General features: G+C 40.6%; 17 protein-coding genes and 4 long non-coding RNA genes across 64 annotated transcripts; 11 read left to right on the forward strand and 10 right to left on the reverse strand.

Moving 5' to 3' along the window:
- Window positions 1-24,461: 24,461 nt before the first annotated feature.
- TOM1L1 (target of myb1 like 1 membrane trafficking protein) lies at window positions 24,462-452,967 on the forward strand. 7 transcript variants are annotated; one of them, XM_013178890.3, is made up of 17 exons: window positions 24,462-24,566; window positions 108,596-108,838; window positions 109,212-109,361; window positions 223,676-223,863; window positions 383,308-383,461; window positions 436,874-437,023; window positions 437,477-437,596; window positions 439,414-439,521; window positions 440,123-440,239; window positions 443,362-443,495; window positions 446,699-446,759; window positions 448,070-448,190; window positions 449,047-449,143; window positions 449,646-449,706; window positions 450,525-450,612; window positions 450,885-450,957; window positions 451,719-452,967. In XM_013178890.3, the coding sequence occupies exons 5-17, from the start codon at window positions 383,405-383,407 to the stop codon at window positions 451,783-451,785; spliced, it is 1,254 nt and encodes a 417-aa protein (XP_013034344.1). In that variant the 5' UTR covers window positions 24,462-24,566; window positions 108,596-108,838; window positions 109,212-109,361; window positions 223,676-223,863; window positions 383,308-383,404; the 3' UTR covers window positions 451,786-452,967. The 7 variants fall into 7 exon arrangements, with proteins under 7 accessions (XP_013034344.1, XP_013034341.1, XP_047920408.1 ...); XM_048064452.2 differs by lacking the exons at window positions 24,462-24,566; window positions 108,596-108,838; window positions 109,212-109,361; window positions 223,676-223,863 and adding exons at window positions 428,912-428,996; window positions 431,220-431,298 and having other exon boundaries at window positions 383,335-383,461; XM_048064449.2 differs by lacking the exons at window positions 24,462-24,566; window positions 108,596-108,838; window positions 109,212-109,361; window positions 223,676-223,863; window positions 383,308-383,461 and adding exons at window positions 427,867-428,815; window positions 428,912-428,996; window positions 431,220-431,298.
- Window positions 198,426-203,784, reverse strand: LOC136786661 (uncharacterized). Of its 2 annotated transcripts, none has more exons than XR_010825929.1 (3): window positions 203,630-203,784; window positions 201,019-201,131; window positions 198,426-198,796 (listed from the first exon to the last, which is right to left on the reverse strand). It is a non-coding gene; the product is annotated as an uncharacterized lncRNA (long non-coding RNA). The 2 variants fall into 2 exon arrangements; XR_010825928.1 differs by having other exon boundaries at window positions 198,427-199,092.
- Window positions 203,810-206,036, forward strand: KIF2B (kinesin family member 2B). Its single transcript, XM_013178881.3, has one exon. It carries the CDS (start codon window positions 203,902-203,904, stop codon window positions 205,897-205,899), a length of 1,998 nt encoding a protein of 665 aa, XP_013034335.1. The 5' UTR covers window positions 203,810-203,901; the 3' UTR covers window positions 205,900-206,036.
- A 2,202-nt stretch (window positions 452,968-455,169) lies between the features above and the next one.
- COX11 (cytochrome c oxidase copper chaperone COX11) lies at window positions 455,170-457,260 on the reverse strand. The gene is made up of 4 exons (XM_048064458.2): window positions 456,915-457,260; window positions 456,671-456,826; window positions 455,936-456,061; window positions 455,170-455,481 (listed from the first exon to the last, which is right to left on the reverse strand). Exons 1-4 carry the CDS (start codon window positions 457,218-457,220, stop codon window positions 455,299-455,301), a joined length of 771 nt encoding a protein of 256 aa, XP_047920415.1. The 5' UTR covers window positions 457,221-457,260; the 3' UTR covers window positions 455,170-455,298.
- An 88-nt stretch (window positions 457,261-457,348) lies between these two features.
- On the forward strand, window positions 457,349-531,470 carry STXBP4 (syntaxin binding protein 4). 5 transcript variants are annotated; one of them, XM_066980260.1, is made up of 23 exons: window positions 457,349-457,516; window positions 458,745-458,857; window positions 466,381-466,454; window positions 466,643-466,738; window positions 467,286-467,355; window positions 468,223-468,297; window positions 471,662-471,747; window positions 472,401-472,530; window positions 473,096-473,228; window positions 476,440-476,546; window positions 476,950-477,133; window positions 477,578-477,656; window positions 480,405-480,499; window positions 480,990-481,086; window positions 482,880-482,992; window positions 483,681-483,767; window positions 484,865-484,930; window positions 491,287-491,463; window positions 493,680-493,796; window positions 494,431-494,480; window positions 495,100-495,233; window positions 513,334-513,391; window positions 527,462-531,470. In XM_066980260.1, the coding sequence occupies exons 2-23, from the start codon at window positions 458,820-458,822 to the stop codon at window positions 527,571-527,573; spliced, it is 2,178 nt and encodes a 725-aa protein (XP_066836361.1). In that variant the 5' UTR covers window positions 457,349-457,516; window positions 458,745-458,819; the 3' UTR covers window positions 527,574-531,470. The 5 variants fall into 5 exon arrangements, with proteins under 5 accessions (XP_066836361.1, XP_047920400.2, XP_047920399.2 ...); XM_048064442.2 differs by lacking the exons at window positions 457,349-457,516; window positions 458,745-458,857 and adding exons at window positions 460,177-463,186; window positions 516,495-516,610 and having other exon boundaries at window positions 527,462-527,574; XM_048064443.2 differs by lacking the exons at window positions 457,349-457,516; window positions 458,745-458,857; window positions 527,462-531,470 and adding exons at window positions 460,176-463,186; window positions 516,495-516,616 and having other exon boundaries at window positions 495,100-495,237.
- Window positions 475,985-548,076, reverse strand: LOC106034716 (uncharacterized). 6 transcript variants are annotated; one of them, XR_007163487.2, is made up of 9 exons: window positions 546,379-548,076; window positions 542,059-542,162; window positions 512,757-512,957; window positions 511,870-512,008; window positions 509,682-509,876; window positions 505,271-505,336; window positions 489,270-489,635; window positions 488,383-488,578; window positions 475,985-476,504 (listed from the first exon to the last, which is right to left on the reverse strand). It is a non-coding gene; the product is annotated as an uncharacterized lncRNA (long non-coding RNA). The 6 variants fall into 6 exon arrangements; XR_010825930.1 differs by lacking the exon at window positions 542,059-542,162 and having other exon boundaries at window positions 489,270-489,505; XR_010825931.1 differs by lacking the exons at window positions 509,682-509,876; window positions 542,059-542,162 and having other exon boundaries at window positions 489,270-489,505.
- Window positions 548,077-548,140: 64 nt separating this feature from the next.
- On the forward strand, window positions 548,141-583,970 carry HLF (HLF transcription factor, PAR bZIP family member). Of its 4 annotated transcripts, none has more exons than XR_010825927.1 (4): window positions 548,141-548,464; window positions 549,495-549,830; window positions 555,254-559,644; window positions 560,485-560,695. XR_010825927.1 is itself a non-coding variant. In XM_066980262.1 (4 exons), the coding sequence occupies exons 1-4, from the start codon at window positions 548,359-548,361 to the stop codon at window positions 579,937-579,939; spliced, it is 882 nt and encodes a 293-aa protein (XP_066836363.1). In that variant the 5' UTR covers window positions 548,155-548,358; the 3' UTR covers window positions 579,940-583,970. The 4 variants fall into 4 exon arrangements, 3 of the variants coding, with proteins under 3 accessions (XP_066836365.1, XP_066836363.1, XP_066836364.1); XM_066980262.1 differs by lacking the exons at window positions 555,254-559,644; window positions 560,485-560,695 and adding exons at window positions 576,364-576,584; window positions 579,721-583,970 and having other exon boundaries at window positions 548,155-548,464; XM_066980263.1 differs by lacking the exons at window positions 555,254-559,644; window positions 560,485-560,695 and adding exons at window positions 576,364-576,584; window positions 579,724-583,970 and having other exon boundaries at window positions 548,161-548,464.
- A 10,216-nt stretch (window positions 583,971-594,186) lies between these two features.
- Window positions 594,187-636,467, reverse strand: MMD (monocyte to macrophage differentiation associated). Of its 2 annotated transcripts, none has more exons than XM_066980261.1 (7): window positions 636,412-636,467; window positions 606,235-606,316; window positions 599,678-599,838; window positions 598,763-598,837; window positions 598,272-598,373; window positions 597,392-597,461; window positions 594,187-596,475 (listed from the first exon to the last, which is right to left on the reverse strand). In XM_066980261.1, exons 1-7 carry the CDS (start codon window positions 636,450-636,452, stop codon window positions 596,275-596,277), a joined length of 732 nt encoding a protein of 243 aa, XP_066836362.1. In that variant the 5' UTR covers window positions 636,453-636,467; the 3' UTR covers window positions 594,187-596,274. The 2 variants fall into 2 exon arrangements, with proteins under 2 accessions (XP_066836362.1, XP_047920247.2); XM_048064290.2 differs by lacking the exon at window positions 636,412-636,467 and adding an exon at window positions 612,356-612,696.
- Window positions 636,468-636,503: 36 nt separating this feature from the next.
- SMIM36 (small integral membrane protein 36) lies at window positions 636,504-638,025 on the reverse strand. Its single transcript, XM_066980265.1, has one exon. The coding sequence runs from the start codon at window positions 636,831-636,833 to the stop codon at window positions 636,504-636,506; it is 330 nt and encodes a 109-aa protein (XP_066836366.1). The 5' UTR covers window positions 636,834-638,025.
- A 46,495-nt stretch (window positions 638,026-684,520) lies between these two features.
- Window positions 684,521-696,156, reverse strand: TMEM100 (transmembrane protein 100). 7 transcript variants are annotated; one of them, XM_013179130.3, is made up of 4 exons: window positions 695,941-696,156; window positions 693,403-693,511; window positions 693,138-693,322; window positions 688,119-689,403 (listed from the first exon to the last, which is right to left on the reverse strand). In XM_013179130.3, the coding sequence occupies exon 4, from the start codon at window positions 689,339-689,341 to the stop codon at window positions 688,937-688,939; it is 405 nt and encodes a 134-aa protein (XP_013034584.1). In that variant the 5' UTR covers window positions 689,342-689,403; window positions 693,138-693,322; window positions 693,403-693,511; window positions 695,941-696,156; the 3' UTR covers window positions 688,119-688,936. The 7 variants fall into 7 exon arrangements, with proteins under 7 accessions (XP_013034583.1, XP_013034584.1, XP_013034582.1 ...); XM_013179128.3 differs by lacking the exon at window positions 695,941-696,156 and adding an exon at window positions 694,056-694,751; XM_013179129.3 differs by lacking the exon at window positions 695,941-696,156 and adding an exon at window positions 684,521-687,325 and having other exon boundaries at window positions 688,899-689,403; window positions 693,138-694,751.
- A 9,005-nt stretch (window positions 696,157-705,161) lies between these two features.
- Window positions 705,162-715,574, forward strand: PCTP (phosphatidylcholine transfer protein). 4 transcript variants are annotated; one of them, XM_048064292.2, is made up of 7 exons: window positions 705,502-705,641; window positions 706,714-706,907; window positions 708,840-708,957; window positions 712,552-712,631; window positions 712,967-713,138; window positions 713,817-713,884; window positions 714,331-715,574. In XM_048064292.2, exons 3-7 carry the CDS (start codon window positions 708,915-708,917, stop codon window positions 714,394-714,396), a joined length of 429 nt encoding a protein of 142 aa, XP_047920249.1. In that variant the 5' UTR covers window positions 705,502-705,641; window positions 706,714-706,907; window positions 708,840-708,914; the 3' UTR covers window positions 714,397-715,574. The 4 variants fall into 4 exon arrangements, with proteins under 4 accessions (XP_047920251.1, XP_047920249.1, XP_047920250.1 ...); XM_048064293.2 differs by having other exon boundaries at window positions 706,714-706,902; XM_048064294.2 differs by lacking the exon at window positions 706,714-706,907 and having other exon boundaries at window positions 705,162-705,641.
- A 30,048-nt stretch (window positions 715,575-745,622) lies between these two features.
- On the forward strand, window positions 745,623-754,666 carry LOC125182824 (uncharacterized). 2 transcript variants are annotated; one of them, XR_010825828.1, is made up of 3 exons: window positions 745,623-746,155; window positions 751,820-751,886; window positions 752,820-754,666. It is a non-coding gene; the product is annotated as an uncharacterized lncRNA (long non-coding RNA). The 2 variants fall into 2 exon arrangements; XR_007163440.2 differs by having other exon boundaries at window positions 745,623-745,947.
- A 15,583-nt stretch (window positions 754,667-770,249) lies between these two features.
- On the forward strand, window positions 770,250-873,362 carry ANKFN1 (ankyrin repeat and fibronectin type III domain containing 1). 2 transcript variants are annotated; one of them, XM_048064245.2, is made up of 19 exons: window positions 770,250-771,930; window positions 813,343-813,477; window positions 818,691-818,892; window positions 824,751-824,961; window positions 829,209-829,403; window positions 830,884-830,997; window positions 841,463-841,560; window positions 843,066-843,156; window positions 845,115-845,222; window positions 851,332-851,431; window positions 852,606-852,738; window positions 853,334-853,450; window positions 857,184-857,399; window positions 859,529-859,695; window positions 861,095-861,245; window positions 863,027-863,195; window positions 866,651-866,817; window positions 869,887-870,103; window positions 872,267-873,362. In XM_048064245.2, the coding sequence occupies exons 3-19, from the start codon at window positions 818,707-818,709 to the stop codon at window positions 873,061-873,063; spliced, it is 3,237 nt and encodes a 1,078-aa protein (XP_047920202.1). In that variant the 5' UTR covers window positions 770,250-771,930; window positions 813,343-813,477; window positions 818,691-818,706; the 3' UTR covers window positions 873,064-873,362. The 2 variants fall into 2 exon arrangements, with proteins under 2 accessions (XP_047920202.1, XP_066836198.1); XM_066980097.1 differs by lacking the exon at window positions 770,250-771,930 and adding an exon at window positions 808,715-809,096.
- A 10,241-nt stretch (window positions 873,363-883,603) lies between these two features.
- NOG (noggin) lies at window positions 883,604-903,230 on the forward strand. 3 transcript variants are annotated; one of them, XR_001206305.3, is made up of 4 exons: window positions 883,604-883,670; window positions 883,819-883,941; window positions 891,842-891,959; window positions 898,015-898,369. XR_001206305.3 is itself a non-coding variant. In XM_048064271.2 (4 exons), exon 4 carries the CDS (start codon window positions 901,938-901,940, stop codon window positions 902,607-902,609), a length of 672 nt encoding a protein of 223 aa, XP_047920228.1. In that variant the 5' UTR covers window positions 883,604-883,670; window positions 883,819-883,941; window positions 891,842-891,959; window positions 901,475-901,937; the 3' UTR covers window positions 902,610-903,230. The 3 variants fall into 3 exon arrangements, 1 of the variants encoding a protein (XP_047920228.1); XR_001206304.3 differs by lacking the exon at window positions 898,015-898,369 and adding an exon at window positions 893,839-896,508; XM_048064271.2 differs by lacking the exon at window positions 898,015-898,369 and adding an exon at window positions 901,475-903,230.
- On the reverse strand, window positions 898,775-901,135 carry LOC125182822 (uncharacterized). The gene is made up of 2 exons (XR_010825850.1): window positions 900,623-901,135; window positions 898,775-900,264 (listed from the first exon to the last, which is right to left on the reverse strand). It is a non-coding gene; the product is annotated as an uncharacterized lncRNA (long non-coding RNA).
- Window positions 903,231-973,662: 70,432 nt separating the features above from the next.
- Window positions 973,663-979,702, reverse strand: C19H17orf67 (chromosome 19 C17orf67 homolog). Its single transcript, XM_013179147.3, has 4 exons — window positions 979,535-979,702; window positions 978,742-978,842; window positions 975,766-975,905; window positions 973,663-974,193 (listed from the first exon to the last, which is right to left on the reverse strand). Exons 1-3 carry the CDS (start codon window positions 979,587-979,589, stop codon window positions 975,789-975,791), a joined length of 273 nt encoding a protein of 90 aa, XP_013034601.1. The 5' UTR covers window positions 979,590-979,702; the 3' UTR covers window positions 973,663-974,193; window positions 975,766-975,788.
- A 1,766-nt stretch (window positions 979,703-981,468) lies between these two features.
- On the forward strand, window positions 981,469-998,035 carry DGKE (diacylglycerol kinase epsilon). The gene is made up of 11 exons (XM_013178946.3): window positions 981,469-982,446; window positions 984,100-984,259; window positions 984,589-984,708; window positions 985,627-985,770; window positions 987,717-987,874; window positions 988,149-988,200; window positions 988,366-988,479; window positions 988,871-988,942; window positions 989,463-989,590; window positions 990,442-990,553; window positions 990,867-998,035. The coding sequence occupies exons 1-11, from the start codon at window positions 981,983-981,985 to the stop codon at window positions 991,056-991,058; spliced, it is 1,716 nt and encodes a 571-aa protein (XP_013034400.2). The 5' UTR covers window positions 981,469-981,982; the 3' UTR covers window positions 991,059-998,035.
- Window positions 998,036-998,214: 179 nt separating this feature from the next.
- Window positions 998,215-1,014,780, forward strand: LOC106034684 (meteorin-like protein). Of its 6 annotated transcripts, none has more exons than XM_013178950.3 (5): window positions 998,215-999,311; window positions 999,523-999,909; window positions 1,001,221-1,001,630; window positions 1,003,101-1,003,160; window positions 1,005,662-1,014,780. In XM_013178950.3, the coding sequence occupies exons 3-5, from the start codon at window positions 1,001,297-1,001,299 to the stop codon at window positions 1,005,976-1,005,978; spliced, it is 711 nt and encodes a 236-aa protein (XP_013034404.3). In that variant the 5' UTR covers window positions 998,215-999,311; window positions 999,523-999,909; window positions 1,001,221-1,001,296; the 3' UTR covers window positions 1,005,979-1,014,780. The 6 variants fall into 6 exon arrangements, with proteins under 6 accessions (XP_013034404.3, XP_047920222.2, XP_047920223.2 ...); XM_048064265.2 differs by having other exon boundaries at window positions 999,523-999,615; XM_066980121.1 differs by lacking the exons at window positions 998,215-999,311; window positions 999,523-999,909 and adding an exon at window positions 999,952-1,000,341 and having other exon boundaries at window positions 1,001,221-1,001,437; window positions 1,001,522-1,001,630.
- On the reverse strand, window positions 1,012,857-1,023,946 carry TRIM25 (tripartite motif containing 25). Of its 5 annotated transcripts, none has more exons than XM_066980107.1 (10): window positions 1,023,215-1,023,946; window positions 1,022,194-1,022,289; window positions 1,021,028-1,021,261; window positions 1,020,331-1,020,487; window positions 1,019,274-1,019,378; window positions 1,018,784-1,018,867; window positions 1,018,273-1,018,338; window positions 1,017,614-1,017,640; window positions 1,017,112-1,017,225; window positions 1,012,857-1,016,445 (listed from the first exon to the last, which is right to left on the reverse strand). In XM_066980107.1, the coding sequence occupies exons 1-10, from the start codon at window positions 1,023,854-1,023,856 to the stop codon at window positions 1,015,913-1,015,915; spliced, it is 2,058 nt and encodes a 685-aa protein (XP_066836208.1). In that variant the 5' UTR covers window positions 1,023,857-1,023,946; the 3' UTR covers window positions 1,012,857-1,015,912. The 5 variants fall into 5 exon arrangements, with proteins under 5 accessions (XP_066836208.1, XP_047920210.2, XP_066836210.1 ...); XM_048064253.2 differs by having other exon boundaries at window positions 1,017,112-1,017,240; window positions 1,023,215-1,023,945; XM_066980109.1 differs by lacking the exon at window positions 1,017,614-1,017,640.
- A 688-nt stretch (window positions 1,023,947-1,024,634) lies between these two features.
- Window positions 1,024,635-1,043,890, forward strand: SCPEP1 (serine carboxypeptidase 1). 2 transcript variants are annotated; one of them, XM_066980118.1, is made up of 13 exons: window positions 1,024,635-1,024,733; window positions 1,034,001-1,034,146; window positions 1,035,055-1,035,144; window positions 1,036,049-1,036,204; window positions 1,036,678-1,036,752; window positions 1,036,954-1,037,026; window positions 1,037,971-1,038,008; window positions 1,038,183-1,038,311; window positions 1,039,795-1,039,879; window positions 1,040,674-1,040,787; window positions 1,041,443-1,041,580; window positions 1,043,158-1,043,321; window positions 1,043,445-1,043,890. In XM_066980118.1, exons 2-13 carry the CDS (start codon window positions 1,034,072-1,034,074, stop codon window positions 1,043,508-1,043,510), a joined length of 1,203 nt encoding a protein of 400 aa, XP_066836219.1. In that variant the 5' UTR covers window positions 1,024,635-1,024,733; window positions 1,034,001-1,034,071; the 3' UTR covers window positions 1,043,511-1,043,890. The 2 variants fall into 2 exon arrangements, with proteins under 2 accessions (XP_066836219.1, XP_047920217.2); XM_048064260.2 differs by lacking the exon at window positions 1,024,635-1,024,733 and adding an exon at window positions 1,033,144-1,033,284.
- COIL (coilin) lies at window positions 1,026,154-1,033,139 on the reverse strand. Its single transcript, XM_048064257.2, has 7 exons — window positions 1,032,856-1,033,139; window positions 1,031,458-1,032,652; window positions 1,031,015-1,031,101; window positions 1,029,487-1,029,534; window positions 1,028,821-1,028,896; window positions 1,027,814-1,027,902; window positions 1,026,154-1,027,319 (listed from the first exon to the last, which is right to left on the reverse strand). The coding sequence occupies exons 1-7, from the start codon at window positions 1,033,107-1,033,109 to the stop codon at window positions 1,027,230-1,027,232; spliced, it is 1,839 nt and encodes a 612-aa protein (XP_047920214.2). The 5' UTR covers window positions 1,033,110-1,033,139; the 3' UTR covers window positions 1,026,154-1,027,229.
- Window positions 1,043,891-1,048,596: the final 4,706 nt, after the last annotated feature.

Genomic DNA, 1,048,596 nt, shown 5'->3' on the forward strand with positions numbered 1-1,048,596 from the left:
AATATCCTGGCACTGAACCTACACTTCATTCAGGAATCTGTTTGCTCAGAGGCAGGCAAGGACCATGGGTTACCTCTCGCTCTCTCTCCTGCTCCAGCCTTGTGTGAGGTGCAGCCAACTGGTCTGTGTCTGCCAAGTCACTTCTGTGCTGCTCGGCGAGGCTGGGTCACTGGCAAAGAAAGCACTTCGGTGTTGTCACTCTCAAGAAATTAAAGTTAAGCAAGGCACTTAGGAGCACTTAGGAGGGAGCAGTCAAAACGATGATGAATAGCAAGTAACAGGAGGAGGCAGAAAGAAATGGGAGAGGTTTAGTTTTTCGATTCATTTCTACAGGAAAGCGAAGAACTGTTTTCCTAACAACCTTCACTTAGATGAATGTGTCTGTGTCCCTGCCTATCAATTTCACCTCAAAAAAAAAGAAAGCCTAGAGTTTACTTAAAGCTAAAGAAATACATTAAAAAAAAAAAAAAACCCACAAAATTACATAAATAGAATAATTTGAACTCAAGAAAGGATGTTTTATCTTTGGGGACTGCATATTCAGCTCTCCACGTGCTGCTGAGCTTCTGAGAAGAATGGCTGGCTGGCTAGCTGTGTGGACGACTACAACCTCCTTTTCGGTAGAGTCACAGATTATGGAAATTTGCTGACCTTAACTGAAAGCTTTTATCCTTGTGATTGCTCTTTGAACATCTGGATTCTTTCTTGGCATTTTTTAAACCATTGATCAGCATTAGCATTTCAGAACCTGAAACACGTAATTTCCCCCTTGAATCTGTGTCTATCTGTGAACATCATGCCTGGATGACTTGAGGCTTGCCAATTCAGTTTTACAGCAGGTTTAATTTAACTGAAAGAAGGTCAATACAATCAATCTGCCTCAAACTAATTTTATTTTTTTATTTTTCTCAGCAGGAGGTATAAATGAATGAGGGGAGGGAAGACTGGGAAGATTAATTCTCTGTGAAAGGTTGCATAATTTGCTACCCAACTCTGCTAATGAGACTATCGTTGTTATCATTTTTATGGTATTTACTACATCGGTTCTTTATGAACAGTGAAATAGTACGGTTTCAGGTTAGTTTTTAATAGTCATTGTTATTACATTTTGGGGAAAATAGTTATTTGCATAATACTGTAGTTCTTTATTCCTTGTCTGTGTCTTCCACATTTGCCATGTCTTGCATAACTAATATTCCTGGCATGTGAGATTGACCTACATTTGCTAAAAATATTACCTTGATATATGTTTTAGAATAATTTATGTTTGCAAAGTATTTACTGTTTAGGAGATGTAAATAGAGAAAATTGCCCCTCTTTGCACAGTCTCTAAAAGAGATGTATAGTTCTTAGAAAAACAGTGTAATGTAGCTTTTAATGGTCCCAATAGACTTAAACTGTGAATATTTTATTTTTTAAACTTTTTGTGAATGTGTGAATTTGTTAAAGACTTCAGCAGTGACCTAACTCTGTTCCCTCTGAAGTCAATGGAAAATAGTAGTTGATTTCAGCAGAAGCAGAGCAGAGCGAGGCCAACAATAGGTAATTATGAAAATCATACCCTAGTGGGAGTAGTCTTAAGTTAAATATTGCAAAGCACCTAAGTGACTTAGGACCTTAAGTTCCATTGATTTTCATTAAGGGTAAATATCTTATCTGGAATTCTGCATGCCTCTAGCATAAGGCTTGAAACTGCATTTCATTATTTTAGGATTAGGTCGCCTTTCAGATGAGTTTATGAAAATGATTTGAGGAAAACTCATTTTTTCTCTGTTCAGTTTTCAGGTTCAGTGTGTGGCCCATCTAGGAAGTGGGTCATACATGCATACATCCTCACGATTTAGAGATTCACACTCAGTTCAACGACACTTAGGCAAGTGCCCAATACGAATAAGGGCATCAGGATAATTGGTATTGCTACTTTTCACAATGCCATAATTTGGAAGTAGAAGGCAAAGTGGGGTGTAAAAGGTGATAAAAATAAATTTGTGCATCAGCTGGAACTGCAGCCTCAAATCTTCTAATCTTTCAGGCTGTAACCTGCAATTTCTTCCAATTCAAAATTCACAGTGAAGTCACTGGGTCTATTTCAGTTCTTGAGCAACTCCACTGACTGTCATTATCGATGCTTATATCCAAACTGACATCTGAGCTACCAGTTCTGATTGGCATGAAGCCCTTTTACATGGCCTGAGTGGTTAAAGAGCAATGGAGTTAGGACACACAACATTTATGTCTTTATTCGGATCTCTGAAAAGGAAGAAGAATGGGAATCAGATGTGAATAAGAATCAGCACCGTTCTGATCTCAGTATGGCCAGTTTCAGGATTGTGTTCACATAGCTGCTACTGTAGATTTTATCTTCTGCTTCAGTTTTTTAGCATCAGACTTAAAGATCTCGTGGTTTTCTCTGTGACCTTGTTACCTCCAGGATCTCTGTATTAAATTTGCAGAACCACTTTTCCTAAGTTTCTCTAAATATTACAGATTTGGGCTCTGTTCTGATTTCATTGTCTTACCCACGTTTGCTTCCACTTTTCAGTCCTCTGCATCATGCTCTGTATGTTCCAGTTATTAACATTCAAAGTGCATATGGGTTAGGGGGTAGGGGTGTCACCATCACTCGTGGGGCATCCACCTGTCAGCTCTGTGAATCTCAGGTTGCTTCTACACCAAGTTTTTTTTTTTTTAATCTAAGAAAGTTTGGAATGGAATATGTCTGCAGTTTTTCTTTTTAGAAGGCTCAGTTCCTCCTTAAATAAGATGTGTGTTTGTGTAATGTTTTGGTTTTTTTTTTTTGGTCTCAGGCAGAGATCCTGTGGACATTAGTTCATTGCATAATATTCTTGTAAAGTAAATAAAATCTAATCCTCAATTTACAGATAGGAAAACGTGGGAAGAAGCTAAGGCTTTCTAAGATAATGTTGGAAATTTGCAAGCATTTAGGATTTGAACCCTGCTACTTGAATTCTCATCAGATCATATTGCTTCCTTAATTATAATTCTAGTTAATCATAGATCTCTAGTTTATCAGCCCAGCAGGACTAAATTAAAGAGAACCGTAAGTGCCTGTGGCTTTCCAGCAGTACCTACCTTTAATATATTATATTCATGGAAGGCTTCAGAGATGTATTTGTTATCACTAAGGCTGTGTAGTTAGGAACTTTATAATGTTACCTTATGTTAATGTGATTAATAATTAACATCTTTTTGTTAATTAAACATTGCAAATATATTTAGGCAGCTAAAGGACTTTTTCTAGGGATGCTAAGTAAAACATCCCTTGATGCTGGTTAGGAAGACATAACTAGCTGAAGACATTACTTAGAGGCTAGGTAAAGCCCATTATGAATGGAGCCGTGTTGTGTCATCCCCCCCAGTACATTGATTTATTTCATGTTTGGTTGTGAACTTCTCTTGAGCAAGATTTCCTGTGTGATTTCCTAGCTCCTTGCAGCCAATGGCAAAACTTCCTCTGCCTTCGAAAGCATGAGGAGGGGAATGTCTTTGAGGATGTGATTAATAAGCATTGATAAACTGCTGCCAGAAAAATTAATGTTACTTAATGTTAAGTTACCTCTATTGCCTGGCACCCGTGAATCCACACAAGACAGAGCCACTGGCCTGGCCCTGCAAGCAGTGCTTGAGTTACAAGGGAACAGACTCTTGTTCCTAGATGATATATTAATAAAAGATGTTGTGACCTGGAATTGAAAATCTTGGTACCAGGCATTTAAATTATGGCTTCAGATTATGCAAAATACTTGGATATAGCAATGACCACATTTTTATACCTATGTTCACAAAGAATCAATCAAGTAACTGTAGCACTGTAAGGTTAGGATCCAACCTATCAAATGAATCAGTCAAGTTAATCGTGCCGTGCTGTACACACCACCCTCCTCTTGCCAAGCTTAATCCTTTCCTAATCATGCCTCTGAAGAACTAAAACAATCGAGATATCTTGAGGTAGAGCATTATTTCATGCACTTTTAATGGTAAATTTCACTCAATTCCCATTTAGCGCTGAAAGAAGAGTGGAAATAGCTCCCCTCTGCCTTTTTACTGGGAAGAGATTATGTCAGACATGAGGAGAAATTTGGTTGGCAAAGTTACTCTGCTGTTCTTTATTTTTTATTTATTTTTAGATTAGCTATTTTAATACCAAATTGTCAATATTCCTTTAACTTTGTGACTTGCAAATACAAGAAAGTTCTTACTAAAAGGAAGATCAAAACCACAGCTAAAGCCTTCCCAGTTGATCAAAATTCTTGGCATAATGTTTAAAGCCCCTTGACAAAGCTAGAGGAAAACTAGCTTTGTTTTTCCTTTGTTGAAACACCATCACAATTTTCCTTGAGTCTTAAGGTGATCACATCAACTCGAGCTCTGTGATGCCATGATATGTTAAAAGAAAACTGGTTTCTTCTTGGAGAAGAGCACAGTTTTGATTGACAATACAATGTTTATAATAATTTTTCCTAGAAAGTAGACTTGTAATAGGCTTTTCTTTCATCCAATGAAGAGAGATACAGGAAAATATTCCAGCTACAGAAGTCTGTAGGCTGACTTCAGCAGTTTATAAAAAATATTTTATTCTGTGATATTTTAGGAATCTCTACATATTCCCAATGCAGCATCTTTTTTTCTTCCAGAGCTGTACCATTTGTACAAACAATTTGTAAACAGGGAAATAGCAAAATTGATCAAATAAATTATTCACAAAGGAATTATTCACTCAGCTCAAGTATTTCTTTTAAACAAAACTAAAAGCTGTCAGCTCATATGTCTTGTTATAACAATTGGAACAGTGTTTTATTTAAAAGAGCTCTTTATGACAAAATAGAAAAAAGGAAAACAATCTATATGACAGAACTGCAGAGCACCCTGTTTTCCAGCTGGTTTGGGGTATCAACTTTTAAATTACATAAAATACAAAGCACAATACAAAAAAAGTATCCCATTAAGGGGATTCAAATTTTATTGTCCTTTCTGTGCATCTTGACTATAAATTCACATAAAATTTTGAGAAGCAACTACGTGAGTTAGAAAAATATGTTTCTTTGAGATGCGGTCTCCTTAAATAGTGGTTCATTCAAGAAATATTCCCTCATAGGCTAGGCAATAATCCTGCAGTTGAAAAGAAATAAGTAAAATGTCTTTCTAACTGTAACAGATTTTATCTATAGTTCTATAATCTATTGAAAAAGATTTAAACCAGTCCTTACTTAAAAGCTTTTTACAGAAATGTCTTTCAAAATTCCAAAAATCTTTGAATAACTTGTTGTAGATTTATTTGTTTTACCAGTTCTCCCAAACTTGTTTGTATGATGACTACCTTTGTCTAGTTTGCCTTTGAACTTGGAAGCAAAGTCAAAGCTTCTTACTTGCCCTGTAAACTTCTAGTAGATGGTGATTACTGGTAAAAGGTTTATTTAATTAAGCGTTTAATTACTTTATATCATTCCTAGGAATTAGCCTATCTTGTTTTTTTTTAGAACACAATTATGAACCATACCTGGACTTATGCAAAATGAGTTATTACCTGAAAATGAAAATATGAGGAGCAAAGCACATCAGAGACACATTGAAAATTCCTTTATACGTTCTGTCCCAGAGGCAGATAAAACTAGGTTTTCTCCTGCATGGATTTTTTGACCTCTTTTTGGCTAACAGTAAGTGCTTAGCTGTTATTGGACCATAGAGGGGAAAATACTGAAGTAATTTACTGGCTTGTCATTTTGCCTGAGGGTTACTCCAGCGTATTCACTCAATAACCTGTTTTGTTTATTACCTCTACCATATTCTGAAGCATTTTTCCCTCTTTCACCATTACTTGCACATCAAATTTTTATGTGAGGTGGAATATTGGAGCAAGCTACAGTCTGTGAAGACAGGCTTTGCAGTATATTGTGAATAAATTACTGGTATCGTTCATGAATACTCATACAAACATGAAAGAAGTAAATGTATTATAAAAGTAGAGGAAATGTACGTGTAATAATGCTGAAGATGTAGGTTAATATAGTGTTTCAATAAATTTATTGACTTAGCAGCCATGCATATGTTAAAAGAAAAAAAAATCTTAAATCAGAATTTTAGTACCACCCAGCCTACTGATATCATCACGCGAAGTCAAGCATTTACACCTCTAAAGAACCTCTGATATATGTGTGGTATTGGCATGTAAAACAGGATTACGTGTATTTGCTGATTTTCTCATTTTGTTTTTAAACAATTTAGTAAATAATTGCTCAGCAAATAATAGTCACCCCCCGCCCCTCTCAGCATATTAAGCATTAAGAATTTTAAAGGAACGATTGTAGGTTTTTTTGGTTTGAGGGAGTAATCTGAGGAAATTAAATTTCTTTACCTACTTCTGTATTGGTAAATGCTTAACTAAAGAATTTTATAGAAGACTGGGTGGATAATATGTTGAACTAACTTGGGATATACATATATATGTTTAATCTTCCTTTCCCTACCAGCTTTCAATATGTAAGATCAAGATAAAATATTTTTGTACAAAGCAAAGGCACAACGTAGGTGAAGATCCCTATAGTGCTACGCAGTGTTTTTACTCAAAAAAAGTTTTAAGCTAAGAGCTTTTTTTTTTAAAAAATAAATTTAATGAAAAATTTAAAAACAACTAGAAAATCTAATCAATAAGAAGTTTTAATAAAAATTATATATTAACAACTAAATAGTCCTTTGATTTTAATGGTGTGTAAAATGAAAATATAATAATGTCAGACAATTTTTATGATCTCTCATTTCTTCTAAATTGTAGTACATCTGATCATGGAATTATGACTCCTTGATTATGGAGTTATGATTAGTCTATTAGCTATTATATGAACTTAGCTATTGTAACATGATGCACAGCCTTCAAATGATAAAGCTCAATTCCATTCCTTTCTTGAAATGCTTAGGCATTGCACCTGCTACGTAGTGACTCACATTCACTTGATCTGTTGTCACAATGATGGGTGGGCTTTGTGTGTTGAAACTTGTTTGTTAACAATATGGGAAGAGATAAAACCTTTTGATGGAGGAGAAACATTAGGTTTTATTAATTCTGCCGAGTTCTAATGCGTCAGATGCTCAGGGTGAACCAAGAGGAAGATTGAGTTGCAAACAGTTGATAGCATGAGTATATTACTACATTTTGGTGGCTGATTCAAGCTTTGTCATTCCAGTTGTCTAAGTTTGTCTTTTTTTTTTTTTTTTTAGTTTGCTCCTTCTTGTTTGGAAAGACTCAACAGATGCATGTCTAGATCCTGTTACTGTTTGCGTTCACATATGCCTTTATTGAATAGCTAGTCACATCAGAGTGTCAAACAGAATTCCAAAGAACTGGTTTCTGCTTTTATGGAAAAATAGGTACTATCAAAGTTGGAGTTTTAAGTTGTTTTACTCAATAGTTTTATTGTGCAGACTTTTAAATCTTTATTATTCTTTTCATTTTAACTTTACTGTAGTATAGCTATGTCTTCCTGATAACCTTATCTTCATTACAATGGGCCTATGGGAATGTATCACCAAGATAAAAATTAGCTGCTTCAGTAAGTTTAGAGAACTCAGATATATTTCTACTGAGATGTAATTGACAGTGAGAGAGCAACACATGTATAGAAAAAACTGATGCAATTATTATTTTGCAGTTGGGGCCCTCACTTTCTTTCTTGGTTTTGCATAAATATGTTAATTATACTTAACCTGACACATGGATCAGAAATGAATTCTTTATAGGTGGGGCAATCAGTCTGCTTTTCTGCACAGCTCAACAAGTAACTGTTTTGGCATGTATACTGGGTGTCCTGACACAAAAAAATACCCACTTTCTTTTTCCCAGTTATTCTTCTTCATATATACAATAGTCATAGTTTTTTATTTAGCTTACTGTCTAGCTGAATTCAGTGAAAACAGTACATGTTCAGAGTATGGTATTCTGTGATCAGTTCCTGCAAAATGCCTATTGATTTGAGGGTCATAGAGTTAACTTAAAATTAGGTTGCCTAAAGCAATTAATTTGTCAATATTTTAATAATTATCTACATTAATATTTGTCTAGCAGTTCTAGCTATGATTAATTAGAGACTTAGGATTAAGTCATTTCTGCCTTCATTTCTTTGTGGAGAGCTTGGCCCAGCAAGATCAGATGGGGCAGAACACGGCCTGGTCCTGGAGCTGGTGTGTTAGCAAATTCTGAGGACTCTTCAGTTGCAGGTTTATGTTTGAATTAGGGCCACACTGTTTCCGTGGAAGTTGAAAAGCTTTGCCAATACTTAGAAAAGCTGCAGATGAGGCCTTTAAGTGGATTAAAAATCGTTAGTTATGGAAATGAATTTATTAACAGGAAATATTTTAGGTCAGATACATAAAACTTGGAGCAGCAGATGAAAAGTGTATGTTAGTTTAGTGATTCTCTATAGAAAAGTTATTCTAAATGTAAAAAAGAACCTGTAGGGGTTGCTGAGCCCTGCCACATTACAGGGAGGCCTCATGGCGGCCTGCATCTCCCTCAGAGGGGAGAGGAAGGGCGGGCGCTGAGCTCTGCTCTCTGGGGACAGTGACAGGGCCAGAGGGAATGGCAAGGAGCTGGGATAGGGGAGGGCCAGGGTGGGTGTTAGGGAAAGGTTCTGCACCCAGGGGTGGTCGGGCACTGGGACAGGCCGCCCAGGGCCGTGGTCACGGCACTGTGCCTGCTGGAGATCAAGAAGTTTGGACAATGCTGTCAGACGTGTTGTCTGCTGTCTGGGGGATGCTTTGTGGAGCCAGGAGTTGAACTCGATGACCTTGTGTGCTCCTTCCAACTTAGGATATTCTATGTTTGTACATTATTGATCGGACAGAAGCATGACAGCACTTCAGGGGTCTGGCCCAAGCACGTGCCTTGGATCAATGCCACTTGGAACAGAGCTTAAAAAAATGGAGAATTGCCTGTCTGAGTGCGGGGCGGCCACTAAAGCAGAGGTGAGGTGAGGAGTTAACAGCAGGTCATGGAATGTGTTAGCAGGCATAGTAACTGTAAGTAAACATCAAATGAGCTGCTCATGATCTACTGCCAACATAGCTAATTTGTTTTTCCAGAGGCAGAGTGGAGGACATTTGCAGCCTGTGTAAAGCTGCGTCTCTTGTCAGGATGAGGCATGGTGCATGGTTTGCTCCACTATCTTTAGTGATAGAACGATGTTTTAAAATCACTGGCAGGATTTTTAAATACAAAAGGGCAAGATAGATAAAGCTCCAAAAGAGGATGATATCTGTTAAGTGTGCAGTAAAAGTGGGATAGAGTAATAGAAAGTAATGAGTCTTGGCAGGCATCTTTCTGTTTGTAACAGCCGAATCAAGGCCTACACCGATGGAATCCTTGCATGGCAAAGCAGAAATGTGGGGGTTCCATGAACGAGGAAGTATTTCCTGATCAAATGTACTTTTCACTTTGAAATAGGTAAAACTATTTTTTGTTTGCTGTACTCCGTAGCCTTATAATTCATTAGCAGCTCTTCAGGCTTCAGTTCAACTGAGCAATTAAATCTGGTTTGGACACAGCAAAGTCCTTAAGAATTAGAGACTCTGCATGCAATTTCTGGCTAAAAGTTAGTGGGATTTTATGTATTTTTTGAGATGTTTTATTTCACTCATCAGTGTTGGATCCTTCTATTCTGAAAGAGTATCTTTGGACTTTTGTAATTGGGCATATCCCTACATCCAGGAATATTAGAGAATTTTAAAGCATGGCTGAATGAAAAGTATATAGTTTGCATCTACTCTGTTTTAAAAGGAAGGAAATGATTTTCAGAAAGATACTTGGAGAGATTTTGTTTTGACAATCCTAAATAGTTTTATGAGTACAGAGACATTTCTGCAACAATATAATTAAAAACATATATATTTCTTCAGAAAAAATAGCTTTGGACCTTTGTTACTTTTAACACCTCTTGTTACTTTTGCTTCAGTGTCACGGAAAGATATGGTATTTGATTATGCTGTCTCTCTCTTACTTCCAGATGTTGTTTTCTGTATTCTGTGTTTTCTACCCTCCTTTAAAACTTCTGGAAGGCTGTATTTTTTCTATCAGGAGAACTGTTTCTTGATAGCAAAAGTGGACATTCATATAGCTCTGCTGTGCTGTCTGTGTTAAAACGCAAAACTTCTGGCTTTCCTTTCTACGTGCTTAACTTGTCCATAACTGGGAATGACCTTCTGCAATTTCTTGAGTACCACAGGTTAATTTGACTGAAATATCATCCTTTACAGGAAAATCAGATTTTCATAGTTAGTCTCTTCCCTGTGCCCTGGAGAGAGAGCACTAAAAACCAGTAAAGATGATTTCTATGTAGAAAGTATGAATTTCTCTGTGCTTCAAAATCCATCTTAATCATACACATTACTGCCTGAGTGTATCCACCTGAAACAGGGGCCTATCTGCCACTAACTTCCCTTGTTTTAGGAAACAGAACTGAGTGGGATTCATTCTAGGGGTGTATGGGTGTCACACGTGCTGAAAAGATGCTAGTGATAAAAAAGTTTATAGTGTTTTGAATTCATTTCTGAAACTGTCCATTCAAACACATTGTTGGAATATAGGTGCATACAACTGAATATATGAATAATTCCTTCATCTGAGATTCATAGTTTTCCTTTTTTTTTTGACTTACTGTAATGCATCATACCTAATTAAAGGGCACAGGGCTATTATTTTATCTGTACACAAAAAATAGACAGAAACATGATTAGTGAAATGTTCAGTTTTATGGACTTCTCTGCAGGATGTGTTCCCTAAGCTGATCACGAAAGCATTCACAGATGCAAGATGTAACTACTATATCTAAGCCTCCTGCTAATGGATCTTAAATTTTTCTATAGCACCCATCACTGTTATGTATAAACCCTTAATCTAGATTTCTTAAGAACAGCATATTGAGTTTGATGACTGCTAAGTTCCTGAAGGGAGACGTTTAATGTCTTTTGTACCATACCTACTTTACTACATTAAAATGTTTAATTATATAGAAATATTGCTTTTGGTTGTTCTGATCTTAATGACTCACATCTGTGGAGGCAGATGATACCTGGGAAAATAAAGCTGGCACACAAAGGGGCCAATTTCCTGCAGCAAGAAAAGAGCTTCTCATATCTGATTGTAAAGAGCAGGTTAACTACTTGCTGCTTCTGCTGTGAGGGACTTTCATTCTTACACTTAACAGAAGCCCAGGATTAGAAGAAATATTATTTACAAAGCTTTTTTTTTTTTCCTGTTAATAGAAATCGCTCTGATGTCTAGACTGATTTGTCTTATGCGCTAAAAGAAAAATTAATCGAGCAAAAGGTGTCCATAGAGGTAAAAGAAAGCCTGGCTGAAGTGTATAAGGGATGGTGTAGGTAGAATACAATGGAAAAGGAATCATGTGGATGTAGAGTGTTCCTTGTAGCTTTATGCACCTCTATGGCACAGGGTTTTATTTTTATTTTTTAATGGGATCTATATAGTTCTTTAAGTTTTCTTCCTTTGTGGGTTACCCACAGACACACTGAAGTGCTCAGTTGTGATCACTGCGTTATTAGCAAATGCAGCCATGTCAAGGAATTGCTTGTGGTCACATACTTTATCCTTTATGGTTTTTAGAGGGTTTGGTGTCTTTCCAAACCACAGAGGTTTCATGGTGCCAAACTACAGCAATGCTGAGGAGTCCAGGCTCCCCTGTTTTTCACAGTTAATCTAGGTTAGAGGTAGACCCAGTGCCTTGAAAGTTTTGTAAGCATCTTCATTTTCTTTAAATTCAGATGTATCTTTAGCACGTTAATGGTATCAGATTGAGAACTTCTAGAGACCCAGAGTTCTACTTCCTCTTGAGATATATACGTATCTGTGTATACACACGTGTATATGTATGTGTGTATATATACATAGATATATAGGTATATTCATATATAGGCCTGAAGGGGCAAAAATTGCAGGTGGTAAGTAGGCTGTATTTGAAGGAGAGAGGCTGGTCCTATCTGCCTTCGCAAAACTGGTAAACCAGCTTGGAGAGGTTCCCAAACTGAAATGATACAGTCAGGCCTGTATTTTCAGCCTTGCCTTTAAAAAAGGAGTATCCAAGGAGTAGATCCTACTGCTAGGGAGCTCCAGGAGAGCTTTAACACTGAATTTTGGATCATGAATTGGGCCTGAAGTAAAACATAAGCATGTGCACCTCTATTTCGAGAGATTGCAATCTTGGTGGCCAGTCCTCTTCTGAAAGCCATGGGCTTTATAGGCAGCACATCCCAAATCCTGCTTTACTTTGCTGACTTTTTTTCTTTTCGTTGTGTGGCAGATAACTGAATATCTATTACTAGGGTGAGTGTGGGTGTACCTGTAGAGAGTTAGTGACCTGCAGTCAGTATTCATTCAGGATTATTTGCAGGAATTACTGTTCTCTGATTGTATTTTCTCCAATTTTCAAGATGTTTTTACCTGTGTGATCTTCTAGCCTATTAGAGAACTTGGGAGAAAAAAATAGTTGTAACAAAAATAGAAGTTTCCTCAGTCGGTTGATCTCTTCCACTTGCTATATTGGTGCTTCGTTGTTTGATCGGCCACCTGATATTCCATGCTCCTGTTAAACTTGTCAGAGTCTGTTATTACTAAGGGTCAACTAAATAATCCATGAAGATTAGACAGTTGCTGATGTTGATCTTCACTTGTTCGTATATATGCCTTGCAATAAGAGTTTACAGGCAACGCTTACAGTTCTGTTGGCTGTTCTTTTTTCAAAGTTGCCTCTGCATAGAAATGTAGGCTGAATGGAAAATGCTTTCTCTAATGGAGGTTTTTCTAAATCACCTTTTATTTTTGCAGTTGCGCATATCAGTGTTAAGCAATATAAATGCCTGCTGCTTGTGTAACCGGAGAATTTTCATTTTCTAGAACTTACACAAAGAAAATAGCTGAAAAAGCTGCAAAACAAATGAAAATCAATGTTCCAACCTTTGTTCTGACCTAAGGAGATTTTTAAATTGTGCATAAGTTTTCATATGATTTTGGTACTTTGAAGGAAGCAATGTTTTAAAAGATACAAACATATTCTGACATCATTCATATTTCAGTTCCTTTGTAAAAATAATTGTGTGGCTTTTCACTTTGCAAATGAGTTTTGCTTCAAACAGCTGAAAAATAAGCTTCTGCTACCTCAGAAGCTCCTACAGCTTTCTTCATGGTCTTGAATCAGAAATGGGGCGTGTTGCTTTTATGATATTAGGCCTTCTATTAGCAGGGGAAAATACTATAAGAAGTATATAATGTTACAAAGAAGACACTGCAGGTTTTATGAAATCACTTCTAGTTTCTTCCAAACATAGATAACCATTGACAGAATTATTTGGTAGGGTCTTGTTTATCATTGTGCTCTTCATGCAGTTACCAATCAGAAACAAAGTCCTAGATACTTGCCATGAGCCTTGAACATGATTTGGGCTTGTTGCTACTGCCCTTAAGAAGCCCAGACTTCCACTAGCTCTGGTAAGAACTCCTAGGGAGAGCGTGGGGTCCTGGGGTGTCTGCGTATCCCCGTGCACTGCCACCCCTGGTGGCACAGCTCTGGTTTCATTGATGCCTTAGATACTCGATGAAGCTGTCATAAGTGAGCAAGCTGGCTTCTCCCTCCCTTCCTCTCTCAAAATTTCTGATGAACTGTTCTATGCTGACCCTGAAGAGACCTGAAGCGTATTTGAAAGGAGTACTCCAAGTGTGATCAGTGAATACAATCCTGTCTTTCAATGTCCTTATGAATACTATAGGATAAAAGGAAGTGTGGGTTTTTTCTTTCCCTTTTCTTTCCATAACAGCAATTCTTTGACTTGAGGAAGTGAAGCTCAAACTTATTTTATGCATTGCTTTCATCATCTGTGTAGCACCAGTTATTTTAAATGTGCTGGATTTACATCTCATGTAAATGCATAAAAATAGGAGACTATATCCAAAGCTCGATAGAAATTCCATTTCTTACAAATCAAACTATATAATTTTTCAAAAGGGTTAGACACAAAGTGATAGTGACATTCTTATCTTAGTAATTTAACAAGCTATTCTTTCCCCACCCTCTCTGTCATGGTGGCCACCTCATTGACAATCAGGGTGTGATTACGCTGGGAGTAGGACCACGGGCACGAGACTTCTCCAGCAAGAGGAGCATTATTCGAGAGGATTTAAAGCATCTGAATGGCTGCAGATTGGCCTAGAAAGGGGAATAAACTTTTTTTTTTTTTTTTGGCTTAGGACCTATTCTAAGCCCCAAATTGGATACGGACCCCCCCCCACACACACACACTTCTCTATTTAAGATACATGCTCACGATAATCATATGCTCCCTTCGGTGCCAAGTACCAGTCATTGTTCTTAGTGGCCTTTGGATCAGGCCCTAAACCCCACGGCAAAGGAATTGCCATTTGACCGTTCATACCAAAGGAATAATTCCAGCTCATTAGTATTATTTTATTCAGTCAGAATCGCTGATATGTACCAGATGCTTTGCACCACTCTGCAGACACAAAGCAAATATAAACCTGGTGAGGTTGGGTTTATGGCTGCAGCCTGTTGGCAGGATAATAGAACCCAGCCAAAGCATGCAGGTAGATGTGACCTGCTGTTAATTGAGATAGCAGTAATCAAAGATGTTTATGCTTATTCTTCTCATGGGGATGTAATGTCCAACTAATAGTTTTTGGGAAACATTGTGCAAAAATGGTGAAAAGATAGTTGAAATCTTGTATAGTGCCTATTGAATTTGAGTTAATTGTGGCAAGATTATACCTTGAATTGATGCATGCAGAAGCAGTGATGGAAATGCAGATCTGGTCAAATGCCACCACCCCAACTCCCAGTTACAACTGACAGCCAGTTCTTCAAACACTTGCTTTTCTGCCTAGGGCTTTACATGTGACAGACAGACTTTCTATGTCCAGCCTGAGACATACTTTTGTTTTAGCCTTAAATTTCCAAAGACAGCATACTTTCTTCCATGAGGCTTCCTCAGGTGTTGGTATTGGTCCCCTAGTTTCTTGCAAACTTCCTGGTGGGTTGCTGAGTTCTGGGACATATTTATCCTTTCTATTGGGAGCTAAAACAAGACTGCATAAAAGTTCTTCAAAACTTGATGCAGCAAATCTAATTTGTAATCCAGGAATGGGGCTATACCTGCAAGCAGTGCAGATGTCTCACCTGGAGTGTGGATATGTAGAAAAACTTTTCAGAGGTTTAAAACTGTCATTTCTCACTATCTATCTTTCGGCTATTGCATTTTTCATCCTGTGATCATTCATGGGTGAAATACTAAGCTTCTCTCTAGATCAAATAGTTATATATATATCGTCCATAAAATAAGAGACAATATTGTTCTGCTGACTGCAGTCTTGAATGCACAGAAATCTGTGCTAATTCTGAGGATTCGGGAGTCCTAGTGTGGAAGTTGATTCTCTAGAAATCAAAATAAGAGCTTACTTGAAGGAAGAACTTGTTCTTGCTGAGAGAGAAATCAGTTCTTGGTTTTGGCCTACTATATTGAGAGGCAGGATAACAGCATGAAGTAGGAAAGGTATGCTATCCAGGTATGATGTATTACAGATGGTAAGGCTTCGGAAGATTTCTTTCTCACTTTCAAAACTTGTCTGTCTTTGTTTTGGCCCACTCTCATGTTAGTAAGCATATTGACTAACACAGTGGGTGTCTACCAAGAGAAATCAGGTAGCTTAATTTTCTGGTGTCTGTGGTTAGAAGTTAAAAGCATATTTTTCAGCCCCCTGGAAGTCATTTTGTAATGTGATATTGAAGGAACACAAGATCTACAGGTATTCCTGCAACTAATTTTGGCAGAGAAATAGTACAGAGGAAGCAAGCTGTCCTTAAAGCACATCATACTAGGTTGAAAATGCAGGAGTCAAAAAAGATAAAAGAACTCTGAATATGGGTAAAATCCCAGTGGGTGTTGAGATAGGAACTCTTTGGGGACTGAGTTAAGTTATTCATCTCCATCTACTGTTCCACAGAAGATACTAACCTCATGCAGATTTTTGTGTTATTAATATTTGTAATAACTTCCCTCATCCAGAAGAAACATTTAGCAAGAAGCATAATTCTGTGCACCTTTCTCAAACAATGTTCCCATTAATTTAATGTGGAATATGGAGTTAAATCTTCATGTTGTTTCAGAAATGCTGTCTTTTGAGGTACCTCTGCCTCCAGTTGACCCCCACTTGTGCAAAATAAAATGCGAACCAAGAGGGACTGAACACCTAAACGGGATGTGTAAAATAGCAAAAGGCTCTTTCTTTGAAAAGAATTCTTCCTACAATTCTGTCAGTTTTTCTCACTATAGAAATGGATTTTCAAGACACAGGCAAGGAAAACTCAAGTTGTATGGAAAGAGGTTTCTTCGTGATTCAGGTTCTGATTCAGATGACCTTTGAAAGCAAAGAATGGTCTATGTTGAAATCTGGCATCTTAGGCAGAGGGAGGAGAACTTCTTAGTCACTTGATACTACAAGAATATTTCATGTGGTTTAGAATAACACTGTAACGTTGGTACCTTTCTAATGGTTGGAGGACCTGTCTTACACTTCACATGGAATAGTATGTGAGCACCACCACTCTGCAGACTTAAATATAGTTACATTTCATAGAGAAAACTGAGTTCTGGCTTGGGAAAAAGGAAACGTTTCTTCTGAATGCAGTTCCTACAGCAGCCTGGATCCTGAGTTTTTCTTCCTGGTAATGTCTGTACAGCTGGGAAAGGTCACTTATGATGTGAAGCCTGTCTCTGAAATCATGCACATAGTTTAAAAATTCTGCCACTTGTGACTTAACTGGGAGTTGCATACCATCTGGGGGGAGAAAGAAGCAAATACCATCCTTTTGAGCAGAACATGTCCTTTTCATATTAGGTTCTATAATACATTGAAAGGTTTAGATTTTAGACTAGTAGTCTTGCAAGGAATAATAAACCATCCAAAAGAGACAAACCATTCCAATTTAGGAAAAATATGATGTGTTAAAAGTAATTCTATTAAAAGGTGCTCAATCTGCTTTATTGTAAGTTTCATTTCATTATTGTTTAAACCTTCATATATAGGTTTATATATATTTTCTCTCCCAATTTTCACAGAAACAGATGGTATATGTCTGACAATCGATCTGTCCTGAAGTGGCAGAGTAAAACACTTTTATTATAGCAAAAATTATTTAGAAAACTCCTGAGCTCACCCTTTTGTGTACAAAATTGACTTTTGGTGCAAAGCAAGTTTTATTGCTGCTTAAACTAGTATTGATCAAACTATCAAAGATTGTGTTATGGTTTGAGTGGTTGTTCTCAGAGTACCTACAAGAATGATTTTTTCTATCTGAATTCTGCAATCAATCCTGATCCTGTTGAATATCTTTTTTTTTTTTTTAAACTAATTTTAAACATGGTTACTTCTCTGACCTTTTACAAGATAAAAGGATAATTTGAAGTAGTGTTGCCCTTTTTTAATTTCCTCTTCTGAAAATAATTAATTTAAATGTTAGAAGCCTTTCTGCACACCTTCAGGGCAGCTTTAATTTTGGAACTAAAAGGGCCGCTTAAGACTCCAGTTATTAGAGACGTCCTTAACAGTAGTTAAGTCTTTACTTAATTTTAGTAAAAGGCTCTTTGTAAAATCTAGATGTAGACAAACTTTGGGCCCTAAATAAGTGCATTGGTTTTGATTATAGCACTTTGGCCTCTTGCCGCCTTAAGCAAAGAACTGGAACCTCATCCAGTCTCAGCTGTGCCACAAAAAAACAAACAAACAAACAAAAAACAAACAAACAAACAAAAAAAAAAACAAAAAAAAAAACAGCAACAAAAAACACAAAGCTCCAACACAAAAAGCTGTTGCACACAGCTTCTCTATCCTTCTCTATGTTAAGCTGTTTTGTAGGCTTTCAACTCCAGCACGTGTATCCTCTTCCTTTCTGCATAAATATAGTGGCAGAAACACTTTGGCATTAAAGACAATAAGTAGTGGAACAGTTTGTGACCACAGAGAAGCTAAGAGTTTGTCGCTTGGTTGTGATTAGCATCAGCAGGTTAGCAAAATGGCTCCAGGGCTCTGGGTGGAAGCATTTATTGCTAACAGAAGAGATTCCAAATTATTTATTCCTGTCAAGGAATGCTTTCTGTGAGAAGACAGATCGATTGTAGCGGAAGTATCATTGTCAGTTTATGATCAATTAGACTCACAATCTAGCATGACAGAAGTAAATGAGGAAAATACATAATGTATAGATCTATATTCTGGCTGAAAACCTGGAAGCAGCTTACATATTCTTCTAGTACAATGGAAATGATTAAATCATTACATGTGAGAAACTAAAGCTCTGGCTTTTTTTGGGAGAGAATCTCACTGTTTAGATGTATATGTGGTTTTAGAAGAGACTTAGCTTTTAGGCCTGAATCTCGGAGGTCAGCCCCATCAAGGTTCATTTTCTCCCAAAAAAGTGGGTCGGGGAAGGAGAGAGGTATTAATTACAGTTAAAATCTCCGGAGAGCTTTCTCCAAAGCTAGATATACCAAGGTAAGAAAAAGGTGAACTGAAAATGGCCTGATTTCTACTATTTCAGATAGTGCTGTTGACTTTTTTAATATAAATATCGTCAGGCATCTTGAAAAAGCAAGGACTTAAACCCACTCAAAGCATTGCCTTCAAAAGCTGTGCTTTTCAAGACCATGTCTAGAGGAATGCTGACGACTGGTGCATGTGGGGAAGCGCCTGTTGCACTGTGGTGACATGCGAGCACCAGTTGCATAGTGCTCCAAAAAATGGGAATCCTGTGAGATGGACCCTTACTGTGCTCTGCTTACTTCAGGAAATGCCTGAGACTCAGTGGTGAACCCTGAGCTCTTCCATTTATTTTCAAAAATGCTTCTTAGGTTTGGTAAAATTTTATGATGCAAGAACTGTAGATAATTACTGTATAAATATTGGCATAAATTAACCAGTGCAATTTTAGCACTTGATTAATGGAGTGAGTAAAGTTACCGAGATGTATTAATGTTTGCAGATGTAGACCTTGAAATAGGAAATGAAATCTATATTATCCAAATAAAATTAGCAGGAGAGTTCACACTAGAATTGTGTAAAAGCAGAGGGGAGCTCATGTAGCCTGCGTGAGAAATCTCTTTTATCCCTCAAAGCAAATGCAGACAGCCTTTTCTCACATATAAAGGGTTAAGAGGGAATTATGCCACCCAGTGCCAGATAGAGATCTGCCCCAGAATTTTAGTCCAAGGAACAAATAATTGACCTAAAACCCCATGCTCATTGCTAAGGGGAAATGTCTGTGGTTAATGTACTAGGTACTACTTTCCCCTCACATAAAACTTGATGCAAAAGTAGTGGCAGAAGGGCCTGTGGTAGCTGGCTGTGTGTTGTTCTGCGCAGAGGGTTTGTTCCACTAAATTGACATTCAAATGACCTGAAAATCAACTTCTTTTGCCTGTGTCTTTTCCCAGATAGATCTGTAAACTCCAGATTTAGTAAGGAAAATATGCAAATATTTGTTGAGGGGAACAAATCTGCTGTTTATTTTCTGTACTAAATTGAATTTGCTGAAGATTTAACAGAGCAGAGCAGCACCTGCTAGTCTAATATTACATTAATATCAGTCGTGCAGAGTGGGGCCCTGCTTAATGACTAGGTTGCTGTTTGCCTGTGCTCGGTAATTGAGATGCAAGAGTTTTACTCTGTGCTTTGCTACGGGAGCACTGTGTTTTGTTAATCACTACCTCATTATGGTTGGATTGCTATTCAATAATCTGTTTGATAGAGGGTGTGACTGACGAACGAAAGAAGAAGGTTAGTCTGGTAACACATTTGCTCCTGACTTGTGGCTTTTGCAAAATCAACACAAAGAGCAGATATTAACCTCTGCTCTGAGGTGAAAGAATTATACTTCTGCTCTGCTGTTAAATTGGCCTGTGATAATATCAATACAGGGTTATGGTAAGCAGCAAAGCATTTCTGTTGTGTTTTGAAATTGAACTGAAGTTATTTTTTAAATTGGGGACTGAAACACTGAGGATCCCCAACAATGCTTTTTTTTTTTTTATTATTATTTCCCTTTTGAAACGGATGAAAAAGAAAAGTTATTTCCAAAACCAAAATGCTAGTTAGTACAGTAAGGAAGAGGTTGTATTTAAGAAACTCTCAGGGGCACTGGTTTCTGCTCCTGTTTTGTAGTGTTCCATTGCAAATTTCCTTTAGTTTTCCGTTAGTGAGAAGAGGTATTTTTTTCCTCAGTTATGGCATCAGTTGTTATAACTGTTGTAGGACAAGGAATATTTTTTCATTGGTCAGTGGAAATACAGTTATGACTGATTTCAATTTTAACCTCCGGATTGTAATGGTTAGACATTAACACATGATAAGACAAGACATAAGAAAGTACCCATCAGCAAAGAAATTAAGATGCAAGCTTTTTGGTCCAGTGGTATTATAGAGAAGAAAACTATGCTAAATATTGGAAATAAAATGCAATTTCCCATTTGGTTTCAACTGATTTCTCATAATTTACGTCCAGGTGATGGTGTTTCCGAAAGTCGTTGGTATCAGTGCTACAGACAGAAGGGACAGTGTGAGTGTAGAGATGGTGTGATGAGGACATTAATAAATTCTGCACAGGGAGGTTTGAAAAACAAAATAAAATGACTGAATAGAACCTTCAGGTTCCCAGGTGACTCCTTCATGGCAAGGAGGAAGTTTGGCAAAGAGTTCAGAAAGTTGGCAGGATTTTCTGAGAAGCAAGTTCAAGATGATGCAGTTCTGGTGAAATGTACAAAACCACCAGAACACACAGGTATTGCCATTATTAAATGGGAAATGTTCTTCTTTTTCTCTGGTAGTATTTCTCCTCAATTGGTCCTTTTTTTTTTTTTTTTTTTTCCTGTTGTGAAGAAAGTGTTTAATTTTCTGAGAAGGACTTCCTTGAAATGAGAACTCAATGCACTGCCAGGTATTTTCTCGGCAGGATCCACAATCGTCTAATAAAGAGTGGAGAACCTCTTGCAGTAATTTGGTGGGCTGAGATAGAAAGCATCTGATCTTATGGGGCTACTTACTCCAACATGGGCTCTAATTCTGTTTGGAAGAGCACCTGTTAATGCTGAAATGATTGTCTGGTTAGATTTCTGTAGGGCTCATCAGTGGTTTTTCTGATGCCAGCTCTGTTCAGTGCTGTGGCATGTGACAGTACAAGGATTGTGCCTGATTACAGGGAGGCTATTGAATGTTACGAGGTTTCAATCAATTCTTTTAAGCTTTGTACACAATTGTTAGATAGCGATAGGTACCTCCTGTTCCAGTGAATGCGGTCATCTAAGTAAGCTGTAAGGCGTTTCAGAGGGAAGCTAATTGATCTCATTTTAAGTACTGTAGTTTCTTGCCTGATAGCTCCCTTGTTCATCAGAAGGTTCAGACACAATGAGAGCTGTCCCATTTCTTCCTATGGTGCAGTAGGGATAGAATTTACTGCTTTGAACTCATTGTCTCTGTCAGTCAATATTAGAAATGATTAAAGATTGAAATGATCTCTTCTTGTACAAAAATAAATCCAAAGTAAAACACTGAAGTCACGTTAACCCAGCCAGTCAGTTCTATAGCAGAACTTAACGGTGTTTTTTTCAAGTTTATGAATGCTCTAACTTTTATGCTATACATACATATAAGTTTTAGTAAAATAAAAAAAGGAAAAGAAAAAAAAAGTAATTTTTGTTCAGCACTCCTTGCAGTAACAGTTTTCCCTCAGGTCAACTAATTCAAATTATACTCCATTCAGTTTTTCTTTACAAGCATATGGCATAGGTGAGAGATGGGCTAGGTATTCACTCATCAGCAATGCTAGCTTGGTCTGTTGAATCTCTAAAGGGTTATTCTGTTGCCCGACATAATGACCACCTTAAGATGCTCTTTTTTCAAGACATCTGTAAAACTACTGTAATGTAATAAAAATAATAATAAAAAAGGAGGGGTGAGACCACTTCACACCTAGAAAACAAGGCCATCCCCAAAGTAATCCCATCTTGCTAATTCTTTAATTTAATTCTTCTATCCAGAAGTACCTTTCTGAATACCAGTAAAAAACGGTTTTAAAGGATTTTAAAGATTTTAAAGGCATTTAAAGATTTGTCTTGAGGTTTCTCTGTGTATTTCACTAAAGCTGAGAGAAGACTAGGTTTTATGGTAGAAATCATTGGTCTTAAAACATTTTGGTTCAGTTCCTGTTGCCTTCATTAAATTGTTATAAATCAACATTTCAAAATAACTGTCTACAAATAACTAGATTTTTAGAAATAGTTGATGTCTTAATGTAGATATGTCATAATTTTCAAAAGTTCTTAGGCACAAAACTTTCACTAACTTCCATGCAGATTGTGGCATTAAATAATTCTGTTTTAATGAAATGTTAAGTTCTTAAAGGCTTTAAAAAGTGTTATCTCAAGTTCTAAAGCAGTTTTGGAAACCAATAATTAAGCAGTTTGTCAACAAAACTCCCAAAGGAACTTTCCCCTTTAGCTTTTATTACAATTTAAGTCTCAGGCGCTTCTAAGCTTCTGTTTAATTAGCCTCAGACCTGTACATTTAAAAACAATGAAACAATTTATTCTCATGTCCTGGCGAAAGGCTGTGTCAGCAATTTTGGATTTCTTCCCACTAAGATACAACCACTGGGGCCTTAAAGTTGGTGATTCAAGTATAGGGAAATAAACAATAACCCCCAAACCCTCAAGACACACTAGAGTAAATTTCAGTTTTTAATTACTATTGTGCTAATGGAGACTGTGATACAATAAAGAAATGTTTCCAAAGGCTGATTAAACGACTAAAGCTGAATTTCTGAAATGTCAGTTAACAGCAAGAAGTGAATGTCTTGTCGTCCTTGTAAGCACGTGTAGAAGTGTGTGTTTTATTCCGGCTGGATGGTCCAACCCAACTCCATAGAAAGGAAATTCCAGTTTTGCAGGGATGTAGAATCCGTATCTGAGAGAGAGAGAGTTTGATAGCATGCAATAAATGATAAATCGGACTGTTCCCATGAGAAAGGTTTGGCTGCCTTGCTGGGAGCAGCAAGTCGTGGAAATTCAGGAGGCCCAAATCTCCTTGTTCTTGATGCTGGCAGTACAGAGGAGCGCAGAGGATTCTTGGTCGGCTGCGCAGGGGCTGTTCCTCAACAGGAGCCGCTGCCCTGGCAGATCAGCACACAGAGATTGGCAAACAGTGGCAGAGAAGGGTAGTGGAGGAAGAACAATCCAAACTGTTTACAGATAATGGGAATAATTTATTTTCTTTACAGTCTGTTTAAATTTTCATTAAACTTGAGTCCTTTCTCTCAGGTCTAGATTACTGTGTACTTACAGTCAGCTCTGCCACCAGGAAGGAATCTCATTTCTATGGAAATTAAAACCAGGTCTTCAATCCAGGATTAAAGCAGAAATATATCTTTGTTTCAAAGACCGCTACAGTAAATTGTCTTTATTTAAAGCTGTATTTCCAACCTGTTATGTTAATTACATTTTTGGTGATGACACTATGAAAGTGAATTGTATAGTCAAAAAAGATTCCTCTAATGTATTTGATTCACTATCACAATTTACTCTTGGGTAATAAAAATTAATTCCTGCTATCTTCTTCCCCCCCTCCTTTGATTACCATTTTGCCTTTTTTTTTTTTTTTGTCAATATGCCTGAGTTTTTTCTTTATATCCTGTCTGTAAAATAATTTGAGAGCAATGCATGTATGCTTATTTTGCTCATTTGGAAATTATTCAATTATTTATTCTCAACCTGACATGAACCTGGGGGAGAGAGCTTGGAAAAAAAAGAACCTGTAAATCCAACTATTTTCACTAAACTTTATATTTGAGGAAGAAGGAAAGCTTAAACACTTAAGAAGAATAAAAAAGTGCCCTTTATTGCTGCCCATAGAGTACCAGGATAAAGAGTTTGTGTTTTTTTCCTTATTCTAGTCTTGGTTTGAAAATATGATCTGTTTAAAAGCACAAGTATGTTACCCCCACCTGAGACCAATCCTGGATAAAGGTCACCAATATATTCCAAAACAATTGTACCCCAGTGGTGTGATTGCCCTCAAAACCTGTGCTGCTGGATAACCGAGTCCCCAGCCGCTAGCAATGGTATTAATGTTCCCCGGGGGAGGCTGCTGATTGCAGCGGTATTGCTGGTGCCTGTGTATCGTGGAGCCGCAGGTGATGGACATAATGCAAAGCTTAAGTATGGCAGGTGTTGAACAGTCTTTGCCTGTTACCAGTAGCTTCAGGCTTGAGAAGTTGCACATACTGTTCTAGTGCTTCGACAGATTATAAAGAGTATATATGTGTAAATATTTACATAGATCAGAAGAAAAAGCAGCAGGGAAAGCAGAAGCTGAGGCTTCCTCAGTGCTTTTCAAGAGGCATTTCTTTCCTCACTGGAGCAAACATCAGAACCCCAAAGAAAACTCTAGGAGTGGGTGAGCAAGAGAGTGCTTATCTCATCAGGGCTACCAGGTAAATACAGTACCTGTTGGGGGTGAGGGGAGGGAGGAAGGGTGATTTACTTAACTAACAGCAGAAAAATACACAAAACAGAACCACAGTCTGTTAAAGGCCTCGCAGTTCTGATCTTCAGAAGCTTCCCAGGTGTGCACTGCTGTGATTTTTGCTAAGTTGTCAGGTCTTAACCTGAAGATGATGCTGGTTGCAATGGTTGCCTTAAAGTGGGCTTTGACAAAATCTTTTCAGAAGAGCAAAGCAGTTTGTTATTCTAATATCTGAAGTCTCCAGATGAGCAGCACTTGTAAATAATAGTAATGGAATATGGCATTTTTAAAAAGCCCGTTTGGAACTGGCTTTGTAGTCTGTGCTGCCTGCTCTGTAGTCTGGGGGTGAGCGTGTCTGTGGAGGAGGGCCACTTCCCTCTATGTACTGGCAGTGTGAAGGATCATGTATCGGTATTCACCACTTCCCATCCTTTGTGATCACTTACTGTTCTCCAGGGTTGTAGTGATCAGAAGAGTCTTAAAAACTTTGTGGGAGAGGGGTTAGGCAGGAGAAAGGTTGAAGGAAGAGGTGGGGCAGTATTGGTCTGCGTGCAGCCATGTGAGCAGGTGTATTTTGGAGCTTGGATATCTCTTCAAGGCCTTTATTTTTCTTGCATTTTGGATTCTACAAAGTAGATTGTGCTGATTTTGCCTCACCCTTGTACTGCAGTACAAGTGCAGGAGTAAAGGTGACGAGATCTAGCTGCCAGGGCTTTAATAACTTACAGCATTGCTATCTTAGAAAGTGGCCTTTCCACGCCTAATTGCTACAAATAACTTATTCTTAAAGCCACTCTAGTGGGGTTTTATTTACAATGTTTTGTTATAGGAGAAAGACAAATGATTCCTGACCAGCTTTATACCTGTGACTTCCTCCATAAATTTATTGTCATGTTTAATTGGTCTTGTTGAAACAATTAAAATGAAAGAAAAATATGCTGATTAGGTGGAAAAGTCCAGTAGGGAAATTGACTTGGTGTTCTGTTAGGGATAAAAATAAACTGTATAAATCATACCTGATATGTTGAGAACTTGAGGAATATTTCAGTTTGGAGCCATTGTTACTCCTCATCAAGTCTGACAGTTGGGGCGTCTCCACTAATTCTCCTTGAGCATGATTGACTCTCTCACCGACTTCAAGAAATTTGAATCGATGCTGGCTTGCAAATAGATAGGTCTCCTATTTAACTGTCTGTCAATGGGGGAGCTTTTTCTTTCTCATCTCTACCATCATTAAACACATGATTATAGTATATGTATGTGTCTTGTCTTTCTACAGCCTGACACCTAAAATGTATGCTGTGTGACAATATAATTTACTTTATTATCGGAAGTATCAGCCATTCCTTAATTTCTAAAAGAGTAGTTTAGGCAACATGTTTGCTTTTGAACCTATACTGTACCTATAATATTTACTTACGATGTTTCTAAACATGGCAATTCTGATTATTAAGTGGTGGTAACAGCATTGTGCCATCTTTTGGCTGCTTGCTTACCGATAACGACCCAACTTCATAGAATTGTCTCTCAGACCAGAAATCAGAATTTGTACCGAGCCCTCCTATGAACCTATTCCTCTGGTTTCTCTGTCAGGCCAGGAACCTCCCCCTGCTTCTTCCCTTCTCCATGAGGTTTTTTGTCCATTTGGAGTTTCAAGGTGTCTCTCAGCTGTCTCCTTGTATAAGGACGGAGGGTTTTTCCTGCCAGTAGGAAAACCTGTTAATACAGACACTCATTCTGATGTTGCATACATGGAAAGGTAACCCCAACCTTTGGTTGCTCAAGGTTTGAGTCTCTCAGGCTTGGCCACAACTTCTGTATTATCCTGATTCACTGTTTCTGAGAAGAGGGTTTCCTTAACTTGTCAATTTTTATCTTGATTCACCTTGCCCCCAAACAGTAGACAAGTTTAATGGTAAACAAAGAATAGATTAAACGAGACTGGAGGTCAGGGTTTTCAGGGCAAGGTTGGAAACGAAAGGTCACAAGTAAACCCAACGTAAAACACAGTCCTGGTTTATCGTTGACAATATTTCTTCCAGCCTGCTCCTGTATCTCTCATCTAGAATTCTGTGCCATAGCCTCTTCGCAAACAGCGAGCTCCCAGGTTCACAGAGGCGTTTTACTTTTCAGAGGACTGAATACCTCTTCTCCTAAAGCAGCCCCGCTTGCATTTCACTGCAATTGGGAGTGCATACAAATGTAAAAGCCCTGGGTGGCTCTGTGAAGCAAGGTGTGTTGGGTACCCTAATGTAATCCCCCCCCTTGCCTTGGTTCATCTCTCTGTCATTCCTACCAGAATAATCACACACCGCACACAAACACTGCTGGATTTGCTCCTAGGCCCATGTTTCCATAGGCCTCTCTTCCTACCCAGCTTTGTGCTAGCTGTTCGTTATCTTCTCCCCAGGCCTGTTGAGAGGAGCGTTGCATTCGTATTAAATGTTAATATTGTTAAATTCATAATTACATGTACAGCCTGTGAAGCTCATGATCTTATCTTAAAGCTAAATAGCTTTCAAAAGAGTTGTTATACTAAATATTTGTCATTATGGTTTGTTCCTCTGTTAGTGAGTTGCTTTAGTTTGAACATGTTTAGGAGTAGGATTTTTTTCCTGCTTTCCTTTGCATTCCTGTGTTGTCTTACACTTCTCATGTCCCCAAAACACTAATCCTGAAATGTATTTTTAGGAAAAATACTGCTAAAAATAGGAAAATTCAAGAGAAAAGGCTGTGAAGGAAGAAGCTCAGCTGAAGCAGCTACTGATGCTGACTTGATGCAGCATTAGAACTGCACGTGACATAGTGACTGCATAAGACAGTGACCTGAAAGGTATCTAACGACACACACACACAAAGCTGGATCTTTTAAATTCTACAAAAACTAAATGCAGAAGAGCTCACTTAGTTGTGCTTACAGGTATTCTAAATAATTCCTTCAGAAGATTTTGTTACCTTTACTTTGAGGAAAAAACAGCAAGCAGTAAGATCAGTGTTTATAAAAGAAGGAAGCCTCTGAATTTTCTTCTTCTCTTTGATTTTTAAATATACACAAGTGGTCTAGACAACTTTATTATCCATTTGATGACCTTTCAGTCAAAACAAAAACTGAACAGGCTTGAAATGTAAGTATTGCATTTTGTTCTCTTCTTTTGAATCTTTGTCTTCCTAGGCACCCACAGAATCATCTTTATTCTAACAGTTAAGTTTCCCTAGGAACCTGTAGGGGTTTTACACAGGGATTTTTCTTCACCATCTTTACTGCTCTACAGGAACCATTTCTGTGCAGAAACGGGCCAGATAATGCTCAGAGCAGACTATTCCCGTGTGCCAAGGAAATGCAGAGGCGACCAATACATACGCTGTAGGCTGAAGCAGGCACAAAAGCAATTGGGAAATGAAGAGCAGTGAAGCCACATGCAGGGTGGCTCTGCACCTTGGTTTTATTTCGAATTTACTCTGTGACATTACCTCCTTGGGTGCAGCCCACAATGGGAAGCAAATTTACCCCGTTGTCCTTCTTCCCATTTACCCCTGCCGTTTGGGATGGAGGGACAGAAAGGGAAGGCGGGACCAAACCTGCATTGACCTACGATGATTTGGAACAATGTCCTAATACAGTATGGCACGGAGGTGGAGAGACTTGGACTATTCACCAGCTGATTAATGACATCTCAGAGGAGTACTGCTTACTCTAGCCTTTCTTGCAACATTGCTTTTCTGAAACCTGTTGCTTAAAATCCTGTAGCAATGGAATTTGCAGGCTGCTGCTGTCACAAAGCATCTTCACATCAGATATTTCTAACTCCCTTTGGGGCTTAAGTCCATGATACTATAGGCAACATCTCTGCCTACTGTAGAGGACCAAAAAAAAAGGTTTAATTATTGGCAATTCTCTGCTTTTGCCCTACTAAATCACATAGCTTGGGACACTGGAAACTGACTGGCTGGCAGAACAGAACTCAATCTCTGGTAATTTGCCTGTCTTATGGGTACTCTGACCTCCCCACACACTTACCCCGTTTACTTTTTAAATGACCAATTTAATCAGGCACATGTACAATACAGAAATGGGTGTGTGAATATCTAAATATATGAGAGAGAGAACTTCAGATGTTTTATCTTTCATTAGTTAATAACAGCAGTAATGACCTCAGCAGCACAGGATGTCTTTTGCAAAATTAATAACCACATGAGGGTTAATGGCCCAAGGCGATGAACTCTCTCAGACAATCATTAATCTACCTTGATGATTATTGCTTCATTACTGAACACTGAAACCTCCTTGGTGTACCAGTGAATGCCTAATTTCTGCCCTCCCTACTGATGTTCATAATGTGCCCTCTTATCTTTCTTCTGGGTATGCAGGAGAACAGGACTAAAGCTCCGAGATGCAAATGAAGGTAACCAGCAGGAGAGGTACGAAACTCATTTGAATATAGGCTTGGAGAACACGTCTCCCAGATGATTATCTGTTTTCTACCTACATATTAAAAAGAGCTTTGAGGGCTATTTTTTGTTTATGGTTTTAAGTAGCTGTAGTCTGAGAAGCAATACCATGGCTCATGAAGCAAAGGCTTTCTGAGAAGGTTACGTATATAGGCTGTTTAATTGGTTGGTCTGTGTATTTAGATAGTACCTATTAGTACAGAGTCCTTGTTTTTCTCCCTAGGAGTAGCATCCTGCAGCTCAGAGCTGCAAACATATCCCTTTCATTGCTGCTATTGATCTGAATTTAACCCTGTAAACTAGACATGGAGAAATGGAAGCTGAGACATCCTAGAGAAAACAGGCTATTTAACACAACCAGGCCCTGCCACAAACAAATTTTTATGGCAACTTAGTCTTCTGTTTTGAATAGTCTAGTTTTTTGGAGCAAGGCCAGTATCTATAGAAGGAAAGAGATCTGAAAGCACATCATCTTGCTGGCTGTGTAATATAGAAACTTGCACAATCCCACATCTAGCCTTTTTTCCTCCTTGTCAGCCTATGACAGCTGTGAACATTAACCTTCAGAACCTGTTTTTTCCTTTTTTTTCCCCCCTGCTTTATCATCTCTGCTGCCAGGATTAGTTTTAGTTGGACAGTGATTAATAAAGAGAGGGTGCTGCATAACCAGCTCAGATTTGGATAGGTAATTAGGACCTCTGGCTACTAGCTCCAAGTTAGGAGCAGCTGCAGTTCACTTGGATTTTGTAGCTGCACAGCCCTGTTGCAGAGTGGATAAATCCAGAATATATATTTGAAATTTCTCTGTGTTAGTGGGCTAAAAAACATAGCAACTGTTTACACTTCTCTTGCTTTGTTTTTTGTTTGCCTTTGTAAAACACGGGAAGCATAGACAAGCATTATTGATGCAAAGAAACTGTAATTACCAACAATTATGATTGAAGATGGTTTATTGGCGGTGGGAGAGCTCTGTAAAACTCTTCAGGAACATTCTGATACTCCACAAGTGTAGCCTGCTGACATTATGGGAGTTTAACAAAACACTGAGGCGTCTGTATCTGAGACATAACCTGAGCACTGGGAAATTGCCATTTTGAGAATTCATAACCTCAGTCTGCAAGGTGTCTTTCCTGCATTTTCTGATAGATGGAGGCAATACAAACCTTCTTAACCAAGGCTTCATCCACTCAGCCTGTCCAAGCTTTAAAGGTGATTTCCTAATAATATGCAGGAAAAGTGAAGCGCACCAGGAGCAATAGTAATGACAGCAGTTAGCGCCCACTCCGTTCTGCACATGGCTTCGTAGTTTTGGCTGTTCTTGTGCTCCCCTTTTATTAGGTAGATCTATGTACGTTGGCATCTTGGACCTCCATTAACTCATTCTTCTGTATTCCCTTGATCATAAGCCTAATGTGTGGTCAACAGCAAATTTGATGGGAGATTTTCTTTGCCCTACTCTCTAGTGAGTACTCAGTGTGTATCTAGTGATTACAAAATCTCATTCCATTACACTACTAATTTACAGGGAATTAAATCATAAACAAGGTGATTACTGAATGTTATTTATGGCCCATGTAATTATATAGCTGTCAAAGCAATGGATGCAGTTGAATTGGTTGCTGTTTTTTTTTGGTTTTTTTTTTTGTTTTTTTTCAAAAGCCTTGGTCTGCACTTTTTTCCTGGTCTACTGATTTTATTAATTGTCCACAGTTGAAAATACTTTTTTTACACTGCAAGATCACCAGCCTTTACTCTAAGAATGTAGCTGTAGCTGGTTATAATTAGCTGCAGAGCTGATGAGAAATTTTACCTATTGGGCGTGAAACCCCTTCAAGTAATGAAAAATAGTTTACTTTTTTGCGTACTGGTCGATGAAGAAAAGAACTTCAATTCCCTGAAAAATAGCTGGGACGCAACAGTAGTAAATAATGAAAGAATTGCTTGTCATAACTGTTGCTTTTATAAAAGATACCTTGTCTACAAGCTGGTAGGACGTATGGTCATATATAATGCAAGGAGTAAATCAGAATGAAAAAACTGAACATTTGCTTTTGATAAGATTATTGACAGCATATGCATAATTTTATGATGGATTAAGCCACAAATCTGTAGAGACCTACATGGAATTGCTTTTCCACAAGCATTCAACCGGTGGAGAAAGGTGATAATACAATGGCATCTCCTCTGTTTGGAAACCACAAGTACACTTTGGAAATGATGGTAAATAAATTATATTAACTAGTATAATCCACAAATAAAGAATGAAACAGCATTGCACATAGGTCTGTTAAATAAACAACTAAACATATGTAGTGTGTGTATATATATACATATATATATAGTTAAGAGTCAGAAGTCTTGTCCAAGTATTATTTGATAAGAATGTTAGGAATAAGATACAGAGAAATTACTGTGTCATTGCTGGGTTACCTTTATACCCTTCATCAGACTACATCGATAGTTTTAATTTTCTGAAAAGAATTTTAAAGGAAAAAACCACATTTCCTTTAAGAATCTCTAGAAAAGCCTTGATTTATCTTTCTTATATATATATGTATATGTGTATATATATATATATATTTCCATTTTACGTATGCCAGGGATATGGTTGGTACAGTTTTGTATTTGCTTTTCTTCTAAGAAGGAAAAATACCCTATTTGATCATTGTGTTCATGGATGCAGACACTGTTTCGGTGTTTTCAGTTTTCAGTCTAGCATAGACTTGTGTCTCCTGCTGAAGGGTGTTGAATTTTGTGCAGCAGTGCTACTCAGTGCACTAGTTCCTGTCGTCCATCTATGCAAGTGTAAGTAAGTCTTGCTCTGGGGGCAAAAAGTTCATCTTGGTTCTATTAGCACTTTCCTCTGAAATTTTCCTCTAAAATTGTTGTAACACGTCAATAACTCAAGGCTGCTTTAACTGGAGGCTAACTGTCAGTGATTGTATCATATGTCATACGTCATGGGGGGAAACAGGAGCATTTGTCACCTATTCACAAGAAGCTTGTGGCAGTGCCTTATAATTTTTTTGTTCACCTGGTGCTTAACTTATTATGACTGTGTTGAATCAATTTTGTCTGCCATGCCTGAGAAAGTATCAAAAAATAAAATCAAGATTTGACAAAAAAAATACTGATCAGTAATATCTCCGCGTGAAAACACACACACACACACAGATTTCTCTACATCCGTAAACTGTTACTAAAACTAAACCTTTTACAGTTGGGTAGCACCACGTGGAGCTCAGTCCTGTCCCACAAAAGAAGCCTGAGTCTTCAGGAGTTTGCAAACACAGAGTGAACTGTATGAGTATTGCTTTTATATATATAGAAATACAAACGTGTGTGTGTATATATATATATATATATAAGGCATAGGTAGGCACTGAAGCCTCTCTAGAGCTTGCAGTTTGTTTACAGCACGTGTCAGTGTTTAGGCTAAATGCCCTTAATTCAGCTATCAAAGCTGACATACAGTGTCTATTTATTAACGTCCCACCTTTGACCTTCCGTCCTACCTGCTTAGAGGACATTAAACACTGACTTAAGGAAATGTTTTGGTGTGGAGTTTTTAAATTAGGTTCTGAAGCAATCAACCTTTTAAGTAAACATTCTCCAGTGTACTTAGCTTCTCTGACTTCCTCCTGCAGGAGAGAGCTCACACTCTGATTCTCATCTGTTATTCCCCTTCTTACGCTCTTTTCCTAACATTAATACTAGCTTGCTAGCAATTGAAGTTTTATTCAGAAAGGCCTTTTGATGTGTGGCTATATTTGATGAGAAAGATGGCAGAAGGTTAAACAAAACAGACTTGTCTGCGTAGCGTGTTCTGCCAGACAGCTGCAGTATAAAGGAGCAATGTGTTGAACGCTTTGTGGTTGGAGATGTATTTGCAGCGTCATTTGAATGCCAATGTCCAAATCTTAGACCATCAGCTGTGCCTTTCACCTTGTGGCATGGTGTATGCTCCGGTATTCAGCAGTGATGTTTGAGGGTCATCCATCACAGAACATGTATTTGAGTACCCAGACATGGAAGAAATGTGTAAAGTGGAGCTAGTTGGTGTTAACATCAAATCTCTTTCTTAAATAGCTGGTATGAACTGGGAAGATTAAATGACTCCTTTTGGTGTAATTCCTTTGCCAGTAGTCTAACACACCTGGCCACAGACTGTTGTCACCTCTCAGTCTGCAGCCTGTTACACAAGATTTCTTCCTTTGTATTTATTTCAATATGACTGTCTACCTTTCAAAATATTTCAGATTCAAATCTGCTAATCAAGAAATCAGTCCTCTTGACTGAATAAAGAAGACGTGAGTCAGAATGAAAGACAGTAGCTGTTAATGTTAGAGAAAGGAAAGTTGACCCTTCACGACTGTTTTTCTAGAACATAAATAAATAATAAGTAAATAATAAGTAAATAAACTTTACATTCAATGATAGGTCTGAAATCTTCTGGCTAATCAAGGCACATGATAAGAGGCCAAACGTGAGCATTCTCTAACGTCACAAGAGAGTGGAGCTGGATAGCAAAAGTCTCCATTCTAGGCTGGAACTGTGCAGTTTGCAATTAAAGCAAAGCTCTAACTCACCTTGGTGGGGGGGGAAAAAAAAAAGGGAAAGGGTTATAACACAGAAAGAGTCACTGCTTTATAATCTACTCATGGAAAGCTGATAGCCTGCAAGTAGCCTACAGCATGAAGGTCGTGGCTGTAAAAGGGAGTTAAATTAAGAATCCACAGTTTTCAGGTTAGCAGTGCAGGTTGTATTTTCTTATGTGAGCAGGTTATGAAAGGCTTGTCTGAAACTGGTGAGTGGGGCCAAACTTAGATCAAGAACTTGAGTGGAGGTATTACCTGATTTCAGTGTTCTTGTAAAAGATATGTGCCTTCTCCCCAGCAATGTGAGTTGGGATAGCTGTATGTGGTGATTGCTGTTAACAAGCAATGTCTGCTAATTGTCCCCACACAGTATGGAACGCGTAATTTTCTCCCAGTCTAGACGTATCAAAGGATCTTCTGGATTGATCATTTAGTGGAAGAGAAGTGAAGGAGTGTAGTCCTAGGAAGACGGTTGGAGATCTTGGTTTTCCGTATATTTTTATTACAGCAGAAGACGATAAAGAGATGTTTCAAATTATCTTCAATTTATCTCAAAAGAAGCAAGTGACATGTCAGTGTAATAATACAAAATATCATTGTGCACCAGCAGTCTGGTCCAATTACCATGTTATATATCATGATGGATTTTGTGTTAGTGAAGCCTCAGTAGCACAGTGATATGACACAGGGAAAATGTCTGGAGAAAAACACCTATTAAAATAATTAAAAAATTGCTTGGGTTACGTACGTAAGAATGGAAGCAATCACCAAATAACCAGAAGGAAAGGAAAATATGATCCACAGTCTGTTAAAGTTGTTGGAACAGCTCTTGGAGGCTGCAATATCCAACCTCAAGTTCATAGTACGCTGTGTACGGATCACTTTTCTTCCGAGCTATGTTTTTTGGTACGTTTGTGCAGACAGACTTTTGTGTATCTGTTTTATTATTTTTCAGGATTCTTATTGATTCTGGATTTCAGGATTATTTATTGATTCTGCTAACAAAATCAGATGTTCTCTAGTGCAACAGTAAAATTGTGTACATGATGTTCCCCAGTGAATAAAAATCTCACGCTATCATACAGGAGAAAAATCAATCATATATGCCTATTTTCCTTCAATGAAGGCCAAATTATTAGTATGAAAAATGACTGAGATGGTCTGTATGTTGCAGGACTTCAGGCTGGGAGGTCTTTTTGGCTTTAAAATGTACCCTTTATTTAAAGAAAAAGTCTCTGCCAGAAAATGTGAAATTACATGAAGTAGTCTGTAGCTCTAGAGTGGGATTGCAAGTTGTCGGCTGGCTGTGCCACATTGACAAAAGCACTGAGAAAGGGGGAGGCTCCTTTTGCCTGTGGGTTTTGTGGGGATTTTTTTCTTGTTTGGTTATCGATTCAAGGCTATTATCTTGGATGATGATATCTGGAGTTTCTGTGCTCGAATATCTAAAAGGCCCATTTAAATTACTTTGGGAAAATTACTAAGACAATTATGGGATTGTAATATAAAGTACCATAATTACACTTTTAATGCTTCTCATCGATTGTTGAGGTTTGTACTTTGCAGTAGCATGAAACAGTGAAACTATGTTTTCTTTGCCCACCCAGAAAGTTAATGTTTTAATAGCACTTCTACAATGACAGCTTTTCACAACTTGGTGAGTAGGAGCTTGTGAGATGAGAGATGTGTGCTATATATATGAATGTGCACACACTTACTCATCCTGCTTTGAAAGCCATGCGTCAGTATCTTGTCTTTCAGGTTCTTCCTCCGTCTTTAAGTGGTCCAAAGGGGCAGGTGTGTTCACGTCCGTGCGTCGGGATGGAGCAAAGCTCCCCAGGTGGGGAAGGGTGAGGTGATGCGGTGGTGGCGCTCATGCTTTGCGTGCCTAGAAGAGAGCATGTTCTCTATGAAGGCACCAGGACGTGAAGAGGGGACAGGCTCTTTTTTTAAGCAATATTTGATCAGGGTTTCAAAATACCAGCCCTATCAGCTTTTTGTGGTGTAGTCGAAAGGCAGCTTCTGGATAGCCTTTTAGAAACCAACAAGAGGAGATTCAAAGAAGCTGCTTCCAGTTATTTCCAGGGTAATGTGTAAAGTTAAACTCTACAAAGAATGAAGGAAAAAAGTGACACTGTCTTTTTCTGTTTTAGTTTTCCAGCCTGGGAATAATGAAGTATCTCTTGCTTCTTTTCCAAAGACTTTTGTTATAGTGATAAAGGACAACAGCAATGTTCAATCACTGCAATAATTCCTTAGCATTCCTGTGCTTTCAGTGGCTATTAATGCTGTGTACCTGTATCATCCCCTGTCTGCCACCTCAGAACTTGTGATTCCAGGACAGTCTGTGCCTCCAAGGCGGATACCATGAGGTATGGCCTTGCCTTCCAGTGCCACGTATAGGAATCTCATTCCCCCTGTTCCTGGGCTCCAGGCACTGTTCACTTAACTCGTTGCTCTCCCTCAGATCTCTGCTTGAAACTTCTCTGTGTGCTGGTACCTCCAGCTGCTGGGTGATGACCAGGGCTGGCGCACAGATGCCGTCTCCTCAGTGGTTCCCTTTCTGCTGCCATCTTCTCTACAGTTGGATAGGGGACGGGGTGAATTTTAACACTGTTTACAGCAATTTGCCTGATGGAAGTTCTTACACAGAAGTATGTCTTGGCCTTGCGGTTAGTTTACAATCATTTATATGTATGAAATTACGGGAATATGAGAAATACTCTATCAGGTCCCACATGACAGGCTTTAACAGAGCCTGAAGATTTGCATTCGCAGGCCTTGCCTTCCCTTTATGAACTGAGTTATTCCCTCCCATCTGCCGCCAGGCCTCAGGAGGCTCCTCCGACGTCTGGATTAAGCTCTGCCATAACAATATTGATTGGAGCGTGTTAACGGTCAAGGAAGCAAAGCTGTCCTGTTCTCTAAATGCTGTATCATTATGCTATCAGAATCTTACCTTTTAAACTGTTGCGGTGTACAGTGGATTTGTCCTTCACTCGCACAGTGCACACGCATGGTCCTTTCTTCTTCCGAGGGTCGGCTGCCAGATGCACTTTCCTCCGTGTGCACGTTCACCTCTCCTGTGGAGCAAGCTATGAGCGTGCTGCCATCTCATGGCAGGCCACCGTTCAATTAGACAGCGCAGGACAAATTGGGATTATTATCATGCAAATGTGACCTGCCCAAATCTATGTAAATAAAAAATAAAAAGAATTCCGCCTGTGTTTTTAAACTGAGAACATTCTCTGATTTCCATGTAGTGGATAATGAGACCTTAAGTGGCAGAGAAGGTGTGGCTGAATCCACTGTGTATCCTTCTACATGTACAATTTTTGTGCCTTTAGAAAAATAAAGGACCTTGACTACACAGTATTAATATTAAAGATGTCTGGGATAATGCAGCAAATCCCACTGAACGTTACTATCAGTGCAATTCTCTCCTCAGAAAAACATCTTCCTTTACTTTCAGCAGCAGGTATTGGTATACATAGTAGAGCAAAACATAATTAAATCTATTAAGGTGACTTGTTGCAGAACACGAATGTCTGAATATTGATGGAAAAAGAAAACATTTTGTCTTTCTCTTCTGAGGGTAGATAACACCGTCTTTCAATTCTTATTTAAGAATTCTCATTCTGTGAGGCTGTTCAAACATCTGACATTTCTGTGTTCAGCTGGGATTTCTATTCTGCACCCAGCTCTGTGGTATCTGGCTGCTATCATGATGGATGTTGCGCTGCTTGAAATTGTTGTCCCGTAGAGTCTTCAGTTACCATCAAGGGTATTTTGGCACAGGGCCCTAGGGGAAAAACATGATTTCATTGTGGTTTGCTTTTGAGGTCTTTATTTTAAGGCAGTGGTTTGGCCACATGGTGTTGATGTACGCTGCTCAGAGGACCTGAAATCTGGGATGTCACCCAGAAGGACCACCTACATCAGTGTCCTGCTTCCAATAGCAGCCGTGGGTGGTCGAGCTGAACTGGCAGGTGCACATGTGCTCGTGACACAGTTCACGGGATTCCCCAAAAGATCTCTGTATTTTAGACAAAAATCCCAGTGCAGGTATTTGTTGCAAAGGCCAGGCTGTAGTTGTTCTGCTGGCTCCTGCAGCAGCTGGGAGAAGTGGTGGCACTTCTCTCCTCTGCAGTCAAGCACTCCTATCTGAGGATCCCTAATGACATGGACTGTCCTCAAGTAAAGCACCCCTAGGGAGTATCTACCAGCTTCTTGTGTTTTCAGGGAGCGAGACCCTGTCACCCATGCAGGATCTCTTTCCAGTTCTTTCGTGTTATATTTTGTGGACTTTGATCCTGTCTGTTGGTCCTCTTTCTCATTTACTGCCGACCAGAATTATTTTGTTTCTCACGTTTTCAGTGGGCTCCTTTTTAGGGCTAGCTTTTAGGTTGATTTGGAGAACTATAAGGAAGAGTGGGTGTATGCCGACACCTAGGACCAACTTAAAGGTCAGTCCTGAGCACTAACTTGGCTTGTCTGTGGTGGGTGTCAGTTAACTAGAGGAAGGAAGAAGGGCTGACTGGTATTTCACAGTGAATAAATTTGTGCTGTATACTGCACATCTGAGCTTCCAATTAAGAAGAGTTAATGGATGGAGCTTTGCAATACATAAAGTTACATAAATTGACAACTGAAAAACTTCCTTAACCTTCTTGCAATTTAATCCTAATGCACCAGCAAGCTTGTGTTTCTGAGGCAGAAAATCATTTTTGCTATAGTCTTCCAGTCAAACATTTTACCCTTCTTATCAATGTAAACCCAGCTTTTGATACATTTGCAGGTAAGAATATATTTTCTGGGAAGTTGCTTCCCCGTTCCCCAGCAGAGTTTGTAGCTGTGTATTAATACTTGCAGCTCTGGGCTGAACTACTCAGATTTGCACCTACCATTCATCTTGCGAGCACAGAATTGCTGGGCTCTTTCGTACTGCACTTTTGTCTGTGGATTTAGTGCTATCTGGCAAAGCGAGTACGTAGGAGCAGCACCACTTTACTCATATTATATTGACAGCTGAGGACCTGGTGTGCTCTTTCTGATGACTGTTGTGGATGAGAAGCTATTCTGGTGTTGAGTTCCTCTGCAACCTCTAGAACTATGTAACTGTTTGTTGCTTCATCCCTAAAATAAGGAAATACGATGTTTGTTTTTTTTCCCCTATGATAGGAGTGGGAAGTTTTCCTAACTTCAGCTGATGAAATACAAGGATTACATTACTATGTCCATTCAGTGAAAAAATTGGAAGAACATGTAGTCTTATGATTGACACATCTGTGAAGTTTCTTCTGGGTTATTTCAAGGGGTAAAGCAAGAGAAGATACAATTCAGTATAATTATCTCTTCCCATCCATCTCCATGCTCTGGGAATGTCTCTGGGTTGATGCAGGTGTTTTACACCCAGCAAATAGAAAAGCATGGCACTCCCCAGAGAGCTTCCTAAGCTGCATGCTCATGTTGGGCTCTAAAAGAATGCTGGCATTCTCAGATCGCGTTACAGAATCCAGTGTGTGAAATAAGTTTTAAACTCCTCTGGACTTTGACAACTTATATCTAAAAGGCATATTTATTTATTTTTTTACCTAAAGACCAACTCTGTCAAAATCCAAGCCTGACACCTGCTATTAAAAGGCTAGTGGGAACTAGGTTTTATTTCCTTTATTTAAAAGAAATCCAACCAGTCAATTGGATTACAACCAGTGATAGTACCCAAAGCAAAGGGCAAACAGTGCTGCCTACACCTAAGCCTTGCCACGGGTGCTCTTGCTAATGCCAAGTGGGGTGAGATTTCTCCTAGTGTGCGTGCAGTACCAGGAAAAGGAAAAATACAGCTCTGAAAATCTGCATATTAGTCCTGTGTATCAGGCCTCCACACTGATACCTTCATTACTGTTTTTTTGTTTGTTTGTTTCCTTTCAAAATTGTCTATAAGTAACTCTTCTGATGATGGCCAAACTTAGAGAAGACAACTATTCAAAATAAGAGTAAAGTTTTAAGTGACAAAATTGAGAGTTGCAAAACGATAGAGTAAGCTGAACAGTTTTTTTTAGGATGTTCTTGGCTTATTTAGGAGCCTGGTGACATGCTGCCTGCCCGTCTGGGAGTGAGTGATACAGTTTTTCTCCTTGAATGCACGTTCCCCTTTTGCAAAGCACAGCATTCTTTCTTCCGTCCGTGCTCCTGTTCTTATTGTCAGTCTGGCATGTGCTGCCATTTAGGGCTTAATGTAATAAATAGGTCTCGTCCTCCCCTTTCTCAGGAAGAACCTTAGTTTTAAGGCTGTGTTCATCTTTTGGCATTTACCTGTCCTCTGCACATTCCAGTATTGTATGAAACACATGTATGGTATTTTTGTGTGTGCATGTTACTGGATTCACCATCTTTCAATCACTCTTAGCTCTTCTAAGAGGTCATACTGGAATTGTATTACACAGGGTGGACTCGGTGTAGACAGTGATTCTTCTGAACTGCTTTTCCTTACCACAAGCCTTCTTTTATCAATTTTAGGGGGGTCATGCTGTCACACCCATTCAAATAGAAATATTCCGGCAACTTTACTCTACTTAGTCTCTTTGTGCTTCTGTAACAATAAAAATTATGAGAGGTTATTCATTGTAGCTGATGAGAGGAGAAAGCATTGTGGAAGGCGGTTGTCATTCCCCCAGGATGATGCCATATGAATAAAAGATTTAGGTGCATTTCCATGTAATAATACATTGCCTTTTTCATTAAACATTCAGTTCTGCTTCTGATATACTGAATGGAGATGTTGGCATTTCCCAGTCCAGCTTGAGGGCTGAAGAACAGGAGTTCTTAATGGCTTATTGTCAAAGCAGCTGCCTCTGCTGCATCTAATGCTCCTCAGGCCATGGCCTGCCGTCGTAATTGTGGATCAGACACCAAAGATTAGCGACTCTAGCAGATTCATGGACTTTATTGCTTCATGATTATTGCAGAGATTCACCAGGCGCTAGGAAGACGTCAATCCTTTTAATAGATGTCAGTACTTTATCCGAATCTCTCCTTTGCCCAGCTGAACAAGCAGACCAAGTTAGTAGTTAGTGTTTTTTTAGTTTATTTTTTTTTCTGCTAAGACATTTTGGGTCTATATTACCCTGCATGTGGATCATAGTGTCTTCAGGACACCTCCAAAATCGTCTTTTAACAACTGACGCCAGAAACATTCCAGCTGACAGCACTGGTACAGCAGCAGTTGTACAGTGCACACCACGGCTGGGACTCACAGCAGACCCTTCATTGTTCCGCTGCACCTAACGCTCTTAGGCTGGTTCGTACGTAATGAGCTAGCTCCTAACTGTTCATCTTGTCTAAAGTATATAATTTTTAGTCTGCATTTTCTTAAAAGTGAGTTTAAGAATTATAGGGAAGTAGAGGTGATCAACACCCCTGAAAGTCAGAAACCATTTTTCTATGAAAACTTGTGGTATAACATTAAAAAAAAAAAAAAAGAGAAATGTAAAACAGACATAACTTCTCTTAACTTCTGTGTAGCATTTGTTTTAAAGGGACACACCTTGTCCTGTTAGAACCTGAGCCTTTTAAGAGTTCTGAACCTAACACAGCACTTGAAAGAATTGGATAAATGGTGTCATTGTTACATCCTGAAACTTTCAGGATTCATTGTATGAGAGAGACTATACCGAAACAAACAGAATACAATTCAGTTTGTTCTTTTCCACTGTAAGGGAACTGTTTTATCCTGCTTAGAAAATGGATGTGTTATAAAATTAGTAAACCAAATGCAGGACAAGATAAGGGGTATAAGATGTTGTATAGTTGTGAAAGCCCAGGAAATTGTTTTAAACATTGTTTTTATCCCCAAGACTGATTCGTAGCAACGCTTTCTAGCAATGTGTGTTTTATTTTGTAAACAATTGTTCTGATCTTCACTGATGTTAAGTATGGGGAAGCCTTTTCTGTATTATTCATTTCTGGAAGTAAGGTACATGATGTGAACGAAGCTGTCAAAAGATATTACTTCATTCAGAAATGCCCAAGTTGTTTCACATGGCATAGCAATATGTTGGAAAACCATAAATGTGCAAATCTCTCTTGCACCATATGGTTACGTATGGTACAGTACAGAGACTGACCTGATAGTATTCAGTGGCTGGACTCCTACTGATTTCGTTGCAATAGGGATTTCTACTGAGATGTTAATCCAAAGCCCCTATGTTCTTCTTTTTCGTATCTTGCTTCTTCTGACCCTAGCTGGGTCTTTTATGACGTTTGGAGAGCTGGCTTGTATATGCACCACAGCAGAAGATTTTGAACTGCATTGTGGTCGAAAATCAATTTCCCTAAATTAAGGAAGGAAATAGATTAAGAAATGATCAGAATTTTAAAAATAGTCTCCTATGAAGTATTTGGTTAAAGTCTTGTGAAACCACAAAACATAGGCTGAGATGTCCTTCTCTCATTTTCTTCCCTCAATAAAGCAAGTTACACTTCTGGTGCTATCACACGCAGACAGTTGGGAGGTGTTGGGTCAGACCATCGCTCGGTCCCAGGATGGAGAGCGAGAAGGCTGCAGAACATCTTTTAGGTATGCTGACATCAGGGCAAATGATGTCTTCATTATTTTTCAAGAGTTGTGGATTATAATTCTTTCAAGTTAATAAACTGAAATTTGTATATTTATGTCAGGCTAATGGCATCAGGGAAGACTTTAATATCATTTGCCAGATGTACCCAGATAGTTCCACTGACTTCAGCAGTATCAGCTGGGTGAGGAGAATGTGTGGCATATCACCTCTAATCTCACCCATCTCTTTCCTGCCAATTTTTAGAGGGGAAACAAGATTGCCTGAGGCCAGATTGCAGCTAATGTAACGGGAGAGACCGGGAGGTGTTAATAATTCACCCACACATGGCAATATTCGGGTTCAGTCCTGACCCCCTGCACTGTCTATCACAGGAACTATTCCTTTCCTGGAGCTCTGTGCAGTAAGAGGGGCTCATTGTGGATGCTCTTAGGAACCTGCCTCTTGACATCGATGGGCTGTCTACTTCTGTTAATGCCTCCTTCTTGTATATGTCAGAGTTCACTCTTGCCATCCTTACATTTTCAACCTCATCTCTCCAAGTTCTTTTTGTTCAATCTACTGAAGGGAATAGCAAATCCATCTTCCTTGCTCTCCTTGTTGAACGGTTTAGTTATCTTCCTCGAGAGAGAACTTCATTTGTGGTGGTCCGGTGAACAAAGTTGAGGATGCTAATTAAATTATCTGTGTGGCTTTAGTTTGGGTAGGATAGTTAAATGGGTAAATCTGCACAATCTCAATGAAAACTTAGTACCCAATTTACCCTAAATTTTTTTTGGTCACTGTAAGTATCCAGCTTTTCTGCTTAGCCATCATTACAGTGAGCTTCCTCAGTTTCTTTCAGTATTTGCCTGGAAAACTCTAACAAGTCATTTCTGTTGAAGGCTTCTAAGTCTTCATCAGACTTAAATCAGGTCCTTCTGATTTCATCCACTTTTTCCTGTAAGCCTGATGAGCTGGCAGTGTTTCTTCTGTTCCTTCTCCTTTAAAGGAAAAAATGCTGAGAAATACATATTGGGAATCAGTTATTCATCAACTTTTGCTGATGATGCAGATTACCAATTGCCTACAATTAGTCCTGAATTTTCTCTTTCCCCTGACACTACTGTCCTGTAAATTTTCATAATAAATTCTGAATAAACACTGCTAAAATCCCCCTGATAATAAGCAGGATTAATAGCAGCAAAGCCCAAATTACTGTTGTGTGCTTTATAAATTAACACAAAGGTGAAAGATATCAGAAAACCACTTATTTGTACACTGGGGCTGATTCTCCACTGCTTTACAACTAATCTTGCCATTAATACTTGTACAGTGTTACAATGTAAAGTTAAATGGTATATTCCAGTGCTACAGCTTGTACTTAATTAATATCGGGACCCCATTGTGTTGGATGCTGTACAAACGCTTCATAGGGAAGCATGAGTTTACCATTTGAATAAGAAGACCTGAACTTGTAAGCAGAGACACAAAAAAGACTCAATTGAAGCCATGTGTCGGATCAGTAACAAAGCTGGGGGGAAAGTCGAGTCTTGACTGATTGCTGCAATGGCTATGGGGGCTCCAGGCAGAAAACCTGAGCCAACTTTGTCCTTTTGGAAGAGTTGTCTATAGCTGTGTTGAATAGGAAGGCTTAAAATGTCTCTAGTAAGGAGAGCTTCTACCAAGCTCTCTGTTTTTAGAGGATTCTTTCACAGGTGTATCCAGTCGAACAGTACTCTGTCAATCTTCAGTCAGTTGCTTCCATACCATCTTAACAGGGGCCTCAAAGGCATTCATTTCCCTGAGAAGTTGTTGCGGTAAGGCTTTAGTCAGAACAATTAAGTGCTCTCATTCCATCCAGAAAATAACTTAGAAAAATGGTGTGTTGTATTTTTATTTATTTTAATGAATGGAATGTTATCTAAATACTATTTTTTTTATTATCTTTTTTTTTCTATTAGGCCTAGTGGTCAGAAACTTTTCAATTGCATACTGAAGAATAATAGTGTACTTCTCTCAATTCACAGCTTGGCTTTACAAACAAACAAAAATCTAAACAGGTTCCACCAAATCAAACGCTTTGAGCAATAATTTCCCACTACAAATAGCTTATATGACATGCTGGAAGGAAATAAGATGATACAGGAAAAAAATAATTTCCCAATCTAATTTATTTTGTGAATTCTTTTCTTGGCAGTTTTAAAGGCGCCACAGGTCATATTTTCAGCTGATAGCAACTGATGCATTGCTAATTGAATGGGGAGGTGCCACATTAAGAAACCCAAACTTCTGATTTTTAACTCCTTGTACCCATCTTAACGAAAACGTGTGGGCAGCTGCATCCCAAGTGTGCCCATAAAAGATCCCTCTGTTTTCTTCCTGGGAACAAAATCCATGTGGACTTTTCTGAGTTTTCTTTGAGTTAGTAAAGCAAAACTTGTCTACTCTTTCAAAGCACTGTGGAGTCTCTCTCATACATGCTATTTTATTTTGCTGTTTATGAATAACAATCTTTAATAATAACATGAATTCACAATCCATATGAAGTATTCTCTGGGGTCTCAGTGTTTCAGTCTGAATTCTGCTTGTCTGAAAAAGTTATCCTAGTTACTGTTGTAATTTTGTGTGGGTTGGTGAAAAGAATTTGGTCTGCTGACAGTTTTGGGGTTCTTTTTCAATTGTGCTCTGGGGTAGCCATTTTAGAAATGATGAACATTTTTCTGTAGTCCTTTTGTTGTAGGTAATGGAACCATCACTACTGATTGTGAAGGAAGCAGGTCAGCTGATACTGAGCATTTTGTAATGTCCCTCTGTGGCTTACCCTGAAGTATGGTATTTCACTCTCCTTGGCTATGGCAGCTTGCTCTTATGACATTTATGTGCTGTGTCAGGGTACCCTGCAATCACTAATACCTCTAAAGAAGGTTCTGTGTGAAACACCTGTGGTGTCCTTCCTTTCTTTTTTCTTTGTACATAACAAAGGTACAGGAATGATTTTTTTTCCCCTATGTAGTTACACTGATGCCTTCCCACTGCCATTTCCTTTGAAGGAAAGCTAGCAGATCATTGCAAAAATGAAAATTACTTAAAAATATCTGAAGATGATGTCTCCTTACTCAGATAAATACCATCACATAGTTCTTACCCCAAATGTGAAGAGACGGTGGTGTTTGGCCATTCTTATCTTTGACCAAGTGTAACGTGTTTGACCTGAATATAACTATTGAATGAATGGACTGAGTAAGCAGGAGTGCTAGTCACACTTGAAGTAAAATCTTAATTATATTTAGTGTCTCTGCAAGCGTATGTTTTCTGAAATTAAAGTCTTGTTGCTAGTTCAGGATAGCTTCTCCATATATTAAAGGAAGCATCACATTCTGTGACCTCTGTGTTGATGCCTGTTGATTTGCCTACACAATATCAGCACAAAGGACGGGCTGTTTCAAAGCAGAATGTGAAGTTACACGTGCCACTAAGACCAGTGTCTCCTACTGAAACATGACTCTAAGGGCTTGTAAATACTGGGATTTGTTCCTGGCTTGCTTTTCCGAAGTATGAAGTCTTACATTCCTCTTTGAAGACTCATTCTCCATGAAGTGCTTTTCTTCTAGTGAGACTGTATAATTCATTTTTGAAAGTGGTTAGGATTAAACTAGAGAGAGGCAGTCATGTTCCAGCATAAAAGTTTCCTACCTGGAGCACTTTTAAGTTCACACACCTGGCTTTGTTCCAGAACAACTTTTATGTGTAGACAAGACTATATTTCCCTGCAAGACGTTTCCAATCAACTCTGGCCTGTGGGCTCTCTCTGGGAGGCAGAGTTGCATGCAGAGAACTTGCTGGATTGGGTCCGTTATGTCAAGCTTCCTTCCTCTCACCTTTCAGAGTAATTCTGAAAACTCACGTATTGTACAGAGCATGCTGGCTGCAAAGACCATCCCACGCTGTGTGCTTTCTCTCTTTGTAATCTGCTTCACTGTATTGAAACAGCTTGCATCCTCCGATTACAAACCCTCTAGGGTAGGGACATTTTTGTTACTTGTTTTGCTCAGCTCGCCTACTATAGTGTTCCTTGTTCATCTCTTTTGGAGCACAGTGTATGCTACACCAAAATAATATTATGTTAAAAGAAGTTGAGGTTTTGAACACATAAATGATAAGCTTTGAGTTTCTCATTTTCATAAATTTTAACTATTTTATTCTGTATATTATATGGCAAGACACACTACGCAATGAGAAGGACTCTGCTCATGGCTCTTCTATGAGTTCAGAACGAGAGTATCTGATATTGCATTGGGCTGTGCTGACATACTGAATCAACGCTGACGTGGCCTCTGCTACTTCAGGCAGTGTAATGGTTACACTACACAACATCTTGGGAGACAGATTTAAGCCTTATGCTCTCTGTTGAAAAGGAAATACAGTTACCTGGTGTGTACTGCCATACGCTGTTGCTTGTATGGGTAGCTGGCATAAGAAGGTAAGGTACAAGGTTTTTATTGCCCTGCCATAGCTTGGGTCATCCCTTTGCCTATAGGATATGTGCTGCCACTCTGCTTCACAATTAAGTGACTAGTGTAGCTTTTTTAATGTGTATTGTCTTTGTTTTTATGCTAAGGTTCTGCATCATGACTGTAGAAATAGTGTGGATCTTCTGGTTTTTAAAAAGCCCTATAACACGCGGAATGTTTTTCTGCACAGGAAATATTCTTAGATCTGATTTTGTGCCCTTTGATGCATATCTATCTATGAATTTATGCTGAGGACTTCACTCCTTTTATAGTCTTATGGGACACTTTGGCACAAATGATTGGCTTTAGTTTCAGCTGGAGTCAGGATTTTTTCTATTCTTGTGTATGCAAAACAAAGCTAGTATGGTTTACATACATGAATATTTTCAAATATTTGAATCTCCTAACTTCTGAAATATTGTTATTTCTGTAAATGCATACACAATGACCTGAAATACTTTCCTGCTCTATAGAAGGTAACAAGATGTAATTTGTATAGCTGAACTCAGAATACTTCTCCTATTGTCCATTCAGCTAAAAATGTGAATTGCTTTTCCATTTGTCCCCTTTCTCATTCTTTTTTATTTCTTGAATAAACTATTTTTATTATCTTTTTAAGCTTTTTATCTAATTCTATTCACTGGCTTTATTGTGCCCATTGCACAGTCTTTTTATGATGGTTCTCCCTCTTTTTAAAGTCTTATATTAATGCAGCACATATGTATATTCTTTCATTTCATTTCACTGTGTTGCATTTTTTTCTTGCTGTCCCTTTTTTCTCATCTCCAACTCATTGTGATAAGTACCATTTTTGCATTCTGTTTGTGATTCTTGGTCTTTACAAAAGGCAAAGATGCTCATTTGACATCACAAAGAAAATGTCAGTGTTTAAACATCAAGGGCTTCATTTTGTAAAGGTTGAGAGTGCGCACAGTCTCCAGCAGTTCCACACTGAAATATAGGTGCTCACTTCTGCAAAATTGGTTTTATTGCCTTACTTTTTAGCTGATAATAAACTGATAATGAATGCAGGACATTGCTGAATAAACATATTAATCATTTAGTGGCTGTACAAGACTTCAAAACGTGAAAGTATCAAACGAAACGCAGAGATAAAACTGGGCATCCTTTGGGGGCTAAGTCTGCCCTGTGTCAAGTACTAGCTCCGTTTAAATACACGTAAATGTCACCATTGCTTTTCAAATGAATGGATGTAAGCTGTGGACACCATTAGCATGAGAGTTAAGGTTTCTAGAACTAGCAATATTTTCTTCTGCCAATACATGTAAAGAAGAAAACCCTTCAAATGAGGGGAATGCCATGTCTGTTGTTTGAGAACGCCTTTGGTGTTAGGTAGATGGTGACTGCCTGGCACTGAACGTAAGGCTGCTGAGCCCTCAGGGTGGGCTTTGATTAAGACCCAATCATGTAATCTATTGACTGGAGTAATAATGACCTAGTCAGAGACTTCAATAATGCAGTCACAATCCTTTGTAAGGATTATTTTTCTTACCATGTCCATGTTACCTGCTTTGCCCTTTTTTTTTTTTTTTTTTTAAATCTTGAATTTCTGACATTGTGCCAGCAAAACAATTCAGCATGTGCTGGACTTCAAGCATGTCGTTAGTGGGATGGGATGTGAGGGTGCCCTTACCAGCACTGGATACAAGAGCAGCTTGTTAGCTCTAATACAGTCATTTCCAGCGTTGCTTTGCGGTATGTGAGCTAGGACAAGGCCAAGACTCTTGTAAATGTGAATAACAATAGACATCGGCAGATGTTTGGGAGTTACAGAGAATGGAGAGCTAGGATATTGTTATTAAAATATTTCTCCAGCTTTATTCTTGCTGAAATTTTCTATGTCTAAGATGAGTATTTACTGTGCAATCTTTGCTGTTGAGCTCTGCCAAAACCTCTCGTTCTCCTACTCGTCAGTGCTTGTGTTTTCCTCCCAGACCTCTGCTTTTCTGGAGAAGAGAGATCAGCTGGCTCAGTAATAACATATCTGATGCATGTTCTGCCCCAGCCTTGTAGGTCACACTCAGGTTGTGCTCCCAGGCTGATGGGTTTTGCTCACCATCGAATAAAATAAAGTTTCTTTATTTCTGAAAAGCCAAACAGTTACTGTAAACCTTTCAACAAGGGCCTCTTTTTTTTTTTTTCTTTTTTTCCTTAAGTGATACCTGGGTTAATAAAGGATTTGTGCATTTCTAAATTTGAAAACGCATTAGCAATTGTTAGGGGTTTGTTTGTTTTTCAGGTCAGATTCCCTCACTGTCATCCACTTTATTAATTCTGCATACTGCATTCCTTCCAGGTTTATTCTAAAATGCTGTATCGTTTACTCAGGTAAATTAAGTGGTCATAGAAACTTTGCTAAGTATTAGGTCTTTTCTTACCATTTGGCAGTATATTTTTGATTTTTAAATAACAGTTTCTTTTTTCTCTTGTGCTCTATGTTTTTTTCTAATAGATCTGCTTGAAGTAGTTGTAATGATATGAATAGGTAGTTCTTCATACTGAGCCATGTGGAGAAGTATAACAGGCCCTCAGTTTGAGACTGCATAAAAGTAGCATCCAGAGTCAGGTAGCAGGGAAAAGAAGCATTTTGCAAGCACATTGAGTTTGTCAAATTATTTTCCTTTGGTGCTTTGAGCTGTTGTTCCTATTCTCTACAGTTATTAAAATAATGATTCATATATATATATATATATATATTTGCTATTGATAGAAAAGAAATCCTGTAACTATTTGAGCAAACAGGATTAGGTGAAGATTTAAATAGCCATCTTTCACGGCTTTTTGATTTCCAGTCTTCTTGTTTCAACAGGTGTTCCATCTGTTAAGCTCTGCTTCAGGAAAGCACTTAAGCACATACTTAAATCAGTCAATACAAGGAAGACCCATAAGCCTGGATTTAACTAGGTGCATATTTCTGAATCAAGGCATTAAGCTGCTTGCTCAATATGCAGAAAAATTCATCATTTTAATCACAGTGATTGTGTGCTTCCTTATCAACATGAAGTGCCATATACAAATATTAACTACTGAACTAGCTTGAGTACAATGGGAAGTATGTTTTCTTCATGGAAAACAACAACTCGGGATGTAAGTATAGCCAGATATTTTGTGATGATAAGAGAAAGAAATACCACTTAGGTTTTAGCCTTACTTTCATTGACTTTTGCTCAATAATATAGGATTAAATGCATGCTGTGTTTGGACCAGTTTGTGACTGGAATTAATACGTGTGATGACTTGGAAATCAATTAGATTTACTTGCCCAACCAGCACGTTTGTCTCTTCTTGCCTTGTTTTCCCCATTTGTTAAATACCACTTCTTCCTCTCCATGGAAATAGTTGCAGAAAGCGTAATTTCCCATAACGTTACTTGTCATTAACGTAATTTTCTGATGTGTTTAAGTCTTCAAAGGGAATGAATGATAGACTCTCCAAGATTTAAAATATTTCAATGGTAAGTGAACAGAATGTAAATAGTGGGCAAACATTGCTGTATATTACTATATTTTTCTTTTAAGCATACTACACGTGAATATACACAAAGCAGTCTTGCTGCACGGCATTTCAAGATGTAATGTATTTTCTTTCTGTGGACCTTCAGTTCTACCATTATCGATCAAAGTCCATGTGTGCTCTTATAAAAAAGAAAATGTCTTTCTACTGTGGGCTCAAATGAGAGCATACAGTGTCTCTCTTGCTTCAGAGTTCCCCAGAAAACAATGAAATGTGCAGCTCAGTGGCGTATACTAATACAGGAGTAGTGCAGTGATAGCATTTTGCTGTCGCAGTAGTAACTTCCATCAGGTAAGTTTTCATTAGCAGCATCAACCAGCACACATTACTGTTCCCACGTTGAGTGCACGCTAATATATCAGGTAGAGAAAATAAATTTGGTAATCCAGGTTAAGACATGGATCTCACTTTTACCTTTGAAAATATTTCCCCTAACGTACAGTGTTGCCAGCGAAAGGTGGGCACCCAGGCTGCTGTTTTATGTCTTCGAAAATCCTCGTTAGACCTTTGCGGTCTTGATACTGTTAGCATTTAACACCTTGGTGTGTCCTACTTGCATAGCCCCGTATGAACTATTAATGGAAAACAAGTTATTCTGCTGTATTTGTCTGATTTTCCTTTAACAAAGAATTTTTGCTTCATTGGAATCAGAAGCGATCTTTAGGAAAGCCTTTCCATTACAGGTTACTTCACTGTTCACTTGAGCCTCTGGCTATAAACAATTACTAAAAGAGAGAATAGTACAAGAGTTGTTCTTTTCATATGATGACTTTTTTGTAATAATATTCTTTATTATGTGTATTTAGGTTTTTTTATTGTAATGATTTTAAATTTCTAGATAAAATCAGTATGTGTTGTTTACGGACTTTGTCCTTTGAATGCAGCTGTAGGCAATGATAACTAAGGAATAAATAATCTGTGGAGTCAGTGGAAGGTACACTTCTTACCTTGCTAAACTGTTTTGGATGCACATGTGGCTAATCGATGGACTGAATCTGTGCCATGTCTGCATGTTGTTTTCTAGCTGTTGCTGTGAGCTAGTGGAGAACAGGCAAGCTCTGTGTTGAGGAATCATCCAGAACTTGCCTAGGATCTGTAAGAGGGACGGTGTGCTTGATTCATCAGATTGCCATTCACTTTATGTTAGTACTCATTACGTGGTGCTGCCAACCCTTCCACTCTGCCAGCTGTGTTTAGTGCAGAATGATGTTCAGTGCTGTTCATATAACACTGCGAAATGGCCATCAGTATATCATAGGGAGAAGGAGGAAGCTGCATTTAACCGCAGTTTGAAATTTATTCCCTTAAGAATGTTGATACAGAAAAGCTCACTAAATAACAAAAAAACCTTAACAGCCAGACTTGCAAAAGCTGCCTCAAATTCAGTTTCTGGTAATGAGCTACATGCAGGAGCGTGCTCACAGCGATAATAAACCAATTTGCCAAATTTGGGAGAATTTGGGGCCTGTTTTCAAGAGTGTTTAAGTGTGTGACTCTTCGGTGCTGTCCAGGAATCCTGATTCAGGGCAGGCTTTTATCATCCCTTGGAAGTTTAGAAGAAAAGAAATCTTAGAAAAAATATTTGTCTGTAAAGGTAATTAACTCAGTGGAAGAATATGAAGCCCACTAAGTTACTCTTTTCCTACCAGTATTGGTCTGACTACTCTGTGCTCCTTCCTTCTTATTTCTTCTTATAAATTAATTTTAGATCTGGTATCACCTCTGACCACTACAATTAGTTGGAGGAAGAGAAAGTACGGAAGAACAGGGGAGAAAGAAGGGAGGAAATGTTGTTCTTACAGAATAAAACTCACTTTCTGAAAATACCACCATTTTTTGTTTTTTCCAAAGCAAATGATTAATCAAAAGTGAAATAAAGGAGACCTCAAATTTGTGATTCTGCCATTGGGTAAAGCAAGCAAAACCCATGTAGTTGTTGGTGCTCTGGCTTGCAGCACCCTGGGTGTGTTTAGAGCCACAAGCAGCCTGTGAAAGTTGCGTGCGGTTTTGATGTTCCAGCAGGATTGGTGGGCACAGGGAGCTGCTGTACGCAGGGTTGTGGCTGTGACAACCCATAAATTTTAGATAGCAATTTTGCCTGGCCATCCTGCAGGGTTCCTGCACCACAGCTCCACCTGCCCGAGGCTGGGACTCCTTGGGATGTCCTTGTCTGCTCTGGGTTGTGAATCACTCCGAGCAGCTCCTTGCTCCTTCAGTCTCTGAGGTGTGCCATGTCTGCTGTCGTCGGGGAAAGATTTAGCTGTGCAGCTTAGAGAATCAGGAATTTTGGCTGTTCAGTCTAATGAGCAAGAGTATTATGTTCCTGTAATGTTCCTCGCCACAACTGTTCCCAAAATGAAAACAAATGTGTTGTTTCCGGATGTATTTTACCAATTTTTATAGCATGGAAAACAAGGGAGAAAGAAGCAGCTTAAAATGGCTTTGTTTGATTTCTATTTAAACAATCAAAATAATTAACTTAAGAAATTACTGGGTGTTTTAAGATGGCCAGATTGTTTATATTTGAAAGCCCTTTCTGGAAAGATGGCTTATTCGCTAAAGACTGATCTTTTAAATGCCTCCTTGTAAAACATATTTTACCATGACACCTTATAAATATTAGAACAATGGGCTTTGCAGAACAAACAGATCCAAAACCACAGAAATACACAACAATGATTCATTTCTTATATCAGTCATTCAATACATTATTAACTTCCCTGTGAGCAGGAGGTGCATTACAATCTTTATGCCCTAAGAGCAGAAGTCAAAATATTCCCAGAGCAGCAGAGAGAAATGTATTTTACAGATACTGGTATTGCATCTATTTGCAAGGTGTCTAAATGCAGAAATCTGAATGCATCTATATTCAAATCTAGAATTAAACCCAACAGTACACTCTATTAAGTTTTCCTGTGAGGTTCCTTTCAGCTCCTGTTACAAATTACCAGCCTTATTGGGAATTTGTAGTGCAAGCAGAAGAGAAGTCTGCACAGAGCTCCACTGGCCTGGAACGTCAGGGCAGTAAGATTTTTATTTTTCATTCCACAAAGGAGAAATTGTTTCTAATAATCTAACATATAGTCAACTCCTTTTATTTTTACTTTTTAAATTAAGCATGGAGCATGAGAAAAATCTGTGTTGCAGTTTAATGACACAATTCACTCCTTGTACTTCTATAGGATTAATTAGCATCTAAACAATTTTTTTTTCTTGTTACAGCTCTAAGCTCGGCTTATGCAGAACCAATTATATCTCTGCATTTTGGTCTGTTAGAAGCTCGTGGCACAGCAGTTGTTCTGAGGAGGTCAGCAGTGGTAATAAGTTGTTCTTAGGACTTTGTCCACTATTTGCATTTTGACAGTTAGCGTGCACTCTATTTATGCTGACAGGTCCTCTTAGCATCCACAGGTATTAAGCCATCTGTGTCCTTGTCCTTCCTGCACTTCTTTGGCAGAGATCTGACGCTTACAGGGACCTGCGTAGTACAAGCACTGTTACTTGTGTTAGTGCAAAGTAAGTCTAAAATGCATGTAGCAGAGTTCAAATCAGGTAACGTTCTTGTTCTGTATCAGTGGAAAGTGTATGGAAAGTCAGGGAACACTTAGGGCTACTCGCCGTACTGGTCCGAATCAAACTCAATTCTGTAATGTGCAGAGAGCATTTTTCAATGGTGCTGGTTGATGTTAGTATGCAATAGAAATCAACCAGAGGGTAAATATTGATGGGGCTCTGGTTTCCAAATCCTGACATTGGAATACCTGTTTCCTCTTTGCTCTTCCTCTCTGAAAATATCCAAGAGCAGAATTCACAATAAGAGCTAGGCTGGGGTAAGACTATACGCTACAATCCTTTCTGACCCATAGATCTCTAAGATGTAGTGTGGCTTCTGGTTCTTATGCAAGTATAAACCATAGCAGTGTCACTAATCGATTTAGAAGTTACATCGGAGATTAGAGGAATTACCACTTCTAATGGCAATTTCAAGAAATCCCCAGGTTTGTGTGAAATTGATACTGGGTGAGGCGATCATCCTGTGGGTAGGGAACTAAGAGGATGTCCTTTAGAGCCAGTTCACTGGAACGGCCTGGGTGAAGAAATGATTTTATTTAGGGTAAGGATGTTGATGGCATTAGGCAATTAGCTTTCTTGCTAAAATCCATATATTTTTAAATTAAAAATTCCATTTGAAGTGATCATCAATAGTTATGCTAGATGGGAATTTTTCCACTCTATAGTTATAAGTTGCCACAGTTTCTTGCCAGATACCCTGGTTAATTACAGACAAGTTAATTACTCCCCAGTCATGATTTACTGTGGCTACTGGCTGCTATTTCCACTTGATTGCTACCACATCTCAGAATGACAATGAAAAATTATGCTCCAAATTAGATGTGAAAGGAAAGAGAAATCCAGTTTAAAATGCAAAACTGAAAGAGCAGCAAACCTTGGTAAACTCACTTCAGCATAGAAAGGCTGGAGAAAATCATTCATTTTTTTCCTCTGCCATTGTTGTGGATGCTTGAAACTACACTAATTACCAAACCCATGAATTCAGAATAGCACATTCATATTTGTCCACCCCCTGACCCTGTGTGTCTGGTATTGAGCTACTGCATCTTGTCATAAATTATGAATTCTCTGAAACAGGGTCTGCATTTGTATCAATTCTTACAATGCAGAGCAGGTCAGCTTGATCCCCAGGTTTGGCACCTGCAGTTACAAACTGCTGCATCATATCACAGTGGCATCTGTAACTAGAAGTGATAGAAAAATATTGTAACTCAGATCCCTTCTCTTGTATGCTCTGATTGTCTGTTGCTGATTAGATATTATCATGGTGTAATATTTGTGTGTCAGCTGGAGGCATTTTCATGGTGATTTTTGCCCATCCTTATTGGGACAGCTTTCTGCTTTTGCATCACGTGCAGTGAACTGAAGGTGGGCACTATCCAAACTGCCCATGTCTGGTGGCAAGTCAGCCTCACCTAGAGGCTCTTCCACCACAGCCGTGAGCCCAGTTTTAGATCCACCCTTTCTTTGAGAGCAGACAAAAATGCTTTCAGATAAAAGGAGATGGAAGGGAAGGCAGAGAAAGGAGAAGAGAAGGAATAGAGATCTCGTGTGAGCAAAGAGAGAGGGATGCCTGGGACCCCACTACTGGGGTCGGGGGGAGAATGGGGAACAGAGCCCCTTGCTCTGATGGAAGGAGCTCTTGGCGCTGGGAGGAAAGTTTGTGGTTACAATGTCATGAAAAGGATGGGTGAGCAAAGATGAGAGGGAAGTAATGGAGATCAGCAAAGAACTAGTGTGTACTCTGTGTCTTGACCTGTGGTGGCTACCAGTGTGTTTGTGCCTCTGGCCTGCAGCATTTGCTCAAAGTCTGGCTGTGCTCCAGGTTTTGTACGATTTGGTGAGATCTTGCTCGTTCTGGTCTCTCCCTGTTTGCATGCTGCTGACTTGAGCACTTTCCCTTGTTTTCTCAATGTGAAGGATCAGAGTTAGAATCAATTTATGCTAGAGTAAAAATTTGTCAAGTGTGGGCAGACACAAAGGGTTTTGCTTTGTCATCAAAATTTTGCAATTCCGAGAGAATTTGACCACTGAGACTTTTTGGACACCAGCCTGTTTGATCTGTTCTCTCTTCACTGGGTTTCTTGAGAATTATTTTGAAAACATATTAATGAGAATGTCAGCTCCAGCCATCACTAATGGTTAAAACGACAAATATGTGTCACAAAAAGGCTGAAAACTTGCTTTACCTTGAGATTCCCAAGGACATTTATGTACACGTTTCCTCTCCTAAAACAGACTCTGAGTTTCCTGTTCCAAGCCTGTTCTTGCTGCACCCAAGCATTCATGGAGAAAATGTTTGTACAGTGCTTGCAGCAACTTGGGTACATTGTGTATGAGGAAGAGAAGTTGGTTCTCATTAATTAATCCAACAGTAAAGGCAATTAGTGAAGTGCATCTTGTTAGGTATCTGCTAAGATCCTACTTAATGGCTCATTACTTGTAAGCAAGCAGTCTGGTAACATTTCTAGGAGTATGTATAATAGTGTGAGATATATGGAGAAGCATAAGGAGGAGCAAGCAGTGCTGTTACTAATTTTCATTTTCTCTTTACTTCTCATAATGATGGAAAAATGAATTAATTCTGGTATGAAACTGTATTGAATCTGTCCTATCCCACTCCTTCAGCCCAGCAAGCACAGCAGTTCTTTTTACTTTGTTCGGTTAAATACGTAGGATACCAGGTTTCCAGGAGCCTTGTCTGATTGCCTAACATTCTTCACTCCCCCAGATTTATTCCTTGCTCCTTTAGTTACTTCATACTCCTTAAAGAGAGATGGAGGCCTGTGAATGAGAACTGCAGTGATGTCCTAAACCTGTCTCTCACTGCCTTGGAGAAGCAGCGTAAGCCGTGTGGGTGATGGCTTGTGGGGTTTGTTAGCAGTGAGGAAGAGACGGTTTGCATTGCCATGCAGGCACAAGCAGGTCATTTAATCTGTACAGTGTCTGACTACTGGTGATCGTTTCCTTGTTTGTTCAGGCAGGGTTGAGTAGGCAAAAGAGACTGTCTTGTTTGGTGGTTATTGCTGGCTAATGACACAACAGGGATCTTGCAGTTATTAAAACCCTGTGTTTCCCTTTATCACAGTCTGCCTTAATGCTTTTCTGTGCAGGCAGTCAGCTACTCCATTATTTTTTGCTCCATTAGATTTTGTTGTGGTGGTTTGCAAATAACTGGCTGCTGGATAGACAGATCCTTCTAAGCAGTGGCTCTTCCCTCGTGGCAAAAGTGAAGCACAGGTCCCTCCCTGAACGAGCCTGTGTCCCCGTACCTGCAATGCCAACCTGCAGGGACAGGACACCGCAAAGCCAGCTAACGGCTGGAATTTCAAGTGTTCTTGAGATCCAGGTATTAAGAGATGGAGCTCAGTCGACTGCCCTGGTGTCTGAGCAGTCATTATCCCGAGGAGCCCCACAAGCAGGTTGCACTATTTACTACCGTTACCGCCAAATAACACAGTGCTCTGTCTTGCTTTAAGAAGGGTAGTGATGCTTTAAAATGAATGGCTGCTAACAGGAGTAATCCTATAATCAGGATAATGTTTTATACACAAGTCTATTTTTGTACAATGCCACTACAGTAAATGAGCCTATTCTGATACCATTGAACAAGTACTACAATTTTCCAGGTGGGCAACTTTGATTAGACATTGGTCTTTTTCTTTGTGAACCTGAGGTTCTGCTAAACAACATACTGTGCTAAATTAGTTAGCACATTGAGTTTAAAATAAGATAATTCCTCTTTATAAATACTTGTCTTTCCACTGTATGCCCAGAAAGACTTTTTTTTTTTGTCTAGCAGTGTGGGGTTATGAATACTTAAATACCTAAGTACTCTGTCACAGCACTGCCTTCTCCAGCAGTATAAAATTGAGCACATAACAAGTTTTTAAAATTTATCTTGACTGTAAACATGCATGGTTAGCATCACTTTTTCACCTATTTTATTGAATTTAAGTCGTTGGTTTTGGAGCAAAACCAGCTCAAAGGTGCAATTTTATATTTTGATCTGAAAGCCATGAGATCTGTGGTTTCCAGTGCTGTTTGCCATGGCTGTGGAGGTGGTGGGGAGAGGTGGGCTGCTGCCATGACCTTTTCTGGAGCAGGCAGCTTCCTTCCCCTGGGAGAAACCAGTCCTCTGGGAAGGAGGAGCATGCACCTGCACCTGCACCCAGCATGTCTGCAGACTTGGCCAAGCTGACACAGGGCTTTAAATTCAAGATCAGTCACTTGCATTTGGCTCAGGTGTCTTTGGGGAGCCACAGCTTTTAAAATAACAGTGGAAAGTGGGGGGTCTGGACTCTGTGTTGAAGAAGGGAGGGTGGCTGCTCAGCAGAGTCAGGGACATCGAAGTCATAGGCATAAAGTTACGTATTCTTAGTTAAGGTTTGAAAATGGATTTCCATTTTCTTCATCAGCCATGATCTTGTTATTTAATATAATGGCTTTCAGTAACAAGTGCTGGAGATTAAGAATTAACAGAGCCATGCTCGGCACAGCCCAGCTGAGCAGCAGTCAGACGCAGTGACAGCCGATTTGAGCAGCTGGAGCTGCCCGCGCTGAGCATCGCCTGCATGGTGGCAGCGTCTGAGCCCCAGCAACGTCAGTTCTGCATTGAAAATGTTTAACAGGACAGTGTGCTTTCTGGACTTCATGGGGCTGTGGGAATCCAGATCTCCTCCTCTGGGCTCGCTCAGTGTGTCAGCATTACACCTTCATATGCGTGTAGGAAACATGCACGAATGTGCACTATCCATTTTAATTACAGATAGACTCCAACTCGGATTCATTGTCTTAGTTCCCTTCAAGACATTTTTCTGCACTTTCTTTGTGCTTTATGAGTATCATTTTCATGGTTCACTCTGTAAGATTTTGCTTCCCAAATTAACATCTGAATTTGACATTTTCTTGATAATAAATAGGTAGTGTTATGATGAAAGTACCCAGGAAGGCTGCATTACATTCTCTAGCAATTTATTTTAAAGACATGTGAAGTGTGTCCTTCTTTCCAGGCAGAGCTGATGCTATTCCATATAGCATATCTCAGTGCTTTTAAATCCTCAGGGAAATTATCTTTTAAATTACTTAAGGGGAAAAAAAATAAAAAGGCAGCATGCCTTGACACCAAGGATTAACTGCTCCTACATAAGTTAATTTGGTTTAAAGATGTGATACTTTCTGGATATTGATTTGGATATTTTAGTTCTATAACTCATAAATTATAGGCAAGCTTAGTACATTATGAAGATACTTGGCTGGATATTAAAATTTTAGAAGTACTCATGAAATAATTGGTAAAGTCATAATTGCTCTGATATTCGTGAGTTTTTAAAAAATGTAAAAACAGGGAGTAATACAGGAGAAGTGGGAAATAAATCCAGTCCTACAAAGACCAGCATCATTCATTAAAGCAAACAAATAAATCCCACGTTTGGGACACACCATCTGTGTCTTTGTTGTCTCTCTCTTTTGTACAAGTTATGCTGAGTCTTCTACAACTGATTCCAAAGAGACGTGGGAATATATGGCAAGTGGAACGTTTGCCTGTGGAATATTCAGCTGGGAGAAAGTAATATAAAAAGCTTGCATCTCTTGCACAATCATTATCAGTAATCCTTGACACATTTTTTTCATTAAAGAGATTTTTTTTTTAATTCATCTGGAGATTTAAATTAGTGCTCAGTGAAAAGAATGAATATTTTCAACAGATAAATAGGGTTTGAGAACCAATAAGACATTGGCAAGGTGTTTGTAGAGTAAACTATTTAATGGAAATGGTCTTAATAGTAATATTAGGTAGGTAATGACAAAGGAAAACTGAATCACCACCATCTCCAAATCCTTACACGACCCGAAAAAAAAGACCAACCAAATCAACCACCACCAAAAAAAAAAAAAAATTTTTTTTTTATAATATATATGTAAAGAGTAACTGGGCTTTTGTAAAATATGAATCCCCGAACCCTGGAAGTGATGGCATTTGGCATCTCTTAGTGGCCAGTCATGGGTGCCACTATTGCAGCTGTGGATTTGTGCCATCGTAATTTTCTCGCACTGCTGAGGCGTCCTGGCTGTTGGGATGTTCCACCTAAATCAGACAAGGCCAGGGGACGAAGGCTGTGCAGCCTGGCTGGGGAAGGGCTGGCGGGGTTTTTCTTCTGCAGAGGCTGCTGCTGGTAGGCAGAGAAGAGCCAGAGCTGAGACGCGCTGCCCAGGCAGGGGGTGCCTTCCAGCAGCGCCTCCAGGACGGGGCTGGGAGGTGGAAGGGAGCCCCAGAGACGTGTACCTATTATTTTCTACCTTTGCAGTGATTCTGCTGCTTTTGCAGTCCCTGTGGAAATGAAGTTCAGCTAATTAACAGTAATGAACACCATGCTGTGAGCAATGTTGCAAATAAATGAAGGTTTATAGAACAGAATCGAAGACAAAGTCATGTTTTTCAGCACTACCAGAGCCTGCTGATCTGAGATCTTCCATCGCTTCTAGCCTGGCTGTAGTCGCCATCACTTCCTCTTGCTTTATCTTTGTCCCTTGCAGTAATAATTCCTCTGTACTGAATTGTAGTCTGTTTATTTAGCGGGGATCCTTTGATCACGTTTGATTTCCTTCGTGCTTCAAGATAGAGATTATGGTGTGCTTCTGCGGAGATTCACACTTCAGACTACTTCTCTACTTTCTTTTTAATTGTCATGTGCATAAATTACTGCTGATCTTCTTTCATTTGTAGATTTTTGCCCTGGAGTTATGTAGTCTCCTACTGACGTTTCTTGTTGCTTGGTTTTGAAACACCTGTCACTTTGTGAGGATTTATTTCAATGTGTCTCAGGTTTTCTTTTGGCTTCCCTATGGAATTAATGCAACTTTCTTTTTAATGAGAACAATTATTTCTCTGTCTCCATGTCATTATATTTCATCCGCTGAAATGAATGTGTCATTAGAATTCCCTTCAAATAAGTCATAAGGGCTTCCCATATATTCTAGGTGATATACAGATTATGAATTAATAGAATAGTGCTAATTAATTTCTTCTTTCTATTTTTCTCCTTTAATTCCACAGTATTACGTGAGTAATTGTCAGAGATTCAGGATCGTTTCTAGATTCAATGACTTTATTTCTGTCACTTTAAAATAAGCACAAATTACAAGATGTTAATGATGACATAAGTTGATCGTACTCTGGAGTCTGCCGTTTGATGAAGTTTCTAAGAGGAAATTTAATGCAACAAATACTCAAATCTGTAGCATACAAAATTACTAATTGTTCTCAATTTTTAAGTAGACTGACATTTTTTTTTCTGTTTCTCTTTTCAAGTGGAACTGGTCCATATAGTCTATTACAAACATGTAAAAGAGAAACAAAAAGTTAGTAGTAAAAATGAATATAAGCTCCTTACATGGACATCATCTCTCCAGCACAGCGTGTCCTGCACTGCAGTACTTTAAGCGGTGCCCTGAATACAAATCATTGAGAATCTGAAGCCTTTTTTCAGATGTGGGTTTACTGGAGAGTGAAGGGGGGAACCTGGAGGCACTTGAGCATCTTAGCGGCAACCTCTTCTCAGATGAGTCTGTGGAGTGGCGATCTGGGCTGTTTTCTTCTGGGAGGGAGATAGGAAGATAAAATAATGGGGGACGTTAGCCAAGTTAGGCAATGCCCGATTGAACAGTACACGCTAAGCTGATGAATGTGGACTATTTTTCTCTGTAGAATCAAATCTAATAGAATTCCAATATTTTAATTAAATTAGGTAAAATTCATATCCCCCTTGCAGCATAATGATTAAGGCACAGCATCAAATCACATTGATCTGAGACTAGAAATGATACCTTTCACCTTAATTTTATGCTTACCTTTTTCCCAGTTATTAGTCAGGATTCTCAAAAAAATTTGATACAATTTATTTGAGAAAGATAAAATACAACAACATTTATCAAAATATATCAATATCAATATATCTTGTTCATTTTCTCCCTTTCTTTCTTCCCTTTTAGCAGCTTAATTGAAACAATATTTGTGTAACTTGTCATCTGATTGTCTCATGGGCTTTCTGAGTTCCCACCCTGTCTGAGGACCCAATATCCTTTTCCATATGATCAGAGCAGGCACACATCATCATTCCCTTTCTGTCTGCTGCGTGGTCAAATAATTTGAAACATTTTCCTCTTGAAAATTCTATTGTCATATTCTATTCTTTTCTTATTAAAATAATTATGAACCTCTACTATAATGGATTTTTTTTCCACTTAGGCTTGTTTAAATAAGTGCCTAGCAGTCTACTTTCAAAGGATCTTTTGTTTCCTCATTCAAGGTGTACTGGAGTGTTCCCTGAAATAGCTCAATTAGTTTTCATTCTTTTTTCTTTTCTTTCCTGCAGCCCTATCCATTCACTTTTGTAGTTTCTTGATCTCTCTTCAATAATTACATCTTCATCTCCCCAACTTTTCTTTTTTATCAAACAACCTTGAATCAGTGTGATAGTGCTATGAAACTGAGTTGGTTTCCCATTTTTGTCTACTCCCATTTTTGCACATTCTGTATTAATTTTCTTTCAAGAGAGCTAGTATGACACTGCTTTCCAGAATGCTTTGCGATAACTTTTTTTCCCCTCAAATTTGAGGATTTTGTTACTTCTATTCAGGTTGAGAAGGAAGATGTCGTTCAGAATACTATCGTCCATGTTAGAATACCCAGTAGCCCATTTTAGACCATTTGTCTTAAAAACACGGCTTTTGAAGTCAGCCTCTGGCTCAGTAAGATAGTGTGTTCATGTGGGTCAGAAGAACTGGGGTACTAATAATGTGGTTCTGGTACATAATCTGGTTCTATAGCATTTCCTACCCTTTTCTCTTACTGAAAGCACCAGGAGAACGCCCCATTTCTGGTGTCATGGTTATCCTTTTACTGTACCAATAAATGCTTTAGACCTCAAAGCCTTTTGATTAAAACGTACCAGAAGGGACCACTTCTGCAAACAGAAATCTGGCTTTGAGACAGGATTAAAAAAAGTACAAAAATGAAACCAAAACCAAACCAGAAAAATGCTGGTTCTACTTGTCATGTAGCAATTTCCTCCATGAAAAATGGCAAGTGGCTGGATCCTACACGCCAGCTCTGCAGGAACGTCACACTTGTATGCTAACGGCTCTTTGGTAAGCTGTGACAGCTGTGAAGCTAAGAACGATAGTGAAAAGCTACCTAATACAGAGGAAGGGGATACGAGTCTCAAGACCAGCCTCATCATGATAGTCCTATATCTTGCCAATTAATAGAAGGTACAGTGAGTGAAAATAGCACAATTGAGAACACAGCAGGGAAAGCAAGTGCTATTAAACCCTCTAAAGCTACCAGAGGAAATACATTAGTTCTTTAATCAGCAGAAATGGTAATTTAACAATGTAAGAAGAGGCAAAAGAATCTATTATTTAAAAAAACAGAAATTCTAATGCAAGTGTGAATCATAGAATGCCATATTAGACTCCATTCCTCATTAGGCGCAATGTGGACAAGGTTGCCCCTCTCCAGCTGTAGGCTCTGGGCTCGTGCTGTTGGAGCAGTCAGGAGGACATCAGTCAGAGAGCTGGATGCACTGAGTGCTGGATCCAAATCTTGAAGGATGAATTATTGGGGCTGCACAAAGGCATTGTATACAGGACGCTTTCTGACCTATAATGTAAATAATGCAAATCTCTATTCAAACATAATTTTTTCCTCCTTGATGATGTTGCATTTTGTTACAATTATATATAACTTGCAATTGAGCAATATTAGGATTTTATTGTGTATTGGAAACATATAAAATTCAGGGATTTGTAAGAATCCCAAAGACCACAAAGCAACATGGTAATGCAAAGTAAGTATCCATCAATGAACATAAAAATGACTTCTAGTAAAAAACAAACAAAAAAAAACCTGGTAGTAGTTTCAGGTAATGTAAACAAGCCACAGCTATCCAGGTTGGCAATTTAGTCCTCTGATAACTTCTTTTACTTTTGATTGCTGGTTTGCAAAATGTCTGTCATCAGGTGTATAGAAAAGATAGGAAATCTAGCAGGTTCCTTCGTCATGCTGTTTGCTGAAAGAGAAATGCTGTTCCTCCAGACTCCCCTTAATTTCTGTGATACCTGGGAAACTACAGGTAATTTTGCAGGCTCATGTGGATATGCACCAAAAAGTCTTACTGTCCTGGCCAAATCCAATGCAGCTATCAGAATAAAACCTAAATTAATTTTGAAGGACTTTTATAGGTCTTGATGGCTGGTGGATCAAGTATGTTATGATTCTTGGGCTGTCATCTTGTTTTTGTTACTTATTGTTGTCTATCTATATAGTTGAGATTTTATCCATCAGGAAAACAAACAAAAAAATAAAATAAAATAAAACTAAAAACCACATACGTAACCACTTGTCTTCCAGTTCTTAACATTTCTTAAATAATGATTTCTGCTTTCAAAAGAGAGGGAAGATTGAAGGGAAGCGCATGCAAAATCTCTGACGTTAAATTCAAGGACCCCCTTAATAGCATCGTGTACTGGGGTCACCGAATTTCCCAAGCAGAATTGTGGGAAGGAGGAGTTGAATGTTGTAACTACGATGCTGTGAGAGCATGAAGCAGTTAACGCTCCTACTGTATTAATGGCTTTCCCCCCCCCTTGTATAAGAGAATGCAAAATTCAAAAGTAATAGAAAAGCAATATAAATGTGTTACAGTGACACCGATGATAACACTGCCTGTAAAATTTAAATATTCTCTGAATGGATGTAAATTAACAGCTCTTGGAGCTGTGCCTTGTAAAACTCACTCATATGTGACTTAATTTTATTACATTCCTGTTGCACATACAGAGCTGAAATTACACATGTGAAGAACATTTGTAGTGGAAAAAATGAATTACTGTGTGTGTTTAACAGTTAAGATGTAGTGGTTAAACAATATAATTATGATAATTGTGGTGTTAGAAAGCTGTGAATCCATTACCACCCCTGCTTTGCATTTTTTTTGAGCACTTCTCCATGAAAGCCATCAGCAGCAGAAAGATTGTCTGGGAGAGGATGCCAGGAGCAGAGAAAGGGGAAGGGAAGATGTACTAGATATTGATTAGATGTGTTTCTCATTAATGTAAGCACACTTACATGGAGGCGTGCCATATTCTCAGACTGCAAATTTAACAAGCGAGGCAGGTAAAGAGATAGTTAACCTAACGATGAGTGGGACTAGTTCTTTAGCAAGGGCAGGGATCCTTGTAATGAATAATTATCTAAGGACAGTCTCTTGTACCTGATTTAATTAGGATATGACCTGTCCTGTTCGTTGAGAAACTGTTTGGCTATCTGTTCCTAAGTAGGACTGTGTGACCCAAAAGCATACGACTAGTATTTGCAGTGGTTTAGGAATAATTCTGCTCCTGAAGATCTAGCTACCCTTGACCAAAATGCTACTGAAAGAGATGTATAATTGTCAAATGGTGGTTTTCTTTGAAAGTATAGAATATACAAAATAAAGGAGCTTAACATTTTGGAAGCCAGAGCTGCCCAAAATATGGAGGTTTAATTATAAGTTCATTTAATTTGAATGGCTTTTTGATTTCACTTTCTGCACCAAAAATTTTGTCAAACTTAGTGACTGAATATTTTGCTCTGCAGAAACATCCAGAAAGCTTTTACTTGAGATGAAACACTTGATAGAAACTCAAATGTATTCACAGTAGGATTAAATTTCCAAAATGTAGTGAATACTGCTTCTCTCAAGGAGTAACGCCAACAGGGAAGGGTAATAATTTTCTCTATTTTTTGTGTATGTGTGTGCATGTGAAGCAGGTGTTAAAAGCTATATTGCAAGCACACAGTTTTAATCCTTTCCAGTCGTGTACTGTCAGATATAAATCTCTGCCAGGAGGAAGGTGGTGCAGAGTCAGGCCCCTTGGGAGCATGGCTCCTGACTGCGTGGTCGGACAGTGATGCAGGAATGCCCGGAGGGATGGCTCTGCAGGCCACGGGATCGCTAAGGGTCTTAGTTCTTCAAAAGGAGGTAACTTTCTTTCCTCTCACTGCTCTCCACTGGCAGCTCAAATCTTTCTGTAGTGTTTTAATTCCAAAATGGTGAAATTGGCTTTGTGGAGATTATTCCCATCATCATATTATCTGCGTCCAAAGCACAGCGAAGTCGAGGACAGCCTTTCATTCTCAGCAAAGTACAGTGTGTGTACTGTTATCTCTTTGGGGAATCCGGAGAACCTTACCATGGCCCATCTTCTGAGACAGGGGGAGATGTTTTTTTCTTTCTCTCTCTTTCATGGTATAGTTTCTCATATAATAGCCATAATCTTTATTGCTTTGTGGTGTATAGTGCTTGCCATCAAGATTGATTAAATGCCTCGGCTTCAGTGTGCCTCCCATAAATGGCTATAAGGATTGATTAAATGCTTCAGTTTCAATATTTAATCAAATATTTGCTCACCAGCTGTCTATTGCTGTATACTACAAAATCATGAGATTATTCCTTAAATAATATGCAATAAACCAAATAATTCATAAATCAGGTACAGTATGGTGTATCTCTATAGCTTATTTCCTTTTAACCAAGGAAGAAGAGAATGGGCAATGTTGACTGCCCATGACAATTTTGCATCGTAATTTTTAAAAGTAGCACTGCATAAAAACTGTTTTCTTTTTCCTAACATTAGTGTGAGAGAGAATTTGTTGTCATGTCTCTACCAGTTAAAATCAGAGATGTGTTAGATTAAACCCACTGAAGGTTTCATGTTCACCAAGGATTTTTTAATTTATTTTTTTTTAAGACATTACTTGTTTTGCTGTGAACCCGTCAGAAAAAGACTAATGGGATCACTAAACCACTGGAGCTTGTTGACTTACTGAAGGCATACTAAAAAGCCAACTTTCCTGTTAATCGAACTAGCTTCTGAAAGTAAAGGTATGGCCATGGTGAGGTTAGAGAAATGAGTAGTTTGACAAGTGTGTTAAATCGTGAACAAACCCTGCCCATGGAATGGAGCCAAAATAGGGTGCTAAGCAGTGTGAACACCCTGGTGGTTTTCTGCACTGAATACTGTGAGTTTCTGTTAATCAAGCTGCTAAAGCTCTTGCTAAACTTTCCATCTTTTCCTTGGTAAAACCAGGCCACTTGACATTAGTAAATCTATGAACCATTAAGGCTGTTCAGTACAGTCCGTGGGACTAAGTATGCTACTTGTGTAGACATGGTCCTCACTTTCTATCTCTCTTGAGTCCGTCTGAGCAGTTGTCACTGTTTTATTTCTCGGTATTCTTTCTTCTTTGTGAAGAAAGGCAGGAGGACAGATGCCCTGTTAACCTCTATGCAACTGATTACATGGGGCTCCTTAAGGGTGGATATTGTCCATGTGTGAGGATTTGGGAACTCAGCACAGGGTCTGAACAAGGGGTTTAATCTAACTATCTGCCTAGGTGCCTGCTTTGGCACAGGGTGCCTTTGCCATACAAGTACCGCTTTGTCCCACTGCTAAAGGGAGCCTGGACATCAGGGCGGGTGTGTGTTGGGGCCGTTTGACTCTCACCTGCAGTATCTTTAAGGGAAATGGAGTTGGCTGGAAAGCAAATACTCATCTCATAAAAAATTTTTGTAATGTAAAAGTGAAAAATGCACATTCCTTTGTGAATTTTTGCACATCCTTAAGAGTAAACGTGTTTTGTTTTGTATTGCTTTGCTTTGCTTTTGTCTTGTTTTCCCAGTCATTTGAGAATCTTATTATGGTTTGGTTGAAAAGCAAGACACTGAAGTAGCATCGGGAAATATTTGAACTCCTCTGTGACGTGATAAAAAAAAAATTAGTAGAAGTAACATTTTCCTGCAATTTAAAGAGAAAACTTCAGAAGGTTTGATTTTTTTAATGGGAAGTTGATAAGACACATTAACTGTACGTGCTGATAAATCAGAGGTTACTTTGGTCTTCTGGTTATCTCTAAGCAAAGCTCCAAAGTCTTTATTTGTACTGAAGCACATTCCTACTTCCCTCAACATGTCACTGCTTTAGGGAGGTTGTAGGAAGGTTATTTTCATTGTACTCATGTTATTTACTTATAAATAACAAAACAAGTTGAAAAAAAATACTACAATAACTGTTTATAGTGCTAACAAAATTTGGAACAAAAATATCAAACAGAACAATTTAGATGAGATAATACAAGTTTTCTGAATTAAAAGAGAAAAAAATGAACTAGATTATTTATAAAGGTACTTTTTTTTTTTAATCATGTCACTGCTGGGAAATAAGACTCCATTTATTTTTACACGAATTACTATCTGTTGTTGATGTTATCACATGAATAAATAGCTAAGTATTCATTCTTTATGTAGACTCCACTGTGCTACAAATGAATTCATAGCTTGTAATTTACGTTTTATTTAAGTATCTGTATTAAGGTGGTTGAGCATCAAAATATATTCAGCAAATCCTCCCGGCTAATTGCTAAACAGGAATAACTAATTGTAGTTTATTTGAACGTGGTTAGGCTAGGCGCAGAACCATGATTTCTGAATAACTGGGGAAAAATTGCCAGCCATCATCATGGTCCTTGTAGGTCAGGGTGGCCTGCTGTACATTGTCCAGGATCAGGTGATACCGGTGTGAGTGGAAAACAACAGCATCTCCTCAGGTTCCTACTGGCCTGAGCTGCTGTTGAGGCTCCATCCAAGAATCATTCATCAACCGGAGTCATGAGCTCCACTGGGGATTTGGTCCTGCAGCACTTTATTAGCCTCTCACTGTATTTTAGCATTATCAATTGCCAAAAAGCATTCTGTTTTGCAGCGAGGTCACTTTCGAAGGAGAGGGAATTGAAAAATGAGGATTACTTTTGATGGTCATTCAAAGAGGGGTAGATGTCTGTAGATGGGTGTTTGTGGTGATACAGTAAAGGCTATGTAGGTAGCAGATAATATCTGAAAATGGCAACGGAGTGATAAGTAAATGAATACAAGGAAAACTGTAAGCGAACAAGGAAACAACGGTATGAATTGCTTAGTGCTAAATTAGCAGATCACTGGACTCATAATCAGGGATTAAATCCTAAATATGGGTGTACTTTGTAAGATTTGGAGGATCTGTGTATAAATTGTAGGAGCAGGATTTGGTGTGACTTGCACTTTCAAACAGGAATTAGAATATCCTAGCAAGACACCAGGGACCGAAGATGTAAATGACAGAACAGTTCAAATACCTTGGTATTTGTGTAGATCTAATCTCAACTAATAACAGTACTCCATTTAGGGAATTGCTAAATTCAAACAAAACTCATCCTGATTAACTGATGTTCTGTTGTAGTGGAGATGAGACAAAGACCAGAGGAAAAAAAAGAGTATATCAGCCTTAAAAAAAAAAAAGAAGTAGCTGACAAATACTCTGAAAGATGTTGCTTTCAGGGAGAGGTGCAGCTCACTGTGCTTCCTCCAGTGGGAACGGGAGCTGAGGCAGGATGCTGGCAGGCAGTGAGAGACAGCAAGGACTGACCAAGGGTGGTCATTAGAGTTTTACGAACAAAAAGGGCACAGAATAAAATAGCTTAGCTTAAACCATATGCCAAATCAGCGGTGAAGCAAGGATTAATGCTCTGGTTTTACAACAAAACTGTGCTTCCATGGTTTGTGTCCAAACACCTAAATTTCCCCAGCTCCTAATAAGGCCATTTATTCCCCCATCTGATCCCATGTACACGCCGTGTTTGTTAATGTTCGTTAAGCATCGAGCCCGTTAGTTGTCACTGAGCAGGAGGTGAAGATGAACTGAAGGTCATTTTCTTCCTTCTCCCCCTCTACATATTGCAGTGGTATGGCTTTGGATGCTCACGTCCCCAAGATCTCTGTAGGCCTAAATATATCTACAGAAATACATGTCCATATTTTTGTGTGACTGCATTTCTTTTCCAGTTACTATCTGCAGTATTATCTGACTGTATTTTACAATCCTCTCTCACATTTTCGGTGCCGTATGATGATAAGCCTGTGCAATAAACGTTAGCAGAAGTCTAAGAGTTAGGTAGGAAAGATTGTTATTTAGTGTTTTGTGGTGGTCTTCCCTTCTTGAAATATTTTTGTGTCATGAAGTGATTTTTGCCTGATGCAGAATTATAGAAGAAAAGTACTTTTTGCTTTAACACATTTACCAAAGAAACAATTCCCAATTGAGGAAGTACTGTAAAATGCTTTTAGAAGAAGTCTTTTTCTTTTAAACTTACGGGCTAAGTTAAGTAATACTGTTAGAGGTTACCCAGACTATTAATTATGTGCTCTTTGGGCAGGACTTTGCTTTCTTCTGTTGTGTGAAAAATAGCAGGGTGCTTGTGTTGCAGCCTAGGAAAAAGGAAAATCCATAAATAACATTTAATAATGTACTTTTCTATATCAAATTCTTCTGAGGTCATGAAGCTAGAGAAGCTGAAACCTGTTGTTATTCTAAAAAATTTAAGAAATACAAAAGCAAAATTTTACTATATCTGGCTAAGAAGTAACTGCTTTTGAAGTGTTCATCTTTATAAAAAGAAATATTTTCTTTTTTTTTTCTTTTTCCCCCTTGTGGAAATTATTCTTTTCATTTAAAGAAAGGTTTTAAGTACAAATCATAGATAGGAATTTGCATTAATATAACTATTTTAATCTGCTGCCGAGTTTCCCTTAGATCTGTTGCCAGCTGGGTGAGTGTGTGTTTAGACCCAGCATGGGGAGCAAGGAGAAAATGGAATTTTATAGCACATTTTTATTCATCTAAATGTTAATTATATATTTTTATTAATTTGAAGTCAGTGGTGTTGGGAGTCATAGCAGTAATTTCTGAATTTTCCCCATGCAGAATCACGTCTGGCTGTGACATAATACTATGCTCCTCACCAAAAGCCAAAAAAAAAACCAGCTTTCAAATAGCTGTGGCATTGCATCATTGTCTAGATTGCATTACTTTTTTTTAAATGTACTGGTTAAAGAAAAAACAAAGTATTTTAATATGCAAGTTTGAACTGAGAAAATAATATACATAGTTATTCAGCCATAAGTGTGTTTTGTTAGCATTTAGTCTTAAAAGGAAAACAAACCTTGTTGACTAGTTTTGCCAAACAAGCTAAATCTCTTCATGTTTATAACTAGTTCAAAAACACATTAAATCAGTCAAAATATACTTAGCTGCAAATTGTCCAGCATCTTCCAGCAAATTTTCTTTAAAATCCCAGAGAATAAACTATGTGTCTAAAGGTGTACTATAAAGTGGTGAAAGCTTATTTCCACATTACGTGATCCTACAGAGATAATTCACCACATTTCCCCACTATAAGTCTATTACATTTAGGGACTCATTTAATGCCACTTACCTGTCTGATGTTAAACTGGGCATGACGTAGCTGGTCTTGCAAAACTGTAATGCTGGAGCACAATTTACCAACAGTGCTTAGAAAACTCAAAACTGTATGGACCTCTTCCTTTGAGTTCATTAGAGAACCTTACACAGGTTCTGTGGCAATACTGAGGGAAAAAATAAAGAAAAAGAGACTGTCTACCATTTGTTATGTGAATGAGCAAAATAATGGAGCTGTAGGAACAACTTTTCTTCATTGCTCAAAGATCATGAAGCAGCTTAGTATGGATATGAAGACAGTAGAATTAAAAAAACGGTGTGTGTATATATGTGCTAGAAAGTAGTTGTGTCTCACTAGTTTACAGCTGATGGGATGAATGCATTAATGTAGTCTTCACAATTTACAGCGTAGACAGAAGAGACCATTGTCTCCATTTTACAGACAGAAAAATATAAAAGAGGAAATTCATCACATAATGAATATCTAATAGTTTTTTCAGCCTAGAATAGAGTTGAGCAAGGAACCATTCTTGAGTCCTTAAATTTTGTATTGAAAAGGTCTGTTTGGTGTTTGGTTTTGGTGTAAGAGAAACCAATACTGCAGATATCTAAAGACTATTTTTCTTCATATGCTGTCGGGGAGTACTGCCTCATTAAAGTAGGGTCAGGTTCCTCCTCTGAGGATCTATGATTTATCTGAAATCCCCCTTTTGTTTTTGAACTTGATGCTCGGATCCTAGCAATTCCCTTGAAGTTCCCAATCTAGTCTGTTTCCTCCCTTTTCTGTTCTCCCAGCGTGGCATGGAGTCTCCTGCCTCCTTCCTTCCTTCCGTCCGTCCGTCCCTCCCCGAGGTTTCTTCCTCCTCCTTCCAGAAGCATCCTCCCTTCTGTAAGGGAAACGAGGCCACCTGCTCCTCCTAGGGAGCTGCCTTCCCTTTGGGTCTCCTTAAGCACATGGGTAGGCCTTGCTGGCTAAAATACAAGGAAGAATTTATAATTCCAGAGGTGGAAGGGGCACTGTGGAAACTCCTTCCCTTCTCCTGTCCCTCCTTTCTTCTCCAGTTTCACAGAACAGCAGCTCTGAATGCCTGGAGGTGAAGCAGTCCCTCAGCAAACCCCCAGCAGCTCCTGACAAGAGGAGGCAGAGCCGGCAGCCCTGCTCGGCTGGTGCTGAGGTGGCTAGAGAGGGCTACGGCAGCGGACTCTGCCTGGCAAGCAGACGTTTTAATCCACTTCATCACTACGTTTAATAATGTTTCTGTAAACTCCTGTAAAATCAGGGATGATGGAGGCCTTACGCGAGCTCTGTGAATAGCGTCATTTTGCTGAGGAGCACGTGACATGCCTCATTCTACTGTATTTTCTCATGGCTGAACCTTGACTGTGTGGGGAAACACCCAGACAAATCCGTTTAAGGTTTTTTTGTTTTTCTCCTTTTCTCCTCACTAATGGAGGAGCTGCAGAGAAGGGAAGAGTTCCCTCAGTTAATGGATAATTTTCTAGCTGACAGCCACAGCCAAGTCCCTGGTGTGAAATGCTAGGAGAAGAGAATCCTGAGTGAAAAATAAAAATAAGAATAATTAAAAAAAATTAAAAAAAGAAACTAGCTATATTTTGCTCCATAACTTACTACTCCTATTTAGGCTCTAGAGATTGCTTCTCAAATAAATACCAAACAAGTAATTATGTTGCGTCGTGAGCAACAACTGAAAAGAAAAAAAAAATAAAGTGTTCTCCTAGGCAAGTGGAGAGGAAAATACGCTTGATCCTTTGGATAAATATAGGACCAAATCTTCAGAGAATAGAGATTCTCAAGTAATTGCTTTAAACTCCAAGCAACTGTAGTGGGATGAATATTTTGCCTGTTCTTCCCATGAGTTAATGAATTTTTGGATGACTTCTGCTGCTTCTAGGAGATGTCCTCAGTTCAGAATTCTCCCAGTAAGGCAGGAAATACCCTTCTGCGTGAGTTGGGACGATGTCCCAATTCGCATTTAGTCAAGACAGCCCGGCAAATGGTGTAATAAAGGAATTAGACGCAGCAAATGTTGTTAGCAGTGTTTCTGCACCGTACAATTGCGGAGATGCGATATTTTAGGTTCTCTCCCTCACTACTCGCAGTTGACTTGAGCATGTTGATGTGACTTTGGATTAGGTTCAATGAGACGTAATGCTGCTTGTACTTGCATGACAGTAGTTTTATTCTGAGGTATAAAATGACCTGACTCCACAGTCTGGAAACTGGCACCTTAAACTTAATAACTGGAGGCTGAATTTTCTTTCTTTGGGTGAACCATCACCTTCAGACCCTCACATATAGAGTTCCATAAATAAATTTTTGAGGTTTATTTCTTCCCTTAAGAATCTAGAATCACATACTACTCTTGCTTCCCCATCACCTTTCCTTTAAATTCACACATGAGCATTAAAGTGTTAGAAATTCAGTGCAAATTTATCCTCCTGGGATTATGCTGAATGGTGATATTCAGTTACCGTACCTTGATGTCCGCCTGACTTTGGGGGAATCTGCTCTCTCTCCAACGTGCACAGAATACCCAATTCGGATATTACCATGAGGATCTGAGGAGGAAATTTTACCTCCAATGCCTGGGTGCCACTGGGATTTCTCATGCTATGTATAATGCATGATGCAAGTTGCTGCAGTTTTTTCCCCTCATTTTTGTCAATAGCTCTAATCCTTTTGACCAGACTTCTGCAGCACAAATACCTGTGAAAAGACTTTGTACTGACACTTAGTAAATGCTAATAAATGTTCTTTAAAAAAAAAAATGCAGCGGAGGTAGCTAGTGAGGCTTGATGAAAGTGCAGTTTGGATTCATGTAAATAAAAGCCCCATTATAATGAAATTTTGACCACCGGACAAAGGTAGGTCCAGAGATTTAGCGTACTGCAGGGAAGGAGAGGTAAGAAGCTCTTACCTTGCTTGCTCACGTCCTGGTTGGATGCAGAAGGTGGCAGTTGGTGTAACAAAAACAACTTAGCATCTTGAAATGACAAAATTGAGTCCGCTTTTAGTGAAATTCAGAGTCTGCACATATTTCAGCACAGAACTCTGTTCTGAAGGAAGAATTGCTTGGAAAATAAGATCAAGGTTTTCAGTCTATAAGTGTGATGCCTTAAGAGAATAACCTCATTCGTGTCTAGAAAGAGGGGAAAAAAACCCTTAAGGATATGTATATCTTACTCATTAAAGCAAATAAGGCTACTTAATATCCAGCTGCAGCACAGCCTAACGTTGTGGCCCAGTTTTAAATTCTGGAATCGATCCTGTTTATGGTAGCGGGACTACTCGTGATCCATATTCAAGCACATAGCGAGGTGTTTGCACAGGCCGTAAGTGAAGGGAGAGCTCTGCACGCTCAGGTCCTTGCAAGCTAGGCATCTGGCTCTCCCTAACTTGACAAAGCTTTTATTTAGGCTTTTATTTATTAAAACAAATGATTCACTAGCAGAATTTGTGTTTTTGTGAGTTTTGAGTTTTCAGAAAGGCCTTTCAGTCCGGAAGTGGTAATGAGGTGAATAAAGCTGTGTGTGATGCTTCAGGCATTAGCGATTCCAGGCACAGCTTGAGAAGAGTAGGCCTGGAAGTTCACCGTTAATGCTTTTGAAAATTGATGCTGAAACACGTGTAATTTAGTCTAAAAGATTTTTTGTTTGTTTATAACTCTGCCTTGAGGATGTTGGTGTTCTGTGTAGGTTTTGGCTCTAATACCAATGAAGTTGTGTAGGCTTTGGGGAGTTTAGCTCAACCAAGTGCTAGTAATTGCAGCAGGATGAGGAGCCAAACGAGCTGTAAGGCTGATGAGTTACTGAAGGCCATTCCCACCTGTCGCTCCAGCCATCTCTGGTGGCTGTAAACTGGGATTTCCTCTGGTGAGCCGCTTTTCAAAGACCTGCTCAGTAAAAAAGGTAGCAGGTAAGTGGCAAACAGAACAGGGTGGCAAAGGGATTTCTCTCTTCCTACAGAAGCAAACTTGCTGAGTGACTAGCATGCTGTAAATCAGGAGGTGGGTAAAAGAGCAGTGGGCACAGACCAGTGCTAAATTATGAGCGTTATCATTCTTGTAATTAAGAAATTAAGCAGATAGCTAAGGTAAAGGGGAGCAAAAGATAAGTTGAACCTCTTAGGGGAAAAAAAAAGTAATTTGGAGAGAAGCTGAAGGAAGGGTGGGAACTTGCCTTGGAAGCTTTTTGTAGCTTTTTGACTGTGAGTAGATTCAAGGAAATGCTTGGCAGAATATTTATTTGTAATGATTATTTAAATACTTAGGTTATATGCTGAGAAATACTATTTCTTGCGCTTCCATTTTCACAAAAAAGATGCTCAAAATGAGGAATTGTTTCTAAAAGCATGAAGGAATGTTTTCTTACATAAAATCTCAAGAGCTGAATGTTTTCAGAAAGTGCCTACAAGCTGGCAACTTCAACCCCTGGTCCCAGTTAATAAAAATCATCAAGACACTGGATACAGAGAAGGAGGAAGAAAGGTTTCTCTGGGAAATGCCAGATCACATTCCTTCACATTCTGGCAAAATAAATGTAGCTCTTGTCAAAATTGAGTACAAGCACACTCAGTAAGTGCCACACAGTTAATGTTTCTCAAGGAGATCTGTGTGCGCTCACGTGGTGTTTGTTAGCTGCTCTACACTGAACACCTTTAAATATGGTTAATAATGATGCATGCGGGCTTATCGGAAATAATTGCAATTACAGTTCACATGGGGCCTTTAGATTCCCAGCTGTGGTCTGGAGTGATGAGTAGCTATTTCACCTCACGGGGAGCTCAGGAATGTACCTGTGTGGCACTTGCCTGCAATATTCCTGCTGGTCTGGCCCGCAGAATACGTGAGCTCTCCAGCCTCTGGTTGGCCTGCCTCGGGAGCTTGAACAGTTGGAAATTGTTTTCTGAGCTCTTCAAGTACCTTGTTCAGTCCTTAGTGGTAGGCAGCTTCACATGCAGGGGAAGTTTGGGGATTTATTTTGGATGAGATTCTGGTAAAAGAAAATGGCAGGAGTTGAAGTGCATGTGTCACTTCGCCGTTCTTCTTATGCCCTCCCAAGAGGAAAGGAGAGAAGCTCCTGAAATTCGCAGCCAATAAAGCGCACGTCTCTGACTGAAATCTTCAAACCGGGCTATGATGCCTGAGCCCCGCTCAGGAGCATACATTCTTGTCTGTTCCAGGGACAACTAAGTGTTGCTCTTGTTCTTTCACACCTACATCTTCTGTCTCTGCCAAGATGTTTCCTTCATCTGTGGCCTTATTTAGCATGCTGTCCACCTACTAGCTGCGTTCTCATTATGTATTTTAAATGAGCAATAAAATACCCATTTGCATAATGAATACATTTATATTGATATGTTATATAATTTAGAGATGTACTTAATTAAAGCTTGTTTATAATTAGGTCTCTTGCTATGCCAGCTAACTCTTGTGTTATTTATAAAACTTCAGGAATAGTAGAAAAACATGAATATTAGAATGTGAAAATAGACTTTGTTGTTGCTTCATTTGTAACCCTTTTGTGCCTGTTTCCATTTATCTTGGGGTGTTCCTCTTTTGCTGGGATGAATATTCTTTGGAAATACTTTGAGTATTTGCTGGTGAGGACATAACTTCAGAGAAATCATTGATCAGTCATTGGATTTAATTTTGTAGTTGTTTCAGATCGAGGGTAGAAATGGTGTTTGGTTTGAGTTTTTTGTTTGTGTTGTTTTTAAATGGGCATGACTAAATCAAATAATGCAATCATTTGGGGACTTTACATCCTTTAGAAACTTAAGCCGGAAATGTACAAATGCTCCCCAGAGAGGTGGACACCCAAGCATCTTCTGAATTTCTTTGATACAGCTTTTATTTTTATGACCCCACTCGTCGTCATCTTGTAAAGTCTTTTTGTGTTGCATTAAAATGAACAGAGACATGATATGGATGAACAGGAACAGTCTGCAAATAAGACTTTGGCTTCAGAGAACTGATTCTGAAGCTCTAGCTGTTGTAAGGAAGCAACCTTCAGACCTTCGATGGAATGGTGCATTGGTGAGAAGCTTACCTCCTTACCAAATGAACTCTCCTAAAAACGCTGAAGACGTGCTTCCCAAATTAGTGAAAACTATCGTAGTGTTCAGTCGGCACTTTCTGCATGCGATGTTCCTTAACCAGAATTATCACCGAGGTCAAACAGCACTCTTGTTTAGAGGGGAAAATAATTTGAGGTTTCACACGTTAGCTATTCCCAGCTTGTTTATCTTTTGCTGAAGCAATGACCTATGGTGCCTGTCTTGCTGAGCGTGGTTTCCATAGAAACTGGCTGACTTGTAGCACGGCTGTTCTGGCAGCAGCCTACAATGGTCTTTAGCCACGTATTGTGCTAGGGAGAGCAATAGTTGGGCTAACCATCGGGAAAGTAGTCGATGGTCTGATACTGAAGTTGAGTGTACCAGAGGCCAAGAACTGCTGTGCTCCCTTGCTGCGGTTATAAGCGATGTGTCACGTGCAGGTAGCACTGTAGGCCGTGGGTTGTGCTGGGTGGGCCCCCACAAGAAGGACACGGAGCTGTTAGAGCAGGTCCAGGGGAGGCCAAGGTGGTCAGAGGCCTGGAGCACCTCTCTGGTGAGGAAAGGCTGAGAGAGCTGGGGCTGTTCAGCCTAAAGAAGAGATGGCTCCCAGGTGACCTCATTGCAGCTTTTGGAGGCCTAAAGGGGGCTTATTAAAATGAAAAAGCAGCTTTTTGCTCAGTCACATAACGACAGAACAAGGGGGAATGACTTTAAACTAAAAGAGGGGAGATTTGGATTAGAGGTGAGGAGGAAATTCTTCCCTCAGAGGGCAGTGAGGCCCTGACACAGGCTGCCCAGAGAAGCTGTGGGTGCCCCATCGCTGGAGGTGCTCGTGAGCCCGCAGGATGAGGCCCTGGGTAACCTGATCTAGTGGGTGGCATGGCAGGGGGTTGGAACTGGATGGTCTTTAAGGTCTCTTCCAACCTGAGCAACTCTGTGATATGCAGAAAGTTGAGTTTCAGTTTACATGGTGAAAGTTATTTTTGCAAAGGTCGTAAACAATCACCAATGAGAAATAGAGCACGCCAATAACTAAACATTCAGCACATATTACCAATGAAAAATGACAATTTTATATCGAGGGGCAGCCAGTTTTCGCTGAAAGGTGAATTCGGTTTGCTTATCACATGTGGTTCCCCCTCCTCCCTTGGGGAAAATGCAAATTCAAAAATATTTCAAACTGAATTCTGAGCTCTCTCTGACTCTTCTAAAATTAAATAAGGCAGGTTGGTCTGTGTTACCCAGTAAGAAAGCTAGAACATTCCTATTCAGTTTCTACTATACCTCTTTAGCTTCTTGTAGAAAAAGATATGTAGTGAAATGTCTAGAACTTTTTTTAAAAACACTTTCTACAGAGATAAACTGGAGGAATGGACATAATTGGGAGAGCAATCACCCATCTGCAGAACATGTTTCAGAAAGGAAATGAAAACACTTGAAAATTTCTGCTCTGTAAAGTAATTTTAAGTTTAATGTTGGAGAATTGAAGAATTTTAGTTAATATCATAGTATGGTCAATGGGCCTCTATGTTTTAACAATGTAGAAAAATAGCAGATACATATCAGGACAGAACTGCTGAAGCATGTTGCTCGAATTCCTAACAAATTTTCCTTTAATTTTAATTCCAAATAATTAATTGGCTCTTGGATTATCACACATTGCTTTTTGCTCCAATGCAGAGCTGTATTTCTGTAGAGGGTATGCTGTCCTCTTCACGTAGTACAGACTGACCTTGCTTTTGCTTCCAGTATGTGACATCTGCCTTGTGTATTATAATATCTTAAATGCCTTTCTAGTTTTTAGCTCTTCTGTTTAGTTTTGATTGGAAACAGGTTTCACAGAGTTTTGTTTGTTTTGATTGTTTTTAACTTTCTTCCTGGATAAGTCTTCTGACTGCCCATTGTTTCCCAATTGATTGCTTTTGTGAATGTTCCTTCTCGAGAAAGAGGTGCTTTTTTTCTTCCCTTTAAAAAAAATGCTTTATTTTTTTTTAAACCATACTGATGAGCTAGAATAAGAAAATAGAATATGGAAACAGTTAACATTTAGTTTAGTGTTGTTTTTCTTTGAAACATATACAGAATAAAAGAAGCGCTGATGGTAAGGAACCCCTGCCAGTCTCTGATCCAACCTCCTGCTCAAAGAAGGACCATCAGGTCAGCCATGCTTTTGTCTACCTGAGTCTTGAAAAACCTCCTAGGGTGGAAGACATACGTAGTAGACTTGTTCAGATCTCCTTGAAGTGTATAAATCTTTATTGTTGATGCTCTGCTTTTCCTACATACCTCTTCTTCAGATTATTCACAGGAAAAAAAAATGAGTCTGTTTGCATATTTGAAATAATCTCTTAGAGGAGTTCAGGTTTCTGACCACAGTAGCAGAAAGAGTTTTATTTTTTGCTTGTAAGTGGAAAGAAAGGACTCCCTCAGTGTTAACGGAAGATTTGTATTTTGTTTCTAAAGCTTAAATTTGAATGCAAATTCAATAGAAATCAACCTCTTTCTCTCCCTAAACATGCTCTGGAGAATTATGGCCAAAATCCAGGGCTACGATATGCCTAACTTGGCAGCTTATTTATTGCTTTATTGATTAACATTCAGAGAACAGCAGCACTAGTGAAACACTCAGTGCAGTTTTCCATCTCTTTAGTCTTATTTTTCCCTCTCTGTGGATTAACTCATGTATAATCAGTAGAAAATGTCAATTGTTCTGGTATCTTGTATCTCAAAGAACAGACCAAAGATTTTAAGCTACTTAGCTGTACTTCTAACACATCATACCTATAAAGAAAAACAATTGGCAAAAAATGATCATTTTCTTGGTTTGGTTTATTTGAAAGACATTCATACAAAATATCAGTCGTATAGTACTCCAAAGAATAAAAGCAAGAAAACAAGCTGGCAGACAAAATAGCCGCTTGAATGGATTATAGTTTTGATTTGGTACGGTAGTATTACAGGTAATGGTCTGTGAGAGTCAGCACAAGTAAGAATTTGCATAAGAGGTGTTCTCCATGGGAGTGATTTGCAAGAAGAGAAGGGAGGGCGTTCGGTGAAAGGAAATGGGAGTCTCTTCATTGTATCGAGCAGTCTGGAAAGAGTTTCACGGTTGAATGGCTGGGAGAAGGACAAATGGGGCTCTTGTGGGAGAAGTGTGTGTGACATGTAGGAAGAGAACAGGTTAGACATATGTGGCATGGAACTGCATGCTGCTGTGATTTCTGGTCTCTTTTCTGTAACAGCATAATGGAGCAAAGAAAATTCTTAGGATTATATCTGGATGGAAAGCCATTCTTCTGTCCTCTAAAAAATTTTAAATTAAAATGTGCCAAGGAATCGAACCTCTGCCATCGTTATGGATACTTCTGCACTGGAGGCTGCAACTTAAAACACTTTTGGAGGTTGTTTTAAGATAATGTTTTTTGTATCTTTTTCTCATGCTCCTGAAGCAGACAGTTATTTTATTCTCTGCAATAAGGAAGGGTTTCCAAAGTTGGTTGTTTTTAGATTGCCGTGCTGGCTTTTTGATCAGTGGGAGTACACGCAGGACTAAATGTGCACAACTAATGGTAGCACTGAGAAAAGGCTAGAGCATAACAATATCTGCATGATTACATGAATAAACACTCCCAGTCCTTGTTAGCAGGTATGTCAGAGTGACGCAGGACTCGACTCATTTGAGCAACACAGACGTGCCAATTGAATAGGACCGCACTGGAGTCAGCGTAGTTGCTATTTGGAACAAATTACACTCTGTGCATAGAAGGTGAGATGCTGCGTTACACCCCAGATAATGAGGGAAAGATATGGCCAGGCTATTGTTTAACATGTCCCAGGAGTATTTACACAGGAAGACCAGAGGAAGCTTTCCCCATCAACCAAAAAGTAGGGGGTAGAAAGAAAGAGATCAAAGTGTCTCACTGGCTCATTTTGAAGACTGTGAATTAGCTCTGAGCAAGGTGTTAATTAAAAAACGACCCAGAAGAAAGTTTCAGAATTTGCGTTTTGCAACAAAACTTGACTTGAGTGATTTGAGAAGTTTATCGCAGGTTAAGAGAATTTTCCTCTAAGCCTGGCTTGGTGTGCGTTTCAAATAAATGATGCAAAACAGCTATCAGCAAGGATCAATGCATTTGCCACATCAAAACTGCGCTGTGTGATTTACGTTACCTGGGACTGACAGGAGCCTGATTTATCAGAGTAGCCCAGACATAAAAGCCTCCTTCTGGAGTTCCGTTTATAATTTTTCTAAACCATTTATTGAGAGTATTTTTGTACCTTTTCTCCCTGTCACACCGTCTTTTAAGAACATAAAAAGTGAAAGACTGAACAGTCAGGATTCAGGGGAAGTTTTAAGATCCAGTGGGTCTTAATTTGATCTCCTGTGTGCTGTTGCTGCTTTGTGATTTATTTTTTTAGTGATTTGTCTATTGAGTAACTTGCTGTTCTCAGCTGTGTTGGTATGAATAGAGACGTGCTTCAAGAAAGCTTGAGTTTCATCACTCTTACTTGAAACCCAAGGCAATTTCATTACAAAGAGAGTACTTTACCTATTTTGAAGGAGTCACTTAAAAAACTGGTAGTGATGTGCGATGGCAGGAGGGAGGTCTGATTTGCATTGCAGGCTTCCTAAGAGGTGTTGAAGAAGTTGTTCAGTTTCACTGGGCTGCTGTTCTCTGCACAAACAACCCTTTTCTCCTGTGTATCTGACTTCTGAAGCCACCAGGAATTAGGTGAAAAGAGAAGCAGGGAGCCACTGTGTACTGCTGTTTTTTGGTTTGAGAAATTAATAATAAAGCACTTCGAATTTTTTAGTGTGCTACAGTAAATATATTGAAAAAGACAAGACAGTAAGTATTGTACTTAATTGATATAGTTGTGCTTTTTTTCTGTTGTTTCTACAGTGTATCCATGCTGGCTCTCACAGGAGGCACCCCTTTTCCATTAGCTGAATTTTAACTAGCAGAGCTTCCCAACACTGTGTGAGATTTATGATCTCATCTCTCTTCCAGTGTCTCTATAATTAAGCAAACCTAAGGGTAAGATTTAGTCAAATGAAGCTGAAATTAAACTCATTCTGCATGTTCTGAAAGACTCCAAACTTTATTGAAGCCAGGATATTGAATGTAAACGTGCTGCATTTTAGCCTGGTTTATTCTTCCTTTAAGACTGATGGAAAGAAATTGTTTTTCAGCGTTTCTGAAAAGTAACAGATCCACAGCAGTAAAACAAACAAACAAACAACAACAACAAAAAAAACGGTTCCTCCATACATGAAGCCTCGTATATGTTGTTTAGGATCTAGAGATGCTATTGCATCTTTCTATCTAGTTGTATGCTTTTTGGAGCATGGTATTCATGCATTCTGCTGTAAAAGACTATGGTATCAAGCACTGGCTTGACCTCAGAGCTTGTAATCTCTCACGTGCTTTATTGCTTCAGTTTGAAGTGATTCTAGAGCTTCTGCTCTGTGCCTGTTGATTTTACAGTGCAAGTTGGAGTCCTTTTTCCCTCTACTTCGACATGGAAAGTGGTTGCTGTTATTTCCTGTTTTATTGTTGGTAGGATAACGGTACTCCCTGGTGAAAGAGTACATCATACTGGTGTGATTGGCTAAAAATTTTTGCATTTTAGAAAATGAATAAATAGGATTGTTTGTTCTTTTGTGAAATAAGAGGTGAAAATATCTTCTGCAAAGTATTCTGAGATCTGCAAATAACCATTTTTCATGTACATTTCACATTGTATTTCTAACTGTATGTATAAGAAACCTAGGTAACTCAGATTTAAGTACAAGATTGCTGTAGATAGGAGAATAAAGAAGCCCACATTTCGTTAAGTCAGACAATACAAGTTCTGGAGGAGGCTAATAAGTCCACCAATGCCTACGGTGCAATGTGACTCACCATGCGTTGGAGAAGAATGTTTTAAAGTGCTGATAGGTGACTGACATAGTTTTGAGGCATCGAGTGGAGAGAGTTAACAGGAAAATTATGGCTGAACTTCTCAGGGTAGCCGTGGTGGAGTTGATGTTCCCACTGTAATTACAAGATACAATGCAAGTTCTCTGAGTAGCCTCCAAAGTCTCAGTTCCTAAGTGTATGTATTCCCTTCTCAAGCATCATTTTATTTATATTGCTTTTATTTTACCCTTTTTTCATTGCAGTGGTGCTGAGTGACTATGAAATCATTATTAGAGTCGAGAAATTTTAGGGCGGTCCCATTTCAGCATGATGCTGAGTCCAGAATCTTACCAGTAACTTGCTAGCAGAACTCAAAAGGCCTTTGGCAATCTTTACTACAGTGCTTATTTTTAAATATTTTCTACAGAAGTAAACTGCTGATTATCATGCTTATCTCAGTGCTAATGTGCTACCCTTCTGAGACTGACTCTTACTGTAACAGCAACTAGAAAGGCTTTATTCTCTTCTTAGGAAGAATTTGCTATGACACTAGGTCTGAAACCAAGTGGAGATTTTGATTTGACTTTGATTTAAGGAAGGTTCTGTGCGTAAAACTTAGGGTTTTCAGAGAACCCAAGTCCCTCACACACTTGGGATAACTGATTCATGGACACACGAGGCAGACTTGGCTCAGAGTGCAAGGTCTGTCAGCTTTGAATAAACGCTGGCTTCAGAGCTCCCTGTTAGGCAGGAATCCTTCTATTTAATTTCACAGAGGTGCAGAGGGAGAGCGGAGTGGTCTCCGCCTGCAAAGCAAAATTGCAGCGAATGATGTGCCCGGAGTGAAGTACTTGCTTCAGCTTTAGATTCAGGTTCCATGGGGACTTCATTCTGTGTGTTTCTGTACAAAAGACAGTAATTTTCTACAACAAAAGCAGCATGTCTGAGCTATTTCAGCCTATCTGTTTCAAGGGAAAATAGAAAGTGAGAAGAGCCATCAGCATATTTCAGTTAGTGCGGGTGCTGCGTGTAATACAGCGGTGTCGCCACCTCAGGTGGAAGTTAGTTGCTGAAGTATAAAAATGGCAAAAAAGACAAATAATATAAGTCATGGTTATTACTTAATGACGTTACCATCTATATATCAAAATTATGAAAGAGGTGGGAGACAGGACAATACGGACCTGAAAACTCCTTCAGCTCCACAGGTTGTTGAAATATGGAAGCAGCTGCTAAAGGAAGGGCTGGTGTTGGAGTTCAGTGCTGGCATTTGTCTGTGCCTGAAACTTAGAGCGTGCCTGGATTTATTTGTTAGCTTTAGATTGGGCTAACTATAATGTCATTACTTCAAAAACTGAGAGAGCTATTGCATCAGTTTTTGTATTGTCTTGTTCTCTAGCAGTGTATGACTGCAATGTGTGGATTAGAGGTACATGCTGTTGAAACTTAAATGTAGATTGATTTATTTTATGTGAGTATAGGCAAGCAAACTCTGCAGTAAGGAGTTGCAGCTTTCTCCAGTGGGGCATCTTGCCTTCGTATACCCACAGGATCTTGTCAGTGGGTGGCTGACTTTTGGATTAGAATGCTAGCCAGTAATCCTGGGGATGTGTGATGGTGGTGGTGCAGTGGTGCCTTTTTCACCCTCCTGCTCGTCCAGGGCCCTGGGAGCTCTGAGCTGTCCCAGAACAGAGGTGTGCTCATGCATGCAAGAGCGGAGGGAAGCAGCAGCATCCCTTGCAGTAATGCCCTGTCCCTGCTCCCACCATGGCTTCTCATAACCTCCTTGGCAAGCTCTCTGTTTGGGGGAAAGGGAGAATTTCTGTGTTAGTTTTAAATTGGGTATTGTGAATGCCACAGTTGGAAAAACCCTGTTATCATTTAACTGCTGCAGACGCTCACAGTACTGACCTGAATGGAAATTAAATTAATGTAAACGTGATGTTTCCAGGATTATATTAAAATGACATTTTAACTTTCTGCACATTTTTTCAGTTCATTATTGCCCAAGCAACTTCATTATTCTGCAGTGCTGTATCAGAAGCTTCCCTCAGGTGATGCTTCCTTGGAGTGATGGGCTCAAGGGGGCTGCCTTGGGATGCAGCACAGGAGTGGGCAATGTGGCAATTAGCAGAAGGGCAACAGCTGTATTTCGAGTAACACTGGTCCAGCTATCCCCCTTTGTGAGGGTACGGGTAGAAGAGAGCCAGGGTATTGACCTGCTGCTGCTTTCTGAAAGCCATGACAAACTGAAATGGACACCCTGATCATATAGGTAAGGAAAGCAATTTCTCATGTAAGGGAAACACCATAAATGATTCATAGTACCCATATTTCTCATGATTATTTCCTGTGGGTGTAGAGAAGCAGGGATTAGAAATGAATGGCAATGCTTACTGCTCCTAAGGGGTTTGCCTGGAGGTGATTTTACTTTAAGCTTTACAATTAACTCTGCAGATGCCAGTCCTAAAAGCTAAAGTCTGAAAACCCTCCATGAGCTTCAAATATGCAAGAAAAGCCCAATAGTTGGGAATTAAACACAAAGTACAAGTATTTTGGGAAGTGTAGGGTGTTCGAAAAGTAGAGGTGTTGCAGCACCAGCCAGTGCTGAGCTGCTGCGAGTACAGGAGCAAGCGGTACGTAGGGCATGGGAGGGGACTGTAAAAGTGGGAGTGGTTGCTGGTATGCAGCAAAACTTCTCCAGATGATACTTTGCTTCTGGTGGTGGTGGAGTCCGTCATGGTCCTTTGGGCTTAGTCTTCTGGTGGGTGACAACTCATGGAGAGGAACAGGCAGGCAGATTTCCAGGGCTAGCATCCAGCATCCCCACTGGGTGACCCTATGCAAAGCCTGTGGGATGTTTTTTTTGGTTTTATTTTTGAAATTTGTTTCTTAATCCTGTTTTCAAAATAAAATCAATCTCCGTCACCTGGAGATGAAATCCAGTACCAGTCTGAAATCTCTACCCTACTTTCAGCACTTCATGATGGTCTCCCTGGGGTGACGTGAGCTGATCCACTAACTTTGCTGTGAAGGAATTTGCTCAGTACCGAAGTTCCTGTTTGCCATACCTATCTGCAGGATCAGGGCCAGCAGGCAAATGGTATTTTACTAATTACATCAGACCAGAAATTTTAAATGATTTTTCCCAGTATTATGTACAGTCTGTGACACAAATAACATTTAAGCCCTGGTCTCCTGAGCCCCAGTCAAGCACTTTAGCCATAGGATGAATCCTATTTCTTTGTAACACAAGTGTGGTTTAAATGCAAAGCAATACACATGGGGATGGGTGGAAACTCTGTCTTTAATTTTAATGGAGATTTATGTGGTATAATATGGCTGATATTGGACTCTCTCCTGAGAGAGTGGAGATATTGCCAGGAATAAAAATGTGCAGGAAGAAGATCATAGATTCTATCAGTGAGCAATTAGGAGCTTTGCAGACTCTGTATGTTTTGCCTGTATATCTGAATGAGCAGTATATGATATGCTAGATATACTGCACAGACTCCATAATCTCTGAAGTTGAGTACTGCAAACCAGCGTTCACTTAATTTCCTTTTAATTTCAATTTTCACTTTAAAAAAAAAAAAAGACGCATCATATAAGGAAAGTATTGTAATATGTGCTTGTTTTTGTCAGTGAATTTGACACTTGTAATCAAAACCTTTTTCAAAGCATCCTTCCTCCCCATCATTCTGTGTACCAGCACTAGAAAGCCTGCTGGTTTTTTTCAGTATTATGTTTTGCGAAGACCTCCTCACAGAGAGGTTTCAGTTTGTGCAGGATGTATATTTAGCAATCAATAGCTGTCATTTGCTGTTTAGAATAGCTTTGGTAATGTCTTAAATCTGTCCAACTAGCTGTCATTAAGTATTTTTTATTGTGCTAGGAAAACAAAATAATTGGTATAATTCTCCGTAAAACCCTTAATAGTCCCAAGGGTTAGGTTATAATGCAGCTTGATGGTGTGCATGTACTCATGCACAATGGAGTCCCAGTGAAGGTGTTACACAAATGCCTTCTTTTTGTTTAGGAGGAAGACCTAACTTCTCGTGTCTGCTTTTTCAGAAAGGATTTTGCTGGCTCTGGACAGCTCTGTACCTTTCAGGAATAGGTCAGGTTCAGGCAGGCCTGAGATGTCCGTATGTTTAAATCTCTGTTAAAGCAGATTAGGTTGCCTTTAATGTTTAATTTAAATTTTCTCTGCTGAGCAGCTGCTGAGCTGCTCTGCAATGGTTGCATATCACTAAGTATCAATGTACTGCAAAATGAAAGATTATATATGTTTATAAGCTGCCCTGCTTATATCTGCTGCACAGGCACTGTAGTATTGGAAAACCCATCTCAAAGCAAAGCTTCAAGCTGAAGTCTTTGTAGAAAATGAAGGGAACACTTTCTGTTGATATTTCCTCTTGCTGTTGCAATTTGTGACAAAACAGCCTTTTTTCAGCAAATTAATTGCTATCAGGGTGAACCGTGCTGCTTTTCTGCTTTTACTGTATTTTTTAGGAAGTGCAGGCTTTAAGTATGACTTCAAAATAACACAAAACTTCAGAGGATTTACCAATGTGAAATTATTGCTCCCCCCCCCCCCCCCCCCCCAAGATTCTGCTATATCATGGTGATTTCCTCAGGGAATAAGAACAAAAAATAAGACCACTCTCTAAATATTTGGTTTTATTATCAAACATGATTGTTAACTCATTAGTGTTTAATAGTTCAGCAATATAGTGATTTCCAAGATTGAGATTACTGCGTAAATGACAAGGGAAATGCTGCAGTATCTCCTGTATGTGTGAGTATGTGATCCCCTCATTTGTCTGTTCCAGAAACTGAAGACAGCTCTCAATGACACCATTGTGCCTTGCCCTTCAAGGGAAATACATCTGAGCATGCTTGAGACAGCTACATGTTGACAATTCATTTTTACATTTACATTTAATGAATACGTTTCTGGGTGAATTCCTGTTCTAGCAAAACCTGTCCTAGGATCTTTAATAATCACAAATAGATGAGATACATCTTTGGAATTTCATCCATCTCTTTTAGGAGAGGTGTAATTTTTTCTAAGCCTGGGTAAATAGTTGTTGTATTTCATGTCAAACTTGATGTCAGTGTAAAACAACAGCTAACGAGCTATTTGTTGTGCTCTAGATTTCAGTAGCTGCACGGCACTGATTCACATGATACTCGGATTGCTTGATTGAGGAGATATCTAACAGCTTCTTTCTCAGGGGCTTCCTTCAGCATGCGAGAGTCCTTGTGTGAAATAGGTCATGCCACAGCATTGAGTGACCTTTTACCACAGCAATACTGGAGCAGAGGCTCTAGGCAAGGGAAAGTAGACATAGCCAGAGAATTGGAGACAGAAACTTAAAGCAAAATGTCTCAGGTAAACCATGCTGTTAGGTTTTCCCTCTTCTCTCGTTCATGCTTCTGTTGTTCATGCACCATGTGTTCAACGTCCCACATGTAGAGCTGCCTAGAGCAAACAGTCCCACCAGAGTTGGGTGGGGAAGGCTGATCCCCTTCAGAGGGTGTTCAACTATTTTTAGTTGATACGCTCTCCAGAGTATCTTCATTATGTATTTAAAAAAAAAAAAAAAGAAAGTTCTGTACATATTATATCCAAGTGATTTGATCTGATGTAGAAATGTTGAATGAAGCCAGGTGTCCCCTGGAGTCTGTTTTCAACTTCACAGGCCTTGATCTTAAAAAGACTTAACTTCACATGCTGTGCTGGTACTTAAGTATAAATAATCCTGTTGATTTACTGTGCTTATATACATGCTTAGTGTTGGGAAAACTAGGACACTAATAATAATGTGTGCTTAGGATGGGTTTTAATCACAGAGCTGTATCTACATACTGTAAGATAATTGTGCCAAAATCACAACACGTGAGCAGACGAGAATGTGTATTTCTTTTTTTCCTTGTAGCTATTGCCAAGCACAAGTATAATTTGTGAAAACTTACTTTGTTTAATGACATACTCTCGCTTCCTTGCTGCTTGATTTTAAATGGCTTTGCCTTACAGTTGAGAGAGGCTGGTGCATTGCACTGAGAGCTGCTCTCATGGCAAGTCATCTGCAAACACAGGTAACAAAGACATGAAGCTAAAGGTTAGTTAATTGTATGCAAATATGCGAAACTGCTGTGGCCTACCTTCAATTGCTAGGTATTTCTGCCTTCCAATACAGGTTGTCCGTGGTCATTAAGAAACCGCATGAGAAATTTTTGAATAGGAAGACTGACAACAGAAATGACTACAAAGAAGCCCAGGTGTTCCCAATTGCACCTTGCTGGCACTGCCACTTACAGAGCTAATAGAAATGTCAGTCATGGTAGCTGGCAGGATAGGTTGTATTTAGGGAAATCAAGATTTCCAAAGTCTGTTGCTTTTTTAAACTTGTCCTGCACTCAAATTTACCAAACAAACTTTGCATTTAAAAACAAAAAACCAATAACATATTGTGCAAGGTTATTGCAATTTATTTAGGACCCAACCTTGCCATGGGGATGTGGGTGGGTGCCAAAATGGCCCATGACAGTCCAGCTGGAGGGTGGGTATTCAGTGTGATGCCTCTGCTCCAGGATCAAAGATCTCCCTTTTCTGTTCCGTGTTTCATATCTAGATGGCAGAGTACAATTCTAATTCATGAGAGAGTGGTGATTTTTTGCTGGTTTTCCTTGGTTGGGGATCTGGCTTGTAGTCAAACTGGAAGGAAGCCTGGTTTACAATTTTTATTTTGTCTTTTTGATTTAGACCCAGGAGAGCAGATCTTTCCAGATCAGTTGCCTTGTTGAGATATGTCCTTAGTTAGACTAAAATGTCACTTGCTTGAGTTGTGAGATTTCAGTGGAATCTAAAACAAACGTAGCGAATGACTTGGCTGTGTCAAACCTGTCTAAAACCTTGTTGAATCGGTCTGGGTCTGATTCTGGATTCCAGTGCTGTGTTTACAGCCTTTGTCTAATTACATTTTAAGGGCATAAACAATTCAAGGGGAAATACACAGCTAGGGGAAAAGATATCTAAGCAATATGCTCCTCAGTAATGAAATTCAATGGAGTATTGCTGGCAAAGGGTTTTATTTTTAAATGCATTTACCGTGTTTAACTGCACTTATTTAGCTTTTCAATATCTTATCCTAGCCAGCATTTTACTACTTTTTTTCAGTGTTATATCTGTGTTTACAGGAAAAATCACAACTTGTCCATTCTTCAGTTGAATAATCCATTGGAATTGCAAATGCTGTTCAAATGATCTAGCTGAATCTCCAGATGTTCCTCTAATTGCATCCAGAAAAGCTATATTCAGTTGCATATAAATCTCAAAGTTCATTTGAGAAGCATAGGCAATTTATTAATCCACCTGAATTGTTTCTTCCAACCCTGAATTTAGTCTGATGAAAATTCAGTTCTTTTAAATGTACCTTTATTTTTGTCCTCTAGGAAAACAAATACTTGTTTGCATAGAAAAGCCACGCTTAGCTGTGGTAAATAGCTTCTTTGAATCATGGACAGAAGCTTTATGGGACTCCTTGTGATTCCACAGGAGTCTTATTTTCATTTACTGCCCTACTAATCATAAAAAGTTGGCAGTCACTGGAAAGCAAAGTGACTAATGTCATCTCACTGTTCTTCACACCACGACAAGAAGCATATTCCTTTGATCCAAATTGCCATTAGAATTGCTGTTCGGATAATAACAGTGGGAGATTTAGCTTAGATAGTAGGAAAACCCACCATCTCTAAGGACACATGAGGACTTGCACAAATAACGCGGAGAGCTTGTTATATGGCTTGCGCTGAAAGTTTTAAAAAGAGGTTAGACAAATATTTGAGAAAAGGGTATAGTTGACCTTGTCTTGTGTCAGTAGCGATTGCCAGGATGACTTCTGGGCACTTAGAGGCTCCAGCACTACATGTGCATGATCGTGTGCTGGCTGTGACATGGGCTGGAGTCTGGGAGGTAACACGAGGCATTGTGTTAACCAAATGCCCTGGGTTTGGGAACAGACCTGCTCCATGCAGTGGGCAGTTTGGGGTTGTTTCCTCTGTAGGGACCAGAACACATGAGCTTTCTCAGGGGCTGGTACCCAGGTATCTGTGCCACTGCTGCTCTGCAGCACGTGCTGCCAGTCTGTAACCACACCGAGACTGCGAAATGACACCGCGGTGCTACAACAGAGGTCCTCTGCTGTGCTCCTGGCTGTGGGACAAGGTGTTCTCAGACTGGGGGCACCACACTTCGCAGTCACGGGAACGTGAATTTCTAGAAGCAATTGAAAATGTTTAACGTGCTTTTTCCACTTTTAGAACAGAATTATTTTTGCCTTGCCTGCTTTATATTGGCTACTTGTACAGTACCAGCACATGGAAACTTCAGCTTAATTCACTTGTCCTGAAGAGGAGCATAAAAGCCTGTGCATCGAGAGGCTGAATTTAAAGTGTACTCCAATCTCAAAATACTTTATTTTTTATGCGTAAGGGTAAATGTGATACGCATTCAGCAAAAATGTTGCTGTTTCAGTTGCATCCAAAGAGATTAAAACACTGATAACAGTCACAGACTTTCTGGCTTAACATAAGCGTTGGTTATTGAGAATTAATGGTGTCAGAAGTGGTACTTTCAGGGAAAATAACTTTTAGGTTAGGTAATACGTTATCTGCTGATTTATTTCTCTTGAGGGAAAAAATAACTCGGAGCTCTATTTTGAGAGGCAGAAATAAAACTAAAGCTATCAGATTCCCATCTGAAATGACCACCTCTGCATTTTGTTGCTTAATGCAGGCAGAGGAAACTAATTACAGACCTGTGTTCAGAGAGAGCACTTCAGCCCGTGTAAACCCAAAATGCGCAGACAAGGTTTTTAAATAGGACTCCAGGAGCTGATGAAAGCATACAGGTGTGTAATGAAGGCTACAGAGCCTTAGAGCGGCTTTGGAAAGAGCGAGCTGCTGAGCTCCCAATCAAATATGTAAATGTATGTGTCAAAAATAACCTCTCCCCATTATGTTAGCCCAGGCAGGTGTACAGGCGAGAGTTTGGGTGGTCCTGAGATGGCTGCCTCTGTATAGAAAGGGAGAGCATTAGGCTTTCTTAGGATATTGAAAGAAATTAGGAGATGCATATTTAATCATGCAATTTAAGGCCTTTGCCATGATATTTTTTTTAAAGAGCTTATCTCTAAATATTACCCTTATTTCTGAAACATCCTTATCACAAGCTACTACAGCTGAACAGGTGATGTTGTGTCAAATCTATTCTTGCTGCACACCACGTACACACTTTGGTTAGTAATTTGCAACAATGGAGGTGGGATTTCAAGCTATTTTCAATAAAATATGCTCTCGGACATCTTGCTGCTGGCCCATATTTTCTCATTCCTAAAGGTTTGTTTAAAAAAGAACTAATGAAATGCCAGCTAAAAGGACTGCATTTAAATCAGCCTATATTTAGCACTGTTAAGTTTCAGAATGGTATCGGAGAAGCAAGGACGGTTACCTACTGACACTTTGTTTGACAGAGAAATGGGGGAAAAAGTTCTGTGCTGCTAGGAGATGGTATCAGTCACTGGGGCCTGTGGATGTAGAAAGGATGGATGAGAGAACCAACCACTCAGTGTGATTTTTGGGTCCTTAGGGCAGCTACCAGCACAGGGACATGATAGGGAACATGGTGGCTAACACAAGGGTTGCCACGAGAAACTTCTTTTTTGTCATATATGGTGTCACCTTTTGAGTTAGTAAGGAGGAAAAAGCAACAAGACCCCACAAGCCCACAACAGTGGGAGGTGGGGAATGGAAGCAGCTTTGGGGGGTGAGTGTGGACGAAGGATTTTTGCTTGTATTTGAGAACTTGTATTGCATCAATACAAATCCATCTTCATTAGTATTAGCAGCCTGGGAGATAAATTATAGGGAAAACCTTAAAGACAAATTACCTAGAAATAATAGAAAGTAGTGGTTATGCTATAAAGGGACTTGCATTAAATGATGCTGATCAGCCAGGATTTGCTTTGGACTCGGGTTGGGGTCAGGCTCGTGCCCTCTCGCAGGCTGTGTCTGCTTCACTCTCTGGGCAGCAGCCTGCGGTTTCTGGCTGTCACCTGCAGGGCTGAGCGATGTGCCACCAGACCTTGCATGCTGGGGCAGGGGCTTCTAGAAATCCCAGAAAAATGACCCCTGGAGGTACATACAGTGCATACAGAGTGTCGCTACAGTGAGAGTATTTCCCTTGAATCCTGCCGAACTTCAGCCTAACAGAGGCTGATCTGTTGGATCTGCCTCTTCCAACTGCGGCGACACACAGTGTAGCCGTGCCTATGCAAAGCACTGTGCGTTCCCCCTGCTTTGGCACTCTCACAAGGTAATATCATTGCTGCGATACGTCTCCTATTTTTGGTTCAATTATCAGATCTTTGGCTCATAGTCTGCAGACTTTGATTGTAGTTTTTAATAAGCGTAATCTTAGTAGCTTAGACCGTATGAGCTGCTAGGGAAGTGGAGGGTAATTCATCCTGCAGTCAGAAAGAAGCTAGGTGTTCCCCACAGCCAGTTTGAGCTCTTTCTGGCAAATGTGCAAGGTCTCATTGCTCCCCATACACGAGGCCAGACAGATGGCAGGTGCAAATGGGCGTCTCTGCACAACTTCCCAGCACTGTCATTGCAGTCCTGCCCAGCTGCATCCCTGGGTGTCCCCGTTTGAAGAAAGGGGCAACTGCACACCAGCGTGCATCCCGTGCTCTGGAAGAGGACAAAACTGCTCTCTTCATTTTTACCGCAGCATTTGGTGGTTTTATTTTCCTTAACAGCAACCATTTCAAAGAATTCTTTTCCATAGTCCCCTTGAGATGAGTTTTGTGTCCTTTCTAATTAGTGATCATGTTAGATAGCAACGAATGTGGTCTGTTACATATTGTCATTACTCTGTTATCAGAAATACATCATAATCTATATTATGTTATCAGTCATGCAAAAGATACGTTTCAAAAGGTAGTATGTTACTGTACTGGTACCAGTTTGAAAGCAAAACTTGGCTACTATCTAAATTTCTAACCAAGCAACATGTTAATGTATTTTCCCTATGCTCCTCATTACTTGGCAGGATTCAAGGTCTGAATTCTATAATGTATTTCGGTATTACTTGGCACGTGATGCTTCAGAGGAAAAGAGCCTAATGTTTAAATAAGGTAAACAAACATAGGTTGGTAGGTTAACCCAAGAATAGGATTAGGGCTAACTGTACTTTGCTGTGTTATTTCAAGAACACTATGTGATGTAGCTTTGTTTGCCGTACTCCACTGAAAAAAACTGTTTAGTAGGAAAGCTTTATCTGACAGTTGTCTGTCCTGAAACGTTCTCTGAAACGTTTTTTCATTCTTCTCTCCATCCTACCCTGTATTTCTCTTATAATAGAAGTGTAGGGGAATAGGAAGAGACAGAAAATAAGATATTTTTCAGGAACATTATGAGTTATTCATGAAACTCAAAATCATTTGTTTCCAAACTAAGCATAAGATGTTATGGGGAAAAAAAGAGAGCCTTTTTGCCTTGTTTCGAGGGATTAAGCAGGGCTAAGGTACATATGCACTTCACCTTTGCATGAGAATGTTGCATGAGAATGCATTGTATGTATTTTGAATAAAACACTTTCTGTTGGAAGTGTAGGACATCTAGAATCTGTTCTGTCCACTTATACCCCTTCAAAGATACTGGTTTCACCTTACAGCCTGGGTCTGCCAGTATCTGCCCCATACAGTGCTTGCCCTGAATTTGGGGATTTATTTTTCTCTTAAACAGCTTGCACAGTGCAGCCACTGCAGATGTGTTCTGAGCAAAAGAAGGAAGCTGGACAAATTCTTTGATGTCTCCCTACACTGTTACTATTCTTAACAGAACAACTATTTATCAGCAAATGAATTCCTAAAGGAAAGACAGCATATTGGATTTCTCTGCATTTTATCTTTCCTGTAATGTAGCAGAATCATCAGTATATGCACCAGTGGAGAGCAGGGAGGCACTTACTGAACTCAGAGCTGACTTGCTCCAAAACCGCATGTTGTTATAATTACAAGGTTTAAAATTTTTAAAAGTCGAAATACTTACTTTTTTTTCTCAGAGAAGCTGATGAAGTGATGTGCTCTATTGCATGTTGAAGATGTTCTAATATACCCGAAGGAATAGGCCCTTCTGCACTTTCTGGAATTTAAGAAAAGTGTTAAAATGAAATTGGTATACCCTACTTTCTACTCTTAGGAGTAAGAAAAGAAAAAATCCTGTCTAAGACACTGTTTTCACTTGAGATGTAAATGACAGGCTCTTCTCAATAGATTCTGCAGCTGTGAAATGGATGGTTGCTCCATGTGTGCTAATATGAGGCTTCAAGGGCAACAGTCGTTTCAGAAAGCTTTCTCATTGCATGGTAAGGAAACTCGTTCAGGAATAAAGTATTCGCCTAACTTTCAGGCTTTCCATATGGAGACATCTTTATTTGCGAATATATTTCCCCTCTTGCTCCGTGGGCAGAGCAGTTCAGTTGCACACATGCCAGAGCCTTGTTTTGGTGTGTCTGGATATGTGACACCAGTCCACAGGGTCGCAGTCTTTAGCCACCCAAATTAAAGAAATGTCTGAAAGCTGCCAGAGCATCTCGCTTTACTAGTGATCCTGTCTAGGACAGGAGGAGTGAATTAGATAACCTTTAGAGACCCTTCCAGCTCTGTTTTTCTTACTGCTCCAAGATAAGAGCTTTCAGGTAGGAAATTGGGCAATCAGCATCGTGGTCCAAAAAAAAAAAAAAACCAAAACATAAAATAATGATGAAATCCCTTGTCACTCTCATGAAAAAACTTTGGAACCTGTTTGGCCTGAGCCCTAGAAGTAGCTCTCACTGGCCATTTCAGTACACAGAAAATTACTGAACTGCGGAGAATTGTGCATCGCATTATTTAAGCTGGGAATTTTATACAGAACTGTTTTGTCACAGGAGGTGAGAGGTTGCACAGTAGTCCTTCACCTTCTGGAGACTTCTTTTTTTTTCTTGCTGTTTTGATTTTTCTCTCTTGTTTAAAATATATATAGTTATGATGAAGTAGAAAGAAAGTTAACATGGGAGAAAAGTATATTGCAAACTCTTAATCTGCACTCAAGGAATGTCTTGCCAACCTCAGTAAAATCTGAACTATGTTTTCTGTCCTGATCTCTTGACTTCTTGATGCAAATTCCTCCCAATTAGATTTCTTCAGAAAACCTCCTTATAGCTTCTTTCAGGTTTATTTAGTAACACTGAAAAAAGCTAACGTGTTTCGCATGAGGTGCCTTTTAAAAAGTTTTAAAAAGTGAGTTTTGCATTGTTGTGGTTTTTTTTTTGTTTGTTTGTGTTTTTAGCACCAAAAACGTTAGGACATTGTGCCAATAAAAGCTCATCAGCTTTAAAAGCAGGTATTTGAATTTGGCTTTGTGGGTAAGCTTATCTACTTCCTCAATCTAGCTCTTGTTTTTATAAATTGCTAATTTATGGCTTTTCTTAGTATCTTTATTGGATTTCATTGCAGAACCATGGCTCTGCCAGCAACGTGTCTGCATGCCTCAAAGAGAGGAGCACCAGTACTCCGAGCAGCTGTTGACAAGTTATTTACTGCTGAAGCTCCCATGTTGTTCAGTGCAAGCAAAGGAGTACTCTTTGCATGCTCCCTGCTCTATAATTGTTGGTTTTAGTGCTCTGTGTCTGTGGTCAAATTGCTGCCTGAGGTGTCAGAAAATCAAATGTCTCTCTATTGTTTCTCTGCAGTGCACAGCTAGAAAGCCCTAACTGATGTGCGTTCAACCTCTGTGCTGTCGATTCCAAAGACGATAGCATCCTTAAAAAGAACAAAGCAGAATAAAATGGGAGCCCAGAGTTTGCATGTGACATCATTTTGGGGCAGCAAACACCTCCGTTCAAGGAGGCTGCAGAGGCCTGAAGGTGGTGTTTCCAGGTATCGGCTTAAAAATCACATGGGAAGTAGAGGTGAGCACGATAAAAAAAGCTTTGTGATCCTGTGCCAATCGGATTTGTCCTTTGGCGAACTAATTCTTCAGTCTTATATAGTGGACTGCTGCAGGGACTGCACCGACGACAAACTGTCGGATGTGGCTGTAGTGAGATCGAGTGAGATGCTGGGTGTCAGCCGCTGAAATATGGCTAAGGTGAAAAACACTTCCAAGATGCTTAAATGATGACAGTTTGTACGTTTGCTGGGAAGGAAGGCTACCAGGAATTTAGGGTAAGGGAGGTTTGGAGTTTGAAAATTCATTTGCAGGTCTTGTACTGTTGACCCTCAGGAGAAAAAAAAATCATAGTATATATGTTTGGCTAGCTGTGATCCGGTGCATATTTATAAGCTGAGGAGACAGCAATCAAAGTTCAAATGTTCCACAGAAATACCATGTCAAAACACTGTCAAGGAAAAGAGAAGGACAAGGGAAATTTGTGACATTTTGTGGTGCTGGCAAATGTAAAGTAGCTGGAAGGTTTAGATAGAACGAGATTCTTACACGGTATAAATCTTTACTTCTAGCGGTGCTCAGACTCCGCATGAGCAGAAACCTGGCCATCAGACTGCAAGCTCTTTTTCTTTCTAAATCTCTGAATATAACCAAAACCAATGTTATCAAGAGCTCACGTTTAAAAACAAAAACACCGAAAAAAGCAAAACCAAAGTGACCCAGAATCTGCAGGAGACAAGGACAGGCTAGATGGGACCAAGAAAAGCAAAGCAAATCAGAAGAGTGGAGTTAGCAGTGCTGAGTCATAATAAGACAGCCAAGGAGGAGAAGGCTGCTGGGGAGAAAATCCATTCCCTTCTTTCGCTATCTGTCAGGAAGATAAATCTTTCTCTCTGGGGTAGCGTTTCAGCCCTGTGCGCCCCACTCTATACTCATTAGAGGCACAAAGCCCCCGCTCGGTGCCAGAAGTTCAGCGCCTCTCCTCTCCATCCCCACAAGCAGTTGGCTTGGGGTTAGTGGCAGATCAGTACTTGGATATAAACAGGCAAGTCTGAAAGCAGGAGCATGGATTACAAATTCAGGTGGTGTACCCGAGGTTCAGCCCCATCTGGGGGTGCTCTGAGATGCAGGCTGCCTGCAGGGCTTGTGTACGAGTCTGCGTGCAGAGCTCACGCTCCCTGCCTGTGGTTTCTTCTCATGTTCTTCACTAATTTATATCAGCCTGCTGTTTGCATATATTTAATTCATTTACTATTTTTCATATCTTTTCTGTAAGAAATACTTTCAGTTTTCCAGAATAGGAACTGTTGCTCTGGCAATAAGAGTGGGGAACCAGCATCAAAGCTGCTTTTACTGAGACTGCCTGATTTTTATTCTCTGCGAAACTGCAAATATAGATTTCAGGCATACTGTTGGATAGCTTTCCTAATGCTCGCTGCAGCTGCACAATATATTTGCAGTGCCTCTTGCACACACTGATACATACTTACATCTATGATGTAAATGAATAAATGTATCTGTGGTCTGTGCAATTAAAAATGAATGGCCATGCAAAAATGATAGCGGAGTTGTTTCCATATGATGGTGATACCCATAAAAACAGATCATTGCACAGTAAATGGTCTGTTTATGGATGCAGTTTTCTTTTTTTCTTTAAAATGCCAGTTGGCTGAAGCACATTCCCACCTCGACCACCTGCTTGAGTTATTATTATGGGCTTTTTTCCTAATACCAAACTAACATTGAAATATAAATATATTCTTCATTCTTTGAAGTTCTGGCACTCACAAGCAGTGGTTATGTGTCTGTGTGGGTGTCTGTAGGTGGACATTGCTATGCAGCTGCTGAATTCACTCGTTAAATTACTAGGAGGAAAGTCCTGGCTCTACCAAAGCAAGTGCATAATTTCTGTTACCTCAAAATTCATCCAACTGTCATTGTGCCCGAATAAATGAACAGTTGAGGCAGCTTTGACTAATCTCACTATTTTATTTTATTTTTTTAGATTAATCTGTGTTGTCCACCATAGTAATAAATTGTAATGCTCTAACAGGGAGTTAATACCGCTTTTTTTCGAAGGAGTGAGATCTAACTGCAGCTGCAGCTGTTAAGGCAAGCTGCGAAACTTGTCCAAGTATGCAGAGATTTTTGGCCAAGGGCCGAATCAACCATGAGGACTGTCTGAAATCTGGGAAGGAATTATTCTTTAGAAATAGATTCATAAAGTATTGTCAGTGCTGGAAAAGTCCAAGTTTATTAGGAACTTTTTTTAGGATGCTAGGAAGATCCAGATATTAGCGTAATAAGAATTCTTACAAAAAATCAAAATAATTGATTTAAATTTAATGTCATTTACTTGCTGCTCACAAGGAATGTTTAGTTGAATAAGCTTGCAAAGAAAGGAGGTTTTGGAGGAAAGCAACAATTGGTGGAGACTAGATATTCCCAGAGTTGGTCTCTTCTTATTCAGCAATGCTTGTTCAGTGTTTTATGACAAACTTAACAGCAGCATTAGGTAGGAAAAGCCATCTGTCTTGAAAAATACATAATATCGCTGTTTAGCTGATTGACAGTCATAACCATTACCAGCTCTCATACCGAGGAATGTTTGGGATTCTAAGAAATACTCTCAGACAGGAGGCTGGACCCCAGAATGCAGTGAGGTGTGCATGGAAGCAGCGCTTTGAGCTCAGCTATTCAGCCAGGTCATTTTTTCTCATAATACGTGCTAATTCTGATGTGTACATGCTGATGCATGTAAATAGGCAGCGACTATATTATGCTAAAAATACTTTTTTGGTTTTTTTTTCCCCTCTCTGCTCTGATGCTTTCTTTCTTATTTTTCTGTGTTTTGTCAATGTCGATGTTTGTTTTGTCAAATTTAGCGGCTCGAAGGATGGAACCGCTAGTGGATGACAACACAGTAGGTTTCAGTCGTATTGTTCAACATTCCTCAATTGCCAGTGTCATTTCCAGCAGAAGAATATCTTGAGCAACGTGAACTAGCAAACCATTTAATTGTATCAGCTTTACCTGTTAGAAAATGCACACAGATTTGGCAGGGATAGGTCTTTAAGAATGTCAGGATGTTTAAAGCAAACTTTAAGCAGGCAAGCTGCTAGGTTCTTCCAGCTCATAGTTGTAAGCCTATTGTATAAAAGTAAAATGAGACTTTCAAGACCTGAATTGAAAACTTTCCACTTTTCTTACTTTCATTTGCCATGTGTTTGTTTATCATACATGTCTACGGATCCTTTAGAGGCTTCCTTGTTTGCATGAGTGTGCAGAACAGCACAGACTCAGCACACCAGCCCTGCCAGGCTGCACGTTCTGCTGTCAGACTTTCCTGGGACTGTAGCTGTCATGCTACCACTGTCGAGGTACACAATCATTTGCAGGCTGTGCTCAGTGGACGCATGCTAGCAAATAGTGATGTTGTTGCACTAGCCTTACAGAGAGATTGGGTAACTCTGTTTGCATCACTGCAAGCATCAACCTCATGACATCTGAGGGAAGGTGTCAGGTGTCTGGATGCAAGATTGGGTTTTGAGTTGTTTGTTTGGAGCTGGAGCCCCCTATTCCCCCCCCGCCCCCCTTGCTGTGGCACTGCATTGATATTTGTGCTTTTAAAATGCCGCATGGGTGAGATGCTGTGGCATAGCTATAAATGTTACAAAATAGAAAGTTCAGCATTGCAAATGAGACTAAACTGCCAGAGTAACACGCTCATCACTGGGAAGATAAATCATGTCAGAAATTCCAACAAGTCTGTCTCCTTCCTGCAAGCAGAAATCTCTCAAGTGATCAGCATGGATTTCCAATAACATAAAATGAGAATATTTTACATTTTAATTCTATTTTTCCATGTATTGACTTCGTATTTAAACTTGACTCTCAGGAATTGTCAGGGAATAGAAGATTCTGTTACTTAGACATATGAGCATTTATTCAGGTACGTACCTAATTATTCAGAGTTCTTACTACACCTCATCAAAAGGTGCTGAACCTGTTGTAGGCATAATTCCACTGAAGTTAGTTAGTTCTTTGTGGGAGGGGATGAGGGGATGATGTCATGATCTATTTATGTTTGTTGTTGCTGGTGGGTTTTTTTTGTTTTGTTTTTACTATTTGTGCACAAATAGTGCATTTTTCCTGCCTTTGCACATGGCCTTTGTGATTTTTCTCCACTGTAGATCTTTCAAATTCTACAGCAGTAGAAATACGTCAACATCCCCCACATTATGCATTGGATCAGAGCAGGAAGGGATGCTAAATCACTTTGCTGAGGGCAAAGAATGATGATTTGAGTAAGAGGCCTTTGGATTTCTTATGCAAAGACCTGAAAATTAGCTCATAATTAAGCTGATGATTGTTTCTAGTGAAAATGTTATAATGGTATCACAGGCTTCTGTTTAAGATGAACTGTTTCATTTTCTGAGATGAGTAACTTTTCCTCCTGCTGTCATTCACCAGACTTTGATCCTTATCTGCTCTAGTGAATCAAAGGTCTGTTTTTGGCAATAAGTTCAGATTTTTTTCTTTTTTTCCCCTCCCTGAAGCCTCTTGAGAAGCAGCATCAGAAGTTACCTTCTCTTGTTGTTTACATCAATGATATTTTTCTTTCCTGTAGCCAGGAAGTGGAAAATTGCAGAGTGCTTCCCATTCTGTGAGTGCATGGGATGCTTCAGACTGCCCAGTGGTTGGCTGTTTCAGTTACAAGCCTGTAAGTCCCTATGAATACACTGAAGGTCCACAAATGCTTGGCTTTACGCACTGTATTTGTGACTTCTCTCAGTCCATTTTTATGTGCAGTAGATTCTGACTTGCCAGCTGTTAGAAGAGCATATTGGTGTCAGAAACGGGAAAAACTCCAATTCTCTCCCTCATTTGGGATATTATCGCGAGTTCAGCAAACAGCAAGGTATGCACTCAAACCAGCTGGGGAACGCCAGGGAGAACACGCGGCCCTGTCAGCCTCAGAGCTCGGCTGGTAACACCACGAAGCCTCTCAGAGATGTGCAGGCCCAAAGGTCCTGCTGGAGAGCCTCTGGGCCGGCCTCCTGCTTGGTGGGGTTATTGCCACTGCTGCGTCAGGTCAGCCTTGCCATTTCTTTGTCTTTAAAGCCTTCGGAGATGTAGTTTCCACAGCCTCTCCTTTAGGCCTTTCTGAGGGCCGTGGTGCCCTGTTGGTGAAAGTCGTTTCCCCTGTACAGAAGGGCCAGCGCCACGTTAGGCCCTAAAAGCTGAGCTGTGACCATGAGGGATGTCCCTCTGAGGCAAAAATCTCACCCTGCGCAACCTTTCCTACAGCCACCTCCTGAAGAAAGGGCTTTCCAAATCCTCTGCAGTTTCTGGTAGGTAGAGGTATGTCAGGGAGAAGAGCGTAATGTGAGCACGGGTGGCTTTGCACAGCAGGCCTCACTGAAAGCGCTGCTTAGTCATTGCTTCTCTGCCGCTGACACGTTTTGTAGTGCTCTTTATAGAAGCTCACTGTGGAAAATCATAAGATTTTTGTAGACCAGTACAGCAATGTTATAGCAATATATTGTTTAGTAAACAGACTTTCATGCAGTCTGTTTCATATTATCATCACATATTTCGGTTCAGCTTTCAAGGGTCCTTTTTTCTTTTTTTTTTTTTTTTTTTTAAGCCTAGGTATCTAATAGTGATGTCTGTGGTTATTTGTAAACAGATTTGCAAGCAGTTAGAAGGGTGACTTTATATGTATAAGCACAGCACGCATTTTTGCTGGAAGTTTCAATCTCCAATAGGTAGCATCGACTTCCTGCTGTGACAGATACAGATACACAGAAGATAACCTCTTCCTAGCTTGGGCATTCAAAAGCTCTCTGATACAGACAGGACTAGCTTGACTTTTCCAGTATTCAAGCAGCGTGTTTGAAACGTCTCCAGCAAATACAACGAAGCAGGACTTTGATACTGCAGGAATTGTGTGTTTAGGAACCCCAGAGAGGTCAAAACAGGAGTATCTATGGGCTGGATTGTGCTTGCTCCAGAATGTACAGACTGAATAGCTGCAAAGGGACATAGGGATGTGCAAAGTGGGAAGGTTGATTATTGCTGACAGTCCTGCTGTGCCAATTGTTCTAAGAGAAATTGGTCCTCCTGATGCAGCAGCTCTAAGTTGCACTTATAAGAGTATATCCTGAATTACTGTATTATCTAACAGTTGCAGAAACTGGGAACCTGAGCTTTAGGTTCAGTTGTGTTTAAAAGGATGTCTCTAGAATAGACCCTTACTTGCAGCTTGTTTTCAAACGAGGCAATGATTAACCCAGATGTAGCTTTTTCGTGTGGTGTATTCATTGCCTAGAGCCAGATGAGTTAAGGAAAAAGCGCTGCAGTGTGGAAGCACCATGTGTTAGCAGACAGCATCAGAGCTGCCTGGCCACGACTGTGCTAGAGCTGCTCCCGATGAAGAGAACTGACTTCCAAACAAGGCTTTCACATCTTATGGACAAAGTGAAGTATGTGGACAAAAAAAACAGCATTTGAAAGTGAATGTTTAATCATGACTTGTCTTTACCAGAATGCTTTTATTCATTTGTTAGCTCATTTGTTTATTCTCTAGCACGTTTATTGGATTGCATTGGAAGGAATAATTGTGATCTGCTTCTGGTCTTTGACAAGGACCTTTCTGTTATGTTTTATTTGGAAGGAGTTTCTGTAGCAAAGGTGTCAGGCAGCATCTGCTGACAAGTATTACAATAATTGTCATTTCTGTAACATCAAAACCACTTACTAGCAGCCTTGTTGGGTGAAGAACTTTCTACTCTGCTGTTTATGGGAGCAAGATAATCATTATTTTGTTTCAGAGCATGACAGGATTTTCTCCTAGTATCGTATATCTGTGCAGAATCTTCTCTTGGGTGCTACTTACATAAACTTACCTTTTATTTAAATTGTGTTACCACTGTGCTCAGTTAGGGGAAATAAATGAAACAACGCAGCATATTGCTCTCCTTTGTTCAATTTTAATTTTGACTAAACTATTCTGTTTGGCACTGCAAGTAATCCTTGGCCGCAAACAAACTGGAAGAATGTCTGTTGTGATCAAGTTAACAGCAGTAGTTTACATGTGGTCTCAAAGCAGCATCAACTTGACAGATACAACAGTTCTGGGATTTTGACTTCTCTAGATAAATTCTGGAGGGAACTGAAAAATGAGAATCATAAGAACTCATTTCTGAAGAGAAATCACAATGGGAATTAGTATATTCTTGTTAGAACTGGGAAATATGGACAGTGGTCTGGGGATGAGAAATGAAACCAGGCTGACATTTCAGACTAGACTGGTTGCTTTGAATGAATCTGGGGAATCCTCCTGAAAGGAATATCACTTCTTGAAATGCAGATTAATTCTTGGTATTTATCTGGGTGGAACAATTTCCACCCTAGACCTTAAAGGGGAGCTTCTGTGAAGTAGTGCAAAGAACAAGGAAAATTTGTCTTCTAACATTGACTTTATTGCAGACCAGACCGTTCAGTAGCCATCCTCTGTGCAACTCTGACTTGTTGCAGTTTATGTCTGGCAAGTATTGTGTTGGCAAAGTAATAAATCATGTTGGTTTCCAAAATGTTTATTATGACTATGATGTTATCTAAATAATAATGATTGTGAACAATATGTGTCAACTTGCTGTCAGCTAGATTGTTCTAGAAATTCTAAAATTAGTGAAGGGCACCAGCTCTCGTGCTGCTACGAATGATAGTTGACTTGTATTTGGTTTACTTCTCACTCTTTTAAAGCAGTAACTTTAAGTCTATTGGTTCTGTTTTTCAAGTCTTCCCCCTCCCACAGCCCCTGTGAGAACTGTTGAATTGCATTTCATCCCAACCAAAATCGATTTCATGTGGCTTTACCTTCCAAACTCTTGTTTTTCGAAAAAGTTATATAAAAGTTATAAAACATTAAGAAGGTATGTTTGTAGAGGTATGTTGTAGTTATGTTTGCTAATTGAGAGGAATATTTTTCTTTGCAGTGCCAGTGAAACAGGAAATAATTGTAGTGAACATCTGTGGTTTTGGTTTTTTTTGGGACACGAGACATTGGCTCTCAGGGCTTGTGAATAGTACCTGTCCGTTGTCTTCCTTTATATAGGAAAATAAAGGGCAGAGGTTTTGTAGTATTCCTGTGATGGTCATTTGGCATGGGATTGGCATGATGATGAGGGATGTCACTGAACTAAGTAGCTGTCATGTGTCAAAGTGATCTTCCAAACTTGTAATAAACATCTAGCTAACGTTTTGTTTGGGGCTTTTGAGAAAAGTGTGCTGACAGGTAGGCAATTTTTATTTTATTTTTTTCCTTTGAGGGAAAAATATCAGTCCGTAGAAGTGCTATAATCTCTTGTGTCATTCTGTACAAATGTTTTTAATCCATTTGCTTTGAGCATGCATTACCAATTGCCGGGGAGTGCAGCTTCAATGAAAGGTCTGAGTTTTGTCTATTCACCCTGCACTGTATGTAGCAATTACCTTTACATATTAATAAGTGCTTGTAATTTGTTTTTATTTTCTTTCTTCAGACATAAAAGCAAACACTTCTGAGAGGGAAGAAATACTCCTTTGTCAGGAGCTCTGGTAATTAACAAATAAGCAAACTCAGTCTCTCCTTGTTTGATAATGATGGTTTTGTAGGTGGAGTGTTTGCTCCCTTAAAATGGAAAAATGTCAGGGCTCTGTGTGAAGTTCCTGTGGTGGCAAAGGGAGGCAGAGAGGACGTAATTTCTTTAACTGGCTGATTAGCTGGTTTGTTCTCTGCATTTAGTGAGGACTGCTTACGGCGTGGGGAGTGCTGCACAGCTTGCACTGGAGGAAATGGAGACAAAAAGGGAGGAAAAATACAGTGGGGGGCAGGAGGAAGGAAGGTTTTGTCTTTGTTGTGCTGGTCAGAAACACAGTGAACAGGCGTGTCATGCCCTTCTGCCATTTATCATCTTGTTAGGAATCTGAAGTTTCACATGATTTTCTTTTTTTTTTTTTTTTCCTGGCTTTCAGGTGTATGTGAGCTGTTCCTCTGTCCCCTGCACATTTTATTATTTTTTTTTTATATCTTGTTAATTCTCTTTGAGCTTATAATGGGTTAGGTCCCTTGCAGGCTGCGCCGTGACTGACTTGAGCTTGTCTTTGTCACCTTTCCTCCTAGGCTGTGTTTTTTGGTGGGATGTAACAAAAAAAGTGAGCTGATTGACTGATACCTTGTGGTGGGTTATCCAATTTTATCCTTTTTATACATTAAAAAATGCCACCTATGCATGAACATGAAAAAGCTACACCTTGTGCAGATTCAGTGCCAGTTCAGCAGATGAATAAGAAATATATTAATAATACAGGGACTGAAAGGAAGGGCAAAACCCTAGATATTCCGTGAATTACCACCAGAGGATGAACTAACCTGATAAAGAAGAGAGCTGACCCAGGCTGAACTTGGGCGACCTGTCCAGACAGGCTTTGTTGTGATGTCCTAAAAAACCCCCACCATAAATCCCACATTGTTGCATTATTAAGTGTCATGCCTGTCCTGAAAGATTTAGGTTTCCTGAAGCTTAGGTGCTGTTTGAAACCAGGACTCCTTGTTTCCAGCCCAGCCTGCTGCAGCATGTAGGAACTGGTTCTGTGCCTACTCTGTGCAGGACCAAGCTTCTGCCACTCTGCTTTCATAAGCACGCTGCCAAAGTGCTCAGGAGCTCTTGAACGACTCTTCTGCAAAGTCAGCTTGGCTTGCATCTCACTAGCGTGTGCTTTGGGACTTTCTCACTGCTTTTCTTTTTGATCATTATTTTCACAGTTCTACCGTCTGCATGTTTTATAACTTCTGTATTAAGAAATTTATCTGCTTTAGCAGCTATTAATCAGAATATTTTGAAATTGCTGTGGATATTGCCCGTTTGCTCTTGAACAGTTTAGGAATCATAAATGTGATGTGATATAAATCTGTAAATGAAATATTACCTCTCATATAAAGCCTGTGCACATATATATGGATATATATATTTTTGTTTCGCTTTGGTAATTTTAGTCTCTGCTCGGTGGTCAGTTATGTATCATCAAGTCTGAAGATACACGTCTCTTGTATATATAAAAAATTCCACTAATTATTGAACAGTCTCTCTAAGTAAAGCCAAATCAGAACTTAATGACTTCTCAGACTCAAGCTTTCATCCCTCTAATATTTCATACATGTTTTAATTGCTGTTTGTCTAGTTGAAATACCCTGAGAATGTCCACAAATTGATGTCATTTTCTTTTCTCGTCTGTAATCTCAAAACAGAGAACAAAAATTACCCTCTTTGCTGTGTTTTTTTTTTTCTTCTCCATTTAGTTTCATTTGAACACTATAGACAGATATTTCTTTCTGTCATCTGATGTATCAATATGCTTTGGGCATTTCAGGTCTTTTTAAGGCTGCGATAAATTAAGTACACCTCTGATTTTTATGCTGAGTAAACTTTATAAAAATAAAACTTAAAATTTAAGATCAGTACAGACTACTGCAGGTGTTTAATTGAAAATATTTGAGGCTGGGGAAAGTCTCTAGAATTTTTCTTAGCCAGAAATTTCATAACAGCACTATGCTGTGTGAGGTAATTCATTTTACAAATGAGATCATTTGAACCATTAAGAAGCTTTTAGTAGTCTTGAGAGGAAAAAAAAAATAGACCTTTGCATTTTTCCCTTTCTGTACCTTATAAAGTTCCTGGAGGAGGGACAAGACGGCATAGATTACCAAAAAATAGTGGTGATGTCTAGGACATGATTCAGTTTGCCTACTGCATCTCAAAAGAATGATGATTGATAGACTGAGCACAGCTATGTTTCATCACTATAAATCTGAAACTGCAAATAACTTTGGCTTTGCAGTGGCTCTGCCAGGCTCAGAGTGAGCTGACAGAATCATGAGACTGCGACAGTGAACGGACCTATGACAAATTTACACCAGTGCAATTCAGAATAGAGTTTTATAGAATATTTCTTAGACAATAACAATGATTTTCTGCTGGCTCTTTCTACAAGTCTGCAGGTCTTTTTTGTATGGTAATGAATGGTTGAAAGGATTTGCTTAGTAAATGGGTGTGCCATATACATTTCTTGATGATGTGATAGCAATGTTTCTAATCAGAATAAATGGCAGTCCCATTCACAATATACCTTAAAATGAGGTCAGGAAAGTCTTATTAATGTCTTATTAATTATTCTGAATATTCTCTGAATTATTTGGTTTGATTGCAAATGATACAAATTGTTTACTACTTTATAAGTGAATGTAATGCCTAATATTACGTCTACACTTAGACATTACATATATGGAAATATTAATGGGCTTTTGGGACCTTGGACCGTATTCTTTAAATAGCTGCCTTAATGTGCAGGGAATGTGGTGACCGATGCGCTGTCAATAACGTGACTGACTGTCCTGCCTGATTTATTTTGCAGTCATCCTGGAGAAATCACTTTGTGGTTACGATTCAGCCAATGTTGAGGAACGTACCTCTCGCCAAAATTACTAAACCTGAAACTGGCTTGCTACTCAGCAGAAAGAAGGAAAACCAGGCAGCTGAAGTATGCTGGAAACAGTATCCATTTGGGATTCCAGGAAGAATCAAGTGAAGGATAAAAAGTAGTCTGCAAACAAATCAGGCATATTAAGGGTCATGCAATGCATCAAACTAGAAAAAGGTGAGCTGACATTTCTGGTTATTTGTATTATAATTCCCTAACTGATGTTCTTATTTTAAGTTGCGCTAGTCAGATTATTTTGACAAACCATTCTAACAATATTTTATTGTGGTCAAACTTTGAGATCATTCAGTGTTGTTATTATCAAAATTAAGAAGTTTGAGATGACTGCGGCTCTAGCATAAGGAGAGTTACTGCAGGGAAGCAAGCGTCTGTTCAAGTTGTTTCTGCAAGGTCTTTATAGTCTTTGCTAACAATAACCAAAAATAGCCTGACCCTCAGTAATTTTCCACCTTAAGATTAAGAAAATCCCTTTGATTAAAGGATTTGTGATTTATGATTTTTAACCCTTTTTTTTCCTATTATATTTTAGGATTCCCCAAAAACAAGCAAGTGGAAAACTTCCTGCAGGAAATAGGAAGGAAGCACCTGAGCATTTTGCAGACCTGAGATTGCATTCAAATGCATTTGCAAGGATCCAGGCAAAAAGACTTTCCTTCTGTCCTTTCCAGTGAGACTTCAGGTAAGAAATGGATTTCACAATGCTACTTCCTGTCGGTCCAGCTGATGAAAGCATGCAATATCCACCTGAGTGGCTCATCGCACAGAAGGGTGTGAGTACATCAGCAAGGTCCTCTTACACAGAGCTTCTGTCTAAGCAAATTCAGACTCTTCTGTTGTCCAAATACCTTCTGTGTTTCTTTGATTGCAGTCATTTACGTTAGGGCTTTAGTCACCCAGAGTTGGACCTGGTTTTATTTTTTGATGTTGAAAGCATTCTTCTAGTTGGAAAGGTAGAAAGTGAGTGAATTTCCTTGGAAAATATTGGTCAGGTGTGGACTCAACAAACTTGGTGTATGCACAGAAGTTCTATCCTTAACTTTCATGCACTTTGAGGAACATTGTTCCACTCCGTGTTCTTTGTGACCCAAGCTGTGCTCCATGAGTGCACCTAAGCTGCCACTGCTACTTAGAAACATAAAAAGACATCACTGGAAGATTGTTGTCTGTTCAGTATATGGCGATTTTTATGTTAGAGTTGGAGATATTTGTAACATTGCATTTTTTTTTTGAGTATGTTTCTTCTCTAAACTTTTTAAAAACAAATTTCTTCTAATCCTACTCATAAATCCAAATAAATGCACATGGCAATGATTGGAGCTGAAGGTTTGTAGTGATTAGCCCTTTTAGAACACCAAAGACGCGAGAAATAAGTTCGGCTCAGAGGAAGCCAGGCAGAGAAGGAAGGATGCAAACAGACATCTGACTAAGTACAACTTTCTGAAATTAAATCCTGTAGGTCAAATTAGAAACATATCTGTCAAGGTATTCTTATCACATATAGAACAGCTAATTTAAACACCATTATAAAAATTTAATTAAGCATAATCTGCAAAAACCTGAAGTATAAAACTAAAGGACTAAAATTAATAGTGTAAGAATGAGATTCGTTGAGTTTTAAACTAATGGTTTTTACATGATATCTCCCGTTAAACCGTAGACTCATTTGGGGACTGCAGGATAGTAAATTTTTATCAGCATTTAATTTTGTTTAATTTAGAGCAGAGTTCTATAATAACATTTACCATGGAATACTCAAATTAGACTAATAACGTGTGTCAATTTTTGTCCATAAATCATTTTTAAAAATAGACTTGGGACACAAGGTGGGTAATACGCTACATTAGTGATAATGTATTTTGGAGTGGTGTTGATGTTTGGATGCAGAAAAAACCGATGGTGCTGTTCGTTGTGTATTTGTAAAAACTATAAAGACACGAGAGGAAACAACAGAAGGTTTGATGAGAAGTCCCTTGATTAAGCAAGGCAGGTTCTCCTGAATGGCCATGAATCAAATCCAAAACAGAAATTAGGCTATCCCTTGGAAATGATGTACAGAACGTGTCCTGACTGTGTTTCTTTACAGTGATTGTAAACAGCTTTTCTAAGAAAGCAAACATCAGTCATTTTGTCAGTCACTTGAAAACCTTTTCGTAAAGTACAGGTATTGTATGTAGCGTTCCTCAACAAGTGGATAACAAAAGGGAAACCTTCTGAGCTGCAGGTGTTGTCTTGTTGACAGGGTTGTCTAACTAGTGGTTCGTATAGCACGTTTGGAAAATGAATCGATCCACCAAATTGCTCTTTTATTGAAAGATGTTTCTTTTCCTAGCTGTCACAGGAACATATATTTCTTTCTACCATGAAGATACGGGCAAACATCATCTTCTTTTCCAAACGCAGATAACTGTTTTAAAAATCATTTAAGTTACTAAGTGACCGCAGCGTACTTATCTGCCATGTTATTTACAAATCTCAGGAAGTTAACAGCTAGAAAATGATTACTTAAGGGATGTCATAAATCTTAACACAGCCCACACAGTAAGCACACTGGCCTGAATCCAATTCTTGCAGCTGGCCAAAACACATTCTTTATGTGACCCAGAAAAGGAGAATTTAAATGGCTCAGGGTGGAAAAGTCACCAGTTCTGCCCATAGCACAGCCTAAAGTACGTTCAAAGTCCTTGAAGCCACAGCTTTGTAGCTTCAGGAGATGTTCTTGAACATAAGGAGCACTGGGATAGTCTGGTCAAGCAGCAACCTTCAGGAGCTTGATGCCAGGGACTGGGAACGGGGCTATTGTGTGACTAAGCTGTCAGCGTGTCACCAAAGAACAAGTTCATCATGTGGAATAAGTCAGAAGTTTGACAGAAGGGGGGTAATAAAGCCCATATAGTGGCTTGCAATCAGAGCAAGAAATCTGAGGTATTTTCCTGATGAAACGTAAAGAAAGATTTCCTCATAACCTAACTCTGACTGATAGTTACTGGCATGAGGTGTGGTATTAGTTGGTGTGATTTTGGTACTGGAGCATACTCTTTCAAAGGGGGGGCGTAAAGTGCACCTGCAGCAGTGCTAGTGGGTACAGTGTAGTTTTGTCGTATATAGCAGATTCTGACAAATCTCCAGGATGAATTCAAATTCCAGTAGAAAGCCATTCACTGGATTCCTAGAAAGTAGATCTGGTGAGCCGGATTAGTCGTGTAACCATTGATTCATGTGTATAGTTTATCTAATCACTTTTATCACCTGGATCTTTTAAAATCTAATTCTATTTAATACACCCATGTTTTCTCTAACAGTCCTTTTGCTGTGTTATTTTAGTGGTGAAGCTGAAATCAATAAATGAAATGGCAAAAAGAAAGGGAGATTGATTTTCTTTTATTTTTAATTTTACATTCTTTTCCTTTTATTCTTTGTCTTCTACTTTCTGTTTTCTTCTTAGTACTCTAGAGAAAGCTTGTTGATTTTTTTTTTTTTCCTCTATGTAATCCTGGAGTAGCTAAAAGCTTGTACTTAATGAGGCAATTGCCAATGCCCAGCAGAGGCCCGATTTGTCCGTGCGTTGTGGGTAACTCCATTAGCTGCAGTGAGATTGCAACACCCATTTAGGAATTACGGCTCTAATCATGTTGTGGAACATAGTTTTGCTGATGTTCCCAGAGAATATAGATTTGTCTGTGATAGAGAGCTTGTGTGGCATAAATACACGTGCACACAGCTACAAACAAATTAATATTTGTGATGGAGCAAAGGGTCGTAGTGCAATACAGAGAAATGATGGGAGCTCAAAGTGGGGAGTGTCTAGGGAAGTTGTCCTGTTCCCACCACACAGGATGATGCGAGGAAGCAGCCAGCCATTGACCCCCAGTGTGTCACAACAGGGACCTGCTGGCCAAATCTTCCAATTGGTCACATTGCTTGGGGTTTGAGGAAGGAAGCATCCCTTGCTGACAGAGCCTTTGCATACAATATCAGGAGTTCCTCCGCATACAGCACTATTGCAGACAGAAACTATTCCCCTTCTGAAGACTCTACCTGGTGTTTTTGTCCCACACGACTCCCAGCTGGCCCATCCCAACATCACTGCAATGTCACGTTCCCAAATGGCTGCAGGTTGTTCTGCAAGAGAGACAGAGCTACTGTTGATGAATTACTAATAGGGTCATTTTCTGTGTTTCATTGGTTTTCAAGGGACATGAACGTCAGTGAGATGTGGGTGGCTAGCCTTCTTGGCATAAGGCTGCTCTGAAATTTGGAGATTTGTTTGCATCCTCAGGGACAGCGCCCAGACCTACTTTAATCTGGTAGCGAAAGCGTATCAGCACGGACTCAGCGTGGCTACTGACCGGGCTGCATTCTGAATTCCTGGAGAGCTCGTTCAGACCCTGCTCAGCTCCTTGTCACGGTTGCTATTATTTCCTAAACTGCTTCATTTGAAGTCTGTGCAGATGTGCCTACACCTACCACAATGAAGACTGTACACATACCCCTAGGCTCCTGGAAGGGCTGGTTAATGATGTTTATTCCACTCAAAGACCCTTTAATTTAGCCAGCAACAACATAACATGATCCAGTGTCTGAAAATGAGAGTTGCAAGCCTTCAAGTTGGAAATAAAAGGCCAGCTTTTTAACAGTGCAGGTAATTAATCATTGGCATGGCTTATCCAAATATTAATTCATTTTTTTATGTAGTTATTTAAGAAAGGCGTGTAATACTCACTTAAAATATAGGAGTGTCTTCTTGATGAAACACCTCTGTAGTAAAGGAGCTGCTACAATTACCAAAGAACATCAGACTCATTCCTCTTCAGCAGCAGGCGTTAGGGCTTTGTACAAAGGTGGATGCGTAGTTGTATGTGGCTTGTGAAAGGCCCAAAGCCAGACGAGATTTTGGTCTTCGCTTTTGGTCGTTTACAAACAAGAGACAGGTGCTTGTACTATCAGAGATTCATGTTTGTGTTTATCGAACGATTCTTCACTAATATGAAGTGTAAAAGTAGTATAAAAAATAAATCCATCTACTTGAAAAAGTTTTTGCTTCCCTAGTGCTACTTGAGAACCAATGTATTAAGGTATTTTCTTAAGAAACAAATCGCTATTTATATTGTTTCTGTCCTTTTCTTACCTAGTCCTGCCTATTTCCCATTTATTCTCTCTCCTTGTAGCACAGTGCTAGCTGTTTGTCAGATACAAGGCTTCACTGCTGAAATAATAGGATATGCATTGCTAGAAGCCTGATAATGGGTAAAAGATCAGTCCTATCTAAAAGTGCTTTTGGCTTTGAAGAGTTGTGGTCTTCTGTAACGAATGTGTTCTGGTCTTCTGTAACTAATTTAGTTGATATCTTCTTAAAATCAAGTTTTGTACTGGCTTTGTACATGTTCATCACGTTGCATGCAAATTTCTGGTGTTAGGTAGCAAGTTGTGAATAATATTTATTAATTGGCTTACCTTTATTTTGCATGTGATTCTTCCCATTTCACTACCAAATTTCAGAAGTTGTGTTTCCACTGAAGTCAAAATCCTATTGAACATAGGAGAGAGAAAATTAAGTCTCAGTAGTTCTTAATGAGTTCTGAATGAGAGGTAAGATCCAGGCTGGCACTCTGCACAGAGATGTTATCAGCTTTCTGTTTCCTTAACTCCTGTGTTCTTTTTGAACACACCTCCATGTACACACTAGTGTCAGTCCAGTAGACTCAGATAAGAGTTTTCCATTTAGAACTAGATCCAAGTAATGCAAGAGTAATGAGATCAATTTGTTCTGGTCTTTCACTGACTTTCTGATTACTTTTAGCTCTGGCTAGAATTCAGCATGGATAATTACATTCTTTCTACCTAATTCCCCTTGTAGCTTCAGTTGCATATGGCATTCTTTGGCTTTTGCTGATTTTTTTTTTCTGTTTGCTGGAAGCTATTAAACTGTTCTACATTTCACCCCCGAGTTGGCTGCATTTCAGTAGCTCGTGAAGTGTTTCATATATTCTGCTGTTTGTAAACTACCTTGGGACTATTTTTGGATTAAGGGTCCTATCTGAATTGAATATATTGTTTCCATCCCTGACATCCTTCATAATGTGTAGATCTTGGAATTTTGCTAAGTACTTCTTCATGGAATTGCTGAGGTTGGAAGGAACCTCTGAAGACTGAATGGTCCAATGCCCTGCTTGGAGCAGGTTGCTGAGGACCGTGTGCAGTTTTGTTTTGAGTATCTCCAGAAATGGAGATTACAGTACCTTGCTGAGCAACCTGTTCCAGTGCTTGGCCACCTTCACTGTAATAATTTTATATATATAAAAGATAAATGTTTTAGCAGAATTTCCTGTATAACAATTTGTCTCCTCTCGATTGACTGAATACCACTGAGAATAGTGTGGCTCCATTTTCTTCACAGTCTCCTCGCAGAGATTTATACATCTTTTATACATCTTCATAAGATCCCACTAAGCCTTCTCTTCCTCAGGCTCTCAGTCCCAGTTCTCTGCCTCTCTGCGTGTGTCAGATACTCCAATCTGTCCACTGTCTTTATGGCCATTTGCTGGACTCCAGTCTGTCTGTGTTTTTCCTGTACTGGGGAGCTCAGCTGGAGACACAGCACTCCAGATGTGCTCTCCCCAGTGGGTAGAGGGGAATAATCATTTCCCTTGGCTGGCTGGCAATGCTTTTCCTAACGCAGTTGCAGGTGCTCTTGGTCGTCATCTGCCACAAGGGCACAATGGTGGCTTCTCATTCTGTGTTTTCAGAATTTTTTAAAGGGTCACCCTCCTTTTACTCATAAATACTTCACTTCTTTTTGCCCTTTGAACCATCACAAAAAATACAAGTATTGTTTTAGCACCTCTTCATTTTCAAATCTACCTGCTGTAATTTCTGTAATAAAGTTTTTTATATTCTGGCCGGTAAAGTAGGTCCCAAAGCAGAAATTTCAAGAAGGCATGTGAACCTGAAAAGCTTTATTTCTCCCAGTACTTTGTAGAATTTGAGAGTTTGCATCAAATTGTGAGTTAATGAAATAAGACTGCAACTGGAAAAATTAGTATTACGGTATTACAGGCACTGTGATTCAGGCTTTCTGGTGACTGAGGCTGTCCTATTATGTAGTTTAGGGCCTCTGAGGAGGGTTTCAGCAGCATGAAGAATTGATTAAAAATAATATAACCTATAACACATGTAAAAATCTAATTAGAGCAGTGTAAAGGTTTATAGCAATCTGGCATTCATTTCTAGCTCAACTGCAGACCTGCTGAATAACTTGCACAAGTCATTTATCTTTCCAGGTCTTTATATCTTTATCAGTAGAATAAGGAGGGAAGGCATTCCTGGATGCTTATTGTTACTTTAAAACCAGGGGAGGGGGAGTTCATCCTTGTTTTGCAGAGGTGATCCAGAGGGGAAAAAATCTGCTTAATTATCAGTCCTTCGAATGTTACAGTAACAAGAGCTGTAGATATGCATAAAATTATGTATTGAGAGATACTGTTAAAACTTGTGTTTTCTGATAAGCCACAGTTGTCCTTCATTTTAAATAGCCTATGGCCAGCGTCATCATATTGTACTGCCTACTTGAAATGAGAATTTAATTTACAGCTCAAATTCAGGGAATAGTTAGGGAATTATGTGTGAATTCTAAAAAAAAAAAAAAAAAAGAAAAAAAAAAAGAAGTAAAGGTTTTTTGGGATTCTTGTAAAGCCCATTAAATGGCAGTTATAAAACCAGTATAATAAACCAAAATTGTGGCACGTTTCTCATTGACATGCACGACAACTTCTGCAGTTATTTTATAGTTGAAAATTCACTTCTAAGGTGCATTAATCTCTAATTCATCTTATGGACTTTTGTTCCAGCATTCTGAATTGCCAAAAATATAAAAATATCTGGCTTTTGTACACTGTCACTGCTTTGTCTAACAAGTTAAGATCTTTATCAGTTGTTGGGGTAGGATTTATTTTATTTTTGTTTGTTTTTTAATAAATAGAGTTTATAATTAGTCTAGCAAAAAAAAGTGTCCACAGGCATTTTCAAAGCTTACCTGTCAGGATTTCTTGTTGGTATTAAGCTTACGTGCATCCATGCGAGGATTTTTCTCTTCTGTTTCTAATTAAACTCATGGGAAAACTTAGACATAACTTCTGCAGAGCTAATTCCCTGTCCAAATCTGATCATTGATTTTATCTTACTTTTTTGGCTACATTCACCATGGCAGACTATTGCTTGCACAGTACCTGCTCCATACTTCTGAGAGCTTGCAGAGCTTTTATGATTTTCAAGTATTAACATCACATCTTTCCTAAAGTGTAGGACTTGATTGCTTTTAGTTGCAGTAAAATCATTTTGCAAATACAGAATTTCACTCAGGATTCCCAGGCTGCAAAGATGTAGATATGGTCCCAAAATAGAGAGCTGAATCTGAAACCTGTTGAGAAGCAAAATCTATTTTTAATTCTAGCTACCCAACAAAGGTCTCTTTCTTTTAGCGTGCCTTGATCTGAAAGGTAGTGCTGTGATTCTTGCAGTAAGTCTACAGTTATTTGAAAGATGAATTAATTTTGTTCCTTTCCAAAACAGAAAATAGAGACTATGAAGATACAAAATTTTGTACAGAGTGATTTTAAAACATGATTGTTCTCATTTGTAATTTTAGGCTGTCGAATAAAATCTGTTTGTAGCAAGTTAACCTAATCTCTTATTACAAGTTATGTAATGTTTGTGCTACTGTTTTTTTATAAGATCAGTGTCATCTCCCTGAGACAGGAATGTTACCTTCTTTAAAGCTGGTGTTCCTAAAATATCTCACTTTAGTAATAGTTTCTGTCACAGAAGGTGACAGGAATGGTACTATGTCTCTGACAGTACTGGAAGAGTTATTAGTGCACAGAAGGTGAGCATTTTGAATGCTGCCTTCTACATGCAGCATTCATTTTTCAGTCTTGCTGTATCCTGCGGTGTTGCTGTTTCCACTGTAGCAATTACTGTGGCATCATCCCAGGTTCTGTTGCTTGCAGTATTTCCCAGTCCAGGAGAGTTATTTCTCTATTCCAGTGATGATTGTTAAACAGGGGTATCCATTACATCTCGATGGTCATATTTGTAGTAATTTAGTTAGGGTCAGTGTCCTGATGAACCAAACAGAAATCTCTGGCAGGCTTTGGCTCGGGCTCCAAAGGCAGATCATATTCTCAAATCCTGCATTTTCTTGGGAAAGCCCCAAGTCAATGGAACCTGTCTAATCTGGACTTGGAAACTTCACCTGTTTTCACTTCATAACATGAATCAAGTGGGTGTGACTCACTGTCATAAGTATGGTTGTATTAAGATCCAGCTAAGGCTGTGAGCCCACATTAGCTCATTGCCAATGTGTAGCAGTGGTTTATATGGTAAATGAAAGACGATGCCCATTATTCAAAAGGATGCAACCTAAAAGTGAGTAGTAAGATCATCTCTCAGACATTACACAAAACTGCAAGACTGTTGTTTAACTGAGTTCGCAAACTATGACACTCAAGATTTTGTGATTTTTTTTTTTAGCCAGATACCTTTGTTAGTAATTTCTTGAAAGAATTCTCATTTTCTGTTAACAACAGAAGAAAACCAGATCTAACACTGAACTGAAATATTTTAACACTATCAAAACAGAATACTTGACCATCCTAGAGGCATGTAGACATCCAACCTATGTAGAAATTTTGAGACCTTGCAAAAAGTGAGTTCTTTCAATGTTTTTAAAATCTCAGATGTTCTCAGAATTGGGACGGGGGGACTCTAAGTTATCAGTGTTTCAAGTGGTAAATGTAAACTGTTTTCTGAACCACAGCTCAGTGTGATATGTGAATGTTTTCCTTTCTGAAGTTTAGAAATTAATCACAAGTCTTGTGTAAAGCCCTGTGCATACTACACGTGTTCCTCTCCAGCAAATTCTCCTTTGCTGTTTGGGTAATACGTGCTAACCAAAGCTCTTCACCTTGCTTTCGAAGTTAATGGCACCTTGTGTCTGGTGGCCTCATCCCTTTGAGTCATGAATGGTAAAGACTGGAGAGAGTAGTTAACTGCCTCATGGGAGCAGCTATTTGGTAGGGAATATCACCCGTTGCAACCCTGCTCTTTATCTTTTGACTGAGGCTTGGGGGTTTAGACTTGTTTCTTAATAGCTTTACTGTAATTCACACTTCTCGTTGTGATGTGTATCTAGGAGGCGGGTATTAAGTATTAATAAACCGGCTATTTAGCTTGGTTTTGCAAGGTAGGGAAAATTGAGATTCTTATTTGTTAAGGCATTTAAAAGCATGTTAAAAGTCCCATTAAAATCAGAGCAACTATTTGCGTGCTTAAAGATAAGCCTTTATAAAGACTGAGACCACTGCTCAGCACTTGACAGAATATAGTCCTAAATATATTGTCTCTATATTACCACACACTCAAGATTTGCACATTAAATAAATCAGTCATCCTTACAAGATTACAGATTGTAATAAAGCATTTAGTATCTGAAAGCCTTCACTTTTTCATCTTACACAAGCATCATGAAATCTTAATGTTATTAGAGGTTAAATAATTTATGTTGCATGCGTAAGAGAAAATGTCATAGACTGCCCATGGTCTGTGGGCTTGATTTTTTTCTACATTTCTTTTACTGACAAAATACAACAACATGTATTTGAATCAGGAAAGTATTTTTCACATAAAAAAAAAAAAAATGCACCACCACTAAAAACAGAACAACAACAAAAAAGACCAGAGGAAAATAACAATATAAATCAAGAAGACAATTCAAAGAAGAAACAGATATTGTGACAGTAGAGCTCAGTTATTTTCTAAAGTGACATTGTTTTTTCTATGCAATAGTAGATTCATCAGTCATTAAGAATTACACAAGTATCTGTTCATTCTTTCCTTTAAAAGAATGTATTGCGTGCCAACTGAAATATATGTGGACCAAGATTTAATGGTGCGCTCTACCATCAGCTGGGTTGAAAGATTTACAAGAGAAGTTCTTGCACTTATTCAGGTAGAGATCTTACTGATTTTGTTTCAAGGTTGCAGTCATCAACAAGGAAGGCATTTAGACATGAGGCAAATGTAGTTTATAGATCTGTAGTTGGACTGGGAAATTCAGAAAGTCATATGCAATGTCTGCAAATAGCTGTCTAAGCAGATAGTTTAAATCCCATAAATTGTGCAGAGAAATGAAGAAAGGAGATAAGCCATTGCTGTTGGTTTTTTAACTTGCTGATCTGTTTCCTTGTGTAGTACTGGTTTGGTTTGGGGTTTGGACATCTATTTTTATTTATGTCCTTATTTTGAATGTGTCTGACTGGAAAATTACATTATGAAACAGTAAAGATTCAAGTTAAATTCCAAACAGGCCTGTGATTTGGGTTCGGATTCAAATGTACCCAAGATTGTGAACATAGGCAAGGTTCCGGTGCAGGGAGATCAAGAATTTAAGCTTGCCTCTGAAGTTGAGCTCTGAAGTTCAAATTCATCTTTTTTCTAAAGTACCTCAAAAACTCTTAAACCTTCAAAATAAGGTAAATGTATGAGAATAAAACTGAGGAAAAGTTTCCTCTTCCATCAAAGCAAATCCTCTTGCTTCATTCAGGGCTTGCGTTTGCGATTTCAGTTTCTCATCTTCCAAGCAAACTGTATTATCTGAATTTTGAGTCTAATATGCTTGGTTGTTTGTGATAAAGAGCGCTTTCTCACCGTACACTTGACTGCTACAAAATAACTAAAGCTAATAAATGCTAATAAGGAGAAAATTAATGATGTTATTTACTACTTCTAATTAAGGGCATTAAAACAGATGTGCATCAGGGAGGAAAAAAAAAGATTAATACAGGCCAATAATTGCAATGTAAAATGAAAGCAATTTTAAAATATTTACTTGTGAATAACTTATAATGGAATGCTTAATTTAAGAAAAAGGTACACAATTAAAAAATCATTGTACCCTACTTTCATTTTTTGGCCATAAACCTGATGACTTCCAGTAGGTAGAAGTCCAAAATGTAGGTCCTATCTGCTTAATTAGAATGCTGTTCAATTAGAACAGCGTGATGCAAGGATTTGAATGATCTGATTTGAAGAATTTAGCCACCAGCTTTACTGCAGTGTAAAGAAATTATAATCCAAATGCAAAATAATACGCAGAGAGCTGGTGAGAACTGCACATTTAAAGGCCTGAAAATTCATGAGAAATTACTTGATTGTGGTGACAGCCAATAGATACTAGAAAATTGGCCTGCACTGATGGAAGATGACTGAGTTAAGTAAAAGTTTTGCATGGATGCAGCTGGATAGAGCCTTTACCTGATGTTTTAGCACAGAGTTTGAAATGGGCGTTGTCTGTGGGTGCTGCCTTTTGGGACGGGTAGCAAGAAGTTTTTGCTATCACATCTCATGCACATAAACACATTTTACAGATGAAGGCACCCAACTTACACGGTTTGTTCAAAGCTGTAAATGTAGTCTTCAGTGGTGGAGCTGGGGAAGAAGTAAGTTCTATTGTCTCTTGATCGTTGCTTCAAAGTCAGCTTTCCTTTTCTTTTATCCACTCTATTTAAAATAAACAATATATGTATTCTAGTTGAATGGCTTCGTTTAATGGGAAGTGTCTCAGCTCTATGGTAGGCGCTGGGAAGGTCTCAAGATGATATCAAGCACTATCCTTTATTATTAAGAACAACTTTTATGAGGGAAGTAGAATGAAGATGCTTGGAAGGTGAGTCTTCAGTGACCCTCTGATAATAATATTGTATGAACAAGTTGCTTTTTTGTAGTTTGCAGACAGTTGATAGACTAGATTTGGGCTATGGGGGTTGTAGCCTCCATTTGAGTAGTAAAAGGAGCGACAGCTCTTCTATGAGGCCCGCACTAGTTGTAGAAATCCAATCGCTCCTGTGGGTAAGATCGTGAAATAAGTGGAGAGTTTCAGGCTATCTTGCACAAAGTTTTGTTTTTACAATTTTTTCCCCTCCTCCCTGACTTTGGAAAGGAGATTTTGAGTCAATAAAGTGTATTTCTCTTTCCTGCTGCAAATACTTCAGTGTTGAGGAAGTCTGCTTGCTTGGTTGGTTTTTCTTAAACTTTTTGGTTGATTCCCTTGCCACTCTGCATGTTTTCTGATTGGACCTCTCAGAATTACAGTATTAAAATTTCCACACGGAAACAGTTTTTTGACAGAGCAGTTGTAAAATCTTTATTACTGAGGGATTATACTTCAGTGACTAACACTGGAAAACATACTGTCCTTCAGGTAAAGTGTCTCTACTTTGTATTTTTCTGTCTCTAACAATTAAATGTTATCCAGCTCTGCTTAACAGAAGCATGTGGTACCTTCTCCTTGTGAGCCCCATCAATGTCAATGAAAAATCTATTACTTCTGTGAGTTTTAAACAAAGCCCAGGCTCATGAGAGCATCTCCATCCCACACAGGCAGTAAGGGGGGGACTTGCACTTAAGCACAGAAAAACAGTTTCATTTGAAAAATCTGAGACATCTCACTTGCTCAGGCTCACCCAAATGATTAAGTACTTGGCTGAATTTTGGATGTAGTTAATGAGAATATTGCCAGAGGTTTCAGTGGTTACACAGCCCGGTACAATCTGATAAAGACAACAGGCAGAAGGGTAACATGCTGTAGGGTCACCTCGCTGTCTGTGTGAATTGTCACTGGTGTCAGAGGCACCACGTCCTGCTGTTGTCAGTGCAGTTTCAGCGAGAATGAAGCAAGTCTCTGAGGCTTTGACTGTGTACGTAGTTTATTTCTTCTTATTGGAGTGGGAATAAACACTTTGAAGGAATAGCTTTGACAAGTAAGCTAACACCACTGAATGGTAGTAGATGGGGTTAGATGGCTGGGGTTCTGCTTCTTCCTTGAAAAGAATGGGAATGGAGGTTAGTGGAAACAAAGGAGATTTTAAAAATAACATCTAATATGCAATTCAGTATACAGCCTCAAATACTTAAATGTACATATACGAACTGCAAGTACCTTAAGGCATATAATAGAAACCCTAGACCAAAATCAGCTGGTGAGCAAATCAAGTGACATAATCTCATGATCTCATGTGTATGTGCTTACCACCACGCTTTGAGTCAATTCCAACACTATTTCTGAATTTTTTTGGTGCTGGACACAGCAATGGCAGAAAAATAAGTCAGTTATTTTGAGAGAGCAATGCCTTGCATTGCTTTCCACACTCCAGTGCCTTGCCACTGTTTAAACATTTGTATTTGAGGCAAAGTGTATTTCAGCCTTTTTCAAACCTTGGGAGCAAGCTAACAGGTGCCGTTTGTACCCTATCTTCATGCATTTGCTTGACTTGTGCTCCAATTCCCAAACGTAGTTTCACAATTTCAGTTCAGAAGAAATACAAAGCAGAGACTGCTCCATGCAATGGCAATTACAATAATTATTATGGTTCTGTTCCTCTGTTAAAAATCTCATTTTAGATTGGAATCTGAGAGCAAGGGCTGAAAATATATGCCTTTTGATGGTTTGTTGGCTTTATTGTCTGTGACTAGCCAACACAGTGCTTGAAAGAATGGAAGATTACTCTTTCAGTCTTAATTTTGGTCAGAAAACAATCATAGCAGAAAAGCTTTTATGAATGGATGAGCAGTATCAAGCATCAATCTTTGTTAACAGTTTATCAGTGGTAAAGCAAACCCCTAGTCGATAGATTTTAGCAGAAATAATATTGAGATTGAAGGCTGCAACAGTGGAAATAAAAAAGGAAAAAGAAATGACTATTAACATTTAGAAGGAACGAAGAACAAGCACATAGACGTGATGGAGATCCATCAGCCATTGCAGTAAGCATTAATTTAGCCTTCTGGATGTAACACTTGGATAACTCAGATGTAAGCCTGGTGTGGAAAACAACATGCACATCGCTGTTAACTCTGCCTGCTAAAATGTAATAGCAATTCTTTCCGCTAACTTAATCAACTGGTATCAGGTTATTAGATGCAGGCTGCCAGGATGGTATGTTGTGCAAAATGTTGAGTTTAAAAGAATAAACACTTCTCATGTCAACATCTATTGGAAAAAACAGAAATGTTTTTGAGCTTTCATTTTTCTGTGTGTTTATCAATAAGTTTTTAGGTTTTGGTTTATTTTGCAAAGGGGAAATGGAGCAGGCTTCTGAATGTTCACAGTGCCATGAAACGGAATTTCAGTCATTACGTAGGGAAGAGAAGCCATTCTATCCAGTATGAGCAAAGCTTTGGGGTTGTTTGTAGGCTAAAGGAAATTAAAATAAGTGTGCAATGTTTTGATTTAGAGGCATAGGAGGCAGGGTTGGGGGTATCTGAGGACATACTTTATTTTGCAGGATTATTTGAGAGCACAGAGGTGGATAGAAGCTATTCCAAACTTAGAGTCTAACTCACTAGCACTACCTTCTGCTCCAAATTTACTGTGTAGTTCAACTGAATGGTTCACTGTGAAGACACTAACGTGCTGGATCTTCATCTTCCTGAAGACAGCAGAAGCATGTGTCCTCAAAGGCTAATGCCCATAGGAGATTATTTGGTGAGAGGAAGAGGGGGAGCAGGACAAAGGGATAGGAAAAGGAAAGCGTGAATAATGTTGCCAGATTTTGCCCTGCAGGTCAAGTAATTACATGGAAGTCTCGACTTTCTATTTTTCTAGCTGTACTTCTGATTAACTTTCTTCCATTTAAGTATGTTTGTGTCCTTAAGCACGAAAACTGCAATCTTAAAATATAAGATCAAAAGTTCACTCTTTGTGATACTGCTCAGAAACTAAACTAATGCACTTTGGGGTTAAAATTAAAAACAAACCTAATTTATAAGGTTTTGAATACCCAATCTGGCAACAGCTTGCTAAATTTAGGATAGGAAACTCCTTTGTTGGGGGGTTAAACATAGAGCTGTGCCCCAGTTAACCCAGGAGTGTCCCCATTCAGCCAGTGCCTGCTAACATAGCCTCTGAGGATCTGCTCCTGAGAGATGTTCAGCACCTTTTCCTTGTTCAGTCTCAAAAGAAGGTATGCAAACAAACCTAAGGACTTCTCCAAGCTGGTCTCTGAGACTTAGTTCAAAAGATGTCATGTAAGGGCTTCTCCAAAAAGTATACGAGATTCAAAGCATAGGGGCTAAGGGGAGGGAGTAAGGCAGAGAAGGAGTGTGTAATGCAAAAAGAAATGGGAGCAGAAATACAGCTATGAGGAGAAGTTTTGAAAGTGAGAAGAAATAAAAGCTTGATCTTGCTATGTCAAAGAAAAGAGGAGTCAATGAGGAGATCTGAGGATTTCTATAGACTTCCTAATCTTCAAAGGATTTTTAAAATATTAAGTTTTTTATCATTTATAACTTACTATATGGGACACAGCAGATATAAAAAGCCTCTAGGCATGTATAAAACAAAAATACTTTTTAAAAAATCAAAATACTCTGAAAAGCAGCCCAACTCCTTCAGATAAGAGGAAAGAAAGACAGATTTATCATCTTATCCAAGATGAATAACCTAACAAAATTCTAGCCCTGCTCAGTGGCAATTCAGAACAGAAGGGCAGTAGTTTCCAGAATAAGTTGTGAGACAGATGATTGTCAAGTGGTGCAGGTAAGCACAGCCCCTTGGACAGATTTTGAACATGGAAGCCAGTTATTATAACAGAATAAACTCAGCATGCTAAACAAAACTAAAACTCAGAAGCATGCCTGGTCTTCCTTTTTGCAATTGATGCTTCTGATCCCATGGGAACTGTAATGAAACAATATACTGCAAACTGTCCCAGTTTGTGTTACTGCGTTTATTGATAATGCTACTTGAAAGGAAATTGTGCTTGACCTTTAACTGGGTAAGCTTACAGTAGAATAACAAGGAGCTGACAATTAGTAACTGATCAATAATGAGCATCATTGGCTTGGTAGTTTCTTTCCCTGCTAGGTTTATACTCTTCTTCTCTACAGATGTCAGTAGTTTAAGTTCCTCCAAGGCCTTGAAGGTGGACATCTGCGTAGAGGCAGAAAGCAGTGCTGATGCAGCTCAGCTTCCCAGCTTGACTACTCAAATGCAGGTGGTGAATGGTACTTGTATTTCTGCTGATGTATTTTCAGTTGCTTAAGAAGACAGGTTTCCAGAGTGTATCAATGCACTTGTCCTCTGAAATCCAGGTTTCTGTAAGGGCTCTGTTGGTGAACACTGAACCCACACTACTTCTCATGTTTTAAAATAAAAATCTCATTGTTATAAATGTCCAAAATAATTTCTGCACTGTGCAAACTGGTATCACAGTGCCACTGTGTTTGCAAAAGTGATGAGCAGCACTGTGGGAATATGATGAAAAACAGCCTTATCTCATGTGAACTTAGTGAAATTCTAGAACATTTGGTGTTTTGCAGTCCCAGAATTCTGGATGGCTACAGTATACATCTCTGCAGGTTGACGTTTTGATGGTAATTGTCCCTGGAGAAAACACTTTGCCTCAAAAGGTTTCTCCAATTAGTGTAGAGCTTACAGAAGGGACTCTACACTGCCCCTTCCAAGCTGCATTATAAGTAAAATGTCAGAAACACATCAGGGTGAAGAAGAGGTCAGAAAGGATATAGGATACTTCCAAAAAACTTAAACTGTTGAAGCTCTGAAGGTAACATGACATCTTTACTCATCAACCCTCTCCTATTCAAGTGTGTGGCTGAGATTCAGGATGCGGGCTGGGACAGTGCGGTGTGTTTGGTGGCAAAGAGCTCACCCAGCTTTGGGGCAATAGAGGGCATCAGAGGAGAACACTATAAATAGGGAAGATGTTTGCAGCAAGCTAATGGAATGCTATCTAACTGCTTGTGGGAATAAGTAGTGTTTTCTTTAAATTACCTGATTCAAGGCACTACCAAAAACCTTTCTGTACTATGAAAATGTCCTTTTTCTGCCATGAAGGCTCATATGTGAAGTAGTTTTGGTAGACTGTTGTTTATTGGTTTTAAGCTAAACCACAACTGAACATGGTGTATTGCAGTTTTAGATGAGAGGTCAATCTAATTGCCAAGTAATTGTCTGAAAATTACATGAACAATAAAACAAAGTTGTACTCTTTGTAACATACAGTGTCAGGCTGGTAAGAAAGGTTTTTGCATTTAATTGACATTTAGCAAAATAATTACAAGTCCTTCAGGATAATTAGAATACACACTGTATTTGCAAAGTGCTTAAAATACTAGTTGACCTTTAGTAAGTGTGTTAATCAATAACAAACATATAACTTGCTATTATGCCAATTAAATGCCTATGTATTTGTTTCAGATATTTAAAGGTGAAGGTTAAATCATGTTAAATCATTACACTGTCAGGTTGGGCATTTTGCTCTGATGCGTTGCATCCAGTGAAAGCATGCAAATATCTTCTGAAATGCTTCAGGGATCCTACTGGTGCATTTTAAAATTTACAGCAGGGATTTTAAAATCTTTTACTCGTGTGAGCTACAATCCTGGGACTCGTTCTTAAGATGCATAGTTCTGAAGAGATGTTCCTTCTTGTGCCTCTATTTAGTCTCCTTAAAATTCCAATGAATTTACATCAAAGGGCATGTGTCTGTGCTAGGTGGTGATCTCCAAGTGTCCCCGTTAAGCTTCCAACATCCAGAGAAATATGAGGTGATGGCAAAATTGCCTTGCGCATAATGCCTCTTTCACCCAAGAGATGATATCTTTTAAGGAGACAAATACCATGATGTTTCATGTGTACTAACAAGTTAATACAGTAATGCTTAGCGTGGAATTAAAAGATATTTGTGTTGCTTTCCTATTACACTCAGTGCATGACCTTATGGGTAAGAAGGGGAAATGATTGGCACATACAAGTACAAGTGTTAGATTCTCTGCCAAATTCAATGAAGAAGCCAAAAACAAGAAAGAAAGTATAATCTTTCTTTCTGCTTTTGTAGGATTTTTTCCAAGATGTTCTCTTTGGGAAAAATAATCTATTCACGGTACAAATGAGCAAGAGCAGAACTGTTGCTCATGTGATGCTTAGCCATTGCTCTACCAAGCTATAGCAGTTTTAATCTGTTGAAGATCTGATTGAATGCATTTTAGAGAAAGGTGCAGTAAATTAGTATGGCCATGCTCTCTCTTTTTCAAGAGTAATATACTTTTGACTTTGCATAAAGGTCAATGGAGTGTTAAATTGAGGGTGATTAAATACAGTGGGAAGGATATGACTCCAAGAGCAAGAATCAGTCAGAAGAAAAATGTGAATTAAGATGCAATAAAAACAAGGTAATTGTTGAATAAAAAAAAACACCTTCTGATATCCAGAGTCTAAAGCTGTGATCCTTTGAAGTAGCACATAGACCACTGAAAAAATCAAACAAAACTCTCTCCTCTTTACGTAATTGAGGCTTGTAGTCACATGAAAAGCATTTGGCACTGTCCCTGTAATGTAGTGTTTTTACAAAAGCTATGAGGCCAGAGAGCACTGAAATTCTAGAGCAGATGCTTTAAGATTTAGCTTTCTTTTTCTCTCTCTGTTTCTTATGAATGATAGCATGAAAAGAAAAACTAAGTAAAAGAATTTTGACATGACTGTAGGGATAAGAAACTTCTCAGTTAAGGTGCCTCATATATCTTGTTTATTGTTTATAATGTACTGCTGTAACGTTTAGAATAAGGATTATTCAATTTAAGAGTTGAATTTCCTTAGATCCGTGGTAGTTTTACTCTACTACTCTTGCTGGAATTGGCCACAATGCTTCTCTCGCTTGAGACAAAGCACACAGTAGATACATTTATATTATTGTATCTGGTTGGAAGAAAAGATCTCTTCCTACTCACGCAAACACAAGCATCAGGATTTTGGAGTATTGATACTGTATGTAGTTGTAGGTTCTGTAGTCAACAAATATTGTTGCATGACTCCTTAAATTGTATAATTCTGCCCAGGGATGCAGTCAGGAAACTTACTCAGTGAAAATGCGGTGGTTCTTTTTTCTTTAGTCTAGAATTGGTTCTCTTTCAGTTGTGGAATTACAACTTATTCTGAGGTTTCTGAAGCCTATGGTGATCAGTGATATATTTTAAAAGGAACGGAAAACAAAGGCATTGAGTCAAGGAATTCAGATCTATGCTTTTAATAATATAATCCCCAGGCACAGTGCTTCCAGGAGAATCCCTTTTCTTAACTGTATAATGCTTCCATTCCTGGCCCTGCCTTTACATTGCTATCACAATGTAAGTTGGCAAGATGCTTATCTTTAATTTGGTAAGGACATGCAAATCAGTAGATTTTCCAAGTGGTATGTAAACTGTAACCATTGTAAAGCAATTTCTTTCACAAACACTAAATTTACCAAAAAGGATATGAGGAGCTCTGTGTTGTCTTAAGATGCCATGGAGTTCTCAGTTGATACTGAGGCCATTTTGGACTGGAGGTTCCCGTGTTGCTCCAACATGGACTGGAGGTTCCTATGTTTCTCCAACATGAGGTTATGGTACAATTCCTTGTATTCACTTGTAATATCTGTTTATTGTGTTTTAAAGCGTGGCACACAAAAGAAAGCGGACTGTCTATGTCTATATTACCCATGTGAAATAAAGCCTTATTTTACAGTTACTGCCTTGTGAATAAAATACTGCTCCCAAGACATAATCTGATTCCCCAAGCGTAAGACAGAATTCTACAATGAGGTTGATGAAACTAAAGTCAGACTTGAATCAACAGAAACTGTCCCTAAATATTCCCTAAAACATTCTTAAACTTGAGTAGTATACTTGGGGTTCAGTATACATGGAAATAGAGATTTATTGTCAGTGAGAAGTTGATGGTGAAAAAGTTGAAAGACATTTTATGAGCCCTGAGGCAACAAAATGCCAAGTGCTGATATCAGTCAGGCCATTTGAAATAAAAGCCCAGAAATCACTCCCAAAGAGGGCTGCTGATGTTCCATGTTAATAATTGATAAAATAATGTACAAACATCTTAGCTGGAGTTGTAACTGCCAAAAGCTGTGAAGCTGCATTAAAACAAACTGCTTTTCTCTCCTCCAGAAAGTTCAGTTTTCAGGATGATTGCTGATTCCGGTACCATTGATTTCCATCACGTATGATTTGGGAATCTTATTTGCAAGTTGAATTCCTTCTGGTTGATGTGAAGCTTTAAAGTGTGACCCTAGTTGGATGTTTCATGCAGAAATGAGCTACTAATGATCCATTCGCGAAGCTGTCCCAGTCTGATGTGATCTTTCCTGAGCATTAGTGCATAAGATGGAACATGGTACTCCAGATGATATTTCTCTAATGCTCTGTAGAGTGGCTTTACACTTTTTCTGTCTGCTTCCAAAATGGATCATGTTACATTGGCTTTTTCTGAGCTGTTCCACTGAGTCCCATCACTCCCCTTCTCTTGTTAAAACTTCGATAGAAAAATGGGTAGGGTGGAGAGAGAGGAAATGGTGTTACCCAGTAGTTGCGAAACTTGCCTAAGGAGCTTGGGATTTATTTATTTTCCATAGTCTGTAAGTCTCTTGTATGTGCTGTTTGGCAAATTATAGATCAAATCTTGCAAGGCAGTAGTGTTTTTCCACACCTGTCTATGGCCAAGCCACTGTACTTTTTGAGCTTTGGCCATCACCTTCATACTTCATTCAGAAAAACCATAAACTGGAGTTCCATGAATAGTTTCTGGAGTGACAAGTGCCAATGAAGCCTAATCTTTACTGGGGGCCATTTGAATCCACCAAAATACAAATAAATGCAGTGGACTGACAGAGGTTTCAAATCATTGCTGGTCCTTTATCTTTGCTGATTTATTTACTGTCCCAGTCTATGTCTGTAGTCTGACCAATATTTTTACTAAAACTAGAATTAATTCAAAAGTGAGTGTCTTAACAATCAAAGAGCTACATCTCATCAGTATTGCTCTGTGTACAAGACGTGAATGTTTTAGCAGATATTAGCAAACACACAGGCATTTAAAAATGCATCAGGGATGCTAAGGACCATGTGATGGCCGTACACCAAAATGTTCTTAAGCTCCAGGGGAAAAATATTGTTGAATAAGAAAGCAACTTGAGAGTAAGTGAACCGTAATGGGAATTCAGCATCTAATTCTCCCTTTTGCACTGCACTGAGGATGTAGTGACTTAAGAGGAACAATTGCTTCAATCCCAGAGTAAATGGTAGTCAAGAAAAGCTGAAGGAATTTAATATGCCAGAAATAAATCAATGACTGCTTTCATATGGCTTCATGTCAGGCTTCTGTTTAGTTTCTACCTAGCAGCTAAACTAGGAAAGACAAAGCTTCCTTTATAATTCCTTGATACCAAATGCCTGCGTGGTGTAAAAATGGAGCAGTTCCATCAAAGTGAGGTAAGGTATTGAATGAATATTTGTCCCAAATTTAAAGTGTTCATCACTATGTAATCTGTTACAAGAGCCAAAGGAAGTTTTATGGGCATTTTGTTCATCATATTTAGCCTGGTTCTTTGTCTGCCTAAAGTGTTGTACTGAAGCCTCAAGGAAGAATTATGGTCTCAATTATTCCTTCTGCATTGCTCCTATATTAGTGCTGAATCCTGAGGGAAGGGTTACTACTGATAATTAATCTTTCCCTAGTTTCTCCAAGTGAAAGTACCAAACCTGCAAACAAGGGAGGGTATTTTTTAAAGGGATGACTTTGCTGCTGTGTAGAATTCAGATATCCATGTTCAAATGTAAATGTACCAAATAGGCTGACATAAACTAATTACTATATTGCTTCAGTTACAACATTTAATTCCAAACTGTTACTCCGAATTGTAGCAGTCTTTCTGAAATACAACAGGCAGATTTCACATGTTGGTTCTGTCCTGTACTCACTCAGGTCAACCATTTCAATAAATCACATGGTAATACAGAGTTCAGATTAACATGTACTGATACCCTCTGCAATAATTATTGATACTTGAACTATAAATATGCTACTTAACCACCATTAGGTTATCACCACTTGTATTTGTTTTTTTTTGTCCTTTATCTGCATGTTCATAGTCTCTCTTAGCTTATATAGGGAGAGGTGGACATTAAAAGAATTGGATGGTAGGTCCAAAAAGCAAATAGCAGGCAGACTGACCTTTATTCTGCATATTTACTTCATCTCTTGTGTGGAGGGCCGTTATACATCCTATATACTGCTTAATTGCTAATGGATAGTACCAGGGTGAAACCATAATTAGTTGATTTTATGCTTCTGTCTGGTCAGTAATTTATGTCTTGTAGTGTATACGTTTTATTTAAAAACAGTCGGAGATCTCATTCCTTTCCTGCTTGCATTCTCCCACTTCAATAATTGTTCATAAACATGGACCAATTTTTGTTTTCTTGGCAAGATGACAATTACCTCATTTGAATTTGCTTCCGTGTTTAGATTTCAAGGAGCATCTGGAGGTAGCAAACAGAGCTCACGTTCATTTCAGCTGCGCTTATAGACCAGAGCCACTGTCAGGCTATGCTGAGCATTACCTGCGTCCTTCAAGGCTCCGATCTTGTTACCCTCTGCCGCATGTGTCACTGTCTAGAAGAATAGCTCTGCTGCTTTCAAGAGTGTTACACCTGTGGGCTGTAGAGAGAGACCCAGCACTTTTATAATAGCTTTTAGAAAAGCAAGCCGCACATCCCCTTAGAGTTTGAGTCACCATATTTCACCTTGTGATGTGGCTGATACTAGGGTTTTCAACTCTGTCAAGCTCTTGCTGAGGGCAGAACAATGAAGGCTGCTGGGTGGTAGGAGCGTGGGAGCTGGGTAACAGCATGTTGCTGCCGCCATCCTTTCTATAGAAGCATTTTGCTATTCATAACCTCAGCAGTATGGCCATCCACCACCGTGGAAATAGAATGCTGGAAGCAGTGTCAGGGCTTATGAAGTACACAAGAGTTAGCCCTTTTGAATCACTTTCTACTCCAGTTCTATTTATTTATTCATTCATCTCCTCGCTGTTCATGGTGTAGATGGTGGTTTGACATCTGAGCCATCTACTTGCTTGGGCTCTGGCAAAGTTTGGGGTCTCAGGTTTTAGAGACTTCAGCTTGCTGTGGTGAAATACTGATGAGATGAAAATATCAGTGCAGTTTATGCAGGAATCTAATCTACTAATGCCCCAAATAGAGTAAGGTTGTTGTATGTACGAAAATGGTACTTTGCTGAGTTTCTTTAAATGAATTTAGTACAATTAACAAATTTACTTTTTAAGTTGTAATACTGCCAATTTGAGGCTCTGACTTCTTCAGGTATCAACTTTAGCAAAATCTCTTTTACTGCTTGCTCTAAGTAAATATTTGTTGTTAAAATGCATATTATTATTTACAATTTGAAAGGTATTTCTTGTAGAAAAGTTAAGGGTTTTTGAGGTTTCTGAATGCGTCCTGAAAAGTGGTGTAACCTTTGTCAACTCGGTCACCCTGACTCAGCTCCAAAGTAACTTGAAATCCACTGGAAAGACTGTCCTTCACTCCAGTAGGCTTTGGGACAAATTTTATATGCAGCCATTTAAGTCCATCTGAAGCTTGCAGGTTTCATAGTTTTAGATGTGAAATTTAACGTTCTTATTGATGAAGCTTTTCCTTCACCTCTTCTTTCTTACTCTTTTTAGGTAGCATTTGCAAATTTTTATTTATTTGTGTTTTGCATTTTGTATATAATTGCAATGTCATTTTCTACAAGTACAGTTTACTGCCTTTTATTCTCATAGGATTGTTTTTTTTTTCCCCTTTTGGACAGTAAAATAATTTATAAAACTTTTTAGAAGGTTTACACACATTATAACAACTCACGTGAAATACAAATACCTTGAGTTAAGTGCTTAGGTACACTGAAACATTTACAACCACTCAATAGAGTTATTCAGATTTGTGCCAAGGTAGGGTTTTTTTCTTTCATATCCACAAAACTTATATCATGTTAAATAAAAGTGGCAAGTTTTATGCAGCTATCAGTGAGAATTTGTGTAACTTAAAGCAATTAAAAGCCTAGAGGATTCAATCTTAATGTTACTGGTTATTTTTAAAGGTACAGAATATTCATGACCATCACTCTGCTTTTAATTCAGAAGATGAACACTGGTGTGTTGTCCTTGAATGGAGATAAAATGAAGGAGAACATGTATGCAAAAGTGAGTTCAGCCACTTCCCTTTATACTACTTGACAAGTTTCCTCAGAATTAGTACATCTATATTACTGTTCACAGCCAGGTTTGAGACAGCTTAAAATCATGTTCAGATGATTTAAAGTTGTGTGTTTTATATATTCTTACAAAGAAATAGATTACACAAAATGAGTTGATATCTGCCTGCATCCAAACAACTTTTTTCAGCTAATGTAATAGCTAATTACATGAATTTTCACTAGTTCATATAATAGGTGATAAATTCACAATCTGAGCCTCATTTAAATATTCTTCCTTTGCTTCAGGGATTACTTTAAATAGAAAAATCAAAAAATATGGCTCTTAGCCTTGCTTTGGTGAACCTAAGCCGCGATGGCTACTGTACAGTGACTGGGAGCATAGGGCCAATCTGGGGGATCCCTCATGGACCCCATCAGAGGTAATTGTGTTAAGTGAGGGTTCTCTGATTCACGATCCAGAACCATGAAATGAACGTGGAATCATGAACCCAGCCTCTGGCACCACTGCTGTGCACTCAAAGCCTGTGAAGGGCTCTGGAAATGTACCCACATCTCTCAGTAGTCTGAAGCAATCAATAAAATTAACCTAGGTTCTCTTTCATTAGGAAGTATTACCTGATCAGTATGCTTAATTTCAGAGCTGCAAGTATGCCTGCCAGCTGTGACAGCCACCAATCCCTGACATCCCAAGTGGGTCACACAAGGCAGCCGAGTAGATGTTTCAATACAGAGTGAAATGAATTAAGCCATTGCTGATTCCAAATTACCCTTGCTTTTAGTATTTACATTGGCCCAAGCCCCAGGACAAATTCATCGCACAATGTAAAACAGAGTGGAAGCTTCAAAGGTAAAGTTTGTTCTCTGCTCTGCATATTAAACTCTTGGTTTAAATTCTACCTTTTCCACAAGGTGTATGTTAAAATAAATGAAAATATAGCAGGTCTGATTCTCCTTTCAATGAGATAGATTTCACAATTCAAGCTTCCAATGCTTGCAGTAACGGCTTTGCTGGCTCAAATTGCAGAGGAGAAAAGAAAAATCAAACCACAAAATACACTATTTAAAACTGGACAAGAAATAGGCTAATGGCTCACAAGGTTGACCGAACCAACATAATAGCCCATAAAGCATTCTTTGATGTTATGTGCCAAGGACAGTCTTAGAATTTGTAGAAAATAAGATATGAAATGAAAAGCTCAGCCTGATCCAGACATAAATATACGGACTTCTCGGAGAGTTTCCTTTATGTCCAGCAGATGTCAATGTGGTGATAAACTAAAGCACGCTGGGAATCAAAAACGAGCCCGTCTGCTCTCAGAGTAAAGATAGAGTTACAGTTTGCATCCCAAGCACCAGACTCAGCCATGCTCTCACAGCATGGTAGAGCACTCATTTAGTTTTTTGGGATTCCTTTCCAAAAATGGTTTTGTTTTTCTCCACACTGTCAACATTTATTTAAGCACGGTTTAAAATGTGTTATAACTTCTGTGATGTAGGACATAGCTTGGCATTTTGCTTCCCATATATTTTCATCTTCATTTCTTGCAAACATGATGGTCTTGTTTTCTCCCATGTGTACTATAGTTACTGTAGGCTGCTGTATCCATGCTCTCTCTAGTGCTGGGCAGACCTTCCCTCCAGGCTTACCCTGGGAATTCCCTATTGTGATATTTATTGTGTTACGTGTGATTTCAAATTATTTATATTTGAGTGTATAGTTCACTGATATCAATTATGTAGGAAACGGGAACAATGGGCAGTAGTTAAAATTTTGTAGGTGAATAGATTGTTCTCTTAGTAGTAGTTCTGTTTAGTTTTTAGTGTGGTTTGAATACTCCATTGATTTTCTGTAAGTTCATTATATTGTTTAGCTGGTTTTTTTAGTCTACTGTACATGATGTTTGAGTATTGCTGTATTGATTTCCCAACAAGCCATTTTAGTTTCAAAATATTAATCACTCAAACTATAAGTACTCATACATAGGTTTTCTGTTTCATAAAATAATGCAACAATGATCAAGGAATAGGAGAACTTCCTGTGCATCTTGCATTTTGTTTGGAAACATTTCTCTAGAGCAGTGGTTTGCAGTAGGCTTTCGATGAAAAAATAGAATCTGTCACAGAATTGATAAGGAAGTCATTATCTGGATAAGATACCATAAATTGAGATAAGATACCATAATCATCTCTGTGATGATTCACTGAGCAGAGTACTCTGGTGAGGACAAGCCGTGAACGAAAGCTCAGAGCTGATGTACCGCAGACATCCAGCAGGTGCTGGCAATTGTCACCTACAAACAGGTTCACATGGATTTGGTAGGGGTGGCAGTTTTTCCTCTATCTGAATGCTTTGTGTCATCCTTTCCTGTATTAGTGGTAAGGCTTTACGAGAAGCAGAGGAATCAGGCGTACTTCGGGATAAGTGTGTCTGTTTGGTGTGGATTACCACAAGGCTGTCTGAAGCGAAGTAAGCTTTGGTGTAATTACACAACTTTCAGTTCTTGCCTCAGACTGTCAGTAGTACTCCTCTGTGTGCCGAAAGCTTTATTCTCCAAAGTGAAAATAGGGCTACACGATGGCTCATTACAGAGTTTAAATGTAAACTCTAAGGCTTGTCTTTTTGAACACAAGTGGAGGACTCCTCCACTGGAATGCAGTTCAGGAGGAGCAGATGTGTCTCACAGTTTGTGATCTACTCTTACTACAGTCAGCCTAAAAGTAATGACTCAGAATCTTTAAAATATAAAGGAAAGGATATTTTTAGTCTCTGTCACATCACATCTGAAGCTCCTTTCTTAGCAGTGCTGCTTAACTGAGGCCACTTGTTATCTCTGGGATTTCAGAGCCGTGGTCGACTTTCTCCAGTGTTCCTCTCTCCCCCGGCTATTAGCCCCGTGCTTGGATTCTCCGGGGAATAACTGCTAATAAATAACGATAAAAGAAGGAGGAGACCTCCCTCCCATTTTTGTTTCCCTTACTCCTGACCTCTGTTTCCTTGGATGAGAAAGTGGTGATAAGCGCATAAAAGAACTGTTCTCTACTGTTGAATATTTCATACCAGTTTCTTGTCAAAAGATTGATTTTTGCCACAGCTCTCTGACTTTACTTGTCAGGATGAACACACACACTGTTTTGGAAACGTAAATATGGATATTTGCTCTTTTTTCTGTGTCAGAGAACCCTCTGACTATGGTTTGTTGTGCGCCCCCCTTTTCCACAGTAATTTGCAACCTGTAAGCAAAGAAGTTGGGTTTAAATTGCTGTTCAGTTCAGTTGAGTTGAGAACTTTTCACACCTGTATACGTAATGTTTGCATAAATTATTATAGTCAAAGACCAATGTTTGGCAAATCACACAAAAGCAACAAGATGACACAACATACTACAGAAGATACTCATATTAAAACATGTCCTTCTTCCTGGCACTTGCTGTACGCTACTATTTGTGTATCTTGAGATTTTTAAAACCTGTACTGTACAGTTATGTTTTAGCATAGTATCATACTTGCATTAAAACAGAGTTCTTGCATAATAGAGTTTCTCTGACACCAGCTATCATAAGGGACTAAAACAGGAGAAATTATATTCCTCCATAATGTGAACACTAGACTTGATTTTAACAGCCTAATAAATACATTAGGCCTGCAACCTTCTGCATTCAGAGTTGCTCTAAAGCGATCTTTAAACACCATAGTGCATTTCATTTATTGGTTTTGTGATGACCTCAGCTGTTGTGTGTTCTTTGGGTATACCGACTGCAGAAATCTGAAAATGTTAATAGGAGCTACTTTCAATAGCAGTCTTTTTATTTCCTCCTTCAGCCAGTCTGCCAATTTTATTTTATTTTATTTTTTGCTTCTTCTCTGGTGACTTTGTGAGATGTATTTGGCTCGATTTGTGCCCAGTCATCAGTTGTATTTGTTTGTTTTAAATTTTCCTATGCCCTGCTGAAGGTTTTTATAAGCTACTTCTCTAGCCTTTTTCTTGGCCATTTGGAGTGAGTGGAAGCAACGTCCCCTGCTGCCAAAGGAGGCAAGTATTCAGCACGCTCTAGCAGTGAGTAGGGTTACGTGAGGGTATAACCCCGAAGTTGGTCTGAGGGGCTTGAAGTGCTGCTCTTACTGAAGGAGAAGCCCTATATGCATCCCCAGCTTACGGAGCTCTAACTAAGCGTGCAGTCATTGGGGATTGCTAATTTTCCAATTATATTTTCAAGAGGATAATGTGCTCTTCAGAAGAGGTCTTGAGATGGCACTCACAATCACTGTACCCAAGACAAAATGATAAGGAGTGGGAGCACTGGAGAAGCAGGGCAGGACACTGCACAGGCTGTGCAGGATCACAGCCAAAGAGGCAGTGGACAGGGCAGGAGGGTAAGCTTGCATAACCTTGCAGTTAAGGCTGTAACTTGCAGTCATCCTGATTCAGCGGGGGGTGGTGTTTTTTAAATCAAGCTGTGTGTTTGCAAATACCGTAAATCCCTTATTTTCAGAGGAATAAAAATGCGTTGCTTTTTTTTATTATTTTTATTTTTTTATTTGCGTTGCATTGCTGAGTGCTCCCTGTGGGTGTTGCCAGTCCAGCAAAGCTCTCTCCATCCATGCCCCAGGATGTGGCCCCTGCCAGCAGAGAGCTAGACCTGCGCAGCAGTGCTGCCTTCACCAGGACGTGCCCCGCATGTTAGTGCACCATGTCATCTTGCGTAGAAGAGAAGTTACTTGCTTGTTTGCCCTCTGTTAGTCCTCAGCTGTTAACCATAGATTATTTTTTTTTTTACCTAATAGCTATATGGAACCTGGGGGGCAATACCCATTGGGATCTGTCTGCTGACTTAGATCAAATTTCAGTTCCAAATATATTTACTGTCACTTCCTCTATATGGGACTTGTAAATCTTTTCATGTAGAAACAGTGTGGAACTAAAGGTCTAAACTTTCCCTTTGATGTCAGTAAGAACTTCACTTCTTACTTGGATTGAGCTATAATAATATACTTCCACTGAAAAGAAAAAGTTAATGGGTTGTTAGAAACTTTACAGGAATTTTTAAATTAAACTTTAAGTGAGCATATTGTTAAGGTGTAGGTTGGGGAAACATACATAAATATATATATGATGAAATCAAAAGTATAAGTCATCTAGATATTCCTATTTTTGTGCAACAGACTTTCTAAATCAGCTATATATATGATTTAAATCGTAAATGAGCTAAGGATACCATATGGTTTCAGTATGCATCCAAACTAGCAGAATCCTTCCTGAGGAAATATTATTAAGGGTATTTTATTCTAGGCTTATTGCAGTATTTCTTCCGAGTGAGAAATATATTTGGAGCTGCTCTTGAATTTAGGCATGTTGTGCATTCTGTAAAGGAAACAGATGTGTTGATCTCTTCCTTATATACAATACCCGTGTGGAAAAAAAAATCTTTTAGGGTGTGGTAACTACTCTGGATCCTATTAATGCCTCTGTCCTATATCTCATGTTGGGGTTTTAAAGGTAATCACTGAGAAGTGTGCAGGGAGAATATTTATTCTCTTCTGATAAGTATACTGATAAGTATAATCACTACACCTGGTCAGATCCTTTTGCCTTGACATTTTTAAAGTCATTTCCAGAATCTTCCCCTATATCAAGATATGTAGACTTTTATTAGTGCCCTAATACTTTCTTGTGTATATAAATTTCATCAATGTTTTTATATATTGATCTTCATGGTTTGGTGCATGTAATGAGGTTAGTCCTTCCTTACTGCAACTGCTTTGAAGAATGCAAGCTTATATAAATATGCTGGCTACAAGAGACACTACTGTGTTGTGCAATGCCACGTGGGTTAATTTAATTCCTAAACTAATGTAGGCTCATCGCGAAATATATTAACTGTAGATTTTCCAGGATACTGATTTCACATGACTATGGATTGATTAACATGTAATTGAGGAAAATAATAATTCTGTGCGTTAGAGCTCTGATACTTACACTGTATCATATGCAGTGCTATCTCTAACAGCTTTTGCCGTTTTTCTTCTACATTTTCTCCATTCCAAAGCAGCTGAATGTGCTTTCTTAAAAATGAGTATTTCAGTTGTCAGCTTTTCATAGTGCAACAGTAATGGGGGAAAAAAGGGAAAATAAGAACAGTAACTTCTACTTTTACAGCATCTTTCATCTAAGAGTTTCCAAAGACAAACATCAGTAATGAGATAAGTCCGGTGGTTTTATTTCTGACCTACATCAAGGCTATGTTTGCTTATATTTCTCTCAAGATAATTAGCTAGCAGAGAATGGGTGGCTGGCCAGGAAGAGCTTGGGTGTTACCAGAAGTGCCGCTGGGTACTAAGGGAGCTTCTCTGATTTCCCCTCTTGTGAGAAAATGGTGTCCTTCCCTGGAAGAGACCTTCTGAATGGAACATAAAATTGAGATTCTAACACGTTAAGTCATTAAATATCTTACGGATTATTTTATGAGAGCAAGGGTCCATCCCAGATAATTTCGTTTCAGCCTCTGATGTTCTTCCACAATTTAAGTGAATAAATTTTCTGCTTTCCAGGACTTAATTAATTTGTACTTGTTTAGTTCTGTTGTGAGGTATTGAAAAGCCTCTGATCTCATCTCAAAAATCTGCTGTGATTCCTGCCTCTGTGATGCAGCAAAGCTCATTCAAGTAGCAGAAAATTTGGAAATATTTTGCTTGGTAGCATGATACTTCACAGCTCTGATTCTGCTCTTCTACCAACTTAAATCAGAATCTGCTCTCTAAAAGCAGTTGTTTTTTCCCTCGTGCCAGTTTCAGATCTGACCCTGCGTTTTCCCACTGGTGATGTTGATTTTCATGCAGACAAACCAAAACGCAGCAGCTTAACTGAACTGACACTGGCAGATGCTCCAAGGTAACGATGGTGCTTGAATACAGCACTGACACACACCCCCCTGCCATCCTCAGAGGTGGTGGGAAGAAACTCAACTCACGCTGATCAGACCTTTCCTCTGATGGAATCTTAGCTAATGATGTTGTCATTACCAATAGAGTCCCTATTGATCCAGTTCGTCAGACTTCCACCAACTGTTTAAGAATAGCGTTGTTCATATAAACAGTGTCACTAAAGCTTATTATAAGTTTGTGCACTTTCTGCAGTGATGCTGATCTTGTCTTACAGCTATCATGGTGCGGAGTGTTGTCTTGTTTGTTTTTTATTTCTCCTCTCCCTTCACCTTTTATGCTAAGGATATAAACTATGTAGGTTAAGAAAAAAATTTGTATGGCTTATGCATACTAATGCCATCAGGAGATTCCAATCCACTAGCTGGGGGCTGTTGATTTAACTGCAATATAGGTAGAAAATACAAGATTTGGTTCATATCAATTTGAGTAAAAATCTTGTGCAAAAAACAAAAACACATCTTTGCATTTGGAAAGAAGTTTAGCGATGGATTTGTCACTAAATTTCTGGTCTTTGTCTATTTGATGGGAATGAATATAGCTGATATTTTTTCAGTCAATTACCACATCAAAACTATCTCTAAATACACTGAAGCTTCAACAACAGAGTTATCAGTACACTTTGGTGTGGTTTATGGTGTGGATAGAATGCAGATACAGAGAATCCAAAAGAGAAATGGGGTTCCTTTGCACTTCTGAAATATGTACATCTGTTTCTGCTGTTGCATAGAAAAAGAAAATAAAGCAGTGCAATGTGAATTGGAAGAGAAGTATGACAGTCATTCTTGGGTTAAAGAAAGGGGAAAAAAACGTGTGTGAAATCATTTTGCTATCCCAAAAATGACAGGGAGGAACATTATGAGCAGGGTCTCATATTTCCCCAGTAACTAAATATTGCTTTGGCTTTATTGCTCAGTTGACTTACAGAGAATGGATTTGTGGTTAGAGGAAAGAGCTTTAAAATTGCAACTAGATTGCTTTTTTTTTCCAAAGATTTTTTTTTGGATTTAAAATGTCTTGAAGCTTAATTCCATTTTTTTAGAGGAGCTCTTTCTTCAGTCAGAATTTCACAAACATTTTTACAACAACAACAAAAAGATATTAAATTACACACTGATGTTAATTTTGCTCTTCTTTTGCCACATATTTTTAAACGGAGCTCAAAGGCAAAGCTAATTAATGATAAGCACATACATAGAATGAGTTCAGAAGTACAGAAATCCTGATGTCTCCTCAGGTTAAGAGACTTGAACATGATGAGCTAAAGATAGACTGTTTCACTGAGAAATTTGGGTCTTAAATTCAGACCTTCCCCTTTGCCCTCCTTTCTTTCAAGTCAACTTGTTTAAGATAAATCGATTGACCAAGGTGGAGTTTTCCTGAGTGATTTGTGGTTTGAAACATCCAAGTACTTTCAGGCTCTCTCTTTTCATTTCCTTAAAGTCTGAGCTTTGAAGTGAATCCTTCCATCTCGGGGCAGGTGGAGAACAAACCCTTCTGATTTGAGAGCCTGGGAGAGATGGTCTGAGCGAGTTATCAGTGGCTGTTGAAGAGATGGGCATGCCCCTGCTTTTACAGAAACCTAGTCCTGATCAATAGGAAAGAAAAAAAGAGAAATCAGTATGCAAATTTTTGAATACAAACTAAAGACTTAAATATAAAGATTGAAAACAGCTGATAGGTTGTACTTACCCCTTCTTTTACATGTTTGTGATCCCTGTGCAGTAGATCTCCGCATTTTGGAGATCTTCATGCTGTTTGTAGATTCCTAGTGCGACAAGAGTTGGAAGCTTTGAAAGAAACCTTGAAAATGCAGCTCTTTCACTGAAGGTAAATCCAGTTACCACTGAACATTTAATCTCATTGGTCAACCAGTGTATAGCATGATCTTTTGCAAGCTGAGCCATGTGACTCGAGTTGGGGATAATGGAAATTGAAAGCAACCACGAGCATTTCTCTGGGCTATGAATATGTTGCCTCTTGAAAAATGTGAATACGAATTCACATTTTCATCTTGGGTCCTTGTTCCTGTGCCAGCAAAACATGTGATATCACAATAGAAACGAGTGCTTTATTTATTGTAATGTGCAGTTGGAATCATTTTACTTTTTTTTTTTTTTTTGCCACAACCAGTACAACTGTACTTTAAACTGACAGTGCTAAATGCTGTGGTAAATCTGAAAACAGTTCCTTTCTTGCTTGATAAATTAAACTGACCTAAAATAAGAATCCCATTCCAAAAATATGTCCAAAGTATTAATATAAATTTGTCCAAAATTCAGAAATGCAAAATACAAGGCCAAGTACAGTTTTCTTCTGCATCTAACTTCAGTGACGCATCTTTCCAAGTAGGTTTCACTGGCATAATGAAAAAATTGGGATAATAAATCTTTTCTTTCAAACATGTTTGGCTGAGTATTGGAAAAGGTTGGCTGTGCTGTGCCAGGCTCTTGGAGGCTCTGTGCTTCTGTAAGTGTAAAACTCGATTGCAGGTGCATCTCTGACCCCCCTCTGAAGAAGGGCTGAGGGCACCGAGCATGTGTAGGCTGCACCCATGGACATCTGTTAGGGATTCTTCCAACTCGGGGTAAAATCTTTCAAGAAAATGCATAACACATTTTGGATTATAGAGGCTTAGCCAAGTTTTTCCTTATGTTATCCTCCTAAAGTTTTGACTTAAAAAGAATTCACCATGGAGAGGGATGCTGAAGTCCTACAGGGCAGGAAGTGCTCCTTGCATTTCTGTGGCTTTGCTTTTCGTTAGGCAGCCCAGACTCGGTGTGCCTCAGACTGAGGTTTGCCTGTGGTCATGTCCAGCGCCTGCAGATGGCCCAGCGCAGTGCCTGCACCACGTGCACAAGTGAGGCTCCATGGCATAATGCAGAAGGCGAGGCTGACTGGCAGAGTGTCAGAGCAGCAGAGTGTCAGAGCAGCATGCTGCAACTCCCTAATACTGTATGAATGAGTCAAGGCTTGCTTGGAAAAGCCAGGAAAGAGAGTGATGAGCAAAAGGACAATACTGAGCAGCGAGAACCCCAGGTGATGTTGAACTTGAGCAATGAGCCCAGAGTCCCGGCTTGCAGACTAATGGGAGCTGTTCCTGCAGGGTAAGAATCAGACAGGAAAACAACTCTGCTTAAAGTATGCTTTTGTCATCCAGAAACACTTAAGCTGCATGAATAAAATTGCATTCAGTTTGCCAGGGGCATGAATAACTCCACACACTGAAGAACAAGTGCCTAAGCTTGGATGATTACCAGTGTCAAGATAGCAGGCACCCCTAACTATTTACAATGGAGTTTTACAGAACAAGAGAGGAAAACAATGTCCGTGGCTAGGAAGTGGGTCAGGCACACAGAGAAAAAACAAACAAACAAACAAAAAAACTGGAGAGCCCACAAGCTGCATCCCAGCAGCTCTAAATGTAGGGATGGAATCCGTGTAAGGACAAATGCCATTTTTCTTATCCTCAGCAAAACCTGGCAGACCTCCCAGGCTGCTTTAAAGGAAACTTGCCTTGTCCAGCAGCTTTGTTAAGTACCGTGCATTAAATGCTGCAGCCTCTGCTTCAGGTTCCTAAAGCTTGATTTCTGACAGTAGAGAAGTGCTTTCTCCTGTTAAGCGGGGCAGGTCTCTGACCTGGGAAAATCCTTAATCCTGGTAGTGATGGTTCCTTTCAACTCCCTGGGTCAGGCTTAAAATAGTATTTCTGTGAAGAAGAGAGCTTGATGGATGAAAACAAGGCAGCTCATCACTTCATTGTGCCTGGTGAGCTTTCACTGTGTTTTGTTTAAACCACAGAAAGGGACTGAGCATAGAGCTGCCTGTCCCTGCAACATGGAGCACTGTAAAGGCTTGGCCTGATGCTGTGGAAATAAATAGGTGCGTGTATTTTGTGCTTCAGGTGATGTGTTATTTGTATGCAGACTTAGAGCACTCAGAGGATCAGGGTTTTCCCCCAGTCCAGCCAGGGAAAGAGCTGGGTAAGGCAAAGAAAACACAGAAACGGCCTTGTAGAAGTACAGATGGAGAACCGTCCATCCGTCTGCTGCACCACCCCTCTAAACACCCCAAATGAGCACAATTTAGGGTATTTTTTTCTGCTTTCTTCATGCTTCCTTGTCTTTTCCTCCCTGGGCAGATTTGATCGTGCCTCTCCTGAACATGGAAATGACGCCTGATGGTAGCGTGAGGCTTGGGTTTGGGTCCTTCTTGTACCCCAAGCTACCCATGCAATCCTGAGCAAGTCAGGGCTCAGTCTGTACCCAGTAACTGTGCAGAGTATCAGGCTGCACCTGATGGGTCTTGAGGTAACATGAACACCCAAACAAGCCATCCATGGCTTGTGGCTCGGTTGTTCAGCTCTGAGCTGCCTGCAGATCCCTCTCACCAGCAGCTCTCCTCCTGCAAGCTGTGGCACAACCCCAGTGTCACTGCAGGCCGAGGTTTCGGGCTGAGGTCTCACCAAAAGCATTAGGTTTACTACCTCTTCTCTTGTAAGGCTGCTTCTGTTCTCAGTGGCTCGTGTGTCACTCTGAGCTATAGATCTTCATCTTACCACGTGGCGGTTATACAGGCGCTTTAAGTGACAGCTCACTTTCCCATCTTCCCACATTTTCATTTTGTAATTGAAGAAAACTTATGATCCTATTTGCAAGTTGTTGTTTATTTGTGTTTTGTGTCGAGAAGTTATGGCCTTTTGATGGATGTGTTATGTACATGCTGACTGATTAAATATGACAGTAATGAAAATATATTCAATGATGCGGGCTTGGGATGGCAGCCAAAGTGTTCATGAATACATCCAAGGAATGACAGAGGACGTGTGGGTAGGGACATACAGGTTACGCTGTGCCCCGCAGCAGGGTCTGGGGTTGGAAGAAGTGTCAGGTCCAAAGAGTCGGTCCCGCTAACGGGTTTTTAGAAAGTCACACCCACCAGGGGTTGGCTTGCTCGGTACTGCACCTGCGATGGAAGCTCCCTTCTGTGTACTTCTCTAAAAGAGCCTGATTTCTGCCCATTTGTTTTGAATCCTAACAAATGGCAGTGTTGAAACCAAGGCCAGAAGGGCTGGGGAGGTTCCCCTGCTCAGCCCCAGCCTCCATGGTGGTGTGCCCATCCCACCGGGTTCAATCTTTCCCAAGTCTCCCGAGGAGTGGCTGTGCCTCAACTGTCCTACAGCAAAAAGCAACTTGTTCAATTAAATCCCCTGCCTTCCAGGATCAAAGCCCTGTGGGATTGTTCCTGAAGCCTGTTTACAAACCTTGAGTTGTTCACAGAGCGCACAAATCCAACAAGGCCTGTTTTACCGTGGAGACTGAAAGGGAAGCATTAACGCTTTCACCATCAGAGTTTAGGTGACTTCAATCTATTTTTCTTTCATACAAGTACCGAAATACAGGAAAACTGTGATGTCAGATTGTAGTCTAGGATGAAGATCAGGAAGCTTTTTACAGGTGAGCAATATTTTACCGTGTTCATCCTTTCTTTCCCCATAACCAGTGGTCTGCAGAAGGCTTTGAAATGTTTGAAGTAGTCTGTATCTTCCCATGGCGCTGTTAACGTTTTAGTTTCATAGGTCCCTATTCAGCAAAGCTCTTGAACACACACTGAGTGTCAAGGGTGATCCCAAAGTTCTCTGGAAGGGGTTTACACAGAGGAATAGCACCCTGGCCCAGTGAAAAGCTGTCACCAACAGAGGGAAAAAATTATACCTTTGGTATTTCGATACTACAGGTTGGAAAACCTGGATTAAAAAAAAAAAAAAAATCCTTGAGGAGGAGAGAAAAAGCTTGAGTCTTCAAATTACAATAGCAAATGCAGACACTTTCCATCCTTTTTAAAGGAGAGACATCACCTCTGCTGTCAGTGACCTGGATCTTGTTTTGATAGACAGCTACGTGTTAGCTGTGCCTCTAGTTTAAGATGTGCTCTTCTGGTCTGCTCCCAACCTTTGTACCCTCCGACCATCCACAGCACAGCTTTCTTGCATCCTCCCCCCCGTATCTGTGCAAGCTGATTACCTCAGCCCCGTGCCACGGTGAAGAACAGAGCTCAGTCAAGGCTCAAACGTAGCGGAAAGAGGAGAAAAGTCATAAAGGGAAAGTTAATGGCCCAGCAATCTCTATTGGGAGCACTACCGAAATGGGCTCTCTTATTTCTGCCATATCAATCACAGCTCGCTTAGGGAAGCCTTGATGTTTTCCTTGCTGCTGCTGCTCCTGGGGGAAGATCCAGGTGAAGAACCCCCCAGAGCTCGGCTGCCTGCTGTGGGCTCATTCACTGGGGAGGGTCTCTGACATTTATCCTGGCGTCACCCTGTAGTGCTCAGCTCTGCTCAGCTGGCAGAGCAGCTCCATCTACACCGGTGTCTCTGGAAGCAGTCGTTCACTCTAAATTAATAGTTGCTTGAGTGCTGACAATCTGTTCTGGGTGCAACAAGCTGGTCAGGGTGTTGGTACAGAACAAAAGGTTACGGACAGGTGCTACAGAGCAGTATTAAAAATACACAGAGCTTTTATTGATGTTCTTTCAAGCGGTTCGGCTTTGTAGTTAGTTTATATTTGGAGAAGCTTCTGGACCAGTTATAAAGATCACTTTACCTGAATTTACTAGACCTAGTCATGGTTACAGTAGCTAATGAGGATTTGTGGATGCTAACATATTTAGAAAGTAGTTCTTGAATGTAATGATGGAGGTCTGTTACGATATGCACATTTTAAATCAAGTAAAAAATTAAATCTGAAAAAGACTTAATTTTCCTGGATAACACAAATGATGCGTAATGCAAGCTGTAAGCTTTGTATCAGAGTAATTCTTTGTATTTGTGGGCGTGCTATGAGAGAATGTCTAAAATTTCACAAATAGTGATACATCTTTAATATCCTCAGTTACTTGTTGTTATTTTGAATATTGCACTTTGATAAAGACAGTAGTACGGAACTGTTTGTGCCTTTCCTTACTTGGCAGGAGTATAATGAAGCAGTAAAACCGTAAATATATGTTTTGCGTAGGATTCTACAAGCTTGGGGAGGAATAAGATCCTCTCTAAGCTTGTTTTTCCCTGTTTTATTTCTATGCATTTGCATTAGTTATAGCATTGTGGTTCAGACATTCCAATATAGTTCCGTGCTCACAGAAGAACCTGATGAGACCTGGATTACCATGGTTTTTTATTTGACTTCCACTCTAAAGCCTTAATATTTGCAAACATGAGTATATACAAATATTTGACTACAAGCTTCACTTCTGGGCTTGCAATTGGGATTTGCTTTGAAAACGTCTTTTCCTGGCTTCTCTTTCCAGCAAGGAGTGTGAGATCTTACAGTAAGTCATCAGAGGATTATGGAGTCTCAGGGTTGTAGTGTTCATTGCTGTTCCTGTTGGGTAATGACTGAAGTGAGTCCAAAGCAAAAAGCTGTTGTTCAACGCTGGTAACTTTCTGCTCCTACAACTGACTGTACAGAACATAGGGAATGGGAACGTCTCTTTCCTGGAATATTGCTGCTGACGTTTGACCAGAGATGGATGGAGAGGGAAGAGGAAAGGTTACTGTTAATGATGCTTTCACTAAGAAATGTAACCTGGAGCTTTGGAAGTGTTTGTTGCACGTATTCTTTGCAATTTCCCTGTGTTATGTTGTAGCCCCTGCAGCACGCTGAGCAGCGTAAAGCAACTGTTTAAAACTGACTCTGTGAAGGTGTAGGTTTGATGCGTATTAATGACTTCAAGATTAAATTTTCTGAAACTACTATTAAATTGTATTTTTCTAGCTGAAAATAGAGCTGCCAGAAGGTGTGTGTGTCCCACTAGTCATCTCTTCGGAGTAGCACCCTAAACCGTGTAACTGAGGACAGCTACTGAGCACGGCACCTTCCAGCAAGGCTTGCTTAGATGTGCCTGGTGTGATCCGCAGCACAGGCAGGCTCCCTGTCAGCTGCTGACGGTGGCCAACACATTTATATCCCGGAGAGGAAAAGGCCCTTGTGCAGATGTACATCTGCATAAAAGAGGTGGAGCTGCTTTGGGGGAAATGCTTGCCGTGCCCACAGGTACTGTGCCATCTGAGCCACAGGGAAGCAGGAAGGTGTTTGGTTTGCAAGGATTATAAAAAACCAAACAGACACTTCTCATAGAATCATAGCATATCCTGAGTTGGAAGGGGCAAACGGGGTTTGTGCTATGCCTGTGCTGCCTTGAGGCAGAGCACGGGGACTGCAAGGAACCCTGGCCGTTGCCCTGACCTGGTGAAACCCATCACAGCTTCCATTAACTTCAGGAGAGCTGTGCTGTTCTGTACCAGCTTGCGGTTTTCCATCAGTCTGTCCAAGAAGCTGACTCGCTTCATGAAGAAGCGAGTTCCGTCATCATGAGAAAGTCTTGGTGCTAATTTTGGGTGAGAGCTGAGGGTCAAGTAGGAGAGTCCCAGATCTTATCCCTGCACAGAGCCCTCACGCTGGTCGCTAGCAGTATAGCAACACGCCAGCCAGCATCTGTCTTGGTAGTTTCCTTTTTTCTGTTGCTGCTGCTAAATGACTTGATGTTACCTAATGAAGATGCATATACTATACGCATATACTGTGGAGAAATTTGTGGTATACATGTGAATAAGGAACACTATTCGGAGCCTTGGTGCATAGAGGGACACAGGGGAAAGTAACAGTAGATTGCCTGTTGCCACTGTGACTGCAGTAAGTTGTGCTTAAAAAGATTGAGAGGATGGATTTAGTAATATAAACTGCTGAAATACAATGTTTAGAGTGGCAAGTTATCATGAAAATTATAAAATATATTTAGCCATTACAAGGGCGCTGCATTTAGTGTATTATTATTCTTAGACTCTCAGTAAGCCACTCACACGCTGCCTTATGTTTTCTGACATTTCCATTATTAAATTCTGGTCATAGACATAAATAGTATTGCAGAATAACAACCCAAAACCTGAAGAAACCAACTCAATTTACCTTCAGGTTTTAAGAACTAATATCTATGCATATGTATGGGGAAATAATGGCACATTATTTTACTGTAATAAAGTCATCACTTTCTCAGCATCCAGACAGCAAGCTGTTGGCTAGTGACAGTGTTTCAGCAGTGGTGGAGGGCCACCCCAAAGACCACAGAAAGGGAAACCCTGAAGTAGTGGAGACTGCTCCAAGGGCAAGACCACCCCATGGGGTCAGATAGCAAAGCTCACAGGAGATAAGCATAGCCCAGAGATGTTGTTCGCTGAGTTTGCATCTCACAGTGATTTTTCCTTGGTATCCCTTAGTGAAATGAACCTTACCTTTTAAAACACATCATAAGCCTGGCGTGAGTGCCACCCCACCTGCCTTGTCCCATCAGCAACGGTGGCAGCAGGAGAAAGGAAGCACGAGCAGGCTGGGCTGGCCTCAACGTGGTGTCCTGCAGCCCTCTGAGATGCAAATCCTGGGGATGTGGTTGGGAGGGAGTTAGGTTTCTCATGCTGCTTATCTTACAGCATCATCTGCAATATGGCTGGCTACATGGGAAAAAGAAATACATGGAATAAAATTCAGATTGCCATTAACTTCTTTGAAGTTTAATGCAATAGGAAGTGTACCAACAAGAGCGAATTATAAAAATCACCCCTCCCTGACTTTGATGGATGCACCCCACACAAACACACCACATACTGTTTTATGAACGAGATTATTTGCCTAAGTCATCAGCATATGATTGATTAAAGGAGCAGAATGAGTATGTAATCACTTCTGCATATCTTGCTTACTACAAATAATAAAGTTTTGTCCACCAATTTATTAGAAGCTGATGAGATTAAAATAAATTGTACAGTTGGAGCCCTAACAAATGCTTTTTAGCATTGAAATACTCGGTGATTAAACAGCGTAGCCAACTGAGTACTGATGCTTTCATGTCTGCTGCAGCTTCCAGAACTGTACTGTCAAAACAAGCCACCAAAATGCTGGGGCAGGAAATATTGGCTACTCGAGGGGCTGGGAGACAGTAAGTCAATCCATTTTTCATGTCTACTCCATTCCGACTACTGATGACATCTGTATAAGAATTATTCCTTTGAGAAGGAAGGAAAAGTTCTTTCTTGCTGAGGTTTTTAATAAATGGGAGATAGGATTGGTAGAGTGGAAACAAATCCTAAATTGTAATTTTTCAGAGCTCTGAACTGACAGCAGTTTTTTAACGTAGACGTCCTTTTATGATATAAATTTCAAGTATGTGGAAAGTATGCATATGTTTTTATTAAAGCGTGTGGTAATACAGTATCTAAATAAAATGTTTAATCTGAAATCTAGGATTGAGGCTGGGGCACATTTGTTCCTCTGTCAAAGGTTTTGAGTTACGCATTTGATCTGCAAATGTAGAACAAGTACTGAAGTGATGTAATGTAACTTGTCAATTTTAAGAAAAAAATGTGGTCATAGTAAGCAAAAAAGATTAAAGAACAAGAAAAATGATATTATATTGAAGAGCCATAGATTTTAAGTAAAATATACTCCCAAGGTATCCAAAACTGATTCAACCTAATGTATAACCAGTCCTGAGTAAGAGGGTAAAATTGACACTTGAGCATTATATGAATAAAAAACCATCTCTGGGCAAGGTCCTGTCTTTATCAAAGTCTTATAAACTACTCAGTTTGCTTTCAGAGATCAGTCTCTCTCCCTCCCCTCTCTCAAATTATAAATGATGGGCAAATAAGTAAAAGAAAGCACTTATTCTCTAGCTAGAGAGAAAAGATTGTCTTAGGTGTTGCATTACTTAATGTGTTGATGGGCACAATATAAGTGATATGATTTCTCCTCCACCTGCTACGATGTGGGGGAACGGGTCTCATATTCCCGAGTTATTCTCCAAGAACACAGTCATGTTCAAAATGAACTTGCCCTTGGCAAGTAATGCCTAGATATCTCTGTTGTTGTAGCAGAAAACCACAGGTCCATCTCATTCAAATCAGTTGCGGTCATGAAAGTGAGCAGAATTTGAGCCACTATTGACATGGGAAAAGGCATGTATATGTCAGCTTATTTTTTCTAAGGGTGACTGAAACAGAATTTAAGTGGTCCTGAAAGTATCATGTGTTAATAACTGACCTACACGGGGTCCCCAAATAGTATGAACGCTTCTTTCAAATTAAGTTAAAATCCCTTTGTTTTAAATAAAAGGGATAATTTAAATTTAATAGACTTTTCTTTTTCACATGGCATTTTTTTTAACAGTTTCAGTAAATTTATAAATTCTTCTAGCCATGCTCCATCAATCTCCTATTTTCTGTGAGCCCATTTTCAGCAGAAAATATTAAGAATAATTCAATGGCATGTAGTGAGACCTTAAGTAATTCTAACTGCATAGGCTTGTTTGTTAGCCTTAGATGCAGAATGATTTCTAAGCATGTGATTAAACTGATGGCTACTCACTTAAATGGTTTAAAGCTAAGCATGTGTTTTTGTTGATTGATGGACTGCTTAACAACCATTTAACCACCTAGCTGGCTGCAGTTTTTGCAGAAAGTGACACAACACGTATAAAGAGGCCATGGTCAGTGTGTTACAGCCTTATTTATCATTAGGAACGGAGCTAACTGAGCTATTGTTTTTAATTCATTTTTAATTTATTGTTTTTTAATAGGGGAGAAAAATGCCCAATGTTATAGTTGGTACAGTTCTGTAAAATGTCTACCTGTTATCCACGCTTGTTTCATGTAAAAGACAGGCTTATTAATGTCTCAGTACTGTAGATTGACGCAACACATCATTAAAGCTCAGACATAGTCATTACCCTGTGCTGCGGTGCTTGGGATTATTAATATTTTCAGTTCTGTGAGGACACAGGAGATGTGCCGCTGCTGCACGCATTTCTAAGCCCTGTGATGGATTAAAAAAAGGAATGCCTGGATACAAAGCCTAATAATACAGTGCTGGCCCTTTTTAAAACAGTCTTCTTTCAACGTTCAGGGAGACTTTTCTATTGTTCCACTGAGTGTGTGCTAATTAAACCGATGGGAGGACTGAGAGCTAATTGATGGCGGCACCGGTCTCCAAAAGCACTGCGCTAAAGGGAGCAATATCAGATGTGCTTTTGAAGATTAAAGTTCTAAGTTAGGACCCATGTAGATTCAGTAGACCTTACACTGAACTGGAGCCTAATCCCCAGAAATTCAGTAGTGAGGCTCTCAGTACGTTACGAGTTCATCTTGCAGCGTCTGGCAGACATACTACAGAGCAAAGAGGACAAAACACTTCACATGTTCTCTTCTTCCTAGACACTCAGTTGTGACATACTGCACATGGCCATTGGAGTAAGCAGCTCTGCTGTCCGCGGGGTGCAGGGAGAGTTGTGCAGCGCTGTCCTAGAGCATGCTACAGACTGCTGAATTTCTCTCTGGACTCAACTGGAGAGGCAGGTGCTGCTGGGTTGAACACATCACGCTGTTACACACATGTAGCCTTTGAAGCATAGGTGTTGGTTAACCAGTTCGAAATTCTACACATTGTAGAAAAATACATGTGCATATACTACTGTGCCTAGTGCCAAGATGAGGTGCAGGAGAAATCCGCGCAGGAGGGATTTTAGTAGCATAGCTGATGCTATTCCTCTGCTCAGAATGGATTTCACTTACAGGTTTGTTTAGGTAGAGCAAATCAGTTGCAGTGAGGTTTGTGACTGTTTGTGACTGTGTCAGAAATGTCTTCTAGGCTAAGTTAGGTATCCAGAAGGGTTGCCTACTGTGCTGCTGTGCAGAGAGAAGGTCCCTGCCTGGGGACTGTGTGTACCTTCCTCCAGCCTAAGTACCCCTTCTACCTTTTGGTTTTGCTCAGACAGATTTCTTGAATACGAAGGTGCAGATTTTTATGACTGACTGACGTGAGAACTCTGGTTCAGTGTTTGGCCCATTGAACTCTTCTTTGGCACCACAGTGGTTTTACAATTATTATTGACTGAACTGTCCTTTTCAATACTTAATTCCATTGTATTTTGCTGACCAAGGTAGATGCTTTAGTTGTGCTCTTACCTCTGATGCTTTCTATAGACACCTCTTGAGGTTTCTATATTCGCTCCTTGCCTGCAAAACAATCCTTGATTATAGAAGTTTCATGCATGAAATGAATGAGAGAGTAACCTCACTGGAAACGTGTAGTATGATGTAGAGAGAGCAGACCTCTGAGACACTGGAAGGGAAATTTAGTCTTACAACCTTTTGCACCAGCTTCTTTTGTTGTATTCTGCAAAGTTTAGAAAGTGACTGAGCTGTGTGCTCTCTGTTCTGCACTTTGCACGTTACCTTTACCCTCTTGTACTGATGCATTTTAACTATCAAACTTCACAATTGACATTATCTTTTCCCTCTCTATAGAGATTCGCAAGGCTAAATTCTTGGGTGAGTAATTCCACCGAACTGCTGTAGTTGCAGTGAAGTTAGTGGACTTTTGTTTTCTGTTAGCTGATAACCTGCACCACCCCTAATGGTACAATATTTTTTCATTGTGAGTTACTTTTTAGTACAATAGTTTCTTTTTAACTGAGTGGTGTTGACTTGCCATAGGTTTGTGTCATACTTCCATCGTAATGGGAAATGACTACCATGTTCCAAAACAACTTTCCAAAAACCTCTTTGACAGAAACTGCATCAAATACATTTTGGCTAGCACATATTTGGAGAGAGAGGAGAAACAGCTCCACAGAGCTGACATTAGCTATTTACTGATTGTGTAAGATAAAAACAAAGCAAGTGAGAATGAGAGAAAGCCAGGAACAGAGCAGTGTGAATAAACCGTACAGCGTACCAGGTTGCCATCCAGACCGGAGATACTTCAGCTACTACGTGTGCAGAAAACTCTCCTGTCTCTTTCTGTGTAAGACCAGCCAGCAGCCTCAGAGGAGTTGTTCAGTTCTGGCATTTTAGGATATCCGGACTTAAGAGCTTTCCAAGAATTATATCATGTGAACTCACAGATTCCCATTAAGCTTCTGGCTGTTTTACTTCTTTTCTGCAAAATAATAATTTCTTGCCTAATGGACCATTGAGCTAGTGTTTCAGAGAAACCCGGAGCAGTTAGGCATTTGGCACCCATTGACTTTCCACCTTAGTTATTATATTGGTTAATCCAGATCATTTACATCAGCATTGCAGAAGCAATAAGCTCCCCATTTCAACGAGTTACACTGCTGTCAGTGTTTATTGACTGGTTGACAACTTCAGAACTGTTATCTATCATGATTCCAACAGCTCAGCAGGTAGTAAACATTCTCTTTAGTGTAGCATATTGAACAAAATTTGTATGCAAGTCTATTAGCAAAGCTTGTAAACACTTGACTAAACTGTGTGGCTCAATTAGCAAAGAATAATGGAGCAATAAGTAAAGTATGTGCAATTTTATCAACTCCTTGCAGCTCGGCAAAGTCTACACCATTATCAGGAAAGCATAAAGAGCAATTTTCAATGTATCTCACTGAATATTTGCACATTACCTTTGACCGAATCACAAAGGCATGTCAAAAAATCTGAAAAAAAAAATTATTAATGGCATCAGCATGAAATGCAGTGCAGTCAGGTGCATATATTCATTAATTAGCAAGTGTGTACTACTTGTTTAATTAAGAATATAAAAATGTAACATCTGAAGTGTGCTGTTTAATGAAATAACAAGGTTGATCACTAACATATATTACACAAACAGCTCCTTCATGAGAAGTATATATACAGCACAATTTTTTAATTACGTAAGCATGGACACAATACTGCTCTATAATCAGCATATGAAATGGATACTGGCAGGAACTTCACTGAACATAAGCTCTGCTTGCCCTAAGGTTCAGACGAAGATTTGAAGATGAAGATTTTGGTTCAGCTGTATCAAAGTATTGGCAGTTGTCCTTAAGTGTTTCATCTTCCAACAACTTCAGTTGCTTTTACACCTGATTCATTAAACAGACATATTTTGTTTTCATCCATATGAGCTGCAGAGACAAAAAATTGCGATATATAAAACTCTATTTCCATTTTATGCTGATGCGAGGTTGTTCTTCAAGGAGCTGTGCTGCAGCTCTGTGCTGTAGTATTAGAGGTCAGTTCTCAGCAGGCTGTGGCTGCCATCGGGTCTGTCACATACAGAGGCTGTTAAAGTGAAGGTGAGGGGTGTGCTGAGACAGCCCAAGGAGAAGGATGTGTGTCCACCACAATATAAGACATGCAGAACATGTGGTGCTTTGCTGGGTGCTGTCCTGCGGTCATTTGGAGGAGGGGAGAGAGGAGTTATGGTCTCCTCTTCCTGCCAGCTACAGTAAATCAGCTCCCGATTTCCCTCTTGATTAGAGATTGATGGCAATCCAAACGTGTGTAAGGAGGTGATGAATCTTTCTCAAAACACAGTATAAAAAGAAGAATGAATGCTCCAGGTACATTTCTGTGCCACACCAGTAATAGTCAGTTCTTGGTGCTCTGAGACGAACATGCTAGGCACCCTCAGCATCTTCCTCTGCAGTATTTCATCTAGCTCAGGTGCCACAGAGATCGGGAGAAGAAGCAGTATCAAAGAGACAGGTTGGGTTTATTCTTTGACATCTTTGAGAAAAAAATCCAGGATCTGGAGTAATATAAGAGTTAAAATTGTATAAAAGTCCTTAGCAATATTTGAGACCTTTACAAAATTTACAGCATTAAAAGATACCTTGGTAGTATCAAGTATTTTGAATTTAAGGCATTTAAAGTCTGGATCGTTGTGGGATTCTTACCCACAAGGTAGCTGGAGACTTCTTCTTCCCTTGAGTTTACTCCCCATTTTCTGTCCAGGCTTACCTGGTTCAGGGGCTGGGGAGCGTCAGTCCCAATAGGACGTGTAATGTCAGATAGTATTAAATGTGTTGGGATCTCTTTCCCCTGTCCCGCTTCCTATCTTATTCTTCCCTCCGAGCCCGGTTTCCTTTACTAGCCTGCCATCTTCGGGTCCACAAATTTGCTGCAGTACCAGTGGGAGAGCATGTCAACAGATTTTCCTACTGCTGGTAGGGGGACAAAGAGAGGAGAAGAAATACCAGAAATGTTATCCAGCCTGCTTCTCTTCTTTTTCTGCTCAGTGTATCATCCCTTCTCCTGCCATGATTGCTGATGAACTTACCCATCTTCTTTAAGGATGATCATATACAATATTAACTGCCCTTTCTTTGTTGATCTGTCTGTGAGGACTTCTGTAGCAGATGTACTGTAAGCACTGGAGTTTTCTGCCTGATGGCAAGAGATTATGAGGAATAGGCCAAGATTAAAAAGAATATTTAAAATGCCTAAATCTTGTGCTCTTTGAAGAGATGACTTCACGTCTTTGAAGTTTACAAGTGTCTTAATGCAAAGCAATGTCTTCTCATGCAAAATCAGATTCTTTAATGTAACTTTAAATCTAGAGAAGCTGTTAGTTAAGGACTTTCATATAAAATGGCATTCTCTTGGTTTTGATATTTTTTCCTTTAAATATATATTTCTTTAAAAAAACTATGTACTGATAAAGAACACATGATTTTGATCAATAGTCTCCCCCTGGGGTGCATAAAGTCTCTAAAATTGATCTAACAGCTCCACGAGGTGATTATGGGTAGGGAGGTCGATACAATATCTTGCCAACTAATCTTCAGCTGTAGAGGGTTAAGTTAAAGAGCTCGCACTTCCAGCTCAATATGTATTCATTCACACGGACACGTTTTGATCACAATCATTTTTCTAAAGCATCATTCTTGTGTGTATAGGAGAGACGATATCAAGTAAAGGCAAGCACAATAACACTGAAACCGTTATTGGTGTAGTCAGTAAAATGGCAACTCTCATGCTTACTAGGACAGTTCAGAAATTAATTCCTTCTGTCCCTTTACTAAACCAATACTTACATTTAAACCTTCCTAAAATTTTTTTTCAGACAGGCATCTGGCACTGAAAAATGATATGTTAAAATGTGCAGGACAATAGCAGTTACGTGGGGCGAGGTTCAGCCCTTGCGAATTACAAAGTCCTGTTTTACACCTTAAAAAAGCCTAGTTCTAGGAGTGTTTCAGCTGAAATTATGATCCCACACATTCAGATGTGCTTTGTCCTCCCACCTGGAAAATTCCCATCTTTCTCATCAACAGCAGATAGCTGCTAGTTTGAATATATGTAATAATTTCTCACGATACAGGCAAATTGTCTAGGAATTACCAGAAAATCACAAGTTAATTATTTTTTTATTGGCAGCAGTAGAATTCTCTGTTTGTCCTTGGAAAATGAAGTTGTAGAGGAAGGCTTGGACACTTGAAATTACTATTGCAAAAGATTTGGATCAACTACCTAGAAAATAATATTTCATGTTTTTGAAGTAGACTTTGGTATTTTGAGCTTGTTTTTCATATTTGTGACTACTTGGATTTAAGTAATTTATCAGTTCTGAATGGAAAGGAGGGGTCTCATCTTCTTTGGGAAGGGCCTTTTAGCCCAAACTCCAGCTTGCAGGCTGGAGGTAGATTAGGGAAGAAGAAGAAACAAAACACACAACCAATTGCCAGGAATAATGTGTGAAATTTACCTGTAGGGTATCTCAAGTGGAGGCAAGAGAGTTACAGCAGGAATGCAGGAACTTGACCCGAAGTGTGTGGTTTTTTTTTTCAGGTAGAGAAAGGTTCATTATTTCATATATCACTCAAAGCAATGTAATCGTATAAGTGTAGGACACTTCACAAAGGTAGAAAGCATTTTTCTCTATATACTTAAGGAATTTTGGTTAATATATCTGTCATAGTATAAAGAAACAAGACACTGGTAATATCTATGAATGCTTTCTGTTGTGGTCCAACATTCAGAATTCATTGTCTGAGGTACAGAGTCATAAAATCAGATCTGAACCATCAGGGAATTCTAGTATTTCTATTGCTTTGATTCATCCATCTGAAGGCCAAGGGCATACAGGGGGCTGAACTTTTGCTGGTTTGTTTTTTTTGTTTTTTTTGGTTTTTTTTTATAACTGTTGTTGTTACTGGCAGCTAGTGGTAGCTGCCACGTGGATTAGTGATGGATAAAAGCAGTAGCAGGCTGGAGTGCCTGACATTCAGAAACACAAACAGGTTCATCTCTTCTTGAAAGAGGCTTGTTAATTAGAATTAAAATGCAAAGTTAATGTTTGCTTTCTTCATTAATGTTGCCACAAAGAGCTTCATTAGGGTCTCAGAGAGTCAATCTTGTATTTATGGCTGATTATAGCAATGTAAAAATTACAGCAGTGTATTTATGTAAGTGTTTCTGTTCTGTCTGGAAATAGAAATGTATTTGTTGAACTCTTGACCTGATAAAAGCATCCTATCATCAAAGAAAAAGTGAAAGTGTTGTTGCACAAGCTCATTTGCCTTTTTAATGTTCTTTAGCTGACTCCTGTGATTGACAAACTCTTCGAGGAACATTAGCTGTAGAGGTACACAAACAGCGAACAATTCCGGTCATCTCTATCCTCTCACTTTAACTGGAGAGGAGGGAAATAAAATATGTTGATAGCAGCTCACGAGTAACTTCAGTGGATTTATTCATCTCTTTTGCTTTAGTTGGGCGTTAAAATATGAATGTTAAACATGAAAATCAGTAACATCCGAGATTCTTGAATGGCACTAGGTTGGCAGTTGTACAGAGGCCATGGTTGCTTGTTTTGCTCGAGGTCAAGGGAATTACTTTAAATGCAAATACAAATTGCTTTCAAACTACGTTCGTGGAGATTATTTGACATTTACGGGATATTTCATGTGGTGCTGCCCCTATGATTTGCATTGTCTAGTCCTACTTCAGGGGACCACAAGGGTCAATGCAAACCTTTTTTTCATCTGGAAGAAGTGTGTGTGCATGTTATGTGTATTGTAAGGGAGTTTCCTGCTCTTTATGTGACATCTCTCTGGCTTTGTACCTAATTGCACTGGGAACAAGTGGCCTGGGTGAAAAACATCAAAATTTATACTTTTCCAAGGTTTTCCTCAGTAACCTGTAATCTGTTGGTGGACTTCATATGTTGCCTCCATGAATCCGTGAAAGCGCTGAGAGGTGAGAAGCTGGGTAGCTGTATGAGCTTAGTTAGCTGAGTAGGGAAAAAAAAAACATTTGAGTAGTTTACAAGTCAATAAACCACAATATAAAAATCTAGAGGAGATCAGGCATCCTTAGTTCTGCTGATTACAGAACTACTTATTAATAACAAGATGGTATAACGTGGCCTTGAAGAGCCAAGGTGCTTGGTGCTAACAAGCTTTCGTCATCTGCAAATCAAGGCATCAGGGAGGATGCCATACCATCTTAGTATTGCATGCAGTGCCCAGGTTCTTCAGGGGGCAAGGCATCTTTGCAGGGCACTTCTGTACTTGGTGGATTTTCTGTGCCTGCAGCCGCGGCTGTAGACAGGCAGTTCAGTGCCCGGCAGTGCTCTGCAGTGTGCTGGGAAGCTGTCAGATGGGCAGTAGCTGTGCAGGCAGCAAAGACCATATGACTTATAAGTGACTGACTTTAAGGCTGGTTTAGCTTAGAGATTGAGGCCTAAACTGGCTCCTAGACAGAGCCCAAAGACCTTTATGTGTTGCATGTCTCCCTTCAGCCTTCAAGGCTGCAGTTAGAGAAGACCCATGTGGTATCTGGGACTTGTGCACTGCCAAGGCTCTGTTTTCTCTTTATGTGTTTTGTGGTACCAAGTATGATGTTGAGCTCACCGTGGAGCTGGGTAAAAGGTTTGCGGCTCCCAACTTCTCTGCTGCTCATCACTGCCCTCCTCCCAAGGTGGGTGGAAGAAGCGCTTATGACTGAAAATACCCATGGGTTAGGATCGTGTTGGTAGGATTCAGATTGCTTCTCGACCTTGCCCAGCAGCAGCCAAGCAACCCTTTCAACTCCAGCCTTAGTTTACTGTTTTAATGGCCTAAGGGAGACAACTCATTTCTAGCATGGCATTTCATGTGGAAATAAAGTGGAGAAATAGAGAGAGTGCAATATCCAGGCTTCATTCACTCCCCTGCACTTACAGAGAAAGCCATTTTCAGTGGTCCCATCAATAAGGAAATTAGAAACATTGCTTGTTCTACTCTAACATGGGGGTGAATTTAACTCCTAGTTGTTCATCAACTGGACTGTCAAGTAACAAGTTTTACGGTTTTATCCAGCCGCTGTATTCCCATTTTGTTGAACTGTATGGCATATTCACATGTGTACTTTTCAGTTATTCAAGCTTTTTCTCAACAAAATCAAGTCTGCCTGTACCCAGGCAGAGTAGCGATCTGTCACGCTGCATTAGGTGACTGTATTTTTTATGATAAAGAGAACAAGATTCCTTATGGACACAATAAATTGCAAGAGAGACCTCTAGAGCACTATGCATCTTCAGGCTAGCGGGCTTTTTTCATCATGAAGCCATTAAGTATGGCATTAACTACAGCATATGAATGGGTACCACAGATTATAGCCATAGGAGGTACTGAGAATCTGCCCCCTCTTACACTGTTTGTGGAAATGCACTCATGTTGTGACGATTTATGTTTTCATTACTGAACAATTCCCATAATGACAGGCATTGAATATGGATGCTTAATGTTGAGTACAGGGGAAAAAAATAGAACTACACTTTGAGTAATAAGTTTTGATTGAATGAATGGCTACTTTATAAACTTTCATTACTGTGATTTGGTCTGAGGGAAATAGCAGCTTGTCAGAATTTTTCCAATGGAAAATTTAATCAACAGAAAATGACGCATTAGGAGAATGAAAAGGCTATCAGCGTCATTCTGCTGGAACCCCACGACTCTGTCTGCCTTTCTAATGCTTTGGCAGCTTGGGCTTTCAGGCCATGCACCCTGTTCCTTGGGGTTTTTATGGGATTGTAGTGGTGGGTGTACTGGGAGCTGACAGAGTCTGCAAAAGGTCTTGAGAGTTTTTTGGCTACCTTCATGCAAAGTGTGATTTTTCATCTTTTTTCCCCTGTGCTTCTCCTGGTTGAAAACTCCAATTTGAGAGGAATCTTTTTACCCAGTGTTGAAAGCTTTTTGAAGGAATCCTTCCATATCCAACCTCAATCCTAAATGTTCATAGCAATTTGCTGGTGGCTTATCTTTCATTTAAGTTGCTAAATGGCTTCTTTCCTCTACTGATATACTGTCATTTTTTTCCAATTATCCATCAGTTTCAGTAGTTTTGTGCTGTAAAGATGAACAGCAACTTCAGCCAGCAAGCTGTATTAAATTATTTGTTCTGCACTCCTAATCAGGAGACTATAATCTACAAACTTAGAAGAAATGTAGAAGTGATATATATAACCTAGACTGGGAACTTGAGGATTAATTATACTGGGTCATGCAGATAAATTTACCATATAAAAAAGTGTTTGTACCAATATATGTGCAAGAACCTACAACACAACTGGGTCACAGCACATTCCAAACAATGACTAGAGAAGTACATGTATTATGGATCCTCATGTTTTTTTGTCTTGTTTCAGTGTTCTCTGTCAAGTTACACTTACATCTAATAGTTTCTCCCCTTACTTAAGCCGTTAGTTGGCTTCACGCTTTATATTCATTACGTACACAGTTTACGCTGCAGCAAAACAGCACAGATGCATTGTAAATGAAAATCCACAGTTTAGGGAGCATGTTTTTCCATCTTAGTATGTTACCTATAATATGTTGTTGTGACTGCAGATATAAATAAAACGCTAGGGTAAGTTTAGCGTGACACAAATATGTCTTATCTTGAATTCTGCTTGGCCTTCTAGAATAGTCTGTAACACAAAATCTGTCTTGTCTCTGGCAAGAAACCCTAATCAAGGAGACATGCAAATCTGGTCACTGACTTCAAGAAAACCTAGACTTTGGGTATCATTCTGTGCACAAAGGGCAGCTTCTCTGCTGGTATAAATTGAAGCTGCTCAGCTGAAGTAAAATATTTAAGACACTCATTATGTAATTGCTCACCTGTTGGGTACATGACCCTCTCAATCACTGCCTTTCTTTATCTGCTTCTCTGATTCGAACAGCGGGTGTGATCCTGCGTTCTCACAGTTGGAGTTGAGCTCTTCATGCACCTATTGCATATGGATCAGTGAATGATGCTGCAGATTTGCTTTCAGCTATGGAATTCACTAACTTGCATAGTAAAAAGAGCACTGTACTGTTGTACTGTTTGTTAAAGAAGCACGTTACTTTTATTTTGTCTCATTTTTCATGGAGACAGCATATACAGACTAAATAAAATAACATTTGCTCTTAAGGCATAAAACTTCTAGCTGGGCCAAACATAGAAACGTCTAGTGTGCTCCTTAACGGTTTTCTCTGCTGGTAGATTTGAAAAGAAGTTACAAACTGATTTCTTCATAAAATTTTTGATAAGTCCCTGTAAGGTTTGAATAATCTTTTGAGGACTTCAGTCTGCCACTGGCAGAGGAATGATACGTTCCCATGAGTTACTTGCAAATTCAGTTCAAATCTATCCAAACAGGACAGAAACTGAACATACCACATAGCAAATGACTGTCTTAACCTTTGGCCTGTGAGCTTGTCTTCAGGGACTATTTGTTGTTTCATTTCAGTAAAAATCCTGAAAGATCTCTTGCTTCTCATTTTGGAACCAAACTGAATTTCCAAGCTCATGCTGTTGACAAAGTCTCTGTTGGTTTCTGACTGCCCTTTGTGGCCACAGCACAAGTAGTACTCTCCCAGTCAGTATATTCGTGTTCAAGAGCAACTTTGACGTACAGAACTAGCTGAATCAATGCTATACTGGTGCTTCCCAAATACCTCCCAGGTTAGGACTTAGGGAAGAGATCAGGAAGTGTGTATGACTGTTGATAAATTTAATTTGTTCATAAATGAAGACCCACGTTTTCAAGTCTGCCATGGTCAAAATGTTCACACTGATAAACTGAAGGCATTTGAAAAAAGGGGGATGATGCCAAGGAACACAACAGAAGAACCTACATCTGGCATGTATTGTCTAGCCAGGCCACAGGTTTTTTTTTGACAATCCACGTGTAGTTTAACCTTGTGTAGTTTAGGTGGTAAGTTCTCTGCTGCAATTGCAAGATACTATTCGAGCTATACAGAAACATTCTTCACAGAGGCAGCTCCATTCATCCTGCTCATCTGAAGTGCTGCAGTATGAGTCAAAGAGCTACAAGGACTAATAGAAGAGGAAGAAAAGTTGGGACTATATCCTATATCCACTTGCATGACAGGCTTCTCATGAAAGGTTTCACATTGGTTTGTTTTTTAAAGTCTCTGCTTGTGCAGGGCTCGATAAGGATGTGCTTGAGACCCCTCTGTCGCTTAGGACAAAGCTCTTTCAGTGGGAACAGCAGGAACCAGAACGCTATTGCTCATCTCTCCCAACAGCATTTCTAGCTTTCAAAGCAGAGGATTTAATCACTATGAATGCCCTTGGAGCACTTGGAAAAAACTTCATTGGCCTTTGATAGGGGTATCTTCAGCTGCTAGGAGGATTCTTACTACAGAGAGGTTTTGTGGCCTTTTTAAGTCTAGAACCTGAAGGCTGCTATTGATGTGGTGAGGCAGCTGAAGAGACCAGTGCAGCTACAAGAGATGTATCTCCTCTGCATGAGCTCACTCCTAAATCCTCACCCTGCTTGGAAACGCTCTCTACTGTTAAGCACTTACGAAATACAATCCCTAAACAGTATTTGCTCAAAAAGCATGTGTTTCCAAGTGTCCCTGTTCCATTCTGCTAGTGATGCTGTAACTCAGAGTGACTCCAATTTGCCATGCGTCCAGCAGCTGTGCCAGCGTCGGCAGGCGTCAGAGTGGCGAGCACAGACCAGGCAAGCTGTCCCGGCACCCAGGCAGGTAGCATGAGCAAACCAGACCCCAGCAGGGCTCAAGGCAGACGTGGGGCACAGTTGCTCCTTTCACAAGCTGCTGTTGGGGTGAAAGAGCTCCAGCGGTCTCAGGTCAGCCTCAGGAGAAAGATGGGTTCCTGGGGGCCTGCAGCAGCCTCAGCTTCTCCAGTGTGCTCGTGTGATCAGGGAAGCAAGGAGTTGGGTTTATGTGAGTAAGCTTTAGCAGGGATACATGCATAATTCCCAAGTCAAGTTAAACTGATTAAATTACAAAAACACTTGTCCACTTCAGCAAAGCTTTCCTCTCCCATCCTTGGGGGAAAGTTCACATCCCTCCACATTGCCATAATCCCTGTCAGAAGTATTTCCAGGGGAGAGGAAACATCCTTGCAAATGTCTTCTGAAATTAACACTTCAGCTTTTGCTGATAAAGCATTTCCTTTAAAACAAGTCTTCAGAAAGTTTGGTTGGCTAGCTTTGACTTCTGCTTTTTCAAGGAGAGGTCTTACTACCTGGAAAGCACTGGCTACTATTTTTCTTTGGCTCTCTGTATGTAACAGCAGCTCTTGCATACAGGGCTTTGATATCCCATGCACATCTCCTTTGAAAATATACATTCCATCTCTTCCTCACCTCCTACATCACTTTCCTTTGTGATAGAGTGACACCAGGCCACTTTTTGCTCTTATCCTGCCCTTTTCTTCTTTCAAAGGATGTGGAGTTCCCCAGTTTTTCATTCTTTGTGTGCACATTCCCTTCATTGGCCTTTGTTTTTCTGTTTGATGATTTATTGATAAATAGAACGTGTCGTGTTTCTCTATATGATTTTGATCCTCAACCAAAACACCACAAAGCTAAATAAAAATCCAAGCCAAAGAAGTAAAGCCAGTAGATGGGGGAAGACAAAAAGAAGGGAGAGTTTTGTAATAATAATTCTTTCTTAATGCTATTGCCCCTTGCATTTTTGTGAGGCTTTTCTAAACCCCGTACTGCAACTTTGGCCATGAAGTAAAGTGCCAAATCATTCTGTTTCATTTACAAATGACTGGAACTTCCTTTTCTGATGGCCTGAATGTAGACAGAAGAGTATTTACAAAAGATATGTGTATTTCTCATTCTTCTATTTAATTAAGGAACTTGTGGCTTGTCCATCAGATCCAAATCTTTGCAAAAAATTAAAAATTTCTCTCCGCAATAAAAATGGTGAAATATCCAAGCTTTCAAATGAGACCCTCTGTGCAAGCTCTGTAATAAACACACCTTCAACACATTCTGACCTCTTCATTTTTCATTGCAAAGATTAATAATAGGTAGCTTAGCAACGATGCTGTATTGTCAGCACATGTTAGAGACTTGGCAGCATTCAAGGTCGATCTGCAATAAGCTTAGATTGAATGCCATTAGCTAGATGCCACTTTGCCTCTGGAGTTTATTGCTAAATTTTTATTCCAGGAGGGAAAGAAAATACCGTGCTGACACAGTTAATATTTGGACCACAGCGGAAAGGTCCGGATCACTTACATGACTCATGTATTGAAAAAAACCTATTCTAAATTAGATCTTAACCATTTGAAAGCTGAATCTATTATCATTTATTATTAAGTGCAGAGGTGATTTCTGCATGGAGTAGTCAATAAAATCCATACAGTTTTGAACGCAGTGGTTACATTATTGGCTCATGAGAATTAGGGTTCAACCAACAACTCTGAATCTGGAAAATCTCATACATTTGATCATTTTTTGGCTCACTTGTATGAGAAACTGTCTCCCTTCTGGGAAAATAAGATCCACAAAGTGGTGTTAGTGCCTAAAAGCAGAGATGATGTACCTACATCCAAAATTTGTAATCTTGAAATCCTCATTTAGCTGCTGTCCAACCCAAGTGCACTGAAAGATCCATTGGATAAAATCTGTAAGCAGGCCTTGGGGCAAGGATGGATTTTGCTGAAAAGGAATAAATGATGAACTCTGCTTATGGAGTAGTTCTTAGAACTGGAAAGATGCTCAACACAGGGGGAAGAAAAATGAAAACAAAAACCAGGAAAGAAATACACCAGCTCACCTTCATGGCCACAAGTGAGATACAACCTGTAAGTACGTGCTTGATCAGTAATCTTCGCCTTCTAGAGACAGTTGACCAGATTTAAGGCAGTAATAAACTTTAGTTGACTTCTGAGGGAAGAAGGGTTTCACCCCAAAACTGTTTGACTAAGACAGAAAAACTGTCAAAACTCTGGAAAGGTGCACGGGATGAAATTTCGGATATGGAACTGTTGTTGTTCACAAAGCTTTAAACCCTGCAGTGACCAGTCATACATGCAAAGCTACATCATTTTAGGATTGTTTTCAGAACACTGAAAAACACAAGACAAAAGGTTGGAAACTTCTTTCTGATGCTTTAAAATGCCGTAACATTTAAAATCAGTAGTATGCTCCCATATGTAAAGCTTGATATGGCTGCTTAGCAATGTATGTGAGCTACAAAGATTAGATTGTGAGGAAAGATTAAAAGAAATAGAATAGATTTTCCCAATCTGTTATTTGATGATGTAAATCACAGCTGAGGCATCTGATCTCTCTGCTCTATCCAGAGCAAGGGTTACTGCCATGGCACTTGGGTGGTTGACTCACTTTTACCTCCAGAAAGCCCTGAATGTTTCCTCTAGGCGAGGCATGGAAAATCACGTGGCTGGCTTGCACTGCTTCACTTGGTAAATGTACCAAGGGAGTTTATCAAGATCTCTTCTCCCAAGACCCTTTCCTATCCACTTTTTTCCTCTCCGCCCAACTTTTGTGGCTTCTCATGGCAGGAAACTAGCTGCCTCAATAAACAAAAGGTTTTTCTCTGGCAAGAACTTGAGTACATGAAGCCTTTGTTCAGATGTAGCCTAGCTGTAATACATGATTCAAGTGTGATGCAGAGATGGGAAAGCAGTCTGCAGGTGGGGATCTGGCATAATAATAATGTTTCTCTTTAAGACAACAGGCATTACCTAATTTTTTTAAGCTAAGTCAGTTTCATAGTCACTGTGCAATTTAGAATTTGTGGAGGGATTCGTGGGAGTCTTCACAGTTGTCACAGACATTGAACCATAGGATGGTTTGGATTGGAAGGGACCTTAAAAAACATTTAGTGCCAACCCCCTGCTGTGGGCCGGGACACCTTCCCCTATACAGGTTACCCAAAGCCCCCTCCAGCCTGTCCTTGAGCACTTCCAGGTAGGGGGCATCCACAAATCCATTGGTTGAAATTGTTGTGAAGAAAACAGAAAGCAGCAATAAAGTGGTTTTACGTTGTGAGGGGAACACAGATAGCCGTGTTGTCCCTTGTAATTTCCATGTTACCAGTGTAAGGAATCATTTGAGAATGAAAAAACAAGAGACTAAGGACAGTTAAAAATAAAAAGATAAAAAAAAAATCTGAGAAATAACACTTGCACTTGGTGTTCCTGCTATCACACGGTTAATAGCATGACTAAATTTTTCTTTCCCTTGCAAATATTTATACTTGGTAAAATGTCATTTCTTGTAGTTTTGAATAGAGAAAATGCAATTATAAATCCAGATCCTAATGCATAGTCTTCTAATAAAGTCAACTTTCCCCACTGTTCCTATACTACAGCCATCCTCTAATTTATTTCTCATTAGGCTATGGCATCGCTAGGTAGGAGTAAAACATTCAGAAGTACATCAACAGGCCTGAGAATATATTTTTTTTAAAGAATAATTATTAAAAAGATACAGAAAGGTAAATTACTGAATGATGGTTATGCTTTTTTTCTTCATTTTCTAGTCCAGAATTTAAAAAAAAATCAACTCTCCCTCCTTGTGGTTGTTGTTGCTTTTCTGTTTTACATTTTATTAATTTGTACCCTGGGTAGTCTGTCCCAAATGCATTTATCTTGAATGGTTATCCGAAACCATTATCACCAAAGGAAATCAAATCAAAGTTTATTCTAGCTACTCATGTTATGTTTCATATTGTATATTCCCTGTGGACTAGATAATGAGTTTTGAAGTCTCTTTCTTGAAAAGAAATAGCTTGCGCTGGTTGGCAGTCTGTCTGGCATTCCTGTTTTGGAATCAGACATATAGTAGTAGTTCTTCACTCCTTATGTGGCATTCAGTATATTACATACAGGGGAAAAAATTCAAATCAGTCAGCATGCGAACTACTGCCTCCCTTGTTTAGTCTTATTATATAGCAGCCCCTTTTCAAGAGCACAGTATAACGTGGGACCTGGCTCTGGTCCCATTTATTGATGCTTTCAGGCATGATCCTCAATCAAATTTAAAAAGACTCATAAAATGGAGTATAGTCTGAACTTAATTCTTCAGTTCCATCCCGGAGGAATCGCTGCTATTGGCATTGTGCGGGTTGTTCTTGTGTCGGCGCACAAAAGCTTGCCAGAGGACCTGTGCTGTGCGGGGAGTTCGAGAAGGCAAAGCCTCCAGCGATCAACAGGCACTGAGGGATGCTTCCCAACCTGACTCCGGGCTAATCAACAGACTGTAATTTCCCGTATTATGTTCAGTGAGTAAACAGAGTGTAGGAGAGACTATTAGCTAGACGACTTTTAAAATCAATATGATAACCATCCAGACCGATGTATACATAGGAAAAGTTGAAAAGCTTTTGGATTTGCAGAAAGTACTGCATTTCAGTCATTAATTGCCCCATTGAACACCACTGTTTGTCTTACGGAGATTATGAAACCAATGCCCAAAGGCAGCACAGCACTATTGCAACAAAACTGGCATTTCAGGGTGATCTCAGATCATCAGTGCGGTACCCCCTGCATCCTTAACATCTTATTAACACACATTTCTACAAGTCTCAGGAAATTATTGAGGAAAGACTGAGCCTCACCTTTAGTTCTACTCTTGTGAAGACTGGCAGTGCTAAAAGAAATTGCTCCTTTGCAGAACACATAGTGACCCTTCACATAAGGGTTATGTCGGTAAATCCTGCCTTGTCTGTGACAGATAGGAAGGGCCTTGCCCACAGAAACCAGTAGGCCAGGTCACTTGTTTATTATCTAATGCAACAAAACAGTGAAAAGCATGAACTGTTATTTTGGTACAAGCCAAATAAAAAGTTGAATGGTACAAGTAATAATAATACAAGTGCAGTGTGCTATCAAATCACTGATGGTGACGGAACTGTAGCAGTAAATAGGCAGTTAACTTCATAACCACACAAACCATTCTGCTTTATTTGTGTATTACTTTTCCCAGTGTGTTGTGATAGCAATAGCAAGTTAGCAGTGATGTATATTATGAAAATAACCCACTACAAAATGAACATCTGCTTTCGATTAAACAGGTGTATGGGAAATTCAGCACATTCATAAGCATAATTAAAGATTGTTATTACTAGGAAGTAGAGAGATACTTCAGTAATTAAATATAGCTGAAAATTATTTCACTTTTTCTTTATAAAGATATTATCTTTCTTGTTTTAAAAAAGTATCCATGGTTTATTGAACTCAAAAGCTACATAAAGCCTCATTTTGCAAGCTACTTAGCATAAAATGTTGACCTCCGAAGTGAAACTGATCATTTTAAGGAGTACATTTATAATGTAACCAAAATTTGGGAGTAGAAATATATTATCTTTAAAACTCACCTTACTGTTTTGAGATTTTTGACTAATAACCTAAGGTCGTTTGCAACTTCAGTGCCCATCTAGGCTTTACTACGAGAGGCTGTTACCTGCTTTCTGGAATACTGGGCCCTAAGTGCCAAAAGTTCAGCATCCACAAGTGGAGACACCTGAAACTAGTATTCATATTAGCAAATGCTGACCTTTTACTCATGTATCTCCCTAAAGGCATTTGACTGAAGAATTCCTGTGTGAGACAGATATTGCCTAGGGATTATGGAACAAAATGTCAGAAGTGCCTGGAGAAATTATTGGTAGTGAATCTGGTGTTGATGAGCCAACTAGAGACAGCCAAGCAGTCATCGCTCCCCAGAAGAGCAAGCTTGCAGGGTTTGTGACATGAGTTGTAAGCTAATGCAGTAACAACTGATGCAGATAGTCAAAGCCAGACCAGGATAAGAGCAAATAAGTAGTGTTACAGGCAATTATTTTATAAGCAGAATGAAAAAGAAGTTACTTTCCTTTTAGTAAAAAAAAATTCCAAGTATCATGCAAACCGGCAGAAATGTACTTCAGAGCAGTTTTGCTCCAGCCCAACATCTGTTAGGGGCTTCCTTGCTAATTATTGGATGATAGACGTGGGTAAGAAATACTGAAGCTCTCTGACACGTAACTGTGTGAGGTCAGGTCGTTGCTCTCTTTGGTGTTCTTTCCAGTGTCCCTTCCTTCCTTCAGTGTTCCCTCCTTCACTCCTTTGGATAGTCTGCCTTTTTAAAATAACGCAATAAATACTGGTTTTGTCTGCTCACTCATGAAAGAAAAAGCTCTGTGGTCTCATGTCCAGTCTGGAAAGCCAGATAAATAAGAATCTGAAGCAAGTATGTGTTATTACTTCATAAAATCATGGTAGCTTTCCTTGACTTGCCAATGCCTGGTATGATGGGGAGAAGAGAGAAGAAGAAAAAAAAAAAAAAAAAAAAAAGGGAATTCTTGATATGGTGTCACTTCATTATAGTTTTTCTCCTCTGTTGCTAATAGTTTAATTGATCCCCTACTTTACTGCAGTTACTTGGCAATTCACTTGTACAGCTGAGTTTGGTTTTCATTCCTCTGTGGTTTGTGCCCAGTCATCATCTTCAGCTACATAAATTGTCTAACTTTAAAACTGCTGATATAGACCTGTCATGGTCTTTTTCTTAGCTTTATAAATGATGTTTTCTAGGTGAAGGACATTGTGTTCATGGACACCCTGTGTATGGCTGCTCCACTTCAGACTGTTGTCTGAGAGATGCGAGAAGTCAAAGTGAACTTCACACTGCTGAACATAAGCAGGGAGGAAGAGAACAGCAATATCTGAGAAACCCTACAGTATGACCAGAAAGTAAGCCTAGATCTTTGTCCCAGACCTGTACCCAGCTCTCTCCTTGTATCTTACCGAAGAATGAGGAGAGAAAACACTATCATTAATTTTCATACTAAATGAGCCTTAATAGCTTCTCTAGGTACTTGTGCAGTGGGGTCAGCTGCATGGTTCGTTGGCTGGGCTGTCGAAGCACTGCACAGAGCATTGAGCCAGGTGGCAGCTTTAGAGCAGTGAAAATAGAGCACTCAGCTCTGCCTTTCCCTTGGCGTTAATGCAGGAGATCTACACTCATCTAATGAATTTCTAAAGGTTTCTACCTTCATCTAGTTGTTCTCCCTTGTTTCCCCTGTTGTCTGTGACATGTTCATGTAGAATCCATGTTTTTTTCCAAACTTAACTATTTATCTTCCAGTGTGTATTTTCATTTTCTTTCCCACTTACACAGCAGACCAAATGTTGAACCATTGAGTTCAAGTAGAGGTAACAATGAAGAGTGAATGGTTGAAATACTGTCCTTGTTCACTCCGTGTAAATCTGAGGTAATTACTAGAACAGGCTGAAAATGCAGTTTTCATCCCATGGGCATGTCCTTTTAATTTAGAAACCATACCAAATTTAAGAGAGTTGAAGGAAGCCGAGTTTAATGAGACATTTTGATTTCAGAGAGTCTCAAATATTGTTTCATTTCAGTTATTTCAGTGTTTTCATTGGATAATATAGCACTGCTGAGACAATGGAAACGAAATGCTTTGCTAACTTCCTATACCAAAGATTAAGGAATCTAATCTATTACCATGTGCTTTGATTTTTGTAGATCAGCATTATTCAGTGGAACAATGATCTATAGGAAAGCTTTCAACCAATTTTAGTGTTTACCTTGAATAAATAGGTTAGATCATGTTTTCAGAGAAACATACTGCCAAAGTAACCTGACTTACTGTGCATACCCCAGAGTCTCTCACAAGCACCAGTGCCAGTGAAATCTAGTCCAATAAATCCATTAACATTTTTTTTCTGTCTCCCTTCACCACTATGACGGTTATCGTCAATGGAAGAGCAAATTATTAGGTTCATTCAGTTTACAATTACCTTATCTTTAAAGTAATTAATTGGCACTTGCAATAGCCAAATTTAGCTAGTTCATTATAAAGCCTGAAATAACTCCAGGTATTTTGCCTGTTGTTCTGGCTTCATTGCATGAAGGCTTTGACTGAAGTCTGCTTCAAACTACTGTCAAGTACTCACAGATCTCTGTTCTCTGTCATTTCCCCACAGAGGGCACAGACTATTTGAGTATGTGTTTATTGTCAGAAGTTACTGGTGAATGAGATTCAAGGCAAGTTGGAAAATGAACAACATTCATTTTCAATATCTTGAAAAAGAGCTAAGCAAGTTGTAAGTACATGAGATAGTATATGCGCAATTGATTTTTTTCCCATTGATTTATAGCCAATTTACAAGGTACTTTTAAGTAAAATAGAAAAAAATAAAGGCTTTGAAGTCATTTGGAAACATCTCTTTGATAGGTGTAGTATTTGGGTTCAGTGGTAAACCTGCATTTTTTTTCAGTATTCCAAAGTGAAGTGTCTGGAAACATTTATATATTGCATATGAAAGATCTCGTACTTGGTTCTTAGTTCAGTGGAACTAAGTCAGACACTTTTACATATGGGTTTTTGCAGGGCTTTTATTTATTTCTTCCTACCGTCACCATAAGTGACCTAAATTTGAGACAGAGAGAGAGAGAGCAGTTTCAATTTCTATTTTTATTTTCACAGAAGTATGAGTGTTCATCATACTTCATAATATGACAAAATGATTAAATTCTGCTCTGACTTGCACAGCTTTTAATTTGGAGCAACTTCAAGGGAGTTAGTCCAGACTTAAATATGTAAGTGGAAGTGGGAAAATTTGACTCAGTATGTGTTTGATTCTGATTTCAGCTGTGATTGTCGACACTGTAGCTCATATTTGATTCAGAACCTTGTGTTAAGTGAGCTGTGCAGTAATGTACTTTTTAGCTGGAAATTATTGCAGGACCATTTAAAGAAAAACTTAATCAGGTGCCATACAAACTCCTGATTAAGGTTTTTAAATAACAAACTTGAAGTTAAAACCAGCAAGGCATAAGAAATTCCCAGAGCAGTGAATACAAAATCATTAATCTGAACCACTTTTAATTTCTACTCAGAATTTGTTAGTAGAGTGGTAAATTAAATTGTGGTCCTGGTTTTAGAAAATACCTGCCGTGAACGTACACTCATTTTTGCTAATCAGAAACACGAGGCAATAGTACTCATAAGAACAACTTGTCATTTATCTTCAAATACACAATAAAAAAATCCCATGGAAAAGATTTTCTTTCTTATGGAGAGCAGTCACTTCAATGTAAGACCAGCGAGAACATCAGCAGGAAAATCCTAATGCCTGGCAAATGACAGAGTAATGAAAGACAACGTGGGGGGACCAGGACTGAGCAGCGTCCTTTGGTATCAATAATTACATGTGGCTCCTGTTTGCAGTGGTATAAAGCAGAGATAACAGACAGTCAGTGGGATGATGCTGATGAAAAATCAGAACCAACAAGCTCAGAGTCAGACCTATGAATTCTCTTGTATTTCTTTTCACTATCTGGGTTTGCTTCTATTCCCCATCCACTCTGCGGAAGCTGCTAAGCCCATGTGCTGGTTCCACATTTGAGAGAACCAAAGCGATGCTTTGTATTCCGGGCAGTGTCTTCTGTGTCTTCAGTGTATGGAGTAGTTGGGCATAACTCAGCTGCAGTTTTATCTCTACTAAGAAAGAAAGCTTCTGATGTGTCAGTCATGTTGATGGGCTTAGTTGTTTTGCTGAGACTACCTGCATATGCATATTGGCCATCAGCAGGAGGGCTCGCAGGAGGCTCCTAGGAACCCATGTTGTCCTGCGAGGGAGGTAAGATAAGACAGCATTAGGGTGGTAAAGCTGTTTCTTCAGGAAGAGAAAAGCTTTGCCTAAGGCATCATCTTAAGGAGATTTAGGTTTCTGTGAAGCTTGTTAGTCCTCTAAAGAGGTTAAGTGTTAATGGTCTTTGGTGTTATAAATAAACATGGGAACTTAGATGAAAAACCTGTAAATAACCACATTAACTGCCTCTGTGCTGCGCTCTGGCAAAACTTCTCTACTTGCCTTCCACTGCTGTCCTGTGCATGTTTCCTCAATCTGAATTCTCTAGCATGCAAATTTGACTCTCTTCTGCTAAGTCACTGGGTTTTGAAGAGTGCTATTGCAATTTTCAGAATATGGAGGTATTCTCAGCACAGCATGGGCCCCACCAAGCCAAGTATGATGTTTCTGCCAGCAAAGGCCATATCCTCACCACTGATCTTTTGACTGTGTAGAGACAGCAAGCACGAGGATGCAGCCAGAATCAGTACAGATGGTCTCTCTTGTTCTGTTTGTTGGTATCTGTCCAGGTCTGCCATCAAGTCAGTTGAGACACCAATTAAGATATGCCTTCATATCCAAACTTTGTGGTTTCTTCAAACTTCGTTGAGGTCTTGAAGTGAGAAAAGAAATAGCACTGCTCAGGAAGAAGGGAACTCTTCTTAGTCATCTAATAAAAACAACTGTAGACTCTAAAATGAAAAATCAGCCTGTTGTTGGCTCCCCAACAGCATGTGCTGTGGCACTGTGCTGAGCTCAAACGCCAGATCCATTTGAGACAGCTTGCAGGAATTGGCACAAAAGGACAGTAGGCAAAAAATATTACTCCATGAAGTCCAATCCAGACTGATGCTGAAGCATCCACCACCAGCATCATCTCCTGAGAATCACAACCCCACAGACACAATGCCTATCTGTAGGCGTTGGGGGCTTGGTTTGTGTTCTTTTGTTGTTGTGTTTTTGTTTTGTTTTCCCTAAATTGAGACTAAGCAGAGGAAATGCTTAGCGAATGGCAAATTCATCTGGCTTTAGCAGAATGTACGTTTAAAAAATGGGAAGGAAGAAGAAGGGAGACCCATTTTCCTCCCCAGGAAGACTAGGGGTTTCCTCCCCAGGAAGACTTAGAGGTTGGACTAGGTGATCTAGAGGTTGGACTAGGTGATCTTGGAGGTAGGTCTCTTCCAACCTAGAAGATTCTGTGATTCTGTAAAGAGCTAGGAGTTCACTTCAAGAAAGCCTCGTCCTAGAAGTCTTGTGCTGCATGACTTAAATCAGTGAGAATTTTGTCAGCTCTGGCCTAATTGCCTTTCCTGTGTTCAGTAAATGTGCATAGCTGAGTTTTAAGCATGTATTTGGATCCTGCTCTCTTTAACAAAGCACTTCTGTGTATATTGGAGTTCTAGTAATTTGAGGTCCCTGTGAAATGCCTACTGCTACAATTTCAATTTAGTTAAAAGGCGGGGAGAAGGCTCAGCCCATCTCAGGAGGTTCCCAGCTGCTCTTTACAGGACTGTCCCTGTAGCATGAATTAGGGGATTTCTTGGACTCTCCACGCAGCAGAGCTCAAGCATGCAGCTAAGAATTAAGACTTTTATATAGGTATTGTTACAGATTCATTAATTTAAGGAAACAAGTTTTCCACAGCAAATAAACACAGGGTATGTGCAATGAATATAGCACTGCTTAAAAAAAGGAAAGAACAACAACAACAACAAAAAAAAAACACCATAATATGTTCTGTGTGTGATTGGAGTATCTGCAGTGCTTATTTTTCAATTAAGTGAAAGACTGCAGAAAAGCAGAGAATATGTAAAGAGTATCTGTGCAGTCACATCCAGGATATTGGTAGAAGCAACTACAATAATTTTTGTCTCACAAGAGTATTGTGAGAATTAACTCATATATACAAAAATACTTTAGTTCTGGAACGAAAGACCCCGGGCAAATATAAAGTATTTTAATATTTTGAAGCAGTCTGGTAAATTTTCTTACATTGAATAGCACCTTGTGCTATAATCCTGTTACTTTTGCTAGAATTACTTATTCCAGTAGATGGAAATAAAAATAAGGGTATTAAGGACGTTGTCTTTTGTTGCATATGAGGGAAATCATTGCTTGTTTTAACTGCAAATCACCTATAGCAGTGAAATGTGCTTCTGTAGCGTAGCCAACACTGGTGTCATTGACAGTCAGTGGGTTCTTACCTCTAAAGGTTAAAGATTAACACAGGTCTGTAGGCTCCCAGCAAGACAACCAGTAGTGGTGGCTTTCAGTGGCATCTCCCCATCCTCCACTAAAATCTGTGTCTAAAATCACTTGTAAGCTGCTGAGCTGTAAAAGAGCGTAATGCATAGACGTAGGGTTTCTAGAGCACACTGAGAAGCTATTTTTTTTATTTCTGAAGCTGAATAGAAAGAGTCTGGGACTTTTTATCCATTCAGTGCATTCCTTACGGAGGAGAGTGATTAAATTTACTGATTAATTATTGAGCCAAAAGAGAGGCTGTGTTGAAAAGAATGGAAATAGGAAATATATACGTACGTATATACACATACACAGGGAATGAATCCTGAAAGCTTATTCAGAACTAAACTTCAAGCTCAAAACATTGTATTTAAGGATTTCATTGGATTTTCCAGTGGGCTGTAATTTACTCTTCTGAATGCTATGAGCAGCAGGAACTGCTGATGTTAACGTTTTGTTTCTAGACGAACGAGCCATTGTGTGTAGCCTGGGCAGTGGAGCTGCTCAAGCAGCGTGCCGTGCGTACGGTGGGAGGGCACCCTGAAAATCAGAGTGAACGGGGAGGAAGATTTCAATTTGAAAAAGAAAGAAGGGGAGGGTTAGATGCAAGGTATGACAGAGGGCAGTGGTCTGATTTTGAGGCACAAGGAAAAATAAATGCTTCAGGAGCTCAGCAAGAAGTCTTTATTGGAAGTGGTTATGGTTGTCTGTGAACACTGGTTGTCAAGGATTTGACAAGTGGCTATTAATCCTCAGTCATAAGTACGAATAATCCATTCCCAAGAGAAAGCGTTGAGTGTGAACCATGCAGGAGCTGAAGAATTCCTCTCTGATAAACCAGAGCAGATGCCCCGGGAGAGGGGAGACTTGATAAGAGAGGTCACTGGACACAGCAAGAAGCTGGTGTTATCTGGATGGCTGTGATGCAAGGCATACGAGGACGTTCAGAGTTCAAAAAAGGTGGAATAACTTTTCTTTGGGAGCTGAGTAAGGAAAAAAAAATCTACTTCTGGATTGCAAGCATTTGGATCTTTTGAGCCAACCAATTCTTTTGGGTTAATTAGAACATTTTTCTCTCTTTCTGGTATATTTTGGGCTTCTTCAGCTTGCTTTTCTCTGTGGTTAATTTCCAAGGACATCTCAAAGAAATGATACTTTTACAAGATCTTAAGGTCAAGCTTCTGGAAGCTGCATTTCAATCTGGATCTGTGTTAAAGAGGAGGGAGAAGTTTCTTGTCCTGAAGAACACAGAGAAGTTACCAGAGCGAAAACACTGTCGAGAGCTGTTTGGATCCTAGAAAGGGAAGGCGACAATTCGATGGGCTTATGTGTCACTGGCAGTGCAGATAGAAGAATGGGTTCTATCAAACCTCGTGCTTAAGGACTGTGTTTCCCTAAGTTCTAAATGTAGTTGCCATGGAAGTAGATGGGGATCTTTCTGGTTAGTTAAACAATAAGATAGTGCTTGAAATCAGTTAAAACATAACAGTTTTAGGCTTTTTATGATACCAGACAATGACTTTTCACACACAAGTCAGAATTTGGCACAAGTGCACAGATCAGTGGTGCTTGTGTTGGTCTCTCAAAACTGCACACAGAAAAAAAATGTTAAGTAAATATGGTTTTGAAGCCTAAAAGTAGAAATACTAACTTTGAAAGTGTGATATAAAGTAACTAATCTTCTAGAGAGTCTGTTGATACGATATGACAGTGCATAATTTTTATCTCATCAGTGAGTGATATTTTGCATATGAAATTTGCAAACACAATATGTTTTTGTCATATAAAATACAGTTAATTTTCCTCATCGCCACAAGGGAAATTTTGAGGTAATTTTGTCAACATGCTCTGTAACGAAATGAATATGGGGGCTCACAGGCTCAGTAGTTTTCTCCAAAGAAGAAATAACACTTCTTAGACTCACTCTGAAGGTTGCTGGCAACTGTAAAAACTATAAATATTTTAAATGGTAGCATTTTAAAAGGTTAGAAATGAGCCATGAAGAAATTGGCTGCACTTTCTCTCATTTCAGGAATGGGTAAGAACAACAGCAAAGGGAAATGGGGGAGAGTGCTTGCACACGAGGAAAACCTAAAGAAAATGAACCCAATTCAGAGCAAGGAGACTGAATTTTAATAAAGAATGAGAGTAATTCTTAATCATTTCTGCAAGGATGGATGATCCAAGACATTGGCAGCATGTAGGTATCACATCTGTCTTAAACGGCTGGTTCACTGGTGGGTACCCTGGTTTGTGTTGTATTTACTGTGGTGGGTGTCTGGCACAATGTCCAAGGTTGAAATTCAGCAGCTGGTCAGAAGGAGCGGATATCGTAGTGGAAAATCCATTCCCTAAGACATGGTCTTTTGGCCCAGGCCCAGGCTATCACTGCAATTCTTGCATGTAGCTACCTATCCATATGTAACACTCTCATTTTCGAGTGATCTGAAAAGTACTGAAATGCCTTCAAACACAAAGGCACTGGCATGGTATGTGAACCACGAGTAAAATGGTTTGGGCATTGGGGTACTCATGTTACACAGGGGACAGCGGAGGTGCAGGCAGGCTGGCTCCCAGCAATGCTCTCCCTCTTTAGCAAAAGGCCCCGACTGCTTCCACCTCTCCTCAGGACCACTGGGCTTGGTTTTGTGCAGCTTCTTCATGCAGCAGAGAGGTGCTGTGACATTCTGAGGCGCAGGTGGGACAAAATGAGGCCCAAGTATTGCTGTGCCAATGTTACATAATCTCAGGCAAATTAAAGTTTAATTATTTGACTTAGGCAAGTTTTGTAAGCCATGAAGGTAGCACACTTAAGTGCTAAATCTCCTTGCTCCATTGACTTTAATTAAACTCATCTGCAGCTTATGAGTTTTGGTGAGCTCATTACAAACACACACAAACAAAACTTGGCTTGTGTGGCTGAATTACCCCCAACTCCCCATTTCCACATTTTGCTACCTCATGTGGCCTTCTGAATAAACAAATTAGAAGTAAATGTTAGGCAAATTATTGCACTGGTGGTGTTACTTGAGTCAGGATTAATTGAAGGGCACAGAAGACTGGCTACATTCTGGTTTTTATCAGAAATACGTATTTGCACTGAAGTCCTCGTGGGCATGAAATGAGAAAGTGAGCATCCTGGTTTGATTGTCAGAGTCTGGATCTCAGGCAAATGCTCTTAACAGAGTCTGCATCTGATAAATTATTGGAACTAGGGTGGCATTTGAGGTGCCTGGATAAAGAGGCAATAAAAATATTTTGTATTTGTTTACACTGAAAAATATCATATACTGAACTGTCAAGTCTGAAAAATTGATGCTTCTGACTTCACAAATATTCAGCAGCCTAATAGAAATGTCAGATGTGTGTGGTTTTGAGAGAGAGAGAAAAAAAACGAAAAATCAACCACATAACAAAAATGTTCATTTATTTTCATCAGATTTGATTCTCTCTCACATAAGTGATGGATCCAAAGACCAGGAAAATTTATAGGACTTTTTGTCTTCTTGATTTCAGTGATTTTTGATTAAGCACCATAGACTACTAGGGGTGAGTAGCAGCTCTTTTAACATCTCTAGTTCTTCTTGCTGATAAAATGGGTGTCACGTGGATCCAGTTGCATGTCATTGAAGGGAAACTGATGAAGCTGACTTGTCACAGCCTCTCATGTGAGGAGCATGTGGTTTTGGTGATCAGGTAGAGCTATCCTGGCTGTGACTGCTGCCTTCACGCACATTCACTGCTCCAAAATGCCTCATTGGGAGCCTGGTCCCTGCTCATCCACTGGGATGGTGCTGTGCCTACTCTGACAGGGTGTGTTAGCTCCTGCCGGTGTAAATGCCATGCAAAGGTGAAGGCAGATAGGATGTGCAGATTGCAAAAAGGTCTACCTGCCTTCTGGCTGCCATAAAAAGCCCTTCTCTATGGAACCTACATGGATGTTGTGCCAAATCTGACCCTATTTACATGAGACGGGGAGCAGTGTAAGAGGGAGAGATATTCTATCCTTTCATGGCTTTAAATTTTTTGGTAATTTACTGCTGCTTTGTGCTTTAGAAAGGAAAAAAAATGAAGTCACCGACCTTAATACTGAGAGGGTTTAATTTATTTTTCATATGATTGGTTGAAACTGTAGTGTATTGAATTACAGCAAGTACAGATTGCGCATGGGTGGCAGGGAAGGAGGGTAAACATGCAAACAGTAGTAACAAGGGGCTTTTGGAATACAAGGTTAAAGGCTAGGAATACTGAAGCTGGGTCATTTTGATCACTGTGGATATGAGGATGGTCCTGGGCAGGAACATCAGCAACTGGTGTGAATTGGTATGCGCTTGACATTCTGCAGGTGTGCTGTGGCTCTAGATATCTCATGCATGTAGTCACCTACAATGAGACAAGAGAAAGGTAGAAACTCTGGTGTTAAAGCCTGCTAGAATACAAGAAAAAGTCTTATTCTTGCTCCTTTAAATTTCTCTGAAAACAGACTTCAGCCCCTAATTTCTAAAATGGCACAAGCCAATTTGGATCTGTTTTATGATGGTCTTTGTTTTCTGGTAATAGCTTAGAACAGATTATCCTTTGGGCAATATCTGTGTTTAGGTTTAATTATGTAATTAGAGCGAACACATGTAAATCAGATAAATGGGACTTAATCAGTTATAGGATTTTGTGGCAAACATACACGGTGCATATGAAGTACATGAATTTAAGGTTCAACTAATGGAACTGTCAGCAACCATTAAGGATGATAAAGCTGCAGCTTTCAAGACGTGGCTATAGGGAACGGGAAGAACGGGTATATACTAAAAATGTAGACCCACATGGCTTTTTCAGCTGGCAGTGTGGAGAGGGTAGGACCAGTCTGTGTATGCCCTGCTGCTGTGGAAGGAGACAAAGGGATTGGGGTTTGGGGAACAAAATAAATTGCAACTTGGGGCACCCTGGATTTTGAAGGCTATATTTATTTCCTGTGTGCCATTTCTGTGTCAGAATAATGTTTGATAAACTAAATTTCAAAAGGGGTGTGGTAGCAGAATACTGAAGTAGGTTAAATATTAATTTCTTCTCCGAGGCAGAGCTTTAAATTTTATCTAGCCCAAGCAACCCGCTCTGTGTACAAAATGTCCCTGGGTATAGGAAAGACCAAGATAGCAAAATACCGAGATTGAATGCCACTGAGAAGAAGAATATTGTTCTTATTTAGTCCTGTTTACAACAGCTACTTTGAACCCAAAGCCATTTTGAACTCAAACCCAGAATAAAGACGGCAATTCTTTACGTACAGACCAAGAGCTGCATTCTCACAGGAACTTATTTACAGGGATGCTTATTTTGGTCTTTGACCTAAACTTGTTCTTAAATCTTAAAGACTTGCTGGGAATTAAGTCAAAGCTTACAAGATTTGAAATTACTCTGTTTAATTGTTTCTCGTTTGCTGGGAAAAAGATGGCCTTGGAAAAAGAGCCTGGGTTTGGATGAACGGGTATTGTTGTGGGATAACAGCCCCTGACAGTCTGGAACTTTTGTTCATGCAAATTAAATGGTACAACTTTTAATTACGGTAATGCTCAAATCACTGTAATGGATTGCAGGATCTTTATGTTGTTGAAAATCTAATTCAGTTCCTAAAAAATGTTTGATGGAAACTTGTTCGCAGCCATACTGTCATTATGCTGCCGTTCGTTTGAATAGCATTGAGATTCTCAGGGCAGAGTGGCAGAACTGCACAGATGAGATATTGTCGTGCTCCAGCCATGCTATAAATAGCTGATTGGGTTGTCTTTTGTTTGGGAGCCTGAGTTTTGAAATTGCAGCAGTTGGTATTCCCTTCTCTGCACAGTGATGGCTGCAGGGGCACGGCAGCGTGCGCGAGAGAAACAAATGTCCTCACACTGTGGTTTGCGTCTGGCTTCTCGGCTGAGAGAGGGTAATCTTGCAGGAGTCTCTGGAGGTATCCCTAGCTGACTCTCCCGCTGCAAGTAAAGCAGTGTAGTGTTCTTAAAAACCAGTATATATTACTCCTTGAAAGAATGTTCTAAGTTGAAAAATAGGTGCCTTGGACTTTGGGACCATTGAAAGGAAGAAAAGAAAATAGGAAAGTTGATTGAGGCAGGTTATATTGAACTGCCTGGAAACTCTGTGGAAGTAGTGCTTTGGAAAAAGCAGCAGGGGTACAACAGATAAATAAATCAGCAGTAGAATTGCCAGCAACTGTCAAATCAAAAGCCGCAGTAAAACAGAAATATACAGTCAGTATCAGGCTGAGTATACATTCGTTAAAAACACCAAGGACAGACAGACAGTTGTGCGGAGCCATAACGTCAGTGTTTTCAAAAGACAATTGTTCCTGTGAATACTGGCTGGTAGTCAGCGCTCTGCTCTGATGAATATGCCTATTTCAGTCAAATGAATAAGGAAACGACACCATGAAACTATTTTTAAGAGAAGGCAGTTCACGTGTTACTAGTGTTTGATGGAGTGATCCTGCAATCCTTTCTTCACTGAGAGTTTCCCATAATGGAGTCTGCTCAGAACAGAGCCTGTCAGGAGGTGAGTGCAGTGTTTAGGGAAGTATCCATCAGCTGGAGACCCGGCCTGGTGCTGCACTCCTCGGGTGCTGCAGGTAGCTGGAAACATTCGGTTTCCCCACCACAAATATTCTTCCAAAAGTCAACGGTGGTGGGTCTCTCAGGTAAATCTGTACAGCTTTGGTTCATGCACACAGCAGCATTCCCAAAGGTGCTATTTGGTAAGATTTCAGCAGGTGCAGACTAGCAGACTACCTTGCATATCCATCCACATCAAATGCGTGCTAGAGAAATGACCAAAAAAAAAAAAAAAAAAGGTGTCACTGACAGCCCACTGCAAAGCTGAATTTGACAGAACATTGTCTAATGTGTAGGTAACAGACAGGGCCTGTGACCTCTTGGTGTCCATATTTAAGTAAAGCTGAAATCCATGCTTGTTTGTGAGTTTTCCAGGCTGTTAACTCTGGCAAGCTCCTAAGAATCTGGCTTTTCCCTGGGCTGCAAAGGACTGGTGAGATAGGTTTGGGCAGTGGAGAAAGGATACAGCTGGGGATTTCAGCCACTTCACCTGCTAGTAAATATGGGGCTCTGTTTTATTAAAATTAGAAGTGATTTTAGCTGGATGAGCTAAAAATGTAAGACCATCCCTCTGTAGTTTTCCTATAATGACTCGCTTTTGCAGGGCATCTCTAAATACACTTGCCACCATTTGTGCAAGTCGTCTGACACTGCAGGAGCAGGCCACCTGAAATGCTCCCAGAACAATCTTCCCCAGTGCCCAAACAAGCTGCTTTGATAAGGGTGCTCACAGCATACTTCTGAAACAGAAGGCAGCAATTGCATACTGCTGCATTCATGGTGTGGGGAATATTTTAGAAGATTCTTTTTAATGGCCTATTTTGTTTTTTCATCTGGGATTACATCTGATAAGGACAAGCTAAAACTTCCTCTAATAGTTACAGTGAAACTCTATGCAGATGTGAGCTTTTCTGTATGAAAAGGTTCTCTAAAAACGTGCAGCTTCTAAAGCCAAGCCAAGTTGAGAGAAGCTGTGGTACCAAACGTGCATCATCAAAGTTCACAGCAGTTGGGGCTTTCTTTTCCTTGTTCTCATCCTTTAAGATACTGAGGCAGCACGCTTCAAGGGTTTGACAAGAAAGAGAAATATATATTCCCTTTTGTGCAAATCTGCTTGATGCTCATGAACACTATTCATTCTGAAACACCCTTAAGATACTCTCCTAGAGATGTGGCTCTGACAGAGGAAAACAGAATGAAATCTACAGCTAAAAAAGAGCCATCTTGAAAATCTGTTACTCCAAAGAAAACATTAATTAACATACCCTCATGAACGGGGTAAGCGGCTAAGATTATTCTTTTTTTTTGGGGGGGGGGTGGGGAGTGTGTCCAAAAATTAAAGTAATACAGCAGAGGCGTAGGCTTCATGAGCAAAAGTTGCCTGGCCCTTTGGAGCCTGGTCCAGAATGCAGCGTATTTTAGAAATTAGTCTCCTATGCAGTGCAAGCAGAGTGAAGCTCCTCACAATGAGAGCTCCTGAATCCTCCTTTGAGAAAGCCAGTCTCTAGGAAAGCAATGAGGGATTTTTCTGAACCCTAACGTCCCACTTCAGGTGCTGTACTACCTCTTGGTATGTGACCTAGACCTAAATGAACAATTTGGACTCTTTTGGACTTCCAGTTGATGTTTTTGTCACCACAAGGTATTGTGTGTGCAGGTTCCTTAAAAGACCTGCTTTAGAAGACCAACAAATGGTTTACAAATGGTTTACCAAGGAAGTGTGTACCTGGTTATTTGTACGGTTACACATCACATCTCTGTAGCCACTCATCAAATATGCATTATGTGCACCGCTGTGCAAGCAAAAAGGCTTCAGTACCTAAAAGCCTACAAGGAATTTCACAGAAAAGGAGGCAATGGGTGGATGCAGGCGGATGAGTAGTAGGGTAAGACAGAATATAGGTTAAGATAATTCAAAATAACAGACCTTAACAGAAAATGCAAGTTTTGATAAACTGTTTCAGAATGAAACAACTCCTTTCACTTTCACATTAAAATATATAATAAATAATATAAAAATAAATTGAAATGTCATTTAGAAACAGAGGACTGATTTCGGTCTTACAGTCAAAATGTTTCAATCTTATTCTTTGTCTTGAGATGAAATTTGCCAGAATTGATATATTCTGCAGAATATTTCAATTTTGTAGAAAGCTGTTTTCCTCCAGAAAAGTAATAATTGCAAATTTTTGTCGCCTGTTATAATCTTGATATTTTAGGATTTTATTTTCTCCCTGAGAAAAAAAGTTGGGACAATACTCTGGTCTCTTTTGTGCTGTGAAAACCAGGTGTAAATGTACAAATATAGACCTGAACTTACGGTTTGATTCACTTTCCTGAGGTTATCTCTGCTGTTCTTCTGGTGAGCTTTAATAGTTTATTGTGACTGATCATACTTCCCATTAATGCATATATCATAGGAAGAGGTGGCTCAGTCTGCATATTCAGCTTTTATCATCTTTTGAGTATGTGGCAACTAATGCAATGTAGTAGTTGTGCTAGGAAAAGTGTCTGGCTGAGAAATTGTTAAAAATATAGTGTTTGAAAACCTCAATAAATTACTGTCTTTGTGTATATTCCATATGTAAAACAACTGCTGTGACTTTTGACAGCTGGTTTTAATAATTCTCAAGGTTAAATTTTCTACTACTGCAGCTACGGATGGTTGAATATTATTTATCAAATGAATTATTTAACAATATTTTAAATCAATTATCAACTGATTTATCAGGGAGTATTTTTTCTATCTCACTATGCCTCTCCAAGACCATCTGAGTAAACACAGACATGATACAGTATATTTCTTATAATCTTTTTAATTAAAAAGATGCTGAAAAGAAGACACACCAAAAAAAAAAAAAAGAATTGTGATCTGTCAATACAGCTGCTGGCGTGGGATTAGTCACAGTAGCCAGAGTACCAAATGAATAGGACCGAGTAGGAGTTAGACTGCAGTGATGGCAAATGCTCTGGCAACCTAAAGACCTTTGCCCTTGCGTGTCTTAAAGCTCTGGTTTGCAGTTCCTCAACAGTCAGATTTTACTTGTTTTAAAAAAAGTGAGACTCAAAGATGCATTAAGTTCTTGTCACGACAATCTGGACGCTTTTTGGTAACTTCAGTCGCTGTAAACCTGTAAGTTGCGGTTTAGGCACCGTGGCAATGCCTGCCCTTCTGTGGTGGAGCTACTAGTGTCTGGGGTTTGCAGCTGCCGGTAGTACCTCTCAGAAATGTGTCTTCACTTGAAGCATCCACAAAACAGTAGTTTCCTCAGGTATTGTACCATGTAATTGCACAGTTTACTTCCGTGCGTCAGTGACAGGCGTGCTTCGTTCAGCTTTAAGTGAGTTCCCGCGGTGGGACGTGGGGCGTTTCCCTGTCTGCATCCCTGCAGTGCGGTTTGGTTTCTGAGCTGCTCCTGGGTACCCGCTGCAGGCCTCCCTGGGAGCAGGACTCAGCCTTCTGCTGAAGTTCTGACTCTACCTGTGGGCCATCACGGGACTGCGGATGGTGCCTTGGAGCAGCAGTGAAATAGGCAGTCCGACATAGGATAGGGAACCAGTGCGTATCAGGAAGGCATTCCCACCCTTCCAGCAGCTGCTATGGCAGTGGCGTTGTCTCACCATGTGATTGTCTTATTAAGTAAGTACATTATTACCTGTGTCTCGGCGTCTCCTTTTGTTCCTTCCCATCTTCCTTCTCTCCCCTGGATGTGTGTAGTTATTATTTTAGTAGCACCTCAGAGCCTGAAACGCAGCAGGCACCCTACTGTTTTAGGTACAGTTAATTAAGTTTCTCAACTCTCTCTTTTTCAAATGCTTAATACCCATTAAGTGTGCATTGTCTGGCACACAGGAGCCCCTGGCAATGAAGCAAGACCCCAGTGTGGCAGATGAGCCTGCTTTCTCCCTGCTTTATAAACCCTGGGTAGATGAGCTGGGATGGGATGGCAGGGAACAGCCTCGGTTTTGCTGCAGACACTGAGGATGCTTTTCTCTGGCAGTTCAGTTTGGAAAAGCGATGACTCGGGGTTGTTTCGGGTACCCTTTTGGTGCCCTTTATTTACTCCCCACCGAGTAACATTTTATTTTCCTACTAGACCCACTAAAATCACTGGGTGACGGGGGCAAAATGGAACCCAACATTATTAAAGAATCAGAAATGTGCCCATGTGATTGAGACAGTCTTTTTCCTTCCATTTGATATATTAATTTGATGCTGGAGAGTTGTGGAAGGTTTGCTTTGGGATTCGTTTTCACTGATTTTTTTTATTACTGAAAGAAAAGGAGTGAGAGAAGTCGTGAGTGAACGCTGATTGTCGTACCGAGAATTTTAGCTTAGGCTTCCTCAGTGGAGTTGTGTGACCCTTTTGTAATCCTGCTAAAGTAGATACATTATCTGTGGACCACCAGCTGCTTTTATCAATGCTCAGACATGTAACGGACTCAACACAACACAATGTTGTCCAAAATCAGGGCCCATATAGGGACCCAAGGGACTGCATTTTATTTCTGTGTTTCCTCCTGCAAATACATTTGATAGACTAGCATTAAGTGCCATAGGTGACATAGTAAAGGTTTCATTTTGGGGCAAAGTCAGTGACAAAATAGATCTGTATTTACCAATGTGGTTTCATTTATCTTTCTAGCAAAGATAAATATATTAATTTGTGCAACTCCAAGAGGCAGTAAATACGAAGACAGACAACCTTAAAAGGTCAGGCAGGGTATGATCCAAGTACAATTTTCTGCATAATATCTGCTTCCTCCCTAATTGGAAGGGTAAGCAGATATCATGCTACTGCTTTCTTAACTATTTAGGTGAATACATGGGTGGTTTTGGTAAAAATATTACCATCCTAATGATCACAGTGCAAGCAGGAATCTTTAGAGTGTTTATGCGTCCTGCACACGTAACAGCTTAACCTCTTGTTAATATTCTTGGCTTCACTAATGGGTGGCAGAATGGTAATCTAAACACAAAATAAAATGCCTGCTAGTACATTTCTTTTCTCAGAACGATAAATAAGCCTGTTTTTTGGATGGTTTTGGTTAAATTTTTCATTGTATTTTCACTCCTTCATGTCTCAGTGGTGTATGCTGACTGCCATCTACTAGATCTTTGATGGCAACCCTTGGTGACAGACGTGAGCTTTTCTGGTCCATGATTCTGTCTGGAAAAAAAAAAAAAAAAAGGAAAATTACAGGTCCTGAATGAAAGCCCTTTTTCAGCTGGTATATATTAACTCTTTTTTCATTGACATCTATGGAGCTGTGCCAATTTGCATTAAAAATGTGGCCATGTATATGTCTGTATTGATTTTTTGCTGTTTTCTGATTCGTTCTGCGTCTCTCTTCTGCCCCTCGCGGTGCTGCTTTTCACTCCTGGCTTATTAGGTTGGCTGAAAGATAAAGCCATGGAACACTGCCAGCCTGGGAAATTATAAGGCTGCTTTTAGCTGTTCCTGGTGTACACAGTGAAAAAGTTAGAGGGGGAAATAATGGCCTTCCATAATGCTCACCTGAGAAAGCCTGCCACGTAAAAATGAAACCGCAGAATGAAATACTGGAAATGCCCAAGGAGAAGTGATACACAAAAGAACCTGGTGCTGCTGAGAGCTACATATCCCTGCTTAGTGGGGAGAGGTGCAGATCTATTTCTTTTCTCTTTTTTCTTTTGTCTCTTTTTTTCTATTTATCTGTTTTAACTTTAACTTCAGAAAAGATACAAAGAAAGAAAAATAAAAGATTGATTCATTGGCTACAGCAAGCTGAAACCGAGCTCCTTTACTCTGTTCATAACCCTGTACAAATCTTTAGGTGTAGCAGCACCCTTTCGTTTCTCCCCCCTTACAGTGCGGTCTGGGGGTTGAGTTCCGCACATCCCAGGTCCTCGTGGATCTCCCAGCATTTGTAGAAAGCGGGGACTGACTCCTTGAAATGACAGTGCATCGTTTGGGAACCTTCTCATCGAGAAGGCAAGTGCCAGCATAGATTGGCAAACTCCTTTCCCATTGCTATCAAAGGCAATTTCTGAGTAAGGCTGCATGTCGGCTCCTGAATGAAAAACAAACAAAACACCTTCAAAGTAGTTATCCTGCATGAACAACACAAACCCCAACCTCGTCAGAATTCCTCTGCTCCTGAATGCCAGGCCAGCTCTAGACATGCATTTCAATCTGGCAGTGATGGTGCACTCCATCCTCTTTTCTTATTCTTTCTGAAGATGCTTGTTAATGAACCTTCTCGAAAAGACAGAGGAGGATAAAAGGCCAGGGCACTGGGCGGAAAAGCAACGCAGATTGGAAAAGACGGAAAGCTTATTTAATTCTTTCTTTTCCTGATCTCAACTCCCTCAAGTTATCTTTAAAAGGATGTTTAAAGCTTACAGTTAAAACTTTTCTGCATTTAACTGTAATAATTAAAAGCAGCTAAGGGAGCATTCAGTTCCAAAGAGAAAAATTTCAGAACTCATTTCAGCCACTGCTGATTATGTGTTTGGGGATGGATGGGATCTTTAGAAGAGTTCACAGTGGCATTTTTACCTTGTTTTTTTTTTTTTTTTTTTTTTTAAGTCTGTTGTGTTCAAATTTCATTTGTTAAGCTTTAAGGTCTTCATCATGTGCCTGTAACTCACCAACCCTCTGGATTCGAAAGGAGGAAAATGGGAACTAATGAATCACAGTGACACCAACCTGAGCTTTGTTTGAGGAACTGGTTTTATTACGCTTCCAGTGAAGCAAAAGATGTGGGTTGGAAGGAGAAGGAGGTGGGGATGTGGGAAGAGTAGAAGGATTGCAACAAGCCTGATTAGGTCCTTAGGAAACGGTACCGCAGTTTGCATGCTGCTCGCCACGTGGAGCACTGTCCCAACGGGATGCTCAGGATTGACTGTTTCTAATGAGAACATAAACCCAGGAAGTCTGGTATCCTGCCTGCATCAATGACTAATTCCAGCCAGATAAAAGGACATAAAAAACCTATAATGAAGCTACTGATTCTGTAAGGAAAGGGAACTGCCGATGTGATATTCGAAATACCAAGATCTCAGTCAACATAATTCATGTTCAATCACAGCCATCATCTGCATTTCAGAGTGGATTGTTAAAGTGTCTTACATGCAGATTGAGAGTGTTACAGGGGAATGTCTTCAGTTTCTTCCGGGGCAGACTGGGGTCACTGGTCTAATGGCTTCTGGTCAATCTGAAGTTTTGATGTTGTAGTACCTCAAGGGCTCAGTTTAATCCTGCATCACTTTAGATCTGAAGAAACAGGATAAAAGGTAAAATATTTCTGGACAACGGCCAATGGGATATCACATACACCTAGAGTAGGGGTTAGACATAGGGACGGCCTAGAGACTGGCACAGTTTGGGAACAGTGGTGAACAGTATCTTCACAGCTCTTCTATTGCTGTTAATCCCTAGACATAGGATGAGTTTGCCGTCAATTCAAGTAATTTATATTTCTTCTCCAGGTCACTGCTGCAGCTATGGGTTAAGACAGTAGAGTACTGTTAGGTTAAGGTTAGGGTTAGAGGCAAAAAGGCTCTGATGAGAGCTGTGATGGACAGGAGTCAGCACTGATCTTGAACTGACATCCTTAGCAGAGGTGCACCGAGCGGAGGAAGTAGAGACTGTAGTATGGAGCTGCATCCTGGAAAATACTCAAGCAGAATTAGTGTTGGCTTCGATATAACTGCTTAGATATGCAAAGGTAAGCCCCAGTTCAAGCAGCTGGCTGGACTATTGCCTGAGGTCTCAGAATTGCCAGGGAAAACAACCTGCATGTGGAATTGTTCAGTATGAAACTGTCTTTCCTATTAACAGCAACATCTTCTGGAGTCTGAACGTGCAGCACAGGATTTTCCTCCTGAGGTGAATTCTGTAGTTCAGTTCTCAGCTCACATAGAACATCATGTAACTCTCATTACTGAAACACTGTATGAGTATCACGTCTCAGTAATTAGTATGTAGAAGTAAACTATTAGTAGAGCTAAATGCAGTTTCTCAATTAAAATATGTAGATAATATATATAAATCTTTCCTACTGCATCTCTGAACAGGGAACAGTCACGGTGTTACAGTGGTTGGATGGAGAGTGACTTGGCCAATCCCCTACTCAGAGCAGTGTCAGCTAGGGTAGGTAGCTCAGGACCTTCTCCAGTTGAGTTTTCTCCAAAAACGGAGATGCCACAACTTTGTTGGGCCACCTATTGATGTTTTCTGGATATGTTAAGGCTCTAAATACAAACACACAAATTAATCTTTGCTGCAGTTGCTTTGAAAACATTGAAGTTCGGACTAGCAAGCATTTCTCGAGAAAGTTCATTACTCTTGTTTGCATTTTTATAGGATGTCTTGCTCAGTCATACTATTAAAAATATATTTTCAAAGAAACATGGGGAAATATATATTTCAATACATATACAATTGCTCAAATTTATTAAAAGTACAGTGAGCTTTGTGTCCAAAAAATAAATCATAGGAAATAGTGGGTTACTTGCAGTTGGCTCTGGTACTGAGAAGGCTTCAGCAGCAGGCATCTCTGTGTGGATGCATGGCACAGCACTGCTTTTTAGTTGTTCTTTTCAGTCTCGTTTTATTCCACAGCAGTAAAACTGCAATTTTAAAATTGTGCACTGATCTTTTCCACCAGCGCACATTGTACAAATCTGCTGAACTAACAGCAATTGAGAGAACACAGACCTGTAGGTTCATCTGCCACTGAATCATGATATTTAGTGTTTTTCAGGTACTGTGTCTTGTATAAATTGTTAGCATTGGAGTGCTACTAAGCCCACATCTTTCTTGGACCTTTACCTTGCACAGGTTATTCCCCATGTGTAACTTACCACACAAATCACCATTTATGCATTAACACAGCCCTTTGACCCAAACTGTGTGGGTCCTGCAAAGGCTTGTTCATTGCAGCACTAAAATCCAAGAGAGTTGTTTCAGGTTATTAATGCTTCAGTAGGGATGCAGACAAATCCCTTTAATTGCTGATGGCTTTCCACTACCCTCCCTCCAGCCGTTCCCTTACCTGGTGCTCAGGTCTGACATGGGGGTTTTTCCCCACATTTTTCTGGAGTTTAATGGTAGAGTGCTAAGCTCCCTGACACACAGGGAGGCAGGGCCAGCCCCCAGGGTTGTTCGTGGGTCACTTTGGCTATGCCTTTGCCTCCAGGCTCAGCTGCTGTTTGGTTCTGAGCTACTTGTCCAGGGAAGGCTTCAGTCAGACACAGGAGCAGCAGCAGAGCTCAAGACCCCCCTGCCTGGTAAGGGAAGTACCATCCTGTATCACAGGTGCAGATGTGTGCAGAGCACCATGCATCACACGGGGCACTCCCTTCTGTTGCTCTGCAGTAGGAAGTGGACTCAAAACAGCCTCTGCCTGCTTCTCCAGTGTCTCTCAGGCTTTCTCCCGTGCAGCTCCTGCATACAAATTGCAAATCCACAGCCCAGGTAACAAAGCCACTGCCCCTTTCCCTGTTCAGGTGCCTTGGCATTTCCATTGGTAAGAGTTGGGGGCAGTCATTGATTTTATATGGACGTACAGATCATAAATAATGGCTCACCAGTTCAAAGGAAGCCACCAGTGTCAAATCACATCAGCTAAAACGAAGTCAGTCTCCCAAGATACCAAGCAGAAAAAAGTACTCTCTAAAACAGAAGCTTTCTTTCCCGGGTCCCTATGCCTGTTCCACTGCTTATGTATTTAGACTGTAAAATACTTCAGGCAGGGATTACCTCTCCCTGCTGTGCTTTACTCAGCACCACATGTACCACTGTCTCTTTATGCAATAATTAATAATAAATCTTCTAGTAATCTTGTTACAGCACAATTTTCAGACTGTTACTTCCTCTGTGTGTTAGATAAAACAACCCAACAGATGATTTTTAGACTGAAGTAGTGCTAGGTATTTGGGGTTTTTCAATCACTTTAATATTGAGAGACTTACCAGGAAATCTGGATTATATGGTAGAATATGTGTTTGTCTGCTGTTGCTGTTACACTGGAGTAACCTAGGAATAACTTTTCTGAAGTTATGAGAATTTAATATAATCTTCTTAAGGCAGAAAGCTTCTCACGTAGCTATGTATCATCACAGGCAGTGAAACTAAAAAAATGCTAATACCTAGCCCTTTGTGGTTACTTCATGCAGAGTATAGGTCTTGAAACTGTTTAAACAGTGCCTTGTTAATGAGCAGCATTAGCCTTGTGTTAGATCTAAGTGATACACAGGCCTTTTCTGGGCCTCTGCAAAACACTTTGTGGTACCTTTCATGAAATGGTGGACATCATAATGCTACATGGGCATTTATTGTAAGATACCAGCTTGGTATCGAAGCAGGCAGCTCTGGACATGGAGTTCTCCTGGCACCTTTTCTACGACATCACACCTGGAGGTCTGCAGTTTTGGTTTCCACCAGCTCCATCAGCCAGCACAGGCTCGTCTTCTCCTTATTCCTGTCCTACATGTTCTGAATTGTCCCATTTGCAAAACCAGGGAAGGTTGTGGACAGGTCTGGTTTGGAAACAGTGCAAATTTGCATCGGTGTCTTATTTGCAGGGATAGTCAAATCCCATGCCTGCTTGTCTTGGATAGATTTTTGCTGGGAGAAAGCAAATTTGTGTATTTGGCCAGCTAGAAAGGGAAAACACTGCATTTCTGAGTGTGTATGTAGCTGACATTTAATTTGCTGCATTATGCAGTCTTCTAATTCCTTCCTTCTGCATGTGTATATTTAACACCATTTATGTATATGGACGGAGAGAAAAAAGGAGAGAAAATGAAGCTGACTACCTCCAGAATCCTGGTGTAAAATGGTTATCCCTAATGTCTGTACAGTCTGTAATTTAGGAAATTGTTGTAACTGGAGTGAGGTTAAGGAAGGGGTATTTCCGAAGCTCAAGTACTGTTTGTATTTGCTGATTAATTCCAAATGAGGGCAGAAGCACTTAAAGGAATACTATAAAGGTGCATTTTCTCTTTTCATTTAGAAACATAACATCTGAGAAGCATTTATTAGCAAAACATCAACTCTATTTGCACATTTCCAAATAGAATATTAGAGCAACTGAATTTTAATTTTCATGTCTGTAATTTGTTAATATAATTATGGTACAGTACAGTTAGGTGCTTTCAGATCTTTCAGTGTTAATTAAAAAGCTAATAACTTGAAAAGCTATAAATATTGAGGTAGAAGGGCTAGTGCTTCAGGCAGTTAATCCTTTATTTGTCATTTACTAAAGATCCATGCACTAGAAAGCCAGGCTTTACGCCGAGCATAGCACTTTGTGGCTCGGCTCCTCCTTGCTCCCTGATAGGTATTCCCACCACACACAAGCAGCCCAGGGTCTGATTCCCTAGCACAAATCAGCACATGCACAGCTAAATGCAAGCAGAAAGCAGAAGACATCCCACCACTTTAGTCCATTAAGTTTTCTTCCTTGTCTGATTTCACCTCCTCAGCCCGATCCAGCCCTGCCTCTATAGATTCACGCTGGCACAATGTGAAACAGTCCATTTGTGGCTTCTTCTGAAAGACGTACCTGTCTGGCCACGAATAGGTTTGTGTAGTCTGTTATGTAGGAGCCACGAGAAACTGTCTGAAATGTTGTCAGCTGCACCATAGCGGTGTGTGTTTGTCAGAGGACATGTCCTTGTGCTCACAGGGGCTCAGGCCAGCAGATTTAGGACATACACCTCGGTCAGCTCTGGTTAGAAATGGTTGGGATATTTACATTTTCAAATTTGGGAAAATTGTTCATGGTTCCAAATTAAAAAAAAGGAAAGCCACTATTCACACTTCCTTGCTGGAATCTTGATTATGAGTCTCCCAAAACAACCCGCTGGGGTTCCCAAGCAGCACGTGCCTCATTGGGACTGCCCAGGTGGCAGAGGGGTCAGTTTGTGCCTCTGTGCTGGTGTGAAGCCTCAGACCAGCACGGGGCTAATCCCAGCTAAAGGGAAAAATGCTCCGTGATTGTCATGCGGTGTCTTAAAGTAGTTGTCTTTATTCCCTCACAAAGCACTTAAATTCTGGTAGGCTAGAATATGAAATGGTTTCTGTCCACACAGTGCTTACTCTTCAGTCAATGGAAATGGAAGAAAGATTTTATATAGATGTAGTGATCCTGTTTCTGAATTAAACTTAACTGGATATAGCCTGGTTTGAATAGAGTGACTCCTGATTGGTGCTGGTAGGGGAGAACAGTGTTTTGCATTAAATGCACTGTGTTCTGGTGCTGATTGTTTTAAATGCTCTAAAATAAGACATCTACTTTAACAGAAAATGGACTTGCACTTCAGTTACGTAAATGAAGCACGAACAAATGAGGATGTTGTACCACAGAGGAGGAAAAGCTATGTTTTAAATTCTAAATGGTACCATTGTGCCAGAGAGCGTGCACAGCCAGATACACGCACACATGCCCAACACAAAGCGGCTGTAATTAAGAGAGTTTTTAAAACAGCCAACAGGACAAACATTGGAGCTGGGAAATGACATTCCCTCTTACAAAGGCAAGTGTTTGAGAGTGTACCTCAGCTTTGTTTCAGCACATAGTTATTTACCTTACGGAAATCATTAATTCTGCCCAGCGTTTTTGAAGAATAGCTTGATGATGAGCTTCCTAAGAGGCACTCAAAGGAAGCATTGCTTTCTGTAGTTGGTTCAAATTGTTTAATGTTTGTCAAACTTGAATTGCATTCGAAGGATACATTGTGAGTAATGGATTTCTCCTGCTATTTACACATGGGCAAGGCTGCACAGCCACTCCATGCTGCAGTTTATTGCACTGCATTATGTATGAGGTGGTTTTGCAAGTAGACACGTAAACACAAAAGGGGGGAGGGAAGAAAAACACAAGAAAGCAGATCTGTGTATTGTCCAATATACAAGCATTAGGAATAATTTAGAAAAGTTTTAAACACTCGTGTATAAACGTTTGGAACTATAGCACCGAAATGGTATTTACTGCGTGCTTAGCAGAAAACATGGTAGATTTACCATGAAGCTGCTCCTCCTCTTGTTAGAATTAGTTTATAGCTACTGCAGTGTTGTTACATGACCCAGGCAATCCCAACAGCCTTTATTGAAAATATAGGGTCACATCTTAAAAAGAGCTATGCTGTTTCATTTCTTATTGCTTTAAGGGGATTTTAGGTGCTAAGTCCATTTGTAAACCTGCTGCTCAGAACCATTAAGATGTAGGTGTGTGGTAAGTAAGAATCGGCAAATGGCTTAAAGACACCCATCACGCTGTGAATTCAACAGTCATTAGGGTATGCTCTGCTTAGGGATTTATCGCTAAATCCCCCTAAGCTCCTATCTGTACTCTCTAGGTAGTCAAATACCTGTGCTGTTCAGGCTGTGAGCACCAACGGGAGATGTTCAACACCTCACAGACAGATTCACCCAGGCTGATTGCACCTTTCTGAGTAGCGTGCTGCTGATCCAGTGGGACCTCCTTCAAGTCAGCTCATTCCCTTGGTAATAGCAACAAAAGTGTAACGGCCTGTGAGAGTCACTGCTCACCCCTGTGAGTCCCCAGAGCTTACAGCATGGCTCTGCAATAGGACTAATCAGAGTACCTTCCTCACGTGAAGTGATAACGGTGTCAGGATTTGATTCTGTCACTAGTAAGGTTACTGCCTTGGAGTTTGGCATCCTTGTAGCTGGCAATCACCACTGTCTGGACCACAAGATAGCAGCATCTTGTCAGTACGGTTCCTTGGCTTTGAGAGCTTGGAAGGGTTCGTTCCTATTTCTTTAAACCTCCCAAATACCGTGCTGGACTGAAGGTGACTATGGCTTTCCTGGGTGAGCTGTGATGGATAGTGAAAGGAGGACAGCACAGTGCATACCACAGCTGATATGTGGGCACTTGGTGTCTGAATATGAAATCCAGTGTCAGACTGTGATTTTCCAGGCAGCAGTCTGAACATGGATATGTTGTCTTGGGTATAAACTTGTTTGTTAGTTCTGGAACAAGCTAACTAATGGCACTACCTTGGTACAGGAGTCAGGGAAATTTTTATAAAAGAGATCCAAAGGGATCTGACAGCCATTACAGTGAACGATACCAAAGCTACTTCAGCAATCTTTGTGCAAGCTCTAATTCAGGTCCCAATAGTTTTCTGTGACTATTTATCCTCAAATGTTACATTCTTAATTTGGCAGGAGAAATGAACTTAACCAACCAAAGACGTTTCTAAGCCGTACCTGACAGGCTGGATCCCTGGCAGCACTTCAGCCCTTCTGCAGGTTGGAACTACTACTAATATAATTAAGTAATACTAGTCCATGGAAGAAATATATTAACTTTAGACAGTCTTAATATTGTACACAAGAGCCTGAGGATTGATAGTCCTTGTAATCTCTTATCTAAACATAGGAGGGCTGCATATGCTGTTCATAAAGCGCTGAAATCAATCATTACAGTGGCAGGCAGGTAATTGGGAAGCAAGCTCCTACTTATGCAGACCGTGAGGGGATAACAGCCTTCAACAATTTTTTTACAAATATTATTATGTCTCATCTTTCAAACTTCAAAATCTAAAGTGAGTCACTTAAAATCCATTTGTGAGCACTTCACAGGTAGCATAACTTTGAGAACTACAAAAACTTTGCATTTCCCATTACTTCAGAGAGCATGAGGGCATCCAGCACTTCAGGCAGAAAGATCTAGAAATGCGGGAGTGCCAGAGTTTGACATCGATTGCTGGAGCTTAGCACAGACCTGGTACGTGACTGCAAGGAGGGGGGCTCAGAATCGTAGATCCAGGTAACAAATGAAAACCAGCTCTTAGAGCAGGAGCAGATTTTAATTAACATTGGTTAAGTCCTTTGAAATGTTAAGGCTTAAAACAATTATATGACTGCAGAGCTCCCTAAGTTTTTTTTTAAATGAAATTCTTGTACAGGGGATCTTGGAACATTTAAGTACAAGACTGTTTACACGTTCATCCAGTTGAAGATAGTCAGAAGGATTCAGTAATTGGAGTTTGTTACTAAAAGCTTCTCCATGTATTAAACATTAGCAGAATGTTTCTAGCTATGAAATGAATTAGGCCTAACTAAACCGTTGTGTGAATTAGCAGTATTCACTCTGATTTTCAGATTAGTTACATTAATTTTAAATACTGTTTTCTGCTGGGAAGACTAGTAAATACATGATAATAAAAATTGACTGTGTCCCATTAAAACATTGAGAAGAGAATATACTGCTTTCATTGTTTTTAGTAACTCATTGTAATCCACAACTTGCATTGAGTTCACTGGAATTTATCCTCTTTTATAATGACACCAATAATTATCTTATTTTGTTTTTTATTACTTCATAAGATGAATGAAAGTTGTTTCCATTGCTCAGAGGAGCACAGTTTAGCTCTATTAGAAAGTGAGGAGTTGGCAGTGGTCCCACTTCTCTACAGAAGGATGCAAGTCCTTTAGGCTCCTCGGTATGGTAGGCCCCATCTGTGCTTCCCCACCTGAAGAACAACAGTTGTTTCCCTTATGAAGGCTTGGGGTTTTTTTGTGTGTATATTTTCGCTCGGTTTCTTCTTTCTTTTTTATAAATTACGATTCGTATCTTGGTCTTGCAAAAAACTTGTGTGGGCAGATCTGAGCATCCATACAGCTCCCATGAAGTGTGAAATACAAACTGTTGTTTGCCTCATCACGTTTCATCTGAATGCTGTTTTTCTGGCAGGAAGGACTGGTTGTCTGTATTAATGTTGAGGGTTGTGACCACAGCTTTTTGCACATAGGGCGAGCTGACAGTTAGCTGGGTAGCAGTGGAAAAGCAACAGAAGAAATGTGGGACGTTTTTTACATCCTGTGATACTAAAGCATCTTCTTTTAGCGTTATATATCTTCGCTGCTGCACATTGCATTTATTCTCTGATGACTCATAGCAGGAGCAAATCCTTTACTTTCTTTCTTAATGTGGTAGTATTTTATAAAGTACAAACAAAAAACCTCATGTATGTTTGCAAATTATTTGAAGGGTGTTTGAATAAGCTACAAGTTTTTAAGCTGCTGCACAGTATGTATTAGCGTTTGTTTCAGGGCTTCTGTGTAGATAAACAAAAGCTTTAAAGACTCTGGAAAAAGGCTGATCCCCTCTCCTCCCAAGAGACACCATCCTCTTCCTTTCCTTTCCTCTCCACTTTGAAATTACTGCCTATAACCCCAGCAAAAAACACACCGAAGAAAAATTGTCTTTCTCTGGAAATATTTACATGCTGCTTAGCACAACAGGGTCCTGATTTTAATGTAAGGCCTTTAGATGCTGCCTTAATGCTGGTCGGTAAATAACCTTTTCTAAAAATACCTGAGGACGTGAATCTTGATTACACTGTAGCATTCAGGTCTGTAGCAAAATTTCCTTTTGATGATTCTTCAATTCTAATCCAGCATAAACTTTTTGCCTTGTTATAGGGATAACTATGTTATAGGGCTAACATGATAAGAATTCAGCCTTTTTTGCCAGATGCGTGCTTTTCTTCTCCAGGACATTGCAGGGAAATTGGAGCACTATGGCAGCAGTTTCAGTTAGTTTGCTACTTGGGATCTGAAAACAGACAAAATGAACCTCACAATGTCCTCTTCCTTTGAGTCCTGATTTAAGTTGGCACTTGGCTGGGAGAAGTGGAAGGGGACTTTGGTGTCTCCACATGTTTGGGTTGGCATGAGAAGCTCCCCTGGTGTCACAGGGCACCTGGGACATCGGATTAGGGCTGTGGCTGTGACATTCCACATTTGTCAAGGACTTAAGCACCTCTCTAAGGTAACGTGTATATACAGGCACTCTTGTAGTTCAGGAAGAGGATTTTACAGTTTAAATTACTCTTTTACATTCCTTTAAATTACTGGTTAATTGATCACTGTGTTGGTCTAATCTCTCGTTTTCCTCATTTGTGTTTGATGATAAAAGCTTGCTGAAAATGCATAGCCATCAAAACCATTAATAGTTGTCAGAGTTTAAAACATGCAATCTCAAGCCAAGTACAGGCTTTCTAAAAATCATACTCTATGTGATGCACTTGCATAAATATTAACTCTCGTGTACAAAATCACACCAGAGAACTGCTGCAATTAGATGCCAACATGATGAGGGAGCAGCAAGACGCTCCTGTGGGTGACTTATGGAGCAATAATTCACAAGAAGGTACTGTTAGAGAAAGGCAGAAGGCCGAGTGCTGTTAAATGCAGCAGGTGTGAATTACTGCACTATAATTCACAGGCTTGGGTGTCTTATTGGAATTATAAAGTAGCCCTATGCAAATATTTCTTAAAGATGCAAGGACAAATAATCAGACATAGCTGGGCTGTCCCTCACCTAAGGATCTCAAAGTCTTAGGCAGCAACAAGGTATTTCACCAGAAAAGTAAAGGAAAAAAATGGGTTATTTTAAACTGAATAAAATAACTGAATATGAGTACATTAAAACTGTTAACTTCTAGTTTGTCTGCTTTTTCAGTTAGCCTCTGAATTTGCCTGTCATGAACTCTCCAGAGCTCCCCTGTTCAGTTTTGTCCTACTAGGGTCTCTTTATGGTGCAAAGGCAGCTGAAGTGCCTACAAAAACAAGGTTCTGATTATCCTTGTTCTAGGAGCTTCCTCACAAGGATTAATCCATTCTATAAATGACAGGGGCAGATGGACAGGATCGCTGTTTTTAGAGGTATGCTCTGGTTTCGAGTACCCACCTTTAATACTGTGATGAATTTTTACTCCTACCTGAAGAAGAACTCTGAGAAGGCTGCAATTATCTGTAGCCTCTGTAAATAAGGCTGCTTCGTTTCCCATTAAAATGTTGAATCTGTAGGTTAATGACAAGTCAGCCATTATCATTACATATACAGCCTGAAAATCGAAGCCATCCCCTCTAAAACCAAACGTGTTGATAGATCCAAGCACATTCTTATTGTTATAAAAATACTCAAATTTCAACAGATGGGCTCTCAGGAAAGAGCAGTTAGCGGTTTGTTTAAGAAAGGACAATTGATGAGTGCTTACTGTGAAAGAGGGGCTGGGATGTAGGCTGAGCTCTTGAAGAACTAAATCAACTTCAGGTTGTGTGGCTGTGCCAGGCAAACAGAGGAGCCTGGTGCGATCTAATGAGCTCAACAGCTGCTAGGTGTCAATTTGCAACAATGCTATAAAAAAATGATTTGATGTTTTGTCTCATGGGAGATTCGTATTTAAAACACATATTTGGATATTTCTGTTCTTCAGAATGCTCCCCAAGAAAAGGTCCAAAATGATCTCTGATCAATAGTATTATTTCTCAGTTTGTTTGGTTTTTGTCGCTTTGGGTCATTTGCACCATTGCTAATTTGCAGGTTTTGTAACAAAAATAATATGTAGTATTGTTATCTTTCTACGCTATTTTTACTTAGCCTGTGGTCCAACCATGAGAAATGGTGGCATCTTTGGCTTCTTTTTGGGTCGGAGTGTTTGAACTGTAGTTATGTTATTCCCTAGGTGTGTTATCAGAGGTCATAAACAGTCCTGGCCCCACACTGGCCTTCCATCTGTCACCATTTCTATGTAGGCAATGTGCAAGTGGCAGCATGTAGAAGTGTCCAGTATTTCTTCAGTATTTGTTAGTGATGAGGTGCTTTCACTTTGTTGGTGATTATATTTTAAGAGCATTGGAAAAAGAATCTAGATCTAACCAAAATTCCTTAGCAAGCCTCAGTCAGCCAGGCTCCTTTAAAAAGCCGTCTTTCTGTGAACAATGCTTTAATAAGCTTAGTAACGCTCCCCAGATTAGCTTTCTGCTATGGTTATTTGGGGCTATTTCAATACCTTTATGAAATTGAGTCATCTTCTCTTACAAAGATGTCACTAATTAAAACCAAGATGAGCAACTGCTTACACAGTGTGGTGGGTATGATTGCAGAGTTACTCGAGCGCATGTGACAGCATATGTATCCTCTAGGAACATCCCAGGAATAAAAGTTGGTAAGCTATCCAAGAGCGAATGTCAAATTCGTCAAGCAAAGGCTTGACTGAACTGTGATGCCCATCAGAGATTCTAAAAAGATCTCCAAACATCAGACAGAGAAGTCAGCTGGCTGGAAGGATCGATTTCATTACGTCCCTCTGGTCCGTTCCTGGGATGCTGCCTCAGCCTGCCACTGCAGGGTGTTTTGACCTCTGGATCTGACAAAAGAATTTGCCAAGACTCATACTAACAGAGACAACATTGCCATGGAAAGCAGAGCAAACCTTTAAAATCAAACCTTTGCTCTACCCTATATCCTTGATGCTCTGTGTTTCTTCAAGCTTATTGAACAGTGTACGTGGCAGGCTTTTATCTCCAAAATCTAGGCAACAAGTTGCTGTCATTTTACTACTCTGCATCCTTCATCAGGCTGGCATTTTCAGGCAGAGACCCTCTATAATAGTGACATAATTTCCCCCCACAAAATTGTTGGGTTACATTTAAAACACATGCAAAGGCATGAGGATTTAGTGGCACACAAATAGATGAAAGGAGCAATAGCCATGGTGGCTACATCCCCAGACAAAAATGTGAATGTTAATTGCTCCCCTTTGAGAAATTATAACACGTGTTAATTGGCATTTTGGCTCCAAAGGAGGATTGGTAAAAAGGATATCCAGGATTGTCCCTATTGTTAAGGTTTGGTGATGTCAGCCTGCCTGAATTCATCATTTTAAGTTACCAGTCAACAGGCTTAATGGGGTTAATTAGTTACCTTCTCAAATAAACCTTCCCAGCTGGTTTTATTTACTTCAGGGTTATGTAAATTTACCACTATTTCTGCAAGCGTTCTTCTGAGGGCTATTACGGCATTGCTTATTTTTGTAAATAACATTCCTTGTCACTGAATGTATGTATCTACCTGCCAAAATGAACCAAAAATCTTTAACAGACAAGCTGTTAAAAAGATTTTCTTGTAGCTAGAACTTTGAAATTCTCTATTCAGGAATCCAGATGATTGAAGAGCATTACAGAAATGAATTAAAAATACCATCAGTTGTTCCACTTATCAAAATGGTATCAAATCCTTCCTTGTGGTTGCAGACGTACCCACTGCACTCATACGGCAACTCCAGTTTTCATTCATTTTCTCTTAAGCCCATATTTTGTTCAAGCAGGATTTCAAGGCATGAAGAGGCCTTTAAAAGAATTCAAAATTTATATTCAAGGTAATTGAAAACAACATGTTGCTTTCTGCATTTTTATGTGGCCACTGCAGGATGAAAATGCTCTCCTGAATTTCCTTACTTGTGTCACTGCTGTAAATTCTTGTGTCACCAGCACTGGCTTAACACAACGTGACTTACCTAATTGGACACGATGTGTCACAGCAGCTGTGCGCCAGCCTGGATACACAAATAGGCCTTTTCAGGTGGTGGCAGCTTTATATGTTCCTTCCACCTGTAGCAGCTGGTTAAAAACACATATATGTTCAAAGCCGACCCCGGTTCTGTAGCCATGAGGGCCATTGTGACACGGTGCCGGGTGCTGGAACACAGAGCCCCAGGGGACTCCAGCCCTGCCTGTCCCAACCAGGGGCTCCTCCACTCCACAGCTGCAGCCAGGGCCCAGGGACAGCATGGCCGGGGAGTTTGGGCTCATCCAGCCGGGCAGGTACGTGGAGATCAAGCGCAGAGATGGGCGCATCCATCCGGCACTGGTGACAGAGCTCCATGAAAGCACCTCCAGCATCACTGTGGAGTGGATTGAGAAAGGGACCAACAAGGGTAAGCAGGTGGATCTCCAGCTCATCTTTGACCTCAACCCTCACCTGGCCCCAAGGAGCCCATCCACGAGCAGCATCAAGGCCCCACTGTCAGCCAAAGGAGACCAGAGCCTGGTGAGTGAAAGACGGCCACAGCCCATCAAAGTGGAGAAGCCGTCTGAGGACAGCAGGGGCCCTGTAGCAGTCCAGCTTGGCTCCAGACCCAGGTGGACATCACCAGGCGTGTGGCAGATTGAAAGGCTGCGAGAACAGCGGGAACGCCGTCGGCTGAGGATGCGGGAGCAGCGAGCTCAGCAGGCCACCGCGTCACTCCAGGCCAGGGCCGATGTGCTGGCCATGATCCAGGAGTGCCGCAGCCAGCTGGACTGCAAGGCACTGCAGGCCTCCATGCCCCGGCAGCCCCATCGCATCTGTGTGTGTGTCCGGAAGCGGCCGCTGAACCAGCGGGAGGTTGAGCTCAATGACATTGATGTGGTGACAGTGCCCTGCCAGGACGTGGTGATGGTGCATGAAGCCAAGCAGAAGCTGGACCTCACGCAGTATCTGGACAACCAGATCTTTCGCTTTGACTATGCCTTTGATGACCATGCCACCAACGAGCTGGTATACAGGCACACCGCCCAGCCCCTGGTGGAGACCATCTTCCGGGGGGGCATGGCCAGTTGCTTTGCCTACGGCCAGACAGGCAGCGGCAAGACACATACCATGAGGGGAGGCTTCTCTAGCCAGAGCTCTGAGTGCTCCAGGGGGATCTACATTCTGGTTGCTGAGGACGTCTTCCGCAGACTGAAGGACCCTAGCTGCCTGATACTGGAGCTTCGAGTCTATGGGGCCTTCTTTGAGATTTATGGGGGCAAAGTGTTTGACCTGCTGAACTCGAAGAAGCGGCTGAGGGTGCTAGAAGATGGGAAGCATCAGATCCAAGTGGTGGGCCTTAGGGAGGAAGAGGTCACGAGCGTGGAAGATGTCAGCAAACTGATTGAAATGGGCAGCAAGTGTCGCACGTCAGGCCAGACTTCTGCCAACACTCACTCCTCCCGGAGCCATGCCATCTTCCAGATCATACTCAAGAAGAGAGGGCATTTGTATGCCAAGTTTTCGCTGATTGATTTGGCTGGGAATGAGAGAGGAGCTGACATCTCCACTGCAGACAGGCAAACGAGGCTGGAGGGGGCTGATATTAATAAAAGCCTCTTGGCACTCAAGGAGTGCATCAGGGCACTGGGACGTAACAAAGCTCACACCCCATTCAGGGCTAGCAAACTCACCCAGGTCCTGCGGGACTCATTTATAGGGGAAAACTCACGTACCTGCATGATTGCCACTGTCTCTCCAGGGATGAGATCCTGCGAGCACAGCCTTAACACCCTGCGGTATGCCAACTGCGTGAAGGAGCTGGTGGTGAATTTAAACTCCCTTGGACAATCCCGTCAGGAGGTGCCCAGGTTCCTGCATCAGCTAAAGGACATGAAGAAACCCTGGGCTGTTCAGAACTCCCCCAGGACACCTGAGTTACAGCTGTCTGGGGTACAGCCTGACAAGGAGGTATCACCCCAGTTATTTACTTTCAATGCCAAAGGAAAACCGCAGAAGAAGAGAAAAGAGACAGATGAGAAAGTGCTTCTGGAGGAGCATCAGGAGTCTCTGCGATGGTTGAAGGCGTTCTTAGAGGTGGCTGAAGAAATAGACTACAATGTGGATTTTTATGCTGCGCAGTTTGAATCAGTCCTGAGTCAAAAAATTGGCACCCTGACCGAGATTCAAGAAAAAGTCAAACTATTCCGGTCAGTTCTTTGCAAAGAAGAACAGGGCAGCAACCAGAGCTGCATGAAGAGATCTCGTGTGCTGTAAGCTGTGCTGGAGCCCCCCGGCCCCTGGGACTGCTGGGCGATGAGAGCGGTTAGATACCAACGCTTCAACTGCCTAACAAATCCAATGCTTAAAAAAATCTTAAACAGTGTCTGCAGGGATATTCTGTTTGTTGGTTTGTTTTTATTTCTTGAAAATAATGGTTTCATCTTGTGGGAGAACAGTCCTGTGTTTCTTCCAGGAATTTTTCACTGCAGAAGGTAAAACTATGCAGTTGTGAGGACCTAACCTGTAGGAAAAGAGTTTGCAGAAAATGTATCTCACCTCATTTGGGCAGGTTTCCCTCTCATGCCTGTAAAACATATACCCATATACATTTATATATGCCTCGATGTGGCCTGCTATGGGGTTCTGTCAAACTGCACCAAAATGGAAGTCCCATTCCCAGGGTAGAAGGCATTTTAAAAGATTTTAAAAGGTGTCTGAGTGCAAAGCACCATCATTTCTGAGCTTGATACATTTGGGAAATGAGGGTTATTTTGTCATGGCATAAGCAGTGGCTTTTTATAGCATTTGCTCACTTTTTTTCTCTCGCCCTCTCTTTAAGTATGTTCTCATGAGACATTAAAAGGAAAAAAACCCTAGAAACTGCCTTCATAAAAAGCAGACTAACGAGTATGGCAATTGCCTGGCCTATGGGGAGAAGATGGGCCTGCGGAGTTTGCAGAGGGAAGCAGGGGAGTCAGTGCCCTGTATCAGAGACCTGACGAGAGATTTGCCAGACCTAAAGGGTCAGAAAAGCTGCATCTAACAAATCCCCACCTGCTATGGTGTGTATCAGTGCAGTGGCAGCACATGGGGTGAGGCAGCGCTTCGTACCTGAGGGTAAACCCTGCAAAAGCTGCTTTCTGTAGACAGGTTGAAGCACCAGGCTCACGTGTATGCATATTATTTAATTTGGAAATTAATTAGTATAAATTCTTAAAAGGGTAGCAAGTAAGTTGAAGAAATTAAATAGTATAAATCATATTTAATTAATCAATGATCTTCCTCCATTTGCTCATACTGTCTTATCGCTCTCTGGCTGTTGGTCCCATCGACCAGTTTATCCTGGGGAACATTTTAACCATCTGATCCAAAGTGTGATGAAGCCAATGGAAGAACTTCAGCAGTCCTTCACGCAGGCCAGAAATCTGTTTTCAGCGATGACATCATTAGACACCAAACATTGTTTAAATGCTGGTCATCTCCTAGCAGTAGTAATATGCTGTGCTTTTCAGCTTCAGTGCACTTTACAAGCATTTACGTATTGGCATCCTGCTTGTTTTGATATTCCTAGTTTCAGCCACTCATAGCATTCAGAGATGCAGTGAGACATAAGTACTACTTGCCAGATTAAGATAAAAGTGTGTTCTATACAGCAGGAATTTACCATGGAAGGGTTTTCTCATTTCTGAAAAGAAACGTCTTTGAGGTTGCTTCCTTAGCATTTTCCTTAGATTCTTGTATTTGAGGTGCTGGTCACAGTAGCAGACCAGCTTGTGAAGCCCAGGTACCCCACCACATGGTACAGGACGTGAAAGCAAGCTGGCTCCATGGACCGTTGCCTGAAACTTTCTGGCAGGGTCCCTTCTAGCTGGAGTAGGAAGCGTCTTCCATGCAGGACACATGATGGATTCACACTTTTGGCTGGCTGTGGTGCTTGCTCCAGGTCTAAGTTCTTGCTGCTCACATGCTGTGGCCGCGCGTTAGTTATAAATCATTAGCATGAACTGTTTTGGCAAAAAGGGCTATGAATTAATTGAGTTGGGCACAGTTCTAGAAACACAGTTTTAATGAGCTGGAACAAAGTCTTACCAGGGTGTGATGGTTTGCAGTGAGTAGGAAAATGAATTTTATTCTCCCGTTGTTTATACTCACATATTCAGGAGGCTGTTTTCGACTAAGCTCAGAAAGTGACTCATGAGCACACCCTACTGCTCCTTAAAGCAGATGCAAAAGGAATTAACTAAATTAGCCTTTTTTTTTTTTCATGCTTATGTGAAATGTTGATTGACCTCTTTTCTTTATTTGATGATCTTCATCTACATAGTTTCCTTTGCTCTCTAAACATAAATCCTGCGTATAGAGGGTGCAAAACCCATTCTGCCTATTACCTGGACTTTAAGCATGACTTCTTGTCTGTATTTATGAGTTTGTAGCCACAGAATACCCCTCTCTTTAGAGGGTTTGGAAATGTAGGTTAAGCATGTTTACACGTGCCCACAGAGCCCAGCCTATACAGGTTCAAAGGTACAGTGAAAATTCTTCCTAATTTTTATTGGACCAAGTATGCCTTTGTAATGAAACCAGAATCAGATAAGTGTGCTGAGTTCTAGGTTTGCATTGCTCTGGTGACCATGAATGTTCAATTAAATAAAGATCCCTAATTAATTATAGCAAGGTCAGCCGTTCACTTAGCCTGTTAAACAACTGAAACACTTTTATGGAATGCATCCCTGTTTATAAGTGATTGTAGCTGAATGAACAAGAGAAGCAACTGTTGCATAGACAGAGCCTGGCTAATTTAATCATTCTATGCCTGATAATTAACCATAAATATTGCTATTCTGTTATGTCACAACGTTTGAAGCCTGTTCTCTTGCTACCTTTGTCATTTCTGGGGGAGATTTCACTGGTAGTTTTGATGTGAGACATAATTCTTAGGACATCCACCTCGATGCTTCATATGCCTCTGCTTGACTTCAGTGTTTCATGGGGACTGAACATACGTACCCAGAACCTCCTTGGTCACCAACTGACAGTAGTTATATATATATATACATATATATATAGGTCTAACTTTCCAGCTGCTGTTTCCTAGTTCTGAGCTTGGAACAACAGAGCTTGGAACATCGTCGGCTGCAAAATATATTCTTATTTTCCATACTTCTCCAGTGTTTGCCAGTTAATTTTGTCAGAGCAGTGCTGCAATGTGTTCATAGCTTGATTCAGTCTCTGTTGAACTTCTTGTTAGGTTTTCTCATTGTTTGTTCTAGCTCTTGCATGTTCTTCTGCAGTCCTCAAAGGTTTGAATTCCCTCACACTTAAAGCAACTGAATGGCTGTATGTTCCCTTGAGCAGTCAGGACAGTTCAACCCATAACATGTCATGCATCAGCTGAAAAATAAAACTGATTCATCCACTAGTTTTTTGAAATATTCAATTGCTTTGCCCTCTGCTCTCACATTCACTTGCCTTCCTAGCTACTCTTCCCATTCAAACTGCCTTTTTAGCTGTGTCTCTCCACATCATGCTGTCATGCAGTAATTCTGTTGAGTATATCTCAAAATCTTTCCTTTCAGAATTTTTCAGCATTGCCAGCTCTCATGTCTCAGAAAATACATACATTTTTAATTCTTCTAGTACCTTCTAGAATTATTTAATTTTTGGAATCATACTTTTTTGAGGGTGTGGGGGGGCAGTTAATTAATCTTATAGGTTTCTTAGTAGCAGGAAAAAACTTGGAAAGGTACAATCAGAATGCTACTAAGCTGGAAGGCCATGTTGAAAAATACATTTACTGAAAAGTGTGTGTTGTGTGATAGGAAACGAGTGAGGTACAACCCCAGCACGAGCCCCCAGATTCCCACACTGCAGCATTTGGAGTTTCCAGTTCATTTCTGAGGTGTCAGGCAAAATGGGGGCTGCGATGGATGGATCAAAATAATCTGTACCCTGCAAAGACAATCTGGGAGAACAAGACGCCTTCTGGTACTGCCTCTGCAGCAGGCGGTATGCAATTTGCTCAATTTAGCATCAAGTAAGCATGGCTGAATTTAGCCCTGTATTTTTGGCTTTATTATTATCTGAGAATTACAACTCAGCCCGTTATCATGAGGCTAACTCACAAGGTTTTATTCAGATTTTTCTCTGTTTTTCTGCTCAGACAAAGCCCAAGGCAACTGGGATTTTCCAGAGGAGAGACTGTCTGTTGTCACTAATAACAGCTTTAGTCAGCAACATATGTTTAGTGATGTACATCAATATTTCTACTTTCACAGATGCTTAGATTTTGCATTTTGGATATCATCGTGTCCAGGAGCATGCTTTATCTTGGTGCTCTAAAAGTACATGTAAAATACTGAATTTTCATACCTTTACTTCTCAAAGCTGGAAGCCTGTGGCTGAAATTCCTCAGTGTTGTCAGGCAACTTTATATTGCAAAACATACCATTTCCTAGTTTGTACCAGAACCCTGTAAATCTTTGAAATATGCATCTCAGCTATGATTTATGAGATATTTGTATTATTTTTCTTTTATTTTTCTGCAGAAGCAGGCAATATCTCACAGGGTATGTTGAAAGACATTATGTTTTGAAGCAATTCACCTGGTATTCTGCCTCTCTTGCTCTTTAACACTATAAGGAATGCATGATGCAAACAATGTTGTAATTTCTCAGGAAGTTCCTTGAAGTTTTCCCTTATTTCTACTTTTATATTAAGTCATTCTTCTTCCTCTGACCTCCTAATCATTTCCTCAGCAAGAGATTGGGATGTGATGTGCAAGGAGATCATTTCAAATGAAGAGGAAAAAAATACACCAGAGAGGAAAGCTGAGATGTAAGGATGCTGTTTACATGCACAACTTTCGGTAGATAGGTAAATAAATACAGGAAGGTTTGATTCTGCATCACAATATTGTCCAAACAGCAAGCACAGACTTGCCTGCAAACTAGAGAGAAAATTCCTGGCAATTCCCTCTTGTGCTGGACTGCATGGAGAGATTTGCCCTCCTCATTATAATGCTATTTTGAGGTTCAGCCCACAGCAGCAGCATTTAACCACAATGCAAGCAAACAGGAGGAGGAAGGAACACATGCAAAGCCAGGTACCTGGCCTCTACCAAGCCTGATGGGGGCCATATTTCTGCTCCCCTTCTTGGAAAAGTGAGATTGGGCTGTCCTTGTAGACCCTCTCTGTAGCCCTCATTCAGTGCAGAGGCTTTTATTCAGCATGGTCAAATCTACATGGTTATTTGCGTCTGTACCCTAAATACCTGAGGAAAGTTTTGGCATTTATTCACATAACACGAGCAGTTTTGTTTGAAAGAATACCTATTTTTGTGTGCAGTTCAGATGTTGTCTATCCAGAAATGTTAATTTGCCTCCATTGTGGAAGGAAAAAAGTTTACTGAAAATCTGGCATGTGGCTTTTCTTAGTTTTATAGACTTAGGTTTTGCTTGAATTAATTTACATCTTCCAAATTCATGTTAAGAAACAAAAAATTCAGGAACCTTCTCCTTATCCTAGCAACTGAACAGCACTGTGCACCAAAATGCTTGTCCACTTTTTCTAGTTATATCAATGGGTCAAAAAGAAGCATTTTGTTTCTTGTGTTACGACTACAAATAGGGTCCTACAACCACTGAGCACAGACATTTTCTCCCAGTGTACTGTGTTATTGGTATTGAGAAAGTCAGAGCAGTAGCTGGTGAACAGCTGCTGTATAATAACCCGCCTAGTTTCCTCTCTGTCTCATCCTGAAATTGATGTTTAAACTCATTCTCATTTGTTAGACTTCACTGGTTTTGCTCATCACCTGAGAGCTGACTCTGCACAGGCCTCACTTATAGCAGAGCAAAAGGGTACCATGCTGGTCCGGAATTTCTTATATTGCTTGCAGTCTAATTTTCATAATTTTATGCTAATTTCAAGCAGTGTTAAGAACCTCCTGAGACAGGACATTAGAGCTCAAACTTCACCTGGATACTTATTCTCTTCGCTTGCAGACTATTCCTATCTTACTGTTGTGGGATGTGCCTGTGATGCCTATTCCTCTTTTCTTGTCTCTCTACAAAGCATGGCATATCCTTGGTCTTTACTGTTGAGTGAGTTTGTACCTGCCATCTTCCATGTAATCATTCAAAGGAGAGGAGATTAAATACACCACCACTCACCCTTGAAAGAAAGAAGTCTAAGCATAAACGTTTCCATCTCTGACATTTCCTCAGTTAAGCTTCCCACATCCCTTTTTCTTTTTCTCCCCCTCATGGTAACTTTTGGGTAGTGGTCCTATTCTTGTGTTTACAAATTTGCATAAAGGCATAGGAAGATATCTTTCTGATTTTGTTGAAACTGGCTTTTAAAATCTTTTACAATTTTTGTGTATAATTTGACAGATGAAAAAAGATGAGGAGAGGCAGGATCCATGTTTTAAAAAGTATCATGTGTCAGTGAGTGCCCTGGCTTTTGCAACTTTGTGCAATGGAGGTTGGAACTACCAATAACTGTAAATATAACCCATTTTTTTATTGGCAGAACAGTGACATCTATTGTTCGATATCACACATCTGTGACACTCTAAGCAACTGCCTACAGGTATTGAACTGATCTTTCTTGATTTCATAAGATGCAAACATGCACGGTGAAATTATTGATTCAAAGAATTATGTAATAACACATGTACTAATGCTACTAGACAGCTATGCAAAATTAAGTCTAATTCATTTTGTCATAGCATAATTAACAGATCAATGTGGATTGATGCACAAGAAGAGAAACCTTCTGTTAGTGAGAGTGTCAGAAGATGCTGCTTTATGAAACCTGCATATCAGCCACACTGCTGGCATGTCTGCAGCAATGCTGCGTCTTCCACACTGTGGACAGACAGAGGCTGGCAACACCCAGCAGCAGGCTTCTCCCAGGAAGAATGCCTTTGAATTCATCCACAGTGCAACTTCATACTATCTGCCCCTCTACAATCTGGATCTAACCAAGGGAACCCTGAATATTCAATTGCAAGCAGGCAAGTGTTGTGGGCAAGCAGTGAAAAACATTGTAGCTTGTTTACTTTTCACTGAGCGTTTGGTGTGAGGCAGAACCACCTAAGCCAGCACTGGGTCTTACCCAGGCCCCTGAAACTTGTAAAAAACAGCCCTGGGGGTGTACAATGGCCACAGCTTGCCAGGTACTTGTTCTGGGTATTTTCAGTCCAAGTCTTGCACTGGAAGCTGCATTCCAAAGCATCAGGCTGGGGGAGTTAAGAGAGAGTAACTTTTTCTGTAAGTCCTTTCTTCTTGTCCTCTTTTGATTATCTCTTCTATCTCTCTCTTTCCTTTTAATAGAGGATACAGAATTCATATAGGAAAGATTTTAATATAGCAGTAATGAAATACAGGGGCTATCTAGTGTGTCAGACACTGTGGCTGATTAGACTTTCTGATTCGTGAGCTAGAACTCAAGGGAACAGCAACTGTCTCTTTTACTGCCTTGTCTATGAAAACAGCAGAAGGCTATGTATGCTCATTACTATTTTATGTGATTCTGAACATTAGAGGAGAAGTGGAGAGAGCAGAGCTATAGAAAGATACTTTTAATAATTTTAATGGAATACCACGTTTCATTCTTATATAAGCAAACTCTGGGTAAGCAATTACTCTCAGTAAAAATATTTGATATTGGTAAATGAAGCAACATAGTTCCCTTCTTTTTATGCCATAAGTTTTGATACAAGGATGCAGAAATGTAAGAAGTGTGGGTAAAGGGAACACGTTGCCTATAGAGCATGCTGTGAAGATAACACTGAAATACATCCTAAACTACCAGCTGACACTTAGAGTCTATCAGTGTATATAAATGCTGTCTTGAATAGCCATAGCATTTTCCTAAATGGAGGATGTAAAGATGGGGAATGTTGCATAACCTACCTGGCCTACCATTCTTTGAGAAAGAAACGAGAAAATACGTGTCTTGTCTTCAATGGATCTGTACATAGATGAGCTATTCCAGTCCTCTGTTCTACAGTAAAGGCTGTAGGATGAAAAATTCATATTAAAAATCTTGGATTAAAATCTGTATCTCAAGTTTTTCATGTATTGTCCTCCAGAGTGATGTAAACTCACATCTAATTTCCTATGTTCAAGCTTCCCTTTTCAGATGCTCTCCACACAGTAGCACCCAGCTGCAAAATAACAGCAGCTGTATTTCTAAAGGCCTACGTTGAACTTCTGTGCTTTCCAAAGAGAGCAAAAAATAAATGATATAGGAACAAGTAACAGATTTCATAAATAAACAAGTTTCCGAAGGTCTCACTGTTCCCTCAATCAAAAGGGAAAAGGAGGGAGCATAATGAGAGCTCTGAGTACGTGCAGTGTGGTAGGGGCTGGAGATGCAGACATGCACCAAACCCCACTGGGCTAGATTTCATGAGATGCAAATATTCACAAAAGCAATGAAAGATGTTGTCTGTGCCAAAAGTTTACAGACTCACCAGTGAAGAATTAAGAGATCTTGTGGTGGCTGGAAGGAACAATGGGTTTGCCATGGGGCAGTAAGATGAGCAGTCAGCAGCTCAAGCTCACTGCCCAGAGATGCCTTACTCTGTGTCTGGAAATGTGTGGAATGGTGATAGCAGCTGGTGCCACAGGCCAGGGCTGCAGTCAGGGGAACGAGAGAAAACTTGGAGTCTAGGCAAAGGCACAACCCTGGGAGTAAAGACAAGCACCTGCCAGAAAAGTCAAAACCAACCCTGCAGGAGTTACCTGCCGTGGTGAAGAGGCCTCTGTGGTCGGTGCTTTTAATAGCTGTTGTTAATTTAAAATGAAAGCCCCCAAACGGCTGGTGTACTACACAAGGAAGAGCTGTGTGTGCCCGGGGATAGTTAGTGGTGCAGCTGCATCAGCACCACTTGGGATGCGGCCGGCTGTGTAGGTCTCTTTTTGGAGGAACGTTTTCTCTGACAAGTAGGAACATTCAGCAACAGCACCCTGACCACGGTGCTGAGGGCAGAGGCCTGGCGGAGCCGCAGGAGGGGAAGGTCCTTCACCTTCAGGAAAGCTATCCAAAATTAAATGGCTTAAGATCAGGGCCAGTTTTGTTTTTTGATTTTTTTATCCCTTAAAAAAAAAAAAAGTCTTTCAGGAAAGCAATGCCCTATGGTTAGGAAATTCAGTTTGCTAATACATTTTTAAACATTCCCTGCTCCATCTCTCCATCTGCACTAGCTTTAGAGCTCTTTGGAAAATCTGGCCTGTGTGAGAACTGAGCTTTTTTTTTTTTTTTTTTTTTTAACCTCACATGTGCCTCACGTATTCACCCAGCAGGTACCAGAGGGACCAACAGCTTGGAGAGAGCCTTATCCCTAGCACTGTCAACAACAAGCTGACCAGTCCCTAAGGGGAATGTGAAAGAAGGAAGCATTTTTAACTGCATCCCGACACAAGGCAGAACTAACGGCAGTGCCAGGCTGGCAGCAGCTCTTGAGGAAAGTGTTGCTAACTTGCGGCGCTCTCAAAGACCCTGAGCAGCCGTAACAGATCCTGGCCTCTCCAACCTCTAGAGAGGCATTTCCACTTCATTTTCTTTTTATGGGCAAAACCTGAGATCTTTATTCAGTCCCTGCTTGGTCCCTGCTTGCGGTGCCAAAGCAAGTAACCGTGACTGGAATGAGTAAAAACTACGAGTCAGGCCTCGGCCTGGAGGTGGCCTAGGGGAGGAGCCACCCATTTCAGGTGAAGTTTCCTCATGTTTCCCCTCACTCCAGAACAGATTTTCTCATCTTCTTCATGTCTGCACAAAAGGTAAGTGTCCCTCCAAGCCACCCTGCCTTCCTGTTGTGGAGAAACTGAGGAAAATGGCTCTTCCCACCGACTGCTGCTGGGGCAGAGGTGTGAGATTTTTCAAAAGACCTGAGGGAGCTGGGAGCTTGTGTCACGCTGAAACTCAGAGGGCGCCACACAGTTAATTCCCCACACATACCCTTGAAATCCCAGTCCTCTGTATTTATTTATTGTCTGTGAACTTGCATCCCTTTAAATTGCAGAAGCAGAGCATGAGTGATAGTAGGTTCTGAAAAATCGGTGTTAGCAACATGCAGGCAGCCCCCAGTCTGAGTGGAAAGCAGTAATTTATTATCTATTAGGTGATCTGTCAATCAAAGAGGACTAACAGAGCAATAAACTTTGAAGAGATCTGTGGAGCTATGCCCATACTACTAGCTGGCTATCAGAAAGGTCAGGTTGGTAAGATGAATGGTTTCCTCTTCTTCAGACACTACATCTTTTACTCTGGTGGCACATGCAGCTCTCTCTTATCAAGCCAGATTGTCAGATATCTCCTGTGGATGCAGTTGACTCCAATCCAATTGTATATTTTACTGTTTCAAAGGAAAGAATTTATTTTATTTTCTTCTGACACACTTTCAAGTGAGGCCCCCATTGCTCTGCTGCTGTCAGAATGGAGCCATCTCCTCACAAGGCTAGTGCTCCCGAGAACTTCCAGGGTGGTAGCCATATGCTGAAGCTGTGAAGCTGCAAGGAGACTTTGTCAGAGACATTATTCCCCTGTGTTGTTCCACTACAGTTGGTGTGTCTGGGCCCAGGTGCGAGACCTCTTACTTAGGATTCAAGGAGCACAGGCTCATTTTGTTTGTCTTTCACCTGATTCATCATGCTGAGGGCTCCTCCAAGGTCAGGCCCTGATCACCCTTCAGTGAAAGCTGAAATTCAGAATTCACTAAGCCAGGAAGAAAGCATGAGAGATTTATATACCTCATCTCTGGGAAAGATGGGAAACCTTAGATTTTGGTCCAGGACCGCTTCAAATATTTCATCTCACCCTTATTCCCAGTAATGCAAAAGCATTTTTGGAGGCAGCAAGTAATATGTGTTTTGAAAAGGTTTCTCTAAAGCAGGTTGCAGAAGCTGTCCCTAAAACGTGAGTATTTCATCATACCACTCTAAACAGACAGTCTCGCTCCTAGGATGCTGAGGAACTGTATTTCTTTATCAGACTTTTAACTCATTTGAAAGCTCCTCTCTGAATGCACTGCACAAAGCAGCCCAGAGCACTCTTGTGGTGGGGAATTAATCCACTCTCTGACATGCTCTCTGGCTCCGTCCTTCCTTCCTTCCTCACTCCTTATTGCACTGACATTTGTTACCATACTCTGGCTTGCAGCTACAAGGAAAAGTGTAACCGAACTTTCAGGCCCCTGGGAGGGAAGTGGAAATTGTCCCAGCCTCAGATTCCAGCCTGAAATACAGTTCTGGTATTCCCCATTCTTATTGTCATTGCAATGTTGTGTACATGTTTATTTGTCATACTCTAATAAGCTGTATGTGAACAGCAAGCTTGTTTATTCTCTAAGGATAGATTAGAGCAGCTAGTCTCCTCCAGGAATAAGTGGAAGTTGAATTATTTATTTTCTTTTCTTCATAAGAAGCTTATAGCATGCTGGATGAAAGGTCAGAAATAATTAAGAAAAATACTGTTCATTCAAACAGAAGAAATACGTGTAAACCAGCTGAAATGAGTATCGCTACTATACCATTCATGCGTAACAGGTCACAGCTGGTCTGAGTGTGGTCTTGTGATGGGAAGGGAGGATCTTTTGGGTGTTACAGGAGTCACACTGGAAGGATGCAGTGATGTCTGTTGTTTTATATGAAACAATTACTCATGTCCACTTTCAACAGCATAAAGTAAGTTTATGGATGATGCCTTTTATCTGTCGTCGTGGAACAGTTTTACCAAGCAGGCTACCATCATGATGCGCATTTTAGAAAAGAGGATACTGAAGCACACAGAAGGAACAAAATTCTGCGACTTGGAACAAGTTAGCTCTTTAATTACACTTTCAAATTAGGCTCTTTATTTTTAAAATATGGTTTCTTTAAATATGGTTTCTTTTATTTTTCATGCAGACAGTGTTTGAAAATACTCCTCCATTTATATTGCTTTTATAAAGGACTTCTTTCTTCTCCAAAATATTGATACCTTCCATAAAGCAGAAATTTTGCTTTTATGAGTTTATATGCATTGGTCCAACACCTCGAGTCAGTGTTCTGAGTAAAAGATAATATTCTCAGCCACTGAAATTAGAGCTTGTTTCTAAGGTGTGGACTAACACCTGTTAAAAAAAACCAAAAACTTACTATTGCTTTACTGGTATTGCGTTCATTTTACATTGCCCTAATACAAGGTTAGGTGTGTCAACTTGGAAGCATTACATATACAGAAAATCCTTTAATTATCATTCTGATCACATGAGGAACACAATTTTCTGAAACAGATTTAAGGAAAAAATACCTGTCACGGACTACATTCTCAATAACCCCAATTGCTGGAATTCCATTTGGGAATAAATAGCCTAATGTGCTCACTTCAGTTTAAGAAAAAAATACATTAAAGTAAAGGTATTTTGAATGAAAATGTAATCTCCTTTCCCATTTCAGCACAAACTGAGTCCATCCCACATAATCATACTTTTTACTACATACAGATCTGTGATTGCTCATAAAAACAGATTCTGTAGGTTTAAAGCCAATTGCTGCTCATAGATAAGTGAAATTGCTATTTTACCTGAGGGACAGCAGAAAATATGCATCTCACCTTATTACCAAGCCCTTAGAGTTTAATTAATGGATGTTGAAGTGCTTTGAGATCCTCAGATAAAAGATAGTTCCTAAGTGTAAATGTGATGAGGACTGCCTTGGCTAACCTGACCTGGAGATCCCTGGAGTTGAAAGCATGAGCTGCTGCAGGGGAGGGAGAACAGCAGGGCTGTCATGAGGGGCTTTAACAACCTCACCACTACGGATCCCGCACAGCAGGGAACCTATAACCAGTGGGTTACACAGTTACTGTTATTTACTGCCATAGGCAGAGACCTATTAAACTCAGTAGGCCAGTAGATTAAGCACATACCCTTTCATTCAGACATTTTTAAGGTTAAAATCCTATGGAGTACTTCAGAGCTATGAAATACCTGTATTTTGCTAGAGCTGAGCAGAATCCAGCTGTTCAAAGAGAAGAGTTTTCCAAGAGTTCCAAAGTACTTAGGTACCCAGCCTCCAGCGCAGGTCACCAGATATTAACCCAAAACTTTCTTGGAGTCCTTTGAAAATCGTGGATGTGATCAAAAACAATTCATGAAAGTTTTTAGCTTCTCTGGGAATGGGATCTGCGTACAGATGGGAAAAAAAGTCTTTTGTTTTTTCTATGTAAAGTAAATAATTTTGTATATATTTGAGGTTCCATAATTTATTATTACCGAACTTCATAATTTACCATTCTAAAATTCATTACATTCTGCACAGGCAATGTCATATTCTCTTCTGGGCACCATTGTGCTGTTGGCTTTCACAAGTTCCTTTAAACCAGGTTATTGAAATGTCCTCTTGGCTGAGGGTTTTTTCTTTCAAGCAACCTCCTTAGAACAGCCTTGAGTTAGTGAAATGTATCTCCAGACATAATGTATAGCAGTATATGGGATATAAGATTCATTGACTTAGCCGGGTTTAAAAAACTAATCCTTGTTCCCTAAATCTTGGACAAAACATTATTTTAGCTTGAAATGTTATGTGGCATGCAGTAAGTCTTCCTTGGGCATAAAATTTTATTTCTACTTCAAGCCTGTTTTGGAAACCTTGGCACTTTCAGCTTACTGCAAACAACTGCCACAATGTGAAAAGTCTTTTGTGATGCTGGAGAGCAAGGTGCCCCAATGCTTTGTGATGTAAAAATTCATTTAATTGTAGGAAGAAACAATAGATTACAATTTCAGAGTTAAAACATTATCAGTGCTGGGAACATTGATGTGAATCCTCTATTGAATCCAGCATCCACTGTAGAGGGCTGACTGATGGATTCAGAGGACTGCTCTCACCCAATGTTGCCTGGAACTTGAGTGGCTGTGTGGGTTAGAAGACCCGCTGGGAACTGGTTCAGCCTCCCGGAGCTGCACACACTGACTGCTGTCTGTGGGAGCATGGTGCGTTGAGAGCAGTGGCATTGCCTGCAGCCGTCGCACCCCACCCAGCAGATGCGCCCACCAAAGCAAAGCACTTCACTTCCACCAGTTAAAAAAGAGTCTGAATATTGTCAAGAGCCCATCCTTGTTTCATCTGAGCTGGTGCCTGATGGTTCAATCCACTAATTGTAAAGATTTAGCTTACAGCGGATCGTATTTCATTGCTTTGAGAACTCATGCTCATTTTGCAAATTAAAATAAATAAATAAATAAAAAGACAACTATCAGCTGCCTATTTTGGGCAGCTGTTAAAGCCAATACAATCCTAAACAGAAGAGTGGAGATTTGGGGACCTCTCCTTTGTTGTTTTTGTTTCCCATTTAATTGTTCAGCATCACCTATATTTGATTTGTGGTCAGATGTCCTAAGCTCTGGTATAGGTATTATCCGTATTACCATTGCACATTCTTATTTAATATTTTTTAAGCATCCTGACCCATTTATAGAATAAAAGTCATGAATGAGGTTAATGTATAAATAATGAGCATGATGACAGCTCAGAATAATGATGAATGAGCTGAACAGGAGATCTGAGAAGCTGTCCAAGGTCAAAGCTCATGTGGGAGTGTTAATGTTTCCTGACACAGCTTTATTTCCTTCTGATTTCCTATTTTAAATAGATTTGTTATTCTTACAGAGCTGTTAAGCCATTTAAAGTGATATGAAGATGTTCTGTGACCTCTGAGTAAGGAGTGCATCTTGCTGCTAACCCTTTATACCATCTGCTGTGAAATACCAGATCCAAAATCCATTCTTCTCTCTTGAAAGAGAGACAGTTTTGAGGACATTTGATGTGAGGGAGGAAAAGAAAACTAACAAACAAACCTAAAGACTAATTATTGACTAATAGAAAAAAAATGCATCAATTCCCATATGGCAAATATTGTTTACTAAAATAAATATTTATTGACAGACCACAAACATCATTCCAGACTGATTTTTGAAGAACTCCTGGCCTTTCTAATACTGGTGAGAGTTTTGCCGTTGTCTCTGGCGAGGCCATGAGCAACATCCCACATAGAATAGCATTTGGCTGGTGAGGGAGGTATAGAAATTGTATATTGATGCACAGCTGGACCCCATGGTTTAATTCGTATAGGTAAAGTACTGTCCTGTGATCCAAGCCCCCCAGCTGCCACTGTAATCTGTATGGTACTGGCAAGTTTTGCAGCAGCAGCAGCAATTAATTCCGGCCTTTCTCCTTACTTAAAGGTGGGCTTGTTCATCAGTAGCCTTCCCTGTGAAACAAAACATTATGGATGATGGATGGACTGCATCTCAGGATTGCTCTGAAAACTATTTGTGTCTGCTGCCTTTGGGGTTTGCTACACTGGACCATGGCCCAAGCCTGGTGGGTGCCGTGAAAATTGGCAATTTGTCTAGTTGCCATGTTTTCCACACGGTCTTAATTTACTCTTGTCTCAGGGAAGGAGGAAAGGTTTTCTGTCTCTCTAATCATTTGCTATGTATGCTGCTGCTACTTAATTTATTTTCTTTGGTCACTCTTGTCAGAGTTTGTACTCCTCTCTCAATCATGCATTGAGTCAATTGAATGCTGATACGCTGTCTTTCCACAAAAAGGGCGCCGAGTGTTATGCAGATTCAAGAAAAACTGTAACAAAATGCTTGAAGACTATTTTTTTCCAAAATTGCTTTTTTAAAAAATGGCCTGAAACTTGTAGTTCTTATCACAGATGCTCCTCATGCAAACATGCTATTTTGTTCGTATGGCCAGAGCCAAAAAGGAGGCTGTGAACCCAGTACAGAAACACAGCCTGATGTGAAAAGAGGAGCATGTGGTTGGAGCAGACTCTGCCCCACACATATCCCCTCAGAGCTGGAAGAAGGCTGTGAGCATTTGGATCACCTGTGGTACCTGGGAGATGCAGAATATTTCTGGCCAGCAGAAAAGCTGAAAACATTATATTTCAGGCCACTCAGGAGCATAAACATGATTTCCTCCAGTGTTAAAGGAATATAAATCCTATAATTTGTTGACAGAGCAAGTGGTATAAAGATTGTGCTAATTTTCCTTAAGGAAAAAAAATGTATTCAATATGCTTTTATGCAGTATGTTAGAAGAATAGGTTCCTTGTAGTGCATATCTGTTACTTGAGAGCTGGGATCACAACAAGAAAGGTAGGCAAAGGCATGGAGATATGTAACAGCTATTGGTATAAACCTACTGAATGAAAATAATTAGGGTAAAATTAGAAACACAAAATAATGCTCTGGATAAACTGTCACTTATAATTTATATGATTTAGAGTGAATTAACGTAAATCCCCAGCATAGCATATTTAGAAATTGCTTTCATTTTATCATAATCATAAGCTCAACTTTTGCTTAGATGAAGATGAATTTAACAGGACGTTTATCTGCTGATGATTGCCTATAAATAGGATAAATGCAAACTAGAAACAACAAAAAAAGTCCTTTGTATTTCCCAGAGTGCTGTATGAACAGTGGTGTGTCACCATTCAAACATACAAATGCACACTGTGCCTTTCTAATTTTTAAGTTGAAAGTTTAAAAACAGAACTGAAAATGAAGAAAAAAGGCAAAATATAGCACATCTGTGGCATTATATGCACTATCCAAAAAGAGCGACCTTCAGAGTCGCTCAGGTCACGACACACAAGACAGTTCCCATTTTATAATTCTGGAACAAAAGTCAGAGGAACACATGCGTGACTCTTCCACGGTTAATATCATGGAAGATACCTGCTGTGACGTGTTCACATACCCCAGGACTAGGTGCTGATTTTGTGTGGTTCTGTGGGGCAGACAGAGGGTATCGGTGCCCCATAACACGGCAGAGAGGCTGTGCAGGCGGGTACAGGTGCAGACTCGAGCAGTTTGTGCAGCTTTGCTGGCCGGGGCCCTGCCTTTGCTGGGGCTCCAGGTCACTTTCCTACGTGTTCCATCTCAGCGGAGAGCAAAGCATTGATCTCGCCCAGCTGCAAAGCAGTGAGGATATGATAGTGGAAAGAAATTAAGTTTACTCTGCTTTTCACAGTACTTTTTGTCACTCTAATAACTTCATAGATATGAAATTTTGCTTGGAATAAAACACAGCCCTGTCAGAAGGCTGGCATTGGGGACTAAGTGCCCAAAACATATTTCTCATTTTCTCCTGCTGGATTTTTCCTTTTTCTCCCTGTATTTTCTTTTAACTGCTAGGCTCCAGTTGACTCACTATTCGGGTTAGGTAAACCTCACTTCCTCCTTGGAATGGGTAGTGTCCTGTTCATGTTTATTGTTTTCTTACAGTACTAGTCCAGCTTTTTTCTTTTTTTTTTCTTTTTTTGCCATGATGCCTGCTGAAGCAATATCTTAATAACAGGGAAGAAAAGATAAGTAATACCTTTTCTAAGAAAAAATATTCCTGAATTCAAGCAAATTTTGAAATGTTAGTTCAAAGAGTAAACATTCTTACTTTTTAATGCGGACTTTTCCACCCATTTTGGAAAGGGCACATCCTCTGACGTGATACACTGTGGTTTCTAGATATCATTAGATAATGACTGATCTGATAGCACCCTCCAGGCACAAGATTTTACTTTGATTGGGATGAGTTGCCATCAAGCACAGTTCGTTAGGAGAAAATCAGAGAACACCAGTCTCACTGGTACAGACCCAGCTGGCATGGGTCAAATTTAAGCAGAGGAAGTCACGACTGCAAGAACTGTTCTCTCTAAGCAGTAACAAGAAGTGCCTGGAACTGGAAACAGGGTTGAGATTTTCCAAAGCTGGGTGGCCTTTGCTGTTTTGTTTTCTTTGTTTTGTTTTTTTTGAAGAGGGTAGAATGAGTGGAGCTATGTTATATTCTTTTTAAAAGTGAAAACTGCAATAAGCAATGTCCCACTTGAAAAAGATGGTAGCATTTTGGAAGTGTGAGATGTGTGGGCCATGTGATTTGTGCTGGTTGCTAATTAATCATTCTTGAGCAGTGTTAAAAGGTGGTTTGAGGATTTAGAAGCCTAAATAGCTAATCTATTTCCTTCCTTTTGTGTTTCTTTGCAGAACTGTGACTAAACCATGACGAGTTAGAAGCATGTGTAATATATGCATGAAATCTGCAGCACCCTTCCTTACAATTAATGCAGATCAACAGACCCTGATTGTTTTGGACCACAGAGCAAGAAGCAAGTCCTACAGACAAGTCCCCTGCCAGCATTCTTCTCTGGAGAGCATCAACAGGAAAAGATCAAGTATGTGAACGTTTCTGATTATGTCCTTAGGTTGTTAATGGGAGAAAGTGGAGGACGAACATTGGTTATCCTCTAAAATTTTAATATAAATTGCTTTCCCAATAAGCCAGGAAACTCTGGGTCTCTTTGAGATGGGATGGTGTGCTGGGTCCAACTGGGATGGAGTTAACTTTCCCTGCAGCAGCCCATACTGTGCTGTGCTCTGCAGCTGAGACAGCCCTGGTACCACACCAGGGTTTTGTCTGTTGCTGAGCAGTGCTGGCACGGCACCAGGGCTCCCTCCAAACCCTCCAGAGCTAGGAGGCTGGGGGTGGGCAAGAGGTAGAGAGGGGATATCACCAGGCAGCTGACCTAAACCATACCGTGTGGTGTAACACTCAGCAGTAAAAGGTGGGAACGGGGAAGGAGGGGCTCTCATTATGAAGACATCTGTCCTCCCAAACGACTGCACATGTTGAGGCCCTGCTTTCTAGGACACGGACAAATATCACTTGTTAAGGGAAGTAGAGAACAGTATTTTTTCCTCTTTCTTTTATTTTGCCCTTGTTTTTGTTTGTTTTTCCCTCTTTTTTTTCTCTTTAATTAAATTCTCCTTGTCTTATCCATGAGCCTTTTTCTTTCCCCCTCTTCTTTTAAGGAGAGTGAGTGAGAGAGGGGTTGTGGTGGAGTTCAGCTGCCCAGCAGGGTAAAATCACCACAGATAGATGCTGTATTTGGTTTGAGTGTTATGACTGATTCTGAAGTCATCATTTCATGTGTTCATCTGCATATGTTTACTTCATATGATCATGTCTCAGTGTGTGGAATTGGAGAAAAGCATGTAAGAAAGAAGCTGTTATTCTTGTTACTGAACTAGTTCTATGCTACGATGTAGTATCAGAAAGGATTAAGAGGATTGGGGTTTTTTGTTTGTTTTATTGGTTCCTTCCTACCCATTGCTTCTTACATAGCCCTTGCAAGAACCAAAACCAGTTTCCATTTCAGTACTTCAAAGATTATTTTTTTCCAAAGCTTGTTGGTTCTACTGTATTCCAGAAAGTGCAAAGTTACCATTTTAGCTCTCTCTACACCAGGAGTCACATTCACTCTGCATTACGAGGTGTAGAAGTTTAGATAGAAACTGAAAATATGTCTGTATGAGTTTGGACACAAGATTGCTGTAGTCCTTTCTTGAACAGCGGTTTGTAGCAGGGACTTCAAATAAGAGGTACATGAATATAGCAATGACTGAGGTGGAATTCTTATTATTATGAGTATTTTCATGCTCAGCAGAGATCTGCTAAGGATCAGCATTTTTGCGAATAACAGCTTTTCTCATTGCAAACAGAAAAGAGCAGTTACGTTCTCAGGATCATGCACTAGTTCTGGTCTCTTGGAGCTCAGAAAGTTGTTCTTGGCAAAATTTCACGTAGTTGAGATTACTGTTCAGCTCCAGATTGAAACCTTGGAGTCTATTCCAGTTTGCTAGTTTTGATAGTTATTTAGAAATTTTTAGTGAAATTTGCACTCCACATTTTAGAAGGCTTGTTCACATCATAAAATACACATCACCCCTTGCCAGTGACTCCTCTCAGTGCCTTGTGTCTAGGTGTAACCTGTAGATACCATTTTCCCTTTGTACTTGGCACTGTAATCTCAAATAAACCTTATCCTTACAAGACAGCAGATACTGAGGCTCAAAATGGTAAGTCAAGGGCAACAGAAGTCCATGGCAAAACCTTAACCCAGGTACCCTGATTCTCGCTTTGGTAATTCATGGCCTGGACTTTTTTTTTCTCTGTAACTGGAGTTTAAATGTTGGTTTATTTAAAAAAAAAAAAAAAAAAAAAAAGCCAAAGAATTTGCAGCCAGATGTATCTGTTCTCTGTTCTCTCCAGCTGCTTTGTGCCATGCCACTGATTCAAAGTGGCTCTAAACATGGCCTAACTAGTTAATGGGCTGCATTTGTAACTTATTTGCGTAACCGAAGATATAAAGGCAGCATGTACCAATGAATCTGGTCTAACATCCTCTGTAAAATGCTATATGGACATTCTGCTCCTCCACAAACTTCTTTCCCTCTCTTTACTCTCAGGGAAGCCAACAACAGCGTAATGTTATGTCCAAAGCTGCTGTTCTGTCTATCCTATTTCCCAAACAAAGTCGTTGCAGCAGCTTCAACAGAGGCTGTTCCAAGTTAGTAATAACCTAATAAAAGCTACTTGCTCTGCCTCTCATTTGTGCTAGATATAGTTAAAGACTCTTCATGAGAAAATAGTCTTGTCCTAAGTGTTGCTGACAAAATGCATGATTTCCCATAGAGGCCTAACTGGAATAGCTGCAATTCAGCAACCTGGTTGTTCTTTCAGGTTCTTGATGAAATAAATAATTCACACAAGGTCACACAGTAAGTCAGTAGCACAGCGCCTGGTGCTATTTGAGTGGCTCGCTGCCTTAAACTGACAGAATATGATTCATGCAGATTTCAGAAAATTCAGATTAGGGGCAGGACTGTAGCAAAAATAATCTCTACTGATAACAATTTCTCCTTCAGATCAAAAAAGCATTGAACCTAAACCAAAGGAAGCTGAGTTAGATGTACAGAGATTTAGAAAGTGTTGCAAAGCATCCCAATTAACAAATAAAAAATACAACATTCAAAAGGAGTTTCTCTTTACACTGTATGGGCAGAAAGAGACTTGTAGAGAAATTCTGTGATAATCCTAATCTGTTGGATGAAATTTGCATATACCATACCTTTATTGCCACATGAAGAACACCCACGCACGCTTTATCTTTGTGTATCTGTACAGGTACTTATGGAATTTGGAAATGTTTGTTGTAGTAGCCACATTCCATTAAAAAGTCCTAAAACTGCAGCAGTATTTCAGTAAGAGAAAAAACAAATCCTGCTCTGCACACACAGATTTGCAAACCCTGGGGAAACTGAATACATTTCCCGCTAACTGTTCACATGGCAAAAATATTCACTTCTTTTATTCACATGTGCTTTTTTTATTATTTTATTTTCTAGCTTTCCTAAGCACAGTAGTCTCTGCTAACTGTTGGTGCTGCTCATTTAATTTGATATCTCATACTTCATTTGAAAGTTTGAAGTCCTTCTACTGTTATCCCCAGTGATTTCTTCATATTAATTAATTGAAAGCCTGCTGGTCCATTAGAGGAGTGGTTAACGACTTCTACATTCAAGTCACATTTGACTAACACAGCTATTCTACAGCATTTGCTGGATAAAGCATGAATGAAGAATGCCCTTAATCATAATAACAACCTCACTGACCCTAAACGAATTTGATTAAAGCCAGAAAGTATGTCTCAATAATAAAAAGGTGAAACCCTAAAAACACTGTACCTCCCCTTCCTATTTCCAGTTTCTGCAGATTAGGTCAAACCTCGAAGTTCCGGCTTAAATCAGCTATTAAAAGGAGGAGTCCTTGTTCCAGTGACTCATTAAAACAGAACGGGGAATGCTATCAGGCAGACTGGTGGGAAAACGAGAAATATCAGCCCTTTTTCACTGTAATGGGGAATTTACTTTCCAAAGAGTAGGTTCACTTCAACTCTATATTGCTCATGAAGAATTATGAAGTGCATTTAGACCTCAAATCATCCTTTCATCAATGTAATTTAATAATTCAGTATTATTTTAATGAATTTTCCAGCACTGTCTTGTGGCAAAAGCCTAAGGTTACCAACGAATGATAAATGAATAATCAATACCTGTTACATAGACACTTTTATTATTATGTTACACTTTATTGTGTTGCTTAATTAAAAATAAGCTGAACCCTTGGAGAGCTGAGCAATTACTTTCAGCTCAGTGACTATAGAGGGTCTCTTCTGAGCAGAGCTCAGAACCATAGAGGATTTTGGATCTGAGAAAGTCAGGAAAGGTGCCTCTTCCCTGCAAGAAATTTGCAGAGATTTTACCATTATTTTCAATCTGAAATCAGAACAGAGTCCATCTGAAATGGTTTCTTTAACTTGGCAATCCCAAAAGACTGTCAGCTTGGTTCAGTGAAAATATTTTGATTTGAAAGTTTTGAAATATTTTAGTTTCAAACTGAATTATTTATTCCATTCTTTTACATGCGTGTGCACACATGCGCACACACACCAAGAATTTCTTTAAAATTCAGGGGGGAGGAGAACTTCTTGTATTTTTTAATGGTGTAGGTTTTTTTGTTTTTCTTTTTTTCTTCCACCTGCATCCTGCCTATAATCTGCCTTTCTGCTGTGCTTCTGTTTCAAGTCAGTCTTTCTCCTATCTTCCCCTACCTTTTGTGGTAGAATTCAAAAACTCCCCAAATGAGCAGACTCAGGAGGACTCAAAGAATAAGTCACAAGGCCAGTTCCAGCAGCACTTTGAGGGCGTGCAAGGCACTGAGTAGAACTTCATCTTCTTCCCTTTTAAAATCTGGTATCCTAACAGCCTCCTAACCTTCATGGGAAATCAGTCCTGAATAGTTTTTCATGTCTGTCTAAATAAGTTTCAGATGGATAAACACTCGCATTCCTAATTCAGGTGCTGGGAGTTGACTCTCTCTTCCAGCTCAGTGCGTGGCGGTTAGAGAAGTGATTAACAAGTTGGAGCGCAAAGTCTGCTGAAGCTCGCACATGGAGAGAGCTGGTTGCCAGGGCTTAGAGCCATGCAGGCATGAGGGAAAAATGATTCTGCTTTTTTTTTTTTTTCCTGAGCGTATTTGCCAGATCCTGGGCTCTACCTTGTCAGTAAAAGCTTGGCTTCTGAATAACACTTTGGGGTGTTCTTGTCATTGATGCTGTGAATATCTGCAACAGCCAGAATCATTTGGAAAAGCCCATATTGTTTAGCTATCAAGGCTGTCTAACATGCAGAGGCTTTGGGAAGATTTTGGTCAACGGTAAGAAAAGGTCTTGCTACACTTTCTGCATTGAAATATGGATGAAAAAGATACAGGTTGTCTCAAGTAGCATTTGCAATTTTGCAAATAAAACTTCCCTAATCCAGCTTAAATGTGAGAGTTTCAAGGAGCTGAAACTGAGAGATGCAAACAAAACTGGAATTATTTGTCAGTGAAATTACTTCCCTTTAGAAAAAGAGTGAATGTTTTTTCTTGCTCTTTATATTCAGTTTTCAGATAAAAGGCTTGATGCCCAAATTTGACAAGTTCTCTGCTTGTTTGTCATCCTTGGAATATATTCACCTGAGTTATAGAATGCGTACACACTATTTTATTTATTAAAAACTTGCCACGTTGTGTGAGTAGAAAAACTAGAGCCTGCTTCTTCCAGCAACAGTATCAGCCAGCCTCAAAGAACAGAGTGCAGATGAAAAGGGACATTCCTGAAACATCCTGGGAATTTATGCTCCTGGCTGGGGCCATGGGACAGGTTTCTAGCCCATGCAGAGCTGGCAGTAGGGCTTCGAGGCTGCTTTCAGTGTGATGGGGTATTCCCTTTAAAAACCTTTGTTCTGCTTAAAGAAGGTGCAGGCCTTGCTGCCTGCAGGTTGGATTTGGCATGACAATACCTTTGGCCATCTGAGCACTAGTGTTTGGAGCCACAGCTTAACCACCTGCCAGTGTGTTAGCAGATGAGAGGGCACCACTGCTTTTGTGGCAGGAGAGATGCACACCCAGATGTGTAACGAGGCAGCGATTGCTTTGTGCAGACCCCAGTAACCCAGGTGAGCTCATCCTTCACTGTCTGGATCCCAATTTAATGACAAGGCTTTGAGGTCCTGATATGTCTAGAGAAACATTTCCCAACTTCTAGAAAAGTTCCAGTATTCGATACGGAAGAAAAACATTTTTTTTAAAGCTTTGGAAAGTTTCATTTTTTGTTGTTTGGTTGGTATTTGTTGTTTTTTTCCAAATCAGAACAGTCATTTTGGGGCCAGCTGTACTTGGCAGTTTCTGTTCATGGGAGGAGATGCTGAGCTGGGGGTAGCGCTTGGCAGAGTTCTGTAACACCCTCGTTATTGTCTGTGTTCTGTTCCCTCACTAATTTCATCTATTAAATAAATAAATGAGTGATTATGCCAGATGAGTTTGGTTGGTGGGTTGGGTTTTTTTTGTATATCTTTTTCTAACATTGCCATCTTGTAGTGGCAATTACGCAGTCATACAGCTGTTGCCTACAGGCAGGTTTGAAATGATGATTTTGTAAGGTGTATAAATCACACCATAAAAATAAGAGACAAGTAATTAGTCAGAAGAGATAAGTGAAATAAAAAAGCTAGGGGTCTGGATTACAGAATACCTGGACAGCTAAGGCTGCCTGTAATCCGAGTCTGATTGTGATGTGGTTTTGGATGATAGCAAAATCAAGCAAGGCTCAGTACTTTAAAAAAAAAAAAAAAATGTACATGTGCTGAAGTGTTCATTCCATGAGCAATTCAAGCAAGTTATTTTCTTCTGCTCAGATTCACAGTGCAGAGTTGAGGAAAAAATCGTGATGCAGGAAGTCAAGTAGATGTGTCATGTTTTGGAGGATAAAAGCAGGCCAGCGTGAAAGCTTTGAGGAAACCCAAACCTCAGACAGTCCCAAACTCACGATCTCTGCATGCAACACTTAGCTAACACATTGACTCATGCATTTGGATGAAGATCCTTCCCAACATATGGTCTGAAATGGGTCTCTCCTGTAAATTTCACAGAGTTATTTTCTTTATAGCTTCACTCTTCTGAAGCCTAGTAAAAATGCCCATTTTCTGTTTATTCTGGCTATTTAGTCTAGCAATTATGTAATGTTCATGAAACAGAAGCAGCGCATAATTTTTATGGTTCATAATATCTCTCCTCAGCAAAAAGCTGGCCACTCGGAGGAATTTTCTTATTCCCAGGATGCTTTTTGGTGTTGGCTCTTTGGCAACACCAAACTGCTGCAGCACAGAGGGAGTCATTTTGTAACTGATTGACTGTTCCCTTCTTGCTTGTGAGTGTTCATAACTTCTCTTGCTTCTCTCCCTTGTTTTCCCTTTCGTATTCCTGAGGCGACGATAGGAGAGAAAAGTCTAATTTTGGCTTATAAAGCTGCCAGATTTCAGGGTGATTTTGTTGTGGGTGTTTTCTTTTTCAGGAGATATTGTGTCAGTGCATTTAGGAAAGGTTTAGAAACTTTATGGATGTTTTCTATCCCATGTTATAGTTCAAATGTGTTGGCACTGTACAGCTGTGATCATATCATGGTGTTTTTATTTAAAACCACGGGACACTAACCAAGATATGTGATCCCTAACTCTGCTCTCATTTTCATGCAAGTTCGCAGTAGTGCCAGTGAACCCAATGGATAAGCACTGGTTAAAAGGAAGAAGACAGCAAAAGTGAAATCCTCAGTCTTCTTGTTTAACTGCTGTGAGAAAACGGTGAATCTGAATTTTAAGGAAAATACAAATTAACTAGAGAAGGCAGTTGAAAAAAAATGCATGATTTGGTTGGTATATGGAAAATGGACATGGATGGAGATTGTAACCTTTATTTGAATGGTGACTGAGGTGACGGGGATGAATATTTATAGGAAAGTGGTGAATTATTTATGGATTCCAAGATAGCAGAGTTTAATAGCATCCTTCCCCTGGATTTGTTACGCTGTAAGCTGGGGGTCGCATGCACAGTGATATTGTAGCTGATACCAGAGGATTTGTGTTGGACATGAGAGACTGCGTTAGAGGGAGGGGAGCAGCTCTGTTTGAGTTTGTATTTGAATTAGGTGCAAAGGCCAACAAAAGCACACAGCTCTGAGTAAAGAACATTCAAGGCCCCATAAATCATTGATCTAATGTTATTATGCTACGATGGCAAATTATGCTGGTTTTGTCTCTGCAGTTAGACAGTGCAACAGATGGCAAAGATTTGCACAGCCAGTAACATGCCTGGCAAAGCAAATTCTATGAATTTGTAGCTGAAGAGTTAGTTGAGATACGCTGGTGTACTGGAATATCTGTACCAAGTGGGGGCTAGGGGGGACAACCTACTTTTTTTTTTTATATATATATAATTTCTCCTCCATTTAAAAAATAAAATAAAATTTGACATATTTGCCTAACAAGCAGTGCTATTATACCAGCGTTTCCATTCATGCTTGCATTATGGTGGGGAAAACTGCCAGCCTCAAATTATCCAGGAAGCTGTTTCCAAAGAGGAAGTGCAGAGCAGGGAGCAATTCCAGGTGTTAGGTCTGCTTAGGAAAGCCGGCAACAGGACACGTCGTGTTTGGCTGCACAGAGCACCGGTCTTGTTCTGGTGCTTATTTACAGGCTGGTGGTTCCCAGCTTTGGCACTCTCAGCCCGGTAGGTGTGAAGGAAAGCCAGGCACTATTCCTGGCAGTGGAAACACAAGGGGAACAGTATAGAAACACCTCATCTAACTACCAACTAGTCTATATTCTGACTTCTCATCTTTAATTCATTACTGTGTTATAGTCATAATTTTACACTACAAAGACTGTAATTACATTGGAGCTTTTATTAAAGCTACAATGCAATTTCAATGCATTTTTAATACATAATTATCCGTTAATAAAGCTGAACTGTTAATGCTTGGAGTACCTTTTACTCCAAAAGAATAATTCTGAAACATGTACTGTTAAAATCCAGGTATAATAACAAAAATGCTCCTGTAATTCTCTGTTACCCAGTGAAGGGAATTGGTGCTGATTTTAAGAAGTGAGTGCAAACCCCCGTTTACCAACAGTGCAGTTTCACAGTTGTGTTACAGGGCATCGTGCTCTGCCAATTGTTTTCTGCACTGCACGTGCATATACAGAGCCGTACGTAAAGCTGTTGTGGAACTCCAGGCTGGGAATGATAAGGTTGAATCCCTGTGGGTTAGGATCCGTGGGAAGGCCGGCAAGGCTAGCATCCTGGTGGGGGTCTGCTATAGACCGCCGAACCAGGATGAGGAGACGGATGAGGAGTTTTATAGGCAACTGACAGAAGTTGCAAAATCGTCGGCGCTTGTCCTCGTGGGGGACTTCAACTTCCCGGACATATCCTGGAAACACAACACGGCACAGAGAAAGCAGTCTAGGTGGTTTCTGGAGAGCGTGGGAGATAGCTTCCTGACGCAGCTGGTCAGTGAACCTACCAGGGGTGGTGCCCCGCTAGACCTTCTCTTCACAAACAGAGAAGGACTGGTGGGAGATGTGGTGGTCGGAAGCTGTCTGGGGCAGAGTGACCACGAAATGGTAGAGTTCTCTATTCTTGGCGAGGCCAGGAAGGGGACCAGTAAAACTGCTGTCTTGGACTTCCGGAGGGCTGACTTTGAGCTGCTCAGGACGCTGGTTGGCCGAGTCCCTTGGGAGGCGGTTCTGAAGGGCAGAGGAGTCCAGGAAGGCTGGGCGCTCCTCAAGAAGGAAATCGTGATGGCACAGGAGCGGTCCGTCCCCACGTGCCCAAAGATGAGCCGGCGTGGAAGAAGACCGGCCTGGCTCAACAGAGAGTTGCGGCTGGAGCTTAGCAGAAAAAAGAGGGTTTATAATCTTTGGAAAAAAGGGCGGGCCACTGAGGAGGACTACAAGGATGTAGCGAGGCTGTGCAGGGAGAAAATTAGAAAGGCCAAAGCTCATCTGGAGCTCAATCTGGCTACTGCCGTTAAAGACAACAAAAAATCCTTTTACAAATACATCAACGCGAAACGGAGGACTAGGGAGAATCTCCATCCTTTACTGGATGCGAGGGGAAACCTAGTTACTAAGGATGAGGAAAAGGCTGAGGTACTTAATGCCGCCTTTGCCTCAGTCTTTAGCGGCAATACCGGTTGTTCTCCGGACACCCAGTGCCCTGAGCTGGTGGAAGGGGATGGGGAGCAGGATGTGGCCTTCGCTATCCATGAGGAAATGGTTGGCGACCTGCTACGGAGCTTGGATGTGCGCAAGTCGATGGGGCCGGATGGGATCCACCCGAGGGTACTGAGAGAACTGGCGGAGGAGCTGGCCGAGCCGCTTTCCATCATTTATCGGCAGTCCTGGCTATCGGGGGAGGTCCCGGTTGACTGGCGGCTAGCCAATGTGTCGCCCATCTATAAGAAGGGCCGGAGGGCAGACCCGGGGAACTATAGGCCTGTCAGTTTGACCTCAGTGCCGGGGAAGCTCATGGAGCAGATTATCTTGAGGGTCATCATGCGGCACTTGCAGGGCAAGCAGGCGATCAGGCCCAGTCAGCATGGGTTTATGAAAGGCAGGTCCTGCTTGACGAACCTGATCTCCTTCTATGACCAAGTGACGCGCTTGGTGGATGAGGGAAAGGCTGTGGACGTGGTCTACCTTGACCTCAGTAAGGCTTTTGACACCGTTCCCCACAACATTCTCCTCAAGAAACTGGCTGCTCGGGGCTTGGACTGGCGTACGCTTCGCTGGGTTAGAAACTGGCTGGATGGCCGGGCCCAGAGAGTTGTGGTGAATGGAGTCAAATCTGGTTGGAGGCCGGTCACTAGTGGAGTCCCCCAGGGCTCGGTACTGGGGCCGGTCCTCTTTAATATCTTTATTGATGATCTGGATGAGGGCGTCCAGTGCACCCTCAGTAAGTTTGCAGATGACACCAAGCTAAGTGCGTGTGTCGATCTGCTCGAGGGCAGGAAGGCTCTGCAGGAGGATCTGGATAGGCTGGAGCGATGGGCTGAGGTCAACTGCATGAAGTTCAACAAGGCCAAGTGCCGGGTCCTGCACCTGGGCTGCAACAACCCCAAGCAGAGCTACAGGCTGGGAGATGAGTGGCTGGAAAGCTGCCTGGCCGAGAAGGACCTGGGAGTATTGGTGGATAGTCGGCTGAATATGAGCCAGCAGTGTGCTCAGGTGGCCAAGAAGGCCAACGGCATCCTGGCCTGTATAAGAAGCAGTGTGGCCAGCAGGTCGAGGGAAGTGATTGTGCCCCTGTACTCGGCTCTGGTGAGGCCGCACCTCGAGTACTGTGTTCAGTTTTGGGCCCCTCGCTACAGGAAGGACATGGACGTGCTCGAGCGAGTCCAGAGAAGGGCGACCAAGCTGGTGAGGGGTCTGGAGAACAAGTCTTACGAGGAGCGGCTGAGGGAGCTGGGCTTGTTCAGCCTGGAGAAGAGGAGGCTCAGGGGCGACCTCATCGCTCTCTACAGTTACCTGAAAGGAGGCTGTAGAGAGGTGGGGGTTGGTCTATTCTCCCACGTGCCTAGTGACAGGACGAGGGGGAATGGGCTAAAGTTGCGACAGGGGAGTTTTAGGTTGGATGTTAGGAAGTACTTCTTTACCGAAAGGGTTATTAAGCATTGGAACGGGCTGCCCAGGGAGGTGGTGGAGTCACCATCCCTGGAGGTCTTTAAAAGACGTTTAGATGTAGAGCTTAGGGATATGGTTTAGTGGAGTACTTAGTGTTAGGTCGGAGGTTGGACTCGATGATCTTGAGGTCTCTTCCAACCTAGAGAAATCTGTGAATCTGTGAATCTGTGAACGGGACGTGGGTTTGCTCCTGCACTATTTGTTTCTTGGATGGGTTTTTACAGTGAGGTCAGTGCTCTTGCAGCTCTGCCAAGAAGCACGTCCACCTGCTGTGTGAAATGTGCTGGAGTGGCTGTATTTTCTCAGCATCGTGTGTGGCCTAACCTTGGTAAAGCAAAATGGAGAAACTTGTAGGCCAGACACTGCTTCTCACTGGTGCCTTGTTCAGATAACCTGGAAGGAACTGAGAGGTCTCCTGTCTCTGCAACACTTCCAGCCATCGATCCTAGCCTGAGCAAGGCTTGGGACTGGGGCTGACGGTGGGCTGTAAGGCCTTGGGAGGTTTTCCTGAGAAACCTTCATGCTTGGGGTTCTGCCTGTGTCCCGTGGTCAGCCTCTGGCAGGGCTCAGCCCAGGCACGAGGAGGAGGATTAGCACACGTGGTGGGACATGCCTCCCAGCAAAAGTCTAGCCACAAAATACAGAATACTCGTCCTTGGGTTCTTTGTTGGAAGAAGAATGGACTGTTATTCCTCCGAGTGCCATCAAACCTAGCTTCAACCAAGCTAGGGCTGTGCTGTCGTCTCACTTCCCTTCAGTTTTAATTTGTGTGTGTGTCAGTAAGATGCTACCCTTCTGGGGAAGGGTGAAAACCAACCTGAAGATAAAACAGATATTTGTTCATTTCTCTACCAATTCACCTTCAGAGAGAAGAAAGGCAAGCAGCCCAGCCTCACTTGAGATAGTGATTTTTTCAATGCTTTTGATACATTTTTTTAGAGATTTTTTTTTCTCTAGGTTCTTCTGTATGATCCCTGCATGCAAAACAACAAAAGTCAGTTGTGTACTCGGCCCTACTCTGTCAAGCAGCACATGCATCTGCCTAAAGGATGCCAAGTCCTTAGTGACTGGGGCCTGGACACAGCTCAATTTAAGAACCAAAGTCCCCCAGAAGTCAGTGTAAGCCCGGTATCAAAAAGATCTTAGGGAGTCTGCTTCTGTGTCAAATTTGTGTCAGAGATGAGTGAGCATGCTGTCTTGTAGGATTAATTGGGAAGCAAAAGAATTTTTTTAGTGCTATGACTAAATCATTCTCAATTTGGTGACCCTGTAATGAGGCGGAGAATTTTCTTGGTTATTGTCATTCATTCTCACCAAGCCTCCATGAGGGCAGACCAGTGATGTTTGACTTTGAGCTTTAATTTTACCTGGCTGTTTCCTGGATTTACATTACGCTATGCTATTGACTTCTTTTATATTTTTTTTAGCTGTAATAATCCTGAGAAAAATGTTGAGCCTTAATTTCCCTTTGCAGATAAACTGCGTGTCTGTAATATGGGAACAAATTGCTAACATTCCCCTCTTCTGATCAGTAGTTGTTTGGAACAGTTCTTTATATTTGCTCAGCTTTACAGATTTCTACCTAATACTCTCCATAACCTTCAAACACTTTGGAACATTGCTGCTGAGACAAAAAGTTTTTCTTCAATTATATTCTTAGTTGCAAACTACTGAGTGCCACACTACTGGTACTAGTTTTCAGGTTTGTAAAATTTTCTGTGGATTTTCATCTGCCATTTTGTCATTGTTTCAGTGAGTAACTCTGACTTTACATAGCCTTCTATTGAATTTGTAAAGGGTTTCTAGCTATGTTCCGGCAAAGTAATTTAGTAGAAAATTTGTTATTTTTAATCCCAAATATAATTTTATCTTCGTTTCTTACAATGAATTAGAGTGATACTTTTCCCAATATCTAGCTCCAAAACGCACATGCATAAAAGAAACATTTTACCTTTGGAGCTGGAAATAGTCCAAATAATATATTCAGAGTAATTAAGAATAAAATAATTTTTGGCTGCTTACAACAATCCCTAAAGCCTTCTAAGGCAGACGTACAATAGGAATTCTTCTCTTTTAACGTAGAGATTCAAAACATTCTGCTGCTTTGTATCGCAAGATCTCCCGGTGTTCTGCCCTCAGAAAGAAAAAAAAAAATCCATCTGTAAAAGACAGAACAGAAGCATCACATTTTCCCCTTCACTTTAGTTCTACATAAGCCTTTTTTTTTCCTTCGGTTGTTGTTGCCAGAAGCTGGAATAACTTGATTTGATGGCATTACAGAAAAAGTTTCTTGGGTTGGGATGCAATCATCTGGATCTAATATGATCCAAGTCAATTTTCAAGAGAAAATCTGATCCTCAGACTTCTCTTGTTCCATTTTTATTACCAACTTGCTGTGTAAGGTGTTTCTCAGCAACCTGGCCCATTTTTTCTCCTTATTTGATAAAGGTTCCTCTTTTGACACGTTCACAGAACAAGTAGGGGTGGGGGGACAGAATCAAAATGTAAAAGCGTGCCCAGCTGGGCAGGGGTTGTAGAGTGTTGTCATGAACTTTGTAATGCACAGCTGATCTCTCTAAGGATATGTATTCCAGTTAATTGGAGATCTCCCCTAAATGTTCAGTGCTATAATTGAAGTTTTTTTGTTAAGGACAGAAGCAAAATTAAATCTACATGCAGCAGTTAGCTAAATGAGCAGATATTCCATGACAACATTTTTTTTCATAAAGTAATTTTCAAAAGAAAGAATTAAAACTGCATTCTTCTGCAATTCAAGAAATAGGGCTGAAAATAGTTCTATTATAGGTTTGACTTCTCTAAATTTACATTACTTAGGGGACAGTCTTCTCTGTCTTTAGAAGTAAAACTTTAGAAAACTAAAAAAACTAAAAACTAAAACTAGAAAACTAAAAACTAAAAAACATCCTCCTTTCAACTCCATACAAAAATAGTTCAGATAAATGTCTTTTTTTTCTTTTTTTTTAAGGATCCAGTGACTTAAGTAAGGAAGATTAGAAAGAAATCCTCACACCGCTTATCTGCCCAAAATGAGTAATAAGAGCAAATTAAACAATGTCAGGTAGAGGGACCCTGGGGAATAAATGAAGGTCATCGCACTTGTGAATAATTGCCTTAGAGGGCACAGAGGGATGCAGCCGGCCACAACTTTCCCAGAACAATGAAAGCTTTGGGGGCTGAGGTATGGATGTTTTGTTGCTTTTCAAAGGCTTCTTTGATGGTTTCCCTTTCAGCAAATAAGAAGATGCTGAGAGGCAAGTGATTTCTAGTGCTGCCTTAATGACTGTGTTTAATTTTCTTGGTAAGTGCTTGAAATCTGAAACTGAGAGGGAGGGGGAGAAGAAAGGCGGCTAGATGAACAAAATCAATGACTTTTAATTTTCTCTGATGTGTCTTTGGATAAAAATTAAATCTTCTGCAGCTGAATTTGTTAAAATAGGAATTGATATTGCTATTCTTCATCCTGTGCGACTTTATTTACTACTAGAGAATCTATTTTCTTCTATTATGGCAAGGCTTCTATTTTTAACCTAATTTCCTGAAGTACCAATACTGAAGAGATACTCATCTCTTCCTTTATCCCCCACTCCTCTCCTCAATGATTTGAGTCCATTGACTGAACTCAGCCTAACCTGCAGAAGGGTAGAACTGTCCCAGAGGCAATTAACTGTTGTGGATTTCACAGGGGTAGGTGGCTGGGTAGAAATTGCTGCAAGCACTCTTTGAGGGAGAGGCTAAATGGAGAGCTCAGACCCTTTTCGAAGTCTAAAATAATCAGCACAGAGGGAGATGTTAGGAGAGCTTCAAATGCAGGGAGAATCTGCAATTGGAGCTGGCATCTTATCAGACCTCAGGAAAACAATCCACAAGATGCGGATCCAGAGCACTCCAGCCCTATTTAATTCTGCTGCTTGCAGAGCAACCTGTTTGCTACGTAACTCTAAATGTGGGAGTACTTTATATTTTCACAGCTTTGCATCAAGGCTTCTTGCTGTCCCTTTCTGTCAGCCTTGTTTTGTGCAGGTTGCTAACAGAAATTCAAAGCAGGATTTGAAAGGAGGATGTTGACACAGATGAAGCATCTGACTGTGATGATTAGATAGAGGCAGGCTGGCTTGGCTGCCTGGAAAAGAAGAGACCTCCTCAGGGCTCTGCGTCTGCTAAGGAATTGATTTCTGGCTCATAGGTGAGCTCCCCAACTCTACAAAATAGTCTTGTGAGTCTTTGCAGTGTTTTTCACAATAGGAAATGTGCTAAGAGTACATCAGTACATTGGAGCTAGGAGGGGAAGTGGGGAGTGGCCCCAGGACCCTCGCTGTATGTCACCTGCCCCAAAGCCTGTTGGGCCTTCAAAGGGTCAACCAGGGGTTTATTGTTAGTCAGCCCTGGTCAGCCAGGCAGGGATAGCTCTGGTCTTGGCAGTCCTGGCACTGTGGAGAGGGAAAGGAGAAAGGCAAAGGGTTGTGGCTTTGCTGTGGTGCCTTCTGCTGCGGTAGCACAAGGTTAGCAAGCCCCAAATGCTGCTGGGCTGAACTTCTCCAGGCAGAGACAGATGAATAGTTTTGAGCCAAAAAGAAACAAGTCTGTTGTAAACGAGTAAAAATCCCTGAGATGAGCACCTGGGAAGGAATAACTAATAAAAATGTCTATCCTGAGGAAGAATACCAGTTCTGAGGCTGAAATGCTATCCATGCTTTAAAGGCTGGGACACTTTGAACACTACTAAACTGTCTGGTTTATATGAGAGGGTGAATTCCCTCTTCCTCACAAATTGAGTCCATGCCCTGAAATCTGTAGTTAGTTTTTGAGTTGGGTCTTGTTAGGTCGGTAATCAAATAATATCTTCATATCTTTTTTCCTGTTTCAGAGTAATTATGCTTATAAGCATAAATATTAATTTCTGCTCAATATATATATGCACTCTGGAGTCCCTAGGTGTGAATAACTGTCTAATTGCAGAAATTAGAATATTCATTAAACTCTCTCAGAAAATCTTTAGATGGGTGTATTAAGATTCAGATATGTGCTAGCAGGAGGCTGTTGTGCAGAGCTGCTAAAGGCTCTTTGAAGTTTCCCTTTAGCCAGGAGGATATCACAATGTACAACTACTAGCACGAAGGGGAAAAAATAGGAAAAAGGCTTTGTGTGGCCAAAAAGTCTACATATCTACAATGGTACATTAATGCTATGTTTTGTATAGTTAATTCTAGCTTTTTAACACCTTGATTAGTATTTTAAAACCAGTATTTTTCATAACCATTGCAAGGTGAGCTACAACGACAACCTTTATTTCGTGATAAACCAACACTCTTCTAAAAATGATGTAATGTGGAGTTTGTTTCTTTCGTTGTAATTATCCTGAATCTCCAGAAACTTTGCATATTGTACTAAAAGCAAGGTGAAATGTGGATTGGACTGTGTGTGCTCATTTGCCACTCAGTAAAGTCAGTTTTAGGAGGGCTTCCTGAACTCATAGGAAATAAGATGGAAGGTACCCCAGGAGCCAGTCTGTGCCTTCCCTTCCCTGAGCCAGGACCAGCTATGGAGGCGTTACTGCTCCCTGATGTTTGACTTGGCATTATGATGCTGCACCATGTTCATTGTATTTATAGAAGTATGCTACTTTCTCATTTGCAAATGAGAAATCTACATAATTAATAGACTCAGCATGTGTTTTGTCTCTCTCTTTCTCAAGTTCAGCTTCCCGTGTAGTAAAATCCTGTGATGAATCATACAAATTTAGGCACTTTATAACCTCTTGTTTTCAAACTTGTAAGGATCTTGTCTGAAGATCAGTGGGAACTTCCCCAAACTAAACTCCCAGTCTGTTCGTAGTTGCTGAGTGGGTTGGGTGAGTTAACTTTCAGAACGAAGTCTGTTGGCAGCTCTGTGAACGCACAACAGGTGAGGCAGTGCATCCCAACCTTGTTGTTGAGATCCGGCAGCCTTACACCACTTACTGTATGCTCTGCAGCGGCAGTCCTACACAGATTTGCTGCAGCTGATGCACCTTTGAGCAAAATTCATGGGCGTATTGTTTATTTTATTTATTTGGGTAGACCTGTGCGGTATCAAGAGTTGGACTTGATGATCCTTAAGGGTCCCTTCCAACTCAGGATATTCTATGATTCTATGATTCTATGATCTTCTTTTTCCTGCTGGAAGAAACAAAGTACAAAAAAAGTCCTGAGTCGTATGTAACTCAGAAAGAGTAGTTTATAACATAAAGACACAGTGCAGGCAGTCTTAAGGAGACCATCTAATAGGCTAGCTTGTTGTTTTTTTTTCTTTCTCTTTTTCTTCCCCTCCTTTCTGAACATGCTAATAGCAACACTTACCTGATTTCAAACTGAGATGCATTTTGAAAGTCAGGTGAGTTACTCATTTTGACTGGTCACTGTTTAACTCTATTCTGTGTAGCAAGAGCTTTGAATTTTTTCCATGAATCTTTTTGCTTAAATCATACTTCTCAGTAACCTGAGTTTTGTATTCTTTTTCTGTTTGCTGCTGACTACTAGTGTGTGGAAGGATCTGACTGGTTAATTCAATCAGGTGTTATTGTTTCTGATTTCTGACTAAATGCCCAAAACTTTTTAAACAAGGGAATAACAGGCAGTTCATAGTGAATTACCAAGCACTCTTGATCCCACAGGAATATCTTTGTTTGCATGAGAATATATTCATACAGGAACAGCCACTCCCCAACCATTTGTGCAAACAAAAACATGTTCTCTTGCATATTCATGAACAACAAGGGGCACAAACGTGGTTGAACCAAGCAGCTGCCGAGAATTCATTCAAATGTTTTGTAAACACCGTTTTGCAGTATTTGACCAGCTCTAGGTACCGCTGTCAAACAGGCACACAAATGAGCTGAAATGTCGACAGTAGTAACAGCAGATTAAAAATAAAAAAATCAGTGATACATTTACATTCTCGTTAAATCTTACATTGTTAAATTGTTAAATCTCATAAAGGCTAACTGTGATAATGAGACCAATTCAGATTTTTTTTTAACTTTGATTAAATACACTAACATAATAACACATCTCATTGGTCAGGCACCTTTTCTCAGACTGTTTTTGCTGTCTCATCTCTTCAGGTATTTTCTTACTTCATTATCTTATTTCCATTCTGCAGTCTTGAATGGTGGAATAAATTAGTTGCTTGAAAATTCATCCTGCATTAAATATTCTGCTTGATTTCTTAATCCTTTTTTCTCCACTGCTGTCCATTCTTTCCAGCTGTGAGCAGAATTATGCCCTAGGACTGGAAGTGGAGCAAAAATTATCTTTTTAGTCTGTGCTGTCGTGGCTGTCTCTTCATCAGCTCCCAGGGATGATACTGCTCTTCTCAGAAATGCTGGTGTTTTAGCTGGAGAGAAACAGGATGTGGCTGTTTAAAACAATGGGTAAAACTCTCCAGGTTGGTGAAGAAAATTGCAAAGAAAAATAAGTCTCTGAGGGTTTTGATGAATAAAAAGGGAGACAAGTTTTGAAGAATAGCCTGGAAGCTGTCCTCAATTTGTTTTTGAACTGCTGACTTCCAAAACCAATCTAGTCACTCATCCATGAAGCTAAATAGACTTAGATGCCACTTTATTTCTAGGAGAGTTGTGGAAACTTTTTTTTCTTTTTTAAATGTACTTGTAATCACCGTTGTTTTTTGTACGTAAGTGTTTCCTGGGATTTCTGGACTCTAAGTGAAAAGGTATATGAAATCTAAATTAAATTCATAGCTTTAAATTGAGAAACTCCTGATGTCTCCGGTATTTGTAAAACAAAAATCAAATTTGGTATTGTTACCTGGGGGATGTGACATGGAAGGTCTGTGTTTTAGTAGTTGCTCTGCAACCAGCCTGCTGTGTAAGTTTGCAAACTGCAGTTTCCCTGTTCACAAGAGTAGGGGAAGAGAACTGTCATTAAGAGTCAGCTGCAGCTTGGGCAAACTAGTTGAAATTGGAAACCTCAAAGAGAAAGTAGTTGTTACCTTCTTGCTTGTATGATTAATTTTTTGGTTTTATGTGGAGCTGAATTAATCATGAAATTTCTTATCTCCCTGTGTGTTTTGTAAAACAAGTAAAACTTAGTCGTGATCCTTTATTTTTTTTCCCCTTTCAACCATGTAATCTGTTACCGGGGATAATGCCTGTGCTCCATCCAGGCTGTCCACCTCCCGTTGAGCGCTCAACGTTTGTTGATGTTGCTCAGTTACAGTTATTAATATTCTGGCAGCAAGGCTGATGCAGGAACTACAAAGTTGAAGATTAGTACAAAATAATACAAATAAGTTGGTTCTGCTCAAGCAGTTTGCCACATTAAGTAAACATTCTTGGGAATTATTCAGCAGAAGGTGGAATATATTTAGAAAAAAATGCGTATTTGCATAATGCAGCAAATTTCTTAGCTTTTGTGTACCAGTGAATGTAGATGAGATATTCATTTAAGAAGTTTACAATTCTGCAACCAGTCTGATGTCTGCTTATCATAAATAACTGCGAATGTGGTTTGAAAAGAGGAAGGTGATCTCTACAGCCCTTGGCCATTAGCCGCTACCAGCCAGCTACATTTTTAGCATGCTCTGTTTATATTGAAATTAGAGGTTTACCATGGAAACCTGTGTTACAATATACTATCTCGTTCTGAGGTACAGGAGAGTTAAAACCATGAATATACCATCTAGTGCTTTTCTTCTGAAAGGATCTATTCTAAATATTATTTTTTCATATTTCTGTATGCTTTGATGAGATTTGCTCTAATGACTCATTTCGTGCAGAGGATGGGAAGTCCCATCTAGAGAAGACTAGCTTCCTTTGAGTCCTCTTCTCCCTCCAAATTCAAGACTTTTCCATGAAGGGTTTCATCTGAAACTGTTGAGCAACCTGAGGCTGTTGGACGCTGTTGCTTCTTTAGCTAAACCTCTGAGCAAGGAGGAGCAAATTTGAGCTTTATGTGACTGAGCTTTGTGACTGAGACCAGTGATTACAAGTATGGCTTCTTCCATACCTTTGGGCCTTAAAGCAGCTCCTGCATGTATTTTGCTGTTTGAATTTGTATTTTAACGTATGTCAAAAATGCCTTAGCAGCTACGGACTTGGACATTTTGCCTTTTGCTGAAATTCATTAGAATGTAAAAAGCCAGCAATCACATCATTCTCTTTCTTCCTCTGCTCTCTGATGTAGAGGAAAATTAAACTATGGTAGGGTAGGGTGGCAGGGATTCAAAAAAATATAAACTGAAACAACAATAGCTTTAATAGCACTTTTTTTTTCCCTTTTTTCCCCCTTTCCCTCACCACCCTCTCCCCTCTCCTCACCCTAATCTCAACTTCTAGCTCAAAATTGTATCTGGTGGTTTGTACATCGCTTGTCCTTTTTGAAATATTTTATATGAAAAAGTATCTCAGTGAATGAAGGGGGAAGCAGGGCTTGATGCAGCCAAAATAGATGAATAAATTAAAGCAATAACTCTTACAGAAAGCAGTTTAATAACCAGTGCGGCAGGCATTGCTAATGTTAAACCCACTTTGAAGTCTGTTATGTAGTTAAACCGGGATTTCACATCAAAAAATGTTATTTACATTTGCACATGCTAGCCCAGCTTTTGTTAACAGCACTAGAAGATTAGATGTAAATGATCTGAGACCAGTAATATAAATGCAGTAGTCTGAAGGCATTTCTCAAGGAGGCTATTACAAGACTGGGGGGAAGAAAAAGTATTCAAATTCCTAACCATGTTCCTATCATTCAAAGCATATTTTCAGATGCCAAAGCAATCTCAGCAAGCAAAAGTGAAACTTACTTGCTCAAGATTCCCATTTGCTGAACTTTACTAACAAGACACTTGAGACTTAAGTTTACATTTTTACAATGAAAATTAGATGGAATGATGCAAAGCCCTTCTTGATGTCTTTTCCCTTGAAGTCTCCACTTCTGATATCAGGGGGTTTAACTACAGTAACTGCATCTTACCCTGGACTGTAGTGCTGTTCTGATTGCTACTTGGGGGAAAATAATTCTTGGAAGTAGTGGGATTTTTAGAGAATAATAGGTAATGTAAGGAAACTACCACATTGTTTCCCCATTTCAAACCTTGGAATTGTATTGGATAAGATGGCACGTTTTGATTTCTTGTCAGTTCTGTACCGTGAGGCTAATGCTTTTTACCTAGGCCCAGATTCAGGTCTCAGATGAGGTATTTAATTTTAGGCATCTAGATTCAAGCATGTAAGTTAGGAAGTCAGTCCTCACTAGCAGTGTAGGTGCAGTGTGAATCCTGTGTGGAAGCAGGGACCTCCCTCTGATTTCTAGGGGGAGCCCAGGTTTTTGTTACCAACAACCTGATTAAGAGCAGGAAGGCAAGTAGGATACAGCCTGTTCTCCTGAGGTAATTGTGCAAACAATTACGCTATTTTTCTTCAAAGCCTTCTACAAATATCAATTAATTCTCACAAAGGACAGTCAAGATGAGTGGGACCTTGGGTCATATTTTGACATGAATCCATTCTTATTTCTGGTTCTAGGCAATCTTCAGTAGATTTCTCTTTGCCTAACATGAAAAGTTCAAATAATAATACAGCTACTTAGAGTTAGACTTGCTCTATTCTCTCTTGCCTGAACAGCCACCGCCTTCTAGAAACCCAGGAATGAGGTTACATTCTGAAAGTAGGCAAAATTTTCTGTGGCTTTTTCTTTTCTTGGTGTGGTGGTTGTTGTTTTGTTTTAAGGCAAACCACGATCTCTCACCACTTTTGAACCACTTACCAGATTCTTTCTCCATGAGAGATTCAAGTAGAGAGAAATAAAAGCCTAATTCTTCTTTCAGCAGGAACAATAGGAAATGAAGGGTTATTCCACTAAGGATAATTTAATTTAATTACTAGATGTATTTTGCAAGTGAAAATCATGTTTACTGTCAGGAATAAAAGTTAAAATGAAAAACTGACAGCAGATTAAATAAAAGTCAACTGAGACTCTTCTAACCTGTTTTTGAGAAGGTCTTCATCAAAGGAACCTCAGTGTTCCTGAACATCAAACCACTACTTCTTAGTTTTAAACAACTGATAGGCATTTAGGACGTATTTAAGGAATTCATCTCTGTTGAAAATCATTGGAAATTTGGCACCGATTTCCGTTAGGTATCTTTTGAAAAATCTTGCTCTCTGTATTTTATCCTACTTCTTAAATACCTAAAGTCATTTCATTCATGGGCTATTTGCTGATTATAAGGTGAAGTCTGGTATTTGAGGCACCTAAACAAATTAAATTTCTTACCTGTAAATTCGTTTGGTTGCTTTTTCTTTTGTTGGTTTATTTTTTCACTCATGTCTTCAAAAAAATTCATTTTAATTGTCATTGTACTTTTTTCCACACTAGGGCTACGTTGGTTTATAGCCCTGCGCTTATCCCTCTTTCTTTTTTTTTTTTTTTTTATCAGGAAGATACAGCATAGTTCTCAATAAATAAACTTGATGGAAATTCTGAAATGAAGGTTACTTGCATACTTTATGGAACCTCTGAATAGCATCGGATGAATAGCCCAGTGATTGATTCTGATCACAACCCACATATTAAAGAGGTTTGCAGCTCCCTAGAATTTGCGTGGCCTTTCACAAGAGTTACATGTGTATTCGTTCCCTGAAATGTTCATACCGTCAGACCTTGGAAATGTAGCTAGCTTGTATACAAAGAAGCAGACCATGGAAAAAGAGACTGTTTGGGTCAGTCTCAGTCTGTATTATACTAGCATGAATCTGGCCTCATAAACAGAGGAAAAATAGATAATGTTGTCCAAAATTTACTGGAAGAACATCAAATTGTACTTCACCTGTCCTTATCCAAAAACCTAACACTGTACCACTGAACACATCTGTGCCATGTTCATTAGTCAGTTCCCTAAAAACACGCTACCAATGAGGATGGATGCTTATCCCTATAAAGCTCTTTTTGTTATATTGTTCATTTTACTTTAAATAGCACAACTTCAACAGTGGAAGTGAGCTGAGAAGTGGGAATCACTGAGAAGAAAAAAGAAAAAAAAGTGGCTTGGGATTTTCAAGAAACCATGGAAATGTCACTGCCTTTTTCCCTTGGCTTGGGCCAAGGGCATGGGCTTGGGCCAAGGGCATCAGCTTGGGCATCAGACTTATTCTGGGCCTTTGAAAATGACAGACTCAGTGCATTTATGCTTTTTTTTTTTTTCATTTTCTGTTTATCAAAATAAGAGAATTTCCATCTTTCAATTGTCAGTAGTGGTGATGAGCAAAATCAGATAAACGTGGGGAAATTCTTATTCGCTGGACCCTAACTACATAATGCAGCCATTATCTTTTAACAGTTAACATAAAACAAAATGGTTGTTTGGCTATTTTTGGAAAGCAATGCATGGCAGGAGGGTCATCCATTTGATTAAATCAAAACATGTTTTAACCGTTAATTTGCACTAGCTGCTACAGGCTGGAGAGCATGGCAGCTTGTGCGGAGCATTTTGACAATATCCTTCCAAGGCTGCTACCGAAGCTCTTGCTGGTGCCATCTCAGCAAAGATGTCAACAATGGCGCAGGTCAAATATCAGGTATTTCCTGTTGTAATTCCATAAAATGATTTACCAAATTGGCCGATTGGTCAGCTAATTAAATGGACCATTAATTGGCAACATGCATGTTATGCAAAAGGTAGAAGTGGTCTTGCATGTCCCTCTCAAGTTAGGTTTGAGGCAAGTTCAGTGAGCTGCTAGCAATGAGAAGAACACCGAGTTAGCCTTTCTGCAAGGTGGTTTTTAATAGATGGTGGATGTTCCCGGTGGTATGCAGGAAGGAGATGCTAGCAGAAAAGGTCTTCAAGGGAAGGAAAACTAGGCTTGGAATGACTGTGCTTCAGTCTGTGCAGTAACTTGGGGAACAGTGGGAATAGGTTCCCCTAAAAGGAACCACCCAGCAGGCAGATGGCTACTGCTCAGGTAGTTGCTGCCTCACGCTCCTTCTGTAGCTGACTCTGAAGGAGAGATTCATCTGACTTATTTTCAGTGTCTACTTGAGAATGAGAAAAATCATGACCTAGAAATGCTTTTGTCTACTTTTTGCTTAGATGAGGTTGGAGACTATTTCAGGGCTCACCGTCTATCTTCAGTCATTCGTTTGTACTTAAAGAATATGAAAAGGTATAAGGAAATTTTAGCTTCTACAGCATATGCCAACATATATTATTATAAATATAACAGTTTGGTTTAAAGCAAACCAAACAACCCCCCCAAAAATAAATCTTCCCAACTAATTCATATTTTGGGTCAAATCCCAGTCTTCTCTCACCTGTGGACACAAGGAAGCAGCGAATTCTGTACTGGGAGATGCGTCATTCTTGGTTTTTCTTTCTTTGATTTCCTTTGCCCATAAGTCGGACTGGATGGCCACAGATAAGGGTCCCTCAAGCAAAATCTCTGCAAAGCATTTGACTGTCTCAGGAGAACAGAATATAACTTGCCTATATAAGCAAAGGAAGAAATCAAAACTCATTTGCAATCTTGACAGTTAGCGATGTTTCTCCTGTGCACTGTTGCCTCTGTGTGGCAGCTGAAATAAGTAGAGAGATGATTAAGCCCCTGTTATGGTATTGCCATATACAGATGTCTGATTTCTGCCACTTGTATCTTCTGTCACTATTCAATCCCTGCAGTGATTTCTCAGAGAAAAAACTTTTATTTAGCAGAAATAGCAACAGCGCTTCATGGCTGGTCTGCTGCAGCTGCGTAGCGTGGCTGCCTGTGGTGCTGCTCCCAGGGTGCTCTCCTGCTGCATCTAAACAATTATTTCTTGATCTCTCACTAATATTATGTTGAAGGAGGAATTTGGGGTCCAAAGACAGAGTGGGCAGATAATCTGTTCTGTGTTCAGTTCAGTGTTTCATGCCAAGAAAGAACAAAAGGGATAATAATACCTTCCCCCTCAATTCATGCTCTTTCCCCTCCATGCTGATGGTGCTTAAATGATAATTTTCAAAGCTTTTCTGACACGTGTACGCAAGTTAGTATCTTCAAGTGGGATGTCTGGTGATACCCAAGGATGTCAGAACACATCCTAAAACATCTGAGCATGTCAGAATGTGTCCTAAACCTTTTCTTTTTTTCTTTTTAATTTTAATTTTCAGTAAGTCTTGCTGCTGTTCTTTTTTCCTTCTTACGCTTTAGTTGCAGTATTTATCATCTGCAGCTAAATGATAGCAATATGCTGGAGAAAGATCCACCAGTCATATTGATTCTCTGTTTCTTCCCTTGTCACTCCCGGGGGGAGGACAAAATCAGATGGCAATTTACAGTTGTCTTTTCAGAGCATCTCTGCATTGGTCTTGTCACATGTAGAACGTGAGTAACATTTTCAAGTTCCGTGTGCTAAGTGCCAACTTGCTTCCCTGCTCTGAAGTTCCTCCTAGGTTTTAGCTAAATGGGATGTCTCACAAGATGTTGGCATACCAAAAATATAAGAAAATCAGCATCAATCTTTGTTTTAAAAATCAGAATTTGAGTCTTCTTGAGCTATATTACTGTTTCCTAACAAAGATTAGATGAGGGGTAGTTTTAAAGGAAATGTACCTGCAAAGGATCTCACTGAGGAGAGTAATTTTTAAGAGCAACAGCCATTCTAGGTAAATGCCTTACACTAGAAAAACGGTAGAATTCCCCTATTAAGCTACAAATATCCTGACATCAATATTGTCATCAAAAGCAGGTTTCTCTGTGACACATCATTATTCCAGGAAGTAAGCAGAAAGAAAAGGAGAGACGTGGTGGCAGATTTTAGGGACCTGAAAGAAACTGAATCCAGTTTCCTCTCATGCTTATGTAGTTAAGTGAAAACAATTATCTGAAATCCCAAATTCTGTGGAAACAAATCCAGCTACTGATTTATAAATACTAGATGCCTCTTTTTCTGGGGGGTGGGTGAAGGGGAGGAAGGAGGTGAGATTATAGTACTTTAAATTGTTGATATGAATATAAGAAATTGTTGTCTGTAACAGACAAAAGGATACACTTCCTACCAACTTATTCCTGTAAGTGTTTCCCTTGCTTTGGTGGGGCTCATTCTCTGCCCACAACTCACAACCTTTTCACTTGATGGGCTTCTAACATACCTGGAGAAGTGAGCCAGAATAAACTCCAATAGCTCTTAAAAAGCTTCATTCAGAGAATGGAAAAAGTTTTCCTGAGGTGACATTTCCCCAGAGCATAACGTGCGTTGTCAGAACTGCACCTTTCTTTAGAGAGACATACAACAAAGCTTCAATAGCACACAAGCACGCTTAGAGTTGCACATGGTGCAAGGATTATATTTATACATGGTTGCTGCAGTGTTTCTACAGAATTATTTACTCTTTATTTTTATTTATTTATTTATTTTAAATTAAGGTAAGAGTGTTTCTGAGGGTTTTAATCTCCAGTATTCCCCGTGATTCTGACAACGTTTTTTTCAGGCGCTTTTTCAAATGATGATTTTGTTGTGTTCCTCTATCTAACTGAAGCCTATAATCTGCAGTGTGAATTGGCAGCTTGCCACACGCAGCAGATGGACTTGAGCATGCTTCTGCCAGGGAGCTAGCATGTGCACCAAGCTCTGCGCGTGTGGCATCCATTTCCTAACCAGAATGTCAAAACAGCTGTCTGTGAAGGACTTCTGCATCTGTACTAACAAGATCTGCCAGAAGTTCTGTAATTTGGAGCATGGTTTCTATCTGAATAGTTTGAACAGTTTTAATGTGCCCAAAGCTAGAGCAATGGTCTCTGACCTCTGTGATTTATAACAGTTTGTAGGAGGATTATCCTGCGGGATGGTAGGAGTTTGTGTCTAATGCCCATCTACCTAGCTGTGTTCACAAAGGTGCTGAAGAAGAAGACTCAGATATCTCTTGGTAGCTGTTTTAGTGTGGTTTCAGAAGTTCCTGGCTTCCTCAAATGGGACAGAAATGTAAAAATCTGTTTGGATGAATTTCAGAGGATTTCAAGGGAAACAGGTGCAGCAATAGTTGAGTGAAGGAAAGGTGCATTATCAGCAACTGGCAGCTGCCAGCAGGTGCTGGGAGGGAGAAAGCACTGTTCCTGTCCAGTGATGCTTCCCAGCCTGGTGGGAAGCAGTTTCTTCATTCAAGGTCCCTGCAGTTTTACATAAGCTGGCGTGCTTGCCTGCTTGGCTTTCACTCGCATTCAGGGGATTATTTTTAATGATTGCCCCCAGTTTTTTCTTTTATAGGGCGTTTCTCTTAATGAAGAAACAAAAGTTGAAGTCTGCATTCTAAAAAATATTTTGATTTCTCCATTTTATTAATCTATTGCTGGCTGTCTGACCTTTTGTTTCCCAGTACAAATAATCACTTGAATTTTCTCAGACCTTATGAAATGGCTGTAATGAAGGCATAGCACTTGCCCTTTGGAATAGACAAGAAACTAGCCATTTCTGTCTGTAGCTGCATCTTACCAGTGAAGTTAAAAATGTTTTCGAACCTTTTTCTCAATAAAAGTTGAAATAATTGCCCTATTCCAAATGTTTTTTTCACCTAATTTTTCTTGTTCTTTTACTCTCACAGGCCAAATGGCAAATGAATGTTTTGTTTCCTCTTTCCTTCCCTAAAATATATGGCGGTAACTTCTACGAGAGGTTTCTGAAGTGACCAAAAATGCATTTGTCTAATCAGTTTTACTTTCATTTTAAATGGTTCTTCTTGAGATGTGCAGCAGATGATCATATTACATGATTTCCTCTGGTATTTGATCATGTAGAATGGGAAACTGGGATTAATGGTTTGTTGTAAGGTCAAATAACTGTTCAGATCCATGGGATCATGTTCTGTGGCATTGCTTATCCCACACCAACACCATGGACTTACGACCACTCTTTCATTAGACATGTTAGCCATGTCCGTGTAACACATCTTTATGTGTAAAAGATGTTAGTAGTCATTAGAGGTCCAAAGAATTTGGGATGGATTACTTTGTGCTGTTTATTTGTCCTTGCCTTTTATTTTGAAGAGAAGTCTCAGATCCTTAGGTATCACTTTTCATTCCTATTTGGCTTATGTTCCCTGTCTCTGTAAATCTCGTGTACTGGCTTTGACTTCAGATAGATGTAGGGTGACCATTAAATTGGCTTGTAGTAAAGTGAGGGCTAGCTAAATGCGTTGAAACTGCATCAATATGTTGAAGCTAATACAAACCACTTGTAGAAAAACAAAGTAACCTGAGGGTGCTATTAATTTTAGATTAAGAATGCATCAAGGAATGAAGGCTAATCCATTAAACCAGGATTGTTTTGCTATGATTCTAATGTAAATCAATGTCAGAAAAGTAAAGATATTTGCAGCAACTAAGCAGTTTCACCAAGATCAAGACAAAGCTTGAGAGACATCCTCTTCACTTTTGTGGGTTTGCAATCCTTTTTCTTATTCCTTATACAAAATTAATTAGTAAGACTGGAAATAATTCATCTCTCAACCAAAAAAAAATCCTTTGGAGACTAGCATGATGTCTACATAGAACTCATAGAATGACACAGGCTTATTAGGTAATTATGTACAAGAAGCAAACACTGAAAAAGTAGTAAAATAACAAATCAGAACTATATAGATAGATTTTTCTATTTTTTTCCCTGACAGTTATTTTAACTATTTGTGCTTTCTACAACCACAGATCAAAACTGCAGGGAGGAGTGTGACTTTTAAGACAGAAATATCCTTTAAATTTTTGCAGTTTATTATGTGTCACTTTAGCAAGTAGAGTGGATTGCATAAAAATCTGTCCCCATGTGCCTCTGTGTTAGTCTTTGAAGGTAAAAGGCAGTCACCTGCCATGGGAGGCTGCAGACAGTCTACAGGCTTCACGAGAACAGCTCCTGCTTCCTCCCTTTTTTAGGGAGAGCCATTTTGTTGAGGTAGTCCCGATTATTATTGTTATTATTTTTCCCTTTATCAGAGTATTCTAGCAGTTTCCTGTCCATTCTGATGCTACAGCGCATTCAGGCAGAGCTGGGATGAGGCTCCAAGCAGCCACTGCCTTTGACTGGGCACAAAGGAAGCAGTTTCCTTGGCAACTGCAACCCCAGAAAGGTCCCAAAACAGCATTTCCACCTGCCCGAGATTTCTTTTTAATTTAGGAGTTTGCACATCGGCTTTGCATGGAGAATTGGGTTCTGTCCTAAGGTTTTAACTGAAATTGCTTACAGGAATAACATAATTTTTGCATATGCATTTATACTTTGGACTGACTGGCTTACAAGAAAGACTGTCAATTTATGTAGTGCCAGTGGATGCTGCAGTAACACGTGGTAGGATTCAGAAAGGACACACAACACTTAAGCTACGAAAATTAAAACACCACAAGAGAAAAAGCCCAGCTAGAGAGGAATTAGCTTGTTCCTATGTCTATGTTAGAAATCGTGAGATCACAGAAACTGCCGAACTTGCTTACATCTTTGGGTTGTACTAGATTTGTCAACTTGAAGCTGAAGCAGCCAGAGGGAAGGCCCTTGCATAAAGAAGTGCTACAGGCAGGTGAGGCGACTCGACTGCCCTGCGGGCTGGGATCCCCCTGTTCTTCAGCACCACTGCTGAATTCACAGAGGAATGGCCGGTTTCACAGAGAGGGGCTCATTTCTGCTCCTGAGGTCACTCAGAGCAGCTCCTGGCAGTTTTTTAATTAGGCAGTTGTTGTGAGATGTTGTGTGCACAGCCCCCTCCCCCCCCCCCCCCCCCCCCCCGATGAGGGCCAGGCTGGGCCCTGCAGGCCCACGTAGGCCGCAGTGCCCCACAGCCTCCCTTCAGCTGGAACCCGGCCACCCACAGGGACCACAAGCTTCTCCTCCGGAGTGCAGAAGGATAAAAGGAAACCCTGGCAGTAACTGTGGAGTTGAAGCTCACTGTATCTGCCACTGAAAGAGTTGGAAAATATCTAAAGTGAAGAGCTACTGTTGTGGCACTGTGCTGGTGCCGTGTCAGGCCAGCAGAGCCCCCAGGACCTGGACAAGGCTGGCGCTGGAAGAAACTGAAGGATGGTCCTCTGGCCTCAACATCTCCACGATTAGCAGGTACAAACTAAAAAATACCACAAATGCTATAAAAGCAGGCCCCAAGATGAGATTCTCACGGCTGACCCCTTCACAGCCATTTTATTTCGAGACACCAATGAAATTTGAAACCAGAATGTGTTTAATTTGCTTTTGGCTTTCAAATATTATCAAAAATAGCTACATGGGGAAGGAACTGAGAACGTGTTTCTTGCCCACCGCACTGTGGAAATGCAGGACTGTCTTCTTAAGACAAAATAGCTGTGCCACGTAGGTGACACCAATTAGCCCCAGTGCAGGCCCTGACGAGCTGGAGGAAATTGCAAAGAGCTACAGCAATAAGGAGTGGGAGCTGGGGTAGCGAGGTATCTGACTTAAGGGAGAAGAGGTGAAGGAAATAACTTTTGAACTCCAAATACAAGTGAAAGCAGAGCATTAGCTGTACAGGCAGTAAAGCTTGGTAGAGTAAAATGCTGCCTGTGATTGTAAGCCAGACCTGGAGGACAAAGGTGAAGCCTGCAATCAAGGTTTCTTAATAAGACAGATGTTCCTCAAAGGTATGTTGTTGCCTTTCCATGCTGTATTTTTAGTTTAGTTTTGCAATACTGTTCTCGCAGGGAAGTTTTTCTCTGGTCTGACTGGTGCTGTTGGTGCATCTGGTGGTACCTATTTCTGCTGTAAAGTTGTTGGGATTTCCGTGTGTAGCAGCAGTTCTGTTGTTCTCCTGTGGACTAAAGCTTACTAGAGTATGTTGAGAAAGGGAGCTGCAATCATTTTATGATTCTTTGGGCGTTAGGTTGCTTCTTTAGCTTGTTATGCTTTTCTGCATGTCTTTACTTCTATGAATTGGCTGTCCTAAGACCATTTGCCTGTACAGATTGTATGTCACCTTCAGATTTACCAGTGCTGAATTTTGTAAGCAATTAACGTGTGCTTTTTTTTTCCCTGTGTAAGAGACGTGCCTTTGTGTAGTACATGAGCATTCAGATCTGAAGTAAGGGATTTCTCAGTCATTGCTGCAACACAGAGAAATAGCAACAGAAATCACGTTTTATTGCTTTGCCAAAACAGTGTTTATGTTATAAATCTATGCCTGATGTTTCCCTTTTCATGAGCTGCACCTTGAGAGGGGCTACTTAACTTTATGAATCGCAGACAGGTAGCCCCTCTAGCAGCTCTGGTGAGTGCCTTGAAAGCAGAGGTGCTAACTGAAGCAGCTGAAGGTGATAACTAAAACTAAGCGGTGTCACTGTCCCTCCTCCACCTGAGTTCCCAGCAGCCAATTAATATTTCTTGAACTTGAGTGATAACGCTCAGTGTGACTCTGTGCTTAACAGGGAGAAGAAAAATTCTTCACAGCTGCAGCAGCTATTTCAGTCCCTCTTTGGCAGATCTTTAATATGACATTCTTGTCTCCCTGGAAGAGCCAGATCCCACTAGCATGGAGGTATGTGCCATCTTGTCAGGAGAGCTAATGACCTGGGCTCTGTTGTTATTATCCTAATAATTAATATGTCATTTACTTGGTAACACTTCACAATATAACTTGTTTTGCTGTGAATGAAATAAAGTCAGCCCCAGAAGAAGGTTTCCACAGCCTCCAGATTTAAGTGTGTGCAGAGGGGAGGAAACATTTCATGTCTTTTCCCAAGGCTCTGCTCAGAGAATGACTCTAATACCCGGTGGAAATGCTCTGTCAACAGAGAAAGACTAATGAAAAGGCAGAAGTTTCCAGGTACAAGAAAGTCAGAGCTCTGTCAGCTTTCCAAAGTGGTAGCTTGATTAGCATCTTCCATCCTGGTCACCTACATAACAACATTTATCCATTTCATATAATGCCTCAGTGAAACTCATGAGTCTTGAAGCTAAATACTGGCATATGTGATCTCCGCGTATTAATGTCTCCCTCTAGTTTACACATCACTAAAATATTGCAAACCTGCTGGGTTTGAGTTATATGTATGTGAGATAACAAATCAAAGAAAATAACCTGTGTGACAGTGATATAATGAGGAAGGCAATGACCGGCCTAATGGGAGGATCAAAAAAGTAGCCCAATAAATAAAGGGGAGTTGGAAGTGTCCCCATCAGTGGCAAGCTAATATGTACACATATTGTTGTCGGTTTACCAGCTGAGCCCCTGCACAGCTGTTGGGGATCAGAAAGGCCTGTGTGCTATTCTCTGCTTTGCCAGTCTGTCTGAGCTCCCAGTGCTCTGCTTCTCTGGCAGTCAGGCCCCTGACTTCTCTCTCTTCTATCCTTGCTGGAAAAGCAAGGAAAGTGGTTCTTGCCTGAGAGAGGAAGCATGAGTTACTTGCCTGGTTCTGCCTGAGTTTGCTTCCCCTGCAACAGATCCTGCTTGTAACCTCGAGTAAATTGCTTAGATGGTCATGTCCTGATATGGATTTTGGCTGCAGGGTGTTAGCGATAAATGTTCCCATTTCTCCCTCTCAGAACTGTGTTTGGTAGGGACTTTACTTTCTAAAATTAAAATTCTTCTTGTTTCTCTGTTTGGCCTCTGGTGCACGGAGAATTTTCACTCTGGCTGCCCTGGTTAGTGCTTAGGTGTGGTTCAGTCTTCTTACTGATGAAGATGCTTAGCTGCCTTCTTGATTTCTAGGGATATAGAAGTTGTGTTACAGTTATGTGATGATTTTTTTTTATTATTATTATTTATCTCCCATTCCTCAGTGCTTCAGATCCTCATCTAAAAGTGCAATAATTGTTACCAACACCACCGTCTTTTTGGGAATATATTAAGGACTGGATATACTTGATATTCCATACATATATAAGGTTATGAAGATACCGCAAAATAAAAATACCACTTCTCTGCCTTCTTTTTGGTAGGCTAACTAAACCGATGTCTTCTAGCTGCATTTCTTATGATGCAGATTCATTAATTCTTCATTTCTCATCCTTGTAGTGTTCATCCTGTACCTCAGTTCCAGCTTGCCTCCCACATTTAAAAAGAGCAAATGCAGTACTTCGTATGGCTTTTCAGTTACGGACTGGCATAGTGGCAGTACCCACTGAATGGATAGATGGATAGGTGCATTAACGAGCTTTGCACGAGGCCTGTAATTTCATGTGGCAAGGGGGTCACTAGGCTTCCAAGACGCAATATGTGTGTTGTTTGTTGGGGTTTTTTTTTCCTATTTATTTCGGTGGTGGTGGCTCTGATTTGTTTTATCCTGTTCCACCCCACCTTTCTGAGAAACAAGATGTGTATATAGCTTTGTTCTTGCAAATAGCTGTAGATTGTGCATGTATGGATTTAGTCCTAACATGGGTATCTACAGTGCTCTGAATTCTGCACAACTCTTGTGAACACTATCTTAATATCTTCCAATTTCTAAGAAGAAGTGGTAGTGGCTGAGCACTAGGAATGCATATAACACTGTCTTGCAAATTTCCTTGCCTCTTAGCTTTATTCTGATAACAATCTAAACAAAATTGTTGTGAAACTCCCGTTGCTGATTTCTGCATTGTTAACATCAGCATATTTTTAAGGTGTTTTAGGTAATGGAACTAGATGAAGGCTGAACTTTGAGGTAAAGGATTTTATCTCTTTGTAGCAAAACAGTAAACAGGCATTTAGGAATTACCTCCCCGTAGACAATGCAGAAATGAACAATTCTGCCTGTGCCACGTTCCCTGCCTGTGCCACAAGTTCCTTGTTTAAGTCTGTTACTTTGGGACAGTGATTGTGGAAATCTTTCTGTTTCATGTTACTTTGGACTTGTACATGATCATAAATGCGATCAGACAATGGTTGTGTAGAATTAGAAGAGTAATTAATTAGCATGAATTATTAAGGGTTAATGATGTGTGTTATAGCTGCAATGTTCTTATTAAGAAGACTAAGAAATGTGAATGGTTTCATTTTTACATTCTCTGAGTACACCTATGAGATTTGTGATAGAGAACATTACAGCAGGTAATTTTCCAATTTACTACTTTGTCTTTTTGGATGCTTCTATTTTTCCTAAAGCACTATCTGGTATGTCCTATCATTATTTGGGCCTTATTATACATGTGTGCACACAAACAATGCATGAGCCAAAGACAATAACCAAACAAAGGGGTTGGGGTTGGACCATGATCCCTAATTCACAGGAAGGAAACTGGTGTGCAGTGAGAATCCTCAGTTGATGTAGCTTTTTCCAAAAGTAGTATACTCCCTGCGTACACCAGTACTACTTCTGCACTACGGAGTTAGAGGTTTCGTATGTAACCTTGCCCTTTGTACCTTTCTAATCTGAAGTGCCCCTGAGAGGAGAATAATTTCAGTATTTAGTAATGATGATAGTGGACATCATAAAAATATGTCAGTGAAAAGTAGATCCTATACATCTTAATAACTTTATCTTGGGTCATCTGAAGCTTGAATAAATTGGAGAATTTCAGTGTTAAAAGGGGGTAGGATGCGTTAAAGATTAAACTTGAAATTTCACATTTTTATAGAAATATGATAGACAACGTTACAACAGATGACAGACCATAGGGCAGATTATTCATATACCCCAGGAGTCCCTAAAAGAGAGCAGCCTTCTCTTACTTTTGCATTCAAGTTATGTGGGAGAGCTTGTTGCTTTTTGCTGCCCAATATTTTTGCCTCTTCTGCCTGTTCCATTTGGATGTCAATGTCTAATTAACTCGATGCCAGGTAACCTACTCTGGCCAAGGAGAACACAGCACAAAATAAATTGAGGAGAAAAGAAACCAATGGTGACCTTTGTAAGGTTTCAGTCTTAGGCTGGCTGTAGATGGTTCTTGCTGCCATGTTTTCTTGCTTGGGGAACTGTCGTTTAGCACAGACCACCTTTCACATCTTCTAATTTATATGGAGGTGCCATATCATGTTGCAGGATACATTCAAAAGACACCACAAAATTAATGGTAATTCATCTCAGTGTCAAGGAGACGATCTTCATCATGCAAATGTGAAGGTGAGGCGTTTGTAAGGACCTACGGTGAGGAATGAGCATAGTGATTTTTATTTTGTGGGGTGGAGGTGTCACTAGCATGGTGTTAATCATGCGTGTGCTCTACTTCTTCATGAAAAGCACATGCAAGTACTCTGGTGAAATATTTTGTGTCATATCATGTACTCATAGCCCACTTCTGAGTGCTGTGCAGCAGAGAGATAGACCAGGCATATTTTTAAACTACTAGGAAAGTTTGTTGAAGTACACAAGGCTTTCAAAAACAAATGTTATACAGAAGTAAAAGCCATTAAATCAATGCTGTGCTACCATTCAGTGATTTCTATGTATCTTGTGCTGATACCAAGATAAACATGATTTTTAAAGCCAACAGGTTCATGAACATTGTGACAACCCTAAATATCTGTTTATTACAAGAAGATAATCAGCAGATCAATAACCCTGTCTGAAACGGTTGTCTTGCAGTAGTATTGGATTTTATTTTTTGCACTAGTCAGCGTTTTCTGAAGGGATGATTTTCCCAGAAGAGGAGTCACGTAACCAGTTGCTGGGTCATTGCTTTGTATGGCTAAGGAAGAGGAAAGATCTGCTCTGATTGTAGCTCCTAATTAGCAGGGAACTTGGTCTGACCCCAAAGTTTATTTGTAGGTCAGCAAGGATGTCTGAATGGAGGAAAACCTAAATCTCAGATGACCTTTGATCTGTACTATGCGTGTAGCGACCCTGGTCTCCCCTGGCTTCAGCTGTGCTCTTAAAGGAGAGCTGCACCCAATGGTGATGTGCTGTGGGGAAAAGGCCCACGTCTGAGAACTACTTCTTAATTCTGGCTGTAGAGAAGAGAAGACAGAGCGGAGGTTGTAATCCAGTTTGGATTTTTACTCGCTATGCTTCAAAAGCGTGCAAGGAGATGGAGGACAGATTAGCACATGCAGTTGCTGATGGCTTGAATTGATGAGAAGATGCAGGTGCTGTAACCCACAGTAATTCATCCATGCAATGGTATAACTTGAAACATTGCAGAGTCAATAGAAATCAAAACAGTGTTGACTTAGATATCAGCATTAAAAACAGACTCGGATTTAAATAAGTACCAAAGGGGACAGGCGGTTTGTAATAACATTATCCCCACAGTGCTGTACTGTGGCTTCAGCAGAGATACGCATGGAAGCATCCAACAGCTGGGATGTTTCCACAGTGATAAAAAGCAAAGCAAAACCAGCCAAAGTGGGTACAGAGGGGAAAAAGATGGTTCACCTGAAGCCGAGGATTTTGGTGCAGCCTAGAGAACCTTCTGAGCATGCAGAAATTACTTAGATTAATGCAAGAAATTCATATGCGAAGAAATGCTTGGCTAAAAACTCACGTTGTATGAAATTTCAAGTACTTTTGCAAACAGCAAAAGAAATGGCTGGGAGCTTCTGATGCCTGTATTTTATAGTAGTGGAAGTAAGAGAGGGAATTCAGCATAAATTGAGAAAGGACATTTAATTAGTACGGAGCCAACTAGTAGGAAATCAGTCCAACTAATGTATTTTAAATTTCTTACTTGAAGACATCAACTATCATAGAAATTTCATTAAACATGATTAGTTTAATTATTTTGTCCTTAGTGAAGAGTGCTAATTAACTTGGGTATGATAAATATGCATCTGAATATCACTTTGAAATCCCTACAGATCCTAATTATTCTTAAAGACTGAGGTGTAGACTCTCTTATTATAATCCTTTTCAAAGTAAAGATTTCTTCAAGGGTACCAGATATTTCAAAGGTGAACAATTTTTCCCCTGGAAAAAAAGAAGCAAGTTTTGATCAAAATCTGAGGTGAAATTATGAGGGCTCTGAAAATAACCTTGAAGTGTGTGTCTTCTTCCTAGCCATGGATCCTGCCTATGAATTGAGACCAAATGAAAATCTGCAAAGAGGGATTGCTTAACTGCTAACCATTGTAGCAGCTTTGAATATGCAATCAGGATGTACATAAGAAAAGCATTACTTACCCTTGAAGGTAAGAAGGAACAATATATGGCAAACCAGTTTAGCATACATTAGGCCTTAATTTGGGGCCATTGTTTTGTAATCACAATGGAGTGAAGATGTTCTTCCAAAAATCAGTTTAAAATCCTGTATGAATGCTTTTTCTGGTGAGCTGGAGTTCGCGATCTCCCTGACTTTTGACTAGATCTAGGACTCTCTTTGAAGACTGAGTCAAGAGGAGGAAAAACAGAAAGTGCTTTTTCTGACAACTTAAGTGCCTGTTTGTTTTTACCACCCAGAAAACTTTTACTAGAACAAGCATTTTTACATTCAAATAGATGGACTAATGATACTGTTAGGCTATCTGTTCCACAGTTTCCTCTTTTGGCTTCATGACAAGTATAAAAATAAATTAAAGTAGATGCAATTCCTTAAAGTGGAAATGAAGTTAAGGTGTGCTAATTAAAAATGGAGTCAGTATAGGTGTACAAAGGTGTTTTGTAGGTTTGTTTGTTTACTTATTATTCAAATCTCTACATGTCAGGATATGTTAGCTTCTAATCCCTGACCCTGTCAGCTAATCAAACAAAAGCATGTCTGTCTTATAATTAACAAAAAATTTCCCTGGTGGATACAGATGTTCCTATAAATCTGAGATAAACATCGGTGCAATTAAAGTGCCGTTCAAGTTTCTGAAATTTATTTTGGAATACCAAAATATATTGAGTCTGTAAGGAACTGATTATCACTGAAATGATTTGCACTGATTTTGTAGTAAAAAGGAGTGTTTTGCATAAATTTTACTATCAGTAATAAAAACAGTGCTTGACCACATTGTGGCTAGAAAATACTTTTGGTTCTCAAGTTGAGATAATTATAAACAGAAAAATATAAGATAAGTCTGATTTTTTTGTCAGTGATCTATCACTGGAGCATCTTAAAGTTGCAATGATACAAGGGACATGAAAAGCAAAAAGGATCTAAGTGCCTCGACTTACAATGATAATGAGTACAACAGTTTGCTGGAGTAGCTGTAAATCAAATGTACTGTAGCTATAAAAAGCCCATAAGACATTTGGATATGATCCTGGACTGCTTCTGCAATATAGAAGCTGTGCATACAAATGAGAAGTCATCCATATTGTATTATGGGGAAGACTGCATTATTGAAACTGGAAAGATGATAATAGGAAGTTGTTTTTGGAAAACTACTGAAGCTGAGCTTCGCTGCATTGGCACCAAAGTAGGGCAATTACATTTGGGACAACATCAATATCAGTTAAATGGAGGAAATGTAATAAGGAAGGAATATGTGATCATCAGGAGTATAAATTCAATTAAATTCTGCAGATGAGAGGACTCTATATTTTAACTTGATTTTAGCCTGATTATTTTTGCTCTCATTACTTATTTCACCTTATGCTTTATTACTTTTAACCTTTTTTCTTTCTTTCTCGTGGTCTGGTTAATGCTTATGACACCTTCATCCTGCATAGTGAGCTTAATTGAACTTTATATAAAGAAAGCTCTTGGGAGAGACATTTAAAAATCAATGTCCCATATATAACACATATTTGAAAATGAAGGAAGATGGACAGTGCTGAGACTAAAGGGATTGCTAGAAGTTCACCTGAAAACACATTTTTCTCAGGAAAAACATGCCTAATGATTGAGGTAATGGTCTGGGAGTCAGAGTGTGTGCGTTCAGTGCCTGACCCCCTCATTGCATGGCACGTAATGTGTGTGTGTAAAAGCAGAAGAGCATCCCCTCCTCTTGCCCAGTTCCTACATAGGCCTTCTTCCTCTTTTAAGTCTTTAATCACTTTTAAGTGGGGATTGGTTTTCACAATGCAGTGCACTTAATTAGCATGCTGATTGCATTTGGAGTTTAGGTGTTAATTCTAGTGTTTGTGTTATTGTGACAGAATTTAATATTACCTCTTGTTGTGGTAGTATTAATGGATTTTTTTCATTTGAGCATTATGTCAGGATAAGGATGGGACCGTGTTCCTACTCTGGTCTGGGAGGATCTGTCCCATAATGGCCATGCACTTGATCTACTGGAGGAAAAATCTCTGAATAGGAGCATGGTGACCTGGATTCTGTCCTCGTCTGTGCCCCCGCTGTGAGCTGGCAGGCTGGTTCCCTGGTGCTGTGTCTTGGTTTGTCAGTGTGTGGGTGCACAGTAATAGCTCTCCTGTAGGGTGAGGTCTGAGTACTTGCTAAATGCTTTGCGCTCTGGAAGAGGATGCCTTAACAGCATGCTGTATTGGAGCTGCCTTATCTCCCAGTGACCAGTTAAGTAACTGTCACAGGTGTTTTGCTTCAGCTTTTTTTTTCCTGCTACTTTATTTTATTTTTAAAAAGTACTAAGAAAAGGAGATGTGAAGAAAAAGGTGAAAATTTGGAAGTAAGTAGCAAGACTTTGACTTGAATGTGTTGTAGGTTAAACCAATAACCATTTTCTTCTGCAGGATCAAGGTGGAAGCTTGCTTTTAGATCCCTATGTTCATAAAGCAGCAGTGATCTTTTGTTCATGCAAGTTCAAGATAAGACTTACGGTGATAAGACTTCCCTGGGCAGCATGTTCCAATGCCTAGTCACCACTTCTGTGAAGAAATTTTTCTTGATATCTAATCTAAACCTCTCCTGGTGCAGATTGAGGCAGTTTGCTCGTGTTCATGCATAAATGCAGGGTTTACCCCAAAGTCCTGTTGCTGTTGATACCAGTTAGCCATTGTGAGGTCACTTTTTTTTTTTTAACTGTTTCTCCTGGTTTTGCAGTACTCCAAGGCAGAGAGAGTTATTTTTGACTCTATTTCTTTTCCAATCTGAATTTAAAAGTTGTCTTGAAGGCAGAAAGGCATGGTATCCACCCAGAAACCCACTCAACCCTGGCTGATTATTTTTTCAACACATGCAGACAACTAAAAAGCCATTTAAAAATGTTGCAGTTGAACATTTGATTCACAGATTAGTATGTCACAAAGTAATTGCTGGAACATGATTGTGTTATATCAGGTAACTTGAGTCTAATTTGATTTAACTACTAACCCTCCCCTTTCCTGAAATGCTGGCTTTTGAATCTTTAACTTCTCACATTTGGAAAATGCCAATAGACAAAAGCTTGCACTTTAGAGTGGGACACGTGAAAATATCAGGTGTAATATGTAGGTGATAAATCTATTGGGCTCTTTAACAGCTTTATTGATTTTTGTCTGGTGATATTTCTGTCAAGAAGAGACATCTAATCCAACTTAAAGTGGTGTTACGTATAGCCCTAGCAAAAATAATCAAAACTTCTTATCTGCAATAAGTATATTTATGTACTATCCTCACACCTTCTGTACTGTTCTCTCAATTACATTGGAGTGACAAAATAACCCTGTTCCCCAGAGGCCAAGTGAATGGTATTGGTATTTTTATTTGTTCTTTCCATACACATTGCACCCGTGATGATTAATGGGAGCCATGCACATTAACCCCCACAAAACACTTATTTCCTGATGGATGGAACATCCCGGAATTGACACGGGAGGGCCAAATTCGGACAAATAGCTTCTCATCGAGCAGTTTTACAGGTGTTGCCATTGATTTCTTTCCTCTTGGAAGAGACAAAAGAGCACTGAGTCCCAGCCGCTATGAGAGTGCCCAGAAGCAGCCTACGGCTAGGTAAACACCCTAAGGTGTGCTGTAAAAAAGAGTCACCTGCAGGCTTTCCCTGGCTTCATAATACCGACTCCAGCTTGTCTGGGCTGGCGTGTAACTGCAGGGTTTTCTCCTATGTTTCATTCTCCTGGAATCCTTTGGTTCTGTTTCCCCTTCATGTGTTTCTCAGCCCAATGGACGCAGAGCGAACGCCCCCAGGTAGACAAGAACTTGTCGTGGTATATCTTCTTCCTTGGGAACCCTGTCGGTGGCAGCAGATAGGCAGGGAATGGCAGAGACGTGTGCCTGCAGGGCAGTGTGGTGGATCTTCTCAGACTTGACTTGGGAAACTTAGGTAAAAACTGACAACATTTTTTGCTGGAAACATTTATTTCCATGTGACAACATTTATTTCCTTATAATGGTAATAGTAAGTTCCTAAGTCCCAATCTATCTACCATTTTGTCTTTTGTTTGCTCGTTGTTAATTAACCATTACAGCCAATCAGCTGCTCTCAGACAAGCTCTAATTCAGACTGTTGTATCTGACAGAATGCTTCCTTCCACCTGGGTATTCTTTAACAGACAGTATAGGGCTTATCTTTTCCTTTCAAATCCATTGATATTATTTACTACTTGAAATAGCGTTAGTCTCCTGGGCCTCCTTATTTTCATGCTAGAGCTAGTTGGCAAGGATGGATACCTGTCATGACTTAACACACACATCAAAATGAAATGGGAACTTTGCCATTTGTCAGTAACAGAAGCTATTGAACGTGAAACTATTCTAACATACAGGTTTTTTTATATATTAAAAAAAAAAACACCTCTCAATGCTAGAGTACATAAAAGAAAGGATTGTTAAAAATGTTGAAACTTCATCCTTTTTGCTATCCCTTCAGAGACGGGCCAAAACAAAAGCTGCTGTTGTCTCAGCAGTGAAGTTGGATGCACGCAGAGGGACCACAGCCAAAGCAGCGTGTGCTGGCGCGTGTCCACACCACGTTAGCTTACTCAGTGGAGCTGCTCTGATTGTGTGTTTTGGTCAGGATACTGCCCACCAACTCCTGACATCTTAAAAGTACTGATTCCTCCAGACTGATCCTTCAGTGTACTTGAACAAGAGCAATTACAGAGAAAACAAGGATATTAAATTCTAAAAACATGGTCTAAAATTATTGTTTCTTGCAGCTTCAGCTGATTTCAGTAGTAGTCTACTGATACCTGGGATGGCCAACCGTGATCTCTGAGAAGGCTGAAACAAACAGTCATCTGTTTTCTGTTAGAATTAACATATTCTGATCTAAAATTGTGGGTAACAATTGGGTACAGGGAGCCACCTGCAAATGCATAACACCAAAATTTGTTGTGGAGGGCACTTGCAGCCTGTTTTCCACCAAGACTAAGTCACTCCTTCTTTCTCCTTGCTGTTTTCCCAGAGCAAGCACATCCCATCTCTTTTTTGTGTTTTTTGTCACTTTTATATTCAAACATATACAGTAGTCAGGCTCCTAAAAGAGTGACAACTGCACAGTGATGTATAGTTACCAGTTATAAAAATACAATTGCCATAAATTAGGTGTGAGTGGGAATAGATATGATAATACATATTTTTAAAACACATAAATGTCTTAGAAGCTAAACATAGATGAACGCCCTTGGTGCCAAAACACAAAATAAATTGTGAATGTTAAGCCAATTCCACACTGTAGCTGATGCCAAAACCACTTTGGGCCATGCAAGAGATCTGCAGTCCCACCTCATCTGCCTGCAACTTCCTGCTGGCAAGGTGAGTGACACTGAACGGCTGTGGATTTGAGGAATTTAGTTGTTTGTGTTTGTTCCATAAATGGTCAGATTCTTTCTGATATGTACAAAAAGTATACTAGAGAGGTCCAATTAAATGACAGCCAATAATAAGCAACAACTGCACATACAATAGGGCTCTTTATCTTAGAAGAAGACACTGCAAGATAAATCCAGTAGCTATTGCAGAGCAGCAGTGCTGGTGAGCAGTGCCGCTAGCAGTGACAGGGCAGAGATGAGCCCAGTTCTGTTGGGAGAATCATGGTGGGGAGGACAAAAAAGCAAAAAAGAGCAAAAAGAGACCTCAGAAATCTGAGTTGTTAAGCTCATGACTGAAGTAAGAACGGGTGTTCGTGCTGAGGGACATCATATGCATGTACTTCCAGGCAATGAGAAATAAAGCTGCTCTTCCAGAAGCACAGCACTTCTTGGGGGTGATTTAGTTTTAGATATATTCATACCCATAGTCAAGATGCTGAATAAATTGATCAGCGTGAGCTAGAATGCAGAGCGGGATGGATGGAGAAGATACAGACACAGGGGAAAGAATAGACTTTATTTTTGAAAGTGAAGGTCTGAAGAACAAATGGCCAGACTGATGTTCACAAATACTGCATGGAAAACAACTTCCACTAAGAAAACACCTTGTGGCACTGTAAGGACACACTGCTTTTTCATGTTCAGATTAATGCTTGCTGGAGTACTGTCTCCTGCCTTCCCTGCAGAGCTGCTCTAGATGGTTGTCCTAAGCCCGGTGTTGAATGGCTTCCTTCTGTCCCACATGCAAGATTTTGCGTTAGAACTTCACGAAGTTTCTGTCGGCCCATTCCTTCAGCCTGCTGAGATCCCTCCGAACAACAGCCTTGGAATGGCATCAGAATATTGGTTGCTTCTCTGATTTGGTGACATGTGCATGTTTGCTGAGGGTGCATTCAGCCCCCCTGTCCAGGTCACTACTTGAGCATATTAAGAGTATCAACCACCAGTGACCAGAGGCCATTTGGACTCGAGACTGCTGACCATTTGTCCTTCAAGCCAGCAGTCCAGCTGGTTTTCCACTAACCTTTTAGCTCACCAGTTGAATCAGTATCTCAGTAGCTTAGATAAGGGCGCTCTCTGCTATAAGGATACTGTGGGAGAGCGTTGAAAGTCAAAGACTGGAACATTTGCTCTGATGCTCTCATCCACAAAATGTGGTTATAGAAGGCAGTTGGGTATGATTTCCCCTTAGTGAATCTGTACTGGCAGTTCCAAATCACTGCCTTGTCTTTCATGTGCCTAGAAATGGCTTCTGGGAAGATTTGTTCCATAATCTTCTCAGGGGCAGATACTAGGCTGACAAGCTGGTAGTTCCCCACATCTTAATTCCTCAGTTGTTGTTTGGGAGCAGCAATGGAACTACTTTAAGGGGAGCAATTAGAATAATGAGATTACCTGGACTTCTTCCCCCACCCCTGTAGGTATTATATGAGGGTTATGTGTGAGCTCCCTCACTGAGAGGCTCACTGTATATATGTTGTGCTTGCAATGACAGCTGTAAGGAGGAGAAGTGAAAATGGCACTAAGACCAGCCAATTACTTACTGACCTGTAAATGCTGAAATATTGTGAGCAAGTACCAGTAACATCCAGACCCTGATGAATGCAGCAAATGTCCTATAAAGAAGAAAACATAAAGTCTCAGCAGGGAAAATTGAAAAAGAAGGGAGGGGAATGTAGTGTTTATCCTAGATAATAAGCCATTTAGGGATAAATATAGAATTGTTCTTCAGAGGCCTGTTACAGAAAAAGTACAAAAATATACATGAATGTAACCGATACACAGAGTGAGCAAATACCCACTCCAGAAAATGTTAATCTGTCATTTGAATGTCCTCTTGTGCAGTGAGCTGAACGCTGATGAAAACTAGGACATAAATCTAGGGAAAACGAGAGGGGAAAAAATGCATTTATTCAATTTGTTTGGAACCTGCTAATGATAGTGGGTGGCTTTCCCTGAGATGCTGTTGTTAAAGCAAAGGAAATGCCAGATTATTTTGTACAAGTGACTTGCAGGTTTGGATTCTTGACTCTTATCCTTCTTTCTGATGTGTGAAGGATACAGCAAGCTGCTCATTGCTTACGCCTTTGGTAGCAAGGCTGTGGGCATTTCTGAGGCAGACAGTTTCATTCAGAAGTTACTGTGCTTACATAAAATCCTTGGGTGAGTTTCTGGACATCACATTAAGTGTTAGTCAGTGATGATCTATCACTACAGTACTTGTGTAGCCCCTAACACTGCAGAAGTCAAGTGGCTCCTGCTGTGTTTAATCTTCCTAAGCCTATGAAGAAGGGAAGCACGATCAGCCCATGGTTACTGATGAAGGGTCTGCAGTGATCATCCTGGAAATACTCAATGTGCAAATGAACATGATGATGGCAGTGCCAGGCAGTACAGTGTCTAACATCAGGCACAGCTCCAAGCTCCTTGCCACCCAGTTCCTCCTGGTGGACGTGGCAGGATGGAGGGAGTTCCCTGGGGACAAGCTGCAGCACATGGGAGGAACCAGGCATCTCGGTGCGGGAGCTGTTCATCACTGTGCTTGCAAGTCTCACTTCTTTGAGGTGGTGGCTGCTGCCATCCAGAGACTTGGCTCAAAATCTGACCCAGAGAGGAAATACAAAATTGAGATATAATGCCAAAGGCAGAAGGTGGTGTTTCTGAGAGGAAGTTAACCTAGTTGTTGCCCTGGGTAAATAGCCAGTTTCAGGCCTACTGCAATATGAAGCAAGATGGCTGATGTGTGCTAGCTGTTTGCAGAGCTGAGAATGTTTCTGCAGAAAAACAGAGCCCTCTTCTGTTAGCTGGCACTAATACCAGAGATGATAGCTTCTTTGTGCATTAGCAATTAGATAGAAACATTCACAAACACTGAGAAGTCATCCATCATCGGGCAATGATGCACGTACATCCTAATGCATGGCAGTACTTCTATTATTTATCCATTAGCTCCTCCAAGAATCTTTCCGTCAGTATTCAATGCCAATGTTTTTGGTGTTACAGTTTGTTTTGCAAGAAGCTCGAACTGCGCCTGTCCCTTTTATGAATTTGAATTGTTAATGTGAACATTTGAGCTCATTATAACTCTGAAATGTTGCCTTTGTTACCAGTAACTGACAAACCTGCACACACTGCTCTGAAAACAGTAAGTGCTATTTCTAGGATTGTATTTTGTTCACTGCTGTGCACAACAATATGCTCTTGCCTTCGCTAATGAAGTTTTTCTTTAATGAACACAATTAGAGCTAGGCAAACAATGCAAAAATATTTTCCATGAATATTCATCCAGAGTCTTAAATGAATCCCCTTCAGTTATGTTTGCACCCATTCATTGTCCTCCTTTAGAGAAGTCTTCCAAGATTTAATCTTTGATGCTTGAGTAATGAGGGGAGAAATTAAGTTTCAGCTCAGGGGTTACCCTTCTAATGTTGTCTAACTTGTTATTTCCTATTGGTACGTGCATTTTTGCAAGAATATCTGGATGGGAAAGTAGCACTGAACCAGAAATGTGTATCTGGCCACTGTTATAATGAGGTTGGAGATGAGACCCAGGTAACAGAGCTAAAAGTAGGATTTTCGAGAGGAGAAAGACAGTCAAGAGGTATGTACAACTACTTACTCTAACTGAGGGACAGCAGCCGATGAAGACAGCCTTCTGTGAAGGTGTTGGCTTTTTCCTTTTCTATTTTTTCTTGAACAAGCTTTTGAAAGAAAAACAACACACACCAAGAAAAACAATGCTTTGCTGTTGTTTCTGAACAGAACCCTGATCAATGCACATATGCATACGGTATATTGAGAGGTATTATGTTGCATTTCCATATTTAAATGGAAAAAAATATAATAAACCCTTAAACTTGGGGGAAATGCCAGTGAATAACCCAAGATAACAAAGAAAGCTGAGGGGTTAGTGAGTTGGTTTTAGATGTTTTCCTGAAGAGAAAAGCAGCAGCAATTAAATCAATTATAAACTCTTTGCTAAATTCTAATTACATTTAGCAGTGTGGAAGAGCGTAGAGCCTCTGCCGAGGATTGTAAGTGGGTTTTGGAACCTTTCATGTCTCTGCCACTGGTGCAGGCATCTCCTCTGGGACCCCCTGAAGTCTCAAATCGTGTCAAGGCTGCTTGGTGGTTCACAGGAAGCCCCCGGTCAGGCTGCAGTGAGCAAGGATCTGTCTGCAGCAGGAAAGAGGCGACTACACGAGCTCATGTTAGTGTTCACATTATAAAGGAATTGCCAGATGAGGCAGATGTTACCCAGAAATTATAGGATCGGTTCTTTTTCCTTCTCTCATTTGCCTCCTCGAAGCAAGAATCACACCTTCAGCATTAAATTTCCCTGTAATTTATTGGAGAAATGGGTTCTCTTTTAAATTCTTCCTCCCTGTTCTTCCAAAAGCTTTCCTGTCCCTAAAATTTATTTTTGACTCTGCTTGGAGGCTTCCTGATCAGGATGAGTCTCTATCCACTTTATGCCTGTACTGTGAATGTTCAATGGTTAAATAAGAAAATGAGTAGATACAGTAACCAAGATCAGGAAACCTGGCTAGTTACTCTAAATTGTCTGTATTAAACATGTTTGGTTGTTGGTGGTTTTTTTGTTGGTGGTGGTGGTGTTTTTTGTTGGTTTTTTTTTGTGTTTTTTTTTTTTTTTAAAGGGAGGTGGAATCAAACACTTGCAAGGCAAATGGTTACTGGTTGATGCCTGAATCATTGCATTTTTGCAGCTTGAAGGTTTGGGGATAGGGAACAATATTGAAAGATAAATGTGAAGACCTCACTGTAAGTACAGAAAGCTGTTATCTTGAGGGCTTTGGGAATTAAAACTTAAATCCAACCGGCTGCTGTATAAGCCAGGTGTGTAAAAGCAGATTATTATGTATTTCATATAGAAATCTCTATCAAGGTCACTTCAAGTTATAAGCCTTTTTTTTTTTAATTTTTAATTTTCTTTCTAACACAGTTCTTTCTAGACCTCAAGTTTAGAGGCATTCAATAAGTATGACATGAGCAAAAGATGCTTTATTTGGCGTGGTGCTGTATCTGATCAGAAATAGAGGAACCTCAATGGAGAGAAGATTGAGATGGGTTTGGATATCAAGGTAAACAGCTGCAGAAATCCTCTTACTGCAGAGACGTTATTAAAATGAAAAAGCACTACAATATTCAGAGTACATTCTTTAATATCATGGTATTTGGTGGTGGTTAAACTAGCCACCTCTTTTTTGTTGTTGTTGTTTGGGTTCTGTTTTTGTTTTCCCATGTCTAAGTATACAAGCATGTATCTAAATCAAGAAGGCTGTTGTAATGACTTCTAAATGTTATTTAGATTATAACTTTGGCACAATGTGCAAGCTGGCTTAATGTGAAGAGCTACTGCACTGTGCTGAGTGAGCTGGTTGTAGGGCAACACCTGAAGTCTGCTAAAGGTATAATTACAAGGTCTGTTTTCTGTGGTGTGGGGGGAGCACAGGTGAGCATGGCTTAATTCCCTGTTTGCTCACGTGAACCAAATATTTTGTAAGGGGCACCAGGAGAGGGGACAGCATAGCTGCAGCTGGAGAGGGCTTCTTGTAAGTTGAAAGAGGGTTGTTGGGAAAGAGGGAGATGCACTGCTTGCATCTGTGAGCCTGAATATAATAAAGCACTAAAGCATGTGTTTAAACTCATTCTTGTTCAAGAAAAGCTTTAGGAATGCATGCGACCACCTGGAAATGCAGTGCCTGGGCAGCTGGAGCTGCTCGCTGAGCAGGGCCAGCTGGCAGCACTGCCTGGGTGCTGTCTCTCATCCTTCCTACGGGATCCTTCGTGCAGGAACCCCTGTCTCTGGCTCCTCATCAGACTGCTAGAAGACAGTGCCAAGCTCAGATCTCCACGTCCTCAGCTTGTCTTGCTGCCTCCGAACTGGTTGCTAAAATCCTTACGCTTTTGGCTAATTAGTGTTACTAAGCTGGGTCTGGTATCTGCAGACTTAGGAGCAGTAATTACCTTCAGTAGCGTTTGTGGAGATTTTTAATGGGAAAGCTGGTGTGTAGCTCTGTGCAAAAATAAGGCACGAGGTTGCCCTTTGCCACAGGGATGTGGCATTTGCTCTCCTGCCCTTGCTCTATCTGTAATAGTCGGCAGAAACCTGGCTGTGGGCAAGCCTCATGCACGCTGCTCATGGCCAGGTACGACCTCGGCACGGTGAGCTTGTTTGAGTGTGTTTTTATGTCTGAGGTGCACCATTGATCTGTGGGCTTGAGAGTAATTCAAGAGAGCTTGAATTGTTAGGTATCATCATTGCCATTTCTTGTTAGTGCAGTAATGGATTTAAATTAAAAAAAGAAAAAAAAAGAGAAAAGATTGGGCTTCTCTTGGTTCAAATAAGGTTTGGGGCATTTTGATTTTTTTACAATGCCCTCATTTCAAAAATTCTAGTTTGAGACATGTTTCTTGCAGTATGTAGTAGCAGAAATTGGTAATCTTTCATAACACCTGCAGAGGGATTGACAAGAGATAAAAATAAACATTAGATCATCTCCCACTCCAGCACCTTGTTATGCTCAGCCTTTCTAGACAAACACAAGCTACCTCTAAACTGTATGACCTATGGATTATTTTGGCTCAGTATCTGCTTTCTTAGAACAGACTCTCAGTACAATTTTTTTTAGATCCCCTTTCAAATTCGGCATTGTGACAGAATGTTAGTTGGAAATGATTTTCCTATCCCGTGAAAGTCTGGGAGAAGGCAACTGTGCCTTTTAAATAATAAATTAATAATAATTAAAAAACCCTGGTTCTGTCCTGTGGCTGCAGGAAGAGAGGAGAAAACAAGTCAAATGCATCGAAAAAAAAAAAAAGGCATCTGCATCACAAAGTCTTTGGGTTGAAAAGAATTGCTTTGTCTGGCTGATTTCCAGCTTCCCCTGTGTTAACATTGACTGTGTTTCTCCTTGGCTCCTTGTATCTCAGTGTCAATAATCTACATTTTACAAGGGCCTTTTCCGAATGCTCTTCCAAAGTCCGGGTAAAATACTTGGAATTATTTTCAGTAAATGTAAATGATGAGTACTTGCATCAAATATATCTTCTGTAGATCTGCTTTGTGTCTTCTCCCCTTCAGTTGCCCTGGAAGGGTTTTTGTACTAGCCAACCTCTCAATGCCAGTTGTTGTCAGAGGGCTAGTATTGAAGCCTCTTGTTGAGGCAGTTCAGTAATAAGCAGTCAGAGAAACAGAAGTGGTTAACAAAATGCTATTGAGTGGAAAGAATTTTCCTTTAAATTTCTTTTAAACAAAAGTTCAGTGGCTGCTCTGAATTATGTTCCAGGAGAAATGACTTTTTGGAGAGTCCTTGTACTAATGGAAAATCTTTTCTGAAACAGGCGCACAGAGGCTGTTTGTCATAAGGGAAATACACCTTTAACTTCAGTAAACTCCAAGAGTTTGTATTAATTATAAAAACAAAAGAATGGGATGGGCGGTGCCCTACTAAGATAACTGCTCCAGCACAGTATTTAATCTGAAGCAAGACCCTCATAATTCAGAAGCTACATTGCTTGTTCATGTGCTGTGCCGTGGCAGGGTCCGATGCTGGTGATGATGGGCACTGCTGCAGAGCTGCTCTAGCCCCTTTCCAGGAGAGAGTTTTTAGACTATTGCTTCTATGAATTAACATTTCTTCGTTCTTTTGTCACCGGTGCGTCATGCTGCCTGGTTTGTTTTGAAAGGAAAAATAATCAACCAGCCTGGCATAGTGACAGCTGCAAAGATTTGTTCCACAAATTACAAGCAACAAGTTTCCTGTCTTTGACATACAGCATCAAAATATGCAAGACATTATTAACTAATTACTGCGTGGGTTTTTTGTTTGTTTTTTAACCATTCAGCAAAAGATGTGAGCCATGACTGTTGTGCCAGTTTAGCATATAAATACCATGGTAGTTTGCATACCTACAAATCATCATTTCTGTATTCCTCTTTGGAACCAAAGAGCATCTTTTGTTAGAGGTGCTTTTAAAGCACTAGGTATATTATTAGAGCAATGCGAGTGATAAACAGCATTCACATACACTGGGATAATACAGCACGACTGTGCACTCCAACAACGGTATTCCATCAGAAAGGCCAACTAAGTCCCTGCTTTTAGATTATTTCTCTCCTTTTTATGGTGAAGGACCTGCAACAAGTGGAAGGTCAGAAGCTGTGTTCTTCTTATTGCTCCAGCAGGTAGATCATACACCAATGGGACTGAAACGAACACCTTTTGGATGTTTCTTGGCAGCTTGCAGCGCTTGTGCAGCATGCATTATTAATGAAGCCCAAGAACTTGGGGGTTTGAGCTGAACGAATCAATTCACACTTTCATGCAAATCAGATCAACTTTATATAATTTGGAAACATCTGAGCTGAGTCATGGAAGTTTTTTAGAGCTTTCTTCAGTTAAGTGAAGATCAGCTGTAATTCTTGTTGCATGGGAGACATCTGTCCTTCAGTGCCTTCTCCTCTCCCACTCTGTACTGTGATTTGCTGTGGGAAGCCACCATTTATGAAAGGCGTAGCCTGGGGAAAGGTGGTGCTAGAGTTACTTACTGACTGCTCGGCATCTTCTCCCTATTTGTCTTCTAACACTGTTCTGAATTTACCAACATTTTTGTTCAGGTTAATACAAATTTGGTTGCTGCTTAGTTGTGATGTGTGGAGGCAAGGGAAATCTCTGATTTGAAAGTTATTTTAATGCCATGAATTCTCTTTTCACTGAGTTTCATGACCTTTGTTTCCCCCACCACTTATCTGTCTTGCCCCTGTTAATGGCTAAGAAAACAACTAAATCAGCAGACCTGAAAAATGATATTCAGTTTGCAGCAATATGTGAATTTTTTTCCCTTTAAAACAAAAAGCAATGGTTTCCATGGGAGTCTTTTTTCCAGAGCTGGGTGAATAGTGATCTCTTCTCTTTATTTTTAATTGAATTTTAAAACCGATTATGCTACTTTGTTTCTCTGCACTGTGTTGTATTTTCCCTGTCTAATATTTTAGCAAATGAGTTAATTGGTCAACCTCAATTGTGCTCACCCTTTGTAGTGTAGCCAACCCCCTAATCATTTCTTACAGGAATTGAGGATTAGTTCCAAGTGGCACCTTTCCTCAGCACCCATCCTTTACTTCTTCCCCCCAGCCCCAAGAAACTTCTGTTCCCACCAAGGCTGTAGTATAATTTAAAAGAAGTCTGAAATAGTAGAATCATAGTCATCTAGGTTGCAAAAGACCCTCAAGGTCACCAAGTCCAACGGTGACCATGACCTACTGAGTCCTGTCACCGAGCCCTGTCCTGTAGTGCCACAGCCATGTCTCAAACACCTCCAGTAAACACCTCCAGGGATGGGGCTCCACCACTGCTCTGGGTGGCCTGTTCTGGTGCTTGACTGCCCTCCTCATGAAGAAATTCTTCCAAATGTCCAATGCAACCCTCCCTGGTATAACTTGAGATCCTTTCCTCGTGTCCTGTCACTTACCACCTGATAAAAGAGACTGACACCTTTCAGGTGGTTGTAGAGAGCGATCAAGCCTCCCCTCAGCTTCCTCTTCTCCAGTAACTTTTAAGTGAGTTTTTAAAATAAAAATGGAAGTGTGCTTTCTTTTTTTACCTGTACTGGTTGAGATACTGCTACTATGCTGGAATTAGCAGTGCATCCTCATAGACTTAAATATTCAAATCTGTATAACTACGTTCACATGCTTTTTTCTACAAATTAACCAACTTATGTCTTTATGTTTGCACATTGTCAGAGATACTGGGTAACTAACTTGTCAGTCTAGTCAAAACAGCGCCCCTTTTGGTGCCTGGCTAAAGACCAGAACCAAGCCCAGGAAGTAATTGGTGAACAGTTCCAGTAAGAACTGTGCTGGGAAGACTGTGACCTGCTCCTGCAAAACAACCGCAGCTGCAGACAGCTCTCCCTGTCCCATCTGCCTCCTGATGTGTTCATGCAGTCATTAGCATGGGTTTCTCCAAATTCTGTTAGCACACTTTTTCTTCCTATTATGTACTGTTCTTTATTCATCCTAGTAGGTCTGCAAATATGTATCAGGGTTGGCAGAGATGCAATGAAGGCACCTTAATTAGCCATTAGTGTTCGCACATTTTATTGTCTGTAGTTTTACCTCTAGTGTCAAAAACCACAGGCGAGGTCCTTCAGGATGAAGTTCAGGGCATTCACTAAGGGTTGTACGTTGCTATTCAGCCCCCAGAATGAAACTCCGTTCAGTCTAATTAACACGCAGATTTACTGGAAGGGTAGTTTCGTAAAATTCAGATTAAGTCACTGGAAGATGCTGCAGACAACTCAAGCAGTCTGCCAACAAAAGGCATTTTTATTCCAGCTAATTATTTTTTAATGATGCTATTAGCAATTGGAATTCACTGTACACAGCATCCTCCAGATAGAGATCTCAGCAAGTTTTACATAATAGGAGTGTGAAGCTTCAGAACCCATTGAAGGTTAGGGGAGTGGGATTTTTTGTAGCCATAAGGGGCATAGCTGAACCAAGTTACACCTGGTAACTGGTCCTGAATCACACTGCTTCAGAGGCACTAAGCTCGAGCTTGAGGGTCCCATGGCTCCGTGTCCCTGCCTCTGCTCCCTGTTTGACTTCATTTGTTTTGCTCCCTCAGGGTAGTGGTTGTCGTTCTCGCCCAGGGACTTGGATACACTGATTTAGTCCTGTGCTCTCCAGCGGGTGCACCCCGGCCCTTCACCCATGCACGAAGGCACCGCTGCAGGTCTCCGTGCTGGAGCAGCCACATCAGCCCTGTGTGAGCAAGCACAAGTAGGGAAGGAAATCTTTGCATGTAGTCTGCCAAGGTTCAATTTGTACTACTTCACCCAGGAGCAAACAAGAAGCCAACAAATTGTGATTTTGCAAAACATTAAGCTGCTGAAGGAGTAAAATGAAACCTAAGCAGGGTAACCTGTTTTTATGCTGCATGCCTCCGCTCTGAGCGCCATGTGGCCTGGGCCTGCCCCTGCCTCCAGCTGCCTTTGGGTGGTATTGTGAGGATTTCTGCCCCAGCACTGAATCAGCTCGCGGTGCACCAGAGCAGCGGTCTTTCTCTTGCCCACTAGGAAAACCTATGCTGTGGGAGCAGGTTTGGTTATAAGGGGTTTGGGCTTCGGGTGTGTTTTTCTTTTGCCTGTGTTTCAAAACACGCTTTTCCCCCCCCCCCACGCTTTTATCACTTGCACTTTTTCTTTCTTAAAAGTTCTGTGTTACCCCATGTTAATTAAATTTTTAATTAGACCTGGTTAGAAAAGCTGTGTTTTAAGAGGAGATAGGACTCAGCTAGACAGAGGAAGAGGATGGGAGAGACGACTGGTCTACTTGAAAAGCCTTTTGGCTTTTCTGTAGGAAAAGCATCTTACCAAAGTACCAGAGAAGTCTTTAGGGATAAGAAACTCAAGCTGAGTACAGGAGAAGGACTTGGCTGAAGACTTATTTATGTGCCCGGGGCTAAGACTGGGTGAGAAGGGCCTCTGTTTACTACAGTAGGGCTAACTTGGAAGATAAGAATTCGCCTCTTTCAGTGTTTCCTGAACAAAAGCAGCCCCCAGGTATGGTTGGTTCCTTTCTTCAGAGGCGCTCTGACCACATCTCTTTATTTAAAGCTATGCAAAGATAAGTTTGATAAATAACGTTTGTGAACCGTTGTCCCTTCCATGTAAAATAAGCTGCTCATATGTTCATATCCACTTCTCAGAATTTAACTCTGTACTTTTATTCTGTGGTCAGGCTAGCCATAAAGCAAGTTGTTTTTAGTGATGTAATGTCATAGTCTTCACTGCAACTTGTAAGAACAGAGGTATTTTCAGTGTTTAAATTTATGCAGGCAAGAACAAATTTCCTTTCTTGCTGTCTTCTGCAGAGATGCTTCAGCTTCTTAGCTTTTTTCATCCTTAAGTCATGGACAGACATTCATGTATAAACAGAGAAAATATGTAGACTTTGGGGTTTTGCTTTTGTGCTCACTAGAAAGTGAGATTCAGTAGTCATTAACTCAAAAAATGAATTCAGTCCATTTTAAAGCTATGGCTGTACGAGGTGGCTTTTGGTTGCTAAGCTGCCTGTACATCTGTCTGAACTTGAAAGATAAACTATAGGGGGAGCATTCCTGCCATATCTCATTCTGCTTAACTAGTTTTTATCTGTGCTATCAAAAAAAAAAAAAAGTAAAGAAGGAAATCAGCAATGCCAAAACCAGGTTTTGGTGCTGATCATAAAGTCGTGTGCTTGCAAGAGTAGCTTGTGTTTGCAGTACATGCTTACCTAGCACTACTGAAGGAGACCTAATGAGTAACGCTTTTCACTAACTGATTTTGGTACTTTGGGAATAGAAATACGGAAGTGAGATTGCACTTCAGAAGAAGTGAAGATCAGTGGGTTGTGTCAGCAGAAACTTAGAGGTTTCTGCACATACAAGGATTATATGAATAGAAATATTTCATGCATCATACAAGGATTGATTTAATAGAAATGTTTTTGAAACTCTTTGCGAGTTTTACTTAATATTATTGGAAGGCTGTTATGTAGATAGGGGGGACAGGGAGGAATAAGAAATTAAGTCCAATGCAGCACTTGTCTAATAATTATAGCTTGGATGTACAGCCTAACTGGAGAGCGAACTGAGGACTAGTACGCATTTCAGACACAGAGCTATGTTACATTTGACTTTTAAAAGACAGTAGAAACCTATATAGTAAACTAAAAAAAAAAATCTTCTTCAACCCACATCTTCTACAGAAGAAGGTCACACCAAGTGCTGTCAAACAGAGATCCAGAACTGAGTGAGCAGAAGCTTTCCCATGCCTCACCAGGGTATCAGCACGTAGGATGGAGTCCAGGGAAGTGAAGTGATGCGAGCTAACTTACATGTGGTAAAGCCAGATTTTAGCTTAGCTTTGCAAGGCAGCTTGCCCAGCATTAGTTGGGATTTAATTGCTCTACGTTTTTAAAGCAAGCAAATCTTGACAGGAGCATCTGTGATTAAAAATGAACTGAAAATGTCAACTCTTGAAATTAAACAGCCTGTCTTTTCAAGCCTTTTTGTTCTTGGAGATCCGATTTTGTGCTGTTATACCAGGTTCAGTTCTCATTAGTTCATGTGGAATTACACTTGGAAGTGAAGGGCAGATTTGACCTCATGGCTATCATTTTCTTCACTCTGCAATTACTAACACGGATAAACCTGGAGAAAAACATTAGCCTCCTTTAATTTTCATGAACAGCTGAAACATACCACATTTCTAAAGAGGACAAGGCCTAGCAAGCACACTTCTTGTCTCTCTCTTTTCTATTTTATTTTTAATGTCACTTGAATGCTATTGACCTCTCAGTACTTAATCAGGATATCCTTAATTAGAAAATCTACTTAACTGGGACATCTTCCAGGGAACTGAGTTAAGCCTAGTGGTATTTAAGTACATTGCTTAGGAGAGGTTCGGTTTGTCTTCTGTACGTGTTCAAAGCCAGTGAATTTTGGAAACTCTTCCCTTACTCAGAACACTACTCTGGGACAAACTCTGTTGATCAAAGGGAATGCTGCTCCTAGGTTCTGCTCAGTCAACCTGCTTCATTGCCAGAACATCTTCGGTTTTATGCAAAACAGGATCCCTGGCCAGGGTAAAATCCACCACTGCTCAAGAGCTCTGAGCAGGCTGATAGACCACAAACAGTGGGTTGTTGAGACTGAAGTAGTGCACAGACTTTGTAACTCTGGAATTTAGCTGTGGGTCCCTAACAGCACTATAGAAACTTTAGTCCACAAGCTAATTTTATTTTTTTAATGCAGTTCCTTGCCAAATAAAGCTGCGTGGAGAATATCGTAGTACAGCTTGATCTGAGCTTTAAATTGGATCAGAAGGTATAGACCTCTTTGAAACATAAACTTATATTCAAATCCATGCCTCAGTATTTTTCAAGGTTGTTGATTATGTCGCAGTATGATAGCACACAATTCAAATGTAAAGCAGAGGGGAGGGAAAGGCTTAGATGTATCGCTTCTGACACTAAAGCCACACATGTGACAGTGAAAAATGAGAATTCAAGCACCGGTGCTGCTGCTAGAATTAATTTGTGGTTCACAGTGTGAACTGTTGATGTGTGATGACCATGTATTTATGTTAAAAATGTCGTTGCAGTAGAACATTGCTATGGTTAACTAGGTCCATTTTCAAAGGAAAGCATCAAACTTGCAAATCAAGCAGTTTGTTGTTAATTGCTGTGTTTTTATCTCTCTTCTAATAGAAGAGATTGTGTCTTTTTGCATGACTCAAAAATTGCTCAACTAGAATGCTGGACTTTGTGCCAGAATTATGACTTGTGTTTAAAGGTATGGTGCTGAAATGAAATAAATCTGAGCTTCCCTCAAATTACCACATATGGAAGAATTTTACTGATGAAAATGTATTTAACAAATACATTCTTCAAATAATTTTATTTTGAGTAAGTTTTGGGGCATCCCTGCTTTCTTAATTTCCTAGCCTGCCTCCATGTGGTTTTCATAGGTAATTGACAGGAGCAGCCTGAACCAGTGCAAACTCGATTTAAACTGGCCAACTGGCCAAGGAGCAGGCTGCACTGAAATAAGATTTCTAGCTGATTGAAAACTTACGCAACTGCTGAGCATAAGCACAGCTGAAGGTCAAACTCAGTTCTATTTCCAAACATCTACCTGTGAGCACAGCCTGCCTGTTGCAAGACATTTTTGTCGATTTTTCATGGAAATTGTCCCATTGATAATAACGAGTGTCCTGTCATCATTAGTTTTGAAAAGTAGCTTGAAGTAAATTCAGCAGCAGGCGAATGCTGGAGCTGGGCAGCCAGCCAGACTGGTCCATCTTTAACGAGAAAACCATATTTCCCATAACATTTGAGTGAAACCATTAACCGAGCTCATGGTGCTTTGTGCTCTGAATTACCCTTAAAAACAATCTACCTTTTAATCCTTTCATTCTGGCTTTCAGAAGCAGCATTTAATGCCAATTTCAGAGATCAGCAATTGCTTTGGACCTGGTTGTATCAGGAGTCGAGGCTGTGTCTATGGCAGTGAATGGGGAAGCAGCCCAGCTCAAACCCAAGACCAGATGCCCCGTGAGCTAAGGCTGCTTCTGCCGCTGCAGTAAAGGTTTCTGGCAATTGAACAGCACAAACACAGAACGGATTTGAATAATTGCATCCTTGGTTATGCCCAAGTGGTACATGGTAGATATTTACAAATCAGGATGCTTTCCAGACATCAATACAGTTCTGCGTTGGGGAGGTGGAGTTCCACTGATTTCATTTTGTACAGCAAAGTGAGAATAAGAAGTGGAATTAAATGAGGTAAGGTACTGATTCTGTGTGAATCTTCATGTTGTGGGTTGTTATAATTTAAAGAAGAATATGCAGCCCCATTCATGTGACCTTTATGGATGAGATCCAAGACAGCTTTATACATTGGATCTTGTAATGCTAGGCAAAACAGATCACTGGTGCTTTAACCAAAAGCAGAGTTCCAAATGAGTTTTGATCTTGGAAGCCATTTCCACAGTTAAGCCTCTGACTCAGACTGTGAAAGTTTGGGAACAGAAGATTTAAAATCTCTGGGTTTAAACCTGGTTCTGCTGGTTATTCACTCTGTTCCACTGGAAATGTGTCTGAAAATCAAAACAAAATTTTCAGGTATTCAGTAGTCCACACTGGTTCTGAAGGGGAAAAAAATGAGATTAAAGTTTTTTCTTCTTAGAACAGGATTGTTTTAGTTTCATTCAGACGTATTTAAATAGAACATTTGACTTCATTAATAACGAAGAATTCACAGAAGTGGTTAAAGGAGAGTAAGTAATTTCATTTCTGGGGTATTTCACATTGTTTTTTGAAGAAAGTAATTTGGTCTGAAAAATCCCATTCTTTTCTTGGTTTTCTTATCTCTGTGTTGGGTTGGGAATCATGCATCTCACCTTCAGAAAGAATTAGATATCCTACCTCTGAGTAGCACGGAATACATGATATTACTTGACTTTATTTTTTTATCCACAAGGATATTGGAAAAGACCAGCTCTTAAAATTAAGCCTTCAAGCTACTTTTTTTTGTTATTGTTTTTAAACCACTTTTAAGAACTGAAAGATCCAGCACCCTGCAGCAAGTGCACAAAAGCACTAGACAGCAGTTGAGCTGATAAATGGCAAGGGCTGTTGGAGCTTTGGGGCAGAATTCGGTGCCATGGAGGAGCGAGCTGGTGCTCCCAGGGGGGTCAGCTGAAAGCAAGCACACCTCTGGGAGCGGAGGGAAGAGGAGAACACAAACAAACGGGACTTGTTGCACCCTTAGAAGTGCAGCAGGTGCTTCCCTGTGCGAGGTCTGGGTAGACTCTTGGATTTGGGGATAGAGTAAATCCCAGGGGAAGGAAACATTCCCTCCCCAACTAATCGTGGTATTTGCTTGAGTCTCCACCAGAGCTGCTGTGGTGACCCTAGCACCTTGCTGTCACCATTTACTTTCTCTGTGTGTTCAAGCAATCAGGTTTTATTTGCACGAGTGCCTGTCAAAAGCACTTTTGCAGCTGTGTTGTAGAATACAGGACGGGCATTTTCTGAGACAGTAACATCAGCCCTCCCTTCTGTTCATGCTCAGATTCTTTCTCCTTTCTTACTGGCCCCATCCCATCTCTGAGAATTTTAGTGACCCTATATCACACAATTTTTGCTCAGGAAATAACTTCTATTGAAGCCCTAAGAGAGTCTTGCCTCTGTAGATTGCCCTTTCCCCTGTTCTACCATGTGAATAACTCCCCTAGAATAGAAGCTGCTCATAAGCTGCGGAGGCAGAATGGGGTCCCAGGGTTTAATCTAGTGAGCCAGTGCTTTGTTATTTAAAAGGCTTTCCTGTAGAGGGAAAAAATGTTTCAGAAGTTTAATACTTTGTAGAGATAAACTGTTCCTTTTAAAGTCATTGTTGTCTCAGTCTGATACATCATCTGTGAAGAAATAATTCAAACACTTTTATGTCCATCTCTGTGCTGCCTGCAAGTGAAATATTCAAAGCAGGCTGCGTGCTCGAATGCTGAATTCAGAGAACAGAATTTGGTGAGATTAGGGCTCACACCTGACTTTTTCACTATTTTTCTTACCTGTGCATTTGTTTTCTCAGATTATCCTATGTGTTAGAGGAGGTCAGAGCAAACACGAGGTACCCTTTTGAGAGAATTTCAGCAAGGAAGGACATCAAGTAGCAGTAGCAGTTCTGTTCTGCACCTTGCAGCTGCAGAGTACTGCTGGTCCTCTTCTCCCATCCAGCGGCAGCAGCGGTAAAATTAGAAGGGGCCCAGCATCTCCATTTCCTGAGATATCGTGTGTTTTGTTTTGTTTTGTTTTAAGAAAAAAAATAAAAGTACTCAAAATGGGAAAGAAAGCCAAGAATCTCCACCTATAAAATGAAATGAAATATTTTAGGCCCATTGTGATATTTGACATCAGCAGTGTAGCTGTACCTTAAAGGAAATGTCTAAACAAAGTTATTTGAAACAAAAGAAATGTACAGTCTGCCCAGCAGGTATGTTTCAAGGAAACTTCATTTCATTATCAGCATGCTTTTATGTATGTCCCGAAATGAAGTTTCCTTGAAACATACCTGCTGGGCAGACTGTACTTCAAACAAAATAGCTTAGAAGAGAAGCTTTATTTGAGAATCCAAAAAGTACTTAAAAAAAAATAATCACAATCCTGTTGCTATAGTGGAGAAGTCAGCTGCAGATTGTGTTGAAGGGGAAAGGCACCGCTCCTCCCAGCTGATCCTGGGGCCTGTGTGCTTTGGCGTGCCTTGTGTGCTCTTCTAAAGCCTTCGGCTTTGGCTCTGAGCTGGTGGTGCTGCCTTGACACAGCAACGAGGCTGTTCTGTTCCTGAAAGAACCTGAAAATATTGGGAAACAGGACATTTTACTATTAGCTGCTTCAGCAGTGAGGCTGTTCACTGGTGTCATTTTTGCCTTCTGTAACCTTCTCAGCCACGATTTTGAATCTTGGCAAATTATTTTCATGCATGTCAAATGATCAGATTGCCTACGCCACAAAACGTGGCAGTGTACCAGGAGCTGGCCTGAATTCTGAGTCTCATCTTGAGTCAAACAAAGCTAGAAAAAGTTTTGGTTTTCTCCGTGAATGGTCATGGCCAGAGGTTGGGATTAGTGGTTTGCAAGCAAATGAGCAGCTTTCCAGTGGGTAAAACCAGCAGAGGATGGAATCAGACCAAGCCTGAGGAATGAAATACTGCAGACCTCTATTGAGGATGTGCATCTTGAAATGCATGGCACCTGAGGTCTTGTTTAAGACTGGGCGTGTTTCCAAAGAATAATGGACATTTCGTCTTTTTTTCAAAGACAGCAATTCCTGGCAACCGCAGAAAAGGGAGGACAGCATTGCATTTTTGAACTATGCTTTTTAGACTTGGAAACTGAGAGCTTTTTACATTTGATTCAGACTTAAGAGGTACAGGTGGTGATTTTTCTGGCCTTTTTGGACTAAGAGTTTCCCCATGCATTACGCTTTGAAGGCTGCAGAGTTTCACTTTAAAAGCTAAATCACATTTAAATTGTGAGGACATATAATAGCCCATGAAAATGCTAATGCTATTTTTCTGCTGTTTAAATGCCAGCCAGCAAAAATGGAGCCAGGGACTTGTGAATCCCCACTGAGCAGTCTAGTCCTTTTATTTTGTTTTTTTTATGGCTCTTGGCAAAGTGCAACTTTCTTACTAATTTCCGAAGAAGAAAATCGCTTTGGGACTTAATCCTTCAGCTGAGGACTTAAGCTCATTTGCAGTAACAGCATAAGCTTAATTTCACATAACCTGTGGTTTACAGACATTTAGCATCAGCAGACCATCTTTGGGTTTCCTCAAAGAAAATGAATCCTCTTGTACATTTGAAAAACGTACTGGATGAAAAGATAATTACACTACTTTGTATCTTCACATATGGGTGAATATAAATGGATCAGGCTTGATCAGGCTTGCAGGAGACTTGGAGATGCTAATTTGGGACTACTAACCTCAAACTCGTTGTGATGCACCAGGCTATGTCAGTTTGAAGTTTTGCCATACAAACTTCTGAACATTATTCTTTCATAAGGGTATGACTTCCCTGTCAAGCACAGAATATAAGTGGAAACCTCTACATTAGATACAGCAGTAGCTAACTTAAATGTTTAATGTGCCCTTTGCGTTTCTATCAGTCATCTGTCAGCAGCTGCAGGCAGCTATTTAGGAAGAGATCAGTACGGGGTATAGCAAGGTTTGATCAGCTCCGAGATGCACGTGTGTGACTGCGTATGTGTTGGGAACAGGTGGGACATCGCCCATTCCAGTCACTGAAGAACGAATCCGGGCTCCCTTTATGTCCCCAGATAGATTAGTTTCTAAATGGCAACTTAATAAATAAATAAATAAAAGATTTTTTTTTTTTGACTCATTTCTAAAAGTAACTTGGGATGCTAAAAGGATTGGTATACCTTCCTCTTGAAAGCAGGTTTTGTCTGAAATAATGAGTTGACACCATCTGGAACTGGTTTAAAAACCAGCCTGTTATTAGGTGCTGAGACAGCAACATGCTGGGGGTAAGGACACCGTCAGTGTGTGGGCAGCTTCGGCACCTGATTAATTTAAAGGGTGACTACGCTGAGAGAGCAGGAAGGATGTGAAAGAGTGCTGTAGAAAGGTGATGTATTCAGTGGCGATTCCTGCCTAAGTCCAGGTAACATTGCTGCTGTAGACACCGAACATGGGACAGGACTGAGGCCACAAATGGGTGCTGTGACCTCTGGGATCTGGTGCACAAGGAAATACCCACCAAATCCCCTGCCAGTGCTCCCTGTTCTCCTGGCAGCTCAGAAGTAGACCTGAAATGGTGTTCCTCTCCTACTGCCTAGGTACAATGTCATGAGGAAATATCATTTTCCACTTCAATTCGTAGGATCTGTCATGCTTTCCCTTGCAGTGTCCTGTTCCTGGTGCGACAGCGCTAATGAGAACAGCAAATGACAATTAGACATGCAGGTGCAATCAATGTAATGAGGAATATGGGTCAGAATCGTCTCTGTTGTCATTTCCATCACATTAAATTGCAAGCCTGGCATCTCTTGCGCCTTCCTGCGATGCTGATTTTGAGCATTAAGGATGAGGCTGATGGGACCTCCTCAAGCAGCTGTTTGGTAATTCTGGACGGGAAGCACTCCTCCCCGCAAGCAATATCACACTGCTCACTTTGTTAAATACATGGTGAGGGATTCACAGGCTCAGGCTAGAAGAGACTGGTTGTGTAGCTCTATATCATGCCAAAAGAAGAAGAAAAAAAAAAAAAAAGCCTCCAGAGATAATGATCCTTTCAAAAGTTCTGTGGTGCAGAAGGTGCTGGGCGCACACTTCCCCCTCAGGGTGCAGTCAGCCAGCACGGAGGGTAGAGTGAATAATCGTTGCAGCCTTTCTTGTGCTCTTCAAACAGACAGGACATGGTATGAGCTGGAATAGTGTATATTACTGGTGGTGATGTTATCTGCCGTTGACTTCTTGCTAACAAGGCTAACTGGTCAGTTATCTAGGAACAGACAACTTCTGCTTCGTTTGTTATGGATTTGCTCGGCCGGTATGCCAGACTGACCAAAGCAGTGGTAAGACATCTTAGAAAGAGTCCTGCTTGCCTTTGGATATACATTTACTCTTGAGAGGTTGTACATAGTGGCTTCTCTTTGCTCCAAAAAGACTCGTCTGGACAAACCCCAGCGCACATGAAAGTGCCTATCCTCCTTTGGGGAGAGTGGCAGTGGTCAGAAAGAACAAACGGTACAACTCCAGTTCCTCACGTAACACCTCTTATTACCCAAGTACTCGTACAGCATGAGGGTGCAGGGCAGGCTGTTGAATTGAATTAGATCTTGTGCTTTTGCTGTTTTCACTCAAGTTATCAAGCCTCAAGTGAGTATGTGCATTTGCCAATATATGTGCTGCAAAAACACCCATATAGCTGTGTTAAGAGGAATACTCCCTCTTGTTACGGGTTACAATTTTGCTTTCTTGCTAACAGGTTTTTGCTGTAACTTGAAAATAGGTTTCTTGGAAATTGCCAGTGTGGGTCCTGCTGCTCTGTCGTATTTCCTTTCCAGATCTTTCCTTGCATATTAGCTGAGTATTAAGTTGTTCAACAAAGCATGCCAGTTGGCAATGTAAATATATCTTTTATTCCCCTGCAAACAGCTTTGAAAGAAAAAGAAAGTACGAGGCAGTGAAAATTAATAGGAAGGCAGTATTGTATGGGCTAATTCTATTTTACTTCTGTTTCATAGAAAGAGCAGCAGGCTTCTTATTTTGCTAAGGCCTGTGACTTGGCACTGTAATTGGTGCAAACTAGCCTACCTGGACAAACTTGATTCAAATAGGATCCAGCCCTGGGAGGTGGGAATGTTGCTGTGTGGAGAGTCTGAGAGGTTTTGGAAAAATCTGAAGTTGAAAAAAATTCCCTATGTGAACAGTGATGCACAAAGCAACGCAAAGTTTCCTTTACGCTTTTTCCTTTATGCTTTAGGAGAGTTTTAAATGGAAAGGCACAGCAATAATAAAACCCAGCTCTTCATCCTCTTCATTGTCTCCAGCTTCCACAGCTGTGACTTCCCAGCTGCTCTGGGATCTTTGAGTCCTTGTTCACTGTGAACTTCACCCTTGAATCGAATGCTTGTTACTCCTCACAGGTCACTCCTCACAAGGGCTCAGAAAATCCCTCCTGGGGATGAAGCTGAAGTATTAATCTTTCACCTGTTAAGTGGCACTCCTTCTCCGGACACCCAGGTAAATCCCTCCCACAGCCACTCTCCCCGTTAGGCGCTGTCTCTGCTCAAGTTACCACCTCTCACTTCTGCCTTTGAGCTTTCCTGGCCACCCTCGCAGTAACAAATCTGGTTGACCCCTAGTGCTCTATGTACAGCAAATTCAGCTGATACACTTAACACTCCCCTTTTCTCTGCTGCCCAAGGTGGAGGTACAGGAAGGCTTGTTTAAACCATCAAGTGGGTTTCTCACTTTAAAAGCCTCCTGCTTTTCTGCAGGATCACCTGCCTGGTCCCACTCACCTGCAGCTGCACAGCTGCGAGCACTGAGACAGGGAAGAGGGGTGAGGAGCTCAGAGGCAGAAGAGGGGAAGAGGAAAAGGCTGTCCCATTAATCAGAAGCCTGGTATTGAATCGGCTTACGCTGAGTGTAGCTGTGCTTTTAACATATGTTTAACTACATAATCCACTGTGGTGTGAAGATACCTGAGCTGGCTTTGAATGAGCTGCCTTCCTCATTTCCTAAGTCCCAGATGCGGTATAGCTCCATTAGCATGGCAATACACCCAGACTAATGAGTTTGGGTAAAGCTGATGCTGCTATATTGCCTTCCCTTCTGGTGCTAGCTCATTGCCAGCCAGCTCAGATATTTCTTTAGTGCTGTTTTGCATGATACAGATAAACCCTAAATAACCTGTGCAAGGCAAACATGTAGTCCAGTAATACACTAACAAATCTCTGCTTCCTGGACTATCCCTCTGATCACCAGACCGGTTAACATCCAAGGTAGTATTCTGTATGTAAGGTAGGTGTATGGCTGCGTGCAGGCATTGCACTACTTACCATCTTCCAATAGTATTGGGAGTTTGCTGATCTGAGCAGAAGGAAAAGGACTCAGGCAATTCTGAAGTTGAGAGGAGAAATTTCTCACCGCAGTGTCTGTTCATTTGAGGTTTTTCATTTTCTTTTCTTTTTCCTTTTTTTATTTTTTTTTTGTAACTACACTTACCAGATGTTGAAAACATTCGTTGTCGTTCCTTAACTAACTTGAAAGCCTCAGGTATTCAGTGCTCCTCTAAGCCGTAAATCTGGGAAGCCCCTTTGGAAATAGCAGCTACAATATGCTAACAATGACTGCATCACACAATACATTGAGATGAAAAGAAGATCGTTTCCTTGATCTCACTTCAGAAGACTGGCATGTCTCTTGGCAGAACTCATTTGGAAGTTGCTCTCTGTAATTAAGGAGTGTATCATCATGCATACAGGGCTTGGTTGAAAGAAGGTCTCTGGGAGGCTGAACTAAAGTTGCATGGACAACCTTAATTTTTGGCATTTCCTAATGTTCAAATACTTGATTTGCAACTTGAATGGTATTTCTTTCTGTGAAATTTTTACAGACGGGTTCCTTAGGGTTATTGATTTTCTCGTTTAACTTAAATCTGCCATCAAGTAACATGTAATTCTTGGTCACATGAAACATCAGCAGGGCTGGACCAACTTGTAAATTGGATTGTTTACAGAGTATCTGTGGCTGTAGGTTGCCATTCCACATCTGGACCTGTGCTAATTTGAGAAAGGCACGTAGCCATTGCATTTAACCAGTGGTGCACATCAGGAGTGAAGAACCTTGGTTTCTGGTTTTGGTGCTTGTCTACTCAAACTTTGTCCTTTTTTTTCCTTTATTTTTGGATTACGAAGTAGTGCATCATTCTAAGAGTTTTAAAACCAGGAGTTACCATCTTCTTCCCTTATAATGCACTCCTCCTCTCAAACCTGGAAGAGCTATTTTCATCACTTCACGTTTTAAATGTCTATCTGTTTATGATTATTAGTGCAATCAACCCCCTTCATTCTTGGACTAATTAATTAGGATAGTCCTGGTGATTTTCTCTGGAAGCACAAAAATAACTTGGAAAGGCAGAAATCAGGGGAAAAAACTCCAGATCAAGATGTTCTTCAGCATACCAGTCATACTATGTGCACACACTTATGGCATATATAGTGATTCTTTCCATAAGTATTATACCGTAATAGTTCAATGTGGAAGCACCTCTGTTTTCTCAGTAGCAATCTATAGGACATAAAGCTGAAAATGCATCTGCTACATTGTCACTCTGTTGCTTTAAATCAGGGGTATTTGTCTGTGCTTGTGTAGGTAGTGTTTCCTTGAATTTAGTGATTTTTGGTGGGGTCCTGTAACAGTATTGCAGTTCTGTCTTACTGCCACGTGATGACAATTGTTAATATCACAACAATAATTCCTAGATAAATGCAAAAATAGAGAATAGTTGCAGGAAAAATGCTATGGTGGGAATGCATTCAGTGGCTTTATGCTGCACTGTTAATTTTAGGACCTTGAGGTCCTCAAGAGTGAATTAGATGAAGAAGAATCTTTGAAAGAAGGATTAGGTCATCTTGTTTAGACGCAGGCTACAAAATTCTTCCTTTGTATTCCTGGACTGAGGTCAAGCAACTTGCTTTTCTCTAAAGCCACTCTGTCAGAAAGACACATGAAACTCCTGGAGGGAGAGAGACTTCATGATTTCCCCCTGGTTAGTCAGTGCAGGAGTTAGGGGAAGGGGCAACTTGGAAAAGGCAGTAAAGAGGTCCAGGAAGCGCAGGGCTCCTTAGGTAACTGAAGTCTAGTGTTTTGTCTGATTATTTCAATTAGGGCTTTTTAGATTTAAAAATCTGAACAATGATAAATGACAGCTTTGAAGACAGAGCATTCTGTTCCCTTAATAGTTCAGTATAAGGTAACGTAACATCGTCTACGTCATTCCCTTTTATCATGTCTAATCAATGTTATACTTAATGCAGCATGACTTTTCAAGTGATTAAGGACCTGGTGGGGACATTAACAATGTAAAACTTTATTTGCATTTACACTAATGATTTTATAATGAGAGTTTTATTATATTAATGAAGACTGCTGAGAGAGGAGGGGAAAAACAAAGTTGAAACTCCCCTAATGTCTTTCTTTAATAGAGTGCCCTCTGCTAACACTTTGTTGACATAGGTGCTTGTTTGCATAGAGGAAAATATGGGTGCTTGGAACTATTAATTACTGAATGCTCTGTGGACTTTATGATAATTAAAATATTGAGTTATTTTAGGAGGGTTTTTGTGGAAATTATTTATACCACAATTCAGGAGGGGGAGAAAAGTTTTAAAATAGCTGCATTTGTATCATCATGTTACCATGTCTCAATAACAAAATATGGGATAAAACTACCTGTGAAAACAGCTTACCTCCAGGAAGATGTATCCAAAAATACCGTAAACTGCCATCCCTGCTACATGTTGTTTCAGTGGGTTACAAATCTTTCAGCTGGAATGGAAAGCTCACAACCGGAGAGCTGCTGGCTGTGAAGCCCAGGCATTGGCAGGACCTCCCAAGGAAGGTAGCTAGTCCTGGATGGGACTTTTGGGGGGGGGGGGGGGGAAGGCAACTTCTCCTGCTTATTACCACTTCCAGATGCTTCCTGGAGGAAAAGTTTAAAAGCAAGAAAACAAAATACCTGAGCAAAACAAGCTGAATTATTGGAACGGAATACACTTTTTTGAAGAAAGTTTTGTCCAGTGCTAGACAACCTAATAGCGTAAGAAACGAAGTAGCTTCACTCAACTCCTTTGATTTTCAGTGTCACTCTGAGTGCAACTTCATGCAAACACCTATGCTAGCAGTTTGCTATGTTTTCGCATCATATTCGTCACAAAACTCTTCTGAAAGTAGGAGATCAAAAAATGTTTTCTGTCTTGTAGCTATGTCAAGTATAGCTCTGGCATGAAAAAATGAAGATATGTTAATAAAACAGAGAAATCCACCTATCAATATTGTTTTCATTCTATTTCATGGCTTCACCTAAACTCTCTTGCTTTGATTTCCTCCCTGCCTCTCCCTCCTCCAGTACAGTTAGGACCAGCAGGCTGGTTTTCTGTAATTCCTGCAAATGATTGGTTGTAGTAATTAGGTTTCTTGGCAGACGGCCCTAAAAGTCAGCTTGCTGTCAAGAGATTTAATTTCATTGCATCTTACTCTAACACACGTGATGTGACCTATATTAATTAGGAATGCTAGGAACAGAGTTTGGGGAATTAAGAACGCAGTCAGGCATCATGAGACCATAAGGCTCCTCAAAGAACCAGAGGTTTATAGCATGAGTGTCTTGACAGAAGCAGAAAAAATATCAGGTGAGGTCTGCCAGGACCCCTCACTCTTGAAGAGCCAATGCTCTACAATAACTCAAGTGATGCTGCTGGAAAGGTGGTTCAGTGGAGGAGGCAGGTGACATTGGGTGGGACTGCAGGCACATGCTGGCTGTTGTCTGGAATCTGCAGTGGCAGAAAGGAAGAGCTGGGAGAGAGAGGGCCCAAAGTCCAAATTCTTTTGAGGTCTTTTCCTAACAGCATAAATCTTGATTAAAGGACAGTGAACTTTGAAAACTGTAGTTCAGCTTCAGCTATGACATAATGTGATTTATAGCTCTGAATCAAGTATTCTCTGGGTACCTCTTCCAAGGACTGCCAAAGTGAAGACAAAGATAGCAGTCACATCCAGAGGCCAGAGAGGCCCTCACAACCCCAGTCGAATCCAAAGGAAGTCATTCCCCTGGCTTCAGTGGGTGAGAATCTTTAATTCCTGAGTATGCTTCATATGTACAAAACTGTAACAATGATTTTAGGCAATGATGTGTATGTTCAGTACAGATTATTCAGAGCACAGAATTACTATGGGACCAAATGAGTGAAACTCTGAAGTGGGTTCTGTTGAAATCGTAGCTTTCTTACAATCAGTGCTATTTTTAACGCATTGAATATCATAACAATATAGCAGCATGAAATAATTCCCTAAAAACTGTTTTAAGTAGTCTCTTTCAAATTAGAGATGGCTAGTTCTGAGCTTGCAGCACCCGTTAATTAGCTTGTGTATCAGACTGGTTCTCCAGCAATTTGCCTCATTAAAAAAATGTTATGTAGAAGTCTTCCTGCATGAGTTACCAGAAACAGACCATGATCCAAAACTTCAACTTTGTTGTCTGGTGAAAGTAAATATTTATGGTCCTGGAAAATGCATGTTGTCATTTTCCATCCACAGCTCTGCATAAACAGAGCATTTAAGTGGAAATGCAAATGTCCTTTCTTCTGCACTTCTGTGAACACCTGAAAGATGTATAATAGTGAAGTGCGTTTTTTTCAGAGGGTTTCTGGAAATCAGTTTAAACTTCTCTAAAGATTCTAGCAGGAGGCAGCTGAAAAGAAATGAAAAAGAGTCGTGCCAAGGAAATTACGTTACTGTCATTGTTAATTTGGTTTAAATAACCGTGAAAAGTAGTAGTCCATTCTCTGTTAAAATTTCCTATTGGCTTAAACCAACCGGTGAATATTATATTTTATAGACTCTGACATGAAGTCTGTGTTTAAATATTTATCTTCTGAACAGCTATGTTTACAGCTAAACCCTTCCTCCAACTTAAACTTCAGCAATAATGGGATACATTCCTCTTCTGAAGTTGTTTCAGGTGAAACTGTATTAGCAGGTCAGGTTTTATAAAGTTCTCCAGACCTCCCACGTTTTTTGTTCAAACAGAGGTCGGTACTTTTAAAGGTCAAAGTAAAAATACATGCATTAGACCTCATTCACCCTTGCTTGTAAATTGGTTGGAGCCTTTTGGACTCTTCCATGAAACACCTTACAGTATTGACTGCATTGCATGCAAACTTCACTGCAGCCTTTTGAATGAATAGAAGAAATTGAGGTCTTATTGCCATCCTGTGAATTTGCCAGCTTTCAAAGCCTTTTTGCAATTGCTGTTGATGTTTCAGTGTCCAGGCTGTGATGCTTCAAAGCCATCAGCTTAGCACTGCTGAAAGCCCTTGTGGATGGAGGACAGGCCATTGCTGAAATACCTGCCTGTGCTTCTGCTTGGTTTTCTTCTCCTTAGTTCTGTTTTCCAAACCGTGAAATACTTGTGAGTTCCGAGACATCTTGCTTCCCTCCGCATGCCATGTGAAGGAAGCACTGCAGTGTCTACTGTCATATACAGAAAGGATCCTTCAAATTTATTGTGTCTACAATCGTGGTTCAGAGAACATGCTTGAGCAGGTATAAATTTTGGTGGAGAGTCAGTGGGGCCTCGTAAAGATGCCACTAAAGCCTGCAACTCTTCAGTACTGAACTTGTTAGTGTTGTAACACCAAGGGAAGATATAAATCTGGGTTAGGTGCCACATCTATCCCAAGCGTATGCAAGTTCATTTGGCACTGGATTCTGTTGTTACAATGTCAGTTGTAATTAATTCAGGAAAGATTAAAAAAGATAATGTGTTTTAAAAGGAGAACCCTTGACATTAAGGTCAGAAGAAAGGACAAAGTACGGTGCTGTGAGCCTCAGGAGGCCGGGCAGCACGTGCAAGGTGGCAGCAGGGGCAGGGATGCTGTGAGCCAGGGCATTGTTTGTGGCAGGGGGTGGGGTGGGAGGACAGACCAAAGTCCTTCTGCACGTCCAGGTCTTGGTACTTCAAGGAGCCTTTGCTTTTACGGGTGTGGAATACAATTGCAAATCCTCCAAAACAGCTGGGGGACTGTATTTAATATCTTCACCTGGAACAATGAAATCAAAATGTCTTTTCAAATTATGCTCCAGATTCTGCTTTTGCATGCAAAGGCACTTTTCCCAATAGTGAATGTTAAGGCCAAATAGATCCAAGATTTCTTTTAGGTATTTTTTTTGTGTTAAAGTGAATCACCTTGCTGAAACTGGTATGCGATTTACAGTATCAATATGTATCAAGGAGCTCCTCTGAAAGGCAAGCCCTTTGCTCCAGGTTTTTTATCGCCACTGCTAGCAAAATAAATTGATTGATAGCAATTAGTCGTATTAATGGCACAAATGCTAGCCTTATGCTGAATAAGTTCTGCTGGCTTTGTCTGATTTGATTTATTTGTGTCTACCTAGGTTAATCAAATATTTCAAAGAAAGGTGATCAGAGAATACCAAAATCTTTGAGTCTATCAGTATTCCGAGCAGTTGTCCCTAGCTCTGCAAATTCACTTGAGCTGATGTACATCTATTAGGTGCAATAGTTACTGTCCATTCAGATTCTTTTTTTTTTTTTTTTTGTAAATGTGGTGGTCTTGCAATTAATGAAGCTCTTAGTTAGAAGCTTTTTGCACGAAGCAATGTCCTTCACAGAAATACCAAAGTCATTTCACAAAGAAAACACATTAGGAAGATACGGAAGAAAAAGCTGCCTGATGCTCAAAATTGCACTAAGTAATTTTGGGTTTTGTGTATTTTTAATTGAGTTATTTCTGAATTTCATCCCAGTAACTATAAACAGAACCTTCTAAGTGCATCATATGCTTTTCTCTGATCTTGAAAATGTGATTTTCTAATGTGTCTTTAAATTGCAGAACTATGTCAAAGTATATTTCAAAATAAACAGTTTATTGAATAAACTTCTGGGGAAAAATTGCATTTCCTAGATAAGAATATGTGAAGCATTCCTTGCTGGCATCTCAGAAGTATGACATTTTAAGGATTGTAAAGGTGGAATCTAAATAAAAGTCACTTTTGATTAGAGGTACATTTGCTGTGGTGATGCAAATGATTTTTCTAGAGGAAAAACTGCAGTCGTTTTGTTCAGTGCAGAGTTTAGAAGACAGAACTTCATACCACTAATAAATTTTGAGGTGTGCAGGAGAGTTTTTCCTAATTGCAAGTGACACTTCTGCTTTTGACGGTCAGCTTCCTAAAAGGAAGTAATACCACGTGCCGATATCCAGATCGTCCTTTACATCCTCGCTGTTTTATCCAGTGCTCTGCTTTGGCAGCTCTTGCCATATGTGCAACCTGAAAAACGCAGTTGCAATTTAAAAATTAATCTTGGGCTCCAGGCGCAGTCCGTGTGCTGGACGGAGCCCCTTCCCGGTGGGGACCGTGCTGTTGTGCCTGCTTTTAGGGCTGGCTGTGGGGCTGGGGACACAATTATTTGCATCTGTTGCTAAATTCTTAGTTGAGCATTAGCAGTTGGGTGGTTCTCCCCAAACCCTATCATGGTGGTGACGGCCTTCAGCCACAATCCCCCACGAAGAGAGGAGTTACCTACACCCGCCCTGCCCTGGAGCATCCCTGCAGCGCTCAATCCCATGGCAGGGTGAAAAATGCCAGCCAGGCAGGCCAGAGAGGAGCTGAAGGTTTGCTTAGCATTCGGCGGGGAAAGCAGGGAAATTCCATTCTTTACTTTTAACAAGTAAAAGTTAAATAAGAAAATAATTTTATTAATCTCATTAAGGTTGCTTTGTTTTAACAAGCAATAAAAATTATAAATAATTAAACAACCAGGGAAGCCATGTGCTAGTGGGTTATTAATGCAGGCCTAGGGCACATTATAAGTCATGATGGTGAAGGCAAATTGACTTTAATCAAAAGGCCTGCATTAATTACTTAGTAATTCCAGGCCCTTTCCTTTCCTTGTCATGATAATATCAACTTTTTTTGTTTAGCTTTGCTTCACATGAGCAAACAAGTACATTTTGGGGACAAAAAAAAAGAAGTTGAGAATCTGCAGTATAGATTTGAATTTAATTAAATTTACTGAATTTGAGCCTGTTACAGTCTCCAGCCACAGTACCTAATTTTCAACTTCCATGTAAAGAGCTTCAGCCCTTCTGGAGCTCCCCCAGTCCAGTCCCTGATGATGATGGACAAGGTTTTCATGCCTGGTAATTTAATCAAAACCTCTTCTGACAAAGCAAGGTAGAAGAATGCTGCCTGAACTTGTGTAAGCCGAGCAGAGAGGAGCCAGGCTGTCCTTGGGTTTGTACCTGGAGGATTCCTGCTTGTTGCTTTGCTGCTTCTTGGGCTTGGCCCTCCTTGGAGGCCTGCAGGAGAGCTGAATGTAGCCCTGGGAGGCAGGCTGAGCGGGAGGCTGCTGCAAAGCACAAACCTCATTTAGGCTCAGTTTTGAAACTTGAAGCATTGCGAAGGCCTTGTCCTGTCACTGTCCCAAGGGCTGAATTCCCTTCAGGGCAAGAAATCCAGACTCCGTTACACCAAAACGCTGACGTGGGCACGTGGAAATGTTTTTTCAGGCCTTGATTTGAGAGTTGAAGCAGACTGGAAAGGGTGCCTCCAGCTTTTAAAGGGGAAGGTGAAAGCCTTTCGAAATTACCTCTGGTCACTGCTGCTACACAAATCACAGAGCTAGGTGTATTTATTTATTTATTTAAACAACAGTTTAATTACATTTGAGGAACTTGAGGGAAGCTGAGGTGAAGGGCTCTCAGGAAAGCACGGTTAGGTGGGCTCAGCTTTCATTACTGAGGTCTCAGCACCTGCAGAGCAACATCTGCCCAGTTTCATTAAGGTGCTTGCACAAGAAATTAGCTCTTCTGGCTATCTAGCCCCAAATTCAGTTACAAATCTAGTTTTTACTGTTTTAATTTTGAAGGCAAATTTGTAAGACCTCCCTTTTCCCCACTTTGTCCTTTCTGTCTTGTAGCCAACCCACCAGCCTTTGGAGGCAGTGAAGTTGTCCAAGTTTTATTGTTTTAGGAGGAAATGGGAAGCTTGGGGAGCTAAGGGAAGGTTACCTGTCTGAAACAGGTAACTGTTACTGCCATCAAAAGCTTTCCTGAGGGGAATGGATCACGTAGGGCCTGAGTCCAGCCAAACTGTCACTTACAGAAAGGTTAACAAATGGAGCATTTACAGTCATAGTCAAAATAAGAATAAGGCTCCTCCTATCCCACGAAGTCAGCTTCAGAGGAGTTGCGGTGCCCACAGGGAGAGCCTTTCCTTCCCCTTGGGGTAAAACCCTGCAAGCATCAGTGCCACTTCCCTTTAGCTGGCTCCAAAAAGAACTTGAGAAGAGCAGAAACCCTGGGATACTCTTAATGCTAAAACGGGAGGCTAATTCAAAATGAGTAAGACTCAAGATCTTTCACCAGCTTCGTGTGAGGGCAGATTGAAGATAGTAGAGAGGAAAAAAATAATTTATCTGTCATCGAGGCAGACTGAAGCTCAGTGAAGAAGCTTAGAGAGAACTAGAGCAGCAGATAATTATCCTGGAGCAAACATACAGATGTAGGAATGATGGTAACTTTTCCCATGAACTGTGGTACCAATAAGGAATTAAAGTATCGAAGCGATATGAGATGACATGTCCAGATAAGTATAGCATGCCTCAGGTAACACTGTGAAGTGGCTTGACAGCAGGCTCGCATTTAGCTTCTACCAGGTCTTACACCTTTATCTATCAATCTCAAGCGACTTTAATCACCCAAAAATGCATTGCCCAGAGTATCTGGTGAAGGAGCTTGAGACAAGTGATGAGAACAGGCAATTTGCCACCCAGAACCTCCTATTTTCTAGTTCGGTTTCCAGCCTAAAATAGGCCATACTGTGTAACGTAACATACATGTAGGAAATGGATCTCATGGTGTGCAGCTGCGAGGCTGCTTTAACCAGGCAAGCAGAAGTGCAGTACCTTGCTGTTTAAGGTGCTGCATCACGGCTGAATGCTTGCCGTGGTTGCACCATGTGGCCACGTGTCCCGGCTAAAAGCAAGCAACACGTTGCCATAGTGTACAACTGGCTTGGAGCTGCACCTCAGATTGGAAGTGCAGAGTCAAAGAGGAGAAAAGGATATAGTATTATTCTTGAGCATACTGTGTTTCTTTAAGAGACGCTGATTTGAAAGAAAGGAAATGGAAGACCGTCTAGAAACATGGCAGAAATTTGCTTAGAATCCACGTTTCTTCTACAAAAAGGAGTTTACTCAGCCTGTGCCTGGCCTATCACCGGTTGCTCAGCCAGCAGCACTGACAGCTGACAGTAGGAGGGGTCCGGCTCCCATTGCTGTTCCTTAGGAGCAGGGTGGCCTGCTTGGGCTCCGAGTTTATTTGAAGGCCTCCGTACCAAAACCTTATTCTTTATTTTCTGCCCTGAAATTATATTCCGTGTTACTGCTTCTAGACATCTTGCAGTTAGCCACAATGCAAATTCAGAAGGCTGCTCTCGGTGCTGTGCTAGTTTAATTGCTAAATGAAGACAAGCACCTGACAAAAATGTTAGCAACATGACTTGTACCAGATGCAGGGATGCTTATTCATTCAGATGAGGCAAGACTGGTAATTAACGGGAGCGGATTTGATTGTGTAGGCTGTTCAAGCTAGCGTCTGTCTCTGTCTCAAACCTTCGTTGCAGGAAAACCAAACCCTGTCCTTTACTGCTGAAGATCTTTGATGCAATGTAGTAAATTTACCTGGTGAAATAAGCTTCAAGACTTGTGATGACCGATTTGTTGGGTGTCACTTGATTCCTAGATTCTGTGGTTAGCTTTGGATAACTGTAGGTTCATACAGATAAACGGGATTTCTTTAGTATGTAAACAGTTATGGTACTGGGTGGTGTGGGTAAAAATGATCTCTGCGTGTGGATGGTTGTGAGTCACACACCAAAACACAGTTCTGCAGTCAGGACCCTGAACTTCCAAGCTGATACTAAGTTGAACAGTGATGCCTAAGCAAGGATTTAGGCAGAAGTTAGGCAAGTGTAAATGGTGACTTTTAGCAGGATAATATCAGCTCCCAGTTCTTGCAAGCAAGAATAATGTTCTCGGAAAAGCTTGCTTGGTTTCATGAGTTTGACATATTCCGTGCAACAACATTCAAGAGACAATGACGAATCATGTTTCTGGAACTTCGCCTCGGGGGGGGGGGGGGGGGGGGCGAATGTTAGATCTGCTTTAAAAGAAAAAAAAAAGTGTTAATATAAGAGAGACATGCAGCTCCTCTAGAGTTCCCTCCACTTTATTGGAGTCATCACAACTTGATAAACACTTGATAACAGACACATCGGTAAGTGAATTGTATAGACAGAGATCCTTTTACTGACATCCTACAAAGCTTTAAAAAAGCTCTCTACTTAAACTGTAATAAAAACATCAATGGAGATACATTTTGCAATGCCCATGTATCTAAAATGACATAGACTGGACTAGCTCATTTTTCTGAGGTTCCAGGGAATCTACATTCTCATATGCATATTTTACAGCTATTTTGACAGCAACTGCATAAGCATACAGAATAAATACAACTCTTCAGCTAAGAGTATTCCTAGACATTGTCATTTTCATTTAGGTTTGCTGATGGTATACAAAATAATCACAGGAATATATTTACTGAGACTAGTGCAGGTTGCTATGGTATATTATAATATTAAAAGTACAAATTCCCTCGTGGAGAAAGAAGTAAAATATGCAAAAACTTCAAACAAGTGGCAAAAGCTGTCACCGCCTATCATTGAAAAGGCTTCACCAAAAAGGTGGTATGGTCAGGTACTTGATTTCGTGTACGGAGAGAAGTACAGAGCAATGTCATCCTCTAGACCTGGCTCCTAGGTGGTCTGTACTGCTTCACAGTACCATTGCCATTCATTGCCACTTCCCAAGTGTTAGTAAATCCTTTATCCTGTGAATTACTTTCTGTCTTACCAAGATCACTTAGAAGTGCTTACATGCATGCCTTGCTACCTTATAACTAATAAAACAGTTCATGGTACCACAGAAGATTGATATGCCCACTCTGGTACGATAGTCCCACTCAGGTGTAATAATTACTCTCCAAAAATGGGTGAATGCAATTAATGCCGAAAAGACTTTGTAGAAATGGTAAAGTTGAGGCTTTAAGGAGCATTAAAAGGTTTTCCATCTTTTCAATTGTAAGGAAGAAAACAATTACATGGAATGTCTGTTATAAAAATAAATGTCCAGTACATTCATACTGTGCTCTAATTTAGAAACTTGATAGAAATTATACCAAGTAAGGCCTTAACATCCTGCCGTCCTATTGTGTAGCACCTACTACAGAGCACTGCAAAGGCGTTATCAATAAACTTCTGTACCAGAGAACACGCCTGTACTGGGTGGGGAACAATAGAGAGCTACCTTTTTGGATGCTGCTAAGAATGTAAATGTGGTTTCCAGAAGCTCTTTAAGAGGACGACTCATGCTGACTTCTAGTGCAGTCTTTCCTAGCTACCTGACTGTAGGCACCCAGGGGTGTTCCTATGAAGTTAGCAAGGGGTGCAAGTTTGCAGCAAATTAGGTGGTCTGTGGCAAATCTTCCTGTTCTTGGTCTGTCTGGGGTTTGCCTCATCCCGGCTTGACCAGGAGGGAAGTCGCTCTCCCCCCTGCAGCCATTCTGGCAGGGCTGGGAGTAGCTCGCAGCGGTACCGTGGGCTAGCCCGTTCCTGCAATCCCTTGTGCATCCCCACCACGTGGGTCATGTTTTTCAAAAAGGAGTGTGAACTCAAGAAGCAGTGGATTTTAAAAATCCCCTCCCCATCGCACTAGAGGGACAACATTTTCATTTCCACCTTTTGTAAGCTTATTCCTGTGCTATTTATAAGAACTTGTTTTATAATCCCAGTGCTTTATTAACCTTAATTACTCTGAAATGCGCATCAGTGCCCTTTACGTGGGTTATATAATGCACACAGCAGAACACACTTCTGCAGCATAGTCACAACAGGGATGAGTCTGGTGTGCTGTATGCAAACCAGAGAGTGCAATGTTCCAACTGCTTTTTGTTCCCCTTGGTCTCCTTCCCAGCATGATAGCCTAGATTTGGAGTATATCCATTAATATTATCTACTAGACACAACACACTGAATAAGAAATTGAGTGGTGTGGTTTTTTTAATTGCCATATAATGTTAATGATTCATTTAAAGAAAAATGTGCAATCTCCCTATTAATTTTGGGAGAGGAACATGTGGCTGTTTCTTAATTCATTCTAAATTCACCATGTTTCACATTCTATACCTTTATGAAAACACTTATGCTCCCTTCAGATATACATCTGTATATGAAAGACATTTTTAAAGCTGAAGAACATCTCTTGCCCCCAGAATGAAGAAGGAATATTATTTAGATTTTATATATGGCTTTGGAAATCCTAGCTGTATAAGGAGAAGACAACAAGACATTTGCATATCCATTGCTTCTTTCTGCCACACCGCTTCCTTCAGTCTTATGGCAGTCTTCCTGCACTTCTTCCATCTTTCATCTTCTTAATATTTGCTTCTTGGAGCCTAGAAGGAGAAGGTAAGTGTTGTAGCCAGCATTTTACATATAACTACGTATTTGTATTTCTTCTTACTTCTGCAAATTATTTATGCTTTGTACTAATTAAATAGGGTTAAAGTCCACTCAAGGTTTGGAAAAAAAAACACTGTAGAAGTTGTAGGTCATTTGAGAAAGTGGATGGTCAACAAGATTTTCTGTTTTCTTTTCTGTAAACATGTAAGAGTCTTAGCAGCGCTCTGAGTGCATTGGAGGTGGTGAGGGTGGCATTTGAAATGGCTGATGACAAGGCCAGATGTATTTAAAGTGTCTGCATGATAACCTGATGTGCAAGATGATCTCACATCTGGCAGGCTCAGAACACCAGTGCTGTTCCCTGAAACATCTGGCTGCGACCAGGAAGAGCGCACAACACTGCAGGGACCTTTTGTCTGATTTGGTATAGCAGTTTCCAGAGCTGAATCTGAGCATTTCCTACTTAGCATATATTTGGTAGAGAATCAATATATGTGTAAAATCATGTTCTATAGGGTGATTTTTAGGTCTTAGGCATCTTGGTGTAATTACTGTACAAGCTTTTGATAGAATGATTTTTTTAAAAAAAAGAATAAAACTACTGGACAATTTTGGGGCACTAATATAATAGTATGAAGTTGCTGTTAAATGCTCAAACATCTTAGTAAACTGAAAGCTTTAATTCTTCAGTTAGATAGCACAATCTGTTACCCTAAATTAAATTTCCAAAGGAGTATTTTTTCAGATATTACATACTTCATAGCTGACAGGGACACTATCTAATTAGCTATTTATATGCAAGGCATACCAGGGGATAATTAGAAACATGGATTATGCAAAGGCAATCAGACTGACAGAGGGCAAAGGAAGCTAACATATTAAATCAAATTTGTATATATGCTTATATAGTTTATCATGTGTCGTTTGGGTTGTATTACATTAATACTTCATTTAATATGTTGTTACGCATATTACTGTAATCCACTAATTTGTAAATTAAACATGTGCCCTCCTAAATACAGTATCTGTTGGCCCAGTGAATCAGTTAGGCCTGCAGAAAAATGCTTAATTAAGTTACATATGTATTCCGCCTCTCGGGAAATGCCCTGCGCATCCCTAATTGTGTTTGTTGTCTGTGTTCAAATACAGTCTTTATGGGTTGTTGCTATCCCTAGCACATCTTATTACATACTCAGTATTTCTATTGCCAAAGCAATGGTGAGCGCGCCTTGAAATGCGTGGGAAGTGGTTGCTGGGTCAGCCGAAGGCAGGGTGAAATGGGGAAATGCTTTTTTCTTGAGTTGCAGAGAGGAGAGACACCATGTGTTTGAATTGAAGCAGATGGGAAAAGACGGTCATTTGCTTCGTAAGGATGTGTAACTTCGACGTGCAACCTGGCTTATGTAACTAATGGGAGAGGCAGGCTCCGAAATCAGCCGCTCGGAATTGCTGCGTGTAGGTAGTTGATTAGTTGTTGCCCTGACTGTATGGAAAGTCTGAGGGGCCTGGCCAGCCCAGACAGACCCAAAGGATCAGCAGCTTGAATATCTTCTCAGGTGTGTGCCTGAGAAAATAAGATGGTCATTTGTGACCACCATGGACAACCAAATGTTTTAAATGAAGGGTGGTTTGGGATGTGTCAGGCCTATGGCAAATGTGCATACACCTACACAGATCTATACAGGTCTTTGTAGAATGTTAAAAAGCAGGCAAATTGGTTTCATTGGCGTGAAAATTGGTTTCATTGGCACGAAAGGGTTAAAAAGCAGGCAAATTGGTTTCACTGTCATTTGGCAAGTCAACAGGAAAGCCTGATGAAATCTAGGTGATTCCCCTACTTTTAATGTAGACTTAGCCTAGAGTTAAAAGAATACATCTAGTGCTTTTGTTAAACTTTCAGAAGAAATTCTTTCCTTTTTGTGGCGAAAAAAGGGTAAATTCTTTTGAAGGTCTTAGTGTAGAAAAATCATGCAACAAAAGCAAAGGATGCATAAAAGCAAGAGATGTGAGTATTTGTTTGTACAGTACCTGTGAGACTGGTGGCCTTTTATCTGGAAGGAAAGAAGAATGTGTGTTGTATTTTGTCCTCAATGACACCTAAGGCAAACAATGAAGGAAAATGCTTTTTAGGTTGGTTCAGATCCATCCCTTCTGAGGAATTCCTTTTGTTCTCTTCCATTTTCTTCTTATAAAGTGTGACTCTTGGGTAGCCATCAGCAGCGTTTTCACCGTGAAAGAGCTGATGTGATCATGTAGGAGCCTAGATACACCTGATGTTGAAATTGCTTCTGAAAAGATACTCAGATAACATTTCTTCCTCCTTATATCTGTCTAGTTCTAATCTATAGTGACTCCATGTGGATATTAATGAATTTGGGGGGGGGGGGGGGGGGGCGCAGCAGGGATTCCTCTTCATGAAATCCTTCTGATAGTTCTTACAGTGAAACTGGAGCCATCCTCCAGCTCATTTCTCACGGGAATTGTCCATATTCTGCTTATGAATAGCGTGCCTCCCAAATGTCGCAGACTCTGATTTTATTCATGCCATAACCCTAACTTAAATAATTTTACTGGAATATGATCCTTGGCATAAATTAATGCGGAATTTGCCTCCTGGACTTTTGTATGCTTTTAATATTTATTCATTGGTCTGTAATAGAATATTTGTCATCTTAACTGGATTTCTGGATGGGAATCAATGGATCATTAGTTTTAATTATAATATATCAATGTCATACTAGTACAATTTATATCTAATGAAATTAACGTCTATGATATACTGTACTGTCATCGCTAAATTCTTCATAACTATAAATACAAAAACCTGTTTTCTTTACAATACCTACAGTATTCATCCAGTACAATCTAATTAGACAGACAGCATTTTAAAGGTGACTGCATATAAACATTGAATGAGGTACAGTTATCCTGGCCCATCCAGCACTGAAAAAAGAACATCTTGCATAGCAAGAAAAAGGTAGACCATGTGGTGCGGATAAAGGGTTGGACTGGGAATCAGGAAACTGAGTTTTGTTCCCGCTACTGATACTGTACTATAGATTATCTTTTCCAAATTATTTGTATCTCAGCATCTTTATTTGTCAAGTTGCTATTTTTCATTGTGAATTTCTTTGATACAAACAAGAAAAGCTGCTATCTAATAGCTATTTGTTGTCATTGTTAATAATAGTGTGTCATAACGAATATGTTTTACTGGATCAGGCTTTAGACACTGTTACCCAAATTGTCTATAATGATTGCCCTCAACTTATATTATATATCCTGCAATTAAACTATCCCAACCAATTTCACTTTTGCAGATGACAGCACAAACAAATGTCAAGACAAATAGACGAAGTTAGAGGCCACTGACAGCCAGATAAAACAGAACTGATCAAGGGTACAATAAGTCATTTTTATTACTGTCTCACAGATGGGCAACAATTATTTAATTGGTTAATAACAAAAATAAAGCAAGATTAATAGCTTGCATTAAATGAAACTAGCTAGTATTTTACTATTTTAAGAAAGAGTTTTTAAAGTACATTGAGCACTCACCTGCAGCACCACATACACTGAGTCTAATGCTGATGCCACAACAGAATTCACAGCAAAGGTTTCTCGAGAAGGGCACATACATGAAGCATTCCTCTGAAAGAATATAAAATTAGGCATGTAATGACTGGGGTTTTTTTGATCTCAAAGTGGAACTGCTAGCAGAGAAACAAGGTTGTTTGGGGTTTTATTTATTTATGACCAGCTGTTTTCAGTCCACTCAGCTAGGAGAGAAGATGCCTGTTCACCAGAATGCATCTAGACAGAGTTTGGTGAACTTCACCTTGTGTTGGCTGCTGCTGTGTATGATGGATATTTTTTGCAAGTCTAGATGGTAATGATGCTACAGTAATTCATTGGCAAGTCCTTGACTGCGCTCTACCAAGATGAAGGCATTGAGATCACTTGTCCATTTGTGTTACAGGATTAAGGCCTTGCTTTGTAAGCATGTACCGGATTTTTGCTATTATTTCTTTGCTTTGTTGTCGCTTCCTATCACTTGTTTAATTTAGAAAACTGGCAACATAATTGAGGTATGCACATGCGCGTGAAGTAGTGCTGCAGTATTTGCAGCTGGGCGTAAGTTACCATTTACCTATCCGTGATCTACTGAAGGAGTTTTACCACAGCCCTACCTCCCCAGCTTAAAGAGACCCAGTTGGAAACTGTTAAAAGGCAAGAAAAACCAAACAAATCGGCTGGCCACTGATAATATGCAAACAAACAATCCTCGGGTGGTGATCTCCTCTTGTAGGAGAATGTTAAAGCCATCCAAGGTGTTTGTCTACGTGTACGGCAGTAGCAGCAACTTCATGCAGATTCTTTGCATCTTTCATCTGCAAAATCACTCCCAAGTTCTCTGGCAGAAGGACCCTCATACTGCAGGCTAGCGCTAGCCTTTGAATTTACGGCAGTTTCCTCTCATGATGACTGTATCTGTAAGTGCTCAGCCTGTAAATGAGGTAAAGCTTGAAAATTAGTGGAAGGTAATTCCCCCCAAGCAGTCTTCTAGAACTCTAGGATCTACGTGAACATCTGGAGGCTCAAGTGATGACGCTTTTCCCTTAATTTCTGCAGTTCGAGAAAATGGTCATTTCAAAAGCTTTGATTTACTCCAAACTAACATAATATTCTAGTCTAAACACAGCTTCTTTTTAATGAGATCCGTTGTTAATTTACTTGCCTCTGAGTCTTGTTGCTCATAGTTTCCTACTCTTGAAGGCTAATTAATTTTAATATGCTCTGTTAGAATAGTTCTATCTCCTGCGTTAATGAAATATTCTCTTGGATAGCTCAGAATATCCAAATCACTTTGGCAACTAGAGGTATGGAACAAGGTATTAGCGTAGCCCATGTTTATTTCCCAACTTTTCCTAAATGAAGTTTGCAACTAACTGTTCTTTGCTGAGGAGTGGTGAACAGTGTACAATAATGAAATGACTATCTGTCTGTGTGAGAGCATCTCCCTTCCCTTCTGCCTGATATGTGTCTATATTTTGTTGAATATAATTATAGGCTTCCCTGGGAGAATACTTTCCTGTCTCTGAATGGAACTGGAGAAATAGTCCTGTCGTAAATTTGTGTGTGGAAGGGGAGTGTGCCTATGTGGGAGAGAAAAAAGCAAACACGGCACATCGCCATCACTGGGGATATCACAAATAAGCGTGCGAGATCACTGGCAGAGCTAGCTGCATATCTGTGTGCATTTTATGGCAGCTAGTTCGTCTCTGTAGTTCCAGAATTTGTTTCCTCAAAAATGGAAATGATATGTTTTTATTTCATGCTTGGAAATGTTTGGTAACAGCTAAAATTTCTACACAAATTTCCAAGAAAAGTTGAAAAGGTGGCTCTACCACTTCATCTCTTAAGTGTTATAACTTGAGGAGATGGAATAAGATTTTTTTTTTTTTTAATAACTAATCAGGGATGGGAAACAATTGAACGTGGATTCCTTTTGAGAAATATTTGTGAGGAATATTCCTCTCTTCCCTATAGTACCTGAGATCCTCTGAAACATCTCCAGTTTTGGCTTGCAAAGTTTCACAAGAGATTTGGGCAGAGTAACAGTGAAAAATACTGATGTGTGAACAGTCTGGGACCCCACTTGCCTCTTCTCCCAGTATATAAAAGGTCCCATACAGGATTCTCCTCTGCTCCTAGTCCAGGACTGGTTCCAAGTGTACTGATGCTGGAAGTAAGTCTTGCTCTGAACTTTGTTGCCTTGCAGCAGCACTTGTCTTGCGTTGCTGTTACTGCTTCTGTCATCCAGACCAAATCAGGAAACAGAGGTAAGAATCATGAAACTCATTCTTGTTATACATAGTATTCCTTCAGTACAAAATGTCTTCCCTAGTCCACTACATTCGTCATGTTTGGATGTAGTTTGTTATGGTCAATAATCTATTACTTTAGGTATCTGATTATAGAGAGCAAGGAGTGCTGGTATTTCTCTTTGGCAAATGGAATTTCCTGCTGTTTTCTCTTCCCTTTCTGCTTAGGTGAAATATTGCGGCTTCATAGATGGTAAATTAAATGTCAAATATAATTTGGCATCCAAACCATGAAGTCTATTTCTGTCCTCAGAGCAAACCTGACAGATGCCTTCGTGTACTGGCTTTATAGAGAGCTATACTGGATGATAAATCACTTTTTAGTATGTCACCACAAATGGTTCAGCTAAACTTCTTTATGAAAGTTTAGCATTTTTATAAGTGCCTTAAAAAGAAACATATTTTTATACAGCTAGTAAAGTCAAGTCCTGGAGCGGCTTCAGTCAACTTCAGCTCTCCTATTTGTTTTCTCCCTTAACCATGTAAACATGCATCTAGTTTAGACGATTGAATTAAAGCGTGAAGCGCTTGGTTCCTAAGTGTTTGATCACAACATTACCATGTGAAATGCCCGTAATTCCTTTTTTAATATAGAGCACCAATAAAACAAGGAACAATAGGAGAGTGATAACTCATGTAAGAGAGGACCCTAGAATTCCCTACATGAATCTTCTTACTTAAGAAGAGCAATCTGCATCACTAAGCAAATCTCCATTTTGTTCTGTGAACGTGGCTTCCTTAAGGTTGTCAGTGATGTATCTTCAGCTGTTGCATCACATTCTTTTGCCCACAAGCAGAGGAATATCTCAAAATGCCAAAAAAAATCATTATTAAATGGTTTATAAAACAATATCAACGAACTACCCCCAAGCAAACAAGCAATAAAACCAGCCCTACACCAGCGTCTATGCTATGCTGGGAAAACATAACCAATATTCCCAATGAAAGAAGTGTCCTTATTGAGGAAAAGAGGAATTGGGATATAATTGACATAATGGTTGAAAATCGTGCACATGATCATCTGGTGGATAATTTGACCACAAATATATTATCCAGCAATGCACAGTGCTTAAAGTAATGTTTGTCCATGCAGAAAAATGTCAGTGAGTGTCTGAATCAATAGTGACATTTAGAATTGCAATAAACTACATAGTCGACCAAAATCATTGTATCTGGGTAGATCATAACAGACTTTAGTCATAGTGGACTCAGTAATGTGCAGAAATCCTGAGTTATCTAAGTTGACAGGAAAAATGATTTTTCTTTACCTAGTGTTTATTTTGTCATTGTTTTCTCAGACTCCTTAAGTACATGTCAGCATTGACCGTTACAGAGATAAAGGAGCCTGAGTAGATCAGTATCTAGCCTCAACGCTGTCTTCAAGCTTTCAAAATAGAGAGATTAAATTTGTATGCTGGGTCATTCATGCAGTAAATACGATGAAGAAGCAAAGCACAATGTTTTATATAAAATTGATAGTATTTTCAGAACAGAAACATGGGAGTTAATGTATTGGATCAGTCCAGTATCTGTGTAGGCCAGAGCTGTCACAGATAGGTTTAAACCACGGGTTTCAGAGGCAGACCAAAGAAAAGGCAATTGTAGTCCAAGGAGCTCTAGGGGAAATATTTCTACTATCTTCAAAGACAGGAAAAACACTTGAAACTTCCCCTGAAGCATGGGAGTTTATATCACTTCTACAGCATTTGAAGGCTGAGGCTTTTGTTTGTTTTGAATTTGTAATTAGAACTCTAGATATTATTGATATTCTTGCAAATGCATAATCTCTCTGTAGCTCCTCCTGAGCTTTTAGACTTGCAGATATACTGAGTCAAGAAATCTCACAGTCTGACTGTTCATTTTTGCCATCCTTTTTGAGAATGACATCTAGTGCTGCTGGCAAAGAAAAATGGGAGCTCGTTAGCTTTATTCCCCCTCTGCAAAATGGGACTAGTAGCACAGTTTCCATAACAGGCCTCCTTTGTCTCAGAATACCTGTTCCTCGATACAGCAGGAGGAGCCACATTGGTTCCTAATCTGTGGCTCCAGGCAGAGGGAAGCTAAGTGTCCTTGCTAGATTTAAGCACCAGGTCAGTGGCAGCACTGGGAAGACAGCCCTGCTCACCGGGGCCACTAAGACGCTCGTTAGACCAGTGCCTCTGCCAGCCACTGCTCAGTGATAAGCATGACAATGTATGTAGCTTATCTGGTAGTATGGAGTAAAACACTGTGCTTTATGGTTCTTTAACCTCTGTTTTTATGGTTGTGTATGAAATTAACGGGGGGAGTAAGAGCAACATGCCAGCAAATATAATGCAGAAGTCTGTGCTCATAGTGTTAATAAACAAACTAGCGTGCCAAATGAATGTAGCTAGGGAGAATAGAGCAAATATTTTATTCATTTTCTTTCTAGCTGCCGAAAGGTGATTTTTATACTGAATTGCATAAAGCACATGCAGATTGATATCTCCCAGCAGCATATTTACATAAAAGGAAGTTGAAACAAAAACCTTCCCCAGGAAAACAGTGTCCAAGACCGTACTCACATTCATTGTAACTTACTCACTTGTCACCAAATGGGTTACTCCTGCCTTCCTTACAGTAATTGATGGATAACTCTCCTCCCTCTTGCAAGGATGTAATGCAAGAAGCTATGTAAAATGTAAGAAGCTTTTGAAGTGTCAGAACTAACGCGAAAGAAAAATCTAGTCCCTGGTCTGAAGCCTGCTGCTGGTGTTTAACCATCTGTATGTCTCACAGAAATGAAGGTTGCTAAGTGACCGGTACATGTTGTCCGACACGGGATCAAGGAAGGTGTTGGTTATCCCTGCCTCTTTCTGTTGTGGGGCACACTTGGGTTTTCCAGGCATGGGTCCTTACTCTGCCGGTGTCCGCTAGGCATGGCGCACACAAGTGCAGCCAACGCCGTCCTTTGCACTTAACTTCAGCCAGTAGTTTCCCCTCAGGTTTTCTAGAGGTTGCTGTGAAATTCATGGCAAGCATAGCTGGTTCTCATAACAGCCCTTTGAACAAAGGCCTGAAGGCAAGCAAATACTTCGCTATGTGCTGTCGGTGTGGGGGCTACAAAGTTCTGTGTTCCCTTCATGGAGATGGCCTGGGAAGGCGTGTGATAACGTACTGTTACTAACCAGAAAAGGATATTTCCTGAAGTATTATTGATAGAGAAAAATCCATCCTATTCATGATCTACTCCATCTCTATTATAAGTCGTAAGGACTATGGCTACAGTAGGAACTTTATCTCTATATTCCCAGCGTCACAGTATGCACCATAGGAATGCTTTCGTTGGCAGATGAATGTAGTAGCTAACTAAAGGAGGAATGAGGATCCGAGTCTGCTCCTAGCTGTGCAATGTACAGATGACCCTGTGCTCTGCATCAGCAGTGTGGGCATAGCAGTACCTGCCTTGCTAGAGTGCTTTGACAGGTCTTATAAAAGAGCATTAGTACGTCTATCTGATAATACCCAGACACATTTTTGTTTTATAAAACAGTAATGAGAGAGAATTATGTGCATATATTTTGGTGAGGTGATAAGATGTGGCTTCTTAACACTAAAATATTCATAGCTAGGGGTACCTTTCCCATCAAGTGACTGTAAAAACTGAAGTAATGGAGTTCGAGATTTATCGTCTTCGTGAATAGTTTTGTGTGAGTTTTGTTCTCAGTTTGTAGCTCATCAGAAGATTGTTTTTAAAACTGCAGGTATTTACAATGCAAACCAGATCCTTCAGAGACTGTATAAAAGACCCTGTAGGCAGATTACTCTGAGAGCAAACTAGGGTTGGGGTGAGCTGAGGATTCTGGAAGGGAACTAGGACTGGGCTGAATTAGAGCTGGAGTTGAGGGCAGCCCCAGAACCAAGTGGATATTTTTATTGACTGACCTAGGATCAGCTTAGATGTTGATTGCAAGATGTGGGCTCTGAATGAGTTGAAATGGAAGCCGCGCACTACAGCTAGGTCCTTGCGCAAGGTTCATTTAATGCTCATTTCCAGTGTTTTAGCTGAAGTCATGCAGTACACATACGTAGCCTGCGTGTGACCTGTTATGAGATTGGATGATATATTTTATGATTACACTTGTCAGTTATGTCTAAGTTGTCATTTATTAATCTAGCAGGTCTATAGCTCCTAGCTCTTTTTATTATCATCTTTTTCTTCCTTTGATATGTGTAACTATGAGGCATGTTCTGTGGGACTGCTGTTCCCACTTCTGTGTTGTCCACGATGGTGTATTTTCCTGCTTCCAAATAGCTAGTAATCCTAAAATGTTTCCATCCCAGTGTGCTGAGGCACATCTAGGGTGTTACAGTGGAGGCCATAGGCTTTCAACTAACAATCTCTTGAAAAAAAAACTCATGAGTCTTCTTGAAGCAGTAGCCATGGCTCTCTTGTTGATTTTTGGCCAACTCTTCTCACGTATGCTCTTTTCCTTTAGTGTTTTCTCTGTGTTTGTCATCTCATGTTTTTATTATTTAGCAGTCTGGTTACCCTTCACCTGAAGAGTCTATAAAGTTTCTGGTTATGGGAATATCCAGTAATACACACTGCATAAGGAGGTGTTTTGACAAAGGTACAGAACAAGAAAGGTAGTTTTATAATCTCGAATTACCCAAAACAGTAGAAGCTGAATTACATGAGCAACCGTATCTCAGACCCTGAAGGATAACTTGGGTTCTGTGAAAATAGTTTTTCTGGGTCAGACCTGATGCATCTCCCCTCCAAAACTCCGAACATGGCTTCCTGCATGGTTCAGTGCAGCAGCGTAGCGTTCAGCCCCACTCCAGCACTAGACTAGCGTCTGCTCCCCAGCCTCGCGCAGCTGCCGTGCACCCTACAGAAAGTACCGTGCAGAGCGGATGGCGTGTTGTCAAGAGTGCGATGTGATGAATCAAGAGAGCAAATCACAAGACTGCTTCTTTACCCTCCAGTTAATGAGCAAATAGGCCAACATCTCTTCTAAAGGAACGTTCATTATAATTCTAATTAGTAATATGTATAAAATTGATTTCCATATCTAAAGGAAGAAAAACTCCCTCTGAGAAATGCTAGAATTACTGGCTTAGGAAAAATAAAACACGATCCTCTGAAGCAAATCTCATATTTTCTGCTGCAATTAGCTGGTTGCTTTTTTATTTATTTATTGTTTATTCTAAGCCTTTAAATGCCTTTTAAAGTATCAAGTGGCTGACTTTGTACTTGGAATCGAAATACAGCTGATTTCAAATCAAAAGGGTTTTAAGATTCTCCTTAGCAAGCTGTTCTGATGATGCAAATCTTTGAGCTGATATTATGTCAAGGTAAACTGACAAAAAGAAAGCCAATACACATATTTTGATATTTCTCTGCATTATGAAACAAACGAGGACAGAAAATCTGTCATTCTCTCTGTCTGTGGAGTATCAAACACCTTTTCATGATTCATAAATAATGAATAGTACGAGTATTTGTTAAAATCATATTACAGGAATAATCCGTGACATTCACGTAATGCCTTGCATGATCAAGTGCTTTACAGACATTAATTAGAGTTGATTTGAATCAGTAAAACAATATTGAGACAGGTCTATTAAACAGCTCATAGTGAATAATTGCAATATCGAAATAATACATAGCAGTGTTTTCAGCTGCATTATAGGAATTATATACATGATCTGTGGGCATTAATAGTGCTTACTGGACTGAACAATGTTCTGAGTTCTAGTTCTTTGTAATTAAAACCAGGCACAGAAAATAAGAGTGTTGTTGTAACTGTAGCTGTTTGTTTTATGTTAGAAGAGATACGGAACGTTTAACATATGTTGAAACAAGACATATTTGTAATTCAACATGTATTCAGTCTTTTAAAGCAAACGTGTGGCAGAAATATCTCTAATCTAATGGCAAGGAACTCAAAATTCAGCAGAACTGAAGACTCAAGCAGTAGCTCTGGAAAAATGTTCAGAAAATCACTCAAGCATGATCTTTCCTTCTAAGCCCTTCTAAGCTTTCAGTTCTAGCAGTAGTCTTTAATTTATGTTTTACAGCCTCAGAAAGCAGTGTCCTGCTCCCCGGCTAGCACTCTGTGAAGCTGTTTTCATACAAATATGCGATTTAGAGGAACGACTTCCATCAAATCATTTAGGTTTTAATACTCCTTCCTGAATTTAGGGTTCCTTTTAAACCTTTATTCAAACCTCACAATTGAAATGCAGCACAACAGCGTGCATCAAAATTCCCAGTGACCAAGTTGTTCTGAAGCGTAATGGACTTTTGATAACATGTTGTGATTTCAGAGGGAAAACAATAATTTAGCCTATAGCATGGTAGACGAAGTATTTTTATTTTATTGCTGTGTGTGCGCCTAAGTGTGTGTGTATATATATATATCCACATAATATTCCTGCAAATGTAAATGAAAACACAGTCCGTTAACATGCTGTAATTGTTCACATTCTACCATGTAAAACACTAATCCTGGTTTGATCTGCAGTTACATACACATGTACTGCTTGATATACAACCATTGCTTCACCCACTACTCTGTGACAGTGCATAGCTTCTAATTGTAATGTAATACTGAGGCTCTGAAAATTCAGGCAAACAATTTTCTTTATTTCATAGCAAAATGTGCAAACATAGTTGCAAGAAGCGTAGATAGCTGTCTTCACCCTGCCTGCTGGCAGGGGGAAATTATTTTCTAGCTTTGCCAGGAAAGATGTTGCTAGGTTATTTGCTTGTTTTATTCAGGGATATCACTTGAAGTTAATTTTATCAGATAATATCTATGAGGAGTCTGATATTTCTTTTCAAAAAAGAAAAACAAAGCCCAGCACAAATCCTAAGCCCACCCGCAGCACATTCATATTTATTTGTGATAGTAACTCTAAAACGAGAAAGCAGACTGAGCCATCCATCAGCTGGACACATCACCAATTTATCATTATTATGAAAATGTGGATTGATGGCCAGTGAGTATGTTTCTGAGTTATCCATTCTTCCACTGTTCATATCCTTAGTAAAAGGGAAGCACTGGCTTCTCAAGGTTCTTACCAGAGAACATAATCCCAGTCTCAGGTTTCAAGTGGCAGAGAAGGTACTAAGATAATGTTGATGGGTACACACCTCGGAGGTATCTCCTGTCCCGTACAAGGACAGGAAGAAAAAAATTACGTGAAATTAGTCAGCTGTTGTTTGGAGTGACTTATTATGTATTATCCTCCATAAATGGTTTTTCTCTTTCTTAGCATGTTTACTGAAAGAAAGACATAAAATGTTTCTGCAAAGCTGTATTCCCTCTCTGCTCCTCTCCTCTCCTCCTCCTCTCGTTTCTTCTCCAGCCTCCAGTGCAGGCAGTGCCCAGGTCAGAGCGTGTGCAGCACCACGAGTTAGCAAAGACACTTGCAAAGCGCAGTTGTGCACGTACAAGCCTGTCATGTCCTAGAGAGGCTTCTCTTTTAGTTTTCATTAATTCAGGGGAAGGGAGGAAAAGAGTATCGGTGTTTCTGAAACCATAAATTTTTTCATATATATGACTACCCAGAGTACATATTGTGATGAGAATAAAGCTAAGAGGCCAGGGACTATCCAAGACCATAGGAACTGGAATCTGTAAACAAGCTCATCCAATATATTGTCAACAGGAGACGTATATTTATGGTGAAATGGTTTTCAGAGTCGAAACTATTGGGTCTTCTTTTTTTATCTGTTCTCTGGCAGAGGAATGATTTAAAGAGAACCTCAACTCGCATTTCAAATAATAGATGACAGGAGCTCATCCATTTCAATATAATTCATTGCACTGCATATGTATGGGGGAGATTTTTAAAGAAAACCAAGGAGTTATATTTCCAAGTGAGCCTCTAGATTTTTAAATGTGGTATTTCCTCCTTGTTTTCCTTCTATTAAGTTTATTGCCTTCCCTGAGTAGAAGATTACATTTTTGTGTTAGATATTGCTTTTATCTGCTCTTGTTCTCATGCCAGCTCTAAAGCTGCGGGTGCAGGGTAGGGAACTTTTTTAGTCTTGCTGTTCTTACTGTTATTGATAGCTTTTTGTTGGTGATGTTGTATGTTTTGTTGTTGTTTCTGAAGTATTAGTTTCCTACACTACTATTAACTTTGCAGTAAAGCTGTCAGGTCTCAGAGCTCTCTCCTTCCATGTGTCAAACACGTGAACTCTAATTCTCTCCAATATCATAAAACTGAAAATAAAGTCATATTGTTTGAGCTTTCTTCAGATTTCAGGGTTGGGTTGTTGGAGGGGAGCATTTTTTTATTAATGTTTTATTTAAATCCTGCATAATGCCACTTGTTCTCTATTGAAAATATTCCTTGAAGTCTTTGAGAATCCCAGATCAGAGACTGAGAGTAGCCAAACATTTCCAGTAAAAGTAAGCAAGATGAAGGTGCTGGGTGCACCCACAGCCCAGTACTCTGTTTGGGTGAAGAATCTGAAACCTTACGTTTTTGTTGGGGGATGATGTCCAGGCTTAAATCCCATGCATATGTTGCATGTAAACCAAAGCAGATGCTAGCATAAAAAGTGTCAGAGTTGCTCTAGGAGAAAAATCAGTCTTTTGTGGTTCCAGGCAGTTTTCCTACATGAACAGAATGTTTTATTTTTTAGAGACAACTGCTCTATGACATGAATGACAGATAGGCTTTCTTTCTGAAGGAAACAAAGTGCGTAGTCAGTGTTTTACTTTCCATTGAGCTACAAACTTATGGTGATCTTCAGCTGATGAAAACAAAAAGAAATCATTTTAAAATGATGAGGGTCAGAGCATTTTGGCATAGTAAAATTGAAGGGTATTGCCATTATAAATTGCTGCATGTTAGTGTTGGCTGGAAAGGCTTTCATCAACACATTCACAAAACCAAAAGATATCACAGCAATCTGGGACCTGGCAGCCAGTGAATTCTGGGGCAAATAGGATAAGAGTGCCAAACCAGCTTAAGTGATCGTGTTCTCCTTGTAGCCATTTGTTTATCATCTGCTATTCTTCATAATTCCTCTTTTATTTAATTCATTTCCCCACTCTTGGGAAAAGTCAAATTTAATAATGCTAACCTGTACAGAAAAGTATATGCATATTCATGAAAGCTCATGAATTATTGGCAAAATCAAAATGAGTCAACATTGATCATGGCAGAAGGCAATTAAATCTACTTGTCTTGTAAAATAATCTATCTCAACTGATTTTTTTCCTCGATCACCTATAATGTGAAATGCATTTTGATAAAAAATAACACTTTAAATGGTATTGATTAAGGACCCCGTATTTCCTGTCTGTAAGTGCTCTATTCTTGTTCATAAAAGTAACGTGTTTTCAAAACCTAGAGATAAAAGGGGTTTTAAAAGTTGCTCTGGGGTTAAAATCTAAATTCAGAAATCCCACCAAGTTTGCAGTGCATTCAACTTGTCCAATTCTAGTGCAAGCGTCTTCTGCCTCATTTTGTCATTCTAGGGGAGCTGACTCACTGTCTGTAGGGAACATTTCCCTGACTGTCACAGGATGTTCAATGTGAGGACTAGCATGGGTAAAAATTCTTGACACAACAGCGTCCTGTCAGAAAATACAGATTAATCAAAATTTAAATGTCTCTCAGGGATGCTCAAACTTCTTCCAAATTATAGGTGGAAAAATGTCAGTAGGTTCAACTTTGTTATTGCTTTTCATGCCTTTCCGTTTGGACTTTTATACTGATTTTATTTTCCTTTCATTGAAATGTTTCCATGCTTTCAGCACTGTATTGCTGGGAATTTCTGCTCACCTGAAAATTTTGAGAAGCTGTTTTGTCCTGATCTGACAAACAACGTGTTTCCTTCCATTTCTACTGGAATGAAAATTCAAATTTCCAGTTGTGGTGTGGATTTCCAAATCTGTTCTCTGTTTCTATGTGATCAAACCTGTGCTCACGGAAGCCTGATCCATCATATAGCAACTGCTTTGAGAAATCCACCAGCCAACCTGTTCAGCACACACGCTCAACAGTTCTGCAAACCATTTCTTTTCATGAAATGCTCTGAAATCAGAGCAGAGAACGGGGGCTGTTTGTTGCTTTATCATGTGCTTAGCCTGGTCCATGTCAAATACGTGTTGGTCTTCTTGCCCCTTCCGTTCTCTACATTTGAAATGTTTTGTTAGGATTTCATTGGTATAGGGATTACATAGAAATTCCTACATTATACCACTGAAATAATGTAGGAAGTGTCCTCAGCAATGGGGAAGTCAGAGTGGTCTGGAAAGAGTCCATCCGTGCACTTCACAAATGCAAGATAGAGTATCCTTCATGTTCTGGGCTTTGGGCTTTTACTCCAGCACGAGTGCCGGAGCTCATTCTGGGCTGTCTGCAGCTGCATCCTTTGTGCGTTATGTAAACCCATTAAGATGTTGTAAAGCTTTTCTGCAGTAATCTGCTGAAGATTTTTGCCTCAAATATGCCTTATGAGAACATCTTTCTGGAGTTATGTCCTATATTGCAGCAGTTCTAATATCAGACTCCCAAAGTCAAAGTTGCGCTTGGAGGAAATACAGAGTTTTTCTAGTGCTGCTAAAGGAGGAACACGATGAGTCTTCCCTTGAGGTGTCTGATATTTCCTGGGTACACAAAAGCCATAGACCAGTCTTTATGCTATAGAAAAGACCGTACATGGCTTCTACATGTGTTGTGTTTTTTTTTTTTTAATCATATTCTTGTCAGTGTCCACATTTCACAGTCAGAGGAAGCTACAACAGGTAGTCTACGATCGTGTTTATGTAGGTAAATTTAAATCACTAATTTGCATTTCAGGTAGTTGTGTGCAGCTCCTATTGAAACTAATGGGATTTCCACTCATAAATTCCATCACATCAGCACGGGAGTACATCCATTGCCATAATTCACGTTCTCTCTTTCATTTGGGATCTTTTTTTATTCAGTCATTTATAATTTATTCTCGCAAACTAGCTTTGAATCTCAACAGTGGTAACTCGAAAAATTACATTAATCTTTTTGAGGTGAATTAACCTCTGTTTCCACACTGTTGGTCCATGAGTCAAATTTCCTTGATAAGACACCATTACTTCCGCTGGCTGGTAATAGTGGTAATATTTTATGTCAGTTGTAAGATTTCTGAAGCATGTATTTTTAAATTCAATGCAATCTACTGCTTTTAAAAAAGAATTTTTAATTATTTAGCATTTTTCCCCTAGAGACAGAGCCACAGGATTCTTTTATTATTATTATTGTAAAATACCAAATGGCTTATATGAGTTTGTTGGATAATTTTCTTCACTGTTCTTTCATGTGTGCACTCATTTCTCAACAGGGGGATCTGATCTGAAGTTCCTGGGGTCATTCACGTGAACAAAGACCGCTTTAGGACTGCTGAGTGCAATTACCGGCCTGTGCGCACACACCTCCGTACAAAATCACAGGAAATTAGGTAATCCTGAGGAAAGCCCAGGAGTTATTAGCTCCAGACTCTTCAAAAATTATTCCCTCTCCACCTGCTAGTAGATGGTGTAAGTGAAGCCACATGGAGAATTACCCATGGGGAAAAAGACCTCCTTTGGCTGCTGTTTCATCAACAGTTCCTACAGAAGTAAATCTAGGGAGTATTCCAAGTTAGGTGTCTGAAATTATGGCTTTTTTCCCCCCAAAATACGCATATCTTTTTAAAAAATATACTGTTACAAGTGGGAGGCCATTTGTAAGTCTATGTAGGTTTATAGTTTTTCAGGTGTCAAGCAAATGTAACACATCTAGTATAAGAGCATTCAAATCATCCAGATGCATCCCTAATATTGACAGTAATGCAATCTTCAGGGTTCTTTTCTATTTTTATACCAAACACTGCTATTTTCTCCCTTGTCCTTCACATCACTCAAACGTCTCCTTTTCCACCTTCTTTACCTGTTCCAGTATCTTTACTTCTTCCCCTTATTTTATCCCCATACTCAGTGAACTTAATCCTTGGGCTGGCGAACTGTGCACAGTCGCAGTGAGTGAGTTGCTTTGGGAGCTCTGCAGGTGTGGCTAGATGATACACGGCTGGGATTAGGAAGCACTGAAGTGAGGGCTTTCTGATTTGCTCTCTGAGATTTGGATGTGTTGGCAGCCTCATCTGTTTTCGGACCCATGCTGCAAACACTGTACTGCATGTTTTGAAGTAACAACAAGAAAATCAGTTTATAGTTTCTGCTCCTAATAGTACTCCTTCAGGAGGATGTGTTCTGTTTAATCATGTAAAAACACTCCTACTGTGTGTTCATTTGCAGGGTAGAAGAAAGCAGAATGAAATGCATAGCAATTAGTGACTGCCTTATGAAAACATATGCAGTAATATTCTGGTTTTAGAACTGTAGCTTGCAAGCAAATCTGGGAGGCGTGGAAGGGGTTTGCACAGGGTATGATCCCAGAAGTTCTTATAATAAGCAAGAACTGACATTTATTTCCATTATCTGGAATGTTTGTTGCCACTTTTAGTAGCCTGTGTTCTACACAAAACTATGAATTCCATAGTTGAACACACAAATGTGGTCGTGTTTTATGTTCTTGATGGTTGACAGAAAGATACTTTTAATAATGCAAGGTGGCGTTTGTTAGCCATTCATTGGGTGTCAAGCTTCATTGTTTTTCCTGCTGTCATTTTTCTTGAAGGAAAAACTCAAGGATAGCATGCTGAAGGACATACTTACAGCACTGATTATAGTTGTATTTCTCCCATACACCAGAAGACACATTCCCACTGAATTGCTCTTATTTTAGGTGAAGAGCATCACAAAATGAGGGAGTGCAAAAATAGAGTTTTCAGAAAAGAACATGAGATGAGCCAGGTTCTTATCATCACGCACTTGACAGTCATGTCTGGACTTCTTGAGTAAAATGCCTGTAAACTGCTCTTCAGGGAGAAAAGCTATGATTTACGTCTCTTATGAAAAGAAATAATTGACCAGCAGGAGAGATAAATGTAATGTGCATATCTCTTCTCTAACAGTCTCCATTGCAGTCAATACAAAATGGCTTCTTGTCTCTGTATTGAGACAAGTCCTTGGTTATTTCAAGGTGTAATGTAGTAAAAACAAACTAGTTGATTTGGGTGGTTAGTTTTATAAAACAGATTTTGAGTATCTCCTGGCTTGTTGTTACGTAAAAGAATAACTTCCTTGAGAAACAACTAATCAGGCCAGTGCAGTGATAAATTCCCTTTTCCCTTCATTATCATATCTCTTACCCCCTTGACTTGCTGGGGTGTTTGATCCTGTAATGATTACTGTAAACATGTGGGTGTTTTTTAGGAGTAGAACGGAATTCTCGGTCTTTGTGCTTTTAAGAGCATGCCACCAAGAGGAGCTGGTGCCTCTCAGCAGCACAGAGGGACCAGTTCTGTGAGGGCTTATGCAACTTCTATATCGTCTTCAAAGTTTCTGGGGACAGAAGGGTTTTTCACTGTGGCAAGGATCTCCCAAACCTTCTTACATCCAGAAATGCAAAGCCACCAAGCTGAGCAGTACTGCATCTAGGTTGTCTGCAAGGGACAGGGGATTTGGTACACCCGGACATGTCTTTACAGCTCTGTGTCCTGCTTGTGGAAGCCTCAGGAAGGGGAAAATGCTAACCCCAGGGGAAAGCATCTGCTGAGGACTGTTACGGACTAGTAGGGCAAAGGAAGAGAGTTATCTGCGCAGGAAAAAAAAAAAAAAAAGAAGGGAGAAAGCAGAAACCAGAGGCTAAAAGGAACTGTAAATAGCAATGAAGCGTTAAATATCAGGGCTGGAGAACAGCAGCCTCACTGTTTTGCAGCATGCCCTTACTGGACCAGAAAAGATGAATCAACCTTCCATGTGAAAAGCTGAGATATCTTGTATAGCAAAACTTTAGCAATACCTAGGCTGTACACAAAGTCATAAGGCCTGGTTTAATGGTTGTTGAGTCTGTCCTTCATCCATACGTGGCTAGCCATTTTCATGTGCTTGCAGTCAGTTCCTGACTTGGTTGGTGCGCTAAACCAAGTGAAACAAGAACAGGAGCTGGGAACAGAAATACAAATGTGATTTCATGGCACTGTGATCAAGGAGATACAGTTCCTTGCCTTCTCTCAAGCCTATATGAATAGTGTCAGAGGAATGAAAACAAAAATGCCCTCAGATGGTTTGCATAGTGATGTTTCACTTCTTCATCCAACATCAGCAATAGTTTCGTACACCAAAGCAGGCCTCTCGCTACCTGCGGACAGGCTCTGTCCATGGGAAACCTTCTCTGTGTTTGTGTTTCATTTGCTCTTCTAGAAATATAAAACTTCCCGTGTTGTTTTCTCTGTAGAGTTTGTTATTAGATTTTAAAACTTCATTTATAAACAAAAATTAGATTTTAAAACTTCATTTATGAACAAAAATTATGCCTTTATACTTAGTTCTTGTAATAAATATCTCAGTTTTCAAATGTATGATTTAGACACTTGTAAAGTGTTGAAAAGTCTATTTGGGCTCCTGTGGGATCCTTTAAAAACCTTTTTGTAACAAAAGGCTGGTGTTTATAATATCGTTTTAGAGATTAGAACGCTTGATTTCTTTTAAATTATTGACATTATTTTAGGGTGTTGACACTCATGACTGTCTACGTATCTTGGGTTCAAATGCAGCAAAGGTCAAGAGTTACCAGAAATTGCTACATCCTCTGTTGGTGAATATTCGTGTAACGTAGGTATTGTTAAACAGACCTCCTTGGTATCAGAGACAGGTAAGGGCTGTAGGCGGCGGAGGAGGGAGGGGAGTGCTGGTGCTGGTTTCAGCCTACCTTGCTGAAGCAGATTTCTAGGTCCCACACGTCAGTTAAGGCTTTGGCAGCGGCCTTTTTTGCCAGTAAATGGATTAGTGAAATCAGGACTCTGTGGCATTTGCTTTGGACGTGTTCTTTGCAAAGAATGGAATATTAGAGGATCCAGATCTCGGGGTTGTTAGGCTGCTGCTTTTCAAGCAGACTAAATTCAAATAGAAATGGTTCTTAGCCTGGTGCATCAGGACTTGGAATGTAACAGCTTTTTAATCTGGAGATGAAACAAGCACTCCAGGTTATTCAGAAACAATAGAGACTCTGATTGTTTAATACACTGATAATTTATTTTTTAAACACATTCTTATCTGCTAGCTGCTGGGATTGCTTGAAATTCCATTAAATGCTAATGAGAGAAGGCATCGCAGACAAATTAATAAACACCCTATGCACCAATCTAGAAAACACCAGCCTCAAACCTTTGATGCTAAACTGATTAAAATGAGAAACATATTTCATGTGAAACTGCTCAGCATATTTCAGTGTATTAATTGAGGCATAATGAAAATGGAAGATGCAGCACAGAAAAGGAAGAAGTCACTGTAAAGTAGGCAATAGTACTGCAAAATGCATACGCAAATGCACCCGTAGTTCATGCACATGAGCAGCTCCATAGGCTAGGAAGAGCACAGGAAAAAGTTAAATATATTTGCCATTTAAGAGCATTTTGGTTGACGAACTCGATGATTTTATTTCAGTGAATTTGTGCGTGTGTTACAAGATCATAAATTCTTTACACATCTGAAAAATCTTTAGTCCTGCATCTCCCATTGGTCCTGAAGTAGGCTTATAAAATGTGCTGGGGGAGGAGGGAAGGGTTGAAAGGAAACAAAGCTGGATTTAAAAGACAAATCTCATGTATTTTACCTTCCTTAGATTAAGTATAAATTAGAAAAGGAAGTAAGAAAAGGAAACTGGTGGCGTTAAAGCAAAAAGGAAGGTGCTGGTGCATCTGTTCAAGGCATTATGAGCGCTCAGTGCTTTGCGTTCGATGAGCAGGGGTTGTCCTGACAACCACCGGGTGTGGGGAGATGCAGCACAGCTCCTGGTGGAGATGCAGCACGGCTCTGAGCAGAGATGCAGCACAACTCCAAAAGAACTGGGGTGCCAGCCTGTTGCACCCCACAGAAAACATTCTTTGCATGCAGAGTCCCAGCCCAGGTCGTGTCATCAGGGTCCTCATATGGAGAGGGGCCCTGGCACGGGTATTTCTCTGTCCTTCATGCAGAGGGAGGCTGGTGGTACCCGCGTTTGTTCTCTCATGGAATGTGGCTGGGGGCGTAGGCATAAGTCGGGGATGTCATCTCCCATCTGGATAAAACAAGGCAATGGTTCCGAAATAGTATCTTCTGCTTCCATGATATTTGTGGCGTAGCCATGGATGGAAAATCACAGTTAGTCTGGTCCAGCTCCAGAGCTGTCAGAATGGGGCAGAGAAGCCCCCAAACGAACTCGGAGTCAGAGCTCCCTCCTGGACACTTGCAGCACAGGCATATAGACTTGTGTGTGCATGTGTTCCTTTACTTCTTTTCAGATTCTAAGTTTAAGTATTGTTCAGGAATCTTGTTCTTTAGAAATAATTTAAACTAAATGTTATGTATTTTTAAACAAAAGTGAGTCCATTCACTGGACTTCACAGCAAACTAAGCAGCTGTTCCTCTTCATCTAGTCATTCTTTTTGACCAGTGCTACAAAGTTCATTTTTAACTGTATTCTTCCACAAATGAGAAATATTTTTCTTGTAGCATTTGGAAAACTGGTATTTTGTCTGTGGTTATTTGTATGAATCAAGCCTGCATCAGTGAGGTGTGACACACAACACAAAGATTTCTGTCAATGCAATCAGTAGGAGCAGGAACAGCCCATTATTCATTTTTGATGAAAAGGGAAGAGGAATAAACACTCCACAATAAAAAAATAAAGTGGTAGAAATGAATAAGAGTACCCTGAACACCAAGTTTGTGCTTGGAAGTCTCTGAAGCAGGCCTTTCTTCTGGTATTCATGAATCTTATTTTCTGGACGATGGAAGAGAGTTACATTTGATGGTGCTAGAAGTTCTGGTTTTGCTGAAGTAATAGAGTTTATTTCAGATTGAGCTATTTTAGGTACAATGCATGTTTAATAGGACTATCAGTGACTAATCAGAAACAAAGGTTTTCTGCATCTTTAGTTACATATTTTCATCAAATACATTTCATAGCGATCGTACTACATCTGCAAGATGTGAATGTATTTATTTTATAGTACTTCAGTTTTACGCTCGAGTCAGGTCCCTGTCTGAAAGCCAAAGAACTGAGTGTGTTTTAATGTTCAGAAATAAGATGTACAAAGCTTCTGGCAGGAACTGTATATGCTGTCCTGGGTACTGTTCACTTTCCTTAACCAAGCTTTCTGTATGTTAATTGAAGAATCCAACACTTCTACATTGAAAGATATCATGTATTTCTTTAAGAAAAAAAATATAGTTGTGGGTAATGTACAGTTTAAAAGATATTAAAATATTTAAGGAAAGGTACGGGTATTTAAACTGAAGCCTCTTGGTTTTGGACTTTGAGTAGGAAAAGAACTAAAAGAGTGATATGGTACAGAATACTTACCTGTGGTGTCCAGAACCCACTATTACCATTTATTTCAATAACAGTTTTTATGGTTGACTGAATCTGTGGAGATAATTTTTTTTTTTTCATTAGGACCAGTTTGCATCAGCAGTAAAGGTAGTTTCAGTACAGTTTTCAGAGTACGGGCACAGTTTCTGAGTACAGGCATGCTGATTTAGGCAAATGAAAAATTGTTTCCCAGTTCCATAGAGATGGTTCCTTTTGGAAGGCTATTGCATCCTTGGTTATCATTTCTGTATCATTCATAATCTTTGTGCGTTTGTGCTTGATTTGATGAAGCCAGAACCCTAGAAGCGCCATGAGACCAGGACTTGATGCAATATGTAAAGCTTTATTTGAAACAACAAAAAAATTTATTATAGCTTTTGTCTTGCCTTCATCCTAGTTTGTGCTGGAAAATCTAAACTAGAGCCAGGCTTGAACCCCTTATTCAGGCATCGCTATTACCAAAAGCAGCACAAAAGGACACAAAGATTTGGTCATTAATGATACATTGGGTTGCTTGCCAGAGCAATGCAATAAAACCCCTCAGTGTGGAACTGACATAGTGTCTCTGAGTATATAACCACCAACATTGCAGGTCTCTCTGAAACAAACAATAATACATTTTTCTTACATCTTTCTCATTAACTTTTTAAAGCCTCTGCTGGCTTTGTGGGCTTATTGCAGTGAGTTTGAAATGATGTATGAAATGAAAAAGGAAAGGCAGGTTGTACACCACAGTCACTGCTGCGCAGTGTTGGGTTGTGTTATACTGAGCTCATAAAAAGCCAGGACAGGTCTGACTTTTATGAGACAGAGAAAGAAAACATAGGTACTCCTTCACACAGCGAAACTGGCCATGATCGGTGATTGCCTCAGTGCTGTGTCTTTGCTGAGTTTTTCCTGTTCCTTTCTGCTGGTCAAGTCTGCAAAGGTCGTCTTTTGTAAGCTTGTACCCACACCAGGAAGGTAAATCTATACTGAACTGACACCCTCTAGGGCAAGACGTAAATTATGAGTGTGGCGATGTTTTCCTGCATGACTGTGCCCAAGTTATTTAGGGAAAAAGTGCCTACAGGTAATAGCCCAGTGCCAGGGATGGCTTTCGTTTTTTATTCAGTGACATACCGAGCACAAGTTCTACTTGAGCTCATTAATAATATTTTAGTTGATGTATTTGTTTCAAGACTTTTTATTTTTTGACTCTTGATACTCTTCCATCAGTTCCCCACATGCAAAGGAGAGTAAGACAACAGCTTTTCTTCCACTGATCGTATTCTCTGTTGGACTGATGGACTTTTTAGACACTTTCCATTTTTTTTCCCAGCTCTTAACACCATTGGTCCCCCCCCCCCCATTTTGTTTTGTAGTAAAAATAATAGTAGTAGTTGCACACTATTTCATACACTATCTCTTTATGGCAAATGGAGTTTTATTTGGGAGTATGTACCTGTTCAAATGTCAGTTGAAAGAGTCAGGTGCAGCCAGAAACAAAAGTTAGAGGAAGGTATAAATAGGTACAGTAGGAAATGAAAGAGAAAAGAGGAAATAATACGTATATGCTCGTTTGAGTGAGATCCATTTGTGTCTGTCTTTCTGGATCTTGTTGAAATGTGATGTTGAACCTGTCAGTCAGACTTTATCTGAATTGTAATCAAGCCCATCCATGTGTTTTTGTCACGCTCTTTGAGAGATGCTGATTGAATGTTAATTTGGTGTGATGTAGGGGACAGGAAAGCGGAGCATTGATAACAGTGAAAAGTTCAACCAAAATGCATTTACTTCCAAAATAATGGGCAAGCTTCGGCCTCAGCTGTGCAAGTGCGTGTGCCTTTGATGGATGTTTCAGCTGCTGTCAAGGTTCATCCGCAGCGAGATAAGCTCCACTGAATTAATAACAAGCTCTGGTGGCTAACGAGTGTTCGGGCACATCACGCTTCACATGCCTCTTCTCTTGTCCACACAGAAGGGGCTAAAGAGCTCCCAGTAACACATGTAGGAGGAGCACTAAGCACTTAGCACTGGAAGTTCTTACCCTGGTTCAGAGCGATCCTGGGGAAGTGGAAGGGGAATTGTGGAGGTTGGTTTGGAAATGTAGTAGCATGGCAGGAGAGGAACCTACCCAGCTGTGTGGAACAGGAGTCCTTGTTGTTTCTTACTAAATGCGCTCTTCCAAGTCAGTATGAATCATCAGTCAGGAGACTTTCTTTTACACTGGTACCAGATAGCTGGCACCAAAATTTACATATTAAATGTAAGAAAATAATTATGGCTAATCCCTTCACATTCAACATGAGTTCTAAATCTTTTGTCTCTAATGATACTGGCTTTTATTATGAAGTATGTTAGAAGCTTATAAAATAAAGCCAAGACGAAGCGAATATAAACTTTGAAGAAGCCTGATGATCTCCAGACAGTTTTGCATAGCAATTTGAAGTAGTCGGCTGTGCCGGTTTCATGTCCTTTTCAACAAATTAAATCTTCAATTCATGCACAGTCACAAGCCGGCTGCAGACGTCTCACAAAGGCCTGTATGATCACCTCCCAGTCCTTTTCATTAGCAGGTTTTTACGTTTAAGTTAGGAAAAAATGAAGACCTTATTCTTCATTTCAATCCATGATACCCTTTTTTACTGCGTGTATGTGCTACTTAAGTCAGTTCAGCACAATATTAAAATTTTATTGTAATTGCAGTAGGGGAAGGCAGTCACACAGATTGTTCCAGTACTGACAACTTACCTTGTGAGGTGCTGAATTTCCCCAGGAGACTCCAAAAAGAAAAAGACTAAATATTCATTAAATCACCCAAGATTGGATGCATTAAGAACTAAGTCCCCAGCCACAGCGGAGGGCTTTCCTTTTAACTTCATCACCTGCTCTTCTGCGCTGTGCTTGTTGCGCAGTGAGTGGCACCATCTGCTTCTCAGAAATGTCTAGACATCCTTGAGTACCATTTGAGAGAATATCAGAAGTGGATTAGAGATCCCTTTGTAGCTCCATTGCAGAGAAGAAGCGAAATAAGCCTTCCTGCTACCGAGCGAGTCAGGTAGGCTGCTCCTCGACTTGGTGGGCCCCTGGAGCAGCACATCTTGTACGGTGCCTGGTGTCCCAGGTAAGGGTGTGCAGTGCCAGGCAGTGCTGCCAGGAATGACCAGTGCCTTCCCCATGGATCGCAACAGATCTTGTCAAATTCACAGTAGTTTAAGCAGTCTTTTGTATTGGTTTTGGTATGGAGTTTTTCTCCTCATTTATTTTGAACAGAAACGACTCTTGTTCAGCTAATAACAGAAGAACAATAAGCTATTCTATTATAACAGGATATCTTCTATATATATTATATTATAACAGTATATTATTCTATAACAGTAAGATGCTGATGATTTAAGGTTTGGTCATTAACTGGGTATAAAGAAAGAGGAACTGAATCTTCTTTACGCACACGAATACGGACACGTGCGTTTCCTTTGAAGGCCACAGACAATATAATTAGCTGTAACATACGATGTGGAGGCTTTCATTTTTATATTAATAGAAGCTCTATTCAGTATAATTGAAAAGTAGATTTGATGAGGTTTGGCAATCTCTTCTTGGAGAAGCTTTGCTACTTTTTTTTATGAGAGGTAGAGGCTTTTCTTTTTAATCTCTCTTTGCCAATAATATCACCATCTTTAAATTTGACCCTCACCTTTATTGCTGAGACCGTACACTTCATCCAGATGCTCTCCTGTGAATGCAGAGTAAGTTGGAGACATGATCAGAGACCCTGGAATGTCAGAAAGAGGAGTTTTTTTCTTTTTTTCCTAGCTACTTGCCTTTGGAGTAAGCCTCTGGTGTGTAGTTCAGCTGCTTGTTAACGGGTGCTTCACACCCTACACATCACACTATCGCATTGTAGGCTATCCTCAGGCTGCCTGTTAATTTTTTAGAAAGAGTTTAAGTTGTTGTTTATTGGTCTATAAAACTCTTAGAGGTTGGGAACCTGTGTCGGATTCCCTCTGAGTGAATCTGCAGGGTTGGGGGCCAGCACCGAGGCAGGAGAATGAGGGGTGTTCTCTGGGCGAGGTGCTCGGGGCTGGGACTGCCCGGAGAGAGTCCAGGTTGGGACTCCAGCTGGGCCTGAAGAGCCTCTTCTCGGCTGTGCAGAAGGCAGGGCAGGGCTATACACAGTCAGGGCTTTAGAAAGAATGACGGCTGAGAAATATCTATTACAGAGTGGTAGGGGCCTTAGCTGATGGTGTGTATTTTCCAGTTCTTTGGGTTTGAACCCACAACGTGCTGAAGTAGTCCTGGTGTTGGTGTAATGTTTTGACTGACCTTATGTTTAAGCTGACGTGCACAAATTTGTACTTCGAGGCTGATAGACACCTTTTAATAAAAAGTTGCTGTCTTTGGTGTGCATGTTTGGGTAGGCAGAGATTTTCTTCTAGTGGTTTCTCACAGAAAAAAATCATAAATTTTCCTTCTTGATCAAGGTGTGAAAGTCTCAGCATTGATTCCCTTGATAAATGTGAGCTGATTTCCTAGCGATTCAGTCATGATCATTTCTAGTGTATTGCTACACCCGTACATTGAAGTTGTGAACCTTTACAATAAAATTCAGTTTGAATCTCAGCATTCCTGCCAAATCTCGTTAAGCACAGGGATGATTTGCTGACACATTTCAACAGCAGGCTCTCAGGAACGTGTCCCTGTAAATCCTCCTTTGTCTGTTTGGCCAGTGATGCTGTTTGTAGAGGGGATGCTGCTGGGTGCTATCTTGTGACTGCTCTTCAAACCACGATGCGTGCGCTCGGCCTGCGGCTGAAGGAAGCCAGCAGCCCGGGGCGTATTTTATAAGGCGAGATGCATCTTTTCAATATTAAAGCCACAAATCTGTAAGGAGTGCAAATATTCTGTCACTAGGATGCCGATTCCCTTTTACGAGTCCCTCAGTAATTACGGAGTAATATTTATTACAGAGAAGTATACTAGGGAAAACGTGGGTTTTGTAGCTGGGACCAAAGTGAAGCTAAGGTGCTTGATAGCAGTGAGATCTGTTTGGTGAATCCAGGAATGTTCCTGAAGTAGCACAAATCAGGCAGGAGTGGATTTTAAAAGCTATCTTGTGATAAAAATAAGTAGTCAAAAGTGTTTGCAATGGATGTTATTTGGGATGCAGAGCACAGCTTGTACTTCCTTGCAAAATTCTCTTCTGCTGCCCCACTGCTCCAAGTGGGTTTCATCTGCCATGAGGAAATTGCGTGAAATGAGCTCGATTTCCATCAGACTGCTTTGACCTGGTGGGGTGGCTGGTACCGAGAACGTGTACGGAGGTTGTAAACTTCTAAGGGTTCAGACACAAAGCGATTGTGTGAGCAGATCCTAGCACAGTGGGACTCTTATCGCTGGCTCAGGTTTCTAGGCACCAACACAACACCAGTAATACCTTAGATTTTATTGGCATATGAAACTTTAAGGGCAGAAGGAACCATCAGGCTATCCTGTCAGTGCACTGAGTTGTTATTGTCCTTCAGAGACTGGCACAGACGAGATGGTAGTGCTGGACTGGGGATGGAAGAGTCAAACCCAGGTCACCCAAGTGCAGGCCTAGGTGCAATAAACACCTCTTCTGGGGGATAAAATCCCTTCTGCAGAGTTGTGTTTGCCCATTGTCACTGACCTTGGCTGGGATTTCTAAGTCTTGCAGTAATGCTGATGTTATTAAAACTGGCTACAATCTTAAGAAAAACGTGTGCAGGGGAAGTGAACAAAAGCTATTTGTTTCTACCCGTCATTGCTTGTTTTCCTTTCCAAAGGAAGCTTGTCACAAAACTGTGCAATGAGGATGCAGAATGCACATATTTGCAAATGTGTGCATCCATTATATTTATCACCTCATATAGTTTGTATGTATGCATTTTAATTTTTTTATGTGCATGTATGAATAAGCATATCTACATGTGTGTATATATGCATGCACGTGCTTTATTTCTTTCCCTTGGTTGAAATTCCAGCAACGTGAATGTTAAAAGCTTTGTTTAAATGAAGTTATGACCTTGAGCAAAACCAATAAAAGCAGTTTAATAGGAAAAGAAATGACTAAACTCTTCAGCCTAAATGTAGAATATCACAGTTATTCATTTTTGCTATTGAATGGCATCAAGTTTGTAGTGACAGCTGAAAATTTCAGCCTTTGCTGAGAATTTCCTGGCTAGTATCAAGACATTAATATATTTTTCATTGTTTAATTATATTTAATGTTTTAGGGCTGACTAAATTAAATGGGTATGGTAAGCTTTTAAGATTCATTGATGCTATCTCATTTTAGTAAATGCGCAAGGCTGTATGCAGGCACGGAATAATGCCCTAAGCTGCAGCCCTTGTGCCAGTACCTCACTCTGAATATCCATGTCCATAAAGACAGAAGTCTTATTCCACTCCTTCTATGATACATTAATATTTTATGGAGCAGAACAACACAGAGTCAATAGACAATTTCATATTATGATCGTGGTGACATAAAGCTTGGTACTTGGCATGCCTTTCCTCTGCAAAGCCTCCTGCCTGCACATGATTCAGATTATCTCTGGCTACATCCTCGTTGTCTCCAGACATTGATCTGTCTTGCAAAAGGACTTTCTGCAGGGAGGTGCTGGAAGCGTGTCTGGCTACCTCCAAATCCCCTTCCGTGCTCAGGTGAGCGTGGTCCCACCTCCTCTGGTGGGACTGCAGCACGTGTGAGCATCTGTGCCAACGGCCACCAGCAGAGCTCTGCGTAGAGGAATGGCCCCGAAGATGAAAGGAAGGAAGTTCCTTGTTCAGGCCACTGAGATTAACATTGTAAGAAGTGCACTGGGCTCCTTGGCTGAATTTATAAATATAACTAACAGTACTTAATTAAGGGCACTTAAGGAGAGGAGGAATTACTCTGAGCTTTGAAGTGCAAGATATTCTGCAGAAGGAGACTGAATTTGGAGCAACAGGGATGGAAATGAACTGCGCTCTGCAACATGCTATCGGACTGGTACAGGTGTGGGTGGCCCAGCATGCCAGACATTCCCTCTGAGGAGCCTGCAGGGTGCAGCGGGGAGAGTAGATTCTTCCCCTTCCCCACCCGGAAGGAAAAGCACGTTGAAGCAGAGAACCAGCTCTGTGCCACTGCCCTGCTTAGCCTCCGGTTAGTGCCTGTTTAGAGAGGTCAGGGGAGGGCACAGGCTGTCCACTAGTTTGTTTTACCAGGATGAAATTTCAGCCTGTGTTCAACTTCAGTCTCTACATACCTGATCTATGACACGTGAGAACATAAGACATGTACCTGGGTCAGAAAGGGGTTCTGAGTATCTCAGGTACTCAAATGTTGACAGACAAGCCACAAACACTTTGGAAAGGCATGTAGGATTAGGGTAAAAAAGGAGAGAGCACCGTGTGGCACACGTTCTCAGCTCTCCACCATGGCACAGTGTGCTGTTCAGATGAATTCAGATATTTCACTAATATATCTTCAGCTATTGAACAGGAAAATGACAGGGAGAAATGAAAGGTCTTTCCTGTGCTCAGAGAAGGATGCTTACTGCAGGCAGTATTAAGAGAGCTCAATTTCCCCACTCCCTCTTTCATCCTGGCTTTCTGCCTAAAGCACATGGCTCAGTAAGCTGTCACAAAGACAGCAGCCCTTTTATTTTGGAAAACAATCCACAGTTGTTGGTTTCGATTTGATATTTGTTTTGCTTTGGTGTTTTCCTCCAATATTTCTGCTCTGCTCCTGTTGGAGGCTTCTTTTCTGTAGGACTGCAGGATATCTTAACATTTTGGCCTTGGTTGTGGCGTGTGTGTACTGTGATTGATTGTGTTCATTAGGAAGGTTGACTGTTGTTTGTTTCACTATCGATAGATATGTTAGCAAACAAGATAAGTGAAGACCAGCAAACTTGCTGTAGTAATTACTGTAGGTTCAGATAAAGCATGTAGCACTGGGGCCTCACCTTAATGAATCCTCATTGACGTGAAATAGGAGATTTGTTACATATTAGATGTTGAAATCTTTCCCCAGCCAAAGTGGAAGAGTTGAAGAGAGAAGAAAACACCTAGTTCTTTAGGTCAGCGTGTGCAGCACTTCAGATAATGAGAGCATAGTTAGTGCATGGCAGCAACTCTTGGCTGAAGCATTTTTTGGGAGATCGAGGAACAACAAAGTGTCTCACAAAATTGGATCAATTTTGATGAAATCTTCGTACTGCAAAACATGGCAGCAGCAAAATTTATTTCACTTCAGCACATCTTTGGACGTTGTTGTTTACACCTTCGCATTTTGAAATATCCGCCTCTTTTATTTAAAATGCAGTCTAGACCTTGAAATTAGAACAAAATATTTTCCAGGCACTTTAATGTTCTTCACTAACCCCCCCAGCCTCTGGGTTTTTTGTTGCTGGTTTTTCCAAACCCTGACTCAGCATCCCTATTGCCTGCTTCTTCGTCTCAAGCTGTTTCTTTCCACCGGCTCTCTTGTCCTCTCCTGCTGAACTGGAAAGAGCAATTGCAGAGAAGTGCTGCTCACCCCAGTGTGCTCAGAAATGCCTCTGCCAAGCTAACAGCTTCGTCCTCGGCTGTGCTAACCAAGCACTCTCACAGCCCTGGGTCAGCCAAACGGAAACAAGAACTTTGTCTTGTTTTCAAAAGCAGCAAAAGGAACATCCCTGCAATTTATTTATTTATTTATTCATTTATTTGTAGTATGGCCACAATTTTGTGTTGTCTGCTTCCTGGAAGCAACTGAATGGTTTAGTAGAAATTCTAAAATAAAATAAAATAAAATGTCTTGGGCAGGATGAAAGTGTACAAACTTCAGCCAAAGTGGTTCAAGGCTGACGGTAAGTGGCCCAAACTTGTCAGGAACCTTACCTCGAACCTATAAATGGCAAATCAATAACGTGAGATATTTAAATCTTGACCCCAGAACATGTTCTGTTCAGTGGAGATGCCCTTTCCTAGAGATACGATTTTGGTACACTCTGGTTCTACAGACAAAGGACTAAAGAGAGGAGGGTTAAGCAGGCAGAAAAAAAAAACAACTGAGGTTCCTTAAGTGGGACAATGTCTGGGTAAATACCAACCAGAACATGACAAGTTAATACAAAAGAAGAAGAAAAAAAAAAGGCGAGTCTCTGTGGTTGTGCGTATTTCAAGCACTCAGAATCCCAAAGACTTTTTATGCCCCAAAAGGCAAACAAGCAGCACGTTGCTAGCAGATATAATTTGAAAAAGCATAAAACGTCATGATCTTAATTAGTAACAGTAGCTCAGTGTCTGCCAAACTTACCCCCTAGTCACTGTTTAACCAGTAGTGCAGGGGGTGTTTATATGTGCAGCAGGTGAGGTAGGTGTGTATTCCTGCATTATTTTTAGCGATTCCTGATCTACTTGATAAAGATTTGTAGCAGCACTGAATAGCTCTGATGCTTTAAAAAGCTGTCAAGGAAACTATGAAACAAGAATTTGCAGTCCTACACGTTATATCTACCATGGGAAGTTTTAAAACCCGGTAGGCAGAAGAGAAAGTACCTTAAAATAATTTATTTTAACACCAAAGAGGCTTTTGGAAGCCATTTGTGATCATTATCCAGCTCTCTTATCTCAAGCATCATTTTCTGCAATGAGGTGCAAAGAACAGATGAATAAGATGGATCTCAGTTACCTTCAAAGGGTGGGGGAGAGTTTCACAAAGAGGACAGAATATAAGACAAACGAGAGAGCCCACTGAGAAGAGAGCTACAAGCATTCAGTACCAACATCAGAGGTGATAGGTGAAGTGGTGCAAGTTGTTTGGCCGTAATTGAGGCTCCCTGATGCCTGTGCAGACTCATTTAGATTTCTCACCCTCTAACTGCGCATGTAGGAGTGATTCTGAGGGACCGTAGGTTGCTACAGTGGCTATGCTGAAAAGCCAGAATGAAAGATACAGCAAAGATACGTTATAAAGGCAGTCATCCTGAGAGCAGTCACTGCTTAGTCACGGTGTTATTTGCTGCCATCCGAACATCTGAACCCCAGGCACGCGAGTGGCATCAGCTTCGTCTTACAAGTGCTGCAGAAGTAAGGCGTATGTGGCATGAGCCTGTAAGTTAAAATAAATGAGTCTTAATAAGCCCCAAAATGATCGCTTAGCCCTACATGCATTCGGAGTAAGAACATATAAATCAGAGCTGTCATTCTGGATTTCCTCAAGTTACAAATCAAAGCAGGAAGTCCTGAAACACAGGTGGGAGCTGTGCTGTGGTACAGGACAACGCAGGAAGATTTCAACGGTATCAGTGCAAGGGGACCTGTGCAGTCTGTAGATTTCAAGTAGCTTAGAAAAATCAGTAGTCTTACAGTAACCTGGTCTAAACCCAAAGTTCAGTGGAGCTGTCATCATCCACTACTGATCGCTATTTTTGTGGGTTACTGTGAGAAACTGAAGCTGCTGACTATCTGTGTGTAGAGACTGTACTTGACTTACGTATTTCATAAAGAGAAGAGTTTTATCTCATGTCATGCTTTTAGCTTTACTTTTTTTAAAACCTAAACAGCACTTTTTCAGAGCAAAATAATAGTCATATCAATATAAACCTAAAAATCGTTGACTTTTATAACCTGAGCTCTAAGAATTTAAATAAATTTACAGAAGAATTCTGTAAGAAGGTTGTATCCTTCCGTTGTTTAACGTCTTAACATGGATAAGACCTTCATTATGACTGCAGAGGAACCACTCTGGCACCTTCAGCAACATTTGTTCAACATCTTGTCTCGAATCAATGGTTTAAGGTCCGGGGATGCCTTAGTGGTGTGTTTTTAAGCACTGTCTGTCTGACAAGTCTGAGCTCTTGTGCTGAGCCTCTGAATTTGGGCACATGCTCTGCCTACAGGCCAGGGCTGTAACAAAGGGCATTTAATTATCATATTATAGCGAAAATAAATGCAAACTGTTCTAGTATCAGTTTGTTACCACCGAGCTCTGACTGGTTGACATTGGATATCAATTTAGCTACATGGGAGTTGGAGACAGTCCTCACTGAGGTTGTTAAGTGGATGATCCATTAAGCACTGAATGTTGTCCTAAAAGTCTGTTACATCTCCTAGGAGAATGGTCGGCTGAGCTGGCCACAGGGATTTCTCCTGAGAATCACGTAAGGTGAAGCTAGCAGAAGTTGGGGTGAACCATCTCTCCCCGTAATTTGTTTGGCTTTCCTAGGAATTCTCTCTTGAATTGCACTACTGTCAAGTTAGAGGTGTCAGAGAGCTAATGCTGTCCGTACTGCTTTAAACAGGGCAGCTTTTAGCCACACTGCCTACTGTGAGCCCGCCTTTCTGTTTGCTCAACTTCCCGCACCCCTCTGCATCCCATGGAGCATTCTCATTGAAAACCCAGCATGATAAAGCTGACTTAGAATTTTAGACCTTCCCAACTGGTACCATGCCCTCCAAACGGAAGTAATTGATTGGCATATATCTTTAATGGCCTATAATACGCATTATGCTCTTCAAAGAGCTTCCTAGCCTACTTTCTGGCAATGTTGCTGCTGTGTTTTTGTATAGCTATTTGTCTTTCTTTGTGTTACTTCTAATGATCTCATATAAAGCTGGTCATTTTGCTTTACCTTGAATATGAATTATTTTTAAATGGTGGTGATTCTGAATGAGATTCATGCTGGCCTTCATAAAGTATTTTTTTTCCTATTAGTCTGCAGCTATTCTCTGATGGTATTGGCTCTGCTTCATGAAGGTAAAAGGTAGATGTGAAATTTTGTCAAATGACTTCCAAAATGTAAAAATCCAATCCCTCATTACAGTGACTCTAACACCTTTACAAATTCAAACCACTGTTGTGGTGTGACCTTTCTCGTCTCAACTTGTTCCTCCAAAGAATTCTGACCTTAATATAAAGTGTTTGCTAAAATGTTTTCTGTAAATTGTAAGCCTATCACTGTACTCAATTCTCTCTTAATGGGTCTGTACAAGATCTGCCAGCACCTTTTTTAATCCCATCATTACAGTGGTTTTTACTAAACCTTTGTCATTTGTTGTTTTCTTTCAGCACTGTATCATTATTATGTTGTTCCTTGGAAAGATCCTATGCTGTTCTGAAAGAACCAGCTTTTTCCTCTCTTCATTTTTATGGACGTGGCTCATAAATGCCCCGCTTCTTTCAGGAAAACCACATCTACATTTACATTTGTCCGTTCCCTTCTTTTCTGAAATGGAAGCAGTTGCACAATTGTTAGATATTTTTCATTTCCACCTGCCTTCTAATTAAAAACTAAATAAGTGAACTAAGATCAGACTCTGCCTTGAGATTAATTTGGGTTTTGCTTGTGTTGCTTTTACTTCAGCGTTGTTCAGCTGATGTTGGCAGAGTTATTTCTGATTTGTAAGTGTGTAAATTTGAAATCAGAACCATACTTTGAAGCCTCAATCCAGCTAAGCATTTAATTCCCTTATTCTCCGTAACAAGTTTATGCAAATAGTCTCTTGGTTGGCTGGTTGGTTCTGTTAATGTATGTTGTGGGCCCTGCGTGTTAACGGAGAGCTGCCTGTCGGTGGTAGCTTGAAGACATGTTGTTAGGGGATCTGGGCTGAAATGGTCACCTAGAAAAGCTGCGTTCAGTGGGCATAAACACAAGAACCACAAACTAGGGCACCTTGTTAGCTGTTATGAAGCTACTGAGTTTTGCCAGAGCCGAGAAGAAAGAGATGGCAAGACACTTATTAAATATGTGACTGCTGAGTGACAGGAGGGACGTGTTGTCAGGGGGGCAGCACAGGGGAAGAGTCAGAAATGTAGGATTTTCCAGAGACGGAGTGGAGGGGAAACTCTCAAAAGCTTTTGAAGAAGCAGTGGATAAAAAAAAGAAAGAAGAAACAAAAGCAGCCACTTTTACGTACTTTATATTATATATAGTCTTTTATTTAACCTGTGCTTGGTGTGGTGTGTATCTTTTGGATGAAACACTTCAGGATTCTTGGGTTTGAGGAGGATTTTAATTTCAATCTGGATCATCCCAGGTTCTTAGGAAGCAGGTAAAGGCGCAGAGCTCAGGCAGGACTACGGGGCTGCTGGTGGGATGGTGTGGCTCTTCCCACAGCATCACGTACAAAGCCGAAACCACCCCGTGACTGCAGTCATCGCCCTGAACAGCCCATGGAAGAGCAGCTGAGAGGCTTCCAAGTATTAGTTTGGCTGGCAGTTCTGACACGTGCTTGCTATAGGAACCTCATGATTTTTCTTAACCAACATCTGTTAGTGTCAGTGAAGTCCTTGTGCTTCAGTTTGGCGTTTGTTACGAGTCTGCGAAACTGGACTTGAGTCTGTCTGTGGCCTTTATCTCAGCCTTCCTTCTCTGCTCAAACACCGATGGCAGATACAGACATAATTCCTGAATGCCCGCTGATTTCACGGAGAGCCTCACCAAACCCAGAAGTACGGTACCACGCTGTCCCAACAAGGCAAAAAATTACATTGCGCTGCTTAGCCTGAACTTAGCCAAAATGGAAGGCTGATCCCTTGAACAGCACACTAATCCACTGGCTGCTGCAGGTACTGCTTTAATTTCATTCCTCAGTCAAGGCTTGTTTCTAGTATTCGCTGACTTGGTTCAATGTTTGTTTAAATCCACTGTGGGATGAACTAAAAGAATATCATAAACGCGCACCTTCAGTTGGTGCTGTAATTAAGTTCTAGAACAACAGACAGGTAAACCATTCGTGCACGGCACAACTGCTCTAGTTTCAAAGTAGTTTCTAAGGATAACTGTTTTTTTCTCTGGATCTTGGAGCAATGGCTAAAGAAAGGACCATTGCCACAAGCAGCACATCGTTTGCTTTAGAAATGCTTTAGACGTGGATTGCACTACATGGTGTATTTTTGTAAAGAAGTCACTTACATGTTTAAAAATTACTTTCCACTCATAATAAGCTGCCCTAGGTGACCGTGAACTGAATTATTCAGTGCGAAAATTAACAAATAAGGGAGGTCTTTGATGTTAGAAGATCAGTGTTTGTCACCAGCGAGCCCTCCCAAGCTCTGCAAGCTCCCGATAAAAGCCTAGGAGCGGCTGCAGCCTTCCGGGAAGGAGAGAGGAAGGAGCGGCGTTGCCTCTGCCTGCATGCCCCCGTGGCTGGCAGGTGGTGCGGTCTGAAGAGATGTCACGTCTGGGGGCACTCGGCGGTATGTCATTAGTTTCTAAATATTTGGATATTAGACTGCGCCCTGACAGTGAGCCACAAATTAGCAATTCTGATCATGGTTGTATCTTCCTTTGCTCTCTGTATTGAGTTTTTGTATAAATTAGAAGAGCATTTGATCCAGGCTGCACTTACTATTCGTCTGCTCCTCACAGGCTTCTGTTTTTAAGGGACGTGCTCTTGGGGTTAAAGTTAAATGTGTAAAATAACAGCGCCCCGCCGATGGGCTGTTTTATTTAGAAGCCTAAGACTTCTGAAATTGATTCCCAAATTAGCAAAACCTAAGGCAGTGCTATGAAGGTGTGGGTTTATCAGGCTGTTTTATCCCTTTTGAAATGGCTGCATTGCTTTTTGGTGAGCGAGGGAGCTGTGGAGCAGGGAGGGCTGCTTTGGGGTGAGGCTGCCAAGGCTGGGCTAGGGTTTGGGGTCTGCGCAGGCACCAGCCCCACGGGAGGCTGCAGCTCCGGCGTACCCTGGGTAAGCGAATGCTGGAAACCAAAGGTGCTTGGGGGGGATTCTGGGGACTGAGTGAATTTCAGTGTGGAGCTTGAATATCCTTCCGTGTTTTTTTTTTTGTTTGTTTGTTTTTCAATTTGTTCCCTACTCTATTAGAAGGAAAAGTTGAGCTTGCCAGAAAAATGAACCTAAAGCACCACCAAGGTGGGAACCTGAGGCAGGAGATGGCTCTGATGCTCCTGTCCAGCCACTGCTCCCAGTTCCCCCGGTTTGTGTGTGCAGGGGGTTATGCTGCAGGGGCAGCTTGCCGTGGTGAGCCCTTCTGTCCTGAGACAGGGAGTGGTTGGCAGAGCGGGGCTGAGGCAGGAGCCCAAACCATGTTAGATGCACCGAGTGATGTTATTACAGCAGTGATGTATGTCTCATGTCCAGAACTAAGGAAAAGTTTTAAAGATCTATTTACATTTAAATACCTAGAAACGTATATTTACCGTCTACTTATGTTACCAGGACCAAAGCTGAACTCTGTGTTCATTTCCTTGGTTCTTCAAATCCTCAGATCTGCTTTTTGTCACAGCGCGTTATTAGGTGATGTACACATTCACGCGCTATCTCACTTTCTGGCTGGCTACAACAGGAGCTTTGACAATGTTGGCAGCAAGAAGCTAAGACTAAAACTAATACCATAAGACATGAATATGTATAAAGATATTAAATTCAGTTCTGGTAGGGATTTTTTTGTGCTTTGTCGAAGGCTCTAGTGTTGTGGAATAAAGATTTTCTTGCAGCAACTTTTTGATTTATATTTAATTGAGTTTCTGTAAAAATCATCTGCATTTTCATATCATGTTTTCCCCACAAAACAATATGCACCTTTTCTGCATTTTTCTAATAATGTGATAAAGATTACATGTAAAATGTACAAATATAAAAACAAGACAGATAGGAGCATCTATTCTTAGTAAAGAGCTATTTCCAATTCGCTTATTCATTTTGTTCATTTGTTAGCAGGTCAGCTTCTTTAGTTTGTTTAAAAATCAGCAGAGGGTAGAAATTTTTTTTTTTGAAAATTTGTTGCTATTTACTTGTTAAATTATAGGCTAATTAAATATTATATCAAACCTTAATTAGTTAAGAATTTATTCCTGCATTGGCCCATCAGAATGCAACAGAAATAGAGGTTAAATTTCTGTTCAAAATGGATAACTGCCCCCCCCCAAAAATAGATAACACCCCTGATATATTCATCACCATTGCCTCAACTTAGTCCTAAAAGATCCTTTTGTCTCTTGAAGTCTTGTAAATAAACAGAGGCCTTTTTCTTTATTCAGGAAAGCTTTAGTTTGAGGTCAGAGCATCAGCAACGGAGGGAACTTGCCTAGAATAACAAGAGGTATTTCTTTGTAATTGAGGAAATCTTTCCTTTATGAAACTTGTTCCGACCTGCTACAAGTCACAGGCTGTAGCTGTTTACTGATAGGAAAGGCTGCTGCCCTTAGGAAAATTTTATTTTCATGATCCGTTGCAGTGAGCTTTAAGCTTTTTGCTTCCGGACTTGTGCTGTAAGGAGGATGCTTAGAAAGCACAGCAGCGAGCTGGTGAGATCTTCAGGGTGCTCCTGCTCCGGGCCAGCCCCGCAGAGCTTCCTCTTGTGGAGCAGCATCCGAGCTCAGCAAAAATTGGGGCAGGATTCAGGAGGCAAGCAGGAGCTCGTTCCTGTTTAGGAGAGAATAAACAGTTCATTTCTGTGCCCCTGTATGAGGTGCTGCTGCAGGAGGGCTTGATTCAAGCAAAAGTGATCCCCAGCAACTTCTCTCTCTCTTTTTTTTCTCTTTTTTTTTCTCTTTTTTTCCTCTTTTTTTTTTTTTTTTAATGTAGAAGTAGCACAGCGGAGCTTCAGCTTCACCTCCACTGATGCCCAAGTTACTTTTCAATCAGGAGCTTCCCTGTTCTCCCCTCTAAGTGCTTTCTGCCCCATATGGCACGTGCACATTCCCTCTCCCACTGTGTGCTTTGACTTTCTCCCAGCACAAACACAGAATCTAATACCTTATTCAGATGGCAAGTGGAAATATGAATATTGCATCGGATGCCTACAAAATGAGTAAGTGATGAAAAAACTCTGTGTATGCACACCCAGAGCTCATTTGGAGACTGTAGACTGGTTCAGAGATGCTACATTTGCTTCAGAAGGATCTGCAGTATTAAGAGGGAGAAGGAAGCGAGGGGATGGCGGGTGAAGACTGAGAACAGGCTTCAGCTGGGAACAGGGCAGCAGTTCAGTAGGTGGAACTCCAGCCCTGAGTAAACCTCAGTGATATCATAAACCACCTTTCCTATTGGGAAAGTTGTTTTTCCGTATCTGTGAACATCTTCCTGTTCACTGTGGATAATATCCGTTACTGAGATGTTAATCAAAAGAGCTTTTACTAAAACTGAGCTTTCTGAAGTGTTTGCTTTGGTTGTGTATCCTGCTTTATTTATTAACTAGCCAAATAGAACCAGAAGCATGTCACCCTGCAGGGTCGTGTATATATTATGCTATAAAAGGGTTTGATATAAAAAGGTTAGAAACCTTTTGTTTCTGATTGTCAGTTATTTGGAAACTATATGTAGTACCTCTAGAAATAAAGGGGATGATTACATTTTATAGGCAAGAAGGGATTAATAAAACTCATAATGCTCAAAGAAACAGCTGTTTCTCTGTTCTGTAGTGCTTCTAAACCCTCATCTAATGCCGAGCGAGTCAGCTGGGAGATGCCACTAGTGTTAAAAAAGAATTAAATGGAAAAGTAGTGGTTATTATTTGAAAACAATTATTCTCTAATTGTGCTTTGAGGGGGGAAAAAGAAGAAAGAAAACTGCTGTTAAAATAATTTATAATTGGAACAAAGTATAGAGTAGGAAGAAAAGATCTGTTAAAATAAAGACTTCCTAATCCATAAGCAGAGATGAAGTGACAGCAGTAATGTTTTTATCAGCCTGTTTTGGAGAGGCTGTGTTGTTCATCAGTGGCCCTGGTGGAAGCGAGGGGAGCCGGGCTACTCGCGGAGCTGCCGGCAGGGCAGGGGGCTCCTGCAGCCTTCGCAGCCCTGCCGTTCCTCTGCTCCACAGCTGGGTGTGCAACATCCCTGCCATCTCCTCGGCCCTGTTTCCTTCTGTCTGTCTGGTTTTGGGGGTGTTCCTTAAACTGTAGAGGATTTGAAGCAGGGACTCATGATACGTATATGCAATCGTAGAATCATTCAGGTTGGGAAAGACCTCCACGATCATCATGCCAAATAATGCACAGCTTCAGCTGTTGAGTATGAAAGGTGTTTGTATTTTTTTGTTTTCATGCCTTTACGTATTTTTTTTTCTGTTGCCTGGAACATTGATGTGATTTTGCTGTCTGAGTGGCAGAGGGAGAAGAAAGCTTCTATCTCCATTAGGCACTTTCTATTAGGAGCACATGTATGTAATAGCTATGGCTTGCAGTGACCTTTAGGCAATTTTTAATAAAGGCAGAATTCCCATCAAGTTTGGGGGTCGTCAATGTGACAGATACCAGGATTTAATCTATTAGATTATAAAATATCCTGCCCTGGTGCCTTACCTGCTTTTGGTAATCTGTTTTAATGGGATCTCTGGAAAAGCAGGAATACTCTGTGATGATTTGATATATTAATGGACTTTTCTAGTGGTTTTTGAAGAGAAGTGTGATCACATAAATACCTCTAGATTTACAAAAGTTATCTTCATAACTTATGTGCAGCATTCGTAACTTGTGTGCAGCATGACTACTTTCACCACTTGTCCTTTTATTTTTTTTTCCATTTCATCTCCCAACTCCAACATACCCCTCTGCTCTTTTTTTAGTTTTTGTTTTGTATTTTGAACTAAATAGCCAAATCCAAAGCATGGCAGCAAAGGGAAATAAATCTCTGTTCCTAAGTTTTCTAGGGAATTGGCATTCAGACACTTACATTTTACTCTTATATGAAAAAGAAAGGAGAAAGAAACTAATAAAAAGACACAGTCATTTCATCAATAGCCTGAGAGCCAGAGGAAATGCTGCTAAAGATCTCAGTGCTTCTTTTTTATTATTATTTTTTTCCATTTTTTAGCTTCTTCCCTTTTCAGTTGCCTGTAAAAATTTACCAGAAACTAGACTGACTTGAGGGCTGAAGAACCTGACATGTTTTATATAATTACAGGCTGTGTTAGCGTTATATGAGTGATAAGGCTATAAAACAGAGATATATTTGGAGAGACACTGGGTTTCCCTCCTCCCAGTTGTCTCTGGGATAAATATCGGGCTAGCAGCCCTCCTCTGGCTTTGGCCAATGATACCAAGCCTGGATTCATGTTGTGGAGAGCAAGCAGAGACTGGAAGTTCAGCAGCTGGTGCTGACCTTCTCCCTTTCAGCTTCCCTGGGTAAGGTGTGATCACACTCGGGATAATTCCGGGCATCGGTGGCACTGAAGCACAGCACTAAATGGCACCATTGCCATGCTCCAGTGGCTCTAGGTGACCCGCAGGAGCTTTGGCTAACCTTCACATGCTTATCTGGCAGCATTTTCTCGTTTGGCCTGGCTGACATTCAGGGATGCTAAAATTTACAAAATTTAGTCCTTGGCTGCTTGTTAACAACCAGTTAATGCAGTACCAGGACTTATTGTCACTGCGGAGCCGGCGAGTATGTTAAGAGGTGTCAGAAGGTCATGAGACTGAATAAATGGGATACTGTCTCTGTCTATTTATTGCTATTTCTAGAAGGAGTTGCAACATTACACTTCTTAAAGTTCACTCATAGGGAGGGTGAAAATAAATGAAGAAGACCTTCTTGAGGCTAAAGAAAAATTCTTAGTCCCGAGGGCTGAAGTATATAAATAGGAAGGCCTGCATGGGGCTAAAGAAAGTAAATTAAACATTAAAAGATGCTATTTTGGAGACAAAGATTCATCATTTGAAGGTGTGTGAGGGCTATGCTTGTATTCCAAAGTTTCATAAAGGAGCCTCTTTGTTTCTTCTCTGTAAAATCCATTAGGTTCAGAAATACAGAGTCCACTCTGAATTTCCTAGTACCTGCTGTTTCCTCACTCCATCTCGCTCCTGGAAGAAATTGGTGTTCTCTCTTTCTGTGAAATGAGCCTGCTATGCTATTTCCTTTGCAGGTTATTTTGCATAGAAAAAAGGAAATTGTGCTATTTCGGCTCTCAGGCCATGTGGCAGGCAGATGTGCTGGTTTATCATTCACTCTCATGAGCACACCATGGGGGTGTTCAGGGGTTTATCATTAAGATTTTCCTGTGTCACTAGAAGAACTGACAGTTTATTTAATTTTGTAGCAGTCATAAATGGCTCCTCGTCAGCCCGATGTGCATGATTAGTCTGGGAGTAAACCTTAATTTCTACAGTATTTTGATGGATATATTTCAACATTGCTGGCTTCATCCTCGTGCTTGGCGTGCAGAGGAGCTCCAAGAGCTCGGCCTGGCTGCGCTAGGGTTTCCAACAGTTACTCCAAAGGAGAGGTAAAAGCGAGTTAGAATGTACAAGGCCCGGATCAAAGAGTTCAGCATTTACTTTATTTGACCTTGCGGAGTGTGCTGTGTTAAATCAGCTCTTCAAGACCCAGCATCCCCAAGAACATGCCTGCAGGGCAGTCAGATCTCTGGTTTGTGGTTTTGCCGCTGGCTGACAGCTGTAAAAAGTGTTAACTAATGAAGTATTCTAAGTGGGTAAATAAGAAAGGAAAAAAAAAAATAGAGTTATAGGAAGCTGCCCATCCAGCACAGAATGAATTAAAGCTTTCTACCTGCAAAATTTACTTTCTTTTCGTACTTGGGCAGCAATTCTGTGGTCAGCATGTAAACCAGCTGTGAGTCCAGAGCAGTAGGCAACAAAACCCTCGTTAAGTCCCTCACGTTCATTTTGTTTTAATTCTGATCTCAAGTTTTTCCTCTTGCACATCGACGCGTGCTGTCAGTACCTGGAGGGTACTGTTTTTAAGATGCTATAGTCAAACTTTTATCTTTGTGAGTGCACAGATCATGCCTTCTGTAGCTGCCAAAACTTAGAGAGGGAAACCCCGTCCCTGGAGCTAACCCAGGCTGCGTTCTCCATCGGCTGAACGTGTAATCCCAGCAGTCATTCTCCACCAGGCAGAAAGCATCTTGCTGCAAAGCGTCACCTCCTCCAAGCTTAGCTTGCTCACACCCCTGGCTTCAGAGACCAGAGCCAAACCTCCCACTGGGTTTTTACCCAGTTCTTGCGTGACTTCACCTGTCTGCTCCTCTTCGAATGGCCTGCAGAGGCTCAGCGGGCAGCAGAAGTGCCTCCTGCCTTCAGAGCTGAGTATCTTCACCACTGCCTTGCTGAGGGCTGACCATTTCCATTGCAGGAGCTGACAACCAGGACATGGGGTCACCTGTACACCGTAGGGGCCCTCACGGTTCAGTGGGCACTCCTCCGAGCAGCTTGTCAGAGGGAGCTTGCTGGCACAGACATATTAGTTGAGCTGCTTCTCTTAGCAGGTGAGCTTGCGGTTTATAGGGAGCAGCTGGATGCAAGGAAATGGCCTCAGGCTGTGCCCGTGGAGGTTTAGATGGCAGATAGGAGGAAATTCTTCACAGAAAGGGCAGTTAGGCCTTGGAGCATGCTGCCCAGGGAAGTGGTGGAGTCCGCATCCTCGGAGGTATTTAAGAGAGGTGTGGATGCGGTGCTTGGGGATGTGATTAGTGGTGCACTTGGTAGTGGTAGGTTGATGGTTGGCCTCGATAATCTTCAGGTCTTTTCCAAACTAAATGATTCTGCGTGGCCACAGCTGGCAGAGCTGTGAGCCAGCCCTGAGGAGAAAAGACTTTCCTCCATCCCCTCCCCAGCATCTACCATGAAATGTCAGAAATATTACAAATGACTGTAACCATTGCAGAAAATTATGGTGCAGTTTGGGCGGGCAGACCTTGTTGTCTGCTAAGTGCTGGCATTGTATTTGGTGCTCTTCAAGAAAGAGAAAATGTGTCTCTGTGGCCACAGGACATGTAGCCACATAGGTGAGGGGCCTGAGAGGACCCGGGGAGGTTCTGCCTTGTTGTGGAAGGGATCAGAGGCAATACAGAAAGCCAGAAAAATACTGTTTTGCCTCACAATAGCATCCAGAAAAGCTCTGTCACCGTAGCAATGAATAATTAAGCAAGGCTGTCTCCCCTCAGATATGTCACTTACTTGCCTGAAGGAATTTTCTATTATTTTTTGGGTGATATCAATCAGATTCAGCCTGAGTTATGTAACGTTATATAATGGAGATGTCTGTTTTCACTACTCCAGTGATATACAAATGGTTTCTTTAAACATTTAACAGAAATTGACTTTTGGGGCAAGACAAGAGTACGGCAGGCCAGATAATGGCTTTGTGAGTTATCAGCAAGGGAAAACACATTTATGATCGAAGAAATCTTGCAGCCTAACAGTGGGATTTTAATGTGCTCCAAGTATCTACACAGAAAAGTAGTGGATGTTTCACAAGTAGTAATAGAATGGGAGGAGTCTCCACATGGCCATTCCTCTTCCCATGTGCAGATACGGAGGTGGAGTTCCAGCCCTGGTTTATTAAAACACCAGCACTGTGTAAGCCACGAGAGAGGAAATGGGATGCCCTGGGAGCTGCTGGCACTGCTCTTCCAAGCAGCATTTAACCACTCTGAGCCTCTTGTTTTGCTCCTGGGGGACTCAGAGCTTATGAAAAAGATTTTGTACTCATCGAGAACCATGACATGTTGCTTGAAACGGCTGGCACATCCATTTCTGACACTTGCTGAAATAAGGAAATAAGTTTCCAGTTCCTCATTTTCCTGGCTATATGTTCATCCTGGGATGTGAAAGTCAAGCTGATTTTTAACCCGGTTTACATACTGTTGCTACTAGTAATGATGAATTATTAAGTGGGAGCTAAATGAACGAGCTTATTGATGAGTGCAAATCAGAAAAGAGTTTAGTTAACTTCCAGGAGCTTTGCTGCCCTGGGGAATTGGTTGATACAGAACAGAACTGCCCCAAGCTGTCATGTTGTGGGGGCTCCTTACTTTTGGAATTTGGTCTGGAGTGAAATTTTCTAGCAGATGAGACATTTTTGCCTGCCTCTGTTTCAGAAAACACTTAAAGTATAAGGTCGCTATCTCTTTTGCTGTGAAAAAACAGGAGCTCCTCATTCACCTTATGAAATATTGTTGCTTTGAGGAGAAGTAATTCAGTAATAGCATTTGGCTCATTAAAAAGTGATGACCGGTGTAACCAGTTTAAGCTTGATTCATTTCGACTATGCAGAGTCCTCCTGGAATCGGCGTCTCTGTACCTTGGTACGATCCACTGCCATGACACAAGGGTTTGGCTTTCTGGGGGGCGAGGGGTGTTGCAGCAATAGAAGTAATAATTGTCCAAATGAAACTTGACCAAAACTGCAGGCTGCTCCTGTTGGGAAGAGTGCCCAGAGCTTTCCTCTTTGTCTCCTTAAAGTGACAACAGCTATTAAACATTCAGTGCCACGTTTCAAAATTCAGCTATAACACTTCCAGCCCAAGCTCCACAAATACTGACTAGGTGATTTAAAGCCCACTGTGTTTTCTCTGTCTTGCAAACTCCTGCTAATGCTGACTTTCTCCTGCATGAAGTTGATTTATATGCATTGGCACAGACAGATGTGTAGAAAGGGAACTCTTTTCAAAAGGAAAGTAAGACTAAAGACATTCTTTCTGCTTTTCTAACATGACCGTTAGCAGAAGTCACAGCACAGAAAAAAAGACTTCTTTAGGTTTTCTTCCATGGATCGCGCCATCCCACTTGTCAGATCTGCATGCTTAGTTAAGAGTTAGCACATGTAGTCAGATCCAAGGTTTTCACTATTCTGAGGTATTAAGTCTTTTCTGCTAACTGTATTTTTCTGCGTGAAAAAAATAATCATCTGCTGCTATTTGTGCATTGAACACAAGTAGTGTGTCTTCCCTCAGCCTTGTACCTAGTAAACAAGGAAAAACATTTAGCCAGAGATCACAAAAATCGATTTAAAATTCATTTGCTCACCAAAAAGCAGATGTACATTTAGCTATACAGTTATGAACTTGTAACCTGTGGAGCAAAATGAACTTTTGCCTTGTAAGATACGCTTCCTGCTGTCATTTCTCCCTCTTTCTCTTTCTGCGTTCAATACTTTCTGGGGAAGCACATCATAAAACCCACAGAAGATCAAATCTTTCCCAGATCTGGTTTTATTTTATAAAGGCAGCGCATTCAAATAATTTGTGTCGTGCTGCTACCCTGCACTCACTTGGCATAATCTCCTCCAGAAGACATTAACAAAAGCACAAGTGTGACATCTATTGACAGTGCAGGCCTCGCACGCAGCTAGCAGGAGGAGCAGCCCCGGTTGCCTGCAGCTCACTGCAGCAGGAGCGGTGGAAGGTCTGTAGGAGCACACCCTGCTGCAGGGCTAATCTCAGAGTGATAGCAGAGCACGGCAAAAGGCTAATCTTGTTTTCGAGTTGCATGTGTTTTTTGTGTTCTGTTTAACCTAGGTCTTGCACAAATTTCTAGAAGAATAACCCACCCGGGACCATGAGACAAACAGATACTGGCTCTGTCTCAGGAAATCTTCGATCCACAAATTGCTGCAGGAGTGCAGCAGGGAAGCCGTGGTTGATGCTTCTCGGGTCCATATGCTTTTCCCTAGATATCTGCTATTGGCTAATGATTAATGCATCCATCCCTGGAGGTCAGTGCTTATCAGCACGTGTTATCTCTAGAAATACCACAGTTATTCACGCCGGAGCAGCCTAAGGAGCCATGATCTGCTGTTGCACTGTTGGCCTCTGGCAGAAAGGGGGTACTGGGCAAGTCAAACCTCTCTTCTGACCTGGTCTGATGTTTAAGCTGAGCTGTGGGGATGCACTTTATTTACAGTTTCACAGTACTTCTCTGTTATAGACTCTGTATAGGTAGTATTTTGAAGTGGCTAGAGGAGGCTGCTTGGAAGTGTCAAAGCATCTAACTGCAGGACTTCCGTTCCCTGTGCTAAGCACAGGGAACATCTCGAAGCTGCCGTTTGAAATTTCTCTGGGGCATCTTGCCCTTTCTCTAGCAGGGCCCAGGTTTTCTGCCAATTCTCTTAATTTCTGTCAAATAATAAAGAAAAGCATTTGCACTTCAAACAGATAAGAGTTCTCTTAGACTCTTTATAACGGGCAGAGAGGTGGTCTTCTCCTCATGGTGACTTCACGCGTCAGACCTGGACTCAAAGGCAAAGTTTTCTATATTTCACTTAAGTTCTGCTCCTGGAATACCAGTCCCCCAACTGCCCTCCCAACACTCTGACCAGCACAGACAGCTCCGTCCATTACAAGCAGCCTCTGGCCTGGCAGCTTCTGGAGGATAACAACACAAGTTCGGACAGGGAAAGGTTGGCTTTGTTTTTGTTTTTCCTGAAGGCATTAAAGGGTTACAAGCAATCAGCTGGGAATTAATTACTAATGAGATCACTGACACATCTCAGGGGCCTTTAAAGGGACTTGTATGCCTGTAATCATTTGAGTATTTCTGAAGGTAAATCACCTTCTGAACTGTATTCTGATCTGACTTTTATCTGCTTTCTAAGGTGTAATTGTATTTACTTTGGTGGGGAAACTCATGCTTTATGTTGATATACGAAAGATTACAATCAGACTTATCTCCAACGCAGCCTGTTTTTGCTGAACCTTTGGAAGGGATTCTTAGGATGGATTGCCCAGCATTTTCAGTGGAGATAGCTTTAGGCAGAATATTTGTATCTAGATAGATCTTGATATTTTAGGCCTCCTTCTTCATTACATTCCTATTATCAGAGGGGGGTTGATCTGAGCTTAAACTTCGATTCTTAATTTAACTAAACTATTGCCATTAATATTATTTTTCACTTTAAAAACAGACAATTAGAGTTTTTAGACAGTAAGAAGGAAAATAAGCCCAGACTGGGGACCAGGTTCTTCATACGTTTGAGAAAAGATGCGTCCTAGTTAAAGTTAACATCCTAGTTTATTTTAGCCTACCTATCTGTGATACACCTTAATGCGCCCAGCACCATCTGAGTGCCAAAAAGCACTAAGACAGTGGTCTGTTATCTTTCCCTTGCTCATCGGTGGAGAAAAACACATCCATGCTCATGCTGTGGCCTCCCTTTGCACTGGGACCATGCAAGGAAGTCTTTTAGTGTGTTCTAAAAGACAAGAAAAAAGGCTTCATTCTGATCTCAGTGAGCGGTGTGCTGCAATTTTCTTTCATTGAAAAATGTTCTTTGTCATTTGATGGGTTCACCTTGAGTCCCTTGGCAAGAGCTTTCCTGGGTAACAATTTCACCCATGTATGCCTGAAAGCAGACAAGCTTCTACACATGGGAGCTTATTTGTCTGAACTCCACTTTCACCCCATGGCAGGAACCCCGCTGGGATCGCTGCCTTTTTCAGAGTTACACGCAGGAGATGTTGCTCCCTCTTGGAAAACAAATCCAAGGCATATCTGAAAGCATCAACAGAAGGATGTAACCCAGGGTCAAAGGTACAACTAAAGCGCCTTCTCTTCTTTCTATTTCCTCCTGTGTTGCTGATTCTTAAAGAAATGTTCCTTCAGTAAATTAGCACAAGATGAAAATTTATGTGAGAGAACAGAGATAAAATATGCGTAATTTCTAAATTTGCCAGTTTTCCAAGCCCCATATGTTTGGTACCAAAATAAAATCACAACACGGGAAATTGGATGATGTATCCAGGACATGGGGGGGAAATCTATGGCTATTAATTTGTAATTTTGTTTTGCTAACTGTGAGACAAGAAGGCTTTCTGCACACTAAATAATGATAGTATTTGGAGTGATAAATCTGAGCATCCTTGTGCTGTCTCCTGCTGCTGAATAAATCTGTTGGTCTGTTACAGGCTAGCAGTTCTGGTGATGATTTTAACCAGGCTGTTTCACAGAAAGCTGGCCTCTTTCCTGTTAGCCCCCACTGAGACTCTTGAGGAAGCACAAATGGATCCCAGCCCATGCAGCAGGCGTGGAGGTAGGCTGTCAGAGGGTAGCGTGTCCTTAGTCCTGCTCTGCCCTGGAGATTCATCATCCTTAAACTCTCTGTTACCCCCTGCTTCTCACCGTAGCACCAGTTAGACATACTCTTCTTTCACTTGGGAAAACTCAGAACAAGAGCACTCATTAACTGCTTACATTAAAGCCTCGACAAAAGCCATGTCAGAGTAGGAAAACTCTTTTACACCTGGCGTAAGGGAGCGTTAGTTAGCTGAATGGTTACAAGAAATGTGGGGCCAGTGAAGAAGCTTTGGGGAGACAGAACTCCTGTAGGGGTGTCGGAACCACAAACTGTTTACATCACTGTATGCGTAAAGGAGGTGAGGATGTTTGGTTTTTAGCTTTCTTTTTTTTTTTTCCTACCAAGCTTCATTTTGCACTTGCTAGCAGCTGTTGCAATACGCAACAATATGAGTCAAAGAAGTGGCACACGTTACACGGGTGCATACGTTGGTTTATCACAAAATGACTTGCTCTTGTGCTGCCTTCGTCATCTATGTATTTTCAGGCTAACGTGAGAATTTTAACTGAAGTAATTCAGGAACGGAGAGTGGCCATGTGTTAAATTCCTTCAGGAGGAAGCAGCGGTGGCTGTAGCTGGTGCTGGCTGTCTCAAACAGGCAGTGCAGGAAATGTCAGACCTTGCGCTGAAGCAGCACATTTTCAAGTGACAATCACACGTGCTGTCTGCCAGTAAAACACTTGTTCAGAGGACATGGTGACGGTTTTCACAGAAAAGTCTGTTCAGATTGCTTCAAGACAGGTAAATAGGGTTTCAGAGCTGTTAGTTTGGCAAATTATAGGTTGAAGTTGTTTGGTTAATTCATTGTCAGATGTAACTTACGGGAAGGTGATAGGGTGATGGCATAGTGAAGTTCGTTATGAATTTTTTGAGGCTTGCCCTTTGTTGCACTGATGAAGTACAGGGGCAGAGACTGTGCTAATAACCTTCCTGTACTTCCTTCCTCCCTTCTTTTGTCAGAGTAGTTCCTCTGTTGATAAACAGTTGGAATATCATCGTTGAATGCGTTTGTGTGTGTACCTACACCGTGTTCACTGTGACAGCCCAGTTCACAGGGTGAACGTCTGATCCTTAGGCTGTTAGATGTATCTGCCCATGTTTTAGAACACAAGGCCAGTCCGTTCCTAGTTCTTCGGAGGAGTGGTTGCAGAATTGTGGGTATGAATCCCAAGGGAAGTAGCAAGCTCTTTAGCACAGCTAGAGGTATGAAAACCTTAGGGAAAGAGCAACACTTCAGTCCATTGCCCATCTTCAACTTACTGTGTAGCCTCCTTCTGAGCATGTCAAGCTGGTACGTGAGCAATCTGAGTGCCCTTGGGCAGTCATCCGGGATGGCCCCAGATCTAGGGCAAGTTGTGTGTCAGCAAACAGAAGTGCTCCGCTGGGTACAGGTGTTCTGCTGGTACAGCCTCGTGCCTCAGACCTGTTGAATTCTTGGTTCTTGTAGGCGCAAATGTTCGAACCCAACTGAAAGCAAAGGCTATAAATTTAAATCGGCCAAAGGAATGGGAGGAATAGTTGAAATAAAAATGAGCCGATCATTTGAAAACATGCCAAAAATACACTCTATTGTCTGGAATTCATTTGCTAAGATTTTACCGTAATTAGAGCTTGAACATTCATTAATTATACTGAGTTTATTCAGAGTAAGTCAGGTAATCGCCGCTTTTCACAATTACTCATGAAGGATTGCAATTAGAGCCCTTGCCGTTCTCAGATGCTGTTAAAGTGACTTGCCCTGCGTTGCAAATCCCTGCCCAGCTTTGCTTCCGCCTCCCTCCGCTTGGCAGCGTTGCTCAGAGCTGTGAAAAGGTGGCACTTGAGAAGTGGCAGTGTTTAGAGAAGACCTTTATGTTTTTCCAGTTTGGGGTACTTTTACCTTGTTGTGAGATTTTTATTATGCTAGTGTTACTTAAGAGTGAGCTGCTCTGGAATTTGTATATTTAGGGGACAGGGGAGAACCAGCCTAGAAGTGTGTTGTGTTTTTTTTCTGTTAATCACCTACAGCTAGATTTTAATACATTTTATAAAAACTACAGCCGTTGTGGATTTTTGGAAAGTTAACAGTCATATGTAAGATCAGAAAAATCAGAGCTGGGAAACAGTTAAAACTTTATTCATGATGGCATAGCTATCCCTAATAGAAGAAATTTGGAAGAAGTCATGAGGGAGGTTGTTACAGAATTCTCCTCTGATGAGCTTGTTTGTGTCTTCTTCTGCAGCACCTGGATGCTGTAGGAAATATGTTGGATCATGGATCACTGTGACAGTCCCTTCTTTTCTGAAGTTACTGGCATAACATGTAAATTGGTTTTTTTTTTTGAACTGAAGACGTGTCTGAGGTCTGTCTTGACTGAGCATGCTCACTAATTTTCAGTGTGATTTTTATGGCCTTACTGAGGATAAACATTTCATTGTTAACTATTGGAAAATGAGGCACACACAGAGGTTGGTATGTAGGCTCTGTATTGTCAGCAGAGATAGGCAGGCAGCTCCAAAAGAGCTGGTGAAATTCAGCTTTTAAAAAGAGCATTGGAAAGGGCAAAGAACATGAGAAGGAATCCAGGACACGATCCCTGTGGTTAAATTAATGCCGATATGCCAGTGACACTGTGTGCTCTTTTCATAAGTTCACACTCCTGCTACCTCTCTCACTACCTGTATTGTTTTAAAGAAGTCATTACAGACTATCATACTGATAATTCACTGCCTGGAAATCCTGAAGTACATATTTGCATTGTTCTTATTGTAATGAGTTCTAAAGGAGATGTTATGGTTCAACATGCCTGATAACATTTAATCAACAAGTCACAGGTAAGTCTGTGAACACTGTGAAATTAGATAAAAGGCCATAATCTTTCCTATTATTATTTTTATTATTATTAAATAATTCTTAAAATAACAGGTTGCAGGCTCAAACCTAACAGAGCACAGAGGATCAGGCAGTGCCGAGGCATGAACAGAATTGGTGAAGATGGTACAATTCAATTAGTTTAAGGAAACTGAACAGTAAACGAGCAAATGGCAGTTAGGTGTTTTGCAACAGCAAACAACTGGTTGCAAGACACTTCTAAAAACATACAGTAGTGTTGCAAGTGGTTCCACGTTGATCCTGTGTTGCTCACCTCCTTGTCCAAATGTAGATCTTTCAGAATTCCCATTATCTCTGGTAGGGACCAAATTCCCTGGGATGGTCTATGGAGAATGATGTTATTGAATATTGCAGGGGTGGCTAGATCTACCTGAACCTTGTTATCCTGTAGCTCCTTTGGAGTAGAGTGTTTTGGTACTGTTTTCTCTGAATTTCTAAGATACAGTATTGTTTATGGTTAGGCACACATGATTTTGGAATGGGATGCTGCTTAAGCTAGGTTTGATGGCGTTATGTGAATAAAAAGTTGATATATATATTGTTGTTATTATTTTTAAGATGATGGTTAAAACTTGCAACCACCTAATATTCTTCCAGTTTTCATTTGTCTTTGGGGACCTGAAAAGAGCCTTGAAATGCAAGGAGGAGATGATGAATCAGACCAAGAAAGGTCCCATGATACTACCAGATCAATTTGACAAACCCCAGAGCTCATTACATCATTTGGACAAGTGTCATCTGAATAGCTGAATGCTTTTCTGAGACAACTCCCTGGGGCAGATGAATGCGATTCAGCTATTACTACTACTGAGTCTGATTTGCTGTCATTCTGGCTGCAAGCAAGAGGAAAGTCCACTAGAAATAACAGCCCCAGAATTATAGGACCAGGGATAGATTAGAAAGGAGTTATTGCTGGCACTTTCTGTTCTCTCTTGGCCCACACAGCTATTTATTATTCACTTTCCTCTGTGTCTGGATTTATCTGATGACTGACATTCCAATACAAATTGAAATTTAAGCTTTAGATATATGTACATAGTTGCCTCTTCAGGCTGAGACGGTGTGAGTTAATGGTTAGTCCCTCAATGTCAAACAGAAGAGGAGCCAGACTGTGAGGGAAGAAAGTGGTATTATATTTGGCAGATGTTCTCAGTCTTCACAGCAAAGACATGACACTTACAGTAAGTAGAATTTCCCACAAATTAATGAAATGTTCTGCAAACTTGCCTGTCTGTCCTTTTAAGTCCTTGAGGTTTTTACACTCTGAAAATGATAACAAGCGCTGGAAAGTTGGAGGCCGGTTAATGTTGTCACAGGAGAATAATACACAATGAATTCTGTCTAAATGAGCACCTGATATAAAAGACGAACAATGATAAGACTAAGAAATCCATATTCACTATCCACTGTGCTACTCTCCAGTGGTAATGTTTATATGCAGATAGCCACTTAAATGAATATCTTATGAATAACTCAAAGTCAGAGAGAAAAACAAGTCCTTCTGTAAATAGATAAAACAAATTACAAGATGTCTTTTAGGTTGAATCTCTTTGAACGCATTGTACTTGAGGGGCAAGGGGGGAGTTCAGTATTTTGCAGCTGTACTAGAAACGAACAGAGAGACATTCCCCATTCTCATTCTGAATTTTTTGTTTCATGTGATATGGAACTGGATTTGTTACAGCATTAAAGTCAAAAGTATAATATTTAACCTGCTGTGTCGTCCCCATCCATGGCCCTAATAAGCATGAAACAAACCCTGGTTGTCCTCATTGTGTCTATGGAAATCAGAGGTTCTATGGCAGCTCTTAGGTTTTCTTCAGGTTTGCAGAGGAAAGACAAAGAAAAAACGTGGTCCTCTGGATCAGATACTGAATTTAATAAAGATCTTTTCTATGGTCCTGTGAAAGGCATAGGGCCAAATTCACTGATATCCAAGAATTAATCAAGTTTAAATCATCTTGTTGCTCTTGTAGCAAATACATTGTCAACTTTCCTGCTGCTTTGTAGATACTGACAGCAGTTATATGGACTATTTAGTTTTAAATAGAAAAAAAAAATACATATTTAGGTTGCAAAGTCAAGCATTCAAAAATTCATCAGGCTGGGGTTGTGGCTCTGGTTACTCCCTCCTCTCCCCTGAGCGAGGAGGGATGGGTGCTAGAACAGGAGGCAGTCCCTGCAGAATTCAGGTCAAAGTCGCAAGTGGCAAAGTGAAGTTTTTCTCACAAATTTACTCTTCTTTGTTACCTGGTTTTCATACCCAACACTTGTTTTGTATCATCAGGTAAAAATTCCCCTGCTATACCTTCACCACAAGACAGCATTTAGGTGAAAATGTCGGTGCCATGCAAACATCCTTGTGCTTGGCCGTCCCATAACGAGTGGCCAGAGAGCCCTGGGGAACTGTGCTTGCTGCAAGGTGGCACTAAGTCGCCTGTTACACAAAGCAGCTCATCCTAGAGCCACGTCCTCTCTCACCTGTAGTCCCCTTAGTTCAGTAAAACCCAAGCAAAACGGCCAATACTTGCTCTCCCAGTAGGCTTCAGGTCTGGGGACCACGTTTACCTTTTGATCTTCACCAAAGAAACATTTATCTAAGTTTAAAAAGAATTAATATCATGCAGCTAAATCTGAGCCCGGTGGATTAGATTAAAGTTTATCCAATAAGATCAGGAAGCCTGATCCTCTGAATATAAACGACTGCATCATCTGCATGAGATTTAATTGAGAAAACTGCATCAAAAAGGCAAATTAAATACCAAGAACACAACAGATTTTCCACAGTGAAACACCGTGGGTAGTGAAAAACCATCTGTACAGGGAAGAACAGGATGACATTTCTGCATCGTGTCAGCCAGATAATATTTTCTCTTTCATACATTATCTATGTTAAACATTTTGATAAGACAGATAAATTAATGTACTTTTGCCTATCACCTGACATTAGTTACTGTGATGAAAAGATTATTGCAAACTCAAAATGACACGTGAGTTGTAAATGATTTCAAATTTACATTATTTCTCTAATCTTGTCTAGTCAGAGAGACGTAAACCTGCAGATTGTTAGGGGTGCTGTTCAGAATTTCTGTCAAACTTCCAGTCTGGGAGAATAACTTTGGAGCCTTAGGTTTGCACAGCTCCAAGGTTTCACATCACATGTTTCGTAAAAAATGTACCAATATAGTTTCATTAGGATTTCCAGTTAAATTAACCCCACCATTAATAAATATATTTTTTAAAAATAAAATGTTTTGCAGCATATGTTTCAAAACCCCAGAAATGCTGCCATCTGCTTTTTCTTGGATAGCCACGACCAAGAGATGCTGTAAAAACCCTGTAGCACCCATACGCCTTTAAATCAACAGGCACGTTTGAACCAGGATTTCCAAGCCCATATGGAGTAATGTCATTTTGTCATTGTTTCTAATGAAACCTGTGCTTCAGGCATGTGTGTCCTGGTTCCAGCCTCACAGTTCAATAGAAAACCCTGTACTCGAGTCTGTGCTCCTCATCCCTTGCAGACTTGTAGTGTTAAAAGAGCAGCATGAGGTGTAGGACTTCAAGGGGTTTTGAGTGCATTGCTAGATTTAAGAATGTTTTCTCTAAAGCAATGTGATATTAAGTGTTTTTTCCTGCAACAGTAGCTACATCTTTGCAATTGAGGTTCTGAAGCTTAACCAGGCTCCCTTCAGAAGGACCCAGACGAGGCGCAGCTGTTCTTTACCTGCCGTTAATTTCTGTGCAAGGCAGAGTAGTACACACCGCGCAGGGAAACCGGGCAGTGAAAAGAGCTCGCTTGCTCTAAGCTGTCGGCATGCCTCTGGAGCCTGCAAAGACTCTGCAGAGTTAAAAATAATGAACTGAGGTATCCAGACAATTATTTATTTTCAAATTGGTGAAGTGCCATTTTCTTCTCAGTTCAGGAAATTAACCTCCCCAAAAGCCAGCTTGCTCTACACAAAATTAATAAAGCAGAGCATGCTGGCAATAACTTGCACATGTTTATTTATGTGTGATGTCTCCAGTTAGAAAGGCTAAGATGAAAAATTGACTCAAAAGGCTGTACTCTTAGGGGATTTACTCCTGGTTTGGGCCCATTTTCATGTTGTTTGAAGTCTAAATTGATGGGACATGAATCTCCTCTGGAGCCTATAAAAATTAAGCTCTTTTATTATCACCTTTTTTTTTTTTTTATCGTGCCTAATATTTTCTTTTAGACAATAAGGTAAAGAGATTTGCCATGCGATGCCAAAGGAGAACACCAAGGGTAAAAAGGTGGCGAGGGCTGCAAGAGGAGCTGTTGGTACTGAGCCCTAGAAATAATTTTCTTTTTGTTCACTGAAGTTTTACATGATTTAAATTGAAGTTGTATTCAAGTTAAGTGCAGGTGAAATGTTGTTCCAGCACACGTACTTACATAGGCTGCTGAACTGAGCTGTGAAAGGCACTTGGAGAGTTTGTAGCACTGCCATGTCTAAGGAACGCTCTCCCAAGGCAGGTCTCAGCTGAAAGTTCAGCCATGGCCTATAAAGCTTGACGAAGGCAGGTGGTACAGTGGGGCTTAGGTACTCCAGAATGAACTCTTTGTCAGCCTGCTTTGAATGTGTCATGGAAATGAGGATGATAGAATAATTTCCCTGTGATACCATTTTTGCTTTGTTGTGTTTACCTTTTATTGTGTTTTTCTCGTTGGGGAGTACACGTTAACAAGAATTCCAGGTTGCTTTCTGTTCAATGTAGCTCTTATTCCCTTTTCTTCCCTGATGGCTTTTCATTGTCGGCACCAGTCAGAATATTGGATTTAACCAAGTTTTAGCTTTTGGAAATTGGATTTGAAGAAGACATGGTATTAATTTGGGGTCACATCGGACGTTTTTGGGGACCACTGTGCTTTTATTCAAAGTGGAGCGTTCAAGCGCTATCGTATATTACTTCTCAGTTTCTTTTTCAAATCATATCGTTTAGCACCAGGCATCAACAGGGATGACAGCCCATACAGAAAGTGTTTCAGGGTGAAAACAGGCGGACAGCATTTCATAAACATTCAGAGTGCCGCCACCCTCTAATCCTGCCTACCCTAATTACGCTGAAGACTTGTCTTTTATCCAGAATAATCCCACCTGACCGTTCACTCAAAGTGAAGCCAGTTCATCCAAAATGACCACCCTGTCAAAGTTCCTAAGTATAGAAACATTGTAGGGATTTCATAACCTCAGGGAGAGGGAATACTGCATGTAGTAGGTCTGACCCAATTTGCCTTTGAAATGTGTTCTTTTGAAAGCATAATGCATGCTGCTGTAATCATGTCAGAAGTGTAGCTTCTGTGCAACCGAAATAGCTCCTGCTTTGCCTGCAGACACGTAGACTCCAGAGACACTCAGACAGATGCAACACCGAACACGTGAATCAGGAACCAAATACACATCCACCTTTCTAGCTCAGATTGCTGCGGCTGGCTTCATCTTTAGTGTCTGGAAGGCACTAAGGCACCAGCTCATCTCCTCTCATCTTTGCTTGGGTGTATCGTCAGGTTTGTCTGTTCGTTGGCAGGAGGTTTATTCTTTTACTACCAGCAAGCCTGAGAAGTACCACAGGTGTCAGCTCGGGTAGCAGGCTTTGCCAGCGCTTACATAGCCAGGAGTTAGAGGATGGGGAGGGAGTGCACAACTGAGCCGCCAGGACAGAAATGAGCTTGGAAGAACCGGGCGTGTTTTCTCCCTCTGGCTGCGGGTGGCTGCGAGCCTCTGACCAATTCTGTTCTGCGGTTTGAGGAAACCTCAGGAAGGCTTTTGTTACGTTTTATCAAGTCAGTGTTGCACAAAAGTTATTTCTAATACCTCATCTTTGCCCAAAAGCTTTCATTTTCATGCCGAAGGTGCCTAGAAGGGCCTTAACTAATGTTAGCATCTTGTTATGCTACAAGATAGTATGCTGCTAATGTATATTGTTAGGGTACACAGTGTAGTGAACAACAATTCCTTCATCTGGTCTCATAGAATCTAAATAGAAAGAAGTCCTTTCTGCCCTTTTTCCCCAATACAGAGGATGGGTGCTTGGAGAGTGAGTTTTACCCAAAGTTATGGAAATGCCAAGAGCCTGATAGAGCTAAGTCTGAGAGCAAAGTCTTGTCAGGGGACAGCTTAGCTAAGAATCAAAAGGCTACAGCTACCTAACCACATTGAATGGTGTTGTTTCCTGGACTTATCTGAAATGAAAAAATGCAAAGAATACATGCTTATACCAGGATTTTCTTTTAATTAGTTTTACTCCAAGAATTCAGACTACCTTTTGGGCAGATGCTTTGATTTCTTTTTGAACTGAATCCATGCAATTGCAAGGGAAGGCAATTCAGTTTCGTTTTCATTGAAGTCAACAGAACTACTGACTTCAAAAGCAAAAGCAGGCCTCAAATTAACACAAGACATGCAGCTCATTTGCTACATCTCTTGACCGAAATTACCATTGTTAATGTGCTTCCATTGAGGACTTGGACCACCATTATTGCTTAGTTTCCAGGGTTCAGTCCAGTTAGGAGGATAACTTAACACCAATTATGTGATAGCAAGTGAAATGAAAGTCTCATTTTCAGAAATCATGACTAATTTCTGACAGTTTTCAACTCTCCCCTCATTAGAAATACTGTCTTTCATGTAGTTGCCTTTATAATGATTTAATCTGCAGCAAAATTTAATGTATTCTTTTTGATACCCTTCCTGCAAGTCTCAATCAGAATGCTCTCGCAAGCGACCTTAGACTTTGGTCTTTAAAAATCCTTGAAGTCCTTAATACTGTCAGGGCGTCAAACATGCGTTTCTTGGTTTGATGCAGATAATGATATTGATCACTGAACTGTGAACCTCATGGGGTACATTTTATTTACTTTTTTCAAATGGAAATAGTTGCCGTTCTTGCAGTTCTAGGGCCAGAATTCAAGGACTGTGGAGTCTTGAGGCACCAAGACTTAAAGGAGTTGCAGGGTCTTTTGTTTTGGTATAGAAGTGAATGGAAAGTTAGACTGAAATCAGAGGAGACACCACCATCTGGGAGGATGGTAAGGAAACCCTTACGTTTCTTACAGTGTCTCCAGATGTGAGTCAGTTCAAGCAGTGCGTTTCAGTCCCACAGTAGATGCAAAAATTTCCAAGCATGGAGAGAGTGATGGGGAAGGTGCTGATTCTCACTGCGCTCCTCAGTCTGCTCTTCCGACAGATGTTCTGCTTAGTACCCAGCAAGTGCTTACAAGGCAGTTGTAGGATGCATGTTTTGGCAGGACAAATGTTGGCAGTATTGTTTATGTGAGTGCTTCCTGATAGTTTACAAGGAACATTTTGGCAAGTCTTACGAGCATGACAAAAGAATTTATATGCTAGGTTCAGCGTTACTTGTAGAAGTTTTTTTAGGAAATTAATTAAAAGCATTTATTTTCACTTGAAGTGCAAAATATTTCTGTTATTCAAAAGGAAGCTGGAAGGAATAGGTATTTTAAATAAAGGACTTACATGAGCACAAGTCAAGTACTTGTCTTTCTGACTGATTGTTTGCTGTGGATTTATGTTGTTGAAGGGAGTAATCATTAGGTCTTCATTTATACAAATGTCTTCTGTAACCTCAGTTGCTTGAAACCATTTTGTCCATCAGTTCAGCTGTATGCATAATTGTGTTCTGGGATAGTTGAGGTAATTACATTTGTAGAAACTCTAAACGGCAGCACTGGAAGGCAGGTGTCTGTTGTATGACCTGCTATATGTGCCTCTGCCTCCACTGAGCAGACTTTGCTTAATGTGGCATCCTTCAGCACCACCCTGACCTTCTGCAGTTCTTCACAGATAATTGAATCATGAATATTTTGGTCCTGTGATATGCCTGAGCCTAACAAATGAGCCTCTTCAAAAACCAGTATCCTTAATGGATAAAGGCAACAAATCCAGCATAATATCTATAGTTCTCTTAGCGACCTCAACTGCAGAAGTACTGGCTAACCTACCTCTCACCTTGCAAGCCTTTTTAATAGTATTGATTTTTTTTTCCCAGAAAACTAGACAACTATTGGATGAAAAGCAGCTTGCTCTAAAAAATCTGTGTTCTAGTTGGTCAGAACATCGATTACATAGTTCATAGTATACTCCTCCCTGTTTTTCTAAATAGATATTGAATTGACACCAGATTTTCTCATGCTGAGCCAAGATAATTACAGTGATGTTCCAAAGTTGTTTCTTTTCTTACAATATGGGCCCTTTTCTTCTCTTTCCCTAGTTTCTGCTATCTGATTTTCCTCTTTCAGTCTTCAGGCTCTGTTATGGGTAAGCCTTTTCATTATGTTGGGCATGATTCTCCTCCTTTCCGTTCCCAGGAGTTTGGGATGAGATTCATTTATCCTAACATTTGTGCATAGAAATGAGACGTCTGCATTTTAGAGAGCCAGACTCTTTTTATAGTCAGTGGAGAGACATAGATATGTAAAATTTTATACAGTCCCACTGTGTCCAGGAGTGTGCTTCAGACTGTAATGTAGACATTCAGGAAGATTTAATCACCAAATCTGGAATTTGGCCAGGGCAAGAAATTTGATGGCTATGCTTATCACAGCATCACAGAGTGGATGAGGTTGGAAGGACCTCTGGAAGTCATCTGGTGCAACTCCCAGCTCAAGCAGGGCCACCTGGAGCAGGTTGCCCAAGACTGTTTCTAGATGGCTTTCAAAGATCTCCAAGGAGGGAGATCTGTTCAGTGCTCCATCACCACACAGTAAAGAACGTTGCTTCTGATGTTTGGACGGAACCTCTTATGTTCAATGTATGGAATATAATTTATATTGGAACATTATAATGCTGTGGAACATTAAAGATGACCTGATAATGACCTTTGGTTTTTGCCTAACTGTTCCTTCTGTAGGAGCGGCTGTTCCTCAGGCAGATGTGGGATGGCCACTTCGTTTCAAAGGGGAGAGTGGTACCTCCTGAAAAACAACAGCAAACACCTCTCAGGAGCAGGAGCTTAACTGGAACATGTTCTCCAGTAGCATGGACCAGCTAAATGGCAGATTAAATTGCTTTCTTATTTAAGCAAATACACCAGAATGAGATTATCCATTTTGTTTTATACTTCACTGTTGTATGAGGCCTGCTCATTAGAATTCTGTCCAAAATATGGACAAAATATGTCCAAAAATGTCCCTTCATAGGTGGTTATTCTGACAGCCTTAAAAAAAGACTTTGCACAAATGCCTTGAAGAGAACAGCGAGATTATGAACTTAAATGATGAGCTCACTTTGTATTTTTAGCAAGAACCTTTCTGAAAAACAAATGTTCAGTAAAGTAAGAGGTTGCTGCTCACCATGTTCACCCTGGTATTTTGAGATGCGTTTGCAGAATTACAGTGACATGGAGCACAAGTGTGCAGATGGACTATTATTCCCATGATTCATTGACTTTTAATTTTCTCTGAATGCATCCTGGCTTGTAGCTCTTGGATGCCACCTGACATGTATGTGACTCAAAATAGAAGAAGGAATCCTCTTTTTCACTAGATGCACTTATAATTAACTACTTTTTAAATAAATTTAAATAAGTAAAGTTCTGCATTGTTAGTGGGCTCAAAAAAACTGAGAAGTAGAGAAAGATTCTTGACTTTGGCAGGTACTTGCACAGGAAGGCTTCTTCATTTTGTGTGTTATTGCTGACCTTGGGTCTGAACTGCGTATGTCTTGACAAAGATTGTGTGCATATGTTTTATGTATACTTTTATTTTTCAATTTTACAGCTTTGTAGGTAAAAAGAAAGACTAAGTTTTAGTATTAAAAGCGTAGGATACGTCTCTTATGTATAATGATGCTGGATACTGGGAATCAGTATACAGAGAAAATCAACTCATCTAAGATTTTGTTTCCCCATGTATGCTTTAAAAAGTTTAGAAAATGCACATGATTTTAAATTCTCGGTGGAGCAAAAAAAAAAAAATGCCAACTTTCCTTCGTTTCTACCTAACCTATGAAGATGAGATTTGGAATCAGTCTTTCAAAAAATCATGGGATCGGTAGTTTGTTTTAGGTTCACCTATTTAAAATAGTCTTTATATACTGTACTTTGGTATTTTTCCTATATAACATCTTCCTGTTTCTTTGCTGCAGTTAAAGTAAGTTTTTATTCTATTTTAAATGTGGATGTGAGCCTTGGTGCTCTTGTTGTAGATTTTTCTACTTTAGTGCTTCTATTTGGCTTGCTAAGGACACGTTTCTGTGGCCTCTTTCACCTATCTGGCAAAATGGAGTTGACACCATTTCCAATAAATGGAAAGGCCAAAGCTATTCAGGGAATATTGCTTCTTGGTGTTCTTGTTATTCTAAGTAGTTGTCCAAAAGAAGCAGATTTTGTCATCTCTCATAGGAAAGTTCTCTGTGAGACTTAGAGCACATAAATCCCGAGACCAGATCCAGAATCAGTATGGCTCCGTTGGAATCATCACAGAAGGGCCTGTTTCCTAGCATTTAAACCATTTAGACTTTAACAGGTCTGCAGATCATTATTTCTGACAACCGTTCCCAAAGGAGATCTCTTTAAATGTTTTTATGTTGTTCTGCATTCCTTGTGGCAGTCTTGGGTATGAACCTTCCTGGTTCATTTTCCCTGTCAAGAAAAATGAGCTTAAAAAAAAAAAAAAAAGGTGATGGAAAAGCATCCAAGAAAGACTTCTGGTAGAAAAATCTCAGTGGAGATGCTGGAAACCCAAATCCAGATTTGGCAGCTGTTCCTGGTTTGCATGTCCAGATACAGGATGAATAATTCCTCCAAGATGAGGAGATAGCATCTGATCACTAAGTGTATATGAAGCCTTAGAAATGCTTCTGTCATTCAAACTTCCACAAAGGAAATATAATTTGTGGTTATTCGTGCACTGCATAGACAGATGGAAGCACAGCAGGTAGATAAATACTGACATTCTCTTCTATGAATACCTTCAAAAGAAAGGTCAAAGGTAAGACAGCGAGGAAAGTGAATGTAGATTAGGCAGAACATCTGGTGAAGGGGGATAGTAGTGAAAACATTCATTGATTTTCAAATAGAAGTTCTGCTTAAAAATATTTATGGGCATCTGCTTAATTATAAATTCATTGCCATCCTTAATATTAGTCTTTCAATAAAATTTAAAAGAGAAAGAAAAAGGAAAAGCACCATTAAGCCCAAGAGATGATTAATCTGTTTCCACTCTAATACCTGAATTTGCTTGGACTAGAAATATCAGAGGGTGGCTTAGGAAGTATCTAGAGTACAAGAGGTGGGGACGAAGGGCAGTTTGGACAATGTCAGCACTTTGCTCATTGTCAGATTCAGCAAAATGATAGAATGGAATAAATTCTTCTTGGCTGTTGCCTTGGCATGATGCTTCTAGCAGGACATTGCCCTTCTGCAGGAGCAGAACAGAGCTCTCTGTATTTGTTTCACTCCAGAACCAAAATCAGTGATATAAAATGTGCACAACACTTATCCTCCTACAACTACCCTGATCCCCATGAGCTTCAGAGCACGAATGAATATAGGCTCTTTTCCATAATTTTATATGAAGAAAAAAATCCCACTAATCAAACTGAGTGTGTGAAACACAATATGTCACTGTCTCCTCTTGAACTTTTCATTGATATTATAGTTCTCCGGATTGATTAAATATGGCCAAAATAATCATTTCACTTTCATCGCTCTGATGGTCCATTTTTCACCCGTCTCGGCTATCGATTTAGCATGTTCCCCGTGCTGGAGTTTTATTGGACCAATTGTTTGTAATGGGTGAGTAAACAGATGTCAACACAGTTTAAAGAGAGTGGGAAGAGGCACGAATGGCACTTGAAAATCAATAGGATAGAGGTTGAAAATAGCTCTTTGTGGCATGGAAATTCTCCCCACAAATCGTTCTTGCATCCAGATCAGTTTAGTCCCTCAGGAACACTTAGAACTGATGCCTCCTTGGTCAGAAATGAGCCCTGTTGCTTGGGCATTAAAATTCTGTAAAAATGGGAAGCGTGTAAACTCTCTTGAAAATGCATCTGGTAAAACTAGTTATTGTGCTAAGCAAGTAAATCCTGGCTCTGGTCTCCTAATGAACTGAAGAGAGAGACAGGTAAGCCCAAATGAACTTTTAGGTAGATTGAACGCCAGGAATTTGTTTGCATATAACGTCATGTACATATTTCGTATGCGTTAGGCAGCATTTAAAATCCTGAGTGAGGCTTGTAAGGTACACCCCGTCGCACTTTCATTGCTGCGTGCGCAAGCTCATGGGAGGGTACCGCTGCCCTTAGATTGCTGTCTTGGCACACAGCTAACGCAGGTGTTATCTGCACTGCTGATAATCAGCTTCAGATGTGATCAGAGCTCTGCAATCCTTTTCCTCCTGACCTTTTGGCCATAAAAACCCCATTCAATATCAGTAAGAAAATGACTGCTAATATTATAATGACGTCCGTTAATAAGGTGCCTGTCAACCTGGAGCAACCTTTACATCATTCCACGTAGGACTGCAGCTGTCTGAAGTTAAACAGCAGTAAAGAGACTGGGTGTAAATAGACAGCTGGCTTATTCCATAATACTGATGTCCTGGTTTTAGCCTGCTCCTCTTGCCAAGCACTGAATGACTCCTGAAAATTGAGAATGAAACAGAAAGGCTTTTCCCTTCATACGTGTGTGTGTCCATATCCACACACACACAAACACAACGCATTTTTGGTTGGATTCTGAACAGTGGTCATTGCTCTCTGTGGTCTGCTGACCGGGACTCTCCTGATGATGTTAGTTAGCTGTTTTCTGTACATTTCTAACCTGCTGGCTAAGACTTCTCCATACACGTAGTAGTTGTAGCACTGCCTTTTGGGATGGAGGAAGATATACTTGGTTTTCACTGTGTCCTGCAGCTGGCCATTTCCATCCGGAATCTAAAAGCTCCTTGTCCACCAGCCAGGGATGTGGGTGGGTGGGTGGGAAGGTGTCTGATGGTGGCTGTTGCTCCCCTGGAAGCCAGTAGGCATTTTCCATAAAGAGAAGAGAAACAAAATTATTGATTGCACAGTCAGTAATGTTTTGATGCTCTTAGCAACAGTTAATGTTTCAACAGGGTTACATAGCTGTACCTTCCGTGCTTCATTTCCTGTCTGGTTTTATTTTCAGACACACTCCCCTTTTCCCCCAAAGATATAATATCTAAGGATTGTCCAAATTAAAGAGTTCTCCCCTGTAAATTAATGTCTCATATCAAGGACTGGGGAAAAAGCTTTACTCTTAAATACTTTACATAGCTGAAGTGAACATTCCTTGTTCAAATAATTTCAATCAAGTGCCTTCCCTTCCACAGGTCTTGATTTGCTGGAGGTAGTGTCCGGCTTCAAAGCCTCTGGGCTCCTGTCCAGGCAGGGGCCCTGCCTTCCAAAGGCTGTGCTTGCTATGGTCAAGGGAATTTAACGCAGTGAGTGGGGAGAAGTGCTAAAACATGGCTTTAAAATTTGATGCTGGTCTGAGATTTTACTACTTTTTTTTTTTTTTAATCAAAGCTTCTCTCTGATAAACACGTCTTAAGAGAATCTATTTCCAGACTATGCTAAAGAAAGGACACAGCAAGTTATTTTTTCTTCTCTTTCCTGCTAAATAAGAGAAATTCAAAACCCGTGAGATATCACTATTTGCCATATCACGTACAAATATTTAGCAATAACCATATGTTTCTGTGTTTTCTTGAAGGCTAAAATCATTTCTTAAATCATCCTTTCTTTTCAACTTCTGTGTTAAAGTGCCTTTTTGGCAGCCTAAATTGCTGAGTGTTTAAGTGAAATTTGTTTCTAGAGAGAGCCTTTATATCTATGTATATTTGTTGTTTATGCATCTGAGTTCGTTATGAAATAGAGCAGTGTGATGACTGAGAGAGCCAGAGACCTGTGTGGTCCAAAAACACTCTGATTCAGCCAGGCATGCGGGGCTGACCAGGTGTGTCCCATTAGTTTCAACTCTAGAGCATAAAAGGATGAGTGATGAACATTAAGTAAAGTTAGAGAGGGATGCTGGATTGTGTAGGGGGAAAAAAACAACACCGGAAGAGCCTACTGGAGGAAAAGGCAGGTTCGTTTTATGGTTGTTGTAAAAGTTGCAAGTAAAGAACCCCTTAGGGTAAAATTCAGACAATAACCCATTGTGTAATGAGTGGGGTCGGGACCTCACCTTTTAACAATTACCTGCAAAGAGCAAAGCCTTCGCGCATCGAACAGCACTCATAAATTTTGCCAGTCTCGAGCTGCTGTGGCAAGGTGCCAGGAGCTGTAGGGTTGAACCTGTTCTGCATAAACCTTCGCCATTCGGAGAGGAACGCGCGCGCAGAGAGGTGACCAGGCTTGTTTAGATGCACTTTGAAAGCCGTGTTTCTAGGTGCTTAGGTAAAGCTGCAAGAGATGAAATGAAGAAAAAAGAATCCACGCAATTAAGAGCTAGAACGCAAGTATAAAACAAAGATGAATAGAAGATGGGTGGAAAATTCTCCAAAAACTCTGACTTTATTCTTCCAAACGTGATAAGCCTCTAATCCCAGAATATTGCAGTAACCATCCTACTCTGAGAAAGGGCTTTGTAAGAGACCCTGCATTTGGTCCGTGATTCGTAACAGATTTGGAACCACTTCAGTAACTTCAAGTTTTCAAACCACTCTTTAATTGAATAGAAAGTTGTCTTACTTTCTGAGATCAGTGTGACACATCAGCAGCTTGAAATAGAGTTGCAAGCTTGCATGTGGAAAGAAGATTCTTGTCTGAGGATGTCAAATTTCAATACAACCTACTTGGCATTGTCAGCTCTTGGGAGAATCCGAATTCTAAACTTGTAGGAGTGTTGAAGCACCTTGCAAAATTTTCTCTCAGGCAATCACATTAGGATGCATATTGGAAACCACAATGATATAAATATTTAATTCTTATAACTAGGTTCTAAACAGGATAGAAATGCTGGCATAATTAATTTTCAGCCGCTATCTTTTTTCTTTCCCTTTCTAATTAGTAGAGTACAGCTGAGATGCTAGTGCATAATTGATAAAAATGATGTTTTTAATTGTGTATATATGATCGTTCTTACATAGTTACATCAAATGAATTAAATGTCACTGCCGCCTTTAACACAGCCCAAGGGCTAGAGAGGATATAGCAGTCATTTTTTGCTGGCAATAGAGTCATGTTAATGCTCATTGCTCTTCATCTGAAGATATCAAAGACCATTGCAGAGCTGAATAGATTATTCTGCTTCCATAGATGGGGCAATGGAGACAGATTAGAAGACATATTTTGAATCAGGACATCCTTCAATCAAGAGATTAAAATAAGTGAATGATATTAAAACCCCAGCCTAAAAGATTTAGGGAGCAAGCAGAGCCCTGACCCAAGCCGTATCCCAGTGCACTGAAACACGTTGTCCATTGCTCAGGGAGGATGTCCAGGCAGGCAGCATAAATGGCACACTTGATGTTTGCGAAGACACCAGTAATGGCTTTGCTTTCTGGGAGCGCTACGTGCCCAGCCAGGCCTTCCCAGCTGTCCGGAGCTGGGGAAGCGACAGGCACCTCAACCTAAATTGGAAGAGCAATCCTGGCAACACTGGGTAGGTCTCGATCCAAATTTACTAACGAAAAAATATTTGGAGATCTAGAAAACATCAGAATCAGTCTTTTGAAGCAAAGGATTTGAGAACCACAACAGTTTTTCTAACGTGGCTTGGAACATAAAAGTAATGATTTCTTAATTTACCCACCAAGTTGAAAAAATCAATTATTGCACTCCTCAGCTCTAGTGAACTGTTTGTTCCTTAAAGTAACAACAATCGTCTTCCAAGCAAATTAAGTCCAGCAATACTGAAAATAAAATATTCATTAGAAAAGTTATTAGAAAAATAGATCAAATTATATTGAGGCAGTTTATTCTCCATGTTGCTACAAGGTGCTTGTAATAGCATGTTGTCTGATTTTAGGTAACACCAGGACAGCCCTTTGCTGTTCCAGGATGGAATGTTTCCCATCTAATTTCTGGAAAGTCCTACACTGGAGGTAAAAGCATGCACAGTGGTATTTATTCTGCATGACCTTTGCTTCTATTGAGTACAAGAACTTAGGAGGAACAGAATGTAGCATCCGTGTCTGGGGAGAGAAGGGCTGTAGTGTCATGACAGTTGTGAAGAGAGGACTGAAAGCTGGATTTTAGACTTCAGGCGTATCCTATCCGAAAAGCAACACAAAAATTCTTTGCCTTCTGAAGGCACTATGGAGCTGCATATCATTCTGAAGGATGGAGGGGTAGCTTAACACAATACAGAAGGAAACATAATCAAACTTCTTGCTGTTCCCTTTGGGTGCACAAGCTCATGGCTGTTTTGATTTTGTTGTTGTTTTTTAATTTTGTTTTTCCCCCAAACTGGAAAAAAAAATGGAACAACAACAAGGTGGGTCTCCTACCCTGCCAGTGCAGCTGGCACAGAGTTTTAGGCTCCTAGCCTTTAATTCTCACCTAACATCCTGGAGATGGCAGCTGAAAACCCGTCTCCTGAGTACAACTTGGGTGCCTACATCTATTTTGGGAACTTCTGAATACGAAAATGCATGTGCTAAAATCCTGGGATCTCTCCCATCCCTTCCTGAAGATGTGCTTGCCTTTAAACCGACATGGAAATCAAACCAGACTCATCTGAAAGTCAAGTCACAGCGAATCTCAGCCATCACCTCTTCTACTCAAAAGACAACTTTCTATTCAGAGCACAGCTGCCCTGACACTCCTGGACAATTTTAACTCATCCAAATAATCCTTCAGATTAATGTTAAAGAAGCAGTGCAGAGATGGTTCCTGGAAGCAAAATTGGGATCGTTTGACAGAATTTAAAAGGAACAGTTGTAATTATTCTCTGTGATCTCTCTTAAAGTGCAGGGAGAAAGACAGAGAGAGAAAAAAAATTACCTTTATTTGTGTGTCTGTTGATATACTGTGACTTTTTCCTTCCTTCTTTGCATGTGGGAATCTGTAATGCAGCTGACAGTGATTTAGGGTTTTTTAAGTGTTGGAACTAATCTCTGCTTTCTTGGGAATTTTAAGATATATATTGCCCTCATGTTCACTGACCTAGCTAGCTAATGATAAGAAAAAATATTTTCTTTATTAGTTTGAGTAATAATGGGCAGTGTCTGAATAACTGTTAATTACTGCAGACGAGCTCAGTTCATGTGATGAATGTAAACATTGTCTGTGAATAAGAAATTGCATTTGTCACAAAGCAGAGAGTAATACGGACCTGACCTGAGAGCCATTTTTTTAGATTAATTCATGACCTACTTGCAGATACACCGAGCAGTCAGCCAGTTTTAATTTTTGGTAGGAAGTATTTTAAATGTGTACCAACTCCGCAGCAGATCGCGCATTCTGCAGGATTGCTTTTGAATAGAAGAACGAGGTCCTAATTTGGGCTTTGGATAAACAGAACAGGTGGAGGAAATTCTTCCTGGAGATGAGACAGCCCTCGATGTTAACGAAGTAGTCAATATGGGTATGTCTTTTTGTAAGCTGGGCCATATCCAAAACCCTTCTCTGCACAGAGCGGTTTTAACAAGAGGGTTATCCACTTCTGTCACCGCCGGCACTAACCAGCCGCTCTGATTAGCTGCTGTTAAATGGGGAGAAGGGGCTGCAGCTCCACGCTCCATTCAAGGCAGCAGCCCTGTTAGGAAGGATTCTTGAATGCATGCTAAAGTTTAAAGACGTTTTTAAATGCTTTTCAGGGTGGTTTATAGTATACGGTAACTGCTTTTCCGCCTCAGGGCTTTAATTAGGAAATGATAGTGAGCATCTGTGCTTCCTGGCGGGTGTAGGAGACGAGAGGATAGAAAAGCCTCGCGCAGTAACCAGAGCTACAGCGTGGCGGCTTGGTGCCTGCTCGCTGTACAGGGCCGAGAATTTCATCCTCCAGAGATGCCTCTGTCTCTCTTATGTCGTCTTTCTCTTATTATGGAACCATGTACTGAAAATGGGTAAGATGTATTTGATCAAAACCCTCTGACCTTAACGGGGTTAAAGCAACATCCATAGGAAGGAGAGCGCTGCTGGGGGCTTCACCTACAGACAAAGCAAAGCCTGGTTTGTGGGGCCTGAGGGGGTCAGGCCAAACAGCTCAGTCCACATGAGGTGGGGATAGGTCTGGCGTGTGTGAAAGCAGAGCTGTTGTTTCCTGGTGTCCTGATAAGAAAACTCTTAAATGTTGTCAGGGCAAGGCACGGGTTTAAGTGCTGCAGTCTGGGGTTGGTGCCTGTGCTAAATCCAGGCGCCTTGTGGGCTGCCCGCGGTTTGCTGTGTAACAAAGCCTGCCCCAAGAGCTTGTGCTGCGGGAGGTGCTGTGCAGTAGTGTAGGAACTGTAGAAATGGGAGAGAGAAACACCCCCTAATTTTCTGCCATGTGCCCCTTAAGATCACTGACAAGGGCCTGCTTGTTTCCTGATGAAATATTGTGGGTATGTTTTACTCTAATTTTTGTTCTCACGTCTGAAAGCAGGCACCAGTGACATCTGCCAGCCTGTGATTCCTCGTCCCTCTCCAAGCTCAGGTGTCTTGAGATTGTGTCCATACAAATTAAAATACTTGGAGCATTTCTGCTTGAACTTGTATGACATCTTTTTTCAGGTAATTGATAGACACAGATATTGCCAAGACTGGCTGAACAGCGATGGTAAATGATATTGGTGAAATTCTAATAGATCTTTCTGCTGCCCGTTAACAAGAATGAGCACTGTTCAACAGCGAGGTGAAAAGAGGTGCAATGCAAGCTTTATATCAAAGGGGCTTTATTGTCCCCAGAATTTCAAAAGAAGCCATTTCACTACTTACATAGTGTATGGAGAATTTTATCTCTCCCTAAAAAAGTAAAAATCAGAGCTAGAGATGTCTCCGAAAGAAATGGTACGATATTTTCGTATCGACAACAAAAGCTAGTTTGTGCCTCCATTCATCAACGGTGTACAATGATGTGTCATTCTTTTCTTCCCTCTGGTCAATAAGGAGAAAAACAAGTTCAGTGTAAGCAGCATTATAAAAGTCAGCAAAATCTAAATGTGGGTTATGTCTCCCCTGCACCCCAAGTGTCAAATTGCTCCATGTCATTGCTGCAGAGGTAAGCAATGCTGTTTGTGCTCACGGAATTCTCATCAGCATCTTTGCCCTTAGCACCCACAGCTTCAGGAGCAAGGCAAGGGAGAAATGATGGAGGAAATTCCCCTCTTCTTCTTTCCATTTGATCCTTAAGCCTTAAGAATACTTTTCTGGAAACAATGCCAAAGACTGGGCATACGCTCCACGTTCTTCCATTCTTAGTATGATTTAATGCTCACAATATTGGCATATTATGCCAGTTATGCCTTAAACACTCAGAGATCTGTACGTTTGTAGTCCATCATTTGAGGCATTAAAAGGCAGTCCCTGTCGTAGAGAGTTTGCAAGACTGAATGTCTGGTGAAGTTTAAAACATGTAAATAGATGCAATTTTAAAAAAAAAAAGAACAAGAAAAGGGATTTAGTAACAAAAATAACTTCTGAATACCCAAAGCAGTTTGGCGGAGGAGTTGATGCTAAGAGCTTCTGCAGAAACCGGTGTGTGGGGAGAGGAGCAGCCAGTGCCTGGGAGCAGCAGCTCCCCCCTGTCCTGTCCCCACGAGCTCCCAGCTGGCCACAGTGGTGGCAGGGCAGGGACATGGGGACAACGCAGGGAGCTGAGGGGACACGGGGCACAAAGCCAGTGCAAAATGCATTTTGTCAACTGGATTGCTCATGATTTTTTTTTTCCCTGTTCTGGCAACCACTTTTAAGATACCCTTCCCTATTGCTTTGTTGTACGCATCTGCTTACAGTTTTCAACTGGCCAGCTTATATATGAGCTTGCAGTTTTCTCTCTCCTCCTGTCTAATATGAAGCATTTGGCCTTTTGTTCTGGATTGTTTCTTGTCTTCATTACTTTCTTCCATTAATCTATTTCAATAGTGTGTTTCTCTCCCTTAAGTGCAATATTTTCACTTTCTTGAGCAATCGACTAGACCTTTGTTTTTAATAAATTGGTTTTCACAACATTGTGACTTTCCCTGTTGTTTTCAGGGAACTCTCAGGTAAGAAAAGGAGGATTTGGGAGAAGGAGAGTGAGTTTCAGCCATCTCTAGGCTAATTGAGACTAGGGATGAGGGAAATACAGTGCAGTGTGGAACTTGTACCCCGTATACTTTTCATTTGAAACAAATAGTGAAAGCAGTGTATAAGGGGAGAATTTCTCCTCTTGCTCGAAAAGCCTGTGGCAGTTATTTTGGTGTTGACATCCAAGCTGTTTTTTTCCCTCTTCAGGTTTCTTCCTCTTCGGCTTTGTTTTCAGATGCCTTGTAATTTGCATTTATTCTGCTGTGAATGGAAGCAAAATTTGTCACTGTACAATTGTGGCAAAGAATAGGCTGTATAGCAGGTGGGGTGGACGCCCTCCCTCATACCTCAGTTGCCTTCAGACTTGCACTGAATTAGCTAAGCCAGTTCAAGCCTTAAGGGGTTGTGAAAATGGTGCCACAGCTGCCTGGGTGAGGTGTTGCTGTATCAGTCTTGGAGAACAACGCAGTGAAAAGTTTCTCTTTTCTCCCATGACATCCTAAAATATTCTACCCAAACAGGATTTAGCCTAGAAGATGAAACTACCTTAAATCTATGAGTCTCTGGTAGTGGGGAGCAGCAGCATAACCAGATCTTGTCTCCTACCGAAGGACACAGCATAAGGCAGTTCTAAGCCACTGCAAATCCCCTGAACTAGTGCCAGCCGTGGACAGGATGCGGCACAGCAGTGTCCACTTTGTGTCGCCTCCAAACATAAATGAGGTGCTAATCAAAGCCCCCGTCCTTCCCTTTCTCTTTCAGGCTGGTTCTGCCAAAAACAAGCCCCCCTCGCTTTCTCTCACTTTGCTGCTTTTCTTTCCTGTGGGGAGTTAATTCCCCTGGGTCTCAGCAAAGAAGGTGCTGGAAGAGAACTCCATCGTGTTGAAAGGACACTGTGGAGGGATTTCCAATGTTTAGAAAGCATTCTGCCTTACCGCTAGGGGAGAAGGAACCAAAAGGGCAAGCACGTGACAGTGACAGAGCTGAGCAAAGCGTTCACAGCCTCCAGGCCGTGAGCAGTGGGGCTGAGCTCATTGCAGTTTGCACTGTGTTTACTGGAAACTTCGCACGAGGGTCATGCAGTTTTCAGGTGAGCCTTGGTTCAGTCTGTCTGCACACTGGGTCCCACCAAGTTATTTAACTCTGAGATCCCTCCTTGGAGCCTTAGAAAAGAGGTATATATGAACATCTTGCTCGGTTGGCTTAACCCAGCAAAATCAGAAGCCCTTCCTTAATTTGAAGCCTGTGTGGAGCATGTCCTCTCTTAAATACAACCACAGCCAGTAACTGTAAATGAAGGCCATGCTCAGGCTGTATATAGCTTTACCAAATAACTCCAGCTGTAAATGCAGTGGCTAGAAACTCCTCCCATTCCTCGGGCATGTCTTTGTGCGAGGCTGTGCCAGGGATATTCTGGAGGTAAGGATAATTCTGGAGGTGAGATGGAGCTGTGAATCTCCCCTGGGATACTGCCCACACAGCTGGACGTGGGAGCTCCTGGGGGAGGCAGTGGGCACCTGCTCTGCAAACTCGCTACCCACAGAAAGAGTGATGGCAGTAACCACTGCGACCTGAGGCTCAATTGTCTCTTTGCAGGCAAGATTGATCCTGCAGAGTTATTATTGTGCTGGCTCTGGTAGGAAATACAGCAGATCTGGGTTCTCCTGTCTCCTCTACCAAATTCTTGGCTTCTTTTTCTGCTATGTTTTGTATTTAATTGTCTATTCTTATTAGTACTAATACCCTTACATCTCTTGAAAGCTTCTTTAAGGTTGTTTGGTTTCAGCAGGATGGTAACAGCTCTCTGAAAATAAACTCATGCATGAAGCCACATATTTATCTATCAGTTGGCTTTGTCTCCCTTTCCAGCTCTTTGCAGTGGGAGGGCTTTTCTGAGCAGGCTTTGACTAGGCTGAAGCAGCACACAGCGTGTTGGTTGTCTCCACTCCCCGAGGCCTCAGGGGAGCATCCGAAGCAGAGCATGAGCGAAGCCTAGGGAAATCAGGTAAGCTGCAGATGCCAAAGTACAGAAGTGCAAAGAAGCTTAAAACTTCCTCCCCTGCTCTTTCCTTATCGCTCTCCCCAAGAGCAGAAACAGAAGAAATTAGAATCAAGATTAACAACTTTAAAGGGCATACTTGGTGTGTATGTCAGCTGGTGAAGTGAAATGAAAGTTGCTTTTAAGGTGCTCAACAAAACAAACTGCTCGAAGCCCTGGTAAGACGAATTAGTTCGCGGAACAAGTTATCCACTGGGTAGGTAGGAGGTAGCTGCACTCCCGAACTTGAAGGCTGGTTTATCTGTTTGATAGCTTCTCCTGCAACACTTGGATTAACAGCTAAAGCTCTGACCTTTTCCTTGCACTTGTCAGTGTTCAGCACATGCTGAATGTGTTTACATCTTTTTTGTGATTTACTTGTGTTCTAATACTTTTAATCTCTTCAGAAATGCTTGGCATGATCCAAGTCTGTCGATGCTGGTTGCAGTAGACTTGCCAGATTTTTCTCTCCTTTTCTGAGCAGTTGCTTTGTATATTTTTCATCCCGCACCCTTGTTTTTGAAATTTGAGTGGTCAGAAAAAAGCATATTGTATAGTCATTATTCAATAAAGCAAATAAAGGATGCCTTACCCAGAAAAATAACACAGAATAATAGAATTAACAGCAAATAGCAAGTACTGAGCTTATTGGAATTTTCCTTCCTCCCTAGGATTTGAATTTTTATATTTGAGTCATTCTTTTGATTCTTCCTAGGGAGCTGCTTGACTGACAGAACAGGATGTATATTCTAAATAGTTAAAAGCTGTTGTCATCTCATGTACCCACGGCGCATTAACAACGGATATCCAGAGCCGTACCAGGCAGGATAGGGGGCTTCCCTGTCTCAGGAGCTCTCCCGAGGCTGATAACAGAAGAGGATAATTATGGCTGAAGTCTGCTGGCTGCTGCTGTAGCCCAGCCCTGCGTGTTACACACTGCCCTACGTGACGGATGGAACATTAAGGGCTCAAAACTATACATCACCACGGGTACTGCATCAACAAGGGGGAAAGCACCAGATCGCCTAGAGGGAAGAAAGAGGTCTAGAAACAAACAAGCAAAAACGTGGAGGTTTAGAAGCCCCTTGGGTAAATGAATTGCCTTTTCTGAAGTGTGATTAGCAATCAAAAGAAGACAACCTGAGCAGCAGAATTGTCGTTCCTAACCAAATGGACTGTCACATAGCAGCAGGCTCTCTGTCAGAGACTACAGCCCAAAGAAACAAGAAAAGGGGTAGAAATAGCAGGTATTTGACAACTGAAATGATGCTTGCTGTATTGCCGTTGTCCCTGGATTTTGAAAGGCCAGAATCAAAATATTGTGACTCCCCAAATGTCATAATTAGAGTATCTCAGCTCACACTTGTCTTCTCTCTGTGCCTCAGACCTTATGTTTCATCTCTTTAATGTACTATAATTACATTTTCAGTGTGGATCAATTATCTCAGAATAAGGAAACAAATTACCATCGTTATCTCCACTTATTCTTTACATTTTCTTCCAAGCTTTTTTTGTTGTCTAGTTCTCTTCACTAGTGACAAAACTGTAGTTCGCATTCGTGCTCCTTTGTTGTTTTTCTTTTGCCTGAACATATCTTTGGCAGCAAGTTATCTGTCAAGCAAGGAATTGTCCTTCCCTTTGCTCCTATTCCCCACTTCTCGTTGGTGGGAAACTCATTACTTTCTGCATATTCCAATAGGCTTGTTAGAAGTATAGCTCTCAAATAAGACAAAGGATCAGGAGCAGATAGATTCTTTTTAATTTCTTAGGTTCCTCACTAAAGTACTTACTTCAAATTAACATACACTATTTCCACAAGAATAACATTGGTGTCTGCAGGAGTTGGGTTTATTGTGACAGTAATTCACAGGTCAAAGCTCACTTCATCTGCACTGATGTGACAGCTAATGGTTCCTATTACGCCAGTGATCCATGAATTATAGAGTAACTTGTTACCATCCCACTACAACTATAAATAAATCTAATGAAATTAGTGCTTTGAAGAAGTGCATTAGGCTACAATTATAGTTAGAGTCAAAGGCACTAAAGCAGAGAAACTCTACTTCTGAATTTCAGCTGCATCTTGTGATTTGATCATTGGAGAAGAGTCACTGTAACACCACGTACGATGCTGCTGTATTCTGCACTCCCAAAAGGAAAATCTGGTCCTAAAACTCAGTCTTGGTAGGCTTTTTCACCTAAGTTATTAACTTCAGTCTCCAGGACAATTTATCTGAATAAGATAAACTAGATTATGTATGTAGCTTGGGATACTGTGAGAAAATGATTTCTTGTGTTATACTGTTATTATCTGTTCAGGTCTCAGCTGGAATCTGTCAATGAAGCCGAGGCATTCAAGCCTTGCAAAATTCTAAGTTAAGATTTTTTTATGATTTTGCTGCAGGGATTATGTCTTATTTCTTCTGAATCAGCCAAACTTACTTCCAAAATGCTGCACTGAAAAATCAAGTTTACTACAAAAGGAATTACTACTAAGAAAGGCTTATAGTGGTAACTCTTGTAAAACAAACCCTATCTTCCTGCCCTCCTCTCCCCACTTTATGTGGTACCTTTTCTCTTCTAAGTGCTTTTCCTTCCAGTTCTCCCTGTCCCCACTGCACACTGAGGCATTAAACAACTGCAGTGCATATGAAAAAGGCATGCACTTAGTTCAGAATTGCATCCCGACCTGGCAGCTGCTTGAAAATAGTGATTTCTATCAACTGTATTTCAGATTAAAATGCTGAAGTGCTGGAGAAACGGGGTGCGGAAGTACTTTATTTGATAACAAATTATGTTTATGGGTTGAGAAAATGATGTCTTTTCAAAATGGCTCCCAGTGTTCAATGCCTACCTGTTTTAATTACCCAGGTGTGAAAAATAAAAAATTGTGCTTTGTTGAGAACATTTCAAGGACTGCTGATGTCAACAACTAGCAAGGCAACAGCAAAAACCCAGATGGTTAGCGGGAGGCTTTCCTGAACCGTCTAAACAGATTTACTCGAAACTCTTACAAATCCAGAATCCAATACAAAGATTAAAGCTATGCTTTCTTCTGCAGCACTTTATTAGCTTGTGTCGCAAGGCATGATTTTAAAACTGAGGCAGAGTGTAAGATTTGGGCAAATCGTTAATGGCATTTTCTGTTCTTCCCGTTTCTCTTCGCTGATCTGCGCTCCTCTGGGTGACTCGTGTGAGAATTTGATATGCAAAATGACAACAAAGGTAAAGATGAGCAGGCTGCCTGGGTTTAGGCTGTAATGCGGGCATCAAAAGCCGTAGTGATGTGTCAGCTCTTTACTTCAGAAAAGTTTCCTTGCTGCTGTTATTGGCCTGAGCTGCAGCAGAACCCATGAAGTCTTGGGAAGAACAGGGGCCACGCTGCAACTACAGCTGCACAAGAGAAAAGGGGGGGGATTTTTCTTCCTTTGTAAACCCTGTAATTTATGGTCTAGAATGTTCTTTAGTGAATTATTTATTATGACGGGCAGAGACCTGATAGATCAGTGATCCCTGTAATGTCCTGTTGTGGGGTTTCTCTGCCGTTGCATGTCGCTGTGCCTGCAAGGAGGCACGGCCGTTTTGCAGTAAGTGCAGAGACGATGCGAGCCCGCTACACCTGTCTCACATGGGCAGCCAGTTTGCTTCAGGGAATGATTTTAATTTGGGGATTCTCTAGGAGGGCTGGAAATTTATTACCTGGTAGGCTCAGCCACTGCGGTGTCTGGCTCCCACCTCTGGTGTTTCTCCAGGGTGCTCCAGGCAGCAGGAGGCCGGAGCTCACCCAGTGCCACCTGGCTGGGGGAGAGGGCATCAGTGCTGCTCTTCCATTCCTTTCTCTTTGTGCACAGGGAGTCTGCTCTAAGACAGACAAGTGCTCTGCTGTGGGCTGGACTTTGGCCTATGTTGTCTTACTGAAGTGTAGTATTACCATGTCTTTGTGTATCACCATCCGCTCGCTACAATAAATGCCTTGCGGTTAGACAAAGCTTGTGAACGCGATAGCATACTGACTGCAACCTGTATGACACTAGCAGAGATGAAATTCCAAGGCTTTCCCAGTATTTCTGGGGGATTTTGCCCTCAACCAGCTGCAGCTGAACTCACAGAAGCTTGAGGCTTGTTTTGAGATCTGCAAATGGTATCTGCAGTGCCCTGTTAGGGAAATGAGTGATGCCAAGGGGACTCCACCAGAGCTCTCTGATGAATGGTGTGCCAGAAAGGAAATTGCTGGAATTGGCTCTTAAGGAACAGGAACTGCTTCGTGGCTCCAGCATCAGGGCTGAGTGGTGATATCATTAAATGCCTTTGGCATTCATTACCTTCTCCAGTTGGAAGGGCGGTTACCAGCATTGAAAATGACGGTCATATATTAGGGTCATGAAGAGCAATCCCGTTAGAGAAGTAGGAGAGAGAGAGGCCTGTGAAACCCAGGCTTAATCTGACAAATCTCTCTGTAATGAACTCCTGTTGCTTCAGGGATTAGTCTAGGTGAAGGTATTGATGGAAACACAAGTGTTCACTAATAACCAAAATATGATCCCAAACTTATTGTTAATAATTGTATGTGTTAGTGTACTGGAACTGCCTTTGTTTTCCAGAGCTCAGAAATAAAGGCTGCCGGCCCTTCTGAGGAGGCTGAGGGTTAAGTGTTTGTCTCGGGGAAGTTTCCTGAGAGTAGTTGTCTAATAAACACTCCGTGCTGGAGGGGAAAACAAGTGATATACATTGCAGTACAGCAATATAATGAATTAGTTAAAAGCAAACAACCCCCAAAACAGTAGATTGCCAGGGCAGGTCTGTTTCTGCCAAACAATATTTCTGTGCCAACTTCCCAAACGAAGCACAGCCAAAAATAGTAGTGCAATAACTCATCGTGAAGGGAGAAAGCTATTACAAGGGGGATGAAGCAGCAGCAGTCTCTCACCGGTGACCCTAGATTATGGGTCTGATTCTCAGTCCTGGGGCTTGTGCAGTGCCTTACTGCAGTCCTGCACGCTGTGTAAGGTGCTAACTAGGCAGGGCAGTCTTCTGCCTCTCTGCATAAGTGCAAAGTTGAGCCAAGTGGCCGAGGAAGAACTGAACTCAGTGAGCCAAGTGGCCGAGGAAGAACTGAACTCAGTGCTTGTTTGGCTGATAGTACTGCTGCATCGGTGGGGCCAGCAGAAGTGATGGGAGTAGCTCCCGTGTGCTTACAGGTTTAGTGCCTTTGCTCGGGGGGTGATGCAGCACTGGCACTGCTCGGTGACATCAGGAACACCTGAGGCGTTTTACACCACGGAAGATAAAGTTGTCTAAGGTGAAATAGGGCAGGTGTAAAGGGTGACTTCTGCAGTCTGCTTTCCTGTTACGAGGCTGCAGTCGTTGCTGGATCTACTGTCAGCAAATTAAGGTGAATCAGGAGGAACATTGGCCGGACACAGCTCATTCTGGTCGCCCTGCCAAAGCCAGATGTCTCCATTCACTCCTTAACAAAGAAACAGCCTGTCTTGCCAAACAACTAAAATAAGATTCATCAGCAACATGAAATTCAACTTATTACACGCCTGAGTAACCATTAGTGGAGGAGAAGGTGATGCACGATTGCTGCCTGCAGTGTGTGGTTAGTGAGGGAGAAGCGCCGGTACCTCAGTAGCGGGCAGTAACAGCAAACATCTGCTTCATTTGCAGTTTCAGCGACGTGCAGGATCTGTCCTCTGACATCCGTATTCAGAACCAGGTCGTTCTTCTCATCAGACTCCTTTGCGCCATCTGGATTTGCTGAGAAATGATTTTGCAAGAAAAAAAGCTGGGGGGAGGATCATTACGCAGCTGTCGGTGGCAGGTAATACCCGTACATACGCGTGCTGAAAAGGTCACGGGAGTTGCAGTGTTAAGGGGCTGCTACAAAGCGTACGTACTGCCAGGCTTCCTGGGCCCCAGCTGAGGCTTCATGGTTCTTGCTAGACCTACCAAAACTGAAAACTAGTATATACATGTGGAAATAGAGGTTACCTTGAGAATTTAAGTAATAGTAATATACCGAGGTTAAAATGGACCTTGAGTGCATTTCCTTCTCCTTCCATTCCTTCCTTTTTTCAATGCATTCTTCTCCCCTAGTCACCAAGTAACTTCCCTTGAATATTTCACAGATATCCCCTGCTTCAGGGGTGAACTGCAAACACTGTGATCTCTCCTGTGAAGGAAGAAAGGCCTTAGTGGAGAAGCAGAGGCATTTCTGAATCTGGGGAGGGAGGCACTTGAAGTAATCCCTTGAATGTATGTTTCATGACCACAGAGTGCCAGAATTTCAGATGTTTCCCTTAAGTTTTAATTTCTCAGCCTGATATACCCAACTCTGAGGCACTGGACATCACATACCCGACTTCTTCCATTGCCTTAGGTAAAAATATTTTATAAGCAGCATAAAGAACAGGTGTTTTTAGGACCATGCTGTGAGTAGAGATCCTCAGCCCTTTCTGCAGTGAAAATAGACTACTCTCTCTGTTTGCATCCTCTCCAAAGGTATTTACTAAGAGATGCTACAGCAGGACTAAACAGCTATCTGCTTCCTTCTGTGCTATTGTAGAGAAGAGGTTGCAAACAAGGGCTAATGCGGTGGTTTACCTGATTGCAGTGTGTGGGATTGCTTCTCTTGGTTCATCCCTTGGATGCTATAGTCGAAGCAACAACCACTGTGGTTGCCAGTCTGGTGGTGCATCAAATATTTGGCAGTTACTTTTGTCAAGAGATCATGAGTCCATCCTGCACTGTAAGCAATTAAAAAAAAAAAAAAAAAAGGAGGAAAAAAAGCTCATTTGCCCTTCCCTTCCTCAAGTTTTCACTTTGGTTTGATTTGTTTTTCTGAATTTATTCCTATTTTCACCATTAACAACACCAAGAATTCAGGATGTGAACTTTAATGGAGTCCATGTTTTACTCTGCAGTCATCAAGGGGGGACGGGACAGGACGTCTTTCTGTGTACATCTCTTAGTGCTTCAGCACCACACCGAGTGGGAGCCGTTCACACGGCACAGGCTCTCCCCCGCTCCCCCATGGGCATTAGCTCATTGACAGCAGCCTTGCAATTACAGGATGCTAAAAATCATACCCCTGGGCTGCTAAACTGCCAGAAAATGTCAAACCACTCTGTGTGTAAAAGCCAATAGTAAGACACTTAGCCAAAAACACAGAAATTGGCATAGTGTTCTGTTGCTTCAGATCTTTACTGCTATTTCACATGAAGGGTGAGCAAGGTTGGGAGACACGGTAACAAGCTGCCAGTTTTTTTCCGTACCTCCCAAGGGAAAGCTGCATTTCTAGAATAAGATCCACCCTCTGTACCCGGTGGTGCAGGATGCACAATAGGCACTGCACTTTTCACAGAAGCAAACTGGGATCTGTCCTGCTTCTGTTTGTAAAGGACAGCCCCGGCCAGTCTCGTGTAGCCCCTGGGAATCTGTTGCATTGTACTTAATTGGAAGACGAGATGGCATGATAGGTTTTTTAATTTTGTTCAGTGTCTGAGAACAGTAGGGAGAGGAGCAGCAAGGGTAATCCATAAATTGGAAATAAAATATTAATAACTCTGGAGGAAAGTTCTTAGGGACTCTCCACACATATTGTGGCATTCATCTCCAGCAGGGAGCTGAGCAGAGCACCAGCAGGGAGGACGCTGCTCCCTCTCCAGCTCTGCCAGCGACTCCTTCCGGCGCCCTGGGCCGCTCGCTGTGACAAGGCTCGTTCCCATCCTGAGCAGGAGCTGACCACAGCCGTAAATTGAAATGCAACCATTCATAATGATGCTGGAACGCTTCTCGTGGTTGTAAAGTGATCCAGGACCCTTCGATGTGAAAGGTGCTCTGGCAGCTGTGATATATTGTCACGCATTTTGGCTTGCAAGCAGTAATCTAGTCCCAAATAAATGGGAGAAACATGAGCAGAATTAGAAATTGTATTAGAGAGGGAACAAAATTTGGGATAAAGCCGCGAGAAGTCTCGAGTAGGAACTATTCTGGAGGAGAGGGGATGTGTCATACTTCCAGTCTCAAGGGATGTTACTTAGAAATGTGTGACAAACTCAGGGCTAGCCACATTTGTGTGCTGAGTAGTTAAATAACTTCAGGATTTTCTAGATGAGCATGTTCTTTGGGATTATGGTTAACTGGCATGCTTGGTATTTAGATCTATGACATCTTTCACAGAACCTTTGTACGGTGTTCATGCAAATATGTGTCCAGTATGACTTTATGCAGCAGAGTCATATTCAGCACTCCAGAACAGGGATTTGCAAATTATTATTTTTTCTTTTTTTTCTTTCTTTTCTTTCTTTTTTCTCTGTCTGAGTGTCTGCAGTTTAGTAAGAAATGATAGAATTAGTCACCCACATGAAATTACATCTATTTTTACTTAGCAGTCACTGAAATGCCAAAGTATTCTTAGCTGTCTTTGAAAATTCACGTAGGATATTAGGTAAACACTACAAATTAGATGTAAATGGAATCAGAGAAACAGCTGTCGCCTCTTTTGCAAGCTGATTAATTTTTTTTTCTGAGCCATAATAATTATATTTCAGCGTGTTCCCCCCATCAGGCTCTTTAAACACTGGCTGCAGTGGCTGCACCTCCTGCGTGGAGAGGCTGGGGGGCAGTTCCCTGGCAGTGAATTTCTGTTCATCCCCAAACCGTTCGGCATGCCCGCACCTCAGCAACACGTAGCGCTCTCCCCGAACCTTCTGTGGTGGGATTCTGTCTGCTGCACGCAGGAGCCACGATGCATTGAAACGTGGCCACTTATTTAGCGACTGAATTTCCTGGAGCAAGTCCCTGCAGCCCCCCAGCCTATTTCCAAGCCCTGTGCCCATTTGCCAGGCATTTCTTAGCTTCCACTGTCCTCTAGTGGTGCTTCATTCAAAACCCTCCTGTCGGCTGCTGGCTGTGCTGCATCCAAGCCTGCCCATGCCACCTGTACTCGGGGTTTCTTCCCAAGCTGGATTCGGACCCAGGCTGGGGAAATGAGGTGCTGGAAGTTTGTGGGCTCCTGGCAGCCGGGTGGCTGTCTCGGGTGAGAAGTGCCGTCTGAAGATTGCCTTTCTCCACCTCCTCATCAGCCCCTTCCATTGAGACCCCGGGCTTTGCAATCCAGAAAATGAAAAGCTTGAAGGCGTGCCTCCACCTCTTCTCCAAATCTTCGTTGTCTCACGGAGCGGTGTCCAAGCCACTGGTTTGGAGCGTGGTGTCCTAGCTGGGGATATACGTGTGTGCTAGTACAGATACCGCCACAGTCAGTCTTCCTAGTTACAATTTATTTCAGTGAGAACAGGTGTATTTTTTTTTTAATTTTTTTTTTTTTGACCCAGGCTGTAATTATTAGATTAGTGTGGATGTGAGTAGTAGCATGTAGATGAAATCTCCTGGCTTGGTTCTGTGCCATACGAAGGGAGTGCTGGAGCTGCTGCCAGTGTGCGGTGTGGCAGCGGGTGCCCGGCTCAGGGCTTTGCAGCTGGGACTCGCCAGAGGGGGGCTGCACTTCGGGTGCACGGAGCAGCAAAATGCTTCAGGGCAGTAACAGGAAAAGAGGCTTGCAAATATAAAATATTAACTAGCCTTTGCTTTTAATAAACCTGATTACTCTAAGGAAATCGTTAATGTTTGTTGCAGTGTGACTAATTTTCTCGTATTTCCTGAATTCGCTTTATGAGTATGTCTTATTCCTCATCTGCATTAGAAAACCAGGTGAATATTTTACAAAATCACCATTTCAGTAGTATTCAAATTATTTTATCAGTATTCCTACAGATGATGCAATCATCAGAATGAATAATTCTCAGACAGCTTTTATTCAACAAGCCTAAGCCCAAATTCCACAGAGACTTAGGTGTACACTTAACATTTCTCAGGGGAGCAATCCTGTTGGATTCAATGTCAATATTTGCATGAGTGAAAGTCAACACATTTGTGGCTTTCTCCTCTCCTTACATAATATTACAACCTTGAATTAATTAGATGACTGATACATTGATTTATTTTTTTTTATTTCCTCCTTTAAGCTGACTGTGACATGCTAAACTGCCAGTTGGGTTGGTTGTGAAAGCTTAGCTATTGCCTGTGATCTTGGTGTTTCATGTTGGGATAAAACATACAAACACTTCTAACAGTGCTTTCATGCAAGGATTTCCTAGTACTGTTGCTTGGTTGTTTTGTTGTGGGGTTGGTTTTTTGTTTGGGTAAAAGGATGGCAATCCATTAATTTGCCTGTTGTTGAACAAAGGATAAGGTGTTCTCCAATCCTTTATCTGCCTTTCCTAGCACACAAGATCTGCAGTGGATATGCTCTTCCGATACAGATTTTGTATCCCATCCTAAGCTTTTATTATGGAATTTAGCCTATAATATTGTGAAATTTTAATATAGGTTGTCTTTCTCTGCAGTTCCTTTTCTTGAGTAGTGGCAAAAAGTGGGATACAGCAGAGTGACTGGTGAAGACAGGTTTAAGGATACAGTGATCAAAATGGTTGTAGTAGGAAAAAAAAAAAAGGAGGCTAATGGTAACATCTGACTCCAAGAGTACCTGAGGCTGTGGTTTCTTAATTGCTTTACGGTGATTTGAACACAAGTTGCAGCCTGCCTCATGCAGGTGCCTGGATGCTTGTGTGGGTGACTCAGGCCAGGATCAGTCCCAGTTAAAAAACAATTTAAAAAAAAAAAATTGGGGTTAACTTACAGAAGATGTGAAATGACACCCCAATTCAGGTGTTCTGAATCAGTATCTGAAGCGACCTGAAGGCTGCCATCTGTGTAGGACCCAGACTCCCAACCTAACGTGCTCTGAGTTGTATCTAAACCAAACAACTGAAATAGATGGGGTGAGGCCCTATTCGTAGCCATTAATTTACCTGGGATACCTCTATAGTTAATGAAGACAAAATCCTGCACCTCAGAGGCTAGGCAGAGCAGGAGCTTAATTTAGCTGCTCAGGCTCCTCACCTGGGAGGGCCTATCTTTCTTTATTTGCTGCAGAAAGGAGCCTAGGGAGTTCAAACTCACTGGGCTGACAGAAGTCCATATGAATCCCTGCTATCTCTGCATTCCCTCAATTGGTGTTTTTTTTGTTGTTGTTTTGTTTTGTTTTGCTGTGGCTTGCTGCAGTGTAGTCACTGTTTATAATGGATATAATGCCCTCAGGAACTGCAACAAGTGCATGCAAACTTAATACACAGGGGTGTAATGGAGGAACTCATCTACAGCATATGAACAGGTACAAGAAAGACCTATGCCACTATGACCGTACTGTTTTCTCTCCTGCAGTGTTGTTTGGATATGAATATGAAGGATATTTACTGTGCTCTTCAGCAAATATTGTTGACGTCAATATTTACAAGTGCATCAGCTATGGATTAGCAGTATTCGTTCTCTCTGGAATAATGTTTTCTGTTCTCACTGGAGAGCCTTCTAAAAGAGGACCTTTAACCTTTGCAAGCAGCTTTTTCTACCCTTTCGCCTCTCATGAGCAAAAGAGAGCATCTGAGTGTTAATTAAATTGGAGAGGGGGAGGGATTCAGGGACAGCCAAAACACCATGAGGCTGCTGGAACAAATTAATCTTTGGTGTAACTCAAAGCTCCTGGAAAAGACCCACAGGAGTTAGTGGGATCTTGCTGTTGAAGTCCTTAGCTATCCAGGAGAAGCTTTGTCTCCTCTATAAAACTATAGGTCTTTAAATGCGCAGTAGGATTGCATGTTTGGGTATCTGAGCCGCCCCAAGATAGGGGTCCTCGGAGGTGTGACCCCCATGCACTAGGCAGGAACGGTGTCTGTCTGAAGTGTCCAGGGTATTTTTAATGTCAGCCACCAAAATTAAAGTGTTCTTGAACACAAGGAGGAATAATCCGAAATCTCCAGTATTAACTGAAGACCAGTTTTCTTTCTTAACTGTACTTTCAGTGCTGCATTTCAAGGGGAGTTAAATATAAAATATATCTTGTTATTTAGCCAACACTTTAGTATGCCAGTGTTAACACCAAAATGCTGCTCAGGAAAGTGCTTGTCTGTGTGTGTGCTTATGTGAACTTTTATCCAACCTGTACAGTTGTTGAGATAGTTTAGGAGAAATAACAGTAATTTCCCTCATGGTTTCATTCCAGTGGTTTATTTCTCCAGGTTATGCCATAAGCTTCTTCAGGGGAAACTAAAGAGCCAGACTTATAAAGGGAACGGATAATTTCATTGCAAAAAAGAAAACAACAAAACTAGCATTATGCATGTTAAGTTAAGGGTAAACAAATCTCATGCTTCAGGGCACAAAATGATTTCCTATTGGGCTCAGGAAAGATGTTTTTCTCCATGTAAAGCATTGTACGGTTGGCTAGACGTATTACTAAGGGGTTTATTTGTTCTTTTGCTGCCCTCTGAAGCATCAGTTTAGGAAGCTTCGTTTTAGGTTATGCTAGAGGCAGGATGCCAGACATTGTTATAATTTTACTTAGCATCAAGAAGCATGCACTATAAACTTCCTGCTCCAGCAGACCTGTGATGCCTGCAGATGAATAATGAAGGAGTCCCTCAAAAGCAGGCCAGACTCCAGCTCTGTGATCCAGCATTGGCGTGTCCAGACAGGGATGGAGCTGCTACTCCCTTTTATATTCAGGGAAAAACAACAAAAAAAAAAGGTTTCTTCTATCCCATTTTCCTTACTCTTTTTCTTCTGCTGCTTGTAGGGCGCAAGAAGTTGGAGTTACTGTAGGTGCCTGAGACTCCCAAGATACGTTATTAGGGTGGTCATATTCAACCATGCCATAACGTCTGCCTGCCAGGTCCACCTCAATACCCCGAAGGAGCTACTGTAGGTGAAGCAAAGAGATTTTTGTCTGTTTTCAGCTGAGGGCCCCAAGCATCCTGCCTGCATCCTACCTGCTCTGTGCAGAAAGTGCCTGCAGCTGCTGCTACCCAGGACCGCCTCCATGCTGCCTGGCTTCAGGCGCTGCCAACCCACGGTGCCTGCAGTTGTTCAGCCTGGGACTGCAGCACAAAGACAGGCAGACATAAAAGCAACTTTGAAAGTCCCAGCGAGAAACACCCGTGTTTGATACCTGAAGTCAGAGTTTCCTTTAAGGAAATGGAAAGAAAGAGGATTCACTCTAATAGCCTTGGTAGTTTCTGCTTCTAAGTGGGCAGACCACGTAATTTGGTGGAAACAGAAGGAAGCAGAACCTGTGAATGCAGCAAAAGCCACAGGAATTTAAATGTACGTAGTTGGGAAATTCAGCAACAGGAAAAGGAATGCTTTCAGTTAAAACATTTGCATATACCATATGAGCTCAAATTCGATTCTGGTGTTTGTCACGCTTGTTCTGTAGAAGTCACCTCTTCTCTCTGTGCCTATATTCTGCATTTGTAAAACGAGGGTGACAACACCACCTTTGCCCAATTTAGGTTGCAAGCTGCTACAGCCTGGGGCAGTTGCTGTATGCAGAGCTTAACACAGTATTTAGTACAAACAGCCACACTGCTTTCCAGACAGGAATGATCTTGTTGAGAATAAGGCTGAAACATTTTTCCCTATCTAAAAAAAAGTCTGGGTTTTCGTTACTGTCTGTCATTTCCTCTTCTCTCTAGCTGGACTGTTGTATTTTTGAAACCTCTGACAGCTCCAGAAGTAATCGCAAACATCAGCCTGGGCACAGCTATTTTTGTAGTGATTTTGTAGTGATCGGTATTAATTTGCTGGGGGGGAGGTCTGCATGCGGATCCATGAGCGTTTTGTTTGGGTGATGGATGACGAGCCTGACAGCTCCGTGTCTCAGGATCTGTCATAGCGAGGATCAATTGCGTTGAGCTGTAATTGCAGCCTTTAAGATAAAACCGCCTTTCGCAGCGGGGCTGGGGACATCTCCATTACTGCAATCTCGCCGGCACCGTTGTGCGGCTCAGCCAAGGCTATCTCTGCTCTGCACCGGTTCCTGCAGACAGGCAGCTCAGGCTGTGGCTGTGACAGCTGGAGTACAGCACGCAGCTCCTGTAGGTATAGCTGAGCTACCTCGGGCGGCAGAGTTCTGGCAACTGAAACTTTGCTGCTAGTTTTCAGAGTGTGTGCAGGAGCTGGGGAGCTGGCAGGACACCAGTTCGTGTTGAAATCCTACTGGCACGTCCTTCTGCAGGCCATTTAGATGAAAGCAGGATCACGTGCATCTGGGTTCACCCCTTACAGCCTGATGTAAATTTATGTTCTCCATATCTCCTAGGTCTCCTAGGAGTCTTCCTAGTGCCATGTAGACATGTTTGACTTGGGCAGGGATGAGAGGGAAAGAGTCGGTCCTGGACCAGAGGAGAGGAGAGGAGGACATCCTTTGGCATGAGGGTGTTGTGGGGTGGTGAGGAAGATGCTTCCTCATGCAGACGATGTCTGGGGGGTTTAACATTGCCCTCTTCCAAATGTTTGCCTTATAAGTTATCCATGTGCTCCACTTGCTGCACAGCAGAATTGGGATGAGTTGGACCTGAGAAGGACTTGGTTTGAGAATGGAAAATTCAGTTGCATGTAGCAGGATTTGCATGTTACGAAGGGAGGTGGCCATGAAATAAGATCAACAGCCACTAGTGGCTGGAAGAGATGCCTTGTTTGAAGGTTAAATGGGTTACTACTTTTATTTGAAATACATTTATACTCTGCTTGAGGCACTTTTTTAATCATAAAACTACACATATTTCTTTTCTAGGGAAGGTAGCTATAATTTCCTGAAATTTAAAACTTCTGAAGAGCAGCAGATTGCAATTTCAGGGGCACCTTGTCCTTAATAGATACAAATACTGCATCTCCATTGAGCGTTGCTCTTCAAATTAGCAATTCAACCCTTAGTCTTTCGATCAAACAGTACTAAATAAAAACAGCATTAAACTTTTGCTGTCACTCTTCCTTGAAATGGAACATAAAATGGAGAAACTCTGCTGCTGGTGCCTGCTCCAGCAATTCCACATTACTTTGTCAAAACCTTTTAATGTTTTAACATGAGTTTCTGAATTGCAAATAGCTGGTCTTAGCAGTAATAAAGAACTCCTACATCACTTCTACCACGGACCTCAACACCTTGTACAAATGTTACTTTAAAACAGGCCACTTAGATAAAGAGGAAATTGAGGAATGGAAGACAAGATCAACCTGGGAGGAGCTGTGTTACCACTTGCGGTGCAGCCGAGGCCACAGATCCCACTGAGACTTGTACCACTACAGCACGGCATGATGTAAGCACCACCTAAAAAAAAGGTCCCACCTTGAAGACTTTGTGCTCCACACTGACAGAAGGACAGAGGGAACTGCAGTCATCAGTTTGTAGCTGGGAAAGCAAGGACCTTGGCAAAAATCATGCCAAGAGTCTGTAACAGGAATTATGTTTTCCTCATGAGAGTACTGGTATCTTAATCCCAAGACATTGTTCCTTCTGCTTCTGGTACAGCTCTTCTGTACAGAGGATGGGACCTTTAGCCTTCAGAAAATCAGCTCCTTGTGTACGGAATTAAAGATATCCATCCGTAGATGTCTACCTGTCAGCTGGCTGCCTAGGAAAGCTTTATAATCAATTGTGAGAACTGGGAACTTCTACATTTATCTCGTCTTACCTTTTGCAACTAGATTGTAGTCCATAGCAAAAGCTGCAAAGCAAGGTTCCTGTCACAACTGCTGAAAGCTGACTTAGAGGTCAGGTTTTCCAGGTGCCGTTCATTTCTGTGCAATGCCCTCTCGATTTGACACCATGCATTTTACCCTTACCAACAGCAGGAGATCCTCACAGTTCTTGGCATGGAGCAGGAGGCCTCCCGTCCTTCCCTTAGTAGTTCCTGTTCTGGAATATGGCGTAATGTCTTCTCCACAGTGGTTGAATGAGGCCATAAATGCAGCAGATGTGCCCACCAGGAGGTAACCTCAATGTGTGGAAGTATCAAAAATAAAAATGTGGAGGAGCAGTTATGGTTAGAGCTCTGCAGTGCTCCAGCTGCTGCAATAGCTCCTGCAGCTTGGCCACAGCAGAGCACCTTAAAGCAGTTCTCACTTGGAGATACTTAATGCCACAAATCAGGGAGGAAAGTGGCAAGGTGAAAAGGCAGGAGTCACTGTGAACCTTCAGCATAGTTTGGGCAGAGGAGAAAATTGACTGAATACATTTTATTCTTCATCATGTAATGCTGTGCTGGATTTTTTGCATGGAGCTAGTTCAGTATAAAAGAAAAATAAGCTCTGAGATTCAAATGTCTCCCAGTGTAAGAGTTTACCTGAAGGGGGAGGGAAAACATTAGGTCAGAAACAACTCCTGTCTTTTTCCGCTGCCAAATTTTGACGATAAAGGATTCTTGCAGGAGATGTCAAACCAAATTTGTATTCGACTTCATTTACAAACATATGGAGAATGTTCTGAGGAAGATAGGAGTTGACTGGAAAATGCTCTTCCAGGCAGATTAGGAGGCACTGAGCAGTTGTGCCAGGTGGCACATTCGGAGGACATTTGCTACCTGCTAACGCGGGTTGCTTGAGGAGCCCACCCCAGGCGGGGCACGGTTGCTGCAGGAGCTGGCAGGCTGTAATCCAGCACCGGGCTCTGCGACAGCCTGGAAAGCTTTGTTTCAGGGTTGCTTTTTCCACAGGTTTTCACCCAGTTAAAATAACAATGAACAAACCAAGTGTTACAAATTTGAAATACTTTTGACAGGATCAGCGTTTTAAGAAACAGTACAGGCAGATTTTTATTAGTAAAGGAAAGACGGCTGCAAGTAGAGTGACTGATGCAAGGGAAAGACCCTCTCCCCACATTTCCCGTCAAGGACAGTGCGAGTTCCCTAGACCCATAAGTGCAGTCAAATCAGCAAGCACTCAATTTTTATGTATTTTTTAAGATGACTTAAGGCCTGAGATATGTGAGAGGTGTCCAGGCACAGGACCAGGCCCTGGCTCTCTGTAGGCCTCACTACATTTCTGCAGCCTGAGTCTGCAGGCCTTAACTCGGGCCTGTCTTTAAGCTCCCTGGGGCAGGACTGCCCTCAGCAGAGCCTTAACTTCTGATTTTCTGTTCTAATGTGTGTGTTCATCGACTTCTCCTTGACAAGATTTTTAAAAGTTAAGACCCTTCAGGGAAGCAGCTGTTGAATTCTTCCCAACCGAAGGAGCTCTTTCTTCTGTTTGTAAGTACCCACAGTAATAGCTGTTTCTCCTTAGCACCAAAAGAGCTTAGTGTGGTCTAGCTCCTTCTGGGGCTTGCACATCATTCAAAATATTTCTTCTGTGCTCTAATTTTTCTTTTTTGAGTATCGGTACCAAGTAGAGTCAGCATAACTGGGGGCCATGTAATAGGCTCTGTAGGCAGACAGATGTAACATCTTTTGTTTTGTTACTGGCAAGAGAATCACATTGAGATTTGATTTCTGAAATTGAAAAGTTGTTGGCTTGTCTGAAGATTTATGAAACAAAATACCCAAAATAAAAATTAGACGACTCCTTTACTCGTTTCTTCCTGACTGCTCATCCAGTTTGTTCTCACTGTTGCAGGCTCCCTTGGAAGCCCTCTGTCATCTCCATCAGAGTCTGCAGAAAGTCCTAGTGCTGCTCCCGAGGGCTCTGAGGGTGTTTGTGGGGAACCAGGGTAGTTACCCCCACTTCCTCCTTATGCCAGCAGCTGCCAAAGAAACATCCCACAAGGAGTTTTTACAAAATCAGGAGAAATTCTTTGTCTGTCAGTGGTAATGAATTCAAGAAAAACAGCCCCAAAAAGAATCTTTTATCCAAACTCCCTCTTTCTCTGCAGGTTGGGGGAAACCAGAGCTTGGATGTTCTGGCTGGAGGCATGGAAATTTATTACATCTGCCACGTACTGTGAGGGCAATTTTCTGGGAGTCTGCTGCGTGCTGAAAACAGCTCCATCTTGGTTTTGCTCCAAATGTATTGAGAGAAACACGCTGTGCTTTGTCATTGTGCTTACTTCTACATCTCAGCATCTAAAAATAATTTAAGCTGAAAGGATATGAATTTTGTTTGTGCATGGAAAAAGCATAATGGTTTCAAATACTGTGATTTTGGAGGAAAAAAATGACAACTTACAAAGTCAAAACATAACCCAGTCTGCCTGTGTTGTCTATGGATTGAAAAAATGCTTAAAGCAAGGAAATTTAGAGCCATTTTTCCCATCACTTACACCTAAACAAGTGAAGTCAAAGGGAAGCATAAATCAGTACAGAATTGTACCAAAGAAAGTAGTTGAATAAAACAGAAGAGACTGGCAATTGTCTCAGAAAGAAAATGGCTTTAGATTTAAATTCAGTATTAGAAGTTGGTGGAGTCAAGGTGGAGAGCCTGTAGTTTTGTTTTAAGCCTCCTTGTTTTTTCCTTTTTCTTCTCTACTGTAGCAACTCCTTAGGAACCAATATGTACTGTAGATGAAGCTTGCTGAACTGGAGAGCGGAGTATTTCCCTGGTGTCTCTGAAAAACTGTGGAACAAATTGGACTGGGTATGACAAGCTGCACAGTGTTATTTTAGTTGCTGTAGATAACTGAATTCCTCCTCCTAGGCATGAAGTGTCACTATTTCACGTATTAAGAGTCAGATTCTGCTGCCAGCCACAGAAGTGCGAGTGTGGAGGGCTCCAGCATAGACTCAGCAGTGACCGGAGAAACTCCGTGTTTGTCGCTGTGCCATCCAGAGCAGGGGCTGCCTTCCAGCGTTCCCACGTGAGCAGCTGTGTGGCATTTCACAGCCAATTATAAACTTCACTTACCCTTCAGGGCTGTGTGAATTCTTGTCTGCTTAATTTGGAATAATTTATTTGTGTAGGTCCAGCAAGGCAGTAGAGTCAAAGGGGCAGATTTTCTGTTGTCCTGGACCAGACCAGGCTGTCAGTGAAGTCCTGTTCTTGTGATTTGGTTTTGTGTCTGCAGCACTTTGTCTACATGTGATGAGTTGTGCAGCTCCTCCAATACCTCCTGTGTACTGGAAAAAGGAGGTTATTGTGCTTGGGAATGAGGGAGCCCAGTGACTTTGAGCCAGGACTGATATTAAAGACATCTGGGCTCTTTTCTTGTTGCAGCCATTGATTTCTGGTGTGACCTTGAGCAAGTAATTCTGCACAAGCCAGCTCCAAAAACAGCAGCAAGATAGCCACACGAGGGTAACGGTGCTAATTAGCCCTGGTTTTGGACCTGAATAGTGCCTTGATGTAGTACTGTGCAGTGGGCAAAACTGCTTGTGGCAGCTATTAGACACAAATACATATTCCCCAAAGCTGTTTTCACCGTGCTCCATTGCACAATGCAGACATGTCCTTAATCTCTTTGTAGCTCAGTCCCAGGTTATTCTGCTCATCTTCTGGTTTGTTATGGGGGGAAATAAATGGGTAGTTAAGTGTCTCACAAACGAAGGTGAGGGGGAGTTAACAGCAATACAAAGCGAGATGTATGAGAGAACAAGCTCCCTTCCTCATTGTTTAAACTGGGCTCTCTAAAGGGCCATATAGGAAGTAAGACAAGATATATGTGAGCAGTACTTTGAAAATGAATTAAGATAATTCACAAAAAGCCCCATATTTATAATCATGTCATTGGTTTGTTGAAGCAGTGGCAGTGTTTAAAAGACAACACATGGTTACTTGTGCTTAATAGTTGCCTCTAGCAATTTACATCTGCTAATGCAAAAATGGATAAACTTGTCTCATGGATACTGGTGACAAAACCTGGCGTCAACTTCTTCTTTAGTACGTAAACATATGCAAGATTTTATGAATCGAGAACAGTGTATGCCATTCCCAAACACACCGCATTAAGACGGTAGCCAAGTTTTTTCTTTATTGCACCTTGAGGTACTATTTCATTAGTAGAGGAAAGAACAAATTTGCTTTTTATCTCTTTCTTTAGTCTGAATTAAATCATGTGCTTTCAAATTATGGACCTGAAATTACCAACAATTTGGACTTCTGCAGTTTCCCATAGAATGTGCTAATACTGATTTGTGTACTTCATACTGTTTCAGGTGGATTAATATATCAAATCTGCATTCATTTAGTATCTCCTTAAAAGTTTAAATGTATTTGATCTTGGAGATTTATATGTTTTACGTAAAGTGGTGAGATGGCAACATTTTTTTGGATCTTTCATATACGTTTGTATCACAACCATTAAGGTCAAATAGAAGTGACCACCACAAGTCTCATCGTGTAAAATCTAAGTGCAAAAATAAATATTTGCTACCAGAGCTTACCACAAAACTTAGCTCCGTGTGCAGTGTTGAGATAGGGCTGTTTGCTCATGAATTTGTTTTAAGGTTGGGCTGTTTGAATTGTTTTTATCCACTGGACTGTGAGAGTTCCAGTTCATGGTTAATAAGAATACTTGTCCTCTAATTTTTGGGGACAGGTGTTGACATCATATTCTGTTAGGCTAAAAATAGCTTCTAGCTTTGAGAAGGCCTCAATAATATATGAAGCAAAGTCCTGACTAACTTCCTCTGTAAATGCTAGAGTATACATGTGAACAAGAGCTTAACTCCTGGCTGTGTGCTAACTCAAACACAAACACAAACACGTGCACGAGTGCAGGCCCTTCTTGGGTTCCCAGCTTGTTTTCCCCAGCTACCTCCAAACATGAGCATCCCCGTACAAGATCACAGAGTGTGGCCCAGAGCTGCTGAAGTGGAGGCGAGCCCTGGGACAGCCCCAGGACCTGTGCATTGCATCCCGTTGGTAAACGCGTGCTCGGTGAGGAAGGTGGAGGAGCTTGCGTGTTCCCTGAGCATCAGTTTTACGTGATGGGTAAATGCTAATGCCAGAAATCGGGGGAGCAGCAAAAACAGGAATGAGTTTTGCAAAGGTTTATACTTTGCTTGTCTTTATTAACTGCTGCTGGTGAAACTTCTAACAGCTGCTTTGGAAATTGGGCGGACAACAGGGAAAAGCAGCAAGGATCATAATCTTCTGAAGGATGCCATAAAGATGAAACTAAAACTCCCACTGAATTACCTTTCTCACACACGCACACATTATAATAGAATTAGTAACTCTCATGATTCACCAAAATGACAGTTTCTTGCCCAGTGTGATTTAATGGGGTGGTTGCTTTCTGGCAGGGGCTGCCAGCTAAAATACTGAATTGATGAGCTAGCTTGCTAACTAAAGCTCTGTAAGCTCCCATGTTTTTAAACCAAGATCCTTGAATAATATAGGTTGGTTCTCTCACATCTGGGAGGAGGCATCGAGAGGTAAAACAAGTTGAATAGAGTAGACCTGCAGAAATATTTCTAACATGAGTATTCTCCTAATAACCAGTACAGCCATGACTGCAATATCTAGGCATCAGGGAACTGTATTATTTTTCATTTCCATCTATAAGAATTTAATCAAAAAGCCACTGGAACTTTTTTCTTTCTTCTTAAGGACTTTCACCAGGTGCTGTTAGCCCAGCTTTACCTCCAGAAAGTCTGATACGGTGTTAGAGAAGACTGATGAGAGGGAATTTTCCTACTGAAATGAGAATAAATCCTCATTTTTTCATTCTGTAAGACCTGCTTGTACAAATGGGATACTGCTACAATACAAAGATTTTTTTTATTTTATTTTACTGCATTTGCTATGGAGTCCAAATTACCTTTGGAAGTTGCAAGTTGAGGTCTGTCGTCCAGGTGATTTCTCAGACCGAGCTCCCCAGCTCACTGTGCCAGATGGCGGAAAAAAATGATTTCCTTTTGTAGTTGCAGGACCCTAATGGCTGTTAATGGAATAAGCAACATATCAGCTGGGGTTGTAAAAGCCAAATATAGCTTCAATTTTAGCAAAGATTGAAGTTTGTAGCGCAAGTGTTTGTGCTCCCTCTTGTCAAGCAGTAAAACAGGGCAAAGGGTTGGACTGCCAGGACAGCCGGGGGCAGTGGGCTGGAGCCATCTCATTTACAGGAGCTCCCTGGGAACCTGCGTCCCTGGGGTTTGAGAAGGGGCAGGAGCACTCAAGGGTTTAAATACAGGAATTGTGCAGTCAGTGTTCCCATAAGAGCAGGGAAATAAATTCAGTGACTCGGAGCTTCATCTGTCTTGTGTCTCTGGAATTACCTGTTGCTTACAGGATGAGGGTAAAGACAACATCTTGCTCTTGGTTCCTGCCCTGCTGCAGGCTGAGAGATGCTGATTATGTGATTCCAGCCCAAGCTGTCAGAGGTACTTAGACAACACAATAAATAATCTGTTGAGATATTCAATATAATGAACTTTGAAGCTATAATTGCTGCACTATATAATGTGAACATATTACAACAGTATTTTTTACCAGTGGAGATAGGTCCTAGATTTAGCTGAGATTATCTGATGAGGAGCTCCTGTAATATCTGTTAGATCACTGCAGACTCGGGTACAGAGCTGTGCAGGGAAAATCTGGCAAGGTATCTTCCTGAAGAAGCAGAGACATTTCTTGCTACTTATCTGAGTTGTATCTATCCTGTTTGTGTTACCTCCACTGCTGGAACATTCCACCTATCGCTGAATACATAAGCATGCTATATACTGTGCTATTGTAGAAAGAGCACGTTTTTATATCCAGAAACTGAAAGTGAAGCTGTGGTCTTTTTAACAAAGTCTTAATTTTTGTTGTGCAGCAAATAGGTTTCTTAGGAATTGCTACAACTTTAAAGCAGGTTTTTTTATATTCTATGTACGGACAACCAATATAAAATCTAATTGTGCTAACGCTGCGTCTATTATCACACAATAAATCCTTTATGCTGTGCATTGCATTCAGATTTGTACATGGGACTTGACTGAACTCAAAGTAAATGTAATACTTAATATTTAATACATAAATGTAATACTTAGCAGTGTTGTATAGAAGAGGGTCTGTGAATTCATTGTGATCTATGCCCAACTGTTCCGTTTTATAGCTTACCATGCCATATGGGGTCTGCGGTTGGTCATGAGTAGAATGAGAGTGCGACATATGAGAAAGCTATGTCTGAACATTTCTTGTGGGTTAAGTGGAATGCCAAAATAATGCATGTCCCAGTGCTTGTGTTTAATTCAAATACTGGCTCTCTTCTTACTCTGGAGTAGCAGACTTTGCTTTGCAGTGTCTTCCAGCTGAATCTGATACAAAGAGCAAGACCCATTCTGTCAGCAGGATGAAGTATATAGAATCCCCCCTTATCCTCCAAGAAATGGTAGGCTACGTTTATGTCCCTCTGGGAGTCCCACCAAGGGACTGAAGGGTCCAGGACCTGGCATGAAATTCCTTTGCTGCATTGCTGTTGCTAAACTGTAGCATAAAATTCAACAGAGGAGAATGTTTCTGTAATCGTAGTAGCTGCAGGAGACTTTGGGGATGGTTATGATGATGTGCTGAACTACTGTGGAATCAAGAGACAAATTATACAGGCACTGACTCTTACCATCATTATTTTTAAGTAATTTAACTAGGAGCAGTCCACACCCTGTCCTTTCTCTGCTTATACAGCAGGTGTATTGTGGAGGCCAAGGAACTGCTCAGGTCGTGCAGTGAAACAGCCTGATATGTACTCAGCGGGGGTGGCTGCAGGGAGCAGACTGCCTGCCCAGCTGGGTTGCAGAGAGATGGATAAACTCCCTTCTCTCTGAGCAAATAGCCAATTTGCTCTGTGTGTGTGCTAAGAAGCGTGCAAGTATAAAGCTGCTGTTGTCAGCTTTATGTTGTATCACATAAAGTTCTTTGTTCTTGAAATGTTACATTAAAAAGGCCAGGGCATACCTTTATGGTGCCCAATAGCCACACCCTAGTTAGTTTTTGTGGATACTTATTCTTCTGTTCAATCAAAGAAATGAAAACTACTTACCATAGCAACCTTGGCATCAGTGATAGCTTTCAGGTATGGAACGTTTCTTCAGGAAGAAACAGGCTTTAAAATAATTATTACTTTTATGTGCCCGTGGGTCAGCCCGAGTCCTACACGCTGCCTTCTGCAGACCTTCCAAGTCTGTGAACGTGAGACTTGTCTGCTGGCCTCCACCTTGTACTTTCAGGTGACAGAGCTGCGGGCATGCATTTTGGTCTGTCTCCCTTTTTAGCACCCCATGCACCCTGTATAAATGAGGTGACCTTGTGCTGGAAATAAATTCCAGAATGGCTTCAGGAAAAGCTTTATATGTACAAGTAACCCAGATGATATCACATGTGGTTTCATAGGTGGAAAGCTCCAGGTTTAAGGAGTTTCAAAGTAAGGGACTCAGCTATTAATAACAGAGGAAGCACCAACGGGGATTTAGACTGGCATCCAGGACATCACTGTAGACTTTCTTCTCTCTCCAAAAGTATTGAATTACTTCCTAGCATAATATATTCAGGTATGGTAATGAAGAAATACATCATCCAGACTTTTGCCGTTATTCCTTCTTACTGAGTTTTAAGCATTCTGTTCGTGCTGCTTCAAGGACGATATTAACATGCAGCTTATTTCACTACAGAGCTGTCTGCAAGTGTTTTCAGATGTGCACAGTTATATAGAGCTTCAGCTCAAAACTGCAGTTTTTGGGTCTCATTATTTGTTTATTATTCCGCATTGTTGTTTTTTTTCCCTGAAGTGAACTGAGAATGTTTCATGTTTGAATTTCTTCCATTCTTTTCTTTGAAGATATTAACTGGGGAAAAAAGGGGGCATGAATCCAAGACAGGTCCCTTATGACATAAGAATTCATTCCTCCTCCTGTTAGTCTTCCAGACAGCTGCTGTCTAAAATGCTTAAAGAAGTCTCTTTAAAATAGGTAACAAGAGCAGCCCGCTCTGCTGGCCGTTCTCAGCGCGTGGTGGGATGCCACCAGGGACATGCTGGGAAAAGGGAAAAGCAAGGTAAAAGTGGTGTTCTGCCGTCCCCAGTGATGTTGGCACCAACGCCCTGCACACATATGGCACCAGCAAAAGCAATACCGGGGAATCCCTGGTATTACAGAAAAGGGAAGGGGCTGCTGGGGGCTCCCTGAGAGAGATGAAGTTGTAGAGACCGGGTGCTCTGGCATCTGACTCCTCTTGGTTGTGCTCCTTCAACCTCTGTGCATCCCTGAGGATCTGCTTCATCCTTCCCCCTCCCTCAAGGGGCTAGTGGGGCCTGCTTCCTCGTAAAGCCCTTTGGGATCTCTTTTTGAAGGAACTGGGTGTTACTCCATGAAGTTACCAAGGGTTATGGTTCTAGTTACTTGTCTGTGTCAGCTCCTGACTTTTTCATTGAGCGCTTGGAGGCAAATGTGCTGAGCCGTGCGTGCCTGGCAGAGCACGGCAGGGACCTGCGCCCCTCGGCAGGCTGAGCACCCAGCTCTGCGCCCCGCGAGCACCCAGCGGCCGGAGCTCTTGTGCTGCTGGCATGGAAAGAGAAGGGTGGAGGTGGCCACGGCAGCTAACGGCACCTCTAGGGTCTTCTCTGCTGGGCTTGAAGGGGTGAGTCTGAGCAGGAGCAACCTGGGCTGAAGCACGGACTGGCCCCGGGTGGCCGGAAGATTCCTGCTTTCCTTAGGAGTGACAAAGAAATAAGAAGGGAAGCACCGATGGCTTTTAATGCGGGAGGGAATTAGGTTTGCGGTGCCTTGACTCTTGCTGTGCCACCCTGGACAGAAATTGCCACGAAAAGTAACATTTCAGTATTCCTCCCTGCAGTGTGCAGCCTTCTTCCTTACTTCTAGGTGTTGCAAACCATGATTAATATTTATAAATGTCTTTTTTGGTCTCTAAGGGAGAGACCAAATTCCAGTGCAACACTAACCCACCACGGCCTTCCAGTTGTGCTTTCTGTAATTGGTGTTCCCCTGCTATTCCCCAGACCTCCCCGATGCCATGGCAACATTATTTAATTGCAGAGACAACCGGCCCACTCCTAGAGATAACTCCGCTGTGCCACGGTGTGCTGTGGTTCGACTGCTGTGTTGATGCTGGTCTCAGTGCTCTCAGGGCTAATTTCATGTTTTATTCTAAATATGTAATAATTATAATTTCAAATTATCAAGCAGAAAGTACTGAAAAAGGAAAATAAGTATGATTAACTTCTCATCAGTGTCAGGGTTAAAAACCAGGCTTTCAAACAGTAAATAGCATAAGTGGGTAGTAATTCGTAGTGCCTTAAGAGATGTCACAGAGGGACACAATTCTAAAGCAACATACAAACAAGAGGGTTGGGGACCCCATTAACTTAATGGAAAAGTCCCGTTAGTTTCAATGGGAGAAAGAAAATGCTTGTGTGTCAGAATATTACTAAATTAAAATTAAATAGGGTTAGAACATTACTGGTGTGTGGTGCTGACACTGGCTGGAGGTAAGCAGTATTGCATTAGCAGCAGATAATTTTCTTGTGGTAGCAGCCACCTTTCACATAGCAAGTTTTCTTCTTTTGGCAGGAGAGATGCCACGATGAATATTTTAATGTTATTTTTTACTTTCTGGGGCTATAAAGTTGTTGAAGCCATTATTTTATGGGTTGCTTTTTCTTCCTCCAGAACAGAATCAGCCATCCCAATCAGGTATAAATGTGCACACGTGGAAACGGCAGGAAAACAGGCTAAGACAGAGTCAGCAAGGGGCATTTCAGCCCAAATGGTTTAAGCCTGGCAAAGTCATGAACAACAGAAAACAAGGTCTGGTAATGGAAAATGTCGAGCAGTCTCACTCATAGGTATTGCTACCTGACCTGCCCTGAAGTGGGTGTTTCACGTAACCAGGTAATAAGATAGCCATTATTTTTCTTTTTATTCCCATTAATCAGTGCGCTGCTGCAGATCCGTAATGCAAGTTGGCAGGAAGTTTTGTCCTCACCCTGTTCCAAATCTTCTGAAATGTCATTGACTCTGAAGGGGAGAAAAAGAGAAAGCTTTCCCCCCACAATCTGTGGTACATTTAAAGGGCTATTTTCCTTTCTTCAGGCCTATCTCAGGACTCTTGTATTCAGACGCTGCCAGCTCTTCTGCCTCTCCAGCTCTCTGATTCTCCTGATCTTCTGCCCAGAACATGCTGTTATTTCAGACAGACTGGGAGCTCTCGTAATTAAAGTAGCTGTTTTATTGGAGCTCACATCCAATTGGATCCCAAATAATTTGGTCAGGGAAACCGGAGTTGCAGGAAAACACCCACTCTTCATTTTTGATTGCTCCTCCCTTCCTTTCCGTAATACTTTAATCTGACCCTGATTTGACCCGGTGTAATTCAGCAGGAACATATGCAGCACCTTGCTCTGCAGTTCCCCATATGGCACAGTGAAGGAAGGAAAGCCTGTGCCAATTGCAGATCCAATTACAGCCAAGCAAGGTTGCTCCATTATTGCATTTGAAGCCATAATTAAATTTGCTAACCGTGAAGAGGTGCCAAACCTGCCATTTCTTCGGAATATGGGACATCTGTTTAGTGCTAATGCTAACATGGGATTTGAGAGGAAACATCAAAACTTCCATCAGATTCTGCTGTTTCATTTCTTCATTAAAAAAAAAATAAAAATCTCCCAGTTAGTAGCTCTTTGGTTTCAGTTTTACATTTCTTAAGGCATTTCTAAATTGACGGTTGCAAGAGCTCTGGCTTCTGTGCGAGCCAGATCCCTTCTGAAAATGTGCAAAGATGCATAAAGCAGTGCTGTTCCGGAGCTAATATACCCCTTAGTGTTTTGTGTGAGCACTTGGAGCTGATGCAGCTAAATGCCTTCTATTCTGCCAGCTCCGCACACAGGAGCTCTGCCTGTACCCATCTTCCTGGGCCTTCCTAATTGTGGGCCCTCACCAGATTTTTTAAGAAATGCTTTTCTTCTAGATGACAGCATCTTTAACTGTGACCAGGGTTTGCGCTCAGAGCAGCCTCATGCTCCGCAGCATCCGTGGCCTTGTGTTCCTCTGTCTGCTTGCGCTCTGCCTGCCTCTGCCCGGAGCTGCCCCTTGCCTTTCCCTGAAGGCGAAGCCATCCTCACAGGCTGCTGGTTACAGCTACGTGCATGCTGCATGAACACCAAAGCTCCTTGTTGTCTGATCCTGGCACCACCTCACTCAAGGTCAGCAGGGTACAGGGCTTCTGATGGGAGGCTGTAGAAACCCTTGCACTTTGTAGACCTGTTACACCTTTCATTGCAGGCATGCACTCCACCAAACTGCTGTGCAAAATAATAGAACCACGTTTTTTGTGCATCTGGTAGCATGAGGAGAATGTTTTCTTCTGTACGTTAATATAGCTGAAGTGGTGGTTTTGCTGCCGTGTGACCTGTTGATTTCAGTGCAATGTGAGGCAGATTTTGTGCCCAGTGGCCCTTTGCAGCCTCAAGTCTAACCATGTAAATGGAGGGCTGGAAACCTCTGTGTAGCTCAGCAAAGTAGAGGAGCCATGGCCCTGGCCTGCTCTGAGCAGGATAAGAAGGAGGATGAGCAGCAGCAGGTGCAGGGCAAAGCCACCATGTGAAAGCTTTAAATGTATTTCAGTGAGTGGGAGAAACCTGAGCAGCACGTACTGCTGTTACCACCCAGGCACAGCGATAGCTTACCCACTGCAAGAGCGACTCTTCGAGGGAAATGAAAAACAGAGCAGTGCCAGGGTTTGGGCAGTGACAGGTACATGCACAGGTGCAGGGAGCATTGCACCCCTGGCAGGGCCAGGGCTTCGTGCTGGCCCCCTCGCTCTGGCATCATGGTGGCTGCTGCTGTGTGTTGTTGGGTCGGGGGGAGCAAAGCAGCAGGTGCAAGATGCCCCTCAGCATTTCAGCATCCATGTCTTCTGTGTGCAGGATAAAGCTCTGTGCTTTGACACTCGGTTCTGACATCATTTTAAACAGTTAGATTTGAACATCTATTTTTACGTTTTTCTTCTTCACATGCTTTGTACTTCCCTGCAGTTGTTCAGAGCATGGGTTGCTCACTCTTAAAATGTTAATACAATTTAATAAATGCAATGTCAAAATACATGAGGGAGTTAGATGCACTCTCTTCATCTATTTTTCCACCAATGAGTTAATGGTTTTTATGAGCTAATGTCCTTATAGTTAATATGCAGCCTGGTAATAGAAAATGAAAATACAGCAGTTCCATGTAGGAGCAGGAAAAAAACAGCAAGGTTTAGGTAAAATGCCTCTAGAGATTCAGTTGTAGACAGGATGATGGATTCAGCCATATATAACGGCTGTGAGAACAGGGACTGAAAATATTGGAAATTAAAACATGGATTTCCATTATTGCCTTCAAATGGCAGTTGAGAAATGTGTGAGGTTTAGGGTTGAGAGTGCATACGTTAAAAGCTGGCCTATGAAAATGCTATTTGCTGTCGACAGATATCAAAATGCAATGTAATTACGCTTCTAATCAGACATGCGTGTTTCATAATCATATGACACTTTCAAATACATTTTTCCTCAGAGTTTTATAGAAAGCAGTACAACTTAAGACCCAGAAGACTGCAGTATAGGTGTATATTTGTAAGGACTTCTAAGCATGCATTTGGCTGGCAGCCTCAAATGTTGAAAACCAATGCAGTTTGCAGCATCTGCCTGAAAAGCAAGATTTCGTGATTCTCTTCTCCTCTTTTCCCTGAACAACTGGGTCTGCAAAGATGCCAGGTAATGCCTTGGCTCTTTTTCCTGGCCAGCCAGAAATCCAGAAATTCTAGTTACCCACCGGAGTCTGAGTGGTTAAACAGCATCCTCCAAAATCACAGTCCGTGATGAATTTTGGCTCTGAATCATTCACAAACATGTCTACTCTTTATTTTAATTGTACTAGCCTTTATGTACACTTCTCTGAAAGCTGACTATAAATGGTATATGTTATTATATATGGTATAATTCTTCCCTTTACATTTTATTAGACATCTGCATACAAAGAGTCTTCGGAGCTGGATACATAATTCAGTTAAATTATCAGTGGGACAGTAGACCAAGGTCAGTGCTTCCCTCTGTTCATTTCACAAATTCTGTTTTTTTTTTAATTCACTTGCCAAAGCGTTAGAAGAACACCATTAAGGAAAAAGACTTGTACAAGTACAGTTGGGTATGGGTTTTAGTACAAGGACTTCTCCTATATGGTGAAGTGCAAACTTGAACAGTATTTCCAACCAAAGAACATAAAGGTATGATACTGCTCCTCCTCCTTCGTGTTTTGCAATGTATTTTCCTTCCTTTTTTTTTTTCTCTGTCTTCTTAGTTATTCTAGAAAAAGAGGTAAATTTGCAAATTCACTGACTTGTTGGTACTTTTTGAAACATTTTATGTACAAGATTCTTTCCTGATCCCAAATGGTTTTATAGCGTCTCATTTCTTAGGATTCCTCGGGGCATTTTCCAATTCAGTTATGCCCCTGCAACAGCCTCTGTAGTGACCCAGGAGTTGATAAGCCTTGTGGGTCCCTTCCAACTTGGAATATTCTGTGGTTCTGTGATTCTGGGAATACAAATCTGCTTTTCTTTGGCTCTTTGTGTAGCCTCAAAGCAGTTCTATTTTGTATTGTCTACCTCTTGCCTTTAGATATTCCATACCCACTCTGAGAGACATTATGGTTCTTCCATGTGGGTTAATAAGACACTAATCAACCACAGTAAAATGTCTATGGCCAATTCATTTACAGAATATCAAAGGAATAAAAATAATGGTTCAATAGTGCTATTTATATTATAATCCTTCGCAACTCAGTAATTTATAGTTATTTCTCCCAGCCTGCTGTGAGAATAGGAACTAATGTCGCCATCTGTTACTTTTAGGGAGCTCCTTTCGCTCCCTTGTGCTTCAGAGGACATGCACGCAGCCCCGAGTGTCACTCCTGGAGACATGAAGCCACATTTTCAAGTTCACAGTGCATTATACAACAGCAGGGAGGGCGCCGAGGGCACTGGAGCTTGGATGAAAAAGGCTGCCAGGGATGTTTATTTTTTAAATGACCCTGCAGACAAGACAGCGCACATGGACACTAATGTCTTGTCCATACGTTCAAGCTTTGAGCTCATCAGGCGTTTGTGATCTGAATATTTGTTGTGTGAAACCACACCAAGTCTGCACCAGTGGCATGACACTAGCGCACTGTCAACGCTTTTCAGCTCTGTTTTATGGCGTAGATTTACAGCATAGATTAGCTTTGAAGCCTTTCTTTAGCTCTGACAGCTTTTAGTTTATTATGGGATGGTCAGGGGGTTGTAACGCCAAGGGTACAGAGCTGAAGTCAAGCTCCTGTGGATATTTCTGTTTTCAGTGTGTTTTATGCTATTTCCTACATTTGCAGGGAAGTGGCTCAGTGACCTAAAGGATCCTTTCCTGTCACCAAGATGAATGTTTCTGAATTGAATCTATAATGTTCCAATTTCATGTAATGAATCACTGCTACTGGCTTGGCATAAAACAAAGTGAAAATCTGCAAGATGACAAAAATATAAAATGATAAACCAAATATCAGTTTTTCATATCCAATTTCTTTTATTTCCAGGACGTTTTAGGGTTTTTGTCATGTTTTTGTTTCAACATATGTTCATACTTGTTTAGAAATAGTTTACAAAACAGAAGTTCCAAGATTTGACAAGCTCTATGGAGTAAATAAAAGAGGTTTGAAACATGCATAACTTGGAATGGCAAGATACAACCCAAGCACGATTTCGTGTGTGGTTCTAGCTAGAGAGATGAGCTATTTCATGTCTGATATTTTACCCCTCAGATCATTCATTCTAGCGTATCTGTTCCTCTGATGTCAACTAAGTGAAAGCAGCAAATGATTATGCAACCTCTTAGCAGGTCTAAGCACCCTGTCAGTAAGAATAAATCTGTTTTCCATTGGTGTTAACTTATGAAATATCCTGTATCACCTTTTCAAAGGATCTTTCGGAAAACCCGTTCCTCTTGTAATCCAGCAGTAAGCTCAGGGCTGCTGTCATTCTTCAGCATTGCAAGTGATGGAGGTGCCATATGCGAGTAGTCGGGTCAGCCTTCATGTTTTAGCCATTGCTTCTTCTCTGAAGCTGCACAAGGTCAGTCCAGGCAGTAACACGTCTCTTAGCAGGGAATTTATCACATGGAAGGGAATGTTGCATATATGCCAGCTTCTTGTTGGACTTGCTTGCTGATGGCATTAATTTTTGAAAGTCATTTGTAGTGGATTCGCAGGGTGCTAAGGCATTAACCTGCAGAACTGATGGATGTCCTGCTCCATCGAGGAGCTTGGGGAGCCCTTCTTGGAGGAGCAGGGCAGTCAGTGGGGCTGGGTTTTCAGGTGGCCGTTAGGGGCAGAGGCCCATCGAGCATTGCTGACATTTTAGTTCCCAAATCAGTCTTAGTCTTCTAAAAATTCATCTGTGGGTCCAGTCATATAGCAACTTAGAGCTGTGAGCAAGTGAACTTTTAAGTGCTAAAATTTCCAGAAAATAGCTGCCTTCGCATCTTCTTCTTGTTCTTTTTTTTTTTTTTTTCCAAAGAGACTGGCCTTAAAGAAGTATCCAAGTCAGCAGATTAAAAGGGATTGCTCACAACAGAGTCTAGTGGGAGGAACTTCCCTGAAATAAGCTGTTAGGGGAGAAAGCCAAGTTAACGTTTTATCCGTGCTATAAGAAGGCAGCAGTGGTGCCCTAATTGCCTGTGGTTATCGAGCATCGCAGCGCTGTACCAGGGAGGACAACAATCCTGGGTCTTGTGGCCATTAAAGATGTGATTTTTTTAAAAATAATGTTAGGGTTTCAGTCTTTGGGTTCTTGATACCACTTGCTCCCTATCAAGCCAGCCCTGCAATGCAGGTACCACCCTCATTAGCCATTGCAGGGCCCAGACAAGAACCAGACTTCAAGGCATGAATTCCTGGAAATGAAACTTCAGCATTTCAGCTGTTCACAAAATGAGGGATTTTTCAGTTAAAAATCAAAAATTGGCTAAATGGTGGACCAAGAACATGATTTGACCAGATCTTAAGCTGGTATGAAAAGATAGAGACTGTTGATGTGTGTTGTTGGAAAAAATCATCTGAAGCTTTAGCCAGAAAATTTTCAAGTAAGCACATAAGCCTTAAAGAGTGGAAAACAATAATTATTTCCAAAATGCTAAACATCTTTCTCCTAGGGAGAATCTTTAATTTACTGCTGACATTATATTAGGTTTTTAGATAACTGCTGAGGTGATGCCAATATTTGCTAATGAAGAAGCTTTCAGAGAAAGTAATAAGAAGTCTGCAGAGCTCATCAGCTTCATTTCTGCAGTCTTTGGATAATGGTAGCCAGTGCATGCTTCAGCTAGAGAGCCTTATCTCTGGCGTGTTGGTTCTTGAAGGTTGCGAGTGGATGTATGGCCGTACTTCACCAGGGATAGCTGCATCACGTTTTTTTATTTGTTTTCACTTGGAAGGCAGGGAATAGAAATACATTGATTTAGTAGACAGAGCTGCATGAGAAACAGAGAATTGTGTTTTTGTGAGCTTATATATTCTGGACTGTGATAGGTATTGGATAATATTATTGTTTCATCTATGAAACTTTGCAAAATGGATTATCCAAGCTTTTGTTCAATTGCCTGACTTTGGAAAAAAAAATAAAGTCCTGAGAACAAATAATATCTCATTATACCAAGTCAGATTACATTAGAGTAAAATTGATGTGATGAATAAAATCAAGAATCAATTTCTATGTTTGAAATTAATTTTATGAAAAGGGAACCACTGAATGTCGCAATAATTAGTGCATTTGTCATAAACTTATTAACGCATCTTTTTCAGGGCTGAATTTACCAGATAGTTACAGCTTCTGATAGTTAAGTGCTCGCCATCATCAGCCAGAATTTCAGGAGCACAATTTGTAACGTTGGCACCAAGAATATGGCCAGTGCATTTCTAGGTCTAAGGAGCTCACTGTAATTTTATTTTCAACTAGCCCGGCTTCATTAATCAAAAATGAGGTTACCTTTGGTTCGTTTTCTGGGCTATTGGTGTTCCTAGGACAATAAACAGGTCTGAGGCTAACAGGAAAGGGGAAGACCATACATTTTCTCATACAGGTTTTCAGTGAGCGGTTTGGGGTGGACCATTGATTGCCCATTCTGCCCCCATGCTGTCTTTGTCTACAGGAGAGTTAGCATTTGTGGTGTCACTCAAAGTGAATTTTTACTGCCCACAACAACCTATTTCTGTAGCAAAGGTCAGATTTGTTATTTATCAGGATGTAGCAGCACAGTGGAATAATGAGTTGCCTCAATGAACTGGCCTTTTTACCTTCTGAATGGGCTTCTAAATCAAGCAGAGGGAACATTGACTGAAAATCATTGGGTCTGTCTACTCAAAAGGTCATAGCCTGAAATACTGCAAGATAATTTCACCCTGGTTTATACAGCGAAGCAGTCTGTAGTTCAAAACCCACCACCTACACCAGTTGTTCATTTCTCTAGCTTTCTTGGGATTTGAGGTGATGATTAGGGAAAAAGGACTAACCAGACCTGTCATAGACCTGAATTAGTCAATGAAAGATAGATAACAATAATGGCTTGGCATTTCCTTTTCCTTCCCTCTATCTCTCTCTCTCCCTCTCTTTTTGGTATCACAAAAGTTACCATAGCTTGCTGTGACTTTCCTTAGGAGGTACATAGCTTCCTTCAAGTCAACGTAGTGCTGTCTTACTGACTTCCCTGGCCAATGCTGGAGAATACTGCAGCTTGTGTGCAGGTTGTACATCTTTCCAGGCCTTGCTTTTTCTTTTTTTTTTTTTATTTAGTCTTGCTCAATACTCAATTATACTCATTTTCTTCCATCCTTACTTCGCGTTTCTAAGGCTCTTTGCTTTACACCTGTTGGTCAAGATGTGGTATTCCTTAAACAAAGGGTTACAACTTGCAGTGTAGCCAGCGAAGTTGCATCCTCCTCATTTAATGAGGATGCCATTCACATATTCTCTTGGCCTGTGACAGCAATCTTTGGCTTTTGATTACAGTCAAATGTTCGTCAATTTTGTCAAGTGGTGATGCTACATCCACAGGTGCATAAAAGCAATGCTCAGCATTAGGCAAGTCAAAAATGAACTTTGGGAAGTCGTAAATTAAGCTCTTAAGAAATAAAACTGCTGCTTGACCTGTTTTGGAATGGTGCTCACATCTTGGCATATGGGTGAGCATCAGATACAAGGCAAAAATTTCTCTGTCTTACCTCTAACTCCCATTTCTTTTATGGGCAAGCCAAACAAAGCTCATTGTCAACAACATTTGAAATAACAAACAAAATCCCGCTATTTAAGCAAAGAACGTCACTCTAGACAGGGTCCAGTTCTCTACCTGAAACTAGTTTCATACTGCTGTGTTATTTAACTTCATGATGTTGGGTCTGTACTCCCAGCTTTTTCCAACAGGCTTAAGGATATCTAGTTTTACTGCTGCAAGACAAGATTATGACTTGCAGAATATCTTGAGCTCCTTGACCTGAGAATTTCACCTGAATGTATTTGTCTCATTGACACAAATCCTTCTTTGTTGCAGGGCAATTTTAACTCTTTGCTGCAGGAAGCAGAGGTTTTTTGGCTACAGGTCTGAGGCTGCAAAGCAAAGTACCATGTGTAAAGTACCACGTGTCACATACCACAGAGCTTTCCACCTTCCATGTCAAAACCCACCAGGCCTCTGTGACTTACTCTTTCCCTCACTGAATACAGAGCTGTGGGTAAAAAAAAGAAAAACCAAAACCACAGGCACCCTATGAAAACAAAACAGAGCACTTCATGTCTCACACAGCTCTCTCCAGAGGCAGGATGAAAGAAAAAGGAATAAACTGTGTCTGACAGATTTTAATGAAATGCAGAGACTCATTTTAATGAAACACTGGAAAGCAGCCAGTCTATTGTAGTTAGGACGTTATAAACCAAACGAGAAAAGTAAAGGACAGAAAGAATTTCATCCTTTTTTAGAAAAGTATCCTTCTTTAAGGATATTTGGGAGATATTTGTATGGTTGTCACAGGGCATTTCCATGGATGTATGAGCAGAAACCCCTAATTCCTGAGAGGCAAAAGGAGTGCTCCAATGACAGTACAGTTCTTTGGCACCAGAACAGGTCCAGCCAGATCTGCTTGTTAAATCCTCCTGGAGCTGCTTGGGGAACAGTTTCAAAAGGTCAGTAAGCGCCACAAATTCCAAATGACAGTTCATGAATTTGCTGCAAAAATAAGTGGCTGGATTTTTCTCCATTCTCCCACTGCAGATGCTGTTCAAGCAGTTCCTTGGTTAAAATGATGCTGCAGAACAGCTCTTGCTGAGGATACCCAAAAAACCTCCCACCTTTCTCTGCAAATCTGTCAGCTGGTGACACTGGCTGCTGTTGCTTGCAGCAGTACAAAACTCTGCCTGGCTGCTGTGAGCTGGGTTTTGTGCTGCATGCAGCCTGCTTTTGTTTTATCTTCCATCACCTGGGGTAATTATGATATTTAAATGTAATACACTTGAAACAATATTAGGAGGAAAAATATATTAAACTAAATGTAATAAAGAGATAAAGAAACGTGCACAAGATAGAATGCTAACTTTAAATATTAAAAGAAGGAGTTGAGGGAACTTGTGGTCCACCAGTCTCAAGATTTATTCCACATTATTATATTAACTTCAGGATTTAAATTTGACTTTTGTTCCAGGTAGACTCCTTAAGGGGATGTGGCTAATTTTCAACATATTTAAGAGTGTACACTGAGCTCTCCCAAATGAGTAATTTCATTAATTGCTTGGTACTGCTGCTGCTGCTTGGACTTGTAATCCTTTTTTTTAATCACAAAGTGTATTCAAGCCAAGACATCTTCCCTACATGCAGCACCGTAAAAGATTACCCTGCCTGATTCTGCTGCTGTTTACACAGTGGTCCTCTGCAAATTTCATGATATTTCTGGAAAGGGATCTGTTTATAATAATATTAATGTACACATGATTTCTACAAGCCTTTACTTTAATCTTGGCTAAATAGCCAGGTTATTAAGTAGTAATTCCTGGTGGTGGAAAAACATCGTCGTCCCATGAGACAAAACAGGAACAGGAAATATTTAAGCCACAGGCATTTTAAAGCTAATTTAAGGAGGATTTACCACAATTAGAAAAAGAGATAATGAGGGATATATGCAAATTGTCTGGCTAATAGCAATCCACATTCTACCCCATGCACACATGCTGAAGTGTAGGTGAGAAGGGCGAAGTCCTGCCCTGTGTGCAAACACTGCTGTGGCTGCCACGGTGCCAGCAAAGCACCTCCGGCATCACTTCTCAAAGAACCAGTGTGAGAGCAGCTGTGAGTAGTATTTAATAGACTAACAAGACTGAAATCTCATTGAACAGAATGAGAAAATGTCTATTTCTTAAAGCAAAATAATTAACCCTGCCTTCAACTTCGGCTTTTCTACAGGAGGAATACTTAGGATAAGTTTTGCACTTGTGGTTTCTGCAAAATAAGGTTTGTTCGAAAGCGGAACAGTAGCTTAGGTCGTCATGTTTAAGAATCTGTTTAACTAGAGAGGAGTGTTGGTGCCAAGTCAATGCCACCAGTACTCCACAGGCTCGAATCTCAAGCCTATCTTCTAGCACTCATGGTTCCTAGTCCCCTCCCAGTGGTTATATAGACATTATTCCTGTCCGTTCCAAGACCGGGTTTTCCCTGTAAGGCTACAAGTGTGTGTGTGTGTGTGTGAATGGATCAAAAAGGGAATGGAAGGAAGAAAGGAAAGCAAGCAAACAAGGCAGACGGGCAAAATAGTAGGGTTTCTGAGCTCTTTCCAGAAGTGGCATTAGTAGACAGGGGTGTGAGAATGGCAACTGGGCTTGGCAAGAGCTGAGCTAAAATTGGATCAATGGTGGGAAAAAGGAGGATTGAGCCATGGAAAGTAATCCATCTGCAGCTGACAGACCTTGCAGAAGACCTCTGCAGGATCTGGGGATCCGAATACACTTACAATTCCAAATACATTGGCTCATCCATGTGAGGTGGTTTTTAGGTCTAATGAAAACCCCAGGAAGATTCCCTAAATAGGTATAAAACACATCAGTAGCATTGGTGTCAGTATTAGCAGATGCAGTTTTTTGTTGCAGTGTTGTTACATTTTGCTGTGTGTTTTTCCTGGGAGAGGAAGTACCAGGATCTTCGCAACGCATTAGTCCAAATTTGGAGTGCTTACTTTATTCATTGCCTCCATGTGGCAAATTAAATTACAGGGCAATCTGAATTAGGTTTTGGAGCAAGTAAAAGGATCAGCCTGAGGGTTTCCAGCCCTATCAATAATGGAGCTTGTGTTCTAATATAATATTAATTCAGCACATCCTGTTTTACGTGGATAATTTAACACAGCAGCTTTCAAATGTTCTGAGACTGAAGGCTAAAGTCTCAATAAGTCATTTGAAACATTTTCAAAAAATTGAGATGTAGCAATTTTTCAGCTTACCTGTCTCACCAGTAGGTTTTTTGCCAAATAGACTCTTCGCTCCTTTTTAAGCCTGCACTATTTAGAGTCCCTACTGATTTAATTAAAAAAAAAAGATGCAACTATAAATCGTTTGTTGTGACTGATAAGCAGTTCAGCAAGAGACATAGTGTGTCTCTGTAGCTTCCAAGTGTGCTTACTACTATAAAAACAAGCCTGATGCAAACTTAAACCCAAGCTGTTGATGCAGCCTCCTAGCAGGAAAGCCCCTGGAGGAAGGGATGTGTGTGGAAGAAAAGTGGAGTTGATTGAAACAAGGAGGCCTGAAATTAAATGTGATGTTTCTGGTCTTTGTTATGAAATCAGGAAATGATTCCTTTACATCTTGAGTTCTCCAGATTTGTCTGCCGACCTTATTATTCTCCTGCTGGTCTACTTGTCTATATTTTGTTCCCTGAAATCATCTAGAATTTTTTCAGGAAGGTTTTGGTTGTGTTTGTGGCTTATTGTAGGTAGGATAAAAATTCCCTATGTGTTTCTAACATGCTTCAAATGTATTTAAAACTTAAAAGTTTGATCCTTTATTCCCTTTCTGTGTTAACTCTGTTTGCTAAAGTCTTACTGCTGCTCTAGAGAAGCTGGATTTGCCCTTTCTGTACTTCTGTAGAACTAAAACCAGGGGAAAAGCAATAGCGATATTAATCTTCTTATGCCAAGGGGAAAACAAATGTGTGCCCTTGTGGTCCGTCTCCGGGATGGAACTGGAAGAGCTCCCACTTTGTTCAGTGCAATTTAAACATGTCACTGCAAATGGATTTCAGCCAGCCTGGTCACAGCCTGTCCCTGCTGCCCCTGCAGCCTCCTGCAACTTCAGCTCCTGCTCCGGTCTCTATGTAACAGATCCTCATGCCATTCTCCTCACCTTGGAAAGTTTCAGTACTGCATGCCTGACATCTCACAGGCATGGCTTGTTCCTACAGTAAGTACCGGGAGATGGCAGTCAGAAATAGATTGCTCGCTGTGCCACAGGGGGAATGTGCTGACATAAATACACTCTCGGGCTCCTTTAAAGTTTGGGCAATCTTCCCCTCCTCCATCCTTCTGGTCCCACAGCTCTTAAACTGGGTAGGCAATATTAATGCAAAATAAGTAACCAATACAGTGCAAACGCTCACATAGAAACACACAGTTACTGAGGTCTGAAATAACGTGGTCTTGACATAAAATTCCCACCAGGTAAGTAAATCTGGCTGCCCTTAGCAAAGAAGGGTTAATATACTGCAAATCGTGCTTGGAGCAACAGTGACTACTATAACAAGACCAAAAACCATCTCCAATCCTACAAATGTTTTTGGCTCTTGGGCTGTTTTGGTTGTTTCTTCATCAAATTGGCTCTCTAGAGTCAAGATAAAGATGCAGATGTCTTGGGCATGTTTACACGGTGCAGCAGAGATCTCTGACCTGCTCTGTTCCACGGACACAGGCGTGCACAGCTCTGCAGGAAGATGCCAGCCCTGGCCCCGAAAGCAAGACGTAAGCTACATCTGTGCACACCTTGGCAGACGCCTCAGGCTTATTTCTCAGCGCGGGCTGTAATTGCAGTGAGGCTCCCCACTTCCAAAGCCAGGCTGGCACTGGACATGTACAGATCTCCATGTTGTCTGAATTTTATTTTCCATGTTTTCCAACAGTTGCTTTTGATTCTGAATAGGATAGTTTTCATGTCTCTTATGGAATAGGGCCAATTTGAAATTTCGATTCTAGGTTTTTTGTTTGATTATAAATACATGGTTTTCCAAATGGAAAGGGCCGTGCCCGAGCCCTTCTGAGTGCTGTGCTGGTGCTGTGCCCTGCTGCCTGGGGCAGGAGCTGTACGGGGCCAGCAGAGTCTGACCTGCGGGAAGGCGAGGAAAGGGACAGGGCAGCCAAAGGGTCTCACTGTGAATCTAAGAAAGAGTAAGGCTGTCTTCACAGCTATCATGGTTCATGCAGCTAAATCACGGGGAGTTGCTTGCTTTCCCAAATGTGTTTTAATCCAAAGGGTTCAGCCTGCAATATATTTTAAACATGCAAGAAATATCCGTAATATCTGTCGCTGCACGCTGGCATGCTATGCCCAGGAGGTAAATCTTCCACTAGGTCTGTGTTCTGGCAGGAGCCCGTGGACGGACACGTCGCTGTAACTGTGTGCTTGGTTCTGCAGAGCACATCTGGGCCTGCCTGGAACAGGTCTGCTAGTGAGCAGCATCTGGGAGCATCAGAGAGTTCTAAACAAATACAGGATTAAATCAATCTGTCCATCTGAGAAGTATTTTAGTTTCTTTGCTGTTTCTATTTATGGGGCAGTTGTTCTTTTACCACATGTAGCTTGTGTAGAGAAACAGATAAAGAAGCAGAATACATAAGTTCTTAATTTTTTTCATTGAAGAATCTAAGTTACTAAGTCATTTAAGCATACAGCTGCCTAACCTCACTGGCTTTAATAAGATTTAGCCACATACTTAAGGTAAGTAGGTACTCAATGCCTTTTGAAAAAAGGGATATTTAAGGAAAGCACCTAATGATATAACAGTACCTTTTTGTGTATGTAAGAGGCTTAACTTCAATGCAGAAGCATGGTATTTAACTGCAGAGATCAAGCTAGTTCTCCTGCATGCTGCAGGGAGGGAGGCAGGGAGGGAGAGAGAGAAGGCAGTCATGGTTGTCCATATTTTTAAGTCTTTTATAACGATAGTCATCTGAGCCCGATGGCCAACCCACCAGCTCCTGCAGCCAGGGCTGTGTCTGGATAACCCTAACTCTTCCAGCTCCCCACCGAGCTGCTTTGAAAGGGGGTTCTTCCCTCAGTGTACGATACCAGTTATTTGGGTACTCACATTTCATGGCCAGTAGTCACCTTCATGAACAAAATTTCTGCTCGCAGTGGCCTGGCCTCTGTTTGCCCAGCGGAGCGTGCTGCAGCCTGGCTGGGCTCTGTGACACCGGGACACGTGCAGGACAGTCGGGTAATGATGGTGTGAGGGAAACTGCTACTGCTTTCCCAGGCGAAGGTTGTCAGCTGTGACAGCGTTGGCTGATGTCCAGTGAACCTTATGCCATATTCTAAGAGTACTTAGCACTTGACTGTCTTACCTGCCAGGGCAATTCATGAGTGGTTTGTGAGGAAAAAACCAGCAGGGCTGAGGAGGGCACGTGAAATTTTAGAGAGAGAAAAAAAAAAAAAAAGGTATGAGGCAATGCTTGACTCATCAAAATAGGCCATGAAATAGGCCATAGAAGAGATGAAACAATAAGAGAGGCATCATAGTGGAAATAACTACAGCATCATCCATGTCAATCTGATGCATACTTCTCACTGGCTCCCAAACCTGCCTGATTTGAAAACAGTCTTCGACATTTGTGCTCCATTTCAATATTTCTTGCCAGGAGATCGCTGAGTAGTTTCACAAATATTATTGAAGGCTCACATAGTGCCTGTGAGGTAGATCAGTGAAGTTATCTCATTTTTCCAGATGAGTAAATTACAGCTTAGTGTAGCGAGTGATTTTTTTTGTTCCTCGTGACCACAGCGCCAGCTTTAAAGCTAGAAGCAAGATCCCAAGGGTCCTGGCTCCTCCAGCCTGCTTCTATAACCCGCACTGTGCCATCTCGGATTTAACAAGAGTCTTGATAAGTAACATTAAATACTTTTTCTGATTCTGAGTTGTGATTCAGAGATCAGCATTGTGTTCTTAATCAAAAAGAAACCCCTAATAAGTTTCATTTTAAAAAGCAAAGGACAAAGCACTAATATTTCTGGCTAAAATATATAATCAACCATTAGAAATGAAGAAAGAACTGGAAAAAAAATATAGGGGAATAAAGATTGATTCAAGTGGTAGCTAGATATTAAATATTAATAGTGTTCATAAGAGTGAGGCCAATTACCAAGGGCTTGCCGAATGGAATTGTCCAAAATGACTGACTGAATCCAGAAGTTAAACATCCTCGTGCAAAGCCAACTATGTGCAGCAAAGGTTGTTGCCGTTTCCCAGTAGGGTTTCACTATTTCACTTTGCAGTTGAGTTTGTGTTGGTGGGGTCTTTTGGTGTTTTGTTTTGTCATATATTTTTTTTCAAAAACAGCTTTAGTACGCAGACTTAAAGGTCTTGGTCTGCACTAAGTAGAGAGGCTTTGAAACCAATTCCCTCTGCCTACTGTTAAGCAATACTAACAGGTTATCAGGAGCAGCTGTGCTATGTGGTACTGGAAGTGAAGGCTACAGCAGCCACGCAGTGGTTAAAGATCAGAGGTTTAATTAGCCGTATTTTTCTGGTCCTGCCTTTAGGCCGCAGAAATGAAAGGTTGGAAAGAAAAGCAAAGGAATGATATTTTTTGTCTTCTATAGGCGCAGTCTCAGGAGCACAGCCTGCCAGAGTGCTCTGCACCTTGTCTGGGCTGTTACGCCTATTACCAGTGTGTTGCTTTTTCAGGATGAGGCAGTAGAATTATTTTCTTTTATTATATCTATATTCCATTAGCACAGAATTTACTAAAAAAATAAAATAAAACTGATGCGAAACACTGAGAAACTAGCGATCACTTTCCTGGTGTGTAAGTAAACATGCATCTATATTCAGGAGCCTGCTGATGACATTGCACAATATTGCCTGTTTTCTGCAACAGATGGGAGCAACAGGGACAGCAAGAGTAACTGCAGCTCAAGCAGCCTGCTCACATGATGGTGGTGGTGCACTGTTAGCTGAATGAAAGCTAAGATTAAGCACTCCTTGAAGCTTATTACCATTCAAGTAAGACCAGTTAAAAAGCAAGCACTAATTTAGAGCTGGCGACCTTGAGCTGTAAGTGTTGTATTATTAGATGCAGATGAATATGGATTTGGCTCAGCTAAGTTAAATTAGGAGTAGGCATGAACTCCGTAAAGAAATTATAAGTAACCCACCACTGCACAAGAGGCTCTCTCTGTCTTGCTTTCAGTCCTCATTCCCTGCAAAATCAGAAAATTGATGGTAAGTGCACAACATCTTACAGTCCATGGGTGGTTAGAGAGTTCCAGATTGAAAGAGGCTGAGGTTATTCTTGCCTAGGTGGTGAAACACTAACTATATTTCAGAGCATTCGTGTATAGCAATGAAAAACATAATTTATCTTGGAAGTCAGGAATGACATTGCTTTTCATTAACCTTAAATAATGACGAGGCTTGGTTCTATTACTATGTAGGTACATGTACTGTTGGTTTCTATGCATAAATGTAGATACAGAATTAAGATACCATTGGGAATTCCTCAAAGCCTTGCTAGGGTTAAGAGCTTATAGCAGGTATTTATTTTATGTTTTAAAAATTCAGTATACTCCAGTTAATCTACCCTCTGGTAATCTGTAGAATAGTGATTGAGCCAGACACTTAGCTGGTGTAATGCAGTGAAACTCTTCTGAAAGCAACAGTTAGGCTGCCTCTCTAAGATATAAGAGGCTTAGGCTCAATTCCCTGATTTACCACAGATCTCTTGTGTAACCTTGGGCAATTTCTTGTTTCGAGATCCAATAAAAGGTTTACAGGCATCGAACAAAGTTTGAATCCTGACAGTGCTCAAGTTTCCTCCACAATGCGTAAGGAGAATGAGGCCGATTAAATGGAATGCAAAGTGAAAAATGCAGCAGCCAGCCCCTAAGGAGGCACCCTCAGCATCCTCACATAATTTCTACATGGCTTCAGGCAGCCACTTCTATGAAAGATAGGCATAATCCTGCATGTTTCCATTGAGAACCCTCACGTACTGCTTACACCCACAGAGCAGCACTCTTACTGCTTACTCTTACTGCTCCTCTCAATAATGGGCCAAACTACTTGTGTCAGTCATGACAAAAACATTTGTGGACAGGCACAGAAGCCAAATTTTTTAGCCTGTGGTCAAGCCACAGCTGAGAGCGTGTATCAAGCATCAGATTGCTGGAACTAGGCCTCGGATGAGCGACTTTGGGGAAATCAATGACTAACTTTTAATCTGTCTGTTGTTGCTATATGACCTCAGTGTGGAAGTGGAAGGGAAATGCATTAAGGAGCATTAAGCACTCATATTCTATAGCGATGGGGACCACATAAGCAGCTAAAATTAATAGATGCTGTCATATATAATTGCTGAGAGTTTGAGCACCAGAGTGCATTACGAGCGAGTACAGTGGGAAGGTTTGAGCTCTTGGAAGTTGCGAGACTTGTATCTGATCTGTACAGGTGGAGCTGTCTGGGAGTGCGCTGTGTGGCGATGTGCCAGGCTATAAAGGTTGATCCTGCAGACAAGACTGCAGAATTGGCACCTTCAGAGCAATGAAGCATGATGTAGATGCTCCACAAGCAAGCAGTCAAGCGAGCAGTGATGTCAGCACTCATTTCGAGGCTTTGTGTTTAAGTTAATGGTGGAAGGAATCTTTATTGTGGACAAAGCTCCAGGAATAAGTGGATGGAAAACATTTTAGGGAACAATTTTGTCTAAAGAACGAGTGGAGGAGTGGGCCTGGAAACACTTCTACTGGCAAAGAAAAAGAAAAGGAAACAAGCAGCAGAAAACATTAAATCAAATGAGAAGTGTATGGCGGTGTATGGCCTTCCATGAAAATAAATGAATATTTTGGGGAAAATTGTGCAAAAATACCATGGGACATGTAACTATGGAAGGTGAGGGTGTGAGTGAGCATGCGTTCAGTACCTCAGACAAGTGTCACACTTGTCACCTGTGGAACACTGTTTTGTCAAACATTGTCTCACCACAAACTGAAAATTATTTGCTCTGTGCTACTTGCTCCACAGCTGACATGTTTTCCTTATTCATTTTAAGTGCTGTTAAACTGCATGAAGTTCCTACGAAATCAATGTGAACAGCATTAGTTGTCCCCGTAGTAGGGACTTTTCAGGCAGGGAATTCCTGTCAAAACTGGTAGTCCCGAGCAGGCGTTTGCCTTCCTTTAAGAAAGAGTCCTTCCTTTAATCCTTCCTTGGTGGCTTTTTAGGCCATCCCTGTCCTTCCTCTAATGCATGTTTGATTTGCACTAACATTTTTATAAGCCTCTTTGTCAAGCACTTCCAGTTATTATTAGAATTACAAAAACAGTTGTTGTCCCTTAAAAGAGATAGAAATTAGTTTTCTACTTCATGCTATATATGTTCTCAGTCTGAGTAACAATAACTGTAGTGTAAACAGCTAGTTCCTTCACTTACCTTGGCATCGCACAAACTTCTTTCTAACAATCTAAGAAAATAGTGGAATTTATTTATAGAAGAAAGGGAAGTAAAATGAACCCAGCAAAATTGTAAACCAAATTAAGAACATGCATTCATAAGCTTCTTTACATTTAAAAATGAGACAAAGCAAAATCTGTTGCTATTGTTATTCTTATCCTGAGAAGTCACCCTGCCCTACAATATACTGAAAGGTACTATGTGTCCTGTTCACTGCAGAACAGCTAAACATCCCTGAGTCATTTGTTTAATCATTTCTGAGTTTTTGTGCCAAGCACCTGCCTTTTAATTTGCTACGACCAACCTGAAACATCTGTCAATTTTTTCCCCATGAATTAATAACTCTGTAATTAAAATCCAGCAGAGAGCTCAGCTGAGACTCCTGGTTAATTAGGACAGCAGATAGCCATGTGAGCAGCATGGTATTACATTAGTTGGAGATGGCTTGGATTTGAACCGGGGCTCTGGGGGTGACACCGAGCTATCCGTTCATTGTTCAACTGAGAAGCTTTTGGATATTTGTTCCAGTAGCCAGTACTTCTGCTGTGGGCAATCAGATCTTGCTGCAATTATTTAAAACGCACTCAGCGCTTGAAAACTATTTGCTTTAAATGCGTATTTTTTCAAAGTATCTGGTTTTAGCTATTGCCATTCTCCAAATATTAAGAAAGTGAGAGGACACAGTGCAGAACTAAGCTCTTGCCTGGAGCTGCTTTGCGAAGCGGCAGCAGGAGTGTCACTAAGAGCAACGTGACTTTCATGGCAGAGGCCATACCCACTGCTAATGTGCAAAGGTATTTTAGTTAGAGGATTTTAGTTTCTTCCAGGATTGCTTTCTACACTGATAAGTACAGTGGTGTCCAAATAATCAAGGTTGTTGCTGGTACTGAAAGTATCAGGTCGATTCAGGTTGATTCCTGCAGCTTCTGAGAGGATTCTTATACCACATACTTGATACATAAGGATTTGGGAATTGTTTTGTTGATTTTTATTTTGTTTTAAAATAGCAGACAAAAATATTTGTTATATCATGCTTCAGTACAGCTGTGGATGCAGGTGTCCTATCTGCACACCTCATCTCTTGTAAAGTAATTTTTAATTTTATAAAGTGCACCAATTAATAACAGAATTTTTCAAGTTTGTTCATTGGAGGCAAAGAAATCTGTATTACAGCTGAGCAAGATGTGAACAACTTTTATTATGAACTTAAATAGCTTTGAAAACAAAATCAAACTAGCCTTGTAGCACACAGCGATGTACACAATGCTCTGTACCACAGAGACGCAAATTATCATAACTCGAAGGCATCCCTGTTTTAAATGGACAATTGTGTTCTGTTACTGAGAGAATTCACAAAGGAATCCCTATGAAAGAAACCTCTTTAAGTAGCCTCTAATATAAATAAATGTGTGGCAAGTTCATACATTCTTTATCGACAGCATAAAAGTGAACCAGTTACCTGCCATTTTCCTCTGCAGACAAGATGACAGGGAAGCTCCTCACTTCTCATATGCTAGTTTGCTGTGAAGCTGAATTACCAAGTTCATTTTATTTATTTCAAATTTATTTTCTAATTAGTTTGTGACTCTTATAGTGTGCTATTGAAGCGGGATGTTTTCCACTTGGGAGTCTCGTTATTGGGGAGAATACAGATTTGCCCAACATCGCATCAAAGCTGCAGGATAGTGAGGGTGTGCTGAGGCTGCAGGGTCCAGGAAAAGCAGCCCTGAACTGAGAGTGAGAGAACCTGACTTGGTCAGTCCTGCGAAATACCACATCCCTTCCCTCTTTTACAGTCAGAGAGCTTTGCATTGCATGCACAGAGGTGTTTTTTGTTCTGTTTTGTTTTGTTTTTCCCAAATGACAAGACAGCTTTATAACATTAAAAAGCTGCATCTGACCCCCACTACATGTGCAAGAAAACTTGATGTGACCGATGGGTATTGCCTTCCCCATGCACAAGCCCTCGCTGCCATCAGCTGCAGCATGAGCAGTGGGAGCTGGGTTGGACAAGCGTGCCCCTGCAGGCCACGGCCACCTCGCTGCAGCACTGCTTCCCCTTCCTCCATGGGCAAATTAAAACTGCTGCTAACGCATCTGAGGTTGGATTTTTTTTTTTCAATAAATAGTAATTACTTCAACAGATATTTAGGGACGGCTCTGTATTCCTAGCGAGGCTGGGTCTCAAATAAGATGAGCATTAATTTAATTTGCCCAAATGGCTCTTGATTAGGTTTGCTGTTATCTGAAGGCAATAAGCTAATGGAGATTATGCAGAAGGGATTTGATCTAGCCCTCTGGCTGTTTGTTCAAGCTCAGCTTCCAGCACAGGACATAACCAGCATCTGGTCTAATGAGCTACAGAGAGAATCCCGCTGATTGTATCTTTGTTGTACAGGATAACGAGGAAGATTCGGACAAAAACAGACTTCTGGTGAATGCTGGGGGAGTAAATGTAGCTCTTGGGAGACAGGGGAAGGAATACTTTGCAACTCCTCAACAAATCTCTGTAGAAATAAGGATTTCTTTAAAATCTCTACTGTTTTTAAACTGTTCCAAAAGTCATCACCATGGTTTATAATTTACATACAGCAAATCACAGCAGTTACAAGTCAATACCATAGATCAGTCTATAAATGTGACAGCTATTCAAGTGAAATACTTAATCTGTTGTGTGTACATAAATCCTTGAGAATAAGACTGAAGACTAAATAAGGTGGTGTGATTTTTTAAAAAAATAAATGATATATAATTTAAAAAAAACAGCAAAACTAGATTAATTTTTAAAAATATATCTCTGCATATCTATGGCAGTTAGAGATGTGATTTTTATTTGTAATTGACAAGGCAATGTCAAGAAAATCTCTAGTACAAATAAAGTTATATTGACAAGCCTGCTTATGCTGGTATAAAATGTTCAAGAGGCAGGCAGGCAGACATAAACTATGCCACTAGACACTTTTTTTCCAAAATATTTTCCAAAGAGAAATTATTTAGCCTTACAAAAACCTTAAAGGTTAACCTCAGATTGCTAAAGATGGAGGAATTCAAGTGTGCAGGTAAGCTTTATGTTATTGCATGTGAGTTTACTGCAAGTATTGCAAGAATTTCCAAAGTCTGTAGGTATCTGATACCTCAGAACTGATAAGAGTAAGGCCTTTGAAATCTTAAGTGTCTTGTCAGTATTTTTAGGAGTTCTTTTGTGTTTTGGTTTTTTTTTTTTTTTCAATGACATAAAGTTTAGAACTGAAATCTCACTTTGGTTCTTAATTTCAAATGTGAGATGTTTGATACATCTCTGCTATGATAGAACAGAGCCTGAGGAAACCTAAACTTCACAGGGACTTTGAAGAAGCTGAAAGCTATTTTTCTGTACATTCTTGAAAAGACTGAATATTCTCATGCATGTTTGGGATTCTTTCCTGTTTTTGTTTTAGGCTCTTCCTCCTTTCTTGCTCTTTTTTTTTTTTTAAACGCTAGTATATATACTATGTGTGCTTACAAAAGATTGAAAATGTCCCTTAATAATAATAATTAAGTATAACATTTCAGGTACAATAATAGTAAAATTGCAAGGATCACTGAGTGCTAAATACCAAGGTCTCCAGTCTAGAGGAGGCTGAGGGGTCAGGCAGGCACCTTCTGTGCAGACCCATTCCTGAAGCTCTCTGGATGTTTATAGTTCTAGACCAGTAGCTGATTTCATTGAATAGCATTAAACAGTAAATTCCAAAGAAAAAGGGCTTCATTAATTTTTTTCCTCTCAGCAGTGCAACAAAATATGCTCTCTGAAACAAGATCTGACTCAAATTGCAGGTTTAACAAGGGCTAATTTAAATAGGCCCTTATTTCAGTTTAGGTTTTAAAGAGTAAATGAAATAAACACTAACTTTAGAGGATGTCTTTCTAAATTCTGCATGCAAGAATAAATCAAGTCTGTCTTTGATAGATGCTGTCTGGTTTAAAACCAAATGACGAGAATAACAGAAGCATAGAAAATCGAGACATGATCATTAGAAAAAGTCTCAATCTATATGATTAATGGCACCCATTTATTATAGAAAGTGTCAGAAAAAGACTCAGCTCCTAAATTCACTGTAAATGCAAGAACTTACAGGCAAGTTGATCGATAACTTGCATTTGTTGAGATGTTTGTAGGTACACAAAAGAGTATGTTCTTCTCCAGCTTTTATGTTAAAGCTGTCCAGTAGATGGAGCCATAGAGTTATGCAAAAGAAAGTGAGATGAGTTTATCCTAGGAAGAACTCTCACAATCAGTGCAAATACGGCTTTGTTAATTCATGAAATTCTAATGCCAGGCAAATTACTTATTTGGTTATATCATGTTTTGATGTATGACTGATTAAGCTGTACTCAAATGCAGGTTAAAATGATTCCATGTTTGTTTGATACTGAAATAATTACAAGTCTCAGTCAACAAAAACTACAGCTGAGTTTTTAATTTTCATTCATGCCACATTCCTTCCCGAGTATTGTACAGGTCTGAGATAAAGTCAAACTCGTGATGAAGTGGCACAATGGAAGACATTGATAGTAATTGTAGCAAGAAAGTCCCACATGTGGAAACGTGTATGCGGTGAGGAATGTGTTAGCGGTTCCTGCGGAACACAAAGGGTGACTTCAAGGATGTAAGTTGCATGCACTGCTTTTTTACTGCTGCTTTGAGACTGGTGCATCGGCTCCTTTTCAGCCCGTGAAATGGAAAAAAATATCTGGGTTTGAGAAACGTGGGCAGCCCTGGTGATTTCATAGTGGTGTTTGAAAGTTTGAAACGTGTGTGCAGTGTAGCGTAGCAGAGCTTCTCATTACTGCTTGTGCTATTCCTTTAAACTAAATGAATTGTGTAATCAGTTTAATCAGCAAATCGCATCAGGTATCAGTGTAAAAGTGTGAATTCTATTTTGCTGCATTTGCATAGCCTCCTTTCCTGTGGTGTCTTACCTGAAGTGCAACTTTTATCACTTAGCTCATAAAGCTGAGCTTTAGATCAGCTCTGCTATGAGAACAGTTCTTTAACATAGCTGAAAACACACAGTAAGTGACATAGTTTGTCCCACGGCACCGATGGCTGTAGGTGAGTGTTGCAAGGCAGACTTTTTCCCCCGCAAAAACTCAAGTCCCCACGTCCCGGGTGCCACCAGGCAGAGCCCCTGGGGCAGCGGCGAGCCGCCTCCCACCGTGACCGAGAGTTTGCGGTGGGCTCGGCGGCCGGTCCCGAGGAGAGGAGGGCTGAGGGAGCCCCCTCTGCCGCCACCGGGGGGCTCCCGGCCGGTCCCGGCCGCTCCCGGCGATGGCTGAGGCGCCTTCCCGGGGTAAGCCGCGCAGGCCGCGGCCGCCCGGCGCCGAGTGAACGTTTGTTTGCCCAGGCGGGGCGGGGAGCCCCTGCCCTGGGGGCGGTGCTGCCCTGTCCTACCCGGCCCGGCCCGGCCCGTTCTTGGCTTCTCGCTGCTGGTACCTGCAGGCGGCTCCGCCCCGGCCCCACAAGGGAGCGCCCGGCGGGGGCAGGAGGCGAGCGGCCGGGGACGGGACGGGACGGGACGCGACGGGACGGGGCTGCCGCCGCCCCGCGCAGCCAGCCGGCAGCGGCCATGGCCTTCGGGAAGGCTCCGAAGGATCCTTTCGGCACCGCCGTGGGCAGCCTGATCGGTGAGTAGCGGGGGAGCCGCGTCCCGCCCGGCCGTGAGGGGGAGCCGGGGGTCGCCGCGTCCCGCCCGCCTGAACGGGTCCCCCTTGGCCTTTCAGAGCGGGCGACGTTCGGAGCGCTGCAGACGGAGGAGTGGGGGCAGTTCCTGCACATCTGCGATGTGATCAACGCCACGGAAGAGGGGTGAGCTGCTAGGGTCGGTCCCGGAGAGGCTCGGGGCGCGGTGGGGGCTCCCCAGGGCTGTCGCCTGCCCGCCGTCTCCTGCGGGAGGCGCGGCGTCCGGGTTTCCATGTTCGGGGCAGTTCCTACTTCGTACCGTGCTGCTCGAGGGCAGGACAAAGTCAAGCAGGTGACATGTGATGAGCGTATAAAGTTGCCTAAAACGAAATAACAGCGGAGAGCAGGGATCTGTGCCTGTCCCGGTGCCCCTTGCTGAGCCATCAGCACTCTGAGGGATTAGGCTTGGGGGCTCTGCCCCATGCAAGGTGTTAGCTTAGGTTTCTCACCTGCGTCTGGCGTGTTTCAGGTAACCCGTGCTGCTTGTCAGGCTGAACAGGTCCCCCCCCCGTGCTCTGCAAAATCCCAACTGGGAAAAGACCTTGGGCATTTGTTCTCCTGCAACACGGTTTTAAACACTGTGGCCTTTTAACTGAAGCAGGTTTCCCCACGAGGCAGTGTCGCAGCCCACCTGCCCTGCAGCAGCAGGGTGAAGAGGCTGGCGCCTGCCTGCTGAGCTCCCCAGGTCATGGGGCGCAGGTGGCCCCTAGCACCCGACAGCCAGGTTCTGGTTTGCTTGGTCACTTCCTTGCTGTCACCTGTAAAAGGGGGAGAAGAAAATTAACTCCTGTGTAAGATCTGCCGCTGCACCGCATTGTGAGCACTCACTAGCAGGGGCATATTTTAACGCTGACTGGAGGTTTTTCTCCAGGAGAACAAGGTATTCCTTAGTTTCTGTACAAGTATCTTCTTTTATATCAAATTTTCCTTCTTTTCATTTTTTTTTTCATGATTTCATGCTCTCACCTGGGGCTCTTAGAGCTTGGAGGGTCAGTAATAACTCCATTCCAGTCGCTGCCAAGAGCTACAGCACTCTTTGTCCCTCTTTGTTAGTTTTTATGTGGAGTTTCTATGCAACAGAGCTTTTTTTAATAAACTACTTCCTCTTGTGTACAGCTTATGCTTACAGAGGAGGTCCTTCTAGGCAACTGCTACTAGTCCCAGTCTGTAACAGGATGTAAGGAACAGCAGAACTGCTGTATATAATTAGGCAAATGGTTATTTTAACGTAATACCCAGCTCCTGACCAGAGCATTTCCAGATGCTTCAGAGAGGGAGCAAGAAGCAAGAGCGGTGTCGTGGTGTAGCTTTCTGCAAGGGGAAGCTTTCCTCTCCCGCTCCCATCCATCACGTGCATTTTGACTTGATACATGGTACTTGGTATGGCAACTCTGTTGCCATAGGATAAAAAACATAGAGAAATCTCTTTTCTTTTTAGTATGAAGTACAACAGGCCTTTCAAACTGAAAAACGCAGTAGTGCTAAGTACTCATTTAAAGTCAATGACTGAAATTTTCAACAAAGATTTTTTTTTCTTATTGAAATATTCAATTTATGCATATGGTGTCATCTTAGATTTTAGAGAGATCCTAAAGAGGCTTTAGGACATCTTGTTTTTGTTGATCATTGAGCTGACCCTAATAGGTGTAATATCTGGGTACACTATGCATAGTCCATATTAATCAGCCAAAATTATTTCCCACATGTGGTAAGCTTGATACCATCTTCCACCCTCTTCCTCCTACATAGATATTTAAAAGATATGGGGTGTATATATAGAAATGAAAATGACTAGGATGGAGATGCCACTATCTCTTGGGTGGAATGGGTTGTCCATCTGTACATGGTAATTACTCAGATTAGTTAAAAGCATTCAGCAATTATAAGATTGGAAGTTAGCCAAGACACCCCTACTTCTTACAGCACTCTCTGGAGAATATTTTTGATCGCATCATGTATGAAAAATAGGTACCAGCCAACTCTTGATACCTTTGGCAATTCCTATTCCCTTTCATAGCAATGAAAGTTAGATAAGTAAATCTATTGTACAGCAGTGAAATAGCATAATTTTGGAGGAGACCCTGCAGAGAAGAATCTCTGCACAAGCTCAAGAGTAACGCACAGCCTGCAGTAACAAACCTGATTCAGTGCTTTGTTACTCTAGCTTAGTGCTGAAGTGATTTTGCTGGAATCATTGGGGCAATTACTCTGTTTTTATGTGGGTGTAAATACAAGAATGAATTTGGTTCCATATCTCAGACGAGTATTTTTAGATCTAGGTTGAAGTTATGAAGTAGAAAAAAACGTCAATTTCACGGGTAACCTTTTCTATTTAATTTCTTGTCACAGACCTAAAGATGCAGTTAAAGCGTTAAAGAAAAAGCTCTCCAAAAACTGTAACCATAAGGAGATCAGGCTTACCCTGTCTGTAAGTACAGCTATATTAATATTAATTAGACACTAAGAAGGAAAACATTTTAAATGATAAGATGGCATGCAAATTAGTCACTGACGTGACTCTACAGGACGTTTTCTGTCTTTGTTGTTTGTGTGTATAGAACTACCAGTGCAGGCCAGAAGGTCTTCTGGTGCTCATTTTTCCTGAATTTATTGTTGCTCTTTTTTTTTTTTAAGCCTGCACTGAATAGGAATAGTTTGGTTCTTATTTACTCCTGTGACTGTCCCTTTGTGAGTGCTCCACCTGTTTGTGAAAGATACCGAACTTGGGATATTACATAAAAGCCACATTTGACTGTTCTATTACTCACCTTGTGGTACTGATCTTGGTTAAACTAAGTATGCTGTGTTGTGTGGTGGAATGTGTGATACTCGTTTTGTAAAAGCAAGTGTTATTGCATACAGTAAGAAATTTGAATGAAGGGAAAACAATGGTGAGCTAAGAGAGGCAATAAGACACAGGATAAGCCCTGCAAGGTTCAGATGTTATGACTAAGGGTTGGAGTGACCGGGAATATCCTCGCTTGAGATAGATACCCTGGCCTTCAGAATATGACGGTGTGTTTCAGCTTTCCCAGAGTTTGGGATTTCGGTCAATTTAAGATTTACTGGAGCACGCTAACATAGTTCTCTGTTCTCCACTACACTGATAATGGGGGCAGTAGCAAGAAGTTCCTAACGCTGTCCTAAGTCCAGAAGTCCCTACCTGAGTTGGTTGTGGCTGACAATAGTACAGTTGTGAGAAGAATCATGTTGGTTTTGTTTTAAGCTACTGCGGATTTGTCTTTTGTTATTTTGTTTAGAAAAAAAATATACATATATATACACACTATATAAATATATACACAATTTCCTTTTTTAAAAAGTGTATGAGGCTATAAGGGTATAAGAGGCTTGTCTGCATTACATTGGGTACTATTATTCACAGGTTTGGTATTTGTTGTGCAAAATAGTTATCTATATCAATACATGTAGAGAAGTGATTAAGGAAGATAAGTGATTGATAGTGTTGAATTTTAGGTCACTTAGCAATTGCCTAAGTGTCACTTGACAAGTTAGAGATGCAGATAAATGTGTTGCACATACCAATGTATACCTGCAGCTCATTCCACTTCCGCACTTCTTCCCTGATTTCCTCCTCCACTGTCTCATGAGTCACCTTTTTGCGTGTTTTGTGTGTTTGCATAACAGAAACACTCGGTTTCCGCTGCAGTTGTAATCCCTGTATCAGATCTGCATGCTTTCTCCTACAGTCTTCGTGCACCTTAATCCTCTGAACATCTGATACGGTCAACTGGAGTTTTGATGGTCCAGTGCTTAAGATTTCGGAGTCTTTATTTGGATATTTACTCAGCAGACATGCTCAAGGTGCTCTTCTCATAGAAACAAGAGAAGGATCATGTGCCAGGTGTATCCAAGGAAAAGCTTTGTTGTGTTTACCTGGAAGCTTTTTCTATTTGCTTAGAGGTGGAGTGTGTACCGGGTTTCAGCTGTGCTTCTAGTTCAGCACTTTCTCACGGTCTCTTTACAGTTGCAGGCTCTTTCTCCATGTCTGTTCTCACCCACTCCCATGTACACATTTAGCCATGTCTGCCAGGCAATCACAGCTTTTTGGCCTAGCTTCATATTCCTTCTCCGCGTGTTCCTTAACATTTATTTTTTTAAATAAGTGCCAACGTTTCCTCTAACTCTGTCCCTGCTTTTGTTCTTCTGCAAGACCTTCTGTCCTTACCTCCTTTCTTTTTTTCTCCTTTTCTACCTGTACTGCTATCAGTTTAGCACATGTAAAACCTTTCCTTTGATCTCATTGCTAACCATGTATTACTTTAACTCCTTTGTTTCTAAATCAGTCCTTCTGTGTGCTATTTTTCTGTTCTACTTTCTTGATTGCATGAATTACATTGTTCCTGTTTCTCATTTTGAAGTGCTTGCATTGGAACAATAAGTCATTGCAAGCAGAAAAAAGCAATTTTCAGTTTCTAAAAAAAAAAAAAAAACCACAAGACTACCCTCAACTATTATCTTTTAAAAATCATTCGTTTTCTCTCAGATTTCTCCAAAAATAAGGTCTCCTTTTTTAAGAGCTGTACTTTAATTTAATAAAGCTTTGCTTTATTGCTTGTGTTTCCTACAGTGAATGCTGACTTCATGCTTTTGAGACACTGCATCACATTGTCTCTCCTACCTACAGTAGATGGAACTATTAGAAGGAAACAGATCTAGAAGCCACTTCTGCTTTGAAATGTTCCTCGTTACACATTTGTTTACTCAACTATAAAATTTGGGAATTTAGTCTTTCTAATGAAACTGCTTTCTAAAGAATTTCCTTCCCAGAGAAGGTACACAGAGTGAAATGTGAAAGTCCTCGTCTGAAGTAGCATGACTGCATGGGTTAGCCCTGATTCTGTCATCAAGATGTGTTAAATCTCAGCAGTGTCTGCCTCCTCGTGTGTCTTAGATGAGTATTTATTTACTTGCAGGAAGAAGGGTGAGTGCCAGCTGTATAATGTGTTGGCTGTGCCTTAACTCCATGTACTCTGATCTAGGGAAGTCACCTGGTGCTTGTGAAGTCACGTGGATCGAGGTGTATGCATGTCAGGCCGTGAAGTTGCATTGTGCTGTCTTTGGTAAAGCCAAGTGATCAGGCTTGGCAGTGCTGATTTTGCAATCAGGGAATGAAGAGGATTAGAACTTTTAGGCAGGAATCCAGCAAAATGTGTGTGTTACCTGCCTCCTTATGATTAATAGGCTTTGGATATGTAAAATCTGTTTATGTAGTTAATGCTGAGACACCTGTTCAGATGTCTCTGTAGATCTCCCTTGATTTTTTTTAAAGCATTTACTGCCGTGCCCCAGTTCTGAATCTTGTAAGGTCTTAGGAACTGAACAGCACATGGGGGAGTCGTTTATTAAATGTGTCCTTCTCTGCACCTGTGTTAACACACACACTTACATATAAAGCTGTGGGCAGAAATGTAAGATTTTATTGCACTTTATGGTGCGTATGGACAAAGAGAAAAATAAAAGATATTGAGTGGGAGCAAAAGTAATCTGTATTTCAATGCATGTTTTTTGAAAAATTCAAGACATTCTGAAAAATCAGTGTTTTGAAATGCAAAAGTATCTTTTAGGAGTTGGCACCTAGAAATAGTGTCTGCTGTTCAAAACCTCTACTGGGTAGGGCATCACTATAAGTTCAGTAGAGTATAATCCTGGAGAGGGATTGACAACTTATCTCTCAGAAATACTAAAAGGCAAACTGTTCGTCTGTGTTTCTTGCATTCACATTAGGTTTGAGAGGTATCTGTTGCAGACTAAATCCGTTCACTACAGCTTTTGGAAAACATCTGGCTGCTTTAGATGAGCAGTTAGCCCTACTGGATTCTTAGTAAGGCCTGTATTGATAAGGAATATAGTTGACTTTTCTTTTGTTATCCTTCATAGCTTCTCCCATCTTGTTTCTGCCATACAGTTTTTAACAGTTTGCCTTATATCATCTCAGTTTTCTGTGAACCCCAAGGCTTTGACTGTGCAATTCTCCCTCCTTCCTGCTCAGTGCAGCTCTCTTAGCTGGATGTTTGGTATCAGTTAGCCTGGAACATAGCAGCTCTGTCAGTTCCAGCAATCATCCAGAGGAAGGTTAATGAGTTGATTCAGGTTAATTTGCCATTTCTGTTATTAGAACATGTTTCTATTGAGATTTCGTTGCGCTATGTGAAGCACTGCTTGACTTGGCCCCCTTGGATCCATTTGTTCCAATGGAACTGCTCGGGAAGGTGCAGTCCTATTAGCAATGATAAATAACCATATTGAAATTCTAATGAAAGGTGTTATTAGTATGAAGTGGCTTGTTCGTGAATGGTCCAGTTAAAAATAATTAAGTCAAATTCTTCTTTCTCTTACACCAGCTTAGTTTCACTGTAAGTGGGCTGGACTGGCATAATTGAGTGGAGGATCTAGCCCATTAGCTTCAGTACTTTCATTCAGAGGGTAAATACTCGGTCCCTTATATAAAGAATTAATAATAGGGAGTAGCATACCAAATTTCCCATGCACTGGGCTGAAAATGTTCTACACAAACCATCTTTGAAGTACTGCACAGGCAAATGACTTGGCTTATTAGCATGTGTTTCATGTACTCTTTCAAATGAAAAATAATGATTTGAGCCAAGATTTTTTGGTAATTATCTCTCAGTTATTTTGCACAGCAGTCTGCCAGTGTCTCTTTGTTCTACTCTCTTTTCATTTCAACAATATATCTTCTTCTGGTCTTAAGCATCTTCTCCCGTAAGTTCCTGATAACACTGGGAGGAAATCCCCAAGTCCTGAGGCTGGAAAATGAGTTACTAAAAGGACTTCAACATAGCCGAATGTAGTCTGCCCTGAATAGGAGAGCATATTTAACCTACTTCAATCATGATTACAGTAGCATTCTTAAAAATCCATGTATCCTTTTGCAAATACATCCTGTCTATTGCATGATTCTGGGGAAGTTTTATGACTAAAACCACAACATTTTGCAAACTTCTGTGAATTCTACCCTTTGCTTTCACTTTTCCATTCTCACTCTTAAATTGGGAGAGAAATTAAAAATAAGGATGATGAGTGAAAAGCAGAAGTGATTATTTTTCTTTACATGGGCCATCATAGTCCTCTGGCTGGCCTTCAGATTTAAGCCAGGTGAGGTGAGTTCTGTTCGTAATTCTGCACATGATCCAATCGGCCTCAGTTTCCGAACAAAACTTGTATGGGGCTGATTTCAGGTGGTTGGGATGTACTGACAGCCTTTGATAGCTCTTCTGTAACATGGGAATTGCAGCCAGCTACCTCCAATGTACAAGGGAGAAGTCTTACATGACGGTGACATGCCTCTGTACTTGGTAGGGCAGACATGCTGCTTGCACGGATCCCATTCTGAGCATTCCAGGCAGTTTTTAAAGTAGTCTTCTTTTGTGAAGATGAATCTGACAATTGGAGCAATTCACTTGTTCTGCTTCAAATCAATGTGACCTTTAAAACATATGGAGAAATTGTACTCTTGAGTAGTTGAATTTGTTCTTTTCTATTTTTTCATTAGTCTCTCACTTTAGAGGACAGATTAGAAGAGGTGCATTTAGATTCTGAAGAGCTCTCTGGGAGAAGAAAACAAGCTTACTATTAGACTAGGGTACCTGTTTGCTAGGCATTGAATTAATTCTGTTACTGAATCTGTACAAGTCATTTTTTCAGGCTATGGACAGATTTCACGCTATTAAAGTACTGTGTGTTCAGTAACTGCTGTGACATGCTTCTCTGTTAAAATAGTTTAATCCTGGGTAACCCATTTCATTTTGTATCTGCATAGGAATAGCAAAACACATAGTGAACTTATGTTTCCTTCTAGTAACCTCCTCAGACAACGTGGTGAGACTGTTGGCAGTAGTCCGTTCATATCCATTAGTACTCTTTCTCTACAACACCTTGGAACAATTTAAACAAAAAGAAGCAAAAGCACTCAAGTTTTTCTGTTCATAGCATCTTTGTAACAGAAGTTTTTGTATGCGCAGCTGCTTGACATGTGTGTGCAGAACTGTGGTCCTAGATTCCAGTCTTTAGTTGTGAAGAAAGACTTTTGTAAGGACAAGCTGGTGAAACTACTGAATCCAAGATACAACCTGCCAATTGACATGCAGGAGAGAATCTTGACTTTCATCATGGTAAGTCTAGAGTAAACTGAGTGTTGTGTTTCTGCTGTATGGTAAAGATTTAATGATGCAGCCAGTTTCTGTACTGCAGTGTACCCATGGGAACCTCTTACTAAAGTGGACTTTATTCCTCTGCATCTGCTTCATGCAGTAGTAGCACAGAGTGGAAGACAAAAAGAGAGAGCTAGAAACAGTCCTGGAAAACTGTCAACCTCCACTTTTTATATTCATCTCCCAGTCTGTGTGTGTGCTTCCTCTGTGAGTGTAAGCAGGGTGAGAGGGAACTTCAGAGCTTTGGTAGTGGTCCTCCTGTTTTGAGTGGAGTTAGTTGGATTGGGTGGGGGGAGAAAACATTCAGTTCACATGGAGGGAATTGCCTGCCTTTAGGACTGTATGTTTTAGAAGGGCTTGTCTGACCCCACTGGCTGTCCATTTCTGTGACTGTTACTGTTGTTTCAAATCCAGACATGGGCACGAGGGTTCCAAGGAATGGTGGATGTGACCGAAGTAAAAGAAGTTTATCTAGAATTGCTGAAGAAAGGAGTGGAGTTTCCATCTGCTGACACCAGCACAGGGGGACCTAAGGTGGGGATACACAGGGATACTTCATTAAGTCATTGTAAATCAGAAACAGGATGTGTTAATTGTATGAGCTCTGTGGACATAGAAGGTGTGTTTGTTTTTGTTTTGTTTTTTAAATGCTTCAGGGCAGAGTATGACCAATCTACTTGAACACGTGAGCAGAAATCAGTTTCAATTATAACAGCTAAGATAACAACAAAGAAACTTGGCCTATATACTAGTGTCTTTATTTTACTTCAAGCCACAAATTAGTGAGTATGTTCTCAAAAAAGAAGCATGTGTCTCTTAAGACTTCCAAAGCATTTAAAGAATTGAAATGTTTTCAACTAAAATGATTAAGATTTTCATGAAAGCACATACCATTCAGAATTTGAGCATTGATACAATCATAGAATGATTTGGGTTGGGAAGGAACTTAATGATCACATGGTTCCATCCCCTCTGCCACAAGCGGAGACACTTTGCACTAGATCAGGTTGCCCAGGGTCTCATCCAGTCGACCCTGAACACCTCCAGGGAGGGGGTGTCCACAGCCTCTCTGGGCAAATTGGTCCAGTGCCTCACCACCCTCATAGTGAAGAATTTCTTCCTAGTATCTAATCTAAATCTGTTCTTTTTTGAGTTTAAAGCCATTACCCTTTGTCCTGTTGCTACACGCCCTGGTGAAGTCTCTCCCCCTCTTTCTTGTAGGCCCCCCTTTATTTGTTGGAAGGCTGTAATAAGGTCTCCTTGGAACATAATCTATGTTTAATTTTTAAACTGAGAGAGGTGTAAATCTGTAAGAGAGGTCTCTCAAGTTGTTTGCACATCTTATACACAATAATATTTGACCTTGTGGCTAATCTCTACCTTTGTTATTTAAGCATATATCATAGATACCATTGTGTAGTGTCTAGGATAAATTAAATGTAAATATGTTCTGAGCTTTGGGCATTGGCTGAAAATACAGTACATGCTTTACAGCAATTCTCTCCAGAATGTGTTTTCTAGCAGAAGAGTTTTCACAAGACTTGGGGAAGTGTGAAAGCATTCACTATTGGGTAGAACCTTGCAATTATAGAATTAGATGTCTGTAATCAGCGTAGACAGGAACGATTCAATCATCCTGAGCTTGATTTGATGACTGAATAGTGAAGCGCACAAAAGCTCGGGTATTTATGGCTGTTTGAACAAGCTGTATTTTGAACATTTGAAAGTGCTTTCACTGGACAATAAATCTTTCCTCACCAATTGCAGTAGAGACAATTCTGTGTACCACATATATCTGTCCGTTAAAGTCAGTCGCAAACCTTCCGTTGATCTAGGCAGCAGCAGACCTGAATGCAATTTTTAGTTCAGCCTCTAAGAGATGAAGGATGTGACCTATGCAGTTTTGTGCAGGGTCTTTTTTACTGCAGTCAGTTCAACTGTAATACAAATGGAAACACCCCAACCTTGTCACTGCTCCCAGGCATGAATGTGTTCTAAACTAGTCTTTGCTGTAAAATTGCAGTGGCACTTTAGGAAGGACTCTCCCTGTTAGATGGCTTCAGAGGTCAAGGAGACAGCCTGTTCTTAGCCATTCCCATTTTATCTGTGATGGGATTTGCTAGCAAACCCATTTAAAAGATACCTGAATTCCAAGCCTGATTTCATTACAAAGTAGCTATTAGATTTATTCTTGTAAATAGACCTTGCTCAACAAATTCCCTGGGAGCATTGATTATGCGAAAGCTAATGCCCAGTTGTCTAGTCTGACAGACGTTTTGTAGCACTCTCATCTGGATGTCAGTTTCAATTCTTTTGTTAAACTCAAGCTCTGCTCTTTTGTCTTTTAACAGTCTTCATCTCAGCATCCTACAAAGTCATCACCATCTTCTGCTAATCCCACCAAACGTTCCCTATTGCCTCTTCCCACGGGCCCAACATTACTGTTGACTGCTGAGCAGGTACAGTACTGCAGGTTTGGAGGGGAGGGATTTTCTGCTTGAAATGTGCTGGTGAAATTCTCCTGAAGATGCTTTACATGGTGGTTTGCCAAAGCAAAGCATGCAGAAATCACTTGGATAAATGCCAGGTTGTACTCAGCCAGAAAGTGGAATCATTTACTTGAGCATGAGAATTTCTCATGATCTCTTATGATGTTGTTATGCAAATCAATAAAAGTTACTTCTAAGATAAGAGAGAAAGCCAAACTTACTTTTACATAAGACTAGTGTCTTATGCAAATAAGAGATTATTCTTAGAAAGAAAAGGACAGTTCATTTCTGTTCCTGCTTGGCCTGTAGTTAACTAAAAAGAGTAACAGTCTTCTCAGTAGTGAGAGGCACTAAGTGTACAGAAAATAAGTAGGGTTATCAGATTTAGATCTTAGTGTGATTGGACATAGAGAAGCTGAGCTAATTCCTATTTTCAAGGGATGTCACTGGAGTAAAATAACGCTAATTAGCTATGTTATACCTAATGGGGAAGAAAGTACATATTAGAGGTAAGAATTACTCTGCTCGCTCTGTTCACCTGCACAATATTCTGTCATGTTGAACTGAACAGATTGGGAAACTGTACAGTGAACTGGATATGGCAAAAATGAATGTGAGAGTCATGTCATCAATATTAAAAGAAAATGTTCCTGGCTCTGAAAATCCGGATGATATGAATCTTTTACAGGTATGCACTAACTCTGTCATAGGAACTCTTCGTTTGCTCAAAGCTGATTTTAGAATATGTTGTACCCTTTCTCATAATATCTGGATTTAATCTGCAAAATGGAAACCAAAATCGGGTTTCGATCTCTGGTTTTGCTCAGCTTTCTCTTGTCTCCTTCACCTTCCTCTGACATCTAGATAGTCATGAAAGGACAAAACAGCTTGCAATATAAATTTAAGCTCTAGGGAATTCCAAGGGCAAAAGAATTTCATAATGGAGCGTTCTCTGTTAGGGCTGTTTGACAGAACATGCTTGAGAACATTCCAGGTGAACGCAGTTGCCTTCTGGGAAAATAGGTGATGACACAATCTCTCATACCCATCCTGGAGTTTGCAGGGCTCTCTTTATTATTACCAGTACCTTAAAGGCAAACTGAAGGACAGTGAAGAATACGAAGCCTTGGTTTTGTGTGTGTGACCTCAAAGATTGGGAGCTTGCTGTGCAATAGGTGAAGCCACGTGCTCTTTAAGTGTAGCCTGAAGGAAGTCTATTGCAATAGTCGTTTAGATTTGATAGCAAATATGCATACATTCTACTTGCCCAGGCTGTTTTCTGTTTTAGAAATTAAGAATGTAGTATTACTTTAGCATTTCAATAGTGACTTATCTTAAATGGACTTTTTGCTGTTTCATATTTTCTGCAAGAATTCAAAAAGCTTTTATCACATCTTTCTGTTTCTAAAGTTACCTCCAAACTTCTATTCAAAGGAAGCATTTTTGATAATTTGTCAACATCAAATGCATTGAAGAACTGATCTAATTTTTACAAGCCTTTGGTGTGGTTGTCTTGCCCAGTGGAGAATTATTCCTTTGCAAGGAACTTTTTATTGGGTACTCTTGGTTTGCCTTCAGGGTTGTGCTGTTCAGCTGTGTCCTTTTTTGGATGGGTTCTCACTGAGATATGGAGAGAGAGCAGTAGTTGGTCCCTGTGTATCATCATCAGTGATGGGCAGCGCTGCTGGCCTGGGGGAACCAGATAGGAGACAATCCATCTCTCAGCGGTTTCTGCTCCCCCAGAAATTCCTGACATCATCACCACTGTCTCTTTTGAAGAGCTCTGTGAGGCTGCTGGTCCAAGGGGGTAGAGGTGAAACAGAAAAAGTGTCGTTTGTTTCCTGGCTCCTACAGCATGGCCCTTCTGCGTGCGGGTACGCATATTAGGTTGCCCACAGTAAGCCGGTGGATTCTTATTGGCACTCCCAGTAATAAAATTGTTGGCAAAAGTTTGAGGACAGGGTGTGGAGCTCCCATTTGTGGGGGAGTGCCTAAAAACTCATTCCTTCTATGTTAATTTCACTGTTCTTTTCCTCCATGCACTGAGTGGTACAGAACAGCAAGCATGGCTAGCCTGTTTCTTTAACTATGCTTAATGTGCCCGTTTGTGGCTCTACCTGGATTGCTTGGATTAGGCTTTTGTTGTTGGAGAACAAAGTCCTTTATTAAAAGAGCTGCTTGTTTAGGCTTTGAGTGAGTTGGAGAGATGAATATCAGTCCTACTGAGTATCCAGGGTTTCTTAATGAAAAGTTTAACAGGGTAAACTTTATCAGTGCAACATACTTTCGGTTCTGTAGCTTTGTTAGTGACTAGCTCCTCCCTTTCTCCACCCTGTTCTACAGAAGGCTTAAGATAGCAGATTTCTCTTGAAATACTGTGCTTACCAGTAACAAAAGCTAAAGAACAGCTGAAAGCCAGTATCAACCAAACGAAGTAACAAATACTTGTACCGGATAGCGAATAGACATACTTGATGGACATGCAGGAATTTAGGTCCAGATCATCAGCTGGTAAGCATTAGCACAGATTTGTTGGAATCACTGATTTTATATCAGCTGGTAGTCCATTGTTGTAACACTCCAGTTTTCAGAACATTAGAGTACATGCTTCATGGTGAGTAGGAGCAAAGCCTAGCAAATTCATGCTTGAAATGAGCATCTCAATTTACTACTTTATTGCATATTGATTTTTTCAAAGGAACCTGTCTGCCTGTGTAATAGATTCATAAGAAATACACGTTTTTTGGAATGGGGTTAATGTAATAAGGTGTGGAGTTGAAGAGGTTTAAAATTTAATTACATGCATTAAACTGAACACATTTTTGTGTGTTTTATCCTGGGCTGTGAAAATATAATACCAGGAGATACATTATTTTGTAATCCTTATGCAGATTTGGCAAAGGGGTATAAGATTTCTTTTTACACAAGTTCCGTGTAGATTTTTTTGTGTGTTTTCTGAGAAAAATCAGATCAGTTTGAAAATAATGCCAGAGCGCTTTTTCAATAGCAGTGTGCAAACAGAGTAAGTTCCCCCCCTCCCTTTTTTCTTTTTATCTTAAGCAGAGACAGACAGCATTTGCAAAATATACTGTGGAAAAAAGATTTTGGCTGAGATGAAGCTCTTGATGCTAAAGAATGTGTTTCTTTGAACATGCAAAATCTGCAGGGGAGAGGAATGTAAATAAACTAACTTCCATTTCAATTGGCAATAATGCAAAAATCTACTCAGTAAATCCTCATACATCTCCTGTCAGCTGATTCTGCTAGGTTTATATAGCTTTCTCAAAAAAGTGCATGAATTAAGTGCATCCAGACCTCCCCACTCAGAGGAAGAGGCAGAGACTTGTGTCACATAGCACTTCTGTCCTGACAGTACTATTGTCTTTTCTTCAAGCAGATGTTGAACCAGGATCACGTTTGTTACAGCCATGTGAAGTGTCCTACTGTGTTTAATCAGCTTCAATCAGACTCAAATCAAATGTGCTCTGCATCACCCAGAGGGGTCTTCGTTATTTTGCAATTTGAAATTTAGACTTCAGAGACAGATGGATCTTCAGAAATGAAGGTCATAGGTAGGGGCTCCATAGGGCTAGGAGTGCTGGCAGTGATGGTAGTTGTTGTCAGCCTGGCTCTGCAGAGATCAAAGACATGAAAATTACACTATTTGCAACTCTTGGTATGTGTGGTTTGTATAAATTAAGGGATGTTACCTGTGAGTCTGCAGCACTCGACTGTCTTATCATTCTTCTCCAAAACTGACAAATTAGGAGACCACAGTTGTGATTTTTTTTCTTCCCCTCCCTCGGGCAGAAACTGTATAAGACCTGTCGGGTGATGCAGGAGAGGATCATGGAATTGTTGGTGACAGTGGAAAATGAAGATGTGATAGTTGAGTTAATACAAGTAAATGAAGATCTGAATAATGTTCTCCTGGGACACGAAAGGTAAGTACAGGGTCTCTTTTCTCACATTTGGTGTCCTACCTGGATAAGCACACGTAATGGATACAGATGGTCCATGTGACTAATGCTGAATCTTTACAAGGAGACATTTCTTTCCTTAAATCCAGAAAAGAAAGTTGACAACAAGAGGAGTAAATTATTTATTTGCCTTCCCCTAAGCATTTCAGAAGCAGTTAATAAGCTAGTTAGAAAACTATTAGAATGTGGTAAAACAAGTTAACAGCGTAGACAGGAAATTAGATGGAGGCACACAAACAAAAATAATTTTGGAATTTGATGCTCCTTTCTGGTTGAGCACAGTGAATTTAACATCAGTCTGCTACAAACCCTTTGGTCCTGGTGATGGTCCTTACTTTTGTTACATGTATACGCTTCCAGGAAAGAATATTTGCTGTCCTTTCTGTACAACTTTGATAGCTTACTGCAGAAATCAGCCGTGGAACAGCATTCAGTTTTATTGCATGCTTAAGAGAGTCACTTGCTTTTCTCAACTGAATTGAAACAAGCTGTTCTACCTGCCTTACAGCAGAAAATGTTTTTCTTTCACGCATGGAAGCACTGCAATACTTGCGTTGACATCCTTTGAATTTGCCTGTTATGTCAGTGGTAGCATGACTAGATGCTAGCAAAAATGAAATGAAATTTAAACTCAAAATTTCAGTATTATCCCCCAAAATATCACAGTGAATATACTCATGGAGTGTATTCTGGTTTAATAGGAACTAGCCTTCCATGTTAAGTAGTTTATGTCCTCCTTGGCTAGGAAATATTCTAGAAGTACTTTTGTACCAAGTACAATGGTTCCAGGAGCAAATTATAATTTGCTTTATGCATTTGAAAAACGGAATCTTCCAGGGAGACCTGAAGAGTTCACTTATGGGGTTTGGGTGAGTTGAAGTCCTTTAGCCAGTAGACATTCCTCCATCCCTTACCTCTTATGTCAGTCAATAGATTGGCATTAAGGAGACAAATTTTTCAGGTAGTAGTCCTTGTACAGAATGCTATAAACTTCTGACAGGTGTTAGAGGTAAATTGGCTTATCCTTTACTTTGTTCTAAAACCTAGACATATGAGAGAAATGTGTTAGAAGGTATTCATGTAGTGCAGGATAGAGGAAAGGAAGGGCATTCCTAACAGATACTTACCTTACCTGTAGTTTTTAAAGCAATGATTTTCTAAGACCCTTGTTTAAGTCATGCAACGCAAAGCAAGAGGCAGGAGTTTAACATGCTTCAAAAAGTGCTTCCAAGGTAACAACTAGGTACACTGCTGTTCTTGAAATCCTTTCCCCTTCTGAACAGACAGTGAAATTCCACGTCTTTATTCTTGTTCTTCAGTATAAGTGAAGAACGCTGCACTCGATCGTACTCCTAGTATCACTTCCACAGAGAGAAATTGTTTGCTCTAAGATCTATTTCAATGGAAATAAGCGTTTTAAATATTGCAGTATGTGTTCAGAGTTGGGATGGTTCCTTTGAGACATGTGGATGAGATACTACGAACAAAAAAAAATGTAGTAACTTTTTGGTTACTAGAGCAAGGAGCACTGCTTCAACTTGAAGGTCAGAGGGCTGTCAGTAAAAAAAAAAAAATTTTGTACAAAATATTGATGTGGCCACTTGACAGTTGTTGTGGTGATGACTATGCTATAAGGAGCTGTGGTAATCTACACTTTGTAAGCCTATGACCCTTCTGCCAAGACAAGAAAGCCTGGTCCTTCAGAGTTTTAGCACTAACTTTAGTATTCAACTTACAACTCATACATAGCTTTTCTTTGAAAGACTGCTCTCATTCAGATGTCTTAACGATTAAATACAACAGATTTAGAGAGCTTCATCATCTTTTCTTTTTAAACCTCTTCTGACTGCTACGCTGAAAATATCACTTGTTCTTCTAAGTGTCGTGGCACAAACTTTGGGCCTAATCTTGACAACATTTAGTTTTCACATATTCTTGTGTCTCCAGCAGCATTGTCACATCTCGCACTAACTGTCTTGAACAAATTCTGTGTTCACTTATTGCTTTAGGAAGTGTTTAATTTTAGTAAAGCAAAAATAGAATTCTGTTGAGCATCTGTAAATCCACGTTAGTCAGATGTGGGGATATATTTTTAGGATGGATGGATGCTAGCAATGCCAAGAACTTCTTGAATTATGAATAATTCAAAAAATTCCTTTTGGAAGATACCAGGTGATTGAAGGAGCAATTAATAGGCCATTGTGAAACTGGACAGAAGGCTTATGCATTTTAATACTATAATGTTATGGTTTGTATGTAGCAAGTCTTTGTGAGTGCAGATGCATTTGCACTTTACAGTTGTTTAAGCATTAAAATTTATTTCATTAATGTTTGTTGTGGAAGGTTTGTTTTGGGAACTCCCTCTGAACAATGAGATGTGTAAAGGACAATCTGATTTTAACTAGCTGCATCCGTTTCGTACTGTGTGCATTGTTTGAAGACAAGTCATGCTGCATTCTCTGTTTCTGATTGTTAATGTAGAGTCCAAATTAAATCAGGAGCAGTCACCATTGTGCAATAAACTGGCCTCATGTATGTAACGATAACTCCCTCTAGTGGCCTTAGCAATTTTCAATTTCTTATTGTATTTCAGATAAATATTTGTTCTGCAGTCAGAAAGTTTTTTTTCTTCCGCTCCTCCCTACATATATATTATCTTTGTAGGCCTCACCAGTATGGTAACCCTGAATACCAGGCGCAGCTCTGTGGATAGTCTCACGTCCATGCCACCCTAAGGGTCCAAGACCCTTGCTTCTCTAACAGATTGGCTGTACAGGTGCTGAGTATCACCTGACTGGGCCTCAGTCATCACCTTCTTGGGACACAGTTGGTCAGAAGGAGTCAGATTTGGCACAGTACACGTTCACCATCACTTGTCTGGTATGAACAGAGGCAAACTTTATTGTCAGCTGTGCCTTGGCTTGTTTTGGAAGAAACAGATGGCTGTCTCCAAAAAGTGAGCCCAAAGACAAGGTAACTTGTGGTAGTAGGTCATTGGAGGACCACAGCCCTGGAGTAAAGTGAATCAGATTTCCAGCACAGCAGTGCCCCAGAGAAAAACACCTGTAGTGCTTGTCCTGTGTCTATCTGCAGTCCTTTGATAATCAGGCTTTGGTTAGAACTGCCAGCTTCTTCAGAACAAACATCTAGCTTTGTAATTTTAACAGGTTCTCTCGAAACAGAGTTCGTTTCTTGGAGAATCAGAGAATACAGCGTGAACGTGAAGAGGTGAGTAACGATACGTGAACTTGTGAGCTGCAGGACTAAGAACATTCCTATTTCTGTTCATTGTGAAAAATATCTTTCAAGTATAAGCAACATTTTATTCTCTAATTGAGAGGTATAGCCTGCTTTCTCCAGCAGGATGATGCTACTCTTACTGATTTTCAGAAGTCTCACTTGCAGAATTTCATGCAAATTTGTGTAACTAAAGTAACAAACAATGTCAAATCTATGATGTAAGCTTGACTGAGAAAAACGAGGCAAAATGAGAGATCTATTCAAATTCCATTTTATTACTTCTGTAGCTAAGCACAATTAATTATCTGCCATATATGAAGTGAGGAACCATAATGTTTTCTTTCATTTATTCTCTGTAAGTATTTAAATACCAAAATACTACTACACTATCAGAATTCACTATATCTGATATTTTTTTCTCTCTGTGAAGTTGAAGCTTTTTGAGTTGTGAATAATGGCTTGTAGCAAGTCTGGCTGTCCTTTATTGATTGATAATTATGGTTGTTAATTATATTGCCCAAAGTAGTTTTGCATGTTTCAGCTTCTTGTAAGACATAATTGAACAGTCATCTAGGGCTCAGAATGAAAATGACTGCATTCTGAATGCTGAAATACAGCTGATAATTATTAAAGAAAGGTAGAAGACAATCTTGTTTTCCTTGAAAAACTGCTGTTACTACATCCTGGTTATGTAGGTAGATGTTTTTGCTTGATGAATGGACTGTTGGATTAGTTTGTAGTCCTAATGGTGCAGCCTGTGTATTTTAATATTATTCAGGCATCTCCAAGTTTAAAATGCCTTTTTTTTTAATCTGGTGTGGCCAAACCCATATGATTCAAGCATGTGGTTTTTATTAAAATCTTTGGCTGCTTTTTTAATTCTCTCACATTCACATGAGAAACAAGGGAAACCTTTCTTCTGTGCTCTGGGAAATTCTGTGATTCTGAGCTCTTCCTATCCAAAACAGAACTGAAAAAAAAAACCTCCTAATTATTTATCAAATCACAATAACACACGTAAGTAATATGAATATAATTTTACAGGGTTAAGCAGAAGATCAGTATCAGACTTGTATCTAAACAATCTTAAACTTTGGAACTGAGTCAGTCCCGTATCCTACTATTGAATTTTCCTAAATTTTTGAAATGGCAACCTTGCTGAAGCTCATGTTTTCTAGAAAGCTTTTCTGTTTCATTAGTTATCACTTTCACACACATACACACAATTAAACTGCTTATTTAAAACTATACATGTTTCTTTTTTTTTTTTAATAATTTATTCCTTTTTAAATGTTAAGCTGTACAGGAAACAGCCGTCTGCTCCCTCAAGTGATCTACTTGACCTCTCTACAGATTCTCCATGTCCTGTGTCAACAGTGTTGGGAACTGACTCTGCAGCGTCTCAGTTTTCAGGCCTTAGTAAGTGATGAATGCATATTTCCCTTGCTGGCTGATTTCCTAAAACAAACCAACACAAGCTTAGTGGAGGGATCAAGACTTTCCTTGTAAGAGAGTAAACTAAGATACTCCTTAACTTGAAGAAACATGAGAATTGATGTGCGTACATACATTTAAAAAAAACAGCATAAGGTTCCTTGTAACTAGTTTACAGTGGAAGCAATAATCTTTCTCCCCCATTTCTTAAATTTGGGAAAAAAAAAAAAAAATTCTGTACAATAAAGCTCCTGAAACAGCGTGATAGTTGCTTGTTCTGTAGGCTTGGAAGAAAGAAATAGAGATATGCTTTTCTTGTACTCCCTTGATTTCTTAAGTTTTTTTAAGGAGGCACTTGATGTTAACAGCAGTTCACTCTGAGAAACATATTTACCTCATCTAACTTTAGGCTCCTTTCATAGGGAAAGGAGTGATTAAAGCTCCTATCTTTGGTACCCTGAATTACTGATTTCAGAAGTCCTCGTCTATCCACTCTTTAGGGGAGTCCATACACCTAAGTTAAAGGCATGAATATGTTCCAAAAAATAAATACAGATAATTCTATTTTAGTTTTTTAGAAATAGTGGAAGGAGTTTAAATTGGTATCTACCATATATAGCACTACTGATGTTCTGACAATGAACAAGAAAATAAATATATTACAACTAATATATTATCAGAGTTGTTATAATTTTGTCTTTCATACGATAAACAGAATTTGTTTCATGTTCTTGATATGCCTTCCAAACAAAACTTTATTCCCTCAGTGATCATAGTACAAGTAATGGAACACTTCATTAATAATGTTTAAACAATCATTAAATATCACTTTGAATTTCAGATTGCGTATCTGCACACCCTGAAGATGCAAGAAGGCACCATCCATCAATTTATCCACAGCTAGATTCAGCAACTACTACAAAAGCTCAGCAATTCCCGTGAGTAATCTCTTATCAAGAAATGTTAGCAGGTAAAAGCTAATCAGAGCTATTAGTCCTCTGTAATTGATACAAAATTTTCATAGTAAGCTCTGAGAACAGAGCTATTTAATGTTTCTTCTACACATTAGTCAAGTAAAACAAGTGAAAACTACCTGTATGCTAAATACACAACACCTGCAGCACCTTTTAAATACTGACAAACATAAACTTAGTTCAACATATTTGCGATATATATGACTTTCTGCTTGAGTCTTACCAGTGCTGTGGTTAAAGGGAGAAATAGATGAATTGTACAAGTCAAGAAGAACAGTTTAAGATAGGAAAGAGAATCCTTGCAGATTCCCACCTATGAGGTAAATGGAACACTGTCCCACTTGCTCTTGCTGCTCATAGTTGTGACATAAGGTGAAGACAAACCAGTTAAAAAAAATAATGCAGCTATTGTGATATATAGTTTTAATACGTTGAAAGTAACTGAGAAACTATTGCTCTCTCCTAGATTTACAACTGAAGCACAAAACAATAGTGGAATCACCCCAGCTGGACATATATATAGCAATGTGAGTAACGCTCATGTTCAGAATAATCTTTCCTTGCTGGCAACTGTCAAAAGGAAAACTGTTCGGATTTACCCTGACTGCTGTCCGAATGTGATTTAAAGATCTGCTCTGTGGCACTTCTCCAGACATCAGGGAATGCTCTGTATTTGCTGACCAGGCCAGCTTTCCTGTGGTGATACCACAGGTGCCAATGTGGAAGCATATTTTTTAGGTCTAGCATAATCTCAATGGAGTTTGCAAAAAGTTGCCGTATTGTTTGTGTTTAATCTGTTACTGTGTGAAGCAAGCTGTGATCTCTTCCTGTTGCCATTATGTTAGGGTGGTGTATTTCATATCTCAAATAAGCATCTCTAAAATAAATAAATTAAAAATCAAATACAGCATAGGAAAAATGCGTATGCTGCAGACAAAAAAGCCATGACAGACGGAATACAAAGAATATGAACGGATTTCAAGGTATTGTTTTGAATTTGTGGTAGGTGGTATGAAATAGAAAAGAAGCAGCCCCACAAACACACACTCATACTCCTTATTTTAAACTGCAAGTAAAATGAGACAGCTGTACTGCCACCTTTGTGTAGTGTAACAAATTACACAGAAGTAAATTATACAAATGTGCTATAAATAACCCTAAAGGATGTTTTGAACTTCATTGTGTGGGGAAGGGAGGTTAATTAGATTTATAACTCTTGACCTATTTTTGGAATTTACTTGTTACAGTCTGAGAATCTAAAGATAAGTCAGCACTTACGCAAGTTAAGTCAAACGGGTTCTCCTAGATCAATCTGTTTATGTGCTGTTTTGCTTGATTTCCTCAGTTGGCAACTCTTTTAAGCCCAGTGCCTCTGAATCCAGTAAATCTGCAGACTGGACATACTACATCATTAAATGGATCGTCACCAGCAGGTAATAAATACTGCAGGCCACTTAATTTTCACAAAGATCTATTTATTTATTTTTTTTTGTTAGCACTTAAGTGCTTTATATAGTGCCTGTTAAAGACTAGGAGCAGCAACTAACACTGACAAAAATCTTACATAGCTCATGGCTTCTCTGCCCATTTAAAGCAACTAGATAAATGGGAGAAAATCTGCTAGTTTCAGAAAGATATAAAAAATATGCATTAAGTGTTCTTTCAGTTACATTTCAATCTGTATTTAACTGTCTTTACCCTTCAGCCACATCAAAGAACAAGTCACAGTCACCTCATTACTACGAGATAATGGAATTTGATCCTTTGGCTCCCACAGAGTAAGTAGTTTTTAAAATAGATAATTTACAGTTCTCTTAGGTGCCAAACAAGAATTCTGAGATGTCTTTTTCTTCTGAGAGAAGACCACACTATTCAGAGCAAGTTTGTTGACCAACTGGATTGCTAATATAAATTGGAGATCTTTAAAGGTCGCTTCTAATCCAAACCATATTATGATTCTATGAGCCAATCTAATTTCTGTTCAAGATGACCGTGAGTTTTTTAAAAATGTTCTGCTGAATCTCAAGGAATTCCTCTATTTAAAATATAAGCTACCAAAGGGAATGGATTTGAGGAATCTCCAAAGGACCAAATAGGCGGAAAACTAGTAAGAAACTAAAATTCTCATTTTTACCAGTAAACTGAGAAAAAAATGGAATCATCTGCATAAAACTTACTTTGAGGAACCATCAAATTCTGAGGTAGAAAAATCTCAGCAAGGCTTTCTCTTTTTTTTTTTAAGTAGTGTAATAATTACGTGTCTCATGGCATGCAGGCCATTTGCATTTTGCAGTCACGTTTCCAAGTTTATTTAATCAAAAGATGTCCAGAGATTTCTCATTAAATGTATAGTCGCAAACACACCATAGGACTGGCTCTTGCTTCTGTAGAAAGCTGGGCAACCTGCTGCTCATGTTATTTTAGTATGTAAACAACTTAAACTCTTGGCAGTTCGTTATTGGGCAGGATTTCATTGGTGCATTTTGTCTAAATAAAACAAAACTGTGATGTAGGAGTTGCCCTGTTCTTCTTCTTTCAGAGCTATTTATGAAGAAATTGATGTCACTGTGCTGAAGCCAGAAGTTAAAAAGGATACAGAATGCTGAAGAGGGAGGTGAAGTCTTTTACTGAGCGCACAAGTTACTCTCTGATGCTGGTCCTGGGCACTGCTTCCTATCATAAAATTGTATAATATCCTGAGTCGGAAGGGACCCACAAGGAACCTTTTTTTTTGGATTTTTACACACTAAACAATAAGTATTGGAACAGTAAGTTATGTGGAAGAGTTACTTGGATCCACACCTTGAGAATTTGTCTTAAATGTTTGTATATTCTTCAAGGTGACTTACATTATTTATATTTTTATTTCTCTAAGTTTTGGAGTCCCTAAAATATGTTTTTCAAAGTCACCTGCATATGAAGTAACTAACACCTGATATCTGGTAAAAGTAAACTAAAAGGACTCTCACAGCTATAGAAAAAAAGCTTTTCTTCCGAGTTAACTGTTCCTTTGGACTGCTTATCCCTCCATATGGAGGAAACAGAACGTCATGTTTAAAGAAACTACGTAATCCAATTTCTATTTTGGCCTCACTGATATCTGTGTTAATCTCCCTAGAAATTTATAAGGGTTTTTTGATATGTAGGACTTTTCTAGAATTGGGCCTCTTGATAGATATCTCAAGTACAGTGGTTACTTTCTTATATTCATATTCTGAATACAGATTTTGTTTTCTTTGTAAAACCCTGATAAATAATAGGATTTTTGTTTAAATAAGAAGCTGTGCTGGGACGTGAGGTGCTGTCATCCATGATTAACAGAACAGAAAAAAGCTGCTTGTTGCTATGTTGTTGTTACTTTTATTTACTTGGTAAATATTGGAAGGGGATCAGTCATTTCTTCCAACGTTCCTGCCCTGGAGAGATTGTTTTCTGGTGAAGGAAAAATAATCATCTACAATGCAGATGAGCATTAGTTATCCATTTATTTTAATCAAATTGTTTAAACCTGTTGATAACAGTTTTATCTTTTAATAAATGAAGTGCCTTGTCTATTTTAATGCTGAATGTTAAATCTGCACTTTAACAAGTAGAGTTCTCTTAACTTATAATTGATACAAATCGTGAGAACTTGGTTCCTGTTCACAACTGATAAGCTAACTGGCTGCTTTTAAGTACTGTGTTTTAAATGTTCATTGTTAACTGTTAAGTGGTAACAAGTTCTCAGTCTTGTGCAGTTTTCGTAGTGTACAATTCCCAATAAAAGCAAATGCTTATTGAGTACTTAACCCCCAATACTTCCAAGTTTTTACCAGCTGACATGCATATTCAAATAATGACTGTTTTGTAAGTATTTGAGAGTGAAGCCATGGTGTTTCAATTATCCAGTTAGCAGTTTTGCAGCTAGCTGGACCAATAGAACACCGTGAGGAAGTAAAGGTTTTTTTTGTAAGCAGAGGTGAAAAGGTAAGCCTCTTTACCGTTATTCCTCTTTTATTATTTGCAATGGTCTGGACAGCAGCCTGAGAAAACTGTAGAAAATAGGATTTGAGGTGGATTCGTTTTTCTTCTACGTCTTAATTATGTTGTTAAAACCCTAGCATGCCTAAGTGTAACAAGTTTAAATAGGCTATTTCAATATGGTAATCCCTAATGAAATGATTGCGAACTGAACTTTTCCATATTTAAAGATACAAAACTACAGATATGAAGGCCGTGTGAGAAACTGGTTAATTACTGAAGTTAGAGAGCTTGTTTTGTTGTTGGATTGTGCTCAGTATCCATGCAAACTTGGGCTTTCAAACTCAGCGGAAGACTCACATTTTTACGAATCTGGCTTCATCTTTATGAAACTTGTCAAGGGGCGATTCTTTTTCTTCTAAAACACATGGCCAGAATAAAACAATGCGTAGAAAACTTCCAGAATCAGTTCACCTTTCAAAAAGACAATGGATTAAAGAGAATCCAGGTAAGATTTTTTTTTTTTCCTCTCGTAGATTCCAAGATTAGTTTTGATAGCATTTTTTTCTGGAGCACAACCAGAATTTTAGATTATAAGGCTTGCTGATATATTCACAGAGATGCTTTTCACTTGTGTGGGATCCACACTCTGCTGGATAAAATGCATAAGAGATATGAAAGCATTAATGAAAAAGTTTTAAAACTTTAATAAATACACAGTGAAGATAAGACACTGTCATCAAGAATCTTTAAACACAAAAGATATTTGGTACAAAAATGCATTTTAAACATAGCTTCCATTTATTTTCAAAGAAGGGCACTGTTTTTTTAATTATTGTATGCAAACATAATTGAGTCTGAAGTTACTTCCATTACCTTTTTAGTCTTAACAACCATTAGTCTTAACCTTACTAGATCTGATCCGCTGAAAAGGGTAGAAAGAACTGGCCTATTAGATGAGATGCTATGTTGAGATTAATTCCTGTCTGAAAATGGGTACGTCACTTAAACCTGCTCTGCAACTCACTCCTTATTTGCAAGACTATGATAAATTATTATTATGCCTATCCCATAGATAATGGCAAAAAGTTACATAAATACAGGCTTACATGTTCCAGTGGTAAACAATGAGTAGTACCTAGGTGGACCTCAGATCAACTGGTACGCTTCTGGACAGACTTTGTCAGACTCTGAATGGGGTTGACATTCTTTCGTTTTTTTCAGGAGACACCTCTGCTATTAATTTAGCCTGCAATTCAGAGCAGTTGATTATGTACCGCCTTTCCCTTCAAAGCATTTCATATGTAAGTCTAGCTTCTCTCTGCATAGGTGTGCCCAGTGTACAGCCCTCTCAGGAGTGAAAGAGGAATTATTAACAGTTCTGACACTCTAAATGAGTTTTCTGCATAGAAACCATGCAGGAAATATGCAAAGACAAAAATAAGATTATTTTCCTCTCAAATCACATGCTTCTGCAAGCAGTCCCCAGATTTGAAATGCTTACATTTAAGTTACTGTTCCCCGTTCGGACATCAACAGTTTTAGAGCAGTCTGCTCTTACCAAATGAACTACTGATTCAGTAATAATTCAAGAGAGCACCATCATCTGAATCATCCTATCCTCCTATGCTATGGGAGGGTTACAAAGCAATACAGTCTAACTTTGTTTAGTTTTGAGATTTCGTGAACTGATTAAGTTGCTCTATAAAAAAGTAAATATCTTTCACTGAATACAGGCTAGTTATTTTTCAGTCAGCAGTGCAATTTTAGATATTTAATAAACTGATTTGTTCCTCTGTATTTAAAGATCTTAGTTTATGCTTTGGTTTAAAATTTTTCCTCATAGAATTCATTTAACATGTATCATCTGATAGAAAGACGGCCTTGAGACAACCTTCTCTGTTCCATTAACAGTTCCCTCCTGCTCTCTGATGGAGAAATAATATTTCTAATTATTTCTAAGAAGTAACGTTCCAACTACACAAGTTTAAAAAAATAAAATAGAAATACATGTTTTCGTAACACCAGCATATGTCCACAGTAGTTTAATAATATAATTTCATATTGCACAGTACTCCAGCAGTTTTTCCTTTCATAGAAAAATAAGTTTCAAAACTGGTAGTCAGGTAGTAGAAGTTAAATTGTGTAGAGATTGCCCATTACTGATATCCAGGAAGTGCTAAGTGCTGTCCTTCTTTTGCTTCAAAAAATGTGTAGGAGAGGGTGATCAAATCAACTTTAGCCATTTTAGGGTCCTCTGCAAATTCTGGATCAATGTAGAAAAAGACAGGCATGTCTACTTCCTCTTGAGGATTCAGACGCTGTTCTTCAAAACAAAAACACTGTATGGGGAGGAAAAAAATAATTAGAAAATACTGTGAAATTTCTCCTTGACAAAGTAAGAGAAGGCTTCATTTTTTTAAATCAACTCCCCTTCCATGTAGATCTCTAAAACCCGAGGAAGGATCATCCACACGAGCAAGAGGACAATTCTGTTCCTCTTGTGTGACAGGAAAAAAAATAGCTTTAATGAAATGTCTAAAAGCACAACTTGTCCAGGCTAGTTCTAATGATTACTGTCTGTCCACAGAGTAAATTGTACTAAATACCATATACTTGGGAACCACTTTAACTGGACATGTAGTCAAGCTTTTTATGGAGATAAGGCTAAAAATGAACTGATGCATTGTAATTTGAAAATTTTAAGGTATTTTCTTAAATGGTGGCACACACAAAGAATAACATTCAGGATTAAAATTAGAAAAAATCATTTATTATCACTTGTCTCAGACTTACTTGTATTTTATTGAAGTACTGTCCTGCTTCAAAGGGCACTACATTATAAGTAGAGATTCCAATTATGGGTTTGTCAGTAGGATTTTTCGCTTTATAAAAGGCCAGTGCAGTCTCTCCTGGTACCACCTGTATGAAGTAATTTCATGGTGATTATTAATACCCTGCAGCCCTCCAGTCCTCAGAGTCCTTTAGAGTTTAGCTAGAATGATTTCATTTTCTCTTTTGCCATTTCAAATTGATTACTCCACTATTTCACAAACGTTTTGCCTATAGACAGCTCACCCCCATTCTAAATTAAAAGCATCAGCGATATTACGTGTGTGCATTTTAAATCTTAGCCCGTTTGCCACTGAGGTATTATTTCTTTCAGCAGTTTATCAGCATGCTGAGCTATTTTAATATGTGGATTTATACACAGCATTTGGTAGCTTGAGGGAAGGGTCAGGGGCAACTACAATTTAACCAAGAGGAAACAAAAGTTTACAGAAACCCTCCGCTTTCGGTGACAGGGGCCCTGCCTTCCCAAGCAGTGCTGGGGACGCAGCCTGCAGGGTAAGCTCCAGCGCCGGCCCCAGCTGTGTTTTCTTACAGATCAGCGCCCAAATGCACAAACCGAGCGCCCTGCGGGAGCGGGACGTGAGGCGACAAAACCGCGTGAGGCAGAACCCCAAGCCTGCGAGCTGCCTTTGTGAGTATCGCTCCGTTAGAGGGACGGAGGGGAGGAAACCCACTCACGTAGATTTCGCTCTGCTGCGGCCTGAAGTTCCACTGGAGGCTGGAGTGCACGTCGGCGTTGAACGTGACCTTGACGACCCGCTCCTTCACCGCCTCCATCTCCTCGATCCTCGCCGCGCCGCGCCCCGCGCCCGTCGTTCCGCCCAGCCCGGTCGCCTGGGCAAAGGCAAAGGCCGCGCTCAGCACCGCCGCTCGCTCCCCGCGGCCCCCCGGGGGCGGGCAGCGGCCGTGGCCCCCCCGGTACCTGGCAGTAGAGGCGGTAGAGCGGCACGGCCGCGTACGACATCCCCACCATGCCCACGGCGGCGGCGGCGATGTAGGTGAGCGCCGTCCGGTTCCGCCGCCGCCATTCCTCCTCCTGCCCGCGGGTGAAGGGGTTGGAGCCCCGCAGCCCGCGGGCTCCCCAAGGGGCCGCGCCCCGCTGCGTGGCCGCCCACAGCCCGTACCGAGCCCCGGCCGTCAGCCTCGGCGGCGCCCACCCGAGCGCCATCGCCCAGAGGCAGCGCGGCCCCAGGGCCAGCCGCAGGCGGCCACCGCCGCCCGGCCCCATCCCGCTGCCGGGCCCCTATCGCGAGATGGCGGCGGGGCCAGGGCCGCGCTCCGCCTCCTCCACACCGTTCCTCTCCGCCCGTGGGGCGGCGACGGGGCCGGCTCCGCGCCTCACGGAGCCGGGGAGGGGAGAAGCGGGGAGGCGGGGACCGCCATCGCGCCGCTGAGGGGAGGGAGCGCTGCCGCTGGGGGGTCGCTGCCGCTCGCCCCGCTGAGGCGCTGGGGGGGGGAGGCTCCCGGAGGACCCCGCCGTTGTCTCTTCCCTTCCCCGGCCGGGCGGACCCCTCGGGCGTCGAGGTAACCGAGCCGAGCCCCGTGCCCGGCGGGCGGCCGCGCTCCGACCGGGCTTTGTCCCCGAGGCGGCAGAGCCCGCTCCGAGGGCGGCCGCTGCCCTCCCCTCACCGGGGACTGGGGTCGCGCCTCAGGGCGCCGGGACAGTCCCAAACCCCTTGGAAGTCGCCTCCGTGCCCTCGTCCTCCGCACAGCCCCGCTGCCCTGCTCCCGGTGCCGCTCCGCTTTTTGTTTAGATGCTTTAAGTAGGGGAGTAATGAAGCCCGGAGCGAAGCCGTGCTTTGTAGCATTTGTCCTGTGGTTTGGGGCGTTATTTTTGCACCTCCAGTGAGAGATCTGAAAACTTTTACTACTATCTGCTGCAGGAATACTTGGTGCCTTCCAAAACTAAATTTATCACTTCGTACAGGAATAAAGTGCCTGTATGAAGCTGTGTTACTGCGGAGGCTGATGAGGGAATACGCATTGCTCAGGAAGCAGTGTTAGGGGCAAACATTTGCCCCCTTTTACCACTTGTACCATGTCTCCAGAGCAATGGTTTGTAGTCTTTGGCCACGTGAGGGTTTAGCCAGGGAGCCCATAAGGTCAGGAAATTTGCCAGCAATACAAACACATATTTTTGCATTGGTGCTTTTGCAGAATTTTTTCAAATGACTGTAAATCAGTACGTTTATAACTGCATTTCTTAAAACCTCTTGTATGAGCTAGTAAAAATGCAGTGCGTTGGTCCGTAACCCCGTCTTGCATGCCTTGTGGCCCATGTCTTACATGCTCGAAGTCACAATTCCAGAGGTACTGAATACTAGATGCCAAGTGAAAAAGTAAGACACACGGAACACCTCATCTTGTTCATAACGGTATTACGCTCACCTGGCCTTCGCTAGAGGAAAATCAGACATTATTTTTATCTTGCACAATTATTTTATCGTGGTATTTTAATCTCAATTATGTGTATATATATATATGTTTTTAATCACAGAGTGTTCAGATTTACTTCTACTTCCTGACTCATGAATTAAAAGGAAATTAGGTTGTCAGATGTTTTGGTACAATATACAGCTAAGTCTGAATTATCTGCTTACTGTTTTCACCATTGAAGTGTGTCTGGTTTATCATGAAAATTCTCTTCTCCCACTGGATTTCTGTTAGACAGTAATAAATAAGAATTGTTATCAGTGCTTGAAAATAAACATAGCCGTATAAATTTCAAAAAGTGGTTTCTCCTTTTTTACAGCGATTTTTGTCTTGGTTATGAGCCAGTGCTTCGTGTTTCAGAATTCTTCATTTTGAATTTTTAATAAAATTGAAGATGTCCAGTACAGATCCCCTAACAAACCTGAATAAAAAGTAAGTACTCTTTTTTTTTTTCCCCACACACATACAGGAACGCAAAAATTACTGGCTTGTAATATGAAAATTCTTGAAGTTTCCTTAGCAGGATCTTGTTTTGCTGGTGTCTTAAAGAAAAACTTTAATATTGAAACAGTTTGAAGCAACTTCTTACAAAAGGTAACACCAACACCAGTGAATTTAAACATAAAGCGAAGAAATAGCTCTTATGCTTTTCATCAAGTTAATCGGCACTCAGTTTAAATTGGTTCTCCAGAGATAAAGCCCCCCATAGAAATTTAATACTTTTGAAACTATAAAAACATACTTGTAAGGTATATAGTAAATGACGTCCTTGTGTATATGGGGTAACTACATCAACATAACACACTGAATGGAATTTATGAATTATAATACATTATTTTTAAAGAATAATAAGTATGACTAAAGTGTTTTATGTGCAGTGCTTTGGGACCATCTTTTTGTTTTTTGTTTTAAAAACAGTGCCACGGGATATATAATGACAGTTATATGAATTCCATAAACAGTAATGTTACCTACTTAAAAGTTGGGTCAAATTCTAAAGGACAAAGTTAGATTTAATCATGATTAAAAATCATAAGTTCAGACTCCTCCCAAACTGCTAAATAACCATGCCAACACTGTCATAAAAAACATAATTAAAAACAGGCGTAGACAGCTTTTATTCGACTGTATGATATTTACTGTGTTTATGCAATAGATTCCAGCTAGTAGTACTCAAAGACATTGTCAAACAATTTAGCATAGATTTTGAATTATACCACTTTGTGAATAACTTGATTTAAAAAAAATCACAAAGCATTTATAAAAAAAAATAACTCCTTTTTCCTGGGATTTGAAGATGCAATTGATCTGATTGTCTAATGGAAATATGGGGTGTGTAATACAAAGGTATATCTTTAAAACAGCTATGTTTTGCTAGGTCCATATGTAAGGTATATTGTATAAATAGTTAATAGATCACTGTTTTCTGAAAGCAGCTTTTCAGATAAGAAATTAACGTGAAATGGGTGCATAAAACCATACTTGAGCTACATCATGATACAAGACTGTGATTTTCTATACCTTTTTTTTTCTCGTCTGGGAGCCTGTATCAATGTAGAATGCTTTAAGACTGTAGTTGATCAGATGTTAATTGAGGCTTACCTAAACTTCAAATAATACATTTTTTTCTCTATGCAAGGGGTTAGCCTCAGACCATTCATGCTTCTACTTAATTACAAGGTTGCTCAAGCTTTTTTTTTTTTTTTTTCATGTTTAACAACTGCCACATAATGATACATGTTTCCTTTTAATCTTTATGACCTAATCAGCAAAATACATTTTTGAATAATTAGTGTTTTTGGATAGATCAGAAGAAAGGGTTTGTTCATGCTGTCTCTTGGCTGTGGTCCTTAGTGTCAAAACGAATTTTCACCTTTCAGGGTTTGTGAACCTGAAAGGTTATGGTTGCATAACTCACTTGTATTGGATTTTCATAGAAGACCTTTTTTACTTATGATAAATGATCTTGTGAATCTTGCTGCAAAAGATTATGCAGATGTTTTTTTACTGTTTACTAAATTATCCTATAATTCATCTCGGTTGCTAAAGCATTACAAAATTTCTTTTGGGAAAGGTGAGTCATAATTAATAATGTTGCCAAAGAGAATAGTTTACTGTCTGTTTGAAAACAAATCTTGGTCTGCTTGCTGCACAAAGTAACAATCTCTCTTGAAAAATTTAGTCTTATTTGCAAATACTAGATTTTATGGTGGTCTTTTGTTGTTGTTGTTGGTTTTGTTTTGTTTTTTAAGTGTTACTATGTTCCAAGCTCCTTCTAGGAGTAAAAAGTAATTTGAATTCCACAGAGTATGTTCTTGAAAGGCAGAGTTCTCTTGAACTGGCAAGAGAAGCAATACCAGTTTTCTATATGACTCCGTTAGAAAAAGCAGCACAGCAACAGAATTTTAAGGTAAAGAGGGACAGAAGCCTTGGGGATGAGTTCAGGAAGCTGAATAATGTATGGTTTTACCTTGAAGAAGGAATGGAGAAGCAATTTTTGAACAAGTGATGTATTTCTGATAACCAAACTCTAGAAAAAAGAGGTTGGAGAAATAGGGAGGTTAATGCTACTTTACATCTGCATATATTGTTGGGAAGTTTGTCATGTCTGGTTTAATAAAAATCAATTTTTATTTTTTAATAATGGAAACGCATAGCCTTGAGTCATATTTTTAAGTGTGTGTGTGTGTGTTTCTATTGCAAAAAGCATGACACTGTGAAAAAGCTCTATTGTTCTGAGTGATTTGTTTTGACAAATGCTCTATATACTGATACCACAAATTGAACTCCACTGGTGTTAAGAACAATTAAAATTTTGTGGTAGAAGAGCTATTGGTATTTTACTGGCCATCTTCTGTAACTTTGCCTGGAGCTAATCAAATTGATACGATGCTTAAAATATCAGTGACTTTTCCTTCTTTGGACTAACACCAGAAGCCGTAGCAGAATTAAACTGGTTTAGGAAAGGCTACAAAGGCACACGTTTTCATCACTAAATGTATGTGAGCACTCTAAATGAGGCCAGTGGGAGTCCTTCGCTTTGTGGGCATTGGGAAGGTTGCTTTTATGTTCCCACTTTCATCACTGGACTTTTCCTCAGTCTTTTGTAGGTCACGTCACTTTTCTGCCTGTCTTGGATTGCAGACACTAGGGACTGACCTCAAAATTCTTGAACACCACATAGCACGTTGCTTATAAGCACGAATACTGTTTTCCCAGAATGATTACATGATAATAAAAACACAGTTACTACAACTTTAAAAAAAAAAAAAAAAAGTGCATTAGCTAAGCATATGCATTCCTTGCGTAGCCAAGCTGTCCCACTGTGCGGCTCTAGACGCTGACAGATGCTGTCTCATCACAGGTTTACTCCCTGCTTTAGACAGGATTCATCTTTCTATTTAAAGGCCTTAGTGAACGTGGAATATTTGGTTTTCATTTTAAAATGCAATTTTTAAAGATCTTTTAGAAAACAGGGCAGTAATGGGAGTGTATACTGTGATATAAACGTGGAAGAAAACAGTAGGTAATTAAAACTGCTGTCAGAAGCTCAGAACTTCCAAAAATGTGCATATCTCTGCAAAGACCAAGCCTCAGGTCGGAACAGTCTTACCTCTGGAAATACTTGTATAGTTTTTCTTTTTGGAACTATTCTCAATGTAATGATAGAAATTCATTCCTTCAGGTGTTCTTCTGATGTTCCATTGGGTTTGTTGAAATAAGAAGGCCCTGCAAAGCTTTGTGGCTTTTTTGATAGCTCAAGGACAAAGGATTTCTGGAAGTAGGCATTGAAATGTAGGGGATCGTTTTTGAGGCTCATTTAGATTAAGAATGCCAATTCTGAGCGTTCAATAGGAAGTTAAAATGTTTTATGTTTAAAAGAATAAGCCTCAGAAACAGAAGGTTCAAGGATCATTTCTAGGAAAATGGGACTTAGAGTATCATATCTACTGTTCACCTATTCGTGCTATAAAAATCATCAGGATATGTAACAAAATGCAGTCATTTTTTGTACCAATTTTACTTGCTTTTACAAAAACCAAACATGTCAATGTCTATTTCTAATGAAAATATATAGCCCAAGTTCTGTGTAAACTTCTGATTGTTGGATACTGAAAGACTAAAAACCAAGTTAAAGCATGCCACAAGTCAGTACTGTAACTGAGAACGCGAAGTAATAGCATAATGGCATTTGCTTAATGCTTTCAGTCTGTCTGCTTTGTGGGCTTTCCCTTTTGTGTGTGGATGTATATAACCCAGCCTGCTAGGCAGGTTGCTTTGGAAAGGTCATGAGTTACTGCTTTTGACCTTGTTTGTAGGGAGCATGTAAATAAATAACCGGAAGAACATGAATAAATAAGTTTAATTATTTCATCTGCTTGTTGCTGCTAGCTATAGATTGCATAATCCCAGTTTTAATAAATGCAAGTAGCTTTTCCCTCCTCTGCATTTATCAGTCTTTAAAGTTGCTACAAATTGCCATTTCAAACAGAAAAAGTAAACATTGCCTGGATAGCTGAATTAGCCTATGTGACGCAGAGGGTTTCAGAGAAGATTAAGTAGGCAGAGACGCTCGTCTCGGGCTCTGTCTGTTTGACTTGTTTTTTTGGTTAGTAGCAGAAATTGTCCTGCTGATAACCTTTATCCCGTTGAACTGGAAACCTCCAGTGTATTTTGGTTGCTTTACTGAAGAATGTCCTTACTCTCACCGGGAGATGAAGACGAACCAGAGCGTTTCGATGGTCTTTCTCTCTTATACTGGTATGCTTAACCTTTGGGTTCTGATGGTGTTTCTCTAGCCTGTAATTGGGAAGGGTACAGTTGAAATCATTTAAAAGCTGTAGCCATTTTCAGCTGCTTCTTTCTTTATCGTTAAGATTTTGAATAAGTGCCAAGTAATATCTATTCTTGAGGGAAGGGTATTATTCTTCCATTGATAAGTCTAGCTAAATATTTTGTTTGTGGACATAAATGACTAATAATTTCTCAGGAATACAGAACAGAATAATATCTAGAGCCACGTGTTCTGGTAAGTCTCTAGAAGGTATAAAACAGAAAGCTGTTGAACTTCCTTGTATGTGCTGATAACAAAGTAATAGAAAAAAAGTATCCAAGACTTCATTTTAATTGCCTTTTCTAGAACATCTGCACAAAATGATGCGCACTTAGTCTATTAGCATTCCAGGACTTCAGCTGAAGTGTTGTTTAATATTTTTTCATAATTTCAATGTAACAAAGTCATGGTCTTGCATGTTGATTTCAGCTATTGCCTCAGCTTTTTTTTTTCTTCTGTGTGCTAAAAGCTTGCATGCAAGTATTTTTATATGACTTCTATAGGAAAGAGCAGTGACATTTAATTGATTATTTAATTTGCATCTTTTTCTACAAAGAACACGAATTATTTTTGTTACTGCTGCCAATTAGTTTATATTCTCTGTATCCTCTTAGTCAGAATCAAGTTTACGTTAGATCTCTTTGGAAAGCATTGCCTGTTACTTATAGAAATGTAGATCCTTTTGTATTATGTGCTCTGTGCCCTGATTTGATAATGTCATGATCTTCGTGTACATATACTGTACTGTGTATTCCTTTGAAATATTGAAGACTTAAAATCTGAGATTTGATCTTCTAAAGCTTCACATAAATAAACTGTGTAAAGCTGAAGCTCAACATTTGTTCTTTCTTTTTCTTTTTTTTTTCAAACGTTATGGTTAAAGTAATAATATTCTGTGCATGTGTTGAGATAGGTTGATTTGCTACTCTTCGTTCTTCACTAGTAATACAGAAGATAAGGAGAAAGTACAATATTCTTGATGGACTATTATGGCAAGAGTGTGCACGGAGAAATTAATGAAGGAAAATGCAGTTGAGATCTCTATTACTGGAAAAAATACATCTTAAATAATAAATGATAGTTGTGTGCATCTCTGCAATGTACGAGCCAATGACTACTATGTGAAAACTGCTAAGAGTATGGCAGCACAAGGAACAGCAATAGTAAAAGGCAAAACAGGAAAGAAAATGGAAAGAATAATTGCATATTTTAAAGATCATTTTTTCTTGTCTAAATTTTCAAAGATGGATGCAAATCAGGACAGCTCTAAAGAAAGTGACTAGTATATTGTCTTTCAGCCTTAAAACAGCTTAAATTCATGGGATAATTGAGATGCCAGTACTCAGCAGTAATACAAAATGATCCACTGCTGTAACATAGAAGTAGTTTACCCAAAAAAGTTTTGTTAAAGAAGTAACGGACTTTGGGGTTTATTTGTCCTTTCAAACTATGAAAAAATAGAAGTGATTTGGTTCACTTTTAGCCTTATGAAGTATGTCTTATGCTCTGTCACAACGTAGCAAGGTCATGTGCAGTCTTGGCAGTGGCAAAATACACTGACTAGGCTTCATTGGTCCTTTTTAGCCTATGGAACAGATACTGAGAGGAATAATGCAGTGAAAATTATAGGACATTTGACATGTAGGCTTCCAGGTTATTTTGAAGATTAATTATTAGGTCTGTTCTTATGGCCAGTCTTTCTGAAGCAAAGGCTAATTTTGCAAATACTTGGGAATTTGATATTGTGGAAAAAATTGTCGTGTTTTGTTTTTGTTGTTGTTGTTTTTTAAGTGCTTACTCCTTGATAAACGACTCACACAGTTTTCTTACACAAAAGCGAAAGATTTGGAATGTTCTTTAGGACCTGAATCTCTTGCCTTCTGCTGGAATTTAGGAACATTTGGACCTTTTGGGTTTCTGTCTTCCCTGGCAGGACACCCTTTAATGGCATGTACTCCAGATTTTGCAGAAACACCGAGTTTCAGGCTAGGAGTTGAAGCTGCGTGTTGGATTTGGTTGCGTGGGAGGATTTGGGTCACTATGTCCTCCATTTTGACCCCCCCCACTCCCCCCCCCCCCAATGAATTCTAGTTGTTCCATTTCACTTCAACATCATGCTCTAGAAAATACTACTTATTATCTAATACAGAACAATATGTATGTAGGTCAAAGCAGAAAAACCTAAATTGTGCTTCTGCTTTTTTGTAGAAGGTATCTGATGAGTCTTCTCCAAAAATGCTATAGTGGGAGGACAAAGGATCTATGACACAACTTTTTTTTCTATACTAGTTCATCAAAATGAAAATTCACAAGTGGTAAAGTGTGGTCAATTACTCTGGATTTAAAGGAATTCTTAGTGTTTTACATTCTCACAGCAGGACACTGGAAATGTTTGTGATGGAGTTGTAAATATGGGTTTCAAGGCTCTAATTTTACTTTGTACACTTATTTAATTCTTTCCCATTATCATGTGCCTACAAAACGTTCATCTGCCTTTAGACGGCTGCAGGTGCTATCGTGGAATTCTGACCTGGGGTTGGAGGGTACACAGAGGAGCAGGCAATAGCGTTTGGAAAGAAGCCTTTATAAACAGAAAACTGTTGAATAAGAAATGAAAGACTGCAGGGAAAAGCTTACGTTCATGAATAACCACAAAGGTGTATGTTAGATATCTTAGCAAATGTTTTTGTATGCACTGTCTTGGCTGTGATTCTGTCTTAATATTCATTAGCTGATCTGAGATGTTATGATGTGTTTTTCTTGCCTAAACATTAAGCTGGACCAGGTTGTGGGATTTTGCTTCTATTTAATCAAAATCCTTTTACTATAAGTAAAGTGGGATTCAGAATTCAGCCTAAAGTTCTTTGGGGAGAATGGAAATAAACTAAGCATGCTTTATTTTACCCTTATCATCTCATATTTATGATGAACTTTCTGAGTTTTCACTGGAGGGGAGGGGGTGGCACAAAGGTATAAAATAATGTAAAGTTGACAGTCAAGAAGACTAGTTTTGGTTTGTATTAGAGTTAAAAACATGGCCACTGTAATTTCTTCTGTATTAACATAGCTTTATATACATTTACGTCATTAGAGATTTAATGATTTTTGTTTTATTTCATAGGACGATTATGGGCCCTCATGGAATCAATCGAGCTGTTCACCGCATTTCTTTTTCTGATTGTCAGAATGGATTAGGTAATTAGATTGCACATTCTGTTGATGCAGAGTTAACCAGACCTAAAAGTACCTGGTCTGCTTTTCCAGTTCACACTGACATCTGTACAAGTTTAATTTATCCAAATTTTATGGATTTGACTATAAATCCATTTAGCACAGTAGATGGAATAACAATTTCTTGCCTGTTTCTTTTGTTTGTTGTGCAGGAGTTAAAATTATTGGAGGTTACCGGACACAAACCGCAGAAGATTATGGGATTTTCATAAAGAGAATTCTACCTGGAGGGGTTGCTGCTGTAGATAGTAAGTAATTTAAAATGTATTTTTGCAGACATGCTGTAAATAAAAAACTTTTTTGAGATTCCATCTTCTCTTACACAGATTGATCATTTAAAATAATTACTTCAAATGTGATAGTTCCTACACTTGAGACTTGCAAAAGGTTAAAAATAAAAATGGTTCTAAAAAAATATTTTAGAGATGTCTTTATCAAATATAAAACATAAGTGTATTCATGCATGGTAGCTTACATGCATGGTATCAGCAACATTCAGCCAAAAGTTACTTCCAAAACTATGAATTCCGGTGCTGCAAATATTTGTGCTATAGTACAAATAACATTTATTTTCTGTAGCTGTTCTGTGATTAGTAACACTGAGTGATTGTCATTAGTCTTATCACAGTGGCATAGATAAATCAGGATCAGAACCTAAGCTGCTGAATGTCATAAGGTTGTTTATGCATTAGATCACATAAAATTGAAAGAAAAAAAAAGCTGTTTTATTACCATGATATAATATGTTCACCACTTTCCTGTTGATTCATGAGTTGCTGTTGATTTCATTACAAGGCCGTTTGCTCACGGGAGACCTCATTTTGGATGTCAACGGAGAAAACTTAATTGGAGTAACCAATGAAAGGTATGTTTGTACTGTTGACTAGATGTGCATTAGAGCTTGAAATGTATTTATTTATTTGTGACTATATCGACCACTGATTAACGACTGCAACTCCACTAAGGTCACAGGAGTTGAACTGGCAATGAATTTATCCTAAAAAATTAATCATGTAAAACTATCATAGAAAAGTGACAGGAGTTTAAATGCTTTTGTAATGACAGAATAAGATAGTTTTGTGATGATGCAGATTATAGAATGTGTGTGAAAATACCTTTAAAGCATATTAAGCTGTTATGATATTTTATATTTACATGTTGGTTGAATACTGGTGAGAATAAATGGTGCAGTTAACAAGTATCATTGTAATGGGATAATTAAGGAGGCATTGCTTAGGAAAAAATGTAGAATATGTTTGATGGTTCCTGTAGCTGGATCACCAGAAATCAATGTGAAGCCTAGTTTTTGAGTAAGATGTGGAATTAAAATTCAATGCAAAATTACAGTATATGTTGGTGAGTGAAATCCTGAGCTATGGAAGGTATCTGAGCAGTATCCTTTCTCTGGTGTAGGCTGTTAATCCTGAAGAAGGTCCAGCGTCCAGTAGGATGGACCAAGGAGAGAAGGGGACAAAAGGGAAGGGAAAGAAAGAACAATCCCAGTTTATTCCCATCATCAGACACAGACTCACCACAGTGTGTTTTTTGCTCAGTTCTCCAGTGCTAAATTTGGGTTATGCTGCTGACAAACTTTTCTCTCTGTATCTGGCAGTCAAAATTATTAACTACATTAAGAATTTGTTCATTTTCCCATCATTTTTGCATTACCTACTGTGTACTTCTTGACAGAACCGTGGTATATTTACTTTATTATTTTTCCCCCTCCTTCTAGGGCCGTTGACATCTTGCGAACAGCTTCAGCCTCTAATCACATGTCTCTGCTAGTTGCCAGAGATGAAGAAGCAAAGTAAGAGAAAAATAAAGCATTGCGTTAACCTCAAAACTGACAAAATCCAATGCAGTACTTAAGTCTGAGAAGGCTTTTTTTTTTTTTTTTCAGATTAGGATTAATCACAAAATTGCAGCACTTGTCACAGTTTTCAATGTTATATTTGATAGCAATTGGTTTTGTTATTGTCCTGGGCAGTAAGTGAGAAATGGAATACTCATTTTAATGAGACTGCTCACATCAATTAAAGTGGTAAGCTCTGGCCAATTTCAGTTCAGTGAAGAGGATTGAAATGTTATGTTACCAGCTAATACCCTTAGAATTATTTGCTATAATAATAGTATTTTTTAACACATCTCACATGTTAAAATAAAAAATGAGGAAATGCATTACACCTACAGTACCACAAAACTGTGATTTAAGCTGGTCTTGCCTTCTGAAAAGGCAAATTTGGTTATTGTTTCACCTCAGTAGTTTGCTTTTCAGTTTCTAACGAGCTCTGAATTAGTTTGGATAAGTAGGTTAAACTGTTCGCTGCAGCAGGTAGCCCAAAATACCTCCATTATAAGGGCATATCTCTTAAATATCCCTTTAATCTTGTTGTCTGAAGTTAAGCATATAAACCAATATTGGCACAGAATCATAGGAAATATTAGGATCTAGGCTTGTATCCCCTTTTGACTTCAATCTCTGCAGGAAATTGCTGTTACACAACTATATTTGATAATCACTGTGAGAGTAGCTGCTGCTATTTGCCACTGCTAGGATGTTCCACTTAGAGTAGTCTCTCCATAAAGGAATTTTGTCCAAATTCTTTAGTCTTTTGTCTGACTTAAGGGTCCCATTTCTGCCCCTTTATTTTTGTATTTAACAAATTTAAATGCCTCTGTACTGTAGCCTCTGATCTTTCCTTTTTTCAGGCTGCCTAGATACATGAGGTCCACTCTTAATCTGCTTTTATCTAAAGAATACTGACCTAGTTCCTCTAAACTCCTTGAATAATTAAAACCCATCAGTCCTTTTACCGTTCTGGTAGTATGCCCAGTGGCCTGCACAGAATGTGCCACTCCGTACAGTCCTTTACTTCGACAACTCTGAAGGAATTTTTTGTGACTGTGATAAAAGATTCAATTTACACTGAACTGTGTTTGTGTGTGTTCCCTGGATTTGATGTTAGTTCAATAAATTTTCTGTCTCTTTTTTTTTTAATAATACATCCAACAGACTTCAATAACCCTCTGCGGTCACTGGAATTACATGGGAATTGCATTTACTGCAATCAGTTAATTCATGTCCTCTCTCTCTAATTCTGTAATATTAATTTGATGATGCTGCTGGCTTATACCATTCTAGATTTTATTTCATTTTTAAATCTTTTATTACTGAGGTAGTCATAGCTCAGATTATTAATTTTTTTTTTTATATTAGGCTGCATTTAATATTAGATTATTAAGACTATTACTACTTGTTGCTTTTTTAACACATGTAATACAGGATCTTCATCTCTGTTGCTTTTTTGCCAGCTTGTTATTTCTGCAAAGAACTTCTATTTTTGATGATTATTTTTTTCAACAGTGCAACTGACCATTTTTTCTTTCTGTCAAAAATAACTTTTTTGGTTAATTGATAAGTGCCTTCATCAGATTTGATTCATTTAAAAGCTTCAAATACATATTGGTCTTAAAAGAAATGTAATTATTAATCAGTTTTAGATTACTGCTACGAGCCTCTAACTTGAGCTCAGTAGCTGAATTTTCTTTTTCCTTCTCAAAACTGGAATGCATGAATGAATGAAAGAGAAAACCTGCAGTGTATTGAAATAAAAAGTGTAGCATTGAATTTTACCAAAATATTTGAATAAATTGGCAATATTTCTAATGAAATCTGTTGTAATGAGATGCAATAGATTTATATATTAATATATATATATGTATATAAAATAAATCAAAAAGTGTAAAAAGCAGGGTCAGGATAAGGTTTACTTCTTAATCATTTCCAATTTGGATAAACTGATATAGTTAAAAACAACACAAAAATTATCACAGTTTATGTTTCAAAGTAGCTCTTACCAGAAGAAAAGAAGGGAGATCAGCTTGTTACTGTGACTTCACTTGCTTTCTTGTTACTGTGACTTCACTTGCTTTCCTACTGCACAAAGTATAACCAGAAGCAAGACAGAATAGCAAAGAAAGCAAGACTGCCTTTGGAGTGAAGATAACAGAAGCAACAGAGAATGTGCCTGCCTAAATCCTCTGGATCAAGTCTGAATTTATATTTTTGTGTAGGAAAGAAAAAGATAAATTCTAAAGCTTTACACAGAAAGATGAATCAGAACTTTCTTTTCACCATTCACCATGAGGTTGAAAGAAGAGCTATTTGCGACTTCTGTTTTCGTAAAGTGGGCATAGCTTTGTGCGTTATTACAGCAAAAGCTCTTGTTTTTGGTCCATCTTCATGTGTGTATGTTGTGATAGATTTTTCAAGGCATGTATAAGAAAATAATAGATAGTAAGCAGATAGCCGTTGGAACTATTACATATTTCAGATGGATAACATTTTTTCACAGATGTCTTCCTGTTCGATTGTGACTGGTGTTACTCACCATCCAGTCAACTAGTACTGTAGAAGAAGGCATTACTGTGAATGAGAATTGATAGCTCAAATATTCATGCACAGATGAAGAATTGCCCTTTGTTTTATCAGTTGGAGATTTTTAAAAGATGTAATCATGAAAAAGATAAGCAAAGCCCAAGCACATAAAATATTTAATATATAATGATATCTACCTCTGATGAAATGGACCACATACTTCTGAGAAAGCTAAGTAGAAGTTAAGAATTTGTATCTGTTTTACTTCTTGTATAACTAAGAAATATTTATTTCTATACTCTTTTTGACCAGGGCTAATGCCACAACCTCGATGGCCATTCTCTTGTGGGTTCTCGTTCAAACTAAATGAAATAAAAGCATTCTTTAAAGATACAAATATACTATGGGTATATTATCTGATTCCATCTAATGTAAATAATTTGTTTTGGACCCAAGTAATACCACTTGTCTTATTATCTGTAGCTGACTTGAACTACAAGTTTTGAAAGTTTTGAAATCCAGGGTAAAGAGAGGTAATAATTAAGCTTTTCTACCAATAGTCTGTTTCATCCATAGTTTGTTGCTATTCCATCCTTATCCGTCTGGATTACATTACCTTTTTCTTGTCTCTTCTGAATGTTTTTATATCTGACAGGGCTTTCCTCTTTCAGTTGAGGGAGAACTTTGCTTTCTGAGGAACTGTAACTGTTCAGCAGAGACACTAGCAGGTTACGAAGGGTGCGTTTAGAACTAATGCCAAGTCCAGACAAAGAGGAACTTTTTATTTCCACAGGAAAGAGTTTCTTGACCTGATGGATAAGTATGGCTCTCACAGTGACACCAACTCTGCAAGAAGTTCTCCAACACAACTATTAACTGGTGAGAGATTGCTTCCTATCCTGACATAATCTTGTAGGACAATCTTCATACTTCTGTGGACTAGACGCCAGCACTGAAAACTGTTTGGGGGAAGGGTGTATTGGAGCAAGAGAATATCAGGCTAAGCACATGTTTACTTATGACTTTAACATTTACTTTGTGGTCTAAACATCTAACTCAACTGGTTTGTGTGTCAGTTTCCCCAGCTCTAAAATAAATGTTCTACCCTCTACTTTCAGCAATTTTAATTAATGAATAGTGTGAACTGTGTTTGATATTTGTAGATGAAAGATAACACGAGATTACAAAGTAATAATAAAAAATTGAACTAGAATACCATAAATTCTAATGCTCCTGGAATTGTTGCCTAGTGAGAATGTCTTTATACAGCATAGTCAATTACTCTTTAGGAAAGACAGTTACGTTTTTTCACCCAGTTTGAAAAAATCATTCTTTGCTATGATTTAAAAAATTATTCTTGGAACCCCTGGCTCAATTTTTAGCTGCATAGACTTAAACTTTGTTGTGGTTGCCTGATTGCTTATAGTTTTCTGCTTTTTAACATGAAATTAGGCCTATGATTTGAAACTTCGTGCTTTTTCCCAAATGTGTGTTTTACTTTTTTTTTTTTTTCATCCTTTCTATTCTTATAGGAAAACCTGTAGACAACCTTTCGTCTGGGCCATCCTCAAGGTCACAGAGTCCTCAATTGCATCCAAAGGATATTATTACCACCATTAGCAGAAATAATTTTGTCCCAGCACCATCACCAAAGCTTCCAAAGTAATTCCCAAAGCTGATTGTAACTCTCTTGTGTGAGATGTAGAAAATGTTGTATTTGGCAGCTCAGGAAAATTTTGGGTTGAGCATTGAAGTGTTCAAAAATCATTGTTTTTTAAATCCTGTAACATAATACTATTGATATTACAAAGTTTCGGGTTTTGCAAGTTATTTTTTTCCTCATTTTATCTCATTTATTTATTGTTTATGTGGTGTAAGTAGATTAATCAGGTTGACTGTTGATCTCAGTACCTTGTAACAAATTAATGCTTCTCATTTACATTGTAGCTAGGTCATCCCTTGGGTATATATAGAAGAGAAGTTTAGTCTTGCAAAATAATATATTAGTTACTCTTGTAATTGCCTGAAGTAACACCTGAAGTTGTTGATTTTGTAATAGGGTAGGCACGATAGCCTTTGAACATAGAGATTGTGTCCATTTTATCTGTTTGTTACTGTGGTACATATTTGTGAATCAACAAGATAGACACTGTATCACTTGTGGGTCTCTAGTGAGTGTATAAATCTGTGAAGTAACTCTACTTTCCTTTTTTCTTTCTCTTCCTAGGGATAGTGCGTTTCAGATTATCTCTGTTTGCAAAGGAACAAGCCTAGGTTTGAATATTGTTGGAGGAATTGACAGAAATGAAGGGCCTTTGGTATACATTCAAGAAATTATTCCTGGTGGTGACTGTCATAAGGTAGATAAAAACCTCTTCTTGCTACACTGTTCAGTCCCCTGTATTTTTCCTTCGTTTTATACCTACCTTAGTACTATATACATACATTTATACTGTAAATACTAATTTCATTTGTGTTTCTTTTGTGTTTCTCCTTGCTGTCTCCCTAAACAGAATTATCTCATTACACCACAGCATGGTTACATGGTAATGAAAATTATTCATGAGTTTGTGTGAGGTACATGAGGATCTTATTTCCCAATTTCCAAAGCAGAAAGTAAGAAAGCAATTTTTTTAAGAGGTTACATGAGACTAGCTAATCATCAAGGATGGGACAGACATACAGTTTGCATCTTTTTTTTCACAGGATCATAGAATCACTTAGGTTGGAAAAGGCCTTTAAGATCATCTTGTCCAACCTTTAACCTACCGCTGCCAAATCTGCCATTAAACCATATCACTAAACTATCTCACTACATCTACACAGCTTTTGTCACTCAGACATTCAAAAAATCACTTTTCCCTTGGACTTGGTTTAGCTGAATCCTTGCAGTTGAGAAGTATTGTATAGGGAAATAAGAATTATAATTAAAAAAAAAAAACTGATAGTGCAGACTAATAAAACATATGAATCAGTACTGATTACTATTTTCATTATGACAACTGCAATATGTAAAACAGGAGGTCTTGGAGGTTTTTAAAAAATGAATAAATAACAGCTGTCTGGTTCAAGTACACAGAACTGTTTATCCAAGTGTCTTCTTGTCATCCTATGTTATTATGGTTATTCTGACATGTAGATAAACCAGTGTTTGCCATCTGCCAAGCAAGAGTATCACAGTATCACAGATTTCTAGGTTGGAAGAGACCTCAAGATCATCGAGTCCAACCTCCGACCTAACACTAAGTACTCCACTAAACCATATCGCTAAGCTCTACATCTAAACGTCTTTTAAAGACCTCCAGGGATGGTGACTCCACCACCTCCCTGGGCAGCCCGTTCCAATGCTTAATAACCCTTTCGGTAAAGAAGTACTTCCTAACATCCAACCTAAAACTCCCCTGTCGCAACTTTCGCCCATTCCCCCTCGTCCTGTCACCATGCACGTGGGAGAACAGACCAACCCCCACCTCTCTACAGCCTCCTTTCAGGTAACTGTAGAGAGCGATGAGGTCGCCCCTGAGCCTCCTCTTCTCCAGGCTGAACAAGCCCAGCTCCCTCAGCCGCTCCTCGTAAGACTTGTTCTCCAGACCCCTCACCAGCTTGGTCACCCTTCTCTGGACTCGCTCGAGCACGTCCATGTCCTTCCTGTAGCGAGGGGCCCAAAGAGTGTACAACTTAATTTCACAACCAAAGAGTTTTGCCCCCAAAACAGTCTTAAACTATTTGTGACTGAATATTTGTAGATTAAGATTAATCCCAAAGGCAGAGATTGATAGAAAAAATGCAATGGTTCTCCCAGACTTTTTAATAAATAAATGGTAATCATTCTTCTTTTGTTTTCTGCTGTTTTGTTACAGCTTTTAAAAATCTTTCAAATTGTAAATATATATAATTTACAGTCTCTCATGCTTATAATTGATCGAGTGAGACCGAGCCATCAGTATGCAGTAGGTTCTAATATTAGCAATATTAGAGGTAATTTCCCGAGCTTGGTTAGGTGTTTGAGAAACCTAAATAGTGAGTGTATTTAAAATCTTTGCCACAAGAGGGCAGCATTGAAATTGATATTTTAGCAGGCTTTCTGCAAGAGAAGTTGTAGATCTAGAGCTTTTCTTTGTGATGGAAAATATAGTGAAGTGCTATCATAGGCTGAAATAACATAACTAAAATTTGATGTATTTTTGTATCAAATATGTAAAATTATACTGGCCTTAAAAAGATATCTCACTTACTTTCTACAAATCTTCCTCTGTACATAGTTTGTTTCACGTGGTTAGTTTGCTTCTATGAAATATTTCTTAAACACTGAAGAACACAGACATATTATGTATAATTTCATGTGTATTACATTACACAAATGTCATAACACTGTAACCATAGGTATGGACCATGTATAATACATAGGTGAACAACAATCATTTTCAGTTAAATTGGTAAGGCTTCTTTAGAATGTGAGTCAAAAAAGCTTTATATTAGTGAAAAATCTACCCAAGCATATTTAAAGTCTTGTCTTATAGTTTCTGAGGCAGAAATGCGATATGTTACTGTGTTTGCTAGAAAGTTTGCAATGAATAATTCAACAGAAACGCAAAGTTGACAGTTGACAGTATTATTTCTAAGGTATTTTTGACTGGCGAATTCCTAATAGATGAATCTGTTGTTCTCGTTAAGATGAACATGGATAGTAAGTGCCTGAAAAGTCCCATGTATAGCCAAGAATGTCTGTTTCTTGAAAAACAAATTAATTCAGCTCTCAGCTGAGTTAATTAGCAAAGAAATTTCCTGTAGTCAGATGGGTTGGTACTCCTTGCTGAAAACAATTACTTTCTGTGGTTTCTTCTTTTTTAACAGAAGTATATCCCTTGGTCCAGATTTCTTGACACAATTTCACTGAGATCCATTCTGTCTGATGAAGCTTTTAAAATGATTGCTGTCATGCAGATTAAATGATTACAGTAAATTTAGAGAATAGAACATCTGCTTTAGTTTCTCACTTTATTAAAAAAAAAAAAAAAGAGTATCTGTTACGTGAGGCCTCAATCGCGTTTTTTATTCAGGTGAAGCCCAACTATGTGGGAATATGAGTTGGTTTAAATGGAATTCTGTACCATCTTGGGAAGGTTCCCACCTTGAGAAAACTGAATTACATCCATGTACTTAAGACAATTTAGTTTTAGTATTTATTAAATGAAAATCTAAACAACTAGTTCTACTGAGTGAAGTAGTTGTTTTCCACTGTTAATTAAGGGGTACATAAAATAAATCTGATATCAGATATCAGATAAATCTGATATCAACATGAGATACACAGTGCAAGCTGCTTTTAGGGTCCTGACATTTCCTATGTCATTAATAAGGAAACCAATGGTAAGCTGTGTCTTTTTATCTTCTTCCATCATTTGATCTACTGTTTGTTTCTGGAAAATTGTTAGGCAAAATGTGTAGCCATTTTTCATATCTCATGTCTTAACAGATCCAGAGTGCACGCTGTGATTGCATAGTTCTTCCTGCAGTGTTAGTTGTTAACACAAAGTCTGTGGTTTTGGTTGTTTGTTTGCTATGGGTTAGGATGGACGATTGCAGCCTGGAGATCAACTAGTATCCATAAACAAAGAGTCAATGATTGGCGTCTCCTATGAAGAAGCAAAAAGTATAATCAACAGAGCAAAGATGAGGTATCTGTTACTACCAAACTGCTAATTCCAAAATGGGTTACTATACAATATTAATTATTGCATTACTGTGAAAAGTCTTGTCACGGGGGCTTAGAGGAAATACAGGGTATGTTCATGTTTTTGAAATGATCGGTTGAAATACTGTGCCATATAAAAAGACTCAAATGAACCTTTTAGCACTTTAAAATTATGATATATTCATTCCTTTTTGAAATATATATATATATTTTTAAAGCACTGCTTACTTGTTCTAATGATAGAGAATAGAATATCCTTTTAGAAAAATAAAAAAGAATAATCATGCACATTGTCAGGGAAAATATAGTTGTTACTCTAGTAATAGATACTCTTATGAACAGAATAGTATACAGTATGCTAAAAGTTTTTTTAATTCTAATTCTAGGTTTGAAAGTTTTTGGGAGATAGCTTTTATAAGACAAAAAAATATTCCCAGTTATTCAGAGAATCTGCCACGTCCTTCCAGTCTCTTAACATCTTCTGGAACATACAGAGGACAACAAGCTGCAGTCCTTAGTCCTCTAGCGTCTCCTGATGGAAAGCTTGTTTCAACATTCACTCCTAATGCTGTGAGTATTTATATTATTCATTAATATAAATTGAGAAAATAGTTGAATAAAATAAAATGTTCCTTGTCAAACAGAGTCAAAACAGGTGATTCTCAGTTGTTTTTATATTCATACTCGAGATTCTTGCCCACTTCTGTTTCCCGTCAGAGCTATAAACATTGAAGCAGGCTGCCTAGGGGCTATGCTGTCTTCATCTGTCAAGTTCTTCAACCCCATCTAAGCTTTTGATAAGGCCCCGATCTAAGTTTTGAATGGCATACCTTCTCACCATCCCCATCCCATGCCTTGCATTTTCTGCTAGGGTTGTTTGGATGTGTCCAGCCCTATTTCCCCCCCCCCAGACTTCCTTCCTTTCCCTCTCTTTTAGTTTAATGTGTATTTCTAGTCTGACTTGTGACCTATTTTAGAAAATGGTATTTCATGACTTCTGATTTTCTTTCATAGATGGAAACTGGAGTCAAAATTGAAGAGCAATCTCCAATTACTTCTGCAGAGAGCAGTCCTACTGATGTGTCAGTTCCTGGTAAATGCTGATTTAATTCCCTGTCACACTTTTGTTCTTCAATAATTGTCTTAACAGAAAATAGTACATAGGCTTCCAAAAAAAAAGTAATATTGCACCATTTTTGTAGTACTAAATAAAGGATAAAGATGAATGGATTGTGCAGTAACTTCTGTCAGATATAACAACAAACAGCTGAAACCAAACAAAAATGAGTGATCACAACATTTGCTATATAGCAGTAATGATAATAGACTCAGTCGAAACCAGATAATGAAGACTCACATATAGATCAAGATTAGGTTACCATAGAAACTGCTTTCTTGATTTGATGAAATTCTGTGGATATATACCACTTGCATTTTTTTTTTTTAATCAAGGATTTGGAAGGATAGAAATAACATGCAGACCTCTTTAAGACTTTTGCAATTAATAACAAATAGAATGCACATGTGTATATTTATATATGAGAGCCATGGCATTCAAACTAAGAAAATAGTCCCTTTGATTGTATCTTTGAATATATCTTATGAAAACAACACTAAGAAAAAATAGAGAGGTTCTAGAGTTTGGTCAGAACCAAATGTGAATTGAATGGTTGTAATTCCTCTGGGAAACCAGTATGCATTGTATTTATAGACAGTGAAAATACAGGCATAACCGTGCGGTTCTCAAATAAAAAAATAATATAACTGATCCTGTTTTGTATTTCTGTATGAAGACTTGAACTATATTCTTTTTCTTTGGGCAGCATTAAGTAAGAATAACCTGTGCTCCTTGATGTCTGAGGGGAAGACTGATAAGGTGAAGGACAAACATACAGAATCTGATTCATCCTAGATATTGCTTCAGTGACTATTTAAATTGTACTTGGGCTTATTAAGGTCCTAATTAGATATCCTAATTTTAAATGAAACAGTCTCCATATTGCAAATCTGACCAGTTTGCTTCCTTCCCTGAAGGGTGAGCTGACTGAATGTTAACTTCTGAAACTGATAAAGTTGTATTATTGAATACAGCTGGCATTTAATGATCACACAGTTTTCTCGTACTGATGATTAAAAACACGCTGATTAAATCAAAGGCACAAGAAAAAGTCTTATTTCTGAATATACTCAGAATATAAGGCTCTTGATTAATATAATGCAATATGCAGGAGCTTCATTCTTTTTTAAAGAGACTAAGAAGACCGTAGTTTCTTAGTCTATTGAAATAACGTAGCTAATAGAGTAGGAAGCAGAAATTCTTGCAGCTCCAGTTTGAAGTTTCTTGTCACTTTTCTTTTTTGTTATAGCACATCCTTAGCCAAAGCTGCCACTTCTCTCATGCTGCCCCTTTTCAAGGATAACCTTGAAAAATTGAAGTAGCTCTTAGATTTTTTCTAAATGCTCAGAGAAAAATCAGCACAATTTTGAGAAATTCTTGCAGAAACTCATACACAAAGCTTTTTCATTCTGAGTTGAAAGAAAGTATGCCAATTCATCTGAGGTTCTAGCCCAATGTCTTCAGAATTTAATATAGCATGTGAGAGGTGTTAGTGTCAGAGATTTTCAAGATGTTTTCATTTATGCTTTTGGCATATAAAGAGGATGTAAATTACTTTGAGCTTGGAAACAGATATACTGTGAAATTTAAAAAAAAAAAAAAAAAATTCTGTGTGATTCCTTCTGTTCCTTTGGAGAGGATCTCAATCTGCATGGTCTTGTAGTTTTCAAATGGTGTTTTTGCTTTGAGTACCTCTGTAGTCCATTAATGAAATAATTAATTGAGATGTAAATTACATGTATAAATAATGAATAAAAGCAAGTATTTTATTTTCTTCTGGAAAAAAAACAGGCAATGAATTTGTTCTGTTTATATAGTGTAATTTATCTAAAAAAAAAAAAAAAAGTTGTCTGTGTTCAAGGGCTTCCGAAGGCTGCTGTTTCTTTTGTTTGAAACATGACAAAGCTGTGGCTGCATTTTTCAACTTCCATTAGAACAAAGAAAAAAAAAATGGAGCGGTGTTTTTGAAATCTTGCACAGGGACTGCTGAGTACTGCTAGCTTCTTTTCTTCTCCTCAAACTAATCCTCTGTAAATGCTGGAAATGAAATAGATTCACCATAATGCATTAATTAATGCAACTAGTTAAAATTATGTAAAATCGTTGCATTTCTGATTGAAATAATTGGACAGAAGGTGATGAACACTTTGGATACAGAGCTTAACGGATGGTAGTCCTTGGAAGAGAGTTCCTCCCCACGAAAACATGCAGAGGAGCCTGTTGGAATGCAGTCTAAAGTAATTCCATGCAGCCCTTAGTTGGTAACAGGTCATTCCCTCTCTTTCACAGTGTTTTCCAGATTGCTAGATAGGTTTTTAGGAACTGTTGATTATGCGGAGGGTGTGTCTTGAAGGTCTCTCTTGAAATTCACAAGTGTGTTTCCCCTTCTGTTTCCAGAGTTACAGAGAGAAAAGAAAATACCACGAGTATAAGCCATATGCTTGATGAATCGCTTGAAGTTATTCCTGGTTTCTCTCTGCTAATTTGCTACTTGTCAGTTTTTGATGGACAATTTCAAATAAGTTTGTTATTGATACCTATATTTTTTGTTTATTATTAGCATTATGCCATTTTTAAAGAAAAAGTCAACCTAAATATTAGTATTTGTTGTGGCAAGTGGGTATTTAGCTGACATCCATTTGAAGAACAGAGCTACATAACAGATTTTTCAAAGCGAGCATTACAACAGAATCATTTCATATTTATATTTTTCTTTTGTTCTAGTCATTGCACCTGGCCAGAATGGTGATTATGAGCTGCAAGGAAGGAAGACTTTCTTGAACTCTACTATTCGTCTCAAAGCAGAAAAGCTGGAGAGGGTAAACACTTCGCATCCTTTAAGTTTTCCTTTCTCCCCCTTTATGATATATGTAAAACATCCAGAGAATATTTCAAGGTTCAAACTTCAAGGTATAAGCTACATATGAAATTACCTGTTTGGGTAGTTGTTTCAGGTTGTAGGCCAATATTTCATTTTATATATTGGGCAAATTACTGTTTTTGTTAATCTAATTACTGATTAAGTCTTCTGGGAATCTGAACATCCCTCCAGATTTTTAAGGAAGTTATTAAGGACAAAGGGTTTCGCTTATTACGCTCACCAGTATTCAAGGTTAAATAATATCTGAAGATCTCTCAATTAGAAAGAAAAGTCACAAAGAGTCTCTGGAATAAAAGTGTTGTCAGTGAGAGTGTACTATGATACAAAAGCTCTTTGAAGTGCAGCTCTTTAATTACTCCCCCATGTCCCTGCAGTCATTATCCATAGCCTTTTTTTTTTTTTTCCAAAATAAGTTTTTTTCCTTCCAGGCATTGAATTATCTGGGGATTCAGCCCACAGTTGAACAGCAGCAAACCCTAAGGCAGCAACTTCAGAAAGATTCTAAAGGAACAGTGTCTTTTGGAGGTAATCATTTGTTAATTACCCTGAAAAATAATGAAATGTACAAATATAGAAATGATAGATAATAACTGTTAATACATTTTCTGTCAGTATTGGGTTGCTACTGCAAATAAAACAATACTTTGGGGCAAAAACCTTACTCTAGTTTATAAAAATAAGCTTGGCATTCTGAAACTAAGTAATTGTAAATGTAATTACAGATTTAATTAACAGCAACCTTGAGAAAGTTTTGGGGTTTGTGCTCACAAATTTCTGAATTTTTGCCATGAAAGTAGAGTATTTGAATAGCGTGAGTTTTTTCAACAGACGTGCTTTCTCCTTAAGATTTCATTAAAATATTAAAATGGTTTGCATTTTAAACAACTAAGCTGTTTATTTTTATGTTTTAAGAAGCAGCCAGATGATCCTCTGTTAATAGTGGCTTTCAGTTTAGGTGTAAATAATTGTAGAAGATAACACTCTTGAAGTGTTCTTAAACTATTGTGTCCAAGTCAATATGTATATACAGATAAAGCACACTTTTTTTTTTCTGAATTATCAAATTTTATTGTATTTAAACTTAGTAGAATGTAGCAACAGTTTAGAAAGATAAGCTATGGGATTTTTTTCATGCTCGTCTTCATTTACGTACATAATGTTCATATGATTTTTTTATGACTAAAATCAAGACCCCTTAAAATGTAGAGGCCTCTACTTTTTAGGATGGATACTGTGCTACTTTCTAGGACAGGTACTGTAATTGTTCCAAAAATTCTTTGGGATAGTGTTGGTGATTAAAGTGACTTCTTGAAGCAACTAACCCGACTGACCATTTAACTTGTTTGGTTTGTGACAACCAAGAACTTTTCAGCTATTGCATGTGGAGAGACATTTGCATAGAGACCATCACAGTCTTTTTTCTAGCTAAACCTAATTCTGATGGGAATGAGTTTTTTTCTGTTGGTTATGACAATTTTGGTAGGTGACGCTAACAGTTTAAGAATATTTGTGTTAAACTGTGAGACATGGTAATTTCAATTTTCCTGAAGTTTATGAAAAACAGCACCAAGCACTGGTTTAAGAAAAATAATTTCTTGTACTAAACCATCTAAAAAGGCACTGGATTTTCAAGTATCTTATCACTAGAGATGGTAGATCTTCCATCAGGTTTTATGTGGTGTATACTAACTGATCTTTAAATTTCCTGTTTTCTCTCAGATCGTAGGAATAAGTTTTCTTTTATACATTCAAAATGAATAGCTATATTGATTAAAAATGCTGCAGTGTCTATATATAAAACTTTCTTGCTCAGCATCAATTTTACCAGGTCTCTCTATCAGTGGTTTAAAGGACGTGCTTGCAAATGTAAAGGTGAACTGTGAACTAGCACAAAATTGCCCCTTTTTCCTACAGAGAGACTGTCTCCTCTGGGAAGATCAATCCACTGAGAAGACAGGTGTAAAACAGATGTGCAGGTCTCTCTTAATTTTTCACACAGGCCTGCCAAATGTACAGCATCTCTAACCAGGTACTTTGAGGTTGAACTTCGTACCACCTTTTGTTTTCCTTTCTCCTACACAACTGAAGAAGCATTTCATCCCAAGACCTGTTCTGAATTTTACCAGCTTTACCTAATGTTTCTATTCAGAGAAATGTGTCGGACAAAAATGTAAAAGAATTATGTTTTCCTTTAGGAAGGTGAGGGAGAACAGATACTGCATTTATAAAGAGTAGGCCTTACATGGTGATATTAGCAGTTGTGTTGCATCTAGTGATGCTGTTACTAAACTGAACCTGCAGGCTAAACTGTTTTTTAGATTTCATTGAAGTTTCAAGGAATCTGTTCTCCATGCAACTGAATGCAACAGATGGTGGCCAAAATCCTGTAACATTTGGGATCAATGAAATTGCTGGTTTATTAAATTCACAGGTAAAATATGTGTTTGTACAGTGTTTAATTGTTTTGAGGAGATTATTGGAGAGCTTAGTATACGTGAGATTATTCCAAAGCTTGGGCAGGTTTTTAGAACAGCTCTGTATCATGCTGTGCTTTAAGATAACCTAGTTTCTGTGAAGCTTTTTAAAGCAACCTACTTTGTAGAAAGCAATTCATGTAATTATGTTGTGAGTCGTAAGTATGGACAGCAGTGATTTACCAAGGTTTCTTAAATGGAATATATATTGCTACTACCTGTGTGACTAATAAACAATTATGGGGCCCATTGATGTGAACTACTGCTAGATGGAATATTGCTTTATTCTGGAGGTAACTTTTAAGAATGAATGCTGAAGTAGTCTATTTGTAGCATAGGAATACTTGAATAAAATTATGTATTATTTAAAATATTGAAGAAAACAGGGACCATTAATGTGTATTCTTGGCGAGTTTTGTTAATCTTTTTTAACAGGAAAAATAATTAATCCTTTGGAAGATAAGTTGGTCAGAATTCCTTTTAAAATTCTTAGTATTTTCAGTAATGTTTTCCAGAGCTTTGAATTATTTTAAAATTAAGATTATCTTCTCATTTTATTAGCAAGACCTTTTAAGATTGGATGTAAAAGATATAGAAGATGTGGTTAGCACTAGATTCTAACTTGGCCTATTTAATTATGCACAGTTTGTAACCTGTGGTTCTTTGGAGGATGACATGGAAAAGCTTAAAAAAGAAAAGGATGAAGCTTTAAAAGAAATGAGCAAGTTAAAGGTAATGCTTAATTTCAACTTGTTTTAATTTATTTTAGAGACTAATTTTTTGAGTGTACATATTGTGCACTTTACTGTTTTTCTTTTGAATTTTATGTGCAATATTTGATGAATAAATAAAAAGGCAGAGCAAACAGCCTAATTATGTTTGAAGTTCATATGCTCACAATGTATTTCTGGAAAACATGAATTATATTTGTTATACTGAATACTAACACACTTTTTAATCTGATTCGCAGGGAGATGAGATTAAACAGACATTTCACCAAAGTAAATTTGGAGAAGTGACTGATTTGCATAGCAATTTTATTTAGAAATGTGTGATCCTAGTAACCAGAGTGTCTGAGCATATGCTAATGTTTTTTGAAAGAAATTAACTAGAGGGTGAATTAATCTGTTTGCAAAATTAATATAGATTTTCACATACACTACAAAATACGTAAAACAAAAGCAATTAATATGTTTAGTTTTACTTAAAACCTGGGTTACAACCATTTTCAAACCGATGGTTACAACCATTGTTCAACCACTTTAAAAAAAAATAGAGAAATTTTTTAGAACTTTTAACCTTCTGAAAGTGGTGCAGCCTGCAGCAGTGTAGCCTTACTACAGGCTTCTGGTGGAAGTTGGCAAGTGAAAGTGTGGTCAAACGTACAAACAGTATTGAACACTGTTGAACATTCCTGATGTGAATGTTAGGTTGCACAACAATCTATTAAAGTCACAAAAAAGTCTTTATTCTGCACATTTACCAGGTGGCTAGGTAACAAGAGACTTAGAGTGCGTGTTTAATTTGTATTGCAGAAGTGTTCATTGTATAATCCTAGAATGCTAAAGAAACCTAAACAGCATATTATCAATGAACTCTCTGAAAAAACAGCTCTTAGAGATTAAAAATTGATTTTGTCCCAGGTATAGTAAAAGCATTTTGATTATTTGTTATTTCCACCAGAACTTTTCAAATAAGTGTGTTTGCGTTTTTTCAACATTATTAGTGGAGTGTGGCATGACCTAGAAACATAGCAGTTGTAAGCAAGTTGGTAATACAACCTCTCTCTTGCATAACTAGTTATTTCTTCCTTTTTTTTTTTTTTACAGGAAGAATTGTCTGAATCTATGAATTTACAGAAACAGTTAACAGAGGAGCTACAAATAGTCAAGCAAGTATGTTGAGTTTCTTTAAAATAAAATCTCTTTGTCTTGAAAAGGAGGGAGGACTTCTTGCGCTCTTGATGTTTGTATAGACTGTACCTTCACACTGATTTCAAAGTGTTTCTTTTGCTACTACAAAGCTTTTGATTAGAATTGGAGACTGTATATCCAATTCCGTAATTATATCCAAATTAAGTTTTTGAACCAATGGTACTTTTTTATTGAACTGAGTTAGGAACCATAGGAATCATAAGACAAACTGGATCAGGTTAGTTGGATATCAATGTAGTACCTTTCTCATGTTAAGTGTAAATGTTCTTCAAGTGACTTTGCTGTTCTTAGGTGACAGTATGCCTAATCTACAATCTCAAGTTTTGCTATTTTATATGTCAACCAGAAAGCCAGGTATGAAATAATAGATACATCTGACAATGCTACCTGGTGTTTACCAGGAAAAAAAAATGGTAATAAGCGTTTTGTGAGAAATGTCTTCTTTCTGTCTCCATATCCGTCTATAATTCTGAGAGAAGAAATCCAAATTTCTTATGAAATTTAACCTTCTTTTGTGTCTCTTAAAGTAAGTTTCCAATTATATTTAAGTCTTACTTTGTTTATAGCCCAGATTCAAAACCAAGTAAATTTCCTGTTTCCTTCTTCTACGAACATCCTCCTGTCAGCTCTTCTTCTGAGCTGGTCAGAGAGAAGAAATCTCTCTCATACTGCTGCACACATTCCTTGCAGGTTCCTCAAGGCTATCTGTTGCATCAGATGTTCTTGTAAAAATGCAAAATGTAGTTTAAAAATCTTAATGTTTACTGTTACGTTAAAATTACTTTTACATTATGGCTCATATATGCATTTTTTTGTTTAGCGCCGTGGTCATCTTTTACTCCACGAATATGAGAGAACTGCTTGAACGCTTTCTCTGTTAATATTGTGGTGTTGCCCTCTACACTGTGAAACACCAATGAAAAAAGATAGATTATTTTTTGGATAAAATTTAACTGGAAGTATGTTACAGTAGTGGACCTCATGTTTCCATTCGCTAAATGAGTGTTTAGTCTATCACTCCAGACTAGAGTTGATGTTCAGTCCATCAGTCTAAACTAAAGCTAGTGGAAGGTAAAAACCTGAAAATGCAAACAATATGGACATTGGGTCCTCCACATAAGGTGTTTCAATTCACACACCTGCTCTTACTGGGAAGGTAGACTTACACAGAAACCATTCCAGTTTTAATTGGAAGCAATACCTATTTTCTACCTCACGAGGTCCTCCTACCTTAATTTTTCTGTCAAGTACTGTCATGGGATTGTGAAGGTCAGCTTTGCAGGGAATAATACAGACCTCCAGATTTTCTATTGAGTGTTTTAAGTAAATGCTGTTGAAAACGTTCCAGATAGTGAAATAGAGAAACAATAAGTTATGTGTAGTTTCAGCAGTGCTTTAGCCTGAGACCTATTTTAGGAGGTAAAAGCAGGCTTTTGATCGAAATTGTAGTTCTGTTTATACTTTACATATTTTGTGGTATTTTATATATATGTGTCTGCAGTTCAGAACCAATGCTGACACTGAGATTTATGGTAATACAAAGTTCAAAAAATAATAGGCTACATAGTACTAATTGCCATGTAATTGCCAGCCTTCTTATCTGAACCTCTTTTTGAATCCTCAGACATCTAGATATGGCTACAGCCAATTACTCTGCATTGAAGGTGCTCAGGGTTTCAGAAGAGGTAGTTGTGTTTCCTACAGCAAACACTTGGATGTACCTTGAAAAGTACAATGTAGAGTTTAGATTTAAACTTGAGATACTTATCCACCTATAAGCGTAAAGACAGAAAGACTGCACATAGCCTTCTGAAATATTATGGGTGTGATGTCTCTAAGGTGGTTTTATTTCAGGAGAAATAACATGAAAATTCGTTTTGTGAAAAATCAAGGTGAAAAAAGCACGAGTGACTTTTTTCTTGATGTACTAGCTAAATCGACCTCTCAGCCTTCTTGCCAGTCTGGAAGAAGCCACAACCCAAATGCTGCCTTTTTCTTGCATATCTATTAAAAATAGATCTTCATTATTGGAGTTAGTAGTACAGTGGAATTTTTCATCACTGTAAGTCAGTTGAGTCAGCATTAAAGTTATGGTTTTTTTTCTAGGCATAGCTGTTTGGGGGCTATTTTATAAAAGATTCTGCAACTTTCTCAGCTGTGTAAGTAGCCATTTCAGGATTTCTTTTCTTCTATTCTCTAGTATGCTCTTAGTTCAGGAGGCAAAGAGAGCTTAGTGTCAATTCAAAGAAGAAAGCATCTGTAAATTGAAGAGAAAATCTCAAGAATGGATGAAATAGTGTACTTTGAGGATTTCCTGCTTCAGCTCAAGTTAGTGAAATGAATTAACAGGAACATTACTGAGAGCTAATGGCCCATTTCAAAGTAAACAAATACAATTTATGGGCTTAAGGTCTTCTGAAATCAGTACAATTTAAACTTTTAATTCATTGCTTTCCTGGAAAAAAACAAGGCTTTAAATGAGGATGCAGGCTACCAGTCATATACAGGAGTATCTTTTGTGGTATTTCCATTGTCTGCTAATTGTGAATCCCAGAGATTGCAGCTTAATTAGGGCAGGCATACAAATATTCTGTTTAATGGATGTGCTTTGTCAGTACCCATTCATTAAGTGGTGCTTGAATGGGTAGCTAACAGGATAAATAGAAACTCTCAGGATTAGAAATATAGCTAAAATATTTGAGATTGTGATACTGCTCTCCATAGCTTTGGGTCTTCCCTGAAATCTTAAGGAAGCTGAAATTGGCACAAAACATAGAGTGGTGCTTTTGAGTACCTGAAGTCTTGTCAGTGTTACAAATGTGAGATCTGTAATGCTGAGATTTATCTTCCTGGAGGAGTCTGACTGTATTCTATAGTGCCTGGAAGTCCAAGGTCATACCAACCTGAGTGATCTCATCTTCACTACAGCTTTTTTATGCAAACATTATCAGCCAAAGCACCTTAGCTAAACACAGTAAATGTGAAAGATGCTAAAGTTAGGGTAGTGCTTGTGGCATCCCATTCCACTGGACTTTTATTTCATAGGCGTTATATTTGCTATTCTGTGCTTCTGTTTTCTAAGAGGAAAAGTGGTGCTTTGAAGACTCAGACTTGAATGGCTGATATTTTGGAAGCAGTATATAATTTATTTCACCCTGCCTGAAAGAAGCATTTGGTTTATTTCTATTTCATTAACTTTCTAATTCTAATATATAATAAAAATAATAGAAGTTCTTTAAATGATGTTTTCAACATGTTGTTTTTGTAAAATGAATGGATAAGCATAATTGAATCGTTGCTACACTTTTTCAGGTAGTTTAAAGAATGCCTTTCTTCCAGTGTTTGTGGTGGCTGGAATATTACTCAGATGAAACCTACTTTAAACACTTGAATTTATTCAAGGGAAAAAATACCTGGCTTTGTAAGAAACCTGCACACGAATATATTGATTCTGTAAGGATTCAGTTTCTCTTCTCCAGCCTGCACTTTCTTATTTGTTGTGGTGGCTTTATACCAGATTAGGACAAATAGTTCCATCAAGCATTTATATGGAGGACGTATTAGCAGCTGCAGATTCCATTTCTGTTGTGTCTTCCTTGATACCTGCAACTGAAAGGGACAAGAGAAAGTGTTGCTGAAGCATGCTGTAATCCATCTCTTCTTCTCTGGTGGATGCCCCTTACCTGCACGAGTTAGAGAACCCACCAAGTCACTGCAGTGCCAACTTCAGTAACTGTAGAACTGGGAAAACTGATGGTATCATGTGCTTTGTGCCTCCCTGCTCAAGCAAAGAGCTCTGGTTTGTCAGAAAATTCTGCAAATCCAGTGATAATGTGGATAATTGTTTCCTTGTAATATAAGAACCCATTGTTCGTTAATTATTCCTTTAGGTCTTTCACTGTTGAAATCTGGTCATACTTAGTCTGCTATTACAGGGAAATTAATATTCAGCAGTTGGGTTTCTGCAAAAACAATGGATGAGTAAAGGCAATTCTGGGTTATAAGAGATGAAACCCTTAACTCAGGGAGGTCTTATTTCAAAACAAAGACCTTCCTTTTCATTATAGCAATTTTCCCATGACTTATTTGATGTCAGTTTATATAAATAATTCCCATTTGTGCATTTTTATGATACTATCCTTTGTCAAACATCTGTGTTCATTTATATTTGGCAAACTTAATACCGAAGTATTGTTTCACTTTTGTCTCCAAGAGTCTTTTCCCCACCTCTAGCCTATTACTGAACGATACCTTTGCTACTTAAGGCTATGAAAACATCCTTTATATCAGTAGGGCCCACCTTTTCTTGCTGATGATTCACATTGTTTCTTGCAGTCCCTGTACAGAGGCAGTAAGTTTGATTTCTATGCGTATAGATTCATAAGTTCTTAGGAGTCCTTGCTGGATTATTTGGAGGTAAAGGAATTGCTGTGAGCCACTTGTAGGAGGGACGGATTGTACTGGTGGCCTTCATGAGCCACAGCCAGTCTTCTGGTGAGTGCTTCGGTACTGTCCCCTTGCACAGCTCTTAGCGCTCTGCAAACATGAGTGTTAAACAAGCTAGGTGAATAACAGAAAGACACAGCAGTAAGCTTTCAAATAGTCTGCTTTTCCAGGTATAGATGGCGGTCATGTAGAATAGATGGATCTAATGCTTCTTGTGCTTCTAAAAGAAAAAAAAAAAAGTACTTGCTGTCGAATTAAAGGTTATTTAAATGTATCTTTTATCGCTTATAATGGAAAGCTCTATATTATATAAACCCAGTGTCATCTGTATTCACTAATGATGTTGCTGTTTGCTACATGTATGATTACTTCTTTTAATGCATTATTTTCTAAGAGACCAGAATGCCCCTGGCAATTATCCAAATTGGTATTATGTTGCTAAACCATTGTAAATGTGAGGTAGGTGATGTCCTATATATGTCATTCAGATTAGTTTACTTATAGCATGAAACAAATATATATTGTTTATAAAGACTAACAATTTATGGGTTAAAAATCATCTGAAACCGAGACTGGTAGAACTGGTGGTCATTTTACAGGAAAAACATTAAGACAAAGCGTAGGAAAATCTGGCTTAAAGAATATTGATTGCAAAGAAGAAATGCTTCTGAGGAAATAATAGAATTAAATCTTCATTTGTAAGTTTAACTGACCTCTCTAGACATTTATATTATAACACCCATTAAATATTATATGACATTTCTTCCACAGAAAATTGAAGTTGTGGTCATTTAGATTTTTCAGGAAAAGTGGTTTCAAGTCCAGGCTACTTACTACTGGTTATGGATTCTCAATGTCTGTTTCTCCTGTTTCCTCTCTAGTCCCATTCCCAACCAGGATATAGCTATAATAATAAGATATAACAGGTAAACTAGAAATAGCCTATATACTTAAGTATCCTTAGCTGAGGAATTTGTACAAAGAATTTCTAGTTCTGTGAATTTTTCTATTTAAAAGTTATAACTGTAATGCTTCAGGAAATTCATATAAAGTATTTTCTCTAGATTAAAAAAAAGCTAAGGGTTTACTGCTTTTGGTGCCAGTGAGCCTGTAGAGCCTGTGAGCCGTTGAGCAGTTCAGTCTTTTATAGTGTAAACTAAGCTGTTGTCTAGACCTTTTGTTTAACTTTTTTGAATTTACAAACCAAAGTGAATTTGAATTAATATTCAGTAGTAAAATGAAGTGAGCAATATCCTTCTCTGAATTGGATTTTACAGCATTTATGGTTTACTTCAGGTGAATTAAAAGTTAACAGCTTCTTTTTTCTAGTTTTCCTTACTTTATTTATATATAAATTTTAAATAACACTCTTCTGTGATAACACAGAATAACAATATAAGAGTGGGAACTGGGCAGAAAAATTAAAAACAGCACTAATTTTAAGAACAGTTTAGACTGAATACTTGCATTAGAAGTCCATCTACATGATGTGGAAACTCTGAACTGAGTGTGAATTCAGGCAATAATAGTAAAATATCAAAAAACATTAATTAAAAGTAGTTTATCTTGTACAGAAATGATGGGACAAATTAATAGCATCAGATACATTTCTATAAAACTTTTCATTCAATTAGATTTGGAGTAGTCATAGAATTAATGATGTACTTCTCAGGAATATCATCTCTGTAAAAACCTGTTTTTTCTTTGTGCATCATTCATTGTAAATTCAGGAAATGAATTGGCTAACCACGAATCCTAAAAGGTAGCGCTACTGCCAACTCCAGTACTTTTAAGCTAAATCTGCACTTTTTTTTTAAACCTTTGTTGTTAGCAGGAGTTGTAACTTTTCAATTAAATTTTGTAACCTATAGGAAGCCAAGGCAGCTGTAGAGGAGACGAGAGCCTTGCGAAGTAGGATTCATCTTGCTGAAGCCGCACAAAGACAGGCTCGTGGAATGGAGATGGACTATGAAGAAGTAATTCGCCTGTTAGAAGCTGAAATCGTGGAGCTGAAGGCTCAGCTCACTGATCATTCTGGCCAAAATAAAGTAAGCAAAGCAGCCAGTCTCCTGTCGTAGTTACCATGGTTTCCTTGCTGTTGTCATGTATCTTGTTTTCATTTTCTTTTCATCTGCTTTCCTAAAGTAGGTCACTGTTTGTCTTGTATTATTCAATAACTGGAATGATGCGGAGTGAAGGGGGTAATGTGAAGTGTATGAGTCTTCCTTTATCCAGATATCTTTGGGCTGCAAAAACAGGAGCTAGAAGCATATGTGGGTCATAGGTCAATATGGAACATCTCAAGCATTAAAGCAAGGAGTAGTTTCTGGACTGCAGATATATCATCTGTAAAGCCTATACGTGTATTTGTATGCTTTTGTGTATATGTACAAGTGGTCTTAATATTTTTATGTTTCTGTTAGACAAATAATAGTGATAATAAAGTCCAGCACTGTTCTTAAGTAAATTTGGATTTAATCAAGATAATCACCTAAAAGCTACTAACAGTACTCTGCCAGAGAAATTTCTTTTTTAAATTCAGCTTCATATTTTAAAACTACTTCATTTTCAGCAAGTCGTTTCAAAACATGTTAAGGAATAAAATAGTTGAAGCACTTTTTAATTTTTCCCCATGATTGAGGATCCATTTTCTACACACAGTTTGAAAAGCTGCAGACAGGTTGGCATTTGTGTGTTTACCTTTTATCATGAAAAATGGATGTGCATAGGAATTAATGGTGAAGGAAACCTGCTGAAATGGTGCCTTTTTCAGCATGAGAATTAGTTCAACATTAAAAGGTTTTAAAAAGGTTAAACAGACCTCTATGGTGTACAAGCTTACAAAGAAGCAACATAGCCATGATGTATAATTCCCAGGGAGGAATTCCTTTCACCTAATTGTGAGTGTGCATGATAAGATGTATCACACCCTAGAAGTTGTTCTTTCTGAACATCTGGGTGAGATGCCCCAGCTTTTATGGTTTTTTTTTATGTTTTTGTGTGTTTTTTTTAAGTTTTGTTTGTTTTCTAGGACTTGAATAAATATAAAAATATTAAGAAATTCAGAGCATGTGGGTTGCTGTATTAAAGATTTGTTTCTAAGATGCTAGCTTGAATTCCTGAAATTCTGATTGAGCACTTGAAAATCTGAGGTGAGATTTGGTTCTGTGTTTCTTATTCAAAAAAGCACTATCAGGTAGCTATGACCGTGTAGAGTTGATATAAAGTCTTTACATATTTTTATGTAGCTGATTTTTTTTTTTTTTTTAATATTAAAGAGTATGGTTTCTCTGAGGGCTGACCAGCTCCTTCTCCAGGAGTGGACAATGAGATTACAAAAAAAGATGTTTTAATCGACAGGTTCTCTGGCATCCTGAGTGATGGTGATTCTGCTGCTTTGTACATTATTCACAAACAAATGGGTGCATTCGTTTCAAGTAAAGATAATAAAAAGTGGCTTTTTGGAGTTTTAGTTTTAATAACTTTTATGGTAGGTAGTGGGCTTTCAGAAAAGATTACCTACAGGATGTGAAAATTTGTTTTAATGATAGTGATATTTTCTTAGTTTTGGAGCATATTTTGGTCTAGACCGTCTGTTCAGCAAATACCTTACCTAAACATACATGCCCATGTACATGTGAAGACTTTACTCATGGTCCTCACACTTGAACAGTAGTACCAGGGACTCAGGCCAGAGCCTGGGGCCTCCAGAACTCAAGCTAATGAGTCAGACTCGGTAGCTGAGGCTCACATTCTCTGTAGCTGAAGTAGAGAAGGGATGCATAACACTGATCAATAGGTTATACAAGTGCATGTAGAGAAATCCTAGGGGGTAATTTTCTCCAAGATATGCCGTAATTACTCTGTTGGCCAAAGGATGTACAGATGCAAACTAGTGGACTGAGCTCGTTCACACGCTGGCTATTTATGCCACCCTGCTGACAGGTACTGCCAGCATCAGTTTGGTATTTTTCATCCATTCATGAATCAGTTCAAACAATCCGAAGTTTCTGCCCTATCCCTGTTGTTAGCTGCCAATTTCAATTTACCTTGATATCATAATCCAGAATGTGTTGTTGTTACTTACTACTAGATCAGGCAAACATGCCTCAGGAGCAGTTACGTTTTTCAGAAAGGTAGAAAAGATGATGTGTTAAACTTTTCAGACATCCATTTTAATTCACACCTTGTTTCTTTGTGAGCCATGGAAGAAAATTATTAAAATAAAAGCCTTAAAATAGCGTGGACCAAATCTCTTTTCCAGGATAACATCCAAGACTTGAGAAAGAGAGTTACAGTGCTTGACTGCCAGCTGCGGAAATCAGAATCGGCTAGGAAGACCTTTGAGGTGGCTACTGAAAAATTACTACAATTTATAGAGGTAACTTTGCCTATCATTTCTAGCAGCATTTTATTTGGAAAGTGTTGTATTGATGTTTCTGAGGAATAAACATAATAAGCTGACTGTAAACTATAGTTTGTAGAAACCATTCCACAGCTTGATGCAACGTGCTAGAAATGGTGTAGAAGTGTACAGGTCTGCGTAGGAATTTACTTAGTCTTTGTATCTTGCTGTACACAGAACAAATGAAACTGGACAGATATTTAAACATAATTTTTCACAAACATCAACTTCTGTGAAATTCCCCGGGGGGGGGAAGCAGAAAAATAATATTTAATAATATTTTGAAATGCTGTAACACAAACAAGAAACATCATGGTATTTATTTCATGCAAAGGGGTTATCTTTTTTGTTTGTGTGTTTGTTTTACTTCTGCCTTTACTGCAGTAATCCATTCTGTATCATTCTGTAACTTCTGATGATATTTTTTGTAGCCAAGGGTCAAACTGAATAGGAAATAGTTTTAAACATCTGGATGGGAAAGACTGGACTCCCTAGTCTCTTGAGATACAAATCAAATCCCATGTCCCCAAATAGAGCATCTAATTATAAGGTATCAACTTATTGATTGTGTTGATTTATCAAGTGTTAACTTTTTGACTATGGCCAACAGGTTGTACATGAAGTACTTTCAGATAACTCTACTCCCTCAACAGTTCTAAGGTAGGCAGATCTGAGCTCTTTTGTAATGAAATGCAGTTATTCGTATAATATTGAAAACCTCTATGATTGTTTCAAAGTCTCCAAAAATTGTTTTGTAGCTATTTTTTCATATAGTTTTCTGCAGTATGTTACTGAATGCAATTACAATTGTGGGGAAGAATTAAAAACTAAGCTTCATTATGCTGCTTCATTAAAAAACAGAGTATTAAATTAAAAGAGTTAATCGCATAGTTATGGCCTATAACTGACAAGAATTATATAAGATATATAAGATAATATATATAAGATAAGAATTAGGTACCCTAAAGTAGTGGCCCTTCTTAAATGTTAATATGAAAATTAATTTTAAGGAATTTACTTTTCTGACATCTACTGAGGTTTTGACACTACTTTTTGAGTCATGAACTACATTGTTCTAACTGAACTATCCAACTTTCCTAATACCTTTGTTATACAGACAGAACTACTTCTGAGACAAATTTATATTTGGTGGTATGAATCTTTTAGTTCATAGAATGAAATAACACCTATCTAGAAACACAGCTTTACTTTATTAAAAATAAATCTTTCTATTTCTAGTCTTACAAACAAACACTCTTCTTTTTTTTTTTCCTATTAGTGACAGAAGAATAACCTTGTCTTCTAAAGCACTTCTTGCCCGGTTGGGAAGGATTGGACCAACTGTCACCACAGCTCTTGCAGCGGAAGCCAGAGACCTTGCCAAGTCTGTCCGTGCCATTTTGGAAGTAGATTGTGAGTGAGTGCATGTGTCTGTGTTTGTATATACACACATAAATACTTCCTTTCTTTCATCAAATGTTGTAGCTTTAGCATCTTGGCTGCCAGTTGAGACTACTGGTTTTTTTGTTAGTTTTCAGTTTAAAGTTTCATCCATTTATACTAAGCCAAGGAAAGAAGTATTGCTCTTTTTTTTTCCTTTTTTTAATAAGAATACCTGTTTAATAAACCAAGAAATTACTTATTCTGAAGATTAAAACAGGGAGTTGGTAGACATTTCTGAAAATACCTAATAATTCAGAAAGATACAAAATATTTCACTCCATTCTGAAAGGGTTGACTTGGCAAGTGATGAGCGTTATGCCAGCTGAAATTAATGACTTGTAATAGAGTGCAGTAAAGCCAGTGGCTGGTAATAGAGACATCAGTGATTTGCCACCACACGGCAGATCTCTTGGAGATACAGTGATCTCTCAGTGGATCCAGTTTTTCTTTTTACTTTTCTTCGGTTTCCTTTGCCTTTTGCACAGCCTTTTTACTTTTGCATTCATCAACAAGCTCTTATTTAAAAAACAGCTTATGAAAAGAAGAAATGGAAGTGTAATATTAAACAGTTACTTTAATTCTGTTCAATAGCATTCATTGCTCTTCGAAAAACATACACCAAGGACTTTATGTGGTTTAAGATCGTCTTGCTCTAATCATTAGAAGGAAGTAGTCAGAAATAAGCATCACATGGGATTCTAGAGACCCAAGTTTCATTGTCTCAAGAGGCATAATCTGAAATTCATTGGTGGGATATTTCTGTTGATGTTTGTGGGCTTTGAACAAAAAACATGTAGTGAATGCAGTCTGAGCTGACAGGGTTTTGGAATATTAGCTTTAAGATCTCAGTATCTTAAACCGCACAAACATAAACCCTCTTCTGAGGCGCAAAAGATGCATCAGAATGAGTAGATTTCTCCAAATCTTTAGAAAATCTGAGCATTATTAAGAATTTTTAAATGTGGACTTGTGAAGTTAGGAAATGTCTTTAATTAAACAAATCCTCCAGGGCTTTTAAATCTGGTATCAATTCAGCAGCAGAGTACATAGATGTTTTTGTTTAAAATTGGGTGTGAACTGGTAGAATAAATCATTCATAGCACCAAAGCACAATGCAGATTCAGTGTCAGCTGAGTATGCACCTTTATCAAACTATAATTAGAATATAAATCCCTGGAAAAATTAAAGCAGAAATTTAATGTCAAGATGAGGAATATGAAAATCTCCAGAATCATGTAAAACCAGCAGAATTTCCTGACTATGATGTTCTATTTTCATAAAAGTGTTTACAAAATATTATTCTGTTGAATTTATGAGAACATTTATCAACTGGAGTCTTAATGAAGATTTTATTACTTTAGGGAGTGAATGTAGCCTGCAGTTTCTATTGGAGATAAGTGTATTCCCTCAGTTAGGTCATTAACAGAATTCTGTTCCCATTGGTCAAAATTATGCTAGTTCATGACCAGTTACTGTAATAAACTGTATGCAGTTGGAAATCTAAGAAGCAACTGTGGCTTATTAAAGGATTCCCATGGTTGCATATTTTGATTGTATTTACCTCTAGATGGGCTGACATGTCAGTTCTAATCCAGATTAGATGGATTGCTTTGCAAAAATAAAACAGAAATGGTCCAACATATCGCAGGAGTTTTTTGAGAGCTGGAGAATTATGGTGACAATGATGGTATCGAATATTTTAATATCCTTTATATGTTGATTGGAAATTAAATTAGAAGGGGACTGCATAAGTATATTCATTGAGGAAACGTTTCAAAGTATGAAAAATGTCTTACTTGCATCACATATTTATGCATCATGTATAAAGGAGAACGAAGCAAAATAAGAAGATAAAGAAGAATTACCCAAAATATTAGAATTAGAATGACTGGAGGAGGTGAAAAGAAAAACAGTGGCCAGGATAGTGGGGAATTTGTTTTCCACCAGTTACGATGGAAGTACTCTGTCACATTAAGTTGTTTCTATCACACTACACAGGAAATCATGCAAGGAAAACATTTAGTCCTAAATGCAATTGAATTCTAACATGTGGTTGTGTCAAAAATTATAGGTAGGATACATGTTAGAAAGCTCTAGAGCCATAGCAAAGATCCGTTTTATGAACCTGCGGGTTAAAAATAGCTCTGCAGAGAAGGATTTAAAGATTGAACGTCATCCTTCTGAGTTCATTCTGATTTGGAGAGTATTACAGATAGACTTGTTCTCTGACGAGCTTGTGTGTAGGATTAAATCTTTAAAGCTCTCAAAAAAAATTGTTAAAGCAGAGTAACTGTTTAATAGCATTCTGTCTGCAGTCCTCTATGCCAGATTCACACAATACATTCCCCATGTGATCTGTTTTCTTGCAGATGGGCTGTCATAAAAGGGGGCTTTCATATATGTAGCACTTCATAAATATCATACATTTAAAAAAAAAAGAGTATAATAGACACTACTTTGAAGACTACAGGCTATACCATTGTTTCCAGAAAGGAGTCTTCAGCATAACAATTTGTTAATGAATTCTAGGAATGAGAGAATTGGAGTGAGTATTTTTGAGACTGCTAAGTGGATAAAAATGTATTGCTGGGCAATTATCGTAATATATTTTACCTTCTGAATGGATCTTCTCTTTCTGTATTTGTTTCATTTTGAACAATGAGAAGTAAAGGAGCCCTAACAAAAATACCTTATAAATTTATTTACAATACATGAGAAACACGTCTAGGTGTAAAGACAAGTTTGTGGAGCATTCTTCCAAACCAAAACTGACTTTCCTGCTAAAAATCATCCTTGACATCCAGGACAAAATGGCATATGTATGAGTTAGCCACACTAACTGTCCTCTTCCTGTGTAAGAGCATCACATTTTCCCTGAGGGAAGAGGTTTAAAAAACTTCAGTGTGTTCTTGAAAATCTCTGAGTACATATTGCTTTGTCTGTAATAATGCTGCAGATCAGTTTTCAGCTGTGTAGGTTGAATGACAGCTGTGTGACATCAGTTTGGCAATTCTTTTAAGTGAGGAATCTGTTTAAAAACAAAAACGTTTTAAAAAAACAAACAAACTTGTTTTACAGTGCTTACTACTATAGGATCCTCAAGATCCAGAAATGCAAATCAAAGTAATAAACAGAATAATCAAGCTTATCCCTTGAAAGATTCGTTCTTCTTCATCTTGAAAAACTGTTAGCTATTTTTAGACACTAAGTCTTGGGAGGCCTTTCTCCTTTACAGAATACTAGCATCTCCTGAAGACATAAAGAAAATTACTTTCATCTTACAAAGCATAATAATGCCTCGGTGAAGAACTGCAGCATTTAAAAGTCGTTGCTGGCTGCACTTAGTAGTCCATATGGTGAAGATCATGCTAAAAAGAACTGAGAAAGCGTTTTCTTCTTTTCTATTACAAAATTAAAAAAGAAATATACTTGGTACTGGTAATGGTAAAAATCTGATTAACCCTGGAACACACTTCTCTTCTTAAAATAGCAGGCAATAGGCATTTTGAAATGTGCAGTCGTATAATATAGCTTTCAAGTATTTTGACTGCTAATTTCCTCGCTCTGCTTCTGAAATTTCTATCCAAAAATACAATCTTGCTCTTGTTGATATAATCCCAGTCATCAGTATCTATTAAGTGCTATGACACCTGCTTCTCTGATCAGCAGGAGCTCAAGCAATGGATCTTGAACTATTTTTTCACCTCATTTTCCTTTAATCTGTTGTCAGCCTGAAATCTGACACACGGCAATCATGCTGAAGTTTACTACAATGAGCTCCAAATTAACATATTGTCCAAAAATCCTGTTTACCTTCTTGATATGGATCTCGTTAGATGCCATAGCCTATACTTAGGAAGATCCCACAGGCAGAAGTTGAGCTGCCTAGACTGTGCCTTCATTTTTCATGTATCCTGACTGGCTGTAAAATGAAGGCAATGGAAAGTGCTGGTTGTCAGTGCCTATTAGTGCTTGTTCTCTTGATAGTTAAGTTGCTGTTACATTTTGTACCACAGACAAAGTCTTACATCCCAGGCATTAACAGCTGAAATACGGAGCCTATCCATTTATTTGGTTTATCTTTTTAACTATATTATAGTAAGTTGCCACCATAATTCCATATTCAGCAAGCTGTTATTTGTCTTTTTGCATTCCATTGACAAAGTTATAAGCTGGTAGCAGAAAGTTATAATATAAGGCAGAGTAGCACGTCCTCTGGAATAACAATTTTGCTATTTTGAGGAGAGTTAATAGTGCTAAATATTCATATTCTTTTTATTTATAGATTGCAGCTTTCGTATGTTTATTGTAATAGAATTAATGCCATATACATTATTACTGTTTTGTTCTTAAAACTAAAGATACAGCAATGCTATAATTTCATACAGCTTTTTGGCTGTAGTTCATCAGGAGAGTTCTGAAAACGCTGATGTGTAAGCATTGGATGTTCCCCCTGCCTTTTTGGTTTATGTCTCTGCATCCAAATCCAGCTGTAATTGTAACATGGGTAGGCATACACTGGCTAACTTGACTTTTATTAGTTGGGCTAGTCATATTAAAAATGCATTTGCAGAGACCAAATATCAAAATACTACTCCTCCAGTGACCCCAGGAGTATTATCTGATCGCTGACATTTGCTGAAACTCATGCTGCTTTGTCTTTCTATCTTTTCAGTATCAGGGAGAGAAAATTATTTCCTGCAGAATCATTTTTTCTGGGGACAGTTCTGCACTGGGAGGATAGCATACCTATAATATACTTCCAGATAATAAACTAGAAATGTACCTTTTCTTCCTGACTGGAAGGAAGCATATAACTAAAGACATAACTCTGTGTGTCCATTGTTCTGGCAAGGCCATAAATATTGCAGTGAATTACTGAAATCAGAAATAGTAGAGAGCTATTAAATTGCAATGTACATCCTTAAAGTATCTGTACAGCTCCCATTTTTAATAGCTTTTGACTAGTAAAAGAAATAAATCTTAAAATCAATGCTGTATACTTTAAAGATATAGAGGTTATATTTGTTAATTAAATATTTTCTGGCACAATATTTCTACTAGGAAATACTATTTTAGTGAAATGTAAATGTGCTATTTCTTTGAAACTTTCAACAACAACAAAAGAGGTGATTTTTACTGTAAAGGAATTTATCAATTCTTTTATCCAGTAGAAAATTTCAGTTTTACTAGTCCCTTAAGGTTAGAGAGTTGTTCCTCAAAACAAAAATATTTCATGGGAGGGTAATTTCATTTTTATAGACAACAATACCTTTAAGTTACTAAATGATTTCTTTTGTTGTTGAATGTTTTTTGAGTTGGCAATTAAATAACAACAAAAGCAGCAGCAGATAAATCCAAGAATCACACTGGTAATTTTAGAATATGGCCACATCATCAGTATCCATCCACCCTGCAGAATCATGCTTAATTTTGACCTCATGGGAACTGCTCTCTTTTGCCATAGACTATCAGTGCTGTATTTCTCAAGTAGCATCACAGCGTTATACCAAATGTCAACTTCTCAAGAAGGATGTTCTCAAATCCAGTTTTCTTTCTACGAGGGCAGGAGTAAGTGTGCCTATAGCATGTCCTCCTGGTCTTCACTGGGTTCTGAAGTCAGCGTGAGCCATAAAACCTCTTCCTTATGTAGCAGAAACATCTCCCAGTTTGTCTTGAATTTGGAATTTAGTTCCTTTCTTGTTTGCTCAATATCATCTTGTAGTGACAACATAGGGCCAGACAAGACAGAGCAAAAAAGAAGCTTCTTGCTGTTGCTGAATGCATCACTTTATTCAGTTTCTGTGGGGCACTTGTATTGTGGTTTCCAGCTCTGCTCAGTGGAAAACTTTATAGGAACTAGGAGCAGCTGTCTTGCAGTTCATCGTGTGCTCTGGCTTGTAGGTCCCTGCTACCAACCACACACTGTGGTAAGTGACGCTATGCAGAAACTGTGGGTGCTATGCAAACTGATAGTTTGTCCAAATATTAAACTTAAGATAGTGAGAAATTTTAATACTACTTCTGGTTAAATTGAGGAGTACCCATGTTTATTTACTGATCTGGATTCACTGCTAGTGCAATGAGGAAATATAGTTTGGGGATTAAAGTAAATTTTTCTAATTTTCTTTTTACATCTTCAGTGATGTAAATTGAAAATAACCTTGATTTCATTTTAATTGTTCCAGTACATAAAATCAAATATATATGAGATAACAAATGGAGGCCTTTTGCCCTGCAACATAGACAACATCGTTGAATTTTTGCCTCATTCTGAAAATTGGAATGTTTCAGAAAAAAAAAAAAAAGTTTATCAGCAACCCTTCAGGTACCCTGCAAACCAGATAGAAGAAACCCAAAGGTGAACAATGTATATACCTTCAGAAAAATCAAAATTCTAAGTTGTATAACAGGCCAAAGAACAACAAACAAACAAAAAAGCAAATTTAATATAATTTTGCAAGGACAGAGTCTAGATTTTAAAAGCTTATTCTACATATTCTACATAACTGTTCCCTGCAAGATGTTGAATTTTCTGCAAATTGTTTAAACTTGCAATTTTGTCTACATGATAAATAAGAATGAAGATTTGTAATTTTGCCAGTGTTTGTAGAAGTGTAATTCCAAAAAGAAAAACCTCTCCAGGAACATGAAAATGTTTCATTGCAACACTAGAGAAGTGTTCCGCTTCAGAAATGTAATCATGTACAATATTTAAAATATTTCCAATATAAATGAAAGTAAAATTAGTGTGCATGAATATTAAGTTTAAAATGGTACACTCCATTTTTAACTTCATTGGAGTGCCTGTAAAAGTAAATAAGTAAGTAAGGCCAGTGAAGCCAAATCAGTGTTTTAACGGTTTTAGAAAGGTGGCAAACAGCAAATAACTTTCACAGTTTTATCCTTGGTGGTTTGGTTTTGGTTTCATTTTGGTTTGGTTTGGTTTTTAGTGTGATTGATGGGGTGTGCGTTCAGGTGCTATCTGGCAAGCCTTAAAAAAGGAACAAAAAAGCCTATTTTTTTGGCCAGGATTGGTTTGATTTTACAATAAATACTTGGAAGGAGACAAGTGAAGAGTTGTTTGGTAGATGATCTGATTTAAATGTATTACTTCTGTGAATACAAGATATAAAAATGCCTTGCGAATGGGAAGCCGAAGAAATGTCTACATGTAATGTAAATCACACACAAGTTTACAAAATTAGTACTCAGATAGTACTTTGCCTCCAAGGAATTCAAAAACATATGACTAGAAAGAGTCTCCAGCAATTAGGTAGGTAGTGCATCTATCTGCCTGCCTCCAGCAAAATGAGTTACATCTGCGTGAATCCAGCCAGGTATTTGTTGAATGTATTCCACAGCTTTTCTAGGCAAACTGTTCCCATGCTTAATTGTCTTTGCCGTTAGAAACCTTTGGCCTAAGTCCTCCTTGTTGCAGTTTAAGTCTATTACCACTTTCCTTCATCCCAGTGATTTTTGAAAACATCCTTCTACTTTCCTCTTTGTGGCAGCTTTTAACATTTGAAGAACATAGTGTGTCTCCATTCAGTTTTCTGTTCCCCAAAATAAGCCAGTAATACCAGCTCCTTACAGAGTTTATCTTCTGCCCATTTTATCACCCTTGTACGTCTCTGGATTCTCTCCAGTTTGTGCATTTTGCATTGTGCTCTGTAGCTGAGACCTTCCGATGGGAGACGAAATGGACTAATAGGTTGGTTTGTTTTAATATATAGCACACAAGCTCTTATGTCCCAAAATGATTTTCCTTTTCCCTGATAGTTTCCTTTTACTGATTAATATGAGGTCGGTGCTTTCCTATCCTTCCAGAGCCTTTTTTCCTGAACCAAAGGCTAGTTAGATATACCTCACTTGCTTTTGTGCAGTTGGTTATTTGTACCTAGGGTAGTACTTTGCTTTTGTCCTTATTGAATTACACCCTATTTATTTCAAACATCTGATCCAGTTAGTTGAGATCTTACCAAATTCTAATCCTGTTTTGCAATGACATTTCAAAGAAATGTCTGTTCACAAACGGGTTTCAGCCCTGAACTCTCCTGACATGGACTAAAATCACGTTTTGGTGAATGTGAGGAGTAACAGTGTTTTCACCTAACTGGCCTTACTTGTGGGTATTATTACAGGATCTAGAAATTAGAACCCATTGTTTAGTTACCTGTCACTTGGTAGTAGGTGACATGTATAAGGACAGAATAATTTTATAGCCTGATCATATCTAAACGATTGAACACGTGTGTTATTCTCAACGTTTCACAGCAACAAAAAAGTCAGCTCAATGTCTAAAGCCTGTGTTTAAGAAAGTTCTTTAATGTGACCTAGATTTTAGAACTCTGTTGTTGCTGCTAGAAAAGCAATTTATTCCCTCTCCATTCACTTACCTTTAATGAGAAAAGATGAGTCAGCTTTTGAATAGGCACTGTCTGTACTGACTTTCAAATCAAAACATTTTAATAATGAAAAACAAGTAAGTGATATTATTATACCTTAAAATGCAGATGAGCTAACAAGATTAGGAGAGTCTTGTTAGGTTAATTTCCAGCATCTCTGATAGAAGACTTCATTAAAGAACAGACCTTTAAAAGTCTATGGACATGTTCAGTTCATACTGTGACCCTGCTATGAAAAAATTAATTGACTTTGTGCCTCTTCCCATACAAGTTGTACTTGCTCTTGGTAGCTATGGAGACTGAAGTCAAAACTCTCTAGAATCAACAATTGTACAGGATGGTAAGTACTTCCCAAATTCCCCCTATATGAATTTCTGGTGACATAACACTTAGAATTTTGTTATATTAATATAATTGTAGTATAGTGTCTTTGACAAAAGAGGGGGAAAAAAAGAAATACTGAATTTTGTAGCATGGAGATGCAAATTGCTCATAGTCAGAGGAAATAGGTGAGACCGGAATTGAACCATGAGGTTCTCAATCCCAGACCAATATCTCAAACTCAAGGCTACCATCCCTCTTTTTATGATTTGCAAGCACAGTTCAGACACAGTGTGCTGGTTATCAGGAGAGGTGGGTGGCAGATGTCTGTCTGTGGGTATGTGTGTCTGCACACCAGTCAGGGAGTGACTGTCTCATTAGTTCAGGTACCAAAATATAAAGCAACCATTAAAAAAAATTAATTAAAAAAATAATTTTAAAATTAAAAAAAAATAAAAAATAAAGCAACCATGAAGCTCAGCCAAAGGAGTTGTACTTTTGTGCAGTTAATGGTGACTTAATTTTCCATGGCTTTAGCTATGAGCATCCTGAGAGAGCTGGATTAAAGCTGGTGAAGGGGGGGGGGGGGGGGTCAGCCCCTTGCTTAGAATGTCAATGAATGTGAAAACTATCAGTGCTCATCTTCTCTAAGAGGGATGGCATGCTTTCTGTCAGTTCCTTCAGTTGTCACATTTCTTCACTTTTTTTTCAGTAGGTAGGAGTGAGAAGCTGAGGGCTAGCAGAGTTACTTAGACATATATGGTGCACAAGTGTGATAATTTAAATGGAAAGAAGTACCGAGAAAGTTGATTGCCAAGAGTGGCATAGGAAGATTTCAAAAGTATATTTTAAGGAGAATTTGCAAGAGCAAAACATAATTGCTTGATGCTTATGAAGGAGACCTAATTGCATTAGTGATTTGTACAAGTATTATGTTTGAAGCCTTTACAGTTAGGATAAAATAAAGTATGCTAATTTCAGCACATGGAGAATGTTTTTCTTCAAAATTATTAAGAAAAAAAAAAGAAAAGGAAGGTACCTATTCTAGGTTCTAGGAAAGTTTGACAATTTTTTTTAATATGCTGGTTCTGAAGTCATGCTTGTCTCTAACTTAAACCCTTCTTTCACTTAGGTGTACTTACAGCGGCTTTTGTAACAGGCTGAAAGGATGTCTTTTGTTAATATATTTTCACAATTCTTGCAATATATTATTTAGTTAATATATTTTCACAATTCAAAACAAAAAAGTATTTGATTATTGCTTTGGTCTGTACTTACTGTGAAATGAGCTCAGCAGAAAGTAGTTGTGTGTCTCTTAAATTGTAGGTGGTTCGTGCCAGCCCCCTGCGCAGTTTAATTTCATCATCAGTGCATAAAAGTAAGATATTGCTTAGCAGTAAAGGTATATCATGTAATAGTATTGCTTTTTAAATCTCAGACAATTTCTGCTCGATTCTAATTTTAGACAGTCATTTTAATTTGTTACCAATGAATGCTTTCTAATTAAACTTATATTTAACAATCACGTGCGTCAGTGAGCCCTGTGAGATGACAGTGATGGAAGTGGGTGGGTAGCACAATAGACGCTGACAAGAGAAGATGATCCAGTAAGGAAAGGAGACAGATGAATTCCAGAACAGAAAGAGTAACTGAGAGAAAGGGAAGCTGAGGAAAAAAGAAATGGTTTAGAGCTGGTCCATGCAGTGAAGTATTCCAGGCTGTTCCTACTTAGTCCTGGTGGTGAATGCCCTGTCTGCAGAGGCTTGTATTTCTGAATGAAGAATGTGCTGTTCCAGATTAGTTTAATTAGCTGGAAGTGGCTAGTACCAATTCAGAACAAGAATGTTCTCAAGGGATCTGTTTACTTCTATGAACTTAATGTTTTTAGCTTGTGGAGGAACTTAGGAACCAGTACTAAAATCTAGTATATATACATGGCCTTTGTGCAGATTTCCTCAGTTATGGACCATTTCTCTAATTTTATAATGTATATTGTGTTTCCTGCCTACTCTTCAGTGGTTTAAAGAGAGTCATAGGCATAAACAAAGTGAATTTCAAATTAACTTAATAGTTCAATGGTTCAATCAACGATGAAAATAATAGTGTGTTCTTCATCAATCACAGACACTGTCATGTTAACAGTGTAGAAACATATACATGCAGACTGCAGAAAAGAGTCTGCAATTAACTGATAGAAAGGAATATTTTTATTAAAATGTTGCTTTATTAGTGCAGAAGACTGAAAAAAATGCCATGGGGAAGATGCTTACCATTTTTAAGACCTTAAAAAAAAAAAACATTTTTAAAAAATGTCAGATAATTAGTATCTTTAAAAAGCAGATAATATCAGCTAGATAGGTTATGCAAAATTCCGTGTTTGGTCAGAATGAGCTAGTCTCAAACTCCTCCCTGTTTTCATTATCCCTCACCTCTAAGGGCTTATGTTTTATTGACCTTATGATTACACAGACGTATTATATTCATGACCCAAATAGATATATGTTGAAGTAAGTACTGCTTAATTATATCTTGGCCTCCTCACAACTGATTGTTGAACTCCTGACTATCCAGTACGTGGAACGTGAAAAGGCACTGGAGGTCCAATGGGATACATATTGGTTGTATTATAAGCAGATTGAAAAATAATTCCTTTTTTTTTTTTCTGAAAGGTGATTATTACATTACCAAAATAATAATCAGTGGTGTTTTGAGTTCTCTTTATGTCAGAATTTCAAGGAGTGCAGTCTCTCTTGGGTGTTTGCATGGTTAGAGACATTCCCAGTTTCACATCAGTAGTTCGTATAGATGCACAGATTCTGGCCAGTGACTAGCTAATGGCATGAATCATCTGTTTTCCCTCAGGGCTAAAATGAGGATTTATCCAAAGGTCAGTGTTTGTTTTTGTTTGGTTGTTTGGTTTGGTTGGTTGGTTGGCGTTTGTTTTTTGTGTTTTTTTTTTCAGTTGCTAGTGGCTTATTTACCTTCCTTGTTCTCCCAGAAATATTTATCTTCTCCAGTGCACCTTGGAAGAACAGCTTCCATTTGGTGAAACAGACAGGCTCAGGGCTTAATTTGCTGCACTCTTTCTGCTCCCCTTGAAAGGCAGTCAGAATGTTTTATAGTAATGCTATAGTACTGCAAGCTCCATTGACTTCTGTTGTTTCTGTATAATTGGTTGTATACATTTGCTTGCCATCAGCTAAGCAGAAGAAAGCATTTTATTGCTCTTGTTAAGTGTGGTGTGCTTATCTTGTACTTTCACTACTGACCTCCTGCATGGATAAAGATGAGCCTCAGCTAGACTGTTCACTTCTCATTTTAATAACAGTGTAAATAGCTTAGAGCTTACAGAACCTGAAGCTTTATTTGAAAGGAGAATATTAGTAGTTAGTTGAAAAATATGTATTTTTGTTTTAAGTAGTATTTCCAGCATTCAGCTTCTGAAAATATACATTTTTAAAGTAATGTCTCAGGAAGATAATTCTTTCTCTTGAAGACGCATATCAGCAACCACACTGCTTGGATTACTATAGCTCTCACTCCTTTCTGAAGAACTTCAGTATGCACGCTAGGCAGAGTTTGTTCTAAAATTGGATTTCCTTATTCCTTAGCTAGGAAAAAAGTATGTCTATAATAATGTCTGATTCCATGTACTGAACAGAGGTCAGTCTTATTTCCATAAATATGTCATCTGACTGGCCATTGTTGATATCTTAAAAGTTCAAAAGTTCCATTGTTTCCATGCTGTTTCTGATTACCTATATCAAAACAGTTTGGAATTTTAAAATTACCATAAGGATTTTAAAGTTGATCATATAAACCAATGTTCTGATAAAAATGGGATCTTTCTAAGCTTTCGCCATGAGAAGCAATTATTTTTTTTTAACTCTCATACTAAACAGTCACTTAATGTGGCATATTTGTCTCACTAAGAGATGAATGTGTTTGCTGACATATTGGGTCAATATCTTATGATTAATAGGAAATGGGAAAATACAAGGTCATCTTTCACCATGCCCTGGATAGCCAAAGTAAGGAAAATATTTTTCTGAAGTGTGGTTTCTAGGAACACTACTGAATGGAGACAAGCCAATCTGCCAACCATACTCTAAATTAGCATAAATTTCAATTACTAGTATTTCCCAGATGTCTCCACTTGAAAACTACTTACTCTGTCTTTGTTTTATTAAATCAACAAAAGAAAAAGGAACAGTTTCTTTAGAACGGAATTTGATATGTGAAAGAAAGGAATGGAATGTCCCCTTAGCAGAGTATTATTCATAAAATGAAACGCATTTGTTTGTGGGAAGAGCACTTGAAATGGTCTAAAGAATAAAGTGGCACACAAACAAAGCCAGAAGTCCGTATTCTCTTCTGAAAGCTGTTTTTCTGAACCTGATTTTTTACAGTTAATTTGCAAATAAGTACTAAAATAAATTATATATTACTGGCAGCCTCAAAAAAGAGTCATTTTATGCCTGATCTCCACTGAACACAGTTGACAAGCAAGATGGATATTCCTCCACAAATTTTTGTTTTAGCTGTGCCAAACTGCATAACTCACTGAGGAGTTCCTCTGCCAGTCTTGCACCATATGAGGTCTCTAGTATCGTATCTGGGATGTTCCCATGTTCCAGTAGTACTCAGGAGTCCAAGACCAGGCATCAGTTAACCAACAAGTTGAGCTTTCCATTTTTTTTCCATCTTTTCCCATCTTTTTCCTTGCATCGCCTAGATAGCTCAAGGAGAAGAGCCAAAGGCCCTGGGAATCTTAACTAATGAATTTTGCATTATTATTGAAGCCGCGGGAGGAAGGTTTGAGTGCTGATAGGCGCATCTGGCTGAATTGGTGGATGTTGAAAAGAGATCAGAGTTCTAAACCTCATTTACCAAAAGATGGAGAAGAGTGTGCTTATAACGTCCCTTAGTGAGTCTTTTCTATCTGAAATATTTTTAACAAATGATTACTGTTTCTTCAAAAACTTCATCATTTTGCAGAATTGTAATATTTAATATAAACAAATCACTAGTTCTGAGGTAGATCATGCCCTGTTAGTTAAAAATATATGCGTAATTGCAGAAACCAAGCTAGGTAAAATGATATGTAAACAGTGACATTCGTATTTGTTGGTGGTCAAAAAATGCGTTCATTGTGAAACTGAATAAATGCACCATGTGGTTTTTGAATTCCAGATAGATGTTGCATCCTTTAAGCTTGATGCCTCATTAATTCCAGACGATGTGGTTTAATGCTCCAGCCATGAGATTGTTTAGCCCTGACAAAAGATATAACTTGGTTTTTTTTAATCATCTGAATAGTCCCACTTTGACCAAATCTAGATAGAATCCTAGTGAACAGTAAATTTTTGATCAACTCTTACTATAGTCTCTGAATCTCTCATTTCTTTGAGTAATTTTGTCAGAAATAAGAAAAATAAAACACAGCAGCATTTAGCTGTTAGGGAAATAACTGTCGCTTTTTTCACCTGAATGTTTGTGCTGTGGTATCTGCTTTTATTAGTCTCATCTGCTGATCTCCACATTTCTTTTTCTATAATAGTATCTCTTAACTAGCTTATTGAAGAAAAAGAATAACATTATGCACTACTTACAGGTTTGAAAACTGCCCAGTAAAATGAGGTTCTTCCCTAATTTCTGTGCTTTCCCCCTTGTTCCTTTAGTGGCGTACCTTGATTGATGATGCAATGTATATTCCAGGAAAGCTGGACTGAAGCACAGGGGAGGGTATATGCATTCTGTCTTAGAAATAACAGGCAGGATCTTCCACTTCTGTCACTCCATACGAGTTTATAATTTGGCCTGGTGTTTATCTTTCTGTTTGCTGCAGCCAGCCAAGTATCAATGCTGGTGTGTTTTCTTTGTCCTGTTCACCCAAGGAAGTGATAAAGATCACTGAGATCCACACCTTTTGAAGTATCAGGAAAATTTTGCAATCCCTAGGGTTTCATTCCCTCTCTGCCTTACACAGTGCTAACTTTACAACTGTGGATATTGCAGCAGGCATCTTGCAGCTGAGAAGGCAAGCAGTCACCGGGGATACCGCCGTGCCGTGACCGTGCCAGCTGCAGCAGTACTGGCACACATGCACACATACAACAGCAAGTGGTTTGTTGTTTTTCTTTCTCACAAAAAATTATATACTTCTCCTTTGCATTAACCCTAATTAGATGCATATACTCTGAACAAAATAATGGTAGGTTGTAATGTATTTTGGCTGACGTGGTCCCTTGGGAGACTAATTGTTCTATTTGGGCAAAGGGTGCTTTGGACTGTATTCCAGTTGTTTTGAATGCATAATTACTTTTGCATTATTACTTTATCCTTACCTTGCACAAGATAAATAATCACAAATATTTGGATAGCAAAAAGCCTTGTATTTTCTGCTGTAAGGAAACTACTTTTAAATACAGTAAATCTGACTTTTTTAAAAAGATTATGTATGCAGACTACTGCAGCCAAGATATATTATTTATGAAGTTTCATCAAAGAATGTAGCAATTCGCAGAAGAAATGATAAATATGTAGGAAACCTAAAGATTGCCACAGTTTTTATAGGCTAAATCCTGTATGTTTCAGACTACGTTTCTGTTTGAGCTCCTTTACCTCCCATTTACTCCAGATGAGAACTTAGCAACATTTCAAAGCAGATCCTAGGAAAGAAAGCAACTCTGACCCGGGGGGGGGGGGGTGTGGGGGGTTGGGGGGGGGGTGATGAAAAATTATGGCACTAGGAAGTAGATCAGCTTATGAATGATTCATGGAGAAAGTGAGCTTGAAGTAAGTGGAGATGATGTCTGGGGAAATACAGTGCAAAACATGAGAGCCTCCTGGCTACCATGGGAAATACCAAGAAATACAAGTACAAATCTAACAGTGAAGGAAAGGCATGAAGGGAACAGAAGTGAAAGACTAGTAGTGAAAGAGTGAAAATGTTGAAAATAAAGGCATTAAAAAACACATATATGTAGGTGGAGCTTTGAAGCATACGGAGACTGAGTTGGACATACAACCTAATGCATATGAAGTCAGCAAGACAAATAAAGCTGTGGGGATATCTCCAGAGTTTCATTTGCAGCTGACAGATTTATTCAGTATGTATGAAAAGTGTAGTTTTTCATGGTTAAGAAAAGAATACAGAGCATTGGTTATCATTGCTACCTACTTACAATTCTTCATTTAGAAGGGAAAAAAAAGGAAATAAGTTCAGTCAAATTACTAGTGAAAAAAGTGTAATTATCACTGTTGAATGAAACAGGTGATGTACGGGATCTGGGTGAGCACAGAGCAGCTGCTGAGGTTTTATTCATAACTGAGCGAGTGTGTTGTCATTTATTTTGGATATGTATGTTTCATGCAGGAATGAGGAAAGGCCAGGGAAGATAGAAGCAATTGAAGGATGAATCCTGTTCCCATTCAAATCATTAGAAAATATTCACGTTGAATAAAGAGGAAGGAAGAACAAGTGATCAAGTCTAGTGTATTTATAATTTAGAACACCCTTTTCCTACCTTCCTTCATAGAAGTTAGAGCCTGAAAACTGTTATACAGCAACTACCATGTATTTAAAGGGAAGTGGCTGTGTATTATTCTCAAAGCAGTAGGTGGCATCTTTTAAGGAGCAGATTGTATAGACTTATGCCAAACTGAAAATGGGAAGAAACCTGAGATTAGCGAGTAACATGGGGTAAAAGTGACGGGAAGAAAATTAATCAATATGCTTTTTGCTTTTAAAGCTGTACAAACAGTGATGGCACTGTTCTACAAGTACCACTGCTGAAGTTACCTTTCTGAATTCTGGAGTTTCAGTAGACATACTTTTTATTGTTCGCTTGGTGCCTACCTACAGTTATAATTACCTCTTAGGTGATTTGTATCTACTTCATTGTCTTCATAATGATTCAGTAGCTGTAATGAACTTTGTTTATCTTTGAGAACTGAAGTCATCCCTTTCCAGATATTTGAGAAGGACCACACTAGAGACAAACGTGTGACAATCTGAGAAAAGAAGAAGAAAATTAGCCTTTTAAGAAAGAAGTTTAAAAAAAAAAAAGTGCTCACTTAGAGCATGCCTCAGTATGAAGCTTTCAAACATCCTATGGTGCATGCAGTCCAGCACGATTTCCAAATACAAGTTTTAAATCTAAAGCAGGCTCACAGATGGTTCTAATGAGCTGGTGTTTGAGATGGACTGTGGCTTGAACAAAAACTGTTTAACTCCTAAAACACTAACATTTCCAGATGACTTTCAAGCTAAAGTACTTGCGTAACTATTTCCATGCATCTTTTAATTTCATAGATATTTCTAGTCTACAAAAAAAGGACCTTGCACTTTTCCTTATCTACATTACAGTACAGTATCACAAAAGCATACATCAGGAGCACTTTTCCACACTGACTGATGGTTCTTTCTGCAGCACTTTTTAAGCTCTACATGTCATTTGGAACAAGTAGTAATAAAAAAGTAATTTTTTTTTTTGTGGTATAATGTCCTATTAAGGGTATTACTCACCTTGCTCATGGAAGGGACTTCTAAACTAAGAACAAAATCCAAGACTGCATTTTCAAAATTAGCATGCTTGATAATTAAAAAAGGGAAAAGGGTAGCAGTTTCTTAATACATGTAAAACACCACCATTTCAAAATTCATTTTTAATTTTTGCTAAATGATGCAGTGTTAAATATTTTAACTCCCAGAATTGTTAGTGTAAACCACAAAAGTAAGCAATGCACTTAGAAAATTCACCTTTGTCAAGATCTGTAGACATAGAAAAGTATCCATATGCATATCTGTATGTATTTTCTCTGACTCTCTAAGTATCTTGGAGTTCGTCTAAATTTCCAGAGTTATGTATAAACACAGGAGGTGGTGATAAACCAGACAGCAGAGGATTTGATTCAGCCCAGACTCCTGCCTCATATAGTCATTGGCGTCTGTATGTAGTAGCTGTAAAAACAAATTAAAACAGATCTCAGTAGACCACAGGCATGGTTGGTTTTTGTTTTGTTTTGTTTTGCTTTTTTTTGTTATTATTATTTATTTAATGGGTGTGAATTACAATAAAAAGTTCAAAAGAGTTAGCTGCACTCCAGTTTGACCAGACTGTCAGCTTCTGGAAAAGAAATACCAGAAGTATCATTGAGTTGTATATAGCTTTGTAGCTCAGCAAGTATTTATTAAATTGCATTGTTTATATTATTACCTATTACAAAAAGAGTGAAAAGTCTTTGTAATCATTCTATGAAATGGCTTGAACTTACACCACTTCAAAACCTTGTGTCACCTAAGCTTTGAGACAACTTATTTCTTTATTTCGTCGTAGGTCTACCTTATGGATGGGAAGAAGCTTATACAGCAGATGGAATCAAATACTTCATCAAGTGAGTATTTCTGAGGGAAAATGGGTCAGAGCTGAAATTAAAAGCCCATCAAACTAAATGCATTTTTAAACCTAGAATTAACAGGAAGGAAAAAAAAGGCAAAATAACAAAAGTGTTCATGTGTTTTCTATATGTCTGTATTACCAACATCACTTACTCTTTCCTGTGGTTTAGTACTGCACTGTCCACAGGGTCCTAGAGGGCTTAGTAAGAAATCCAGCTGAAATTCAGTGAGAACTGTGTGACTCAATCCTTCAGATGTCTTTGAAACCCTCAGTCCACAATGCTGAGAACTTACCAGGTTATGAGTCTGACCCTGTAATGGACCTAGGAGATATGAAAAAAATCTCATCCCCTAAAAACTTTACAAGTATATATATGCATTTTTAAATGTTCTTGTATTTGGGGGAAGTGGAAGAATTCTAAGAGCCATATTTTTAGAAAATAACAGTCTCATTTAATCCATGGATTTCAGTTCCATTGTGGCTTTAAGGAGCACAAAGTCCAAGAGTCTTACCAAATTCATCAGTTGAACTAGTACCTGGAGTTTTGTGTCTGCTCCTCTGATTCTGCCAGCACACCTCAAAGTGCATTATAACTAGAACATTAGTAATTTTCATTTTAGCTCATGTCCTGAATGGGTGTCTTGAGGGGAACTGCTTTAACAGTTAGTTCTGCCTTGTCTCTGAACTATCTCTAGCCATTGATGTTTTATTCTTGATGACATATCCTGCTTCTTTCTGTGGGAATAAGTTGTTCTGTTGCTGCTAGATGGTGAATGAACAGGACTGAAATCATTTAGTTAAAATCATAAAAGAATCAAGAGATTTGTGACTGCTGTACCATTCATTTAGAAGAAATCCTCATAATCTAGACATTATACTTAAAATGCTAAACAGCAGCTTACAAACTTGGTATCACAGATTATTGACATTTCACGTTGTCATTGGCTGCAGGTTAAGCAACTTTTATTCCATTGATAATGCCACTGAAGCTGTACCTCTTGCAAAAATCTTCTCTTGTATTCTGCATATATACTGTTTTTGTTCTTGATTTCTACCCTATGAAAATTATAAATTATACCTACAGTTGCAGTTTCCTTAGGCTTTGCTTTATACATTTTAAAGAGGGTGCCAAAGATTAAGCTTACTAATAATGCAGTAATCGTAATAGTGAGTAGTTGTTACCCCCCTCCTCCCCCCCAAAAGAAAAAAATACAGAAAAATATGTCTGTATCGAGAGATACCTGCATTTTTTTGGAAGCTATTGCAAACAAATAAATTTTTCAAACTCTCCAGAGATTAGAGGAAGGGTAATACTGATGTTACAGTAACAGAGTGTCTAAAGCATAAAGAGAACGTCTACAAAAGCTTTAAAAGCAGTAATCATCTGAAGAGGTGATCATGTGAAAAAAAAGCACTAAGATTGTGACCTTATTTTTTGCTTTTTTGCCTTCCTTAATTATAAGATTTCTGTAATGATTTCTGAAAGACTAGAATAATATAAAAAAAAGCTGTGTAAATTCATTATTTACCAACTCAAAAGTATAGCTTATATCCTGCTAATGTCTTACAGGTAAAGAATTGGAAGCTTCTTTGGAAAGACCTACTTGATAAAAGCTATAGGAATTTGTGGTATACGTTAGGGAAGGTTCTTTTCAATTGTGTTCCCAGGTTTTGGAAGAAAAAATGCACGAAAAAGAAGTAGCTCACTGCATCCTCCAGAAGCTTCTGGAAGTGAATAGCACAGTGTGCGCTTCCCCCCCCCCCCGAATATACTGATAGCTAATTCATATAATAGTTTTCTTTATTATTCCTCTAACAGATTGAAACAATTGCTGAAAAAATATAGTTCATCTCCATTCCATATATCTCATGAATCATTGTTTAATTAATAGTTAGATATTCTGGCTGCTGAAATTTACATATTCTTTAATTCTTATAGTTGTGATGAAGACACTATTTTGCCGGTGGACTCACTTCTTAAAAGACAGGAAGGGCAGCAAATCTTTGCACTGAGATACAATTACTTTTATCCCAAACTCTTGCACAAGTCATGTTGAAGTTTATGTATTAGCTAGCCAAGAAAAGCAGGGACATTTTTTTTTCTTTTTTCAAACACACAGTTCTGTTGTCCTCAATTCACCCCATGGTGCCTTGAGCTAGTTGTATTAAAGCAGACGTGATTTTTTTTTTTGCAGAGGTTCCCAAACACACCATATATGATAGCACATTCAAGCTCTAATCAAAACGTGGCTTTCATTTTCACATAGATGTAAATTCTGGGATTTATACCAAAAATGTAGAAAAATAACTTTATATAGAAAAATAAAGGAAATGAAAATGAATCAACAGCCAATTTCATTGCAATGGAAATAAATATGAGAGCCACTGTTAAAATAGAGGACTGTTCCCTTGGTCTCCATCTGTTGATAAAGGGAGCCATTATAGCACAGTTGGAGTGTTAAGGTGAATGCTGGATTCTGTCCTGGATAAAACATTTGCAACAGAGGTCTATGCCAGCATAATTGGAAATTGAGCTTGAAGGTAGTATTATGCAAATAATATAATAGCAAATACAATCTAGCAGTAGAATAGAAGAATTCTCACATTCTTGAGACATTTCCCCTCTTTTCTTTTTTTTCTGGTTTTGTTACTAGTGTTTTTCATACAAGTACTTATCTGGATGACTCGGCAGAAGCTAAACTTGCTAAATATGCTCAAGAAATTTCTTTTAAGATCGGCACTTGGATGCTGAACTGCAGCTGTAACAATAAGGTGCTTATTAGTAACAGTAGAATCTCAGCTAGTCTATGTGGTGGAATCCTAATTTCACAAAACTTCACGTTTCTCATATTGTCTCCACTTGTTGAAACTACAGATTAAAACTGAGTAGATCACATGCTTTTTCAGGAATTTTTGCATATCTGACGTTTGATCAATAACAGATCATAAATGTTCTTCCCTCTTATTAATGTGCTCCTAGCATTACAAGTGATAGAAGCTCACATCATTGTTAGTTACCTTCTGTAATCTGTCCTATGCAGTTCTCCATGACAGTCTTTATGCGGCAGGCAAGGAATATCTATCTGTTTTAATTGCAGAGAAGGGAATGAAATCACCCTCCGTCTTCTTCTGAACGGAACAACCACCTTTGTTAAGAGGTCTTAATTGAGTTCATTGGAATGGAATTAACTGAACACTGGAATAAGACATCACAGTAATTAATATTCCTTTTTGCCTATTTCCTAACATTGCTTATGTGACTGGTGCCAAATGTTTGTACAGAGCATAAACTAGGCTTTTTGTATGCTTGAAAATTCGTACCTCTTACTACTCTTTGTAATGTGCATGAAATCCGTCTGGGAAGTTAACAGTTCAGAGCAAGGAACAAGGGTTGCAAAAGTCTCTTGTTTCTAACAGTTTGGTAGAGATTTCAAGATGAAAATTCTACCTAATGTTGAAAATATCCTTTTTCTAGGAGGAACTTAGCTTGACTTCCATCTTTATCAGCTGATCCTTTTCAGTAGCAGTTAATCAAATTGTTTAAATGAGGATTAGCAGAATAGTTGATACTTTACTATCTTGGTACTAGTACTATAGACTTGTTCTCTTTGGCTGTGAATTTCAATCCTTTCATTCTCTGGTGTTTAGAGCAGCCAAATCTTTGAGGGCATTAAGAGTTATTTCAACACTAGCCCACTCCAGTGTATACAACCAGATAGAAAAATGTGTTATAATTCTCTAAGTGTAGCCACAATTAAGCTGATCTTATATGTGGATTGTCCCTTTTCTTACGCAGTTATGCTATGACGCAATACAGAAGCTGCAGTGGCTCTGTTCAAATCCACAGCAGTTTTACAATACGCTGAAGACAATCAAGTATTATTTTAATTAGTAGTTGCGTTCAGTTCCAATGTGTTTTATTAGGCCATCAACTAGTTGAGTCCGTAAATCTATATGTTATAAATCTAATGCAGTAAACACCCCAGAATGGAATCTTAATAGCGCATAAGCTTGAGACCGCTTGCTGTGAAATTTCCATAAATATCTCTGAGGGGGGTGTAGCAATATGAAGTGCATGAGAAATCAGAGTTTAAAAGAAGCAAACCAGCTGGCTTGTGTTACACACTAAAGTGAAACCCACTTATGTGAATAACTGACATGAATAAAACATTTACATGGCTATATTCCTAAGGAGCTGAACTGCTCTCCACCTATAAGAGAAAGCTGCTTCTTGTCCACCAATTCTCACCTTAAGTCAATTTTTGAAATCACCTCTTCTACTCAGCAAATCATTTCAGTCTCTCAGTAAATTATAATCAATCAACTAGGTTGCTAAGGATCAGTCAAAAACTACTGGCAAGTGTGAGAAAATTAGCTTTTAGACAGCTAGTGTGTCATAAACTCACATGATTTGGTGCTAGGCATTAAGGTCATGTGTATAAATTTACCATGAAATATCAGACAGTAATGTAAGCCTCTCTGATTTACCATGAAGGATCAGACAGTAATGTAAGTCTCTCTGAGTTACATCTCAGTATGCATTGGAGAAAAAGAACTTCTAGTGTCTAACAAAGATAATATAAATTGACAGTTATCAAGAGGACAAAAATTACACCAGTAGACTAAAAGGCACTGATCAGCTTCATTGGTAGTATAGCTGTGCTTTCCTCCTGCTGGAGAGTAAAAGTTGAATTTGGCCACAGATATGTTTTGAAATAATGTGTTTTGAAATGGTGTGTTTTAAAGTAAAGGAGAGGCAAGCATTATTTTATTTTGCATGTAGCAATACCATCAGTCATTCACACACAGCCCCAGATTCATGGCCCATCAGTTGATGTATAATAGAAATGCATTACTGGTGCCTGTTTCCTCACCAATTTACACTTGGTATTTCTATCCCTGTTTATATCAGCAAATTTGATCTAGAAGAATTGAGATTCTGACCTCATTAACTCAAATGGGTTAGCAATCGTAGAAAAGTCTAGATTGCAATAAATCTCTGGAGATCAGCTAGTCAAACCTACTGTTGAAGACTAAATTATACAAACTAAGACTTGGATATTTCCAGCGATGGTGATTCCACCACCTATCCAAAACACCCTATTCCAGTATTTAATTCTCACGGTGAAGATTTTTTTTTAATCTAGGTAGAATTTCTCCTGATGCAGCTTATGTCCATTTCCTCTTGCCTGTCACTGTATGTCCTTGTAAGAGTGCCTCCATTTGCTGTATAACTACCTTTTAGGTACTGGAAGACTTTGATTCCACCCCCCGAGCTTTCTCTTGTCTAGGCTGAACAAACCCAGTTCCTTCAACCTTTCTTCATGTGCCAAGTTCTCCAACCCTCTAGTCATCTTGGTGATTCTCCACTGAATCCTCTCCAATTTTTCTCATGTTTGTCTTGACCTTGGGGGACCAGTATATTGAAGAGATCCCACATAATAAGGTAAAGAAGTTGGATATTAATGAGTTTTACCTATTAGATGATTAAGACCGCTCTTCTGTTGTGACAAATTCAATTACTGATGTTCTAGTAAAAATTCCTGCACCGAATAGAAGTTTTATCTGTAAGGCCAGAAGCAGAAAAGGACTAATGAGCCCTCATCTCACCTGCATTCAGATTTGTAGGCACTTAGCAGTCAGCTGGGTGGCATTAGGATGGGAAAAGTTTTGTAAGAGAAAGCAAATCTTGTTCACTTTTAAAGCTGGTCGTATGGTCATTTTTGCCCAAGTTTAGTTCACAAATAATGTTGAGTGAGTTTACTAAGTGTTGTAACCACTGCTAGGACAAAATTTCACTTTAGTTGTATGATCTGGTAAAGTCCTGTGGAAGTCACAGCACAGCACCAGTGCAAACAGAAAGACAGCATATTCTGTCATTGAATGGGTTTTGTGATTTAGTGACTTCTGTGTTTGATTTTTATAATAGGTGAAAGAGTCTATCCAGAATTTTGCTCCCCGAGTATCAAATATGCTAATTAATTAATGGAGGTACACTGGTTGTTTAGAATCACACAGGAACAGTATAAAAAAGCATAGCTGGGACACTAATTTTTTTCCCAGAAAACCCATCAGAGTTAAGCTCTTCCATCCTCCCACTATGTTCACCTTTAACATATGGCAGCTCTGTATCATGAGACTGGCACCTAAAATTAGGTAGGGCCTTGCTATTCTCCCTCCCACTCCCACCCACTCCTTGCATATGTATACAGTTTGTAAGGACCAGCTGTGAATTTTGCCCCTGTAAACACTGTTTTTCTAGCTTTTTAATAGGGCTAGATTCCACCTATTCCAAATTAACTGTTACTTTTCTCAAGAACATTTATCTTAAATTAAATTTGCCTGAAAGACAAGTAGAAGTTCCCAAAGATGTTAATCTTTTGGGATGTTTTCCATTAGATAAATTAGGGCCTGTGATGTTTTCTATCTTATACCAAAAAGGAAACAGCAATGTTGAATTTAGTATTATCTTTCAGTAATTTACCTAAAAATCAGAAGCTTCACATTGAAGCATTGCATACTTCAGCATGACAAAAGAGGCACTGAAGGTGCTCTGACCATATATCAGTATAACAGAATAGAATTTCGTTCACGTTCAGTAGCAACCTAAAGCCAAACAATACTTAAAATACAGATTAATAAAAACACACATGATGCGTTCTGGTAGCTTTTGAAATGATATCTAACAAATCAAGCTTCCACTTTGAAAAATAACAAATCATACTTAGTTTATCATATTCTATTTTGTTTGGGTTTGCTTGGGAAAGAGCCATCATTAATTTTACTGAAAGCTGGGCATTCACAGAAACTGTTTATGATTTTATGACTGAACTAAGAATAGCAAAGCATGTGTGATAGATGAACTTCTGTAGTATAAACACTGATGTTTTACAGCACTAGAGCTAAAGGTATCATCATAAAAGGAAAATAAATCACAGTTGATTTTACATACTGTATGCTAAATTGAAAAAAACAAAGCTGTTCCTTTGATAAGTGTACTCTACATTTCTATTTCTACTGCATTATAAAGAAAGAACCCAAAAAGCTAACATATCGATGTGTGTTCAGTTTTTCCTCTGCTATTCCATTGCAGTATATATATGCTAGGATATTACAATATACTAGTTAAGCGTAGGTTCTCTAAGTAATGGTTGGAGTGGCCTTTCTTAGAAGAAATCAAGTTCAATAAAGTTCAAATTCTAGCAGAGGTGATCCAGGAGTAAACTTCTGTATGTCCCACTAACATTTATGTTTCAGTGACTTCAGAGTAGCAAGCTAAGAAAAACTGTGATCTGCTGTACTGAACATGCAATTAAAATCCCCCTGGACAGAACCCAGGACCAGCTCTGCTTCTAACTCCCTCCATAGCGGTAGGCAAGTCAGTTGCACCAAAATTGTTATTTATCAAAATCATTGTGGATGTCCTCATCTTATTAACTTCGATGATTTGTGAGCAGGAGTGGATATTTTGAGACACAGAGTACTCTGTTTCCACTGAGTTCAAAGAACGATGCAGTTTTTTTACATCTGTGAAATTGGGCCTTTCCTATTTTACACGTCACTCAGAAATAGAGGTTGCTTTTGAAAATACTTCCTTTTACCTGTCATCCTCAAACCCTCCTATCTAAAAAGAGAGGAAAGAATTGTTATATAGTCACAAGAATTTGCAAATATTTAAATAAAGCTGGTTCGGACTAACCAAGTACTAACTATTACTACTACATCAACTCAACATCATTTGAAACACTTTCAGATGTAACTGTAAGAACTCGGGTAATCCTGACATATTTCCTTTTGATTTTTGGATGTCCAGCTTGTGACATCTCAGAGAACTTTTATTTTCACAAAATCTTAATGTCTGGCATCTGAATACATACCGCTTTGATGTGTCTCATATTGGTCACTAGGAATAAATATATACAGAAGTAATGTTCCTCTTCAAAAATTGTGCCCCCGGTTGTTCTTTGTTCATTGTCATTGTTGAATGAAAACAGACATTAAAAGAAACAGCAGTGATTTAGTGTAAGACATTTTGCTAACTAAAAAATCATGAGGGCTTAAGGATAGCTGGGATAAGATGAAAATTCAAAATAATTTCTAAGGTTTGGAAGTGGTTTGTTGCCAGATAATCAAGCTGCGGGGAATTCAGTTACTCTGATTTCCACTGAAATCCTGTTGCATGAGTATAAGGAAAATGGCCTCAGATGTAAAACTAGGAAACTTGGCATTGGATTTTATGATAACATGAGCTTGTAATACAAGAATGTTAAGACCTTAAGCTGCTTTTGGTTGGGTAATTTTTTTTCCTAAGAGGTTGTTTGTTTTTTAATTTCAAGAACCAAAACGGAGAAACATTCTTTCAGCTTCCACAGACACTGCACACTCTGTCCAGGTTCTGGTCTATCATATAAGACATCTGTTAACGTTTCCTCAGTGAGGAAATACTTGAAGCTGAAATTATTTTTTGCTCAAGACTTGTAAATCCCGCTGAAATCAGTGTGTTGATTTCTGTTACCTCTGCTGGGTAATTTTACTCTTAGACTGGTGTGATCAGAGGTCGAGTTTTCACCCATTCAGTTACTGCTATGAATAGAACTGGAAATTTGAAAGTTCAGACTCCTAGTAAGGTTTCCCATGTTGGGGCAAGATTTGGCACTTGTGGGCTAAGCCGTGTCTTCCTGGGTTTTGAGAAAGCCGTCAGAAGCAGAACTGTGCACAGCAGGGTTCTTTTCTGTATGCATTTCTTCTGAGGCACTCAGGCTTTAATGCATTTCAGTACACACATAGTTTAAATAACCCTTGAGCATGCTCTAGGCTGTAGTAGGAAAAAACTTACATCATCTTGGCCCAATTCTGCTTACCAAGGTATCAGGCCCACAGTAATAAGACAGGACTGATGCAAACTGAGCGTGTTTGTACAAAAGGCCCCTATGTCCCATGCAGGATGGGTGTAGCAGGGGGGCAGGCTGATGGACCCTGGGGCACCCTGAGAAGAGGATGGGTTGTCCCTCCCTGTTGGAGCGGTGGTAGTGGGGCTGGAATAACACTGCTGGTCTAAAGCTAACTGCTGGTCTGTGTGGTATGCTGCTGCTGCAGAAAAGCTGCACCAGAGTTTTTATGATGTTCACTTAACAGACACAGGATTGTGAGTTACTGCATATTTTTAAAGAGCACTTTTAGGGTAATAGCAGATGGCTAATACCAGGGTGAGGTAGATTTCAGATCATGCTTTAAAACTGCAAGAGGTTTGCATATCCTAGCACTCAAACCTTTGGGCTTATTCAGCCTTGGCTCAGATCTACCATTAGTACTGTTTTCATTTTCGATTAGCCTATTAGTTTGTTGTGAATATTTTTTAATGATCTAGCACACTATTTAGATGAACAAATCATCCTAGTGGTAACGGCCTTCTGAAATTGCTCATAGATTTTTCTTAGTAGATAAGTGTTTTATCAAGGAATAAATAACGAAAGTTTCATCTGGAGTTTCACTTTATATCCCTCAAATTCTAATTACTGTTCAAGCAAAATCTTCAGTCCCTGAATGAAATGCAAATAATAATTATAATAATAAAATTATGGCACCTTAGGACACAGTTCCAAGAGGTGACAAGTGCTCTCAATCTTATTACAGCCAATAAAAGGTAAGGCCTATATTTATATGCTGTGTATGTTCTGTGCCTTGAAAGAGGGTCCAGTTTTAAGCCAATTTTAACAAAAGAGGGGGAGGGGGAAAGAATGTTTAATTTCATATCATATGATTTTCATAAATACAATACAAAAACCCTTCCCAAATTACCTGTAGGTTCCAAGTCTGGAAACTGTCTTTCCCAAATGCTCTTGGAATTGATTGATTGTACTTGCATCAACTTCACTTGGTTGTTTTATTTTATTCTAATCCCTTATATACAAAATTAAAATCCTTTAGTTATAGCTAAAAACTAGTTATTCCTTGCAGAGCCTCCCAGTATCTGTTCCTCAAAAGACAAATGGGTCTTGTACAAGATTGCTCCTTTTAAGTAATCCTGGTGGAAAAATTCAGCCAGGTGTTACGGATGTGGTCCTATGTCAGACGAAAAACAAAACTCCAAAGAATACTGCATGACTGCTTTGTGGCTTAGCATCCTGCACAGTGACTTACAGCAGCTGTGTTGTCTGCAAGGCTCTTCACAGTCCCCTGTTAGGATCCAGAGTTTAGCCCTAATTGGAGAATTCAATTCAAGGTGAAAGCAAAGTTTCGAGCATTTTGATAATGTTCAAAACCTAACAAAGACACAGACGTTTTTACACAATTTTGTCTTAGAATTTTCTTTGAATGCTGCTTTTCTTGAAAGACTGTCTTAAGTTTTCATTTTAAAAGAAATCATTTTCCTTGCAAAGAAGTAAGAGCCATAAGGAAGGTAATTATATTGGGATTTTAAATAATTCACTACCATTTCTTTGCCAGAAAAAAAAAAAATCTCATGTTTTGTTTTTCCAAGCTCTAAAATTTGTCCTGCAATTTGGTAATGTTAAGAAGATAAACTAAGCTACTGACATATTTCAAGATCAAATGTTTTTGGTTTCTAACAATAACTTTGGCTTCCCTCTGATGGCAATAACGTGTTTGAAAACCTGCAAGTCTTTAAATATTGTTAATTACTCTGAAAATTTGAAATGGATCTTTTGAACAAGAACATTTGCAAACGGAACACATTTTACATTTAGAATGTGTAGTGCTGGCTTTCTATATCTTCTTTTAATATTCAGAACAGTTTCTTCAATTAGGCAAAAGTCTAGAGGTAGGTTTGAATTCCCTCTAGCTCATACTGATGGCCCTAACACACAAATCAGAGAGGATGTATTTCTAATACAGGAATGTTCTGCAAACCAGTAAATCTGGGATTATCTCCTTGGACTGATTATGTCAAAGCTCTTTAGCCACAGCACTTGTGGGGAGCTAAAAATAAATAGCCAGGGGTTTATATATTTATTCTTTACCTAAATAATCTGTGCATATTGTGTGTGTCTTTCTACAATGGGAGACGTGTTATCTGGACTTAATGTTTATTTATAAGAGTTCTTTTCCTAGTAAGGATTTTAACAAAGGGTTTAAAACAAACTGTCCTACAAGAAGCATTCATAGATAAATCTAGTGCTAGTTTAAAAGAACTGAGTTCAAATCAGAAGCTTTTACAGTTAATTGCCATTAGAGAAAAATTTGGCCTCAGATTTTGAAAATGGATGAAAACTAGTTCTCTTCTATCATACTGTTGATTAACCAATGTTATGCCACTGAATATAGACAATTTTATTCCACACTTCAGTGCCCCAATTCTGCATTATTAAAGGACAAAATAATTTTTACATTTATGTGTATAAGAACAAAATCAGGTTCTTAAAACAGTTAACAAAAAGGCATGCTGTCATTTGCTTCCTGGTCCTAATGTACGAGGTAAATCTCCTGAATAATAAACAATTAACAAAGAATTTTTAATTAGTTACATCAAAGACTTATGAATGCTTTTTTCCATAACTCTTCTACTCCTATGCAGTATCTCCCATTTCACAGGACTGATACAGCATGCTCATGAGAAAACAGAGCTAATGATATAGGTACACCACAGGTCAAGGCATGCTACAGGGGAAAATCAAATGAGAAAAAAGTAAGATTTTAAAATAATTTGGTTCTTGTTTAAATTCAGTAATAGATTGCTGAGAAATGGCTTGATAAAAGGAGGCAATATAAACACACAAGATAGTACTGCAGGCAATAAATCTGACATTGGCATAGATGGAATGGATAGAGTCTAGTTCATTTAGCTCCCGTGATTCTGCAGGTATTGGAAGGAGTTCTGTGTCTTAATGAAGATAAATGTTATCACAGGCTGGAACTTTAATTTAGAGTGCTAACTTCAGTGTTAAGCTATAATGACTGATTTTTTTAATGCAAATAATATGTTGATGGCATTTCCTGACATTATAGAAAACACTACAGAAAAGTACAGCAAAGACGTTTTCCTTAGTAGATTTACAAATACAAGTATATTTATAATATAAATACAAATACATGTTTCCCTGTGTTGGGGAGTAATGGGAATGATGCTCTTCATTAGATAGATTTCCTCTTAAAAGCACATTTTCTTCACAGTTCTCTCATAAAATATTGTATAAGGACTGTCTTCATATTCTTCATACTGGTTATTGCCATACTTTCTAAAGGCAAACGTTGGAAAGTTGTGTTCATTGCTAGTAAAAATGGTACATCCACTTTCTTAGAATTAAATCATTGCAATGGTTACTGTACTTGATAAGTATCTGCTGTGCTGTGTTTGCTCTAGCTACATGTTCACTCATACTTCCTGGGTTTTAACTTTTGTGAAATCCATCTCTGCAGCTCCAGTGAGGTGATGCACATGTTTGTAATACACTCAGGAAGGAATGCAGTCCATCCAGTGCTGCTCTGACCAAAAATCCAACCACCCAAACAAGCAAAAACACTTATGCATTACCCTTACAGATAACTGGAGCTTCTTCTTTTGTTTGGTTCGGTTTGGTTTTTAAGGATAAGAACTGAGGGTTGGTTTGTGTATTTTGTTTTTTTTTTCTTGCTTGGTCCTTACTGAGACACTGCCTCAGTTGAATTACTGGCTACATTCACGGATTACCAGTTCAGAGATAGATTAGCTAAGTAATGCAGCTCGATATGTGATTTATGCTAGCATCATATTTTCCTCTTAGGGAACATTATTGTTGTGCTCATCACATTCAACTTAGTCTAAGCTCAGTGAATTCAAATGCAAGGTGTGAATGCAAGGTAAAATCATAACACGGTCATGTTACTGGAAAAGCAATCCCCATACCAGTAAGTCAATGTAGTGGAACATTGTCTCAGAAATTCCTACTTTAATGGATTGATTTCCACAATCAGATATTCAAGAGAGCATTCTTGAAGACAGAAGGGGAAAGTATTTTCACTTGAACAGGTAAATCTAGAGTAGTTCCGTCATGGCACTTCATATTTAATTAAGCTGATGCACCTGAAAGATGAGTATAGGCATGGGCTTTAGGTACACATTATGTTAGAAGTTGTGAGACGTACTGAGAGCAACTGTTTGTCTTTTATGGTGTATATTTTATGTGCCATATTTTTCAGCTACTTTTTGTAATGAACTTGTATTACAAAATTCATCTTTGCACTGACTTGACTATAAAAACGGTGAATTTATTAGCAAGATTTTTTTAAGTGAAAAGAAGCTATTTCCTTTACCAAGAACATATTATTCCAGAAGGGAGAAGAGGCTGTGTCTTGCCCACACACAGTATGGCTAGCATGCATACTACCAATCATAAGGTGTACAGTGTTCTCACCCTCAAACAGTAAGCCCATTCCATTTGTCTGTCCTTACTGAGCCTTGAGGAGGTTCTTTCCATTCATGTAGAAGCTTAACAAGAACTGTAAAGCAGCTTAGACTGCATTTCAAGTATAGGGTTTAAGCCTTTAAAAAATAACACTCCCTTTTATTACTTACATGTGTAAAGGCTGTGGGAGCAGCCCCAGAAATTGTTCTACAGGACGTGTAAAGTGCATCCTTTTTTAGGTTTATTCATCAACTTTTTTTTTCTGCAAGAAAAGAAATATCTTAATGATGAGCATTTGGTCAACTTCCTCTTGTCAGCTGTGCCTTAGTGTCTACCTGGTCTGATGGCAATGTTAATATAATACCCTGCTAGCGTCTTGGAGTTTTGTAAGACTGACAGTCTGGGCTGTACATTGTTTCTGGGTTAATTGCCTACAGTTCTATTAATTAACAGGAAATGTCACTAGTCTGTATCAGGAGTCTCTTACAAAAGCATTCTCTCGTATTTATTTGGAATTGAGACCTTCAGTCCAGGTTTTAGCACCCAGAAGGCTCCTCATTTTGTTTGTAAAATCTCACAGCTAGCAAGACAAAATGAATTCTATATTTGAAAGTGTAATGATCAATATGAGGCCAGAAAGTTGTGGATTCCATCTAGTACTTCTTGTTTCTGAGGTTGGTAAACCTCTTCTGGGTTGCTAATAGCATTTCTTGGTTCTTTTCTAGCCATGTGACCCAGACAACATCATGGATCCATCCTGTAACCAGCGCACTAAGCTTGCGTTGCTCTGAGGATGACAACGATGGAATAAGAGAGTCTCCTGGGTCCAAGAGCTGAGGACATTCTGCTGACAGAAAGTAGTTTGTCTAATTTCAGTACATTAGTGAGAAGATGCACACTTTTTAATCTAATTACTTTCTAGTCTGATGTAATAGTACCCGATGACACTTCTCCCCTTAAGTCAGAGGGAGCACTGCCGTTTGTTTAGGTGGGTTTGTTCTTGGGTGCCTCAAAAGCTGCAGAAGTCTCAGTGCAGTCCTTAACCTGCCCCAGTTCAGTGTGCAGGGATCAGGCTTACCTTGGGAGCTGATCCAGTCTTTTCATGACTTCTGTATTGGCATAACTCCATTGACCTGAAGTCAAGTTTTCACAGTTTTGACCAGCATGAGAGTTAGATTGGGCCATTGGATGCACTTCACCTGGTAAATTCCAGCTGATGCTTTGCTGAAAGGTGTGAGGTGAGCTTTTTCTTTTTTTAACCAGTGCTAGTGAGTGTAATTTAGATAGATGCCTTTTGTGCAACTACTGAATAATCTGATTTTTATAGAAGAAGTTTGTGAAGGAGTTTTGCTAATAGAAATTTGATAATTTATTACAAGTACTGGAGTCCTGATGACTTTTAAAACAAATACTTTATTAAGATCGGTGGTTGGACTTTAGGAAAATGAATCTTTGGTAAGTTGTCAAGTAAAAAGAAACAGTTTTGGTAGAGGCCACCATGCTCTGTCAACAATATGAGGCCAGAAAGAAAGTGATTCTACTTTTGTGCTCTGCTAAACCGATACATACATGCATCAAATACTTCAGTGGAAGCTGTGAAGTTTCAAGTACAATGAAACCTGTGAAACCACCTCCAGGATCAGCAGAAATCAGTCACCTCCTCAAAGTTGATCTTTAAGTAGAACAAAATCATTTTGTAAACATTGGTGATGATTTAAAGAGGATAAAGAAAATGACAGGGAGTGCTACTGCAATCTAATGAACAAGTTTCACTGTACTTCAAAAGCACAAGATATTTTAAATCTCATTATTCACAGCTCAACATATGATGCCAGCTTTGACAAATATATGATTCTATGCTGTTGTGTTTTTTTTCTGGAGGCTCTTTGTGTGTGTGTGTATTATATATATTATATGGTAGGTGTTGACTAATGAATGAAAGAAGGATCTGAAACTTTGCAGAGGCACTGATGAATATCCCAAAGGAAAACCCTCTCTCTGATCTTCAGGCCAAGAAGGAGAGTAGTATTTTAACAGGGTGAGAAAGGCACAGGCTACAATCTGCATTTTCCTAAGGTGCATGCTTCAGGATTTCAAAACATCCCTGAAAAGGCTGAGGCACCCATCTACACTCCACCACATCCTTATTGGCTGATACAAAGAAATGAGGCTGTACAGCCACATTTTTTAGAGGTCTGTATCCAGTAGGTTTGTCATTAGAGTTAAAAATCCATGCAGTCAGGGGAATGGATATAAAGACCAGACCATGCCAAGTCAGGCACACTGTGGCTGTTGATCCTTTTGAACCAAAAATGATACACAGTTTTAACCCAAGTCAAGTCTCTTTGAATAGCAGTGCAGCAATTTACTGCATATGGCCTGTGAGCTGCAGAGCACATCACCAAATGTTCTTCCTGCAGGAACAAAGTGCAGCTCACAAAAGAGTTTTTTGCAGGCTTTGCTGGAAGAGGATGTCAGGATATTTTGAATAAGCAAATAGGAAAAAATGTTTTGTACTTTTAACTAGGTCAGAACCAAATTATCCATGAATCTACACAGGTGGTGTGGATTAGGAGGAAGAGCTTGCTCAGCAGACCCACAGTAACATATATTTCTGAGAAAATTTCTCATAGCAGTAACACTTAAATGCTTGTTTGTATTTCGCTCCAATGGCTCCTACGTGCTTCTTAGCCTCCTTTGTGTTCCCCAAGAACAGTCTGAAGGCACAAACTATGTGCTTCAGTTTCAGGGCCAGGCACTCTAGATGCACCTTTATTTAAATCCCTTTTCTGAAAATGGCATAGACTCATGTCCCATAAACTGTACGTAAGGTTCTGAATTCCTTGCAATATTTAATGTAACCTTAGTAGTAATTTGACTGATTAATGACAGGCACTTCTGGTTCATAATTCCATGATAGTATGCAGTTCCAGATCACATACAGACTCCAGTTTTCCAATTCTGTTTCAGAGAGTTTTGAATCTCCACTTGACCCTCGCAGTCAATTTATTCTGCTAGTGGCTTTCTGACAGCTAGCTGGGTGTTTCAAATAGGCGAAGCTATTTAGGGACAGAGACTGTGGATCAGGCAGGCTTCATCAGCAGAGGCTTTATAGAGACCTAGCAGCAATTTAAAGCTGTCCTTCTGCTAGATCAGCTGGAGGAGGACAGCTATGCGCATACTGCTTGCCCTTCCTGAGGAGCTGGTAATGATCTCTTGCTCCGAGCATGCAATGCACAGCCTGCTGTGCACGAGAGGGGGAGAAATCAAGACAAAATGCTGGCGTTCTGCTGGCTTTGCTTACTGCCTCCACCCCCAGATGAGAACATTTCAGAAACCTGGAGACTATTTCTCCCTCTCTCTTATAAATTTGCCTAGAAATTAAAGACATTAGAAATAGATCTCTGCATCTATCTAGCTTCTTCTCCAGTAAGCATTATCTCTTCAGATAATACACTAGATCAGATTCTCTGCTATTGAGGCTACATTTTCATACCTAGAATCTCCAAATGTTCTAATCTATTTTTGTATGCTGGCATACTTGTTTCCTAGGTTATTTCTCTCTATCTCCCCTTGTCTCTTCCTTTCTGTGAAATATTTTGTGAAATTATTTTGAGTAAGGGGAACTGCGTATATTGAGAAAATGGTTCTAGGATAATTTAAAAAGAATTTGTAAAGAGCAGTTGTCAAAATATGCAACACTGTAAACAATAACTTTTCATTTTTATTGCAGAATAAAAAAATTACGTGGAAAAAAAAATGAAAGTGTACTTTTGTAGCATTTAAAATAATGAAACTACGGCTTTAGAAGGGAGTGGCAATCAGGCCATAAATAATTCCTGTACCTCCATTTATTTTCCATGTAAAGATGACACTGAAAAATACTGTTCTAGAACATGCTGGTGTTAATCTTTACCTGAATACTTGCACCACACTGCCCTTCAAATACTGCAAATACTCCAGTAAACTTAAACTGGCACATTCTCCGTCATCAAAGCAAGTAGCTTAACACAAATGCCTACATAGATATATTAGATACTCAGCCTCATAGATGCTAAATAATTTCCTTGTAACACTACTCAGTGTCTCAATAACTTCGATGATCCTTTCAACAGCCCTACCCGATAAATACATGCACACATACATATGTGAGCTGGCTATTCCATGGGCATTGCATAAATTTTCAGGCATGTGTGCTGGCTGGTGCACGGCCACACTGCCTAAACTGTCCTTAGCTACTGGTGTTTTACAAGCAGGTTAGTGTAATGGCTGCACTGTAGTTTTCTACAGTAAAGTCTATAGAAAAGATACGGATATTATGTAAGCAAATACATGTAGCCTCCATAGATTTTTTTATGATCGATCAGAAAAACAAATACAGTTGCTGTTTGTGCACAGACATTTGATACAAGGTAAGGGCCATCACCTACATTTATTTGGACACGACCTTACAGCACTAAATCTGTTCTGACACTGATTTTATTTGGAGCCTTCAGGATTCACATGGGTTTGCTGTGGTGCTAGACTGCACTGAGAATTTCAGTTTCAGTTCTCAAGTAGTTTCTCTCAAAGGGTGATCCTACTCAGACTTTGCCTAGAAAGCCCCCTGCTTAATACTGTACACTTTAAAACCATAAATGATGCAGATTACCACTCCTCTTTGTATTTAAAAATGTTTGTGCTGGTGGAAATCTCTTGTGTATTTGAAAGTAAAGATTTCAGTGATAGAAAGTACTTGCTTCTTATGTGGTTACCAGTCACTTCATCACCTACTACTCAGGCTATGCAAGCTACTGAATCAGCTCTTGTGTATTTTCTGGAACTGTTGTAGGCATGTAATGGGACAAAACTACAAGACGGTAAAAGACAGAGAGGACAGATCCCACTTTTTCTGCTTTAACATAAAATTTTTCATATTTTTAAGACCAACCTTTAAAGGAAGCTTGAAAAGCAAATCTAGCTTGCTACAGTTTCTGTGCAGGTCTGTGTGGAGCCCCACATAGTTTACTTACACTCTACCTGGTTGTAGTTTAAGGAACAGAAGCCAGATCTGGAAATCCATCGGCATCTTTGGCCTCCATTATAAATGAAGGAATAAGAAATTACACTAAAATGAGAAACACAATAAAACAGGGGCAATTCCTGTTTCCATAAAACTTCCTATCTGCTACTGATCGTTGCAATTAGCTGGTTTATTTCAGCACATACTTGCTTCACGGACACTCCCTGTAGCGTGGCCTCATCGGCACCTCCCACGACACAGGGCAAGGGTGTCTGCAGGCATAACCTGAAGGCAAGGGAAAGGCTTTTAAGAAAAACGTTTGTGGTTGTGGAATAGGCCAGGTGGTGAAGGACTGACTGGAGGGAAAGGCTTTCCTGTACCTGCACGTTCTGTTGTGACGTAGCCTGTGAAAGTCTGGCTTTTCTGGGAACCGATGGGGTTCTTAATGCTCTGCTCAAGAAACTCCCCGAGAGCTACCCAGCAACCTTCATGCTGGTTCCAAACCTAACACTGAAATTCGGTGCCCTTTTTGCAAATACTGGTCAGAGTGACTTTTGCAGAGTTCTAGCTTAAGTCTGCAGCAAACCTTCAAGTCAGCTCAGGAGTCTTTGTTCCCTTCTGTGCTCCCGGTCCTCGTGTGTCGTCCGCAGCACCCTGCTCCAAGGGACATCCGCTGGGGCTGCAGCAGCTGTGAGCAAGCACAGCCCCATCAGTCTAAACAAAGGCACCTGGCTGCTCCAGCTCTGGGGCCAGCTTTACAAAGATGTCAGCAGCTTAAAGATGTTGATGGAGTTAATGGGAATTAGGCACCTAACCTACTTAGATGCTGCTATAAATGCTGCTATTCATGTTTAGGTACCTAAATACCTTAGTAAATCTTTTCCCTTACTGCCTGCAATGATAGTGCGCCAAAAATCAAATACTAATGAAGAAAGCCTGCCCTTTGTCCTCTGTAACCAGCTTTGCCTTTCCCTGGGGATTGTTTTCATATAATACTAGAAATACTAGCTGTCTCACAGGTAGTATCACATCCAGATACTTTTCACATTTTTGGTGGCTTGATTATTGCTTCTCCCAGCTTTTTTTTTTCCCCAGGCAGTAGCTGATGTTGCCACAGATCTAATAGTTTGACGCTCTTGCAACATTCTTTTGAGCTAAATTATTTTACTACAAGGTAGAAGTATTGAACTCTCTTCCCAGAAAGATGCAAGGTGTGTATTATTCAGTATTAAGTAATATGGTTGAAAAAATAATGGAATGGGCCCAAACCTGTTACAAGTAGAGCCTATTGTTTCCAAATATTAGGATGGGAAGTTGAAATCTAATAACTAATACTGATTTTCCTCTCCTGCTCACAGTTATACCTTCTTGGGATTGTTCTGGGAGGTTTGCACATCCCCTGCAGATTTTGTCCCTGAAGCCACAAGGCCATCTCTGGTCTTCTGTTTATGATAAAGATCTCCATTTACAGCTTCAAGGATTATCTGAGAGTAAATATGTACAGGGTTAACTACTCTCTGAGCATATTTTCTTGAAATAGGGCATATATGTCTCTTATGTTCAGCTGTTCTCAGCATGACAGAAAGGACAATGATCTGGTTTGTAGTTACAGCAGCTTCACTGCAGAAGCTGCTCTACAGTTAGCTTTTTTCGTGGCCTTATGTACAGGAATTCTTAATGGGAAGAAATATCTGTAATTCATGAAGAAAATGGGTTTAGGGTGGATTTCTTTGTTGTTTGAAGACAAATAAGAATTTTATCCAGCACCTTTTCCAAACCATACATAAGCTGTGTTCTCCCTTCAAGTTATAAAGGACATTACAATATTGAACTGCAACTATATGATGACTTATTATTCACCAGGGGCTGCAAATGAGGGAGGTTGCTGGGTGATCCTGTCAAAAGGGAGATGCTTGCTGGGCTTGGCGAGGAAGTATCCAGCTTCTCAAGAAAGTCACAGAAGCCTGTGGTTACCTGGAAAATGCAGCTGTACAGAACAGGAAATACTGTTGTCTTTGAAGGGAAAGGTTTGAGTCAGAGTTGTGAGGAGTGTTTTCTTCTACCAGCATCCAAGCCTTTGTTCATTTTCCTGCCCAAAGTTTGCAGGGTCAGAGTACTCCAGGAGCTGGTGGTCTCTGTGACTGCTGCAGAGCCTCCAGCCAGCCTGCCCCAGGAGCATCACAGCTGAGACAAGAAGCACCTTTGGGCAGGTAAGCTGCAATTAATACGATGTGTCTGATTTAGGAGACCTCTTTTCAAGAGCCGTGTCCCTTTTACATTGCCTCAATAACAGATGAGGTGAACTAATGCAAAATTGGTAGCTGATACCATTATGGGGAATGTCAGTTTGATAGCTAGACCTTTGGGTAAACGTAAACCATAAAAAGTCAGCAGTTTTGCCACAGTTTGGGTAAGTCATGATTTCACCCTGACCTCCAGAAGTCACAAACCGATCAGAAATGTCTTAATCTCTTTTAAAGTACTCTGCTCTTTAGCTATTAAGCAGTCAATATTTCCCTATGGCCCAATTATTATTATCATTAAGAACATTCCTTGTTCTTGTATCTGAAGAGAGCTCATTAAAACATGATTAAAATGGAAAAAGAAATAAAATGATGCTTGTGGCCTAAAATAAAAATACAACAATAATAGCACTGGTATGAGAAAGAGAAAGGATCTCTGGAAAGGCAAAGCACTGTGGTTCCTTCTAATGCTTTCATTTTTATTCCAAAGAGTCTGGTAATGCATCGCCGTTCCTTTCCAACCCCAATAGCCTCAGAAAACCCAGAGCCCTGAGCTCTCGAGGGACAGTGAAGTCTTCAGTCCCCAAGCAGTAGGCTGAACTGCATTTATTAATCTCTAGGCTGTGTCACCAGGGACCCTAACGTTAGGTACTGTAATTACTCACCATGGGGGTTACAAATTCCAAGTCAAAGACAAGTGTACATAATTGATGTCATGGCATGAAGAGGAGCTGACGAGCCCATTAAGAAAGCTGCCTGTCACTCTCAGAACATACTGTTCCTTCAAATTAACTACAGAAGTGTTGTAAATGATAAAGATGCGGAGAAACAGGAAATAGGACACCCACTGTGTTAAAGAATGACTGTCTTGTTGTTGGCTATTTGGAAGATGCAGCTAAAAGGAATCATCTTGTTAAAGGCAAATGTGTGGATGCAATTAATCTCATCTTGTTCATGTAGTGTCACTTCAACCTAAGTTCTCAAAAATATGTATACGCTTAACTAGTTTTGATTTTATCTGCTGAAGCAGCATGAAAGTAGCACAGTAATATGGGCTACGGTGTTCCAGTAACCATTTAGGTCCCTGCAGTAAATGATATAAAAAACAAAAATCAGCAGTAGATGCACACCAAGCGGGAAGTCCTGTGGCTGGCTGAAGATAACCGAAAAGTCAATTTCACTGCTGTGCTTGGAGATGTTTACTACAAAACTCTGGCATTTATTTCAGTCAAGGTTTCTTATCATTGCTTGTCCTGACTGTTACCTGTACACAAATTAGCCTACTTAAAAGTGAATACAGTGTCAGGGAAGTAAGGGAAAAGGCCTTAATAACTTCAGCATGTTCAGAAAATATAGTTTCCCTCTTATAAGAAAACTGCTTAGCCTGCAGGAATGAAGTTTTGCCACAGCACAAGAGGGTTCTACAAGAGGACTCCCCCAGGCGAGGGACAACTACTTCGCGCAGAGGTGAGCGGCACAGCAGGGTAATTAGCAGTGTGGTTTCTGGTGTGGCTGGGAGAAACTGCTGCTCTCCAAGTAAGGAGAAATTTTGGCTGCTACAGCCAAATTGGAATGGCAAGTCGGGGCACTGGGTGCAGCTGGGAGTGCAGACCGTGGCCTGCAGCCATCTCATCCTTGTTCGGGGCATCTCATCCTTGAACCCGCAGCACGGGAGGTCTGGTTCCTGAGAGGAACATTACCAGGTACGCTCCTCCTTGCTCTAACACCTTTCAGCTTTTCATAGTGGAGAGTGCTCATTCCAAAAAAAGCATAGGTAGTGACAGATTCTGATTCTGGGCAGGAGCCTTAAATGAGTAGAGGTGAGCAGAGATACCACAGAAATGCTTCTAATTCCTTGTAAACACCGAGAGCACTGCACAGCCTCCTGAACACTTCCAGTACTGACTGCCTTTAGTAGTTATTCACGGTGCTGATGCCAACGCAACATCTATCTGCAGCTCTCCTTTCTCCCTGTCACCTACCATGTTTCCAAGGGAAAAACTGCATCTCTGGCACCTCCCGAACAGGAAAATTGAGTCTGCAGTAATCCCAAGTACCTGTGATAAGAAGCTCAGCTCTGCCATGGAGGCTGAAGGTTTTGAGAGCAGGGAAGGACAGCGAGTCAGCTGGACGTACGTGCATTATGCCATGTCCCTGCCAGGGCTGGAGCCTAATTGGATTGCACAAATGCGACTTCTGTGTCTCTTGATCACAAAACCAAATTAAACCTCAAGAACTTTCAAACAAATCCCTACCTGAAAGTTTGCCTTGAAAAGAAAGTGCTGATAGCTGGTATCATTTCAGCTTTTCCTCTTCTCCAGAATGAGAGTAAAATGAAAACTCCAAACTAAAACTATCGCTTTAAGGCAAATTAGAAGAGAACAGAAGCAAAGCAAAGCACAAGCAGCAAATCTGCTGAACTCCTGGATGCACTGAACAAAATCAGCCGTGTGGTAATGATGGGATTTTCTAGAAGACCTTTTAGGCATGCAACTTCTGTATTAATCTATTCAGAATTCCCTAGAACATCTGTTTCTTCTCTAAAATGAGAATAACAGCCACTTTTTACAGTGCAGTGACAGCTACAGATGAAAGCACGGTAATTACCACTAGTGACTACTGCCTATCAGATTTTCTTGCAAGTTTCTCTGACAAGATTCTTTTTTTAATCTACACGCGGATTCTGGATAAGAACCTCAGCCATGATAGCCCCAGTTCATGCAGTTTTGGGAGGGAGGGGGGATTAATATTGAAGCCTCTTGAATCCAGGACACAAGCAGGCTCCCCCTTTCTGGATGTTTGTGCGTGATTCAGAGTGCAGAGACGATGACGGCCGCTGGCAGGCTTCCCCTGGGGCCACCCCGGCAGTGGCTCAGGGTCTCCAGGGCAGCCTCTGCTGCGTTCACAGCAAGGCCAGGACTCGTGAGGACACCCCAGTTCGTCTGCAGAGTGTGAGGCAAGCAAGCATTGCCCTCACTGTGCAAAAAGCAAGGCACACGAAGTCACTAAACCTGATTAGTTTGGTATGATCCCAGCGCTCAGGCAAAAGCTTGCCTCTTGAACAACCCCGTGAGCATACCGCTGTGGGTTCACTTGGCACTAGGCTGTTCTGATCTTTATGCAGCTGCATGAGCAGCTGTAAGACAGGGACCAAAAAGCCAAGGGACAGGGAAACATGGAAAACTTTCATGCAGAGCAAAATTCTGCTGTAGGAAACCTGGCTGACATCTCTGTGTGCAGCAGGGAATGGCAGCTATTGGAGCAGAAAGAAACCCCATGCCTGAATGAAAGCGAAGAGACCTTGGGGAGGCCCCAGCTCTGGGTGTGCGGGGCCAATAGGTCTGGGCTGTTGGGGGCCATGTGGAGCTCGGTGCCACGTCCTCCTGCCAGGGCCCAACAGCTCCTGCCCTGCAGCACCTGCCGCCTGGAGACAAGAGAAATCAGACAGCGTTTTGTAATTTTGAGAGGAACTCCTCCAAATATTGGGAAAAAAATCACACCTCCTGTTATCTAGCATAAAAATGGAAAGCTTAAAATTATCTTTTTTTTCAGCAGTTGACTTGTAGATTCTCATTGGTGCTGTCTGTGCTGATTTCCCAATCATAAGGGTGTCTCTGAGTGCTGAAATATGTGCTCTCTGAATGAACCAAAAGTGCAAAGTTTCGCATCTGTAACTGCAACATGTGTTAGAGCTACAAAATCCTACCCCAGGAACTCATGCGTATTTTACTTCCTATTAAAATTTACAAGCAACTTTAGAGGACAGGAAAGTTCATATTTATAATAAAGCCAGTGTTACCTTTTCAGAAAAGACGGATCCTTTTCTGACCTGTATGGCAGAAACACAGTGTTTCCACAGATGTCTTTGATTTTAAAAACCAGTCTGCGTGGCAGTGAGGTACAGTACCAGAGAAACTTCAACAGCCCAGTGAGAGTGAACTGTTTCAGCAGAGATTACTTATGAGCTACTAATCTCACCATAATCTTGCCTTTGACTGGCTTCCAAAGGACCTTGGTGCAACTCGTAAGTAAACCGGGCTTACCTACCAGTAACCCCGAGCAATCAGTGCTTTCTTATGGGCAGTATCCTGCACACATTTCCTTTTCAAGTCATCTGACCCGCGGCATAGGGAGTGCTTCCACCTCCCTCTGATGGGCTGAGGACGGCTCAGCCCTGGAGAAGAGTTCAGTGCCCGGCAGGATCGAACCCTCTTGCCCTGGCAGGGCTCTTGGTTCAGGTTTCCTGCGAGGAGCAGTTATCAGACAATTCGTCTGTGCTAGCGAAGTGCAGCAACCTGTAGCGCCCAAGATCAATACCAGCTTGGGTGCTAAGCAGCTGCCATCTCCCAGCCTCTGAACCACGCATTAACAGGGCTTGAGAGAGCAACAAGAAGGTGCTTGTGTGAGGTGCAGGCAAATATAACGTACTGCTGCAGAGCTCATTGCTAGAAACACGTACCCAGCTGATGTGTCCAAGAGGCTTGCAATCTGTCAGTGTCTCAACAGACCTTGTTACCTTATTTATACATGAAATCACATAGCTAACTCCTGCAAATATTCACCTGGGCTGCTACTCTTGAGATCTTCCTGCACCTTTCAGAGCTGTGGCATGCTTCTACCCACCCCATTAGGATCTCCTTCTTGAGGGGCCCTGTAGCTCTAGGGAAACCCATAGCAGGTGTATGTTACTGCTCTGCATCCCCCTCCATAAATACCTAGTACCTCCTAGATGTACTTGTGCCAGTTTCCCACACAAGCATTCTGGATCTGGTGTCCTTTCAAAACTATCTGCATTCCTCAGTGGCAGCCTGATTCCTGCAGGTCAAGCTCCATTCTTCCTTGACTGTAATTTGATGCTCTGGCCTTGTCACCTGATTTGAAAATGCTGGGCTTTGTTTCCATTCTGGTTTCCAAAAGACTTTCCCACTTACAGACAGTTTTGTTTCCTAGTCTCTGAGGTTAAAACCCCAGTGTAATGGATTATAAGCAGACCAAGGATGACCCTGTTTCTTAAACGTATGACCAGGGCACAGGATGCAGATAGCTGAGAGCCCATGGATGCCCAGGTCTAAAGCCTACTGCTCAAGAAAATTTCAAATAATGAGACAATATGGCACTGCTCACAGAAGGGACAGCTTTTCCAAGGTAGAAATCACATAACAGTTGGCAAGTCACATAGATAATGACCAAGAAAAAAATAATGGTGTTGGATGTCTGAGCAAAATACAGAAATATTCTAAAAAGCTTGCCTAGAAGCTTGCACCAGTGGGATTTTTGCTGCTGTTGCATGGAGGCTTTGCGGCCATGGAGACATTTCAAGTGCCCTTTGGCTTTGGTTCTGGCCGGGACAGGGGAAGAAGAGTCTGAAGGAGCACAACAGGCAACACTCGGTCCTACAAGTGCCAGCGCAAAGCGTTGTGACAAGCTGAGTGTACCGAGCGTACCTAATGGAGTTACCGCGTGAAACGCTGTATCCATGGTATCTACGGAGGTGACTCATGTCACCGCTACAAATTCTAACTTGCTTGCAGAGAATATATCCTAGTAAAATCTGCATTTGTACTGCACTCGCACAACAGTCTTGTGCTGAGATTCCAGTTCTTCCAAACGCTAACGGCACACAGTGATGGATAGCTCGGAGGAGGACGAGGCCCAGGTGTAAAACAGCTGCGGCCCAACAAAAGCTGTGCTGGGTGTGCTCTGCCTCTCCTGTTCTCTGCTGGAAGCACTCAGGGCTGAGCACCGGGCACCGTACCCCTAGCAGCACGCAGCCCTCCCTGGGCTGGGCATTATCAGGCGTTGCTGTCTGTGCATCAGATCAGCACGGGAGCCTCTTTGTGTACGTCTTCAAGAGCTTAATGCAGTAACTGCAATTCAAAGCATTTGCTCCACATAGAACTGAGTAACTGACTCCTCTCTGACATCATTAATGCTTTCAGCTGTTAGGAATATAGTGATGCCACCTGGAAAGAAACGTAGCTGCAAATGGGATAGCCATTAAATAGCTGCATGCCAGCTTATGTGGATCTTTCCTGGGAAGCAAGAATGTTGCAACAGAGAAGCTGAAAGTTCCTAGAAGAAACAACAGCCCTCGTAAGGTAAAGGCATCAGGCACAACTCCACTGACAATCTGGAATTCACATCAGCGAATAGCTTTGGATGCTATTTGTCTGGCCTCCACAGGGGAAAGAAAAAAAAAAAAAGAGGGGGTGGAAAAAAAGACATCCAAAATGGGAGAAATGCTGTTCACTTCTGAGCTCAGTGCCACTGAAGCAAATACAGAGATGTCAGTTGGTTTCAGATCAAGTTGTCTACCCACCTAGCTTAATGAGCACGGACATGGCCTCCCTCTCCTTCTCTGTCAAAATGCTGAGGGATGTGAGTAACTCCAGTGGGGAAGTACTGTGTCTGTTCTGTAGTCAGAGGTCTTCAGGTAATATGAATAGGATTTTTAATAATATACTGAATTCTTAATGATTTGAAAGACAATTAGCCAATTCTTTGGAAGAAATAAATAACTTTCTCATTACGAGAACCTGCTTCTCTCTCCTTAAGAAACATTCCCTAGCTTAGTGAGGGTGGAAAAAAGTCAGGAAGATGAGTTAGTTCAACACTACAAAGTTTTGAAAAAATATTAAATTGATAGACAAGCGCTTCTCCATCCACATTCACAAACCAGATAAAATCTAATAGATCTATTAATTTTCTGCGTGCATCATTGTATGCCCTGTGATTCTAGTAAAATTGAAAAATAATTGTTTTGGATTCCATCAGCACCTCCCTTACTATGTACCTTTCCTAAGATTAGTAACTTAGCAGTGTATTAGATTTCAGGTTACCCTGACCTTGGTTAGCTTAAATGTGTAACAGCATTTGATTCAACAGTGAAGGACGGGTAGACAGTATTCCAACATTGCTGTGAACATCTGTTATGAGTTACCAAAATTCCAGCTGAAAAACAAATATTTCCACTATAAATCAACCAAAACATTATCCTGAGTGTTGTAACAGATGCAAAATGATTCTGGCTCAGTCTGTCCTGTGGTTTGGCTCCTTCCTTAAAATTGCTGTGAATGTATTTATTTACACACTTCAAGAAATACATGTTTGAAACGGCTATTTAAGCTTACTTAGAATGTGTCTGATGTTCGTTCAAAGACAATGGGCACTTGATAGACTGTCCTTACTAACTACAGATACTGCCAACTACCATAAACTCTACCTGTGGCTTTCCAGATAGACCTGGTCCAGAGCAACCCTTAAGGCACTTTTCTGCCCAAGTGCTCTGAGCACTTCAACCCAATACCACTTGAGTTGGTGATTCGGAGTTTGAGCAAGGGGGGGCTGCTTGGGTTTTTTTAATTCTATTCCACTGTGCTCTAGTGTGTTTGGTGGTGGTGTTGTGTGTGTTTGTTTGTTTTGGTTTGTTGTTTGTTTTTTTTACCCCCATTGTTACTGCTGCAAATCATCTTTAGTTTCACGAGCCAAATGAATCAGAAATGATGTGGACTTAAGAGGGATAAAGAAAGGAGATTTGTTTACTATACATGAAATTTGGAAAAAGGCTTTGCAAGAGACTTCCTGTTTAATGGTCTCAGTTTGTGAATAAAATGCTCTGCTTAAGCAGATGTTGTAATTCCATACTTTTAGGTGTTTAATTGCATTAAGCAGCATATGAGCAACTCTAATTAAAGATGCTTTCCTTTTTAAAAATGTTTTGTGTGTTTCAGGTAAGTCAGTCCAGGAGGGAACCGTAAGTAACAAGAAAATCTTGCAAAGGGGAAAGAGAAATGTCATTTTGGTTTACTCCTCTTTCTTTGCGCAATATATACTTTGCTGGGGAAGAAACAATGCTGTGTTTTGAGGATGATGTTTTGTAGTTGTTAATCATTTTCTGTCCTAAATGCTCGGAGGAAAACTGTGTGTAGACTAAATATAACTGTGCCTTTTGTGATGGTTGGGAAATGGTAGCTGCAGGCTAGTTATCCAGCCCACAAAGAACAGGAACACATGGTCCATCCAAAGATGTGATGATGGCAAATGGAGTACTTAAGGGAAGTAAAAGGGAACAGCTTACCCTGTCATTGTGACTGCAGCATGTGTTGGACGGCAGCTTTCAGAGTCTGTCAAAGTGAGTGGCAATCAGAGAGGGCTTCAGCCATAAGCACTCGCGTTATTCCCCTTCAGAGATTTCAAAGTTATTATGAAAGTATAGGACCTTATTTTCTAAAGGCAATTTGTTAATTAATGCATAACAGTAAAGAAAAACCTGCATATATTTAAGCAGCATAAAAATGTGTATTTTGCTGAACAATTCTATTTGTGAAGAGATTGAAACACATCGTATATAAGAGACAGCAGGCTGCATCCCCTTTATGGCATTGTATATTTGCTTTATATATCGTTAATTAGACCTAATTTAGGACTCGAAAAGAAAAAATCTCATTAAAATTCTGATTAGTGATGTTGGCAAGCAGCCATCTAAAAAGCCTCTCTATTTCTTCCTTTGATAAGTTTGAAACAACTATAGCAAACAGTAGAAATAAGATCACTGCCTTCTTTTTTATGCCAATCAAAATAACGTATTCTCCAGGTCATAAGCCATTTAAGGGAAAATACAGGAGGACGTCTTTATTTCCTTGCATGCACGCTGTCAGATGGCTGTAAGTATGCTTATGCCTTTTGGCATTAAAAAATAAACAAACACCACTGCCTATGAAAATGCTAATTGTGAGCCTTCATGAACATCTACTCTGCAAGGGAATTAATTAGTTTAAATATATTTTTTAAAGACTTAAAAAGTGAATGGGAAAAAATTAATAGAGAACTGTTTTAATATGACACTAGTTATGTCTGATGGATATGTCAGGATAGGTTTCTGCCTGAGGCTTTCAGTATAGCTTATAGTCTAAGTGCCTGACCAGGAAAACATACAAGCAAGAACATCTTTAGTCCAAATATAGTCAATTATGCATCTACATTTCTGCAGATCAGGGCAGATAATTTTAAAAGAAAACATGAGTCTTAAAAAAAACAAGTCAAAGGCAGAATAAAGAAACAAGCAAGCAATCTTTCTATGGTTTCTTGTGTCTGTATGAATATTTAGGGTTTATATGATGCAGCTGTCAGCTACCATTGTTTTTATTTAACTTATACATTTCACTAAAATGCATGAAAACAATTTACAAAAGCTGAACATGTTTGAAATGGCAACTACTACACATCTCTTTTAATGTACATCTTTCCCATACACATCTGCCCTTAAGGGAGATGCGAGTAATTCATCCAGTCTTCTAAAAGAATGTATGGGCAGCAGGACTGCTGCAGGGGGCTGCTGACTACAGCTGAAGGGAGAGGGAGGAGGACTCGTGGTGCCCAGCATCTGCTCCTTGCACTCAGCACAGTTCCTGGTGCGCTGCTGCTCCATCCTGCGTCACAGCAAGCGGCAGCACTGGATGCTGCTGAGGCAGAGCCAACAAATGATTATGGGAAAATACCTCCTCTTCTTTTGATAAACACTGAAGCATATGACTGAAGCACAGATCTTGGATGCTCAGTGAGCATCAGTAAAGCTGATTCTATGTTTGGAAATACATTTAAAAAATCCAAGTTACTAATAGTCTTTTTTTCCCCAAGCCCTTTTAAACTGTAATCTTTAGCAATCTAATCAGAATTGCTCTGTCAAGTAAAGTATGGTGATACATGCACAGGATCCAGGGTACATTTTTGTCTTAAAATGGTGTTCATTGTTCATCCCTGCATTATGGCATTTGCAAAAGTAGGTTTCCAAAAATACAGGAACCTGCTACGCTGCTATTAAACATATTTGATGTATATATTCTGATACTGAGAAAACAACTGGATTCCAACTTAAATATCTGGTAAGATATTTAAAAAATAAAATGGGCCATAAGAGAGACATGAGGATAAAATTTAAGGAAGGGTGCTGCAGCCTGACATTGATATTGAGAACCTTTTCCATTGCTGCATGTAACTGAGAGTGGGAGTACATTTAAAAAAAAAAAAAAACTCATCTTTCCTAATGAGACATATCATGACTTAATGCCTTTGTTTGCAAGCTTGATTGCTGTCTGTTGTAAAACTGGGAAAAGTCCTGCAGATCAGGCTTCCCTGCCAAAGAAACGAGGTTTACTGTATTTCTGGGGTCTTAATAATACCATGGGATTAAAACTGGTTTGGGTTCTCTCTCTCTTTTTTTTTTTTTTTGAAGAGGGGAAACCCAGGAGCGAGCCGAGTATTGCAGAACTGAGTGCAGAAGTACAGGACAGACAGGAATCCCAGGCTCAAGGCAGGGGCCTTGCAGGACTGGACCCCAGGGGGTACTGGTCTGGTACAGGGTGTTTGGTATCAAATTTTACAGATCCAGATCCGATAAGCCTATGCATGCAGAATACTTCTGGCTAAATTCTGCCTGACCTTCCCCAGCACCATGCCTCTGGCAAGCTCACTGAAAACAGCCATTTGAAGTCAGAGAAATCTGGGTCACTGGCTTCAACAGAAACTGTGAATAAGGAGGAGATGCTCAGCTCCTGCACCTTTCACTCCTTCCTCCTTTTCCAGCTCTGCCTGTTTTATTCTCTGCTCGTGGGTGCTCTTCCATCTCCAGTAAAACCAGCGCCAATTTCCAAAATCAAACAGCCTGAGCATGTAAGAACAGCTATTTCTAACTGTCTTCCTGCTGCATGCAAGCCAAAAGTGAGAAAGGACTAGGAATGGAATGCAGAGGAATAAATGGAAGGATCGAGTTGTTTCTCCCATTGGCACCAGCTGGGAGTTGTCCTTATTCAGAGAAATGTCCGACTGCAAAACAGGCCAGCTACTTCTTTATACTTCTTTATCACTTGTCTTTGTCCAGCTCTGTCATCTCATTTAACTGGTTGGTTACACCTACTGGGTTTAAATAATCCCCCAAGGCACCAGGCACTTGAAACAGGCTTGGGAGGCTGGTTAATGCTTTACAAGGTTACGGTTGCTTTAAAAAGCATAGCAAAGTATTTGTTCCAAAAATGCAGTCATCATTGAGAGTAACACTTGCTGGGTTCAAACCAGGTCAGCTGCCCAGGCACGTACATGTATTTGATCTACTGTCATGGTGAGGGCTGACTGTAAATGTTGGCAGAGAAAATTATTAATCTTTCAACTCACAGCACATAAGCAGCGACTACTAATTCTTATTTTTCTGAGAACTGGAACGTCTTTTGGAACCACCTCAGATTACTTAAGAGAAGTTCCTCTGCCATCACCCCAAAGCAGTTCCAAACCTGTCTCTCCTACATTCAATTAAATTTAAAAAAAAAAAATCTTAAAAAGGTGGGGGCAGATCACGGTTCTTCCTCATGCGAGGTGCCACAAGGGCTTGCTCAGCTGCACGCCACCTGGGCAGCAAACGGCCGTGGAAGCGTTGAAGGACCGGAGGCTGTAAGGACTGGGGAGGGCCTTGGCTGGGGCAGCCAAGCAGGGGCCCCTTCCAGAGCCCTCGTGATGCTGCCGGGAGCGCGGGACAGGCGTTGCTCCCTGCGGAGGCTGCCGGTTTTCAGCTCTGGTGGCAGTGAGGGCAGCCAGGCGTGGCGCTTTTTGTGAACCTGAGTAACGTGCCAGCTGCCCAGGGGGAGATGTAACACCGAGGCTGACACGGGGCTGTTTCGCTGCTTTAGGGCACATCAGAGCTCCAAGAGGCTGAATATATCCGTAGGCTTTCCCGCTCCTCCGCGCACTTCCTCCCCGCGCCTCGGGGGCCCTTCCCTCAGGAGGCGGCAGCACGCGGCGGGGTCGGGGCCCCCTCAGGGGCCGTGCGCGTGCCCGCGCCGCCGCCTCAGGGGCCGGGGCCGCGCGAGGTGAGCTGAGGCGAGGCGCGAGGCAGGGGGCGGGGCGGGGCGCGGCCGTTGCGGCGGTTCCAGGCTCGCCGCGCCCCGCCATTGGCCCAAAGTAGGTCAGGCCGCGCGCTCACGTGACGGCCTCGCGCGCCTAACGGCCCCCTCCCTCCGCTCCCCCCTCCTACCCCCCCCCCCCGGCACCGCCGCGTGAGGGGGGGCGGACGTGGGGGCGGCGGGAGGTGAGGGCGGGGCTGTGGGGAAGGAGCCCCGCACGTGCCCGTTGGTGAGAGTCCCTGCTGAGAAAAAAACAAGGAAAAAAAAAACCAAAAAGCACAAAAAACAAAGCCTGCGTCAGCTGCTGCACTGCCGCTGAAGTCCGCGTGTGCCCCCAACACCGCGGAGTGCCTGAGGCACTGGTATCGGGTCCTGGTGTGGAGGTGGAAGGACGCCCGCCATGTGGCGGTGTTGGCAGCTTAAGTGGTCTTTTCAAATTGTCTTTGCTAGAGGATAATTAAATAATAATAATAAAAAAAAAAATCTCAGAAAGTGATATATTAACTTACATGTATGCAGTTCAAAAAATCCGATCTTTGCGCCGTGAATCTGATCACATTTCGGTGATGGAAACACCAAGGGCACGATCACAAACGTTGGCTGAGGGCTTTTGGTTTTCCAGTTGGGGACCAGTCAAGGTGCCTTCTATACAAAAACTAAATGGCTGTCACGGTCCTTCACAAGCCATAAACTTGCTGTGCGTGAATGCTAAGAATACACACCAAGTTGTACTTTCGGCAGGTTGGAAAACGTAGAATTCCAGTTAGCGTGCAATTCGATGGGTCTGGGTTGTGTTGGCCTGACCTGGGGTGTGGTGTGAGGGGTAAGCCAGGGGCTGAAATAGCACGAATGAGCGGTGGGCCCCTCGAGAAGGTTCAGCCATCAGTCACCAACGGGCAGGTACCTGCCCACAGTCCGCTCGGTGTCCTGAGAGCCTGCGAATTGAGGCTGGTTGGAACGAAACCTGCCTGTGTGGCAAGACTGGAGTTAAATCACTGCTCCTGTTGCAGTGCGAAATTGAAGAGCACAGCTCCAGCACCGCCAGTACTTGGGTACTTTTCTCAGTTTTTCTGGCTGGTCCATGTATTGGAAAGTGTTGTTACAGCTTCCTCAGCCAGGAAATTCCCAGCTCCTGCACGGTCTGTAATTCTGTTTGGTCCTCGGCATGTCTTGTTGCTTCTTCTTGTTCTGTGCTTGCACAGATCTAAACGTAGTTTATCCTGTTCAATGCCAAGTGGTGAAACAGTACAGTTTTCATGTCATTTGATTTCATTGAAAATGCTACTTCTCTGGGTATATTTTGTCTGAAATGTCAGTTACATCAATAGCCGTAAAAACTTCAGTAATTCTGCCCAAGCCAAGCTTTCATTACATCCCTAGCTAATCTTGCTTGTTACTGGCATTACCCAATATCCCTATTACTTTTACATCTTCTATTTCTGTTTACTCTTCTTTGTTGCCTACCAAATCTCCTAAACCTATTTTTTTCTTTATACTGCACAAAAAAGCATTGTGCACCACGTCTACACATGGCTTGCCAATCATTGCCCTCTTTACGTCCCTCGCTCTGTACTTTTGTAATTAGAGCCTCTCAGTAACCAGCAATTTGGCCATCTGGGGCACCGCCGGTATGTGTACAATCACTTAATAACCCCCTGCTCTTTTTCCTGCCCGGGCACCACACATATTGCTGTGCTGTTACCCCGTTCTCGCTCTCCGTGCCGGGTGGAAAGCTCCTTCACAGCCGGTACCCCCCCCCCCCCCGGCTGCGGGCCAACGCCGCTTTCCTCCCGTGCTACCGGCGAGGGAGCTCTGTGGGGCCTCCGGTGGGAGGCTGGGGGAGGTCTGATATCCCTGCAGGGCGGCCGCAGAGGCCCTAATGACGGAACGGGCAGCGCCCGATCCCCGGGAGGCCGGTGGGGGGCTGCCCAAGCGGGGGGTGCCGCCGCCGGTTCCCTCAGCGCCGCGCGGGCCCGGCCGTTGGGAGGCCGCGAAACGGTTACCAGGGAAACCGCCCCGCCCCGCCCCGCCCCGCCGCGTGCCGCTGGGGGGGGGGAGGAGAGGGGCTCCACCCCTCGAGGGGCGGGGCCACCGCGAGGGGGCGGGGCCACAACGAGGGGGAGCGGCCACCGGGAGGGGGCGGGTCCATTAAATCGGGGCGTGGCCGCCCGCCTGTCCCCCCGCACCAATGGCGAGGCCGCGGCGCGCCTGACGTCAGCGGCGGCAGCGCCTGCACATGGGCGCGCGGCCGGGGCGCGCGGCGCAGAGCGGGCGGCGGGCGGGCGGCAGGAGGGCGGCAGGCAGGGCGCTGCGGGAGGGAGGCAGGGCGCTGCGCGGCGGAGGCGCCTCTCCCGCTCCCCTGCTCCGGCGGCCTGCAGGCGCCCCGAGGCCCGGCCCGGCTCTGCCCGGCTCCCCCCCCCTCCCGCTCCCGTCCAGCAGCCGCTCCGCCAGCCGAAGGGGAAGGAGCCGCCGCAGAGGCAGAGCCCACCATGTCGCGGCCGCTCCCGCTGACCCCCCCGTTCCTGCCTCCCACCTACGGGGTGCTCAAGTCCCTGCTGGAAAACCCGCTCAAGCTGCCGCTCGCTCACGATGACGGTGAGGCTTCCCCCGGCAGCCCCGACCCCCCCCCCCCCCCCAGCCCCACGGAGGGGCAGGCGCCCCGAAATGGCGGCCCCCGCCCCCATATCGCCGGTTTTATCCTCATTTTGTGCGTCCCCCCCCGGCGGTGAGGTAACGGGCCGCTCCCGGTGCGGGCCCGAGGCACCGTGCTGCTCGCCGAGCCCCTGCGAGGGCTGCCCGGGGCTGCTGGCGGCGGTCAGGGGGGTGCCGAGGCACGGCGGGGGGCAGGAGGCTTTAGCTGTTTAAAGCCTTGCGAATATTTGGGAGAAATCCCGTGTTTCCCTTAAAACCGTTTGTTGGAGTCACTGGGTGTTGTTGTAGGGATAGGTAGGAAACGTGATTTTAACTTTTATTTATGCTTTCGTTCTACCCTTGAATTTTTTGCTAGCTGTCCTGCGTGTCAGAATACCTCTTCTGTCAGGCTTTAAAAAAAGGCTGTCAGCCTTAACTTAGTGATGCTAAAACATTAGTAAGATTAACAGCATCATCATTTATCTAAATAATACGTTATTTTGTAACTTACTGCTTAGTATGAGGCAGGCAAAGCAAGCAAAACAGATATTTAATTTGACGGCTACTTTGCTTGCTGTGCTTGTATAAGGACTAGCAAGGCTAGGGCCTTAATTATTTTTTTTAAAGCATGACAAGATAATAAATACCTAAGGTTGAGGTCAAGACTATTCCTTTTCAGCAGTATATAGCAACGTCTTCCAGCTTGTTTTAGCTCAAATGCTTGCTTTTAAGTCCATTAGTATTTATTGAAGCTGACGTTCAAATCCATGCATGCAGTGGAAATGTTAACTAAAAGCAGGGGGAAGGTTGGATCCTGCAGAGGTGCTCAGTTGATACGACTTCTATTCTCTCCTAACCAGAGTGAATCAACAGAGTTATTTTTGTAAAGCAGATATTCATTTTCTGTGTTTCCTAAGAGTGCAGGAAAAATAAGTAGTAGCAGTGATATTTTCATTACTCAGTCCTTATATATTTATTATGTATTTTGTTTAAGCATTCGGTAAAGAAAAAGACAAAGAGAAGAAGTTAGATGATGACAGCACCAGTACCACAGTCCCTCAGTCAGCTTTCTTGGGCCCAACATTATGGGACAAGACACTGCCATATGATGGAGACACTTTCCAGTTGGAATACATGGACCTGGAAGAATTCCTCTCAGAAAATGGCATTCCACCCAGCCCAAACCAGCACGAGCATAGCCCACACCAGCCAGGTCTCCAGCAAGCTACCTCAGCATCACCTTCTGTCATGGACCTCAGCAGCAGGGCTTCTACTTCAGTCCATCCAGGCATGGTGTCGCAGAACTGCATGCAGAGCCCGGTCAGACCAGGTAAATCAGCCCTAAGAACTTCCTATGGATTTTGGCGTGAGCCTTCCTCCCCACTGTAAATCATTACTTCTCACTGTACGGTTGGCAGTTTAGAGAGGGCCAGTATGATACATTTGCATGTCAAAAAAAAAAAAAGCTCTAGATACTGCTAAGTTGCTCCACAGGGATTTTTGGTTAAATTGTGTCAGGAAGCTGCAGGAATTCCAAGGAAACTCCTGTCACCTTTTCTTCATTGGTAGCCTAGCTGTTGGCAAGTAAAAAGCACACAAGCAGAATAGTAATGTGTAAATGCCGTGGTGTTAAATAAACAGGGAGGACCGTGAAAGTGAGCATTCCTTTTCTTGACTAGTATTTGATGCAAGAACATAGGAGACTTGGTGTGAGTAACCATTTTGAAGATGAAATTTAGAGACAATGCTTCCTGTTTGGAATTTTGGCTGCAATCTTATTCTGTATTGAACACACTAAAATTTGCCACAGTACGTGGGGCAGGAACTAAATTTTGTAACTGCGTTATAATCTTGGTTAGAGCAGCATAAACTAAGTATAACTCTGACCAGCATTGATAAATTACCTCTATAGTTAGCTTAAGGTATAGGAAAACAAAGCATCATGGAGCCAAATTCTGGTCATAATGTGTTTCCAACCTGTTTGGTATCAGCGGAAATCTTTTATTTGTTTATTGACACTTTAAATCATCCCTTTAGAGGCTAGCACAAATCCAGAATAACTGCTATGGCTTGACACCAGCATGGCTGAGATCGCGGTTTTGGGAGTTTTGTCAACATGAGAGTTTGGAAAACATGGAGCTTTGCTTTTTTTTTATTAAAAAAAAGCGTAAGGGTGACTTATTGTGCTCTTCTGCTCACACAAGGTTTGCTAGAGCAAAGTGTGCTCTTAGGAGCAGGAAACCACTCCTCTCCCTTCTGCTTGATCGTTTGCCATGCTCAGCGTGCGAAGTCATTGTCAGAATCATCTGATAAGGAGGCAAAATAAATAAATAGAAGGACAAAAGTTGTGGAGCAGGATGAAGTGGAAAAGCCTTAAAATCTACAACATTCCTTTCTCATTAAAAAGAAATAAAATACCCCACAAAACACCCCAAACCTGTCAACAGACTCTTTGGCCCCACATCAGATGTGTGTTTAGTCGTGGATTTCATTTACTCATGTTATGTGGATTTTACTTTTTTATTTCAATTTCAAGGCATTTCATAGTTAACCAATAACTCGTAAGGGCTTCCAAAGTTGAAATATATTTGGAGTTGGCAAGACTGGAATATTAAAAAAAAAAAAAAACTACCCTGATTTTCCCAAGCCAGTTCTTATAAATAGTGTGGGTATGCTACCCCATTTTCTGTCACTTCTACACGCAAAATTAAAAGCAGATAATCTGTCCTCATCCTTTTTTTAAGGGAGGCTGGTTTTGTGCCAGGCTTTTAATGATCACCTGTCAGAATTTATTTGTAATCAGCTGCCTGCATGACTTGCTTTCATTTCATTGATTTTTGGGTTTTTCCCTGAGCTGTTTGCAGCTGGGGGTTACAAACTTTTCTCACTAAAACTGAATGCTTATGTATGGTTGTAAAAGGAGTCGGGTCTCTTGGAGTAGGATAAAGCACCTTAGCTTGAAGGTATTTTTTTCTCCATACCATCTTGTCCTAAGAATAATAGGTTTGGATTAAACTCCTTTTTTTGAAAGGGTGAGCTCATTCCATTTCTTAAGATTTTTTTCCTCTGTTGCAGATAGGTACTGTGGCTTAATTAACAGTAGTCTGGTTTATTGTCAGATTAATGGATTTTTTTGTGCTGTCATATAAAAATCTTTTTTTGTAGGGATCGTCGTGGATTTTAGTATTTGAGCAATCTTTAAAATACACAGTATTAAAAACATTTCTCGTGAAAATAAAAACGATCATTTAAAGTTGTCATAAAAGTGTTGAGGCAAATGTGCTGCTTTGAAATATTAAAGCTAGTCTGGAGCTAAATGTTAAAATTATTATAGTGGAGCCTTTTGGTTAATAAATCCTGTAAGACCTTTAAAGACTCTTTTAAAACTGTCATATGAAGAAAGGTTTTTTTTAATTGGTGTGAGCTACTGTTTCAATATACATGGCTGTTGTGATTTGTATTATTGTAATAAACCCAAGACAAATAGTATAAAATACACAATTTCAATAAAAATTAATTCCACATGGTTGTATTATTTTTAGGAAAACTGAAATTTCCAGGAGATAGTAGTTCTTCTAAAAATGTTTTGTCTCCACTGATCTTTATCTTAATTTTTTGATGGCCTTTGTGAGTATGTGGCGTGGACTCGGGCTGAAGCAAGGGTCAAACGTTGTGCTTCTTGCATCCTTACTTTAAATGACTCCGCAGCATTTAGCATCAGTATATCACGTGTAGTTGGGCAAAAATCTGAGACTTGCATAGGCTGTGTATGGGCAAGGAGGTATATGTGAGCGTGGAACACCAAACGTGGCTCCCATGCGTGCGTGGTGTAACTCGGACAGAGAGGTCTACACAGAAGTGACATGAGAAGATTTAATTTTGTGCATGTGTTGAAAGGCAAGCCTTACCTGTCTTTAGAAACCAGTGGTGTCACCTCGATATGTATTTTATACTGCCTGTGGAAGTATGGAAGAGAGGTGAAAATTTGCATTGCTTTTCAGGGAGAACTGGGGTCAGGTTCAGCAAAGCTGGACTGACCATGGCTCTAAACATATTACAAGATCCTTGTGGATCTTGTAATAGTGGAAAGCTAACAAACAAAGCCCAAAACAACACTGTCTGGTTGTTGGAAAAATGTTTAGTCTCACCAGTTTGACATTTATTCTCTGGACTATAGCAAATAACAAAGTGAGCACCCGCTTTCTTGTAAATTTCTGTTTGGGCAATCTATGCAAAAGCTGGTCTCCTTTGTGAAGAGAAGGGATGCAGGATAATGATTTTTTTTCAAAACTGGAATCTATAGTACTGAAGTATTTCTTTTTCATAGTATCACTTTAAATCAAAATGCTACTTATTAATTTTAGCATTGCAGACAGTCATTCATCATAACACAGATGTATCTGAAACATTATTTCTCCCTGTAGTGGGTGCCGATTAGTTGGTTGAAAATTAGTCTTTCTCAGTAAAACAGTTATTTTAAAACTAGCTTTTAAAGTTACCTGTTACTGCAAACATGTTCTCTTATTTCTCCATCTGTTGCAGATCTTTTGTCTTTTGCTGTTTTTTGGTTGAATGTAAATCTGTGTTTAACTGTAGTGTAATTTAATGAAATTGGGAGTATTCATAGCTGTTTCTATATAAAGGGAGTATCATATTTTGAAGTTAGATAGGGGGTGGTTGCTTTTACCTGTCTGTTTTTTTCTGTGGGTAGCCCCTATTTGGGTGAACAGGATAGCAGCGTAAAGGGTTCGCACGGAGTGAATTAGAGTTCAGAAGCATTAGCGAAGTCTGGTGGAAGACTCTAATTAGAGGATTTCTGTTCTTTGAGATTTAGATGTGAATTTTCTGTTCGCAGCAAAAGCCTTGGCTACAGGGCTACGTCAGAGGGGGATCCTGCTGACACAGTGATGTCCCCTGTGTTGTTACAGCCCTGCTCCTTATGGAGGGTAGGGCCATGGGAGGTTTAAAAAAAAAAAAAAACCCTCCTGTATTTGCATTGCTGTGACAGTGGTTTTCACTCTGCAGTGCCTGGATTGCTGGGTGCCTTAAACTACTTGCAAAGGATCTGCCAAAGATTAAGGGGAAAAAAATAGAAAAGCAAGCTTTGTAATCTGTTGCAGAAATACAGATGTGAGATATCTGAAAGTCTTTGCTTTCAGTGACAAAATAAGATTCAGAGGTGCATTCATCAAAAAGCTGAACACCATTTCTGTTTGAAGTGTGCTCCCCTCAGCCCCCCTCTTGGAAGAACACGAAGATTTATTAAATGCTTTATTGTACATACTCGGTAGAGATATTTCATCTAGAGCACGTTACCCATTGCCTTTTACTTCTTGCATGGATACTGAATTGTAACAACTGACACCAGGCAGGATTGGGTGGGTTTTGGTATTTTTTTAACTTGTTTGCGATAGGCGTACCGCCGATGGGGATGGTTTGCTCTTGCTCCATCCGGCCGCTCAGCTGCATACTGGGAATGACTTGGTGAAGGGGGCAGCCCACAGAAGGGTGTGTGCAACACTCCCTTTATTGTAGTCTTCCTTCCCCTGTGTTTCTTAACGTGACCTCCTCTTCCAGCACAGCCTTTGTAGTGTGAAGGGCAGCATTCCCAGCAGCCAGCTCGTCTGCGGAACCCTCTCCTGAGCTCTAATCGCTGTTTACAAGCGGTTCAGGGTTACGTGAGCCCCGGTCCTTAGAGGTGAGGGCTTCTACCTGCAGCACCGAGAGGAGCCGGGCGCTTCCTCACCTTTGGTGTCCCACGTGATAACAAGGGAATGACCGGCTAAACCGCCCGGCAGGCTGTACCAGAGCTGCTCTTCACATTGACTCTCACGTGAGGCTCTGAATGCACCACCATGTGCTCCGGGCACGTGGCAGTCCCCTGTGCAGGCTGCTCAGCACGGCCTGTGCTACAGCAGCAGGCACGCGTGCGTGGCTGCGTGCTCCTGCCATTACCAGCCGGTGCCGAAATTGCAGTCAAGTGGAAAAGCGCAGCTCTGTGCGCTGCGAGGGGAAGGCAATATCCAGGCAAGCCTCGCATGCTGCTTTCTGGATCAAAAGGAAGATGCAAAATATATTCTGGCAAATATTAAAAATAGCCTGTCACATGATAACAAGGGGAAAAAGTGCTGAACGAACAAGCCTTGTTAATGCTAGAAGCAAGAACACTGTCTCTTTCAAAAGATCTAATTTTAATATTTGCCATTAAATGTTGATTATTGGTTAAATAATTGCTCAACTACGTGAAAGAACTTGAAGTTACTTAGGAGTTCAAACAGTAAACAGCAAGAAAGATCTTGGGTTTTGTACTATGCTTTAAAAATGTACCTGGCCTGATGCTTGAGTTCTCCTGTGGAACGGTGCCTTCCACGCAGATCCAGCCGTGTAAGCGTGTAAGGGCTGTCTGGTGTTAGGAAGAGGATATGCAGAGGGAGCAAGCGTGGGTTTTGTCCCTTGAGGAAGGTGTTTCAGGGATGCCAAGAGCTGAACTTGTTGCAGTTACCTAGGAAAATGCTGTGACTTTCTCCTAGCCCTGCTTCCCATCTCAGCGTGTTTGGCTGACTGATCGTCTGGTGCAGGGGTTTGATTTTTAAGAAGCGAGTACACCCTGAAGTCTTTCATGAAACAATATGTTAGAGTTAAGAGACAAGACGTCATCAGGAGATGTATGTAAAGACATTGATGCTATCTGATTAGATGAAGCTACGAGGAAACATACTAAATTGTTGCAATCTCTACATATTTATATGACAGCAGATTGGCAGTTGTGGGAGCCAGCAGCGGCCAGATTCTGCCCAGCGAGTCTCAGCGATGAGTACTTTACTTCTCGTGTGGTGCCGCTGATTTCAGCACAGCTTGTTGACTGCCCTCCTTCAGCAGCTCCTAGGTGGACCAGCAAAATGTCACCATCCATTCTCTTCTCATTGATCTTTCTGGACTTTTTTAAGGGGGGTAGCTGGTCTCAGCATACCAGTGGAGTTCCCTCAGAATGGAAGGACATACTTGTCATCAGTAAAGAGTACTTTAAATCATTATGAAATCAGAAGCTTGGCTGGCAGAACGCTGTGCAGCTATTTAATATTTGTATTACACACTAACGTAATCATTAGCTTGCTTTTGAAAAGTCTTACTTTCATAAAATATATTGCAATATTTTGTCAGGATTCCACAAAAGATTGTGAGGATCAGGAAGGAGCATTTCAACTAAGTTATATGCAAGAAAAACGGTGGTTTGAGCTATTTTATGTGAGGTAAATGGCGAAGGGTCTGGAAGAAAGCAATTGTTTAAAGCAAACCTCAAATCCAGTAGGAACTAATGGAGTAAGTTATATCTGAGGAGTAAATATAGAAAATGGATGTTAAAATGCACATCTGTGTCAAAATGAATACAGTATAAACAGATTTTGTAGCTTGTATGGCAATGTTTCATGAGCAAATGGCATCGAAGGAGCCAGCAAACAGCGTTAAAGAAGCTGTCTGTCACAAAGCTGAGCTGGGACCTGAGAGCTTCAGATGTAACGGGGGGAGAGCTAACACAGGCAGGTAAAGCAGTGTCTGTTAGGCATTTCATCATTTCTTTTTTCTGCTGGGGTTCTTCAGGGCACTTCAGCTTTGTGTAACTGAGGTGCCATCCATCAAGTTTTAAATGACTACAAGTTATTGTTCAACCTAATTTTCTGACCAGCTTTGAAGCTGTTGTATAGTTTTGCTTCCCTGTCCCATTCTCTGGTTGAACTAAATCTTGCCAGGGCTAAATTCAGCCCAGATTTTCATTGTACACCATCCAGCACCCTTGCTTAGCGTCTCTGATGTGGCACTCTTTTGCTTAGGGGTTCTCTGCTCAACTTTTAGAGAAACAGCTTTAGCTCTTCATCTTACTGCTGGTATTCTCTTGTTCATATTATTTGCTGTTTAATGAAAACAGGCATCGAGGATTTTGACACCCTTTGCTCGTAAGCTTGTGTTTTGGTGTGGCCACTTGTAGAACAAAGAATAAAAAATCCAGATTGTGTTAGGGTCCTAGAAAACTCAGGTCCTCGTTAACTGAAGTGAAAATGTAAGTTATTACTGGAACATAACTTGGCAGGTACCCATAGATCAATGTTTTAGCATGTGTTTACTACAAGCAGATGTCAGAGTGAACTATGGCAGTAGCTCGTCTGTGACAAAATGTAATCCTTAGATATTCAGGTGTATACACAGAAGCGAAAATGCATTTTGTGACAAAGATTGGCTGAGGATGGATAATGGTTTTAAAGGAAAAAAGTTTTTTTCCAATTAGCCTTAGGGAGCTCAGCTTGCTATAAATTCTTTGTTCTGGAACATGGTTGTGGACAATAGGTCAAAGATTAAGTAATTCATTACAGAGCTGGTTGGTACTCCTGAATTTAATAAACAAATGAATGAACAGGGCTCTCCATCCCCAGCAAGATCCATTACTTTGTGTGGCAATGACTGGACCTTAACTTTTTTTGGAACACTTGCAAGACTCGCCACTCTCTTAATTCCTGTATGTGGATGCAGCGTTATTTGAGGTGACCTGATAACTCTGCAATAGTAATGCAGAGGAAGGCATCCAAAACTGAGTTTAAATGTGGTCTCACTAGGAAATGCTTATGACTTGAGATTCTGAGGAGGCAAGGAAAGAAACTGTAGATTGCCTTTTGGAAAAGGGAAGAAACATTAACATGAAACTTCGAAAGACAAAATACTCCTGCAGAGCTGTTTTATGGAGCAATCAGTGTTTAGAGGATACTGCAGTAATAGTACTAAACCTTCTCGTAGAAGCCTATGTTACTCAAGGCTATGGAGTATAGAACAGACTCAAAATGAGAGGGGCTGCACTGAAATAAAGGAGGCGATTTAAAATGGTTTGGTCACTTTCATAGACTCACTATTGCAAGGTTTGGAAGTGAGTCCCACTCCAGCAAGAAGTGAGTTTCAAAACCAGCTAGGTGCTTAGTAAGTAGGAACTGGCACTTGAAAACAAATCCTGCTCCTCATCACAACAGAGAGGGTTAAACTGACTTAATTTGAAGGAGCCTGCAGCAATCAGACATACCACTGTGTTCCCTCTGTCTTTGTGCTGCATAGTGGAAATACAGATGTTACTGACGTCTGTAATCCCTGCAGCTGTGGCCCCATGTTACAGCGTGGGGCATTTGGCCATTTTGTGTATGTAACTCTTGCAGCTCTGTCGCTGACTGTGATAGATGGATGTTGTGGGTTTTCTTGCATGATTTGCTGTGAAAGCAAACCTTATGCTAGGTGTGTATGGCCTCTTGTGTGCTCCTGATCGAGATTTTTGAGTACATAGGCTGATTATAGGCAAATGTGGCAAGCAAGTTGAGATTCTGATAGAGTAATTACACTGCTAAAATGTCATGAAAATAAATGACTGGATATGATAGGAATATGTTAGTGAGCAGGAAGAGCTGTAATGTTAATGTGCATTTTCTATATCAGAGAATTTACATAAAAACTTTAAAATGCCTGATGTGTGCGAAGTGCTTCGGTGAGAGCTGACACCCTTCTAGACACCATGAGATGGTGATTCACTTTGAGAAACAAATCTACAAGAAACGAGGTTTAATTGGTTGCCAGCGGGTGTCAAACTTTTTTCCACCATTATTCTTCCTTTAAAATCCTCATCTCCTGGAGTTGTGTGATTACATGACTCTAAGGTTTCATTTAAAAAGAGAAGTTGGAAAACCAGCTGTATGATTTGCAGGCGAAATCCCCAAAGCACCAAACGCGGGTAATGGAACAATCTTGATCCTCTGAAGTTGAGCAAAGTTATTTTACCTAAAAAGCTGAGCATTTATGCAGCCTTGCTATATCCTGTTCCTCTGGTGCAGCACAAGTGCTCCAGCTCCACTGCCCAATTTGAAACTCCCTTGTAGTCAGCCAAGTTTAAATTTGAGGCCTGTTATCTTATCACAATTATTGCAGTATCACATGTGGGCACACGTCCAAGTGACCTTGTGTATGTGTCCTGCCATTCATTCTCCGCAGTGCGTTTTAGCCCGGGCGCTCTGCACAAAGCTCCCTTTTACAGCTTGTTCTAATCAGCGTAACTTTCCATCGGGGTCTGGGGTGGAGGTGGGTTAGAAGTGAATGAGAAACATGGGACAGTGAGAGTGGGCTAAAAATGTTCAGGGATCAAAGAGAAAAGTAGGTCGTGGCAGGGTATGTGTGCTGGGAGGAGGAAAGGGGGAGCAGGAGCTAGGGGAAGGCTTGTTTTCCTATTGGCTTTTCGAAGTTGTGCAATTTAAGAATTGGATTAACCTGATATGACTTTGTTTTTCTGCCAGATTAGATATGTTGAGTTTCTTGGCATTGTGAATTGTACAGTACATTGTGTGCTGTAAATATGGGTGTGTCGGGATAAAGCTGTAATGACACAACACGCTTGCAGTCTAATACGGCGCTGCTGGATCGACTCCCCTGCTCCCTTCGCATCCCCTTCCCCCTGCCCTGAACGCACATACTTGTCAGGGCATTTAGGAGTCTGTTACAACAGAACCACCTTCTGCTTCCAGCCCAGCACCGAGATGTTTCAATACCCTTTTTGGTAAGGTAATGCTTACCTGAGTCCTGAAAGTACATTTGGTCTGACACTGGCATCATACAGTGGTATACACTATATGAAGTGTCTTTTTTAAAAAAAAAAAAAAAAAAGGCGGGGGTTGGGGAAGAAAGCTGTATGGAAACTCTCGAGTTTCATCCTGCTTTCTCAGAATTAAGTTGGCGAAATTTTATATGGAAATGTTACAATTTTTTTTTGCTTTGCCTATTTTTTTATTTTTTGTTTTAAGCTAAGTCTAAGACATTGCCTTGAGCTTAACGTTGGGAGAGTAAAATTCAGGTGCAGTTCTGAAGTTACGGCAAGCGCCGAGCTCAGTGCCACTTGAGGTTCATCACAGCAGCATATGGATGTCTACGTTAAGTTTTGACGACAGTATATATTTTTTATATGTTCCATGCATTGTGAGGTAACTTCATGTGGTACACCCATCGTGTACATTGGGCCAGCCCCACGGAGGAGCCCTGTTCTCTTTGCTTACGGCAGGGTGAGGGAGGAGCAATGAGGACTTGGGATGCAGGCAGTGCAAGTCAGCACCTGGAGCTGGGTGGTCAGGCTGGTGAGTGCTGCTCTGAGGAGTGCTAAGGAGTGTGCAGGCATTGGGGAGTGAAAATGAGAATTGTAGGGCACCTCTGTTTAATTCCGACTCTCACGTCTCCAGCCTTCTCCTGGGACTGCAGCTACCTGAGCAGGTTAGTCCCAAGGCCCTGACCACAGCCTGGCCTTTGTCACCAGCTGTGTAGGGCCTGCCCTCTGCACCACTGTGAGTACAGTGATAAGCAAGAAATTAATTCCCCTGTTTGTAGTGAAGACTATTTTTCTTGGAAGAGAAGAGCATAGATATCCAGTATGGGTTTAAATCGGATACCAAGATTTTGCCGTGTTACTTAACTGTGTTCTCCTAATGCCTTACTCTAATTCACACAGGAAAAAATGCAGTGTATCGATAAGGTGCAGGTTTTTCTGAAGTGGTACTGGTCTGGTCCTTATGGTGATTGAGCCATTTGTTGAGAGTAATACAGGCTGAGTGAATGGGAGCAGGAGGTTGACCTTCTGAACACCTGCATCACTTAAACTATGAGAGAATTAGGAAAGAGTACAGCATAGTTAAAGTTCACCTGTGTAGCCACCTTTTGAGGAGGTTAGACCTCAAGCCTTCAGCTACAAGTGTTGGACAGCTGCAGTTTGGGTGTCTGTCTATTTGAAACACCTCTGCTAAGTTGGTATCTCAGCACTTAAAAAAAAAAAAATCAGGGCCTAGATTGTCCACGCTCTGAGACCTGACATTTGTCCCTTCACAATCACGTGGCTGCTCACGGAAGGGCTGATCTGTTGGACTGGACATACCACCTGGTTTAGGACACACTTCTCCATATTCTTATCTGTTCAATTTTCTCAGTGCGATGCGGTTGAAGTCATTGTTGAAAGTCATGGTAGTTTCTGGAAGCTCTTCTGAACACGTGAAAAGAAACCATGAGCCAAATGGAAGGAGCTGGAGGTGTAATTGTCAACCCGTGCGTCTCTGATTTCACCGGCTACCGCACGTGTCTAGGTTATCAATTTATTTCTGTTAGAAAGTAAACAAATCTCACTTTTCTTAGGCACTCTCATGAGCGTTTCATCTGAGTTGCTCTTATCTGCAGCAGGGATGTGCTTCTCAGGGCTCCTTCGGTGGCTTCTCTTTCTGCTCCCGCATGCAGCGTGCTCTCAGGCGTCACGTGCACCTCTGGTGCTGGCCAGGGATGCTGTTGATCTCTTCCCGAGTCGGTTACTTGAAAACGTTATCACTGCTATCAAAATATACTACCTTATAATTGGGGCAGCTTCTGGCCCATTATGCCCTGTATGTTTTTTTGGATTGAATCCTCTGGCCGAGTTTTATCTCACTTCATGAGTGTTCCTCAGTGCTCAGTACTACTGTCTGGTGGCTGTTCCAAGTAGTGTCAGCAAAATCTGAGCCATGGGGGACGTGTACCACCGTCAGGTTCATAACTTTCCTTTACTGGGCCCCATCCTGAGAGGCCTAAGTACCTCTAATTCTCCTGCATAGGGGATTTGAAGTTGTGCAGTGTTTTTCTGAGCTACTCACAAGAGGCTCTCCTAATCCTGTACTGTGAAGAATTCAGTGTTTTTTCAGAATCAGGTCCTTTCAGGGTCTGCCTGCTTGGAGGAGACGGTGTTTAACTGCTTATGTCCAGGTGAATGCACGGTGCTCAGCACCTTCGTAGCATGTGCTGAGCCCTGTGAGCCCAGTCAACCCCTACTTAAAACACAGCCCTGTCGACATGTGTTTAAGCAAAACCCCTTAAGTGATTTTTCTTCTGCCCTTTAGTTTATAGCCCGTGGCTTGTTGTTTCCCACTTTCTCACGTTTTCCCAAAGCCGCTGGTGTGTACAGTCTGAAGATCACATTTAACCAACACAAGGAAATCAGCTTGGCCCGACTGGCTTCTCTATCACGTGGCTGAGAATGTGTTCACTCTGTTCTGCCAGACTATGGCTAGCTGAGCAAAATACAGTGAAGCTCTGGGCTTCTGGCCAAGCTTTTATTTCAGTTTGGAGCTTACAGCCACATATTTGCTATTTGGCAGGACATCCACTGGGGTATATTTGGATAGTAATCTAGCATTGTTTTGCTGCCTTTTTCTTCCTCTTTTTTTTTTAATACACAAATAGTATAATCCCAACACTTACTTTGGCCAGTCTGTGCAAGATTTCTCAGTGTGCACCGTTATGTACGTGCAGTCAGAACTTGTAGTCGTGACCTTTGGTAAATATAAGTCAAAGCAATTAACTTTCTTTTATTGAAAAATTCTTGATGTCCTACTCTTTGCCCCCTGTGTGCCGATAACGGAGCTATGTTGTTACTCTTTCCAAGATCAAAAGCTTCACTAGGGTTTGATTGAAGTCCAATTATGGAAGGAAGTAGCTTTGCTGGAGCTCTGAAAATAGCAATAATTGTTAAAATAATAAAGTCTGTCCTTGTGTGTCTTTTATAATCTGTAAAACTTCTTTTTGGGGGGAAGAGGGTGGTTTTCCTCTAGTTTTAAGATGAAAATATTAGCAAATATCTCGGGGAAATAGGAGTGTGCTGTTAGAAGAACAAGTATCCCACTCTGGATTTGGTACTGCAGTCCTGTTCTGCATCCCAAGCTCGCCTTCCTCCAGAGCTGTTTGCATGCAGCCTGACTCATGCAGGAAAATAAAGCTGGATTTGATTTTTAACAGTATGGGAGGCTTTGGGTTTGGGGGGATAAAGCCTTTATGATGCAAACTGATTTATTTTTCTGTGAAACAAAAATGGGCTTTTCAGAATACAGTGTGTTTTGGAAAGTTGGCTCTGGATTTGAAACCCTAACATCTCGGATGGCACCCTTGAATGAAAGAATAGTACAAAAGCACAAGGCTTCAGAAGGGGGCACAAAACATTATCACAAGCAGTGGTGTTACTTTATGAAGGGCCATATGTCTCTCTTGAAGTGTGGGGGTTTTGGGTTGGTTTCATACAGGCAGTACTCAGCCTGGAACCCTGTTCTTATGGCTACTTTATCAGACTCCTTGAGCTGTGTCTGAGCAGATGGGCACTAGCAAATGCTGGCATACATTTTTCCCCCGAAGTCTTTATGTTGTTCTGTAGAATGTATTTACAGATGCCTTCTCTTAGTGTCTCCTGCATCCTCAGAAAGAAGAGAGCCTGGGAGAAAGAAACCCCTGGGAAGCCTCGGCTGGTGTCGACTGACAGCGACTGATGTCGACTGACAGCTTCAGGCAGGGAGAGCTTGGTTCTTGATGTTAGAGCTCGGCTTGTGTAAATGTCCGTTTATCAGCACTCGGTTAATTGAAACATCAGGATGAATAAATACAAGTCGGGATGAGAATATGGAGGGTGCTTAATGAATCTCTTCCAGCGTTTTTCACTGATTGCTGTAGGTGCTGCTTTGATAATACATTTGTCTAACTAGAGTTTTGAACTTGGATAAGCTGTGGAAAAATCTTGGTTTTTTTAATCTCATGTGCATATGCATACAGCTTATATAGGACAGTATAAATCCCCGTGTGAAAATCAACTCTTGTACTTTCTCTTTAGACTCAAACACTAATTACTTGAGTAAAATCTTTGTGTTATACATGAATGGTATTGATTTTTAAGCCCAGAGGATTTTACAGATCCAGCGAAGCCCATTGATTGTCACGTTTGTCACATGAATCTTTAGAACTATAATTTTCTTAGCCCCTTAAATTACCAGGATAGGACCTGTTACTTATTTGTGAGAATCTCGCTGTTATGCTCTGTCCATCGCAGTGAGAATTTAGTCGTCATTTGCTTCAGCATTTTTGAAATGGATTTCTTCTGACCATATGATAGTTTTAAGATCACTTTTATGTCTATATTAAATATTCTGCCTGAAATAGTTCAGTTCCCTGCTCTTACCAGGTTTGGATGGGTCACTGCTCTATGGATTGCTTCATTGCCTTCTGAAAATCTTGGCTGAAAAAAAAAAAAAAACACAACCACCTTAGCGAGGGGTACCCTGTTGGTCGGCTTAAAGATGTTTATACAGTCAGCAGCTCTAGCTGCTCTCCGAAGCAGCCTTGCCTGATCTCCAGGAGCTGCTGAAACTCATCAAGCAGGTTCCTGTTAACCAATTATCCAGTTAAGCAGAAAGAGGAAAGGTGTTTCTCCTGCTTGTTTTTCTTTGCAAAGTTTAACTCATTCTTCCCCGAGCTTCCGTTATTGTGAGCATTTGTAACTCTGCAATAACAGCAAGGTGAGTAAGAAGAAGATTAGGAGGAGTCTCTGGTCCTGCAAATACTGAGCTGCGTCAGTGTCTAGCCCCCAACTGGGCAGAAACGTGCAGTTTCCAGCATAAATCTAGACACTGATTCTTAGCTGTAAGTCCTACCCAGTGTTCATCATCTAGCTTTTTGTCCTGCATTTTAACAAAATATTTACAAAAACAAGTCAAAACACTCCCCACCCCAAAGCCAATAATGAATGTCCCATTGCTGCCAGAACAAATCTGTTGGTTCCCAAACTCTCCTGCTGGGTCTTATTGGAAGACTTCAGTTGCTTGCTACATAAGTGGTGCAGGTGATTCAAAAAGCTCTTTTCTCACACAGCTTTTAAATATATGCTGGGGTGCTACCAGACAGCTTGATTGTCCACATCTGACCATCTTCTGCAGTGATTGTTAAGACAGGACCTGTCCATGATGGTTTTAATGGCTATCAGTGCTAGATGTGTCTGCCGAATTCAGAGGGATTATCAAGTGACAGGGCAGTTGTCAAACAAATAATTTTGCTTGTGATTACTTGAAATAGTAAATGAGTGGGTGGGATAAGGTGAAAAGACTGCTCTCATTCTCTACTGGAATTACGAGTATAAGTGACTTTCATGACTGCCATGGCAAATGATAACTTGGTAAAGATTTTTCTTCCTTCCTATTAGTTCCATGAGTAGCAAAATCTCCATGGATTCTCTGACATGTAACAGAGATCGTGAGGCCTTCTTTTGGTCAGGGAATTAAGAATTTCTTTGTATATTGTTTTCACGAAGCTTGTTAGTCATACACGTTTGAGACTGATATATCTCTGCCAAATTTGTTAGAAATTGGCCAACAGCTTCAAAAGTTTTTGGGAAGAGGCTACACAGTTGTGCACAGCATGGCCACACAAAATTTGTTTCTCTAGGAAATTGATCTAAAGAGTAACTGTAGTCGGGCACTGAAATGAAGCTTACAAAGTGATCAGCAGAACTAAAGGCTGTTTGGCATCTTAATTGCGTACACAGCCTTTAACCAGGGACACAAGACAGTTCTTGCCCAAGGGTTAGATCCACGTAGGCAGACTTCCACCTGCCCAGGGCCTGTCCTTGTAGCAATGAGGTGCAATTCGGTGACTGGATTCGTCGTTTTGCAAGGGACTGGAAGAGCTTGCAAAGAGGCAGGCACAAATACGTACGGGCTTAGGCTGTGCCAGAGCTTGAGCTGGTGTCTGAGCTGTGCTAGCAGTTCAGGGCTTCAAAATAGCCTTTCATTATCAATAGGTTTTCTCTAGTATCCTGAGTAGCCAGAAAGAGGAACTGTATATTTACTAATGTTGCTTTTTTTTATTTTTTAAAGGAAAAATCTGTGAATGTTTGAGTTGGAATTCATGTTAATAACAAAAATTCAATAGAGCCTTTCAGTCATTAGTATTTTACTGAGTTCTACTAGTGCATGGAATATTCGAAGACCTTACCCTGGCAGTGAAATGGAGGCAAACAAGGTTGAGCAAAGTTCCTGTGACAGTCAGCCAGGGAGCTGCAAAGCCGGGGTGGCCACCTCGTGCCCAGCGGGTAGGAGAAATGTTCCCAAACAGGTGAAAATAAGGCTGCTGCTTCAGTAGGTGCTGCTTCCAGGCTGCAGGTTAAGCAGCTGAGGTATGTGAGCTGAACAGCATACTGTGTGCGGTGGATGGAAGTGTCATCTAAGTTGGGTGTGAGCGGTGCGGAATGTATGTACATAAATAGACCCGGGCATGAGGAAGCAAGGTGTTTGTACCTGTGAATGGATTAGTTACTTCTGGTGAAGTGCATGAGAACACAGGGTTTGCTTCTGTAGGAAAAACCCCTTAAAGGTAGCACGAAGCATCTTTATCATGAGACCTGCTCTTAATTTATTTCTGAACCTCTGGAGCACCGTAAATATGGTCAATGCTATTTTCTTTATTCCTTCTGCATATGTAAAAGGAGAACAAATAAAAATGTTACAGACTTCACTACATTTTTAAAAGTATCGTTTATATGGTGCCGCTCTGTTTTCTGTAATTTTTTATATCCAAAATAGAGAGCTTTAGAACAGAGGAAGAACTGCATATCTGAGTTTAAGATAAAATAAGATGATCTCTGTGACAGAGACAGCAGAAATGATGTGATATGACAGTTGCTGTAGCAACACCACCTACTTCATGAAAATCAGAGTTAACAGGAGTGTAAAAGGTAAAGCCCACATAATTTTCCAAGCCTGTGAATTGTTGCTGCCCTCAGCTTGCAGTGCTTTACATCTCTCCAATGTTTCTCCTTTCATTTTGGCACAGGTACATGGCCAGCTCCTGCAGACCTGTGCCTGCATTCAGCAGGGCATGTTGTGGAGCTCTGCACGGGCAGCACGTGGCCTGCTGTGAGCAGAGGAACAGAACGCGTAGGGTTGGGCCCCCCAAAAAATCCACACAGAAGCCTTGGACAACAAAGTACTGTAAGACCCATGCTGTCTGTTAGGTATTCCACTTAGAGAATACAACCACCGTCATAAAAAGGAAGCCAGATCATCCAACGGTGGGAATCAGCTTATTTGTAGGAAGGCACTGTTATATTTAATATAAATGGTAAGGATTGTTGAGACCGAAGCTCAAAGATAAGTACACCATCCCTTTCCTCCCTCCCAGATAAACCCTAAATAATGGTGTTGCATGGCAGTGATACATTGCCCCTGAAAGTAGGAAAGCACATTGTCTTTGATCGGGATGGTGTTGAGCTGCTTGTTTGGCTGCTGCCAAGCGTCGAGCACAGCACACAAAGGCCTTTGTTCACTGGCAGGCAAAATTACTATATTTGAAGGGGGTAGAAGTGTCTCTGTTAAAGAAATGTTTCAGTGCCAAGATATTGTTTGAAAGTTGGGATGTCTGGATTGGCAACTAATTTTGAAATTTGCAGCTATGGCTACTGGAAGAAAAATGCTGTATTAAAAATACATTTACTGTAAATAAGGTTGCCATTGGCTTACAATTAATGGTAACTTTCAGAAAACAAAGTCCTGTTTGCTTATGTATATATTTTAAATGCAGACATATTTAAAAGCTTCCGTACTATGTGAATTGCTAAGTGATTTGCCAGTTCATGTTGCCTTAAAGACAACACTCAAGCTATTTAATATTTTTGAGTGCTTGGCAGTGGAGGACCAAGCAGTGTGCAAAAAGTAAAATCTCCATTACACGCAAACTGGGGGAAAAGAGGAGGTCACAAGAAGGAAAATAAGTATTAGTAATTCCAGGGTTTCTTCAAATAATATTCTATCATATACCTATTTCATGACAGCTATTTTTAAAAGATAAAAGCTTAAAGATCTTGGTAAGTGGTGTTTTCATTGGTCACTTTTCTCTGAGATGTTTTGCTTATTTTACCTTCATCTCTCTACGAAAATATGACTGCAGTTCTTGAGTGCAGAAATCACTGCAGGCATCAGTTTGGGTTTTGACACTCAACATCGTAGCGTTTTCAGCTATTTTCTGGTGCTAGATGACTCTCTTACATATAAAAGTGAACTTATGAGACGATGTCTTGCCCATTGTTCAATGTCGTCATATCTTTTTATCAGACTTAATTTTGCAGCTCCTTGTTTTTTGTCTGCATCTGATGTGCTACAAAAACCTACGCTGTGCAGCAGCTGTAGAGAAATACAGGCCCACTGGTAACGTCCATATGCAACAGTCTGGTCTCCTGGAATTTTCCCTAGGCCTCGGTTACATTTTCCCTTCCTCCTCTGACTTATTTTTCTACACAATGACTGATGCATTTGTATACTTTATAAATGAAGATAAATATATCAATAGGGAAGACACAACCACACGCCCTTGTGCTTTCTTTGTCTGTGCTTACTGAGAATAAAACGAATATGTGAAACCAAATTAGGCCTCTGTGGCTATTGGGCAGTAAAAAAAAATAAAAGTTTTGGGGTTTTGCTGCTTGTTTTTTTTTTTTCTCCAACTGTGTTAGGGGGTCTTAAATTAAGTTGAAGAGAAAAAAAGATGTACTAAGTCTTACACAGAAGGTTATGGGAACAATGCGTCCTCCTCCTGGCATCTCTACTTCTTAAAATGTGATTGTTACACAAATCACCCTTTGCAAAGCTTTAATTTTGTCACCAAAAGAGTGTAGTTTTTATAGGGAATAAATGTAAATAAAATAAAAAGCTAGTGCAGTATTTCAACTTTGTGCTGTGTACAGAACAGCTCAAAAGAGAAGGCGAGATTGCAAGTTGCTGTAACTCTGTCCAGTGACCCCTTTTTCGTAAGGGATATATTCAGAGAGCAGCTGATAGCATCTGTTGTCTGTCTCTCAGGCCTGCCATTAGCTACTGACTGGGAGTTAGAGGAAATGTACCTGTTTCACGTGGCTTTTCCATGCCATTTGAAATCTCACTCACCTCTGTTTTGATAACACACCCAAACAAGATGGGCTTGGGTACCAGAACTGGGTAATAGATACATGACTCATGGGTGGCATATGCTTTCAGGATTACATGGTGGCTTTGCGAGACCTGTTTACTGACTGGGAGCGTGCTGTCCTGGATGTTCATTAGCCAAATAAATAGAACAATGTGAGAGGAACTTGGTCGGGAGTCTTGCAGAGAACATTGGCAGTGACACGAATGCAACCTGGGGACAAGTGCCATCTTTGTTTTGAAAGGGGTGTTTATGGATGCCATATGTGGCTGTCACCTAAAGCAGAGGCTCAGCTAAAGTGTGCTGGTTGAGGATTGACTTACTAAAGCTGGGTCTAAGGAAAGAGAAATGGATTAACAGATTAACAGTTCTGATGCTTTTCTGGATCTTTCCCTTTAAGAAAATAAGGAAGAATTGTACCTTCTCAGGAGCCTTACTATATGCAAATGATACTCAGAAGGATGTCACGAAGCTCCAATGCACCAGAGAGTACCAACATCTTGAAGTGAAACGTGCTTCTGAGCCGAGTGTGAATTACAATAAAACACCTGCATCCCTACAGCTTCTCTTCAGGCCCTGTCCCCACTAAATGTCATCTTGGCCTGTCTTTTGTAAGGAAAGCAGCACCCTACCAAAAAATGAGTAGTTTAAGAGGAGTGTGGATTTTGGGCTTTTCAAGGATCCCAAAGGGGAAATGAATCCCTGTGACTCGTCCCAGGAGCAGGACAACCCCCTTGCTTTCTGTGTAGCATTTGTGCAAGTGAAATGTTCCAAATGGGGTCTGCTACTTCCAGCGTCCTGAACAGTGGTTGTCAGGAGCTGCTTTGAGTGGGGTTTCCTGGTAGCTGTCAGAAATGGGGCCTCATGGAAGAAAGTGCTGCCTTCATGCGCGTTCAAGGGTAAGATTTTCAGAGTGTGGATCTTACAGAAGAGCAGAGTCCTAAGTACAGTAGACATTGTGGAAAATTTTACCTGGTGGTGCCTCGGATTTATTTATTGCTTTTGAAGGGCCATCAGGCATAGCATATTACATGCACATAATGCTAACCACATGCAGGAGTTGCAAAGTCAAGCCCTCAAAAGCCTGCAGACACCGGAACGAAGGCCACGTGTGCAGCTTCAGATAGCACAGCCCTCTCCTTCATCTGCTCTGAGATACAGGCTTTAATTACATATCCTCTTTTTTTTGCCTTTCCCTTTTGAATGCAGAGGTCAGACCAGCTCTGGGTTGAATCAGGGCTGCATCAGGAAGGAAGCAGTTGTCTGTAGGATCTTGGATCTTGACCTCATTTACTGCAGATGTGACAGGACACGAGGAACTGCAGGAGAAGGGAAAGTCTGGCAGTAACGATGGAGCGATTTTGTCTGGAGAAACTGGATTTTGTTACTTCCTTTGCCATGAAGTTTAGTAGAATTCCGAGCAAGTCAATTAATTACATTAACTTGTCACACTGAGTATTTGCTTCCCGTTTCTTGAGGAGCCCAGTTTGAAACCCTGGGTAGCCCTCACGTATATCGATGTACAGCCCCCAGCCTGCAATGGGAGTCAGTGACAGATGATGTGAAATGCAGACGATGCCATGGCATGTTGAGAGGCTGCGTACATCTGATTTAAAGTATCTATACCTCTCTTCTTCACCTGCAGAGAGGAAGGGCTGCCCCTTCTTTCCTGTGAGGATTGAGGGGAAAAAAACCTCTCTGTGAAGCACACAGATGCAGGAGTCAGGAATGCTGGAGCGAACTCCTGAAAAGTTGCTGGTTGTGTCTGCACAGGAGGTTAGAGTAATTTGTGGTGAATAATGTGTGGGTCCATCTGGATAAGTCAAAATGGGGGAAATGAGTGAGTCCACAACAACAACTACTCTGTGGACAGAAGAATTACACGATCAAAAGCTTAGAGATTCTTGTGACCATGACCGTGTATTCTTAAAACCAGTCTTGTAGAATCGCCTGAATTTAGTTTTAAAAGTGAATGGCAAAGACGACCTGCATTTTCTTCCTTGCTACCCTAATGTTGCGCACATTGGCAGGGAGTGGGCCTAGACTGGGGCCTGGCAGCGGCCCTCAGGCCTGCAGCTGGCACTGGGGCTGTGAGGGGCCGAGGGGCGGCCGGGGGCCCTGGGGCTCAGCACTGGGGTCCTGCTGGGGCTTAGCACCAGGGGGCTCTGGGGTCAGCACCGGGGGGCTCTGGGGCTTGGCACCAGGGAGCTCTAGGGCTTGGCACCAGGGGCTGCGCTGGCCCCATCAGACCACTAGCACTGTTTGGTGAAGAGCTGGCCAGAACTTTTTAACAGGTTCAAAACAAAGTATTTTTGCTGAAACTTTTTCGGGAAGCCGAGGAACCATTCTGGCAGAAACATAAATTGGCGCATACAAATCCAAACAGAACGGTTGTAATCTGGCAGAGGTCTAAGGAACTGAAGACGGCATCCTCTAATGGGAAGTGTCAGGCAACCTTAATAAGACTACCAGTCCTGCCTGTAATAATAGTGCAGAGGCCCAGAGCAGGAGGCACACAATGCTGAGAGGGGAAATTACAATGCTTTCATAATTAAATGCACAAGATTTGTAAACAATGCTGATATCTTAAAAAAGTACATGTTTTAAAAACACTCTCAAGTGCCAGTCTTTTAGTGTGTGTTAGGAGCAGTGAATGTCTTGTGGTTGCATTGGATTATGATACTTCTTTCCGCAGGAAGGGTTTGCAGTCACCCCAAGTTCTGCAGAATGAAGTTTGTGTAAGATAAGAAATAGAGGAATGTCTGTGGGGGTTGGAGCAGTGGGCGAAATACGCTATTGCTTTGGAAGAAAATAAAGCTCCTCTAATAATTGCTCACATAAATGCACCCGAGGGTGAGGTATCTTCGTCTCCCCAGGCAGAGTGGCTGGTTTTGCCTGTCCATGTGAGGGCTGGAAGATGAGGCTGTGTGGCTTGTTGTGCAGGTGATGGTCGTAATGGCCACACAGATATTTTGGTTTCAGGAAGTCACTAAAATCCTAAGGGCAGGGAAATCAGACAGGAAGGTAAAATGCAGCTTATAGTGTCATAACTGAGGATTTGTGACCTGCCGAAATACTGTCTGTGGTTAAAAGCCTCCAGAATACTTTAATACCTGGTTTTTGTTTTTTTTTTTTTGCCTCTCGATTCCTAAACTCTGCCTTGTGCTGTGCATTAAGGGACTTTGCCTGGAGGCACAAAGAGTTAATGCAGAAATAGATGGCAGATTAGTCTGGGACAGTCTGTGATTTGGAGTGAGAGAAGTATCCCAAATAGCTGGCCAGCCACCAGCAGGATAAATGGTTTGGAAATGGTATCAACAGAGCAGGGGGGTTCTCCAGAGCAGCTCTGGGTGAGGATTATGTGTCAGTGCACTGCCGTACTATTTAGTATAACAGACATACCCAAAGTGCCTTTAGTTTATAAAAAGAAAAATGATTAGCAAACACATATTTTCTCCCTGGGCTGTTAATAAATTGAATAAGAAACTCCTCTTTTCCTTCCCTCCAACATCATATGTGTAAAAAATAGGGAAAAATATTTTGATTAGAACATTTCCACTTCCTTTTCTTTTCTTTTCTCAGTCGATGTTTTCCATCCAGCTGTTGAGCTGATGACAAGTGTGGAAGGGCTGTGAGAAGGGAGATCTTCTGAAAATCAGGCACATTTCTATGGGAGTTGAATGATTCAAAATTGAGTTCTACATAATTCATCAGGGATCTCTTGCAATACAAACAATAAGTCTGTCAAGCAGTGGTACAGTCGAAGAGGTTATTTCCGTCTTAAGTCTCCTGGGCACAGCTGGTAGGATGTTTAAAGAGGGAGAAATTACTAATCAGGATACCATGATTGAGCTCCCCACAATACCTCTGTGTTTTGGTTTTGTAGGTATATACAAGTACTTTTGTAGATACATAAAATGTTACTGTACTTTTGACTTGTGAATTTTAATTATCACAAGCAATTAAAAGCTCCTTTTTTTTTTTACCAGCTATTCAGTGACCTAGATGACATGAGTGAATGGCCTCAGTCCATTTCTCTTTGAACAAGGAACCACACTGAAAATATTGCCATTACATTCGACTTCCTCGCTGGCAGTCTCTACTGGGAGGAGAAGGACTGAAAGGGTTAGAACAGCCAACTTTCGTTCAAGTCCTTCCTTCTGGAAAATTTTCCGCTGTTGCTAATATGAGCCAGAGCAACACCAAGAGCATTAGCGAAGGCAAGATGTTGGGGCAGCTGTAACTGCTGGGGTTGTCAAAACCTGCTGCTTTCTCTGCCGGGAGCGACCTGGAGCTGTGTCTACCCTGGCATACTCGGTATTGCTTGAGTGGAGCTCTACAAGTGGGAAAGGCTCCAGACAAAAGGCCAGTGTTGACATAGTTGTGGTCTCTCCAGGCCATGGTTGAGACACATCACTGGGGTGGTATGAGGGGAAGTTTCCATTAAGCATTGTTCCCAGCTTGCTTCCACTACCACCACCGTGGAGTTCTGCAGCTGGATTTCCAAAAGAGCTCAATGCTCAAGAGCTCTCATTTCAGCAACTTAGAGGGGCTAAGTTCTTTCCAAAACACTTGGCAATCATCAGCCCCCATTGAGAACAAAGCTAAGTGCATTAAACAGCCCAGCCACTTCACTGTTGTGAAAATTTGGCCGCTGTCGTGAGTGCAGAGTGTTTAAATAATACAGAGACTGGCAGCAAAGGCATCTGGCTCCTGATGTTGAGCAGAGAGGGGCTTTACCTTCACCTGGCCTTGCTGGCTGGCACTGGAGGCTTCCTCCTTGGCTGACTGCTTGCACATCACAGCCTCTGACCGGCTCTCTCTCTGGATGTTGTGACAGCTGTGAAGCTTGCTGATGTGAGGATTAGTCGGCTGCTAGGCACATGACGTTCAGATTGCTGTTCTTATTTGACCTACCTCTGATTGCGAGGAATTTAGTGCATAAAAATAACACCCTGAACAAATTTGGCAGAAGGATGCACAGCTAAAGTGCCATGCACACAGGGGGAGAGGAGGCTGGAGAGCAGTGTAACGTGAGGCCACATACTGTACTTGTGCAGTAACACCAGTGCCAAGTCCGGCGCAGCCCACGCCGTCGTCTTGGGTTACGAGGAGTTCCAGCACCACATAGATGCAATGGCCATTAGCCAGTAAACTAACGAAGACAGGTTCCTGGCTTGTATTATTGGCAAAACTTGATAGAATAAATAAAAAGATACAAAGTGCCAGGAGTTGCCTAATGTAAAACACTGGACAAGGAAATACTGGTTTCTCTGCCTGGGGTTTCATACACCCTCATTAACTCTCCTGTGCTCAGTGCAGTTCCTGATAATTCGCAGAGGGCACCAGAACGGGGAGCAAGCGCAGCCTGGCAGAGGTGTGCAGGTGGTGGGACCGCGTAAGTGCCGTACAGCGCAACGGGCTTCAGCCTCCTAGGTGGCAATGTTCAGCTCAGTGCGTAATTTTGTCAGGTTTTGCATTAGTGAAAGCAGTCACCTTCTATGAGCCTTGCGCTGGCAGCTGGGACGTCTCTGGTTGCTGGAGGACTGGGCCTTTAGTGTTGAGGGCTTCTTAGACTGGGCAAAGGGAAACGGGCGCAGGTAGGGAACAAGGCAGTTCTGGATTACTGGCGGTTCTTCTCCCAGATCACCTGGAATGCAGTGCTCTTTGCTTTATTGAGTTTGACGTTTTTTTTTTTTTGTGTGTGTGCTGTTGCATTGGGCAAGGTGCAATACTTTGTTTTCCCATGTTTGAAAGGATCATTTTTGCCCTTTCCTTCTTCAGAAAGATATTGTAAAATTTCTTGAGACTGCTGATTACAAACCTCATATAATTATGTAATATGGCTCATTACAGATAAATGACAATACCTGAGCTGATACCATGTACCTAGAACTTCAGCAATATTTCAATACCGGCTCTTTTGTTTAGGGCAATTAGAAAGCTGAGGCAGATTGCACAATCTCCATGACTTGTAGGAACACCCTGCGTGCTCACCAGAAATATTACGAAGTAGTCCGAGCTGGTGGCTTGCTTCATTTTAGCTGCATTACAGAATTTGCAAGATTTGTACATGCATATGTCTATATATTTGTATGCATTAAAAAATAGTCTGGTTGCTCTGATACAAGTGTGCTAACATCAAAGGAAGCTTTCCTGCATTTAATCCTTTAAATAAGCCTGTTTCTGCCAGCCCATGTATCTGGAATGAGATTAGCCACCCGCTCAAAGCAAGGCTACAAAAATGCCTTGGCTTTGCGAGTCTTTTGGGCTGGCTTTAAAATGGTTAATAGTCACCTTTAAAGACATAAAAATGTTTTAAACACACACCTACGTATCACCATTATCTCCGGGGCTAGCTGGAAAGCCTTCCCATGAAAACTTCCCTCTCCAATGAGTCTCACCACAGCGTCCTGCAGCCCGGCCCCTACAGCCAGTGTTCACCCACCAACCGCTGGCAGAGGCCCTGAGTGGGCCCAGGCGCCTGCACCGAGCACCAAGCACCAAACACCAAGTACCAAGCACCAAAAACCCAGCACCCAGGTCCACCCAGCGAGGCCCCTCGCCAGAAGCATGGCCGGAACCACGGCGTTTTCAGCACCCGGGCCTTGGCAGCAGCGCGCCACGTCCTGCGGCAGGAGAGGAAACGCGCAGGGCTGGCACAGTGCAGGCAGACGAATTCTTTCCTCTCGCTCTCTCTCATACAGATATATATATATTAATCAAATAACTTTGATCCTCCTGTTTTCTTCTCCCAGGCCTTTACTAACCTTTCCTGGAAGCTGATTTTATCAGTGCTATTTTAAAATCGGAGTTACAAAAGACGAGCTCTCTGCTAGTAAGCCCCGTTTTGCGCAACGCAATTCCCTGGTGCATTTTCTGTGTGGCTCCAATATTGTTGCTGCAATCTTTTAGATTAAAATAAAAACTACATTGTTAACACTGGCCTTGTTTTGGAATTAGAAATGGCGTTTAATGTTTACCATTTTACACCATAAATATTGCAGATACAGACACAAATAAGGAAATACTATGCAGTCACAGGATGTTTGTGTAGTTATTATGAAAGCCATCACATCTGTAAAGACAAAGTGAATTAGCTAGTAGCCAAAATTTTAAAAGAATATATCCTTCAATCACTAGGCCCTCTTCTGAAGTCTGCGATGCTGGTACTTCTGAGGCATGTGAAAACTTCTGAAAATTCTGCCCATGGGGACAGTCTGTGTTTAGGCAGCTGAATTTAGGATCCTATTTTTGGAACCTTTGGCTGAGATTTTAAATAGGATTTTTAGTGGGAATGGTGCCTGAATTGGTGCTATAGCACTGAGGTCTTGAAGGCTATATCGAAGATTAAAAAAACAAAAATACGGGATATGTAGTGCTTTCCTGGGGGTAGGCTCCTTTTAACTAGATTTTATATATCATAAAAGAGCAACGTCGCGTAAATAAGTGTTCTTCCATTTTTGCAGAGCATTTTCAAGCAGTCATTGTAGCCTTTCACGTTGCTAGTTTCCTTCACTGACTTTTAGAACATTGCCAGTAGGATTTCATAGAAAATATTTAGCAATCTCCTTAGTGGAGTGCTTTAGCACAGCTTGACAGTACATTTTCATGAGATTTTTGTCCTATTGCAAATACTACACACTGTCAGATTCTAGAAGTCTGTGTATGAGAAAACTGGGAAGGATTACGGCATAATGGATAAATCGGACCTAAATTACAGTACTTATGATTTGTTCCTGAGGATGTGGTCTTGAGGCACAGGTTGGCGTGGTAAATCCTGTGCCTGTATTCGAGTGCAGCTCTGTTGGATTCATTGATCCTAAATGGGCATTCAAGATTGGCAACCAGAATTAGGAACCAATCTTGAAAATAATGATGTGAGCATGTCTGGACCTGAATATACACCCTACAAAATGAGCAATGTAATACTTAACCAAAGTAGCTACCAAAGTTGCAATGAAAGCTTAAAGAATGACTGCTTGTAAATTATTTACAGAGTCTCTAAAAGTCATGTTCAGTGATATTATTTACATAGTTTCTTCTAACATAGCTGAATACATGCTTTGTTTCTGTAGGTCAAATCTTGCCAACAAACCGAAACACACCAAGTCCCATTGATCCTGAGACTATCCAAGTTCCCGTTGGCTACGAACCTGACCCTGCAGATCTTGCTCTTTCCAGTATTCCTGGCCAGGAGATGTTTGACCCTCGTAAGCGCAAATTCTCTGAAGAAGAGCTGAAACCACAGCCAATGATTAAGAAAGCTCGCAAAGTCTTCATTCCAGATGACCTGAAGGTAAATTGGAACTGGTGACAACATTGTTTGTACACACTCTGTGACAGTTGTTCTCTCACATACATGTTTATAGCATGAATCTGTTTTTTCATGTAATGTAAATCTGCCATACTAATTATGACTTTGTTGTAGAACAAAACTCTTAACACTTCTGAAGAGGACTGAGGCGAGAATGTCCCTTATACGTTAATCCACAGCTGAAATTCATGAGATCAATATTAATTTCCTTTGTATGCCAGAAACTTCCTGCGTGACCTTGGACAAGCTTACTTTGTCCCATATTTCCCACTTATGAAACAGTCTGATCATGTTTCCTTTTCCTCCACTCTCTGTCTGTCTCATCAGCATAGATTGTAAAGTCTTCAAGGAAGAATCCCTCCCTCACAGGGTGTAGTCCACGGAGGCCCCTGATAATGACAGAATGAAATACAGTTTGTCTTGTTCGGAAGTTTCTTTAGCTCTGCGTATAACAATGAATGGGAACACTACACTAAATACTACTAAACTAGGTGAAAGGATCTAAGCTAGTTGAAGGGAAGCAGAACAAAATAATTCTGCCAGCAAGCGTATTTTAATACAATATTTAAAATATAATACAACAATAATGTAATAATTAAAAAGAAGAAGAACACTTGTTTATGTTTCTTATTGCTTCTGAGATGTGAAGAACAAAGAACTTGCTAGAAGAGAGCTGAACAAATTGATCAGCTGATTCAGTTTATCAAATAACTGTGAAAATTGTCATTATTTGCAAAATTCTATTCCCAGTATGTGATTTCCAAGAGGGTCTTTTTTTATCAAAAGTAGTCAGTGAAGAATTCTGCTGTGGCCCACCAAGATACAGACTGAAAGCCTGTTGGTGTTGGTGGGAATCTTCAGCTGTGCACACAGAGGCTGGGAGGGCATGTGTTTACACTCAGTGATAGCATTAGGGAAGGAAGCTGATGCTCTTCACTATTTTCGAGGATAATGTTGTGTGAGCTAAAAGAGCGCACAACATCAGTAGTGTCACTATGTGGTGTCCTCAGTTTTCATTCAGAAAGATTTCTCTGCACTGTGCCATTATTTTTCAGGCAAATTTTACTGCTTCTGATGCTCTGCTGGCATTGCAGTGTACTGAGGTCTGCCTAAAGAGAGGTGTTCAGTACAGAAATGGCTACACAGGTGTAAGGAGACCGGAGTTTGCCCCTCAGTGTCATTCGTTTTGTGATATCTGCTCAGTGTCCTTATATTGTCAAAGCAAGCTTTTGCCAAAAGTGCCCTTGGACTGCTTCATACCAGATGTGGAAAATGTCTTGCATGCAGCAGTGGAGCACCCAAGTTCTCAGCCTAAGACTGAAAGGGTTCAGTTCAGGGTCCCTCACTTCTCTGAGATACTCACATCAGATGCCCTTGACTCAGTTCAGAGTGCTTGACCCAAGCGCTGCTTCTGCCCTGGCGTGTGGAATGGCTGTTGAGTTCTCGGGGCGGGTAAGCAGATTAGACCAGTCAATCGTCTCTGGGTTGCATGTGATTTTGAAATGCCAGCCTTACCTCTTTTGGGTCTGGATTAAGGGATTTGCCATAGCAATTTGTTAAAATAAAGATGGATGAAGCCTAGGTGGCACACTAATAAATTGCTTAAAGCTGATTTTTTGGAGTGGAGTGAGATGGGAAATTATAAACAAGATTTAGGTCATAGCTTTTTGCTGCATGCTTGTTTTTAAGAGGATTTTTGGGGGGTGGTCCTATCTAAGTGCAGGTGAAAAGCAATTTAGAGATGCACTGACTCCAAATCATCTTTGCTGCACACCTCACAAAGCTAAACTAGTATAAAGCAGTTGTAGAGTACTTGTAGCAGTTGTTTTGCTCTTGCTTTGTCTCGTGCAAGCAGCGGCAGAAGATGCAGAGCAGCAGCATTTGGCCTGGCTTGTTTCCTGCAGAAGTATGAGGCAGTGGGGGGGATTTCCCTGCTCAGTGCAGTGGAGGACCAGATGGCTCCTGGTTCTTGCCCTGGATATGGGGCCGTGCTGCGATGCTTGATGAAGCAAGGGCTGCGCTCAGACTGTAAGCAAATGTAAGCGTATAAAAATGGAGGAGTGACTCTGGGAGGGCAAGTTTGAGCTGGAGAGCTCGACCAGGCAGTCTGAGTGTTGAGTGGCTCTATCGCTCTCTGCAGGGGATGGAATTTCCCTTTTCCTGAGACACTCTGCCCACTTTGTGTTCAGTGAGTTTCCAGATTTCTACGGCTTAATTTTCATAGCAGTGCAGAAGCTGCCATTTCACTGAAGGCCATTTCATTAGAAGAGCCAAAAAATCAAGTGAAATTAAGTAGTGACTTGCAGTCTTTGATGCACAAATGCAACTAAGGTGATGTCCTAGAGACAAAGCTTTAAGGACAAGATTTTGGGAATGTGTTAGCTTATGAAACTTTAGAGATGAGTGGACCTATTTCTGGCAAATGCTTTTTTCTTCACTGTCAAAGCCTATTGTACTAATCTCTTTGCGGACAGTACCAGAGCAGCCGTCCTTGTTTTGCCATTCCTGAATTGGCTGCGAAGCTGTGCCAAGGGATCCTCTTCCAGTGACTTGCTGTTCTAGAGTGCAAATGTGAACCCTTTGGGATGTTGTAGAGAAAGGGAAAGAGCCGAACGACAGAGGACATGGATGGTTCCAACAAGCAGAGCGAACCAGGTGTTGGCTGGCAAAACAGATGAGCAGGGACATACAAGAAGTAATTAGTACTGCTCCAGCAACCGGTAGCATGAGTCATCACACGTGAAGCTGGATGTGCTAACTATAACTAGGTCAGCGGAGACGTGCGATGGGTTGTACTGCTGGAATAGCGCTTCGGTTGTGCTTGGAGGAATATATGCTCAAGAGGATGAGGGGCTTAGCCCCTTTCATTTTGGCAGAAATACAGACAGCTCTCTGCACTCGCTGCCTGGGTTATGCCGTGTAAATCTGTAACTTCTGTCCCAGCAGTGCCTGGTGTTGTCGGGGCTCGTAGGCCTGGCAAACAAAAGAGGCCCCGGCCAGCAAAATCCGCGGTGTTAAGTCATGCCTAGCCCCGAGGCTGTGGCCGAGAGCACATCCTGCTGGCTGCTCAGTTTACTGAAATCTAATATCTTGTTTGTTTCCTTCTGTGTTTAATGAGCAGGATGACAAATACTGGGCAAGGCGCAGAAAGAACAACATGGCTGCCAAGCGGTCGAGGGATGCCCGCCGGCTGAAGGAGAACCAGATCGCCATCCGCGCCTCGTTTCTGGAGAAGGAGAACTCGGCTCTCCGCCAGGAGGTGGCCGACCTGCGGAAAGAGCTGGGCAAATGCAAGAACGTCCTTGCGAAGTACGAAGCTCGACACGGCCCCCTGTAAAGTGAAGGGAGGGGAGCGGGGTTTTTTTCTTTTTTCTTTTTTTTTTTTTTTTCGGTTGAGGGTTGGCATTTGAATAGATGGACAATGTGTTTCCTGTTTGATAGCACCACGCCCAAACCAACCTTTCTGTCTTCAGCACTTTACCAGAAGCAGAAACAAAACTGACTTACGTTCTTTTTTTTGTTTGCGTATGCGTGTACCTGCGTATGTGTGCACGTGTGTTCACACGTCTGTGTATGTGTGTGTGTATGTTGTGTGTGTGTGTGTGCGTGCGCACGCATCTCAGCACTTCCCATTTTTACGAAGCCCTCTTCAAAGGGTGCCACATTTTTACCTGGACTGTTGAGAACCGCCATAGTAAGCTTTTTATTATATTTTTTCAGTGCTGCTTCAGATTAGGGTTTTTATGTTATTGTAACCAGTTCCATCCTCCTGATTTACTTGGAAAGATCCCAGTATAAATTATAAAAAAAGGAAAAAAAAGAAAAAAGAAAAAAAAAGTAGATCTCAGTTTTTCGAGAGTAACAAGCTATTGTTTATGTCTAATCAGAAAAGTTAACGCTAATAAAGTGCACAAATAATAATTTAGTACTACACTGCAGAGTTATTAATTTATAGATTGCTTTTGTTGTATTTTAAGTTTTGGTGATAATTGTCTTCAGATTTAAAGTGCTGTTAGACTGAGTTAGCTATACTCATTATAGATCCCATAATGGCTTCTCTATAGCTATTAAGGTTCCTTTTATTTCCACAGACCCCAGGTAGATAGGAGTACTATTGATAGACCACAGCGTGTGTATTTTGCACTGTCTGTACCTGAAGCAATAATCCTATTGTACGCTAGCGCGCATGCTGCCCGGATGTTCCTAGTGGACGTAGGATGGTTTCCCTACTCAACAGAAGTATTCATGTCTTTAACAAAAAAAAAATTTAAAAAGTAAAAGTCACATTAATGTGAGCATGCTAATTGTATCCCTGCAATGGGGAACGCATGTATAAGAAGCAGGATAATTAGTTGAAACAACAAAATTAATAGTATCAAATCAGATCCGATGTTGAAATCAGAGGGGCTTTTCTGTTTTCAGTTAGTTATGCATTTCTTCAAGTTCCATTTTGTGATTACAAATTAAATAACCTAAATTCAGTTGTTTCTTTCCCATGTTTTGTAATATACTTTCTGTGGATTATATCTTGCTGTTTGAAAAATCACTTTTATTCAGTTAGAAGAAGTCACTGGTTTGCAAAGCCCATTTTTCCTAGTGATTGTTGTTTTGAGTGTGACATGAACTGATGGTTCTGAACTTTAGTGTTTTAAACTCTATTTGCTTTTGAACACGTGTTCTAATATAAAGTGGACTTCTGAGAAATGAATGTAAGAGACACTGGTGTATTTCAGAAGGGGATGGTGTTGTCATATACTGTGGTTAATCCAATCAATCTAAGTGTTTACTATAGACCAAAAGAATAGATATTATAAAATGTATAAAGTTTATACAGAATAATTATAGTATGTTCGTTTTGTACAGTATTTTTCAAGTACAAATACTGACAATGTATTTTGAAAGACATATATTATATATAGCAAAGAGAAAAAGCTATTCCATGTTTAAAATATATAGCAAAGATATATATTCTCCATTATTGTACAGAAAGGAAATGCTTAGGGGTTTGTTGGTTTGTTTTTTTTTTTTTTTTTTTTTTTGTAATCTTTAATATTTTAAGCCTGCCACTGGCACACCGGCATGTTCTGTGCTTTAAATTAAATTTTTATGGAAGTAATACGGCTTTCAAGGATGTTCCATATTACTGAAAAAGAGAGACTTTATTATTTTCCATCAGAAACACATAAAGAATCTGTTTAATAGGGACAAAGCACAATATGGATTTTAGTCAACTATTAATTGGACAATACAATATTTTATAAAGGCAGAAAAACGGTATATAATAAAAAAACAGTCTTTTCTAATTCTGCTGCTGCTGCTAGAATCTGTTTCCAACTGATTTTTTTAATATATATCTCTGTTCATGTATACAGTTGTACGTACTGCGTACAGTTATTAACATGTGAGGAAAATATGGTGCTACATGTCTTGCTCACAATTTTCTAAGTGTTTTCACATTATTTTCAAATAAAAAGGTTGTTCATTCCATTAAATAATTATTCATGCTTCAGGAGATTTTTGCGAAGGACCCAACATTTTGTTCAGTATAAAAAAAATATCCTCACATCAATGGCATTTTTTCAGTATTTTTCCTCAAACGCACCCAACTTGTCCCTTAATGTGCAGTACTCGCCTGTGGACCATTTATTCAGTGAACTGAATTTCCATGTGCTGCAGCAAAGTTTAAAGTGTAGTAAGTTATTTTCTAGAGGTCAGTATAAGCCACTGGATGCATGGGTAGAGAAAGGAGGCTGACTATTTGGTACAAGTCAGTGTATCTACTATATCCCCTATGAAATAAACCTTAGGTTTTTCCTTTGGAGTAGGTTGTGTGACAGTGAGGGGCTCAGCCAGCCAGCCACTGCTATGGATACGTTTTTTTAGCAGCAACATGGCAAAAAGCAACAGCTTTTCATCACCCTTGCTATGAGTGTTCTTGGGGTGATGCCTGAACAGCAGAAATTAAGTATATGAAATGGGCTGGTATGTAAATAGCTAGAGCCATCAGTGCACTGCATTGTGACCACAACATGTTCTTTAAAATATAAAAGGCAGCTTGGGAAAAAAAATGCAGATGATTATTTAGTTTCTTTTGGGCAGGGAAGGGGTGGGAGATGGTAGTTTTGTAGGTTGCCTATCGCAGATTTATTAAGTCATGGCCACAGAGGAGCAGAGGCTTCCAGCAGTGACCTCGTCCAGCAACAGCCCTGCACCCTCTCGGAGCTCAGTGGGACGAGGCAGTGCCTGGGCACCCAACCGGGGCATCGAGAGGCTTTTGGGGGACTTTCATAGGAGCCTGTGGGGCTTGGGCACTCACCTCTTACTGTGGGAGCTCAGTACCCAGGCTCAGCTAGAGAGAAAATAAGTGTGGGCTAAAACCTGGAAAAAAGCCACAGGTTCTCCAACCAGGCTGTCTCCCCAGAATGGCAGTATCAAGGAAACCCAGAAAGTTTAGTTCATTTTCAGGTCCTAAGGTCAGCTTAGCTGGGATCATCACGCCTCTGATGGCTTTGAAGGAGCTTGTAGGCATAAGAAATTCTAATTTTATAAAAATAGAAATATATATATTTGCAGAATAATTACTATTGTGTCTAAATAATTCACTGACCTCTATTAAAACGTAAGCATTGGTAAAATGCTTCTTTTTTTTTCTTTTTTTTTTCTCTAAGTCTTAGAAGTGAATTCTTTCTTTTTGAGAAGGAATGTCCTCTAAAAATAAATTGCATTTGAGATGTGTTTGTGAATATGAGCACCTTGGGACTCTGCTTGGGAAGGCACGTGGCGGAGAGTAGGAGGGAGTTACTTTTTCCTTTTTGAATGGTGCTAAAAAGTCACTAAACCAAGCACCATGGAACTAAAGTTTTGACTTGAATCCACATAAGCAAGAAACAGAATGCAAGGGATGCACGTTAGCTCGGCTTCCTGCTTGACTCACTCAGCTCTGCCTGCACCTAACAGCACAAATGCTGCAGTGGCAAGCTGGAAGTTGGGTGCATTAAGCAGTGCCGAAGGACCCCGAACATTTGATTATCTTGCCTCGGTGGGTTTGTAATAGCCCCAATTATTGCTTTAAATCTATTTTTGCATGTGATTTATGATAGAGATGTGCAGTTTATTTTTATTTTGTTGATTTTTTTTATGTGAAGAAATAAATATGTATGTATTAAAACTTACAAGTGATCAACCATCGTATTTCTGGCAACACCACAAGACAGCATCTGTTTAAATACAAGTTTAATAAATAAGATCAAATTAACTGTATGACATGAAATGGATTGCATCCTGTATGCTGTTCAGCCCAAACCTTTTTTTTTTTTTTTTGTCTGTTATTCTTAATGTTTAATAAACTTTTAAATTTTTCTTCTCTCACCTGTGTGCTTCCTTTGGTCTATCAGGGCTTGGGCTCAGGGCCTTGGGGGGGGGGGGGGGGGGGGCGGGTATATTTTCATTCCTCTCCCCCATATACCCATCTGTGAGCTCCTGTAGCCACCATCCGTGTCCCACCATGAGCATGCAGCCATTAGGAGGGGGTCCCCAGGTAATGTGGGGTTTCTCAGCAAATAGCAAATGTACGATGCCCCCCAGCTCTGCTGTCACCAAGCCCCAGAGCAGCACTGGGGGCCCTGCCGCAAGGTGTTGATGCTGGGTAAAACCACACCAAGTGTGTATTTAGATCAGGTAATGTGCTACTCCTTGAAGCATATGTAGTAGCATTTTCTATTTTATTTCAATAAAATATATATAATCATATAAGTATTAAAATTATATATATAATTATACTGTGTAAGCTATATCATATACCATTTGATATATAGATATAGATATGACTTTATACACGAGTTATAAATAGTGCACATAGTATTCTACATTCATATAAATACTGTATATTAAGCAGTATTTTTATGACAGTATACAAAACATTTTCATTATATTTAGTAAGAGGACAGCAGATAATACGTATTACATGCTTTCAGCTATATATTTTATATATAATATATAGTATGCAATAAACAGTATAAATAGCTTACAGTTAACACTTTATACAAGTTACTAAAATGTGTACCTATATATGTATATAGAACCATAAATTAATATAGATGAGAATTTTACTTAATTTTTTTTTATATATTTGTATTGATAGATATAAAGGTATCTATGTTATATATGATAATATTGTCATAAGTCTATATAGAAATTTAATAATTATATTTTCATATTGCATATTTAGCAGAATTTATTTTAATACTGTTATATTGATTATGTATAAGACCTTAGAAACATTGAACCATAAGATGGTTTGGGTTGGAAGGGACCTTAAAGCTAGGGACACCTTCCCCTAGCTCGGGCACTCAAAGCCCCATCCAATCTGGCCTTGAGCACTTCCAGGGAAGGACGTTCAGTTTAAAGCCATTCCCCTTTGCCTATCACTACGCCCCCTGACAAAGAGACCCTCCCCAGCTGTCCTGTAGGCCCCTTTAGGTACAGGAAGGTCTCCTCAGACCCTTCTCTCCTCCAGGCTGACCAGCTCGCAGCCTCTCCCCACAGACAGGGGCTGAAGGCCTCTGAGCAGCCTCACCGCCTCCTCTGGCCTCGCTCCAGCAGCTCCGCAGCCGCCTTCTGCTGGGGGCCCAGAGCTGAGTGCAGCGCTACGGGAACAGCGCGGGGGGGGGGGGGGGAATTACTGCCCTCACCTCCACCTGCTGGCTACAATAGCTAGCAGATAAAAAATTACAAATTTCATACCTAAAAGACAGATATCACTGATATAAAGGTCCGTTTTAATATGCTGCATATTATCTACAGTGGAAATTTATTACACAGACACACACACATGCTCTCTCTCAGTGTCTAGCCATATAGAAATGAACGATCTTCATCAGGCATATTTAGCTAAATTTATTTTAAAAATGTTTTATATTTATATATATATATCTATAAAAAAATATATGTATGTATATATATTAGTGTATATATACATAAAGGTTTGGGTTTAAAATATATCTTATGCACAAAATAGATTTTAATAATTCATAAAAACATGTGTATGAATAAAAGTTTAATATATTTTCATATATGTTATTTAGTAGAATTTATTTTTTAAAGACCAGTTTTATATTTATATATATATATATATACACGCACAGTAGATTTTATTAATACAAAGATCTCATATCTATCTATCTATCTATCGAGATATAGAAAAAAATACTTCAGGCACAAACTTTACTTGTTCCACTATACATACGTGCACATTCACACTCTCTCTCACCCCCTGTGTGTATATATATATATATATACACACACACATATGTATCCATCTATATACCTATATATCCATACAACTAAACATACAGATTCCATGATTATATTTTCATGTAGCATATTTAGTAGAATTTACTTGATTAATACAGATTTATATATACATACACGTTTACAAAGAGATTTTTTTGTTTTACTGATATAAAGGCTTGCTTTTACTACGAATGTTATAGGTTATGGACAGTATGTGCTTGCTATACTAAATACACACACGCACTTACACGCTAAGCTCCACCTCCCACTCTGTGTGCATTCACATGCGCCATCCCATATACATGTCTGTGTATCTACATACAGATATAAATTTAATTTTTCATATTGTGTGTTTAACAGAATTTACTTAATTGTAAATATTATATATATTATATATAATATACATTAATAGATTTCATTACTATAAAGATTGATTTTCCTTTTATGTTACATATTATGCACAAAATAGTGTACGTGCTGGCCAAAGCCCCATCCTACCTGGCCTTGAGCACTTCCAGGGAAGGGAACATCCGCAACTCCTCTGGGCAGCCTGTGCCACGGCCTCATCGCCCCCTGAGTGAAAATATTTCTTCTTTTTATCTCATCTAAACCGACCCTTTTTAGTTTAAAGCCGTTAACCCTTGTCCTGTCACTGCACACCCTGACAAAGAGTCTCTCCCATCTTTCCTATAGGCCCCCTTTAAATTCTGGAAGGAAACATTGTGTGTTATAGATACATAATACAGATTGTAGTGCGCGATAAAACTTACTGATAAGTTGTATGTATTCACATTTTTAATATGCATACATACGTGTATATTCTATATTGTGTGAACACACTGCAAGATGTGTACAGACATTTATACAGAGAGCATCCCTGACCCCGCCATGTCCCTGGTGCCATGAGGCCTGGGCCTGCCCGTCCCTATGGCCGTGTTCTGCGGCCTGTGTCCTGGTTGCCTTTAACATCACACCCTGTGCTGTCTCTGCCAGCTGTAGCGCCCCCAAAAGCACCTCTGGCAGCTTGTGTCGATGGGCTGCTTTAGGTTTTTAAGCAAAAACGGGGGCTGTGCTCAGCGTGTGGCCTTCGGCCAAGCCAACAGAACCCGCACCCAGGCTGGCGCAGAGGCCGCATCTCCGACCTGCGTGAGCAATGCCCGGCTCCTGGCAGCCTGGCTCTTCCCCACTGAACTACAGCTTTGTTCGCTATTTTTAGGGGATTTCGGCCTTTCTCTGAGGAGCACCTGCTGCCTCAGGGTGCCACCGAGGTCCCACTTCAGCTAAAGCTGCCCTTACCGCCTCCTCCTTGCCCAGCGGCACGCACGGCACTTGACAGCCCCCTCCTCTCTGGGAAAGAGGGCATCTAAAAGCAGCGCCGCGAACTAATTAATGGCTGCTGCTGAATGCAGCGAGCCGCGGGGTGGGCAGCTGAGCCCCCAGGGCTGAGCCCCCAGGGCTGAGCTGGACGCGGCCGCTGTGCGCCCCCCGCTCGGCTAAACCCGCCGGCACCTCCACCCCAGCAGCCTCACAGTTTCCATCTGCCGGTGCCTGGTGCCCTCTGGAGGACACCGGAGACCTCACCACGGCCATGGCCAGCCGCGGCCGTCCCCGTTTCAGGGACAGAAAAGCCCCACGAAGCCACGAAATACAACGTATTTATAAAAATTGCCTCCAGAAAGAGCCCACGGGCAGGAAACTACGGCACTGTAACCTCAGCACTGAGCACTGGGTCCTGCACTGCCTTATGAAAAGAGTCACGCTCCTGGCTCTGTCACACACAGCGTTAGCTCCAGTTCAGGCCTAGCTGAGTTGCTGGAGTCAGACGGCTTCCCTTTGCCTCTGGACACACAGGTCAGGGCTCGAAGTGGTACATGACAAGGCTGGGCTGGGGTTTGCGTTGCTCCAGCCACCATTAGCAGGGCTCAGCGACCTGGGTGAGATCTTCCTGCTCATCCTCTTCCCCAAAGCACATAAGATATAAAATAAATACGACTTTACCAGGCACAAAGAACACGCCCTGGATCAGCAGCATCAACAGGAGTTGGAGTCGATGATCCTTGTGGGTCCCTTCCAACTCAGGATGTTCTGTGCTTCCACGATCCTATTAACACAAGGGTGTCACTTATTTACAGTGTTTTAAGCTCTGCTTGCTGGCAAGGAGGCAATGATGGCTTTGGAGACCTGGGGGTCTAATGCTGACAGGGCTTAGCAGCCATTTTGGTGCCCTGCTCAGTGTTCGAGCACTCCTTGCAGCCCTGCCATCACTGGGGTATCCCGTCTTTTTTTTTTTTTTTTTTAACTCAAGCCCTACTTTTCATGAAACCTGTAGGAATTTAAAAGCTTTAAGAGTTTTTTTAACCCTCTATTAAACTTGTTCAGCTGCTTAAAAAAAACATTACTTTGGAGGGAAATAAACAAGTAGGTGCATGCCTGGCAGCTGTGTTTTCCACAGTAAGACAGGCCTGGAAAGAAGAAAGAGAGAAAGAGAAAGAGAAAGAGAAAGAGAAAGAGAAAGAGAAAGAGAAAGAGATAACAGAGCCTTAAAGTGGTACTTTAAAGAAACAAGTAGGACTCACCATCATGACTGAATATGACCTCTCAGTTTCTGCTGCATATTTGCTTTTCATTTCTACATATAATCATACCGCAAAGGTGAGTGTGCATGGGAGAAATGGGAGATACCGTGGGTGTGAATACAGAGCTGCATGTCATTGCCAACTACAGAGAAGCCTCTTGAACAACTGCAGCTGCACTGGCACAAACCCTCAGTCACTGCTGCAGGGGGGACTCACAGCTCCAGCGCCGTGTGCCTGGCTGGGGATGCCAGGCCCCATCCTGCAGCACTGGACCCTGCCAGCTCCAACACAAGGGGTCACGCACGAGCTGTGCTCAGCTCCTGAGAGCCGGGCTCAGCTCCAAACCGCCTTTTTTTTTTTTTTCTTCTCTTTATGGCTATCATCTCCCTAATATATTTCTCTCTCTGCGATGCTGCAGCAGGACAAGGGACCCTGTGAAAAATGTGGGGCCAGGGCCTCACCAGTCCTGGTAGCGAGGGGCTGCAGGGCCAAAGGCCAAAAAGTCACCAGGGCCAGGGGACTAGGATTTATCACCACATCAACACTACAACTTTGTTCTGTACTCAGCCTGATGGCACTGGGACTCTCCTGAAGCACAGGCACAGTGCTCCCTGCCTTCGTCTGAACCAGGAAGCCCAGGCTTCAGCAATGCACAGAGACAAAGGGGCATTTAGCAGGAGATGGCCACGGGTGGGACGGCCACTGCCCGCTCCTGGCACAGATGGGTCCTGAGGTCAGGTCTACAGCACCAGCTGGCACGCGACGGCCCCCTGCATGCACCCCAGGGCAGGCCTGGTAATGTGGCTTGCCTTCCTGGGCTGGTAGATGCTGGTTTTGCTTACTTAATTCCTATCTAGGTTCTTGTAGCACACCTACATTAAGCACATATATACGTACATATACTCGTATGTACACATTTGAGCTTGTGTAAGCATTTATATATACATGCATATGCAAGGACTCTGTGTAAGGTTCAGTTCAGGTTATACGTGCATTGAAGTGTCATAACGCAATGATCTGTGTTGCCTGATTAGATAAGGTGGGGCATAGGGATGCTCCTTGGAAAGGGACCTTCCCATTGAGAGGTGGGTCAAACTTCAAGCACTGATGCTTCAGCACAGCCTGGGACATGAACTCCAGGGCCCGAGGCCAAAGGAAAACCAGCATAATTTAAAACAAACAAACAACTATATCAGATAGTTTATCTGAACTGCTTCCAAACTACACACATACTAGATGAGATAAGCACAGAGCCCCAGTGCTAATGAATGCAATCCTGCTGCTCTGTGCAGGCACAAACAGCAGGGATGTCCCCAGCAGCTGTGCCTAAGAGGGAAAACCAGGCCCTTTAGAAAAAAATCTGGGCCTCCCAGAGCTTCAGCCCACCAACTGTGTGGGTGTCTAGTACTTTTTTTCCTTTTTACCCGTTGACCAGGGTTTCCAAGCCTTTCTCCCTCAGGCCCCCACAGTGGATGGCAGCCTCTCACACTGTGCTGCAGCCGGCACAGATGGGATCCAAAACAGCATCACCACCAGCTACGTAGGAACACATCTCCCACTGCAGCCCTTTGGTGCTATGAAGACAAAATCTTGGGGTCTCTGTGGACCTCTTGGGATTCATTCATTGCTTAGGGGACACCTGGATCCACATAGGCTTTCTTCTCATGAAACACAAAAGGTGCACAACCCCCTGCAAATTGCAGCGTTACTGGAGGGTGGCTGCACTGGTTGCGCTTGGCCAGTGCTGCCCTTCTGCTGGTGGCAGGAGTGGCCCAGGGGCAGGGAAGCATGGCTGTAAGAAGGGGGCAAAGCACCAAAAGCACCACGCCCTCCTGCCCTTGCACCCTACAGCTGGGGGTCGCCTTATGAAGAGCAGAAGAAGGACAAGGACTGCTGGAGACCTGATACAAGGTATAGAAAATACAGCCTGTGAAAAAAGAGTGAAGGAAGTGTGTTTGTGTGAGTCTAGAGGAGAATAAAGGGAAGAAGCAGCTGCCTGCAGACACAGAAAACCTCACTGTAAGGGCTCTTCTCTGAGCATACCGCGTACAGGACTAGGAGTAATGGGCTTAAGCTATAGCAAAGAAAATCCAGTTTAGATAGCAGAAAAAAAGTATAAGAGGGCAGAGGGTGAAACTGAAATAAACTGCCTGGGAGGATTGTGAAATCCCCATTGTTTGAGGCTTTTTAGAGCAGGTTGGACAAGCCCATCAGGAATGACAAGCAGAGTTCGTCCTGCCTGCAGGCAGAGGATGGGCTAAAAATACCTGAGTCCCTTCAAGCTTTATTTTCAGTGATTTAGCAGAAGGCTGATTAAGCTGCTCAGCACCACCATCAGCTTCAAGACAAAGGCTGCTTTCATTCAGTCAAATACATTCATAGATGAAGGCTTATTTATTTCTTTTTAAAATCTGCATTCCCTTCCTAAACTCATCCTTAGCTTCCCAAATGTATGGTTTTTAACTAGAGAAGATGGTTGAACTCCCAGAGCAATGACACTCAATCCTTTAGTGTGCATCACTAAATTGTTGCTCATTGAAGCCAAATGTACCATGGATTCCCTAAGTTCACTGGGTGTTGTGGGTTGGGTTTGGGTGTTTCAGCATATTCAGTAACTAGAGCTCTCTATCCAAACAAGCCTGTGGTCTGATCTGAATGTCCAGGTGAGGTTCGGTCCCCTGCTGACCATGTCGAGGAAGCTTCATACTGTCACCGGTCACTGCCTGCTCCCCAACCTCTGCGTCGCTCCTGGAACCAAACACAACACACCAGAAAGCAAGAAGAGCTCTGCTGCAGCTAAAGCCACTAATTCGGTAGGTCCCTACTAATGGCTTTTCACCTACATGAAAATTTAAGGGAGATTTTCAAAGGCACCTAAAGGATTTGGGAGCACAAATCCACAGCCAGCATGGCTCATGCTGCTAAGCAACAAAGACATGAGTATATCCTTCTGAGAGCACCCGAGCCTCATTAGAGTCAATGATGTAACTTCTGTTATAAAACTGGTGTTGACTTAACTGCTAGCCTTTTGCAAGAGGATTTTGGTTCCCTCGCTTATCCTTAGTAACAAGAGCCCTGGTCGTACAAAGGGAATAACATTGCCACCCTTACTGCATGCAGTCAGACTCACCACGTACAGGACGGAGACACCTGGTGTGACACAAGCCATCAGACACCCAGTTCAGTAACAAAACGTCAGCCTGTTGCAACATACTACCCCATCAGGAATTTGGAAAACTTCTTTCAAAGAACCCCCTGCTTTTCCCTAGAAGTAGACCCTATAAAAATTATATACTGCATTATTTCAGACTGTATATTGTATGGACATTCTAAGGGTCTTCAACTTGAATATCTTTGCATTGAATTTTCAATGTAGGCTGTAGAGCACATCCAACACCCAACATGGGGCAGCCTGGGGACATTTAGCTCCAGGCATGGCACTGCTGCTACACCACTGCTCGTGCCACAGTTGGGCCAGCACAGCTGTAATACCAAATTAAAAGCATTCAAATGTTTCCAAATAGCCACCAGTGAACATTTCAGGCACCTTATGTACATTCCTTTTTAAGACTATGACAGCATTTCGTGAATTTAGCCAGACAAATGATGAAAATGGAAAGCAAACACTTCAAAAATAATAAAAGAATGACAGCAAACAGCCTCTAGCTGTTGAAGAACAACTGTCCATGCCACAAGCTAATCAACCTGCTTAACTTCACAGGAAAGGCAGGGAGCAGGCAAGCGTCCGCCTTGTCCTCCCGGTCATTCTTTTGTTAACTATTTTTAGATTTAATCTTCTGACACCTATTGACAGTGAAAGCAATTAATGAGCAGAGACTAACATCCTGCATTCTTTTAAAAATAGCAAAGCATGGAGAAAAGATTTAGTCAAGCACATGATGTGAACATGACAGACTTAGCCTCCAGAGAAATCATGTAGCTAAATACACCAGAACTAAATAAAGAATTGTGTAGGTGACTCAGTTTTCCAAACATGGGGCAGGGTCCTGACTGTGAGGAAGTTAAACAAAAGGATTAAGAGAAAAACGTTTATGAAAAGCTTAGTATCTTCTGTTTAAATGGCTCATTCCGCACACACGTTTCAATAAGAAGCAACGCTAAAAGTGCTATTACACCCGTGTGACTTACCAGTTCCAAGATCAGCATGTAAGAGCTCAGATACGAGCTCTGAAAATCATGCAGTAAACTATGCATGTCTACCACAGTGACAGCCCTGAGCCCTATAAGTGTGTTATTCCATTCAGTGTACTACTGATACTGTGGCAATGCTGGGATATGTAACAAGAATGCTGCCTAAGAGACACAGGCCTGGCATTTCAAACTAGGAAAAAATTTAAAGAAATAGAAAAAAACTTGTAAAAAACATTAAATATAACCATCTTGTATCTGCTAATGTTGGGCCATTCTGAATATCTAGAATTTAGGTATCTTTAAAAATTTGGGGAAACTGATAAAAAAGCTTTCAGTCCAATAGATACAGCAGAGGCTGCAAAAGCCATTTTTAGACACTCGAGACTCCTTTGAACAGACTTTACTACTTTCCTAGAACTCGGAGACAGTAATACAATTTCTTATGATAATCAAAAATAATTAAGAGGGATGTGGGGAAGACAGAACTGAAAAAGAAGTCTCTTTTATGACTGCTTTTGTTAATAGAGAAAAAAATACTTGAAAAAAATCATTGAAATACAAAAAACAAACAAACCGCATACTCTAGCATAAGTTCTTCAGTGAATCCCTTCAGGTAACTCACGATTAATTCACTTTCAGAGATCATAGGAAAATAATAGCAGCAGACTGCATTTCCAGAGTGTAAAGCTTTTGGCTTAACGAAGACTCAGGAAGGAGGGACAGCTACTGCAAGCATATCAAATAGCAATAGTTGAAAGAGGTCAGCAGCTTCTCATGACAGCGTGCTGGATTATTTTTCCTGTCCACAATCAAGACTGAGGGTGCCATTCATCAGCAGACATTTTACCATGAAGGTGCAGAGCTCCCTAGTACCCAAAGTACCTGTTGCATCCTGGGTATCTCTGGAAAGATCCATTTGCAAAACTAAAAAGCTCGTTATCGCTGCTTCATTTAGACCCAGTGTACTTGTTGCAATTCTAAAACCTAGAGACATAGAAACTAGAGGAGCAAATGCTTTTAAAAAGTTTGCTTCCAGAAGATAAAGAAATCACATCTCTGTTACTGCAGAAAGCATTACCAGAAAAAGCACTATTGTTACTCCTGGGACGAATCAGCCTGGAGAGCTCAATTAGCTGGCAGAGGGGGGTGGGGAGTGGAACACAAAAGGCTAATTGACATAATATTTGTTTTGCGGACAGAAATGCATTTTTCTTTCAGCTTGTCTATAATTTATGCAATAATACACCTACAAGGATAAGAGGAAAATTATGTATTTTAGTGTTGTATATTTGAACAAAACCAGTACAAATGAGAAAGCTGAACTAAAATGGCAAACGTAGCAAGGTCCCAACATTGACCAAAATTTACACAAAGTCTTCTCCTACACCCACAGCACAAATGGAATCATTTGAATTGTAATCCTTCCTACATTTTTATAGAGTTAACCGTGCAAATATGATGGTTGTTATGTTCATACCTCCTGCATCAGGAACAGCAGTGTTAGTCCCCTACTTCCCTGCCTAAGTATTGGAGAGGGAAGATATATTAATACAGGAATACAAGGGTTTCCAAATTGCACAAAATGTTTATTGTTAGTCTAGTACATTCAATATCATACTGACTAGAATACAGTAATTCAAAATATTTTTGGCGAATTGAAATTTTTTAAAAACCATTTCAAACACTCCAAAAAGCAATGCCATGAAAAATTAACTTAAAATTAAAACAAACATATTCAAGCAACAGTTTCACTTTTGACTACAGAAAACCTCTACATGTGTTTTAGTGGTTTTAACAGTACTGCATTTAAACAAAATATATGAAATCACAAAAAGTGGAAAATACTAAAATACACAATGTTAAAAAACTGAGGCATCCAGATGTGTGAGACTTGTACTTGGAATTACCTGCCCAGTTGTCCCGTTTGTACTCTTTTGGGGCAGTTAATTACTCTGCTGTAGTGGTGCTGTTTCTCCAATCATCTGCTAACACTGTACAGCAACTCTTCTTCAATGCCTTAAATCTAAAGTTTGTCCCTCTTGTTAAGTTCCGTTTACAAATGTATATAATCTAAAATATGCAACCCACTGACAAATCTAGGTGCAATATTAAACGGTACCTTGAAAAACATCCCTATCTTGCTACTTATCATTTGAAGATAGGCAATATTCAGAACAAAATCTGAAAAAGGCAACAAGTTTTGCTTGTTTTTGAATACTGACATGAAAAACAGGAAATTAGAAAAAGGATAAAGTCAATCTTAATATAAGACATTCATTATATAGTGGGACAGATTACAATTATTGGATAAACAGTATTACAATGACTCTTCTACAACTGGTCATTTAATGCACATCTACAATCGTGACTTACTACCACATTTTGTTTTCCTCTATGGAAAGACAGCAACACAATTGAAGACCAGTTTTACTCTGTGTTAAGTCCTAGAATGACAAGTGCCACTGAATCAAGTTCTTCACTCTTTCCTCCCTAAAAGGCTGTGCTTGTGAAGAACCAATAGCCATGAATTCAAAGTGGTCAGCAGTTGCTCTCTACCTGCTGTTCTGATGAAGATTTCCCAACAGAATGTCAATCAATCACCCCAATCAATGTTGGTGGGAAGTGGTTCTGCTGGCCAATTTAAATCCCCTTGAAAAATCCAAGCCTTAATATTACAGCACCAATATACGTATACATATTTTGGAAAAGTTACTAACCGTTTTGGATAGAGCGATATTAGCTGGGCACCTTCCTTAATACTGCCAAGGTCTGATGTCAGCTTTCATCCAAACTGCTGCTTTACTGGGCAGCACAGAGTTGAACTTGGAATCTTGAGAAGAAACTTGTGTTAATTATTTCTTTAAAGCACTTCATTTCCATCACAGGTAGAGCCAAATTAAGGTGCTATTTAAGTGGTACTATAGATGAGCAGAATATTACCACATTCAAACTCAGCAGATGAGCATTTATATTTCAGTTTGTAAAAGTGGTTACTATAATTACACCTATAATACAACCCTTGGAAGAGGTACATTTGCTTGTCAGTACAGTATGTGGAATGTAACCATTTCTTGCAAGAGATTTTGCAACATGAATAACTGCATAGATGACAGTTGTGTGTTTTCAGTTCAGTAAATGTACTTTTAAAGTTTACAAAAAACACAAAAAGTTTCTATAAAAGTCACATTATATCAAGATAATGGGTGGTAAAAGATCATTCATCTGTGATTCATGTTTAATAAATGACTAGTGGAAAGGTGACAGAAACCAAGTTCAAATCAGAAGTTACATTTTTGCTATTGCACTGACTTCACTTGAATCACTAATTTAGAAAAATTCATGTAGTTAAAAATTGTAAAGTTAAACTAGAATACAAAATTTATTTGTAAACATCAGGTAGCCAGTTCTACTAACATGGAATGGACTCTTAGTACTGCAGTACAGTATCTTAGTTATTTACAGCACTTGCCATACGAAGGACAATTCCAGGACACACACAACATCAGTTCACAGTAATTGTGTTCAGAGAACTACCAATGTCAGTGCAGTTTTTCTGTGCAATTTTCCGATTTCCCCGAATTCCTTAAGTCAAATAATACTGTTACAGAGGCCAAGTGCAGATTACTCCCCCCACTCTGATATATATGTATATATCATAAGTGACGAATGATGTCTGCAGGACTTCTGTAAAGGTACTTCCAAATGGCATAGTAATGAACAGCAGCTGCTGTGGCCACAAATACGTGCCAGATGGCATGGGCAAAAGGAATGACTCCATCGCTCTTGAAGAACACCACACCAAGACAATATATCAAGCCTCCCCAGGCAACCTCCTGAAGTCCATCGGTGTTGCTCTGACAATTAACAATTAACAGACAGACAGACAAATTAGAAAACCAGTATACTAACATTTAATTACACTTGTGAAATACTTTATACAATATGTTTCGATAGCACAATAGAACTAGTAGTGGGATAAATCAAAAGTTAAGACAAGTCTGATATTTTGCTTCAGGCTTGTTTTGTTAGCAGAGCAGACAAGCATGAAAAAGCCAATTGCTGAGAAATCATGTTTCTCAAATACAATGCATTAGTCTGATAGAGTTCAGCTACTTCTCATCCACTCAATTTTGTCCTGCTTCACTGAAACGAAAAGCCTCTAGTAAGAGACAAAAAGCTAGCTTTGTTCCACATAAGTTATTTTTAAAGGGGCAAGAGTCAATTTACTTCCCCCATCTTGACCCAGACTGCAGAATCAATTAATTAGATTTTACCTAAAGCTCTTCAACATACCAAGAAAAAGGGACAATTTGTTATCAGAATTTCATTCTACTGTCCTAAAGAAAGCTTCTCTCCCAACTTCTAAGTCTTGAGCAGGCATCAGATACATTCATGAACAGTAAAATCTAGAAGCATTCCATGACAGGTTAATGTATTTTGTATCTTCATCATTTTTACTAAAATCAAGGTAAATTACATATTACATTCAATATCCTTTCAGAGGTAGGGATCTTCATGAAGTTTGGAACCCAAGCTCTTTTTATCTAGACTCCGTGGCCCAGGTTCAACAAAAGAAGGTAACATTTCACTGAATGCAAGCTATAAATCCAAAAATATACTTGACTATATTTGGTTCTTCTGCAGGGAAGTTTATAATTATGGTGGACTAAAATTAAGATCTTTTCAGAAGAAACAGAGCTACACCAGTACTTAAATCAGTTATAAAAGGAAAGTTTGTATATTTGTAATGTCAACAATCACATTCCTTACCATGGAGGTCACTACCAGAGCAGGAGAAAATCCCATCGCTAAGTAGAAAAAGAGTTCAACGATCTTATACCTAAAACAGAGCAAAATGAACCATTTAAGGTGGAGTACATAAAATACAAACATCTCCTTCAACAGTAAAGAAGATATATCTAAGATTTTATGTTAGCATGAGTCCATTCAACTTCTCAAAAAGCTTTTCACACAGATATGTTTTATTACAACAAAGCTGTTATTTATCTCTGTGCATGCTACAGTTGCAGACAATACCTTCTTCACTGAATACTGCCTAGATGCATTCATTTGCATTAAATACTAATGAGAATAAAATATTCAGACAACTTATATTCTCTTATTTGAGAAGCTCAACAGCTCATTGCCAAAACAAAGAACAGTCTGTCTTGCCCACTGAAAGTACATAAGAGCAGGCTCTAGAACTTGCCGAACTCAAGGACGCATATTTCAAATTAGAAACACTAGTACTACTATTAGAATGTAGCAGGAGTTAGTAGATCTCAATATATATGCAGTATAATCTACACATATTACTACATAAATTAGTGGCATAAAAAAGTTCACTTTTTTTTTTTTTTTTTACATTACCCACTCATTCCTGTTTTCTTGTAGTAAAGTTAAGAAGTTTTAAAATTGGATACTTCCCTCCCACCACTTTAAGAGGAGACAGCAATATACCCTAAAGGCAGGTTATGACAGAGTGAATACACTTATCATTTGACAAGATAGAATTTTGCATCACTCATCACTTATTTCCACCATCTCAAAGGTCTTATTTCCATCTATGAAAGGCCAGGTACTTTAAGGAACATTCAGAAAGCAAGAAAACCACAAAGTTTAAAAGTTGAATGCAAATAATAATTCTTACTTTTCATGGTAGAGAAACACATAAATGGTTCCTCCAGCAGCCATCAGCCAGATAAACCAACGCATGTGAGATGCTAGAGGTCCAAGCTCACGTAGATTTAGCCTGGAAGTACAGAGATTTCAACAGACAAAATTAATGAATGAATGAAGCATATTGACACAAGAGTAGGAGGCTTGGTAAAAATAAATATTCAGAGCTATAACGTAGGCACAATGAGGGAGAAAATATTTGGACATACAGAGGTAGAAGGTATGCTTATATTGATGTAACAACAGCACAATGTGGAATACACATAAACAAACAGCTTTCTAGTGCTTTCAAATACTACTTCCTGTTTTGCAAATCCCAGGGGATTATTACATTCCATTGCACAATGCAGAATGTAGTCAGTTGCTTATATGAAGACACCTATAGAATGTGAAATGTCACAATGATAGCCTGTTTACATTGGAAAAAGCTTTAATTCTGAAGCTGTGCTTCAGACTTCTTACCATGGTGCATATGATGCTGCAATGAAGACGTAGATCATCATTCTGTCACACATGTGAAAGCAATGCTCCATTGTCCTAGTAGGAGAAAGAACGAGTTCATCAAGTAAGATACTGGAAAGATTTTTGTATCACCACATTTTCCTGACACATTTTGGAATTACTTTAGGGGAAATGCCATTATCTCCTTAACCTCTTAAAACCATTTGGAGGACTGTCGACCTTTATTCTACTTCACAATGTCATAAGCAAGACACGTAGGAGATGAGCGCTCTTCCATCCCTCTCATCGTACATTCTGCTCACTGTCAAGGAGGCAGAATGCTGTCACATCAACCCTCTCTAATCCAGAAACTTATCCTGTTACTACTAGTTAAATGCTATTTATGGCCCAGAATTATATAGCGGTAACAAAAAATACAAAGAAAATCACACCTTAGTTTTCCTGTTGCACCCTTGCTCCCAAGGCTGTTAGCCGTGTATCGCATTTCATTTCTCTTGGCAAATTCTGTGTTAAAGTATTTGAGCATGCCATAGTCCCAAGCTGTCCTCATTTCTAAAATGGGCTTATATCCACCATGCACTTGTATTATGTTCTTCCAATGCAATTGCTAGATTAAGACACGTTAGGTTATCAGTTGCGTTGGAAGAACAAAAAAACCCTTCCCAAAAGGCACCAAACATTGCAAGTTTGTTTGCACATGAACTTGGCTCATTATTTCTTCCAACAGAATCAAGGTTTTAGTTCATTTTGTTTTGCTGTTTTATTTTGTTTGTTTGTTTTGAAGTGATTCAGTACAAGGCACTACCCCAACCTTCTGTAAAATCATTACTTTTTGACTACTTTAGAAATACAGTGTTAAAACATCACAGAACATGAAAATAAATAAAACATCGCATACAAGAGCTATAATGATACCTTAAGTGACTCTTTTTCCAAGAAACTATATGAAATACCGTGGAGACAATGAAGAGCGCACAGAGCCCCATGCCATACATCCATGCTGTTATCTTTTCCCATCGATCATCAGAAAGCCGGTGGAGAAGGGCACTACCCACAATTGCAGGAACAATAAGGAACTAAAAACCAAAACAAAATACAAACAAATGTTAATACTGTACTTGCTACCAACATAGCTACTACCCACAGTACTGTAACAGCAAGGTGGATGGTTTTATGGCATGCTGCAGTATTACATGTATGACATTTGATGGCAGCCTCCCAACTGGCAGGAACTTTTCATTTAGTTGCAAGTTGACACACAAGGGTCTAGACTTCGGCAGTGTCTCAGACAGCTAGGTTATACCTGCCTGTAATAAGTTTCTCCTCACATGGAACTACCATAAGCTACTAGCTCCTCTAGCCATGATACAAAATCAGACAAAAGGATTTACAAAGTCTGACTAGTGGTGGTTTTTTTTCCTCCTCATTCTGCTTTGTATTTCTATAAAGGTTTTCATCTAACTCTAGGCTCAGATCTAAACCACCACTTGTGCACAGAGGCTAAGCACAGGACAGACCAAAAGAAACTTAAATCTCAAATGAAAAAATAAAGTATTTCAAAGTGTGCAGTTAAATAGAAGGTAACAAAATTAATCAAAGGCTTTGCAGAGCTTGGGTTTTAGATATAAGTTACCTGCAGACTTATGAAGATTCTTAATGCACAAATATGAAGTTCTTATACTGCAACGTATCCCTGACTGTTTTCCTTACCATCTCCCTCTCAAGCAGCTTTAATACAGATTTTCCAAAGTGACCACTGCTATAACATCATGATGGAATTAGCATGCTCACATAAAGTATCTAAGAGGAGGGCTGCAGGTTTCATAGAATCACTTTCCTCTCCAGGATAAATTACCTTATCTATCTTTGTCTCATTCAGGGGGAAAAAAAGAAAAAAAGAACATGTCAAATTAAGTATTTAGAGAAAAGAACCTGCTGTCTCAGACATTTCTACCTGTCTCCTTCTACTATGAAAGAGTATCTTTGTCAGCCTTTAAGTTAAAAACTCTGTAGAAGTTCCTTTTCAGACCCTACTGTATATCTTAAACATGAATTAAGTCACTGGAATTGGAATAACTTCATAGATTAAATACTTCATAGGTTAACCTAAGTCTCACATACTAAACAAAGCTAGGAACCACTAATGTTTAAACAAATCTGGCAATTCTGCTCTGCACTACAGGTTTGATAGCTTAGAACACAAAGTGCAGGCTAGACCAGAACTATCTTTGTCCTGTGTCTACATGTAGACAAGAAACTGAGGCTCTCATCACAGCTATGGTTCAAAAGATGCACAGCATACTGAATGAATCTGTAAAGCAGCTGGTTAATCCAGAGAAAGGGTTAAAAAAAGACAAAACAATTCTTTTACTTCTGGATTTTGAAGTACCTCACCTGTCACTTCATTACTATTATAGCTTCTTCCTTTCTGCAAAGCTTGGTACATTCAAACCAAAAGCTGTAGAGCCATACAAATGAGAAGTATGGCATTCTTGTGTCTACAGCATTTGGACCAGAGGTGAAAATACTTTGAGTTTTGCAATGAGACTATGGAAGTTGACCTCACGCACTTTAAGGCCAAAAATAGTCTTCCAGTCTGGCTTCTCGTTTATCACAAACCACAGATTTCCATGTACGTATCCTGGAGAGCCCTCAAATTCAAGTAAGGTTAAAAAGTGTTTCACTCCTCTGGAGATTAGTCACTCCTGATTTCCACATATGGCATACAGTTTAAAGTGTGGCTAAGGCCCTTGAGACAGCAGGGAACTGATTAGATGTGACAGTTGTTTCATTTCATATTTGCAGGAGACAGGAAAATGCTAAGCTCCAGAAGTTTTTTGTTTTTTTTTTTTAGCTGGGCTTCTTTAAGCTGCAGGATCATGCTGCATCCACATTTGTCAGCTTGCTTCCCAATTTCTGATATAAATTTCAATTTGACTAAACTTGACAGAGAACCGAAAAGTTTCAGAGATATTCTGTATCCACAAGTGTCACGAGCATGACAAATCCCTACTAAATCTCTGTTACAGGCCTAGGCATGAGCTGCTCAGAGATTCCACCTGGAGCTCCAATTGAGACCTTCTCATAGGAAGGAAGGCCTCCGAGGAAACTAGATTTAGATATTACAGAACATCTTGCCTTTCTTATGGAGGTATCCCAGCTTCTTACCAGTCTACTAAAATAAATGTTTCACAAGATAAGCTATAATGCATAATGCTCAAATGGACCAACACATAGTTTGCTGCCAATCGCTTTTTCCAAAAAACTCTTGTATATAAAGTTTCAGGATAAAAACAAGCAATTTTCTGTTCCTCTCTCTTTGCACCTTCAGAGAAAAGAACACAGCCAGAAATGAGTATGTGGTTGAAGGGCTGAATTCATCTCTTTTCTGCTTTGTCGGTCTCTAACGAATGATTCTATTTCTCACAGGGAACAATACCATACTAACATGAGAAGGATTTATTGTGTTTTATTTTTCTCCCTAAGTATTCTATTTGGAAACACTTTGCCTCTGTGCCCAATATGCATCATGGGAACAGTTAGACTAAACAAGAGATGTTCTATTGCTTTTTTTCTGACCAAAAATAGCTAGATTAAAAACAAAATCCAGAAATGATACTCTGCTGTTTGAGACAACTGGATAGAAGTTCTTTAGGTTCTAACACCATACCACATAACGTGATACAATGGACTTTATTAAACCTAATTTATGTCTCACAAAAACAAACACTAGTCAGCTAAACAAGACATCTTCATTTCAAAAAGTTGCTAGCACAAAAACAGTATTCTTCAGAATAGAGAAGCAATCAGTCCTTTAAAAGGAGTGGTATTTACCAGAAACTTAGTCAAATAACCAGAATTGATAGAATGAATGTGACTGTGCTGTGTCACTTTACAGGAATGACATAGCATATCTAAGTTGCCAACATTCCTAATAATAAAATTACCCAGAAGTTAAAGAAATTTTGCTTATTTCATCATGAAGTACAATTCTTCCAAATGAAAACCGTCACCCACCAACTTAATGTACTGTGAACAAAACAAGACCGATAATGCTCCGATTTACTGACTCCATTGCCTTCACTAATACTTGCTAAGGCAGAAATGGGACTGGCAGAAGGATTTACAGAATGAGAGAAAGGCAACAGTTTCACTAAGTTTTCTAGAGAAATGCCAGAACAAAATGAGCCTGAAGTTACAACAACAATACAAAAAGACGACAAAGGATTAAAATGTATTTATTTACAGCTACAGGATGGAATCTTTAAGAGGCAGCTTAGGTGCAATCCCCCCATGATATGTTTTGCAGAAACTGACTACCACAACCACTGCTGTCACAAATAACAGCCACTGTAAAAAACTAAGGCACAAAGAAAGATCCAGAAACAGTAAGCTGTAGACCTGAGCAGTCATACTTCAGTGAAATTACACTCTCTAGGTATCAGTTTATAGGTATCTCCCATCTTTTTGGGGTTGCTGAGAAAACTGGTACTTTGGTCAGTATTTTATCTGTATTTCTTTCATATTTCTGTAGGCAATCTCTCCCACAGAGAGGTTTAAAAAAAAAATGTTAAAAATTGCTTTTGTCTGGAACATTCATGCCAACTTAAATTTGGACATGAGGCTATGCAGCTCATATAGTCAACAACACAAACTTTGATGCACAAGCCACTGTGGCAAAGCATGTATTACCATGGAAGAGCATATACATGGCTCTCACGTGCCCTTTATTGAGAGGGAAGTGCTTATAGCATAAAGATAGCCCCTACAGTTCCTCTTTGAAAAGGAAGACAAAGACCGACAAAGCAGCCAAAAAAGCCACGTGACACTTAGACAGAACCATGAAAGACTGCCCATCTCAAGCTTCCTGCTCCACAATCGCAGCCCTGAAGCCATATAGTCTCTCTTTACTCATGAATTTTCTCTTCACGAATAATGAGACAGGTGTCATGGAATGAGAAGTCTACTGGTGACTTGGGTTTTGCACTATACAGAGGACAGAGAAACTGCTACTATCGGTCAGGTAGAACTGAGACATTTTCATCATAAGAGCACTTCTGAAATTTTGATGATTCCTCTTTCCATGCTCCAATGGCCTGGAAAATGCTCCAAGCCTCATTTTTGAAATATTTACTCTTTTTCCATGCACTTCACAAACCAAAACTAGAACTTATTTTAAGAATAGTTCCTCCTTTCAAGGCAGTTGGAAGCAGCTTTTAGAGCAGTATAACACGAATTGTGGCTAAATTCTGAAGTTTTTATATATCAGAACATGTCTTTTGTCTGATAAACCTTACAAGCACTAAAAAGTTTCAAGATGAAACAGCAACTTGCCCAATGCTTTGATTTAGCTTACCTTACAATTCAAATGCTTATTACTCCTGCTTCTCAAACAGTTTCCTTCCTGTTCTTCTAAACAGAGAGCAGTTTTTCTGTCTCTACATTCAACTGCTTAGCTGCCCTTCCTGTCTCCTAGTGACTAAAGACAAGTCAGTGCTTCGTTTAAGGTTAAAGACATTTTAAACAGCCTTTCTAGTTAGAAATTTGAAGCCACCTTACTATGCTACAAAGTTATCTTTTAAATTTTGAATCAAAAAGCAACGTATGGGATTCTGTATCCCCATTTATTAATTGACATTTTTGAAGCAGGTGCTTAAACTGACCACCATATATTTTTAAACCAAAACCAGAAGAGATACCTACCTGAGGACTACAGTTACGCTCATAAAATACAAGTTGACTATTTTCTGAATTGCAAGTAAAAAGAAATAGGAGGAAAATGGAGAATCATTGCTATTAACCATAAGCTATTTTGTATATATTATGTCACTGCCCTAATTGAAAACTTATCTAGCAACTACTACTCAACTACTTGATCTTCTAACATTTAGTAAAACAGGCTGTAACGTGGAAGAGGAAAAAAAGCATCTCCCCAGCTTTTTCCGTATAATTCATTGTGTTTTCCCAGAAGAGATTTCTATCTCAAGGCTTTAGATTTTGATTAAAAGATATTTATTGCATACAATTTTATTTAAGGAGTAATCCCTCTATTGTACTATACTTTATACTATATTTTCTTCCAAAGCGTATGTTAACATATGCCCAAGTTGTGAGCAGATCACGGTAGATTTTAGCATGTAGCTTGACTGTTCAGAATTAGGATTAGACAAATTCACCATAAACAGCATTATACCACAAAACACTGATATAACAGCAGCAGGTTACAGCCAAGGTAACAGGCAGGAATATGACATGCCTGTTGTTCAACTGGATGAAGCTTAGAACTGCTAAGGAGTACAGCAACTTCTGCCAGATATCTTGACAGCCAACTTTTTGGCCAGGATTTGTACAAGGATTAGAAGATAAACTACATACTTGTGCAAACTAACAGAATGTTGCTTCATTTCTCTAGACAAATAAGCACATATTTACATAATGTTGTACAAGAGACCCTTGGCTTAAACACACACAAGCTTCAGTCAGCTTTTCTATATGTAAACCAAGAAGATTCCATTTCTACGAGTAACACAGAGCTGCATGTTTGTTATTTATAAAATACACATGAAGGATCTAGGAAGAGCTCTGTTCTTAAAGGACTGAAGAGTCCCATGCACCACACCATGAGCATTTGTATCTGTGGCTCACTCAGACACATTGGAGGTAAAAGAATGTAGCCAAAGTCAAACCTACTTCAAATGTTTGGAGTAAAACACGAGATCAATGACAAGCACTGGCTGCCTTTATAAAAGGGCAAATGCTAAGTTTAAAAAAAAAGTTTAAGACTCCTTTCCAACTACAAAAAAAAGTGGGACTGCTTTCATTATTTTGTATACATATCACATATTCAAATCTAGTATGGGTCTTTACATGACAAAAATAAGGACAGACTAGGATTTTTAAGAGGGCTGTCTAGCGTTTATGATCAGCATTGTTATTGTCCCTTTCAAAACAGGGAATTGAAGAGAATCAAAGAATCAGTTTACAGATATTAAGTATCAGAACTAAGCCATTTTAGCTCTTCTAGCTATTATTATCCACATTATTATGTGTTGTTTTTTTTAAATGAATCTTTTGCATTCTAACCTGAATAAATCTCTGATACTTCCAATATAGAATTCCCATATTACTACATGAGCACAGCACCAGGAAATCTGAGTTGCAAGATTTACTAGTATATTTATTTATTTGCTTATTTGCAGTCATCCTTTCACTGGCACAAGGTAAAACCACATAAAAACATGAAATTAACTTTGGTAAAAGGGAATCTTGAAAAGCATTTGGAACTTCTGGAGATTCAGAACAAGGACTAGTGATTACCAGCCATCTAGTTAGTGTTACATTTAATGGGCTGTTACAGCTGAAGCTTACACAAAAAAAAGCAGAATAGTTATAAATATATGCTTGGGCAAAGCTAAGTATTTAGCCATGTAAAAAAAATTACTGAAACACAGTTCAAAAAAAAAAGTACTTACTGCATGTGTGTAACAGTTAGCAGCATGTTCATAGCAAGTGGGTTTGTAGCGGCTGTTCGCTGGAGCTGGGTGGTTCATGAACCTGTTGAATAATTAAGGAGTGTTGTTAGGAAAGTTAATAAACCATCTCCTTGGAGCATCATGAAGGAATACCTCCAACCCAGTAACATTAAAAATACGTGTACAGACACGTTTAAGGTAACTGTTACAAAATTCAAATTTTTCTCAAATATGTTCTCTTACCAGAAAGATCAGTTGACCATTCAGTACACAGACAGTCACAGAAATGTTTTTATCTTTAACCAAGGCTTTTCTCATTTAACAGAAGTTGCATACAGAAGTCATACCCCTCCCCTTTTCCACTTGCTTGGTCAAATAAAGAATTGTCTCCTGTTTTAAATACATAATACTCAAAATTTTCTTGAATTATGGCCCTCATGATAGCTGCCAAGGGTTACTCTTCTTGAAAGAAATTCTTGAAACTCCAGCAATATTCCAGTTCTATAACACTTCAGAATAAGCCAACTTGAACTTTGTCTTTTCTACTCCCATAGCAAGCAACATTTGCTGTTGGAGTGTCAGATGGCTCAGTTTTTTCTTTGTGGCTAGTGCTATCTTCTGTCTGTAACTAAAAGAAGTCACACAGAGAAGAAAGGATATGCTAATGGTTAACTCAGAAGAGGAATCATTTCAAGAGCATTTCCATGACATTCCATCTTTTTCTCTAAGAATTTTCAAACATTACCTAACAAACAATCAATCTCACCAAACAAAGCCTATGCAAGTCAAACCAAGTATGATGAAACTTGAGAAAGTTGTGGAAGAGCTAGCCAAAACAAATGTTGCGTTTAACTATTCCAAGGAGCCCAACTTTTGAGTTGTTTCTGTGAAACTACAAAAATAAAGCGTGTGTATAAAAACCTTGGAAAACCAGCACGCATCCATATGCAACCAGTCAAAGATCAAAGTTAGAAGCTACCGCAACAACAGTACCATGTGTGTTAGCCCAGCACAGCCTACTATCATACAAAAGAACTGCTTTCACTAATAAATTGTCTTTGTATATTCCAGGTTATGGCAGACTATTATAAAACTAGGCATTGGCAATTAGTCAGGTATCCAACAAGGCAGGGAACAGCTTCACAACAAATACAGAACATGTCTATGTTCAGAACTGAGAACAGTTTTATTAGCAGGATTTATATACAGGGCTTGTTAGAAAAACTTTGGTCCTGCCTCATGTCCCTCCTGGTTTAAGTGAGAAACAATTCTATTTTTGGGACATCTATAAAATATTGACTAATTTCAAAACAGTGAGAAAAAAGGGGGAAAGAAAAAAAAAACACATACCAAAAAAGCCCCACTCAGCCAGAATCTTGTCGTATGAGCAAGCAGTTCCTGATTTCTGGGATAAGATACTTGGTTTACAAATCATTCAATAAAACCTTTTTTCTTCTAAACTGATATATGAAAATTTGCTAAGACTTAAACAGCCTTGATAAAGTAACACAGTATCATCATGTCCAAATTATGGCAATTTCAAAAAAAAATGTTTCAAATGTTATGAATGTAAAGGATTAAAAAATGTGTATTTTAGTCACAGAAGCTGAGTATAAAATGTTGTTACAAATGAATAGTTCCAAGGAAGTTAATGTATAGAAATGGCAATTTTTTTGCCAGTGAAAAATAACACTCTTCTCTAAGAGGATAATGCAATTGTAGTCATATGCACAGGCTTGTGGAACATTTGGAAAACAATATTGTTGCCCTGTGCATACAGATCTTCAACAGCTGCTGAAGACCATCTCAACATCATCTAAAGATGGAACACTCAGTTCACTCAGTTCTGCTTCCAAGTTTGGAAAACATTTAAAAATAAAAGCATCTGTTGGCTCAGTTGAGTGACCAGGATTAGACTGCCCTTGCTCAACTCCATAGACTCAAAGTCACAGAAAGCCTTCCACTGATTATGTCTAGAACATTACTAAGTTTCTCCAGAGGCCATGGTGGTACCTTGGAGGTCTTACAAGAAGAGAGAGGCTACAAAAACCTGAAGAACACAAAGGAATAAGCTTATCCTCAGCGTCACAATTTCTATTGTTCAAAACTTCTGTATATTATCATCTAATAAGCTATAAATAATTGAAGGTAGCCTGCTAATGGGATCTTCCATTACCCATTAGAGGATTAGAACACAAAGATATTAACAAAGCTATCCTTTCTCTATTATCTACGCAAAGGGCGTTTTCCCACTCTTGGTGCCAACACAAGAATGATGCAAATATTCATTTATCTACATGGTAACTTTGTCTGAAATCTGATGCTTGCCTGCTTTTCCAGGCAAATTTCACACATGCACCTTTACTTTCAAAACATTTCAAACATCCTTTTTACATTAAAAAAATATTTCATTTCTATTCATTTAATTTAAAACAACTTGCTTTTCTTCCAGAGTCCTGGCAGAGTAATACCATTAAGAATACTTAATCCATCTCTTCACTTACATGTTTATACCACCACCAACACCAGCATGTTTTGACAGGTGCCAAGAGTTAGACTTTACCTGTACTTTAACAAACAGGCTCTCCAAACAGCCCAGCACCTAACTGCTTTACATTTGACATACTTGCACTTCTTTCTGAAACGTGTCAACTGCCATAGACTGCAAGACCCAGACAGCAAGTGCTGTGGCATATTCGGTCAGGTCACTGCTCATGGACAGCATTTTCAGTAAAGCAAAACTTCAGTTATCTCCCTGTGCCTTTTTATAAGACTATTTATAAATGTTACAACTTCTGAGGGAAGATCATCCAAAAAGTGGTCGAACAGGGGAATAATCAAATGCAGCCAGTGCCACCCTTGAGTTTGCTTCATTTCCAATTGACTGTTCATGTTCAATGCTTTGAGAAACAGACCTGACATTTGAAGATAGCTCCTTTCTATTAGTACGTTGAAGAGCTCATAAAAAGCAGGACAAATCATTTTGACACATTCAGTTTAAGAAGTCAGTCATTTACTCCTCTAGTTAGGTACACATAGGGCATTGCAACACAAAGGCAGAAGAATTTGGTTGTAGACTTATTCACAGTGTGGAGGCAAAAACTGCTCCATTCCTTCTTCAAGGCAAATGAAGAAAACAAACCACACCACGGGCAACAGCTGCTTTTGTTTTCTGCAATGTGAATAGTGCAATACAAGGAGATTGTTTTGCCCACTATTTACGCGTCAAGTTTGCCTCTTCTGAAAAAAGGATAGTTGTGAGGAATACACACCTTCCTAACAGAGGAAGTTTGAACGACAGCACCCAAGTGCTATTTACTCCTAAACAAAGGCTCTCCATAACACAGCGAGTAAGGTTATTACCAAACGCAGGACAGTCTGAGAAACAGCACTCCAATTTATAGGAAACATCTCTAAGTGAATGCTTTTGATTCTCAAACAATCATATTCTTTAACAGCAGCCCTAGTGAAATTGCAGTCATTCATCAGGAGATATACCAAAGTATCTCACAAGAAAGGACATATATGTCTCCATTTAAGACAGTGACAACCTAAAGTCTTTAGCATAAAATACTAACTCCTTCAACATCAGAAGACAATACGGATATAACTACAGAGTCTGAAAAATTAGCCTGAGCATCAGGATGCAGCATTTTCAGCTTAACTCAGCTCAGCAGGCTTCGCTGCCCGAGGACAAACACATTGAGCCAGGACAGTACCACTGACTGCTCAGACACAGCTGCTCCAAATTCTACATAATCTCTTGGTACTATGTTCAGTTCCTTACAGATAGCCATGAAGAATATAAGCATCTCCAAAGTTTCCTGATTTACTTTAGATAAACATGATATATTCTGACTTTCTGTACTAGAACTTGAAATTTCTGAATCTAAGACTAATAAGTACTTGGGGCCAGCCATGAGATCATAATGCTTTTGCATTCAACTCCGTTATAAGTTTAAGTAGCAAAAAAGTTTAAAGTAGCCATGCTTGGCGTCAAATAGATCTTGAGCTTTAAGAATGTTCCAGCTTTATAATTTTGCATCATATAAACAACATTCACTAACAAGTACATTCCCAATAGAATTGGAAAAGACAGTGAGAAAGACATGCGACTTCATTTAGAACAGGGGAGAAGAAACTCATACCCTTGTTCCCTTTACATAACCTGAACTTTGATCTTGAAATACTTCAAATAATTAGCATTTTAAATATATAGACTAATCTGTTTTTCTTCCCAGAGACCACTGATCTCAAGTTCCTGTTAATTTCCAAGGGGACAGATGCTGTATGACTCACTGTGTCTCTTAATTCTGAAATCACTGCATTTGGGAGAGAAAGGAGGAGGAAAATCGGAGGGTCCTTAATGCTTTGTCTTAGCTTGCAAACCCAACTTAAAAAATAATAATAAAAAAAAAAGAATCCTAAATCTATCGCACATACTTGTGTGGCATATGTTCTCTGGTATCGCTGCAGTTTGTACCCAAAACTGCAGAAGAGAAAACACCTTTCAGATCTTGCTTTGTTCTTGATTCCCGTCTGCTGTATGAATTGTTCTTTGAAGCATGAAGCAAAACATCAGTAAAAACAGCAAACATCAATAATGGTCTCAAAGATCTAGATTTCTGGGGGTGTGGGGGTTTCTTTTCAGGAAGTATATTTCCTTTATTCAGATCAAAAGGCCTCATACTTCCTTTTTAGCAGCCTAAAAAGCTCATTGTCTCTTTTTATATCTTTTTTTTTTGCCTTGTGCTTTCCAGCAGCAGGAGAGACCAGTGAGACCCCATAAGCCACAAATAACAGCGTATCTCCAGAAATTGCAACAAGATGGGGACAACTCCACAAAAACAGCAGTAGCATACATTAAGCTGGGCTGTATATTTAGATACCAAAACAATTTGTTACGTTGTCTAAGCTCTTTGCTTTTGAGAGGAAAAGCAAAAACCACAAGCAGGTCAAAATTGATCAGCATCGCATTCTCATTTATAACCGCGTAGGTAAGGTTTTGAAGAGAAATAAGCAGGTTTATAAGCAGCTTGATTCTTTCTGACCAAATCAGTAGATATGGCCTTTATGAATTCAGTCCATTTGGTTCAAAACAGAGGCATATTCCTCTGGACTTAGTACCTTCCTTCCTGGATTAGAAGGTATCTAGTCGTGGTTTGCAACTATCCAGATAATTTATCTTTACTACTGCTGAACAACTGAGTCACAGAAATAATTTTGATCAACAGAAGCAGACCACTTGTTCAGAAATATCCATGAAATTACGTATGTAAAGATTCATGTTACTGCATGACACTAAAGACTACATGAAATCAGCTATAATCCAGGAATCCATTAACAATTGTGGTACCCTACACGCATCAGGTCCTGGAAAAAAAAAAACGTCTGTGCACCCCACTGACTGCCCAAAGGATTCCTCAACCTCCTGGCAAGTACAAAAGGCAAAAACTCAACTGAAGCGCGGGCAGAAGTCACACCGGGTGCAGCACATCTGGGCGCAGGGACAGGCTAGCACATCACCCTAGGTGTGGGTGGCTACAGAAACGAGGTCTGATCGCACTAGTATTTCCCCCTTCCTCACTTCCCTTTCAGTTTTATTTTGCTTTTAACCCCCAAGCTTTGGTTTCTTGAGCGAGGCGGTGGAAGAAGAGCAGCCCTACAAGAGCCTGGCCTCACCTGGCGGCAGCCTGCCTCCCAGAAGTTACCAGCCCTGCTCCTGGGCTTCGGGTACCCAAACCCCCCGGGTACCCGCGATCCCCTGAGGGCCCCCCCGTGAAGGGGAAGGCGGGCAGCATCCCACAGCCGCCCCGACCCCACAGAGAACCCGAGCGTCCCGGGTCGGCAGCCGGGTCTGTGACACACGGCCGGATGCGCGACCCTTCACCCAGTTAAAGAGGGGAAAAAAAATAAATAATGAAAACAGACACACGGGTTCCCCTCCCGCCCCGCTGGAGAGGCGCTGCTCGCGGCGTGTGCTTGCCCGCTACAGCCAGCGATGCCCCGGCCCTCAGCCCCGGCGATACCGAGAAACGCCCCGGTGACTGCCCCCAGCCGGGCAGCCTGACCGCGGGGGCAGCCGGGGGTCCCGGCCCGGGGAGGGGGGGGTGTCCCTCACCTCCTAAACCTCTCCTGGAGCCGCCGCATGGATCCTGGCCGCCCGCCCCGGCCAGGCGGCGGCAAGCGGGGGGTCGGGACGGGAGGCTTCGGGCGGCTCCTGAGGCGGCGAGGGCCGGAGTCCGGGCCCTCATTGGCGTGCGAGCCGCCGCGGCGCCGTCCGTCGGCGAGGCGCGGGAGCCGAGCGGGCGAGCGGCGGCTGCAGGCGGCCGCTTTAACCGGCCCCTCGGCTCCCCTCAGCCCGCCCGGCCCCCGCTTCCCTCCGCCCCGGCCCGCCCCCGGCCGCCCGGCCCGGCCCGCCCCTCGCTGAGGCGGTGGCGGGGCCATGGCGGGAGGATGGCGGCTCCCTCATGGCGGCAGCGGCGTGAGGCGACCGCCGCCGCACCACGGCACACAAACAAGCACATATCTGAGGGTTTGGCTATTTAAACAGGCCTGATTTTTAAACTACAGAAGCTGGAAGAGCACTTCCGTGAGGGAAGCCGGGTGGTGGCGGGCTCTGAGCACCACACAGGCCTTTGTCCCTGTACCACGCTCGGGGCTGCCCAGCAGAACAGGCTCCTCCAGCAAAGCTGTGCCTCTGCTGTCGCGTAGAGCTGCACGTGGGGTAATTTACTGTGCTTTAAGCCGAGGTTACAGCGGCTGGGCTGCTGCTGATAACCTGGCTAGCTGTTTTACTAGTTTTCCAGCTGTAAGCCACTGAGGTGTTATCTACTTAAACCATAAACTTTTCCAAGCAAGGGTTATTTTACATGAATGAAGAAATGTCAACAAGATTTCCGTGAGATGAATGTGGAATTGCCTTCCACAGCACAAACTGGAGCATGAATTAGGAGAATATTAAATTCTTGAATAAGCGTCTGTCTTCTAATCTAAGACCTTGTTTACAATGGGATTTGAACTGTTAGAGCCCTCAACAAAAGCAATTAGTACAGGCACACCAAAGCAAACCACCGGTTTAGACAAATAAACTATATCCGGCATCAATATCGTTTATGGCAGGGCAGAGACAGATGGGATCTGCTGGCTGCTGCCGCCGTGGTTTACGAGTTGCCTCCCCAGCTGAAGGTGCCACCTCTGCCAGGCAAACACCTCCACCACAGGCTGTAGAGGGAAATGTGGCCGTTGTCACTTGGCTAGCAGTCAAGCTAAATCTGGCTTTTCATGGCCCTCAGTCCCTTTTACTAAATCTTCCTCAACATCAGGAGTTAACAAACGATTAGGTGGTAACAGCTTTGTAAACTGCCACAGCAAGACTTGCTTGACCCTTGGTTTCTCTCCTTTCCCGATGAAGTAAGCTCTTCTGGGACGAATTGCAATTTTCAGTTTCCCACAGGGGCTTGCTGCAATGATAGCTGGGGCTGGGCCAGGTGCTGCAGACAGGCCATAGCTCAACTTTGCTCCAAGGCAAGGGTAGAACATGGGGCTGGAAAGGAGAGCTCGTGAAATGCAGAGCCAAGCTAGTTCCTGGATGCTTCTCCTGAGTTTCAGGAGGGCTTAAAATACTTCCATTAATCTCAGTGAGGTATCACTGTTAATAAAGTGGTACAATCTGTCATCTGATTTAAGTGTCATGGCTAATAAAAGAAAGCTCCATGTTGTGGAGGTACATCCTGCTTATGTTATCTATTAATCCAAAAAGAGCAAAGCCTGAGGACTCCACTGAAGAACCCAGCCACACACGCATGGCTGCATTTTATTGGCATCCCAATAGTGTGGCTTTATTTTGAGGTGGAACTTGTGGTAGTACAGCTCCCTTCCTTAACACCACATACCCATCCTTGCATTCCTCCACTACTGCCCCAATAATTTGTTCTTTCAGGCTGTAAAAGTGTTCAGGAAAATACGATTCTGTGGACACCAGGACTGCAAGACTGGCTTTTTGTGGTTCTGGTAAAAGCTGGACTGACTCCTGTAAAACAAATCTTCTGTGACCTTCAAAGGTGCCCACAGAGTCATCGCATTTTGTCTCCATCTTCTCTCACTCCCTCTGCTCTTCTTTGGCTGCTTCTTCTGTCTCTTCCTAAACCACTCTCATTATCTTTTCCTTCCCTGCTGCTTTTCACATTTGATCTAGATTCTACCAGGAAATGTGTCACAGAGGCTTTTTCTCCTCTGTTTTCAAAGCCATTTTTTCCATGTTTGTTCTGTGGTCACAGATATCACACACCATGAGATCTTCAAAACAACAATTACTGTAGCTTCCTGTTGTTGGAGCATCAAACATTTACAAATTAAAGATCTAGTTCGAATCACTGTTTCAGACTTGTTTCTTTTGAATAACAACAAGAGCATTCAAACCATGAAGCTTGAGAGAGTGGAACCAGGTTAAGCAGACCACCAGCCATCATGAGAGCTGTGATGAGACTGGAAAGTTTTGACAACACTTGTATTGAACTGAATCTCCATGTCTCTTAAGGATAACACTAAATTACTCAGCATAGATATTTTTAAAGTGGTCCTGGCCAATAACATTTTTTTTTAGTACCAGTGACTCTGGTTGAACTCATCACTATAATTGCTTTTTATGATCTAATGACTCAGAATACTTTTTTTTAGTTATTATTATTTAATATTAGAACAAAAGAAATGCCTTATTATGGATGAAATGACTATTAAATGTAAATCCTAAAATTTGGCATTAAGAATACAGAATTAAGGAAGTAAAAAATCTTATTAATTTGATTACTTTTATCAACAAAGTATGAAAGACAAAAAAAAGAACTTTAAATACAAGTGCTTTTTTGATTCAAAAGTGTTCTCAAGGCTAGACATATGTGATGGTAAGCTCAGCTGGAAATGTATTTTAATAGATGAGTCAGGGTTACAAGAAGATGGAAGAACTTTCTTTACTGGATGCATTGCTGCTATAGGGGTCTCTTATGAAGTGCATTTAGAAGAAGGACCAATGGAAAATAAATGGAAAAGAGCTCATTAATAAGGAATTTAACTTACTTTTTTCATTGGACAAAGAGAATTTAATTCTGATCAGTGCTGTGAGGTATTCATAAAATGGATTTTACAAGATGAATGAGGCAATCCCACTTTGATCCCTAATAGAAGGTGTTTGCATAGCAACCCCGTCACTAATTGCACTTCTTGACAGTCTCAGCAGCGTAGTAAGTGACTGCAGGAGCTGTGTGGTTTGCCCTTATTGTTTCTAGGTCAAATTTTACCCGCACAGAATCTCCTGCACATCCGTCACAGGAACTATCTACAACCTAGGGACAGAGGAATTCGTTCTCCTGGACATTTAATCCATCACTTTTATGAGCATTAAATTGACACAGACGTATGTCATTTCTTAATCTGACATCAAGTATTTTTATAGTATTATGCAAATATGGACATAAAAGTGGGGTCTGTAGTTACAGAAACGGTGGTTTTCGCTCTATTACAAAATTGTCGTGGGTTGCACAACCCTATCAAGCCAATAGGCAGGACTTGCTGAAAGCTTCCTTTTCCCCAGCCAAGGTGAAATTCTAAGTGCCACATGAGATGTCTGTGGGGAGTGAAATTCTATCAGGAGGTTAAGCTAATAAAACTAAACATCTCACACAAAAACTGAGTTTCTTCTAGCATTTTGGCACAGGCGAGTTATTACCATAAGCCTCCACAACAACTACTCTCCTGATCTGTTGAACAGATAGCAGTCACACAAACATTTGTAAGCAGCTCCACAGCTGCCAAAACAGCTGCATCAGGGACATGACACCGCTAAGAAATGTTCCCAGGTACTCACTTTTCGGAGCTGCTGGTGCTGACGGGCTCTGTCAGAGCAGCAGGACGGCACGCGGTGGCTCGGGAAGCTCTCAGCCAATTTACGCAGCGGAGGCGAGCTGAGCAGCACCAGGCCCTTAATGAGGCACGGGAACAAGTCTGACAGGTGAAACTCCTCTCCACTCCCAGTTTACATGAGAGAATAAATCAAGCGTTTCTGGTAAATAAGGGTGGGGAAAAATACCTTTCTGCATTCTTTTTACTTCATAACAAATAGAATATGGGAATCCAGCCTTCGCCTTCCTGCCTTAGCAGTGTATGTGCTAATGGATGAAGCTGATGGTTTGACAGGGGTTTGATTTAGAGGCTTGAGAGGCAAAGCTCCTTCCCTTTCTTAGGTTTAGAGTACAAATTCAGAAATAAATAAGGCTGTCACTGAGTGACTGCTTCAAACGTGCATGTGGTCATGGTAGATATGCAGTCTGACAAAGATCTTCTTGGCTGGTAAAACAATTTACTGATGCAATTTTTGAAGGAAATCCTATTCTTCAAGGTTCTAATAGGAAAACTGATTTTGCAATAACGCTGCCTGTAAGACCAGGACAGCAACAGGTCCCTCGTGAGCCCGCGGCGAGGCTCTGAGCACTCCACTGAGCTCAGACTCGCACCCCCTTGGCTCGTGCCCAGGTGCATTCCCGTGGCACGCAAGCTGGCAAACCAACCTGGGGTCCCTCAGAGGTGGGCCTGTTTTTTTTTGACATGCGTGGGGACACGTGGCAGTGGAACGTCCTGCAGTGGGCTCAGCCACAGTGTGGCGTGGCCTCCTCAGGGCCAAGGCTGCAGGCTCCGTGGAGGTAGCCCTCTTTTTTTTTTTTTTCTTGCTGCAAACTGACCCGGATTTCTGCTTTACGGAGTCTTTTTTTGAGCATAGTGCGAAGGAGAAGCATCCCGTACTGAAATGCATGTCAACAGTCTTGTGAAACAAGCACCCCTCCCTCCCTCGGCCTTCCCCCAGCCTAACTAATAAGGTCATCCCACTGAAGGCAGCTTATAAATAGCTTTCCAAACACTAATGGAATTAGTTCTGCCCTAGACAACTTTTCCAGGGTGACACAGGTATCTAAGAAGGGCTGGCTGCTTGGCATACACAGCCACTCGCAGTGGAAATAATGTTGAAACATAAACATTTACCTGATGTCATAGCACTCTTGCTGCCAGCATTAAACCTGAAATGGGATTACAGCATTACTTAGTAATATAATAGAGAAGATTTACTGCAAGTAAAACAAGTGATTTTAGAGGGATGTGCGTTGTAGCAGATTAGATTAGGTTAGGCTAGATAATTACATTTAAAAATCTGCTGAAGGTTTCTTTTAGTCAGTGTATTTGAGAAAAGGGTATTTTTCATGGCTACAGAACCCTCCAGATTTTGTGGGGACAATGAACAGCTTTGTTGGGGAATAATTCAAACGTACTTCAAGTCAGTAGGAATCTTTAATATTATGGCAATCAATGGAAAATGAGTAGGCTAGCTATAAAATCTCAGAGTGATGTTTTAAAATTCTTTTACTACTTAAATCATCTGTGAACTGAGCCATTGAATCCCTTTGAAAGCAATAGCTGAATTACGAACACCTTAAAATTTGGTGTGAGATCTACAATTTTATACTAAAACAAAAAATGATTTGTTTAGAAAAATTACACTAAATTTCAGAGACAATATGCATCAATTGTTCACTGATGTGGGGACTTCAAACCAATTAGACTTAAGCTCCTAAACAAGAGACAGACATGAAATTATAATTTGATTATCTATGTGACTAATGAAGTTTAATTGCATCTTCAGGAAAATAATGCAGAAACATTATTTTGCAGTCATTTGGCCTGTGTATCAGATAACAGTCCTGCCATGTATTGCATTTGAAGATGAGCCTGTTTCACATCATAAATAAAATTACGTAGATTTCAAATTACACACTGAGAAAAATAAAGGTCAAATTTGATATTAATCTATCCTTCCCAACAAACAAACAAACAACAATATGAAAAAGGCTTTTTTGTAAATGTGATAATATCCCATGGCACGCTTAGTCATAAAAACACAGCTTCTCAGATACCAGTCGTTGACATTGCTTTTAAAACATTGAGAATTTTTCATGTTGTGATTAGCAAATGTGTGCTCATCTGGATTCACAATGTACCTCAAAGGTATTTCAGCCAGGTACATTTTCTAGTAGGGTTGCAGTGATGTGTCTTACAAGAAAACTTTCTGTCAGATTGAAAGATCAAATTTCTCCTGGTGGATGTTAGGCAATCAACCCTCTGAGACGAAGAAGCTCCCACAAGGCCAGGAGGTGCTTTGTGTGCCTGAAAGGAGATTAGAGCCACAGAGAACAAGGAGAGAAAAGCAGCACTTGTTGGGTTGGGTACTGGCCTTGGACCAGCTGCACACATTTCTGAGTCACCGGGTGAACCGAGTCTGTTACTGACGGCAAAGAACTTGTATTTCAAACAGCACAGAAATATCCTGCTTTCCAATATTGATCCTGTAGTATTTCCTTTGTGAAACGTTAGTCATAATGTACCAGAATTCAAGGCTTGTTTAGAAACAACAAACGTCTGTTTGTTTTGGCTTTCAGTAACCGTACTGTAAGAGAGATGATCAGGGATTTCAACCTGCTGCTTACGGCTGGGTAAGTGCGGAGCCCTTGGAATCTCTCTTAGGTCTTCCAGCAGAAATAAGTATGTAATTTAAGCTAACAGGCAAATGGGAGTTTTTTTAAAAGACAATGTAGTAGTTAAATTCACTCATAAATAGAATTTTATACACAAGACCAAATCAGGACAACAGGACCTGGGAGCTAAGCAGCTGCTGCTGTATTCAGGTTTGGTTTGGACGGTACTGTCAAGGATCCCTGAAAAATTACATTTCAGGTTTTTAAACCAAAGGCATAATAGAATTCAAACTCATGAGATCTGGGGGTTTAGTCTGTCTCTCGGAAGCCTACAACAGCGAATAAAGAATAACTCTGACTGTGCTACTTTCAGTGTTTTTAGAAGCCTTCTTTTGAACATAAAGCTTTGACAGATGGTGACAAGAGCTTGTCTTCCATCTTTCTCTCTTGGGGTCAAGCATGAGTGGGGAGAATTGGATCTGGCCTGAAAGTGCCCATCATTTTCACCCTCTTAACCCTGCCAGTTAGGCAGCACTGGGCGAGCTGCCTCTCCTGGGGCTGTGGCAGGGCAGGGGAGGCAGCGACTTACAGGCATGGAGGTGATGTGAGATCAGTGCACCTCTTTCCAGGGAGTTCTCCTTTGGCCCCACGAATGGAGGCTTTTGAAGATTTTTTTGTTTTTATCTATCTATATATTTATTCATTTAAACAATGTGTTACCCATGCAGAACAAATTGTTTCTCTTTGGCCCCGGTATTTCATACCTATAAACATTTTTACTTTCTAAAACTAAATGGAAAATGTTTACACTTATACCAAAGCTGGAATAAAACAGATCTACCTTTAAGTCCCTTCCCACAGACAAAGCAGACTACTTTAACTGATGTTAGGTTAAAGGCAGTTTGCATGGCATTGACGTACAAGAACTTTTATCCCCCTTTTTTCTTCCTGCCATTGTTTTTTTTTTTTTTCTCTGCAAACATGTCTGCCATCCATAATCACTCTCCATACCTCATTTTTGACATCACAATCAATGAAGTGAAATAAGCTGTTACTTAAGGGGTCTGACATAAAATCCATTTAAGTTAAAGGAAAAATTCTCATTATTTCCTATCAGCTGTAGGTCAAGCCTAAAGAGAACAGAGGGAGTGGAATTTAGCCCATCATTTGTCATCCAAGAGGAAATGGTTTCCACATCCCATTTGGACTACTTAGAGATTTTAAACATATTTAGCGAAAGAAAACAAATTGATTTCTTGTCAGTGGTTAAATGGTTGGAGTTTTACTGTGATTGGATATTCTTTCATTTTCAGATTTTTAAAATAAGTTTGCCTGAATTGTATTATTTTTTATTATTGTATTTCTGCTTACAAAGCTACTTTTTTTTTTCCCCTCAATATTTAAGAAAAATCAAGTACAGGAGTTAAAGCCCAAGATGAAAGGAAGCCAGCAATACCAACGAGGAGCCTGGCTGCCTGCATGGCCATGGAACACCAGCTCGTGCAGAGCCAGGCAGCCTCTGACCGTGGGCTGCACCTCCTGCCGCGACCCTGCCGGGCTTCTCGCAAAGCAGCTGGCAGTCTGTCAGTTTTATTTTATGCGTGTGTTTGTGTTCCTTAAATACATTTGGAAAGGGAGAAAACATCTATCCTCAAATGCACATAATTATCTTGGGTCTTCTAGGTTATATAATTAGAGTTAGTAAAGCACGAATCCTTTTTTCTCTTTTGCTCACGATCTTTTCTAAATGTAACTCAAAAGCAAAATGAACTTGTGTGTTACTAGAGGCCAGCAAATGCCAGACACACTGTCCCTGACATATCTCCAGCCTAAACAGCACTTGTTAGCCTTGCAAAGAGGGAGCAGAGGGGCTGGCAGGGACAAGACTAGCTGGGTGGTCATCTAGCTTGGGATTCTCCTGGTTAAGTGGAGATTAATTTCTTTCAGTGTTTCTGCAGAAATAACCCATGGAATTCAAGGACAAAAATCCAAATGCTCTCTCTCTTGGTTGTGGTATGCTCTGAAGGATGAAAGGACTTCTGTTTCACAATGCCCCTTCTGGTCAATAGGAAGCTCCTGGTGTGTACCATCTAATGCCAAGCTGCCGGGAGTCATGGCACTTGCAAGAGACGATGACACAGAGGTGTTGAGGGGTCTGACGCTTGATTTAATTCATCTACTCGGCTAGCAGGTAGAGTGATTGCAAAACAAACATCATTGCCATCAGCAACCTTCGTGGGCTTTGCCTCCACCATCCAGTTAATTTTCACCACACCCTTGTGAGAGGGTTGTAAATTGTATTATCGTTGGTGGAAGGAAGTTTCCAGGCAGATTCTGACCTGACTTCCCTTTTGGTTGTGGTAGATGAAAGCCTGCCGAGATCTGGTGGTAGATCTGAGGTGGCTGAACTCATGCTGCTGAGGCTCTGACCCGTCGTTTAACAGCTGTAAGGCCCAAAGTAAAAAAAACCAAACAAACAAACAAACAAAAAAAAAAAACTAATAACAGGGAGGTTTTTAGATGCCAGCTATACAGAGAGTAGGCAAGCAACAAACCACAAGGGCACAGCACCCCTCGAGCTATTTTTCAGGACTGCAAATTCCTGTCCTCCAGATTCCTGGGTTTGAGGCTCAGACAGCAACATTTACAAGAAGAAGATAAGCTAGTTTAATAGACTCAAGAAATAACAGACAATGCCCCTGCCCAAGAGCTGAAATAGGGGTAACTGCATGTACACAGCACGGCTTTTCAGAAACTGTTCCTTTGGAGCAAACCAAGGATTGGCAAACCTCAGCAAGGCTTATCTTGTTCTGCCGCACTGGACGGTACAATCTTTTTATCTGTATCTTGTGGATGTAAAATCTCAAGGCCACATTTTTGGGAACGGAATGCAAAGCCTTGGAGAAAGGCCACGCTTCAAAATATGTTTCCTCTGTAGCTTCCCCAGCGGCTGGGATGCAGCACTGGCAGCAGATCACAGCCCGGGAATTCCTGAGCTTTGCTTGGACCATTCCTCTTGGTTGAGGTCACACCACTCTCCGTCTTTCTGTTTGCTTTTAGCAGGATCAATTTTATAAATTACAGGGCGAGATAGAGCGCCGGTGTGAGAGCGAGCCTGGGAAAGGCGCGCAGCTGCCCGTGGAGCGTCACGGCTAACCGCGGTGGCAGCTGGCAGTGCCCTCGGCCGGCCCCGCTCTGCTGTTATCAGCCGTGCGTGACTCACTGCAAACAGGCTCACGCTTAAAAGGAGTGTTGGTTGCTGAACTGCTACCGATTCTTTGTAATTTCACTGCAATCTTATAATGGTTTTTTACTTAAATATCGGTGTACATTATAGTCAGAAAGCTGCGAAGCTCTCAGCACCCTTGGCACAGGAAAAACCTCTGCAGAGGTCTCAGTGACATGGACAAAAGTTTTTAGCTGAATTTTCAAATCTGATATTTTCAGTTCTGGTGCCATATTGCAATTTTTCAGTGAAAACCCCGATTCCAATATGTCGCCAGCAAAGCTATCTGGGATACATTTGAACTAACTTTAATCATTTAAAAGATCTTTAGAGTGCTTCAGGGAATCTCCTTCAGGGAGAGATGTCTCAGCACACAACTGATCCCTCTCCTCTTCTTCCAGAATTTAAGGGAGCAGACCCTTAAGGTCTGCAGATTTAAGGCCAGCCCCTGGGCAGTTTCACTGACCTGTCCAGACCGAGGGATGCTCTGTGGCTCTGTGGACACACTTGCAAAGTAGAAGGTTAAAACAAATGGACCTTAGGCTGTGCAGTGTAATAGCTGTTAGTCATCAATAGATTGCTGTTGAAAGATGACTGATACTTTTAAATATTCAGGTTATGAATGAAATGTTAAAAGAATGTTTCCTTTTCACTTGAGATTTTATGATATCATGCAGCCATTTCCATAATTAAATAAGTGCTCAATTCTGTCTCCTGTAAAATAGATATTAATGGGGAACTTACTAAAAACAACTGCCAGAAATGTCCCTGGACTTAAACTTCAAAAATATCAATATCAAATTACAGTGATGGTGTAAGTCTGGTGTGAAATCACTAAATGAAATTAAGGTTAAATGTTTTTGGTTTTGAAATCAACCAAGACAGTTTGTTCCAAGTGTTATTTTTGTTGAAGCTTTCCTCCAGGCTCCAGCAGAGACCTGTGCTCCACCACACAAGGGGTGGCTTAAAAATGAATATTTCGAAACACAAAATCCCTCCACCTACAGCACAAAGGAATCATGCTGAAGCTGCAATATCAAAGGCCTTAACATTAGGTAGTATCAGAATCAAAGTCACTCTTAGTCTTTCTGTACATGTCTGTTATGGCACAATGTTTAATGCCAAAATCAAACCGTATTTCTCCTGCAGGAAAAATGACACACCGGGCAAACTGTACACTTTGGAAGCAGCCGTTTGATATTTCATTTGCTCTTTACTTTTCAGTTCATGGCCTAAGGTTTTATCCAATCTGGGGGTCTCACCAAAAGCCCTCCTGACAATCTAACCTCATCCTGGGTCATCTGCAGAGCCATCCTAACCTAACTTGGGCACTGGCTGTGCTGTTGCTTGGATGCTCACGGCTTGATCCTGCGTTCTGGCGTGCAGATGGATGCTTGTGATAACTAGGTACAGACACAATTGTACTCGTGGCTGGGGATCTAAAGGTGCCCTTTAGACTGTTGCCTCTACCCAGTGCTATGCAGCAGTAGCTGAGCTGCATGTTACACAACCTACGGAAGAGAGCCAGAGGTCTGTAACAGAAAAAAAAAAAAAATGATCAAGATTTTTGTAACAAGAGAGAGGGACCTTAAATGGAGATGTTGTTTGTAGGCATCCCTTTGCTGCTAAGGAGCAGAGAACAAATATTTGTACAACAGCCTTCACAAATCCCCTCCCCCCGACAATAACAAGCTGCCAAAAGCTGCCTCTCCACTGAACTTTGCTGCAGGTGATAAGCGTGCCTGACTCCGAAAGCGACCGTGGCACGGCAGGAACGAGCCGGCCCTTCTGCTCAGCTCCAGGGGCTGTCGCTCTCGAGAGCTGCGACCCAATGCACCTTCACTCTGACTGATCAGCTCTGCTGCTCTGTGTCCCAAATCCTGCTTTTCCTGTAAGCTGAAAAGTAAAAAACTCAACGGAACTGTTCAGGGTGGGATTTGATGGAGGAGGGATGGAAAGCAGTGTCACGGGTGCACCAGCTCTGCCCATTGGCACTGCAGCCTTAAACTCATGGAATCATCTGGGTGGGAAAAGACCTTCAAGATCAGCAAGTCCAACCATCAACCTGACCTACTGAGTCCCACCACCCAGCCATGTCCCTTAGTGCTATGTCCCACACGTCTCAGATACCTGCAGGGAGGGGAACACCACCACTTCCCTGGGCAGTCTGTTCCAGTGTGTGACCTTAGCACCCACCAGGACAGGTCAGCCCTCGGGAATGCAGCCTGGTGTCTGCTGCTGCTGGTGGAGAGTTCCCAGCTTGGAGGGGGCAAAGGGAGGATGCCCGTCCTTCCTCCGATGTTCACACTGATGAGGGAATGAAACCATCCTTTTTCTTGCCAGAAAAGGGCAGGGTGGTGGGGACAGCCTGTGCTGAGTCGGCCCGGGGAGCGCTGCCAGCTCAGCCCAGCCCTGACCTCGCACAGCCCGGTGACTGCCGCTCCTCAGCGCGGAGCAGGGCTTGTTGTGACGGCCGGGTAATTAATGTGCCTCGGCTCCCTGGCTGTAAAATCCCCAGGGAGACGAGGCGTGCATAATTTTACTGCGCCACAGCTAGGTGAGCGTAACGCAGTATTCCTACTCAGGGATGGCTGTGCTTAGCTACCTGACTGTAAAACAGCTGCTTCCCTCGTTTAGCATTGGCAGAGCTGGTACCCATTAACCATCCTGCTTTAATAAATAATACCAGCTTCCCAGAGAGGGCACCGTCAGAACCTTTTGGCTACAGCAGGCTGGTTTTTGACATGGCCAAAGAAACTGCGATCACTTTGTGGTGCTGGGACTTCAGGCAGCATTAAAGGAGCAAGCCCTGTCCCATGCTGCTCTGCTGGCGAGGTTTGAAGCTGGTCTCTTCCATTATAAAATGGGAGCTACCACCAGTGTGGCGATGCCAGAGCCAAGAAGACCTCGACTAATGGCAGATCCTGCTTTGTGCAGAGAAATCCCACCCTTGTGCAGCAGCGCTGAGACTCCTGCCATGATTTAGGACCTAAGGGAATCCTTATATATGCACATACATCCCTACATACAGCAACATCCATGTCTGCAAACTTCTGCTCCATCCAGTTGCTACCCTGGTTTCATAACAATTCCTGTTTTCTCCTCCTTGGCTCTCCTGGCAGCTGAACTGTTCTGCCCTGGTTTGGGACTGCTCATCACCTGCATAAAGGCACTGAAGCAGCATCAGGGAAAGGTTTACTGACACTTCTCCTGTATTTCTGTACAGTTTAGTTGTGTTCTCTATGACTTATATTTTGTTCACTTCACCATCTATTTTTGATAATAGAATCTGCAAATATACATATAGAGCAAGACTGTTTTGTATCTGTATTTGACGTTGATAGAATAAATTACCTTTCCTACAGATTTTCAGTTATAAATCTGCTTCTATCATGTGCCGCACAACATCAACACGAGAAGGAAACGTTTGCCTTTACAGCCCTTTGCAAACATGGTTCTCTTCCAAGCTTTCTGCCTTGCTACTAAATAAATGTGTACACAAGATAGCGCATGTGTGTGTGTGTTACTACAAAAGACTATTATTTACACTACATCCAAACCTGTACAAACTCCAGTTGAAGCAGCACTTTCTAAGCCATGCGGCCATGCCCACACCACCTCCAGGACCAGAACACCCGCACGCAGCAGAGCCCAAACCTGCGTTCCTCTGCGGAGCCTCTGGCACCTGGAGCTGCTGTCCGCCAGCCACTTCCAGCACCGCCTCGACACTTTGTGCTCACTAAAGCACGCGGCACAGCAGGAGCCTGATTTAAAGGTCAGAGGCTGTTTCTCGCTTCACAGGCAGGCAGCAGCATGGGGCGGCTGGGTCAGGAGCGTGGGGCGAGGAGGGAGAGCTGTGTGCAAGTCACGGGCTGCCTTCAGCCGACTTGCACAGGACACCTCGAGGGGATGGAAACAAGAGTGAAAAGGAGTCATCCCTCTCTGTCCTCTCACTGTCCCTCTTGGCACTGACACTAATGTCTGAGGGACTGTGGAACCGCAGACCGGCAGCACTTCCAGGTGCCGGGTCTGACCCCACAGCAACTGTGGTTCATCCTGGCTGCGGGATGCAGGGAAAGAGGAAAGCACTGAAATCAGCATCTCCTGACCTCGTGACGTTCTTACCGCCATTTGTGCATTTTCCTCCATTTTAGTTGTACAAGCATGTTGTCAGCTCCTGGAAGCCTTGCAAAGGTTTACATGTGTATGCACTGAAAGGTGGCCTGTGGTTTGCCATCTAGATTTGGCTGCAGGAGTGATAGAGATGGGAGCAAAGACTGGGGGGGATTTACACCAGCTGAAGACCTGGGCTATATGTTGCAACATACCTCTCACAAAGTAAACATGGCCTTGCATCATAAACCAGAGGCTGGGGCCAAGAAACAGCTCAGCTGGAGAAGGCACAAAATCAGGAGAGCACAAGCCCGTTCAGGTAAGAGAGCTGTATCTAAAAGCATGCCCTGACATACTCACAGGAGGAGGGTAGGTATTTCTGAAGCTGACTATTTTTTTCTTGCAACTCCCCAAGCCTCTGAGCTCATTAAAACGAAGACGCTCTAATTTCCAGGAGGGGCCAAGAGGGAAAGGTCAAGGAAGGACTGCTTTGTAATGTCAGATCTCAGATTCCGGCAAGAACAGCAGCGGAGTTTTCATTAAGCCACCCTCAAATGCTAAATTACTGTGCTACTGACAGAAAGTAGGACGGCCACTGCCTTATATGCAAAAGGCAGTGAAAGAAATGACCTGATGGTTTACTGCTTGTGTACAGGTCTGCCTTCTGCGATGCACAGGTCACTGTACAGGCCTACCAGAAATGAGACCTCAGCTTGGCAAAGCCGCAGCTCTGGTGGCAGCAGCTGGCCCTGCCTGGGTGAGGGCAGCCAGCACCGCTGTGCCCGCGGCGTCACGCGCCCCCTCCACACCAGGGGCTTTCATCCACAGGAGCCCAGTTCTGAGGGCACAAAAACACACAGAGAATGAGGTGCTTTGCCAAATACTGAAGTCTCTAAAACAAGCAAAGGAGCTGTTTTCGTTGTTGCGCCAAGCCTGCAGCAATGCAAGGAAGCCCAGGGAACCCAGTGCTATCTCTGCTAAGGGGCGTGCTCGGCCTCTCGGGGGGGCTCAGCTGTAAGCCCAGAGCTGCTGCTTGTCTCCTTGGGCTTTGCATTTCCTGACAGGCATCAGAGGAAGGCAGTAGGATTAGACAAATTCCAACGGAAACAAATATTTGATTTCCTTCATCCCATCTGCACTTTGAAATTCCTGCCTGGCCCAACGTACCTAACGAGTAGCAAAAGCCATGGCCTGAGGCCCTTAACGGAAAGCAAAGGGAGGGGCTGCCTCCCAGGGTGCTGCCTGCGCCTCTCAGCACAGCTGTCCTGTCTTTTAACAGTTAATTAGCTGGAGCAATTAGTGGTCATGGTGTTGTACAAAGAGCAACATGGAGTGTGAAAACCACAGAGAGGTGCTGGACCTGAAACCAGGGCGCAAATGGCAGAAGGCCTCGGGCAGCTCCCCCAGCAGCCCCATCACGTCCTGACACCAGCCACACGGTCACTGTGTGGCCCCATGGGCTCGGACCTTCTCTCCTGCTCCGTGTGTGCTCCCAGCAGATCACCAGCGTGCAAATCCTGGTGGTCCGTGGGGAGACACAAAGCACACATGGGGGCTGTGCCTGGATCCCAGAACACAGTTTTGGGGAAGATGATGCTCAGGAGGGCGACTGCTTCATGCAGCTGACTGTCAGAGCACCTGCACTGTGGCATGAACTTTTGGGAGAAGGAAGAGGGAGATCCGAGGGGCAGGGAAGGATGAGAATCAAGCTGGGGTGACTTCTAAGTTAAAGTCGAGATACCATAATACCAGGTGAAAATAGAAACACCTGTGATCTTTATACAACAACCTGTAATTATGTGCACAAAGGCACACGTCTCTGAGTCTGTAGGTGTGTGCATGCATTATGCATTAACGTGTACAACAGCCAAATAAGCTGGCAAAGTTGCTTTTCCTTCTATACTACCTTTAACTAGGAGACACACGTTACAAATGTTTCAAGTTTTCAAATCCGTGGCAAACATCACAGCACTTTCTGTCTTCTCTTTGAAGGCCAGAACCTTCTGCTTTGCTTCCCCCCGTACCCGCTGCGGCCACCCCACTATGACAGGGTGCAGTGCTGCTGGGCATCCCACATTGTAAACAGGAAAGCTGATAGTGCAGGGGTGCAAAAGGGTGGCACGGGGAGGCAGTGAGCCCTGGCACATCGTCTTCCCCTGTACAGATTTGGTGGGACACGGCAGCCCCTGGAAATCTGCCTGGCACAGGTGGGGGCTGCGTGGGGGACTTGTGGGAGGCTGCACTGCCCCACAGCCAGCACCATGCCTACAGACCCGCTGGTGACATGCGGCCACCTCACCCTGCTCCGTCCCGGGCACCGCCTGCCCCCAGCGGGGTCACCGTCAGGCACACTGGTTTTAACCCCAAAGTGTCCCCTTGAACTCAGAGCTTAGCTGAGCCCTCGTTACCTTCTGGCGGGTTATTCTGTGAGCCTGAGCTGGGCATGATCTGGCCAACGAAGCTTTATCTGCTCAGGCAGGGAAGCTGGTGCCCTGCAGGAGCAGAGCTAATCTGGCAGGGTGGTGCCGAAACAGCGAACGGCAAATTTTGCCAGGTGCGAGATGATGCTCTCAAGGGCTGAGCAGGATGTGGTGCTCAGGAGACCACCCCATGCCCACGGCACCAGCTGGGTAGCTCCTAATAGCAAAGCTGGACCTGGCCTAAACCAGGTAAGAGCAAGACTTTGTGAAGTGTTATCGACAGAGAGGCACACGGAGGGCACAGCCTGGCCTTTCATCATTTTCCTTCACCTTTTCCATCCAGTGAGCATGCCTTCACTTCTGCTTTAAAAGACAGCAGCGATCTGGGCTCTCCAGTTTCTGTGCTTTGCTCCAGGTTACCCCGTGCGCTCCCCAGCACAGACAGCACAGCAGGCCCACGGCGCAGCACGCCTGCTCCCCACCAGCTGTTCTACTTCAGCAAAACAGGAAACCGAGATCCTACGACACGACCGCGCTGCAAAGCTCTGCCCCTGCGGCATGCACGCTGTAACTTTCAGGGGAAGCTTCAGCGGGTATGCTTCAGTCCCTCTGATGCTGCACCTTGGTTTTGCCCTCTTGCTGAAGACACCTTTGCTTGTCCCTCCCAGATGCAATGCACTGAGCTGGGGGTAGGGGGGGTGCTCCCTCCCACTGCACGCCAACATTTAGGATCAAAACCAGGCATTCACCTTCAGCAGATGAACTGGGGAAAGCATTTTCTTTTTGCAAAAGGGGAAGACTGGTGAGTCCAGCTGCAGAGCCATTTCCCATTAAGCAGCCCACAATATCATCTTACATCCTCCTAGTGACAGTTTGTCTACTACCCCACAGAGCAGCTGGACTTTTGTAACGCTGAGAACACAAAATCCCAAGCGGAGGGAACCCTGGGGATCTGCCATGTTGCAAAGCTGGTGAGACAAAATCAGCTGGAGAGAAAGGAAAAGGATCCCTCATCCCTCCAACGCTATAAAGATAGCAGCAGAAGAGGAGCACGCGTCCTCCCAGACCCAATAACCTTGCCCAGATGGTCACAAAACCACGCAGGCTGGATGATGCCAAGCCATGTCCTCCCTGGTGGCGGCTGTAAGCTCCCCCTTGCCCTGGCAGCTCCCTGACCCCTACCACAACAAGCTGGTAAAACCGCTGTCCTGCCAAGGAGTGCAACCACCAGCACGTTTCGTAACTACCCAGCCCAGGGTCATGGAGTTAACACTTCACAGTTATTTTCTCCATGCCAGAATGAGTTAAGGTAGGAGCCTCTGCCCCGGCTTTGAATTTCCTGGCTTTCCCCATCTGCGTCACAACACGATTCTTCCCAGCCAGCCTCTTCCTCAGATGTTCAGAGTTAGCATTGGGAGCCCAGCCAGCTCTCCTTCCCAAAACAAACACGGGGCCTCCTGATGCCAGAGATTTGCCTTCTATTCAATACCCCAGGGACAAAGCTCTCGGCTTTACAAGCACTGCCCCGATTCTCAATTCTGCAGAGGTATATAAATAAAAATGCAGCTTTTAGAGAGCCTTGTCTGCACTAGAAAAGACTTGATGGCATGTCCCTACAAGCTGCCTCTCTGCATCAACCGTAAATAGAGCCTCAATTAATTAAAGCTGTTCTTTGCCAGGTTAGCATACACTGTTTTAGCAAGGAAAATAAGGCTTATTGTCAAATTGTTTTTACCTTGTATGACATCTGCCTTGGAGTTTTTGCTAGTAATAAAACCACCCACCCATTATTAAACCACCCTGAAACCTAATGCCTAAAACTGTCTAAACCTAATGCCCCGAAGAATGATAAAGTACCCATCTTGATAGAAAAGCTTTGCTTTCCCTTCAACAGCTCTGGGTTCACATCTGCTCTGCTGCTGCTACCTGCATGCTTTGCCTGGAGGGCCAGCAACTGCAGAGCTGCTGGTGGCTGATGAGAAGTGATTCAGTGGAAATCCTGCCATGAGCCCTGAAGATAGCAAGCCACATCACCACACTGCTGCATGCAGGCAACAAGCTGAAATCCAGAGTGATCCATCCTCTGCGCTAAGGGAAGTGCCCTCAGCCTCCAGCAAGCCAGGGCTTCCCCTTCTTTTGGAAGAGGAGGAGAAAAATACGTGACTCATGGCAAAAATTTGCTTAATATGCTCCTGAAAGGGGAAGAACATGCAGAGAAAAGGAAAGAAAACACCTGTAATAAATACTGCACTCCTATCACTATTAATATTCCATTAGCAGATGGAGGAACTGGGGCAAGGTTTCCCTGCCCACACGGGGCACCCATTGCAGTGACCCAGCGCAAGCCCAGGGTGAGGGACACGGCGCTGGGTTCGGGTGCCTCGTGACAGCCACCTGCCTCCCAAACTGTCACCCCGACTGGCACGGCGGGGTAGAAGTTCTTCATGGAAGGCTGAACGCCAAGCACTGCCATTTTGAGAGGGGGCCGAGCAGCAGCATCTCCGAGGAGACCAGAAGGCCTGAGGAGCAGCGAGCGAGGAGACAAAAAGAGGAGCTGCGGTAGGAAGCTAGAGATGGCAGCAGGTCTGGTTTTCCCATTTTTTGTATTTCTGGGATGGTTTTCTCTTGCTAAGCTAGATAGCTTTCCACTGTGAGTGTCAGGGTGATTTGTAAATGACTCGTTTAGCTTTCCATCACCCCAGCACTGGGGAGTGAATCGCTACCCAGGGTCCCCCCAGCTGCCCCAGGAGCCCTCCCAGGCAGCGGCAGCTGCCCGCAGACACCAAACGCCCTCTCACAGCTTCCTCACATGCACATCCTCACCACGGCTCCGGCCATCACTTCATCTGGCACCAAAAAGCAGTTATTTGGGGTTCAGGCTGCAAAAGTCCTCTAGGGATATCAGCGACATGCCTGCACGTACTTTCAAGGCCCAGGCCCCTACAAAACAGGACAGACGCAGAACAGGGAGTTGGGCCCTTGCGAGAGACAAACGCTTGGGCTGGAGCAGGAGCCACAAGCTAATGCTTTGCCTTGCAGAAAGTACAGAGGTAGCTATGAGACGTGCAGTTTCTAATCCACCTAGAAGATGGCATGCCAGGCTATAGGGCTGCCCTGCACCTTAAGCAGTATTGGCTCCTGGCTGGGAGGACAGCGCTTCTCATTAAACACCCCATATCAAATCCTCTGCCTCTCGGTGCTCCCACCTGAGTGGCAGCACTACACAAGCTGAATAGCTGATATGGCAGGGGAGGTGGGTCTGGGCAGCAAAACCCATTCTTATTCTCTTCTTGCAGCCAAGGGGTTGTACTTGGATGTGTTACTGGGCTTCTATACTTAGCACCATCAGAGGATGAGCATTTGCATCACAATAACAACGTGCTAATAAAAAATGAGGGAAAATTTATCCCTTTCGAAATTCTAAAAACCTCACTGCATGGGAAGCAGTTCTCCCTTGTGAACGTGGGTTAGTCTGTCTGGGCTAATCCCCTATTCATATGTAGTGGCTTATTAGGGATTTTAAAAAAACACTGAAGGCTTAGACAGTATATTTACAGTGGAACAGACTCACACAAACTATATATTTTATTTAAGCAATAAATTTAATGATACATTTGACTTGAATTAATGTTGGAGAAATCTAGAAATCTGTTCTTTTCTTTCCTGTTACTTCTATGAAACCCTTTAATAAAGGCTTTACAGAAGCAGTAATATATAACTTTAAAAGGGTATTAATGCCAGTTGAAAAAGAGCCAACACAGACTGAATTCCTGCCTCCTGCAGAACAGCAATAAATCCTCCCACCGGCACTCAGTTCCATTCAAGCCACAGAACTGCAGCCTGTCTGAGCCCTGCGGTGACCACAGCTCACTCGAAACAAGAGCCCTAAGGGCCCTATGGCCACATTTTCCCAGATTTACAGCAGCTCCCTCACCGACTTCTCTGCTCTCTGTGATTTGGGTATATTTTGTTTTGTTAGAAACTACTGGGGGTGGTTCATGGAGCAAAATTCAAGTGCAGCCTCTGCATGCCAACTCTGTAGTGACCCCGTTGTGAACCCCACAAATGTCTGAGAGAAATCTCATTGCAGAGGGCAGAGAGAATTAATGTGAAACAGAGCAGAGAGAAGCACAAGGGGAACATGAGCTGCCAGGGATGCCCCACAAGCCAAGGGCAGAGCTGGAAACAGAGCTGGTTTCCTAAATCACTGTCGATTCATCCAATGCTCTCCAACTCATACTGCTTCTGAATAAATGCTAACACCATCTTTATCACCATCTTATTCATGTGGCACTCTAGTTCAAAACAGTATTTCTATGCTAGATATCCAGGACTTACAACATTACCTAATCCTCTAGGCAAAACACATGTCCACAGGGGGACAGTTACGATTAAGTGAGGCCCAACTCCACAGTTAGCTGAATGGCAATGGAAACGCCAGATATGGAGCACGTGCAGAGGGCTACATGGCAGGTCCAGCAGCAAAGCCTGTTCTCAGGATGCTTTTTATACCACGGCAATCCCAGCAAGGGATGTGCCCTCGGTCCAGCACATTTTAAGGAAAATGGCTGCACTGCACAGCTACCCACACCCATGGCAGAGGACCACAAGCACTCAAGGGACAGCAGCTTCAAGGGCATTTTCCTGCGAGCTCAGCCTGGTAAATGCCCATCTGCAGGCACTAATCCTGCCCAGCCACAAGCAAAGCGCTGTAGCAGAGACCTCCATAAAGCACTAACACCATTCACAGTGACTTGGTTATTTGTGATTCTCTGTACTTAGCCGAGGGCGCTCTCCCTGCTTTAAGTACACCAATGCTGTTCTACTACAGGCAAAGCTTTAAGAAACCCATTTTTTCCCCACTGGGTACACAAAGTCCTGTTGCACTTTAGTCCCTCATCCTCCGGAAGGGGATTTTGCCTGCTGTTCATAAGTCCTATCAGGAGGAAAATGTCATTTGCTGCTTTTAGCTCCACGTTTCAGGACAGAGTCCACCAACTCTATCACAGCCGATAAGTTTTCATAGAGCTAAGCGCTGTGCTCCTCAGAACTGCTCCCCTGCTCGCAGCGCCCCGGGCACTGCCTGCGGCATCGCAGCCCGGCTTCCTATCTACAGCTTTAGCAAGGAAACAACCACACCAAAATCAACAGATTTGCCACTGATGATTCAAGTAGCCAAGAGTTTTTGGTTGATATACACAAAATATTTGCTGTTAGAGAAAATTATGCATCGGGAGAATTTCTGCTATCTGAAGTATTTATTAATGTAGCTTTGCAAGTCTCTGTCTCTGTATGCATAACTGCTTACTCAAGCACACATTGTGTCAGAAGTACAGCGGCTGGGTTGTGGTACCATTGCACTATTTCCATGACCTTTGACAAAGAACTGTAGACCTTTCTGCTGGCATCGTGGCATTTTATACATCTCACATCAATAAAGAAAACAGCTGTGATGACACTGATATTTTTGATCTGTTTCGTCCCCTCCAACTCTTCTCAGCGAAGATTATTATTGCTGGTCCCTAACACCAAGGATCCCTTATCACTGAGGAGGCTCCTTGCATGCTAGATGATGTACACACATGCATCAAAAAGCTTTAAAGAGCTTACAAGCTAAAGATAAGGCAGGCAGGAGAGCCCAAGGAATGGTAACGCTGGCCTGCCTGGGTGCCACAGGCCACAACATACCAGCAGCTCAGTCACTGCCAAACTCTGCCAAAAGCACCAGAACCTGCAGTTAATTAACTGAACTTTTTTAGTGCTAAACAAGCAAAACAAGGCATTCAACATAGTTATTTCAGTACGATATGTGGCAGAGGACCATGCCACCAACAAAATTTACCAGCTGTTTCACCATGTTGTGGTTCTTACTCCAGTCCCCAGCTCTCATCTTCCTTCCAAAATGAGGTGCACCTCTGACACACAAGGCTGCAAAGGACAGCTTGAAAACTAAATTCTTGAGGATGAGATCAGGTTTTGACACCCCTTCTTTCTCCCCCAGAAAAACAAGCAACCACCACCATCACAAAAAAAACCCACATTCTGCCTGTTTCTTTTTTAATTCAGAAAAATACAAAGCTACCCTCTGTCTCAGGATTTCTTCTCCAGCGCCAGGATGCTCTGCAGCCTGACGTGTAAATCAGCATGGCTGGGGATGCAGCGCAGGTTGCTGCCCAGCTGGAGCACAAACTGTGCAATCCAGCTGACAGCTTTACTCAGTCGTGGTTTGAATTTGCTGCAGTTTATTTCTGGAGGCGTTTAAAATGCCTGTCTAGAAGGTGTCAGGACCGCTGCACCCAGTGAGTCATCCACTACGCCTGATGTAGGCTGGTAATAAATCTGCCCCAGTGCTTACTAAAGCTTTGTACAGGCCTCGGCAGGTACTTCGCACAAAGATGACGTAAAACAGCGAATAGGAGAGATAACTGCAACTGTGTGGGTCTGGTGCTATTTTTCCCTTAATAATCTTTTGTTAGGATCCGCCAGTTAAGAAGTGCTGTACACAATAACTCCAGCCATCTGCCCCAAGGGATGCAGTAACATAACATCAAGCATCCTGCATTAGGATTTCAGAGAACAGATTTCAGTTTTCTGTGCTCGGGTAGAACAAACCAACTTACATCATGAATTTCCTGTAGCCAAATTAGTGTTATATATATATATATATATACGTATGTACACGCACACACAAACATATATATGTATAAAAAGCTAGCTTGGCCACCAGTAGCAGAGTGCAGCAGGGACCAACGGGGCCAGTGGCTGCCCAGCACCCCGGGGGGTTGCAGCCCGGGCTGGGGGTGCAGCAGGACCCAGCTGGCTCCAAGCAGCTCGGAGCATCTGCACAGTGCTGCAGCCACTCCAGTGGCTCCGAGCTCAGCATCCCTGTTGTCTGCCCCTTTGTGCTTCACCTCCAGGACAAAGAAAACATTTCTCTTTCTTGTGGGAGACAGTAACTTCAGGGCCAAGAGGGAGAAAAGCAGCAAGATGTAGAAGAAATTAGTTGGCCAAAGAAGGCCCTTAGCTTGTAGCTCCTAAATTATGGGAAGAACAACAGGAACCAATGCAGATTTACTGGAGATACAACACCAGCCTTCTTGTGGCCCAGAGATACCCAGCTGAAGAGGGGCACAGCCAGAGGAAGGCTCAGAGGTGAGAGGGATGCACAGAAATGCGCACAGAGAGCCGGGACGCGGCTGCATCGCTGCAGGGCCTGCTTCAGTGGGGAGGACAGCGGCAGTGACTGATTCCTATGGCATTACTGGTAAATCTACCCCTGTTCACACTTTCCTTGGGGAAAGAAGCATTGTACCAGGCTTTGCCAGGAAGTATTTTGTGTCCTGTCACATTCCTGTGGGTCTCACCCTGGCAAGGGGCTGCTGTGTGCTGCGCGTGGGGGATGAGTGCCAGGACAGGCTGGAGCTGCCCTTGGGGAGCTGACAACAGCACGGGAAGTATTGAATTCTGATGGGAGCAGCAGCTGGCTGCTATCAGAAAGGCGCTATCTCTAACCTTTTGAAATCCTTAAGCATTTCTTTTCTCACTGGAGAGATGAACAGCCTGCCAAGGTCATTTGCACTTGGAAGATGTGCAGAGGCTGCAGGGCAGTGCAGCTCAGCCCATCGGGGCTGGGATGCTTTGCACAACACTACTCGTGCAAAAATAGTGACACCAAACACGACCCGCAGCTAAACCAAAGGCCCTTCTCCAGTGCCGGAGCAGGTAACGCGTCACTGCCTCTGGCTGCCAGCAGGCTGCGAGGCAGCACCAGCATAAATGGAAATTAGTCTCGTTATGGATGACAGGCAGCAGTGCAAGCCTGTATCAGCACAGGATACAGCTGAACACAAAACGACCCCTTTGGCAATAGCGCTGTAGCAAATAAATTGGCATCTCAACTTACCTTGTGAACGGGTTATCCTTTTGCAAACGGAGAGTAAACATAGCAGACGAGGCAGGCTGATCGGCAGGAACTGGAGCGCAGGGCAGGTCCCTTCACACAACAGTAGTCCTTTTCCCCGGCAGGTCGGAGGCGTTCTCGTAGGCAGAGACGAGTCCCTTTGCCCAGCGGGTGCCTGGGGAGCCCTGCTGCATCACCACCAGCCGGATGGGAGGCTGGCTGTTCGCAGGGACTTCGGGAGCATATTCCTTGCTGGGATCCTTCCCCCTGCAGTCATAGAGCACGCAGGAGATCAGGAAAACCAGGAGCAAAATAACATAGCTAGCTACCAGAATGATGAGATTCAAGGTAACAGGGTCAATCTCCAAATAAAACTCCATTTGATCCCATACTATGGAGTGCAAACCCGGACAGTGAAGTTTCATATGCACGAGTGAGCGAACGCTAACTGATCAGAATAGATGTATTGGCTTTGCGGTAAAAATACATTAATCCTCAGGTCTCCTGTAGCAATAGATTTCCCCGAACTGGATGATTAAAGCAGCTCAGTTTAATAACTTAAGCTCCTTCTTTTAATGCCACATTGCCTACAGTGGCAGAAGCTAAATTTGAATGCTATATTGACAGCAAAACATCCCCCTTGCTCAGGGACTCTATCTTTCCTTGACAGGCAGGCACCAAACCGTGTTTCCTCTAAGGGCATTTTGCAGGCGCTCCCCCCTAAAGGTGGGTTTGGGCCCCAGACCAAGTCACTGTGGCTGTGGGCTGAATAAAACCGAGCCATTCACTAGTAAATGAGTACAGAGATAAAATAGGGAGAGAGTCATTTGCAAGGTAACTTTTCTCAAAGACTAGTCAGCCTGATTCTGATTTCAACAAAACCTTTGTGCCCTGCCCCTGGGCTATAAAGGGCCCTTGAACATGAATTAAAAGCTTTTATTGCCCACTTCCCCATTAGCAGCCCCGGGGACACATCTCCCACTGCCGCAGGCGATGCCCAGCCAGCACTCACAGCCCTGTCCCAACCAGCCAGGTCTGTTGCCACCACAGCTTCTCCAGCCCGGGCAGCACTAATTTCTTTTCCCTACACAGACTCCCCGCTTGCCAAAAAATGGCCAAGCTGGCAGCGTGGCTGTCCCGTGCCTGGGAGCGGTGCCAGGCTGCCCAGCCACAAAACCAGCAAGAACTTTTCGCACCTTCAAGGTTTGCATTTCTGAAGCTGATGAGGGAGCAGCGATACACACGCAGCTGCCACACATTGCCTGCTTGTTTCCATGGAAAAGGAAGCTGGAGAGAGCATCCCTCCTCCAAAGAGCATTGTACCAGGTGTAGGACACCAGGAAGGCAGATGGGAAGGGCAGGAGATGATGCCAACGAGCACCCAGACCCTACGTCAGCACACTCGCTGCTTCCACGCAAAACTCCAAGGTTTTGGTCAGCATTACAGCACAGGAGGGTCTTAGTAAGAGATTAGGCTGTCTCAGTCTTAGTGCTGCCAGAGCTGTGGAAAAGGGCTTTACGTGTCAGCGGGAATCCGATCCGGCACGTCTAAGCTGTAAGAAATATGTCATGGGGCCATCCGGCTGCCGCAGACCTCGACGCACGCCGCTCATTTTAAGGCCAACATCGTCTGCGTCCCCCCAGTCTGCCCTCACGGCCCTGTTTAGCCCTTAAGACATTCGTATCAGGGAGAAATAAACACAGAGCCGGCACTGCAGGAGGCATGTTGAATGGAGAGGAGGGGAGCCTGCAACAAGAGGATGCGCATTGACGCAAGCCTCGTGCTGCATTTGTCACCCATTACACACACATCCAAAGCCGACTAAACTTGGCTTTTGAGCATAGTTTAGACCAAAACTGTGATGTTTCAAGACAAGGTAAGGCATTCCAGTATGCAGTTCTCCTCCAAAGCAATGATGAATGGAGCTGGGACTTGGTTTCAGCTTCTAGCTGGGAACATTTGAAAGTCTTTTTAAAATCCCTCCTTAATGACTCAGAAGTACAAGTACCTTTGAAAGGCAGAAGGGTTCATGGTTTTAAAATTCAATCACATTGCACTACAAAAAGTTAGTACCAAAGTAATAATTTATATGTAGTTCACATGTTGGCAGAGATTTGTGAGAATACACATTTCAGATTATGTTTAGGGGGATTTTGAATTAGTTTAAGTCTTTTAGATTAGTCTCCAAATAAAGCCTAGGCTCTGTAAACTCAGTACCATCCTCACAAAAGCAAGTTGATGTTGTTTTTCTCCCTTTTATTTAAAGATCACCAGAAGGTGAATTTTCTCTAACTCCTCCCACACTGATAGCCAGCACTCAGATTTCGATCTGATGTTGCAGCCAGGAGATGCACGATGTTAAGCATTTAATTTAGCAAGCTTTTAGAGGGGCTTGTCAAAAAGTAAAATCTGGAACTTGATTACTGCACCACCTCCTGCCCGGCAAGAGAAAAGCCTCCACGGTTCTACATCTCTGCAGCTTCCCGAAACAGTGCCTTAGAGCGAAACCACGCCGCGTTTCCAAAGCGCCTCCTGACGGCTGCACCCAGGTCCGAAGCACAGCGAGCAGACCTCGCATTTACGCTTCTGTTGCGACCCCTGGGGCCCCATCCCCGAGCTGCTTGCAGCAGCCTGTGCACTGGAAACTGGAGTCTGCAAGTGGATTTGTCCAACGCACATTGCTTCCTCCCAGCCTGAGTCCAGAGCACGAGGAAGGTGTTGACTTTGATACTCCTGAGCCAAGAACTGCCAGGGTTCAGTACTGTGGCTGGCACCCTTGCCAGGAATATCACGCCTCTCAGGATCCCGTCTGCACACATCCCCAGGCTCTGCACGGTGCAGTCTCACTCCAGCAAGCCAGCGTTGCTCCCTGGTCACCATCCCGCCGTCCCCCCCTGCCCAGCCCTCACCATGCCCATGCTGTTCGTGCCACACACCCCGCTCTTAAGAAAAACCTTCCAGATCTGTTTGCGCCTCTACTGATGGAGCGCTGACACCTCTGAGGTGAGTGGATGTGCATTTCTCCCTGAGCAAATGGGAGTCCTGGAAGTTTTGCAGGATTTGGAAGAACCCAAGCAAGCTGGCACATGGGTTGGGGTGAAGTGCTGCTTTTCTGCAGGACTGGTGTTCCTCGGAAGTCTGCGGTTCAGCTCCGCTGTAACTGCTTCAGAGCCAGATCAGCTCTGCCAGAGCACAGAGAGGGCAATTTGCACAAAGCCTCTGAAATACCCTCTAAAAGTGGATTTGCCGGAGTCTGCTATTTATTTTTTCTACTACTTATTTATTTCACCATTCTACCATTTAAACAACAACAACAAAAAAGAACAAGCCCATCCCAGGGTTTAGAGCTCTGAGCTGAAGATCTGAGCTCACCAGTTGCCACCAATGCAACTCCACATTCAATTCTTCCTGCAGTTTTTTCCTCTTATTTCATCCGCATTGATTTATAGATGCTTCCGGATGAAAACACCTTTTTTTATAAGCAACCAGTTCAACTGGGGTGAGATATAAAGAAATAAAATGTGCATAAACTGAAAGTTACGTATCTTTAAAAATTTTGCTTGAAATCACTGTATAGTGACCTTCACAACAGATAAGTTCTGAGGTTATTAAAAAAGGAAACAACTCCTCTATGATCAGACAGAAATGATATTACAGCAAAAGCCTTGGGAAGAGGCCCCAGTGGGACAGTTATAAGCGCTCCCCTTCCTTCAAGTGCAGCCACGGCACAAGTTGAAAGGGGACACAGGCAATGGCTGAAGAAATCAGTCTGCAGGGAAGCACAGCGTCATCTGGTCTGCCGCAGAAGGCCAGCGGAGCAGTGTTTGTCCAACTTGGCCAAGTGAAGCACTAGGTGCCTGCTGTGCTGACTCCAAGCAAAGCTGGTTAGGGCTGACCCCATGAGCATTTCGGCTGGCAGATCCCAGACACAGCAGCCTGGATGGGTGACACGTAGCACAACACACTGGGACGATGCATGCAGCAGAATATCCCAAAGAGAGCAGCCATATGGAAACAAAAAGCAGCATTCAGACCCGGTGCTTCCCAGATGCAGCTGAAGCAGTCGAGAGCACCGGCAGAGCCTGGTGCGTTGCGGGAAGCACTGCTCGACGCAGCTGACCCCATTCCAGCTGGCTGCACCTTGGAGCTGCCGCCCAGCGAGAGCCATCGGTGCTGGGCTTGATTGGCTTATCTGCAGTGTCACTGCTAAAAATAGCCCCTCGTAAATAAATCTCTTCAATCCTGGTGCAGCGTGAACAGAGTGGAACATGGACAACAGCAACAATAATGAATTTCAAACAGAACAACAAACAGGCTGAAATGGGGTGTCCAGAAGGACAGACCAACCACAGGGATCCCATCCTGGCCTTTGCAGTGGGGCACACCAAAAGCCAGCGTGTGGGTTGCTGTCCCAGCCCGTTGGTTCCCCCCTGCAGAAGGCCGCAGCATCGGAGGGAAGTAGCCCACCACGGTCAGCAACCAAACTCTGGTTACTCCAGAACTTACAGCCCAAATCCCAAACGCCCAGAGCAAACCCAGCGAGGGCAGCTCTGCAACACACACGCCATGGGGAACTGATGCAGGGCACGGGACACCTCGGGGGCGAGCGGTGCAGGGGCTCGCAGAAAGGGCACACACCCCTTCGTGCTTAGCCTGCGGCGTGGGGGGGCTCTTTCCCCCCTCCCCACGAGCCGGGCTGGCAGGTAGCTGCCCCTTCACCTCCATGCCCTTATTTCCCATGGGTCCCTCAGCTCAGCGCCGCTCAGAGCCGCCCCCCGGCGCAGCGCTGCGGGCCGCCCACACGGGGGCGCCGGGATCGGGGGCGCCCCGGGACCCCCGCGCTGGGCTCCGGGGGGCAGCGGGCTCTGTCCTCTGGCAGCGCGTGGGGGGAGAAAAGGTTTTTCCACCGTTGGGGTTTTGCTATGCGCTCTGTCAGGAAGCATTTAAGCGCTATGGTTAAAGCATTTCCTGCTCTGTCTATATACATATATATAATATAATCTATTTGATCCCTACAGCTTTAGAAAAGAACTGCTATAACACTCCTCTTGATATGTGAATAGAAATTCAAGAAGATAAAAATGGAAAACACAGCATAGCCACTATGCACAGGACTAGCATACTCAGTTATCTGGGTTGTGGTCCCCTCCCAAGACCCTAAACCCACAAATCCATCAGTCAGCAAAGCACCTGCCTGTGAGACTATGGATGATCCTACAGAGGTGAAAGAGGCAGCTGGCACTTGAGGTTAAGCATGCCCTGCATCTTGCTGAAAAAGGCAGAAGCTCAAAACAAAGATTTAAGCCTTACCATATCAAGCACTGCTCACAGATATTGCCTGCATGACTCCAGCTCCCATCCCCAAACACTTAACCTCCACTACTCCCAAACCCACAACCCCTCAGCACCCAGCAGGCCAACATGCTGGCTATATCTAATTTTCTTTATCTGCAAACCAATTTACGAGAGAGGACTCAGCTGGAGGGGATTTGGTCCTCAGGAAAATGAGCACAACTGCCATAAGGTGGCAGATGCTGCTCAGCTATCTTTCTGGTTGTGCTTCCTTTGTCTCAGGGCTCCGGCTGAGCTGTATGGGATGGAAGCAGGGTGCTGGTGTTTACTCCCACCTGAGCTCCTGCTGGAGGGCTCTGCTGGCATCCGTCCTGCTTTCGTTGGTGCTGCACAAAGCAAAACCCAAAGGGATCTGATTTTGTACCGCGATATATTTTTTTTGGATGTAGATTTTGCAGGCAAAATAATTTTCCCACAGATGACTGTGCACCCCTCCAGGATTATGCATGGCAAAGGAACTGAGGGGTTGGAGAGCTGGACCCCAACCAGCAGGTTCACTAGAAGGGGTGGTCAGGCAGCACTCTCATCACTCTTTTTGTGATCTTTAGTAAGAAGTAACTCAAATGATGCTGAACTTTTATATCAATTAGCTTAACATTTAATATTTTGTTAACATGGAAGTTACGAGTAATGTGAAAGGTAAAGCTAGATTTTTAGAACTGTGTTCCAGATCTACATGAGATAAATCTCTATAACTTTATCAATGTGCCTGGACTAGTAACAAGAGAGTGGGTGCCTATCAGTCAGTGCTACTCTGTAGGGTGAGAGCATACAGAGGAATAACATCTGAAGAAAAGGAAACATGCTCATTTTTCATCTCTAGGTAACTTTCCAGCGAGAGCCAAGGAAGCAATGTGAGGGTTTTGACATCTACCCAAGTAAAAGAAACCTTGTCTGTAATGCTGCACCCATGACGCAAGCAAGCACACGAAACTACCTCAAACTGTGGCAAATCTAATTTCACTTGCTGTGATATATTTAGTCAGTCCACATGTCCTTGGCTGCTTGAGAACCATAGTAAAATGTAATTATGTCATTATTAATGTTGAAATGACTTGAAATCAGGAGGAAGAAATTAAAATGCTTGATATTTAATGCAATTCTCCTGGAATGGGTACAGGAGAGCTCAAACGGTATTTCATTTCTGTTGGAGTCAGGCTGCTCGCTTGGTTTGTCTTCTGCCCCATAGCATATTTTACGCAAGAGTTAATAAAGATAATGCACAGATAAAATCAGAACTATGGAGAACAGTTGCATCAAATCCAGTGCATCTCCTTTTGCTTATCCCAGCTGAATTTACTCAAAATTGCACCATATAAACTATCCCATCCTCCCTGTTGTTTCCACTTTGTGCTGCACAAATCATTTTAGCCAAGTCTCTAAGGATACACTTCCCTCATGTCCCTGCCACTGAAGTACATGCTCGTGTGCCTTGCAGAAGTGACATAGATTTAGGTGCACACAGTATTCAGCCCTGTCATGCACGTTGAGCTGAACCTGGGCTATTAACTACATTGTGGCTGCCAGAAATATAATTACTAATGCAGGTAGTAAAGCACTTAGTATGAGCAAGAGCCATAGCTTCTTGGTGTAGAGTGCTACAGCTTCTTGCTTTGTTACTTATGGCTATATTTTTTCCTTCTGTTTTTTCCCCAATAAACTTGGATTTTGCTAATCTGGCTCCCTGTGACTGCAGCAGGCTGGACAAGAAGCACTTGTGGTCACCTCTTCATGGGCACAGCTACAGCCCAGAAGGGGAAAGTGGTTGCTGGCACCCTTGGGTGACTTCCCAGAAAAGTCAGGTGCAAAAGACGTGTAGGATAAACTCCAATGCCCAGCCTGAGAGAGGGAAGATGAGGAACTGAAGGCTCCAACTTTTTGGCAATGCTGCACACCATTTCTTGCCATTAACAAAACGTGCTGCAGAATAGTTTCCCAGCCTGTTTGGCACAAAATCTATACCTACATCTTTCCACAGGATGACATCTGTGTATTTGCCTCTCTGTTTGCCTTGAATAAACCTCTGTGGGGCGGGATGTAAGGAATACATCACTATTCCTGGGGCATGTTCGAGTGCTGGCGTGATCATGTTTCAAATCTGCGGGCAATAAATCAGTTTTGCTTCTGAATTCAATCTGCTTTTTCTTGATTTGCTTTCAAGACTCTGCTACCCTGGGACAACTGGCAACACGTAGCTAACTTTCAAGGAACCAAAGGACTTGTATGAGCTGGGAATAGGTAAAAGCTCTTTGCCCGTATGTGTAGGTTTAGAAAGGCAGAATAAAACACAAGTCACTGCGGTCATGAGCAGCCCCTGCTCAAGTTGCTCTGCAAAACCAGTGGCTTCCAGCTCCTGATTGCTGCCTTGCTGAGTGCCCTGCTGGGAGAAGGAGACAGAGAGGAGCTGGATGATGAGAAGAGGAAGGGTTCTCTAAAAGTTACTTGGCAAAATCAGCCTCAGAAGGTCTTGCAGAGCTCTCCGCTTGATGCAGCTGGGGTGCAATGAGAGGGAGAAAACCCCTGAGGTTTTCTAAAGCAGCTTTCCTTGTTTGGTTTGATTTTTCAGGCTCCTCGCTAGGATCTCTGCAAATCTGTATAACATACTGTGTTTGAAGGCAGCAAACTAAATTACCTTTGCCTGAATTTAACTCTTTTAGGCTTTTTCAGGGAATACAGGCCTCAAAAGAGGATACTTGAATACCAGTCAGACACCTGGTGAACAAGCCAGCTGTTCACAGCTGTTCTTTCCATCTCTCTTTTTCATTGTTTGCAGGAACAATGAAGTGATCGAGGACTAAGAGAGTTGAACTGACAAAAAAAAAAAAAAAAAAGAGACCCAAGTGCCAAGCTCTTTAGTGCTCTTTGTAAAACCCAAATAAATGGAAAAATAAATCAAGCTTAGACATCAACAGGAAATTGAAAAGTTACATCAATGGAAGGACAGAAATGTATACGTCAATCATTTGGCTGGAGATGTTGTGGTATAAACAGATTTTTATCACATATAGCTCTCTATTCAAATAATTATGTCCTAGATTTCTTTTGTAAAAGTACACAGGGTACAATTTTGCCAAGAAACCTCTGAGAACAAATATGAAAAATAGAGCAAGACTGGCTTTGCTGTCCCTGATTTTAAGTTTGCGAAGTATTTAAAGCACGAGTTTAATTCAGAAAAACAGAAGAGGCTTTTACACAATCCTCCACCAAGTCTTCAGGACTTGTTAGATGCCTACAGCTATGCACATGATGATGTGTTCTGCTGAACAGAGATGGTCTCCTTGAACTGTGCCATCCCCACCATGTTCAAACCGAGTCAGCGTTGTCACCTCTCTTTTCCCTCGTTTCTTTTAGTTACTTCGGAAGCCCACAAAGAAAAGTTGAACGTGACAGCAGCCCATCGCCAACCGGGCGCCTGGAGCTCCTGTCCCCATCACCGCACCTCGCAGCCGACACACAAGGTCAGCCTGGCGCCACCTCCATCGAAAGGACACCGTCCCTCATCATGGGAACCATGCTGCTGCCAGTCGCCCTCGGTGCAGATAACCAGCCCTCGCGGACAAAGCCTTTGCCTTCCTTTTGAGATGTAAGATATCGGTATACAAACAGTAATAAATAACCAGTGTGTCAGCCCGAACTGAATCCTGTTCCCCTGCCTCACCCACTTCCACTCCATTTACCACCAGGATTTTTTTTTCTTTCTCTGCTTCTTCCACACCCATGTTTTTATTTCTTATTCCCTTGGACAAAAGCGGCTTGCAGCAAGTAGCATCTCCTGGGAGTTTTCCATTTTCAGTGAAGAGGGAACCATGTCCCCTGTTGGGAGGTTTGGGCCTCTGGTCTCCTCTTTCCAGCATTACTCCTGACACTTGGTCTTTCTCTCCCCATTGTACAGCGGTCAGTCCTACCATGCTCCTTGGATTTCTTTCTTGGCACCAGGCACATTTTTCTGCTGCAAATATAGCCCAAATCATTTTTGCATTGTTTTCTCCTAGCTGCTATCTTATCATTGCTGCATTGTTTCTTCTTGGCTTCCTCTATGGTTCCTATCTGTCTTCTGGCTTTTTGTATATCACTGTAGGCTTAACTTCAATCAAGTTTTGATGTCATTCATCACAGCTCTTGTTACCATTATTTCATAAACTTCTGTTTTCACTCTGTTCCTGTCCATGCCTATCAACCTCTCTTACTCTGCTGAACTCAAGTCAAATGTATCGTTCAACTTAGTGAAGAGCCCTGAGCTGAAGTGGAAGTCCAGGTTGTGTGAAGAAGGCTATGAAAATGTTCACAAGCACAACATGAAATGAGGACTTGTTTGCCCTGAGCTCGCCCCAGAATCTCGGAGCTGAGCCCATCTGCCTGAAGCCTCTGTCATGTTCTACATCCCCAGCTATGTGACCTTCTGCCAAAGTACAGTTCTGTTTTGAAATCAGGTGCTGCTTATTGTTTCACACATAATTTGTTGAAAAATCCGTTTAATACCCATCATTCTGGCTGAGCTCTGCACTGATACTTCAGGTTGCTTTTCCCTAAAACTGTCAATAGTAACACTTCCATATGTTGGTAGGACACAAATGCCCCAACTAAGATCTGCTTCAGTCTGGAAATGAAATTGAAATGCTGAGACCAAAATAAATTATGACTCCACAAAAACGTAGCTAGATGTCTATGTCAGCCCACTAATCAACACACTGGTTCCAAAACAGAGAGTTCATACGGATGGAGCCGTGCGGGTGTCTCCAAGGTCCCTCAGCTGCTCCAGTTCCAGCCAGAGGCTCTCGCCTGCTTGTGCTGACATTTACTTCTACTTACTGCTGTAGAAAGTCTTGCGTGGAAATGCTGCCATGTCTCCTGTCTCCAAGTGACTGCTGAGATCCCAGTTTGCCAGATCTTCAAGCCAACTTGATGCACATTTGAATAAAATTACTTCTCTTTATGCTTTCCTATAAGTAATCAACTACCCAGTAGCACTTAACTGTGCATTGGTTCATCCAATGGAGAAAATTCAGAAGCAAAATTGACACACACACGATATTCTGAGAATGGTTTCAACTTTGTTAGCCAGTTGCTCAACAATCTCCTTTGATTAGTAGTATATTTAATCTTCATGTAGCAAAGGTGGCCAAAGAGGAAATTTTGAGAGCTTAAGCTTTATATCCTCCAGGCATTAAATCCACAATTTTTGTCGGAAATAGGTCATCCTGTGTAAAGGGAGGATGATACAACTGTTTATGTTCTTAGACTGAGTGCCAAACTATATAAGGATGTCTATGTTCAATTTAAGAAAGCAAACCTTTCTTTTCTTTAATGTTTAGTGGCTCTTGGCCACACTTATCCACAGATAACCAATAATCCCTTGGGATCAAATTCTTAGCTACATGCCTTGTCTGATCATGAGTCAATGATGCATTCCAGAAGCCACAGCCCACAGAAGCACGTTTTGTGCAGAGACATAACCAAACCAAAGGGAAGCTTTGTGCAATGCGAGACTGGTACACAAGAACCTGCTCTCTGGTGTCACTTCACACTTCAGTTACATGAGGGCTGCACCTGGGCACTGATGGCCAAACCTCCTGATAGAGAAAAGCCTGAACCCACCATCGGTATTGTCCTGGGATGAGCAGTACCTCAATAAACAAAGTCCAGCCGAATGTTGTTTTCATTCTTACTCTGACAGATCAGCTAATTAGAGCACAAAATTATATTCTCATGCTTGGCAAATCCCTTTGACCTTGAAAGAACTGGCCTCCTTTTTTGCTCAGACAACATGGAGACCCAGTGCTAAACGACACAAAACAAATTAAATATCCAATTTCAAACAGTTGGTCTGGAAGCACTTCACTTTTTTTGCCGTGATTCAAAAGAGAAAAAAATGATTTCATTTTGAATATTGTAATGCTTTTTAAACAGCACATTGGCTGACCCATCCTGGATCATGACCTCAAGAGCTTCACATACTTGTTTTTGAAAATAAGTTTCACGCCTTGCCTCAAAAAATGGGTGCTTGAGTTTCACAGCTGCAGTAAGGGGAGAGGAGTTGCCCACCTGCCCCTCGGTGCTGTTTCAAGGGCGACACGCGGAGGTCTGACGCCCACCCCAGCTGCAGGGCCCTCAAGTGCAAGGTAGTACAAGGAGCCCTGCAGCAGATATGAGAAGTTCTTCAGTGATGAAGGGAACAGTTCACTTGTGAGCATGGAGGACGTATCTTTTCCACAGACACAGCAATTTTGCTTAAGGACTTTCCATCCATCCCACTACTTTCCAAGAACCCTCTCTCCTTTCTGCTCACCTAGCCCAGCAAAAAGGGCATTTTTCAGACCCAGTGCTGAAACCCCGCAAGAAGGCACAAATCCCTACAGGTCAGGTGGCAACCAGCAGCCATTTCCCAGTACCCGTCCTCCAGCTTCACAAAGGGCAGAGCTTTAACGCAGCAGCACCACGGCTTTCAGAAAAGTCTTGGGACACAACAGGAGGTAAATGAAATACCTGATCCTGCAGAGGAGCTATCTGTACTCAGAGGCACGCTAAGTTTCACAAGACCCAGCACGCCGCCCAGGCTCCACACGGACCACCCAGCTGCACGGCAAGAAGCCCTTTTTTTTTCTCATGGTTTCTGCCATGTCTTTGCGGGACTGCTGCTTTTATAGCTCTCTTGTTTTCCCAGCTGGTTTGTGTGCCTGAGATCAGGTCACTGAAAGCAAAGGGCTTGCTCAGAAGTAAAACAAAATCTCTTTTAAGTTTAAAAAGAAAGAAAAATAAAAAGCCCACCTGCAGGGAGCCCTCTTTCCCAAGGAAGAAGAAGCTGCCTTGGGGACCTTTCTCCAAGAAATCCATGCTGAGGTGGCCCATAACCAACGCCACCAAGGTGTGTGGGGAAGTGAGGTTTGACTGCCTCTTCAAGAGAAGAGAATTTCAGGAGAAAAATTCAGCAACAGATATTTCTGACCAGGATTTAAAACAGGGGATCAAAACCTCTTCCTGATATACAGATGGCAGAAAAACTGAGAGGGCGCACAGGACTGGCAAAAAGGAGAACGATACTCAAACGGCTGCACCCGCAGTGTAGCAGCTCAGCTCCCACCACAGCCACAAGCATCACGTGTGAGCATGAGAGCTGCTGCAGTGAGGAACCCAGGCCTGGCTGCAAGGTACCGGGAGCTCTTAGGTCACCTGAATAACAGAGGGACAAGGGAGAGCCCAGCCCTGGCTCTCCCCCCCTTCCTCGTCTTTGTTCACCAAATACCCTGGGGAGCAAACGAGGAGATGTTTCTCTCAGTTTTGTTTTTCTTGGAATATGGGTCAGGCCCCTGCTCTGCAGGAAAACAGAGGCAGGCCCATCTTGCACTGTTCAGAATGGGCAGTCCCACCCCAGATAGCTGCTGAGCCCTCTCAGGTAATTTGGGACACACCAAAAGTAACTGGTCTGATTTTACTCTTCGAGACCAAGGTGCACAACCTACAGCTGTGAGGAAGTGGCAGCCAGCAGCGAAATCCCCTCTGCCCTGCTCGGAGGCAGTCGGGGCAGACATCTGCACCAGCACCTCCAGGCCTCATTGTCCCGAGCACGCTCAGGCAACTGGTCCTGGGGGAGGACCTGCAGGATACGGCCCAAGGGAGGAGGAGCTGTAGCACACCATCCCCAAAGGCAGAAGCTTGGACCTAGGCTCTGCCCCCAGCGTACAGGGAGCTGCCAGAGTGAAGTCCCATCTTCTCTTCAGGCTGTGCCACTACCCAGGTGCTCTCCCGGCAGCAGAATCAGCTCAGCCACGAGCAGTGAAATGGAGCTGCACGTCCCGGTGGGACAGCATCTCCCCAGCACGTCTGGGCTGCAACGCGGAGCAGCACGGAGGAGCTGGGGTGGAAGTTTCCCCAGGCACATAATGAATGCATCCAGCTTTACTGCTGGTCAGATTTCCAAGAAACAGACTCTATAATCAAGCCATTCAATGGCAGCCTTTTTTTTTTTTTTTTTCTGGAGCACAGAAATCAAAACTTGCCTGGCAGGAACGGAAGAGGCTTTGAAGGAATGAGAATTACTGGAGAAAAATGTACAGCCTTGAACGTCTTACTCAGAAGACCAATAAATGCCAGCGCTTGGTGGGCACGTTGGGGTGTCGTACATCCATCCTGATATAAAATATGTTTTACACATACTGTCTTGATTTTTAAAGAACTGCAAGAGCAGAAGTTTTGTTCCCATGGAAGCTATTTTTTATTGCACTCCTAAACCTAATCTTAATTCTTCCAAGTGTATTTTGGACTGTGGCCAGCCCACGCACGTGTTGTAGGAAGCTGCCTCGCAGAGCTCCCTGCAAAATGGGAGAACCGAGAGCAGCTCTGCGGGCTCCTGCGACATCCGAGGGCACGAGGAGGAAGGAAAGGCAGCAGCAGAAGGCAGGGCCAGCAAGGAGGGGGCAAGTGGCACCTCTTGGGGACCAGGGAAGCGGCTGCTGTCACAGTAATGGGGTGGGAAAGCAGCATATACAGATTAAAAAAAAAAAAAAAGAAAAAGCTACAGCTACTATGATAGCCTTAATATCACAATCAGGAGAAACTTCCTGGCCTCATATTTTCCATATAAACACTCTCCACTGGATAAAGTTAATGGTTCCCCAACTACAACGCAGAAGGGCTTGATCAGCTAATTGACGTCACAGATTGAGTATTTTAATGAGACGGGCTGTGCTTCCCCCATTTATATGTTTGACCCTAACCTTTACCAGATGTTCACCCGCACAGACACTGGAGTGCTGTGTTTCGGAGGCGCTCAGAAATCTGAAATGCTGAAGTGGAAATAAAATGCTCTGACACGGAGTCTGTGGTGCGAGTTGCTCCCTGCCACAGCACAGAGGGCTCTGCTCCCACTTACACAGGAGACTGTCCAAGAGAGAGGGGGGAATAAGGCCAAAAGGGTTATACTGTGCATTTCGTGCCCGTGCGGGAGCGTACAGGATTCCCCTATTGCTGAACTGGGCTGAAATCACAGCTCTCCCCTGTGCCACCCTCAGGCCGTGTCCGCAAGACCAGCAAGAAAAGGGGATGGAGTAGAAAAAGGAGTGGAAAAAGCAAACTCAGCATTTGCCTCTGCCATGTCTCCTCACACAAACTGCTTCTGCTTCTCAGCCTTGTTTCCCAGCCAGAAAATGGAAAATATCCCTTTGCCCCACCACACCCTGAGGTTGTCAGGGGCTGGGCAGTGGCCACACGCCTGGGACCCCAAAGGATTTCTTGTGCCCTCCCCAGACAGCCCAGGGCTCTCCTTGGGCATCAGCAAGCCAGTATCAGGAACTGCAGCCTCCATGCAGTGCTCCACGGCAAATCTGCTCCATCCTGGGACTTCCCTCGGCTGCTCTACCTCTACGGCAGTTTGTCGCTGAGCTTTGCAAAAAGCAAAAAGGAATCTAAAAAGCAGCTTCCCCAGACTGGCAGGCCTGTGTTATTCTCACCACAGAAAAATGGAAAGCACGGATCCCATCTGAGCTCTGGGCACCCTTTAGAGGTTGCTGCTGACAGCCATGGAGCAGCCGCACTGGTGTGGAGAGGTGCAAAGGACCAGAGGGGAGTCCGAAACCGCCTCAGTGATTTCAGTCTTTTAACCAAATGCCGTCAAAAATTTGCTGGTATTTGATGCTCATTTGAAAAAAAATAAAATCTCCAGCTCATTCTTTCTACAAAGAGAAGATAAACGATGGAGTAAGAGTGGGTTAAAAGGAGGTCCATATTCGCAGACCTCAGTTTGGTTTTAGATCAGTTCATTTCAGATAACTTGGAGGCTGAACCCAAGCCACACTTCAGTTCTGGGTTTGGATTAGCAAATTGAAAGTCACAGAAGAGGTTTTGCAAAACCAGACCCATATCCTCCTTGGCCTGCTCCTAGCTGAAATGGAGCTAGCCCCGAGCAAAAATAAGTGAATCACTCCTTCAAACGCACACACGAAAAATGCTGAACTCAACAACCACAAACGGAGGGAAGGAACACACAAGAGCCTGTGCAACGCGCTCAGTCCTTTTAACCCAGGAAAGACCAAACTCGCAGCACTGGCACTTTGCAACACGTTAGACAGTAGGAGTATTTGGAAGTGTTTAATAAATAAAAATTGATGGATTTTTTTTTAGTAACTCCGTTTATAGTTATACAACCAGCGTATTCTGCAGCCAAACAACTTGCATCTGTCCCTGAGCAGATGACAGCGGCTGTTAGCACGGCAGCCTCAGACCAGCCTGAGTTTCCCTTTGACATCAGCCCCACAGACACAGCTGAGGGGGTTCAAGCAAAGAGGGGCCAAGGCTCTCCTGACTCTGGAATAAAGACGTCCACACATAGAGCCAGACCAGCACAGCAGCCCTAGCCCAAAACAGCAGAAAGGACACATCCAAGCTCCCACCGCAGGATGGACCCTGCATTAGTTTGTCCCCTGGCTTGCACCAGCGTGCTGTGAGGATGAGGAGATGCTCATGAAGGACAAGTCCTCCCCTGCCTGTGTGCCACAGTGTGCAGCAGGGGACAGGACCCCTCAGCCGGGCACCAACAGGGCACATCCATACAAAAACCCAAGCTCTGGACACGGGCTTGTTCCCACGTGCCAGAGGAGACGTGGCAGCGGGTTGGGGTTCAGGCTGCCCACTGCCCCAGCCGTGCCACCGCAGCGCTGCCAACGGCTCTGCCAGCCTGGGGTTTTTCTTCCCAGAAGTTGCACAAAGAAGTGGGAATCGGCTGTTAACTCAAACCACATGGCACAAAGCAGCTGCTCTGCCCGCAGGTCCGTAGCACCGAGGTGCTGGGGGTTTGCTGCGGGGCAGCACAGGCACAGGCTCACGCGGCTGCTGCAGATTCACAACAGGTACAACCTGAGCATCTGTGGTTGGAGAGTTGAACCAGAAGCAATGAGAGGGAGTGAGCAGGGAAGGAAATAACATCTTAGTTGCATTAGGGCTGCAAACTCAACCAGGACATCTTCCCTGCTGTACCGCACACAGCCCCACAGCCATGCCTACTGGGAGTGATTTCTGCAGCCAGGCAGGAGACAGCCACACGACCCTCATGAGCCTGCAAGGGATCACAGGCATCTGCCCCCAAAACGCCTCTGCCTTGCTGGTAAGAAGAATGTGGAGGGTTGTTTTTCCGGTATCCCTTAAGCCCTTAAGCTCAAACTTACTGGCAATAAATGTTCCATTTCTCCAAACACTTCTTTGATATTGGTTTGAATTTTGTTCACTCATTTGTTGTGACAGGGGTGACAAAAGACTCTCTAGGTTCGCCACATCACACACCAAAGCTGACTCAGGGTGTGTGGCTTTTCAGAGGCACTTAAAACTGCTTTCAGCTGCTGCCCCCAGCCCCTTGAGGCCATACCCTGCGCCAGCCTTGCTTTCCTCATCTCGCCTTCCTAAGCATGACTTTTCCACCAGCCCTTCGCCCCGTGGAGGGACGTAGGATCGGTTCATCCCGGAGCTGCCCGGAGGCATCCAGCCTCCATCTGCAGCTGCCAAAAACCATCCATGCGGAGTAAGGTCAAAGCTAGGCACTGCACAGAGAACTGCCCCACGGTGCTGCAGGGTAGGACGTGAGCTATGTGCAGTGCTTCAGTCTCACAAGAATAAGTTGCAAGGGGATTTAGTAAGCCCGGGACCTGCAGGAGGAGGATTCTTCTGCCTTTCTCATGTACACTGTAGTTTCTTGGTTCCCACTAACAGAGGTCAGGCTCACCAATAGGAATTTGTACCCTACAGGGAAGAAAGTCAAAAAAAGACTGAGCAGCAATTATTTAAATTGCCAGAGAACTTGAGCATCACCTGGCACATATTGTTTAAGGACCAGATAGGTCTCCCCGTTGGTGTACTTCTCTCCCTCCCGGTTAAAAAAACACGGAGAGCAATAAGCCATAATACCAGCCAAACTCAGAGGTGGGATTGCTGTCCCAGCTGATGCACAGCTCCCCGGCAGCAGCCAGCTCCCTCACTGCCCCAAATCTAACTGCAAGAGGGACTTGTTTCAATGAAGGGAAGTGGAGCCAACAAAGCAGACAGCAGAGTACTTTTTCTTCTGTTTTCACAACAGGGCACAGACTGACAATCTGAATTTATGGCTGGGTTTACAGCCTTCGCTGCCTCCCAGCAGCTGTTGTGCAAAATAAACCACCACCCAAACCAAAAATCACCGAGTCAAGACCACTCCTCCTGAGACAAAAAAAGTCAAGCAGTTATTGATAAAATTAGTTAATAATAGAAAATCCAAGAGGAATACACATCTATCATTCTACTGAAGTGAGATATGTAACTCTTTCTTCCTTGCATTCATTAATGGGTGCACGCTCAGGAGCCACACTTGGCAGCCCCAGCACTTGTCTCGAGGTTTTCAATAAAGGCTTTACCCAGCCCTCTGCTCTGGATAGGGTTGAACTGGAGAAAGATACTTAGAAAAACGTGGGAGAAAAGAGTATTTAGCAAGCCTCAAAGAAAAGGGGAAAATGCAAGGAATACTTGGGCCTTCCTTGCCAGGTAGAGCTGGACACAGTACCCAGCACCAAGGTGTATCTGGGCTCCCACGCGAGATGCACAGACCGCGGTCCAACGCATGGCATTTCAAGCCCTGTGCACAAAATGTGCCAAAAGCCTGCAGCTCCACACAATCACTTCAAAATGTTCAGAAAGATTTGGGAAGAATTAAAAAAAGAGTAGTAGTGCAACAATAGCACAGAAAAAGGTAGGCAGAGGGTTGGTGCGAGGGTTAAAGCACAGGGACCAGTTTGGGGCCAGCACCAGCAGCGAGCTCCCCGCTCCTGCAGAAGGAGCAAAGGAGATCTGAGGATGGCCATCGTAACGGATATGCCGAAGTCACTGCTGATTTTAGGCCAGAGAAGGATGATCTGGTGCCTCCCCAGGCCTTCTTGGCTCCCACTCATAAAGGCACTTAGAGAGCTGTTTAGCTTCAAGTGCGTGCTTAAGTGCTTTGCTGAATTAGCCAATTAGCATATTTACTTGCCTGCAAGTCTTTGCAAAAGTGAGAAATTGAAAGCACGGGGATTTTGATGACTGCGTTCGATGATGTTTGGGTCAGACCACAGGCACCCAGCCTCCCCTCCCTGAGCCCACCTCCTCGGCTCGTGGCAGCCCTGCCCTGCCAAGCTGCTGTGCCAGCAGCACCTGAGTTTTGCTGCTTGTCTGTGCCCATCTGTCAGTGACACCAAGGGAATTTTTGTGATCGGCTTCGTTGTGTCATGTGCAACACTCGGTGCCCTTTGGAAACTCTTGGCTGCATGAAGCAGAGCTCAGTGTGTCCTGCCAGGAATGGGTTTAAATGCTTATATTTGGAGTTTGCTTTTCCTGCTAACTGCAACTTTGAGCTCCAATGATGCTTTTCCTTTGATTTAATCAAGGGAAGCAGTTTCCAAGGAATTATACATAAAGCTCACATCAAAGACTTCAACAGCAGCGATGCACCCCGAGATGCAGCGGATGTGATTCAGGGTGACTCACGGGCTGTGTCCAGCTGCCAAGTGAGTCAGCATCTGCAGCAACCTCATCATAACCCACGGGCCAAAATTAAGGACTTGCAGCACCGCATCCATGCCAGGCGGATGGAGATGAGCTCCAGCCATCCTGTCACCCCTTGGACCACAGCGCACAGCAGCCGCCTGTCCCTGTCCCATCCCCGTCCCCCGGACAGGTTCCAGCAGGACCCGCAGGCTCTGTGCCATCACAGACAACCTCCCCAGAGAGGAATTTAAAATCTTGCCTTGCTCACATCTGTTTTGCTCATATGAAATGCAGCAAAAAAAAAAAGAGCTGAATTTCTGGTGAAAATCAAGCTTGGGTGCAGAAGACCTCAAGTCTTCTCAGCTCGTTAAAAGCCAGACTCCAGCCAACTCCAAAGGAACTTGTAGCCAAATGAAGTGCTGAAACAAGTTATTTCTGTTAAAACTTCTGTGGAAGCAATACTCTCAGTGGTACAGCCCAAGGAGGAAGATCACTGTGCTGGCCCAGGTACCCATTCCTCTCTCGCATTTGCCAAACTGCTGCAAAAAACTGATATTTTTTTCCCCTTGACGGAAAGTATAATCTGAATTCTAGCCGATTCTTGTAAAATCTGAAAGCTGAGCAAGCCTGGCTTTTCCCCACACACTCTCAGGAGCACACACCCCATGTAATTCGTGATGCATCTCTGCAGATGCAGGGGGAGGATGGCAACCATCTGTTTTTCCAGACGGGAGAGGGAAAGAGCTGGGAGGAAAGTTCTGGTGAGCCAGTTCAGTGTGGGGCTGTGATTTATAGCTGTTAATATAACAAATCCTCTCCAATTGCCCTGGCGTTGCTCAGGAACCAGCATCCAGCTAATGGAGTAACCCGAGGTCAGGCGAGTTTAATGACGACCTATTTGACTGGGAAAGCGAGGGAAAGGCCAGCTCCGTTGGTGCCCTCGGGGCTGAGCTGCAGCCGCAGGATGGAGTGACTGGCACCAGCTCCCAACCCGAGGCTCCGAGTGGCCGTGGTGAGGGGCAGCAAAGTCCCATGGAAGCTTCAGGCACTTCTGCAGTGACAGGGACGTGTGCTTGTGGGGCACCCCACTGCTCCTGCTCCACGTTTGCCAACCCTGAACCTCCACCAGGGCCATTGGAGCCCCCTCTCCTGCCCCAGACGCTTCCTGGCCCTGTCTCTTCTCCCCTTCCTCTTTGCTCTGATTAACCCCCCTTGTACTTTTCTTCCCTCCATTCTTTCAATTTACAAGGAACGCAGCTGCTTTTCAAACAGCATTAGGTTTCATATTGATTTCTCTTCCTATATTTCTTTTCCACCTCCCCCTGGAAGGCAAAAACCTAATTTGCCATTTACACCCGAATTCCCCTAAGGAGGGAACTTTTGCATTTCTGCTACTAATAAAATATACAGCAACAGCTTGAAATAAATGAACGGTATTAATTCTTCTATTAAATTAAATGTTGAGTGTATCTGCCGAGTGGGGCAGCAATAGGGCAGTGGTCAGATCTGCCCCAGCGTGTGTCAGTGCAGCCTGCAGTGTCGGCAGTCCTGAGGAGAGCAATACTGGCATTCTCTTTTGGACAAGAATTCGTAACAGATCCAAAATTTTCATCTTAAATTTTGTGGGTGTATTCTTATTATTATTTTATAACTAAGTTGAAGAAAATGCTGAAGCTGTCTCCACCACCCTGTCCCAAAATGGAACACCTTATTTTTGAGAACTAGAAGAGGACATGGAAGTTATTTTTAGACAAAAAACAAACAAAAAAATGTAAACCAAAGGTTCAGCAAACACAACGTAGGCTCAGAAAATAGCTCGATGACACAAATCTGCACTTTTCAGTGGAAAAAGCTGCATGAGAACTGTTTGCCTGTGTTTGCTGAGGGCTGATGGGAACGGACAGCTGCTGCCACCCCTCTAGGGCCTGTACCTGTCCCCTCCAGGCTGGGGACACCCAAGACACCCCGTGTCCCTATCTACACCGCTCTGCAACACCGACACCCAGCCATCCCTGGGGGCACTGCAAGCATCCAGCAGGCTACAGCAAAGCTCTGGGGAGAGGGACAGGGGGCACAGCGCTAAACCCCAGCTAGAGGGCTGCACCCTGGGCTTTCCTCACCCACCTCGCCCCTGCAGATAAACCCTGCTCTGGCAAGGCCTTATTTAATTTCGTCCATACTGAGCACTGAGCCTCACGGAGCAGACGGGCACGGGGTAATCTCAGACAGGATATCCTCCAGGGAAAAGCTTCTGCACAGTGTACAAACAATAGAGCTCTGCCTTTAGAGGCACAGGCATTTTATTTTAAAAGACGTACAGAGTGCCCAGCCTCTCCTCCCCACAAGGCTGGGATGTCCGTTATCCGCACAGCACTCAGCGCCCCGTATCAGATCGACAGTGTAATTTATTTCCTGCCGTCTGCCCGCAGTTCCTTGCAGCGTCACGGGGAGTAGGGTGGGCTGGGTCCCATGTCTGCCTGCCCTGGGATGCTGCGAGAGCTCCCTGGTGCCTGACAGCTCCTACACATGGGGAGCTCAGGGGCAAGGGCAGTATTTGGGGATGAGCTGGGATTCAGCATCTCTTGATCCATGATCCTCTCACCATGGAGTAACCCAGGCTGCGTTTTACAGGAAGATTTTAAGGGTCCAGGTTGGTCATAAAACAGCAAATGTGCAAGCCGTTGGTCACAGTCTCTCTGGTTTGGTCACGATAATTTGAGGGAGTTTGATGGCTGTCAGCTGAGCTGCCGGGCACTATTCTGCTCCCAGTTGTGTCAATGCAAGTTTGGCACAACCTTATTGCCTTTCAGAGCATAACCTAATTTAAGGGAAAGCAGGATTTGGTGTGCCTTCTGGTTGCATGCAGCGTAATAGGGAACAGACCTGAACCTCTGACTCATTAGTGAGAGAACATTTTGAAATTAAGACAGCAGACAATGTACCGCAGCACACCGCCAGGTTTGTTAGTAGAGCTCCTCAGGGCAGCACAGATCAGGCGTGAAAACCCCACGACCTCTCAGAAGACTTAAAAGAGATTCGAGTGTTTGTTCCTCAGCACTCATGTTCACCCACAGCCCCACAGTCCCCGCCTCCCCAGCACCATGAGGCCTAGCCCCCACCTGCCCCTGCTTCCCATGGCACAAGGACCCACCGTGCCGAGGGCTGGTAGGAGATGGCCGGGCTTTGTAAACCGCTCTTCTGCTGCTAATAGATTTGTTTGTACTTGCTGAGGACGCAGGACACCCCCAACACTATGAACTCTATGAACTACAAATAAGGAGCAGATCATGCACATGAATAAACTGAAAGAAAAATTAAAAAATCCCTCAAAACCGACTCCACCGCAAGCAGGACCCCAGCCTGCGCGCTGGGTGTATTTCACAGCGATAGCAGCGTTTCACTTCATCCCAAACAGGAAACGGCCAATCCCGCCTGCGGTTTCTCTGCTGGGTACTTCTCTCTCATTTCTCATCCCCGAGCCAGTGCAGGATTTGCAAACATTTAATAATTCCAAGAACAAGCGCATTAACGTCTCAGAGCAAGGGGAAAACCCTTTTCCTGCCAAAGAGGCATGTTATTGTCAATACCCCATTGTTGTGCTTGCACTCACCACCCCTTAAAGCCATTAATGGATAAATCAGGGGTTTGTCTCTGGCATTTCTGTGGGTGGAGTTTATTCCCATCCTTATCTGAGCAGCGGATCTTTCCCACCACTAACCTGGTGCCAGGGTGTCCCACAGCCCGTGACGCTGGAGCACACTGCAGAACAAACAAACTCAATTATGGGAGGATATTTACAATTGCTGACCAAACTCTCGATTTCCTTGGTAAGCTCAAGACAATATGCTTCAGGCGCTGGCCTCCAATTGTACTGTCAGACATTGATACCCAAGAATGAGAAAATATTGTGTTTAGATTTGTGATAGGCAAGCAAAACAAGCAAAAGATGTTTTTGGAAGGTTCCCTCCCCCTTTGTGTTTGTTTGTTTTTGTAGGGATAGGACAGAATAGGGCGAGCCAGGGACTCCCCTGGCACATCCTGGCCAGCAGCACTGGCAGCCACTGGTGCCACTGCCCCAGGAGGGTGAGGAGGAGGAAGAGGATGTGCCAAGCACAGCACCAGACCTTGGGCACAAGGCTGGACAGTGGTAATGCTTGGGTCTGCCAGGAACAAGGAAGCCAAGCTTTGCTCCCTTTTGACAGAGGTTCCATCACAGTTTCAGCCCTGTCCCTTCCAGACCCAGCTGGGAGCAGGGGACATGCACCGAGACCACCACCCCACATCCAAACCCACGCTGCAGTGCCTGCCACAGGCTGCTGTCAAGTATGAGACTCCTCAAATGCTTGAACGTGTCTGTGCTTTCCCATGGGCTGCTTAGAAATGCTGTGTTATAGGCAAGGTCTTCAGGGGTTTTGACAGAGCAGCTTCGGTGCAACCTTCATTTTTGCCCTAAGCAAAAACTCAGGCTTACACCTGCATGTACCTGGAATCACAGAGTTCAGCTCTGTACAGGTTGAAGGTTTAATCTTTGGACCAATTCTGTTTCTTATTATGCCAAGAGCAAATCCTGAGTGACAACACTGGAAGTAGTGTTTTCCAGATTTGCCCCAGTTTAATGAAAACCAGAATTTGGCTCTACATCTTAGGAGATAACACTCTCTGTACTCATGGCCAATATGTTAATGTCTTCCAGCATTATGCATCTTTCTCCAAAACCTTTGTAAGCCTTCCCGTATAGGTTATCCAGGGATCAAGGTCTGCAAATCCATAAAACAGACTGTCTGTGGAACTTCTGCAATTAGCACAGCATGGAGCTTCTTATCACTAGGCCCTCCCATTTGACTGAGGATCTCCATTTGTTATTTAGGGAATTAGGAACATTCAACAAGGAAAGGGAAGAGGGGCAGGTTCTGCTAGCAGCAGGACTTTAACTCAGTAAAACACGTAAGTAGAGGCATTACTCCAGGTTTACACCAGACTAATACCAAACTTCAGCCCAGAGATGGAATATAAACTAGTTAATAAGAACTGCATTCCAAGCAGCCGGTCTGGGATCCCCTAATATTCATGTATTCTACTTCTCTCCTTGTTCTGTTAATTGACTGCAGGCCACCCAGGGTAACAATGAAGACATATGACAGAAATCTAATGTATATTTATGTTGGCTCATCTTGCTGTAATCTCCTTCAGGGTATGACCCAGCTTTAATAACTCAGACTTACCCTATCACTTTCTGGCTTATTTCCTTATGGGCTTATAACATATACAGTGCTTTTCAGTTTATTCCTTCAGTACATTTTTGGGGAAAAAATAGGAGATGGAGAAAGAAACCGGCTACAAAAATTCATTAAAATCAGTTTGAGGCTCATTGCTTAGGGTCTCCTCCAAATATTTATTAGCACAGATCACCTCCTGACAATGTTTCCCCATGGCCAGTATCAGCGGCTTCAGAGAACAACTGGACGTTGTGAGCGCTGGCGCCGCTTCCAGCCTCAGTGCTCTGAGAACTATAAACATCTCCAGGGCCGGGTAATTCATCATTTTGACCATTACAAAAGGCTGTACAAAAAAAGGCAGGAGTTGAAGTAAAATCAGGTTATATTGTGGGAGGAAATCTGATTGTAAAGGCATACCAAAATATCTTCTAATACATCAGCTTTCCTAATGACTTGCAGTGGCTTGTATATCTAGTTCTCTGTAGGAGAGGCTGTATAAATTGATTTAAAACTCTTTATTTTCAATTCTTCCTGTACTTCTGCTATTACTACAAATTGCGAGGTGACACTACTATAGCTATGCTGCTAAATATGCTCAGAGAAGCTATCCAAATTTAATAGCAATTTCTGATTTGTTACTGGGTTAAGAAGGAAGTCTTCTGAAACAAGACTTCGGAGCTGAGGAGCAGACTGGAGCAGCTGGGTTATTGGACTGAAAGTCCATAATCTATGATTTTGCCTTATGGTCCACAAACAGGGACCAAAAGCAGCTCCTTTAGATCCTACAAGCCTGCATTCCACATTATTTGTCCAGCCAGTCTTGAAGTGGGTGGATTCTAGAACCGAGATTAGAAGTGGTGAGAGTATGAAGATAATTCAGGACTAACGGGGAGGCTAATCCCAACTAAAAGGACAAGAACTGCCAGCCAAAAAGAGGAAAAAAGCAGCTGTGAGCAGGTTGAAGGGGGTGATTCACAGGCACAGTTGTGCCTTTAGGATGCAATTAAAGGATTCAAATGAGTCAAACATCTTGAGGAAAGAAAACAAAAGAATTGGCCTCACGTGAACTTCTATTTTGTCCAGAAATTTCACCCTGGATCAAGAATTACAGTGAAAGTTTAGTTGGAAACAGCATTTTCCTGTACAGAATTTCAGCTTCAGCAAGTGGGAAACTTTTCCCCATGAAAAGCTAGTTTTGCCAAATTCCTGGCCTACTCTAGTATAAATTCAGTACAAACAAAGGTGCTTGACTTTTGTCCATAAAGTACCAGACATGTTGGCACAGTTATCTGGGGCTGACAGGGCAAGGCACACAGGGACCATTTAGGGAGCCCCTAGCAAGTAGTCTGCCAACAGTCCTGCAAGCAAGTTTGGGGGTAAAAAGAGCCAGAAAAGAAGGCAGCTGGTTCACATGGAAATGTAGACCTGCCCCGGGATCTGAACCAGGAGGCTGTGAAGCACAAGAAGTATTTGAGACCTGGGTTAGAGATACTGAATCAGGAACTGGCATATTGCTACTGAGCTTGGTCACCTTCCTATGGAAGGAAGGAGCTCTTGGATGGTGAGGAAGGAAGGAGCTACTGCAAATACCAAGGAAGTACTGGAAAAAAGAGGGAAGAGTGAGTAGAAGCTGTTGGGTGCCCCAGTGAGCCACTCCAGTACAACATAGCAGACAGGTGGTCATGGACAGGCCCATGAGTTGCATCCCATTACCCAATAAAATTTTACATCTCAGAGTTGTTATGAACTCTTCTTTATATGAGCATAAAGCACACTTACAATCCTCACAGAATCTGAAGACTTCATTTGGTTTATAGAGATGAGACACGGTAGATTTGTTACCTTCTCCGTGCAGTTTTATCTATTGACATGATTTTCTTTGCAGATTCTAGTTGCCAATGACTTGTTATTTTTAGCACAGGAAAAGAGAAGTGCAGAATGACGCCAGTTAGCTCTGCTAGCTGTTCTTCAATTTGCCTTTCAGTTGGTGCTCTCAGTTCTGAATAGATTCAAGAAGTCATTCAAAGTCTGAAATCTTTTGTCCAAAGGTGCAATCATAATCACTTGTGCACTCAAAGAACTGCATGGGGAATTCTTTACAAAAGTAGGATGAAAAAAATCTGCCTTTATCCTTTTATATAGAAGCATGGATCAGGAAGAGATCTACAGAATGCCAGACAGTTGTGACATGTGGTTGCTCACATATACCAAGCTTCATCTTAGGAAGAAAAAACAGTTTCTTTCCCACACTCCTTTAACTGAAAGTAATTCTCTCCTCTGATGGGGAGAGACCTTCTTCCAAATTCCAACCCAAGTATATTTATGGCCAGTCTATGCTCATTTGTTCTTGTGCCAACATTGTCCTGTTTAAATAGCTCTTCTTCCTCCCTAGTGCTTACCCCTCTGATGTATTTATTACCCTCATGATATAGTTAAATGAGGGTTGTTTGTATTCAGAAAGCTTTTATATCTTTCCCATTGGTTGCTTATGGATAGAAACAACGTGCTCATCCCAAGCCACTCAAGAAGTAGGGGACCAGTGCAGTGCTCACTGTGCCTCACAGCTCTCTGAGCCAACAGCTTGGCAGCCACTGGCTATTCAGGATCAACTCAAACAGCTTACAGTCAGAAAGAGCTGTTATTCACTGTTAACCTCTCTGAAAATAGATACAGGAAGAGGAAGTTAGGAAGAGGAGGTTGAGTTTTCATAAACCTACCATTAAGTTAGTGAAATCCCAATATTTATAAAGAACCCAGGCAATAAGACATAGTACTTCCTAAACTACTGGACTTTCTTAGAAAGAAGTCCACCGAGATGTAAGCTGTAAGTGTATAACTCTATCTTTTATCTTCCAACCAGCGAACACCACCAGAGACAGGAGCCAGTGGAGCTACATCATAGCCCATGCCATTTATTCCCAGGTGCCGTTGGCATTCATGCTTACACAGTGCTAGGGCTCCAACACATGCATGTACTGGCATTTCAGAACAGCAGAAATGCAGTATACCATCCTGGCAAGAATTAGGGTACAAGCATAATGAAAGGCCAGTAAGAGCCACATCTCGCAGATGTGAATACTAATTTTGACTGCCTCAAGATCTGAGGATGTTCATTCCTGAATGTTTTTGCTCAAGCTGCAATTGGAAAGGAATTAGCTTGGCACATTCACACTTGGTGCCTTTCTTTTGCAGTGATCCTATTGTTCTAAAACATAATAGGGCAGAGCTTTCTATAGTCCCAGTGGGACTGTATCAAAATCGACATCAGTAATGAAAAGCGTGCTGTGTAATGCTGCTGCCTACTCTTAACACCACAATTTCAGCCAAGAAAAAGTAAGTTATTCACATTTACTCCCAGTGAACTGGAAGGCCTTTTATTCAGGCTCCACATGAAGTTTCAGCTACCCAAAACAGTCTCATTCTTATTCAGGTCAGTGCTTTTGACTTCTTAGGCTTGCACAGTTCCCAGAGCAGCTCAAGCCTGCAGCAGCACTGAGGAACTCTGTTTTTTGTGCTGTTGTTACTCAATAGCATGTTGATTTAAGGCACTGGTTTTATTCAGACTCCTTCAATCCATATCCAGTAAAGGAGCATGGAAAACAAACTAGTCAGACATTGTATTTTCCCCCAAATTCTGAATTCTTAGCCACATCCTCACCTTTAACATCTCCTTAGATCTGTACTCTAAGCTAGAGCTGATTTAAAAATGAGTTCATGCCTTCAGCCTTGCACCAATAATACTGGTTGGGGTTAAGTCCTGTAGAAAGTCAGAGAACTGAGCAGGCTGAGAAATAGATATATTTCAAATTTGCATGCAATGAACTCTTGTGAAGCTTTCCTGGAAGCTTCCTTCCTCCTGGACATGCCTCATCACGGTAGAAGCCCTTTCCCCACATCCAGGGTCCCACCAGACCGACACAGCACCATATACCCACGCTGCTGTGAGCAGCACCAGCTCCCAGCTGGGTGAAGCCCCGGGGAGCTCTGGGCACCCCACGTAGAGCACCGGGTCAGAACTGAGCAAAACCCACAGCTGACACCAACGGCACAGGCAGAGAGCAGCTGGGAGGAAGGCGATTAGCTTCCTTCTACAAGATCAGCCAAGAAGGTATTTAAAACCAAGCCTGATGCCATGTGATATGTCTTCATGTGCTACAAAGGATAAAGCACGGACACACCTGAGCTCGCTTGTCTCCACTCCACAGGTTTGGGTGTTGGAAACCACCAAAATAAAGACATGGGGGAATTTTGGGACCTGGGGACATGTCAGCACCTGTTTGTAAATGCAGCTACTCCAAAATTAGCCAGGAGAAGTGGAAGAATCATTTGTCAGCTCCTGGTCTCCTCAGCCATCTTTAAAAAATGTCACAGATACATTGACACTTCTGCTGTCGATTTAAATAGCAGCCACCATCCAGGATCGGCTGCTGGGCGAGGGGCAACGCGTAACTCCTGTCTCCAACTCCTCCTGTATCAGATGACTCACCAACATGCCTGAGAAACTCCCTTCTGCCACAGACTCCAGTAGCAACCCCACAACAAACAGTTGTCCAGGGCTCGCAGTCGTCCTCTGGGGTTTAGGCGTAATCCTGCCGTGCTTGGGGAAGGGGCCGTAGGGTGGCAGCGCTCCGCGGCTCACTTCTCCTGCTCCCCATGGCCAAGCTGGGGGACTGGGATGCAGGTGACATGGAAACCCCTCATTTTACCATAATAGCCTCAGCCCCCCAGTAAACTGTTCATTCGCTTGGTCCTGGTTCTTCACTAGTAAAAGAGCAATAGCAAAGCCTTCTCCTTGCTTTCCTGGTTGACCCCTGACCTCCTTGAACAGGAGGATGAGGCACACATCTGCATCTAACTGAGTATTGTGCACTACTCCAGCTGGGCCAGTGTCTGCTGCTGTCTGGGCCATGACTGCTTTTGTGGAGCCCCACTGGAGCACCTTGGTGCACAGATGTATCCTCAAAACACTCAGCTTGTTCACAAAAACGATTGTACCCCAAGAAAGCTAGCAAAGCCAGCACCTCCTGTCAACAAAACAAGCTCAGAGAAGTTTCTACTCCAGCCAATTCTTTGGCAGCATGAGCTGCCAAGCGTGCCTTTTTAACATAAAAACAGAGAACTCCTAGGAGTGACTTGGAAAATCATTTCCCCTCCACCTCTCCTATCAAGCCGAGGGCAGGAGCCGTGATTGCAACGCTCCCAGCCCTACCCCGGGAGAATTGTAGCTCTACCTCCGAAACGCAAGCTAAGTGTCATGACTCTGCCGCTGCCCAGCTCTGGGGAGGACACTCCTAAACAAACACTTCTCTCATCTGGGCCCAGAGAAGCTACAGAGCTTCCTATGACCTCATTGTGATCCTCACCATGACCCTCTGCAGCTGCACCAGACACACCTTTGTCCCTCCCTGCAAGCAGCGCTTGTGCCTGAGCTCCCACAGCTTCGCAGGAGCTCTCTGCTCGCAGTGTCACCGGGATTAGCAGAGCTGCACGGGCAGTTAGGGGCAGCTCTTTAATACAGGTTCTCAAGAATAGGCACTCAGCCATCTGAGCTGTCCTAGCAAGATCTTAGCACATCGAGTATTTTCTCTGCATCCATCAGGAGAACTTGACCGGTATCCAGGGATTTCTCAGCAACTCTGGGGAAGAACAGAGCTACAGATGATGTATAGTTTTCAGTATAGCTTCAACAATGAAGCTATTACATAAATGACTCCAGAGCCAATACAAATCAACCATGAGGTTTTCATCTCTTCCAAATGAGATTTTGCTCTTACCATGCCAGCTCCAGTGTTCTATAATAGTTACAGCAAGGGATTACCTACATTTTAATGAGAAACAAATAATTTTGGTAGAAAGCCAATTGCTGGAATAAACATTTTCAGTTTCTAGAGTATAACCATTAGGCCGAGTAGCATGATCCTTCTTAACATTAGAAAAGAAGGTAATCATTTGTAGGCAACTTTCAACTGGAGCTACAGCAGAAAAAGTTGCAGAATAAAATGAAGTATAAAATGAGCCATCCTTTCTGCTCTAAGCTTCCAGTTTCTAAATGCCCACTAACTCAAGCTAATAGATTTAAAAGTTTACTTTGCGGAAGTTTATAATGCTTTGAAGAAAGATAGTGTGTTTATAGCTAAAGTTCTCTTTATTTGGAACCCAATTCTTCAAGCAGATAATTATGTAAATAGTTCCTGGTCAGCCAAGAAAACGTCTTCAGGATTTGTAAGCTGCGAGCCAAAGTTCCCAATCTGCTGGAACTCTGCGAGGAGAACGCCCGTGACAGGCACCAGAGCAGCAAATGCACATGCAAGACCTGACTCGGACTGGCCCTGTTTGCCTGTATTTATTGCCCATTTAATGCTCACCCTCTTTTGGGGAGCCAGTTCACAGGGTCTTGCTCCCCAGATGCAGCAGGGTGCACAGACCGGTGCTGCAGCTCCAGTGCCTTTTGGTAACCGCTCGTTCCTCACCAGGCAGCAAGCACTGCCCCTGGAGCACTGCTAAGGAGCGGGCACCTCTACCATCACTAACTGGATCCCTTAAACACACGCACATCACAGCCAGCAGCTCAAGTCCTTCCTGCCCCAGGTCAGAGACCAGTCCCACCAACCCCATACCCCATCCCTGGTGCCAGCGGCTCTGGGAGATGGCGGCTCGCAGGCGGCCTCGCAGTACGTGATATACAATTCATTGTTCTCGCGTACCCACGAGAGACCTGGGTCTGTGTATACATTCAGATGGAACCGCAACCCTTTCTTACTGCTATCTACCACACAATGTTTATCAGGGCCTACAGACCACTTCCTTTTTAAAACCCTTATTGAAATTTGCACAATAAACAATTTACCCAATTTGTTTTAGGAAGCCCTCAGCCCTTTTCCTTTCAAAGCAAAAACAAAACAGATGTATTTATTATATAGAAGTGGGCAGGGCTCTGGAGGGGCCAGGGGAGGCAAGCAAGAGGGCTCAAGGCTATGGATGCAAGCACAGATGCTAGGAGGGGATGTACCTGTCCTATGAGGCTATCAGACCTGAGGAGACAAGGTGTTCATCCTCTGCTCCAGACACCAAAAAATCCAGATCATGCATCAAAGACCTTGTTCTGAAGCATGGCAGCAGCACAGGTTTCCTGCAGGCAGGGCCTCATGCTTTGTCACCCCACACTGCCCATCAACCAGTAACCACAGATGGAAGTGTGCTTACTGCCACTTCCCCCAGCAGAACGTGCAGCATTCACGTAGCTCTGGTTTGGGTGAGGAGGGGACCACAAAACTGCTGCTTCACCGCCTGCATGCAAAGCCTCTAAGTTGCTTGAGCTCACTGTGCCCAAGTGCACTGCAGCCAGGAACTGCTCTGCCCCCAGCTGGGGCTTTGGTCCCTGGATTTTCCTTTTAGAACTGCCAACAAATCATCCTTTACCAGATCAGGGTGCCACAGCTGGAAGTAGAGACACTTTCCCAGTTGACCTTCAGTTATCTCCCAACTCTTCCAGCTGCAAAACACTGCATGAATGTTACATCCCCCTAGGGTTTGCCTACCTAGTGGGGGTAAGGATTTGAAGGGCAGGCAGTATGAGCCAAGCATGCAGGCATTGTGACTTCAGGGCAGCGCACGGGAGGCTATGAGAAAGAAAAGGAGGGACTTTCTTAAGAGCGAAGGTTTATCTTCAACACCACTCATACTGAAAAGATGGGACAAGAGAAGCAAGCTAGTACTTGTTGCTCAAAGAAATGGCCCACTTAAAGTAAGTTTTCAGAAAGCCATGTAGCTGTAAGGAGGACTCAGCCTTGTTTTCATCTGAAAGATACAGAAATTAAATCCAAGTCAGGCAAGGGTCAGTAATATCAGTGCAGTCACAGGGAAATTTCTTGAGCCTACGGCAGCTCACAAGTAGAGAAGATTCTTGTCTAGCCAAGAGAAGAGCAAGCATCAACTCACAAGCAGGACTTCAAAATATCAAAATAAGGAACAGGAAAGGACATAGGATAAGGCTCAGACCTTCAAGGACTTGGTGCCTCTGTAGAAACCCTGCAGATGAGCACCAGAACCAGTAATACCCTTGCTGACCAGGGGCTCTTACTGTCTCCCGGCACTCAATGTGGGCATATTCCTTTGCCAGTGGGCTTCATACCATTGCCACAAGAGAGGAGCAACAGAAGTGACCCAGAAGTGCACACTTTCTCCTGTTTCTTTGCTAAAGCAAAGACTTCCATCATCCAGAAGCCAAGACCACTTCATCTCCCTTTTCTACCATGGAAGACAGTTGTGGTTTTGGTGGCATTTTTACATTTTTTTTCTTTCTGAGTCTGCTTATATTATGGGATACAGAGGGGAAAATACACATTGATAGTATAAGTGATTTACTTTATTTTTCTCTTTCTACCTGATATCATCTGCGAGGAGCAGAAGAGCCAAGATTCCCTTCCCACACCAAGCTGGGCAGAGAGCTGGCATGGCCAGGAGCTCCCAGGCTGCCCGCAGATTTCAACTTTTGCCCAGACATTTTCACACCTCAACTAGTGGAAATACATTTGCTAGGGAAGTGCAAACCTTTTTGCATGGCAGGAATTCATGGTAAAGCCTTGAACGTGAGAAGAGCAGCAACACTCAGTAAGAGATGCCGTATTAATTATACGCTTACCACCGACAGAGTGGTAACTTTCTTATTAAAGAGTTCCACGCTTTTTTAAAAAACTTCACAACATTCACAAATCTTGTGTGAAATGCAGCCACGTCTGGAGGTGAAGGGGTTAATCACCCCTTATCAGACACTGCAGACAGACGGGGAGAAGTCAGGGGTGGATACAGTGGCAACAGGCATCTATCAAGTGCAAGATCATTAGTGCTTTCAGAAAGTGCTTTCAGAAAGAGGGCAGAGGATGGATAATTTTGCTGGAGTGCTTGGGGTAGGAAGCATCACAGCTGGAGCTGGGATCGCTCAGTCTTGCAAAACTCTGTTTGTATTCTCTCAAGGCAATGAATACTTGCTGGACAAGCCAAATACAATTAAATCATGGTAAGAGTTGGCAAGTACACTTCCATCCCCAGATTTCCACCCTTCCCCTCCATCCTTACACACATATTCTGCCTCCAAAAATATATGCTCATCAGGAAAGAAAGTAAGGAGGAGTGCTGTGTCCTGAGCTCCAGTGCTGCCTCCAACATTCAAGGTTTCCCAGAGTCAGTCACTTATTCTTTCTACTTTGGCTGGTTAGCTTCTCTCTGGGAGGGAGTAGCAATTAAATTCACAATTAATCACAATTTTAAAGCTCTTCACTATTTTCTTAGAGATTCTACATATGGGGAAGTGCTAGAAGTGAGCAGTAAAATGCAGTGATTAAGCACCTGAAGGTCATGGATGTCCTCTGCATGTAGGACAAACACCCCCACCCCCCAATCCTCCTTGATAGCACAGATTAAAAGCAAAGCCAGCTGTTCAGTCTGGAGTGACTTTAGTTTAAATCTGTGTCTTGCTCAATAACCCTTTCATTATAAGCTTCCTGCTGGGAAAGTTTGTGAGCCAAGGCATGCTACTGAACATACAGCACACTGTCGGCAGAGGACAAGCGCCTGAATCCACATCTTTGTTGAATTGTTACAATTTCAGCATCCGATGAGGCAAATTGGAGGGTGTTGGTTTTAAAAAATTAAACCTTAACAAGCCATTCTCCATGAGAAATTAATCATGCACTGGAAGGTTCTCTAGCAGCTTGAAGCAGCAGCTTAGAGCAGAAGGAAGCAGATCAGGGATTTGTGTGCAACACACTGCAGGGCTTGTTTCATTTGTAACACAGCCTAATTGAAACAATTTGTTCACCTATGAGCTAGCTTCAAAGTCCTTTGAGGTCTGTAGGAAATTGCCGAGATCCTAGATAGGCTTTTGCTCAAGTTCCCAGTTGTTTGCATGAAGGGAAAATATGGATATTGATATAAACCCAGCAATTTAGAGGCCTTGCTATCAAACACTAGATCTGGACAAGCACTCGACTTTCTGTGAGGGCAGAGAAATAAAACATGGTCAGAGAACTAGGGTGGTTCACTGAAAGCATTTACAACTGCTCCTTGACTCTGGTGCAAGCCTGGAACACTTACAGTCATTTTATCTGGTATATAAACCGCAAAATCCAAGAGAGTCCCAGGTAGCCTCTAAATGCCTTCTCTGAAACACCACTTCAGAGGACAGTGCTAAGTCACTCACTCTGGGGCTAGGTGACGTGACGTGGCACAGAACAGCACTACTTTCCACAGGTATACACCTGCCGGCTTCCAGAACTCCAGAGGAAGCTGTCATGGTGCACGGAGCCTAAGCAAGCTAGCTGTGGGCTGTGATCAGAGGGACATTGCACTCAGGGAGAGGCTGCTCGCTAATGCCCACAGAGTGAGAACACACACGAAGACTGAGAGCATCGAGCCTTCCACCTTTCAAGCATCTCTAGCGCTGTTTTCACTTCGGCTGAACCATAATTAAGTCAGCGACCTCCAATAAACTTCAGATCAGTCCACGCAAACTGTGTTTATTCAGACTTGTCAGCAACTTCAGAAGGCATACTTAATCAGGCTGACTACACCCCAGCAAAAACACAGCACTCGTTTTCTCTTCAAACACTTCCTAACCCAACACGCAGCTGAAACCAGAGAGCCCACACCAGCCCTCCTCCCCCAGGCACCCGAGCTGAGTAACGCTCAGCCAGGTCCACCACCTCCGTCCCCAGAGCTGCCACCTTCTCTCACCCAGTTACTCAGTTCTGAGTGTATTTATTTGCCCTGTGCTGGACTGACCCGTGCCTGCTGACATAAGTGATCGCACGGCAGCCGCAGCCTCTCCCACACACAGGGAACACGCAGAGCGTGCTGGGGCTCTTTGGGGGTTTGCATGGCCCAGACCTCCCAGGCAGCTGGGCTCAGGTCTGTTTGTGTTGATCAGTCTTTCAGAGCAGTGGCTGACAGATTTGTTTTAACGCAATTGTCTAAACAACAAAAAATCCTACTGCTCTTGTAGTGCAAGAGTAGAGGGAAAATTTTTCTTCTGCAATGAAAGCTGAATACAAGATCTGTTTCAAATGATAGAAAACAAATGTTATGATTTTGGAATTTAGTATGCAAGTGGAAGAGAATATGGCCTTCTACCTCAGAGAGAGATTCCACTGTGCAGCTACAAAAACATGCCGGGGAAGGTCCGGTCAATGCCAAGTCCTGATGACTTTCAGTAGCTCTGCAGCACAACCTGAGTTTTACTGCCAGGGCAACGTTCTGAGAGGTCATCACAGTCCTGCATCTAAGGGCCTCTAGGCTGAGCCTGAGCAAAACACCATTCCCAGGATTTCATCAGTAATTTCTTCACTTTGCCAACAGCCTAAGCTAGAATATACCTTTTAAGACAAATCACATCCATAAAAGTTTCAGAGCAATAGAACAGGCTGCTTAATCTCATGTCCTAAAGGCAAAACAGTCATTAAACAAGTCAGTAATGTGCTAATTCAGGGGAATATCTTTTTTCCAGAAGGCTAGCATTACAAAACAGTGTCACTAAATACTACCAGAAAAACAATCCAGTCGTCTCTAAAGTTCAGCAGCATCCATGACGACATTCCTGTCCTGAGACTGCCACTGAGATGTTCTCATACAGCTCACTCATATGGAAATCATAGCCCATGCAGAGCAGCTGTGTTTTCTGGAAGTGACTTCATATTTTTGGATGTTGTCTACCACATGGAATCTGACATCTTCAACAGCAAATAAAGCTCTTCCTTTCATCCCATGCCATGTTTCCTCCATGTAATAAAGGTGGTAGATGATTTTTAACTCTACAATGACTTTTTCTTTTTTGCTTTCTTCCCTTAAAACACAGCAGCTGTGTCTCTAAATGCCTTTGCAAGCTTCTGCTATTTCCAACAAAATTTGAGCTGAGATTTTATTATATAAGGCCATAAGGATCCTTCCTCCCACTTACCTCTCATCTGCACTGATGTGGATATTCTGACTCACTCCAAAACAGTCACTCCTTCAACTCAACTCCTTTCCCAAACCACAGTTCATAATGACATCCCAGCTATCTTAGGGAGAGGTCCAGGCTGCATGGGACGTGCCAAAACACACCCCTGGACCCTGTCCCTGTGGCCAACAACTCGGAGAGCTCGGTGGTCACCAACAGCTGACATCCCCAGCCTCCTGTCGCTCAGGTGCTGGCTGCCACCTCTTGCAAGAGGTCAAAGAGCCTGCAAGGCAGGCTGCAGTGACATGGCAAGACAAAGGGCTGGGGTTGATGCTGTGCATTGGGGGAAGCTGGAAGGAACAAGTTACCAAAAGCAGAATTTTGGTTCTCACTGATGCCTCACCCTCCAGCTGTTCCCATGGGTGCGATCCATGCAGGGGAAGCAATGCTGCTCCCCACACATTTAGGCTGATGAGCCTTGGTGCAACGCCAGCCTGTGGGGTCACAGCACATTTCCCACAGACATCAGCCAAGGCAAAAGCTAACTCTTCGGTCATCCCCCTCCTCCCCAGCTTTACGTGATAGCCAAGTCATTTCTCAGTGTCCCCTTCAGTAAACACTGCTCAAGCCTTGCTACAAACAATGCAGTCAGAGAAATGTCCTTTTATCTGCGAGGAACATATTTGACAAATAAAAACAAACACTTCCATTTGGAATAACAACCATCTGTACATACTGCAGTAGTGTCTCCGCCATTCTGCCTCACCAGTCAGCCGCTCACCCCTGGAAAGTGGCTGGATCTTCACAAACCGAAATGGACATGCACCATGGGGAGCTACTGTAGTGCAGGGAACATGGCTCAGACCCCACAGTCAGGAGTTGTCCCAGCTCTAATGTGAAAAGTTGGGTGAGCAACTCTTGAATCCAGTGGACCTGCAGGAAGTGAACTGGAGTAAGAGCCATAGGCCAGGTGACCATATTTACTCCCTGGAGTGTCAGGTATAGAGGAAAAAGCATTTAACTTCAGCATTTCAAAGTAACCTCCAGACACACCAGGATGTTCACCTGGATATATCAGACCAGCAATAAACTGCAGACTTATAGAAGCATCTGAGGACCCAGATGCTCAAAACAGTGTCAACTCCAAGGATTTACTTAGTTTTTGAAATCCCCCCAAAACCTTATATATATACCTTTGTGTACCTTTGAAAATTGGAGGTGTCTAGGTGCAAGCACTTAAGGCACTCAGCACCTTCACTTCAAATGGACAGACCGAGAACATCAGGGTTTTCCCTTAAGACCTCCAGTAAGTGCATTTGCTTTCCAGTATCCATACATTGAGAACACAACTTTAGACCAATGGAAATCTGATCCTATTAACCAAGTTATGAAGTTCTGCATACAATGATGAAAAGATACAAAAGTGTGAGGTTTTAAGCCTTTTTTTTTTTTTTAATCTAGTTTAAAACCCAAGGCAGTAAGAGAGAAACCTTCTTACAAAAAAGGTAATAACTTAGGATAGATGCAAATATCTAACAGTTTAGGTGATTAGTCTCAGATACATTTTCTTCGTATAACTGCTTGGGTTTGGAGTGCCTGACCTGAGGCCTTGGTGGGGCTCCCACTGCAGCACCAGGTAACAACCCCATCTTGCACAAGCACAAGCCCATGCTGCAGACAACAGTAGTTTTCCCGTTCACATCCTCTGCAAGTCAGGCTGTGCAGCCTCAGTAAGAGTCATTGCTTACAAGATCACGTTAAAAATATACTGCTAACCTCCCCATATCTATAGGGGATGTTTATAATACCCACAACAGAAGTTACAAAAAGTGTAACTGAAACAGTAAGGAAATGTTTTGAACAAGACTGGTTCTATTTATCTACAAGGTTGTGCCAGACTTGCAGAGAGATCTTTGCTCTTACTCTTTCAGTTTTTACTCAGTTTGCAGGGCCGCAAAAATTGAAGCAAAGCAAGCTTTTGCAGTGCCCAGATGACCCCTACGAGTCACTATAGCCAGCCAGCAAGAAGAGAGCTCCTGTTACTTCAAGCTCACTCCAAAATACTTGTCTGCAGGTGCCCAGTGTCAGCAGCAGGATCAGCAGGCCTTGGCCAAGCAGCCGTGCTTCTCATGGAACAAAGTCCCAGCAGCGTCACTACAACATGCTCACAACACACCAGAGATTCACTAGATGAATTAATAAAAAGCACAGAACAATATGGGATGGTCTTCTCCACCCAGCCTTCACAACACAGATTTCCCTGTAGACAAGGAGCAGAAATCAAGGCAGGGACATTCCCCCACAAATAGCTCTGTGGCTAAAGCAGTGACCCAGGACTGAAGAAAACAACACCGTCCCTATTTGCTTCAAGATTTCCTTACAAGCAAGACCAGACATACTTACAGAGAATTATTTGGTGCAGAAGAACCCAAGTTTCCTATTACCTAGGAATGTCGTACACAGTCAGGCAGAATCTCATTAGTGTGGACTTGCATCTCTGTTTGTTCTGCTCTACCCCATCCACCACTCATTATTTTATGTAAAGCAGAATGTTTTCCTTTAGGAATTCAAAATTCAATTCAAAATACTTGTCAAGATATGGTAGAATGCAGAACCATTGCCTCTAGTCATGCTCAGGGCACTTGGGGGGCTGAGACCAGGACACCCACACAACGGGTGCCGCAGCACCCAGCTGGGAGGTTTTTAGGCGGCAAGTCCCAAACACCCACAGGCTCCAGCAGCTGTCCACCTCAGGGAACATCATTGGGGTGGCATGGATGGTTCAGTCCTTCCACAGATCTAACCCTGTAGTGCTTTTTGAAGAGATACCCAGATTGTCCTGTTCTCTTGGATAAGACCTGTCTAGAACTGAGAATTTGCATACATACACAAATATATATGCAAGCTGCAGCTAGCTAAGAGGGAAGTAAACAAGGAAGCAGTCAGGAATTGGGAATAGCAGTGTGGCTTTTAGTTATTTAAGGTACTAGCTGAGCCAATGGGCATGCTTTTCCTGTTTTAAACAGACACAATAAGATAAAGGTCAGCAGGGGAATTGGTTACATTTCTCTTTCCCACATATAGGTGTACTGCTGTGGAGGATGTAATCCTGCCCAGAACACTTTAAAGATTTAGAATAATTTGGACACTTCATTAACCTCATCAGCTCCAAGTACAACATGTTAGAGGTACTAATCCCCTGTGAAAGCCAGGGGAATCTGGGCATTTTGATATTTAAAGAATCAAACTGAAACCCTGAATGCAGTTAAGGGATCCCCATAGGAAAACCTTTAATTTAAAATCAAAGCTCTCTACCCTGTATGCTTATTTTGGTCATAGAAAATCTCACATTAAAGGGAAAAAATGTTTTTAATCAGCTTCCTTATGCTTCAGCAGCCAATTGAATTAAAAATTAAAATACAACAAGATGTTCAATAAATATCACCAAAATTGATAGTTGCTTGGGCCAGGCAACAAGATACTCAGTGGCATTCTTTGAGATTTATTAACATTCTGACTTGATACAAACACAGAACCCATCTCTGTTTTACTGGCCTACCACCTTAAAATGAAATCAAAACTATATTATTTCAGCATAGCAGACAGCTACAGAAGTAGCTCTACAATACCGTGATGTTACAAACCTACTGAGATCAGTAAGAGCCTTCATTTTACTGGGAACTCAGCCTGACTAGCAATTGCATTTATAATGCATTCTGCTTCATTAGAAACCAATTAAGATCACTGGCAGCTATAAATAATTCAGTTAATGAATTGCTACCTCAATCACCTTAATTTAAAATGCAAAGAAAGGGATTGCTCTAATTATAAAAGTATCTTCAAAGATCGTATCATTTTTTGAAGGGAGAATATTAAGTATTGGTTACAAATATATATACACACACACATATATGTATACACACATGTATATAAACTCAAGAGACTTTGATTCATGGAGAAGCATAGAAGGAGCCATGGGCCTGTTACATGGGCCATATCCTGGCCATTGCTTCCCTAGCCTTAAACATGAAGCTTGCGACTGACCTTGCAAAACATCCATTGGTCTGCCTGAGCCTCAGAAATGTTGTATCTTGTATATAGGTTCAGTTTTACCATTTCCTTATTGCTTCCAGAAGCATTGCTCTAGAGAATGTGCTGGTAACTCAAAAGAAGTCAGAATTCTGCTGTCAATATCCCAAGGAAAAGCAATAACAGAAGACAGATCTTAAGGTGTGATGTTCTTGGAATGTTCCTGAATAAGGAATTTAAAGCATTTGTGTTGTATTACTTTTGTTTTGGAAAAAGAGTTATGAAACATTACTCTGAAAATCCAAAATGAACAAGAGATCCATTCCCACCCTTTGTTGTAAAAAACATATCTTGCAAAATCTGTCTTAATAGCTTATTCCTTGTCCAGGGATTTCAAAATGTATATGGCTGTTCTCCAAACCTTCCTTGAAAGACATGAAATAAGCCTGTGTTATGTTTCAGCTTAGAAAAAAATGTTCTCATTGTATGCAAATTCCTCCCCTAGCCTATGGGAAAAATACATCATAGTGACTGTGAGTTGTGAAACCTTCACTGTAAGAACCCTGACATGCAATTTGAAAGCCATCGTATTTCACCTTTCTGCCCAACCAGTAGAGCTATCAGTGAAGGACAGAGGTACAAGGTGCAGAAGGGTGTTTGGTTCAGGAGTTACATGCATTTGCTTGCGCTTGGCTCAGCACACCATTAGCACCTGAGCTTAACCTCAAGCATCTCTGTTTTCTTTGCGGAGTTTGCAACAATAGCAGAAAATCACTCCACGCTTTTTATTTTCTCACTTTCTGGCATGTAGGTATGATCACTAATCACGCTGGAAGAGGCTGCTTTGTAGAGGTACATACTCATTTACAGACTTAAAAACCCTTTCAAATGACCTAATGTTTTAGAACACATTCTTCCCCTGTTAGGAGCCTTGAGCACTTCTCTTAAACTCAGAGAAGGGGCGGCCTCAGAAGTGCAGCCTGCACAGTCGCTTTTATCTAACAAAATGCATTCAATGGTTTCCAGAGAAAATACGTAGACCAGGGAATAGGGGCATTTTATATTGAGTTCAATTGTTATTTTCTGGATGCATTTGAATAATACTGGTTTTTGGAAAGGCTGCTTTCTCAGCTCATTGTGGTACCACCAAGAACCTCTGGCATATGAACAAACAAAACGAGCATTGAAGAGGAGTGAGAGGGCTTTGTGATATGGCAATTTAAAGAATAATCGACTTCTAGTGACAAAATCTCCACGTTGTGCTATTATGTTAGCAATTATTACAGAGGAAGTTTGTTTAGGATTTAGGCCCAAGGTTCCCTAAGTGAGGCTTGTAAACAATGTGGAAGTTGACTTTCCTGTTGGTGATAGAAAGATTGACAATTAACAGCAATCTTTTGTGTAGCAATGACAACTATGATTATTTGGCAGTTTCACCGCAGTGTGATTAGGTTGTAATTAGACTGTGGCTCCACTGGATTTTTGGATTGCTTAATTGATGGCCCCAAACCAAATGACTTTCACTATGAGAAAAAAAAACACTCTGAAACTTGAATTCCCTGACATTTAATTGGTTTAACGTGTTCTAGTGCAGTTTCATGCTTGAAGCAAATGCACCTTCTTTCTTTACTCCCTATGGATAAAACCCACAGAAAGTGTGGGCAGATCCACCTATGGATTCTGGACCTGTGTCCAGGTGACTCTGCCACAGGCATCTGTTACTTAAAACAGATTTTAAACAACCTCAAATTTGGTTGAGAGAAATGGTTTTCTATTTTGATGTAGAGGAAGATACAAATTTCTTTCACCAGTTCCATAAAACTGTCATGAAGATAAAACTCCTGTTACAATGAAAAAGAAGTTGTCAACAGAGACAACCGTAGGGAAAATCTTGGTTTTATGGGAGTCTGAAAGTTTTGTTATTATCACCAGTGAGACAAAGATATCAGCTGGTGGATTCAGAGTGATGCAAGCTTGGTAGTTTCTTTATATCACATATTTTTATGGGTGTGTCACTCAGGGCACATTTCTAAACTTGGAAAATTAAGATTTTCAACTCCCCTACTTCAGTGACAGAAGAAGTAAGGCATAATATGATGATTGTTTATATGCACAAGAATAATATATGTTGTTTAACTGAATAGATGTTAAACACACAAAAAAAGTGAAAAATATAACTTTGAGAAAACCAAATTGGAATCAATTTAATCATTTAGGAGGCAGCGTCTAATGGGAAGTGTAAGCAATGAGCCCATCTTGGAAAAATTTAAAATATATCCAGAAACTTGAATGACAAGCTTGTGTTTGGCAAACACTACACAAACAGCCCGTGCATGAGAAAGTTGCCTATTTATGCTTCATATATCGTATAAGAGGATGGACACATGCCAATATTTCAAAAGATCCTAAAAAAGTAGAGACTTTTCTTCCCATTCTCCGCAAGAAGCAGTAAATTTAGAGAAGATGATGACAGGAGCGGAGTTCTGCTCTTGGACCCACTATCAAAGTCCCCCTACAAACACAACCCAGCTTTTTATTTTCTCACTTTCTGGCATGTAGGTATGCTCACTGATCACACTAGAAGAGGCTGCTTTGTAGAGGTACATGTTCATTTACAAACAGACTTAAAAACACTTTCAAATGGCCTTATGTTTTAGAATACATACATCCTCTGTTAGGAGCCTTGAGCGCTTCTCTGCAGCTCAGCACCATTGTTTAGCAGCTGCCAGCTATGCTCCAGGCCCCTCTCTAATCAGTCATTCCATCGTCACTTTAGGACACTTGTAATGCTTGACAGGACTTCAATATAAAACTTCCCAAGGCAGTTGTCAGATGGCCATGAGTTCTGACCATGATATAATTCACATGTTCAGGACTGTAATTTCATGCTATGCATGTTGCTGAACTGCAAGCTTTTAGTTCTGACTTCACGGTACTTAATCTTTTCCATGCCAAAAATTTCTTCAATAGCATCTTTTATGTTCAGCTGAACTGCTGCACTAGCCCAGGGGAAAACTTTATTTCAAGGTGGATTTAATTTTTGCTGGAAAAAAAAATATAAAAAAATCTAATCAGACTGTTTAATACCCTTTACACTGTTGCTCCTCCTGCCCATGATGCGCAGGGGATGCAGAATGGCTCTGCCCACCTCACCTCTCTCACGGACCAGCACACAGCCTCTCTGTTGCTGCTTTTCTTCTGGGAAGGAAGTTAAGGCTGACTTTGTGGGGTGTCCTTCACATGGCTCAGACTTGTCCCTGTGATTAAATGATCCCTCTGCACAGCTAGGCCAGCCCAAAGCAGCTAAAATGAGTGGCTGAGTGAGATGGAAATAGCAGTTGTCCCCACAGGTGGTGTGTCAACGTCAGGAGCTAACTGTGCCCGATGTGAGCCTCCCAGCTCCTGATAAGGGCCGGCCATTTTTCCCAGGAGCTACCCAGAGAGCAAGCTGTGACTACGGCTTCTCTCTCAAGCATTTCTCTGTCTCACTCACTCCGAACTGTCCTTCAGCCCAACTGGATGGCTGCTGCCCTGTCTTCAGACTCCAGCTTCCTGCAGCAGGGGCTGGTTTCCCAGCCACATGATGTTCGGGGCATGGTGCTAGGGAGAACTGAGCAGATTTCAGTCCTTTCAATTGACGGATCTGTGCAAATGAGAACTCTCGCAAAGTACTTTGCAGAGCTGATGCCAGTCACATTTGCAGAGTTCCAGCATTTAACAAAGACTCCACTCTGGGGACGGGAGCATTGTCCCGCAAAAGAGACGGCAGAAACGTCAAATCTATATGCCAGATGTCGATGTTGTAACTTGTCCTGAGACTCCTTTCTCTTTGTACACTTGGCCCCACTGCCTGCAATGTGCATTTCCCAGCTGGAAAGACCTCGCACACTTCTAATACTGGGAAAAAGAAAATTGCCCAAAGGGAAAAAGTACAAAAGATTTGCCTCTGCTACAGGAAACTGAATCTGCCAACAGTCTGCTTTGCTGAACTGAGTACGTCGGCAGAATTAGGGTTTAGCAAGGTATCTGCAGTGTGTGCACGGACAGAAACAGAGAGAAAGAATTTCCCAAGTCAGGTTATTTTCTCTCAAAACAACAGGGCAAACTGCACAGAGAAATAAAAATTCAGGGTTTAGAGCTCTTTGCAGCCTGGGATCTCAGTCCATGAAGAGTTCCAGATTTGTTCTCATTTTGTTACCTTCCCAAAATGGGATGCAAATCCCAGTCTCAGGAGTTTATTGATGGATTTAGGTATCTAGCTTTCATATATGTGTGTAATATTTCATTTCAGCAAGATGAAAATGTTTCATGCCATCTTTCTATTTTTGACATTTTTAAAGCAATGCAGGAAAATCAAATGTCTTAATATGACTACAATTTCCTGTAAACATGAATAAGGAACAAAATTGTTACACCTCTGTGAAATGTTTTGAGTTAATCCATGCGTCATTTTCCAGCGAAGGACTTATTCATTTGGGAATTTCTGACCAGCTGTAACTCCAGCATTTGGAAATCTTTCACCTCGGGAAATTAAAGAACATCAGAAATGTGAAAACGTGGGAGCGTGGTGAAGTGCTTGTTGGGACACTGCGGGGAAGCCTGCCGCTCAGGGGAGCACTGGCATGCCGAAGTCTTCCTTTCTCATTCTTTTCCTCAATTTGACACCTATCATACCTCTTAACAAAAAATACTTTATATATACATATACATATACATATACATAATATGTACAAACAATTAGAAAACAGATAAAACTCCAGTAGATGGCGCTCAAAAATATCCATAATTTGTGTCCCTCTATGCCTCTAATGTGCCCTGGTGCATACAAAGGGCTTCTTGTGGACAGACCAACCAGCACCTCTCATCCGGGCAGTTTGGTGCGAGGTGCTGGTCTGCCCCAGCGATGTCATGTTGGGCCCTTACGGGAGGCAGGAGAGGACCCAAACTGCAGCACCCCTACACAAAGGCTGGCTCAGCACTGGCAGGCAGCTACTGCTCGCCCATGCAATGGGAAATGGAACCCCACACATGGGCCAGTTTCCCCTCCTCTGTCATGCAGAGCCACCAGTTGCACTTGCTGGTCACTCTCCATCTCAGTGTGAAGCTAACAGAAAATAGACATAAAGGTAATGGATGAAGAGATCTCAGAGTCCTGTAAAAATGAGTGAAGTTTTGTAAAAGTGCTGAGATCCAGAGCAGTAGTAGAACATGACTTGCTGTGTAGGGGAATGTCTGTCTGCCAACCCCTGTGCAGTTGTATTGTTCAGTAATGGCCAGTTCTGGTGCCAGTTTTAAATTTTGCAGCTCTGACTGCAAAGGACTTGTCGTACTACGAAGACAATTCAGTAGTAATTCTTCAACAGAAGCACAAATGGTTTTACCACCCAGGGAACAGTTTTTATTCAACTTGACCAAAGAGTAGAGTGAAAGTTGATGCCATTTGACCGAGTCCCTAGCTGGCAGCCCATGGGAAAGGATCTAGCAGCCAGTTCCTCCGAAGCCCCACAAAGCCACTGCCAGCAGCGCACTAGCAGCGACACGCTGTGAGTCATGAGATGCTCCAGGGTGTCCAGCAACACTTTGTGCCGAGCCCAGATCTCCTGACTGTCATCTGCTTTATACAACATAAAACAAAGCCCTTTCTCTAGCCAGGGAACACATACATCAGGGTCTGCAATGGTGAAAGTTTTTCCACACTGGTTGCCGATGGGCTTCAGTCCTCCTCTGAAGTACTTACCTCTGCTTTAACTGCAGCATGGGCAAAACACACAAGTGTATGTGGATTCTCTTCTTCCTGATTTTTTTTTTTTAATTTTTATTTTGGTCCATTTCTGAACTCCAGGCTCTATGCTTTTCACTTCTGGTCACTTCACAGCCCAACTGCACTTCCCCGTGTCTGGGGATAAGTGCTTCCAGTCCTGCCTGGCACAATTGAGCAGCTACAACAAGGCTGCAGTGAGGAAGAGGTGGCTGCTCAGAAGAGCCACCTTAGCCCTACCACTGTCAGCACACTGTGGGGCAGGACTTTAGCAAGTCAGTGAATGTGGCGCGGACGCTGTGCCCAACATGTACGGTTCACACCTTTCATAGTACTTGGAGCTGGTGGCAAGTGAGACAAGGGCACTTATGTATCAGCTGCTGTGACGGGGCGACTGAAATATTTTGGCAAGGGAAGAATAGCTTGTTTTCTATATATTTTTTTTTTAAGAGGCAAATTAAGCTATTGATCCTATTATGTATAATCACTCATTTTGCAAGAGCTGAAACGTAAGCAATAAGCTGTCTCTGATCTTTGCACTGGAATGACATTACTTAGCACTTTTTGCCTTTGGGCAAAAAGGGTATGGGGTGACAGGGTGGTTTGCTTCAAGCCTGAATTTCATTAAATTTCATCTGTACCAGTTTTGCTTCCAGATCAGGAAACATTTGATCCAGTCATTGGACTTCCCTATGAAAACTCTCTATTTATAGGGAAATAGCTACGAGAGCAGGATGTTTCTTTACAAACTTATTTCACAAACCAGAATGATGGCTGAAAACCCCTGTGCTTGTGTGATAGCAGAGGTCATCCTCTGAAGCACCATCAGTCAGTAGGCAAAGAATGAAATTTTCTTTGTCTCTATCTAGCTAAAAACAGAAACAAAGCAGAAGTAGCAACACAGATGGTCATACACAACATACCTCATCAACTCCAGCGGGACTAACCCTATTCGCACTGACTGTATCTGACCTCAGCACTCTTAGATGAGGAGCTCTTGAGCTGCATGATGTGAAACAGTGGGATTTCCGCTTTTCCACTACATGGGAGACGAGGATAAATGACCGTGACTTGATTCAGAGGGCAGGAGCTGGCTTGTGGGATCAGATATTTCTTAACCATCAGTCTGCAAAGGGAGTGAGAATGTGGTGAGCACTGGTTGACCAACTTTTGTTTCAGCTGCAGCCCCACCATGCCGAACCCTTCTAGCAATTATCCCGGCTCTTGGCCATCAGTCCTGGGAAGACGCTTCCTTTGGAGAACGCATCTCTATGCTGCAAGCATTAGGAGTATACATATCTCAGGTTATTTGACCCTACATGTATTAGCGCAGCACATGCTCACTTCAGGGATGATTTGGACTCCCCTAACTCACCACTCAATCTCCCAGCAGTTTGTCCTGCACAAATACTGAAATGAGCTACCTGTTCCATTGACAACTGTGCAGTACCAGGAGAAAGTTAGCTGCAAACCATTTCAAGCTGATAGCTCATTTTCCCTTGCCAGTGTAATTCCCTAGGGAAGTGGTGAAAGTTGTTCAATGGAGCTTTTGTGTTCTTTTGGGGAATCTTAGCTAATTCACATACAGGCACACTTTGTACTTTTTTTTTCTTTGTAAAGCAGCCATTGTACTATCTGCAGCACAGTGAGAGCGCGGGCGAAAGAACAAAGAGCAGCAGGCAGCGAGAATGTGACACCATCTCTTCCCATGCAGCTCTGTTGCTGCGGCTCGGCTGGCTGGATGTTATTTTAGTGGCTGTGCATCCCACCCATGCGTTTCTGTGGGCCCAGAAGCTGCGCTGCTGTGACGCCTTGTGAGCTCGAAGCTTATTCATGTTCAGGAATGGGAGGGTCAGGGCCATCGACACACACCAGCATCCTGCTGCCTATTATTTCCTGCCAGCGCTGGCGTCGCACCAAGCCCTAACATGACAGGTGGATGGAGTTCACAAGGAAATAATGTCATGGGCCAGTTTTCCAGGAAAGCTGTTAACTCTATTCACAAACTCGGGCCCTCAGATTGAAAGGGAATGTGACTGAGAAGTGTTGGTGGAGGACTGCTCTGGTGTTATTTACACTTTTTTTTTTTTTTTAATAGATTGTTCACTGACATTTCTTGTAGCAGCACAGAAATCTTCACCTCTATGTAGTGCCTACTTCAAAATTAGACTGTGCCTGAATGCTGTATAATTTATAAAAACACAGGGGCATTGCCTCTGCAAGTCCCAAATGGCTCCATGATTTCAGTTAGATTGCAAAAGATAGTAGGAAATTAAACTTCTGCTTTTTCCTGGGCAAACTAGTGCCTGGGAAACAGAAAAGAAGAAAAAATACGAGGTGAGATCCAGGACTGATGTTAATCTGGGGTCTTTAAGCATTTTATAAGAATGAAACCAAGGATACAGCCAAGAATGCAACAAACAAGACTTACATATTTTTTAAAAGTTTCTGTCTTTCAACAAGGCACTTGTGTAAAGTTCTGCTATCCCTGCACGACTCTATGCAGTGTCCAACATTTGCTGTGATGTATTCTTCTCTTTCTTTTGCCTTTTTCTCTCTGTTTTTGAAGCTTAGTACTATTTTCTCTTAGTCTAGAGAGCACAGAACAGTTAAGAAGTGAAAGCAGTTAATCCAAAAATGTGTTTTTCAAAAATGCCATGTTTGTCACAAATGCAAATCTTTGGATGCACACAGTTAGGACAATAGCCTCCAACTGGCTGCTCACAAGAGGAAGGATTAGGTCCTCTGTCATGTTAATAGTGACATCAACAACCTGAATAAAAGCCAACAATTCAAGTCTATTCTGCAGTTTAAGACCATTGTTCTCCATATATTTTAGCCTGTAAGATTTAGTCTACCATAAAGTTTTACCAGTTTTTACAACAGTTTTACATCATGCAGTGCAGTTCTTTATTTGTTAATGTACTTTTACCTATAAAAGCCCTTTGTAACTGCCAGAGATTATACTGAGATAGCTAAAACATCCTACAGTCTAAAGGCATCAGAAGTATTGGAAATGCATATGCAAAATGATGGCTACCAATATTGTTCTGCTCTTCTTATTTCAGAACTCATTGCAAAAACAAATTAGGTGAAACCTGCCAATACCTGTGTGACCACCTCCATCTCCGATATAAAAAGAGCAGTAGCCCTGGACTTTGGCTCTAAATAAGTAAAGGTGAGACAAGAATACAGAGTATTCCAGAGAGCTGGTTCCCGGCCTGAGTCTTTGGGATCTTGCTGAGACCCTCAGGCCTTTCTTTTTTTACTACTCTGAGCCTGGTTCCTATGCTGTAGAGCTGCCATAATGCTGTACATTTGTTATTTGATAACAGGAGCTCTCCCAAGTGTCTAAGGCAGTGAAATCTTTCTAGACACAAGTCCAGAAATTAACCTTTCTCTCTCTTTTTGCGTTTTTGTTTGTTTTTTGTTTTTAACCTGGCAAGTTATGGTATTAGAACCACTGTGACATACAAAACATAACCTGTTATGCGGCTAGGGACTCGTAAATTGGGCGTTTGGACTAGAAAAAATATTAAGCATTGTCATACTAAACTGATTATTATTTTAAAATTCTGTCCCAGGCTATAACCGGCTTTGTGTACAATAGCAATACAGGGTGTAGTTACAGACACAATTTCCTGTGCTTAGGTTTTGAAATTATTATTTAAGATCCCTGTAACATTTGCCCAGTACACCACTGCAATTCCCCTATTAGATAATTTTCTATCCTTGTGAGGGCAATTTTTCTTACGCAATGCTGCCGGAGCTTTCAGGAAGGGAGAGACAAGCAATTGTGACAATAAAATTTGCATCAGCTCCCACCCAACCTCTCCCACATCTGAAATACCATTTGTTGCATTCAAAGCCTTTTCACACCAGAAGGGAAGGTGTTTCTGTACTGGAAAGTCATTGTGATCTCCACAGGGTTGCATCCTCCAGGCTGACTTTCGTCTTTCGGGTTCCCACGATAAACACCAGGCAGCAATCGTGGAGTTCCAAATGGCTTTACATCAAAGACTTGGATTGCACGACGCAGCATCTAGGCATGAAACCCCAAACCTACCCAGGCTAGGTCATGAGGCTATAAAATTAAAGCAGAACTTTTGTGTTTGTAGCTGACCAGTTTTGGGGGGAGTGGGGAAGGTGTTGACTATTGTGAAATCATTGGCCTGTTTGCCCTTGTAAAAACATTTCAGATGTAGCAGTATCACCATTTCCTGGTAAGATGAAGGTGGTAAGCCTGACACACTGTACTCTTGTAGCACCTCTCCCAGTATGATTGTTTTTTAAGCGTGCAAAAGGGTGCAGGGAGACAAATGATAATAATGAAAATGTCTGTAATATATTGAATACAGGGAGGAAAGAAAAATACACACTGTGAGACTCATGTTGGGTATCATCATTGGCCATTAAGTTGCCAATAACAACTTCAGATTAACCCAAAATCAAAGACAGAAACTATGGTGGAGAAGTCTGTGCCGGTTTCCAATTCTATGAGCCAATTCAGCAATGAAACATGCAGAAACATCTTCAACAGCACATGAGATGTCTCACTGAACTGTTTATAAACTCTGCCTTGCTCCTGCAGGACACCAGGACCAGGTACTGGGACCCTTCCCCACAAAGTTACCATTTTGCTTCCCTGAATACAGATACAAGTGAATTCCTGTACAGACTTTCACCAACAGCTTGATATGAAGATTCTTGTTCACGTACCTTGTCTCACTAGGATACAGCCAATGCTACTAAGCGCAGCAGTCTGTGCTAAGGCAGTCCCATATATAAAAAGAGCAAAGATATGGGAAAGGAAATCTCCTCTAGTAGTAGCAGAGCAATGCTTACTCAGTCTTACTCCTGCAAACTTGCTGTCGTAAACTGGTTGCCTCTGTTTTCATTTGACTTGGAGCAGAGCCTCATCTTGTACCTCTACTTTCTTTCTACATGCTGCCCACCACATGCAAGCTCGTTGGCATCACAGCAATGATGAAGGGAGGACCCATGCATGGGAAAAACTTCTGAAGAGGGCAACAGGCCTGCTTCTGCTCTTGGCTCAGCCTGGGAATCATCAGGCTGAGCTGCTACACATGCGTACTGGAAATCACTGCTTCTCTACAGACCCAGAAATTCTCTCCTTGGCTGCCTGCAAAATTCCACTGAGAAAAGAGAAATGGGGAGGGGGAAGAAGCAGTCAGAAAAACTATTGTGTTCCCAGGGAAAAAAAAATAAACAGCCGTATTTAGCTTATCCAGCTTTGTTAATGTCAATCACTTTTCTCATTTTAAACAGGAAAGACACCACTTTAGTCCACCTGTTCCATTATTTATCATGCTATGTGTTTCCTATGAATTGTCACTCATGCAAACCTGTACATCGTAAGGGGACACCCTAATATTTTTAATGACCTTAAGCAAAGTGATTGACATTAGACACCAGTGTCAGATGTTCTGGTGACGCAACATGTTCTCCTAGCAGCAGGAAAGCTTCCTGCCATGATTAAGTTGGAGCTATGGAAGTGCTAAAATGTGTTGTCAGCTTTCCTCTGATGCAAGTGATTTTATTATAGCGTCTGGTAACCATGGAGTGTGGCAACGCAAATACTGACTCCAAACATCCCCTCCCGTACATATAGCTTGCTCTATTTAAAACACAAATTGCACTTTGCAAATCCGGGGATAAGTTATGGGTGTATCGAGCTTAAACCATGCAGGGCAGAGGAAAAGTCAGCACTAAAGCCAGAACGGTTGCATGATTTCAGCAGGAGAAGCATATGGCTTGGGGATGACCTGCAGAAGGCAACCCGCTGCAGCACAAGTTCAGCAGGTGCGCTCTGAGGTGGCATCGCCGCAGCCATCGTGAGAGCCAGCGGCTCAGTGGTATATGTATTCACAGTTATTGTCAAAGATGTTGTTCTACAAAAAAGAAAAAGAATCACAAAGCAGTTGAAGATGCAAGCTATCTTGATAGCAATAAAAAAAAAGCTTTTCTAAATGTCTAGCAGCACCGAATATTATTTTAATGAAATTTACTTTTTAATTTTATAGCAAAATAATCAAAAGTGCTAAGCCTGACCACTTTAATTTACAAAAAAAAAAAAAGTCTCATATTTTAAGCTATAACCATACCTCGTTATTTAGGTTAGACAATATAATTAATCATTTCTACCTATTGCTATTCAATAGTATAACAAAATTAATATTAGTTGTTTAAAAAAGGGAAAAGTACCACAGATATTGGGAGAGGGAAGTTATGAAAAATATAATAATCAGCTTATTGAGCAATCTGCAGTTTGATTGTTTGTTATTGCTTTTTTTTTTTTTGAGCAACAACTTAAGTCACAGACAATCTGGCCATAAACTTGCAGTCATTTCAAATGCTGTGACTTCTCCCTTGGTCAAATGTCACAGTGTGTTTTAAGGAGATCTCTGGCATTTCAAGTCAGTTCAGATTATTTTCTTAGTTCTCACAAGTTCCCTTTCCAACACAATCAGCATGTTGGAGAATGCAGTTATGATGATGGCAGTTACAACAGTTTTCATGCAGGAAAAGGTTTTTTTTCCTCTGTCATGGAAAGAATCACTATTAAGTCTGCAGTAGGAAAAATGTTAAAAGCATTTGCAGAGTTGTTAAGAGCCTTTCTTAATCCATTCTGTTTCCATTTCAGTTCATTTCCAATGTTAAATTAAAACTTGCAATCTGTCCTACTGATAAATAGTCAAGTTGACTTACAAGGCTCTATCTTCTGTCCAGCCTTCTTTTGGTTGTCTTTAACCAAACAAGGTTCGCTGATGTGCCACAAGTGCTGTCTGGCTCTCCCGTCTCTTTGCTTTCTTGTTTTGCTGCCTGATTTTCCAGCACACTGCACTAGAAGCCAACAAAAGGAGTCCTGATGACAAGAGGACTAGTCCAAACACTGAGATGATTGATCCATGGGAATTGAAGCTGTATGCCACAGCAGTAACCACGATGCCGGCTATGAGGATAACCACGCCGAAGGGAATGGTGCAGCGGTAGCAGGAGAGTTCTGCTCCCCCTGTGGCTGCAGTCAGCTGGCATTCGCTAACAAGAGGGATGGTGGTTATCACGCAGTCATTGTTATTACTTTTCTCCGTGGTTACAGGCTCAGGATGTTTTGGAGTGCCCAGGATCTCTTTAATAGGTTCGTTTGTCATCTTGATTCTCTTGACTTGGTTGGTTCTTAGGCTAGAGCAGGCTCTGCTGAACACACATTGCACTGTGGAGAGAGGAGCGTGAGTTCAATAAAAAGCATTGCTGTTATATGACAAAGAGGGACAGAGAAGTATCTCAGTCATGATGGCAGACAAGCAGAGGCTCTGACCCCATAAGAATTTATGCACAAGCTTGACTCTAATCCTACTGATTGTGGTGGATCTGAATCAATTCTTACAGTAGTTGTAAACGTGCATAAGTGCTACATAGAAGAGACTCACAGACCTAGAAAGACACCAACTTCAAAGTGTTGTAGGATAACCCCACTTTACGTTACATCCTAAAGCCAGTAGTTCTGGATGCAATTTAGATTTACATTTTCTGACAAGGAAGTGAAGTCCCCAGACTTTTTTGGTTAAAAATTCTGTTGTTGCTCACACACCCTTTTCACAGTTTTTCTTTATAATATACACCTATGCCACACACAGTACACAGATTTGCTCCAAAGTGCATCACAATAACATGGCAAGAGCTGCCCCAGCAAAAAAAAAAAACAACCAAACAAAACAAAACAAAAAAAACAACAACAAAAAACAGACTTGTTTCTTTATCAGTTTGGTTCTTTATACCATACTTGGAATTCTTATGTCTTTTGGTTTTGTTTTTCCCAAATCTAAAATAAATGACAAATCAGTGCTGGAGCACAGATCACCAGATAGTGAGTCTGAATATTATAGCTTGCGTAAGTGTACACAGCATGCATACTCCAAAGAATTGTATGCACACTGGTTTCTGGACTTGATTACAGCTTGACAGCAGATTTACATAAGAAAAAATTGATTTAACTGTTGTAAAACCCTAAGATGTACTCACCTACTCTCATGAACCCAGTGGAGTAAATGTGTGTAGAACTGGGATGTAACATAACTGTCAATGCAAACAGTACCGTTTTTTGTAATCAGTTGCCCCCCTCACTAGCAAAGTATCCTGAGAGAAAAAGTTTAAAGCTTCACATTTCCCATGCAATGAACAATAACAGATTTTTTTTTTAATTAAATGATATTTAAATCACTTTCTTATTGATCTGTTGATGTTAGTATCAACAACAGCTGAAGCTACTCCCATGAGTACAGATATTGATGTCTGTAAGAAAGTTTTCTTGCCCAGGGACTTATAACTATTGATCATAGCTGAGTTTTCCAAAGAGCTGAAGGAAGTCACACATGGGAGAATTCAGTACTGCGACACTGCAGACTCCAGCAACAGTGCCAGGTATAGAGTGCTATGGGTAGGAACTGCTGCCTGTGTTTCTCTGTACAGGACACAACACTGCAACTCAGATTGCTGGACCAGGGACAAGTAATCTGAGACCTACTGCGGAACTATCTTCCTGGAAAAGTCAAACTTCAGCTCATTCTCTAAACCAGTCCAATTCATCTCCCTCTTTACATGGTGGTTCCGAACTCCTCTGCTCATCTTTTATGTCCAACATGTCAAACTTGCCACCCACGGAGGCAGCATAGCTGTTCTACCATCACTGAACAATGAACCATTTCTCAAAGCAAATGTTACTTTGCGAAAAAATACAAATGGACATGATGAGGTGTGGGTGCGAGGAGAACAGAGATGAAGACAATTTCCTGCACTCAGGAACTGCCAGCCCAAAACCGGTGAACCTACTATTACAACATCAGTGCTGGACTGTTGGCTTGCCATTTAAATCCGCTTAATGGAAAAGTAATAGGTCCCTTATAAGCCCATGAGATCACATCCATGTTACTGTGAAAGAGGAAGTTTTGCAGCCATATCCACTCATCTGAATTACAGCAGGTTGCTTTCCTCCTGTCTCATATCAAAAACACACTATCGGCCCTACAGGCAGCATGCACAGTTTGATCGTATCTGAACCATAGAACAGAACAACTTTTGGTTCCATGGAGCCCAGCGCAGAACTGGAGGACACCCGATCACAGCAAGGCCGGCCCATGGCTCTCCACTGCTCCAGCTGCAAGGACAAACCTCTGCCATCCTGCTGGGACTCTGCTGGTCTGGAACTACTCTACTACTGCTGTACTGCCTTGGACCAATTTGGGTGATCTGTGCACCCCACCACACAAAACAGAGAGTGGAACACTGGGAAACCACTGGGTTTCCCTGCTGGGAATAGCTCTCAGGACTCCTCCACCAGCCTCCAGACAGGCTGTGTAGCTTTTACTGTTACAAACAGCATGGTATGCAGCCCAAAGAAAAAGGAAGAGTGTTGGCAATGCAGTAATGCTTTTATCACTTTTATCACCTTCACATCTGTGACTAGGAAGTTAATTGCCAGATACTTGTATTCTCCTTTTCCTTTCCCACCACTCCCAGCCTGGTTGCTAAGATATATTCCTCCATTGTGGAGAGCCCTTGGTTTTGTATCTCACTACCTCGTATAACTGATGGTGTGTTTTGCAAGAAAGAAGATTTCTCTATTTTTAACATTCCCACAACCAGACTATACCATGTACCTAGTCAGAGAGTTTGTGTTTGAGTTTCTTTGAACACTATCGAGAGAAGGAAGTTCAGATCTGGTTTGACAAAGTTTTGCTCTACTGTTCTAAGGAAGAGCACTCAGCTCATTATTTTCTCTTGTGCACAGCTGTCTTCAGGGCTCAGTCCTGCAGGATGCTCAGCAGCTACCAGAATGAGTAGTCTTTCCCTCCCTAATGACAACACTGAAGGTACTTGGTATCCCCAAGGGCAGGCAGGGGGATCAGAGCAGTGTTTAGCGGACAAAGACAAAGCAAATACGTTGTGCTGGCACCTTATACGCCTTACAGTTTCTTAGGAACTGTTGCTTTTTACTCTAAATCATAATGCATGACTCAGAACCTTTCTTATCAGTTGAAAGAGACTAGCCATGGATTTGTGCTAGAATGCCAAAGATCTGTCTCCAGACAGATCTAAGCCCAAGTTCAGCATTTTCTATGATTTACATGACAGTGAGGCTCACACTGTTGACACTATGTTGCTACATTACTTACCCACTAAACATTTCTGAACTTCAGCACAGTGGTAGAATGTGTCCACACAAATGCCATCTTTTTTGATTTTACCATTAGTAGAGTTCAATTTGTTCAACGACTTATTTTTAAATTTGTGGGGTACCTGTTTCCAAAGTCCTTGTCTGTCTGCTTCAGATACATCCCCAATGAGCATTGTCTTTTTGACATCATTTAGAGATTTATGAAGCAAGAAGAGATATTTATACAGTCAAAATTAACATGGATTGGAAAAAAAAAAGAAGAAAGGTCTCCTAAACTACTGAAACTACATCAATGACAAAATACCCACTGACTTGTGAGGAGCACAGTTCATGCCCGTAATAGAATGTAAGCAGACAGGCATTCATATAAAACAAATAAACAAACCTCTATAGAAATACTGTAAGTTAAATAAACAACAGAACCTATTTGAAGCGTGAGTAGAGGTATTCATCCTAAAAAATGGCCCTAGATCCTCAATGCCAGCAAAATAATTTCTGACTTGCGCCAACAGGTGACTTAGTTCAGGTTTCAGGGTAAGACATTGAGGCAAAGATACTGGGTAACACCAGCATCCTCTCGCTGATCATACTGGAAGTACTTTCTTAAGGAACTATTTTGACTTGGAGGAAGAATGTGTTTATGTGGCAATCTGCGGCTAACATGGGATAAAGGAGAGAGAGCAATGTTTTACCCTGAAGCATACCATACCCGCTAATAGGTGTAAATGGAGATTTGCCGAAAAGACATGAAATCCATCAGCATGCACACCTACCAGGTCCACGAGAAATCCATCACAACAAATCCCTGGTTTCAGCAAGCAGAGGAAGACATCTTAAGATGTCTTTTCTGTCAATTCCAGGCAGAGTCAGGCAGCAGAAAGAGCTGTTCCAGGCTTTGCAGTGTCAGATATTGCTGAGTGATGAATCGGAGGTGACGATGTTCTAGTATGGAGGTTTCCTACAAGAAAAGTGGTTGGATATATATCAGCTTCTTAAGAATAAAACTCCTGCATGGAAAAGTTCCCACTGTGTGCTGACCAAAGCAGATGTTCTCTCTCTGGCTCTCCTAGTGGTTTCTGTCTCTTTTCTTGGCAGCCTTCACGAAGTGACTTCTCAGTGCTGAGCGTCACAACCCAGGCAAGTGCCCCTGAAAGAGTTAGGCAGGAAAAGGGAATACACATGAACTACTGCAGTTAAAAGTCTCTTTAACTCCATTTCTATCACACACTTCACCTTTGTGAATCAAAGAACCAAATCCCAACTCAGAATACTTGTGTAGTTGTCTCTTTTATGTTTCCAGCATCTTTGAGCAAATCACTTAATCTCCTGTGTCTCGGTCTTCCTAGCTGTAAACTGACAGTGACAACATGTTTCCCCCCAAAACTTCCTTTTACATCTATTCTGCTAATAATAAAAACTAGGTAATATAATCCCCTAGGTAAAAAATTAGATAATATAATAATAATATATTATAATTATTATAAATAACACATTATAATGTAATAATAATTATTATCACATTTAATATTCTTAATTTCTATTATCTTTAAAAAATAATAATCATAACTCAGACAGGGACCGGGCAGAATCTGCAGCAGTGCAGTGTGACAACTTTGCAGAAAACAGTGATGGAAATAGCTATCAACTGCAGAAACTTCAGCAAAACCACAAGACAACTGGGTAAAACTTACAAAGCAGCAGAGATTTATGTTGCTGATCTTATTCAACGTTCCCTTTCTATATGGGCATGATTATGGAGGATCAATTTAACACTGAAGCAGAAGCTCCTAAACGGAGATGAAAATCAATGCATGAGTTCATATAATGATTTTCTTAATTTTCTTTGCTTTTTAATTTCTGTAGACCATGCTAACATTTCACAAGCACAAGCAATCACAGGCACAAACTGCTTCTGTTGTTCTGTAGAGGCCCCTAGGAATAAGCCTGTGACATATCTAAAATATATTTAGCTGATCATTGAAGTTAGCTAATAATAAGGAAGTCTCCTTGCTTCTCTCTAGACTATATTCTTGTGCATGCTATCTAACAATTAGCTTGACTTTTTGAAAAGCGTGGAAGAAAATGCAGAAATACAGACTTTAGATGAATAATCTAGATTATGTTAAAACAAAAGCAGACCTCTGAAACTGTCTTGCAGTCAATTTCCACTCACATTATAAGAATGGTTACATTCACTTGAAAGTCTCTTCCTAGTGCAATTGTGCCCCCTAAGCTACTCTCCAGCTTCATTCTTTGGGAAGATGAATTGCTCTGTCAGTAATTTATTTGTATTTGCCCTTAAATACATGAGTTTAGGTGATTTTTTTTTTAAATTAATGACTTTATAAGAAAAAAAAAACAACAAACCACACACTAACAGTCAGAGCAACTTTTATAGTCAGGATTTCTTCCCTCATCCTTCTCTCACTCACCACAAAGCTGAGGAGCAGAAACACATGAAATCCATACCTTACAAGTCCAATGTTTTAACTCTGATTCATTTCAACATAGCACTCTCAGGGGGCTTCCCACATACTGAGGATCTCTGTGTGACTGCAAAGAGCTGGTATTTCTCAGCCACGATAGTCCTTTCCCTTTTTGCATTTACTCCAAACCAACAGGACACATTAAAGTTTTCATGTCTTCAGGCTCTGGACCCGATTCCCTGTATCTTGCGTAATATTGCAGGCACCCTTTTTTTGCTTATGTAAAATCCCAATTAATCATAATGCCCATGTTTCACACTTGGTTTTGCATTAGACCGACTATGAAAAACAGCAACAGGAGTCCGGCTGTACTGAGAGGAGAGCCAGAACTGGAATTCAACCCACTAAAATAATCCTATATACAATCCCACAGCTCTTCCTCACGGGAATGCTCCTGGAAATACAGAACTCGAATTTATACTTACAAGATTGCAGGATCAGGCCCTTAATGAAAGGAGCAGGAGAACGCCTTACACCCCTACCAACTGCCTGAGCCTCGGGATGCAGGTAAGTTTCCACCAGCAAGTTTTTAGGTAAACTAATTGCCAGATTCGCGCTCTCACGCACCGTTTTCATTTTTCAGACCGAGTCAGGGGACAGGAGAGGAGCCAACCAACCCCCCCAAACCCCAACAAACTTTCTTATCAGCACATCGCGAACCCTTCAAACAGGTCCGTGAGCGCCGCGCACACCTGGGGCGCAGCACGGCGTGTCACAGCGACCACGGCACCTCCCGGGGAAGGAAGGGACGCGGCCAGGCGCGGAAAGCCCTGCGGCTGCCCGGAGCCCGCACCGCTGCCTTGCGGGGTTGTGGCCCGGGGGAGCCCGGAGCCGCCCGGCGCCAAGCACGGCTGGGACCGGCCGGCTTGTGCGGGGCCGGTGCTGCGAGCCGAGCCGTGCCGTGCCGAGCCGAGCTGAGCTGCGCCGAGCCTTTCTATGCCATGCCGAGCCGAGCTGAGCCGTGCCCTTCTATGCCATGTCGAGCTGAGCCATGTCCTTCTATGCCTTGTCCTTCTATGCCTTGCCCTTCTATGCCTTGCCCTTCTATGCCTTGCCCTTCTATGCCGTGCCGTGCCGTGCCGTGCCTTACCTCTCGACCGCCAGGCAAGAACTGCAGCGGCCAGGAGCCTGCAGCGAGCCTAAGAGGGGGATGCAGCTCGCTGCACAAGGGACTGTAACCAAAGTTCTCGGTGCGAGCGAAACGAGGCAGGGGCCGGAGCAAATTCAGCGGCGAAGCAGCCGCGGGCGGGGCGGCCGCTCCCACCCGGGCAGGTCCCGCTCGGCGCCGGCCGGGGGAGGGCTGGCCCTGGGGGGCCGGGCCGGGCCGAGCCCGGAGAGCGGCGGGGCTGGGCTGCCTGGCCCTACCTTGCCCTGTCCTGCCCTCCGCGGGCCGGGGGAGCCGAGCCCACGCGTGCCCGCAGCGCCCGGTGGGGTCCACGCGTGCCTCCCGGCTGGCCGGCCCCTGGGGTTAAGCAGAGGGGCTGCGAGAGCCCCTGCAGGTGGCTGCGGCACCAAGGGCCGGCCTCGTCCGTACCGGGACACGTGGGGGGAGGCCGGGGTGCAAATAGCTGGGGTGCTGCAGGGTGCTGCCGGATGCTACCAAGGCGCAGCCCCTGCCGCAGTCCCTCTGGGACTTAAACAAGGACGAGCAGAGCTTTGGATGCCCTCCGTAGGGGATAAAGCCTCATGTATCAGCCAGGAGCGTTTTAATGGGACTTTCCGTGCTTTAATCGCCTGTTGAAGTGGAACGCCAAATGCCACAGGGGTTTGGAGCGGGTGGGTGCGGGTATGTGTTATTTTTTATTGTGATTTCCTTTCTTTTCAGATAAAAACCAGACATATCTTGCCTTTAAAGCTTGTAAAAGGGCATGTTTGAATTTTGTGGTTAAGTTTACCCGAAGCCTGTATTTAAAAGGCTCTATTTTATCAATGATTGATAAAAGAGCAGTACACCAGCTGTATTTAATCAGCCCCTCTGTCTCGGAAAGCATGCCTGTACTTTTGACTCCCTTTCCAGGGTGAAATCCTGGCCCCGCAGAAATTAACAGCAAAACTTCCATCAGCTTCACTGGGGCCAGGATTTACCCTGTGTGTGTTATTAAATCCTCCCAGTGACAGAGATCCTGCCAAGGGTTCATCTCCAGCCGAATCAGCCAGGGGGCTCTGGAAGAGCTCCACAGCTTTATACAAGAGACTGGCATTTTTTCCCCATTTGCTAGTGTTCCCTCCAAATACGTAAGCGTTTCAGCAGAAATGACAAGCAACCAGATCTGAGGGGAACCGTCATTACAGAGGACATTAGAGAAGCCATCACACTGGTCCTTCCTAATACTGGCAGCCATGCCAGGTATCATCTTTATGAGTTTGCCAACTTCCACCTCAAATCAGCGAGGTTTCCTACTTCTCCTATTGGAGACCGTGAGCCTTATTCTGCTGATACCTAGGAACGTTTGTCTTGCCCATAGCTGAATGTATTCACAGACAATTATGTATGGATGAACAACCCTCCGATGTCCTACGAGGTAGAAATCAGATTGTCTTACTTTCAATCATCAGTTTTCCAGATGAGGTTTCATCTTTATTTTGTGTGGAAGCATTTTCCCGTCTCTATCAGAAACAAACATTTCACAATTAAACCGTGATTGTTCACTATATTTGGATTTTTCTCCAGTATTGGTTCCTTTCAGCACCTTGTATCAGAAATTCTTGCTGTTAGCACACATGTGCATGACCTAAATTTCACCCCACTCCTATTACATCAATTCCTCTCTAGTCCTTCCAGTGTATTGTTTGTTATATTGGATATATCTCCTACACTGATAAGAGACCTCCCTCCCCTGCTTACTCCACCAACATTTTCATTAGTACATTCTTACTTTTCCATGCCAAGTATATATACTGAAAGTATTACGTAAAAATACTGAAAGTTTTGCATAAAATAACTCCTGATGCTGATTTTTGAGGAACTAATCTGAAGGGCATATAAACAAGTCTTGAAGCTGGTCTTACAGTTCATGTGTTTTGGTACATGAATGCCCTAACACTAGGCTAGAAAGTCACTGTCTCTCCTAGACCCAGTGCAAGTGTAACTCCTTTTAGTGAAGCAGAAAAGCTGCAAGGGGAAGTGATGAGAAGGATGCCTCCCTCTGCTGATGGGAGATTGATTACTGGACTCTCCCCTAGAAGGATGGGGCTGGAGCTCCCAGGCACAGAAGGGCTGCGGAAGACTTGGGCACCACCCCTCTGGCCATTTTAGAAAAGGGTGACTGACACCTCTGCCTTTTAAGGTCCTGCTGTGTTCTGAGCATGACTCTCTGAGGATATATGGACAGAAGAATGAACCATGCCCTAAGCAGCACGTTTGGCACCTGTAAGAAATTCAGTGCAAACAGCTGAGGAAACTTCAGGACTAAGCAACAGCTGCGCTGAGGGGTTACAGGTTCACACTTTTGGACTGCCATGCCTAAACGCCACATAGTTCCCCCTTAGGACCTGCCCTAAATGACAAAATCTCCTCTCTGTGGCCTTAACACAGCTGCTTCAGAGGAGGTGCAGCCCCAGCAGCTCAGAGGATTCGCAAGAAGCATGTGTGATTCTGGAACTCATGCAGTCTATTCAGAGAATGGAGTTTTACTCCTAAATTGAGCAATGCTGTTGCTCTGCCTACTAAGACACACTTGCAATACTTCATGGCTTTCTTTGAGCTTCTGGTGGTCTCCTGGGCCTTAAAAGCACAGCAAACAGTGACTCATTAATCTGGCAAAGTGCAACCACCATGGGCTTCCTATTCAATTAGTTCTTCTTGCCTTTTCCCTAACCCTCCACTGACTTTTCCTTTGTTTCCTTCCTAAGCCCACACATGAACACAACATACCAGTTGATTGCACTTACTGGAGCTTTTAGAATGCAATCTTTCAACACGTTTATGTTGGAAAAATTGTCCCAAGTCATACCGTGTATGTGTTTTGTGGCTGGGAAGACTCCTTAACAAAGCCAGTTTAGCCAGAGAACCAAACCTCTATTTCACATAAATTGCTTTAGCTCCCCTCTCATTAAAAGTTTGCAGCACATGGGAGGGAGTTCAGCCCTGTTGGTTGATAGCGGTGCAAACCACCTACTCCGTGTAATCAGGTTCATGAAATGGATGTGCTTATAATGACAGAGGGAGACCTCTTTGGTGAACAGGAATATGCAAAGGAATTTTCTTTGAACTTCATTAGATCCTACCAGTACTTTGGTCAACATCAGTTTTCCTGCTGAGCATTTGAGCTTTATTATTGCACTACTTGACTTTCACTTAATCTTCCTGCAGCGCTGAAGAAGACAGACATCTGGAACTGAAAACAATTATTTTTATCTCCTACTGATTTCATAATTACATGAAGTTCTCATCTGAAGAGCTGCATTCCTTGTGTGGACATGTGCCTTCAATTAACAGAGGGATGTGCCACACCACCAGAAGCCAAATCCTGAATCTTGCACAAGTCGGTTACAGAACCTCTGAGTCTTTAGCTGACATGGCAGCTTTCTGGCTGAGCTAGGGGAGGGCTAATAACAAACACGAGACAACGTAATTTCACCACAACTCTTCTTTGGTACATTGTTAGAGACTACAGTCGGATCCAGCAGATTCAGTCACGACCTAAGTCAGGGTAGGTATGATCTCTTCCCATGGCTCTGCAGGGGGCTTTTCTTTTTTTCACCTGCACTGAGTGCCCCAAAGAATTCACAGAACACAAAAACACGTAGGGAAATGCAGAGAAAGAGCTGAAAAAGGGATTTGTCCAAGGTTACCTAGCAGATAATGTCAGGAGATGTTTTGTATCTTGTGTTCCTGCTCTGCCAGTAGTTATGGCATAAAGAACACACGCTGTTCCCTCTCCAGATGGTCAATGTAATGAATATGGAGCACTTCAGCCAGTTCTAATTGACTCTCCATCAGGAGAAAGAACATTACAATCTTTCAGCTAACCTACACAGACCATGAATTGAATTACTTTGTTTGAAACAGGTTTCTCCATAGGGTCCAGACAGCTTGGGAAAGTTGTTGAAAAGGGAAGGAAAGAGTTGGGGGAAATAACTGCTTTCGATCTATTACATCCTGCAGAGCTCCATTAAGAGTTTTCTGCCAGCATATTTATTAACTCCCCCACCCCAGTTCAATATGCACAACCATGCACGCAACAGGGCTGCCCCAAACTCATGCAGGCGACCCTTCTCTTTCAATATATCATACCGTTTACACTCTTGGGGCCCACATCTTTCTTCAGACACAAAATGTAACATGGACATATCTCACAGTTTGGCAGCAGGCTTCCTTCCATTAAGCTCCATGTAAACTATTTGAAGCCCTTTGTGCTCGGGATGGAAGGCAAGGCCAGAGGAGGATGAACTATAACTATTTCCCTGACAGAGGGAAAACACAGACAATGATTTAGTCTCTGCAGGGGCTCTTCATCTTTAAAAGTGCTTCATAACTGCTAAGTGATAGAACTGAATCTGTTTTAGCAAAAAGTGCTTAGGGAAAGTTTAAAGACAAACACATGCTTAGGTGCTTTTCCAAGTGCGGCTGGGTTTAAGCAGATTAAGTCTGGACACAGTTCAGAGAGCTGCAGCAGCCCTTCTCTTGGTCTTCTCCCAGCTCACAATGCCTACTGCTATGAGCCAGCAGTTTGTCTTCCTAGGCCATAGAAGCAGCAATAGCTATCGCCTGTGAAGGAAATATGCCTTCTTTTGGCAGCCCCCTTTGCCCCTCTACTGTTGCAGTCATGGCTATAGTTTAATGCAGAACTTCAGACTTGAGGCAGAAATTCCTGGGTAAAGTTATCTTTAAACCTACCAGTCTTTGAATTATATTAATCAATTCACTAGCTCAGGATTGGTTCCAACCGAAAAGGAAAAGATCTGTTCCCCACGGGAATTGCTAAGTGTGCACAAGGGTTTGCAGGACACAGAAACTTAAAGTGTAAATTCCCCAGAGAAATGATCTGATTTGCCCCTGAGATCATACAGCCTGGGGAAAGGCCTAATTCTGATCTTTAGACAACTGATAGAATGAATGGTAAAACTGCAGGTCATTGGCTTTACAGAAAGCAGACATAAGGCACTGGGGCGCCCTGCTTCGCTATATTTACTTCAATCATTAATCACCAAGGTTCAGAGGAAGTTTCATGCACTGGTACTAAAAAATAACCTACAACAGTGTTTTCAGTTTTTCCTCTGAAACATTTGACTATTGCCACAGTGGACGAACTGTTTTGTGTTTCTACATCAGTCAGAGGTTTGCTGTATCAAACCGTGTTACTCTGTTGGGAGTAACATTTAAGTGGCTTATCAGAGAAACATCAATAGCTATTGATGCACAAGTAAATGAGTTTATGGCCAGAAGAAGCCTTCAGATTATCTTGGTTGACATCTTGCCTAACACAAAACATTCAATTTCACATTCTGTCCAAGATCTCTTCTATAACACCAGAATTTTCTCCTTATCTGAGGTTCATTTTTCACATAATCATCCAAACAAGATGGAGAATGTCTTTCTGGTTTGTTCAAACATTACTATCTTCATTGTTAAAAGGCTGCATTTTCTTTCTTTTTTTCTTTTTTTTTTTTAATTTTCTTTTTGTTAATTTTAAATCTTTTGGCTTTTACCTTTTCTGATGAGTCTTTTTTTGTCCTTCTCCAATACATTCCTTGGGACTAAGCTTATCTGAAACATCTATCTAAAAGACTGTATACAGCTAAAAAAATATATATAACATTTTTTCTCCTATATAATAGATGACTTCTGTGAAATCAACAGCAAGTCAAGTATCTGACCCAGGGGATAGTACCACAAAGAATGAATTATTGCAGTAAGACCAGTCTTGAATATTCCCACAAAAGAAAGCTTTCCATATATATTATTTGACTTAGCATCACATGCTGAAGGAAATGTTTAGAAATATTGCTATATCCACGTAAACAGGTTAGGAGAGCAGAGGGTGTGGTAGTGGGAAGCATGTGCCAAATCAAGATCTAAATAGCCTTGTTTATTTTTTGAATGAGTCATTTTAGGTCATGCAGAGGATAGTGCAATCCTTTCTTTCCTTCAGCTAAATTTTAAAATTCCTCTTCTTTTCTCAAGGCCATATAAATAGGCTGCACCTCACAATCTCTTGTTTATTTGCACAGGAAGGGCATTACTTTCTTGGAACGCTGTGGCTAAAAATTGTAAATAACAAGCAAACATGACCAAATGAAGGAGGTGGACACCAGAAGTCCATATTATCTTTATGAGAGATAAAAATATTTGGTATTAGAAAGCAGGAAATCAGCTCTGTTGTAACTAGATACTCAATACAGATATAGCTGTGACTTGGGATTAAATTCAACTCCATGAAAAAGGTCACGACAAGCCAGTGTTTGATGGCCACTTAAGACCTCTTCTGATAGCTCAAAGCAGAATGTCTTATGCTAGTTCTTTGCAAATGAGATGATCATCACCCTGGGTGCCCTTATTGCCTCTATAAAATGTAAAAGATATCAGTGTGGCAAACATTTGCTACATTTGCTGCATCTTCTAAGAGTGTTGAAGAAACAGATTTCCCTTTGACTCACACGGGAGAGGTGAATACAATTTGCCTTACACATGTACCTCTCAGGTGGGAGAGGCTGTTGTTACTTTTCAGCTTTCTGGATGAAGAGCTTGCTTGTTGCAAGCTGCAAAAGTCATGAGATAATTTGTAACAAAGGCTTTTATATAATGAAGTCAATAAAACAACAGTAGCAGAAGCCTGTAATTAGTTTGGCTGTGAATAATAGAAATGTGAATGTGCATACTGTATAAATGGTATGTCAGGACTATTCAGCAGTTTTGCAAAGTTTTTGGAATGCACTGAATAAAATGAAATGACAATAGTATATCAATGTCTGCACAGCAGTTGAGTCCATCAAAATCCCACATCTTTATTCCATTTTCAAGACTTTCTCAAAGTGCACCAGTGCCACACTGAGACAGATGCAGGAAAACACAATATAGCTGGTAGCACTCTCTCACATATGGATACTCACGTCCAAAACAAACACAAATTCATCTGGGGCCTGAAAACATCAATGTAATGTTCATTGCTGTTTGCATTTCTGGCCACATATGATTTCCTGATGGAGTGAGGAGTTCTCCAATTGACTGGTTAGATTCCTCCCTGCAGAATTCAATGGATTACTTGATGTTGATTTCAGCAGTAGAAAGGTTAGGTGCTAGGGTGGAATTAATAGAGATTGCTCCCATTGTAAATAACAGGTGGACATTTTCGTTGCATTAATCCCATTCAGAGTCCAGATCTGAAAATTTCCTTTGAGGCATTGTTTCCCCCTGAAAGCAGCAGCAGCTAAATACCTAAGAAATACTAAGTATGTGGGTCAAGTCATGTGGGCACTTCCAAAACTCCCCCTCATTGCCCCAGAATAGTAACGGTGTATTTTCATTCAAGTCAGTATTTAGGTCCCTGACCCATGTGTGGGACTGGATCGTGCTGTATCTAAGCTGCCTTTGGTAGCTGTGCTCAGGCTTGGGTTCATGTTCCCACAACCAGCTGCCCTGAAGCAGTTGCCATCCCACTGTCTGTTGGGGCAGAAATGTTAGTCTAGGAAATGTTAGTCCCCACTGCATCACGACTCACCCCAGACTACAGCCACACTATCTAGCACTGCAGATATCAAAGGGTTTGGGATCTTATTCTAGCTTCTGTCCCTAAGCTAAGGGCAAAGACATGGCCATACAAGCAATAAAGAATAATGCTTACATAAACAAAAATGAAAATAGAAAATAAAGTCTCCTTTCAGAACTGTTTGTGCTTTCTTAGTAAGCACCACTCCTTATTTACCAAGAAAAAAGGTCACATATTAATGTCATTTTCAAAACACTGGTCCCTAGAGTAGCCTTGTGAGATAAATCTCTCTTTTTCCATGAAAATGCCGGGGGGAGGCGAGAGTGGCCAGCCAGCTGCAGCCAACTTAGTGCTCTGATGCCATGCAGACAACCATATAATGCAAAACATTACCGTAAAACAGCAGGTAACCCTGAGCTGTGATCACTTTAGTTCTGTTGCACAGACAAGGCTCCTTAAGAGATCATGAAATCTCTCAGGCTCACTTACAGGCATGTGTCCTTGCCTGCTTGTTAAACAGCAACTTTTGACTCATGACTCCTTTTTCATATGCGAGACTCTCTACAAACAAGAGCCACAAGCTCTTTCAGTCTTGCATGAGTCCTATATCAAACCATGAATGGGATTTAAGTGAGATAGAAATTTGGTAAAATTGCCGCAAAAGTAAAATTACTGTTTAAAGAAATATTTCTGCAAGGTAGATCAGTCTCACTTAGAGATCACCGCCTCATATTCCATTTCAAAGTCAGGAGCCTCAGAGCAGCATAGCTCCACTGAAGCCAACTTAGTTCAGTCATACAAAATGTATTGTCATCATGTTTTGGAGAACCAGCTGGGGCGACTGAAAGCACGACATTGTAATTCACAAAGAACACAAACAAAAATATTTATACATATTGTATAAATATTAATAATAAAATGCCATAATACATGTAAACATATGAAAATAAAACAAAAGAACTGGAATGTTTGCACAACAGCTTCATTGAGACGGTGGGAGGAGGTACAGAGATACAGAGGCTTATGGCATTCGTGACATCATTACAGACAGAAGCTATAGGTCAAATTCTGGCATTAAACCTGGGCAGGAAAGGACAGTGGGACACCATCCTGCCCTCCACCATGAGCTTGTCTCCAAAAGTTTTCTGGAGCTCTTATGAACCCGCTGTGCAAGGATGACACTCAACTCTTATGCCCCAAAGAGAGTCAGCCAGAAATCCTCATGCTCTGCTTGCAAACCAGTTGACTGGAAATGGAAGGGACAGCTGACATAAGTGAACTCTGTCAAAGAAGTCAGCAGCTTGGCAGAGAAGCTGGAAAAACCTAAATGTTGCCAGACTTGCATAGAGGTTACCATGACCAACGCTGGGCTAGTGCTGGCAGACAGGCTAAATTTTAGTAGGTTTGATGAAGCCCCATACCCATGGGACTGAACCACAGGAGGTTTCGTCGCCTTATGAAAAAGAACTGCTTTACAGTTCGGGCGACAGAGCACTGGAACAGGCTGCCCAGAGAGGCTGTGCAGTCTCCTTTGGAGATACTCCAAACCCGTCTGGATGCCATCCTGTGTAACATGCTCCAGGTGACCCTGCTTGAGCAGCGGGGTTGGACTAGATGACCTCTGGAGGTCCCTTCCAACCTCAACCATTCTGCGACTCTGTGATCTCCACCCTCGGGGAACACATCAGGAGAGGCCCAGAGCCAACTGGATCCAGCTCTGGGATGCGACAGCTCCCGGCCCCATTTGCCGCCTCCCTACCGAGACCCCACCGGGGGGCCGCATGGCAAAAGCGCACGGGGGTCGGCCCTAAGCTCTCGAACGCCCCGCGGGTCCCGGCGGCCCAGACCCCGGACCCCAGATCCCGGACCCCAGAGCCCTTCCCAGCCTCGGCCCTCAGCGCAGCCCCGCGCCGCCATGACAGGGCCGGGCGGCCCGGCGGGAGGGGCGGCGGCGGCCATTGGCTGGGCCCCGCGCTGCCGCCGCCGCCTCCCGGTGCGGAGAATGGAGGCGCCGCTGCCTCGGGGCTTCTCCGAGGAGCAGTTTCGGGCCGCCTGCCGGGAGCTGGACCAGCCGGCGCCGGTGGCGCCCTGGCAGCTCCTGGTGGAGAGCATGGGCGTCAGGATCTACCGGCTGTACGACGAGGTGGGCGGGCAGGGGAGCTCCCCCGCACCGCGGGCGGCGGGGCCTCGGGCGCTCCCCGGCCGGGCCCGGGGCGAGGAACCGGGGCCGGGCCTCGGCGGGAGGAGCGGGGCGGCCCGGGGGCGGCCGGGCTGCGGGAGGCGCCGCCGTGTCCCGCCGCCCCCAGCTCGGTTTCCCCGTGCTCCCAGAAAGCAGCTTGCAGGGTAATGCTATTAACTGCTGCCGGGGAAAGCCGCTCTGCCGCGGGGAGCTCCAGGCTCGCCAGCAGCCGGGGTCGGGGCAGCTCCTGGGGCAGCGGCGGCCTAGGGGTGCCGGGGGACCCCTCCTTGCGCACCTGTGCCAGAGGCTGCCGGCTCCCTGCCTTCTCCCCTCTCCAAAATCCCTTCCGAGCTGAATTTTTCACCTTTCTGCCCCTAAAATCAGGAGGTAGTTCAGAAACGGTGGGGGTGAAATTCCGCTTTTATATGGATGGACTGTTAAGCTGGCTGAAAAACATTCAGGTGTTTTGTTTTGCCTCTTGTGCACTGACCCCGATTTAGGGTAGGTGGAAGGACTGGGTAGGCTGCAAGAGAACGGCACAGGTCCAGTCTTCTGATTTTGCTGGGAAATAAGTCTCTTGTTTATTCTGTCATTCAGTTGCCTTGAAGTGCCCCAGGAAAAGAAGAACCATGTCTTAAGAGGAGGGTCTTCACTTCAAGTTGTTACTGGAAAAATTGGTTTTTAACACTTACTGAACTGCACATCAACTGTAACAGTGGTAGTTCAGGAAGCTAAAGGCAGCATTTATATTTCCTGTTGCCTTCTCTTTCCATCTTCTCTTCAGACTACACAAATAGATCTCCCAGGCTTTCCTGTACACCTTTTCCCACAGCTTTTCAGTGCTGTATTCCAACCCGCTGATCGATTCCCCTGCTGATAGGCCTCTGAAACCTGAAACATTTGACTTGTTTTAATTTTCTTTTTGTAAATTGCTGTTTTCATTGACTGTCCTTGTCTTACTTGCTGCAAGATGTACTGTTCACTTGTCAGATCATGATGTGTTGTTTCGTACTCCCTCAAAATACTGTCTTTTCAGTAAAAGATATTCAATGAGGTATGGCACAATTTGTCCAGCAGTGGAATGCTTAAACTGGTAGAGAAGAACAGCATCATTTCTACATGAATAAGTTGATCCTTCTGGAGCTGTAGTACAAGAACTTGAAGGCTAAAGATGACAGAATAATTGGACTGATACTGTGAACCAGCTGAGCGGCTAACTTTGAATGTAAGGTAGAATCCTATGTATTGGGTGAGGAGATTTGTAGCAGTTTCTGAATTCTTAGGCAGTAAATTACATCATTACCAGTTCTATTTTGACCTCTGTTGGAAGTTCTGCCTATAGCAAAAATGTTTTAAAGACCAATATTGTAAGCATATCTTTTGATAGTCCTTGATCAAAAAGTATTACTGGCACTTCCAGCTGCCTGTTGAGTGGAACATAAAAGCTTTAGAAACAAACAATACGATGTAATAGTTTGTGTTCCTAAAGCTTTTACTCTGTTTAGAAGTGTGAACTATAGTCTATTCTCCTTAAATTATGAAGCATACAATTCTATACAAAGTCTTTGAGGCAAGCTCTGGTAGCTTAAATGAAAGAATTGCTCCATGGCTTTCCTCTGACAAAAAGAGTTAAAGGATTAAGAGGAGCTAAAGGATGCAATGGAACAGGGGGTGTGCTGGTGAAGAGCTTTATATATTGGCTGCGGAATTAATGTTTCAGGTGGGCTTGGTTTGTTAACTCTCAAATACAGTTGTAATTAAAGTCCAGGAAAAGAACAGAAAAATGTCTCTTCAGTGGAAGAGCAGCTCAGTGACAAGAGAACATAAGACTTATAAATTATTAGAGAGTGAGGAAATTGGTGGTTTGTATAGTCTCGTCTTACATGACACTTAATGTAAGTACACATACACGTAAGATAATCCATATAGCATGTCTGACTAGTGACCCTGGAATGAAGTAGTGCTTAAGCTAAAACAAATACTTTTGAAGTACCAGCTTAGTGCTTTGGCATAGACTGAAAGCATCCCTTCCAACTCGGGATATTCTATGATTCGTACTGGTGGTCTTGATACAGTTTGAAGTATGATATTTTCAAAATTACCTGTCTTTTAAAAAAGGAAATGCGGATGCCTTTCACAAAGATGATATGAGTTTATGGGGTTGCATATGTGCTCAACAGTTCAGGATTGAAGCTAGGGATTTATGCTTTAACGGTGCCACAGCGAAGATGAGTAACTTAAGTTTCTTGGACCTGTTATTATCTTCCAGTACAGCATCTTCTAGGGTTGAGTTGTAAAGTGTGAAGAATGGAAAGGAAGAAAGATCAACTATTCACTAACAGAATGTTGTATAATCCTTCCTTCCCTTTCCCTGGGAATGCTTGAATTTGACTCCTACACTGTATTCTCAAAATACTCTCATTGTTATAATGTAGTCATGAACCGGTACTAACAATAGTACAGCATTACTCTATAGGCACAGATGTAGTTTCCATATGTTTAAAGAAATATTAAAAGTATTGGTGTTGGAGATATCCTGCACCCCACCCTTTCAGTGCAGGCAGTTTTCAGAAAGAAAATAACTAATAGGTACTCAAGGCAAATATATGTAGTGCATCGTATATAAGCATGAACACTATAAAGCATTCTTATATCACAGTCTCCGGGACGAGCATACCTAACTTTCAGGAAGGCATATTCTGGATCATGTAGTACTTGGTAACCTCCTGGAAATGAATGAGATCCTTATGTCCGTTACATAGAGCCTTGAGGCTCTGCCACAATTAAATGCTCATGTTCTGGTATGCTTTAATGTGGGCAGGATTTAGGCCACACTGACCACTGGAGATGAAAAAGGGTGCGTGTGCGTGAAGAAACATGGTCCCTCTGGAACTACTTATGAAGTAAAAGCATACTGGTGTAAGGGAAGGAACAACCATTGTGCTGGGCAGGTCAGCCTGTCTGGATTTAAACTTTCATGTATACATCAAAAAGTCGAGAGGTTAAAGACTGAATCTTGCATTGTTTTTTCAACACTTGCTTTCACAGCTCCTGAGCGTATTTGTAGTATGTGCCCCACCTAACTTCCTTCAGCTGTTCTCTCTGCTGCAGAATACTTCCCTTTCCTGTGTGACTTTTCCTCTCCCTATTCTGTTTCCACAGCAATCAGGACTTTATGAGTATAAAATCTTCGGTGGGCTTGCAGACTGTCCCCCAAAACTGTGCGCAGATGTCTATATGGATTTAGATTTCAGAAAACAATGGGACCAGTATGTTAAAGGTAAGCCGATCTAGGCAGTTTAAAAGCAAGTTTTATGTCCACACCGACTTCCCGCTAAAGCTTTCTTCAAAGGTATTTTAAAGCTGTATTGTCCAAAGATGTTGGGACAGACTTGCTTGTCTTTTGGGATAAGGTTGCACTCTGCAGCTATACAAGTAAACACTGATGTGGAACAGCTAACATCTCACCACCACAAAGCTTCCTTTTGGAATGATTTTTTTCCATGTCGGTTAAAGCATATAACTTTAACATCAAATTTACTTTAACATCGAATAACTTTAATGTATAAATTTAACATCACTTGTTATTCTGGAGCACCTAGCATCTTCAAATACTGTTGTAATTCCTTAGTTAAACTTTAGTAGGTGTTCTGTACCTTCTGTGCATCTTTGCATATTGTAGCAGGGGCTGGAAGAGTGCAGTGGGTTACACCAGTTTGATGTGTAATTTATTTTTCCTGAAAGTGGTTGTTCTTGGCACCTTTTACAATCAGAAATGTTTAAATCCAGAGAAGAGTTAGTGATTTGGGGCTTTCACAGAGAAAGGAATAGCTAATTTAGTTTTGTATGTTTAACGTTGTCTTTGAAAAAGGGGGTTGGACCTGGATATCCAGATGATGTTAAAACATCTTAAATCATCAGGGACAAGGCAAGGATTTAACTGATGCAGGTCTCCCATAATCCATTTATTTAAAGATAAGGAGACATCCTATTTTAAGTCTGTGCATAAAGTAAGTTCAGGCCAATAAAAGTGAAACACGTGTCTTGCTGAACAAAGAACAGTGTTACAAAACCAAAGAATTGTTAAATGTTGTGCTTGTTACATTGAGGACAGATCTATTGTGAATGATTGCTGGTAATGCCTTTGGCTGCATTTTCATAGAGAACCACTAATTTGGTTCACATCAGTACTTGGTTGCAATTCAGAAGCTGTGTCTAAATTAGTAAAGGTGTTATCTGTCTAAATGGGCAATAGCTTTCCTGTAGCAAAGGCTGCTTTTCCACTAATGAAATAAAAAGAGATGGAGGTGGACTCTAAATACATAAACATTATCATATTGGATGTCAAACACCTTGTGTTAAAGTTACTTCAGTAGTCTTTGGTTTAAGTTCATTTAGGAGAACTGAATACTTTTTAAATAAGGCATTTTTTGTAATGCCTTCTTTGAGAAAAGAAAGGAAGCAGTTGGGGGAAGCTACACCCTTAGGCAAAAAACTAGATAATGTAGCAGAACTGGAGTTTTTATCCTTGCTGACCATGATATGTTCGTCTGCAAGTTCATACGTGTGCTCGTATTTCAAGTACAGTGTTACACAGAAGTTTACTGTTTAAGGGCATAAACATAATATTTAGGCTTTCCTTTTAGCTTAAAATTTAAGACATGCCTATCCATTCCTTAGAAGTGTACTTACAATGAAATAGTGCTAGCAAACGTTTTTAATGTAAATTATATAAGTTGTTTTTTCTGCCTTCACATGTAGGGAAAAAATGTGAAAGCTTCCACTCAGAGCCTTCTTGCTCTTTGTTTTACTATTTGTATTCCTTGTTGCTCTTGCAGCTTGACAGTAACGGCAGTCCAAGGAGGAGTTCTGTGCTGAACTGCTGGCTGGCATTGAAATAAAAACGAGTCCAGAGTAGCAGTAGCTGACTTTTTAGTTGAAAAGGTAACTGCTCCTGCACTAATTGTGAGAGGAGCTAACCTCTATCCTCTGGTTCTGTTCAGCAAAACTTTTTGTGAAGGCCTGACTGGAGGCAGATATGAACGGGATTCCCGTGAGTACTCTAGAGGCTCATGCTTTGATCTCTTCTTGCCAAGGATTTGCCCTTGGCCTCTGAAATGTCACTGTCAGTCTGTTACTGCTGTTGCATTGCTGTTAGCACCCCGGCTGCTTCCAAAGCAGGCTCCTGGATATCCACAAGAGCAGCACCTCGCAGCTGTGATGGGGATATCTTGAGGCCTGGGGGCTTGGCCTGTGCTGCAGCTGCCAATTTATCAGGGAAGCTGTGACTAAACGGTAGTGACTGAAGGACCACATGCTCCTGTGGTATGATACAAAACAGTTGGGCCTGAGCAATACTGAAACATGTTGCTCCTAATTGGAACACTGTCCTGACTGAGATCATACTACCCAGAAATTTAATAGTAGTAACTGACTGCTAAAGAAGCAAAGGCTGATGTGCCTATTATGAAGAAATCAGTCTGGTGATACGTTGTAGGTAGGTGAGTTAGTTGCTAACAGTTACATCAAGGTCTTTAAATCAGTGTCTTAATTTCTTTGAAAAAGGAAAACTCCACAGTTAGAAATGAAAGTAAAGCTAATAAACCAATGCTCCAGTGACCTCTGGTGGCAAGCATAACGCTGTAGCTTATTACAGCACTGGGAGTATTGTGCATCTGATACTGCTCCGCTTTGGAGAAGAGGAGAAGCTGTTTTTGTGGGTAACAGCTGACTGGAAGGGCATACTAATAGAAGCCTAGTTGGGAGCATGTCATATAGGGAAATAATCTGCCACTTATGGCACTCTTCTTGCCTTAGCAATGAAGTTATCTGTCTGTTCTAGACTTATTTTCAAAACCACAGAAAGTGATCCGGCAGGCTTGCGTTAGCTCTGAAGGATTTGTAGTACCTCAGACAGAAGTCTGCCCTAATGGAGGAGAAAAGTACTCTGCCTGATGATGTGAACCACCTGGTCTGGATCAGTCTTTATAGCTGAACCCATGAAATGACAAGTCCCTGGACAGGCAAGAACTTACCCCAGCTCAGGTCTGACACTTGTCATATCCTTACCCTGACAATGGCAGTTATTGTCTGAAAAGATGGTGCTACATAGTAGACGGTTCTTAAAACTCAGTTTTGTAGTTTGATTTGAACTATTTTTCCCTCCTTTATGCCACACTACTCCTGTCTGAGTCACTGTCATGTTTTGGGGGTTATTAGCTGTTTTTTCCCCATTCAGCTGCCTTCTGATTGAGTTTCCAAGCAGACTGAAGGTTGTGTAATGGAGGCTCGTAAACTGTTCAAGCTTCATGTTCACTGTTGCTTTTATATACCGCTGTGAACTTCTGAATAGCTTTTCCAAATTTCATTAATCTGTCATGTAAGACCTCTTAAGGTATTAGAAAGCAGTACTTGTCCGAGTTCCATAGTAACTCAGAATCATTTACAAGGATAATGTCGTGCTTCTGAAAAAGAATGTTCTCCTTGTGGTTCAGAGTAACGCAGAATATGCATCGGTGAGGAGAAGGCTTTGAGATGGAAAGGCTCAGACTGAGCTAACTGTCTGAAAATAAATTTGACTTTGCCTCCTCCCAAATTTATTCTGTTCATTTTTTCTTTTTGCATCAATGAACTGAGTAGCAGCAGAAAAAAATGGGCCACCTGTGTTTGTGTGTTTGGTTCCTGAGCAATCTTGCTACAGACTTATTTTTTTTTAATCATCTACTGCTACAACTTTACATGCATATCAATTTTGATGTAAGGGTTGCGTGCAGAATGGGTTCATGTCTGAAGTGTGAGCAGTCCTTAATGCCATATATGCTTGTGTTGCACCGGAAATTAAAAATATCTAACAATCTTCCTTTCTCAACTGTAGAACTGTATGAGAAAACTTACGATGGTGAAAAAATAATCTACTGGGAAGTGAAGTACCCTTTTCCTCTCTCAAACAGAGATGTATCCTTTCAAGCTTTTTGCTTTCATTGTATTTTTTGTCACCTGGTCATCCAGGGATCCTGACGGAGTGCTGACACTACAGCTCTGCTGCACTTGATCTAGCACCTCACAGTCCTGGTGTTATATCAATATGTATAGCAGGAAGCAGAGTGTGGGTGCTTCTTCCCACACACAACTAAAGCTTGCACAGCTGAATTATCACTCCGCAAGATTGAATCCTGCGTAAGCATAAGAAATAACTTGAAGGGGCTGGTATTCGTAACGGAATTCACTTGTCAATTCATCATATGTCAAACTGACACTGTTTTGACATGCCTCCTCAACTCAGAACACAGTATGTCTATATTCGTGAATGTCAAGAGATGGATTTTGATGGGCGGAAGATCTGGGTTGTGTTAGCTCAAAGTGTGTCTGTTCCTCAGTGCCCTGAAAAGCCTGGTATTATCAGAGTTAAAAGTTATAAACAAAGTCTGGCAATTGAAAGTGATGGCAAGACCGGATCTAAAGGTAAGAGGTCAAAAAACAGGATCACAAGTCATGTAGCCAAAGAGTGTGTGCATTAGCAAAATACATGAAGAGGGAGACTGGAGATTTTAAGCTAAAACAGTTACTATGTAAACTGGATATACTGAGCTCTAGGAGTATTTAAAAATGAAACTTGGAAAAATCCAGCACAGTGTTTTACTGTGAAGATCTTTAATGGTTGGGCTTGGTAATTAAGAATAGATTACTGATCACTTCAGTACCAAACACACACACACCTGTCTTTCTGCCAGTCAGCTCAATTGGTTAGAGTCGGAAGTGCATAATTCATCAGTGATTTAAGTACCATGTCTGACGGATTTATAGATGACAGGCTTTGCCTAGAGAGTGACTTCTGACTCACTTGTCCTTTAAAGACTTATTTATTTTATAAGACAGGCTGCTTAAACTGGTTTGGAATAGCATAAATTAGTATTATGATTCTCTGAGCTCCTCAGGGGTTAACTAGGAATGGTTATACTTATCTCAAATTCCAATTCAATACAAGTTTGACTTTTTTTTTTTTTTTGTAAAGCACTTGGAGCAGAACTCTTGTACTTAGTGCTTCAGTCATGCGCCCTGATAGTTTCTGTCATATGGTATTAGAGCTAATACCTAAGCTATGCCTGGATAACTTTCTGGTAACTTCTCTCTCATCTCCAGTCTATATGTACTATTTTGATAATCCTGGTGGCATGATTCCATCGTGGCTGGTCAATTGGGCTGCCAAGGTAAGTAAAGGTTGACAGGGCAATTGTTTCAAAAAATCTATTCACTGCATCCAAACATTTTTTTTTTTTCTGAAATGGATGTATTCATCCTCCTAGGTCTTACGCAGTCTCATTTTTAGAGACTCAGTGTTGCTTGCTCTCTTCATAGCAATTGTCTTAATATTTTTCGATTCCTATCAAATTCCTTGGCTTAGTCAATGGTGTAGGTAAATTTGTGCAAGAAAAACAACAAATCAATGTTCCAGATTGTATGTGAATAGCCTTAACATTTGCAAACTTCAATAATGCAGTCTGGTCATGTACTGTTAAAAGAATGGTCTGCTTGTACCAGATCTTAAATTGTCCTGTATTTGAAGGCCTCGATCTATATAGTGGGAATACTCATCTTGCTATAATTCTTTTTGATTACATTATACAAGAATGACTTACTGCTTTTCTCTTTACAGAGTGGCGTGCCTGCTTTCTTGAAGGATATGCAAAAAGCTTGCCGTAATTATTCTAAGAGAACTTAAGTCACATTTGATCTGAATTATTTAATACCTAAAGTTCTGCACTTACAGGAATGGCTATTATACACTGGATAAAATCTACCTCTAACATTGGAAATAATTTTATTTTTGTTGGTTTATGCCTTGAATCTTGTTAGACCTTTGTTTCCATCTCCAAGTGAAGAGCTAGCCTTCACCAAGTTAATACAACATCATCTGTCTCCTTTTCATAGTACTTAAATTTTGTCATGTCCCCCATGCTTTGCTTACGCTGATTGTCATAGGTCAGCTAGAGGAGTTTTATTGGTTAAAATATTACATCCTCAGGCAGGAGATCATGATTTTTACTAGGAATAATGTCTGAACTTGTACTGAAAATTTTCTGCCTGGATCTGTCTTCGTGGCCTTACAGGGTGTCTTTGTACTGAAATTGAATCATGGAACCGTCATTGCCTGGGAGGAAACACTTTTGCTACCTGAATTTATTATTCTTAAAATTGTCTGCCTGCTATTAACCTAAAAACAATAGTGTGTGTATAGGTAAATTACGTGAAGTCTGCAGTAGGAGCTGGAACTTTGTTACTAAGCTTCCTTGTGATGGCTTTAAGTCCAGATATAAAAGCACGTGTACCTAAAGCCTAGTGTTCACACCCAGTACCCCGATATGAAAAGTACAGAGCATTAGCTGTGTCTAGCTAGCAAAAAAGGAGGAGTTGGCTTCCATGGTTAATTTAAGGGGAACACGTTACATCTTCAGAGTCAGTAACTTCACTGACTGCTTGGAAAGCAGTTCGGACACCAACTCTAAATTGGAAGTAATTTTAAACTGGATGCCTGCAACTGATTTAGACATACTTGTTTCCCTGCTTGTGAATGAACTTGATATGGAACTTGGGATTGCTTGCATTTTTAAATTTCATGCTGATGTAAAGAATGAAAATGTTCATTTTGGATGGTAATCCACTAAAATCACAAATGAGCAGGAAATTAAATTTGCAGCATCTTTGCAGGGGGAGTGCATCAAGGGTGAGGAGGCCTCGATCTCAGGGATGTAAATATTCTGCATCTTTACTAAATCTGCTCCTGTTGTTGAACAGATCTTGTAATGGGGTAGCTTTATATTGCTAAAAAAGAAATGGTTGAAGTGATTGCCTTTATACCTTATGTGAATGTTTCTAATAAATCATTATTCTATCTGTGAAGTCCTTTTGTTAAGTCTCTCATGTTTAAGACTGGGCAGGTCAGAAATGACAGGCTGATTTCACGTGCTGTTTCATTTTTAAAGACTTTTTGAAGAATAACTTGTGTTCATGAGAACTAAGCAGGATTCCCTGTGTTCTGCCAGCAAGCTCCTCATCAGTTCAGGCATTTTTTTCAAGTGCCTTTTAGTTGGAGAACAAACACCAACAGAGAATAGCACTCAAGCATAATTCTCCTTAACTGTCCATAGTTTTTGTACATATGCACTTACTGGAGCTGGACCCAAATTTGTATATCAAAAATTAATCATATTCACCATGTCAAAAATATGATGGTGTTTTACTTGAGCATCTTTTTTTGGGCAGTATTTCCAAAAATTACGTTGAGCTTCAGAAATCATTTTTAGCACTGATAAATATGTAGGAATTCAACTGTCATAAGCAATCACAAGAATACTGTTGCTTTTGAACAACAGGATTGGGATACAAGTTATGTCCTGAAGGAAAGTAGCAAAGGAGGAACTAGGTGGATTGTTCCAAAAGACAGAAAAGCAAACCAAACTGTTCTAGACTTGAAGATAATGGAATTTTGAAAGGGGACTAGCTGAGTATGGATCCTCCTAGATCAGTCATGGAAAGTAATGGATTTCTGATTGCGTGTTAGATAAACTACCCCTGTACCACAGTAATATAAAACCTATCTGCAATGTAAATCCACCTTAAAACAGAGTTCCAAGATTTACAAGAACATTTACGTATTGAACTATGTGCACAGAGATGAATCATGTACAGATGAGTTAATTTTCTTAATTTTTCTTCACCTATTCCATAATTTTGTTTAGTCTTTAATGAAAGCAGGATAAAGTGGAAGCATTTTGTGTTCATAAGTTCATGATTGCCTCCTTGTCATTCTTATAGTCACTTGTCATCAAGACATAGTACACATTTGTCTGCAGCAGGCTGAAGCATTAAGACTGAGCGTTCAAGAAGCTGAATGGTCCCATTGTCAATCTTGCTGAAAACTTGATTTCCTACAGACCTCACACTGAGAGCGTAGAATACATGGCATTTGCTCATGTACCCTTATTAGAAGCCATTGCACAGGCAGTTTCTTGTGCTGTACACAACTTTCCAAATTAAAATTCAAATTTGATTAAACAGTAGCTACTGAAAACAGCTTTTCCTTTATTCACAGCAACTAATCAGTGAAGTGAGATGAATACAGCATCAAATCTGTTAAATTTAGCTCCCCATTGCCTTTCATAGTGATATAAATATGCAGTGACACTTCATTCTTTTTATTTAAGTATAAGTTACTACACCTATCTTTTATTACTAGGGAAGAAAAAGCTGTTGCAGCTTTGTGTGGTGGGGCTTCTTGTTTAAGTGGGAGATTATGGCCTGGAAAAAAGTGTTTGTATTGTTAAGTTTTTGGTTGCAGAAGACTTATTCATACAGCATTTTAGAGCCTTATTCAGGACTGATTAAATATATTGGTCATGTATAAATTATATCTGCATTGTGAACTTTTCTGGATAGCTTGAACAGAAATGTACTGCTGTGAGTTGTAAGGCATGGTACATTGTAAGTGCTGTGCACAGAACTCAAAAAATGCCAGCCCTGTCCCATGCTGCTTGTTCATGTAGCACCTGAAAGTTAGCTTTCTGTTGCTACCAGCTTGCCTACCAATGGAGCTCTGAATTTGTGCTTGTAGAATGATATATTGTGAGTTATAGGATCTTTTGAAGAAAAAGAGTGAAGAATTTCCACTAGATGATGACTGAGCCTCTTATTTTAAATATCCCACCCTTATTAACAGAACAGTAGGTACTAATGAAGTTTTCCTGATGGTGAAGTAGAACTAGGAAACTGCTGTAGTTTCTGGCGATATTACAGGTATCTGATCCAAAGCTCGATGATCTGATTTTCTATAAATCATAATGAGCTTTGGCTTTATTCTCATATATAAATTTTGTTTTAAAGTTACTAGGTCTTCTAAAATCCTATTTTTGCGTGTTGTTCACAGAAAGAAGTTGTTTGGTTTTGGCATTACTGCTCACCCACCTCCTGTTTCCATGAGGACTGATACTGGGCAATTTGCAGCACTTTGTCCTGCCAAAATCTGTATGAGAAAACTGACAGCCCTCCTCCCCTCAAGTCATTATTTTATGGCTGTGACAGCAAATGGCTTTGTTGTAGCAAAATGCATATAAACCATTCTTCTATGTCGTGTTCTAGTCATTCAAATCCATTCTTTCCATGTGATCTCTATAAAACTATTGTATTTGGGTTGGAAGGTTAAGTAAAGGAAAGATTCTGAGTAACCCAAAGTCAACACAGTGAATGATGTCAGATGTGCAGTCACTGTAGTTCTGCCTCTCAGAAGATGATGTGTAAAGGGAAACACAAGTTGTCTTTGCTCAGGAAACATCTGGTTGATACTTTATTTCTCAAGCAGGTCATTGGCTTTTTATAATTTAATGGAACAGAAAAATGTGGGAAGATAGGGGGATAGACGTCTGATGCTAACGCATGCTAGTAGGCCACCTATCTTCCAACCAACACTTTGGGTTTCCATTATCTTAGTCTTCTGTGTATAAAGAATATTTTCAAATGAGACCTAATGGTATTTAAATTTCAATGAGCTGGGAGTAATCTCTCCTGGAGCATGGATTTGCCTTTCTCTAGGCAGGAGGATATTTCATAACCAAATTTACTGCCCCATGATAGTCGTCTGATGAAAGGAGAGTATTACACTTCCAGACAGCATTTCTTCCTTTTTCACTCATCTCCATAAGCTGGTAAGACACTGAAAACCTCCATACAAAAACAGAGAGGAAGACTTATGACAGGAGGTAAGTTATTATAGAACTCGATGGACTACACTGAAGATAAATGCCCTTAGAGGACTAATAACAAGAAGAAATCTCTGTAGCAAGATGAGTTTTGTTAAGTGATTTCAGACCATTCTGGCTTGTAACTGCAGACCTAGAAGGCATCCTGACCCAAATAATAAATAACACTGGTGTTTAAGCATTCTACTTTTTTTTACTTTTTTTTTTCTCTTTTTTTCTGCAGTGGCCAATTAACATACTAATTAGGATTACATATGAACACATATGCACACAGAAAGAGAACATCATCTTTCCCTGTTGGTTTAGTATTCTCTGTTCTTTGAGAACTTGACTATAACCCATTATTCTCTGGACTACAAAAGTAGCTTGGAGTCCTGCTGTGAGATGGGAGCGTGTTAAATGGGAACAGCTCTCCACTGGAAACCTTCATTTCCCAAGAAGGAAGAAATGCACACTGTGAATAAGTGTTTCATGGAACATGCCATAATAAATAAGGAATTATGTTGAATGGCCTCGAATATAGGTATAAATTTTAGCCTCGAGAAAAATTACCTGCATCCCAGCTGTGCAACTAGTTAAACTGAAAGTTGTTTCTACAGTTCAAGCACAAGTATCTGTAAAATAAAGATTTACGTGAGTTTATCTCTTTCTCTGTCTTCACTAAATATTTATGCATACTTTTAGATTTTTCTAAGACCTGTTTGATCACTAGAGGTAGAAGAGATTATAAGCATTCTGATGCTGGAAGGGACACTTTTTTTGTCCCAAATGTACTTCTCTGATAGAGTCTCTCTACAGAGAAACTCTTGAGAATGAATTTTAATAGACTGTGTTGTTCCTAAAATGGCAAGTTTTGGATTGTAGCAGTTCTTCCAAGAGATTCTGTAACACTTAAGGCCAAAGGTTACCTATGTGCTGTACATACTTGAAACAGATGCCTGCTGTTAAGTTACAAGGCTCACTGCCTTTCTGTCTAAGCATATCTTGAAAGGTTTTAAGCCTTTCCCTATTTCACCTAGAGTTCTGGGGGGCTTGGCTTTTAATATCCCTAGTGTATATACATATCTTCCAAAGCATAACAGAAATTGTGTGTAATTGGCTATAAGTGGATGTTTCATATTCAGCTGCAACTTGGAATTCTAGTTTGAGAGTGGGTTTTAAACATTTTTATTAAGACCAGGCTACTGCTGTGCATTTTAAAAGTTAATGCACTTTCTCAGTATGGAAGTCATATAATTGAGCTGTATATTTGAATGGAGAGCGTGATCCCACAAGAAGCCAAAATTGCCTGGCCAACCCATTTATCCTGTGAAAGGCTCAGATGATGCTGTTCACCTATTGAAATAAAAACAAACAGTAGGAACATTTCTTCAGCAGGAAATTACTTTGACACTAAAAAGAAAAAGGTCTATTGTCTGAGGGTGTGAGGTGGGCATGTGAGAAAGTACATTGCCTTCCACTGTTGGTTATTTTTGTTGCCTTTTTTTTTTTTTTTTTGTAACATGGGTATAAACTGACCCTTGATAACGCTGAAGGCATAGTTCTAGAAACCATGAAATGGAGAGCAATGTCACTAAATAATTAGCTTGATGAATTCACTACAATGAGGGGCCAGCATGCCAGCAATTTAGAAAAAGGACTTTGAAATCCATTTGGAACAAGTTAGAGAATAAGACTAAACAAATATTCTGATGACTCTTAAAGGTCTTTCAGCAAAGACAAGTCTAGAAATATCTACCAGATCACCAAATGCAATTACTTGCATCACATTAATACAAGTCATTCCCTTTCATAATGTATGTTTAACAGACATGCATTTAACCCATCTCTTTCAGACTAGTAATTTTGTACACTGAATTTCATTGCTATTAAGTTTATTTTGAAAATATGATCTGAGTAGAGAACTAGTATTTTGTTCTTCATCTGTTTTATGATCAGTAGATACCAGGATATTTTATAACAATATGAAGGAAGGTGTTTTTTGTGTTTCAGTGTTTTTATCAGTGATGATAAGCAGCAATGAAACAAGTTGCTCAGACAGATTACAAAATCTCCATTTTTGGAGATACTTAAAGCTCAGCTGGACAAGGCCCTCAGCAATTTATCTGACTTTGAAATTAAAGCCAGCTTCAAATTTGGTGATGCACTGGGCTGCAGGTTGGAACAGATGATGTGATGACCCCTGTATGTCCTTCCCAAGCTGGATTATTTTATGATTTTTATTAATAATAAATCCAGGAGATCACCATACAAATCCTTCTGAGTAGGCAGAATTATTTTCTTTTCAAATACTGCTATTTAACAAACTGACTCGAATAAGATAAATTCCTACAATGTACAATGAGATGCACAAGAATAGGAAAATACTGTAATCAAACCCATATTACAAACAGGTATATTCACACTTTTGGCAAGAGACTTGTGGTTAGCTTGCATTATTGTTTTAATTTATTATTTTAACTACAATTACTGGTTGGAATTAGATGAGAGAGAAATCTGGGAAATTTAAAGTAGATGAAATGAAAGCAGAATTTCTGAATCTTTGCAAATGAAGCCTAATGTTGTAATAAATACACTACCGAGTGACAACATGAATGCTTTTGGAAAAGAGTAGCAATGAAAAGACAAACTGAGACTGTGCTGCACACTCAGAAAAAAGTTATTGATGCCAGTTGTTATGGTTTATTGCCTGTTGCACCCAGCAGCTGTAGATCGTATGTGAAAGGCTAAAGCTGGGAAAGCCTCAACTGGGCAAAGTTGTGATGTAATAAAAAGACAAAATTCAATGCAGGTTTAGAATATCTAAGCATTCCACAATGATCCTCTGGCTTTACCTGAACCATCATGGCACAATATTTTTAAGGCAAACATGCCAAGCCAAACAGCAGTCACAAAATTACAGCCTTATACATCCTGAGACTCCCTTTTTGTCAGATGGGAACATGCATTCAATCATATTTAATTCAAACTGAATTAATATTAAAGGAATATTTAGTGTTAGTAAGTGGAATCTTCTTCATAAGACCTGATTCCTACTACCAGCCTAATTCAGTAATTAGGAATAGAGGACAGATCTTTGTATTGATTTCACAGTGGGCTTTCCTATACCTGGTCCAATGGTGGATATTTCCAGTCGATGTTTACTGGTGACGTCTTTTACTCTCACATGCTTTTCCCTTTCCCTTCCCCCTTCAGTACTGTGTCAACATTTGGGATGAGCCCAAATCCTAATGTGTGTGTGATCTGACCTTCTGACATCTTAGCCCAGTGAGCTACCAACTTAGCCGTGCTTCCTGCTCAGGAGAGTAAAGCACAAACGTCATTCTCAAGGACCTCAGTCTGCTTACTTATTATTTTTATGCTTGTCAGTTCTTGTGCATTTTACTGTATTATAAAAATCCTGGATGTATTTCCATTCCCAAAATGAAGACTTATTTTGAGATTTTTGCTGTGCCAACTAAACAAAGAACAAACATATTTGCTAGAGTCCCAGCAAATTTTGTGTTCTGACATTGAAAACCTGTATTAGTTTAGCACTGTTACAGTAATGGAAACACCAAGCTCTTAGAGCATTCTTCCCTAGATAAGATAGCTTCAGCTTTTGCAGTTTCCTGTTTTCTCCAAATATCTAGAAAAGTTAAAAAAAATCAACAACCCTGCATTGCTCCACCCTTGCTTTCCACAGTCACAACTTCAATTCAAACAGTATTTTGGGGCTGGGGGGTGCACAATAAGTTCATTGGCCACAGAAGCAAATGAGGAAAATAAACAAGGTTCCTGTTGTAACTCTTCATTAAGGCAGTATTACTAATATGCATTCAGTAGTTTCTACAGCAGAGAGATCAAATGAATGAAATATCAGCTACCTGGGATAGCACAGTCTATTTTTGGTAGTGAAGCAAGCATCCACAAAGCTCATCTGGCTCACCGGGGATATTAGAGGAAATTGCAAGTACTGTAGAAGGCTATTGTAATGTCACACGCTCTTAGGTGGGTTAAAAGGACAAACATTAAACCTTCCACTTCGGATTTCTGTCAGTTGCTGTTTACCCAGCAAGGTAGTGTTCTTGTCTACAGCACGTCCATTGTCCCATGAATTTTTTTAATTTTTTTTTTTCCCAAATACTAATAAATACTATGAGGTGGCAAAGTACACAAATAAGCAGTGGAATAAGTTCAAATTTTCCTGTCTAGGTTTTGAAACATACTGTAAAGAATATTGGATTGGTTTCAAATGCCAATACAGAATATTTAAGCTTTTTCCCAATTCATTTTCTCCCATTTTACATTTTTTGTTATTAAATATAAAATCAATGAAGATCTAGAGAAAGAACAAAGAGAAAGATAACAGCGAGGAAAAGAAATCTTCATGTTTTGGAGGAAAAACTAGGACAACACTAATGGAAAAACGTGGAAAACAGTATTTTACTTTTGTGAAACAAATTTAAGATATTTCAGCTACTAACAGCCTTTTCCAACATTGAAAAACAACTGATACTATTGGAGAAAACAAAGACAAAGTGTTCAGTCTGCAGAAAAAAATAATTCTCTCCTTCCCTCACAGCTGTATGGCACAAGCAGCAGTGGAAAGTCCCCTGCCCCCAGTGTTTAAGGATTTTAACCCTGGCTTTGCTGCCAGCATTACTTCCCTCTTGGTAGCGCTGTTAGAAGAATCCTGCCCTTTTCCCCATTGACCTGGATCAATCTGCCTACGCTGAGAAGAGCTGCTGAGCAGGGCAGCACTGTTCAGGAACACAAATGTTAAGCGCTTTAACCTGTGTATGGTAATACCTTGTAAGATACTCAACACCCACCTCGAAGCCAGCAATTGCAAAGTAAGGCAACACTGCCCACCATTTAACTTCAAATTCTACTTCACTTGTAATGGAAGGCTATGGTCTGGGAAACGAAGGGGGCTTTACAAGATAGGAATAAATGTATCTATGGTTGTCTTAACTTTTGTTCCAGTAGATTTATCAAGATGACTAACAGCATCTGCACAGGAAATAACATCTCTATTTAATGGACTTAAGACAGCAGATACTGATTACTTGAGGACACTGAGAAACAAAACCCATGTGTTCTGATCCAGCAGACGATACTGCTAAATTGGCAGCCTCGTTGTCTTACACAATGACCTTGCATACGCAGTCTGGTGGGTCAGCTGGCAGAGGTTGCAAGCACAGGATTACAGAGTCTGAAATGTGGCAAAAGGGAAGGAAAACAAAAATACCTATGCACAGAAAGGCATGCATGTGAAGTAAATGAGGGCAAAGCAGCACCTGGAAAAGGGCAGTAAATAGAGCTTAATAGTGAGGAAAGACTACAGGAAACTGGGTACCCAAACACAGTAGAACCAGGAAGACATTTCAAAGCGTTAGGAAAGGGCCACAGGTACAGCGTAACAAACAAGGGCACCACTGGGCACACACAGCTTACTGGTCTGTGCAGACGACAATGGCAGGGATTTGGGGAAATAGAAGCAATGTGGACACGATATCATTTTTTTATCTGAGAAGTCACATCAACATTTCGTTTCCTTTTTCCTGATACTTTCCTGATGTTTCACTAGAGGTTGGAAAAAGACCAGAAAAAAAAATTTAAAAAGTGATTTTGTTTTACAAAAAAGTATTTGGCTAATTCACACTATTCAGAGGCTAAAATATAAATCTAACGATTTTGTTCGTTAAAAAAAAAAAAAAAAAAAGTAGGATATAACCGTTGTTTGAAGAATACACGGAGGAGAGGCACATACTGAGCTGGGAGTTTTAGTTCCTAGGAAGGACCCTCACTCGGGTCTGTGTGAAAATTCAAACACTCATATGTACAAAGATAAATCCTGGTGAATATATTATACAGAAATTTGACCATGCAGTTTCACTGACTCAATGGATCAGAAAACTCAATGCAATACCTTCAAAACTATTCTAATAACATCCTTACACGCACATGCAAAATGGGTATTTCTGTCATATGATCGTAGTTATCTTAGAAAATTTGTTTTCAAGCTTACTTCTTAACCATGAAGATTGAAATATGCTTGAAAAGCAAGCAAGTACTAAGATTCGGCGACTGGAAGTTTTAAGTCTCTCCCAAATCACGAAACTCAGCCAAATGATGAGCTGTCAACCTTGTTGTTAGATTTGTTGGATCTATTAATCACAGCCTGCAACTGCCTGCTATAAACACAGGGTGAAGTCCTATACTAAACCAGTGGGAGTTCGCTTTGCCTTCCACCTACTCAGTCTCTTTTCAGTTCCTGTGCACTTTGAGATTGACAAAAGAAATGCATTCTTTTTATCTTCTGAATTTTTCCTGGTCACCACATGAACAAGGAAGCATTCAATTTCATGCTTTTATTTACTACTACTACTACCAAAAAAAAAAAAAAGAGGTGAAATGTCATCTGCTCTTTTAACTTCTAGCTGATTATTAGTCAAAACTGCTAAGATTAATATAAAATGTTCATTTCACCCCACCTTGAATTCACCAAATATTTTCTCTTTAAACAAATGAAAAATTTGTCTGATTTCTTTTTTCCAGTAGCAGTTCTGTATGAACAGTCTGTTTTTGTTAGGTGTGACATATCTTGATCTTTGCAGATCCCAAAATCTGGAGCTATACCTGGTTGTCTATGGCTTCATTTCTTAGTATCTCCACACAGACATAAATTCAGATGTCTTCTCAGTCCTTAGCCTTCCTTTTTTCAAGAAGTGACACAGCAGCCACCTAGAGGAGTCTACACATCAGCTCTTGCTGTGCTCATAACTCAGTATTTCACCTATTTGTTTTTTGCTTCAGTGCTTATGCTTACTAAATCCTTACAGTGCCTTACCATTAGGCACTGTTCTATGCCAGCCTCACAGAGCAAAATGAATAGTGCTTAGAAACTTGTCACATTTCCATAATCACTTTCCAATATGCAGCAAATTGATTTAAAAAAAAAAAAAAGTCATCTTTCCCTGCTGAAGTGAATCACTAATAGCGAAAAAAGGGAAGAATTTACAAATAATTTTTCCTCAGGAGATATGATTCCAATCAACATGTTAGGGCTGTAAATTACTCTTTCATACTAAGAAAACTGTGGTTTTAAACATTCTGTGATTTTACCATTTACTTAAAACAGCACCTGTGTTACCAGGTTTCTTTAGTGACACCTCATGGTGATCATACAAAATAGAATCCCTGTATAACAGTAAATTAAGACACTGGTACCACTGAGAATAAAGGAGGTAAATTGGGGCCATTTTTCTCTGAATATGGCAAGTGTTCGCTTCTTGCTTTTTAAAATTATGGCTGTGAAACCTCACACAAATTGCGAACAAAGACGGGAAACTTCCTGTAAAGTTCTGCAGATATTTTATTCTCTCCGTAATCTACCCTGGATGACTTTTTGCCTGCAGTACTGCAAAAGGCAACATCTAAAGTATTTTCTTACACCTCTTAAACACCTTGCTTTTCAATCTCATGCTGTATGGTACAGCTGAACATTGGACAATTATATTCTCAATTAGAAGTAAAAGTGTTTGGTTCCTGTAAAGTAAGAGGCTGATTCTAAATCAAATGAATAAAATGCAAAGTCTCCAGTACTACACCTGCAATTGGTTGCTGCTGCCTTCATTTATGAAGACAGATTGTAATGTGCATTCAATTTGTATAAAATTCATTGTGATCTAATGATTTATTAACAATAATTCAACTTTTATTAAAATCAAAGCCTAAAACAAATCAGCTTAGGTCATGGACATTTAATGACAAATTCTTCAATGTCTCTGGACTTGTACGGACAAATCTTTGAAAAGATAACTAGAATAAAGCTGAGAATTTTTTGCTAAACTCATGTAAGGTTAGAAATCTAGCTTTTAGATTCAGCAGAGGTAAATGAGATTATTTACTCAATTCTATTACTGGTTTACTATGTTCCTGTAAGGCTCACTTTATATTTGTGTGGTTCTTTTCACACTATCTTTCATATGGGTCTAATTACTACACCAAAGCTTAATGGTTTCAAGGAACTTCCCCAGTGAAGCACATGACCAGTGCACATCAAATTGGGGTGTTCAAAAAAGTGGGAAAAGACATTCTGGATGTCATGATGCTTGCTTTATGCCTCTTAGAGAATGTTATTCATAGGAATAAATCTTCTGCTTCTGAAAGCCACATACAAAAGCAAGTAATGAAAAAAAAATAGATGAAAAGAAAACATAGCAGATTTGGGCTGTTTAGCTGCTTTTGGTATTTGAAATTAACTACAAGAACAGTGAACTGGAATTGGGCCATGTTCCTCCACCCCACATTTTCCTGTAAATACAATTTATTTAACTCAAGCCTCCACCAGTAAGAGCAATATCATTTTATCAGAAGTCAGGATCTTATCTCTCCAGCTTCACAGTATGTAAATGCATTAGTAGCATCTTCATCACAGCCAGGGAAACAGATTAAAGTGTTGTTTCCTACCTCATGGGAGCTGACAAATACTAATTACAGCCAGCCACATCTCACAGCTCTGTAGACAGGACAGACATTTTACCAGCATCAGTAGATCACTCATGCTGACCATGGATGGCAGTGAACTAAGCAGTGTAAGGAACAACACTGTGTTATTTTGCTTTCCTAGAAAAGGTTGATGGGTTTTGTCTTACGGGGAAAGAACATTTCATAATGTGAAATTCCACGAATCTAAGCTTTAGCTCATACAATGTGGAAGGGAACTGAATAAGTTTCATTAAATATGTAAAAGGCAGTTTGCAGATTGGAAGGACAAATAATAAAGATTTGTTTAAAATTATAGATGTTGTAGCCAAAAAACAATATACTGACATTCAATCATTTTTACATTATTTATTTTGCTGCTGAACAGAAATGCCTAAGTCCTTAAAGCCCAATCCAAAGTCCCTCAGAACCCTGAACTTACAGATCAAATCAGGTTCTTTTTCTGAGCAACAAGTAGATATAAAAATCTGCAATGCAGAGCAATGTCTGCTTTAGGCAAAGACTGCTCTATTGCACGTTGTCATCACTTGGCAGAGTAATGCCCTCTCATTACTCTTCAAGCCTTCCAAACCCCGCTTTCAGTAAAACTGTTTTTAAACTGAGGTACTGGCCTGAACCAACCTTTTCATTAGTGAGATCACTCCAAAGCAACCAGAAACCTTTGCACATTAGAAGAAATATTATTTTGATTCATTACATAGGCTGTTTGAAATGGCACCATCATAGTGAGCGTGTTTTCAAGAGGAGCTGAAATTAACATCTTGAAATAAATTCTAATCCTTAAAAGCTTAATGAATAATAATTACATTTCACAATAAGTAGTCCCAACATCACCAACTTTTGCATGGAGTGAAATAGCAACCAACCTGATCTAGAAGATCAGAGTACAGATATTCCACTTAGATTTTATAAAATAAAAACATAACATCTTAAATATAGACCAAGAGGAATTTTAAGCAACATCCAAAATACCACTCATGAAAGTTTCCTGCAGTTTGCAGTTTCTCACTGAGACTTACTGAGGTATAATATTACCAGTATCTCAGACTGAAGCATGTTCTCATCCATGAATAAATGTTGGCACTAACATTTTAGTTTGAGGAAAAAAGAGACTGGGAAGATCTAAATTATTCTCTCTCTCTCAAATACGGATATACATATATACATATATGTAGGTAACATTCTATGTCACTACACAGTTCATGGTAAAAATGTATAAGGGTTTACCTCTAAAGAGATTTATATTGTAAAGGCTCTATTTATGAAAAAAAGAGGGAGAAAATGTAGCATGAAAGTAAAGTGGCTTACTGGTTCTGTTCATAATGTATCCATTCTGCCTGAAGGAGCGCAGAATAATGAAATACAAGGAACGGTATTGAATCCTCATTATGGCTGAAATGAAACAAGAGGATATGAGTTAATAGTCAGTAGTAATTATAACTAAATCCTGCTTTCATTAACCTATCTCAAAGTGCTTTCATAAACAGTTAAATATCATTACTTGCATTTTATAGACAGAACAGGAGATAAAGTGATGTACTCAGTCAACAGCAGAACAAGAAGCGAAACTCTAGATTTCTGGATCAATAAGCTTAGCCACTACACAACCCTGCAAGACCTTTTGACTTTATCATGAAATATGCAGCCTGCAGTTAACTCTACAGCCTTCCTTTGGGTGAACCTTGGCTCAGGACACCTCACTTAAGTTCATTCACACATTAGCCAAAATCTTTGCCTCAGCGAATAGGAGAAGTCTTCTTAGTCCTCAATCAAGAGATAGTTTGGTGAAAGTAATAGACAAAAATCCATCTTTGGTAAGAGGAGGACTTGGATATTTATTAAATTGATCATAGCTCTGTATCTTTCAAGTGAACATATCTATCATGTTAATATCAGCACATTACTAACAGAAGCATTTGTATAAAAAAACGTAAGTATTTAACAGATCACATCTGTTTTGGACAATAAGAACAGGGAATCATGCATGGTTATGTCAATTTACACCTGATGAACAACTCCACACAGTACTAACTGAAATTACAGTTTTTTACACTATGCCATTGACATGAATCACATTTATCTAATATTTAATCTAACTGCATGGTGGCAGATTTGGCTAACAGTGATATTCATAAAGCTGCTTGATTTTGCTGGGGTCTGAACTAACAATATCTATAGTTTTCTTGGCAGACATATAAAAAGTAGAATTAGCTTGCCCTTGCAGGGATGTATGCTGTATGCAGCATGAGAAATGATTTTTGTGGTCAGATTAGATCAACTTCAGACTGTAGACCAAAACAAAGTCAGGAAAAAAAAAATACGGTTCTACTTTGCACTTAGTTTATGTTTCTCGGTACAGATAACTAATGACACAGTGAGCTCATGATTTCACTGGGAAGTGTAATAAGTTACTGCCATCTAGTGCTATGAAGTAGACTCAGCCTCTGTCATGCAACTGAAACAAATATTTTAATATGACACATGGGAGCATTAGATAAAAGGATTATGTTTCCTATCATTTGATCTATGAAACCAAGGATACAGCTGAGTGACATGGTGACCTTTGCTATGGCGCTGTGATCTGTCCTCTATTTATAGAGAGTAAAATAAGATTTTAACAATGGAAAAGCTCCAAAATCAGACAAGAAGCATGGTAGAAACTGTTTTGAGAACATCTAAGTGAAGACTATTATCTTTAGAGACAACATCAGAGGAGTGGAGTGTCTCAATAAGTCAATAATCCCTAGCCAGAATAGGGCAGTCTTTTGCTCTATTGAATAAAAAATAGCAGAACACTCAGATGGCCTACAGATGATTTCCTATTAAGTTTTTCCTAAGACCATATGGTAAAAATTTGTCAAGATTTGAGACTTTGGCAATTTCTTGGTCAAAATTCAGACCTTTGACTCACAATGAAAATAATATAATTAAAATTTTGGTGTTTGCTTTATGAGACCAGCTTCTGGAGGCTGATAAGATACTTGCATGGAAATGATGCCAAAGGAAAAACATATTTAAACTGTACAGATTCTGAGCAGTGTTAGTTCTGCAATTAAAATAACTTCAGCTGTCAGCACTGCGTATCTTATATTTATTGACATCTGCAATTGTTACTGGTGCAGTAGTAGGAAATTTGAAATTAAAAAAAAAGAAACAAAACCAACGCTAGTGTGGAAATAGTTTAAAACTTGATCCAAAACTTATCAAAGTCCATGAGGCTCCCCGTTTGAATTTTGGACCAGCACTTTGAATTGTGTAAAGAAAACTTCAAATTTGGCTTATGACTAGCACAAACCATGCAGAGTTGAAGCCTTTGCAGGAAAATACTTTTGAGTCTTTTCTGCATCTCTGTCATTTAAAACTCACTACTATTTCTCCAAATAGAGATGCTACTCAGTAAAGGTTGGGATAATTATTTGCTAAGTTTGGTCAGGATTGGAAAAATTCCCTCAGCTATACCATTCTTCTTTATAGTATATTTCATAGCATGGTGATAAGCTCATTGTAAGCAGTAAGTATGAGCTTCGTTGAACACCCACTGAAATCTTTACAAGTCTTTTATTAACTTTAATAGTCATCTTATTAAGACCTATAAGTAAAATTGTAAGTTTAAATCAAAAACAAAAGTTTTTAAAGAATTCAAATATATATATATTTTCAAACATGTCTCAAAGTAAAAACGAAGCAAATGACATTCCTTCTCAACCCTTCATTTTGGTTCAGATCTGTAAGTTCTTATTTATGCTTTCCTTTATTGAACAACTTGAACAACAAGTGACAACTGAACAGTATCTTCGTGGTATGACCCACTAAGGTTAAGTAGCTTAAATTATATAGCATATCAAAATATGATATTGTAAAATCACTTTCTTTTATTGACAAAGGAAGAAATGTCACACCAGATTGTCACAAGGTTGACAGCCTGTTAGTATAACCAGTTTTATATATTTTATCTAGCTGTCTTCTTTTATCCTTTTGGTAAAAGTTTACCGTAAGAAGTCATTTACTTCCAGTTAATAGACTTACAAAACTTGCAACTAGAGTGAGAGTAGTACTTCAGTACAATTTCTAGGAGAACATGTAGAAAAGCAGCCCATTGAGATTCTTTCAGGATAGTTCAAAGATAATCCATTTCTAGCTACTTCTGCCTTGCAATGTGCAATAACCCTACAATAACAACTAGCAAAATAGACTTTGGCCCAACTTCGTCCTATAGTAAATGGAATGCTAAAAACAGTAAGATCCAAGCCAAATTTGTAACATTTGTTTCTTGATTTTAATAAAAATACCAAACAGGAGTGCTGGTGAGATCTGCAATTGCTCTCTGATGTTATAAGAAGCAGATTACAGATCAAATCTTCATTTCCTTTTGCCCTGCATTGGAGTAACCTCTTATATCCTTCATAAAACAACAAAACAGTGGAATGCTCTGGATAATTTTGCACTGTTGACTGTGAGAGCAACACAAAATCAATCCTAAAGTGGTAAGCTTTGTAAAAACGGGAATGTGCCTACTGTTTGGGGCATCCTTTAGTCTTTTTCCTATCCAACAGCCAAAGCTGTGGTTTTACAATTTAGCTTGCAAGTCATCCTCACTGCTACAATGATTCCACAAGCTAATCATTACCTCTCCATTTTATTATCAAAGAACATAGCAATGATGTGTATAAATGACCCTCTTGTACAAAGATCTGCAAGCTTGGTCCCTTCCTCCCTTTTCTGGTTCCTCTCCCATCTTTAAGCATATGCAAGTCATCACACAGGCTTGTCTGAGACAATACTTACCACTTTCTAGGATCAGTATCTGTTCACATCTTCTAGCATCTGCCAAAGATGTACAACCAATAACGCAGGCTAGGAATGAGCTTTATTACTGGAATTCCTTGTGCAGTACAAACCCACACAGTCAATAACTCAAAGCAGGCTTACAAATCTCCTGGCTTTGCAAAAAATACATCTCACCCCAGGGTACCAAAGAGTGAAAAAGTACCTAAAAACCTGCCCATTAGCTTTTTATTTTCTTTGCAATGTACACAACTCACCCACCCTATTTCTCCCACCCCAAAGGAAAAAAAAAAAAAAAAAAAAAAGGAAATGTAATTATTTCCCACTGAAGAGAAAGTATTTGCTTTTCTTAAGTTATGATCAAAATAAGCTTGATATGCATTAATAGAGGAGTATTTGCTTTCAAGTCAAACAATTTGCTATTGTTGCAATGACAACAACAGAATAAGAAGCTGAGTAACTGAAGTAGCAGTGCTGGGTGCTGGGAGCTGTTAATGACGGACCTGAAACTGCTTTTGTTCTGTGACTGTATTGATAGGTATAATACAAAAAGAGAGGTTGCTGTAGCATATAGGAAACAGCTCTCTTTGCAAATCAGACTTATTAAAGTCAGCTTCTAGAAGAGACTGAGACAGACTACTTCACAAGATTAAAGGAAAAGCCATTCCATCAAGGAAACAGATAAGAAATCTTCAATTCCTGAAGAAACAGCACTATTATCCATGGGACCTTTTTCACTTCCTCTTTGAATGACCAACGTCTTTATTCTACAGCGTGAATGATGTCACATAAACTAGGTAGTAGGATGATAACTGGAAAAGCTGATTCAAAAGAAGACACCAGCATAAACAGATCAACCGTAAGAAGACAATAAAGCAAGAACTCAACTACAAAATTGAAATTGCTGGCCTAAAGTCTGAAAAGCAACCTGAAAGATTGTAACTGCTAGTTCTAAACTCAGTAAGTCCTACCAAGCAAATATGCAGAAATATCCCTATAGGAGACTGAAAAAATGGAGCACGTTACAATGGTAGGATGGCTTTCCTTCAGATTATATCAAAATAATAGACAAAATGATTTGTGGCATGGGAAAGTTTGCTCTTGTCACAAGGGAAAGAACTACTAAAAAGGCAGCCTTGGATTGTCTCAGGGGTAATGATTTTCCTGATTGAGATTATTTATAGAGAATTATTTTTTATGGTGGGCGTTTTATTATTTTCTTTTTCTCTTGAAAATTCCATCCATTCCTTGTTATTCTTTTCAGATGTTCCACATGAACAGAGCATATCAGCGTGTTCTTTGCAGAAAAAAATCCAGCTGCAACTCAGTAAACTCACCCTCACTGTAAGTAAATTCAATAATATGAAAAGTACTGAAATTTGTCAGAAATATTTTGTCTTTTCCGTGCCAATCAGCTAAATGCATTGGCATACTTTAAAGTGAATCATCCACATCACAGAATGTGTATGTGTGTTCTGTATGGTGTAATGAATTTCTCTCCAACTAGATCAGAACACTTGCGAGCAGTCTGCAGATTTAAAATATTTCCTGAGCTGCGTCTGCCAGGAAGGATGTTTTGCATGGGAAACTGATTGCTACTTGGTTTTTATCATACTTGCAGAACTGGCTTTTCTGCAGCAGCTGATTAATGTCATTATATTTTACCAGGATCATTATACCACACTGTCTTCTACACTTATTAACAGTCCTATTATGTTCAGCATGATTATAATAACCATTTCCATTCTCTGGAGTTTTCTATGTTTCTACATTCCTCATTAGTGATTCTAAGGAAAATAACACTTTCCTCGTTTGATTAAAACATCCTGTGGTCAGGCTTTCTTTGACAGTAAAGGATTTTTATATCAACATTTAAAACCATATTAATGTAAGAAAGTGTGTATTTGTGAAAAGATAAGCCACTTTAGGAAGATGATTAAGTAACTTAAAATTCAGATACAAACAGATACACCCACATATTAACATCCTAACATGCCATTAAGATTTCAGGGCATACACTTAGAGAGCTGTTCTAATAGATCTTGTCCTTGCCCATCTTCCAAACTTTTGTTCAGATCATGCTGAATCTCTGCTGGATCTCTCTTACTTTTCTCCCTGGGAAGACTGCAGGAAACTGGTAAACTGATATACCATATCCCACAGCATGTTTTATATTTCCAGCATCACATTGTCCTATGCCCATTTTGTGTGAACAGGGGCTTCTACATGTAACATATCCAGATGCCAGGATGAGAACTGAAATGGCTAGAGTGACTGAAAAAAAAAAAAAGAAAGAAAGAGAGAAAGAAAGAAAAAGAAAGAAACTACCACAACAATCAGCCTTATAGCTGATGTAAATCATCATTACTTCCTCTGACTCCCCTGTAATTCTGACTGTGTCAGCCACCTGAGACGTGGGTCGTCTTCCTGCAGTAACAAGGGGAGTATCGTGTTTAAACACAGCTCTCAAAAATGACAGTTTTCACTTTGACCACCCTTCTGCATATTTAACAAGATGATGGGGAAGGAATGGACAGTTTCCATACTTTAAAATACGGTATTTTCCTTCAATCCCCCCCTTCCTGTGGGAAAAAGGAAAAAAAAAAAGTAATTTTTTTAAAAGTAGTTTTTATTTCCATCCTTCTTTTTTATTGAAATATAATTTTCATTTCCCATCAAAATCTGAAAAGATAATTTAAGGTGGATCTCTCTCTAGAGAAAATTATAAAACAATTTCTTCAGTGAGGAGTGATTCAGTAAGTGACATTCATCCATACGAGCACATAGGATCTTTTAGTATAATTAGAATGGAATCAGTTTACATCCTAGTGCCTTGTGCCTCCGCTCTCCTAAGGTATTGTCTTTCAACACATTGTACATCAGCTGCCTAGAAGATATTGAAGCAAAGTGTGAGACAATGCAGGGATCGGTCCTTCAAATTCTAGGTCTGTTTCATTGGAAAGTACGTGCTTTAGATAAGCAAAACTGGCTTGTAAATTTAACGCACTGCCAATCCTTACTTCAGCAATTGCAGACTTCCCATTTAACATTCCCTTCAGATTTGAATTGTTGAATAATTTCTTTCTTCACCTTCTAAATAATAATGTATATTGTTTCTTGCAGAGTTGCTTTTACACTTTGTTCTAGAAATGGCTGCATTATAAGAGTAGGTTTGGTCTTTGTATGCTGCTTGTGAAGTACCGCTTTGATATCTTTCATGTTTAATACCATACAAGTGCAAATTATTTTTGTATAATTGCACTAATTGTCAGGAGTAGCAGACTTTGCAATAAACCATTGGAGGTGGAAGAAACTTATTCTTGCAGGGAAGATTTAATCTGAATTTGCCCCAGAGAAAGTGGAAATATCTGCATGCTTAGCATTAAAGAAACGATTACAGTGATTATGGTTTTCTTAGTTACAGCATTCACAGAACAAAAGTGCCTCTAAGAAATACTTAATGTCTCACTGTGCATTTATCCCTGTATATTCCTGTTCAATTTACTGTATTTTAGACCTTTTCAAATAATAATGTGTGTGTACATAATGGGAAGGAAGAGAAACTATAAACTAGTACAAATCAGAACTTTTCTACTATTTTAAGTGGACCAACAAAGATTTATCTCAACTGAAAGTTTATCTCAACTTGGTTCGTACGTGGATATTTCATCTGATTCTTTTTAATAATTTCCCCGTCTAAAGAACTTTTCAAAACAAAGTGATCATCAATCAAAACAAAGTGGGCATCAATTTCTTTATTCAAAATTAGAAATAATTTCTCTAATGCAGTTTGGCTTTACATGAGTCTGATGTTTCCACATGCAAACCATACATAATAAAAGAATTATTACTGCTATGGTCTCTTTCCCAGAGAACAACAGTGTTGTATTTGATTAAGGCTGAGAATGTGTTTAGCACTCTCTACAAGAATGAAAAATTAGCAAGCGTATTTGTCAAATTCAAACTTTATGGAAAGAGACGAAGTAGAGAACTGCGAAAAAACAGTGCCTCTCTTACGTGAGAAACTGAACAGCTGTTTGGGTCTCATGGGTGTTTTAGAGCGATATGCCTCCCTATTTCATGGCTTACTTTTCTTCTGTTAGCTCTACATGAAACAGTACACATGACTTCCAGCAGCAGTTCCAGTTCATGATGTCCTTGTAAGACAAACAGGGAATTTCTTGTCACAATATTCATCAAGAACATCATTTTTGGCATTGAGGTGGGTTTATGGTTTGTACATTTATGAGAACTCTTTTTCCCTTCCTCCCTGCTCACCCAAAGACTGCCCTCTGCCTGCAACAGTTGGGCCCTCTTAGTTCAGTCCATCTGATTTTTCATTACGTCTTTATTGTTTTCTGTCCATCAAACTGAACAGAAAAAGCTGCCAGGGGATTTTAATCTGTCCTGGTGAAGCTAGCACTTTTCAAATAGTAGCTGCTAATGCTATATGAGCAGGGGCTCAAAGAATCCTCTTGTCCCATAAAAAGACTGTTATGTTTTGTTTTCTATTTTAAAAGCTGGAACTGAAGTTATTCAGTGTCAAAAAATCTTCTATACTGAAAGATTAAAGCTCCCCAACTTCAGCAAGGCTACAAACAGCTACTGTAGTGCTGGCTGGTAAGGTTTAACAACCAACGTAGGAGGGCACTACAACTAAGGATACCAGATATTCAGGTCCTTTCTTCTGATGTCACTTCAGACAAATACTTTAAGATCTTGGTTCCTCATCTGTGAAATGAAAATAATCCCGTCTTGTTTCTTTGGATGGGAGGTGCTGTATGAGCCAGTAAGCTTATTGGAGCAACACCAACACTAAATAACTAAACAGTTTTGCTGCAAGACAATGAGTTTGTGTCATAGGTAGCCTGGAAGCTACTCAGCTTGTCTTTTTTAATAACATTAATGGTTCACTGTTTTAGAAGAAGATTGAGAAGTCGTAGAAGTTTTAGAAATTGATTCTGACCTACTCTCTGCTCCAAACTTCAAGGTTTGGTCTGGCACAAACAAAAGGATGTAAATACAATGCACTATGAGACTGCAGGAGCACCAGACAGTGGGCATTTATCAGAGTTCACCAGTGAAAGGCTTTTTATGTATGCAGTAAGTTTGAGCAAGTAGGAAAAACTAATAGCGTTGACTTCAGGAGGCCAGACAGTCTGTAGGCAAGCACTGTGCAGATCTCCAGACCGCCCTGCGAAGGCTCCTCAGTTCTTGCCCTCAACACTGCTATTATTCCCTTGCAATTGCTGCCAGTTGGCTTGGTAACCAGGGGCATATTTGAACAGCTGAATTCTTCCCTCAGTTACACTTGGCACCACTACGGGCTTCAGGGGAGCTACAGGGTGTAACTGAGGGCAGGACTTGGCTCCCAGCATCCACTACAAACCAGGTCAAGGCCACGAAATGCATTTTTATCCTTAATGTTTTAATCCATACCATTAGCACTAAGAACCCACACCACTAACTGTATCACCTTGCCTGAGAAAGCCCGGCTCCTTCGTTTGGGCACAAGGTTCCGCTGTGCATGAAGCTCTGTCAGCGTGCCAGCTGGGGTGGAAAGAAATGCATTTCTTGTACCTGGGGTGCAGCCCTGGTGTCACTCATACGGCCGTCTGCCCACCTATCACACCGAGTTAAGCCAGCTTCCGGAGCTGGAGTTGAAACAGTGCTTTGTTTTAACCACATATTTTTATTTCATAAAACAGAGCTAAGTATCCTGAAACTAAAGAAGTATTTTTTCATGCTGCTATAATTTGTGAAATAATGAGACATTTTGGTCTGTTAACTCCTCTTAAGTCTCACCGCAACGTTATGCTTTGACTTCATTTGTGGTTGCAAAATATTTACTTTTCTCTTTAGCAGATTATATGAAGCTGTATATTTTGTCTTGGGAGATATATACATATATATTTATATATATATATTTAATCTTAGTAGAAGCCGTTAGTAAAGCTATCTTTGTGCTTTCAGCTGGTTTTGGATCCTCTTTAAAAATATTACAAGAACATCACGGATTTATTTGCTGATGTCACCTCTTCTCAAAAAAGGTTAGGACATCATAATATTTTTATTTTTCACTCTGAAGGTGATATGCAAACAAATCAGTCTTCACATGTATGTGGAATATATTTCTCAGACAAATACTTAATAATAATAAATGTTCCCTCATTAGAGATTATTAATACAAGGTGGTATTCCTGGAACTGCCAAAGGGAGTTAGAATCTTAAGCCTTCTAAAAAGTCAGAGCGAGCTGTTACTAGAACAAACTCCAGAATAAAGGAGACAATACTGTCTGCTTAGGACTTAAGCAGCAGGACACCTGGGATTTCTTTCCATTCTTTTCTCCCATTATTCTTTAGCCTGCATCACCAAAAATCTGACCATCACCCATTTATTAAGTGAGCTGCTATCCAAGCAAAACTGGGAGAGTGAAGATCCAATCCAAAAGCAAACAGCTCCAATGTTTAGGAGACTTCTGTTCCTACATTTGAGCCATCTGTTGTTACAGTGCTGCTTATACAATATAACAATATAACAATTTAATTTAATGCTTGTAAGAGGTTACGATATCTTTTGAAATAAATGTATATCTATTCATATTTGTCTCCCCCCAGCTCTCCAGTGTAAATTCAAATATGATTTCCTCATTATCTGGGAATTCCTCTTTGTCAAGTTTTTTTCTCTTTTAATCAGAGCCCATCTTCTGTAGTCCCTTTTTCTCTTCATTCCCTCTCAGCTTAATACCTTGATGCCTCTATTGCTGTCACCTTGGGCACCTCTCTGTTTTCCCTACAGAAACCCTAAATTTAGTAGCTACTGAGCCTTTTGGGGATAAGTTTGGCATCAAGGGATAAAGGAAATTACAAAGGAATTCACTGCACATGAAGACGCTAACATGCATCATTTCCACAAGCTAAAGGAGCTTTTAGTAATCGTTTTAATCATTCCTGTGGCTCTAACATAAGTCTGCCTAGACTCTCAGCAATTTTTAAGATGTATGGCACTTGAGCCTGGCTGAGATTTCCAGAGTTGTATCACCAGAGCCAAATACAAAGACAATATAATCCCTCTACATTTATGCAGCATTTCCTTTTCCTAATCACAAGGATTTGCATTCACTCTGATGGCCAAGAGATTCTAGAGGAGAAAACTCATGTTTCATTGAGCTTTCTGCAGAATTATCTTTTCCCTCCCCCCCCACAGATAGCTTTTCCCATATACATGGTATTTTACTCACTTATTCTAAAATACACTGTTTAATGTTCCCCTCCATACTGAGTGTTACAGAATCCTGTCAGTGATATTCATTTTTCATTTCTTAGTTTCTGTGTCAATTAGTTTACATTTCCTTTATGTCTGATCTGAAACTCTAGACTTCGAGAGAAGTAGATTTTCATAGGTCTTTAGGCACCTAAAGGAAGGCATCTCTTTATACTATTAAGAGGCATATAGAAAAAAAGCACCTAATTCCTGTTAACTGCAAAAGGAAAAGTGTTTAAAATATTTAAAGACTTCTAATAGTTTTATTAGCTCCTCACATGTATTGTAAAGTCCCTGAAAACACTTTTGAAGATAAGGACCTTTGCTTTTAGTTTGTGTGGTGTTTCCTGTTGTGGAAGCAGAGAAAAGACCAAGAAATGAACATAAATTCCATATACTCTGAAAGTTTCTTTGTATTGCAAGAATAGGATAAAGGGATGCTTGTTGTAATTCATACCTGTGAGCATGCACTATCTTTTAAACACACTTCCAGCTATGTACAATCTGCAACGGGGAATCTTTATGCTAAATATCTATATTAAGTGTAAGATTAAAAAAAAAAAAATTAAAGAAAATCAAACTGGACAAAACTGCATTTTTCCCCGTTTCAAAACTTTAAGATAAGAAATTCCTGACCTTTGGTTTCATTCATATATTGTATTAAAGTATAGGAGGAAAGGGGAGGAGTGAACAGGAATTTCTAATTTTTCCACAAGACAAATCCTGGAAAAAGATGAATTAATTTAGGAAAGAACAGATGCATATGGCTTCCAAATGTCTCCATTTTGAGGGGTGTTTGTGAGGAAAAATGATGTGTTTTGTTGTTGTCTTTGATGCCCAGTGCTGATCAACTACTCACAGCCCCAGGATTTCTCAGGCTTAGGTTACACAGGAGCAGCAAAAACTTGATTCAGTGAGACAGGCTGACATTGGTCTTGCATCTCTGAACAATGAGATTCAGTTTTCCTGAGAAATCACAAGCTGCTGCTTTGAAAACAAACATCAAAAGAGACACTAAATTTTTTCAAAGCAAGCATTGAGGTGGTATTACAATAATCACATGTTTTAATCTCACAGGCACTTCTGTGTCTAGTCAGGGATAAAGGTCTACATAGTAATAAGTAGCTAGTGAAAAGATGTTATATACCAAAAAAAATGGGCTAAGTGAAGTGGAGCACTACATGTTCATTCTCCTTTTCAAAGACCTTAGCTAAAGATTGACCTGTCCCAGTGATAACTTTACAGGAACAACAGATGCTTATAAAGCGTTGATCATGCGCCTGTTTCAGCCCTGTACACCAGAGGGCAGTAAGGCAATACCTATAAGATTTGTCAATCAAATCCACCAAATTTTCATATTAAAAGTAAGCATTAAATTATTCACTCATATTTTTACATGCAGAAGACATTAGACATATGAAAGCAACATCTGAGAAAACACTGATCAGCACTCCTCGATGCCTATATTAAAGCAGTTCATACAGAGTTCAATTTAAATATATGTCTTCCTACACAATTTACACTCCAAACTGAAAATAATGAATTCATAAGAAACCCTGAAAGGCTCATCTCCCATTCTACATTATTTTATTAAAGACACCACTTCATATTCCCTATGCCATCGCACATTTGCAAGCCAAGCTATGCTTGTTTCAGTACAGCCTTTTGGCTGCACGAATACTATCTTGCATTTCTGAAGCTTAGATTTAGCTGATTTAAATTCTCTTGGCTGGAAGTAGGGACATACAGTTTAACTATTCACCTACAGTGAACAAGCTCTGGAAGTAAGAATTACCTCCAGCTCTCTCCAAAATTAAAGGAGAAATTAATTTTGCTTATGTTCATCTCTGTCCTTCAAGGTGATGAGTACTCCTGAGAAATCAGCAGCAATGACCAAGACTATAGTTGATTCATTCATAATAATGTGGGAACTGCATGTAGTAGTTATGGGTTGCTCCAAAACTTGGTATGGACTGTCCTAATTTGCAACTGCTGCTTCAAAAGCCCCAATGGAGTGATTGAACTAATGCAATAATTCACTTGTTCTCACCTTGTAATGACTTATTTCCATGTTTCCTATAACTTTTCTAACTGCTTCTTTACCAGCCATCATTCTCATCTGTACGTCTGGCCCTGCTATATACACAGAATAAGTAATGGCATCTGTTTGGACAGAGGGCTGTATTTCATTCTGTCCCTTCATCAGCAGTCTTATTATTTCAGTGCCCTGAGCAATACTCAATTGGACTTTCTACGCAGGTTTCAAGGTTGCCCACTGGTGACATGAGCTATGGCTTAAGGTGTTTTCAAAGGCCTGGGGTTAAAGGGTTGTTTACAATATTTGACTAGATTACATTATAGGAGTAAAATTTATCCCCTTTATCATCAACCTTAGTATGTTGATCTGGCAAGTAGCCAGGCCCCAATTAAAAGTGTGCATAAGTATACATATAAATATGTACATCAGAATGCTAAGCGAGTGAGAATCAATAGCCACCCTCACAGTAACAGTAGAAAACTATTCCTTAAGTACATTATATAAAATTACAATGGGATCATATTCCAATTGTTTTAATAAAAAGACTACAATATGGGGCATTGTTTAGTCAGGGGAGGCCATAAAATTCTGAAATTAAGCCCTAACCTGTATGTAGCAGAAGGTTTCATATAAATAATGCCAGCAAGACAAATGGGGATCCTTATATATTGCAACCATAAAAAAGCTTATGGAGTGTTGCTTTGCTTATTATGGATTTTATCAGGGTTTTGTTGAGTGAAGCAGCAATTAAACTAAATATGCTGTCCCAGAAACCATTTATGACTGTTCTGTCTACGCAGATCAGACTATACTGAAAGAGACCATGACTTGCATTTCAAAACATGTTTAGGCTTTCTTTTCATTGGTTGTAAAGAACCTAGAATGGGTCTCTTCGCAAGGGATCCGATGAAGCCAAAAATCTATAAATATTTTTATTTTTCATTCCTATCGCACTTGCCTAACCTAGCAGGCACCTTTTCCAAACAATTCTTAAGTTATTTATAATGAGCTAAGGAATTAGGTGATTTATGAATTTAATAATACAATATAGTGTTCTTACAGTCAAAGGATATTTCTGTGTTTGATGAGCTTTGGAACGTCTTGTAGCCCACAGATATTTTTTATTCTGTAAGTTTATCCAGAGTAGTTAAGACTCATGTAAACTTACAAAGAATTCCAGTGAAACTTTTCTTTTCCTGAGGAAGTGTTAACAAATCAGGATCTTTTGAAGGAAAAATGCACAGAACCACTTTTATACTGAGACCTGTCCAGTCCTATGGACAGTGCTGGGGCTGCACTAGCACGGAGTCCCTAAAGATGCTGGAAAACTTTTGCTCACACTCTGCTCCCAAAAGAGGGGTGGATGCAAGAAGGGATCAGTGTAGGGAAATCAGTCATTAGAATCTGTAAATAATTAAGCTTAGAGTGAGGTTGGATAAAGATAGTATCTTTCAAAGGAAAATACATTTTCTCCAGTCTGGAAAGACATAGATGCTGCCACAGAATAATTTTGACACTTCATTAACTTTATCTGCTAGCGCTGCCCATAGAAACAGAGATTTTTGGCAGAGTTCTGCTTCACTGTTTATCTGTTTTTTGCAAGGCAGACAAACCTGCTTTCATTTCCGTTTGTCCATTTGTTTTTTATGAAAATAGATTTTAATAGTTCAGCTAGGAATTTTAATATATGAAACTCAACCTGCCTGCAACATTTGTTGTCCATGTTCAAATGTGCACCAACCTAGTTAGCAGCAGCATTGTTTTACTCTGTGATAATCCAGTCTCATCCTGCCATAGACATGTATAACGACGAAAATGGACTCACAGACAAAGACAGGAGTGGATAGAGACAAATTGTGGAAAAAAAAAAAGTAAATATGTATTTAACTGAACTCTTCAGTGAAACTAAAATAAAAATATTTCTATTACACAATAAAATAACAAAGTGAATTGTCACAAAAGTGGCAAGGAAAAGTGCTTTTGTAGCTGAAGTATACCCTTCAGTCTTGAAATTTATATTCAGCTCCTCTCTCATAAACACTTTGTTTTACCAGGAACGAATCACTTTCTCTATGCTATATTTCTCCATGTGTAAAACTCACTCTGTTACACTAAAACAGCAAGACATTTGGGACAGAAGCTATGTACTTATGCTTTTTGTACAACCTTGTAGCAGTATTGGCTGATCTCAGCTGGGGCTGCTAAGTGCTGCTTGTAGAACAAACATTCTTAGATTTGGCTTTATTTCACTGCCAACACTTAAGGTCAGCCCCTAAGCTGCTTTAATATTTAATTAAAATACATCAATATTAAGCTTTGAATGCCAGTATCTCTCTTGTTTCCAAGTACACACTAATTATGTTGTCCTCATTCACAGACCATTTAATTATCTGGTTGTTATCTGGAGAAATTCCACAGTATTTTCCAGAGCTGTGGGTATACTGGCTTTTTCCAAAAGATATCTGCCCTGCATGTAGAAAGTCTTTATGAAGGAAAATTTGACTCTGCCATCTTCCTCATTCCCCCCATGATTTCTACATGGTAAGAAAGTCTGTCATAGGCCTGTCATTGTCTTTAAGTCACTGGTACCTGAAGAGGACCAGCTGTGTGAGGGACCAAAATTAATGCAATGAGAAGATTGAAGTAGATACATAAGTCAGTTACCAGAAGAGTGAAGGTATATACACACATAAGTGCTTGTGCATCACCTAGACACATTGCAATTATAATTCTTACCTCAAAGAAGATATGATCCAAGGCCCTGATTCTGCAAGCCTTAAGTAAGTGCTTCAGTGACTCAGTGATGTTTTGGCTATGCTGCTGATTCTCTCAGTTCCTATCAAGAATCTTACAATGTATGACATCTGCCTAAAATCCCATTTCTGAAAGTCATAAATCTGCAGAACCTCCAGATTCATTTGGGGAAAAAATGTTCCTAGTGCTGTCATTGCACAGAAAAAGACTGGAAAACATGACACAGATGTTTCCTTAAGGCTCAGTAAACAGAAAGCAAATTAAAAAATACCTTTTCTTAAAAAAAAAGTTCTTTAGTTTAAAGACCACATCTTTTAAATCTTACAGGCCAGCCTGATGATTTTTTAATACTTCAGGTTGACAGAACGATCACTGGGACTATTCACAGAGGATAAAGATAAAAATGTGCAAGAGATCTTTGTCAGATCTGGGCCTACAGCCAGCCTCTCACTCCCCAAGAGCATGTCATATGGCACTACTAAATTTGACTCAAACTTGTTTTGGTGAGTGCAAAATTTGCCTAGATCCAAAGCTGGTTCTGCTTCTCCCACTTGAAGTTTTTCATCACATGTTGAAATTTCTAAATAAACAAATACTACAAAGAAGCTTTTATCTGGATGGAGGTGTGTTTAAAAGAAAGTAAAAGGGGTGAAAGCAAAACAACATTGGGAAATTAATCAGAGGCTGATTTCTGAGCTATGAATTACCATAGATTACAGTATTTAGTAAATTCACTAAAAATCTCTTCCTTGGTTTCTCTGCTTGGAGGCAGATATCCACTTGCCTCTTCTTGTCTGGAGTAGAATCTGCCCCTGTAAAGCCCCAGGGAATCAGCTTACAAGCAATGGCAGAAAAAGCTGAACAGGATGATTTCCTTCCTCCCCAACATTGTTCCATGCAATGTTGGCAACCAGATCTGTGAAACAACAGTTTAGCAAAGGAAATCTTTGGCAATGACTGCATGTCTGACACCACAGCCCCTTCTTCCCCCTTTTCAGCTGTGTATGCTAAATCACTTTAATTTGTAAAGAAAGCCTGTGTACTAGATGAGAATACACTGTGCGTGGAGCTTTTCCTTAGTCTCATGCAAGCTACAGAAAAGTCAGAAAAAAGGGTAGAGTGCTTTTCTCCAAGTAAAAGCACAAAATGTAAAAATCTAAAAATAATACATGTGAAAGCAGCAGAGAGACCCTACTCTTAATCTGCTAGTACGTGTACAATATGACATGACTACTGCCAGTCCTCTGGGCCTTCCCAATTGATTTTTCCCCCCGGGAGCATCGCTTTTGCTTTGAACTTGGCAGGGATAAAATTTACAGGAAAATCTACAGCATCGAGACAGAAGAATTTTCTAAGTAAACCCCACAAGGCTGGTGAGGTGGTGGGCATAATAGCACTGCTATCGAGCACAAAGACTACTGCAAACAAAGTCCAAGTCAGCCAGGCTTTTTTGAGTATATCTGCTTGAGTTGTTCTGAAAAGTGGAAGAAGCAGAGTTTATAAACAAACCTTTCTGCATGGAGAGCAGATTCTTTCCTCCCAGCTTGTTCTCAGCACAATGCTGAGGTGCTGTCTGGCCCAAAGTGCTCAGGGTTTTCCCTGAGGGAAGGCTCCTCTCCTCTCGCCTGAGGGAGGGCTCCTGTCCTCTCACCTGAAGGAAAACTTCTCTCCTGCCAGCTGAGGGAAGGATCTTCTATCACCTGAGGGAAAGTTTCTCTCCTCTCACCTGAGAGAAAGTTTCTCTCCTCTCACCTGAGAGAAAGTTTCTGTCCTGTCAGCTGAGGGAAAGCTTCTGTCCTGTCAGCTGAGGGAAAGCTTCTGTTCTTACACCTAAGGGAGGGCTTCTCTCCGCTCACCTGAGGGAAAGCTCCTGTCACCTGAGGGAAGGATCCTCTTCTCTCACCTGAGGGAGGGCTTCTATCCTGCCATTTGAGGGAAGGCTTCTCTTCTGTCAGCTGAGGGAAGGATCCTCTCCTCTCACCTGAGGGAAAGCTTCTGTCCTGTCAGCTGAGGGCTTCTGTCCTGTCAGCTGAGAGAAAGCTTCTGTCCTGTCACATGAGGGAGGGTTTCTCCTCGCTCACCTGTCGGAAAGCTTCTCTTCTGCCAGCTGAGGGAAGGATCTCTTTTCACCTGAGGGAAATCTTCTCTTCTCTCACCTCAGGGAAGGCTTCTGTCCTCTCACCTGAGGTAAGGAAGTCTCCTCTCTTCTCACCTGAGGGAAGACTTCTGTTCTCACCTGAGGGAAAGATTCTCCCCTGCCAGCTGAGGGAAGGATCCTCTCCTCTCACCTGAGGGAAAATTTCTCCTCTCACTTGAGAGAAAGCTTCTGTCCTGTCAGCTGAGGGAGTGCTTCTCTGCTGTCAGCTGAGGAAAGGCTCCTGTCCTGTCACCTGAGGTAAGGAAGGCTCCTCTCCTCTCATGTGAGGGAAAGCTTCTCTCCCGCCAGCTGAGGGAAGGCTCCTGTCCTGTCCAGAGCTGCGTTCACCCCAAGGTGCTTTTGTAACCTTCTCATTCTGCATTTAATGAGGTAGTTAATTTGCTGTACAAGGATAACTGGTAGTCAATTTATAAATTGCACCAGAAGTTCCTTCTCTACTCAAACATAACCATAACAATTTGGATTTTATGCTGAATGTTGGAATCTGAACAAGCTGTTTGCAGTTTCATGTACGTCCTTCATATAAGAAATGTTCCCTTTGCTCTTTTATTTTATATGCTACTAATAAAATCTTTCTGTTAGAATAGATTTTCCAGTATATTAAAGTTATGAGTAGTTGATGGAAATATATATATACTAATGTATATGTATTTAAAACTGCAATCAAGTACTTGATTAACGTAAATGGGAAAATTACCTTTCTGTAAATCACTAGTTCCATGGTCACTGTGGATGAGCAGGGCCCTCAGTGGGAGATTTTTGAATACAGAAGCAACTTGCAGTTCTTTGCACTATCTTGAAAAAGGAACTGCTATAGTGTGTCAGGGCTTTGGTTTGTCTACACCAATATTCCTCCTCTGTAAAAAAAGACTAGTAGCAAATATCCTGGGGGAAGGAGTAACATTTCCACCATGGACTATTAGGAAAGGTTTTCTTTTTACTTTATCTCATAGGTAATTGCCTTTATACTCTGATACATAAAGATTGCTTTACTTAACTATTTTTTTTTTAGTCTAGTTTAGATACCCACAAATGGCTTATTGCATTCTTCTTTTTTTTTTTTTTTTCCAAATATGGTATGAAATACTGCTTATACTTCCCATAGCAAAAAAAATGCTTATTGTGGGCATGATTTTACATCATTTATTTGGTTTAGACAGAGCCAAATTTACATTTTAAGATGCAGTTTTGAACTTCCACCACTTGATGGCCACATTTAAAAATTTTGTTTCAAATAATGCCAGTGCTGTATTTGGTGAGGTAATGAGCCTAAAAAGTACGTGGTCAGAAAACTATCCAGACAGCTTCCCATACCAAGATTATATTTATGCATATGTCTATTTTGTTTGTGCAAATATTTATGTCAATACCTCTTTGAAACAGCTGCATAATATAACGCAGAACAGTGACAAATACTAGAAGTGGCAATTCAAATGTAACTCTCCAGTCCTGTGACCTTGACGGTGGCTTCAGCATCCAAGGCCTCAGGTCCCATGGCTTCCTCTCACTGCAGCAAGGATGTAATCATTCAGAAGCTTGGAAGGAATGTAGCATTGCCTGTATGTACTTTTTCATACCAGTTTGTGAAAGAGTTACCTGTGACATGAGAGTGGCTAGCCAATCCATCTCCAAATTTCAGTATTGAAAGAAAACACAGTAGAATACTTTTTGAGATTTGATAAGTTTTTCATTTATAAAGGAATGTGGAAATCTAACAGTAATTTCAATCAGAAAAAGGCAAGACACTTCATCTGGAAAGTAGGTACAAAATGGACATTCTGAATGATCTTATTTTTTCCTAAGTAAAACATTAGATAAGTCAAAAGAATTTTTTGGCTTTTGCAAGTTTGTGTTCTGAGCCTTTGATTGAACCTTAACCCATTCTTTCTGAGATCATGATCTAAGTTTTTTACCTAAGAAATGCAAACCTACAGGGTTTTTGACTTTTTATTTACTTTGAAAGTATTGACCTTCACATGAGTCAGGAATATAATCCTACTGGATGCAATTTCCTCTTGGATTTTTATTCTGATCTGGCCTATTTGAAAGTTGTGTTGATTCTGTCATTGCTTGTACTAATTTTTTTATTTTATTTTTTTCTTCTACCACAACCTCTATGTTTCAGGGGCTTACCGGCAGGATAATGACAGTGTTACTTCAGTCAGCATGGTTCTCTTTAATTTGTCTTGAGAGTGCTTCTGCTGATTTTGTAAGAGGAAACCAAATAGATTTATTGTTGCCAAAAAAAAATAATCTTGGGAAATACATGGAGAAGAGGCTGAAATATTACTGAAAAATAATTTAAAAATCTATATGTTTGTAGTGGAATTTGATAAGATCTGGACAATTTAAAAAGCATACTCCTCTGGGTTACTTCAATAATCCCATGTGATATTTTTAGACATTAGAATGTATGTTTTCTACTTAATGGGAAAAAAAATAAATAAACAAAAGCCTTGTGAATATTTTTTTCAGAATGAAGTGTTTTATCTATCAAACTATTTTGGACTGGATCTGGCTTCAAGATGCAAAATGTCCAGTTTAGACAGCGTAAGAAGTGAGCTTCTAAGCTTGCAACATAAATTGCTTTATCTATACTCAGCCTATTAAACAATGAAATGACGTTTATATCTAATCTCCATCTCATGAATTTGTCTTTACAACATCCTAGGAAACCAAAAAACAGCATCCTGTTTATGATAATTAAAATGGTTGGTGGTAATGAATGCAGATATCCAAGTTTTAATGTGATTGAGGTGATGGTACATTTAAAGCAAGCTAGCAGGTGTTGGATCTGAAGCTATAACTTGTGGAGCAGTATTGTACTGCACAGTTGAAGCTGAAGAAGCCCTCAGTGCAACAGTAGTCTCACAAAAATTCACAAGGATCTACAAAATAAAAGATCCAAAGGGAAACTAAAAACTAATTCGGGCCATTCCAGAAGCTGCTTTTTGGAACTCTGTATGATACAAAACTAATTTCTTTACCCGACTCTTTCTGTTTAGCTCCATGTGTGTATGAAATGCTGAGCTGTTTATTGTTCATTCCTAATTTTTAGTCTGTTTGAAACTGGTAAAAGCTAAAGTTACCTAGTTGCACTTTGGCTACCAGGAGTTTCATACAGTTCTAGTAGTAGCTCATACCTAAAAATGAAGGAGAAGAAGTCATACTGCAATTTTTACTAATCTTTGCTTTCTTCTTTCACTCTTTTTCTCCCTTTCCTCATCCTCCAGTGTGACTGTGGTATTGAATACAGCTGAGACAGAGCTGGTTCCAACCTTTGGTACTTATTTTTGGCTCATTACTTTTTGGCAAAGAAGGGACACTTAAAAGTCTGATGTTCAAAGGCTAAGTGGTGATTGATCAAAAGTCAGCACAGTCAGTGTTGTTATTTTTTCCAAACTCATAGTAATGCTATTGCCTAAGAGCCCACAAAAACAAAGCAATTAGGTTTGCTTGATAGGAGGAATGATGGTGGCAGAACTATCATCAGCATTGAAGCTAGCATGTTTCCATGAGATTAACTTTCCTCTACTTATTTAAGTCTGCCAAAGTCTAATTTATAAAATGACAAGGTAATGCATGTTGTGTTTAAAGTGCATTATCTGGATTATTCCAACTGTGCTCTTCGGGAATGTGACGTTGTGAAATGAGATTTCCACACACCCACAGGAATGAGCAGACACTGTATTTATTAGCCTAGTAAAAATACAATCTTATATCAATAACACCCAGGCTCTCTCTCCCTTTCTTCCTGTTTGTGTTGTGTGTCTGAGTTAGTGTTGTTCTGAGCCAGTGTTGCCAGGTGTACTCGCCAGAGCCTACTCAACTGGAGCTGTGAATAGCAGCCAAAAATAGCTAGCCCTGATCAGATGCTCCAGCAGAGTTAATAATTGAGAGCCAGTGAGAACGTATGCAAAAGACACACACAGCTATTAGCTGCTGGAGCTTTGAACTTGTCCACTGAAGATGAAGTTGTAACTTACATCAGGATGTGGAACAGTGTTAGCTGCCTGTATAGGATGGGTTGTAAGACACTGAGTGGTGATCTCAGGTATTTAGGTTCAGTTGCTGTCTCAAGTCATGGAGCTACTGGGTACTTTTGCTTAGCCAGTACCTTTCTTGTGACTTGATTTCCCTGTCTCTGGAACAGAAAGATGTTCATGAAACTCATTAGAAATTTTGAATTCTAAGAAAAAGACAGTGTTGCTATTTTTGACAGGGAAAATATTCCAGCTGGATTGATTTAGGATTTTGTAATGTTGGCAACAACCTCCTGAATAAGGTGGTGCTGCTGGTGTTCAGGGGATGACATTTACCTCTGCAAAAAATACTAGGTTTATGGGGGACTGTTGGGACTGGTGATATAAATGTGCTGTATATACAGATGCATTTCACTAATTCCCCTTTTAATTTGTGAAAGACCTCTGGGGGTGTTGATGAGGTCCAGAGTATGTGAGACCTAACAAACTCTGGCAGAACTTCCTGTCTTCATTTGGAAACAATTTAAATGCATAACTCAGAAAATGGAGAATATCCATTTTGGTTTTATCTCAGTACATTTGAGTGTCTCTCTAATTCTGATACCCACTTTGCTAATATTTCAGAAAATTAGGTTATGGGTGAGCCCTGAAAAAAATGAGTTTTCAGGGTTAATGAAAGAAGTACATGAGTCTGGTTTGGAACCCATTTAGGCAGTTCTGGAGTGCTTGCTGCAGCTGGTGGGCTTCCAGGAGGGGTCTGGAAAGGGAAAGATTAGTTCTGGTTAGTAATACTGTTGCATGGCAAAGTCACAGGAGCCAGAAATTAAGAATTTCTGTCAGACTCTTCCTAGATAATGACAGACCCAGCAGGAGACGATTGCTTTCTTTGGATGCCAATGTCTGACTCATTCTTTTCTGAACCCTAGTAAAGCTGAATTGTTGGTACTTCAAGAGAGCCAGAGAGCTGCAAAGAGTCTGAAGCTTGAGCATGAAAGAATTGAAAGACTGTCTCTGTGTTATTTGAACTTTAGGAAGGAATGAAAAAAATGTTATCTAGCTACAATGCTGAGTCGTTTTAGCCTTAGGAGCTGCTTAGGTCAGCTGAAAGATTGGGAAGGAAAACATTGACTTGAGTATTTTATTGTGTCAGCAGAGGGTCCCTGCCACAGTATGGGCTGAAACATGAAAGCAGAGATCCAAAGGGAACCATTATCAACAGTAGCTGCTTTAAAAATAGCGTAATTCCTTTGTTTCTGAGGACTGTCTAAAGTCATAGGAAATCCTGCCAGGAACCTACAAGTCCATAGCATTAGTAGATCTTTCATTCGGGAGTTGAATACAATGAAATTTCCACCAGATTCCTTTCTCTTCACTTTTCTCCCAACTTACCATCTAGCCAGGTGGGTGAGAATACCACCTCACAGGTAGGCTTTTCCATAGAAGGTCATGCTTAAAACCTTATAACCACAATTATTTTATCTCCTTGCTCTCCAACATAGCCATATGAACAGTCATGGTAATGAGTAGTTCTACTATGGCTCCATAATACCTTTGCTTGTGTTCTTAAAGATTTCTAGAGTCTGAGCACTGTCTTTAGGGAGGACTGTGTTGGAATTATTTCTTAAAAATCTAATAATATTATTGGATTAATATTGTTATGTGCTTTCTGTCTTTAAATGATTATTTTGTCCTTATAATAACGCTTCAAATATCAAGATTCTGATACTGTGCATTCTGCAAAGGGGGTGGGGGGCAGAAATCCCAGTTTGCTGATTGTAATTCAAAACAGTAATGACCTCTTATTCAAATGGTGTTATCTCAAGTATTGCAATCAAATTCCAATTTGGAAAAAGGAATCAAGACACTTAAACTTTTCTTTCACCACAGTTTAACATTTCTTTCTTTTTTTCACTTACAGTGTCAGGAAGTGGAGATGAGTTGGCAGTATACGGCAGCAGTATATGCCATCCCAGAGGAGGCTGTAAGTAAGTGTAAAAAATGTTTTGTCTTGTCTATTAAAAAGACTTTTACTGAACTCTAAAAAAGTAGTAACAGAACTACCTCTTCCAGCAGTTTAGTGGTTGTTAATAGATGTTGGTATATTGATTATTTTCTAATGGGGATTTAAATTCTTATCTGCACTCTCCACCCAAATGGAAATACTTTCCTAAACTTAGCTATCTGATAAAATTTCTACGAACTCCTTTACATAGGTTGAAATTTGCCACTGTACAAATTAGTAAGCTTGTGGGATGTATTTTTGATTCATATAGCCAAATCCTGTGGATACTGCTCGCTTTGGAGAGCTTGTCCTCCAGCTTCATGTTACAATTCATCTGTTCACCTGTTTCACCACAGAAGTTGTTGTAATTAAGTGTTCTCATACACTAGAATAAATTTAAGAAGCTGTATAAGGTGGCCTTTTGTCAGCACACAATAATTGTTTCCTGTTATTTCTTCTAAAAAGATTTACACAAATAGTTGCACTGCTTGTGATCCTCACACAATGCTATTGTTTGTAATATGGTGCTAACATCAGTAATATAATATAACTTACTGAAGCGAGACATAGTATCTGTCAGGATTATTTCATCCTTTGCTGCTCTTATAATGTGATATTGAGATTTCTTTCCTTTATTAAAATGTAATATCATTTTAAAGTAACTTACAGCTTTTGAATGCCATGATATTCATGTTACTGACTGTTCAAAAACCCTTTTTCAGTGTAGATGCACCCTTAGCTTATTAACAATATTTGCTGTTTTTTCTGGGGGTTCAAAATGCCACTGCAGGACAGATGACATGCTGTGGTATATCATTACAGTCTAATGTGTTACTTCGTTGTCTCAGGTTGCTTTTCTTTGAGTAGTTGGATACTATCAGCTGTCTGTTTCTCATCTATTGTTTCTTTCCCTCAGAAGCTCAGTAAGTGGGAGATGACAGAGCCAACGCAATGCCTGTGTTAGGGAGCAACAGAACTCTGATAGTGATGTAAATTATTGGAGCAGTGTTCATCTAGGGAATTGCAGACAGACAAAGCAGCTCTGAGGAAATGCATCCCTGTCAAAGAAACTTTTTTTCAGCTGAGGCTTCAATAACAGCAGAAGTGAAAAGCAGAGTAATCTGGTGAGGGGGAAAATGAACTGCAGAAACTGTAAGTATTTTTGAATGATTTCGTACATAGCTCACTTATCTGATGAGCAGATTCCTATATGCATTTCTGGACACGTTTTTTTTGTCTTTGAAGAATGAAAATTGCATTTCCTTTAATGTGATGTGTAGGCAGATTATTTCTTTCCTGTTCTCTAAATATGTGGATGGAATATTTTATATGAAGAGTGGAATTTCAAATATTTATAGGGGAGAAAACTCTTTTATTTTGCCTTCCAAGTATACACAAACATTTTGATCTAAATATACACTGATACTTTGGTTGTGTGGTCAACATCTTTCAATGGGACATACTTATAAGCAACTAATCATAATATTTAAGACTGGCTTTTTCATTTCAGTTTATGGAGTTAGTTACATTTCTATTGTTTTCTTCAAGAGTCAACTTATGGGACTATATTAATATCAATTACTTACCTGCATTCACACAAGAGCAAACTCAGTGCTAAAACTGTCATCCTGGAATAAGTTTGCATGGAGTTTTATGACAGTCTGAAACAAATTTTTATGAACAGTTTTTGTTTAGTGTGGTTCCCAGCAAACAGGTGTGTATGTGTTTGTTTCATGGGATCAGTTTTGAACAGGACAAATCAACTCTAGCCAATAGGAGACTAAGGAACTCTGCATTCTGCTACCAAAGTCAGACCACCAGGAAAAATAAAGTAAGAAAGGGTCATCTGGATTTTCTGAAATTAATCTGCAATGATTTCTCATTATATTTTCTAAACAACACTCTTTAGCAATGAATTCAAAGTTAACAGCCTGCTATAGCAATGTTTTTTAGAATTGTTGGTTTTAGAATGTTTATGGGGAACTGTGGCACTGCACCACCCTATATTTTTTGTATGTATCATAAACTGATTAAGATGCCTTTTTGAAGTGAAAAACAGTGATATAACTTAGCATGAGTCTATCTCCTTTGGGAGAATTTGATTTGACTGTATCTTGTCAGAGGCTCTAGATAAATTGTGATTCGTGTAACTAAATAGTCTCATGGAGACTTCTGTTTCTAATGGAAAAAACTTGCTGTGCATATACATGTTACAATTTGATTGACTGTCTTGGAAGTAGCATGACATCCTTGTCTGTACACTTTCAACATACTCAATAGCGTGGTACTGGTTTCTTATATTTGAGATTGCTTGACAGTTTTAAGCACACGGTAAAGAAAGTCTCCAAAGAATTTACCTAAAACTTTGTACTGAATTCAATACAATCTATGGCAGAAGAACAGCTAGCAATTCACTTGGGAAATAATACCTGTTTCCTTTGCTTTCAATGCAATGGCATATCCAATTACACTCCATCTTCACTGAAATGTTTCTGATGTGGGTTAAAACTTTATTGTTAATCTCCACAGGAGCTGTCTTGGATCTCTTGCCTTTATTGTTCATAGAACTTCCCTAGTTAGTTCCTCTTTATTTTAGATTTTATTCTTTTTTTTTGTTTGTTTGTCTAAGGTTGACACTAATCTGAAGCAACCATATGATTCAGTGAAAAATTCAGGTCTTCCAAGATAACAAAGGAAATATCAGATTAGATGGATGCACCAAAAATCTTTTGTGGAATATTTTTAAAGGAAGACCAGCTAGTTTGAAATTACAGAGCTAATTAATTTCTCAATTTTAGTATTAAAAATTATGCATCTGGAATATGGCGGTTCACTCTAAGAAACAGAGATCTAGGTTTCAGTATCTTTGAAAAGATGATAATCTCATCACTTTTCAATAAAAATATGAATGCCTTTATTATATGAAGTATTAAATTTCCCAAGCACTATTTTTTAAATGAGGATTAAGATTCAATGAGGTCATTTCAATTCCCAGGATAACCATATTTCTAAATGTGTTTGTGTACGTTTCTGGCACAAATGACTACACTTTCACTAAACCTGTTGGAACATGCTTATGCTCCTGACTCTTTTAGCAGCCAGGACTGATGTCTGGCCATTCAAAGATGAGAAAAGGTAAAGAACAACATTTATTTCTTTTGAAACAATTAGAGCTACTTTTTTTTTTTTTTTTTGGTGGGGGGGAGGGTAAATACCCTTTTGGTGATTGGAAACCATTTGTGAAACAGTGCTGAGCCACTGTATAATTTATTCAAAAAAGTTTAGCAGCAATATTTGACTTCTGTTTAAAAATAATATTTTGAGGTTAAATTTATCTCTGTTTAAAAGACAATTTAGATACAACATCCTCTAAGTGGAATATTAGATATTTGACCTCTGATTTTCAGTTAAATATTAGCCATTGAGCAAAATATAAATAACCTCTATTAATGCAGTGCTAAATCCACGAAATTCACTTCCAGGTAAAGACTGTTTTTTCAAGAAGTGTCAGTACTCCTATTAGTTTAATTCTTCTGAATTGCATAGAAGAATGAATAGGGTAGAATATTCTGAAACCTGGATAGATTCTGGTCAGGAAAATACAACTAACAGGTCTTAGTCCTAGTCATAGAATTTACATTCCCAAAGTGAATGGATGCCAAAAGAATTTACTGGCTGAGATGGAATTGGTCCTCTCAGTAACTCCTGAATGCAGTCCTCAAAGGAAGATAGGAGTCTTTATTGTCAAAAATTGGCAGTTCAGAGTTTAAGGCCTGTTATAAAGTGAATTCACATTAAAAGTATACAATATTTGTTTCCGTGTTTCACCTGCAAGTGAACTTGTTTTACGATGGTACTAAGAAAAGTGTTGCTCCAAGGGCCTTGTCTTAACAATCGTTAGGAATCAAGGGAAACTTGTCTGCTAGTGGTTAACACCAAAGAATAGCCTTCGTCCTTCTTTAAAATGATGCATTCCATAAGCATGTGGAGAAATTTGATGTTTATCTGACAAGTTGCCACGTATTTGGCCTAGTATTCAGTTAGCATTTGTTAGTGTGCATTATTTTAGTGCACTTCTTATGCCATCAGAATGCTTAGAACTGACATTTCACTGCAGAGTACCTCATAGTAACAATGCAGACATCTTTATACAATTTTCCTCTCCCACATATACAGAATTTCTTCTTTGTAACACAAATTTACTAATTAAATGACCTAGCTGATTAAAGGACTTGCTACAAACAATGTTAGAACCATTTTAAGTGGTGTTAGAAAAAATGGGGGGGATTGTAGATACAGGCAAGATAGCTGAGTTAGTGTTTTATAGATACAAGAAAGCTTTGTGTTGATGACATTGCTTTCAAAACTTTTAGTATATCTCTTACAACTGGTCTGCAGCATTTGGATATGTTTGTGGCCCCAGTAGCGTTCCCTCTGTCTGCAACTAAATAAAGCACTGTGGAACCTCACCAGTAAGTCAGATGAAAACACTCTCCAGCCTTCAGCTGTTTCTGTGCTACATGGTCTTTTAGTTGCCTGAAGAACAATCAGAGAGTGTGGGAATTGTATTGAGAAATCATAAATTGTTTTGGGATTTACTCAACAGACTCTAATTTTGTATGAAATATGTGATTATGGAAGCACATAATAAGCATTCTCTGCTACACTTACAAAGAGTCTTTTCAAATATTTTCAAATAATTCTCTGTTAAGAATTCTCAGATTCTGTTGCATTATATCAGGCCAGGCATACATTTCAGCCAGGTTTCACAGCCGATTTGCTTATCATAGAAAGTTTTTTCCTTTTAAACAAATAAGCAAACAAAAATTTCTAACTGTCTTACAAGTAACACTCTTCCCTTTGTGATAACTGCTGTGCAGTGATGTTGTTTATTTTAAGCATGATGCCTTCCACAATTCCTTAGAACACAGAAACAGGATGAAGAGCATAAGTAGTACCTAACTACAAACAGGTAGGACCCTACTAATGTACGTACTATTGAAGAATTAACAGAGGACGCCTGGTGGTAGCAGCAGGTGGGGACTTTTCACCAACCTCCCACTCCAGCTCCCAGTATCCTGAGCTAAGACTGCCAATGTTAAGGCCCCAAGCCATAATGATGAGTTGGTGACAAAATGGGAAGGATCTATATTAAAACACTGCAAAGATGAGAACATATTCTAAAAACTTCCAAGCCATAGTAAACATGATGCGTTTTTTTTCTTGGCTTAAGGAAGCAGCTAAAAAGTTTACTGCATCTAACAATTTTTAAGCACTTTTAAGATTTAAGATTTAAAATGTATGCTTGTCTATGTAGTATTTTAAGAGGATAACGTGACTTTCTAAAGTAAGAACAGAATGCTCTTGCCTCTTCATGATTTACAGGATGGGAAAAACAGATAAAACTCTAATATTTTTGCTTTGATAATAGGTGGTTCTATGTAACTGTTTAGCAAGGCCATTGATGTGAAGGATGACCTAAAACGAATTGTACTGCTTCTGAGACCTAAGGTGGTATATTTATACAACACTGCACTGGAGTAGAATAGACATGTAAACTTACCTAGACACTCAAAACATGAAGTCAATGACACTCAGAATATGAACTGCACAAAGTAGATGTGGCTTATGACTCCTATACTTGACTGTGTATCAGAGGGGCATTGCACATTAATTTCTTAGCATTTTTGAAAATCTCACATTATTTCAAATATTGTAAACTTTTGATCAGCCTGAAAGGAATGACTTACACACATTGACCAATTAATGTTATTTTAATTGCAGTAGAACCGTGAATCCTTAGCCATGATCATGACCCATGTGCCAGGCACTACCTACTCAATTAACTTCTGCCAGGGAAAATTTGCTATGCTGAAATTTATCAGTATTAGTAACTAGAGCTGTGTAGACCACAGAGCAGACTGCTTGATTCTTCTGCTCAATATTGCATTGTAGACTCTAGCTGTAGGAAAACATACTTTTCTGGGTTCAGATCACCAGGGGCTGCTGGTCACTGGTTTCTCCAGCACCTACACTCCATTACCAATACTTAAGCTCCTGTATATTTTGTAATAGTTGTACAATGACAGTGAAGATTTAACTACATATTTTTTGCAGTCACCTATGTAGCCACAAATATGTCACATATTTCATGTAAACTTTCCAAAAACTTTTAAGGGGGACTCTCCCTGAAGGCAGGACTCAGATCTGCAACTGGCAGAACCATGCTGCACAAAAGTTTTCTAGCACAGATGTGGGAGCAGTTGGCTGTGCTCCTGTGCCCCTTAGGTCTTTGCCCTAGAGGCAAAGAGGTAAAATAAAAGCACAGAATTGAGTGGACAAATCCAGAGCAGTGGTTCATGCCATTTATATGTAAAAAAGCATGCCCTATAAAGTTCAAATTTAAAATTTCTGAAAGCATCAGTGAATCTTCTCCTTCTCCTATCCTTATCCTTGTATAGTACTTTTAGTGACTATAAAATAAAACCTGTGGTATTAAATACAGAATGCATGTTTTGCTGTGGTATTCCTCTTCCATATATAGACATCAAGATAGCTACAGATTACTTAATGACAACATTTTGGTCCAATGAATGTGTCAGTAAAGCAAACCAAGCATTTCTCTTAATAAAACATCTTTCAAGCATCCTTAAGGACACATTAAAGTGATCTCCTTAGAAGCTGTACTTAGCAAGCTAATTAACATGATCAGAGTGTGCATTCCTTCCTTATGATTAACTTTATGGCACTGAAAGGAAAATTCTAAGTAGAAGCCTTCAAGTGACACTAAATGCATAGATTCTTATATTCTGTATTGGAATGCATGACACACTGGCTGCAGTTTAAGTAACTGTTTAAAGTATTTTGAAAGCAGCAAGGACATAATTCAACTTAAACTCTGACTTTTCCTCAACAGAAATACACAAGGCATTAAACAACTTGGGCAAACAGTCTGGAAAGTTACATTGCTGTTCATCTTGTTACACTTGGTGTTTTTTATGTAATGGTGAATTATACTCCTTAAAGCTGGGCCTTCAGCTTTTTTTTCTGAAAACATACATATTTACAATATCTAATCTTCAGGATCGTGATAATCTATTTACCATGAAGCAAAGCTAATGTGCACATAAATGATTAAAATCATTTTCATCACATGCTTTGCATGACATCTAAGTTTGATATCTAAGACAGTAAGAATACTAAAATATTAACCATAGGAAAAATATTAATAATGGTTGTTTTTATATATATACAATAACTTTGCTCCATAACATTGTACCCAGGGTACAAGAGCAGTACTGATGCTCAAGCATGTTGTTTTGTATAACCCAGTGTTATTACAGAATCTTGGTTTGGCTGGCTGAATTATGCTTAATTTACTGGAAGACAATAGTGTGATAAGGTGTGGTGATATAATTGTGATTGTAGTAGGATGGAAGAACAAATGCAGTATTCCTTGGAGCCTGGTGCTGAAACAGATGAATGGCATGGTGTTGTTTAATACTGCATACACAGCTCAGGCAATGAGAACTTCAGCAGAATTGCACGCTTAAATTCTGTATTTTCATGTTCTTTTATTGTGGCCTACTGACTGTCGACTCTTCTCAGTTTGCTTGAACAGAAGTCTTGTTTCAGCTGTGATGAGATACATCAACGTAGCTCTCCTTAAAGCTCTCTTATATCTATTTTATTGCTGTTTTATACCAGTCTGTCAATCTGTCTCCATTTGGAGATCTCTCCATGCTTTTGTTTGTCAGGTGGCCATCTAAATTCTTGAGAAGTTACTGTCAGTTGAAGGCATACTAATATACTTTGTTCTTGAAATTAAACCCTTATAAAGCGTAAGACATAATAGGGGTCATAGGATTCCAGCCGCACAAAGATAAGTAAGAAATACTGATCTAGGACCCATAGTGCCAAAGCTATGTGGAACAACCTCTGAACTGAAACAAGTTCAGAATATTTTTCAGTTTTGAAACAAAAATAGCAATGTGCTATATAATGTAATTAGAAAAGATTAGTTTTCTAAAATTAGGTGCTACAAGAAGATACTGGTCAAGCAACAGACTAATGATATTTTATTAGCAGAATATTACTAAGTAATAAATGCTTAAAAATTTCATTGCTTTCAGTAGCAAATTCTAATTGGTGTATTTGACACTATGGCACTGTAAAAAAAAAAAAAAAAAAGTCATGAAAATACAGATTTTAATCCAGACTCCTGATTATTGTGCATTTTCTGATTGTAGTCATGAACATCTCTGTAAAAGACTAGTAAACTTGATGAAATTAGTTTTGAGACTATCATTTAGGTGCTAAAGCTGACAACTTAGAAATAAACAAAAGTTCAGTATAACCAGAGTGGTTTTGCTATTAAAGTAAGTCTGCTATTAAATTGTCTGCAACTACTACAGTAGTTACAGTTGTTTGTTAAAACACTCAGATCTTTATGGATTTTATCAGAGAATACTACTTTACATTACATGGTAATTATAGACTGCTGTCTCTGAAGTGAATTTCCAATACAGTTGTCCTACAGAACACAGAAAGGGAGAACTAAGTCATATGTTCCATCTTTACTACCACATTCCTTAGAGGGTTCCATATGTTTACCTTTAGCTGACTTTAGAATTTTTGTTTTTGTGGTTGCTGGCAAGCAGAGTTGAATTCTTTCTTGCCTATTTCTTTAATAAGGAATGTGAAGCCACATACAAAATAACACTAGAATACAACAGTATGAAGCAAAAATAATCCCCAATGAGATGCATATTTTGAGTAGACATCAGGAATGCTTTGCACCTTTCTTTATTTAGACTGCTAGGCTTAAAAATTCCAAAAGGGGGCAATCTTACCCTCTGCCTGGAAACCTGTAAATGTAATTCACTTGAGAAAATGCAGCATAGTACTCTCAAAGTTCTCATTTACCTTAGAGAGCTGAAGGTTAGTGCATAAATTATAAAAACATCTTTTAGGCTCTTGGCTTTGTTTTTGAAAATTAAAGGTATTACTGGACTTTAAACTTGATTAACTGCAATATTATGGAAACGTGGCCACTCTCAAAGTGGTTGACTGAGAGAAGCATTTTTTTTTTTTAAAAAAAAAAAAAGCACTTAAATTGTTCTTGGTCATACACAAACCTATGAAGGAGATTTAGGCAAAACATAGAATCTGAAGCTCATTTCTCTCTTTTTTCAGATGATCATCACTTTTGAAATTAAGACAAAAACTCTGTACTCTCCTGAAGGAATGTAATGATAGCCAAATTAGTGCAAGTTGTTTTTTACAATTTTTTATCATTCTGTAGTATAAGTGAGAGAAATAACTTCTTAGAAAAAAAAAAAAACTTCATGAAATGTGCTTGCCATTCATTTGTAGTATTTTTTTAAATTATTTTTATTATTATAGAAGAAATATACATATTTTCTTTCTATATGCTTTCTAAATAATGTTGTAGACCTGTCTTTAATAATTTGATGGCAACAATAATTTAACTATAAGAAAAGAAAATGTTTCTTGCATATGATATATATACATATGCAAGCTGCCAAAAATAATATTTCTGTAGATATTTGAAAGCCAATACCAAGCAGTATAGAAGTGTCTTAGGAGAAGAAAGGTGTGAACATAAAGTAATGGGTTAGTTGCAGAAAGGCATCTGCAAGAGTTTGGGAAAATTGACTTTGATATGGGGAAGAAGTGGAAAGTAGCACATATAAAATGGAGAGAGCAGACATGTCCTGGTCACTTGGGGAAAGTGGATAGTTTGCAGGCAAAATGCCATCCACATTCCTTCCCCTTCCACTCTATGCCCATGATGTAATATAATAAAGTCTATTGTTTATCCAAGTCTATATCCCTGTCTCTAATAGTGCCATGTGACTTGAATTTGAAGGAAAAGATGGGGTGTTTTATTAGACCAACAGGCACCATTTGAGCAGAATAAATGACAAATACTCCGTTATAAAATGCATTTGTTACATCTGAAACTGAAATGGCAATTGTTAAGATAAAAAAAGGGTTGTCAATGCTTGTTCTGGATGGAACCTAATGTTGTTAATTAGCCAAATAGCCTATGAGTGAAGAGTGTCTGGTAGCTGTGTAGTAGAGGAAGACAGGCACTGGAAAAGCTGTCAATATTGTTAGTTCATGTGGGCTGGATCAAGAGACAGGCAACTACATAGCTTACACCAAGCAGTTAACTGAGAAAATTGTAATGTGTCATAAAATTAGTGTTTCTGTGAAGTCCATGGTTTCTTCAATATATTAAAATTTTAATTTTAATGAAATGCTGAAGATATTTTCTAGGTCATTTTGAGGGTGAGAGCTGAAGTGTAAGATGGGTTTGGGAAGAAGATATAATGCAAACAACAGTTCAACCTCCTTTGGTTGAATCAAGACGATGTTGAAAAAAGAAGCATTCTTACTCTTGGCTGTATCACAGCATGGCAGAGTCATGCCCTTTCAGTTTTCTCCAGAAAACACTATTCTGATTATTTTTTCTTGCTCTAAGACTGAAAGTCTGCTACGTGTTCATAATTCTGGCATCTCATGGGTAGCCCCTGCCTCAGAAATCAATACCTCCACTGAAATAGACCCAACATGCTGAAGTGAAAGCTCTGGTACCTCAGATGTGCTCCTTGTTAAAGGGCAGATGAGAGCTGTGCTGGCTGGGAAGAAATGGGGAGATACAGCTGAGAGGTCTGTTCTGATCTTGGCCTTATCTTAGATTTAGTGAGAGAACATTTCAAAAATTTGAAAGATTTTAAAGGTTTGAGAGACTTCTGAATGCTGATATGTACGAATTAAAACATTGTTTTTCATTAATTTGTCTTTTCTTGTGCAGTCCAGCCCCAGAACACTGGGAATTCTTATTTTCCCATGATAATGCCACCCTACAGTTAGTCATTGCTACACAGAATCTGGTTAAAGCTGGTAGATTACTTGCAGTAAGAATAGATTACTTGTAGTAAGAAGAGTTGCAGCTTGTGATGTTTGCAAGCTTGAGCTCCAGTCCATCCAGTATGAATAAAGAGGCACAGATTGTCAACCTGTATATGCTGAAGTTGCTCTGACCCCTAATTCACAGCCAAGAATATGGCTGGTACAGTCACAGTTCAATAAAGCGTTGTGGTCGAATATGTTTTCATAAGACGTCAATGAAACTAAAATAAATTATAGTACTACTTTATTTTTATTGTGATAAGCAGTATACATAAGAAATTATTATGATTTTTTTTTCCTCACTTCACATTCATATGGTGTAGACTATTTTAAATCAAGCTACATTTTTTCCCCTCTAGCGAAGATTACCATACCAATTGTCTCACTATCTGTTTACATTCTGGAAAGAGTCATTTGGGATTTTGTCTTTCTGAAATAAATGTTTGCTTATGGATTTTTTTTTATTGTCACATCTATGGCATTTTTAAAGTAAATAGGAGTACAAGGTTTATATTATTTTAAATGTATATTGTATTTGTCTTCCCAACACTGTGGTTTTTAGTACTGTGAATAACGTAGTATGGAGCCAGCCTATTAAACAGCCTGTTTTTGTAAGGAAACTGTTAGTCCACCTACAATATTCTATTGCTTACTGTGTTCTTCCAATATGCTTAGCATTCCACAACCTAAATGATCATTTGTTGAACAAATTCATGCTTTTATTAGTCAAAATACAGAGAAAACAGAGCCCCCCTGTTTCAAGATATTTGCTAATGCACGGTTAATTATCACATATAGCTTACTATAATTCATTTTACAGGGAGACCTCCTGCAGGTAACATACTAGCAGTTTATGAAGCAAAATAACCTCACTATAGATTAGAACTGTTTCACTACTGGTCAGACAGTTGCTGCTTCTAGGCCTTCTCACTTCACATTGCTAATTTGAACAAGGCTTTATTTTTATATTTGTCAGCAGCAAGACTGTAGCATGGTTGTTAAACCTCTCCCAGGCCTAATTAGAGTAGCAATGCTAGCATTCATAATGAATCTCGTGTCCTGGGTTGGAGGAGGTAGCCGTGGTGCTACAGTAGCTTCCTGGCAGACAGTTGCTGGCAGGTTTAAGGTAGCTTGTGGCTTGCAATATTAAGTGACTGTTGAAATTCATTGACTCCACTGCGGCTTATGTGTCTAGATGACAACAAGTTTACACGGTTCTTTTATAGTTACAGCAAATGGGTCCATTTAAATATTTATTAGGTGATTATGGTGATGTGAAATGGAAAAAAATTGCAAAGTACAGTATTGCATGTATAACTGTTTTAACTGTTTGTACAAAATAGGCCTGTGGTATCATTTGAAATTACAGCATCTTTTTTTCCTCATAAATATTTATAGTGTATCAGTAGCTAGGAATGCTAATTTATTTGCATTTTGTTTCTTATTTAATTTGACAGCCATTTGGGTAGCCATTAAAGGCACTCACTCTGATTTGAATGAAGGATATTTCAATCAGCAGCTGAGTGGCATTTTGATTGGTGTGGGTGAAGTTCAATTTTGGGAGTTCTTGCCTTTATGAGACCCAGAAAGGAGTATACCTGTGTGTGCTTGATGGTGGGAGCACCCACAGAAAGCTTGCTTCTCTAAAAGTTTTACATTTGAAGAATTTGTTGTAATTATTGGATTAAATGCAGTCAATTTGCTTTATTTTGTTCTTCAGCTGCCTTAATCAAATTGGAAAGAACACAACACCAGGAATAAACACTCTGCAAAAATGAACCAAGTGTTCATATATTATTAACATGAGTTGGATGACTGAAAAAAAATCTATCTCAGGTACATCGATAAAAAATTAAATGCATACAGGAGAAAAGGAAATCCAATTCATTGACAGCTTTGTGGCTGCTGTTTACTTACTCATAGCAGCAGAAGAGACGGGTGTGAATCAATCTCACCCAAGGGCATAAGAAAACATGACAATGATATCCAGAGTTGTCAGAGCAAATGTAGACATTAGAAATGCTCTTAGTGATAATATGGAAAATAGGTATAGTGAGGAGATCTCATGTATGGTACAGTAAATTTAGTCTGAACATATGTGTATGTTTATATATAAACTTAAATATAGTATGAGAGACTTGCTCTTTGTAAAGAGAATAATCAAATGAGCTGGGACAATTTCACTCATGGTGTTATCACTGAACTTTGCTGTTATTCAGACATTTAAATTTGCTGCAAGTGGCTGAAGTAATTTTAATATGTTTTCAGATATTGATCAATGTGTATCCACAGATTTGATCTATGCCTTCTCGATTCAATGCAAATACTTTTTTTGATAGACTCCCATCAATTTTAGCAAGCTTGGAATATGTATAATTTTCTTGTATTGAAAATTAAGTGGAAATTAATTTAATTTAACTGGGCCTGCCCTCCTTGGGTGTTCTATTTGTTTTGCATTCCTTCATTTTCCTTTAGTGCATCTGATTCTGCCATAGTGACTCCTACAATCATCCTTACTCTTTAAGAAAATGCAGACAATTTTTCTCTTTCTTTTGCAAGGGAGTGAGATGAATATTTTTGAAATTTGTAGTAGAAAGAAGCAGAATTGAGGGTTTTGAATAGAAAACAATGAGCTCGTTTGAGATTTAGAAGACTTCCATGAGACTATATGAGTATAGTGAAATTGCCAGAGACCAGCAGTGGGAAGGGAAATATCTTCATTATTGCAGCCAATTTTCTCAGTTTTACTTGAGGAAAGTAGCTGCACAGTCCAGAAACATTGACACCTTCTTGAACTGGAGATGGAGGAGTTTCATATTTTTGAAAATGAGATGAGTTACCCTTGCAAACAGGGTAAGAAAGTTGCAGAAAGAAAAACAGAGAAACTGAGCTGAATTAACTGCCTCACCAAGCTACTGGAATGTCCACAGGCTTCCTTAAGACTTGCTGTGATATGTCTAGGACTGGGATTTAGTCTACTGTATAGAGCACAAGATTAACTGATATTTGGTTACTTAACTAAGACTTATTTCATTACTAGTATCAAAGAAACAAGACAGAAGTTCTTCAGGGATATGTCTAGTGCTGGCTTTAACTCAAGTTTGGTGCCCTTGCTCAAAACTGAGATTGCTAGTGACTGAAGGTTACTGCTACAGTACAAATAGTAAGAACTACAAGTTAGTACTCAGCTGAGTTTGGGATGTTCAATTTCTTTTCTGCTGTGAGAATTTAAAAGCTTGGCTGATAAGTTAGCACATCAATTAACTGTGGCTGGTGATTGGTGATTGTGACTGATACTTGTTCAGATATCAGCTAAAATGACCTTTACACACTCTGGCATAATCTTATTTACTCTTGCAATGCTATGAAGAGAATAGTAACTTTTCCCCTTACACTGACAACACAAAGGAAAAAAATAACTGAAAGTTGTTACTGTGTTCTGATATAACAGCTATTTCATGACACCTTCCACCACCACAGAACACAGCTCAGCACTGCTTTGGGCAGTGGTCTTTGCCTTCTGAATATTATCAGAGAGGCCAGATGCTGTGTGAAGTCAAAGGCTGTCATTCTCACTCATTACCCTGGTTTTTTCATTAAGCTTCTGTTGAATATTTCCCATTTGCGTCTGACTTGGATGTACCTGTTGCAGCTAACATAGCCAAATTGCAGATCCAATTCTGACCCTTAGACAAGGGTGCTATCAAATATATCCTTTAACTCACTATTTTTTCTTGGCTAGCTATACTAAAACTTTCTGTCCAGAGTCCAGGTTGTTTGCTTGCTGTCTGTACAACGAACTTAGACATCTATCACAGGGTCCTGAAGCACCTATCACCGCTTCAGACTTCCTACAGTCTATATAATAAGTGGTCCATAATTATTTACCTGCAGGTTTCAGAAGTCCTATTAATGCCCAAGATGGTAAGTAAAACTTGCAACACAGGGTAAATATACATTAGTGTCAGGACACTGAAAATGGCTCTGTTCTTGTGCATACACAGTAACCTTCAGTCTTCAGGGCCGCTGATCTGATTCACAAGCACTAAATTCATTTAAAAGAAGACGAAAGTGGGGAAAAGAACATTATTTAGCTTTTTAGCCTGGAAGTTCTGTGCTACTGTTTGCTCAGATTTTCCAGCGAGATCACTTCCTGAATGGGGCTTAATATGAATAAACGTTCTGAGAGACAGGTTCAAAAGCTAAGCATGCAGAAACTGTCCGGTTTTGCAGTATCCCATTGGTGATAACGCTGAATTTAGTTAAAGTTTTTCAGTAAGCTCAGAAAATTTTACACTTGCAACTCAAAATAAGATAAGCTTTTATTATATATTGCTTGATAAGTTTCATTAAATGCTTAATTTTAACAATTCTATTCAGATTTTAAAGGACCTTATGTATTTATCCACCTTGTGATTTCAGTAGAACTATTTAGGGTGAATAGACAAACGCCAGAACTTCATTCTAGAAGTACCTGCCAGATTACATGGCTTCATCTCTTTCAAGTACTATTGCAAAGAAAGTTTGTAAAATATCTAAAGTAGCATGGCTATCATCAGTTATTTTAATGGTAAATTTGTGTTCTCATTAAAGACCAGGATTCTGTCTAAACACAGTTCTCCTCCCCCATCAGTGCAAGCCTACCTTGGAAAAGAAATGTAAGATAAAAGTAACAGACACCTGGTGGTTTATCCTAGGTCTTGTATAGTAGTTTTTGTTGACAGTAGTTCTTAATGAATTAAGAAAGAATGTCTTTCTTACGTCCATTCACCACTTGTGATTAGTCCTCAAGTTAGATGCCCCTCTCACTATTACTTTATTGAGTAATTAAAATTGTTTATGCTGCATAATAAAACTATCTTAGATACAGGTGTAGTGCAAACAGACATTTCCTAAGTATAGTAGAAGCATAAAGTACAAAAGTTTATGAAGACCAAATATAAGAAGCACAACATAACTGGTCAAAGTAAGCTGCTGTTTCCTCTGTAGCCTGCTAGTTGAACTTCAGAGAAATATCCAGGAACAACCTTGGAATCCTGCTAGCTACAGATGTGACATTTTTTTCCCCCTGATTGTTAAGCAGTGATAAACACTCCATTAACTGCCCTCTTCACTAGTTAAAGTGGCATCCAGGTGTCACTTTCAGTTCCTGCAGTACGTGCACAACCCTGGTCTCTCAAAGCTTCTTTAATAAAGCAGATGTTGCATCTCTTGTCTGGCCTTTCCTAGTTTTAAGGATCTTTGATCAATATCAGTCTAGGTTTGGGAGATCAGCACTTGCTGTAGCATGGCAAAATGAGGTTTCTTTTTACAGTATCAGGGCAAATAATTTTAGACAACCAGTAGCACTATAAACTATATACTATCTCTATGCCTGACACTGGGAAATAGAAATCCATTTTTTCAGTTGAATGAAAAATAGGAGGTCCAAGTGTCAAAATCTCAGCACTAGAACAAGTTGGAAGCTTTCCAGTGGAACATTTTTCTCTCAGCTAATGCCAGTTCACCAAAACCTAACACGTTGCATGAAAATGTCTATTCCAATGAAATTTTTGATGGAAATGTGCTTGGTTTCCTGCCAGCTCGCCCGCTTTTCCCAGCTCTCAGCTCCCCGGCATCTCACCTGGAATAGAGCCAGAAAGTCAAGTTTCTTCACGTTCTTGGCCTGTTTGGCAGACTGCCACAAAGGATGGGAGTCTGGGCTCCCGAAAGTGGACAAGAAACCTTATACATGCACATACAACCATACACATACTCTCACAGGTCATTTAAATCCATGTCAGTTCATTCAAAGTAAAGAAGTAAAGATTTTTTTTTATTTATTTTTTTTACATAGAGGGTCTTTTAAATATGACCCTCCTATGGAAAATTTCTCATGTTGGAATTTTCATTCCAAGTTGTAACTGAAAAAATTGGGGAATATGAAAAAAATTCCTCATAAGGGAAATTCTGGTTCCTGTGCAACTGCATGTTGCACTATCATCATTGAGGCTATCAGCAGTTCCATCTGCACCTCTTTTTCATTGCATAACAAGATCTGTATTTGTACCAGGTAAGGTGTTCACATACTTAACCTTAACAAAACAAGATGATATTTTTAGAGTTTTCTAAATATTTATTTTAAAAATTCCTCTTAGGATGTATTAAATAAGTCATGTAATCCTGTCTTGGTCACTAACTTTAGTCTGTGGACTGAGGGGGCAGTGAGTTTCAATGTCGTTTGCTGAATAATGAACAGAAAATAGGCATATATACTGAAATTCTGTCTGAGAGGTCCCTGAAGCAGGAGCACTGTAGTGTACTTTTCCATAGCCTCATTTCATGCACTGCAAACTGCTCAGTTGCTTGTTATACGTAAGTAAATAAATAAACTTCAATCACACTGTGTTAGGTAATTTCTGACTGGGGGGATGTGTTCACGTCTGAGACAAAAAGCAGTTGATTCAAGTAGCCATTAATGAATTCCTTTTCTGATTATTCTTAATACCTTGGATTAGCATAACAAAGTCAGACTCTTTAGGAGATCAGTACTTGAAGCAGTTAATTTTTCAACTGAGCTTTTGAGAAGCTGGGATTTATAGTAGTAGATAAACTTCTTACTATTTCATCAAAGAAAGGTTCCTGAGTAGAATTCCACTTCTGTGTAAAGTGGTGCTGTGGTCATCAAGTCTCAGACCAACTACTAGTCCACCAAAAAACTGTTGCCTTTGTAATAAAAGGAAAATGTTAAATGTTCTCCAAAGCAAGGGAACATTTTTCCTGTATAAGACGCTAAAACTGCTATTAAAGAGATAACATTTATTTCATAGTCAAAATAAGGGAGAAAACCATGAGTGGTTCCTTTTTGTAGCGGGCATTTTGTAGCAGAGCTGAATTGATACTGTCCCTGGCTCTTTCATAAAATTTCAATGTGATTTGAATCTCTCCCAAAGCCCTTTTATTCTGAATAAATAAAATGGGATTGATCGGCAAAATACTCAAGTATTAATAATAGAAAAAAGTGAGTAAAAAGTGTGTTTGTAGAAATTTTATTTCAGTCCTAAAAGCTGTCATCTCCCTTACTGTGGCTGCACAGAATCCCAATATTCTTTGCTTGCATTAACCTTAGCATCAGTCTAGAAATAAGGAGGTGAAAATGGGATATTTGTATGTATATATAAAGGATTGAGCAATTCAAATCAACCCTCTGAAAGGAATTTTTAGAATTAATAAAATCATAACCTTTTAAACTGGTTTCATATGAATTGTTCCTTATTAAAAATGATGCAACAGAAACCTGCATATTAATGGCTGTTTTCTGATGTCCCTAAACTGAACTCTTTGTTGCCCTCTCTAATCTCCTAATCTTTTTGCAAAGGAGAGTAGAAAGGCCTCTCTACAAAGCAACCTCGACTGCTTTATTTGAGTCGTTGGGGTGAGAGGAAAAAGGCGGGGGGGGGAGCAACACATATCATGCTGTAAACACAATTCTACATGTGCAATGAAGTGACAGCTGAATTCTTCAGGCCTTTATGTCAAAGAATCGGTGCTGGACTGTGGTGTGTAAGCAAAGACGTCTCGTATTGTTATCTGACCAGTGTAAGAGCAACAACCTGACTGAGGGGAAAAAATCAACTCTCCTGAAAATAGAAGAACACTGGCACTGACTTTCCTCAGGAACTACCTTTCATAAAGTGAAGTGCGGCTCCTTACAGTAAGACTGAACTAGTTCTGACCTCTGTCCACTGTTGCAGGCACTCACAGCTGCTCTCTGGTGGAATGAGAAAAATTTGATTTCCATACAGAAGTGCATCATTTCTGATTTTGAACTTTTGTCTGCTCATTCAGACATGACCTTACAAATTTTTCTGATTGTTCTCTGGATGTGTTAGGGACTGAGTCTATGCTTGAAAATTTGGATCTGGATCCAGGTCTTTGGCTGTTTCTACCCCATAGTATTAAGGTAGAAACAAGTAATTGTACAGAAAAAGAAAACAGTCACAGTATATTTGGGATACTGTTTTTCATGTCACCTCAAAGAGAGAGAGAGATGATTGTTTTGTGCAATGCATATTTTACTGCATGTTTTCATACAAAGACTGATATTCTGAATGCAAACAGAAAGTTTGAGGTTAGATTCCAGGTGTTTGTCTTCCCAATATAATAACCTTCACAACAATTTCTATTAGATCTTATTGTTATATGACCCCAAACTCACAGATAAATCACCTTTATCCGGAAGCATGCATCCTGATGTATTTCTTAAAAGCAAGGAGGGAGACAGATACAAAACAGGGATCCCTAGCTTCATATGCTGAATCGGACTGAGACCAATGGCCTGTACAGAAGGTAAATTCTCAAATATTTGGGGTCCAGGAGCACAGAGACAATGCAGTGCTGGCCCAAAGGGAAGAGAGGCAGCAGAGAGAGAGAGCAATCACCAAGAACGGAGTTAAGGATTCTGGCTTGGATTTTTATAGGAGCTTATGGAAGTAAAGACATCTCTCTGCTATAGTCTGTCGTGAGTACCTATTAAATACTTATATTTGTTGCTGTTGATCTCTTTCCATTTGCTGTAGTAAATTGTATCTGGTTTCTTGATCTATCTTGCTGTAGCTCCCAATAGCTGATTACAATAACTAAATTAAACTGTCTGCAGTGGTATATCGTCCCATCAGATGGCACAGATGAGTTCTACAGCCTCCCTGGAGTCACCCCAAATCAACTATTAATAGCTGATTTTAATTTAAGAGTTCCTAGGCATCTTCATTTTTGCTCTGGTCCTAAGATACTCCAGAGGGTTTTTTCTTCCTGAAATTGTTGTGCTGTTTTCGGTACTTAAGAGACAGACTCCAAACGAAGCAGCCGTTCTTAACCTATGCAGACAAAGGGAGTGGTTCCCTTAGCAACAGGAACCATGTGGAGGTTCTCAGAGAGCTCTCTTTTCCCCCTACTCGTGTTTTCTTTTAACTCAACATTTTGCACAGCATCTTGCATGGAGACTCCGACAGCTGGGCTGGAGGCAAACAGTTCTTCCGTGTCTACCTAACCAGTGCTCGAAAGGCAATTGTTCCACGCTCATCAGACAGAAAAAATGATAATCATGGGTAAGTGAACTGGCACACAATCAGAGTTCATGCTGTGGAGGGGGAAAGTTTACTGGCTGGCAACCAGAAGCGTCCAGCACTTACCAGTAGGCATGTATGTTTGAAAGAGGAGTACTAATATGATGCTTACCTTGTTTACCATTTTGATCTTATATCTGCATTTAGCAATTCAGGGCTTTAAAACATTAACACAACTGGGTTCTAGTCCTAAGTGTGCTACTGACTTCCTTTATAGCCCTGGACATGTCGCCTCACCTATCTGTTTTCCTTCCCCATCCACTTAATGGAGATGATACACCATGAGGATGTTGAAAGGACTGTGAACTACTGTAGAAATATACCCTATTGCTTGGCAAAATTGTATTTGCTTTTGAAGTTAATGATAATATGTGCAGAATCTGAGATAAAGTATTCCTCATTTATTGAAGATTTAACTAAACTTTTCTGTAGATTGATCAAGTTGCTTTTCTTCATGGTGCAATATCTACAGATACAGGAGATATGTGCATATGCATAAAAAAATGTGTATAATGGTGTATAAATTACAGAAATAGAGCAGTTCATTTCCCTCAAAATAGCTATAGCATTGGTAAAGTTGTAGCTGTGTTTCAATGAAATCCAGCATATTATAAAATAACGGAAATTAATCTGCGTGCTTTGAAGTAAACACTTGTTCTGCTGTCCCTGAGGTGTTATATATTACAAGAGCTCTTGCCAATGTCAGTTGAAAAGCTTAATGCATAAACTCTGTAAGTTTGCAATCGTTTTATCTAAAAAGAGACATCTGAGTTCATCTGATTTTAAGCCGGTTATTTTGTGGGAGACTTACATAAGGGATGAATTTGTCTCCTCTGCTCACAATTTTTCATCACATTTGAAATAAATTTCAGGCATTTGAATTTGTATTTTGACAAATAGTGCTGCATACTGATCATTTGGATGCAGGCTTCCTTTTTTTCCACACCTACAGATGAATCTCCTAATGTCGCATTGAATGCATTTACCACTACAGGCAACTTAGTTGCTCTAATTTCAAATGTGATTACTGCAGAAAAAAAAAAAGTCATTGGCAACTACATGCGCAGTAACTGCAGAAGTGTCATGCATCAGCTATCCACAGTCATGTCAATAATGTTCTCATAATACTTTTCCTATTCCTTGGCAATGCTAATCATCTGCGTATCACTTGCTATGTACTTGTACAGCACCTAGTACCACTGAGCTCTTCCTAGATGAGCACAGGTTCAAATGGTCATAACACTTCCTTTTGCATGATCATTTACAATTTTTCTCTTAGCTTCAATTTAAAGAAAGAAAAATAGCGATGTTTGCACCTTTAAGAACAATGTTAGCTTTTATGTCTGAATAATGATGAAGGCAATAATGTAGTATAATTGAAATTAATTGTTTCTCTTTTCTCTCTACGTTTTTGTTTCCCTTCTTTTATGCACTACTTCAAACAGTATTTCTGCACGAATCAGTTATACCAGCTAAAGTACAGAGTTAAAATATTTTACATTTAGCAGGCAGTGTGAGTTCCAAATTATAGTTCAGTACATATAACTTGTAACAGGTGAAGAGCATCCATTGTATCATCCTTTTAGTTTTTTTAAGAAAAGATTTTAAGTTATTACAGATTGATGTTCTTGTTTCCCCCATCTTTATTTGGTGTCTAGTTCTACAATTCCCTTGTTGGTCACTTACCCTATCTTTCTGGGTAGAAAATTTTCATTCTGGTAAACAAAAATGTCAGTCCTTTTGCCAGACCTGCTATTAGTGATTTTGTATGAATAAGCCAGAGAGGCACTTTGAGTTACTTCAGATTTAATGTTTGTACTGCTGTTAGTAGTTCTACTGTGCCTTTCATCTAAGCATTTGAAGTACACTGTGAACATAAACGAAGCATCCCCAGAAATCTGGAGACAAGGAAGTAATACTAAGGGATCACTTCACCCAGAAACTAAGAAACTAAGTAAATAACAAGAACTCTAACAATATACAAAAGAGCTATATGTCTTAGAACTGGAAGTAAGGATTTGATGAAGAAGTAGATTAGATTGCTACCAACACCTATGTCAATTTCTTGATGCTTCACATATAGAACACGTATATAGAGTAAGCTGAAACTGAGAAAAAGTGGATTTTAGTCTTAAAGATTAAACGAATGATAATTGGCCTATAGGAAGAGTTAAGAGAAGCTTTATGCAGCTGGCAGCCAAGAATTTGGATAAGTTTCATGCTTTTAGTGAGGATAATCACATACAGATTAAATTTCAGGATTTTACCATTTTTATGTGCATATGATTTTTCATCACTAAGTAAAAGGCAAGGCTTTCAATGTGAGTAATTCTTTTTTTCAGTCTGATTTATTCGTTAAAGGAGCAGCAGCCATAACTCCTCCAAGATACCTCTGGTTCAAAAGTAAACCATATATTAGTTCATGCATAGATCATGGCTTTTTATATTGTAGTCCTGAAACAAGGACTGGTGTGATAGTCTGGTGTGATATTGCCCCTAGCAATCTGTCAAGATTCACCTGATCATTGCTGAAATACATTGTTATCATGTGCAAGTAGACAGAGGGCATCCTCTTCTGTAAAAACTTTTCAGAATCTTTTCTAGGGAGAGCTAGAAAACCTAGGAATTGTGAATGGCTCTTACACATCTGTTTCTAATCCTGGAATTGGTCTGGAATTTTCAGAGCCTTAAAAGATTTAAGAAGCCAACACTAGTTACCATATACAGTCTGTAGCGGCTGTTCAGCAAAGTAGCTAGTCTTGATTCTTGTATCATTTAAGTGCTGATTCTGGGTACATCTACATGGCAAACTTGGTACCATAGCTAGAGAGATGACGAGTCCATGGAACTAATATCCCAGCTTGTTGTGTATATAGATGGAGGCCCTGAAACTAGATAAAGCGCCCCAAGTCTTTCACTACCCTGACATCATTTTTAGTCATGTTGTATCACTGAGCAAAATGCAATTGTTACGGTAGCATATGCTAGTGTACACCTGCTGACACAGGTTACAGCAGTTCTGAAAACGCTGCAGCAATTGGTTTAGCTTGTTCCATGTTGATGAGAAGACAAACTCTCTAAAGAACCACAAGAACAACCTGGCTTTTAAGGTGAACTAAATCTAGTACCTTCATGCCTTCAAATTGTTAACCAAGCCTCCTGTGTCTTGAAGTCTTTTTCAAATTCATAAATATAATACATATGAAAAGACTGAATGTTTCTTCTCTCTACTTGAATGCTATCAATAGATTCTTAATGGACGGCCCTAACGAGAATCAGTACGACTTCCTCACACCCTCACTTGCGATCATTTGCTTCTATTATTTCTTAAGTCATGAGGTTTGTGGAGTTTGTTTTTTTCCCATCATATGAAAAGTTGATTTTACTTCTTTATCTGCTTTTGTTTGTAGATGTTGCCTATTCTTACTTCCTTTCTCTTATTCTTACATTCAGTGCATAGAATCCTTTATTTTCCCTTCTCTTGCTACATTTTCAGTACCATTTTAAGAAAGTACATAAATGTGTTTTTGTAGAGTCTGCTATGTGGAAGCTATTCTTAATTTTAATAGATGTAGTCATAGGTTTATCCTTCAGATCCTAGTGTATTGCCTGGGACTGTTTCAGGAAAAAAATAAGTGGCATGGTCTTAAAAATAAACAATAAACATTTTATCACTTCACTGTCCCTTCTTCTCTGTCTCTAGAGATAGTTCTCTTTGATCTAAAAACTAAAACAAAGACCTGAAAAAAGTCTTCACTGATTTTGTATCCTTCTTTAGTGTCATATTCATGCCCATGTTTTAAGGATCACCTCATGTTTGATTCACATCAAGTTCATTCCATAGTAGTAAGCCTTGAAAGTTTGGAATGCCTTTTGAAGGAATATCTTGAAGTTAAGTATGAACTTTAAGTCTAAACTTGCCTTCCCCAGAAATATATCAGAAATACATATATAATGGCACTGAGTCAAGGATTAGATTCCTGCTTAAAGGCAGACAGACAGTGAGCTGAGGAAGACAGAGATCTGCAGAAGGTTCCTAAAACACCTTTTTCTAATTTCTTTCTTAAAAAGGCTAATGTCTCCTTTTCCTTTTGCATTCTGACAGTGTCAAAATTAATGATCTCTGGATTTAAATTTCACATGGAATCATGCTGAGAGTATGTACCTGAATCCAAGTTTCTTCTAAATACAAAGTTGCTGCAGCTTTTGTTCAGAGCTAATCCTTGTGTGAATCATATGGCAACGCTCAGCATGCCTGTTCTCCTGAAGATGTTCCTTTGAGGTCAGCAATTGTCTCAAGCAAATATTTGCCAGTTCATAAATCTCTGCTTGTATAGGCTGGATTCTATAGCCTCTCTTTTTGGGGGCAGTGCAAGATTATACAATAGCTATCATGCATCACCAGGGGAGTAACAAATTCTTTTGGAAAAGGACACTATATATTCAGACTGAAACACAATGTTGTAGCCAAAGTAAGTTTTAGATCAGATTGTCACTTGAAATGGATAGGGATTTCAAGTCCTACATTTTAATGACTAAAATAATATGTTATGAAAGCTGACATATGTAGTCAGTGCACTTTTGAAAAGCAAAGGGAAAAGTCTGAAATATTTCACTGAATGTTTGATTTTAGGGCTTGAAGTTTCCGTAATAATATTTTAAATTGTAACTGTTTTTCAAAAATAATTATAATAAAGTGTATCAAATTTGTTCAGAAGTTACATTGAACTAGAATTACCATTTAGCTAGTTGTACCACTTGAAAAGTATATGTATCACTAGGCATTTTATATATGGAAAATTTGATACATGACCGCTGCAAAAGGATATGGAAAAAAAATACCATTTTTATTGGATTCTGTCTTGTATGACAGTACTTTTTGGCTCATGAATAAAGGTAATAATTCAATTTCTATTTAATAAGTAGCCAGAAAGTTATTCTTTAACAATAATCAACATAGCATTTTACTTTGAGTTGGAATTTAAACTAGATGATTGGTTGTTAGGAGCTCTTAAAAACCAAATTTGCAGACACATAAAATATCCCATGTCTAATTAGGTAATGTTGATAATGTTAACTGTGACCTCTGTTGTATAATTCCTTTTGTATAATCCTAGCACTCTTCACTGAGGCACTGCAACTACTGCTACAGGCGTGACGTTTTAGGCATTTTAAAAACTCTGTAAGATGATAGGAAAATGCAGTTTTGGAGAGCATACTGGATTCTGAGTAATGTAAAAAAAAAAAAAACAGGATAGAGGTTAAAAGTATTTTGGAGGAGCTGAAATTTCTTTCGTTTTGCCAATGGCTGTTCACAGTTTGGTGATAACTACTGCTCCAGACTGCTCCCATCCTCTCTCGTTGTTGTCTCCATTGAACAGCAGCAGTTCTTTACTACTCTATTGAAGGAACAAAACAGAATGGCAAAAGAGTTTCTCTAAGTGATATCTGCTGTTGTTGTCCTATGGCTATTTATTTACACCCAAGGTATACAGTAATAGAGCTGGGAAAGTATTTGCACTGAGCATTGCCAGTCCTCACAGCCTGGTTCTTGTGCCTTAAGATTAGAGTTAGGATTATATTTATACTCATGATTCAAGAAACAAAGAAGGAACTGGGATAGGGAGAGGAGAGAATCTACAGGAGGATGGTAATGGGAAAAGTAAAAATATTTTAGCCTATGACCTGCTAGTCTACCGGGCTATTTGGTCACAGAGAACAGTGTGCCTTTGCAGTCAGAGGTGGCTAAGTGGGAGGTAAATGTATGTGGTTCTATCCACCATTTGTATCTTGCAGCTAAATATTATTTATAGATATTAGATAGTTCTCTGCCTGATAGTTTGCTATGAACTCTGTTCAGGTTTCTGGTATTCTTTTTTAAAGGATGATTAATTGTAAACGTTTTATATGATTTATAAATGAACTCCCCTGCAGGAATCTGTAGAGAGAAGAAAGGTAATGGTAATGCATTGCTTAGGTATGATGCTGAGAACCTGTACTTTGAGATCAAGCATATTTGTTGCGTGTGATTTTTTTCATTTGAAAATTTTTGCTGAACTTAATATTGCTATTGAGAAATGTGATGTTTCAGAGTTTTTATTTAAGTTGTTGACATCTAGTGTATTTAGTTATAAACCCAGCACAATCTACGAATTGTGTGTCTCAGACTTACCCTCGCAAACGCTTACTCATGGATCTTGCCTCATCAAGATCAGCTGTCTGAAGTGTGCATATTGGGTCTTTCTTGCTTTAAATCAGTGAGTTAAGAAAGACTGCTGTGTTCAGGACACTGACCGATGTATGCATGTTAGGAATAAAATGTAATATGCCATACTTCTTTCAAAGTACTCAGCCTACTTTGTTGGGACTTTTATCCTGCTCACAAAGCTTGCCTTACGGGACCTGGTTTCAGCAGTGATGGGCTTCCCAACAAGTGGCTAGATTGTCTAGTCCATGTTACTTAGGCCACTATGTTCCTCAAATAGGTTTTTTAACATATCATGGGATTTCAAATTAATATTATAAAGGGGTTTTGTGAGGGAAAGGAAATATAATCCAAATCCTCTGAAGTTAATGCAAGTTTTTTTTGTCTGATTTCAATGAGCTGTGATTTTAGCTTCCGAAAGCTGTTTTGGAGAATTAATTAGCTTATTTATACTGATATCTCTTTTATGAACCTGATAATGTGTTTTCTGTCTTACAATGGAAAGATGTTGTACTGAAAGTCATAGGGTCTTCATGATCAGAATCGTGAAATTTCCAGTACCCAGCAGCTGGGCATGCAGTAGCTCATGCTTCATTTTGCTATTCTTTTATCATTGTCCAGAAAGAAAAGGTTGAAATTATACATAAAACCCAAGACATACAACTCATCAGACACTGCATTGCAATGGAACTAAGCAGTGTCAGCTGTTTATCATGTCTCTACCACTACTTACTATAATCACACGTAACTATCATCTCTTCACATCACTGTTTCTGCTGTGACTTATTCGTGCTGAAACCTTGAGGAGGAAAGAGTTCTCTTACTGAGTGGGTGTCTGTAGAACATATAGCCCCAGTTTCACCAGGGGCCTCTTGATATTACAGTAATAAAAATAAACAATTAAAGTCTAGAATAATTGTTTTAATTAGATATTTTAGAGCTGACCAAGTGCAGATTATAGTAGAAATGTCTCATGTAGTCTGCTGTACAGGGTACAGAGTAACTGGTTTGTGTCCTTAAACTTGACAACAATATTCTTTCCGACTGGAGTTATTAACCTGTATTCCCCACAAGAACTGAAATGTAACACCAGTATGGTTACAAACATAATAAAACTCCATTCCATGTTTCCATGTATTACTAAATTGTTTTATTTTGAAAAAGTTTAATTATTCTCTAATGTATCCCCTCTCCCACTCCATAATCTGTAACATTAAGGATCTTGACAGATCATAATTCAGACTTTGCTCTTTATACTTTTTCTTTTTTTTTCTTCATACTTCTGTATTAGAAGAGTAAGAAGAATTCTCTTATAGATCCAACCTTTTTCTTCCTTCTGGAAGTTCTGGTTTCTGTTCATAGTTCTCTGTTCTGCAGAGTTGATAAAAATATTCATTAACAGTTGGTCATTTGTAAAGTTCCAGTTTTCAGCTGGTGAAAACTTTCAGTTTTACTAAATTTGTGTTGTCATTTTTAGTAACTGAGTGCTACGACACAAAATGTGCACCATATTTGGTAAATAGAGAAGGCTGGGGAGAGAGAGACACCTTGGTTTTGTGCAAAGTAGATTTACTGGAGTCTTCTGGTGTGTTTGTCTTTCAGATGTGACTAGGGAAATTCTTGCAGATGGTAATACAAATTGGCACAGGGTTATAGAAACAGGCTATAGAGAAAATTAGATGAATTGGTTCCTCTCCGTAATGAAACACCAATAGTTTGTACATGATTCTAAAGGTGAAATTCATCATTAATGGTTCAATTTTCTAAATCTGAAGAGGAATGGATAGCTTTTGAAAGTTCTTACTTACAGTGTTTTTTTATATCCACTAGTAATGACTTCCACCGTATATGTGACAGTGATCTCTCTGGAGTGCTGAGAATTCAGCAGGCATTTAAAAGAATAACAGCTTGTGCTTCTGTACAAACAGTATTTTGAAACAGTGACTTTTAGAAATCTGTATTTATTGGACAGTCACTTCATTTTTCGACGTAATGGTTGGACTCCGAGATCTATACAGGAAGAACTGGATTTTTAACCTGCAAAATCAGGCACCAGCAGATACATAATACACGTCTCAAGATATTTTTGAAATGTCACATAAAATATTAAATAGCTAATAGAAAAATAGCTGCAAAGGAAGCTGAGGTGTCAGTTTATGTGCCTTAGCATATGCAGTAACACTGTGTGGTCACTTTGAACACTCAGTAAGTACAAGACAGTTTATTCCACTTTCTAAGGATTTGGGTTATGATGAGTGGATTAACACAGGGAATTACTGCAAATTGGTATGCTGTAAATTCATGTCCCAGTGTAATTTGCAGTAATTTCCTGCATAGACAAATGCAACATTTATTAAAAGGAAACGGAAATAAATGAACAGACAGAAGCAGAGCTTGCAATCCAGACTGCAAAACTGAAAAGAAAAAAAAAAAAAGTTTCCCTCTGGCTGTATATAAAGGATACCTAATCCATAAAAGGGGATACTGAGGATCTCCTACAAGTTCAAATGAGGACAGCTATGCATCCTTTGAGAAGCTATGACCAAACTTGTATGGTAGGAACATAAAAATAGACTGCCACCAACTTCATGCTTTTGGTTTCATGGTCTGTAAGACAATCACTGGTGGCAGACAGACCACCCCAGTTTGCATCAGACTAAACTTTGTAGGAGATTTGGAAAATGAAATGCTATTTTTACCTATTTTTTCCTTGTCTGCTTGATAGTGCGTGGGGAGGGCTTTTATGTGGTACATTTGGTCAGACATTTTAGGAAGAAGTGGTAAAATTAAAGTATTTGCTAACTGCTGTGAAAATTAAGTGCGGTCACTGTGTAGGGGGGAAGATGGGAGGATTTTTTGTCATCCCATCCTAGTGTACTGAAGTATTTGTTCCTCAGCAATGTGCTGTTGATACAGGAGTGGGACCTAAAGGCTCCACAGCCATTTTTTCTGCCTCATTTAAGTGCATTCATTGCAGCTAGAAATACAAAGACAAAAACTGGCTCACATGAGCCAGGCACCTGAGCATGCTACATTTCCCTATGAAATTTTATTTGGCTTTTCATTTTGAAATTTAAGGATTGAACATATTGGTCTGATATCTGTAATGGGAACCTCTATAAATCCCAATGGCCCCTTTGCAAAATCTTGCCATTTGAACAATAGTGAAATGTATGGGCCATTTCCTGGGTGGACTTCAGTTGTCACAGTAGTATATTTTTGAAAAGTGGGATGTTTCTCCCCAAATTTGAGCACCCAGTAACATCAGTCTTCCTTCTTAAAGGCCTCTAGGAAGCGCGTAATCTCACAAATGTGCCCTGGTCACAGGCATCCCAGGGTTTACCCGTGCATATTGCATAGGTTTATCTGTATTCATTACCTCCAGTGAATGGGAGCAAATGTCTTATTCACCTGCACCTGCTTCTGCACTAGGCAAGCTTATTGCAAGCAGAAAATTGTTTCAACAAAGGGAAAAGGAAAGGTTTTCATTGCAAAATGCGAAACATGGAGACAGAAGAGAAAAAGGGAAATAACAAAATAGACTGAGTCTCTTACCAGCATCCTTTCTAGACATCATTCAAAGCTATGTTAGGCTGTATGCAGGAAAGGCATGTCTTGCTATAGCACCTTCCTTCTTCAATGCTTCCTCTTGAGAGTTCAGCTTCTTGCTTCATGTATCGATATTTTTACTTTTATACTTATTCACACTGCCATACTATACTAATTTAACAAATTGGTCCTTTTCCAATTTCTTGTACTATGCTTCAGCTAAATATATTTATTATGCCCTAAGTGTTTTTCATATTGTTTAGAAAATGTTTGAGCCTATGACAGTGAAGGAGGAGTTGTACTTCTGTCGCCCCTGACATTTATATCCAGCCTGTTCTTTAATATTTTCAATATTGCAGTGCAACAGTCAAACAAGTAATTGGCTGACATGCTTTATTGCCTTTACAAATGCCCAACCTGAACCTTACTGAATGCTGCTTAAGGCCATTAATTCTTGTCCAAATCACTATGAATAAGATCAGATTATTGCCTTTCTCTTTGTAGCAGCTTTTCATGCCTTTAAATATTGCCTTCATTCTTCCAGATCTTTCTGTACAGCTTAAATTTTCTAGATCTTGCCTAGCTTTTTTGCTTCCTGTACAATTCCTCCCATCATTGTGGAATATGTCTGAAGTGCTATGCCCAAATGGGATTCAATATTTCAAGTGAGTCCTCTAAGTGAGGGGAAGACAAGGTGATCTTTCTGCCCCTCTTCCCCAGTTAGGCAAGACTGATCAACTAATATTAGTTTTCTATCTTGTTGAAGAGGGGAAGCTAACTTGGAGTTAACTCTGTTCAACGGGAATAGGGTAGTGCCCCTTCATTAGTCATGCAAGAAACTCATGAAGAAATAAAAATAAATCTGATCTTCATTCCTAGTTTGTTCCAGACAAATTCTTTTGTATAAATGAATGTTGTGGTTCTTTTTCCAAGAATGGTGTGGCTTGATGGGCTGGGGAATGGTATCTTTTTAGTTTATATGGAAATTGCCAAGAAAAAGATGAAACAAGAAATTTATTTTCTTAATTTAGCTGTCACTCCAGGAGGCTGATTTCTCAAGAGCATAAACCTCTGTTGCATCATTTTATTTTGTGCTTTTCACAACTGATTAGAGAAAATAATGCCAGGGAACTTAGAAGTAAAAATGAGAAAAACTCAAAGTCATGAGCTGGAATAAGAATGAAAGCTTAACTGACATCTGGAAATAAGCTGTCTTGATAAGAAAGTGTTTCTACGGGCCTTTTGTCTTTCAGGGTAAAAAATAATTCAATGTATTATTTTCCCATTTTTTCTCTGATGGAAAGTTGGACTCTGAATCTTGCTATTACCACAAGAAAATTTTAAAATCACATCCCTGATGTTGTATATAAAGCTCTTCCCCTTTCAGGTATCAATTGACAAAAATATTTCAGCCCATGCATAAATATAAGCAGATTAATTAATTGGATAGAAATGTTTGTGTGAATTCCCACTCATAAAGACTCAAGCTTTCAAGTATCTTGTTTAACTACATCTAAAATCTTCAACTATTATAAAAAATAAAATAAATCTGCATGTCATAATATATATCTATATAAAAAAAGTTCCATATTTGTTTTTGGATATACCTGTGGATCCAGGGTTCCATTCTTTGGATTGTAACTGACTTTCAGTACAGAAGATATGTGCACCACTTAGCTTAGATAGCAAAATAGGGTGGCCCAGACTCACCTCAGTGGAGGAAGGTAACATCCAAATTTAGCTAATCTCAGTTACTCTTTGGAGATGCTTGCCTGACTCCTTTGACAGTAAAGCAAGCATTTACTCCCTCTTTAGGTACCTAAAATGAAGGCGGGGTGTCATCTTTTCCTCACTATGTGTTCTAGCAGTGCTAACAGCATGGCATTTTCCTTACAGCGGTATCTACCTCGCTGGTAAGTATTTGTTGCACTTTAAACTTTTTATGTTATTGACTCAATGACTGCATCTGTTTAGACTTAAATACATACTTTAATATTTTACTGCATAGGAGGAAAAAAGTCTTTTTATACTGACTGACTGAATGTTAGAAGAGAGACCAATATATATGAAATTCTAATGTTGTGTTACTAACTAACTGCTGTAATGATGCTCACCTACTTTATGAAATCAGGATCTGGGCCAAATTTTGTCAAAGCTTTATAGCCTAGATTTTCTTTCAGTTTTCACAGTTTGCAAATGGTGGAAATCTGTTGCTCTGAAGCTTCTAGCTTGTTTTTCAGGCTGTCAAAGCTCAGAAGTTCAGACAGACATTTGGCTGAGAACCCAAAAATTGAAACTTTCACCAAACTGGCAAATTAGTTGAGCTTTACTTGTCAGTGTGTATAATACTGATACTGACATTTACAGCAGAAAATACTCCTTTTCCTAGCTAGATATTTAAAGCTTTTGAAATATGGTTCTTTAGCTTAAATATCGTGACATTTGTGAACTTCTGCCAATTTTTAACAGCAAAACCATTGGCTCTTCGCAAATAAATACTACAGACATCTCAATACAACACTTTAGACTTCAGAAATTTCCATCTTTCTCATTCTGATCAATAAGCGATTCTTCATCTGGCAGAAAAACTTCCTATTATATATATGCTTTTTTTTACACACAGGCTTTGTTCATATCAGTGGATTCTGTATGTGAAACAGTACCAATATACAGGAGGAATGTCCTGAAGAACAAGAATAATTTTTCAGCAATTGGGCTTGCATATAGAGTAGTGAAGAATTTGCATGGTTAGAGATGTTGGAGAAGATTAAATATAAAGGCACTGTTACCTGCAGGAATGAAATCCATCTTGTCAGCTAGTTGGAAGACTCGTGAGAAGGAATTTCCTGTTGTGGCCAATTTTTTCTCTCCTTCCTCCGCCCCCATTACGTCTTTGCTGTGCCTGCTTCTTCAGCTCTATCTGAATATATTTTCACTACGGCACATTTAGTTATCAATCAACAGGAATCTCAGCTGCTGTTGTGCTTGGTGCACAAACTGTTCTTTCTTTACACTAACAAGGAATGCCTGAAATAGCCAGACACACAGCACTGATTGATGCAGCTACAGTTTATGCACCTAGCTTCAGACAGTCTGAAACTGCCAGAATTAATGGCTTATTATTAGAAAAATACTTCTGCTAGACTTATAATTTAGAACCATTTAAATGTCTGAGGCATAATCACTGAAGTTAAGGTTTTAGTTCATGGCTTGACGGGACAAATTAGATACATCAGGTGTGTTTTCTCTTAATGTTTTTGCTATTTTAAGGATTTCCTGTATTCTAGGATGTGATACCAGGAATGATCAAGATTGATGCACAACTTTCTGTAGATTACATTATGTCCCTCTCTTATATCTCTGAGCAAAAGAGTAAACTGTCCCTGCTGCACTGAGTCAGCCTAGTCCAAGCAAGGTCTGGATCTCCTGTTGAATACGGCTCCTACTTCTCTGCTCTTTCAGATAGCAGTGTTCTGTTGTAAACTTCAGGGGGGCATTATTCCTGCCCTGAGCAATAGCCTTGCTTTCTTCCTGAGACAGAGATAACATCTGAACCAGAGTCTACTTGCAGAATGCAGGCTTCAGCTTTTGGCTGAAAAGGGGTGCTTCCTCACCAAAACAGAAACCCTTTTAACCCCTGCTATGCTACACCATGTAGAAGTTCAGCATGCAATTATATCACCTTTCTTTCTTCTTGAGCAAAAGCACAAATGCTTAGTGTAAAAGCCTGGGCAGTCTTATATGGGCTGCTCTGGCAGGGTTGCTTCACTAAATGAAGACTTCTTTTTAATTAATGGCAAAGCAATCTGTTTCTGACCCCCACTCCTTCCCAAAATGAACTGAGTATCAAATGTCTGTACCAGGAGCAGAACAAACAGCAATAATCATTTGGAGTGTGACTGCAAATACCAGTTCTATTCTTCCAAGTAAACTTCATGTGATTACTTGAAAGATGTCTAGGATTGTCATTTGCATCCCTCCTTCAAGTAGCCCTATGGTTTGGTGAAAGCCTGGATTGTCGGAAGTATGGGACAGCAGAAATAGCTTCAAAAGGCTCCACTGTACATATCATGAGATTAATTAGGTTTTTATTTAAATCTTTTAAAAATTAAAATTACTTGTATAAGTATATTTATTTTTAATTCTTTTCAATTAAAAAGTCAAACACAAACTTCCCCACTGCATAAGCTATAGAGAGGGGGAAGAGAAGGACTTAACAACCTAAAGGTGGAGCTGACAGTTTCTTCCTAATCATACAAAGAGCACATTAGGAGGCTGTTGCAATGAGCATGGTTCTAAAAGGCTGAGAGTAAAAAATGACCAAACTTCAGCTCAGATAGAATGGATAGAGCATATTAACAGTCTGATTTGGGGGAAGTTGCAAGAAAGACGATGGGACCCCAAAAGTTTAGGACTGTGCAGTGTTGCACAAGCAGAAAGTGACCATACATTTTCACTTACAATCTTGAACCTTCTGGTTTGGTGAGTGCCCACTGCTGAAGTAAACACCAAGAGGCCATCTCTGTAAAGGGTATCTGCATTTGCTGTAGTATTGGCAGAAGCAACAACTGCTTTTTCTCCTGGATTTATTCCATGACATACAACAGAATTAAGGACTTTGAAGAGAACATGTTGTAGATTAAGGGAAGATATTGAGTGAGATGTGAGAGGAGTAAAATACTGCACAAGCAGGGACTATGGGACAAATAGCTCCAATTTGCCACACACATTCCCTTTGCCTTTGAATGTGACTCTCAGCCTAATGGTTAGCCTTTCTATTTATGTATGAGAGTTAATTTTGTGACTGGCTTTCATTCTGAAAATGAACCATGAGTTAAAAGCTCCGGCAGCAGAAAGTGCAGAAAATTGAGCTGTGGGAAACTGAGTGCTCAAGTACAGGGCATGGGCTGCCCAGGTAGGGGAAAGCAGAAAACAGGAGAGGAACTACAAGAAGGTAGAATTGCATCAGTGGTTGTAACTGAGATTCAAAGCATAAGGCTGTGTGTTGTCTAAGCAACAGTCTGCATTCAGAAAAAGATACCAGAAAGACCTGGATACTCTTGTCACTGGGTAGGTTTTGTAATGTGTAGTACACAGCCCCAGGAAGCCTGAGCAAGAACATCAGTCTCTTACATTTTGCTGACCAGTAAATAGCTATAGCGCTGCCACTGGTGCTAATGCAATGCTCGCAGGTTGTGTAAAACTGCACATAAGAGCAAAGTTATCAATGCTTTTAAGGAAGCTTGTATCTGATGGAGTCCTTCTGTGAGCTAACTTAATTTTTTTTTATGCTATTACAAATACTTATTTATTTATCACTTGCTAGTTATCTTTTTTAATCTCTATTCTGTTGTAGCCTAGTGTCAGAACATCCAGTGCTTGAATCAGTTCAAGCTTTCTGTCAACTTATAAACTAAAAAATGCGTGCTGAATAGCATCATGTTTTTATAAAAAGTTTATGCTGTAGCAACTGTCAGTACTGGTGGTTTAGCAGTCCATTTTTAAAGAAAATCTGTTTCATGGGCCACTATCTCTAAGTCATCAGTTAAATAGAGATTTCAACACTATTAATTTTGAACTGAAAGTGTCCTCTCTATTGGCTAATGAAGGAAGAGAAATGTTTTGAGACTTACAAGCTACCAAGGGAGTTGGGAGGCTCCTGTTTAACCTTGAGAATATGTGGGGCTGCATCCAGAGCTGCTTGTGTGCTGAGGACACACAGTGTCAGTCTGCCAGCTTGGTTGGTTGGAAAATAAATTATATTCCTGCTCTTGCAAAGGGCATCTTTTTTTTTTTTTTTTTCCCCAAGCTAAACTCCTAGTAGCTGAACTTGACTCATTGACTTGTTCATCTGCAGAGCACAGCAGCAGTCTTTGAACGCTGGTTGTCATGCCAGACCATTGTTCCTTGGTCTGTCAGAGCACTAAGTCACTGTAAATATACATGGGCGTTAAGTATATCTCTGTGCTCTTTCTGTAAGAGATGCTTCTGAAAAGGTTTTTTAGCTTGAGCAGTGGCTGCAGGAACACGGTTAGTATTGATTTTGTAGGTTATCTGAGGCAAAGTGTTGTTTTGCTTTCTCTGGATAATTTGAGGCATCCTTTATAACCATGACATTCAGACATCCCTCAGAAAAGAAAGAAATGTGAAGCTTTTTTTTTTTTTAACCAATTCAAATATAAGTCCTTTATATTTAGCCCTTCTTGGTCAATCTCAATACAATGCTGTGTATAAATAAAATACAGCTTTCTTGTCTATTAATTTCCATTTCATTTGTTTCAGAAATAGATTAATATTATTATTAGTTACAATACCCAAGTGTTTCTTTTTAAATGACTTTGGGTTGGTATTATGGTTTTATACAATTTAGGGCTAAATTCACAACATGTTTGAGATTCACTAGGAAGTTCAGTCAGGGACATATTTCTTATTTTTATTTAATGTCCCAAATTTTATTGACTTGGAGTCTTAAGGTTAATAGGCATATTTATAAATGTACCCACATCAATCTGTATTGTGGCTCTCAGTAAGTGCTAGAGAGGGGTTGTTTGCACAGGAAGTTCAGACAAATTAACTGAAGATATGATTTTAAAGTATATTAGTTAAAGTGCATTAAAGCTTGGTGTGAATGTTCTCATTCAGAATTAAAGTGACCGTAGTTCACTTTAGCGTAATGCACTTTAAATTCACACCTTTCAGCTAATTTAGCTTAACTTCCTGTGCGGACAAGCCTTAAGATTGTTCCTATTAAATGGCTGTGCCGAACTTTATTTTCTACTTCTTAAATGCAAACATGTAAAATAGTCTTATGTTCTAAAGAGGCCATGTTTAAAAAGAGATTTTGTTATGAGTTTTCCAGTCATGACATTTACTTAAATGGGGTATTAAGTAGTAAATTTTAGGATAAATTATACTTAAAAAAAAATCAGTTATGAGATTAGTAAGATGTATAATATATTTATCCAAACAGAAAACATTAGACACGATGGGCAGCATGTGAAACCATGACTTTTACCCATGAGTCTGACTTAGTTTCACTTGGGAATTAATTGGAGAAGAATGAATAGAGTTTGAACTATTTTTTTTTCAGGATTCCTGAACATTCAAAGCCCTGGAGGAAAGGTACTGTACATATGCAGATCAGCTCACCAGCACATCCATAGTGACTTCGATGCTTTGAGGGTGTGTCAGACTCACAGAGGGGGCAGACCTACACCCAGAGAGCTCTCCCCAAGAAACCCTGTCACAAACATGGCAGTGCACAGACATTTCCTGATTTAAAAAACTATCTTGTCTCACTATTTAGTAATAATTTTAATGCATATATTCCATCTTAAAGATGGATGGTCAATGATTATTTATTACAGTCTATGTACTTGGGGATATTTAAGGGATATAATCTCCTTATTGCTCAGCATAGATTTGACATTAGTTTAGGTTTAGGTTTGTATCATTTATTTAGGTTTATTTTATAAATTGTTTAATATGATTTAACATATTAGAACCTTATTAAAGTTGCATATTTGTTATATAAATATGTTATATATATATATATATATGCAATTTTTATAAAATATGAGATATAAACCAAACTTGGTCTTGCTACTACTAAGTGAGGTCTAACCCCTGTTATGTGAATTTATTGTGGCGACATCATTTACCCTTCACAGAAGTAGTGCTTTTGCAGTTACCTGCAGATTGCTGTAGCAGGCGCTGTGCACAGCTTGGTGATCGAAGGGCATGCAACTGAAAACAAGGATGTGAATTAGTGGTTGGATCTGCAAAGTCTGTTGGTCCCGACCCAGCAGCCTACCTGAGCTGGCACTTAATTTTTAGTATTTAAGTGGTCTCATTGTTTTCAATGGAACTGCCTAGACTTCTGAGGGGTTAAGGAAAATTGTGTGCTTAATGCTTTCCAGGGTTAAGACCAGAATGCTAAACACATTTTAGGGTTTAGCACTATGCATTTTACTCTGCTGATGACATGAACTTTAACCAGGGAGTGTGCGTTACATTTGCCAGCTGTTATCCGTGCTGTTCTACGGTTTGATCAGAGCTGGCATGTAGCTCAGAAAAGACTGTATGGCAGCTGATAGCTATGGGTGTGAGTAATAAAAGTTGTATTTTTGGTCTTCAGATAATGGTGAAAAAGCTGTATTTCTCTTTCATACTCTTTTCTCCACTTTTCTTATTGTTCAGATTTCTTAGGAGGCGGTAATAAAAATTTCAGCTCAGTCTTTATTCATTTTACTTTGAGCATAAGTTCTGTACCCTTTTTGCACTGTTCAGAAAGGAAACAAATTGTTTGAGCAAATTAAACTCTCAAGTAAGTCCTGATAGCCTTTTCTATAAAAATCAAAGCCCATCTGAAAAAGAAGAATCATGCTTACAGTGTATTAAATTGTGGGTTTAAAAAAAATATAAAACATAGTAGCCAGATGCTGTAGTCCGATACATTGTCAGAAACCAACTTTTCCACACAAACAAGTAAGATAAAATACATTAATTGATGCTTGAAAATATCTTTGCATCTGATGTGTCCTAGGAGTTTTAGACAGCACAGATGAAACAAAAAGCCTTTGGCATCATTAATGGTTCACTTATTTGTAAGAACGTTCTGCCCCTGGGAATTACGATAATAATGTATTCTGGAGGTTTGATGGCTATACGTTGCCATCTCTAGAATCACTACCATAGAGGGAACATGTAATAAACACAGGCAAGAAGTATTGTACGGATATTATTTGTGTTACAGGATCACCTAGAGGCCCTATTTTATTAGGTAAGAAAGCAAGCTTGCTGTGCAGACAGATGATGGATGAGGGTGGAAGGGGTCAGAGAAACAGGAAGCGACTTGGTCACGGTCATATAACAAGAATAGAAACGAAGTCTCCTCACTCCAAAACCCAGTGTGTTATCCAGTATTCCACGCTGCTTCTCCATCTGTGTGCTTAGTTATTTCTTAAGCTCAACCACTGCTTGAAACCTGAGCCCACCTACCTAGTTATGACAATAAGCACCACCAAAGTTTTAAGTAAGGAAGTTAAATGTGCAGGTATAGCAAGTTACAGAGCAAGCCTAGGTCAGCTTTATAGTCATATCTGCAGAGAGCACCATTCCATTGCATTTTAACATCAAAATAGCACATTAAGCAAAAAGAGTTTGGCACAAATAACAATTTTATCATCTCTTTGTTTCCCGTATATGTATAATAGATTTAAAGTTGCATTTCTAGTTGCTTCACAGACAGAGGGGTAGTGTGTGGGATGGACGATAGACTAGTGGTCTCTGCAGCCAAGCTTTTAGATTTAGGGATAATTGTGAAAGGAAACCTCTTTTCAGGCTCTTTTAGTTTTGAGATGAATAAATAACTTCTTTTACTAGCTTTTAAGCTTAAATCATAATCTCTGAGGACTCTTTTCCCTGGAAACCCCCTTCCTCTTCCAATAAGCTGGGGTGTTTTTGTAAAAGGAGAAAGTCAGTCTCATAGTTCTGAATCAAACATGCAACGATGCAAGGCTGTAGTGAAAGGAGGAGGAGTTAGATTACTTCATTTATGCTGCAGTGAGTGTAGAAAAGAGAGATTAAGCATCCCACAGTTACAGGAAATATTGTCCTGTTGTACATGTGTATACATCTCTCAGTTCAGTAGTAGTTTTTACCTTCTTATACAATGGTCATGTGTCAGACTGGATACAACTGTTTTAATATTACAGTTGTTATGGTGACTAAAGGATTTCAGTGAGGACACAGTTCTTCACACCAGAGTTTACTGAAGAAGAAATATGGCATACCACACCTCCAGATTTTTTTCTTTCTGAATAAAAACTTTATCTATGAAGATTTTGAGATATTCATTTACCCAGAATTTCTGGTAACACAGCAAGCCAACTGGAACATCAGCGACTGCATCCTGTGCTGCAATATCTGATGTAGTAAGTTGGCTCTTTCAAGAAATGTTAGAGTGCATGCACTGCACAGTTGCTGTCTGCCTGCAATAGAGCTGACACTTTCCGGAAGTTTTGGACAGACCTGCCCCGCTAGACATGTGCTTTCAATTCCTGCCACACTCACTCAGTAAGTCAAGTCTTTCAGGAAGCATCTGACCTGCTCCACAAGTTCTGTGTATTTTTCTTGCACACGCAGAAGATTTGCTCTGTTCCCCATGTGCACAACAATTGTATCCCATACAGTAGGTCTGACATGATGTTTTCAAGGTGTTGAGCTGGCTGCACAGGTGTTGCACAGCGCATGTGTAAGTATTTCAATCTGGACTTATTATAGGAACCCGGGAAGGTTATGTCTTATGTTTAGCTGAAACAGCTGCAATCACAAACAGTTGGTGTGGCAGAACACAGGGCACTGAATGGTTGCTCTGTGGAGGGAGGTGGAGGTGGGGGAGAGTAGAAACACTTCAAATCATCTCTGCATTCAGAGAAAGTTCTTGTGGTGCTACAGCCTTTATATACGTGTGTTGTAGAGTAACTTCAAGCATGCGCATTAATCAAACATCAGACTGGACAATGTGATCATGAACAGTCTATGCAGCACATGTGCGCTAGGTCTGATGACTTACAGAAGTGTTAGGCAATGTATATGTGACACACAGATCATATTTGTGCATGTCAGCTGTAAATATAGACTCATCCTTACGCTGCAGAAACACTAAACACAGAAATGCTTTACAGTCATAGTGGCTTTGAATATTTAGGTTTGCAACTTGTGCTTCAGTTGCATTTTTATGGTAACGTGACTTTTCTTCTGAAATACAGAATTTGTTTCTGAATTTCCTTAGATGTAGAAAGATGAGCTTTATAACCACGGGAGATATTTTAATTGTTGATAGAAATAAATTACATCGTAGTCACTCCAATGCATGGTTTATTTATACTGCATGTCTTATCAATATATCAATTTATTCAAATTTATGTTTACAAAAGTAGTGTAGACAGTATGTTCAGATGTGGTTATCGTATATTCATTGCTTAAAACTTCATTGCCTGCTCTTCCAAGAATTCATTTGCATTAAAAATTACACTTTTGTGCAAATGGTTGGCAGATAATAATTACAGTTTAAACTGTCAGCCAAAATATGCCAGAGCTATGGTTCCCATATTTGCATTCCGTATTCCTCCACTGTCCACTAAAGCAAATTAATTATACTCTGTTTCTTTTGCAAGTCAGCAGGAGGTAAATTGGAATGGTAGAAATGAAAGGGAAGAGTCTAAAAGAAAATTGTCAACCAATTTGTTAAGTTTTCATTTCTCTTTGCTGCATTGTTTTGCAGTATCAAAGCCTGGAAATTAAATGCCTGTCACTGCTTTGGGCATTGTCCTAGTCCTGCTGGCACAGGAAGTGGTAGTGGTAAGTGAAAATGTCAGATGGCTTTTTCCTGAGTATTTGAATGGCAGCTAAATTGCGTGATAAGGACTTTAAAAATATGTTTCCATTTATTTCTAGTGTGCTTTAGCACTCATTATATTTAAGAGATACTGAATAATATGTCCTTGATTTACTTTTTTCAGGCTTCTGGTATCTTGGCACTGCATGTGAGGAGACTCCGTCTTACTTTTTCCTGGAAAATAAAATCCTCTCTTTTGCAGTCTGCACTCCATAGAAAAAATCTGGGACATCTTCCATAATATTCAATGGACTTTAGACTTGGGTTTTCTACACAAAAAAAGAGCAGTGTTAGTGTATTATGCCTAGCCTTTATATCTGTGTTCATATTAAAGAAGCTGAAGAACCTCATTCCTGAAGGGTGAGGAAGAAATCCAGTATCTATATGCTGAGTCTGATCCAATCCCCTACCCACATTCTCCCCTCAGTTCCTTATCTATTACACCCCTCTTTACTTTCTCAGTTATGATTTAATATAATGATAATACAGGTTACCAGCAGTGCAAGTGCAGTCTTGGCTAAATATCCTACAACATCCTACTAATGCTTCTATCTCTAGAAATTCACATGGAAATTGAGTGTTGTGCACCACTAGCCTGACTGATCGGGAGTTCTCGTTGATAAAATTCAGGTGACCGTGTTTTCTAGATTTTGAATTATACAGTCAATAGTCCCAGTGAGAAAATAAGAATAGTGACATCTTCTATTATTAGTTCTACAGGAAAAAAGTAATTGCATTTGCTTCAAAATTCCAGGTCAATGCAAGCAACAGCTCATCTGAAAGCCATAAGAATTCTTAGAGATGAATAATGGGTTTTTAATTGAATCTTGTTGTCTAATGTAGATAAAAACTACCCCAAACTGGAAGGTCTCAGAGAATTTCAAGAACATGTTGGTCTAATGTTTCTAAATTTGAAAGTTAGATGGAAAAATCTTTTTTTTTTTTCCAACCCATTGTGTAACAGATTAAAAATTAAATATTTTTATAAGAACTTTCTTTGAAATTTGAACTGTCAAAGACAAAAGAGATTAAAATCATCAATACAGCTAAACATTTTTTATGCTTCTAAGTAACTTCTAAAAATAACACTCATTTTAATCCCTATAATGTTGATTTTCAATTATGTGATTTCAGTTTGCTCAGCAGATGGTGTGCAGTAATAAAGAGGGAGTGACATAGAGTTGAAAGGAGCTGCAAATATTAAAAAAGCCTTTTTTAGGGGCAAGTCTGAAGAGTTCACAAAAGTCAAGTATGTTGGTTCCCTTGTATGCAATAATTCCAGGTCCTTCATTGAAGGGGTTAAAGATCTGACTCTGATCTGAACCTTCAATGCAAGTGCAAATTGAAAGATGTAAATCTGGTCTCACAAGTCTAGACATAACTGTCAGCTACTTTTAGCCATTGTTCTGTATTGGTTTTCATGTTGTTAGTTTTATTTAATGAACAGGTTGTTTTCCCTTCCTCTGTAATTCTGATCTTATTTGGTAGAATCTCACCCTGCAGCTCCACTTTAGCTTTCAAAAAATATCTTCTATAACAGGTTCAGAAAGCAGTTTCCTGTGAATTTTTATGAGGATGTTATGAAAATTAGGGTTGCATTTTTGACCCCATTTAATCTCCAAGCATCTGGCTTGCACTATTCTGTTTGGTGATGTTTCTTTCCTCCAATCTGACTTTGATAAATACTTTTGGTAGGCTGCTTACCCTTTGCAATTCAAAGCATTAGAGTTATTTACAACACTCCTGCAAACTTCCCTATTGTTTCCACTGTCCTTTGTATCAAATGAGTTGGAGACCAGCACCAGCTTTGCAGCAGATTGATTATGTGGCTGCTGATGGCTGCTTCTTTTGGTAGTTTTGAATTTCAGTTCAGAGTAAGAAGAACTGTGGAAGTACTATAAAATTATATCTTTCTTGCTTTTATTTTCCCTTTGCACATGATGCTTTTATTAAGATGATATACTATTTTTATTTGCCATGAAATCTTAGTTCTACAAAACTAATTTAGTTCATATGGCAATACTTGACATATGAATTTTTAAGAACTTTGATGTCCTACAGGACAAAATTCTTTTCATGCACCTTTAGTCGATGAGCTGTATTTTTACTGTCAGTAATATTTACTTTTTTTTTTTAGTAGTAGTAGTAGTACAGTAGTACCCCACTGTGAGCAGATACCCATTGTAGTAGGCACTAAATCAACATTTAGTAACAGAATTCTTGCCCTAAAGAATTTACAGTCTGAACATGGACACAGAGAGCGAAAGGATTGTTTATTCTTCTTTTACGTGGGGAAAAACTTAAATGCAGGAACATGAAGGCTCAGATCCACAGATATTTAACTGCTGTTGAAATCATCTAAAAACTGATTCAAAGTCCATGATTGCTCCTTGGATAAGTATCAGGAGGGAAGACACCAAAGTTGGAGCTTGTAAATAAAAATTCTGGAACAAAATCATAATAATATAAGTAAGTCACGAATAAATACATATGGTAAATCAAGATGTTTCCATCTATCAGTTGGAAAACACTCTTCCAGTATGACTATTGGCAGCAAGAAACCTAACTATATTCTTAGAAATTTATAGCACAGTGCTCTGATAATCAGAGAAAATGAAGAGCTGTCTCAGATATCCAGTCAAGCAGATCTTGGAGTTTTCTCTTTGACCTTGAAAGCTAGCATTAGAGGACTTGCAATTCAGATACCCAGCCTTGTGATTGTGCGGAGGGTTTGCTTGTTTGTTCTATAATCTGAATTATAAATGCTGACTTCATACGGCTTTTGCTTTACATAGGAAATATGTGTTAGAAGCTGAATGACCCATACAGTGTTTGCGTGCAACAAATGATCTCATTGATCTACTAAAGAATCATTATTTTCTTGATAAGGATTATGGCATAAGAATAATAAGATAGTTTGAAGATCTATGTATGGTCTTAGAAGTTAATGTTTTCCTAATAGCAGTTCACTTAAGACATATCTCAATAGTTACCTTAGGGATAGTTCTGTTTCAAAGTTAAGAGAGCAAATGATTTTACAATGTCTCACTGGATATCAGAAAGTCCCCAATAATTAATGCCAGATCTTCAGCTCACGTAGCTTCATTGAAATCATTAGATGCCAGTTTACCTCAGCTGAAGATCTGACCTAGCAAGTATAAAAATGAAAATGCCAAGGCAAAAAAATATGAGCAATTTGATATCAATAAAAATGTGCATGAGGTCAGTGGGGACAGAGCTTTTTCAACTTTCCCTTTGACTTTTTCTACCCTAAAGGAGAACTTTTTTCAGTCATTGAGTAAGGAAACATGCAATAAATGATAAATTACAAAACAAAATAATCTGTTGCGATAAAACCTGGGCAGACCCCCAAGTATTTGTTCCTAAAATATTCATTTTTCCCTAGCTATATTTATGCCTGAATATACTGATGTTTCTTAAGCAAGCACGTGAAAATATATTTTTTGAGGAAGAAACTGTTTTCAGTTATACACATTTTAAAAAAAAAGTTTTTCCTTTTTCAAAATTCAAACTTCAATCTTTCTTAAGTCTCACTATCACAGTTGAAAAATTCCAGCTGTTTTATTTGAAAATGTTTGCAGAAAGAGAAATTTAAGTTCAGAAATCTGGCTCTCTTATCAGATTTCTGACACAGAAAAGTACTCGGTTGCCAAGAACAGAAACTGTTATAGAGGACAATTTTGTCTCTCACTCTGAATAGCAAACAAATACTTTAAATACCTTTTATTGAAATTATTAACGCTATAATAAAATTGTATTTGGAGATGATGTATTAATAATTGTTTACTAAAGAAAATTAAATCAGAAACAAATACGGATTTTACTGTTAAGTCAAAAGGTTAAAATTTCTTTTTATTTCACCTCAGTTAAAATGGTTGTAAGGCAAATTACAGTTTGAATAGTAAACTTAGTGGAAAAAGAAAGCTCAGACCTAAAATGTGAATGTAGAAAATGCAAAGTTTGAATTTTATTGAGCCACAGGGAGAGAATATTGTATTAAGAAGCTGGGTGTGTAGCCCCACATGTGATTAATTAGCTGCACCCAGGTGGTGAGATAAAAGAACAACAAGCAGCTTAGCTGGGAGAGCTGTAGGGAATAGGGGGCTGCTGTAGAAGTGCTGGGTCAGGGAAAGGGGCTTGCTCTACCAGCTAGATAAAAGGCCTTGCTTGGTCCACCTGCTGTGTAGACAGCAGCAGTAGCCCTTGGAAGCAGAGGTCTTAAGAGAGGCCAGGCTGTGGGGTTTGGTTTATCTGTTTTTTTTATTGATGACCTATGTTTGAACAGTAAATACAGAGGAGGATACTGTGATACCGAAGAAGATTCATTAAAAAGTGTGGCTGGCTTGGATCAGGCTGGGGAAACTAAGGCAGTGCTGTTGGAGAGTGGTGATGTGGCTTGTATCACACACAGTGAAGTGCTGTTTGCTTCTCCTAAGCCTGCATCAGAGTGTTCCCTCCAGCGATGCTGGGCCTTTGGAGCGTGTCACAAGCATAGGAGCAACTTAGAATGTTCTCCAACTCTCTTACCAAAAGTGAACAGCAGTGACAATGTTTAGCTGTGGGCTGTGCAGAGCATCTGGAGTTGAGACTGAAATAAGTGGATCCTATGGAGGAGGAGTTCCTTGTCTAGAGTGCTGTGGTTGTGTGCTGGGGCCTAGCCTCGTTATAAGGGATGGAATATATGGAATCAAAGTGAAATTCTATATGGGACAAGAAATGGGGTGGTCTTTATAGCAGGGTGGTCTTAAACTGAGGTTTAATGTATGTACAATATACAAACATTTTTGACAGACCATTAACACCTATAATCTTGTAAATATTTGCAATTTTCTAGATCATAAATATAGCTGCATAAGCAGTTCTTTCAGGACATCATTTATACTCCATTAAAGGTTAATTTACAAGTTAGTACCTTATAGAAAGAAGATATGTGTACTTTTATGTTAACTTTCTGTAAAGGGAGACTGGTGTCTCCAGCAGCAATTTGTAATTCTCCTGTGACACTCCCAGTGGCACTATTCAAAGCGCTATTTGAATTCTTTTCATCAGCTCATGTTCACAGCAAACTTAATCTTCTGTTTTGAAGACAGAGGGAGAAAGAAAAAGAAAAAAGAGCGAGATCTTAGGTCTTCTGTCTGCGTTCCCAAGCATCCAACTGTTTGTTTAAACAGTCTCCCCTGACACAGATTCTCATTTGTCACAGTGCTGATGATACCTGCTGCTGTATCTTAGCCCAACTTAACTAGCTTGGTCGTGCTGGAGTCTTGGCTGGGATGGGGGGGCAGGGAGAAGAAGTAAATAGCAGGGGATTGACTCTGTGGGCTATGACTTTATTCACTGTAATGGCATTTGTGCTTTCTAAAGATCAAAGGCCAGAAAAAGGATGGGGGCAGGGGGATAGAAAGAAAAGTGTTCACTGTGGACCTAGTCAGGAGCTTTCAGAAGTGCCGGTGAGAAATTAGGTGCCTCTCTGCACATTTGATCATCTAACTTTGAAATCCTGATGAGAGGACTTAAAGAATGATCTGAAGAGAGGAGGGAATAACCACTCACAACTTAGGACCATCGTGGAAAAACGAACAAGGAAACTGACAAATTTAACTGATTTGAATTTATTTTTCTAAATTATAGTTTTCCTTGTTGAGCCTGGTAATTATACAACTGAATGATTTAAAAAATTGCAGGTAACTGTGGATATACTGGAAAATTTTCTAAATGCGTTTGTCTGTTTCTGAAATGTTTGTCTGTTATCGGGATAAAAGAAAGCTTTCTCATATGGTATGGCAGGAGTTCCTGCAACAGCCTTCAGGGTTTATTCATCTTCCATAGGATTCCCAAGAAGAGAGATGAGAGTTTTATGCTTGTTGATCATTATTTAGGATATGTAAATCTTTGTTGCTCATATCTTAAAAGTGTAAAGATTTCAGCAGCATTTTTCTCTATTTCAGACTTCTCTGTCTGTTGCAGGATATTCCAAGCTTCTGTTTCTCATCTGAGATTGTATTTCAGCTGGCATAAGGTGGTCAATATGGTGCAATCACAGCCACCCTAAATAAGAGCTAAGCAGAGATTCTTACTATACAGTTTCCCCTGGAAAGATCTTTATAAAAGTTGAAGCCTTTTTCTCAAAATTGAGTATCAACACTGGTAATTTTCTCAGGCTTAGGGTAGAATTTCTGACTAAAGAATAATGTAAAAATAACCAGAATTTTTGATCATTGCACACTGAATTTGTGATCTTCCAATCCATAATTACACTTCTTCTCTGAAAGAAGCAGAACAAGGAGTAATTCAAAAACTCACGGGCTGCAGATCTGCATTGAGAAGATGACATGAACCTCTCTTATCAGCTTAGTGATCTACTTATAGCACTATAGAGTCAAACCAATCTGTCATAACTGCTCCACTTGTCTTTAAACAATTGCTTGTTGTCTCAGAGAAGAACTTTGAGTTACTGCTCATGTAAGTTGTAAATCAGTGTTCCTCAACAACTTTAAAAACAAATTGTTATTAATCCAGTTGTAGTCCTGGTGCTGAATGAAGTAACTGCCTTCTTGAGGCCTGAATGAATTGGCATGTATGTTAGTGTTAAATTCAGTGGAAAGACTTCCACTATAAATTCATCTGACATTGTACCTAGCTCTAGGAGATAGCCAGTATGACAATGCTTTGAGTTGTGGTGTCATACGTGTGCTTGGAAATCACTGCATTCTGCACGACATCTTCACCTGTTTATCAGGAACATCGATCCTGATGCTGAAGAGCAGCTGTGGGGCATAATGATGTTAATCAATGCCATGTGCTGCATGACACAGAAATTTTGAGAGCAGGCTAAAAAGGTCCATATTAAATGGTAGAATGCCATGGGACTGTCACACAGCAGTCCATGCCTTTATGATGCACAAAGATGGTTGTTGCTCTATGAAGCGGATTGCTGGGTTTGTGTATGCATACAGAAAACGTGGTTTTAATTTACATTGCAGTAGTTTGCATAAGTGGGCTTATTATGGGTGAAGTTGCAAGTGGGTGGGCAAAACAAGAGTAATAATTTTAAAAAAGTCTAACAAGTCTCATTCACCAGGGAACTCAAAGAACAGTTTCTTCCTGCTGTCTCTAGGAAAGTGACTGTGGTGAAGGAACACGAGGTTTAATGGCTGTATAAGTGCTTTAATAAAACTTAGCCTTTCAAATTGGTTAGCCTCAACATGTGCAAATCCCCTCCCTTTTTTTGTATTGTGCCTACTTGTGGGCCTGTGGCTTGCTATCACACACTTGAGGCCACTTAAAGAAATATGTATCTATGTAAAGAAGCAGCAAATGTATTTTGTGAGAGCCTTTGCCACTCATCTTGCAATCTGTGAAAGGCCTGACTTAGTCATCTGCCTAGTTTTTCCTACCTCCTGAGATAATTCCCCAGGTGCTTCACAAGTAGGAAACCCTTCTGAGAAATCCTTTCTACTGCCCTTTTCCCTTTTCACATTCCTGCCTCCTAACTCTAGAATGATCAAAGGGAAAGTGACATTTGTCTGTCTAAATTTCACAATAATTTATAGAAGTTTTAGGTTCCCCTGTAAGAATCTTAACTTAAACAAGCCCTAAGGACATAAAAGCACAAAATATAGTTTGAAGCAAGATTCATTCTTCTAGCTTTATTTCCTAGAATGGAAACAATTTCAGCTGTTTCAGGAACTTAAAGCAGCGTCTACTAATAACTAAAATCAAATACTAAAAATCTAGCAAACTTGTGTGGAATTGCATGAAAACCTGTTATATAAATTGGAGCAAAAATATGTTCAGTTGCCTAATCTTTGAAGTAACAATATACCATACAGATTTACAGAAGGTTACTTGAGGACACCATTAATATGTAACATCTTTCTGCTGATAATTTTGTATATTTTATCATGATCATGGCTCTTATGTTCATCTGATCAATCTTTTCCCTTTTCTTTCAGAGGCTGAAGAGTAGATGTAAGAGGGTAGTTCGTCTGTTCTGTTGTGAGAGAAATGTTCCAACACTTATAAAATTAATGTTGTGGTTTATCTTTATGACTTAATATAATTAAGTCAATAAAAATTGATGTTTTCACCTAGATGGTGATCAGGAAGAGTTCATTCCTAAAGCAGCAAAGTTAACAAGATATTAACCAACACTTTGCATTTTCATCAGAGCTGTCATTCCACAGTACTATTTTGCTAGTCCTCTGAATTATTACTTTTTATTGTAGAGCGTTAGTGTGAAAGACTTCATGTTTTCCTTTTTTTTAAGAATGCTTTCATGTAATTCCAAACACAAGAAAACAATTTCATCATTGCAATAAATTTTTCTATGTATATTATGTTTTTATTAAATTACTTTGCTTTAACTAGCTCATTGCAAATTGACAGAAGAACATTTTTCTGCGTAAGAGTCAGCTTTGTTTTCTGAATAATTGCTTGCATGAATTGAAGATTCTGAGAATGCTTACTGAATGCACCATGCTTCTGATCTTTCAATACAAAGCATAAATAAAAAGAAGAGCTGGCAGAACCGTTTATCTCCACTCTCTGAAGATCTGTATTTTCCAGGCTTGTTGCAGTGAAGGTGGCCATCAAAGCCAAGAGAAAACAAAGATCCTGATTTTCTAAGAATGTAACAATCTAACAATTATCTGAATATTTCCCTTAGAAAGTCTGATGCGGTTTTTAAAAAAGATGAGGCTGCTATTACCTTACAACCGGGCAGGTAATAACTGGGGCATCTTAAGGCTGCTATAAACAGTTGCTGAATTGCAATGTAAAACTGCAGGTTGAACAGGTTTCCCAATTTGTAATATTCTTTCATTACTCAAAGCTACTGAAAAATTTGTCTATCTCTTCAGTAAAAGGGTATGATTTATATTTCTGAGGGTAATACTTCAGCCAAGTGAGAGAGACTTTGGAGGATTTCCAAAAAGACAAAATGTTTTACGTGTACTTATTGTGGAGATCCTATGTTGCTTGTTGATACTTTCACGATCCAATACGTTAGTGTTGCTTTCATTGTTACATAAAGTCTGCGTAATTGTACTTTATTTGGCTTTAGCAAAAGCAAATTGCTATTTCTTTTGTGACAGAATATGACAATGGGGAGCGTGTCCTATTTTTTCAGCTGTTTACAAAATGCTATTGTAATTGAGGTAGTATGCTCACAAGTTATTAGAAGTTCCATGTATCTTTCTCCTTTCTCGGACACTGTCACAAACCCATTCTATAAAGATATGTTGATGCATCCTGGACCACTTCTTTTAAGGTTTTCACATTGAATGATTCAGACATACATCTACTGGGACTTGCAAAAGCAAAACTGTGGATAGATTTCTTGTACTAACAGAAATTGTATCCATTTGAACTAGTAAGAGTTATCTAAAAGTACAGCAACCTGAAAGGCAGGGGATTTTTCCATCACTGAAATTACATTCACCCATTTTAGTCTTGCTCTAATCTATCCTATCTCTATTGAATTATTGTCCTTTGGTGCTGAATTATCTTATTATCTTCTCTTTCCATCTTGGTCTGGATCTTGGAATGATACCATAGATGCAATATAAGTTTCCTCCTTGATTCGTTAACATCTGCAATTTTTAAACCAAACATGCTTCAATATTTAAAATAAATCCCTTTCTGAAGCAGTAATAGGTGGGTGCTGTATATTTTGATTCCCTGACAGCTGCTTATTGTTGCTAAGATGATATCAATGGAAGTTAGAGAAGCTTTTAGCTTTGGTGTCTGAATTTCATGAAAGATGCCAATAAAAGAACATAGACAGATGAGCTGTGAGTAATAAGAACAAGTTGCAAAATGTTCCACCTATAGGTAAGAATGCTTCCACATACCTTATGTGTGGTCCAGCAAAATAATTAAACCAATTAAAACTCACTCTTGAAACAGTTGATTGGCTCAAATGCTATTGCAGTTAATGGTGGTTGGTAGCTTTGGATCATGATTTCTGATCCATGATTGGTCTTCATTTGTCCTTAACTGAGGTTTCTAGAAGATTTTTTTTTTTGCACCATTTAATCTTAATATAGCTTTTTTTTTTTTCCAAAACTGCATGGATAATGCAAATGCCAATTTTTGACCTTCTCAATCATGACCCGTTAATTCTAAAGAAAGGTTTTTTGTTTCCATTTGTTCCTTTATTAGTAAGTGTAAAATCGTATGTTATTTGAAATATGCCAGCTTATATGTTTGCAGGCTATGTTGTCATCTTAGAGCCAGAGGTGAAAATGAGTTCATGTTTTTTATATGGAACTGATGGAATAAAATTCCTTTCTAATTACTCTGACTTCACTGACTTTCATATTTCACTCATAAGTTTAATTGTCTCACCCATCTGTGTATCCTCTTCAGTTGTATTAATTATTCCATATTGAGAAACAGTAGTTGATAATTAGTTGGTGATATAATTTGAAGTAAACACTTGGGTGAATTTTAACTTTCTTTTTATTTGGAAATTATTTGCAGTTTTCTCAAGTGATATTTGCAGAAAATTATTTATGTGGTAGTTATACTTGGGGAAATACAGTTGCTCTGCAGCTCATGGTGTGTATTTCACTTTTTCCCCTCATTTTAGCTCTTATGGGTAGACAGGTATTGATGGTGTTGATATAGCAGTCTTCTTATGGTAAATTCCTCTCCTGAACAGGAGAAGAGAATGTATGGATCTAAAGATCAATTATTTTCTGCATTGCTTTTTGAAGAAAAATCATTAGTTATCTATGAGAAGTCATTTATTTTTCTTTTATTGTTTGCTTGGAAATATAGTTCGGATGCCTCTTTGGGTTGGCAGACCAGTGAAAGTCAAAGGAGTTGACTCTCTGCTCTGTAGCTTGTATTCACAGAACAGTATCTTTCAGGCAATTTTTACTGCAAATTCAAAACTTACCACTGCAGTCCTATTTAATTATCTTGCATATTTGTGATCTCTCATTTATACTTAACTTCACATTTCAAATCTATTTCTGGTATGTGAGTGACATTTAATTCTTACACTGTCATCTAAATAGGCACTGTGTGCATAATTGGAAATATTATCTGAACTTAGGAGCAGCTTTCTTCTACGTTTTGACAACTGACTGACAACACCGAACAGCAGTAGCTCAGTACTGCCGAAGTTTGACAGCAGTGTTTCTGTTGTGATTAGCTGTTTTAATATCTGAATTTACAGTTGAAATGAGTAGATACATCTCATATGCAGTGATGTTTCATATCTGTACCCTAATGAGAGTTTCCCACTATCCAAACCTAACATCAGAGAGCTAAGGTAGTTTCCAAACCACTCAAGTCTTTAGCAGATATCTCAAAAGGCGTTGACGTAGAGGAGTGCTTGGTATTTATTAGCAAATATGAGCCCCTATTATGGAACTAAGAGCATGCTGCTTGGAGCTGTGGAACTGCACTTAGAGAAGATTCATTTCACTTTAAAGCCTAAATTCATTTTTCATGAGGGCTGTATAAATTATTCCAGCTAGAAGTAACCAGTTGTATTATTTTCCTTACTGTTCCCAAAAGCCTACTGGACAGGATGCTACATACTAAAATCATTCAACTGCTTATAGATGAATTGGAAAAAAAAACTCAGATAAAGCTGGAAAAATGACCAAATTTTCTGGTATTAATGCAATATAGCTATATGACTTCTTGAACCTTCCTCTTGTTCATCAAACTTCATGACTTCCTTTCTTCTCTTAGTGAAACAGTTATTCTACCTAAAAAGCTGTTCCTACCAACTGTTAAATTAACAGACGGTCATCAGCATAGAGTTGGTTTTGGTTAATAGTATCATAACACATGATTGTGATCATCTTTTAGGAGATAAATAACATATCACTAAAAGAGGAAAAATAAGCACTTTCTGCACAGGACAGGTATATTTGCCAATATTCCTCAAATTATTTTTGTACAAGACAAACTAATCACAAAGAAATTCTCTTTTCAGATGTGTAGCTCTGTTGCTGGCTGAGCAGCAGCACTGGCTGTTGTGTGGAGTCTATTGCACCAGTGCCTGTTTGGAAGTGTGAACAGAAGCCCGGTGTAGCAGTTGGCCCAGAACAGTATCTTCAGAGAGACAAATTATATTCTCAGATGTAATCATTCAAAAGATCTGCATTGTGTGAAATGCTGCAGAATTCTCTTGTCTGGCATCTAATATTTCACCAAGACTCAGGTATCTGCCCATAGGAGAGACTGACTACGTTGCCATATAAGATATTACCTCTGTGCAGGCTTGTAAGTTACTCATATACATGTTATCCATGAAGTGCACGTTCACAGAACATGTTCCTGGTTTTATAAAAATAAAATAATGCAGAGAAAATGTACTCAATGAGAGTTTTCACATTGTGTGCATTCGCTTAATTTTTCCTTATAGCACCTCATAATTTTTCTGAACAGAGGTCATTAATCATTCCAAATTGTATAGAAGTTTGTGCGATAGCTGTAAGACCACCAAACTCTGACCCTGGAGGAAATGAATTCCTAAAGGTGAAAAGCAAGTGTTTTCATAATTAAGCCAGCTAAGCTGCCTGCTTTTGCAAATATTTATTAACTCAATTCAGCTGAAGTCAGATTAGCACTTTTAGCTGCAGAGAATGTTGTTTCATTGGACCACAAGTCCTTGTTTTCAAATCAATATTCAATCCTTTAACACAACAGCAAATTATTCTCCCCATCTGTCTTCTGTGACAACTCCAACTAACTTAATATCTGGATGGTGAGGTACAAGCACTTTCTAAGTACCTCATTTATATATATAAAAAAATATAGGCAGTAGTTATTTATAGCAGCTTGTTAGTTTTTCTATACTTTCTGAAGTCAATTTCTAATGTTCTTTTCTACTTGCTCTGTGTACCTGAAATGGAAGTGAACGTGTAACTAACAAAACATTCTTGGTGCAGTAAACTTGTAGGGTAAGTGAGTTTCATAACATAAAGGCTTTCCCACCCAATGTCTCTGCACTCTAGGACTAACATGTTTCAGCACAAGTTGAAGAACAAAGGTACTTTGAAATGTGGCTCAGCAGGGGACTGAACCAGAGCAGGACAGAGCAGGCCGTGCCGCTTGTACCACCCAGAGCACTGTTGTGTTGTAAGCACCTTCTGCCCCGAGATTAGTCAGCACTGTTCTTTCTCATTTAAGGATGACTGAGAATGTGGGAAATAAAACAAAGAGTATTATGGTCTGAATCAGATTCTCTTTGACCTTCTAGAAAACAGAGTAATGACTTGCTGCAACCTGCCATGAAAGGCAAAAAGTAGGAATTTATTTCAGATTCATTTCTAATGTTTGGTGTTGAAGGCTGCATTAGTCAGGACATGAGGAAGATGAAGGAATGAAAGAGGAGCTGTGAAGCAAATCCATCCAAGTAGTATGTGGTTGTTAGAGAGCAATGATCACTTTCTCTTCTGTTCTGGTTTGAGATGGTAGAGATTTGATTCAAGTGGCAGCAAAGTGAGGACTAGTAATAATGTTTATTGCTTACTGAGAGGTTGACATAAATAATTGAAAGGAAACAGATTCATCAGCTTTAGGTCTTAAAGAAAGTGATGAGAGGATATTTTCATGAACTGCTATTCTAACTGCTACATATTTTAAAAGCCACCATTGCAATAAAAAAGTAATGATTTTTGGCATAATGTTACAGATCTCCTAAATTCTATACAGGAAAGATTTGGATGTGTTTCCTGCATTTTTATTTTACTTTTATTGAACTGTTGGATTTCAGGAAAGAACAGTCATGTATTTTGAGCTTTGCACAGATTTTGCTGTGCCTCGTACCCCATGTAAAGTAAACATAATCATATGTCCTTGTCTCTGTAAATTCTAAGAAGAGTTTAACAAATACTCTTTTATGTGCATGTAAATTGCCTCTGTAGTAAACCTCAAATCTTCATGATTTGAAAGCTAGCATAAATGTTCAGCAAAAATGAATGTTTTAAATGTGCTTTTCAACTCAATGTGAAACAGAATTGTACTGGGAAGCCTGGAGTTACTTCACAGCAATCATTTCTATTCTGTTTAGGTTTTTGTATTGCTCCTGTGAGACACTGGTTTGGAACTCCTTGGAGTTATTTTCATTCTAACTGAAATGTAAATGAACAGTCACATCAGACCAAATGATTGCAGTATGAATTCCAGCCTGTGCAAAACTATCATAGCCAGCAAGTGTAATGTTTCTCTATTACAGATGGCCCATGGGGCTATTCATAAAAGCTGGTCTAGTGAGACAGATCTCCTTGTGGTTCTTTCTCCAGTAATGCAGAGAAATAGGCTTTTGGGTTGAATTGTTATCTGGAATAGTCTGTCTCTATCAGGATCCAGAAAGATTATTCTCCCCAGGTAAACGTTAGGCTTTGAAAATAACCCCCCTGCTCCTTCTCCTCGTCCTCAGTGTCAAAGCTTTTCTGAAATGGTACTTTATCATTGTTTTGAAATGCCTGATTTTATCACTATTAAATATTTGTTATAGATCATTGCCCCTAAACAGATTTGTTCTTTTATCGGGACACACAAACTGCTCTTCATCCATTTAGTGCAATAAACAATGTTTGGTGTTCACAGAATAGTAGGAAATTGTTCTTCTGTTATCAAAGTTGTTTCTTTGCTCAGCATGAAAAATAATGGCACTTCTTTAGTGTCACTGTGTGTCAAATGCATAGTGTTTAGTTTTATAATAAATGCTCCAATGCATCAAACTTTGAAGATTTACCTTCAGAATAAGCTTTACATTAGTAATTAGATTGCTAATTATTGTAATTATACAAAAGATACAAAGAAACCTGTCTATATATTTTAAGTACGTTTTGGTATTTCTAGTGACTGTGTCAAAACCTAAAATTTTTCTGTTCTTTGGAGTATGAAACTTTACAGTTTAAAATCAAAAACAAACAAAAAAAACACATACTTTTCTAGAATCATGTGTCTGCCTCTGTGCAGCTTTGTTCTATGCTCAATTTTGGTAAATCCTACTTTTTCTTTATTCATTCCTAATCTAGAAATTGCCAGCTATGAAAAGCTTGTTAATTTCTGTTTGTAAAATGTTCTGCTATAAGTTGGATTAAATGCAGTGCAGCTGGGAGTAGTCATGGCCAAACAATACATGGCATAAATTATCTCTATATGGAGTGTCTGACTAGATAGCATAATCAACATGAGGCTGACGAAACATCATAGTTGCGCTGTTGTTGCTGACAACTTCATTATTTCCACAATATTCAGCTGGGTAATTTATTTCTGAGGAGCAGCATTATCTTCAGATAGGTCTAATGGCCTGCATGTACTTTTATAAACTTTCTGAAGATGGATGTGTTTGTGCAAGTTCAGGTTTTCCTAATACAGAGAGCAATTGCAGGAGCCAGTAGCAAAGGGCGCTTTGGCCTATGCTGGTTCTCCAAGTGGGCAGCACCTCCTCCAAGCCCTGTTAGTGGGCAGCTCTGCTCTGTGTGTGGATCACTCAGGGCAACAACAGCTGCTCTTAGATTTCTACTTTAAAACAGTGACATCTTTAAGGATCTGATGAACTTTTTATGCTAATGTGTCTTTGTTTACCTTAACTTACACTCCAAATGATCCCAACTGACTAAGCAGTGTTTTGTAGCTTCAGGCCTGATTCTGCTCCTCTGCAGCCATGGAATAAAGTGTCTCAGGAATTTTCCATTTAAAGAGACCAGGGGAAGAAAAAACAAACAAGAACAACAAAAAGCCACGCCATCTTTAAAGAATTCTAACCAAGCAGTGATTGTTTCTTGCTAGTTCATCTGAAACAGTACTCTGAAATACAAGCAGCCAGGGTCTGCGGCTCCAAGGCACTGCTGTCATGTAGGCTGCCCCAAAGCCAGAGACCTCCTGGCCTCCACAACCCTTCCTGTGGAACTGGGAATCTGCGCGCCTCAGACACTGGTGGCTCTGCCAGCTTCAGCCCTGCAGCAAAGCCCGGCTGTGCTGCAATCCAAGGTGGGTTGAGAGGACTCGAGACCAGGAACCATGGCTAAGGCAGGCAGCCTGGAGGAGCTGGGGCTGCCAAGCTCAGTTTCTTTTAGTCGCTTACATCACGGGTGTCTCAAATATTTCAAAACACTTGGGAAAAATTATTTCATTGGGAAATTTTCTAGAGTTAGTCCAAACACAATTATTTTTCTTCACTCACAATTTCAGAATTTCTTGAGTTTGATCACATCTATGACTGATGAACTGGGAAATATTCGTCTTTTTTATGAAAATACTGAATACTTCTGTGTCTCTGTGGATAATAGGTTATTTGCTATGGATTTGGATCAAGAACACTGGCTAAAGGAACTAGTGAAACAGTAAGACTCAGATCAATGTCCTTGAGGAAACGCAAGAAACCAGGGAATAGGACAGAGAATTAACAAATTGGCCAAAGAGTATGTGTGAAAGATGATAGGTAAACACAGAGCCAGAGGGGCAGATATTGCCAAAACCAGAGCTGGAATTTACTACGGTAGTTTATGTATATATGAAACTTTGCAAGAAAGAATAAGTGAAGGAGCAGAGCAAGATACAGCAAGATTTACTGGCCTGTCGGTGGGGTAGGGCTTTCCCCTTCCCACAGTATGCTTTTGGCTGTGTGGGGGTCGGGGGGGGGGAGCAAAAAGAAACCACAATATTTGGTTTCAGGGAACACTTTAGCCACCTTCTTAGTCACAGATTTCTGAAATGAGAGAGCAGAGTTGGCCTGCCCGTGCTGCTTTGGGAGGGAGGCCAGAGAACCTTCTTCCCAGACTGGTGATCTGCCGGGCTGCGTTGCCTGATCCCAGCTGCAGCAGTGCATGGAAAGCCAGGCTAGATGTCTGAGGAGCGTTAGCTTTTCTCGGGGGACTATTAACAGCCTAAAATACAGCTTTGTCTCTAAAAGTGATGAGTTTTGCCATCAACCGACTGGGAAGTTAAGTCAAGCTCCATGTGAAGCTTTAAAACTCCAAATATTTGAGTGTTTCTCAGGTCCAAACTTCAAAAGCCATTTCTGGACTCCACTGGTCTACTGAGTGTTTTTCACTCCATGTTTTTCACGTGGAGTGGAAATGCAAGGAGATATAAAAGAGGGATGTTAGATTCTGTATAGGGAGAATCTCCTTGCTGCTGACCTACCATCTGCAATTAAGTGTTGGACAATGTTTGCTAGGGACAGTGTAGTAATAAAACCTGTGCGTGGCTGCTGCTCCATGGACACCAGGCTTTTGAAGAACTGGGTGAATACTGCCACCTATTGATTGACGAGATGAAAATAAATGTCTCCCAGCCACCCTGTGAGTGTGTACAGAAGAGTCTGCGAGTTTATCACCCTCCACATGAAAACAGCCTCCCTCATTCCAGAAATGTTACCTGTCTCCAGAAGAAACTACCAGTTTGCTAAATGGAATAAATGGCCAGTAAAATGTGCTGCTTAGCTGCTAAAAATATCTGTTGTGTATAAAGCTGAGATTAATATAGGGTAAATATTTTGGTAAATGTGCTGGTTAATCAGCCAGTTTGCATGGTTTCTTCAAATGAAATGTATTGCTAAACTAGCATCTTCATAATAATAATATGCAGCTTTTGGAATAGTAAAAATAATAGCTTCTGGAATCAGCTCATGGTGTGTGCTACAGGTAGGTAAACTTAGAGTGATCAAATATGGAGTGAAAATTTGTCACAAAAGGTTGTTTAAATAAGTAGTTTTAGTACAGCAAACCAAATTTTCTGCTCAACTAATTAAGTATGAAATATAGGCAAGTGAAACAATAAATGGCTGACATCTGAATCATCTCCTGGAGTCATCAAAGACTATGGATGTGCAGGTTTCTGTACAAGATCAGGCTCACAGGTCTGCTTACATGTGTTTTATCGTAAACACAGGGAGTTGTTTTCTGGAAATCTTTGAGTCTTTTCCATTTCCAGAACTACACGTAGGTAGTTGGATACATGGATACTTGGACTTGGATACATTCAGCCATCACTTTTAGTAACTAATTTCTTGTTTTATCATTCGGTAAACTTCGATTAACTCTCTTACCTTACTGAGTGTTGTTTTTTGTCTTCTGGCTTTTGAACACTTTAACAATGAACCTAAATCTGTATGACAGGAAGATTAATGATAATGCTTACTTGATATAAACAAAATATCTTTTAAAGATCTTGCTTAAGCAAGAAAACGTCTTGTATTCCACTATTCCACTAAGCAGTATTTGGGTAGCAATAGAGAAGTGCTAAGCAAAAGGCAAGCACAAAAGTTCTACTTTCTTCCAAGCTGAAAGGAGAAAGCAAAGGAGAGAAGGGGGAGTACTGACACACAATGAGAAATTGCTAGAGAGTGTTTAAGAATAGATTAGTTCTAGTAAACAAATTTTAGCTTTTTCTAGTGAAAACAGCTGGACAGTGAGAATTTCCTCATGAGAGAGTTCCATAAACGGGTTGATGCAGCCCAAAAAATGCTATTGGAGCTTTTGACTCAGAAGCATCCCTGTTCAGGACAGCACTGACAATGGAATTTCTGTGCTTTTGTTTGACTAATTTTACTTATGCTTAGACACTTCAGATTTTCAGCATTTTTTTTTCTCCAAGTAGTATCCCACTGTTAAAGTGGTATTCAGGGGTTTCGAAAGATTTCCAGTCTTTCTCATTTTGACAGGGAGCAGTAAGCTCAGTGAGCTGTCCTGCAGACTGCTGACTAACGATCCTCAGAAACAACAGGACAAAAGAGGCAATCCTCTACCCTTCAAGCTTGTGATTGTCACTGCATAGGAAATGTAATGTTGCATGTAGCATATTTTCATAGCACCTTGTGTCAGCTGCAGCACTTGGACTGCGGATATTCTTGTCGTGTGTCTTTGAAGTGGATGTATGCATGTTTTCAGACATGGATATACCTATATATATATTAACGCATAGAGAAAATATCTCCCTCAAAAAAGGACTCATATCCAGATTGATTTTAAAGGTATAGAATAATAAGTATACTATAGAATAGTATAGAATAAAAAGTATGGAAGTTCAAGTCCAATGAGAAATCAATGTCCAGGGCCAGATTTTAGCTTCAGCTATTTTTGCAAAAGGATGCTATTTGGAATGGACCTCTTTAAAAACAATTAAACAGACAAAACAAACAAACAAACAAACAAAAGCACCACAAAACAACATCAAATAAAAAACAAACAAAAACAAACAAAAACCACTCTTCTGTAGATGGCTATGACAGACCCAGGAATGAGAATGTCAATTTTTTTCTGCTGCCAGATATTAAACAGGAGTGTTCCAGTTACCTGAACCCAGTGGACTGTCCGGGGAGATTAATGGTTTTCTAGATGGTTTAGATGGTTGTTTACTTTTGTTCATCACTTACATTATTTTTGGAATTCTGAGGCTGTGTGAAATTCCATATTCTGACTTTCTAACATCTTTGTGGGTTTCTGTGGGATTCATTGTTAGTATTTTTTGCCCAATTGTAAAAAATGTGTATTTTGAAATATCACCATTCTACTGTTTTGGAAGGTGTTACCACAGATATATTAATGTTACAGGATCTCTTTTAGCTGAAATGTAGGCATCAGTAAAAAAAAAATTCTTATTCATTTAGTAATCTTTTTTTCAGCATAACTTGCTCAGGCTGTGAGATTTCAAATGATCTTGCAGATGTCCCATAGCTATGGATATGGTTGCTGCTTTTGTTGCTATGATTGCAGACAGCTGTACTGGTAGCTTGCTTGAAGAAAGAAGAAACAATACATCACATGCAACATGCATTACTGGACAGACTGTAGGACCGTGATTCTTTTTTTCCTTTTATTGATTTAACATAAAACTAACTGCTTTAAGATGGCTACGTTAATGCCTTTTTGATCATAATTTATGGCAAATTAATTACAATTGCAGTTTTGTTTACTCTGGAAGTAATTATTTGTTCTACTTGCATGCTGTGCTGCTGATCAATTTTAAGGGATGCAACAAGATAAAAGCATACAGAAGTCATGGCATCTTTGAGTACGGAGGCAAGAGCTTTAGATATTAGTCATTCCTATAGCTGCAGAGGTAAAACAGTATAGAGTTAAGGCACCAAATATTCCAGATACTTTACCTGTGATACAACACTATTTGCTTTAAATACTGTTTTGCTCTGAGAGCTTGTCAGTCATCTTGTAGTTCAGTAATAGCTACTAATACCAATTGCTAGCAATAATCTTTTCATTTCTGATCATTCATGCAGTATAAGGAAGAGGTTTACTCATTCTGCCCAGAGGCTGAACCAGCAGAGACAGCAAAGCCAATGTGATTCATTAAATGAAGATACTGGACAATTACTACCAACTTGTTCATATTTTGCCTTGGATAGCCTAAGCTGGTAAGTAAAATTAATTTTTAACACATATATTCTTAACTATTAGTTCAAGAATAAAATTGTTTAATAAACATATTTAAGAATATGTATAGTGTTGAGTGTTTTCTTGTCTGTTGCTTTCCTAAGATCTGAAGGTAATTCTTTTACAGCTATGCTGTGTCCATCTAGTTTACCTGTCTATACAGCGCAGCATGTTTGTGCCACATGAAACAGACAGTGATCTATAATTTAGACTTTTTTTTTCAGCAATCTGATTTTAAAAGGACATGAATATTATGTGAGTACTTACCAATCAAAAAAATGCTTTTACAAGGAGAACATATTAATATTTATTTTTGAATTTGACTTTTAAAACACCCTGCTGTTAGGGAATGAAGAGGTTACTTCAGTGCTTAGAAGTGGAAGTAGAAATCTGCTCACAATGATCAAGCTACTGCATGTGCAGCATGAAATGTGTGTAGGAAGACTTCTGTCACTGGTTTGGTGCATACTATAACAGGGTGGTAGTTATGCAGATGAGACTGTGCTTTGGTGATTATTTCCAGGATAGTATAGTAACTTTCCCCAAGAATGCAGGTTATTTATTCCTGGAACCACTGCCATAAGCCGCCCCCCCCCTTTCTTTTTTTTTCTTTTTTTTTTTTTTTTAATTTTTGGAAATGCAAACTACTGCCAATTAACAACCAGTTATAAGGGGAGCTGCTGCTGTTAGTCTGTATAGTTCTGGCCTTTACTGAGAAACATAGTAAGATGCTTGTTGTAGTTCAGGACTTGCTATGAGAATGCTTGTGAGACCGCATAGGACTGCTCTGAACCATACTGAGATCTCCTTTCTCAATTTCATTTTGACCTGTGCTAAGTATTTGCAGAGGTTTCCATCAATGAAAATCACAAATGGGTCCATTCTGGACATCACCTGTTTCTAAACTGTTTGTCTGATGTACTGTAACAATATTAGTTGTCACAGTGATATATCCTCAGGTCAGGCATGTTTCACTGGCAGAATTTGTTATTTCAGTGGATGCATGTTTTTGGATTTCACCTGATTGGTGATGTGAAGACTGTGTCCTCGCATCGGAGTGGGGAGGGGGGCAGGGGGCATGAATTACTTAAAGGAGCATAAAGCTGCTCTTACAAAATGGCTTGCACCTATAATAATGAAATGCCAACATCCAGTTACATAATTCTGTTGCTTTTTTTTTTTTTGAAGTTGATATGTCTTTGTTTTCCTTATTTCTTATGTATTTTACTCCTGATTTTACCCGATCTCATTTCAGTTGCTCCCCCAGGAGTCATTTCTACAGCTTAATAAGATCATACTTAAAGAAAGTTTTCCAGAATATGCAGCTTACATTTACCTTTCCTTTTTTCGTTCCATACCTTGTATGTGACTAGAAAGTATGTTAAGTATTATAATCTTCAGCAATGTTTTGCATCTTGCTGTTTCAGTGGTCAAGAACGCAGTGCATTTGTCTTATGTTATGTCAGCACTTGCTTTGTTTTTTGTCTTTATTCCATGCATTGCTTCAGGGTTCTGATGGTTAGCATACAAAAAATGCATATTTGTATTTTTCAAGTAATTTCTGGTGCATCGATTCCGTAGTATTGTTGAATAGCTGCAACTCTTACAGTGTTTATCTAGCTTCTCTATACATTTACCTGCTCTTGACTGCAGAAAAATTTAAAAAAAAAAAAAAAGATTTTAAAAGATTCAGTCCCCTTCTTACCTTTATGCTAATCTTAAGGATTTGCTTTGGCTCTGTACTCAGAAATCTTCGCTTCATAATATGGAAGCCATATTGTAAGAGTCCTTGGAAGTCATTGTTTAGATGGTTAGTAATGCTCTGTTGTTTTCCTCTGAATATATACATCCTGTTTCTTTGACCAGATCAAGGTGGGAAGGACTTCACTAACCCCTAGATTGTAATGTCTGGAGTCAAACTAAGGTTTGGTACAGTCAATGTGACCGGTAGTCCACACCATGGTGAAAAGGCCTGAGCAGACTTGGTATTAAACTGCTGCTAGGCTTTTCAGGGTTGGAGACATAGGCCAGCAGCCCAATGATACCTAAATTTATTTTGGTCCTGAGACAACGGCAACCTTGTGGAGAACTATAGCATATTTAGAAGTTTCTTTTCATAGTATGCATGTTGAAATGGAACTGACCTGCAAACTGAATTTTGAATGTGTACTGGGAGATGTGATTATCAAACCCTCAGATTTCTTGGAAAACTGTTCAAAGACTGAGAGGTGTTTTATTCTCTTAAGTTAAATTCTCCTCCTAAAAGAAAATGTTTCTGTCAAGTTGTTCTTTGTAAATAAGTCTCTTCAGTGACTCTCCTCTCCACAAATAACTTAGGGACTTGAAGTCAATAAGTATGTAGTTTGGTCCAGCAAGATGTAATAACCTAGGGTGGACTGATAAAGGCACAAGCTGTGTTAGCTTTAATGACAGGTATTGTTGTTTGGTTTTAGTAATACCACAATAAGTATGAGAAGCCCTACTAAGCGCGTAAGCCTAATTTATTTAATATAAACTTACTAAATGTCTACACAGCTTCTCAGTAAATTTCCATATTGGCCTGTGGGCTTTATGGAGAGGTTCCAAGCTTCATTATGTAATATTATGCCACTCAGAGGTACCGAACCTGTTGCTTTTGGTATAAAAAATAAAATCCCAAAGCAAACAAAGTAGTGTATGTTGAGGTATGTTTGAATTAGGTATTGGATGGATCTACTTGGCTTTTTAGTGCATGTCCTGATGACATTTAAGTTTGCATGGTGAATGTAAATGGTTCTCTCTCATATGCTCTCGTAAGTGTGATAATTTGGTGTTCAATAACTCCACTCTTGGAATCAAATGGCTTTGGGAAATTGAAACTTTCTTTACAAACGTACCTATAATATTAATTGGTCTGTTTTTGTTTACAATTTGGGACTGATTCTTGAACATAGTTTATTGATGAAAAGAAGTTCTTGGTTGATGTTAGCTTCACCCAGGTGAAAACTAAGCTAAGAGGAGGATAAGTTTATGTTGGATAATCTGTAGTTCTATATGAACTATGAGAGGGTTACTCTGAAAAAGGTATTATTTTTTGGTAAATTGCTGAATTTCTTAAAATGGAAATAGTGTGGAATAGTCAAAGATGAAGTTCCTTTGGTAATCTGCTATTTTTAAAGCTTTAAAAATAAATATCTGAAAATAAATTGTATTATTGAAGCTATTTTAAACAGTTGCATGTGAATGAAAAATTTTGACCATTTTAAAACACATTTTATTCCATGCTTATACTTTCAACTTATTCCATTGATACGACTCTAAAACAAAAGGCTGCCTTCAAAGGTTGTCCAATACTGAAACTCAGCACTTACCGGCAACTTCCATGTGGTAAGGTCTAACTTACTTTGATTCCAGAACATGGTTCCAAATAATACTAGTGCTCCTTGGAACATTTGTAAATTGGTGATCTTAATTCTAGCGTTTGCTCTAGGTGACTTTAACAAGCACATTCTCATTACAGAGACTTTGATCAAACATATTTCCCTGTGTTTCTTGGTTCCCACTAAGCCTTTCTGCCTAGTCTATGCAGGCTTATTGTTGGGGGCAGTGAATAAAAAGCTTCATGAGGAGATGTCCTTGTAGTCACTGCTGAAACACATGTAATAAAAGGCAGGATGAATTGAGTTACTTGCGTGTGAGCCTCGCTTTACCTTTTCTCCACAAGCTCGGAGAAAGACAGTCCAAAATCATCCTAGTACTGCTGCTCCCTGAGTCCCAGAGAGCTTGTTTCTTACTATATCCATTTTTGCACATTAGTTTCATGAATGCAACTCACACAGCATTGCTGTCTTCTGATTGCACACACTGTTATAATTTAGCAAAATTTTCTCATCACATATCACAAGTATGGTGACTTGATTTCTCTTCAATGCCCCATGAACTTGGAGAGTATATGAGATTACTTGTCCTCAGATATTTGTTTACTCAGGATGTCTGCTTCACCACTGTTTGCAAATGAGAAAGGAAGATGTAGATGACTTATGAGACCTGGGTGGTGTATTTAATCTTAGGAACCAATTCATGCCAAAGAGCAGGTCCAACTGCAGGGTGAGTATTTAGTAAAGAAAGCTTTTATGATTGTAAATAATAATTAGACTCTAGTCCTGCTGTCTGGTTTGCTCACATGCAGGCTGAGAGACCAGAACAACAAAGGCACAGAATTTGTATCATAGTACAAAGAATCTTAAGCTTATTTCCAGGAAAAGATAGTTTGAAAGAGTAGCCAGGTTTACTGTTAAAACTGTGACATCTTTGATAGAGATGTTCTGCCTTGGAAATCCGTACATGATCTTGGCAGGGAAAAAGGAAATGTGAAGAAATTGTGCATTTTTGTCACTTTTTCACTTACAGACAACCCTGAGGATGGAACTCAGTTCCTTCAGTATGGAACTGTAAACAGCAGCACTCAGGATTCCAGATTATTTTAACTGTAAAATATAGCATGTAAGGTCTTGGTTTGCAGTACCCTGAACACTGTTTGGCCTTTGGAAGTTTAAAGTAAAAATCCATGTATTTCTCATAATGCCTATAACAGAACCTAAACAGCTTTTCTTTCATTTATTTGCTATAACTTCATGCTTTAGGAGTCCTGGTTACAGAGCAGGTTCTCCCCTGACAAATGTTCAAAACTCTAATAACAAAAAGTGGTCTCTGTAGCAAAGAACTTTCAGCCACCTGTCTTGCCCTGGTTGTGCTTGTGTCAAACTTAAGTCACTTGACCAGTTCAAAAATTCAGTAACCTGATGTATTCCCTTTCGGTTACTTCAGTTTTGTTCTGGCAAAATACAGATTATGTACAAGTTATCCTAACAGTATAGTAACATTTACAAAGCCTGTTTTCTGCATTACCAGAACGCGCTCTGTCAAGAGTCCATTTCCATCATTAAATGAAACTTCTTACAGAAATTAGGGAATAGTTCTGAAGTGGTCTATTTTTCTATCCTTAATTCTCCTTTGCCATAGATATCCATGGGACTAATTCCTTAAAGAGCGAATTGCCATTGAAAAGGCCTAGAAATATGCTTTCGAGTGTTCTAAAACTGTGTGTGAAAGAGATTTTTGCCACAGAAATCTTGCAATGTGTTTCAGTGATACAGTTCTGATCAATGACATTAGTGTAGCAAAACCTTGTTAAACAGCTGTTGTTTTCTTCTAGGAACTACTAGGTGAAAATGACACAGCAAATGCATAATTTAAGTCTCCTCCAGACTAAAAAGAACAGCATGCCATCTTCTCCAAATGCTGCAAAGCGGTTGTATCGGAACCTGTCAGAGAAGCTGAAGGGGAGTCATACATCCTTTGACGAAGCATATTTCCGAGCTCGATCAGACCGGCTCAGTCTCCGTAAGACCTCAATGGTAATTACTTGATATTTATCAAATTGCCGGTTTCCTTCCTATTAATCTGTACACTTCTCATCATCTGTCTTTGCCTGTTCCCTGAATAGTGCTGTACATTCTTCTCAAATTTAAAATGATGATCCTGTGTCTGACCTTCCTGAAGGCTGAAGAAAGGCTGCCTTACATTGGTGTTGCTTTATTTTAGGGGTAAGGCCTTAGCATTAAGGTTGGTCACAGACTGTGATGGTGTTTGCTAGATAAGATAGTGAGAAAGATTACACAACAGGCAGTAAAGCGTGGGTCCTCTACACTAGTGACAGAACAGAGCCAGGCATCCTAGTGCTGGTACAGGAAAACATGTAAACACCTGCTGGTCTTAACATTCAAGAGCACTCCTATTTATGCCAGTGCTGGTAAAATTACACAAAACATATCACATAGATTTTGAAGAATGGGATGTTCCTGAAATAATAACAGTACAAGATCAGTGCACATCAGAATTTTTTATATTTGCTGGAGCAAGATGAACGTGCTGTTGATATTGCCATAACAAAATAAAGTTTCCTTTTCCATAAGTAGGAAGAACAGACACATCCTTCAGTCTCTCCACTAATGAAGGGCAAGGACCTTTGCATAGTAGCTAACAGCTGTGCTCTTGTGGCAGTGTGTTTCCAGGTGCCTTTAGTTTGGAGATCATTTGAATTTGGACCTCTATTTAAATGTGAACTGTGGGAAAAGATCTCTTAGGTCATCTTTTCTCGCTACTATCCTTCTTGCCTTTTTCTTTTGAATTGCAAGTTTGTCTGTAACTGAGTGAAATTTAAAAATAAACTAGCGCTGGGGACCATGCCAGAGCAGACTGACATGTAGACTGAATGAATGCCAGTCTGTTAGCATATCTTCTGACCAGTGTTTCTCTAAATACACACTTCTAATTATGTATTTCTTCAAATATGGGGTCTTCTGTCATACTTAACTGATGAGAAATGACAAAGTAGGATAGCCCAATGACTGAGGAGCAGCACATTGATGAGGCTTGAATCCTCTGCTATCAACAGAGCTATTTACTTACAGTCCCACTTCTCTTCCCTTAGGTGTAGACCTATCAGGCTGTGGAAGTGCCTGTTCAACCAGTCATAATGAGGAGAATCAATTATGCATTGCTTTTTTGATGGTAGTTTAATGGAATAGAGACTTCAGTTAACGTTTTTCTCTCAACCACTACACTGCTGTAGGAGTGACACAGCTTTTGTCACTGATGACCTACTGTGGGCACAGGCACCACTAGGTATTACCAGTCTGGGGTCTGAGCTGGCGTCTGCAACAGTCAATGAATAGTCTCCCGTTGAACTCAAAAGGCTTTGAAAGCCATTCTGTCTATTCTGCCTAGTTGTTTTTTTGTTGTTGTTTGTGTGTTGTTTTTTTTTTTATAGTTTTCTCTGGAAATAAATGGCAATGAAACAGTCAGTGAAGGGGTGGAAATATTCCAGGTCAAGCTGCTAGCTGTTGTATTTTCTAATCATTGAGTTTCTGTGGTATAGAGGCAAGTCAGTGACTAAAATCATGTCTCCAGACAAGTGAACAACATTTGTTAGAACTTGTTTTCTTTCAGCTTTGGCTAGTGAGGAGTTTTCTTTCCATTCTCTCTTGCTGTGCAACACTTTCCATTCAGTAAATTGTTGTCTTGCTGCAGACATAGCAATGTCCCAAAATAGCTTTATTCTTGAACTCATGTTTATCAAAACAAGACTTTGCAGAAACTACTTTAACGTTTTTTCCAACTCCAGTAGCGCATAGTGGACTTTTTCAGGCTAACCTAGAGCAAATATCTTGAAAGGGGTACTTCATTTTAATTAAGCTACATAAGATTTCATTTCTAAACACTCCAGCACTGAATCACTTACTGGAACATAGTTATTACTTACTGCAAAGCAATACTGTAGTTCTTTTCAGTATATACATTTGTGCACTAGTGTAACACCTAAATAAATTAATCACATAGCACAGCTGTCTAGCTAATGATTAGGGCTACAAGACTGAGTTAAGGAAAAAGAAATGTGAAAATTGTCCCTAAACTATACCTGATCGCTTTAAATGTGATTCAGTTTCTCTTTGAGTTCAGTGGTTTCATCTTTTCAGAGCAGAATAAAATTACCTAGTAGATGTAAATGAAGGCAGAAATTAGAAGGTACTTTTAGTATCTGTGATAATATCAACTGGACTGAAATCGAGCACATGGGACTAAATACGCTACATCTTACCCCCATTTGAATTTCTTACCCCTGGACTGTAAACGTCTGAAAAATGTTGCAATTCTAGAGTCTTTTATATAGAATATGATCAGCTTTTTGCAGAAAACAATATAATCTTCAAACATGTTTTTGTTATCTGTGTGAAAGCAAATAGTTGTGGAAAAGTGAGTGAGTACTGTAGAAGGTTTTCTAGGCTTGGAGAGCTGGGCTTGGTGCAGGCTTCCAAATGGGGCAATTTACTAGCATGGCTGAAAACGTGGTAGGTATTTTGCTGTCTCATGAGGACGTTTTTTGACTGAAATAAGTCTGCTATGGTTAGATGTGTGCTACTATGTCGACAAGGGATACATGAATGCCTAGTTAGAAACGTCATATCACAATTCCATGTTTTTACACTCTGAAGTTACTAGACATGCCAGCATATTTTAGACTATTGGTTGCGTCTGAATTGTTCATTTGGAAAATCTGATATTTGCAATTTGGTCTCAGAATTGTTTGCATTGGATGAAGTAGGTTGTAAACTTCTTGCTCTGTTTCTTTTTTAAACGAATGCAGCCTTTTCAATCAGATTTCTATTGAAATGAAGAAATAGAAATTCTCTTGTATCTTTGCATTTTTGGTGAAACATTCTTGCCAACAGATTTGCTGGCAAGAGTATTTATAAGGAACTAACTTAAGCATGTGCTTAGATTTGGTTCAGCAAATAACTTAAGGAGAAAACTTCAGAAATACTTTAGATATTTGGTTTGGCAAGCAAAAATCTGAAGATGCATTCTTAAAGACATCTAGGCAGGTCTAAATCTTGACAAATAATCCAAAAATAACAAGTCAAATCGAAGTTTGGAAAATAATTTTACAGGAATCATTCAGATAGGTAAACTCTTCTGTTAAAGTATATGTAAATATTTGGAAAAGGACCAAATGCTTTTGTCAGCCATATCACTGAGTTAATTTCAGCTGCAATGCTGATTTTAGCTATGCTTTTATCATTATTGTGTAACAGGTTTTTGTTTGATTTTGTATAATGCAAGAAATTTCTGATATAGTACGGGATTTATTGAGTTTCACACAGAATTGGAAGTAAAGCCACATAATGGTATTCAGCACTTACAGTAGTGTTCTACAAATGCTTCCTCATTTAAACTTTATGCACAATCATAAGGTCAATTAAAAGAGGATGACTATTCTGATTTCAGAAAGGGGAGAAATTATGCATGAACCCACTGCCACAGAAGTGAATATTTGATCTGAGACATACCTAATTTCCTGTCCTGAACTCCCACCACAAGGCTGTCATTGATTAATATCATCAGTGCTACCTTTTTCTTCTACTCCCCAGCTGTTTGCCAGTGTTTCCTGAAATGAACTTAACTGATAGAAATGGGGACTAATGCAGTCATTCAGTTTACTTCAACCAATTCACTTTGTAGTAAGCTATCTGTGAATTCACTCTTAAGTAAATTTTTCTATCTGTGATCAATTGCAAGAGTAATATGATTTTGTTTGCTTTCTAATTGCATCAACATGGATATGCTTCTGAAGCATAATTCCCCCTTTATTTCATAATACGACTGTATAGGAGAAGTTCCAAAATCAGTAAGAAAAGAATTTGAAATGGGCGTAAACTAAGATGAAATTAATGCTTTTTAGAAGGTAGATAAGATAAATATTTTTGGAGAATTGGTGAATATATTTTGCTTTTCTAATCATTCGTATGAAAAAAGTCTTTCACTTCACAGTTCTGTATCCGTAATAATGAAATTTCAAAGAGCAAAAGACCAGAACTTTTACTCCTTCTTCCAGAGTGAGTTACCTTTTCTATTTAATTGTTCAAAAGGTAGATTTCCAAGTCTGCAGTAGTCTCCTTAGGTTCAATTTATTGTCGCACAGTTCATTTCATCCTCAAATATTCCTCTAACATAGGTGTCTCATTTCTCTATATTGAAAATTTGGGGTACGTCTTATGTATATTTACTTGTTCTGCTGATCCCTAATATTCAGCATATTAAAACTTCTAAGGTAACATCATTTTGCAATTTCTTACTGTGATATGAATACTTCATATGCAAAGCAGTAGACCAAAAGTTTACTGTCAGGCCTCAGACAAAGTGTTTAAAGACATTTTTAACTTCAAGCTCAACTGAAAAGAACTGAACAAGTTCCAAATTGTAGCTGTGGACTCAAGTTTTCGGAACCACTTGCAAACCATTAGTCTGTGTGTTTTAGGAGGAATTGAAAGATGTTGCAGGAGATCAGTGCTCTATCAGAAAGTATTGTTTCACTGAAGGCAGAACTTAGGCAGAGGAATGCCAAATAAAATTGCATCAATTTAAAGGAAAATGAGGTGTTTTAATATGGCTGAAATGTTAATGTCTAATCACATTAGAAGATGGTTTCAATTCAGAGATTATTTTGTATCATTAAAAAAATATATATTATTGTATAAGAATTGTCACTGTGGTTCTTCCATTGTGGGTTTCAGGATACAGGAAACTAGCTTACATAATGTATCTGGATCACTTTGTCCCTTATGTATACAGTTGTTTAATGTGCCTGCTGGCACGATATGCCTACATAGATCTCAGTTCCTTTATGTGGCCACATGCTGAGCCCTCCTTGCTTAGCTGGGCCTCTTGCTTCTACTAATTCTTTCTTAAGAGGAAAAAAAACCACCACACTATTGGGTAATTATGGCAATGGGGCGTTGGGAAGGAATTTAAAGAATCTTGGCAAATAACATGTCATTACTGTAGGCTCCAGAATGATGTTCTCATAACAGAAACCTGCAGGCCATGCTACCCTCCTGCACCTGCTTCTCCCCAGCTCATTTAAGAAATGATAGGTTTCTTTGTATTTATGGTTCTTTTATATACTTGTCATCAGTAAGGAAAAAGGTTCAGTGGATCTCTCTGCTTGAGAGCTGCTGCCATGTATGTTCTTGATTTTGCTTGCTTCTATGCTTATATTCTCTGCTGTTCATACACACTTTTTCTGAACATGCTTACTGGACAGTTATTTTATTCAGTCTCATTTCTACTTTATTTAAAGATGATGTATTTCAAAGCTTCTTCCATTTACAAGTTAAATGCAAAAACATAAGCACCTAGAAATGACTGACGTGTTGGAGTGAACAGTACCTGTTAATAGCTTACACTGCACCTGTGCAAGTTTTTCTCCAGAATGACTTATTTGATTTGAATTTCGGTTACTTGGGTTTGTATGCCCCAGATTTTAACTTTAAATTTAGAGATTGAAAAAATAAGTAGCCCAACACCTTGTCAAAATCATAGTCTTTCTTCCAGTTTCACATCAAAAACATATAATATTTCTTATATGGTTCAATTGCAGGACAGGTTTCTAAATAAGAGCGAGTTTGTTTTGGATTTGTTTGAATCTCGTCTTAATCTTACTACAGCCATGAACCAAGTTTAAGTACACAACTCTAGAGGCAGAGCAAGTTCAGTTTTGTTGCAAACAATTTCCATATTTCTAGCTGAACCTAGGATGGGGCTGAAAGTTCAATATTTTATAGTAATCTTTCAAAACTCAAATTTTCCCAATTTATTTTTTAAAATACTGACACTTGAAAAGTTCTACTAATTTTTTTTTTTTAATGGTACACAGAATTTCCAGTGCAATGAAGCTATGTTTGAGGCCGTAGAACAGCAAGATCTGGATGCTGTTCAGATTCTTCTTTACCAATACACACTGGAGGAACTGGACCTGAACACACCAAACAGTGAAGGACTAACTCCATTGGATATTGCCATTTTGACAAACAATGTCCCTATTGCTCGGACTCTTCTACACGTTGGGGCAAAGGAAAGCCCACACTGTAAGTAAAGTACACATACCGAATTGGTTTAGATAATTGCCTGTAAGAGATTATGTTTGCTATTGTTTCAGGAAATTAATTACATTACACACAAAATCTGACTGGTTTTATCATGAAGATAATCATACCAGCAATAGCACCACAGTGCTCAAGGACATTTGCAGAAATATCTCTTTGTTGAATGTGTGCTCAGCAGATAGTTTTTGATACACCAACTGATCAGTCAGGTTGAATTTATAACCTAATGAATGGTGGGGCAGCTGAGTTAATATCAACGCTGAGAAGAAATCTTTAAAAATATGGAAACAGGTACTGAGTGAGTGGCTGATACAAGATCATGGCATGAAAATGGAGATTGTAATCCAAAATGAAAGGATTATGGGTTATCTAGGCTATGGTTTATTTTGATTATTTTGGTCTTGGTTATGCTGCCTTCAGGAGAATTATTGTGTTGAAATCTATCATTTCCATTACCTCAGATTCCTGCTCATAACTCCTCATCCCTGGTCTTCAAATGGACTAAAATTGTAGTCAAATGAGACTTCCAAGTTCTACAGAACCAGAGGATATCTAAGCACAAAATAGGCCTTCACGCATTACTGGAATACCATTGTTGCTTGTAACTACATATTGTAGTTATAGAACTATCCTTTGTATTCCTTCATGGGCATTTTTATGCACAATTTGTGGGCTGGAGGGTGACTTACCAACCCAATTAATCAACCGTAAACCATGACACAAACTCTGACGCCTTACTTATGTCTAAAAATACACCAATGTATGCGAATTTGTTTCAAACTGTCAATGCCTATATTTAGGACATTCCCAGCAAGGCTATAATGAGACTGTGTTTGAGGGGTTCGGCCACTGCAGACTCTGCCATTAATTTGAAGTTAGTTAAATTAACAACATTTAGTGCTGGCATGTCAATCTCAGTGCTCCAGGAAATTGCACCTTGAGGCTACTAACATTGCCAGTTTTTTCACTGCAGTGTGTGTGTGTGCGTGTGTGTGTGTGCTGAGTTTTTTTGCCAGACCCTCAGTGTTGGTACACCTTTATTGCTTTTCTGTGTCCACAGCACTTATATTATCATTTATTCTGGCCTCCTTTAACCTTCCCTGGAGATTTTTGCATAGTGTAGCTGCTCAGTGAAAAGAGTTTTTTAGCTTTATATTTATTTGTTTATTTTTCTGTCATGGTTCATGACTGAGGCTTTAAAAAAAAGTGTGACAGCATTTAGAGTACATGATTGACTGCTGAAGCAACATTCATTAACCATGACAAATCTAGAGGAAAACACAGTCTTGAGTGTTCTAAACAGCAGTAAAAAAGACTAAACTAATTTTTCATTGACCTCATCTGTAAATAAATGCAGTCTGATGGCGAGCAGGGGCAATCATAAATTAGTATTCATTTCCTGTAATTAATGCAAACATGCCTATGAACACAGAGAATATGAATACATAACCACCTCATTTCCATTTCAAAATATACCCACCAAATTTCCACTTCACTTATCTTGATTTTTAGCTTTTCAGATTGAAATAATGGTTGAAGTATTCTCAATAAAAAGCAAATGATTTTGTATTTGTTGGTGGTGGTGGGTTTTTTTGGTTTTTTTTTTGTTTTTTTTTTTACTTTAATGATTTATGATTGCTACTTAAGAGCAAAATGCAAAAAGTTGTTTTCAGCTCTCAAAACAAAGGTCCACAGCAACTTCGTATGTGACTTAGTTCTTGTGGAACTGACAGTGGTCACTTTTTCTCTAGTCTTTCTGCTTTGCTTTCTCTACTAAACCAAACTTGTTAGAATTAAACCCATTCTGTTTGTATGATATCGGGCCTTCAGGAACATGATTCAGCACCCAGCAGGACCACTTTCATTTCTCTGGTGAGTGAGTGGTGAGCAATTGAGAAAGACTTCTCCAGGCTGAGCAGGATGGGGGGGATTTCAAGGTAAAATTCTGACTCACACCAGTTTTGGGACAGGACACAAGTATCTCTTAATCTGATTAAGTGATTGCGTAGCACAAATGCAAAGACCTGGGAGACTGCAAGGTAAAGAAATTCCCCATTGCAAGTGTACACTGAAAGCTTCCTACAGGGAAATCTCTGGCATCAGTGACCAGTGACCCAGCTGAAATCTCATTATAGCCCCAAAGCTGGAGAAAGGATCTGAAGGAGAGAGAGTTTCCAGCTGTATCACCTGGACTGCTGCCTGCAATAGGCAGAACAGCAGATAAAGCAATAGAAAGTAAAACTATGATCTTCATTTCCACATGGAACTCAGACTGTATAAATCTTAACAAGAACCCAGAATCTCTTAAAGTAAGTAGGATCAGAAAATACAACATTTAGAATATTAATTTAGCAGGGAGGAGGCAAAACTTTTGCTATTGTCAAAGTCTACTGTTATCAATCTTTTCAGTTATCCTTATTCATCATATGTGGCTAGTCTTATTCATGTGTCTGGCTAGTCTTATTCATGTGAACCTAAATATAAATTAGATTAAAATTTCCAGTGGCTGATTTGACACATTTCCAAGACCTGACAATTGTGGATCAGAGAGGAACAGATCCTCAGTGAGAACTTGAACCAATGCCAATTCACAATCACCTGAAGTTCTGGCACATAAAATCTCCTTTCTCAGTCCTGTTGTGCTATCAGATGTATTGCATGCTTATTGTAGGCATGAAGCCAGGAAACCCTGTCACCTTTGGCCTCCCAGTAAACAGCAGTTTTGAGGATACCAGCAGATTCCAGTAAGCCTGGCCATATGTCTCTGATGTCCATATGAAGAATGATCAAACTTCAAGAAGGATGGCTACAAGCCAGCTTCTGAAAGCAAAGTCTAAGAAACAAACATTCTTCAAAAACAACCTTTCGGATGTCAGAGGTGTTGAGTCATTCTTCTCTCTCCTCCTGTGGTTTTAAAGATCCCATGGCACTTTTCACATTAATATGTAGCATTATACTTAGATCTGATAAAACTCAATTGTGATATTGTAATGAGAGACAGTGGGCGAAGTTAAAGCAAGAGAGGTTTAGACTGGATAAAGCAAACAGCTTTTTCACTATAAGGACAGTAAAGCAGTGGAACAGGTTGCCCAGAGGGGTTGTAAAGACTCCGTCCTAGGAAGTTTTCAAGACCAGAATGGGTAATGCCCTCAGTAACTTGGCCTGACCTTGTAGCTGGCCCTGTTTTGAACAAGAAGTTTGGTCTAGAGCTCATAAAGTGTTTTGATGTCAAAAGCCAGTCCGAGTATTAGTCCCTTATATGGCACAGTTTGATGTTTTCAGAAATGGTTACTGCTTGTCTTATGCAAGTAAATGATCAGTGCAGCCTGTGCAACACTGCTGCTGTTCCTATAAAAAACCTTAGGGAAACTAACAGCTTGCATGTCCCTAGACAGCAACACCTAGTGACTTGTGCCAGAGAAGAATCTTGGATAAATAAGTCTTTTAAATTAAGACTATTTCAGAGTTCTCCTGAAAATTACCAGACACCAGAGAAAAGTTATTTTCTGTGATTTCAGAATTCCTTTTGTACATTATATCCTGCATATTGGACATCAAATCAGTTGTTGCATTTCTTCTCAGATTAAATAGCTTTACAAATCCTATTTTCTAATCTGTAAATAGATTTAAACAATTTCAGACAAAAAGCAATTCTGAAAATAGTGCTTGATTCATCACATTTCTCTATATAATCAAGGGGCTGGTTTAGGGCAGTTTTGTAGACTTGGGCTCAAATCAAAACTTTTTTATTTTGTAATCAATGTGATTGTCATTTTTACCTTTATATAGTACACAATAGTTCATACAGGCAATCTGGACTGCTAAATTTTGAATTAAAATTATTCTGAGCACTGGAGAATAACAATCTCCACGCGTCAAACTGCTCGCTATCTGTCAAGTCTGTCAGAGGACTAATTAGATATTACATGGGCAAAACTGAGGCACAAGAAAAACCTGGAAAGAGAACCATTGTTTCCCAGCCACAACCCTTAAGCATAAAATTCTCATTCTTCACTTTGCCAATTAGATCTCTCTTGTAGACATTTATATATTGTATGTGTTTATCAATAACCAGTACCAACCTCCAATCAAGCTGATGATAAAATATCTATTGGAAAGCAGAGTGTTCAAAGATTTGACCTTATGTGGGTTACGCTGGAATTCATAAGGCCACAATTTTGTTATGTGAGTCCCTCAAGCAATTTTTTATTTTTCCCTTTTCTTGGTAGTTGTTGACATGGAAAGCAGGTCAATGCATCTGAGTACATTGGTTCAGGAAGCCCAGCAGCGAGTTACTGAATTGTCTGCACAAGTGATGAATGAAGGCCTTGGTACAGACAACACAGAAAAACAGAAGCAACTAAAAGCATGGGAATGGAGATACAGGCTATACAGGCGCATGAAGGCAGGCTACGAGCATGCTAGTAAGTAGAAGAAAATAGTTGCAAAGTTCAAGACGAGAACTCTACAACTGAGAACACTGCCTTTGTTGAGAAAGGGTGCTCTAACTGATCCTCACAGCACTGCTGTGAAGTAGATGAATGTTAGGATGGGAAAACTAAGGCATACACAATTAAATAGTCTTCCACAGAATGAGAAAGAAATTGTTGTTAGGACCAGAGAGGACCAAATATCTGAGAGCAGCAAGCACACAGCTCCTGAAGGGAGTGGGCTGTGTAAAACCGATGAGATGAGATCTAGAACTCTTGGTTCAGAATCTAATGATTCTGTCTTGCTTCTTTCACTTCACGTTTACTTCTGGATTTCATTTCATGTAATCAAAGTTTAAAATGGGACAATTAGAAAAAATATGTGAATGTGGATAAAAAGGGAGGGGAACATTAGTCTCTTTTTGCTGTTGTTTTATTCTGATTTTTTTTAAACATTTTTGTTTTAAAATAATGGAGTTGTTCTAAATATTTTTTAAAAGGACTATTTTTTATATAAAATCATGAAAACATAATTTTATTGTTGGCATCTACATACAAATTTCATCAGTGTAGTCACAGATTTGGCCACTTTAAACAGTTCTGCAAGTGAGTCTACCCAAAGTAAATGTGAATTTGGGCCCGTGGGAAGGAGTAAACAGGGCTGAACTGTTTCACATTTAGATCTTTTAGCTCTATTCTATTAAATGAAATATAATCATTGCTATAAACATTTTTGCAGCCATCTCTATATATGTGTAATTACAAACAATTTTCTCAAATTTATTGTATTCTAATATCACTTCTTCAAGAGAGATGCAGTGCTCCTTGTATTAGACATTATATAGCAAATACAGCAGTATTGTAAATTCATATAATGACTTTTTTAAAATCGGTTCCAGCAGTAAGTAATGACATTGTTTGATTTCTGAATTGAGTCTGATTGATATTCTGTGAATTAAACATTTTTATTTTTCTCCAAAATGTTAGGCCTCAACTGACAAATGTATCTTGGAACTGCTGCACTGAAACATTTGTGGAATTTGCAATTTCTGCATCACAATAATGTAAAAATGTTTTCTGTCATTTAATATATTTGAGTTTGTTAGTGAAACCATAAAGGTTTAATTAGCTCTTTGTGGTTTTGTCCTTTCTCTCTCCTCCTACCCACCCCAAGAGATTTATAGGGGCTTTTCATTGACATAATTAGCATGAATCTGTTTTATTGGGTTACATATATGCAGGAAGATATTTTTAACTGAAAGGAGCCAAAAAGCATGATAGAAACAAATGGTGTCTGCAGCATATTGTTAGCAGGAGCACTAATTAAAATTCTCAAAAGGTAGAGAACACAAACACCTACAACCCAAAGCTCACAATAGCACGGTGATTTTCAGTGGGTTCTTTGAAGACTCTGAAACATTGTTTGAATAGGATTTGTTGTGCTGAAGAGCTGATGTTTTCTCTTCTCTCCCAGGAGCCCCTGAGGCGCCAACCAATGTCTGTCTCATGGTAACAAGCAGTACATCACTCACTGTCACCTTCCAAGAACCTCTGAGTGTCAACTCAGCTGTGGTGACCAAGTATAAAGGTACTGGATTTAGACATCTTTCATTTACCTTAACAACCTACGAAAATTTGAGGGCCAAATGAGAAAGGTGTTTTCACTAGAATTTAATTATTTTCACAATAAATAGCTGTAGAAGTTGAATTATTCCTCAAAGACAAGATTTTATTAAAAAGGAAAAATAAATTAACCAAAAGCTTTCTCCTTGAGTGCTTTGAAGGAGTTTGCTTGACTTACTGTGGTTAGGACATCAGCTCAGTGACTGGATTGAAATGAGCCAGCTATAAAACACAGGCTAACTTTTGGTGCCTGTGGGCTTCTGAAACTGTGTGTATCCTTGCAAATGCCAAACCCACACCACCATTGCGTAAAGGAATGCCTCTGGAAGCTGAAACTTCTGGCAGAGGCATCATACAGCCCAACTAATTAGCTATTCCAGGGCTGCCACATCATTCTTGGAAGAGCAATACATATGGGGTGGCACCAGTTAGTTGCAAAGTGGAATGAATAGGAAAATGCTTTCATCTGAACAGCTCTGTTGAATAGCAAATAGTTGCAAAACAGAATTTCTCTTTCACAGAAAATCCCAATATTAAAAAAAAAAAAAATTTATCAAAGATTGAAAAAAAAAAGAGAAATTTTAAATTTTAAAAATTCCTCTTTAAAGGAACTTGCAGGTTTTCTAAAATATTTGGAACAGTAAGTTCTTCAATGTTAAGTGCAGCAACCAGCAGCCTTCATCTTCAGTAGGAGCCTGCATCCTTCCACAGGTCAAGAGACCTGAAAGCACTGTCCTGAAGATCCAAGGCCTTCTTTGTGTACTCTAGGGGAATTGGAGTGCAGAGCCTGAAAGAGCCTGAAATTATTTCCCACTGTGTCTCTCAATGTTTCCTGTTGTATCTGTTCCTTTGTATTAATAACTAAAACCTCATTGTTATAGGTATTTGTACCTTGGATTTCCATTCACATAGTAAGAACCATAATGATTGGGTCCAGATCAGTATATATCATGTTTCTGTGTGTAGGTGTCACAGTGATTGCTTCAACAGGAGAGATTCAGAAAGCTGCAGTCCATCAAGTGCCCAATAGTTCATGGAGTTCCTTTGAAGGCGGAACACCTCCTTCACTTCAAGAGTTCCTCTTGAAGGCAAACAGGCTCCACTGTCATCAGGCACAAGCACACAAAGGAGTACATGAGTTTATTTTGGAAAAGGCACATTCTCAATCATCTCTCCCTACTTCTGATCAAAGATGCCAGTCATCGCTGGATATGCCCAGATATTTTTTTTTCATAATGCAAGGGGAAAAAACAAAAACAAACAAACAAAATGCCAGACATCACTAAAACCATCAAAGTGATTCCATTCCTGATAGCCTCAATAGAAGGGTAAATTACTGTATTACACCTAGTCAGCTGTGCAGTGCTGCAGGAAGTGTGATTTGCAAAAACATCAAAGCCCTTTAGGAGCTTAAATCTAATTTTCAACAATGGGTTGGGTTGCCAGGAAACTAAATTTCATTTAAGGGCTTCCTACTGCCTGATTTACCTGTGAAAATGATACTTGGGCTCCTGAAACACTTAAGTTCTCTTGAAAATATCAGCCTGCTCTTTGTGATATGCAGGTTTAAACAACCCTGAAACACTGTCCACATTCTTGTTACAATAAATGCTGATATTTTCACAATAAATGTTGATATTTTCACAATAAAGCAAATTCCCATATAGAGCTGATTTTTAAATCAGAATACTACAAACAGTTTCTAAATGTTGTGGTATTTTATCTTGCTTATTCATTTGGATTGTCTGTTTCGCGCCATGTCAGTTCTGTCCTCTTCTTAGTAAGCACAACATTAAGAGAAATTTAATCCAACTTGACCTAACTTTCTAATCAGACTAGGTAGCCTTGCCGTCATATTTTGAATTACCCTCACTGGTGATCATTTTATGCTTTATCAAGTTGACAGTTAGTTCTGCCAGAATGTTCTTTTTTAATACTTTATCCCAAGAGACTCGCATATTTATGGTTAGATAAAAAGAAACATCATTAATAGCTGCTTTTGGTGACTTTCGGGAATTAATTAAGCACTGGTTGTAGAATTGTTTATTACATTATGGAGTGAGATTGTGTGTGCTAGTTTGAGGGGTCATAAAAAGAAACATTCAAATGATCTCTTGTAGGAATGATTAGAACCAGCTAGCAATTACCCTGAAAGGAGAGCTTGATAACATTGTCTGAGGATCTTTTTAGTCACATGTATAAATCTCCTATACAAAAAAAAAAAATCTAAGCATTTTGCTAATTCAGGGACAAAAATAAAATGTTAGGTTTTATTTTGCTCAATACTTTACCATTTATTTTTCTAAGCAAAGAAAAAATCAGAAGCATTTGTAGCAGTGTGTAGGGAATACCTGCTCATTAACGGAAGCTAATAATGTTCTTTTCTATGGACCAGAATTATAGGGGATAAAAACTGACATCACTTCTCTTCAGTTTGGTTTAGTTCCCTAAAAACATTGAGAAGCTGCCAATTCCTTTTTTTTTTTTCTGTAATTTTTTAAACATATTTTTCCAAACTTGCTCAAATGTCATTTAGAAATTAGGCTTGGAACGTTATCTAACTGTCTGTTATTTTCCTGTGTGTGATCTTTTCCCTTGTTAGCTGTATGACTTACAAATAATAATACAGGAGAATAATACTTTGCACTCACTCTCTAACCACTAAAACCATCTCACTTCATTAGAAGATTTAATTTTAACCACACACAGTGAATGAGTATTGACTTTGGTGTCCCAGCTGGATGGCAGTTCAGTGACTGCATTCTGTTGAGCCATTGCTTTAAGGAGCCAGAGTATTCTCTGCTTCCTCTCCTGGATTGTTGTTTAATGTTGCAGGCACCATCCTAATGGCTCCCTTCAGTTTCCCTCCAGAGAAGGCTACAACGTGGTGGTGGCTGATGTGAAATGATTCTTATGTATATTGTAACTTAGTAAAGTGTTTTGAGGCTGGAAGCAGACAGGCATGCCATAAATCAATAATAATAGTAATAATCCACTCCATGCTACAGAAAGATTCAAAGCCAGAGACACCTCACTCCAGCCAGTTTTAGGAAGGATGTGAACCATCGCTATAATACTGAGAAGAAAAACCCATGCCCTTGGTTAATCATGCCCTAAAGCCAAACTTTGCATCCCATTATGGAAGTACTTAAGACCTGCTTTAGTTTTACATTTTTGTAAACACAATCAAAATGTTCTACATTAATATACAAAATAACACCACAGTTTGAAGCTAGGGTGAATCTTTTTATACAACATTTTGTTTAAAGTGTTGTGTTGTTACTGCATGATATGTTTTTACCCTAGAGCTATGCAACAGTAACCATCTTGATGCAAAAAATCCCAGCAACAACATAATCTACCTAGGTCTAGTCTACTAATCTAGTCTACTTGACTCCTAGGAACATCTCTATTAGAGCTGACTAGTAAACACTTGGTAGGACTTCTAAGACCGGTTGTCTTTCAATAATGAGCCTTTCTGGGGTTCACAAGTTCCACACAACACATACACATAGAAAAATCAGTTTATTTAAAGGAACAAGATATGATGATAAGTAATTTTATTGCACTTATTTTCTATGTATTCTAAACCTGGTATTTATTTTGCTTTTACAGTCAGTAAGTACAGGTTAACCTTGTCTTATTGCGTACTATTTTTCATCAATTTTCCATTAGAAATAGTCATAGTAGTGGTCTGATCCCCAAGTATAGGATAAGAAAGAAAAATGGACACCATGTTGAACATTACCTACTGGGAAGGACCACTATGCAATGGAAAATCTCCATTTATATTTTATTTACAATTTTTAAACAAACATCTATATCCCCTTTTGGAGAAAAATGAAACAGCTTGTATAACCAAAGTTGAGCTAATTTATTTAAGAGCCTGGAACTATTTATGTTTGAAGAGAGAGGAAGACAGAAAAAATCTGAGACATGTTTGATGTAGCAAACAGAGCTGATCTTCTCTCTGTTTGGATGTAGCTGTGGACTTGGATGCCAAGTTATTTTCCAGATAGTGATGCTAAGCTGTCTAGGCTGCTTTAGCCCTTGTTACCTTTTTATTTAGTTTGTTATTTTAGCAGAATATTTCATGTTAGTCTGGATTGCCCAGCTGCCTTCTAGGATTTCTGTTGGATTGAAAGAAGATTTTCTATGTCAGTGTAGCTTTTCTAAAAAATAAGAGGCAGGCAGCTTGAATCAGGAAAGAGGGAGTTATGTCTTGCTTAAATTTTGACAAAGTCACTTCCTGCCTCCTTTCCTCCAAGGCAATTGTGGTTCATTTCAGAATTTTTTGCTTTAGAGTAACTTAAATTGTCTTTAAATTACTGGTTCACTCCTAGTTAGAAATGCATTAGCCTCAGTATGTTGCTATAGGATGGCCACATGATGTGTGTTGGTTATAGGCAAGTACTTTAATCCAGCAATTTGGTGCTATCATTGGAAATCTCAACCAAAGGATTAAATGAGCCACCTTTCAATAAGGGCCAACAACTGAGATTATGAGATGAGGAAATTCGCCAGGTTGGGCCTGTAGGATATGTGTTCTGTAGCTCAAAAAAGTCAGTATTTGAGATTTTTAACTGACATCTCACTATGTCAATGGAAGTCTTTCATTGAACATTTTGGTGAGTAAAACCTCAAAGATTTTACAAAAACTGTCTATGATTTTCATGTGATTCTGCATGTTTTACATTCAAGAGCAGTACTTTCACAACTAAATAATCCTGTCAGTTTGTGTGTGTCTCTGTCCCTGCGAGCATGTACAAACACTCATATATTGTATGCTTTGTAATTGTGTATTTGATTTGTTTATCAGTAGTTGAATTGCCATGTTTGATCGAGTTTGGGTTTGTTCCATAGCAGGCTTCCTGCAGTGATCCATCCAGTATTGCACAGTGGGTTTGGCTCCAGACAGATTTGGCTAGTCTAGTAGGTAGAGTTTACACAAAGACTTAAGTGCATATATTTACAAAATCTCCAGCTATTTTTTTTTTTCACTTTGGTGGCAACTAACTGTTCACACAGTAGTATCAAAGGCGAAAACAGCAAGCCTCTGCTTTGTTTGATTTCCAGAAGAACCTTGGTTAAGGAACTGAATGCTTGCAGAAGTCAATCTTAGGTATGAAATTGTGTTGCTTTAACAGTAATACCTATGCATCTTCGAACCGTAGATGCTGCATCACTGCTTGATCCTGTTCCAATGTATAGTGGAATTGACTACTATTCTGCATTCAACTTGATCTTGAAACCTTTTTCACTTATTATTCAAAGTTTCTTTGTATATTCTGAAACTCTTTCTTTCTTTCCCTGAAACAGTTCTTGTTCCATAAAATTGAAAGAAAATACTTTCCTTTGTAAGACATTTGAATTTATCCTGCTGAATAGGTGTGGTCTGATATTTTTTACAGTAGTTCATTTATGGCATTTTATTAGGTCTCCTGGGCACTTTATTTGCACGTTACATTTTGGTAGCTAACAGGACTGTGTAATTTGACTTCTATTTTTATTCCTAGCAAGTATAAAAATGTATAAATGTTAGAACAAACCTTTCTATTTCTAGCTCCTGTTAAGGTTTGTAGTATGTGTTGAACTTAAAAAATAGTTCTTAAACTTTACATTGTTTGCTGTGTATTTAAAAGCACCTTTGAGCCTGGATTACCTACTAAGTGATGGTGTAGTTATCTAATGTAGTTGATCAGACAGCAATTACTCAGTCCAGTCATTCTTTCCTTCTGCTTTGTGTTTTATAATGATTTTAAACAGCAGCCCAAGATGAATGGCTGTGGGAAAACCCAGACATATAGACTCTGGTTTTGTCCATCTTTGGTGTTTAAGAAAAAGGCTCATACCTTGATGTTGCTGAATTTTAGACATTCTTTTACTTTTTATATTTGCTTTGATTTACTAGCATTAATATATAATTTTAACAATTATTTGCACATGGCTAAGTGTTAGAGCTTCCAGTTTATACATCGGGCATAGAAGAGGTGAACTTCATGTAGTGTGGCAGGTCTGGAACACAAGGCCTTCAGTTTTCCTCATGAAGGAGGTTCCCCATTTAGCAGATCTTCTGATCTATGGGTTTGGAAATGCTTCCTCACTGGTGACTTACCAACATAAGCTGCTAATAAGATAGATAAGTCAACAGAATATCTTAAAGGATTGTGGCAACGTGTTCCTAGTCTCCAGTTTGTCTGAAGTCTTCTGATCCATCATGGACTTCTCTTGTTCATTTATAAGGGTCTAAAACTAAGCCATTTTGCCTCTCCAACCAGAACATGATACTCTAGTGATTAGATCAGACCCACAGAACTGAGAAATAAACATAAAGTTGGAATCAAGTCTTTGGATCTGCTTCAAGCTCTTACCTTGTGTGTTTTTTGCAGGGTTTACTGTTTTCATGCATGAGTGCTCAATTAGTTCATACATGAACACCCAATCAATTAATGCATGAGCACCCAATCAGTTCATGCATGAGCACCCAATTAATTTATTAATGAGCACCCAGCTGGCTCACACACGAGCACCCTAATATCTCATGTCTGAGCACCCAATTAGTTCACGCATGAGCACCCACTAATTCATGCCTGAGTACTACGTCAGGCATATATTGACACATTTCAGTAGCCAGGGGCCGTGGATGTTGGAGGAGGCCAGGAACTGAAGGGTGCTGGTCACAGCTGGCCCAGCTGACTCTGAAACTCATGGAAAACCCCATTGCCGAGTGTAACCCTTTGGTGGAAGCAAGGGAAGTTGAGTCTAGGAAAGGGGTGGATAAGTATTTGGCTCAAGTTGAGCCTTGGAAAGGGTGTTTGCTTAAGTGATTGCTTAATTGTTTATGTTTTCTTTCTTCTCCATCTGAATTAGTGAATAGATTAATTGGCAATAAATTAAATTAAGTAAAACTTCTACAAATCAAGACTGTTTTGCTTGTGACACCTGGCTGCAGTGCTAGGGAGAGGTGAAAAGTCTTTAAATTACTGAGGGAATTAGTTTATAAAGGAATAAAAGCCTTAAACTTGAGTAATTAACATCTATTCAGCAATGTCCCTCTTTAAAAATATATTACAGGAGAACCAGAGGAAAAGCAGTGGAATCCCATTAAGCAGATTAATTGAATTAGGGTTTGCATATTTACTTTCTTTGTTAACAGTGCTATGCAGTGTTCCAGTTTGTCTTGTACATTTTGATAGATGACTTATTTGTTTGCATTTGCCCAACTACTCACTATTAATTAGATTTTAATGTATTATATTTTGGGAAGAAGCTGAACCTAACCCATGCCTGCTTCACACAAACGAGTTGTCCTTACTTTCATAAACTCCCCTGCTGGCTTTGGTTGCACAGATTACATGAGTGAAATGTACCCACTGGGAGTGGAAATTTGCAGAATCGGAGCCAAGCCTGCTATACCTTCCTAGGGCGTGAAGTCTTTGCATAAGAACCCCATTTATTCTCCAGTCCCTTTTCACAGTTCTAGCATGCATTTTCTCCCACTTTTCTTTTCACAGCCAGACTGGGTGATGTTGGTCATACCAGGGCTGAGACACAAATCTTGGCTGTTATTATAATGCTAAGTTGTGTTGTAGCTTTTTGACCATTGGCCACATTGGAAGGCAATATTGCCCCTTTATTTTAAAGTGCATGAATTGAGTACTAAAAAAAAAAAAAAAGATACATGGAAACACATCAAAGCTCCTCTGTACGGCTCGTATGACCTGTCTCCCTGCTATCATTCTTTGCAGAATTTCCAAACGTCAGAGGCATACAGAGAGCCTGAACTCAAATCTGCAAAAATTGGGTTCCTTTCCTAATTCAGCCTGGAAGGGCAGGTCAAAGGAGTTAGGAGGAGCTGACCAAATACTGCAAACATAAAAAAATCAAGAACATTTTTCTCCATCTCAGCTGGTGATGCTGTGCATACCAACACACTGATTCCTCCTAGCTGCCTTGTTGCTTTAAATTGACAAGACATTATGAGTATAAATTGTTATAATTATTTCATAAAGATCAGCAGGCAGAAAAAGATGATGTGAAGGGATTTCTGGCATTAGGGCTCTGTTTCAGTTTTACATTTCAAAGGAAGCTAATGAACAATGCAATTATTTGTTCAGAGACCCTTGGGAACACAAGCTAAGATCACAGAGTCCTTCATCCTAGGCTCTGGACACAGGGAGGAAAGGAAGGAGAGAGAATCCTTGCTGCATAAGAATCTGGGTTAAAAGTCATAGTGGCACAGTGCTTTGCCCAAAGTCACACAGCAAGTCAGTAGCAAATGCAAGAATAAAATCCAGAATCCCAACTCAGTACACTATTCAGTAAACCCCATCAACTTAGCAACATAAGTTATGTTCCTGGGTCTAATTAATCTATTCAGCAATTCAGTGAGTAATTTAAGTGCAAGCAAAAACAAATGCCAAGAGAAGTGACAAATTCTGCTGTGGCTTGGGCTATTTACTTTACTCAGGAGAAGGTGTTTTCCTGAATGAATCTACAAAAGAGTCAGGAGGTGTTTTGTACCACCACTTTGTCTCTTGTCTGTCTGATAAGCCATTTAAGGCATATTCAATATAACAGAAATATAGTGACTGGAAAAGAAACAGGTGAAAACAAACTCGCCCCTTTATTTTAAAGTGCATGAATTGAGTATTAAAAAAAAACACACTTGGCCACAAGTAGGTTGCATAACTTAAGCCAGTCTAAAATTATGTGCCAGCAATTTACATGAGTTTTATGTAACTGTTTATACTGCTGTTTATTTAAAAATTACTACTTATCTTGGCTACCGCAGCAACACATCGTGCATTTGCTAGCTCTGGAATACAGGGCACCTTCATTAAAACACATAGTCACCAATATATTAAACACACAAAAAACCCCTGCTCTGACATAACGTGAAGTGTCAGATGGAAAGCCGCAACAGCGAAGACATTCAGCTTTCATGACAAAGCAGGCCTTTGGGGTGTTCAGAACAGGACTGGAACATGCTCCATCCTTAATTCACCCAACAGCTCTCAGGTCCTTTACAGCACAGTTGGTACAGTCTACAAGACCAGCTCTTGTTCCTAGGCTCTTATAAAGGACCCTCTTCATCTTCAGGTTTTTATACTTGCATATTTTTATATTGAACTTCTAAATTGCTGAAGCAACCAGCCTTTTGTTCTTTCTTAAAGTCCCAAGTACTTCAGAGTTACTCAGATAGCTGATGCTTTTTGTTTACTACCAGAGCAGTCTCTCCCAACATTCTCTTGGAAAGGAGACAAAGATTTAGCAATGCCTTCATGATGGGTTGCTCATTCACAAAGTTGCAGGGATTTCTCTCTGTCTACAGTAGAATTATTAAGAGATGAATTTCACTATGTCTTTGATAGGTTTGCCTGAAAGTTTAAGTCTGAAGGTACAAGTTATTAAAGCACAGAGGTATGACTCTGTGATTAACCTTAACTCTAATCCTGGTAGCTGTCATTACAAAAATATAATTTAAGAGAGGTTGTTTTCTTATCTGCAGCCATCAGTTCCCCACTTGCACAAATTCTTTTTAAAAAAAAACTTGTGGTAGCTTTTCATGGTCTGTTTGATACTATTTTACAGTCACATTAATTTTTGCAAGGAATGAGGAAGAATACTGACAGCAGGATTGCCATTTCAGACCCCGTAAGTAGAAACTGTACAACAACTGTGGTCTGTACAAGTTGATGGAAGCACTTTGGTGAAGGTGCCCTTTGTAATTCATGCTGCAGAACAGTTTAGGAGGGATGTGCCAGCCCAGAGCCACTTAGTGCGCTTCAAAAGTGGATAAAACAAGGGATAGGTCCTTGGAGAACTCTAATTTCAGTGACCACAGCAGAACCAGGCTTGGACAAGAGAGCCAGAGCCCACTGAAATCAACAAGGAGAATAGTGAGTGTTGGATCTATCCAAGGAGGGTATTTCTACACAGAGCAGCCAAGGCTAGGTGATTACGGTTTTGTGGTCCTGTGGAGCCCAAAGGACTCTCTGCCTATGCCTATCTATGCAAATATTATTGCAAAACTGTGTTTTTTGTTGGTTTGGATATATAAACTGTCTAATGGAATTAGCAGGTCCAAATCCTCTACCTACTCTTTTCCACTGCTTCCCTTTCTTTAAAAGGAAGTTGTTTAACTGAGAGCAAATGTTGACTGAATGTACTTTGTATTGCAGTGTATTTTTAAGCATTCTTTCCTAAAAAGCTTTTGAGCAATATTTTGCTTTTCTCTCATACACACAGTTATAATTTAATTATTGTATAAAGTTTTCCTAAACATTATTGCTAAATAGGACTTTTAGTATCCACATGGAATGGTAAACTGCTAGAAGAAGAGTTAACCTGTGAAGTGATTAAAGTACATTGATTTCTTTTCTTGGTCTGTAATCTGATTCAGTTTGTTCCCACTACTTGTTTCCTAGTGGAATGGAGCTGTTCGGAAGACTTTTCTCCCTTGGTTGGTGAAATAATTATGGATAATCTTCAGCCTTTGAGGTGCTCCATCACAGGTCTCAGAACAGTAAGTGCCAAATGATTCATTTAGATCTTGATGCCCCCTGCTGCCCCGGTGATAAAAAGGCACTGATAATTTGCATCCACGCCTGTTGGTAACAACTGCAGAGTGCCTTTCTTCTAACAGCAAGTTCCAGTCATTAAGCATAATATGTCTGGTATCCATAATCTGAAATTCACAAAGGAATAGACAGACAGCATGAACTGGTTTATAAGTTGTCATGCTTAGGGTAGAGCCAAAAGGACTGGAATGAATGCTGCTGTTTTCTGGATCACAGGATAATCTTAGTGCAGATCAAAGGCTCATGAAAGATCTAGTCCTGACTCTGATGACAGATAACTAAAATAACTTATTTCTCTTCTACTTCTTTCAGGAGCACATTTGATGGCAGTCATTTTCATTTTTGTTATTTATTTTTGTATTCTTATTTTACACTGATAAGACCTGGGTCAGCAATGAAGAAAATTCATGAATATTCACATGTATTAACCAGAATAGTTCAGACCATGTGCCTGAACACCTTCTTTCTACTGCTTGTTCAGGACCATTTGTGCAAGCAACTTTAATTTCACAAAATACCTGATGAAAATGAAGCTTGCTCAAAATATACACTACTATTTCCACTGGAAACATCAGCAGCAGCCCAACCCAGCATCCACTGAACTTCAGTCTTTCCACTGAACTCACTGCACACTGAATCAGGCCTACAAAGTTATGGTAGGGGAGGCATGTTTCAAAAGCCGTTGGCCAGGGCCCTAATACATAGGGTCTCAAAATGGGAGAATTAACATTAAAGGCTAAGAAATGGACACAGTATAAAACTCCAATTCTATGTAATAGAATAGAAAATTTTTATATATATAATTTTTTTTCCTAGCCTTTTCTCTGGAGAAATCTTTGATTTGTCAGGCTGTTTGCTAGGGAGCTGAGCCACAATATGCATTTCCTCTGCTTTTCATTTTCCAGCAACAAAACAAAGTAATTTCTTAAGTTAAAAATCAAGCAAACTTGCACAGTCAATTTCTTAGGCATGCTTAAGAACAGTGCTTATGGTGTGTTTGTTTATAATCTCCAGAGTATATAACATTTGTAAATGAAAACTAAACTTTCAGAAGCACTTTCCATTGGCCTAGGTTTACACATCAAGATAAGGGATAAAGGTCTGACTGATTTTAGTGGCAGCCAGGTGAAGCTTCAGCTGCTGTGCTTGTAGCAAGAAGGAGAAATGGGACTTCCTTATTCTTGAAGTGATTGTTCCCAGGACTCTGCTATGGTAGAAGAGATTACAATTTGTCAATTGGAATCAATGTGTTCTGTTAACCCTCTGCAAATCACCTGCCCTGAAATCTTTGTGCTGTTCTTCCGTCTGTCATGGTGCATCAGTTGACACCCTTGAAAGTTACTTAAGAGATTTTCAAAGAAAGGAACTTAGGGAGGGACTCCTCTCTAGTTATTACAGCCAAGATTTTGAGTCAAATGCAAGTTTTGACTCCAGTTGTTTCCATTTGCAGGGTCAGAGGTATTACGTTCATGTTTCAGCATACAACATGAAAGGATGGGGACCTCCACGCAAATCTACTCCTGCGTATGCTTCTCCTTCAAGTAGGTTGAGCTTGTTTGCGCTCCCAGTTTGGTTATTCATGTTGCTTTCATCAGAATTTCTGGCTCTTCAAAGAAAAGAAAAAAAAATATGCTGGAATTCATGATTTAGTTAACATGTCATTTAGAAGTGAAATAAATAAATACAACCAAACTCCTTTCACTTCTCCCCCCCCAATATCATATGTTAATTCATTTTTCTTATCTTTTATTCTTCTCCAGTCCTTCAACAGAACATTGTCCTCTAGTCAATAACATTACCAAAAACAAACAAACAAACAACAAACAAACAAACAAACAAAAACCCAATATTTTGACATTCATTTCTTTTTTCTAGAGTTCAGTTTTATGGAACTTCTTTTGTCAGCACATAAATGGATCAAAACTTAAATTCAAACTGGTAGAACCAAAATACTTGCACATATCATATTTTGTCTTCTGTCTTGTAGCATTATAGATCCTATCCATTGAACCATTGTTATAGATTTCAGTTCTGAAGTTGGTGGAGCTGTGGGATGCATGCAGTATGTAAAATACTCTAGTGTGGATACACATTTTGGTAGAATCTAGCCCATAGACACAAAAAATGTTCCAGACACCCAAAAGCCTTTTTTCTGTTTCAAACTTATGCCAGGTATTCTCAGGTTCCATTAGGACTATACATTTCTGTTTGTAATTTTTAATCTACTATAATCACATTCTATTGTTAGTCACTTTTCCAGGCTTAGTGTTCCTTGCTGAACTGGCTCAGCATATTGCAGTTTCCCTTGTATTGATTAGTGCAGTAAAGTGGGAGTTTTCATTTTATTGCATTAGCACTTGTTTTTATTAGGCTAATGTAACAATTTAATAACCTTGCATGCTAATGTGAGAAAATAAAGCAAGCTGTACCTAGTCTCAATAGTGGTAATGGAGAGGGTTGGATAAACAAGGCTGTTGCAGTACCATTGTCCCATTTCACTGCAATTTTGCTCGTTTACCCCAGAATAAAGCTAAAACTATGCTAAAGAAAAATTCTGTTTGCAAACAAAAATGTGCTACCATAGTGGGAGAAAATTCTACTCTTGGTTATCTGGATAACTCCCTTGGAGACAAATTTCTTAATACCCTGATCCACCATTATTTCGAGTCAGGAAACTGTAGTGTAATATTTTTTTATTATAATTAAAGTATAAAAATAGTCAAATCTGGAATAAAAAAGCTCTTCTCCGATAGACAGTTTGATTCACCAGTTTGTGAAAGGATTGTCTGCTTTTTAAAATGAAGACTGAGATTATAGCTAGCAGCAAAATAACAGTGAAACAAGTACTTTTGTAGACTCAGGGGATGTGGGACAGAAACCGCAGCTTCTGGCCTCTTGAGTGCAGTGCTGAGCAGACTGTAGACTCCAGGGCAGGAACTGTTCATTCAGGTCTCTTTGCTGGGTGTAGATTTTCAGAAATTCTTTTGCTCGGAGTGTGTTTCTGTGGCTACGGAGCTAACTCATGATAGGAAGATGTTCAATCTCTGCTTCGCAAGAAGTTCCCTATATAACTGCAGGAGAGTCATTTAGCCTCCTGGTGCTTCAACAAAATGCAGAAGGAGCAGTAGTGTGATCCTAGGGAGGTACTGAGAGGGTCAGGATGGTACAGGCTGAGAGCAGCTCTGACGCTAAAGCAGCAGAGGCCATTTATGTACTGAAGAGAAATAGCTATTGTCTAGTCAGTCACTACAGGAGCTACTGGGAGCTGATTGTGAGCTCTTTGTTAATAATCATTATGATTAATTACCTAGCTGGCACAAGGCAAAGGAAGCTTATTGTATAAGTAACAACAGCAGACTTAAAAACGACTGCCATTTTCTCCTGTATGCCCAGATGTAAGAATCCCATAAAGCCCAGAAATATCAGATGCAAGAAAATATTTTAAAACCTTCTCCTGCTCCTTTGTGTTTCATTTCTGTTTATTTCCTTTGTTCAATAGACTGGAAAGACTGCAGTGGAAGAGAACCTCGGCACAGGGGACACACTGAGGCCTTGGAACGTCTCCTTCAGCAGGTTCGAGCAGCTCATCAGCATTATAATTGCAGAGGTAAGGATAAATATCTATGTGGTAGGGCACCAGCTGAAGCCTCCGTGGCGCCTGTAATTTTAGCAGTTTTCTAACTAGGTCATACCTTCTCATTCATCAGGAAAAGAAAGATATTAATATTGGCCCATCTGGAATCACTTTAGCGTACTATCTTGCGCTTAACCCTTGAAATTAGTTGGATGAAAACATCTGAAAGCTAGAATGTGCACAAGCAGAGACACACCCTTTCTCCCTCTGTACCCTACACATCTATTGATTTGTTTATTCCTACAAATCAGTTTTACACAGGATTCTGCTAAAATGCTTCAAGGATCTTTCTTTTATTTTTTCATATAAAGAAATACTTTAGACATTTAACAACTGGTTTGGATCAAAAGAGGTACTTGGCTGCCTCCAAATGGAAGACACTAAGTACTCTACTGGATGTGATGCCAATCTATAATGAAAAATAGTTGCACAATGCAGTGGGAAGATAAGATTGCTACATTTTCAAATAGAATGGATCAAAACTGGGAGAGAGCTCGAATCTTAGCCAGCTCTTTGCTCTTCATTCATGAGAAACAGACTGTGCCTTTAATAGCTCAAGAGCCAAGGCAACAGCTTGGCATTCTTTTTAAAGAATATATAAAAACTCCTGTTCTATATGGGTTGTTGAAAAGTGCTATTTATTTTCTTAAAATAAACTTCTAACTGGAATAATCCCTCATTGCAAAGGAACTTATTTTAAACTGAAAAGTTGAACTACCATGAAGTTTTCATTTTTCTCTATGTAGTATGACTGTTATTTCAAGCTGCATCAGTTGATTTAAAATCATAGAAATACTTAGGGCTAAAATCATGTGGCTGAATTGGAAAGATGCGGCCTTTGTTCTTTATGTGCAAATATGCCACAATCATGACAATCCACAGTCTGCCACAACCCATTGTAACCATAGCAACTTAAACTATTCAGCTATGTTGCTTGGAAAGAGAAAGGAGATATTGCAAGAAAATGTTGTTTCTCTAATTAAAATCCATGCAAGCATTATCACTTGCAGGTGGTCTTGCTAGTGAAAATAAAATGATGTATTCTATCTCTTATGTAGCTTTTTCATGCTATTAAAGAAGTCTTTTTCCATAGTACAGTTTTTCCCTTCTGAAGTTAGTACATATCTCAGGTCTTTCAGGCCACCTTCCTAGTCAACAGAGAATAAGTGATGGAACATCTGAGAATATTCTTAGTATAAATTGTTTTACTGACATTCCAGCCCAGAAAAGAAGCAGTTATAAACAACATGCAGAAAATCCCTTCTTTTAAGAATTTGACACCAGTGCCTGGTTCTTATAAAATACCACTGCTCCAGAAATTAACTCCAGTCACAAAGCAAAGCACAGACAATTCTGTTACTGATTTCCTAACTCCTTTTCCTTAAATAATAAATAACAACAATATAGAAAATCTGTTTAGCTCAGAACATTTTCTTGCATGTCAGAAAGAGGATGTGGGAAATTACATATGGCAGTACTACACTGTGGAGTCAGCTTGAGCAACACCCTTGCCTCCAAACAAATAAAAATCTCATAATTGCTTGTAATGTTAACATTATACAGTAGTATATTTTGGATAAATCAGGTTTGTAACATAATAGGAGAGCCTTTGGAACTTACCTTAAATATACAACTAATGTCAATCTGTTGTATTTCAGTAATTTGCAAAAGAATCAAGACCAAAAAAAAAAAAAACTGCAGAAAAAGTAAGAATTATGACATCATTTTGACTCTGAAATTTGATTCTGTTATTTGTCAGTCTTAGTGAAATCTGAGAAATCTGATCAAGGATCTGAGATAAGCTATTGTGTGTGACTGAAAAGCTCCCATAAAGTTTTTCATTTAATATAATACAGAAGCCTGTTTCGACTGTCATGGACAGAAATCAGCATGGATATGCTTTTTATACATTTAATCAGTTTTTACCATGCTTCTCTTTACCACACTCCTCTGAGAAAGTGCATATTGTAACCTCTGTTTTCCTCATTTGTTTTAGAGATGTCAATAAATAGCTGCAAATTGTTTGAAGAGTATCCTTGAATCTGCTTACAGCCACTGATTTGCAGTGAATTAAAGCTAAGTGAAGACAGAGAGATTCAAAGCTGAAGCCTTGGCACCCTGGCTTTCCATTAAGTGATTCCTCAGCAGGATATCACATGCATGGTGCTCAGGCTGGCTGAATGAGAGTGGAGGAGGAGTGCAAAGGAGGTGAAAAAAGTGGAGAGGGTAGTCCATCTAGAAGGTCTAAGATTATTTGGATAACATAGGTGAAAGCCTCAGAATGCAAGAGCTACATGAAAAAGGTTGTGTGTTAGTGTTCCAGCGTGATCTGGGAGGGTTAAATCACCCAGATTCCACACATCTCTTGCTCAGGTCTGTTCATTCAGGCTTTGCACTGAAGCCTGCATTTTCCCCTATGCTTTGCATTTCAGGGACTAAAGAAAACAAGCTTACAAAAATACCAGGAAGAATACATTGGAATGTACAGTGAGTTTAAGAGCTTTTGGAATTAGATCAGCTGTTGCTTTTGAACCTGCTCTGTGATATGATGAAATCTCCTAGGGAATTACTTAGGAAGCTTTGCTTTCATATGTTTAATCTTCTGGAAAACCGTGATGATTACAAACAACAGTCATCCATTTGTCTTCATAATACCATGCTACAGACGATCATAACTGAATTACTACAATTGTATGTCCTGGCAACACTTCAAATGTATTTTTTAAGTATTTTTTGCTTGTAGATCATTCTTTCTAAACAGTTCTGAGTGGATTAAGCAATTGTGTGATGCTTCATTAAGAAAAGAACCCAACTCTTCAGTAAAATGCTTACCAGATATTTTCCTTCTGTAATTTGGTTGAAATGTATTTTACTAGAGAAATCAGAAGTGAAATAAATTTTTTTCTAATCATAAGTTGATTCACAATCAGAGAGCCTATTTTCATTGCATTTAACAAAAAGAAGGATCTCTGATTCCACGACACATTTTAAAAGTTTAGATTTTATTTTTTTAATGAGAATATACAAAAACAGTCTGAAGAACTTGGCCATGGACTAAGCAGGTCAGATAGACAATTTAAGAAGTTAAAATTTCAGCTGTTGAGCATGACTTTATACTCCAAAATACACCACTCAGTAATATGACTATCATGCCTATAGCTTCTTCATGAGATACAGAATTTTCTTTGAAAGACATTCCTTCTTGAGGTGAGGTAATATGGAATCTATGATGGTCTTAAGCTATTGAGGTGTCTGTCTGCTATGTATGCCTTTAACTTCTGCATGGAATTATGCCTCTGTGCATATTATCCCAATGTCAGTTGTCTGCACTGCTAAAATTATGTACCTTTAAATTGAGTATGTTGTGTTTTTTTTTTCCCAGATGCTTCCAGTTATATGATGTGTTTTCGTAAACTTGCACTGTTAGTAAAAACTTTAAATCCCATTGTGTGCCCTCCGCTAGGATTTCAGTGGGATCTAGCTCCTCTTGTGCTAATTTGCTTCATTATTCAATATTACCATTAATGATCTTTAGCTGTTCCACAGGCTGTCTGATCTGCGGGGCTAAGATTTCTTCCCAGATAATTTTGCACTGAGGTAATTCCATTTACTTCACATCTGCCCCACTTGAGGAGAGGCACCCGTTTGTCTAGAGATAGGACAAAGAATTCCAGATGATCTTCCTTCTCGGAGAAATGGCACGGCATAACAGACATTCCTCTAGAGCAGATGCATGCTAACAGGCTGAGCATGCAACTTTGTTCTTATTCCTCCACAATCAACTTAGGTTGCTTTTAAGTATCTGTTGTATTTAAGTGAACTGCAAAGAAACATTTATAAATCCTACCCAAGAGAAAAAGTGCTAAATATAGTTAATTGTCCAGTGTGAAAGCTTCTGATCTAAATATATTCACTGGAACTTCTCTAATCTTGGCCAATATATGTTTGCTTCTGAACTATTAAAAGAGCTCACAGCTCTACCGTATCATTTATTAGTATTGACTTATTTTGTTGTTCCTGGTGCTGCTGTACAAAGGTTACTCTGTTATTTATTAGTTAATTAAATAACAGACTGTTAAAGTTTCATTTCCTATAGATCCAAAGTATCCTCTAATCTCATCTCCATGTTTTTTGGCTTCTAGACATACTGTACTGTAAAACAAAAGCAAACAGCAATGTAGAAGAATTTACAGTCTCCATCTAGTTTTGCATTATGTCTTTTGCTGTTGGCTTCAAAGAAGCTGTGGACCAAACCCAAACCACTGAATAGCCCAATAACTTATATTCACTTGTAATGTGCCCTCTTACTGTAATGCTGCAGTCTCTAGGTGTTTAATACAGAATTATGTTGCTTTGCTTTTAGCAATTTCCTCTTCCATTCCATCCATTGCTGATATAGGAGAAAATTGCATAATTAGGATGAAATTTATATTCCTAAATTGGTCTTAACCTTGGAAGAAGGAAACAGTAAGACAAGAGTTGTCATATAGCATTTGGTTTACATTACTGTGATATACTGAAGAAAGCTCAGAGTAAAATAAAAATGATCTGAGGAGATATGGATAGAAAAACAAAATATTTTTTCAAAAAGACAAAGAAAACAAAGATCAGTTGCATCAAAGGAGCAGCCATAGATTAGAATGAGTCTATTTAAACTAAAATGAACATTGCATTGGAGAATATGCCATGGAGACCAAGTTTGCAGTGGAAAGACAATGGATTTGATGATCTAATAAGTCTCATACATCTGAATTGTATTATTTCACCCCAATAGAACCTTGCTCTCTTTGTACTTGCTGTTCAGCAGAGTGGTAATTATGCTAACAATGTGTCTTCTTTTTGTGGTTTTCAATGTGCAAATTATGGTGCAAATTTATTCGTCACTTAAAAATATGTTGAGTGCTTCCACAGATGGGGTTTTGACAAGAGCAAATTTAGATGTTCTTTAAACTTTCAAACTTAGAACTTGCTAGGGAGACACCTCCTATTTTGCACTGGAGGTATGTGGGAAATATGTTACTCTGAATACACCTAAGCAGACTGATTATCAGCTTTCAACAAATAGTTTTCTTGTAAGATCTTTCATGAGTTATATTTTTCCCTACTGGAGAGGATTGTCCCTCAAAATGTTTGGTGATTCAGTCTGGATGGGTATCTGTACTTCCTCCAAATAAAGAGAAAACAGTCAGATATTGGAAGACTGAGATATAATTTCACAGATAGATTTTTCTGTTGGTATTTCTTTTCAGATCACAGGAAATACCTAAAGAATTTTTATTTTATTTTAAGTTTTAAACACCCATTCCTTTTACAAGCCATACGTGGATAACTACCTGACAATACTAATATTATTGTACAGTGCATGTTGCTGACTGCCATCTATTGGCATACCTTCTAAAAACCACTTACAGGTATACAGGTGGTCACAGCTGTTTCACAGAGCTCGAGTTTCAGTTCCACTGGAAGATTTTTCTTTGGCTTAAGAGAAAACTCCGGCCATATATCAGAGAAGGAAATACATTAAGTGAAATTCATGAAAATAAAAAATTAGGCAATATATAAATAAAACTTTTTTTTTTTTTAAGAATATTGGGCAAATTTTTATATTTTGAGTCTGTTCTTCTATTGTGAGAGCTGGTCCAAGATCCTTGCAGACACAAAGCAGGTCTCATGGACATATGTTGAGGAATTACATTATCCTAAAATGCTGGCTGATGGTTTGATTCTATTGTGTTTTTGAGACCACTTGTAAAATTCATATCCATCCTGAACACTAAGAGTATGTGGTACTGGTTTAAGCTATACTTGTCCTAGGAACAAAGAACAATTTTACCAACTCTGAATTTGCTGCAATTAAGGAAATTGCTTGATGTGCAATATTGTTAAGAGAATGAAAAAACAAGGAAAAAAAGTTGTATATGAGCATGTTCCTAAATGTTGTCTGTTGAAAGGAATAAAGAGGACACCAACTAATTAGTATTAGTATTGTGGTTCTAGAGAGAAAGGTTTTTTATGTGTTATTAACTGAAATGTAACAGCTGGGTTTAGTTGTGGTTTTTTAGTTTTTTTTTTTCCATTTCAGAAAGTTCCAAATTACAGAATGCTGGTCGCAAGCAATCAGTGTCTAGAAGCCTGAAGCACCTGTTTCATTCATCGAACAAATTTGTGAAGACTCTGAAACGGTTTGTCATTCATTTTATCTCCCAAACATTCTGAGTTTTATCTAGCAGTTGCTGCTTTTTTGTAATAGTGAACAGCACCTTAAAAATGGATGTAAGCAGGTTCTACTCCCAATGAAACAACAATCAATCCAAATAAACCTGATAAAACTATATATGTGTGAGACATGCATCTAATAGGAAAATAGTGCTCCAGTTCCTTCTGAAATCATTAGCAATCTTTGATTGTTACTGCTGGAAAAGTATTGTGTGCAAACACAACAGTGCAGTTACTGAGGTATTGTTAAAGTACTGCATCTGTTGCTGCTCAATAAGGAAACCATAGAATTTATTTCATTCATAATATAAAATTCAGAACTCAGACAACATGTTCTAATAGATACTAATATCTCACTGGCCACAAGCAACATATTGAGAATTCTGTAACATTTTTAGCTAGGTCTGCAGCCCAGTGTGACCCAAACAAACCTCTGCCTTGATAGTTTTAGCAAATGAAGGTTTTTTTAGACTGGATTATTTCTTTTTTCATTGCCACGGGTATTCAGTTTGCTTTTTCTTCTTTGTATTTTGATAAGAGTTTGATTCTTTCAGAAGAGCTCTCCAGAGTTTTTAAATTCCCTAAGGCAACTACTTAATGTATGCAATTAATTGCAAGGGTAAATATTGAAAGGAATGATCTGTATAAACAGTTTTGCAGATATGCTGGCCAAATTACACCCAATTACAGTAATGTAAATCCATAATAACTCTCCTGATTTCAATTGAGTTACTTCAGTTTTACTCTGAAGTAATGAGAGCAAAACTAAGGCCAATAATGATAAAAAGGTTTTGGTAAAATTTTTGATTTCTAGAGAGCAAAACATCCCTCCCCCCACCCCCCTCCCATTGGGTACTGTTTACTCTGGCAAAACTCTTATTAAAATTGATGTCATTGGCTTGCACAGATTCATAATTCCTTAAATTCTTGTAGTTGTACATCATCTAAAGTGATAAGCTTCCCAAATATTTTTCAGAATTCACTGGTTGAAGTTGCATGATCTATAATAACACAAAAGTTAAGACCAGATGACTTGATTTGCCACCTCAGAACTTAAACTCTATGATTCATTGGCTAAAATTTGGCATGGATATCAATAGACATGAAAGCTGTTTGACAATATTTCTTTTGTTTCTTTAGGGGACTCTACTTATCTGTTATATTTTTTTACAAAGACAATTTATTAGTAACCAATGAAGATCAAATCCCAATTGTGGAAATTGATGACTCTCACAGTAGTTCAATTATGCAGGATTTCCTGTGGTTCACAAAGGTAATGGGAGCCTAATTTTGTATATTGTTTCTACAATTTTGTTGCTAGCCATGCATAAACCTTAGCTGATCATTCTGAGCACATTAAAAAGCTAATAGATTAAGTGCTTTACCTTTCACTCATGTCAAAATGTAATTTTCACATACCCTTTATATGGGTTAAATTCTGGTTGGGTCACTCACAGTAGCACAATTAACTTTTAAATGCATGATCCTACATCAATGATTGCAAACTAGGAACATAAAACTTTTATGAACATTTAGAGGAAGAACACAAAAAAAGTAACTAGAGGTTTTGAAGTTGGTATTATGGTTATACCATCATTCAAGATACCTTCACACTATTTTTAATTTCCTAAAGAACAGTAAATCAATTTTAAACAGTTGTCTAAAAGGCAATTGAAATAGGTGCATGATGTTTACAGAATGACTTCTGTATCTGTTTCTTGTTTATCTAGGCAACTCCTTGCCGCCCACAAGAACTCAAAATGAACAATATCCACTGATTTTTCTAAGTCCAAAATGCTTTTAGTTTCATTTCTGCTTTTGTAAATGCTGACAACAAAAAATTGACTGAACTAGACATATTTTTGCAGTTGTCTTGTATGTGGGATGACATCAGATGGCTGAGGCAGAATATGTCTATATCTGTGTCCTCATCAACAACACTTCAAGCCAGGCAAAAGATGCTTTCTGCAGCAGCACAGCTACAGGTTGGTTTCATTGCATATTTCCAGCTACTAACTTAGTGACTTTCTGATTTCTAAGGGAAAGTACTGCCAGCTGTCCTTTGGTTCACCACTCCGCACTGGCCTATTCTTTGGAGCAGTGTTATTATCTACAGTGAAGTGAGCTACTGATTCTGTCTTGCCAGCTGGAAGCAGTTACATTAGAAGTAAATAATAGGAAAAAGACAGGAACGAAATAATAGTGGCAGAGGAAGAAACAGATATGAACCAGTAAATAACAACCCCAGATAATGCTGTGGGTTTGCAGATTGGGAGTTCACAGGTTACAATCCTAATATTCACTGCTCAGAAACCTCTTAGAAAGCCTGTTAATTATTAATTATTAGTATATTTGAGAAGCATTTAAACTCTAAGTAAGATTTAGCACTCCTTTGTGCTATCTGGACACCTATAATAGTAGGTAGCTTCTGACCCCAAAAGGAAGGACAAGTAGACTTCTGAAGTTGCCAGAACATGACTCTTGATTCATCTGTGGCTTACAAACTACTTGAGAACAGCTTCTAGGCCAGAGCAACACTGTTTGACCAACAGCATGGCTATGCTGTTGTGGTTGGTCATTCAGTATGAATGAATCTGAGATGTACCTCTGTGCAGAGAACCAACCAGAAACCTGTATAGACTCTTAAAGACTAAGAAAGGTGAAGTGGTGCATAGATTTTTCGCTGACCCCTCAGCAGAGTGGTAGGGACAGCAGCACTACATGCACATTCACATCATGTTGTTAAGGCACGGCAGTGACTTTCAGGAGACCTGGTTTCTTTCCAACCTGTGATACTGATACAATCTGAATGATCAAAGGGCTGGAATACCTCTGCTCTGAAGACAGGCTGAGAAGCACTAGAATAGGTTGCCCAGAGAAGCTGTGGATTCACACTCCCTGGAAGTGTTTAAGGCCAGGTTGGATGGGGCTTTGAGCAATCTGGTCTAGTGGGAGGTGTCCCTGCCCATGGCAGGGGGGTTGGAATTAGATGATCTTTAAGGTCCTTACCAACCCAAACCATTCTATGAGTGTTTACTGTTGTAGTAAAATACATGTTCAAAAATATGTGGCCATGATTCCTACAGAAAAAGTATACCCAGGCCTCACTCTACTACCTTTTGTTTGAATGAAGTCACCAAAGCTGCCCAGAAAACTCTGTGGTACAGTCATGGAATTAATGAAGATCTTCATATTGCTTGGCTCATGTGTCAGCCATGCAGCCATCGCTCTTCTTATTGCCAGTCGATGCAATAAGCTAGATTTTATAGCAGCTGTGAGAGCCAGATACTTTGTGGCCATTATTAAGAATATCCATGTGGGGTTTGTTTTACATCTTTTGGCAAAGCAGGCTGTACAGGAGAGTAGCCTTCCTGGGCAACCACCTGTCTTGATTGATTTCCCCAAAGTATCCCGAAATACATGGAATGCCAGTCTGCTGTACCTTTATTGAAGGACCACCTGTGTTAAGCAGCAGCTGCTTGTCAGTCCTTTGAGCTCTCACTGGAGACAGTTTTAACTACATCTGCTGAAAGGTCCCTCCGGTGTGGTTAGCTCAGCCTAGGTAGCACAGACTCCTTTGGTTAGCTCAGTTTCATTCCTTCTGTGTAGGTTGCCTGTAACAGAGCGTTGTTAGTGTGCACGGACTGCACTTTGAGATAACCAAGATTCCTAGTACATTGCGTTATTATTTGCTACTGGAGATGTTAAGAGTAGAGCTTGAAGCACAGAGATACAGCAAATGTGCCCATGTGGTATATTGCTCTGTTGAATTTGCGGCAAATTTACTGTCCTTATCGTTTGTTCTGTTAGTTTGGTCCCCTGATGAACACAGGGATTGTCACCGACCTGCCAACCTTTAACAGTGTGTGGCCTAATGGGATCCACCAATGGAAGGATCTCAATAAAGTTTATGTGGTTGAATACATTTTATTGAGGCAGTTAACAGTCTGACTCCACAGGAATTTAGGACAGAATGGAAAAGATCAGTGATAATACAGCTGCTAAGGGACTAGATCAGTGGATTCAGAGACAACAGGGATTGTAATTTTGCCTGCTGTTACCACTAGACAACTAAGCAAGCAAAACAGAAGCGACGGGATGCCAAGCTAAGCAGACACAAAACTTTTTTAGTATATGAGTAGGTGTCCTCATTCTTTTTTCTGGACTGTCATTCAGAATATAGTCATCAGTGACAGCAAAGATCTATTTGCCTCCACCTATGCACAATCTTATATTGCAGTAATGAAATTAACATCACAACTAGATGGCTAAACATCTACCTGCAATGATTTGTCCCATCCGTGGACACATGAATTAATACAAAATGTATAGCCAAACCACCCAGTGTTACTCAGCTACAGAGGCTAACCTCAACAGGCAGTTAAGAAAAAGAGGATGTGATATATAGACATCAACAGTGTGCTCTGGAGAGGGATGCATAAAGCTAAAGTAGCTAAGTTATGCTGCATAAAGGGCAGTCACTGTGCCCCACTGTGTTATAACCTAGAGGTTATAAATAATTTAACTATTAAGTTTATAAGTAAATATTGTCTGCTAAGTACAGATAAATAAATTCAGGATAATCTATCAGTTTACAATGTCATAAAGTTTCAGCACTTCCCTAAATGTACAGTGTGCTACATTGTGAATTCAAGTTCTCATTTTAAACAACCCCCATCCCTATCCAGCTCACTGTAGATCTCTTGAAAAGTCCTGAAGTAATGAGCATATTTTAAATGTTAGGCATTTTTCTTTAAGACATCTGGGAATCTCTTCAGTGGCTGGTCACTGGATTGAATGTATTTGCACCTATAAGCAGATGCCTTACTGTGTGAGGAAAGGGATTTTGACCAAAATATGTATTTTATGTGGAGTCTTTTAAAATTACTTTTCTTTAATCCTCACATATTTTCCTGGAGAGCTTTGCCTTGGTAGTTTGTTAGATTCTGCTGGTTTGTCTAGCACATTCTTGGTATCTGAAATAAGAGAAAAAGAGTCCGTGTCTCTTCAAATTCCTTTGTGTTCCTTCACAAACACACCCCACAGTTCAGCTCCAGAATTATTTACATTCAATGCAGACATGAGTGCCTCTTGCTTTTGTTGCTGAAAATAATATTTTTTAAACAGAGAGCAGAAAATGGAGATGATAGTTAATGACCCTACCAGAAAACATTTGAAGTCTCCAAAATGAATGATGTAGTCACAGAAGAAGAATTTTGTATCTCTGATATGCACTGCATCTCTCATTTGAGCATGCATCTAGCTCTTCAGTAAGCTCAAACCAGAAGGGCTTCATTGATACCAAAGGAATCAACACTAGACCAATACTGAGTGCTTTTGAAAACTGCATCCTTTACCTTTACATAACTAGGCACAAAGGGGAAGTATAGGTGAATTACTTTGCAGTGTGTCCTTTTACAAAGCTATCGGGTCATAACAGTCTATTTAATGTTCTCCATCAAATGCTGGACTAAACACTACTGGAACAAATACACTGGAAGATCCATAATTCAATCCAGTAACACAACCTAGGGAAAAAACTTTTCCTTTTGCCACCGAATGATGTGACTGTTGGGCAAGGGTTTAAGAAACACTATGTGTAGTTTCTATTGAAGTCAACAGGTCTGACATCAGTGAGCACAAAGGGAAGTTTCAAAAAATACCACCCTCCTGATATGTGATAAATAACTTTCATTTTATAATTTTCTTCTTTTCTAGAATTTGCTGGGAACTCACAACTTAGGCAGAGTTTTTTATGAGCCCATCAAGGATCGACATGGCAATATACTGATAGTTACTATAAGAGAAGTGGAGAGTCTTTATTCATTTTTTAATGGTAAATGGATGCAGGTATCCAAACTACAAAGCCAGAGGAAATCCCTTTCAACTCCAGAGGAGCCAACAGCGTTAGACATTTTGCTTATAACAATCCAGGTAGTGCTTTGCTTCTCTTACTGTGTGTTATTTGCTTTTGTAAAGCCTGTGCCAGAGCCCTGATTTTGGAAGAGTCTTGTAGAATTTTAGGCCTTAATCCAGTGCCCAATAAAACCAATGGCAAGGCTCCCATTGAAAGTAAAGACTTATATTACTTCCAAGGGGGCTGGGATCAAATCCTTAATATGTAAAATATCCATGAGATTCTAAAGAAATTACTTCAAAGTCCTAGCAGAGAATGGTACAGTTTCTATCAGTTTCGGGAAGCCATGCTATAGCATTCCTTAGTAAGGGATATAAAAACCTTTAAAATTCTCTGTGATGTTCTTAAGCACCTATACAGACACTTAAAATTTCTACACTCCATAAGATTTTTCCATTCAAACCTTAACACTAAACCTATGTTTAAAACCTTACTGTTCTACTTAATAAACTTGTTCTGTGGGGTTCAGAGTTCCTTGGAGCCTGGTATAGTTGCTAAAGAATTCTTTACTGACCATAACTCTCCTTTAATTTCCATATAACATGCCCCCATACTTCACATTTAGAACAATACCAAGGTAAGGATTGATCCTAGAGGGTGTTTAGCATTATCAGTTCAGTTAACATCATTGAGAGGCGTGGGTTTTCAGCCCTTCAAGAGTCAGGGTATTTGTAAACACTTAGTTCAAAGTAAGACTTATATATGTTTTCTGTAGGTAACAGCAACCTATTTCTCACAGAACGTCTGTAGCCAGTCTCCCTCTTCTCTACAACTGAGTGGCATAGTTACCCAAAATACTACAAGACGAATTATTGTCTTAGTCCCATCTTTTCTCACCTCAGCTAGATAATGACTAATTTTTGAGTTTAATTTTTGAGTTTGAGGCACTTTCTTGGGCAGAGACTGTGCTTTTGGTACCGGAAACTGACAGGCAATCAAAATATGCATTACCAGGTTTTAGGAACGTTAAAAAATTTCCAAAAGACAATAAAACTTACCTGATCTATGTTAGATTTTCTGTATTAAAATGTGTTAAAGGTGTAGAAAAATGTCAATCTGGGCAAAAGTTTTATATTAGGAAACCCAAAATACAGGCCTGATCAGATTTCCACAGAGATCCTAGTGGAAAAAATGTTCCCCTAATGGTTTACACATTCCTATCTAATGCCCACCCTTTCTTGTATTACTTGTTTAATCATCGAATGGGTATTTTGCTCATGAAGTGCTTGTGAAAATGAGGGCCTAATTGCATTGGTCAGAGCCAAGCATAGCACTGGCAGATAATTTGATGGTTCCAAGAGTAAAGGCGTATGGCCAGGTGTCTTAATCCTCACCCACTGCAGAGGCACACATTTCTAGGATGGCAGCAGACATCATTTTTTTTTAAAGTACTTCTTGGGGACTGCTATACATAGCCTTAAAAACTTCTCCTGCCTTCAGCAAATACACCATCAGTATTAATTCTTTCTGAGCCCTATTTGTTGATGAAGATATTTGTTCACAAAACAGAGCCATGAATTTAACTTTGCAGACCACCAACTCCTATAATTACAGAGATCTTCCTGTTGATAGCAGGTGATACAGAACGGGTTTTCAAGAGATTTAGGTGGTGACTCTACATGCATTTCTTCGGTGACAGTACTGCTTTATGCAGCCTCTCTGTCCCACCTTTCCCAGCAGACAGCTTTTCCCCAATGCCACCCTGGTCCATCTGTGCTAGTTACAAACCGGAAGTGAACCAGGGAACTGACCGGGCTGAAAAACAACTGCTTCTTTTCCTGAAACAGTTCCCTGACCCAGCTCACTGGTGAAATGGTTAGACAAGAGTGCAGAGGTGGGTGCTGTTTAAGCTAGTTTAAATCCAACAGTTGAAGAAGGTTGAAGTCTCAGTTTTTAGTGCCTCTAGTGCCTCAAAGAGCTTTAAGAACCTGTGTATGGTTTTGAGCAGGAAGTTGTCCAAGTGCATCCAAACTACCAGAGATTATTTATATGCTTAAGCATGTGCTTAAATACTTTGTGAACTGGGAGCACTGTTGAAACAAGAAGACATCTATAAAAGCATTTGTTGCTTTTTGATCCCAAACTCTTCCACTTATGTGGAAAAAAAAATTGTTATTTATATGTAGGACTGTTTTCCTTAAAACAGGACATACTTTCCTATCACAAACGAAGTCAGCAACGCCTTCCTCCTGGCTTGTATCTGGGTTACCTTAAACTCTGCAGTTCTGTGGATCAAATCAAAGTTCTCGTGTTGCAGAAGTTGCCTAATGTCCTGTGTCATGTCAAAATCCGAGACAACAGCAATGTCTCCAAGTAAGTGAATATACACGTATTTACACACACATATTTAGAGAGAGAACATTAAGTCTAATGCAATTTGCCATTGGAGAACTGTACCTGCCAGCAAACTGTGGCTCAGGTGTGTACCATAGAGATCAGTGCTGAACTAAGTAGGTACACCTGTGTATTTCCAGCAATTCTGAAGGCCTATCCAGAAAAGATACATATGAGCCCGTTCGTTTCTAAGGACAGTATTCTGTGGTTGCTCACATTTTGCACAGTGGTAATGATCTTCTATTATGTCTTTTGGGAAGATCATAGCCTGCAGCCCTGATTCAGCTTCCAGTGAATTCAGTGAAATTAATTTTCCCTGACCACGGGGTATTGGTGTTGGTGATTCCTCAGTGTATTCTTTTGTGTAATATCTGGTTTCTCACTCTAATACACAGCAAACATACATCCTATTTAGACAAATGCTGTCAGCCATTGAACTACTGTGCATCAGAAATGCCATTTTCCATTTGTCCACTGCTTCCCTTATCTATTGGGCATGTGTATGTATTGCCAGTGCCTAGTCCCTGCCTCGTGGGCAACACATTTTATTTGCCCCCCTCCCCCCTTCTTTTTTTTTGTGGATATTTTTAATCCCATACCATTTCAGAAACCAGCTGAGAATTTTGCATGATTCAAAGAGGAACTGGATATCTATATGGATAACAAGGATATCCAGAATGTAGAAGTTAATACTAACAAAAATTTTGGAAGGAATATGAAACCTACTGTTTCAGGGTTTATAACAATCTCTGACTCTTGAGTTTAAGATCAGATCTTTATTTGGGAGCAGATTGTTCCACATATATTACTCATTTTGCAGTGGGTTTTCTTGTAATTTTTTTCTTGAACGTTCAGTGCTGGATGCCTTTCAAGATTGAATAGTGCAGGGTGAATTAAGGATTTGGTCTTAAAAAGATGATCCGTATGTTTATCAGGTCTAGAATGGATATATGTCAAGCAAAACAAAACAAAACCAGGAAGTTTTTTGGCTCTAGTGAGTACAAGAGAGTTTGTCACAGAAATTAAACCTGCTAATTGTCACTGTTGTCATTTCCTATTCATGTTTTTTAAAATATTATAGTAGATATGGAATAAAATATGTGGAAAAGAAAACCTGGAGTGAGAAGTCTTAGTGAAATATTTCAAAGGCAGTTTGACTTTCAGATGTTAGAAAGGAATGTTCAGCCTGATGTACATGTGCTAGAAAAATTAAACTTTTCTAACTTAGATTTTTAACCACAAACAATCAGGATTGCACAATTTTAGAGTGTTTTGCTATATGAGGATTAAACTATCAACAGATCCCACATACACTGAATTCCTGCTTGTGCACTGAACTTTTGTTATATTTCTAATTTTAACTCAACTCAACATACAGAGATGAGTGGGAATGGATCCAAACACTTTCTGGCTCAGAATCTGTGGAAAGTATGGATCATACTTCAGACTGCCCTACTCAATTGTTCTTGTATGAGCTCCAGATGGCAGTGAAAGCTCTCCTTAAACAGATCAATCTACCTCTGCATCAGGTATTTTCCTTTGTGGTATTTATCACCCTTTTAAAAACTGATTCTTAAGAACACAACTATAAGCTACAAACAGTGTAACTTTCAAGTAGGAATTAAATGTTAAGGTTGCAAGAAAAGAAAAGCAGAGAAGCTTTCTATCCAATTACTCTATCTGAGGGAGAAAAACACCTTCAAGTAAACAGTTATTTTCCTAGATCTTTGAACATATAAGGATTGAGAGACTAATTTTAAAAAGCTTCTGTTTTTGCATCTGTTAGCATATTTGTGCAACTTTGGGCAGGTGCAAATACGCACTTTCTCATGAAACTCTAGTAGCTGTGAGCACCTTCACCCAGCTGGCAAAGACAGACAGGTATTTTCCCAGTGAAGCATGGCAACTGACTGTTCTTTTGGATGTAATGCTGAAGGTGAAAGGCCTGCTGAAGACACAGCACTTTGCAATTCTTTCACACACACATAAACATAAGACTTCTAAAACACATAGCTCCAGATTTCCAGATTGCTGTGGGTGAGGAGAGGTATCTGGCTTCTGGCTTTACATTTAGGTACAAGAAATGCATATGTGAATAAATAAAGAAGTCAGGGAGGATAATCTATGATGTGAAAGATCCATGAAAAAATAAGCTAAGGAGTTTGTTTCTTGTTTACATGAATTCCATTTTATTTTGGTCTACAAGGGTAAAGAGGTCTTACAGTAGAAGTAAATCATCTTTATATTTCATTTCAAGATCTGTTTGTGCAGCTAGAAAGATGTGGCCTTAAAATAAATGAATCTGGGTCTACATTTCTTGATTTTGAAAGGTTTAGGCTTTACTTTTAAAAAGGAATCCATCAGTGCTGCACCTTCTAGCCTAAGAAGAGCCAAGATTCAAGTAAATCCAAAATTAAGACAGATGGTGTGCTGCCTTGTGGTCAGTCAGTAATTCAATAGTGCTCTGTACAGGTCTCTATGCTAGTGTATTTTCTTGGATGTTATAGCTTTTGTGCATCTTTTTTTTTTTTTTTTTAAGCTAGGGACTAAAGTACTGAAATCAATGTGCAATTTGTTCCTTAGGCTGCAGTTCAGCCAAGCATTTAAGTTCATCTATTGTGCATGAGGGATAGACATAAACATGACCTTGCAGTTAAACAGTTATAAATGTTTCGATGATTCAGGACCAAACTTCTTTGTTAATGAATTGAATTTTTGCTTCAAGAGATTTACTTAGGTATTTTTATTATTTTTGGGGCAAACAGAATCATGGACAGTGACACTGTTGGATACCCAGTGTAAAATGCAGTGCTGCACACAGCAGCTATACAGCAGCCTCGGGCCAAATCCTGTGTGTGCCATTTTCTCCTGCTGCAGCACTTGTTAAACCTTTTCAGTGCTATGTTGAGGGAGAGCTGCATATTTCTCTTAACCAACCCTAAATTGAATCTTAAAGGTTTTTAATTGAATCCATTTTCATGTTTTCACATAATTATGCAATCATAATCTTGAAAAGCACATGGCATGTGATCATTTTCTGCCTAATAAGAAACATAAATGTTGTTTTCAGGGGGGTTGTGCCTGTGTGTTGTTTTAATGTGGAACATTGCAGCTTTAAATCTTTATTTTATGTAGTGACATGAACCCACATTTAGAGCCCCCCCCCCCCAAATATTTATGTTTTATAAAAATTCCGAGCTTGATGTTGTGCAAATTTTCTTTAATGTTTTATATCATTTGGGGTGTTGTTTATATAAGTGCCATGTTGTAATTCTCTCCTATTTCTTCCCCCGCGCGTGTCCCTCTACAGGCTAAGCACTTCCGTCTGTATACACAGGAGGTGTTGGAACTGGGTCACAATGTCTCCTTTCTTCTCCTGCTCCCCGCCTCAGACGACGTCTGCACTGCCCCAGGACAGAATAATCCTTACACCCCACACTCAGGATTTCTTAACCTCCCTCTTCAGATGTTTGAACTCGGTATAGTAGCTTGCTTCACCTAGAAATATTAACCCAGTCTCCTTATAATAAAATCACAAAGTTGTATCTGTTTTCCCCCTTGTCCCAGTGGAGAGTCAATAAATCACATGATGGCTTTGGCAACAACACTACCTATAACTGTGTACAAGTTATAGAGGGAGCAGAGCAGTTAAAGCATATACTGAAGCAATCATTATTGAAATGCAAAGCATAGAGCAAAGCCCACAGTTATCCAGTATGTCTACAAGCTTATTTGGAAGACGATGTTCTTTAAAAAACAGAATCAAAAAATTACAACATGGCAAGTTTGGAGTGTAAAAGCAGATGCAAAAAAGAACCATCCCTCTAAGTTGTCACAAGAATAACCAGTTTTGAAGAGGAGAATTTTTGCAGCTCCTGCTTACAGATAGTCCTACTCAAGGTCTGACTCCCTCACAACTTTGTGAAAGGTCTGAGTGGAGTTTCTAGCTCAGGGTCATCTCTTTCCTTTTGATTTCTGGAAAAAAAAATGTGGGAGACTCAGTCCTATTGCTGTGGTGCAAGAAAAGCCTGTTTTTGTGAAAAATGCTAAAGTACTAGACTTGAATCTACTTCTTTAGGGAGCACTGTGCTGTGCTCCTCCTGTTGAACTGCATTGCTGACTAGGTAAGAATCCTCCAAAACAGGATTTTACAACTGTCTAACTGAAAGCAGAAGATGCTTCAGCTCTAAGCTCCTCTATTTCTCATTTCTTTCTCATTGGTCCACAAAGTAAAGAAAGGCTCCACATGAAAGCAGCCCACAAAGACTTCATAGTTCTTTTTAGAAAGAATATGATGAGTAAGGGGACTGCTGCGCCTTATGCATTAGTCTCCTCTGTTTCCTTCTGGCCTGTAAAACTGCTTGTCATTTCTTTACTCTGCCTTGGAGAAGAGAGAATGGTAAGAGCCAAAACTGATGGAGACAGTCCACAAGGAGCCACTACAGAATAGGTCTCTAGTGGCAACTGGGTCCTCAGTGATATATCTGTCTAGTGTTTATATGACACCACTACCATCACCACCATATTTCCTATATGTCATTGCTGAGTGCTGGTAGAGTCACTAATGTGGGGGAATGGTAGCTGGAAATTAATGGAGGGTCTTTCAGCTAAAGCTATGGTTCTGCAGTCATAGTAGATCTGTGACCTACCATCATCCAGCAGCCCAAATTTGATTTGAATCAGGCAGGAACATATGATTGTGTTTATGTCACATCAGCCAGAGCAGACAAAGTGGTGCCCATGACAACTCTAGGTTTTTATCCTGGTTGTGGGAGGACAGATAACAGCTGAGCTGCCATAAAATTATGAGTGGTACAGACAGACAATACGTGAGCTGGTGTATAGTCTGCCATGGCAAAGTTATCCCTTCAACAGAAAACTAACGTAATTAGTTCAGTGCTTTGGGTCACATGGCTGTGGCATTTGATGTGGCTGTAGTGCCCTAATGCCAGATTTACTGTCTTCTTGACATGCAACCTTGAGGTCTACAATTAGACTCTGTGTATTCAGCATATTATTTCTCCCTATGAGAGGTGACTACTGCATTCACTGTGCAAATTAATGCACAAAGTATATTCATCTCTGGTGTAATCCATCTTCGTATTAGAGGTCTTGCAAACTATTTAACTCCCATCACATGGTACATAAACCATGGGCAGGAGCCATGCTCACTTCTGGAAGGTAGTTTGCAGGGGGCTGACAAATCAATAGACACCGAGCAAGATGATGTGGTGCTGATAAACATGCAACAAAGTAATCTCTAAAACATCAGTCTGGGTGTAGACCTCTCTGTTTAGCAATGTTGCTGCAGTGGGGAAGCAATTCTTGTCAGAGAGAACAGTATGGAAAGCTGAATTTTACCTCTTTTTTTTTTTAAAGTAAGCAGTCATCTGGCCAAAGGCAGATGACATTTTCTATATGACTTATTATATATGTATCCCTGATGTTCTATAAAGTGACTGTGATTCACATCTCAAATATTAGAAGCTTCCATTCCCCATTAGCTGGTGGCTACCAACTATATAATTGCATAACCACAAAAGACTATGTTGAAGTAACATTTGTTAAAGTAACATTAAAGGGTCTGACTTAAAACCACAAAGGCTAGAAACTTCAGCACTGAAGCTGAAACCGCGGCTGTAATTCACTCAAGAGTCCACCACATATGGCATATATACTGTAAGACCACACACTATTCAGACTAGATCCCTGCAATATCTAGGCATCATTGGGAAACCAGAAGGTAGAATTCTTTCTTCCACTCTCTCTCTCTCTTTTTTTTTTTTTGGTGGGATTTCTGTGTTCAGATTAGGCCTTTATTGTTACATTAATCATGTTTCTGTGATCAGATTTCGTATTTTGAGAAATTCTTAACTTTTCTTCTCATGTTGTTTGCAAGGAATAAATAGATCTGGGGCACTGTTTTTATTTCTGTTTTAATATTTGTGATAAGAAGAGTGTATGCATTTGCACTTGAAATACCCTGAAAAATATCATGACCCAATCCAGAAAAGTAGCAGTATTAATCCAGCTGCCATTCACTGGTATAACAAGATCATGCTGTATGCTTGCAATGAATGGGGAAGTATTTCTGAAAACTTGCTCTCCCTCAGCAAGATTCGTATGTCTATACTGCAGTTTGCAGAGATAACTGGCAAGTTCTGTCTGAGCAAATGCAGGTTCTGGAACAATATAGCTTTAAGAAGCCAGGTAAATTAACATTTGTGAAGCTCCGTGGCTTCATAGCTGTTCTGTCTCTTAGCTCTTTCAGAGGTAGCTCACATAGCTCTTTGCTACCGCAAAGTCAAATTACACAAAGCAAGATGTCAGTCTGGAGCTTTCTGTGTTACTCTTTTGCACAAGAATTCAGAGGATGCTATGTGATAACACCTATCCAAGTTATAATTGTTTCACTCAAACTGTCTTATCACTGAAATGTTTTTAATGCTGCCATTTACATTTGAGTTACTGATTTATGTTAGCCTAGGCCAAAAGAAAGTTATCACCTTCCAAAACGATACTTTCATTCTGAAACACTCAATTGAAAAACAAGCAAACAAACAAAAAGATGGGTTCCCTTTGAAAATCATGTCACTGCTTGCTTGATGAAAGAAATGATGAGCCTCAGAAAAAACAGCCTTTCTGATTTAAGCTATCATGGGCAACATAGCCTCTGCAGTTGCATACTAAGAGCCTGATTATCCCTTCACATAGATATAAATTAGAAATGACTCTTTTGAAATCGATGAAGTAACAGAGTAAGTCCAGTGTAAATGAGAGGAGAGTTAGAGCCTGTGTTATTTATTTCTAGCTTAAAGTAACCCATCCAGAGAGTTAGTAATTACATTTAATAAAATGTGTGTTCTGAAAGCTAAGGATTTCATATTTCATAACCAGAATATAAGTGTTTCCTTTGCACTTGGTCTTTTCACAGTTCATTTTTGCTGTTACAAGGAAAAATTTATAAGCCTGTATTGCCGCCTTTCTGCTGTCATAGAGCTGGACTCTCTGAAAACCCAGCAATCCCTAAGGGAAGCAATTTCAGACAGTGAAGTCGCTGCAGCCAAACAAAGACACCAGCAAGTTATAGACTACATACAGGTAATAGTCTGTTTCTGACTATTCCAATGAGATTTTAAGGTGGCTTTCTTAAAAATTGCATAAGGCTGTAATTTGAAATCTAAATGGAGAATTATTTACAGACATCATAAAAAGAGCAGTTGTATCAAAAGTGCAATTCTGCTTTTATGAAATTCAAGCCCAGAACATGATTTTCTTAGTTGTTGCTTTTATACAAGGATTTTTACGGGTAAAATCAAATGACAGTCATACTAGACTGTTATACAGAACTGTGTCAGTCTGCTTGTAAAACTTACTCTCGTCTAATGCAAGGTAAGGTAGTGCCTGGCTAGTACATGGCATTCATTTGGGTAATAGTTTTTATCTGTCTTAGGGGATTGAGGATATTTTTCACCACAATAAATTGCCAATTAAAAAAAAATAAAAATGAAAATTCATCTTAGGTTGTAGAAACAATCTTTATCGACAGTATCACAGGGAAGAAAGCAGCTCTGTGTGAAAGACGACAAGCTAACCCTGGAAGCGTTCATATGTCTGTACAGCACTGTGCAGAAATATTGCCTCAGTCCCCCAGTTATCTGTCCTTCTACAAGTGAGGTGCAGATCAGTTTACAGCTCTATATTCTTAATATACAAGCAACTTTCTGTTGAAATAGGGGCCAAGACAACCACTTATTGATAACATGTTTGGCCCTCCATAATTATGAACAAGATGATAATATCTCTGTTCCTCCTTTTTCTGAATTCATATCCCCTTTGTCTTATCTGCTTTAGAGCTGTTGGAAACCTGCAGGGGAGCAGAGAGAAATATACCATTTTGCTTGCACATCCCCACTATCTCCATCCTTCTCATCTTCCTATTCTCACACTTAGAAACTCTGGTTTCTCCCCAGCGTGCAGGAGCATCTGGGAAATTTTTACTCTTCACATCAAAAATAAATGTATGTACATATACACTGCATAGACAGTTCTATGTTCCTTTTCTCCGGTGTCTGAGTCACATACATATGCTGGGAAAATATGGGAGAATATTTTAAACTTCAGTGTTTTGTGCTGAATTATTGTGACAGTGTATTAGCCTTGTCAGGTTTCCTCTCAAATGAAAACCAGCTGTATTCCACCTATTGGCAAAAATATCTCAGCCCACCACATACCGCAATCTTCAGTGGTGACCACAAAACCGCGAGAGCAGTTCTGTGATCCTAGATCTAAGACAGTGTTGAAGTTACTACACAAACCAAACATTGTAAAGAGCAAGGGAGTCTATATAAATGCAGTTCTGAAAAGGAGTCAGAGGGCAACTAAAAAGTTAAAAACAACAACAACAAAAAAAAAACAGCAGATACGATAATCAGTATCTTTACCAGAATGTTAGTCAGTAACACAAGAAATTTACAATCACTGAAACTGAAATCGAAGTTAAAATGTAATTTACTGGGCATAATGCTTCAAATGTTCCTAAATTATTTAAGAACTACACTTCATTAAAATGACTGGTTCATTGTACTGTAAGGCACTACAGAGTGGCATCAGGGAGAGAACCAACAAGATTTACATTTTCATAAACTGGAAGCAGTATGATTTTGTTTGGAGTTGAAGGAGGATTACAGAAAGAAAATATAAGATCCTCAAAATCAAATAGGTGAGAAGTTTGCTAACTGGACACACAATTGTATTTTATTCATGGAGCTATGCTGAAGTCTTGAAATTAAAGCAGATTATGAATGAACCATTTGCTTTTCTTAGTATACATTCTGAGCCCAAATTAACTCACTGGCAAGGCTTGCACTGACATCATTGGAGCCAGGATTTCACCTCTACGTAAAAATGGACATACTAGGTTAAAATAGCTATCCAGTTATCCTATCTCCAACAGGGCTCTGCAAGAAATACCCTAGCTATTCTGTCTAATCTGAAGTATCCTTTGGCAAGAAATCCACAGTTTGATTATGCTTTTTGTGAAAAATTATCTCCAGCTAAGAGGATGTGCTGGACAACTGGTCTTAGAATATATCAGTTTACAGTCTTCTTTTTTCATTGATCCCTCAGTTATTTCGCTTTTGATAATACTCACTGCACAAAGTACCACTCACTTTTGCCTGCCCATTTACTGACCCAAGGCTGTTTGTCCTTTATATTCTTTCAGAATGTAGGTTGTGTAACTGCAAGGTAGTTTCCTTTAAACACTGCAATATTAATATGAAGGCTCACTGCTTTAAATGCAGAAGCTTCTGCAAGAAGAGAGGCACAAGGGAAGCTCTAGAAAGGATACCGCAGCAGATGTATATTATATTCACAGCTATATCTCATTCACTGATTGCAGCAACATTTACTCAGTCGTCAAAGATCTTGAATTGCCTGAAGAAATTGAAAGTCTTCATTATCAGAAGACTCACAAGACACACATTAAACAGCATCTTTGCATAGATATTTAACGTTGTATCCTGACATTGATTTAGGCACTTGTGTCTTATTGCCATCAACAGGCATGAGTTAGAACTGTCCTAGTATAGATTTATACTGTTAAAATGCATACAGGCTAAAAAGATAAGGGAGCAGACGTGCAGTTTGTCTCACAGGTTTGCTGCAACCCTTCATGCATATACACATGCACATATATTCTTCTGTTCAAAAACAGGGTTTGACCTGAGCATTCTGCTTTTGAACATAATTCTGGGTTCACAAGAATCCTTGAGACATCTTGATTTCATTCCAATACAAAACAAAACTGACTTTCAAGTGTGCTACAAATTTAGTCAAACTTTATGCTCCATCAAAAGACAATTATCATTTCTTTCTGTGTCAGAGCTTAGGCCTAGATTCATCCGTCCTAACTCCAAGTTCTTAGTTGAGGTATTTAATTTAAAAGTCTGATCCTAGGCAGACCTTGCAGTGCTGAACGAGAAAAAGCACCTAACCAAAGGCAGTTCAGACCATCTAAAATCAGAAGTCTCCTGTCAGGGAGCCTGCTTGTCTGCTGTCTGTTGGCAGTGACTACTCACCTACTTAGGCACTTGAAACTACACACTTATACAAAATTAATATACAGACTTAATTGTAGTTTTTCATCATTTCTTTTTTCCTCAAAAGCAAATTGATGATATCTGGAGGGAAATGAGATGGATCACAGAAGCACTGCAGTATGCCAGATACAAGCAGCCAGCAGCTGGCCTACCAATAAAGAAGCTTGTGAATCTTTCAGAACACTCTCAAAAGAAAATCAGTTCAACTTCTTCACATCTAGATTGTCTTCCTTCACCGCCCCCCTCACCTGAGGCTAGAAGCCAGAGGAGAAAAGCTGTGAGTGGTAAGAGAATTTTGTTTGTTCATCAAGCAAAATCTTTGAACTCACTTTTAATTATAACAGTTCTTGAATTTCATTTTATAAAAGGAGTAATTTTTTCCAATACCTGACAAGGTTATTTTAACAATCAATTTGCCAATCATTTGCCACTTACTATCCTGAGATCCTTCTATAGCCTTTACTTTTTTTTTTTTCCTTTCAGCTACTCAGAATAATTGCTCATCAGCAGCCAACTTTATCATCTCACTATTCCAGATCATTTAATGTCCTGTCACTGACTTCTCCACAATTAGTAAAGTCCATCCATAGTGAAAGCTGCCTATTCCATTTGTTGTCTTCACCAACAATCTGCTATTAATATATGGAAGGGGCTTTCCCTCTTTCTCAATTACAGCTTCATTTCTTAAGAATCTTTGGTAAAGAACCTTCTCAAAAAGCTCTTCAGAAATGTAAGGATGCCTACATACTAGTGCTTCTTACACTGTGCATATGTTCACAGCCTCACTAGATTGGTGAGATACAAATTACTAAACAAAAGCTACAAATTCTTTATCATCACTCACATATTTGTCTGTTCTTTATCATAGTTTCTAACAATTTGTCCAGAATCTAAGTTAAACTTTTCCATAATATCCATTTCTCACCTTCTGTTTCTGTGATAATATAGCCATTTTCTTTCCATGATTTGACTACTCCTCTGCTTTGGAGCAATTCATTCTTATGCTCCTCTTGCTTTGTTTTGATAGAGCAAATTTTAGTGCCAGTAGTCCAGTTTGATTCAACAGCCATTTTCACATACCTCAGTGCTCTCAGTGCTTTAGCCAGGCACTTTAAAACACAAAATTACACTAATAAGTACCCACTTCATTGGCCATTATTGCTTCTCTGAACAGCTGGAAAATTAAACTGATGAAAGAAATAGATCACAGCGAGTAAAAATGAAACAAATTAAACAGTAGCACCTAATTTGCTAACAGAAGAAGGACTTTGCATAAAAATGTAAGCCCTTATTCTTCTGAGCTGTCTATAAGCAATGAATAAATGAAACAGTAGAAACAAAAGCAATAGATGCTGCATTATACAACAACCATGACCATTTTGGTAATAATAATTTGTTTTATTTTGTTTTTTCAAATTGGCACTTTTTTGCAGTTAAGAAAAAAATATAAATCTACTCTGATTAGACTAGGTTAAAAAAAAGAAAAAAAAAAAAAGAAAGAAACCCAAACATGATAGTGCTTTGATTCTTTCCATTACATGGTGGTGTTCTTTCTCAGCACCTTATGCTAAATTTTCCCTGTATTACAGATCATGAACACAGAATAATCCTTAGCTCTGGCACCATGTAACCTACAGCATTATCTTGCCCTGCATGGGATTGATTCTTTATTGTTGCACTATAGTGTAATTTATACTAGGTCAAAGTGAATAGCCAGCACTGTATAAAATCTACAGGTTTTTTCTTTGGATCTATTACAAACTGTCCACAGCTATGGAGCATCAATCTGTTCTATCACATATGCCACTATTTATTATGTTATTGGTCTTTCAGTAGCCAAAGGACAGCAGAGATTTCAATGCCAGTGTGAGTTTTTTTCAACAAATTCACATTTGAATTGTGTGTGTCTGTTTTTGGGCTTGAACACACATAATTAAGCCAACAGGGAAAAAGGTAGTCATCTACCTCCATGCCCTGCCTCAAGCTTCTGGTATATAAATGCACTTGCACCCTACTCACAGACAGAGAGAGGTATCACTCTGCAGTACCTCAACCAACATCTTTAATAAAACCAGAACCTGGATTAGATTTTCTTTGTCTCCCAAATAGCCATCTCTATGAAATGTGGTGAAGGCAAGGTAAAAGAAAACACATCCTTTCGGAACTTAATCCCAATTCAAATTCAAATTCTTCCCTCTGTTTAGTTGAATAAATGAATCCTCTCTGCTTTTCTTAGTTCTGCCACCACCTCTGTAACATATCTGTAAAAACTCCCTGACTACTGTCTTTTCTGTCACATAGGCCCATACAAAATTCTGCAGAGGAAACAAATATATATTTTCAGGACTGTAGATATTATTCTGAATAAAGAAAAAAATACATAAGTGACAGGTAAGCAGTTTTTCCCTTGTGCTCGTCTTCTTAGTGTTAATGAGTTCTTCTTGCAGATTCCCAGCCCTGCTCAGATGAAGAAGGCTGCTCTGAAGTATTCCTTCCAACTGACAGTGACTATGATTCCAGCGATGCATTAAGCCCCAGAGAATTAGACTTGATTTATTCCTCCTCACATGACATATCCCAGCAGGCAGGCAGTGGCCTGGGTGGTAGTGCACCTGATGTTCTCCAAGTCCATGACATGAAGCCTTGCCTAACATTGAAAGAAGGCCTGACAGAGTGTAGTGCCTTTGATACTAATGCTGAACATTGCACAGAGTATATGAGCAATCTAACAATGTCAGGGAATATATCAAAAAGCATAGACAAGTCCTCTAGCTCCAAGCAGCCATTGAGCTTTTTAGGGAAAAAAAAGCTAGGGAAACATCAACATTACAACTACTTCAGCAGGCATCATCGTTGGCTGCGTGTGCACAGCGAGACACAGTCTGCCTCTCTGTCTGAAGGCGTGTATACTCAGCATCTCATGAGATCTTCAGATTTATCTCAAGAACCTACCTCCAGTGAGCAGTTACAGATTCCCATTGATGGATCTCGGAGCACTTTCTTACCTCATGCATCCAGCCTTCCAGAAGATGGAAGAGGCAAGTATGAGGAATCGAGGCAGAATGTCCATAGGATATATGTGGAACCTTATAAAACAACACTTCTGAGTGAAGAGAACAATTCCTGGGGAGCGAGCATGCAGTCTGTAGAACATAAGGATGTGCACAATGCTATGCAACAGAAAATGGATCCAGATGATCAGTTGGGTTCTGCTGTCTCAGAAGTATTCAGCAGCACGCTTTAACCACAGACTTCTACATTGCTTCCCATTGCTCCACAAGGAGATAGTGAGCATCATACAAACAGGGCCATACTTTCAAAATCACTTGTAAAAATCCAGCTTCTGAAAATGGCAACTTGTGTCACTTTAAAGAATCCTAATCATTTGACTTCATCACCAGATATCTGGTCTTACAGCGGTATCTGTCACGATGCAAGCATTAGTATTTGCATTGGCAGTTTTGCAGGTAGGGTCCTAACAGTCACCACATAGCAGAACACTTCGTGGATGCAAATCTAGTAATCAGTTTTTGCAGTTCTCTTGATTTTCACCTATCTCCAAGCATGAAAAATTTTAAGCATGAGTGGTTCTGACTGCAATGTAGCAGACTCTATAACATCCTTGGTGTGCTCATGTTAGGACTGTGTCCTAATATTCTATTAACGTGTTTTCCACCATTTCCTATATTTTTTTCTATTTCTCAGCCCTCCTGAATATATATAGGTTGCATGTAACTAAAGTGCTAACTGATCTAGTAATATAATTATCCCAGAGTTTCTAGCCAGTTACAGAGAAGTGAAAATACAAAAGTTATCACTGATATTGCATGCACCATCTCTGAATGCTGCCAGAGCCTGATATAATAATTATCACACTGTTTGAGGTGTGGGCATTTTTTTTTTTAATTTTTTTTTTTCCTTCAGGAGCTTAGATTTCAAAAAAGGTGGCAGGCTATTTTAAAGGCTTAAAAGGCAGTCAACCTTTGAGGTCAAGAACAGACAGAATGAAGCTGAGCTCTGAATGAATAATATGCATGGTCTAAGTAAGATCGAAGTGAAGGTTGGTCTTTTCTGCTGCCCAGCACACAAGAATACATTTCTTTATGTTGCAGGCACTCTCAGGCAGTCTTTAGAAAGAAATGCACCTACTTTTGTTCCTGAGTATTCAGTGTATATTCAGGGGTATTTGATTTCTATGTCTGAAATTGGTATATTCTGGCAATTCCAGTTAGGGAAATTTGGGGTGCAGCTTGAATCTAAGATTTTTTATTTGTGCCACTGATAAATATTAATATCACAAGCAGGGTAGAAGATGGTGTTTTAGCACTCCATGTTTGTCTAAAGGCAGATCACAGTGAGTCACGATTTTGTCCTTTGCAACTAGAATAAGACTTATAGTACTACAGAAGATGATCTCAAAAATGAATGAGAACCATAACATTTGAGTCACTGAGAAATGAACTAATGTAGAGAGAAACCCCAGCTGTTGAACAAGCTTTAATTTTTCTTAAACAGTTCTTGAAGTTTAATTTTATAGGCCACATTCCTGCTGGTTAAATTCCCTCACTCCATGTTTGTGCAGCCCTCTACCTTTCAATTTTTCAGCCTCCAGGTGGATACATTCTAAGGCCTCCAATAAAGAGATTTGAGTTAAATAGTTGAGTTTACAAGTCCTTGAGGTGAAGGTAAGGATTTGGGCCCATGATCTGTGGTCCTTATTAAAATAGCACTTCCATAACCCCAGTGCTATTAAAATCCCTGTGAACTCAATCCATAAATTCAAAAATAAATGTTATTCACTATTTCATGCTTGGTCAGTATGCAGAAGCCAAGAAGAGTCCTTGCAGTGATATAAGGGCAAAACCTTTCTATAAGGGATTTACATTTTTAAATTCTCTTTTTTTGGGGAGAGGGAAGTTAGCTTTTTGCACCAAAAATATTCATTACCTGATCCAGTTCTCAGTGAGGATGGAAAGACTGCCGTTCACCTCCACGGGCTTTGAATGGGACCCATACTGAAAATTCCTGTGGGTGAGAAGATGGGGGAGCAGAAGTGTCAGTGCCAACTTGCAGCTATAAGGACACACTGTGTTATGTTTTATGCCACATGGAATTGCACGGGAAAAACCCAACTCACAAACCATAGCACCAAAAGTGATGTTTTACTGTCACTGAAGGCAGCAACAGCTTGTTACATTAGATTACGTTCATTAGCAGAGGGCTCTTTACCAGGGAGAGCCAGAGTAATGTTGTATTCAGAAGTCAAAATAATTTACATTGTTTTCTAGTATACAGCATCGAGCCCATGCTCCCCTAACCTGTTTAGCCTCTAAGCAAAACTGCCATGTAACTGTTTATTAAAGAATAAAAATAACAATATACTGAGGCCATATGTTTTTGCAGAAAGTGAAGAGATAAAAGAAGATGTTCCTAAAATGAAACCCACCTTGCTTTGCTTTGGCTCTTCAGGAAAAAACAAAACAAAAAAAAACACCACCAACAACAAAACAGAACAAAAAACAGTGAGGGCAAGAAGTAGTAAAATCTACAGCAGAAGAACTGGTACACACTGCTGGGTAGATAAGGATGTAAAAATCTGTTATACTCCTGGTGCTGGGCTTTTCCAGAAGTAGTCAAGTATCTAATAAAGAGCTGGATTTTTTGCTGGCAGAAAGGGCTTGACTTTATCATAATTTTGCCTACATGCAAGCGCTAAGACAGAATTTGAATCTAGGAGTGCAAATGCCAGCCACAGTCTACACCATCTCGATTTTAACCTTGTTATATGGAAGTGGTGTTTACGTGATGTCCAATGAGGCATACTTCCTTGATCCTACTGAGGCTCTTCCAAAGCTTAAACAGTCAAAATAGTAAAGGATAGTTCTGACTTGAAATACTTTTGGTTATAAAGCACTGAGTTATCTTTTGAAAGATATATATATATTTAAATCTATATATATATATATATATATATATATATATATATATCTTTGTTCTAAACTGCTATTCCTGCCAATTCAGTGAGTCAGCGTAAAGCAGCTCCTTAAAAGAATAGTAATGAACACCCGGAGATAAATAGATAGTAGAAAGAGATGTCTTTCAAGCACTGTCATAATACTAATCATAATACTTCTGTGGTTCTCTTAGGAAGATCACTCTCATGTTTCACAAGCAGCTAAAGCAATTCAGAAGAATCCTGTGAAATTCAGCACTTTTATCCCCACTTCATAGAGGCACAGAAGGATTCAGTGACTGCTCTGAGCAGACCTTAGAGTAAAGGCTCAAAGTAAGGAATCAAATTAAAATTAAGAACCTAGACCATTGCTTTAATCACTAGGAATCCTTCCTCCAACTGGAGCTAGGGTCCCTCCCTGAGGATTCTTGCACAGGCACAGGAAACACTGAGGCTCAGAGCCCAGAGCATACTAGAATTCTGTGAGTCAGCAAACAGCTCATTCAAATGAGTCTGTACCCACTTACATCAGCTGAAGCTCAGCTCTGAAGTGGGTACTTAGGTTTTGCAAACTTCTGGATATCTGTCTTTCTTATTCTTACATCTTGGCACAGGACTTTTGTCCCATGTTTTTCAGGCAGTTTATCTTTGCCTAGGCTGAACCCAGTCCCTCCTAATTTCTAGGCATGACTTGACTGGCCAGAAAAAAACACAGTGCTTAAACATTATAACCCTACAAAAAAGCAGTAGACCTATATCTCCTGCAGTCTGCAACATTCCTGCTTCTGCTGGTAGGAAGCTAGATTTAGGTAAACTGCAAGGTTTACAATAACAATTCTTTGTGTATACAAAAAGGCAGACCGCTTGTGGACAGTTTGCCTGATGATACCTGTGGCTAAAAAGCGTTTATTTCCCATACTTGCATGTGTTTTTGCTTTGCCTTTAGATATTAATAAACAATTCGATTTTCTATACAGTAAGGGCACACGGAGAAATCTATAAATTAATACTTCATTGCTGAAGTATGCATGTTTTTAAATACAGGCATTAAAGGGGGTGCTAAGGGATGTAATATTTTATCTTGAGCATTTATGTTTAGAGTGTTTTGGAAAGAGATGGTGCATCTTTACATTTCGTATGGTATAAAGAAATGCATTAAGTTGCTGGTCAACTCTTTTAAGGTGTTCAAACACATGGCTCATGACTGTTACGTAAAACTTCAATACAGCCTTATTAACAACAAGGGTATAGTGTATTTGAAAATATGGTATACAACTTGGAAACTTACTCTGAATTTCTCTGAGGTGTTGAACTTTGCCATCAGCAAAACGTATTTTTAGAAAAGGGGCCTTGAATTTTCAGACAACAGAGACTTCATCAAGGTAGGTCTCTGATTTTTCTACTACAGCAAAACATTAAATAGCTAGAATACTTTATTTTTAAATATAATTTATCTTCTGATTTCATGAAGGAGAATTCATAAGGCTAAATCATGCCCAGAAGTGTGAGGCAGAGATGTTGGCCAGTATATTTTCTGCAAAAACCAAAAGCAACATTCCCCAAGAAGGGCTGAAGAGTTATACTCCGGAAATGTGCTCTGGCCTGTAGTTTGTCCCTCTTCTGTGCAGACACAAACTACAGGCATCTCTTCTAAGTGTTTGCAAAGTCACTAAGATTTTGTTAATTTTCTTGTTGATTTTACTGGACTTTGGAGCAGGCCCCGTATACTTTTGGAAGCTGTGTAGATGCTACTAGCTCGGAGCTCTTACCCAGTTTACTGTCTCTCATACTGTGCTTTAGGGATGATGTAAGAGTCACGCTAGAATATTTTCCTCAGCCTTTTTGTATCACAGCATCTTGGGCAAGATTTAGCCTTTAAACCAGTCATCCTATAGAAGGGTAAAGTGTTATTAAGCTTTCTGTGACTAGGCTACATAAAACCTCCTATTTTGTTTATCAAATAATAACAGATTTTTTATGTTTATTAATTATTATTTTCATTTTCTTTTTTTTTGAAAAGTTACATGATCTAAAATAAGAGAAAGTGATTGGTGTAGCACTAACTGATCTATTTTCAAACTGTGAATTGTAGTAATTTATTAAGCAGATTTTAAGGTAAACACGCAGACTTTTTGTGTTTTACTTTATATAAAGGTCAGTTTGGGCCCAATTCTGCTCTCGTTAGACCTCATTCAAGGTTCTTTTGCACCATTAAAGCAAGAGTAGTTCCACTGAAGCTGAGTCAGGTATTCATCAACTTGTATAAATCAGCAGAGCTCCACTCACTCACAAGGCTCTCTCAATACCAGCCGAGGATCTAGATCAGTTGAGTCATCATAAAAACAACACAGTTACACTGGTGTAAAAAATGATACGTGTAAGGAAGACAAAACGGTTTTCATCTCATGGAATATTCCCCTGGATGTCAAAGACACTGTTGTCTGAGAAGGGCTCAGAGAGCAAGCCCACCCTGCTGCTGTGTGGTACTGGGAGGGAAACACATAGGGCATAACATACTGCTACGTTTTATAATAGGGACCAAATTTCTCTCCCATATTATGCAAATGAATCCCCTACTGAATGCAATGGGAGTTCCAGTTATTTCACTGAAAAAAATGAAGACTGTTTAGGGTTATTGGGGGCCTGAGGGAGGGCAAGAGGGGTTGTTTGTTTTTTTCCCCTCAGAGAAAAAGTAATTTAAGTGAAATGTGCAAGGCAGTGTTTAATTGCTTCCTGCCTTGTTTGTACATAGCAATTTGGCTGTTTATTGGTTGTCTTTGTTCAGATTTTTATTGTAACTTGTTGCTATATATGCAACCAAGCGTATGTTAAAGTTTAAACTTTGGTACATAATAATGCACAATTTTATGTGCTTTAAAACTTTGTAAATATATAGATGAACAATGTATGCTGTGCTAACTGTGATCTAGGGACTTGACACAACAATATTTTCATGCATATGTACCTACAAATGGTTTGAAAATAGCAAAATATATATTGAGGATGGCCATGAGCCAAGAGTAAATGAGTGCCGTATGACTCATGCTTCTTTAATAATTCCTGAAAGAGGCATGTATAGTACATAAAATAGACAATAAAAATAATTTTCAAGACTACAAATATTTTTTATAACTTCAGATATTAAATACTATTTTAGAAAAAAGATTGGTTGGTAAAAGAAATCTTAGGTTTATTCAAGTGAATCATTGTCATAAAAATGTTCTTAACAGAATTTTTTGTTTGATCTCATATCATAGAAACCTAGCTCTTTTAAGCTTTAGAAGACCTGAAGTGCTCTTGCATTCTTACAGCTCCTATGATCTACTAAAATCATGTACTTCAAGTCTTCTCCCTCATTAACAAAAATAAATGCTAGTCTATGCATTCACATAATCCTAAATACCATGTGTACTTCTGTATAATCTTTAAACTGTATTTTTTTAAATAGGTTCTGACCATCACCAAGTATCCATGTATGTGAGCCTTACAATCAATGGACATCTGACTGTAGTTTGTGTTCTTTCTCTGAATTCTTTTGTTTTTACTGGAAAAGAAATTTTTCTAAGTCCAAGCTTTGAAATATGGTCTCCAAATTTTGATTTTGATCTGCATTGTCAGAAATCTAAATTGAATGGGCATGGCTTCCAGACTTTGTGGGTGAAAATAATCTCCCATCAAAATCAACAGAAATTGAAAATCTTTTTATATAAATGTACATGCCTTAATACAAGAGTGATATCTGGGTAGTCGGATTTGAAATGGCATCTTTCTAATCTGTGTGATACCTGCAGAATAAGTTGCTGGCATACAAGCATCTTCACATCAAAGAAATGAACAGCATAAAAATCTTGCAGGCTGACAGACTGAGCCCTTTTTTTTCTGAGCCTGAAGGCTCTCATACAGGCTCTGTAGCTTTCAGCTGTCTATTTACAATGACAGCCAGACAGAATCTGCTGTTTATTTCTGGTGTGAATCTATGCTTTCAAGCCACATTGTAAACATACGGTATTGTGGGTATATATAATCTGGTTGTAGTCGAGAAACACCCCAGATATTACCTACTGAGGCAACTACCTTATAAAAGTGAAACACACTCTTCTGTTGTGATTCTGTTTTTCACATATTCTTATACAAGGAAGAGAAAAGCACAGCAACATTTCTAATGTAATACAAAATTGCGTTACTCTATGTAAGCAAGAGAAATAAGAACAATCCCATTTTGAATGTTGAAGAGACATTGGAGGGATTCTGCTTTGGGTAATTGTTCACTTTGTTTCCAAGACGAGCAGGTTGCTAAATGTATTTTAGCTGCCATGTTGTCTGAGCCTTTCAATGTTTCATGCACTGTTCTCCCTTTTGTACAGATAATGCCATAACTGGAATAACTGACATGCCCAAGGTCACACAGAGAGCTTGTGACAGAGCAGGGACACAATTTTCTGGCTAGTATCCTTACTACAGCATCAGTCTATTATCCATAGCTTGTGCACAAGTATATATGGTAATGCAAATGTTGATGAATGTTTGTGTTTCAGCCATGACATGCCAATTCAATGCAAGCTTCAGAATAACAGCATCCTACTGGAGTATCTGTGGATACTTTCACACATGGAAAATATTTTAACTAAAATGCAGCCAAAGTGGAGTTAAACAACAGAGCAAAATAATTCTTAAAATGTAAGATAAAATGTGACTGTTGGTCATTTCTGCTTCCTTGATTTTTAATTTCAAAACATTAAGATTGCTATCACGTTTTCTAAGTTAGTAAAAGAGAAAAACAAATGCGAGCATTTAGTCATGTACAGTACTACCATGAAATTAACTATAAGAAACACCACAAGATAGAGAAGGATTTCTTGTGTGCATGTACTTAAATGACTTTGATGCACTTTTGCATGTACCATGCATTTTTAGGGCCAGGTTGTTCACATGTTTTGCTTGCCCAGAGCTAAGATTTTATCTTTACATGAGAAGATAAGTAGGTGAACAGTGCGATTCCTACAGACCTTTATAGCAAGTTTGCCATGGTTTCTTGCAGACAGTGCTGTTTTATAATTGCCTCTGTGTTCTATGCTGTTTTACTGAAATGCTTTTAAACCAACTGGAAAGAAGTTAAAAAACTCTTATAGGCATGTTTTTGACTTGTTCTTCTGACAGCAAAAGAAAACCATTTTGTTGTTCCATTCAAATGTATTAACTTATATAAACTGTCATCTCTCTGAGCGAACTATTAATGTATTTTTTAATTTTGTCTTTAAATAAAAGTTTGGGGGTTGATTTTTTTTTTGCTTGCTTATTTTGCAAACACATACACAAAAAAATCTTTATTAATAAGCTTCACCATTTCCTTCCCCAGACCACTGTGTTTAAAATCTCAAAGAAATATATGTTCATTTTGAAAGGAGTTACTAATTTTTTTCTATTTTCTTAGCTTTTAAAATAAATATTAAATATTAATTAATTAGTCCTAGTTAATCAGTAAGACTTCTGTTACTTATCTGTTTGAATTACAGATTTAATTATTCTGATTTTTATTACAGCAAACATGCAGGGGAAAAAAATCAGGTAGAATTCCCCCCCCTTCTACTCACATACACACTCAATTGCAGAGAAAAAAAATGGTAAACTGAACAGCAATTTTTGAGTTTTATAAACTAACAGTAAAGTCCATTTAAAGACAAACCAGCCTTTTTTACCAGTAAATATTAATGCTTATTTTTGGAAATATCAAAATAGAATCTTTGAATTTGGTGAGGTGGGCATTCTTTTGACTGAAACAATGTGATATTTTCAAAATAAATGATTTTAAAAATTCAGTCAACCAAATTTGAGTTCCCAGAAAAAAAAAAAAAAAAGGCAGTGTCAAAATGTTTTGTCCAGTGTTTGCTGTTTGTAATCACTTTATGAAAAATACTGAAGCAAAACATGTTAAGTGTGGATGCCTACATTAAGCGATGAGAAATCCCTAACAGATAACTGGCTTGAAATACCGTTCTCTGAGAAATGCCAATATCTGCCACTGCGGTTGATTTTAGCAGAACTCAGGAGTGCTCCTTATTTCTGAAAATCAGGCATTTTGTTTAAGTGCTTAATACTAGTCACATATGTACAGGAATGTGGCTCTAGTTCCCCTCAGCTGTGATCATTTCTGGACCACAGAAGATTTTGCCACCTATTCAGAGGCTCTTCACAAGAACCTGTATGGCCTTCACCTTTTCCCATACTACTTTTAAAATGCTTGAGAAAGGAAAACGTTGCTTTTTTTTTTTCCTGAAATGGTGACAGAAAGGAGCTGAATCAGAACTTCGGCTTGAACAGTTTAATACCCAGTTCTCGCGGCTATATGTGCTTGGAAAATGGCCCCGGAAGAACAAAGATTTTTTCAAGCTTTCTTCTGGGGTACACTTGTTCCTTCCCCCTTCTGTGCTTTGTGGGTTCGTTCTGATCCCCTTCTCTCGCGTGGCTCCATCCTGATCCCTCTCTTCCTTGAGTCTGAGTCACAAGAGCAATAAGGCTGCCGGCTTCGACCTACTCAGTGCCTCAGCTGTTAGGGTAAAGCCCACGCTCCCGCGGGACTCACGTTTGAGTACAACCCCAGGATTGTCAGGGCTCTGGCTGGCAGTGCTGCCGAGGGGACAGTCTAAGGCTCTATTTTAATCTTCTGGAGTCCAGCCAAGCACTGGAACGGAGCTGCCAGCACGAGGGGGGCCCTCCTGCTCACTGCGCCTGACCTCCCATCAGGAGAGGTGCTGGTGTGTTCCTTCTCAAACTACTAGGGCTCTTTCATTGCGCCTGACCTCCCATCACGAGTGCTACCAGGGATCCAGCTTCGACTACTGGGGGCTTAACCCTGGCTCTGATCCAACACACGAGTTACACGCTGCTTGTCTCCAGATGTAAGATCCACCAACTGCAAACGCATGCACCACAGGCTCAGCTGGAGGGGGCTGTTTCAGGTACCGTTTAAGAGCAGCCACAGAGTGCCACTGACTTCTCACCGCGTCTTACAGAGGTGGACATACCCCTGCATGATTTTCAGCAGTGCTGTATCTTTCTATTTGGATAAAAGCGTGTAACGAACATTTTACTATGTGCTCATGGTCCTAACCTGAATCCACACTCCTGCAGCTGACTCTTTAGCCTGACAACAGATGAACATTTATGACTTTGTCCCCACAGGTGGTAATTAGGTAAAAAGGACACTGCTGTGTGCTGCAGCTCAGGAATGGACAAAGCTTGAGGATGCCTCACCCTGTCTTAAATGCCCAGAGATGTGAATTTTACAAAAGGCCATTACCGAGGGCAGCAGGTTAGCTGAAGTCAAGCCAGTTTTGCTGCTCAGTTTTGCAGAGCTCCACTTCAATACAAATATAGCTATGACCTCTTCTAGAGACCAGACTCCTACCTTATGCTTTTACATTTGCTGTGTATCATAAATAAATCACCCCAAAACGAATTTAATACACCTTGCAATTTAACTTTCTGTTAAAGAGGAATGTATTTTTATTGGCCTTAATCAGTATGACCTTATTAACTAGTTTGCTACTAAATACACCCATTGGGTTGGCTCTGCAGAGCCACACAGTTTACACCCCAGCAACCCACAGCTGCTGTAGCAACAAACACACAGCGCGATAACGCTTTTCTGTGTGGACAGTCGAGGGGCCTTTTGGACACCAGCAGACCCGCAGCAGCTCCAAAAAACCCACGTTTTACACGTTTTTTCACAGGCTTTTCCTGACCGCATGGCCGCGGTGCCTGCCGAGGCGCTGCTGGCCTGGCCTCGCCTGGCCCGGCCCGGCCCGACCCGGGCCGCTCTCCCGCCGCCCCTCGCCTGCCGCCCTCACAAAATGGCGGCGGGCGGGAGCTGCGCCGCGCCCTCTCCTGGGCAGCCTGAGGTAACGGTGGCGCCGGGCTCGGCTTGGGGCGCCCCGCGGGTCGTTTTATGTGCCAACGTGCTCTGCGGGCTTCGCGGGGGGCTAATCCGAGTACCTATAAACGAGCGGGGTGAAAAAAAAAGCAACAAACCTCCCGTGTTTTCCACAGCTCCAGGGCACTTAGCCGCGGCCTGACAGTGGGCCGTGCGCTGGACATGGTGGTGCATCACAAGAAGTTGGCCTGCGTGGATCGCGTCCTCATCACCAACTGCCTTGGCTGCTTGCCCCCCAGGTAGTTACTGTGCTCGGGGCTCTTAGGGGAGATGGGCTGTGGTGTCCCCGGGGGTGGTGGTTTCTGACAGAAACACGGTGGTTTGTGACAGAAATGGCTTGGCAGGCGTCCCCTCAGCACCTCAACATGGTGTCATAGCATCTCAATCTCATGGCCACAGCTACCAGCCATGATTCACTATACAGGGATCTGCATCTTGCCTTAGAAAAGCTTTCCAAATCAAAAGAGATCAAAACCCACTGCACTCAGTCATTAGGAAACACCTGAAGTGCAAAAACATTCAGGCATGGGCCCACATGGATGAGGTATGTCGACAATCCGGGGCAGTTTGTGTGTCATCTGCGTTGAATGAGCCTCTGGAACACCGTTTGTACATGCATTCTTGGCAAAGTTAAACTCATAAAGATTACTCTGTTTGAGTGATTGCATCACTGCAGGTTTCTGAGTGACTCCAAACTCAAGATGCATATTTTAAATCTCCCCTGCTGTTGCTGATAATTTGTTCCATATTTACCATATTACTTAGTACTTGCAAATGGGTTTTTTAGAATGTAAATGTTAATTAAATTAAATAGCCATGGCCACAGCAGGTCAACTCATCTCTGACCCTTAATGTCATTGCAATCCTTGCTTTTAACTTTCAGGATTAATTTAGCACTATTGACTTCCTCCTGCATTAATCCATTTTACTTGAAAAGAAATTGAGCTTTCTTTCATGTTTGATCTCAGATAATAATTATTTCTATGTTGAGCCTTGTGTTAACATTGGGTCCTAAACGTTTTCAAAGGACTCAGCTAGTGAAACTGTATCATTTGTTAAAATATAAATAGGTGATACATAGAAAATACAGTTCTGGACTTTTTCAAAGACCACAGTTCTTATGATATCCACATCTGTAAAGCGAGGATTTGGGTAAGAGTTTAGGTAAAACAGAGTAAAATAAAGGCTTAATGCAACAAGCTTTTAAAACCACATTTACACAGCTGGAGTTTGTATGGTAATATTTTTCCTTAAGTAAAGCTTAGCAAAATCCCACAGTATCAGGAAAAAGAGCATTTCAGAAGAAAATTATCTCACGCACAGGTCTCTACAGTCATTTCAGGGCTCTACAGTAATTTCATCCAATGCTCAGTATTGTATCTTTAAAATCCATTGAATAAAATAATACTAAAAGTGCCTTAGTTATCATTTATGAGTAGAGTATTCTTTATGTACTTGATGATAACTTTTACTTTGGAGCAAGTATGAAGTCAATGAGATCCATGCTGTTGGGGCCACTAATGAGCAAGCTGGTGAGAGGTCCATTGTTTTTGTGACAGATTTATTATTTCACTTTCAACAAGTCCTACATTATTTGCTAAATCAATTTACATAAAAACAGCTCAACCGATGCTGAGAAAAAAGTATTTTAGTTTTGGCAATTAATTTTAAAAACAAACAGGATTCACTTTAGCATCTACTGAAGCCATGAAAGCTGGAGAGAAGTCAGTTGTCTTGAGCAGCAGCTACCTGATTACATTCCAAGTAGTCAATAATCTAGTTTTCAGCTTTCATGTTAAAAATCTCATTTGAAGTGGCAAATTTAATGTCTTTCGCTGGTATTTTTCTTGGTAAATGTCTCCTCTACTTGTGGTTTAATGAATTATTTTAACTTTAATTCTTCGCCAGATTACCAGATTTACCACATACAGGTCCATGTTAATGCATATTAATACACACAGTAAAGTATTTCGTCCTGTTCAGACTTCAGAAGGTTCAGAAGGATCAGCAGAGATTTATAAGAATGATTCAGGGATTGGAAAACATACCTTGGAGCAAGATACTTAAGCAACTCTTTCTAGTTCATTTAACCAAGAGGTGACTAAGAGCTGTTAGCTCCTATTTGGTGTGTAGGTTTGTGAGATGGATGCTTCAGACTGTAAAGGTGCCTTAACCTTTGACGAGAATTGACAAGAAACTGCATTGTGAGACCCAGTGTCTGAATACTGAAGTTTTGAGCAGAAATAGTGAGTATAAGTGACTTTTGTAGAAACTTTACTGAGAATCAATGTGCTCTTTGCATTGAACTGCCTCTCTAAATTCACATTTCTTACTGGACGTAGAAAAGTTAATTATCCCCCCAGATACTGTTTTTTAAGTAAGGGAAAGAAAAGAAAAAAAAAAAGGCTTGTGATGATCTCTAGAAATATCTTTAATACATATGCCATAAGATACATATACCACAGCATGTATTCCCATGAACAATTTTTATGAGTATTAAAATAGTTTGCATTTGGCCTTATACATGTATTATTCATATTTTCTGCGAAAGATGAGGGAAATGAAAAAAGTCATTAAAAGAAAAATCAATTAGGTGGTTAGCCCAGTTTGTGGGCCTAAGGTCTGCTTTCTTAAAACATCTATGTGCAAAGTAATAAGAAAAAATGAGGAATGGATTGAACTTTGTCCCTGGAAAATGTCTCTTGTATTGGGACATTTTTTAAATTCAAAAATACCCGTTGAATACTGTTTCATACTGGATGATGTAGTGTAGCAATTCCCTACTTTAATATGAGATTAGTGGAAAAAGAACCAATTGTCCCCATTCCCTTATAACTTCACAATGTACCTTTGATGTTAGGTATTTTCAGAATACGTTGAGCTAGTCTTGGTGGTGTAACAGATGTCTCCTGCTTTAATTCATACATAAATTATTTCAATAAACATTGTTAATTAGTCTAATAGCCTGCATGTTAGCAGCCACTGAAATGAGGTATACTTCACCCTTAAAAGGTTTAGACTCCACAAATTCTGCCATGTGATGCTTAGCAGTTTATTACTAATGTGATATTTTCTGGACTTCACAAAAGTAACTGCCCTTTTGTAATAAAAATAACAGCTGTGGAAAAAAATGGGCAGCTGGGCTGTACCTGTCCTTCTGTCCTTTCTGTCCCTGTCCCAGTCTGCAGAGCCCTGCTGGAAAACGCTGCAAATAGCCTGGAGCTTGGCTAGTTCAGGGAACAAGTAGGTGTTCTCATCAGTCATGTTCTCTTCCACCGGGAGCAAGCGATTCAGTGACTGACCTCACTGCCTGTGTGTTAGCCCACCTGTTTTTGGGAGCAAATCCTTCAGCTCCCTGCCGAGCCCACTGCAGTCAGCGGCCGGAGAACTTCGCATTCCCTGACACCTGTGGAAAGGACACTGGAAAACTATTGGCAGTTTGCGTGATCTTTACTTAAATCTTCCAGCCTGAACAAATACACGGCGCTGACTCTATCCCATACCCTCTAGCCTGGTAAGAAGGCACAGGTTGAAAGAGCAAATAAGCAGAGTTTGCTGATACCTCGGTGTGAGTTAATGGGGGACAGGCAAAAACACTTAGAGGAGCACTAAGGCTACCGAACAAATAAATTGGGACTTTGCGCTTGGAAATGAAGTTGAGACAGGACTTCACTTTTTGAAAGTGAAGGACACTGGAAGCTGAACAGCCCCACTAAGAGGGGAGCTTCTGGGAGACGAGCACAAATAAAAGCTGCCTTTTTGGCTTCAGTTTGACTGGGCTAGAGGTTGGCAGAATGAAGCTGACAGCGAGTGCTTTAAAAATCCCATCCCTGCCCTTTTAGTTTTGTGGGTAATACATTCCCTCAGGCAGTGTGAGTTTACATAGCAGCACACCTTTAAGTACTTGCATGCTGGTTTTGAATATTGACTCATGCTCTTCCTCAGATGCTCTTCTTTAGTTGTCTGTAGGCAGATTTATAAATTATCTGCTGAGGTTTATTTTGCTTATGTGCTTTCTTTAAACATGCTTAGACTTAGAAGATATTTAGTCAGTATCTTTGTCTCTTTAAAGACATTTGCTATAATGTATTGCTCTCACTATTAGCCTTTGGCTTTCTCAGAAACTCATAAAACTCTCTTCACTGCTTGCCATAGAGACTGCCTGCTTGCTAACTGTGTGCTGTTTGTCAAGGTGCCTCTTCTTCCCTAGTTCAGCTTCTTGAACAGAACTTTGTTGGCCACAGTAAGCAGTTAAGTAGCTAAATGTCTATTCAATGAGTGGCCCGCCAAGTTACCAACGCAAGCATATTTTTGTAAAGAAATATGCAGCTCAACTTGTGGTGGCCATTGAGAAGCTTAGCTGCAAAAACATCAACACCACAAGGACACAATATTTTTCTCCTGATTACAACACATTCATTTACTTTGGAATTCTTGTGCCAGCTGAGGACTACAGGGCAGTGACAGTAGAAGAGTTGTCCAGATGCCAAGGAAAAGAGAGAACTGTATATGTACTCCTGTTCTGAAACGGTAGAGGATAGGGAGAAGGGCTGGGTAAGGATTCGAAAGAATACATTTCCATAAACTTGTTTCAAGGGAGTCCACAGATTGCTCCTGCAACAGATACCTGCAATGCTTTGAAAATATGTATGAAGTCCAGCTGATTGCTAAATTCTGATTGTGTTGTTCACCCGATGAGAATGCAGAGATCTTCAGATTCAGAACAACTTTTCTCTTTTTTCCTTTTCAAATTAGATAAATGCTTGCATTTCAAATTAGGCGAGGAAGCCATCACGAGGTATTTGTGGTGGGAGCAGTCCCTATAATATGCATCCCTAATGCCTGAGAGATAGTGGGCTCTAATATCTGACTGGTTTGTTCAGGTAGCAATGCAAAGAATGAACAAATAACTAAAGAAGAGATGTTGTTTTGTTTTCTGTGGAAAATTCAAATCACCATACCTTTCTATACGATATGTAAGGCATTTTTTTACTTCTTAATTATGTGATCATTTCTGTTTGAAGGCAACCTCTTCATCACTCAGCACTTTAAAAAGTTTTTAGATTCACTAGCAGTTCACTGCAGTGACTTTTTGAAAGAGACTGTTCATCAAAATGTATGGAGCGCAGGCTGCATAGCCTCGTGTATGGGCTGTACAGTTTTTTTCTGTATCTTAGCACAGTATATATAGGTTTTTTAAGCATTATTTTAAAACTCTTTATTTTTTTCTGTTTTACCTGCAAAATGCTTGAGCCAAGCATAGGTGTGCTGAAGCAGAGCAGCAGACAGCACTGTTTCATTGTCTTTCTCCTCTCATAGCTGTGTTGCCTCTTGGTTTTAACTTAGCTGTAGGCTTTTGTAGGGGCGGGACTGCCTTTTCGTAGGCATTTGTACAATACCAAACATGGTCGGTCCATGTCCAAGCTCTTAGATACTAAGATAAATCTTTGATAAATTTAGATAAATCTTTGAAAGGATATATATGTGTTATCTTAATAGTATCATCATGTGTGTGATGTCATTGTTATGGTTGGAGAAGTAAGACAAAACTACTGAGTATCCCCTAATTGTGGGTGTGCTTACTGAAGCCACCTAGGAGCCGATATTTCATATCAGTACTTCACATGTTCAAAGCACAGCTCCAGTTGGCTTGAATTGCAGCTGTTGTGGATGCGTGCCCTGCTATGAATGGCGTCCCAACTGAGGCTGCATAGCTTAAGCATTGTAGAAAATGAGACATACACATTAAGTGGCCACCTGTGGAAAGTTTTCAGTGGCTTACATGCTACCGCGCTGGGATTCTTTGGCAGAACACAGGGAGAACACATTGTGCTGGGGTGATGTTCAGGTCCTGCAAGAGTTGCCTTTATCTTCTCGCAATCTTCTGATTCCTTCGCTACTTAGCATCTAATTCCTGTAACAAATTAGGGTCTTATTTCTGCAAGTCTCCTTTTGTTGTGTCCCCAGTGTCAGGTGCACAATCAGCAGGCTGCAGAGAGGACAAAGCCAGGCCACGCAGTGACTAAAGAAGTACCTGGGGAACAAACGGCGTTTGCTCTTGTGGTGAAAGCTGTAGCATAACGTGTGCGGACAGCTCTGGAGGGGGAGCTGTTTCTCAGACTGTAATGGCACCTGATATAACCTGATATTATCATTATCAAAAATGTTTCTTCCATGCTCACACAAAGGCCCTTCAGCTTCATTCCTTTATATATCGCCCTGCGGACTGAAGGATGTTGAGGGTCCTCTGTCCCCGGGACTGGTGTTTAAGAAACGGTGACTATTCAGATAAAGCTGTGAGAAGCCCTCCAAAAGCAGCACTTGTGTTAAATTTAGAAGGCTGCTTCTAAACTAAATTTTGTCCGTGTGGTATTTCCTTGCTGTGTGGATTACTTTGAGAAGTTGTGCAGAGAGCAACCGGTATTTCATGGTGCACAACTGTTCTCTGGAGCTACATTCTTACTTGTGCGTATTCCTTCCCAGTTGATAAGGCCACTGCTAGCAGCACTGCGGAGTTCTGTCACTGCCTTTCATGCAGCTGTGGTTGGGATCTCCCTTTCTAGTTGATGGATAACTTCCGCTCTAACGAAATCAGGAGATGCTATCCAGCCCGTGAGGCCATGCGGCCTGCCTCTGCCAACACCTTGCTGCTAAGAACTTGTTCTAAGCAGTGAGCCCTCTTCTCAGTTTTGCTGTTTTGTGACCATGGGCAAGCCAGTTCTGTAGTGCTCTGCGTGCTTTCATCTTCTCACCTTTTATCTGTGTCATCTGCTGAGGTGATCCAGAACGCATACCCTGAGCCACCCTTCAGTACAAGCGTAGTGCCTGCTGCAGAGGGATCCTGATTACGGTGCACCATTATTCACCTAGTACTTTTGGCTGAGAAAACAAAGTGAACCACTGACAGAAGAAGCTGAACTTGACAGAACAATCACAGAGCCAGTGTCAAGTACACATATCATAATGCAGAAAATGTGCGCTACTTTGTATGAAGGATTCTCTTCCCAAAGTCTCTGATAAATCTCTTTACGAAACCACAGCTGTCCTCGCACGCTGCTCTATTCATGTTCATGACGATTTGAGGATTTTCAAAGCAGCCTTTCAGCAAGGAGCCATTATTTCCCTGTGCTCTTAGCCCACAATACAATAGTCTTATCTCCTTTTACAAAATGGTTTATTTGCCCAGTGAATGGCATAGTTGAAGCCAATCAAATTGAAATGTCATTATAAGCAGCACCTGGCGTGGCACAGCAGGGTTTTAAAGCTGTACCTGGCATTTCAGAGCCCCGAGTTTGGTTTTCGGTTGTCATAGATCAATGCAACCACCTCTGCTCAGGCTGTGGCTGTCCACACCTGTATCTGGAATGAGCCTTGCAGGACAGCAGCAGCCAGCATGGGCCTTGATGGAGAGGGTGAGACAGGGTCCTCAACAGAACCAAACTCCTGTCTTCATTTCCAGCTGCCCTGCATCACAGCTCAGCATCTGGCTCTTCCCTGCACACACCGTAGTGTTGCCACTGCTCTGAGCAAGCGTGCACGCCTGGTCTGCTTCCTGCTGGCTTCACGGACATGACCGGTGCCAGGACAGTGACTCAGTGGCAGGGATCTGGAAGGAAGCTGTTCCCTGAGCGGATTGCTGCCCCGGGAGGCGAGCATTCACTGGCACTCAGCAGCAGCATCCCTCCTTTGGATGTCTGCTTGTGTGAGCACACACACGGCTGCTGCCTTTGGGTATGCATTTTCAGCAACTGAACAAACAGGGATATGAGGGAATCAAGAGACCTGATTGCTCTTTGCTGCTGTCTTTTGGAAGGCTCTGCTGCCCATTAAAATCCACGTGAACTTTTTCTGTCCCTTCACAGGCTTCTGGAATGAAGCCCTTTCCAGCGTCAGGATCTAAGCTGCAGGATCAGGCTCTTACCTTGAAAATCTGTGCATTAAGTGCCTTGTATCTTGTCTGTATAGCTGTTGAGCTAATCAATAAACACTTTACTGGTTACATTTATCCTCCCAAGCTGAGGTATCACGCACCACTGGCATTGAAAAGGCTGAATGATTTGCCCCGGTTCATGCTTTTGAATAAAATTGACAGCTATGAGATGGAAATGTTCAGCTCTTTTTTTTTTTAATTTGCCGCAGGAAAGATTTATCGGACAGAGGTGAAGTCTTTGACCCAGTTTTGTCCTGCCGGGGTCTCTCTGAACGCCTTCACAAGCTGCAGAGGGAGAGGAGGCGTCCCAGACACCGATACTTTCAGGTACCTCTTTCTCTGTCAGTTCCAGCCGCAGCACCCCAGCTGTGGGATCCCTCACTGGCCTTACATTTCAGCCTGCGCAGTGCTCTGGCAGGGCTGGGCAGCGACTGCAGGCAAACAGGGGCTCGGGGCAGCAGGAGCAACGGGCACCGGGCACCCCGAGGTGCCACATCCACCCGCAAAGAGCTTTGGGGCGCAGGGGGGTGCTCGGGATGCTGCAGTCCGAGGAGCTCTGCCGTCTGGGGGGGCTGCCGGCAGGACCCTGGCCGGGGGAAGCGCCAGGGTGGGAGCGGGGCTGGGGGGCTGCCGGGGCCCAGCCGGGAGGGCTGAGCTGGGCCCAGCCGAGGGCTGCGCGCCTCGCGGGGTGCCGGCGGCCCGCGGGCCTGGGGGCAGGGCGGCTGTCTATTTTTAGTGAGGGTTTTATAGAGTGGATCCCTGCGGTCTGGCTCCACACTGAAATATTGTCCTAGTCTCAATGACATAAACACAGGGCCAGCCTGTGATCCTGGCGCCAGCGTCAGCTTAGGGAATGTGAATGAAAGTACCAGTGGGGTCCAGGCAAGAAGGAGAAGAAAAAAATCCCGACTGTAATTACAAATAAATCCCAAACCCTTTCGCTCTCATGGCTCACTTAGTACAGCAAATAGCCTCTGATTCTCTACAAATAAGACCCAGCTTAGTTACTGACAGATCTACCAAGAGGCAGTTAATGGAATAATGACTAAGGGAAGCTTAGGGTAATTTACAAACGGTTCCCGGTGTTGGAGGGCGATCGCCCCCACCTCGCCCCCCACCCTGCTCCGGTCCTGCAGCAGTAAGCCACCGGGCAAGAGCTAAGCCCAGGCACACAAGGGGAAAGCTGTTTATTTATTTATTTGTTGAAGAGAGCTAACGCAGAACGATGACAGGCAAACTCCAATGCCTGGAGCTGAGTCGTGCCCCTGGAGTGAGTGATTGAGGTTGGGGTCTGCAAAGCAAGGTTATTCGTACCTTCTGTTTTGATGAGAAGAGTGGAGAGATCTTAAATGAGAGTGGCATAAAAAGGCAGCTCTGCCATGAGACACTAAATGCAGCAGTGTGACATTCTCTGTCACAAAGGCAGGTCTCTTCTTCAAATCACTTGTCCAAATCAATCCCTAATATTTGAGTTAAAGCATTCAGTGTGCTTACAGAAGTTAACCTTCATGTTCAAAGTATGCAGAACTCTTGTGGAACTTTCAGTGTTGTCACGGCAATTCTCTTTTTTGATTGGTTTTGATCTTTTTGTAAATAAAAACACAGCAGTGTTCCAAAGACACATTATCCCATCACGAATGGGAGTAATGGAGAGGCTGTTCCCGCATGGGAAGCAATCGCACACACGTGCACACACACCCATGTGCACACTTGCACGTGTATTCGTAGAGAGAACAAAACCAAATCTGTGCCTGGCATCTTATTGAACAGCTGATGTGTTTATTGTGAAAACAAGTCCTTTAAAAGTCGGTGTGACTTCAGAAGGCACGCAAAACAGCAGCTTGAGTTGAAGTGTCATTATCTGAACCTTGCTTGAAAGAAAATGATCTTAAGACCAAGGTGTATGTGTGAAAGTCTAGCTGATCGTTAGTCCTGTGATGGGTGCTTTCTTCCTACTGTGCCATTGTAGGCTTTCTAAGTATCTGTGCTAAAAGGAGGAAAGTAGTAAACTTGTGAATATTTTTGAATGATAAAAAAAGCCAAACGCCTCACTCAGGTTTACTGAAGGAAGTTGACTAAGCATAAGGGATGCTTTGCTCTGAGCATACTAGTAATTTGCGACCACCTCTTTCTTTGCTGTGGAGATGTTTGCTGCAGAGGTGTTCATCTTGTATTCCTCCTACAGCCCATGTCAATTCTCTTTCAGAGATGGTGGTGTTGTAGGATGTTGCACTATCCCCCAAAATGGCTCTAAAAGCTTTTAACTCTATGCTGTAATTGATGTGTTATGTAAACTGCAATAAAGGAAGGATATTAAAAAGGATGGGGGGAAGACATATTTAATGAGGATGAGTAAACACACCCAAGATGTAACTGTAGATATAAGAAAAATAAAAGCAGCTGGGGGGCTTCTGAGACATTGTTTGTCTTGAAAGTGATGAGAAGAGGCACCATCAAAAGACTTGTTTTACTACAGTCATGCTTCATTATGGGGAAGGAGAGTGTGGGGAAGGGGAGGGGTGGGGGTTCCCTACGTGACCAGGTTGCCAGAAGAGGGAACCTAACTCGTTTGCATGGCCTAATTAATCCCTGAACCCAGTCAAAGCCTGAGTCAGAGGGAGAGAGCAAATGTCAGATCTGTGTCTGGGAAGCCTAGATTCATTATTTTACTCGCCTGGGTCCCTTTGCCCTCGCAAGCAAAGACTTGAAACTCCCAAGCCAAATGAACACGTCCCAGAGGTTCCTATTGAACATTGGCAAGTTTGGAATATGTCTCTTTTGTGTCTGTTTCTGTATGTGAATTAATCAGAAACCCCCATGTGTGTGTCTGTTTCATCATGTGGGAGAGAAAGTGGAAGTCTTTCCATTTGCCAATAAAGGTACGAGTTCCTTTGAAAATTATCCCATTGAACATAACAGCTTTTCACAGCCAACCCTGTCACTGTGAATTTGTATTTCGTGACATTTTGTGGAGGCTGCAAAGATAATGTTATGCACACAACTCTGGCTGATCATGGTGATCTACTTCTTTTTGAAGAGATCAGATTCCCTAAAGGGATGAAGCATAACAAGCAGGAAAGAAATGGTACATACGAAATGCTGAGGAAAGACGTGCAGCTTAATCTTTTTCTAGTTATTAAAAATCCTTCATTCTTGCAATTTCCTAGCCAGAGCAGATTTAAAGGATGATTAAATCAATGCTTTAATAAGGCAGTGATTTCCACTTTGTGGGACCTTCCTCTGTTGCATTTATTCTTGAGGCAAGACTATAGTCAGTTGTTTTATAGATATTCGGGTAAAAATGTGCTCCTTGAGTACTCTGTAGCCAAAATATTTCTTGTGTTCACAAAGTGCAGCCCTTCTAGATTTGGTCAGGGGGTTCTGAGTTCAATATATTTGTGATCCCGCTTCCCCTGGCTCTCTGGTCAGGTTTAGACCCTGCCTTAGGGATTTTGTGCTTCCACAAACCCCGTGAGTCTTTTGGAACATTTTGCCCCAGTATCTGAGGCAACATTTACTGGGTGCAGGGAACCTGGGGACTCTGGGCTTAGTTGATAGAAATACTTTTAAAATAAGTTTAATTTTCCTTCATTCACAACGAAGTGGCTAAATATGATGTAATCGGATTTATTTTTTCCTCTTCGCCCCCACTGGAGCCAGGAAAATGAAGTAGTTGAAAGAAAAGGGGTTGTCATTTTCAGTCAAGCAGCCATTCATCACATAGCATTAGACAATTAGCAATAAAACATTTCAAGGGCTCCATTGGTGCTAAAAGGGCGAGAGGGTCTTTTTAAATATCAGAGGTGGGAAATGTTATGTATCAGGGTTATTCAGTAGCTGGCATCAATGAATCACTCACATGCACACAGGGCTTGATTGGGGGGGTTGCTGTATTTTTCGCTTCATTGAATCTCTGTCACTCAGTTGTCTTTGCTGTTTTATAAAGAAAGGAATAATAAAAAATTGGTTTACCTCAGTAGATGTTTATCTTAATAAGCTATCTGGCAAAAAAAAAAAAAAAAAGATAAATACATTCCTACTTGTCATGTGTGTATATGTGTAATATATGCTGCAACAGGGAGTTTGTTTGGATAAACAATGTTGCCTGTGTGGAAAATCAAATCCCCGTCAGGAGCCATAGCTTGTAAATGTAAGTGTCATTTTTTAACATAAAAAATGCCTTGGTTTCTGTTTCATCTTTGCCAATTCTCCCACTGGCCTCTCTCTTCATAATGAATTGGTCTGTAAACTGCGAGACACTCAGCCAGCTCGGTCTCTTCTCTTGACTGCTGAGATGTTAATATTTGGCACAAAAAGCAGGATGGTTAGCTGGGGTAAGAGGAGGGGGAGGATATTAAAAAAGCTTTGGGTTTTTTCTGTTGCAAACCTTTTGCAGGAATAAATAAATAAATAAATAAAATGTTTAATTCCTCCAAGTGGGGTTGCAGCCAAGAAAACTGTTCTGAGAGATTCAGATTTACGGCAGAAAACACTGCTGAGAGAAAAAGCGAGAGACAGAGACAGTGGAGTTCCACCTCCCATGATATATAGAGCCAAGGGGAGGTATAAATACCCGCCACTTCCCGGACCCTCTTTTAAAAAAAAAGACAAACACCCAGGATCCTGTCTCTGGCTGGCTTGCAGCAAGGCGCCCTCATAAAAGCTAAGATAAACAGTTTATCAGCAGATGAATGCACAAGCCCTGTTCTCAAGACAAAAGTCTATACCTTACGAAAAATCCAGGAGCAAGAGGAGAGCAGGCTGAGAATCAGGGAGGCATGGTGTTTGAAGAGCATGAATGACATGAAATCATGAAATGGGAAAAATAGAGCAGTTCTGTAAGGACCTTGCAGGATTTTTTTTTTCTCTTCTTTCACAGCTGTCTTTTTTTCTTTTTTTTTTTTTTTAAAGAAATGTATACATTTGGCAAGTGTCAAGTCTGTTCTTTACATATAGCTGTACTTAGAGAAGACTAAAAAATAACTTCTATTTGTTATTTGGGGGGCTTTTTTTTTCCTTTTTATTGCTTTAATGCATCAGTCGCCCTAGGATTTACTCCACTATAAAACATTCATTCCAGAGCTTAGTTTCAAAATACATTATTTATATATCATTTATCACTGCAGATACAGGTTCTTGGCCAAATGCATCCATCCCTGTGTCTATTCTATTGGGATTTCAAGGCAGAACTTCACTCTCTCAAAAAAAAAAGTTTACCTTCCAAAGCATGTGATCCATAACTGTTTTCTTTCAGAGTAGCTGATCACCTACTAGCATTGTGTAGTCCATTAAAACACTCGTTACCCCACAGCCCTTTATGCGAATTTGGAAGGGGAGAGGAGAAGTGAACGAGGTACCTTGAGATGCTGCACTGTGTTTCAAAGGCCCGGCTACATCTCCCTGACCCTTTCTGGACTAGTGGATGCAGCCTGGAAGCAGTGGAGCAGTGGTGCATGGGTTGCTGGGTGCGGTCACACGTGGCCTGCAATAGCTAAAAATGTGGGTTGGGTGGATGTCATGTGGCGTATATGAGCTACATCGAACGTCTGTGCATCTCCTTAGGAAATATTTTAGGGATTCACAGTTTAAAAAAAAAAAAAAAGTTGAAAATTAAATCTTAAGGAGTTTCTAACAAAATGTATAGGGGTGTGACAAAGGGACAGGGAGTTGGCCTAGCAGCTAACTAGGACATAAGAGTAATATTTGAAATCAGTTGTCTGCTCTGTCAGTCACAGATTTCCTCTGTAATTTTCATGAGATACTGGACTCTCCTCTGCACTGATACAGGTTTACTCTAATCAGGCCCTCCAGCATTTCCGTGAAGGAGGCAAGGACTGGCATTCCTGCTCTACAAATAAGGAAAGCAGAAAGCTAGGAAATGTATTGCCCAAAGCCATATGAGAAATTTGCATGAGAGCTATGCAGAGGATTTATTTGGTTGTGTTGTTGGTTTTGCTTTATTTAACAAACCATCGTCTCATATGCCAGCGCGTTTTTGAAAATAAGAAGTGAGAGGCAACGAGTTCATGATCTGTGTTAAAATAATCTTCAAGTATAAGGGAAATAAGGATGGTTGTGAGGAAGTCTCCTCTCCTAAGGAAGACACAGCTTTTCTGAGTGCATTTGGCATGGTTCTTCCTCCTCCCGGTGTTGTAGTGGTTTGTTACTTTCTGAGGGATTTGCTCCGTGCTATTTGCTTATAGACCAGGCTGGTTCAAGCCCATGCACTGAGAGCAGCGTGGCGGCCCTGAGTGCGGGGTTGGGTGGGTAAGTAGGGTCATTTCCCTTAGACTGAATGGGAAACAAATCTCTCCTGAGTTCTTTTTGTGCATCCTTGCTGTTGTGGACTGAAATCAGATCCTTACATAATGTGTTTTCAAAGCTGTGCCTCCAGAGTCATAACGGGGCAGGCTGCATACCTCTTCTCTCCTCATCAGAGATGTGACCCTGCAGAAGCAGCATCTCAGCCTTGCCCACATTGGCTTCCTGCGTGCCTTGAAAGTTGTATTTGCTTTGTCTACTGAAAAAACACATTTTTACTACTGTCAGCACTCCAGAACCAATAAAGCTGAGGCGAAAAGAGTTGTTTCCTCCTCTGCTTCATGCTCCATTGCCAGTAGAGTGACCAGCTAAGGCCTCTACGAGCCGCTGGCCTCTCTCCCTATACCAGGCAGGGCTGGCATCATACACAGAGTCTGGATCAGGCCCTTTACCTCTGAGCTTCATTTACTGCTGTTTTCAGCAAACCCTGCACTGAACCCGTTTGATGGGCATCCAAATCTCTTTTCCCTCTGACCCAGAGGCTTCTGGCAGAGCTGTTACTGGCAGCTCTTCCCCAGTCCTGCTATCAGCCATTCCACCAAGAAATTCTTGGGCCACGAGCGACTTCTGTCACTTCTGCTTCCCTCGAGCTCTTGCGGCCTCGCCAGGAGTGTGGTGCTCCCCACGCAGGCATCTGCACCGGAGGAGTTCCCAAGCCCCAGCCTGCCCCGCTCAGGACCACCAGCCGTCAGGGAGGCAGCCTGTCCGTCCTTCCTCCTACCTGCAACTGGGGGCGGCAGCGTAAGGGCTTTGAGTGCCTCCTTGGGAGCGTGGTTTTGAATTAGAATCTTAAACACACACCTGGCATGAAGCAGACAGGACAGAAGCTTTATAGGCTTTATTTTTAGACTCTGAGACGGGTAGTTAAAAAAGTGTTTTTAACTGAGCTGAGTAAAACCAAATTTATTAGTAAAGCAGAAATACAAGACATCACGATGTAACTTCAGAATTTTTGCTTTCTCTTCAAAACACTTGTGCTTTAACCTATTGTTGGGTTTTGTGCCTTTGTTTAAACAAGGTAGTTTAAGAGCAAATTCCCAAACATTTGCACAGAGCTACAGGTTACAACCTTTCCCAGCTTTTCCTTGGCCAGCATTGCCATGTACACAATGAAGAGGAACTGGCCCATACCAGCAGCAAATTTTCGCAGTAATTTCATTGGGAAAACGATCTGATCCAACCTAATATTTGACTACTTTCATAGAACTCTTTTAGAAAGAAGTGGAAGTGTGTCAACAAAGACTCCCAAAAAGAAGGAGAAAGGAGGAGGGCATCCAAGGAGGAGCAGTTTCTCTGTTCCTTGGACACGTAACACTGCACACTCCCGTTTTTGTAGTTGGTCAGAAGTCACAGCCTGAATGAAATCCCTCCCCAAACGGTTCCAGTTCTCGCTGTGAAATGAGACTGGCCGGAGGAAGGAAGATAGTGAGGAAAGAGCCAGACAAGCAGGCAACCCAAAAACCATTAACCCCTTGCTAGGATTCATCACCCATCCTCACCACCTCTCCTTCCTGAAATCAGGCACGCCGGGCAATACTACAAAACAGAGCGATGCTGCAGCAGCGCAGTTGAGCAGGTACATCAACAGTTTCACATCCTTGATCCTTGACAGAACCCAGCATTGCTTCCACTGCCGGGAAGTGGATCAGCCGATGAGCTCTGAGTGTGGGCTTAGGCTCCAAAACACGCAATTCCATTTTGTCCTGTGGGGTGACCAAAAAAAGGAAGGTGAAGGAATGAAAGGGGATGAACAGACCTTCACCAGCTCAGCTCTGAGACAGAGGAGCTGCTTCCAGAGGGCATCTCCCAGCAGGCAGGAGTGGAACCAGCACATGAACAGGCCAAGACCCACAGCGAGAACTTGAGCCAGAAGCAGCAGCGCCTGAGCAACCTGCTGGGTCCATGCAGACCTGAGCACCTCCATGTCCTGCTGGCAGGCAGTTAAGTAACCAAGTCACATCCAGTTAAAGACCAAATCCAGCACAAAGTCTGTCTTCGTTTCCTGGTCAATTGCTACTCCTTGAATTTTGGGGGATCTTATTTTGAAAGACTGGAGGTGTGGCTTCTCCCTTAGTACACAGACAACCTGAATGCCAAGTTTCAGCGATGAACGTTCATCAGGTTCTGGATGAAGGTAGAGACCTGAACTACCAGGTGAAAAAATACCTCCTAAAACTCCAGCAGATCCTGCGCTGACATGGTAGTGGCAAGTGTCACTGTGAGGCTCCTTTTCCAGTGCAGAACGTGGGTTGGTTTTCCATCCTTTTCATGTCAGTTATTTCAGTTCTGTAGTGTTTATAAAATGCCCTACCTGCTCAGGAATAAACAAAAGTAAGATTTAAAGCAACATCGCACGAAGTTTAGCTTAGGGAGTGAAAATAGATGACAAAAATACAGTTAACTCTTAGACAAACAGCTCACCCTGGGTAATACAGTCTATACGTTGCTTTCCTTAAGACCCTAAGTTTGAAGAGTAACATTTAAACAGACGCATAAATAATTTAGGAGAAATGGCAAAGCTTCAGCCCCATTAAACTCAGGCTCCCGAGCGCCTAACAGCCTGCAGCAACGGCATGCAAGCACTCGAGGCGATTGTCCCAAGGTCTCAGCAGCCCGATCGCCTCCCCTGCCAGCAGGCCGGCTGCCTGCCCTTACCGAGGGGAACTTACCCCGGCCGCGGGCCCGCTCCTGCCGCCGGTGCTGGGGGGCTTCGGGGCATGCCCTCCGCGCAGCTCCCGGCCCCAGCCCCCGCAGAAGCCCCGGCACACCCGGGGCTCTCCTCTCCGCCTCCCCCGGCCCCCCGCTTCCCTCCCGGAGCTGCTTTCTCTCGCCGAGCCGAGCTCCCCGGGGCTCCCCGTTCTGCCGGCGGAGGCGCTGCCCGGGGCGGCCCCGCTCGCCCTGCCCGTGCCCGGCGCGGAGCGGAGCGGAGCGGCGCCGCCAGCAGAGGGCTCGCTCCGCCCGGGAAGGTGCCGGCAGCGGCCCCCCGGCCGGGCGCGCAGTGGGAATTAGAGCAGGGACCCCCCCGGGGCTCCCCCCCAGCGGCCAGGTAGCGCTGGCCGGGGCAGGGGAGCAGGAGCGGGGCAGGCTGCGCTCCGCCGCCAGCAGCGCTGCGCCCATGGGGTGACCGGCGCCAAGGCCACCCGTACCCCTGCTCCTACCCCTGCCCCTGCTCCTACCCCTGCCCCTGCTGCTACCCCTGCGCCTGCCCCTGTCCTTGCCCCCGTCCCAGCCCCAGCCCCAGCCCAGCCCCGGCCCCTGCAGCATCTCCCGGGGCGCGGCGGCGGCGGGCGGCGGGGGGGAGGCGGCGGCGGCTCCCGCCTGCAGCCTTCCCCAGCAGAGGGTGTCTGCCGGGTGGGAAGGGGGAAGCTCTCCTGGACTTTTGTGGGAGTGGGGGTTGCGTTGTGTGTGTGGTGGTTCTTTTTTTAAGGGGGGTGGGGTGGGTTAGAAGAGAGTCTGTGGTTTCCATGGAGATGAAGCTGAAAGTGCAGGAAATTTAAAGGCTTTGGGTCCTTGCAAAGCAGACAAACTGGTGCCAACGTGCGTGGCTGCTGTTGCTGCTGAGGAGGCTGCTTTGCGAACGGCGGAGAGGAACGGGGAGGAAGAATCGGCAACAACTTCTTCCACACGCACGGGCAGACGACGCGGAGCTGCAGCAGCGAGCAGAATTCGCAACAAAAAGCGGCATCTCCCCTGCCCGGGGAGGGCGAAGAGAAGCAGCAGCAGCGGCAGAATTTTGGAGCGGCTCCACCAGGAGAAATTTTACAGAGAGGCTTGCAAGAGAGCGTGTTTGCAGGGGGCTTGCTCTCCTGGCATATTCGGGGGCCGTCTTTGCTGGTGGCGCGGGGAGCGGAGGGGATCCCCCGTAAAGACACGCTATTTTGGATATCCCCGTACAAGTTTTCTGATGCATTTGCTCGCACCTTCTTCCCCTGCCGTTTGGTGAACCCAGCCCCCCTCTCCCCCCCCCCCACCGGTCTCCCAAGGATGGATCATTCCCAGTGCCTTGTGACTATATACGCCTTGGTGGTTCTGCTGGGTCTCCGGCTAGAGCAAGGCGCCTGCCAGCACTATCTGCACATCCGACCGGCTCCCAGCGACAACTTGCCCTTGGTGGATCTAATCGAGCACCCGGACCCTATCTTCGACCCCAAGGAGAAGGATCTTAACGAGACCTTGCTAAGGAACCTCATGGGCGGACACTTCGACCCTAACTTTATGGCTATTTCCCTGCCCGAGGACCGGCTCGGGGTGGACGATCTAGCCGAGCTGGACTTGCTGCTCAGGCAGAGACCCTCGGGAGCGATGCCCAGCGAAATCAAAGGGCTGGAGTTTTACGACGGGCTGCAGCCGGGCAAGAAGCACAGGCTGAGCAAGAAGCTGCGCAGGAAGCTGCAGATGTGGCTCTGGTCCCAGACCTTCTGCCCGGTCCTATACACGTGGAACGATCTCGGCAGCCGCTTTTGGCCCCGGTACGTCAAAGTGGGCAGCTGCTACAGTAAAAGGTCTTGTTCAGTCCCAGAAGGCATGGTTTGCAAACCTGCCAAGTCCGTGCATTTAACGATCCTGAGGTGGAGGTGCCAGCGTCGGGGAGGGCAGAGGTGCACATGGATACCCATCCAGTACCCCATCATTTCGGAGTGCAAGTGCTCCTGCTAGGGCTGCCGCTCGCCCTTCTCGCCCCTTGCCTGGCGGACTCACGTGGACCTTTGCTGCAACAAAAATAAAAGACACTTGCTTTCTGGTTAACGTTGTAATGCACTGTAACGTGTAGGAGAATGTATATTGTGTGTATATATGGCACCGTTTTAATATACTATTAAAAGGTCAGTATTATACGTGAAATAATCAGCGTCTACTGTATTTTTAAGACTATTACCCTGATCGTTGCTAATGTATCTTTTTTTTTTTTTTTTGGTATTTATATTCCAGAGAGAAGTTGCTTCGCTTTGGCGAAGTAGGTTGGGGTTGTTGTTGTGTTTTCTTTTTTTTTTTTTTAATAAAAGGATTAAAAAATACAAACCAGACTTTTTGATAAGAAAACGTTTTAAAGCTATTTTCCATTATACGGAAAGCGTGTGTGTGTGTTTCTTCTTCCTCCTTATGGACTTTAGATTAAAAAAAAAAAAAAAGAATAAACGCCTAGAGCACAATGTTATTGTAAATAGAGAGAACAGTTTGAATGACTTTATCCTATGTAAATGAAGAGTATCTGCTATTTATTCTTTATATCCCTGTAGTAAAAGCGCAGCGCAGAATTAAAGTCAACCACTAAAACACGAGCCGTCCGCAGTCTGTTTGCTCTCTGCTCGGGCCGCCCCCGGGGGGGGGACACACACACGGGACACTTTCTTCTCCCCTCGCTGGGCGCCGGGGGGGTGGGAACGTGCCGGGGGCCGGGGCCGGAGAGCAGCAGGGCCCCCCCGGCCCCCCCCAGCCCCGCAGCGCCCCGGGGGGGTCCCGCTCGCCCCGCGTGGGGCCGCCCGCTGCCCGCCGCGCCCCTGGGGCGGACCCGCACCGCCCGCCGGCCTCGGGCTGCTGCTTTTTTTTTTTTTTTTTTTTTTTTTTGTAACCGCTTGACATTTCATTTACAGCGGGACACGTGTCTTTCACACCTACCATTGTGGTGGGACACTGCTGAAACTTGACCCTTGGGCTCTGGGGGGTTGCAGAGCGCGCACACGGCGTTAGCCTGATCCTCTGCCAGCCTCGCACAGCCTCACGCAGCCTCCCCGGCCGGAGGCAACCCGGGAACCCTGCGGGCACCCGCCGGCCTCCGGGGCATCCTCCCGGGCACGGCATGGTCCGGAGGAGCACGGCACGGCTGGCCCGGCGCCTCCCGGCTCGGCACGGCCCGGCCCGGGACGCCGCTGCCCCGGCTCCAGCGCCCGGAGCCCCCCGGCCCCGCCGCCCCCGGCCCCGGGCTCCGCTGGGCGCTGCGGGGCCGCCGCGGGGAGGCCCCGGCGCAGCGAGCGAAGCGCTCGGCTCGTGCGGGCTGCCGGAGCCGCCGGTAGTATCTCGGAGATAGCGACTGCACAAACAGCCTCGCCACGTGCTCTTCAAAGGCTGCCTGACAGTGCAGAAAGAGCCTTTTCCTTATTTATCTTGGAATCAAAAAACTTTTTAAAAAAAAAAACCTGCCAGCGAATCTATGCTAATTATTGTAACCCGTGGGGCTTTCATTGACACAGCCCAGCCCTGCTTCCTCTGTTTCGCGTATCTCTGAATGCATATTCATTCCCTCTCACACTCTTTGGGTACGTTTTACCATCCGTCTCTTTGCTTTTAATTTCAACAGTTTGAAAAAAAAAATCAGATCTTGGGACATTTAGGGTATTCATTAACCTAGTGAAGAGGAACAGAGGCATTATTACTCACATAGAAGGCACCCTGCCCCCATGTCTATCTAAGGGTTCATTGTAAAAGGATTAAAAGTTAAAGACCTTCATCTTATGATTCTTTCATTTAATCTTCGTGGCGCCTGAAAGACATGCTGGATGGATGATCACATTTAAAATATTCCTAATGTCGGCTACCTTAGGACTCCAGGCAGGGCAAACAAACGTAATTTATTTCTAGAAGAAAGGGGATATTGAGATGTTTAAGTTTATGAACCACCATTACCATGTATATTTGTTAGGTTCTGACAAATACCCAAATAACACTAAAATCAGCCATTCATCACATATGAATTTATGCAAAACCTTCTATGCCTGGGGCCAATATTTTTTTAGACAGAGTTTCACTTGCAAAAAAAAAAAAAAGTTTATTTAAAAAAAAAAAGCCAAAAGCAAGAGTTTTTCATGACTGGTAAACACGAGAATTATGTGAACAGAAACTATTTCATGCTGGGATGGCAGCCAGGGACTCGGGAATGTCAACAAAAGTTCTCCGAAGGTTGAAAATGTCACTGGATTACAATACAAGGTCCTTTGCCCCATTAGCAAACTTTACTAAAGTAATATTCCCACTACATAGGGAGGGGACTCACCCAGTGATTTATCTGTCTGTGATCCGAGCCATGGGGCAAACAGAGGATTCATCTGGAAACCACCTCTGCCTGTTTGCTTGAGGATTTTACACTTCACGTGTGCAGAGATGTGTGTGTTTGTGGGTGTTACGTGAGTGTCAAATAAGTGCGTTGTTGGTATATCTATCACCATATCTGTCTGGTTTCTTAACCTGGTAGTCACTGCAGTCAGGAAGGTATACGGACATACAGCCTTTCTCAACTAGTAATGGCCTGGTACTAATACATTTACAAGAATATTTTGGGTTAAAAAAAAAATCAAGTTTCACCATCCACAGGGCCTGTGATTTTATTTTATTTTTTTAAATAAATAACTAAATTTTGTCAGCTGGTATAGCAAAAATAAACTAGTAGTTTTCACTGTTGTTTCTGGTCAGGTTCACTTTCTGGTCCTCCTGCCCTAGTGTTGAAATGTTTGGCTTGTAGTGGAAGTGTTTCAAGCCAAACAAATAAAATATCTTTCTGATGAATGTTTCTATGCAAATCTTTTTAATATTAGATTTTGTAATATGTTTTTAAAGCAAAATTGAATTATGGCTCTTTTAAATTGAAATCAATTCATAACACAGCCAATTTTTGTTTGCTCATCTTTGTAGTGGCATCATAAGACCTCACAGAGACCACTGTGGGGAAGAAAAAAGAAGGGAAAGGTTGAAAGTGAGCTTTTAGTTACTCTTTGGTTTCTTTTGCAATTTTAGTGTCTTAAAGTGTAACGCTGGAAATTTTAATTCATTTCCACCTCCCCCACAGAACGTGTAACCTCGGGTGAGTCCGCTAACCTATGTGCCACAGTTCCTTAGGAGGAGTGTACAGGACTTGCCTCCTTTGTCTCTGTAGCTAGTTTTGTCCAGAATAATGTGTGCTCTCATACCGCATGTTAATTCAAAATCTGGTGGAGTAAGCTCCACTGTTTGGGGGTGGGGTTCCTTGGTGGTACCGGACCTAGCACCCAAGGCATTATCTTTGCCAGTGCAGAGCAGGAGCTTATGCAGCATTCTCAAACGCCTTATACTTCTGTTTATCAGAAAAAGCATGTGGCATCTTGAAAGGTATGGTGTTGTAGGCTAATTTGAAAGTGCCAAAAGCAACATGGCTGATGAAAGGATGAAAATATAGACCAGAGGTAAGTTGTCCAAAAGTTTGTAATAAGCTCGTTCAAAATTAGTCCAGAAAGTATGCAGAAAACGAACCGACTCAGAAAACTGTTATACGTGCCGTTAAAGGGTGGTGTCCTTGTACTTAAGTGAAAAAATATATTTGATTTGCTTTATCCTTTTCAAAATACCACTACAAAGATATATTCTCGAGATTGCCTGAGTGCATGGTGTAGTCATCACAAAAATAACTATAGCCAGAAATTAGAGCAGTAGTGTTTGTATAAATACTGGACAAGTTTTTCCTCTTCCATAGTTTTAACAGAGAAATAATCTTAATTTAGTAACGTCAACAGCCATTAAAAAATTCCTAGCAGTTCACCTTACTTGGGTTGTGTTATGTAAATGTAATCTGCACCATGTTGGCTGGATCTTGGATCCATTAACAAGAAGATATTCCAGCTCGGAGATTTGCCAGGAATCTTCATTGAAAGTTGAAATAAATATAATGACGTCATCATATAATGTAACATCATCGCTTTCAAGGTAAGCCAAACCAAAGGTATGTTGGCAGGGGAATGCTGCCACCTGGTAGATCCATGCTAGGAATAGATACGATACTCTCATCGCGTGGGGAGGAGAATAGCCACACTCTTCCTGCAGTACCCACAAGGATCCTGCAGTCTTTCTGTGCGTGTAAGTCCTCTGGGAGCCTTACTACACGCGAGAGCTGCAGAATCTATGTCAATGCTCTCTTTTAAGAGAGCAGCTACAGCAAATTTGAAGAGACCCTTTCATTCCCTCTTCCTTGCTCCCAGACCAAGCAAGAAGCTCCAATGGTTAAAAGGAGGAGAATGAATACATTTGCTTGAAACAACTGTTGGAATGGTTCAGAGGGGAACAGAAATATTCAGCAATCAACATTAAAGACTCTAAATCCTTAGAGGTGTTATTGCAGGATCAGCAGCTTACAGCGCTCTTTCGTGAAGGCTGGGTACCAATGTATTACTGTTAAGTCTCCTGCAGCTAGTCCTGCGTCGGGAAAAGCTGCTGCAGTTGTGTGTGATGTGCTTTCTGAAGAGTTTGAGGGAAAAGGTACTGGAAGAAAAATCTGCATGGGTGCGATTTCACAGTGAGCCTCTCACTTCGGTGAGCGGCAGGACAGGCACGGAAGTGGTGGCAGTATTTAGCCTCTAGCTCCCTAGGTGGATACGGCGGGTGGAAAGCAGCTGAGAGGAGACCTTCTGGGGGCTCACTGGTGGAGCCCTCTGCCCTCGCTGGGATGTATTTATGCTGCCATTAAGTATGGGTCTGCGGCAGTGCTCAGGACCAGACCAACCTGCGCATGTGCTTATGCCCAGGCAGCCTGCAGATGTCCCGGAAAGCTGAGCAGGCGTCCCTGTAAGGGCCTCCTCTGGCACTGTGCGGCTGCACCGATGCAAGAGCTGCAAGAGCTCCCACCAGCTAGAGCCAGCAGCACTGACTGAAGGCACGCACATCTCAGCTCCTCACCTAAGGCAGAGATTCCCCAGGACTCTCGTCTCTCTCTTAGAGAGTCCAAGAGTGCGAGCTGCATCAGATAATCATAACAGAGTTTGAAAATAGGTTTCACACTCCCTCCTTGTATTTTTTTTTTCCCCTCATGAGAGGGGGAGTGGCAAGACTCCCATCACAAAGAACGTTACTCAGAACCAGAACAGTTCTTAAGGCACAACACTAAAAACCTGTATGCAATGGAGAAGGACTGGGTGGCTCGAGGGATTGGTAATGGTATAAAGAGCTTTTCACCGCTAGGCTTCTGGCTTCAGTCCAGAGGTAGTAACTGAAAGCCACAGTCATCTGATGCCTGCATCGTGGGCTGTGCAGAATGAGTTGTTGGTCTCAGCGTAGATCCTACCAAGCGGGATCCAGATCACAAAGCCACCACCAGAACTGACATGCCTGCAAGGTTTCTCAATCAAAAGAGCAAAATGAACCAGGAATGAGGACCTTTGACCTGTGTTTGTGATTTAGTAGCAATAAGGGTGTATTGTTTGGGGGGGTTGTTTGTTTGCTTGAGCAGAGGGTGGGGGTTAACACTGGAGAATATAAGCAGTATAGCCCCTTATATGGATACAACACTAATAGTATGTAGCATTTTCCTTCTCACACAGTAATATCTTTATACTTGACCTACACCTGGCATCTTTTTACCTGGCTTGGATGGCAAACCATGGTCCAGAGGAGGATGCAGCAAACGCAAGGGCCTACTCTGCTGTTAAATCAGGAGTGTCTGCTACACAGTGCAGTGCAAATTATTTTCCAGTAAATTAATCTTATATTAATCATACATTCTGTTTGCTGGGTTGGTCTGCTTTAGGTAAGGCGGTGCAACTTTGCCAGGCTCAGGTTAGAGGTTACCTTTTCATAGCACTCCAGTCATGCAGCTCTTTGACCACACATTTCACTGTACAAAGGATGGAACAGGCTGTGATTCAGAATGTGCTTGCCAAGCTGCTGTGTTGTACCTGTTTGGTGCAATAAAAAAAGCCAGCACCTTTTCTCAGCAGTACATAAGCTGAGTTTAACTTCAAGTATTAGGAAAAACAAGTACATAAAACCAACACATATTTATATAAGGGCTGGTGTAAACATCACTCCTGTGTTTCAAAATGAACCTTCTGGTATTCCAAACACTTCATAATATTGTCTGTGAGTGAAAAATGGGCAGAAAATATTTTCCTTCACTCCCACTCCTTGTTTGCTTTGGACTTTTAGAGATACTACATATCTAGTCAGTTTTATTTTGACCTTTGCATAGATTTGACCCTTCAAGGGCACTTTATGTCTTTCATACAGCAACAGAAGACTAAAAAATAGTGCATATATATATAATTGTAAACATGCATAAATTATTTGAGGGACTTTATAGACCAGTGAGGACATCTGAAATAATATCTTTAAAAACTGAGTGCCTTTCCAAGTTCATCATGTCCTTTTGGAATAAGTGGCTAAAATTTTGTTTTGTAGGTAGTACATGCACAATAAATGAGGTCATTGACTTGAACCTTGAAGGTTTTGTAAATAAGCTGTACTATCTTAGTTATAGTCAAGCCCTAAATTAAGTTTAAGTGCTACATTACCAATCTTTTCTGTGGCCTTAGGAACTCTAAGGTACCTATCCTCTGTCTTGCTGTGTCTGCTCGTAGGCTGTTGGCTTCAGAAGGATGTGAAGAGCCCCTTTTCACCGGGTAGCTTCCTGGAGCCAGATCTGACGTTGCATGTATACACGGTGCAGCATTCTCCTAGTTAGCTGAAAAGTCAACGAGGTTCACTAAGAACTATGCACAGAAGGCATTACTGCTAGACCACCAGGCCAGGGATAGTGACGTGTGATAGCTCGTGCAGAGCACTTTGGTCTGAGCCAACAAAATCCTAACCACACACTCAACCTGGGCTTCACGAGTACTTCCCCTGAAAGACTCTTCACCCGATTAAAGTCAAACCCCTATGTAAGTTCTCCCAGCACCCTACAGCGGAGAGTCCCGAGGGAACCGAGAGCAGCTTGGGTGTTCAGGGGAGGGCTGTTTTACCTAACCAGGAACAGCTGAGTGTTGTGGTTTGTATAAACTGTTTGCCATGTATGTGTGGCATGTGGCAGTAAATGAAACACTTACTTTAAAACTTATTGAAGTTCTTTCAGCAAAAAAATTAATGTGGGGTTGGCTTTTATGCTTTGTTTCAAATGAAGCAGAGATTTATACACCTTATTATCCTAATTTTTTTCCAGACACTGCCCTGAATATCTCTCATATCTTATGGGAAATTAAATATCAGAGTTTTTAAAGAGATCATTTTTAATTTCCCATCTATGGTATGAACAAAAAAACGGGTAAGTCTAATGAAGTGGCATGTAGTCAAATGTTCAGACTGTAATCATCCACAAAATATTTAAAGCAATCTGAATGAAACTTTTCAGACAGCCAGACTAGGTTTCTCTTACTTTTCAGCTTTTGAGAGATGCCAACAGACTTTCAGGTTAACATTTTCAAGACTGGGTGCGTAAGATTCGGCATCTTATTCAACAATCAGACACCTACTGGGGAAAAAGAAAAAAACAACACACAATGTTTTGAGTTTTGGTTGCTGACATTCACACATCCTAGTAGGAGTCAATGATTATATTCCACTCAGTGAAAAACAACAGATGTAGCCTTACTGCTGAAGTTTGTTTCTGATACCGTGAAGGTTATAGTTGGTTAATGTAAGATTTTCAAAAAAAATAAAAATCAAAAAGAGCCGACAGAGATAGATGCACACTAAAAAATGTGGGATTTAGGTACATAACTTCCCTGGGAGCTGCAGAAAATCCCATTTTCAAATCTTTTAACTCTGAAACCCTGAGAAAAAGAAGTGGACTTAAAGTTTCTCACAGGCAAGAGAAATCATAAAGCAAAATAATGAGATTCTAAGCCATATCTTCTGCCAGGGTGGATTTGTAGGGAAAAAGGGAGGATGGGGGAGGTAGAGCTCAGGCAGCGTTACCCTCTCGTCACTTTTTTCCCTCCTCCTGCCTTCCACCAGCGTGGGTGCTGCCGTCACAGGCTGAAGGAGTGCCTGAGTCCCCTCCCTTCTTAGTTCAGCTCTCCATCAGCTCCTGCAGATGGAGTGGATAGATGTATTGACTTAAATACACTTATTTTATACTGATCAGAGATCTCAGTTTTATAAAATAAAGGAAGTATTTTCAGAAGTCCCTTTTTCTATTTCTTGTTGCCTAAAAGTTTTCTGCCCGTAGCAGAGTAAGTAGCTGTCAGTGAAGTTTCTCTTTGTCTGTTAGCATATCCTCCCTGGAGGTGCTCATAATATTGTGATTAAAATATTTTTTGACCAAATAGCAGATGTTTTATGAAATTGCAAGTTTTCTTTTGTGAGTTTAGCTTGATGGAATTTCCTTAGCTTTCTGTAAAAGCAAAGCAAAATGTGGGTTTTTTTGGTCATCCTTTTTTTTTCTGTAAAATAAATGGATTCTGAAGCTATACTGCCCATTCTTGAACTCATGAGGAACTTCCAGGAATTGCAATTTGCAATTTTGCCAGAGTTGACATGAAAGTCTGCAATTAAACATACGCCTTTGGTCACTTCATAGCGTAAAGCAGTGGTGTTGAGGAGCCGAACAAAACAGGTATTTCACTGCTAATTACAATATCTGGAATAACAATCCCTGTCAGTATCTTGCAGCAGGATCTGTTGTGTCTGTGCATTGTGCTGCCACTTGATCTGAAGAAAACTCTTAGCTGGCAGCAGCAGGAGGCTTCTCTTTTTTGTGCAGACTTGCCGTCAGAGCAGGATGCAACGTATGTATTTCCCAAGTGTGCGAGGTGTCTTCCTGTGGTCGAGTCTGGGCCAGCTATTGCTGTAACCTCTAATGACCTGCTGCGCTGCTCATTGGAAACAATAATTTGAACACTGAGGGGAAATAGCAATATTTATAATATATTAAGCCATGGAACATGTGAAACCTGGTTTCCTGTGGATTTATGTCTTGAAAGCGAATTTCTGGAGCTCGTTTGCCAAATCGATCTGGAGCCAAACCTGGACAGCACTACCCTGACCCTCCCATTTCTGGGGCGCGTTGTCTTGCTGCGCGCTGCAAGCCAGGTGACATCAACTCCGAATAAGCCGAGCTGCGCTCTGAGAGGCATGTCCTGAATCCCGGCCTGTCCGGCTGTCCCAATGGCTGTGGTAGTTCCCTGATTTTTAATAACAGTTGAGCTTATGCTTCAGCTCACCTTCGTAGTGGGAGCTACTAGATCTCTCTTCCCAGTATAGCTATTGTTTGTTTGTTTCTTTATCACCATCAGGAATTTAATATTCATAACAGAGAGAGAATACAGACACATAGGCAGCACAGTCTAGTAAACCTAATTTTCTTTGAAAGACGAAAAAAGGTTTACCATGGCACTGAATAATAGATCTGAAGCTCTTGAATTCCTGAATAGTTCTACTGCAGGTATTAAAGAGACCTATTGCAATCATCCCCATTTTTTCTCCCGCCTCAGATACTCTTGAGCATTATTTTTGCTAAAGTACTTGCAATGCGTGAATCAAATATTAATTTGAAATTATTTTGCTGCCCTTTAGCCTTTACTGAGCAACCCTTCAGTTTATTCTGTAACCCTTGTCCCTCTTCTTAGTATTTTGAATTCATTTCACTGTACTGCAAATGAAATTAGATTGAATTAGATTTGAGAAAATGCCCCTGTTTCTCTATCTCTGCTGTAAATTGCTTGGAGTACTTTAGGTTCTGTTAAAACAGTAAATGCTCCTGGCCCTGCTCATGCGAATCATGTTACTGAGGTCAATGGATTTATCTACTCGTACAGCTGTGAAAAATATTTTAACAGTTTTCCTGGGGCAAAAATGGTGACCTAGTGGCAATGTAACATTTTACAGATTCATATCAGCTGAAAAATGTGACTGCTTTCCAGCTTGGAAATCATTAAACTTTTTTTTTTTTTTTAATCTACATATTTTGTTTTGATGTTTTCAGAGTAATACCTGTTGATTATTTTTTTTAATTTTAAATGGTTTTACATTTTCAAAGTTCTTATTCAATTCTATTACAAAAAATCCATTCCTTTTTAAGTTATGTAAGACAAAAATCCCATCTCAGTCAAGATTAAACTCTTTAAGATTGAGCACAACATTTTGTGTAGTGCTAAACCAGTATTTCTTACTTTTCAGTTCACCAAAAAATTGTATAAAAAATTGTATTTGAAAATGTATTATTTTTGGTGGCCTCCAAGCATTTATTTAAATTATCCACCAGAGCTGTGAGGAATGGAAAAATAAGATTGTCTCACAGCTCAAATGAGACGCCAGATCCATAGCTGCTGTAAATCAGCAGAGCTTTGCTGGTGTCGGGCAAGCTGTTCACTTCTATGCAGGCAAGGAGTCCAGCTCCGTTTCAGTGTTTAGTTCAGTGGGACTGTGCGGATGTGCTCTTCAGGTGAATGTGGCTTGCAGCTGAGATCCTGGAGAGGAAAGACTTGTAAGACAGAAATACTATCTGATTTATCCGTGGCATTAACATTTGATGCCTGTGTTTTCACTACTAAGGATTAGAATAAATCCTGTGTGCGTAGCCATGTATTACATGAATTTACTTCTATACTCCTTCGCTAGGCATATTAAAAGTTGCATGACTTCCAACTCTCTATGTGCTGTTGATTAGCATTCCATCAGGATCACTAACCTATTAGACTGCCTGTCACTATTGGTGGAAAAGAGTCTTTTATTTCCTTCTCAAATGATTTTGCTTTTCTTCAATGGTGTCCATAGCAACACATACTGGTAGTGATGAGTCCCTGATTCTCTTGCAGGCTTTCCACAGCAGTGTCTTGCCAGTAACAACAGTTGACCCGACATTGTAAGGCTGCTCAGAGGCACGTAGCCACGCTGGTTCTCCTGATGAATGGGAGGTATCTTCCCTTACGTGGCAGGTCAGTTCTGGTACATGACATGGCCGATTTCAAATCAGACTGGCATCTTCCCTGATTCTGAACACAATAATGGGAATCTGACTTTGGAAAGTCTTTTGTCTGAAAGTCATTTTCTAAACGTGAATGTGCACACAAGTGTTCCTGAGAATGTGTGTAACTGTTTCGAAGGGTAGAAGCTGCCACTCAAAGCTGAAAATGAGCTCTAATAGCAAACAGGCTGGGGAAGGGTTCTCCCAGAATGTCTCCAGGGGAGGAGGCGAGCCATTTGTCCCTTAATCCTCTCAGGCTTCTCTCCCTGTTTTTAACTTTTTTGTATAGGTAAAAGACATTTCAAGGAAATGAGTAATCTGCACTACGGACTATCTGTGCTGTAGACTTTAAATTAGAACCAACAATCTAACATCAAACTCAAATAAAAATGACTTCATTACCTAGACAGACTGGCAAGGAAGACAAAATGCTCTGCTGTGTGGTCTCCTGTGCCTTAACCTAATATTCAGAACTAATAGGAGCAAATCTTGGACTTAGTAAGAGTTGGCTTTTTATCCCAACATGTATAGAGCAGGGCCCAGATCCAGTAACCTTTCTCCATGCAAGTAATTCTTCCTCACATATGTAATCAATGGGATGATTTGCTTAGGTAAAGATTCTCTGCATGTGTAAAAGTGGAAAGGACCTGGACAAAATTCTGCAGTTTTTCTTTCTCTGACTCATACTTGTCTCTGGATTTGCTTTGTGTATGTATTGGCACTGTGGTTGCCTTCAGGCCCCAAGTACATATCTGCAGTTCTTTATGTTGTGTTTTGAATGCCAAATAGACATCCTGAGCTCTCGTGCACCCATCGAAGAATCTGTTTTGCAAGCGAGAAGTCTTGACTAAACGCCTATTGCAGTAAATGAAAACGATTCTTGCCGGCTGCAATACCCCTGGCATCTTCACTTGTGCTAGTCGCGTGTCGGTTCTGTTGCTCAATGTCATTTCTTCCAGGGACAGCTTTTCCCTGCTGTCTTGGTTTAAGGGTCCCATCTGAGCTGGGGCCAAGCACAATGGGCGTTATGTTACCAGATGGGCATGACTGCAGTCAGTCAAGAGACCATGCCTAAGCGTGAGTGTTGAGAGCAGAACTCACAGGTGGGAATGGCCAAATGTCTGTCTGTACTGTGGTTAGGGGGACATACCATTGCTAATTCTGCTGTGGGCTGACTTAACTGAAAAAAGAAATTCTTCCTTCACCACATAAGGAGAGGTTTTGGCCTGTAGGAATTGCCTGGGTGGTGCAAAGGAAGGTGGGGTGTAGAGAGACATTCTAATTAAGTCTCTATCCCCTTTTGTTCATATCTTTTTAGGAAGGCCCCCATGGAATAGACCAAAATAAGCTCCTACCCCTAGCTGAATAGGTTGTCAGGGTGCAGAACTATATTCTGCAGACTTATGCATGTGTAAGGGGTGTGTAACATTTTTGTCTGAATGGAGCCCTATGTTCTCATAATTTATAGTAAGTAATCTTATTTGCAAAGCATGCCCTTACAGTTTTAAAAAACAAGTTAATTGACTTGCATAAAAATCAAACGTCAAAGTTTTCCATCTCAACACAAACAGCACATTGAGCAGCACATTGCTACAATAGCCATGATGCAGTCTGGGCTACCTATTGAGATATTTCATAAACCAAAACGGAATCTTAAAAAGTTTGTCAGTTTTGCATACCTCCAAGTTGCTGAATTTAGGAGTCCTTTGCTCAACTAATTATACAATGTTTTATTTTTTTCCTTGTGTAAATAAACAAACTTGTGTCTGAATTTTGGCAAGGGGCACTAGAAGCCAATTAGAAGGTGTTCCCAATGTATTACAGTATTACAAACAAGATGCCTTTTCTTAGAAAAGCGAACACACCATGTTTCTTTTAATGAGTGTGAAAATATACCAGTTGCTTAATCACTAGCAACTTATAGTTGTAAGCATAAGTGAGTCCTTTCTCAGGAATGAAAAACATAGCTTGGTTTCTTTACTAACAGATGACATTTTAATTTGGAGGTCCAGTTTTTGTCTGGAAGGTCTAAAACATCTGAATTATTTGAGTGAGAAATAAGGGGCAGAGGGAAAGTATGAGAGCGCAGAAGGGATTTGCTTATCTGAGTAGACTTCATGCACCGCTCATTTGAGTGGTGCAAGAATGCTGTGCTCCCCTCGCTTTGTGTCTGCAGTGCCATCTAAGATGCTGTCTTGTTACGAGTACCGTGCGTTCACCCAGCCTTGCTGCACTCAATACGCAATTTAAACTGCATCCAAAACTAAAGCACTGTTAAGTCATGGATGTGCAGTTAATTCTGGATGGATTACGCTTTCTGCACGTGTAGGTATGTGTTGGAGCACACCAGTAACCCTGGAAGAACGAGCCCCAGGAAGCATGGGGACTCAGCCGCAGTTTCTTCCCATCATCCTCTTCTGGGTAAAAAATAGGGATGCGGCGTGAACTTATTTTGAAAGGATAAAGCTTCCTTCTATCTGGGCAGTCTAGACAAATCACCATATGCAGGCTCGTTGTGAAGAAATAAAAATATTAAGACTGGATAGCACAAATAGCTCCTTATAGAGATCCTTTAGCCTTGTTTTTCTTGAAATGTTTGTCTAGAGACATAAAGATCCCTTGATTTATGGCTTGTGCAGCAATCTCCAGATCAGATGGCGTTGCATTCGCAGCAGTGAATCTGTCAGCGTGCTATTATTCCCGGGCAGCCAACGGAGTGGTGTAAGTTAGGCACATCGACGCATCCGTAGCTTCTAGTCCCTGGGATTATGGCAGGAGCGTGTTACTTGTCCGCAGATAGACGTGGGGAAGAATCTGGCCCATCATGACTTTTAATCCTTCTCATAAAAATAAAATAAGCCTTGGGAAAACTCTCCAATGTTATTTAAAAATAGAAGAATGAGTGTTAGTGGTTTTATATGGATTACATAAATTACTAGTTTATTAGAAAAAGGGATAATTTTTAAAAGAGAGAATTTCCCTCAAAGGGAACATTTAATTTCTTTGGGTTACTTTATGGATATTTTATTTTACATTTAAAAATAATTAAATCTTTTAAAGGAGAAATTTTCTTTTTTTTTTTTTTTTTTCCTTTGTAAGATAATGCTCTTCCTGCTTCAGATCGACACAGCCCCGTGTGAGCCAGCCTCCATGCTACTCAGCACTAAGGCATGTGCTGGTGCAGCCATGGCTCGCTCAGTTATTGTGCTGAGCTTCAGTCATAGTCTGTGCATGTACTCTTAATTCAAAGCAAAGGTAACGTTGACTGACTTGAAAACCGAACACAGGAGATTTAAAGCAGAGCCAGCTCTATTGCCCAGCTTCAGTCAAGTCAGGTAGACAAGCTGGAATCCTGACTGAGGGGTTTCGTGTTCCTGGTTGCAGTGGAGCATAGGAGAGGCAGAGCACCGTTAACCGCCTGCTTACTGCCTGACTTGTTTGCTCTAAATCCTGCTCGAAATTTTCACACAAACTTTGTAACAATGCACCAAAAATAGTTCAGGAATCCTTGAAAGTTAAACGAGTGCAAAAAACCTCACGGCCCAACCCTTCCGAGAGGCCAGGGGTAAGGCCCAGCCATCCTGCCTGCGCTGGACTCGCCGTGTGCTGCAGCAGCGCCCGGCGGTGCTCGCCCACCGCCCTGTGGAGGCAAGAGCTGCTGAGGAGCCGAGGCCGAGGAGGCCAAGGCCGGTGAACCCGCTGCGTGCGAGGCAGCTTGGTGTGGGCGTGGGGCCGTGGCAGTGCTGTGCCCGGCTGCTGGCCTCCCAACGCCGTGCTCGAGCGGTGCTGCTGGGACAGCCCCGTGCTTCCTCCGCACTGCCCACAGGGCTGGTGGCAAAGGGGAAGGAAACAGAGAGAATTGCCTCCTCTGCTGCGATTTTTAATGAAAGGTTGGTCTTGTCAAAAATTGGGCTTTTTTTTTTTTCTGTCAGGAGTACATCTGAAAATGTTCAGGTTCAGATTCTGAAAATATTGTGAGGCTCTGATTGGGTAGCATGCTTTCTGCTCAAACCAGGAAAAAATCAGGTTTGCTTGTAAAAATTCTTTGGTTTTCAGTACCCAAAAGCGGAGGGGAAGAACTGCGTTCAAAACTAAAACATTTCAGCTTTCTGTCACTGAAAACCAAAAAGTTGTCATTGAATTTTTTGTGGTGAAAGTAATAGTTTCTAATCTGGTCCTGAGATTTTCCAGGACATTTAGGGAATAGTAGGCTGCGTTCTGGATGGGGACGCAGGAGGCCAGAGCTCCGTCCTCGGCGCTGTCAGAGGGTTTTGACAAGCTGCACAATCCAACTGGGTATGTCTGCGTGCCCCGATAGAGGTGGCCGAGGGCTCCGCTGGAGTCGGCTCTGTCTGGTTTGGTAGAAGACAAAAGCCAGCTGACAAACACGCGGTTCGAAACCACTTCGAGCAAGCTCAGCTCCGTGTCACTGCTGTCCCCTCCTCACAGACACTGTGCCGCCTGCCTGCGGTTCCCTCCGCCTTCCCTCCTTCCCTCACTTCCCAAGGCCAGGGCTGCAGCCAGGGGCAACCCGTGGAAGGCTGGAGCAGCGCCTCCATCATGCTGGACCCCGTAGTGCCGGGTGGGTTATCAGGCCTTGCGAGGCACGTTTACACCCGCTGCACTCAGGTGGTCTGCACGCTGCCCTCGAGGCACAGCCACAGCCTCAGAGGTGCTCTCAGTCATGTATCAACTGCTTTTCTGCCTCCACTTTTCTTCTGTAAAATGCGAATAATGTCCTTGGCCTGTTCTCTCTCTGTAGGCCGTCAGAGCTCTGCAAGGGGCTCTGCCCCTTATGTAGCTGCAGGGACATGGCTGTAAAAGGCTCCCTGGTACCACCACTAAGGAGAGAATATACATACAACTAAATACTCTCTTCTGTTTGGATTTTTATACACATTTCGCTTTACTGGGAAAGATCCTCAACTGTTGTAAATTTGGCAGGCGTCCACCACAGTGAGAGCAGCTCTACCAGCTTACACCAACCGAGCAACTTGGCCCCACAGCATGCTTGGAAAAGAAAAAAAAGAGAAAGCTTGGTGTAGGAATCCTTTTGTTAACACAGTTAGCGTATTTTGTGTTTACAGCATTTTTTTAAAGTTCTGTTAAAAATAAATTCCTGAAGCCCTGGATAAATAAATAGTTGTACAGAAGAGTCCTCTGTAGCCACGAAGTTGCCAAAAATTATCAGTAATTCTCAGTCAGATGGAATGTACAGTTGGCAAGGGGATGGCAGAAAAAAGTCCTCACCAGTTCTGCCTCGTATTCCCATACAATGAGAGATGCCAAGATTTTCCATCAGTGTCTGTGATGCAGTTGAAGATGGGAGTGTTTGTCATTAAGGAGACCTTGTTTTAGTTAAATAACCAGTGAAGGGCTTAGTTCAGTTGCATATTTTTCCATCACTAGACGTTGATTTCACACGAGTTGCTTTATTTTGTTAATGAAATTTGACCCTCGTTTCTTCTCCCTCTGCATTTAACTCAATTTAGGTCAAAACATAGAATATGCAAATGAAGAACCACAAGTCCAGCCCCCTAGTGATGTGGTTTTAAAGTCCCGAATAAAAATAAAAATTATTTACAGACTAGTCTGGGGCAATACATGCCTTGAAAACTGACATCCAGGATCCTGGCAGCTGACGTATGTATTTATTTAGGCTTTGACACTGCTGGATTTATAATTTTGGAGGTTTGGTTTTTTGGAAAGTGACTAGTGATTTTAAGGGCCTTTATTCTGAGTGACGAAATTCAGACAAATGAAACTGGCATGTGCTCCCTGCTGTCTGAAACACTGCTTTATTTAAGTCCTGTGTAGTAAAGCTTCACGCTCTTGAGGAACCCCCAATCACTTGTCAGCTCTATGTGTCTTGGCCCCTAGGCATAGTGTACGTAAGTGGATAATGGGCCAAGAGCTGTTTTTATTTAAAACTGTGCAATTCTTGCTTGGTTCAACAAGAATTACACCTGTTGAGCCACGAGCAAACTTTGGCTCAGGAGCTAAAATACAGAGATGCTGCTGCATCAGTGCACGGTCGCACCGTGTAGTCACAAGCTGGCCTCAGCTTTGTTTCAGAGCATTACACCTATGCCAGTCACACTGTAAAGATGAAATAACAAAGCACTAAGGAAATGGAAAGCTGCTCAATTTGAGGTTCTCTACTCTGTTTGACTGGATCTTGCTCTCTAATAAATATACCTGCTAAATGTTCCACAATTATATTTATATTACTGTATTATTTTACGCCAACTGAAGAGTTGTAAACACTGTGCTGCTTAGAAAAATTGTCTGCCTAAAAGTTTAGTAGATTAACTGCAAAATCTAAGTGTGTAGAAATGTTTTATTTGTTTTATTTATATGTCAGAAGAGCAGAGCTGTAGTTACAGGAGTGTTTGGCTGAATATAACACTTGCATCGTTTCAATTAGCCCTGAAGGTAGATGTCTGAGAACAGGAAAATTAAAGGACTGAAAAGATTTGCCATCATTGCCATGGTTAAGCTCTATTCATACTCAATTTTTTACTGTTTTCATGACCATCAAAATGTAAAGGCAAAGTCTGAACTATTTAAGGAGTAATACAGCTCCCAATTAAATTAATATCTACATTATAGCAGCTACTTACTGTGACTGTCAGAAGTTAGTTTTGCCCCAGAGAGAAGGTACAAAGAAAACAATGGAGGGTCTTCTGTGTGAAACCCTGAAATCAGATACTAACAGTCATGCAGAGCTGTAGAGATGAAATATAATCTAACCTTTTCATGTTTAGACTAAAGTATTTTCACTTAACATTATACTTAACGGAACAGCTTTAAAGCAGCCACAAAGAAGTGACCTGGCATGTTTTGACTATAATAAGCATTGATTCCATGCCTATAAATTTTATAGTTGAATCAATTATAGTCCTTCTTTGTAGGATTAAAGAAAATGTTCCATTTTCAATGGATTTTTTTTATTCTTATGACAGAAAGGAATTGAAGGCAAAAAGAAAAATGAGCGAGCAACGCTAAAACTTTTAAGAAAATGCCTGAAGTATTTTCTTCTACAATAATAGCTGTGCAGATAGAATGTCTCAGCTTGTGGAAAGTTCCATGAGCACTATGAAAGATTTTTTTATTTCCCATAAACTGCGAAAAGAACCAGCTATGGTCTTTCACTTCCCAGGACAGTTAGGAGATAACACTCAGACTACAGATGGGTCTATGCCATCAGGCTCAGTACGGAATGGAAGGTACCTATTGTTCTTCCAAAAAGAGTACACCAGCCTTTGGGGAGAGCTCAGTTCAATTTTCAGTTCAGCTACAGGCTTCCTTGGGCAACTCACTTTTCGTCCAACATTATGAAATGCTCAGGTCTGGTGCTGTGTTTTTATAGAGTGCCCAGTCAGATGGGATTTTAAGTCTTCGGTGGGACTGCTTGAACACAAAGCCTAATTAGCTCTAACAGATACAATTAAATGATGTCTGTGAAGTGCAGCATATTCAGTGGGTTTTGTTTGTTAAATGGTAGAAGTACAAAATTGAGTGGTAGGGAAATTATACATCGCCAAAGAACTTTGTTTTGTGGTTGTTGTGTTTGGCCACCACAGTAGCGTGGGGGTTTTGAAGTACTTTCCAGATTACTTCTCATGCTACCATTATGCAGCTGACACATATCTAGATGTTTCCAGGGAATTCACCAAGGATATCAAAAGCTGTTGTTAGTGTCACCATCATAAGTGAGCAATAAATCGTCAGCCACACACAGTAAAATACCAGTACGGGTGCACACCTCTGACAGGTTCACTGACAGCTTGGAAACCCTTGGCTTTTCCCTGTCAGATACTGTGTTTTGTGCTAACAAACAATTTCACAGCAAAAATAACCTTGAGAAGTCAAGTGCGGACTCACACCCTGGTGCCAGAGCCGTGCCTAGGCAGAAATGGTCGTGGTTCCTCCTGCCGTCAGCACTGCCCAGAAAGTCTGTGCCCACCACTGCACGAGCATCCGCAGTTGCACCAACCCTGTTTTCAGCCCCTGTACTACAGAGCCGTACCCGTTCATAGGAGAGCAAAACATCCTTGTCCAGAGCAGCTCACCCCACATGTAGAGGATCCTCTAATCAATGAAAAATCATCCAGAGGGAAAAGAGAAAAGGAGCCATCGGCTGCTCCTTCACAGTTCCTGAAGGCCAAAGCAAAAATTGCCTGGGGCAAACGTAATCATTTGGAGTAATTGAGTGCAGTAGCTGATCAAGGTGAACTAATTTATGATGCTTGATTTTATAGTCCTAGATTTATTATAGCTTTTTTCCCCCTCCCAATTACACTAAGTACCTGACAAAACATTGCCCAAGCAAATTTCCATAAAATGAGGGGTGTGTGAGCAGCTTCTTTAGAAGGATAAGCTGGAAGTTTTAGTCAGAAAGGGTACAACTACATCCTTGAAGTTTCTACAAGATGCTGGTAATGATTTTTCCATTGCATGCACTTATTTGGGCTGGGCTTTACAGTAAATAAGATTTTAAAAATTCTCTTCTGGCCTAAAATCTATGAAAAAATACTTAATCTCTCTTTGCTCCCTTTGTTGGAAACACGGTGCAGCGCAGACGGTATTGTAAGCACTATCAACGCAGGATGTATCAGGAGAGCTGTGAATGCAAGGGTAGCTGGGAATGCTGAATTTCCTTACAATCAAAATTGTAAATGTCTTTAAGCATAGCGTTATGTCCAGTATCTGTGTGAGCATGGATATCCAGTTCAAAAAACTACCTCTGCATGTATTCAGATCCCATTTAAAGTCAGTGAAATTTCGAAAAGGCATAACCTTTAAGACCTGTTGATACAACAGCCATATATTTAAAGATACACTTGAAAGGCTTCCTGAACTCAGGCCATAAACTGTGGTGAGGCAGTTCTGACCAGGTAAAGATGGATTCTTTTTGTAAGGGGTTTTATTTGACCTACAAATAGCATGCCCTGGTTTGCCATCAATAGCCCAGTATGTGGAGTGATAATGTAACGTTTCCCTGATCGTTTGTTTTGTTTTTATTTTTAGAATAGTAGCATTTACATAACAGTCTTGTAGAGATTTAGGGTACAAAAAAGCACTAACTGAGGCTCCAGCTCTTACCCTCATGTGCTGTGTTTATAAAAAGCCACTGTAATACGGTGCAGTATAAAGTATGTATAAAAAGAAAAATCCATTACAACCAAGGGGATTTTCAATGAAGTATTAGCCTGGTAAGAGGGTTAATAAGATTCATGCTCTTTTTTTCCTTCCTTCCTTTCTTTTTTTTTTTTTTTTTTTTTTTTTTAATCAAGGCACAACTTAGTATAAGCAGTTAATGTGCAGTTTTGGTGACACAGATTAAATTGTGCAGGCAAAAGTACTGCAGGGATTTTGTAAAGACATATATACAGTTCATTGATACATATAAATAAGATTATACCCCTTCCCCTGTATTTGCATTAGCCAAGACAAGTATTAGACATCATAACACAGAATGGTTATTCAGAGTTCACTAATTATGGCTTCGTATCTTTAAATGAGATTATAATATGGCCAGCTCTGGATCCTGGTACAGCCTGACTGAGTTATGCTGTGACACTTGGAGGCAGCAGAAAAATAGCCTGGAAAAAAAAGTTCACAGAATATTTCCATATCAAGTTGGTAAGTGTGTGCACAAGTTGGGCAGGAGAGAAAATGGGCCTTAGCCTTCTGGTTATAAAGGGTGTGCCGGAGCTGAGATTTCTGATGCTGTGCGCTGGCATGGCAGGTGCTGAAGGTAGCCGTGAGATGGTAGCGGGCTGTGTTGAAGCTGTGAGTGAGGTACGGGGGGGCGACTGCCTCCCAGACACTTCCACACTGCTCCAGTGATAGTAGAGCTTGCTCCTGCTGGAGTGGCTTCAGGGATATCCCAAAGATCACAGATTCAAGAGAAGGTGTGGCCATGCCGTTCTGCCTCTGGCCTTCAGTAGACCTTCCCAATTCTGTGCTGCTCAGGGTGGCCTGCAGATGTCTGCGCAGACAAAGCGCATGAAAAAGAGAATGCAGGCCAAATTTTTATTCTGTGCATGACTTTTACTGGGATGATTCTACATATCATTATCTTAGCTGTTTCTCTTAAGAGCCTGTCAAGTCTCTGCTTCTTTTCCCCTCTTGACAGTTTTTGAGCAGTGACATCTCTGGATTTCGGGGGCCAGGGGAACAGGGAATTGCAATGGATGTGGACAAGTTTTCCTTCCACTTGCTATTCAGCTACAGCCTGGCACGTTTGCCATCGTGTGCAAATGACAAATAACATCACAAAACCCCGTGTAGCTGCATGAAGATATGGAAGAAGAGAATCAGGCAGTCTGTACTCCCTGCTCTAGAGTATTGCTCAGAGCTGTTGCTACCAACCATGCTTCACCCCAGAGCTGGCTGCATTTCAGTGATGAATGAAGCCACCCTTGTGCCCAATATGTCTGTTTTGTTTTAATTCTGCAAAGCTTTTTGGAATCGTCTAGGATGAAAGGCACTATATAAGTGCAAGATTGTTGTTTTTATTTGGATTTGGAAATAGCTTTTCTGAAAATAGTAACTAGTAGATTAAATGCCAGACCAGGATGAGGCAATACCGCTTTGTACACAGAGAGGATTATTAGAAATATTTCTTTAGAATGATACCCAGAATGTGAATTACTCAACTTGCCAGGTTACTTATGAAACAGAAAAAGTTACAGAAGGGCTTATGTAACATTATTTTTCCAGAAAAATAGTTGGTGATTTTTCCCAGCAGTTCCATCTGCTAAGTGGCCTAACATCTTGCAAAACCCCCTCACTGCTTTTCCTCCCATAACTTCTATAAGTGGACACATACAAAAGCATATCCATGCGTAACAAAGAGCAATCTCAGATGTTTTAAGTAGGCAATCGGATACAAGAACAAGCTTGGACTATTTGATGGATGAGAAAGGTCAGTTTGTTTTTAACTTCCCTGGATATAAATCATCTATGAAAAAGTTTATTTTGCAGATGTCTTGAGCAGTACAAACAAGCAGTACAAAGTTCAGTGATTTTTTCAGGAGTGGGGGGAGAGGCAAGTGGGCCAAAAAGGTCTCCTAACTATGTTGGTGGCTTCGTCCTCGTTACACCAGAGCTCCGTTACACCACTCCGACAGCAAGCCCAATGAGCCCCTCCTGCACAGCAGCGGTGTGAAGAGGTTCCCCGTGGAGCAGCTCTTGCACCGTTCACCTCTCCTGGGTACGGCAGCATTTAGAGAGCAGCATTTGTTCCTCTGCTTTTGGAGAGACTGGCTGGAACGTTTCACATCCGGGGCTGAATTCTTCTAGGAATGTAATTATTATTGAAAACACAGTAGGGAAAAGGCTTGGTCACCTCAGTCTATTAGCTTTTAGGCAAATATATGGGAGGTCTCTGGTGATACAAAGTTGTGTTGTGCCTACTATTTAGTCTGCCTAATAGCATGTTCAATCTGGGATACTGAGCTGACAGAGACCTCTTTCAGAAGGTGTATAATTTACCCCTTCAAAACAATACTTCTTGATGCTTATTTTTAACAGTATTTAAAAACTTAATACAGAACAACAACAACAACAAAGAAACCCTCCTCCTCGACTCCCCAGTGAAGCTCTGAGTGGGTGTTTATGTCACTCCTTTAACGGGCATTTGTATTTTATGCCTTATTTTAAAGATGCATTTACAGATTTCTTTTTAATTAAATTTTATGGGTAAATTTACTGCTCATGAAAGTGAGCGATTAATCATGCTGGCTGGAATCAGATGCAGTGGGGTAGGCGTTATGCAAACCTCCCTGCGTGGCTCTGCCAGGGCATCTCGGTCTTGACCTATTTTACCCTGGAGAGCGGGCTGGCCACTCACATGATATTGGTGGCACATGGCGTGGCTGTTTTGGCACGTGCTGCCCAGGAGGAAATTTCCTTTGGAGCGTGAGGGGTTGGCACGGATCTGGTATTTCTGGTGCTGACATACGTGGTGCCGTGCTGGCATCAGGAGAACTGGGCTGGGAGCCTTGTGCTTGGCACCCAAGCAAACAGAGTAGCCTCACCTTCCTGTCACTTGGAGAGGTTCAGGAGCTTCAGTACCTGAACAACTTCAAGGATGTGAATAGTCTTCTTAAAGTCAAGTGTGTGCTGAAGTCATTTGTTGCCTATGAAAGTCAAAAAGCCTCTGAAGCAGGAAGACAGGAGAGGTAACCATGACAGAGACTTGACTCAAGTCATTAGCAGCTAGAAATCAGTACATCCCTAACCTATCTGTATTAAAGCATGCCTTAGAAATTCAATGAATAAAAAAGATTCCCTTGTTAGTCATTACAGGCTATTCCTTGTGAATGTTGTATTTTTTGTTTGTTCAGAATGATTCATGACAAATACTAGGCCATTTATGACACGGTGACCTGAAGTGATTATAGGAATAGCTGCTTGTAATGCCAGTGTAGGGCCCAGTCACTCCTTGCCAGGCCTGAAATGCACCTCCACTTTCATGGCTGTAACAAAAGTCTGGGGCATCTTCAGAAATCTTGCCCTGATGTTACACTCTGCTCCACCTTCATAGCATTTTTCCAAGCAGCTTTCAAAGCCAGCAATACCAAAACCACGAAGTTACACTAGCTCTGAAAGGTGCACATCTCAGCTTTACTCAGTATAATTTTTGAAAACATAATATTGACTATTGCTTGTTCTTTGACATTTCTCTCACAGACATCCCAAACACTTTTACTCTCTGGTGAGGGATCTTGTATTTGTGGTGACTGTCATAATAGAGCATTTCTAAAAAGCGAAATTCCCTGTGACAGCTGTTCTAGTCCTTCTTTTCCTATTTTTAGACAGCGGACACATCCCTCAGCTGATATAATCCCAGGTAGCACTATTAGTAAAACTTAAATTTTCAGTAGCCAGAGTTTAGCCCCAACCCTTTAAGAATTTCTTTCAAAAGCACTTTTAACGGTGACAGTCTTCAGCTTTTCATTTCTGTTTCATTTATATGCCTGTCACATTTTTATAAAGTAGGCCCTCTCCTCAGCACATACTTTCTATTAGCAGAGTTGCCAGCTCTCTTAACGCTTCGTGTTTACACATAAAGGCTTGGCGTTGGGATTTACCTGAAGACATTAGAATAGTCATTTGCAGTTTTTATATTTAAAAATATATTTCTCACTACTGTGGTTATTACGTTTGGACACGTTTCTTAGGACAAGAAGGCAAACATAGGTCAATAAATATTTATAAACTGTTGTAAGAGTTTATTTTTTTTCTAAAAGAAATTATAATTCTGAGTCAGCTACATCATTTCCTCGAATGCTTCATAATGCTGTAATAGATATAAATTACCAGCAGAAGGCAAAAAGGCTTCTTGGGGCTCTGGACGGAATAAAATGATGCTACAGTTATATGAAGAGAAATTAACGGCAGTATATAAATAATGTCTGTGCTGCTTGACCAGAATTAAACAAGCCTTCGAAATTTCATCTGCTAATGCTATTTGTTGTTAGAGAGTTCTGGTAGTCCAGAAAAGTCTAAAGAAAAGTCTGATGAAAAGTCTAATGAAAAGACTAATGAGAGTCCATGGAGATTAAAAGTAATGCTGTTTAATACTGTAGGGTCAGGCCAATAAAGAACGGTTGCTGAGACATTTTTTGAAAACAAGCTGATCCACTAACATAGGAATAATTGATAGGTCTTCTCCAGACACCAGGATTGGTGCTGGCAAAGGAGTAGGTTGCATGTGAAACTGGCTTCTGCAGGGTGATAGTCTGTAATGGGATTTGAGGTAGGGCCTACACCTGCACTTTTAATCCTGAGTTGGGATGCTGAATACTGAATAGAATATCGTGAATTGCAAGATTTTGTATGGACCAGTGGTACCAATGAGAAGTACTTACTGCATTATTTTCAGCACAGATTTTAGGCCACTTCATAGAGAAGTGGCTATTTACATGTGGAAAATGCAGCAATGTCTTTCTGACCACAAACAGAATTTCCAGTGAATATTTAATGTTAGGCAAGGTAGGCATCCACAGTAAATAGCAATGTGGTTACTGTAAGTACATATTTTATAAAAATATACATATTGTTCCCACATTTTCTTTTCCCTTTTAAATATTTAGCCTTAAAATCCCAGATTACTAGACAGCATCTTTATTTCTAGGGCATTATGTAAATGACTTTCACATACTGCTTGGAATATATGTATCTCAATGATTAAGCTATAATCATTACACATTGCCTTTATTCATACCATGTTCTGCAAGACAATGGCTATGGAAATTGCTTATCAAGAATGTTCCAGTAATGCAGGTTTAGTGTCTTAAGGAAAACCCTAATTAAGTAAAAAAAATGACATTGTAGATTTCATTTCCTGGTGCACATTATGTCGTCTGCACTGAATTGCTAATGGGCTTTACAATTGCTCGTTGCAGAGCTCTATAGTCTTCCATCACTTCTCCTCCCGGCTTTCACTGGTGTGTATTCAATGTAAAACCTTGTAAGTGAAGAATAATCTTCATGAAATAGTAATTAAAAAAAAATTAACATTTGCTCCTTGGGAAAGTGTAAAGACCGACCATCAGATAGGAAAATATTTCCCTGCAATAGCACCGATGTCACAGTAAGTGTGAAGAGCATTCTCCAATGAATACTCAATGTTTGGCTTAAACTCAAGTGGCCCAACAGCTACTTCAAGTTGGCAGGTTTTATTGACCCACAGACCTAATTATTTACACTCTCCAGGTGTTTTGACCTTTAAGGAGCACATCTCAGATTGAAGTAAATGGATCTGCGCCAATTTACACCAAAGTCCTTAGCTTTACACCCTGTTCTTAAACAATCTGAGTCAAAACTGAAGTACATGGTATTTAAGTAATTTCTGGATCCTTCCCTTTCCTTCCCTGCCCTTTCCTCATTGTAAGCTTCTGAAGATGTCTTCAGAACAATAGTTTGTGCCTTCGGTAAAGTAGTCACTGCAGTTTCAGTAATTCCAATCTACATAAAGCATTGCTTATAGAGGCCTAGTCCTTCGTCAATTAATGCTGGTGATAATCTGGTGCAAGGTCACTCACCTGGCTACAAAGGATCTTGGCTGATGTGTAAGATAAAATGTGAGAAGCTTTACAAAAGACCTCACGTATGGAAGGGGAAGGAAGGAGTAAGGAACATAGCAGCACAGAGAAAATAAGCCAGAAATAGCACTTAAGTCTTCTAACAATTTCTTAGTACCCTGTCCACTGCACTACACAGGTGTAATCAGGAGGCTGAATTAAGCTGTAAGCTGAATCCATAGGAGCTCAGCATAGAAGAGGTAGCCAGAATATCAGGAACAAAACTCTGGTAGTGGAATTTGAAGAGCTCTTCTGTCAAGTCCACGGAGCCCTTCTGGAGTGTTTTTTCTGTAGAGAACTTAACTGTGAAGCTGACTCCAGCAGTAATAGACAATGCGTTTTTATCCTTCGAGCAATAGTACACTTACAGTGAAAAAGTCTGGAGAAATATATGGGTATTGGTGCAAAGAACCGCAGCTGTCCAACACATACCAACAGGCGATACTGCAAAGTGGAGAGTACTGTATGATTTCTTGCAGAAAGTCTTCAAGTTTTGGTCATGAGAATTTGATCTCTTTTCATCCAACTAATCACAGTTGGGCAGATGAGAGCATTACACATCTACTTATTTAAAAAATGGAATCAGATTTCTGTACCCCACCCTTAATTTGCCCATGCATTGCTGTGATGATAGGACAGCACCTAAGGATGCCAGCTTGATCTGTGCAGTTCCCAGCAGTAGAAAAGGGCACACCACCGTGATCTGCAGGCAGTGGAGAGGTTGCAGGGGTTCCTGACTCAGGGTGTGACGTGGGTGCTCTGCAAAAAGCAACAACCAGCGCTAGCTGCAGCTGTCTTAATCATTATTTTTCCATAGAGCAATACGAGTTTATCAAAATAGATTCCTGAGTTGGAAAGACTTAATTTTAATTCAACATTCTGATATTTAGGAAGGAATTTCAGATCAAAAGCGGAGAAACAGAGTGAAAGAAGTCATTCCTTCCACCCGCTTCAAAATAGTAGATTGGTAGCTGAGACAGTTGCTTGGAACGTGAGATAACTGGCTTCTAATCCCTCTGATTCAGAGATTTAAAGTTTATCCAGTAGCTTTACACTAATTGTTACTCTGGAATTGTTAGCTTTTCATTTTCTTCTCTGATTTTTGCACATGGAAATTCAGAGAGACTTACTTTTGTTCTGCAAGCAATGCTTAAGAGTGGGTGCTAACATTTAACAGTTCCCGCAAAATACAGTTCTTATTTTCTAGCCCGAATTTTTCTCTGAAGCTCTCCACATAACTGTCAAGAACAGTTTCTGCACTCTTCCATCCGCATTTGAGTATGTGTAGGGCCGGGGAACCCACTGTGTATGCATTAAGATTTCTTCAAAAACACAAAAGTAACTTAGTTATGCTACGCAGGAAAGACTAGAAAATATAAAAACATTCTGTTATATCAGAGTGATAATTTTGTTTGTTTGCTTTAAACTTACAACCACGTGAATGAGGAATTGGGTGCGCCAATCCCATTAACAATAATGGGAGCAGAGGGCTTAATTCTCCACATACTATGCTGAAAATGTGCCCCCTTAAGAATACTGCGTGTATAATTGATTTGGGCTATTTGTTTGAACTTGCCAAATGGATTTCTTGAATATTTGTAGCTAGTTTTGAAAGCACTCCCATCCTCAACCAGACACACACATTATTAAAGGATTTGATTTGACGTTTAACAATTTTGTATATTAATATTCCCCTCTTTTTCCTAAATCGACATAATCCTCCTAAATCCTAGCATCAACAGTCATTACACCAAAAGAACAAGATGTTGCTGGTGTCGCTGCGTTCCAGTATTGAATTTTGTATGAGCCTGGCTGATTTGGACAGATTTATATTCTGCTATTTCCTGAACTGTGAGCAGGACCTTGCAGGTTCAGCTCTTTGAAAACATTCACATAAACAATCTCACTTCATTACTTTGAAGGAAATAGATTCAGTGGCATCTGCTAGAGTGGTGATAGTCCGTGACACAGAAAGATAGCTTTTCCCTCTCAGGCTTGGCTAAATAAAACTCTGCCCTGGGTCTCTAGAGACTGGTCTGTGATGGAGATCTGATCTCAGATATAGTCAAGATTTGTGTCACTTTGAGCTGTTCTGAATTTCAGCTGTTTCAGGTGAGACTGAAAGCAAGAAGCTTAATTTCAATGGATGCAATTTTTGATAGTTCTTCTAATAGCCAACGTGAGTTGCAAACTGGAGAGCCCAATGTTTGTTATTTTCTAGTTTTTCCTAGGTCTTTATTATAATAGGTGTTTGTTATATCTTGCAACACTGAAGTGCTTTTCATGTAATCTCATTCTATGATCACAAGCTATAAACTATGTTTTGCCATCCTACCTAAGACCAAGCATTGCATCACTCAACAGATAATTCCATTGCAATGAACTGGGCTACTCAGAAAATTTACCCTACAGCTTCAGATCTGGGTGTGATGGAGTAAACAGGATTCACTCATCAGCTGACTTCCTTCTTCCAGTAGGTAGAGTGAAGAATGAATGTTGGCTCTAATTTTAGAGTCACTAGCCAAAATGGCAAGGTCAGCGTTACAGCAGGATGTTGTAATTTGCTGCTGGTGTAAACCAGCAGTAAGTTTCTACCCCAAAGGAGCAAGAGGAAGTAATGAAAGAATAGTGACTCAGAGGTGTGTCTCTGAGTCACGAGTGCCCTGGGGATTATCTTCAAGACTGTGAGATTAACGCTGAACCCCTTGTTTGAGGCTGTGCCTAAAGGGGCTATATACCCAAAGTGATGAAGATTGATCTACCCATTCTGAGTCATAATTGCTGTTGTGTTGAATAAGGTGAATGCTAATCCCGAAGTGTGAACATTGAATGTAAGTGGTACAACTCAGTCAGCCTTCACTGCAGAAGTCTTCCGAGAAATGAGAATACCAGAAACTTTCTGCAGGAGATATTTGACTCTTTTTTTTTTTTTTTTTTTTCCAACTTGTCAGACATACTTCCAGCCCAGGCTGAGGAGCTTGGAATAGGTTAATTTATATATTGTTGAGTGTTGTTTATACCATAATCCCCCCATTGAGGGAATGAAGATCTATATTTAGCTCCATCCATTTATCTGAAGGGTTTAATTCCAGTGTATCTAGTCTTATGTTGACAACGTGGTGTTTTCCAGACCTAATTGCATCTCTCCTGGTTGTATTTTGTGACAAATCATGGAGAGAATATCTGATGTTATAGAGACAGGCCGGTCTTCCCATCCCCTCCCTTAGTCATACTGCTCCTAGCTGAATGTCCATGGGGAGCTCTTTCTGCCCCCTTTTACCTTGGTGTTAGTTCAGACTTGAGACATCTCGCTCATCATACAGAACAGCAGTAATTACCAGCGTGCGTATACGTCTATGTGTGTGTGTGCGTGTGTGAAATACACCGCACCACTCCACATTTCTGATATGATTCATGGAAAGACCTTGGGTCTATGATTCATATATTTTAAAAATCACTGGTGTTATGACCTTTATTTCCTAATGTTCTGACAGAAGTTGTGGTTTCGGTTGTGTTTTGTAGTTTCCTCCTATTAAAATGTCTTTAGAGAAGTTGTGGTTGAAGTTGTTGTATAGAAAAGGACTCTCACACTTACAATGACTAATAGTGCAGCTTATTTACTGGACTCAGCAAGATCGAGAAGGACTGTATGAGTAGCCCAAGCATTAGTTTTTCTCAGGCTATTTAGGATGAGCAATCCAAATCTCAGTAGCATCGCCTTAACCTTTTCTGCCTCCAAAGCAGATGAACTAAGAATCAGAAAGGAATGGGATGAGAGCTTAAAGTAGGTCTTCTCTAGCTGATCAAGAACACGTTGTACTTCTAACAAAACAGAGAATTTGTTTTAGTCAAAATATCGTGTTCTTGCTGATAGTGTTGGGCACTAGCTGTTAATGTTGGAGCCTCACATACCCCTAAAAGAATGAATGTGGCCAGAAAAAATTGCCACTGTGGTAACACAGCCGGGCTAACCCGCCCATGGCAGAGGGGGTGAAATGGTGCAGCTGGCAGGGCTTGCCTTCATCCTTCTCCACCTTCATGGCACAGTTACCTCATCCATTTCTGCACTCAGCAGCCACATCTCAGCATAAAAGTTACATTAGCCAGATAATGACTGCAGTGTTGTGCTTATGTTGGTCCCTGCCCCTGCTTTTATCAGCTGCCACTGGCTCAGTCACTGCTAGGGAAGAAAGGGATTTCCCCTGCAAGCTAATTCTCCCGAGGCCAAAACATTTTTGTGACCCTGCTGGTATGTGAAAGAGTGACGAAAATGCAAGTAGTATTTGTATGTTATTAAAAGGACCATTTGGGGGTTCCTGTGCTATAAATGTTGAAGAGACGGTACTTCTGGGAGGTGGCATGCAGGGATATTGTCATATTCCATTCCACCCTCTCCAGGTTGAGATGCAGTATTGCAGTCTTGAAGGAAATGATTTCCACTCTACAGTCTTAAACTTCTGATACTGGCTTGCACGTTTGACTTACAAAAGGTTGAACTGGGGAGGAAAAAAGAGAACTCAGAATGAAGGGAGCATGTAGGGGAAAGGAATCTCTGTCTTGTGTTTGAGCTGAGCTTAATTACTGTTAACAGCCCACCTTTGGCAGCAGCACTGAAGACCTGTCCCAGCTCCTGGTGGAAGCAGCTCACCTCCCTGAGCTCACATCCCCAAGCATTCGCTGCCCAGGGCTGCAGCACCATGTCCAGCCTGGACCTGGCTGTCAATGCAGGCTGTGCATGTGGGACCTGGCTGTGCATGTGGGCAGTGGGTCTAGCCCTCGTGCATCGATGTTCCCTCTCCTTGAGGGGCCGCTCCGTCATTGCCTGAGGCACAGCCTGGCCCAAGGCAGGATGGACATGGTATGTGGACAGACAGACAGGGTCAGGTTCCCTGTCTGAAAAGGGAGCGAGCAGAGCAGCAGTGGCCCTGGTTGTGTTTTTGATCAATGTGGTTATTTTAAAATTTTCTTGTCCCTAAAAAGAATACATCGCCCTTTACTGTATGTCAACAGTCTGTGGCTTAGCTCTGTCATCTCCGCTGAGTTGTGTGCAGGTTCCATAAATGTGAATCATATAGTGCACTTATAAAAAATAAAAAAATAGGAGGGCTGATTTATGCTTATTTATTCTGTACAACTACAAACATCTGTGTAGAAAATAAATATGGACACTGAAGAAAAAAAACACACTTCACCCTTTTTCCTCCCCCACCCCTTATTTTTAAACCTTACAAAGGCAGGCCATGTGGTCAACATCTGGAATGTATGTGGGAATTATTCAAATGAGCCTTGGTGGTAGTTGCCTTGTGCCAGGCTCCTGAAGTGGCGAGGAAGAGTGACAGCCAGCCACGGCTGTGTACACGCCGCGTTCCTGCGCACCACATCCACATTCCTGCTGCCTTCTCGTTGCTGGGCTTGCCACTGGTGTCCTGCAGGCCGAGCGGAGCGGCGCTCCCCTAGTTCATGGCAAGTGTGCTTTGCGTGCATACAGTCACGTCTGGTCAAGGATCTCCATGCTTGACGCTAGCCCGGCTCTGAGAGGTGGGGAGCAGCTGCCGATGCTGGTTTGGGCTTCGAAGCGTGGCATTGAATGACCCGAGCAACGTGGCGTTTGCAGGGCAAAGCGAGGAGTGGGCCCAGCTCTCACCTGCAGTCCCCCACAGAGCCCGGGAGAAAACCCCCAGTGCTGGGCAGAGCAGAAGCCTTTGTGGAACTCTCACCGTCCTGCTTTCAGTGTAAGCAAAAAAATGCTGTTCAGAGCCCGGGGTGGTGGAGCAGCACGAGGAAAGAAGGCGACCTGCCGCAGAGGCACAAGTGGCCATGCCACTGAAGGTGAGTGGCTGTCAGATCATAGCATCACAGACTGTCGGGGACTGGAAGGGACCACAAGATGAACTTTGTGGCCATGGTTCTGGGCCTGCTGGTTCCTCCTCAGGCTCAGCTTGCCAGGAGCGCAGGTCCCAGGCTCCGCTTTGCCTTTCAGCTGCACAGCGAGCTTGTACCACCCAACCACGCTGCGCTTGGCTTCAGCGGCCACAGGCCCAGCCAAACAGATCGGCACAAGAATTTGGGAATCTATGTGAAGAATTAAGAGCTAGCAAACCAAGAGCTTACAAAATTTAAGTATAAAGCCTACACGATGAGGCTGAGCTTGAATAAATGCAGAACAAAAATGTTTTGGGGGCAGGGGGGTGGAAGATGTACGTATTTGCTGCTTTCTAGCCTTTAGCTGGAAGTCCTTCATCAAGAGACTGCATCTGGATGGGAGCTGCATTTAGTGTCAGGCAGGGTTTTGTTTGCTTTGTTTTTCCCTATTGCCATCAGCTAAGGCTCGGCGTCCGTACTTCTGGAAGACTTTGGCAAAATCTTTCAGTCTCCTTTGCTAGTATTAGAAGAATCCCCCCAAACGCAATGAACCTAAGCAGCCTTTCTCTCCTGACCTGACAAACCGTGTTTCTTTTCTTCCCAAGTAGCCAGGCATCTTCTAATTAGAGGCTGGATGGTGAGCGCCTTACTCACAGCAGCGGCTCATTACATCAGGCAGCCCGTTTGCGTTCGTGCTAGGCTAATGCTCCCCTATTAACTTCAATGGGAACAGGCGTGCGTGAGTAACCTACCGTCGTGAGCTAAGGCTTGGCGAGGCAGCCCTAAACACGCAGCAATTTGTTCTGTGAGCCCAGCAGCCACCAAAGCACCCGGGCTTTCGTCAGCAGAGCTCGGCGAGGTGGAAAGCCACGCGCTGGGCTTGCTGCGACGCGCGGGACAGCCGAGGTGCGCTCGAGGAGACGCGCTCCCAGCCTCGCTGGCGCGCCGGCCTTGGCTCGCAAACACACGCACGGTTTTGGGGGAAGCAAAAAAAAAAAAATAAAAATCCCGTACAGAATGAGGTTTTTCAGCAGCTCTATTGGCTCCTCTCCTCGGAGCAGTTTGAAACTTTTTGACAGCTTAGCAGCTCAGCGGCGCGACGCTCGCCCCGCCGGCCGGGCAGCTGCGGGAGCCGGGGGCCCTCGGTGCCACCCGGGGAGCCCCCGGCCGAGGGGGGCAGCGCCACGACAGCCCCCGGGGACGCGGGGACACGGGGGGGGGGACAGGGACGAGGGCGACCCCCGCCCGCCGGTGCCCTCTAGCGGCCCCGCCGCCGTGCCGAGGCGGGGAGCCGCGGCTTTCCGTGGTGCAAGGCAGCGTTCTGCCCTCGGCTTCATTGCTAATTGACTCCAGCTGAGGATCTGGCCCGGCTTGTTCAAACAAATTAAAAACGATGCAAATCAGCCGCAAGTACTTGATGATTTCACTGTGCTAAGGGGAATACAACTATTTGGCACTGGGTGTGCTGTCAATGGGAGGATTGCTAAGTATTTTGCAAGCGCAGCACTTTCGAAGTGCAAAATGGCTCGCTTATGTTAGGGCTGATCAAAAATATTTTGTCAAAACTGTTTTTCAGTGGAAAATTTAATTTCCAAAAAAAAGCCATCTTTTCACAATGGAGATCTGCCTTTGCAGGAGAAATATATTTCCCTCAAGAACAATTCAGCCAAAATTTTAAGCTTCTGTTTACAAACTCTCAGTTTCTGGTGACACTATTCATTTTTTGGGTTTTAAAATAAAAAGTTTACATTTCTGCAGCAGAGGAGGAATCATTTTCCATACAGGTCTATGAATTAACTCTCATAAAACCCCAGCCAGCAACACAAGCATAGTTTTCTTTTTATGGATGAGAAGCTGAGAAGCAAAGAGGTTAAGTGATTTGGCTCCAATCCCTACAGGCACCATTAAAAGCTCCTGGCTCCCAGTTCTGTGCTCAGAATGTTAGATCGCATGACATATCTTTGTGAGGCAGTTAAATGCTTTCAGACTCCCTTGGATTTCAACGGGAGAATCAGTCAGTCTACCGAGAACAAAAAGAATGATAGAGTAGCCTTGCCTCAACTCACACAGTGAGTCCTCAGCAGAGTCAGAGCCGGGACTTCTGGCTCTCGGCTCTTTGCAGCACACACCACACAACGTTGCTGGCCGTGCAGAAGGCTGACGCTTTCTTCTGGCCCACCCGGCCAAATCCGACACCAAGATCAGACAGCAGCGTCTGTCCCATGGACAGTGATATCTGCCCTGGATTGGAAATCTGTTTGATACCTGTAACTGAAAAATTGAACTGCTGAGTCTTACTGAGTGGTTAATAGTACAGCATTACATTATCAGCCCCAAAATGATGATGGTCGGCCAAACGGAGGAGGTCAGAAGACCGAGCAGGCTGATGAGATAACGGAGGGTGGCAGTTGTCTCTTGGTTAGAGCACATGCTTAGCAGCTGAAGCTGTTACATTTCCAGTTCGGCTACTTTCAGAATGTCTAAAAATGGTTAAATCATAACATCTCATTATACCTCAGCCTTCATATATGCTTGTAAAGTGTTTCCAAACCTTGTGAGAGAGCAAGGTCTTACTCATATGTATGTTATTTAGCTGGGCAGAAGCTTAGCTTGACTGCACCATTTTTTTCACGTTCTCTCCAACATTACAACAGGCAAGATTATGTCCCACCTGTGCTCTAATCTTGCTCATCTACCTCCAGAGGCTGACACCTAAGGATATGTTCCCTCTGTAGTTAGGCATCATAATTTGAAGTGCCCTGTTTTTCAGTGATTCCTGTGATTTTCATAAACATGTGTCTCCTCTGAGATATCTGGGAAACTGCGTCACTTTGAATATTGCCTGAATATCTCACTGTGAGCAGCCAAGATGGAAAATGTTACTTACGTTCTTTTGTATGTTGGAAAACACAACATTTGTTCCTGGGTGGTACAGATCTTTTCAGTCAACCAGTTGTGTATGCTAATATTTCTACATTGAGGCTTTATTATCTTTATTCCCATTAGCTTTGCTTAGGACATGCCATCCCTCCCCTTGACGTTTTTCTTTCATTCTGGACCAGAATCCTGATGAACCAGGTTGAGGAACCAGACTAAACCTGATTATATTACAGCTGAAATACCAGGCTGTAGTTCTAATAAATCTTCCCACTTTGCCAATCAAGTTATTTGTAAACTATCTAGAGCAAGGGGATTTTTCTACAAATGGCTGGTGTAATGATCTTGCTAACAAACGATTATCATGTTTGGGAGAATTCCCGGTTTGGCAGGAGCAGCGCAGGAAGCCCTGTATCCAGTTCAGAGGCCAGTGATCGGAGCATACCTTTTATCATAGGAGCCAGTATAAAGAAGCCAGGATTTTTTTCCTTTTCCACTTCAACAAAGGATTGTTTTAAAAGTACAGTTCCAAAAAATGTGATTTATTTTTAATTTCAGAATAAATAGGCTAAAGAGCGTTTACATCCTAACCACCAGTACTTTTTTATGAACATGAGATTTTTTTTCTGTTCCTTGGCCAGTTGTGAAGTTGATAAATATCCCTGAATATTTCAAAGTTTAGGGGAAAAAAAGAAAACATATGATTTTTCCCACACAAATGGCTAACCCTATTTTTCATTGAGCTCTGATTTATACATTTCCCACAGCAAAAACATCAGATATTCGCTGTGTCAGGGCCCCAAGGACACCAGCAGGCCTGCCTTGTCCCAACCAGCCTCACCTGGGACACTCCCCCCTCCACCCACAGCTCCAGGAGCTCCATTTAAGCTCAGCTCTGGGCTTTTTCCCTTTGTTTGAGCTACCCTGTAGTGCTCCTTGGCTGTAGCTCCATCACAGTTCTTTTTGGCTGTTTGATGTTCAAACTTGTGATCTAAATGAATAGATTTCTTTTTAAGAGATGTACGGGAGGCAATGACTTATGCAGTAGCCTGATAGGAAAGCTGGAAATAGGACTCATCTCCTGAACTGGTCATCTACCTACTCAAACAGGTTAAAAGTTTTTTTAATGTGCATTCACCTCATTTGGAAAAGGGAGCCTCAGAATCTTTTTATTTAATTCAAACAGTTTTTATATCATTTCTGTGCTGTGTTAAAGGTTAGCTAGACAAATCACCTGCTACTAGTTCCTGGTATTTCTTGCTATCTTAAATCATGGCCTTCCTGTTGATACTACTTACTTTGCCCCTTACATCAAAGATTTGTATGATTTATTGCAGTCAAGCTACTTTATCAAGTCAATTCACATTTGGTCACTTATAACTAGAAATGATCTACTTTGCAACTTGGGCAGCAAGCAAGTGAGCATCTTGGTCAGGATACACCTGTAGGTGAATCTGGGATTGGTATCTCCCCGTCCAAACAGTATAGTTTAGGCAACGTAATATGTATACATAGCTTAATAATTCTTGGAAAAGTCCATGTCATTGCTTTCATTAAGTCTTAAAAAATAAAATAGTTGGTCATGATATTCTCTGCCTGAAACAAAGGCAACACAGGCCCGTTGAGTTACAGCACCATGAAGTGGTTAGTTAATAGTCACTGGGGAAGGAGCACAGCACACAGTGGTGTCCATCACTGAAATACTCTGCAAACATCAGCCCTCATAATCCCTCTTTCAAAGGCACATGGAGGCAGAATTAGTTTAAAATAGACTATGTTGTGACTTGTCCAAGAGCCTGCATTAAGGCAGCAGCAGATGCAACGTGAGCCCGGGCTTTCAGTCCTGTTGCTGTGCCCCCAGTTCCCCCTCTTTGGTGTGGTGGCCTTGTCCTGTGCTTCTTGTCCTGGCCAGGTGCTGCCAGCTTGAGCTGGTAACCTCTGTACTGGGAGGAGCAGGAGAAGGCTAGATATTGGGGAGACCTAAACCTAAATTGTGAGCTGGTAACCTTGACTTTCCATCTTTGCCGTATGATTTCTTCTATCCCTGCAAAAAGAGGCCTTCCCATCTCACAGCAGCACAAATGCAAGAAGCAAAATTCTGCATTTCAAGAAGACAATGAAGAGCACTGCCCCCAGACCTTATTGCAAAAGTTGTGGGAGATTGGAGCTCTAGAGTCAGGGAAAGGCGATTCATCTACGTTTTCAATCTTTTTTTTTTTTTTTGAGTATTCTTTATCAGAATTTTTATTGCTGTCATCCAGAAAGTGTGTAAGCAGCCAGAGCTTTTTCTGGTGAAACCTGCTGGAGTTCCCTGAGAGGAGCAGTGTCACGTTGATCGGCACTGCCTGAGCAGTGGTTCTCAAGAATTCAGTGAGGTTCCACTTGCATCAGAAGCAGTTTTGGTCCAAGATGTACTCAGATTTGTGTTTAAGGTGCCTGGCAACATTGTAGTGAGCAGCTTTATAAATAGCTCTGTATTATTATCTTTATGCCTTAGTAGTAGTATTGTTGTTTTTATGGTACTGTAATGTTTATTATGGCTATTTTATGGTGTAATTTGATTAGTGTGTTACCCTAATGTCACATAGAAAAGGGGAGGGCATTCCTGTCATACTTCTGAACACTAACCCTTCTGTTTCCATCTGAGGAACCCAAAGCCCTTTGGCGATCATTAATTGTCCCACACCATATAAGTAAACTCACGCACAGAGGACTTAAATGATTCCCCCTAGCCCACACAACAAGTCAGTGGCAGAGCTGAGAGTTAGACCTCAAGAGTCCTGACTCCCTGATGTCTGCGTTAACCACTAGAAAACATTCCCGTCACAGTAACAGCAGGTATAATAGAAAGGAAGATTGCCGCTTTGGAGTTTTTTAGGTCAGTTGTAATGAGAACACTCAATGTTTTATAAACCCTTTAGGTTTCCTGTTTAGGGCTTGATCAAACCATAAACTGCTCGTTTAAGTAAGCTCCAAAAACAAAATGTACTAGAAAGCTGAGGAGCAGAGAGACAACATCCAACAGCAAACTTATGTTTATTGCTCATTTGCTTTCCTTGCTGGGATGATGCCGTGTACTTAGATTAAATATGCAGAGCCAAATTTATCCCTAGGGTGTAATTTTTTTGGACTCTGAATGACACCAGGGTGAATTTGGCACATTTACACTCAAAATTAATATGGGTTTTACAAATATTTGGAACGGTGTCAAAATGTTGTGGGTTAAATTCTGTTCTCAGTTCCACCAGTGCTAACCCAGGTTAACTCCGTTCTGATCTCGCACTGGATTTACAGCAACGTAATTCTGGTGGGCCGGCGTTCAGCTCGTGTGAATTAGTTTATCTGCACTGGAATGCAGGCAGCTCAGCTGCTTTACACCAGCTAAGAATCTGACCCATATTTAAATAGAATTACTCCTAAAATACACAATGGCAAACGTGATGTGAATTGGGTCTGCTGTGCCCCTGATTTGCACTGAGGAAGTGCAACCGAAGCTGTTCTGCGGCTCTGCTGCGCAGTGACGCAAGCTGGTGTCACAAACCTGAACCTGACCCCCGTTCAGCCTTCTGATGCTTTATAAGTTTTAAAATAACGCCGCAGTAAGTGTTACACATGCTGCGTGCGTGTAAATCATCCCAAACGGCTGCAAATCATCGTCCGTTCTCTTGTTTCAAAGCAGAGATTGGGAAGTGCTTGGTGATATTTGGGTTCAGTTCAGATATTCCAAAGCTTGGATGGATGGATTGTTTTGATTCTTTCTTTGAACTCCTTTCCCACCCCTGCTAAAAGAAACAGACAGATCTACTCAGTTAAGCGACAGACAAGTTGGAGACAATGCGCCACTGCCCTCCCCAGTACCACCCCCCACATGCCAAATTTGCAGACATCTGCTAGCTGGAGCACAACTCTGCGGTAATAAAGAAGTGCTGGTATTCATGTGATGTACTGCCTTTAGCATTCACAAATGACTGAAATTAACCTCTGTTCTATGGGCCTTAACTTGGTTTACGACTGGGGGTCTTTTGTTTTATACCACTATACAGAGGTGCCTTTGCCATGCTAAAGATTTAACTAAATTATAATGAATGATCCTCACCAGCACTGTGCCCCTAATTAGAACAAGTCGCACAGACATATTGTCTCCTTGATTTCCTCTGTTACATTTCTCTCACTCTCTTTCTCTGCCTGAGACACATGGGTCCCATTAAACATTTTAGCATTTAATGTGGTTCCCTTAAATGACTTCTCAAGTTTTCAAGTTCCATTTAGAATTGTATGTTACTCTCCTGACTGTGGTTTTGATTGTTATGTTTCATGCGTTCAGCCAAAGCAATTGCTCTTCTTCCCCCTCTAGTGGGGAGTGCCTTAGGTCCGTGTAAGCTTGTGCAAGTACAGCGTGGTGTCTACCTATACGTTTTGTAGACATCCACACAAATCTCTACATTTGTATATGAAATAAGGAGACGGGGAAATAGCTTCTAATGACTGATTTATGCAGTCGAGGTTAAGTGTGGTGTTTCTTCAGCACAGTACAGTTGATCTGTTAAAGAAAGCATCTGTTAAAGATATAGTTTATTATCAGTATATTTCCATCGAGAGGTCTTTAAGTGTTTCTGTAATACATAAAGCTTATTAATCTTTAGATATTTCCAGCCTAAATAGAAATGATTGACAAAAAGCTTTTGTAGCGTCTGGTTATATGTATGATATCTATTATCCCCACTACATGTACCTACTGTACAGATAGAGTGCTGAAGGACAGAGATTTTGTTGTTGATCACATTGTAAGGCACTTCCTGAGGAACTGCTGCAATGAGAATACCAAATTGTCCATCGGTTTCTGCCCCAGCTTTCCAAGAGTATCAAGTCAAGTTCAAGGTCTGGACCCTAATCCTCAAGGTATTTTGTGGCCTGGGCCCAAGGTGTCTCATAAGCTTGTCTCAAAGCTTGTCTATACCACTGTAGTTATCCCATTTCAGATCTGTCTGGATAACTGTTCTGGGATAAGAATGCCTTGTTTCCCCCACTCTTTCCCATTTAGCATATGCTCTTTTGAAAATTGTATGTACCTATTTAACAGAAAAGGCGTTCTTATTCCAAAATAAGCACCTCTTACTAAACAGTGTTATAACACGAAAAAATACGATGATAAAATAACTTCAATATAATTTTAAAGTTAAATTTTCTTTAGGGAAAAAGCCTTTCTATCGTCATGAAGGAAATCTGTTACAAAAGTGAGCTGTAAACCTGGATTTCCTGGCTCCTAGTTACTGAAGTGGCATCATATTGAGGACATGCACTTTAAAGCTGTTTATTTTCTCAGTACCAGATTGACACCAGTCACTAAAATACTGGTAAGGCTGTGAATCCAGAAGCTTGTTCTTTCCTGGTAAAGGGATTCATATCCTGGTTCTGATACCACTGCCACAGTATTTTAACGGTGGATTTTGGCATGCCATCACAAAAACATAAGAAATTATTTCGGTGACAATATGTTGGCTTCTTAGATCCCTCAGACATGAAATCGAGATTTCATTATGGCGACTTACCAACATTATTTGTTCTTTAGATAATTCTTAAAAGTTTCCGTGATGTATTGGCTTCCAGGTTTAAGCCACAAGAAGCTTGAAATTTATCTTTGGAGCTGAGATTTAGGTTTCATTAACAGTTAAGCCTTCGTCTGGAGTGCTGAAGTGTTCTGCAATGGGTAACTCAGCTTGTTAGTAACATTAGCAGATTTGTGAGTCCTCAAATGCGTCTACGGATAATTGTTTCAACCTTGTGTTCTTTATTATAATCCGCTGTCTGATAATGGGCTTCAGGGTAGATAAGAGAAGGAAATGTGCCAGTAAGATTTCATTCAATCTTGTGCATTCTACCCACAGCTGCTGTTTCCTCTAAGGTGATGGCTGACTTGGCATCTTTTGCTTTAAAGCAGAGAAAGCCACGATTGATGGCAGGCCATTCTAATGCCTCCTTACCAGCCATTCATGGAGACTTTAAGATTACTGTAAAGAGATATCACCGGTCTAGGAGCTGCTTTCTGGAATCATTCTTCTTGCAATAGTGCAAATGGACAGCTTTTGTTTCTATCACAGCAGCAATCACTGTTTAAATTAGAGAGCTCTTTGAAATTTTTTGACAGAGCAGTTTTCTGCTGATAAATGCAGTTTCACTAACATTGAAATGCTTCTCCAGGGAGGGTATCAATTTTGGCAAATTTTTCCATGAGAAAGAAAAAGAAGCATCTTGGCTTTGAGAGAACATTTTATGAAGTTGAAATATTTTGTTTTGAATTTATCACTTCTATTAATGTTTAGATTTTAAGTCTATGCTGAGGTTGGAAGTGTAGATATTCAGTAACATGTAGTTGCATTTAGTATGGTACCTTATTGTTTCTACATAATCGTACTGAAATGGGTTTTGCTTTGCCAAAAATTAAATGCAAATAGTAAACTAATTCTAAATCTTGGAAGACCTTAGAAATCTTGATTCCTGGGGAAAATATGTCATTTTAATTTAGAATGAAAACATTTTAAGCATTGAGATTTCCTATTTAAAAAAAAAAAAAATCAGGTTTCTCACTAGTTCTGTATTAAATGCAGACGTTTTTAATTTCTCCAGCTAATCTTTTAGTTCTTCATACCTCTGCAGCCTTCTGAAAAAAACTTCTATTGCATGAGAGCTGCTCCCTAGACAAGATTACTGGGATAAATATTTGCCTTTCTGAACTGTATGGTAGAGTTTGTACATCTTTCACAGCTAGCCTTGTTTCTGACTGTCTGTCACAGTGCTGATCACTTCATTTATATTAAAGCCTTATTATGAGTGTTGCTGTTGCCTTTGTAATATATTATAATCACAACACTGCTGTTGAGGTAAAGATTAATTTTATGAATTAAAAGGTGTCAGACTAAGATCCTGACTCTCAGAGACTTAGAGACTTGTTGCTGCTTTGGTTCCAAGTGGCTCACCCAAGATCACCCAGGAGGTTTATGACAGAGGAAGGAATTGCACCTTAATTTCCCTGACCACTTTGTTGCAAGCTTTTAGCAGCAGCTATGTTCTTGTTACTGACTACGGCCCATGATGAAAAATCCTGACTCATGTAATTGAAAGGGTTAAAAATCAAGGAGGCACACCACCAACAACAACAAAATGCCATGCCTTTGATTTAATAAAGAGATAATCCTCTTTCTATTAGCTACGATAATAATGACTCACCAGTAGTAAATGAAGGAATATACACAGAATGACATCATGTGAACAGCACAGTGTCTGTGGGACTTAAAACGGAGAGGATTATTCCAATATATCAGCTCTCAGCCTAAAACTGGCAAGGATAGGTTTGGAGTAAAATTTAACATGAGAAATGTTTATTGAAGCCCTAACATGAGAAAGGAATTATATAACTGAAGTTATTAAAAACAATAAGCTCCTATTTCAAAAGCTTTAATTTCAGTAGAATAATATACACGCAGACTGACACAAGGCTGTAGTTGTATTGAGTCATTCCAATGACATCATGAACCACAAGAGGGGATGTGCCGTGGTTTATCGGTGTCTGCAAACCACACCCCGTCCCCTGGGTGGAATTACAGCCTCTGTCTTGCTCTGGAGACAGAATCTCATCTGGTTCATAACATGGAGGGAATTGCCCTGAAATCAGCAGTAAGGAGGAGAAGTAAAAGCACCGATCACTCACAACTTATTTCCAGGCTGTCTGCTTCTGAACAGGCCATCGATGTGCTGCATCACACTGAGGCAAGGGTTTCCAGCTCCTGTTTGTGGACCAGAGCATATATAAAACAAATGATAAATTGTATCAAGCTGACTTTTTGGTCATAGGGTTTAATCTGTTTTTTTAGACAGGGACTTGCTTTAAACTGACGTCATGTGGTCTGGCTTGTCCCTGAGTACCACAAAGATTTCCTTGCTCCCATAAAGCAGGAGCTGGGGAGTGGCTGAAGAGACTCTGTCAAACTTCAGGGCTGACCAAAATGGTCATTCTGCTGTGCTGGGAACAGGGAGGTTCCTGTAGAGAGCGATTCAGAGCAAAAGTCCTTGATGAAAATGTAGGTAAGATGCATAGGCTATACAGCTGCATATCGGAAACATGTTTTTCTGTAGCTCTGGTGGGCCCCTGTGAAGGGAGCACAGCTATGGAGGTTGCACACCTGAACCTGGTCCCTGGTACCTCTGAAAGACTGAGAAGGCCATGTATTTGTCAGAAAATGCAGGTAGCATTGCTTGTGTGTTGTACAGATGGCAAGGCTGGAGACCAGGGAAGTGTTACCCACACTGGGCCTGGACTTAACAAGGACTCGGACTGAATTTGGACTTTTATTATAACAAGGAAATGCAGTTTAGATCTAACAGGCCAAAGACTGCTTCTATTTACTGATCTTAGATACTAAATCCTGAATATCTATTTCTGGTAAATTGGATTCCAGTGTTGTGCAAAAGAAGAATAACTCAGAGGTCAATGAGATTCACAGTGGTGCCACCAATGGCAGACCCAGTGAGTCTTGCTGGCGCTGATGTCAACAGCAGCGCTGCGAGAGGGGGAGGAATCCGCCCCGCTCCATTACTCAGAGGGTGCTGACAGAGTATCTTTTATGAGGAGTCTGAAATACTCTGGAATCTGCTTCCTACTCTAGTCCAAAGTAGTCCAGATCTGACTTTCCTGGCATGTTGCAAAAGACATCCTTTTGTCAGATATCTGGAGAAGTGAGAATATGCCTCTGTTCTTCTACCCTGTGAAGGCGGTAGATGAGACGCCAGGGAGCTGATGTCGAATATAATCACTTGGTCTATGCTGAGACACCTGGGCAGACAGCTCGATTATCTGAAAACTAAATAGAAAATACATACAGATTTGATTAGGGAAGCTAGGAAATGGGATACTGTACCTATGGTTTGGGGGGTAGAAATAAGTGCTTATGCGTCCATCAGAAAGAAGGAATTTGTTATAAAAGGACTGTCTTGTGACTTCTGAAAGTCCTCAGCAAGTATGCGTTTCCCCTGTGTTGCTCTTCTTTCCCACTCCCTTCCCCTCTCGTTGAATGATAAATGTGGAAGTCTTATTTATCATTCAGTAATCTGGTTTCTTGCTTTGGATGTTGGTCTTTGGCAATAACATAAATTTCTAAATCCCTGATTAAATTTACTCCACTCTTCTGCTGCAGATTATTAGAAGGGCATTTGCTAGATGAAGCCACATCACTAAAAAGGTGAATAAATTTTGGAGCAGAGCTCTAAAACTTCTGAGCAGGGTCATTTTTCTAATTATAGGATGGTGAGGCTGAAGACTCCAAATGCCCAGGCAAAGGATAAAAAAAAGTATCCAACTGAATAAATAAATCTCTTAAAGAAAAAGATACTTGTCTGCCAAGAAACTTAATATGAGATGTTGAGAGTGCAGTTCTGAAAAGATTTAATTGGAGATATACTCCTAAGAATATGTAAATAGTCTTTCCTTTCCTTAACTAAAAGGAGAAACAGATGCCAGCTCTAAGATCTGAGACTGAGTATGAAAAGTACTGAGGCCTCTAAATGTCATTTTAAACATATATAATTAGATTCTTATCTCGTTAAGAGGTTGTCCAGTGCTTTTTCAAGTGGAAGGTATGAACTCTTTAGATACACTTTACTGCAGACAGTTTGATTGTCTACTTTAAATGCAGTAAAAATCAAACGTAGTTTTTAAAATGTAATTTCAAATTTTATGTGGCCTTAGGACAATGCAGTGAGATGCCAGTTTTGACCAGCAAGCATTATGGTGCTCATTAGTTTGGACCTATTGATTAGGGATCCGATATTTATTTAGTGTATGCAGACCCCAAGAATAAAGATTTCAGCGATGGCATGTGGACTTGACTATGACTTCAGTTATAAAATTGGATAGATTAATTTGAGTAAAATAAGTAAATGCATTTTAATTCACTTAATAGTACAGTAGTCGATGGATTCTTAATCCTTAAAGATGAAGGACATTTCCATGGGGCTGGGGATCAGTCATTAAAAAACTGCATGTATTTTTGCCCTTCTTAACTTTGGTAGGGACCATCAAGGAACACGCTGAATCATAGAGCAGAAATTAATGTTCTCATTAAAGGCTCAGTCACTGCCTGACACTACAGTCTTTCATTTACGTGAGGACATTAGATAATTCAACAAAAATTAGTGCACTGCACTATTCGTTCTTCATCCACCAACGGACTAAGACTCAAGAGTTTGTTTGGGGCAACAGCTCTGACTCCTGTTTTTTCTGTAAGCCATGACATAAAAATGATTCTGATCCAGCTGGAATTTGTAAGTACCAGAAAATGCAAGCAACTTTCACTCCACAAATCACAGGTTCAGGTAGGAGGCTCAGACTTGGGCTTACTTTGTTCAGTTTTGGTTACTGCAGTAAATCTGAAATTAAACCAAGGTCTCTAGCACCGAGTTTCCAATGATGCCAGGCTAGATTTATGGTTCTGGGAACAAACCATACAGTTTTGCAGAGATTGTGGTGTTGCCATAGAATCATAGACCCAAAGAGTCTAGTCCTGTCCCTCTGCCTGCTCTGAAACTAGGCTACCTCAAGCCTTTGGATGCTTGTCTGGCCTGTTCTTAGCGACCAGTAATGGTGATTCTTCCCCAACGTTCATAGAAAAACATGTAGAAAATGAAAATAGGATAAGATAGACCGGCTCCTTTGTTGGTATGTCCAGGTGTGGCGCAGTTGCAATCAGTGTAATGTGGCTATGGCGCTGTGCAATGAGACCAGATCTTGCATTAGATGTTTCCATCTCACTGTTCAAAAAAAAATTGGTGAACCACTGTGTACAAAATGATGGGGAAATGGTGGAAATGAGTCCATTTCTCTGATCTTGGGGAAAATCTTGGTTTAAATCTTAGAAAAAACAGTAATTTCTAGTTTTTTCAAATAAATGTCCCACTGTTACGAAATTGTAACAAAATGTAAAATTTCCCGAAGCTGAAGTTTTATAAGCATTCTCAGCAGAAGTTCAGCACAGTTCTAGAAAGACATTTTTCACTGTTTTTCTTCAAACCCTCCTTCTGTTGGATGCGCTGCTCAGCCCTGCTTCAAAGCTGCTTTAAAAAGGCCAGGAAAGAAATGGCAAGAGGATGTCATAGCCCATAAACCCAACCAGAAACCTGTCTTCTGTACGTTCTGAGCAGCTCCTAGCAGAAAATCAGGGAGGCATAAGGGTGTCTACTTCTATTGGGCTCTTCTGTGTGGCCTTCCGTGTTGTCCCCAAATTCAAACTGCAGCCTGACTGAAAGCGCTGCTGCTTCTGCTCACTGTCATCTGTACTAAACTTCCATAAATCCACCCCATAATCCCAGTGTGCTGCTCCACTGCTGTACTGTCCTTTCTGGAATCAACAAATGTTCTGCCTGGCCAGGAGAATATCTGGGAGGGGTTCTTACTTTGGTGGGGACAGTAGCACCGACCCTCGTGTGGGCTGTGACGGGGCCAGCGCAGACAGGTCGGCACCTCAGCGCGAGCTGGAAGCATCACCTCTGCCTCTGCTGTCTGCCTCAGCTCAGATCTCCCACACGGTCCTGGAATGTGCCTCTTGTCTGCTACCCGGCTGGCTGGGGAAGTTTTGAAAAGGTTTAATTTAGCTCTCATTTGAGTTCCTCCTCGCTGCCAAAAAATCTGAACTTTGGTTCCAAGCAGAGCTTAGGAATCCTGTTTCCCAAGAGAAAAGAAGAGGGGAGGACAGGGGAGAAAAAGTTGGGCATTTTAAAGGAAAGACAAAGAGATGATACCAGATAAATACATATATTTTTCATTTTAAAGGGACAGTTGTTTTGTGTTCTCAACTGCCTAACGCTGTAGCATGAAAGATGAGTGAGCAGCTCCAAAATCTGGGGTAACAGCGACACTTTGTGGCCAGCTGCAACCACCCACACGAGGGTTTCCTGGGGCCTCTGGTGGTTTTAATAGTAGGGGACAATTTTCTGGCTTACCCCTATCTGACACGTGTAGCTGTTCCAGCTCCGGCCTGTGCTCTGAGGAGCACCAGCGGGGTCCCGCACATTGCTCATGCCAGGCTCCGCTTCGCAGCAAGCATCCCCAGAGCACGAGAGCTGCCGCCCGGGTGTGCAGTTGGGGTTGGAGCCCAGCCAGGAGGATCCCCGAGTCCCTGCGACGTGCCCGAGCCTCTCCCCACGCTGCCATGTCGCACGCCAGAGCGCCAGAGCAGCCCAGCTCGCCTGGCTGCACGCTGTACTGGGATGGCAGGGCCGGACCGTGGGAGGCGTCCAGGCCTCTGGCAGTGAGGGCCTGAGGAGAAGGCCTGGGAGCAACTCCTGCACACTGTGCCACGACACTGTGAGCACATTTATATACGTCCAGCTGTGAGCGGTGTCTGGCCTGCAGGCCTGCCATGGGCGTAGAGCAGAATCAAGGTTCTTGCTTCGCAGATGATCCAGGGACCGTTGTCTTGCCTGGTGTAATTCACCATCACGCAGCTGAAATCAATACAACGCTGGTAAATCTTGTCATAAAATCATATCATAGAACACCTCCAGGGATGGGGCATCCACAACCTCACGTTATTGGAAGTCCAGCAGTGCTTGGTGCCTTGCTTATAGCCCTGAGCTCTGTTTCATGTGGATGCACAAGAATCTCTGCTTTCATTTCCAATAGCCCTTGTAGTTGTGGGGGAAAAAGCTTTATAGTCTGGCCCAAGCTTCCCCTAAAGACCTAAATATCAGGAGGCAAACTGGAGGAAAATAAAAATTCGGTTAGTTTTCTGTTGCATTTTAAAACTTTCAAAATAGCTTCATTATCCTGCAGTTCCCCATGGCTGTTCTGCTAGTTGGATGGAAATTAAATTAAACAATTTCCAATGCCTCCAGATTTGCTTTAAATAGCCCTAATGCAGTAATATAGATAACAAAATAAATTCTTCTTTCTTGTAAGAGAAAGACAAGTATTAAAAGGTACATATGCTAAAAAGCAATATATGCCATTCCCCATTAATTTTCCCTTTTTAGACTGCTTTTCTCCTGTTCAGTGACATTAGTACACCCAGCTACCTACGTAAAATGTGCAGAAACTTTGATCTTCTCGCTAGCTCAGATAAATAGTCCAAGATTTTGAACTTATAGTTAATAGCTTTTGGTGCCATCTCAATAATTAGACAAAGCAAGACGCTTTGTGTACAGATAAGAAGCAATTGCACAAAGTAGCAGCTACAGCTACATTTGCAGGAAGAGATTTGTCTGGTTGTGGCATCTATGACAGGCAGTTTAACAGCCAGCTGTCAGGGGAGAGAAACCCCGAGACTCCTCAGAAGATCAGCAATGGGACATTTCCAATGATCTTGCTGACCTCAGATGTCAAACATAATCGGGTTAACACACCAAGCAGTGAGCTGTCTCGAGCTGTCAGCTCGTTCCAAAACTAACTCCCTAAGGGCTCGGTCCCGTAGTTTACTCACCAGTCAGCGGGGCTACTGATAGAGGAAAGGGCTGCAGGAGTGGCCACTTGGAAGTATAAACAGGATGATTTCTCCAAAAAGGCTTCTGTGTGAAACTGTAACGGGTCATTAATTAACTGATAGCTGCAGGCTAAGTTATGATAGCAGGAACAAGAATAAAGGCAGTCATGCCTACAGAGAAGAGGTTTCGCTATGAAAGACACTCATTCATGGCCACTGGTGGCCAGGGATACCAGTGGCCAAAGACTACCAATTTTTCAGCCAGGTTGTACTGTAGATGTGAAGATCGCACTGGTGCTTATGTTGCAGATGTCAAAACAGTAGGGTATTTGAGTAGGAAATCCAGAAATTCCAACTTGCCCTTTAGAGGTATAGTATATGATGAAGTTCTCTACCACCATAAAATGTAGATAATAAGGACCCAATTCACAGATGATCTTTAGAACTATAGTTTATCAACTTTTAATATCATTCTACAATATAAAAGTTTAAGCTTACATTTTAGATGGGAATTGTAAGCATCGCTAAGTCCTGCCTTCCTGTCCAATGTGCTACTCACAGTGCTGTCCAACACTATAAAGATCCATTATTTGTGGAATCAGCATCCCAAATGACTTGAAGATCTGGTGCTATTTCTGTGTATACACTATGTATAAAACTAATCATAAATTTAATCATCCAGGATGGTATTAAGATTGGCAAATAGTCTGTAAGGGGACTGAAATAGTTGTGTTGGTAAACTAAGCTATTGCACATCAGCAGTTCTCAACAGTGTACAACGTCTCCATATACTAGACCTCAAATAACATTTTATAAAAAGGAGACTAGGAAAAGAGCTTTCCAAGAGTTATCAGAGTTACAGTTCTCTATAGCCCAGATGCTACAAAAATACCACTCGCATTTCATGCATCATTAACTTCTTTTTGTAGATTAATCCATGTTTGCACAGAATGCTTTAAACCTAACGGCACTGATTCCATGTGTTCACTGCATGCCTTGCAGATGAGGGCTAATTGATCCCACTCTATCTGGAGTCCTCTGAGCTCTAGGATATAAGCTGGCCAACGGGTATGCAAATGGTATGTACAAGGCACAGAGGTGTGACTTCTCTCTTGCCTTACTCCGGATAGATCCATTTCTGCAGAGTCACTGTAAATTGCCACCATTCTGATCTGTCTTGACTTCCCTTTTCATTCAAATTGCCTTGAACATATTGACTTCAAGTGCAGTCACACCTGACTAACACTAGGTGGGTAAAAAAACAGAATTGGGTTCAAGTGTAGCTAAACATCTTAAATACATGCTGTGGGCCAGATCTTGAGCTGATGTATTTCAGCAAGGGTGTTATTCTATATCTGCTGAAGACATAGCTTCTGTTTTTTGATTAGCCAGAAAATAGCTTCTAAAAAGCTTGGGAATATAATATGCTGGGAATTCTTCACAGACTGTTTTTCCATTAGAACTGGCTGCTGGCCTACTTACGAAGCTGTCTGACATCAGGTATATCTTTCCTAGGAAGTCTCCATTATCTGATAGTGGTATTATTTTTGTGCCAATGATTGAATTGAACTATTCTGTTCTTATTTCAAAATGAAACTATTCTAATGTAAAAGCCATACATGGATAATATCCTTTAATTCAGGTGGCTAAAGATACTTCCTTCTGTTTTAACCAAATGAACCTAAAATTTGAAACAAGTTCAATATTCAAGCAAACCGATTCCAAAACAGCTCACAACTCACATGAGAGCAAGCCGATCAGGTGGCCGTGTGAGGCAGTGGAAGTAAATACTGATCTCGTTGACACTGGTCTAACTTAGAGTTACATGAGAAAAGTCATAAGAACCACTTCAATCACCTCCAGGTCAAGATCACAACCACCAACTATCTAACAGCAGCATTTGGTTCCAATTGCAAATTAAATCTTACATCTCTATGAGCAAGCACCCTGTCTGGCTTCAGCGTCGACTTCAGGAGCAAGGAGTGTTTGAGGAGGGTTTTTTGTCACTGGCTAGGGTTGAGGAGAGACTGATGAGGTGTTATGCAGAGATACCTCAAAGCAACAGATTTTTGGAAATCCTCAAGCTATCAGGCTGTTCTCAGGGCTGGCACAAGTTAGGCAACCCAGCAGAGGCATGCAAAATCACTAGTCCCTTTTAAAATACATCAGTCTTCATCCACCTAGCAGGCATATTGGAAAATCAGGCTAATGTAGAAAAGCCTCCAAAGTTCTACGAATCTAAAAAAGGTACTTATTAGTGCCTGTAAAATCTGTGTGCGTAGTGCAGGATTTCTTCTTCCATTGAGCAGCAGAACATGCTGTACTGTAGCTTTCATCCCCAAGAAACAGCTAATGATGCTATATTTACAAATAGCTATTAGCAAAAGCTAACTGTCTTTTGCAGTTTTGGTATTCAGCCAGCCTGCCTTTTGGTTCTTATTCTAACAGAACTGATGCTGTCTGTGATGTGTTGCTTTTAAGGATGAGTTAAGGCAGAGAAGGAAACATTTTTGATAATGATGCAAATTTTGTAAATGGTTTGGTTCAGTTTGAAAGAGCTGAGCTTTAGGTTGTTTGGGAACCAGTCCAAATTGGTTTGAGCCACTCACAAAGATTAGTTTACAGGCATTGCTTTCAGTGTTATCTTCTAACCGGACTAATTAACATCATTGAGATAATTTATCAAATATCTGACTTCACCTTGCAGTTAGAGACCATGAAAACAGAAGTTCCCATGGAAACACGTTAAGAATGACTGCAACCCATTAATACAGCTGAAATGGACTTTCAGCTTGATTCTAGGAACATGTAAAAAGGTATTGATAATCCACCCCTGGAAGCTGAACACACTGTGATACATTTATTCAGGAGTTGGAATTTTTTTCCATTTCTCACCTCCTCCCACTAGCCCTACACATGAATAGCATCCTGAGATTCTGATGAGGACTGTAAAAATTGTGCTGGCTTTGAGAGGCAAAATCATTCTGCCCATCTATGATGATAGTAACATTTGCTAAAAAACTACTGAAATGGGTGGCATTATGATGTCAGGAGGATCAGAGCCAAAGGTGGTTTTCTGAACGGAGACTCTGCATGAATCTCCCCAGACTGCCCAGCAGTCAAGGAGATTATATTCTCAACTGTTAAAGCTGTTTACACATACCAACCAGCACTGACTGCCTCTTTGTGGCAAGTTGTTTACATGAATTTATTTTGGGAAAATTCCATTAGACGGGACCAAGATTTCTTCATAAATCATTGAATTTAGCTTGTGTACTGATAAAATCTGGTTAGTCATTTATTCTTCTGAGCAGCGCTTAGTTATGAGTGTTCATTATTTGTCAGGAGCAACTTACATGAGTAATATAAAAAATAATGGATCGCCTATGGGTGTTTTCAGTGGTGGATATTTTACTCTGCTGGGAAAAAGTGTATTAGAAAATGACCCTTCTTACCCATTCATCTAATAAAACAAAGGACTCATTAACTGGAGTCACAGACCTAATGTATGCTCTGAATTTTGCTAATTTAGCCAGCAAAAATCTCCCAGTGAGACACTGAAACCACTTTGAAAATGGTCCCACAGATCTGTTTGCTGAGGTCTGTGTTAGCTGTGTCTTCTGTAGCAGAAGGGATCTGGCTTGAGATATTAGTGCTACTGCACTGCTCGGTTCTTAATCAAAGGAGAATCGATGCTGTTGGACTGCAGCATCCTAATTTCATGCACTAGCAGGGAGTGAGTTTTCACAACGTGCCATTTACCAAACCGTGGGAGGGATATATTTAGAGTTTGAGAACATGAAATTAATTCCTTAGTGTTGAAGAGAAACTTATTCTTACTTTGAACTGCCATATGTGCTCACTTTGCAATTTCAGGTGAGCGTACAAAACTTTCACCTGAGAAAATCTAATACTTTTAAAATTCTGTAATTTATAAATAATCTTTTCTTCTGATTTGTGGCTTTTCTCTGCTAGTATTTATTGCAGTACATTTGTATAGCAATATATTATTGCTATAAGAAGATCCGTCTTAAAACAAACAAAAATAAGCCCAAAAAGCAAAACTAAGATGCCAGTTTAAATACAGAGTTTTGGCATGTTCAGACCCAGGATTTTGGTTGTTTCATTTCAGGCAAATGGACCAAGGTCAGATTCTTTGTCAGTATAACTGGAATAACTTTGTTATAATTAACTGCCTGCATCAGTTTACACTAACATGGAATTTGACACCCTGCCATCAAATGGAAGATGGCTTTTCATCCTCTAAATTCACACAGACATATTAATCCAACACTGAGGTTTGGCATAATCTCTAATTTTATATAGCACATTTCTCCTCCAAGTGCCTCACAAATATCACTCAAATGCAGCCGTGTCTGGTAGGGAAGTTAGAAACATTCCACAATGCACACCAAAGAAGGCAACTCAACGCCTCCTTTTATTAAAAATAACATTAATTCAGAGAACCACGGTTTCAATTGTGTTGGAAATATTCAGTCACTCAGACTAAATGGTATGAAACTCAGTTAATGAGGTGTTTAGTTGCTCCTTCCAGAATCTGTACCTCTGCTTCAGGCAGCCTCTGTGTCTTGGATGATTCCAGATCTTTACCTTGAATTAATAATTTGCACATAGGAGATAATCTTCAGAAGATTTCTTATCGTAATGCCCCATAAAGACAAACTGATTATGCTTTGTGAAAAGGAGGCTGTTCCCACTGAAGTTAGATGATGGCAAACAGCTGGCAGCAAGGAGGAGGAATATTTCTATATAGAAGAAATATTTGAAATATTTGGTGGTGTTGAATTTGTTGTTCCACAAGGTGTTATCTTCACCTTCACCAAGAAGGTTATTGTGTCTGCTTCTATGTCTCTGTCCTAAAAGCAGGAGTCCTCTGAGTAAGGTCTCTGTTTGCGTGCAGATAACTCCGATGAAGATTCAGGCTGTCCTCTCAAGGTAAAGGAAGAAACACAGAAACCTGCCTGGAGACGATAGGAAAGGCTGCGATGCCCCAGGTGGTTCATAAGTTAGTCTGCATTAACTCAGTCAAATAAAGAGTCCTCCCTGCTAAGGGATTTGAAGATTAGTTGGGCAGCCTGGTAGAACTGAAGCCTGTGGATGCTGGTTGCCTGTGCAGGCTGGGGAGAAATGCACGGAGAACAGCCATGGTGCTCCCTGAGCTCCCTTCTTACCCGCTGTGCTGCAGGTGCTGATTGCAGGGCTGCCATTTACCTTGCAGTGGCAGTAGCAAATGTTAGCACGTGGAAGCAAACTGCTACCCCACTGCTGATCTTCAGAAGAACTTCCCTGCATGAACAACAGCTTTATTTTCCAGCCTGGGTTCCTGAAGGACTCTGTCAGCAACCACTCCGTGAGATATGCACAGAAACAGGCTGCCTCTCAGCCAGTTCAGCCCTGAACTATGCCTGTTTGGCCCAGCAGCTTTAAGAGCTCACCAGCCACATCCAAGCATTTGAGCCTCCCTGAAAGAACAGATGCTGCTGAGGCCAAGGACTTGGGTGCGAATTGGGCCCCAAACGAGTACACTTCCTGCTTTGCTTTCACTTAGCACAATGTGGGAAGTTCCTGAGTAGCAGCAAACTTCAGGCCAAGCAGCTACTTAATTTTTTTCTCTCCCTTTATTGATTGTTTGCTTTAAAAAGAAAAAAAAAAAAAAAAAAGGTTGGCAAATCCAGTGATCATGAAAGCCCTGGATGGATCCAGATGTAGTGTGGGTAGGATTTGCGTGAGTGCCTCCACAGAGCTCTGCCAGTGCACTTTTGTCCTGGCCAACTCCTTCTATTCCAAACCTTGGCCTCTCCAATGCAGACACTACCAAGTCAGGAAGAACTGAGACGTATTATTAGGTGGTTTTGAGCTGTGGATTCTTGCCTACAGAAAATGCTTTGCTTGCTTTCTTCCCTGACCAGACGCAGAGTTTATGCTAGGCTTCCAGAGGCAGAAAGCAGAGCAGGACTAAATGTGACTAATACGGAAAGGAAATGGCGAAGAAGGGCCATATTCACACCACTCACCAAAATATGCCCTGTGGTCGTGCCGTGCCGTGGGAGTTCCAGGAGATGATGTGCTTTCTAGAGCATTATGCAATGATGTGGCTCCAGTCTGTCTTGGGAATAGGATTCCCCTTGCTGGCAGAACGTGGAGACCTCTATCTTTATTTAGGCTGCCGCGCTGTGGCTGTCTCCGTGGTGTCCAAGCCCCTGGCTACGGGCAGAACCTGCAGTGTCCTTCTGCTTTGGAGGACAGAGGTGACGGCTGTGGCCTCCCCAGCACAGGGCTGGCAGGACAGGGTGCCCTGGCTGCTCTTCCCCTGACAGTTCACTTCTACACGTGCTGGGCTTGCTCCGTGCAGGGGCTCGGAAGCTGTGAGCGGCAGCGTATCTGTCTGGTGGCCAGGGCACCGCTTCTGCCTGGCTCTGCCAGACTTTCCCTGTGACATTAGGAAAGCTACTAGGCATGTCTGTTTCTCTTCACCTTCTTTGCTTTTACATGATCCTCAGGGTAATTGCGTGTACTGGAGAGGGCTACCGTGTTGTAAATGATGAGGCATTAAAGATCCTGTCCCTCGTGGTGGGAAATCTCCTATTGAAATGAGTAAATGCAGAAACCGGGAAGGCTTTGATGTTTTACCCAATAGACAGCAACTTTTAACTGATCAAAATTACAAGATAAGGGAAAACTCTAGCTTCCTAAAACAACCAAAGTAAAGATAAGTGATTAGAGGAAAGCTATCTATCACATGAAATACAGAACTCACTGAAAACAGATTCCCCTATGGCTAACGGCACGGGCTATAAAATAGATTTTTTTTTCCCTTCACAAATCATTTAAACATAAGTAAGAAATCAGTAGCTCCCTCTTCAGAAGTACCCCAAGGAATAAAAATGCAGTGAATCATGGGTACTTTATTACTAGTCTGTGTGTCTATCTGATGGCAAGCATCAATGGTTTCCCTTACACAGGGTGCCCAGGGGGATAGAAGAATGCAGGGAATAGCTTACTAGTTTCTGTGTCTGTCTAGTGGCAGAAATCCATGTTTTCTTACAGAAGACACTGCGGTACTGCATGGGCAGCATTTCAGTGTGTGTGCCTAGCTTTCTGGTGGCAAATCGTAAAGTGGGATTGAAATGTTCCCACTCCTCAAGTGCCTGCTTTGCCAGCTGGGCACGGCTCATGGGCTCAGGCCCTTGCAGAAGAGGCAGAAGGTTTGTCCTGCAGGTTGGTAAGGGGAGCCAAGGACAAGCACTAAAAGACAGAATGTGTGTGTGTGTGTGGGAGGGGGGATATCCAGTGTGTATTAATAGAAATAGATACTGAAATAGGAGTCTATTCTGCCATGTGGGGGAGGAACAGGCAGAAGGGATCTTCCCAGGTAGCGGCTGACGCTGCTTAGGCTGGAAGTACAGCGAGGCATGAAGGCACGCGACGTTGTACAACTCACGGGGCATACCAGGAAGCTGCTTCTGTGTGAGTCTTGACACCAAGGAAGGTCGCGGGCTTGGCTCCCTGTGTAGCCTGAAGTTCACAAACCAGAATGGGGTCTGGGGGGACCCAGAGCCAGTCCCAGAGGGAGAAACTTTCTATCCATATCACTGAGTGATCTCTGTGGCAGTGCTGATCTGTTTGTCTGTGTACTCTTTGGAGAGGGGCTGTCTACCAGGCTGTGAGCGTGATCCAGACGTGTCTCCACGGAGCCCAGAACATCCACTGGCACTTTAACATGTCCCAGAGGAAGCCAGCCAGGCTACATCTCTACTGGAGACTACGGGAAGAGTGAAGATACCTAGCTAGCTGTAAACGAGCTTGTGGGGACAGAGAGCAGTCCAGCTGAACTCAGGATGGTCTGATTTACACTAGTAACAACCGGATAAATTGGCCTAATTAATTTGCACTACGCTGGCCTCATGTCAGTATGTGGGCTAGGTGGTTTTAAGATCGCTCTCACGTCTGCTTTACATTGCAGCGTGACACAGACATATGCCAAGTCTTGATTTAAAGACTGTAACGGGAATCTTGTTCATCCCTAGATAAGATATCACAGTGATTAATTGCCCTCATTGTTAAAATTGTGCATGTTATTTATTAGTATAGATACAGTCTTTAATGTTGGTGTTCTGATTTTAAAGGGAAAGGATTTCTAAAGACCATGGCCAGTGACCTTAAACATCTTGGCTGCTTCTAGAGATTGCCTTCTTCTGATAATAACAGCACTCCAAGATCTAAGCAGGAATAGCCATTTGCTCCATAGCTTGGTTCACACTTCTCTTCATCATTTCCTTATAGAAAAAACATGATTTAAAAAACAAGCCATAAAAAATTTTGTTTCTCTAGTGATTTATTTTATTTTCATGGTGTCTGGAGACATGATGTACTCCCATACTCGCAGAGTGGTTATTAGCATTTTGCCTGGCTGTTTCTTGTGGAAAATCATAAAAATATTTGGTGAGCAAAGGAGAGAAGCTAAGTGCTTTGGTGGTCTGATCAGGGAGGGTATTTTGAAAGACTGCATGTTTTGTTTTGAATGAAGTGACTAGCTGTATCTTTTATTGATGGCAGAGACGCACTGAATTGCAGCAGCGTTCTGTATTTTTCTTTTAAATCATTCTTTTCATTTAGACTGAATGTTTTGCATGAAACTCCAAACTGGTATGTTTTCAGTTTAAACTACTTCTGGTGTTTTGGCGAAGGTAAACAAGCGACCTGACAAGGCAACCCTTGGAGCAGGCTGGTAGCCAAGACCAGCTGAAATTTAATAAGACAGTTAGAGGGTGAATAATTTCTACTGTCGCAGAAGTTTGGGAGACATGGATAGTGGGTCTGAGTCAAAGGAGTGGAAATCAGCCTCAGCAGGCTTTGGACCAGGTAAGAGAAGGACTGGTCAGCCAAGAGAGGACAGCTTCAGAGAGAAAACTTGTTAATGCTTTAGAAGTAATTGCCTGGGGGGAAAAAAAGGCTGTAGTCAAACTGTACCAGAAATATCCCTTTCCAAATGTCATAAGAAGCATTCAGCTTATAGGGAATTAGAGATACCTCTTCAGCGAAAACGTGCTTCCTTGATTCAGTTTTAACAAGTATGTCCTCCTAGAAAACCAATTTGACTGGATTTGCAGTGCTTTTGATCTGTACTATTATTGAAAGAAAAACAATTCAGAACTTTAATAAATATATTGTAATCGATAAATGTGAAAGAACAAACCTAAAAACTACCACTGAAATTACATTAATAGAAGACAAACTGAGGCTTAAAATATTCGGTTGCTCAAAATCAAATGAACACCTACAAGATTAAAAGCAGAACTCATAGCAGACTATCAGAAAAGCTAAAGCATTTCATTAAAATTGGAGATAAACCATACAAATCCTAAATAAAAATGGAAGAAAATGGCAAAAAATAATGTTCTCTATAAACACTCTGAGACATGGCTACTTTCACAGTGGCAGATGGAAAGTTTTTAAAGGTGGCAGTTTTATAAATAGTCCTAAGTCTCTTGCAGACCAGGCATGGAATTACTTCTATTACCCGCATTGGTACTGGTGTCATTACTACAGTGACCTAAAATAGCATTATGCTGTTTCTTGGAGACCCTGTAGGAGTCCTTGGATCTCAACACATCCTGATTTATTCTGCTTTTATGATTTCTGCAAAAATATTGTCTAAATTGTAACTGGGTGGCTGGAGAGCTCAGCTGCCAGCCACCCAGGGAACAGAGCAGTTGTTAACTGAGAGTGAAGTAAGCACTTTGCAAAAGCATCAGCAATGTCATCCGTAGGGGAACCATTACCATCGCTCCAGGGCCAGACAGCATACTGTAATGACACTGGGGAAGAAGTGGTCGGGCTCATAATTCTCCAAGAAGCTTCCATAAATATTTAGGTGCCTGGTCTTTTTGCCGCGTCTGGAAGTGTAAGAACATTTCCAGATGACCAGCAGAGAGGGGTTTAAATCCTAAAAGTTTGGACTCAGCATTTCACCCATCCTCAGTCTGAGAGATGCCTCTGATTGGGGAATATTTTGTCTTCCTTCGGCAAAATGAATGGCCACCAGTTAAATGGGTACAGGAAGGGTTGGCGTGTTGCTTTCTCATTGGAAATGGCACACAAAGGTATAATGTTGGAGCAGCTAAGTGAATCCCCCATCTGTATACTGGAAAGCATTAAAATGACTTCTTATGCTAATTCTCTTAGCCGAACAGGCAGCAGCTTGGCAGCAAGTTAATGCATTGGCTTGCACAGGCAGCACCAAGACCTGTCACAGCAGCAGGAGCAATGTTTTGTGAATGAATCAGCATGGTGCAAATCAGGAGTACACAAATGGGCAGATGGTCCACAAATGTCCCTTACAGCAAGTTAAGTCTTTTTTTTTCCTTCTGAATGATCCAAATAAGTGCAGATGTAAATGGATTTGTTTATTTGTTTGTTTGTTTATTTTATTTTGGTAACTGTGATTTCACAATAGCTCATGCTATCACAAGCCAGAATTTCAACTGGGGAGAATGATAGTGGCAGACTGGATAGTATACTGGCCCCACGTCTTTATGCATGGGTTTGAAATTAACACTTGCCTCGTTATAGATCTATAAGCAACACTGGGTTATGAAGAACCATTTATCAGATGCATATTTACTGGAAAGGCAATGAATGCCTTAAATACCAGCATTAACCCTTCTGTACTTACCCTTGCCCAGTGCTGACTACATTCTGCATTCCCAGGTCCTCCCATCAGCTCCAAAATCTCGGGGTTGAGTTCTGGGTGAACAGCTAATGTCGCTTCTCCAAGCTTTGCCTTCAAAATAAGTTCTGTTTGCTCTGGACATTACAAATAAGCACTGCTTTGAACCAATTATTTTTATATCTATTTTGAAGAGCAGTGAATTAGTTAACCCTGGTGGTATGTACAAGAGCCGTTTAACCCGAGGCTTTGATCTAGCCCAGCATCAGAATGAACATATGAATGTAGCTGTTCTTCCCATAGACCTTTCCTTACAGGCTGTCAGCTGATTCAGGGAAGCATTGGTGCACCATTTCAAAACTCTTTCCACAAAGTGATTTGCAGGGGGTTGCATAGGGAAGCTGAGATTCCAGGTTGGAAGCTCAGACCTTCATGTGTCTGCCAGTTCCAGCCCAGAAAGAAGGCAACTTGGGTAAAGCAGAAAATTTGCAACACAGTCAATATTCTGTCTGTGTTCTCTATTAGTCGATATTCTGCATCAATCCCCTTTTGCTACAGTCCATGCTTCCTGTCTCTAATGTATATGCATACACACATACACACATGTGTTTTGATTTGCTACTTCATTTAACTCCTCTGTGCTAAGAAAAATACTAATATTTATTTCAGAACACCGTAAAGCTTCTTTTTTTCTGCAATGTCTGCCCTCTGATTCCAGGAGAACACTGTCATGTGAAAGAACCTATTCAAAATCCATTGCATTCCCGTCCTTTTAATTTATGCAGTCAGACTTACACAGTAACTTCACATATCAGTTCTTGTCTGCTCTTGAGTTCATTTGCTTTCATAGCAGATGGAGCTGCTGAAGTGGCTGCATACATACCAGCCTTCTTACACTGGAATGATATCGTCCCTAGGTGGGTTTCCTTGTAATTGCCACAGATCCTTCCAAAAATCCTGGCAGAGCATGGAGCACATCACAAATTTAGCAAATGTGAGCCTATCAGGTGATAAAAGCCTGCTTGTGCTGCTCTTACTTGGTAGGAGTAATAGCTGATTCTTCACATGCCCCAAATGAAATTAAGGGGGCTACTCAAAGAGGTTGCGGTTACACGGTCACTTTAATCTGGCATAAATCTGGCTGCTGCTGAAAGGGGTGGTTCCAGTCCTCTCTCCCCTCTTCCTCTGCACCCAGTCACTTTTCTCACCCACTCTTGTCTGGCACCAGTGTTTATGTGGCTGTGCAGCAAGCTGCACCACAGAACTGATCCAGCTGAATATCAACCCAATTAAAAAAAAAAAAAAGCATAATTAGTTTTTTAGGGTAGTACAGCCACATAAATGCTTGTGCTGGCGTAAGAAAGCACAGAAATGAGTGTCTGGGGGAAGACAGAGTGGAAGAACCGCTTTTTCAGTAGCAGCCCAAAGGGCCATTGAAGGATAGCCTCATTAGACTAGCAGCATCCAAGCCACACAGATGAAACTATCTAGGCTAGGCTGTGAACTTCTCACATTCCTGGGTAACTCCTCTGCTCCTTTTTCTGAAGCACCTTTCCATTTCTCAGCAGCCACTGAGCACTTACAGTTTTCAGCCATGCTTTGTCCTGGGAATCCTCTGTCCATCTCTTCATCAGTAACAGAGTTATCTGTGTTGCCTTCTTTTTCAGTTTGCAATTTCTACAATTCCCCAGCAGTACTACTCCCAGTGTGTCAAATTAATTCAAATTCCTTGTTTGTTCTCATTTTTTCCTCTTTACCACAATGTGCATGCCATCCTTAACTTTCCAGAGACCAGTCAACCAAAGAAAAACAAGGTATTTTTTTCCAAATTATCTAAACAATGAGCACTTCAGTTCTGTGACACGGCCCGAAGATCATTTCCCAGTTTAGTGAAATATTGTCCTAGTTTTATTGGACTGACTTAGGGGCAACGCAGTGTACGGTTGAGTTATCCCAACAGCAAAGCAGTGCTTCAGTTGTGGCTCCTGGGTTTGCTCCTTTCCAAAAGAAGCAATCCGTGTTCGCATTGTGCTTGGCTCCGACTGCGTTCCCCTCCTTGCCGCCTGGCTGCCTCGGTACACGAGGGGTGCCAAGCCAAAATTCCTCAGCTCCCCTTCCCAGCCCACCCGTCTGTGTGGGAACAGGGAGGGCCACTGCTGGGACCTGCCGCGCCGGCGGCCAAGGTGAGAGAAGAAAGGGAAAACTCCCACTCCTAAACTCTGCCACGAGAGAAATGTTCTCATAGCCAGTGCTCAGGCTGGGCAGGTTCAAGCTCATGACAATAATCCCTTTTGTAGCATCTGTGACTTCTTCTTTAATATTATGTGTCTGTAAAAAAAAAAAAAAATGTACTTGTTTGTGCACATTAGCACAAGACTTGGGACCAGCAATGTGCTGACAAAGAGGAACATCGAACCCAGTATCAGAACAAAATGAGGACTCATCCTGGAAAGACATCTATCTGCCAGGCCAGTGTTTTGCACCTTTTTTTTTGTGTTTGTTTCAGTTTTATCACTGAGCTGATGACAACTATTGCTGCTTCAATGCACCTTTCTGAATCCATTTGTCTGGTGCAAAACAGCTTAACAAACTCCCCAGATTTCAGCCTCCTCTGAGTCATGGGTTCCAAGGAACCTAAAATCTCATTAAGAAAAACAATCTTTAGGGGGTAAACAAGGTATTCATGAGGTAGAATTTTGGACTAAAGGTATTACATTGACCTGTCTTAAGGTCCAGTATCACTTTTAATACCTGCGGTTGTGAGCTAGCGCCAGTTGTTTCTAGGACAGCCTTATGTGCCTGCTTTCAGATGCCAGCAGCTTCCACTGCCTGAAACAAAGAAACATTTCTCAAAACACCACAGAATGAAACCTGGCCAGATTGAAATCCCTCTACCATTGCTTCAATTGTAATAGGTAAGAGTCTGTGACACTTGCTGACATTAGTATCCCTGTGTTCCACAAACCAGCCCATTTGGTAACTGTAGCAGGATTTGGGTATAAACTATTACACAGATAGGTCATATTTTTTCCCCTGCCATAACGGAGACTAGCAGCCATTGATATCCATGACATCAGTTTATCCAGGTTTATAACAAATGAGTCTAGCAATTCAAGCAAAAGTCCGTTGGAGGAAAAAAATCATCATGAAATGAGGTTTTATTTTCAGATGCAACCTCTGAAATCAATTCGGTAGGACTTGTCATAGGGAGTAGTATCATTTTACTAAAGTCTGGTCTTGTGGGAGGTGCTTGCACTATTAGGATAAAACTTAAGGTGACAAAAGGTGATAGGCTTGTAGCTTTATTGTAACCATTGTGTGAGATAAATCATACATATAATTTAACAAAAGGTTTTAAGAAACAAAGTGGAAGTCCCTTCAGAGAATTGTCTTTGTGGTTATAATCAAAATATGGGGGAAAGACACTTAGTTTCTTTTTTATTTACAAAATTTTAGAAAAACTGTGATGTTTCTTTCCTTTTTTTTTTTTTTTTCCTTTTCTTTTTTTGGTAGCCTGAAATGATTTTGTATTCTCTGAACGGCTCTGGTCTGTAATATTCCCTCCTTTCTCTCAGAGCTAATTTCCATTTCTTTGTCTCAAAAAATGATTGTATTTGTATCATCTCTAGACAGGTCACAGGAGGTACATTGAGTGCACACTGGATACGTTACACATCTGGTTTATATCCTCCTCCACTGAGCCACGTCACATCCCACAATGCTCTATTTCTGTATTGTTGCCGTATATCAAAACACAAAGAAAGATGCACAGACAGTGGAGCTAATGGACACAGCTACATAAGACAATTAAAAAATCAGTTAATTTAGAATAGCCACTTTCCTTGTAAGCACAGTTCCCAATCCAAATCCCAATCCCAAAGTAGAAGCAATATCAAACTGAAGAACCATCCAACACAATGTAAACTCCTACACTATGCAAAAAAAGGCCAACAAACTCAGTGTTCTGGGTCTTCTTTACATCAGCCTGTTGGTATTTGTATATAACTGTGAGAGTCTTATTTTAGCAACAGAGAAAACAAATGTACATTTAAACAAAATTTCCGGTGATCTCTCATTTGGTATGATATGGACTAAAAGGGAGATTGCTATGCTAGCTATTTTTTGTAGATCTCTTCGCAGTGGTCCATGGACCATAATTCAGGGGCTTCCAGAGGGAATAATGTATGCCCTGTAGATGACCAAAGGACGAGTGCAATGGAAAGACAGGTCCTCGGTGCCTTCAGACTGGCATCCACTGCCTCTTCTCTGCCAATTCATCTGCTTTCCTCTTGTGAGACAGGACAACAGCTCTGGAGGAGATTCAGAAGGAGGCACTGCTAGTGTGGGCCAAGAGATCCTCGGCACAGGAGGAGGAAGATGAGGGTATGGACTTCATGCTGCCTTAGGCTTCCCCATCTGGCACAGTCTCACCATGAAAGTCTTTTGTCCCATAAGCAGGTTTGGTTTGGCCTGTTACGGCAGTGGAAACCTTCTTTGGGTTCATTTGTCAGTTTGAACCAGTCTTTACTCGGATCTGCCCAATGTGTCGGAGCAGTGCAGTGACACAAGGCAGGCAGGCTTACAGCCGCTTGCAGGCCCGATGCCTTGACGCGAGGTGGTTGTGAGGCAGGCAGGCGATGCTGGGGGGCTGACCCCCTGCCTGACAGGCTGTGGCCGACTGACGGACAGACGAACAGACGGCTGTGCTGGGCAGCCCCAGTGTAAGGGGCTGTTAGTGGTCTTTGTGTCAGACCTGGGCCCTGTCACAGGGGCAGCTTTTTGTGTCCGTCTTCCCATCCATTCATCCACCCCCCCCAAAATATACATGCGCACTTGCACGTACACACACCCAGTTTCACTGTGATTTGTTCCCGGATTGAATTAAGCCAAAAGAACAAAGAGAAAAGCTGAGAGACTGTTTCCACACAGACCATAGGCAGGGACTCTGTCCTCTCAGAAACCAGCCCTCTGTTTGTCCCTGCTTGCCTCACCTGATTCAATCAAAGCACAACGAAAGGTCTTCTGTTTCCAGCCCTAACTCCCTCCTATCCCACCCGCTCAGCTTTCTTCCACATGGATTCTTTCCACTTTGCCCCATGTTCTCCAAAATGCCAGAAAGTGCGATTCCTTTTTTTCTCCCCTTGAGTAGGCATTAAAGCTGGAAGCAAAGACACTTCTGTCTCATCAGAGAGGGAGAGAATAACTGTTCAAACATGCTTTTGAAACAGGCACACATTTTGAAGTGCACATCAAACTTTATGACACTTCTTTTAGAATTGTGGATTCTATTCTCCTTACATAAATTTTGGCGAAGCAATTTTCCATGTCCGCATACATGCAGACTGCCCTCTTCCTGGGTTTGGGGAGGCTAGGTCTCCATTCATTGAGTGGCACATGGTTTCTTAATGTGAGCTTGCATTTTTGGATGCTTGCATCTTCAATTTTAGCTGAAGGTTCTTTTGAAAATGTAACTCTAAATAAGAAACTAGAGTTTATGGAGCTTTTCAGTTAAATGCAAACACTTAGTGCTAATTTGAGCAAAACGAAGTTACTTTATTTACCAATATGTGCAGATCATGCAGTTCATTATTCCACCCTAAAAATTTTAGGACAGTTGAAGTGATGTATTTATAGTTCCTAAGTACCCCAGACTAATAACAATCAATTTGAGCAGTGGCATTCATTGTTTGTGTGATAGCAAAGGAGATCAGAAGGAGAGGTATGTAGGCAGTAAAATCTGGTCATGAGGCAAATGAAGTGAACAATGTCGGAATGCCGATGTTATGGTAAATGCTGATCTTGATTTTCAGTAACTACTACAATTGTTTGCAACATCTAATCAGCACTGTCACAACGTGGGTGAATACAACCAACTACTGCAATCTACGGTTAGTAAGTTTGCCTACATAATATGTAGCCTCATTATACAGGGAGATGTTTGTACACTGCTTGCTGTAGTGGGACTTGAGTTTTAGCAGGGAACATTAGGCACTTCTGAAAATGAATTACAAAAATAAAAGGAAATTACCAGAAATGGCATAAGCTGATAAATAACTAGAATCTTTTGTAGTCCTTTTCCACTGATAATGCTTTGTAACCATCTCTTACGAGTCTGAGGTAGCAGAAGAGCAAAGGTGAAAATAAATGAAAGACATGTGCGGGCTTAAATTGGAGCAATAGTTAAGGAAAAAGTGACCTTGCTGTCATTTCATATATTTTTTTGTCTTATTTAATTCAAAGAGTCATGTTTTAAAAAAGCACGTTTTGGTACTTCTGTTGTCTCTGTGCTTCTCTGTCTGTGCTAGTGATTTACTGTGTGTAACACAGGGCTGTAACCTGTTTCTCTCTGCTTAGGCGAGTCGTTCTGGGCACATGTGTGTCCTGCTGCTGAAAGACTGGAGCCACAGGTGCTGTTCACCTCAGGCCTGCTCTTGAGAGGGTGTGGTTTCAACAGCAAAGCACATGGAGCAGAATTAAAAGCCTGGGAACAAATTAACTAGGTGGCTTGAACATTTGTAATCCCTGGTAAATAGGAAATAGATGAGCATCTGAAATGATGGAAGCAGCCTCCTCCTGTCCCTTGGCAACCATGAATTTCAGACCATGCAGGATGATGGTTCCTTTCCAAAGCAGAACTGAAGGTGTGTCAGCAGTCTGGGTGCATAAATAATGCTGCAGCCATTAGTAAGCCCGGTCACTGTGTTGTCTGTGCTAGAACCCTGCCTCCTGGGGATGGATCCTAGCCAAAGTTAAAGCAACGTCCTCTGCTGAAATCTACTGTCAAGCTATTTTCATTGAGGGAAACCCCTGCTTCTTTTTTGGATGGGATGAAATACTGTGAGTACCGTTGGTGTAGATCACCTCAAGGTGCAGCTGGAATGATTACTACACAGGCTGGCTTGTGGCAGAGCTAAATGAGATAACCACAGTATACACCCTTAGACGTATTAGTAGCATTGGGTAAGAACACTTAAGTCTCCGTTTACAGGTTAACCACAACTACAGAATTTAGCAGGTGGAAGAGGCTGTGCAGCTGATGAAGAACTCTTACCTGCGCTGAAGTATTCCCAGTTCAATAAAGCTGGCATGGAAAGAGAAATGAGACAGTCTAATTCACTCTAAAAGTTTGAGGTGAGAAAAAGATGTTTTTGACTCCAAAGGCTGTCATAAGCTATTGCATCTATGAACTATTCTTTACTCAGGTGGGAAGCTATATCTGGTGCAATCACACATAATGAGTTCTGTAGGCATCCACCAAAAAATAAATAAATTGTCTTACTATCAGCTGAAGGGATTTTGGTCTTTGACTGTTTTTGTGACTGTTCACTTTGCTGAAAGTCATTGCACTGAAGTGCCTTTTTAGAAATGCTTTTAGTCCCAAAGCCATATTAATATTTAAAATGTTTTTTCTCCAGCAGTGCAACAGCTGTGCAATGTGAAATAGAAAATGTTTTTTCTCACTTTCCCTGGGCATCTCTAAAGCATCAAATGGTAAATAGAGAGAAGGAGGGAGAAAAAGTAAAAATGAAAGATTTTGTTTCTGCTATGGCTCTTATCTAAAACACCAAATATTAACCCTCTGCCAAATCCCCTTCAGAGCTGTAGATTTGATGTTGGCAAAACTTTGTGTTTCACCGAAATGCATCCAAATACTCAGGACTTGAAAATGAATAACTCTGGGCAGAAAAGGTTCTTGAAAAAAGTAATTTCTGCATCTGGAATGCTGACATGCAATTCAGATCTATCCACTGTTAAAACATAAGCTTAATTTCTGTAACTTAGACTACATAAAAATATCTGTAAACATAAGTATACATAAATAAGCATAGATATAAATAATCTTCATTTATTTCTTTGTTTTGCTTTTGCTTTTATATGAAGTTTGTTGCAGATTTGTTGCCTGTGAGACTGAAATTGTGGTTTTTACAACTGAAAAATTAATAAATGTATATGCATGGTCAGCAAAGCTGAATGCAGCAATCTATGGACCACCATGTTGTCCCATGCTACCTCTTGCCCCCAGACTTCAGCCTGGCCCTCCTTAGAAATGGCCATAAATATCAGAATTGGAAACAGGGTATGTCACTTGTCTTGGAACAACTCCCTCCCTTTTAAAAAAAAAAAAAAAAATACTGTGGTTTCATGTTGAGCCTACACTGTGCTGGATTGCCTATTTGCTAGAATAAGGGTAGTTATATCAGCTCAAAGTTCATTGAACCTTTTCTCTTTTTACTGTTTTTCATTTTAGTACACATATTTACCCCCAGTCCTGAAAAAGGATTAAAATGCCAGGAAGGAGACAGATCACTCAGCATTTCTAATCACATACCAGAAATCTCAAGATGCATAGTTCTCACAAGATTTTCTACTCGTTGTAGACCTTAAAAGGCTCAGATAACCTTCTGAAGTCCACTCTGATCTCTGTAGTCATTAAAAAATAAGTTGTTGGGTTGTTTTTTGGTTTGTTTTTTTTTTTTTTTTTACTGAGAATCTAAGCGAGATTCCTACTGCAGTGGTCACATTCAATCAATCCAGTTTCCCTCCACAGTTTCAGAGGTTATTTTTATATTCATTCATCAAGACAGAGAAAAAGAAACCTTCATTCAAAACCAGATTCTAACATTCAAAACAAAGCTCTAACTACTGGGAAAAAAGAAAAAAAGCCCAAAGTACTGCAGGGAAACATTTCCATACACATTATTTCATTTCAAATTGTCATGTGCATTTGCTTTGTCTCATTCTTTCATGTTCACTTTTCAGAAATACTCCAGAGAAGTAGCACTGCCATCGTAGGTAGAAGAGTATACTCACCTGTTTGGCCTCCATGAGAAGTGGGGAAGTACTGTATCATCTAAACTACGAAAAGGTAATTTTAATTTTGCATTTTTCATTACCTTCACCACTGTGAAAGTGGACTTCAAATAAACTAAGTTATTGACTTGATTTCAGCGACCGTTCTGGAAATACCAGTCTTAGTAATTAAGTACTTCTAGGGCATGTTCTTCTGCACGGTAAGGTAGTCTTCTAGAAATAACCAGTTAGTTGAACTGTCAAATTGCTTAGTGGCAATATTATAGCTACTTCATATAATACTTATCAGGCTTTGATTAAGTCTTTTAGTCTTGGCCTTGCTGAAGTTGATGCTTTTAAAAGCACAGCCTTTGTCTCTTTTTGCTGGGTTGTTGCATATTTAAATTAAAGTTGATATTATTTATCTACCTTTTTAAAGAGGGGTACTACATTTCAAGCCCTGGGCATAGACTGGTTTTCCAGTACTGGTTTGTACAGAACCTAACACATAGTCCCCTAAGCTACTAAAGATAATAAAGGTAGTAAGATAATGTCGTGCCACAAAGGGTGATGCTTTCGCTATATAGTTTGTCTGCAGCTTACAGTTTGGGGTTACTGAAAATAGATCAAAAGAGAGTCATTGTGAGAGTGAAGAACAACTGCAGACACACAACATCCATTCCTAGTATCTGTATTTTAATGACAGACAGTAGAAAGTCACAAGCCTCTACAATGTGCGCTGTAAAAACTTCCAAATGTTTCTTTCTATGACATAATGGGGTGCTCCCATATAACAAGGCAGACACTATGGTAACATCCATTTTCACTACAATCTTGGATCCAAAGGGGAAAAAAATTGAGCATTTGCTAAAGGTCTTTTTTTTTTTTCCTGTGACTTTTAATCTCAATCATCTGAGCTGAACGTTTTAGAAAAGGAGTAAAAAATCAAGAGGGGAGAAGGAGGGATGCAGAATATTTCGAGTCAAATGGCCGTTGAGGGCTGTGGTGCAGTTTTGTGCAGAAACAGTGGCATCTAGTGGACAGTTTTTCACACGAAAAGAGACAATGTTATCAGGCACTGAATATAAAGCAAGTCAGGCAGTGATGAAAGCTAACGCTATCTTTATCTTTTTCATAGGTGAAAGATTTTCCTAAGTCTGTTGTAACATTTTTCTGTAAAAGCATTTGGAAATCAACTATTCTGCCAATTTTCCCATCCTCAGCATACAACTTGCAGAACACTTGTTCTTCTTTTTTTTTTTCATTATATTAAACCCTCTCATGGCATTCAGATGTAAATTCTAATGACTTAGTGTTATACAGATTATCAAAAATCTTCATCCAGCAGAAAAGCTAATGGCTTGCATGCATGTGAAGAAGTCTATCATTTTCCCCGTGATTTCAGACATGAATAAATGCAAACTTTCAGCTAGTCCTTGAATACACTTATTTAGCTCATCTTTAGATGATTTCAAGTGCAGCATGGCCTTGAGGGAAAGACCTGGATAAAGGAAGAGAATAAAAACACAATGGAGCAGCCACACTGAAGGACTTTGGAAAAAGTTTAATTATATAATTTCTGTAGATAAAACTAAGTATAATGTTTATGCAGTGTTAACCTTTTATGCTAATTGATGTATGAGTTATTGTACTGTCAAAAAATGTCTAATGCAGTCGTAATCTTGCTGTCTGTCTCTTTAGACTGCGCTATTTGCCAGTGCTGAGCAAGCTTCCAAAGATCAGCTGTGCTGTAACACCTTTCTTCTTCTTTGGCTGTCTCTCATGTAGGTTGAAGGAGTGTTTCTCTGTTAACTTGTAGGGCCTAAATTAGTTTGTATGAATGGAGAACTTGGCTTCTTAAATCCGGCAGAATAGTTGGATGTCTTAAAATTAAATATCTTAAGTTCTTCATCCGCTTACTCTCTCTGTTTCAAACTTTCTTATATAGTGTCCTTTCTTATATAGCTGTTCTTGTTTTGACGGACCAAGAGTTACTTCAATGATCTGTTCCACCACAGAACAGAAGTGCAGCTACCTGTAAGAGAGCGTTTACTTCTGTAAAGTGTAAATGCTAGAATTTTAGAAACACTTGTAATGGTTTTGATTTGAATCTGAGTGCAAATGTGAGTTGGCTCTTTAGCCTATTGGCCAGATGAATCAGCCTGAGGCAAATGTGAGGTAAATAATACAAACAACGTACCTTTTTTTTTTTCCCTTACAAAGTGGGAGAGAGCACAGAACAGGGAGGGGTCTGTAAGCACATCATCTGTGTTCCTAGTTTTCTCCTTGTAAGTTAGACATAATATTACTTAGCCTTTCTGTGGAGATTCCTTTGAGATCGCTCAATCCTAATGTGGAAAAGCAATCTTAAAAGCAGTAAGCAATCTCAATTCCACATTTGCATTAGGATTAGCTCAGTGTTACTGAGGTAGACCTAGCAGCTACAATTTAACCTTACTAATTATCTAACCTGTGACTGAATATAGCTAGGTGGGTGTTCTGTTATTTCAGACAAGTACTTAAATAGACTTTCACTGGGTGAAATTTGGCATAATTGGGATCGGCATGATTTTTTTCTCTAAGCAAGAGAAAACAGAGCCAGGATTTCCCCTAATGATGTTAACTTCTATGGAGATATGCAAATTGAGATCTATGTGGCATAGAGTATTATAAATGAAGCATACAATAGCCCTGATTATACTTTTTTACACTCCCAGATTTAATCTATGATTCCATCTTGACGTTAGGGGAAAGTAAGCCTTTGATGCTTTGAGATTTAAATTATTTCCTTGGAGTCATCCAAGAGAGCTGTCTTACTGGAAGGACAGTTGTTCTATTTCAGCCTACCAAATGCTCTGTTGATGCAGTAATTATCATATGTATCTTCAATGGATTGGTTTTTATTTTGTTACCTGTCATCAGGCTCTTAGTGTGACTGCAGTGAAGAACTCTGAAAGTTACTTTGTTCTGTCCATAACTAATTCTATTGCCATTACAAATCATGACTGTCAGGTAAAAGCCATCAAGACATTTCTTATGTTGTTTGCAGGTATCATATGTTCACTATTTAACTGTACAAGAAATTCTATACCAAGGCATAAGTTTTGAAGGCACACAGGAAGAAAAGGGATGGCCGAATACATGTGGCTGACCTGGCAGAATTATAAAAGAGTGGGAAAAGTTGTACAGAAAAACTATAAAATGATTATACTACACCTTCTTCCTTCTCACCTACTGATCCTATAAAGTCCTCACTTTGAAATACTTGCAATACAAATAGAAATCACTTTGCAATACCGAGCCTCAATTCCAGTGATCTTCTTCAGCATATCGTATGGGAGCGTAGCATAACGAAATCATCTGAAAATGTATTTGAATCAAGCATTTATTATGAAGTAATACATGAAATACTCATCAGGCAATGAAACATAGATCCGTGTTGCATAAATGTTGTGTCTTCATACAATTTTGGTTTTTAACCTACAAAGCTAAAATCAATGTTTCCTCCAAAGTCCAGAAAGGTGGCCTTCAGTTTACTTGAGGACTAATTGGTGATTTTTCCTTGCCCATTCCTCAGAACTTGGAGGAAACCCTTGATTTATTTATCTATGCATGCAATACTTGTTTTCCCTACTGGTAGAATATGTGTGTTGGTCTATAATATATCTAGCCATTTATGTTTGGAACTTTTGCCATATCAGTAGGATTATACTGTATTGCAAAGAGGTTCAGCTCTACAATGAGCACATAGCCAATGCAGGAATAACCTTGTCCTTAACACAATCATAATACGTATCCTCTTCAGTGACCATGAAGAGATCTGCAAAAAAAAAAAAAGGCAAATATAATTAAAACACAGATAGAGATTAGCCCTACTAATAACATACAAAGGGCATCAAATCTTTTAAGCATTTTTCTAACAATTCTTCACCTCACTGTCAGCAGGGTAGAAGTGAGCCAGCTTTCAATTGTCTCAGCTGGAAGATTTTTTGAAAACTGCCAACTTACCTCCTAGGGCTAAGGTCTGGGAATTTTGTGGTTTTGTTTTTAAATAAGTGTCAGACCTTTGGCTTACTGTGGATTAGCGTAACTCCGTTGAAGCCTGCCACAACATCCAAGTTTTTAAAGGTCTTTAGATACATACAGGTACAGATGCATACCTAGTAGAATTTTAAGCAGATGAACTTTCTATCTTTCAACTCAGATCAGCCCTGACAGATACCATCTCTGTATTTTAATGCTTAAGTGCTTTTTAAAGTATAGCCCTAAATCTGCAATTTTTATGTTAAGAAATTAACTGTGAGTAATATAGCATCACTTTATGGTGATAATTCTAAGTGACAAATTTCATGTCTGTTTAGAGAACGTTAGGGGGAAGGCTTATCCTGTTACAAAAATACACAAATATGGTTATATCTTCTTTTTTGGCAACCAAAACAGCCATTGGGAATTGGAAGAGTTTAGGATTAATACGTACATTTTACAAGCTTATACCTGTCTTACCACCACCCCCACCCCCACCCCAGATTCACAGTTTCTGAATGTAGTGATAAGTTTGAATAACTGTGTGCAAAATACACAAGGAAAAATAGGATGACCATAGCACAAACCTAATGTGCATGACATTCTATTGGCACGTGGTATATTGTTACCAATTGGCTTATGAGTAGTGTCTGCTTTCTGGCTGCGCTTTGGAGTATATTTTCCCATTTAACTTTATGATGCATATGATGAACAGAGGCAGTAAAGCAAATTATGCTGTCTATTACACTGATGTTGAAAATGATAAACAGAACTAGTAACCCATACAAGCACCATGAAAATGTTCTGTGTTAATGCTTACCAGCATGTGTACTAAGCAGTGAATTCCATTTAAAAAATCAGCAGTTAGCAGATTATTGCAGATGAGATACTGAAGAACAAGCTCAACTCTTAGCAGATCAGACTGTATCTCAGATATCTCAAGGATGAAGACTATGAGTTTCATCCTGCCACAGTCTTACTGGAAGCTAAGTGAACAAGTACAAGACTTAAATAGTTGAAAAATAGTTGGAAAAAAAGCATAAGCAGACAGAAAAGAAACTGGAACAATGTCAAGCAATGTTAATAAGAATGTTGTGTAGTCACCAACTTATATCCATATAGCAGATAAATGCACAACCAAATGTTTTATTGATATGAACAGAACTACACGGGCACAGCTGATGCTTAAGGCTGTTATGTTTCCTGCCACTGTTCTGTTCTATTGCCAGACACCTTTCAGTGCAAGGTGCTTCCTCCAGCCATTGTTTATTCTCTCCTCTTCCAGTTTGTGGTTCTGCCTTTATTCTTAAAAAAAAAAAAAAAAAAAAAAAAAAAAAAAAGTATGCACTGTATATATATATTTATATACCAATTGCAGGGTAGCCAAAACTGTTAGATTGGATGGACTAAATCCCTGTTGCAGTGTGGGAAGCAATGTGGATTCAACCAGTGTTCAAGGAATTGTTCTTCTGATCTCTGCTCCAAGCGCTGGATGTAAAGCATATGCTCCTATTTAAAGACAAGAAAATGTAATTTAATTATGCAATCACTCAGGTCTGATGTCAGGCTAATGAACCAGGATAATTTTACAGTATTCACAAGAGTAATGAATTTACTCCTGAAAATGAGCAAACATAATGAGATGGGGTTGCGAATCAGTTTGTCCCAATGTAGCAATACTTAATGATTGACATAATCCGCCATATTAGTAAACATGTTGAGCACGAATTTTGCAATAATATTCATAAATTAAGAATTCCACACACACATTTCTTATTGGCATATCTACACAGAAACCTCTGGGGGTACAGAAGGAGTCTCACAGACAGGTCTGTTGCATCCTCTTTTGAAAATTGATTCCTGCTGATTAAAAAGCATTAAACCTTTATAGGATCATGTGGCAGTGCTCTGAGGGGGTCCAGTAAGCACTATCCATCAGTGCTGATTGGTCTTTGTGTGATAGATAAATAATGTGAATTTCCCATAGTAACATATAGGTTTTATGGTGTAAGCAATGAGTTCTCAAATTAAGTGAGCCATGTGCCAAAAACTTGACCTCCATTGGGAAGAAAATGTGCTTTTAAAAAAGTTACAGTTTCAGTGCATGTGGGCTTATAACCTTTGTGTATATGAGATATATTTTTTTCAAAATGTACCCCATTGCTTAGCACACTGAGCATTGTAGCAATGGAAGCTGTAGTGTAAACCTTTTGCAGTGGCCAAGTATTCCTTCTGTCATCCAGTTATCTGCTCTTTGAGCTGCTCAGAGGGTTGGTGCACGGGAGGGCAGCAGGAAGCATTGGTGTCCTGCCTTATACTGTGCTCTGTGTTCCTCACAGTGCAAAGGAACTTGGCTCAAATCCCTTAGTGAAGCTGCTTTATGAACTTGAAGAGAACAGGACTATATGACCGTGAAGATCCTACTTGATAAAAGTAGGGCCTCAGTCAAAGGAAGATTAAAATATGCTAATATTATAAATGACATTTTTAAATAATAAGAGATGGCAGATCTTGTTGTCTGTAAGTGAACAGGCGTTTTTAGTGAAACAGCACTGTGGAAGTCAAACTGTTCCACAAAGAATTGCAAATTAAATTCCCTAGCTCAGCATGATCTGGCCTAGTACAAACAGTTTTTGCTTAAAATAGCTGAACAGAGGCAGGTTCATCCCAGCACTAACTTCATTCCGCTACAAGGAATCCATGCAAAATCAGTTTTTCTCTTTGAGACTGTGGTAGAATTGTGCACAGGGATACAGTGGCCATGACCCTTCATTCACAGTGGTAAATCTCTATGTTCAACGTGGCAGGGGGGATGGATTTTTAATTGAAAGATATTTCCTTTTCTACTGAAAATCTTGACACTTAGTGAGAAAAACAAATACTCCATGTTTTGGTTTTCTTACAGAAAGAGAGTGTTGCTATATAGAAAAAAAAAAATCAATTGGAATTTCTCATCAAAAAAGAGTTCAACAAAGTGTTTGCCAGTCCAGTCATGGTACCATGGAAAGTGGCCAGGATATAGCAACAGAGGTCAGTAATCAAATGCTTCTCTAGCCCTAATTCCCTCTACTCTCCACATGTACATATGTAACTGCCTGTAATACAGAATGTAACTTGATCCAACTTCACTGTTTTAGTTATTTTATATTGAAGATATTTACTATATAATGTACTATGTAATCATGGTGGTATACTAAGCATAAGCATGGATGGGATGCATTCCCACTAATTTGAGAAAACTACAAGGCTTACTTAGAACAACATGGAAACCAACCCAATCTTGAATGTTGTAGGGTGTTGTAAAGCCCATGCCTACTTGACAAAGAAGTGTGTACATCAGAAGTGGTGTATGGCCAGCCACTAACTATAGGAAAGAGAAAACCACTTGCTGTCTCTGCAAGCCTGGCACACAGTGACCTCAGTCTTGGGAGGTATACAGTGCTCTTCATGCCCTATGGGTATACAGTGCTCTTCATGCCCTATGGAGTTCAGAAGTGTTCATTCAGCACCTTGCTAAACTGAGCTCCTTGTATTCATCATACATGCACAATCTATTGTGTGCTTTCTGGCTTCTGTGGTTTTTGCCTCTTCAGAACCATGTAATTCTTGCACAGTTTATTTACTTTGGAAAGAAATAGGCACTAATTTTAAAATACCTTAAGTGGCTCTTGAGAAGTGCAGAATTATATGTTACATCTTGTCAAAGCAAGTAAAACAGAAGCCTTCTAAATTCTTTTATTTCTTTCTTTTGTTGTAAAATGGTTTAGAAATGAATAAATGTAAATATTACTTGCAAAAATAATGCTGTTGCATTAAGCTAGCAGCTAAAAATGCCTACAATGTCATAACAAACTATCCAATATGTAGCATTCATATAAAAGTGAATGAAAGTAAGTGATTTTAACAGCTAGTTTAAAACTACCTCAATCTCCACACTGACCGCTGACACCTGCATCTCCTTTCTGCCTTGAGTGCAGAATGTACTGTAAGTGGAAGACATTTCCTGTTATTTAGTTTTTCAGGAACAACCTGATGAACTCCACATTTCTAGAAATGAAAAGCCACTTTCTTCTCAATAATTTAATCGGCATTTTTGAACCGTGATAAATAATTTCCACATTCTGCAAGCATACGCTTCCTGAGCAAAGTTCAGCATTTTCAGAATGCTACGTGACAGTAATTGAAAGAATGCAAAGGAGATTTTTAATATTTTGCAGAGCTCAGCTGCTTTAAAAGATGATATTCATAACTTACTGCTTAAAATTATATCTATAGAAATCTAATATTAAGCACATTTTTCTTTCCTTTTTTTTTGTTAATGTAATTTAAAAATATCATAAATCACCCTCATTGGCTCATCAGGGAAACCAGCTTTTCTTCGTCTGTCTTCACGACGAGTTCTCAGAATCTGTTTGGCTTCTTTTTCAGTCAAAATTGGTGAAGTCTCTAAAGATGGAAAAGCAGAAATTAGTTATGAAATTACGATAAAGTTAATGTTTTACCTGTCAGTTGTAAAACCAAATGTCTCCAAACCTTATTTTTATCTATATACAAAGTGTTCTTTCATTACAGCCCCTTCCCAGGGGATATTGCATTCCAGGCGATATGAGTGGAATTTTAAACCATTTTTTTTAACTTGGGCTTTCTATAGTCTGGTTCTATCAGTATGAAACAAACCGTACATATTAATGTTACTGTCTAAAATGAGAAAATATAATAGCACCATCTAACCAATAACATCAGTAACTCTTCCAATTCTTTGTTCTTTTCTGCATTGCTTTACTTTCTGGAATTATTTTTCTAATGAGTTAGAATTTGTTGCAAAGGAGAGATTGAATTGAACATTTAACTTTCAGGACCTTGGTAAAATAATATTAAAATTGTAAGCTCATAAAATAAAGCATTTTGGTTTTAGAATAAATGACTGCAGTGTTCTAATGCAGAGAGTAAAATATCTAATACAGTAGCACAACCGTTAAAAAACAAATCATGTAAAGCCTGCAATATAAAAGTAGTTAAATATTAAAAATGAAATATGAGGACACTAAAATACAAATTACTAATATTATGCTAATATGCTCTGCTGCTATACTCTGTAATTACATACATATACAGTTTTATTTTATATAAACTCCTACCTGTAAAAGTGGTCATGAGGACCAGAAAGAAGATAAACACAAGTAACTTCTTCATTTTGATTCTGCTTTCTCTCAGTCTGTTCCAAAATGAATAACACTGACTGAGGCATTAGCCTATTTGAAGTAGCTACGTCAGTCACAGATGTTTGTTTATGCTTTAACTAATTTGACTTATAGTATGATTTTGAAGACATCTGGCCTGAAGTTTTGAATATGGCTATTATCTGTTCAAACATTCTCAGCATAACTCTGTTCCTGAGGGAAAGAAAATAGAAGACTATTTTTCCACTTCAGGTTTCTGAGTTATGCTGGATATTTTAAATTTGTGAAAATAGGACCCATTACCTTTCATTTAGCATAGCAAGCTGTGGTTTCAGGTGCCTAAGAAAAACAATTGATTTTTAAAAGATACAATTGCCTATTACTGAATGTTAATCTTAGAAGGGGCCTTTTGTTAAAAATTCCTCTCTCTAACTTTACTCCAGCACAGAAGTATGTATTAACTTGGTTTAACTCTAGCAAAGCCAAACTACCACTGTGGAAATACAGAGATTTTCATCAAATTAATAGAATCACAGAAATGAAAACTCACATGATTCTTCTTTTCAGGACAAGTTAGTGGAAAACAGGATTATAAATGACCTCACTATTTAATACAGTGTGAAGTATGAATGTGAGTTTAACAAATGTGTTTCTAGAGAGCTAGTTTCTACCTTCAGAAATGTCACCGGCCGTACATCTGAGCAGCACTATTCTGGACATAGGGCACCAGCATCACCAATTTGTAGGGAAAGAAATACATGTCCCTTTGAATATATCTTTTGAAACAGTCAGAATTCATCAGTGGCTGCCATACAAAGGACATAAGCAATTACCCTTTCCCCTCAGAGGGAAAGGTGCAGCGCATCCCCATCCCTGCTGCACCACAGGCTGCCAGCCCATACCCTGAGCAGGGCTTCTTGTTTCTGCCTTTTTTCTTTCCTTAGAGAAGTGGTGTTCAAGCGGTTGTGTCTGTGCAGCGTTTTCTGCGCTCACAAGCTTCTGAGCAAACCAGCCAGTTTTCAGCGAAACCTGGCTGAAAGCTGTGGGTCTGTAAGAAATACTAAGAAACTAAGAAACAGAAAGTTTCAGGAAATCAGACAGGCGGGTTAGATTGAGGTGCTGTCAGTGCCCCTCAGCCAGAAACCTGCAGGGTGATCTCAGCTTTGGTGAACACCAGAGGCTCCAGTGAACACCGGAGACCTCTCTTCAGCTCACTGGGCTGGCTGAGTTCAGCTGCTGACACCGGTACCGGGGTGTCTGTATCAGCCTGACAGCCGTGAGCTAACGCGGGGTGCCACAGGTGTAAGGACTGAACCAGAGTCGAAGTAGGTGAGAAAAACAAAGCAGAGCAGCTCAGTAGTTGGGCCTTGAAAGAAAAAATGGGCAATTCCTGGGTTCTGTGTCCCATTGTGTCATGGAACTCATGTTCATGTAAACATGTATATTGTCAAACTGTGCAGTGCATGCATTTTCCAGCATGTTTTAAGGTACTGACAGCCTAAAATCCAAGAGATGTGATGTGTAGTGTATGGATTTAGGTAACTGTGAAGTATTTTGTTTTTATAGCAGAAAAAACTTGTAGTTTCTAATAACAGCAACCATTACTTTATTTTTAGAACTGTTACAGGGAAAGCTTCCCAGCACTACGTGAATGAATTTATGAGCAAAGAGCCGCTACGGGTGGGGCAGCGAAGGGACGAACACGGCGAACAAAGGGACAAAACTCAGCCAAGGGGGAACCAGCGTCCGGGGGCCGCTTGCGACAAGTCCCGCCCCTTTCTACAAATCGTGACAGAGTCGCGACATAGCCGGTGGCGGCCAGGCCCCACTTCCGGGCGGCGCCCGTTGCCTGGTAACCGCCGCTTCCGCTTCCTGCACTCTGCGCATCCCCGGCGGCCGCCGGCTCGGAGCGGCGCCCCTCGGCCCGGTGCGGCCGGCCCGGCCCCGGCTTCGGCCTCGGCCCCGGGGAGCCGCCGCCAGCAGCCGAGGGAAGCGGGCACGGGGCGAGGGAGGTCTGTGGTGGGCGGCGGCGGCCCCCAGCGCATGGCCTCGGCCTGAGGGGGGGCGGCCCGGGGCCCGCGGGGCCGGGCCTCCCCCGCCGAGGGGCCTGAGGGGAGGCGCGGGGCCCTTGTAGGAGCCGGAGCCCCCCGGAGGCTCCGTGCTGGGGGCGGGAGGGGGCCGGGGGGCGGCCGGCCTTGTGCTAGGCGGTGGCAGAGTCCCCGGTACCAGGCCAGCGGCGGCATCCCTGTGCTGGGTGCCGGCTGTGAGGGCACGGAGGTGCTGAAGGAGGGGTTAGAAGATGTTTCACGAAGCTGCTCGTTGGCTGCTGGAGCCAGGCAGCCGTTCCCGGGTTCGCCCGGCTGTCTTCTTGAGGGGTTAGGCTGGGAAGACCGAGCTGGGTGAGGAATGGCAGGCACGGAGGGCAGCAGCAGCCCTTCCTCCTCGTCCTCGGTCGTCGCGGACTGGAGCTTGGTGTTTTGGACTCTGTGCTCCGTCATCGTGCCGGTGCTGATCACCCTGTGGTGCAGCTTCCAGCGGTCCCGGCGGCAGGTGCTGAGACGTGACATCTTTCGCAAGAGCAAGCACGACTGGCACTACACCGATCTCTTTGGGCAGCCCTCCTACTGCTGTGTGTGTGCTCAGCACATCCTCCAGGGTGCTTTCTGCAGCTGCTGTGGGCTGCGTGTCAGTGAAGGATGCCTAAAGAAGGCTGACCAGCACTTTCTCTGCAAAGAAATTATGATGAGGAGTGATGGTAGAGCCCGCAGCTCTATGCCGCATCACTGGATCAGAGGCAACGTCCCACTCTGCAGCTACTGTGTGGTATGCAAACAACAGTGTGGCACACAGCCCAAGCTCTGTGACTACAGGTACTGCAAGGAAGTTTGGTTTTGTATGGGGAAATGTGATGCTACATCCATGTTTAATTAACTGCATTCTTTTTAGAACACATTGCCACAAAAACAGTTTGAGAGAACCTAAAATGAAAATGGGTGCTTGTGGGTTACCTGAGTCATAGATTAAGGGCAGGATATTGCATCTTCGGTCTACCCGTTCTCTTGCTTGCATTTCTCCATAATGATGTGCTAGCTAGTGTATGATTACATCTAAAAGGCAATGTCTAAGAGAGCTTATATTTTTACGGGACAGTCCTAAAAAGGTTCTAATGCACATGTTGTTTGTACAGTGAATAGCCTGAGCAATTTCAGTGGCATAGCATGCATTTCAGATTGCCAAAATGTGCGTGCATCTCTGCAAAACTGGCATCTGCTTAGTGCAGCTAGAACAAACAACCCTCCTATAACTGGTGTTGTGTTTTGTTTTGTTTACCTTTTTAAAGATGCTCAAAAGAAGCTAATTGAAGTTCTTAAAAGTTGCTGTAATATAATCTGTAGTTACAGTTTGTAGTAAGAATGATAAAAAGTTTTAAGAAATTGAAGGGCTCATACTGTCATCAGTAAGGTTGCTTGTAAAGTTGTTGGCATGGCACACAGTGGCATGTTAGGCTAGAACATAGAAGTAGTGGCGCACATCCTGTGTAAAGTGTGACCTCTGCATTCTCAAAGGATGTCTGCTTTTGCTCTATTTCTGTGTGATACTGTGAAATAGCATGGTAAGTTAGCACAATTCCATCATACATGAGCATACTGTCAGAAACAAAACCTTGAGAGAGTGTGTATATGAGAGCAGGAAAGGAACAGGATTCTGAATGCAAAAGGAGGAAGAATGAGAAAAGCAGACAATAACTGTCAATAGTCCCTGTCTACAGTACAGGGCAAGTATCATTGCTTCCCTAGTTGTGTGCTGGATTAAGCAGAAGGACTCCAAAAATAGCTTTCACAGCTGCTTAAACCAAGGCTTTGTAGCAAATGAAGATTAACATTTTGCAGAGGCTGGCAGGAGGTATTGCAGTATTCCCTCTTGTTCTAGTCTGTTTGCCAGGGCAGCTCTTAGAGTAGGTCAAAAAGCTGAGCAATTTTGCATAGCAAAATCCCATCAGCCTTGCACAGTACTGTGTAACCTTTTAGGTTTCAGACCTAAGGGGTATTACCACTTTTAGGAAATTTATCACCAAAGTCAATTAATGGAATTAGTAACACTTGAAATTATTAAACTGAACTCTAGTGTGTGCTTTTTAAGGATGGATAGGAGTTCAGTTTCTCATCCAAGCTTTCAGTGTAACTGCTGCATACAGTGCAAGATGGTATTTGTAGCACTTGAGTTTTGGAGATAAAAATAGTAGAGTTAATTTAAAACTGGTATCTCTATTTATCAGAATGCAACTGTTTTTCTAGACTTTTGAGGACATGATCAAGTTATGTAATTTTCTTTAGCCAATACGTAGTCACTTGAACTTCCAGAGAATGCATGCTTTTCTCTATAATGTGCTTAAAATATTACTTATAACAGTGAGTGTAAGCATAAATAGTTCTCAGAAATTAGTCTCTCTTTCTAAAACACATAAGCAAAATTTGTGTCATTTGTTTGAGGATTTCTCTTGATTTTTTTGGTCTTTTTTCCAGATGTGTGTGGTGTCAGTGTACTGTACATGACGACTGCATGCTGGATTGTTTAAAGATCGAGGAGTGTACATTTGGAGAATTCAGAGACTTAATTATTCCACCATACTACTTGTCCACAGTCAACCAGCTGCGTAAAGACAAAAGAACCGATTATGAAAAGGTAATTGTCTTCTGCTTCTTGTTTTTATAATGTATTGTCTGGCTTCTGTTTTTTAATAAAACTGGAAAACTTGATAAAGATGTAGGAAGTTTTGTTTGTTTGTTTTTTACATCACAAGAACTGAGCTTATAACGCTGTAGCATTTGTTCTCCCAAGCATTGTAGAACGAATCTTCAGCCTTTGTGTTGAAAGTATTTGTTTGTTTTGACTACATCAGACTAATTGGTAACTTCCTCATTTCAGCACTTGGAGGGAACTGATTATGAAGCAAGGCTTTAGACATTTTCAAACGTGCAGTGTTTGTGTGACTTACCGTCATCTTTTTGCAGATAGTACCTTATGGCAGAAAACACTGGATCCCAGTAATCATACTGGCTAATACTCGTAGTGGAAACAACATGGGTGAAATTTTACTGGGAGAATTTAAAATTCTGCTGAACCCTGTTCAGGTAATTACAGTGAAAAGCCACTATAACTAAGTAACAGTTTAAATTAGAATCAGCATCACTTTACTTCCGTAATGGTAGTAGGATCTTTTGGAAGGTCAGTAAAGGAAACAAATTCATGCAGTTTGTTTTAGAAAGAATAAGGTTGTGTGGAGAATAAAAATTCAGAGGCCCCCCCGCTTCCATGTTTTTTCTGGTTCTTTTAATAGTTGTGCAGTTTTCTATTTATAGTAGTACATCTAGTAATTCTGCTTTGATAGTCACGTGCTTATTAACAATATACTTTTTTTAGAAATTGAAATATTTAAATCTTCTTAATTTGGAATGTGTGTTTAAATCCTCGCTTTACTTGTGAAAATGTGGGTGTTTACAGTTGCTGTTTTGTGTTGTTGCTTTCTCTTTAAAGTCCACTTGAGATGGCACAGGATGTTGACGTTACGCCAATTAGTTGTTCCTTGGATTTCCTGGCTGTACCTTAATATTCTCCCTTTGAAGTTTAAAACTGAATCTTAGAATACAGACTAATAGAAAACACTACACATTTGTTTTAAATGCATCCCAGTAAGGCTTTACAAAATAAACCTCTTTGTATCCTGAATATTTTAAAGTAACTTTTATCTGAAGCCTTTCATCTTTACAAAACTCATGAAAATGTTACTAGATACAAACTTGTCTTAGTACTTGGTCAGCTTGATTTATCAATGGCTGTTATTCCTAGCAAAGCAGCTGGAGCTATTTTGTGACTTCAGGTGGCCGAATCCTGCTCATAAAAATAAAAACAGCTTAATTGCTTATGTAATGTTATAAATAGAGAATGTTTGTTTTACATTAGAATAAACATCTTGAAGTTGTTTACCTGTGAGGCAAATCATGAGTCATGTTTTGTGAACCTGTGGAACTCCTTATTTTCCTTTATTCTAGGTTTTTGATCTAAGCAAAACTACGCCTGCTAAAGCACTCCAACTTTGTACCTTGCTGCCTTGCAATGCTGTCAGGGTTCTTGTCTGTGGTGGGGATGGTACAGTAGGCTGGGTCCTGGATGCAATTGATGAGATGAAGATAAAGGTATTGTGTTTCAAATTAAAGGGTATCTTATGGTGAAATGAGTTTTGGAGCTGCTGAATTGTTACACCTTAATCTTTTACCTGCATTTATTGTTTTCATCTTCCTGAATAAGCCTACAGAGAAATATTTGCAGAATTGCTTATTCATATCAGGGGCAAAACCACATCTTGTAATAATGCATTTTTTCCTGTAGCTCAGGAAAAATATGTAAAAGCTTTAGAATTAAAAATTTATTTAAATTTGTTTTTTTCTGTAGAACAAGAACAGATGCAGGACATTTTTATACGTTGTTCTTTCTTCTTTGTCTAAACAGACATTTTGCTATCAGTAGCCATTATTAGTAATGCCAATCTGCTCTGTTTATTTCTCCCTAAGCACTTTTATAATAACCTTGTAATTTTTGCCAGCTACAGTGGTTATATTGCCAGTGCATAAATGAGGGCTGTAATGTGTTTTTACTACTTATGGTGTATTCTAAAGATCCTATCAATCTGCACTCATCCATTAACAGCAAATAGAAAAAACATGCTGTATGTTTGGTGTTGATTTGAAAGGGAAGATGATCCAATTTACAGGGTACTGCTAAGAACCCATGAGAAGATTGAGAGTAAAGAATACCAGGGCTCTTGTACTTTACCTAGTAATCTTTTACTCTAGTGATGTAAGAAAGTCTTCCTTTATCAATATCTCTTTTTTGTCTGTTTTGGCTGTGAATCAATTGCAGCATTTTTAGTAGCTTTATTTTTTTGATGCTGCTCTCATGTTAATGCATGAAATGTCGTCATTGAAGGCCATTATTATAACTCCATACATAATCAAACTGAGCTTCTTTGAGACTTTTTATGTACTGATAAAGTAGAAATAGAACGAAGAACTATAAAGCTAAACTCATATGGGTATGTGGTTATTTGGTCTTGGACACTTGATATATTGTCCCCAGAGCCAATATAATTGATGAAATCTGTGGTCTTTGCTACAAGGTATTCAACTGAGGCATTGGAGTTACGTAGATACCATTAAGATTATCAGCAAAACCTTTTAATTATCAGCAGTAGATTGTGTGCTCCCTTCATTTATCTTGAATCTCAAATCCAGGTTGCCTGGCAGAAACCTCTTGTTGAAAAGTAGTAACCATAATGCCACATTTTCCAAGTATTTTTCACAGCTGAATGTCAAAGGTCATAGTACGTCTGAAACAATTATTCATGCTTCTGTGGTAAAGAGAGCAAAGACCTGTGCTGAAGTGGCTGTTTTGAATGTTTGTTTCTGACACTTGCTGTGTGATCTACAGAGGTGATTATCATCTGCTCCATCTGTTCATGACAGATAAATTTCTGTGTGTATGTTGCAATTTTGAAACTTAGATACTGACTTTGCTTCGAGTGTGTGAATTTCTGTCCACAGTTGAAATGCTCTAGTATTACATGCATCAGTTTTATTTAGAACTAACATCAATTCAGTCTTTTAAGAGCCTTTTTGTTGCTCACTGTGGTCCACAGCCTCATGTGTTCTTTCTGTCTCTAGGCATTCATAGCAGAGCACTTCCCCAGAGGCATATGCAACAATAGTGTTAGTAACTTACCCATACCCATGGTTGCAGCAAGTAGAAAATTAGGAAATCAGATGAGAAGTTCAGGCTTCTGCTTCCAGTTCCAAAGCTTCGTTCTTCTGAGGGGATGCTCTGTTCGGTATTAGTAATGCATTGTGGGTTTTTTTGTTTTACTTTTTCTCCTCACAATGGCTTAACATTTCCTTTCTTTACATTATCACTACCATAAGTACTTAAATGGGCCACCTGCTGTACTAGTACTGCCAGCTGTATCACTGCTCGATGTAACAAGCTCATCTGAAGATTAACAATGTTTATCAAACTTGAACATTTAGGGTGAGAAGGTAGAAAATGAATGCTAAAAATATAGCTAATATGCAGTGTTTTTGTGTCCTAGGGGCAAGAACGCTTTATTCCACAAGTTGCTATTTTACCTTTGGGAACAGGTAATGACCTGTCTAATACACTGGGCTGGGGTGCAGGTTATGCTGGAGAAGTCCCTGTAGAACAAATCTTACGAAATGTCATGGAGGCAGATGGAATCAAACTAGACAGGTAAGTAACAGTGAAAAGATAAATTCTATATAGCCAAGTATTACTGTAGGTCTACTGCTACCCCATTAAAGCAGTATATGTAAAGTACACAGTGGATTAGGGAACTGCAGAATAACTGAGGTCCAAAATTAGTCTTTATTTAGTTTTTCTGCAGTGCTTAACTCTTTTATAATGTAGCTAAATCTGAATCTTTCGAGATTCATAACTACAGCTTTGATACTAAGTGAGAATAGTTTGTCTGCCATACGTCTAAATAATGGCTGTTGTTTTTCAGATGGAAAGTTCAGGTAACAAACAAAGGATACTACAATTTAAGGAAACCAAAGGTATGGCTTGTGATTATAAATATGGGTTCTATGGAATAGCTGTATCATTTTCTGTTTACCTGCTTTATGTTTTTTTCTGGTTACCTGCTTCCCATTAAACATACTGACTCTTAAATCCTAATAATAATATTTCAGAAGGTCATAAATAGAAATTCTCTCTTACAGGTGTTCACAATGAACAACTACTTCTCTATAGGACCTGATGCTCTGATGGCTTTAAATTTCCATGCTCATCGTGAGAAGACTCCCTCTCTGTTTTCCAGCAGAATTATTAATAAGGTATGTTTCATAAAGTGACACTTTCACCTTCTAGTTGCCGACTTGACTTAAGGCTATTTTTGAAGACTCATCATGATTATTTTTCTGCATAATGTGACAGAAGTTCTTCCAATTAAATTGTAGTTTCATCTTAATTTCTATCGGATTTTCAACTCTTAGGACTTAGTCAAGGACTGCATTACTCTGAAATAAAATATGTCTTCAGATGTTAATGAACTGCAGAGATATAATCTCTCTGCACAGCTGCCTTGTTGTGCAAACGTTACATATGCATTTTAGATGATAAGCTTTGAAGAACCATAACTATACATGAGCATTTAAAATATATTTCATATTTATTGTCTTTTTTAAGAGTGCTTTCTGTTCTCCCTTGTTTTTGTTTGTTTTGCAGGCTGTTTATTTTTTTTATGGAACCAAAGACTGCTTAGTACAAGAATGTAAAGATCTTAACAAGAAAGTTGAGGTAAGTTTTTTAACTTAATTGTTCTTTGGACAGTCAGGGAAGTAGAGAAATTTGTCTTGTGAAAGGAAAGGAAAAAAACTGCAGTTTACATCTATATGATACTTGTGTGAGGATAGCTCTGGATTCAGTGGAAATTTTTTGATGTTCCAGGCTCCTTTGCTATTTGCAACTTTATTCGTGGAATTCATGCCTTCGAGCTTACTGAAAATTACTAAAAACTTTTCTGGTCTTGACTCGGATCTCTGAGTTCAAATACTGATACTGAGATGAAATCTGTACTAGAGAATTAAATAAGTGAGATTTCATTTTTCTTTATTAACAGAAATTGATTACAGGTTGTGTAGTCAGAAATCATTTTTATTTAAGTATGAAAAGAAAACGTTCTATTTGTACAGGGCCAATTTTGCTCACAGATGGTTTTTTTCTTCAAGTGGAGGCCTATTAGACAAAGAGAATAATTAGCTTATGTCGAAGTACTGAATTTCATTCATGGTAATTAACTTCTGTTTGTCTTTTAAAGCTAGAGTTGGATGGTGAGAGAATCGAGTTGCCCAATTTGGAAGGCATCATTGTCCTGAATATTGGATATTGGGGAGGTGGCTGTAGGCTCTGGGAAGGCATGGGTGATGAACCTTATCCCTTGGCAAGGTATGCAGTACCTCTTTTTTTTTTTTTTTTTCCTTTTAACAGTTCTTGTAGTGTAAACAATTCCCCCCAGTAGGCTGTGCTTACATAATAAGTCTTGTCTGAAAGTCAGGATTCTTTTTGTTAGAGACTAGAACTAAGTGCATCCCATGCGTCAGGTTTGACCTTCTCAAAACATCCGGCCTGATTAAGCAATAGGGTTGAAGAGACTATTAGAAACAGCCTTCAAAATTAGAAGATGCTTACATCATGGAAGTCAAATTTTTGTTGCCTTATTATTGCTCTATATTTTAATTAGTATTAAGACATGTTCTTTTCTAGTCTGAAATGGATGTAAATGGATGTAAGTTGGCTGGAGCAGTGCTAAATTGTGGGCACATGAGATTTTCACTCTTACGACTTCCTTCTTTAGAAAATGCTTATGAGGCTGAATTTCTTAAAATTATTTGGCCAAAGTTCTTTGCCAAAATCTAGGAAAAAAAAGGCAATTAAAAGATTTTCCTGTGGATTAATAAGTGACTAAAAAGACAGCAAGACAGAAAAGTTTACAAATTTCTGAAGTGGAAATCCACCAAGGGCCTTAAATGTGCATTATGAGTTTTGGAAAATAATATATGCATGATTGCCAGTAACTGTGTAGGGTGTACCAACCGGAGCATTGCTCTGTACTTGGCCTGCTTTTGTACAGCTGTGCTTGCTATTGTGCGACTTACTATTCAGCAGGAAATAAATAGTTCAAACATTTGTAGATTAACAGTTGTCTTCTTTATAGTAACAGATAAAAGACTTAATATTTGGATGGGCATTTCAGAGTTCATGAACATCACTAAAAGGTCTGCTTTCTTAATTCGTAGACATGATGATGGACTTCTGGAGGTTGTTGGAGTTCATGGTTCTTTCCACTGTGCCCAGATTCAGGTGAAACTAGCAAATCCTGTTCGTCTAGGGCAGGCACATACTGTAAGGGTAAGTATTATTTATAAACCTGTTTCCCTAATTTTTTTTCAATACGCAGCATACAATTTCAAGCACTCAGCTGTATGTTCTAAAGTTGCATTTTGCAGTTGAGCGGGATGCTTCTTTTGCGTAATAAATTTAATTGTTATAATTAGCAATCCTCTGTTGCTGTGGTTAGTAACCTATGAGTACAACTAATTATGTACTAAGTTTCTCCCTGGCTGATCTCAGACTGTGCAACATCAGTACGTTGTAGTTATAAAAGGGATCTTCAGAGCTACATTTAACTGCTATGATTGTGTGTTCTTCTGTTTAATACTAGCTGATCTTGAAGAGTTCAAAGATGCCAATGCAGGTGGATGGAGAGCCATGGGCTCAGGGGCCATGCACTGTTACCATAACTCATAAGACACATGCACTGATGTTGTATCACTCGGGTGAACAAACAGATGACGACGCTTCCAGCGTGTCTGAGCAAGAGCACGTGAGAGAACAGACAGATGAAGATGTATAGATTTTGTGGAATGTAATGTAATACAAAGAAGAACTTCAGCCCATTAAAAACACTGAGAACATTTAACCTAGATCAAGGATTGCGCTGTAAGGTTCATACTTGTAAATGAACCAGGGCCGAGGAAAAAGCCGTGCTTTCACATTCATGAAAACTTTCACAGCTGAATTACCACAACTGCTTTGCCTTTTAGATTGATAGTGGTACCTAGCCTTTCTAGCTGGAGGAGCCAGTTACTCTGTCAGGGAAGGACCAGATACAGAAGCCCTTCCTTGTTGTGGAATCAGATCTTCTGCACGTATACAATATAGTATGCAAAAATTTTGATACCCTTGAAAAGGGGAACAGTTGGAGTTCAGCCTGCTTCCACCTGTTGTTTTCCCCAGGAATGCTTCCAGAACAGAAAAACAGACCAAGTAAAATGTGGGCTGTTTTTTTCTGTCAACAGCCTGCTGGTCCTGTCTGCCATCTCTTCTTGGGAGTAGGACAAACTCTTTTTTGTGCACCTGTGTGTGCAGTACATACCTAGTAGGTTTGACTGGGAGGGTGGAGATGTGGGGGCTCTTGGAAAGGCAGCTAGCAAGGAAAGGTGGCTTTGGACCAAAGGTTTCTGGAAAAGGTCTGTTAGCAAATAACTTTTTCAGTGGCTTTGTAAGCCATAGATGGAGTATTCCCGAGTACCCAAGATACAAGTTCAAAGTAGTTGTACCATGACTTGCACTGAATGATCCTGTGACTGACTGCTTCAGTTCAGCAAGAGATTAATTCTAGTTTTTGTAAATAGTAACATATTGTAGTTCTAGAGGAGGCTTCTTGGAAGAAGACTTGGAGCTGTCTGTTTTAGCTGTGTATAGGACAGTTTTAAAGAAGTAATGATAGCTGGCAAATCTTTTTTTTTAAGAGGCTTGTTAAAGATCTTACTTTGTCGTTACCTGGAAACAATCAATAGCAAGTCAGTCTGTTAACTGTTTCAGTTTGAATTGTGGAGGTTGAGAGCTAGGTTTGCAGAGGTTAGCAAGTTCTTTTGTTCACGTGTATCATTTGATGTGCATGTGGGGGGAAATGGAAACGTTTGTTTTCTGACTGGCTCTTAGGGGGGTCAAAGATACTTTGGCCCTGAATCATTTCTGATGTGAATACAGGGCCAGGAAATGGTTAGTGGCCTATACTGACAGTACAGGTTAAGAACACACACACCAGTACATGTAAACGGTCAATTTGACATATCTGAAGCTTCTCAGGTTCAAAGCTTCTCAGGTAAAAACATCTTCATGGCTAACAGAAGTAAAAACCTGCTTCCTTTTTTGTTTTGTTTTAGAGGTATTTTAAGCCTGCAGCAGGTGAGAGCTATGAGTTAAGATTTGAAGTTTGTAACTAATAATTCAGTTAAGTCCAGTTGAGTTCTTGAATAAGAAGAGAATTTATACTGAATGTATGTTGCATAAGCTAAGATCATAAGAGAAGTTGAGGGACATTGATCATAGCTTGGAATGTTGCTGCTTTTGTCAAATTCCTCCAGTCACTATTTTTTTCATGCTAACTGAAAGCGAAACCACTGGGTAAAGTAGACTGTGTTTCTAGGTTTTGTAAAATGAAACTGTTTTTCAGCAATCTATAAAACAAAGTTTGCATTAACAGTGAAGGAACTATTTATATTTTAAAATAATTTATTTAAGCCTTGGAAATGTTAGTATTTTTAGAGCCTTCAATTGTAGTCCTCTTTGGAGAGCATTTTTAAATTGATGGTATTCACTCTAGAAAGTGTACATGCTAGATCTTAAAATACTACTGATTGCCAGTGAATTTATAGTTGTCTGGATATGCGACCAGAGTGTAACGAACTGTAAAACAGAAGCCACTTGTAAATTCCATATTCATTAGCCTCCCACACCTCATCTTAATTATTTTATAGTATGTAAATACAGAGGACAAATTTATAGTTAAGTCTATATTAAAAGTATTTAAAATACGCAAAAACATGCGATGTTAGATAAATTTGGTATCCTGACCTTTTTTGTTGTTGTTGTTATGGAGGTTCAATTTGTATTGTAGCTTCAAAAGTCTTGCTAGTTATTTATTTTTACTTGGATAATTTACAGACATTAGCATCCCAAAAATACTTAAGTTCTGTGCTATGGTTCTCATGTAACTATTGTTTACAAACAACTGACAAGTCTCTGGAAAAGCAGGGTATGTGCTATGAAGGGCAGTATTTTGTCTACTTAATTTAAACTATTCAGAATGCAGTTTAAAGAACTACCTAAAGTTGATCAGATGATTATTCAAATTATTTTATAGTTTAAGACTCCTTAACAGTTAAGAAGTTCACTTCTTAAACTCCCAACGTCCTGAAAAATGTGACGTGAAGACTTTGAAAGCTTCCTTTTTTTTTCTTTCCTCCAGTAGGTGAGCTGACTTTTCCACATCTGTTTTGCCTGAATGTGTACCAGCGGTATTGTACTATGTTTGTGCAGACTAGATCCTCACACTTACTGCAGATTGTTAGGAATCCAGTCCTAAATGTGTGAAATACTATTTGGGAAATGCAAATATATCTAACTGGGCACTTTTGGGGGAGAACCCCTGAGAAATGGTCTTGTTTGTATTGGACAGATCATCATCCCCATCTTGCATGTGGAAGTGAAAAAGTTTGTTTCAACAAACTGACTCTTGGTGAGCACAGGAAACGGTAGGCAGCATGTGTAGCCATTTTAGGCATGGAAAGCCTCTTGTAAAATTGTATTTATGGTATGGAGAATATTCTGTAAGTATCCAGTTCCTAAACAGATGTGTGGTCATCCTTCTATTATAATTATATCTTTGTCATATGCATGACGAAAAAAAATATTTCTAAACGTACGATGTTAGCACTAGAATCTGCTGGGAAGTCTTGCTGTTTCCAACACACCATCCTTTGATTTGCATGTGTCCTCCTTTCCAGTATGTTGCAAATTGTCCTAAAGTTGTTTTTAGTCCAACTTCAGAGAGCTCATATATATGAGCAACAGGCTCCCAGATTCTAATGCTGACGTAAATGAACTTCTCTAACTTATAATATAGCTGTAGTTGCTTAATGTCATGTGTGTTGTGGCTGTAAAACTGCTACATGTTTTTTTTAATGTTGGAGGTGCATAAAGCACCAGTACAAATAGCTACTGTATAGATAGCTCCTCTGAAAACAGATCGGAAACCTGAAAATACTGCAGTACGTCCTTTACCCAGAAGAGGGTACTCTGCAGCTGGATCTCATGTCCTGCGTGGAAGGATTCTCCCTTGCCCTCTTACTGATTAACATTGGGGAAAATAGTGACAAATAATGAATAGTTTCTTCTGGCAGTCTTCATACAGTATAACTTTGCATAAAAGGTGTAGAGTGAATAATAACATAAATTGTCAAGCACTCAAAAGTGAATTTACAAAATCTATTTTGAAGTTTTATTGCAGTATAGGCTACCTTAACAGAAGTTTGGTCAGATGCTGATAATTTCCTTTATTGTAGGTTCTCAATCCTGTGAAATGCAAACAGCAAACTTTAACTTATTTGGAGAGTCTTTCTGTGTGTGAGCTTCCTGCCTTACTCAAACCTAGTTTGTTTACATGTTCATTGAGGCGGTATGTGTGTGCATTTCCATATGCGTAGAGATTTTTGTCATAGGCTTTGTTTTTACTTTTTCTTATCCTATACTTTGAGCAATTCATAGCAGGGTTAAACTGTTTCAAATACCACCTGCCTTTTGTATCTTTATCCTTGTATGGACTATTTAAAAAGGTGTCTGAATTCCAAAGGTGCATTTTTCATCTTTAAAAACAGCTGAGGTGAATGGCAACCACATTCAGCTTTGTTTTCTTTCTACTGCGATTGAGATTTGTTTCAAATTACTTTAAATTGAAGTTATGCTCAAATTTTAATATTTTTCTCAGCTCTGTTATGAATTGCATTTCATTTCCTTAATGTAAAAATGGTATAGCTTAATTTATGCACATGATAATTGTGTATGTTCAGTTTTCTGTTGCCCCTTCATAGTTTTGTGTTTTCAGGTCTTGCTTTTCTTAGGCACTGAGTAACTAGGAACACTGTTTACTATAGTTAGAAGCTTTAAGTACTCTTCTTGGAATACAGACTTGAGTTTCTCCTGGTTGCATGAGAAAATGCTACCATGTTTGAACACGCTTAGAGAAAATTGTCTTCTTAAAGCGATGTTTATAGCAAAAGTTTAAAAAATTTTTATATATATAATTTCAGCTGATTCAGATTGAGACTTTGTTCCCTCGTACATCTTGTCTTGACAGCATTTGCAACTATTCAGTAAGTACTTTTTTCCCCTCAGTCATTTTTCTCATTTTTAGCTTGCATACTTTAGCTAAAACATCAATTGGGACAGTGTCAGAAGCTCTGCTGAAACAGGATACTGAGCTTCTCTTCTGTTTGTTTTATACTTTATGCCAGCTGGTTTGTCAGAAACACAAACTGGAATGGTTTCACACAGCATATTTGTAACCCACCTTTTTTGCCCTTTTCAGTCACCTTAATTTCTAATTTACTCAGACTGACACCTGGAAAATATTAGAACGGGCACCTCAGGTGTAGTGTTCCCTGTCCTCCAGACCTGTTTTGAAAGTACAGTTTTTGCTTTTTGCCACTGGGGAGGAATCTCCACTTTCTCCACAGGTTCTCTCAGAACTAGTAGTTCTAAGTTCTGGTTTAGGTTCTGCCAGTTCCTTCTGGGTCTACATTACATGCACTGATGCTCACAGCTTTTTAGTGTATATTATTGTATCTAACTGGTTTAAAAAAAAAGCACTGTACATTAGCTGTAAACAGCATAACAGTATCAATGCTACAATGCTTCTTCTTTTTTACTTAGGAACAAACACTTCTTGTAGAGCAGCACTGTAGCCTAACTGGTTAATATACATGTAAGAGTAGGACACTTAAGAATCTTTGCATGTGTTCGAACTGAAAATCCTTTTTTGTTCTGTATTTCATATCTAGTATTAGCAGTTTTCTTTTTTAAAAGAAACAAGATTGTACTTGGTTAAGAGTAGACTAGGATATCTTTAGATTTAAAAATGCTAGTAGCATCACTGATCCTGTTGAATGTGAACCACTTGTTTTAAAATGTTCCGACTTTTCTGAGGAACTGTAGCTGCTTCCTGAACACGGGAATGAAATGAGAGACCACTTTTTCATTTAGCAATTAGGTAGATTGAGAGAATTTACACATTCAGTATTTCAGTGTTGTTTAGGCTGCAGTTCTAAAAGCATGGCAGATCAAAATATCTCACTAAGAATGCTGAATACCCAGTTCAGGTTTTGGTCATCTCAGGGAGAGACTTCTGGCTGGAGTAAAGCCACATGCCTCAACTAAACCTAGTGATGTTATGGTGACTTGCATTAGCTGAGGATCTGGCTTTTACTGTTTGAAAGTATGAATGTATTCAAAATTTTACTTTGTTTTTCATTAATGCTACCCTGTTTGCTGTATACTCTTATTGTTGTATGTAATTCATTTGTTTATTTGAAACTTATTTGCAGATTTCAGCATAAATCACTTTTTTCTTAAGAGTAAGTGGGAACTAATATTGTGAGTTTATTGCATTGTCTTTGAAGTTTACATCCCTCAAAAGCCATTTTGTCTGCTACCAACTATTGTAATCCTTAGAGTACCTCCAGCCATCTTCTCTTTATAGGATTTTTATAGTTAAACAGAACGGATTTTTATTTTTGTAGCTTGTAACTTCAATATGTATACTAGTTATTTCTATTTAGTAATTAGTGATCAGAATACTGTAAAAAATGTGACTCTTAAGAGCTGTAACTTTAAATTAATAACTACTTAAATGAAAATACCAGCATGTTAAAAGTTTTTAAAAAAAAGTTATTCTTTAGCTTGGAAATACTGTGATGCTGTGACTTGGAATTTGTATTGAATGTGTTCATGCATATTCTGAAATTGCACTAAAGGGGAAAAAATGAGCTTAAAATGCAAATAATAGTTGAAAAGGTAGAATTTTTAACATTTTTTTCAACCAAGGAGGATTACGTTTGAGATTTGGTGGTTTCTTGTGGGTATTTTTGTGTTGTGTTTTTTTTTTTCCTGCAGAGCCCTAAAGCAGGAATGATCATTGCACCTGACAAAACAGTTGTTTCCCTATGGTGCAGTTTAACACACATGTATTACTTAGTGTCCAACCTCAGCAAAAGCCATTTGCGCCTTTCCCACCTCTCTTCTCAGAAAACAAAATCTTAGAGCAAAACTGAATGCTCGTAGTCATGAAGTACATGAGATCTTCCAAAAAAATAGCCAGGCAACATAATATTGAACCTCCAATGCAAATTTTTAAAGACAAAAGTTGTTACATTTTTTCTTTACATTGTGATGCTTTCAAATACAAAATTGTTTTTTCTTTCTTTAAAAGAAGGCAGGTAGAAATGGGAGGATAAGGAGGTATTCATGTACAACTCCTACTCACAAAAGCTGGGAAATGTGTCCTTTATTTGCTGTGTAGGCACACAGCAAGTGTGATTCTAGAACTCTGCATAAAGCTCTGCTTTGTTTGTGCTCTTACTGGCTTAATCCCTTATTTCTGAAGCAGGTGATACTAGCATTGGCATGTGAAATAGTGACAGGTTTACTCAAATTATTACATGTGGGTGATATGTATTATTTGAGTAATTGGGCCAAGTTTTGTGTATAGGCTCCATCAGGTTCTGAGGTGGCACTCCACCTTAACACAAGTGAAACTGAAGAAAATGTTTGTGTTTAGTCAATAGTATTGTGGCCTATTTCTTGTGACTTAAGCTCCCAGAAGGCTCTTTTGAGAAACATCTGCTCTGTATTCTTCATAGAAGTTTGCAACTATAGATTTTTCACAATACTGACTCTGTTACTAAATTTCCTAATGCATCTTTTTGTTGTCGTTATTTGTACTGTATTTCTCTGTAGACTGAAGTGTGTGGATTAAAGTATTTAAACTCAGTTTTTCCTGTTCCTCACTATGCACAGAAGCAAATGTGAGTTTTTGAATCCATAACAACCTAGTGATGAAGACTGCTGCCTGGCTTTAGGGGGCTGGAGTATGATAAGCTTCTTTCAGTTTCTACCTTTCCCTTTATGCTTGTTCAGCAAGCCTCCTCATTACAGGTAATAAACTGAAACATTCAGCACATAAATGGCCCGAAGCATTAAAATTCATGCTGTCTGGGGCAATGCTCTGGGCTGCAGAGCTGGACCAGCAGCTTCTGATGTAGCATGCATGCTACATCTTTTTAATAAACTATTACATGTATATATGGGGCATCCTTCCTGGGTAAGCATTCACAAGTTTTTATAATGGCTAGCAGTTTCTTGCTTGGGTCTTACAAAACATTTTATCACTTAAAAGCTACAGAACCTTTTATCAAATGGGTTAAAAGAGGGTTGAAGGAGATGGGTTTTGTACTGTGTGGAGGTATTCACCTGAGGGGAAAAGCTGAGTTCGTATGGCTTTATAATAGATACTTTGTTTAAAATCATTAAAAAGAACAGACTTCACTAGTGAGATGAAATGTCTCGATTGTTCTATCTTACCTATGTTGTTAATTATTAGGGATATTAGAACAGTGTGTGCTTTTTATTTAGCCAAAGGGGAAGACAGGTCTACAAATGTATTATTTAGAAATTGCTCTTTACAGGTAAGGTTTTTAACAGCAGATGTTTTGGTGTTATGTGGTGTTAACATAAACTGGAGCAGGAGGAGGGATGCTGAACACAAGTCGGCAAAACACATGCAGGGCTTTCCACAGAAAGGAAAAACCGCTGCTGGAAGAAGTTCAGAGATCAAGTGGCTCAATGTTTTTTCCTGATGGCAGCAGATGGGTTAGTTTGAGCCTTTGGAAGTGAATAAATCCTCCGGGGGGGGCTCTTTATCATGGTGTCAGTTCTGTTCCCCAAGTCCTCTCCTCTGTTCCCTGATCTAATTTGCACAAAAGAGAGAATGGGCTCTGGCCTCTTAGCTCCCATATTATGCCACAATCAAACCTTTTAAAGACTGATTGTGTGTTGTTTCCCCTTCAGGATTGGGTCAAAGCATAGATAGCAGGTTTTTCTCTTATGTAAGGCAATAGTTTCACAGAGCATTGAGGATCAATGACACTAATGTTATTACAAGATCTAGGTTTAATGCGTTTTTAATGTTTTTAGAACTGCTGGAGTGAACTGTGCAAAGCACCAGCTTGAGCCAGTTTTGCCTGAAGTGTAACAAGTCACACCACAGGTACGTGTGGAGAAGTGTGTGGTTTTAGAGAAGCGCAAGTCAAGAGTGCAACTTGCTGAGGTTGTCTCTGCTTTGTGATAAATAAATCTGTAAAATACTTGGTAAATGAAAAGTAAAGTGGTTGTGTAGGGGTCCAAACAATGTTCAAGTAGTCTAGCTTTCAGCTCTCGAGGGCTAAACCTGTTCTCAGGATATCTGTTTTCCTGTTAAGGAAAAGCCATAACTGCAGAGCTGTGAAGGCACAAACTCTGCCTGTTTCCTGGTGCGGCTGGGGGCAATGTGAGAACGTGCTGCTCACCACAAGGTAACAGATGGCCACGGAGCCCCCCTGACAATGCTGTGCGGATCTTCGCCTGTGCCACCCAGCAGCGCTGGAGCCCATTGTCCTGGCCCTGCTGCAAAATCCCGATTCCACGCTGAAGAGCTGCAGAAAAGAGCCTCGGTCTCTCAGACCTGCAAAAGAGCAGCTCCCCATGTCGTTCATTGAAAATATGGAAAGGGCAATGCATATAGAAATCTAATTATTGGCAGGCCCTGCCTGTCTTTTAGTATGATAATCGCAGGCCCTCACGCTTTCTTGTGCACGGACCCCTGAAAGGTAATAATGAAAGCAGAAGTTAAACTATTGAATCTCCATCAATCATTCGCTGTTTGCTTTGATTACAGTGACACGACTTGGGTTTGTTCCTGAACTGCGCTCAGAAGCTGTTATTGATGGCATTAAGATACTTTAAAGACAAATACACCCTTGTTCCACCACCGCCACCCCCCTCCCGCCGGCAGTGCCGCACGGGGCGCTGCGGCCGCTCGGGGATGCTCGCGGCGGGGCCGGGGGCGGCGGGGCCCCTCTTCTCCCCTCCCGGCCCCCCTTATAGCCCGGCCCGGCCCGGCCGCGCCGTCTGTCCGCCGGGGGTGCCGGCCGGGCCGCCATGGCGGCGGAGCGGGGCCTCCTCCCCGCCCTGCTGCTGGTGCTGCTGGCGGGCGGCGGGCAGCAGCCGGGCGCCGCCGACTACTGCAGCTGGAGGGGCAGGTAGGAGCCCGCGGCCCCGGGGTTCGCCTCAGGGCGCCGCCGTTCTCCTCAGGGCCGGGCCGGGGTGGGGCCGGGGGCAGCGGCGGGACCGGCCCCGTCCCCTCAGCGCGGCCCCGGGCCCCGCTCCCCCGTTGTACCCGTGGGCGAGAGGCGGCGGCGAGCCTCGGCTCTGCCCCGCCGGAGGGTTCAGCGCTGGCATTTGGGCAGGAGGATACTTGTCGGAGCCCTCGCAAAGGGGACACCGCCTGTCGTGGTCGGTACCTTTCGGCCAGGGCTGCTGCTGGAACTCGTCTGTTTTTTTGGGAGTGATACAGCTAGAAGTAACTCTTGTGAAGGCAGTGAAATTGCACTAGCTTGGTGCTCAGCCTGCTTCAAATAAAACCATTTTTCTTGATGAGTTCTTGCCAGCAGCATTAAAAAAACAAAACAAAACAAAAACTTTACAACGTAGGCTTTTAAATCTGATTTTCAGAGCGTTGTGCAGCTCCTATTGTGAGTCCATGCTCTCACCTACCTGTCCCCAGGTGGGATTTTCCAGAGAGATTAGAAAGACCTATCGCCCAGCAAGCTTTTGCTGCTGTTTCACAGAGGGAATCTAACATTTTTCTGGATGCTGCAGACATCCAGGTGTGGATTTGTGGTTGGGCATAGGGGGCTGAGGCTCCTTTCTGCAGCCGGTGCAGCACCAGGTGCGAGCAGTCCCCTGTGGCACTGCGGCTGCACCTGCAGCAGGTCCTCAGAGGCTGGGGAGGAAGGGCAGCCCAGCTGGAGGGTGTTAGCTGCACAGACACGGCCCTTATCTCTGGGCGGTAACTGCTGGACTGTTCCACCCGTGCTGTGGATATCGTTAGTGATGGACTGATGGTATTGTCTTGGCAGTGGTTTGAGCTGGGAGCCCCGTTCCCGTGCGGTGGAGCAGGTCCACCTGCGCTGCACTGAGGGCTCCCTGGAATGGATGTACCCAGCACGAGCCCTGCGTGTCGTTCTGGAGCCCATCCTGCCCAGTGCCCAGCACACCACCGTCTGCATCAAGCCAGCCAGCGACTTCCAGGGTGCCAGCATCTACGTGGAACGTGCTGGGCAGCTGCATCTGGTGGTAAGCGAGGCAGGAGGGGCTCGATCCCACCACGTGTCTTGCTTCAGTGCCCACACGCCGCAACGAGTGGCCCTCTTCCTGCAGGCCAGCCCACAGAGGGACATCAGCCGCCGGACAGCCAGCTTCCAGTATGAGCTGCTGAGCAACCAGAGTGCTGCTGGCCCTGACTTCAAAAAGATGGCACTGGTCAAGGGTAAGAGAAGGGCCTGCCTCAGGGCTCTGTTGTCAGGGTGGATCCAAGGTGGCATCTGTATCTAGTGATGGAAGCTGGTTTGGGTGAAGGGGTTTATCATGGCAAGGGAAATCCTTCTGCCAGCTCGTGGACAGTGTTTGGTGGGTGCAGTATAACCAGCTACGTGTATTCAGATTTCCATTGTCAGGGGAATCCTGTAGGCACAGGAGCAAATGCTGCATTATAAAGAGAAACGCAGTCCCTCCTTTAGCAGCTAGCTTGGCCCTGGGTATATGCAGAGTGATCAGGGTGACTCCAGCCCCTGGGAGGTACTGTCACAGAGAGCATCTGTGTGGTTTGGGAGTCAAAATCCCATGTTTAGGAGAGGTTTAAATTTGTTAGGAACCGAAGGGTCTCACCAAGATGGTCATGGGAAATTTGATCTTTTAAAAACACCTAAGTTGCTTGAAACTTCATTTACCTTTCTTTCCTGTTCGTAAACTAACAAATCTTGCACCCAATAACATTTATGTGCATCAGTGCCCTCCCCCCCAACATTCATGTATGAAGAGGGCTCTTTTCAATTCAAGTTCTGAAAGACTGGGACCCACCTACTGCTGCTGTTGTGTCCTCACTGTCCCTAGTAGAGAATATCTAAGTCACACCTGATAACCAAGGTCAGATAAATAAGGGGAGTGTTCAAGCCGTGTTACAATAGTAAGCAACTGCCCTGTAAAATAGAGAAAGAATAAATAAAAGAGCAACCATAGCGCTTCTGGACTGTCATACCCCTTTTGTTAACCTGTTCAGGCCACTGCTTTGCATGGCTTTGCTGTTTGCTAGAGTTTTGTGGCATTAACGTGGGGAACACACTTATATTAGGGAGTTCTTATTGGCCTGGCTGCTCGCTACTTGATACAGGAGCTTTTGATAACAAGCAGGGTGTGTAATGTGTGTGTGGACAACTAAAATTCAACCACATCCATGCTGGATTGCTAATGTTGTTTCAGTAAGCGATACCGGAGTATTCCTTGACTGTAGAGCTAAGTGTCGTCTGAAGTCATCATAGGACCCAACTCATGCATAGATGCCTGTTTTTTTCCTTGTTTTTTTTTTTTTTTTGTAAACCAGAGATAATATAGGAAGATTTCCCTCTCTTTTTGTTCAGAACAGAACTAAACTGGAAAAGGTTCAAAAATGGTGGAGGGTAGCTGTGTGCCAGGTGCTGGTGTTTTCTGCTATGTCTTTTGCATGTTTGATGAGTTGTTAAAGGGATTATAGGCTGTCGGGCTATGTTGTCATAAGCACAAATCCTCTGTGCTTATTTCATTGCTTTGGTTGTGTTTGCATAACAAGAATTTTGTTTTGTCTGATCATAATGCTATTTAAACTAGTACCTCTGCCCCATTTCCTCTCACATGTCACTAGCCCTTTAGCAATGAGACATAGTATTGTACCATAAGTAACTGACTTTTTTTTTTTTTTTTAAAGCTATGTGCCGTCCTTGTGACAATGTGGAACTTCTTATGGCTATTTGCAGCAGTGATTTTGGTAAGCTGACTAAAGAAAAGTCATTCTGACTTTATAAATATGCATTGATTATTTGGATTTATTTGATTGATTTTTTAAAATAATGACCTGACTATGCACTCTGATCTGAGAGGGAAAATAGCTTTGTGAAAAACAATTTGAACTGGGAGGAGGGGAATGAAACCTAAAAGGGAGAAGCTTCCTTTCAAGGTCCTCATTTCCTGCAGGCAGAAAGGTTATGATCTAAAACCGAGCTAAAAGTAATTCTCACAAGTGTACTGCTGACTTTCACATATAACAAAGTCACATGCCTGTGGATACACACATACGCACAAATGATGCACCCTATTTACATTCCTTTTTATTCCCTTAATCTGTTTTTTTCCAGATGATGAACATGTCCTCTCTCTTCCCTCACAATTTGCACACTTCCTAGTTCTCTTTCTACAAAAGTAGTGAGTTGTTTGTAACTTAGCTAAGGATTTCAGGTGATTTCAACTTCCTTCAGTGACATGCTGTTTCAGTTTCAGGCTTGATGAGAAAACAAAGCAGTTAATATTCCATAAGATAAGAAATGCTGATTTGGTGGTACGTTAAAAGCTTTTCCTATTTTCTTTACTTAAATTGCAATATCGCTATCTTTTTTTTTTTCCCTGTGGATTGTGATTTGTTTTATTCCCATAATTTTGCACATTAAAATTTGTGCCTCTTTGAGACAGAAGTCCAAAAGATGAAGCTGTAGAGCTGTATCTCCGTGTGGCCACAATTGTATTGCTGTAACTGTGCCTATGAACAGATGTAAATGTAGTTCATAGCTGTATTTCTTTTCAGTGTTTAACAGAAAACACGAATCAACTGCTTTCCTACTCCTTCCTAGGGATTGCCTTACTTCAAACACTACAGATAATTTTCTCATACCCCAACATCATTGTGCTAACACAAAACCAGAGCACAGAGCATGCTTCCCTTAAATAGTGCTCCTTAGCTGGTAATTTTTTTTCATCTAAATTAATTGATGCAATCCGTCCCATTGTTTCTACTTGATGAAGTTATCAGTTCCCATGCAAGGCACTCTCCCCCTGTACTGCCTGAAAAAAACAGACTGACAGATGTGGAGGCCCAGGGCACACAATGGGGAGCATTTACACTTAGAGCAGCAACAGACCAGAAGAAATAGCCCTTTGAACTTACTCTATTTATGGCCTGACTTCCTTGCCCTAAGCTCACAAATCGCTATCATCAACTTTTTTGATTAGAGAAAATAGCTGCTAATGAAAGTGTAAATGACACTGGGAGTGAATAGGACCTTTATAGTTAATCTTAAGACTGAGGTCTTCCGTCACTAGGCCCTGAGCAGTGCAGGAGCAACTTGGAGCACCAGGAACAAGTGCATTATAGCTTGTCAATAGACTTGGCTGCATCTGATTAAAAATTATCACTGAGAGAGAGAGATGGACAACAGAGACATCTGTTACACAGAATCCTGGTTTCCCTCAGAAATTGAGTTAGATGGGAAGGTCTTGGAAATTTCGGAAATATGTTCTTTCTGTTTCATCCATTGAGTTCTTTGTACCTGAGTGAAAGAGTTTTGTGGCAGAAGTATGGCAAAGTTTCAGTTGCATCGACAACCCCTCATTTGCCCAAAGCCCAAATGGTGGTGCGTTTCATTCTGAGCCTCCTCTGGTTATGGCATTGAAATAAATTTAGTTATAATAGAATAATTGATTGCTGTGAAAAATGGGGACAGCAAGAATGAGGGAGATTGCTTCAGGACAGCAAGCACTACTGGACATTTCTTTCTCTGCACAGTTGATGTAAAGGATGCTTTTATTCAGAAAGAATATGGCTTATCTTCTAATTTCCAAAAAACAGCTAGGACTGTTTTGGGAGAAAGAGGTACATGAATGCTATGTGACTTTAAATAGGGCTTCAAATAAAGTCACTTGAAGAGTTCTGCATGCTGTTCACTGACTCTGAAAGTATCTTTTTCTGGATGGATGATGTTTTCTTTTGAGGGAAGAAACCTCGAACATTTAAATGAAAAGTGTTTAACAAGCTCTTATTTTTCCCAAATAAGTCATATTCTAATTCTTCTTAAATCAATTTATTTTACTGCTGTCAAAGAAGAAAATTCAGTGTCCCATGGAGACAGGAAGGAGATAGTCTATGACAGTCTTTGACTTGGAACATAAAGTTGAATTCCTGAGCTGACCTCTTTTCCTGTGCTTTTTATTCTTTACTGCTGATTTGCATTATCAAACAAGTTATACGTTTCTTCTCAAACATAGCTGATTTGAGTAGTTAAAAAGCATGCTTCCATCACACAGCACTGTTTGTGTCGGGCTTTGGACCGTCCTTTGTACAGGAAGCAATGTATGCCCAGAAATGTGTCTGCCTGTAGGTGGTGGCCATGCGAGCCATGCAACAGATTTATTTCTCCAATTATTTCATTCAGTGAGCTCCTTGTACGTGAGCTACTTACCTGCTGCTCCATAACCAACTCCTGTCTTCTTCACATTTAGTGGTGAAAGGATCTATCCGAAATGTTTCCCACGATTCTGAGAACCACATGTCACAGGTTGATGTCAACGTCCAGAAAGTCTACAGACAGAAGAACAGAATTTTCCAGCAGGATGAAGCAAGTGGTGAATGGCGAGGCCCTATACGAACCCTGCTACAGTGCAAGGTGAAGAAGGGAGCTGGAGATTTTCTTTTCACTGGAAATGAACATTTTGGCGAAGCCTGGTTGGGCTGTGCTCCTCGGTTTAAAGATTTCAGTTTCATTTACCATGCTGCCAGAGAAAGAAGAGCCAACCCCTGCGAGTTTCAGCTCAATTGACAGGAGTAACACAGGACATGAGAGTTGAAAAAGTTCAGCCCTGTTTTTGGATACTGAATCTGAAGCAGCATTAAAACCAAGGGCTAAAGCTAACAATTTCAGCAAAACAGGAGCCTGGAGAATTTCTTGGAGATAATGGCTCTGTGAGCCCTGTAAACTCTGACCACTAATCCATAAATTGGGTTGCATTACTTTCTCCCTCTTCAAATCTTATTTGCCTCAAAAAATAACTGTGAATTTTGAAAAGGCTATCTTTGTTTTGTAGTTAGAAGGCAGCTAGTGCTCAGTATTATGATGTTCTCTGTCTTTACTCTGGGCACTTACTATGTGCTTTTTCTCTATTTTTTTTCCTCTCTTCACCCATCTCCAGTTGATTTCCCTTCCATTTGATTCCTATTTATCTTCTTACCTATTAGATCATTCCTGGGCATCTCACCACTTCATCATTTCCACGTTCCTATGTTTATAGCTAAAACCATAGTTAGCGTTTGTTACTAAACCTTCAAACAATTGGTAGGTTTGCCATTTTTTTTCCCCTTCTGTATGTTAATAGAGACATTAACTAACCCTCTGGGGCAGGATCACAGCTGATGTAATTCCACAGATCTCTGTTGATTTCAGCACAATTGATAGTATCTGATTTTGTTCCACGTGCAGACAGACCAATGAGAGATACTGCACTAAGCTAATATGAACTGGTATCATTACCAGATGAGAAAAGCTCGTTGAGAAAGGCATTGAAATAATCAGAAGTTTAGGTCGTAGCATTGTCTGCAGTGGAATGTAATAGTGAGTATTCATAGTACTGGATCTACAGCTAGCTCTAGTTATTGTTGAGTGCACGATAGGAAAGAGCTAAGAGAATTGGCTCTTGTAAAGTATGAGAGGATATACAGAGGTATCCAAGTACATGGCTTTTGAGAGCTGGAGATCAATGCTACAACTGAGATTTTAAATGGGGTACTCTTGGGTATTTGCACTGTAAATGTGAGATAAAATGTGAGAGATACCTCTGTCTTAGTATAGATCAGAGGAAGATAGGTACTGCATTTCTTGTTTTGTATATTTGTTATATTTGTACATAGCAAACTTGTGTGTGTTGTGGTGTGTTTTCTTTTGTTTGTTTGTTTTTTTGCATTTTATAGGGTCCTTAGCGATTTCTCAATAGCATTAATACCATAATTAATATTAGCTTTCATGGAGCGTTGTCCCTTTGAAACAATGTGTTCTTTTTCCAGCAAATAAGTACTTCAGTTAGCAATTGGTTGAAAAACTGAAATAACCCAGTGTGATGTGAAATATCATACAGGAAACATACGTCCGAAGTGCATGTGATCTGGTGATTTAATCCACAGCTATGCAGGCTTGTGTGCATTCTAATGAGCAACATGAAATTCCTGCAATCAGTGATCCGTAATGAAGAGATTATTAGAGCTTGTGGATGTTGAATATATTAATTCTGCTTCACTGTAGCCTCCATATATTGCATAGAGTTGAGATCACTATTGTGACACCAGTAACTTGCAGAGAGGAGCCCAAATGTTTACAAGTGGTGGGATAAAAAGCTTTGGCAGGGGAAAATCTTTAAGTTTTAATTTGTTTTAGATTTTAAACAAATACTCTGATTTAACTAAGGTTAACAAAAGAACAAAAAAGAAAGCCAGTAAAAGCATTGCACTGCTCTTCCCCTAGAGGCCTTCCTTATCACTTTGCTAGCAAACAGGAAAAGGAACAATAGATAGGAAAGTGAAAGAAAAGGAAGAGAGCTGGGGAAAAAAAAAAAAGAACAGAAAATTTACAAGGTGAAAGTTACTTCAAAGTGCTCAGACCATTCTTGGAAAATAGTCCATCGAGGGAGCAAATGTTTTCCTCTATAGGAAAAGGTTTGGAAGCAAAGACCAAACAAAAACGCAGTTAGAAAGATGAACAAGTATATGAATATTTAAGAGAGAATTTCTGTGATGTATAGAGTGCCAACACTCATAAAATCCATAGTGCTTCAGTTCTTTACCCTAGGTCCAAATTTCTTCCAACTTCAAGACAGACTGTCAAGATATAGGCGTGAATAACAGTGGGAAAGCTGGAAGAGATGGAAAATCAGAAGCAGTGGAAGAGCAGGGAAGTATTTGAAGAGTAATATAAGATCAGGTTATACACTACTTAATTTCAGTAGCTTTATTAGTGGGACAGGATGGACAACCGTTATCGGAACAAGGAGCTGTAACAACAAGCAGGACACTTTAATTTTGTCTCCTGGGGTGGTTTAAATTGTCAGCCTAAGGCAATATTGTGCAGTTTCTTAGTTACACAGGGCAGCAAGCAATGTTTATTCCCTTCGCATCTTGTGTTACAGTTTCTAGCTGAAATAGTCCTTAGCCTCAGTAGAGTAAAAGGTAAAGTGAATATTCTTCCTTGTTGAGTTAGCTTGTGTATAATAGGAGCCAACAGTTGCAGTTATGTACGCATTGTGGTCTTCTCAGGCAGCAAGAAGTTGGAAAGACTGAGACAAAACAAATTTTGCAAGCAGTCTGTGCTGCACCCAGCAGAGAGTTTTAAAAATAAGTGAATATAAGCAGGGATACCTAGAAGTAAAGAATGGAAACCTTCCTTTCCCGTGGTTTTCTGACATTATGCCAGCATTAGCGATGGGTAAACAAAGGCCGGGCAGCGTTACAAGGGCACAGGGAATCTTCAGGGAATAGGTACCTAAAAACAAAGTAAGGATGCCAGAAGCCTAATACAACTGTTTCTTTTGAGCTTTAGGGATCAGTTTCTCCAACTAGAGGTGCAGGAGAATTGGATCTGAAGTGAAATACTATCACTGTTTCACAAATCGAGGGCTGAGGCAGAGAGGCAATTATTGGTGGGATTTGGGTGCCAGCTCTCATTAGTGCAAACCCTGTGATCTGAGCTAGATGGACTATGGGAAAAGGGGGGACTAAGTTATGCTCAACCCATTTGTGAGCAACCGCAAGCAAGCAAGTGATGTTGTTTCTTTACCGTCGTTAAATTTAACCCAATGAAATATTTTTACTGAGGAAAGCCTGTTGAACATTTTCCCCTTTAGCATCGCAAGCTTAAGTCTTTCAGCCTCTTCCAGGAAGGAAGTGAAGCCTTTTCCATAATCCTTCTGATCAGTAACATTTCATAAGGCAGTGGGGTCTTTATGCACTTAATCATTTGTTCTTTGCTGGATTCGTGCCCGATGTGTAGATCGAGAATCAAAAGATAGACAGGATGTTTCCCCAGTTTGTTGAATGACAAAAAAGAGCTGTAAGAATCTCTAATGAGTCTTTGAATGACTGGACCAACACTATGAAGTAGAAGTTTGTGAATAGACACTGGGGGCTAAGTTTTCTTGTCTGATTTGAATGTGGCTTGGCTGGCTTACACCCGAGTGAATTTGGCCCTTTTTGAATGCAGCTGCTCTTTTCCTTATGTCTACCTTTGCCTTTTCTGCGTAGTTTCAAGTGCACTGAATTTTCAACACACTGTTCTGTAGGAAATTAATTGCATGAGTACAGGCTTATACCCTTTGTTAGAGTAGTGACTCGTTCACTCCCTTTCTCCAATTCTATTAGTACTTTTCAAGGTAAACGTTTCAATATTTTTAGCTGAACTGTAAGCTCAACTTGTGTCTCAAACAGAAGTGTAAGAACCCTGTTGGCGTAACAAAGTAAAATGTCACACTGAAATGGCAAAGCTGTGGCTTTCGGTGGGGTCCGGAGTTGTAGTGAGAAGGGCCAGGAGCTGCATGTTGAAGTTCTGAAATCTGGGTTTATGCTGGGCTTTGCTCCTGACCCACATACCTAATGTCTACTATTGTCAGTGAGAGTCTGTATTTTAAAGCAGTTTTAGATGGCTAGAGATGAGAAGGATTAAGGGAGACACTTCTGAACGTGTTGCAGAATTAACTTAGTTCAGAATCACTAGCACTTGTTCGCAGCTGGACAGTTAAAATGGCTCTGAGAAAGCAGCATGTGTTTTCTCTCTGTCCTAGGTTTTAGCACCTCTTTTCAGAGCTCATTCTTCACTGAGATCTTTAGGCTTAACTTCAGCATGGGAAGAAGAGTATTTTTTTTTTTCTCTTTTTCTGACCTTTACCAAGATACCATCTTTTCCTCCTTTTAAATGGTCCTAATCCCATTCTACTGAAATCTAGCAAGGCTTCCAAAATACTCGTGGGGAATCAGATTCAAGAGTACTTAATTTTTTTAAACACTTTTTTATTCCAAAGTGATGTGTTTTGGCTTTAGTACAGCACAGCGATACTTTGGAGATGCATAGTAAATGCTCCTGTAATTAATACAGTCATACTTACCATATTTATAATTTTGCCTCAGGATATATAATTCTCTTAGTGTCTGAGAAAACCATTGCTCTGTCTTCAAGGAATTAGTACACAGACAAGTACCTGAAATGAATCAGGGGCCAACAAGGAATAAAGGAGTTCCAGGTATGCCATCAAACCTGACATTGCAGCATGCCATAGAGCAACAGCCCTCTTCACTGTGACCTTGAGAATTTGCAGCCAAATTAAAACTTCATTACCAATTACAGTGCCAAGATTAAGGATTGTTAAACTGCCTGAATATCAGTTTCATGTAAAATGAATGTATGACTTGACTGCTAGATTATTTTTGCAACAATGCTATTCCTGATCAGGTTCCTAGAACACAACGATCCTTTACAGGCAAATCTGGAAGCTGCTTCTAAACTGGGGGAAAACCTACCCCTAAAGCAGAAAAAAGCCCTTCCTTCCTTCACCAAAAACTACTAGATTTTTGAAATAGAGTGTTGGTACTCTAAAAAAAATACAAATTATTTTCTTACATTGTATATTAAACTTCTTAATGTTTTCAAACACAGATAAAATACAATGAACTTGGGTCCTTAAAGTTCTGTTGAACTAATTTAGGATCAAGAATTTCTCATGATGGTATTTTCACCTAAATTATCTGCCTCTTTTCAATTAGCTTTTATTATTTTAATGGTTGCTCCTCCTACCCTTGCTTAGTGCTTTGGCCAGGCTCACATAATTGCCTATATTTTATGTAAATGGAATTGTTACACCGTAAAATGATATACAAATGTGTCTACCACATGAAGTCCAGTAAATGGTGTGAATAAGCCCATTATTTTCAATGTAACGGCATCTGATAGCAGCCTGGGAAACACAGGGCTGACAGATGTGAGCCTGTGACAAGGCCTGGAAAAAAACTGAATGAGAAGCACTCTGACAGATCACAATTAATTGACTTTTGAAATAACTCCTTTTTTTCTGCAGTTCTACATGGCTGAGCAAGATTCACAAATTGCTGTCTTGAACTTTTTAATGGGACAAAATCGCTGCCAATGAAAGTCTAAATGACATGAACTTTGAATAGGAGTCGTACAATGACCACACCATGACATGTTTTTAACTGACATTATTTGAGAAGTAGCAGCCCCTCAATTGAGAGGGGATCAGGAAGGGGTGAGAATAGATGGGAGGGAGTCAGAACTGGGCATGGAAGCAGTCTGTTGAACGCTAGCCCAGTCCTATTTTAATGTAGGAAGAGAAACAAGCATTAAGAAGTGTCTTGATAGATGTTTTCATGTGTGTTCCCAGATCATTTGCAGTCCCCTTCCACTGTTCCTTTTACTGTGAAAAAGTCATAAAGCTAAATGAAGAGAAAACGATACGAGCAGATAGGAAAACAGACTGTGTATGAGTAAGGTGCATGCTGGCTTCTCCGCGTTCAGTATGTGTTCCAGAGCCAGGCTGTTGTCAGTCACGTTTACATGGGAGCAAGATACTTTATTTGTATTGGAATTGTGTAAGCTTTGGATGCTTAGGCCAAACTGTGGCAGATCTAATTGACCTCTTAATCCCAAGAACATCGTGGGGCAAGTAGTTAGTGAAGGGAAGATGAGGATTGTATTTTTCCTTAATTAATGTGAATTACAGCATTCCTACTGTCTGCCTCTCCTGATCTAGAAGTATCATAACTGACTCTCTAGGAACTCTTCACAGAATTTATTCCCAGAAACCTTCATCAGCTATGCTCGTTCAGAGAAAAGTGGCAAAGTCAATTTGTAACTCGTTTTATGGGTGCCTTTGTTTTGGCTAATTTTAAAAACTTTATTGAGCTGTCTGCTTTCCACTGGTCCCAGGGAGAGGCAGATTGCAAGCCACAAGTCCTTTAGTTTGACCTCGCTGACTGCTATTAGGAATCTCAGAACATACTGATTTGGAAGGGACCCTCAAGAATCACTGACTGAGTCCAGCTCCTGACTCCACACAGGTCCACCCAAAAATCAACCCCTGTGTCTGAGAGCATTGTCCAAATGCTTCTTGAACTCTGGCAGGCTTGGGGCCATGACCACTGCCCTGGGGAGCCCGTTCCAGTGCCCAACAGCCTTCTCAGCAAAGATCGTTCTTCTGATATCCAACCTGAATCATCACCCATTGCCACTTCCTGGCATCACTTGAGCTAGCAGATACTAGAGATCATGTAAGGTTTTTTTAAACAATCCCACTGCACATACTTAGTTCTTAATTGTTATCTTCTTCCAACTAGTGACATTTTTGCTTACCTGAAAAGGTCTCTGCAGGTTCCTTTGTTGGAGGGGATGTTCATCTCATCCTCAGCTAGGATAAACCATTACTAGTAAAGGGTGCGTAGCTCAGATGAAGGAGACAGAGATAGTTCAGGCAGGTGGCTCAGTCCAGAGGACATCACAGCACATGCAGCTCTTGTCCTTTTGTCTTCCCCAATTCTTGTCTAACTTACTGAGTTGTACAAATAACTGGTCTCCTTTTGCATATGATAGCATCTATTTCTGCCTTCTTTACTGCTTATTCCAACTTAGACACTGAACAAAATACTTAGAGGTAGAGTTTACCAAGAATATTTATTGAATTCAAAATATCAGTTCATTCACTTGAAAATTGAAAAGATCAGCAACAGTCATCTTCTAAAAAATGTATAGGCACAACAATAAAGCAGATGGCATAAAATCCATGTCTACTGCCCTGACAAGGATGTCTAGCTGAAACATCTATATCAAATAGCATATAGCGTACATACTGAAGCACATGGCTGATACCAGTACAATCATCAGGTTTGTACTTACATAAGCATTTATTTTTCTAAGTGCAGTATTTTACTGATGTATTTCATTGAAGAAGAGATTAAATTAATGCAGATTAGGGCATTCAGTGGGCAAGCGTTTATCCAGTTACCATCACTTACACATTAATATGCAAATCATTCCACATACTTATGGCTTTATTAACACCAGAATTAGTTCTCTTCCTATACTGGATAATCAGTTTCTTTGCAGTATTAAAAAGAGAAGTGTAATTGAAATTTATGCTCATGTCTACATTTCATTTACAAACCAGTACAGCTTTGATACTCTTACTGGCTGAGTAAAAACACTTCAGTTGTCGTTATTTATCATGCTGTAACTGATATTTTATTCTAATGATATATAAAAATGGTGGGGCAGATATATATGTAAAGGATGTCTTCTCTGAAGCTAAGTGAAATAGCAGTTTTCAGAAGTGTGACAACCCAGTTGTGCATTTCTCATTTTGTTCCAAATTAACTGACCCTCATTCTACTATTTTGATTCATTCAAAACACAAAACCAAAATAAACAGGAATCACTAGTGCGGGGACAGGCTTTTTTCACTTCCCATCGTAAACCAGAACATGTCTTAATGTGTTACATACCCATGTCACATTTAAAGAATCTACCCTTATCCAGTGTGGCAGAGTAAGAACTCTTCTCTCGTTGGCTTGAACACAGAATCATAGAATCATTTAGGTTGGAAAAGACCTCTGAGATCATCAAGTCCAACTGTTGAGTGTCACTCCACACTATGTCTAAAGAAGCCCAAAGACTTTAAAGGTTAACACCAACACCCCTTTGAAAGTCAAAGAGCAAGCAACAGAAGACGAGAAGAGGTGGACTTTCTCCACTGCACAAGCTGCTGAAGCACTTTTTTCCCCCCCATGAAGGGGATAGTGTACTCCTTCAGCGCCCCACTGAGTGGGTCTGCAGCCATATACTATGGTGAGGCAGCTAAAGGGACAAGATTTCTCAGACCAAACTGCTCATGTCCCCACAGCTGACAAACTGGAACTGCAGGAAAAAAGAAGCTTTCAGTGCACTTCTTACTTCGAACAGGACACGTCCTCCTTCCTCACCTTTCAAAATGTTTTGCTTAATTTGACAGTTTTAGTGCTGACTGTGCTTTGGAAGGCTGAGACTCCTGAGACAGGACAACCGCTCCAAAGACAGCCGTTACACTTTTAGGTCCAGCAACAATTCCATATCCCATTCTGGCCAAACAGATAGACACATCCTATTGGACTTAGGCTACCTGCGACAATGTACTGAGAGTTTACAAACCAAGTAAACGGAGACATCAAAGCCTAAATCCCTACAAGTCTCCCACTTCAATCGATATGAAACGTAGTCAGAGATTCTTTTGAGCATTCCAACAATTTCCTTTCAAACTATCAACTGTAGCTTTGTGTTTTATTTCTCAGTGCATATTTCTCAGTCCTATCAGAGTCCAGAAATTTTCTCTGTTCTTCATGGCCTACTCCAAGAAATTAGAGCTAGCATGGTAAGTCCAGAGATGTCACCAAGATACAGGCCCAACAACTATGAGATCCAAGTACCATGGTTGCCTACCAGTTCTTTTAAAGTTGTAATTAAGAAATGCAGAGGTGCAGAGTCCTACGCACATGGTGAGGACTTCTGGAGACATACTACAACCCAAAGGAAAGAACACCAGGAAAATTAGAAATCCATTCCAGTGGGGGTTGAAGTGTATTCTCCTTTGTGCTAATTCCTTCTCTGTTTCGAAAGACTCCCCTGTGTGCAGGCTTCACGCACAGAGGAAATATTCTCTATGTACTGTGCTCCTCAAATCAGAGTTCCAGTAACATAACACACCGTAGGAAATCCAGTCTCTACCAACTAAGCAACTGAAAATATGCCAGCAGAGAATATCCTGCCTCACAGTGAGGAAAAGAAAGCAGGGTCTCCTGTCATAAATTAAAGTGAACAGCACATTTATGCTCCTGTGCAGGTCAAAAATAGGCTCCATGAACTCCTCAACACACAAAACACTGAAGAGCCTCCTATGTGAAGCATATTCCGGGTCAGAACATGAGACAGATTGCTTCAACCCACTAACTCTTCTCAGCAATTTATTACCTGGTGATTCTGATACCATTTCTTATCCATCAACTCTAAAAATATCTGCATTCCATTCTGATGACATTTGTCATACTTAATTTTATAGCTGTCACAAGACCTGAATTTACTGATTTCAGTAGTTCATTCCGCGCCATCGCATTGGCCATCACGCACTAAGAACATGTATGTTGTAAATCTGGACTACAGACAGTGGTCTGAATATAGAGAAAGAGTTAAGGTAAAACTGAGACCTACCTCAAAGCCTGAAACCTGAATTTTTCAAGGAATTCCTCGTTTCTTTCTCAGTTATTGCTACCTGTGAAACACAGACTTGCAAACTACATCTGGGAATCCTTTACAGGAAACTGCAGAAGTCACAGCAGCTACTGCAGCCTTTTAGGAGCGGATCATATGATAACTGCTTTTGGAAGCACAGCCAAAGTTTTTGCAAACCCTTTCACTGTGTTTTTTTTTACTGTCATCAACATTTTACTAAATTACTATTTAAAGGCTTTAGCAATTCAGACCAAAGAATCATCAGATATCCCAAACTTATTAAAAGTTATTGATATTCATCTTAAGACATTTTTTGAGACTGCTTTGACTAAGACAGGCAAGTTAATAGCTCATGAACTTGTAAAATACATGTTATAGCTACTAAGATGAGTTACTGCAAGGAATGATTATCTGCATGTAAATGCCCAGGCAAACTACATTAAGATATCAGACCTTACTGTTTCATTTGGCAGAGGGAGAGAACAGTGCCACTTGAAAATACCCAGAAGGCAGGGTACAGTGCCTCAGTAAACTGGGTTTTGAATTTATATATCAAGTTAAGCTTCTCCCCAACAGCCAAGAAAATCACAAACCCTCCCTCACAGTGCAGCAGCACACCAATCTTGGTAGCCTTCACATTGGGTAAGTTCTTTTCAACATCATTATGCCAGGCTGAAATTTTGGAATTAAACCACTCAATGCACCAAGAACTGCTGTTCCTACCCAGGCGGCTGTCTGGCCCCTCCCGGTCCATGCTGCCATAGCAGATGCCAATGGCACAGAAGTTTTTCTGCTGCAGTTCCACTTCCCAGTAGTGGATGCCTCTCTTGAAGCACTGGAACCCCAGCACTTGGGAACAATAGGTGAAACGCTGAGGGTGGTGGTTATAATTCAGGGGGCTGTCTGAGACAGACATCTTGGTGTATCTGTCAGACAGAAGCACTTTGTTATGAGCTGTGTTGAAATCCAGGGTGATGTTAGCAGCATCTGTAAAGACATGAATCAGTTGAAGGTAGTGAAGAGCAGTGCAGTTTTATTTATACAGTCCTGTGAAGGCAACACGTGTTCCTACGCATCTTTATCTCCCTACTCAGCTCTCCTCCGCAGCGTAGGCAGTTCTTAGGGCTGCAGTAACAGCTGCTGGGTTCAACTGCAGCTCCATGTTGCAGAGCAGGCAAACAGGGAGGGACAGGTTTCCTTCCTTCCTTCCTGCGTCCCCACAAATTTCTCTAGCCACCCAAATATATGCCGGCAGCAGAGAGAGATTACTGATCTGGCAGTGAAAGAGCCTACATTTAATTTCAAAGAAAAATCAAGTGGGTTTCATTGTATTTCTAGGTTCCCCTAATGCAGTCATTTGGGGGGAAACCAAAGTCATTACTAAGAAAACTTTAGTTACGCTCTGGCAAATACATGAATACAGAATGTTAATTTTGATTCATCTGGCAAAGAACCACTATTTAGTAAGGTAAACTTTCTTCCTCCTTATCCTCCAAAACTTTCACTTGTAACAACTAGTTAATAACGCTCCAAAGGCTATCTAGCTAACTAAACCCCCTCAAAAACTTCATCAGATAACTACAAAGGTCATGTAACACCAGTGCAATAAGCACAGAAAGTTCATCTTTACATAGTGTAACGTTGGCATCTTACACTGCAAAAGCTCCTCTCTGTCTTTCTGAAGAAAGCTGCTAATAAGATCTTTTGTATTAGCCGCAGCTGCAGCTTTTAGTGCTCCTGTGCTTGTTGCTCCCGTGCTTGTTGCTCCTGTGCTTGGTGCTCCTGTATTGACAAAAGAAAAGAGAGTTTGGCCACTTGGGAAGAAACATTGCACGCTTAACACAGAAAGATTCAGGCTGGAGTGGATCTCAAGTTATCTGGCCTAGCTTCCTTGCTGCAAGTAGGGCTAACTTCGGTAAGGAGGGCTAACTTCAGTATTAGCTCAGGTTGCTCCCTGTCTTGTAAAGTTTTGAAAATGCCATTGCCACTGGGCAACTTCTTTCAGTACTTGATAGCTCTCACAGTGACCACGAAAAGCCTCCTCAGAGGCAACAGCTGAACTTTTGCCTGATAGACCAATACCAGTGATCATCTACTTGGCATTTTAAGAGTAGTCAATGAAGACTAGAATAAGTATCCTCAAGTTTGAACTTACCAAATGAAATGGGAAACTTTTTGTCCGCTGGAAAAAAAAAAAAAAGTTATCTGTTAGTTGTCTCCACGTCAGCTATAATACCATCGTCATGGCTCTTCTGAAGCTGCATCAGCAGATAAAGCTGACAGTCCAGCATGCTGAAGCCACACAGAAATACACCCATACTGGAATACTGCACGTGAAGCACAACCTACTATTTGCCTCCTATTTCATAGGGTCATAAGCCTGGAAGGAGCTTCATCTCTACCCTTGGATGCAACATGTTAGAGGAAGTGGTAATAAGCCTATTCCCATGAGACACGTAGGCTGCTTCTTTTTTAGAACAGAATTTTTAGTGCAGCACCAGGAGTTGCTCATCGATTCTATGAAGTGATCCACAGCAAACACCTCTGAGTGCTCCCCACACAGGACTCATGAACAGAAACGACTGTATTTCAGGAGCCCAGTGGAAGTGACAGAAGTAGTTTCTTAACACTTAGATCTAGTTGAAAAAGAGAACATGGAAGACCTTCCAAAGAGGCCAGAATGCCACATGAATACCAGTAACTGGATAAAACAGCATTGAAAGACCTGAGCATACCCTGCCACGAAGACTGTCTACATCAGCCTTAGACTTTAAGCAAGATGTTTAAGTAAGGCCACTGCTAATCACCACTTACGGTTATCTGCCTCCTCCTGCAAAGGTTCTTGAATCTGGCACGGTTTTTTCTCTTTGTACGTACGCTCTTGTGAAGGGAGAAAAAAAAAAAAGAACATGAATAGCTTATAAGCAGGATTCATTACATACAAATCCATCAAAAAAGCATAGACATTTTGCACAAGTGAAAAATAAATATTCCATTGCATTGCAAAGCAGAAGGGCAGTGAAGTACTGCAAGAACCAGAGGGTAGGGAAGCTCTCCTTTGCTTTACAGTCTGCGCTGACAACACCACAAGCACACATGCACCCTGAGGCTAATGCACCATTGTATCCGTGCAGTTTGCTTCTTTACAGCTCACACGGCATCCATCACTAAATAGCACAAAACATCCTCCCCTTCCCACACAAAAGTGCTCATTACAGATAATCGCTGCATCCCCATTAGAGCAAGCAGCTCTTGGGTACTGCTTGAGCTCTTTATTTAATGGCAAAACCTTAGTTAGGAGAGGATGATGTTCTTTAGTACTTACGTGGTCCAGGCAGCTTTTTCCCAGGAACGGATCTATTTAGCGCAGCTGCTAGAGGGGGCTTAGTTTTCCTAGGTGTTTGTTTCTCTGCAATGGCAATATTTTACATTATTGTTTGTATTGCCAAGGACAATTATGCACGAAAAAGGACATTTTTTCAATCATATTTTTCAGGCATGTGATTAGAACTTAAGTGATGGCAAAGTGATTGGCAAAGTTGGAACTACATGGAAGTTACCCAAGCCCCAGTCCAGAAGATACTTTTGCTTAACCTGGTAAGTAGAGCTTCATTCTACAATGTTTACACCGTTAGTACCTTTACAATTGGGTAATTCAATCACTCCAGGGTGTATTATGTCTTCCCCTCAAATCCACATATCCTGAATATCCTGACATCCACATATCATATATAATGAAATGTAACAAGGGCAAGTGTAGAGTCTTGCATTTGGCCAAGAACAACTCCAGACACCAGTACAAGTCGGGGACTGACCTGTTGGAGAGCAGCGTAGGGGAAAGGGACCTGGGGGTCCTGGTAAACAGCCGGATGACCATGAGCCAGCACTGTGCCCTTGTGGCCAAGAAAGCCAATGGCATCCTGGGGTGTATTAGAAGTGGCGTGGTTAGTAGGTCAAGAGAAGTTCTCCTCCCCCTCTACTCTGCCCTGGTGAGACCACATCTGGAATATTGCGTCCAGTTCTGTGCCCCTCAGTTCAAGAAGGACAGGGAACTGCTTGAGAGAGTGCAGCACAGAGCCACAAAGATGATTAAGGGAGTAGAGCATCTCCTTACGAGGAAAGGCTGAGGGAGCTGGAGAGGAGGAGACTTTAGCTTGGAGGAGACTGAGGGGTGACCTTATTAATGTTTATAAATATGTAAAGGGTGAGTGTCAGGAGGATGAAGTCAGGGTCTTCTCAGTGATATCTAATGATAGGACAAGAGGTGCAAGCTGGAGCATGGGAGGTTCTGCTTAAATAGAATAAAATTTTTTATGGTGAGGGTGACAGAACACTGGAACAGGCTGCCTAGGGGGGTTGTGGAGTCTCCTTCTCTGAAGACATTCAAAACCCGCCTGGATGCATTCCTGCGTGACCTGATCTAGATGTTCCTGCTTCGGCAGAGGGATTGGACTAGATGATTTTTCAAGGTCCCTTCCAATCCCTAACATTCTGTGATTCCGTGACTGTGTCCAACCCTGCTGCATAATAAAAATGTAAATTACTCTAAGGAATAAAGGCCAAGTTGTGCCAGAGGGGCATAGTGTCCCGATTATCTATACTTGGGTAAGTACTGAGTAAAGAGACACTAGCACATTTTGTTCTCCTATACTTTACAGCAGACTGTACGTTTTTGTTTGGAAATGGAGGACCACAGAAGTTGGAAGACAGTTTATATTAACCAGCTCTATTTGCTGCACTAGTTGTGGTTGTTTTTTTGTTTGTTTGTTTGTTTTTAATGATATTTCAGTTGCAGTGAGAATATCCCTCACTTGATCTCAAAGGCATAAAGGAACAAATCATAAAATACCAATTCTCTAAACGATACAATACCTTCTGGTCTTTTCTCCTTAGGCTGACTCACTGTATGCTTGACAATTTCTTTAAGGTTAATGGCAGACTGATAAGCATTATGTATCAAGTTTTGGTCCATTTCAATCACAGGCACAAAAGCCTCTTTTGTTGATGCTCGTTGCAGTGCTGCTGCTCTCTGAAATGAGAAATGAAACATCTCATGCAGACCACCTTCTGTGGTGGATGTAGGCAAATACAACCAAGTTACTTTAAATGGAGTAGGTTTTGTGCATTTAGCTCAAATGCAAACAAGCAAAGGTGACGGTCAGACATGAGCCATGGCAAACTTTCAACAGCAACTCATCAAACCATAAGCAGTAATTCCTAATTGATACCTAAAGCAATGAGAAAGATCTACTAGACTTCATCACAGTATGGAGATGTAACACCTCACAGAGATGGGTTCTCTCATTCACTGACTTTTCTGCTTGTGGCAGAAGTAGTAATGAGGCTGGTGAGGGAAGGGGCTGCAAATTACTGGACAGAAGTTTGTTCCAGTGCTCTTTCACTGTTATTTGTGTGCTTCTCAGTACACCTTTTTACAGAAGGTTCTTGCACATGATTGCATTGTCATTTGAATAAAAGTGGCTGGAGAGCAGGACTGCCACAGCAGTTTTTTGTGATTCTGCATTCTAGAAATTTGAAGAATTAGATTTGCATCTAGAGGACTTATTACCTTTAAAAACAGAACGTCATCATGTTCTGTCAGTGCCATCTCAATCTGGTCTCTGAGAGACTGAATTTCATTCTTCTTACTTCCCAGAACAGTATAAATGTAATCAAACTTTTTGCAAACTCTTTTTTCTTCTTCTGTAATTACTTTAAAGATCTGGTTTTCTTTTTCTTCAATCAAAGCTTTAATTTCCAAAAACTCGTTTCTCATCAAATCTCGCTTTCTGGCAGCTGTCTCCTGAAGCAAACAAGGACAGACAGACACTGGTTTCAAAAGAACAGTTTGTGGAAAAAGTGCTGCTGCTACTACAAAAAAAAAAAAAAAGTCTTTGAGGAACATCTAAACTAATTACTTGACATTCGCAATAGAAAATCTATGCATTCCTATTTTCTTTGGAAAGAAAAATCATTTACTCCCAAGAAATCAAGACAGTTGTCAGCCTCTGTTCCAGGGGGCTGCTGGGCAGAGGCCAGGCCAGCCGTGCCATCTAGTGGTTAGAAGAAGTGGAACTATATCAGGTCTTTGCCAGCTTTGACACCACACACCCACTTGCACGGCTGTAGTTGTTCCTGTGTCAGAGATGTGCTTTGCGGCATATTCAGTTAATATAAAGTTATTCCCCATCCTCCAAGAGGTGTTCCAGAGGAGCACAGAAGGGCTACCCTGGCAGTTTTGCAGTTTCTTGGTCCCCACCACCCAGTCCAGGAAGGACGGTACAAGTGAGATGTACCCAATCCAGCAGCCAGCACGTGACAACCCCAATCGTTCGGTACGAGCAAGGACAGGCTGTGTTAAATTATGGGAAAGAACCATTCCACATTTCAGCAACGGTGCAGCTATTATTGCCCATTCATGCTTTAGCTTAGGCTGCACAGATGCACTCTTTCTGGTGCACAGGAATGGATGGGTTCGAGCCCAGTTAGCGCTCGGGTACATCAGCACTCGCATGAACAAAGCCCTTGTAAGGCGGCTGCATTTGCTCCCATCTGCCATGGAGCTGCCTGACTCTGCCAAAATGTCTCTTTTCTGTTCCCTCCCAATAAGGTCTTCTGGCAATGCAATCTTGGTACTACAGCTATTGTCACAAGAGTACGAGCATCAACAATGCTCAGGAGCCAGCATACACCAAGCGACCGGACAGTGTTTAGAACAGGAAGGTACCCACTTACAGCAGCTTGGCTTTGGCTCGTTTTCACAGAGTTCATTGCTTGAGTAGCTTTTTCACTCTGATTATGCAGCTCTGTCAGTTTCTTCTTCAGTGCTGACTGCAGTAGAGGAGATCAGACAAGATTTTAGAAAAAGGAGTTGCTGTATTTGTAGAAACTTTTAAATAACCGCTGTAAGCATTTAGTACTACTGATTTAAAACCCACTGCTCCTTAAACCTTACAGAATGTAAAAATGCTCTCCTGCACATGCCCGGTTTGTGAAGCCAGAACCCTCCCTGCGGCTCCGCCTTTCCCAACAGCGAGAGGGACATTGTTGAGTCACTCTCTTGATAAGGGCTGTTCATCAGCACAGCTGTTCCCAGTGCTGAAAATACACTTTATCTCTTAGGCTGGACTTTGGGCACTAGGTAAAACTAGGTTTACTAGGTAAACACTGCTCTTCACCTCTCACTTCAATAATGTTATCACTCAGATGTGGATTAGCTATTCTTTTAGTTTAAGATGCTGCTAAGCAAAGTCAGGGAGGCTGTCTTCAGTTAAGCCATATCGGTGCTCACTGAGTCTGGCCACCTAACTTTTCAGTGTTTTCGTCAACTACCCTCTGATTTTTAGCTGCGCTGTACAACACGAAGGCCAGGTTTCCTTCCCTGCTGCTCCCTGGAGAACCTGCTCCTGGCTCTTACTTAGCACGTGCTCAAGATCGCTCTAGGGTATTTCTATAGCTCTTTGCTTTCTAAGAACGTAGCAGCAGCAAGCGGTGCCTACAGGCTCTCAGTAAGCCAGCGGCTCCCTGCCAAGTCCTGCTGGGAGCCTCGCCAGCCAGCACGGCTCAAGGCTGGGGCTGCCCATCGCCTCGACCCCAGCCTGGGAACCCCTCTCCTCGCCTCGGCAAGGGCAGGGCGAGGTGTGCAGAGCCTCCAAAGAGCTCAGGCTCACACAGGAGGACAGACATCAGGAGGACAGACAGGCAGGAGGCTTGCAGCCTGGACCGAGCCGAGCCACCCTGCCCCTGCCCCGCTCACCTCGGCGTCAGCCTTGGCCTGCTGCAGGGGGCTGGCGTGACACAGCTTGTGGCTGAGGAGGCAGAGGGAGCAGATGCAGGTGCCGTGCTGCCTGCAGAAGAACTCGAAGAGCTTGTTGTGCTGCGAGCACTTGCGCTGCTGCAGGTCGCGCACGGGCGGGCAGAGCTGGTGGTCGCGGAAGGCCGGGCTGTCGTGGTGCGGCCGCAGGTGCTCGGCGCAGAAGGAGGCCATGCAGGTCAGGCACGTCTGCACCGCCTGAGCCTGCAGGCAGCTGTCGCAGCACACGGGGGCCGCCGCTTCCTCCGCCACCGCCTCATCTTCCTCATCCTCATCCTCCTGCCGCTGCTGCTGCTGCTGCTGCTGCTGCTCGCCCCCGGCGCAGCCCTGCAGCTGCTCCACCACCCGGCACAGCACCGTGTTCTTGCGGAGCTGCGGCCGGCCCGCGAAGGTGGCCCGGCACTGCGGGCAGCTGAAGCCGGTCTCCAGCCCGGCCCAGGTGAGCTCCAGGCAGGAGGTGCAGAAGTTGTGGCCGCACGGCACCGTCACGGGGCTGTTGAAGAGGGAGAGGCAGATGGAGCAGGTCAGCTCCTCCTCCAGCGCCGCCAGGCTCGGCTCCGACGAGGCCCGGGTCAGCGCCGCCATCGTCCCGGCCGTGCCACCCGCAGCCACCGCCGCTGCTCCTCGGCTGCCCAGAAACGAAACTTGGGGCTGCGGCTTTCCGGCAAACGACGTGGCCGGGCCCCGCCTCGCTTTGGGGCGCGGCGGCTCCGGGACCGGCCCCCGGCCGCACCCGGGGCTGCGCCGAGCGGGGGCGGCGGCCGGGACCCCCCCCGGTACGGCCGGGACCCCCCCCGGTACGGCCGGTCCCGCGGCGGGCACACAGCGGGGGGCGCCTACCCGGTTCCAGCAGGGTCCCGGTTTGGTTTACACACCGAGCATGGGCGAAGCAGCTCCCGTTAACGCACCCAAGTTACGGCTGTGTGCACGCAGAAACCATCTCAATGTATTTCCTCTCTTTTTTTTTTTTTTCCTCCGCGCTTTGCTTCTTCCTCAGACTAACAGAGGGAAGTTAGTCAGGAGATAAAGTATGGAAATTTGATTAACTGCTCAGTAATAGCAACAGCATAACCTGGCTATGACAGAGGAGCTCAGGGACCTGGTATGTAATTTGCTTGAGGGTGGATGAGTTCCTAGGAAATGTGGCATGGCTCCACCGGTACCTATGGCTCCGCAGGGATTTGCAGGTCAGGACTTTGTGACGCGCCTGAGGGGACACAAACGCCTGAAGATACCTGAGAGCTGGTCACTGGCAATGACTGCAAAAGAACATTCCTACAGTGGTGCGTTGCGGTGTGCCTTACCAAAAAGCACCTGTTGATATTTACATTTCTTATTTTTCATTAGGTGAAAAAAACACACTTCTTCCTGGGCTTATTTGCACTAAGCCATCACCATCTTTCAAGGGCTCGGCACCCTCGCTGACTTCTGCAACACTCATCTGACATCTACTAATGCAAAGGTATGCAAATACAAAGGGTAACTAAATATATACTCTCACAATTGTAGCTTTGCTTTTGGAGCAGAATACGGGATGTTTAGAGCTCAGATGAGCAATTTAAATTTCCCCATTGTCAACCAGGTCTTGAAACTTTGTTGTTTGAACCCAACCACTCCTGTCAACTAAAAACAAGTTTAAAGATAATTGAAGAACTTTACTATTTAAACAGCTATTGAAGCTGTTTGCCTCCTCATAATCACTCAAGAATTTCTTCACGTGGTTCTGATTTAAATCTAACCCTTTGCCCAGATATTGTGTTTTTAAAATGCCACTCAGGCTTGAAGCAGGAAGTTAAAAGAACAGCAGAAGAAATTGTTCATCAGTATACATGACTGAGCAAACATCAAGATAGGCACTCTCATACTTTGTGACTTTTTTGGATTTAATATTTAAACTGGCTTAAGTAGGTACAATTTCCCCATCAAAATTATAAGTATCTCCAAACTCCTGAAAAACTGACACACTGTATTTTTGGCAGGTCTGTAGTCACAGCAGCAAACTTCTAGGTCTCTTAAGATCTGTTCAACACTTTCTGTCTGCCAGCTTCTCGCTGCAAAACTTTATTATTTATCCAGCAGGTTGCACACTGTAGCCTGCTAGGTCAAACTTACACATTTTGAGTCATGAGGTTGGAGTTTGTTAAAAAAAAAAAAACATGAACAGATATTTTTTCTTAACAAACTTATAATTCTAAATTTCATAAAGGAAGGTGGCAGGGGCTGCTGTGACTGATAGCTAGGAAGGCCTCAGCAATGGGGCTTGCAAGGTGACAGAAAGAAAGCAAAATAGGTTTGTTCAGAGTAGCACCACCTCCCTCTGTGGTTCATGTGCACATCTACCTTATTCTGCATTTCTTACCCATTTAGTGACCCAGCCCTGCTCCAGCTTGCCTAGTATGAGGAAACTAGTGCCTAGTTCTGTCAAGAACAAGTACATTGGTGTGGCAGGAAGGGCAGTAAGCCATCTCTATCAGATTGCATTTACTTGATTTAAATTGTGCATTGAAACAGGAGTTTTGTGCTAACTTGGTAACAATGGTTAAATAAAACTCAAGATTTTATCTTCAAAACATCCTTTCTCTGGGGTATATTTGTTTTCAATCATGATCTGTTTCTCACAGGACGCTGTATCTTTACTTTATAGCCAAAACACACGGTAGGCAATGGAACAAGAGGCAAGTGCTGCTCTAACAGGCTGTGAAATACTTGCATTTAATATTTGCAGTTTTATAAGGACTCAAAATTAACAACTTCCTTAAAAAATAATCTTTCAATTAATCCTGTCTCCACATGATTGCGCTAGTATCAGAAGTGTTTCCTTTGTCCGGTTTGCAAGTATATCCACATTTAGAATCAGATTTTTAACATAAAACAACAGCAACTAAAGAGAACTGCAACACAAGTTAATTTTACTTATAAAAGCGTTTCCTCACAGCGGAGACATTTTAATAGGAATAACACAAAGGTGTGCAATATTTTAATGTAATCATGCATTAGTCAGAATATATACTAGCTAAACCATGACATGCAGCTTTTCAGTTTTTTGTTTTGTTTTTTATGTCTTCTGCTTAAGAGTCAACTATCTGAGACATGGAGAGTCTTAAATTTTAAGATTTGCCAAGATGCAAGTACAATACCTTAGGGGCACAAGGTCCTAACTCAACACTGGTATTTAGCACAGATGTCAGTAAGTGCACCACTACCACATGATGACCCATTCCGTGATTAGGAAGGAAAGAAAAAAGTCAGTACAGACACTTCAGCACTGAAAGGGCAAAAGGGTTTGCTGAAAAAGGTTTTCAGAGCGTACACAGGTTAACACACAGGGACACATTTTTGTCTAGGATTCCTGTAATACTCCACTGGTTCCAGACAAAATTCTCAGTTACAAATAGTATTTATCTGCCTTTCAAAATTACAGAAGCTTAAAGTCTGTACATTTTTCTTGACACATTCAAGTGAACCCTGTACACAACTGCAAGGTCATGGCATTTGTATCACTCTCTGCAGCCGTACAGGAAGAGTCACGCATATCAATACTATTTGATTTTTAAATGCTGGTCTTTAATTATCCTTACAGCAAGCTGCCACTGTACGGCAGTTATACTGCTCTACACAAAACAAGACATTTAAATGGAGCTACTGACAGTACAAGGTCATATTTTATATTTTTGATCAAACCGTTCCAGTTTTACAGCTCACAGTGGTGGGATATGAAAAGTGTGACTAAGATTCTATTTAAAAAATCAAATCTATATTAAAGATTTCCTATGATAAACAAAGCATTTTTTGTATTACATAAAAAACATATCCTAAGAAAAAGTGTTTTTTCTTTTGGCATCAATTTCATTTTGAAACCATTTATTAAAAATATTCACCAGTGCATCTGCTGCCCTCAGAACTTGAAGGCAGTATTTCACAAAACAAGTCCATACAATTATTTACATGTATTCACATCTTAGATTGCTCCATTTTCAATGCCTGATCCGTTAACTGGAGGCTCAACAATCAGTCTTGGTTCTATCAGCGCATCCCAACTTTCAGTTATCTGAAAGCAAAATACAGACTATAGTTAGCATGTACAAAGTATACAGGCAGATGCAGTTTTGTTCTACATTATGCTTTGTCTGGACTTGAACAGCAGCACTACTGATGACAGATCATAGATTCTTCCTGTGATTTGGTGATCTTAGTGAATCTCAGTCTTTCTTACTTGTGCATCAGGCAGGCTACCTCAAAGGAATAACCTTTTAAGAACTGATGCTCTATCTAGTCATGATATTGTTTGTTAGCCAAAACTAAAAGGTTACACTGTTTGATGACTGGTTTTGAATCTAGTTAATTGAAAACACATGCATGAAGTTCTCATCTTATAATCACGCACATTCTGTGATTCTTGCTAGAAAGGATCAAATATTTTTGCTTTCAATCAGATGCATTATTATAAAAGGCATCTCACTGAGATGAACAGTGTCATAAAGCAGGAAGTGCATCACCTACGCAAAAACCATGCAGCAGACTTCACACAAGATATGCACATACCTTTGTATCATGAGGAACAGCGTACTCTATCAGCTCAGCTCCATCTGCAGACTGGTAAACCAGATCAAATTTCCCTGGCTCTTTAGCAGCTTTAAAAAAAAAAAAAAAAAAAAAAAAAAACTTCTGAGTTAGCTATGAACAAAAAGCAAAAGGTTTACATTTTCACCATGTTTAGACAGCTAGTCAAGCACAGCTGTGCATTTTTTGTTTGTTTTGGTTTGTTTTGTTAGTTTTAAGTGATTAGTCTAAACTGCTGCAATAATTGAGGCTCCAGAGGTTCAGAGAACCACTTGAGCTGTGACATTACTCTGTATTTATGTTATGCTTTTCCACAACACAGTACCCACGCCTCACATTATTAATCCACTTGGTATGAACCCTCTTTAGCATCTTTTGAGTTTCAAACATATACCATATCAGCAATGTTTGTAACTAACAAAACTCTAAAGGAGAATTGAACTCTACACAACAAAATTAAGGTAATTATCTAGTAAAACTATGCATGAAAAAGGTTTGTCAACAATGTGCTGCCTAGATTTGAGAAAAACGCTCATATGATAATGATTCATTAATGCTGGTATAAATGTCAACTGCAGCACACACATACATATTTCTGGGTCTCTGAAGTGCACGTTGTCATTGTATGGACTCCGTTTCACATCCAGTGGAGACAGTGGCTTCACTGACTTCACAAATAACAGCATTAGGACCTAAAATGTTCTCTGGAATTCCATGTAATCTTTTTATTTTTTCAGGAAATGAAACAGCAATGGAAATGAGTTACTGGCTGGAGAAATTTCATTTTGCAAGCATGTATGAGCATGCTCTTCAAGACTAGCAAGCATGAGAACTTCTTGATTTAAATAGACTTTTTGGAGAGGAAGTTTGGAGGGGGGAGGAAGGTTGAGAAAGAACAGGAGGAAATTGGAAATGCTCATAGAACAGGAAATGTGCCTGAGACTAGTTATTTTTCAAGTGATGCACATGAGGTGTCCCAGGGTACATACGTTGGCTTGTTGAAGACGATAGGATCTCAAGCTCGATCTGTTTTTTATCAGCATTCCAACTGATTATTTTCCCCTCCTTTATAAGGCAACAAGAAAAGAATCTGATATGATACATCTCAGCACTGGATAACCATTCCATATTACAACCATTCTGATACTTGATCACAATTAGAAAAATTTAACAGACATATGCTTCTATCTCTACATACAAAATCTGCAAGGTATTAAAATTTAGCAATCTGCAGTTACAAGCATCAATAAAGTCATGATATTGTCACTGTCCTTGTAGTTTAAATCAGTACTTTCCAAGAAACCAAGTTATTTCAAGTAGGTACTAAATGTTACTTACACCAATATCAAGAATTTATCTTGACTTCATAGAGCAGTATACTTGAATACAGCTACATTTTTCTACTTGAAGGTCTGCTTTTCTGTCATCTCTAAAATACTAATGATCATTAATAACTTATTTAATAACAGCTTCACCTAGTTTTCAGCTAGCTTTGGGTTTTAGGTTTTAATTTTTACTGCTGCACAAGGAATCATCTGCAGACTCAACCAGGTGAGAAGAAAAATACTATACAACCTCAAAATGTTTAAGTCCTACCTCACCTATAATATTTTTTTCAGTGAGCTGGGGGGTGGCGGGGGAAGGAAAAACAATACCTTATAGTCTGAAATTTCAGGACTGTAATTTTCAGTTAGTTCCAAGCGCTGTTGAAAGAAACACAAATAAGTTACAACTTCTTATGATCCTTTAAGATGACACCTATACCCAGATATGGCTTCTTCAGCAAGAGGGAGGTGCAAGAACCAAGTCTCCTACTCCTAGATCCTGACACCTATCACGGTCCCAGGCAATCTTTCAGGACTCACTGCTCCAAAGGATTTCTGTTCAGGTCAGGCTGTGAAATGAGATCAAGGAGAAGGATCCAGTCTCATCAGCTCCAGTGATTTCATTTTTCTTTACTTTTTTATTTTGCGGTGAAGTATAATTATTTGTTATTTACAGCAATAATATTTTAGAAACACTATAGAGAGAAAAAACATAGGGATTCTTTTTTTTTTTTTTTTAATAACATCTAATTTTAACACTGACTTTCCTTGCACATAGGAGAGGGGTAACGCTTCTTTATGTCATTCTTATATTTAAACATAAACCTTAAAACCATCCTCAGGATAGAGAGAAACTTTGAGTAGGCAAAGCCTGAAAGATCAGTTATTTGTGAACTGATTGTGTGCCAAGTAAGGGAATCTTTGTACAGGTGTACATGGAAATTCACATGGAAACAACAGTGGAGACACTTCTGTGCTTGTGCTGTATAAATGTAGCGAGTCTAAAGAAATGCATTTAAGATACTGAATAATAGAATCATTTAGGTTGGAAGAGACCTAGGATTATCAAGTCCAACCACTATGTGGAATCTTAAAAAGAAAAAAAAAAAGGAAAAAAACAGGTTTTGTTTATTCTTTTTTGTGAAGGATTTTAACAAGAGCCAAGATTTTGCCCTTATGCCACTGGTGAGTACTGCTCGTCTCGATCCCATGATCTGCAACGGTTAGCCAGCACATACCAGCTCAAGAAAACTTTCAGATCTTTGAATATGAGAGTTTTATTACAGCAGTAATGCTGTAGTAATGCTCTGTTATCTGGGGAGATGGGAGGGCTGGCGCCGCCAGAGAATGGAAAAGCCTGGTGATGCAGATGATTCAAGCACTCTGCAAATACTCAAACTCCTCCTTCGCAGCTCTATCTAGCTTCAGGCCAGAATTACCTGGCTCTATTTGTATGCTCAAAACCTTTGTAAAAATGTAAGTCAGAAAAGAGTTTTTAGGGCCAAGAACAGAAACTGTAATATTTTCTATAGTATGGGAAACTATTAGGTTAGAAGGACAACAAGAGGAGTGAATGCTTTCAGAGCCTACAAACATTTGGAAGCAGTTTTACATTCTGAACCACTTATTGAAGTTTAAAAAAAAGTTTTGAAAAAAGAACAAGATTAAAATTAATTTATGAATTCTTAATCCTTATACTTTTAGAGTACCGGTCCCTGAACAATATGAGATCATATTCTAAAGTGTAAGATTTTCGTTGTCAGGACTACACCATTTGTATCATATCATGCAAAACTTAGAGCGGCCCAAATGAAGCAATTTTAGCCCAGTAATATTCAGTATTTCAAAAGTTCTTTACCTTAAAGGCAATTCTTTCTCCCACTTGTGGTGGGGCAGCTAGAAGAGGTAATACACTATAGTCTCTCTTGGGGACCTCCACGGCATTCTGTGAAACAAACAATAAACCCATTGATTTAATTACTGTTTTTATAAAAAGAGAAGAAAATGTTTGTGATGTAGGAATTGTAAGAAACTCTGAGAATAGTAAGGTACGTGTATGAGTGCTTTGAGATAGACAATACAATCTCTTAAGTATTGTTTCATAAACACGCCTTCAGGCTGCTAAACAGAAATACTGTAAACATCAGATTTGCTAAGTTAAGATCCATCACTAAGTTACGATCCATCAACCTTTATCCTACTTATTTATTTCTGCTTTTCTGAACTACTCTCACCCTATACGTTTTTTGTATAGTTAGATCTGCAAGAGAAAGGTGACCAATGACTGCATAAGTCACTCACCTGGACGAGAAAAGAAGTATTTGTCACAGCTTCATTTATTTGCCTCTGTTTCTGGCCTTCACTGCTGTAGTTATAGAAGAAGCCAGGGTTTTCTCCTCTCCCACGGCCTCGGCCCCTCATCATCCCACGAAACCCACGGCCCCTAGGTCCTCTCCAGAAGTTATCCTCTCCTGTTCCACGCCCCCTTCCACGACCTGGGCTGGCGACCGGTCCTTGAATACTGGTTGGCAACAGTTTAGTACTGTTTCTTACTATGGAATTACTCATTCCAGCATTTGCTGTGGGTTTTTTAATAACAAGTGTTTCTGAATCTGAACTGTCAGATTCTGAAGAGGAAGTCTTTGCTTTGGGAGCACTGGTGGTACTGGCTTTTACAGCTGCTACATTGTTAGGCAATGACTTTTCCTTTGTGGTACTGTCTTGTGCTGGTGCCACTTTCTCATCCTCTGTACTTGAGTCAGAATCCTCACTAGAGGACTGTGATTTTTTAGCAGTCTTACTAACTGCAGTCTTAGTGGAATTTTCAGCTTTAGATTTTACAGTCACTTTATTAGAAATAGCAGTTTTCACCTCAGAGTTTATAGCAGCTTGCGATTTGTCTCTGGGAAGTGTTGCCACTGCAGGTTTATGGGAAGATTTATTTTGCTTTATATTTAATTCACTGCTGTCGCTGTCAGATGACGTGCTGGAAGAATCTGAAGTTCCCACCCTCTTTTTCCTGGACTCTGTTGTCAATTTTTTGGTGTTATTTTTACCAGAATTTAAAGAAAAGCTGTCATTTTCCTGTTCTAAAGCCACCTTTGCTGCAGCGACCTTTGTGTGCTTTCCATCCTTTGTTTTTGTTGCCAACTGTTTCTCCCTCTCTGCTTTTTTAAGCTTTTTAGATCGGTCAGTAGGGCTCTCTTCCTTACCTTCTGTGAGTCTACTTCCACTAACTTCTTCCTTTCTTTTTCGCTTCTTGCGTTTCTTTTGAGAGTCCAAAATATCTAGACAGGTCTCTTCTCTACAAGAGGAATACTCAGGGTTGTGTTTATTCTTCTTCTTTTCCTTTTTATGCCTGTCATCTTCATTCCTAGACAATCCCTCCTCTTTCTGTTTTCGTTTATGCCTTTTTCTGCCTTTGTTTGGTGTATAGAAGAAGTCATCATCCGCCTCTTCACCATCACCATCCGCGAGTACCCCTTCCAGCTTCACTCTGCCGAAAAGCAGACAGACACCGGGGTGAGGCGTGCCTCACGGCACCCCGCAGGCCGCTGGGGCCCGCCCGGCCCCGTACCGTTATAACCCCTGCAGATGCTGGGGGCGACGGCGGCCCCAGCAGGCCCCTCAGGGACCCCCCGTGCAGGCTCCGTGCCCCCCCCCCCCCCCCCCCCCCCGGCCCTCCCTCCCCGCCCGTACCTCAGCGCGTCGTTGTCCCGCACCAGGCGGGCGCTCTCGGTGGGCGGCAGCAGCGCCCCCTCCAGGAAGAGGCTGAGGCGGGCCCGGCGGCTGAAGCCGAACCTGTGGCGGATGATGCTGACCAGGTCGGTGACGAGCCGCGCCTGGCCGGGCTCGAGCAGCAGCCAGCACAGCGCGCAGCCGGGGCTGCCCGGCGGCGGGTGGTCGAACAGCAGCCGCAGGCGGAGCGGGCCGCTGCCGCCGGGCGCCGCCATGTTGCGGCGGGAAGAGGAGGAGGAGGAGGAGGAGGAGGAGGAAGGGGAGGAGGAAGGGGAGGGGAGAGGAGGTCGGAGGGGCGGTGCAGCAGCCGCCCGCGTGACAGCGGCGGGAGGATGGCGCCGCGGCGGGCCGGGGCCGTGCTGGGGCTGGGGCTGGCGGCGCTGGCGGCAGGTACGGGGCACGGGGGGGTTTGGGGAGGGGACCTCGGTCCTGTGAGGGGACACCGAGCTGGGGACGTTCAGCCTGGGGAGGAGATTGGGAGGGGATCGAATCGATCTCTGCAAACACCTGAGGGACCATGGAAAGAGGACGGGGACAAACTCTTCTCCGTGGTGGCCAGTGACAGGACAAGGGGTGACGGGTGTAAAGGGAGCCACGGGAGGTTTCATCGCCACGGGAGGGAAAACTCTAAAGGGTTTGGGTGACGGAGCGCTGGAACAGGCTGCCCAGAAAGGTCGTGGGGTGTCTTTGTCTGGAGATACCCAAACACGCCTGGATGCCATCCTGTGCTCTAGGTGACCGTGCTAGGCAGGGGCTGGGCCAGGTGGCCCCCGGGGGTCCCTGCCCCCCACAGCCCCTCAGTGGCTCTGTGACAGTCCTGTCCCAGCGGCTGCCCGGTGCTGTGCCCGCAGCAGCTGCGCTGTCAGGCGCTGGGAAGCGAGCGCCTAATTGCACGCCTAACCGCATTCACTGGTGGTAAATCAGCCACGGGGGTGTAAGTATGATTCTTACAGTAATTTCTTTAATGGAAGCGCCTCTAATTATCACACCCAAGATTGAAATGTAATGTTGTGGAACAAATGTGGTAGAATGCCTGCAGCTGAAGCTTTTGGACTTAGCTGTTTGTTTGTTTTTTTTATTCAATGTTTGTTTGTCTTACCCCCAAGGTGTGGTGCTGAAGCAACCCCAAGAACCCAAAGAGCTGTGGGGATATGTGCAAGTCCGAAGTAAAGCCCACATGTTCTGGTGGCTCTACTACTCGAACAACCCAACCAAGGACTTCACAGAGCTACCTCTCATCATGTGGCTTCAGGTAAGGCTTGGTAAAGACACTTAGACAAGAACTTTTTCCATCTGTGCCTGGTTCAATGTGGTAAGTACTTTACAGCTCGACAGAAATAGTGTTCAAAGCTGTCTGATTCTAATACTTCACCTTGTGAAGGAAGTGTTCGGGTTAGCAAGAAATAATGAAAATGTCATTCCGCGGTTGTGCGGTGCCCTCGACTACTCGTCGAGTTAAACTGCAGAAGTAGCAGCTGTTCTTATCTTTCAAGCAACGTTAGTGCTTTTTGTGCCAGACATGACAAGTACTTAGAAGCGTCACAGCACCTTTCCTGAGGAGTTTACAGCCTAAATGATGTTCAGAGGGAGAGTAGACGAAACAATCAGAGATGTAGGATAATTGCTGTATGGAAACAAGTCAGAGAGACTGTGATTGTTTTAGAGATTGGTCCCATTCAATCACAATTGATAAAAGTCAGTGATGTGTGTTCCACATTCACTTCCAGTATTACATTTCAGAAATTAATGGTGAATATAATCACTTTTGGTCCTTTCCCTTCCGTGTTATTTTTTCAGAGTGAAATGCATGTACATGCTGAGAAAAAAATAATGACTTGCAAACCTCTGTTTTTAGCTATTTTTTTGCATTAGATATTAAGGGAATAAGGGGAAAGGTTTTCAAACAGCACTCATAGCATGCAACTTATTAGATGCTTTCACAACTGGGTGATTGCTTCTCTGTTCAGAAATAGCTTGTGTACGCATAATGAAAGACAATGAGGAAGAGAGCCTTCTTTGCAAGTTAACATGTAGGGCAAAGGGTGCTTCTTTAAACATGAGATACATTGTTGTGCTTAGGGGGTTGCTTTTGTTCTCCTGTCTCTCATGTCTCTACCATGCTGCCTTCTAATTTACTTGTCATTTGCTGTTTCCCCTTAGGGAGGTCCAGGAGCTTCAGGCTGCGGATTTGGGAACTTTGAAGAGATTGGTCCGTTAGACAAAGAAATGAAACCAAGAAATACAACCTGGGTATAGTGGAGAGTTCAGCTTCTAATAATTGATTGAAAAATGTTTGTTGCTTGTGTAGGCAAAAGATTGCTAGACAAAAGCACACACAGAACAATTTTAATTTAAAATTAAATAGAACTATGATACTTCATCTTAAAATGGTGTGGTTAATAAAAATGGCTTATATGAATAGCCTTGTTAAGAACTGAAGAATTGTCCTGTTAATTTGATTTGATGGAATATGGCTGGGCTTCCATGAATCTGTGAATTGCACGTCTGAGGAAACAGAGAGCAGGGAAATTCTAGAGGATGTTATTTCCAATTGTTGCTTCATTGCATACACTCATGAAGGCTTTTCTGGGTGGCTGGCAACGTATAACTGAGGGATCATAATTACAAGTCCAGGATGACCTTCAAGGGAAACCAGCTGTAGTGTAATTATAGCTGCCTATGAAGGTTTATTCAACAGAACATATTTGTGCTGTGAGTCAACCAATAGCCTTAACTACTCTGGAGATCCCTAGATCACATGGATGATCTGCCCTTGAATGACTGGGATTTTTGGGTGCCTTTCCTGTTACAGACTGGGAAATGGAAAGACTTCATGTTGTATCTCTTCATGAGCTGTACTGCTTTGAGCCGTCCTATCTATCTCTGTGCTGATCTATTGATTTTTACGTATACACTTGTAACTATACAAATTGGCACTATTCAATAGAATATTTGACATCTGACAGACAAAAGTCCCACCTGTACCATTCCCTGTGTTGGACTTGTACCTAATTTTTCGTCAGGTTCTTTCAGGGTCAGGGATACGGTGACTGTTAGACTTCTGTGCATTAAAAACATAGTTTACAGTAATGGCACTCTGCTGGACTGTTAGCTGAACTGAGATTTCATAGAAACTTGCTTTCCGCTTATACAGTTGCAGGCAGCCAGTATCTTGTTTGTGGATAATCCTGTTGGCACTGGATTCAGTTATGTGGATGACTGCAGCTTGTTTGCCAAAAACCTTACCACAGTAGTCTCTGATATGATGGTTTTTCTTAGAGATTTTTTCACGCATAGAACAGAATTCCAGGTAAGTGATTTGAATTATTGACTAGAATCCTATTTTTATTTGATTTTTAAATAGCTCTCAAAAGGAATTGGTGAACAGGAAGCATCTGCTACTAGGTAGCCTGCAGCTGGGGGAGGCGCTGCAGGTATAACCACTGCCTCTGATTTTTCACAATTTATAACTGGTACCTTGAATTTCTGTCTTTGGCACCAGCTAGGTAATCAAAAGGGTGTGTTGTTTTCTATTGTGACCTGAGAAGCATGTAGGAACATGACCATTCCTAGTTCCAAAATACTGAAGTGCCCACTTCAAAACTCCTGATAATTACACCAGTAGGTTGTGGAAATCTTATCTGCAACTTAGAATCAAAAATTTCCAGTGTTGGATAGTGAGAAGTGACAAGCCAGCTCCTGGGTTCTGTGGGATGTGAAAGAGGGTTGGAGGTATGTTCTGCCCTCTGTCTAACGGGTTCATTGTGTGGTTTCTCTCTCCAGACCATCCCATTCTACATATTTTCTGAATCTTACGGAGGTAAAATGGCTGCTGGCATTGCCTTAGCGCTTCATGAGGTAAGTAGTTGGGACGTAGTTCACTTTTCACTTTAAAATGTGGTATTCTACAAATACTAGTATTTCCTGGAATACGCTGTGCCTCTTGCCTAAGTCAGGCCAATAACCCATTATTGTTTTTCACATAAAGAAAACTGGTTCTAGAGTCGTGAATTTCTTATTAAAAGAAGGCTTGTTTTTATTTTTCCTCTTATCACTAAGGCTGTTCAAAAAGGAAGTATAAAGTGCAATTTTGTTGGGACTGCTCTTGGAGACTCATGGATTTCTCCTCTGGGTACGTTTAAAATCATTTCATGGGTATCTAGTCAAAAATGCCAGCCCTGCCTTAAGGCAATTAGATCTCTAGTGAGTCTGGTATATCAAATCACTAAAAATAAATACTTTAGTATTGCGATCTGTGATTGAATGTATCTTTAGAATATATCTAAGTCATGAACAGTCTGAGAGCAAAGTCAGTGAGAAGCACACTTGCATTTTTAGTGAGGTGGTGGTGAAATGTCCTTACAAATCTCTACAGTGTCGGTGGTGTTTTGATAAGAGTACTGCACATAAAATGTGGCCACTAGATGATCCACAAGGTTGCAACTGAAGTTGTCTCCCTGTTTTCACAAGGAGACCTTGTGCTAGGGAACTGATGTGCTTGACGACCTGGAGAAGATAGGGTGTGTGTCTGGTGAAGGCCAAAAAAAGAAAAGGATTCTTGGTCTTCAGTACGATTTGCAAGGGTAGTCTCCACAGATTCTCTGTGACATGGGACAGTATCAAGCCAACTCCTACCTGTCTTAGAAGGATCATCTGATCCTTTGAACCTTATAAATTATGTTAGAAAACAGAGATGTTCTACTACTTTTTTTTCCCTGTAATATTTGGAAGTAGATCAGTTTAGACTATGCCTAGACTTTGTCCATTCTCTCCCCATGCTGTAGCAATGTGCTGCAGTGCTGGGGTGAAAACGCTTTGGTAAGGACATGTCTGTTTAAATAAATTTCGCCAATTAATGTTTATGGCATTGAATTAGTCTTAGTGGTTCTCAAGATTTGTAAAGAACCTGCTCTGTGGCACGTAAGCTTCAGACTAAAGTGAGCAAACAGTAATTCTTCACTGAGTAACTTATCTCTGTATTGTTTTTGTCATGACCATTTTTGCTACAATAAAGGAAAAGTAAAGGAAATCATATGGCAAAAATGTAGATGTTTGAAATCTGTTCTATTTCTTTAGATTCTGTGCTGTCTTGGGGGCCCTATCTTTATAGCACCGTAAGTACCTTAAACTCTTGGTCTTCTGAGAACTTGTACTACCATATAGTATAAATGGAGGTTGATTTTAAGGTTAGCTCTTAATGAGTATAAAATCTCTCATGCATGGAGACTGTTAATGAGAACCTAATGTGGAATTATAATTAAAGCTGTCCTACTGCATTTCTCTTCTAGTCTCTCCTTGATGATCACGGTCTAGCAGAGGTGACTGCTGTTGCTAAAGAAATAATGGATGCAATAAATAAAAATCAATATGGACTGGCCACTGAACTCTGGAGCAAGGCTGAAGGTGTCATTGAAGAGGTAAGATCTTTGAGCAGCATTAATAAATAGCTGGTGCATGGGGGAGCGCCCAATGCCAGGTTTTCCTTTCTATGAGCACTGTCTTGGTGTGCATCCCCCAACCCCTGACCAGTCGCTTCCACCAGTATGTGTTTTATGATACTGCTGGTGTAAAAGAGCTGTTTGTTCGCTGTGCACTGCTGTGTGATTATAAGAGGCAGTGGGAAGAGCAATCCTCATGGGCTTGCAGTATTGCATAAAGGTGTCGACGTGCCACATCATTTAAATAGATGCCTAATTTTTAGCATGCCACTAATCCCATTGATTTCTGTAGAAGCCATGTTCAACTTGAATGAGCTACGTCTCCTTGAAAGCTTTGTTTTGACTGTTGAAAACTGCATCCAGTAAGGCACGCATTTCAAGTTTAAATCTTCTATTTAAAAAAGTACAATAGGAGCATAAGATGGAAAGGAACGTCAAATTATATTCTGTTACTGTGGGTAAATGCATCTTACTACTTAACAAGTTCAAGCTTAAAAACTAGGTAAAATTTTGTTCTCATTTTTTCTGTTGAAGGGTTGCTCCAAAATTTCAATCTTTCTTGTATTTGTAGTTTTAGGACAAGTAAAATTATGGCTTCCTCAAATTGAAAGACTAATCTTGAGCTGCTTCCCCCCCTCTTTCTTTCTCAGTGCTTTGCACATAGTTGGTTTCACTTCTTACTCCTTGGTAGAAACTTGTGGTTCCCATTTTGCCTTTCTGTTCAAAGATGTTTGTCTTTCCCTTCCAGCTCTGATATCTCTGTAAGGGTGCAGGCATTTCAGTTCCAGTAGGGTGGCTGTTGTGAGTTCATTCCTAACCTGTGCCTCATAACTTTTAAGATTTGACAATTAAGTAAAGGGGAGCTTCAAGAATCTTGAGTAACTTCTGTAATGGCAACAGTGATCACACTTATCCTTTGGATGTAGTCAGTCTACTATCTGCATCAGAGCTGTCATTTAATGATTCTCAGACTTGTCTAGGTGTCAGCAGTTCCAAAAGAGGGATGATGGATACCTATCACCACTGTCTTGAGGAGGCATTTGGAATGTTGAAGGGTTTTAGGTTGGGAGGATATTGAGCAAGAGTTCAGCATTGGGCTAGATTGGACTAGCAGAACAGGGCATTTGAAAGTATCACTTGTAACTATCTCTGTAATGAGTTATGAGAATCTGCAGTCATTTGCAGGCTGTAGGGCTTTCTGTAGCTTCACACCTTTTTTTAGAGAAGTAGCATCTCTGGCACAAACCACACGTGAACAACAGAGACTTGAGAAAACTCTACCATTCTAAAAGCAAATGTAGAACCAAAGTTTTTCCATAAATAACTTCCTGATATGTAGACAAGTGGCAGGTTACGGGGTCCTTTATTTAGGCCTTACCTCTTCTTTTCAGAAGGAATTCTGTTCCTCAGATCTGAGAAATGTTTCAGTAACACTGTTACAAAAGCTATCTTGTGTTTTCAGAACACAGACAATGTGAACTTTTATAACATCATGACTAAGGAAGTTCCAGAAATGAAAGCAAATGAACAAGAAAATCTTCATCTCAGTAAGTCGTATTTAAGTACTTGAGCTTCTGAGGCTCTGGTTGCATTCACATACCATCAACTCCGATAGTGGGAACAGCATCAGTTTAGCATGTCCTTAAAATGGGACTGGCAGATCCAAAGGATATTCTCCTGAGCAGAACTTGATTGCTCTTGCATAAATAGGGATGAATAGGAATGCGGAGCAACCCCTCTATAGAGTACATCTCCACCTACACATTCTGCACAGATTACTCCAAGGAAGTAGCATAATTGCAACACAAGTTTTATGACCTTTAAGTTACTTCCTGTTAATGCCTTTCATTTGTCTTCAAGCTAGGATACAAAAATGTCCCATTCACGTAAACATTCTGATTAGACTCTCTGGCTTCATGGTGCTTATGCATCTGTGTGAAAATAAGCACATGTACAGAGTTTCTTTCAAGCTCTTTTGCTCTTGGCTTCAGCAGGGAAGGTGAACAGCACAGTCAACTCCCTAGAGTAAAGCATTACAACTCTAAAATAACTGGTCTGCTGAGGAGAAGAAACTGTGCCAAGTGGCTAAAGCAGAAGCTGAAAAAGTACTGTGTTAGCCAAAAGCAGGAATGGATGGTTGGGCTCTTCCTGTTTTATCCCATGACCTAAATAAGGGTTGAATTCAGGGGGTTCTATTAAAAGTAAACAAATTGTTCTTCATGGTGGTACATTTTCACTAGAAGAGTTTGATGGCTGTGACTGTAACACTGAAAATTGCCATCTGTGCAGGATGGCTGTCTTAAATGTGCAACTACTCAAAGCATTTTTTTCTCTTTTCCAGTTAGACTTTACCAACGCCATGTCAAAAATATGCATAAGAACAGCCTAAATGAATTGATGAATGGACCCATCAGAAAGAAGCTAAAAATTATTCCTGACTGTGTGAAATGGGGAGGTACTTTCCTATCTTCTAGTGTGGATCTAATGAATATATTATTGCCTTCCACTGTATTAAAGTCCAAAGGAGGAAATTTTATGGTCGTAAGCAGTCACATTAAATTTTCATTGTCCTTCATCCTAAGAAGAGGACTTACTCTCACAAATGAAAATGTAACGGGCAAACCAGTGATAGCAGATATGGTTCTGGTTCTGCTGCTTGTATCTGTCTTTAGCCAAGCAGCTAAGAGTTCATGGGTGAAAGATGATCTCCCGTGTCTCAGCATCTGATATTTGTCCTCGCAGCCTTGCTGAAAGAATTTCTGTCAGTTTTTCTTTGCCAGAAGGATGGTATCATGAACTGCTGCATGGCATGGAGGAGAGAGGGAAAAAAACAGGAAGGAAAAGTAAAAAGGAATGATGCCAGCACCCTGTAATATGTGTAATAGGAGCCAGAAACAACAGTACTGTGTTAGCTCCAGTGGGAGTGTGGCTGCTTTCTGGTTCTCTTTAGTTCCTCAGACTGATAAATCACAGGCTGATACTTTGTGCTAGGGCTGGATTTTATGCAGCTATGAACTGTGTTTTGAGACCCCTGGCCGGTTTTTTCTGTCCCAGCTTGGAGATGTCATCATTCATCAGTTAAAATTTGTCTCCTTGCTGGTTCTAACCAGGTCAGTCCACAAAAGTCTTCGAGAACATGGCTGAGGACTTCATGAGACCTGTCATTGACATTGTTGATCAGCTTTTAGCAGCCAACGTCAATGTTACAGTCTATAATGGGCAGCTGGATCTCATTGTTGACACCATGGGTAAGTAAGGGACTTTGTGACTGAGGTCGGGAACAGAACAGGTGATGAACAGAACGTGTCATCACAAGTAACACTGATACCTGGATGTCTTCTGCAAACCTCCTATCTAACTTGCAGTGCTTAAATACTTCAGTCATAAATGAGCAGCTCTTATGTTTTGCTTACACCCCTGTGAGAGAGGCAATTTCCTTACTTCCATTATAGTGTTGGGAAATGGATATGCAACATCAGTACTTTCTTGTTTCAATGAAGCCCATAAGCAGGTAGCTAATAACCCACTGAATTATTCTGGATAGATGTGTGTATATAAGTACAGTTTTTCATAAATGAAGAATGAAAATAGATTAATAAATATTTGGAGATTGTCCTCTCCTCTCCTGCTCAGCCCTGAAAATCCTGTCCTGTGGAGCAAAGGCTATATCCTGCTACAGATTGATGCAGAACACGGGTCAGCCTTCACTGAGCAGCCTGCAGCAGAGAACATGGTGCCAGATAAGATGCAATGAGGGTGTTGGTAATTAGTCCGTGAGGGTGCAGTTGAAGCATGGTCGCACCTGCTGCTCAGTAATGTTTTTAGGCACCTGCACATTTTGGCAGGGCTTTGTCCCTCGCTGCTTGCAAGATGCAGGCTTGATGAAGTGGCAGTGCGGGAGCCAGGCCAAGTGTTGCTGGAATGCCTTGTGCTGCCCGTGCTCTCTTCCATTCGCCTTTTCTATTGATGCAGATAATCTGCAGCTACAGGCTGCATAAACATCTTTTTGTGTTGTGAATGGCTTTATTCTTTCTCTGCCCACTTAGATATTCACGTGCCCTTCATGAACAACATAACAATCAATATGTCAGAAAACAGAGTATTTAGGCTGTCAAAACAGATTAGCAGTTAGTGGTGCTTCATTTTATCATATTTTGAGCTAAAATTTAGCCGCAGTTCATGTGTAAATTCTTCCAGTAGCTCAGAGGTAGGCTAAAGATAAGCCTTTTTCCCCCTTGGTGTCCTGGAATCGGTCTTTTTGCTGTCTCAACTTCCACCTTCTCTAGCAGGGATCTGAAAACAGAGAGTCTTTCTTAGGCTCTTCTTGCTGAGTGACTGTAACAAAGAAGCAGTAACCCATGTGGCAAGTGTCTCTTTGGATTTCCAAGAGGGGACTGATTCTCCTCCATGGCAGGACATTCAAGGTGTTTGAGCAATACGTGTCAGAATTGGTAGGGCTGCAGAGCCTGTAAGAGGTGCGTGTTCCACTTGTCTACCCAAACCTGCCTATTGCTAGTGTTGAGCATAGAGATGAAGGCTTATGAAAAAATCCAGCTGTTGCTGGGACCACAGCTGGACTGGGAGGGAGTCCAGCAGTGGATTGGTACCTAGAAGCTGGAAGATTTCCTCCAGTGAACTAAAAAAAGTCACCATAACTCCATTTCACATACGTTTTCACTGTTTGCTTTTTCCCTTCTCTCTCCATTGGTTTGTTTCTGCTTGTCCTGAATTGTTTGCAGCCTTGGTCATTGCTCTAGGCATAGCAAAATTGTTTTTAGAATATGAGCGCATGGAAACATTCTGTTAATTCTCGTGTCTCTAACAGGCCAGGAGGCATGGATCCGGAAACTGAAATGGCCCAGTTTGGACCAGTTCAGCCAACAGAGGTGGAAGGCACTTTATGTGTCTCCAGAATCCACTGAGACAGCTGCTTTCCACAAGGCCTATGAGAACTTTGCTTTCTTCTGGATTCTTAAGGCTGGGCACATGGTAAATAACAGACCTATTGGGATAGGATGCACGGCTACCTGCAAGGAAACTGAGCATGCATGTATTCTCGCTCCCTGCTTCTTTACAGCAGCTGCTTATCATGTGCTCTCATTTCCATGCTAGGTACCGTCTGATCAAGGAGAGATGGCACTGAAAATGGTCAGGATGGTGACCCAACAGAAGCACTAGGGAAGGGGCGGCCAGCTGGTATGGCCTCCTGCTGAACGCTGTGTTCCTGCAGAATGTGAGTCCAGAACAAATAAGCTGCAGCAGGAACAACTGGTCCTTGGACACATAGCTTCTCTGATCTTGATGATGTGTGAAAGCATTTATGAAAAGACATATTTCTCCTTGAATAAGTTGTTTCTTTTGAATTAGAAAGATGTGATTTGCTGCCTTAGTACTGTTTGTAATGACTCTTCCAGGAGGAACTCCTCTGTCATAAACAACTAGCAATAAGCCTTTGCCTTTGTCTTGGAAGGATTTTGTGCTTTTGTAAAAAAGCTGCCCTACCCCAAATGTTCTCTTGTCTGTTCACAGACCAAGACTAAAACTGATTTGCATCCTGATGGATTAGTTGTTTGTTCCTTTCAAAGAGCAAGCCTTTTTCATGAGGCTGTGGAATGTTCCTTCCTTTGTCCTCAGGTCTCTGCTTGAGCCACCTGGCTGGATTAGAAGCTGAAGACACGAAGATGGCCAGGATAGAAGACCTGCATAAGAGGGTCTACAGTCCATCATCTCAGTGAGATGAGACGCCTGAGTTAGGATCCAAAATTCCTCAGGCTTCCACCACCCCCCTCTAGAGGAGGATTTGACCTCTTTCATCTGGCCATTTGTCGTTTTCATTCTCTTTTAATGACTCAAGTTTTTTTCCTTGGCTTTAACATCTAAAGCACATCCAGCAAAAATTCCCGCTGGAATTCAATTCAGACCCTGTTAATACCATCTTGTACAGAAGAGAGTCCTAATGAACTGAACCCTCCTACAAGCTTTTGAGCATAGGCTAGACAGTGAAAAGCAGAATGTCACTAGAACAGTAATAGCATAATTCTGAAAGGTAATAGTTTTTTTAAAAAGGCTATACAAATTAGAACCAATATCTTTACTGCATTTTCTAGATATCTTTTTTTTAAGTCTTTCAGAGACCTCTTCTCTTGTGAAACAATATTTTTTACACAGTATACTGTCAAGCAGAGACTTGATCAGACATATTTGACTTCTGCTAAGGAACACAAAGTGAGCGTTCTTTATCAGTGTCTGCTAGAAGGCACAACAGCTTGTTCCAGCTGTCAGAATCCTAAATAAATAGCAACCTGCCAGTTACTCCAGCAACTGAAACTGTCATGAAAAGTCTGATAGCATTGGCTTAGCAAGGGCTGAGGCATAATGCTATGTAAACACGTGCAATCGCCCAGCAGCTGGAGTATTGGCACCTAATAATTGTTTTCCTTCTTGTTCTCTGCTTGAACTGTGTCATGAGAACTTTAACAATGCAAATACAGACCTTTTTAAAACACATTTTTAGTAAGTGCAATAGGTCTAATCTTATTCCTCTCCCTTGGGCATAGAATGTCATAGGACATACTGTCATTGGAACAGTCAGACTATGCTGATCACCATTAACCCCCCAGCCAATTTGATCTGTCAATGGTCACAGCGGTAATGATGCTGCACCTACATTCTCATGCATAAATATTTTTGTTCTGTCCTTTAGCTCCTATTAGTCAGCTGACTTGGACTCAGCTCACACAGTCTGTTTTGAGACACAACAAGTAATCACTGTTTGGCTTTAGCGTGGTATAGCATGTTCTAATTTTATTACTCTGTCCCAGATCTTGCTGCTAAATGCAGCAAAATACAGGAATTGCACTCCTTGTAGTCAGCTAGAATAAAATCACAGATGGAGCATACCTATTCAGATGTTGTGTAGTCCATCTCAGGGCAAAGTAAACAAAACTTAAAAAAAATTATTTGAAGCAGTAAGGATCAGCTTACAGAACAGTTCACATACTGTGTACTGTGGGCGAGTGAGCCTAAGGAAAATATACTGGTTGGTGTGCCCTCAGGCAAGAGCAGCTGCTAGATGATTTGCAAAATAGCAGTCTTTATTTTAATAAATTGAGGGTGTGTGCAGATGTTTAGAGGTCACTTCTGTAAGACAATGGTCTTTCCCTTCAAGAGTCTGAGCTCTGTTGTTGTTTGGTTGTTAGAGCCAGAGAGGAATGTTTGTGTGTCTCTTGGCAGGTCTTTTTGGGGTAGGAGTTGAAAATGACTGTGGCTACTACACTAGGTTACCTTTTTACATGGTTGTCTTATCCAGAACCATTGCTGGTCCCCTCACAAGTTCTCAGGTCTACAGAACAATTAGGTATCTTAAACGTTTTGTTGTATCCAGGATCTCCTGTGAAGACTGGAGATCTCTGCCTGAAGAACAGAGGGCCAGAAATGACCTAGAGGCCTGGTAGCTGCCAGATGCTTTCTAGCACCCTTAGTGCTTCCTGGAGGCTGCTAGATGCCATCACATGTTTTAATCTGAGGGAAACATAAGCCTTCCCAACTGCTTAGAGCTCTTCAGAGGAAAGCTGATGGGTGCTCTCTTCTCCCTGAAAGAAGGCAGCATGGAGGCTCCTGTAATGTACCAGGAGCTAAAGCACTTGGTCCCAAGGCATTTGGAGGATCGTAGGACTTACTGGGAAAGGAAAATAGCTCACTTCATCCTATACTATTTATTCATCTGTTTTCCATACAATTTTTGGTACTAAACTCACCTTGTTCCCGTGTACGAGGTGGCCAGCAAAACTGGATTCTCTTGGCTGGTGACAAAAGTGCAGTGAAATGGCTGACCACTTGGTGGAGTAAGCAGCCCTTCAAATAGCATGGGAACAAGTTGGTGCCATCCCTGGGAGAACCTGATTAACTCTTGGAAATGTGCGTTTGATCCTATGAATTCATAGTGGAAATGGTTGTATGTGAACCAGTACAGAAGATTAACTTTTGTAGTAGCTTCAATAGAACAGATATTTTAGTCTTTGTGGGTACAGCCCCCATTTACAGTGAGGTTTTGTAGTTGCAACGAGCAGCTAGATTAGCCTGCTTTAACCAGAACATAAAATTTTACATTGTCATTTGTATTTAAGCATGTTCTTCTTTTTCAGTTTGGTGTATTCCCTGCCTAATTTGGAAACTTTTTCATCAATGTCTCTGAAGGTAGTATGTGTGTTATAAGAAACAAAGAAGGCATTGCTGTGTTTGCTTAGGTAACTGCAGTCAGCTGTCTAGCTAGGTTCATCTAGCAGAGAGTTATGCATATGCCTAATTCATGATCTGGTAAGAGTACTGTTGAAATCAAGCAATACTGTTCACACTATATAAAAACAAACCACTAAATAAAATTTTACAAGGTGAAAGCCTTTAGGAACTAGAAATTTTCAAAGGAAGATCCTTGCTAATTGAAAGATTTCTACAGAATTTGTAATATTTTGTCATTTTACTTACCAGAGCACATCTGTTATGTTGCTAATCAGAGCTACAGTTGTTGATGGAAAACAGCATTTGATTCAAAATACAGTAAGACAATATTTAGTTGAGTGATGTTATATATAATATGGAGAGAATTTATACTATGAAACTGTTCTGAGAGGTTAGTTCTCAAGATGTTGCTTCTGTTTGCTGGAATGCAACCAGAACTGTAGATAAGGTCATCAGCCCTGGGTAATGCAGCCCTTACACGCTGTTTCTGACACAGATTACAATTCACCAAATAAATGGAAGTGACACTGATGGATGAGCAGCTGACTGTAAAGAAATCTTGCGAATGGCATCCATGGCCTGTGGTATTCAATGAAATGTTTCCTCCTGAACTCTTTATTCTTAACAGGCAAACATGGTAGCACCACCACTAGTCTTATTTCAAGTTTAGAAAATCAGATTCACAACATAAAATACTTACTCCACATAGTATAAAACGCAAATGAAGAAGCTGCCAAATGTCTCTGTTTAAACAGCGATTTTGATATACCATTAAGGAAAAATAGCCTAGTGGTACTAGCATGCATATTCTACTGAGAACTGGAAAAGCTGAGATCATTAAAGAGTAATGCCAGCTACATCCTCTGGCAGTAAAAATTGACCTCTCACATGTACTTTGCCAGTGCAGTTGTCCATCAAGTGTGTGTGGCACATGTTCAGCTCAGTGTCCCAAACCTAGCCTGCATGGGGCACCCCCAGCTTTCAGATCCTGGGCCTTTATTGATAGGATCTCACATCGCAGTTCTTCTGTAGTCAGTATCATCAGATCATTTCCCAGTTGTCAGATCTTTGCTCAGAATACTTAGCTGTCTCTTTAGCTGTCATATCAGCTTGATTTCAGTTCTATCTGGCACTCAAGCTGTGTGGCAGTTCTCAGACTTCTATACTAACTTCCCAAATATAGTATCTACTACCTATACCTGGAGCTTCCCCCCTCATGTTCCTGCCTTTTCCTTAGAAATTAATACTAGAATAACACATGCTACTGATAGATTTGGTCTAAATCTATATTGTCACTTATTGCATGTCTGGACCAAGTTCTTTTTTCCTCCAGCAGAAGATAAAGCCAGTAGGAATTAACCGGATTTCACAAGACAGACTAATCTGAGGTGCAGGAATTTCTCATCTGATCATGGCAAATACGCAAGTCCATTGCGTTGTTTGTTTGTTTTCCATAATATTTTGTGGCTCCACTTCCCTGTCTGGGACTGTACAAGTGCCCACCTGCAGACAAAGAACCAAGTCAGATGGTGCAAGGAGACACTGAGAAAATCTGAGCAAACAGTTTGGGACAATGACACAGATGCGCACTGAAGCTTTGAAAGGGCTGAACGCCACTTCAGAGCAGTTAGACTAACAGTAGCTGATACCATATAAGCATGCTTTCCACAGCTCTGAAGGGTACCAGCTCATAGATTTTTGAATACTCCAAACAGGTGCCCCTGAGGGGTGTGCTAAGCTCAATTCCTATGTCACCTGAAGGTGAGTTCACCTGTGCTGAGATAAAAGCTAAATGTCCCCACAACTAAGAATCCTGCTCTAACTAGACAGCTTCAGAGAAGTTTGCAGATCAAATGTTTTGCTTCCCTTTTCTCTTTCAGGTTGCCTGCATCTTCACATCTCTTCATGAATTCTTTGCTTCTCAAGAATCTTATCTGATCTCTGCGCTTTGAGTTTTTTTCTGGTCTGGAAAGACCCTCTTGTACATCAGTAAGGGAACTGGATAAATCTTATGTATTTATTGTAA

This window comes from Anser cygnoides, chromosome 19 (assembly GCF_040182565.1).
Source record: "Anser cygnoides isolate HZ-2024a breed goose chromosome 19, Taihu_goose_T2T_genome, whole genome shotgun sequence".
Lineage (NCBI taxonomy): Eukaryota > Metazoa > Chordata > Aves > Anseriformes > Anatidae > Anser > Anser cygnoides.

Coding starts and splice junctions, on each gene's coding strand:
- COX11 (XM_048064458.2), bottom strand. CDS start 457,220: ATGGGGCCGGGCGGCGGTGGCCGCCTGCGGCTGGCCCTGGGGCCGCGC. Junction 456,827..456,914: donor TCTACCGCCTCTACTGCCAG/GTACCGGGGGGG, acceptor GCCTTTGCCCAG/GCGACCGGGCTGGGCGGAAC. Junction 455,482..455,935: donor AGTACTTCAATAAAATACAA/GTAAGTCTGAGA, acceptor CTCCCCATACAG/TGTTTTTGTTTTGAAGAACA.
- TRIM25 (XM_048064253.2), bottom strand. CDS start 1,023,856: ATGGCGGCGCTGACCCGGGCCTCGTCGGAGCCGAGCCTGGCGGCGCTG. Junction 1,018,339..1,018,783: donor GAAAAAGCTGCCTGGACCAC/GTAAGTACTAAA, acceptor TCCCTTCACAAG/AGCGTACGTACAAAGAGAAA. Junction 1,017,241..1,017,613: donor AAAGTTTCCCATTTCATTTG/GTAAGTTCAAAC, acceptor TTGTCAATACAG/GAGCACCAAGCACAGGAGCA.
- LOC106034684 (XM_048064263.2), top strand. CDS start 1,000,241: ATGGCGGCGGAGCGGGGCCTCCTCCCCGCCCTGCTGCTGGTGCTGCTG. Junction 1,000,342..1,001,220: donor TACTGCAGCTGGAGGGGCAG/GTAGGAGCCCGC, acceptor TTGTCTTGGCAG/TGGTTTGAGCTGGGAGCCCC. Junction 1,003,161..1,005,661: donor TATTTGCAGCAGTGATTTTG/GTAAGCTGACTA, acceptor CTTCACATTTAG/TGGTGAAAGGATCTATCCGA.
- NOG (XM_048064271.2), top strand. CDS start 901,938: ATGGATCATTCCCAGTGCCTTGTGACTATATACGCCTTGGTGGTTCTG.
- STXBP4 (XM_013179007.3), top strand. CDS start 463,119: ATGTCCTTACTCTCACCGGGAGATGAAGACGAACCAGAGCGTTTCGAT. Junction 471,748..472,400: donor TCCAACACAACTATTAACTG/GTGAGAGATTGC, acceptor CTATTCTTATAG/GAAAACCTGTAGACAACCTT. Junction 513,392..527,461: donor GGAATCAAATACTTCATCAA/GTGAGTATTTCT, acceptor GTTCTTTTCTAG/CCATGTGACCCAGACAACAT.
- SCPEP1 (XM_048064260.2), top strand. CDS start 1,033,227: ATGGCGCCGCGGCGGGCCGGGGCCGTGCTGGGGCTGGGGCTGGCGGCG. Junction 1,037,027..1,037,970: donor CTCATGGATTTCTCCTCTGG/GTACGTTTAAAA, acceptor CTATTTCTTTAG/ATTCTGTGCTGTCTTGGGGG. Junction 1,043,322..1,043,444: donor TTCTTAAGGCTGGGCACATG/GTAAATAACAGA, acceptor TTTCCATGCTAG/GTACCGTCTGATCAAGGAGA.
- COIL (XM_048064257.2), bottom strand. CDS start 1,033,109: ATGGCGGCGCCCGGCGGCAGCGGCCCGCTCCGCCTGCGGCTGCTGTTC. Junction 1,028,897..1,029,486: donor CTGAAATTTCAGACTATAAG/GTATTGTTTTTC, acceptor TGCCTTATAAAG/GAGGGGAAAATAATCAGTTG. Junction 1,027,903..1,028,820: donor ATCGTCTTCAACAAGCCAAC/GTATGTACCCTG, acceptor TTTTTTTTAAAG/CTGCTAAAGAGCCAGGGAAA.
- DGKE (XM_013178946.3), top strand. CDS start 981,983: ATGGCAGGCACGGAGGGCAGCAGCAGCCCTTCCTCCTCGTCCTCGGTC. Junction 984,709..985,626: donor TTCTGCTGAACCCTGTTCAG/GTAATTACAGTG, acceptor CCTTTATTCTAG/GTTTTTGATCTAAGCAAAAC. Junction 990,554..990,866: donor GGCAGGCACATACTGTAAGG/GTAAGTATTATT, acceptor GTTTAATACTAG/CTGATCTTGAAGAGTTCAAA.
- ANKFN1 (XM_048064245.2), top strand. CDS start 818,707: ATGACACAGCAAATGCATAATTTAAGTCTCCTCCAGACTAAAAAGAAC. Junction 845,223..851,331: donor TCAGCATTATAATTGCAGAG/GTAAGGATAAAT, acceptor TTTCCATTTCAG/AAAGTTCCAAATTACAGAAT. Junction 859,696..861,094: donor GACAACAGCAATGTCTCCAA/GTAAGTGAATAT, acceptor CTCAACATACAG/AGATGAGTGGGAATGGATCC.
- TMEM100 (XM_013179129.3), bottom strand. CDS start 689,341: ATGACAAACGAACCTATTAAAGAGATCCTGGGCACTCCAAAACATCCT.
- MMD (XM_048064290.2), bottom strand. CDS start 612,681: ATGGCCCCGCCACCGCCTCAGCGAGGGGCGGGCCGGGCCGGGCGGCCG. Junction 599,839..606,234: donor CTAACTGTTACACACATGCA/GTAAGTACTTTT, acceptor TTTGGTTTTTAG/TTCCTTATTGTTCCTGCAAT. Junction 598,838..599,677: donor TGGAAAAAGAGTCACTTAAG/GTATCATTATAG, acceptor TTCTCCTACTAG/GACAATGGAGCATTGCTTTC.
- KIF2B (XM_013178881.3), top strand. CDS start 203,902: ATGGCCGGGGAGTTTGGGCTCATCCAGCCGGGCAGGTACGTGGAGATC.
- TOM1L1 (XM_048064449.2), top strand. CDS start 428,758: ATGGCCTTCGGGAAGGCTCCGAAGGATCCTTTCGGCACCGCCGTGGGC. Junction 428,997..431,219: donor ATCAACGCCACGGAAGAGGG/GTGAGCTGCTAG, acceptor TTCTTGTCACAG/ACCTAAAGATGCAGTTAAAG. Junction 448,191..449,046: donor GTCTCAGTTTTCAGGCCTTA/GTAAGTGATGAA, acceptor TTTGAATTTCAG/ATTGCGTATCTGCACACCCT.
- PCTP (XM_048064294.2), top strand. CDS start 705,414: ATGACAGGGCCGGGCGGCCCGGCGGGAGGGGCGGCGGCGGCCATTGGC. Junction 708,958..712,551: donor ATGGGACCAGTATGTTAAAG/GTAAGCCGATCT, acceptor TCTCAACTGTAG/AACTGTATGAGAAAACTTAC. Junction 712,632..712,966: donor TTCCTCTCTCAAACAGAGAT/GTATCCTTTCAA, acceptor CTCAGAACACAG/TATGTCTATATTCGTGAATG.
- HLF (XM_066980262.1), top strand. CDS start 548,359: ATGTCGCGGCCGCTCCCGCTGACCCCCCCGTTCCTGCCTCCCACCTAC. Junction 549,831..576,363: donor GCAGAGCCCGGTCAGACCAG/GTAAATCAGCCC, acceptor TTGTTTCTGTAG/GTCAAATCTTGCCAACAAAC. Junction 576,585..579,720: donor TCATTCCAGATGACCTGAAG/GTAAATTGGAAC, acceptor GTGTTTAATGAG/CAGGATGACAAATACTGGGC.
- C19H17orf67 (XM_013179147.3), bottom strand. CDS start 979,589: ATGAAGAAGTTACTTGTGTTTATCTTCTTTCTGGTCCTCATGACCACT. Junction 978,843..979,534: donor CCTCATGACCACTTTTACAG/GTAGGAGTTTAT, acceptor TTCCATCTTTAG/AGACTTCACCAATTTTGACT. Junction 975,906..978,741: donor TCCCTGATGAGCCAATGAGG/GTGATTTATGAT, acceptor GTCTTTAAATAG/GAGCATATGCTTTACATCCA.
- SMIM36 (XM_066980265.1), bottom strand. CDS start 636,833: ATGAAACTTCACTGTCCGGGTTTGCACTCCATAGTATGGGATCAAATG.